The sequence below is a fragment of the Choloepus didactylus genome, chromosome 13 (genome assembly GCF_015220235.1).
Source record: "Choloepus didactylus isolate mChoDid1 chromosome 13, mChoDid1.pri, whole genome shotgun sequence".
Lineage (NCBI taxonomy): Eukaryota > Metazoa > Chordata > Mammalia > Pilosa > Megalonychidae > Choloepus > Choloepus didactylus.
In genome coordinates, this window is record NC_051319.1 from 27,876,451 (window position 1) to 28,997,812 (window position 1,121,362).

The 1,121,362-nt window shown below is 36.5% G+C and overlaps 5 protein-coding genes, 2 long non-coding RNA genes and 2 pseudogenes across 13 annotated transcripts; 3 read left to right on the top strand and 6 right to left on the bottom strand.

Moving 5' to 3' along the window:
- Positions 1-138,417: 138,417 nt before the first annotated feature.
- CETN3 (centrin 3) lies at positions 138,418-158,589 on the bottom strand. Of its 2 annotated transcripts, none has more exons than XM_037801708.1 (5): positions 158,449-158,589; positions 156,599-156,734; positions 154,730-154,844; positions 148,550-148,741; positions 138,418-138,536 (listed from the first exon to the last, which is right to left on the bottom strand). In XM_037801708.1, the coding sequence occupies exons 1-5, from the start codon at positions 158,463-158,465 to the stop codon at positions 138,493-138,495; spliced, it is 504 nt and encodes a 167-aa protein (XP_037657636.1). In that variant the 5' UTR covers positions 158,466-158,589; the 3' UTR covers positions 138,418-138,492. The 2 variants fall into 2 exon arrangements, with proteins under 2 accessions (XP_037657636.1, XP_037657635.1); XM_037801707.1 differs by lacking the exon at positions 138,418-138,536 and adding an exon at positions 147,101-147,443.
- A 60,545-nt stretch (positions 158,590-219,134) lies between these two features.
- MBLAC2 (metallo-beta-lactamase domain containing 2) lies at positions 219,135-237,771 on the bottom strand. The gene is made up of 2 exons (XM_037801951.1): positions 236,956-237,771; positions 219,135-222,512 (listed from the first exon to the last, which is right to left on the bottom strand). The coding sequence occupies exons 1-2, from the start codon at positions 237,407-237,409 to the stop codon at positions 222,127-222,129; spliced, it is 840 nt and encodes a 279-aa protein (XP_037657879.1). The 5' UTR covers positions 237,410-237,771; the 3' UTR covers positions 219,135-222,126.
- A 182-nt stretch (positions 237,772-237,953) lies between these two features.
- Positions 237,954-279,396, top strand: POLR3G (RNA polymerase III subunit G). 2 transcript variants are annotated; one of them, XM_037802173.1, is made up of 8 exons: positions 237,954-238,087; positions 248,316-248,464; positions 251,600-251,729; positions 262,953-263,009; positions 264,762-264,812; positions 270,789-270,871; positions 274,581-274,724; positions 276,983-279,396. In XM_037802173.1, the coding sequence occupies exons 2-8, from the start codon at positions 248,348-248,350 to the stop codon at positions 277,067-277,069; spliced, it is 669 nt and encodes a 222-aa protein (XP_037658101.1). In that variant the 5' UTR covers positions 237,954-238,087; positions 248,316-248,347; the 3' UTR covers positions 277,070-279,396. The 2 variants fall into 2 exon arrangements, with proteins under 2 accessions (XP_037658101.1, XP_037658102.1); XM_037802174.1 differs by having other exon boundaries at positions 270,792-270,871.
- Positions 279,397-282,131: 2,735 nt separating this feature from the next.
- On the bottom strand, positions 282,132-292,943 carry LYSMD3 (LysM domain containing 3). Of its 4 annotated transcripts, none has more exons than XM_037801488.1 (4): positions 292,804-292,943; positions 292,073-292,157; positions 289,226-289,492; positions 282,132-284,213 (listed from the first exon to the last, which is right to left on the bottom strand). In XM_037801488.1, exons 3-4 carry the CDS (start codon positions 289,478-289,480, stop codon positions 283,548-283,550), a joined length of 921 nt encoding a protein of 306 aa, XP_037657416.1. In that variant the 5' UTR covers positions 289,481-289,492; positions 292,073-292,157; positions 292,804-292,943; the 3' UTR covers positions 282,132-283,547. The 4 variants fall into 4 exon arrangements, with proteins under 4 accessions (XP_037657416.1, XP_037657414.1, XP_037657413.1 ...); XM_037801486.1 differs by lacking the exon at positions 292,804-292,943 and adding an exon at positions 290,330-290,467 and having other exon boundaries at positions 292,073-292,642; XM_037801485.1 differs by lacking the exon at positions 292,073-292,157 and having other exon boundaries at positions 292,804-292,937.
- A 37,915-nt stretch (positions 292,944-330,858) lies between these two features.
- Positions 330,859-966,132, top strand: ADGRV1 (adhesion G protein-coupled receptor V1). The gene is made up of 90 exons (XM_037801795.1): positions 330,859-330,944; positions 361,881-362,065; positions 364,030-364,179; positions 367,737-367,832; positions 370,060-370,164; positions 373,280-373,390; positions 375,769-376,334; positions 376,694-376,964; positions 377,350-377,679; positions 382,259-382,435; positions 384,421-384,644; positions 391,352-391,478; positions 391,579-391,764; positions 392,511-392,691; positions 393,115-393,278; positions 394,417-394,540; positions 395,518-395,784; positions 404,678-404,804; positions 406,591-406,808; positions 407,439-408,182; positions 426,600-426,973; positions 435,878-436,054; positions 439,789-439,969; positions 440,952-441,154; positions 446,474-446,603; positions 449,520-449,600; positions 451,027-451,166; positions 454,632-455,241; positions 459,755-459,970; positions 461,347-461,562; positions 462,244-462,488; positions 463,682-463,863; positions 464,693-465,504; positions 470,572-470,781; positions 477,366-477,496; positions 478,597-478,696; positions 479,341-479,520; positions 480,068-480,231; positions 482,467-482,560; positions 484,811-484,889; positions 485,002-485,140; positions 485,797-485,938; positions 489,706-489,968; positions 491,727-491,902; positions 492,720-492,844; positions 495,573-495,739; positions 495,831-495,977; positions 496,291-496,398; positions 499,125-499,389; positions 500,189-500,311; positions 507,130-507,352; positions 507,683-507,887; positions 510,708-510,854; positions 513,028-513,283; positions 514,729-514,931; positions 516,045-516,221; positions 516,602-516,784; positions 518,742-518,921; positions 521,625-521,789; positions 527,774-527,891; positions 529,876-529,999; positions 530,906-531,044; positions 531,200-531,385; positions 531,641-531,873; positions 534,323-534,471; positions 536,034-536,235; positions 536,740-536,959; positions 540,754-540,993; positions 542,120-542,269; positions 543,272-543,745; positions 549,544-549,687; positions 550,180-550,354; positions 552,200-552,335; positions 554,815-555,914; positions 559,785-559,902; positions 560,784-560,955; positions 566,243-566,485; positions 574,217-574,624; positions 579,863-580,047; positions 584,330-584,579; positions 585,074-585,213; positions 586,690-586,850; positions 595,450-595,550; positions 733,831-733,947; positions 752,341-752,519; positions 846,163-846,320; positions 873,051-873,172; positions 946,796-946,987; positions 948,919-949,096; positions 965,722-966,132. The coding sequence occupies exons 2-90, from the start codon at positions 361,883-361,885 to the stop codon at positions 965,838-965,840; spliced, it is 18,903 nt and encodes a 6,300-aa protein (XP_037657723.1). The 5' UTR covers positions 330,859-330,944; positions 361,881-361,882; the 3' UTR covers positions 965,841-966,132.
- On the bottom strand, positions 616,200-653,894 carry LOC119508216. Of its 2 annotated transcripts, none has more exons than XR_005211428.1 (3): positions 653,772-653,894; positions 650,235-650,397; positions 616,200-616,321 (listed from the first exon to the last, which is right to left on the bottom strand). It is a non-coding gene; the product is annotated as an uncharacterized LOC119508216 (long non-coding RNA). The 2 variants fall into 2 exon arrangements; XR_005211429.1 differs by lacking the exon at positions 616,200-616,321 and adding an exon at positions 645,063-645,358.
- A 39,164-nt stretch (positions 966,133-1,005,296) lies between the features above and the next one.
- Positions 1,005,297-1,006,218, bottom strand: LOC119508584 (annotated as a pseudogene).
- Positions 1,006,219-1,007,342: 1,124 nt separating this feature from the next.
- On the bottom strand, positions 1,007,343-1,015,413 carry LOC119507655 (annotated as a pseudogene).
- Positions 1,015,414-1,086,313: 70,900 nt separating this feature from the next.
- On the top strand, positions 1,086,314-1,104,298 carry LOC119508278. Its single transcript, XR_005211442.1, has 4 exons — positions 1,086,314-1,086,601; positions 1,087,338-1,087,473; positions 1,088,009-1,088,082; positions 1,103,466-1,104,298. It is a non-coding gene; the product is annotated as an uncharacterized LOC119508278 (long non-coding RNA).
- Positions 1,104,299-1,121,362: the final 17,064 nt, after the last annotated feature.

The following is a 1,121,362-nucleotide window of genomic DNA, read 5'->3' on the forward strand; positions in this document are numbered from 1 at the left end:
AGCATTCCAAAGACATGTGGCTCTTCTGTTCCTATGCAAAAGGGGTTTATTTCTAGTAAATAAACTATTTCAGGGGGAAATGAAAACAATTTCATGAAAATAAGAATTACATTTCTAAGGAGAGAAAGAAAGAAAGCAACTTACATATGCTCTAAGACGGTTTCTTTTTATATTAGCAGTTTCCTAAGATATTGAAAGATCAGCCTCTGAGGGATAGTAGTGTTTGACAAAACACAAAATAAAGAACATAGTGACCTCTCCTCTTGTAAATTTTGAAGGTTGATCTCAAAATAAACTTCAGAAATAAGAGGGACTCAGTAGCACCAAAAGAAGGGTAGGACCCAGAGAAAATTCTTAATCAAAAATTCTTGCCAAATTTCCTACTTAGTTTTATTGAATAAATACATCCATGATGTGGTGGGGGTATTTGTATCTGCCTAGTTTGGGAATAAGTAGCCACATGTACCTCCAGTAACTGGGTCTTAACTTTTTGAGAAAATGGACCCATACATAGATGAAGGTCACCCCCAACTCCTTCTCTTTGGTAATCATCTCAAGAATTCTTTTAAAGATGACTTGCCTATAAAATTGATTGCACAGTTCCTCAAAAAGTAAAATGTAGAATTACCATATGACCCAGAAATTCCACTCCTAGATACATACCCAAAAGAAATGACAAAACAAGTATTCAAACAAACGCTTGCATATGAATATTTACAGTAGCACTAGTCATAAAAGTCAAAAGGTACAAACAACCCAAATGCCAATCAACTGATGAATGGATGGACAAAATTTGGTATATTCATAATGGAATATAACTCAGTAATAAAAAGGAATGAAGTACTCATACATGCTACAAAATGGATCAACCTTGAAAACATTATGCTAAAGAATAGAAGTTGGACACAAAAGGCCACATACTGTACGATTCCATCTATATGAAATATGCAGAATAGGAAAATCCATAGACACAGAAAGCATTTAGTGGTTACTAGGGTTTGGGGGCAAGCAGGAATGGGGATTGGCTACTTAATAGAAACAAGATTTCCTTTTGGGGTGATGAAAATGTTCTGGAACTAGATAGTGGTGATGGTTGTACAACATTATGAATGTACTAAAAGCCGCTGAATTTTATGCTTTAAAATGGTTAGAACAGTGATTTTATGCTATGTGAATTTTACATCAATTAAAAAAAAAAATTCAGGCAGAAAGGCTTCAGGACTGGCCTGTCTGATTCAGGTGAGCTGGGGTCTCCAGGAAGCCAAGACTCCTCACAGTGATGCTAATGGATGCACTGCTTTTAATTTGAGTAAAGTTGCCGAAGCAGTGCTTCAATGGCTAAGTCAACACTCTTAAAATGTGGTAGTTGTGGCCCTAAAGATAAAGACCCTGATATGTTGACTTTATAAGTCATTTTAACAATATGCACTTTTAAGAGACCTGGCTTTTAGAATATTCTACAAGTTCAGGATTTTCAACCTTTGAGTTTTCTGGCCATTAGATAAAGGAAATTTTACAGAGGAAATGGTGAATTAGCTTCTTGATAGGATAACTATACATCTGGTTTCCTGGAAGACTCCCAGTTTACATCTCTTGACCTGATTAATTATTGACAGTATCCCTACCACTTGCCAAAGTGTCTCCATTTGGATGATAAATTATATGGTCTTCCTACTTCAAGGAAACCACTATTAAGCTGTCCTGTCTGATCTATCCAATAGGAGTCATTTTGTGCTAGCTTTGACCCAATTCTGTAATATGCTGGATGTAATTGTCTTAATCTGTGCATACTCTTCGCCAAGGCATACATAGCATGTTTGAACACATGGTCTCATTTTATGATCTTTTGTTCTTATTTATTCTTCATACCCTATAGTAGAGCTAATCATTTGCGGGAACAAAAATGTTATCGGTGACGGCATATCAGATGATGCCACAGCAGACTTACCTGCAGGACATACTTTTAAAAATGGATTAATCCCAAAAGAAAATACCTTAAATTCAATTTTGGCTGCCCCCCAGCCAGCAGAGGGATAAAATACACTGTGGATCTGTGTCCTTGGCCACATGGGCTGCAAAGCAGTTTCTACAAAATTAAAAAAAAAAAAAACAGTATTCACTAAACAGTTCCCAAGCATAACGAATTACTGCAAAACAATCTACTTCTTTAATAAAAGCTATTTCCCTGCCGTCAAAGAGCCCATATTCAGTTAAGGGGATCCTCAGTATTCCCATCCTCCTTCAGTTTCTTAAGTTTTCAAATGAATAACTCATTTAGAGACTTGGGGAAAATATCAAGAGAACAACTCTAGAAGGCTTCACTGGGCAGAAAAATCTCATGAAATTTAACATCTTAAGAGAATATCTTTCTTATCTCTCAGGTCCCCCAAGCAAGCCTGTCGAATTCTCCTACTTGCCTGTGTAGCAGTCCATCAGGGATTCCACCAGAAGTGAAAGTCCAGGGGATAGATTTGTAATAAGCACAGGGAGGCATCTGGAGCTCGTGCAGAAGATAATCTTATGCTTATCATTAAAAAATTGCATGTTTTGGCTATCTTTTGTTCTCTTTCTATGTTCCCATTAACATCATTTTGGAAGGTGAGGGTGCTGGGAACAGGAGATAAGAGGAAAGATATTAGGTGAAGGAAGGGGAGGAGAAGTAGATAAACAGCCTGACATCCAAGAATATGGAGATTGTCCCATATCTGGGAAGCAAAAGGAAAAAAAAGAAAAATAAAAGCTCTCTCAAGGAAATTTAACAGCTTCATATGTATGATTAACTTATTAACACTTTTTTTTTTAAATAGTGGTATAAACTCTAGCAAATTCTGTATAGAGAGTTTTGTTTTCAGGTGCAGATCATGCAAACATTCCTCAAGTCTATGGATTATATCCCTGGAACAGGAGCTATGAATTGAAATGATATACGTGGATCTGGATTTGTCAATAGAAGCAATGTCATAACTGGGGGTGGGGGTAATATTCCTGTCTAAAGTCTGATGCTAAACATTTTATAGACAAGGCAACAAAAAGCTATTTCTTCTGAAAAGAAGAAAGTTTTTTTTTTAACTTGTGCAGAGCAAAACCCTTTAAAATTCAAAACCCAAGTTTGAATTATCATTTTCCAGCCACATGACTTTAGGCAAATTGTCTGCTCAATCTTCATTTCCTTGTCTGTAAATGTGAGATGATAACAGTACCTATTTCATAGAGTTATTGTGAGAGTTAAATTAGATAATCCATGCAAGTACTCAGTAATGCCTGGCAAAAAGTATGTGCTCAATAAAGGTTAATTGTTATTATTATCACAGGTTATTATTAATAAACAGGGCCCTATCTTGCCACTCCTCCTCTAAGTAGGCCTGCTTCATCAAAGCATCTTGCAGTCTGTAAACCCTAGATAAAAACACCAGCTAATCCAGTCATATAGAATCCTCCATTCTTATTCCTGACGCAGTTTTGGTTTAGTCATTCTCCTTCAGGCTTGACTCACACCTCTGGCCCCGACAGCCCTCTTACTCCAGCCCCTATTCTGGTCCAATTAAGTGACCCACCTAAGCTGGCTATTTTCCCCACACCAGCAGCACCATCTCAGTGAAGGGGTTGATTCACTGTGATCAATCATCTAAAATTATGTTTAATGCAATCCGGTATAACTGTATAAAATATGTCTTTATAATATTTCCCTTAAATTAAGTGAATCTGGAATCCTCCCCTGCTGAAAATCATCCCTGAGTTCTCCTCAACTCTGTGAAGAACCCCCTATTTTCCCAAAATTCTAGGTGTTCATAGCTCTCTATTTCCATGCCCTTAATTCAATCCGTCAGCAAGTTCTATCACCCCAACTTCAAAATACATTCCGAATCTTTTGCCTTTTATCTCAACTATTAATGTGGTTTTTTTGTTGTTTTTTTTTAATTAAATTCAGTTTTATTGAAATACATTCACACACCATGCAATCATCCATGGTATACAATCCACTGTCCACAATATGATCACAGTTATGCGTTCATCACCACAATCTATCTCTGAACATTTTCCTTGTATCAGAAAGAACCAGAACAAGAATAAAAAATAAAAGTGAAAAAAGAACACCCAAATCATCCCCCCATCCCACTCCATTTGTCCTTTAGTTTTTATCCCCGTTTTTCTACTCATCCATACACTAGATGAAGGGGGTGTGATCCACAAGGTCTTCACAATCACACTGTCACCCCTTGTAATCTACATTGTTATATAATTGTCTTCAGGAGTCCAGACTGCTGGGTTGGAGTTTGGTAGTTTCAGGTATTTACTTCTAGCTATTCCAATACATTAAAACCTAAGAGGTGTTATCTACATAGTGCATAAGAATGTCCACCAGAGTGACCTCTTGACTCCATTTGAAATCTATCAGCCACTGAAACTATTTCTTCTCATTTTGCATCCCCCTTTTGGTCAGGAAGATACTCTCAGTCCCAAGATGCCGGGTCCACATTCATCCCCAGGAGTCATGATCTGCGTTGCCAGGGAGATTTACACCCCTGGGAGTCGGGTCCCATGTAGGGGGGAGGGCAGCAAGTTCATCTGTCGAGGTGGCTCAGTTAGAGAGAGAGAGGGCCACATGTGAGCAACAAGGAGGTACTCAGGGGGAGACTCTTAGGCACAATTACATGCAAGTTTAGCCTCTCTTTTGCAGTAACAAGCTTCATAAGGCATGTCCCATGATCGAGGGCTCAGCACATCATACCGCCAGTCCCAATGTTTGTGACAATATCAACACCAGTCCAGGTGAGGATGTCCAACACTTCCGCACCTTCCCCCAGATCCTCGGGGCTGGGGAGGGGTAAGCTGTAAATATATTTTTTATTATCTGTCCAAATTACTCTGGAATTTGTCACTATTTCACTCGAGCCTATACCAACCTACCATATCTCACTTCCTATTCAAAGTTCCATACAATTATGGTGTTTGAACAAACCAACTGTAGAGTTGTACCGTTTAGAAAATTTAGATCCTGTACCAAATAGATATCTCTTCCCTTGGTCTCATATGGAAGTTGAAGTTTTAAAACACAGTCATCAACTATTAATGTTTTTGCCATTAGTTCTCCAAGTGTGGTCCTTGGAGTGTCAGCATCTGCTGATTCAGTTTGTACTTGGGTGTGAGGGGCACAGGTGGGCACCAATTTATAGCTTAACAAGCCCTTCAGTGATTGTGATGAACACTTCAGTTTGAGAACCACTGCCCCAGTCAAAGCTATGCATCAACTCTTCACCGGGAATATGCTAACAGCCTCCTGACTCGTCTCCTTTTACTGTTGCTCCCCTACAATCCATTTTCCACACAGCAGCAAGAATACTATGTCTTCACTTAAAATCTTCCAATGATTTCCTATTTCCATTAAGCTAAAATCCATTTTCCTTACTCTGGCTTAAAAATCTCTACTTGGCCTGGCTACTTCCTACTTCTCCAACCTCATCTCTCACCTGCACCTTCTATGCTGTGGTGACACAGGCCTTCTTTGCCTTACTTGAACAAGCTGGTTCCTACCATCGGCCATTGGTGAACTTGTATCCCACAACTGGAATCACTGTTGTCATTCGGGTCACAGCTTCAATGTTTGCGCCTTAGAGAGGTCTTGCCATTATGTTACGTATAAAGCAACTTCTGAGATCCAATAACTAGTCACTATCAGAAAGCCTACATTTATTCTCTACATACCACTTACTGTAACCACTTAGCTTCCTTATTTGCTAATTTAGAATTTTTTTCTTTCTTCTCCAATTAGATAGTTAAGGACTTGATCCATTGTGTTCACCCTTATATTCCCAGAAACTAGAACAATCATTGACATATAGTAAATGCTTAATTAATATCTGATTGATTAATTGTAATAAAGCAACAGAAGAAGAGCTACTTTCAACAGTGTCAGGGGATTTTGAAAATATTCTTTGAAGGTACTGTGTTAAGTGATTCTGAAAGAAGGTAGGATAGGTCAGTGGATCAATACTAAGCTTGGAATCAGATCAAGCAGTGTTCAAATCCCAGCTCTACCTCTCTCAACGTACATGACTTACAGCAAGTTTGTCTTTTTTTTTTTCAACCTGTTCAACATCTTCCTCTTAGGGTTGCTGTTGGAATTAACTAAAATGACAATAAGGAAATTGACACAGTAGAAACTTGAAACTACAGAAGATTTAGAGTTCCTTGAAAAATTATGTATTGCAGAAACAACAAAACTACAATGAGAATGTAAATCAAAATAAAATAAAGAAAAAAATCATCTATAATCTTATCTGAAAAAACAATTTTGCCTTGCCATTTTATCTTTTACCTACGTAGCATATTTTTACATAATGATAATCATAAAGTAGATTCAATTTTGTAATTTCCTGACTTTTTTGTAAACCAACTTCAGAGATGTCTCTTTTTCTGTCTCCTTTTTAAAATTTTCCTTAGTCAGACAGAGAAGTGATCAAGTTGCTGGTTTCCTCTGCCTTTGAAGCTGAAATGTTACTACCTACTTGAACTGCAATCTCTATATTAGCAATTTCATCTTCCACTCTGATATTATGAATGCCATGCCTTTTAAATGCATGAACCAACACTTACTTGTACTAAAAATTCCCAGCCTTTGATCATTTCCCATGCTTTTTGTCTCAGAAAAAACTGCTCCAGGTTTTGACTTGAATAGTGGTCAACTCAATGGCACATATCTCTGTGTTTGATCACAGAATTAAAAAGCCTTTGTCTTCATTGGAGCAATGCTCAAAACAGGGAAAGGAGTGAATCCTAGAGGCAGATGGAAGTTGAAAGGCACAGGAACACAATGACTGTCAGTGTTCAGGAGAGACCTGGTAGGGTAAGTTGTTGGAGGGTCTGTGGTCTACTCTAAGTGCCCCAAAGAGATGCCATGGTTGTAGTGAAAGAAGCATGATAAATGGATAGATTCTGAAAAGTATTAAAGAAGGGAAGTGAAATTCCCCAAGTTCATAATCCACCCAAAAATATGAGTCGAACGTCTACAACATGCCATGCAATATACTGTGTGCTGGGAATATAATAATGATCAAAACAAAATAAATTTGTAAAATTGGAAACTTGGGCATCGTTCCTATCCCCATGCAATTTATAATCTAGTGTAGAAAACAACAATGAATCAAATAAACCCACACATATCCGTAAACTTAAAACTGAGATTATTGTTGGGAAGAAATCTTCATGGTGCTATAAGATCATGAAATAACTGGACCTCACCTGGTCTTTAGAATCACAGAAGGCTTCCCTGAGAAGGGAGCATCTGAACCAAGGTCTAAAGGTAGAAAACTAGGTATCTATGTATGAGATGGGGGTGGGGTGGGGGAGTAGGTGTACAGGGCATTCTGGACAGAGAGAACAGTGAGCAGAAAGGCCCTGAGTCAGGAAGGAACAGGGTGGAAATGGTTGAAAACCAATATGCTCAGAAAGGTGAGCTGGAATACCATGCAAGTCAAAATCTGACTGTATCTGAATCAGTGACAGAGTTATAATGCAAAACATCTGGCATAAGAATTAAAGAAATGAAATGGGAATATTCCTGGTAAAGCAGTACAGTGCCTGGCACAAAGTAAAGTGTTTGCTATTAGTATCATCATTTGCCATTACCATGTCTACTGCCCAAACATTAACTATGTTCATCTTTTCTGCCATTATATCAGGTCAGGCCACTATTGTCCCTCACATGGATTACTGCTTTTCAAATCCATTCTCCAAATGGAATCCTCCCCTACCCATATAAATACATTTTATGACTCCACCTCTGGTTAGTTGTGTTGCAGTAATGTTGGTTTAGGATGTAGTTTATTGTGTGTGAACATTTAAGATTAAAAGCCAGAATTTATTTATATTGGTCAAAATATATAGAAAATACAGTATGAGTACCACCTAAGAGAGGGTCTAAATATTATAAATTTAAAACGTAAGAGGAATTAAAATACCATCCAGAGTAATTAATTATAATCTTAACTAAGAGTCACCTGCAAAGTAGGAACACCTGAATACCAACAGCTTAGATATGGTGGCTGTACTGAGTGGAGAAGGCAGGACCTTACATGCTGGGTGGAAGCTCTAGGGAGATCTAGAAACCCTAGCAGGAGACTCTGGCCACTTCCAAGACAACTTACATTTAAAAAAATCTCCAGAGTCACAGCTCTCTGCTTACCTGCCACCCATGTTCAAAATCACAGCCCAAGCCTCTCCCTTTATCCCCTTCCCAGGACCCCAACTTCCTGTGCAACAGGGCAACAGTGAAGGTTGGATGAGACAGAAGAGCAAAAAGATTTCTGCTTGAAGACCTCAAACCTCTTCCTCTCTTTATTTTCAACTTAACATACTCCTGGCTAGCCTCTAGGTAAATGTCTACTATAACAAAGGAACCCAAATGGACATCTCTTCAAAACCAAGAGAAGCACAAATACAATGGAATCACCCTCAGATCTCAAATTCTCCTAAGGACTCACCATTGTCTCAAAATAAAATCCAAACTTCTCAGTGCTCCATTTAGGTTCTCTCATGATCTGGACTGCTCATTCCTCCAACCTCACCTCTCATTACAACTTCTGCTCACTCAACACTCCAAACAAATGCAAACACAGCATTTGTAGTTTGAATGAACAATACTCCAGCTCATCTTTGGGCCTTGTACATATATGCTTCTCTCTTTGCCTAGGATTTCTTCTCTCCCTCCCACAAACTTGTCCTTCAGGGCTCAGCCTAGAAAATACTTCCCCCAAAAAGCCTGTCCTAAATGCCTTATCCTGGGTTTTGAGTCCCTCCTAGATATTCCCACAGCCCCCTATTTTTACACTTTTCATGTACCATTGCCTGTATATTTTATGTCTCCCCAATTAGATTGTGACCTCCCTGAAAGAAGAAACAATCTCTCTCTTCATTTCTTTATTCATTCATTCAGTGAATTAAGGGCATTCTTTATGGTATTGAATAAAAACAAAGTTCTTCTTCTCAAGAAGCTTATATGTTTAATTAACTTTATCTTTCCAGCATTTAGCAAAAAACCTAGCTCATAGTAAATACTCAATAAATGGGTGGAGAGGAGAGTTTTGGTGGATAACAGTTGTTCTTGTCATCCTGATTGATTAGGAAATCTCTGAGAATGAACTTGCCCAGGGCAGGAGAGCTGAGAATATTTATTTTTTGATAATATTTTTTATTTACTGATTGTTGAAAAGTATATTTCATGTAGAAAATTTTTTAGAAATATTAACAGCATAAAGAAGCAGTAGAAAATCAGCTGAAAGTATACATGAACCCTTTATTAATATTTTGATGCATTTCCTTCTAGTATATTTCTCTGTATGTATGTATATATGTAGACTTTTTTAACAGCTTTATTGAGATATAATTTATATACCACACAATTCAACCATTTAAAGTGAGCAATTCATATTTTTTAGTATGTTCACAGGGTTGTGCAACCATCGTCAAAAGAAACCCCATACCAATCAGCAATCCCTCCCCATTTCCCCCAACCAGCCACCCCCCAGTCTTAGGCCCCCACTAATCTGTTTTCTATATCTATGGATTTGCCTATTCTGGATATTTCATATAAGTGGAATCATAGAATATGTGTTTTGTCATGACTGGCTTCTTTTACCTAGCTTAATGTTCTCAAGCCTCACTTTGTACTTCATTCTTTTTCAAAGGTGAATAATATGCCATTGTATATATTTATCCATTCATCAGTTGATGGGCACTTGGTTGTTTTCACCCTTTCGCTGTTAGGAATAATAGCATTATGAACATTCATGTACAAGGTTTTGTATGGATGTATGTTTTCATTTCTATTGGATATATACACCTAGTAATAATATGGCTGAGTCACATGGTAACTCTATGTTTAACATATTGAGGAACTGCCAAATTATTTTCCAAAGTGGCTGCACCATTTTATATTTCCACCAGCAATGTATGAGGGTTCTAATTTCTCCTATACTTTTTAAATTAAGATCACACTGTATATAGTTTCATGCCCTGCCTTACAAACTTCAAGAGCATCTCTCCATAAACTACATACTTTTTAAAAAGAATTTTAACTGACTAAACAATAGTCTATTGAAAAATTCTGTATGAAAATAATGCCCCATGAGCAAGATACTGAAGTTAAGGAACTTTTTCCTTAAGATATATTATTTGCAAATTTCCTTTAAAATTCATTTTGTTGTGTTAGCTACATACCCTTCACGTCAAAGTGTGGATGAAAGTGTCTTTCTGAAATTTCTCACCTGCATCTACTTGCAATCTGGAAGAACAGACTTCACACTCCTTCAAAGATATTTAAATTTTCTGTGCAGCTCAACTGTTGTTGTCTCTAACTCCATTTCTATGCTAGAGAAAATGATGCCTTTTACACCACCGAGAGCCTGTATAATATTGAAAGTTTTCATTTGAACTGATGAAAGAAGAGAGGCGAGTCTACAGTTATTTTTTTGGAAGCTTCTATTAAGCAAAAAGCTTCAGATTTTCAAACAAAACTAATTGGAACCCTGAAGCAGATGGGAAAATCTGAAATTTTGGAACACCTCGGTGACCTCATTACGAGCATAATGAAGGAGGCAACGATGGAGTTAATTCAAAGAAAGGCAAGGAAAAGATTAAATGAGTACAAAAACAACAAAATGTAACCCAGAGAAAGGGAGGCATTCAGCAAGAAATAGAATATGCTGATCTCTGCATAACTATTCAGAACCAAGGGAGATGGGAGCTAGAATCAAACAAAAGGAATATAAACCCGGTGGCCACTGAGGATGAAAAGTCTGTAGAAAACAAAAAGACCAGGCACCTGGGAAGGAATTACCAGATATCTGCATCAGGCAGAAAACATAGGCCTGGTAGCCAGAGGAGTCGTCCTGAGTTGGGCAGCACTAATTGTGTGTCTGTGTCTGCCAGTGGATAAAACTCATGGGTTTCTTAACAGTTATAAACAGGCATTAGTCCAAATTTACCCTCTGCCACTTAAGACCACCTTAAACAGTTGACATCTTTACCGTTTTCCAACTTAAGGGGCCTTACTCTTTCTACTATGTGTAGATGCATACAAGATTTAAAAAGATTTCTAAGGATCAATAATCATTTTCACAAGCAGTATTTGTCCTTTGGATATAAGGTACAGAACACAGTAAATTTAAAAACTTATTCATAAAATGGTACTTTATACATGCAGTCTGTCCATTTATCTATGGTTCACTCTCATTTTAAGAACGAGAATTCATATGCAGAAGTTTGTGGCAAACAAAGAGTCACTTTCTGATCCAAATATAATCATGATACTTGTGTAAGCTTACTTTGTGAGGAGTAAGTGGTGAACAGATCAGGAAATTACTACAGCCAATATAGGCCAAGTTTTAGCAAGTTGAGCCCAAAATCTTAATTTAGAATTATGTAGATGGGCAGGTTACAATGAGCACACAGACTAAAAAATTTCACTATTTTCTTTATTTATATTTGAAATAATCCATGTCCATATGCTGTGGTTGAATTGAACATGAAACCATAAAATATGATTTGCTATAGTTCATCCTAATACCACAAAAGAGATAAACTTAGGGTTCCAGACTCTCTGTTTTACATCTCCTTGGGATGCGGCTGAGTGAGCATCAAATTTGACTGACCAGTCGTTTTTGCTAGTCATACAGCTCTCTGTGTACCAAGAATGTAAGATTTCTTCTAGCTCATGATTCTTACATGAATAACATAGAAGGTACAATTCTCACACATACCATGCTTAGAACCTTTCACAGTCATATTAAATTGCAATGGTAAATGAAATGTTAATGCTGCAAACTTCCTTTACAGCATAAAGGAAGAAATGAAAATTTGAAATAAAAACAGAGAGAAGGATCAAATTTTGAATACGGTTTTTGGAAAGTTGTTGCCAAATGAGAGAACGGAATTTCTTCAGAACTGATTGAAGAATTTTTACTAAGAATTTATACTAAGCCTGTATCATTTACCCCCTGTGATGGTTAGGTTCATGTGTCAACTTTACCAGGTGATGGTGTCCAGGTGTCTGGTCAAGCAAGCACTGGCCTAACCATTACTGCAAGTACATTTGTGGCTGGTTAATAAACCAGAAGAGTGGTTTATTAAATGATCAGTCAATTGGTTGCAGCTGTGACTGATTACATCAACAAAGGGTGTGTCTTCTGCAATGAGAGAATTCAACCAGCTGGATTTAATCCGTTCAGTTGAAGACTTTTAAGCGAGAAAGATAGAGGACCTTCACTTCTTCTTCAGCTAGCCAGAGAAGAGCATTTCCTGAGGAATTCATTGAATACCTTCATCGGAGTTGCCAGTTGGCTGCCTGCCCTACAGAATTTGGACTCGTGCATCCCCACAGTTGCATGAGACACTTTTATAAAATCTTATATTTGCAGGTATCTATTGTTGATTCTGTTTCCCTAGAAAACCCTAACTAATACACCCCCTTAGGTCAATTACTTCCAAAGTCAGTCAGACTCTCCTAGTTAGTCAGAACCTCTTCTCTTCAACCATGGTCTTTCCAGTTCACTAATTTTTTTAGTCACTCCACTCTAAACCCTTCCAGTTATCTGCCAGGCCAATTCCAAATCCTAAAATCCTTAAAGTGGTTATCTGTATTTAGCTTTGCTTCTTTGATGACACTCATTCAGGGAAAAATACAACACCATGCACTCTTGGAGGACAGGACTCCTGTCTTAATTCACCTTTAATTCCCATACACACAACATACAATAGCAGCTACTGAAAGGTATCCTACCCCTATCACCTACCCAGTAGGTATTACTACCTAGCCAGGTGTTCTATCTTCTTAGCTCCTTCCAGGTGGAGATCAATTCCAAACAATATCCACCCTCTTTCAGACCTCAACACTGTTTGATAATCCTTTTATCAATTCCTGGTTTAATTTTATTGTATTTTCTTCTGTGTTCTTTCCATTCTCCAGAAAGCTGCTGTTCTAGTTTGCTAATGCTACCAGAATGCAAAACACCAGAGATGGATTGGCTTTTATAAAAGGGGTTTATCTGGTTACACAGTTACAGTCTTAAGGCCATAAAGTGTCCAAGGTAACAACACATCAGAAATTGGGTACCTTCACTGGAGGATCACCAATGGCGTCCGGAAAACCTCTGTTAGCTGGGAAGGCACCTGGCTGGCATCTGCTCCAAAGTTCTGGTTTCAAAATGGCTTTCTCCCAGGATGTTCCTCTCTAGGCTGCAGTTCCTCAAAAATGTCACTCTTAGTTGCTCTTGGGATATTTGTCCTCTCTCAGCTTCTCCGGAGCAAGAGTCTGCTTTCAATGGCCATCCTCAAACTGTCTCTCATCTGCAGCTACTGTCTCAGCTTCTGTGCATTCTTCCAAGTGTCCCTCTTGGCTGTACTGCCTCTTCAAAATGTCACTCTCAGCTGCACTGAGTTCCTTCTGTTTATCAGCTCATTTACATGGCTCCACTGATCAAGGCCCTCCCTGAATGGATGGGACCACACCTCCATGGTAATTATCTCATCAGAGTTATTACCTACAGTTGGGTGGGATGCATTTCCATGCAAACAACCTAATCCAAATGTTCCAGCTTAATCCCCACTAGTATGTCTGCCCCACAAGATTGCATCAAAGAATATGGCTTTTTCTGGGGGACATAATACATTCAAACCAGCACAGCTGCCAAACACTCCCACACTCATTTGCAGTAGACATCCTACCAGTCCAAAGTCTTTCAACAATATTAAGGCTCCTGACTTCTTAACACCCCAGGTGCAAGTTCACTTTCCCAAAAGCTGAGTTTGGAAATAAGCTGACTCAGACCCAACCAAAGCCCTAACACTTGAGGTCAATTGCAGGGTCCTTACAGTATAGCAGAAATAAGGTGGGCTCCAAGCCTAAGCTATCCATCTGGAGATCTATTGATTAAACTGGTTGTATGTAAGAACTAGACCAAAAGATTTAAAGGAAAGTGTATGAAATATCAAAGACACAAAGGAGGGGAAAAAATTACTAGTATCAAACTGAGCTCATGAGGATCTTGGAAAATACTGATCAAAGGAATGTAAAAGTTAGCATCAGTTGCTAGGGAAAGCATCAGAGAACACATGTCAGCATCAGTGAGCAGACATGTATACCTGGGTGACTAGGCAAATACAGCAGGGTGGGAGTGAAGGCATTCCTCTCCTTACATGGAGCTAAGATGCAGGCAATAGCAATGCAGTGTGATGACAAAGGTAGAATGGATGGGACTAAGTCAAAAACAGAGTGCCCAAGGCCTTTGCTCTCCCAGCAGGAGGGAAGAGAAGAAATAAGACAGCATTATTGGCAAATTGTGCTCCCCTTTTAAAATAAACCTAGAATTCTATTGTCATAGATCGGCACATACTCTCTCACCCAATTTGTTCTGGTCCTATTTTAAATCAGAAGGATACACATGGAGCAAATATGTTCTATATTATCTATGGAAGTTTCCTGAACAAAAGGCACATTTGGCAGCAGGATGAAGTACAATCATTATACCATCATTATAATTGTACAGTGTTTTATTATAGTTTACTTTGGCAAAATACTGTATTTAATTTTATAGTAATGAATAGTATACAACATATGGTATATTATTATTACATAGCATAATAATAAATATATAAAATATATGGTATACTGTAATATAATAGTCAATGCAATAAAATAGTATTTGTTTCTAAGCCTTCATCAAATAACCTGCAATCTTCCCTCCACTCCCTGTCAGGTCTTAGGTTGCTCATATTGCCCCTTGTCTGTAGTTGGATTTCACAGCAAAAATACTTTCCCATCTGTCAAGTATAGGTCTTGCTGTGTGGTTTCTCTTTTCACTGTCCCCACCCCCCCCCAAAAAAAAAAAATCCCTGTAGCACTGTGGGTGCTGCTGGTCTTGCTTTCTTCTCCCTTTATCATCAGAGCATCTGTGTTCAGGAACACAGTCTGTTCATTTATGTGACCTTCTCTCAAAGCTCTGACAATAGAACCAAACCTTTTACTGCAGAGTTTCCTGCATGTGACCAAGAAAACATCAGATCAAATTTTCAAATCTCAAAAACTGTGCTAAGGCCAGGTAAATAGAGGATAGGAACCTGCTCATTCTGCTCCTTCAGAGAGCTCTATCAAAAAAAAAGATACACTGCACTGTAAGAAACTTCAATTAAGTTCATAGGTAGACAGATAGTCACTGAAGGAAATTTTGTTGAGGGTTGATGTCAAACACGAGACAAAGAATAGCCTACTGGAGTCACCTTTACCTCAAAAACTTATGGAAGGCAGACCAAGCAGGAAGGCAGGGAAAGTAGTGAAGGACAAAAAGGGGCAAAAGAGGAGAAGGAAGAAGAAAATGGTATCCTGATTTGAAAATACATATTATATCACCTATATGTAAACCACTTCTACAAACTAAGTTTGAAAAAGGACAACTGCTAACTTAGACACTAAGTAACCATTTATCTCAATGGCTTATTTCTTTCCCACAGTTGCCACTTTGCTCTGAGCCATGTAGATCTAAGTTGTCAAGTAACAGATAGTGTAAGTTTACTTAGATGCCATGTAAGCTTTTAGCAGTGGAGAAATACTTACAATGTCCTACTTCTCTTTCAAGACTACGGTGCTTAGTCAAATCTGTTTTTTGAGGAAAACCAGTGTTTGACAAAAGTTTGAGGATTACGTTGTCAGTGAAACTTTAGGGCTAAACGTAACACAATATCAACTTTCGAAAAAGCTCTACATTCCTCTTTCAGAGACTACAGGATATAATCTCAGTTCTTCAAAATGTTTGTAGTATATATAAATATATACTATGTCTACATATATGCATATGTATAAATATATACATAAATTATCTCACTTGAAATATGATTTGTTTGATAGTTTCAATTTCATAACACTAAGCATGAATTACTTTCTACTAACATGGTTCTTTTATTTCAGTAAATTATTTCATTTCTGTTTTATACCTTAGTGCCACATAATAAGTGCAATTCGAACTGGAATAGAGCTAGATAATGCAATATGATAAAATTAGAAAACACTTGTCTCATATATAGATAGAGCATCAATTGTCTGAAACAGTTAATACAACTTCCAAACATACCAAACCAGGGACCATGGGAAAGTAGTGAGAAAATTGGTTCAATATGATATTGATTTGTGGAATTCTTGAGTTCAGAGCAAGAGTTCCCCACTTGGCCTCTAGATCCAAACTGGGTGTTCCTGGTAGTAATAATATGTGTAGCTCAGGCAAGGCTCACTGGAAATCTAGCAATATAAACATCAACCAAATTCACTCCAAGATGGTTTAGATACGGGTCCATAAACAATGGTTCCAGTGTGCTCCCCTGTACCCTTAGACCTTCCCATACTGTCCATCTTGCTGTGCAATGCCCAGATATACTCCAGCAGCCAGGTAAGTAACAGATGGCATTTAATAAAAGCAAGTCAAAGCTAACATTTTGGATCAATTTCTTTCCCTAATATAGCAGCAGAGTGATTTAAAGCAAATGTTTTAACTGTGTATTTCCTCAGGCTGATCTCTTTCTAGCATTAAAACAGTGCCTCCTACAATATTATCCCTCCCACATGCCACCACTAATGTTGTAGCTCTATAGAAATAACCCATGTGCCTGTAGGTCCAAATTTAAAATATTCTGGAAGTTAGTGTTCCTTTCCAATGAATTTTCTGTATACAAACAGGGAGAAGTTAAGTCTAGCAAAATCTGAATCTCTGAGGACATAATTTCCTTAAGCATTTCCCTCACACTTTTTAGTCTTCACAGAACTGCTTTGTCAAATAACAGCAGTCAAATCCTTAAACCAAAATAGCAGAGGATTGTAAATTTTAAAAAATAGTATAAACAGCTCCTTGCTCCAAATACATTTCCTGCAGTATTTGTCAATGTAGTTACAGCTTAAAAGATAAAAGGAGTATCCAAAGTAGCCTTGTAAACAATGAATATTATTTAAAACTGAAACACACATTATTAGCTATTTAAGACTTTCTCTCCCAATCATTGATTTAAAGCTAAATCATAAATCTATCAAAGAGCTTATTTTCCCCAAATCCCAACTTCCAAAACATATGGAAATTGCCTTAAGGTAGAAAAAGTTGTTGCTGTTATCACACTGTGCGTCTAAATTCCCAAGATGATTGATTTAACGAGGTTTGCACATTAGAAGCCTTTTCCATTGTTAGAATAAGTGGAAATCACAAGAAAGATTAATGCCCTCTGCATGGTGCCACTATATTAAAATGTCTTTGAAATGTCTTCACTCCAGGAGCACTTTTTACCCTTGCCAGTTCTTAGTAAAGTTGGTCTCAGTGTAAAGAATGTATTAGTTATGGCCAATGAAGCTCTTATGCTGGAAATAAATACCTGTGATACATTTACTTTCAAGAAGATGCGTAAGATCATCGGTTTCCAAACAAAATTTGATTTCATGGCTAGAAGAATGCATCTCTAAGGTGCTAGCAAGTGAGACCACCCACAGTTCTGCCACCAAATCTAGCATCTTGTCACAACACTGCAATGTTACCAAAAGGGAAGCAAAGTCATGCACCCTCCTGTCACTTGGAAAACTCCTCACACTTAGAGCCTGACTGGCATTTTCTCTAAAGTGACTGAATGTTTTCTTGCCCTGACCTTCCCTCTTCACGGACATAAGAGAGAGGAAAACATTTCAACCATCTCTGAGAATCACTGGAATGATGATATATACCTGTCCCTTCTCACACCACACTGATTATATAAAAACGTGACTTCAGTGAATAAGTTTTTTAAAAGATTGAGCTTTATATACTCAAATGCAATTAATCATCCCACTAATAGCATTAATACAGCATCAATCAATTATATGCCTGATATTGTGCTAAATGCTGGGGTACATGCATGAAACAATTCAGGAAGTAAGCAGTAGCATTTATTATTTCATTACCTTGAAGTAAAAGAATAAAGTTCAAAGTATGAAGCCCATACAATAAAACAAGTTAGAAATAATAAAGATCATATTAAAAGCAACAGAACTGTGATTGGCAGATACCAAAATGTGCACAGCATAGACGATGGATGGCACACATTAAATATTAAATCAACAAGCATGAGAGTAGAAAGGTTTTATTCATTGCTCCAAACCCCTGTATTATGCATTTCTGCTTCTTTGCCTTTACTCACGGTCCCCAGGTCTAGAATGGTTTGTCTTCTCTCTGTCTATCCTTAAAGACCCAGCTAAAGTCTCACTACCCCTGTGGCAACTCCAAACCTCATCAATCACCCACTTCTCTAATCTCATAGTTTTCCTAATCGCCACCTCATAATTAAGCATATATTGTCCTTGGCTGCTTGCTGTGGTTTCCCCCTAATAATCTTACAATGCTAGCTAGCTTGCAAGCTTCCTGAGAGTAGGAAACATGTTTTATATAACTCCTGCTTCCCCACAACACGTATTATAAGGGTGAACACATTATTATCTGCACTTAAGAAATACTGATTTTTTTGTTCCTTGGAATCATACAGAATTCTAGAATGGCCTGTTACTAAAGGGGCTTTATGAGATTACAAAAAGAAGAGTTGTGGAATACAGAATGGAAACATGAATTTATTCACCACTTTAAAATTAAAAAATGAAAAAAGTCACTAAAATATATAGAAAACACAGATGTTGAGGTACAAATTTTAAAGCAGTAAATGCTTACTTAGGGGATTCCTGATCTGAGATGGTGTCATAGAGAGGAGTGGAAGACAAGTAGTCCCCCTAGAACAACTAAGAAAAACCAGAAACAACTAGTAAATAATCCAGAATAACTGCAGGGGGACAAATGCAACCATCTACTCATCATACACCAACCTGAATTGGGAGGAATGCCTGAGATCACAGCATGAAATCTGTAAGTAAAAACTGTGGATCCAGACTTCTGGAAGATGGTGGTCAGGAAAGACAAGGCAAAAAAACACCTCTGTGAAAAATACTAGATAAAAACCAGAAAGTCACCCAGAACATCAGTTCCAGCAATGCACCAGCTGGACAAGGTCTGCTAAATCCACAGGGACTGTGCACTTGGTGAAACCAGGAGTCTGCATTCTGAAACTAGTGAGTAAGCCTGCTGAATATCCAGCAGCCACACTGCAGTGTGGGGAAACTGTGGGTTAGCGTTTGGAGTTAGACTAGTTCCTTTTAGAAACCTAAAAGCAGCTGCAGATATGGCAGCAAGAACACAGGGAAGCACGGCAGGAACGGCGTCTCCACAACCTGTGACTACGCCTCAATATCTGGCATGGACAATAGCCTTTCGTGCACCCACTGCTAATCCTCTCAGAGCTAGGAAGGCAGAGGTTAGCCAAAAGGGGAGAAAAACCATGCCCCTTTACAGCCGTCTTCCTGGAGGGCTGGGAACACTCCTGCCTGGCGCCACAGGCCAGAGCTGTGTCAAACAATCCAGTGTGACGGGAAGTGTTTCCAGCATCGTGTGCACATGCCACAGTATCGGCGTGGACAATAGCCTTTCACGCACCCACAGCTAATTGTCCCGGAGCTAGGATGGCAAAGCAGTGCAAAAAGGGGGAAATTAACACGCCCCATTCAGCTATCCTTTCAGCAGGCTGGGAACGCCCCTACACAGCCCAGCGGCCCAGAACTTCCCTTGAAGATCAGTGTGCACTTGTGACATTGCACAGCCTTCCCTCAGCAGAGGCCCTAGAAGGGCACAGCTTGGAAGAGGGACCCACTCAGAAATCCCAGGGACCATACACCAATACCAAGGACTTGTGGGTCAGCAGCAGAGACAATCTGTGGTGAGACTGAACTGAAGGTTTAGACTCTTGGAACAGCCTTAAATCTCCAGGAACACCTGGGAGGTTTGATTGTTAAAACCACCCTCAGTCCCTGACCACTCAGACACACACCCCACATTCAGGGTGGACAGCAACAACTACACATGCAAAACTGGTGCACCAATTGGACCCAACAAGAATCAGACCCCCATACACCACAAAGACAAAGTTGGGGAGAACTGGCTTGAGGGGAATAGGTGGCTTGCAGAAACCACCTGCTGGTTAGTTAGAGAAAGTGTACGCCACCAAGTTGTAGATCTGACAAATTAGAGAGAAGTCTTTGAATTTGCACACATATCCTAAAAGAACCCTATCAAGTTAAGCAAATGCCAAGAGGCCAAAAACAACAGAAAATTTTAAAGCATATGAAAAAACCAGATGATATGGATAACCCAAGCCCAAACACCCAAATCAAAAGATCACAGTACTTGGAGCAATTAATCAAAGAACTAAAGACAAACAATGAGACCATGGCACAGGATATAAAGGACATGAAGAAGAGCATGTCACAGGATAAAAGACATGAAGAAGAGCCTAGAAGAGCATAAAGAAGAAATTGCAAGAGTAAATAAAAAAACAGATGATCTTATGGAAATAAAAGAAACTGTCGATCAAATTAAAAAGATTCTGGATATTCATAGTACAAGACTAGAGGAAGCTAGACAATGAATCAGTGACCTGGAGTATGACAAAATGGAAAATGAAAGAACAAAAGAAGGAATGGGGAAAAAATTGAAAAAATCGAAATGGACCTCAGGGATAAGAAGGATAAAATAAAACATCCAAATATAAGACTCATTGGGTCCCAGAAGGGGAAGAGAAGGGTAAAGGTCTAGAAAGAGTAGTCAAAGAAATTGTTGGGGAAAATTTCCCAAACCTTCTACACAACATAAATACACAAAGCATAAATGCCTAGCAAACTCCAAATAGAATAAATCCAAATAAACCCACTCCGAGACATATTCTGATCAGACTGTCAAATACTGAAGAGAAGGAGCAAGTTCTGAAAACAGCAGGAGGAAAGCAATTCACCACATACAAAGGGAAAAAACATAAGACTAAGTAGTAACTACTCAGCAACCACCAGGGAGGCAAGAAGGCAGTACATGACATATTTTAAATTCTGAGAGAGGAAAATTTCCAACCAAGAATTCTTTATCCAGCTAAGCTCTCCTTCAAATTTGAGGGAGAGCTTAAATTTTTCACAGACAAATGCTGCGAGATTTTGCTAAAAGACCTACCCTACTTCAGATACTAAAGGGAGCCCTACCGACAGAAAAACAAAGAAAGGAGAGAGAGACATGGAGAAAGGTTCTGTAATATTAGATGACAATGCATTTTTTAAGCCATATAGTGACCATTGAATATAAGTTTGCTCTATTATCATCATAGTCATCATAAGACACAACCCTATATTAAATTATTTTTAATTTTGTATTTCAGAGAGGAATAAACAGACATTGTAGAATGGTGACATTATGAAGGAGAAAACATACCTGGTATCACATCCTATGCCATGCTACCATTTCTTTTACTCTATTTCAAATGGATAACAGGTTTATGGTATGGCATTCTCTCTGAAACACTAGAAGTCAGAAGATGAAGATACTTGCCTCATTTTTCTGACTTGCTGATTGTAAATGTGGTCATCTCACTTAACTTGTAAGATGACTCTTAGTTTCCTAATTGATAAATCAGGAATTAGACTAAGAATCATTAAAAACTATTAAATTTAAGTCTGAAAATATAGACTTCTTTTGAAAATCCAAAGGAATACTCATACTTTTTGAGAGCATTGAAAAACATGTATTCTCAATTCTGTTTTATCAGTTGGTGTAGATTAGATGCCATTGTCTGGAGATAAGCATGGGATATACAGAGCAAAGGCATATAGGGAGCAGTGTTGGTGAAAATGTCTATTTATATATGGAAAGACACCTGTTATTCTAGTCACTGAACCACTAAATTTAAATGGCAATTATTAACTTCTGTTTCATACACTGAAACAAAAGAACATTAATTGTGGACCCAAGATTTGCTATTTATTGCATAGTTAATGGAAAATACCGAACCATTTAACTTCTGAGTTCAGATAGAGGGTTTGGCAAAAAAAAATCTTTTTACTCTCTGATCTCTAAGCTTACATAGCTTACAGTGAGAATTCCTATAAACAAAACAAAATTATCTCAATGCATTTAGTTCCTTGGTTCAGATAAAAATAAGTTGAAGAGCAAGGGTTATGTGTGGGCATGTTTGTAAATATACAAAGGAGAAAGAAGGGGAAGTATTGATCTGTATTCAGATGTATTCTGCAACCTATGTATGATGAGACTACTGCAACAATATCCACATCTGTAAAATTTATAAAACAGCCACTATTTTGTGATATCAAATAAGATGACTATAAATATCTGAAAATTAAATACTATTCTGAAACTTTAAAAAAAAAAAAATAGTGGGGCTGTCACAGCCCACGAGGGCCATGCCAATCCAGAGGCCAAAGAAGACAACAAGCATTTTCTGATACATAAACCTTTATTCAGGGCTTACTTATAGGGTGAGAAGTCATGGAGAGCTCATGACAGCTCTCTGAGGCTGGGCAGGCATCGCATTCACAGGAAAGTCTACTGCGTGATGCAAAGAGGACAGAAAGCCTATTATAAGGGTTTAAGACAAAAGCCTTCCTAAGGGTGGGGGGAGCATGGATGCAGGAACAGGTCACTCTGACCTGAGGGGTGGTGCAGGAAGGACTAGAATAACACTTGAACAATTACATTTTGCTCTTTTTGTGAGACTAAGAGCCTCTCACTTCCTGCCTGCTTCCCATAAAGTTACATTTTAAGGTCAATTTACCCTTTTTCTCTTCACTGGCTTAGAAAGACAACAGGTTAAACATGTAGCTGCCTAGGTCATGCAGACTGCTGTGCACCAAAGATCTGCAGGCCTGTTTTGCTCATGCCACAGGGCATAGAGGAAAAAAATATACCTATTGCAAACTAATTATAGTTAATAGTATTTCAACGTTCTTTCAACAGTAACAAATGTACTATACCAATACTATGAGTCAACAATGGAGAGTGGGTAGTTAGGGGTATGGGAGGATTTGAGTTTCCTTATTTTGTCTGTGTTTCTTTTCTGGAGTAATGTAAATGTTCTAAATATTGAAAAAAAATAATTGCGGTGATGGATGCACAGCTGTATGATAGTACTGGGGGGGCAACTGATTGTACACTTTGGATCTTTGGATAATTGTATGGTATGTGAACAATCTCAATATATAAAAATTTTTTTAAATGTTTACTTAGATCATTAGTTTAAAACAGTTAAGATTAAAATCATGAAGAAATCCATAGGCAAATGTAACAAAAGCAAACATTAATGTGTGAAGGTGCATCACCTCTTACTCATCACCTCTTAGCCCTTTTCCAAAAATTGTAGCATTGCTTCCAAGGCAACTTCCCCCCTCCCTTGCACTGGAAAAGGTCAAATTTACTTTTGGTAGATCATAAAAATGTGGGATAAAGAAGCAGAAATAAAGCACCTGTACTCACAAGGCATTAGAGAACCATTCAAGGAGAGGAATTAAAGAGCGGATGAAAAGCAATGCTACTGGGGCAGCCGCTGGTGAGAGGTAGGAGTGAAAGCAGAGACCTGCACTCTGGTTCTATTGGCTACCAACAAGCAGAAAGATTTGGAAGTTATTTAAAACTCTTTGAACTACAGAGTCCACATCTGTCAAATCAGAATAATAAAACCTGCCACCGTGAGTTGTTGAGAGGATTGAGTTCTTAGCCCATCGTTGACACTAAGTAAATGGAATAAATGTAGCTGTTGTTTTTATTAACAACAGGTTTTGAAATTTTGACTAATGCTAATTTAGAGAAAAAAAAGAGTAATTTATTCCTACTGAATGTGTGCTTCTTCGAAACCAGTCTTTTGCCCCATAGGCATGTTTTAAGAACTGGCAACCACCAGAGGAAATGAACTACACAGAGACGTACCCAGAATGGTATCAGTATGGAGAGAAGCCAGGCAAAACTGGTAGACACTAAACTTTCCATATCTCCTTTTTCTCCTTTCACATTTCATCCTCTCCCTTCCTTTGGGAAGTATTCCTGCTTTCTTCCTTTCCAGCTCCTATCTTCAACCTTTCCTCTTAATACCAGTTTCATGAGTTCTCTTTCATCCATTCCATAGCCTATACATATTGCTCCTGAAAACACATAGCCTATACATATTGCTCCTGAAAGCAAAAATAAGATAAAAATAAGAAGAAAAGTATTGATTATTTCTCATGGGTGTATTAAGTTGAACCATATGATATTGACTTTATATTTTTTGTAGGTGAAATTTACATACACATAATATTTAGTATGTTTATAACAGTATGTCTATCTGCAAATAATACAGATACCTTCTAGTGCTTTTATTGTCTTGAGTTTATGAAAAGTGAAGCTAATTTCACTGTGTTGTAACATGTAAAATCATGTTCATAGTGTGCTGAAATTTCAATTGGTTATGAGTATCTTTAGAGCACCTTGCATTTGCCCAAGAGGTGACTGCTATTTGCAAGCCAAATGTATTTTCAGAAAATGAACCATAAAACATGAATGAGTGTGTGTGGATATGCAGTTAGGGAAAGAGACACCAACTCTGGCTAACTTAAACATAACAAGGACTTTTTAAAAAGATATAGGATAGTTCAAGGTATCAAAGTAAAATCTGAACAATCAGGTCTTGGGAAGAAATATCAATAGGCCAACCATGGGATCTCAGGAGCAGGAAGTAATGTTCAGAATTATTAGGAAGCTCCCAAAGAATGACAAGTCTCTTTTTTTTTTTAATCGCAATATTATTCCCTTCAAGTTTTGAAGTCCAGGAAGGGTCTGACTGGCCTAGTTTAGGTCAAGGATCCACACAGGATCTCCATGTTGCACAACTCCAGGGGTCTAATTCCCATTTAATCCATGACTAGACCAGCATGAATGATGCCCCCTTGGAATCAAACAGTATTGCAGCTGGAATTTAGGGCACATTGACTGGCCATTCCAACAGGGCCCATGGAATTAGCGAAGTGGAAATTTCCTGCTCCTCCCAAAAAATTTTATTACCAAGAGAAGGAGGCAGAAACAAGAGAGAGCCACCAGAGCATGTATCTGTACCCGATGTTGGAGTGATAGTAAAAAGATATTCCTCTGAGCTGGATAACCTCGCAAAAAAAGAAAAAATATACCACTTACTTTCATGATATTGACACTTCAATTGTTGCTGTTTCTGAACACTGTGAGAGAACCTTCTCATAACTGCTTATGAGATGATTCTCACATTTTCACCTAGCAAAAGTAGTGTAAGAATATGAATCTGCAATGCACAGAACCACTTATGTATGAAAGGGCTTTTTTTGGCTACAGGGAAGAATGAACCCATAACCCTAACCAGGAAGGATGAGGATATTCATTTGTCAGTCACCATAGTTGTGCCATTCACATATGGAGGAGATATGTACCCCAGACTTGAAACCAGAACAGAAAGGGAACATTCTAAGTAGATAGTGTTCAGCCATGAAAAGTATGTTTTACAGAGTTTCTACTGCTCCAGGTCCACATACGTTTCATCCTACAACTTGACAATGTTATGAGACTGGGCTTCCTATACTGCCTGCTTGCCAATCCCTACTCCCAATTTTTGAGGGTATGGCTAGAATAGTATAAATGGTTTAGGCTCAGGTTACAATCTTGACCCCACCTTTTACCAGCTGTATGATCTTAGACAAGTTATTTAATTTCTGTATATCTCAGATTTCATATCTGAAAGCAATGGGAATCATGTCCTGACCTTGCAGGATTGTATATGATTACATAAATTAATACATGTAGAGAGCTTAGAACAGGACTTGGGACATCATAAATGTTCATTAAAAATTAGCCAGATATTATTCTCCCAACTCTCCTGGTGTACAGCCGTCACTAATTTTACCATTAGTCAACCTTCAGCTTTATGGTTTGTATATATACCAGTCTCTCTAGAGTATATTAGCTTTTCTCAAAATTACATTTTCTGCCTTAGCTCTTAGAAAACCAGAATAGAATACTCCTTTTGGTTAGACACAATTTTCCTCCTGCCCACATATTGTCCCCACAGTCAACCTCATATTTGGATTCTTTTGTTTTAAATCAAATTTCATTTTGTGAGAAAATAAACACAACTGCAAAAGAAAAAGGGACACTTATGGGTGACTCAGGCCAAGCACACTTAATCATCTTCACTGGGAAAAGACTTAAAGCTATTGTGATTTAAATCTGTGACTAAACAAATGAAGAATCTGACCCTAGGTATTCAAGATGTCACTCTGCGGTAAGGAAAAGATCACAGCAATTAGTAGGATGGCAAGTAGGCAGTGAATCTCCCAGCTCTTTGGAGCTAGAATAAAGCTGACTTGGAGCAAAACCATACATTCTGGGAATCAGACTCATCTGTGCTGAAAATTTTCTTTCCTATGTGCTTCTATGCTTAAACCTCAGAGGGTTCTAAATTTTATTTTAATGAAAGAAATGTTTACTTATCACCTCCAATAGAAGGTTCAAAACTATCACGATGCCTTGGGCAGCAAGAACCCAGTGATACTCAGTCACAGGGAAGGAGTCAGGCCAATGAGATTATAAAGCAATTTTAGGTCATTGAAACAGAAGGAAGTGACATATTGAGGTAGTTTACCATTAAGGGTCACAATGGATTTGATTAAGATATAAAAATAAAGATTCAAAGAAACTAAAGTGTAGTCAGAACACAAGTAAAGAATAAGATTTATTTTATTGTAGTTAACTTCTTAATGACCAAAAAAACGAGAGGACAATCATATGCAAATGCACAATAATAGTCTCCCATGCATTTTGGTTGCCTACCTACTAGTAATTTCTCTAGTTTTCATTGTAACAGCAACTCAATTCATTCAATTACAAGTCAGCCATGTCCTTCCTAAAAGAACGGCCTTCTCCTCAAACCCAAGGAGAGAAGCTTGTTTGGTCCAAATTGGTAACAGTAACTTTATTTCCTTTGCAGGTGATTACTTTAGGAATGGGCATATATATGGTACAAAACTGGCCAATAGGAATTAACAGGAGACTTCTGTAAAGAGAAGTGGGCAATTTTGTCATTCTTAAAAAGGGCCAGAAGAAAATGACAAATAAGGGAAAGGATGAATCAAACATTATTCTCTCTTTCTGTATTTTGTGAAACCAAATAGTTGACAAGGGAAAGTTTCACTGCATTCAAGACTGCCAACTAATAAATGTAACCCTTACGGAAATAATGAATCTAGGCAACAACTATCAATGGATGCTAAAAATATTGTGCAAAAGTTGATGTGAAACATTACAGTGGGTATAACTTACTGACAACTTCTGAATCCACAGATGGAATCCTAGTATCGCTCAAGTGGACAGACAACATGACATGCTCCCTGATTTGAAGTTTTAAGAATTACAAAGTACCGTTTCTGAAATATTCTTGCAAAACAAAACAAAACAAAAAGTGAATCTGAATCTATTTAAACCTCTAGTGTGGTGGTTTGAAGCTGTATATACCCCAGAAAAGCAAGTTCTCAAACCTAATCCATTCCTGTGGGTTTGAACCCATTGTAAGTAGAATCTTTTGATGAAGCTATTCAGTTAAGGTTGGCTCACCTCAATCAGGATGGGTCTTAATCTTATTACTGGAGTTCTTTACAAGAGAATGATATCCAGACAGAGAAAAAACCACGAAAGCAATAAGCTAAAGTCAACAAAACCCAGAAGAGAAGGGAGAAACCAGCAGATTGCCCCCATGTGCCTTGCTATTGACAGAGGAGTTAAGGATCGCCAGCAGCCACTCTTCAGAAAGAAAGCATTGCCCTGATGATCGCCTCAATATTGCCTTGATTTGGACATTTAACCAGCCTCAAAACTATGAGTGAATAAATTCCCATTGTTAAAACCTGACCCATTTCATGGTATTTTCTTTGAGCAGCCTAGGAAACTGAAACATCTAGTTAATAGGAAATATGAGGTGGGAAGATCAAGTTAAATAACATCTCAAGGAAACAATCAGCCAAATCCAGAATGTGGGATAAGTTACAAAGCAAAATAAATGGAGAGATTGTTAGGCTGTATATATGGTAATAGAACAAAAATTTAAAAAAAGAAATCCATAGAACCCAAACAGTGAACTCTAAGTTAAACCATGAGCTATATAAATAGTACAATTATAAAAATCTGCTTTCATCAATTGTAACAAACGTACTTCACCCGGGCAAGGTGTTAGTAAGAGGGTGGTATAGGAGAATCCTATATTTTATTAGTGATTGTTGTATAAACCCAAAACTTCTCTAATAAAAATAATAATTTCAAAAATAAAATTAAATGGAGAAAGACTATTATAGAACAAAAGAAACTTAGAGAAACAATAAGATGCAGTGTATGGATCTTATTTGGATTCTTCTTTTCTTTAGATTCTTGGAGAAAATTGAACACAGATTAGTGCATAAAATGATTTTAAGGAATTATTACTACTTTTACATGTGATAATGATATTGTGGTTAAGCAAAAAAAGTCCTTATTTGCTAAAAATGCATGCTGAACACTTAACAAGTAAAGTATATAATGTTTGCTTTAATATACTCATGCAAAAAAAGTGGAAGTAAGGAATAAATGAAACAAACTGGCAAACTGATGAAAATGTTTGAGGTTGGATGAAGGATGTATGCTTGAAGTTTTCCAAAAGTGAATGATTTTAGAGACATGGGGAAAAGCTGACAGAAGAGATGCACCTTCCTCCTGTTTCTAGCTTCTGAACATAACTATAACCATGAGGGACAACACTCTTCTTATGACACAGCAGAGAAAGGTCCTTGATGACATCCTTGAGCAATTGGGTTAACCAGCCTTGAAGCCATTTTACTCTGTGATTTTACCATGTCAAGGAACAAAAGCTTTATTATTTCAGCTACTATTAAGATGCTATTTCTGTTACTTGCAGCCAAAATTATCCTAATTGATACACTATAAGTAAAATTAGTTTATGGCTGTTTTTATAATTATTTATTTTTAATTAAACAAGTAATTACATACTTATTGAAACAAGTTATTACATGCCTATTGGGGGGGTGAGGACAAGAAAGAGGAATACAGACCACAGTTACTATCTCCCTTCATCCTGCCCATTCCAAACCCCTTATCAGAGGCAACCACTAATAACACATTTTGATTTAAATATTATTAGAATATCTGTACCTATGTTTGCCTAGATGATATAGTTTGAGTACTCCTTTGTGATTCTGTGTGCCTATGGATCTATGTGTATCCTCAAGTGAAAACTAATCCTTTTGGGACAAGGAACCTGTCTTCTCATTCACCTCTAATTATCTTCCCACATGGCTACTGCAGCACTACAATTTCACTGGACACTTGGTGATCCCTTATCTGTAGGTGACAGTGATGTTGAGAATAACAGCCAGGCTCATAAGAATAGTTTCCAAACGGCACACAAACTGAACTGCAAGCCTGAAAATGCAGTGCTGTAGCCTCCCCCACCCCCGTGGAAAATAACAATAGCTCACAACCAAAGATACCAGCAGGTGTGCAACATGCAAATGGCAAACAGGGAAACTGAAGTGACTGACATTCTGAAGACATTTTCCAGCAAGATAAATTGTCAAAGCTGAGAACATTTGAACAGCAGGGCACAGCAAAGAGGCATTACATCTTCACATTTCAAGTCATTTTGGCGGTGTACAGCAGTTACTTATAAAACTTAGTAAAAAGAAAATCTACATTAACTGTTGAGCCATCCATAGAACTGCATTTGGTAAGGAGAGAGGGCATATGTGCCCATCTGTTCCGGATCTAGCTACCTTCCCAACCTTCCCTCTCTTGTCATTTTTAGAATGTAAACATTTTGAATATAGGGAGGAACTGGGTTCTGTGGTATGTTCTGAACAGTTTCCAGCACTCTGAGCACTTAGAACATTTTTAAGGAATAACAACATTTTGCATTGGACAGGAGGGAATAGAACTTCCCCTTCATTTGCTAAAACGGGAATATCTTTTATTCACCAAAAGCTGTTCTTTGGCTGACCAATTTAGTAAAAGAATAAAGCACTCCTCTTGTCATGCTTTGAAGAGACCTGTTCTTAAACAATGGAATGATAATTCAAGGAGACATGTAGAAACAGAGAGCCAGTTTGTAAAAGTACTTTTCTACACAAAATGAGAGTTCTGGAATATAGAAACTCAACTGGACCCTGCCAGGGGTTCTACTCTGGGAGGCCCACAATCCACAGTGCAAATATAGAAGAAGGTATGCAAAATTAAACCAGACATTTATCGAAGGATAGCTTGGGGGCTGGGGGAGGATCCTCAGGGAAAGCAGGTAATTTTATAGATTTAGTGTGACAGAAACCTTTTTTATTCCACATGCTTAAGTTAAGAAGGGAGGAGTGGGGGAGGATCAGTGTCAACCTTACCTTGTGGAATCTTTAAGGAACAATAGTAGCCTATTTCTAAAGAAACAAAAAATAAAATAAAATTTAAAATATCCCTTTTGGAATTTATCCTACAGCTACAAGTCATTGTGCACTGTAATAGAGAAAAATTGGAAACAATCCACATATCCATCAATAGGGACCAGTTAAGTAATTTATGGCACATCAGTGCAGTGGAATATTATACAGCTATGAGAAGAATGAGGAAGTTTCCTGTATAGTTACAGAAAGATCCAAGAGGCATATAGCTAAGTAATTTTTTAAAAAAGCACACAGAGAATAGTGGTATAATTCCAGTTTCATAATAAAAGAAAATAACTATCCATATTTTAGCATTGGAGCACATTTTTAAACTTTACAGTAGTTACCTGAGGGAGAGTGAGAACTGAGAATGTAAGGATACTTTTCACTATGTAATTTTTCAAATTTTCTCAGCTTTGATTATTAAAAATATTTTTAATTAAGTTCCTATTAAGCTTTTATAAAAACTAGAAATCAATTAAACAAGTCAAATTTATGTTTTAGGATGCTTTTTAGAAATACATTTTTCCAAGTATTGCAAAAGGAAAAAAAAATGGAGCAGGTAAAAAGGATGTACATGTACAATACACTATTTTTCCCTAGACAACTGATAACCTGAATATATAAATATTTGAAATGGTGAGTTGCTAATGTAAAATGAAAGATGTAACCTCAGGGGTAGAACTGAATTCATGAGGGAATGACTACAATTTAGAGGAAGAAAAATACATATAGTCAGACTAATGCTAAAACCTCAGTTGGGTCCACAGAGACCATAAACAAGAAGTCTAGGTGAGTGACAAACATTATACGATCTTCAACAATGAATGCTAGTTTATATGCTCCAATCCATTTACATCAATAACAGTTATATTTATGGAATATATAGATGGCCTCACCGAAAAGCCCTATTACCATAGAAAATGAAAGTGTGGGATAAAGGGCAACTCTGTCCATTACCCTTGGTTAAAATGAATTGTTGAGAATACAATCCAGTCAAAGAATGAATGCCTAAAGGCCACCATTAAGAGTATTAACCTAATCTCAAAAACCATTTATTGTAATTTTATTTTCTGTTAATTCTCAACTGTTTCGAAAATAGGCACCTATGTTAGTAGGGGAAATAAAAGCTGTATTAGGTTCTCTGTCAAGACAATATGGGTTCTTCGCCCTGAATAATAGTACAAAACAAAACAAAAAATTCAAGTATTACTGTTGTCTTCATTTTACCCTCTTTTCTTACAAAAAAAAAAAATTGTTAAGAAAATAGTCACTGCCTTTTGTTGATTAAATGAGAAATAAGACAATATAACACTAGAAATGCATAAACCAGCTAGCATTATTATATTTGCTATTTAATTTACTGATGTTAATTATAAATATAAATCAATATAATGTAGGCCTAATGTTTTCTTAGTGTGATAAATAATTTCATATTGTGATTCACATAAAAATGAAGTCATTTTTTAAAATTAGAGAAAATATACATGGGAAGATTGGAACCCCTAGAAATAACCCACAGAAACATAAACTTGAGTTAATAATCTCAGTATAAGTTCAACTTAGTGTTCATGAGGTAGCAGATGCATGAAAAACTATGGTGAAAAATAAGAAGAAAAACATGTCTCAGCAAATTATTATTATAAGATGTTTCATTTCTATGTATGGCTTTTAGTTTTTGTTTTAGATCAATGAGCTTTCCTGAAAGCAAAGCTACAGTATTTCATACATGACAATATTTCATTTGACTAATATCATTAACTCTTATACCCAAGTGGTTATCAGTAGTTGTGACTTAAGAAAAAATTACAAAAGATCCTGTTTAATAATTTGGGTGTGACATACAGTGACAAAAAAATCCAAAATGATAAAAATGATTGCAAAAGTAAAAGTGCAGAGTGTTCTGTTTTTGCTCTTAATTTTTTATTCTGACTTTCACTTTTTCTGGTACAAGGAAAATGTTAAAAAAAAAATAGATTGGGATAATGAATGAACAACTATATGATGGTAATGTGATCAATGGATTATATACTTTGGATGACTGGTATGTGAATAAATCTTAATAAAAAAAAATTTTTAAGTAAAAGTACAATCACTCATCTTGATATTTTGCCTATTTTAGGCATACCTTGAAGATATTGCAGGTTTGAATCCAGAACACAGCAACAAAGCAAATATCACAATAAACTAAGTTACATGAAATTTTTGGTTTCCCAATGCATATAAAAGTTACATTTACAACTATACTGTAGTGTTATTAAGTGTGCAATAGCATTATGCCTAGAAAAACAACTACACATACCTTAATTTTAAAAATACTTTATTGCTAAAAAACGCTAACCATCATCTAAGTCTTCAGTGAGTCAAAATCTTTCTGCTAGTGGAGCATCTTGCCTCTGTGTTGATGGCTACTGATTAATCAGGGTGGTGGTTGCTGAAAGTTGGCATGGGTATGGCAATTTCTTAACAAGACATAATGAAGTTTGCCGTATCAATTGACTCTTCCTTTCATGAAAGATTTCTCTGTACCATGTGATGCTGTTTGACAACATTTTACCTACGGTAGAACTTTCAAAATTGGAGCCAATCCTCCGAAACCCTGCTGCTGCTGTATCAACTAAATTTATGTGATATTCTAAATCTTCTATTTTCATTTCAACAGTGTTCAAGCATCTTCACCAGGAGTAGATTCCATCTCAAGAAACTACTTCCTTTGCTGATCTATGAAAAGCAACTCCTCATTCTTTCAAGGATGAGATTGCAGTAATTCAGTCACATCTTCAGGCTCCACTTCTAATTCTAGTTCTCTTGCTACTTCCACCACATCTGCAGTTACTGCCTCCACTGAAGTCTTGAATCTTCAAGTTATCCATGAAGGTTGAAATCAACTCCCTCCAAACTCCTATTGCTGTTGATATTTTGACCTCCTCCCATGAATCATAAATGTTCTTAATGGTATCTAGAATGGTGACTCCTTTCCAGAGAGTTATTGATTTACTTTGCCCAGATCCATTGGAGGAATCACTATCTATGGCAGCTACAACCTTACAAATTGTATTTCTTAAATAATAAGACTTGAAAGTGAAAATGCCTCCTTGATCCTTGGACTACAGAATGGATATTGTGTTAAAGGCAGGAAAATAACATTAATCTCATTTACATCCCCATTGGAGCTCTTGGGTGACAAGGTGCATTGTCAACGAGCAACAACATTTTGAAAGGAATCTTTTATTCTGAGCCATAGGTCTCAACAGTGGGCTTAAATATTCAGTAAACCATGTTGTAAACAGATGTGCTATCATCCAAGCTTCGTTGTTCAATTTATAAAGCATAGGCAGAACAGATTTGACATAATTCATAAAGGCCCTAGGATTTTCAGAATGGTCAAAGAGCACTGGCTTCTACTTAAACTGACCAGCTGCATCAGCCCCTAACAAGAGAATCAGCCTGTCTTTTGAAGCTTTGAAGCCAGCACTGACTTCTCTCTAGCTATGAAAGGCCTAGATAGCATCTCCTTGCAATAGAAAGCTGTTTCTTCTACACTGAGAATCTGTTGTTTAGTGTAGCCACCTTCATCAATTTTCTTAGCTAGATATTCTGGATAACTTGCTTCAACTTCCATATAAGTACTTGCTATTTCACCTCCACTTTTATGTCATGGAGATGGCTTATTTCCTTAAACGTCATGAACCAAACTCTGCTGGCCTCCATTTTTTCTTCTGCATCTTCCTCATCTCTTTCAGCCCTCATAGTTTTGAAAAAGAGTTAGGGCTTTGCTCTGGATTAGGCTTTGGTTTAAGGGATATTGTGACTAGTTTGATCTTCCATCCAGAGCACTAAAACTTTCTCCATATCAGCAATAAGACTGTTTCACTTATTATTCTTGTGTTCACTAGAGCAGCACTTCTCATTTCCTTCAAGAACTTTTCCTTTGTATTCACAACTTGGCTAACTGTTTAGCAGAAGAGGCTTAGCTTTTGACCTCTTTGGGCTTTCAACATGCCTTCCTCACTAAGCTTAATCATTTCCCGCTTTTGATTTGAAGTGAGAGATGTGAGACTCTTCCTTTCACTTGAACACTTAGAGGCCATTGTACAGTTATTCATTGGCCTATTTCAACATTGTTGTGTCTCAGGGAATAGTGAGGCTCAAATAGAGGGTGAGAGATGGGAGAAATGCTGGTTGGTGGAGGAGTCAGAACACACACAACTATGACTGATTAATTTTTACCATCTGTGCCAGTTTGGATATATTATGTCCCCCAAAAAAGCCATATTCTTTAATGCAATATTGTGGGGGCAGATGTATTAGTGTTGATTAGGTTGGAATCTTTTGATTGAGTGTTTCCATGGAGATGTGACTCAATCAACTGTGGGCAAAACATTTGATTAAATTGTTTCCATGGAGATATCGACCCCACCCATTCAGGGTAGATCCTGATTTAATCACTGTACTCCTACAAAAGAGCTCACAAACAGAAGGAACACAGAGCAGCTGAGAGGGACATTTTGGAGAGAAGCTAAAAGATGACACTGATGCTGACACTTGGAGATGCTTGGAGATGTTTGGAGATGCTAGCCCAGAGTTTGCTGCAAAGAAGCTAAGAGAGGACCCCGATGCTTAGATGCACAGGAACTGAAGAAGATAAAAGAGACCCAGAGACATTTTGGTGAAAGCTATTTTGAAACGCGAGCCAGAGGCAAAGAAACAGCAGACACCAGCCTCGTGCCTTCCCAGCTGACAGAGATGTTCTGGATGCCATGGGCCATTCTTCAGTGAAGGTATCTTATTGATGCCTTAGTTTGGACACCTTTATGGCCTCAGAATTGTAAATTTGTAGCTTAATAAATCCACTTTATAAAAGCCAATCCATTTCTGGTATTTTGCATAACGGCAGCATTAGCAAACCAGAATACCATCTTATGTGGGCACAATTTGTGGGGCCCCAAAACAATTACAATAGTAACATCAAAGATCACAGGTCACCATAACAGGTATAATAATAATGAAATAGTTTGAAATATTGTGAGAATTACCCAAAATGTGATATGGAAACATGAAGCGAACACATGCTTTTGGAAAAAATGGCACTGATTAAGATTTGCTCCATGCAGCATTGCCTCAACTCTTCCATTTATAAAAACTGCAGTTATCTGTGAGGCACAATAAAATGAAGTGCAATAAAATGAAGTATACTTATGTATTAATAAATATCTGAAAGTAGAAGTAAAAACTCTTAAGGTTTGAAAGGCTCTGGAGGTTTTTAGTAATAGAGGTGATTTATTCTATAACCACCCTTGACAGATGATCTTCCAAACTGGAAAATCTGTTGAGGACTCTCAGTGATGGGCAATTAACCGCTAGTAGTTCCTTGTTAAATAGTTCTAATTATTGGCCGGGTTTTCCTTGTTTCAACAGTCAGCCGCCATACATACCTTCTACCAATTCTTCCAAACCAAAAAAAAAAAAAAAAAGGAAGGAAGAAAAAGGCTACTTCTTCAACCAACATTGCAGCCTTTCAAATATTTAAGCACTGCTGCCATGTACCCAGATCTTTTCAGTTCCAAATTAAACATGCCCGTATCTTTCAAGTGTTTTCTTATAACACTCTTTTCCAACTCTCCACTTCCCTAGTTTCTCTTTGATGCTCTCATACATCAATGTACTTCTTTGAGTATGATACCTAGAACTGAATACAATATGTCAAGTGTGGTCTAACCAGAAGATACTGACCCAGGAAAAGTATCTTTCTTCATGTGGATAATACCAGGCTTCAGTTAATGCATTCTGAAATTGCACACCTTAACAGTCACATCACATTTTTTTTCTCATGTTGGATATAGGATTAACAAAAATGCTAATGCCTTTTCAGCAGTACATTTATTTTTTGTATTATTTTAATAATCATAGAACTTTACATTGTTTTCTATAAAATTTTTATTTCATTGATTTTTGTGCATCTTTCCAATGATTATTGATCTTGTTAACCAATATATTCACCATACCTCAAATTTTATATTTATTGAAATTATTATAATCCTGGGTCCTATTTCCAAGACAGTAAAAATAATGTTTAATAGGATGAATAGAGCATGAAACTTTACTAGTGAAAATCTTAAAAATTAACATTGGTGCATTAATTAACAAAATTTCTTGGAATATAGTCACACAAGAATCCATAGTTCCAGTAAATTGTGTTATTAACAATTCCAAATTTTTTCACCTGTTCCAAAAGTACATGAAGAATTGCCAACTGATCAAGTTACTCTATACTATGGAATATTGCTGACCCAGAAATTTAGCAATCCATAAAAGAAACAGAAAAAGCATTGTTAGGAAGGGCCTTTTGCTGGTGAATACATGCTGATATCAAGAGATCATGTACCACATTTAGAAAGTCATTTTATTTTTTCATCTTGCACTGTTCTGTCAACTACAAATCAGAATGGCAAGCAATATTATTCCTCTTTGGTTTTAGCAAAGATTGTTAGAGTTAAAAAATTTGATTCCTATCTTTATTTTTGAGTCATTTTGATCAAAATTTGTTAAGATGTTAATTGCGAAACAGAGAAGGGCAGTTTTTCTTGGGTTAACTCCCCCTATCATCATCTCAATGTGACATTTTCTTAATCCAGGGATTACTAGGAGGAGAAAAGGTACACAGGTATCTTGACCTATGGCCCAACTGAAAACTGACTCAAAGATCACTGGATCCTTAAAGCTGGAAAAACTGCCATTTCAAAACTGTAGGCAGCTTTCCATCCCCCAAGATGTGAAAATCATATACAACTAATTTCTTTGTACTTGGAAAAGCACCAAAATGAGCCTTTTAGCTATGTAAAATATGAAGCAGAGATGTTTGGGAAGCTGTGTTTCCAAAGTGCTAGAATGCTCATGGAGTTAACATAAAAGGCTGAGTTCAATCTCTGAAGACATTTTCCTTTAAAAAATTATTTTTCAAATTCACATTTTCATTGTAGGATGCCTGAAAAATATTGCTTTCCTTGTGGATGAGTATGTATGATAAGTCTAGTTATTGTTCACAGAATAGCTGGAGCTAAGACACAGAATATATACCTGGTATTATCCTGGTTTCAAAGATATAAAAGTGAACTGGAGTCAGAATCTCTGGATATGAGCCTGGACTTGTATATTTTTAGAATTCCCCATGCATGCTTCTGAAGCAAGCCAGGTTTGAAAAGCCCTTTACTATTATGCATTGTGGGAAACTACTGCATAATCAATATGAAATAACCCAGACTTTGAAAATAATCTGTTGAGCTATTATATTCTGATCTGATTGTTTGGGGCAAGAACACACAAGGGATGTTCTCAGACTAGGGTTTCCCTGGAAAGAAGTGGAAATGAGAAGATCCTAGGAAAAGAGAGGCAGATTCAGACAGCATGTGTGATAATGAAAAACTCTCTGCTCACTTTGGGCCTTATAGTTCAGAGTACAGGAACTTGGGGCATCCAGATATACTAGAGGGTACTCCAGGCTATGGGACAAGCCAACTTCATTTGTGGAATCAGACCAGGGGCCAGACTGGAAGGTGAGTACCAAGAAATATAGGCAGAGCACTGAGAGCTTAACCTGCACTCATTAACTAGGTTACAAATGAGCATGGAGTGTGCCCCAAATCGTCAAGTTACGCTTCAGTTTCTCATTTTTTGCATATTGGAGTTTGCTAAGTTTGGTTCTGCACTGTAGTGCAAATTCCATTTAAGACACTACAAATTTCCACCAGTTCAAAACATAATTTGCCCTTGGTTCAAGCAAATGGAGCAGAAAGGATGTACCTGGCATCTCTTGGGGTTCAATACCTTCTCCGTCAGCAGTTCAAGGTGAAACCTAAATACTCCAGGCCCTGATGGAGGCAAATATGTTGAAACAACAATTGCTGCTGCAATTTTCATATTCACATAGACCATGAAGACGACTTTGCAGGTTGCCTCACAATTCAGTAATGAGGCTACATTTCATTTAAGTGGAAATGTGTGTCACCATAATTTCCACATATGGGCACTGAAAACTAACATTTTGCAACTAAACATGTGCAGGATTCACAAAACTTAATGACTTTTGTGCCATATAACACACAAGGATCCTTGGACCCTTCTTTCTTCCAGATGGATCTCAGGATAGAATGTGATGACAGGGGATTTTCCCACAGCTACAGGAAGATTCTAACGATTTGTACAAGATGTATCTGTAAGATTCCTAATGTTGGGTAAAAAAGAAAAATCACCTGTGATTTTGTTGGATATTATCAAATCCCTCCATAGAACTTATACTCTTTTACACTCCCCCAGCAGTGTATGAAAGTGCCTATTTTCAGACAACCTTACCAACAGCATATTGCCAAACTTTGGGGGTTTTGCTTGTCTGAGATGAGAAATGGCACCTTGGTGTCATTTTAACTTACATTGCACTTACTGTGTAGGAGGTTGAACATATTCTCATGTGTCAAACACCACATGTATTTCTTTCACTATGTTGCATCAGCTCATGCACTTTGCTCTTTTTCTAGTGGGTTGCTGGTTTTTTCCTTCTCAATTTCTAAGATTTGTAAATTCTCCCTAAATTAGCTTATGAATTTAATGCAATTCCAATAAAAACATCTACAAGTTTACCCTTCTCTGCGGACTAGACAAGAGGTACAGGGTTATTCAGACACATCTTGCTTACTTTTCTTTACAAACTTTGGAAACAACTTAGCTTTACATTAAATGCATAAAATAACATGAATTGCTTATTTCTTGCCAAGTTTTACCTAGGGTATTTTTTTCTATTTTGCTGCTATTGTAAATGAGGTCTTGTTTTTAACTGTATCTTCTAGTTGTTTCTTTGTGTTTACTAAGGCTATTTACTTGTGTATGTGATTTTCACATCCTTTACCTTTCTGAGCTTTGTTTGTAATAGTTTTTAGTAGATTCTCTTGTAATTTTCCAGTTATTTGTAGTTTTGCCTTTTCTTTTCTTATTCCTATGCTTTTACTTTTTTCTCTTATCTAATTGGGCTAGCTAACACTGCCAGTGCAATATTAAGTTGTAGTGGAGAAAATGAGTGTAATTGTCTTATCCCTGACTTTACTGAAAATGCTTCCTTGTTTTCTAATTATGTAAAATGTTGTTTGGGGCATGATTACACATATATATGTATGTTTGTATATGTGTATATATATCTATTCATAAATTCCCATTTTATTGAGTTTATTCATGGAGACTGAATTTTGTCCAAAATTCAGTATTTTCGGCATCTATAGACCTAATCATATGATTTTTCTCCTTAAATATATTACTGTTTCTAATATAAAATATTCTTTACTTTTCTGTGCCACTGAATATTGTTTGCTTATATTTTATTCAATATGATTGTTTCAATGTCTATAGGTGAGAAGGACCTGTAGTTTTTTCTTTCTTGTGCAACTTTGTTAGTTTTGGTATCGATGTTATACTGACCCCATAAAAGGAATTTGAACATTTTCCTGTATCTCCCTTACTAAATTGGAACAGTTTAAATAGTACTGAAAGTATCTGCCTTTTAAAAATGTTATACACATCTGGATGTGTTTAGAAAACATCTGGCTGTGTTGATATTTTTAAGGGATAGCACTTTGACTAAGTTTTCTATTTCTTCTATGGAAATTGGCCAGTTTACACTGTCTGTCTCTTCCAGAGTCAGTTTTCACAAACTGTATTTTCCTTAAAATATTTCCATTTACTCTGGTTTTTGATTTTTATTTGCATAAAGGTGTGCATATTCTTCACTTTATCCTTATATCCTCTATATATCAGTGGTAATTCCCCACTGACATTTGCTATTTTGTGTTTGTACTTTTTCTCCTTTTTTATTTAGGTTTATTAGCATTTATATATTTATTATTTTTAAATAATCAACTTGTTTTTATTAATTCTATTTCTATTTTCTTGCTCATTGATTTATTTTCACCTTTTTAATAACAAATTTCTTCTGTTAATTCCTTTCAATTATTCGCTCTTTTCTATCTTTTTGTATGATGTGCTTAAATAAATTATTGCATTCTTTCATTTTTATTGATATAAGTATAAAAGGGTCTATATTTTTCTCTAAGCACCACTTTTCTTGTAACATGCAGATTCTTATATGCTTCCCCAAAATTCAGCTATTTTGGATCTACCTTCACTTTGATTCAAAGGATATTTAATCAATTTTATTTTTAATTTCCAAAAGAAAGTCTTGGTTTTCAGATTTTCTGAATTTCTGTTTTTTTTATATTATTGTCATAGACTACTGTTGGTATTATTTTATTTAAGGGAATTTGAGCTTTCTTTATGACACTTTGTGGTGATTTTTGTGATTTTTTGATACTTAAAAATAACCTATTATTGGGATATAGAGCTCATGTAAGAGTAAAATCTAATTTATTACTCACTGTTTAATGCTCTTAATTTTTAACCACCTGATTTGTGTTCATCTGAAAGGAATGTTATCAATGTCTTCTTTACTGTGGTTCTATCTCCTTCTCCTTACCTCTCCTATAGTTACTGCTTTCTGAAAGTTGCTGCTGTGTTATTGTGTGCATGGGTATACATAACTATTATATTGCCATAGGAAATTTTAACCTTTAGCATTATAAAATGCCTTTCTTTATTTCATTAAGTACTTTTCAGGCTAAATTCTACCTTAACCATTATCAAGATTGTGACTTTTGCTTTCTTTTTTTGATTCTTTTTGCCTGAGATTCTGCCTTTGTCCATCCTTATTTCAACATTTCTGAATCACTTAATTCTAGGTGTTTTTCTCATACACAGAATTGTATTAGATTATGTTTTGTGAAACAATATGAATTTTTTTCTTTAAAGAGGTGAGTGTTTTAGTTTCCTAGCTGCTAAAACAAATACCCAGACAATGGGTTGGCATAACAATAGGAATTTATTGGCTCATGGTTTCAGAGGCTAGACAGCTTGCTTCCTCCTTTTGGTTCCTTGGCACATGGTGGTGTCCTCTCCTTTCTCTTCTGGGTTCTGTTGATGTCTAGTTTCTGGCTGTTCCCCATGGATTCTCTCTCCATCTGACTTCCACTCAGCCTATAAAGGAGTCCAGTAATCCTGATTAAAGCCCAGCCTGATTCAGTTGTGCCACACCTTACCTGAAGTAACATCTTCAATAGCTCTTATTTGCAATGGTTCCACACCCACCAGAACGCAGACCAAGTATATGTCCAAACCAGAGTACACAATTCAATCCACCACAGTCCACCCTGTAGACCCCCAAAAAATGTTCTTCCTATATGAAAAATACATTCATTCCATCACAACATCCCAAAAGCATTAAGTCATTCCAGTAACGATGTTAAGTACAAAGTCTCATCAAAATCAGCAATGAATGTGGTCTGTCCTAGGACAAAATTCTTCTGTCTGATGGATGTGTGAAACCTAGAAAACAAGTTATCTGCTTCCAATATATAATGGTGGAACAGGCATAAGATAAACATTCCCATTCTACAAGGGAGAAATTGGAAGGAAAACAGGGGTCATGGATCACAAACAAATCCAAAACCCATCAAGGCAAACTCCATTAGATTTCAATGTCTGAGAGTTACCTATCAATCCATATTTTGTCTGCCAGGCCTGCTGGAGCAGCAAAGCTACACTTTCTCCATCTTTTTCAGTCCATGCTGGCAGTGGCTCTGCTCATACAATCTTTGCAAAAACCTTGTTGGCTTTGTGTGCAGTTTAAGTCGGTCCGTACCATTAGACATCAGAACTTTCCACAGATCCTTCCTGGATAGCTGCATTTCCATTCCTGACTTCCACTGCAACGGCTGACTGGATTCATGTACAGCCACACCCTCTTTGGCAAAGGTTGTTCATTTAAATCCTCAGATGGAGCCCTGTCCTCTAGGGAGTCACTGTCCAAAAGCTCAGGGAGGTCCTTGATAAAGCCTCTTCTGGCCCTAGTCTCAGAGCACACAGTCTGGATGGCCTCAGAATTTTCCAAACCATCAATTTTTGGTTTCTTTTTGCTTAAGAATTCAGTCATCAGCTTATCCATTTCCTCTCATATTTTACTGTAATCTGCAAGGAGAAGCTAGCCTGAATCTTCTGCATTTAGCTGAAAATCTCCTCAGCTAAATATCCAAGTTCATTGCTTACAAGTTCCATTTTCAGTCCAACATAGGAGCACAGTTTTGCCAAGTTCTCTGCCACTTTATAACAAGGATTGTCTTTTTTCCAGTTTTTACTAACATATTCATCATTTTCATCTAAGACCTCATCAGAAGTACCTTTAGGTCCTTATTTCTAACAATAGTCTCATCAAAGAAATCTAAGCTTTTTCTATCAAGCACATCACAATTTTTTCAGCCTCTACCCATTATTCAATTCTAAGCCCATTTCCACATTTTTAGATATTTGTAATAGCAGCACCCCACTTTTGAGCACCAAAAACTGTTTTCTAGCTGCTAAAACAAATACCATACAATGAGTTGGCTTAACAATAGGAATTTATTGGCTAGAAGGCTTGCTTTCTCCTCAGGTTGGTATCTTCTGGCTGGCCAGCAGTCTTTGGGGTTCCTTGGCTTTTCTATCATATGGTAAAGCACATGGCAATATCTTCTCCTTTTTCCTGCATGTTCTGTTGAATTCTGACTTCCAGCTGCTCCCTGTGACTTCTCTCACCATCTCACGTTTACACTGCTTATAATGGACTCCAGTAATCCTGACTGGAGTCCAATCTAATTCAATTAGGCCATACCTTTACTGAAGTAGTGTCTTTCTTGAGTACAGAGCTCTATAATGCTTTGTAGGCATTGAATATTGCTATTGAAAAGTTTCAAGCAACCTGATTTTCTTTTCTCATAACTGACCAGAATTTCTTGCCTAGTTATTCAGGGAATTGTTGTTGTTGTTTTTCTAATTTTTAAAGCCCAATCATTTTCTTAGCTATGTTTTAACATAGACCATTCTAGGTTATGCTCTGCCTTTCAATATGCAGATCCAAACCTTAGATGATTTTAGGATATTCACTTGAATTATAATTTTAAATATTTATGTTACATTATTTACATTTTCTTCCTCAAGAACTCTATTTAAATGTTTGTGGATCTCCTTTGTCTTTTATAACTGTGGTATTTTTCTCTCTAGTATCTTTTATTATTTTTGTGTCATTTTCATTTTCTCTTCTTTTTCTCATTTCTGTCCCCTATCCCTTATCATGTTTTCCTAGTATCTAGTATCCCTTGTTCCTTTTTTGTAATTTAGTGTGCATTTCTGAAACAATTTTATTTTTCTGCAAATTCTTCCCTGAACCATGTCAATTCCCATTTTCATCTTCCCACTGTCTTGCCATCTTTTCTCTAAGTTCCTTTATTTCTATTTCATGATTTTTTATAGTTGTGACTGCTTTATACAGATTTTCTTTATAATATATAAATGTCACTTGTATGTTTCTTCTGATTGTGGTGGCATTTTTATAGTGAGTTTTCTTCCACTACAAGGTTCTGATTCTTCTGTCTTTTCTTATGGCATCTTTGTGTGGATGCAACACATTTACTTTTTTATTCATAATTGAATGAGTTTCCACTTCCTGGCTCACCTATTATCAAGAGAACCTGGTGGATGGGCAAAGAAGAGTTAGGGTAGCATTCCCAGTTTATTAGCTCAAGGGATCTGCCTTTCTGTTATTACTGTGACAGGCATTTTCTTGACTATCTCTCAATGCCACTTTGTTCTCTTTGCACTTCCTACAACCATTTTCTCTGCCACCCCAGGCACTAGTGCCCTGCCCTACCAGTCCTATAGTCCTGCCCATAATAGTTCCCACTCTGGTAGGGCCCCACCTTCTGGGGATGAATGTTTGCTGATAATTTTGTGCTCTGCTTCTGCTAGAGAATCTTGCTCTCAGCTCTTTCCCACTGCACCTGCCACCTGGCCATACCATTTGGCATCCATGCCATTCTTCTGGTTTCAGATGTTCTTCCCAACTTATATTTCATTTGGAGTATATGGGGGTTTTTATGTCTCTAAGTTTTATTGAATGTGTAGGCTATGGAGAGTTGTATTTTTGTTGCCATTGCCTTTTGTTGTTTCTACTATAACCCAGAATTTCTCTAGCACTAGTTTTAAGTTGTTATCTTTGTTGCCCTTACCATGTGTATTGGGGATTGACTCATGTCCTCCACAAAAGGCATGTTCAGATCCTAACTTCTGATCCTGTGGGTGAGAACCAAAGTGTAAATAGGACCTTTAAAGATGTTATTAGCTAAGGCGTGCCCAAACTGAATGAGGGTGGGCCTTAATACAATATGGCTTAAGTCCTTATAAGCAAAGGAAATTGGACACAGAGAGGAAGCCACGGGGAGCAGCCAGAAGCTAGAAGTCAATGGAACTCAGAAAAGAAAGTAAAAGATGCCACCATGTCCATTGTCATGTGATGGAAAATCCAGGGAACCCCAAGGATTGCTAGTCAGCCAGAAAATATTGACCCTGGGAGGAAGCAAACCTTCTAGCCTCTGAAACCATGAGCCAATAAATTCCTGTTGTTAAGCAAACCCGCTGTATGGTATTTGTTTTAGCAGCTAGGAAACCAAAATATTTTATTATTCAGGACCTTCAGTAGAGTTTGGTAAAAGTAATAGCCAGGTTCTGGCATAGTGTAGAAAACTAAGGGAAGCATCTGTGCCTGTGCATGGGATCAAATAGAAAATGCAGAGGAACCCTGAGGAGGTCAGCAGCCTGAAGGAAGTCAGTCATGTGAGACTAGAGACAGCATTCTGAGTGGAAAGAGGCTAAAGTCAAACAGGATATATGCAGTGTGGCGAGAGAGAACAAAAAATAATAATGATGCTATATTTATGAAAGTAATAGGTACACTCATGAATGGCCAGAAATTCTTTTGGAGGAAAGTAATAACAGCAATCATAGCTTATGGGTGCCTCCAATGTACCAGACACTCTCCTCAAGGTTTTACACATATAACCTTTTTTGTCTCTAAACAACAGTATTAGATTGTTACTTGCTTTAATAGCCAGAAAACTAAAACCATTTCTGGTACCAAGAAAGTGGTGTGCTACTATTGCAAATACCAAAAAATGTGGAAGACACTTTGGAACTGGGCAATGGGTAAAGACTGGAAGAATTGTGAGGTGTCTGATAGAAAAAACCTAAATTGTTTGAAGAGACTGTTGGTAGAAATAGAGATGCTAAAGTTACTTCCATTGAGGCCTAAGAAAAAAATGATGAATGTATGATAAGAACAGGAGGAAAGGTGATATTGTTTTAAAGTGGCATAGAACTTGGCAAAATTGATGTTGGATGGAAAGCAGAACTTGAAAGCGATATACCTGGTTATTTAGCTGAGGAAATTTCCAAGCTAAGTGTGGAAGGTGCAGCCTGGCTTCTCATTACAGCTTACAGTAAAATTCAAGAGGAAAGGGATAAGCTGAGAACAGAACTTCTAAACACAAAGAAACCAGTAATTGATGGTTTGGAAAATTTTGAGCCTACCCAGATAGTGTGCTCTGAGACTAGGGCCAGAAGCAGCTTTATCAGGGACCTCCTGAGCTTCTAGACAGTGAGGCCCTGGAGAATAGACCTCCATGTGAGGGGTTAACTGAACATGGAACTATTCAGCCATTTCATGCAAAGCTGAAAAGGTTTTTTTTGCAAAATTTTCATGAGTCCATTGCCAGCCTGGACTAAGAAAAGAGACGAACTTCAGGAAGAGTGACTTCAAGGGCAGAACCATGGAAACTGAGTCTGGAGCTAAGAGATTTCCTTGAGCCAAGAGAGCAGGCCCACTGTTCCAGTTTGCTGATGCTGCCATTATGCAAAATACCAGAAATGGATTGGCTCTTACAAAGGGGATTTATTTGGTTATGAATTTACAGTCCTAAGGCCATAAAAGTGTCCAAACTAAGGCATCAATAAGAGGATACCTTCGCTGAAGAATGCCCAATGGCATCTGGAAAACCTCTATTAGATGGGAAGACACATGGCTGGTGCCTGCTGATCCTTTGCTCTGGGGTTGTGGTTTCAAAATAGCTTTCCCCAAACAACTCCAAGCATCTTTAACTGTCAGCAAGCCTCTCTCCAAAAGTCTCTCTCAGCTGCTCTGAACTCCTGTTGTCTTTGAGCTCTCTAATAGGACTCCAGTGATTTAATTAAGACCCACCCTGAATGGGCAGGGTCCACATCTCCATGGAAATAATCTAATCAAAAATATTACCCACAGTTGGGTGAGTCACATCTCCATGGAAACAATCAAAAGTTTAATGTCTGCCCTCACAAGATTGCATTAAAGAACTTGGCTTTTGGGGGACATGATATATCCAAACCAGTAGGTGTGTGGAACGGGCAGGTTTACCTCTGAATTTGGAAGGACAGGCCATCTGCCCCAACACTTGGAGGGGACTGGTCTTGCACCCTGTTGTTCAGAGAGAGTGCCACCACCCAAATTCTCAGAGTTGGTGGACCCTGTGCTCCAGGGTTTGGTAGACAGACTGGCTGCCTTCCTGATGCTTGGAGATTCCAGTGATTAGGGAGAGCACGGTCACTGCACAAGCACTTGGAATGGGTAGGGCAGTCACTCCATCAGGCCCAGAGGACAAAACATGGATCCACAGTTGACACTTAGACCTTGAAAGCTAATGGAGTTTACCCTGCTGGGTTTTGCAATTGATTGTGCCTCATGACACCTGCTTTCCTTCTAATTTCTCCCTTCTAGAAAGGGAATGTCTATCCTATGCCTACTCCATAATTGTATATTGGAAACAGATAACTTGTCTAGGTTTCACACATCCAAAGACAGAGGGAAATAGTGCCCCAGGATAGATCATACCCATGACCAATTTTGATGATACTTTGTACTTAGCATTGTTACTGACATGACTTAAGGCTTTTGGGATATTGTGATGGAATGAATGTATGTCGCATGTGAGAACATATCTTTTTAGGGTCCAGAAGCAGACTGTGGTGTCTTGGAACTATGTACCCTAGAAAAAAATGTTCTAAAACTTAATCCATTCCTGTGGGTTAGAACCCATCATAAGTAGGACCTTTTGATGAGGTTACTTCATATAAGGTATGGCCCAGCTGAACCAGGGTGGGTCTTAATCCTCTTGCTGAATGTCTTATAAGGAAGCCCACAGAGAGAGACAGCCAGAGGGAGCAGACAGAAGCTGAAAGTCAAGGGAACAGGAAAGATAAAGAAGACAGGAAAGGCCACCATGTGCATTGCCATGTGACAGAAAAGCCAATGACTAAGGATCATTGGCAGCCAGCACCAGAACACCAGTTTTCTGGAAGAAAGCATTGCCTTGATGATGCCTTGATTTTTGACTTCTCTTAGCCTTAAAACCATGAGCCAGTAAATTCCCATTGTTTAAGCCAATCTATTGCATGGTATTTGCTTTAGCCATGAGGAAACTAAAGCATTGCTCTTATGTCTATTTTACAGGTAAGAAAACTGAGGCATAGAAAGTTTGAGTAATTTGCCAAAGGCCTCACACATAGTAAATGGTAGAACTGATATTCAGCCCCAAAATCTGTTCCAAAATCCATGCTCCTAAAACCACTATGCTATCTGTACCTGTCAACCCTTTGCAAATGATAAGGCATCTTCACAACAGCTGAGTTTAAGGTATCTTGAATATAAGACTATACTTTCTTCATTCTCTTGGGACACATATCCAAAGCCCCTGTAATTTGAGCAGCAGTGTCAGTGTGACTACACATGGGCCAAAAGCCAGTAAGGTCAGGGAAAATTTTGCTTCACACATACATATTAAGAACAAACACTCTTCCAGTACTTTAGGACCTAGTAGATAAAAAATTTAGTTGATAAGGCAGTTATTTAAAACAGAAAGTAAGTTGTCAATCATTTGTGATGTGATCCACATTTTAAATAGAAAATCCAATTAATTTGCTTTCACTTGAAAATCAAATTAATATTAAAAAAAAGAACAGCTCTATAAACTAAAAGCCAAACCTGCTCTGTTTGCTATTATGCCAACTTTCTTTTGTTTACATTCTATGTGTGGAATAAAATTTTGCTTCCTTGAAAACAGTTCCATGATAAAAATAAGAATTTTTTAACAACCACCAGTATTTAACAACTACCAATGACTAATTAGGGCCACAATCAGTGGAGAGTATAGATATTGTGTAAAGAATTCATGTTCTTGATCCCAAACTACCTATCTGTCCAGCTACCTGAAAAAAAATAAAGTATTTTCAGGAAAGGTGATTCCCCTGTGATGCGTGAAATATTGTATTCAGAGTTTCCTAAAAATGATTACTATAATAAATTTCCTTTAAAAATGTAAGGAAATCTCACAGTCTCAAATTAAAATTGTTTGTTCAACAAAGAAAAAATCACCATTGAGAAAATGAATAAGCGAACTAAAGATTGGGAAAACCGTCTTTACAGAATGTTTATCTGCTAGAGAAATCATATCTCGGATAGATAAAGAATTCCTACAAATAACAGTAAGAAGTAACCAATAAAAAAATAGGCAAAATATTTACATAATTGCTTCATAGGAGATTGCAAATGGCTAATAAATAAGTTTAAAAAGTGCTCAACATTATTAATTCTTAGGGAAATGCAAATTAAAACCACAGTAAGATATCATTCCAAAATCAATAAAATAAGTAAAATAAAACACGATGATAATGCAAAACGTTGGGAAGATGTAGGACAACTAAAACTCTCCTGTTTTGCTTGTCAGGGCATAAAATGATACAACCACTTTGGGAAATGTGTTGACAATTTCTAATGAAGTTAAACAGAAATCTACACAGTCATCCTATAATTTCATTGCTAGGTATTTACCCAAGAAAAAAGAAAGAATATTTCCACAAAAAGACTTATACAGGAATGTTCATAACTGAAACCTGAGAAATAATCTAGATATGCATCTACAGGAGAAAGAATAAACAAATTATGTTTTATTCATACAGTGGAGGTACTCCAAGCAATAAAAAGGAATCACTGTCTTAAACACACACGTGGATGAAACTCAAAAATACGTTGAGCAAAAAAAAGCAGGACACATAAGAATATCTACTGGGTAATTCCTTTTATGTGAACTCCAAGAGTAAACTAAAGTAATCTGTGTGTGGTGATAGATATCAGAAAGTAATAGCCTCCTGGGTGCTGGGGCTTGGGGTGGGGAGTGACTGGAAAGGGGCATAAGAGAACTTACTGAAATGATGTAAATGCTTTATATCTTGATTTTAATAGTGAACACAATTATCAATATTCATCAAACTAAACACCTAAGATCTGTGCATTTTATTGTATGGAAAATATACCTTGATAAAGAAAAAGGAAAAAATTAACCATGATCATTTTTCATTTCTTATCCAAAAATATTTCTTGAACAAAGTTGTTATAATTACATGTTTGGTTTAAACTTCTGAATTTGTAATGATGAGTGTAATTTATTGCATGCTCTCAAGGATCTTAAAGTTCATTATTTTTGCTACTATAAAGAAAGGAATGATTACATCTGGAGTGGCCTTTAAGCTCTTTGTCTGATAAGGAAAAGGACCTCATTCAGATTACATTAAATAATGATAATATATTATAAGCATGTACAGTGACATAATCTCAAGAAAATTCAGGAACAGCCATGAGGCTGGACCTGTGGAATTTGAAATAGGTCAGAAATTGAAGAATTCGAAGGTTTGAGACCTAGTTCGCCTATCACTCCTTCAACAGAAGGGCTATGCCTATCTTCCTCTGATATCAACTCCTCTATTTCTTCTGTTCTAGCCATTACCAAGCCAACTATCCAATGCTCTGCACTGTGACGTTTGCCTTCTGCTTATGCATGACTTCTACCTGTTCATAGAGTCTGCTTACTCCTAACTTCAGCTCACTCAGCTCTACTGCTACTAATAAAGTAACTCTCACTTTCTCCATTCAGTAAGATTTCTCCAAGTAGAACATCTGAGTTGGCCTAAATAATTAACATCATCTGTGTTTTGACAGAGCTTCCATGCAAAGTCACCTGATAGGGCACTTACTGGACAGCCTGTAGACTATCTGCACTGAGACAATTGCCCTTCCTTGAATCAACCAGCTGTGACTTAAGGACAAATTAAAGTGATGCCATCATAGCAACATACAGCTTTTCCCTTGACAGGGGGCTACCTATAGGAAGACCAATTTCCTTTAGATGGTACAATAATGGATAAGAACTGTGGTTGGCCTATCCTATATGAAGTTACTACTAAATAATCACCAAATATATCTAAAGCCCACGGTGGTTTTCTTGGGGATGGGGGAGGAGAGTGGACAGGCAGGAAATGGCAGGAGGTACCACTCTCTGGAGATGATACTTAATTTGCGTTAAATGCACCAGAGTTCATGGAAGTGAAACAAAGCTTAGACAGTATGCTTTTGGTGGGTCCCCATAAAAATGATAACAGAAACCAGGTCTGAAGTGAAACCAAAGTCACACTTTTTGAGTGTGAGAGGTTAGTAAGTGCTACATAATAATAGCCAGCCATCATATCACTTTGCATTATTAACTCTTTTAATTCACATACACATTATGAGGTAGGGGAGACCAAGTTACGCATGGAATAAGTCAATTGTTCAATGCCAAATACCTGGAAAATGGCAGAAATGGGAATTGATCATAGGCAGCCTAGCTCTTTTTTATCACTGCATTATTTGACCTCTTTGTAACTATTCACCAAGTTATCAAGGTAGAATCTAATTTGAGAGTGGAGGATTGATGTCTATTTTAAAGGAAAGAACAAAACCCTACCTCCAGTGGGTAACTACCTTCATAGGTGATTAAAACTGGCAAGAAGCCTCTGGGAGAACAGCTTCCTAATCATATGTTTTGAGAACAAAATCTGAGTGACTCTCTAGATTTGAAGGGAAATACCTAGACTCCATTCTTATTACTCTTTGGATGTCATTGGTGAGAGGGAGACTTTTAATTGGTGAGGTGGAGAATAGGTATGAACCAAGAACTTAACTCAGAACCATCTGGCAGTGGCTGCTCAATCATCTGGAGACATGTACACAAGAGAATGTCTCACTTCAGCTTAGCTCACTTTACATTGATGTATGGTGCCTTATGATTTTCAAAGCATTTCTACTCCTATTTTGGTGAGGGAGATGGTACTTTGGTGAGTTAAGATTATCAACTTAACAATTGCAAATTAGAATGTGCAAATTCTAAGATGGTGGATGATCATCCAAGGCCACATGGAAAGTTAAATGGTAAGAAGGGATGAAAATCCAAGGCTTCTGCCCCCAGAGTCAATGTTCTTTCCTTGACACCTCAACCTGGATATGTGAGAGACAATCCAAGTGTGGGCAAATAAGATAGCAACAGGACAACTTTCTCAGGCTTTTCAGGTTAGTTCTAAGATCAACAAAAGTAGGACATGCAAGAACATCACCTTAAATTTACAGAAGAACCTAAATTCTGATTTCTTGTCCAGTGGAGAGATTACAATTTATTTGGTTTTCTGTACATTTCCCTTTTGAAGTCATCCATGCATTCATCCAGTCAATAATAAGTGAATATTAGGAGAAAAAGTGATATGTTCATTAATAAAACTTATGACTAAGTTCTCATAGGTGCAAATAAGAGCCTTAGAAGGGTTAAAACTGCCTGAATTTCTATTTACAAGTATACTACAATAAATTAAAATCAGTTGACCTAAACCTATACAAATGATCCATCAATGTGATATCCAAAGTATAATCCTGTTTTCTTAATATTCTATTTTTACAAAAGCTTATTTTAAAAGTGAATTAATAACTCTTTGATTTTAATATATGAACAAAAACATTGTTTGAATTTCCTGAAAAATTCATCAATCATTAGGAAGTAATGCATTTATTTTGAGAGTCAAATTACATTTGACCAAGACTTCATATATTCAATAAATCACCTCAGGAAAGAATATCCCTAATATGGTTTCTTTGTACATGATTAACATTTTTCTTAATTTCTCATTCATTCACTTGTTTATTCATTAAAAAAAAAAGCAAAAAACTGTTACTGAGTACCTGTTCTGAGCCATACTGGACTCTGGAACACAACAGTGAATAAAACAAATTTTTAAAAAAACTATCTTCATGGAGTTAACATTGCAGGGAGGAAGCAAAGAGACAGAGATAAACAAGATGAGTAAGTAAAATATATATTAAGTAGTGATAAACGCTAAGATAAAAAGAAAAAGGAGGGACACGGCTCATATCCTGGGACTCCCCTCAGTCCCAGGGAAACCAGGATAGTTTGTCACTCTAAATTTATATGCAGTGGCCAGAGAAGGCATACTTCGAAGATACTGTTTGAATAAAAAGAACATTTCAGGTAGAGAAAACAGAAAGTGCAAAGACCCTGAGGCAGGACCATGCCTGGCATCTTTGAAGAAGAGCAAGTACCAGTTGGAATTGGTGTGAGCAAGTAGGAGAGAAGTAAAAGATGAGATGAGAGAAGTAAGAACCAGCAAAGTGCTTCAGGGAATGCACAGTGTCTGCAGCAGGAGGAAGGAATACCATGTGCTGCTACCTCTCACCAGGAAGAAATCTGCCCTGGATGCTGGCTGTTCCCAGTTCTTGCTTCTGGTACTTCTGGAAAAGCCAAGGAGCAAGAGGAGACAAGAGTAGGAGTTCAGGGAGGGGAGAGAAATAAGGAAGCTCAGCCCCCAAGAAAGGATCCCTTCCACAAGTTCATCTCTCTCTAGGAAGTTTCAGGTTAAATCCTGGGATGCGCCTCCGTATTTATCACATCTCGCCATTTCCTCCACTCTAATCCTGCTCAACTAGGTTCCCTCTGTTTGTTGACAACTCAGGATTTTAAAGTTAGTACTACCACCAGGCATTCCTGCTAATGGAAGAAGTCCAATTTTTATTTGGCCATGAATACAATTATACCCACAGAAGTGTATTTTTGCTCCCAGCTTCAGTCTTCTTTTTGGCAGATAGCTAATTTATACAGAGCTAGAAAAAGATTGGTTAGGGGCAAATGACACAATATATTTGCCACAAATAGACACAGCCTCCATTTCTGAGACCCAGACCCTGAGCCATTCACTTAACTTTTTCAGTTCTCATTTCAGCAACCTTTTGAATTTAAACGGAGTTGATATTTCTTTACCACCTACTAGCACTAGAAGGATGTCATGAGGACACTTTTAAAGTGCTTTCAACTACTCAAAATGAAAGGTATTTTATGAGAATTATGCTATGCTGTCACTGAATCTTCATTCTCAGCAGCCCTATTTATGTGTCTCTTTTTTATTTTCAACAAACATAATCATGCAGTACACCTATTGTCTGCATACTTGGCAAACTTGCTAACTAGGCATTCGTGTGCTCCTTCAGGTGTTTCATCCATATTTATTGATAGTCATCAAATAAGCAAGGGTAGTGGTGTAGCCTGTTTGCTTTTTTATTTTCTGCTGCTCTAGTTGCAGGCGAATTAAATTGTCTCTCAGATGTTATCAGCAGCTGTCAAAAAGCATACCTTACTCAAAAATCAATTTTGTATTCAGAAAGCACAAAATCACCCAAAACACCATCATACCAGCAGCAAACTCAATATCATCCATAGCTGTTTCTTGAGGGCCAACTACAAGTTGATCATCAAATTCTTAAGATTTTATCTGGGGCATCTCCAGGAATGGGTAATCACCATGTGACATATGTGATTTCAAAGACTCCTAGCAACAACCCCTCCCCTTAGTGTATTTTCCTAAACAGATCCCTCTGAATAATTTGAGGAACCATTATTAATACTCCAAGATTTGAGTGAAGGCTTCACAAGTAGTATGAGACACCAACACCCTCATGAGAGTGATGAGTTTAGGTTCTGGAGAAGAGGTAAGAGCATAAGGCTGGACATGCGTGTGAGAAAGTCTAGACTACTATTGGACATGTGAGATTCCTTCCTGATAGGAAAAGGAAGGGGGAAAAATAGTAACACCATATTTCAATGGGATTTTTTAAAGTATTTTAAATCATTTGTAGGTCAGTGTACCATTCTTTCAACATTTATTCAATTTCTACAAATTCAGTTTCCACTTGCAAGAGCTCATAATCTTGCAAACATGTATTCTATAGAAATTGATAACTTTTTGTTCAATTCTTTTTTTCTTTGAATCTTTTTTGTTCTCTTTCTTTTCAAAGGAATACAGAGAGAGAGATGGGAGGAAACCAATTTTGTAGAAAACACACACACACAAGGAAAAGAATCAGAAAGCTTTTGTTCCTGAACTGTGCTCTTTCACTTGAAACTGTGGAAAAGCCAGTTAAACTCAACATATCTTGGTTTCCCAACCTGTAAAATGATTTTAATATTACCAGCATTCCCTTATCATAGGTTTACTCTATCATATGAAATAATGTATGCACTCTGAAAAATATAAATCACTATGCAAATATTAGGTAGAATTTATTTTCTGGTATTTAAGCTATTAATTTTATTTTTCCCTCTGTCCATCAATGTTTGTCCTGAACAAACTTTCAAAAAGAAACCTTTTCAGTTTGATTATGTAGTTGCACTCTGCCACTTCCATGGGGGAATAGGTTTATCTTTGACCAGCCTCTGGCAAGCACATCACACCACCTTGTGTAGCCAGAGGGAAAGAATAGTCCTGAATAAAAAATAAGGGTCAATCATCCAATTGACATTCAATTCTTCTGATTCAGACATTTGTCATGATGAGAAGCCACAAAACTATACTTGCATGAGAAATATAAAACGAAAACAAAGAAAAATGAAAAACTTGAACAATCATCACATATTTTTTCCTTTGAGGGCATATTCCTCGGTCTGTTTCCAGAAGGTATTTTTGTTAATGATTTTTTTTGTGTGTAGATTTCCCAATATGTAACCTTATAATGATGTAACCTGCATCTCTAAAAATTATATAGCATGTGTCAGAATCAAATGCTCCTAAAATAATCAAGGTTGCTAAATATATTTTGCACATTCCTTCCTAACTCTATGTTATATAGTAATTGATACACAGCCCACAAAACATCTAAAAATACTTTCACAGCAAAATAAATGTCTGCAATTTCTTTCTGCTCTATGGTAAATGTGAACCACAGAAACCAATGTAGAAATTCATAAGTACAATTCAGGAAATGAAGGAAAGGAAGGATAAAACAGCAGTCTCCACAATTCAATGTTTATTTCATCTCTCCCTAATTACCAACCCATACATAGTTCAAAGAGAGAGGATCCATTAAAATCATGCCCATTTATCCCAGTGATAGGGAAGCATCGCTTTCCATTTGAATTAAACAAATCTGAAGAAATGGAAAACCACTTGGTTAGACGCACTGTTTGCCTATCCCACATCCATTCTCCTCTTCCTCTGTCCCAACAGAAACAGTTTTAATTAGAAATCCACACCTCCTTCCACATCACTTGGGGGAGGATATCCTGACTCCTCACCCTCTCCAAGTGTACCTTTCCACTGAGCAATCAGAACATTGTGTAACTCTCATGACTGTTTTTCATCCAGGGTAGGACATTCCCTAAGTTACCTTCCAGTCTGAAGGTACTGAGATAGATTCCATACCTGAGATAGATGTTCTCGCTCTCTCCTGTTGGATGTGAAGAAAAAAGCATACAGCACTGATGGCCTTGATGGTAGCAACAAGGGGAAACAAGCATAGGATGCAGCTGATGCTGAATATGGCAGAGGGTAGAGATAGAACAAACCTGGGTCCTCATTGACTTCACACCAGCAATTGTATGATAAGAAGCTTGCCTTACTCATGGCTTGTCAATTTCATGAAATTATTTCATAATTGTTTAACCAATTTAGGGTGGATATTCTTGGTCACCTGAAGTCCAAAGCATCCTAACTGTTAATAGCCATATCCCTTCTGAATTTTATTTTGTTCAGTTTATTAGTGAGGAGACCTGTTAGGTAGGTATGAGCAAGTTCATCTGTTTAAGTTGGCATTCATTGTACTGTATGCAAGTGGTTAGTCCATTCATTGTGTCCAAACCTCTGTAATGAGGGGAATAGTGAACAATGAGAGAGTGCCAGGTGGTCTCCTATGAAGGTATCAGTTCTAGTCTGACACAATGCAGATAGAGACTTTTCCTGCTAGGAGTAGTTTAAAACACTATTCACATCACCACAGTGTACAGAAAAATATTTATGAAAAAGAGAAAACCTAATCAGAGTGTGCATGCTGTTTCATCTTCCTGAAAGTGTCTTTCCACTCTTCCTGTACACCTGATCTGGCTGAGTCCTACTTATGCTTTAGGGTTCAGTTTCACTGCCTCTTTTCCTGAAAATCCCTTTTTGACCCATGAAAACTAAACTAGATGTTCCCAAAGCATTCTCAGTTTATCCCAATCCATGCTTACTAATATATGGCAATTACCTTTTTGCTTATTTGTATTCTTTAGGGCTGGGATTGTATCTAATTCACAGTGTAACAATACCCGCTCATCATAGGTACTCAGTAAATGTTTACAGAATGAACACAGACTCAGAGCTTTGGAAAGAAAGAGACATAGATATTTCCATTCCTGTGGATGTGAACCCATTGTAAGTAGGATTTTTTGATGATGTTTCTTCACTTAAGGTGTGACCCACCTCAATCAAGATGGGTCTTAATCCTATTTCGGGAGACCTTTATAAAAGAATGAAATCCAGACACAGAGAAAGAAAAGTCACTGGGAGCAGACAGAAACTGAAATTCAACAGAACCCAGAAGAGAACAGAGAGGCTGGGAGAGGCCACCATGTCCACTGCCATGTGACAGAGGAGCCCAGGACCAAGGATCACTGGCAGCCAGCTCAAGAATACCCCTGTCCGGAGGGAGAAAGCATCACCTTGATGATTCCTTGATTTGCACTTTTTCCTAACCTCAAAACCATGAGCCAATAAGTTCCCATTGTTTAAGCCAACGCATTGCATGGAATTTGCTTGAGTAGCCAAAGAAAACTAAAAAAGAAATATTTAGGAGAAAGCAAAATTCCCAAAAATACTTTATTTGAGGTAAACTTTGAGCATTTGTAATTGCATATATCAAAAAGTTTAATAAATTGTCCTGATGGAAGAAAAATATATCCCATGAAAGATGCTGTAAGATTTTTTTTTTTAATCAGCAAACCATGGAAGAAAAGAAAAATCTGGGCTTACAACACAGGTGGTGGTCTTGGCCACACAGTCTAAGAGTTATCACCAGCTCCTTAATGAGAAACAACTGAATATGGGGCTCAGAACTCATTCTATGGCTTTTAAAATTTGTTAATACTGTCCAGTCATTCTCAACAACTCTGTGGTGTTCATGAAGTACCAGATTAAAGAATCCTTTCAAGTAACTTTAATGTGGGTAAATCCTACTTGACTGTTTTATGTTCAAGATTCTGTTGCCTATTAATGATTATATATATAACTTTTAATAATTATTCTCTGTTCTAATTTTAATCATTAGTCACATTATTCTGGATACATGTAATTCTAGAGGTCAATTACTATTTAAAATGCAACCAGGGAGGCGGGGCAAGATGGCAGACTGCTGAGCTGTATGTTTTAGTTACTCCTCCAGGAAAGTAGGTAAAAAGCCAGGAACTGCGTGGACTGGACACCACAGAGCAATCTGTCTTTGGGCATACTTCATACAACACTCATGAAAACGTGGAACTGCTGAGATCAGCGAAATCTGTAAGTTTTTGCGGCCAGGGGACCCGCGCCCCTCCCTGCCAGGCTCAGTCCCGGGGGAGGAGGGGCTGTCAGCTCCAGGAAGGAGAAGGGAGAATTGCAGTGGCTGCTCTCATCGGAAACTCATTCTACTGATTCAAACTCTAACCATAGATAGACTGAGGCCAGACACCAGAGACTCTGAGAGCAGCCAGCCCAGCAGAGAGGAGACGGGCATAGAAGGAAAACAACACGAGAAGCTCCAAAGTAAAAGCAGAGGATTTTTGGAGTTCTGGTGAACACAGAAAGGGGAAGGGCGGAGATCAGGCCTTGAGGCGCATATGCAAATCCCGAAGCAAGGCTGATCTCTCTGCCCAGGGCACCTTTCCTTAATGGCCCTGGTTGCTTTGTCTATTAGCATTTCAATAACCCATTAGATCTCTGAGGAGGGCCGTTTTTTTTTTTTTTAAATCCTTTTTGCTTTTTCTAAAACAATTACTCTAAGAAGCTCAATACAGAAAGCTTCAAAGAATTGAAATTTGGGCACGTCAAGTCAAGAGCAGAAATAAGAGAGCTCTGAGACAAAAGGCAATAATCCAGTGGCTGAGAAAATTCACTAAACAACACAACTTCCCAAGAAAAGGGGGGTGTCCGCTCACAGCCACCATCCTGGTGGACAGGAAACACTCCTGCCCATCGCCAGCCCCATAGCCCAGAGCTGCCCCAGACAACCCAGTGTGACGGAAGTGCTTCAAATAACAGGCACACACCACAAAACTGGGCGTGGACATTAGCCTTCCCTGCAACCTCAGCTGAATGTCCCAGAGCTGGGAAGGGGGAGCAGTGTGAATTAACAGAGCCCCATTCAGCCATCATTTGAGCAGACTGGGAGCCTCCCAACACAGCCCAGCAGCCCAGAACTGCCCTGGGGGGACGGCACTCACCTGTGACATAGCACAGTCATCCCTCAACAGAGGACCCGGGGTGCACAGCCTGGAAGAGGGGCCCACTTGCAAGTCTCAGGAGCCATACGCCAATACCAAAGACTTGTGGGTCAGTGGCAGAGACAAACTGTGGCAGGACTGAACTGAAGGATTAGACTATTGCAGTAGCTTTAAAACTCTAGGATCATCAGGGAGATTTGATTGTTAGGGCCACCCCCCCTCCCCGACTGCCCAGAAACACGCCCCACATACAGGGCAGGCAACACCAACTACACACGCAAGCTTGGGACACCAATTGGGCCCCACAAGACTCACTCCCCAACTCACCAAAAAGGCTAAGCAGGGGAGATCTGGCTTGTGGAGAACAGGTGGCTCGTGGACGCCACCTGCTGGTTAGTTAGAGAAAGTGTACTCCACGAAGCTGTAGATCTGATAAATTAGAGATAAGGACTTCAACTGGTCTACAAACCCTAAAAGAACCCTATCAAGGACAGCAAATGCCACGAGGCCAAAAACAACAGAAAATTATAAAGCATATGAAAAAACCAGACGATATGGATAACCCAAGCCCAAGCACCCAAATCAAAAGACCAGAAGAGACACACCTAGAGCAGCTACTCAAAGAACTAAAGATGAACAATGAGACCCTAGTACGGGATATGAAGGAAATCAAGAAAACCCTAGAAGAGCATAAAGAAGACATTGCAAGACTAAATAAAAAAATGGATGATCTTATGGAAATTAAAGAAACTGTTGACCAAATTAAAAAGATTCTGGACACTCATAGTACAAGACTAGAGGAAGTTGAACAACGAATCAGTGACCTGGAAGATGACAGAATGGAAAATGAAAGCATAAAAGAAAGAATGGGGAAAAAAATTGAAAAACTCGAAATGGACCTCAGGGATATGATAGATAATATGAAGCGTCCGAATATAAGACTCATTGGTGTCCCAGAAGGGGAAGAAAAGGGTAAAGGTCTAGGAAGAGTATTCAAAGAAATTGTTGGGGAAAACTTCCCAAATCTTCTAAACAACATAAATACACAAATCATAAATGCTCAGCGAACTCCAAATAGAATAAATCCAAAAAAACCCACTCCGAGACATATACTGATCACACTGTCAAACATAGAAGAGAAGGAGCAAGTTCTGAAAGCAGCAAGAGAAAAGCAATTCACCACATACAAAGGAAACAGCATAAGACTAAGTAGTGACTACTCAGCAGCCACCATGGAGGCGAGAAGGCAGTGGCACGATATATTTAAAATTCTGAGAGAGAGGAATTTCCAGCCAAGAATACTTTATCCAGCAAAGCTCTCCTTCAAATTTGAGGGAGAGCTTAAATTTTTCACAGACAAAGAAATGCTGAGAGAATTTGCTAACAAGAGACCTGCCCTACTGGAGATACTAAAGGGAGCCCTACAGACAGAGAAACAAAGACAGTACAGAGAGACTTGGAGAAAGGTTCAGTACTAAAGAGATTCGGTATGGGTACAATAAAGGATATTAATAGAGAGAGGGAAAAATATGGCAAACATAATCCAAAGGATAAGATGGCCGATTCAAGAAATGCCTTCACGGTTTTAACGTTGAATGTAAATGGATTAAACTCCCCAATTAAAAGATATAGATTCGCAGAATGGATCAAAAAAAATGAACCATCAATATGTTGCATACAAGAGACTCATCTTAGACACAGGGACACAAAGAAATTGAAAGTGAAAGGATGGAAAAAAATATTTCATGCAAGCTACAGCCAAAAGAAAGCAGGTGTAGCAATATTAATCTCAGATAAAATAGACTTCAAATGCAGGGATGTTTTGAGAGACAAAGAAGGCCACTACATACTAATAAAAGGGGCAATTCAGCAAGAAGAAATAACAATCGTAAATGTCTATGCACCCAATCAAGGTGCCACAAAATACATGAGAGAAACATTGGCAAAACTAAAGGAAGCAATTGATGTTTCCACAATAATTGTGGGAGACTTCAACACATCACTCTCTCCTATAGATAGATCAACCAGACAGAAGACCAATAAGGAAATTGAAAACCTAAACAATCTGATAAATGAATTAGATTTAACAGACATCTACAGGACATTACATCCCAAATCACCAGGATACACATACTTTTCTAGTGCTCACGGAACTTTCTCCAGAATAGATCATATGCTGGGACATAAAACAAGCCTCAATAAATTTAAAAAGATTGAAATCATTCAAAGCACATTCTCTGACCACAATGGAATACAATTAGAAGTCAATAACCATCAGAGACTTAGAAAATTCACAAATACCTGGAGATTAAACAACACACTCCTAAACAATCAGTGGGTTAAAGAAGAAATAGCAAGAGAAATTGCTAAATATATAGAGACGAATGAAAATGAGAACACAACATACCAAAACCTATGGGATGCAGCAAAAGCAGTGCTAAGGGGGAAATTTATAGCACTAAACGCATATATTAAAAAGGAAGAAAGAGCCAAAATCAAAGAACTAATGGATCAACTGAAGAAGCTAGAAAATGAACAGCAAACCAATCCTAAACCAAGTAGAAGAAAAGAAATAACAAGGATTAAAGCAGAAATAAATGACATAGAGAACAAAAAAACAATAGAAAGGATAAATATCACCAAAAGTTGGTTCTTTGAGAAGATCAACAAGATTGACAAGCCCCTAGCTAGACTGACAAAATCAAAAAGAGAGAAGACCCATATAAACAAAATAATGAATGAAAAAGGTGACATAACTGCAGATCCTGAAGAAATTAAAAAAATTATAAGAGGATATTATGAACAACTGTATGGCAACAAACTGGATAATGTAGAAGAAATGGACAATTTCCTGGAAACATATGAACAACCTAGACTGACCAGAGAAGAAATAGAAGACCTCAACCAACCCATCACAAGCAAAGAGATCCAATCAGTCATCAAAAATCTTCCCACAAATAAATGCCCAGGGCCAGATGGCTTCACAGGGGAATTCTACCAAACTTTCCAGAAAGAACTGACACCAATCTTACTCAAACTCTTTCAAAACATTGAAAAAAATGGAACACTACCTAACTCATTTTATGAAGCTAACATCAATCTAATACCAAAACCAGGCAAAGATGCTACAAAAAAGGAAAACTACCGGCCAATCTCCCTAATGAATATAGATGCAAAAATCCTCAACAAAATACTTGCAAATCGAATCCAAAGACACATTAAAAAAATCATACACCATGACCAAGTGGGGTTCATTCCAGGCATGCAAGGATGGTTCAACATCAGAAAAACAATCAATGTATTACAACACATTAAAAACTCGAAAGGGAAAAATCAATTGATCATCTCAATAGATGCTGAAAAAGCATTTGACAAAATCCAACATCCCTTTTTGATAAAAACACTTCAAAAGGTAGGAATTGAAGGAAACTTCCTCAACATGATAAAGAGCATATATGAAAAACCCACAGCCAGCATAGTACTCAATGGTGAGAGACTGAAAGCCTTCCCTCTAAGATCAGGAACAAGACAAGGATGCCCGCTGTCACCACTGTTATTCAACATTGTGCTGGAAGTGCTAGCCAGGGCAATCCGGCAAGACAAAGAAATAAAAGGCATCCAAATTGGAAAAGAAGAAGTAAAACTGTCATTGTTTGCAGATGATATGATCTTATATCTAGAAAACCCTGAGAAATCAACGATACACCTACTAGAGCTAATAAACAAATTTAGCAAAGTAGCGGGATACAAGATTAATGCACATAAGTCAGTAATGTTTCTATATGCTAGAAATGAACAAACTGAAGAGACACTCAAGAAAAAGATACCATTTTCAATAGCAACTAAAAAAATCAAGTACCTAGGAATCAACTTAACCAAAGATGTAAAAGACCTATACAAAGAAAACTACATAACTCTACTAAAAGAAATAGAAGGGGACCTTAAAAGATGGAAAAATATTCCATGTTCATGGATAGGAAGGCTAAATGTCATTAAGATGTCAATTCTACCCAAACTCATCTACAGATTCAATGCAATCCCAATCAAAATTCCAACAACCTACTTTGCAGACTTGGAAAAGCTAGTTATCAAATTTATTTGGAAAGGGAAGATGCCTCGAATTGCTAAAGACACTCTAAAAAAGAAAAACGAAGTGGGAGGACTTACACTCCCTGACTTTGAAGCTTATTATAAAGCCACAGTTGCCAAGACAGCATGGTACTGGCACAAAGATAGACATATAGATCAATGGAATCGAATTGAGAATTCAGAGATAGACCCTCAGATCTATGGCCGACTGATCTTTGATAAGGCCCCCAAAGTCACCGAACTGAGCCATAATGGTCTTTTCAACAAATGGGGCTGGGAGAGTTGGATATCCATATCCAAAAGAATGAAAGAGGACCCCTACCTCACCCCCTACACAAAAATTAACTCAAAATGGACCAAAGATCTCAATATAAAAGAAAGTACCATAAAACTCCTAGAAGATAAGGTAGGAAAACATCTTCAAGACCTTGTATTAGGAGGCCACTTCCTAGACTTTACACCCAAAGCACAAGCAACAAAAGAGAAAATAGATAAATGGGAACTCCTCAAGCTTAGAAGTTTCTGCACCTCAAAGGAATTTCTCAAAAAGGTAAAGAGGCAGCCAACTCAATGGGAAAAAATTTTTGGAAACCATGTATCTGACAAAAGACTGATATCTTGCATATACAAAGAAATCCTACAACTCAATGACAATAGTACAGACAGCCCAATTATAAAATGGGCAAAAGATATGAAAAGACAGTTCTCTGAAGAGGAAATACAAATGACCAAGAAACACATGAAAAAATGTTCAGCTTCACTAGCTATTAGAGAGATGCAAATTAAGACCACAATGAGATACCATCTAACACCGGTTAGAATGGCTGCCATTAAACAAACAGGAAACTACAAATGCTGGAGGGGATGTGGAGAAATTGGAACTCTTATTCATTGTTGGTGGGACTGTATAATGGTTCAGCCACTCTGGAAGTCAGTCTGGCAGTTCCTTAGAAAACTAGATATAGAGCTACCATTCGATCCAGCGATTGCACTCCTCGGTATATACCCGGAAGATCGGAAAGCAGTGACACGAACAGATATCTGCACGCCAATGTTCATAGCAGCATTATTCACAATTGCCAAGAGATGGAAACAACCCAAATGTCCTTCAACAGATGAGTGGATAAATAAAATGTGGTATATACACACGATGGAATACTACGCGGCAGTAAGAAGGAACGATCTGGTGAAACATATGACAACATGGATGAACCTTGAAGACATAATGCTGAGCGAAATAAGCCAGGCACAAAAAGAGAAATATTATATGCTACCACTAATGTGAACTTTGAAAAATGTAAAACAAATGGTTTATAATGTAGAATGTAGGGGAACTAGCAGTAGAGAGCAATTAAGGAAGGGGGAACAATAATCCAGGAAGAACCGATAAGCTATTTAACGTTCTGGGGATGCCCAGAAATGACTATGGTCTGTTAATTTCTGATGGTTGTAGTAGGAACAAGTTCACTGAAATGTTGCTATATTATGTAACTTTCTTGGGGTAAAGTAGGAACATGTTGGAAGTTAAGCAGTTATCTTAGGTTAGTTGTCTTTTTCTTACTCCCTTGCTATGGTCTCTTTGAAACGCTCTTTTATTGTATGTTTGTTTTCTTTTTAACTTTTTTTTTCATACAGGTGATTTGAAAAAAGAAGGGAAAGTTAAAAAAAAAAAAAAAAAAAAAAAAGAAAAAAGACAAACAAGGGGAAAAAAAAAAAAAAAAAAGATGTAGTGCCCCCTTGAGGAACCTGTGGAGAATGCAGGGGTATTCGCCTACCCCACCTCCATGGTTGCTAACATGACCACAGACATAGGGGACTGGTGGTTTGATGGGTTGAGCCCTCTACCATAAGTTTTACCCTTGGGAAGACGGTTGCTGCAAAGGAGAGGCTAGGCCTCCCTGTATTTGTGCCTAAGAGTCTCCTCCTGAATGCCTCTTTGTTGCTCAGATGTGGCCCTCTCTCTCTGGCTAAGCCAACTTGAAAGGTGAAATCACTGCCCTCCCCCCTACGTGGGATCAGACACCCAGGGAAGTGAATCTCCCTGGCAACGTGGAATATGACTCCCAGGGAGGAATGTAGACCTGGCACCGTGGGACGGAGAACATCTTCTTGACCAAAAGGGGGATGTGAAAGGAAATGAAATAAGCTTCAGTGGCAGAGAGATTCCAAAAGGAGCCGAGAGGTCACTCTGGTGGGCACTCTTATGCACACTTTAGACAACCCTTTTTAGGTTCTAAAGAATGGGGGTAGCTGGTGGTGGATACCTGAAACTATCAAACTACAACCCAGAACCCATGAATCTCGAAGACAGTTGTATAAAAATGTAGCTTATGAGGGGTGACAATGGGATTGGGAAAGCCATAAGGACCAAACACCACTTTGTCTAGTTTATGGATGGATGTGTAGAAAAGTAGGGGAGGGAAACAGACAGACAAAGGTACCCAGTGTTCTTTTTTACTTCAATTGCTCTTTTTCACTCTAATTATTATTCTTGTTATTTTTGTGTGTGTGCTAATGAAGGTGTCAGGGATTGATTTAGGTGATGAATGTACAACTATGTAATGGTACTGTAAACAATCGAAAGTACAATTTGTTTTGTATGACTGCGTGGTATGTGAATATATCTCAATAAAATGATGATTTAAAAAAAAATAAAAATAAAAAAAATAAAAATAAAAATAAAAAGTCCCCAAAAAAAAAAAAAAAAATGCAACCAGGTTATGCCAAAATTATTTTGTCATACTCTTGTATTTGGTATCAAATAATAATTAGAAAAAATTCAAGCATCAGTAGAACTTGGAAATCTCAAAGTATTTTTCTAATATAGGATTATGTTAAAATAGAATTCATTTTATGCCATCAGAAAATGTCAAATTTTAATAGTATAAATTGTAACAGAAGGCATTCACTTTCCTAATTAGTGCAAAGAAATTTTGTTTTGTTTTTAGAATAATATTTTTATTCATGGATACCAGCACTCCAAAGAGACCATTAATGGTTGAAGAGCAGATTTTGTGGAAGATAAAGTAGAATAGTCACACTACTTCTGTGCTGTGTTTCCATTTTGTTTTTATTTGATGCCTATTTTCATTTATTCTAGTTTTCTAGTGACTATAGGGTTTTCCAGTTTTATTTCTTTTGAAAGACAGTGACATAACTGACATACCACAAAATGATACCCTCAGAAATTTTTAAAGGCCAGTAATGGTGCCCCTGATAGACATTCTCCAGACTAGCCTGGGAAAGGCCAAGGAGGCCTTGACCCTCTCATAACCACCTTGAAGGGTCAGAGTTCACCTTTATTGAGCATGCACCCACTTAAATCCAAGCTCCCTTGGACAGCCTATTGTTATTGCTTGGGTGGTAGATTAATTGACTGGTTGATTTTTGTTGATGGGGAAGTAGTTTCCTTATTCCCCATGCTACTACACCTGCTATCAGTTTGTTGCTTTACTAGTATTCACTCTTAAATAGTGAATGTTCTTATAGGCCAACTTAATGTGCCCCCAAAATTATATTATATTCATCTTTCAGTCTCTTGATCTTATTCTCTGACTCTCCTCTTTTTTCCAATCCTACTCTCTGAAAGGTAAGTTATCTTGGAAAAAAGTTTTTTCTAGGAATATTAGGTATGAAATGATATGCTCTATAACTATATGCATCACTCTGGATAATAGAGCAATCCAAAAGCAGCCAATGTATTCTATCTACATAACAGAGTATGAGGAAGAGGCTTACCAAGATGGCCAACTTGAAAGACTAGACCAGGTTCCAAGAATGATGGCATTTGGGGCCTAAATGTCTGTGAAATTACATTTCACAATGTAGTACACAGACCAAAAAGTTCATGTTAAAGGAAGGGAATGAACAGATTGCAAACGTAATACTTGAAAGGGAGAAAGGTCAATAGGGGGAATGTAGCATTGAGAATAGAGAAAAAGGAATCCGAGAAATCAGAAATTCTGACAAATTTCTATCAAGCAGGTGGAAGATGCATCAAGCAGAAGTGGATGGCAAATTTTGACAAAAAAAGAGGAATTTTTATTTCAAAAAAACAGTGTCATTATCAAAAGGGGGAAAAATCACAAAGGGGAAAGTTAAGTAGATTGCAAGCATAAATTATGAGAATAACTGAATGGGATTTTGGTTTGCACATGCACATACATATGAAATGTCCATTTAGAAAACTAAATGAAGAACAATGAATAGGAGGTTCACCTTGGGGCCTGTTCCTGTATGCTAAAGCTGCCAGCAAATGCAGAATACCAGAAATGGATTGGCTTTTACAATGGGGATATATTAGGTTGCAAATTTACAGTTCTAAGGCCAAGAAAAATGTCCAAATTAAAGCATCAACAGGTAGATACCTTCTCTGAGGAAAGGCCAATGGCATTCGGAAGGCACATGGCAATGACTGCTGGTTGTCCTTCTCCTTGGTTCTGGTTTCTAAATGGCTTTCTCCAAAATGTCTCTTGGCTTCCATCTCTCTTAGCTTCTCTCTCTCAGCTCTTGTGCATTCTTGCTTGTTTCTCTCAGGGCGTTTTTCTCTAAGCATCTAGGGGTCCTCTCTTAGCTTCTCCATGGCAAACTCTGGATTTCACCTCTTAGTTTCTCTCCTGGTTCTGGTTTCAATGGCTGCCTCCAAAATTCTTTGTCTGCATCTCCAAGTGTCTGGGTCTACGTCAGCTTTGAGCTCTCTTAAGGACTCCAGTAAACTAAGACCCACCTTGAATGGGCAGGGCCACATCCCCATGCAGGTAATCTAATCAAAAGTTCCTACCCACAATTGGGTGGGTCACATCTCCGTGGAAACAACCTAATCAAAAGTTACCACCAACAATAAATCTGTCCCTACAGGATTGGATTAAAAGAACAAAGTCTTTTATGGGGTACATAACAGATTCAAAACAGCACAGAGCCCCTTTATTGAGAGGAATTAAGTCTTAGGACCACACCTACCTATGCTTGCTGTGGCATTAATGTCAAAACCCAATACTGATATTAAATAAATCACTAAATCTTTACTAAAGTCTATAATATGTAACTAGAAATAATTCTCTAAAGATTGTGGATAAATGTGAATACTCATAATAGTGTGCTGTGAGTACTACCATAAGCACTTTTTCCTTTTTGGATATTTCAGTATCCAGCAGTGTATAATTATATTATGTCATCCTGTTATGTTTGAAAATAATATCCTCACAGGGTATGGCTCATATCATGAGATCTTTGAATATGAATGTGGTTATAAGAATTTTCCTTTTGATTATACCTATGCTCAGGTAGTTTGTTTCTATAGGTTATGGTAATAATACTTCAAATTTTATAGCCCTTTCATCCAAGGATTTGGGGAGTTGTTACTAAAAATAGGAGAGATAAAATTCAATAACTAGAAAACCTAAAGTTGTGATTCTTTCTCTGCTAATTATAAAGCATTTTAAAGGTAAGTTTTTTGGCTATTTCTCAAATTTTTCTTTAGTAACATACAGGAAGATTATGCTAATATAAATGTAGAGGCTATTTCAAGAAACATACAATTGTATAATGAGCTTGGGTATACATATTGAATAAAAATTGATATCTAGAGTGATGAAAAGACAACTGGTTAAAGACTGCTTCGAACTCTAATGAAAATAGGGTATTTTTTAAAATAAGATGACAATTTTGAATTGCTTTCTTAGGAATGTAAGAGGACCCATGTTTACAAAACAGCAAGCTACAACTGGAGTGCTAGGCTGACTCACCACTTGAAACTGAATCTATAGCTAGTCCATAAGCATAACCCACTGAGCTAATCCATGACGCACAAGGGCAGCCCATCTTGAATACAATGTGGAGACCAAGGAGAAGGAAGCCTTAAAACCAGCAGAGGAAGAGTATGATCTAATTTGTCAAGACACAAAGACTACTGTATGAATGCTGGCCAGTATACTGATTTGTAATGAAAATCACAATGCTAGATATTATCATATTATAATACATCATTTTAAGGAAGAAGTATTTATGATACTTAACATCAACTTCTATGCATCTCAGCTTGAAAATAACATTTTTTCTTCTGACCTGCCAACCTAAAACTTCTCATGTAGCCCATTATGTTGATGGTTCTATTTTGGTTGTTGTTTTAATTTAATAATTCATTACAATGGTAGAGAATTCAGTGTACCTCAGGGCAATTCAATTTTGAATTCATGTTTCTTACTTCCATTAGTTATTAATCCAGTAAATATTTATAGAGTACCAAGGTGACTCAGGCCCTGGACTAGGGTCTGGGAAGAGAGCAGTGAGATAGATAAAATCCTTGCCTTCTTGGACCTCACAGTTTAGAGGGGGAAAATGGATCCCAAGAAAGCAACTGCTGTGAGTGCTATGAAGAGAAGGAAGGGGGTATAAACATATTTAACAGGATGGCTTTTAGGGGGAAGTGTGGTGCAAACTAAGCCCTGATGAACAAGGAGGAGGTAGAACACAGCTAGATGGAGGGTAAGAGATATGAGGGCCTTTACTGAGAGAGGGACTAGCATAGTCAAGGGTCTAAGGCAAGAAATAACATGGCAAATTCAAGATAGACTGGGAAGGCTTCTACTACACAGTTAGCACCAAGGGACAGTAGACGTTTATTTTTTTGGTTCATTGGCATATCCTCATAATGCCTAACACATAGTAGCTGCCCAATAAATATGTGTTGGATGAATGTGGCTGAAGCATAGGAGGAGAATAGTTCAAAATGATACTACAGAGGTAAGTAAGGGTCAAAACATGCAGGCCCTTTAGATATGTTAAGAATGTTGAACTTTATCCTAAAGATGATAGTAAATCATTGAATTTTTAAACAAGTGGTGACATACCTATAAAGATTATTTTCCTGTATTATTTTTCATCAAATGTAAGATGCCATTAATTACAAATTGCATCATTTTATATGTGATAAATAAAAAAAATGCTTCTAATTGAACTATGACACAATACCTTTTATAAGACATATCCTGATTTCAGAGATGTTGAAATGTAAAACAAAAAAGTGTGCATTTGGAATGATGAAATATCATATGTGTAGAGAATAGGTTGGGAATGGGAAATCATGGATACAGGGTGACTAGTTGGAAAGACACTGTCATGGCTGCCTCAGGGGTCCAGCCTATTAAAGAAGGTAAGAAAGGAGCAGAGTAGTGGCAGTTAGAATGGAGAAAAGAGGAAAGAAATGAGAACTATTCAAGAAGTAGGACTGTCAGAACTAGTAATTGATGTGTATCAAAGTGAGAGATTTGGAGATATTAGACAGAAGGTGCTATTGTTACTAAGCTGGATACATTAGTGTGGAAGCTCTGAAGAGAGGAAAAAATGTGTGATTTATCAACATACAGATGGCAAATGAAGCCAGGGGAGCAAATGAGATTGCTTTTTCCCTGAGGGCAGCAGTTTTTAACCAGAGGCAATGACTCCAACTGCATTGCTGAGGTTTGAGTTGGAGATGACGATGATGGTAAACAGTGATGTAAGTCAAATTTTCTTGAAGTTGTACAAGAGAGGAAAATAAGGTCCTGACAAAGGCAATAGCGGCAGGAATGGAAAGAGAATTCAGATTCCACAGATACGAAAGAGATGAAAGCACAGGTCTTGGTGAAAATTGGCTAAGTAGGCAGTGAGAATAGAGTTCTGATTACTCACAGGCTCCTGGGTAGATAATGGTGCCATTAACCAAAATGGAGGGGGAGAAAGAAGAAGAAGAAAAAGGAGGAGGGGGGAGTAGGGGAGAGGAGGAGGAGGAGGAGAAGGAGGAGGCAGCAAGAGGAAAGGGAGGAGGAGGAGAGAAGGAGGGAGAGAAGAAGGGGACAGGAAGGGGGAGGGGAAGGAGAAGGAGAAGGGAAAGGGGAGGGAAGAGGAAGGAGAGGAAGAGAAACAACAGGTTTGTGAGGAAGACAAAGCTCAGTTTTAAGCCCTTTAATTCTTGGCTATGATCTATGGAACTTTCAGATGGAGATGTCCACTGGGCAATTTTACATGGACAGTTTAAAAACAGACCAAAAAAACCCTCTGCACCATGTTATAATGTGACGTAGTTCATTCTCGAAGCAGCAGAGTGGGTAAGACCTGATCTCACTAATTTTTTCAAGGAGAAGAGGTAGGGCCACAGTACCTGAGAGGTCAGACTCTAGAGTCAGATGGCCTTGAATGCCAGTCTTGGCTCCTCTGGGTACTGGCTGAGAGATCTTGGATTAGACACTTAACATCTCTGAGCCTTGGTTTCCTCATCAGTAAACTGGGGATAATATTTAATTCTAATAGTGTTTAACCAATTAAATGTGCTTAAAGTGCTTAGAATAGTGCTTAGCACATGATAAGCACTTGATAAATGCTATTTTTATTATTTTTATTATCTGTTTTGGTGTGCTTATCAATTCTAGGACAATTTTTTCCAGCATTCGTAAGTGTATTCAGCTTTTTTCATTCTTTCATCAAATATTTATTGGACCCTGCTATGTGGGAAGTTCTGGTAACATCTACTTGTACCATATCCCTCCATTTCTTATTGCAATTATCTGAGTTACTGGCTGCTATTTCTCATTTTTTCTGTGTTCCCTGCAGACTTTGATGATTCACCCTCCAGTCCAGGCTAAGACATCAGCTAGTTCTCACACGGATGTCCACAGAGGATATTAGTAGCTTTTTTTCCTAATATAACAAATGAAGGTACATCAGGAATACAGGCTTGGGCAAGATAGAGTGAATCTAGGTTTGAACCAGGAACTTACATTTCTGCAGAACTTTTTTATTTAAAAGAGAAAAGTAATCTCTATATCACAGAAAGTCAATTCCTCAAAATGACTTAAATCCCTTTTTCTGCAACACTTGGGAAATTGCATCATTAATTTGTGATTCCCTTTTTTTCTGACATTTGTAGTTTTAATCCATATTTGTACCTTTCTTCCTTCAGGGACTTATTCCTTTTTGCTACTATTTTATTACCATAAAAAGACTTTGAAACAAAGTGGTTTTGAAGCTATTCTTGCTTACGCTTTTATTTTCTTCCTCATATCTTTAATACTAATTTTTAAATCCTTACCCAAACTTGCCTGTTGGAAACTGCTCTTGTTACAGAAGTCACTATGATTTATATTATATCTACATATGTATTCTTTTGTGGTTTCTAGATTTCCCCTTGCTTATTTGTATTGGAAAATTCTTCAACTTGCCTCTGTCTGCTAAATGATCACTTACTCAGCTAGAATTTCACTATTTTACTTTGGAATTGTTCCCTTTAATTTCTTTAACTTTATTCTTCTTTTGGGGTGTGTATGTCATAGGACATAGACAGTATTCGAAACATTATTGTCCTGCTTTAAAAGACTCCAGAAATTGAGCTACCTGTTGTCTCTTTGGAAATGTGGAAATGGCAGCCTCCTTCTTCACTGAGAAACACACCCTATAGAATTAAAACATATATTTACATTTTGGATTCAAAGGAACAGCATTTATTGAGCACATTTTTATGTAATATCAGCATGGCATTCCTTTGTAACTGTAAGAACTTGTAATCTAATACTGAGAAACAAAACACCACGGAATGGTACAGGGATCACTGCAAAAAAAAAAAAAAAAAAAAAAATGAAGTGTGGGGAACTTTCAGGGAACACAGTGGAATAGGGAGCTCCAGAACTCACTCCTTCTCCAAAAACAGCTGGTGGACAGGCAGAAACTGCATGAAACAACTGTCCTGGGGCTCTGGAGGCCAGGGGAGCACTGTACAAAATTCAGGAAAGAGCAGGACAATGAGACAGGAAACTGCAGTAAAAAAAAACATGAGTAACTTGCTCTGCAGAGACTGCCGATGCCCAACCCCCACTCTCAAGGTGAGCCACCTCAGGTCCAGCCTCTGGCTGACTGCTGCAGATGCAGAGGGTCATGGAGCCATCCTTCCCAAGAACAGGGGGTACAGCTGAGTACTGATCATGGCTTTGGAATGGCAAATTTGCATCGCTGGGTCCCAGCTCTGAACTACTGTTTTAGCCTATCCCAGAAAGGAACCACCAGGGCCAACATTTCAACCCCATCTCCAACAGTGGAAAAGCCAGTGGAGGTTTAATGATGCAGGGCCCCCTTAGGGCAATGGAGAACAGTTTGCTGAAAAGAGCCATTTGCTGTACGCAGGAAAGTGCAGCTTCAGTGAGCCATCAAAAAGACTTTTTGGCATCTTTCCTGATCCTCTCCTCTGGGTTCCTCGAAATTGGTCTGTATGTTGTATTTTTTACATGCAACCTACAAGTACTAAACCTAAACCTACAAGTTCCCTAATTTTTTTAAAAAAGCAATAATAAAAAAGACAACATTATACTACATGAAAGAAACAAGACACAAATTACTACATATGGTACAATTCCATTTGTATAATATGTAAATATAAATCTATAGAGACAGAATTAGATTAGTGGTTATGCAGGGCTGGGGAAGGATAGCAGGATTGAGAGTTGACTGCTAAGGGCTACGGGTTTTTCTCTTTGAAGTAATGAAAACGTTCTAAAATTGATAGTGGTGATGAACACACAACTCTGATTATGCTAAATGCTATTTATTATAACTTTGGATAAAATGTATAGAATGTGAATATATCTCAATAAAACTGCTTTTAAAAATGAAGTATGACTTTGTAAGAAAAGAAGATGACGTAAACTGAATACACAAATCACTCAGCAAGGATACAGAACAGAGTAATAGTTCTGATCTAATAGGGTGAAAGGGAGTTCCTAGGGTGTAGAAATTTTTAAAATAAATGAAAAGGGCATTTAACAAAGAGATGCTCATTTTGATTCTTTTAAAACAGGCAACATGGAAATTTCAGAGTGCCTAGAGACTTAGAAAACAATTAAATAGTGTGATTTTGGCCTAATTTGATCCCAATTAAAACAGTTTGAGACACACTGGATGCTTCCACATTGTTTTCATTTCTGATTATCTGAAATTTTCCCACAAAGCTTCTAACAGATATAAACTATATTACCTCTTGAAAGCGAGCAGGAAACCGCAGGCAAAGATGGGGTTTGCCTGAAAGTGGGTGGCAAATTCAAAAGGGGATTAACTTCTGGTCCTTTGTAACTCTCACAGAGCAAAAATGTTTGGAAGTGATGACAGCCCATCATAACTTCCTTCCCTCATGTTAAATTGTCCCTCATTTGAAATAGACAGGGTCCTCTCCATTCTTGAATGAAAGTGCAAGCTGGCACAACTTTTACATGCAGATTTCTTAAAGAAACTTTCCAAGCCTTATATGTTCCATTTGTTGCAAAATGCATAAATTTTCTTTTGGGAAAAAATCTTACTTATTTCACACAGATCTTACTTATCTCTCATTAAAATGAGTAAATAAATTTTGCCAAGGACTTCCAGAAACAGGGTCAAAGACATACTGAGAGGAAGGGAAAGGGAATTCTAGCATAGCCCCAAAGGCAACAGAATTAGAAACTTTCCAGAAATTTGGAGGCCTCAAGCAAAGAGTAGCTCAAGAGTTAAACAAGAAATTTGTTTTCTATGAAAGAAAAGGGAAATAGTCTATATGGAAGAATAATTCTGACTTAGGGAAAAGTATGAATTAGAGACTAATGACTCCAGAGTTTAGTTTCAGTATTTCAAGTATAAAACAATAATCTACAATAAAAAATGTATTAGAAAATATACATTAGATTTTTTAATTTATTTTTCATTATACTGTAATAAATATATAAGAATGCACTGCTAATTAGAGAAGGTGAAAGCATGTTGAAACAATTCTTAATTTAATGAATCACTTGGTTTTGAAAAGGATTGTGTTTCTCCATGCTTGTGAGCAAAACCTGGAAACTTCAAAGTTTAAAAATACTCACTTCAAAATGAAGTAAAGTCAGACTGAGTTTTAATTCTAGTCTGTCATTTACTATGTTCCTTCTGCATTTTCTTGGTCTATATTAATACATGCTATGGAAATCCGTTGTGAGGTACATAAAGCACGTAAAATGTATTGTTGTTACAGTAAGTTGAACTTGTTCATCTCTTCTCCTTCCCTACAGTTCTAGATTAAAAATAAATGCAAATTTAAAAATTTTTAAATGTAAAACCATAAGGACAATGAAAATGAGAGAAAAGAAAGGAGATAAGAGATGACAAGATGATTTTAGAAGTTGAAAAGCAAATGGATGAAAGGTTAGTGCCAACATATCAGAGAAAGCTGAACCCTAAGTCTACAATCTAGTTGTTCCACAGAACCTGAAAAGTCTCAAGAATTGACAGCATCAGGTATCTCTAAAGGCTGGGTGTGGAGAGGGGCTAAACAGAAAATTATAGGCACATCTTCATTAGGAGCATTAAATTTTAGATTCTCTCCTAGAATTGATGCAGTGACTATGCATTTTCCATCTATAATAAAGACTGAGGTATACTCTCTGGAGAGGATGAACCAGGAAGGCTCTGGATTCAGGGACAGAAGATACAGCTGAAAGGCATCGGTGAGATGCCAAGTTGAAAATGAGTGTTGATGCAAGTCTACGTTCTTAACAACCTCTTCTCCCAACTCCATCCCCTACTTGGCTCTCAGAACACTGTCAGCCATATTTAAGCCCCCCAGTATATAAGATTAGAAAATTCTTCTCTAAATATACAAGCCCAAAGGAAGACAGAAATTCAAATGAAAGAGAAAATTTTTTAAGTTAAGGGATCTATCTAGGGGGTCCAATATCAAATTATCAGGAAAAGCAAAAAGAGAAAACCAAAAAAAAAAAAAAAAAAAAATGGAGGGGCATAAATTATTAAAGAACTAACACAAGAAAAAATTTTCAAATCCTGGAAGACTTGAGTTTCTACACTGAAAAGCTCTATTGAGTGCTCTATGTAATGAATGAAAAAGACATACACCAAAACACATCATCATGAAAATTTATTGAACTAACTAAAAATAAAGAGAGCCTAAAAGCCTCCAATGGTCACATCAATTAGCTCTCTTTAGCTGATTATGAAATCCTACACTATGCTAAGTGGTCCAAGATGTGGTGGCCTGCAAGGAAACCTCTATGTCAAAAAGCTGGAAAAATTTATCAAAAATAAATAAATAAATAACCCTCACATTTCATCTCTAAGTAACAATTAGGCCTGCTTAGGTGATCATATAACTGAGAGATGACACTTATAGTGTGGCTATTTGTAGCTTCTAACAGCACAGCAAACCTGATAAGTACCTAGAGAAACAAAACTTACATAGAACAGATACTCAGTGTTTGTTCTTTGGATGGATGGATAGGAGGACTACTACTGACCCAGCTGTCAAAATATAATCACAGTACACCACAACTTAATCTCATACAGACAGGATCCAAGGACAAGATAGGGAGGCAACACCTCATGGACTCCTTCCTCCAATATGTAGTCTAGTTAAGTCCAAATAAGTAAGTCCAAAGAGGTTACTTTATACAGTCTCAGAACTTAGAGTCGGAAGAGCTATTGGGAGATCATTCAGTTCTCTTTATTTTAACAGATGAGGAAACAGAAGACTTATGGACACAAGATAAGGGGAAATTCTAGAAAACCAGTGGTCACAGTTGGGTAGTTTTGAATCTCCCTAAATTCTCTCATAAAAACAGGGCGAACAATCATGACTACAAAACCAAAAACCCACAAAATCAACATCTAAAACAAAACCGTTGAAAAGGTATCCCATTGAACCCCCAAATCAAGCAGATAGGAACAAAGCATCAACAGCTACAAGAGCATTTGTGTATACAGAAGTAAGGGGTGTTTCACAGAGGTAGAACAGCAAACTCCCCTAAATCACTGGAAAGTGTTGCAGTCTAAGAGTTAAGATTTCATCCTAATAAAAATCTGCAGTTTTAGAGGCATATACTGATTTAATTCATATCACAAAAGTTAGGTAAGGTATTCTTATACTCTAATATGCAGCTTAGGTCAAAGAAAATTTGAATATTGGTAAATCATCAGATTATAATGGTCTATCACTTTGCCATTTTTTAAGGTAGTAAGACAATAAATAGCAACCTGAAAGACTATCTATGCATGTGTTATGTGTCCTTATGTTTGTAACCTTATCTATATTAATCTATCAATATTATTATATAATCTCTCAAAAAATTAGAAAATCCTTATATTTTCATTGTAATATTGTTTGGAACTATGAAATTGACCTTTCAATATACTGCTTCAACTAAGAGCTTAGGTATCAATTAGCATCAGAAATACTTTCTCTCATCTTGGGGAAATCAAAATTCCTTTTTCCCCTCACAATGCATGAGAAGACCCTCCAGTATACATTGATATGGTGCCCTGAGGATGTCTCTATTTATAATGTGGGGTATCTCATGAACAATTCTGGTTCCAGGCAATAGTGCTCCAAGGCAGAACAGAGTGGTCTATCCCAGGTGAGTTTCATATGTGGCCCCCTACGATGCAAATTAAGCAGCCCTCAAGGCACCCTATAAATTTATTATAAAAATCTAAAATAAGAAAACACAAAATAAAAAAGTTTGCCTTACGAAAATTAAAATTGTTCCCCTGACTCAGTATAACTTTAAAATAGAGCAGAACAAGAATTAACGCAAGAAACAATAGAAGAGGCCTCTAGCGCTCCAGAAAATACTCACATATAACCCTGAAAAAAATGAAGAATTCTGATTTTAAGGAGATAAAGTGGTTACGGTACCCTAAGTTTTTTGCAATGATTATATTGCTTTTTGATTAGGCAATGAACATTAACTATTGTTACAGTTTATTGTGTCCTTAATTTGCTTTAATAACCTTCTACCACATTCCTTACCACATGTCCCGGAAAAGAGTGCTGATCACATAGTTAAACAAAGATCTTAAACTATCCTTTAAATTCCAGTTTATTGGAGACTTCTGCTACTTTCCATGATGGAATAAGGGGACCCTTCCACCTTAAATAACGAGAAAACTTAACAGAAATATAGGAAACGATGATTTTCAAATATTGAAAAGAGGCCACACAGGAATGTGATACCTAACGGGGGATGAGGGGGGCACAATATGAGCTACTACAATTGCCCCAGTTTACTAAGTGAAGGCAGTTTCCGTCCTCAACTCAGGCTAGGGAACCCAAACTGACCCCTGTAGTCGTGCTGAGTTGAAGACACAGAGGTTAGAATTCAGTGAGGTCAAGGTAGCTAAAATAGGTGGGGCAAAGTACAAGATAGAAGGGAGCTACAGAGATATTTCCAGAAATCTGCAGAGGATTCCCTTCAAATCTTTCTGAGAACTGATCTTTACGTATGAGAGAAGAAAATACACTTCTGGCCAAATAAAAAAAGTATCAGAAAGCAGTAGGCCAATCAATTCCCAGAGCTCATATGCTGATGAATATAGTCTATGTTCCCACCAGCCAGAATGGAAAGACCTTGTAATACATGAAGCATCAGAAAAGTTCTCAGAAGGGTATTGCCTTATTAGTGTGGCCAAATTAATCCTAGAAGTAATGATTGCTCTGGACCTGCCTAATGAAGCTTAAAAACAAGCCCAAATAAATAAATAAAATGATGAATAAATTAAAAAAAAAAACAAGCCTCAAAAGAATTCAACTGATTCCAAAGAACTAAATGGCATGCCAGCACAAAATCCAATATTATTTAAAGGAATAAAATATCACAATGTCCAGCATCCAATTTATAATCGCTGGGCATGAAAGGGAGCAGGAAATATGACCCAGAACCAAGAGAAAATTATTAACCAATAGAAACAGACCAGAAATAACAGAGATAATAAAATTAGCAAACATGAATGTGATGAGATGTCTTGGTTTGCCAAGGCTGCTATAACAAAGTACCACAGACCTGTTGACTTAAGCTACAGGAATTTATTGTCTCAAAATTTTGGACCCTAGAAGTTCAAAATCAAGGTGTCAGCAGGATATGATTCCTCCAAAGTCTCGTTGCTACAGGGGTGGCTTGCTGCAGTCCATAGCTCAATCTCTGCTTCCATCACCATCTGTCTCCTGCTTTCTCCAGCTCACTCCTACCACAGTGTCTAAATTTCCTCTGCTTAAAAGGACTCCAGTCATATTGGATTAAAACCTACCCTGACTCATTTTGGCCTCATTTTAACTAATAGAATCTTCAAAGATACTGTTTATAAATTAGCTCACATCCACAGGAGTGGGGTTTAGGACTTGAACATGTCTTTGTGGGAGATACGATTCAATCCATAACTTGAGGAGAGAAATGGAAGCTATATATTAAAAGAAGAACTTTTAAAATTGAAAAATACAGTACCTGAAATGAAAACTACACTGGATAGGATTAACAACCAATTAGGCACTGAAAAAAAAAAAAAAAAAAAAAAATCAGTAAATTTGAAGACATGCAATAGAAACTATGCAAAATGAAGCATAGAGAGAGAAAAAAAAAATAAAGACTGGGGATGGGGGAGAATATTAAGTGAACTGTGGGACAATATAAAGCTGTCTAATATCTCTGTAATCAGAATTCAGAGGTAAGCCAAAAAAGGACTTGGGAGAAAAAATATCTTAAGAAATGATGGCTAAAGTTTTCTCAAATTTGATCAAGTCTAGTTATTTTTTTAATTCATAATATCTCTTAGAAAATTCCACTCTCCCAAAGATCCATAAGCCTAACACTTGACTTAAACAGACAGAAAGCCAGAATTTAAAGTTGGTACTGAGAAATCTAACATGACATTCTAATTATTTTACTAAAAAGAAAAAGAGAAAGAAAAAGAAAAGACATAGCAGCCATAGGATGTGAATTAAGGTTGAAATGTCATGTAGTATTTTAGCTTTAATTCTGAATTTCCTTTTTCTCATCAATCTAAGTCAGACCTCAATGATATTTAAATGTGGCTAATTGTAATGCCCATAATAGGCAAACAAAAAGGGGGCTAAAATAATTCTATTATTTCACAATGGTGAAACAGACTGAATATTTCAATTATTCTACTTATTATAGTACACATAGAACAATGCTCTATAATCTGCTTCGATATATATAGGCTCTTTAACCACACCATGGTGGGACTAATACAGTCACTTTGGTTGAGCTTCGCTTGCTGATTCAGTGTTGAAATAAAGTACTTCACAGATTAGCTTAGTCTGCAGCACTTAAAGGTCAGGATTTATTGTAATGTAAATCACAAAGCAATTTTATCTTGACAGAGATTACATACTGTTACAATATTTCTCGCTGAATCTAGTGATGCGTTTGCTTTTTCTTTGCAACTGCTGTGCAAATTGGACCGTAGCCCAGAAAAGAAAAAGAGATGGCAGGCTGCTCTGGCTTTTTAGAAACAACTTAATTCTCTTCATTTTTCAAAGTTCCACAAGAAAAAAAAAACTCTGAAAATACACATAAAATCACACATAAATACTTATAAACCTTTATGACCCCTGAGCTCAAGAGCACACAGGTAGTTTATAAATGACCATCTCTCAAACACTGTGATGTGCTTTAGGAGATGGTGTTTAATAATAGCTGACTTCTAATCATTCATGCCCAAGTTTCTTGTCTCCATTTCAAGTAAACAAACAAAAACAATAAGAAGCATTCATGTTTCCAATGACAGAAATCACAAACAGAACAGAAACGGAGTGTAAACCAAGTTAGGTGAGGGTTAGAAATGCCCATCTGTCCTTGTCTTTGAACCAAATACAGCGAGTTAGAATAGCAGAACCTTCCCTCTTTTTCTCTTTCTTTGGAGCTTGCACTTAAATTAGAAGGAATTGGGGCTAGAAATCAGAAAAAACTTTTCAGTTAACACTGGATTAAATGAACTACTTGAAGAGTTTGAGAACTCTTTATTGCTGAAATTCTCAAGACAAGACCAGCTAATTCTCAGTCCTAAATCATGTCTCTCGAGGAATAACTATGCACAAAATATCCCCCACAAAATATTAAAAAGCGTATTTATAGAATTTTGCCATTTTTTATCAATTCTTTATATATAGTTTACACTAAAAATGTGCAAAAATGATGGTGAGGCCCAGGACTTACCAGGAAATGTATGGAAGGCTAATCTTCAACTGATATTTCTCCGTTTCTTACCCCCTCACCTGGGCCACAATTGAGTACTTATCTTCTCTCCAACCCTGATAAAGCACTTTTCCTTGAGTAAACAGGTTTATATTTTTATAATGTTTATTCAAATGGTGAGGAGCTTATTCTTTCATTCTAATGGTCATGTCCTATCAGGCAGGGCCTCCCACATATCAATCACTTGAAGTCAACCTTCACATATCTATAATCCAAGTACAGTATGATTTGTCTCCTTTAAATTGATTCAAAATTGTACCTAAATTAAATTATTTTAAAATAGAAATTATCACTACCAAAATTATAGATCTGACATGATATTTGTTAAAAATAATGTTTGCTGTATACCACTTTTGGGTTCTGGCCTGAAAATCTAATTAGATTCAATCACAAGTTAAAATTTTACAATTATTTTTCTTTTTTGATGCTGTAAAGAAAAGAATGAGCTGGAGGGAAAAAGAGGCACCCCTGTGTGGTCTTGCAGAGGTGGAGAGAAGGGGAGGAAGAGTAACAAAATAGTCAACCCGCCTTTTCTGCATGACCCCTTTCCTCCTGCACTGCTGTGTTATATGCCAAACACGTCTCTCCTCCCAGCTCACGTGGGGGAGGGCCAAAAGCTTTACATTACACCACTGGGTTACACCCTGAGAAACGTCTCTTGAGCTGCAAAATACACTTTGAAGCAACTTTCTAAAAGGCACATCTATATTTACCAATGTGTTCCACATGATTAAACTGTGAAATTTGTCTCCAGTTTGGCAATACCTTAGAGAGATGTTGTGAGTTTTAGAAAGAAAATGTCTGTGAAGTGCTGTAAGTTCCATGGAAGGAAAGCCTGTATACATTCAAGGTGCTGTTACACCTCTTGATGCTATATTGGAGCAACAGCAAGGAAAATAGCGTAAGTTATGATGTCACAATGTTGTCATGCAACATCATCCACAGTGAGCGCAAGAAAAATCTGTTTTTGAAATGCCTCTTTTCCCCCTCCTTTTCAGAATGCTAAAGCATATGGTATCCAAAACTAGTTCACAGTGAACTTCATTTCTGCCACTGCTGTAAATGAAGTTTCTTCTCAGGCAGATGTCTGTGCTAAAAGTTTGGTGCTCATAAATACCAAATTTACATAAAATCTATATAGCTTTTTTCAGAAATCTTTCTTGGTTGATGTAGGCTGATTGGCTTGGATACATAGTTTAATTCCTTATTCCTGAACCATACTTCATTTCCAGATTCCCTAATTTGAAGGACAATAATTTTGACTGAACAATGAATGGCATTCCTTAGGGCCTCTCTTGCTGTAAATGCCATGTGCCAGGTTGAGAGAAAGAGAACAAATTAGAAAGCTAATGGAGATATTTCTTGGACTGTTAATTTAGACATATGATTCCAAACGATGGGTCATCGATCATTGATGCGGATGGAAATGATGGGGCAGGGGTGCGAAATCCAAGAAGTTATTACAAAATTTCACAAACCTCATTTGTGCATAAAGCACCATTTGTAGATGGAATAAGAAATGAATCTTATATGTACTTTAATCCCTGAAAACACCACCAAATAACTTATTGATAAAGAAAACCTGAATTTATTTCTTACTACAATAAGGATGGCCACTGCCTTGACAAGAATATTAGTGATGTCTCAGGAGAGGAAGGGCCAAGATAGGATATGATGAGATTTGGGGGGTTTGAGATGGATCTTATGGTGTGGGAAGAGAGGGGACTTAATCATGATTGGGCAAATTCATGATATAATGGTTTAAGATTGGTGGTCCCAGAGAGGAAAGTTTTTGAAAAAAGGTTTTCAAAGCAATTCTTGAACAGTAAACAGTCATTTGATGCTGTTTCAAGTTGAGTAGTCTGGTATTTGCTTAAATGGATATTCATGAATTTTCTGAAGTGAACAATAAAGTTAATAGCAACTTTATCTTCCTGAAATAGTAAAATCAGGTTTATGAAGACAGTGGAATAAGTCATATTAATGAAGCACTTGAATAGTAAAGTTACGTTTATGTAATCAGTAAGTTACATGGGTATAGATGGTTTTGACTCTCAACACATATACTATTAGTGTTTTCCATATTGAACTGGAAGACCCAGGACATCAAGAGCAGCTCCTTTTCTCAGAAAAGGACCCACATTAACAAAGCCATGAAAGGAGGTGAAAGTTTTCTCTCAGATCCCACCCTTATCTCATAGTCATTGCTGACCAACTTCAGATTGCCCTATTCTTTCTTAAACTATAGAACTAATTTCCTTAAGATCATTGTCAATTCTTTTTACTTGACTTAGCATATCTCTACATATGCAACAGCATTTAACACTTTGAAAATAAACCTCAAATTCTTAGGAAACACCTCACTGTCACTCCATGAGCTGCCAACAATTATAAAATAAAAATGAATTTAACAGTGTTACTGCACTCCTAGTATCTTTTACTCAACATGTATATTTTCATTTATGTATGATCCCCAGATAGTAAAAGTATTATCGTCTGGAGCTGAGTAGTTAATGACATTACTTCCATTGTAGCCCCCAAAATGTGCCATGAAAGTTTAGAGATGAGAAGAAAGGTTTTTCATTGTATTTAGCCCTTCTTCCCCGTCCCAGCAATCATTTGCCTGATTGGATTCTCCACTTGGGATTCAATTCCTGGATATCATCAGATTCAGAAATTCAAGAAATGATTTGAAATCCTGATCATATCATGACCCTGCTTAAAATTTCTTAATAAGTCTCCTTTGTCCTCTGCATGAAGTCTTAATTCCTCAATATGCCTCCTGAACTATATTTCCCACTGCTTCTCTCTAATTTCATCACATTTCTAAGTACACACATGAATTCCATATATCAGTCTCACTAAGCTACTTGCAATTCAAGAGTATAGCTCTCTCTTCCCTCACTTCAGAGTATTGGATATGCATCATTGTGCCTGTCTCTAGAGCTTACAAGCAGCCCTACCTTCCCCTTTCCACTAGTTAATTCTTACTCCTGTTAAAGATCCGCTCAGCTAAGAAGTCACTTTCTCCAGGAAGCCCCTTGCAAATTTGAAGTAAGTACCCCTCTTTTGTACTCCCTAATACATTATATTTACTTCCATCATCCCAGCCCCACACTGAACACTAAGGTGCTTATCACATTGTACTGTAATTGTCCATTTACGTGTGTACCTCTTCTGCCCTGTCAGTAATCTCCTTGAGGGCAGGCATTGTGTCATTCAAAAGTATTTTTTGAATAGGTGAGTGAATGAATGAATGAATGAATAAAAGCTTAAGATTGTGACAAAAAAATTATAAAACTTGACAGTATTTTAAGAAACCATCAGATGGAACCTAAAAAAATAAGGAATTCCTAAAGAATAATTTCCAAATCAACAGTAAGATTTTACGTAAGTTAATTTAAAATTTTCACAAACCAGATTAATAAAAGTTTTTTAAGGTATAACAGCACACTCTGCTGGTGAGACTCAGGGGGGACAGCCACTCACACACTGCTGGTGGGAATGCAAACTAGTACAACCCTTTTGGAGGGGAATTTGGCAATACCTAACAAAACTACAAATGCACTTCCATTTGACCTAAAAATTCTACATCCAGAAATTTACTGTGAAGATATGCTCCCCCCACCAATGTATATGAAAATAATACATATACACAAGGTTATTAATGGCATCATTGTTTATCATTTCAAAATATTATAAACAACCTGAAATCCCATAAATAGAATAGTGGATAAATAAACCATGGTTCATACACAGAGAATTATGTAGTCATAAAAAAGAATAAAAGGTTAGTTGACCAAAATGGCAGCATTAAACACTCCAGGGTGCTGTTCCCCCAACAGAATCCTTAAAGAACTAGCAAAAAAATGGCAGATCCATCTTCTTCAGAACTCCAGAAAACAGGTAAAGGGTTGCAATAACTGGACATGTGCCAAATCAAGAAAATGAATCTTTAAAAACACCAGTAGAAGCTCATGGCACCCTTGCTGGCTCCTCTACCAGCCTCTCTCGAGTGCAATGGGGAGCCAGCCTGTACTCCCATTTGGGACATTAGCCCTGTACTGGAGGGAGTAGATTAACCCCTATGCACATAATGAGGTACCTACTTGTTGGTGCCAATCTATTGGGTGGCAACCTGAAAGACTGAACCAGGGAACATGTCATGGGCTCACCTCTCACCACTGCCTCCCCCCGCCCCAAACAGAAATTGCCCAGCAGACAGCTAAAACAGTGTAAGAATTAATATAGTCAAAGTGATGTGTGGCAAAGGATTCTGGCTTTAATTTATAAAACAGAGCACCCAGGAGGGGGAAGAAGTTTATTTGATAGGGAGTAGAGGGGATGTTCAGATTCCTGTAAAAGGAGAATTCATAAGACTACCAGCAAACACAAGCTCAGTATGAGACACAGTTCAGAAAAAAAAAGAGAGGACTGTGCACTTCACTTATGCCTTAGGCTGATTTTCTGGAAAGAACTAAATACTGAAGGAGTATACTAGACAACACCACATATCTGATAAGTATTTAATATCCAGAATATACAAAGAAATCCTATAACTCAACAATAAAAAGACAAAACAACTCAAAAGACTTGAATAGACACCTGTCCAAAGAGGATACACAAAATGCTACAATGCACATGGAAAGATGCTCTATATCACTAGCTATTAGCAAAATGCAAATCAAAAGCACAGTGACGTATTTTTTCACACCCACTAGAATGGCTAGTATTAAAACAAACAGAAAATTACAAGTGTTGGAAAGGATGTGGAAAAACAGGAATATTCATTCATTGCTGGTGGGAATAAAAAATGATGCAGCTCCTGCGGAAGACAATTTGGCAGTTCCTCAGAAAGCTAAGGATAGAATTACCATATGATCCAGCGAGCCCTCTGCTAGGTATACCCAAAAGATTTGAAAGCAGGGACTTGAACAGATATTGCACACCAGTGTTCATGGCAACATTATTCACAATTGCCAAAAGACAGAAACAACCCAAGTGTCCATCAAACAATAAATGGATAAATAAAATGTGGAATATATATAAAATGGAATATTATTCATCCATAAAAGGGAATGAAGTTCCAGTTCATGCGACAACATGGAATAACCTTGAACACATTATGTTGAGTGAAATTATGAAATAATTAGAAAAAGCAAATTCATCATAAAGTCAGAAACTAGAATACAGGTAACCAGGGGCTAGGGTGGGGGTAGGTAAAATGGAGAGGTAATACTTAATTGGTACAGAATTTCTATTTGGGGTGATGGAAAAGTCTTGATAATGGATAGTGGTAATGGCAGCAAAATGAACATAATTAATACTATTGAATTATATAATTCAATGTGGTAAAAGGGGAAAGTTTAGGTTGTGTATATGTTACTAAAATAAAATTTTTTAAAACACCTCAGGACTGTACAACACAGTGAACCCTAATGTAAATGGACTATAATTAATTGTATAATTATATTGTTTAATCAATTGTAACAAAGGTACCACACTAATGCAAAGTATTAAAAATAGGGAAAACTGTTTGGCAAAGGGGTTTATAACAACTTTTTATTTTCTGCATGAATGTTTCTGTAAACTGCATCTTCTCTAATAAAATTAAGCAGATTAAAAAAAAGAACAAGGCATGTTGAACTGATATAGAGTGATTTCCAGAATATATTAAGTGAAAACAGCAAAATGCAAAGAGCATCTATGGTACTCTACCACTCATGTTAGAAAAAAAGGGACTAGAAGAAAATATACATGAATCTGCTCATTTTAACAAAAAGAAACATAGAAAGGATAAACCAGAGAGTAATGAAATTGGCTACCTACAAGGCGTGGGTGGGAACAGGGTGGAAAGAATGGAGGAATAGGAACTGGGTAGTAGGGGTAATAGAGAATATCTCTGAGTATACCTTTTTGTATAATTCTGATTATTTAGAATGATGACATGGTCTCACACATCCAAAAATAATAATAAATGATTAAAATCAACAAAGATTTGGAGGGTGTTCCAGATGCTAAAGCTGCCAAAATGCAAAATACCAGAAATGGATTGGGGGTTTATTAGTTCACAGATTTACAGTTCTTGGGTCATGAAAATGTCCCGATTAAGGTATCAATAAGATGATACCTTCTCTGAAGACCCTGAGGTTCTCCTGTCACGTGGGAGGGCACATGGCCGGGGTCTGCTGGGACTTTTCCAGGGTTAGCTTTTCGTTTCCACTGCTTTCTCCAAAATGTCTCTGGGCTTCTGTCTTAGTTTCTCTCTCTCAGTTCCTTGGCATCCTTGCTTGTTTCTCCCAGGGCATTTCTCCCTAAGCATCTGAGCATCTTCTCTTAGCTTCTCCAGGGCAGACTCTGGGCTTCATCTCTTAGCTTAGCATCTCCAAACATCTTTCCATCTGCATCTCCAATTGTCCAGATCTGTGTCATCTCTGAGTTCTCTTAAGGACTCTAGTAAACTAATTAAAACTCAGCTTAAAATGGGCAAGGTCACATCTCCATGGAAACAACCTAATCAAAAGTTCCCACCAACAATAGGTCTGCCCCCACAAGACTGGATTGAAAGAACATGGCTTTTGTGGGGTACATAATAGATTCAAACCAGCATGGGGGGAATCAAAAATTGAATACAATCAACAACAAATAAACCTAAGTAAATCAGAAAGGAATAACACAACCCCATTGAATGGGGCCAAGAAGAGTATTAACCTAAGTAACTTTGGAAAACAATATTTTCAATATATATTCCAAGTCTGAAGACACAAAGAACTGTACATAAACATTGTACTCCAGTAAATAAATTATGAAAATTATGTACATTTTAGGATCAAGTAAATAAACAAATATATTGTGGATAATGAGAGCCAGGTATCTCGCTATCGGAAAAAGGAATCACAAATAATGAAAGGGGGAAGGCTAGAATGGACCCTGTGGTATTGGATTGGAATTAGAGGTATCAGTATGAAATCATGGTTTTTATTACACACACACACACACACACACACACACACACACACACACACACACAGAGTATTTATTTATATATTTCCTTGTTCTGTCCACTAAGAAGGCATAGAAGCAATGACACCACAGTAGCAATGAAAACAACTAGTACCAAGGTCTTGGTTCCTAAAGGTATCACTTAAAGGAACCAGGACCCCATGGGGAAATGGTTGATTTCAGAACTGGTGCAGAGATAGTTCAGTGTGGATCTGGAACACCTTGTGGAACCATAAAATAAGGAAGTGCTCAAAAAAGATTACGAATATGTTAAAAGAATACAGGATCCAGCTTAAAGAAGCTCCTGATGGCCAAATCTGAAACAACTGAGCAACAAAATAAATAATGATGGTAATAGATTATAACCCATAGGACAAAATAAATATCTTGAGTCTATTCTGTTATTAAATAATGAAATATATTAATTAATTAATTAATTAATGCAGGAGACAGGGTGATTCTTCCTTATAGTAGAATTCAAATTAATAAATCCAGAAATGATGGAAACATCACAGTGATAAAAGTTTCAGACAACCATCAATGAATGCTAACATTTATGAGCAAAAGTATGAGGAACAGAATATATGCGGTCCCAATGCATCTTCCCACAAGATACTTATTGATTGCAAAGGGAAAGATAGTTATGTTAACAGGTGGGGAAACCTGTCAGACACCCCCTTACCAAGTGATCAAAGTAATGTAGGTCTAATGAGATATATTGAACTTCCTATGTTGATAATAGTGTACTGAGACGGACACAGCACCACTTCTGTAGTACTCTTGCCAAAAATGCTTAAGCTCAATTTGATCGTAAGAAAACATCACACAAACCAAAACTGAGAGACATTCTACAAAATAACTGGCCAGTATTCCTCAAGTAACTTTCAACAAGTGCCAAGGTATCAAAGACAAAGACTAAGGAACTATCCCATTAAAGTCATGACAACTAAATATTATGTGGGATCTGGACTATTTAGTGGGATAATTGGAGAGACTTTAATAAGGTCTGTAAATTAGTTACTAGTATCATATTAATGTTAATTTCCTCATTTTTATACTTATAAAAGATGTTAAGATTTTAGGAATGTGTGTACAAGGTATGGCTGATCTTTGTATACTCTTTCCAAACTTTTTGGCTAAAAGTTAAAAATTAAAATATGTTCAAACCAAAGTTTTACACCCTGATTAAAAAGTCTGTTTTACTGAGTCTACTTAATATACCCGAAACAGCCTCAAAACTACAGTTTTTCACAAATTATTTTCCCAATTGCTATGGCAAAATCTCTAAATTCAAAGAAAAATAATTCTCCATTATACATATTTTAATACAATAACAGCAACAATTATTCTCTACTTTAATATTTATAAATAATTATTATATATAAGATTGATCTATAGATTCCTTAATAATATATATATAGATTACCTACAATATTTTTATGAAACACTGTAACAGTATTTTCTGCACATTAATAAATGAATGTGTTATTATAAACAATATCAACCTCCTAATCTTTTGTTCTAAACAACAATTTTATGAGGTAAGTAGTACAGCTATTATTTTATCCATTTTAGAGATTAGAAAAAAAAGCAGATGGATAATAATGGAGGATCTAGTATTAGAACTAGATCTTCTGGTAGATGTCTTATCTTACCTTGACAACTATAAAGAAAGGATCCAAGCCTATACCCCACTTCTGTGAATTTTCCTCAGTGTCTAGCAAATCACAAATGCTCAACAAGGACTGAACTCTTGAAGAGATACAGCTAAAAACATAGATTAACTTTTCAAAAAGAGAAAAATACGACTCCAGGAATAGGTAAGAGGTTACCTGATTTCAAAAGTCACATACTGCTTATAACATGACAGGCTTTAGCCTAATTTAAGACAAAAATATTAAGCTACAAAATATTATTATGAGGTTGTATGGGTGTAAGGTTATATTAGTCAATTAACCAAGAAGGTTTATTTGCTCTGAGTAGTAGCTCTCAACTTGAGATAGGAATAGAGGGGCTGGGTGGGAAAGTGAAGCAAGGGAGTATGTGTCAGAATTTCTTGATAATGATTTCCAAGTGCCCTCTCCCAGGACCTCCCACAACCTGTACAGGGGTTTGACTCAAGCCGGTAAGGATGTCTGCTTTCATAAACCTCCCTCAGGTAAATTTATTTTGTTTGGTTTTGTTTACATGTTCCCTTTCCTTTCACTTTTCCTTTCATTTAATTAAAATAATTATATGAAGTTCATGTTTATTTTAACAAGTCAAACAATAGAGGGATTTTTTAAGTTAATAACCCTCCTTCCCCACTCACTCCCCTGCAAATCCTACCCTATGTGGTAACAAATGTTAATAGTTTGACGTAACCTTTCACATAAGTCTCTGGTCTCATATAGGTAATTTTGACATATACTCCCTACAAATACATATAAACAAATCTCATAATACCTAAGCGAAATAAAGAAAGTAGCAAATATACAAATCATACAAATAATGCAAAATTTTAAAACAGGAAAAAAAACACACTGGTGACAAGGGAGAGTGTAGAGAAAAAACATGTATCTGACATATTCAAATACTCAAATCAGGTGGCTAAAACAAATTAATTCATTTGACGACTGTTGACTTTTGATTTCACTTTGCCTGGGTAGACAGATCCAGTTTCCCTACCCATTTTTGAAGGGTGTTTGAGAATCAGTGCATAAGTGATTATTTAACAGGATATGCTCTAATACCATAAGTGGGAAAAAGGATGCATTCCACCAACTTCACCATTTTAATCCTTCTGTTGCATATTATAGCCATTACAAATAAAGATTAAATACTACGTGTCAATGTATTTTCGAGAATAATTTCCAACACTTAGAAGGTAGGTCCAGTTTTGTGTCTCATGATCTTGCAGTAGAGATTGGTAAATAACTATAAACAACATTCATTTTCCCTTCCTTGATTGCCCTGGGGACAGGAAGGGGAAAATGTAATTCTGTTTGCCATATTTGCCTCCAATGAATGCCTTTATTTCATGAAAAAATTCACCATTGCTCAGAGAGTTACATTAACAAATATTCATGCTAACTCTGATCTGGCAATTACGTGGTATCCAGAGCAGCACTTCTAAAGTTGCTTTGAATGTCAACTGAATCTTCTTTTTCTTTCCACTTGTATATGATTCTCCCCAACAGCTGAATCCAAGGAATCTGAAGGCAGAGATCAAATCTTTTCATTCTCTTATTTGTACCCTGTAAAGCATCTACAACAGTGTGTGCTTTAAGAAGGCATGATTTGAGTAAGAGAGTACTCCTTACTTCACAATTTTGATACATGCTTTTCTTGCAAAGGAAGATAGATCGATATTACATACTGTGAATAGAAAGGACAACAATTAATCAGAAAAACACCTTTAATCATCTTCAAACTGCCTATTACAAAAATGTAAACACAAATGGGAATTTGAAAATGATAAATACCTTTAGAGAAGTTCAATTAATCTAAACAATGAAACAAAATTTGGGGGGAAGTCCTATAAGAAAAAAGTGAAGGAAACAGGAATGTAAGCACCTACTTGTTTCCTCCTTACAATAACCTTATAATGTAAGCATTTTGGGCCACCTTTAACAGATGAGGAACTTGAGGCTAAGAGAACTTACTAACTTTGCTCACAGTCATTCAGCTAGCAAATGACAGAAATGAAATTTATATTCAGTTTGGTTTCAAAGTCAATGATCTTTCTACTATATCACAAAGAGAAACACCCCTAATAAAAATGAAAAAGATAAAATCAAAAAAGGTAAATGAAGTTTTAATTATATTAGAACTAAAAGCAGATCACAAGAGGCAAAAGTCAATCTTAGAAAAACAAAACCAACATAAATAGTACAGGCTACATGTAAGGAGACTTGGGTTTTAGACAGTTTTGTTCACCCTGTACCTCTTCATTCATAACATATGTCTGGTTCATAAAAACAACTCATTAGATATTTATTGCCTCCCTCACTGACTGGCCAAAAGGTACAGATAGAATTCTTAAAACAGAATCAGTCAACAAACTATTGTACAATAAAGCTTCAATTAATCAGAACATTTAGGAGTTGTTCTTATTACTATAATCCTCAATTAATCATGAATGAGAAAATATTTTTTATTTATTCAATCTTGCTATTGGAAATCTTCCTAATTTTACGAAGCAAAGCAGTGCCTATGAAAATTTATTGTACAGAAAAATCACTTGAAGAACTTGCTACAATGCAGATTCCTGGGCTTCTTCACCTCAAAAGATTATATTCAAATTTAGTATGTACATCTAGGGTAATGAGAAGCATTAAGTAAAGGATACCAACTGCTTTAGTTTGTAAAAACTGCTGAAATGCAGATACCATAAAATGGGTTGGTTTTTACAACGGGGATTTATTAGTTTACAAGCTTCCAGTTCTGAGACCATGAAAATATCCATATCTAGGCATCATCAAGATGACACCGTCTCCCTGAAGATAAGCTGCTGGTGATCTGGGACTTCTCTGTCACAGGGGAAGGCAGATGGCGGCATCTACTTGTCTCTCCCTTCTCTTCAAGGTTTCATTGCTTCTAGCTTGTGGCTTCAGTGGCTTCCTCTCTGTTTGTGGCTTTCTCTCTGAACTTCTGGGTCTTTCTCATATAAAGGACTCCAGTAAGAAGGTTAAGACCTACCTGGGGCACGCCTCAACTGAAATAACCTAATAAAAAGGTCCCACCCACAATAGGTTTACATCCACAGGAATGGATTAGCTTTAAGAACATGAACTTCTTGGGTCCATAAAGCCTCAAAACCATCACACTTACCATAATGAAAGCTGTTTTTGATCACAAGACTTGACAGCACCTCAGTCATCATCCTTCCCACTAATTACTTTTTCCAATTATCTGAAGTTAGATGTTGAAGGCACAAAATCCTAGGTCAGAATCTAAAAGCCAAAAACCCTAATTTATGCCTTTGTCCACTAAGGAAATTGTCTTACCTTGCCAGGGCCACTATGACAAATACCACACAATGGGTTGGCTTTAACAACAGGAGTATATTGTCTCACAGTTTGGAGAGGCTACAAGTCCAAAATCAAAGTCACGACCAGCCCTGCTTTCTCCCAGAGTCTGTAGCATCCTGGTGCTGGTTTGTCACAATCCTTGGGTTCCCTTGGCTTGCATCTCTGCCTCTGTCACATAGCTTTTCCTTCTGGCCTCCACTTCTCCTGCTCAGTCATCTGTACCTCTGTCTAAATTTCCTCTCCTTATAAAGCTCATCCTGATTCAATTTGACCTCATGTAAATAGGCTCTTCAAAGATCTTATTCACAAATGCAAGCACACCTTAACTAATAATAGCATAATAGTATGTTCAAAGGTCATATTTTCTAATGGGTTCATACTCACAGGAACACAGATTAAGACTTGAATATATCTTTTGTGGAGGGCATGATTCAATTACCAAAAGACAGTGCATTTTAAAACTTCAAACTTAGATTAGTTGCCTTCTAGTAAATTAAGGCTTTGAAATTTTCATTGATCAGATTATATGGAATGAAATATAAAGTTAATTGAGATTTTTTAAAACAATGTTCATGATATATCATTACTCAGGAATTATCAAGAACATGCAAGTATCATACAAATGTGTTTCACACCTTCATATTTGAGTAGATCATAGGCTCAATGTACTCATGTTTACAACACACAGTTAAGTTCATGATCGGCAGCTATCAGCTCCCAATGATTATTTTAAGAATTAATCTAAAAGCAACAAGATTTTAAATATATATAAAACATATATATGTTTTGGGATTTGGTGGACTTGGGTTGGTGCACACTCTTCCTCCACAGAGGCCTGCAGTGCACACAGCATACAGGCAGGGGTGCCACAGGGAAGTGCCAGGAGCTCTCCCCCAATCCCAGGACTCATGAGTGCATGGCAGAGAGGAAGAGTGGGCCATTTGAGATGGAGGGTGAGACATAAGCTCTGCAGCCCCAGAGTATTCTACCTGCAGACTTGGGGATGGCTGGGACCACAGGATCCTAACACAGGGCATGACCCCCACCCATAGGACTGACAGTTCCCAGTGCACATGGAAAATTGGTACACTGATTGGACCCCCATATGGTTTGGACTCCCACTCAGTACATAAATGAAGTTGAGGAGAACTGGCTTAAGGGTAAAAGGTGGCTCAGGAGCACCATCTGATGGTACATCAGGAAAGTGCACACTACCAAGTTGTAGCTTTGTCAAATTATAGATAAATGCTCAAATCATCCCGCATGTTCTGAAAGAGCCCTATAAAGATAAGCAGATAGAGCACCTAAGACGGCAGCTAGGTGAGACAGGGCAAAAAACACCTCCGTGAAACATACTAGATAAAAACCAGAAAGTCACCCAGAACACCAGTTCCAGGGATGTACCAGCCAGACAAGGTCTGCTAAATCCACAGGGACAGTGTATTTGGTGAAACCAGGACTCTGCGTTCTGAAACAAGTGAGTGAGCCTGCTGGAAGTCCAGCAGCCGCACTGCAGTGTGGGGAAACCGTGGGTTGGCGTTTGGAGATGGACTAGTTCTTTAAAAAAAATAGAAACCCAGGAGCAGCTGCAGCTATGGCAGCAGGAACCACGCAGCGAAGCATGGCAGGAACGGGCTGTGCCAACACCTCAATATCTGGCATGGAAGATAGCCCTTCCCACACCCGCTGCTAATTGTCTTGGAGCCAGGAGGGCAGAGGAAGCCAAAAAGAGAAAGAAACTAGGCCCCTTGCAGCCATCTCCCCAGCAGGCTGGGGATCCTCCTCCCTGGGGCCGGAGCCACAGCCCAGAGCCACACCAAGGGTCCCAGTGTGATAGGGAGTGTTTCCCGCAGCACCGTGCACATGCCACAATATCGGTTGTGGACAGTGGCCTTTAGTGCACCCACAGCTAATTGTCCTGGAGCTGGAAAGGCAGAGCTGTGTGAAAACGAGGAAATTAACATGCCCCATTCAGCCATCTTTACAGCAGGCTGGGAACACCCCTGCATGGCCCAGTGGCTCAGGGCTTCCCTGAGGGCCGGCACACACTTGTGACATGGCACAGCCTTCCCTCAGCAGAGGTCCTGGAAGAGCATGGCTGAGAAGGAGGCCCCGCTCGGAAAACCCAGGGACCTACACCAATACCAAGGACTTGTGGGTCAGCAGCAGAGACAATCTGTGGCAAGACTGAAACAAAGGTTTAGACTCTTGCAATAGCCTTAAATCTCTGGGAACACCTGGGAGGTTTGATTATTAAAGCTGCCCTGCCTCCCTAACCACTCAGACACACGCCCCACATTCAGGGCAGACAGCACCAACAACACACCCAAACTTAGTGCACCAATTGAACCCCAGAAGAATCAGACCCCCACACAACACAAAGACAAAATTAGGGGGAACTGACTTGAGGGGAATAAGTGACTTGTGGACACCATCTGCTGGATAGTTACAGAAAGTATATGCCACCAAGCTGTAGATCTGACAAATTAAAGACTGGTATTTTTCACATCCTGAAGAACACTATCAAGTAAAGCAAATACCAAGAGGCTGAAAACAACAGAAATTTTTAAAGCATAAGATAAAACCAGATGATATGGAGAACCCAAACCTAAACACCCAAATCAAAAGAGCAGAAGAGACACAGTACTTGGAGCAATTAATCAAAGAACTAAAGACAAACAATGAGAGCATGGCACAGGACATAAAGGACATGAAGAAGACCATGGCACAGGATATAAAGGACATGAAGAAGACCCTAGAAGAGCATAAAGAAGAAATCGCAAGAGTAAATAAAAAAATAGATGATCTTATGGAAATAAAAGAAACTGTTGGCCAAATTAAAAAGATTCTGGATACTCATAGTATAAGACTAGAGGAAGCTGAACAACAACTCAGTGTCCTCAAGGACCACAGAATGGAAAATGAAAGAACAAAAGAAAGAATGGGGGAAAAATTGAAAAAATGAAATGGATCTTAGCGATATGATAGATAAAATAAAACTTCCAAATTTAAGACTCATTAGTTTCCCAGAAGGGGAAGAGAAGGGTAAGGTCTAGAAAGAGTATTCAAAGAAGTTGTTGGGGAAAACTTTCCCAACCTTCTACACAATATAAATACACAAAGCATAAATGCCCAGCGAACTCCAAATAGAATAAATCCAAATAAACCCACTCCAAGACATATTCTGTCCAGACTGTCAAATACTGAAGAGAAGGAGTAAGTTCTGAAAGCAGTAAGAGAAAAGCAATCCACCACATACAAAGGAAACAACATAAGACTAAGTAGTGACTACTCAGCGGCCACCATGGAGGCGAGAAGGCAGTGGCATGACATATTTAAAAATCTGAGAGAGAAAAATTTCCAACCAAGAAATACTTTATCCAGCAAAACTCCCCTTCAAATTTGAGGGAGAGCTTAAATTTTTCACAAACAAATGCTGAGAGAGTTTGCTAATAAAAGACCTTCCCTACTTCAGATACTAAAGTGAGCCCTACCATCAGAGAAGCAAAGAAAGGAGAGAGAGATGGAGAGAAATTTAAAAGACATATATAGAACATTACATCCCAACTCACCAGGACACACATTCTTCTCTAGTGATCATGGATCTTTCTCCAGAATAGACCATATGCTGGGACATAAAACAAGCCTCAATAAATTTTTAAAAAATGAAATTATTCAAAGCACAGCCTCTGACCACAATGGAATACAAATAGAAGTCAATAACCATCAGAGACTTAGAAAATTCACAAATAACTGAAGGTTAAAAATGAGAGGGAGATGAAAACATTCATGGATAATCAAAAGCTGAGGGACTTCATCACCACTAGATCAGTCCTATAAGAAATGCTAAAGGGAATTGTGCAGGTTGAAAGGAAGGGACACTAAACAATTGGCTGAAACCACATGAAGAAATAAAGATTTCCAGTAAAGATTGCATGGTAAATATAAATACCAATACTACTGTATTTTTGATTTGTAACTCCACTGTTTACTTCCTACAGGGGTTAAAATACATAAACTGTAAAGATAAATCAGTGCTTTGGGACTCAACGTAAAATATGTAATTTTTGACAAGAACTACATAAACATGGGGGAATGGAGGAGTATAGGAACATAGTTTATGTGTCCTATTGAAGTTAAGTTGGTGTCAAAGAAAAACAAGATTGTTATAGATTTCAGAGGTTAAATTTAAGCCCCATGGTAAACACAAAGAAAGTATCAGAGAATATGACCATAGAGATGAAAAGTAGAGTATGGGTTACGAGAAGTGAGGGAAGGGGCAATAGGGAGTTAAGAAATGAATGTAGGGTTTCTGTTTGGGGTGAAGGGAAATTTCTAGTAATGGATGGTGGGAAGACGATGGCATTGCAACATTCTAAATGTGATTAATCCCACTAATGGAATGCTAGGGAGGGGGTGGAATGGGAAGATTTAGGCTGTGTATATGTTTCCACAATTGAAAAAAAAAAAAAGAGTCTAAATAGAAGACAATTGAATGCCAAGGATGATCCTGGATGGGATCTGAGGATGGAGGAGAGGAGGCTCAAAGGGACACAGTTGGGACATAAGAAAAAAAAAAAAAGGAAATATAGAATGTAAGCTTTGTATCAATGTTGGATTTCTTGAACTTCTTAGCTGTGCTTAATGGGGTTGCATAAAAGAATGTTCTTGTTCATGGGAAATGTATATGTGAATTATATTATTTGTTCAAGGATGTGTGCAGCTTGATCTCATATGTTCAGAAGACAGAGCAATAGATGATGGATGATAGAGAGGGAGGGAGGGAGGGAAAGAAAGAAATGGTGGTGTGACAGGATGCTCAAGTTGGTGGATCATGGTATTGGGGGAGGGGGTCGGGTTATGCTGGAGTTCTGTGTATGGGGTTTGTATTGTTTTTGCAACTGTTCCTGTAAGTTTGAATTTATTTCAAAATAAAATTTAAAAAAAAGGTAAGTAAATGTCAAGAGGCCAAAAACAACAGAAAATTACAAAGCACATGAAGAAACTAGAAGATGTGGGTAACCCAAACATCCAAATGAAAAACCCAGAAGAGATGCAGAACCTGGAGCAATTAATCAAAGAAGTATTCACAAACATTAATGTTATGGCTCAGGATATAAAAGACATGAAGAAGACCCTAGAAGAGCATAAAGAAGAATTTGCAAGAGTAAATTTAAAAATAGCAGATCTTATGGAAATAAAAGATACTGTTGATCAAATTAAAAGTATTCTTGAGACACATAACACCAGATTTGAAGAGGCAAAGGACCGAATTAGTGAACTCAAAGATAGGGTGATGGAAAGTGAAAGCACAAAAGAATGAATAGTGAAAATATTGAAAAATTTGAAATGGAGCTCAGGGAAATGATGGACAATATGAAGTGCACATATATAAGCATTATCTGTGACCCAGAAAGGGAAGAGGAAAGTAAAAAGCTAGGAAGAGTATTTGAAGATATTGTTGGGGAAAACTTCCCAACCCTTCTAAATGACATAAATATACAATTCAAGGATGCCCAATGAATTTAAACAAGCCTCAATAAATTTAAAAAGATTAAAATTTTTCAAAACACATTCTCTGATCATAATGGAATACAAAACTAGAAGTTAATAACTATCAAAAAACCAGAACACTCAAATATCTGGATGTTAAACAACACACTCCTAAACAATCAGTGGGTCAAAGAAGAAATTGCTAAATATCTAGATATGAATGAAAATGAGAATACAACATATCAAAATTTATGGGATGCAGCAAAGACAGTATTGAGAGGGAAATTTATAGCTCTAAATGCACACATTAAAAAGGAAGAAAGAGCTAAAATCAAAGAACTAATGGAACAACTGAAGAAGCTAGAAAATGATCAGCAAACTAATCATAAAGTAAGTAGAAGAAAAGAAATAACAAGGGTAAAGCAGAAATAAATGATATGGAAAGCAAAAAAAAATAGAGAAAATAAGTAAAACCAAAAGTTGGTTCTTTGAGAAGACCAACAACATTGACAAACCCTTAGCTAGACTGACAAAGTCAAAAAGAGAGAAGACCCAAACAAACAAAATAATAAATGAGAGGGGGGGTATTACTACAGATCCTGAAGAAATCAAAATATCATAAGAGGATACTATGAACAACTCTACGCCAACAAACTAGATAATTTAGAGGAAATGGATAATTTCCTGGAAACACATGAACAATCTATACTGAATAAAGAAGAAATAGAACAACTCAACAAACCAATCACAAGCAAAGAGATCCAATCAGTTATCAAAAAGCTTCCTACAAATAAAACCCCAGGCCCAGATGGCTTCACAGGGGAATTCTATCAAACTTTCCAAAAAGAATTGACACCATTCCTACTTAAATTCTTTAAAACAAATTGAAGAAAATGGAATACTACCTAACTAATTTTATGAAGCCAATATCACTCTAATACCAAAACCAGCAAACATGCTACAAGAAAGGAAAACTACAGGCCAATTTCTCTAATGAATAAAGATGCAAAAATTCTCAACAAAATACTTTTAAATTGAATTCAAAGACACATTAAAAAAATTATACATCCTGACCAAGTGGGGCTCATCCCAGGCATGCAAGGGTGGTTCAACATAAGAAAATCAATCAACATAATACAACACATTGAATTGCTAAAAATATACTGAAAAAGAAAAATGAAGTGGGAGGAAATACACTGCTTGACTTAGAAGTCTGCTATAATGCCACAGTATTCAAAACAGCATGGCATTGGCACAAAGATAGACATATTGATCAATGGAATCAAACTGAGAATTTGGAAATGCATGCCCAGATCTATGATCGACTGATTTTTTATAAAGCCCCCAAATCCACTGAATTGGGACACAACAGTCTCTTCAACAAATGGGGCTGGGAGAAATGAATATATATATTTAAAAGAATGAAAAAGGAGCCTACCTCACACCCTATACAAAAATTAATTCATCATGGATCAAAGATTTCAATATAAGAGACGGCACCACAAAACTCCTAGAAGATAATGTAGGGAAACATCTTCAAGATCTGGTAATAGGAGGTTGCTTCTTAGACCTTATACCTAAAGAACAAGCAATGAAAGAAGAAATAGATAAATGGGAACTCCTCAGAATTAAAAGGTTCTGTACCTCAAAGGAATTTGTCAAAAAGGTAAGGAGAGAGCCAATTCTATGGGAGAAAATATTTGGAAACCATCTATCTGATAAGAGACTGATATCTTGTATATATAAAGAAATCTTACAACTCAACATTAGTACAAATAGCCCAATTATAAAATGGACAAAAGACATGAAAAGACATTTCTCCAAAGAGGAAATAAAATGGCTTAAAAAAACACATGAAAAAAATGTTCATCTTTTGCTAATTATTAGGGAGATGCAAATCAAGACCACAATAAGGTATCATCTCACACCAATAAGAATGGCTGCCATTAAAAAACAAGAACTTATGAATGCTGGGGAGGATGTGGAGAAATTGGAACTCTTAGTCTTTGCTGGTGGGACTGTATAATGGTTCAGCCACTCTGGAAGACAGTTTAGTGGCTCCTCAGAAAACTAGGTATTGAGTTACCCTATGATTCAGCAATTTCACTTCTTGGTATTTAATCAGAGGACCTGAAAGCAGTGACACAAACAGATATTTGCACACTGATATTCATAGTGGCATTGTTTACAATTGTCAAGAGATGGAAACAACCTAAATGTCCTACATCAGACAAGTGGCTAAACAAGATGTGGTACATACATACAATAGAATACTATGCAGCAGTTAAGAAGGACTGAGGTTGTGAAGCATATGACAACATGGATGAACCTTGAGGACGTAATGTTGAGTGAAATAAGTCAGTTACAAAAGGAGAGATATTGCATGTTACCACTAATGTGAACTCTGTGAAAACTGTAAAACAAGTGTCATAAAATAACTGGCACCAGAATTACTCTTAGAGAGGGAAGATACTGTATTTATTTAGGAAAATATCCTAATGAGCTCTTTGGATGTGAAAATGTAGGTCCAAAGAAAAGAGAATAACAAAGGTAGAACTAAATTGTTCTGCAAGAAAAAATGGAAGGAATTTGGAAAAGAGTGTATTCCTTGAGAGTGGAGGTAGAATGGAGGAGGAGAAACTTAAGAAATATGGTAGGAGGCTAGAGAACGTCTGAGAAATACCTAAGGTTTTTTGTTTTTAAGCAAAGCAATGTTTAATTCTCAATTTAAAGTTACCGTTTGGCTGAGATAAACTTTTTATACCTCACCAGACATTCAGTATGCTCTAAATTTATACTTTTCATTTTAATCCCTCTGGATTGCCCTATACACACACATATACACACACATATATTCAAAATAACTGAAAGAGTAATAACCAACATTTACTGAGTCCTTATTCAAGCACTTTCTAAGCTCCTTAATCATTTATTATCTCATTTAATCTTCAGGCCAACTCGATAAATAGGTACTATATTAAATACATTTTACAAATGAGGAAGCTGAATTCTAGAGAGGTTAAGTAACTTGCCCAAGGTCATACAGCTAGTAAGTGATAAAGCCAGGATTCAAATCCAGAAACTCCACATTTGCTCTTAAACATTACTGAATCAAACTTAAGTTCAGGACTAAATATGGTGCATATAAACACACATACACATATAAAGAGGCATCCTAGTATTTACTACTAAGCAAAATACATTTTTATAAAATTGAAATATTCACAATATGAGTAATAATATTATTTTGAAATCACTAAAAGTGAAAGTATAGTAATAATGAATTCTGGCTATTTAGTATTTCTACTTCATCCTTCTTATATTATCATCTTTGAAGAGTTAATATACCCTATATTGGTTTTAAAATACATCCACAAATTTTTTAATAGTCCTCCCTCCAAAAAAGTGGATCCTAATTCCTGGTCTCCTTGAGTGTGGGCTAGGCTCAGTGGCTCACTTTTAATGAATAGCATATGGTGGAAGTGATGGAGTACGGCTAGGACGTAAATGGATTTGCATCATCCTTCTTGCTCTCTATCTTGGATTACTTGCTCTGGGGGAAACCAGCTGCTATAATGTGAGAACACTCAAGCAGTCCTATGAAAAGATCCATGTGACAAGGAACCAAGTCCTCCTGCAAACATCCAGTGACGAATTGAGGCCTCTTGCCAACAGTCATGTAAGTGACCCAGCTAGAAAATGGATCCTCCAGCCCCAGTCAAGTCTTCAGATGACTGCTGAGGTTTAGACTGTACCTAATGAGAGAGCCTCAAGCTCTCCCAGATTTCTGGGTTCACAGAAACTGTGTAAGATAATAAATATTTTTTAAATAATGTAAGTTGGGATAGTTTATTATAATAGCAAAAGATTACTAATACACTTCCTAAGTCAGTGATTCCCAAAGTGTAATCCCAGGACCAGCAGTATCAGCATCTCCTGGGAATTGTTAGAAATGCAGATTCTCAGGCTCCACACCAGACTTACTGAATCTGAAACTTTGAGGTTGGGGGACAGCAATCTGAGTTTTAACAAGTTCTCCAGATGATTCCAATGCACACTGAAGTTTGAGAACCATTACTCTAAGTCTTTAGTAATTTGGCTAATACAAGACCCCACTCTCCACCCTCCCTGAAAAGTCTGTATTTATACTTAGAAAATAGTATAACATTTACAGAATCAGATTGTAAGCAAGTTTCTTTCTCTTAACAGAATATCAAGTCTACAAGGCCATATTCTTCATCTGTCTCAACAGTGTGCCTGGCACAATGCCATGAACATAGTAAATGTTAAATAAATATTAGTTGAGTAAGTACATGAATCATTAGATATATAATCGTTTGGTGAAGATTAGAATGAAGTCATCATTTTTTTCTTTCCCTTTTATCATCACTTGAATTTGAACTCTCTTTCTTCAGCCAAGAACATCTGTCTGTTATAGTATTCATCAACATGATATGCTATTCATCCATAAAAGTAAAGATTAAAATGTCTCACACTTGACTTCACAACAGAGGCTCACTTTCATGACTTGTGGCATTGTCAAACACAAACTGAACTCCATGAATTATCAATAATATATATTATACTCCCCTTACTTATATAGTCTTAGTCAAATCTTAGTGATTTGTTATCCATATTAGGAAATATTTGAATATCAAAAGAGTGCTTGAGGAACTGGCAAAATGCTAAAATTTGCCTAACATTTGTTCTTAGAACTTCTAAAACTTATATAATTTGAATGTGGTCACTGCAATAGACTTTAGGAGTATAGGAAAAAGGGTAGTGATACAGTGCCCTCAAATTCAGCCAACTTGCTGAGTTCATAACCTTAGTACCATGAAGCATTTTAATAAGTTAAATGAAAAAAATCTACGTTCAAATGATTTTGGGTTACAAAGGTAAACAACTTTCTTTTCTACAGGATATATCAGAGCCTGTGATATGCTAATGTGAAAAATGAATTTCCAAGATGAAGGATATAATGAATAGTTCCTAAACTTACCTAAAGCATGGAACCTTTTTTGAGAAGCACCTTGTAAAGCTAACACTTAAACAAAAACTGCCTTATTATAAATGTTTAACAGTTCTTTACTTCTTTCAATTTGAAATCTTAAATAGTTTGAATTATAAAATATTTCTCTTATGATATTTAAATTATTTTAATTATTTCATATATTTTCTATAAATTTTATTCAATGCACAATCACATCTCCATATATACTATTATGTATTCATTATATGTAAGTTAATCCTTTCATTATAAAGTCCAACTTAGTTGTTATAATGATATGCCCAAAATCACATCAATATTTTCCTTTTATATTATTACTTCAAATAAAAACCATATAGAAATATTTTAACAAAGGAACAATTTTAGAAACTAACTGTGAAAGCTAAATCTTTTGAGAGTATACTAATAATCTAATTGTCTAACAATACACTAGTGCAATGATTTCCAGCTTTACTGTGTTCTAACAACTCTCTGTGGCATGTACATTCTAGGGTATCAGTCTCCATCTCTGAGAACAAATCATCCCATCCAGAGATGGGTCATGGCACCCGTGTGTTACTCTGAGATCATAATTAACTGGACCACAATTGGATATTGGAACAAAAGTTGTCCAATCAGATTCTTTTTCCAGGAAATTGTATTTAGAATTAAGCAATTCTAGTTTGTCTCTGCTGGTGAAAAAAATTGAGGTCATGTGAATTTGAGAACTTTGGGGTGCTTACATGAAAAAGAAAAAAAAATCAATCTATAGAGAAGTACAATAAATTAGACACTCCAAAGAAAGTATATTGTCTTAAAAAGGTGCTACATTATTATCTTTATTATTAAAGCATGGAATTTCTTTGTAATGCATGCTTTACAGGCTCATAAAGAAAAGTCCCTGAAGTTTGTCACAATTTACTTGAAATATAATAGGATGATTAGAAAGTGGCAGGTAAATTGAGCCACAGAACCATACCTATAAACTTCTAGTCAAACATAAATAAATTAAATTACATTACATTAAACACATAAATAAACTTAAAAAAGTAGATAAATTTAAATGCTAATCATTCTTCATTCTCCAAAGTCATGGCTTCAAAGTTCCTTTTTCTATTCATATCTAAAGCCTTATTTGTAGATGGCTATTGTGGCTGAGCCACAAAAGAACTCACATGCTGCTCTCTGCCTCTCTGTTGGTACCTTTGATTATAGCTAGTGGACCCTGCTGGAACAATTTCAACTGTCTTGTGAATTGCATATGACTGGTATCACTCACAGAGAAACCTAAACTTAAAACCTAAAAGGGATGGATGTAAACTATTTAACATCTGAAATTTTAAAGATTAGCAACTCTTTCTGATGCACTACTGTATTAAAGCAATTAAAGTTAAAAAAAACTATTCATTTGAAAAAACAACTATTTGGTGCATGATATGTGGATGAAAATCCCTAAGGTATCTAAAAATCATAATTTTTGCTTCACTTTTTTTACTGGTCCAATCAGACTAGACTATGGTATCTTAATAAACTCTCAAAATGTATTAGTTTAACACAACCAGTTTAATTCTTTCCATGCTAAATATTAAAAGTGGATCAGAAGGAGATTCTGTTTCAAAGACACAAAGTCTATAAGAAACCCAAGCTGTGGAAGCTTCATCTTACCCAAATATAGCTCCATGGTCATCACAGCAAGGGGATGCAATAGACTGAACATTGGGCTCTCAATGCTTCCACTTCTGGTTGATACCTACCACTTCTTTTCAGACATCATTAGCCAAAACATGTGGCATAACCCACCTAACTTCAGAGGGGATGGAAAGTTCAATCTTTCCATACCCCTGGAAATGGAAGAGAATGTATATATAAATTATATCATATTTTGTACTTAAGCAACTCTCAGTTCACATTTCTTAGTAAGAAATAGGAAAACACTCCTGTTCTCTCTAAATAGTATCTTCTATCTTAAGACCCAAGTCTGGCCCAAACATCTCTACTCATACCCAACAACTAAAACATTTCTGTGCTAGCTTCTTATAATGTAGAATAAAACTCTAACGAACACTGGAAAAGGAACTGACAACCTTTCAGAAATCAGGAGAAGATGATTTGTGTAAGCAAGAGAAAAAATATCTTCTCCTCCCAAAGTCTATAAATTTTATATCTTTATTTTTAAAAAACCTTAAAAATATTTTAATGAAAAGTCAATGCACTGAAATTTTGGAAAGGACAGAAAAGCATCAAGACAATTGAAAGTACTCCAGAATAAAAGGACAGATCCCACTTGCTTTGAACTCTGGAAGACAAAAGACTGGAGAATGATGCCACAAAGCTGAATCAAAAACACAGAGATTTCCAAGATCAGGTGGGAGATTTTCTCCATGGAACCACCAGTATGGACCCTTCCCCTTCACTCAGCCCTGCACAACTTGGGAGTTGCACAGAGGCAGCATGGCCCAGGTCCCTCCCACCACAGATGTAGACTAAAGAGCCACTCACAGCAGACAGTTAGAACCCTGCATATACCCAGACACAGAGACACAAGTCTGCAGAGGACCAGGGTAAAGCACAAGCTGCTGAGAAGTGCCACATACAGAAGGGCCCCCAGGGAAAAAGAGACAGAGAGAAACCATGGCAGGACTGTTGGCAAGAGGTACACTCCCTCAATCCAGTCTCTGTTCACCATATTACATAAATACAAAATGGACCTTTCTGGATTGACACACCTTTCTGGATTGACCCAATCTGAGTCCCCAGGGCAGGATATCCTAACAGGGAAGAAACCAGAGACTGAAATGCTTCACAGAAAAAAAGGGTGGTGGTGGTGGTAAACTGAGCTGCTGTAAGACAGGATGGGTCCCAGAAATGAAAAGTGTAGGGAAAAGGGATCACTGCGTGAAGGAGAGAATTTAAAAAATCATAGAAGCTGGGGAGAAAATCCTACACAAAAACAAATGGAAAAGATCAATATTCCCAGGGAAGGAACAGAGGAAAGGAGGCTTTCTCCAGGAGGTGTACCAAATATCAAATATCCAGGGCAAGAAACAGATGAAAAAGAGCTTAAAAATCTGAACAGTTAAACATAAGCTACTCTAAAGGTCCAGAATAAGTTGAACCAAGTATGATAGAAAAGCCTTACATAAAGTCAATCAACAATAAACCCCAAGACAAAAGGAGTAACTGACCTTCAGAGTTAACACATCAAAATAATCAGATACCCAGGTATCAGCAAAAAATTACAAGCCACACTAAGAAACTGGAAGATACAGCTCAGTCAAGGGAACAAATGAAAACTTCAGAGGAGAAACAGAATTTGGAACTAATCAAAAATTCAAACACATATCCTAAATCAATTCAAGGAAATGAAGGAAAACATGGAGATAGAGCTAAAGGATATTAAGAAGGCATTGTGTGAAAATAAAGAAGAATTTGAGAGTTTAAAAAGAAACATAACAAATTATAGGAATAAAAGGCATAATAATGGAGATTAAAATACACTAAAAGCATACCACAGCAGATATGAACAGGCAGAAGAAAGAATTAGTGAACTAGAAGATAGGACAATCAACATCATATAGTCAGTAGAACAGACAGAGAAAAGAATAGAAATATTGAGCAGTGACTCAGGGATGTGTGTGACAACATGAAGCACACAAACATACATGTTATGGGTGTCTCTCAAGGAGAAAAGAAAAGAAAAGGGGAAGAAAGAATATTTGAGGAAATAGTGGTCAAACATTTCCCAACTCTCATAAAGACATAAAATAAGCATGTACAAGAAACACAAGGTACTCCAAGCAGAATAAACCCTAATAGAACACCCAAAGACAAACACTAATCAGAATGACAAAAGTCAAAGATAAAAAGAGAATTCTGAAAGCAGTGAGAAAAGCAATTTGTCACATACAGGGGAACTGCAATAAGACTAAGTGCTGATTCCTCATCAGAAACCATGGAGGTGAGAAGGCAGAGGTATGACATAATTAAGATACCAAAGGAGAAAACCACCAACCAAAAATTCTTTATCTTGTAAAACTGTCTCAAAAATGAGGAAGGGTTTAAAATATTCACATAAACAGAAACTGAGAGAGTTCATCAACAAGAGCCCTGCCCTACAAGAATTATTAAAGGGAGTTACAAGAATTATTAAAGGGAGTTCTGTGAGTTGAAAGGAAAAGAAAGAAGAAGGTAGCTTGCAGGGGTGTGAAGAAATTAAGATTTTAAGTAATGGTAACTAAAAGTGTAAATGCAAAACCCAGTAGTATTGTATTCTCAATACACAACTCTACTCTTTAATTTCTATAACAGTCAGAATACAATTGAAAAAGAAAAAGGCATATTTCCTGAGAATGGAAATGCAAACTATAAAATGGCACTGTGGGACAAAAGCAACAAAAAGAGGGGAAAGAGAGGTATATGGGAACAGAGAATGTGTATGCTATTGAAGCTAAGTTGGTTTCTTTTCAAATTAGTAGCTTATAGATGTAGGTTGTGTAATACAAACCCCACGGTAACCACAAAGAAAGTACTTTAAAAATGTACAGATAGACTTGACTGCTGAAGAGGTGGCCACTGCAGTGAGGAGAGCCATTGGTCAGGTGGCCAAGACCAAATATTTGTCTGAGGGACCCATTTAACCTCCCTGGGAAATGTACGAGACTCTAAAGGCAATCCTGAGCTGCAATCATTCAATGAGGTTTGCCTATTCTGGACATTTCATTTAAAGGAAATCATGTAATATGTGATCTTTTGTGTCTGGCTTCCTTCGCTTACTGTAATGTGCTCAAGGTTCATCCATGTTGAGTTTTACAACCTTTAAAACATTGCACAGGACCAGACAACAAGTTTTTAAAAATGATACCAGAGCATTAGAAGCCAGAATTAAGATAAATGAAGAATTCAAAAATAATAAAAGTGAGACTTCTCCTAAGAAAATAGAAGAACTAATGAAAATAGGATCTGACGCTGAACTGTTTCTCAGAACATGTGTTACACAGGGTATTCACACAGACCACAATACATTGAAACTGGTCCCTAGGAAGGACGTTCTTACAGAAAATGTGCCATATTATGATGCTCCAACTCAGAAGCAATGAATTTTCTAGGATAAAATCAAATCTTTGTACTTTTTAATTTTAAAATATGTCACTTTGGAAAAAGTCTTGGAAATGCAGATAATTTTCTCTGAACTGGCATATTGAAAATTAATGAATTAAAGTATAGCTTCATAATTAAATTTCAGGTTAAAAGGACATTACTGAGAACAACAGAATATAGTTAAATTTCCAAAGGCCATTAGATAAAAGGACATTTCATTTTCATTGAAAATCAAACTTTATAAAGTGAAATAAATGCTTAGATATATAATAATAACATCTCTTTGACCTTGATGATATCTAAATATCTTGATCTAACCATAACTTTTTGAGAAAGCATTTTTTGACAAGTTAGTATGTTCTCCTCCAGTGTGAAATGAAATTGTTAGATTAAATTGCTATTTAATCCCAGAAACATTAAATTGCTTAAAACACACCATGCGTGCCAACTCTTTACAGAAGGTGGCCCTTGTTTCCTAAAGCACTGGAATTATTATTCTAGCTAACAAATAATTGTACAGTTTCTTTTTAGAAGCAGAGAGTATCTCTGTGTTCTTATAAAAACATTTTTAAATCAGTCTTCTGCAGAGAGATGAATAAAATATAAAGATTACCTAAGATGACTATGGAATAAAGAAACTCTAATTTTTTTTAGGAAATAATGACCTTTGATCAGATTATATAATATGGTCTTAGTAGAATTAGCTGTACTAGACTACAGTTAGACATTGTTGTGAAAATATAATATATGGTGGCATTCTTTTCATTTTAATCAATAAAACTTAAATCACCATTCTTCTTCCACATGGCCCTTTGCTGATGTTCCTGTAGTATCGCAAAACAGTATGGCATTATGCCTTCTAATGCTAGGAATTATAAAATTGTTTTTAGTAATACTCTTGTTTATTTTTCATCCATGCATCTTTACCATTCTGCATTGTTAGTGAACAAGGTGTTCTTTTCCATTCAATGATGACACAGGATTTCATTTTTTCAAGATTTCCACAGATCTACTTATTGGCAAAACATATTAATTTATCTAAAATGGATATATAAATGTAATATTTGAAAATAGTTTAATTTTAGGAGACCAAAAAATTCTTAAAATTATTTAGAAGTAATACACTTAACATATAAACTAGAGGCTACCCTTCATGCCTCCTAATACTTTTGAGGAGATTGGTTAATATTCTGAGAATTGATTTTATATGTCAAAAATTCACTACAAAATTGTTGAGGATTGAATCATATCCCCCCACAAAAGACATGTCCAGGCCCCACCCTCTGGTCCTGTGGGTGTGAGCCCATTTGTAAATAGGACCTTTGAAGATGTTATTAGTTAAGGTGTGCCCAAATGAGGGTGAGCCTAATCCAATATGACTCAAGTCCTTACAAGCAAAGGAAATTGGATACAGAAAGAGAAGCACAGGAAAAGCAAGAAGCTGGACGTCAACAGAACCTGGAAGAGGAAGGAGATGCCACACTATGTGCAATGTCATATGTTGAAAAAAATAAAAGAACCCCGGAGATTTCTGACCAGCCAGAGACACCAACCCTGGGAGGAAGCGAGTCTCCTAGCCTCTGAAACCATGAGCCAATAAATTCCTATTTTTAAGCCAAAAAAAAAGAAAGTGTAGATAAAAAAATGAGAACGAGATCAGTCAGATACATCACAAAAGATCAACTACACAGAAAAGGAGGTTGAAATAAAATGAAAGAGTGAAAAAAAAAGATAGGACACATGAAAAGCAAAACAAAGTGGCTGAAGTAAGTACTGACTTTATGGTAATAACATTGAATGTTAATAAATTAAATTCCCCTATCAAAATGCACTGACTGGCAGAATGGATAAAAAAGCATGATTGAACTATATGTTGTTAACAAGAAACTCACCTTAGACCAAAAGACACAGTTGAAAGTGAAAGGAGGAAAAAGATATGCCATGCAAATAGGAACCAAAAAAGAGCTAGAGTAGCTATAACAATATTGGTCAAAATAGACTTAAGTCAATAGCTGTTATGAGACACAAACAAGGACACAGTAGAAGGGTCAAACCACCAGGAAGAAATAAAAATAATAAGTACTTATGCACCTAACCATCATGCTCCAAAATATGTGAGGCAAACACTGGCAAAACTGAAGGGAGAAATTGGCACATCTACAATAATGGTTTGAAACTTCAATACACCACTCTCATCAATAGATAGACCAACTAGACAATCAACAAGGAAACAGAGATTTTGAATAATATGATAAATGAATTAGGCCTAATTGACATATACAGAACATTGTACCCAAATACAGCAGGATATACATTCTTCTCAAGTGCACATGGATCATGCTCCAGGATAGGCCACATGTTTGGTCACAAAACCAGTCTTAATAAATTTAGAAAGATTGAAATGAAACAAAGCACCTTGTCTGACCATAATAGAATGAATCTGGAAATCAATAACAGGCAGAGAACTGGATAATCCACAAATATATGGAAGTTAAATAAAATACTCTTTAAAAATCAATGGGTCAACTGGCATCGTGGGATGGAGAACATCTTCTTGACCAAAAGGGGGATGTGAAAGGAAATGAAATAAGCTTCAGTGGCAGAGAGATTCCAAAAGGAGCCGAGAGGTCACTCTGGTGGGCACTCTTACGCACACTTTAGACAACCCTTTTTAGGTTCTAAAGAATTGGGGTAGCTGGTGGTGGATACCTGAAACTATCAAACTACAACCCAGAACCGATGAATCTCAAAGACAGTTGTATAAAAATGTAGCTTATGAGGGGTGACAATGGGATTGGGAAAGCCATAAGGACCACACTCCACTTTGTCTAGTTTATAGATGGATGAGTAGAAAAATAGGGGAAGGAAACAAACAGACAAAGGTACCCAGTGTTCTTTTTTACTTCAATTGCTCTTTTTCACTCTAATTATTATTCTTGTTATTTTTGTGTGTGTGCTAATGAAGGTGTCAGGGATTGATTTAGGTGATGAATGTACAACTATGTAATGGTACTGTAAACAATTGAAAGTACGATTTGTTTTGTATGACTGCATGGTATGTGAATATATCTCAATAAAATGAAGATAAAAAAAAAATCAATGGGTCAAGAAACTAAGATGGTGGCTAGGTGAGACAGGGTGAAAAAAAACACCTCCGTGAAAAACACTAGCTAAAAACCAGAAAGTGACCTAGAATACTGATTACAGTGATGCGGCAGGTGGATGAGGGCTCCTAGCTCCAGAGGGGCTGTATACTTGGTGAAATCAGGAGTTGGTATTCTGAAACAAGTGAGTAAGCTGGATGGAAGACCCACAGCTGCATGGTGGGCTGGGGAAGCGAGGGTTTAGCATTTGGAGACCAGCTCACTCTTATAAAAAAAAAAAATGGAGTGGCTCCAGCAGCAATTGTGGGAACCACACAGTAAAACACAGCAACAGGGGGCTGGGCCAGTCTCTCGATGTCTGGCTGGGAAGATAGCCCACAGCAGATACCTTTGGGTTTGGGGGAATGGAGGGGGGAGCCAGAAGCAGAAAGAAACCCTGCAGCTAGCAGCTGGCTCCCCAGAGGGCTGGATAAACTCCTGCCCAGGGCCATGCCCACAGCCCAGAGCCCCGCCAGTTGTCCCAGAGCTGGGAAGGAGGAACTGTGCAAGGAGGAGGGGGCTGAGACGCCCCATTCAGCCATTTTTGCTTCGGGTGGGGAGTGCGCTGCGGCACGGCCCTGTGGCCCAGGGCTTCCCTTGTGGGACGGCGCTCACTGGTGATGTAGCACAGCATTCCCTCAGCTGAGCTCCTGGAGGAGCACGGCTGGGAGGGGGGATCCATTCAGAGAACCCAGGGGCGCTACGCCAAGTCCTGTGGTTTATGGATCAGTGAGAGAGAGAGGGTCTGGGGCTGAACTGAAATGAAGGCTTAGACTCTCGTGGCAGCATTGAATCTCTGGGATCCTGGGGGATTTGAACATTAGAACTGCCCTTCCTCCCTTGCCACCCATACACATGCCCCACATTCAGGGTGAACAGCTCCAGCAACACACCCAAACTGAGTTCTCCAACTGAACCCACAAGAATCATTTCCCCACACAAAGCGGAAACAAGGTTGAGAACTGACTTCAGGGATATAGGTGACTCACAGACACCATCTGCTGGTTAGTTAGAGAAAGTGTATGTCACCAAACTGTGTTCCTGAAAAATTAGATTGGCATCCCTTTTTCTTTACAACTTGAAAGAACCTGTCAAGCAACACAAATGCCAAGAGGCCAAAAACAACAGAAAATCTTAACGCATATGATAAAACCAGAAGATATGGAGACTCCAACTCCAAACACACAAATCAAAATATCGGAAGATACACTATACCTCGCAAAATTAATCAAAGAACTACAATAGAGGAACGAAAACATGGCAAAGGATTTAAAGGACATCAAGAAGACCATGGCCCAGGATATAAGTGACATAAAGAAGACCCTCAAAGAGCATAAAGAAGACATTGCAAGAGTAAATAAAAAAATAGAAGACCTTATGGAAATAAAAGAAACTGTTGGCCAAATTAAAAAGACTCTGGATATTCACAATACAAGACTAGAGGAAGCTGAACAACATCTCAGTGTCCTAGAAGCCCACAGAACAGAAAACGAAAGAACAAAAGAAAGAATGGGGAAAAAAATCAACATGGATCTCAGGGATATGATAGATAAAATAAAACGTCCAAACTTAAGACTCATTGGTGTCCCAGAAGGGGAAGAGAAGGGTAAAGGTCTAGAATGAGTATTCAAAGAAATTATTGGGGAAAACTTCCCAAAGCTTCTACACAATATAAATACACAAAGCATAAATGCCCAGCGAACTCCAAATAGAATAAATCCAAATAAACCCACCCCAAGACATATTCTGATCAGACTGTCAAATACTGAAGAGAAGGAGCAAGTTCTGAAAGCAGCAAGAGAAAAGCAATTCACCACATACAAAGGAAACAACATAAGACTAAGTAGTGACTACTCAGCAGCCACCATGGAGGCGAGAAGGCAGTGGCATGACATATTTAAAATTCTGAGAGAGAAAAATTTCCAACCAAGAATACTTTATCCAGCAAAACTCTCCTTCAAATTTGAGGGAGAGCTTAAATTTTTCACAGACAAACAAATGCTAAGAGACTTTGCCAATGAAAGACCTGCCCTACTTCAGATTCTGAGGGGAGCCCTGCTGGCAGAGAGACAGGGAAAGGAGAAAGAGATATAGAGAATTTTAACAGACATATACAGTACCTTACATCCCAAATCACCAGGACACTCACTTTTCTCTAGTGATCACAGATCTTTCTCCAGAAGGGACCATAAGCTGGGACATAAAACAAGCCTCAAGAAATTTAAAAAAAAAAAATTGAATATACTCAAAGCACATTCTCCAACCACAATGGAATACAAATAGAAGTCAATAATTTTTGAACTGTAATTCCACTAGTTACTTCCTACATGGTATAAAATACACTAACTCTAATGACAAATCAGTGGTTTTGAACTCAATGTAAAATATGTAATTTTAGACAACTATATAAAGGTGGGGGAATGAAGGTGTATAGGAACATAGTTTATTGTCCTATTGAAGTGAAGGTGGTATCAAAGAAGGTGGGGGAATGAAGGTGTATAGGAACATAGTTTATTGTCCTATTGAAGTGAAGGTGGTATCAAAGAAAAACAAGATTGATATGGATTTAAGAGGTTAATTTTAAGCCCCACAGTAAACGTAAAGAATTTATCAGAGAATATAACCATAGAGATGAAAAGTAGAGTTTGGGTTAAGAGAAATGGGGGAAGGGGCAATGGGGAGTTAAGAAATGAATGTAGGGTTGCTGTTTGAGGTGAAGAGAAATTTCTAGTAATGGACAGTGGGAAAGAGCATTACAACATTCTAAATGTGATTAATCCCACTAATGAAAGGCTAGGGATGGGTTGGAATGGGAAGATTTAGGCTGTATATATGTTTCCACAACTGAAAAAAAAAAAAAGACAGTCTAACTAGATGACAATTGAATGCTAAGGATGAACTTGGATGGGACTGGAGGATGCAGGACAGGTGGCTCAAAGGGACACAGTTGAGATATAAGGAAAAGGAAATATAGAATGTAAGCTTTGTATCATTGTTGAATCTATTGTACTTCTTAGCTGCGCTTAATGGGATTGCATAGAAGAATGTTCTTGTTCATGGGAAGTGTGTACATGAATTATAGTGTATGCTCAAGGATGTGTGCAGCTAACTCTCATATGTTCAGAAGACAGAGCAATAGATGATGGATGACAGATAAGGTGGGAGAGAAGGAGGGAGGGAAAGAAACAGCGATGTGACAGCATGTTAAAGGTGGATTGAGCTATCGGGGGAGGGGGGTCAGGGTATGATGGAATTCTGTATATGGGGCTAGTAATGTTTTTGCAACTGTTCTTATAACTTTGAATTTATTTCAAAATAAAAAAAAAATCAATGGGTCAAAGAAGAAATTACAAGGAAAATCAACAAATATCTTGAGATGAATGAAAATAAGAACACAACAAGGAAAACTTATGGGATGCAATCTCTGAGACAACTGAAACTCAGACCTAGAGCTCAGCAGATATGAATGTCAGTATTAGTGCATACAGCCACTGTCAAAAAAAAAAGCTGAAAAAGAACCCAGACTTCAATTAGTGATATGAATGAAGCAGGTCTGGTTAAGACCAGGGCAAGCCAGGCCAAAGGGTAAATGTTGAAACTGACTGTGTTTTAAAACTTCAACTTCCATATGAGACTAAGGGAAGAGATATCTATTTGGTACAGGATCTAAATTTTCTAAACGGTACAACTCTACAGTCGATTTGTTCAAACACCACAGTTGCATGGAACTTTGAAAAGGAAGTGAGATACGGTAGGTTAGTATAGGCTAGAGTGAAATAGCGACACATCCCAGAGTAATTTGGGCAGATAATAAAAAATATATTTACAGCCTCCCCCTCCCCAGCCCTGAGGATCTGGGGGAAGGTGCGAATGTGTTGGACATCCTCACCTGGACTGGTGTTGATGTTGTCACAAACATTGGGACTGGTGGTTTGATGTGCTGAGCCCTCGATCATAGGACTTGTGTTTATGAAGCTCCTTACTGCAAAGGAGAGGCTAAACTTGCATATAATTGTGCCTAAGAGTCTCCCCCTGAGTACCTCTTTGTTGCTCAGATGTGGCCCTCTTTCTCTCTAACTGAGCCATCTCAACAGGTGAACTCGCTGCCCTCCCCTCTACATGGGACCCGACTCCCAGGGTTGTAAATCTCCCTGGCAATGCAGAATATGACTCCCGGGGATGAATGTGGACCCGGCATCATGGGACTGAGAGTATCTTCTTGACCAAAAGGGGGATACAAAATGAGAGAAAATAGTTTCAGCAGCTGAGAGATTTCAAATGGAGTTGAGAGGTCACTCTGGTGGACATTCTTATGCACTATATATATAACACTTCTTAGGTTTTAATATATTGGAATAGCTAGAAGTAAATACCTGAAACTACCAAACTCCAACCCAGCACTCTGGACTCCTGAAGACAATTATATAATAATGTAGATTACAAGGGGTGACAGTGTGATTGTGAAGACCTTGTGGATCACACCCCCTTTATCTAGTGTATGGATCAGTAGAAAAATGGGGATAAAAACTAAAGGACAAATGGGGTGGGATGGGGGGATGATTTGGGTGTTCTTTTTTCACTTTTATTTTTTATTCTTGTTCTGGTTCTTTCTGATGTAAGGAAAATGTTCAGAGATAGATTGTGGTGATGAATGTATAACTATGTTATCATACTGTGGACAGTGGATTGTATACCATGGATGATTGTATGGTGTGTGAATGTATTTCAATAAAACTGAATTTAATTAAAAAAAAACTTATGGGATGCAGTGAAGGCATTGCTGAGAGGGAAATTTATAAGCCTAATGCCTACAATAAAAAGGAAGAAAGAGCTACAAAGACCTAACTGCATACCTGGAGGAACCAGAAAAAAAGGACAGCAAACTAAAATCAAAGCAAACAGAAGGAAAGAAATAACAAAGATTAGGGCAGAAATAAATGAAATTGAGAATTAAAAAAAATGAGACGAGTGATGATTGTTAATGGGATTATAATTATCAGAGCTGCATTAAAGAGGAACAGAATTGAAAGGGGTTGTTTAAAGGTATGTATCCCACAGATCAGCACTACAATATAGATAGGTGCTTGCATGATATACCTCTAAGGTATGACACTGGTATAGAGAGTTAAAACAGAGTGGTATATGGGAAAAATCTAACTATTGCAGACTAGGGACTATAATTAATAGGAATACCTTACTAGTACCACATAACTACTAGGGACAAATAATTAAGGGCTGGAAAGAGCTATGGGGTGTTTGGGTTCACAAGAACTGTTTAAAATGGAGAGTGATGAGGATTATACAACTAACTGATGATAATGTGAGGTATTGATTATTATGGACAGAACATATATGTGACATTAGGAACCCCCTACTTTGTAAGTCAAGCCCTCAATCTTGAGGCTTGTTCTTGTGAAACTTATGGTTGTAAAGGGGATGCTAAGCCTACCTATGATTATGCCTAGGAGAAACCTCCTGAGAGCCTCTTTTGTTGCTCAATTGTGGACTTTCTCTCTCTGAGCCTAACTCTGCAAGTAAATTCAACACCCTCCTCCTGATGTGGGATAGGCCCTCCCAGGTCAGTGAGTCTCCCTGGTGACATGGGACATGAATTCCAGAAATGAGGCTGACCCTGGCATTGAGGGGTTGAGAATGCTTTTTTAACCAACAGGGAGAAAAGAGAGGCAACAAAATAATGTTTCAGTCACTAAGAGATTTCAAATAGAGTCGAGAAGCTGTCCTGGAGGTTACTTCTATGCAAGCTTCAGCTAGATATCCCAAATGGCCACAGTATGATAAGCCCAATTCAACAGTAGTCACAAAAACCCTAAAGAATATCCGGGTCCCTACCTGAGACTCAATAAAAGTTTCATTCACTAAGTTTTTTCTTCGGAAACTTAAATCCTACAGAAAGCTCCTATGCCAGCTAAGTCCCAAAACCAAGAGGCAGCAGCCTCTTCAAGAACATCAACCAGCTGCATCCCCTTTCCCCATAACGTTGACAACCCTTTTCAACATGAACAAGTTAGGATGGTCACTGGTAGACATCCCTGAAGATTAGGAAAGTTTTAAACTAGAGGAAGGGGTAGCAACAGACAAGATACAATTTAACAAAGGATTATTAATACTGGATCTCTAAATAATTTTCTTTTTCTTGGTTGCTGGGGTATTAGAATAGCTGGAAGGAGAGAGCTGAAATGGTGGAACTATAACTGATAACATTATTTGAAATCTGCTATATAGCTACTTGTTAAATTGTAATTTGAAAGTTATAGCCTTTTTGTATATGTGTTATATTTCCCAATAACGAATAACTGAAACTATGGTACTGTAACCCATAACATTCTTGGAAATTTCAAAGTTATCACCTTTTTGCATATATGTTATATTTCACAATAAGGAAATAGCTGAAACTATGGTGCTATAACCCACAACATTCTTCGAAATTTCCTATATAACTACTTGTTGAATTGTACTTTGAAAGTTATCGCCTTTTTGTGTGTATGTTACATTTCACAATAAGGAAGTGACTAAAACTATGGAACTGTGGCCCATGTCATTCTTTGGGATTTCCTCTCTAACTCCTTGTTGGGTTGCACTTGGAAAGTTGTCAATTCTATGCAGATATGCTATATTCCACAGTAAAGTAAAACAAAATAACAAGAGAGAGAATTAACAAAACCAAAATTGGTTTTTTGAAAAGATCAATAACATTAATAAACCCTTAGCCAGACTGATAAAGAAAAGAGAGAGAAAATGCAAATAACTAAAATCAGAAATGACAGAGGGAGCATTACTACTGATCTCACAGAAATAAAAAGGATCATAAGAGGATCTATGTGCAGTTGTATGCCAACTAATTAGACAGCCTAGTTGAAATGGAAAAGTTCCTAGAAACACATGAACAACTTACACTGAATCTTGAGTAAATAGAAGATCTCAAAAGACCAATTACAAGTAAAGAGATTGAATCAGTCATAAAAACCCTCCCAACAAATAAAATCCCAGGACTAGATGGCTTCACAGGTGAATTCTACCAAACATTCCAAGAAGAATTATACTAATACTGCTCAAACTCTTCCAAAAAGTTGAACCACCTCATTTTATGAGGAAACATCACTATAACACCAAAGCCAGATAAAGATGCTACCAGAAAAGAAAATTACACACCAATTTCTTTATGAATGTAGATGCAAAAATCCTAAACAAAATACTTGCAAATAAAATCCAATAGCATATTAAAAGAATTATACACCATGACCAAGTGGGTTTTATCCCATGTATGCAAGGGTGAGTTAATAAGAAAACCAGTTAATGTAATACAGCACATTAATAAAACAAAGGGAAAAAATTGCTCAATCATCTCAATGGACACAGAAAAGAATAAATGCCAGCATCCTTTCTTGATTGGAAAAAAAAAAAAAACTCAGAAAAAATAGGAATAGAAGGAAACTTTCTCAACATAATAAAGGGCATATTAAAACACACACACACACAGCTAACATCATCCTCAATGGTGAAAGGCTGAAAGCTTTCTCTATATCAGGAACAAGACACTGATGCCCACTGTCACCAAAGTTATTCAACATTGTGCTGGAAGTTCTAGTCAGAGCAGTCAGGCAGGAAAAAAGAAATAAAAGACATATAGATTGGAAAGCAAGAAGTAAAACTTTAATTATTTGCAGATAATGTGATCTTATATATAGAAAGTTCCAAAAAATCTACCACAAAGCTATTGGAGCTAATAAACAAATTCAGCAAAGTGGTGGGGTGCAAGATTGACATGCAAAAATCAGTGTTTCTATACACCAGTAATCAATAATCTGAGAAGGAGAGCAAGGAAAAAAATCTATTTACAATAGGAACTAAAAGAATCAAATATCTAGAAATAAATTTAACCAAGGATGTAAAGGATTTATGCATGGAAAACTATAAAACTTTGCAAAACTAAATGAAAGAAGATCTAAATAAATGGAAGGATATCCCATGTTCATGGATTGGAAGACTAAATATTGTTAAGATGTCAATTTTACCCAAAATGATTTAGATTCAATGCCATCACAATCAAAATTCCAACAGTCTACTTTACAGAAATGGAAAAGCCAATCATCAAATTTATATGGAAGGGCAAGGGGCCTGAATAGCAAAAATCATCTTGAAAAAATAAGAACCTAGTTGAAGGGCTCACACTTCCAGTTTTAAAGTTTATTACAAAGCTTACAGTGGTCAAAACAGCATGGACTGGCACAAGTCAAGGCATACAGAACAATGGAATTGAGAGTCAAAAATAGACCCTCACATCTATGGATAATTGATTTTTGACAAGACTGTGAAGTCCATTCAATTGGGAAAGAATAGTCTCCTCAACAAATGGTGCTGGGAAAACTGGATATCCACATGCAAAAGAATGAAGGGGGACATCTCTCTCACACCATATACAAATATAACTCAAAATGGATCAAGACCTAAATTTAAGAACCAGGACTACAAAACTCCTAGAAGAAAATGTAGAGAAGCATCTTCAGTTATCTTGTGTTAGGCAATGGTTTCTTAAACAAATGGGATGGTCTCAAAATTAAAAACCTTTGTGCATCAAAGGGCTTTATCATAAAAGTGAAAAGACTGCCTCTCGAGGGGAGAAAACAATAAACCTGCTAAGAGTTTAATATCCAGAAAATATTAAGAAATCCTACAACCCAACAATAAAAAGACAACCCAATTAAAAAATGGGCCAAATTCTTGAATAGACATCTCTCCAAAAAGGATATACAAAAGGCTAAAATGGAAATGGAAAGATGCTCTACATCATTAGCTATTAGGGAAATGCAAATCAAAGTCATAACGAGATAACATTTCACACCCACTAGAATGGCTACTATTTAAAAAAAAAAAAACAGAAAATTACAGGTGTTGGAAAGGATATGGAGAAACAGGAACACTCATTCATTGCTGGTGGGAATGTAAAATGGTTCAGCCACCATGGAACACAATTTGGCAGTTACTCAGAAAGCTAAGTATAGAATTACCATATGATCCAGCAAGTCCTCTACTAGGTACATACCAAAAAGAATCGAAAGCAGGGATTCCAACAGATATTTGCACACCAATGTTCATGGCAGCATTATTCACAATTGCCAAAAGATAGAAGCAATCAAAGTCTCCGTAAACCAATGAATGGATAAATAAAATGTGGTATATACATATGTGGCAACCCATGGCCTGAGCAAAACAGGCCTGCAGATCTTTGGTGCACAGCAGTCTGCATGACCTAGGCAGCTAAATGTTTAACCTATTGTCTTTCTAAGCCAGTAAAGAGAAAAAGGGTAGATTGACCTTAAAATGTAACTTTATGGGAAGCAGGCAGGAAGTGAGAGGCTCTTAGTCTCACAAAAAGAGCAAAATGTAATTGTTCAAGTGTTATTCTAGTCCTTCCTGCACCACCCCCCAGGTCAGAGTGACCTGTTCCTACATCTATGCTCCTCCCACCCTTAGGAAGGCCTTTGTCTTAAACCCTTATAAAAGGCTTTCTGTCCTTTTTTCATTGCTTCATCATCTTCCCTACGAACGCGATGCATGCCTGGCCTGAGAGAGCCGTCATGATCTCTCCATGACTTCTCACCCTGTAAGTAAGCCCTGAATAAAAGTTCATGTATCAGAAAATGCTTGTTGTCGTCTTTGGCCTTTGGACTGGCATGGCCCTCATGGGCTGTGACAACATATAACAGAATATTATTCAGCATTTTAAAAGGGATGTTGTTCTGGTTCATACAACAACATGGATGAACCTTAAAGACAGTCTATTGAGTGAAATAAGCCAGACACAAAAGTATGTATATTGTATGACCTCACTGATATGAAATAATTAGGATAAGCAAACTCATAGTTAGAATCTAGTATATAGGCTATCCGAGGCTGGGTTGGAGCTAGGGAATGGGGAGTTAATGCTTTATTTGTACAGAATTTCTATTTGGGTTGACTGTAAAGTTTTGGAAATGAATGTTGGTGATGGTAGCACAGCACTGAGAGTGTAATTAATAGCATTGAATTATATATGTGAATGTGGTTAAAGGGGAAATTTTAGGTCATCGTATGTTACTAGAATGAAAATAAAAGAGAAAACAGGACTGCAATATAGTGAACCCTACTGTAAATAATGGACTATAGTTAATAGTTCTTAAATAGTTCTTTAATGTTCTTTCATGAATTATAACAAATGTACCACACCAATGCAAGGTGTTAATAATAGTGCAGTATATTGGGGAAAAAATACACCCTAATGTAAATTATGGACTATAGTTAAAACTACAGTTATAATATTCTTTCAATTGTAACAAAGGTACCACATTAATGCAGTGTAATAATAGGGGGGTGAGAGAGCATATATGGGAACACTGTATTTTTTTACATGATTTTTCTGCAAACCTACAATTTCTCTAATTAAAAACATTTAAAATAAACAAAAATAATTTTTAAAAGTACTCCATAGAAATAGCCTCTTCTTATTATAAAGAATTTCAAACATATACAAATGCATCCAGGCATTTGATACATGACATTCTCTTATTGTTAGGCATTTAAGGAGATTACTGCTTCTCTGCATTGTGATGCAAAGGGAATTCCTGTACATCAATCTTTGTGCAGATCTCTAAGTATCAAATTAGATTAATAAAAATGTAATAACTAGGTCAAAAAGTGTGGACATTTTTAAAGTTCTTAATGGATATTTCCCACTTGTAAAATTCACAAGGTTAGGAACTTTATCTTATTTGCCTCTGGGTCACCAGAGCCAGAAAAGTGACCAGCCTATAGTAGATACTCATTAAGAAAGTGCTGAATGAATGAGTGAATACATTGCCCAAGGGCTTTCCAAAATAAACTGTACTTTCAAATACAATTACTCCCACAGAAAGGTAAGTCTATTACTTGTCACCTCTTGGCCTGAATCATTATTTAGCCAATTTACTTCTTCCTGATACCCACTAAAGCGATAGGTATATTTAATGAGAGCCATTTTATGGAAAGCACTAAATGCCTTCTCCCATACAAATTTACTTTTCCTTCCCCAAAAGCTTTCACTGGGACCTGAAGATTCAACAATTTATTTGATTATCTTACAGGGGAAAAAAATGAAAAAAGAAATACTCAATAGCCTGAAAATATTTTTACTTTCCTCAAGCCTGGGTAGAGAATAGATACTTATAGGTGAATATAGCTAGGATAAGTAACTAGTTTTTCGGCCTGTGTGCAGGTGCTCATGGCCACAGTAATATCAATTACATTCAGTTCCAGATTAGAACTGTTCTTATTCTGCAAATTAATCTACATCAAAAGGCATATATTTTTTTCCATTTCCACACAGTATCATGATCCCAGAACAGCCTTTGACAAATCCTTTAGCTTGCCTGGCTCACTTTTCCTTAATATTACAAACGAAGTATACATGTAGTAGTTTGATATAGAGCTTCTATATCTCAGTTCCTAAATTAAAGCCTTTCACAGAGCTTTTAATAATACAGTCCCACGCTCCTGGAATTATAGGCAAAGTTAAAAATCATTCCTCCTTTGCCTTTCAACAAATTTCAGTTCTCACTTCTGTGTGCATGTAAATTCTATTATTGCTAATGGAGCCAATATACGTGCATATGGAGTGGAAGATATGTCTAAATCACACTTTAATCTTAGCGCCCTAGTTCTGGCATCCGTTCAAATGATACATGTGCCTCAAATGCACACGGTATGTCTGTTGCTTGTCTGGATATTAAAATTTATTCATGTATTTTTAGTAGCTATTACAATATTTGGCCAACAAATTTTCTTATTATTGTTATACATGAGTTGAGTTTTAACTGAGTGCTACATGTGACCATAAACATTCCTGACTTATTATAATACAATTAGAATGTAAATTCGGTTATTAACCAAGTTGTATTTGTTTTTAAAAATGGGAATTCTCTGTTGTTTTCCACCTGATTAAACATATGCAATAAAAAGAAAACATGAGGCAAACAAAATAAATATAAGTAACCTGGTAGCTTGCCTCTTTACTGAATCATGGTTATCTTTACATAACATTTTAATACATGCATTTTTAAAAACCTAATTAAATGAAGTCACATTTGGTTTACTTATACTAAAAAATATTTTATTAACCATATTAGTTTTTAGAGAGAAAGTGGTTAGCTAGATAATTTTATACTATTTTTACATAATTCTAGTTGATGTTCTCTAAAAAATATGCAAATCGAGTATTAGTCTTTTCTCAAGAGGGCCATCTTCACATTCCTTCTGTCCTTTTCCACCTCCCTACAATGTTCCCCCAAAAGGTAAAAAAAAAGAAGACAATTCTGAAATACATAAAATATAGCCAGGCCAAAATTCATATTCTTTGACTGAGGTAAGGAGATATGGTGATTTTTCTCTATATTTGATTTCTTCTTATTTTGGAGCCCCGTTTCAGTAGATGACAGAAACTTGCCAGTTAAATGTAATTCAGTCTATTCATATTTAAAAATGTAAGTACTCATTCAATTCGAAGTAGTCAAGTTTCAAAGCTGTAAATATTCAGTCAATTCAAAGTCCATATCAGGATTGTTTTTCACCTGGAAAAACTTTAATATCTTCAGGCAGTGGTGGTAGGGGGCTCCCATGTGGTGTAGCAAGTTTTGTCAATTCTTTAGCCTCTGCTAAAGTTTCCATGCATGAGGTCCACTTTCTGTAAGAACTTACCAGACCCATTCATCACAGTTCCATGCCTCAGCCATTTCTTATCTGTTGCACAGTGACAGGAGGCTTTATTCCAACTTCAGGACTTCTAGAGGCTTGCAGTTTCCCAGATTATGTTCTGAGAAGCCAGGACTAATGTTCCCTTCACTAGGAGTCTATTGCATTTAACTCTTCCCTACAATGCTGCTCCCTGGGTTTAAACCCCAAGGGGCTATCCAGGACATTCATCTGACTGTTTGCCTCCCTTTATCTATCCTCCTTCTCCTCCCAGTGAAAGAATTTTCTGCTTTCCTTTTTTGTCTGACCAGAATTATCTCTAAAGTGTGTATGTCTTCTTCTCAATTCCATGACATTTGCCGTTCTCTTCTATGGCAGTCACTGTTAGTTGCTAACCCATTGTCCCACATTCCTCACTAACAAAATCATGATGGGTCAGAAGTGTGTTTTAGGGGTGCCTGAGCCCTCTCCTAGCCCCAGAGAGGTAAATATTTGGGTAAACTAAACATAGTAATTCCATTACTCTGACTAGTTGATTTAGGAATAACATGAAATAAAAGTATGGCCAATGAGATGTGAGGAGAAATATGCTGGAGGCTTCTGGGGAAGTATTCTCTTTCTTAAAGAGGGACATGAGGATGGGTGTCCTCTTTCCCCATTGCAATATGAGGACAGAAGGCCTGGAACTGCTGCGATTATCTTGCAACGACAGCCCTGAAATTTTTAAAAGCTGGTCCTTAATGATATCATTGATGCCACCAAATTAACCAACGATAGACACCCAGCCTAGAACCATCCATTTCAAAATTTATTGCTGTGGGGACCCAGAGCCTGGGCCCTCTCCCCTCCACAGTGAAAGTGAGTTATTGGCACATAGCCACCTACCTGACAGGGACAACCGTTAAAGGTCATCAGACCTCCCTATAGGGGAAAGAATGTACAAATGGTATCATAAACAAAGCACTAAAACTCCCCTCCCCTGATCACTGTTGATAACAAATCTCTACCTCCCTGTGTCACAAGACCCTGTTGAAACCTGTCCTTATACCCTATGGAATATCTTTGTCCTACCCATTATAAACCACCTCCTGGCACCCCCTGTTCTTTGCAGAGACTAACTTCCATCTTTTCTGGCCAGCTGCCACCGGGAAGAACTCTCCTGTCTGTAAGTTCTAATAAACTCATGTCTAACTCCGTACCTAGCATGTTCTTCAGTCTTGGGGCTAAGCTGGGTTGGAATGCTTGCTATATGACATAATGATATCTTCTTATAGTTGAACACTGTTAGTTGGCTTTCTGTTAATTGTAGCCAAAAGCACACGAATACATCTTCCCTGGAGTAAAAATGTCAGAAGGCAGCAGGGAGAAAAAAACAGAGGTCAGAAAAAGGAAAATATATGGAAACAATATAAAAAATATTATCTCCATAACCAACATATAGTATCTCTTGTCAAGTGTTGTGAGAGATATGTGGCACATCACATTTCTCTTTGATGAGACCTCAACTACAAAAAAAAAAAAAGCCACTGGTGGATCCAGGTCCTACCCAAGAACAATGAGTCCCAATTAGCTACCTGGATATTACTGAGACTTGCCTAAATCAAAAGTAGGACTGCCTGCATTAATAAAGAGATCCCAAAGTGCCATTAGTATCTATTAGATGCTATCTTCTACAGTGTCCCCAGAGTCCACAATGCTTGAAAGAGAACTCCAGAGAGTCCCACCTGAAATTTAATCACTCAGATGAAAACAAACAAGAGATAACCCTGACTTAAAAGATGCTGTCTTATATTAAGTGTGTGTTTTTATCAAAGTTAAAAATATACACAAAGAATCAACAAACTCTATAAGCTTTTTAATTAAAAAAAAAAAAATAAGCGGTCTCTTTTCCCTACATCATATGCTACTTCCCAGAGGCAACGATTCTCAGGTCTTTAAATTGGATCTTTGGTATTTACTTTCAAATCTTTAGGCAATATGATAATATAAATTACAAATACTTATAAAGCAGTTATTATGTGTCATCACGTTCTAAGATCACATATATATTATCATTATCCTCATTTTACAGATAAGCTTTAATGCACAATATCAAGTAACTTGCCTAAGGTCATACCACTGGAAAGACACAGAGCTATAATTCGAACCTGGGCAGTCTAGACCCAAAGCTGATGTTCTTAACACTAAAGTATACTCCATCCTTATGTTGCTACTTCTTTCTAAAGAAAATAAGCATTCAGCATTCTTTCTAACCCCAACACATGTACACACTTCCTTTCTCCCCATTCTTCCAATATTATTGGTTCATAAATTTTGGTTAGATCAATATTTTTATGACTATTTAAGTGTTTTTACAGTAAAGCAATAAAGACATGATTATTATTTTTTCTTTCTTGTGTAAGTTTTCCTATCCCAGAAGTTAATTACTTTCTTATTTTTACCTACACTTAGTTTTCTGTGTAGTTACCACTAATTTAACCACAAACTCTATGACATTTGTCTAAATCTCAATTTGCTTATTATTATTAGGTATTCTAGCAATTTCATCTTGAAGTAACTTCTCCTAGAGCCCTCAGATCTGCTCTACCTGGATTGGTCACTCTTTAAGCCTAGAGCACAGCCACCATCCCTTAACCCACATAATACAGATTTTGTTTTGCTTTCATGCTGGATCCCTCCTTTCATGGACATCACAACTTTAAGTTTCTTATTTTACTCCCTCATGTTAGAGCAGTCTTACTGGAATTTCCAGAGAAAGCAAATGAGGTAAATTTTTGATACATTGCAGCTTTGAAAATATGTTTTTCCTACTTCATATTTAATAGTTTGACTGGGCATAGAGTATTAGTTTGAAAATCATTTTCACCACTTTGAAACTATTGATCTATTGTCTTCAAGCTTCCAGTGTATTAAGAAATCATTCAGAATGTTAATACTTTAAATATGACCTATTTAGTCTCAGTGGAAGCTTGCAGAATCTTCTTTTTGTCCCCCACTATTCTAAAGTTTTGGTATGAGGTGCCCTATTTCCAAAATTGGGTCAAGCACTCAGTCTGAACACTCACATCCGAAATGTATTTGAATTATTTTGCTGATGGTTGTTTCCTCCTACTCCCCCCCCCCATAAAACACCTGTTTCTTCTTTTTCTTTTTCTGAAATATCTTTTATTCAGATGCCAGATATTCAGACTGGCTTCCCAGTACCTTTTCTTTCCTTTTTTGCTCTATTTTAAGATTTCTTCAACTCTGTCTTCCAACCAGTGCACAGTATTGAATTTTTCATTTCTGCCATCATATTTTTAATTTCCAGAAGCTCTTTTATGAACTTTCAGTGTTCCTTTTTTCTGGGGTCTTGCTTTTGTATCATGGATGTAATATCTTCTCTGATTCATCTGAGGTTATTAATCTGTTTCTTTCCGTTTTTGTTTGTTTTTTTTTTTTTTTTCCTATTTGTTTTGAATTCTGTCATAGGCAGGGTTTCCTGAGACCAAGATTTAAGTGCAGGTAGTTTTGGGGGAGTGCCCTAAGAAATGCTCCCCAATTAGGGAATATGAGAAGCAGGACTAGGGAGACTGAGAAGCTGAACTGTGATGCAGTTTCAAGAGAGGTCTAGACTTCCAGTATTCAGTTTGGGGCAGGGAAGTTGCCTAACTGTACAGAGTTAAGAAAAAGAATGGGGGTTTAACCACTTCTTAAAGAGGCTTTCAAACATTCCTCCTATTTTTAGCCCCATATTCAATCCCATTTCCAGAAGTACTTGGTGATGCCAATTCCTAAAGCTTTTGGATATTCTGCAATGTGAAATCTCAGCTTTTCCCATTGTCAACAAAGGTTTTGGCTTTCTTGGTCTGATGAGTCAGGAAGGACCATTCATTCATCTGATTTCCAGCTTCAATTTTTTTAATTTGTATTTTAGTAACATATACATTACCTAAAATTTCCCCATTTAACCACATCTAGACATATAATTCAATGGTGTTAATTACATTCACTATTTTGTGCAACTATCACCATCATCCATGACCACAACTTTACCATCACCCCCAACAGAAATTCTGTACCAATTAAGCTTTAATTCTTTCTTCCCTGACCCTTCTCAGCCACTGGTAGCCTGGATTGTAGTCTCTGACTCTATGAATCTGCTTATTCTGATTGTTTCATATCAGTGAGATCATACAATATTTGTCCTTTTGTGTGTCAACATGTCTTCAAGTTTCATCTATGTTGTTGCATGCATCAGAAGCTCATTCCTTTTTATGGATGCATAATATCCCATTGTATGTATATACCACATGTTGTTTTTCTATTCTTCCATTGATGGACATTTGGGCTGCTTCCATCTTTTGGCAGTTGTGAATAATGTCGCTATGAACATCACTGTGCAAATATGTTTGAGTCCCTGCCTTCAATTCTTCTGAGCATATACTCAGAAGTGGGATTGCCAGGTCATATGCTAATTTTATACGTAATTTTCTATGGAACCACCAAACTGTTTCCTACAGTGGCTGCTCTATTTTACATTCCCATCAACAATAAATAAGTTTTCCTGTTTCTCCACATCCTCTCCAATACTTGATTTTCATTTTTTAATAGTAGCCATTCTAGTGGGTATAAAGCGGTATCTCATTTTGGTTTGGTTTTGCATTTCCCTGGTGGCTAATGATGTTGCGTGCCTTTTCATATGCCCTTTGGCCATCTGTATATCTTCTCTGGAGAAATGCTATTTACTTCTTTTGATCATTTTTAATTGGGTTGTCTTTTTGTTGTTGATTTGTATGATTTCTTTGTAAATTCTGGAAATTAAACCTTATCATATATGTGGTTTCCAAATGTTTTCTTCCATTCTGTAGGTTGTCTTTTTATTTTTGTGGTGAAGTCCTTTGAAGCACAAAAGCTTTTTAATTTTGATGAGGTCCCATTTATCTATATTTTTTTTCTTTTGCTTCTCATTCTTTTGGTGTATAGTCTAAGAAACCATTGTCTAACACAAAGTCCTGAAAGTCCAGGTTCAAAATTTCTCTATTTCTTCCTCTTCCATTCTTTTTCTCCTTGTGAATTTATGTCTTTTATAAAATATTCCTTTACTGTTATTTTAGGTAGCAAAAGGATATGAACATACTTAATCCCTGACTTACATATGGTCCTTGCTCTCTCTTAATTTTTTCAAATAGGTAGAATTTGAAATAGGTAGAAACAAGTGTCTCCCTCACTCTTATCTCTCAGCTACCCGGGTGTTCTCGCTCTCACCTTGAATCCCAGTCAGATAATCACTTTTATTAGTCCTTTGTGTATACTTAAAGAGTTTCTTTACATATACAAGCAAATATATTCTTATTCCTTCCCTTTTCACACAAAAGGCAGCTTACTGTAAGACTGTTCTACACCTTGCAACTTTCATTTAGTATTGCTTGAAGCTTTTTCTGTGTCAGGATAGAGCTCTTTCTCATGCTTTTTAATAGCTATATAGTATTCCAACAAATCAATCTCCTATCAAGAGACATTTTGTTTCCAATTTTTACTACAACCATAATGGTCTTAAACATAAATAATGTTGCATTTTTGCCAGTACATCCATAGGTTAAATTTAAAGAAACAGAATTGCTGGGTCAAGTGGTATGTGCATTTATAATGTTGAGAGGTATCGCCAACTGCACACCATGGAGGTTGTACCAATTTTTAATCCCAACAGTGTAAGAAAGCCTGATTTATTTTCTTATTTCCCACCACCACCTAGCTAAGAGTATATCATAAAAAATTTAATAGGTGAAAATATTTCATTGTAGATTAACTTTGTATTTCTCTAAGTATGAATGAAGCAGTTCATATGTTTAAGAAACATTTTCATTTCCCTTTGCTTGAGCTGCCTTCCACTCTTCAAAATGTAAAGTTAAATCTTTTCTCTGAGGAGAAAAACGGTATGTGTATGTGTGTGTGTGTGCACATAGCATAAGTTCAGAGGTATCATCATAACATTGTTGAGCCAAACGTGTAAGTCTACTATCTACAAAAATTAATTCTTCCTGCATCAAAAATATCAGATGTTAGCATTTATTAAGGACAATGAAAATTACCCCACAGATTATCTATAGCAAGGCATGATCTCTACCAAAGAATAGTTCTGGACAGAAGGCCCCACTAACTCTCAAATTATGAATTCAGTAGTCTATGTTGAAAAAATATGCTTGGAACAATGGTTAGTCTACATCTGGGATATGCTGAAATCAAATCTAGTATTGTGGAATCAAGAAACCGGAGTACATTATATCAGCCAAGTAATGTAATCACTCTCAATCTCAATTTTCCTGGTCTGAAAAACAGGAATAGTGTTTGTAAACTCTGTTCATCACTGAGAGCCATTAACGTAAATTATTTCTGATCAATAAAATCAGGAAGAAGATAGTAAAATGAGTTATATGAAAAGTCCCAAAATATAAAAAATTAAAGAACTCCCAGAAAGGGAATATTTGAATCATTAAACATATTAAGGAAGGTTAAGGAGATATTTAAGAGTAAAAAATATATATATGACAGTATTTGATGCTAAGAAAACATATATAATCTGAAAGCACAAAATAAATGTCCTCCCAACTAGAAGTGAGGGAAAAATCTAAAGAACTGATCCATTCTGTGATTATAAATAGTATAGTATGAAAATGTTTCATAAAAACTGTAACGCTTTAAATTAAATTCCTTAAAAGTAAATAAAGACAAAAACCAGTAGAATAGGGAATAAAACATAATAAATTGGCAAAATTTAGAAATGTGCTCTATGAAAACAGATGCATTGTTTTCTATTTTCTGTTAGATAATCCTATGGATATTTTAAATGCAGATTATTTTCAAATAAAGACTAACTATATTTTCTTCTCATAGTTATTCTTCTAAAAAAGCTTGTCAGCTCAAACAGAAAAAACCTCATCCCTTATTTATTTTTATATTTCAATTTTTATTTATTACGTACAAAAATAAATTATAATATGAAAAATACCATTATGCGTGATAGTAAAGCATTTCTTTCAAACAGGTGTGTACTCTTAAAAAAATCAAAGATATAGCATGTAGTTGTCATGTGAAATGCATTTTCTTCCTCAGATTCAATTTTTTCGTTGCAGCAATAGGTCCCCCTGGTGGAGGCTGAAAGTATATTTTGTCCTATTTTTCTTTCCAAATCACTACTCTAATTTAAACAGTTGAATTAAGTACATGCTTCTCTGAAGAAATGCAGAGAAATGTTTTTTTTAAAAAACTGGCTGCTTAAACAAGATTAGAAGGCCTATGGATTTGACTGTCCACATATGAATTTTTACTTAATACATTCATAATTGCAGCAATCAAAATCCCTACTCCTAAAAAGAACACCCCCAAAAAACAAAGAATTAGTTAATTGAGATTAACAAAGTTGAACATGCAACATAATAAAGCTTGTAAAGATTATATTCATAAATAAATAGTATCTAGCTAATGAATCCCCTTATTGGTCTGTATCTATTAATGTATACACAAGGTGAATAGCCCTAGACAGGAGAGCACAATCATTACTTACTGAAAACTCACAAGAAGATTACAAAATTGAAATACTAAGATATATACTTACTGTTAGGTTACAAGGGACGATATCCTACAAATGATATATAATAGAAGAATAAGTGTGATTTCTTCTATGCATGAATGAAACAGGTCTGGAAATGAAACCAGAATCACATGTTCTCATTCAAATCTATCAATAAATCTTCACCCAGAAGTACAGTTTCCTTGGAACACTTTGGAACTCAGTCAGATTTCATTCCATGCCCTCATGAAAATACAGTTCAAGCATGATCAGCTGAGGATGAAAATTGAGAATTGGGTATTTCTTTCTTCCGTTGTTTCCCACACCCTAAAGGTCCTAGAGACCCTAGAATATCCAAGATCAGATTGTAGAATGGTAAATCATTTGCCTTCACAGACCAATGACTACTCAGTTGTCCTTTTTTTGCCAAGTGTCCCACTTCCCCTCTCCATTTCCCTGTGACTCCCGCCAGGTTCCTCCACATCACCAGTAAATCTCTGGCTTCCCTGGAAGCTTTGGAACACCTGAGCAAGTATCAATATGACTTAATTTATTCCTAAATGTTTCATTCATTAAAATCTTGAGCCATGTTTTAAGGTACTGAGCCATAAATTATAGCAATCTTAATTTCCTTTCATTTTCCTCAGTTTTCTTCAGAAAATCATATAGGGTATATCTTTGACCAAGTGAGTATATGAAATAATTTGCAATTCAGAAACCTCCACATACATATTATAAGTCGTATTCTAAGTCAAGCTTTCTCTTACAGCTAGACCCTCACTCATCTTTTACCTTGGCCTGGATTCCTGGAACAAGTTTCTTGATTATGTAGGAGTAGGTTAACCAGTCTGTAGATTAATAATATTAAGGCACAGCATTTTACCTCCCTGATGGTGCTGGTAGTTCAGGGTATGTGCTGGAGAATGAGATGAGGGGCTGCTTTAGGTTCTCACCCCAACTTTGATCAGAGATGCTTCTCTGTTAATTCAGCACTTCTCCTCTAGTCCATGGAGGACAAGGGGGGAAAGGGTAGAGCAAAAGTTGTAAAAGGCAGCAATCAGTGATGGGGAGATGAGTCTTGCCCCAGGTCTGCTGTGTATTAACCACAGTTAATCTGAATACTCTTCCATCTGACCCAAATAGCAAGTTAATAACTCTGTATCTGCCTCTTCTTCCATCTGGTTTGTGACCTATTGTTTCTAAATTAATAATCTTACTTTATTGTGCAAGAGAAGTTTGCTACAAATCCTTTTAAGGAAAAGGTGAAAAGACAAGACAAATTTATAGAGAAACTAAGAAACCTAAAAAAAAAAAAGGATTTGCCTTTTCTCTCTTCACATGAATTAACCTTTAGAAGTGGATATCCTAATAGGTGCTAGAAATTAGGTTAGCTTTAGGAAAACTTTTTAAACCTTTGACCTTAAAAACTTAGATAGAAATACAAATTATGACTTTTAAGCTTATTTTGACTAAATGTTGACAGTGTATGACTTATACAGTTCTCCACTTTGAATTGTTCCAAGAATAAATTTCCTTCAAATGGACTGAAGACTTGGCTTGCTCATCTGTTTATGAATACTCCAAAGAAGAAACTAATCTGGGTTTGGAATTTACTCCCGAGCAATATCCCCACTACTTGAACCTGAATACACAACTAAAGTCTCCCAGAAGCCCTAGAGGTCCCAGAACTTACAGGATCAGATTGTAGAACTATAGATCCTTTGGGCCTACAGACCACTAATTCCAATTACAGGACAAGACTAGTTATAATAATTTATATTTTAATATAATTTTGCAATTCACAAAAATATTTTTACAATTATAATCTCATTTAATTTGTCCCAAAAACAAATGAGGTAGTTAGGACAGATTTTTAATTTTCTAGTTTTTAAATCTTTTCCAGTTTTGTTTTTTTAATCTTTGCTGTGAGATTGAAACCAACTAATCACTTACAATTTTTTTTAAAGGAAAATTCCTAGAATTCAAAACGTGCTTTTTTTTTTATTTGATGGAGTTATTTTTTTATTGCAATGTGAAAAACTTCCCACAATCCCTAAAGACTTAGATTAGCAACACTTATTTCCCAATAAGACAGGTATAGAAAAAGTCTCCTAGCCACCTATTAAAGATTCAACTGAACACTTTTAAACGCAATAGAAAATTTAAAAGAAAAGTGTAGATCTTGCTTAAAATGTTTGGCAAGGACTTCAAATGCATGAACTTTCAAAACAGCAAAATGCATACTTTCTAATGAAAGACTACTGCTCAGCAAGCCAACCCCCAAATCTTTAACCCAATAGTAAAAAATATGATTTGGAAATATTTCTATCACTTATCATTTAGCTGATATGTGTGGAATAATTTTTACTTTAAAGAGCCATCCATCAGTACTAGGCTTTCATCAGTAAGTCACCAGAGTTTATGTTCTACAACAGTATGTACTTCCTTGGCTTACATGGACCTTTATGAAGGCCCTGTGAATAGACAGCCCATGGTAATGACAGATAGTGAAAATGATCATTGCTCTTTTTTGAGAACACAATGGTGTGTAGGACAAATATTACAAGCATTTTAAAATTAGAAATGTTGGACTCCAGGGATTCTATTCTATAACGCTGATTTCTTTTATTATGGAATAAAGAAACCCCATTTTTAAATGTTTTTAATTAAGTATAAAATGGAGGTAACCCTGCTGATCTTTTGACTCTATAAAATGTCAGTAATTTTCCTAAAATTATCATGTACTGAAAAAATATTTTATATATCCTCAAAATAGCACAAGACTTCTAAGTTGTCAAAGTTCTAAAGGATGATTTGGATTTTCATACACAATTTTTTAACGCTAATGTTTACACTTAGTATAGAGTACGTGTCAGAGAGGTAACTAATGTAAACAAAATTATCACAGATAAATCAGACTTAGTCTTACTAGTTTTAGGTTTTACTTTAGGTTTTACTAGTTTTAGGTTTTACTTGGCTTTCATAACATCTAGGATGAAAATTTCAATGCATATTTTAACTACAGGATGATAGATGACTGAATTCAGAAATGGGAAATGTAGACAAATTACCTATTCCAATTGAATGGATGAGTCTAGGCTATTTAACCAAGGCATCACCCAGAATTTTCAATTCCAAGAACTCCTGCTTGTAACCCAAATTCTTTATTCTATTAAAATGACCCTTACTAAACCTCTTTCTGACCAATGCATCTCCACTGAGACCGACAGGAGCTTTGATTAAACTATCAGGTCCGGGTCCATAAACCTCGCTTCCACCTCCTCTCCAGCTTGATCCCTCAAGGACCATCTCACACACCCTTTTTGAGACCATACCCCTAAATCAAAAATTCCTTCCCATTTCTAAGAAGTTCACTGCTCTTTCCTCATTCAAACAGTCCCTACAATAAAATCTCCTCCACAAATATTAATTGGGAAAAAAAATTCCTAAATTTTACTCTCAAATTGAACATTTTATGAGTTCTCACTACTTAATAATATATACTTTCTCAATAAGTATTTGCTTAATACTATATTTCTAATTAATGAATTTCTTTTCCAGACTCATCTATATTTACCATGTGCTGTCTCTAGTTATAAAAGTAGTCACTCTAAGTTATAAACTTGCACATGTCTGACACCAAATACTAGCTTGCATGGAATCACATAATACAATGCCATGCTAGATTAAGCATAAATGTTTAATACATGGTTGCAGTCTCCAGCTTTTTCTCTGCATTATCCAAACCAGTCTCATCATTCCTCATTAATACTACTGCCACCAAGCAGTGGCCCTTCCTCAGTTGTCTGAGTCCCTGCTCTGCTGGACCTCTCCTGTAATGCAAGTTTCTAGTTTCTAATTACCAACCCTCCCCTCTGTTCTCCCAGCTGTAGAGGTGGTAGTTGCTTCCTGCAGTTAACTATCTGAGCAACCCTTTCTGCTTTTTTGATGCTCCAGTACCAATTTAACCCATTCCTTATATTACAGTGTCAAAACATTCTAGTTGTATCCTTTCTCCTCTCTGGACTCGGACTGATACTGCTATTATTCAAAGAATGGGATTGGGGATAAAGAGGAAAAAAAAAAGTCTATTTGCTTTTACTTTATACAGTCTTTAATGTATTACTTATGTAATTTAAATCTGGTTATTTTAAATGGGTTTTGAAATTATTTTGTCTTTTTATCAGTCTTTAGAACATTGTAAATAATCTAAGAAAATGTCATTTGTGACTCCCCAAGGAATTTACCTCTAGAGACTAGCATCAGATGGCATATGGAGTTGTCACTGCCACTGTCCACTCTAAGTAGTGTTTGCTAATGTGAGGTCATTAACACTAGGGTCTGGATCCATCACCTACCTTTGAAAGTCTTTCATTTTAAGTGCTATATGAATGTCCTGCAAAAAAAAGATTAAAAATAAGCCTAGAACGGTACCTACCACATATTAAGTGCTTAACAAATGTGGTTTCTGCTTCTCTCCTCACTCCAACAACCTTCCCCTAGATCCTAAGAGCTACTAACAGATAAATTGCTTCTTGGAAAGCAGCATCTGTTGCCATAACGAAGGTCAAGGAAAAGATCTTAGCTGACAAATTCCAAGCTATCAAAGCTCACCAGAACACGAGAGCAGCAATGCACCAGGCAAGTTCAGTATTCTCACATCATTAAATGCCACTGCATGATAAATATGACCATTAACCACCTGCATCCCTTCTTTTAACAAAAAATTCACTCCTTTCTTAAACCACCACATCCAGTAACCAGTTTATCATAAAAGGCCTTTGGACTTGACAGTTACAGATTTTAACTCTGGAAACTTTAAAATAATTTCTACCCTATTCTTAGGTAAAGCTTCCACAAACCTGAAAGGCTGAGGTGAGGATTCTTCTTTCAACCCATCATAAGAACTGAAGAAACAAAACTGCTAGTATCTCAAGAAGCAAGTCTCTGTAAGTGGCAAAAAGGAGCTTGGGTTATTGCTCCAAAAAAGTAGTAGAAGGCTAGCAGGCCTAACTTTGTTTTTATCTGTGTTTCATTTGATTCTTCATTTCCTGTAAATCAATATTTTCATGATCAAGATATAGAATGCAATTTATCCTAAGACTGATAAAAATTTTTTTAATTTCAAAGTCTACTTGCCCTGGATACTGTTACTACTGTGAACACTGACTTTAAATTCAAAATTTTTATTCTAGGCTCACAGTTAATTTGCTTTCTTTCTAGATAACTGTTTGAAATATTACCACCTATATTATACACTATGAATTTTGTTAAACGTCTAGTAGATAACTTTGTATAGGCCTCAAATTATACTGTACTTTAAAACAAGAAGTCTAAAGGAAGATCACTGAAACAGACAACCCAACCGTCTTCCTGGGAGAGCCCAATACCATCAGGAACCAGATTATCAGTGAAGGATAGGTATAGCTACCATTTCCCTATGACCTTTCTCCCACAACCATCAGTTCCCCTTCTAACATGCACTCCTCCTCCAAGAGCCCATCATAACCTAGAAAGTCTAACAACTGTTTCCTTGTGAATCACAGAATGTTGCCCTAAATAAGTAAAACATAGCCTTAAATTCTATATGTGGATTACAGTTTATTTTCACCTCTGTTAAATTTAATTGACTGATAATCATCTTAGCAGATAAAAATTCCAAAATCTAAATCTTTCACTTTGTCAAGAAGTTAGATGATTCAAGCTATATTTATTAATTAGTTTAAGAAGGGAATACCCAAATTTAACTGTCAAAACTTACTTTAAGATATTAGAAGAATTATAGAACATAATACGAGGGTAAATTAGTCTGTACAACATTAACACTTTTTCCCAACAAACAAAAAGAAATGATTTTTAAAAAAATGAATTATGCCTATATTGTGTCATCTTGTACTGATACATAGAATGTCAAATTTGATGAAATATAAGGAACAGAATTTTGTATTTCAACTTTTGTTTTAGAAACTAGTAAAAGTGTAGAAAGTTTCAAAAAAGATACTACTGAGGGTCAACAGATATTAACAATAAAGCAGATTTACCAAACTATAAAATACTAATAAAATAAACATTTTATTAATGAAAATCTGAAAAACTTGTATACCAAAACAAAAGTGAATACTAATGTTAAAAACTTCAAATAATCTAATCACATGATTCAATTTTTAAAACTTTATATAAAAACTATATTATAAATAGAAAACAGAGCTATTTACGTACTAACAATACTGTTTATAAAAAGAAACTTAAAAGTAGTAAAATACAAATACGTAAGATGCTTATTCTAGGCCCTTTTGGAAAAAAGAACTAAGCTGATTTCTTTTTTAATGTGGCTCCAGGCACAAAAATAGAATATAAGATGGTAACTGCAACATTCTTAAGTGATTGTCCTTGTAATTCTTTAAATGTCACCAGTCATAATCGCAATGAACTCCTCTTGATTTACTGTAGTAAAAAAGAAAGTGTAACCATCAGAAATACAAGTATCTTATCATTTAAAAGAACAGTACTATTTTCCACTAAGTAATTCTTAAATTTTACATTACACAAAATTCTTCATAAATAAATTTTTGTGTTTACTTCTCAGCTAGGAACTTAAACATGTTTATTAAATAGAACTTCATGAATACAAAAATATATAAAAAGTGGCACACAACATAAATTAGTATTTTATACTACTATCTGGGGAAAAGACATTATTATAATGTATGTTACAAAAGAAGTCAATCACAGTCATAATATTTGCATAGACTTGTTAAAATAGTTTAAAGAGCTAGAAATATTTTAATTTCTTAGATGGTTAAACAATATATAATCGTTATTCTACTAGTTCATTAACAAACCATCATAAGTAAGCTTGAACATAAGCATGCAAATTGGTGGAATTCTAAAATAAGAAACAGAATTAGGGAAAAATCCATTTTTTAAAATGTTTATATATTTCAAAGTTTATTTTAAAGGCTTTTTAAAAGGAAAAAATAATTGAAACCAGGCTGGCATACCTCAAAACTAAAAATATCAATGGAAATGGCAATTAAAAAAAGATATTCACAATTAATCTTAATTACCACAGTAATATAGAAACTATAAAATATAAATGCAGGAAATAATCATTGATAAAGACAGTTAATTTACCAACATTATAAATGAAATTCAGTAAGACCCTCCAATTTATAAAACATAAATGTTAAAAACAGCAATCCAGAAATAGCAGATCTTACTAAATGTTTAAAAATCAAGACACACACAGACATGCATCATTAGTAAAAAACGTTCATAAAAGAATGCTTCCTCTTTGTAAAACAGGTGAGTTTATGCATCCCATGACTTAATACATATCTTATCAAGGCCCAAGTTGGAAATAATTTTGATGTATGTACGTACGTACGTATGTATGTATGTATGTATGAATAAATAAATAAATAAATAAAGCACTGCATGGAGAAAGAAGAGACCTGCATTCTAGTTCTAGCTCTGCCACAGAACAGTTCTGCATCTCACTTTCTTTTTGTGAAAGCACCAAATTTACAGATGATCTTTCTCTAACTCTCTAACTCTCAAATACCCTAAATGTTAAATAGAAAAACACTCCATTGATACACACATTTTAAAAGATCTACAGAATGCTCAACATTCTAGGTGTTGTGTGGTATAAGAAAATGGACCGCAGGGCTCCTATTCTGGAATATTTTTTGAAATGAGGAAAATATTAGATGATATAAAATTATTGTTAATTTTCTTAGGTATGACAATAGTATCATGATTATGATAGATAATATTCTTATTCTTAGATGTATGCTAAAATATTAGGCAGTAAATGTTATGATACATACAACTTGTTTTCAAACAGTTTAGGAAAAAATACAGGCATACCTCAAAAATATTGAGAGTTCAGTTCCAGACCACCACAATAAAGTGAATATCATAATAAAGCAAGTCACAAGATTTTTTGTCCCCAATGCATATAAAAGTTATGTTTACACAAAGTGTACAATAGCATTATGTCTAAAAAAAAAAACAATGTACATACCTTAACTTAAAAAATATTTTATTGCTAAAAAATGCTAACCATCATCTGAGTCTTCAGCAAGTTGTAATCTTTTTGCTGGTGGACAGTCTTGCCTCAATGTTGATGGCTGGTGACTGATCAGAGTTGTAGCTGCTGAAGGTTGGGATAGATACGGCAATTTCTTAAAATAAGACAACCATGAAGTTTGCCGCATTGGTGACTCACTCTTTCATGGAAGATTTCTCTGCATGCAATGCTGTTTGATAGCATTATACCCACAGCAAAACTTCTTTCAAATCTGGAATAATCCTCTCAAACCCTGCTGCAACTTTATTAAGTTTATTCTAAATATTCTAAATCCTTTGTTGTCATTTCAACAATGTTCACTGCATCTTTACCAGGAGTAGATTCCGTCTCAAGAAACCACTTTCTTTGCTCATCCATAAGAAACAACAACTCATCCTATCAAATTTTATGAGATTGCAGCAATTCAGTCACATCTTTAGGCTCCACTTCCAAGTCTAGTTCTGTTACTATTTCTATCACATCTGCAGTTACCTTCTCCACTGATGTCCTGAACCCCTCAAAATCATCCATGAGGGTTGGAATCAACTTCTTCCAAATTCCTGTTACCGTTGATTTCTGACCACCTCCCATGAATCATGTGTTCTTAATGGCATCTAGAATGGTGAATCCTGCCCAAAAAGTTTTCAATTTACTTTCCCAGATCCATTAGAAGCATCACTATTTGTGGCAGCTATAGCCTTACAAAATGTATTTCTTAGTAAGACTTGAAAATCAAAATTATTCCTGGATCCGAGGGCTGCAAAATGGATACTATGTTAGCAGGCATAAAAACAACAAGATTCCTTTGAAAAGAATTTTTTTTCTGAGCAGGTCTCCACAGGGGACTTCTTCAGTAATTCAGATTGTAAACAGAAGTGCTATCATTCAGGCTCTGCTATTCCATTTATGGAGGATAGGCAGAATAGGTTTGGCATAATTCTTAAGGTCCCTACGGTTTTCAGAATCACCAGCATTGACTTTTCCTCTCTAGCTATTCAAGTCCTAGATGGCATCTTCTTCCAATAGAAGGCTGTTTCTTCTATACTGAAAATCTGTTGTTCAGTGTATTCTCCTTCATCAATTATCTTAGCTGGATCTTCTGAAAACTTGCTGCAGCTTGTTTTCAAACAGTTCAGGAAATTGAATATTTGTGGTATATTTGTAAGTCTTGCAATATTTCAGACTTTATCATTATTATGTTATGTTATGTTATATTATATTATATTATGTATTATATTATATTATATTATATTATATTATATTATGGTGATCTGTTATCTTTGATGTTACTTTTGTAATTGTTTTGAGACAGCTTCTTTTCTTAAACCTCATGAACCAACCTCTGGTACCCTCCAACTTTTCTTCTGCAGCTTTCACACCTCCCTCAAACTTCACAGAATTGAAGAAAGTTATGGCGTTGCTCTGGATTAGGCTTTGGCTTAAGGGAATGTTGTGGCCATTTTGATCTTCTACCCAGACGACTAAAATTTTCTCTAATATCAGCAAAAAGGCTATTTTGCTTTCTCGTCATTTGTGTGCTCACTGGAGCAGCATTTTCACTTCCTTCAAGAATTTTTCTTTTGCATTCATAACTCAGCTAACTGTTTGGCAAAAGAAAGGACTAGCTTTCTGCTTATCTCAGCTTTTACACTCCTTCCTCACTAAGCTTAATCATTTCTAGCTTTTGATCTAAAGTGAGAGACTTGTGACTCTTCCTTTCACTTGAACATTTAAGAAGCCATTGTACAGTTATTCAGTGGCCTAATTTCAGTATTGTGTCTCAAGGGATAAGGAGGCCTGAAAAGATGTACAGAGATTGGGGGATGGGCCATCTGTGGGGCAGTCAGAACACAAAGAACACTTACCTTATACAGATGTGGTTAGTGATGCCCTAAAACAATTACAATAGTAACATCAAATTAAGTTTGCCATTTTATATGGGCATGGTTCATGGTGCCTCAAAACAATTACAAAAGTAACATCCAAGGTAACAGATCACCATAATAGATATAATAATGAAAAAGTTTGAAATACTGCGAGAATTACAAAAATGTGTCACAGAGACACACATGCAGTGAGCACATGCAGTGAGCACATGCAGTTGGAAAAATGGTGCCCATAAGACTTGCTTGATGCAGGGTTACCACAAATCTTCAATTTGTAAAAAACGCAATATTTGCAAAGCACAAAAAAGCAAAGTGCAATAACACAAGATATGCCTATATATGTGCACGGTAGATAAAATATGTAAAATGTTAACAATTCTTCCATCTAGATAGAAAGTACAGCAGTTTTCACTGTACTAGTCTTAACAATTTTTCTCTGTGCTTGAGAACATTCATAATGAAAAGGAAAGGAAACATTAACCAATTACAAAAATGTTGAGGAGACAAAATGAAAAAGTTACAGCATTCGTGTATAAAACCAGTTTCAATAATCATGTTAGTCACATTTCAAACCTGAAACAGAGAACAACCGCCGTTTAACACAAAGCACGATCTGTTAAAATAAAAACCACATACTGGTGTTTAAAAAAATCAGTCATATTGGGAAAACATTACTGATGAGAAAAATTTCAGTAAAGATAAATCTTTGCCTTGGGCCCTAAAATAAAAACATAGGACCAGGTTTGACAAGAGGCAGAAATAAAGTTGAAGTGGTAGTACATAGAACATAGATAAAGAAAGAAAACTGTTTGTGCCTGGCAAATATAAGCTATAATGATTAAAGAGTGACCTGTCCAAAAACTGATAGAGAACCACATATTCATGCATTCAATATTATATTAAACACCTACAAGGCACTATGAAAGACATGGTGAGAATGAAACTAAAACTACTTTAAGGATCTTACAAATTGTAGTAGTGATGCTTAACCTTTGCAATTAAATGGTCATGTGTGAATATGTTATGAAAGCTATGACCTCTCTTCTCCCTCCAGTAAATCAAAAATCAAATAAAGAAAATTTTTAAATAATTTAACCCATGTGGACCCAAATTTAAGAATCCCTGATTTAGTCAATCTAGACTGAGGCATGCAAACCAAAACCAGAAGCCAGACTAACTTCTTAAGAAAAATAAAATAATAAAAGAAGCCTTAGAATGACCTGACTACAAATTATCTTAACAATAAAAAAGAACTGATGACTAAAATATTCAAAATACGAAACGTATTTATGTGTTGTTACAGATCTAAACCTCTCCCCCATCTGTAAAATTTTAATACTTGAATTTCAAAGTAAGCTTCATACAGAATAAATCACAAAATACTTCATTTTATAGTATTTATCTATATCCATATACTTTAAAGTATAATAGCATTTCAAAAGTATTTTAAGCTATTTATAATTTCCTACACACAAAAAAAAATTTAAGTTGAAAAAAAAGGAAAGCAAAGGGGAAGAAAGCAGCTAAGGAAATTAAACTAGCTCTTATACTACCAACGCGCCTTTCAGGCAATTAAAAGGAATCTGTGATTTCTTTGTACATTTGGTTTTATAACCCTCTCTATCTACAATATCTAATAATATGAAGTTACTATATCTAATAAATCTAGCACAATGTCAAACATAAAATGGGCATTTGCTAAAAGTTTACTGATTCAAACACATACTTCATTTTCTTCTACACTGCCTTAAATTTTTCATAAATCAACCACTTCACAGGGTAAATCTTACAAGTCACTAAAATAAAGAATTTTAGAGAATTAAATAGATTAAACTTAGAGATCACCTGGTTTCAGAGCAGAGAAAACAAATTTTACCATCTGAAGTGCCTGTTGAATATTTTGCTAACACATAGCTTCCTACAATAGTATATAATTTTAAAAAATCCATAAACACAGAAACCTAATTCATATTTTACTTTATAGACCAAGAGGCAGTACAGTGTTATTATAGTTAAAAGCATATACTTAAAATTATGGAGATCTGAGTTTGAGTTCCAGCTCTGTCATATATATTAGCTGTGTGATAACCACCTCTCAAAGCCTTAGTTTTCTCATCTATACATGCATCTATCCTAAGTATGTCCAGGAATATTGTGTCTACTTCACAAAAGCTATTATGAAAATTAATGACATAATCCCTACTGTAATATGCTGAGTACAACATCTAACATATAGTAACTGCTAAATAAATGTTAACTATTATCATCATATAAAAGTTGGCCCATTTTGGCTTTATAATTGTTGGTTTCATTTTTCAAAAAAAACTTACTGTTTTATTTTACATATCTTGGAAAAGTGATAGAAAAGGGATCCTCTCTATATATTGCCATTATACCTTGCATTTTATCTTCTTTTCCTTTAATTTCTTATTCACTACGTTACTATTCTATATACACAATGGAAAAATAAAACATTTTCATTGCTCTTAGATATGAATAGTTTGAAATAGTCATAAAGACAGAAGAATTATTAAAGTCCTGAAAAAAGGCAGCAAAGTATTGTGATCTTTACCAGTTTAACATGTTCAAAGAAAGCAATTTATGTCTATGAATAAAATTTGGTTTGCAGTCAAAAGACTCCAAATTATGTGATGGAATTAATAAATTATTATGAAATGTCCTGCTTTTTCAAAAATGGGCAGATGTTTATACAGACATAGAGACCATTTAAGTTAAGGCAATATCCCAAAGCCAGACCAAATGGATTAATCTGTAGTTCCCAATTGTTTCTGGATACAAGAATACCTTTTCAACTATAGATAATTTCCTAGACTTGCCACAATAACAGTTGTACTTAGCATATCTTGTTTGACAAAATATATGATGACAAATAGCTACTACGAATTCTGTAAAATAAGTGTATTTGTCCATTACAATAGCATCTATAGATATAAATGAAAAATAGCAGAATATATGTGCATGTGCAATCATTCATATGGTCAACAGACAATATCTGACGCATACATGAATGCCCAGACCCCATGCAATACCTCAGAAGTCCCCTACCCTAGAGATCCACAGACCAAATTGGCAACTACTGGATAGAGTTATTCTAAGATGATAAGACCCCTAGACTCCCCCACAAAAAGACAAACCTTACAAATTTTTTAATGCAAATTAACAATCTAATGCATCAGATGTATTCAATTTGTGACCGATCACTTGGAAAAAAGAGAAAAAATGTTATTTTGTCTATTAGTCATTTGAATAAACAAGAATAAAATACCCAAGCAACAAGTGTAGATTGACTTAAAATAGAGTAATGAAAGTAGTGATGGCAGAAGAAATATTTTAAGGATGCACTGGTATAAATCCTCAAGCAATGGAGCACAGGTGTCAACTCTGAGACTCAAAAGCAAGAGACAGTAGTATAACAGCAGAGGCAAGAATGGATATGTTTTCTAAGCAAAGTTTTACACCAACTCTGAATTTGAGGTGGCTTCCTAATTGATATTTTCTTTTACTGCCAAATGAAGCTAATAACCAAAATCTAATCTGCAGATGTCCCGTACAGAAAAAAAAAAAAAAAAAATTTTGTAACTCTTGTACTTCAAATCCAGACACGACTACTCAAAAGACTTATGAAACAGACATACCAGGATTCTCTATGCCACTGAAGAGGAAACCTTTAAAAACAGAGTTCCTTTAAAGTTAATTTATGAGACAGAGGTGGTAGTAACTGACAGCTAGGGAAGACTTAGAAATTCTAATAACATGAATTCAGTGAATTTTAAGTCCAAATATGAGACTAGTAGCTTAAGAAGTCATTTAAATATCCTCAGATTTTAGTCATCTTTATTTTAAAATATAACTATATCAGTACCCTTCAAAGGACTAATATAAAAAATAATTTAAAAGTTTTATAATGCTCATATAATGCTCACAAAAATATAATGAGAGCACAGTAATGCACAATTACCAACTACAATCTACAAACCTGAACTAACAGTGAGTTGCTACTCTCTTACCTCCTTATTAAAGTATTCCAAAGGAATATATATGTGTGTAGTTGGTACTGTATATACCTACTGTAACACATTCCTACTCAGGGCTTTATGTCAACAAATAATACAGCATTCACTATGTTCAAGAAACTGCAGGGGAATACAAAAATGAGTAAAGATGAAAAAGGAAAACAAGCTTATATTTAATGCTAGGCACTTTCAAATATTTTTAAATATTAAATCTTCATTTAATACTCATAACCACCATGGAAAGTACTACCATTCCTATTTTTACAAAAGGGGAAACTGAGACTCATTGTTATTGAACTTGCTCAAATGTACAAAGCAATTAAGTGGCAGAGATTCAATTCAAATTCAGGTCTATGTGATTCTAAAGCCTCTAGTCTTTTGATACAGTACTTTCCTACAATAGGATTCAAAACTGTGTTTAAGGGGCTTACAACACAACTGGAGAGATAGACATACATACAACTCACAGAAGGCAGAGAAGTATCTAAATGAGGGCTATAGACCCTCAATGAAAGACTCATACTTCACATTAACAGAGACCACTGGGGAAGGCTTTTGCGAAAAAAAAAGATAAGTGTTTAAAATGTAGCCATATGAATGACCAACATTTTAGCAGACAGAAACTGGCAATGAGAGCATTCCAGGATTAAGGAACAGCATGAAGAAAGGCAATGTGCATAAAAGTGTTTCCAGAATACAGAGCATTTTGTCAAAGTTGTATATATATGGAAGATGAGAGTGAAAAATTAAAGTAGAAGAATACAGGAGAAAATAAAACTACAGGCATACCTCAGAAGTACTGTGGGTTCAGTTCCAATACACCCCAATAAAGTGAACATCACAGTAAAGCAAGTCACATGAATTTTTTGGTTTCCCAGTACATATAATAGCTATGTTTACACTACACTGCAGTCTATTAAGTGTGCAATAGCATTATGTCTAAAAAAACAATGTACATACCTTAACTTAAAAAAATACTTTATTGCCAAAAAATGCTAACCATCATTTGAGCCTTCAGTGAGTCATAATCTTTTTGCTGGTAGACAGTCTTGCCTCAGTGTTGATGGCTGGTGACTGATCAGGGTGGTAGTTGCTGAAGCTTGGGGTGGCTGTGGCAATTTCTTAAAATAAGACAACCATGAAGTTTGCCGCATCGATTGCCTCTTTCGTGAAAGATTTCTCTGTGCATGTAATGCTGTCTAATAGCATTATACCCACAGCAGAACTTCTTTCAAATTAAGAGTCAATCCTCTCAAACCCTGTCACTGCATTATCAACTAAGTTTATTTTAAATATTCTAAATCCTTTGTTGTCATTTCAACAATGTTCTCAGTATCTTCACCAGGAATGGGAAGGCCTAAGGAGAGGGAGAGAAATGGGGGAACGGCCAGTCGGTGGAGCAGTCACACACACAGACACTTATCGATTAATTTCCCCATCTTATATGGGCATAGTTTGTGGTGCCCCAAACAATTACACAGTAACATCCAAGATCACAGATCACCATAACAGATATAATAATGAAAAATTTTGAAGTACTGCAAGAATTACAAAAATGTGACACAAAGTGAGCACATGCTGTTGGAAAAATGATACCCACAGACTTGCTCAATGCAGGGTTGCCACACATCTTCCAATTTGTAAAAAAAAAAACAAACAAAAAAACCAGTATCTGTGAAGCACAACAAAGTGAAGCACAAAAAAATAAGGTATGGCTGTAGATGTTTAACGTAGGGCAAATCATAGAAGGCCTTAAAGTTTACTCTGTAGGCAGTAAAGAATCATCCTAAATGTTTGAACAGGGCAATCACATCATCAGCCCTATATTTTAGGAAAAGAACAGAATCTTTAAACTGAAGAAGGAAGAGATTATGGAATTATAGGCAAACAAGGGCAATTGGGAGGCCACTACTAGACTGTAAATTCTATGACGGCAGAGAACACATCTGCCTCTTCCCCTGGTACAGCACTGATCAGCACATAGGACCCAGTAGGCACCCAAGAAAATAATAAATAAGGCTACTATAACATTCCAAGCAAGGAATTAGGGCTTGAAGTAAGACAGCAGTCCTGAACAAAGAAATAATACAGATTCAGAACATCTGAAGGACAGATTCAACAGAATTTAGTAACATGTAAGAAATGCATGTAGGATAAGAGAAGGCATTACAGAATAAAATTTTATTCTGCACGGAAATTTTGGTGATGTTTCACTTCAGAGAAAAGTAAAGTACCTTGTTGAAGTATGAAGCCTCATATTACAATGTGTATAGTTGGTTTTAAAGGTCTGCTTTAGTCTAAATTAATTATGTAAAATGTTTATGCAATAAGGCCATATAAGAACAATAACAATGAATGAAAAGAAACAGTTTGCAAAGGGTCTTGAAAGTTATTTGATTTTAGAAAAATTTACTATATATGCAGTATCAGGAACACTTGGAAAATGTTCTACTTAAAACTTACTTTCTCCATCACCATCTTTATCAAATTCGTCTATCATAGCCCGAAGTTCTTCATCACTCATGTTTTCACCCAATTCTCGGGCAACACGTCGCAAATTCCTCAAGCTTATTTTACCTGAATCATCATCATCAAATAGTTTAAATGCCTTCAATATTTCTTCATGTGGATCTCTTTCCAATATCCAGTCTGTCACTATAGTTTAAAAAAAAACTGCATAATCACAAAGATATTCATTTATGAAATCAACTAAACATTAAATAAGAATTAAAGCTGTAAATGTGTCAATACTTAGTCTGACAAAATGCCAAATTAGAGCCCAAAGCCTCAAAGATATAAACCTGAAACTAGAAGGATCAAATTAATATTCAGAAGTTAAGTCATTTTATTATCAACAATTTGTTCTACTATAAAAATAAGCAAAACCATTTCTATCACACAAAGAGAAAATTTTAAGTACTATAGTTACACCATATTTAAAGTCTACTATTATTTAGAATTGTTCTAAGCTCCACTAACACTAAGCACAGGAGTTTTTAACCTAGTTGTAGAGAAGACATACAAACAAAATAAAGGCAATTAGATAAAACCTATTGGTTGGTTAAGCCTAATATTAACCACTGATTCTCCTTCAAGTTAATCCAACTTAAAAACAAACAGCAACAAAAAAACTGACAAATTAACAAAACATACTGACATCATTGATACAGACATAATCTCAGACAATAGGTGAAAATATAGTTGATATCTTTATGGTTAAAAGAACCTATTGGTTTTCCAAAATATGGAAATCAGTAAAAAGGACTGAATCTTGCAGTCAAAAAAAGCTCTGGGAAAGAGTTCTCTCTAAAGTAGTATCTATTTTGTTCAGCAAGATATTAGTCTTAAAACAACTAACTAAAAATATATGTGAATAATTTCAGACCTGAAAAGTAATCATATATTTTAATATACTAAATATAATAATATAGTAAACAAACAACATTTTCAACATTACTACAGTCTTTAATAAATTCACAATAACAAAAACTGAGGCAAAAATCTGTGGTATACAAAATGTTAAGCTACTCGAAAAAACTTTAAAATAGCCAAGTAATTCTACGTGCTGGCCTAGCACTACAAGAAAAGTAACCCTTGTTGAGGTTTACAAATCATTAGAAATTTACAACAGCTTGTAGATCAATATTTTGGAACAATTAAATAAACTTCACCAAAAAAAATTACAATTCAATTCCTAATAAGCTATTGTTGTTTTGCTGCTGTTTCAACCAGAGTAAGTTTTAGAGTAAGCACCTATTCAAGCTAATGTTATATAATCTACACATACATTCAAAAGTCTTCATCTATTAATTTTATACAAAAAGCTTTCCAAGTAACTAATTGCAGTATATTACTATAAATATGCAAATCAAAGCTCATAAATATTCAGTCAAAAATGAGTTGGCATATATACAGACATAACACCAAAATAAAATACCACACTTAACTCTGTGGCTTCTACTCAACTTATTTTGAATTGAGTCCCAATAAAAAAGCAGGACAGGGAAAAAAAAGTGTTAAGAAATTTTCTTCACCAATTAAATAATTTACATGACAGGTGAACCAAACAAGCAGCTTGCTGAAAGTATTAACGTACTTAAGAAGCAACAGGGTGATCTGGGGAACAGATGGGGCTCCAAGATGCAGAAATCCTTATCCCACTGGTGCTTTAATTGCACTAGAGTTATTTCAGATTTATGTGTCTATAATCTTTTATCAATACTGTGCCTAAGAATGTAGCTTTTCTTGGGAACTGTAAATTCCTGTCATTCTGGACAGTTAAAACATTATCCTGTACATAACTTTATGGTAACTCTCCCCCATACCTTCACACTATTCCTGTTCCACAAAGTAGAATTAATTACATAAGAAGTACATTTTTCTTCAATGAAAATAAGCCAACTGACATGCAAGCAATTAAGCCGGGTTCAATCCATTTCACAAAACTCCAAATTTCTATTAAGGTAACTGTATTTTCAAATGATTTAATTATAATACCAAAAATGTACTTCAGCAAAATAACTGCACTTCACACATTATAAAAATCACTGATGAATACAGCAAATTCAAAAATATCATATTAAAAGTAAATAGTAATCATTAAAGGTATCACTAAGAAATACGGCTTCACTATATTTCGTCTTCTGAAATTTTCTATCCAGTTAATTTGAACTCATCATATTGGAACCCAAACTCCTCCCACTATCACCAAGCTAGCTTCTGCTACCTACTCCCCCCACCCTCTCCCAAAATAAAGCATTAACAATAACATTAGCATCTTTAACAGCTAGTTATTAACATTAGTAACATTAGCATCATTAACAGCTAGTTTCCTATATTTGAAAATCCTGAATTCTTTTCAATCCCATAAACCTGATCAATGATTAGATCCCATAGTCCTCTGAGGACATTGCCTATCTATTTACTCTTGAAAGTATCCCTTTTCTTTTTATCCTCACTATTCTTGGCATAAAAACAAAAACAACAACAAAAAAAAACTGTACTTTTCTGACTTCAGTCTCTGGTCTCTCCAACCCATCTTCAATACTCTCATCAGTTTCCTTTCCAAAACATATCATATCCCCTTCCTTAAAAATGGCCAATGATCTGCTGACTGAAGTCCAAATTCTACATGGCTCAATCCTACCTTTCCAGACATTCCCCTAATCTCCAGTCACACAGGACTACCTGAAGTTTCCCAAACATGGTATACTCTTTGTTGCTGTTATTCATGCCTGAAATGGCTTTCTCTACTCCTCCTGCAATATTCTTTTTGAGATGAAATCTTACTCATTTTTCCAAAGACCTAAATTTTAAATCCCCTCTGCAAAACCTTTTTCTACTCCTCTAGAACAAGGATTGATAAATCTTGCCTATAAAGAGCCAAAGAGTAAATATTTTAGGCTTTCCAGACAGTAAGGTCTCCACTGCAACTATTCAACTCAGCCACTGTAAAACAAAACAGCAAAAAAGGATGGGTGTGGCTGTATACAAAGGGCAATCAAATTTTGTCCAAGGGCTGTAGTTTATGAACTTCTGCCCAAGACAAAATTACAATTTACCACATGGAACCATAGTTTGTCATCACATACATTTAAATTGCAAATTCCTATAAAGTTGAACCTCTTAGTAACCTTTAAGTAATTCTCCTCCCTTACCACAACAGTCCCTAACATCAAAAAGTTCAGCAAATGTTAAATAAGCAAAATAAAAATAATGCATTTATTCCAAATAGGCAATTAAATAAGTAGTACATGCCAAAACAGATAGTGTTTGTTATGGATTGAATTGTGTCCTCCCAAAAGACATGTTCAAGAACTAACACCTCGTCCTATGAATATGAATTTATTGTAGGATCTTTGAAGATGTTATTAGTTAAAATGAGGACAAACAATATGGCTGGTGTCCTTGTAAGAAGACACAGAGAGTCCAAGAGAGACAGTCACGTGAAAGAGGTAGAGATTGAATTAAGCTAACAAAAGCCAAGGAATGCCATGGATTGCCAGCCACCTACCAGAAGCCAGGGGAGAGGCAAGAAACAGATTCTCCCCCAAGAGGAAACATGGCTTTGCTGAAAACTTGATTTTGGACTTCTAGCCTCCAGAATAGTGAGAGAAATTTCTTTAAGTCAACTAGTTTACATTGTTACAATAGCTCTGGCAAACTAAAACCAAGTATAAATTCTGATTTACCCTGGTCTTATTTTAAAGACAGCAATTTCCAAAAACACCTATGTTACTCACTAGTTTCAGGCTACCTTGATTCTAAACTTACATTAAATATATTTTTAATATTTTTTATTAATTTTAATTAAAACATCCCAATGAAGTGCCAGACTTCTTCATTCAGAAATACTCTTGGAACAGTATCCTTAGTAATAGATGGTACATAAAACTAAAGACTCAAATTGCTCTGAATTGGAGTTACTTGTCCCAAAGCATGAAACATATTCATCTGTGGTCAGTTATTATTCAAATTTAATCAACAAATAGGGAAAATACATATTCTTGACTATGTGATTGCCAATCAGTAATAAAATATTTTATTTGACAGCTGGTATTATCAACAGGTAACCTTAAGACAGCTAAAATATGTACTGAGTCATTCAAAATGTTCATCTTTGAGATTCATAACTGAAGTTGAGCCGTGACCATTTACTCTAAAAAGGAACCCAGTATTTCTGCTGTTAATAACATGGAAAAGACGGGGAACTTTAGGCAGGGAGAAGTGGCATGGGACTCCAGTCTCAGCTATTAATAAAATTAAAACTAAAAAACTGCATGCAGTTAAGGTGAAATAATGTCTGATAAAAATATTAATTACAATAATATAATGCTTTAAATAGTCTGCAACTGAGAAAGACAATCAGAAAAATATAAATACATAGAGTAAAATGATTTCTATATCCAGTAATGCATATATGATTATTTCCAGCCTTCTAAAAAAAGAAAGAAAATTACTTTTTAAAGTAATAACAATTACAGCAAACAATTAAATAGCAATTACCATATGCTGGCCCTCTTCTACACACTTTACATATTAACTTATGTAATCCTCATAAGAACCTTAAGACATGGTACAACTATTCCCATTTTATGGTTGAGGAAAACGAGGCACAGAAAAGTAAAATAACCAAGTTACATAGCTAGCAAGTAGCAAAGCCAGTACCTGAATCCAGGCAATCTGGTTCCAAGATAGTCCATGCTAAACCACTACAGTGTAATAAATGTACCTGAACTACATAAAGCTCCATCCTAATAGTACCAATTTCTACTATATCCTAACACTTTGTTTCTACAAATAATCTAAGTTGAAACTTGGAACACTCTATGATCATAAACTGAGGAGAGCTTACAAAGCAGGAGAATAAAGGTGGCTATCTCCTTCCCCTGAAGTACATAATTCTACAATACAGAAGGGAAAAAAAAAAAGAATATGCTCCCAGAGGACAAGCTGCCTCTTGAAACAGTCTCTTGTTAATCCATAAATTGGGGATCTTCTGTGCTCTGGTTTCTTTCTCTTTTAGGTTTGTTCCCTACCTTACCTCTCCTCCCTTTTTGGTTGGAGCTTTCAAATCTAAAAAAAGTAATAATGGTTTGAATGTTATTTCTCTGTGTCTAATACTTACCATCTCTTCTTGTTTCTTTTCCATACTGCCTCATACTGTATATTTAAAGTAAGGGGTATATATATATGTGTGTGTGTGTGTATGTGTGTAATTGAATTTGTTCCCAAATTTTTAAAATGACATCTAAAAATCATTTAATATGTTCATTTCGTGACCCATATGAAGTGGTATAATATAAAATTAATAAAAATAAATTTGAGTATTTATACATTCTATGTATAATACTTTACAATATATTTGTTATAACAGCAAAGTCCTTGCCTACCAGTATCCTCTATTCCAAGAAAGTTTGATATACACACTATAAATAATTCATTAAAATCAAACATACAAAAATCAAACATTCAACCAGATTAAACCCCAATGCATTATCTTTAGTTGGCAGTGCTAAAACACTTTCTCCTGCTTCTACTCAGTCAACTGCCTCCCTTACTAAAACCCTCTCCCCTCTTCTAAGTCTAAACAGATGACCTAAATGCACAGAGATCAAGGTCATCCAAACTGGGTTTTCCCTCATTAAGGCCGAGGCTTCAAATAAAGCCAAAGATACCAACTGCTGCTACCAGCTGCTTTTTCTACCACTTGGGCAACAAAAAATCACATACCAAAAAGGTCTTGGGAAATATTTTGCAGAGATCAGGATACCAAATTTTCTGTTTTACTGGGTGAAAATAATTTAGTTTTATCACATAATACAAACAGATATTACTTGGAAAAGCATCTTTCCATAAAAAGTTACAGTATAGCTCCTTTGTTAGAATCTTCAGAACATACCAAAAAAAAAAAAAACTATGCATCACACAGCAAAGCTGTAAATCTTATTTTTTCTCTGAAAACCAGGAAAAAAAGAGCACCAAAAACAATACAAAACAAAACAAAACCCCACCTGAATAAGAGCCACATTATATAGCAATGTTCTGTAATAAAATTCCATAACCCACAAAATTAAAAATTAATGATATTAACCAGTTAATAGCCTAACAACTGCTTATTACAAAGACTATTAAAATACACACCAACTTCATTAAAATCTTCAAAGGTGATTTTCCCTGTGGCTTCTGTGTCATAATCTTTAAGAATCTTCAGTACATCAGCTTTTTTTACATCAAACCCCAAGGCTCTCATTGCCACCTTTTGGATTAAAAAGGAAAAGCAAATTATAAAGCACTCTTTACAAAAATGATTTCCAATTCTTAAATAAGTTTTTACATCTTAAGAGATGACAGAACATTAATAAAACATATAATCCTTTTGCAACACTTTATGTCTAAAAAAAACAAAGTAAATGGAAACTTTTTGTCATTTACATATACTTTTTACAGGACAAACCAATAAACAAGTGCTGTAGAATATACTATACAATGCACTTATAGTTTAGTGCACAGATAATTTTAACAAGCTATCTGTTTTCAAGGAATTAACAACCAAAATGGGAAAAAGGCATGGCACAAATATTAAAAAGTTATACAATTCTAGAAGAGACAAAATGTTAAAATAAGAACTACCATCAGAAATTACAGGATTAGTTATCAAGTCTAGTACCCTGAGTTTAAAGGAAAAAGAGATCTCATTACAAGTAACAAGGAAGGAGAGAAATGGTACTAGTTAAAGTCTTATTTGGAGAGATTTGGGTTGTTCCTTGATGGATGGATGAAAAAGTGTAGAGGGCATTTAGAAAATGATGACTGGCATTAAAAAAGACACTAAAGCAATGAGTAGGTGTGAAGAACAATAAATAGAGAAGCTTACCTGAATGAGAAGAGTCCAGGTAGAAAGAAAGAAGTTAATAAATGAGAAAAGTAGGTGGTAGTGAAAGTGTAGAGGGCATTCACGAAAAAGCAAGAGAATGTCAACTTTATGCACTGTGCAAGGAGGAGTTACTAAAGATTTATGAGCAATGAACAATATGGTGAAAGAGGAATTTTAGAAAGATGACTCTAATGGTAGTATACAGGGTGAACTAGAAGTGAAGAAGCCATTTAGGAATTAGGAAGCTTAAGTATGAAATAGGGTCCCAATCTAAGATGCTGATAATGTCAACAAATGGAAAAGACATTATAAAGGAAGAACTGATTAAATCTGGGTGACTTAAAAAGCAGTGGGGAGGGAGAGATAAAGAGGACCCAAGATTGAGAAAGCCAAATTTATAGGCCTTTATTGCCTTCTAGCCTGTCCCTGCATAGTTACTTTCCCTACACAGAATTCTTGTGCTTAAAAATCCCTGCCTTACAAAGTTACCAAAATTAAAACTACCAAATAAACATTTATTTTCATCTATCCCCCACAGACGACAAAAAATCTCCTCAAAATGCTACCTTTCTCACTGTGCTGAGTATAAGACCCACACTCTGCCTAGTGTAAGACCCACACCACCTTAAATGCCAATTTTCCTTTATATTTCTATAAATAACAGGCTTTCACTAGACAACTTCCTCCATTAGCATTGTGTCAACATCAGACATGACATGCTGTGGCACCAGAAAAAGTAGGTTGACACTGTGTTCACTAACGTGCAAATTAAAAACAAATTAATGCTCCCCCAATCTGAAAAAAGAATGTCACACAAAAAAAGTGGGAAGAATATAAGAACTGTTTACATCCCAAAGTCTAAAATCCTTTAATTATGTAAATGAAAAAGAAGTACCTTAGATAGGAATGTATTTTTACATTTAAAATACTATTTATTTTACCAAATGAAAAGGATTTTCTAGAAGTTGGATTAGGGGTACTACTCAGTTTTACTATAAAACCTTACTAAGAATGCTTAAAATGGTTTCATATTTCCAAAACCAATTTAGTGAAATTATTTAGAAATGTATTTCGAAGCAAAGGTCAAGAATGCAAATAATTTTAAGAGAAATATAGTTTCTAAAGTACACTATTACCTTTAATTCGTGATAATCTATTGCTTCATCTTTGTCTGTATCAAATAGCTCAAAAGCATCTTTAATTTCTTGCTTCTGTTCCTCAGAGAGTTCTCTTCTTTTTTTCCTTTTTGTTTTGTCTACTACAAACTCATTTCTGTGAAATGGGGGGGAAAAAGTCTTTAGACCACTTTAATCTTACTCTCATGCCTCTAAATGACTAAAATAAGATTGCAAAAATGCAATAAAAACATTAGCCAATGAATGATTTTCTAAATTTCTAAAGAGGAAGTATTTTGGAGAAAGATAAATTTTTCCTTATCAGTCAATTCTCTGCTCATTCCACAATCTAAGCTGCTATAAATCTGCCCTTCCTAATAATGAAGTGTTACAAGTTATTAAAAGAAATGAGGAACTAACTTTCCTTACTCTTCTAATACCACTAATATTGTGAAAGAAACAAGAACTGTGAATAAGAAACATTACTTTTATGTCAGAAACTCCCACAAAAAAAAGCACCTGTAATTATTATTTACATCATTCTAGAATAGTTTTTAAAAACCTTAAAATGAAAGTAAAAAATCATGACTATCATTATATATTTGATTTACTTTTTTTTTTTGATTTACTTTTGATGGTGTTTATAATTAAGTTCTCAAAATTACCACAAACAAAACTCACACAATTTACCAATAAACTTACAAAGTACTTTGACACTGCAGGTTCAAAATGTTTTTAGATTATACGTTTCTAACACTTTAGCACTGCATTTTTAATTTCTTCCACTTATGTTAACAATCAGCCAAAATACTGAGTCCTGCATAAGACTAAGTTTTTAAAGATAAAAGAATCTTACAAAATTTTAAATGCAAACCCAGTTGATTTTTTTAGAACACTATGTATTTGCATTTGAAGGTCACTTTGGTCTCCGAAATCTACCAAAAAAAAAAAGTCAAGAAGAGACGGCTAGAAAGTGCCAAGAAGGTGAAATATAAGAAAGCTGAGAAAGACCTTTATTTCACATGAGACCTGACTTCACACAAGCTTGGACATTCCTCGGGGTCAGTCATTATTACAAGATTCCCAGAAGTAAAATCCGTAGCCGACAAGTGACCCCATCCAAGGCTACCACAACTGTCCCTTAGAGGAACACAGAACATTTTAGAGTGAATTCACTATCTGTACATTTTTAACTGCAGACTGAGTTGGTAGAGGAGAGACAAGCAAAGGAGGATGAGGCTGGAAATGAGAGGTAAAGCAAGAAATTTAAGAAATCCAAGAGAAAGATTGCCTATTAGTCACTAAAACAGGTCCCCAGTTATACCATATAACCTGGGAGAACGAGTTTTGTGATTATTTCCAAACGTACGACTCAGTGATTACATTAGCACAAGGGCAGAAAAGGTGGAGGCTGGAGACTGGTAACAAGCACCGACGAAAAAGATGCTCCGCTGCCTGATTTCTCCCAGAACACCCTGAGCAGAAATCTCGCGATAGTTCATTCCCTCCTCGATCACAAACCACAACAGCCACCTTTTTGGTAAAGTCCAAGGGGCTGACAGAGAAGACCAGCTCAACACAAATGCACAGGACTCATCACCTGTGGGACACGAAGGACCCTTGGGTGACGGATCCGGACCCAGGATGTTGGCCAAGGCTCCTCCTTCACCCGTTCCCGCCTCCCCTTCTTCGCCTCGGCTCCAAACTACCTCCCTTACACACACACACACACACACACACACACACACACACACACACACACACACACACACACACACACACACACACACACACACACACACACACACACACACACACACACACACACACACACAGTCCCGCTCCGACACTGCGGCCTCCACATTACCGACCTCAGAGCTAAACTCATTTTCTCTTCGGACAGAGATGTTCTTCTCAAGAACGATTTTAACCCCCTACTAAGGAAACCACTACTCCCACAAACCGTTCAACAGACACGAACGACCTCGGCGATCTCAAAGACCGCCCGCAAAATAGTCAGTCTTGAGCTGGATTGGCTGGTAATCACTAATGTCCTGCCCATTCGGGCGGGAGCTCCCCTAACCCTCGTTTTTCATTGGGCAGATTTAACGTCAATCAAAGAAACTTTCTTGCCGCACGTCGCCTACCGTCCCGCTCGCCCTTTAGATTGGCCAGATGCTTTTTCCCTGAATCCTTTGCGGGGTTGGGGGTCTGAATCCTGTAGCTGAGCCCTGTGGGCGGGTGCCGGGATATTAAGGTGCCAGCTCTGAGGAAGGGAATGGAAGCCGCAGACTTGTTAGATGGGGGAAGCCGCTGGGGCCTGAGGTCTGTGGAACTCGGCCCCACTGTGTTCTGAAACTTCTCGTGGCCCATATACCTGGGGATTGTTTAAACCGCAGGTATAAATGCCCCCTAACCCCATTCTGATTCCAGTAAGTATGACTCTACTTTTTTTTTTTTCTTACAAACTGTCCAAGTGATTCTGGCAGGTGCTATGGATTATACTTGGATAATCACTTGGTTGAATTATTAGGCTATTTATGGTGAAGTTGTACCTAACGCACTTTCCTTTCCCTCTTTTCATTTGAACAGATTTGTTCGCGCATGTCAGTTAATTTTCTAGTGCTGTAAGCGGTTTTTATGCATGATTTATCTTCACTACCAAACAAAGTTTCTCGACGCTTATTTTGGTTATTTAATGTGATAACTTTTTCCTTTCCCCTACTAGGATGAATTTCTTGAAGCCCAGGGCTGTATCTTCCATTTAACTCTGATCGTAGTGCCTAATACAATGTCTGGTGCATAGTTGCTCAATAAATATTTGTTGCATTAAATGGAATCTTGCTGTGAAACCTCACAAACTACTGAACTAAACTGCAGATCTTATAAACATGAATAAGATAGCCTGGGGACAAGGTAGAAAAGAAGAAAGAAGACGAATAATGTATTAAACACTAATATGTTAGGGATGTATGTAAAAGTGTAGAGAAGGGCAAGAACACAGCAGGGTAGGAGAAAAGCTTGAAGGAGGTGGCATGTATGTGAGGCCTAAAGGGATGAACTAAATTTGAAAAAGAAGATAGTATGATGGAATAAAACGAAAAATTAATATTAAAGGAAAACCCAAAAAGAAACAAACAAAAATAGAAAACATTGAAGTTTAAAGTACCCTTATAAGTCATCTCTGAGTCTAAAAGAAAAGTAAAACTGCAGTTATATGTTGGAACATCATGAGTGAAAAACTACATGTTAAAACTGCCAGATATGACCAAGCTATGGAGAAAAAAATTATCTGTAAATAAGAAAGACTAAAAATAAGAATTTTTTAAAGAATTATTTAAAGATAATAGAAATGAAAAGTGAAATAATCTAATTGAAATCAGGAGGAAGAAATTAGTACATATAAAACAACAACAATAAAAGAATTAAAAAACAATTTTAAAAAGGAAATTGATAGAATAATTAACATATTGATATTCTCGTAATCTAATAGCTGATTTTTGGCATTATCAATAAAATTGACAGATTTATGGGAAGTGTAACAGGACAGAGAATATTGCCACTAAGAAGGCTGATAGCTTAAAAAGGAGGTTTAAAAGTTATTAAAATATTTTATATGACTTTATGCTGCCAGTAAGTATTAACATCAAAATGAAATAGTTACATTTCAAGAAAAACAAATTATAGATGACTCCAAAAAGATAGAAAACTGAATTAGGTCAATCACTGAAAAACAGACGCTTAAGACCTATATCCCAAAATAAAAAGCATCCAGCACACTCAGATTTATCTGGGTAAGTTTTAAAAATTCTTAAAGTGTTAATTCCTATGCTTTAAATTCAAAGCAGAGAAAATGATGGAAAGCTTTTTAGCTTAGTTTTTGAAGCTTGCACAACCCTCATAGCATGCTAAAAAAGCATGTCCACTAGAACAGTAAAATCACTGAATGTAAGTTCCGTGATGATAGAGATTCTGTGCATGCTGCTCCCCATGGTATCCCCAGTGTTTAGCTTAGAGTTGATGTTCATTTTTGAGCATATGTGTAAAAATCCTAGATTTTAGCAAGATCAATTTGGTCTTGTCTTAAAAGAATATTTCACTATAACCAAATAGGGTTTATTTCAAAAATGAAAAGATCATTCAAAATATTTATCTAAATTAAACATAATTCTAGGTTGAGGAGATCATCTCTATTTTTTTAAAGGCACTAAATAATGTTCAACACCATTCCTAATTAAAGCTATATTGATCAACCAGATATAGAAAGTACTTTTTTTAACATGATAAAAAGCATATGTAACAATGAAACAGTAGTGTTTCTGAAACCTCGCCCCTGAAACACAAAGAAATTTTGTGAGATGTTTATGATCATTTTGTGGGCAAATAATTTGAGAAAAGGATATTTAAATGTTAAATGTTTTTGACAGGATATTCTTTTAAGGGGATGTCAAAGAAGTTATGTGCATCACTGCTGCTCACATTTTATTAATGAGAATTAGTGACATGGCCACTACTTGCCACAGAGGAGACTGGGAAAGGGAATCTCTAGCTGGAAAACCATGAGCCCTGCTAAAACTTGGGTTCAGGTCATCTATTACTAAAGATAAGAAAAGGAATTAGCCCCTCTGCCACAGACAACATTAAAGCAGTTATCAATACCATCCTTGAAATTCTAGCCAATAATGCAATAAAACAAGAAAAAGAAATGACAAAATTAACATTGTTTGCGTTTGATGGGATTACCTGGAAAAATTCCAGAGTATCAAGGAAACTATTGAAATTGATAAAAGAATTCAGTAAAGTGATTGATTATCTGCCAAGTTCGTAAAATCAATAAATATTTTATTATATTTAACAATATATAATAAAATGATTAGTAAAAGCAATATGAACACCCTAGAAATAAACTTAACAGGAAGTCTGTAGGATTAGCATATAGAAAATCACAAAATTTACTGAAGGACATGAGATTTGAATAAATCAAGAGACAATCCATACTTTATTCAATATTGTAAAAATGTTGATTATATCCTAAATTAATCTGTAAATTTAATGCAATCAGATTTTCTGGAACTTAACAAAATTCTGCTAAAGATCACCTAAAAAATAAATGCATAGATAATAGGGTGGTATATGGTAACTCTATTTTATATACAATTTTTCTGTAAACCTACAACTTCTTTAATTACAAAAAAAGAATAAATGCATAGAAATAATACATTGTGAAAAGTATTAATAATAAAAGTAAAGTTGTTCCATAGGATATTTAAATGCATTTAGTACTATGGTAGTCAGAATAGTAAGCCCAGAGCCACAACTAAATGTATTTCAAACTTCTGGTTCAAGTTGGTATTAATATTTTTTAAGCTTCCCTCCTGAAACCTTAATGAAACAATAGCTTTAAAAATAATTTATGATACTGAAATGACATGGAGAGGGACTATCATCAGACAAGTTATTTCAAGAAATATCTGTGACACAGTAAATGGGTCTTGTTTTAAGCTACAAAATTTGTGGTAATTTGTTGCAGCAATAATAGAAAATTAATACACCTCATAATTCAGTGAGAAGAGGAAGGGTGAAAACAAGAGGACTATAAACCAAGTTGGTCTAAATTAAGTCAATGATAACTTAATGTTTTCAAGAAGAAATAAATGAATAAAGAAAAGGTGAATGAGTTCAGTGGCATGGTGAGGAAAACATCTGTTTCTTCAGTATAAAAGAAAAAAGGTAACAAAGTCTTCAAAAAAATTAAATTTAATAAGAAAATCATGGCTTAAGAATGACAGAAACTAAAACAATGCGATATCAGACTGCAGTGAATGCTACAGTGTGTCACTCAGCTACCCTTCCACAAGACCAAGAAACTTGTTCCTCCAGCTTCTGGGAGTTGTGGCTGCTGAAAGTCAATCTGAGTTCCTCCTGAAGAATTGCCCTTTTCCAAACCTAACTGCCTAACCCAACGTTCTCCTCCTTTGCTGGGATCAGCACACATCCAAAGATTGGCCAGTCCATATGGAAGTACCAATGCTGGGCCCCCTTGCCTCAATTCAGGGGAATTCTGAAGGGCTATCCTGACTCCATCGCCCCCTAGGGTTGGCCAAGGCATCTATTATGACTGCATCACACTTCAACACCTCCTTCTGCGCAATTCTGCTTCTATCACTCCCTCAAAGGTCCTATTTCTAAGAGAACTCCCCAATAAACCTCTGTTATGGAAATCTCATAGTGTTTCCCAGAGAACTGAACCTAAGACATGGGCAAATGATGGGATCTAAAAAGAAAAACAAGAAAAAGAAAATAAATCCATTGGATCAAAACAAATAAAGTTAGGCAGCCCAGGCTTAGAGATTCAGATTTTTTAAGTGAAATAAAGAACTTATCTTTAAAGAAAATGAGCGAACTTCTTAGAAAGGAAAGGTAAAAAGACAGTATTTCAAATTGGTTACCTCTGGAAAATGGGACACTAATTTTCTATTCTCATTTAGACCAATGGCTTTCTAATTCAGCTTAATAACAGTCACCCTACCACATCTTTATACTGTTATGGTTTATTACTCTTGTTTTACTAGAGTACATCTTCAGGAAGCTTTCTTAGAAAGGATGCATGACAGGTGAACTTTCTAAATTCCTTATTTTGTTCTCACAATTGTTTTCACAGTTGAAATGAAAAGTGGGAAGTGAAATAGGTGACTACTGCCCTTTTGTTCTATATTTAATACCATGTCCATGAATTACTTCGATAAAAATGCAAAATGGAAAAATTTGATTGAGACAGAATAGAACCTACACATTGTAAAAATAAAGTTAGATCCCACCTCAGATTTTGTATAAAAATAAACACAAGACAAGTTAAAAGTTTAAATGTAAAGAAATAAAATATTAAAAGAATATATAATTGAGAATTTTTACAATCTTGAGATTCAGAAATCCTTCCTCAGCATAATTATCAAAATCAGTAACCACAAAAGTATGATGGATTTGGCTACACAAAAATGTAAATACTCTATAAGTTTTTAAATAAATATAATGTGCCAGACTATGGACCATGGTTAACTCTAGAGAAACCAAAGGGAATAAGGGAAAGGAATAAAGAAAGACCTTCTCAATAAAAATATACACATTTGATAAATAAAGTCAACAACAAAAAATCTAAACATAAAAAAATGTTAAAAAGCAAATCATGAAATGGAAAAATATTTGCAAGATAGATGATGATCAAAATGTTAATATTTTACATATCACTGAAACTTGTTTATTTGAGTAATCTACCCTTACCTGTTGCAAACTGAAAAGAAGTGATTTTTTCTCCATTTACTGCTCTCAGTTGTGCTTTATCCAATCTACCTTAGCTGTTGCTTGATATCTAGGACATATCTTATAGCTCTCTTTTAACTGTTGATTTTAAGAATAAGACCTATTTCTATCATTATGATTCCCTTCTGGTATTAACATGTCCAGTCTCATTTCTGTGAAAACTACATCTAGCTCATTAGTTCTCCCCTAATAGTTTGATAAATTGTGTTGGGACAATTGAGTACTATGTGAGAATCCATAAAGGTCGATTCATACCATATACCTAATATGAGGATAAATTCTAAATGATTAAATAATTTAAAAATGAAACCCAAAGAAGTAGTGCAAGAGAGTATAAGGAAGTACTTTTGTAATATTAAAGTGGTGAAGTCCTGCCTAAATAAGACTCAAAAGCCATGTACTAATAAGAAAAGATTGACAAGTTTGACTCCATGAAAATGCAAAAATTCTGTATGGCAAAGACTGCATTAAGCAAAGTAAACAAGCAGATAAACTAAAATGACTTCCTGATCCCAAAAGAGGAAATGTAACTTTACAATGGAGGGATCAGGGTGTCACCAGTCTATTCTAGTGGTCAATTTTAGATCAGCAATGGGGGTACTACCAGGTATTATATGTCTGCTGATATAATTCAATATGAAGTATACAATATGACCTTTTACACATTCTAACCAAGAATGTTTAATTGAATTTAATTAAACCTTTAGATCTAACTTCCCACTTATAGGAAATTTAGAAGATTGAGGAACTGCTTTTTAAAAAATACTACCACAAATCCAGAAGGTGAAACATTCTATAGGACAACTGGCCATTCTCTTCAGCAAAGCAGTGCACGAAAAAGGAGACCATGCTAGATTAAAGGAGGTTTAAGATTACAACCAGAGAAAATGTTTTGTCTGCTTTAAATGATAATGGTTTAAAAAAAGCCACTGTAAAGGACATTATGATGACAATTGGGGAAATTTGAATATGGGCTGGGAATTAGATAATATAAAGAGATTATTTTAATTTTTCAGGCATGCTGATAGTATTTTGTCAACGTATGAAAATGTTTTCTTTTTTTAGAGATGCAAACTGAAGTGTTTAGAAATGAAATGTTCAAGATGTCTATAATTTAGCATACAAATTGGGGTTAAAAAATAAAAAGGTACAATGATAAATGTTATGAAGAAAATGAAACAGAAAAATGAGAGAGAAGGTAACTGGGGATTAGGTACTAGAGATTTAGGAAGATCTCTGAGAAACTGACATTTCAGCTGAGTTATTAAATGATTGCCAGTCTTATCATTTCAGGTCCTCAGAGGTCTGGATGACAAGTCAGGATTAGTCACACAAGAGATTAGGAATCACCTGTCAAGAATAGAGGCAGGAGAGCAGGAGAAGGCAGGAGAGTCTTCAGATGCAATATGGTCAGAGACCTGTGACAAGACAGCAGGCAAGGAGAACTGAGTAGGAAGAACTACAGAGTGCAGCCCAGCTCTGAGAAAGTCTAAGGCAGGCCAGTGAGGAACCCCAGAGCAGAGATTGTCCTTTAGAGGAGTCCTGTATTAAACAGGAATGGCTGAACTGTATCTAGTACCCCCACTGTATTCAGTCATTGGCTGAGGAAGCATGACCTCAGCGTGAATGCAAGATGGGTCCCATATATGACAGCTAGAGGGTGGAAACTGTGCCCCTCAGGGCAGGTTCTCTTGAATGGAGATCCAAGCAGTGCAACAATCAGTGGGGAATGGTGGGGAATGGTGGGGAACGGTACATGAAGAAGAAAGGGCAAAGGCAAAAGTCTTAAGATAGGAAAAAGCTTGGCATGTCTGAGGAAAAGAAAGAATTTGATAGGTTTGAAGCATAATGAGAGAGGGGCAGGGTGGTATAGAAGTGAGAGTGATAAGCAGAATACAAATCATGTAGCACCTAATAGACCATGATGAAGGGGTGAATTTACTTCCAAGAGTAATGGATATTCATCAGCAGGTTTTAAGCAGTGAATTAGTATGATTTGATCTAGGTTTTAGAGCCAGGCTTCCTGAAACATTAATCCATATTTATAGCATCCATTTCCTCATACCTCATTTTCTACAAACTGACAGCAAAACCCACTTATATCCTTACCTCTCTACTGGAATTGCTTTTATTAGGTCACCAAAGAGTTCTTAATTGCTATTTTGAATTCCCATCCTAATTGTCCCCTGGGTAACATCTACACACTGACCACTCAGCTCTTTTCTTGAAATTGCTTACATGGCTGCTTTTCACTGTTCCTTCCTAGTTTCCTTCAGTGGCTCTTCATCCACAGCCTAAATGTCGACCCATTCTTCCTATCCCTAGGCATTCTTACCTCCTAAATATCAACAGTCACCTACATGCTGATGACTCCAAAATTTCTCACATTTTTTACCTATAGCCCTCTACATTCCATCTTCAAACCTAGTTTTCCATATGTGTGCCATGCATCTCCACCTGGATTGGGCACGGTGTACCAAAACAAAATCATTATCTTCTTCTAAAACCCTTCTTATAAGTGTTCTCTACCTTGGATATGGCATTTGCAGTTACCCAGTTCACCATTAGAATTGTTATACCATTGTTATACCAAATGGAATAATACTTAACTGTTCCCTATTGTCAAAGCATAATTTTCAAAATTTAAAAATATGACTATCTTACAAACATAGAATGAATATGCATCCAAGATCTATTTAACTCTTTAAGGAGGAAGCCAGCTAGATGATGAAGCCAGTTCACAGAAAAATTAGAAAAACTGTGCATATATAGGCAGCCAGGGAAGGCATGTGGAAATAAATTTGCTAAGTTACAGACAATATTCCAAAGGTTAATGACCTTTAGGTCAAAATAAACTGTAACTTTGGAGTCACTTTCTCCACCAGAAAAAATAAATCATTTGCATCTCTTCAGAACAAAAATCTACAAAAATTAACATTTTATCCAGCCTTAGCCTTAAACAGTGGCAAATAAGTCAAATAAAAATATACCTCCTAGAGAATTAAATAATCATTGGGTAGATCTATTAGACGATGCTCCAATGTGATGTGCAGTCATCCTTTTGCCTTACTGCCCAGTTTTGGATAATTTTCTCACCCTTTCCTTTGACATCACATCACTACCATGTGGTGATGGAGCTACATTTTAAAGACAAATCTCTCTGATTCCAATGCCCATGTTTTTCCCCAAGAAGAAAGCGAATGGCTGGCAAATTCAGCAGTGCACAGAAAATGGAAGGAAACAATGAAACAAAAAAACAACCCAATTTAAAAATGAACAAAAGACTTGAATAGACATTTCTCCAAAGACGATATACAAATAGCCAAAAAGCACATGAAAAGATGCTTGACGTCATATGCCATTAAAAAAATGCCAATCAAAACCACAATGAAATACCATTTCACATCCACATTAATGGCTACTATTAAAAAAAAATAGAAAATTACAAGTGTTAGAGAGTATATAGAGAAATAGAAACACTCACTGTTAGTGGGAATGTAAAATGGTGCTGTGGGAAGACAGTTTGGCAGTTCCTCAGAAAGTTAAATGCAGAATTACCATGTGAACTAGTAATGCCACTTCTAGGAATATACCCAAAAGAACTAAAAGTAGACACTGGAACAGATATTTGCATATTCAACGTTCATAGCAGCATTATTCACAGTTGCCAAAAGATGGAAGCAACTGAAGTGTCCATCAGCTGATGAATGGATAAGCAAAATGTGCTTATGCACACATCAGAAAATAATCTTGTCATAGAAAGGAATGAAGTTTTGATATGTGCAGCAACATGGATGAACATCATGTTGACTGAATTAAGCCCCACGCAAAAGACAAATGTTGCATAATCTTACTGATATGAAGTAACTAGAATAAGCAAACTCATAGAGTCAAGAACTAGAATATAGGTTACCAGGGTTTGGGGTGGGAGGAAGGAAAGTGTTGTTAATGCTTGAATCGTACAGTTTCTATTTGGGATTATGTAAAGTTTTGGTAATAGATAGTGGTAATGATATCACAACTTTGTGAATGTAATTAGCAGCACTGAAATATATATTTGAATGGGGTTGAAAGGAGAAATTTTAGGCTGTATATATGTTACTAGAATAAAATTAAAAAAAAAACAAAACAAAAAAAAAAAAATGGGACTGCACAACACAGTGAACCCTAAAGTAAACCATGGACTATAGTTAATAGCCCAATTATAAAAATGTTTTTTTCATCAGGTGCAACAAAGGTACTACACTAATGCAAAGTGGTAATAATAGGTGTATGGGAACTTTGTAATTTTTGCATGAGTTTTCTGTAAACTACAACTTCTCTAATAAAAAATAAAAATAAAAGAAGACACTGAAAACATGGCACGAATTTTATTAAAAATTTATAAATAAGAGTTCATCAAAACTAAAAATTTTTACTCATCAATGGCATCATTAAGAAAATAAAAAGGCAAGCCATGGATGGGAGAAAACATTTATAAAACATATATCTGAGAAAGCATTACAGATCAGTAATAGAAAGACTAACTCAATAAGAAAAATAAACAAATAGACTTGAATGGCCAGTTTGCAAAGGTGGAGATCCAAATGGCCAACAAGCATATGAAAAAGTGCTCAACATCGTTAGTTATCAGGAAAAAACAAATACAAATACATTAAAGCACAATGACTACCATTGCATACCCACCAAAATGGCTAAAATGAAAATGTGATTTTAAAAAAAGACTAAAAATATTAAATGATGGTAAGGATATGTACCAACCCTCAAATATTGCTGATATGAGTACAAAATGATATAAACACAATGGTAAATTATCTATCTCTGCTAAAATTAAATATTTCTTACCCATGATGCAGCAATTCACTCCTAGGTACATACTCAAAAGAAGTGGTATATCCCCCAAAAAACTTCTGCAAGCTGGGAGGAAGATGGCAGCACCTGGGAGGAAGATGGCAGCATAGAGAGAACTGGAAGTAAGTTAGTCTCCCTGGATCAACTAATAAACAACCAGGAACAACTAGTAAATAATCTGGAATCACTGCTGGGAGACAACCATGATTGTCCACATATCGTACATCAACCTGGAGTGGAAGGAATGCATGAGATTGCAGCATAAACATCTGTAAGTAGAGACTGTGGAACTGCATCAGGAGTCCCTTCCCCCACAGCAGCCCAAACTAAAACCTCACTGTAGTAGAAAGCAGGACTCTCCAAGTGAGTGAATATAGCTCAGCTGAACTCCAACTGGGGCTTTAATTAAGAAATGACTGCTCAATACAAGCTACAAATCCCCAACAAGCAGACAGAGGATTTTAGTGATGACTGACCATAAAGAGCCAGAAGACATCTAAGTCCCAGGAGGGGGAGCCCAGAAAGCCAGGTGCTATCTCTGGTGATGGGTGAAACTGGAGGGTTGGGGGAGGGGGGCCCATGGACTAGTCTTGAAAGAGGGCTTTCTGTCCCTTTCTCTCTCTCTCAACCTGAGTGGCTCGGTGGAGAAAGCCTCAGCCATTTTCAGTTTGCAGCTCTCTGACCCAGAAAGGGTCGAGATAGCAGAATCAGAGAGACCAAGAACCTATTTAAATGCAGATGATAACTCCCTAGGAGGTGTATCTTCCCTAAGAGGAAGGAGGTGGTGCCCAGCTCTACTACTGGCCTTCCATTCAGAATCAGACCCCAGATTCTGGGGGAAAATAGCCAAAACAGAAACTAAGGGGGACACAACTCCTTACACCAGTTGGGAGTGACAGGATGACAGGCACCACCTGCTGGGCAGGTTAGGAAAAGCACAGCAGCTTGAGGCCTCACAGGGTGTCTCAATCTTCTAAGACACACCTTCAGGGAAACCTGATACGGAATATTTCCCTCTTCTTAGACCTGAACCCGTTCTGGTCTGGGAAGATGTAATTGGATAACCAAGGAAACCATATGCCTAGACAACAGAAAACTACAATCTACGCTAAGAAAAACAAAAATACTGCCCAATCAAAGGAACAAACTTACACTTCAACTGAGATATAGGAATTAAAACAACTAATGCTAAATCAATTCAAAAAGTTTAGGGAAGATATGGCAAAAGAGATGAAGGGTATAACGAAAACACTGGGCAAAAATAAGGTAGAAATTGAAAGTTTGAAATAACAACTAGCAGAATCTATGGAAATGAAAGGCACAACACAAGAGATGAAAGACACAGTGGAGACATACAACAGCAGATCTCCAGAGACAGAAGAAAACACTCAGGAACTGGAGAACAAGACACCTGAAATCCCACACACAAAAGAACAGATAGGGAAAATCATGGGAAAAAATATGAGCAACATCTCAGGGAATTGAATGACAGCATGAACAGCATGAATGTACATGTCATGGGTGTCCCAGAAGGAGAAGAGAAGGGAAAGGGGGCAGAAGCAGTAATAGAGGAAATAATCAATGAAAATTTCCCATCTCTTATGAAAGACATAAAATTACAGATCCAAGAAGCACAGCATACCCAAACAGTATAGACCTGAATAGGCCTACACCAAGACAATAATCAGATTATCAAATGTCAAAGACAAAGAGAGAATCCTGAAAGCAGCAGAAGGAAAGTGATCCATCACATACAAAGGAAGCTTATTAGACTGTGCAGATTTCTCAGCAGAAACCAAGGAAGTAAGAAGGAAGTGGTGTGATATATTTAAGATACTGACAGAGAAAAACTGCCAACCAAGAATCCTATATCTGGCAAAACTGTCCTTCAAATATGAGGGAGAGTTTAAAATGTTTTCTGACAAATAGACAATGACAGAGTTTGTGAACAAGATACCTACACTACAGAATATACTAAAGGGAGCACTACAGACAGATAGGAAGAAACAGGAATGAGAGGTTTGGAATACAGTTTTGGGTGATGATAGCACAGCAATATAAGTACACTGAACAAAGATGACTGTGAGTATGTTTGAAAGAGGAAGGTGAGGAGCATGTGGGACACCAGAAGTAAAGAGGAAAGATAAAGACTGGGACTGTAACTCAGTGAAACCTAGAGTACTCAACAATTGTGATAAAATATTTTTACATGAGGGAAAACGAATGTCAACCTTGCAAGTTGTTAAAAATAGGGTGGTATTGGGGGAAAAATACAAACAATGCAAACTAGAGACTATAGTTAACAGAAACATTGTATTATGCTTCCTTTAATGTAACAAAGGCAATATACCAAAGCTAAATGCATACAAGAGGGGAACATAAGGGAGGGATATGGGACTCTTGGCATTGGTGATGTTGTCTGACTCTTTATTCTACTTTAGTTTAATTCTATCTTTCCTTTTGTTGCTTCCTAGCTGTCATGTATTTTTCCTCTCTCTTTCTTTTTTCCTTTTCCTTTGCCTCTCTACCTTCTTTGACTCTTCTCCTTTGTGGAAGCAATGGAGATGTCCTTATATAGATAGTGGTGATGGTGGTGTATACATAAATGCGTGACTATACAGGGAACCATCAATTGTTTACTTAGGTTGGAATGTATGGTGTGTGAACAAAACCATCTTAAAAAAAATGGGTTGATGAAGAAACCTTGAGGGCACTATATTGAGTGAAATAAGTCAGACACATAAGGACAAATATTGCATGGTTTCACTGATATGAACTAATTATAATATGTAAACTTATAGACATGAAATACAAGTTACCAGGATATAGAACGAGGCTAAAGAATGGGGAGTGATTGCTTATTATGAGCAAAAGTTCAACTAGGTTGAACTTAAGTGTTTGGAAATGGATGGAGGTGATGGTAGCACGTTGTGAGAATAATAACAGTGCTGAATGGTGTGTGAATGTGGTGGAAAGGGGAAGCTCAGAATCATGTGTGTCACCAGAAGGAAAGTTGGAGGTTAAAAGATGGGAATGTATAAAACAGTGAATCTTGTGGTACACAATGTCTGTGATTAACTGTACAGATATTACAAATGTCTTTCATGAACTAGAACAAACATATGATGCACATTTAACTGCACACTTAAGATTAGCACACTTTATGCATTTTACTAGGTACATTATGCATCAAAAAACACCAGTTTGTCATGGGGCCTTTGGTTACAATTTTTGTAGGCTTAGGGAAAATAGTCTAGAGTCTAGATTGCAATGGGTTACATAATCATGAAGCAGTGAGAATAAACTTCTCTTTCAAGAAAATTTGACTGTGAAAAGGAAAAAATTAAGGAAGTAATAAAGATATCAAGAAATAAATGCAAGTTGTTTTTGAGATTCCTTTAGAATAGGGAATGCTTTATCAGGCATGAAGAAACAAATGGTGAAATACAGATTGAAGGTGAGGTTGATGGTGGGGGTGGGGGAGCAGAAGAAAAGGTTGATAAGACTTAGATGTCTTGCAGTGCAGAACAAAAATGGAGGCATTAGCCAAAAAAGAGAAGGAAGATATCTATCTTATAAACTAGGGCAAAAAAGGAAAGGTAAGGGAGAAAAACTAAGAAACTGTGAGGTAGAAGATAATTTGCTGACTTTCATTGCACCAGTCTCAGCCTTCTTAGTAAAATAGGAAGTAACTGATGTCCACTAAAAGTCAGAAGGTAAGAGGAAAAGATGACTGGAGCTTGAGGGCTTGATGAGGCCAATTAGTTATTTCATTAGCTGTGAAATCTTGGGCACATTACCCTGCTGTTTTAGTTTCCACATCCATATCACAGGGATTACTCTTACCTCAGGGAGTTGCTGTGAAGATTAAAGGAGCTAGTGTATATGAAGTGTCTACAGTAGGTAATCAGTAAATGTTCTTAAAAAGGGCTAAAGCTGCTGGAAATTGCTCCTCATAAATAGCTTGGTGAAAACAATGAGTCATCTTTAGTCAAGATAGAAGACCCAGTAGAGAAATCAGACTATTTGATACTAGCAGTGGTCCGATAACTAACTTTTGTGAGCCTTGGCTAAAGGAAAAGAAATTTCATAATTTGTTTTTCTTGTCTGGCTTTATTTTTCTTAAAATCAAGCAAGTTGTATTTAGATGTTAATATTTGTAGATTCCTAGGATGTCTTTGAATTCAAACAGTGTTCTTATTACAACTGCTAGAAACAAAGAATTTTGCTTTTTATGAATTCTCATTAGTAATGAGGCACTAAACATGCTAGTGAATACAATATATTAAGAGAGTTATTTTTAGCTACCACCCACATACTATAGAAAGACAAAATTAATAGCAGGAGAGAAATAATGATTTTTAGTATAATAAACCATAATGTTCCTGGAAAAAGAACTTCTTTCTTTCCAAAATTGGGGCATCTAATTAAATAAAGTGATTATTGTGGCAACAGCTTAGATATGAAGAGAGAGAGGGGAAGGTATGGGGAGAAAGGACAGAAAGAGATGGGTTGAGGGGGAGAGAATAGGGTTATTAAACAACAAAAAATGTAATTTAAAGAAGAAAAAAGTATCTTTATTGAATAGAATGAGGAAACTGGGAACTAGAAAAGAAAGGAAACACTAAAAATTATGTTTAGGACTTAAATGAACTGATATCTGGATATTAATGGTGAAGGTAAACTTTGTGAATGTAGATAAAAGAAGCTAAGAAGCACAATCACAGTAGTAGTTTGTGTAGGTTAGGGTGAAGAAATAAATACATATATTTCCAAATTATGTAATAAACCCTGCAAGTAAAGTTCACTAGAGAATAAAAAATTATGTGAGATAATAAGATACAAAGATTACATATATTTATGTTTTATAAATTATGTATTGTATATAATATATAATGTATTATATATAACTTACCCATAACATCCGCAATAGGATCTGGAGTTACCTGGACCCTGGCAACAGTTGAGGGGGACTGCAGAATGAGGACAACTATACACAATAATACCCCTTTTGGGTGGTGGAATACGACATGTAGAACAAAGGGCAAGAGTAGTTCATGCATATACCACCCTCTGCCCTTATTTTGTTACATTTGACGTCCTTCAAAAGTGATGTTTCTAAGTTCTGTTTTACTACTATACCCAATAAAGGAAAGAAACCACACAAGGAATTTTCAATCCTCTGAAGTGAGCATGAGAGGGAATGTGCTGGCAAGCAAGTAAAATGCTAGCCTTTTTAATAATAGGAATTGGGGTATGGAAGTATTAATCAGTCTCAATGTTACCTGAGAGAGACTGACATTGCCTCTGGGTTGCATCTTGAAATTTGGGAATGGCAATATAGCATAATGTTGAGATCACAGACATTGTATTTGCATCCAGGCTGTAGCATTTACCAGCTGAGTGATAGGAACAATTTGTTTAGCCCCTCTGAGTGTCAGTTTACAAATATATAAAATGATGAGAGTAATCATTCCTTCTGTCCACATTGGGCTTTCAAGAGTATTGAGTACTTTAGTTTAGGTTTCCCCTAAAAGCAACTTTCATACAAAGATGTGGGTGCAAGTAGTTTATTTGGGTGGTATCCCATGAAGCATGTGAGGGCATGATGAAGTGAGGCAGGGAAAGGAAGAATGCCACTAATGCAGCGTTAATGAATGCCTTACCACGTTGGGCAGCTTGGGAGAAATCCCACTGGGATCCTCCACCAAGAGCTAAAAAAGCCAGGCACAATCCCACTGAGGGATCATTCCTTTCCTCACTGACTGAGAGTTGCTCCTGCGGGCATTGATTTTCTACACATTTCACCTACCTGGAGCACAGACCAGGCAGACACAGAGCTCAGAAAAAGCCCTCAAGCAGAGATCAAGGGCTTGAGATAGGAAGCTTTGGTTCCCATAAGAACTATCCACCCAGGTTGCAGATGACCTTGGAATGGGCCAAAAGGAGTAAATGGGCAGGACAGTCACAGCATCTTCTATAGTGAGGCAATGTGTTTACCACAGTAGCGACTGGAACATATGAAATAACTACATAAATCACCAAGTGCTAAGCAACAAAATGTCAAAGGGAAAGTCCTCCAAATTAAAAAGAGGAAACACTATTACTAAAGGGATGAGAGTCATGCAGTAACCATCACACAATTCTACCTGGGAGTCATCATTCACTCCATCATCATCCTTCCACCCCACCCCCCCAACTTTTATCCCCCATGTCCCAGCAATTCAACCACCTTAATGTCTCTCCTTCCCTCTTCTCCATCCCAGAAACACTACCTTAAAGCAGACATTTCACATTTCTTGTTTTAATCATTATACCAACTTTCTAAGTAGTCTTCCTGCCATTCTCCAATTCTTGCCTCACCCTGTCCCCCACCCAATCCACTTATTCAGTACTATCAGAATGCAGCTAAAATGCAGCTCTGGTGAGGTCATACCCCTACTTCAAATTCTTCAGTGGTCCACCACTTAATTCTGGGTGAAATTAAAACTTTTTAGCTTAGGATACAAGACACTTCATGACTTAGTCCTGCTTCCTTATCAAGCTGTGTCTCCCCTTGCTCACCCTCAACTCCTAAATTCCAGACGTAAGAAGCCTTCTTAGTGCCACATATATTCCATGCTTTCTCTTCATTCCATGCCTTTGCCCATGCTCTTCCTAGAACACCCTTTCCCTACCTTTCTTCATCTAGAAAACTCCTAGTTTTCATTTGAAAATACAAGTTGGTACCACCGTCTATGAAATTCTATCTCTGACTACTCCCCATCCCTCTCAGTCTGGATCAGTATTCAAATAGTATTTCTGTATATCTCTTTAAACTCACTACATGTATTATACATGTCGCTTACTTTCCATCTTACTAATTAGACCACTATTCTTCATACTCAGATACTGAGCATCTGCATTCTTAACAAGTACCCAAAGTGATTTTATTTACACTGAAGCCTGAGGATCATTTCATTATGCTAAGAGCATTCTAAGGGAAAGATTTTTTCTCTATACTTCTGTTTCCTAACATAGCACCTAGCATGTGGTTGGTACTCAGTAAGTAACTTTTGAATTAAGGAATAAAATTGCTTAAGCTTTGAGTATCTCCACTCTTCCACAGAGATTTTATCAGTTACCACCTATGGTAATAAAAGTAATTAGAAAATTATTGACTGTACAGATAGTATTTTAATTTGGGAATCTCGTTGGTGATCTGCCAGTCCTCCATCTTAGTGGCTATTAAATTTGACTAGTTGTTCTACTTTTTCACCCTTGATTGCCTTAACACATTTTCCATGGAAAGTATTAAGTCTTATCAGTTTCTGTCAATGAAGTCTAGAAATGTAGTTCTCAAACTCAGATATATTCTAGAATGACCTGGAGAGCATGTTAAAATATAGAGATGTCTGAACCTCAAATGCACAGATTTGAGAGGAGAGGGACTGTGTTTTCATTAAGATCTTGAAGAAGAAAAATTATCTCCTATGACAAAATGCTATCTACATATTATATAGGCAGACAAAGAAAAGATTGGTATTTCTACAAACAGATACACTTTTGTTTTAATTCTCTATGTCAAAAGACATTACCAGCACACTTTACAAATAGCTTTTGAAGTTTAGCAGCGTTATAATATTCTGCCTTGATTGGATTATCTAGTAACTTAATGTACCCAAAGAAAATCCATTGTCTATTTTTTTCTTCCCTCTTGGTAGATGTGCTGGTTTGAAGCTATTATGTACCCGATAAAAGGCCATATTCTCTTAATCCATCCCTGTGGAGGCAGACCTATTGTTGGGTGGGACCTTTTGATTAGGTTGTTTCCATGGAGGTGTGACCCAGCCCATTCAAGATGGGTCTTAATCCCCTTGCTTGAGTCCTCTATGAGAGGGTAAAATTCAGAGGAGACCCAGAGAGCTCAGAGAAGCTAAGAGAGATATTTTGGAGACAGAAAGCCATATTGAAACCAGATCCCAGGAGAAAAGGATCAGCAGACACTGGCCATGTGCCTTCTCATGGGACAGAGGAACCCCAGATGCCACTGGCCTTTCTTCAGAGAAGGTATTGTCCTATTGATGCCTTAACTGGGACATTTACACAGTCTTAGAATTGTAACTTGTAACTTAATAAATCGCCATTATTAAAAGCCAACCCATTTCTGGCATATTGCATTCCGGCAGCTTTAGCAAACCGAAAAAGTAGATATAAACTGCATGCTTACCAAAGTCAGCCAAAGAACTGGGAATATGGTCTTTCAAATTTGGCTTGTGTTTGCCCACTGCATGACTTCCTTCCTGCACCTTTAGTAAATGACAAAATCAAATCTTACTCCAAACTTTGAGGCTGTTATTTTCCACAACATCCACAATAGGGTCTGGAGTTAGTTACCTGGACCCTGGCAACAATTGAGGGGGACTGCAGAATGAGGACAACTATACACAATAATACCCCTTCTCCTCCTTCCCTCTCCTACTCTATCCTGGGCTGATGTGAGAGACTCTGCCCCTGATCTGTTTTCAGATTAGAAGGCTTTATCTTTTCACACAGGTATCATAAACTTAGCCTCTCTGTCGCTCTGTCTATTATGTGTCTCCTCCCTAGCCTCTTATATCTATCCCAGAAAATGTCATGAAAAGACTGAGTACCTTGTTTGATCCATCAAGAACTGACTCTATTATAGGCACTCTCCACACCGAGGATCAGAAGTGAGTTCTACTCTGCTTAATTCACACTAAGCCATCATGGTCTCCAAACTTTGAAATTTGCTTTAAAAATGTAATCAGAATACTCACAGATTGAAAAAAATATAAAGAGTTTCCTTTTTACAATGTCGAGGCTAACAGTACTAAAACTTCTAAAGGGAACCTGGGAAGGCGGGGCAAGATGGCAGACTGGTGAGCTGTATGTTTTAGTTACTCCTCCAGGAAAGTAGGTAGAAAGCCAGGGACTGCGTGGACTGGACACCACAGAGCAATCTGACTTTGGGCATACTTCATACAACACTCATGAAAACGTCGAACTGCTGAGATCAGCGAAATCTGTAAGTTTTTGTGGCCAGGGGACCCGCGCCCCTCCCTGCCAGGCTCAGTCCCGTGGGAGGAGGGGCTGTCAGCTCCGGGAAGGAGAAGGGAGAACTGCAGTGGCAGCCCTTATCGGAAACTCATTCTACTGATCCAAACTCCAACCATAGATAGACTGAGACCAGACACCAGAGAATCTGAGAGCAGCCAGCCCAGCAGAGAGGAGACAAGCATAGAAAAAAAAAACAACACAAAAAACTCCAAAATAAAAGTGGAGGATTTTTGGAGTTCTGGTGAACATAGAAAGGGGAAGGGCAGAGCTCAGGCCCTGAGGCGCATATGCAAATCCCGAAGAAAAGCTGATCTCTCTGCCCTGTGGACCTTTCCTTAATGGCCCTGGTTGCTTCGTCTCTTACCATTTCAATAACCCATTAGATCTCTGAGGAGGGCCCTTTTTTTTTTTTTTTTTTTTAAACCTTTTTTCTTTTTCTAAAGCAATTACTCTAAGAAGCCCAATACAGAAGGCTTCAAAGACTTGCAATTTGGGCAGGTCAAGTCAAGAGCAGAACTAAGAGAGCTCTGAGACAAAAGGCAATAATCCAGTGGCTGAGAAAATTCACTAAACACCACAACTTCCCAAGAAAAGGGGGGTGTCCGCTCACAGCCATCATCCTGGTGGACAGGAAACACTCCTGCCCATCGCCAGCCCCATAGCCCAGAGCTGCCCCAGACAACCCAGTGTGACGGAAGTGCTTCAAATAACAGGCACACACCACAAAACTGGGCGTGGACATTAGCCTTCCCTGCAACCTCAGCTGATTGTCCCAGAGTTGGGAAGGTGGAGCAGTGTGAATTAACAAAGCCCCATTCAGCCATCATTTCAGCAGACTGGGAGCCTCCCTACACAGCCCAGCAGCCCAGAACTGCCCTGGAGGGACGGCACTCACCTGTAACATAGCACAGTCATCCCTCAACAGAGGACCCGGGGTGCACAGCCTGGAAGAGGGGCCCACTTGCAAGTCTCAGGAGCCATACACCAATACCAAGGACTTGTGGGTCAGTGGCAGAGACAAACTGTGGCAGGACTGAACTGAAGGATTAGACTATTGCAGCAGCTTTAAAACTCTAGGATCACCAGGGAGATTTGATTGTTAGGGCCACCCCCCCTCCCTGACTGCCCAGAAACACGCCCCATATACAGGGCAGACAACACCACCTACACACGCAAGCTTGGTACACCAATTGGACCCCACAAGACTCACTCCCCCACTCACCAAAAAGGCTAAGCAGGGGAGAACTGGCTTCTGGAGAACAGGTGGCTCATGGACGCCACCTGCTGGTTAGTTAGAGAAAGTGTACTCCACGAAGCTGTAGATCTGATAAATTAGAGATAAGGACTTCAATTGGTCTACAAATCCTAAAAGAACCCTATCAAGTTCAGCAAATGCCACGAGGCCAAAAACAACAGAAAATTATAAAGCATATGAAAAAACCAGACGATATGGATAACCCAAGCCCAAGCACCCAAATCAAAAGATCAGAAGAGACACAGCACCTAGAGCAGCTACTCAAAGAACTAAAGATGAACAATGAGACCATAGTACGGGATACAAAGGAAATCAAGAAGACCCTAGAAGAGCATAAAGAAGACTCTGCAAGACTAAATAAAAAAATGGATAATCTTATGGAAATTAAAGAAACTGTTGACCAAATTAAAAAGATTCTGGACACTCATAGTACAAGACTAGAGGAAGTTGAACAATGAATCAGTGACCTGGAAGATGACAGAATGGAAAATGAAAGCATAAAAGAAAGAATGGGGAAAAAAATTGAAAAAATCGAAATGGACCTTAGGGATATGATAGATAATATGAAACGTCCAAATATAAGACTCATTGGTGTTCCGGAAGGGGAAGAAAAGGGTAAAGGTCTAGGAAGAGTATTCAAAGAAATTGTTGGGGAAAACTTCCCAAATCTTCTAAACAACATAAATGCACAAATCATAAATGCACAGCGAACTCCAAATAGAATAAATCCAAATAAACCTACTCCGAGACATATACTGATCACACTGTCAAACACAGAAGAGAAGGAGCAAGTTCTGAAAGCAGCAAGAGAAAAGCAATTCAACACATACAAAGGAAACAGCATAAGACTAAGTAGTGACTACTCAGCAGCCACCATGGAGGCGAGAAGGCAGTGGCACGATATATTTAAAATTCTGAATGAGAAAAATTTCCAGCCAAGAATACTTTATCCAGCAAAGCTCTCCTTCAAATTTGAGGGAGAGCTTAAATTTTTCACAGACAAACAAATACTGAGAGAATTTGCTAACAACAGACCTGCCCTACTGGAGATACTCAAGGGAACCCTACAGACAGAGAAACAAAGAAAGGACAGAGAGACTTGGAGAAAGGTTCAGTACTAAAGAGATTCGGTATGGGTACAATAAAGGATATTAATAGACAGGGGAAAAATATGACAAACATAAACCAAAGGATAAGATGGCTGATTCAAGAAATGCCTTCACGGTTATAACGTTGAATGTAAATGGATTAAACTCCCCAATTAAAAGATATAGATTCGCAGAATGGATCAAAAAAAATGAACCATCAGTATGTTGCATACAAGAGACTCATCTTAGACACAGGGACACAAAGAAACTGAAAGTGAAAGGATGGAAAAAAATATTTCATGCAAGCTACAGCCAAAAGAAAGCAGGTGTAGCAATATTAATCTCAGATAAAATAGACTTCAAATGCAGGGATGTTTTGAGAGACAAAGAAGGCCACTACATACTAATAAAAGGGGCAATTCAGCAAGAAGAGATAACAATCGTAAATGTCTATGCACCCAATCAAGGTGCCACAAAATACATGAGAGAAACACTGGCAAAACTAAAGGAAGCAATTGATGTTTCCACAATAATTGTGGGAGACTTCAACACATCACTCTCTCCTATAGATAGATCAACCAGACAGAAGACCAATAAGGAAATTGAAAACCTAAACAATCTGATAGATGAATTAGATTTAACAGACATATACAGGACATTACATCCCAAATCACCAGGATACACATACTTTTCTAGTGCTCATGGAACTTTCTCCAGAATAGATCATATGCTGGGACATAAAACAAGCCTCAACAAATTTACAAAGATTGAAATTATTCAAAGCACATTCTCTGACCACAATGGAATACAATTAGAAGTCAATAACCATCAGAGACTTAGAAAATTCACAAATACCTGGAGGTTAAACAACACACTCCTAAACAATCAGTGGGTTAAAGAAGAAATAGCAAGAGAAATTGCTAAATATATAGAGATGAATGAAAATGAGAACACAACATACCAAAACCTATGGGATGCAGCAAAAGCAATGCTAAGGGGGAAATTTATAGCACTAAACACATACATTAAAAAGGAAGAAAGAGCCAAAATCAAAGAACTAATGGATCAACTGAAGAAGCTAGAAAATGAACAGCAAACCAATCCTAAACCAAATACAAGAAAAGAAATAACAAGGATTAAAGCAGAAATAAATGACATAGAGAACAAAAAAACAATACAGAGGATAAATATCACCAAAAGTTGGTTCTTTGAGAAGATCAACAAGATTGACAAGCCCCTAGCTAGACTGACAAAATCAAAAAGAGAGAAGACCCATATAAACAAAATAATGAATGAAAAAGGTGACATAAATGCAGATCCTGAAGAAATTAAAAAAATTATAAGAGGATATTATGAACAACTGTATGGCAACAAACTGGATAATGTAGAGGAAATGGACAATTTCCTGGAAACATATGAACAACCTAGACTGACCAGAGAAGAAATAGAAGACCTCAACCAACCCATCACAAGCAAAGAGATCCAATCAGTCATCAAAAATCTTCCCACAAATAAATGCCCAGGGCCAGATGGCTTCACAGGGGAATTCTACCAAACTTTCCAGAAAGAACTGACACCAATCTTACTCAAACTCTTTCAAAACATTGAAGAAAATGGAACACTACCTAACTCATTTTATGAAGCTAACATCAATCTAATACCAAAACCAGGCAAAGATGCTACAAAAAAGGAAAATTACCAGCCAATCTCCCTAATGAATATAGATGCAAAAATCCTCAACAAAATACTTGCAAATCGAATCCAAAGACACATTAAAAAAATCATACACCATGACTAAGTGGGGTTCATTCCAGGCATGCAAGGATGGTTCAACATAAGAAAATCAATCAATGTATTACAACACATTAACAAGTCAAAAGGGAAAAATCAATTGATCATCTCAATAGATGCCGAAAAAGCATTTGACAAAATCCAACATCCCTTTTTGATAAAAACACTTCAAAAGGTAGGAATTGAAGGAAACTTCCTCAACATGATAAAGAGCATATATGAAAAACCCACAGCCAGCATAGTACTCAATGGTGAGAGACTGAAAGCCTTCCCTCTAAGATCAGGAACAAGACAAGGATGCCCGCTGTCACCACTGTTATTCAACATTGTGCTGGAAGTGCTAGCCAGGGCAATCCGGCAAGACAAAGAAATAAAAGGCATCCAAATTGGAAAAGAAGAAGTAAAACTGTCATTGTTTGCAGATGATATGATCTTATATCTAGAAAACCCTGAGAAATCGACGATACAGCTACTAGAGCTAATCAACAAATTTAGCAAAGTAGCGGGATACAAGATTAATGCACATAAGTCAGTAATGTTTCTATATGCTAGAAATGAACAAACTGAAGAGACACTCAAGAAAAAGATACCATTTTCAATAGCAACTAAAAAAATCAAGTACCTAGGAATAAATTTAACCAAAGATGTAAAAGACCTATACAAAGAAAACTACATAACTCTACTAAAAGAAATAGAAGGGGACCTTAAAAGATGGAAAAATATTCCATGTTCATGGATAGGAAGGCTAAATGTCATTAAGATGTCAATTCTACCCAAACTCATCTACAGATTCAATGCAATGCCAATCAAAATTCCAACAAACTACTTTGCAGACTTGGAAAAGCTAGTTATCAAATTTATTTGGAAAGGGAAGATGCCTCGAATTGCTAAAGACACTCTAAAAAAGAAAAACGAAGTGGGAGGACTTACACTCCCTGACTTTGAAGCTTATTATAAAGCCAGAGTTGCCAAAACAGCATGGTACTGGCACAAAGATAGACATATAGATCAATGGAATCAAATTGAGAATTCAGAGATAGACCCTCAGATCTATGGCCGACTGATCTTTGATAAGGCCCCCAAAGTCACTGAACTGAGTCATAATGGTCTTTTCAACAAATGGGGCTGGGAGAGTTGGATATCCATATCCAAAAGAATGAAAGAGGACCCCTACCTCACCCCCTACACAAAAATTAACTCAAAATGGACCAAAGATCTCAATATAAAAGAAAGTACCATGAAACTCCTAGAAGATAATGTAGGAAAACATCTTCAAGACCTTGTATTAGGCGGCCACTTCCTAGACTTTACACCCAAAGCACAAGCAACAAAAGAGAAAATAGATAAATGGGAACTCCTCAAGCTTAGAAGTTTCTGCACCTCAAAGGAATTTCTCAAAAAGGTAAAGAGGCAGCCAACTCAATGGGAAAATTTTTTGGAAACCATGTATCTGACAAAAGACTGATATCTTGCATATATAAAGAAATCCTACAACTCAATGACAGTAGTACAGACCGCCCAATTATAAAATGGGCAAAAGATATGAAAAGACAGTTCTCTGAAGAGGAAATACAAATGGCTAAGAAACACATGAAAAAATGTTCAGCTTCACTCGCTATTAGAGAGATGCAAATTAAGACCACAATGAGATACCATCTAACACCGGTTTGAATGGCTGCCATTAAACAAACAGGAAACTACAAATGCTGGAGGGGATGTGGAGAAATTGGGACTCTTATTCATTGTTGGTGGGACTGTATAATGGTTCAGCCACTCTGGAAGTCAGTCTGGTAGTTCCTTAGAAAACTAGATATAGAGTTACCATTCGATCCAGCGATTGCACTTCTCAGTATATACCCGGAAGATCGGAAAGCAGTGACACGAACAGATATCTGCACGCCAATGTTCATAGCAGCATTATTCACAATTGCCAAGAGATGGAAACAACCCAAATGTCCTTCAACAGATGAGTGGATAAATAAAATGTGGTATATACACACGATGGAATACTACGCGGCAGTAAGAAGGAACGATCTCATGAAACATATGAGAACATGGATGAACCTTGAAGACATAATGCTGAGCGAAATCAGCCAGGCACAAAAAGAGAAATATTATATGCTACCACTAATGTGAACTTTGAAAAATGTAAAACAAATGGTTTATAATGTAGAATGTAGGGGAACTAGCAGTAGAGAGCAATTAAGGAAGGGGGAACAATAATCCAAAGAGAACACAGAAGCTATTTAACGTTCTGGGGATGCCCAGGAATGACTATGGTCTGTTAATTTCTGATGGATATAGTAGGAACAAGTTCACAGAAATGTTGCTATATTAGGTTACTTTCTTGGGGTAAAGTAGGAACATGTTGGAAGTTAAGCAGTTATCTTAGGTTAGTTGTCTTTTTCTTACTCCCTTGTTATGGTCTCTTTGAAATGTTCTTTTATTGTATGTTTGTTTTCTTTTTAACTTTTTTTTCATACAGTTGATTTAAAAAAGAAGGGAAAGTTAAAAAAAAAAAAAAAGAAAAACAAGGAAAAAAAAGATGTTGTGCCCCCTTGAGGAGCCTGTGGAGAATGCAGGGGTATTGGCCTACCCCACCTCGATGGTTGCTAACATGACCACAGACATAGGGGACTGGTGGTTTGATGGGTTGAGCCCTCTACCATAAGTTTTATCCTTGGGAAGACGGTTGCTGTAAAGGAGAGGCTAGGCCTCCCTATGGTTGTGCCTAAGAGCCTCCTCCCGAATGCCTCTTTGTTGCTCAGATGTGGCCCTCTCTCTCTGGCTAAGCCAACTTGAAAGGTGAAATCACTGCCCTCCCCCCTACATGGGATCAGACACCCAGGGGAGTGAATCTCCCTGGCAACGTGGAATATGACTCCCGGGGAGGAATGTAGACCTGGCATCGTGGGACGGAGAACATCTTCTTGACCAAAAGGGGGATGTGAAAGGAAATGAAATAAGCTTCAGTGGCAGAGAGATTCCAAAAGGAGCCGAGAGGTCACTCTGGTGGGCACTCTTAAGCACACTTTAGACAACCCTTTTTAGGTTCTAAAGAATTGGGGTAGCTGGTGGTGGATACCTGAAACTATAAAACTACAACCCAGAACCCATGAATCTCGAAGACAGTTGTATAAAAATGTAGCTTATGAGGGGTGACAATGGGATTGGGAAAGCCATAAGGACCACACTCCACTTTGTCTAGTTTATGGATGGATGAATAGAAAAATAGGGGAAGGAAACAAACAGACAAAGGTACCCAGTGTTCTTTTTTACTTTAATTGCTCTTTTTCACTCTAATTATTATTATTGTTATTTTTGTGTGTGTGCTAATGAAGGTGTCAGGGATTGATTTAGGTGATGAATGTACAACTATGTAATGGTACTGTAAACAATCGAAAGTACGATTTGTTTTGTATGACTGCGTGGTATGTGAATATATCTCAATAAAATGAAGATAATGAAGATAAAAAAAAAATAATAAAATAAAGGGATCCTGGGACAATTTCTGTTGTGGTTAGATGGAGTCAAAATGAGTCAGAGTTGTTGTCTTCATGCTGTTATTAGAAATAAAATAGAAAATAAAATAGTTTGTAGTAGAATAGAGTGATTATGTTTTATATAGAACTACACAAATTTGTACCAATGTGGAAAATAAATAATACTTCTGGGAATTTTCTAGGTTTATCTGTAAATAAAGTTTTTCTGGACTTTTAGATAAAATTTTGATAAATTTAAAAGTAAATTTTTTTGGATTGCTGAGTTTTATATAAATACCTTTCATTTTATATCAAGGTCAGTAATAAAATAACAATTTATTTAGCAGACTCTTCTTTTGTAACCAATTTTACCGTGATGAAGCTAGTCCTAGTATAAGACCCCTTGCTTTAGACCATACTTTAGAAAACCCTTTTGTTATGACTGTACATAATATGTAACCTATGTATTTTATATATAACCTTTTAAAAATTTATAACCTATTAATATGATTTTATAATTTGATTTAGGCAGTTTAGCATCTGATAATCTCTTCAGTGAAACATCATCTTTTATTAATATTTTCTTCAATTATGAAAAGGTTTTTGCATGTTCTAATTCATGTCCTACTGATTTTGACAGAAAGAGAATATAACTGAAAAGGTAGAGGAGTGGCTAGTGAGATCATCAACATAGCGAAATAAACAGCTACTGAAAACTTCTCTACAGAGATACCAGAAAAAAGACAACTCTGAATTGTTCACAACTGTGGAGGAGGACACAGATTAGCAAAGGACCCTGCAAATGCCTAATTGAAGAAAGAGAAGACATGTCAGGGAGGAATCTTCCGTCCCAGACTGGCCAGTCCTCTCCCCTCCCCCTCACTCAGTCTCACACAGCATAGGAAGGGTGCAGAAATAACAGCTGGGACTCCTCCTACCAGGGACACAGACTACAAAATCTCTCACAACAGTGAGACAGACCCCCACCATTTGAAGATCCAGGGGACAGGGGAGGACATTTTAAGGCCCAGATCAGAGAGGGATAGAGTCTGAGAAAACTGGACAGTGTCTCCAGCCCTGGGTCTGAAAGCCCTTCCACCACCCCTGAGTGAAACAGCAGCAGGAGGCCATTTCCTTGCCTGGGGGGTGGCTGAAAACTGGTACAGCTGGGGGTGTCCTCTGCCACAGGTGGAGTGGGGGACACAGCCCCATACTGAGCCAGATTTCTGGCTGGCAAAGTAAGGGCACAAGAATCTTGCAGTTTCAGCTCACCTGTGCAGACACAGCCTGTGTTCAGAGGCAAAGTGTCTTCTGAGGACAAACATGTTACCAAACAATGCCATCTGCTGGTTAGACCAGAAGGTGCAAAGGAATTGAAAGACTTTTAAAAAGATGCTCCAGATCATTTCTTAGGATGACTGGAGCTGGTCTACACCCCCTACACAGAAACCTGGCCTTGTTTTGACTGAGAAATATGGACAACCCAACTGTTAAAGCAGGGTTCTAAAACAAACCCAGGTCTTGCTGGTTGGCAAAAAACAGAGTGCCACTGGAAGACAGCAGATTGTTCCTCTTGTGATAGGAAGTGGTTTCCTAGACCTTACACCCAAAGCGCAAGCAATTAAAGAAGAAATGGATAAATGGGATCTCCTCAAAATTGAAAACTTTTGTGCATCAAAGGACTTTGTCAGTAAAGTAAAAAGGCAGCATTCACAATGGGAGAAAATATTTGGAAACCACAAAAAGATGAACAATCCAATTAAAAAATGGGCAAAAGACATGGATAGACACTTTTCTGAAGAGGAAATACAAATGGCTTAAAAACATATGAAAAGATGCTCAACTTCTCCAGCTATTAGGGAAATGCAAATCAAAACCACAATGAGATATCATCTCACACCTACTAGAATGGCCATTATAAAAAAAAAAACAAAATTATAAGTGTTGGAGAGGATGTGGAGAAAGAGGTATACTTATTCACTGTTGGTGGGAATGCAGAATGGTGAAACAGCTCTGGAAGACAGTTTGGCAGTTCCTCAGGAAGCTAAGTATAGAATTGCCATATAATCCAGCAATCCTATTACTAGGTATATACTCAGAGGAAGTGAAGGCTAGGACACAACCAGACATTTGTAAATCAGTGTTTACAGTGGCATTATTCATGATTGCCAAGAGATGGAAACAGCCCAAATGTCCAGCTACAGATGAGTGGATAAACAAACTGTGGTATATACATATGATGGAATATTATGCAGTTGTAAGACAGAACAAAGACAAAGTAAAGTCATGAGGCATATAACAATTTGGATGAAACTTGAGGACATTGTGTTGAGAAAAATTAGCCAGAAACAAAAGGACAAATACTGTATGTTCTCACTAATATGAGCTAACTATAATGAGCAAACTCTGAGAGTTCAAGTTAAGAACACAGGTTATCAGGGAGTAGAAAGAGGGTAGAGATTGGGCATTTAATGCTGAAGGAGTACAGAATGTTCAACAGAACTGATAGTAAAGATCCAGAAATGGATAGCACAATACTATGTGATATTAGCACAATATTGTAAGTATAATGAACAAAGCTGAGGGTAAGTATGGTTGAAAGAGGAAGGCTGGGGCATATATATGACACCAGAAGGAAAGATAACAGGATAAAACTGGGGCTGTATAACTTAGCAAAAACTGGAGTGGACAATGATGGTGATTAAACATAGAAATATAAGAAAGTATTTACATAAGGGAGAACAAGAGAATGTCAACACTGTGAGCTATTGTGGATGGTATATGGGAAAAAATACAATCAATGAAAACTAGGGTCTACAGTTAACAATAACATTGTAATATTCTTCCAGTAATTGTAACAAAGGTAATACACAAGCTAATGTCAACAGAGGGGGATATAAGGGAGGGGTATGGGAGTCTTGTTGTTGTTTCCCCTTTTATATTTTACTTTATTTTATTTTTATTCTTGTATCTTTTTTCTTTTTTTTCTCCCTCTTCTCTTTTTAATGGAAGAAATGGAAATAGTCTCATACAGATTGTGGTGGTGAAAGCATAATTATGTGATTATACCAGGAGCTACTGATCTCTCAGGATGGATTGCATGGTGTGTGAATAAAACTGTTTTAAAAATAAACAGAAAAAAACAAGTGCTGGAGAAGACATGGAGAGAGGGATGTACCTATTCACTGTTGGTAGAGAAGAGAATGGTGCAACCCCTCTGGAGGGCTGTGTGGTGGCTTCACAGGAGGCTAAGTGTAGGGTTGCCATATGATCCTGCAACCCCATTATTTGGTATATGCTTGGAAGAACTGAACGTAGGGACATGAATAAACATTTACACACTGGTGCTTATGGCAGCAGTATTCACGCTTTGCAATGAATGGAGGCAGCCTAAGGGTACATCGTCGGGTGAACAGAAGGGTGTAGTATGGTGTATACATAAAATGAATATTGAACAGCTACAGGAAGAAATGAAGTTGTGAGGCATGAAACTAGGTGAATGAACCTTGAGGACATTATGTCGATAAAATAAGCCAGAAATGAAAGGACAAATATTGTAAGGTCTCATTAATATAAACTTAGTGTAATGAGCAAATGCTGAGAGTTGAATTCGAGAACATAGGTACCAGGGGATAGAATGTGGAAAGAATTGACAATGCAAGAGTACAGAGTGTTTAATGAGACTTGTTGTAAAGGTTAGTAGATTTTAAGCTCTTCCAGTAGTCATATCTATTCCTGAGATTTGACTTTTATTTAAGAGATTCTTATTTGGTGCAAAATTTATATTCTCTGTAGCATGCTTTCCAATATAACCTATATGGTCAGTTTATTTAAACAACATGGTTGCATGAAACCTAGAATGTAGAATGAGATCTTGTTATTCTGTCCAGGTTCATATGATACCCCAATGCACCCCAGAATACTTTGGGCAGAAAATAAAAAAGTATTGCAAAGTCCCCTCGAGGGACTGGGGGAAAATGAGGAAATATTAAACTTTCTCACCTGGGGAATTCCTGATATTCCTGCAAGCATTAGGGAATTCCAATTTAATAAGTCAAGCTCTCGATCTTGGGGCTTGCCTTTATGAAACTTATTTCTACAAAGGAGTAGCTAAGCCTACTAATAATTATTGCTAAGAATCTTCCCCACAGAACCTCTTTTGTTGCTCAGATGTGGCCTCTTTCTCTCAGCCAACTCTGCAAATAAACTCATTACCCTCCCCTCTACATGGGACATGACTCCCAGGGATGAGCCTGGCCCTGGCATCATGGGATTGAGAATGCCGTCTTGACCAAAAGGGGAAAAGAAACAAAACAAAATAAAATTTCAGTGGCTGAGAGATAGCAAATAGAGTTGAGAGGTCAGTCTAGAGGTTATTCTTTCACATTATATAGAGATTCCTTTTTTGTTTCTACTGTATTAGAATAGCTAGAAAGAAATACCTGAAGCTGTTGAACAGTAATCTGGTAGACTTGATTCTCAGTGATAATTGTGTAATTATATAGCTTTTATCATGTGACTATGTGACAGTGAAAAACTGGTGACTGACACTCCTTTTAACCAGTGTATGGGCAGATGAGCAATAAAATAATGATAAAAATATAAAAATAATAGGGAGGATAAGGAGTATGGGTTGGTTTGGGTGTTCTTTTTTATTTCTTTTTTATTTACTTATTTTCTTTATTTTGGAGTAAAGAAAATGTTCTAAAATTGATTGTGACACAAACATTGAGGACTGGTGGTTTGATGTGCTGAGCCCTCTATCATGGGACTTGCCCTTATGAAGCTCATTACTGCAAAGGAGAAGCTAAACCTGCGTATAATTGTGCCTAAGAGTCTCCCCCTGAGTACCTCTTTGTTGCTCAGATGTGTCCCTCTCTCTCTAGCTAAGACAAATTGGCAGGTGAACTCACTGCCCTCCCCCCATGTGGGACCTGACTCCCAGGGGTGTAGATCTCCCTGGCAACACAGGATAGGACTTCTGGGGATGAACCTGGACCTGGCATCATGGGATTGAGAACATCTTCTTGACCAAAAGGGGGATGTGAAATGAAATGAAATAAAGTTTCACTGGCTGAGAGATTTCAAATGGGGTCGAGAGGTCACTCTGGTGGACGTTCTTAGGCACTATATAGAAAACACTTTTTTGGGTTTTAATGTATTGGAATAGCTAGCAGTAAATACCTGAAACTATCAAACTCCAAACCAGTAGCCTCGACTCTTGAAGATGATCGTATATCTATGTAGCTTACAAGGGGTGACAGTGTGATTGTGAAAACCTTGTGGATCACACTCCCTTTATCCAGTGTATGGATAGATGAGTAGAAAAATGGGGACAAAAACAACATGAAAAATAGGGTGGGATGGGGGATGATTTGGGTGTTTTTTTACTTTTATTTTTTCTTCTAATTCTGATTCTTTCTGCTGTAAGGAAAATGTTCAAAAATAGATTGGGGTGATGAATGCATAACTATATGATGGTACTGTGAACAGTTGATTGTACACCATGTATGATTGTATGGTAGTGATTATATTTCAATAGAACTGAATTTAATAAAAAAATTGTGGCAATGAATGCACAAAAATATGATGATACTGTGAGCTTCTGATTGTATACTTTGGATGGATTATATGGTGTGTGAGTGTATCTCAATAAAATTGCATTTAAAAAATCACACATTTCAAAAAAAAAAGAGTTGCTAAATTCAAAACCTTAAGTTGAAAAAGGTAGTGAAAATTGCTTTCCAGAAACAAAGTTTTTATATTCAGAGTCATATGAAGAAAATAATGTGAAATTTCATGAGAAAAATTACTTTACTGAATTTCTTCCATTAAACCACTAGATGGCAATCTCTTTGTTTCTTTGTGAATCAACAAGACAAATGGCTCTTGAAGAATACGTTCAATTATCATGTTTTTTAAAGCTTTGTGCTCAGTTCTCAAATTGCTATTCCTCAATTTTAAAGAAAGAAAACTAAAGAGGGGAAAACTCCAATACAATTAAAGAGTATTTTATTGTGTTCAAGTTGTAGTAAATTAATGTCCATTCTTAATAAACAGAGAAGTCACCAGGTTGCTAAGAGAAAAAAAGAGGGGCTTCACTTTGCAGCACTCAGACCTCCAAGGTTTCAGGCCTATAAAGAGACTTCATATGGAAAGAAACAACTGAACCAGGGCTCTTGAATCTGTCTTCATTTCTTTCCAGTAGTTTTTGCCTCTCTCCTCTAATTTCACCATCTGTAGACCTTCTTTTTCCTCTTTTGTGGTTAAAAACTATGGTGAAAGGTGGAAGGAAGGGTTTGAGAGCAGATAACACTCACTGAAGAGATTGTTCTCTCGCAGAAAATGTTACATACTGCATATAAAAACTATAGTCACTATACCAAAGATGTTCTTTCTACCTCAAGATCACTACAACTAATTTTTGTGCAGTTTAGGTTTACATATTTAGTAACCCAAGTTTACTCAGGTGTTTGTAATTGGTTCTATTGAAATCACTATGTATTTAGCTGCTAAAGTGTAATGTTCAAAAAGTAAAATAATAATAATAATTGGTCTATGCAAATATAAAATGAACACATGACAGATTTTATTCTATTCATGTTCTAGTTTGCTAATGCTGTCGGAATCAAAACACCAGAGATGGACCAGCCTTTATAAAAGGGGGTTTATTTGGCTACACAGTTACAGTCTTAAGGCCATAAAGTGTCCAAGGTAACACATCGGCAGTCGGGTACCTTCACTGGAGGATGGCCAATGGCGTCCAGAAAACCTCCGTCAGCTGGGAAGGCATGTGGCTGGCATCTGCTCCAAAGTTCTGGTTTCAAAATGGCTTTCTCCCAGGATGTTTTTCTCTAGGCTGCAGTTCCTCAAAAATGTCACTCTTAGTTGCACTTGGGGTATTTGTCCTCTCTCAGCTTCTCTGGAGCAAAAGTCTGCTTTCAATGGCTGTCTCTCATCTGCAGCTTCTGTGCTTTCTTCAAAGTGCCCCTCTTGGCTGTAGCTCCTCTTCAAAACATCACTCAGAGCTACACTGAGTTCCTTCTGTTATGTCATCTCGTTTATATGGCTCTACTGATCAACTTAGACCCACCCCAAATGGGTGGAGTAACACCTCCATGGAAATTATCCAGTCAGAGTCATCACCCACAGCTGGGTGGGGTGCATTCCAAAGAAACACTCAAGAATTACAATCTAATCAACACTGATAACATCTGCCCACACAAGATTACATCAAAGATAATGGCATTTGGGGGACACAATATCTTCAAACTGGCACAACTCATTAACTTAGGACGGAAACAGTTCAAAGGAGACTTTCAAACACACACACACACACACACACACACACACACACACACAAAATAGGGAATGCTGAAAAGAATTTGCTAATAGATGCAAAACTGGTTAATATTCATAAGGCAATAAAATTTAATGTTTGGGGTTATATTTTCTACAAAGCAGAAATCAGTTGCATTTCTACCAGACAAGTTAATTAATTTGCATTGCTATGGACAGGAATTATTCACATTACTATCATCTTTGTACAAGTTAATTTCCATCCTACTGATACATAAAAAACCCTCCTCAATAAAAAGTCAGTCAAAGGTAAGCACCCTTATGTAATCAGATAATTCCCAAAAGTTCTGCTAAACTTAGTAATCTCTTTTGCCATTTCCTAGTAGCAGACAATTTTTCCTGATATTTTTTTTTTAAATAATTATATCTGTGGAATGAACAACATAATTGCAGAAAAGAGCTTTATTCCAGGCACTGTAATATTATAGCAAACCACAAGGAGGCATTTTCTGCACTAGATTGCTTCCACAGATAGTGACAGGGATTGATGATTAATTCAGGGACACTGCCATTAAGTTTTGGAACAAACTGAGCAGACAATTTGTTTCTTTTGCTCCAGAAGTAGATGTCCCAGGAGGTAAGCAAAGAATTGTAAAAAGAGCAAGGAATGTTAAAAGAGAATAGAAATTACTCAGCTCTGACTTGGCTCAATATTTTGAGTGTGATGTGACACCTCTGGGGGGGTACCATAAAACATCCTCAAATCTGAAGATTTATCCAGAGAGTAGATTTGTGGGAAAATAAGCTAACACAGTACATCTCAGGACAAAGAAAGGCCAAGGTTTGCAAACACAAATGCCTACAAGAGTATTACCCTGATTTTTAAAAAGTATTCTCTTGATTTTTAAAGTGCTGTCAACTAACCTAAATAAATACGCATTACGTGGCTTTCCCCCACCTCCAAAAATATTTTGCTTCAGAGAATTTTCTAGAAGTCCTCTACCATTTGAAATCCATTAAAAGGGCAAGTTCTGAGAAGACTGCGATTGGAGATGTGGTAGCAAGAATTAAGCAGCAGTGATGAGCTGGCTAAAAATAGGAATGTGTAGACTATAAGCCAACTGATAACCAACAGAAATGGAGGTCCTTTGAGGACTGGAGAATTCATAATTTAGAAAAAACTTTATAATCACAGACCAATTTTATCATTTATTGTCCCCCCTATTCCCTCACCCCAAAGGTGTATTAGTGTTGAATTCACTGAGGGGAATCAATAAATATTTGCTGATAGAGTTGTCATTCAAATGAAGAGGTAAAGAGAAAGGATCAATATATCAACCTTAATTTCTTGCCAGTTGTGTTATAACTCGAGACTGTTTATGCATGTGTGTGTGTGTGTGTGTGTGTGAACTATGTCTTCATTCCCTAACATCAGTAGGGAAGGGAAGGTTTGAGAGAATTGTTAACAGTAAAATTCCAGAATGGAACTAAGAATACATTATCATCATAGCCTACTTTACTCCTTTACTCCCTAAGAAAGTCGCAAAACTGTAGATGATGGAAAGTACATTTTAACTGACCTCTGGCCCTGTAAGGACATTTACCAAGGCCCTCCACCACCACCATCACAACCTGGTCCACTGGTGGACACCTGATCTAAACTGAGCTAATGAGAATCTCTTTTTCTTGGGGCATTTGAATATGAACACTAAGACAATGAGTTGGACAATGCTAAGTTCTTGAACTGAAAGGTCAGGGCAAATCAAAGCCAACTACAAGATAATTTATGGAGTGCAGAGATTCCCAGAAGCATAGAAAGAAGCAGAAACCATGGCATCCAGAGAGATGGAAGGAAGTGTTTGCTTGCTTGCTTTTTCCATTCTCCTGGTGGCCCAACTGTACTTAATTTCTTCAAATATTTTTGAAACAGCCAGTTTTATCTTTTGGTAAGCCCTCCCTTCACTGATGCTCATTTTGAGTGTGTATTTGTTAGTTGCAACCACAGCTCATAGTCCCTGCCTATTAGTGGCAGCACTGCCAGATTCAGGGAACTCTTCCTTGAGGGAATGGAGAGACCTCATGTATGTGACTTGAGAACACACTGTGGTCCCCATGGCAATGTGCACAGCTGATTCTCAAGTGCTTTTTCATTTTTGACTCTGAAGGCTAAAAATTAAAATGAGCTAAAAGGAAATGAAAGAATCTCTGGGTCAAATTGAGTCTTCCTTGACATTTCCTATGTAATTCTTTCAACATCTTGTAGTTCTATTATAAATACCAAATTCTTGGTGGGTCCTAGGACTACATTTAAAAGTTGTAATCTTTGCAGTTTTAGCCATAAGGAACAATACCATTTTAATATTTAAACTTTAGTCAGTTTTATTGTCCATTTAATGGTCATGTATTTTTAAAACCTTGAAATAAGCAGAGTAGTTCAATGCAAGCAAATCATCACCACAATATAAGTGTATCTCTCCTTGATTCTTTGATCAATGATTCAACTATTTTTTGGTTGTTCTCTCCCCATTGTGTCTCATTCTTTCCAATAGCTTACCAGAATCTCTATTTGATTTGACAACATAGAACAATTCCCCATCTTTTAAGTTTATTTATTAATTTGTTTATTCCACAGTATTTAGTTTGGTATTGTTTATCTTGTTAGTGTTAAATAAAAAAAAATTGAAATGAATCATAGAGGATGTGTACATAAGCATAAAAGTTTTTTTAAACACCTTTTATTTTTCCAAGTCTTTTACTGAGAAGTAGTTTTATAATTACACCTAATATACCAACTATGTGCCCCAATATGCTACAGATAATTAAATTTCATTATTATTATTTCACTATGAATTTAGAATATGGCAACAAGAACAAGTAGACTCCTCAGCTTCTCTACTCATAACAATCTTCATTACACATCAGTTTTTACCATCAGTAAATAAAGCATGAACTATTAAAGAATATTGAACTGGAGAGTGTCTTGCTAAAACTCATGTTTTAGGGAAATTAATGTAATGATAATGCTCAGGATTAGAGAGAGAGAGAGATGAGGGGAAACACAGGAGGAGGCTCTTATCCCATCCAAATGTGAGATGATGTGAGCCTGAACTACACTAGAGGTAGAAGGGATGACAAGTAAGAGACACACTTGAGAGACAGCAAAAGGTGATGGCATTTTAAACAGGAAAGGGTCAAGGTAGCTGAGCGTTCAATTCTGGGTACCTATGAAAGAAGTGGGGAAATCAAGACAGTTGGTTTTGTGGCAAAAAAAACTATTAAGTGTTCCTTTCTTCCTTTCACTATCAGTAATCTCTTTTGTTGCTATTTTCCTCCCCAATTGGCACCATCAAGGATTATGTTACCAATAGTTCATAGAAGAATCTGATCATTGGAAATGATCAGGCTTACCACACCTAATGATATAATTCCAGCCTAGAGCAAAGACTGGTCTGAAAGAGCCTGCTGTTAGCTTCTTCAGTCATTCATTCCATAAATATATTACAAGTAACTGCCTTAAGCATGTTTTTCATACTCAGAGAACAATAAGGAGGGCAAAAGGGGCAGGAGTAAAGTGACTGGGGTACAATGGTAAAAGAAGGGGGCCAGAGAGGCAAGGAGGTGTGGTGGCTTGGAGTTAGGTACCCCAGAAAACAAGTTCTTAATCCGTTCCTGTGGGTGTGAACCCATTATAAATAGGACGTTTTGGTGAGGTTGCTTCAGTGAAGGTGTGGCCCAACTGAATCAGGATGGGTCTGTGTGGGAACCCTGGGCCCCCAAGTGTCTTGAAGACTGCACACAGCAGTTTGCTTGACCTAAGAGAGTTAATGTTTGACCTATTCTCCTTGTCTGAATGTAATCTATAACTAAATCCTCCCTGAGACTCCCTACAATACTGTTATCTACAAGATAATCTATAATCTTCTCTCCTCCCTGTTGATTACAATGAATCCCTCCCTATGTTGCTCCCCACCTTATGCTCTCATACCCTTTGGAATGTTGAGCCCTTATAACCAGCTTATTCGCCCCCCACCCCCCACCCCAAGGGGCAGAGTATCTTCAAGTTGAGCTCTAAACTCGCTGCCATTCAGAGTAGCTCCTGAATCCATTCAGAGAAGCTCTGACTTCAGGGCAATGTGACTCAACTTCCCAGCCTGTAGGTAAGCCCCATAATAAAAGCTCATGTCTCAGAACATGTCGGTGCTTTCTTTAGTCCTTTGGCTACAAAGCCCTCTTGGGCCATGACAGTCTGTATCTTATTACTGGAGTCCTTATAGAGAAGGCCACAGAGAGGGAAGCCATGGGGAGCAGTCAGAAGCTGGAAGTCACTGGAACCAGAAGAGAAAGAAGACGCCAGCATGTGCACTGCCATGTGATAGAAAAGCCAAGGACTAAGGATCACTGGCCGCCTTCCCTGAAATACCACAGTCTTTGGGGAGAAAGCCTTGCCTCACTGACACCCTGATTTTGGGATTCTCCAAGCCTCAAAACCCTGAGCCAATAAATTCCCGTTGTCTAAGCCAACCGATTGTATGGTATTGTTTTAGCAGCCAGGAAATCAAAAGAGTGGGGTATATTAGTAGCATCTGATAAAAACATATCACCATTAAAGGGACTTAATTTTTATTTGGAATGAGATAGAAAACTAGTAAAGGTTTTAGGCACAGGAGTGACATGATCTGCCTTATAAAATTTAAAAGATCACTCTGGCTGCTTATTGAGAATACGCTGTGAGGAAACCAAGGCAGGAAATGAATTAGAATTTGGCTACTGCAATAATTAAGATGAGCCAAAATGGGAGCTGGGTGGGGTGGTGGAGATGGTGAGAAGTACTCAAACACAGAATTTCCTTAACATCAGTGTGTCAGTTAGGAGATGCATTCAGCAATTAGTTACAAATCTGTGCACAGTGTTTATACTCTCAAGTAAAATAATTTCAGTGATGGTGTGGTAGCTCTCCAAAGTCATCAGGAACCATAGTTCCTTCTCTTTTTCTGCTTTACCATTCTTAGACTATAGCATTTATCCTCAAGACTACAAGATGATCCAGAAGAACATTCACTGGGTCTCTTTTCATAACAAGAGAAAAGGGGAGGAAGGGAGCCCAACCTGCCCTCCTTCCAGCTAAGTCAGACCCTATCAGCAACCTTTCCATAAGTCCTAGAAAAAACTTTGACTTCTAACCCCTTAATTAGAATTCAGTCACTAGGACACAATAACTACAAGGAAATGTCTGGGAAATGAAGTCTTTTGGAGGAAGCATTATTCCTCTGAAATAAATAGGCTTCTATTACTAAGAAAATGGAAAGAATGGATACTGGGGGTAACCAGTACACTCTGCCACATGGGAAATGAAATAAACTGAGAGGTGACCAGAAAGCAAGAACTTTTAACCTTTTTTATGTCATGGGCCCCTTTATTCCACTGGTGATGCTTATGAAGCACTCTTCAGAACAAAATTTTTAAATGTGTGGAATGAAAAACATAGGATTACAAAGGAAGTCAATTATAATATAATGCTATCAAAAATTTTAGAAGGTATGTGATATATAAAACCGCCTCTTTAAAATTGCTGCTATAATTGAAAGAAATGATAAGCATGAATGATATTTTGAGATCTCTACAACAGCTATAATGAGATAGAAAATTATCATTGTTTTTTATTTGTTTGTTTTTTTTTTTTTGCTGACAAACTCACAGATTTTATAACACTATTGTGGTTTGTTGTCTACATTCACAAATAAAGGAAATACTAAATTTCAGTTACAGACTCACGGTAATGTAGGTATAATTTTTTCCCATCCAGTTACGTTCCCTTGACCCCTTGAACAACTGTGAACCCCAAGTTAAGAGCCCCTTTCGAAAGTTTTCAGCCTCTGTAACAGGAGGGATGCATAACCTAGAATCCTTCCATTTTGTTGCCACTTTGTGTGTTTTACCATCCCCAACTTTCCACTATGGAACAAGAAGACGTTTGAAGCTCCAGTCATTATGTACATTCCAAATGCTTAATAATGCCCAGAAAACCTAGCATCTGGCACACAAAAAATATTTGTTGAATAAACTAGAAATACAAGTGTTGTCATCATCTTCATAAAAGTAATAGCTCAACTTCTAAGAAAACACAAGATTTTTAAGGAAGAACACAGCTCTGTATGTGTGTGTATGCATATGAAGAAGGCAAGGGCCTAAAAATACCAATATTTGGGAGGAGGAAGAGGCACCATGAAGGAAGCCAAAAGGAGTGATCTGATGAGTGAGAAAAGAATCAGGAAAATGCAAGGTCATTAAAGTCAAGGGGAAAAGGAATTTGAAAAATAGGGTTTGGCTGAAGGTGCTCTATGTTGCAGGAAGTTTAAGGAAGGTAGAGACAGGGCATGTTAACCTGCACAGTTGCACAGGGCGCCATACTTAGAAAGGCCCCACTCTTGGTTTAATGCTTTGTGTTGCCATCGAGAAGTTCTTAATTTTTTAAAAAGATATAAACAAATTCTAATTATTTTATTTTCTAAAATGTTTATTGTACTAATATAAATATAACACCAAATACCTCATTTTAACCATTTCTAAGTTTACTTACTAATTCAGTGGCATTAATTTTTAACCAAGGGCTCCACATTTTCATTTTGTACTGGGCTCCACAAATTATATAGTTCATTCTGTGAACAGGCCTTTGGCTTTGTTTATTAGAAGCCTTAGATCAGTCTTGAGGTTGTGCTTTGTCTTTGACAGAAACTGAAGCCATGATAAATCTTGAATAAACTGTCCTGGAATAGCAGTGATGTGTTGGCAAAAAAAATCACAAGTTTTAACTCCCACAAAATGTCTTAGCTCTCATCAAATAACAAGTATGCTTAGATACACATATGGAATTCAATATAAGCCAATGAGGAAAAAATATCTCAATGATCACATATTATAACTTGGTGGAAAGCTGTTTTATTGTATTCACAATTTATAATATGGAAAAAAGAAAGTCCACTCACCTAGATCCCTTGCTTATCAGAAAGGCCCATTAAATGGAATTCTAAGTTTTGAGCATATTTAGTCTAATGGATGGCACCAAAAGATCAAGTTAAGAAAAAACTTGGCCCTGAGATGAAGATGCTAGTAGCAGATAAGGTAAGAAGTGATCTTCAGACATTCTATTGCCAGGAAGGCAGACGGTATTGCCAAGAATGCTAGCCACCCTTATTCAAGCATAGGCTGCTGGTTGCCTAGAATTCCAGCCAAAGAGACCATCACTGTCAACTCCCGTACAGAGGAAGTCAGCTTGGAGAATTGTTCTGAACATTATGTCTAGTCGGAGAAGAGGTTACTGACCAAATCGTCATTCATTGCAAATGAATTTTTTAAGATTTAAAAATATGTTGATTTCCCCAATCTGAATATCTTGAAAAGGGGGAGGGGAGATATTATGAATTAATGGATCTATTACTTAACATTACCTAAATTGGCTTCAAAATATCAATATAACAATATTTCTGTCACTGTTTCTTAAACCATGCCACTGATCATCAGAACCACCTCTGGAAATTTTAGGCATTTAGATACCCAGGCTTTTAAAATTACACACTCCTAATTGTACAGTTTTAATTGGTTTGTGTGCTTCCCAGGCACTGACTTTTTTTTTTTTTTAAACTCCCAGATTATTCAAATGTACCATAAAGAAAAAGAATTGTTATTTCTCTCTTCCAAAGAAAGAAATTTAAATTTCTGTTTGTTTATTTTCTTATCACCTGTGCCAATTTGAATGTATTATGTCCCCCAAAATGCCATTATCTTTGATGCAATTTTGTGTGGGCAGATCTAATTAGTGTTGACTAGATTTTAATTCTTTGATTCAGTGTTTCAATGGAGATTTGCCCACCCAACTGTAGGTGATAACTCTGATTAGATAATTCCCATGGAGGGGTGGCCCTGCCCATTAAGCATGGGTCTTGATTAGTTTATTAGAGCTCTATATAAGAGCTCAGACAGAAGGAGTGAGTTTGCCACAGCCAAGAGGGACACTTTAAAGAATGCAAGGAGCTGAGAGAGGGGTGCAGCTTACAGAGACATTTTGGACACAGCCTTCAAAAGCAGACTTTTGCTCCAGAGAAGCTAAGAGAGGACAAATGCCCCAAGAGCAACTGAGAGTGACATTTTTGAAGAGCTGCAGCTAAGAGACGACAAAACACCCCAAGAGCAGCATTTGGAGAATACCGTTTTGAAATGCAACCTGGAAAGGGGTGGGGGCCAGCTCTACTACCAGCCTTTAATTCAGAACTTACACCAGTCAAGAATCATAGGCTAACAGGCACCACCTGCTGGGCAGAAAAGCACAGTGACTGGAGGCATCAGAGGGTGTACCAATTTTCTAAGACACACTCTCAGGGAAACCGGATACTGAATATTTATTCCTTCTGGGATCTTAGCCCATTCTGGCCTGGGGAGGCCTGATTGGAGTAACCAAGGAAACCATGCCTACACAAAAGAAAACTACAACCTACACCCAGAAAAATGAGGTTATGGCCTGGTCAGGGGAACAAACTTGCACTTCAACTGTGATGCAGGAATTGAAACAAGTAATCATAAGTGAAATCAAAAAGTTTAGGGAAGATATGGCAAAAGAGATGAACCGTATAATGAAAATACAGGATGTACATAAGGTAGAAATTGCAAGTTCAAAAAACCAACTGGCAGAATCTATGGAAATGAAAGGTACAACACAAGAGATGAAAGACACACTGGAAACATACAACAGCAGATCTCAAGAGGCAGAAGAAAACACTCAGGAACTGGAGAACAAGGCAACTGAAAGCCTACACACAAGAGAACAGATAGAGAAAAGAATGGAAAAATACGAGCAACATCTCCAGGAACTTAAAGACAAAACAAAAAGCAAGAATTTATGTGTCATTGGTGTCCCAGAAGAAGAAGAGAAGGGAAAAGGGGCAGAATTAATAATAAAGGAAATAATCAATGAAAATTTCCCATCTTTTATGAAAGATATAAAATTACACATCCAAGAAGCACAGCGTACCCCAAACAGAATAGATCTGAATAGGCCTACACCAAGACACTTAATAATCAGATTATCAAACATCAAAAACAAAGAGAATCCTGAAAGCAGCAAGAAAGAAATGATCTATCACATACAAAGGAAGCTTGATAAGACTATGTGTGGATTTCTCAATAGAAACCATGCAGGCAAGAAGGAAGTGGGGTGATATATTTAAGATACTGAAAGAGAAAAACCACCAACCAAGAATCCTATATCTGGCAAAACTATCCTTCAGATATGAGGGAAAGCTTAAAATATTCTCTGACAAACAGACAATGACAGAGTTTGTGAACAAGATACTTGCTCTACAGGAAGCACTAAAGGAAGCACTGCAGACAGAAAGGAAAAGACAGGAGTGAGAGGTTTGGAAAACAATTTTGGGAGATAGTGGCATAGCAATGTAAGTACACTGAACAAAGATGACTGTGAATATGGTTGAAAGAGGAAGGCTGGGACCATGTGGGACACCAGAACAAAAGACTAACAATAAAGACTGGGACTGTGTAACTCAGGGAAACCTAAGATGCTCAATGGTTGTAATAAAAGGTACAAATATGTTTTTACATGAGGGAGAGCAAATGAATGTCAACATTGCAAGGTGTTAAAAATAGGGGGGTATTGGGGGGAAAATACAATCAATGTAAACTAGAGACTATAATTAACAGAAACATTGTATTATGCTTCCTTTAATGTAACAAAAGCAATATACCAAGGCTAAATGCCCATAAGAGGGGGGCATAAGGGAGGGGTATGGGACTCTTGGCATTTGTAATGTTGGCTGACTCTTTATTCTACTTTAGTTTAAGATTATCTTTCCTTTAGCTGCTTCCTAGCTGTCTTTTTTTTTTTTTTTTTTTTCTGTTTCTTTTGCCTCTCTACTTTCTTTGACTCTTCCTCCTGCTTTGTGAAAGAAATGGAGACATCCTTATATAGATAGTGTGAGGGTGGTGAACACATAAATATGTGACTATACAGGGAACCGTCAATTGTTTACTTAGGATGGAATGTATTGGGTGTGAACAAAACCATCTTAAAAAAAATGAGTTGATGAAGAAACCTTGAAGGCAATATGCTGAGTGAAATAAGCCAGACACATAAGGACAAATATTGCAGGGTCTCACTGATATGAACTAATTAACTAATTATAATATGTAAGCTCATGGACATGAAATATAAGTTACCAGGATATAGAATGAGGCTAAAGAATGGGGAGCGGTTGCTTATTATGAGCAGAATGTTCAACTAGGTTGAACTTAAATGTTTGGAAATGAACAGAGGTGATGGTAGCACATTGTGAGAATAACTAACTAACCAGTGCTGAATGGTGTGTGAATGTAGTAGAAAGGGGAAGCTTAGAGTCATGTATGTCACCAGAAGGAAAGGTTAAAAGATGGGAATGTATAAAACTGAAAACTGAATCCTGTGGTGGGCAATGTCTGTGATTAACTGTACAAATATTAGAAATCTCTTTCATGAACCAGAACAAATGTATGACATTACAACTAGAAGTTAATAATAGAGGGGCATATAGGAAAAAAATATATAGCTATTGCAAACTGTATACTACAGTTAGTAGTATTTTAACATTCTTTCATAAACAGTAACTAATGTACTGTACCAGTATTATGAGTCATCAATGGATGGGGGATGGTTAGGGATATGGGAGGATTTGAGTGTCTTTTTTTTTTTTTTTTTTTGTCTTTATTTCTTTTCTGGAGTAATGCAAATGTTCTAAAAATTGAAAAAACAACTAATTCTGGTGATGGATGCACAGCTGTATGATGGTACCAGGGACAATTGATTGTACACTTCGGATCTTTGGATAATTGTATGATATGTGAACAATCACAATTTTTAAAAATGTGATTAAAAAAAAGAAAGTCACAATCACTAAAGAAGTAATTTCATCTCTGCCTAGTTAAGAGTAATTAACATTCTAAACAGGCATGCAGCTAGCACTCTGAAATTTGTACACAGAAGGGGCCAGTCGCCCCATTTCCCGTGGTGTTTATGTAATCAATACTATATATGTTATTGTGCACAATCTGATCTCCAGCTTTAAACAGCTAACATTACTTACAGTATATTGTACAGAGAACATCAGAGCTGTCTTAAGCTGTGGGTGAAAATGGTACACTTTTATAAAACCCAAGGCCAAAAAAACAGTTACAAAAATTCATGTGTGAGAAAAGAAATGGTTCCATTAAGATCAATTCTGTAAAGAAAAAGAAAGCGAACATTTTCTAAGCATTTAAATATGTAACATATCAGCTGAACACAGGTTCAAAAAATCAATTTTAATGCTTTTTAATAATCTGCTTTCCCCTTAAAATATAAAAGACATTTTTACTTGGTTGTTAGGCGATATAGTTTTAAGGGAGAGGGGAAGGCAAGAATCACCTCTTGCTTTTCCTGAGTTATCTGTGCTCATCCCATAGGGTTTTAAAAATCTCACTCATTGAGTTTGTGTTGATACCAGCTGGAAAAAATTGAAAGCGAAGTATATGTATCACATATATATTATATGTTGAACACATTCCCCAAACATACATACAATGAACTGGATTACATTTTTAAATTTCAAAAAAAAAAAAAAAGCCAATCCATTTCTGTTGTTTTTGCATAACAGGCAGCATTAGCAAACCAGAACATTACCCAAACACATCTCTATCTGCTTCACAAAAATATTTGGAGGATGTCTGGAATGGTTTGCCTTAACTATAGAGTTTATGGCATACTTGTAATTGACTTTGGAATTTACCTGGGATTACCTGAGAAAGAGAGGCAGTCATCTTTACAATAACTACAGAATTCAAAATTTGATGAGGTACTTCACATGGCTTTAAAGAACCCTTATGTGTCATAAGTGTGCTCCAGGGCAAAGAACAGCAGAATTTAATTTAATAAGCTACTGGCCACCTTGGGAAATAAAGCATTCTGGGTGGCAGCTTTCTGGAGAGGTGGATAATCCTTTCTTTAAGTTTGAAAAACGACTTTAAACATTTGGGGGGCAAATTGTCCTAAATTGTGTTATAAGCTTCCTATTTTCCTAAGAAGTTTATTGAACATAATTTCATCTTTTATTGATAATATAGAACCTTCATCTTTATCAACTATTATAGAAAAATCAGTCAAGAAAGAGTAGTGCAAGCTCAAAAGGGTGATGTGAAGAAGGGTCACACAAGGGCAACAGGTTAGGGGAACCTCTTCTTAGCTTGAAAGCCCAGAGGCCCATTCTTATCAGTGCCCAGAGCGTGTCAAGCTTCCAGTGATCACATGAAATAAAGTTCATAAGACACTCACTGGATGAGGCTGGAGGTGGATGGGTAGGGGACAAGAATGCCAAATTCTTAACTATCACTGTCTTATGTTTTCCAGTATAACTGGAAATGTTGGTGTTTTTGCAGCCAAGCTCCCTTTCGCCCAGAAAGATGTTACTGGAGCTCCGTTCCAGGCTTGCCCTCTCCTCCCAAGAAGAAATTCAAGATGAGGCAAGTAGGTATAAGCAAGTGAGAAAAATTTATTGAGGAAGGTGAAAGCACATGCTGTAAGAGGTGAACACGGCACACGTGGTTGGGCACAAGGGCTTTTTATTAAATGAAAGAGAGGTGGGGTTTGAGATGTTGGCACATGGTGATTGGTAGTAATCATTCTAATTAAGTAGTGTAAGTAGGCTATTGTGATTGGTTGTCTATACATTCTTGTCATTGGTTAATAAACATGCAACCCAAGGTTTGTAAGTAAGCTATTGCAATAGGCTGAATAAACATGCAAACAAAGGACTATAGACGGTTTATTGTGATTAGTCCATGCCACGTGGTTGAACAGTGTATCTTTGTTCTACCTCCTCCGGTTTCAGGAGCCTGACTTCTCACCAGATGCACCCCCTTCCCTGGACTGAGTCCAGAGGTGCCTCAGAGCTTGCAAGATATTTTCCTATGTCTAAACTGCTTCATTATGAAAACCAGCACATTTTTCCTAATTACTCAAGCAAGCTCCAAGGGAAGCCAAATCAAAACTAGATGCTAAATTCTTGACTTACCTTGGCAAATCTCTGTCTCAGGGGACTCAGTATTAGTCTTCAAAGCTAAAGCCTTTTTTTTTTTTTTATCACAAGCACAAATAGTGGTTAAGAACATTGATCTGGAGTTAAACTGTCCTGTTTTTTTTTTTTTTTTCAAAGTGCATCCAAGTTGTAACATCTATCAGAACTTCATTCCTTTTTTATTTTTAAATTTCTTTACTGAAGATTGTTTTTTTTGAAAAAAAAATTTTAAGAGCAGATTTAAGTTTATAGAAAAATTATGCAGAAAGTATAGAGTTCCCATGTACCCCTGTTTTAGTTTCCTGGCTGCTAAAATAAATACCATGCAATGGGTTGGCTTAAACACTGGGAATTTATTGGCTCATGATTGTGAGGCTAGCAGAAGTTTAAAATCAAGCTATCATCAAGGTAATGCATTCACATAGATGACTGTGGTGTTCTGGGCCTGGCTGCTGGTGATCCTTGGTCCTCGGCTTTTTTGTCATATGTCAATACACATGGCAGCCTCTACTGGCCTTGCTGGGCTTCACTGACTTCCGGTTTATACCTGTGGCTTTCTCTCTGTGTGTCTGATTCTCATTCTATGTATAAAGGACTCCAGTAACATGATTAAGAGCATCCTGATTTAATTGGGCCACACCATCACTGAAGTAACCTCATTTAACGGTCCTATTTACAATGGGTTCCCACTCATAAAAATGGGTTGAATAAATGTTTTTCCTGAGGTACATAGCTCCATATCACCACATCCCTCCCCTTCCCACATACCCACACACAATGTTCCAATTTAACATTTTGCATTAGTGTGTTACCTTGTTACAGTTGATAAATCAATAATTATTATAATTCTATTATTAATGATAGTCCATAGTTTATGTTAGGGTTCACTCTTTGTATTGTACAATTCTATGGGGTTTTAAAATTTTTATTCTGGTAACATATACACACAACCCAGCATTTTTCATTTTAACCACTCTCAAGTATACAATTCAGTGGTGCTAAAGACATTCACAAATGTTGTGCCACCATCACCGCTATCCATGACCATAACTTTTCCATGACCAAAAACAGAAATTCTGTACCAGTTAAATATTAAATCATCATTCCCTACCCTCTCCCATGGTAACCTATATTCTAATATTTTACTCTATGAATTTGCATATTCTTTTTTATATTAGAGAAGTTGTAGGTTTACAGAAAAGTCATTCTTAAAATAAACAATACAGATTCTCATATACCACCCTAGTAATTTGGTTTATTTGTTACAATTCATGAAAGAACATTTTTATAACCATAATATTAACTATAACTGTATAATTGACTATAATCCATTTACTACAATAGACTTCACTGTGTTGTACAATCATATGTATTTTTAAAAATTTTTATTCTAGTAATATATATATGACCTAAAATTTCCCCTTTTAACCACAATATGTAATTTAGTGCTATTCATTACATACACAATATTGTGCAACCATCACTACCAGAACTTTATAATCAACTTTGTACAACTTAAGCTTTAACTTCCTTTCCCTATACTCAACCTGGCTCCTGGTAACCCAAACTCTAGATTCTAACTCTATGTATGTGTTTGTTTGTTCAAATTATTTCATATCAGTGAGATCATACAATACTTGTTCTTTTGTGTCTGGCTTATTTCATGCAACATGATGTCTTCAAGGTTCATCCATGCCATTGCATATATCAGAACTTCATTCCTTTTAATGGCTGGATAATATTTCAATGTGTGTATATACCACCTTTTGTTTGTCCATTCATCAGTTGATGAACACCAGGTTTGCTTCCATCTTTTGGCAACTGTGAAAAATGCCACTATGAACAACAGTGTGAAAATATATCTTCCAGTCTCTGCTTTCAGTTCTTTTGGGTATATTCCTAGAAGTGGGATTGCTGGGTGTGCCGGTTTGAATGTATTATGTCCCCCCAAACACCATTATCTTTGATGTAATCTTGTGTGGGCAGACCTATCAGTGTTAATTAGATTGCAATTCTTTGAGTGTTTCCATGGAATGTGCCCCACACAACTGTGGGTGATGACTCGGTAATTTCCATGGAGTTGTTGGCCTGCCCATTCAGTGTGGGCCTTGATCCATGGAGCCATATAAATGAGCTGACGAACAGAAGGAACTCAGTGCAGCTGTGAGTGACATTTTGAAGAGGAGCTATAGCCAAGAGGGACACTTTGAAGTAAGCACAGGAGCAGCTGATGAGAGACGGTTTGAAGATGGCTGTTGAAAGCAGACTCTTGCTCTGGAGATGCTAAGAGAGAACAAATAACCCAAAAGCATCTAAGAGTGACATTTTGGAGGAACCGCAGCCTAGAGAGGAACATCCTGGGAGAAAGCCATTTTGAAACCAGAACTTTGGAGCAGACGCCAGCCACGTGCCTTCCCAGCTAACAGAGGTTTTCCAGACACCATTGGCCATCCTCCAGTGAAGGTACCCAATTGATGATGTGTTACATTGGACACTTTATGGCCTTAAGACTGTAACTGCGTAACCAGATAAACCCCTTTTTATAAAAGCCAGTCCATCTCTGGTGTTCTGCATTCCGGCAGCAATAGCAAACTAGAACACTGGGTCATATGGTAATTCTATATCTAACTTTCTGAGGAACTGCAAATTATCTTCCACAGCAGCTGCACCATTTTACAGGCCACGAGTAATGAATGAGTGTTCCTGTTTCTCCACATCCTCTCTAACACTTGTAATTTTTTTAATAGTAGCCATTATAATTGGTGTAAAATGGTATATCATTGTGATTTTGATTTATATTTCTTTAATGGCTAATGATACTGAGCATCTTTTCATGTGCTTATTGAAACTGCCTGGATTTTAAACCTGGTTCATACGTCTGTGACTTCTGTGTCTCAGGTTCCCCATTTACCGAAAAAAAAAAAAAAAAAGGAGTAGGGGTAGGCAAGGTATTAATTGTACATGCTTTATAGTTCTTTGTTGTAAGAACAAAGATGTATGTTAATATATATAAAACAAAACAGTGTTGGGCATATGATAGTGCTGTAAAAAAAAAAAAAGTGCTGCCTATATAAGAGGGCCAATAAGAAATGAATCATGTTAAAAGATAATTTTCAGAAAAAGTAAAATCATGACTTATATAGATACAAAATGAACATGTATCAAATATTTTATTTAACTAATTCTTAATGAGGGAGTCAGGAAGATGTTACAATGAGTTCAAAGGAAAAATCAAAGAGCAGAAATATTGGAATGAATTTGCAGAGGGACACAAAACTGGCTGTTTTGGAAGAAGGAGCATCCTACTGTCCCTCTGTCAGAATTTATTTACATATCTATAGACAAGAATTATATGCATTGCTATAATCTAACTACCACTTGCAGAGTGGTAAAATAGCTCAAAAGCAATAAAAAGTACAGAAACCTATAAATCCAGTTAACACATGAGAATGTGCTAAATAATACATGTTTTTCCACTGAAGCATATTTTCCCTATAATCCCGTTTTTAAAAGCAGTTTTATTGAGATATATTCACATACCATACAATCTATCCAAAGAATGCAATCAATGGTTTTCAGTATAATCACAGAGTTGTGCATTCATCACCACAATCACTTTTAGAACATTTTCATTACTCCAAAAAGAAAAACCCCATTCCCCTTAGCAGTCACCTCTCAATCCTACTCTCCTTCCCCAGCCCTACATAACTACTAATCTGATTCTGTCTCTATAGATTTATTTATATTTTATACAAATGGAATCATACCATATGCAGTACTTTGTGTCTTGTTTCTTTCACTTAGCATAATGTTGTCTTTTTTATTATTATGTATTTTTTAATTAGAGAAGTTGTAGGTTTAGATAAAAGTCAATTAAAAAAGCAACATCCCCATAAATCCCCCTATTGTTAACACTTTGTATTGGCATGGTACTTTTGTTAAAATTAATGAAAGAATATTAGAATGTTACTTTTAACTATAGTCTATAGTTTGCATTAAGTGTATTTTTCCCCTATCTCACTCTATTATTAACACCTTGTAATAGTGATGTATATTCATTATAATTCATGAAAGAACATTCTTATATTTGCACTATTAACTATAGTCATCATCCACAACAGGGTTCACTGTGTTACACAGTTCATGTTTTATCTTCTAACTTTCCTTCTAATAACAAACACAATACCAAACTTCCCCTTTTAACCACATTCACACACATAATTCAGAGCTGATAATTACACTCACAATAAAGTGCTTCCATCACCACTATCCATTTCCAAACATTTGCAATCAACCTAATTAGAAATTCTACACAAATTCAGCATCAGCCATTCTCTACCACAATTCGATCTCCTTGTAACCTATATTCTAGCTTCTAAATCTATGAGTTTTCTTATAATTAGTTCATATCAGTGAGATCATATAATATATGTCCTTTTTTGTCTGGTCTGTTTTGCTCACAGAATGTCTTCAAGGTTCATCCATGATGTCACATGAACCAGAATTTCATTGCTTTTAAATACTGGATAATATTCAGTTATATGTATATACCACATTTTATTTATGTATTCATCAGTTGATGAGCACTTGTGTTGCTTCCATCTCTTGACAATTGTGAATAATGCTGCTATAAACATCAGTGTTCAATTATCTGTTCAAGTCTCTGCTTTCAGTTCTTCTAGTTGTGGTATTGCCAGATCATATGGCAATTCTATACCTAACTTTCTGAGGAACCACCAAACTGTCTTCCACATCGACTGTACCATTTTACATTCCCTCCAGAAGTGTTTCTATTTTTTCTTTACATCCTCTCCAACACTTGTAGTTTTCTTCTTTTTCTTTTTTTTTAATAGTGGCCATTCTAGTAGGCATGAAATAATATCTCACTGTGGTTTTGATTTGCATTCCCCTAATAGCTGGGGATGTTAAGCATCTTTTCATGTACTTTTTAGCCATTTGTGTTTCCTCATTGGAAAAAGTCTATTCAAGTCTTTTGTCCATTTTTTAAATTGGGTTGTCTTTTTATTAAGTTGTAGGATTTCTTTATATATTCTGGATGTTAAACCCTTATAAGATATGTGGTTTCCAAATATTTTTCCTATTAAGTAGGCTGCCTTTTCACTTTCTTGACAAAGTCCTTTGAAGCACAAAAGTTTTAAATTTTGATGAGGTCCCACTTGTCTATTTTTCTTTCATTGCTTTTGCTTTGGTTGTAAAGTCTAAGAAATCATTGCCTACACCCTACATTTTCTTCTAGGAATTTCATGGTCCTGGCTCTTATAATTAGGTGTTTGATCCATTTTGAGGTAATTTTTGTATATGGTGCAAGATAGAGGTCCTCCTTCATTCAGATATGGCTATCCAGTTCTCCCAGCACCATTTGTTGAAGAAACTATTGTCTCAGTCAAGTGGACTGGGCAGCCTTGTCACATATCAACTGGCCACAGAAGTGTGGGTCTATTTCTGAATTCTCAGTTCAATTCCATTGGTGAATACATCTATCTTTATGCCAGTACCATGCTATTTTGACCACTGTAGCTTTGTAGTAGGCTTTAAAGTCAGGAAGTGTGAGTCCTCCAACTTCATTCTTCTTTTTCAAGATGTTTTTGGCTATTTGGAGCCCCTTACCCTTCCAAATAAATTTGATCATTGGCTTTTTCATTTCTTCAAAGTAAGCTGCTGGAATTTTGATTGGAATTGCCTTGAATCTGTAAATTGATTTGGGTGGAATTGACATCTTAACAATATTTAGTTTTCCAATGCATGCACCTGGAATATACTTCCATTTGTTTACTTCTTCTTTGATTTCTTTTAGCAATGTTTTGTAGTTTTCTGTGTACAATCCTTTACATCCTTGACTAGATTTATTCTTAAGTATTTGATTCTTTTTGTTGCTATTGTAAATGGATTTTTTTTCTTGATTTCCTCCCCAGATTGCTCATTACTAGTGTAAAGAAACACTACTGATTTTGCATGTTGATTTTGTACCCTATCATTTTGCTGAACTTGTTTCTTAGCTCCAGTAACTTTGATGAAGATTTTTTGGAAATTTATAAATATAGAATCATGTCATCTATAGAGTGAAAGTTTTACTTCTTCCCTTTCAATTTGGATGCCTTTTATTTCTTTTTCTTGACTAATTGATCTAGCTATTTCTTCTAGCTAGCTGCTGAATAACAGTGGTGACAGTGGGCATACTTGTCTTGCTCCAGATCTTTCAGTGTTTCACCATTGAGTACAATGTTAGCTGTTGGTTTTTCTAATACTCCCTTTATCATGTTGAAGACATTTCCTTCTATTCCTATCTTTCAATGTGTTTATATCGAGAACTGATGTGGAATTTTTGTCAAATGTCTTTTCTGCATCAATCAAGATGATCATGTGGTTTTTTCTACCTCAAATTTGTTAACATGGTGCATTACATTAATTGATTTTCTTGTGTTGAACTACCCTTGCATACCTGGGATAAAACCCACTTGATCATGTTGTATAATTCTTTTAATATGCTGTTGTATTTGATTTGAAAATATTTTGTTGAGGATTTTTGCATCTATATTCATTAGAGAAATTGGTCTGTAATTTTATTTCCTTGTAGTATCTTTATTTTGCATTGGTATTAGGGTAACATTGGCTTTGGACAATGAGTTAGATATCATTCCCTCCTCTTCATTTTTTTGGAAGAGTTGGAGCAGGATTAGTATTCATTTTTCTTGGAATGATTCGTCGAATTCAACTGCGAAGCCATCTATCTGTTCCTGGACTTTTCTTTTTTGGGAGGTGTTTTATGAGTGATTCAATTTCTTTACTTCTTATTGTTCTGTCTAGGGTTTCTATTCCTTCTAGGGTCAGCATAGGTTGTTCATGTGTTTCTAGGAATTTGCTTTTTCCTCTAGCTTATCTAATTTGTTGGCATACAGTTGTTCATAGCATCTCTTATGATCCTTTTTATTTCTGTGAGGTCACTAGTAATGTCCTGTCTCTCATTTCTGATTTTATTTATTTTCATCTTTCTCTTTTTCTGTCAGTCTGGCTAAGGGCTTACCAATTTTATTGATCTCTCAAAGAACCAACTTTTGGTTTTATTAATTCTCTCTATTGTTATATTGTTCTCAATTTTATTTATTTATGCTCTAATTCTTATTTCTTTCCTACTGCTTGCTTTAGGGTTAATTTGATTTCTTTTTCTAGTTCTTCCAGGTGTGCAGTTAGGGCTTTTACTGTAGCTCCTTCTTTTTTAATGCAGGCATTTAGGGCTATACATTTCTCTCTCAGCACTGCCTTCTCTGCATCCCATATGTTTTCATATGTTGTGTTCTCGCTTTCATTTGTTTTGAGCTGTTTACTGATTTCTCTTGCAATTTATTCTTTAACCCACTGATTGTTTAAGAGTGTGTTGTTTGACCTTCATATATTTGTGAACTTTCCAGTTCTCTGCCTGTTTCTGATGTCCAGCTCATTCCATTATGGTCAGAGAAAGTGCTGTGCATTATTTCAATCTTTTAAATTTATTGAGACCTATTTTGTGACTCAACATGTGGTCTATCTTGGAGAATGATCCATAAGCATTTCAGAAGAATGTATATCCTGCTGTTTTGGGCTGCAGTGCTCTTTATATGTCTGTTAGGTCTAGTTCATTTGTCATACTATTCAAGTTCTCTTTTTCTTTAATGATCCTCTGTCTAGATGTTCTATCCTTTGATGACAGTGGTGCATTGAAGTCTTCAACTATTATTATAGAGATGCCTATTTCTCCCTTTAGTTTTTGCCAGTTTTGCCTCATATATATTGAGGCATCCTGGTTAGGTGCATATATATTTATGATTGTTATTTCTTCTTGGTGGGTTGCCCCTTTTATTAATATAGTGTCCTTCTTTGTCTCTTATAACAGTTGTTCATTTCAAGTTTATTTTGTCTGACATTAGCATAACTACCCCAGCTCTCTTTTTTTGTTACTATTTGAGTGGAAAATCTTTTTTCTAGTTTTTCACTTTCAATATATTTGTATCCTTGGGTTTAAGGTGAGTCCCTTGTAGGTAACATATAGATGGATCATATATTTTTTTAAATCCATCTGCCAAACTGTGTCTTTTGACTGGGGAGTTTAATTCGCTAACAGTCATTGTTATTACTGTGAAGGCAGTACTTCAACCATTTTATCCATTTTTTTTTTATATATCATGCCTGATTTTTGTCTTTCTTTTTACCCTTTAATTACCCTTATTGGTAATGTTAATTTCTAAAAAGGCTGTACTTCAACCATTTTATCCATTTTTTTATATATCATATCTGATTTTTGTCTTTTTACCCTTTTAGTTACCCTTATTGATAATGTTAATTTCTACGGTTTCCTGAAGCCTTTCTCTCTCATCTTTTTCAGCCTGCAGAACTCCCTTTAGTACTGCTTGTAGTAAAGGTCTCTTATTAATGAACTCTCTTGGTTTCTATTTATTTGTGAATATTTTAAACTCTCCCACATTTTTGAAGGACAGTTTTGCTGGATACAAAAGTCTTGGCTGGCAGTTTTTCTCTTTTGGTACCTTAAATATATCATACCACTGCCTTCTCACCTGCATGGTTTCTAATGAGAAATTGGAACTTAAATTTATGCAGTTTCCTTGTTTGTGATGAATTGCTTTTCCCTTGCTGCTTTCAGGATTCTCTCTTTATATTTGGTATTTGACATTCTGATTAGTATGTGTCTCAAAGTAGGGTCATTAAGATTTATTCTGTTTGAAATAATTTGTACTTCCTGGACATTTATGTTTATGCCTTTCATAATAGTTGAGACATTTTCAGTTATTATTTCCTCAAGTATTCTTTCTGCTCCTTTTGCCTTAACTTCTCCTTCTCCTTCTGGGACACCCATGATATGTATGTTTGTGCACATCATGCTGTCATTCAATTCCCTGAGACCCTGCTCAATTTTTCCAATTCTTTTCTCCATCTGTTCTTCTATCTGTGAAATTTCAATTGTTCTGTCTTTTAGTTTGCTGATTCTTTTACTCTCCCCTCTTTTGATCAAAATAAACTCAAAGGAATATTTTTTTCTTGATATCAAAATAAGGCAAGTCTCAGTAGGTTTGTTCTGATTATTTGCATAGGTGCAGCAAGAGAATGAATTATCATATAGGCTTTTTAAAAAGTTTGCTTTGCAAAATATAGATCCATATAAGATTGAACAATTAGTAAATAAATTTCTGTCAAAAAATGTTCATAAGAAACTTAATTGCCTCTAATATTTCCTATCCACTAGCTAGGAAACCCAAAAAACTCTCCACAGCCAGTTTCATGGACAATACCTTAAATTTGGGTAAATTCCTCACTTCTTAAGGTCTCCAAAATATCCTAATGTTCCTAGCATGCCAGGAAGTGAGATTCTTTACCTACTGTAAGTGTAGTTCATGTAAGTCAAGTATGGAGCAGCTTTTCTGGGAGGACTCTGTAGGCAATGGCTCTGTAAGATCAATCTCAGTTCCTTAAAAGAGGCTTGTAATATCTGTTTTAAATAAGTTTCATTCTCAAATGTGACTTTCTAGGCAAAGCCTTGGTTGCATAAGTGATTTTTCCAATTATTATCTGGCAAAAAGGAGGACAAATTCTTACTGATCCTATGCAAATACCTGTAATACCATGAAAAAAAGGAGACTCAATAAGAGTTTCTGAATTTTGGGGTGGGGTAGTGATAATCAGATATTGTTTCAGGATGTTTTGTTTCATTTTACAAAGGCACAGTCTATTGAATTGCTGGGGTCTAAAGACAGCTTAAGAAGAAAGAAAACGGGTTTCCTTATATATCTAGAAAATAGAACATTAAAACAACATCAACAATATTTTGAACAAATAACAATACAATTTCCCTTATCAATTCATGCTATACTTGCCTCTCCTCTGTTCCATTTAGTCACTGTTGGCCTCAAACATGTAAAAATATTTATTGAGTACCTACTTTGCTCAGATCTTTGTAGGAGTATATTTTACATTCAGGATCCCTCTCCTGAGGTCTAACACACAGTAGGCTTCCAAAAAATATTGACATAAACTGAAAGCAAAAATTGGGCATGCATAGCAAAGATCTACCATTTATTTTTATTGATGTTTATGATAATTACTTTTGTGTGTCAACTTGACTAGATTATGGTGTCCAGTTGTTTGCTCAAGCACTGGCCTGCTTGTGAGGGTCATTTTGAGATGGGATAGGCATATATATTAGTGGACTGCATCTCTGATCAACAAAAGCAGTTGACCTCAGCAATGTGGGGAGTCTCCTCATCCAACAATTGGAGGTCTTAAAAGCCCAAACTGAGGATTTCAGAGCTCAGAAGAATTCAGACTCAGTTCAGTATTGGGTCTTGCCAGAATTTCCAGACAGTCTGAGGAATTCAGACTAAGGACTTCGGTCTCATCTCTATTGGAGTTTCCAGCTTGCAGCCTGCCCTAAAGAGTTTGGACTTGCAAGCCTCCATGATTGCGTTAGCTGATTTCTTATAATAAATCTTATATCCTGTTGGTTCTGTTTCTCTGGAAAACCCTGACCAATGCAATGTTTAACTGTTCAATGAGTTTACAATTATCTTTGTAAATATTAAATCATTATGAACATTGCTAAAATTCCTCTGGATTATTCCTCTCCCAAGTCCTGATCCTCTCCCCTCTTCCCAGTTAGATATTTATGGTATGTAAATTATACCTCAATAATTTAAAAAATAATTTTAAAAAATCCTTGAAAAGGTAGTGAAATAAAGACAGTCAGTGCTTCTGTTTGCAAGATGTGCAGAAACATAAGAGAATTCCTCCTGATATTCCTACCTAAGAATATGGTATTTTTTTCATTTTTTCTAGTCTACCATTGTATCTTCAGAAGTGTTTTAGTTGTCCTTATATAAAATTTGAACATTTATGTTTGTGTGTATGTATTTTAAAAATATTTTTATAAATCCATAGTGTTGTGTATTATAAATTATATTTTGGAACTCATTTTTGTTTGTATAAATGCAGATTAGAGATTTTTAACGGTGATTTTAAATTGTACTAGTTTGTTAAATGCTTACTGCTTTTAATGATTTTCCCACTGATTTACATTCATTCTTTTGGTTTTCCACAAGATGCTGGGTTTTGGGGTATGTGTTTGTGGGTGGGGGGTGGGGGCTGCAGGAAGTGGAGGTTCAGCAATTGTGGCTGTATAGTAGGGTGGTCTCATTTTTCTTGGGGACCTCAGATCAAGTATCATTAGATCTTTTCTCTTGGGGTCAAATTCCTGAGAAAAGGCTCTTACAGTCTCCTGCCTGGAGGGTATAATCCTAACTGAGAGAAATCGTTTAGCTAGGTTGGAGGGAACCAGGGGCCTGAACATTAAATATACAAACTCTCAACTAGTGTGTAAGCTTTTGCTAAATATCTCTGTTTTCAATAGAGGACCCCCATGCTTATTAAGGTCTTACTTCCTCTGAATAGAGATCCTGTTTTACCCTCTCCACATAATAATCCTCTAGTCAAAGTAGATCCCAATTTTGTGGGGCCTGATTATTGGGGCTTTCTTAAAAAAAAAAAAGAATTTTTAAAACCCTATTTAAAAAACAAAACAAAACAAATACACTGTTCTGACCACTCCAGGAGCATAAGAAGGGGCCCATGCCAATGCAGGGACCTGAAGCTACTAATCGCTTAAATTCATGGTAAATCCCATTTAGTCTCCAATCTTTCCTAATGTGGGGAAACTGCTTAGCAGTATAGAGAGGGATTTGGTGGTCTGTCAAACATACTTGAATTAAAGACATTCACACCCACTCTGAGGCATATTTAGCTCTGTAATAAGATTGCTTCTTGGCTTTCTCTATTTCTAGCCTAGTTTTTAGCTTTCCTGGCTTTGCCAAATCGGTTTTCATTCATCCATAAGTTCTCCAGTGCCCAAAATGTTGTTGCTGTTTTCTCCGTTACCTTTCTTGTTCGAGTTTATGCCTTCTAAAGAGTCCTAAACTGTCATTTTAGTAAGAGTTTCAGAAAGGAGCAGAGGCCAAGGTGTGTGCTCAACCTATTCTTAACTCAAAAATCAGAAAATGTCAAGTCATGCTCCCAAATTGCTCTCCCAAATAGCTGGACTACTTTACACTCCTAGCAGTACAGCATGAAAACATTCATTTCCCCTTTATCCTTGTCAACACTTGTTACTATCAAAATTTCCCACTCTGGTTAGTATAAAACGTGGTAAGTGAGGGTCAGCATTATTTTGCACTTATTGGTCCTTTCTATTTCCTCTTCCACAAATAACCTCTTTATATGATTTACCCATTTTTCTAATGGGTAATCTTTTTCTTATTGATTTGTTGGCATTCTTTATATTTCCTAATTTTTTTTTGTTATATATATTGTGAATATTTTCTTTTAATCTTTCTTTTTTAAACTATCTTCACAGCATCGGGTTGTGAGGCAGGCTGGATATAGGAAAATATCTTGCAGACCCTGGGGCATCTCTAGGGCCCAGTGCAGGGGGGAAACAGCCTGCCGGATTAGGTCAGAGGCTTGACAGGCTAACTTACAGTTCTTAATTTGAATGTATGTACAGCCTATCACAATAACCCACTTATAATCCTTAATTTGAATGTCTAGATAGCCTATCACAATAGCTCATAAACAATCCTTAATTTGCATGTTTGCTAACAAACCACAATGTACCCACATCTCAAACCCCACCTCCCTTTAATAAAAACCCATGTGCCAAACAGCCTGGGTTGTGTCTCTCCTTTGAGCATGCCCATGCTCACTTTTTGAGTGTGTACTTTCTTTCTCTTCAGTAAACTTTTCTCACTTGCTTATACCTGCTTGTCTCATCCTTGAATTCCTTCTCATGAGACATCTAGCCTGGAACATGGCTCCAGGGACAAGGGAGCTATGACAACAGTTTTACAGACATTCTAACTTTTGATACAATTTTGCTGCTTGTTTCTTTATAAAGCAGATCTTCCTTATCCTAAAGGCTTAAATATGATCTCTTAAATTTTCTTCCAATTCATGTGTGGTTCTGATTTTCACATTCATGTTTTTAATCCATTTGGAATTTATTTTTATGATGGTAGGAACCTTTGTTCCAACATTAAAAACTGGAACATTGGAATATTTATTGAACAGTTGATATTGATTTGGAATGCAGTATTAACTACGGAAGGGTTTATATGGGTATTTTTCTGTTTCTGGGTTCACTATTCTTTCCTACCAATCTGACATCTTATTTATCACAAGCTTTTCAAAACTGTACTTCATATAGGACATATCCTTGCAAGAAACTGAGTGGAAATTTGCTAACTTTATAAAAAATGTCAATTACAGACTGAATTAAAATGCCCACTTTAATATTTATTACACAAATGTTTACTTACACTTTTTTGAAAATCATAAGACAATTTGTGCATGTCACATTCATATTACTAGCCACAGAAGAACAAACGTACATAACTTTATTTAACTGTATCAGGATAACACACAAGGTTTTTGTTTGTTTTAAACTTTTTAGTTAAAAGGAAACATCAAGTAAGGAAAATGAACTTTCCAAGATTCAGTATTAACAATATAAACAACGAAAATTATTTCTAAATGTTTTACATTTTGACAACTTAGAATTATACCTACATATTAATATCTCCAAAAATCACAAATTACAAGGGTCACTGTCAGGGTGAAAATATATATTTTTAAACTTCTTTTAAAGTATGCTTTAACATCACATGATTCATTCTTGGCACATATGGCATCTTGAAAAGTAAAAATACACTTTGCCAATTTTATGCTATTGTGCAGATATAAGAAAAAGAACACAGTTTGGGTGGCAGACAGGCCTGTGTCCAAATACTAGCTTTGTGTCCAAAGTTGTATTGTGTAAGGTTAGTCAATTATCTCTCAGCATGGGGCCAGGATTATGTTAAATAATGCATATTTTAAATGACTGGCATGGGCACTCAATGAATGATTGATCCTTTCCCCAATTTATTCACATTGAAATAACAGTAAAATATCACAGTCATTTCTGGTACGATTTGAAAAAGTGAAAAAAAAAAAAATCTATGCGTTTTTGACAAATTGTAGTTTTATTAAATAAGGAAATCCTTCAGCAAGTTTAAATATTTGCCAATAAAACTTAGTGCCTACTCTACCCTGATTTAAAAAAACATATCCTAAAGTATGATAAAATGGTCAATGGTTAAGGACTTTTGGTATTTTTTTGTGCTGATATAAAAATAATGGCTATATTTAAGGCTCATTAAGTGATTGCTCATAGTTGCCATGAACCAAAACTATGTTCTTGATGCACTATCATTTGAAACAGATCTACTGTCTTGAATGACTATCACAGAGAAACTTCAATGATATTCTCTGAGCAAATTGTGGTGGTATCCATTCCAATTTTAAGTTAAGGTTCATTTGGTGGTATGCAGCAGTACAGCTTGCTTGTCATTAAGGATGACTGTTATATACACAATCACAACCCCATCTTTCTCATGCTAAATACATGGTGTCTGGAAAATATGGGGTTCCTAAAATTAGAAATAAACTTTCATAAGAAATAGACTACTCTAGACAGCAATGCTTACATCCCTGTTTTCAGGTCTTTTTATTTCCAACCTTGACCACCTAACAAATCATCATCCTTCCAAATCTAACTAAAAAAATCTAACTCAAAAACAACCTCCTACAAGAACCTTTCCCTAAGCAAACTTCACACCCCATCATTTATGTCCCTTACACTCATGTAAAATTTATATTAACTCCAACTTGTTCATTTTATTGTTCATGTTTTATGTTTGTCTTCAACCTAGCTAGAATGTAGTCTCTTTCACTTTTTAAGCTTCCACAGTGTTTAGCACAGTGTTGTTGTGTATGTATGTATGTTTGTGTGACTGTATATATGTGCATGTATGTGATGTGTGCATGTGTATTGAATGAGTAAAAACTAAAGAACCTGGGTGGCTGCAGGATAGAAAAAAATTCATATTTTTTCCAGAAATCAAAATTAATGGACCTTCCTAATACTAAAAAAATTGGATTTCCAAAGCTACCTCATTTTGGTTTTAGACATGTCATTAATAGAAAGGCAGTGAAAAGAACAGTTTAAAAAAACTTTATGAAATATTTCAAAAGGTTTTTAATAAATTATTATTAAGAGCACCAAACCAAAACATTTTACTAAACAGGCGTATAACCTTTTCTATGTCTTTACTAATGTAGACTTCTTTTCATTCCATACAAAGAATACTGAATAAGAGTAGGTGTTGTGAATCAGGATAAAAAGGTAATTCACTCTAAATCATATCTAACGCACATTTTGCATTCAATTTGAAAAGCCTTGTATGATACAGATGCATGTTATGTAAAGTAAAAGAATGGTTTACATCAGAATGCAATAGATTCCTATAGTTGTTTTGATACTATAAAATATGACACATATATTGAAGTTGCTCTTTAACAAGAAAAATTTTGTTCATAATATCTGTTAATATTAAAATAGGATATAATAAAAAAATTATTCTCAATGTGTATATTTTCAATTTGCCTGACAGTGTCCTTTTGAGAAATTCGACAATTTTTAGATTACAGACATTTAAATTTTACTTTTATGATCGCAAATATTACACTTACATAATAACAATATATATAGTAGCTTTTTACTGTGCACGTCTGCAGTTTAAAGCTTTGCAATAAAACAAAATTCATTGTACTTTGCATAAGTAAAATTACACATCACATAATGTATACTATTATTACACAAAGAATGAATAAATAAAATGAGGCATAAAAATTTCAACCCATAACAATGAAATGTTTTAGCTATCATTCTAAATGCTAGCTTATATGTTTGCATTCTAATGTATTTTAAACCCAAGAACCTTCATCTTTAAATAAAATACCAAAAATACCATGTTTGGATTATAAACATAAAACTTTCTTTTTTAACATATGCCTTTTTTTCCAGGACATCTAGGAATAAAATAAGACAAATGGGTGACAAAGACAGTTCTTTTTCCTCCCACATGATGCCTCCTTGCTTCCCCAAATACTTCTATGTAATTTCTAGGGTAAATATGAAAAGATGGCAGCTTTGGCAAATTACGAGCTATTTCAGTGGTTTCTTGTTTGGAAGAAAGAAAAAAAAATCTTTAAACTATAATCTTCTCTCTTTTTTTTGGCTTATTCATTCTCAATCTTTCTTTCTCTAATATACAATAGTAATATAAAAGCACTTCTTGAAATGCTCACTATCAATCATTCAAACAACACAAAGTGAACTGGACTAGTTTACAGAATTAATCAAAATAGGTTATCAGTATAGATACTAGGGTGAGGTCCTAGAATTTGTTACACGAAGAGCTAAGCTAGCAAGAGATCGCATGGCAAAAGTAGAAATTCTGTGACATATCCCAGCTTTTGAAATATAGTTGGAAGCCAATCGAAAAAGCCTTTCAGCACCAAAGGTATTAAAGTGCCCAGGAAGCACCTTCTCTACCAGACCTCTGTCCACTAATTCTATCAGTCGTTCACAGGTTCCAACATAGTCACTTATCCTGCTATATGGGAGCCAGTCAATCAGTGATCCATCATACACGACGTCTCCACTGAAGAGAATCTTTCGATCTTTGTCATGTAGGCAAATACTGCCCCTGGAGTGACCGGGCATGTGCATAACAGTGAGCTGTCTGTCACCAAGGTTGATCACATCCCCTATAAATGGAAACAGAGTTTACAGATAGACATGTCATATAATTGAACTTTGATTATTTAAAGAATAAAAGAACATTAAATGTTTCAAAGAGGTTGGGAAGGATGACTCCTATTTTACTTCTCTTTCATAAATACTGTTTCCAAATAATGACAACAATAAATTAATTATACATCATTTCTATTTTTTGCTAGACCAGTTTTTGCCAGAGAGGGCAATGTGGAACACTGTTTCTGCAGGGTGTTATGATGTGTAAAAGAAAAGTAGAAGATTCTGTGGTTAAATAATTTTGAGAACTTTTGCTTCTAAGGAAATTAAGAGTTTTCTTTACCCCAACACTTCTTGGAGCTTTTAATACACTAAAGTACACCATTGATATGTGAGAGGCAGATATAGTTCTATAATTTTTCAAACTTATTTGACCACCAAATGGGTTTTTCAGAACATCCATGGTGCCAGTATCTTGTTGACAAAATTTGTGAATGCCACTCTCTAGTGGATAGTATTATATTTTGGCCCTCATTGTGTCACCCTGTGGAATTGGGGCTTGGGGAATTCGTGCAAATGATGATAGTCACGCTACTTGTTACTACTATGAGTAATAAACTGTCCTTTGTCTTTCTCCCTGGAACCCCATTTCTTCTGGCAAAATCCACCAAACTGTGGCAAGTAAGGTAAAATCTCAGACTCTTCATGGTTCTTGACAGTGGGAGGATAAGGAGGTATATAGGTGTAAAACTGCTATATTTTACTGGAATTAAGTTGATACTACCTGAAGTAAACTGTGGTAAGTTAAAGATTCATATTGTAATATCTAGTGCAAACATACAGACACATGAAAAAAAAATCGCTAAAAAAGTTAATACAGGAATTAAAATGGTGTAATAATTAGAATTTGGTGAACATAAAAAATTACTGTAAGGGAAGAAAAAAGACATACAGAAAAGAAATGGCAAAATACAACTATATCAATAATCATATTAAATATGAATGGACTAAGCATTCTATTTATAGGCAGAGATTGTCAAACTGGATAAAAAGCAAGATTCAATTATATGCAATATATGAGAGAAGAACAGTAAGTTAAAAAAAGCGTGTTGAAAAGTTTTACTATGTAAATTTAACACAAGAGAATTAGAGTGGCTATATTAATATCAGACAAAATAGACTTTTAGACAAGGAATATTACATTGAAAAAAAGTATGTTTTATAAGAAATTATAACATTACACATTTACACGGAACCTAAAAACAGAGTCCCATAATGCAAGAAACAAAAACTGACAGACTGAAATAAGAATAAACAATTTAACAATCATGCTTAAATATTTCAACATTTTTCTCTCAGTAACTTAAAAAACAAGAAGACAGAAAAATCAATGAGGATACAAAAGACCTAAATAATAACAACAACCAACTTGACCTAACTGGCATATATAAAGCACTTTACCTCAGCACAATACACACTCTTTTCAATTGTACATGGAATATTCAACAGAATAGACTATATGCCAAGTCTTGAGAAAAGTCTCAATAAATTTAAAAGGAATAAAATCATACAAAGTACATTCTTTGAAACAATGTAATCAAATTAAAAAATCAGTGAGAAATAAATATGGGAACTCTCCAAATACATGCAAAGCAAACAACACATTTCTACATAACTCATGGATCAAAGAAGAAACAACAAGGGAAATTAGAAACTATCTTGAATTGAAGTGAGTGAAAATGAAAACAAAACATAACAAAATGTATGGAATGCAGCTAACTCAGTACTTAGAAGGAAATTTATTGCTTTAAATGCTTATTTAATAAAGGATTAACTATTTAAAACCAATAACCAAAGATTCTACCTTAAGAAGTTAGAAAAAGAAGAGCAAGTCAAACATAAAATAAATATTAAGAAAGAAATAATAAAGACCACAGTAGGAATGAATGAAATAGGAAACAAAAGACAATAGAACAAAATCAATGAAACCAACAGTAAGTTCTTTGAAAAGAGCAACAAAGTTGATACATCCTTAGCTAGACAAATCAAGAAAAAATTAGAAAAGAAAATGACCAAAATAAAAGGAGACATTACTACAGACCTTAAAGAAATTAAAAAGAAAATATTAAAAAAGGATTAAAAGGGAATATTATGAACAAGTTTAAGGCAACAAATTTGACAACTTAGATGAAATGGATAAATTCTTAGAAAGAAACATATTAGCAAAACTGATCCAAGAAAGATAGAAACTACAAACAGATATACTTCAAATAAACAAATGGATTTAATTATTTAAAATTTCCCAATAAAGAAAAGCCCAGGTTCAAAGATGACTTTGTTGGCGGACTCTACCATACAGTTAAGAAAGGGATAATACCAATCCTATATAAAGACTTCAGAAAAACAGATGAGAGGAAAAACTTTCCAACTTAAATTTGTGAGATCAATTACTTTGACACCAAAGTCAGACAAAGAAAACAAGAAAATTGTATATAAATTCCTTATTAATGTTAGTTCCTAATTAATTAATTCCTCATTATTCCTTAATGAATATTGTCTGAAATACTTAACAAAAGATCAGTAAATAAAATCCTGCAACTAATGGAGAATAAAGACTGAGTAGATTTATCCTAGTAATGCAAGTTTAGTTTAACTTCTCAAAATAAATTAATGTGACAGACCATATTAATAAGATAAAGAAGAAAAGCCATATGATCATCTCAGTAGTTGCAGAAAAAGCATTTGACAAAATCCAAGCATCATTCATGGTAAAACTTTTAGTTAACTAGGAGTAGAAGGGAAGGTTCCCAAGTTGATAAAGGACATCTACAAAAAACCTATACCTAACGGAGACTGGATGTTTTCTTCCTAAGATTAGGAACAAAAAAAGGATGTCTGTTCTTACCACTTCTATTCTTCATGTAATGAAGGTCCTTGTCAGTACAATAAGCCAAGAAAAAGAAAGTAAAGAAATAAAGATTGGAAAAGAAGAAGTAAACTTGTCTTCATTCATAGTCAAAATTTTATATCTAGAAAACCCCAGGAAATCCAGGAAAAAAGTACCAGAACTAAAAGCTGGTTTAGCAATGTTGCAGGATACAAGATCCACATACAAAAATCAATTATATTTCTATATGCTAGCAATGAACTATCATGAAATGAATTAAAACAGTCCATTCACAATAGCATCAAAAAGAATAAAATGCTTAGGAATAAATTTAACAAAAAATGTTTGTTACATTTGTATATGATGCGATGAAAACTACAAAAACACTGTCAAGAGAAATTAAAGAAGACCTAAATAAAAGGAGATGCCATGTTCATTGATTTAGAAGACTCAATATTATTAACATGGTAATTTACCCCAATTTTTTCTATAGCAGCACTGTCCAATAGAAATTTCTACAATGACTGAAATGTTCTGTATCAACACTGTTCAATAGGGTAATGAGCACTTGAAACAAGACAGTACATCTGAAGAACTAAATGTTTTATTTTATTCAATTTTAATTAATTTAAATCTATATTTAGATAGTCACACGTGGCCAGTAGCTACTGTATTGGTCAATCCAGATACAGAAATTCAACAATCTCAAAGAAAATCTCAACATGATTTTTTGTAGAAATTAAAAATCTCTTTCTAGATAAATGCAAAGGACCTAGAATAGCCAAAAAAACTTGAAAAAAAAAACAACCAAGTTAGAGGTTTCAAGAATTATGGCAGAGCTACAGTAATTAAGACAGTGCAGTACTAGAAAAAGGAGAGACATATAACTAATGGAAGAGAACAGAGTTCAGAAATAGACACTCCACATACATGGTCAATGGATTTTTAACAAAGGTCCAACTGAGGTAATTCAATGGGTTAAGGATGACCTTTACAACAATTGGGCTGGAACACTTTGGATATCCACGTGCAAAAAAAGAAAAAAAAAGGAAAGAATGAAAGACCCTCCACTCTTACTTTACAATATCACAACAAACACAACTTAAAATGGATCACAGACCTAAATGTGAGAGCTAAAACTATAAAACTTCTAGGAAAAAAACAGGAGAAAAGATAATGGGTTAGACATGGAGTTCTAAGATATGACACAAAGAGCATAAAACGTAAGGAAAAAAGTTGACTAACTGGACATAATCCAAATTAAAAACTTCTGTGCTTCAAAACATATCACTAAGACAATGAAAAAGCAAGCCACACACTGGCAGAAAATATTTGCAAAACATGTATCTGATAAAAGACTTGTATCCAGAATATATAAGGAACTCTAGCAACTCAGTAAAACCAGTAATCCAGTTTTAAAGACGGGCAAAAGATTACAGACCCTTTAACAAAGAAGATATTTAAAAGGGAAATAGTACCTGAAAAGATGACCAACAAAATTAGTCACTAGGGATATGCACATTAAACCACAGTGAAATACCACTACACATTCACTAGAATGGCTAAAATCAAAAGGGCTGACCAAACCAAGGGTTGAAAAAGATGTGGAGAAAGTGGAACCCTTATACAATGCAGTTGGGCATGTAAAATTGTATAATTACTTGGAAAATAATCTGGTTTTTTTCTTTAAAAATTAATCCACTTACTTACAGCCCAGGAATTCTATTCCTAGGTAACTCCCCAAGAGAAATGAAACATAGGTCCATACAAAGACTTGTATACAAATGTCAATGACAGCATTACTCTTAACAGTCTGAAACTGGAAAGAATTCACACTTCTTTCACCCAGTGCATGGATAAACAAAAAGCAACATGTCCATTAAATGGAATATTTCCCAGCAATAAAAATGAATGAATGATTAACAGATGCAATGACATGCATGAATCTCCAAAACATCATGCAAAGTGAAAGAAGGCAGACACAAGATTATATATAGTATGACTAGATTTGCATGAAATTTTTAGCAAAACAAAACCATAATGAAAAAAAAAACAAAACAGATCAGTGGTTCCCTGGGGCCTGAGGTGGCAGTGGGTCCTTTGGGCAAGAAAATTCAAGGGCTTCATTAATTTTCCTAAAGTCTTTCAAAAAAATATTTTGAATTTCTAATTATTTGGTTTTAAAGTACAACTTGTGTCATTATTAACATTTTTCTTTCATTGCTAAATGATTTATCTCTACCACAGTGCTACTTAAAATATGATGTGAGGACCAATAAGACCAGTAGTAGTAGTATCAGCAGGTGCAGCAGCTTTTTATTTATGCTGTGGTTTGAGAATCCCACCACATCAAGGTTTCCAGAATTTATCTGACAATAAGAATCACCTGCAATGCTTTTAAACCTATACATTCATGGGCCCCACTCTGGATTTTCTGTATCAATCTCCAAGGAAGAGTCCTGGAATCTAAATGCTGAATAAGTAACCATGGTGATTCTCATTATAAGGTGTGTCTGGAAAGCAATGCATCATACCAGTAGTTTTCAAACCTTAGTGTACATCAGTGTCACCTGTCAGGCCTATTAAATCCAGACATTTCTGATTTGGTAGATCTGGGGTGAGGCCTAAGATTCTGCATTTCTAACAAGTTCCCAGGCAATGCTGAGGCTGCTGATCCAGGACCACACTTTTGAGAACTATTGGCTTAGGGAATATTACCTGTTCAGTGATGTTAACATATGGAGAAGGTTGAAGCAGAAATACGGCATAGACAGAATTGAACAACACAGTTCTGTATGATACAATTCTATAAAATAATATTGTATCCCTGAAAGTACAGTATATGCAGACCAGCTACATGAGAATCACTTGGAACTGGAGTAACTTAAATATGGACATTACTGCATCCCACACCTACACAGTCCTATAATATCAGAAACTTTGTATGATAAGGCCTAGAAATTGCTATTTTTAACAAGTCCCCTAGGTGGTTCTTTTGTACATCAAATTTCAGGAACCACTGTCATTATGCTAATGACCTTCATAAAGAATGGCAAGCATTCTTTAACCCAGGGCTGAAGACTGAATTTTAGTTCTGAGGTATTCCCAGGACAGCACAGCAAGAAGCCTGGGCCCTGACTTCTATCCTGGATAGCTGAAATGTATTTCAGGGCATGAAAGTGATAAAAAGCAGAGCCTCTTTTGCTGTGCCATCTTCCTATCTGCTCTTGATTCCCAGCAATGACATTAAGATGGAATCAGACTCCTAAGTCTCTCCACATTAGAGGCCAGGATTCCTTTATTGGCTAACTATTCCATATCTAAGATGTGTTTGGGAATCATAAACCACTGACTTTTACTGTATGGTTGGCAGGGAAGGTAAAGAAATTGTGCTAAGTTCATTTAATGATAGAGCTGTTGGGGCTCGATTGTTTAATGCATGTACAGAAGAGTTCCTTTAAAAAGATCCTAAAAAGAAGCTGTAGAGAAGTACCAATACCAGGATAGACTTAGTGATCTTTGGGTATATCAAGGTGATATTCAAAATATTTCACAACAGCTAAGACCCAGCCATCAAAATGGGCAACTGATAAGGCCATAGTGGCTGAATATCATTAGCTCTGCCAGTACCCTGTGGCTTTAAATCCTTCCCATATGCCAATAATGCCCACATATATGATTTCAATCAAGACCTCTCTTATGAAATCCAGACTGTGGGAACCCTGGGCCCCTAAGTGTCTTGAAGACTGCAAACTGCAGTTTGCTTGACCTAGGACAGTTAATGTCTGACCTATTCTCTTTGTAAAATCAGACCCCCGTGCTAAATGTAATCTATAACTACCTCCTCCCTGAAACTCCCTGAGATACTGTGATCTACAAGATAATCTATAATCCTCCCCTCCTCCCTGTTGATTACAATCAATCCCTACCTACTTTGCAAGCCCGCCTTATGCTCTCACACCCATTGGAATGTCAAGCCCTTACAACCAACTTATTCAGCACCCCAATGTGCAAAGCAGTGCAGAGTGTTTTCACCTTGAGCTCTGAACCTGCTGCCATTCAGAGCAGCTCCTGAATCCATTCAGAGAAGGTCCTGAATTCAGGGCAATGTGACTCGACTTCCCATGCTGTCAGTAAGCCCCATAATAAAGGCTCATGTCTCAGAATGTGTCTGGTGCCTTCTTTAGTCCTTTGGCTACAAATGCCCTCTTGGGCCGTGACACAGACCTATAATTGTGATACACACACACATATAAATGTGTATGTGTATACATATGTACGTATCTACCTCTCTAGAGAATATGTTTACGCTACCATATTTTATTTACCAAACTCATTTTCTATTGACTTCTTGATATGATGAGGATTTAACACATTTAAAACATCCAATCAGCCTATCCTCCCCTAATGGTGAAACCAAATTTACAATGTCTAAAATCGGATTAACTCATTCATTCTACAAACACTTATGGAATGTGAACTGTATGCTAGATTCTATTCTAACTGCTAGAAATACAGTAGAACAAAACAGATGAATTCTTTGCCCTGATGGAGCTTACATTCTAGTGGAGGAGAAAAAGCAATAAACAAATATACACTAACTATGTCAATGATGATAAATCCCATGGAGAAATACAAAGCAGGGCAAGTAAGGAGAATAGGTAGACTAAGACAGAGGGGTGGATCCAGAGATTGTTATCTTATATAGTTATTAGGAAAGCCTCACTAATCACATTTGCACAGAGGCCTGAAGGGAAAAATATATCCATGAGCTCTCTGAAGGGAGTATTCTAGACAGAGGAAACAGAAAGTGCAAAGTCTCTGAGACGGGAGCACAGTGTGCATGTTCAAGGAAAGAGGCGAATGAAGCTGGAGCAGAGTAAGCAGAGCAAAAAAATACCAGGATGTGGTAGTGGTAAAGGGGCGAGATTATGTAGAAGCTTCTAGGTCACTCTCAGGCTTTAGCATTTTACTCCAAGTAACATAGTAAGCCATTGGAAGTTTTGAGAAAAGTAGTAGTAGCATGATATAACTTAGATTCTAATGGGATCACCCCGGCTGTTGTGTTAGGGACAACTATAGGGCAACAGGGTAGAAGTAGTAAGTTCAGTGGGAAGTTGACTGTGATACTTCAAGAGAGAGATGACACTGCACTGGATCAGGGTGATATAATTTGGGAGTCATCAGTGATGAATTTTAAAGCTGTTACAATGAATGAGATCAACTAAGGAGTAAGCACAAATAGAGAAGACAAGAGGTCTCAGGGGTTCTCCAAATATAGAGCACAGGAAGAACCACCAACAGAGATGGAAAAGAGCACCCAGTGAGGTAGGAAACCAAGTGAAAGAGTTGCCTCTGTGACAAATGCTGTTGCGAAGAAGTTACCATTGCATTTAACAACATATAGATCTTTGGTGACGCTAACCAGAACTGCTTTGGGGAGCTGTGAGAACGAAAGCCTATCTGGAGGGATGAGTTTAAGGGATAGGGAGTGAGTTAAGACAGAATGGGAAAAGCGCAATAGCAGACGATGAGTCTAGACAACCCTTTACAGGGGCTTCTAATTTATTTTTTAATATAGAAGCAATGATAGCATGTTTCTTAATTGACAAAAATGATTCAACAGAGACGAAAAATTTAATTATGCAGACAATTGCTGGAGCTATATCCTTAAATAAGAGGGGGCAGTAGCTAAAGGAAATGTAGTGAGATGGGCTTTAGACAGAAACATGGAAGATTGATAGAAGTGGTGGTGGAGTGGAAGATTGAGTACACTAGGGAAACATAGTAAGATACGCAGCTCTAAGAGCCTATTTGAGATTCAAGGTCATGAATTTAAAGCCTGGTAGTCTGTTTTTCTCCACCCACATCTGTAGACATGGAATGGGTGCAGAATTGAATATACTCAGGACTGGGGCTTCTCAAGGTGTTCTCAGATCTGATCTTCTGTATTCTCTATTCTCACCCCAACTCTGTAAAGAAAACCACTTTCCACCCAGTTATTCAGGCCAAAAACTTAGGCTTAATTTCTTCCTTTCTCACACCATTCTCTTCATATCCAACTAATCACCAATTCCTCTTGGTTATACTTCCAAAACTATCTCAAATCCATATACAAATCACTATACGCACTGGTGTCACTCTGGTCCAAGCCACCACCATCACTTGTCTTCTAATTTTCTTCCTCCATCTACTCTTGCTTCCTTCAATCCGTTCTTTATATGGCAACCAGGATCATCTTTTAGATGCATCTTATCATGCCAATCTCCTCCACAGAGGCTTCTTCTTGAACGTAGGACAAGCCAAAATCCTTAATAAGATCTCAAGGCTTCTGTGTCCCTGCCTATTGTTCCAGCTTCATCCTGACCCAGTCATCACCAGACTTTAGCCATACCACACTTCTTCTGACTTCTCAAATGCATTAAGCCCTTCTCTATCTAAGCATTCCCCATCCTTTTATTTTTATTTCATTTTTAATCAAATACTAAATAGATTACAGAAGGGCTGTAGTATAAATAGAATATGTAAAAAGTTCTTTACTCCCTTCTGACTCAACCCCCAACCTTGCTCCCAAGAGTCAACCATTAAAAAAAAAAAAAAAAAATTAGCTATTTCTTCTGACAGTTACCGCTGCTGAATGTAATCACCTGATTTCATGCATATATTTCCACTTTTTGGTTTTCAATTTTAGGTGTAATCTGTTTTTTTTTTCCCAATATGAAATCTAAGGATTTTTAAATCTCTTTACTCCTTACTTTCCACCTACCATACATATATACATTTCTCATCCTCTTCTCCCCCTGCAAAGTTATGATTTTGATTAGAATACTCAATGTTTATATTATGACTGTGTATGCTCTTCAGAGCTGTACTGCAAACTATGATTACTTTTCCTATGCAATTTTTGTTTTCTCTGGAAAAAACAATTATTAGTAATTCAAATACACAATCTTTATTAAGTATATAAATCATCTCTCAAGATGTTCTTTCACATTAGGTGTTCTATTTTTCTCAAAACAGTCTCTTCTAGGGACATTTCCACTGCCCCAAACTGGAGCTCTCTGTACCTGGGGTACTATCATTGTCAGAGTGTCATAGTTTTCCAGAGTTGCTATAATATAACAAAGTTCCACAATCAGGATGGCTTAAAGTAATGGAAATTTATTGTCTTACAAAAATGGAGGCTAGAAGCTGGAAATCAAGGTGTCAGCAAGGCTGTACTCCCTCTAAAACCTGTAGGGCAGAATCCTTCCTTGCCTCTTAACTTTTGGTGGTTTGCCAGCAATCCGTGGCATTACTTGGCGTGCAGCTGCAGCACTTCAATCATTGCCTCCATCATCACATGGCTGTCTTCTCTGTATGCGTGTGTCTTTTCTCCCCTTCTTATGAGGACACCACACTTGATTAGAGGTCTGCCATACTCCAGTATGTCCACATCTTAATTTAACTAATTCTATCTGCAATAACCCTATTTCCAAATAAGGTCAAGTTTTGAGGTATTGGGAGTTAGGATTTCAACATATCTTTTCCAGGGACACAATTCAACCCACAACACTTGCCATCACCTGGATGCATCCTTTTTTACTTTCTCTCATATTAGAACTCCTATTTCCTGTATTCCATGTCTTCCTCTTTCTTGGTTTACTCCCTTGTTTTGATGGAGCATATCCTAGTAGCTTCCTAAGAACTGTATATGGGAAATAAATTATTGAGAACTTGATTGATAGTTGGGTGGATATAGAATTCCACGTTGGAAATTGATTTCACTCAAATTTTGAAGGCATAGCTCTTCTTTTCTAGCTTCCAAAGGCAGTCTTACCTATACATATGACCCTTTCTTAAAAAACTTTTTTTGGAAAGTTCTTTAACTCCAGTATCCTGAAATTTCACAATAATGTGCCTTGGTGTGGGTGTGTTTTCACCCTTGGTGTTGCTAACTCTGGGGGCTGGAGTTCATCCCTGGATTATAGGATATTTTCTTGAATTATCTGTATAATTATTTCCTCTCCTGTGTTTTCTCTATCCGTGCTCCTGTTACTTCAGTGTTGGATTATTTTCCACACTGGTCCTCTAAGTATCTTGTTCTTTTCTCTCCTAGTTTCCATTTTACCTATCTGTCCTACTTTTTTAAATAAGTTTTTCAACTTTAACTTCCAGACCTTCTATTAAGTAATTTCAGATGTTTTAAATTCCAAGAGCTCTTTTTTGTTGTTGTTGATGCTGTTTTGCCTGTTATTCATTCTTAAAATTTCCTTATTATCTCTTGGAGGTCTAGGATGCAATAGCTTCTGTTATCCCCCTGAAGATATTAATAGTTTTTCCCACTGAGTTGCTTTACATTGTTTGTTTTGGTACTTGATCTCATGCTAGAGGATTTTTTATCATGCTTGGTTGCCTGTTTAAGAGTTGGGATGAAAAGACTGCTTGAAGCACATGCTTTACTGTAAAGCGATCAGGTCAGGGTGTTTACTTAAGAGATTCCTCTAGTTCAGCATCTTAAACTTTTTCTTTTTGGGCAGGGCAGAAGTCCAGAAAAGATTCTTTTAATTTTCTACCTGGGGAGCAAAGGTGTGGCTGTCATCCTTCTGGAAAACTAGTGGGGACACATATGTGCACGTATTCCCCGTCTTCCACAATGAAGTCCTAAACTCAGTAATGTTTGGCTTCCTTCAATCCTGCAATCAAGAAATCCTTCTGTTTTAAACTAACAGAATGGGGGAGGGGCATGCACTTTCAGTGACCAAATGTAGGGTTTTAACAGCTTCTTAAATGGCTTTCAACCAATTCTACTCATTTTAGTATCCTTCCCTTTGCCCCCAATGAGGTACCTTGTAATTCCTGAGCATCTTTAGGCTCCTGCAATATAAATTGGATTGGCTCCTGATTTCCCCTTGCTGACAGGATAAAACTGCTAACTCAGTCACTACAGCTGCTTTCCAGCATCTGCAACAGTTCCCTGGTCAATATGGATTTATACTTAAAACAACCCTCGGTCCCTTTATAGTAAGTTAGTAGGGTTTGGGGAGGGAGCCAAATCAGATGGATCTGTTTAATCTGCTAACTCCTTGGAATCTGTAAGTTTCTAATCTCCCCATACAATAAGTCTAACTGGAACTATTACTCTGACAGAGTATTTACAATTACTGTAATGTTGGTTCATATAGTATCTTGGTGACTCTGGGCGAATTGCTTAATCATGTATAATAGGGACAAAAATGTCCCAACTTCTTATCATTTGATAGCACTTCATATTATTTAAGTATTGTGAAAAACAGGCAAAATGTGTGCCCATTCAAGAGGAATGTGCTATATTATTCGAAGGTATGTTGCTATCTTCTTATAGGTAGATTCTATTTCGCTATTAGTAGGGTAAGTTGCTTTTTCATCAAAGATAATGCACTGGATGATATGGTTAGTCTTTCCTTGGCCTCTCCGCACCTCATTCACAAGTCAGCTTTTGGGTTTGTGTCAGATTTATGCTTCTCCATGACCGGTGATCATCAATTCACTAAATGAAATGTAATAAACAAATGGCTTTGTCTCCTTGCATTCTAATGAAAGCAGTGAAGACTTTATCCTATTTGGGTCTGTGCTATTCATGTATGGATGTAACTATTTATGAATTTTTAATATAATAATTTTATATCTCCTTCCAGTCATCTGGATTACTTAATAATAGCAAGTTAGGAAGCCACATCATTCAGAAGACACAGGAAATTAACATTCCTGAAAGAGAGGAAATCAGATACTACTTGAGAGAGTGAGGCATCCAGCTCCTAATGAAAAACAACTTTTGATAACACCGTATTATCACCTTCAAAGTGTTTGGTAAATATTAAGCTTTCTTTTCACACCTCCAAAAGTCTTAAAGCTCCACACAAGTAATTTGTAGGTCCTTTGCAGTTCCAAACTGCAAAACGCTATGATTCTATCAAATCTCCCTTGGTACCCACAGAAGTAATTTATTCTTTAAAATAATTTAAATATATTTAATATTAATGTAAACATATTTTGGCCTGGGTGCCATGTAATTCACTGGAATTAATTCTGACTACCTAATAACTGCATGCAAATCTTACCTCTAAAGTATGAATTTTATCAATAAATACAGAAATTAAAAGAAGATTTAATGTAAATGTACTTTTTTTCATCTCAAATTGTCAGGTAATGTAAGACCCTCATTGAAATCAGTTTTTTTATTTTTAGATTTAAAACTTTCATGAAAAGACATTTTGGGTGGCATGGGCAAGTTATAGAATTGTGTTTTCTATTTTTTAATATCTCAAATTAACAAAATCCAGTCTGTAAGATAAAATGATTATTTCCTTATTTGGCCTTCTGTTGAGTCAACAAGTGAGCTCTGGTACCTCACTGTCCAGCAACAACTGGATCTTTCTACCTTATCAAGGGATATACTGACAGCAATTAAAATGTTTTGGAAATGGAAAGGAAAGGAGATTTCACATCCTACTCAGAATTATCATAATATATTTACAGGAGGAGATTTCTGTACGTTCAGCAAGCTTTGATACACTGCACCTTGGTTCAAATTCTATTTTGTTAGTATCTTGCTCTGTAGACTTTAGCCAAGTTATTTAATTGAGGTTCAGTGGTCTCACTTCAATTGTGTGGTGAGGATAAAGAGATTAATGAAAGTACTTCTAAAACAGAAAAAAAAAATTCAATAAACTAAATATCGCTATTATGGCTATTTAGCTCAATTATTTAAGTACCCTGGTAGTGGGGAGGAGACAGGGTCTGAAACCTTATTCTATTTGGTTCTATTCCATGAGTTTCCCTCTGAGCCCCTTTCTTTCAGCAAGCCGAAAAAGACTAGGGTTACCTATGCATTAGACCACATATCCCTCCACCACGGGAAGCAACATCCAAATCCGTTATTCTCAGGCTTTGCTTTCAACGAGACACTATATGTGTCATATCACGAGACTCAGATGTATTCTACTTTTGTGTTCATAATCACGTTTTTTCTCTTGTGAAGCAACACCAAGAACAGAAACCTATCTGGTACATAAGGATGCACGATCAAATTGGAACCACTACTCTCTTACGGTCTTCTAAACCTACAAGTGGTAACTGTTCATACCCAGTGGTGACCAAGCAAATGAAGTCAGCAGTTCTCAAAAGCATAGCGCATGACATACTCTCTTCCTGAGGCGTCACTCCTTAATAGTCTTCCAGCTACAAAAGTGCTTGGAGAAATGTCAGACGGGTGCCCAGAAAAAGAGTGGGAAATCCCCTGTCACAAGTCCCGGTAGCGGTAGCTTTACTACAGATAGAGGAAAGTGACTAAAGGAGGTGGAGCCGGTTTTCACTCGAATACTAGCAACCGCTATACGGTGCCAAAGCTGGTCTCGATAACGAAAGCTGCGATGCCCTTGCCTCTGATGCGGGTGGGCTTTTACTCGGGGAGGGGTGAAACTGAAGCAGTGATTACGCCATGCGCCAAAACAAGGCCCTTACAGCCACGCAGGTCTGCAACATGCATCTTTAGGACAGGCTCTCCCCTAATCCCTTCCCTTACAGAGCGCGCGCCCATAGGGGACCATTACCATCCTGCAGGACTAGGGTGGGCTGCACAGCCTGCACTCGGAACTGCCTGGCCCTCCAGCCGGGGCTGGGTGCCCGCACCACCTCACTGTCGGACAGCCAGGTCACCGTCTCAAAGTTGTCCCCACGAACCAGAGCCTCGGCCTCAGCGTGGTGCACGGCCACCCGGTCAAACTGGTAGAGGCCGCCGGCGTGGTCGAAATGCACGTGCGTGGCCACCGCCAGCAGCGGCCGGTGCACCGCATCGTCCTTTGCTCCACGGTCCTGCAAGAGACCGGAAGAGTACAGGTACTCCGGGAGGCTGCGCAGCCCCAGGCCCGTGTCGATCACCACGTCCTGCTCAGAGCCGCGCACAAGCCAGATGTTGGCGCGGTTGCCCGACTCGTAGAAGCGTTCCTGAATCCAGAAGATGCCGTCGCCCAGGGACTTGTGGGCATACCACTCGAGCGCCGACATCCTGGGCAGGGGTGCGGCCGGGGCGGGTGGGTGGGAGTGTGTGTGCTTCCCTAGGCAGTCCAGAGGCGCGGCGCTGCGGCGGTGCGGGGCGCAGTGCCGGCAGCCAGAAGAAGCGCAGAGCCAGGAGGGGGCGGGGAGTGCGGGATACGCGTGAGGAGGGGGAGGAGGAAAGACGACTCACGGCTCCCGCACCCTCCCACCTGGGCCGCAGAGAGCAGGGGATGCGCTGTCCAGCACAATGGAGTGTTAATGCAAGGGCCACTTCAACAAAAAGGAAATCCAAAAGGCGACACTTTCTCCACCTGGGGGATGGGGAGAAAGGAACCGCCGTCTAACTGCAAAGGCCGGCGAAGCCCCACGTAAATCCGCCCACTGGCGCAGCACGATGCTCACTCCCACCCCGCGCGGAAAAAGGCCCAGCGGGTTGGACGAGGGCTACGGCGCCCGCCAAGGGCTAAAAAGCTTTTAGCCCAGGAGGTGGGGCCTGGTTGCGAGCTGGGCGGGGCTAGATGGCTGGGCTCTGAACGCGGACCTAGGGCCGCGTGGAGGGCGGAGCGATTTTCTCTTGAGGTAAAACCCGCGGCTGCGAGCGCCGGCTCCCTCTGTCCGCACTCTTTCCTTGCCAGCCGGCATCTGGACTGCACGGATTCGCTGGAGCCTGGAGATTTAAATGAGCAGGTAGCAGAGGAAGGAACCGGGACCTTGGGCGGGGACAGGGTGGTTACAGGGGAGTATAAAGAGCACATGGAGTGGGTGGGGGAAGTCAGCTGGAGATTAAGGATCCTCTGGGAGGAGGAATGTTGGGAGATAGCTTTACCTCCTCTTCTCCTGCTCCATTCCTGGGACCGTTTGCGGTGATTTAGAAGGCAATTTATTTTGCTCTTATTGATGGTAGGAGATCTACCGAATCCTATGACTATGTGATACTTCAGGTACTAGTCATTGCCGCAGACTTGCAGCTAAGGACAGTCTTCAGTATCTGTTTTAACTGTTGGCATTTTACCCCGTATCGTGGGGAGGGAAGTTGTTAATAAGGTTTTTCTTCTTTTCCAAAAAAATAAAATTCTTTGTTTTTCTTCTTCTCCCTTCGCCCCCATTTTTGGTTAGTTTGTCCGCTCTTGGAAGAGAGCAAGGAAAGTTGGTAGACATGCTCATCTAAGGAAAGGTGAAGGCAGCTAGCACCTTTTGAGGACTGGAAAAGTAGGTAATAACTGGGTGTGGTCTCACCAGTCATATAAATCACCTCTGCTATTAACACCCGGTCCCTGCAGCCTCCCTTTCTCCTATCTGCAGCTATTGAAACAGCCATTTAGGCTTAGAAAATTCTCTTGAGAACTTGACTTACCTCCCCATTCAGCCAGGAAAAAATTATTAAGGAACCCATGAGACAGCATTATAAAAGATAATGATGAAAACCCTTATTGTGGCAACTGCTAATAAACCTTAATAGAAGCAGAGGTATACTCTCTTCTGCTACATTCCTAAGGCATTTGGTGGGGATGGGGCCTTTCTGAAGATTTTTCGAATCTGGTTAGAGGTTATCCAGTCCCTATTTAGGGGGCACTCTGATGTGCAAGTCGCTGAGCTAGAGGCTGAATGAAGAACATAATTGTGTAAGAAAAAGATGGTCTGAGTTCTAAAGAATGTGAAGGAAGATAATATCTGTACACGAATATTTGCTACCCAAAGCTTATTTAGGGTATGGAAAACAGGAGTTGAAATTAGGTGCAATAGAGTACAGGTGGAAGGTATTGTTGAGGAATAGCATTTGAGACTGCTGTTTATTAGAATATTCTCAGCAGGGAAATACAATGATTACTGTAGTTTGGGTATATTTCATCTGGGCAGAAGGGAGCCAGTGGAGGTGAAAAGGAATGATATCCTTACTAGACGACAATTTCAGCACTAATTCACCCAGTATTTATTGTAGTTTTTTGTTCAGGCTCTGGTTAGTGATGCGGCAAAAAAAGGAATATTTTTTCAAGGAGGTCCTGTGCATTTACAGATCCCTCTGCCTGTATTACGCTTCCTCCCTAGATATCCTTTCCTAGTTCCCTGCATGGTTCTCTCTTGCTTTCATCAGGGAAAGGCTCTCTCCCTCACATTCTTTAGTGTGCTCAAATATTACTGAATAAGAGAGGACTTCTTCAACCATCCTTTCCACAGTAGCACTCTAGTGCCCTGCTTTGTTTTTTCTCCATTTGACTTGAAACTACCTGACATTTTCTATAAATTTATGTTTATTTATTTTCCATTTTCCATACTAGATTACAACTCCATGAGAGCAGAGACTTTGTTTTGTTCACTTCTGTATTCCCAATACATAGAATATGTCCTGACGCATAGAAGGTGCTTAATAAATGCTTGATGAATGGATGATTGATGAGGCATACTGGAGAGACAAACAAGACCCAAACAATTAACATTACAATTCTAAAACTAGCCCTACAAGCATGGAGTACTTGGGAAACCCAGAGACAGGAGAGGACTACTTCTGTGCAGAGTGTTAGAAATGATTATAGAGGAAGTGACATTTGCAAGGAGTCTTAAAAGATTGCTACGGCTTCCTCAGGTGGATGTTGGAGAAAGGACACTCCAGCCAGAGGGTACACTGTATCCAAGACTGCACAGCAGAGTCTAGTGTGGCTAGAGTGTGGGATGTAGAGGGCTAGAGACAGAAAGTTAGATTCAAAATCTTTCTTGGGTGTTAGCTAAGGAGGAGATTAACACATCAAGATTTGTTTTTTAGAAAGGCAACTGAAAAGTGGATTGAAAGTCTGTTCATGGAAGTTTTCTGTTTTAGAGTTCAGATGAGAGATAGTGAGGGTGTAAACTAAATGAGAGAAATAAGGGGAACTTGTGAGAGAGGACACAGACCTGAGAGTCTTCTACAATCAGATGACAGGGTCAAAAGAGAAAGAGAGGAGACGCGGATAACTATCAGGGTTCTGATTCAGGCTACTAAGGTGTGATTCATCAAGAAAGGAGATATAGATAGAAGAACAGGTTTGCTGGAAAGTTCAGTTTAGGACACACTGAATTGAGATACTTGTCAGATATACAGGTAGAAATATGCAGGTGCTCTAGATAGAGTTCTTAAGAGAGGAAAGAGATCAAGGTTGGATTTAAAGATTGGAGAATTCTCCAAAGAGGTTAGCCAAAGCCAGCAAAGTGGATGGACTCACAGGGAAGGGTTTCTAGAGTAGGAGTCACCACTATGGGACAGAACTCCTGGAATTACACGTTTCAAAATTTGCCTACCTGAGAGGCTAGAGTTCTACATCTTGCTGGTTTTCCTTTCCTAACTTATCTTTCCCGGTTTTCCTTTTCCATTTTATAAATGAAAGTCATCTTCTCATTGACCCTGAATTGGTGCATTGCTTGGGGAATAAACAATGCACAGTTGCCAAAGCAAGGGAAAGTTCTATATGTTGGTGTCTTTGAGAAGGTGAAGGGATCCTTTTGCAAATTTGGTGGTTTCTAGTTTTTGGCTTTCAACAAAATTTTTGAAAGATTCGATTGAATTGTCAGCTGATAGATCATTAAAAGTAATTTTTAAAATAGATTATTATGTGACTATATAGGTACAAAAATCTAATGATATTGCTATATCAAGATATCTTCTTTCTCCATATCCTGATGTATATGAATACGAGTCTCAGCACTGACATCTACAAAAAATAAAAAAGCAATGCATACTAAAACCTGTTCATTCTAGCAATAAATATATTCTGAACTAATTTTAAAAATAAAAATGTAATATATAAACTAATTTTAAGGAGGTCCATCAATCAAATCAAGGGATGAATTTTTGATAGTTTTTCTTTTTTATGTTTAGTAATAATTGATCAAAATTTAATAGTTTTTTCATTAGTTGTGTTCTAATAGTTGTGATAATAATTTAGAAAAACTTTAAAACTTAGAGTGTTGAATTATTAAAAGGAAATTAAAATTTTCTTAATTTCAATTTGTGTACATGTTTTTGTTGCAACAAAATATGACAGGTAATCAAAAAATTTTCAGCAAAATGTAATATATTAGGATACAGTTCTGTGAGAGGTAGACTAGAAGTACAGAATTGAGAGGAAAAAGAATTAAAATTTCTCACTAATAAACTTATTCATGTATTTTAAAATGGATAGTGGAGAATGGACTATTGTATTTAGATTCTACTAGGTACATTTAGAAGAGTGATACAACAGTTTTATTTAAAAATATCAATAATTTTAATATGTTGAAAGTGACTTCCTTTGCAACTTACACTTATGATGAATTGTTCTAGATATTTCCTCACCAGTGTGTGCAAGAGTAGTTTTTCAAAATTCCTTTGGGCTTAGTCAAGCAAAAATGTTTGAAGATCACTCTTCTGTAGTAAGAAGAAAGTAAGACTGGAGCTGGAGCCCTGGGGAATGATAGTTACATGTGATGCATAGATGCCTTATGCTTTCTACCTCGTATTTGTGCTATGGTTGGCACATAGGTACACTCAATAAATGTTTGATGAATAATATTTTAGGGATAATAATCTACAGATTGGATGCAAAATGAATTAGAAGGGTAGAAATTTTGAGTATATAATTGCAATATTCTATGAGAGAATATGTTAGAAGAAAGTCACCTGCATTTTTTTTCCTGTAAAATACTGTCACCAGGCTCCCCTACCTTCCATGCATGTGCCTATCTGTTTATCTGCACATTTATTCATCTAACTAATATGTGCACAGAACTGTGTTAGTCATGGAGGACAATACATTTAAGCCACAATCACAACTCATAAAATGCTAGAACTAGGAGGAATTTCAGAGATTAGCTCAGCCCCAGTGGTGTGGTAGATATTATAGTTGATTAGAATGGGCTTTTGCATTTCAGCACTTGGATGCTTGAACCACATCTGTTATAAAACCATCTCAGAACAATTTTGCTTGTGTTTCTGGAATCATCTAGAAAGGGGGGTGGGGTGGTGATGCTGCTGACAACATTTTTAAGTCCAGCCCATTTTGCCATTACAAATTCACCTTACCACAAAAGATTAATGTGGTTATGAATGTTTTCAACTAGCCTAGAAATGTGCTTCACATAGTGTAATGTAGATGAAAGAACAATGGAGAAGTATCCTGAGGTTTTAACTCAGTCTTGCCTTTGTTACAAATTAACTTTGTGTCCTTAAGCAGTCAGTGAAACTCTTTGGGCTTCACTTTCCTCATCTGTAAAATGGGAGATTTAGTCTGGAGCCATGGTTTTTTGAATTCATGTTGTACATTGTAATCTCCTTGAAGCTTTAAGAAGTCCTACTGTCTAAACCCTACCCCCAGTGATAATGATTTTGTTGTTCTGGGTGAAGTGTGGGAATTTTTTAAAGCACTCCTGATGATTCCCATGGACAGGCAAGGTCCCAAACGTTATAGTTCAGAAAGTTAAAAAAAACAGTCGTATTAGAAGGCTGAGTGAATTGTACCTCTGTGGGTAGATTTGCTCATTAAATCAATGCAAAAGAAAAAAGAATGGGGAAGTTTTTCTTCATTTTGGAACCATGGCTGTATATAAAGCACTGTGCTAGATAGTGAGAAATATATAATTTCTACTGTAAATACAGTCAAAGAAACAAACACAAATACAAAACGTAAGTGAAACACATCCCTGTTGGAAAAGGCCAGTTTTCCAAAACAGGCATTGTCTTGTATTTCTTCTGTAATTCAGGAGTGTAGCAATGTGTATCCATTTATTTTAACAGCAAGGTGGGATGAAATAAGTGTTGTGGATGTTGAGGGACTTAAGCTGTATCTTAAACTGAAAAGGGATGCAGCCGGGCAGAAAGGAAGGGGGAATAGGTTGAATTTGGGAGAATGGTAGTTAAGACGCGTGAGTCAGAAGCATAGGCTGAAACCATCTTAATGGGCTCTGAATGCATGGATAGGGAGTTTGGATTTATTTCTCTAGCCAAGATACTAGAGAGGAGTAGCAAGAACAGAGCTATACTTTAGGATGAATAATGTGGAAGAATTAAAGAGGAAGAAGTGAGGAATACTATGAAAAGGCTATTGCAGTTAATCAGGAGTGAGGTGGAAAGGACTGAGCTGGTAAAAGAAATGGAAAGGGAAGGACATTTTGGCGGAAGAATCAAATGATTGATTGGATAGGAGGAGTGGCACAGAATGAGGAATCAATACGGGGGCTTCCTCCAAATCTTCGAATATTGGTAACTGAGAAAATAATGCACCATGGATAGAAATAGGGATATTATATTTGAAAGGCAAGCTAGTGAGGGAAAAGATGATCTTAGTACTTTGAGTTTAAAGCAACATCAAAATACTCCTTTAGTAAGAAAATGGGCTGAAACTCAAGACAGAGGTCAGTGCTACAGCTAATGATCTGGGAGAGGTAATCAAACCCTGAGAGTAGGTACATTTTCCAAAGATGGAAAAAGAGCAGAAGACCAAAGATTGAATGTTGAGGAAATCCGTCATTAGGGAGTTTAATAAGGAAAGTAGAGAAAAAGTAGTCAGTGTGTCAGAAGAACCTAGAAAACATACCTTTTTTTTTCAAATGTAATTTTATTGAGATGTATTCACACAAACCATACAATCCATCCAAAGTATACAATCACTTGTTCACAGCATCATCACATAGTTGTGCATTCATCACCATGATCATTTTTAGAACGTTTGCATTACTCTAGAAAAAGAAATAAAAAGAAACAAGAAAACCCCACACATCACATACCCCTTACCCACTCACCCCCACCCCCTGTCTTATTGACTACTAGTATTGCACTGTACCCAATTTTAAGACTTAAATACAGGTAGGTTAATTAAGACAGTGTAGTATTGTCAGAGGTAGGCATATAGATCAGTGGAACAGAACAACGCATCTAGAAGTAGATCCATACAAACACAGGCAACTGACTTTTTGTTTTTTTCCTATATTGTTATACAATCATCGTCAAAGATCAGGGCTACTGGATTACAGTTCAACAACTAGAAAATGTACTTTTAATAAAGCCTAGGGAAGAGGGTTTCAAAAGGGAGGAGGCAGTAATGAACCATGTGCTTCAGAAGTCCTAGAGCATTCACAAGGAGAAAAGGCCAATGAATTTTGCCACTAGGGAACTATCAGTGGCCTTGCATTTAGCATCTTTGTAGGTGTAGCTTCTTATCATCAGTAAGCTAAAAGCCAAATCCCTTACTGCAGTTTACAGGGCTCCACCAGATCTGTCCTCAGCCAGCCTTTCCCCTTGCAGCTCACCAGCTCCCTTAGTGCCCTGTTATCAGACACTCCACCTTTGGCTTCCTCTGGGCCTCTGTACTTGCTGATCCCCCTGTTGGTATCCAACTCCACCCTACTCCTCCATCCTGTGGCTCATGGTCTCTTCTGCAGGACCATGCTCAGATTTATCCTTTACAGAAAGACCTTCCCTGACCACCCTGTGTGAAAAAGCCACCACCATCCTCTTTCCTTGTTCTCTGGACTCATGATGCTCTGTTTTTCTTCAGAGCACATAACTTTCTACTGCACACTTATTTGTTGTTTATGTTCTGTCATCTGCTGAAATGTAAGCCCAGAGAGCAGGGACTTAGTTTTGTTCAATGCCCTCTGGCTCCTAGTATAGTACCTGAATGCTCAATATTGGTTAAATGAATGGCTGAATGAAATGAGGCTAGATGAAGTTAAGAAAGATTTGAAAAAGGAGGAAATGGGAAAAGCTGGTATAAACCCTCATTCGAGAAGTTGAGCAAGGTGAAAAAGGAACAAGGCAGTGGTTGAAGCAGCTTAATGGATTTCAAAGAATGATACTTGGACCTGACTTGTGAGCCATTTTTTCCATGATACAGTTACCAGAGTCCAAGGACTACCTCTCAGGTTTGCAGGTCAAGAAAATGAACTCACCAGCTCCCCCAGGTGTGAGGGAACTGACTCATGATAACCAAACTAAAAAGAGATGGATTTTTTGGCCAGAATGCTGTGTCATTATTTACGGTGTCTCAAGATCTAGGGTTGATTTTTCTGCCAAGAAAAGTATATTCACTATTGATACTAATTTATACACCCAGAGATTGCTTGGGGGTCAACAGAGTTTGATATTTCTCAATGGATATTTCCATCAAGTAACGGTAACTGATCTACTTAGTCTCTTTTTTAGGGTATTTCTCAAACTGCTTTCCAGGGCCCACCTCTGAAGATTCTGATGCAGTAGGTTAGACCCCTTGAGGTAATACTTATGATTAGGCAAGTTTGGGAAATCCTACCTAGAATTGTTCTTAATCTTTAATTAGTGGCAGTTCCTGAACTGGAATGCAGCCTAGTTGGTCTTGCCCATGCCTACAGGGTTCCTGCAGTGAGTTTCTTAGAGTGAAGGTATGAGCACTTTTGCTCGGCAGTTTTCATTCTTGGGAGACCTATAGGCTCAGCGTATGCTTCAGTGACTCAGCAGTTGAAACAAGTCCATTTGGATATTTTTCCTCTCTTAGTGTTAACAGATGGAAAGAGCTTGGTTAATAATAATTAAAAGAGTATCTTTCCTGTATTAACTGTATTTCAGGGTAGCAAAATAGTGGATGAGGGAAATTGATTCTTGATAGAATTCCAGCTAATAAATCCAGAAAGAATGAAAAAAAAACTGTATATCACCTTGCAATCCATGATGAAATAATGGATCTAAGCAATAATCATTAATGGCTGCTAAAATCAGGCAAAACTGATGGGGAACTTTATAATAGATGAAACAGATTGGCAGTACCTGAACCCAGTGACCAGCCTGACTCACCAAGAGAGAGAAAACCAGACTTCATGAATATTCCAATGTGATGCAGTAGAATGAAGAGCATTTCTTTTAAATATTCTTGCAAAATAATCAAACAAATCTAGGTAAGTCTCTAGTTTACCTGTTTATAGGAAATATAGAGAATATGTGTTAAACCACATCTTAATTCTGCAGTCAGCCAAATCAAGGATATGGGAGATTTTACAGCCTTGCTACTGAAGGTGGGGTCTGCCAACCAGCGTGTTTGGTATCCTTTGAGAGCTTGTTAGAATGCAGAATCTCAGGCCACACCCTAGACTAAGTGAAGCAGAATCTACATTTTAACAAGATTCCCAGGTGATCTCCTGTATCTCAAATTTTGAGAAGCATTGTACAGAACAATGACCTAGTCTCTTCAACAAATAAATGGTAAGGGGGAAAAAAGGGGATCTTTTACAGTTTAAAAGAGTTTTAAGAGACATGTCACTCAAATGCCATGTATGAACTTTTTGTATCCTGGTTTGAACAGACCAACCATAAAAGACATTTAAGTGACAACTGAGGAAATTCGAACAGTGATTATGTATAAGATAGTATTAAGGAATTGTTAAATTTTGGGGGGTGAAGTAATTATGAGTATGTTTTTGTTGTTGTTTTAAAAAAGCTTTTCTCCTTGTATAAGAGATACTTATTAAGAGTTGAAAATAATCTGGGGTGGGCATGAGAGAATATAGATAAAATAAGATAAGCCATATTTTATTGTTGAAGCTGAGTGGTAGATACACAAAAGTTTATTGTTCTATGCTCTTACTCTTGTATATTATTGAAAATTTCTGTAAAAAGTAAAAAAAAGATATAGAAAGAGTTGTTTGCCAGTTTGGATGTATTATGTCCCCCAAAACACCATGTTTTTGATGCAGTCTGTGGGGTAGACGTTATTAGTGTGGATTAGGTTGTAATCAACCTCCTTTGATTGAGTGTGTCCATGGAGCTGTGACTCAATCAACTGTGGGTGAGACCTTTGATCAGATAATTTCCATAGAGGTGTTACTCCACCTGTTCAAGAGAGAGACTTTGAAGAATGCATAGGAGCTGAGAGTGGAGCTAGAACACAACCTGAGATCAGCAGACACCAGCCACATGACTTCCCAGCTAACAGAGGTTTTCCTTTGACCTTCCTTTGGTGAAGGTATACTTGTGTTGATGCTTTCGTTTGGACATTTTCAAGGCCTTCAGACTGTATCTTTGTAACTAAGTAACCCCCTTTATAAAAGCCAATCCATTTCTGGTATTTTGCATAAGAGCAGCATTAACAAACCGGAACAAGTTGTATTTTAAATTGGCAGCATTAAACGTAACAACAGTAAGATCAAGTTTTAATGTTCAAGCAGTAATGAAGAAGGGAGAACTTTCAAATATGGAGGCAAATAAGGAAGGATGCATTTACAAAATGTACAATGCACAATCATATTTAAAAATCTTTTCAGTGTCATAGCCATCATATCAAATCACATGCCATCCTATCTGAGCAATTCACAGAAAGAGCAAAGAGGAAACCCCATTTCAAGGTAGAAAGATGCTGAACATCTGATTCAGTATTTCAACTGTTTTGCTTGAACTTTTTTCCCCCTTGGCTAGACATCTTCAGAGGTCTTTATTGATCCCACTTCTAAAAGGAAGACATTGGACTAGATCACTGGGATCCTTTTTAATGTGCAAATTCTGGGATAAATAAGTCATTTAGATATTTAAAATACGATTGACTAATGACAGTCTTCAAGTTGATGTGAAAAAGCAAGGCTACCTGCTCACTTCATTAGCCAACCTTGTCCAAACTTTTTATATGTGCTGTTGCCAACCCCTGAGAGACAGGGAGAATTGTACCCACTGGCTGCCGGGTGGTCATGTTGCACCACCAAGGAGAACCAGTGCCGACCTCCACCCAGCACCTGGGATGAGTTGGTAGAGACCTCATCTCACCTGCGAAACATGACTGCATGTGAATGGTTAAGGAATCAGTTAAGATGTGTTTTATTTCTTCACAAGATTTTCAGAAATATTTTAAACTGATCTTGCTACTTAAGGGTTAGAGTTTTAGAATTTGTTCTAAAATGTTACTTTCATTTTTTATATGCTCCAATAAATCTTAATAATTATGACACCTTTCAGAATTTGCCGCTTTTCTGGTGTAACCAGTTCTGATGGCTGGGAATAAAGGAAGAGGGCGTGCTGCTTACACCTTTAACATAGAGGCAGTTGGATTTACCAGAGGTGAGAAGTTACCTGATGTCGTATTGAAACCACCCCCACTATTTCCTGTAAGTACCTTAACAGCTGAATTCTCACCAATTATTTTCATGTTTCAAAGAATATTAAAATTAACATAGGACTTGAATGTATGATGATATACTAAGTATAAGAAAGTAAAAGACAGCAAACTTTACTTACCTTTAATTTAAATATTTCAGCTGTTCTTTCCTGAACTTTTTCCAATTTCCAGATTGCTTTCTTAAAATATAGAACACAAGATTATATTTGCCATTCTGAGAATATACTCAGTACTGTGTGAATGAGGAAAGAATTACTATTCAATTATTTAATCTTCTATTGCTGTTATTGATATCTTCTAGTATCAAAATAATATTTTAAAAAGTCATGTTGGACAAAGGTACCCAGTGTTCTTTTTTACTTCAATTGCTCTTTTTCACTCTAATTATTATTCTTGTTATTTTTGTGTGTGTGCTAATGAAGGTGTCAGGGATTGATTTAGGTGATGAATGTACAACTATGTAATGGTACTGTAAACAATCGAAAGTACAATTTGTTTTGTATGACTGCGTGGTATGTGAATATATCTCAATAAAATGATGATAAAAAAAATAAAAAAAAAATAAAAAAATAAAAAGTCATGTTGGTTCTCAGCTCCTACCCTAAACTGGCATACTTTTGCTTTATGGTTTCTTTTTACCTTATGTCTATATATTTTCATTTTGCTCTTCAGTATGCCAGTTGGCCTTTTTTCCCCACTGTACTTTTGCCTATTTTTTTACTTATTTCTGTTTAATCAAAGTCACTTTGAATATTACCGTTTTTCAGAATATAAGCGTCTGTGCTACAGCTAGTGTTATTTTTGAATTTAATGAATGTGCTGCAAGCATAATTGTCTTCGTGTTTAATCTAAGGCTTTTGCTTTATATTTAGTTTAAAAGACAGGCTTACATTTCCTGAAGCATATATGCTGCAGTATAAAAAATAAAAAGCCACAAACAACCAGGCACCCCTTCCCTCAGGAATCCTTTCCCTCACTGAAGGATTTATGTAAGTAGAGGGTGCCAAACAAATGTATCTGGGATCTAGATTTCCATATAGTCAATCTCTGCTCTTGATATTTTGCCTTTCTGGTATTCAGTACAGCCTTAAAACAAAGACAGGTATCTTATGTATAGTCATACACTTACAGTGATTTTTTCTAAAACAAGCTCTGCTCCATGCCTGATTGGAGATTACTTCTGAACACTGGGAATGCTAGCATGCAATGTTGCTTTCTACTTGGAATAAAAATTGAAATTCTTCTCTACTACCTAAAAGGCTCTGTCCGATCTGGCTTGTCTGATCTGTCTCTGACCCTTTTGCCCTTCTTACTCCCCAGCGGTGCTGGCCTCCTGTTTCCCTCAGCCTTTGATCCTGCTGGTTTCTGTCTGGAGCCATCTGTCCGCCAGATCTTTGCATGGACGACTTCCTAATTTTATCCAGATCTCTGCTCAAATGTGACTTCCCCAAGAGGCCATCCATGTTTACTCTATACAGCTCCATCCTCCATCTAGTCTGTCAATCACTCTTTACCCCATTTTGTTTTTTTCCTCATCACTTATCACTACCTAAAATTATATATGACCTCATTTGTTTACTTATTTGTTGTGTGTTTTTCCCCTAGAATGTAAGTTCCATGATGGCAGGGACTTTGAGTAGTCCACCATTGTATCCTGGTGTGTGGCAGGCATTCAATAAATAGTTGTGGAATGAATGAATAAATTCTGAGTCAAATTTTGAAAATGTACCCTATCTTAATCCTCTGAAACCAGAAATGTCTTCACTGTGTCTCTTGAGGACCCAGTTTTTAAATAAATGTATGAGTGTGTATGTATATAAGTGTATACATATACACACCACAGACACATATCTAGTTTTTAATTGAATATACAGATTCAAGCTCCTGCTTTGCCATTTTCTAGCTGTACAGGCTTCCAATGTTTTCATATCTGAATTTCTTCATATAAAGGGGGGAATATTGGTAATAACTTAAATGAGATAATGGGTGTTGAATATTAAGTACATCTGGACATAATAAGTAGTAAGATGATAACTGCTATTATTATTACTTTTTTTTTTTTTTTTTAAAGTAAAAAAGATCACTAGGTGCTTTTTTTTTTTTTTTGCCCCCGGTTTTCTACTCATCCATCCATACACTGGACAAAGGGGAGTGTGAGCTGCATAGCTTTCCCAATCACATTGTGACCCCTCATAAGCTAGATTTTTTATATTATTACCTTTTTTGCTACTGCTCCCACCAATACCACCACCAATAATTGATATTATTAGGACACAGGAGCAGTTGCTCTCATTTGGAGGCCTTGATCTTTAAAATGTGGAATCACACTGATCAAGACTATAGTGATATAACAAAATGGTTATCAGTGTAGTTTTTAGGGCCAGTAGGAAAATTATGCATCTTTTCTACCCCTTAAGTAAGAAGAAAGTAGGAAGTGAGTTAAGAGGTGTATTAGTTAGGGTTCTCTAGAGAAACAGAATCAATGAGAGATATCTATGACTATAAAGTTTATAAAAGTGACTCACGCAACCGTGGGTATGCACGAGTCCGAATTCTGTAGGGCAGTCAGCAAACTGTCATCTTCGAGGAAGATGTCCGATGAACTCCTCAGGAAACAAACCAGCAACTTGGACGAACTCCTCAGGAAATGAACTGGGATCTTCGACAAACGTGTTCGATGAACTCCTCAGGAAATGAACCGGAAACTTCGACAAACTCCTTGGGAAACGCTTCGCTGGGCAGCCGAAGAAGAAGAAGAAGTGATCGTCCTCTATCCGTCTTGCTTATAAGTCTTCAACTGATTAATTGGATTAAATCCAGCCAATTGCGTTCTCTTATTGTGGAAGACATGCTCTTCTCTCATTGAGTCATCAGTCACAGCTGCAGTCAATTGACTGATGATTTAATAAACCAGCCTTTTGGTTTATTAACCAGCCACAAATGTCCTCTCAGCAATTGTTAGGCCAGTGCTTGCTTGACCAGACAGCTGGGTACTATCACCTGGCCAAGTTGACACAGGAACCTAACCATCACAAGAGGTTAAATAGTTTACTTTTTACATAGTATAGAAAAATATGATATTAAAATTTGTTTTTTAAAAATCTTCATTTCTCAATTTAAACAGGATACAGATTATAAACCAGTGCCACTGAAAACAGGAGAAGGTGAAGATTATATGCTGGCTTTGAAACAGGAGCTGAGAGAAACAATGAAAAGAATGCCTTTTTTTATGGAAACACCTGAAGAAAAACAAGGTGAGTATTTAAATCATTGATTATGTGGCTCAATGTATACCTAAAAAATAATGTTTAGGCACAATATATATTATCATTTAATGCTGATTGATGTGATTTGATCAGAAATTATCAACTACTTTGAAATAACATGTTTATGTTGATTTAATAGAAAAATACTTTATCCTTTTTGGTATTTTATTGTTAAAAATAACCTTTCATGATAAAAGTTTCATATGTTAAGTGAAAATTCTGTAAAACATGCAAAAGTATTAACAGAACATCTATGGAACTAGTATTAATATTTTACTGTATATTCTAGCTTATGTGTATTCGTTCTATAAAATTGGATTCGTATTTGCATGTTATTACTTTGTATCTTCCTTTTTTTACTCAATATATTAGCATTTTCACATATCATTAAATATTCTAGGAAATAACATTTTTAATCACTGTGGCATTCCATTGTATGAATATAACATTATTAATTATAATTAATTCCCTACTATTATGTTTTAAGTTGTTACCAATTTTTTACTCAAATATTTGATGCTGTGATAATTATTCTTGTACATAAATCTTTATGCAGGTCTCTGATTATTTATTTTAGGCTAAAAATTTTAAAAGCCTTGATTATTTTCTGGTTTACCACTCATGTATCAGATATGCTAGAAAATATAAAATATGTATTTTTCTATGATGCCAGGGCAGAGAGGAGAAATTACAATTGTAGAAGGCTTGACAGTCGCAGACTGGAAGTGGGAAGTGGTTTTGGAGGAAAGAAACCCAAACCTGAGTAGTTATTTAGCATAGTAGAGTAGAATTATATTGATTTTCAGTTTCTGACCTTGATTGTTAAAATTAGAGAGATCAGTATCATCCTTGAGTTCTCAAAACGTCATTAAAACTCGAGAAATACATGTTGTATCACCTCATTCCATTAATATTAAAAAATGCGTTCCATTTTTCCTCTCCCTGAAAGACTTAGAATTGGCTGAGAGTCAAAAAGAAATCTTGTATCTTGATATCACATGTACTCATAATTCTGACAAGTATTTTAGACAATTTTATTTATATTTTTAAAACATAGCTGTTTGAAGTTTTATAATGGTTTGATAGATATTTTTACCTCAAAAATGTGAACTTTTTTTACTTTCGTGATTGTCTTTCATCTGAGTTCCAAAGTGAAATTAAAGTTCTCATTTTAAAGGCAAAAAAAGTAAGTCTAAATGAACTAATAAATAGTCATTCTTGCTAGAAAAAAATAATAGTGCAAAGTTTACTTTAGGCTTTTTAAAATTAATCTTTGATCTAGGTTATGGGACAGATTTACTTAGATTGTGGTTGTTATTAAAGCACTTGTCTAATTTAACAGTGTATTAAATCATTAAAGCATTTATATGAGTTGTATACAGGGACCTTGAGAACATAATTCTGTCATTGGTTTTTTTTGAGCAATTGGCTTGTATCTTGATGAAAGGGCTCTTTATCTTTGGTAACTGCAATAAAGTGTTCAAAAATATACGGGATTTTACATTTCTGTTCCTTTTAGGAGAAAACTCTTGCACAGAATTTTCCAAATTGATACAAGGAAATTCTCCTTGGAAATCTTCATGTTTCCTTCTCTTGCTGATGTAGTATGGTTAAAAACACTATTGTTTAAAAAAAAATTTTTTAAATATAATATATACATTTTATATTTGTATGTAGACATATGTAATATATATTCACCTAATGTTTTTATAATATACACTCATATATGTGTGTATATATAAATCTGCATGTTTTTATATATATATATATATATATATATATTTATTGAGATTGTTCACATACCATACAACTATCCAAAGATCCAAAGTGTACAATCAAGTGCCTATGGTACCATCATCCAGCTATGCATCCGTTACCACAATTAATTTTTTTCTTCAATTTTTAGAACATTTTCATTACTCCAGAAAAGAAATAAAGACAAAAAAAGGGAAACTCAAATCCTTCCATACCCTACCACCCCCCCTCCATTATTGATTCATAGTTTTGGTATAGTACATTTGTTACTGTTGATGAAAGAATGTTAAAATACTACTAACTGTAGTATACAGTTTGCAATAGGTATACATTTTTTTCCTTTATGCCTCTCTATTATTAAGTTCTAGTTATAGTGTCATACATTTGTTTTGGTTCATGAGAGAGATTTCTAATATTTGTACAGTTAATCATGGCCATTGTCCACCACAAGATTCACTGTTTTATATGTTCCCATCTTTTAACCTCCCACTTTCCTTCTGGTGACATACGTGACTCTGAGCTTACCCTTTCCACCACCTTCACACACCTTTCAGCACTGTTAGTTTTTCTCACAACATGCTACCATCACCTCTGTCCATTTTCAAACATTTAAGTTCAACCTAATTGAACATTCTGCTCATAATAAGCAACTGCTCCCCATTCTTTAGCCTCATTCTATATCCAAGTAACTTATATTTCATGTCTATGAGTTTACATATTGTAATTAATTCATATCAGTGAGACTCTGCAATATTTGTCTTTATGTGTCTGTCTTATTTCACTCAGGTTTCACTCAAGGTTTCTTTATCAACCCATTTTTTTTTAAGACTGTTTTGTTCACATGTCATACATTCAGTCCTAAGTAAACAATCATTGGTTCCCTGTATAGTCACGTATTTATGTATTCAGCACCATCACCACTATCTATATAAGGACATCTCCATTTCTTCCACAAAGAAGGAGAGTCAAAGAAGGCAGAAAGACAAAAGAAAAAGGAAAGAGAGAGAGAGAGAGAGAGAGAGAGAGAAACATGACAGCTAGGAAGCAACAAAAGGAAAGATAGCATTAACCTACAGTAGAATAAAGAGTCAGACAACATTACCAATGCCAGGAGTCCCATACCCTTCCCCTATTCTCCCACCCCACCATATGCATTTAGCTTTGGTGTATTGGTATTGCCTTTGTTATATTAAAGGAAGCATAATACGATGTTTCTGTTAATTATAGTCTCTAGTTTGCATTGATTATATTTTCCCCCGCAATCCCACCCTATTTTTAACACCTTGCAATGTTGACATTCATTTGTTCTACCTCATATAAAATCATATTTGTACCTTTTATTACAATCTTTGAGCACCCTAGGTTTCCCTGAGTTATACAGTCCCAGTCTTTATCTTTCATCTTTTGTTCTGGCGTCCCACATGGGTCCTAACCTTCCTCTTTCAACCATACTCACAGTCATCTTTGTTCAGGGTACTTACATTGCTGTGCTACTATCTCCCAAAATTGTTTTCCAAACCTCTCACTCCTGTCTTTTCCTTTCTGTCTGCAGTGCTTCCTTTAATGTTTCCTGTAGCGTAGGTATCTTGTTCACAAACTTTTGTCATTGTCTTTTGTCAGAGAATATTTTAAGCTCTCCCTCATATTTGAAGGACAGTTTTGCCAGATATAGGATTCTTGGTTGGTGGTTTTTCTCTTTCAGCATCTTAAATATATCCCCCAACTTCCTTCTTGCCTCCATGGTTTCTATTGAGAAATCCACACATACTCTTATCAAACTTCCTTTGTATGTGATAGATTGCTTTTCTCTTGCTGCTTTCAGGATTCTCTCTTTATCTTAGATGTTTGATAATCTGATTATTAAGTGTCTTGGCATAGGCCTATTCAGATCTATTCTGTTTGGGGTACACTGCGTTTCTTGGATCCATAATTTTATGTCTTTCATAAGAGATGGGAAATTTTCATTGATTATTTCCTCTGTTATTGCTTCTGCCCCTTTTCCCTTCTCTTCTCCCTCTGGGACACCAATGACATGTAGATTCCTGCATTTCGTTTTGTCCTTAAGTTCCGGGAGATGTTGCTCATATTTTTCCATTCTTTTCTCTATCTGTTCTTTTGTGTGTAGACTTTCAGGTGCCTTGTTCTCCAGTTCCTGAGTGTTTTCTTCTGCCTCTTGAGACCTACCGTTTTATGTTTCCATTGTGTCTTTCATCTCTTGTGTTGTGCCTTTCATTTCCATAGAGTCTGCCGGTTGGTTTTTCGAACTTGCAATTTCTACCTTATGTACGTCCTGTGTTTTCATTATACGGTTCATCTCTTTTGCCATATCTTCCCTAAACTTTTTGAATTGATTTAGTATTAGTTGTTTAAATTCCTGTATCTCACTTGAAGTGTAAGTTCCTCCCTTTAACTGGGCCATAACTTCGTTTTTCTTAGTTTAGGTTGTAGTTTTCTGTTATCTAGGCATGGATTCCTTTGTTACCCCAATCAGGTTTTCCTGGACCAAAACGGTTTTCTTCCCAGAAGGAAGAAATATTCAGTATCCGGTTTCCCTGAGGGTGGGTCTTAGAAAATTGGCACACCCCGTGATCCCTCAGGTTACTGTGCTTTTCTGCCCAGCAGGTGGCACCTGTCTGCCTGTAATTCCAGACTGGTGTAAGGAGGTGTGGCCTGTGGCTGTTTTCCCCCAGGCTCTGGGGTCTGGTTCTGAATGGAAGGCAGGTAGTAGAGCTGGGCCTCACCTCTTTCCTCTTAGGGAAGATAGATCCCCTAGGGAGAGGTCATTAGTACTTCAGTGGTCTCTCTCTGCCTATGCTCTCTCCATCCTTGTCAGGGTCAGAGTGCTGGGAACTGAAAATGGCTGAGGCTTTCTCCGCTGAGCCGAAACAGGAAAAGCCCCCTTCAGGGCTAGTCCGCAGCCATTCTCTGGCTCTCCAAGGTCAGTCATCACCCAAAGCCTCTGTCTGCTTGTTGGGGATTCATAGCTTGTATCGAGCAGTCCACGTTTGTTAATTAAAACCCCAGTTGGAGCTCAGCTAAGCTGTATTCACTTGCTCAGAGAGAGCTGCTCTCTAGAATCACGAGGCTTTGCAGCTCGGGCCATGGGGGGAGGGGGCACCTGGCTTGGATCCACAGTTTTTGCTGACAGATTTTATGCTGCCATCTTGGGCATTCCTCCCCATTCAGGTTGGTGTATGATGACTGTCCAGTCACGTTTGCCCTCCGTCCCCCCAGTTATTCCAGATTAGTAGTAGTTGTTCCTGGTTGTTTATTAGTTGTTACACGGGGGCTAAGTAGCTTCCACTCCTCTATGCCACTGTCTTAGAGCCTCCTGCATATGTATTTTAAATCATTAATCATTAATCTCTAATTTCTTTTTATTGCCTTTCTCCTGTCTTCTTCCTCCAAATATATATATATATGAGTCATATATATATGTTGTATTGTAAGTAGATGCTTTTATGTAGCCAAATATCTTTCGGTTCTTATGCTCAGAGAAAAATTATGATTAGAATTCAGTGCAATTCTTTTAATTTGTAATCAACTTTATTTTTTAGGAAAGTTTTAGACGTATAGAAAAATTGAGAAGGTAGTAGCAGAGTTCCTGTTTACCTCGCACCCAGTTTTTCCTATTATTAACATCTTACTTTAGTATGGTACATTTGTTGCAATTAATTAACCAGCATTGATACATTATTATTAATTAAAATCCATAGTTATTCAGATTTCCTTAGTTTTACCTAGTATCTTTTTCTGTTCCAGCATACCATACTACATTTAGTTGTTATGTCTCCTTTGGCTCCTCTTGGCTGTGACAGGTTCTCAGTCTTTCCTTTTTTTGATCATCTTGACAGTTTTGAGGGATACTCGTCAAGTATTTTGTAGGATGCCCCTCTATTGGAATTTTTCTGTTGTTTTCACATGCTTAGACTGGCTTTATAGATTCTAGAGAGGAAGACCACAGATGTAAAATGCCATTTTCTTTATATTTCATTAACATACTGTAATCATGACTTGTCACTGCTGATGTTGACCTTGATCACTTTGCTGAGGTAGTGTTTGGTAGGTTTCTCTACTGTAAAGCTACTCTTTTTTTCCCCCTTTCCATACTGTTCTTTTTGGTAGGTAGGCACTATGTGCAGCCTCCACTAAAGGAGGGAGGGAGTTATGTTCCCATTCCTTGAGGGCAGAGTAGCTTTATAAATTATTTGGAATCCTACTGCATGGGAGACTTTTTCTCTTCTCTTCTGTTTATTTATTTAATATTATTCAGTCATCTATGTCAGTATGGACTCATGGATTTTTATTTTATACTTTGGGTTATGATGCAATACCACTTTATTTTGTTATTCAAATTGGTCAGCTTTAGCCATTGAGAGCTCTTTCAGTTGGCTCATATGCAGTTCCTTTTGCTTTTAGTCTAACAGGCTCCACTCATTTCCAAAGTTACTTAGGTCAGCACCTTTTCTTTTTATCCTCTTCAGTGAGGTTGTTTCATACATTTGTAATACAGGTGAATTCTTATGTCACAGTCTGCATCTTTCCTAGGATCCTTATGCTTCCTAAATGATTATTTTTTAATTTGCCTGCAGTAGAGTTCACCCTTTGTGCTTTAAAGGTCTATGGGTTTTGACAAATATAATATCGTGTATCCACCATTACAGTATCATATGAAATAGTTTCACCACCTAGAAATTCCCTGTGTTTCACCTATTCATTCCTTCCCTCTGAACTCCTGGCGACCACTGATAGTTTTATTATCTCTCTAGTTTTCCTTTTTCCCAAGTATTATATAGTTGAAATCAGGCAGTATGTAGCCTTTTTAGACTAGCTTCTTTCACATAGCAATGTGTATTGAAGGTTCTTCTTTGTCTTCTCATGACTTGATGGCTCATTTCTTTTTATCACTAAATAATATTCCCTTGTATGGCTAAACCACAGTTGGTTTATCCATTCACTTATTGTGGGACATCTTGGTTGCTTCTAGGTTTTGACAATTATGAATAAGGCTTTAATAATATCGGTACATAGGTTTTTATGTGGACCCAAGTTTTCAACTTATTTGGGTAGATACCTAGAAGTGCGATTACTGGATCATATGGTAAGATTATGTTTAGCTTTGTAAGAAGCTGCTAAACTGTTTTCCAAAGTGTTTGTACCATTTTGAATTCCCACCAGAATGAATGAGCATTCCTGTTACTCTGCATCCTCATCAGCATTTGGTATTGTCAGATTATTGGGTTTTAGTCATTCTCATAGGTGTGTAATGGCATGTCATTGTTTTAATTTGCAATTCTCTAATGACATTTGATATTTAGCATCATTTCATATGCTTATTTGTGATCTGTGTATCTTCTTTGGTGAGATGCGTTCAAATCTTTTGTACATTTTTTATTTGATTGTTTTCTTATTGTTGAGTTTTAAGAGTTCTTTGTATATTTTGGATAAAAGTGTGTCCAATACAGGTTTTTCAGATATTTTCTCCCAGGCATGGATTGTCTTTTCATTCTCTTAACAATGTCTTCCACAGGGCAGAAGTTTTTAATTTTAATGAAATCCAACCTAACAATTTTTTTTCATGGATTGTGCTTTTGTAGTATATCTCAAAAGTGATTGCTGAATCCACCAAGGTTACCTAAATTTTCTCCTGTATTATTTCCTAGAGGTTGTATAGTTTTGCATTTTATGTTTAGATCTGTGTTCCATTTTGATTTTAATTTTTGTGAAAGGTGTAAGATCTGTGTCTAGAATCATGTTTTTGCATGTAGATGTCCAGTTGTTATGGCACCATTTGTTGAAAAGAGTATCCTTTTCCCACTGAGTTGCCTTTGCCCCTTTGTCCAAAGTCAGTTGACTGTATTTATGTGGGTCTATTCCTAGTTCTCTGTTCTGTTCCAGTCATCAATTTCTCTATTCTTTCACCAGTACTACACTGTATTTATTACTGTAGCTTTGTGGTTTATCATGAAGTCAGGTGGAGTCAGTCCCCCACTTTGGAATTTTTCTGTTGTTTCTACTTTGTTCTTTGATTTCATTTTGTCTATTCTGAGTGTTTTGTCTTTCCATGTAAACTTTAGAATCAGTTTATAGCCACAAAATAATTTACTGGGATCTTGAGTGGGATTATATTAAATCTATAGATCAAGGTGGGAAGAATTGACATCTTAATAATATTGAATCTTCCTATCCATAACATGGACTATATTTAGATCTATATTGCATCTATATTATGATCTCCTTTGATTTCTTTCATAAGAGTTTTGCAGTTTTCTGCATATAGATTCTGTGCATAGTTTGTGAAATTTATGCCTAAATCATTTGGGTTGGGGGTGGGGATACTAAACGTTAACCTTGGGGGATTGAACTAGGACAAGTAAAAATCTCACAAAGCTTGCTGTTCTTGCCTTGAAAAATGTTATGTGGGTTTCTGCCTACCTTTGGTTCATTTCCAGCATTCTGAAAAAGTTGATTCTGAGAATTGCACCAGTTTTCTTTTATTGAGAAAATTTTTGGAGATCCTTATTTTGCCTTTTTTGCTGATGTCACCTTACCTTTTGTTTTTAGTCTTTCTGACATTGTATATCCCAGTTCATGCTTTTCGTTATTATGTGGGATACATGAGTATTTTCTAGATTATTTTATCTTCTCTATCAGTTTCTGAAGTGTATTTTGGTTTTCCTTAATGCTTTTGTTTTTATGTTTTGATTTGGTGCTGCCATCTTTAATTTTGTACCTACGTATCAACTCTGTTTTACAACTGCCATCATAGATGTAAGGCCAAGAATGAGGGTAGGAAGATGTATAGAAATAATATAAAGAGGGAGAGCTGCTTCAGTGACTCACTTCAGTTTATATATTCAGTTAGCCATGGAGAAAAACAAACAAACAGAAAAGTTCCTTCTCTTACCTTGACTGTCTAGGATGAGTTGTTTAGATACTTCGCAAAAAATCATTTTGAGTGAATGAATGACCTTTAACTGATTTTCTTTATTTTAAAAATGCTTGAGCATTAGGCTTTGTCATAGCCCTTTTAATTTAAGAAAGGTACGATAATAATAATATTGATTTGGAATTTTCAAATATACATGAAAGTAGAGAGAATAGTATAGTAAGCACCCATATTCACATCATTCGGTTCCAAAGCTATCATCATTTTGCTGTTTGATTCCCCATATACACTTTCATTTCTTTTCCTTTTTTTCCTAGAGTGGATTAAAGCATATCTTATGTCATTTCTCCTCTAAATACTTAAATGCACATTTAAAATTGATAATATTTTCCTAAACATTATCACCATTCCTTTATAACAACTAACAAAATTGACAATAACTCCTTAACATCATCTAATCATTACTTTATGCTCAAATTTCTTTTATTGTCTCAAAAGTACTTTTTCATTATTGGTTTAATCAAATCAAGTCCCAAACATATTACCCATATTACATTTGATTGTTCATGTATTTGTATTCATCTGTCAATTTTTCTGGTAAACTGAGGGCTAAATTAAATATATATATATGTTCTGTTTTGGAGAAATTTATAAAAAAGGAATAAACTTATAAAAAGGGAATTCTTGTAATGCAAATGCCGGGCATGTCTAATTTGTGCTGACTTCCTTTTACAGATGAGAAACCTGAGCGCAAGATTGGTTAAGCATTTGATCTGAAGTCAATCAGTTAAATACCTAGAAAAGCCTTGTCTTGAGGCCTCTGCATCTACTTTTTTTTTTTTTTAATTAGTTTTCTTTCTTTAACACCATAGCCCTTGTATTACTTGGAAGCATTTTCTTAATGTAGAATAAAAATCAGTACGTAGTTGGTCCTTGACTTTTATATATTCACCTTTTGTATGACCTTACCTTTTTTACGTTTATACTCCTAAACCACTTTTTGTGATGAACCATTGTTTCAAGCTATTGTGCGGTGGTGTTGCTTATCAATCTGTGCCTCTGGGAAAGGGAATGGGCCCTTATCAAGGTAATTTCTTGAGGCACAGTAGGCAAAGCAGAAGCGAGAGCCAAAGTTTTGGCTTTCTTTCCTTTAGGAAGTTCGGAGGTCCCTGCAGAGTTCTCAGTAGCGGGGTGGAAGGCTTGAACCTTGTTCATTCGTGTCCCAGGCAGGTAACTCCTCACCAAGCCAAACATTGCTTACTCCTCCCCCTTCTCCCCATTCACTTTCCCAGTGGGCTGTGAAAAGTAGCTCAATGAAGAGCCTAATTGAATGATTATGTGTGTAAGTGCTAGAGGTGAGTACACAGCCCTCCATCCCCACTTAGGTATAATGCATCCCTGTTACAAAGGGTTTAAGATTATGAGCTGGGAGGGAATTATCACAAGAAGAAAATAGAAGATGCCTGAGTAGACCTCCCTGACCTGGTATGCAAGTGGCTTCCTGACCTTACTGGGCTTTTGTGAAGATTTTCACAGAGGTCAGGTTATCTGATACTAAGGACCATAATTGGGGTTTAGGTCTTGGCTGGCCCCAATCCCTTACCACCTTCTTTAACATGTAGTTTTCATTGAACTTTTCAGTGTGTGTTCAGGAACACATTACGTACAAATGTTGGAATCTCCCTGTGTATGAAATTGATAATGATCAAAAGCAGGGGGTTCTCTGCCTGATATGCTCAAATGACCAATTCCTGAGACACCGGAGTTTCAAAGAGAGAAAGTTTATTGCTAAGTGTGAAGCAGGAGATCAGATGGCCCATTGGCCTGAAAGTCTGTATCTCTGAACTGTAGTGACTCTGGTAGTTATATAGTATCAAAAGATGGGCAGATATTAGGATAATGAGCACAATGGCTCAAGATGATGAAGTTAGAGATGATCAGTTACTGAGCATGCTCAGACTGATTACATGCTTAGACGCAGAAAGTATGTAAGAAAACGGCGGCCTTAGTATGATGATAGGCATGATTTCTAGAATTATAATGAGGTATAGGCCACTCATAGGTTAAAGTTTATGCTACTGCACATGCCAGGTAAGTCAATTTTGGTTAGATTCAACTTCTTCTAGCAAGGTAGTTTAGGAATTGGGGTGGGTTGGTTCTGGGCTGACTCAAGTTCCTTCATTAATAGACATTAGAGACTGTCTTTTGTTATCATAAGACCCCAAAGTTAAAAAACAGGATAGGGGGGTACAAGTGGGGACCACTTACAAGGTTTTTACAATCACAAGATAAAGGCTATATAATTATACAATCAATATCAAAGATCAAGGCAGCTGGATTGCAGTTCAGTAATTTCAGGTATTTCCTTCTGGCTATTCTAATATACTAGAAAGTAAAAAAGAAATGTGTACATAAAGATTCAGTAATCATAATCACTTGTTAAATTCTAACTTCTTGGTTACAAAATTAAAGATGTTATCTGGGGTTTTCAATTGTTTTAAAGGAATGGCTTCAGTTCCATTTTATTATGGATTTTTCTAATGAATACCTTTTTGTTTTTTCTCTAGATATTGAAAGGTATAGTAAAAGATACATGAAGGTATACAAAGAAGAATGGGTACCAGGTAATCATAAAATAGACAAATGTTATAATAATTTTTAAAGGCTGTCTCCCTACCCTATATCTTTTTTTGAGGAGTGAGTTTTATTTTCACCATAGGAAAATAGAGTCTGGTTCTTTTCCTGTACTATCTTAGTAATGTAAGTCTTTTGGAACCTGAGATGAAAAGATTTTTATATTGTAACAAGGAAGAGTTGAAGTGTATTTGTGGATGTTCTTAAAAATATGTTTTTTATAAAAATAAGATCTGCCAAACCCACTTGGGTTTTCCAGTGTCTTTTGCCGCAATCACGGTTTTAGTCCCTGCTACTAATATTGCTTAATTCTTTGGTCTCGAGTGCATTTTTAGCATTTGAGAAAAAAACAAAAATTTCATTTTAAGATATTTTAGGCCAAGCTCTTGAGCTTCCTTTCTTTCAAGCAGACATGGACTAGTTTCAGTTGTTAAAATGCCTTTTCAAAAGAACCATTTGTACAAGGGTTTTGTTTTCAACATTTGACAGTCTTACCTTGGAAACAGACAAAGGAGATCCCACACAGCTCAGGTGTAGAAATGAAGTGACTTCTCTGGGTGACAATAGCCAGTACTAGAGCCCAGAACTAGAGCTCCTCAATTTACTTCACTTTCCTTTCACTTCCCTGTCCTTGTTGTTTTATGGAAACTACCCTTCAATGTTGATCGTTAATAAGTGTGGATGCCCCTGGAAAACTCTTGGGGGTCTCTCATTTCTTTCATGTCATAAATAATTATTCCCCAAATGAATCTTTTTACATACTTTCTCATGATCTTCTATGAGTACTTTATAAAAATAAATATATTCAAAGCAAAGTTTGTTAGTCCAGGTAAAATGACATAAGCTTTAACAGTTTTGTTCAAATTGCAGTGATTTCTTTATTAGTGGGCAATGTTTTACATTCATTTTTATATTCTTTATTTTATGCTTAATTCTTTGCTTAAAATTTAAAAGATAGTGACAAATTAGAGTAATTGTTAATACGGGCAAAGTCATTTATTGGAGGGAATATACATCCAATAAAATTCCACAGCTATTTAGAATTTTAATTTTAGAGTTTTCAGATAATTGTTAGAACTATTTACTTAATTTTATGTGTGTTGGGATTGTGGTTACATACTTTAATTTTTGGGAAAAACTCCTTTATTACATAAGAAATACATATCACTACAGAAAGCTTATAAATTGCAGAGTAGTCACAAAGTAAATTAATAACACTTAAGAAAAACAGTGGTAATCCTAATATCCACAAATAATTACTGTAAGATTTTTGTCCTTAAGCTAGAGCTTTTTCTCTGCACAAATATAACATATGTAAAATATTTGTTAGCTTTATTTTTAAAAATGGGATTCAGTACATAGTGTTTTAAAAACTTTTTTATTCAATAATATATCATGAATAATTTTTCCTGTCCATAAATGTATTTCTACATCATTCTTAATTGTTATGAAGCCTCTACATTTAAAATTGATTATATAAGATACTATGTAGCTGTTAAAAATACTGTATAAATTTTATAGCACTACTTCAAAGCTATTTTAATGAACTTTTTTTCTTCATAGGAGCAAAAATATCACTCTTTGCTTTATTTTGGTTCCCAGGCTAAATCCATACAATTAGATACTAAGAAATTTTATTTTCATTGCATGGGCAACTGTTGCTGTGTTTGTTAAATAATTATTTCCACTGCTGATTCCTAGAGGGAACTGCAATTTTTGTATTTCTTCTTTTGTACACATAGATTGGAGAAGACTCCCAAGAGAGATGATGCCACGGAAAAAATGCAAAAAAGGTACATTGACCATATAATAGCAATCCAAATAGGGAAAGGTTATTGCTTAAATTCTATTATGTGGAATTGTCGACCTGAAGTTACACTCAATAGCTGAATGCTTTTGCTTAAAGTATATTTGACATTTTGACTATTTTACTAAAGCTTGGTTTTGTGTTTTTATTGATTTTTTGTTGAGTTTTGTTTTGTTGTTTGTTTAGTTGTCCTTTTTTAAGTTGTGGAATTTTGATGTTTTGGGAAAGACTTTTCAATTATGCAGTGCTTTACCTTTGCATATTTTCAATTTTTTTTTTTTTTATTATATTTGGCTGCATTCTAAATTTTCAACTAATACAGTTTAAAATTTGGGGACTGGTAGAATATAACCTTATATAGTACATAAAAATACCAAAGTGAATCTTCCATTCTTTAATAATTCCATTTAGTAAATTGTTGTTGAGAGTCTATTACTAAGCACTGTGGTGAGAGGAATAAACCAGTGAGCAAAGTGAGAATAATTCTTGTCTCATAGAGGTTACAGTCAAATGAAATAAAAACATTAAACAAACACACTGTCCTCTTTGGAAGGTCAGAAAAGCATTCTTTGAAGAAACTGGCTTGGACTCAAGATTGAAGGATGAGTAGAGTTTACTAGGGTAAGGTTAGAAGAGAGTCGTTAGAGGAAGACCAGATTTGTGAAGGGAAATCACGGTTTCCGTTCAAATGTGTTATGAGGTTCCTTTGAAATGTAGATTATTTTGTTGGATACAGAAGAATGGATATCAAAAATGGAGATAGTTGTCTTTAGCATAGATTCGATAATGGAATCTGTGAAAGGATGGGATTGTCTCAGGTGAGCTTAGAGAATGAGAAGGAATAAAGGCCTAAACCTGAGCTTGGAGAAATGCCAAAGTTTAATGGCAGGAATTGGAGGTTGAATCAGCAAAGGAAAGGAGATAGAAAGAGAGAGAGGAAGGAGGAGAACCAAGAGGGAGTGGAGTTATAGAAGCCAGTGTACAGAGGAGAAGAGTATTTCAGAAAGGAGGGCAACAGTGTTAAAAGCTGCAGAGAGGTCAGGTGGAGTGAAGATTGGAAAATGCAAACTAATTTTTGACACATAGGTCATTGGTGACCTAAGTGAGAGCTTTTTAGAAGATTTTCAGGGATGGAATCCAGATTGATTGCATAGTGAGTGGGCACTTAGGAAAAGGAGACAGCTAGCAAAGATGAGTCTTCAGAGAATTTTGCTGTGAAGAATAAAGAGAAGTAGCCAATAAAGGGAATAGCCAAAGAAGTTACAAGCAGTAGAGTTGGGAAATCAGAGAAAAGGGGGAATTCCTCCCCTATCGTTAGTAACAGCTTTGATGAGGTATTGATATATAGTATGTTTGCATATTTGAAATGTATACTTGGATAAGTTTTGACATATATGTACACTTGTGTAATTATCACCTCAATCAAAATAATAAACATATCCATCACTACCAAGTTTCTTCATGCCCTTTTGTAATCACTCCCTCTCACTTACCCCCACCCCACAAACCACCATTCCTGTCTGCAAGCAGCCATCAATCTGCCTTCTGTCACTATAGATTAGTTTATATTTCCTAGAATTTGTATAAATGGAAAGATGAACTCTTTTGTTGCCTGGCTTCTTTCATCAAGCATAATTATTTTGCTATTCATCCATGTTGTAGCGTGTATCAATATTTCATCCCTTTTTAGGGGTGAATAGTATTCCATTGAGTTAGATATACCACAGTTTGTTTATTCATTCACATTTTGGTGAATATGTGACTTGTTTCCGGTTTCTGGCAGTTACAAGTAGAGCTGCTGTGAACATTGCATACAAGTCTTTGCGTGGACATACACTTTCATTTCTCCAGGGTAAATACCTAGGAGTAGATTGGCTGGATCATATGGTAGGTGTATGTTTAACTTTTTCAGAAACTGCCAAACTGTTTTCAGACGTGGTTTTTACCTTTTTCCATTTCCAACAGAGGAACCCTCCAGTTACTTCACACCCTCACCAATACTTGGGACGGTTAATTTTTAGAATTTTAACCAGTCTAATAGGTGTGTAGTGGTATCTCATTGTTTTTTTCTCTTTTAAATTTGCATTTCCCTAATGACTAATGAACTTTTTTTCATGTACTTTTTTTTGCCATCTATTTATCTTCTGTGGTGAAGTGTCTGTTCAAACCTTTTGCCCATTGTTTAGTTGGGTTGTTTGTTTTATTATTATTGAGGTTTGAGAATTGCTTATGTATACTGGATACAAGTGCTTTATTATAGATACAATTTTCAAATATTTTCTCCTAGTCTGTGGCTTATTTTTCCTGATAGTCTTTTGAAGAGCAGAAATTTTTATTTTGATGAAGTCCAAGTTATCAATTTGTTCTTTTATGTTCTTGGTGTCATATTTAAGAAAGTGTGGCTAACCCAAGGTCAGGAAGTTTTCTTCAATGTTTTTGTTTTCCTAGATATTTTATAGTTTTAGGTTTTACATTTAGGATTATAATACATTTTGAGTTAATCTGTTTATGTGGTACAAGGTATGGATTAAAATACTTTTTTTTCATATGGATTTCCAGTTGTTGAGGAACCATTTGTTTAAAAAACTGTCAAAATCAGTTGTCTATATATTTGTATCTATTTCTGGGATCTAGCATCTATCCAAATAACATGATATTCAGTTCTTCTTTGAGGGATTCAACAAGATTTTAATTTTGTATAGAAACTTCACTTTTACTATCTTGCCTCGCTACAGTGTTTTTGAAAGAATAGGCAGAATGGAACAAAGTTCTATGACTACTTCGTTTTACATTGTTTTATCCTTGAATTATGTAGGTGACAGGCATAAAACGTAGGTGTATGGAGAAGACTGAAAAGTTTACTATAAAGGTATCTATCAGTGAGTGAGCAAGTCTTGCCTCATGGCAACAGTGTTAAAGTTTTCTAAATTGGCTGTCTACACTTTTTTATTGAGGTATTCTAATTACTACCCTGTTCACTCACCTTGAACTGTTTTTAAAAATAAGTTGGTCACTTATATATGTAATAAGTAAATAAAAACTTTATTCATCAAATTTTCTGATTACCCTGTTTTTCTATGGAGGGCCACTACTCTTTGGGGCAAAGGCAGAATCCCGTTTCAGATTTTACTCTATACATGTGAATCACTAAATGAGAATAAGTGGAGACCAAGAAAACCCTAGCAAAGCCTAGGTGGATTATGAGAGTATGAATTGAAATGGTTGTGATGAGATGAGAGAAGAGGTAAAGGCAAAAAAAAAAAGGCTGTCTGAAAGACAGAATGTATAGCTTGAGTTTAATGGAGAATGGAAAGGAAGGCTGCACAAATAGGAAGGAAAAATATTCAGAAACTAATAGTCTTGAAAGATGGAAATCAATCAATAAATATTGCTGTATCAATTAAGAATGCATTTGGCTACAAGTAGCAGGAAGACTAATTCACATTGGCTTAATAAAGAAGGTTTTATTTTCCTTAGTAATAAGAATTTTAGCAATAAGTGGCTGTGGTTGGTGTGATATATGCTCCACATCATCAACAGGGGGCCTGGCTCCTTCTAACTTTCCTGACCATCTTTAGCTCGTTAACTTTTGTCTTCATGCTTGTTGCCTCATGGTCACAAGTTGGATGCCCCAGCTCCAGACATCATATACATTTTTAAGGCAAGAAGGGACCTCTTTTTGGCATTTTATGAGGAAAAGCAAAAGCTCTCCATCAGATTTACTTTTTTATCTTATTGGCCGATAAGTTATATGGCTGTGCCTAGTTTCAAGGGATGCTGGAAAAATGAGAATCTCACCTGATGAAAATCAGGGATCCTTTAACAGGTGGATTTTGAAGGGAGAATTCAGAGTTGATCTTTTTTTTTTTTTTTTTTTTTAGTAGAACTTACACTAATTTAAGGTAGGAATATTTTTATTTTGTTTTATTTCAAAGCTAAAGTACCTGAATATTTAGCCTCACTGCAGAATATTGTATGTTAAAATATAATAATTTATCTACTGTCTTTTATGCCCTTGGCTTTTCTTGGACAAATATATTATTTTCATAGTAAAATAATATTCACATGAATGATACTGGTCATATCCTAGTGGATCACAAATCTTCAGCAGACTTTATAAAGCTGAAAAGAATGTATTTAATTTGGAAGAATTAATGTTTTCACATGCATCCCACCAGCCTCTCATTCCTAGAGCTTAATACGTACATTAATCATTGGTCAGAGCTTCCAGTGTGTCAGGATTTCCATTTGTTAAAAAACAAAAAAGGAACAACAAAACTTTCTTTTTTCCTTTCTGCTCTGATGTTTTTTATTACATATTTTGTGATTTTTGTGTTTTGTTCCTAATAAGCTTGTACTCTCCCTTTTGTTTGACTTGTCCTCCACTGTTTCCCTTGAAGTAGTATCAGAAGAGTCACGGGGAAAGTTTGTTTCCTGAAGAACCAGATACTGGAAAGTGTTGAAAGAAACAACAAAAAATTTCAAATAGATGCATATGTTTGACCAAAAATGGGGAGAATATTCATGTTGATATTTTGGGGTTAAAACAGTGTTTCAACAAATTTTGATAATACTTCTCCCTCAAAGGATGCATATAAGGTTTAGGCATTGTAAGACCAGAATGAGAGGTGGCAAAGAATGCTGAATGGACTTGAGTCTGCCACTGACTTTCTTGTATAAAGGATTAACAATTTCTAATAAATTGATTTACCTGAACATATTCTATAGTATCCTTTTAACAGGCTTTTGTGGTGTGAAATGAAATGATTTGATGAAAGGTCCTTAGAGAAAAAGACTTCATGACATAAGAAAATTACATCTTAGCTAATGTTTTTTAGCATCATATTTATTGAGATCTTGTTCATCTCTGATACTATATTTTATGTGCTGTCGTTCAAATTAAACAGTCTTTGCTTGCAAGGACTTGGGACAGAGAAAGTTACCCATCATTAAATCGGTTACTTTTGTTTGAGCAAAACCTCACTAATTTATATGTTTGGGAACCATGTGCTCAGTGACTACCTGATGGGTGATATGGTATTAAGAGTAAATTGTAATTCCATCATTCATGGGTCATCTACCACAGTCTAAAAATCTCTTCTTCTTTAGGTTAAATGTTAATCTTTAACAAAATTACATCTTTCTGAGGCATACTTTACTCTGTCACCAGGTAATTTCTACATATTTGGTTTGATTTTGGAAAAGCACTGTAATGATACTTTCTGGTCATAATGGGATAATTTTGTAGCATATTATAGTGATTTTATAAGAAACTGACAGAATCTATTTGTGAAATGATTCTCTACTCCCTGCTGTTTCAGAATAGTCTGAAAATGCAATATTTTGATAAAGCTTAAAAATTCTGTTTCCCTAAACTGTGGAAACATTTCATTTCTTATTAGCGCTTTGGATTTCCATATTCGTAGGATGAGTGTTTAACCATTTTAATTGTGATTCCAGAGATAGAGCTGTGTTGTACTGCATTTAACCTATTTCTCATCTCTTTCACCTTTGGTAGATGCATATTTATCGTGTACTTCTTTATTTTGAAAACCTGATAAAATTGTTTTGGTTAAAATATATCACACCAATCAAGAACAGGAAGCCCGTGTGAAAGACAGATTAGTGAGTGCCTTTCACTGGTATTCTGCTTCCACTTGAGATGACATTTTAGCAGTTTGGCCTTAATGATATTAATTGCCAGTACAAATTTTCAGTACTAGTGTACATAAATCATGGAACAGTCTTAGAAAATATCAATGAATATTATTTACTCCCCATTGTTGGAAAATTTCTGAGGTATGATGATTTAGTTTGTTTATCTTTTGAGAAAACTAATTCAGTCTGCAAATTATGTGACTGCCTGATATGATATATCACTAAACTAGACAGTATATGAGAGGCAAAGAAATGTAACCGCAGTTGTTACAGAAAAATGTGTTAACTAGTCGTTTTATTTCAGCAGACCCAAAATCCAAAAAGGCAAAAGATACAGGCAAAGTTACTTCACTCACTAATACTGCAGATGTGTTGAAAAAAATTGAGGTAAGGTTTTCTTTTTACTACAAAAGTGAAGCCTTTTTGCTTCTATCTTTCAACCTTCTCCCACTTTGTAATCATGTGAATTGGGCAGAAGTGACCCAGCACATGGGGTACCTGGAAAGGTTTAAACATTGTTGGCTGGGAGATGTGGAGATTCTTTCCTGTCCATTTTTACCACTCACCTGTCAACATTCCTTGCCTTCTGTCATCTCCTTCCTTTTGTACTATGTCCCCGGTTTCCCCTTACATTTGAATTATGAAAGGGGAAAGAAACATGAGTTACATAACTAAAATGTATTTCTTTTAAAAACTATCATATTTTCTTACTGTTCTCTCTGTCTTATGTTAAGTGCAGAAGATTCTATTAGGAGAGAAACTGCATCTTATGGAACTTGGTTTTGTATATTTATTTTTTAAAATATTCCAGAAATAAAAAGATGTAAAATTCAGAAGGTTAATACACTGAAAATTTGTCCTTGCATCCCTGTTTCCCAGCCTTTCACTTCTACTCCTGTAGACAATCAATGTTACAAGTTTCTTATATATTCTTTCAGAAATATTTTATGTACAGCAAATACAGATTTTTTTTCTCCTTTTTAAAATGACAGATGGTAGTGTATTAGACTCTTCTGCACTTTCACTGTATCATTTATTAAGGTATCTTAGAGGTGGTTCCATTTAGAGTATGTATAGAGGTGCCTCATTCTTTTTTTCCCTGCATTATTAGAATGAAACATAATTTATTTAATCAATGCCCATTGATGGACATTATGTTTTGTCTGGTGTTTTATTGTTATAAATAATGCTTCAGTGTCAGTGGATTTGTTGGGTCAAATGTTATGTGCATTGTAATATGGATACAATGCATTGCCAAATTGCTCCCCATGGTAATTATACCAATTAACTCCCACTATCAATGCATGCATTGCCTTGCATTGATGATGATGATGATGACAGTGATAGCACCAAGCACTTGAGAATGTAATATGAGGCAGGCTCTGTGACGAGTTTTTTTTTTTTTTTTAAGCAATTTTATTGAGATACATCCACATACCAGATGAGCATCCCAAGTGTACAATCAGTGGTTCACAATATCATCAAATAGTTGTGCTTTCATTACCACAATCAATTTTTGAACATTTTAATTACTCCAAAAAAAATAAAAATAAAAATAACAAAGAACACCTAAAACATCCCATACCCCTTATCCCTCCCTATTATTTATTTTTTGTCTTTATTTTCTTACTCATCTGTGTGATGAGCTCTTAACATACATTATGTCCTTTAGATTTCACAAAAACAAAGGGAGGTATATATTATTATTCCTTATTTAAAAGATGAGGAAGTCAATTCTTCAAAACTTTTTATTTGCCAGCCAAGTTAGCACAGCTGTTTGGTGGCAACAACTCTTATTTTTATTATTTTATTATTTAACTAGTGCTTGAGCTGGAGATGACATGTCTGAAAATAAAGCCAGGAGGATTAACGAAGGTACAGCGATAACTGTCAGGTTTAACTTTGGTGGAATGACAGATGGGGTTGCAGGACTAGCCAGCTTGTATTGGTTGAACACAGATTCTGGCTGTTCTTAAAGCTTCCTGATAAGAAGTTGCTAAGATGATATGTGCTCTAAGGAAGATTGATCTGGACCTCCTGATGTGGTTTCTCCTCAGAACAGATTGTATCTTCTTATTCCCTACATTTAAACACATTTTTCAGTACATACTCTGTTAAAACAGCATTTTAAATCTAGAAGTCCCAGTAAGTATCAGTTTTAATAGGGCAAATTAGATTCCAGATGACCCTTTTACTGTTCATTTCTTCAGCAAAAGCAATTGTAAGGTTCATTATAATGAATCTGTGGCTGGAGAGGGAGCGATATAGACTCAAATCTCATGATTAATTTATGTATGAATAATCCATATACTAATATTTGAGCATCTCATTTCTGCACGACATAAAGGAGGCTCTATATGGTGGTCGTATAGTAACTAGAAGACCTTGTTTTTCTAAAAGTATTTTCTAAAGTATTTTCACATTATATTATTCATTTTTTTCTTACAACATCTATAAAATAGTAGGGGTAGATAGTTAAGTCTCACAGAAGAGAAAATGGAGACTAAGTAAAAGAGCTAAAACTAGTGGATTAATGCAAAAGGAATAATGTTATAAGACAGTATGTATGACTCAGAGACAATTTTTTTTTTAAAGTTGCATAAATCTGCTATTTGTTAACCTGCTTAGGTATTTTATGGGTTTCATTTAGGTCTGTGCAATAGAAATAAAGATTAGAATTATTTATTTAAAAATATTTGAGATGGCGGTAATAGAAATGAAGACTTCCTTTTCCCTAATTAGCACTGAATGAATTCTGTATTTAAAAACTACTTTACATAACTGGTTTATGTAATTCTATTACTAATTATAAAATAGCATTAGTAGCATGATTTTTCAATGTAGTGTATACCTTGCACAGAGTTAGATAAACATAGCACTACAATTCTCCTTTAACTCCACATGTTTATGGGTTAGGTCTTTGTTTTTTTTTTTTTTTTTACTATAATCTGATTAAAATAGAAAAGAAATTAAAAATACCATATAATTCATATTGATAATAGCATGATAGTATGTATGTGTGTCTACATTCCTTATTATAGGCACTTCATTACATCTATGAACACTATTTTCTTTACTTACAGTTTTCCAAAGTTATTTCCAGTTAGAAAAATTGCACACATTATATTGTAGTAGTAACTCATATAAAGTAGCATATGTGTCATATCATCTTGTGTCCATTAACTTCGTTTTAATTGTTCTGCCTGTGTGGGGTACGTAGACCAAAGGAATGGAGTTTAAAAAAGTGAGTCTATCTGATATAATCTTTCTACTCCATTAGATTCCTCTAAATTCAAATTTCAGTGTTATTAAAAGAATTTTAAAAAATAAACATTTAGAACCAATAAAGAAATAGCTAAATTGTAGTCACTCTAAAAGTTGTGTGATATGAAAAGATGACATAGTGATATTTACAGAGTGGGTAAGTGGAACACTTAGACAACTGAAAGCTTTATTCTAACTCTACATCTCTTTTGCTCCTCTCTTAGGGTTGCTAATAAGTGCTAATGTGGACTGTGGTTTGAGTTTTAATTTTTCTCTTCCTTCTCAACTTGTCAGATATACTAAGAAGCAACAATTCTTGGGAATGGGAAGTAAATAGGGACAAAAGGGATAGAGACATCGATAGTCTCAAAAAGGATAATTTACTCTAGGATGACTTAATATTAATTGTTTTAAATGATCTCACTTAAAAACTAAAACATAGACATTTTGAGATATTACCATTGCATTCCCTTTTCTCCTTTTATTTTAGAAGGAAAAAAGAAATAACATTTTGAAAGTTCTTCTCCATAAACTGAATCACCTCAAATATTTTAGAAGAAGGTAGGGTAGAAATCATAAAAACAAATCATTATGTGTTACAGCTGATGACCCCAGCATTACCTGAGACCCAATTATTAAGTATCAAAATCAAAGAAAATACCAGTGTAATGATAAGATGGTGAATTTCTCCTTCTTCAGTTAACTCACAGTGTCCTCGGTGTTGGCTTGGAGTGGTGGTAAGGGGGATTTAGAATAGGACGACAGATAACTGTGTTCTCCTGAGGCTGGCAGGGAGGTTCCCACATATGTTAATGAAACTCGCTCATACCAGGAATTGGAAAAAAGAGGTGATAGCGAAAAATCAGATGAGGAAAATGAAGAGAAAGAAGGAAGCAAGGAGAAAAGTAAAGAAGGCGATGATGATGATGACGATGCTGCAGAACAAGAGGAGTATGATGAAGAGGAGCAAGAAGAGGTAACGGTCCATTTTGGGGATGCTAACAAAGATACCAAACTTAAGGGTTGTATACTATGGAATTGGATATATGGTATTTAATTAAAATCAACAAACAAACAAAATCCAAGTTGATGGGAACCAGAATTATGTTTTAATCACTGGCATCAGTTCCATGGTATCAAGAGAATTATTAAAGCATTGAAATTGTAGTGATGCCAAATTGAATATGACAGGTTAAAGTAACTTTGTAGGCAAATTTGTAAATAGAAGTCCGCAAGTTTGGGAAATTGTTCAGATTAGTGACTGAAATTTATCTATGTGAAATTTAAAATGAGAAATCAAGGTAATTAAAGGGTTTAGTCACATCTTGTTTCAAATCCCAAAGTACATGTGAACCCTATTAGGTAATGTATATAATCCAACCTCAGGTATCTGACTCAGTCAGGACTCAGTGTTCAGGATTTGGGATTTCTAACTTTTGGAAACATTTTAAATTTCAAAATAAGCTTGAGTCAATCAGGATATTTTTGAGCAGTTACCACCTTTTTGGGACTTTGACCCTTTTCTTTACCTGAAACTGTCTGAACTCTGAAATTCTTTACTATATGCTTGAATAATTTTGCATTAAATTTTGGATTCTTTTTTAAAATTTATAGTGGTGTAAAGGGAGAGGTCTGGATACAGTTTTATGTTTCCAAATGGCCAGTGAGGTACAAAACACACTGTTTAAATAATTTGCTTTCTTCATTGATTTGAAATTCTTCCTTTCCTGGTAGGTTTTCATATCTACTTAGATATATTTCTGGACTCTGTTTCTTTGGCCTATTTGTAAATCAACACTAAGCTGTTCAATTACTAGAAGCTTCTAATTATTTGTTAATATTCATAGGGCATGTCTTTCCTGCTATTTTTCAGAATTTTCCCAAGTATTCTCTTTTTATTCTTCCAAATAAAGGTTGTCTAAACGTTTAAAAATTAAACATATCACATTTGACTCCAACTTTCCTTCTAGATCATTCCCTTTTCTTAATTCAGCTGCTCTCTGAAATGATTTAGACTGCCAGTCCTTTTAATTTCTATTTAGGCTTTATTGGTTCCTTGTCTTCATTACCTAGACTCTTGCGCATTCTTAAACCTCTTTCTTGCCATTAGTGTTGACCCTTGTCCTCTCAGCACATACTAGTACTACACCAAAGCAGCCTTTGATTGTTTCTAGTATGTCTTGTTTTTTGTTTCCAAATCTGCCTGTTGAGCATTTCCAAGGAACCACAGAAATGGATGCCAGTAAAAATTCTCCACTGTTTTCTGGCTGACATGTTTTCTGTTTTTCTCTTAATAAAACAGCTCTCTACAGCAATTATTTTAAATCATCTCCATTCTTAATTCCTCTACTCTACCATTCTTTTCACGCTTAGCAGATGATCGTACCTTCACATAGAAAATGAATGCATCAAAAGGAAACACCCTTAATTTCATGTCCTCTGCCTACAAACTTAACAATTTAAATTTCTTCCAATGTTCAAATTTCCCCAATTGTTTCAAGAAAATTTTTTCTTCAAACCTTACTTGCTCCAATCATAATCCAAATACAGTCCATAACCTGCCACTGGTTGATAACTCTTAAGTATCTTTTAATCTACATCCAAAATGGATTTCAAATTAATGCTTTAACCATAGAAAGCAGAGCGATATCTTCTGAGTCATTTGCATGGAAAATAGTCTTCCTAAGCCACGGGAATTGGAACATTCTTAGGGGCCTTATCCATCTTAACCTAAAGGAAATTGAGGGTCTCTGGGAAGAAACATAATATGGCATCCTCTAGGAAGTTTGGTATCCTGAGGCGTTTTTTTGATAGCAAACTAAGAGTCCCTCTGCTTATGCTTTGTGACTAAAAACTTAATTCTGGTATAGTCTAATAAATGGTAATTGGTTTTGTTTTGTTGAGTGTCGGTGCATTTGTTGGAATGTGTTTAGGGGTTTAGCTTACACTTGGAATATATCCCCCTACAATGGTAGAATGGGAAACCGTTCATGTTCTCTTAGGTAGTTGATGCCAGGAGAATAGTAGGTAATGATCTTGAAGAAGAAAATGGTACAGGTAAGATGTGAGTGACAGCTAATGTGTTTTTTAATGGACTTTTTTTTAAAGCTTGATATGTTTTCTTATTATATAATTTTGTATTTATAAATTTAGATTAATGGACAGCCTAAATTAATAATAATGTTGTTATTTGTTCATTTTAATGTTTACTGAGGAATTTATGATTTCACTTAGGAAAATGACTACATTAATTCATACTTTGAAGATGGAGATGATTTTGGTGCAGAGAGTGATGACAACATGGATGAAGCCACCTATTAGCCATGAAATTTCTAAGAAATATTTTTATGATACGGCTTCTGAACATTTGGACAGACTTGTGTTCCATTTTATTTCTAAGGAATGAGTATTCTATTTTTGTTCTGGTTTTATTGGACAAATACTTGTTACCAAAACTTCCAGAACTGCTTTGAGTTTATATACTGGTTAGCATACAAATTAATCTGACACTTTGACATTCCCTCCAAACACTTCTGTCATGCCATCCCTGTTATGTATTCAAGTGGACATTTAAAAGTATTATTTGGGTTGGAATGTGCCTAAAGAGCCTTTACATCTCTTAATCTATGCATTAATACTTGAACAAATTATTCTTATTAACTGCTAATCTTTCGTAAAACTATGACTGGTCATCATAATGAATTTCTAGAGTCTAAAATTTGACAGTACCGCACATGGAGCACTTTAAAAACAAAGAAACTTGAAGAGTTTTTTGTTTTTGTTTTTGTTTTTTTAATTTTTCATGGTATGTTCTCTAGTAGTATTCTCTTAGCTAGTTGATGCCAGGATAATAGTAGGTAAGGAGCTTGAAGAAGATATATAGTAGTATATTATGACTACACAAACCTACCTGATTGCTTACAAATGCAAAGTTTTGAGACTGGAAGTTTTGTGATTGAGAGTAAACATACAGGGAAAAATGCTAATCTGAGCTATAGAAATTTCACAGCTCACATTTCAGCCAGTAGAAAATAACTGTCACCTGGTATGAATATGATAAACTCTTGAATTTGGGGCTAACTTCATACCATATGGTATATGGATTAATCAACCCTCTGTAATAAATATGGCATCTTTGATTATTTGGAATTATGAAAAATCAGACTGAGACATTTTCTTTATTTTACAAAACTGTGGAGTAAGTTCTAGTCATATAAATGTCTCTAAAATGCTTATGTTTGAAATGTGTGAGGTAAAGTGGCCTCTGTTGTGTTTCACAGGACTCATAAGCTGTACAATTAATTTATAGAGTAAGGCAGAATGAAACTCAGGTCATTTTGAAATTAAGATTAATCTTTTTTGTTTAAAAGCTAGCCCCCTTGCCTTTTTATATTTGGGGGAGAAAATACCTAAAGACCTCAGCCTCCAAAAACTGTCACAAATGCCAAAGATTTTCAACAAAATCCATGTTATAGTTTTCAAAAATTATTTATTAATATTATCTACCAAAAGAAATAAAATTTATTTTTCTGTTTTGGGAAAATACCACAGCCATTATTACCCTGTAACCTGAGAATCAGAGACCTAGATTGTATTTCTACCTGTACTGTTAGAGTCAACCTTGAAACCGAGCTTGGTTATGTTTTCTGTGCCTTGGTTTCTCCACTTGTAAATGATTTCCTATAAAAATTCCTCACACACCAACCAAAACTTACCATATGCATACATTCTCTTATAAAAATTACTTCTTAGTTTAAATTTGGTCTTCACATGCTAAAACACTCTAGTTTGGAAAATAACTGAAAACGTAAGTTTTGAGAAACAGAACAAAATTTTCCTCACAAAATATGCTATAATCTGATTTTTCATCTTATATTTTGATGGGGAGAATTGGAGAAAATTGTCTCATGCCATTTTGTAACACAATTTTCTTAGGAAGATCACTTTCAATGGCAGTACTTCCTCAAATAATTCAAGATGGGCTTGCTTGAGGACCATTACTAGGTTAGTGCTGTGTTGATTATATGTGAATTATTTCTCCTGTAAAGAAGCTTATCAAAAATTTAAAAGATTCTAAATGGAAGACATTAATAAAACAAGTGTACTTTACAGCAGCAACCTACTGCACTTAAGAGTGGAAGCTTCGCAAAGTTTTCAGTAGTGATGGGCAAATAAAATTGCCCTTTAGGATTGGTAATTAACATAGGTGTTTTATTCTTCCTCTTTTTTAGTATCTTAGCCAAATACCATTTAATTCCTAGAAATATTGTTCTACTGTTCTATTTACTTGCTTTATTGTAAGTCTGTATGAAACCAGGCCACCAAAGGCAAAGGTATTTCTTTTCCTGGCTTTCAATTTGTCTCCACCATTTTTGCCCTGCTGATAGGAAGAATTTACTCAGGGAGGGCTCCGTTTCTCTTGCATGCATTGTATTCCCCCCTTTGGAAAATCTTTTTACAATTGTAAAGTAGGCTAATAGCGAGAACAGGCAGGAAGTATTTCCCGGTGCTTTACCAGCAGGAATCTTAATATTTGTGGCTTAAATCTCCAGAGACAAAATCTCAGTTCCATATTAATGTAAACTTTATGCTCAGAGCCTTAGTGTCTTTAAAATTGCTACATAACAAGCAAAACTTTTTGTTGCCATAATGCTTATTTTTCTGTATTTGTTTACAAATTAAATTCTTACAAAACTTTGTCCTTTGTTTTATATTAAGATTGTTTTGAACCTACTTAAGTATGTGATATTTATTTGGTAAAGAAAACTAACTTAATATAGATTTTATCTAGTAAAATAACCACGTGTTGTTTTTTGAGCAGGGATACCCAGTATCTATTATTGAACAGACCACAACTTAAAAAACAAAACAAAACAAAACAAAACAAAAATCTTCTAGGTGTGTGATTAGGGGAAAAGTCATGAGAACAAACTGAGAGATTTGGCAGACAGGATAATATTGTGTAATCATTGGTGTCAAGGACTTGCACTGCACACCAGAGAATGCTAAGTTGAGTGTCCTGTTAACTTCCTTTCCTTTCCTCACCACCTTCAAATGTCCAGTATTAATGGCTTTGCCTTAATGTAGCTAAAGACTAAAAATGGAAATCTTTTTATGAAAGATGATTGTAAATATAACTCAAGATATATTTTTAAAATGGATAATTCAAGATTTCAGCACAAATTTCCTTCATTCAATAAGCAAATACTCCAAAGAACTTCCTCAGTTCTTTTTGCTACTGGAAATTTAAAATAATTAATATTCTTGAAGTTGATTGATAGGTTTTTGTCATGATCATAAACTAAACATATTGTTGTATGACCTTGATCCAAAACTTGCTGTTAGGAAATCAATGCCTCACCAGTAGGTCCTCTTCCCTGAGGAAGATCACCCAAATAACATTTATCTAAAATTTTAAAATTATCATTTTCTTTCTATAAAGAATCCACTGGGTTTTGTTTCAATATAACAATTGGGAAATCTGAAACGGAAAGCCTTTATAGAGATTTAATCTATCTTACATAGTATCTCTAGGTCAAATAGTTTGAAAGTGTAAGAAAAAAGATTAGCTTTATTCAGTTAAATTCACCAGCTTCCATTTTAAATTGGATAATAAAATAGAAACTTTATTACATTTTGCAGATCTTTTAAACTATGAAAAATCAGGAGCAAAAAGTTTTAAAAACCAGTTTTACAGATGTACATGCTATGTTCTACAGTTACATTTTGCATTTATATAAAATACATTATAGAAAAAATTTATAGTGTTCACATACATAAAGAGTTCAAATAAAGCATTCAGATATTTCTGTGATCTAAGAATGCAACATGTACATACATGGAAGAAAAATACGGATTTCCTGAGCAACATTATTGTAATTCAAAATAAGTGTGCTATCATAATGCACCATCTAAATGCAGACTTTAAAAACCACCTGTACTCTTTACTACTTTGGATCCTTACTTCCTGATACTTCTGAAAATCTTAAATCTATCCTTCATATTCCCAATTAGGCAACTTTAGAAGTAGATACCTTAAAAAAAACCCTAATCACTAAGTGTGTGGTTATTTAAAGAACTCTTCAGGCTACTGAATTACTTTAATATTACACTCTTCTAATTCTTAATGTCAGCAGATTCTATAACATAATATATTATAATGAGGACATGAATCCCAAAGTTTCCTGGGAGTGGGGTGGCAAAAAACATCTAATTCAAATGCATCCATTAGTTTAAAACAACCTTAACCATTTCTGCCTAGACTAAAAAAAAAAAAAAAAAAGGAATCTGTCCTAAATATATCTGATTTTTCTCACTTGCAACCAATTTTTAAGTGAAACAAATTTAACAATTCACAGTTGTTACTTTTACATTTTCATATATATGTATACATATATATCTTCTAATGTAAATAAAGCCTCAAAGTGAATTCAAATGGTTTCAATATAATGAAAATAAGTTCATTTCAAAATCCACAATATCAAATAACTGTGCTTATACTACTAAAGTTATACAAAGTAATTTGCATTTACTACAAATTTGATGTATATTAGTACTTCCTAAAAATTAAAATTATTTTATAATCTATTAAATACTTAGGAAGTTTTTTCTTTTAAAATGACATTTAAAGATTAGAATCTGTAATTCTATATATATATAATATATACAGAAGTATATTCATTAATTCAAAAATATACATTCAAATACATAAAAAAAGGAAACTGCCTGATTGTGTCATAAGGATATGTTTTTCCTTCAAAAAAGATATTCTCCAAGGCAGAAATGGTTTTTAATCAACAAATACAAGTATGCATCATTACTTACTAAATTACTTCAGAAATCATACCCGTCCATCATAATTTTGAAGTACCACTAGCCTAAAGAAATCACTGACTCTAGTTTCATCAATTTGATGTAAACAGAGTTCTTCAAAGGACTTAGCCCATTCTACCCTAAAATAAACAGTACTTTCTTCCCTAAAACTTAATTTTTCAGCAGCCTTGATAAATACAATGTAAACTGACCAAGTTAACACTGAATACAGATTAGAAAGACCACACTCCTGTTTTCAGGATGCCCAAGGCACATTAAAACAATTAAAAATTTTTAAATTAAAAGATTTACCCAAAGAATCAATTTGCTACTTCTCTATTTATATGTTTTGGTAACAGTCTAAGGTCCTTTGAAGTTTGCAAGGGTTTTTATGTTTGACTTCTTTGTCCTTTTTATGATGTTTTGCTCCGTAAGGTACATAAAACCCCCATTTATCATATATATTCATTTTTTTATCCCATTTTGTATTAAAATTGGAGTTCAAGATATCAAATGACTGATCTAAAAGTTGAAACATTGAAAATCAGGAAATAATACCCAGAAAATGAGGTGGTATTATATATCTTACGGTACATGCTTTATTATACATAGCAAAGGCAATCCAGACTCCTCCAAATCTTGCTTCTACTGCATCATTTTGGTTACATTTTAAAAACATATTTTAAAAAATTAAACAATGGTATCTATGTGCAAATGCTTCTTACTTAGCCAGACAGTGGTTGATCCTTAGCAAATCCATAATAAAGCAGCAGTATCAAGCCCTTTTAGGCCAATACACAAACCTTTGGTCTCTGTTCCTCAACTGGATGCTACAGTTCAGAAAAAAGTCTAAGTGGGACAGTTTCTCTTTGAAAAACAGAGATTAAGGGAGTGATAAATTTATAAAATTTGCTAATGCTAAAAGACCCCTTTACCCTTGTTTTTGCTTAATGAACCATTTTCTCTAACAAATTTCAGAGGCAGATGATAGATTTGTTTTGCCCCCATTAACTTGTGCTTGATAGTGAAAGGGGAAATGAATTCATACAGGCTATTAATGAATTGGATTTGACTATCTGAAGTAATGTTTAATTTTAATTCAAAAATTATATTAACTTACATGAAGTATTATTTTAAGGCATTAAATGTAATTAAGGCATGTTACTACATGTATCACAGCAACAATTTATCACAGTATGTAAAAATTTCCTAAATAATGCTAATTTGTAAGTGTGTAATACTTTTCACCAAAGAACTGCAAAAAGTGCTTTAAAATTTAAGAGGCAAATAGAATCCTTTTAAAAACAGGAGCAGAGACAGGTAGGGTCTGCCTAGGGAAGAAAGCATTCACTTTGACCTATTCCAGTGTGTCAGTGACCAAATGTCAACTTCCCAACCACAACATATAAAAAACCGTCTATTTCTTAGCCTCTATTACAGGAATTATACATTACTTTCCCTGTTTCTACTTAAATGTTTTTAAAAAGTCTCAAAATGGACTGTTAAGTGCATGCTATCATAAATAGTCATTTTTTTTTTTGCAACTCATTATTTTGATGGCTCACAGTGAATTTTTTTCAATTGCAAACATCCAATGCTATCATTCATAGTGTTTAACATTAATAACCTTAAACCAAAAATTACTTTAAAAAATAAAATGTAAGCATAACTGGTCTTGAATAAGAAAAATGATGCATTTTCCAAGTTAAGAACTTCCTAAACACATATTTAAATTCATTTCTCTGAGCAATGATACAATGTTAGAACAGAAATTACGGACTACTTGCAACATTAACAACTAGCAAGTTTAGGGATTTTTACACACAATCCACTGTAAATGGCTCAAAAAAAGAAAAAAGTGGGGAAAAAAATCCACACACAGCAAATCATCTTCACTCTAAATACTGCCTTTGAAGTGGTTATTGAATTGATTCACTGAATTCCAGATGCCCATGTGATCACTAACACTGTGATTATGAGCTAATTGCTAGGTTTTGTGTTGAGCAGCAAGTGACTGAGAGTTTTGGCTATACAGTTTATGATCATCTTGTTGGTCAAAGTTTATTTCTTTAGTTGGCGCAATTCCATTTTCCATTTCTCTCTGCTGTGATGGGGGTGTGATTCCTGAATGCAAATGTGAAGAATCCACTGTTGAATGGTGACTAACATCCACTTTAGCTAAAATTTCATAATACAGCAAATAAAATACTGGTGTTATTATACCTACTATCAACATTATCACTACAGCTGTCCACCACCCTATTCCCCAGTCTGCTCCATAATAGGGATCCCTACGTTGAGTGTTTCTGTTTTCAGGCTCAAAATGTATTTGTTGTGCTGTTAAGGCAGACACCACCTCATTAAGGTTCTCCCTTTTGGTGTCTGTACATTTTACTATTTGTTCTATGTCTCGGTCCACTTCTTTTAAAAAGCTACCAGCTGACTCACTGGAAGAAAGGCAATCATTAGCTGGCAAAATTTCCTGTTGTTCTAGAGCATATTGAACAGGTGAAGGACGTGAAGCCTGCCTTCCTTTTGGAGGATAAAGTGTTTCCGTCAGTGAACTAAACTTTTTAACTGGAATTTTGATACACCTAAGGGCAAAAAAATCTTGATCGCTGATGAGATTGTTAACCCTCTTGATATCTGCTACCTGTAAAAAAAAAAAAAAAAAGCAACAGTTAACTGAATTCCAAATCAAGAGAGGTTGCAATACTCATTCATTTCAGTCACTTTGGGAGGAAAACAAAAGGTGAGCACAACTATAGTATTAAGTTACCTCACCCAGAGAGATTTAATTTTATTGGTGGATAACAGTTCTACACCACTTTTAATCTACCAGTCTTAGGAAATCACCAATTACTTTTTAATATCATCCATATATTATTAAACCTAATTAATGCTAGCTCTAGCTAAATGCTAGGATCCTTTGCTATTTCCTTTGTGTATCATGCACAAATATCACTTCTGCTACTCATAAACAAATTCTGGAAGGATTCTAGATACTTATATTCTTTCTTTCAATTTGGTAATTGATATATAGAAAAATGCCAACTTATCCAACTAAGCTACTATATTTTATCAAACATAAGATGCATCATTTTTTTTTTTTAATTTCATCCTAAGGCAGGGGTGGTTGTATGTGTGGAGAAAAATCCACCAAGTATTCATGAAAATAGAGATGTTAAAATGTGTGGGAAAAAAAATTATATACCTTCAAATTGATAGAATATAATTTTTTACCTCTAGGTTGAATTCTGAAGCAATTTTTACCAAAATTCTTAGTTTAAATGCATTATTTAACCAACCTCAACATCAGTCATTCTTCTAAGCTGCCATATGTAATATATATCCCTGAACTATCTGTATATCCTAACCACCTGCCATTGTGAGGAGCAGAGGAATGGTTCTCAGGTTACCAATTGGTAAGTCAGGCCCTCCCACCATCTTTAAGTTATTAGTCCCATTCATGATTTGCTTATGATGCCTTATGCCCTGACTGATAATCTGAGGGGTGAGTCTAGTAAAAAACTTAAATTTCTTGTTTGTCAATTCAGTGGATAATGATGCCATTCACTAAGATATGGTGAGAAGAGGATAAGCAGTTTGTAGACCTGTTGGATTTGAGTACTTATGAGATATACAAGTGGAAGATGTGCAGTAGGTTGTTGTAGATATATGTCTAAAACTCAGGAGAATGATCTTGGTTAGAGATAGGTATTTCTGGATTTTAGCAAAAATGGTAACCAAAGTCACAAGAGTAGACAGATTTACTAGCAAAAGACTTGGGAGAAGATGACATAAGGAAGATCCCCCAAAGAACACCAACTACAAGGGGTATGTCAAAAATTCACAAAGGAGATTAACAAAAAGAGGTCAGGAGGGGAATATATGACGGTGGCCAAGAACACAGACCACCTGGGTTTGAAGCATGGCTCTTGACACTTTCTAGTCCTATGATTTGGGGCAAATTGTCAAACCTCTCTGTGCTGCAGTTTCCACATCTGGAAAATAACAGTAATACTACATACCTTATAGGGTTGATGTGAAGATAAATTAAAATGTATGTAAAGTGCTTACACAGTACATAAGTGATACATATTTGTATTATGTGTTAGCTGTTAAATATAGTAGGAAAATCAAAAACTGCAGAATCAAGGTCAAGCAAAGAGGATTTTTAGGAGAAAGTTGTGAACAGGATCAAATGCTGATGAGTGATCAAGTCCAATGAATACCAAAGGTCATATTCAAAAAATCAATTTCTTTGGAGTGTATGTGTGGGAGTAGGGTGGGGGAGAAAACTGAATAACTACATGAGACAGTAAAGAGAAAGGTGCTTTGCATTTTCCTATTTCAAGAAATTTTTTTCTTAAAACAAATGAAGATTCACCTACAAGCACAAAGACTGACTCCATCCTCTTTAAATGTATGGTAGTGTATATTCTCACCAATAACTACTCAACTCTTTTTGAACTAGACTTCCAAGGTTTAGTACCCATCTGTCTGCATTTCCACTACCTCTGCTTTGCTAATTTCCTTGATTGCTTTTAGGATTTCAACCTTGAACTTTTTATTCCTACCATCTCTGTTTATAATAGGTATGTTTTAAATCATTCCTAATACTATTTATAAGTGGAATACAGCACTACCTACAATGTTTTTAAAAACCTTTTTGTAAAGTTTATATATATATGTTTTGCTAGTTGAGCTCCTGACAAAAGAAAGCATTGCTTTTCTTAACTCCGTAACTGTTTTACCATCTTTCCTCGTTAGGCTAGTTTCCTTTCATTGTTCATTTCAGATAAATCAGCAGATACATCCTGTGATTTCCCCTAATATACATTTCCTATTAGCTTCTTCTCTATCCTTATCACAAATATTTTCATCTAAGCCTTGATCATCATCTGAATTATCTCAATAACTTACCTCTTTATTGGAACCCCTACAATTCACCAACAGGCTCCTCCACCATTCTGCCTCACTCTCGTTAAAACCTTACAATGGTGTTTTTACTTTACAGATCAAACTTTTTTTTTCAGTTGTCTCAAAGCACTTCATCCCGGTCTATATCATGAATCTCTGAAACAAACTTAAAACTTACTCTGTTGTTTACCTTACTTCCTCCAAGAAATCTTCTTCACATCACTCATATGCCTGAAATACATTCTCCTTTTCACCTCAATTTTTAATCAGTCAGATGACATTTCACATATTCCATCTTGTAAGAAAATTTTCCAAATACAGGAAAGGAGAGCTAATGTCTTTCTCTAATAAAGCTGGTAGAATACACTCTTCTCTTAGAGCAATACTTTGATATTTTTAGCCTTGCCTCTCATTTTAAAGTCTTGATTAATTTCCATCACCTACTTTACAAGATACCCTCTGTAATTTATTTCTCAGTGGTTTTATTTCTCTGTAAAACATGTATTCACATGTTTATCTGCATTTAAAAATGAAGTCAGATGCTTTCTGATTTAATAGTCTCAGGAATGGCACTGCCAACTGTATATAGGGTATGCATCTTCTATTAATTGAAAGAGTGCAATATGTAAGATTTTGACACAAATATAAAATGTTAGAAAAGCATTTTATTTAAAAAATTACATTGGCAAGGACATACTGAAATTCACACTATTGTGATTTTCTTCATTGTTTCTGAGTATATTGGGTTAAACAAGGTACCTCTAATGAAAAACTAATAGATCGAAAGAATTATCATTTGCTAAGACTTAGTAAAACATTAAGGTATACTTCCCAGAAAATGACAAAGTGAATGACATTAGTGATTAGATAATAAAACCTTTTGAAAGTAAGGTAGTTTCCAAATCTCTGAATTCTCAGCTGCTGGATCTGTGTGATGATACAATTAGTTGTTCTGCATGTAACTTAAGTGTATAAATAAATCATTTAAACTGCTATGACAAAATTTTCATTTGCATCCAGTCTATGTGAACAATGTTTTTTTCATTTATAAAACTGAGGAAAAAAAAATTGATGCCAAACTCTAGGCCACTGTAGTAGTTAAATAGTATTCATCCACAGAGAAATGAACAAGTTACCCCAAAACAAAAAACAAAAACCTCAGTTCTTCTCACCTCTTCAAAAATACATGGATCAATGACTAAAAGAAATTATATAAAATTTCTGGCTATTAAAAAAGAGCATGTATATGTATATTTTAAAAAATGAATGATTTCAGGTAGCAAATCCTGGTTATAGAGTTCATAGAATACATTTAAAGAATGTTTAACAGTTATTTTTAAATGTCAATATGGACACCATTCTGGAAATTACATCCTTTGTAAAGTCATTAGGAAATATTTAAGGAATTCACTTAAAATGCACAATGATGTATATAGTTTTTCAAAATTCTCTTGGGAATATGAGAATAAAAAGTCTGAAAATCAATGTTCTAAACAGTTTCCATGTCAGTATGCTTACATGAAGACAGATTCCCTTGCTAAGGAGTCAAGACACGTGACAAAGAAATAAAATGGGTTTAAAGATACAGAGTTTAATATCTATTAAAATTAAAAATATACTGTTCCAGTTTGCTAGAGCTGCTGTTATGCAAAATACAAGAAATGGATTGGCTTTTATGATGGAAAGATAAAAGCCCAGAGACATTATGGAGGAAGTGATTTTGAAATGCAACCTGGGAGCAAAGGACCAGGAGATGCCGGCCACGTGCCTTCCCAGCCGACAAAGATGTTTGAACGCCATTGGCCTTCCCTCAGTGAAGGTATCCTCTTGTTGATGCCTTAGTTTGGACACTTTTATGGCCTTAGAACCTACATTTGTAACTTAATAAATCCCCTTTATAAAAGAAAATCCATGTCTGGTATTTTGCTTAATGGCAGGATTAGCAAACCGGAACATATACCCTCCCTTTGATCTAGCAATCCCACTTTTGGGACTCTATCCCAGAGAAATAAAGGCACCTCCATTGAAGGATAAGGTCATAATGATATATATCACACAGTGACTGCACAGTGCAAAATGCTGAGAAAATCCTGACTATCCATGAATAGGGGAACAGCTTAATAATACATCCATATTATGGAATATCACTATGGAATATCATATAGCTATATAAAATAATGTGTTAAATCTACCTGGCTATGAAGGATTATCATAAGGGATGTCCATGACATACTAAGAAAGGAAAAAGACAATTTGTAGTGCAAAATGCATAGAATAAATAAATTTTAAAAACACAAAAATCAACTACTCCCTCCCTAAATATCAACATATATAATCTGTGTAATATATGTGTGTGTATATATGTTTATTAGCACAAAAAAAGTATGTAAATACACCAAAGTGTTAACACTGGGTATCTCAAGAAATTAGGATGGGCAAATTTTTTTCCTTACATGTTTCTACATTCTTTTACAACCTGATGAAAGAGAAAAAGATAACATATTGAGGTGTTTTACAATACTGAAAATAGTGTCATGGATTTAGAAATAAACAGAAATTTGGGTATATGCTTAAAATTTTAAAAAATTAACATTCACCAACATGATACCGATTTCTAAGAAAGGAAGGAAAAAAGCAAAAAAGGAAGGGACTAGATAACAGGAGAAGAATTTATTTTGACTTGGGAAAATGATCAAATGATTTATTTTGGACTGGATTATGAAAAATTAAATTAAAACTTACCGTACAACAGTATTGAAGGGCTATTGCATTTAAAGTATCTCCTTCCTGTATATCTTTTGTTAATACTATAATGTCATCAAGTCTATCTCTTGATGTACTTCTTCGAACTTTTTCTTTTCCTCTGGATCGAAGCTCATACACTTCAGCATCCTCCTCCAACACATCACTGTCTGTACAATTTCCAAATGCATGTACTTGCCCACTTGACTGAATCCCTGGAAGAGGAAAACTACGATTCTGCTTCCTCCCTGCCATAATATCAAAAATCTGCAAAATAAACAAAAAAAAATAAAAGATAAAACTTTATAATGTAGCTGATCCATCTGACTGATTTACATGCATCTTACTTTCAGGGCAGCCTGATCTTTTTTTTCTTTTTTTAAAGAACGATTTTAGTTATTCAAAAATTGAAGTTCAAATTTTGCTGAAGTACAATGAGCACAATGGCAATGGAGACAATGCAACAGGTGGAAGAAGTAATCCATTCTAATAGACCACATATCTCAAAATGTAGGGGTAATTACATTTTAACCAGGGCAAATTGCGATAATATTTTTTAGGTCCAAAAATTAAGTTTCCCTTATTCTAATTAGGTGAATAAAATTAGGGATATAATTGATTCTCAATTATGTTTTAAAATTGTGTGGCCATATATACAATTTATAGTTCTGATGGAATTAAAGTATATGCTTTTTACATACATGAACACACAATACTTTTATGAATCCAAAGCTTTTTGGCTTGTTTATGCGTTTTAAATTCATGTGGGATTGAAATACCTTTTGTACTACCTACTACCTCTTTGGATCATGTGGACTTTGGTATGTATAGTTTGTACAGAATGTGCCCTCTATGACTTCTTCTGAGCCAGGTCATGATTTTGCTCTCTGCTAGGGATTTTTCTTCCTTGGACTCTTTTCACCCAGCTTAAATTAAGAATCTTCATCAAACTCAGTTAGGGCCCATAAAGACTGTATAAATTTTAAAATTTTGAGTTACGCATTCATTTATACTTAAAAGAAACAAAACAAAACATTGTTAAGACTGAGAGCTGACATAAGTTAAAAATATCCATCAATGAATACTGTTTACTTGAATACTCACTCTCCACTCACCTTCAAGTTGATTTACGCTCATTAAAAAATGAACAAAAACAAGAACATGAAACACTAATCCACATTCACAGCTTTAACTTCATATTAATTGTTCATATAAGAAAGGATAGTAGACTGCTTTCAGTTGCTGTCAAAGATAGAGGTAAACAAGTTATAAGAGGCATTCCGGAGATAAAATAAATAGTCCAGAGTTAAAATAAATAGGACTCAGTAATGTGGTTCAAATATGAAGAGTGAGAGGAAAGAAGTTAAGAATCACTCCAAGATTTTTGATTTGCTTAACTGAATAAATTGTGGTGCCATTCTTTAAGATATGGAACACTATAAGAGTGGCTTGTAGGAGAGGAACTGTGATTATAAACTCCTGTAAGACAGCAAAAAAGAATTTCAAGTAGACATGCAGGCCATAGAGGCAAATCAGAGGAAAAGTCTGGGTTAGAGATACCATTTTATGACTCATGTGCACCCAGGTGAAAACTGGAGCTGTGGGTGTGGGTGAGATTTCCTACAGAGAGAGTACAGAATAAGAAAAGAGGGCTCAAGACTGAGCCTTGAAAAAAATCCTACATTTAGTATGTGGGTAGAGTAAAATTAGTCTGCCAAGAATATGGAAAAGGAGTGTCCAGAGGAAGAAGAAACCATGGAAGTGTTGTGTCAGGAAGCCAAGGTAAAATAATATCTCAAAGGACTCAGTTCAGTTTTGGATACTATGGAGAGGTAAAGTAAGATGAGTACCAAGTAAAAAAGAAAAACAAAATCAGAAGAGACCCACTCCATGCTCTTAATTTGTTAGCTGAATTACAATGGATTTTACTCTATGTAGGTACATACTTCCACAATTTTTTAGAACTATTTAATATAATTGAATCCAACCCTTAAAAAACAGTTTCTGACTCTGTTCTAAGTCACCACTGTAATGCTGTAAAAACTCAAGGGTTCCTATTTAGATAACATAGGTAAATAACAGCTATATTTTTTTACATTTATTACCAAGAGCTAGATTCCTAACTTCACCGCTGCCCAACTAAAGAAAGCTACCCACATTGTACATCTCAAAAGCAGTTTTGAAGTCATGATCACACCTATTCCTTCAACAAATTGGACTTTAACAAGTGACAATTAAAGATGCCTTATTTTTTACTTAATTCTCAAAAAAAAAAAAAAGTTGAAAAAGTAGCTCTTCACCTAAATGGCTAACAACTTCCATTTACTTAGCTGAGTCTCTTTACACTGTCTCTTTAATCTGGGAAATGTCTGTGAATCCTGTGGAATCATAGGCAAAATTTTATACATATCTACATTTTTCTGGGGACAATATTTATTGTTTCATATGCTCCAAAGGGGTCCATGGTCAAAAATATTAAGAATCACTAATGTACAACTATTTACACGTGGTTCTACTGACCCAGTTATGCTGTCCATTAATCTTTTTCTCCCTGATAATTTGTTCTTAATTCCCAAAACTGGGTTAGTACAGCTAACTGAAGTTCACTGAGAATGCCCAAAAAACATTTTAGATATTTATATCCTTTCTCTTCAAGATATTTTGCTAAATAATAGGTAAAGACCAGAACTTCACCTGTCTCAGTCTCTCCAATGAAATGAAATGCAGATTGCAGAATACCAAGTATTCCGTTTCTGAACAATCAGGAATTGGTTGTGAAAAGCTGAACTCAGGCCCAGGCAGATAATTATCTGGGCCAACTGTTTATAGAGATTACCAAGTACATACTATTCAAGACATCTGGCTCAATTCTCTTCGGACCAGCAAACCGACAGGAAATTCCCTCTCCAGAAAGCTGAAACAATACTGCATGCTACAAAGAATGCAAGAAGCCACAAAAATTACCAATGGATACAGTGTTCCGTTCATCAACTCAGTCTGTCACTTAAAATGGTTTTCCAGACACCTTCCTACTGTATAATAAATGCTGTTGAGTGTTTCGGTTTGACCTTTCCTGAGCAGGGAGCAATAAAAGGGCAGAGTACAAGACAGCTCAGCACTGGGACAGAATCACAGGGACCACAACCACCAGGGCCAATTCAGTTTTTAAAAACCTAAGTTTCCTCCCTCTCCATTCTACACGTCCAGTTTTTCTTTTCCTGTTATGCTCAACAAGAATTTTTATATCCCACCAGCACCCTTGGGATCCTTGGTCGATTCGCCATCAGCAAATATTCAATACCAATACAAAGATCACGGTGAATGTAGTGCTTGGGTGGGAAATGCGCTGTCGCGGGAGTTAGGCACGTAGGAGTCCTTGCTCTGTGCCTCAGTTTCCCCGACAGTCTAACGAGGAGTTTTGGCGGGGCTGGTCTCAAAGATCTCCCCGCCCCCGGGATCCTAGCCCCGCCCTGCCACCTTCGCTGCACTCGGGGCCGAGGCCTCCCCGCTGCCTCCAGCTGGGGCCCACCCCCGTCGTACGAGACGACAGCGCCATCCCCAGCCTCTGCCTTCTTTACCTTCCCCGTTAGCAGGGGTGTCGCAACGAGGAGATGACTGCCGGGCCTGCCGCCGCCACCGCCGACCCGGGCAAATTCATGACCGAGTATACGTGTTGGGCTGCTCCGGTCCACAGCCGCCGCCGCCGCCAACGTCTCCGCCTTCCGGGTCGTGCGCTGCCGCCACGTCCGCAAACCTGTCATGCGTCATCGCGTCAAGTGGGCGGAGGTGGGAAGAGGCGGGGGAGGAGATGGAGGACTGGAGCGCGAGGGCGAACTCCCTACCCAACGCTTCCAAACACCGGCCCCTCCCGGCACGTAGGCGCCGGGCCTCCTGCGGGGTCCGCGGGCGGGTCCGATTTCCAGCTCCGCCCCTGCTCCTTGCCCTTTGGCCGCGCCCCCTCACCTCTAGTAAAATCAACTCCACTCACCAGGACCTTGGACCAACAGTGCGACCATGGGCTACTTGCTGATTGAGCCTTTGTCCAGCTGGCAAAGACTGTGCAAAACACTGAGGAGGGGGTGGTACTGAGGATTTGTCGGGGATCTTGTGTGCATTTCTTCTTGCTCTGCATCTGGAGGTTTCTGTAGGGTGGGGAAGGACACCCCAAAAGCGGTGTTGACATCCCTGTTTTAAAAAATGATACTATGCTTATTACCTTTTCATGGCGAAGCCTCCAGACTGCTGCAGAAGAGGCAGAATACTGGAGGGAAATCCTATGATGGGGAGGCTGGGGTTGGTGGTGTTTGCTTCAGGCCTTTTGTTTATAGGTGAAGAAAGTGAGCCACCTAGAGTCAGGTCCGGGGAAATGTCTGCTCCTGGATCCCTGCCTGGCTCTCAGGCTTCCCATTCCCTAGAAGACAAATCTGTCCACAAACTTAGTTTGGTTAAAAATTAACTGAAAGTCACTATCGGAATCTGTAAGACAGTTTAAGTAACGAACTTATAATTCATATATGATTTTTCTCACCAGATTTGCTAAGCAAGTATGATGTGTTTGAATTTATGTAAAGCGTTTTAATGTTGCGTCTAATGTCTACCAACGTTGATGTTGCAGACCTTGCTCTTTGACGACCATGCTAAGTCTTATGACAATATCCACTTTAAGCCCAAGCAGCCGGGTGCAGGGCTGGGAGCGCTTCTTTTCAGAATGTCTGAATATTTATGCATCATGAAGCCTTTGAAGCTTTGTTTTAAATTGTTTTCAAAGGGTTTGCTTTTGGTTTTCTGAAAAGTGCTTCAGCAAAGGTTAGGAATTCTGCATTGCGATATTTTTTTTTTATTTGAGGGGATAGGCACTGAGCTCCACAATGCTACAAAAAGAACTGCAGGGGAAGAAGACTTGGAAAAAAAAAAAAAAAAAAGAAAAAGAAAAAGTTTGTCGGAGCTGTTCTGAATGCGGTTGCCCTTGTGACACCCTTGTCTGTAACCATTTATCACTGAGACATTTTCTCATCAGTAGACAAAGGATATATTCCCTACTTGATGTGTAGGGCTTCAGCTGCTCGGCCTTCATGAATGTTAATGTGAATTCAACCTTCTTTCTGCATATAGGTTACTTTTCTTATTTTAATGTCAATAGACAGTGGAATACATGTGAGAGCCGGAGTGATAGAATTTCAAGCACTTCTACAGGAGTGCTACCTGTTTCCTTTGTATAAACACTTTCTTGATGATATCTACATGCTATTGAATCATTATTTGTATTTAATAAAGGCCTGGTTATGAACTTTTTTACAAAAAAAAAAGGCCTAATAGAATTATATTTTATTGTTAGAATATACAAAGGAAGCAGTGAGCCATGAATTTTGGCCATGTTCCAAAAAGTTGGCCAGTCGGAGCAAGTACTTTGTCTTTGAGAAAAAAAGATGTCCTTATTGCTCAGCAAAGCCAAAAGGACTTTAAGTTTTTTAAGATCCCATCTGACAACGGTTTCCATTAAAAGGCTGTAGATGAAAGAATATGTGGCCTCTAGGAATGGGTATTTCTGTGGCTAACTTTGAGGTTTTGAGACTTGCTCAAGAATTGTATTGTAATTAGAGTGTAAACTGATGTAACCTTTTAGGGGAGATCATTTATCATTTGGCAATATCTATCAAAATAGTGTATCTGGATTCACTTACAGATACATATGTAGACAGTATAAACAATTTCTGCTACATTTAAACAATGTAGTATTATGCATCTGCTTGAAAGAATGAAGTTACTCTGTATTTGCTGATTTATTCATTCATTATCTAACAATTTTTTTTTAAGAAAAAGTATATGTGAAACTCTTGTTCTAGGCATTGAGCATACAGTGGTAAAATGACAAAAGCCTCTTATTTGTAGAGCTTCCATTGCTGTAGGCATGTGAGAAGATTTCCAACTGTATTTTTTAACAAATAATAAAAAAGATAATAAAAATAAAATATCATACTATTCAATATAGTAGTAGGGTCAGACAATACCACCACTACCAAGAATCCCTTTTCCCTCCCTTGTATCCCCCTCTCATACACATTTAGCTTTGATATATTGCCTTTGTTATATTTAATGGAAGCATATTACAATGTTACTGTTGACCATAGACTCCAGTTTCCTTTGATTATATTTTTTCCCCAATTCCATCTCCTTTTCAACACTCTGCGTGATTGACATTCATTTCTTCTCCCACATGCAGGAACATTTTTATATTTGTACATTTAGTCACAATCATTGACCACTCCAGTTTTTGCCAAGTTCAATAGTCCCAGTCTTTATCTTCCATCTTTACCTCAGGTGTCATACATGCCCCTATCCCATCTCTTTCAGCTTTACTCACAGACATCTTTGTTCAGTGTACTTACAATATTGTGCTACCATCACACAGTATTATGCTACCTATTTCTGGATCTATACAGTCAATCCTGCTGAACATTCAGTAGAGCTTCAGCTTCAAATGCCCAGTCTCTACCCTCTTTCTATCTCCTGATAGCCTGTGTTATCAGCTTTTAACTCTCAAGTTTTGCTCATTAATGTTAGTTCATATTAGTGAGACCATACAGTATTTGTCCTTTTGTTTCTGGCTAACTTCACTCAACATAATGTCATCAAGGTTCATCCACATTATTATATGTTCCATGTCTTTGTTCTGTCTTACAGCTGCATAGTATTCCATCGTGTGTTCGTACCACAGTTTTTTATCCACTCCTCCACTGATGACATTTGGGCTGTTTCCATTTCTTGGCTATCATGAATAATGCCGTGATAAACTTCGGTTTACAAATGTCTGTTCAGGTCTAAACTTTCAGTTCCTCTGAGTATATGCCTAGTAATGGAACAGCTGGGTCATATGGCAAATCTATACTTAGCTTCCTGAGGAACCACCACACCGTCTTTCAGAGTGGCTGCACCATTCTGCATTCCCACCAACAGTGAATAAGTGTGTCTCTTTCTCCACATCCTCTCCAGCACTTGTAGTTTTCTGTTTTTTGGATAATGACCAGTCTGGTAGGTATGAGATGATAACTCACTGTGGTTTTGATTTGCATTTCCCTAATAGCCAGTGAAGTTGAGCATTTTTTTTCATGTTTTTGAGCCATTTGTATTTCCTCTTCAGAAAAGTGTCTATCCGTGTCTTTTGCCCATTTTTTTAATTGGGTTGTTTGTCTTTCTGTTATTGAGTTGTAGGATCACTTTATATATTTGGGATATTAAACCCTTATCTGATGTGTGGTTTCCAAATATTATCTCCTGTTGCATAGGCTGCCTTTTTACCTTTCTGACAAAGTCCTTTGATTTAAAAAAGTGTTTAATTTTGAGGAGCTCCCACTTGTCTATTTGTTCTTTGGTTGCTCGCACTTTGGGTGTAAGATCAGGAAACCACTTCCTATCACAAGATCTTTAAGAAATTGCCCTACATTTTGTTCTAAGAGTCTTGTGGTCTTAGCGCTAATGTTTAGGTCTTTGATCCATTTTGAGTTAATTTTTGTAAAAGGTTTGAGATAGGAGTCCTCTTTCATTCTATTGGAAATGGATATCCAGTTTTCCAAACACCGTTTATTGAAGAGGCTGCTCTGTCTCAGTTGCTTTGGCTTGACTGCCTGATCAAAGATCAGTTGTTTGTAGATGCAAGGGTCTATTTCTGAATACTCAATTCGATTCCATTGTCAGTATATCTATCCTTATGCCCGTACCATGCTGTTTCGAGCACTGTAGCTTTGTAATGTGTTTCAAAGTCAGGTAGTGTGAGAACTTCCACTTTGTTCCTCTTTCCCAAGATATTTTTGGCTATTCAGGGCACCTTGCCCTTCCAAATAAATTTGGTTATTGGTTTTTCTATTTCTGCAAAGTAAGTTGTTGGGATTTTAATTGGTATTGCATTGAATCTATAAATCAGTTTAGGTAGAATTGACATCTTAATTATATTTTATCTCCAATCCATGAACATAGTATGTTCTTCCATTTTTTTAGGTCCTGTTCAATTTCTTTTAGCAGTTTTTCCAAATGTATTTTTAAGAGAAAAAAAGTAAGTTGCTGTGTAGGGGATATGATGTTATTTCTTTGGAATAAAATTTTAAACATATAAGAACACACAGACACATACTTATGTACTTGTGTAGAAATATGCATTCAATTTTTGTTTCTGGAAGATCACTCAAGGAATTTTTAACAGTGGTAGTTAAAAGGGACTAGATGTGGTAAGGGAATAAGTGGGAGATTTTTTCCTTTTAGAACTCTCTATATAGGTTGAATTTTTATTACCTTGTGCTTTTATTATTATTAAAAATTATGTCACCAAAATATTTAAGATTGCAATATTTTATTGTTGAACAACAGGGCTTATTTTATCCACAAATAGTCAAACATCCCTCTCTTAATCATTCCTGAGTCTATTTGTACTTTGTATTCAAGCAGTATTTCCCTGGAGAAAAGAACCAGAAATATTGCCTTGGAAATCATAAAATGAAAGGGAAGGCACACTGAATCCCTTTTACATTTCTTCTTTATTTTCATCTGCCTGATTTCTTTCAGCCCTGCTCTTTCACTCTCGGCTCCTTCCTATATTCTTTTATCTGCCTTTTCATATTAATTCTATTTTCTAGAAGCAAAACTTGAAATGACTGTTGAACACTAAGGAAATACTTAAAGTAAACTTATATGACTTTAAAACTGGATCGCAGGATGAAACCTAAAAAAAAAATCCCTCATGTCTAGTCTTTGAATAATATATATGGAAAGGAAATTGTTGTTCCTTCTTTAGAAGTCTCGACAAAAGCAGACTGCATGGTTTAGACATGTTCTGCCAGCAGATGAACCAGAGAACTTTCCAGTTGCCTTGCACTTATGTGCTTTTATAACATAGTGATTATTATAATCACAGCTCTGCCATAATGTAGATAGGGAAGAGTCAAGTGTAGTCAGAATTCAGAGTTGCTGGCAATTCAGAAATATTAACTATGACTTGAACATGACCATTTCTAATGTCTCCATACCATACAAAAGTTAGGTGAAAACCAGCCTCACAAATTCCATTCTTAAATTCTTTGGCTAACAAATTGATCTATATAGAAAGGAAGAGTTACATGTTTATAATTAAGTACATTAAAAATTTTGACATGCTTTGCTTTCTTTGGTCTTTACAATCATTAGGCTCACACTGACAAATCAGTGAAGGCCCGAGAAACTGTAACGTGCTTAACCTGCTTGCTTTTGTGCTTACTTCTCCAAAAACCTAAGGTGACCATACAAAATTCAATTAAGTTCACTTCACCAAAGAACAACAGGAGGGATGACCCAGTATACAGAATTTGGGTGAGAGCAGATGGTGATCTTTTCGAGATGGAGGGCAAGTTAAAGTAGAGTCTAGAAAGTGGACCTCTAAGACCTCTAGGTATTAGGTGGCCAATAGTGTGTTTAGGGAGTTGGGAAGGCTAGGTGTTCCAGTTTGCTGATGCTGCCCTTATGTAACATACCAGAAATGGATTGGCTTTTTTAAAGGGGATTTATTAGATCACAAATTTACAATTCTGAGGCCATAAAAGTGTCCAAACTAAGGCATCAACAAGAGGATAACTTCACTGAAGAATGCCAATGACGTCTGGTTCTGTCAGCTGGAAAAGCACGTGGCTGGTGTCTGCTGGTCCTTTGCTCCCGGGTTGTGTTTCAAAATGGCTTTTTACAAAATGTCTCTGGACTTGTCTCTCTTAACTTCTTTAGCTCCTGTGCATCTAAGCATCAGGGGTCCTCTCTTAGCTTCTCCAGAGCAAACTCTGAGCTAGCATCTTCAAACATCTCCAAGCATTCCAAAGCGTCAGCAAGTGTCAGCTTTCAATGGCTGTCTCCAAAATTTCTCTCTCAGCTTCTCTTGGGGTGTTTTGTCCTCTCTGCTCACTGTGTGAGCTCTCTTTAAAAGACTCCAGTAATCTAAGTAAGACCTACCTTCAATGAGCAGGGTCCACATCTCCATGGAAATAATTTAATGAAACGTTTCCACCCTAATTAACAGGCTAATCAGTTTGCCCCCAGGAGATTATATTAAAGAATATGGCTTTTCTGGGGGACATAATATATCCAAACCAGCATACTAGGGGATGGGGAAACATAAAGAGAGAATGGAAGAGACAACTGCATCTTCTCATTCTTATCTAGGTCTTTCTAGGTAGAGACCACATCTATGATAATCATCATCTTAAGCACTCTGAAAAACTAAGCAAGAGTTCAAAATCCAAACCGCCATGCCCATATTGTAACTGAGAAATTAATAATTAACAAATATTAAGAAGACAATCATTATACAGATGTCTTTTACTTACTTTCTAGTATATTGTAGAATAGTCTAAAGAAAATACAAGAAATTACTGAAACTGTAACCTAGATGTCTTGATCTTCAATAATGATTCTGTAACTATATAATCTTTATCTTGTTATTGTAAAAACCTTGTGACTGGCTCCACTTATACTCCCTTATCCTGTTTTACAACTTTAGAGTCTTATGATCCCAAAGACAACCTCCCTAATGTTTACTAGTGAAGGAACTTGAGTCAGCCCAGAACTAACCCACCCCAATTCCTAAACTATCTTACTAGATGAAGCTAGATCTAGCCTGTCTGAAATGCATAATAGCTTAACCTTTAACCTAATCAATCTGTGCATGCTCAATAATTAGATCATCTCTAACCTAGTCTTCTTGAGCCATTATACTCATTATCCTAAATCCTGCCCATCTTTTGATACTATAAAACTATCAGAGTTACTGCAGTTTGGGGAGACAGATTTTAGGCCAATAGGCCATCTGATCTCCTTGCTTCGTGTGGCAATAAATTCTCCCTTCTGAAAGGTGTCATAGATTGGCTGTTATGTGCATCAGGCAGAGAACCCTGAGTTTGATTGGAATCACATGACTCTGGTGGGACCTAAGGAATAAAGAGTCTGACTGCCCAAATTTCTGGAGTCCCAACAGGACAGGGAAGCATGGTAAGTATTTTGCAGTCACTTATAACCTGTTAGTCCAGAAGATCGATAACCATGGTTTTCCTACCCTGCCAGTGCCCCAGGCTCATTGGCATCTTGAAGCTTCAAAGGGAGAAACAGTTCCAGAGTCAGGTTTGGACATGTGTCTGGGTAAGTAGGTCAAGGTTAAAGTGGATCAGGTAGTTAGTACGAGGGTTCGAGGCCCCTGGACCAGTACTCAAAACCCTAGGTCCCACTTCCAGGATGATACCCCTTGTTCTGTTCTACAACTTTCTCTTTTCTGAGTATCATTCTGTCGGTTGGAGGCTCTAACTCCTCCTGTCTACTGAGTATATTCCTTATATATATATATAAAATAAGTAATGTAACAATTAGTTAATATGTAATGAAATTGAGTGCTTAGTGTCTGTTTGAATTAATTGGTATGTTACTTAGGTATATACTAAGTGTTAAGTGTCTGTTTAAATTGTTAATTGGTGTGTTATTACATTTGTATTATTCAAGTGTTCCTAATTGGTTACTGATGACTGAAATTCTTTTAAATGGGAAATTTTAATTTTAGTAGTATTCCTGAACATAGGTAGCCCTTTGGGCTGTATTTTGAAAAATTGGAATGATTTTTTAAGAGCCTATGAAAAAACAAAAAATTGTTTATTTCTGTAACATAGTCTGGCTTCAATATGATTTACAGAAAAGGCTTGAAAACGGTTCTATAGAAAAGAACGCTGTATTACAGTTAGAGTTGTTCTGCAAAGGACAGCACAAATGGGATGAGATGATGTATGTTCACTCCTTTAATTGTCTCTCCCAGCAATCAATGTTGATGAGAAAATGTACTATGACAGGGGTGTCCCCTAAAAATGCCACTAAATTGCCTAATTAAAACTAAATATTTAAAGCACAGCTTCCTGTACATACCTACAATGTCTGGTTCCCTTGCCAGGAAAAACCTATTAACCAAGTTAGATATGATTAGATATAGATTAAATATCAATAGGAGTGCCTCCAGGTCAAACTTGTGCATTGCAAGCAGCACTGCTGTTCATTAAGAAAGATAAGCAAATCACCCCTAATCCTGAAGAAATCTTAAAAGCTATAAAACCAGAGACATGAGCTGATGGAAACCCCAGATATGCAAAGTAGTAAAGCCAATTCAAATCAAACTCCAACAGGCAGGTACTATGCATCAAATTAAACAATATCCACTTAAGCTAAAATCCAGAGAAAGAATTGTTCCATTAATACAGTATATGGATGATATCTTAATTGCAAATCATACAGAAAAAAGAAAAATTATAGTTCAAATTGGTGAGTTTTATAATTCTCTATTTCTGGTTTATTGTGTCTGACTTTCTCCTTGTGTCTGTTTGTTCAACTGATCATCCTATCTGCAGATGGTAATACCAAATTAACAAACAAAATTCTTACAAGAGCTCCATTTAAATTGGTTGAAGATAAATAAGTGCTTATATATATAAATTAGTACTCCAAGAGTACCAGATATTAAGAAAACTGAACTTCTGGTGCTCTTTAAACTCCTCCTGCCTTCCACTAGGAGGGACTGGAGGCAGTACTATGTAGAAGTTTTTAAGAGCCTGGGCTCTGGAATTCAAAGCTCAGTTCTGCAAGGACTGCTGGTGAAGGTCATATAGAAACCTACATAGACAAAAGTATTTGAAAGAAATAAACTAAGAAAAAGAAATCCTCCACATTCTTTCTATCTTACACATCCCTGCCCCCAGGACCATCTCCTGTAACTTGATCAAATTCAAACAGAATAGTAAAATGTAAACCAGTCACGACAGCTATGGGGGAAGGAGTGGGTACAGAAAAGAAGGGGGAAATGTAAATTTGCCTTTAAAATTCTTTCTACTGACCTTGGAGATTAGGAGTGATAGGGACAGAAAGAATGTTATGGAATAGGCCATGTTTTGCATAGTTTATTCTGTAATTCCCCTATTTATTTTTTTCTAACAATACCTTTGTAACAGTAGCCATAGAGGACAAATCATTATTAAAACATATTTATAGCCTTGGAATAAGGGTAATTGAATAAAATCCAGCTGCTAAATTTAAAAGCTCCAGTAAGTAAAGGGAAATATTAAGAGCTATGAGATTTTCCTAGATTATGCTTGAAACAAATTAAACAATTATAATATATTTTCCAAAGCCTGACAATCAGTACGCTTTTAAAGTTGTTCTTAATTTTAAGATATTATGAAAACAAAAAGGTATTTAACCTTCTATGGAGGAAAAATTAAAAACTTTTTTTTGCAGTAAGAAATTACTGGATACTATACTGTTATCAAGAAAACTTTTTATCTATAATGTATCTCACTAAAATACTGGTAAAATAATAAACTGAAAAAAGCAGTATTTCTGGACTGATTGTCTATCATTGTTAAACATACAATTTTATTTTACTTGGGTATGTTCTCCCTAAAATTATACAAGTTTACTGATAAAATAAACTAGCATTATATCTATTAAATCTTTAGGGTAATGAACTATATAAGTTTATATTTAACAAAATTAAGTTACTTTGACAAATTATTTTAAAAATAATTATGTTTTATAAAATTATTTAAAGGTATGCAGATATGTAAAGTATACCAGATGTGCTTTGTTAAAGAAATAAAAATGTAGTTTTCCCGAAAGTAAAACAACTAGTTTTCACAGAATGAGAATCAGGAATATAGAAGACAAGACCTGAAAAATATAAAAAGTCATAGAGGGTTTGTAAAAGTTAATTTTGTTTGTTGTAGTCAATGCTGACTAAAGTTCAATAAGCTTTTTTAAGGGTGTGGTTTCGTTCTAAGGGGAAATAACCAGTTTTCACAGAATGTAAAGCAGAAATTTGTAGGGCAAAATCTAAATATTCTAAAATCTAAAAGGTTATAAAAAAGTTTACAGAAATGAATTTTACTTATAGTCAGTGTTGACTAAGATTTAATAAAAAGCTTTTCTGTCAAACATTATATTCATGCAAAACTGAAATTTAGCTTACTCTGTTAAAGTAATGAAATTTTCTTAAATTGTTAACCTGTTCTTGATGAAAAGTTATCAAAAGTTTTTTAACCATCTGAGCATTCTATCTAAAAAATAAATACTTGATGTTAACATTTTGAATCAAACCCTAAAGGATATCTTTTATTTCAAACGATTACAAAGGATTTGTTCTTTCTCCTTGTAAAAAGTGAGGTACTGAAAATTGTTAGTTTCATTTAATATATTATGAGTGGCATTAGAAGTGTTTGGGAAGTATTATGAAATTAAAAGGGATTTTTTTAATCTTCTGTTAGTTAAATTGGTATAGATGAAATGTTATTCATATATTTGGAAACTTATTAAGACTTAACAGTGTTCTCACTGTCCATGATATGTCCTGATACTGATCTGCATCATATTAAACAAAAGTATAGTGATATTAATCATAGTTTTAGTTTTTTTAAAAAATGTTATATATCACAGAAACAGCCAAATTTCCTTGTCAGTTACATTGTTTTACTCTTGATGCTTCTCTAAAAACACATGCAGCCAGCTATAAGTCAGAGTTTCATCTTCACAACAACAAAAGAATTTAAAAAAGAAGCAAGGCAAATCTGTAAATTATATTCTGCCTGTTAATTAACATAACAGGTAAAATAGGATAAAACAGACCCAAATTCAGCTATAGTCTGTAAATAATAACCTCAAAATAAGTTAATTGTTAAATGCTTTTTATTTCTAGAAATAGTTTCATTTAAAAATACTCATAATAAAGGAATTAGGACCTAAATTGTAAGCTCTTGCAACAGTCGCATTTGTTCCTAAGCTTTAGTTACTCTATCTAAATTTTGAGATGCTTCACTCTGTGTGTGTAACCTAGTAGCTCCATGGAACTTTGGATGCCTGTGTGACACCCAAGACTCAAAATTAAATTTCTCCATATCTGAAGGTGCTAAAGAAGCAGCAGTAATTCTAAAAAGATGACTCCATTGAACAAGTGTTAAAGAAACTAAAGAAAGAATCAAACTTCAATTGAATTGGTGAATGGGGCTAATCTAATTTAAGACTAAAGTGAATCAGAATACAAGGTAAAAAGTAATATTATCTGTATTTTAAAACTTTAATTTCTGTGAGGGACCGAAAAGAAGAAGTTTGTTTTATCAAAAAAAAAATTTTTTTAATTTTCTATAGCACGCTATCTAATTTAACCTGTTTGTCAGTTCATTTAAACAACCTAACTCAGCTTTATTTAACATAGAAACTTAGAGAACCTAAGACAGTATTCTGTACAGGTTAATATAATACCATGATACATTTCAGAGTGGTTTAGATATAAAATTAAAAAAAAGTATTTGCAAAGTCCTTTGAGAGACTGGAGAAGGAAAGCATGAAACTATTAAACCTCCCCATCTGGGGAACTCCTGCTATTCTCTCAAGCAATAAGGAGCTCCAAATTTACTAAAACTGTAATCAAGGAAATGTTGCAAGTTCTAAATCTAAGATCCTTCATTTTTTAGAAAACATAAATTATCCCCATTTAAACTTATAAACAGAAAGACCTATGAAAATAACCTCTAGAATAAAAGAGCCCTGTCTCAAAATGGGAAATATTCTAATAAGCCAAGCCCTCAATCTTGATGCTTGCACTTATAAAACTTATTTCTGTGATGATGTAATGCCTAAGAGTCACCTTCTGAAAGCCTCTTTGTTGCTTAAATGTGGCCTCTTTTTCTAAGCCAAACTCTCCAAATAAACTTACCACCTACTGGATTACATGGGACATGACTCCCAGGGGTGACCTCCCTGGCATTGTGGGATTAGCAATGCTTTCTTGATCAAAAGGGGGAAAAGAAATAAAACAAAGTTTCAATGGCTAAGAGACTTCAAATAGAGTCAGGAGGTCATTCTGGATGTTAGTCTTATGCAGGTATCAGCCAATTATTGCCAATACTGTTCCTGAAAACCCTAAGGAACATCCTGGGTTCTATCTAAAACTATAAAAAGGTTATTTCCCAATGTAACATAGTTGTAAATCATCTAATTATAATCCTTCTACTCCTTTTACTTAAATCTATAATTTTCTATTTATTTTTTTACAAGCATTTTTTATTGCGAACTTTAACTTAAATACATAACAGTGATAACTTTCAAAGTACAATTTAACAAGCTGTTAGAGAGCAAATTTCAAAGAATGTCATGGGTCACAGTTCCACAACTTTAGCTATTTCCATTATTGTAAAAATTACTTATTAAGTTTGTTTTTCCAAGACTTAAAGCCTCCGGATTGTTCCTATGCCAGTTAAGCCCTGAAACCCAGAGGCACCAGTCACTCCAGGAATAACAACCCATTTCATTCCTCTACCCCATAAAATCGATGACCTTTTTCAGCATGAAGAAATCAGAACAGTCATTGCCCAGATATCCTTCAAGCTTGAGGAATGGACAAAACAAAAAGGGAGGAATTGTAACCAAGAACTTAAGAATTAATGAATAATTAAAGTGACTGAATCATTATATGGATGACTTTTTCTTACTTTCTTGTATATTGGAGAATAGCCAAAAGGAAATACTTGAAATTACTGAAGCCCACTGAACTGTAACCTAGATGCCTTGCTTTTTGATGATTGTATAGTTATATAACCTTTATCTTACAATTGTAAAAACCATGTGACTGGCCTCACTTGTACCCCCTTATCCTGTTTTTCAACTTTAGAGTCTTATAATTGCAAGACAATTCCCTAATGTTTATTAATGAAGGAACTTGAGTCAGCCAAGAACTAACCCATCCCAATTCCTAAACTATCTTAATAGATGAAGCTAGATCTAACCATGATTGTCCTGCCTAACATGCACAGTAGCTTAAACTTTTAACCTAATCAACCTGCTCATGCTCAATAATTAGATCATCCCTAACTTCATCATCTCAAGCCATTACACTCATTATCCTAAAACCTGCCCATTTTTTTTAAAAATTAAATTCAGTTTTATTGAGATATATTCACATACTATACAATCACCTGTGGTGTACAATCAACTGTACACAGTACCATTGTATAGTTATGCATCCATCACCCCAATCTATTTTTTTTATTTTTATTTTGAAATAATTTCAAAATAAAAATTAAAATCTATTTTTTTAATTTTTATTTTGAAATAATTTCAAACATATAGGACATATAGGACAGTTGCAAATACAATACAAAACAAGGATATTCACTTATGTCATTAACTTAACTGCAGTTAATTCAAGAAAATTAAAATGGATATAAAGCTTAAATTCTATGTTCCAATTTTTCCTTATGCCCTCTTTGAGCTTTTCTCCTCCATTCTTAGATCCACTCCAGTATCATATATTGCACTGATTGTCATTAACTCTTAATTAACTCTTTTTTTAAAATTAACTATATCAAAAAAAAATTTTTAAAAAGATATACAATAAAAAACATTTCAAACAAACCATAACAAGGGAGTAAAAAAAAGACAACTAACCTAGAATAACTACTTTACTTCCAACATGTTCCCACTCTACCCAAAGAAAATAACCTAATATAGCAACATTTCTGTGAACTTGTTCCTACCATACCCATCAGAAATTAACAAAGCATAGTCATTTCTGGGCATTCCCAGAATGTTAAATTTACCCATGAGAGCTTATCTGTTCTTTTTGGGTTATTGTTCCCCCTTCATTAATTGCTCTCTATGGCTAGTTCCCCTACATTCTACATTATAAACCATGTATTTTAGGAGTGTGTTGTTTCACCTCCAGGTGTTTGTGAATTTTCTAAGTATCTGATGGTTATTGACTTCTAATTGTATTCCACTGTGGTCAGAGAATGTGCTTCAAATAACTTCATTTTTTAAAATTTATTGAGGCTTGTTTTATGTCCCAGCATATGGTCTGTTCTGGAGAAAGTTCTGTGATCACTAGAGAAGAATGTGTATCCTGGTGATTTGGGATGTGATGTTCTATATTGTCTGTTAAATCAAACTCATTTATCAGATTGTTTAGGTTTTCAGTTTCCTTATTGGTCTTCTGTCTGGTTGATCTATCTGTAGTACAGGGTGATGTGTTGAAGTCTCCCACAATTATTGTGGAAACATCCATTGCATCCTTTAGTTTTGCCAGTGTTTGTCTCATGTATTTTGTCGCACCATGACTGGGTGCATTAGCATTTATGATTGTTATTTCTTTTTGTTGAATTGTCCCTTTTATTAGTATGTAGTGGCCTTCTTTGTCTCTCCTAACATCCTTGCATTTACAGTCTATTTTATCTGAGATTAATATTGCTACTCCTGCTTTCTTTTGGCTGTAGCTTGCATGAAATATTTTTTCCATCCTTTCACTTTCAATTTCTTTGTGTCCCTGTGTCTAAGATGCATCTCTTGTATGCAACATATTGATGGTTCATATGTTTTGATCCATTCTGCCAATCTATATCTTTTAATTGGGGAGTTTAATCCATTTACATTCAATGTTATTACTGTGAAGGCATTTCTTGAATCAGCCATCCTATCCTTTGGTTTATGTTTGTCAGATATATTTTTCCCCTCTCTCTCTTAATGTCCTTTATTGAACCAATATTGAATCTCTTCAGTACTGAACCTTTCTCCATATCTCCCTATCCTTTCTTTGTTTCTCTGTCCATAGGGCTCCCTTTAGTATCTGAAGTAGGGCAGGTCTTTTATTAGCAAAATCTCTCATCATTTGTTTGTCTGTGAAAAATTTAAGCTCTCCCTCAAATTTGAAGGGGAGTTTTGCTGGCTAAAGTATTCTTGGTTGGAAATTTTTCTCTCTCAGAATTTTAAATATGTCATGCCACTGCCTTCTCGCCTCCATGGTGGCTGCTGAGTAGTCACTAATAGTTTTATGTTGTTTCCTTTGTATGTGGTGAATTGCTTTTCTCTTGCTGCTTTCAGAACTTGCTCCTTCTCTTCAGTATTTGACAGTCTGATCAGAATATGTCTTGGGGTGGGTTTATTAGGATTTGTTCTATTTGGAGTTTGTTGGGCATTTATGCTTTGTGTATTTATATTGTGTATAAGGTTGGGGAAGTTTTCCCCACCAATTTCTTTGAATACTCTTTCTAGACCTTTACCCTTCTCTTCCACTTCTGGGACACCAATGAGTCTTATATTTGGATGTTTTATTTCATCTGTCATATCCCTGAGGTCCATTTTGATTTTTTCAATTTTTTTCCCCATTCTTTCTTTTGTTCTTTCATTTTCCATTCTGTGGTCCTCGAGGTCACTGATTCATTGTTCAGCTTCCACTAGTCTTGTACTATGAGTATCCAGAATCTTTTTAATTTGGCCAACAGTTTCTTTTATTTCCATAAGATCATCTATTTTTTTTATTTACTCTTGCAATCTCTTCTTTATGCTCTTCTAGGGTCTTCTTTATGTCCTTTATATCCTGTGCCATGCTCTTCTTCATGTCCTTTATATCCTGTGTCATGGTCTCATTGTTTGTCTTTAGTTCTTTGATTAATTGCTCCAAGTACTGTGTCTCCTCTGATCTTTTGATTTGGGTGTTTGGGTTTGGGTTCTCCATATCGTCTGGTTTTATCACATGCTTTAAAATTTTCTGTTTTTGGCCTGTTGGCATTTGCTTTACTTGATAGGGTTCTTTTAGGATATGTAGGATTATTCAAAGAAGAATCTTTAATTTGTCAGATCTACAACTTGGTGGCATACACTTTAACTAACCAGCAGATGGCGTCTGTGAGTCACCTATTCCCCTCAAGTCAGTTCTCCCCAGCTTTGTCTTTGTGGTGTGTGGGGGTCTGATTCTTGTGGGGTCCAATTGATGCACCAAGTTTCGGTATGTTGTTGGTGCTGTCCACCCTGAATGTGGGCCATGTGTCTGAGCAGTTAGGGAGGGAGGGCAGCTTTAATAATCAAACCTCCCAGGTATTCTGGGAGATTTAAGGCTGTTGCAAGTGTCTAAATCTTCATTTCAGTCTCGCCACAGATTGTCTCTGCCACTGACCCTCAAGTCTTTGGTATTGGCATATGGTCCCTGGGATTTCTGAGCGGGTCCCTCTTCCAAGCTGTGCCCTTCTAGGGCTTCTGCTGGGGGAAGGTTGTGCTATGTCACAATTGCACGCTGTCCCTCAAGGGAAGTTCTGGGCTGTCGGGCCATGTAGGTGCGTTCCCAGCCTGCTGTAAGGATGGCTGTATGGGGTGTGCCAATTTCCCCCTTTTGACACAGCTCTGCCTTCCCAGCTCCAGGACAATTAGCTGTGGGTATGTGAAAGGCTATTGTGCACGCCCGACACTGTGACATGTGTGCGTGCTGCTGGAAACACCCCCCGTCACACTGGGTTTCTTGGCACGGCTCTGGGCTGTGGCCCCAGCACTGAGCAGGAGCATTCCCAGCCTGCCGGAAAGATGGCTGCAAGGGACGTGGTTTTTTTACCCTTTTGGCTCACCTCTGCCTTCCTTCCTCTGAGACAATTAGCAGCAGGTGCGTGAATTGATATTGAGGTGTTCGCACAGCCCGTTTCTGCTGCGCTTCACTGTGTGGTTCTTGCTGCTGTGTCTGCAGCCGCTTTTGGGTTTTTTTTTAAAAAGAACTAGTCCGCCTCCAAACACCAACCCTCGGTTTCCCCACACCACAGTGTGGCTGCCAGATATTCAGCAGCTTACTCACTCATTTCAGAACACAGTCTCCTGGTTTCATCAAGTGCACGGTCCCTGTGGATTTAGCAGACCTTGTCCAGCTGGTGCATCGCTGGAACTGGTGTTCTGGGTCACTTTCTGGCTTTTATCTAGTATTTTTCATGGAGGTGTTTTTTTGCCCTATCTCTCCTAGCTGCCATCTTAGGTTCTCCCCAATCTATTTTTGAACATTTCCCTTACACCAAAAAGAATCAGAAAAGAACACCCAAATCATCCCCCCCCATCCCACCCTAATTTTCATTTAGTTTTTGTCCCCAGTTTTCTACTCATCCATCCATACACTGGATAAAGGGAGTGCAATCCACAAGATTTTCACAATCACACTGTTATCCCTTGTAAGCTACATTGTTATACAATTGTCTTCAAGAGTCAAGGCTACTGGGTTGCAGTTTGATAGTTTCAGGTATCTACTTCTAGCTTTCCCAATACATTAAAACCTAAAAGGTGTTATCTATCTGGTGTGTAAGAATGTCCACCAGAGTGACCTCTTGACTCCATTTGAAATCTCTCAGCCACTGAAGCTTTATTTTGTTTCATTTCACATACCCTTTTTGGTCAAGAGGATGTTCTCAATCCAATGATGCCAGATCCAGATTCATCCCCGGGAGTCATATCCTGCATTGCCAGGGAAATTTATGCCCTTGGGAGTCAGGTCCCACATAGGTCACTGCTCCCATTTTCATTCTGATCATTCAAAACTATATTCAGTTTTTGGAATCATGCCTTTCTCTCTTTCCCTAATCTTCGGGTCTTTGAACATGTTCTTCCCTATAGAATCTTCTTCCATCTGTTCTTCACCTGTCTAATTTATGAGAGCAGTTTTATTTGCCTAACATTTAGCTAAATGCTAATCAAATAAGGTTCCCAAATATTCACTAAATGCTAAACATTCACTGAGTGGGTGAATGAATGAGTGAATGAATGGACTGGAGTAGATCTTGGCTAGGGATATTTACTGGGAGGACCTGCCCATCTTTTGATGCTATAAAACTATCAGAGTTATGCAGTTTGGGGAGACAGATTTGGGGAGAAAGCCATCTGATCCCCTTGCTTCATGTGGGAATGAAATTTTTCTCCCTTTTGAAACCCTTGTGTCATAGAGTGGCTGCTATGTGTATTGAGTAGAGAAAACCACGTTTGATCAATATTAGTATAAAGAATCACAGTAGTTAGGTATTCACATCTAAAGTAAAAAAAAGTGCTTATCTGACAAAAAAATAAAGTAAGTAATTACATCTATTCATTCAATAAATAATACCTGGGCTTCTCCTGTGTTTGTTTCAGTATGCAGATAGTGATAAATGAATGGAGGAAGTAGGGAGAAAGGTTGGAGTGATTTGGAAAAAGGGAGTGTGCATTTTAAACAGGAGAGACCAGGTTGAAATAAAGACTTGAAGAAAACAAATGTGTGAGCCATGTTGATACCTGGTGGGATGAACTTGCCAGGCAGAGGGGAAAGCCAAATGTCATGGACCTGAGAGAGGAATCATTCCTGGTGTATTGGAGGATCAGCAAGGACACCAGCATGAAGTGGACCGTGCAAGGAAAGAGTAGTAGGATATGAGATCGGAGAGGTCAGGGGGAGCCGAATCAGGTAGGGTTTTGTAGGCTTTGCAAGTACCTTGGCTTTTACTCCAAGCAAGATGGAAAAACCATAAGAGGGTTTTGAGCTGAGAAGGATAAACATGATCTGCCTTTTAAAAGGATCACTCAGAAGGCTGAAGAGGAAGGAAATCAGTGAGGAGGCTGCCACAGTATTTCAGGCAAGAGGTGGGTTGACTTGAATTAGAGTGGAATATCAAATATCAGATTTGTTTGGATTAAAAATATTTGATTTAAAAATACTTTTTCAAAGCACCTAATTCCTTTAGGTTCCTCAATTTTAGTTTTAAAGATTTCCAACCCCACTGTTGCATGTGACATACTTTATTTGATCAGTGAGTCTGTACTTAGTGTCTCCTCATTTACTCTAAATAAGCCAGCTTTACCACTGTAGCAATTGTTGGATCTAAGTAAAGTTCCCCTTCTGCCTTCTCACCATATTTTCTTTTATTTACAGCTAAGGTTGAGCTGGGTACACCACCACCCCCTCCTTCTTCTCAAGCTTTAATCCTATCTGGATTCTAAATCCTTTCAGAATTATTTGAAGCAAAGAATGCCTGCTGACTTCAAAGAGTGTTTCACACTTGCGTTTTCTCGGTGGGGTATATGGCAAGAGTAGTGGAACCTTCCTTCCTTTCCATGCAGAATGGTTTGTTTAGCAGTGATATATGCTGATCAATGAGCAGTCAACTGTTAAGAAGATCCCTGTAACTACCCCCTTCTCTGCCATCTCCATTCTAGCTGTAGCAGTAGAGCCCCTCTGCTTCTTTTCATCCCTGCCTTATTTTTCTTCACTGTTTTCACCTCTGCTTCAAGTCTTTATTTCAACCTGGTCTCTCCTTACTTGCCTCCTACTATTAATATAATTTATAATATTCTAATTTACATTTTGGTAGCTAATATGATCAGAAGAATCATGGTTAAAGTTATGCTTTACTCTGTAACATTTAGATTCACAACTTATTTATACTAGAAATCATTTGTACCCTAAAATCCATACAGTAACTTGGCTTAGATAGCTTTCAGGCTACATCTTAGAATACTGTATATTTAAGCAATTCTGAAACTTCTAAGAGTACAAGCTCCTTTATTCTCTTAAAAATTGAAGACCTGAACTTTTGATTATGTGATTATGTGAGTCATATCTATCAATATTTGTGATACTAAAATTGAAAACTAAGAAAAATTTAAAATATGGAGTTATTAATTTATTCACTTAAAAAACCCATTTCATGTTCATATAAATAATATATTTTATGAAGAATAACTATTTTCAAGCAAAAATTAGAATTTTGGAAAACTTTTATTCACTTCTGTGAGTTTGGCAGCATCCCCAAACTGAAAAAATTTTATGATCTGATCAGTGGTGATATTAATAATGTGATTTTCATATAATGAATGTGTCAACATTTGGAAAATTTGTCTAAGTCAGTAAACCAATATTTTCCAAAGGAGTAATGGATGATAGAAAATCATGTATGGGTTACAGATCCATTCAAAGAATAAGATAGACCAAAGGATTTTAATGTGACAGAATAATAAAAGCTTATTGATACGGTTTTTGATGTCCCATTGCAAGTAACCTTTAAGAAACTCTCACCTAGCGAGTTCTGGAATAATGTCAAGAAAAAATATCTACAGTTATCTGAAAAAACTGTTAAAATCCCCCTCCTTTTTCCAAGTACATATCTATGTGTGGCCAGATTTCTTCATATACTTCCACCAAAACAAAATATAATAACATTAAATGCAGAACAGATCCAGCTGTCTTCTATTAGACCAGACATTAAAGAAATTAGTAAAAAATATAAAATGACACCACTCTCACACTAAATATTTTTGTTTTTGAAAATAGTTGTTTTTCCTAAAATATATTATATGAACATGAAATATTTTTAATTGAATAAATTAATAACTCCACATCTTAAATTTTTCTTAGTTTTCAATTTTAATATGGTAAATCTTGATAGATATAACTCACATAATCAAAAGCTCAGGTCTTCAATTTTTGAGAGAATAAAGGAGTTTGGACTCTAGTTTCATAACTGCTTTAGCTTATAGTACTCTAAGATGTAGCCTGAAAGTTATCTAAGACAAGTTACTGTGTGGTTTTCAGAGAACAAATGATTTTCTAATATAAGTAAGTTGTGACTCTAAATGTTACTGATTAAAGCATAACTAGAAAAACTATGATTCTTCTGATCATATTAGCTACCAAAATGTAAATTAGAATATTATAAATTAGTAGTGGGAAGCATGGTCCACAGGCAGCGGTGAAAACGTTGAGGAAAGGTAGGGCAAGGGATAAAAACAAGCAGAGGTGACTCTGCAGCTGGAGTGGAGATGGCAGAGAAGAGCATAGTTACAGGGATCCATCAAGATGAAGGAAGAAAGGTTTAGGAGCACAGACAGTGTCAGCCACTAAAGTCATGGAGTTGGGTTAGAGGATGGGACTTGAAAAATGGTGAGTGGTGGGTGAAGAGAGCTTGGCCAAGGAATTCATGATTCATTATGTTAATTCAATTTAACAAATGTGTAATAATTTCAAATGTGATTTTTTCTGTTGTCTAGGTGCTTGACAATCTATACTAACAGTACATTGCTTAGACTAACTAATTGTTTATTATGTGCTAGGTTCTAAGAGATTTATTAAGTGTCTGGCACTATCCTTTTTTAAAAATATATATATTTTTGTAAGACCATTTGAGAATGAGTTACAGACCTTATGAGACTTCACCCTTAAATACTTCAGCAAGAAAGAAAAAGGACTTTCTTCTTTATAACCATAATATATCACTAAAGAAATATTATACTGCTACATATTAGTCTCTAATATTCAGTTCATATCTAAATATCCCAATTGGCCTGAATTATGCCCTTTATCTGGCTTTCTTTTTGTATTTATTTATTTATTTAAAATTGGATTCAAGGTTCAATCAAGGCTCATGCATTGCATTTAGTTGTTAATATTTTAGAAGTTCGCCAGCTCCACCCCCTGTGTCGTTTTACTGGTTTTGTGTGACTTCAATATTTTTGAAAAATGTAGGGCACAGTTTTTTTTGGACTTTTTAAAATTGTTTTCTCATCATTAGATTCAGGTTCAATTTTTTTTTTTTTTCGCAAAAATGCTACCTACATGATGTGTGTCCTTCTCAGTGCATCAAATCAGGAGACACATGATGTTAGTTTTGTCTCATTTGTGACCAGGCTCTCCTCTCTCTCTTCTAAGAACTTTATTCATCTATTTTTAAAAACTACCTTGTGTTGTAGTTATAACTTTTATTTTTTACAGATTGCATTATTTTGTATATAAGGGCACTGAGAGGTTAAGTATCTTGACTAGGATCACATAATTGGTAAACAGTAGAGCAGGATTTTGAACCCAGATAGTTGCTCCAGATTCAGTAAGCTTAACCACTAACCACATTGTGAAGAAACTGATAACTGATTCTGTGATTCTTAGCTCATCACCTACCTCCAGGAAATATAAATGAAGGCCATGAGATTGATCTTGAGACTGTAGTGAGGTCAATTCCTTTGGCCTGAGATGTCTGTGTGCTGTGAATTCCACCTCTTCCACACCCAGGTAAAAGTGGTACAGAGTCAGAGAACTACTTGGAGAGTTTAACATGGAATTTGAGGAACAGAGGGACTTGACTCACCCTGAAAAAAGTCAAAAGGTGAGTTTGACTGACATGTCCCTTTAGAGAGAATAAAGGCAAGGACAATGTGTGGTGATCTGAGGGCCAGTTGTAGACAACTCAGAAGGGTCCAAATTGTCTAAAAGTCCCCCACCCAAGAGACCTATTTGGAGGGATGATGTGACTCCAACCAAGAGCATCTGCGCTGGACTGCCAGGAAGTAGGGACTGGGAGGAAATTTCAAGGGGCCTACTCAGGGAGACATGGCTCATGTCAGGCATCCCCACAGACGAGAGTCTTCAAAGAATCCATTTGGAAAAGAACTTTTCTTTAGCTCTTCTATCTCTTTTCTCTGCTTCCCAACCCTGAAGGATCCAGAGAAGAGCAAAGTGAAAGGAGGTAAGTCTAATAGTTGGGAGTAATTGAGAAAAAGCATGATCATGCCCTCTTCTCCATTGTCAAGCAGACAAAGAACTATCAAAGTTTGAATGGGAGGTTAAGGTGTGCAATTAAATTGGACTCACCTTTTATATTACCTGAGAAATGAGACTGTTAATAATTGAAAATTAATGTGAAATAAGGGATCTACCTAAGATTTCATCCAGGGACAGAAAAGCATGAATAACAATGCAGGTTTATAGAGTCAAGGGTGAGAAAGAACAGAATTCAGTTAATTCAGTAAACTGGCTGCATAAGTATTCAGTCCCTTTACAGTATTTTCTCTTGAATTCTGAACTGAACTCTGGGAAAGGACTACTTTCTCAACAACTACCAGGTTGTCTCTGACCTTTGACTCTAATTTAGGAGGAGCTGTTTAAGAGTTATTCTTCCCCTGGGAAATTATCCAGGACTGTGTGCTGTGTTGCCTTTGTGTGAACTGCAAACAGAACTCTTCCAATTGTTGGTGAAGTAGATTATCACTGACAACATGAAATTTTCTCAGTCATGCCACACAAATTCTTCCCTTACAATGAGAGCCAACTGCAGTTGACTGAGCATAGGCCAGACATTTGTTTGGATGTTGATTCTATTCTGGCTGCTGAGCTCTGGAATGCAGACAGTGGCTTTTCACCCTCCAGTGTTATCTCTTTATAACTACATTGTACAGGCAGCTCTCAGTGGCAGATTCTTGTTCCATTGCACTTCAGTCCCATTCTGTTTCTCATCCCTCCCCACTTTCTTCTCCTCTCCTTTTTACACTGTTCCTATGATAAACCAGCTTCTAACCTTTGGCTTTGCCTCCTTTTTCCAGAGGAGATGTTGATATTTCTGACTGGAGCTGAAATGATCTTCCATAAGCAGGGTTTTGCCTTTGCCCCCTTGTTACATCGATACAAGCTTCACCCAGTCCCACTCCAGCAACCCCCAGACCTCCCTCTCAAATCTTCCAATCCCTCAATAAGCCAACTGCCTCTGCCTCGGCACCCTCAAGGGACCAAAGGAGGGAAGTCTGGGACCTTGCTTATATCACCATTTTGTAAATGGATATAGGAGAGGATTGACCTGCTTCTTCCAAAAGGGAAGAATAACGTCTGCCTATTACCTTCTGAAGTAGAGGTGGGTTTCCTTAAAGGGCCTCATGACTGGCTGATAGTAGGTGCAAACAGACTGAACAGTGGAAAATTTGGATATATTCAACTTAAAATATTTCCTAATTAGGAGGGAAAAAGAACATTAATTAATTCATGTGTTTATGGAATCATGCTATGTGAGGCAGTGTAAAATTAAATAAATATATTTTATTGTATTGAGGGCTGAAGATAATGAACAGAACAAACTGCCATTTTAAATTAGGAGGAAAATTATATAGTAAGTTGAACTATATGAAATTTCTGTTATTCAACCACTTTGCCAATATTTGAGAATTTTAACAAAATAAGATGTCAGTTTCATGTGGTTCTGCCTAATATTGATGTTTTAAAGACACAAATTTCTGATATTTCTCTTCTGTAAACACTTTTTAATTTCAATGTTAATATGTTCATCTAAGTTTTTCTTTTATATTATTTTCAATTACTTCACATTGCCAGTAGAGTGCATTGACTGCCTGGTGACATCAATGAAAATTTCAAAAATAAAATGTAAGTGTAGGGGCATCTGGTTATGATTTGCCTTTCCTTTTCTCCAGTTGCATAATTCAAGTTGATGCTGCATAATTCTTTTTCCTTTTATTCCATTCCATGTGGTGGCAGAACAACTACCACAGATGAATACTTTCAGTACCTTCCTTATCAAAGCTGCAGCTTTAACATTCTGTTCTATTGATACTGCATTTTGGCAATGGATGAAGGGACACAGTTAAAAGTCTATGCTCATAATTGGTTTTATTTGAGAAAGATTTTCTTTGAACTGGTGGCCACCCGTGATTTTATAATTACCAGAAATTAACCAGCTCAGCGTTTCTTATAGGAAATATTCACAATTCACTTTCTTGCTTTTGGAAAAAGAAAAAAGAAAAAGAAGGGGAAAAAAAAAAGAAGAGAAAAGAAAAAGAAAAAAAAATACTGAGGCATACTGGACAACTCCATTTTGTTTGGGAGTATTCCATGATGAAATGCTAATGCTGAATTTGCCTGCATGGCACTCTTTTAAGTGCAATCTTAAAAAACTTTTTACCTTTTCAGAACCCTACAGAGAAGAAAATTGGAGAGAATTTCAATTTTCTGAAAAGTGTGGCAATTCCAGAGTAAGTTTTCTGATATGACCTGACCTATGTTATATACAAATTACAGACAAAAGATTAAAGCATTCTTCAAAGAATTTTCTCATATGCATTTCAATATGATTTGAACTTCTTATGGTGGTATGACATTAGAAGGCTAACTGGACATTTGAAAGGTAGAGCACTTCAAACTTAAGTCTAAAACTTGGCAGAGATGTCAGTGTTTAAGTGGACCAGGCACCCACACATAAGATATAAACTTTGCAAGGCCCTGCATGATCCTCAAAAATACCCTGATTCAAACCTTTCTTCTCCCTGGGCTTCATTTTCCCACCCATGCGGGGAATAGACAGTGGGAGCTTTGTTTGCAATGGCTTTGTTTGCTTGCAGCCACTGGTAAAATAAACATTACTCAAATTGGCCAAGTCCTTGGTAGAGCTTGGAGGTCCTGGGAGAGGTTTTCCAATAACCCAACACAGACGACTTCATCAGATTATCTGGTTGTACACTCACCGCATTTAGGATAATTGGATAGCAGCCTCCTATGCAGATCCATATAAGACTAGCTTAGGTAATGGGATATTAAGTGGGAGACTTCCCACTGCTGGGAAGAGATCTAAAGAAAGGATACTGAAGAGAAACTTGCTTTCTTTTACTTTAGCCTAGACTTATATATTAGTGAATCTTCAGAGGACTTCAGGGTCCTGTCAGTAAGATCTATGGTAATGAAAAATTCTCATAATTTCCTCTTTGGACTGTATTGATAAACTCTGCACTGAATTTAGCCCAGCAATAGCTGAAAATATACACAGTCAGTGCTGGTATTTAGAAATTGGACTCATTTTGTGACTCAATCTACTAGAAATGTATGTGTTATGAAAAGTCTTTGAAGAAATTTTAGTGTTTTAAAATACAGTCAGTTTTATAAAAGGGGAAGCTAAATGAAACAAAATAGTTTCAGTGGCTGAAAGATTTCAAATGGAGTCTAGAGGTCACTCTGGGGGGCATTCTTATATACTATATAGATATCCCTTTTTAGGTTTTAGTGTACTGGAATAGCTAGAAGTAAATACCTGAAACTATCAAACTGCAACCCAGTAGTCTTGATCTTGAAGATGATTGTGTAACTATGTAGCTTACAAGGGGTGACCGTGTGATTGTGAAAACCTTGTCGATCATATGCCCTTTATCCAGTGTATGGATGGATGAATAGAAAAATGGGGACAAAAAGTAAATGAAAAATAGGGTGGGATGGGGGGGAGGTGATTTGGGTGTTCTGTTTTACTTTATTTTTTATTCTTACTCTCATTCTTTCTGGTATAAGGAAAATGTTCAAAAATAGATTGAGGTGATGAATGCACAACCTTATGCTGGTATTGTGAACAGTTAATTGTATACCATGGATGATTGTATGGTGTGTGACTATATCTCAATAAAGCTGAATTTAAAAAAATACAGTCAGTTTTATAATTTTGTATGTGTTGAGTGGGGGAAGATAATAAATGGAAGTTATTAAACAGAAAAATTTGGTAGATAACATGCTTTTTTGATTCTTATTAATAAGACTTCAGGGAGTATATATAAAAATGGAATTTGAAAAGTTTTATATATAGATTTAAATATTTTATACCAAGATATTTACATTCCCATCCATACCCATCCCCTTCACCCATCTCCGAGGAATTTAGCTATTTGAATTCAGCAATTGATAAGTTTACCAGAGCGCACTGAATGCTTTTGGATACTTTAGATTTGTTGTTACTGTATTCAGCATGTAAATGCAAGCATATTACAAAACAATTATACAAGCAGTGGAAGCATTATAGTCCATCTTCATAAATAAAGCATAGGCAGAAATCATAATCTTGATCCAACCAGAACTTGATGTTAAGGAATGAAGAATTTGTTTGCCTTGCCTTCTCCCAAACCACAAGTAATAAATCTCAAAAGCTTCAATATTGATTCAACAAAATGAATGGCTTAGTCATTTCAGAAGGACTCTGACAAGTGGACAAATGCTGCCATGGTGACATTTCGATATGCGGTGTGGTTATTGAGCCTTGCTGATTTCCTCCCCCTGCCATTGAAGCCAAATGACAAACCATGGGAAGTGCCACACACAGCAGTCCTAAACCAGAGGCAACTAAAAAAAAAAAAAAAAAGGTTTAATTAGCTATTGTTAAAGGATTAAAAATTCCATATACATTAGTGTCTGGTTTATGGGGAAAATTCCTTTTAAAGTATGAGAAAAACTGACAAGCTTCTTGTTTAGAAATAAAAGCTATTATTGATCTTAAAAAGCCTCAGACATCATTTTCTATAAATGTCTGTAAACAGATTTCTTGAAGAAAAAATATTTTTAACTTGGGAAGATAAAGATTTAAAATATTTTCTACAGGATCTAAAAATTGTATTTAATCCTTTACTAAATAATGTAATAATGTATTCCATCTGGCCATAATAAAAATAAAATGCAATATGTGTAATCAAATATTAATATTTAGATATGTAAGAGGATGAGACTGTTATCAAGCAATATTTACAGTTGGCTATTGATCTTAATATTCACTGGATAGAACGATTATGTATACATTCTTTTCTCCACTAGTATAAAATGTATCTAGATATATTAAAGGCAGATACAGTTCACATCATAGCAATGAAAAGAAGTTTTCTTAAAAACATTTTTAACATGAAAATGCTTTCAAATATGTGATTATGAATTTGTCAAATTTATTTATGCTTAATTAACATTGTAGTTCTTTTCACTATTGGATTGGTTAACTCAGAAGAAAAACTTTCTTAACTGCATTTTAAATACAGCTAGAATAGAAAATCATTATTTTAATTTTATTTCATTGTTTTTATGTCTGTCAGCTATTGAAATCTTACTATGTATCAGACTGTATTATCTCATTTAGCGCCCCCACAAACTTGTGTAGTAGGTAAAATAAGAATCTCCATTTTGTAGATGAGGAAACTAAGTTTTGAAGGATTAATAAACTTATCTAAGTTGCACAACTTACCATACTCAACTGTCTTTTGGCATCACCTGGACTTAACCATGTGAAATGCTTTTATTTTTGCCCCTGAATTTCTTTAGAAATAGAAACTGTACTACTGTTCTTACAAAGTCTCAGCCTTTGTGTTCTATAACTAGATTGCTTGAGGAATTTTTTGTAACTTAGGAAAATAAAGATTTAAAATATTTGTGGTAGAACATAAAAATCCTACTTAATCCTGTGCTCTTCACTTATAAATTTTAGAAAAATTTTGGTTTCAGTTTTGTTTTGCTTTTCATCTGCAGAAGTTTGATCATGGAAGTCTTAGTGTAGGATAGGAAAGATGTGAAAAATGCCTCTCAGGAGCCATTTTATAGCCTTCCAATCCTTCCAGGCTTCCAACTTTGTTATTTTCTGATATGTCTTATGCCTCTCAAGAAGTACTTGCAGTTTCCCAGCCTTTCACCCCTTCCTAAATTAAGTACATGTTTTCCCTATGGTCCTCATTGGTGGGACAACTGCAGGGGTCATTGCTCACATAAATTTCCAGGGGAGGGGCTTCCCCTAGAGTTGCACAACTCCTGTGGTCCTGGAGGGTTTGGCACAGACAGTTGTGGCCCCAAACCACAAGGATCCCAAACCCAAAGGCTTTACATTGACTGGCAATTTGGCATTCATGTAACTTTGATTTTAGATCCATAGCCAGGCCTTATTGCTTCTTTTGAATAGCACCTCCAAAAGTGTATTTTGAAGGTTACTAATAAGAATCACATGAAGAAAAGAGTTCTGTGATCAAATAAATTTAAATTATTTCCTACAGTTCCAAGATCTTTTCATATTTTATTGTGCTGGGTGATTTTCTAAGAATGTGTCCCACATTGATGGTTTGATTATGGAAGTGGATTCTTCCTTCACTACCTCCTTCACTACCTGCCACGAAATACACAGCCTCCTGTTCTGTGATCTCCTCACAGAATAGGTTGTTCATTCTCTTGGGGCAGGAATTGTCAAGATTTTTGCTCAAGCATAGCTTCTGTGTCGTCAGTTCACAGGAGACCTATACATCCTTCCCTCTGTCCTACCTACTTTCCTATTTCTCTTTCTTCTTAGTGATAAGGTCAGAACACTCAACAAGTCCATTGACCTGAGCAGACAGACATTAAACAGGGCATGAGCTGCCAGTTCTTGTTCTCTACCACAATCTCTAATCTCTACTACAGTTCTTCTGGAGTTCCATCTCCTTTGGCTCCTGGAGGAGAGAGAAAAGCCAGAGTTTGTTCACAAGGCTAGCTACAAATGGCTGTGTCTTCTTTTCTTTTCCCCCTCCTACTTGGGAGGCAGATGATTGTTGTATATACAATTCTTCCACGCCATAGAAAGTCCCAGAGGCAGAATCTGGTCACAATGGTTGGCAGCTTTCTTTCCAAGTTGGGAACTTTTTGCCTCTTTGATTACAGCTTATGCCTAATCACCAATTCTGGGGAGCAGAAAATGGCCCATTCAATTCATTGATTAAACCATACAATATGCATAGCATGGACAAGAAACATCAGTGCAGATGTTGAAAATAGTAGTTATGTAGTTTTTTTTTTTTTTTTTTTTTTTTTTAAGAGGGTGCGAATGAGGTAGGTGAAACTTGGGCAAGTCAGTTAAGGAGCAGAATTTTAGGCCAGAGTAAGCAAGAAGTTAGCCAGAATCCTGATATATAGTAGTTGTGAGGGTCAGATCAAAATACTGATCAGAAACAAGGCAAAGAAAAAAGAAACAGGAACTAGGACAGGATATAGTACAGATTTCAAACAAAATCAGGGCTAGAACATACATCGGATGTAATATGTAGAGAGACCTTACTAGGCAGGACAACAAATTCCCCTACAGAAAGCTTCTTGAGAGCTGGTATCACATCTGCATTCATCTATATATCTCCAAGTCTTCATGCATCATTGGTACTCAATAAATACTTATTGAGTGAATTTATCAATTTAGGACATCAAGTATAAAAAATAACTAAAGTAATTTTTGCTTCTGCATAGAGCAGGGTTTGGCAAACCATGACCCTGAGGCCATTGCTGGCCTGCTACCTGTTTCTGTAAATAAGTTTTATTGGAGCACAGACATGCTCATGCATTTACATATTATCTTTGTTTGCTTTGACTCTACAGTGGCAGAGATGAGCAGTTGCAACAGAGACTGTATGGCTTGCAAGCCTAAAATATTTACTATCTGTCCTTTTACAGAAAAAAATGTCCTGACCCTTGGCATAGTTTTTTTTTTCCTAATTTTGTTTTGAAATAAATTCAAACTTACAGGAACAGCTGCAAAAACAATACAAAACCCATACACAGAACTCCAGCATACCCCGCCCCCCCTTCCCCAATACCCCAATCCACCAACTTTAACGTCCTGTCACACCACCATTTCTTTCTTTCCCTCCCTCCCTCCCTCCCTCTCTGTCATCCATCATCTATTGCTCTGTCTTCTGAACACGAGAGCAAGCTGCACACATCCTTGAACAAACAATATAATTCACATATGCAATTCCCGTGAACAAGAACATTCTTTTATGCAATCCCATTAAGCACAGCTAAGAAGTTCAAGAAATTCAACATTATTCAACATTGATACAAAGCTTACATTCTATAGTTCCTTCTTTTTTTTGTTTTTTTTTTCCTTATGTCCCCACTGTGTCCCTTTGAGCCTCCTCTCCTCCATCCTCAGATCCCATCCAGGATCATCCTTGGCATTTAATTGTCATTGCCTATTTAGACTGTCTTTTTTTTTTTTTTCAATTGTGGAAACATATATATGGCCTAAATCTTCCCATTCCAACCCCTCCCTACCATCCCATTAGTGGAATTAATCACATTTAGAATGTTGTAATGCTATCACCTTCCCACCATCCATTACTAGAAATTTCCCTTCACCCCAAACAGCAACCCTACACTCATTTCTTAACTCCTCATTGGCCCTTCCCCCACTTCTCATAACCCATAGTCTACTTTTCATCTCTATGGTCATATTCTCTGACAATTTCTTTGTGTTTACTGTGGGGCTTAAATTTAACCTCTTAAATCCATAACAATCTTGTTTTTCTTTGGTACCAACTTAACTTCAATAGGACATGTAAACTATGTTCCTATACTCCACCATTCTCCCACCTTTATATAGTTCTTGTCAAAAATTACATATTTTACTTTGAGTCCAAAACCACTGATTTGTCATTAGAGTTTATGTATTTTATATTCTGTATGAAGTAAATAGTGGAGTTACAAAACAAAAATTATTGACTTCTATTTGTATTACATTGTGGTCAGAGAATGCACTTTGAATATATTCAATTGTTTTTTTTTTAATTTATTGAGGCTTGTTTTATGTCTTAGCTTATGGTCTATTCTGGGGAAAGATCCATGATCGCTGGAGAAAAATGTGTGTCCTGGTGATTTGGGATGTAATGTTCTATATATGTCTGTTAAAATTCTCTTTATCTCTCTCTCCTTTCTTTGTTTCTCTGTTGGTAGCGCTCTTTTAGTATCTGAAGTAGGGCAGGTCTTCTATTAGCAAAATCTCTCAGTGTTTGTCTGTTAAAAATTTAAGCTCCCCCTCAAATTTGAAGGGGAGTTTTGCTGGATACAGTATTTCTTGGTTGGAAATTTTTCTCTCTCAGAATTTTAAATATGTCATGCCACTGTCTTCTCGCCTCCATGGTGGCCGCTGAGTAGTCACTACTTAGTCTTATGTTTCCTTTGTATGTGGTGAATTGCTTTTCTCTTGCTGCTTTCAGAACTTGCTCCTTCTCTTCAGTATTTGACAGTCTGATCAGAATATGTCTTGGAGTGGGTTTATTTGGATTTATTGTATTTGGAGTTCGCTGGCCATTTATGCTTTGTGTATTTATATTGTGTAGAAGGTTTGGGAAGTTTTCCCCAACAATTTCTTTGAATACTCTTTCTAGACCTTTACCCTTTTCTTCCCCTTCTGGGACACCAATGAGTCTTAAGTTTGGACATTTTATTTTATCTATCATATCCCTGAGATCCGTTTCGATTTTTTTCCCCATTCTTTCTTTTGTTCTTTCATTTTCTGTTCTGTGTTGTTCAACTTCCTCTAATCTTGTATTATGAGTATCCAGAGTCTTTTTAATTTGGCCAACAGTTTCTTTTATTTCCATAAGATCTTCTATTTTTTTATTTACTCTTGCAATTTCTTCTTTTTGCTCTTCCAGGGTCTTCTTCATGTCCTTTATGTCCTGTGCCATGCTCTCGGTGTTTGATTTTGTGTCTCTGATTAATTGCGCCAAGTACTGTGTCTCTTCTGATCTTTTGATTTGGCCTCTGTTGTTTTTGCCCTCTAGGCATTTGCTTTACTTGATAGGGTTCTTTCTGGATATAAAAAATTACCGATCTCTAAACTTTCTCTAACTAGCCAGCAGATGGTGTCTGCGAGTCACCTATTCCCCTCAAATCAGTTCTCCCTGACTTTGTCTTTGTGGTGTGTGGGGATCTGATTCTTGTGGGGTTCAATTGGTGCACTAAGTTTGGGTGTGTTGTTGGTGCTGTCTGCCCTGAATGTGGGGCGTGTTTCTGAGTGGTTAGAGAGGCAGGGCAGCTTTAATAATCAAACCTCCCAGGTGTTCCCAGAGAGTTAAGGCTGTTATAAGAGTCTAAGCCTTCATTTCAGTCTTGCCACAGATTGTCTCTGCCGCTGACCTACAAGTCCTTGGTATTGGTGTAGGGTCCCTGGGTTTGGCATAGAGTTTTAAAAATGTTTTTACATATCGTTCCTGTTGAGTATGACTCAGTTACAGCATGGCTAACTCAGATCCCAAAGGGTAGATCCAAGGTAGAGGTAATTGGGAGCACTGGCTGTTTTGTCAGACAGGATGATAGCAAATCCGGGATACCAAAACAGGGTGGGTCATCTTGATACATGTTGCTGACAGGGCTGTGCAGGAATGAGACACAGACACAAAGTTAAGAATTAAGGGAGCAGGGGGCCCACTGCATCTCATGCTAAGTGGACGATAATGCACCTTTGCTCCAGTTATTTATTTCAGAAGATCAGGGAGTATATGCTAAATGTCCTCAGGCTTGGGAGAGCCCACCAGATACCTATGTTTACATCCTGTTGCATATCAGAAGGAACAATCTAGGTTTAGGACAATGGTAAACATTGTTGTCATAGTCACAAGACACATATCTTTACAGGGTGGGCCTGCATGGCATTCCATGCAGGCCTGCAGCTTAGCGTTCCAAGCCACCACCCTAGATATGCCTCAGGCAACATGGAAGACTCGGTTTCCCACAGATACAAATGAGTAATCTCTTCTGTCCCATCTCTGAACCATCTTTGTTTGCATCTCTGATGGCACTGGTCCCATTGTACTTTGATTATCATGATTTATGTCTTCTTTCTTCTACTACATGTGAACTTTATGAAGGCAGAGACCACGTTTTGCCCATGTTCATATCCTGAATGTCTAGTAATGCTTCTGGATAAATAGGTATTCATTTAAAATATGCACTGCAGCCAGCAGGATTATGATACTATTAGAAGAGGAAAAGTGAAATCTGGCAGGTCAGAGGTGGTAAGCTTTTAAGTGTTTCTAAGCAAGAGAGCAGATAAATGAAAATGAGTTTGGACTAGAGTGTTTGAAGACATGGTAGCACCAAGGGGTGGTACTGTGTGAGAGACTCTTCAGGGAATCACTCAGATTTTCTGAGACTTTTTCTTCCCCAAAGGCCCAAGATTATTAATTTGGCTTTCTCTGACTCAAGAGCAGAATCTCAAGCTCAAAGTATTCACACCTATTAAATGGATTCTCTGATCCACTTGGGACAGAAAATTATTTCCTTCGGCTCACAAGTTCTGTTTCTGGGTCTGACAGTGGGGACTCCTTGTCACGTCTTTGTTCAATCACATCCTTCATCCAACAAATGCTTAATGAACTCCTACTATGTGCCAAGTTCTCAGAGAACTTGAATTTTTCCCCAAATTGTGGAGAGCTATTATGAGAAGCACTAACATTTATTGAGAGCTTTACTCCATATTGGTGTGCAAGGCAGGATGACTTGGGTGACTAGTTGCCTAATTCTTAGATTCCAGGTGGGTCTGAAGCTGGAAGTGGAAAGAGAACGAGGCATCTATTTCTGTGACTAGCTCCTGAGAATCACTTAATTTTTTACCCCCTGAAAGACACCCAGGGCCCAAATGGAAGAAGCCTTTGACAGACAGATTTGGGCATTCTTGGGTAACATCCATCCCACATATATATTTTTTTTCCTGGTCTGGGGAAGGTTGGATGCCTGATACTGCTTAGCTTGGATTTACTGCTTTGGTGAAATTCCCTTACGCATGCTTCAATTTAGTAATGTGAAACCTCTAGTATGAGAAGCACCTTTTTCAAGGAACAAAAAAAAATATTTTAAGAAGATTTATAAGGCTTATTTAGTATGTAAGACTACATTGGAGTAAGACGGAAAATTTATGACATCAATACTTTTCTTCTAGGGTTTAAAAAACTAATTATTTTTTACTGTGTGAAATTTAGAGTTTTTGAATTGATTCAATGAGGATTACTATAGAGAAAAAGTCTTATACTCCATCAGTGATGAATTTAGCCAGAAATGGGAATTAGGCCAACTTTGTTGAGAGAAACTTCAACTTTCCTTTTGCCATGCTTTTCTCTCAGTGGCACCTGCCATCTCCCATCCCCAGGTGCCCAGTAATCCTCTTCCTTTCTTTCTGTTTTCCTTATCAAAGCAGGATTTGAAGAACAAAAATTCACTAAGCTGTGAATGATGAATGACATTTAAAATATCTCTGATTCAGGCAAAGTTGTATTTTAACAGGGAATAATGTCTTCTGTTTTGCTAAGGTTGGATTCTGAAGTATAAAGAAATAAGCTCTGGGAAACTTTTTTTTTTTTTTTTAAATCTTCATTTTATTGAGATATATTCACATACCACACAGTCATACAAAACAAACCGTACATTTGATTGTTCGCAGTACCATTACATAATTGTACATTCATCACCTAAATCAATCCCTGACACCTTCATTAGCACACACACAAAAATAACAAGAATAATAATTAAAGTGAAAAAAGAGCAATTAAAGTAAAAAAGAACACAGGGTACCTTTGTCTGTTTGTTTATTTGTTTGTTTCCTTCCCCTATTTTTCTACTCATCCATCCATAAACTAGACACAGGGGAGTGTGGTCCTTATGGCTTTCCCAATCCCATTGTCACCCCTCATAAGATACACTTTTATACAATCGTCTTCGAGATTCATGGGTTCTGGGTTGTAGTTTGATAGTTTCAGGTATCTACCACCAGCCATCCCAATTCTTTAGAACCTAAAAAGGGTTGTCTAAATTGTGCGTAAGAGTGCCCACCAGAGTGACCTCTCGGCTCCTTTTGGAATCTCTCTGCCACTGAAGCTTATTCCATTTCCTTTCACATCCCCCTTTTGGTCAAGATGTTCTCCATTCTGGGAAACTTTTTGATATGACAGCCTTACAGGTTCTTTACAGAGCCTTATTATGCAAGCCTTACCCCTTCCATCCTTCCTTTCCTTACTCCCTAATCCCTCCTCCCTCCTTCCCTCCCTTCCTTCTTTCCTTCTGTATGTTTTGAGTTCCTAAGATGTGTCAGAGCCTATTTCAAGCTGATGGGGTTAGAGGAGTAAATAAGATAGTCATGGGAACCCACCCTTATGGAGGTTTCATTCTTATGGGCAGACAAAAATACCTAAATTAGTAAATAAGATATTTGTTAGGGATAAATGGCATAAAGAAAATTAAACAGGGTAATGTGTAAGAGTGGCTCAAGGAAGGTGCCTCTGAGGAAGGAATAGCTGGGTTCTCCCTCAGGTGGGGGATATGATGAGAAGGAGCCAGCCATATGAAGATCTGCGGGAACAGTGTGCCTGGCTGAGGGAAAAGCTTGGGCAAAGACTCTGGGGCAGGAATGGTTTTTGTGTGTTTGAGCCATGAAAGGAGGTCAGTGTAATGGGAATACAGTGAAAAGGGCAGAAATGGTACAAGATGAAGCTAGAGAAGCAGAGAGGCACGGAATCATATGGGGCCTTTTAGGCTATTTAGGCGGTTTGGATTTAAGTGCACTGGGCATTCATTGGAAGACTTGTAGCATCTAGCATCTATGCTACTTTGTCAAATATTTGTGCTAAAACATCAGTAATGCTATTTCCTGTGGCTTTATTCTTTAAGATCAAGATCATCAACTTTCTGGAGAAGACTTCCATCAATCCATATAATCTGTTTTTTTTAGAGCACCTCTTTCATTCTCCAGGCTGCTCACGTTTTGCTTGGCATATTCTGCTTTTGGGCTGATTAAAATTTCACCCCAGAGGGCAAGCTCAGGGAAGTCAGGGTTGTGTTTTAGAGATCACTGTCTCTCCCACAGTGCCTCCCAGAGTCTTCCACTAACTAAATACTCAGTAAATGTATTAATCTATCCTGAGGTAGATTAGAGGAAGAAGAGGTGGGTAAATTTTCATTTTAACCTATCACAGTGCCTAGGCAGTGTCATAGAGTGACTATGCATGTTCAGTAAAACCAATTGTGGAGAATGCGTTTAATCATGGATTAAACAATGATTAAGATAGACCATTTGGTTGGTAGACACTGACTTTGTAAGGCTTTTAATAAATTAGAGTAACGTTTATCCACAAATAGAGACTTTAACCATACTAATAAAACTGTGGGTTGAATATTTATTTTAGGAAGATGATTTAAAAATCCGTAAGAAAATATTTTTGTTGTTTTCTGTTTCACTTTGTGGCTACATGTATAACTGATTTACTCTTTGACCTTAAATTGTCTCCAGTTTCAGTTCCTGTACAGGGGGCTTTAGTAAGCAAGATTGTGTTTGCTCTGTTAATATGCCCCATGGATTTACAGACATCAATCACAGGATAGTTTCTAAACCCAGATTCACCTCACAGGAAAGCTGTTCAATCCCCTTGATCATTTAGGTTGCTCTTCTCACTACCTTCCCTAGTTCCTTAAGTGCAGCATTTGCATTCGCCTGCAGTTTCTGTACTAGAACTTTTTGCCTGCATAACTGTTGCCTTTGATGCCCAGATCTTTGTTGACTGCAGCAGCTTTGGAATCAGGCATTCTTCAAGGCTGTGATTATGCTAAAGTGCTTCTCCTGGACAGCAGTTCGTAACTCAAAGGTAACTGTCTAGTTAATCCTATCTCGGTTTATTTGGAAGATCACCCACATGCACTGCATTTAGAATTAGGAGACCTAGGACCTACCTAGTCCTGCCTCTGCCTTTACATCAACCAGTCACTTAACTTTTATGTTTAGTTTTTTTTGCTTCATAAAATTGGCAGGGAGTTATTGGACTACTAAATTTTAGCCTCCTTCACGGTTTGAAACTTATATGATTCTAAGAATTCTGCATGTGCTTTGGGATTTGCACATTGCTAATATTATGGTCTGACATTTGGGGCTTTACTTTTAAGTCCTAGGAATAATTTCCAACATTTGTTGAGAGTTTACCACTTGTCCCGAGTACTGTAAATTGCACTTTACACATGATTTCATCTAATTCCTTTAACAGCTTTATGAGGTAGGAGGAATTAATAATCCTATTTTATAAATGAGGGGACAGATAATTGATCCCACATGTTGACTTCAGTCCCTGCTTTTAAGTATGTGTTTGTGAGAGAGTAGTTTCTTCATTTCTAATATTTCACCAATTTTTGCACAAATTCTCACAGGGTGATTTCAGTGAGTGTTTCAGTCAGCCTTAAAAGAAATGGCCTTTTAGGAACAAGACTCAGTAAAACGGATTCTCTCCCCGGGAATAAAATGGGAATTGTTTACACTGGAGTTGCCAGAGCTCCAGGACGGAGTGCCCCGCTGCCGAGGTGGGGGTTTTCTTTCGCCCAAGGAAACCACTAGCAAGCGCCCACCGCGCAACTGGGATGCGCGCGAGCAGCTGCAAGGGGTGACGTCTTCCTGCTCCCGGGAGGGTCAGCTTCGGCGCCTTGCTGCTGGAAGAGTCCATTAGGGATGGCCAAGGCAGGGTGTTGACGACGCCGGGATCCAGACCTGGCTGCCCGCTGAGCGGAGGAGGGAGCGCTGCCATGGGCGGCCACCCCCGCTCCGCTGGTCAGGTGAGCGCAGCCCCGGGAACCACCAGCCCTATTGGAGCTGGAGAACATCGTCGGGGAGGAAGGGGTGGGAGGGAGACGGGGTGGAGGATGGTTCTCCCCTTCTTGGCCGAATAGCGGGAGAAAGAGAATCAGCCCTCAGCCCGGGTGAGGCGTGGAAACTGGAGCGAGAAGCAGATCAAACTTGTGCGAAGAGAGGACCGGCGGGGACTGCAGGGCGCGCGCGGATGTCGGTGTTCCCGGGGCTAGGTATGCTATGGGTGGGGGATGGTGCTGTGAGCATCCCGATGCCCCAGAAAGCGTCCGCAGCATCCGCGGCGGTGCCGGGTTGCAGCCCCCGCACCTGCTGCTGCTGAGGAGAGCGAGGGCGGCGCAGCGGGCGCGGCGGCTGAGGGCGGAGCGGTCGGCGCTGCCCCCGTCCGCCCTGCCCACCGCTGCCGTTTTGCTCTAAGCGTTGCATTCCTTCCCACCCGCCGCTTCCTAAAGCTGCCTGATCTCACAGAAGGTGAGAAGTGAGTCAGCAGACTGTAAAGTTTCATTTCTTCTCTTTCTGTCTGTTTGAAATCCGAACCCTGACTTTAATTTTACAAAGTCTAGTTGGTAAATAACTGACCGAGAACGTCGCGCCATAGATAATACTAAAAATGGATTGAGCTGAGAGAAACTTAAGGGAGAATAGCAGCTTGGTTGCAGAACTTCCAGTGAACCCTATAGATTTCAAAGAGTTTGGAATAAGCTTGGAGTTGTGGAATAATTAATTTTTTAAAAACCTCACAAATTTTGAATGCCTTAAACTATCTTATGACTTTTCTTAAAGCTAAAACTAAGAAAAAAGGCAATGTTCATCAAAGAAAAATCGATTTTAAAGTGCAATATTAACTTTTTGTATGCAACTTTTGTCTTTAAACAACTTTTCACGTTTCATGAATTCATACCCTTTAAAAATGTGTGTGTTTATAGAGTGAGCTGCATACTCTTTTAAAAATTATTACTATAAAATCTCAAGGGTACATCATTATTGAGGTTTAGGATAAAGCTCAAAAATGTATTTTAACTAATACAGCATAATTTGAAAATTCGTGCTTAATTTATTATTACTTTAAATTACTAAAGTGTCTTTTTTCTCCCCTCTGTGTGTCTTTTATCAAAAGAACTAGATCAAAGAACAACAAAGGATTTAGAGAAGAGGAAAGAATGTTAGAATCAGGAACACTGGCAATTTATTTTTGGCTAACTTTCTAGCTAAGTGGCAAAAAATGTAGGCTTTAGGAAGATGCCAAATACAGCCTGAACTCTGTTATAATAAAATATATTAAATATATGTTATTTGATATAAAATCCTGTCTCTGCCATTTTACAGTGAGTTTCACTGTACATTCATTCATGTTTTGAAGCCTTATTTACTCATTTATAAAATAAATGAGTTTATTCATTTGTTAAATAAAGGGATTGGACTAGTTAAGACTTATTTCAACTAAAAGTTATACATCTCAAGATTATAACTTTTTAAAAGAAGTAACACAAATGTAAATACTAAAGAAGAGGTATGACGGAATCCTATCTCCATGTTCTTAGTTCCGTGATGAATGACAATAGTAGTGACTACTTATTGAATACATACTCTAGTTCATGAATTCTGAAAAGCCCTTTGAGTAAATTATCTTCTTTAATGCTCACAGCACCACCATATATTAAACAGTATTATTCTGATTTACAGATAATGACATAGAGGAAAGTTTAAGCTTCTTGTTCCAAGTTCCCTAGTTAGTAGGAGTTGAATCAAGAACTTTTTTCCGAGTGCTCATAGCACCTACACAATACCGAATGAAATGATTAAAAGCTGAAACTGCCTGCAAACTGGAGTAATCTTAGACTACCATGTCAGTCCATAATGGGTGAAGGTAAATTATGAATCTGGATACCATCAGATAGAGAAATGATGTATCAATTCACATTTATGATATTTTAATTACAACAATTATAGTTTTTATACTGTACATATACTTAGCAAATATTAAATACCTATTGTATTCATTGTTGGAAAATGATAATATGAGATATTGTTGAAACACAAATGCTTTTATAGTAATTAAAATAAATATTAGAAATGATGTGGGAGAACAGAAGCTAGTATTAGGCAGAGATCCTTCTACTTGGAGTTTCTTGTGCCCATGTTTAAGAGAATGATGCTACACCCAAAGAAATAGGGTGCTCACAACAGAATTAGTTGCAACTAAACTTTTTTGTTCTGATTTCCATGATGAATGATAAAAGTATGCTACATTTATTGAATGCCCACTATATACCAGGAATTGTACTAAATTCTTTAAATGGAATATTTTTGTATTTAATTATGAATTGAATAGTATTATTCTGATTTGTAGATGAAGAAATGAGGCAGAAAGCTCTGTACCCTGGAAGGACCCACACACAAAAAAATACTTTTTGCTTTACATTTGGTTGTTCAGAGATGTAGGATGTGGACACAACATGAAATCCTGAAGCATTGAGAGGAGACTGGGAACTGATCAAGACTAACCCTTTTATTTTATATTTGGGGAAACTGAGACTAAAAAAGTTAAGAGAACTGATTAACTTCACGTATTCTATTTTCCCAATTATGACTTTAGTCACCTCTATATACCTATAAATTATATGAGAAGCAGCTTAACAGGCTAATTTGGCAATTAAATGTTTGATTTTTTGCCATTCAACCACATGCCACCTCATCGCCTTATATTCTTACCCTCATGTTTTGGAAATTTCAAGGTTGCGTTTTCTTTCCCCAGTTGGAATACAGAGTTCCAGTAACTATATTATATACTCTGTAGTGTCTCGAGGGCTTAGCAAGGTGGTTTTAATATATTGAATAAATGACTTTCTTACCAATTTACCTGTGACAGTCATTATTTTATTTGCCAAGTCTGAAATCTGCACAGTGGAAGCACTGTGCCGTCAACATTTTTACCTCACACAGAAAGTAACTAGATGATTTATGGATACTTAGAAAGAGTGTTGTGCTTCTTAGATAGTGATTGCTTAATTTGATTACAAAATGTAGTGTGTTACCATGGAGAGATTTGGATGAATATATCCTTATTTGTGGGAAAATTCAAGCAGCTAACACATAGTTGAGTCTCTGTTTTTCTTTCTTTCCCTCTTTCCTTCTTTCTTTGACTTGGGAATACTTTTTTTTCTGACTAGAAAGATAGTACAAAATCATATAGGAAATTCCAAAAGTATAAAAATAAGGAAAAATCACCAGAAACCCCACTGTCAAGGGTTTTGGTGACTATCCAGCCAGAGAGATGTCTTTCTTCCCTTAACTCCTGCAGAATCTGGATGAGAATGGAATTATTTATTGAAACCATTGATAGTTTACAACTCTGTTTAGTCTTTGTATACTATTACAAACTTTATGTAAATAATTTTTTTGAGAAATGAACATAAACATAATACTAATAAACTGGGTTCTTTCTACTTTATGCAGAATGAAGTAGTCTAGAAGTTAGTTCACCAACATGCATGCCTATTTTTCTCCCTCCACAGGGCAGGATTAGGAGGACAGGTGGCATCTTTGTATGTATGGAGGGTTCCCCAATATGCCAGGATGTCAGGCCACACAAGATCCTCAGCATCCCAGCTCTGTTGCCTTGATAGAGGTGTGGCAGAGGAGAAGGGAGGAATTGGGACACAGGAGGCTGTGGCAACACAAAGGCTGTGTTTTCTGATTCCACTGTGACACACTATACACTTCAAAATGTACCAGACCAAGGCCCTCCCCCAGCTGCTGGGCAGGTGGTTATGGGGCCCTTTTCTGGTGCAGTCAGGCGTAAGTCTGACTGTACCTCAAAATGAGGGCAGGATGCTGATAGGCATTTTTCATTCATTCACTCTGAATTCTGAAAACCCAAAATGGATCTTCATTCATCTGAAGGGGAAAACTGGCTGTGGGAATAATTGTCCTCCCATAAATGAGTTTTGAACTAATACTCATAAAATTATTAGGTATAAAGGGAGGCCTGGGATCTCTTTGAGAGAGGCACTGATAGTTCTCCACTCTTGTGTGGTTGCATGTGAGTACATTAAAAATATTCATGTTTTAAAGATACATTATTTGATTATTTTACTTGAATAAATTGATTTGGTATTCAAAACTCCTTTTCTCTAGGCACTTTTCCTCAATTTGTACTTTATTTCTGAGCATCAAGTTCTTTCATGCTTTAGTTTATTAGGGGCTTAACATGGCTCTAATCCAACCATCTGTTTGTTTCTTGGCACATCAGCACATCAGAGGTGCTGGTAGGGGTGAAATAAATTTCCCACATTTTAAAGGTTAGGGAAAGAGCTACCTTTATGAATAGACTGCAGATGATTCTCAGCAAGACAATGGTGCAGAAGTGGAGTAAAAATGCATTTCATTCTCTGAAGCACAAGGTCCCCTGTCTTTCTTTAGTTTTGCTGAAAGGCAATTAGCATTTCAACTAGCCAATTTAGTTACATGCAACGAAGTACTTGGGTTTATAATTTGCTGCTCTGGGTCTGAGGCTGTTGAGTGCTGGCTTGTATGTAATCCTCTCCAAGTAGCCTTCTCCAGCATAGTTATTGTTGCTGATCTTAAATAACTAATCAATAGAGAGTTTTCCTTGCCTGTAACTGTAGGGTGCCATAGGGCAAGGAAAATGAAATGCCAAGCTTATAAAGGGAGGATTGTAATCATTAAATAGTCATTATTGAAATGTGATGCGGGTTGAAAACTGGAATAGCTTTAAATAAAATGCACCTCCAAAAAAGGCATCGTATAGCTCTGTTAATAGTTTATTTCTGCACAATAAACAGAAGGCATATATACTGGAATAAAAATTTACAAAACAGAAGCAATTCTTAATTATTTATATTGACTTTGCTTTCTTTCTGCAAGAAAGAATTCTGTGGGGAATATGTGTAAAAGAGAAACAACTTCTTTTATTAAATGTTTATAGCAAATGAACAAGTGTTCTGAGGCATATTGCAGAAATAATTTAAGGTTTTGTATTTGTGCACAATTTAAAATAATAGTTTGTTAGCTTCTGATAATTAGGTGATATTAATATTCTTCATAGCATATACTCATATTCCTCTCTAGTAACCAGTGCATGTTATGATCATCCTTTTGTTAGGATAATTGGAATGATATTATCCTTTAATCTATGTCATGGGGCAGTACAGTAATTCAATTTAGCTCATGTTTAAAGCAGCACTGTTTTGTAGAGTTGTACTTACGTAATTATTGGAAATAGAATAATATATTCTCATTTTTCAAATGTATAACTGAAAGAAGGCATAATAGAGACATGTGTTTTAGATACAAGCCTTGCAGATGATCAATATAATTTTAAAAACAGATATGAAAGAATTGCATTGTATTCTATATTTTGAATCCATGATTATACAGAGAAAGCCCTATCGGCAGTTACAATTAGTTATTAGTATATTAATGAAGTAAGTTGAACAGTGTTGATGAACAGGAATGAAACTAAGTCATCCGGCAGACTAGTCAGCTAAGGATGGAAAATGTTTTAGGAAAGGTGGGACTTGATCTGGACTTTGAAGAAGGATGAAGAAGGAAAAGTGGGGAGAGGGAGAGAGAACGTGAAGTAGCTTGGATCAAAGGTACAGAAGTGAGAATGATTCAGGTGTCTTATCCCACATATTTAACCTCAGCTTGACACACACATATTACATCAACTTGACTGGATCAGTTCAAGGAAGAAATAAAGATATGTAGAAGTGCAGGGAGGGTTGGATATATATATATATATATATATATATATATATATATATATATATATTTTAAATGCAATTCACATTTTTTGAGATGTAATTCACAAAAATTTACATCTTTAAAAGTACACATTTATATGGTTTTTAGTATATTTACAAAACCATGCAAATATCTCCACTATCATCAACTCAAATAGAAACCCTGTACTCATTAGCTTTCATGTCCCATCCCTTTCTCTCCATCCCGAACCCCAACCTAGATTCTAGTGTCACAGTTTCCTAGGGCTGCCGTAACAAAACACAACAAACTGAGTGAATTAAAACAACAGGAATTTATTCTATTACAGTTCTTCAGGCTGGAAGTCTGAAATCAAGGTGTTGACAAGGCCATGCTTCCTCTGAGCTTCTAGGGAAGAATCAGTTCCATGGCTCCTTCCTAGATTCTGGTGGTTTTCATCAGTTCTTGACATTCGCTGGTTTGTAGCCACTCCAATTTCTGCCTCTGTCTTCACATAGCCAAAGTCCTTCCTGTGTGTGTCTGTGTCTTCACCTGGCATTCTGTCTGTGGTTCTATGTCCAAGTTTCCCTTTTCTTATAAGGACACAAGTTATATAGGATTTAGAGCCCACACTAATCCTGTGTGACCTTATCTTAACTTGATTATATCTGCGAAAATCCCTATTTCCAAACAAGGTCATATCGACAAGTACCACAGGTTAACATTTGAATTTTTAATTTTTGTGGGACACAATTCAACCCCAAAAACCTGGAAACCACTTATCTACTTTCTATCTTTATAGAATTGCCTATTCTGGACATTTCAGATGAATAGACATACAATATGTGGCCTTTTTTATGTGACTTGTTTTGCTTTTCATAATGTTTTCAAAGTTCATCCATATTGTAGCGTTCATCAATACTTCATTCCCTTTTATGGTTCAATAACATTCCATTGTATGGATATTCCATTTTGTTTACCCATTCATCAATTGATGGCCATTGGGTTATTTTTGCCTTTTTGGCTATAATGAATAATGCTGCTATGAACATTTGTAAACAAATATTTTCATGAGCATAGGTTTTTAGTTATTTTGCATGTAAACTTAGGAGTGGAATTGCTATGTCATATGGTAACTCTATGTTTTATTTTTTGAAGACTTGCCAAACTATTTTCAAAAGTGGCTGCACCATTTTACATTCCCACCAGCAATATATAAGGGTTCCAATTTTTCCACATTCTTGCCAACATTTGTTATTTTCCTCAATTTTGATTTTAGCCAACCTAGTGGGAGTTAAGCAATATTTCATTGTGGTTTTGAAATACATTTCCCTAATGGCTAATGATGTTGAGCATCTTTTCATGCACTTATTGGCCATTTGTTTGTCTTCCTGGGAGAAATGGCTATTCAAATTCTTTGTTCTTTCATTGAGTTCTTTTTTGTTGAGTTGAAGCGTTCTTATATATTCTGGATACTAGTGCCTTATTAGATATATGATTTCCAAATATTTTCTCCCATCTGCCTCTAACTGTTGAGACATCTAGACCCCTTCTCCAGGCTGCCTTTCTTGAGCCTGGCCCTCCCAACTCCAAGGTCAAAAGCAGTCTGGTTAAAATGCAGATTGTGGCTCCAACTTTAGCTTTCCTGACGTAGCCCTTGCCTCATTCTCACTCTGGTGTATTCTCTTCTATCCCAACACCCATTCCTGGGCACCCACGGAAACAGCAGATGATCTCAGTCCACAAAGCTTGTTGTTGATTAGTAGCTTTTCTGAAGCAATTCTATTAAGTTTATATTCTTTGACATGTGTGGTCACTAAAGTCTCCTCTTGGTTAGTTTAGTGATCAGCTAATGATTGGATAGACAATTCTTTAAATTCTTGCAACCAGTAGGTCTCTCAGTCTTTTTCTGGGGAGCTCTGTGTGTTGGAGCATGCCTTCAACACTCAGCCATGCAGTTTAAAACTCTGTCCTAGCCTTCACTGTCTTTTTGCACAGATTTTTAAGGTCATCCAGAGGTGATAGCTCAGGACTGTCTCAGTTTTCACAGACCTATGCATATTTACAGCCCCACGCATGTGCTCACCTTCTTGATTCCCAGGCATGTGTCAGACCTTTTCAAAGTCTTTAAGGACATCTCATTCCTCAGGTTTTTCTTTTAAGCTTTTGGTTAGCCCATTTTTTTTGGTCCTGTTATCTTCCACCTCTGGCTGCTGCTAAGTCAAATAATTTCCTCTAAATATTTTTGACAAACTCTCATTGGGAAAAGACTTTTGACCCTCAAAAATCAGGACCAATAAAGAAACTCTTGTGTATGGGGTCTTCCAGGGAATGAATAGACAGTTCAGATAGTGACATTTCTCCAAAAATGGGCTTTGAAGGATTTCCAACCCCATTCCGTCTTCCCTAGTGACTGTCAGGCTATTGGCTTTTAAGACTGCTGTGAAATTTAGAAAGGAAGGATGGCATTAGGGTAAGTTAAAAAGACAAAAATCATTTGTTATTACCAACATTCATTCATTTTTCTTGAATAAATGGTCACCAGATTTCTGCAAGCTTTGGTTAATTTCCATGTTCTGAAAAAATGATTCTGACAATTTTTTTTCAGGGTTCCCATTGCTTTTATGGAGAAAGGATTTTCAGAAGTCAGTAGCCTGTTATTTTTACTGACTTCCCCTTTGATTGGATTTTCAGAGTAAGGATCAAGTTTTCTTTCTTTTTTTATTGTTTTGATAGCTATTAGGGCATCTCAGTCAATTTTTGAACAATTTTTGAACTGTTGACTTAAAAACAGTTTCATTTGTGATTGATCTGATAGTAGTATAAAGAAGGTTGATTGGAATTGGCAGAAGAGGGCGATTAATGAAGGCAAACCAGGAGACTATGACAATATCATGGATGTAAGGTGATAAGGTCTTGTTTTGGGAAGACATAATGTAAAATGAGGCATAACTGAGACATTTTAAAGAGGAGGTCAGCAGTATTTAGTGAGCTTCTGCCTGAATTCTGTGTTTAAGCAAGCTTGGTATTTGAAGATACCTTGGTAAAATGAAGGTAAGTTCTTCTGAGAACATATTCTCTCTCCAGTCATCCATTCATTCACCAAATATATATTGGCTACTGTGTTTGTTGGCACCTTGGGTGAATAATTTGCAAAGTAAAAAAATACTTCAGCCTAGATTAGATGGGAGTTTAAGTGCAAAAGGGCAGAGAAGGATGAGTCCTCAAAGAAAAGGAAATTCATGGACAATAGAATGGCGGTTTTACTGTTGTATGACAAATTCAGAGGAGCCAGGATTGCTATATGTTGGAAGCAGTGGAAGACAAAACACTCATAGGAAACTTATACTGTGCTCTGTACTGTGTTGGGTGCTTTGTATGTGTTTGTTCATTTGTTCCTTCCAAACCTCCTGTAAGGTATTTCCTCTTGTCTTCATTTTGCCATCTTACAGAGGGGAACATTATGTCTTAGAGATATTAAATCATTTTTCAAAGTCACGCAGTTAGTAGAGTGCAACGTTTGAGAGAGCAGTCTCAGAAATATTGGGAGTAGAATTCAAATTGACAATGATTGACTCTCAATCTATAGGTGGGATTATCAACTTGTTTAATTTTCCCTCCTGCTTTTTTTTTTTTTAATTTGGGATATGTGCCGATTTGGATATATTATGTTCCCCCAAAAGCCATATTCTTTAATGCAGTCTAGTGGGGGCAGATTTATTAATCTTTTTGATTAGGGTGTGAGCTCTTGATTAAGTTTATCCATGGAGATGTGATTTACTCAACTGTGGGTAATACCTTTGATTAGATTATTTCCATGGAGGTGTTACCCCACCCATTCAGTGTGGGTCTTAATTAAATCACTGGAGTCCAGTGAGAGCTCAGACCGAAGGAGCTCAGTGCTGCAGCCAAGAGAGACATTTTGGAGATGGCTGTTGAAAGCAGACATTTGCTAGCCCAGAGTTTGCCTGGGAGAAACTAAAAGGACACCCCCAGATGCTTAGAGAGAAATGTCCTGGGAGAAAGCTATTTTGAAACCAGAACCCCAGAGCAGACACCAATCATGTGCCTTCCCAGCTGACAGAGGTTTTCCGGACGCCATTGGCCGTTCTTCAGTGAAGGTATTCTATCTGTGATGCCTTAGTTTGGACACCTTAATGGCTTTAGGACTGTAACTTTGTAACCAAATAACCTTCCTTTATAAAAGCCAATCCATTTCTGGTATTTTGCATAATGGCAGCATTAGCAAACCGGAACAGAATACTTGCCAACATTTACAAATATTGAGATTTCACATCAAAATCCATATTCTCAGATTTTCTTGAAGAATTGGAGAATCAAGTATAGTAGTACTGGATCAACAGTCCCACAAGCCAACAATCAGCCTGAGTTAAGGTGTTGGGAACTGAATGCTCTAGGTTACAACAGTTCTCACCTATCCCAGTTGTCTTACACCAAGCCCGACTCACCCATTCATATTACTTGCCTGTTCATGAAGTCTTTTGAGTTTGAGCCATTTTATAGAGGAAGTAAAGGCAGTGAGTTTTGACTATCCTTTCTAGAAGTTTTTCAATGAGGAAAGGAAAGATGAGACAGTGATTTGTTGGATTCTATGATCAAGGTATTTTAGGTTGGTGCAGAGATATGAGAACTAAGAATAGGTGCTGAAAATAAGAATTTAATAAATAGAAAGATGGCAAATGCATAACTGATAGGAAAACAACCTGAAGAAACTAGAAGGATTATTATTGAGAACATAAGAGTGTGTATTTTGTGAATAGCCTTCAGAAAGGAGAGAGTCCTTTGAATCTGAGAGAGGAGAAAAGAAAGTAACTGGTAGAAAGTAGAAGAAAGGGCTGGATTGGAAGGGTGATGCAGCAGAGAATCTATCCCTACTCCTCTTCTTAAAGAATGAGGAGGGTGAATGAAACAGCAAGGATGCATACAGAAGGCCTTGGTCCCTTCTATACACTGTTAGCTCTAGAGTTTAGTAATAGGGAAATGCAAGAAGTGTTTTTTGAAGGTTTATCACTCAGAACTTCCCTTGCATAGAACTCTGTCAATTAACTAAGAAATGTAAAGCCAACCAATTGTGAGAAAACAAAACGAAGTAACACTTTTCATTATAGGGCTTCTCCCTCAGCAGTGTGGTTAGGTTTTTATAAGAAGGAAAGTATGGGAGTGACAGGCATAGTGATTGACCTATCCAGGATATGCTAAAATCAGAAATGTGATGGGATATTATCTGATGCTGCTAAACCCAATTCCCTTAGGTCTTCTGTCTTTTTGATAGGGCCTCATATAAATGGTATTGGTTAAACCACCAAAATGAGAAATATTTATTTTTTCTTCCAAGTCAAATTACTAATGTTTTAAAAAGTTATTTTGCTAATGAGGACAAGTCAATAACTCACTTGATTGGGAACTGGACAAAATAAGCCCAATTCACTAATGTATAGTTTGTCAGATATTATTAATTCTGGTGTTTAGGTATCTGTGTCATGTGTGCATATTTGTGGGTACATTTGTGTATTTGTTTTTCTGAAATCTTAATTGAGTTCCTGAAGGGTCTTATGTATTTTATAAAATAGATTGACATTTGAACCAATTTGTCTAATTATGGTGGAGGCAAAATATTTCAAGGTTTTTTTGAAAAAACCTAAAAAATATATTTGCATAGGGTCTTATGATTTGCAATATATGTGTCACATAAATTGATTTTTGTAATCCTAATAGCCAAGTAACTACAAGTTGTTAACTGTCTTTATAGATGAGGAAATAAGATTCATAGAAGTCTGGTGGTGTGCCCAGAAGGACACAATTAATTAAAAACAACAACAACAACAACAACAACAAAACAAATCCAGGTCTTCAATTCAGTGTCCAATAATTGACCACTCAATAATCATAATCATAAGCAAAAGGAAGTATTTTGTGAGTATTAATATTTTGGTGTCTCACAAAACATTTCTATTAACTTTAAAATGAATTCATTTCTTATCCTAAATCTCCTAATAAAAATAAATTTCTAGCTGCCAGTTAAAAAATTTTATGAGAGACCTTTTCATCAGGTAACATTACATTGACAACCTCACTATAATAAAACTATTTCCAAACATCAGCCAGGAGTTCACTGCTTTTGAAAATTTATTCCCCAAACTATAATTAATTGAAAATAATCTTTGAATATCTGTTTAAAGGAATTTGACTGTTGTGTGGCACTTTTGCATAGTATTTAAGTACCTTTCTTTAAGAAAGTCAGGAAACTTTGGAAATTGTTCTTCCTCTTCAGTAACTAGAATTAGATTGCCCTGTCTCTATAAGTTAGTAGTATATTTACTAACTTTGGGTCTACTAACTTTGGAGAAATGTGATTGATAGAATTTAAAAAGTTGTTTTATCTTGCAGGGCATTTTACTTCATCCACTTTTTATTTCTCCTTATGTTCCTGAGTTTTATTATATTGGAGGTTGGACATTAATTGTTTATTAAAGCATTCCACCAGGGGCTTATAAATTTGAGATGGTGGGTTCTACTTTCACATTTTATTATTGGTTACTAATCTCAATTTTTTTTCAAATTTTGTAATGATTTTTTAAATTAAATTCAGTTTTATTGAGATATATTCACATAGGACCATACAGTCATCCATGGTGTATTATGAACTGTTCATAGTACCATCATATAGTTATGCATTCATCACCCCAATCAATTTTTTAACATTTTCCTTACACCAGAAAGAATAAGATTACGAATAAAAAATAAAAGTATAAAAAGAACACCCAAATCATCCCCCCCATCCCACCCTATTTTTCATTTAGATTTTGTCCCCATTTTTCTACTCATGCATCCATACACTGGATAAAAGGAGTGTGATCCACAAGGTTTTCCCAATCATGCTGTCATCCATTGTAAACAGCATAGTTATACAATCGTCTTCAAGAGTCAAGGCTACTGGGTTGGAGTTTGGTAGTTTCAGGTATTTACTTTAGCTATTTCAATACATTAAAATCTAAAAAGGGTTGTCTTTATAGTGCATAAAAATGTCCACCAGAGTGACCTCTTGACTCCCTGTGAAATCTCTCAGCCACTGAAACTTTATTTTGTTTCATTTTGCATCCCCTTTTTGGTCAAGAAGATGTTCTCAATCCCATGATGTGGGATCCAGATTCATTCCCGGGAGTCACATCCTGCATTGCGAGGGAGATTTACACCCCTGGGAGTCAGGTCCCACGTAGGGGGGAGGGCAGTGAGTTCAACTGCTGAGGTGGCTTAGCTAGAGAGAGAGGGCCACATCTGAGCAACAAAGAGGTACTCAGGGGGAGCCTCTTAGGCACAATTATAGGCAGGTTTAGCCTCTCCCTGCAGCAACAAGCTTCATAGGGGCCAGCCCCGAGACAGAGGGCTCAGCAAATCAAGCTGTCAGTCCCCAGTGTTTGTGAGAACATCAGCAACAATCCAGGTGAGTAAGTCAACACTAGCATTTTCCCCCAGCTCTTCAGGGGGGCCCTGCATATATATTTTTATTCTCTGCCCAAATTACTTTGGGATATGTCACTTTTTCACTCTAACCTATACAAACCTACCATATCTCACTTCCTATTCAAAGTTCCATGTAACTATGGTGTTTGAACAAACTGACTTAGAAGTTATATTGTTTAGAAAATATAGATCCTGCACCAAATAAACATCTCTTCCCTTGGACTCACATGGAAGTTGAAGTTTTAAAACACAGTCAGTTTTGACCTTTATCCTTTAAGCCCCTTAAAATTTAATGGCTTAAGACTACAGGCACTTTATTTGCTCATGAATCTGCAATCTGTGTAGGGCTTGTGCGACACTTTGTCTCTGCTCCCCACTGGGTCCTCTGGGGCAGTTCATGTGGGGCTGGAGGATCATCTTCCAAGAAGTCTGTGTCAGTCAGCATTCTCCAGAGAAACAGAACCAGTAGAATCTATCATCTATGTATCCTTGAAATAAATTATATATATGAAGAGATATATTTCAAGGGATTGGCTTACCTGATTGTGAGGTTTGGCAATCTTGAAATGTGCAGGTTGGCAGACTGGAAACTCTCGGGCAGGAGCTGATGCTGTTGTCTTCTTTTTGGAAACCTCATTTTTGCTCTTAAAGCCTTTTGGCTGATTTGATGAAGCCCACCTAGATTATAAAGGATAATTTCCTAAGTTAACTAGTTTTAGATGTTAACCATGTCTATAAAATACCTTCAAAGAAACACCTAGATTAGTGTTTAATTGAATAACTGGACACTATAGCCTAGCCATGTTGGCACACAAAACTAGCCATTATAATGTCTTACTCCTAATGTCTTACTTTCTTAATGCTTGGGCCTGGAAACTAACGTAGTGTTCAGTTCTGCCGTTTTCTATTGGTTAAGTGGTCATAGAGGCTAGATTTAAGAAGACGGGAAATTTATCCCACGTCTCAGTGGAGAAGTGTCAAAAAATCCTGAGACCATGTTTTGAAACCAACACACTGCTGTTCTTAATAAAAATAATGACAAAAAAAGTTGCTATCATGACTGCTTTGCTGAGGTGTAGCAATTTGGAAGAGGTTGGGGTTTCTGAATTATTTAGAAAAGGGAAAAAACATTTTGATATCCTGATATCAATACATTCATGCATTTTTTAATTGCACTTTTCATCTTGGTCACCAAAAAAAGTATATATCAGATGTTAAAGTGGGTTGTGTGATTGGTTACCAAGATACATCATTTTAAAGAAGACAACAGAAAACCAATTACACAACTTTTAAATCCCCTCATTTAAACTGAGTATATAAAAAATTCAAAAGAGTGAAGTCTGAGAGGATTTTCTGAAGAGAATTATGCTGGGGGAACTGTGGAAGGGCTATGAGGATCCCCTTCCTATGTATCTGTCCTTACCTTAAGTGTGGTGAAAAGGGCTTCAACAAAACGTCTTGCCGAATTGATTTGTGGTTGAAACCAGAAGGAACAAGTTCTTGATTAACTTCTGAGAGAACTGTGACAGCAGAATGGTGGGATGTTTGTGGGGTAAACTGTACCATCTCCCACTGCAGGGCAAAGGGAAATGAGGGCAAAGGACTGTCTGTGAAACCTACTATAGGGGTCTTGCCCAAGAAGGCAGCCTGTCAGGGTAGGCGAGCCCAGCAGGAATGTGCTGTGGACATGCTGCCAGGGGCAGAAGCTGCAGGGGGATCTGAATCAGTTAGCTGAAGCATCTTGAGGTTAGCGATTGTTGGGGCCTAGCTGTGAAAACTCTGTGGAAATGAAAAAATGTCCATGAGGAGGACACAGCCAGGGACATGGAGATCAAAGCTGTGTCATGACGGTTTCCATCAAGTAAGAACCTTTCTAACTTCTTTATCTCTCCTCTCCTGCCCCTGACCTCATCCAGCCCCCACCTTGTTCTGGCTTTGATGAGAATAGGAAACCAGTTGGTCAGCTGAGGAAGAAGGAAAACTATAGATGGGCAAAGAGAAAAGAAGGACAGTAGCCCGTTCTCTAACTGCAACCCACCAACCTGCAGCAGTCCTTAGTTGGGTAGAAAGGTGTAGTGGTTTGGAGCTGTATATACCCCAGAAAAATGTGTTCTTAAACTTACTCTGTTTCTGTGGGTGTGAGCCCCTTGTAAGTAGGACCTTTTGATGAGGTTACTTCTGTTAAGGTGTGGCCAAACTCAATCAGCATGGGTCTTAATCTTATTACTGGAGTCCTTTATAAGCAGAAGGAAATTCAGATACTCAGAGGGAAAGCCATTGGAGGCAAGAAGCTGAAGGTCAGTGGAATCTGGAAGAGAAGGGAGTGGTCAGGAGAGGCTGCTAAGTACACTGCCCTGTGACAAAGGAGCCCAGGACCAAGGATCATGGACAGCCAGCCCCCAAATGCCAGTCTTTGGAAAGAAAGTGTTGCTTTGATGACACCTTAAGTTGAACTTTTTCCTACCCTCAAAACCTGAGCTAATAAATTCCCATTGTTTAAGTCATACATTTCATGGTATTTGCTTGAACAGCCAAGAAAACTAAAATGGAGTTGATGTTAAATTATGGTTAGAGCTTTGATTATTATGTGGGATTTGCCATAAAATTTTTTTTATTATGAAAGCTTTCAAACATACACGAAAGTAGAGAGAATAGTAAAATTAACCCCTTTCCACCCATAACCCGGAATCACAATTTATTAACATTTTATTATACTTGGTTCATGTATCTCTGCATATTACAGCATGCAGCCAGAAAATATATGGATATTTTCTTACGTAACCACAAAGTTATTATCATTTCTAAAAAAATTAACAATGAGTCCTTGGTATCATTCAATACCAATTCTATAGTGAAATTTCTTTGTCTCAAAAATGCCTTTTTTAATTGGTTTCTTCTAATTAGGATATAAATAAATTGTGGATATTCCTTTGAGAGCCTCCTAAGTCTCCTTGAATGTCATTTTCTCCATGTCCTTGATTTGTTATAGACACATGAAAATTTGTCCTGTAGAAATTCCTGTGTTCTGCATTTGTTTGTTTCCTTCCTTTAGGGTTACTTACTGTGTTTCTTTTCCCCCCATTTTTTTTACTGTACACTGGATGTTAGGTCTAAAGCCTTGATTAGATTCAAGTTCAGCTTTCTGGGCAAAAATGATATACAGGTGGTACTATGAACTTCATATTGCGCCACATCTGGAGGCATATCGTGTCTGGTTCTCTCACTTTAGCTAGGATTAATTAGTGGGTTCAAGTAGTGACAGCACAAACCCTTCATTGTCAAGTTGCCCATCAACTTTTTATCTACTTTTTTCATCCACTAATGATTGTTTCCTTAATTATTTTATTAGAGTTTGCAAACAGGTGATTTCCTAAATCTGTCACTCCTCCGTCATTAGCTGGAATTCTGTAAAGAAGAACTTTTTCCTTAACAACTAGGCTATTCGGTTACCCTGAAGAAGAGTTCACACAGGATAGGCAGGATAAATGTTTAATTATTCCACTTTTAATGTTAATTTCAGAGTAAGGAGTTGGTGCCCTAGTTATTTCCAGTGCTGACTGGTGAACTTTCTTTGTTCTTTTTTTTTAGTAACCTGTGAACACATATATTTTTACATTCAGTGTGTTTCAAACAATTGCAGTTATTATCCTTTTAGATGTTCAAAATTTCTAATGTTTGGCCAGTGGGGACCTTTTCATGTTCCTCTTGGGTCCTCTTGACATGATCCCATTAATCTTCGATAGCTTCCTTGCTGACACAAGATGTTTTGGTTTAGTTTGTATATTCCTGCCCCAGACCTGCAAATCAGTCATACTGTCAAAGAAGCTTTTAGTGGTGAATGGTGGCTAGAGACAAAAATCTGGGCACTAGTGATACCTATTGGTACTGAATTGTCATTACTTCTGATCCTTTTTAGTGGACAGAGCTAGGAAAAATGTATTTTTACAAAGGAAAAAAATTGTGAGTTGATACTGATATTTCCAATTTAAGTTTAACCTTATAGAGGCTTTATATAATTTCTTTGAATCTATTGCCATTTGTTTTTTCTCTTATATAATTGCTTATTTTTTGTTCTTTTCTCACCATATAATATATAGTTTCAATATATAATTTTATGATATATAAAATATGGCTTCTATATATTTATTATACAATATGAAAATTTAAATTCAACATCATAATACTGATATTACTACTAACAATAAAAATACTAACTTATAAATTTCTTTGTAGCTGTATTTGTCCTTAGAATTTATTCTACTAGGATGGATAGTCAAAATACTATGTTTTATAGCCACAAAAGTTATTCTTTTTTCTGTGATTATGTCACTGCTTGATATGCAGTTGCTTTGTTTTGGTTTGTTTGCCAATTTATTTGCTTATGTTTTCAAAAGGAACATTGGTGCCATAATTCAAAGGCTGGTAAAAATGGTTATCTCTAGGAGAGGGAAGGAATAGGATGGATGGAGCTGAGAATTCTCTGAATGTATCTTGTTATATAGGTTTGGCCTTAGATTTATGTAAATGTGTAATATATTCAAAAATTAAAAAAATCACCTACAGATGTCAAATAGCCTTTTGGATATATGAGTGTGGATTTAAGGAAGAAGTTTGGCTGGAGATGGATGTTTGGGAGATAGTATTTAAAGCCATGGGGTGAATGAGCTCACAGTGAGAATAAGTCTAGATGGGGAAGAGGTCTGGGGGCTGGAAATTGGGATACTTTATTATGTAGAGAAAGAAGTTAAGGACCCAGCAAAGCGTCTGAGGGGTGCCTCATGAGATAAAAGGGAAGTCAGAGGAGAACGGCTTGAGGAAACCATGTGAAGATAATGAGTCAAGAAGGAGGAAGTGACTATCTGTCCTTTAAGTCACTTTCTGTATTGTTATCTTCCTATGTATCCTAAACCAGAAGTGAATATTTAAAGAGTTATAGGAGGTAGCTGAAATTAGGAAAGTGGGAGGTATCTAGAGTGGGAGGGGATATACTCTAATAATGGGAAAGTGAGTCCAAGTTAGAAAAGAAATTCAAGTAAGCCAATGCCTGTAAAAACTTTACTCCTAACTTAAAGACCTTCTTATAAATTCAAAACTCTAAGTTGATTTTGCTCATCTTAAATGGAACTCTGGATTTAAAGGAGGATCAAATTGAAGTTTAAGTTGGAGGAATAAGAATAAACAAGAACAAAAGTCTTTCATTTAATGAAGTATAAAAAACAAAAAAAGACAAATGATACAGATTTTTTTAAGCCAATTGATTTGTTTAAATTTTGTGATTGAAGGAAGGGGCAATTACCATGACAGAAAGTGAGGGCAGAGTGGGTGGTATAACTTCAAGGTACTGGGTACCCTGGACACATTGAACAAAGACAAAGCAATGAAAGAAGCAAGTCTAAAGAAGTCATAACATTAGTAGAAAAAGACTCTCCCAGTATTTCAATTTAAGGCACCAGAGTTCCTAAGGCAAAGTCAAGAAATGAAAGATACAATACTTGGTGTAAAAGTGAATTCTATTAAACACTTCTTTTTCACAGGTGAATTTTCTTCAAAGTTAAGTTTTAGTTACAAAGAATTTCACAGAATGATGAAGGGTAGAAGCTAGGATTCTCCCCTCAAGAAATGTATTGCAACTGCAAGAGTAAAATGGAGGATGGAAGATGAGGAAGAAAATAGCTTGGGAAAAGTACAGCAGATGATGGGAGATTTGTTTTAATGTCTTGTTTTGATTAAATGATTGTTTTTGCCTGTTTGATTTATAAAAACAGTCTGTGCACTAAGCATATCTAGACATTTCCTGATTTGGTTATGTGTTGGGAATACATTCACATATACTTCCAATTACAAGGTTGTGAAACTGACCAAAAGCAGGGGGTTCTCTTACTGCTGTGCAGAACAGCCAATCTATGATACTACGGTTTCAAAGAGAGAGTTTATTGCTAAGCATGAAGCAGGAGATTGATTACCTATTGGCCTAAGAATGTCTCCCTAAACTGCAGTAACTCTGATAGTTCTATAGTATCAAAAGATGGGCAGGTTTTAGGATAATGAGCACAATGGCTTGAAATGACGAAGAAAATGGCAACCTTAATGTGATGATGCTTGTTAGTATTATAATGAGGTATAGGTCACTTATAGCTTAAAGTTAAAGCTAGCATGCCAGGTGGGCCAATTTTGGTTAGATCCAGCTTCGTCTGGGAAGATAGTTTAGGAATTGGGGTGGATTCATTCTAGCCTGACTCAAGGCCCTTCATTAATAAATATTAGAGGGTGTCTTCAGTGATCATGTAAAGTTGAAAAACTGAATAAAAGGGGTACAAGTGAGGGTCAATCACAAAGTTTTTACAATCAACAGGGGACAAGATAAAGGCTATACAGTCGTTATCAGAGATGAAGGCAGGTGGATTGCAGTTCAGAGATTTTAGATATTTCCTTTTGTCTTACATTCAGAAAGTAAAAAGGAATATCTATATAATGATTCAGTAATCATAATCATCCCCTAAATACTAACTTCTTGGTTACAAAAATGTGAGCATTGCAGTACATAGAACACACTTTGGAAAACACTGGTTGAAGTCTATGTGAGAGGGTAAGAGTGGGCATTGAGGGTCTTTTATAGAGACTAGGAAAAGCTGAGATTGTTCAGAGGGAATATTTAATTCTGATATCAAAGGGAAGGAGGGAGATGAGGTGGAAGCTTTAAGATGAAGCAAGGCTGAGGTTGGAGTGTTGTTTGTGGATAAGAGGAATGCATTTGAGGAGGCAAGAAGAGGAAGTGGGGAGTAAAGAATGAAGACGAAGACAGATAAAAGGAACAAGGTTCTAAAGAAACATAATGGGGTCAAACGCATAAATGGTTTAATATCCTTGGAGAGGAGTATGGATGTTTCATTTTTGGAGACAGGATGGAGACAGTTTATGGAGGTGGAGGAAAAGAATTTTGAGGGAAGGGAAATAAAATTGCTTCAGTGTTTGAACTATTCTAAAAGTTTAAGGGTGGACTATTTATATTGATGTATATTCTGATGGAGTGATTAAAGCAAAGAATAACCTTTCTGTTCTCTATGTAGAATGCACTAAGATTTGCAATTCATTTTCCTGTAACTGTTCATTCCTTGATGTGGAGGGTACAGTTGGGAAGTAAAAACTGATCTAAAGAGAATTTACCTTTTCTTTACTTAAATCTTACTAAAGATGGAATTCTGTTTTAATGTGCTGATTTTAGTTATGTTTCCTGCTGCATCCTTAGGCCTCAGACAATGCCTGGCACATAGTAGAGACTCAGTTAAGTATTTTTTGAATATTGTTGAATGACCAATGAATGTTAGATAGCCAAAGGCCATCAATAGTGTCCTTAGGCCATTCGCTAGCTTCCTGTAAGCTATTGTTAATCATTGCAGAGAGAGAGGAGTCCTATTGAAAATTTAACTTGTGTGCATGAACAAAAAACTAACCTCTTGAAAAGACTTGGCATTAAACTCTGTAGCTGGAGGGAGGCCTGCCGGCTGAAGGTAGCACTGAGAAGGTGGCATGTTCAGTGGAAGTCTGAAAGATCATGCTGTGATCTGTGCAAGGCCCTAAGGCTATAGCCTGAAGCAGCAGGCCCTATCAGGTGGAGGAGGACCAACTTTGGGCAGGACACCAGGTCTAGAGGCTGAGGGGCAGCTGGAGGACTGTGGTTTGGGAGACACCAAACCACATCCTGTGGGAATGCATTAGCCACTGGAACTCTTGGAGCATACAAATAGGAGAACTCCAAGAGGAAAACCTTGTGTCCTGCCAGCATGATGTATGGTGTTTCTGAGTAGGATTTCATTTAATTTGGAGAAATAATGGAGTGATGACACATTTGCATCATGAGTGTTTTGGATTAGTTCATTCTTATTACATTCTAAAGATGTCAAGGAATTAATAACTTTTGTTACGTAATGGCCATAAGAAAATTTCAATCCTATCTTCCCTGGTCATTCCATTGCCCCCCAGCATAGCACAGAAACAGGGTTTGGCCTGCATTTTTGTAACCAAGAAGTTAGCATTTAAGGGATGATTATGATTACTGAATCATTATATAGATATTCCTTTTTACTTTCTGAATCTAAGACACAAGGAAAAAAACACTGTCTATATTACCAACCAGGAAAAAAAAGGAGAAAAATTAATTTTGCAGTATGTGTAAATGGTGGATCATGAACATCAAAGGCCCCAAAAGTGGAAGATTGAAGTAAGAAGAGAAAAACTTAGGTGAATTAGTGTGAATGCTTTGAGAAAAGAACAGATACTTTTACAGAGCCAGTTCATGAAAGCCAGAAAGATTAGAGTTAATATATTATTGGGCATTTACTTCTCTGTAAAGATGAATTTAAATCAAATCTAATAAATACTTTATTTAAAATTAAAAATAAATCAGAAGATGTTGCAAAATGTTTCCATAGCTCAGACACACCTCAGTTATCTTGTATTTATAAACTAGACTTTCCCTGAACTGAAAAAATTTTTAGGGTTTGACCTAGACTCTTTTTGTGTTCTGTTAGTTATTAATATTTTTATCAGTAAAAAATCAATCTGAAATGCGTTTACCCCAGAGTTAGTGCCATTCCAGAGGGTGCTTAACAACTTTTAATGGATTCAATTCAGTGAAGAGTATTTTAACATTTGGGAGATTTTTGATCTCAGCATTAGAGACACTTTTGTAATCTTATCTAGTATTACAGAGATTCAATAAAAAGTAGATCTTAGACTTTATCTGATATTTTAAATTTATAAACCATTCTGTGTAATTGAATAGCCAAAGAAGCCCCATTTGCAATGATTTTTTTTTCCTTGGAGATACAATATCAACAAAACAACATTGCATACTGAGATGACATCAGTCTATTTCTCACAAGTTCATTGTGTGTGAGACAGATGGAGAAGTAACTAATATTGTAAGGTTATTGGTTTCATACTTTCCAGGAGAGACAGATTTGTAATCCAAGCTTAGGTTTTACAAATTTCAAAGTTGTGGAGAGTTGTGAAGCATTGTAGGGATTTGGGGGATAGTAGAGTGTGTTCAGATATTTTGGTTTCAAATCAAGGCTCTTATTTTATCATTAGAATTTGTACATTTCTCAAGTATCTGTGGAAAATTAAAAAATTGTTAATTGAAGAGATTATTTTAAGTTAGGAAAATGGTTCCTGGCAGTGATCATAGACAACAAGGTACATAAATACATTACAAATGGGAGAAAGATGTTACTTAGCTGGACAATAAAGTGATCTTCAAGCACTTCTAATTAATATGAACATCACATACTGAGCCAGCGTGGCCACTTAAAGGAAACTGCTTTATCTTAATAAAATGCCGGCAAGACCAAAGAACAAATGGTTTATTTTTCATATGATTGTTAAGCTCACACAATTGTTTTGTGTCTAAGTTAATAAATGAAAGTAATCACCAGAAAACTTTTTTTGTGAACAAAATTAAATAGAAGCATACTTTTTATCAAAACAAAAATAGAAATCAATATAACTTTAGAAATAATTCCCTTCCATTTAGAAATGAAGAAAAACCCAATTCTTCTAAATACTCCTTGTGTTAACTAGGAACCATCTGCAGCAACAAACTTTTTAGAATGTAAAACAGCAAGAACAAAGCTTATTTGAACCTGTGAGATATAGCCAAAGCCATACTCAGAGAAAGCAATAGCTTTAGAGGATGAGGAATAAAGAATAGGAAGTTGGTTTTTAATTTATGAGTCTTAAAAAATATAATCAGGATAGAAAAATTGGTGAAGATTAAAGAAGAAATTGATGAATTAGAAAACAGGAAAATTGTGAACTAGATAGGTTAAGACTCTAGATAAGTTAAGTCTGTTATATAATAATCTGTGCCAATTGTAAAATTTTTGATTGAATAAATGATTTTCAAAGAAGGTATAAATTGTCAAAAGCTGGAAGAAATTGAAAAATTTAGTTAGATTGATAACTGTGGAAAAAATGAAGAAAGTTGTCATAAGCTATCTTTTATTTGTAGTTGTTTGGATCTGGAAAACCCTAGAGAATCACTTGTAAAATTATTAGAACTAATAACATGATTTTAAAAGCAGTTGTTTAGAAAATAAATATACAAAATAGCTTTTGTTTATACTAACGATAACCTGTTCGACAATGTAATGGAAACTTTTGTTCACAATTGCAACAACAGAAATGACATCAACTGTAAGAATTACTGCCACCACCGCCAAGCCTAGGAATAAACTCTGTAGAAGTACAGAAATGATGTGAAAAAGGACAGACTTTGTTGAGAGACATAAAAGAAAGCTTGAACAAATTGGCATTATATTTCCTCATTGAAAAGACAAAGTTGTATAAGAGCTAATTTCTCCTAAATTACCAACTTAATTCCAGCAAAATTCCAATTGGTTGGGGAGTAGATGCCAAAGAGATTTATAAAATGTTCCTAAAGTTCATCTGGAAGAATAATCATTTGAGGAAATCCAGGAATTTTCAGGCAAAGAGTCAGTGAGGGATAACTAGTATTGACAGATGAGCCTCTGGAGTCTCAGTCAGTAAAGCCATGACATAAGGAAGATGGATGGGGAGAAAGCTTCTCCAGAAGCAATTAGATCCTTGTAATTCTCATTCATCCATTCTATCCTGCATGCATTTTGCCCTGCTGCTGACTGCACATCTGCTCCCCTCCCCACAAATGTGGTGTTATTCTCTGGAAAGGGTGATAACATGGTGCCTTGACTGGGGAGTGTGAGGCATGTTCTGAGGGTGAGGCTCCCTAAAGAAAACAGGAATCAGTGATCATATGATTACTGAATGCTGAGACTTCTAGTCCCTTTCCCCACTTGGTTCCAGAAGTCCGGGTTCTGGACTGGGTTCCAGTAGTCATATCTTTACTGTCTAGAAAGGGAATGGAAGATTCTTCTCTGGGGAACCTGATCAACCCAAGAATAAAGTCCTTTTTAAAGATACTAAAGCTGGGACTTTCTAATAAATGGTTCTCCCATTTTTTGCTCTAAGTTGACTAGCCACATTCTCTCTCATGCTCACAGCTTCCAATTATCATTTTGGTCCCTTATTCTAAATCAAATACGGATATTCAGACCGTATACTCAGAGCATCCAACCATCATTCTGATCATCTGTTTTAAGAAAATTTCCTGGGATTGAGGATATGAGTTTTCAGATTGAAGGGAACTGACCAACTGTTCAGCCAAATGGACAAATAATAAACCCATTCCAAGACATATCTTTGAGAAATTTCAGAACACTGAGGACAAAGAGAAGAACCTTCCAAAGGGGGAAAAAACATGAAGAAACAACAAAACAGGTTACCTACAACTGTTAAGAATCACAATTATTTGAGATGAATGGTTACACTGGATGCTTGTTTAACAAATGGAACAAGGCTTTCAAAATTCTGAAAGATAATTATTCACACCTAAAATTCTATACCCAATGAAATTATTAGTTAAGTGGAAAGGTAGTATCACAATAATTCCTAATATACAAGATGTAAAATATTTATCTCCAAACGTCTTTTCTCAGGAAGTTACTGGAAGATGTAATCTTTTAGTACAAGGGAGTAAGCCAAGCAAACCAAGAAAGAAGAAAACATCAGATCAGCAAACACAAGATCAAATGTGGAAAGAATCCAGGGGAGCCCCAGGATCATGTGAAGGAGGTTCCTAGGATGCCTGTACCCCAAGTGTTGAGCACAGCCAGTCCTGATTGACTTAGATTTGACAGTATGTGTTTTAGGAAAGTGCAAGTTAATATATTTGTGTCTACCCTTCCCCAGAGAATGAATTGATAGGCAGAGGTAAAAATCAGTGGCAACCACTGCTTTTATCCTTGAGCTCTACAAATGATGATAACGTGTAGCTGAGAGGATAAATATGTTCTCAACATGAGTGTCTACATCAAGGTCTGCTACCCTTCTTGGAAAGATGTGCTGATTCCTGTAGTCTTTTTGCAGAAGAAAGCAAAATCTGTCCCAGTAGCAAAAATTTTCCTTTGTAGACATACATCTTAGTATGCACATAAATTACCTCTTAAGAGGTATAGACAAAGTTAACAACTGTGACTGACTACGTTAGGAGAAGCATGTAGCCGGGGAGGGTGGGGTGAGGGAGACTTACTACTCACTGCTTACCTTTTTGTTCCTTTTTAATATTGTGTTATGTGCATATATAAATTTTTGAAAAAATAAGTAAAATATATCCCTTAAAAATTGAAAATAAATAAATTAATTAATGACATTACCCTATAGTCCTGAAAACTATAAAAGACTATCCCTGTTATCTTTTTAATAATATTTATCATTACCTCTATTTGTAATGTTAGATTACTTTGTTTCTTTTGAAAGTTGCAAATTTAAGTTCCATTTTGGTATGAAAGAAGGAAACGGTCAGTTTTTTGTAGTACTCTCCAAATACAAATAACACAGATTAAGAATTCTCAGAGGTTGAATAATTGATGCTATGAATGATGAAACTTCTCTTGTTCTACAGGAGTAATTCTATAGTTTTATAATGCCCCTTCGTAAATGTAGTAGAATTCAAGTAATTCTAAACTTGAAAACCTTGCTCCATTAGGATCATATTTTCCGTATTAATTACCTGGTAGTCACACTGTGGGGAGATGCTTGCTGAGGCATGACAAGGCCACACTGAAACTGAAAGGTCAATACATCCCTTGAGTTTTGCCCTAATAAAGTTCTTCTTTTGAGGTCCTTGTCCCATTGTTCACAGAGGTTGTATAGGGTTATCCTGAAGCTGAAGAAGACAGATTTGACTTTCACACTGAGGAAAGGTTTCTATTTGAAAGATAATTACTGCAGTATCAGCAAAATCAGTTGAATTCTTATTTTATTCTTTACATTGGCATCTACTGGGTCCTGGTTTTCATTTATTTATTTATTCTGTTCCTTATTCTACTCTACTTCTACAGACTTATTGAAGACTGTAATAGAAGACTATACCCATTTACTCAGAATGTACTCTTCTTGTTACATTTCCTTAGGTACTCTGTCAATAAGAGGCAAGATGGGAGGAAGCCACTGCCCTAGAAAAACAAGGTTTAAATTTAAAAGTTATGAGGACACATTGTGGTTAGCAAATATTGTTTATAGATGACATTTAATATGCTTGTGTGCTCGGAATACAAATTTTCAAAAGGGAAGAAAGAGTTAGGTATCCTGGAAAACAGCGATGGAAAAGTATTAGCACCAGGTCAATTTACAAAAGCATGATGTAGGGGCCGCTTGGTGACATTCCGAAGGGCATTAACTTTTTCAGGACACTAAGCCAACGCTATATACTACTTTTATCTACTGTGAAGATATCCTTGGTTTGCCTGGGTGTCCTGAATTTCCCTTCTCATCGTCAGTGTTGAGGTGGAAGGGAAAATACTAGACGACGAGTACAGGAGGTGTGATAATTGCAAGTGATCAGGAAAGAAAGCTAGCATAGTGTCCTTTCACAAGTGCTTAGAGAAGACTAAGACTATTGAATCAGGGTTGGGGGAACCTTGCTCTTGGTATTCCCTAACATGAGTTCACAGTGCTGCAGACTGGAGAATGGTGTATAAATAATGAAGGTGAAAGTGATAGAAAATCCAAACCAAGCTGGCTAAAGCAAAAATTGTGATTTATTGCCATGGTAACTGGAAAGTTCAGGGTTAGACCTGAATTCAGGAACCAAAGCTTGATTATCAGGAGTTGGCTTCTCTCCACCTCTTGGCTCTGTCGGATTCATTTTTGGGCTGTGGGGGAAAATGGCCCCCATCATAATTCCAAATCCAGCAGAAGAGGGAATCTGCATCCCTATGCTTATGCAGAAGTCCCAGAATTGTGACTTATTGGCTTTGATTGGTTTGATCTGAATCCAGTGTCCATTCCTGTGAGTACCTCAGAGTCAAGGACCATGTCTTATGCATCTTTGTATCCACAGTAACTAGCATAAAGTGTTGCAAAATATATAGTAGGCACCCAGTTTACAAATTTTATACTAAACAGTAAATTTCTCTTTTGAAAACAACCAGTTTGCATTATAAGAGCTACCCAATATGTTCCAGATTTTGTCTGAAATTAAATTTTCTACAGAATTATGTGACTTGGTTAGACTGAATATGATTAATAGAATCCAAGAATATGAGATTTTGTGCCTGTGTGCTATTAAGATTCTTTTAAAAGTCATAAAAAAACTACATAGTGTAAATCAGGAATTAAGAAGCCAGAAAGTAACCTAAGTCTCATATTGCCTTAAGAGGGATGATATCTGTTGGTAGGAAGAGTTTTAATTTCCTTTGAATCAAACTGAGTAAGAGTGAGAGGTGAAGAGAATATGGATGATTTTTGGTAAGGAGAGGGTTTGATTACTGGAATTATCATGCCAATACAATAATGCCAAAATTATTTTTTTACCCTTGTGACAACAAGAATTAAACATATTATGATCTTTAAACATAAGATGTTTGTTATAGAGAAGTTTAAAATAAGTGATGGAGCATGTATATTTTGTGTTAAATCTAATAAGAGAAGAAGTGATCTGAAATAGATTTAAGACTTATATGATGTATCAGTTACTAATGCTTAGTCTTCTGAGTTTAATAAAGGAACTTCCAAAGACTAGAGTTTTAGGACAATAAAGGAAAATGTACCTAGTTACTACAAAAAAGAAACTATTCAGCATTTGTGTAATTATGCCTTGTCTTCTAATGGGCACTTCACTTTCAAAGCTTTTTTTCATCTTTTAGCTTCTGTTGATTGCCAACTTTGCTCCAACCACTTTTCTTACAAATGTGAAAAGATGAAAGGCAAGGAGACACAATTATCAATGATGTCACAGAATTTGAGGCATTTCCAGTCATGATTGTTTGTTCGTTTCCCATAATCTTAAAACTCACTGATGTGGACCAATTTAAAATGAATTTACTGATTTAGACACGAGATCCAGGAGCTCTAATTGCTTGGAAGCTACAGAATGCAGCATTTGAGCTCATTGGTCCTGACATTAAAAGATGCTGTTAAATATTTAAAGTAGTTAAGGGAACTGTAGTTTCATTGAAATAAATCAAATGTTCATCAGAATAATAAGGTGCAAACTTTTAGGAGATTTGTAATTATGTATTTTATGGTAGTTTTGGTTGTTGTGCATGGGCTTAAAATATTTGAGCACTTGTCAACATGGAGCAGCAATTATCTGTCATATTATTAAAGATAGAGATGCGTGATTTGTAGGAATAAAATGTAAGAGGCAGTATAGGGTGGTTGTTTTGTAGAGAGACTGCAGGTGGACTCCTGTGTTCAAATCCTGCCTATCCACTTAGTTGGATAACACTGCACATGTTAGCTAACCTGTCTGTGTCTTAGTTTCCTTAAGTGAAAATGAGGTCAATGGAACTGGCACCTTCCTCACAGAGATGTTGTGAGGATTAAAGGCATTAATGTGTATAACGTACCTGGCACAGTGATGTATAAACATTTGCTATTAACAGTACTTTCTGTAAGTCATTACAGTTTTTCTTCAGGATGCATGGAATCTTAAAAGGTAATGCCAAAATATAGAGAGAAACATAGGAGGAAGTCTGTAGAAAGTCCAAGCATACAGCATTAAAGAATTCAGTAATTCACTTCAAGTTACAAGTGTGGCCTTTCATATGTTCACCTTCCTCACACTTTAGGACAGTATTTTTCAAAAACTGTCCAAGGATCCATTGCTTTCAAATCAATAGGGGTGCCTGCTAAATGCAGATTCCTGGACCCAACCCTAGACCCAGTGGATCAGAATTTCTGGGAGTGGGAGTAGGCATTTTAACAAACTCCCTAGCTGATTCTTATGCAAGACAAAATTTGAGAATTTCTGCTCTTGATCATCCATGATTTTTGCCTCTAAAACTGTAATCTCACTTTAGCCTTCTCACCTTTAATGCAAGGTGTCTTCTAATTTCTCTCAATCCAGTGGCCTATCATATCTCCTGTTCATGAACTTTAGATTTTTCTTCCAAATAATAGTAGATCAATGTTAATCTGTTTCTTACACACCCAAGGCCTAGGTTGCTCCCCTCTTATCCCTCTATTCTGCATTGTCTTCATTTCCCTACTTTGGGTTTCCCCCACTATTTGTCATAAGTGAAGTGTGTAAACCTTCTGGCTTTAGAATTCCACAAAAGATCTTCTTGAGTTGCTTTGGTTTAGCTGAGAACTGCACCCAATTTCCTGCCTCACACCTGATTTACTTTTTTCTTTTCCTTTCTCTCATCTTTTTTTTTTTTGTTTTTTTCTTAGAAGTCAGAGAAGAATTTGAAGCTAGTAAAGGAGTAAAATACTTCTTTTCCCAGGTCTTTTAGCCCTCTGGCAGAGCTGCTTGGATAGAAGGCACAGGCGCAGAGTCCTTGTCTTCCAGAATGTCTTTCCCTATTGGTTTGTGGTCCCTTGCCCGAACTCCATCTGAACTCTGCATCGCTGTCTACGCATTGTGCAGTCAGTCAAAAGCATGCGAGACACCACTGACCAATTTCAGATTGCATTGTTTGAATATACTTAACTGAGAAAATTGTGTTTAAATCCGAAGATATATCAGGAACCAGTGCATTTGGTGCTTCCTAAATTTAAAACCATGTTTTGGAAATAAAAGAGAGTTTACCTTATATACGAAAGTTCTGTTACTTCTTGGCCAAGGTAAAGATTTATAGGGAACGTTTTGGCTCATAGAGTACATATGCAACACTCCTCTAAAAAGCATGAACTTATTATGTTCGCGTGACTGACCACATAGAGCCATTGGAATCTTAATGATCCGTGAGACAAATTGTTCACTTTTTTAGAGGTGCATCTACATTACAAAAAAGCAGTACTTTCAAGAGGCCCCTGCACTGTTGTGCTTTTGGAATCACCAAGCACTGAAAGTTTTGACTCACAAAACACACACATCGTAGTAAGAAGAAAACAGTAGAAGTTATGGAACAGAAAGAAATACACATTTTGCCAAATTTGCTTATTTTTAAAGCAACATAGATGTTTTCTTAGAAGTGGTATTAGTATTTAACTAGTAAAATGAAAGAAATTTTACCTCTTGCTTAAAAGGATTAGCGTTTCTTTGCAATAACTAAAAACTTAAAAAAGCTTTGTCAAATGAGGCAAACAAATTTAAGGGAAAAGTAGATACCTACCAAGAAATTATTAATTTATTGCTAAAACTTTACTACAACTATTTTGTATACCAGCTTCAAGAGGTTATCCATATTTGCATGGTCATCAAGTAAATAGATGATAAGTTTCATTAAGATTGTTGATCTCTTTGGTAATTTTCTTCATTTTGTCTGGTATGTTGCAGTTCCATCTGGGGAAAGATTTTATTGAATTTTTATGTTGCTGCTTAGGTTTGTTTTAGGATAAAGTGGTGATCAGTAAATTTTTTAATAAGCTAAATTTAGTGAGTCAGTTTACACTAGATGTAACTATTATCCTAATTTAGAAGCCAAAGAACAAAAACTAGGTTTGAATAGTAGAAGAGAGCCATAATAAGAAATTGTGATTTTTTAAACTTACCTCTGTGATCACACAGTTGAATTAGATTGGTTCATATTTGATGTATTTATGTCTTAGTTGCTTACCATCTAACTCTTGGCTCTGTGTTTATATATGTAGACGACACAAGTTAATGGAAACAGATATGTTTTGTGAACAAAATTTTTTTTTTTCTATAGGGATGCCCTCTGCATCTTTATTAGTAAATCTTCTTTTAGCCTTACTCGTCCCCTTTGTGTTTGGAGAAACAGAAGTAAGGTTTGCTGGACACACAGATTTTGTTGTTAACGAAACAAGTACAACAGTTATTCGTCTTGTCATCGAAAGGATAGGAGAGCCAGCTAATGTCACTGCAATTGTATCGGTAAGAAATGATTGTAGTTTCTATTCTTATTGAAATTGATTTGAAATTTCTTAGTCTTCAACGGCAGGGATTTTTTTTTTTTTAATTATTTGATATTCTAAGTAGTTTCTGTATGATAAATGATTTACAGAAACACTGTCCCATTCATGTATCTTATAGAATGCTCCACTGATAGCTGTGCATTTGACAATAGTATTTAATTTAATAGTATTTTAAAGATTGATCATTTTAATACCTTCATATATTTGTTTTAAACAAGTAAAAATATCAATAATTATGTCTAGTGGAAAGCACATTTTATTTTGGGTAATTTGGATTCTAGTTATCTCTACTCAGTCATTTTTCTATTATAGGGAGGCTTAGAGAAAATACTTGAAATACTTTAAAGTACAAAAGTGACAATAGAAAAAAAAACTTAGTTGTATCAGAGAGCTGTTTTTGTGGGAGAACACTAAGTATATTAACTTAAATAGAAGTTAAATAGAATTTGTTGAACTACTAATCTATGTGTGTGTGTATCTATTTTTAACCAGAAATAATATCATATGAACACTTAGGATATTGCTATATTTGAGGTACAAAGCACTTGTAATTGTTGCTTGTAAAAATAAATTTTTAAGTAATAAGTTAAATGATCACATTATGAAACAGTGAAAAGAGAAAAAGAAGGAAAACTACCAGTGAAACAAATCCAATAAAATTTTGTGTATTGATTTTGTTTTTAATTTAATCTATATATATTATTATATGTGCATATTATTATGTATTAATCAATTTAGTATACAATATGTATATATTTGTTGAATTTTTTGGTTTGGGTGTGCATTGTATTTGATAATCTACTTTTTCATATAACTTTGATTGTATCCTAATAAGTTTTCAGGCTGCTGTATATTTTCACTTTTCTGGTGTGTGCTACTGTCATTTACTAATAATTCTTCAACTGTTTTCCATTGAGATTGCTTTCAATTTAGCTATTATGAATGTTGCTCTGATGGACTACTTACATATATATTGATTTTTGCATGTTTTAGATTTTTAAATGATTTTCATAAGTTGAACTGCTCTGTTTTCTGTTTGTTCCAGTGGCTCTTGATACTTAACGCTTTCTAAAAGAATGTGACATTTTTAATACTAGGATATGAATACAACAACCTTGCCAACTTACTTGTGTTTCTCCAGTATTTAAAGCATGATTTATTTTTATAAATGTGAAAACTAGAAATTAACTAAAATTTACTTATACCTGCCCTGCATTTTTAATTTGTACGAAATCATATTATTTTTCTAGTAGTTAAATTATTTATTTTGAATTCTATGGCAAAAGAAATTTCATTTTGGTTTGCATAAGAAATTGCCCGTTTACAATATCATAATTATTACTCCACTGAGAATCTTATTAACAATGCTTGATTTTACAGAATGGGGTCATAAAAAGTTAGTTTGCAATGAACAAGAAATTTGGAGAGCTAAAAGAATTAGGACTTTATTAGGATTGTTGTGGGAGAATATAAATACAGTTTCAGGTTGAAACTTTTGGAAAGGGCAGTTTGAAATTGATAAGAGTAAAAAATTGATTTTCTTGAAACTTTTTGATAGGCTACTTTACCTCATCTTTGTGAGTTTTAGCTACAATTTGTCTTCTTGTTAGGTTTGCTGAAGTCTACTCCAGGTCAATCAAGAGGCAGAGAAAAAAACTGCACATCATTACTTTTAATGTAATTATTTTTTTCCCTTCTAGAGCATAAAGAAATGCTTTCGGATAGAAGCATTTCTTTTTATATATTTTTTTTGAGTGGGGGGAGAGTGTTTAGGTTTTTATTTTGTGTATCCTATCTAAAAGTGTCAGTGCCACTTGGTGATTCATGTTTCCCAACCTCTCTGTGGATTGCTCCAACTGACATTAGTTTTGTTTGTCCTAACACTGCATTATGTAAGGATTACCTGTATTTTGCATTTGATAGCTGCATGGTGAAGACACGGGTGACTTTTTTGACACATATGCTGCAGCTTTCATACCTTCTGGAGAAACAAATAGGACAGTGTACATAGCAGTATGTGATGATGACTTTCCAGAACCTGATGAAATTTTTATTTTTCACTTAACGTTACAGGTAAGCCTTTCTTCCCTGCTTAACCTTAAACTCTTAAAAATCTGGCCAAACTTAAAAAAATCATTTCTTTAGAGACAAGCCAGTTCAGGGAGCTGGTGGTGATGTTCACAGAAGCCAGAACTGATAAACTCTTTAGCAGTTTCACCTTCTGGCAAGTCCTCTTATAATCTTGTTTGGATTCTGTAGTTGGTTTTGGGATCCATTCCGTTTCTTTGGGAATGCTCAAGAGAACCTTATCTTACCTTTGGCCCTTTTCTCTTTTATCCCTCCATTGCTACTAGATGCCTAAAGAATTACCATGACTTCTGAGTTCAAAGAACAAGGATACAAAAAACAGGCATGAAAATGGGAGGTCCCTATATCTTAGAATAAATTTGGAGTACCCCTAGGAAAAATACATGAATAGCCTAAGTTTTAATTGTCTTTTATGGCCTGATTTGTTAGGTTGAAGCAATGACTGATAACATTGCTCTAGTTAATTTTTCTGAAAGGCACTGAGAATTTTTTAGAATTATAATGTCAATATGATTAAAATTTTCATGAAAATGATACTTGTAACAGTCATGTCTTGCTTTTGTAAATCACTTTTTTTCATATCCCTTTTTGCTGCTGCTGAATATCAATCGAGATGTTGCAGAAAAGTCTCCTGATTTATATATATAAATATTTTATTTATACATTTACACATACACATATTGTTATATATAATATATAACATAATATAAATCTATTTACATATATTTATAACATATATAATATATAATATAAATATATTTATATATTTATAACATATATAAATATTTTTATAATATATAACATAATATATAATATAAATATAATTATATATGTTTATATAATTATATATATTTATAGAGAGAGAACTAAAAATTTGGCTCTATGACTTACAGAATACCTAATTTTTTAAAAATTCAGTATTATTGAGATATATTCACATATCATACAGTCATCCCCAGTATACAATCAATTGTTCATAGTGCCATCATATATTTGTGCATTCATCACCACAATCAATTTTTGAACATTTTCCTTACTCCAAAAAAAAGTGAAAAAGAACACCTAAAGCATTTCATCCTCCCATCCCACCCAATTTTTCTTTTAATTTTTGTCCCCATTTTTCTACTCATCTGTCCATACACTGGATAAAGGAAGTGTGAGCCACAAGGTTTTCACAATCACACAGTCACACCATGTAAGCTACATAGTTATACAATCATTTTCATGAATCATGGGTACTGGGTTGCAGTTCGATGGTTTCAGGTATTTCCTTCTAGCTATTCCAATACAGGAAAACTGAAAATGGATATCTATATAGCACATAAGAATGCCCTTGAGTGACTTCTTGGCTCCATTTGAAATCTCTCAGCCACTGAAACTTTATTTTGTTTCACTTCACTTCCCTCTTTTGGTCAAGATTTTCTCAATCCCACGATACCAAACTCATCCCTGGGAGTCATATCCCACTTTGCCAGGGAGATGTACACCCCTGGGAGTCATGTCCCATATCAGGGGGAGGGCAGTGAGTTCACTTGGTGAGTGGGCTTAGAGAGAGAGAGAGAGGGGCCACATCTGAGCAGCAAAGAGGTTCTCTGGGGGTGACTCTTAGGCACAATTATAAGTAGGTTTAGCCTCTCCTTTGCAGTAACAAACCTCATAAGGACAAGCCCCAAGATTGAGGGCTTGGCCTACTAAATTTGTAGTCCTCAATGTTTGTGAGAATATCAGTAATAACCCAGGTGGGGAACTCCAACATTTCTGCATTTTCCCCCAGTTCCTCAGGGGGCTCTGCAAATATATATATGTATTTGCATATATATATAATATATAACATATTACATATAATATAAATTTATGTATATATTTATATAGAGAGAACTAAGTAAATCTTTAATTTGGCTCTATGACTTATAGAATAATTAATTCTTTTTTTATCTTCATTTTATTGAGATATATTCACATACCACGCAGTCATACAAAACAAATCTTACATTCGATTACATAGTTGTACATTCATCACCTAAATCAATCCCTGACACCTTCATTAGCACACACACAAAAATAACAAGAATAATAATTAAAGTGAAAAAGAGCAATTGAAGTAAAAAAGAACACTGGGTACCTTTGTCTGTTTGTTTGTTTGTTTCCTTCCCCTATTTTTCTTTTTTTTTTTTTTTTTTTTTTTTTTTTTAAATCATCATTTTATTGAGATATATTCACATACCACGCAGTCATACAAAACAAATTGTACTTTCGATTGTTTACAGTACCATTACATAGTTGTACATTCATCACCTAAATCAATCCCTGACACCTTCATTAGCACACACACAAAAATAACAAGAATAATAATTAAAGTGAAAAAGAGCAATTGAAGTAAAAAAGAACACTGGGTACCTTTGTCTGTTTGTTTGTTTGTTTCCTTCCCCTATTTTTCTACTCCTCCATCCGTAAACTAGACAAAGTGGAGTGTGGTCCTTATGGCTTTCCCAATCCCACTGTCACCCCTCATAAGCTACATTTTTTTTTTTTTTTAATCATCATTTTATTGAGATATATTCACATACCACGCAGTCATACAAAACAAATTGTACTTTCGATTGTTTACAGTACCATTACATAGTTGTACATTCATCACCTAAATCAATCCCTGACACCTTCATTAGCACACACACAAAAATAACAAGAATAATAATTAGAGTGAAAAAGAGCAATTGAAGTAAAAAAGAACACTGGGTACCTTTGTCTGTTTGTTTGCTTCCCCTACTTTTCTACACATCCATCCATAAACTAGACAAAGTGGAGTTTGGTCCTTATGGCATTCCCAATCCCACTGTCACCCCTCATAAGCTACATTTTTATACAACTGTCTTCGAGATTCATGGGTTCTGGGTTGTAGTTTAATAGTTTCAGGTATCCACCACCAGCTACCCCAATTCTTTAGAACCTAAAAAAGGTTGTCTAAAGTGTGCGTAAGAGTGCCCACCAGAGTGATCTCTCGGCTCGTTTTGGAATCTCTCTGCCACTGAAGCTTATTTCATTTCCTTTCACATCCCCCTTTTGGTCAAGAAGATGTTCTCCGTCCCACGATGCCAGGTCTACATTCCTCCCTGGGAGACATAGAATAATTAATTCTTGAGTTTCAGTACCTTCTATTGTGTAAGAAAATAATCTCGCTTGAGCAGAATTTCAAGCTAAGTACCTTATTCCCTGTTATAATATTAGTAGTGACATTTAGTAATTATAATATAATTACAATGATCTTAGAATATACTAACCAGCAGTTACTTATAATATAGTTGTGTTTTAGTATCCTTAATAGTCAGTGATTTCTGGTTTTCAAAACTATTTTGAAGAATTCATGTTTGGGGCTTCCTTACCATGTTGAGTCAGTCAGAATATGTTTTCTTAATTTATATATTAAAATTAGAGGTATACTTGTATTTTTATTTATATTCTGAATAGTTACTTGAAGACAGAAATTCTATTAAATGATTATGTTTTCCTGTTATTTTGGTAATTTTTTTTTCCTTTGATTTTAGAAACCTTCAGCAAATGTGAAGCTTGGATGGCCAAGGACTGTTTCTGTGACAATATTATCAAATGACAATGCCTTTGGAATTATTTCATTTAGTATGGTATGGCTATAATTTGATTAATCTGGTGGTTGCTAGATAATAGTTTACTGAATTTTTTTATTATTTTACATGTCAGCTAGTATCATCCTGTCTTTTGATATCTAAATAAAATTTGCTTTTACTCCCTCCCTATTCCACATCCAGTAGAATATCTAATTTTTCTACCTAAGATTTCTGCAAATTGAGGAGGCATATATGTTGTCAAGGTCATGTCTTTCCTAATTCCTCTTTCTGATGATCATTTTACCTGACTCATTTGTTCCCTCTTGTTTGTTCTCTAACTCAGACAGATAGCACAGTGCCTTTTGCTTGATTTCCCCAAACACCACTTAAACAGACCATGTTTGTGTGTCAGAAACTTCTGAAAATTTGGAGTGACTTTTTGGAAGACCAGAAATCATACTGAAGGAAAACTGAAAAAACACAGTAAATGTAAAACAAAAACAGACATTACAGCTCTGAAAAATTCTGTAGTCAGTTCCAATGCTGGGATTTTTCTCATTAGCTAATATTTTTTGAAGGTTAATGCTCCATCTTATTCCCCTCACTTTTGCTCATCATTTCATTCTCTCTCTTATCACAAAATTCCTGTGCTGCTGGCCAATCCCACCTATGTTCAGAGTGTTTTATCTTTTGAAACAAACACAAAAGACAGGTCTCTCCTTGAAAGAAATTGTTTCCAGCTCTTAAAATTTAAAAAAAAGAAAATCTCCAATACAAGTGGATATGGTTAAGTTTTAGATTATAATAACTTTCCTGATATGGAGGAATCATGTTATTGTCATTAGTAAGGTAGCTTTTTATTTATTTCCCAATTTAGATCACCATTTGTATTTGTATGTCATTTTCTTAGTACCTTAAATTACCTTTGTAGCAAAGTGGGCTAGAGATAAATGCTATCTTTGTAGTTGCACTATCTTAAAAAGGGTTTTTGGGCAACCTCAATTCAGTAGACATTTTGTAATCTCCATTATTTCTCCACTTATAAAATTAATTAATCATTTTTCTTTGAGCAATAGGGCATTATTAATTAATTATGAAGCTGGATCCCTTAATTGCTTACTATTTTAAACATAGCTACTCTGCTTTTTGATGCAAGCTCACATTCAGGACTTGGTAATTTGAAAGGGAACTAGAGTGATTTTTTCCACACCACCTTCTCTCCAAACCTATCACCCCCATCCTCATATTAACTTTTCAAATTTTTTTTTTTTTTTTTTTTTTTTTTTTTTTTGACATTACACACCTTAGCCCCTGGCATTGGGCCCAGGTCCCTGACGTGGTGAGGTCTTATTGCCACCAGGCAACCCCTGACTGGACTCCAGGTCCTAAAGCTTAAAATTACACCAAGTATCTATTGAACACAGTAGGTGCTCAATAGACTGACTTTCGTTCCCAACCTTCAGGATGATTATATTGACATTGATGATGATGTTGATGATGATGATGATGATGATGATGACAATGAAAATAACAATAGTAGCAGGCAACATTTATTGAGCACTTGCTATGTGACTGGTACTTGGATAAGCACTTGACATGAATTATCTCACTGAAACCTCATCACAACCCTTGGAGATAGGCATTGTTATATTTGTTTACGGAGGGGGATTCTGAGACTTAGTGTCACCCTGAGAGACAGTCTGCTGGATTAGTAATTGTGCACCTGGCTGCTTCCCTGCTCCTCCTCTTCTGCCCTGTGTTGTGCCAGCCAAGATGGCGTTGTAACATTTGAAGTCCTGACTCTTATTCCCCCATAGTGATAATGATCTTAAAAAGCCGTTAGAGTTGCCTGCTCTTCAATGGGAAATCTGATGAGGAGGGAAGAGCTGATGGACGCTGGGCCGAGTGGTGGTCCCAGTGAGCCACCCTGGTCTGGTGGCTTCACTCATGACCTCCTGGGCCCCTATGACCTTTGAGTTTGCCATGTTTGGACTAAGTAACCTTTAAGATTCCTTAGTGGATCTGTTAGACAAGACAGGACAAGCACAGGGCAAGCACTTACATCTCCTGCCTGACTAGTTTTATGTTCTTTTACAGCATTATTTTTAACTTTTTAAGTGTGTTCGTTAGCTACGGTCAATTAATGCTAAGAAATACTGCATTCTTCAAGTACAATGGGGATTGATTTTTCTGTGGAAAGGTAGTACTTCTAAGGCAATAGATTATTCCTCCGCTACCTCTGATTGATTAGCACCTGCTTGTCTGTCATTGCTCTTTCCAATAGCCTTCTTCAGTCACGGCGAGTGAGCCCAGTGGCAGAAATGAGTCTGTGCCTCTTACTCTGATTAGGGAAAAAGGAACCTACGGAACAGTCACTGTGACTTTTGAGGTAAGTTTACTCTGAAATCATTGTAAATGGCAACACTTTAGAGGTTGTACTGGGTGGCTAGAGTTTTATAAATCAAGGTGGTTGTATAATATGACATTTAATAAAAATAAAATAAACATACTTTTATTATCTGATAAATTTAATGGTTAACCTTGCTGCCTGAATAAACTATGCTCACATGAAACACAATTTCAGATTGATGGTGATAAATCACATAACAGAATATTAAAAATGTTAATTCTTTAAAATTCTTAGGGCCTTTATGATAAATCTTTTCAAGGATGTAAGTCTTGAAAGTGCCTGTGGATCAATTAGGCTTATATAAAATTAATATGTAATCTTCAAAAATATCTCCCTTTGTAAAATACACATAATGAGTGGTGTTGACAGTGGTCACACTGTGATGAAGGTTCATAGATTTTGCAGGATGTGGCATGAATGACATGGCTGGGGATGAGGCTCATTTCTTAGGGGTGCTAACTGTAATCATTCCATTTTATTGCTTACTGAACCCACCGCTGTTCTATGAGATATACATTTAAATCTTAAATTAAATTTTGTGTTTTGTAAGATCCAGAACACGATCATGTACTATTTTCAAATAGCATTAGAAAATTCTGATCATGGTTTATATCTTAATTATTAATTATAATATCAATAAAATGGATACTCAGATTTATTTAGCATACTTCTGTGGAAGTACAGAATTTTATCTATGCTCATGGGTATCTATATTATATATGGTGATTATGATAATTATATAAGGAAATAAAATAGCGTAAGGCAATAATAAACGAAAAACATAGGAAGCACCAAATAAACATGCAGTAGGCTTGCAAGTTCTACACAGGAATCCTCAAGCAGTATTTCATGTACTTACAGATAAGCTATAAATAATAAATTTTTGAATGTATTTCTGATAAAAAGTATGGCAAGAATTGAGAAAAAAGAAATTGGCTTTAGAAAGAAGAATCCAGGTTACAGTGTATTCAACTTCTCAATGGATGTTTGAGTTATTTTATTGGGTCTTTAGCTTGTTGTTTTGTTTAAATAATTACAGCTGGCCTTTTTGGGACACTTGTTATTTCCATACACTGTTATAAGTGTTTTACACTGACTATCTCTGCATACAAATAGCAACTCTCCCCAGCACTCAGTCTCCCTCAAGTCTTTCTGAATTTTTCTCTATTGTACTTATCATCATTTGACACATACACATTTATTTGGTTATCAGTTTTTTTCCTTCCATTAAATGAATGTAGGTCCATGTGGATAGGCTGTATCCTTAGCACCTAGAAGAGATCAGGTACAGAGTACTTACAAAATCATTTTCAACATGAATGCTTCCATTAAATTTTCATATCAAGACCATGAAGTGGATATAATTATGCTTATTTTAAATATGAGGAAAATGCTGCACAGAGTTGTTAAATAACCTGCCAAGGTCACACAATCAATGGTGGAGCTGATGTTTGATATGATTGATTATCTAAGGGAATTTACTACTCTTGAATACCCTTTGTTCTGATTTGCTAATGCTGTCATTATGCAAAATATCAGAGATTGATAGGCTTTTATAAAGGGGGATTATTTGGTTACAAATTTACAGTCCTGAGGCCATAAAGTGTCGAAACTAAGGCATCAGCGAGAAGGTACCTTCACTGAAGAATGGCCAATGGCGTCTGGAACACCTCTGTCAGCTGGGAAGGCACGTAACTGGTGTCTGCTGCTTCTTTGCTGCCGGGTTCTGGTTTCAAAATGGCATTCTCCAAAATGTCTCAGGGTTTGTCTCTCTTAGCTTCTCCAGAGCAAACTCTGGGCTAGCATCTCTTAGCTAAGCATCTCCAAATGTCCTTCTGTCTACTTCTCCAAGCATCTCTAGGCATCAGCAAGCATCTGGGTCTGGGATAGCTCATTTTAAAGGACTCCGGAAAACTAACCAAGACCCACCCTGAATGGGCGGGGTGAAATCTCCACGGAAACATTCAATTGAGAGGTCACACCCTAATCAACGGACTAATAAATCTGCCCCCACAAGATTGCATTAAAGAATAGGGCTCTTTGGGTGACATAATATATTCAAACCAGCACACCCTAATTCACAAGAAGAAATCTGTGTAGAGTTTTTTTCTCAGGTTGAGAAAAATTAGAGAGCTCTTAGAAACCACATGGTTTAATGTAATTGTTAAGATTATAATTACATTCTTGGCCCTGACTGTTAATTAGAAGGGCAGAATTACATACAGGTAGTATAATTTATCTTCCAAAATATCTTTAAATAAGCTTCAGATTTTTGTCAGCTGGTATATTTTTTTTGTTGTGGTGACATATAACACAAAATTTCCCATTTTGACTATTTTTAAGTGTATACTTCAGTAGTTTTTTTACATTCACAATGTTGTGCTACCATTACTAACCATCCATTACCAAGACTTTTTCATGACCCCAAACAGAACCCCTATATCTGTTAAGCAATACCTTCCCATTCCTCACACCCCCGATCCCTGATAACCTCTAATCTATTTTCTGTTTCTATTACTTTAGATATTTTATATAAGTGGAATCATATAAGATTTGTCCTTTTGTGTCTGGCTTATTTCCTTCAATATAATGCTTTCAAGGTTCATCCATGTTGTAGCATGTATCAGAACTTCATTCCTTTTTATAGCTGACTAACATTCCATTCTATGTATATACTACATTTTGTTTATCTATCCGTCTGTTGACAGACACTTAGGTTGCTTCTATCTTTGGCTATTGTGAAGAATACTACTATGAACATTGGTGTGCAAATACCTGTACAAATCCCTGCTATCAATTCTTTTGGGTATACACCTAGAAGTGCAATTGCCAGTCATATGGTAGTTCTATGTCTAACTTTTTGAGGAACTGCCAAACTGTTTCCCACAGTGGCCGAACCATTTTACACTTCCATCAACAATGTACGAGGGTTCCAATCTTTCTGCACCATTGCCAACACTTATCATTTTTTCATTTTTCTGTTAATAGCCACCCTAGTAGGTGTCAAGTGATATCTCATTGTGGTTCTGATTTGCATTTCCCTGCATCAGCTGATATTTTGTATTTATTGAAGGCACTGTATGTTTCTTTGCAGGTAGAGGGCCCAAATCCACCTGAAGAAGATTTGAGTCCAGTGAAAGGAAACATCACCTTTCCACCTGGCAGAGGAACACTAGTTTATAACTTGACAGTGCTCGACGATGTGGTGGGTGATGTTAAATACTTGAATGGAACAAGAACTCTCCTCTCTATAACAAATATGTTAGAGAACATGTCAAGTATTAAACTGTTTTCAGTATTTGAAATTATTCAAGAACACAGTCCTATATAAAGTTAGTGTATCATGGCTAATCATACTTTAGATATAAATGGCTGTATATTTTGGAATATATCTTGTTAATACTTACTGTTCTAGTTTGCTGATGCTGCCAGAATGCAAAACACCAGAGATGGATTGGCTTTTATAAAAGGGGGTTTATTTGGTTACACAGTAACAGTCTTAAGGCCATAAAGTGTCCAAGGTAACCCATCGGCAATTGGGTACCTTAATTGGAGGATGGCCAATGGTGTCTGGAAAACGTTTGTTAGCTGGGAAGGCACGTGGCTGGCGTCTGCTCCAAAGTTCTGGTTTCAAAATGGCTTTCTCCCAGGACATTCCTCTCTAGGCTGCAGTTCCTCAAAAATGTCACTCTCAGTTGCTCTTGTGGTATTTGTCCTCTCTTAGCTTCTCCGGGGCATGAGTCTGCTTTCAACGGCCATCTTCAAACTGTCTCTTATCTGCAGCTACTCTCTCAGCTTCTATGCATTCTTCAAAGTACCCCCTTGGCTGTAGCAAGCCTGCTCCTTCTGTCTGAGCTTATATAGTGCTCCAGTTAACTAATCAAGGCCCATACTGAATGGGCGGGCCAACACCTCCATGGAAATTATCCGGTCAGAGTTATCACCCACAGTTGGGTGGGGCGTATTTCCATGCAAACAACCTAATCCAGAGTTCCAACTCAATCCCCACTAATATGTCTGCCCCCACAAGATTGCATCAAAGAACATGGCTTTTTCTGGGGGACATAATACATAGAAACTGGTATATATTACCTTACCTTACTTAATTCACATAAATTGTTCATCTAAAAACTGTTGAAGTTGAATATATCTGGCAGCCATACATGTAATATAAAAATGTAAGCATTGTGTAAACCCTGATGATTGAATTTTATTAATGATTTTCCATTTTGATTAGGCTTAGTAACACTTATCTATCATAAATATTTTACTTTAAAGCAAAGAATCCTACTGCAATTTATGTTCTTCTGCTTTGATATTTTAAGTGTTCACATTCATAAGGTTTTGATTATTTTCACACTGAAGCTACCAAGGATTGAGATATAGTTAGCTTAAAAGCTAAGGAAAGAATGCATTTGAACAATTATGTGCTAGGATGTCCCCAATGAGCTAACCAAGAGAAAATATGACTTTGTATAAAAGAATCTAAGTATTGCCAAAAAAGAAAATGGAAAATAGCTGGGAATTGATGACCTTTTCCCTCATCCTCCTTCAAAAATCCTAAAATTGGATCACAACAACCACCCCCCCCCAAAAAAAAAAAAATCTTTAGAAGACATTTTAGGAAAGATTACTTAACTTGAGAAATTGAAATATAGGTAGTATTGAAAACTCTTGTTCATCTGATTCTAGAAGCCAGTAAAAATGTTTTTCTTTAAGAACCCAAATGATTGATTTGGGTTCCAGTTTTGGGGTGGTAGTGGTGATTAACTACATATTTTAATTGCTGATTTAAAAGGTTATCAATGAAATTATAAAATTTTATTTTTGAGATAAATAGCTTTACTTTTATGTTGCTATTAATGGAGGCAAAGAGACTTGTGTGTGTGTATATATATATGTATGTATGTATATGGTTAGCATGGTTTATAAAATAGAATTTATAATGAAGAAAAGACTCAGACAGCACAATGGATTTCCATGCAGTTACACAAGAAAAAGATTCATTTTAGCAGTATCAACAGTCTGACTGCTTGTGCTCTTATAGCTTATTCTCCAGCGAGGGGCTTGGTATTTATTTTGGAAATCATCTGACAGGTGTTAAATTGTTTGACTCTTGAATTAAAAATCAGAGAGAAAGAAGACTAATTCATATGGTGGAAAATGAATTAACAATTTTTGTGTGATATTTGTTGTACTTTTCCAGATTCTTACATATTGTTCACTCTTGTGTGCTGCTTCTGATCCTACCAACCTGATAAAATGGATAAGAATTTATGTTAATTTTTACTATGTAATCTTTAGACTTATCCAAAGACAAATCAAGGTTGGAAGGCATCATTACTTATTCCTCACTACCAATTCATGTAATTGCTTTATTAACTTTTCCTTCCTTATTTAAAGTACATAATTTACCTTTGAAAAATGTTTTAGTAAATAGAGACTAAGCAATCCTCTCTGACTCCATCAGTTGAAGATGTTTTTATTTTATGGAATTGTATTGAAACATAATGCCTTTTGCATTTTTTGTTTCTTTGCAGGTGTTTTGTGCAATTGATGTCATTGTTTATATTTCTTTGACAGATTCCAGAAAATGATGAAATGTTTTTGATTCATCTGAAAAGTGTAGAAGGAGGTGCTGAGATCAACACTTCTAGGAGTTCAATTGAGATCATCATTAAGAAAAATGATAGCCCCGTAAGATTCATTCAGAGTGTTTATTTGGTAGCCGAAGAAGACCACATACTCAATATTGCAGTGATTCGTGGAAAGGATGACAATGAAAATCTGATTGGATCTGATGAATGTGAAGTATCAATCAGTTATGCTATCATTACTGGGAATTCAACAGCACATGCCCAGCCAAATTTGGATTTCATTGGTCTTCAGCCAAACACAACTATTGTTTTTCCACCTTTTAGTCATGAATCACACTTGAAGTTTCAAATTGTTGATGATGACTTACCTGAGATTGCTGAATCCTTTCACATTGTGTTACTAAAGGATACCTTACGGGGAGATGCTGTGCTATTAGGCCCTTCTATTTTACAAGTCACCATCAAGGCAAATGACAAACCGTATGGGGTCCTCTCATTCAACAGTATTTTGTTCGAGAAGACAGTTATAATTGATGAAGATTCAGTCTCAAGGTATGGTTTATTTTAAACTGTTGCTGCAATTATTTTAGTATGCTATTCCAAGATTTAATTTTTGTTGTGTTGGACACAATGGACGGTTAGGGTGTATGTCATTTCCTTTACTATGACTTCATTGTTTTCTTTCTTACTGTGGGTGTGATTAAATATACAGATGAACTCATATTATGACAGTTCTCTAGGACACATCCATGTATCTACTTCATAAAGAATAATAAAAACAATTACTCTTTATGATATGAATTCTGCTTTTACCAGTGTTTGATGTCCAACTTGACATTAGGAAATCCTGTCCAGGGGAAGTAGATTGTATTATGAGACTGTATATATGTATATATATTTTTAAATTCTAGATTTGAAGAAATCACAGTGGTTAGAAATGGTGGCACCCATGGGAATGTTTCTGTGAACTGGGTGTTGACAAGGAGCAGCAGTGATCCGTCTCCGGTAACAGCAGATATCAGACCAAGTTCTGGAGTTCTCCATTTTGCACGAGGGCAGATGGTGGCATCAATTCCTCTCACTGTTGTTGATGATGATCTTCCAGAAGAGGCAGAAGCTTATCTACTTCAAATTCTGCCTCATACAATACATGGAGGTGCAGAAGTGAGCGAACCAGCAGAGGTAGATCTCTTGTTATTCATCTCTTTCGAATATTTATGTGCCAAAAAAGGGCCAGAGAATCTGGTCATACACATCAAATTTATGTTTAGCTTTATGTGACAGGAAGAACACTGGCTTTGGAAGTGATGGTTGCTTCCCTTGTTCAAGGTTGTCCTTGTGCAAAAAAATATTTTATTCTTAAGAAAACCCACAAACTGTAATTTAGTAGAGTTCAAATCTTTTTTTTGATTCATCTTTTACTCTATTACTATAAGAAGTGATCATTTTTAGATATGATATGTAAATGAGATAATGTTGAAAATTACAGTATTCTAGTAAATTAAAGAGTTTGGTAATCTCAGATTTGAGAATTCCATGTTCTAACATTTTGTTCCTCTATCTACAGCTTTTGTTCTATATTCAGGATAGTGATGATGTTTATGGCCTAATAACATTTTTTCCTATGGAAAATCAGAAGATTGAAAGCAGACCAAGTGAGCGACTTTTATCCTTGAGCTTTTCAAGACTAGGAGGAACTAAAGGAGATGTGAGGATGCTTTATTCTGCACTTTATATTCCTGCTGGAGCTGTGGACCCCTTGCAAGCAAAAGATGGCATCTTAAATATATCCAGGAGAAATAGCCTCATTTTTCCAGAACAAAAAACTCAACTGACTACAAAAATTCTGATAAGAAATGATGCATTCCTTCAAAATGGGGCCCACTTCCTAGTACAGGTACTTTAATGATTAAAATAATCTCAATTTTGTTTAAACTGTAAGGGTACTCATACATTTTTGTGAGAAAGGCAACCTTTATTATGCCCTTGTTATTTTTGCCCTCATTTATATTTTGAATTCTACTATGAGTTCCTAAAGGTAATTTAGGTAGTCCAAAGATACCACACAGAGGCTATGCTGTTCCTAAGGTACATCAGGATGAATGAGACAAGGGTTCTATGTTTAAAAGGTTAATATTTTAATCAGGTGATAATAAAGAGTACAACAAATATGATAATACAAGTCAGAATGTAATGAATGCAATAATGAATTAACTAACAAACCATTATAGGGGAAGTCTGGGAGAGAGACTTCCCAGACTTCACAGAGGAAAACTGTGCAGATACTTTTAAATAATATATCCAAACAGGGATTTTTTTTTTTTTTTTTTTGTCTCTTAATTGTAGATAGAATCTCTGGACTTTCAACTATTTAAGATGAAGAAATAAGTGTTCTATAACGTAACTTTCCACCTTGTTTCCTTTTATTTCTTAACTTCTATTAACCCAAATATTATTTTTCTTGTGAAAGATTAAAATATTTGTATTCAGTTTTGAGACTGTGGTTATACTGTCTATGAATTTGGTATTGGTTGATTCTCACAATTAGAAAGTAAATAAAGGATGCTTATCAAATTTTGCTTATATAATTAAATTTAATGCAGTATCGGGTAGTTTGAATGGATCAATAAAAACCTATAATTTTATGCCACTGTATCTTTTGCCAGTCAAAGTATATATTGAGTGGAATCTCATATTCCGTCACCTGCTTTGAATCATGCTGAATTTATATGTTGCATATTCTTTCCAAGACTTTATCTTATGGTTTACTATTATTGCTTGTTCTGGAGTTTCTAATTCCTTCATTTCTGTCCCAGCTGTCTTATCTTATATGTTGAATGTTGAGTTTTGCTGTATTAACTGCTTTTTACACTTGCTTCGCGCCTGCTTTTGGGACCCTTTTTACTGAACTCCTGGATTTTCTTTATCTCTTGCCTTCCCCTTCTAGGATTATGTTTTAGTTTTGCTCTAGGAAAGGTACAACTTTTCACATCTCTGAATGGTTTAAAATTTATTTATTTCATACTCACCTGGATAGTTTGGCTTTGGAAGAGATTTCTAGATTACTATAATTTTTTCCCTCAGAACTTGGAAGTTATGGAAATGGATACTAATTTCACCAGTTCCTGATTAGGTAGCATCCAGAGTTGCCGATGAGGCATATGAGGGTAAAGAAATTATTTGCCTTTGTATTTGCCTTTGCTTTTTAATATCTTCTGAAAACTTTTATTAATTTTTAAATATCCTGAAGGCTTTTTATATCTTCTTCTTATTGTTCTAAATTTCATAGGGCTGTGTCTGACCACGAGGGTGCTGGAGAGAGACCCTGTTATGGGGATGTATAATTTGTCAGTATCTAGGGGACATCTTTTTTTAATTTGCCTATCCACAGGGAGGCCTTTTGCCAGTTCCCCCAAAGGCTTTGTCACCAGTGAAGAGAGCCTCTTCTTCATCTTTATTATTACATTTTAATGTGTCTCCTCCTATTGGGGAAACTTTTACATTATCCATGCTTTTGTCCTCCTGAGAGTGGACCCCTGAGTTTCTGTTCTTGGGATGATGGGTGTACAGAACATGACTTTATTCACAATTGAATAAATTGTGTGGTTTATCAATTGCTCCTATGAGATGACTGACCAGGTTGCCATGGTTCTGGATCTGTGAAATGGAATCGAGCAGGTGGTCAAGACTATGACCCTGGCCCTGTTGAGCAAGAGCAAAAAGTTAAAACAAGTAGAGTGCTGCCACCAGAACTTGTCTAGTTATGTTTAGAAATTTAAACCAGGTTTTATTTAAGCTTAGCCTTACACCAAAGCATGTCATAACTTGATTGCTTTTTAAAGTTGATTCTGTTATTGTGAAAATGGATATTGTTTTACCAGTTTCTGATTAGGTAGCATTTCCCAACTGGGAAGTCAGCAAGAGTCTAGGAGATAATTTGTTGAATGGAGTTTCAGAATATAATGACAGTTTTCTGCTTTGCTTTGTTTTGTTTGGGGTTGGGAGGAAGGTCAACACTCTGTGATCTTCTCTGCTGTTTCGAGCCGTCTTATTAATATAAGTCTCAGATTCTTTGTCTCTTTTATTTAATTCTTCCTTCTGTCTATCTCCAGTCTAGCATAGTCTACAACATATATGAGAACCAAATTTTATTAAACTGAGAGAAATAAGGCAAAACTTGTACACAGTTGCTTCTGCTTTCACAGAGGCCTGGGCATCTTGTTATCCCTGTGGTAGTTGCAGTGTTGTGGTGTGAGTTTGAGAATTGATGTTGCAGAAATGTTTTTTTTTTTAATATTCATTTTATTGAGATATATTCACATACCACACAGTCATACAAAGCAAATCGTACATTCGATTGTTCACAGTACCATTACATAGTTGTACATTCATCACCAAAATCAATCCCCGACACCCTCATTACCATACACACAAAAATAACCAGAATAATAATTAAAGTGAAAAAGAGCAACTAAAGTAAAAAAGAACACTGGGCGCCCTTGTCTGTTTGTTTGTTTTTTGTTTCCTTCCCCCACCTTTCCACTCATCCATCCACAAACTAGACAAAGGGGAGTGTGATCCCCATGGCCCCCCCAATCCCACTGTCCCCTCTCATAAGCCACATTTTTATACAATTGTCTTCAAGATTCATGGGTTCTAGGTTGTAGTTTGATAGTTTCAGGTATCTACCACCAGCTCCCTCAATTCATTAGAACCTAAAAAGGGTTGTCTATATTGTGCATAAGAGTGCCCACCAGAGTGACCTCTTGGCTCCTTTTGGAATCTCTCTGCCACTGAAGCTTATTTCATTTCCTTTCACATTCCCCTTTTGGTCAAGAAGATGTTCTCCATCCCACGATGCCAGGTCTACATTCCTCCCCGGGAGTCATATTCCACGTTGCCAGGGAGATTCACTCCCTTGGGTGTCTGATCCCACGTAGGGGGGAGGGCAGTGATTTCATCTTTCAAGTTGGCTTAGCTAGAGAGAGAGGACCACATCTGAGGAACAGAGAGGCATTCGGGAGGAGGCTCTTAGGCACAATTATAAGGAGACCTAGCCTCTTCTTTGCAGCAACAGTCTTCCCAAGGGCAAATCCCGTGGTAGAGGGCTCAATCCATCAAACCACCAGTCCCCTATGTCTGTGGGCATGTTAGGCCAATACCCCTGCATTCTCCACCAGCTCCTCAAGGGGGCTCTGCATATTTTTTTCCTTTTTTTTTTTTTTAACTTTTTTTTTCTAAATCAACTATGACAGCTAAAAAAATAAAAAAAATAAATAAAAAAACATACAATAAAAGAACAAGAAATGTTGTTTTGAGCTTTAGAGAACTACTTTTCTGTTTCCATTCTAGTTTTCTGAGTTCTTTTCTCTTGTTGCCTCAATACCAGTTTGTGCTGTGGTTAGAGACCCCTATGTCTATGCTAATATCAGTAGTAGTCTCTATGTTAACTTTTAGCCTTTTGAAAACACCCAATATCTCTATGAGTGTATCTGCAGAGGATCTCTCTTTAAACACATCCTTATTAAGAAACTTCTGTGGGTCAGGTATTATCCCAGCCACATCACTAACAGCTTCCTATAGAAGCATGACACAATTTGTTTTTGATGATGCTTGAAAACCAAGAAAAAACTCAAAACATGTAATAGCTGAATTTATGTGTTCAAAGCTGTGTTAGACAGCTATTCTTTTCCACTACTTCCAGACCCATTTCTTTTTACATCTCTGTATTCAGATAAAAAACAAAAGTCTTGCAGTGCAGACAGTTAATTTAACACTTGTTTAGAAAAAAAGGCATTATTTGTCACTGACACAATTCCTTGAGGTTCAGAACAGCTGTAGGCCCTGGAAAGCTCGTTGGAATTAGAATGTTGTGTAATTTGTATAGCACATAATGAACGAGCAGCTCAAGAATGGGAGGCATCAGACTCGGCATGGAAAGTTGAATGAAACTGAAGAAAGGAGACTGGAGACATGAGCTCCTCATTCTTTAGTAACCCTGTAGTTAAATGCATTAATCTGAGATACGACTTTTGGCAGGCATGGGGTTACTAATGTGCTGTCGCAGTTGCAAACTATCTGAAAGCAAAGAACAACTCTTTATGAATGGGGCAGTCTGATTTAGCAGATGTCTAAGGAACTCAGAAAAAAAGACTCAGAGACTAGAAAATAAGCCATGTAAAATTAGCATTTTCCTTTTGATCAGTCCATTTTCCATACCCTTCCTCATCTTTCTATATATAAATATTTCAAGTGCTATATCTAGAACTAATTCAGCAATCTTCTTGATAAATAAGTAAAATATGACTTTTCTTTCTTTCTTTTTAGAGAGTTTTTCGTAAAACTGTATTGAGTCTCTTTCCTTGATGTTTTAAACAGTATTATCAGTTTAGCTAATAATTGCATTAAAAATGTAATTAAATTAAAAAATTTCTGTCTAACAACTTTTATGGTTTTTCATTTGTTTTTTTTTATAGATGGAAACTGTGGAATTGGTGAACATAATTCCCCCTATCCCACCTATAAGTCCTAGATTTGGGAAAATCCAAAATATTTCTCTACTAATTACTCCAGACATTGCGAATGGTGAAATTGGCTTTACTAGCAATTTTCCAATCATTTTGTATGAACCAGAATATTTCCCTGCTGAAGTGGTAAGTGGGCATTCTCTTATTGATGGAGGGCCTAATGAGATAATGTACATATACTATCGTTCTTTTATAGGATTAGCATATAGAGTTAACAAATCTTGAAAAACTTCACCATTTGTAGCAAGCCTTGAATATTTAATTTGCCCCAAGTAACTGATAAGGGTGTGATTTTCCACCGTCTTTTGCTATATTTGATAGAATAAAGTTACTATTAATTGCTCACACTGAGAGTAGGATATTTTGATGTGTCTGTTTTAGATAACAATGGTATGCCATTTTGTCTCAGTGATAGGCAAATACAATTTTTTTTTTTAATGGCCAAGTGATATGTACCACAAGTACCCTTGACTTGCTCTATCTCTGAGCCCTTGTGGACTGGAGTGTAGATAATGGTGGTAAAGTTTTAGGGCAGTGAATCTTGGGAATTTTATATTGAAAATAAATTAAATATATCTGTCTTTCTATCATACATGCATATTTGTGTATATTTTTATTTATATACACACATGCACATATAAAAGTATGCACACTCCCCCTGGTTGAGTTGGCCCAAGCCTCGGCCTGTGTAGGTAGGGATGGCTCTGTCCTTACCATCCCTCAGCCACAACCTGTCCCTGACACCCTCCCAGTCCCTCACATTTAGAGTTGATTAAAACCATATTGGGGTTCAGTTCTTGCAACTTCCTTTGTTTGTCTATTTGATTCTATAGTGGGCAGAGAAGTTCCATTTATCAAGACGTTTTCTAAAATTTTTCTTAATATAGTGTTTCCTGTTATATTAAAGGAGCATTTACTTTGTTCCTAAAGAGTGGACTGCTTTTATTTATCTCGTAAAGCCGTAAATTTACCATTTTGTATTTTCCCCTTGAGGCAAATTAGCTTTCCGAGAATGTTTTGGGCTCTGTGATCCTGCATTCTTTCCCTCTTGGTAAACAGCCTGAAGAGTAGGAGATCCTCTTTGTTCCTGGTGCCCCCTTCCACAGCCCTGGCCACACACATTCCCCAGGGTAATTTAAGGGCTTTGTTACTTTGCTGTGAATCTTACTTTGCTTACTAGTCTGGGACCCTGCTTATTGCTAACCAAATTAGCTGGAGAATTAGTGATGAAAACATCTTCCTTTAAAAAAGAGGGTACCTCTTTTAGGAGCTCAAACCCAATAGTATATTACTACCGTTAAGTATTCATTTATATTCTTTGAAAAAACTTCATCATGATCTACAGTGATCCTTTTGTTATATATATTTAAACTGTACTATACCTGAACAAAACTACCAAATAGTTTGTTTTCGGAATTATTGTTGATAAATTCTCTTTATTTAGCTCATACTGTGGAAAGGCACTGTCCTAGGTGCTTTACTCAAATGATTTCTAATGCTCACCACAAACTTGCAAAACAGGGACCATTAACTTCATTTTTCATGAGGAGATGGAAGTCAGAGAGGTTAAGTAACTTTCCCAAGATAACTCGGAGCCATGATTTGAGTACCTGATTTTCTTTCAATTTCTATTTATTGTATTCGTTAGATTTTTTTTTTTCTTATTTGTTCCTTAATACTTTGGGATGCATTTTACATTTTGCATAATTTTCCAGTTTTAATCACAAAAATTTATTTTTCAGTTTGTATTTTTACATTTACTTGAATTTTTTCAGAGGGCCTCTGATAGAAATTTATTCTTTTGCAAGCTTATTCTATATTTTTCATGATTCTTTGGCTTTAAAATATTTAAGACTTTTTATTAAGATAAACCCTGAAGAGGCACATTGTTGGATGGGGGTCATTTTGTAGCTAGATTTAATTAGAAGAAACCAATATAAATAATATCTAAAATTCTTTTCATGCTTAAAAAGGTTTGTTCACTTGTGTTTTTGATGTCATTTAATATTCACTTCTCCATACAGAATACATATATTCATATAATAGAAACATGTGCAGACACTACATGTGAGCATATATTTCAGAAGAAATTGTTTTTTTTTTCTTATAAGGTACACATTCCTCTACATCGAGATGGAACTGATGGCCAGTCTACTGTCTACTGGAGTTTGAAGCCCTCTGGCTTTAATTCAAAAGCAGTGACTCTGGATGATATAGAGCCTTTTAATGGCTCTGTTGTGTTTTTGTCTGGGCAAAGTGACACAACAATCAACATTACTGTCAAAGCTGATGACATACCGGAAATGAATGAAACCGTAACACTGTATCTAGACAGGTAATAACCCATTTTGGTAATGTTTAGTAACATTTTTAAGTAGGAGTTCTCTTAAATGTATACTTTTTTTGTTTTGTTTTGTTTTAATTCTCTTCTCCCTGTAAAAAAAAAAATCAAGTAGATAACGTTATGCTGGCCTTCTGACTTCTCTGTTACCTCGATAGCTTCTGGTTAGATTATGATTACTATTATATTCGTTACTGAGCTTTTATCATACTATTCCTTGAGGAGAAGCATTACATAGAGAGTTTATGGGATGTAGCAGATAAGTCTTAAGCATAGCTATGTCAGTGTATTTTAAAAAAGTGGCAGCAACAAATCTAAGATGCTAGGTTAGGTAAACAGCTCTGTTAGCTTAATTTTCAATAGGGGAGAGGATTACAGATTTTCGAGTAAGTGAAAAGAAAGCTTTAATCTTCATATAATGAAATTCTGTTTTTTACATGGAGTTTAAACATTAAATGATAATTATATTACAGAGAAATAAAAAATTAAGCATATTTAAGTAGTACTTTTACAATAATGCCTAGGTTTTACTTAGCATTCTTTGGTGGACAATTTATATAAAAATTTTTGTAATCTATTAGAATTTTTTCAGTAAGTCAGAAAATCCTTTTTTATGAAGAAAATACTGTTTTTATTTTATTTTAATGAATGCTCTCTTTTTTAAATCAAAAGCAAACTTACCTACTACTGATTTCAATTTTGTGTTAAAGTTGAGACATACTAGAGAAATGTGACATGAGGGCTTTGCAAGAATCATGCTTAAAAAGGGAAAAAAAATAACAAATTAATTATATAGACAGTATTTTGTTCTACTTTGTTAGGACTGAAGTAGTATTAATATGTTTATATAACTCCACATCCTCTATATTTTATTGTCATTCTCTTAATTTCTTTGTAGGTGTTTTGTCTAAACACATTTCAAGTTTTGGTTCAGTCTCTCCTTTACTACTCAAACAAGAGAGGAACACAGCCGTAGAAACCTGATGAGTATTTTTTTTAATGTGTAAAAAGGAGATAGAATGTAGGAAAATGAATTTATTGACTGTCCACTTTAATTTTGTTTGCTTTCAGAACCACATTATATTTACTTCTTTTCTTAATAAAGTGTAAAAAAATATAAATAAATAAAAGGAAAAGAAAAGCAAGTAAACAGAAAACCCCAAAAGCAAAGCCCAAATACAACACAAATTGAAAAAAAAACTGTCTAGATGACTTATGGTTTTAATATATGTGTTCGCTTAAATCCTAAGGGAAGGTATTTCATATGATGAAAAAATATCAGTGAAAAAATATCAGTGACATATAAACTGGAAATTATTTTTTTTCACTTATGACCTTTTTTCTTTAAATTAGGTTTGAGCACTTACTAAAACAGTGGAATATCTTGGGGAAAAAAACTAAAGAAAAATGAACAGTGATACTAAACCAAAGCTGTAGCAATCCATGGAAATTTTGTTAGTTCAGCTAAGAGTTTCTGCTCTAACATAAATGTTTAAAACAATGGTTTAAATAATACCTGTGCAAATTTATGGTGACAGTTCTTTAAAGTTACATATTTTCAAAATATTCATTTTGAACTGCATCATATAAACATTTGAAATTAAATACAATTTTCAATGTTCTATGTTTAAAATTTTTTCTCTGTCTCTTATGGGTTAAAATAGTACACAAGGAAGTATAAATCATGGGGTAGATTTCAAGAAGGTTGGTTTCTCTTTATTCAAGTAGAGGAAATTAGTTCAATATTTATTAAAATGTTCTAATTCAATTAGTAACTAGAGCATACAGTACTTGTATTATCTCAATTTTGTGTGAAAGAGAATGAGCAAATTACATTTGAATGTTTCTAAGACATTTAGTTAAGTAAATATGAGAATAAAATCAATGATTTGATATAGCATACTGGTTTATCAAAACCTTTTCAATTTTGTTAATTAAAAAAAACTAAAATGAAAGAATCAATGGGTGATATTAAATTGTGATTGCAGTGAATCACAATACAGTACTTCAACAACAAGAAATTAATACTTTATTGTGATAATGTTTACAATTTTTCTCTTAACATCACATTCAAATTCAAATTCTCTGTATTTCAACTACATATAGAAACAAGTTGTCCTGGGACTAAACAGTTTATGATGCTTCCAATACCATAGTAGTTAAAAATATTTTTTTGGATTTTTTCCCCCAAATCAGACACAATTTCATCATGCCAGTTTATTTCAGAAAATTTTTAATGTATGTGGTATATAACTCCACTTTCATAAATAATGCGTTTGACTTTTAGAATGAAGCACAAGAACTCTACCTTTTGATATGTGCTTTTTAAGGCCATTTGTAAATGCAATAAAAGGGGGATTTGGAAAAGTATTTAGATTTCCTGATGTGAAATTGTGTTTAAGTTATAGGTGTCGTAAGTAAAGTATATGATGATATTTTATGGCTTCTCGAGAATATTCCTGTGGAAAGGATGAAAGGTATATATTTTTCTGCTTAGAGAGGTCTACTTTTTCTAATTCAATAACAAGCTTTAGATCTGAGGACTGAGGTTTGTTTTTTTTTTTAACCTAATTAAATCTACTAAGTAATTATACATAGGGCTGAATGAAATTTGCTGTAGTTTGTGAACATGTACAGTGCTTTGCAGGCACAAGTGCCTTGGGGGAGGCCTGGAAAGGAATATCTTGAATAGATCTTGACATGCTGTCTGGCTATGGGGTCAGCTTCCAAAAGTGGGAACTGCCACTTATGTTAACATAAGTTATGTTAACGACTTGCTAGCAATTGTCAACAGCAAAGTACCCAGTGTGTGGTATTCCCATAAAGTGACCATTACTAGCTCTTGGGGAAAAAAAGGGCTTTGTTTTAGCTTTATTTTTATCTACCTTTCTGAGTATCTAGGCGTATTAGTGAGATTTTTGAGAAATGGTGCCTCACCTCTTTTCCCCCTCTCCCACACTTTTTTTCTGTGTTGACAGGGTAGAAACTGAAAGGTTTGTTGTATATTTTGGGTAAGTGTACAATATAAATGTCTTACTTTTGGTGACTGAATATTTTGCTTTGCAAGTGATTGTTTTGGATAAGGCTGCCTTTTTGCATGACCCCAGGGTTCTTGAGTAATTTTGTTTGTCCACCTGCCTGTGCATGCTTTGTGTGCAGTTTCATTTTCTAATAATAAAGGGAGCATTTATGAAGTTGGTATTTTTTTTTTGTCCCAGGAGTTTTAAATTATGGGTACATTTAGGATACTGGCTTAAAGGTTTGAGAATCATTGTAACTACATGTTTTGAAGGACTTAGAAATTTAATGTTTATAGTTTACACATAACCTGGAGAACAATTGTGTACTGATTGGAATTCTTACACACCATCTTTTATGAATCTCGTAGTTTGCATAACAGAATTAGCAAACAATAGTCTTCTCTCTACCAGTGTCTTTCTGAATGCATCTATGAAATGTTTTGCCTACATCTTCTCGGTTTATACAGAACTTTTCAAAATTTGTCTTATTACCTAATGGTAGCATATTTCAATAAAGTCTGAAAACATATGCATTTGTTTAATGCTCAGAATGGACTTTTATATTTTACATTCTGATCCAGTTTTCTTGTCTTCTAGCTGTGTGGACATAGGAAATTTTAATTAATGAAAATGTTGATATACATGAAATATGAGCAAATTTGCTATGAAACTCATATGACTGCATTAACAATATGATAAATAACTGTCTTATTATTTGGGTTATTTCTCCTGTGACCACTACCATGCTAAATATTTGTTGCCAGATTTCCAAAAGCTGGGGAAGGATGTTAATTCAGATTCTCCACAACATAGGAAGCGAGCTATCATTTCTACATATTAATTGTGGCTTCATTGTCATTTTGAGGTCTGATCATGAGTACTTTTCAGTTCAATAGGAAGTGACATTTGGAAAAGTTTATAGCAGCTTGCAGGATTGAAAATTCTCAAAAAGCCTGCTGGCTTTTAAACCCTTAGAGTCTTGCAATCCAAGTCCTTTGATCATTCTAATTCCATACTGAGCAATAAAAAACAGAAATTAAAAAAACACAATCTTCTTTTTATATGTTCTTTTGAGATATTTGTAGGAATTGTTATAACATGCCATGTGTCTCAGGTTCATTCTATTCCATTTATTATTTTCTTATATGTCCTGTATTTTCTTTAATACTAAAAAAACATGAGGTTAACATGGAGGTGCATGGAGAGCATTTGAAAATCACAAAATATTTCTAAAATCCGACCATAGTTTTACTAATAGTGTTTATTTTCAATCACTTTGGCTTATGTTAGTCCATGCAGTTATCCAACTTTTGGTATAATCTCAGGCAATGAAGTTTTTAAAAGAAATTTAAGGGCATGTAAAATTAAAATGTATTTTTTTGTTTAAATATATTTTCTAACTGCATGTTACAAATTAAATTTTTCTAAAACTGCAGAAACAAATCTGTAAATTCTGATACTTTATAAAAATAAAATATATATTAAAGTTTGAGAATCACTCTTATGGCATGGTTTAAATTCTTCAGATAGAAAGGCATGTAGGATGACAGAACCCAGAGCAATTAGTGTGGAATGATTTGTTAATTTTGTAAATAAACAAAGATCAAGTTTAAAATGTGTATTTTAGATGTTTTCAGCAAGGGATGGGGATAATGTGTTTTAAGGAAACAATCCAATTAGGCATAATAATATGATTGTCCATTTTTACAAGATGTAAAAAGTTTCTATTATGTATTAAAAGGGGACAATTAAAGAAAAAAAAAGTATCTCTTATTTCTCTTCCTGGAGGAGCACTGCACTCTGGTATGTAGGTGGAAGGTTCCATTTCCTATTGGGGCACAGAGCAGGTTTGCAGAGGTGGTGTTTTTTAGTTTCATTGCCAACGTCAATACAAGTCTAAATGCTGGAGAACTAATCAGTGCAACATCAACCAAAGGTGTGATCTAATCAATGATCTCCCCAAGGAATTTTACTAGTGTTCTCTGCCTTTGGTGATCGTTCACACATACCATTCACTTATGTTAAGAATATGCTAGATTGAACTAGCCCTGGGGGATGTATGAAAGTTTATAAGCCTCATGTTTTTGATAACCTGATGACCCTTGGCTTATAACAATGTGGGCATACCAACCATCTGTGATATAACACTCTGTAAGTTAGAAACAGCCACTTGGACAACTGTGCTGTGGAATACTCAGACTGTTAAAATTGATGATTTATATTTATATTTATTGACATGGAAAGATGCACATAATATATTGCTAAGTGAAAGAAGCAGGCTATAGAAGAACATGATCCTGTAATCCATATTTATATCAATATCCATTCATAGCTGTGGGGAGGGTTATTCTTCAAACTGTTAATAGTGGTCATGTCTGGGTGATGAAATTTTGTCTTTATAGTTTGTGTTTGCATTTTATTTTTGCAGTGAGGAGCTATTTTTACAATCAGAAAAAAAAAAATTAAGTACATTCAATTTGAAAAACATTGCTGAAAATAAAAGTTCCATTTAAAAAATCCTCAAATTTCCTGAGAAGTCACTTATACATATCTGTAAAAAAAGAAAAGAAAGAAAGAAACAAACTTTCATGTGAGCAAAGAAAAAACTGTTCAACTGCCTCCATAACTGAGCCATATAATGTGCTCACTACTCTTAGGATTAAAAGGAAAAAGGGAAGCCTTTTAAGGAGAACATGTGAAATCAGGATCTTCTGACCTATCATGGTTAATATGCATATTTTAAAGTGCCTGGTGTCTGAAGCATCATTGCAAATATTTTAATCCAAGCTTTTGATGGCAGTTGATTTATAGGTCGGTACTTCTAATTCCACAGCCTGTAGGACAAGAGAGAAAACATCCTGTTTCTGAGAGCAAAGAAATGATTTCACTCACCCCAGCAGTTTCTGTTGCATAAAAGAGACATATGCTGTTGATCTCAGTACAAGTCACACTTTATTCCATCATGATTGATATAATTGTAGGATGGGATAGCAAGAGACTAAAATCAGTGCAGAACTTCTCTGGACTAAAGGGCTGTGAAAGGCATTACTGGTTTTGGCACATAGAGTGGATAACTATACATTGGCTGGACCGAGATGGTCAGTAAAATAAAATGCACAAATCTAACACTGTGTTGAAATCATGTCGTGAGTTCTGTAGAATGTTAAAGAGTCAATAATTATAAAGACTAACATGCAACTCTACATAAGCCACAATATTCATTTATAGACTATTTCCCCCACCTTAAAAATGAAGAGATGGCCTTAGAAATCTGTTCACAGTAGCTTAAAAGATCAATCAGTATGCATCAGAAAGATCTACCTGCTGATTTCTATAGCAATCTGTCATAGTTGAAGAAATAATGCTTAATAATGTAGGTTCTCTGTATTGTCCTTATTAAATTGAATCTTACTGACCAAGTTAAAAAAATAAAAAAAATAAAATATAGTACATTGACAACTTTTGGTTTGCAAATGGAGTGTTTGGTTTCAGTCAAATGAGAAAGACAGAATGAATTCAGAAAAAATTCTTCCATAACTATTAGAAGTAAAACTGTTTTGATTTTAAGTGATTTTAATACACTTAAATTCAATTTAAAGTTTTAATTCCTAATAAATGTCCTTTTTTTCAGAAGTAAAACTATAGGTAGTGGGTGCCTTTTTTTCCCTCCAACTTCTGCAGGGTCAATGCAGAAAATCAAGTGCTGAAATCTGGATATACTAACTGTGACTTAATTATTTTGGAAAATGATGATCCTGGGGGAGTATTTGAATTTTCTTCTGCTTCCAGAGGACCCTATGTTATAAAAGTAAGTATGAAGGAAACTTCAATATACTTTGTGCTCACAACTTCAGAAGAATGATATTCAGAAGGATTTGAATGTTTGTAAATTTTTGTTTTCTTTCAAGGAAGGAGAATCTGTAGAGCTCCATATCATCCGATCCAGGGGAGCTCTTGTTAAACAATTTCTACACTACTGGGTAGAGCCAAGAGATAGCAGTGAATTCTATGGAAACTCAGGGGTACTAGAATTTAAACCTGGGGAAAGGGAGATTATAATCACCTTGCTAACAAGATTGGATGGGAAACCAGAGGTATGAGATTTTATTTTTTCCTTGTGCTTTTATGGAAATTTATGATATATAGCATATTATAAATATAAATATTTTGAATATTGGCAGGGAGATACAGGAAAGAAAGTAGACAAGAAATAATTGAGCAGTACTTATGTTTGGGGAAAAAAAGCTCAAAAACAAACTATAATACTCGTTCAAATTTGAGTGATGCATTTTAATCCTACATAAAGAAATACCAAGCAATCTTAAACTTTCAGTGTGTGATACATTTCCATATCCTTTTAACCTGTTGGTTGTTAAGCCTTATATATATAATCTCTACTGACTGAAATGTTAATGATATGGTTTTGAACTGAAGTTATATGGTAATGTTATTTTTAAAGAAAATGAAGTTTTATATTAATGGAACTAGGTGTAATTCAATTAGGTTTATGCACTAATGTATATGTAGTTTTTAAATTAATTTTATTTTATTTAGTCTTGTTAGTTTAAATAATCAGCAATAAGGTATGGTTTCCTTACTGTTTTATAATATTATCATGGTTTATCTTTTCTCTTTTTAGACAATGTATATTTATGTCTAGTGTCTTAATTGATGAGATAATGTTAAAAGAAATTTTATGAATAAGATCAGTTCTTTCATCTTTTCAGTGAGTTACATGTTTCTGAAAACATTGTATATTAATATTATTGACTATATATCTTTCATTTGCTCTGATAATTTCAACCTTATATTTTTTCCTAATTTGACATTCTCATGTTAGCGGGATGAGCACTATTGGGTGGTCCTTGGCAGCCATGGTGAACGGGAAAGCAAGCTGGGAAGTGCTACGGTTGTGAACATAACGATTCTGAAAAATGATGATCCTCATGGAATTATAGAATTTGTTTTTGATGGCTTAATTGTGATGATAAATGAAAGTAAAGGAGACAATACTTACAGTGGTAATTTATTCTACTTCTTATAATCTATAGTTGTTTACTAAAGAGGAAATATCATTTTTTAGTTTATCTCTTTAGCATGTAGTTATTTTCACTTGTCCATTGTTTCTTAGAAATTGCATATAGTTCCAAAATTTTTTTTTGTCAGACATATTTAGAATCTCTATTTTTACTTCATACATATTATTGTGATGATATTGATGACTGGTTGTATTTTGATTTCAATTAATCATATGCAGTGGAACTCAAGTACTCAAGAGTGAGTCAAGTCAGGTTGGCGAAACTTTAAAACTAAGAGTTACTGCTAATAATTGGCTTTTATTAAAAAGAGTTCTTATTTTTACTTTTGTTTATTGGAGCAATTTCTTTATTGTTTTAATATTATTTAATATATTCACATATGTTAAATATGTTTGTATTTCACAGCTGTTTATGGTGTAATAAGAAATCGAGGTAACTTTGGTGATGTTAGTGTATCGTGGGTGGTTAGCCCAGATTTTACAGAGGATGTATTTCCTATCCAAGGGAATATTTTCTTTGGAGATCAGGAATTTTCAAAAAATATCACCATTTACTCCCTTGCAGATGAGGTAAATATTGCATATATAACACTCTGCTCTGCTTGTTTTAGTGGCTCAAAAATTATTTTTTATTGAATAATTAAATACCTGGTAATCTATTTTGTCATGAAGTATGAGATAAAGAACTCTGGTATGAAAAAGTTTGACCGTAAGCTAACAAAGAAATGTTACTCTTTAGTTCCCCTGAAGGCTTTTTTAGCTCTTGGAACTGATAGTGGTCAGTGATACTGCTGATGTGTCACATATCAAGGATTCACAGTTGTGGAGAAGTTAAGTGCTTGCCTAGAAGTTAGGCCATTTGGAGACAAGATTGCCATTTATCAAGATTTCACATCAGTTTCCACTCTTAGAATGGGGACACTGGGCCAGATGGATCATGGATCCTGCATGGTGTTTTTTCTTACTGATGTGAAGATAAAGTAGGTACTGTCTATAGAGAACTTAGTGACAATGGAGAGTGAACCTTTCTGAGGGGAGCTGGTCTTAGGACACTGATGGTGACTTATCTGCTTTCCCTCACATCCACCCCTTGGAAGACACATCCCAGCTTTCTTCTCTTTTAGGGTGGGGAGGGGACCAGTTCACATGAAGTGAAAGAGAAACAGTGTCTACCTGAGATCCATTTAGATCCAGAGCTATGGGATATCTCATCTTGTTATGACACAGAAGTTTTTGTGATCCACTTGGGTGACACTTTAGTAAGGTTTTTAAGAGGCTTTTAAGAGGCCTTCAAGAGTTAGCTGAACCTTGGTTACTATTATGAATTATGTTCTAAATGAATATCAAAGTTATTCTGTTTGTTTTTCTTGTAAACAACATGTTTTTCAATTTCTTATAGAAGTCATATGAGCTATGTAGGATTTCTGTTTTTACTTTATATAAGGAAAATATCACTGTTTTCACTAAATTTTATAGTTAGGCAAAATACCATGGCTGTTTGGATGAACACATATTAATTTTTTTTTTTTTTTTTGGTCTGAACCCTCATTGAATACTTCCAGGTTATTCTACCACAGAAATGGAAATGAATATTAGTCCTATTAATAGAGCCCTTTAAAAAGACAAAAATAATTTAGGAATATGTAATGTAATCATACATGCAAACAGACCACCTGCCTTAACACATGCATAACGTATTTTCCAAAAGATTCCAGAGGAATTGGAAGAATTTGCCATTACCCTACTCAATGTCACTGGAGGAGCTAAAATAGTAAATAAAACGACCGCAACTCTGAGGATTAGAAGAAATGATGACCCCATTTATTTTGCAGGTGGTATTACTATCTTATTTGAGTGGGTTTACATCTTTCTTACCAGTATTTATTTTTCAATGAATTTTTAAAACTTAATACTTACGGCATTGCAATTGATGCTTGTTTAAATATGATTTCATTATTTGTTCAGATGATCCTTATTTGATCTCTTTGAAGTTTACAAATATTTTTAAAGGTCTTCTGAAGGAAAAAGAAAATAAAATAAGTACTATTTTGCTAGACTTTATTCTTCCCTTTAAATACCAAGGTATTTTCTTTCCTTTGTGCAGAAAAAAGATCCAATACATATTGATCTCTTCCAATACATATTGTAGCCTATTCAGGGCTAGGGTGTCATACTCAATGCTGGTACTATGTGAAAATAATAATATTTAGTGGACATATCAATTAAGATTTCCCCATTTTTGCTACTTCAGTGGTATCTTTAAAGTGCCGTTTGCCACCTGAGGCATCTTTTAATTTTATTTCTGAGGTAAATTGTGTCTAATTCTTTCTTAAACTGTTTTTGGAGAGCTACAAAATTAACTTTTATTAATTCATATTATTAACCTTCCATTAACATGCATTAAATGAACTGGTCCTGTGCTCAGTCATCTCATCTGCTAACTGTGGTGGCAAAAATAAAACATAAAATACTGGCTGGGCCTGTTTTCAAGGAATATAGAGCCTACATTTGGAAATGAGTATATGAAGCAGGAGGCATGGGGTTTCAAATAGAAAGTAGTTTATTGACAAATTAGGTGGTGACATCTATGGATTCTATAGGAATTAAGAGGAAGGCGATTGAATGTTTAAGTAATCAGAATAGGCCTCAAGTAGGAGTTGGAAACAGATATCCTTTAAACAAAAACAGCACAGGACATTTCTTGAGGGGGCAGGGACAAATGTAAAGGGAAACCATAAATGATCTGAAAATTTGTAGACAGAATCAGAAAAGCTCACACATTCCTTCTTTTTCTTTATGGCTATGTCAGAACCTCGTGTAATTAGTGTTCAGGAAGGTGGGACTGCTAACTTCACAGTTCTGAGAAATGGATCTGTTGATGCTGCCTGCACTGTCCACTATGCATCCCTGGATGGGGAAGCAACTGCAAGGCAGGGAGACTTTGTTCCTGTTGAAAAAGGAGAAATGCTTGTTTTTGAGGTCGGAAGAAGAGAGCAGAACATATCCATATTTGTTAATGAAGATGATGTTCCAGAAACAGATGAGTCCTTTTATATAATCCTCTTTAATTCGACAGGTAAGTAAATTATGTTTTTATGGCTGATTTGTTGTTTTGCTGCTTTATTAAGATGACAGTAAGTACTGCTGCACAGTAGTGGTGCCTAATAGTGCTTAACTGTCATCTGTGACTTTTCAAGAGCAAAAGTGTTTGTTTCATTGTTTTCATAAGGGATGGGGTGAAGAATATGCATGTTGAAGCTTTGTGTAGCTGGTATTCTCTAGAGCAGTATTTTTTAAACTTTTTCATATTATGGCATATATAGAAAATTATGATATTATATGAGAAGAAGGAAATTTATAGCTTAAAGAGGCTGGCTTTGGGATAATGGCTGCCCTAGATCTTGCCTAGTCACCTAAGGGCTTAAAGGATCAATTTCTTGTAAACCCTGTCCCTCACCATAGGGTGCTGGGTACACTGGTTGGGAGGCTGCATTCTTTAGGTGACTGAACGCGATTGACTGTTTAATTCTCTGGAACTGGAGTCAAAATGAATGGCAGTCTGCAAGGGTGAAAATATAGGCTCTTTTTTCTTCAACTTGTAGATGAAGTAGAATATTTTGACCACACCCTTTGGGCACTGAGAATGTTTTGACCCCACCTTTAGTAAAGCAGAAGTGCTGTAGCTTGTCTTGATAGTTGTTTTATTTTTTTAAGACTATAAAGAACTCTTTTTTCTCTGAACCTTTTGAGAGTAATTTGCACACATGATGCCCTGTCACCGCTGAATATATTAGCGTGTCTTTCCTACAAATAAGGACATTTTCTTACATAACCACATAAGGAAGTTAATAATATCATTATTGCCATCCGATCCTCAGACCCCATTTAAATTTATCCAGTTGTCCCAATAATGTCCTTTCCAGAATAATGATCCAGTTCCAAATCATGTATTACATTTAATTGCCATGTTTCTTTAGTCTTCTTCAATGTGGAATCGTTCCCTAGCTTTTCCTGACTTTGGCAGTCTAGACAGTTAGAGGTCAGTTATTTTGTAGAATGTCCTTCCTTTGGGTTTCTCTGTTGCTTCCTTGTGGTTACATTCTGGTTATGCATCCTTGACAGGGATTGACAGAAGAGATGCTGTGTTCTTATTGTATCTTATCAGTTGGCAAACAAGTATGATTTGTCCCTTTATTGTGGGTGTTCACTTGTGATTAAGGTAGTGACTACCAGCCTTCTTCACTGTGAAACTACTTTTTTCCCTTTGTAATTGATAAATATTTTGTGAAGAGTTACTTTAAAACTATGTAAATATCCTGTTCCTCATCAGACTTCCAATTTTTTTCATTTATATACTTATCACTGTGGACTTATGATTTCTATTTAGTGCATTGAGTTTTATTTTGCCACTATCATTAGTTATTTGATACTCAGATTGTCCCAATTTTGGCCAGTTGTAGCCTGTTTGAGATGTCTTCTTTGTGTTTTTTTTTTTTTTTTTTCCTCGATATATTCCTATCATTCTCTGAGCATTTTCTTACTTCCTGGCACAGCAAGGTGTTCCATGTTCATCTTGTATTTTCCTGTCACAACACTGAAATCAGTCATTTCTCCAAAAAGACGTGGTTCCTTTTTGTGAATAATGATATTTAGATGTTTAGAAACCAGGATTTGGGCACTAAATGTGCTTGTATGCTTACTGTTACTGAGTTCTTGCTCCTGGTAGGTCCTTTGACTGTATGTATATTTGAATCTGTGTCTGCTCTCTTCCTGTTCCCTGTCTTGTCTTTTTCCTTTTATCTTGGCTAAACTAAGGCAACCAAAATAGTTAACACTAAAAACTATCATCTCTAGTGAGGGAAAAATTGACTTTATAGAATAATGGCCACAAAAGAAATTTCACAATGGCAAAAATCATAATTAACCAAATCTTACATAGACCAAAAATATTTGATGAATCAAATTATTGTTCTAAAACTCAGATGAAAGAAATTTCTACAGCTAAAAATAATTTTGGTGAAGTAAAAGTAGATAAAAGAAATTTCTGGTGTGAAATTTAGAAAGTTGATGAAGAAATGACATTGTCTAAATAGAGTTCACTCTAGAAATAAGTTTTTTTTTTTAATTCAGTTTTATTGAGAAATATTCACATACCATATAATCATCCATGGTATACAATCAACTGGTCACAGTGCCATCTTACAGTTGTGCATTCATCACCCCAATCTATTTTTGAATGTTTTCCTTACACCAGAAAGAATCAGAATCAGAAGAAAAAATAAAAACTAAAAATTAAAAAAAAAAACAAACAAAAAAATACCCCAGACCACCCCCCCATCCCACCCTATTTTTCATTTAGGTTTTGTCCCCATTTTTGTACTCATCCATCCATACACTGGATAAAGGGAGTGCAAGCCACAGGGTTTTCACAATCACACTGTCACCCATTGTAAGCTACATTGTTATACAATCATCTTCAAGAGTCAAGGCAACTGGGTTGGAGTTTGGTAGTTTCAGGTATTTACTTCTAGCTATTCCAATATATTAAAACCTAAAAAGTGTTATCTATATAGTGTGTAAGAATGTCCACCAGAGTGACCTCTTGAATCCATTTGAAATCTCTCAGCCACTGAAGCTTTATTTCGTTTCATTTCGCATTCCCCTTTTGGTCAAGATGTTCTCAATCCCACGATGCTGGGTCCAGGTTCATCCCCGGGAGTCATATCCTGCGTTGCCAGGGAGATTCATACCCCTGGGAGTCAGGTCCCATGTAGGGGGGAGGGCAGCGAGGTCACCCACCAAGGTGGCTTAGCCAGAGAGAGAGAGCCACATCTGGGCAACAAAGAGGCACTCAGGGGGAGACTCTTAGGCATAATTATAAGCAGGGTTAGCCTCTCCCTGAAGCAACAAGCTTCATAGGGGCCAGCCCCAAGACAGAGGGCTCAGCAAATCAAGCCGTCAGTCCCCAATGTTTGTGAGAACATCAGCAACAATCCAGGTGAGGAAGCCCAACACCTCTGCATCTTCCCCCAGCTCTTCAGGGGGGCCCTGAGTATATATTTTTATTCTCCACCCAAATTACTTTAGGATGTGTTGCTATTTCATTCTAATCTATACAAACCTACCATATCTCACTTCCTACTCAAAGTTCCATGTAATTGCAGTGTTTGAACAAACTGACTGTAGAAGTTATATTGTTTAGAAAATATAGATCCTACACCAGATAAACATCTCTTCCCTTAGTCTCACATGGAAGTTGAGGTTTGAATACAGTTTCAACCTTTACCCTTTGGCCCGATTTGCTCTAATCTTAATCAGATCTGCTTTATTCATTTCTCTAATTGAAGTCTGGGCTCTGTTTCACCTTTTTTTTTTTTTTTTTTAACATTTTCTATATGCATAAATACTGATATTCATATCTGCCAAACTCTAGCTCTGAGTTTCAGGTGTAACACAGATACCCAGTGTTCTAGAGACCAATCAGGGTATACATTAAGGGATCAACATCTCAGAGTTTGGAGGCAGCCATTACAATTCAGGAATAGATTTGACTGCTGTAAGAGCTTACAATCTAGGGACCTTTACAATAATCATTTCCCTGTTAGGCTGTGCTCTAAGAGTTAATTCTGAGTTTACACATTGTAGTTAGTCCATATTGGTGAGACATTATAGTGTTTGCCTTGGTTTCTGGCTTACTTTACTCAACATGCTGTCTACAGGATCCATTCACCTCGTGGCGTTGCGTGTCTCACAGCTTCACTCCTTCTCGTAGTTGCTCAGTATTCCATTGTATGCAGACACCACAGTTCACCATTCTGTTCCTCAGTCAGTGTACCCTTAGGCCACCTCCACCATTGCAAATCATGAATGCTGCCTCCACAAACACCAGTGTGCAAATGTCCACCCATGTCTCTGCTTCCAGATCCCTCAAATACACATCCCACAATGAGGTCGCAGGACCCCATGGCCCCACATACTCAGCTTCATGTGGAGCCACCACAGTGATCTCCAGAAAGGCTACACCATTCTGCCTCCTCATCAACAGTAAATAGGTACATCCCTCTCTCCATGTTTTCTCCAGCACGTTTACCTCTTTATATTGTTTCCTACAATCTTATAGAGATATATTCACATAACATACAACCATCCACAGTGTACAATCAGTTGTTCACAGCATCATCACATAGTTGTACATTTATCACCACAGTCAGCACTTGAACATATTGATTATTATGAAAAAAGTGGTTTTTTTTGGTGAATAATAAAAAAAAAAATAAAAATAAAAACAAAAGTGTCATAACAATACAATATAATAGTAGGGACAAAAAACAACACCGCTACCCAGAATCCCATATCCCTCCCTTATATCCCTCTCTCATACACATTTAACTTTGGTATATTGCCTTTCTTACATTTAATGGAAGCATACTGGAATGTTAATGTTGACCATAGACTCAAGTTTGCTTTGATTATGTTCTTTCCCAAATACTATCCCTTTTTTCCAACACTCTGGATGGTTGACATTCATTTGTTCTCCCACATGTGAGAACATTTTTATATTTGTACATTTAGTAACAGTCATTGGCCACGCCAGGTTTTGCCAAGTTGTACAGTCCCAGTCTTCATCATCTATCTTTACCTCCAGTGAATACATTCCCCTATCCCACCTTTTTTTTTTGAGCTTTACTCACAGACATCTTTGTTCCATGTACTTACAATATTGTGCTACCATCACATGGTATTATGCTATCCATTTCTGGATCTATACAGTTATTCCTGCTGAACATTTCTTTAGTCCTTCAGCATCAAATGCATGGTCTCTACCCTCTTTCTATCTCTTGGTAGCCTGCATTATCAGCTTTTAACTCTCAAAGTTTGCTTATTAGTGTTATTTCATATTAGTGAGACCATACAGTATTTGTCCTTTTGTTTCTGGCTAACTTCACTCAACATAATGTCCTCAGGGTTCATCCAGGTTATTATATGTTTCGTGTCTTTGTTCTGTCTTACAGCTGCATAATATTCCATCATGTGTATATACCACAGTTTGTTTATCCACTCATCTGTTGATGGACATTTGGGTTGCTTCCATCTCTTGGCAATTGTGAATAATGCTGCAATAAACACTGGTTTACAAATGTCTGTTTGTGTCTTTGCTTTCATTTCCTTTGAGTATAAACCTAGCAATGGAATAGCTGGGTCATATGGCAAATCTATACTTAGCTTCCTGAGGAACCTCCACACAGTCTTCCAGAATGGTTGCACCATTCTGCATTCCTACCAGCAATGAGTAAGTGTGCCTCTTTCTCCACATCCTCTCCAGCACTTGTAGTTTTCTGATTTTTGGATAATGGCTATTCTGATAGGTGTGAGATGGTATCTCATTGTGGTTTTGATTTGCGTTTCCCTAATAGCCAGTGAAGTTGAGCATTTTTTCATGTTTTTGAGCCGTTTGTATTTCCTCTTCAGAAAAGTGTCCGTGTCTTTTGCCCATTTTTTAATTGAGTTGTTGGTCTTCTGTTGTTGAGTTGTAGGATTACTTTATATATTCGGGATATTAAACCTTATCTGATATGTGGTTTCCAAATATTGTCTCCCATTGTCTAGGCTGCCTTTTTAATTTTCTAACAAAGTCCTTTGATGTGCGGTAGTGTTTGATTTTGAGGAGATCCCATTTGTCTATTCTTTGGTTGCTCGCGCTTTGAGTGTAAGGTCTAGGAAACCACCTCCTATCACAAGATCTTTAAAATAGTGCCCTACGTTTTCTTCTAAGAATCTTATGGTCTTAGCGCTTATGCTTTTGTCTTTGATCCAATTAAAGTTAATTTTTGTATAGGGTGTGAGGTAGAAGGCCTCTTTCATTCTTTTGGAAATGGGTATCCAGTTCTCCAAACACCATTTATTGAAGAGGTTGCTCTGTCCCAGTTGAATTGGCTTGACTGCCTTATCAAAGATCAATTGTCCATAGATGTGAGAGTCTATTTCTGAACACTCAATTAGATTCCATTGGTCAGTATCTCTGTCCTTATGCCAGTACCATGCTGTTTTGAGCACTGTAGCTTTGTAATATGCTTCAAGTCAGGTAGTGTGAGACCTCCCACTTCATTCTTCTTTCTCAAGATATTTTTGGCTATTCCGGGCAACTTGCCCTTCCAAATAAATTTGGTTATTGGTTTTCTATTTCTGCAAAGTAAGTTGTTGGCTAGAAATAAGTTCTTGATGAAAGTTATTAACTTGATGTAATTTTGGTATAAGTGTTTTAGTCCTAATCATCTTTTGAGCCAAAATATCATTATGGTTAAACTATCTTCAGGAAAAAAATGTCACCAGGTTTAAGATAGTGGATCAAAACATCCTGACCTGCTTCCAGTGGCAGGGTCTGGAGAAGGCGTGACAGGTGCCATGTCTGGTGGCGAAGGTAGCAAGAAAGAGCCTCTGAAATAGATCAAGGAAGTGGTCGAGGAAGATGTGACTTTCAAGCAGCAACAAAAAAGAAGAGCAGAAGGAACTTGAGCTAAAAGCCAAGGCTGCATGGTGAAGGGTCCCCTGGCCTCTGGGGAAAATTAAGAAATCTGCAAAAAGCAAGTTTCCTTGTACCTGAGGCCATGGTGGCTCTTGACAACATTCCTTGTATAAACATCTGTATTCCCTGTTATAACACCTGTTGCCCCAATAGCTAGGCAAGAAGTTTTTCTTGGAGTCCTGTTGTACATCCAAGAATAAACTTTTGTTGAGAAAAAATTCCTGAACCTTTTGTAAAGAGAATGGAAAGGAGCCCGCAAGAAGAGGTGTAGTTTTTTGTAAATGTATCATTGGGGAAATAAATAGACTGATTTTAGACAGTGTTCTAGTTTGCTAATGCGTGCCAGAATGCAAAACACCAGAATGGATTGGATTTTATAAAGGGGGTTTATTTGGTTACAAAGTTACAGTCGTAAGACCATAAAGTGTCCAAGATAAGTCATCAACAATCAGGTACCTTCACTGGAGGGTGGCCAATGGTGTCTGGAAAATCTCCCTTAGCTGGGAAGGCACGTGGCTGGTGTCTGCTCCAAAGTTCTGGTTTCAAAATGGCTTTCACCCAGGACATTCCTCTCTAGGCTGCATTTCCTCAAAAATGTCACTCATAGTTGCTCTTGGGGTGTTTGTCCTCTCTTAGCTTCTCTGGAGCAAGAGTCTGCTTTCAACAGCTGTCTTCAAACTGTCTCTCATCTGCAGCTACTCTCTCAGCTTCTGTGCATTCTTCAAGTGTCCCTCTTGGCTGTAGCTCCTCTTCAAAATGTCACTGTCATCTGCACTGAGTTCCTTCTGTTTGTCAGCTCATTTATATGGCTCCAGTGATTTAATTTAGACCCACCCTGAATGGGTGGGGTAACACCTCCATGGAAATTATCCAATCAGAGTCATCACCCACAGTTGGGCAGGGCAAATCTCCATGGAAACACTCAAGGAATTACAATCTAATTAACACTGATACATCTGCCCACACAAGATTACATCAAAGAACATGGCTTTTTCTCGGGGATAGAATATGTACAAACCAGTACAGACAGAGAGAGGGAAGGAGGGGTAGGGGGAAAGGCAAATGGAGAGAGAGAGGAGAGAAAAGGAAAGAAAGAGCAAGGTGTAATTGGCTGACTGTCTTGTGATATGTGTGTCTACATACTGCCCTTGCATTTGTCTTCATTTTTCTAGAAAGGGTGGCATCTTGGAATCTAATGACTTTTGCTATCAAGAGTTGGATGACTTTCTTGCACCCTTTATCTGTCCTACTTTATGTTCTCCAAACATCGAGGGTCTGTGGGGCCTATGATGAGAGGGTAGGAGGCACAGCATCTCTAACATGTCCTAGTGCCGGCAGTGGGTGTTTAAGCCCAGTAATTGTTGTTCAGAGAATATACCCTGAGATTGAATTGTTGGATCAAAGGATGTGGCCATCTTTACAGCTCTTGTTGAAAATGGTCAGTTGGCACTGCAGAGAAACATAATGAATTTTTAACAATTTTGAATAAGAAGAATTTGTCCATGGAGCTTAAAGTAAAATGGTGTGTGTGTGTGTGTGTGTGCACACTTGTATGAGTGTGTATGTGTGTGCAGGCTAATACAATGTGATAATAGTTATGATAGATTCACAGAGTAGAAAGTACTATGGGAGCACAGTGGAGAGAACTTAGCTTGACCTGGGGATTCTGGGAGGAATCCCTGGGAGAGTTGTTTCCTGAGCCTGGGTCCTGAGGAGTGTGAGAGTTAGCCAGGTGAGTAAGGATGGGAAGGACTTCTGCTCACATAGGGGACAGCTGGAGCAAAGGCAAAGCTCTGTGGACCCCAGGGAAGCTCAGATGAGCAGAGGCTGATGTATAAGCAATAATGGTGCTAACCAAGCTGTGGAAATTATTGGAGTAGGGTGGAATCAAGTTCAACACCGTAGAGAATTTCTAGAGAGTCTCTGTATGACCAGATAAAATTCTAGTGGCTGAAGATGGAGATCTAAAGGGAAAAGCTTGAGCCAATGATTTCAATCAGTATGTACAAGAGTACTTTTATATTATGGGACAATCCTTTCACTAGTTTTATAAAACAAAAGACTACCTAAAAATTTGGAAATAGAAAATGCTGTTTTGATATCTGGTTAAGCTATTGAAGTGATCTTCCTATTGTGAAGAAAAGTGTCATGCATGTTTTTCAATGAAATAGTATCTTTATAATTAAAAATTTTCTCAAAAGTTAAGAATGGGAACTATTTCACATATATTTATAAGTTTGATATGTGTATGTATATATAATATATTTGGAGAAATTGAGCAGTATTTTGCATTTATTATATGACCATCGGTGAAATCTTTGCTGAAAAAGCGAACTTAATTATAAACAGTTCCTTAATTTAAAAATATAAATCTAACAGTATTAGCCACTCTTCTCTTGATTACTTTCTGCCTTTTTTTTTTTGACTTTTCCTTTTTTTAATTTAGGTGATACAGTAATATATCAATATGGAATAGCTACAGTGATAATTGAGGCTAATGATGACACAAATGGTATTTTTTCTCTGGAACCCATAGACAAAGCAGTAGATGAAGGAAAGACTAACTCATTTTGGTAAGCCTATTTGGATAAGGAAAATTTAGATTTGGATAAAATAAACCCTTTAATTATGCAAAAATTGAAATATTTTGTATCTTTAAAAATTAAAAAAAAATTAAAAAAAATTGGTCAAGAATGGAATAATTTCAAAGTTGGCAGTCTGAATGAATTATAAACTTTGTATATTCTGTTGCCACTTGTAAAAATATACATTAGTTGATAAGCAGAAATTATTCTCTGTATTTTCCTTACCCCAAATTTCCATCCTTTGTCAGCAGTGAGAGACTTGAATTATCCAAGGTCTTCAGGATCCCTTCTTTCAAATGATATATGTCTACTCTTACCCTGGATTTTGTTTTTGAAGAACTTTTGTTAATTCTCATCTAAATATTTTTGGATTGGACTTAGAATTTTTCTTTCAGTTTAGATTTTGAAGATAATAACTTTTTTTTTTAAAATTCAGTTTTATTGAGATATATTCACATATCATACAATCATCTGTGGTGTACAATTAGCTGTTCACAGTATCGTCATATAGTTGTGCATTCATCACCCCAATCTATTTTTGAACACTTTCCTTATACCAGAAAGAATAAAAATAAGAATAAAAAATAAAATTAAAAAAGAACACCCAAATCATTCCCCCCATCCCACCTTATTTTTCATTTAGTTTTTGTCCCCATTTTTCTACTCTTCCACCCATACACTGGATAAAAGGAGTGTGATCCACAAGGTTTTCACAATCACACTGTCACCCCTTATAAGCTACATAGTTATACAATCATCTTCAAGAGTCAAGGCTACTGGGTTGGAGTTTGATAGTGGCAGATGTTTACTTTTAGCTATTCCAATACACTAAAACCTAAAAAAGGATATCTATATAGTGCATAAGAAATCCACTGGAGTGACCTCTTGACTCCATTTGTAACCTCTCAGCCACTGAAATTTTATTTTGTTTCATTTTGCTTGCCCTTTTGGTCAAGAAGATGTTGTCAATCCCATGATGCCAGGTCCAGGTTCATCCCTGGGAGTCATATCCTGCTTTGCCAGGGAGATTGACACCCCTGGGAGTCAGGTTCCACGTAGAGGGGGAGGGCAGCATGTTCACCTACTGAGTTGGCTTAGCTAGAGAGAGAGGGCCACATTTGAGCAACAAAGAGGTACTCAGGGGGAGACTCTTAGGCACAATTATATGCAGGTTTAGCCTCTCCGTTGCTGTGACGAGCTTCATAAGGGCAAGCCCCAAGATAGAGGCCTCAGCATACCAAACCATCAGTCCTCAATGTTTGTGAGAACATAAGCATCAACCCAGGTGAGGAAGTCCAAAACTTCTGCATTTTCCCCCAGCTCCTCAGGGTGGCCCTGCATATATATTTTTATTCTCTGCCCGAATTACTGTGGGATGTGTCGCTATTTCACACTAACCTGTACAAACCTACCAGATCTCACTTCCTATTCAAAGTTCCATGTAATTATGGTATTTGAACAAACTGACTGTACAAGTTAAAATTGTTTAGAAAAATATAGATCCTGAACCAAATAAACATCTCTTCCCGTGGTCTCACATGGAAGTTGAAATTTTAAAACACAGGAAGACAATGACTTTTAAGACTGCTTCTTTTTATTATTATTTCCTTTCCATGAGATACTTCATGATTGCATTGTAGGACTGGCTGGTTTGGTTTATATTAAGGATGATACATAGAAAAAGTATACTTCTGATACAGCATAGAAAGCTGTCATTGGAGTTCGAGTCACCACTTACACATTTTTCATAAAAATAATTTAATTTATTATGTAGGATTTTGAGGCACCGGGGACACTTTGGCAATGTTTCTGTGGCTTGGCAGCTGTTTCAGAATGATTCTGCTTTGGAACCTGGACACGAGTTCTATGAAACTTCAGGAATGGTTAACTTCATGGATGGAGAAGGAGCCAAACCTCTAATTCTCCATGCTTTTCCAGATAAAATTCCTGAATTCAATGAATTTTATATTCTAAAACTTGTAAACATTTCAGGTACTGTACTTTTGCTTCTTTTTAATTTTACCACCAAACTTTTGTATTTTATACTTAAGTAATTAGAGCTGTGTGCCACATGCAATTGATGAAGAAGTAAGTGTATCTTAATTGCCTGATTTAAAATGTCAAAATATCCTTCTTGATAAAACGTTATTTTTGAATGTTCAAATTTGTGGTCTTAGCTTGGTTCATTTTCATGGAGGCTTTCGCATCCATTCTCAGACCTGTAGATGGACTTTTCCCCCACCCGCTACAGTGTCTCCAGTTAAACATTAATGGAAAATAAGAAGTACAGATTCATGGTACCTTAAAGCTTAGTTTAAGCAATCAATTTTCCCATTGCTTTTGCTTTTAAGCAAAAGAATTAAATCTTCCTAGTTCATATCCTCTTTTCAGGCTTGACTGGCTATTAATGAGGTTACACTGAACCAATATTATTTTTTATTATGCCTCTGAAAATATGGTGAAAACCAGATAGTGACACTATTGTTGAGTGATCAATGAATTAAATATTTTAAACAGAAGTTTGTCTTCTAAACAAATTCCTTTTTCTTTGTCTTATACTAGAAAGTAATTAAAATTCTGGTTTCTCACTCTTTATAATAATAATTTTTTATTTAATCACAGGTGGGTCCCTGGGTCCTGGGGTTCAGCTAGCAGAAACCAATCTCCAGGTAACAGTAATGATTCCATTCAATGATGATCCTTCTGGAGTTTTCTTCTTGGATCCAGAGTGTTTAGAGAGAGAAGTGGCAGAAGATGTTCTCTCAGAAGATGATATGTCTTATATTACCATCTTCACTGTTTTGAGGCAACAGGGTGTCTTTGGTGATGTACGAGTTGGCTGGGAAATACTGTCCAGTGAATCCATTGCTGGGTTGCCTCCAATAATAGATTTTTTACTGGTTGCAGTTTTCCCCAGCACTGTGGTTTTACAACCACACATGCGGCATCACCATAGTGGAACAGATGCTTTGTACTTCAGTGGTTTAGAGGGTGCATTTGGGAGTATTAGCCCCAAATACTGTACCTCCAGAAACAACACAATTACCAGCTTTACATTTTCAGCTTGGGTAATGCCTAATGTCAACACGAATGGATTTGTTATAGCAAAGGATGATGGCAATGGAAGCATGTACTATGGGGTAAAAATTCAAACAAATGAATCCCATTTGACTCTTTCCCTTCATTACAAAACCTTGGGTTCCAATGTTACATATATTGCCAAGACAACAGTCATGAAATATTTAGAAGAAAATGTTTGGCTTCATTTTCTAATTATCCTGGATGATGGCATAATTGAATTCTACCTTGATGGAAACGCAATGCCCAGAGGAATCAGGAGTCTGAAAGGAGAAGCCATTACTGATGGTAAGTATAATCTTTACAACTAGGACCCTGTTTTCAATTTTAAAAAACACTCACAAGTATTTAAAAACTCTGCTTGTGTGTTGGTTTAATTTCCTTAAAACTATAGTCTACAAAGACCATGGTGAGTTCTGTACTAAATGTTGCAGAAATGAATCAGGCAAAGCCTTTGCTCTTGAGAAACCTAAGCTCTGTGGGAGAGGAGTACAAACATCACTTCAATACACTGTAGGAAGAAAGGAAAGAATTCTAGAGGATAAACATTTATACCTCTTGTGGGGAATAGGAGGGATGAGGGATGACATTTCAGGCAGAGAAAAGAGCAAAAGTGTAGAAATGTGAAATAGCGTATTGTACGTGGGGATCTGCTAGTAGTTAAGTATTGCTGGAGGTGTAGGGCAGTGGGTGTAAGGTTGGTGAGGAAGATAAGATAGAAAAATCATGTAAAAAAAGTTATACAAGGTTTATAAAATCAAGAGGTAAATCTGTAAATTCTGTGGAGTGCTTTGAAGAGTTAAATGTAATCTTTGTTGCTGGGTCTTATGCTGTTTTTTTAACAAATTTACAAATGTTGATTACCTCCACTATGATCACCCGTTCCCTCCCAGTCATTCTATGCTCTCATTCTATTTTATATCTAGTAACAAAGTAGAACAGAGCAATATGATTATAGCTTAATGAAATATTTCCCTTCTGAATTACCTACATTAGGCATCTCAATGAATTATTTTTTTCCAGCAGAAACAATGATGGGCAAAAGAAACAAGACACATATCTTTACTGATTTCAACCTCAAGGACAGGCTTAGAGCACTCCAGGGAATTAAATTATTCACCTCTGACTGTGTGAATACATACATACATCTGTTAAAACTGATTCCTTTAGTGATGGTAGTGGCTGTAGAATGAGAATGGAGAAGATTGGGGGAAGTGACAGCTCCCCCCCCCCCCTTTGGCTCACTGCTAAGAACTTATATTTTGAAGAAAAATTTAAAAGTATGTATAGATTTTTAAAAGCTGTTATTGAAATATATCATACAATATAAAAATGTATATATTGTAAGTGTGCAGTGAGATGAAATTTTAAAAACTTAAAATTCATCGGTTTTAGGACCCACATAACCAGCACCCAGATCCAGAAACAGAGTTTTCAAGAACCCCCGAAAGCCCCTTTGCAGTTCCTGCAATTTCTAACCCACTTTGTCCATCAAGGGTGCCTGTTGTCTTCTTTTATAAGAAAGTAAGATTAGCTTTCCTGTTTTTTTTTTCTTTATGTAAATAGAATTGAGCAGTATGTACACTTGTGTTTGCTTCTTTTATTCCGTATTTTGCTTATCCATATTTTTGCCTGTTGTAGATCTGTCACTCTCATCTCTATATAGGATTCTAAATATGTAACTATCACAATTTATTTATTCATGCTACTTCCAAATGTCATTTGGATTGTGTCCAGTTTTTAGCTATTGCATATAGTGCTCCCATGAACATTCTTATACATGTTTTTTATGAACGTATGCCTGTCCACATTTCTGCTGAGTGTATACCTAGCAGTGGGATTGCTGAGTCTTAGAGTATGCATATATTCAGTTTTAAAAGATACTGCCTAATAGTTTTCCAAAATAGTTGAACCAATTTATCCTCTCACCACTAGTATATGACAGTTCCACTTTTTCCACATATTCACTAAGACTTGGCATTTCCTATCTTTCATTTTTGCCATTCTGGTTGTGGTATCTCATTGTGGTCTCAAAAAAGAGTATTTTTAAAGAGATAAATTTATGGTCACTATAGAAAAATTTAAAAGTATACATGTAAAACAAAAAATAAAAATCATTCACAATACCATCATTCAAGGAATACAGCTGTAAACTTTAATTATATTATTAAAATTTTATGTATGTAAAATATATTTTTCACTCTATTTTCTCTTTTATTGTCAAAATAACACATTTATTCCATGAAATTTGAAAAGTACATGATAGTATTAAAAAGCAAAGTAAAAGTTACTATATTCCCTCCATTTTGAAGGAATCACTATAACATATTGGCAACTTTATAATCTTTTTATTTTGAATCTTTTTTCATTGTGACTAAAGTAGTTGACACTAAAATCAGAGAAACTGGGATGTTTGTTCCAGAGAATTAGACATAGAAACAATGGATTAGAATGCCTCAGATTTGTGTTGTGTTTTACATTTATGAGGCATTTTCCATACATTGGTTCATTTGGACTTTACAATATTCCTATGTATTAAATATTATATGGATAAAGAAATAGAGTTCAAAGCCAGTAAGTAAATTGCGCAGGATGACATAGCCAAGCAGTAAAGGAGATATGACCTGAATCTAAGCCTTTGACTCCCAGGTTCTTCTTCTTTTTTTTAAATTCATTTTTATTGAGATATATTCACATATCATGCAGTCATACAAAGCGTACATTCAGTTGTTCACAGTACCATTATATAGTTGTGTGTTCATCTCCAAAATTAATTTTTGAACATTTTCATTACCACACACACAAAAATAATGAGAATAAAAATTAAAGTGAAAAAGAACAATTAAAGTAAAAAAATACTGGGTGCTTTTTTTTTTTTTTTTTTGCCTCCAATTTTCTGTTCATCCATCCATACACTGGACAAGGGGGACTGTGGTCCACAAAGCTTTCCCTCATAAGCTGTATCACATTGTCACCCCTCATAAGCTACATTTTTATACAATCATCTTCAAGATTCATGGGTTCTTCAGGTTCTTCTTCTTTTTCTTTCTTTTTTTTTTCTCCAGCTCCTCAAGGGAGCTCTGCATATTTTTTTCATTATTTTTTTTTAACTAACTCTTTTTTTTTAAATCAACTATATCAAAAAAAAATTAAAAAAAAAACATACAATAAAAAAAAAACATTTCAAACAAACTGTAACAAGGGAGTAAGGAAAAGACAACTAACCTAAGATAACTACTTAAATTCCAACATGTTCCTACTCTACCCCAAGAAAATAACCTAATAAAGCAACATTTCTGAGAACTTGTTCCCACCATACCCATCAGAAATTAACAGACCATATTCATTCCTTGGCTTCCCCAGAACATTAAATTTACCTACGATAGCTTATCTGTTCTTATTGGGTTATCATTTCGCCTTCCTTAATTGCTCTCTATCACTAGTTCCCCTATGTTCTACATTATAAACCATGTGTTTTACATTTTTCAATGTTCACATTAGTGGTAGCATGTAATATTTCTCTTTTTGTGCCTGGCTTATTTTGCTCAGCATTATGTCTTCAAGGTTCATCCATGTTGTCATATGTTTCACGAGATCGTTCCTTCTTAATGCCGTGTAGTAGTCCATCGTGTGTATATACCACATTTTATTTATCCACTCATCTGTTGAAGGACATTTGGGTTGTTTCCATCTCTTGGCAATTGTGAATAATGCTGCTATGAACATTGGCTTGCAGATATCTGTTCGTGTCACTGCTTTCCAACCTTCCGGGTATATACCGAGAAGTGCAATCGCTGGATCGAATGGTAACTCTATATCTAGTTTTCTAAGGAACTGCCAGACAGACTTCCAGAGTGGCTGAACCATTATACAGTCCCACCAACAATGAATAAGAGTTCCAATTTCTCCACATCCCCTCCAGCATTTGTAGTCTCCTGTTTGTTTAATGGCAGCCATTCTAACCGGTGTTAGATGGTATCTCATTGTGGTCTTAATTTGCATCTCTCTAATAGCTAGTGAAGCTGAACATTTTTTCATGTGTTTCTTGGCCATTTGTATTTCCTCTTCAGAAAACTGTCTTTTCATATCCTTTGCCCATTTTATAATTGGGCTGTCTGTACTATTGTCATTGAGTTGTAGGATTTCTTTATATATGCAAGATATCAGTCTTCTGTTAGATACATGGTTTCCAAAAATTTTTTCCCATTGAGTTGGCTGCCTTTTTACCTTTTTGAGAAATTCCTTTGAGGTGCAGAAACTTCTAAGCTTGAGGAGTTCCCATTTATCTATTTTCTCTTTTGTTGCTTGTGCTTTGGGTGTAAAGTCTAGGAAGTGGCCGCCTAATACAAGGTCTTGAAGATGTTTTCCTACATTATCTTCTAGGAGTTTTATGGTACTGTCTTTTATACTGAGGTCTTTGATCCATTTTGAGTTAATTTTTGTGTAGGGTGTGAGGTAAATGTCCTCTTTCATTTTTTTTTTTTTATTCAGTTTTATTGAAATATATTCACAAACCATACAGTCATCCATGGTATACAATCAACTGTTCACAGTATGATCATATAGTTATGCGTTCATCACCACAATCTATTTCTGAACATTTTCCTTACATCAGAAAGAATCAGAATAATAATAAAAAATAAAAGTGAAAAGAGAATACCCAAACCATCCCCCCATCCCACCCTATTTGTCATTTAGTTTTTACTCCCATTTTTCTACTGATTTTTTTTCAATTTTTTAACTTTGTTTATCAAAAAATTAAAAACAAACAGGCAAACAACAACCAAAAAAACCCCATAACATTTCAAACAAAGCAATGGATTAAGGAAAACAAATAACCTAAAATAACTACTTTGCCTCCAATATGTTCCTACCATACCCCAAGAAAATTAATAAACCATGTCCAAACAGAGGAGTAAGAAAAACAAATAATCTAAAATAACTACATTGCTTCCAACATGTTCCTACCATACCCCAAGAAAATTAACAACCCCTAAGAAAACAAAGGAATAAGAGAAAAAAAAAACCTAAAATAACTCTATTGCTTCCAACATGATCTTACTATATCCAAGAAAGTTTACAAACCATAATCATTCCTGAGCATTCCCATAACATTGAGATTACCCTCCATAGTTTGTCTGTTCTTATTAGATTATCATTCCCCCTCCACTAATTGGTATCTCTAGGTCCCCTACATTCTACAGTATAAAACATTGTACATTTTTCACAGAATTCACATTAGTGGTAACATACAATATCTCTCTTTTTGTGCCTGGCTTATTTTGCTCAACATTATGTCTTTTTTTTTTTTTTTTTTTTAATCTTCATTTTATTGAGATATATTCATATACCACGCAGTCATACAAAACAAATCGTACTTTCGATTGTTCACAGTACCATTACATAGTTGTACATTCATCACCCAAATCAATCCCTGACACCTTCATTAGCACACACACAAGAATAACAAGAATAATAATTAGAGTGAAAAAGAGCAATTGAAGTAAAAAAGAACACTGGGTACCTTTGTCTGTTTGTTTCCTTCCCCTATTTTTCTTCTCATCCATCCATAAACTAGACGAAGTGGAGTGTGGTCCTTATGGCTTTCCCAATCCCCTTGTCACCCCTCATAAGCTACATTTTTATACAACTGTCTTCGAGATTCATGGGTTCTGGGTTGTAGTTTGATAGTTTCAGGTATCCACCACAAGCTACCCCAATTCTTTAGAACCTAAAAAGGGTTGTCTAAAGTGTGCATAAGAGTGCCCACCAGAGTGACCTCTAGGCTCCTTTTGGATTCTCTCTGCCACTGAAGCTTATTTCATTTCCTTTCACATCCCCCTTTTGGTCAAGAAGATGTTCTCTGTCCCACGATGCCAGGTCTACATTCCTCCTCGGGAGTCATATTCCACGTTGCCAGGGAGATTCACTCCCCTGGGTGTCTGATCCCACGTAGGGGGGAGGGCAGTGATTTCACCTTTCAAGTTGGCTTAGCTAGAGAGACAGGGCCACATCTGAGCAACAAAGAGGCATTCGGGAGGAGGCTCTTAGGCACAACCATAGGGAGGCCTAGCCTCTCCTTTGCAGCAACCGTCTTCCCAAGGGTAAAACCTCTGGTAGAGGGCCCAACCCATCCAACCACCAGTCCCCTATGTCTGTGGTCATGTTAGCAACCATGGAGGTGGGGTAGGCGAATACCCCTGCATTCTACACAGGCTCCTCAAGGGGGCACTACATCTTTCTTTTTTCCTTTTTTTTTTTTTTTTTTTTAACTTTCCCTTCTTTTTTAAATCAACTGTATGAAAAAAAAGTTAAAAAGAAAACAAACATACAATAAAAGAACATTTCAAAGAGACCATAACAAGGGAGTAAGAAAAAGACAACTAACCTAAGATAACTGCTTAACTTCCAACATGTTCCTACTTTACCCCAAGAAAGTTACCTAATATAGCAACATTTCTGTGAACTTGCTCCTACTATATCCATCAGAAATTAACAGACCATAGTCATTCCTGGGCATCCCCAGAACATTAAATAGCTTATCTGTTCTTCTTGGATTATTGTTCTATTGCTAGTTCCCCTACATTCTACATTATAAGCCATTTGTTTTACATTTTTCAAAGTTCACATTAGTGGTAGCATATAATATTTCTCTTTTTGTGCCTGGCTTATTTCACTTAGCATTATGTCCTCAAGGTTCATCCATGTTGTCATATGTTTCACGAGATCTTTCCTTCTTAATGCCGCGTAGTATTCCATCGTGTGTATATACCACATTTTATTTATCCACTCATCTGTTGAAGGACATTTGGGTTGTTTCCATCTTTTGGCAATTGTGAATAATGCTGCTATGAACATTGGCGTGCAGATATCTGTTCATGTCACTGCTTTCCGATCTTCCGGGTATATGCCGAGAAGTGCAATCGCTGGATCGAATAGTAACTCTATATCTAGTTTTCTAAGGAACTGCCAGACTGACTTCCAGAGTGGCTGAAACATTATACAGTCCCACCAACAGTGAATAAGAGTTCCAATTTCTCCACATCCCCTCCAGCATTTGTAGTTTCCTGTTTGTTTAATGGCAGCCATTCTAACCGGTGTTAGATGGTATCACATTGTGGTCTTAATTTGCATCTCTCTAATAGCTAGTGAAGCTGAACATTTTTTCATGTGTTTCTTGGCCATTTGTATTTGCTCTTCAGAGAACTGTCTTTTCATATCTTTTGCCCATTTTATAATTGGGCCGACTGTACTATTGTCATTGAGTTGTAGGATTTCTTTATATATGCAAGATATCAGTCTTTTGTCAGATACATGGTTTCCAAAAATTTTTTCCCATTAAGTTGGCTGCCTCTTTACCTTTTTGAGAAATTCCTTTGAGGTGCAGAAACTTCTATGCTTGAGGAGTTCCCATTTATCTATTTTCTCTTTTGTTGCTTGTGCTTTGGGTGTAAAGTTTAGGAAGTGGCTGCCTAATACAAGGTCTTGAAGATGTTTTCCTACATTATCTTCTAGGAGTTTTATGGTACTTTCTTTTATATTGAGATCTTTGGTCCATTTTGAGTTAATTTTTGTGTAGGGGGTGAGGTAGGGGTCCTCATTCATTCTTTTGGATATGGATATCCAACTCTCCCAGCCCCATTTGTTGAAAAGACCATTATGACTCAGTTCAGTGACTTTGGGGGCCTTATCAAAGATCAGTCGGCCATAGATCTGAAGGTCTGTCTCCGAAGTCTCAATTCGATTCCATTGATCTATATGTCTATCTTTGTGCCAGTACCATGCTATTTTGGCAACTGTGGCTTTATAATAAGCTTCAAAGTCAGGGAGTGTAAGTCCTCCCACTTCGTTTTTCTTTTTTAGAGTGTGTTTAGCAATTCGAGGCATCTTCCCTTTCCAAATAAATTTGATAACTAGCTTTTCCAAGTCTGCAAAGTAGGTTGTTGGAATTTTGATTGGGATTGCATTGAATCTGTAGATGAGTTTGGGTAGAATTGACATCTTAATGACATTTAGCCTTCCTATCCATGAACATGGAATATTTTTCCATCTTTTAAGGTCCCCTTCTATTTCTTTTAGTAGAGTTATGTAGTTTTCTTTGTATAGGTCTTTTACATCTTTGGTTAAGTTTATTCCTAGGTTCTTGATTTTTTTAGTTGCTATTGAAAATGGTATCTTTTTCTTGAGTGTCTCTTCAGTTTGTTCATTTCTAGCATATAGAAACATTACTGACTTATGTGCATTAATCTTGTATCCCGCTACTTTGCTAAATTTATTAGCTCTAGTAGCTGTATCATCGATTTCTCAGGGTTTTCTAGATATAAGATCATATCATCTGCAAACAATGACAGTTTTACTTCTTTTCCAATTTGGATGCCTTTTATTTCTTTGTCTTGCTGGATTGCCCTGGCTAGCACTTCCAGCACAATGTTGAATAACAGTGGTGATAGTGGGCATCCTTGTCTTGTTCCTGATCTTAGAGGGAAGGCTTTCAGTCTCTCACCATTAAGTACTATGCTGGCTGTGGGTTTTTCATATATGCTCTTCATCATGTTGAGGAAGTTTCCTTCAATTCCTACCTTTTGAAGTGTTTTTATCAAAAAGGGATGTTGGATTTTGTCAAATGCTTTTTCAGCATCTATTGAGATGATCAATTGATTTTTCCCTTTTGACTTGTTAATGTGTTGTAATACATTGATTGATTTTCTTATGTTGAACCATCCTTGCATGCCTGGAATAAACCCCACTTGGTCATGGTGTATGATTTTTTTTAATGTGTCTTTGGATTCAATTTGCACGTATTTTGTTGAGGATTTTTGCATCTATATTCATTAGGGAGATTGGCCGGTAGTTTTCCTTTTTTGTAACATCTTTGCCTGGTTTTGGTATTAGATTGATGTTAGCTTCATAAAATGAGTTAGGTAGTGTTCCATTTTCTTCAATGTTTTGAAAGAGTTTGAGTAAGATTGGTGTCAGTTCTTTCTGGAAAGTTTGGTAGAATTCCCCTGTGAAGCCATCTGGCCCTGGGCATTTATTTGTGGGAAGATTTTTGATGACTGATTGGATCTCTTTGCTTGTGATGGGTTGGTTGAGGTCTTCTGTTTCTTCTCTGGTCAGTCTAGGTTGTTCATATGTTTCCAGGAAATTGTCCATTTCCTCTACATTATCCAATTTGTTGCCATACAGTTGTTCATAGTATCCTCTTATAATTTTTTTAATTTCTTCAGGATCTGCAGTTATGTCACCTTTTTCGTTCATTATTTTGTTTATATGGGTCTTCTCTCTTTTTGATTTTGTCAGTCTAGCTAGGGGCTTGTCAATCTTGTTGATCTTCTCAAAGAACCAACTTTTGGTGATATTTATCCTCTCTATTGTTTTTTTGTTCTCTATGTCATTTATTTCTGCTTTAATCCTTGTTATTTCTTTTCTTGTATTTGGTTTAGGATTGGTTTGCTGTTCATTTTCTAGCTTCTTCAGTTGATCCATTAGTTCTTTGATTTTGGCTCTTTCTTCCTTTTTAATATATGCATTTAGTGCTATAAATTTCCCCCTTAGCACTGCTTTTGCTGCATCCCATAGGTTTTGGTATGTTGTGTTCACATTTTCATTCGTCTCTATATATTTAGCAATTTCTCTTGCTATTTCTTCTTTAACCCACTGATTGTTTAGGAGTGTGTTGTTTAACCTCCAGGTATTTGTGAATTTTCTAAGTCTCTGATGGTTATTGACTTCTAATTGTATTCCATTGTGGTCAGAGAATGTGCTTTGAATAATTTCAATCTTTTTAAATTTATTGAGGCTTGTTTTATGTCCCAGCATATGATCTATTCTGGAGAAAGTTCCATGAGCACTAGAAAAGTATGTGTATCCTGGTGATTTGGGATGTAATGTCCTGTATATGTCTGTTAAATCTAATTCATTTATCAGATTGTTTAGGTTTTCAATTTCCTTATTGGTCTTCTGTCTGGTTGATCTATCTATAGGAGAGAGTGATGTGTTGAAGTCTCCCACAATTATTGTGGAAACATCAATTGCTTCCTTTAGTTTTGCCAGTGTTTCTCTCATGTATTTTGTGGCACCTTGGTTGGGTGCATAGACATTTACGATTGTTATTTCTTCTTGCTGAATTGCCCCTTTTATTAGTACGTAGTGGCCTTCTTTGTCTCTCAAAACATCCCTGCATTTGAAGTCTATTTTATCTGAGATTAATATTGCTACACCTGCTTTCTTTTGGCTGTAGCTTGCATGAAATACTTTTTTCCATCCTTTCACTTTCAGTTTCTTTGTGTCCCTGTGTCTAAGATGAGTCTCTTGTATGCAACATATTGATGGTTCATTTTTTTTGATCCATTCTGCGAATCTATATCTTTTAATTGGGGAGTTTAATCCATTTACATTGAACGTTATAACCGTGAAGGCATTTCTTGAATCAGCCATCTTATCCTTTGGTTTATGTTTGTCATATTTTTCCCCTCTGTCTATTAATATCCTTTATTGTACCCATACCGAATCTCTTTAGTACTGAACCTTTCTCCAAGTCTCTCTGTCCTTTCTTTGTTTCTCTGTCTGTAGGGCTCCCTTGAGTATCTCCAGTAGGGCAGGTCTCTTGTTAGCAAATTCTCTCAGCATTTGTTTGTCTGTGAAAAATTTAAGCTCTCCCTCAAATTTGAAGGAGAGCTTTGCTGGATAAAGTATTCTTGGCTGGAAATTTTTCTCACTCAGAATTTTAAATATATCGTGCCACTGCTTTCTCGCCTCCATGGTGGCTGCTGAGTAGTCACTACTTAGTCTTATGCTGTTTCCTTTGTATGTGGTGAATTGCTTTTCTCTTGCTGCTTTCAGAACTTGCTCCTTCTCTTCTGTGTTTGATAGTGTGATCAGTATATGTCTCAGAGTGGGTTTATTTGGATTTATTCTATTTGGAGTTCGCTGAGCATTTATGATTTGTGTATTTATGTTGTTTAGAAGATTTGGGAAGTTTTCCCCAACAATTTCTTTGAATACTCTTCCTAGACCTTTACCCTTTTCTTCCCCTTCTGGGACACCAATGAGTCTTATATTTGGACGTTTCATATTATCTATCATATCCCTGAGGTCCATTTCGATTTTTTCAATTTTTTTCCCCATTCTTTCTTTTATGCTTTCATTTTCCATTCTGTCATCTTCGAGGTCACTGATTCGTTGTTCAACTTCCTCTAGTCTTGTAGTATGAGTGTCCAGAATCTTTTGAATTTGGTCAACAGTTTCTTTAATTTCCATAAGATCATCCATTTTTTTATTTAGTCTTGCAATGTCTTCTTTATGCTCTTCTAGGGTCTTCTTGATTTCCTTTATCTCCCGTACTATGGTCTCATTGTTCATCTTTAGTTCTTTGAGTAGCTGCTCTAGGTGCTGTGTCTCTTCTGGTCTTTTGATTTGGGTGCTTGAGCTTGGGTTATCCACATTGTCTGGTTTTTTCATATGCTTTATAATTTTCTGTTGTTTTTGGCCTCGTGGCATTTGCTGAACTTGATAGGGTTCTTTTAGGATTTGTTGACCAATTGAAGTCCTTATCTCTAATTTATCAGATCTACAGCTTCGTGGAGTACACTTTCTCTAACTAACCAGCAGGTGGCGTCCACGAGCCACCTGTTCTCCACAAGCCAGTTCTCCCCTGCTTAGCCTTTTTGGTGAGTGGGGGAGTGAGTCTTGTGGGGTCCAATTGGTGTACCAAGCTTGCGTGTGTAGTTGGTGTTGCCTGCCCTGTATATGGGGCGTGTTTCTGGGCAGTCAGGGAGGGGGGGCTGGCTCTAACAATCAAATCTCCCTGGTGATCCTAGAGTTTTAAAGCTGCTGCAATAGTCTAATCCTTCAGTTCAGTCCTGCCACAGTTTGTCTCTGCCACTGACCCACAAGTCCTTGGTAGTGGCGTATGGCTCCTGAGACTTGCAAGTGGGCCCCTCTTCCAGGCCGTGTACCCCGGGTCCTCTGTTGAGGGATGACTGTGCTATGTCACAGGTGAGTGCCGTCCCCCCAGGGCAGTTCTGGGCTGCTGGGCTGTGTAGGGAGGCTCCCAGTCTGCTGAAATGATGGCTGAATGGGGCTTTGTTAATTCACACTGCTCTACCTTCCCAGCTCTGGGACATTCAGCTGAGGTTGCAGGGAAGGCTAATGTCCACGCCCAGTTTTGTGGTGTGTGCCTGTTATTTGAAGCACTTCCCTCACACTGGGTTGTCTGGGGCAGTTCTGGTCTATGGGGCTGGCGATGGGCAGGAGTGTTTCCTGTCCACCAGGATGATGGCTGTGAGCGGACACCCCCCTTTTCTTGGGAAGTTGTGGTGTTTAGTGAATTTTCTCAGCCACTGGATTATTGCGTTTTGTCTCAGAGCTCTCCTAGTTCTGCTCTTGACTTGACCTGCCCAAATAGCAAGTCTTTGAAGCTTTCTGTATTGGGCTTCTTAATTGTTTTAGAAAAAGAAAAAAAAGGATTAAAAAAAAAAAAAACAAAAAAAAAAACGGGCCGTCCTCAGAGATCTAATGGGTTATTGAAATGCTAAGAGACAAAGCAGCCAGGGCCATTAAGGAAAGGTCCACAGGGCAGAGAGATCAGCTTTTCTTCAGGATTTGCATATGCGCCTCAGGGCCCTTCCCCTTTCTATGTTCACCAGAACTCCAAAAATCCTCCGCTTTTATTTTGGAGTTTTTCGTGTTGTTTTTTTTCTATGCCTGTCTCCTCTCTGCTGGGCTGGCTGCTCTCAGATTCTCTGGTGTCTGGTCTCAGTCTATCTATGGTTGGAGTTTGAATCAGTAGAATGAGTTTCCGATAAGGGCTGCCACTGCAGTTCTCCCTTCTCCTTCCCGGAGCTGACAGCCCCTCCTCCCCCGGGGCTGAGCCTGGCAGGGAGGGGCGCGGGTCCCCTGACCGCAAAAACTTACAGATTTCACTGATCTCAGCAGTTCTACGTTTTCATGAGTGTTGTATGAAGTATGCCCAAAGGCAGATTGCTCTGTGGTGTCCAGTCCACGCAGTTCTTGGCTTTCTACCTACTTTCCTGGAGGAGTAACTAAAACATACAGCTCACCAGTCTGCCATTTTGCCGGAATGATCCTCTTTCATTCTTTTGGATATGGATATCCAACTCTCCCAGACCCATTTGTTGAAAAGACTATGTCCCAATTCAGTGGCTTTGGGGGCCTTATCAAAGATCAGTCGGCCATAATTTGCGGGTCTATCTCCAAATTATCACTTTGATTCCATTGATCAATATGTCTATCTTTGTGCTAGTGCCATGCTGTTTTGACAATGTGGCTGTATAATAAGCGTCAAAATCAGGGAGTGTAAGTCTTCCCATTTCATTTTTCTTTTTCAGAGTGTCTTTAGCAATTTGAGGCATCTTCCCTTTCCAAATAAATTTGATAACTAGCTTTTCCAAGTCTGCAAATTAGGTTGTTGGAATTTTGATTGGGATTGCATTGAATATGTAGATGAGTTTGGGTAGAATTGACATCTTAATGACATTTAGCCTTCCTATCCATGAACATGGAATATTTTTCCATCTTTTAAGGTCCCCTTCTATTTCTTTTAGTAGAGTTAAGTAGTTTTCTTTTTGTTGGTCTTTTACATCTTTGGTTAAGTTTATTCCTAGGTACTTGATTTTTTTAGTTGCTGTTTAAAATGGTATCTTTTTCTTGAGTGTCTCTTCAATTTGTTCATTTCTAGCATATAGAAACATTACTGACTTATGTGCATTAATCTTGTATCTTGCTACTTTGCTAAATTTGTTTATTAGCTCTAGTAGCTATATTGTCGATACCTCAGGGTTTTCTAGATATAAGATAATATCATCTGCAAACAATGACAGTTTTACTTCTTCCTTTCCAATTTGGATGCCTTTTATTTCTTTGTCTTGCCGGATTGCCCTGGCTAGCACTTCCAGCACAATGTTGAATAACATTGGTGACAGTGGGCATCCTTGTCTTGTTCCTAATCTTAGAGGGAAGGCTTCCAGGTTCTCACCATTGAGTACTATGCTGGCTGTGGGTTTTTCATATATGCTCTTTATCATATTGAGGAAATTTCCTTCAATTCCTACCTTTTGAAGTGTTTTTATCAAAAAAGGAATGTTGGATTTTGTCAAATGCTTTTTCAGCATCTATTGAGATGATCATTTGACTTTTCTCTTTTGATTTGTTAATGTGTTGTAATACAGTGATTGATTTTCTTAGCTGAACCATCCTTGCATGCCTGGAATGAACCCCACTTGGTCATGGTGTATGATTTTTTAAATGCGTCTTTGGATTTGATTTGCAAGTTATTTTGTTGAGAATTTTTGTGTCTATATTCATTGGGGAGATAGGCCTGTAGTTTTCCTTTTTTGTAGCATCTTTGCCTTGTTTTGGTATTCGATTGATGCTAGCTTCATAAAATGAGTTAGGTAGTGTTCTATTTCCTTCATTGTTTTGAAAGAGTTTTAAGTAAGATTGATGTCAGTTCTTTTTGGGAAGTTTGATAGAATTCCCCTGTGAAGCCGTCTGGGCATTTATTTGTGGGAAGCTTTTTGATGATAGATTGGATCTCTTTACTTGTGATTGGTTGGTTGAGGTCTTCTATTTCTTCTCTAGTCAGTCTAGGTTGTTCATATGTTTCCAGGTAATTGTCCATTTCCTCTACATTATCCAGTTTGTTGCCATACAGTTGTTCATAGTATCCTCTTATATTTTTTTTAATTTCTTCGGGATCTGCAGGATTGTCACCTTTCTCATTCATTATCTTGTTTATATGAGTCTTCTCTTTTTTTGATTTTGTCAGTCTATTCAGGGGCTTGTCAATCTTGTTGCTCTTCTCAAAGAAATAACTTTTGGTGTTATTTATCCTCTCTATTGTTTTTTTTTTTTTGTTGTTGTTGTTGTTCTCTATGTCATTTATTTCTGCTTTAATCCGTGTTATTTCTTTTCTTCTACTTGGTTTAGGATTGGTTTGCTGTTCATTTTCTAGCTTCTTCCGTTGATCCATTAGTTCTTTGATTTTGGCCCTTTCTTCCTTTTTAATGTATGCATTTAGTCCTATAAATTTCCCCCTCAGTACTGCTTTTGATGCATCCCATAGGTTTGGTATGTTGTGTTCTCATTTTCATTTGTGTCTGTGCGTTTAGCAATTTCTCTTGCTATTTCTTCTTTAACCCACTGATTGCTTAGGAGCGTGTTGTTTAACCTCCAGGTATTTGTGAATTTTCTAAGTCTCTGACAGTTATTGATTTCTAATTGTATTACATTGTGATCAGAGACTGTGCCTTGAATAATTTCAATTTTTTTAAATTTATTGAGGCTTGTTTTTATGTCCCAGCATATGGTCTGTTCTGAAGAAAGTTCTGTGAGCACTAGAGAAGAATGTGTATCCTGGTGATTTGGGATGTAATGTCCTGTATATGTCTGTTAAATCCAATTCATTTATCAGATTGTTTAAGTTTTCAATTTCCTTATTGGTCTTCTGTCTAGTTGATCTATCTATAGGAGAGAGTGATGTGTTGAAGTCTCCCACAGTTATTATGGAAACATCAATTGCTTCCTTTAGTTTTGTCAGTGTTTCTGTCATGTATTTTGTGGCATCTTGATTGGGTGCATAAACATTTATGATTGTTATTTCTTCTTGTTGAATTTCACCTTTTATTAGTATGTAGTGGCCTTCTTTATCTCTTCTAACATCCTTGCATTTAAAGTCTATTTTATCTGCGATTTATATTGCTACTCTTTTGGCTGTAGCGTGCAGGAAATTTTTTTTTCCATCCTTTCACTTTCAATTTCTTTATGTCCCTGTGTCTAAGATGAGTCTCTTGTATGCAACATATAGATGGTTCATTTTTTTTTGATCCATTCTGCCAATCTATATCTTTTAATTGGGGAATTTAATCCATTTACATTCAACATTATTGCTGTGAAGGCATTTCTTGAATCAGCCATCTTATCCTTTAGTTTATGTTTGTTAGATATATTTTTTTCCCTCTCTCTCTTAATGTCCTTTAACGTACCCATTCTGAATCTCTGTTGTACCGAACCTTTCTCCATCTCTCTCTCTCCTTTCTTTGTTTCTCTGTCAGTAGGGCTCTCTTTAGTATCTCAAATAGAGCAGGTCTCTTGTAAGCAAATTCTCTCAGTATTTGTTTGTGAAAAATTTAAGCTTTCCCTCAAATTTGAAGGAGAGCTTTGCTGGATAAAGAATTCTTGGTTGGCAGTTTTTCTCTTCAGAATTTTAAATATGTCATGCCACTGCCTTCTCACCTCCATGGCGGCTGCTGAGTAGTCATTACTTAGTCTTATGCTATTACCTTTGTATGTGGTGAATTGCTTTCCTCTTGCTGCTTTCAGAACTTGCTCCTTCTCTTCTGTATTTGATGGTGTGATCAGAATAAGTCTTGGAGTGGGTTTATTTGGATTTATTCTATTTGGAGTTCTCTGGGCATTTATGATTTGTGTATTTATGGTGTTTAGAAGATTTGGGAAGTTTTCCCCAACAATTTCTTTGAATCCTCTTCCTAGACCTTTACCCTTCTGTTCCCCTTCTGGAACACCAATGAGTCTTATATTTGAATGTTTTATATTATCTATCATATCTCTCAGGTCCATTTCGATTTTTTTTTTTATTTTTTTCCCCATTCTTTCTTTTGTTCTTTCATTTTCCTTTCTGTCAGTCCTCCAGGTCACTGATTCAGTGTTCCGCTTCCTCTTGTCTTGCACTATGAGTATCCAGAATCTTTTTAATTTGGTCAACAGTTTCTTTTATTTCCATAAGATCATCTATTTTTTAATTTACTCTTGCAATTTCTTCTTTATGCTCTTCTAGGGTCTTCTTCATGTTCTTTATATCCTGTGCCATGCTCTCATTGTTCATCTTTAGTTCTTTGATTAATTGCTCCAAGTACTGTGTCTCCTCTGATCTTTTGAATGGGTGTTTGGGTTTGGGTTATTCATATATCTGTTTTTTTCATATGCTTTAAAATTTTCTGTTGTTTTTGGCCTCTTGGCATTTGCTTAACTTGATAAAGTTCTTTTATGATATGTAGACTGATTCAAACCCTTATCTTTAATTTGTCAGATCTAGAGCTTTGTGAAGTACACCATCTCTAACTAACCAGCATATGGCATCCGTGAGCCACCTATTCCCCTCAAGCCAGTTCTCCCCCACTTTGTCTTTGTGGTGAGTGGGGGTGTGAGTCTTGTGGGGTCCAATTGGTGCACCAAGGTTGTGTGTGTAGTTGGTGTTGCCTGCCCTGCATATGGGATGTGTGTCTGAGCAGTTAGGGAAGGGGGTTGGCTTTAATAATCAAATCTCCCATGTGTTCCTGGAGATTTAAAGCTGTTGCAATAGTCTAATCCTTCAGTTCAGTGTTGCCACAGTTTGTCTCTGCCACTGACCCACAAGTCCTTGGTATTGGCGTGTGGTCCCTGGGACTTGCGAGTGGGTCCCTCTTCCAAGCCATGCACTCCTAGGTCCTCTGCTGAGGGATGACTGTGCTCAGGTTATTCTTTTTTCTAGTAGACCACAGAAACAGAATGAAAGGAGAAATGTTCATTTATACATAATGATCCTAAATAGTCTCCTAGCTGGCAAGACCCATGATGTGGTTTTGTGAGAATCAGAAGACCTTGTATCATTTGCTGCAGATAATCCAATAGGAAGGACAACATCATAGGATTTTGCACCTGATCTGGAGTTCCAGGGAGTGAGTGGTTTTGGTTTGCTGGACAGGCACATTGTCAGTACAGAACCACTGTAGTAGGCATGGAAGCAGTAGTGATAATAATGTGAAGTACGTGTGACTTCTTGAAAAGAACTATCTGGACAGTGTCTCGTAAAACTGCCTACATTGAAGCTATTGATAAGAAATACTTGTACATTTTTGCAAAATCACTGCCAAGCTCTCTTCTATATATATCTTAGTTTAGCTATTGGAGAAGGAGCAAAAGAAATAAGTACTGGTGAATTACTGAAAAGGATTGTAATTGAGATATAGTGACATAGTTGGGCTTCATGTTACTATTATCATCGTGAAAAAGTTTCCAAGACTTGCATATAATGTTCTTGGAAGAACTACTTCTATTTCTATACCATTCCATTAGTTGTTTGGGTAAAGAACTATAATTAGTCCACATTAACCTTTTTGCTGAATTCTCATAACTTTATTTGACTCAAGATGAATTTCTAACAGACCAAGTCTTGAAGTTTTCAAAGAAAGGTAATACTGAAAATTTGAAATTATGAGTGAATTGAATTGTTCTGTTCTTAGATGTGCAAATATATTAAAAATTGTCATGGAAGAAATGTCTTTCCAAATACATATATGTTCACACATATGTACATATACATAGACATACGCACATAAAGACATTCCTGTATATACATATACATACACATTTATATGTTTAGTTTGTTTTCTGTACAGAAATGTGATTTGACAGACTAATAAAATTTACCTGAAAGATATAATCTAAATTGATGATAGTTGCTAATTCCTGTAGAACAAAATATCATAAATCCCATTGATTAGTTTATGGTTTCGTTATTCTTCCTAATAGAAGATAGCCTTTACTTGATTTTATACTTCTTATACCAAAGTTTTAGTTATCCAGTAATATATTTCATTAAAATTGTTTCATTTTCCAAATCAAACTTATAACTTAGGACAGGATACTTGTGGATATTGTAGCATTTAAAATCATGTGTGATTTCAGGTCCTGGAATACTGAGAATAGGGGCAGGGATCAATGGCAACGACAGATTTACAGGTCTGATGCAGGATGTGCGGGCCTATGAGAGGAGACTGACTGTTGAAGAAATTTATGAACTTCATGCCATGCCAGCAAAGAATGACTTACACCCTATTTCTGGATATCTGGAGTTCAGACAAGGAGAAACTAACAAATCATTCATTATTTCTGCAAGAGATGACAATGAAGAGGAAGGAGAAGAATTATTCATTCTTAAACTAGTCTCTGTATATGGAGGAGCTCGCATTTCTGAAGAAAATACAACAGCAAGGTTAATAATACAAAAAAGTGACAATGCCAATGGCTTGTTTGGTTTCACAGGAGCTTGTATACCAGAGGTAAGGAGTGAGCCCAGAGAATTTTGAGTTACAAAATTCATTGTAGGATTTGTTTGCAAGTGATCTTTCTTTCATTTGGTAAGTTTTCTTGAACATCTACTCTAAGCCCAGAAGTTTGCTAGAGCCTGTGATTGTGAATATAAAGGACAAGGTCCTTGTCTTATGAGTTCACAGTTTGTAACAGAAACCTAATGAGCTGATAGAAGTAATAACAATAGCCAATGAAACTCTAGCTGTTAGCTTTAAAGTTAAGGCACTTCACAGAACACACAATTATATTCCACTTGTAATTTACTTTTTGGCTTCTGGTTTGGATAATGTATAAGTAAATGAAATTATATATATTGAAAGCTTGTATAAAAATTTTTAATTGAAATTTTAATAAATGTGATTTTTTGGGAGGTTTTTTTTAACATTTGAATGCACTTATGTAGTTAAACGTTCCGCTGTGTTGGTTGTAAATGCCTTTCTTATCTACTTTCTTGGCTAGCTTAATTCATTTGGCTGTTTTAATCTCCTTATCAGTTCTTTCCAAGTTTTCAAAGATTTGTTATCGTCTTAGTTTCCTGATCAGTAACATGAGATCTCATGAAACTACTTCACAGGTGTTATGTGTGACAGCAATGGCTTGATGTCCGTGAAAGGATGCCAAGGAACCAGAGAGCCTTTCCCTTTGCAAATTGATTCTAATAGGCTTAGAAGGGTATATATGTAAATTGAAATGATTGAAAAAAATATGAATGGGTAGAGCTTGTAAAATAATGTAGCTCATAGGCCACATTGGAGCTCAAATTGGAGGGCCTGACTCTCTGGAATGTCTTATTGGCCCCTTCTTAGCTATTTTTGGTTTGGTGATAATCATAGGAGGTTTTGAATATTGGTCTCTTCCACACCAGATATGGAATATTCTAGAATAGGGAGGACAAATATCATACAAATCTAAAATTCAAAAAAGAAATATGTTTGCCTATAATGATAACAACTTTAAATAGCAATTCAGTCATTGAAGAACATTTATATATTACTTTTTATGTAACTTCTGATAATACATAATATAGGTACAATAAGTATTATTACTCTCTCCGTTTTATAGGGTTAGACATTAAGGCTTAGAGATCTGAGAAAATAACCAACCCAAATTGAATTAAATGAGACCAGATCAAATGCCTGGTTCAATGCTCAGCAGTTACTCATGCTTGATAAATATTACTTTTCCTTTTTTTTTCCCTCTTAAGATACAATGAACTGGGATTTGATCCCTGTGTGTCTTGTAACACCTAACGTATTACTATCATCATGTCTATTTTTAAAAAGACAAATGGATTTACAAAATGGGAACCATTTTATAAATAAAGTCAGTTTTCCTCAACATGTCTACAGTTCCCTTCACAATCTGTCCCCTCTGCCTGTGGCTGTGAGCTCTTTTTGTGCAATTCTTCCCTTTAGTCAGAATGTTTCAGCCAGACTTGACTTATTTCAGTTCCCAGCTCAGGGCGTCTGTGCTTTCTATCGTTTCTGTCTGAAAGACTCTTATTCCAGATCTTCATACGTCTGGCTCCTTTTCATTTCAGCTCCAAAAACATCGCAGTAATGACTTTCTTATTTAAAGTGACCCCCCCTCCCTTTTCCCAACTTGTCACTCTCCATCCCTTCACCTAATTTTATTTATTTTTTTTGTAGCATTGATCACTCTCAAATTCTCATATTATTTCTAAGTCTACCTATTTACTGCCTTTTCTTTTTCCACCATAAAAACAAAAGAGCTCTGAAGTGTCTCTTAGTGTAACAAAATCTTACAGTTAATCAATGTATATCTAGTCCCTAGAATGGAGCATAGTAAGGATTTAATAAATATTTATTGAGCTTATGAATCTATTTTAATATCAAGGCATGAAAAGGCTCATTAGCAATTCACATATCAAAGATGTTTAGACTGATTTAACTTCATCAATAGCCATACTGAAAAAAACACAAAATGATACATAACAAAATAAAATAACTTGCCTATTTGGAGAAGCTTCTGAGTGCTGCTCTTGCTTAGTGGGCCATTATAGTAAATTCTTCAAAGCTGACTTGTCTCACAGTTCCATTGATAGATTTTGGTTGGTGTTGGTGTACTTCCTCTGAAATATGCAACTTTGTCTCTTCCTGGAAATCGCCGAACTTGAACCATTCTGTTTAAGCATTTTATTATAGAAGAGAAAACGTCTACACCCATACCAGTAGAACTAGCCACTACACCCATACCAGTAGAACTAGCTGGAAAGAAAAAGAAAACTCGATTGGTTATACTCCAAGTCTAGTTGAAGAGAAAAATGAAGTGTTACCTGTATTGGAAAGAGGAATATTTACATGGTTAATGCAAGAAACATTTTGTGGGGTCTAAAAAATTATACATTGGAGTTTGATTTCCAGGAAGATTACAGAATTTTCATTTCTGAAAATGTTAAGAAGTGTAGAATTCCTACTTTCATTTTGGTGTGATATGAAAACGGGAATAAGATGAAGTGCTTTTAAAAATCATTGCCATCATCATCATCCTCAACACCATCATCATCATTAGTATTTGTTGATTGTTTACTGAAGTGGTTTTCAAAGTGTGTGGTCCAAGGACTCTTGGAGGTTCCTGAGATCCTTCAGGGGGTCTACAAGGCCAAACTAATTTCATAAAAATACTAAGATGTTGCTCTATTGACATTTGCACTGCAAAAGCAATGGAGAATAAAACTGTTAGTACCTTAACAAGACTGTAAAAGCAAACTGAATTTGTCACTGCATTATTTACTGCCGCACAGTTAAAAAAAGTGCATGTTTCACTTAAGAATGTCTTTGATGAAGCAGTAAAAATGTTAATTTTATAAAATCTTTACCTTGTAGTACCTGCCTTTTTAATATTCTGCCTCACTAAATGGGAAGCTTTCAAATAAAACACTTCTGCTCTATTACCGACAGAAGAAAAGGACTTGTGCAATTTTTGAGTTTTGAGTTGAACTTGTAGCTCTTTTCATGAAACACTATTACTGCTTGAAAGACTGACTGGAAATCTTTGATTATTCGGTCTTGGGTATCTGGAAATTTCTTGAAGATGAGTAAAGTAGGCAAGTGATTCAAGAAAAAACTGACAAGAATTGTTGCCAATGATGAAAATCCAAGCTTTCAAATGAAAATTAGAATTTTGGAACTCTTGTGCCACCAAAGCAAGCTAGACTGCTCCCCAATATTTAAAGACTTTTCAAATAAGATTGGTAGTGATATTAACAAGTATGATTTACTTATTTTGCATCATGAACTACATCAACACTTGAAAGATCTTTGTAAATCAGTGAACCAGTATTTTCCAAATGGCCAATGTTTGATATTACAAAATCATACGTGGGTAAAAAGATCCATTCAAATTGCAATATAGACCAACTGATTTTTTAAAAAATTTCATTCTAGTAACATTTTTACAACCTAAAATTTCCCCTTCTAAGCACATTCATATTTGTATAAATCAGTGCTGTTAATTACTCTCACAATGTTGTGCTACCATTACCATAATCCATTACCAAAACTTTACAATCAACTCAAATAGAAATTTAAGTATTAACTCCCCATTGCTTGCCCCCAGCCCAGTCTCTAGTAACCTATATTCTAGATTCTGACTCTATGAATTTGCTTATTCTAATTCTTTCATATCAATGAGATCATACAATATTTGTCCTTCTATGTCTGGCTTATTTCACTCAACGTGATGTCTTCAAAATTCCTCCATGTTGTTGCATGTACCAGAATTTCATTCCTTTTTACTGCTTTCATTTCTTTTGAGTTTGCATTTCTTTAACATCTAATGATGTTGCTCATCTTTTTGTGTACTTTTTGGCCATTTGTATATACTCTTTGGAGAAAAATCTATTTAAGTCTTTTTTTCATTTTTAAAATGGTTTTCTTTACATTATAGAGTTGTAGGTTTTATTTATGCCTTCTGGGTATTAAACTCTTGTCACATATTGGTTTCCAACTTGGACTGTGTTTGTTTTTAAGTGCCTGCCATCTGTTCTGAAAATAGATTCCATTAGATATAAGTGATATTGATATAATCTGATATCACAGATCATCGCTCAAGCATGAAACAAAGTTAAAAATTAATTGGATGTGTAATTGTTTAGCTTTGATCTTCTATTTCAATAGAGAAAGCCTCTTACTGTTTCAGATTAGTGCATTATTTTTTCTTGGAAAATAGATTTAAAAAACTCTTCTCCTTGTTCACCTTTATTATTACTCTTCTGCTGAGTTGCAGATTTGTCAAATTCTTGACTCAGAAGGGGAAATAGTCTTGGGTACAGTTATTTCTAGTGAAGAATTGAGTGGTGCTAGTTTTGATAATTATCACACAATATTAACCCTTTGTATTACTGATCTAAACGTTTGCTTGTATTATGATTCTAAAGACAATTAGATGGATATTCTAATAGTAGGAAAAAAAGCTTTAAAATACTTATTCCCTATGTCTGAATAATCTTCTAGTGCTAATTACATCCTCTGGCTTAGTAATTCTCAAAGTGTTTTCTATGGATGATCTTGGTCAGAAATATCTAATATGTATTCCTGTACACCATCCCTGATTCAGGACCCCATGACTAAATAAGAATCTTAGGTGTGGGGGAGGCAAAAACCTGAATTAAAATACCCTTTATTATGAAAATTTTCATACATACACAAAAATAGAGAAAATAGAATACTGGATCCCTGTACTCATCACCTAGCTTCAACAATTATTAGTGTCTGTCAATTCTGTTTCATTTTGGGGGGTTGAAGTATTGTTTAAAGCAAATCTCAGACATTATGGCATATCTGTGTAAATTCATAAGCATAAAAAGTTGATTTTTACCAAGTGTCCTAGATGATATTTTGTGGACTATTGTATTTGAAAGCTTCTCCCTAAACAAGACTTTACAAAGTTTGCTTTATTGAATGAAACATTAATTAAATTTTTTAATAAAATTTTGATATATTATATACCCTCTTATTAGATATGGATAGTGATTTTTTCTTTTTAAAATAAAACATTCAGTAGGCTATAGATTTTGATGAAGGTTTTACTAGATGAAGGTATGGTTAGATAGTTTTTCCCCATGTGACTCCTAACAAATGAAAAGTTCCTCTCATTCCTTTTGGATTCTGGGTGATATTGCTCATTAATTGGGTAAATATTTAAGTCCATAAGGAAACATCACACATTCCTGAGTATACCTTTGGATTTAATACCTGCCTATTGCTGAAAAGGAAGGTTCACATATTGGGATTAATGGCTGGGATTAATGGTTTATTCAACTTATTGAAAATATTCATTCTGATTAAAATTTTGGATGGGAGAAAGCAGCAAATGTATTTTTATTGTGATAGGAGTGTAAATACATGGGCATCACTTTGCTTTTCACTATGTAAGCATATATATTTCTTTATAAAGTGAGATAATATTTTATGCAACATTTTTTACTTTATATGTCTGTATTTTAAAGGGAAGAAAAAATATATATATGCACTTACTGTACTACTAGGCTCCATTCAATCCACTTATTTAGTCTCCACCGAAATCCATGACACATTATGATCTTCATTTTAAGTAGAGTGAGGAAATTCTGGACTGTTTAACCTTTAAAGCCATATTCTCACCACCGCATATTTGTTCACATACCATTCTGCCATCATGAAATTGCTGATGCAGACCTGTAGTGGAAATTAAATAGGATACTGGTACTGAGCACCTCAGTCTCAAAAAGACGGAGCAATAGAAAGACTGAGCACCTCAGGCTTTTTGTTGCTTCCTCCTCTTCTCTCTCTAACCTCTTAAGGTTGGAAGTCCCTGGCAGCAGTAAATGCCATAACATGACATATGGGTTCCTAAAAATCACTATGCAATGCAATGTTGCATAATTAAACCCACAGGATTTCTGGGAAAAACGGTATTAGAAACACAATACTCAAAAGCTTGTTCATTGACATTTAGAAAGAAAGACAGGGACCTAATAAAAATGGTAGCACAGTTTTGCTTAAGTACAGTAATAAATATTGCATATTATTTTGAAAAATATTTGTTTTGTTTGTGAAGATGTCATTGGAAGGGCTGCAGCTTGTGCCTTGTTGTGAAGAGTTGGAAGGAGAGTTATCTGAAATGAGAGGGCAAGTTGTCACACTAGATGTGGAAAAGTGTGGCTTGTAATACTTGTTGAGCTGAGGTAGCTGGTAGATGCTTGAGGTGTTTGTGCGTTTGTGTATTCCTATGTAACTTGTTTCTGCATTCACCATGTTTCTTGTGGATGAAATTACACATGTTATGTCCATATTGATCTCTAATTTATCAATTGCATTTGAACAGTTTGCATTTTCAAAACAAGTATTATGGCAGAACTGGCTCTGCTTAGTCCTCTTCTCCTTTCCATCTATATTTACTTCCTTTGTGATCTCACCTGGTTTTTAACTGCCATTTATATAATTATATATTTATATGCTGTTTGTATATAGCCTTAAATAAGAATATATTTTTATATATTGATGAATGCCAAATTTATAATGTCAATCCTGGTTTCTTTCCAAAATTCCAGATTCATTTATCCAGTTGCCTACTTAACACATCTCTTGGATATTAATAGGCATTTCAAACTGGACATATTTAAAACTAAATCATTTGATCTTCCCTCCAAACTCTGTGGCTGATGATAGAGAAGAAAAATTCTCAAGCATGTTTCACAGATGTCTTAGTTGATATATTGGTACTTCCTGAAAGTGGGCTGCTGCTGTTTTACTGTCCCATTCTGGGGGGGCTCTGGAGGAGAGCGGGTTGTGAACAGTCCTCTTAGTCATTCATCTCATGTAGAGGGAGAGACAGCCTGAAGGTTGACCATACAAAGATAAACTCCTGAGTGGTGATAATAGTGTGGTGGATTGGTCAGGGACCAGGAAGGAGTGAGACTAGAGACAAGGAAGCTTGGGGAAGGGGAATGTGCTGGGAGTAGGCACTAGATATGCAAGGGCATTTCCCAAGGAGGTGCTTGACAACTAGCAAGTCAGGATGAGGTGTCTGGTGGTTGTTAGCCAGACTCTGCCCTCGGCCACCACAGTGCTGTTAACAAAGGGAGGGCAGGGACATTGGCCCGACAGCATTCGCTTCTTCCTACCAAGGCAGATCTAGCAACTCGGATCACTGAATGCCCAATCAAAGCTAAGCACTGTCCAATGAGCCATTTGGTGGCAGGTTGACCCTAATTAGACTTTTTCACCTGAAGGGGGCAGCAATTCATTCTTACTGCAGTTTACACAGTAGCTAATGGGTTTACTTTCCTAGCCAGCAGCATCATTTGAAGGCTTAAAGAAGGCCTGCTATATCCACATGGGAACCTGTATCACATCACCTCAGCCCAAGGGATGCATTTTATGTGAAGGAGTTGAAGGAACATGCACACAGCCACAGAATTCACTGGCCCACAGAATTTGCCATCTAACACATGTGCATCCAATCACTGATACCTGGTTCAGTGTCCCCAATAACTTGGAACACACAGGCTTAGGAAATAAGAGGTGAAAGTAAGACTGGTCCCTATATCCATCAGTCTTGGTGACCCACTGCCAGAATTTGTGTCTTCTGCTTCCAGGCTTTGAGCTCACTGGATTAAAAATTCTGGCTCTGAAAGTAGGATTAGAGGTGGGGCATGCCCACTGTGAGACACCAGAGGGTTCCACTTAACTACCACCTGGTCATTTTGGATTTCTCACGCAAGTGAACAAGCAGGCAATTAAAGAAGTTACAGTATTGCCACAGGGGTGATTGATCCTGTTTAACATGAGGCTAAAAGCAGAGAATGACATTGTATATATTAAGATTTGTATTTTTATCTCTATTTAGTTTTAGTTCTTTTTTCCTATGAATTATGTTTGCTAAAAAATAATGTTGAATTGAGAGACTGAGAATTTAAGAGTACGGTGACCTTATTCTAAAGATGTTCCAAATTCTTGTTACATATAATTTTTAAGCATTATCTTAAAGTGTGTAGGCAAAAATATTTCCTACATGAAAAAATATGTATGTATATGCATATATATCTCTGTGTGTGTATATATATATATATATATATACACACACAAACGAACACATATATATGACAAAAATGTCAAAATGATATTAAGCCTGACATAAAATGCCTTCCTTGCTCTGATCTAAACATTTCTTAAGACTCTACCCACTTAGCTCTTTATACCACCTCCAAAATTATTTCAACAGACAACTATATTTCTTCCTATGTCCATGACGAATGTCATTCTCTGCTTTTAGCCTCATGTTAAACAGGATCAATCACCCCTGTGGCAATATTGTAACTTCTTTAATTGCCTGCTTGTCCACTTGTGTGAGAAATCCAAAATGACCAGGTGGTAGTTAAGTGGAACCCTCTGGTGTCTCACAGTGGGTATTCCCCACCTCTAACATTCTCCCTGATGTCATGGTCCATCCTCTACCCCCAAACCCAGTCCCCATTTGTTCTGGCTGAGTTGATGTCATCATGCAATCTCTAGCTTGTCTTCCTCTTTAGGCTCAGCTTTACAGTGAAAGGATCATCTTTTGTAACCATAGCATCTAGCACAGTGACTGGCACACAGTATAAATGAATGAATTACATGTACAGTTAACTGACTATAATTCTTTTTGTTTTACTTATCCCTTCAAAGGAATGAGAGAAAATGAATGATTCTAATTACTTTCTAATAGTCAAAAATATATCTAGGAGAATAGAGTGTCCTCCTTAGTCCTTTTTAGAGAGGTAGCAAGTAATAGAATTAAGTTTATGGTAAAAGGATTTCATGAAAGCATTGTAATTTTATCAACTGATTGCAATTGGTATGTGCTTATAAATAATTTATACTCAATTTCAGATTGCAGAGGAGGGTTCCACCATTTCATGTGTGGTGGAGAGAACAAGAGGAGCTCTGGATTATGTGCATGTTTTTTACACCATCTCACAGATCAAATCTGACGGCATTAATTACCTTGTGGAGGATTTTGCTAATGCCAGTGGAACTATCACATTCCTTCCTTGGCAGAGATCAGAGGTAAACCTTACCTTCTTTGTTTCTTTGAAAGCTCCTGGAAAGCTTTTCCTGATAATGTTTGTTCTGTAATCTTCGCAGCTTCTTATAATTTAAGCCATTTAAAATATCATACTGTAAAATATTTTTGTGCTTATTAGAAAGAAAAGCTAAGGATTTTGAATAATATGTACATTAGGTTTATCTGTTCTTTAATTCCCATATATAAATATTTTTATTTTTGTTATTCATTCAATAGGAAATCACAGAATTCTTAATGATACTCTTCTGATCAGCCAATAAGAAATTCTTATAATCTTATTTTACTGGCCTTAAATTTTGAGAATGAGGTAATTTTGCCGTGTTTTGAAAGTTAAAGTGATCTATAGTTTAATCAAAAACTTTTCATGAGCCAAGGTCTCATTTTTGAATAGATGCTTCAGAAATAAATAACACTTCCTATAGGTAGAATTGTGGTGAGACCCCTTCTTATATAAGAATTTTCTAAATACTTTCAGTCTACAACCTTTAGTTGGCATGTTCATATCAATATAACTTTTTTACATTAAAAATGTAAGCAGTTTATGGAATCACAGGGTTAAATGTTAAAATAATGTAAGGCCCGCAAATATAATCATTGAGAAAATTTCAAAGGGGATTAGGAGTTAATTGGGTGGAAAAAAGATAGAAAATTGAGGGAAGGTTTAAAATATCTTTAGGATTTAGAGTTAGATCTAAGGAAGAATGACCTAATCTCCATAATCTTGGGAAAGAAGTAAACAAATTAAATAGTTTACTTTGTAAAGAAGATCCCTAAAATTAGTTTTCAGATAGGTCCATGATAAAGGTTTTCCTTGTCTGTGGTAAAATGAGGGAAATTGTTACTGGACCAAGGTAGTGGGTTCTTTTGCCCAATGCCCTCAAATGACCAATTCCTGAGACACCAGGGTTTCAAAGAGAGAACGAGTTTATCGCTAGGCACGAAGCAGGGGAACGGAAATCTGTCTCCCCGAACTGCAGTAATTCTGATAGTTTTATAGCATCAAAAGATGGTAAGGTTTTAGGATAATGAGTGAGTTTTCATAAAACTAAAATTATTCAATTTAAAGGATTATATGTTATTCTGATGCTTTGTCATTCTCACTGTTTTGGGGGATTTAAAGTGATCTTTCTTTTATAAATAGTATGATAGTAGATGATAATTTTTTAATGCTCTTATTTGGCAAAATTGACTTGTCTTCCCCAATTTTTCTCTTGGAAAATTTACCAACTGTGAGGTGAAAAATGTAACATGGAACCATTGTCTTAAAAAGTGGATACATGTGTATTTTGGCAGAAGTAAGGGTCAAATTTGGGAAGGCAAATAGTTGTAAATACGCCAGCCAAAATTTATTTAAAATATTTTCTTCCATCATTGAAAATTATTTAAAAATAATTGACCTTTAAAGCAAAAATAATAACATTGAGAAGTGGAGTTGGTTTATAACATATACAGATGTACAATGTATAACAATAATAGCACAGAGGAAGCTGGGACTGATATAACATTATTTAAAGGTAGACTGTGGTAAGTTAAAGATGCATTTTATAAATCCTAGTGAAGCAATAAATAAATAAATGAATAAATAGGTATAGCCACTAAGCCAAAAAATAGTGGAGGGAAAAATGGAACACTAAAAACTGAAATCAAAGAAGGCAGCCAGGAAGGATAAAAAGTAATGAAGAATAGTTGGAAGAAGTAGAAAACAAATAGCAAGGTGGTAGGTTTAAACCCAATTATATTTCACTTTTATTAAGGTAAATGGTCCAGTAAAAACAAATATTGCCAGAGTGGATACAAAAGCAAGATCCAAGTAAATGCTCTTTACAAGAAACCCACTTTAAATAGTAAGCCACAAAATGGATAAAAGTACAAGGATGGAAAACGATATATTGTGGAAACAATAATTAGAAGAAATCAGAGTGGCTATTTTTAATCAGACACTATCATTTATCAGACAACATGATTAAAATTTTTATTTTAATGATAAAAGAGTCAATACTTTAAGAAAGCATAACTATCTTAAATGTGTGTGCACTGGTAACTATCTTAAATGTGTATGCACTAAGAACAGAGCTGCAAAATCCTGCAACAAAAACTGACGAAACAGAAAGGAGTAATAGACAAATCCCCATCATAGTTGTAATTCCAACATTCCTCTCTTAGTAATTAATTGAACAAACAGAAAATCAGTAAGCATATATGATACTGGACAAAAGTGGTGGGTGCTCTGCCTGATGCACATAACAGCCAATCCATGACATGAGGGTTTCAAAGAAAGAGTTTATTGCTAGGCACAAAGCAGGAGATCAGCCAGCCTATTGGTCTAAAAATCTGTCCCCCTGAGTCTAAGGAGTTCAGGGTTTTTATGGATTCAGACAAAGGGAGATGGGAGTTGTTAACATTTCAATAACAAGTATAAGCAGAAACAACTTCCAAATGTAAAGGTGTGGAGCTACGCTAGAAGTAAGCCAGCCATTACAAGAACCAGTCAATGGTTAATTCTGATCTGACTCAGGTTCCTTCATTAACATTAGGGAGTTGCCTTTGTGATGATAAGACTAAAGTTGAAAAGAAAAGTGGACAAAGGGGATACAATCACTTTTACAATCACAAGTCCACAAGATAAAGGCTATGTAGTTATACAATCATTATCAAAGATCAAGGCAACTGTATTACAGTTCAACAATTCCAGACATTTCCTTCTGGCTATTCTAATACACAAAAGCAAAAAGAAACATCTATCTATTGGTTCAGTAATCATAATCATTTCTTAAATCCTACCTTCTTGGTTACAACTCCTCCCTCTCATTTGATCATTCTGTCAGTCCTGAGGGCTTTTGATCGGAATCTTTTGGTTGGAATCTCTTTTCCCTCCTGCTATTATTTATAATGGTAATTAGTCAATTAAAACTCACTTCAAGCATGTCTATTGTAAAACCTTTACTGGGTAGAGTTGGCTATTTCTCCCTCAGTTTACCTTGTACATGCACGATTATAAACAGTTTCTTTTTTTAATTTAGAGAGTCTTTCTATAGATCTGTCTCCTCCAATAGATTGTGAGCCAGTTAGGGTCTGGGGCCATGTCCAACTCGGGCACATTGTAGGTGTCAAAACATGTTTGTTCAGTTAATGAAGAAAGAGGAACTGCTTTTCCACTTCTAATTTTGACTCAAATTTTGTAGAGCATGGCTGAGTTTTGCTATTTCTTTTCTGAACATTTCTGGACTAATTGCTGTGCCAGACTTCTAAGGCCAAGTGTGAATCTCCTGTCTCAAATATAGCTACTGAGTATGCCAGGCTTTCCATAGGCACTAGATGCATATTCGTTACCCTTTTCTTACTACATCCTATTAGAGAGCATCGCAGCTTCTTAATTAGGAACTCTGTATCCTGAGGTTGGTAATACTAGTGTGTTTTCTATAAAGAATATATACTATTACAGTCATATATGGGATTAATGGGTGAATAGGATATTTTTAGACAGACAATGTTACTGTTCTACACCTATTATTGTTTAAAGAATTTATCTCCTGAGATCTCCCTTCCTCTCTCTATGTATTTGTATGTAAAGTTTGAATGTTTAAGTTTGTGTAGAAATAAGTCATGCTAAATAGTAATGTCTAATGAAATGATTTAATTGGCTATTTTGTTTTCCTCTGGTATGTAATTTTTATGTGCTTCATTGCTTAATGCCTCTGGAATTTTACATTTATAGGTCCTGAATATAGATGTTCTTGATGATGATATTCCTGAGCTTAATGAGTATTTCCGTGTGACATTGGTTTCTGCCATTTCTGGAGATGGAAAACTAGGTTCAACTCCCACCAGTGGTGCAAGTATAGATCCTGAAAAGGAAACAACAGATATCACCATCAAAGCTAGTGATCATCCATATGGTATTCTTGTCCATTGCAAAAATAACCTTCTCTTCTCTGGTAGACTTGGTCTTCTTTAGAACTTCTTAACGGACTCTGCAAATGCTTGATGTAGAATGCCTTCGGGTCATCTAACTTTTAAACCTCTTAACTTTGAAGCTGCCATTTTGAGGGACATTGTTTACAAAAGAAAATTTGAATAAATTATATGAACTTAAATAATATGGTATTTTGAAAAGTTTATATAGATTACTTAAAATGAAAAAAAAAACAATTTCTATTCTATCATAATTTGAAAAAAATTTTCAAGCATCCTCCCAATATGTATCTAAATAATTGTAGTATTTTGTACTTTATATTTTATTAAACATTAAAAAGTGGAGTTTTCACTGTTTATATCTTTTCATCTTATGTTGAAAAGTGATAGTTTTTTAATTGGGGAAACAGTCATAAATATCTGTCCTAATAAACTGTGAACACTTTCTGTATTGAAAAGCATTATTTCTTATGTATGACCAAAGCAAGAAGAGCATCTGTTAAAAGGGCTGGGTAGGAAACCTGGGAGAGACTTCAACTCTGGTTTTCATCATTAATGTTTTACAAAGTGTTGCAAATCCTTTAGGATACCATTAATCATGTTCTCCTATAAGTTTGAGAATGAGTTCTAGAGAATTAAATATGAGTAAATGTTTGCTAGTACATATTTTAAATTCTGTAACTATTCCTTTTGTTTTTGCTTCTGTTAAAAAAAAAGAAAAGACGCTTCCTTGGGTAACAACCAGGAAAATTAATACTTTAGTTTTTAACAGTCTTATTGACTTATGAACATATTCCATTTCAAAAAAGCTTGTTAATCAAACTTCTGCTAAATTTTTTTCTAAAGGAAGGTCCTCAAGATTTTAGACTGGTGATCAAAATGTTTGTACGAGATTTTTTAAATGAGTAAGAAATTCTTCAACAGGTAAGTAGGACAGAGTGACCTGTCTTTCTTTGTATCGGCCAGGCTTGCTGCAGTTCTCCACACAGCTGCCTCCCCAGCCCGAGGACCCAATGACTCTGCCTGCAAGCAGCGCTCCACTCATCACTGTGCAGGAGGAAGATGGAGAAGTCAGGCTATTGATTGTCCGTGCACAGGGACTCCTGGGGAGGGTTATGGTGGGATTCCGAACAGTTTCATTCACGGCATTCAGTCCTGAGGACTATCAGGTAAATTGCTTACTCCTTTTGAACTTGTTTTTATACTTGTAAAACAGAAATAATATCTCCAGTGGAGGACGGGAAGGGGCTTACATAGTACCTGGAAAATAATCGATAAAGAAGAAGATAAACACTGATGGCTTTCCAACATTTTTATTTTAGGTAATAAAATAAGGTGTTTTCATGCATTAAAGCCTAATGTTTAAGTAACTATGTAGAAATAGTAATTTTCTCTTGTACCTTATACTTGTCCTAAATTTCACTTGTATTATTATTTTATTGCTATAGATTTTGATAAAATATATTGAAAATTATATATCTCGTACATTTTAAATGCTCCCACCTGCATACAACAAACAAAACCAACTTTGCAAAGACACTGTATTTCTATGTCTTTTCAGTTTTAATTATTTTTCTTCTCCAAGAAACAGTGTGACACTGGCAAAAAAGCCTGAGATTTCAAACTAGATAGACTTGGGTTTTAACTGTTCCTCTAAATATGTTGCTTTGTGAAACTCATTTATTTTTTATTTTTTTTTTAACTTTATCAAAAATTAAAAACAACAACAAAAATCCTCACAACATTTTGAACAAAACAAAGGATTAAGAAAAAAAAAACTTAAAATAACTACTTTGCTCCCAACATGTTCCTAGCACACCCCAAGAAAATTAACAAACCATAACAAAACAATTGAATAAGAAAAACAAATAGTCTAAAATAACTACATTGCGGGAAACTCATTTACTCTTTTCTAACTTTAGTTTCCTTATTTGTAAAAGAGAGACACTACATATTAGACATGGTATATATACAGTAATACTCAATAAACACCACCTATTCTTATTATCAGTACTCAAATCAAACATTTCACTCATAATTTCTTCTGGGTAGTCCTTCCAAAAAGGATTTTATATCTCTTAGCATTTCTGTTTTCTCAAAGAATCTTTATCCCTAAATCTGATATCAGTTCTACATTTTCTCCTTCTACCAAATAAGATCCACAAATGCTAAGTGTTCAATAATTTGTACATAGTTATCCTCCCCAACCCCTGGAAACATTGGCTAACTGAACCCAATTAATTTTGACTTTGGTCTGGTTGGTTAGGTTTTCCTAGATTTCTTCTTTTTCAAATTATTTTTCTTGGACAATTATATCTCTCTTGCCTTTGATATTTCTTTTTTTATGGATTTTTAAATTGTGAACTTTAACATATGTATATAACAGTGATAACTTTCAAAGTACGATTTAACAAGTAGTTAGAGAGCAAATCTCAAAGAATGTCATGGGTCAGTTCCACAACTTCAGCTATTTCCATTAATGTAAAATATAATATACATACAGAAAGGTGTTAACTTTTGATGTACAGCTCAACAAGCAGTTATATGGGTTATTTCAAGAATTGTTATGGATTACAGTTTTACAGTTTCAGTTCTTTCCTTATTATGCAATATAGGGTATATATAGAAAGGTGAAGACCTTCAAAGCACAGTTCAATGAATAGCTGTAGAGAAAATTTCAAAGGATGTTACAGGTTACAGTTCCACCATGTCATTTACCTCCTTCCAGCTATTCCAACACCCCAGCATCTAAAAATATATACATTTTTATAAAATATCAGTATTCATAGACCTTTATTAAATCTTATCTTGCTTATTGCTACCCCTTCCTCTCACTTAATTTCTTCCTCCATCTTCAGGGTTGTTGAGATACTGAGCACCCCAACTTGCTCATATTGAAAGGGGGACTGCATTTGATTGTTATTCTTAAAGAGGCTGTTGCCTCTGGGTTTTAGGACTTGTCTGGCACAGGAACACTCTGGTGGATTTCAGTTTTTGAAAGATAAAACTTAGTGAATATTTTATCAAATCTCAGGTAGGGACCTAGGTATTTGAGGACTGTTTTTCGTAAGGGCATATTGTGGCCAGTGGTACGTCTAGCTGGAGCTTACATAAGAGAAACCTGCACGATAGCCTCTCAATTTTATTTGAGATCTCTCAGCCACTGTGACCTCAGCTTGTTACCTAATTTTTTCCCTCCTTTGGTCAAGTAGGCATTTTCAATCCCTCACTGCCAGGGCCTGGCTCATTCCTGGACATCATGTCCCATGTCACCAGGGAGAATCATTCCCCTGGGAGCCTTTGACATTTCTTGCATTCTTAACTAGGTTGGTATGTAATATATTCCATAAGACAGCTCATCTTGACTTGTGTTGTCTTTCCAGTATTTTCTTAAAGACATATTTTAGTCTTTATCCTGATGGTCATTCATTTCTAGGTAGATTGACAATCCTGTCTCCAGTTGAATCATTATTTTATTTAATAAATAACTACCAAAAAGCTAGTACCCTTGAAGACATTTTTGGGGATTTTCAGGGATGGTTAGTGTATTAGGGTTCTCTAAGGAAACAGAATCAACAAGAGATCTGTAAATAGAAGATTTTATAAAAGTGTCTCACGCAACTATGAGGATGCACGAATCCAAATTCCGTAGGGCAGGCAGTGAACTGGCAACTCTGATGAAGGTGTTTGATGAAGTCCTCAGGCAGCAAACTGGCAACTCCGATGGAGGTGTTTGATGAACTCCTCAGGAAATGCTTCACTGGCTAGCCGAAGAAGAAGTGAAGGTCCCCTCTCTCTCTTCTTTAAAAGTCTTCAACTGTTTTGATTAAATCCAGCTGATTGAATTCTCTCATTGTGGAAGACATACCCTAAGTTGATGTAATCAGTCACAGGTGCAGTCAGTTGACTGATGATTTCGTAAACCAGCCTTCTGGCTTATTAACTAGCCACAAATGTCCTTGCAGTAATGGTTAGCATGGTGCTTGCTTGACCAGACACCTGGGCACCATCACCTGGCCAAGTTGGCACATGAACGTAACCATCACAGTTAGATTGCCTGGTTGTCACTTATCAACATTTGGAACTATCGTGTCTGCTTCTCTCTGATAACCTGATAACTTCTGCCTTCACTACTTCTCTGTGGTGCTTCAGCTTTCTCTGGTCTGAAGGTTACTTAGGCTGTGTATGTAAGTGTGTATATGCATATGTTAGGGGCAGAGTAGGGAGGTGCCAGGAAGGATCATGTACAGAGCAGGAAACAGTTGAATATCAGATGTCACTGTTTCTAACCTTATAGTTATATACCAAGTCATGGTGATCCCCAACTGTTTCAGTTTGCTAATGCTGCCAGAATGCAAAATACCAGAAATGGATTGGCTTTTATGAAGTGGGTTTATTTGGTTGCAAAGTTACACTCTGAAGGCCATGAAAATGTCCAAAAGAAGGTATCAACACAAGTATACCTTAACCGAAGGAAGGCCAATGGCATCCAGAAAACCTCTGTTAGCTGGGAAGGAATGTGGCTGGCATCTGCTGATCCTGGGTTGTGTTCCAGCTCCACTCTCAGCTCCTGTGCATTCTTCAAAGTGTCTCTCTTGGCTGCAGCAGCTCCTTCTGTCTGTGAACACTTTTATCTATATAATATGTAAGAATAACCTCCAGAATGACCTCTTGACTCTATTTGAAATCTCTTTGCCACTGAAACTTTATTTTGTTTCAATTTTCCCCCCTTTTGGTCAAGAAGGCATTCTCAATCCCACAATGCCAGGGCCAGGCTCATCCCTGGAAGTCATGTCCCATGTTGCCAGGGAGACTTACACCCGTAGGAGTCATGTCCCATGTAGTGGGGAGAACAGTGAGTTAATTTGCAGAGTTGGCTTGGAGATACAGGCCACATCTGAGCAACGAAAGAGGTTCTCTGGGGGTGAATCTTAGGCATAGTTCTAAGTAGGCTTAACTTTGCCACTAGAGAGGTAAGTTTCATATGAGCAAGACTCTAGATTGAGGGCTTGGCTTATTAAATTAGGAGATTTTATTGCTTAAGAGAATATCAGGAATTTCCCAGGTGGGGAAGATTAATAGTTCCATATTTTTCCCAGTCCCGCAAGGTGACTTTGCAAATACTTTTTTTATTTTCTGCCTGAAATATTCTATGATGTATTAGGGTGTTACATTAGCCTGTACAGCATAATAAGATCCTATTCCCTATTTTAGGTTCCTTTGGTCTCACACAAAAGTTGAAGTTTCAAAACACTGTCAATATCATCCTTTACCCTGTATTCTAATTTACCTTAGAACTAACCAAGTCCATTTCATTCGTATCTCTAATTATAGTCTGATCTCTTTTTCATCTTCTTTAATAGTTGCTGTATGGAGTAATGCTGACTTTCAGAGCTGCAGATCTCTGAGTCTCAGGTCTCAAACAGATACCCAAATTTCCAGGGAACTACAAGGTTATACACAAAGAGCTCAGCATCTCAGAATTTAGAAATAACAATTAAAACTCAGGAATAGATGTGACTGCTGTAAGAGCTTATGATCTAGGAACCTTTACAATAAGCCTTATTGAACATTCTGTATTCCTTATTTGTCAATTATCCAATCTCTGCCCACTTTCTGTCAATGACCTATGCTCTTGAATTCAATTCTCCATATTTGCTCATTATAGTTAGTTTATGTTAGTGAGGCCTTGCAATATTTGTCCTTTCATTTCTGACTTATTACCCTCAACGAAGTGTCCTCAAGGTTCATTGACCTAGTTGTATGCCTCTTGTCAATTTAACTTTGAGATCATTAATTAATAGCTCCACAAGAAGTGTAGTTGCCCACTACATTTTCTAGAATAGTGAACAGTAGAAAAATTTAAACAACCTCAAATTTATCCTCATAAGTAGAGAAGAAAATGCTTATATAAGAGATAACAGGAGGAAGGAGAACCTCAAAACTTTGATTCCGAATGCTCTTTGTTTTTCATTTAATATGTGAACTTTTCTTAAGATTAATCTAGATTATGACTTGCCATTGCAAGTATAATCAAGGAAAGATTAATGCCAAATGGACTGGTTTTTATTATTGCTTGGAGAGATTCTCAGAGTGAAAATTCCATAATGCACAGAATGTTTATATTTCCCAGTGCTATGATTTTAATAGTTCTAAATATATTTAACCAAGAGAATGCCTTATGTTTAGCTAAATTAATTCTTCAGGAATTTGTGGATTTTACCTGTTAGAATTTCCTATTTGCCTTGATTACTTCTCTCATGAAAACAGGTGAATAAGAAAAAAATCTTTCTACTTTAGAGAATACTTAAGTAGTTTTTGCACTGAACACCATTCATATTCTCATACGTGGTTTTCCAATTTTACTTTTTACTTATGTTTCTGTTTCATATTTATAACAATTTGAGAAACAACAGATATTCTCATTTTGCAAATTCATATCCAGAACTATTACAATCTAATAGATGAATCTTTTATTTATATTTCAGAGTGTTGTTGGCACCTTAGAATTTCAACCAGGAGAACGATATAAATACATTTCTGTCAATATTACTGATAATTCTATACCTGAACTGGAAAAATCTTTTAAAGTTGAGTTGTTAAACTCAGAAGCAGGAGGTAAGACTGGCTATTCAAAAATATTATGTATTTGCTTCCCCACCAGTATGATGCCAATAGATTCTGTTAAGGAAATTTGTTCCTTTGAATTAATGAACCTTACTTTTTTTTCTTCAAAGAATCAATTACCTGTCTTTGGAGAAAGCACTCTGAAGGTTAATAATTGCTTAACATTTTGTCAGAAGATTTCTGATTGATAGTCCCTATCTGGATTAAGAAATTCCCATTTCCCTGCATAAATTTTAATTATTGGTTTTATAAGTTAATATTCAACTCATAGTCTCCTTTACATATACTTTTGCTGTAAGGTTTAGTTGATTCTCTATATGTTAGTGTTTAGTTAATATCTCTATATGTTTATCATATGGCTACTATCAATTGTGCTGTTATTTCCTTTTATAAGTCATTGGTCTTTTCCTCAAGTAGATGTGCTTTAAAAATGAGATAGTATAATTGTAGTGAGTGACCAAATTATAGTTGTCATTCATAATAGGTGCCCTTTAAATCGCTTCTCTCCTTTTCTTTTTTTTCTAAATTTCACATTAGCTCCTTTAGAGCTATCTCCAGGTATAGCATAGGTAAAAACTGATCCTTTAAGATAGTGTATTATGAGGTGATCATCAATAAAGCAAGTTTATAATACCTGGATCTCAATTCTGATATTCAGAGAGCTCTGTATACAAAAGGTCTTTGGAGCCAAGACGCTTTTCATGGCAAAAACTCAACTGAATTGAAATGAGGCTATTCATAGTCTTTATTTAGCCTTTTAAGAGTAACTATTTATGTATGTTTCATAAAAAAGTATTAATATATTTGATTATGAGATGTTATTGGAGCTGTTATAAAATACATATTATATGAATCATATTACTTTTATAGGTGTAGGAAATTGAGGATTAGTATGATGTTCACCAGAACAGTCCTTCTGTTACAAAACCTGGTATTATTATTGTAGAATTTTATTCTGATGAAGAAAGTCATATTGTATAAGCCATCCAATGAGAGAAATTGAGTAGGACAGAAATATTAAAATTTTCTTTTAGAATAAAGTGAGAATTTGGAGTAAGTATGGGAAATTTTCCCAAATCTTTTGTCTTTGTGTCTCTAAAGCCCAGACAAAAGAAAAGGAGGCAAACTCAGTGCTTGGGAGTAGGGAAGTCATTGAAAAGTGCCACAGATCGATTGAATGCATAAAACAGTAAAAATATGCTAGAGGACCTGTCTGGCAGGTGGCATGTAAAAAATATCAGCTTTGCTTGTCTTCCAGAAACAGATCCTTACATATCCAAATCATTGTTCTCATGACAGTACTTTCATTAATGCAAAGGTCACTATAAACATTTGAAAAGTTGTCCTTTGTATCCCTGATAGCCAAAAACACTTATGTAAAAAAGAAAATGTTAATGATCATTTCCTAATATTGGTCAATAAAAGCGAATCAAATATTTTTCAGAAATTATATTTGTAATTGTAATGATACTTGAGATTTTATGTAACTAGTCCTCAAATCTCTTGAATATGGATTGTTACATATTAAGTAGGCATATGTATCCATTTAAGACCAATTTTATAGTTTCTTAGTCAGTGATAGTAGCAAAGAATCTTAATTTTTTCCCCAATGAGTTGGGATTGGAGGTGAAGGAATCTAGGCACTGGGTTCCATTACTTAAGTCCTCAGGAGTCATAAATAGGATATGCCTAATAAGTAAGATAGTTGTAGAGCTAAATTCTTTTGAGCGCCAAGGGGCACCCCTTATCCCATACAGTTTTGTGTATGAAATTGCTTATACATAAGCTAGCCACTACCTGAATAGATGCTTTATACTAGTCAAAGTACATTGGTGTTGAACTTCACACCTCTTTCTTGTGAGTTCTGGATAATATTGGAGCAAGGGCATGTGACTGGCTATTCTCTGGAATTCTGCTTTGTCTCTAAAGTCTGAAAGATGATTTCAGGTTTTGGGTGGCCATAAATTCTCATGTCTGGTATAGCCCAGTTCTGTTGAGGGGAAAAACAGAACAGGACAGATCTTAAACTAGCGTAATGTTAGTCAAGGAGACTGGCAGAAGCACATAAGTGTGGATGTGACCTTACTTCCCCGACTCCCCTTCTTTTCCATTGTTACCATTGCTGTCCTTCATGTCTTCTTTGCAAACATTTGATAACATAATGGTTGGGGTATAAGATGTATTGGAAGTAAAGGTATAACCTCTTTTTCTTTGTTATATTCCTTATCTTTTGCCATGGTACTTTATATTTGTACAGTGCTATTTATTTTCCATTATTTTATTTGAACTTTATGACAGTTCTATAAAAGATAGCACCTTTTATAGGTGAGAAAACTGAATTACCCAGAGTTTTAGTGACTTGCTGGTATATCTCCCAGGTATGATGGAAGTACAATTTTTTTAGACTGCTTGTTTAGGGCTCCTTCCACAGTGCTAATGGCAAAGGAATGCTAAAGTCTGGGAATGGTAAATGTAATGGGGGTTTGAATGTGTCGACAGAGGGAAGTATTAGATACATTTCTTAATTTTGAATTGGTTGTTGTGAGTGGTAAGATGGCTGCTGAAGTGTATGTTTATATATACACAAGCAATTAATTAAAAATAATGTTGATTGCTGCAATAAGTGAAAATTTAAAAATAAAATTAGTTAAATTGGCAGAAATGAGAAATACCAATTACAACTTAAATGGACTATTTCCTGAAGCTATCAATGAAGTTTTAGTAAATTGGTAGCTTGGCTAATACTTTTACCATTTAAAATAATCTATTTTCTATGGAAGCACACATGTCATTGGGTAGATATTACTGCACTTTGCACTTTGCTTGGTATGTTTTAAGAGGTCTCACTTTTCTCGTTGTGTCAATGTGTGTTGTGTGGATTGTGTCTCTGTGTGTCTCCTTGTGAAGTGGCTGAACTCTTTAGGGTTGATGGCAGTGGTAGTGGTGATGGGGACATGGAATTCTTCCTTCCAACTATTCACAGATGTGGTAAGCAGCTGTTCCAAGGCCCTTTCTTATAAGTTTTCATTTTGATTTCTCTTTTTAGAGACAGCAAAAGTGACCATTTCTCGACACCTTTGTATATTTTATCTCATTTAATCTTCACAGCAACTTTATGGGGTATTATTTGCTCCATGCTATAGTCACCCAGGTAGAAAGTGATCAGGTTAGGTTGAGTCCTGCCTGCGTCCAAAGCCAACTCTCCTCCCTGTGTGTACTTCATGCAATTTCCTGATTTTAATTATAATGGAAATGAAAAATTATTCATATTCACACTTTGAAATAAGATTGCTTTCATTTTCCAGCCTGGTACAATTCCGTTTTTTAAAACAATAATTATTGAAGAATAGTTCTTGTAAAATAATTACTGAAAAACATTTTATATAGCTTTGAATTCCTAAAAAGAGATAAATAGAACTTTCATATTTTTCATTTTAAATGCATCAAGCTTATTTTCTGTGCAAAAAGAATTATGAGTTTATTATATGTAGCATTTAATAAAAACAAGTGGGAAAAGAAATTAAGAAAAAAATAAACGTGAAAAATAAATTGCCAGTTAATTCTTTTGAAGTGGATTCATATACAAATATGATTCAACTTTCTACCCCAAATATTTTACCCTATTAGGAGAGAATTCTTTGAATGCTTGTTTCTTATAGGAAAATTCCTTCTCATCCTTAATGTTCCTTTTTTACAATGTCTGGTTTTATAATTTACTGTCAGAACTTGAACCCAATCCCTTTCATTCCTAGCTTTGATCAATGCCTCTTATAAGTTATGCCTTTAATTACTCTGTTACTTTTGGGATTGCTCATTTTCTTGTTTCCATACATTAATGCAACTTAAAGTTAAACATACTTCTCAGGAAACAAGTAGAGTCTTTTTTTTTTTTAGATCTGGAATTTTTTAGTTATAGGATTAGACTGTTTGGAACCAGGAGCTAGATCTATAGTGTCATAATGTGATGATAAAATAGGTCTACAATTAATGCACACATGGAAAACAAGAAACTGTTCAAGCATACTGATGAAAATCATAGGGAAGCTACTGCTTCGTAAAGGTAAGAGTCATTTTGGCTCACGTTCTGAGGTCAACAAAAGTCGTGGGAGACCTTCCTCATATACTCTGTGTGGAAGAATGTTCTCTTTCATAGAGGAGTAAAAGAAAAGCAAGTTTTCCTTATTCATCTCCGAGTGCTTGTGCAGCACTTGTATGTCAAGTTGGTGCCAAAGTAGATAAAGGTCATAAAAGCATGAATATGTGTGGCAACCATTTGTTTCTGCCTTTCTTTCTAAAACAAATTAGAACTTAATGAATGGAACAACTCTTTTCAAAAATTTGTTTCCATGGTTTTTTTGATTTGTAAATTCCTGATTAACATTTTCTTGCTATTTGTTGGCACTTGTTCATGCAGCCAGTCTAGGAATGGCTTCCCACATTCTAGTGACAATTGCAACCTCTGACCATGCTCACGGCGTATTTGAATTTAGCCCAGAGTCACTCTTTGTTACTGGAACTGAACCAGAAGATGGATACAGCACTGTTATATTAAATGTGAGTACGTTTTCCTCTATTTCTAGACATTTCATGTTATTTTTTAAGTGTTTTATTATATTATGAAAATATGTTCTATTTTTTTTCTGTGGGTGGAGGGGAATGAGCCTAGAGGCATAGATAATAAAATTTAGTAATTAAATAGTGATTTAGCATTTGTTTTGTATTTAGCTTTTTTTTTTTTTTTCCTCTTTATACATTGTTTTAATGGGTCTCACAATTCTGTGACAGGTTTTTGGTCGTTGTTTCTATTTAAAAAGTCTGGATTTTAAAAACTAATAACTTTCAAGTGCCACACAAAAACAAATGGTCCACAAAACATTCCTTTCCTTCTGAAGGTTTTACGACCCACTATTATCACTAACCAGTCTTTTACTATAAACTTAAATGGCCAATTGAGACAAAGAGTTCTGAGACCATTTTTCTACCACTGATTGAGATTGGTCTGGCAGGTGTTATGGGTAATATTTGTTTAGCCTCCTGAGCTTTCTGGGCAGGCTTGGTTGACCTGGCCAGCTCCAGCAGCCTTCTTGTCCTCTGCCTTGATGACACCCATAGCAACTGTCTGTCTCATATCACAAACAGCAAACGACCCAGAGGAGGATAGTCAGAGAAGCTCTCAACATACATGGGCTTGCCAGGAATCACATCAATGCCGGCAGCATCACCAGATTTCAGAAATTTGGGGCCGTCTTCCAGCTTCTTACCAGAACCATGATCAATCTTCTCCTTCAGCTCAGCAAATTTGCCAGCAGTGTGAGCTGTGTGACAGTTCAGTGCAGGTGCATAGCCACCACTAATTTGGCCTCGATGGTTCAGAATAATCATCTGAGCAGTGAAGCCACCTACTTCCATTGGTGGGTCATTTTTACTGTCACCGGCCACGTTGCCATGATGAACATCTTTTACAGACACATTCTTGACATTGAAGTCCACGTTGTCTCCAGAAAGAGCTTCACTCAATGCTTCATGTTGCATTTCAACAGACTTTACTTCAGTTGTAACTTTGACTGGAGCAAAGGTGACCACTATGCATGGTTTGAAAAAACCAGTCTCCACTCAGCCCACAGGGATAGTGCTAATACCACCAATTTTGTAGACATCAGTTCTGTGCTGTCATCTCAGCTCTTCCACCTGATCCAGACTGGTGCATAATGTGTGTCTTGTCACGGAAGTCCCTCAAACAGTTGTTCCAGATAGTTCCTGGCTATTTACTAGCTGCCCTAGAGGATGAACGAAATCCCACACCTCCCTACACGGCCATCTTGCCCCACCTCTGGCTATTGTATTTAGTTTTGTATTTTGCCCCTCCTCTGGGTATTGTATTTAGTTTTGCATTTAGATTCATCTTATTATTCTGAGAGTTCATGATCCTTTAAGGAATAAAATGGAACTTTATCACAAGTATTTATTTTACAGAGATTTTTGTATTAAGATAGGCTGTGGTAACAAATGTCTCAAAAGTCTCAATGGCTTAATAAAACAAAGATTTGTTTATCCTTCATGGTATATATCCAACTTAAGTAAGCCAGGGGCTCTGATCACCATAGGGACCATGGTTCATAGAGGCTATATCTCAACAGATGCTTCTGCCCTCAAAGAGAGGAGAAAACGTGGATGTGGAGAATTGGCTACTGGGTCTCATTGCTTGTTTCTGGACGTTATTTGCATCATTTAAATTTCTTATCAGCGTGAAGTGCAGTTCTATCCTATTTCTTTCCAGGAAGGAAAAAAAAATCCAGAACATTTCTGAACAGCAGTAACAATTCCATATGATGCTCGCATGCGTGTGTGTCTACTCTGCTTTGTTCCAAGAATGAATTATGCAGGATTCCATTGTTAAATAATTCAGAGGAGCTAGAAGCTTGCCCAGTTTCCTCAGATTTCATACAAATAATTAAGAAAGTCACTCAAAATATATCCCTTCAGCACTCTCATGATAGAGGTCCAATAAAATGTTGGGGAATAAATAGAATAACTTCAGAAAGACAGCTAATTGCTCAAGGATAAGAATAGGAGAATTAAGGGAAAGAACCAAGTTTTATAAAATTGCTATTTCTAATTTTATTTTGACTTAAAGCACTCATATTTTAAGTACAAATAAAAGTTACTTTTAGTTGCGACTTATTTGTGATACCGATCAAAAGCGGTGGATTCTCTGCCAGATCCATTCAAATAACCAATTTCTGAGACATGGGGTTTCAAAGAGAAAGTTTATTGTGAGGTGCAAAGCAGGAGATTAGACAGCCTATCAGCCTAAAAATCTGTCTCCCTGAACTCCAGTAACTCTGATAGTTTTATAGTATTAAAAGATGGGCAGGTTTTAGGATAATGAGCACAATGGCTGGAAATGATGAGATAATTTAATTATAGACCATGTGCGGATTTATTACATACTTAGTCACAGAATATATGTAAGAAACTGGTGGCCCTAATATGGGCATGATTTTTAGTATTATAATGAGGTATAGATCACCTTATAGGTTAAAGTCTAATCTACTGCAAATGTCAGGTGGGCTAAATTGGTTAGATCCAGCTTCCGTTATCAGGATAACTTTTGAATTGGGGTGGGTTAGTTCTGGGCTAACTCATGGCCTTTCATCAATAAACACTAGGGGCTGTCTTTAATGATCATAAGACTCTAAAGTTGAAAAACAGGATAAGGAGGGGTACAAATGAGGGTCAGTCACAAGGTTTTTACAATCACAGGATAAAGACTATATAGTTATACAATCATTGTCAGAGATCGAGGCAGCAGGATTAGAGTTCAGAAATTTCGGGTATTTCCCTCTGTTTATTTTAATATACCACAAAGTAAAAAGAAATGTCTATATAATGATTCAGTGATAATAATTGTCTCTTAAATCTTACCTTCTCGGTTACATTTAGAGTATTTTTTAAAGCTTTTCATTCATCTTAATATAGTACTGACAAAATAATTTCTTTCTTCTTACATGTATTTTACTACGCTTTGGAAGCAAATATGTTTTTTGCATGTGATTTGTTTTTCATTTTGTATTAAAGATAAAAGAAAATATGCTTTGTTTTAAAAATGAGTTTTCCAGCTACTTTTTCAGGAAAATATCTCCATCTTTGCAGTGAATGAAAAAATTTTCATGAGTATGTTTAAAAATAGCATTATTAATCACATTTGGCTTATTACTAATGTATATTAGAATTGCAGAAGGATACTGCTATAATTTAGCTAGAAGCTAAACATGTTCAATCAATTTGCCATTTCATTCAGTGTCCACTTATGAAATGGCCTCTACTTGTAAGACACTGAGGGTCTTCAAGGATTGCTAATACATGGCCTCCACCTTTAAGAAGCTTATAGTCTTGAGAACAACTTATGTAAAATAAAATTTAAAAGTTACTATGCTACTATTAAATTATGTTTTTACAAATCTCTAAGAAATATTTCAATTCCTCTTTTAATTCACTTGAATGTTAACTATTTTTTAGGTTATGAGAAGTCATGGAGCGCTGTCTCAGGTGACTTTGCATTGGAGCATAGACTCTGATCCTGATGGTGATCTTGCCTTCACCTCAGGCAACATCACGTTTGGGATTGGGCAGACAAGTGCCAACATCACAGTGGAAGTATTGCCGGATGAAACTCCAGAACTGGATAAGGCATTCTCTGTGTCAATCCTCAGTGTCTCCAGTGGCTCCTTGGGAGTTCACACTAATGCCACATTAACAGTGTTGGCTAGTGATGATCCTTATGGGATATTCATCTTTTCTGAGAAAAATAGGCCTATTAAAGTTGAGGAAGCTACACAGAGCATTACCTTATCAATAATAAGGTTGAAAGGCCTCATGGGAAAAGTCACAGTCACATATGCAACAGTGGATGATATGGACAGACCACCTTATTTTCCACCTAACTTAGCCAGAGCAACTCAAGGAAGAGACTATAGACCAGCTTCCGGATTTGCTATTTTCAGAGCTAACCAGAGTGAGGCAACAATAAGGATTTCAATTTTGGATGATGATGAACCAGAAAGGTCGGAATCTGTGTTTATTGAACTACTCAATTCTACTTTAACAGAGAAAGTACAGGATCATCCAAGTAAGTACCCATTAGTGTGTTGTTGTTATGAAAGATGTGAAAACTAAAGCAATAAATTTAGAAAAATCTGTAAAAACAGTATCATAGCCAGCTCTAACTTTGAAAGCATTATCTTAAAAAAGTTTATTTGTAAGGCAACTGGAAACAGGACACACTCAGGAATCATGTTTTAAAAGCCGGTTAAGTCCCTAGACTAAATTTTAAAAGCTTCTATTTAATCTGTGTACACTTGACCTTTACTACTATTGTACTATATATTGTAGGTTCCAAAACATTCTGGAATCTATCTGGGTATTCCAAGGACAGTCCTATAACAAGAACCTGTTTCTTTCTCTCTCTGATCCACTTCTGGAAGATTCCCTAACCAACAGAAGTTCTTTGTGCGTGGGGTATGTGGATCTGGCAACTTTGTGAGGGAAGGGGGACAGGGCTCTGCTGCAGTAAGAAATCCTGAAAATTTGTGGATTAGTGTGAGACTTGAGGAGACACTGTTTGGGGATAAGAGTGAGGAATGACATGCATTGGGCAGAGTGTCTGGGGAAGCAGCTTCTGCTGGGAAGTAGCAGCTGCTCACTGGGGTGGTGACTCAGTAGCTTCATGGAGAACATGGGTGGTTACAGGTAGGTAGCAGAACTTGAGCTTGTGAAACTGAAAGCAGTTATTGCATTAAAGCTTGTTCATTAGTCACATCTTTATAAGAGATCATATAACTGTAGAAGCTGTGTTGAAATAAAGAAAAGAATCTGATTTTCCTGGAATATAAGAAATAAGAAAAGGAAGGAAAATTGGTGATATTAATTTAATATCAAGTTAGTATCAGTTTGAGGACAATATATGTAGGAAAATAAGTAAAGCCTTAAGAGAACTGAAGTTACATAACCAAAAATGTAAATTCCAAGATCTTCAATTGATGGGTTAATGGGTCTTATAAGTAAGTTTCTTCACCTTACTTGCAATACCTGAATGATTTTACATTATAGAGTGGAACACACTAGTCCACATGTAAATAATTGTGGTCTGAAGTTGTAGAAGGAAATTTACGTTGTATGACAATTGCTATTTTAGTTTCCTGGCTGCTAAATCAAATACTATGCAATGGGTTGGCGTAAACAATAGGAATTTATTGGCTCACAGTTTTGAGGCTAATGAAAGTCATCATCAAGGTAATGCTTTATTCCAGAAGACTGTGGTGTTCTGGGGATGGCTGCTAGCAATTCTTGGTTGTTGGCTTTTCTGATACATGACAATACACATGGCCTCTCCTGCCTTCTCCCTTCCCTTCTGGGTTCTGTTGACTTTCACCTTCTGGCTGTCTCTGTGGCTCGCTCTCTCTCTCTCTCTCTCTCTCTCTCTCTCTCTCCCTGTCCTTATCTATACATCCTTCAGTAATAGGATTAAGATACAACCTGATTCAACTGAGTCGCACCTTAACTTAAGTATCCTCATCAAAAGTTCCTATTCACACCCAGAGGAATGGATTAAATTTAAGAACTTGTTTTTGTTTTTCTAGGTACATATTTCCAAGCTACCACAATTGTTGTTATTACAACAAGGTTAAAAATTCTTACCCGCTACCCTTTTTAAAGCAAGATTTAGGATGAGCAATTATAGCAAAGAAATTAAAATAAAACTCAATACTTAGTCTTATTAGGAATTGTAAAACATAGCCTGGTTTTTAAGAAACTTGCTGTTTATTGAACAAGATAGAAAAATATGCCAGGAGGGAGTATCACATATTATAATGGTTAGGAGCTGTGGGTGCTGGTGTCAGATGACTTCGCTTCCCATATATAGTACTAAGCTGTTGGGCATAATCTTCTTAAGTCCCAGTTACCTTATCTATAATATAGAAATATTGTGGGGAATAAATAAGGTCATGTACCTAAAAATTAATACAGTGGCACATGTTAAGCATTCAATAAATGTGGGCAATTATTGTTAATAAAGTACTAGGTGGAGAGTATGTATGAGACTGGGGAAACAATAAACACATATTTTATGCTTGATATGTTCCTGGAAACATGCAGTATACTTGGGACAATTGAGAATAGGGATAAGATATGATGTGTTAATTAAAGGACAACTAAGTATGAATCTGCATGATATTGGCTCATTTTAATGACAAAATAAGTGTTGGATCTGATAGTATCTTTGCTATTTTCTTCTGAGTGTAATTATCACTGTGAGTAAGGAGAGCAGTGTGAGAGGACTGGAGATCAGTACTTAGGGAAGGTTGTAGGGTAGGATGAACAATCATAGATAACCAATGGTTTTGTATCTGGTTTAATGAGGAATTGTAGACAAGTAGCCAGAGATTGGGCAAACCTTTACTTTTTAAATTTTTATACATAGTTAATTTTTAATAAGTACAGTCATATCAAAATTTTACATACATTTATACCAAGTTATTCAATTTAGTTGGAATGTAGATGGAACATTCACAGTAAATACATTTTTTTTTCAAATATGTCTCTGTCATGTGTATTCATATAAATGGGTTTTCTTAGTTGATGTCAGTAGCAGTATGTCACAGTTTGGGGAAAGTACAAAGAAAATTTTTTGTAAAAGTTAGGCAAAGTTAGTAGCAATTTGTCAAGAATGAGCAGAGTTAACTGTCATACTGAATTACTTTCATGACCTCTTGACACTTAGAATATTTACAGTAATCTTTGTTAAAGTGGCATATTTGCCACATTGGGTCCAGCATCCCAAGTTAGGACTCTGAAACTCATTATTCCAGATACCAATTACTTACACCATTTTGAAGCATTGAGCATGAAGGCATGGAATCAGTTGAAAATCCGTGTATCTGGCAGTGGGATACTAGCTTTTTATGAGCAGTAGTGGAGAAGGTTTGTGGAGTGAAAACTGCAGTACCTGTGTCCAGTGATTAAAGCAGAGGGGACTTCTCTGGGGCTTTCAGTGTATATTTCCAGCATTGTTCTTTGAAGCATGACTTCCAAGTCTCTGACCCTCTGTGGTTGGTTGGTGAATTATGTACCCCGGGAAGAAAACCATTTTCTTAATCTTAATTCATTCATGTAAGTGTAAACCCATTTTAAATAGGACCTTTGGATGATGTTTGGATGATGTTATTTTTAGTTAAGCAGTGGCCCAACTGAATGAGATTGGACCATATATTACTGGAGGCTTTATGAAGACAAAGCCATGTGGAGCAACAGAAACTGAAAGTCAATAAACCTTTACTTTTGATTGTGTCTACCACATACTAGTATAAGTTCTTAGGTGACTTCTTCAACTTCTTTGCGTCTCCGATTCCCCATATGTAAAATGTGGATAGTGTTACCTACCACATAGAGATGGTGTGAGAATTAATGGTGTAATAATGAAAAGCTTGTAGAACAACGTCTAACATGTCAAAAAACATCACCTGCTCATACAACACTATGGTACTGCCATTCGTTTCTAATTTAGCTGAATTTACTTTATGTTTATTTATCATTTATGATTTTAACTATGATATAATCTAGAAGAGTTTGGGCCTATATAGTTGATATTCAGTGGTGTCATTACCAGTTTTTAAGTTAAATGTCCTGAAAATATGAAATATAAATAAACACATTTCTAAATACTACAATTATTAGAAAGTATTGTAAAGAAAAACCTTAAAATTGTTTACCTCAGATGAGAATTTGATTATGCTTCATTTTTCTTAAAGATCACCTTTTATATTGATTTGGAATTGAACCTAGAAAATAAGTTACTGGAGAATTTGTTGAAGGCCCTAAATGCTTTCAAAACAAGCTTTGCTTTCTCTGAAATCAGTGGAAAGTAATATGCTAATGTACAGCAGCACTGATGCAGCAATGAGGGTGACTCTGATTTTGGGGTGAGACAATTAACTAAGATAGGGTAGAGAGGATCCGGTTTGTTAGGGAAGACAGTGGAGCAGCGAGAGAGTAATTTAATTTGAATGTGATGATTTGCAGCTGTTCTTTGAGGGTAAGTAACTAAATTACATTCCTACTCAATTTTGCAACTCATATACTGTTTGGTTTTTTCTTTAATGGCATGGTGAACTAATTAGAAGAGCATAATTCTGTAGGTTTCATCATTATCTGTGGTAATATTATGCAAAGTGAAGATTAATTACACTCTAATAACTTTTTCCTTTTGGCATATTTCCAGAACTTATTAACATATTCCTGTTGGGTATCTGTTCCCTTAAAAAGAATTCTATAATAAAATCCTCCCTAGAATATAAACTACAAGAGAGCGGGACTTTCTTTTTAACTTATTTTTGTATCCCCCATATCTAGAATGAGTACTAGAACATTAACAGTAAATCAATATACATATTTAAATATAAATAATAGAGTGAAGATACAAAGTGATGATTTCATTTGGCTGATGGAATCTTGTTGAAGCTGCTTGATGACTTTCGTTCAGTTCTTAGAAGTTTTATATATTCTCTTTTTGGCAAGTGGTGACTTTTGGCCAGTTCTTAGAGTGTTGATATATTAGCTCTTAACTGTTTTCTTCTGTCTTTCAGTTCTAAATTCACCACGTCTTGGGCCTAAAGTAGAAACTATTGCTCATCTGATTATCATTTCTAATGACAATGCATTTGGAACACTTCAGCTCTCGGCACCAATTGTTCAAGTGGCTGAAAATCATGTTGGACCCATTATCAATGTGACTAGAATAGGAGGAGCGTTTGCAGATGTTTCTGTGAAGTTTAAAGCTGTGCCAATAACTGCAATAGCTGGTGAGAAATGGTATCTGAGGAGCAGTGAAGTGTTTTAGAGGGACAGTGTATCCTTGATTAAGAAAGCTATTCAAGGATACAGTTGGAAAAGTCAACCAGAAAATGACAATACTCCTGCAGAATTTATATATTTATGATGCTGAATTTGTGAAAACTTTTGGAAAAATTGCATATGAACTTAAAAGTTATGATGACCAAAATATGCACAAACCAATGAAAAGTAAACTAAGGAAAACATTGTTAGGCTTTTTCTCTGTGTCTTTTTTCGTTTCTTGAAAAGGATTCATGTGTAAGTGGCTAGTGAGGAAGGCAAGGAAAAATGAGCAGCCATATGATTTCATTCCTTGGTAACAGCCTTACTCTGAACCCATTTATCTTGCTTTTTTATTTTAGGAGAACACGGAGTAGGCAAATGGTTAAAATTAACTATTTTATGTATAGGGAAAATGATTTCATTGTCAATGCAAACATCTTTGGTAGTGCAGTTCCAGCATTTAGAGTGGCCCAAGAGCGATTCAGTTAGAATCTTTCCAGTGTGTAGTGAAGAAACGTGAATGTAAATGGAATGGGGCAGCATGTTTGACTTTTTGAAATAAATCATCTGGACATGATGGTTGTTTGAAAAGACAATAAATCATGCTCACCTACCAGGCCCTTGGTGGTGTGTGTAGGTGCATTTGGGGGTGCGTAGCCCCGAGGAATGCTGACTGGGATGCCTCCGGAAGCCCTTAGACATGGACGGACAATGTGCATCGATCAATGTTCTAGGAAATTAGCCCTTCTCCCCTGGCTCCATAGGGAGTATCTCCCCTCTTTCTCCAGCCACTGTTTGCCCAGAAACACAGCTGTCGCCACTCTGAGCAGGGGCAGCATTTAATCCAACTTTGTCGGGAAGTCCACAGTTTCCAGATGTATTGTTGATGTGCTCAGATGCCCATTTCTGTGCAACAGTGTAATTTATTTCCCTAATGAGATGAGGACTCTAGTTCTGTTCTTTGTTGTAAAAGCTTTGTGCACACTTTGTTGTTTTTTGTAGAGAAGAGGCTTTCTTGTGATGAGTGACACACTATTTTTCTCTGTCTCTCTCTTTTTGTCTCTCTGTCTCTGTGTATGTATGACCAACAGAACAAATTATGTGCATATCTTTTTGAAAGTGAAGGACTTTTAAGAGGTCTTTTTCACTGTTTTGTGATACTATCAAACACATTTTTCTGAAGAGAGGTGAAAACTTGTTTATAATAGATGCAGTGAACATCCTCAAAAGTCTTTCCAAACATATCCATGAAATTTAATACATGATAGTGTTTCCCTAATATATGGAATGTTTATCATATTTTAGAATAAGTCTGCTAGCATTTTGCTTTTTGTTTTTATAGGTGAAGATTATAGTATTGCTTCATCGGATGTGGTCTTGCTAGAAGGGGAAACTAGTAAATCTGTGCCAATATATATCATTAATGACATCTACCCTGAGTTGGAAGAATCTTTTGTTGTGCAACTGCTGAATGAGACAACAGGAGGAGCCAAGCTAGGGGCTTTAACAGAGGCGGTCATTGTTATTGAGGCCTCTGATGACCCCTACGGATTATTTGGTAACCAGACTAACTTGTGTCTCTCCTTTACCTGTCTGTAAAGGTCATGGATAATGACTTTTTCTTTATAGAAATCCAGAATTGATTTGATAATGCTATTATTTTAAAGACTGCTATTGCTAATATGTAGGTAGGACATGTGGTCCAGTTGTAGGCTAGATGCCTCTTAGCATATATACAGAAATCACAAACTGGTGCCCTTTGGGTCAGGTCTGGCTCCTTGATTGTGAGTCTTAGACAATACTTTAAAATACTAATTTAAATCAGATTGTACACAAAAATCTGGATTTCTAGGCTTTCTTCATAAATGGGAAAACCTGGCAACTTCAAGCTCCCTTTCCTGCATAGCATCAGTCCTGGGAGCTAAATAACAGCTGCCCCCCTGGACCAGGTTTGCACTGTCCTGTTCGCCACAGAACTAACTAGGCCCACTTCCCTCATGTTTGGTGGATACCTGATTCTGAATTTATGATTTTTTCTTCCTTCATAATGAAAAATAATTTGGAAATTTTGTCAGGCCTAACCAATTTGTATCACAGCCTGTTACTCTGATTTTTGTGGGGTTTCTCTACTTAGACTGGTTAGGGAGGAAAAAGAATTGGCTACAGGATGGCAGTTGGTTAGCTAGATGTTGACTCAGTTTCACTTTATATTTGAAATTACCTCTGCTCTGCCCTTCAGGTTTTCAGATTACTAAACTTATTGTAGAGGAACCTGAGTTTAACTCAGTGAAGGTAAACCTGCCAATAATACGAAATTCTGGGACACTCGGCAATGTTACTGTTCAGTGGGTTGCCACCATTAATGGACAGCTTGCTACTGGCGACCTACGAGCTGTCTCAGGTAATGTGACCTTTGCCCCTGGGGAAACCATTCAAACCTTGTTGTTAGAGGTCCTGGCTGACGACGTTCCGGAGATTGAAGAGGTGAGAGGAATGGCTAGTATAGAATGACACTGTAAAACGTGCCTTGTCTTCTAGTGACTAGAACAGATGGCTGTTATTATGACATTTTAGAGAGGATGTGAAATAAATTATTTTTGCAAGACTATTCAAATATGGTAGTGTGAAAGTGATCCTTACAGATAACAAAAGCAAGAATATTTTAGAAACAGGTCATGTTCACCTGCCAGTTTACTGGTGCCAGATTTTTTTGTACAATTACTTTGTATTTTTCAACATTTTAAATGATTAAATATTTATGCATCTTTTATAAATTTTACTGAATTTATTCCATATAAACTTTTAATCTATTTGCGTCTGTACTCCCTTTTGGCTGAGTGTGAGCCAGTCAATCTTAATTAAAGGTGGATTTTGATTCTCCACTCATTCATTCATTTGCTCATTCAACACTACGTGACAAACACCATGTATTTATTTTTCATGATGAGGTGGCAAGATGGCAAATAAAAATATAGTCTCAGTGGGAAAGTTGATTTATCACTAACATATATCAGCTGAAGTTAATTTTACATTATGAAATGCATAGACCTCATAAAATTACTTTTAATAGCATTTATTCTTTGATAGTATCAAATTTTTATAGGAGGAAAGTCCGTAAAATTTCTTTTGAATGCAAATTGTACTATTATTCACTTCTAAAAATATTAGATATTAATAAATATAAAATGTTTCTCATTCTTTCTCTCTAAATTAGGTGGCATTGGTGATACTATTTTTTTTTAATTTTCAGTGCTGTCAGAATTTCCACTTAAGATAATGTGGAGAGTCAAGCATAAAAGATTAACTATTCATTATATATGCCATATTTTCACTACATATAAGAAAGATACAGAACATAAAAGTCATATTATTGAAATGGTGAACTTAAACAGGGATCTTAAAATAGACTTGTGTGGTTACTTATATAACTGAGTATCAGGCAATGTAAATAGCTTAAATTCTTATGTATAATTCTGCTCTGTTATAAAGTTGATGAATTATTCTGTATCATGCTTGGCTTGTAAATGTAATTGGGAGAGTTTCTTTGGGTTCATTTATATTTCATTCCATTTTGTTTTTGTACTTGTGTAGGTGTATTTGATATTTTGTTTCTTCATCATTCTTATTCTAATTTCAGAACTGGGATGCTGTTAAGGAAGTTTTCACTGTATTTTTAGGTTATCCAAGTGCAACTAACTCATGTCTCCAGTGGAGGTACTATTGGGTTAGATCAAGTGGCAAATATTATTATTCCTGCCAATGATAATCCTTATGGTACAGTAGCCTTTGTTCAGTCGGTTTATCGTGTTCAAGAGCCTCTGGAAAGAAGTTCCTGTGCTAACATAACTGTGAGGCGAAGGTACATGAGATGCTACTTGCATCTGTGCGAGTGATGGGAGTTGTGGGGTGGTGGGGAAGGACTTCTTGCACATTTAAATGATTTAGATTTGGTGGTTTTTCTACACTGTAAATTATTTTATAGATTATTACAATTTTTTAATTGAACTACACCTGTTAATATATGGAGCCCAGCAAATTTTTCATACCTATTATTATTGAAATACTTTATAAATAGTATGTCATTGAACTTTCTAATCCCAGAAATGTCAGTACATTTCTGTCTTAATCAGTGGTTAGTTAGAGCTAGAACTTATATACAACTAATATCTAAACTAAAGAACACTATAGTGCTTTATGAAGTGATTGATTTTCAGGTTCTCCTTTTCCTGAATTTCGGTTGTGAGGTCTCATACTGTTCACTGAACTTCTTGGGAAATAGAAAATATAGGATCTTGGGTCCTTGTGACAAGTAATTATATTCTTTCAAAATGTACTCATGCTACTAACATTGTTAACTTTGTTTTGGTGAAATCTAATAATGATCATTAGATTAATTTTGAAATTCTGTTTGACAGTTCTGAGATGGATACTATTTGTATATGTTGCAGGATACTTTCAGAACTTGGCTTTAAATAAGTTTGATTGAAAAACAAAATATTCAAAGATGAATGTAATTGAGAAACATCTTTGCAATTGTAATACAAAAACATCTTTGCAACTGTAATAGTGAATTAAACACTTTTTAAAAAGAAAGTGAAAACCACAGTCAGCATTTCTCTTCTCTGTATGTAACCCTCAGATTACTTTGAGTGCTTAACCTGTTTTTTAATTGTCACTCCATGTTTTAGCGGAGGACACTTTGGTCGGCTGTTGTTATTCTACAATACTTCCGATATTGATGTAGTGGCTCTTGCAGTTGAGGAAGGTCAAGATTTATTGTCCTACTATGAATCACCAATTCAAGGGGTGCCTGATCCGCTTTGGAGAACTTGGGTGAATGTCTCTACGGTGGGGGAACCCCAATACACCTGTGCCACTTTGTGCCTCAAAGAGCCTGCTTGCTCAGCATTTTCATTTTTCAGTGCTTCTGAGGGCCCCCAGTGTTTTTGGATGACATCGTGGATCAATCCATCTCTCAACAACTCGGACTTCTGGACTTACAGGAAAAACATGACCAGGGTAGTGTCTCTTTACAGCAGTCAGGCTGTGGCTGGTAGTGACTATGAGCCTGTAACAAGGCAATGGGCAGTAATGCTGGAAGGCGCTGAATTTGCAAATCTCACGGTTTCTGTTCTTCCTGATGATTTTCCAGAGATGGATGAGAGTTTCCTAATTTCTCTTCTCGAAGTTCATCTCATGAACATCACAGCCAGCTTTAAAAATCAGCCAACCATAGGAAAGCCAAATACTTCTACAGTTGTCATAGCGTTAAATGGTGATGCCTTTGGAGTGTTTGTGATCTACAGTATTAGTCCCAATACATCAGAAGATGGCTTATATGTCGAAGTTAAGGAACAGCCCCAAACCACAGTGGAGCTGATGATTCACAGGATGGGAGGCAGCTTAGGTCAGGTGACAGTCGAATGGTGTGTTATTGGTGGAACAGCTACTGCAGGTTTGGATTTTATAGGAGCTGGAAATATTCTGACTTTTGCTGAAGGTGAGTAATGATTCTAAGTGGACTTCAGTCCCCCCTACTAAGGTCATCATAGTCATTCTTATGATAATCTTCACAAGAGTTCTTGCTTACTATGTATATTCTTGTGTTTATGTAAAAGTGTAATATGGTTTTGAAAAAATAGAAGTTGTTGGCTTTTTTTTTTCCCCATTTACAACTTCGGTTATGCTCACTTATTACAGAAAGAAAAACATCTAACAATTAACAGTCACTTTTTTTGGGAGGGGGGGGCGCAGAAAATAAAAATGTCCATGTGCAAAGATGCTTGTCCTACCATAGTTTCTCTGTTAGTTGGCTTGTAATGACTGGCAAGCCATATGTAGCCTGGCATAGTCCTACATAAATTTCTCTGTGATTTAGTAAAAAGATAATTTTTTTAGGGAATGTGCAAATTTTATCCCTTTATGTGTGATAGCAGCACCTTTAAGGAAATGTAGAGGCACTCATCAGGCAAGTTCTAATTTTGTAAGGGAAATTATAAGAATAAGTCATGGGTACGAAGTGGTGGTGGCTAGGAAAATGAGTATTAACTGTTAACCTTTTTTGTATGAACTAGACAAATCAGGTGAATCCTCAATGAAAATGATTTGTAAGTATTAATAGCCTAAACTTTGGTGATTGCATTAATATTAAATTAATCCTAGTGATAGATCAATATAATATAATAATATAATGCTGTTAGTCTTGGACTCACTATTATAAATGTTCATAAACAATATAACTATAGATTTTATAACCAATAAATTAGGATCAGATTTGCTGCTTCTTTTTCAGGACTGGTTGAATCATCTGATATTTGAAAATTTGGATAGCTTTAAAAATAATTTTCTTTTGAAGGGGGAATGGTATCTTTACTGAGATCATTGTTTAAATCCTGATTTAGGCAATTACTGATTCCATACAATTTTAAAAAATAAATTTTTCTGAGTTGGAAAGTAATCTATACACATAAAAACTTCAGAATGCAAAACAAAATTGAAGAATTATTTGTAATTCCATATCCTAGAGCATCCTTTGCATCTGTTTTCGTATAACTTTTTAATGCATACATTTTTTTGAAACAGTGATTAGGATCATAGTGCATATATAGTACACTTTTTGAAACATCTATAATGGTTATTTTCTGCTAAATAATTTTGGGAATAGTAGAATGGTGAAATCTGATATATTTGATGGGGGCAGGTTGGTAATTGGTAACATTTCTCCCTATTTCAAAGGGAAAAATGAAAATTTAATGAGCAGGAAAATTTAAAGGCAGATTTTCCAGTGGCTTTGGTAACTACAAGGAAAGTTAAAGTAATAACATTATACAAATTATTATTACCTTGAACTGTAACTTTAAGATCACAAAAATGCACTCTTTTATAGCCAACCTAGGTTCTTAGATATTGTATACATTCTTGGGGCAATCTTGACATTGTTGAATTGAGGAAAAAGGACAAAGGTCACAAGAGAGAGAACATGCATTCATATCCCCATTCTCCTTTTTCCTACCTTTTGTCTTCTTATGCTTTCATCCTCTTTCCAGAAAGGGGGGGAGAACTTAAATGGTATCATTGGTTTTAGGAATGTTCAGTGGTTCCCTACCTAACTAGTGGGGTCCCAGACCAAATTGCAAAGTAGATTGCTTGGCCCTTCTCACTGTCACTCCTCTATGAATTCCTCTCTGCATCTCTTCTTCTTTGCCACACATAGCAATGCTGTCCTCTAGTTATCCAAAGATTTAGCTCATTCAGGCTGGTTCTTTTGCTCATGATTTGCCATGCCTTTTCTGTTCCCCATTTTACCATGATTTGGTAAGTGTTCCTGGTCTTTCAGCAATGTTTTGACTACCTGATGAAAGTTGTCACAGTAATGCCAGAATCAGAATCCACTCCCCTACAAGGAGCTATTTCTTTTTTTTTTTTTTTTTATCATCATTTTATTGAGATATATTCACATACCACACAGTCATACAAAACAAATCGTACTTTCGATTGTTTACAGTACCATTACATAGTTGTACATTCATCACCTAAATCAATCCCTGACACCTTCATTAGCACACACACAAAAATAACAAGAATAATAATTAGAGTGAAAAAGAGCAATTGAAGTAAAAAAGAACACTGGGTACCTTTGTCTGTTTGTTTCCTTCCCCTACTTTTCTACACATCCATCCATAAACTAGACAAAGTGGAGTGTGGTCCTTATGGCTTTCCCAATCCCGTTGTCACCCCTCATAAGCTACATTTTTATACAACTGTCTTCGAGATTCATGGGTTCTGGGTTGTAGTTTGATAGTTTCAGGTATCCACCACCAGCTACCCCAATTCTTTAGAACCTAAAAAGGGTTGTCTAAAGTGTGCGTAAGAGTGCCCACCAGAGTGATCTCTCGGCTCGTTTTGGAATCTCTCTGCCACTGAAGCTTATTTCATTTCCTTTCACATCCCCCTTTTGGTCAAGAAGATGTTCTCCGTCCCACGATGCCGGGTCTACATTCCTCCCCGGGAGTCATATTCCACGTTGCCAGGGAGATTCACTCCCCTGGGTGTCTGATCCCATGTAGGGGGGAGGGCAGTGATTTCACCTTTCAAGTTGGCTTAGCCAGAGAGAGAGGGCCACATCTGAGCAACAAAGAGGCATTCAGGAGGAGACTCTTAGGCACAAATATAGGGAGGCCTAGCCTCTCCTTTGCAGCAACCGTCTTCCCAAGGGTAAAACTTATGGTAGAGGGCTCAACCCATCCAACCACCAGTCCCCTATGTCTGTGGTCATGTTAGCAACCATCGAGGTGGGGTAGGCAAATACCCCTGCATTCTCCACAGGCTCCTCAAGGGGGCACTACATCTTTTTTTTTTTTTCCTTGTTTTTCTTTTTTTTTTTTTTTTTTAACTTTCCCTTCTTTTTTAAATCAACTGTATGAAAAAAAAAGTTAAAAAGAAAACAAACATACAATAAAAGAACATTTCAAAGAGACCATAACAAGGGAGTAAGAAAAAGACAACTAACCTAAGATAACTGCTTAACTTCCAACATGTTCCTACTTTACCCCAAGAAAGTTACATAATATAGCAATATTTCTGTGAACTTGTTCCTACTATATCCATCAGAAATTAGCAGACCATAGTCATTTCTGGGCATCCCCAGAACGTTAAATAGCTTATCTGTTCTTCTTGGATTATTGTTCCCCCTTCCTTAATTGCTCTCTACTGCTAGTTCCCCTACATTCTACATTATAAACCATTTGTTTTACATTTTTCAAAGTTCACATTAGTGGTAGCATATAATATTTCTCTTTTTGTGCCTGGCTTATTTCGCTCAGCATTATGTCTTCAAGGTTCATCCATGTTGTCATATGTTTCACGAGATCGTTCCTTCTTACTGCCGCGTAGTATTCCATCGTGTGTATATACCACATTTTATTTATCCACTCATCTGTTGAAGGACATTTGGGTTGTTTCCATCTCTTGGCAATTGTGAATAATGCTGCTATGAACATTGGCGTGCAGATATCTGTTCGTGTCACTGCTTTCCGATCTTCCGGGTATATACCGAGAAGTGCAATCGCTGGATCGAATGGTAGCTCTATATCTAGTTTTCTAAGGAACTGCCAGACTGACTTCCAGAGTGGCTGAACCATTATAAAGTCCCACCAACAATGAATAAGAGTTCCAATTTCTCCACATCCCCTCCAGCATTTGTAGTTTCCTGTTTGTTTAATGGCAGCCATTCTAACCGGTGTTAGATGGTATCTCATTGTGGTCTTAATTTGCATCTCTCTAATAGCTAGTGAAGCTGAACATTTTTTCATGTGTTTCTTGGCCATTTGTATTTCCTCTTCAGAGAACTGTCTTTTCATATCTTTTGCCCATTTTATAATTGGGCTGTCTGTACTATTGTCATTGAGTTGTAGGATTTCTTTGTATATGCAAGATATCAGTCTTTTGTCAGATACATGGTTTCCAAAAATTTTTTCCCATTGAGTTGGCTGCCTCTTTACCTTTTTGAGAAATTCCTTTGAGGTGCAGAAACTTCTAAGCTTGAGGAGTTCCCATTTATCTATTTTCTCTTTTGTTGCTTGTGCTTTGGGTGTAAAGTCTAGGAAGTGGCCACCTAATACAAGGTCTTGAAGATGTTTTCCTACATTATCTTCTAGGAGTTTTATGGTACTTTCTTTTATATTGAGATCTTTGGTCCATTTTGAGTTAATTTTTGTGTAGGGGGTGAGGTAGGGGTCCTCTTTCATTCTTTTGGATATGGATATCCAACTCTCCCAGCCCCATTTGTTGAAAAGACCATTATGGCTCAGTTCAGTGACTTTGGGGGCCTTATCAAAGATCAGTCGGCCATAGATCTGAGGGTCTATCTCTGAATTCTCAATTCGATTCCATTGATCTATATGTCTATCTTTGTGCCAGTACCATGCTGTTTTGGCAACTGTGGCTTTATAATAAGCTTCAAAGTCAGGGAGTGTAAGTCCTCCCACTTCGTTTTTCTTTTTTAGAGTGTCTTTAGCAATTCGAGGCATCTTCCCTTTCCAAATAAATTTGATAACTAGCTTTTCCAAGTCTGCAAAGTAGATTGTTGGAATTTTGATTGGGATTGCATTGAATCTGTAGATGAGTTTGGGTAGAATTGACATCTTAATGACATTTAGCCTTCCTATCCATGAACATGGAATATTTTTACAAGGAGCTATTTCTAAACAGAAAATACTTGAGGAGCTCTTTCCTATCTAGCTCATTGTTTTTGGCTAAAGAGCAGGAAATAAAACCATGATTCTTTGAAATAATTCTGCTCTTAATTTTCCACATTTCAAAATGATCTTTTCCACAATCTGTACATATTAATAAAATTTTACAATGTTTTATATGTAAAAGGATATATAGATGAACATGAAAATCTTGCCTACAGTGGTGCTAATATTGCTTATGATATTGAACTATTGTAATTCACTTAAATATTTTTTACTTAATTTTTTTTTAATAGACATTATTTGGGGCCTTTGTGATTTCTCTATGTTGGTGGTTTATTTACTTTGGTTACAATTCCATTAATTGTTTATAGGTGAAACCAAAAAAACAGTCATTTTAACCATTTTGGATGATTTTGAGCCAGAAGATGATGAAAGCATCATTGTTAGTTTGGTATACACTGAAGGCGGAAGTAGAATTTTGCCCAGCTCTGACACTGTGCGAGTGAACATTTTGGCCAATGACAATGTGGCGGGAATTGTTAGCTTTCAGACAGCTTCCAGATCTGTCATAGGCCATGAAGGTGGGTTCCTCTTTTTCTTGAGCACATTCACTGTCTTTTCCATGGATATTGTTATTTGTCTGGTCTTTTAAAATCTTCGGATGTTTTTTCCTTTCGTTATTTTGTTGTGTGTGTTAATTTGCATAGAATTTATTTGGGGGAGAGCTAAATAGTGAAGTGTTTGACTAGGTTTAGGAGCCTTGCAGACTTGGATTTGTGTCCTAGCTTGCCCCTCCCACTGGTGTGATTTTAAGGGTTAGTCAAACCTGGGATGCTCAGCTTTCTCATCTGTTAAATGGGGGGAAATATTACCTACTTTATAGGTTTCTTTGTCAGGATTGAGTGAGCTAAGGAATGTAAAGTGCTTAGCACAATTCCGTAGTTCCTGGCAAGTGTAATTTGTGTTCAGTGTTAGCTGTTTGGTATTAAACACTGCAAAAACATAGTTTTTAATCAGTGATTATTTCAATCTGGGATTTATATTGTGTTTGCATGTTTTATCAATAAAGTGCCAAGCTAGATAATCTTATACAATGTAGTAGGAAGTATATTTTTTTTCTTAAGGTACAGAAAACAGCAATTATTTTGAATCCTTACTTAATATTTATCATATATAGGGTTTTGCACATATAGGCTAATTTTTGTTTGTTTAAAACATAATCACGATTTTTGGTCTTTGAATAAACCTGTTTTGAGATACATGTATTTAAGCCAGTGTTTCATTATGTAGTCTGAGTCTTGGCTTAGAATTTTTTTTTTTTTTAATTGTACTTCATAGAATTAAGAAATGAAAAAGATGTAGATCATGCATTTGGAATTCTATTTTACAGATGAGAAAACAGACAGAGCAATTAAATGACTTGACAAGTGGCTGTGCTGTAAATGAATGTATTTTAGCATGCATTCCATTTCACTATACTGTTCTCCCAAGTTGCATGTTTACTTATCTATCTTTTAATAGTTTAAAATGACATTCCATCATAGCAATAGTGAGTAAAAGCAACTAAGAAATTGCTATAAGTCCAATCTAAAGACAGATAATCAACAGTCAAAAAATTATTTGTAATGTAATGCAAGTAAAATATCAGAAGTTACTCTTGATGAAAATGACAATGATAAGATTTATTGTTTTCTGTGTGGCAGACATTCCACAGTCATTATTTCACTTAATTTTACTAACAGTCCTACAAAAGGTGGTATAATAGTATACATCCAGATTTTCACATAAGGAAACTGAAGTTTAGAGGCTAAATAACATGCAGTAGTAGAAGATTAAACCCAGTTCTGTCTGAAGCCATAGCCCATGTGGTAGGACACCTTGTGAGAAGAGACTTTATTCTGCTTAAATCTGTCTGCTGCAGAACCTAACAGTGTAGGAACTTTTGTAAATATTTGAAATGATTTGAACTGTAGGAATAATAGACTTGAGTTGGAAAAATAATGCCTATGTGAGAGAAGGATATTGAGGAGAGACTCTGACTCTATCTTAGCTTAGAGATGGAAACTGAATTTGTAGAGATAATAGCTGAAATCAGGAAAATGAGTAAGGTATTTGTGGGTAGAGGAAGAAAAGCACATCATCACGGATGGTGCCATGTGGAACACCAGGCTAACATGCTGAAAAGGAGAACCTGAGAAGAGAGAGAGAGGAAAGAGAGGGAGAAGTTTGAGTCAGAGATGAGGAGACCAAAGAGAGATCATGTTTTCATTAGTTATCAGAAGAACATAAGCAGTATGTCTGACACTAACAGGCCAATAAGTGAGTTAGATCCTAAAGTGGGGACAGAGAAAACAATAGCAAATGTAGAGGAATTTTAAAGGAGAGTTGAGGAAGGAAAGAAAATATCCAAAGCTGATGAAAGGTCTTGGAGGCTTGCAGGCAGTGCTACACAAAGTGCGGTCCTAAGGCTGGTCCCAGTTTGCAAAGTGTTTGCTACTGTCTGTGACAAGATAAGTTCAGAAATGGAAAGTTAACCATTAGAAACTTTTAAAATAATTTCATTTTGCTGTGACATCCAAAAAGGGATACCTGTGGGCTTGTATTTTGTGTTTACATTCTTTTTGCTGTTTGGTTGAGTCATTCATTTTATTATTTCACAAACATGTCACTCCACAATGGATTAGGGCAAACAAAACAAAACAGAACAACTCTGGACCTGCACTACAGAAAGTTTGAAAAGCACTACCTTCAGGATATACTAGTAACTAACTATGAAAGCCAGGAAAAAAAGTGGAGAAAGACTGAAGAGGAGGAGTATTTTGGATTTGCTTTTTGTTGTTAGTGAACAAATATAGGAAAGAAAATAATGTAGAAGAGAAACCAAGGAAGGAGGATTAAATTTAAGGATTGATTTAGAGCTAGACTAGGCAATTGATTTCCAGCAATATGGTGGTTTTTAAATATTTGTTTATTTATTTATTTATTTATTTATTTATTTAGTGATTACAAAAGAATTTGGATGTCCAGGATCAGTTTAAAGGGATTTTAACTTTAAGGTAGCTAGGGTGGTAGAAATGCATCCTATAAGAGTGCATCCTGTAAGAGTCTGGGTGGTGATGGCAGTGGTGGGTTGGAGGACTAAAGAACAGAGGCTCCCTGCTGCTCACCACAACATCTCAGAGAAACTGCTGACACTGGCGCCTGTGTTCTCCTTAGCCTGAGTCAAGTTAACCTGAAAACCATATTGTGGTTGCTTTAGTTTCCAACAGCTAAATATCTGCAAGAGATGCAGAGAGGAAAAGGATTAGTAATTAAAACTGATGGTATGGAATGTGTCCTTTGTTCTAAAAATCTACTTTAGCATTTCATTCTATGAGAATGAGGTTGGGATAGAATGCTTTTTACTGTTTGCATGAGTACACCCTAGATTTTTATATTTTCTAAATGAAAATTCTGGGGAATTTCTGTATTTTACTTACTTATAAGTGTTTCTTAGAGTCTAAGTTAATTTTCTTTTTTCAAAAACATCATTTTGAATCTTAAGAATTCAGTATTTTGTTGGTTTATGTCTAATATTACTGTGAAAATGGCATATGAAAATGTGTTTGAAGCATGAGTTTACCAAAGTGAATTAATGCAAACTTCATGGTGATTCTTCAAAGACAGTTGCTAAACAAATGGGGTAAAAAAAATAATAATAAAAATTATGCCCTGTAGGCTAACAATGCTAATATTACTTTTGACCTAGTGTTGGGACTTTATATGATTAGGTTTAAAATGTGCACTATGCTGAACTTCTGGCTCTAGAATGCATTTTTGATTCATGAGGAGGAATTGCTTTAGTGTTTAAACAATGTATTGAATTCTGTAGAATCCTATTTCTGTGTATTTGTCCTAAAGCAGTTGGATAGATGCCCAGTGGTAAATGTTACTTTCTTTCAAATGTAATGGACAGAATTTAGAAATATGGGAGAATGGATTTTGCTATGTTTGCAAACTATAAATGTGCTCTTTATAAATCTGTTTTAGATGTTTTACTCAGTCATCCAACTTAGCAGCATCATAATCATGTCATGTTCAATGGATTTTTAATAAAGACAACATGAATCTTCTTTAGGCAAAGATTTGAACAAGAAATGTGATTCTTTTAAAAGCCAGATACAGAATTACTATATTAGAAACATTCAATGCTTTTCTTATCTTCAAATTGACAGTTTTTGTTTCATATTATTCATATTCCTGTAATTGTTTTAATCCACTTTCTTTATATTGTAGAAGGCAATCATTTTGGATGTAGGCAGTGAATACATGTATTTATTAAAGTATATTTTCTGTACTTCAATCTTTCATGATTTTTACACACACTGAAGTTGATGTTTCTCTTTGCAAAAACGATTCTGACTTATTTTGGGAATAAGTGGACATAACACTCAGGGTTATTAAAATGCATTTTACATTCATATTCCTTTATCCACATTAGGCTAGGCCAAGATCATGTATGATAGGTCTTCTGCTTAAGAGTCAAAATATGTCACCACCTTTTGGTGAACTCTGTGTCTTTCATATCAAGATGATCTTTGGGGAATATAGTTGGACTCTGGTAGTTGAGGGCCCTCTCTTGGGCTTTTAACCTGGAAGAAAAACCCAGAAGGCAGTTTAGAAAATAGCAAAATGCTTGTTGCCTGAAAATTAGAACATACCTTCTCTGAGACCATCCTTCCGTCCTTCCTTTTAGGTTAGAAAACTAAGCTCTTATTTCTAAGTTTTCCCTCTTCCTACAAGCACTTTGACTCCCCATCCAGATAACAGTTAGCCAGATAAAAGTATATCCAGTCATTTCTCCCAGGAGGCATTTTAAATGGACCTAGTCTCTGGTAGTCTGATTTAAAGAAGCAAATCATTACCTTCATTTTGATTAATAAATTCTTAGAAAAAATAATTTCTTCAAATTCACACTATTCTTGCTTAGGCATGATAAATTTGCAATAGCCGTATAAGATTAGATGTATAAGGAATGCTTTGTTTGCCTTTTATTCACCCCTGTATGTGTGTGTGTCATGCTTCAAATTGTGTTTTTTGAAAGTTACTTCCATGGTAGCTTGCTATAAGTAGTATCAGACTTTGTGGATTTTTATATATGGTAAATTTGTAAGAGGATGTTATTTTTTCCTCCCCCTGGTATTTCATTTTTATTTTCACTTTCTAATGCTGTATTTATTTACATATTTCTATGTGCAACCTTATAAGGTTATAATCATAATTTTTCTTATTGTGACTACAGGTTGCCCTTCAACGTGGATCTTTTTTGACCTATCTTTTGTTTTTAATGTAGCTTTTACTCTCATTGCATTTTAGCACTTGATTAAACTTCCATAATTTTCTTTTTGAACTATTAACAGGTTTTGATTTAAAAAAATTTGAAAACCATGACCCTCTAAACCTATTTATTTGTGTCATTAAACAACACCTTAGGTGAAACAGCCTAATTACTACAAAGCTCTCTCTATGCTTTTCAGTAATAAACCCTTGTTATTCAGTACAAACCTGCTCCATAAAAATGTATGCATAGTGTATGATAGGGAGACTGCACTTATCATAGTAGTGTTTATATTTTGTTCACAAAAGTTATACAAGTGTTAATATTTTAAATGGTATGCTGGCAGTTATGGCTGCTTGTGCAGTCTTAGAGTCATATTGCAACCCTTGGACAATCTGATTGCTAATTAGAAGTCCCTATATGTTTAAAAAAAAATAACATGCAGTCTACTAAGTGGTGGTTGACTAATTTTTCCTCTGCATGGGAATACTTAAAATATATACATTGAACCACTGAAAACTGCCGTATTTGAGGCAATCTTATTTAGAAGTGTTTCTGATGCTTTTGCTTTCTTTTATTCTCTGCTCTCCCCAAATACTACATTGTACTAAAATTGTGTCTGCTTAAAGTTCGTATAAAAAACTTACTTTGGACTTTTTGTAATTTAAATTAAGATAGTCTGTAAATTAATTTATCCATGATATTTTTATTTAAGAAAACTTTCTATTGGAACTATTTGTTTACTTTTATTATCTTCAGAAATAAAAAAAATTGTGGCAGTTGAAAAAAATCTTTGAAAAAGGTGTTTATATTTTATTATGTCATTGTTATTTGTCTTTTGTAAAAGCATTAGGTAAAAGTGTTTGCTTGTAGACACAAAAGATATTTGCATAGCTAAGTAAAATTGATATTTGTAATGAATGTTAATGGATTTCTTTTATATGTCTATGCTACAAAATTTGAAGGATGTGCACTTTTTAAGCATTTTAAATGTCATTCTGTTTATACGTTCATAATAAAAATTGTTTTTAGTGACATGGTTCATTAGTATATTTTAGCTTGTCCTCATCATCATATAAGGCTTGTGAATCTACCATGTTTTCAGCAAGCCACGTGGTCATCAGTAGTGCTTCCTAGGAGATAAATTTCCACTTTTAGAATTTAGAAGAAATGACTTACCATGATGTTCTTCAATTTTACAAGTCTTACTTGGGGAAAAAAGCCAGACATGGAAGGTATCTAAAGTACTTCAATTATCTAGGAAGGATAACTGACTTTGGTGAAGTTACAGAGATTGCTGTACAGATTTGACACATTTCCTTTGTATTTCTTTTTATAAAACAAAATCATTGATGGTGTATGTAAGTTACAATCTAAAAAAATGTGATTTTCAGGTATTTGCAAGCATTTTTATGCATGCATTGTGTAAAATCACATTGCATATAAGTGTAAGGAATTTGTGTTCTTTTGAGCAGTGAAGGAAGAATTTGCTATTACTAGTTTTGACCATGAGGAATTTATTATTTTCTTTAAATTACAGAGCACTCATGTTCTGGTGCATGTTTTGGAGTGTATATAAGTTTGTGTTTCCATTTTAGCATGAGATTTTGTAATTACATATTGAACTTCTTGAAGTTCTACCAAATGAAAGCGTTTAGAAGTAAGTCCCTGTGTTAATAAATAATAAGCATGTAAAAAGCTTCTAGAAAATTCAAAACAGAACAGCTTTGTAGTGTTCTCAGAAAAGGTGCTGTAATAGTTGCATGTTTGAGATTTGGGTTTTGTTGAATTCAAATGTTAAATTCATTTTTCATTAAGAATTTATCAATCTGTACATTTCACTTGCAGGAGAAATTTTGCAATTCCATGTGATAAGAACATCTCCTGGTCGAGGAAATGTTACTGTTAACTGGAAGATTATTGGGCAAAATCAAGAACTCAGTTTTGCTGATTATACTGGACAACTCTTCTTTCCTGAGGTAATACCACAGAGAAAAGATTAAGCAAATAGTATCTGGAGTAAATAATGTATTTTGAAGAAAAAAAGGAAAAACTATGTAATTCGAGGATTACAGGAGATTGATAAGAGAACTGATTGCTTAGAAATCTTAAAGTAGAACATTATACAAATAAAGATGTTCCAAGACTTAAGGAGGGGTTTGTTCTTCCGTATGTGCTTTGTCAATCTTCTTTAAGGAAATAGAAGCTGTCAACTCGTAAATTTGAGGTAAGCCATCTCCTGGCCTCCCACAATTGTTATCAGCTATGCCATTCTGTATACGATGGGTTGTCCGTGTCCGTCTCCTCTCACTCCTCACTGTCTTGGAACTTTAGATGCATTACAAACTGCAGTAAATATATCTCTAAAAACAAATATCCTTTAAGTCCTGTTCACACTATATTTTTGGGGTTCCATTTAGAGGCTCTTTCTGGGACTTTACAAGAAGACAATTGGAGGGAAGTACTTTATGAAAACATTTCTTGGATAGAAAATTAGCACTGCCCTATTGTCACTCTGTCTTCTTCCTCTCTTGGTCACACCCACTTGGTATGAAATCTTTGGTAATATATTTTCTTTTCTCTCTGTTTCTGCGATCTCGACCATAAGCCACGTCTTTTTACTTTTTCACTTGAGTACTACATTGGATTTCTACTAATGATCTCCCTGCAGCATTGATCCTTTTTTCCCTGCTCCAGTTTTTCCTATTTAGAAAAACTGAAATCTCCCTAAGTTATTGTCTTGTTTGAAATTTTCAGTAGTGCTACATTCCTTATCTCAGCATCCAGGACTGCCTGCAATCGCCCCTCCTTATCTTAAGACGGGTTTCCCATGACTCAGTGGTTTTTGTTGTTGTTGTTTTTATTTTATTTTTTATTTTATTTATTTATTTATTTATTTATTTATTTATTTATTTTTGAGTCAATGTTTTTTAATTTTAGCATTTTTTTTTTACAGCCACAGAACTCTTTAAATGAAATGTTTGGATGCTCAATTTACTTGTAAGACCAATGAAAGCAGCAGATAGTTTGTGTTCAGTAATAATAGAGAGGATAGATTTTTTTTGTCTGTTTGACGTAGGGGTCATTGAATCAAACGATATTTGTGCATTTGTTGGATGACAACATTCCTGAGGAGAAAGAAGTTTACCAAATCAGTCTGTATGATGTCAGGACACAAGGTAATTCAGAATTAATATTTTTTATGATGTATTATTCTTTTCTAAAAAAAAAAAACAATAGTTGCTATCTCTATATTTAACAAGTAGATGCATATAAATTAGAAAAAATGTTACTTGATATATTGTGTACCTTATAGAAACATTATTTCTAAAAACATGAGCACTGTTCACTGGGAATACTTTATGGACTTCGGAGAAAGCCCTATAAAAATTCTGGTAAATATTTACTTATGGTAGAAAACACTTTTCCAAAGGCAGAATTTTCCTGAAATGAACTTTATACTAGTAGAACAATTTGGATTTTGGAGCAAATATATGGATAATTGAAATTTAATCAGCTTTTGTGCAAATTATCTTTGTACTTTCCTTAATGCCTAGTCAGTTTATATAATTCATAGATGACTAACATAGCAAATGATGATAATATGTCATGTGAAAACAAATCAATGGTTTGCTGTCTAGAAAAAAGGAAACAAAATCTAGGCTCTGTGAATCCACCTGAAGATTTCTGTTAGAGAAGTGAATAAAGTAGAATACTTTATGGTTACTTTAATATGTTTAAGAGAGTAGGGTTTTATTTAAAGTATTTAGCAGTTAGTGCAAAGTCACTGTCAGATTCCCTAATGGTTCCCTGACATTTTTAGGAGTTCCGCCAGCGGGATTTGCTCTGCTTGATGCTCAAGGATATGCTGCTGTCCTGACAGTAGAAGCCAGTGATGAACCACATGGAGTTTTAAACTTTGCTCCTTCATCAAGATTTGTTTTAGTACAAGAGGCTAATATAACCATACAGCTTTTCATCAACAGAGAATTTGGATCTCTAGGTTTGTGTTACTCTAGAATGAATGAGGTTACTAGGCAGAATTTTTTAAAAAATATTTTACTCAATATGGATGAAAGTAATTGCTAAAATAAGTCAGGGACAGGACAAAATATTTATTAGTTGAGGACAGGGCCTTATAACTTTATTATTCTTATACAGATTAAAGGAATTATCTGTAGTCACAAAAATGCTTTTGCCTTTTGGGACCAGCAGAGGCACAAGAGAGCAAGCAAAATCATGCAAGGCCTCCTCCTTTGGTCTAGGCTAAGAACTAGCACAGCATCACTTCATCGTTTTTGCGTCTTACTATTAGCCAAAATAAGTCCACAATGCCAAACTCAGAGTCTAGAGGCAGGGAAGCATGCCTTGCCCACAGTGAAAGATCACTCAGCTGTTACATGGCAAAGGCCATGGACATAGGAAGGGTTGAGGAATTGTGCCAATTGTACTATCTATGGAAGGTGCTTTTAGGAAAGGCAAAAAATTAACAGTGTGATATTATTTTTGAAGTTTAAATAATTATACTTTTTTCTTACCCATTCTATCAGGAATTATCAATGTGACATATAGCACAGTTCCTGGAATGCTGACTCTAAAGAACCAAACAGAAGGAGACCTGGCAGAGCCTGAAGTTGATTTTGTACCTGTGGTTGGCTTCTTGATTTTACAAGAAGGGGAGACATCAGCAGCCATCAATGTTACTATACTTGAGGTAAAACAAATATGTTGTTTCCCTATTACCATATCAAATCCAAATAACCATGTAGAAAGTAGAAATTGATGGGCTGTTCTATCTGTAATATGTCATGACATTTTAGTAAGAGATCTCTGACAGTTTTGCACTGTAAGTCATCAAATTTCATGCAGACTGAGCTCACCAAGTACTTTTTTTCAGTTTTCTCTATTTTTTTTTTTTTTTTTCACACTACCCTGCTTTCAGTATAAGATTTGGAGTTATACAGCAATTATCTCCAGAAACTTGGAGAATTCATTTCTGATTGGTTCTCCCTGCTGGTGCCTTTAAATCTGCTTATTTCTTTTCACAACTTATTTTTTAACCATACAGGGGTTTCTGTTGTTGTTTAGATAGGCTGGTCTGCTGTTGTGAGTTTTATTGTAGAAACACCTTGTGATAAAGAGAATTTCCTTAGTGCACTCCCCTTAAGATGGTATTGGTCTAAGAGATTCTACAGAAGCGTTTTGAGTGTGCCAAATGACTCATTGGGCCAGCAAATCCTTGAAGGTCAGAATCTGTTTTGGTCGGACCGGTTAAATTAGAGATACCAAGAAACTCATGAGATACTGATGGCATAAATATAATTGCTGTCAAACTAAAGTAATCATTGGTACCTGCAATTGCATTTTAAATGATTTTTTCATATTGTGAAATCTTGTACAGTTTTGGAACTTAGTGTTTCAGCTTTCTAAATACGTTTCCAAGGGTACATGTGGAGGTAGTGAGAGGCGATATATGAGGTGGGTCACGGGGGATGGGATAGAGAATGAATTTTGCTTTTCAAAAATATTTTTTAATTACTATGTATTTTGAGGCTTCTGTTTAAAAAAGGCTTTGTTTTCTTAGAGGCTTTTTATTTTTACAAAATTATAAGTAGTGTACCATTATAAGCTACCATCTGAAGTTGGTGACTCTTATTTTATTGATTACGCTGGCATTGTGATCTAATATAATATTATGAGAACTCTAAATCCTCAAGCTAGAAGGTAATATTATTTCATAAGTGACATACAATGCAAGATTTGATAAAACTTGCAGGTGAGTCATTTTTCAAATATATAATCTATTAGTGTAACTTAATAGAAAAATAGATTTTAGACGTAATAGATTTTAAAGCAGAAAATGTACGGCTACCCTTCTTTTCTTCACAAAGTCTAGCTTTATGAACCTGGGGGTACCAGTTCCACTTCTCTTTCTCCCCAGCTATTTGTAGCTCTTTCTGCTCCCTGAGTGGCACTAGATTAAGAGGCTGAAGGCCTGTATATATAGAGGAGATAAGTTAACCTGGGGGTGGGTGAGGGGGGAGTTGTTGCATGTGTTTGTGTAAAGGTGGGTGGGTGGGGGAGTCCCTTTTACATCTGATTTTATAACTTGTGTTGGTCTGTATAGTACATAAGAGTTCAGAACCTATGTTTCCCACATGGAAGCATGAGTCCATTAAATATAACATGAAGAGTTAGTGTCTGTTGGTGTATATGTATTGATATTATATACAGATGTGTACATATTGGATTTCTATGTAAATATTGGGGCCTGGCTGGGCATCCCTGATGTGGATTTTGTTAGTCCTCATGTTTTGAACACCTGTGTTAATTTCATTGTTACTGTTTGGACTAGTGACTAAAAATAACAGTTATTATTCTAAAGTACCCTCTCTAGGCCAGACACACCACACATATTCTTTTTAATCATTATTACAATCCCACAAAGTAGCTGTTATTTCTCCCATTATAAAGACAGTAGAATTGAGGCCCTGAAAATTAAATAACTGACGTAAAATTACAGAAATTGGTATGAGCTCTTCTTGACTGCGAAGATTGTACTTTTTTCATGGTATCATTTTTCCTCATTCCTAATATGAGATAGTTAAGATAAAGGCATTTGAAATATTTTGTTCATACTATGTTTTGAATCTATTATATTTGTATATTTTAAAATTGTTTTACATATTAGATTAGTTTAGATAAAAAATGACACAATATTAACAGTTTCATATGGTTCAATTTAATACCTTATCTCATAGCCAGTTATTAGTTTAATAATTTTATTCTTATTTTTACTAATTTAGCTCTTTACTACTGTATTCCATTTTCATATTTCTGTATACCCTTTAAGCATATATACTGATAAGATAATTTTAAAAACAGCTCATGAGAGGTAATTACTTTAGCAGCATAATTATAGGGATTTTAATGGGTGTGCTTTGTGCAGGACGATATACCAGAGCTAGAAGAATATTTCCTGGTGAATTTAACTTACGCTGAACTTATCATGGCTCCTTTAACTTCATTTCCTCCAAGACTAGGTATTGTGCTTTGCTTGTTTGTTTGCTTCTTTTTGCTCACTTATTTCAAAAAAGTATAGGTACTTCAATCAGATTGCAATATTAGTTAATCTAAGTTCTCTGTGAAAATATCATAGGCTTTTAGATTAATTTGATTTAAAGACTATGATATATTACACTTCCGTACATTGGACACCATAAAGACATTTAAGAATTATTATGTGAGGCCTTTTAAATTTTACAAAGATTTTATAACAAAATTTACAATCCTTAAAATAGAATTTGTTCTTTACTTGATTGACTCCACAGAATGCCTTTTCCTTTCATTCCCCTTTAAAATGCAGTAGCTGTTTTCATTAGATCTCCAGACTATCAGTTGATTTTATTTTCTTTTAGGTTAAGCAGAGCTTTGGTTGGTTGGTTTGTTGTGTCCTCATTCTTTTTTTTTTGCTTTATCTTTTTCTTTCCATGCTTTTAGAAAAGACTCAGTTAATCCATTGCAGGCTGAAAGACAAAACTTGAATTTTAGTACAAGGTACAACTTAATTGCTCTAAAAAGATGTATTCCCATTTTTAGACCTTTTTAAACCTGTTTGTGGTTTGAAAATTTACTACTGGGAAAGTTTGTCTGAAGCCTGTAGGTGTGATGGCCCGGTAGGGGATGGTGGTGAGCAGCAGTGAGGGTAACCTGCTTTCCTGGCCCCTGCTTAAAAGGTGAACTGGGCAGAGGCTAAATTAAGCTGAGTTATGGGAGCATGGCCTGAGAAACAGGTGTTTCTCATTCTACTTCTGAGGCTCAATGTGACAACTATGAAAATATCAAAAGAGAATAATCAATTTCTAACATTATTGTTTGAAAAGTTTCAGTTCTTTTGCAAAAGAAATATTTGACTCCAGCAACTGGACTGTGTATGTTAAACAATTATTATAATAGATATTGGAAGATAATTATTGTTCACCCTACAAAGACTAACAAAATATTTCATGTTTCTTTCATATTAATATTAAACGTAATTTGAAGAGTTGACCTTTGTTGCATACTTAATAATGTCATTGTTCCAGGCAGGTGCTTCTTATATTACCACTTGGGAACATCATAACTCACGTAGTCCCATTTTACAGATGAAGGAACTGAGGCCAAGAGATGCTAAGTAACAGGCCCAAAGTCACAGCTAATAAGTGATAGAGATGGTGTTCAAGTAGTATGGACTGGTTTTAGAATTTGTGCTTTGTAGGCCTCTAGTATGATAGGCACAATTCTTGATTTTATAATCTTTCCTTGAAAATGCTTTCTTCACTCTAAAGAAAATCACATTTCCCCTATCACTCCCCTACCCGGGAAGCTGCCATAAATATCCTGGAGTAAGATAGAGCTTCTGAAATTTTAAAGGTGAAGGGCAGTTGAAATATTCTTTTGAAAAGCAGTAAGGTGTAATCCATAACAATTTTTGAAATTACCTATATAACTGCCTGTTGAGCTGTACATAGAAAGTTAATTGCTTTCTGTATATATATTTTACAATGATGGAAATAACTGAAATTGTGGAACTGTATCCCATAACATTGAAATTTGTTCTCTAACTGCTTGTTAAATTGTACTTTGAAAGTTTTCACTGTTAATGTATATATGTTAATGTTCACAATAAAAAATGCATTTAAAAATAAAAAAGCAGTAAGGGGTTATTTAATATGTCAAGACTGAATAATACATACTGGTAATATTAAACTTAGTGGATAGAATGTAGCATAAATAGGGTTAAGAAGTTTACATTATCTTTCCCACCTGTCTCAACTTCTGTTTTTATCTCTCTCTTTTCCCCACCTGAATTTCTCTCTGCAGTGTTCCTTACCTTTCTCTTTACTTTTCTTTTCTCTTGCTCTTCTACTCCTTCCAACTCTCCCCATTTTCCTTTCCTACTGAATTCTTGGTATTTTAGAATAGAGGTACAAAATATTTTTTAAAAATTTTAAAAATAAATTTAAAATAAAATACCAGAAAAAGCCATAATTTCAGTTGTTTATTATTTTGTACTGTTCTTCAGTTGATTTAATTTCTATAAATCACTGAATTTTATTAGTAAAAGTTTCTTTATTCAGATGTCATAATTATTCATGTCTTTATTTTGTTAAACCTCTTGAATCGTGTCAATCAGCAATACCTGTGTATTAGAGAAAAAATCTCAGTGTCACTGTCTTTAAATTCTATGTAAAATAGTGATTTTATTAGTCAATTGTATTTATTTTAAAATGATATTTCCATATATTGGTCAGATTCAGAAGGCATGACTGCACAAATTGTCATTGATGCCAATGATGGAGCCCGAGGCATAATTGAATGGCAACACAGCAGGTAAGCCCAAGACACTGTTAGGACACTTTTCTGAGTTTCAGATTATTTGCTGTCTACTGAATACGCCTATAAGGAAAAAAAAATGAATGTACTCTCTTTTCTTTATTGATAGGTTTGATGTAAATGAGACCCAAGGAAGTTTAACACTGGTAGCCCAGAGAAGCAGAGGGGCTTTTGGCCATGTTTCCTTGTTTGTGTACGCACAGAATTTGGAAGCACAACTAGGGCTGGATTATATCTTCACGCCAATGGTAGGGCTCAGGATTGATCACAGATGACTTTTACAAATTATTTTATAATCATTATTCCTTGAGAGTTATAGTGATTTAGGTTCTATGTAAATAAATGAATCTTGTAATAAAATATATATTCTCCTGTCAATTGGCAAAAGACTTCCACACGATTCCCCTTCGCTATTTTATTTAGATGTAAATTTAATTTACAGTACTATTCTAAAGATTATCCTGTGTTCATTTACTATTTTATTGCAATTTATGATACTGAAGGAAGCTTATTTTGTTAAATAAATAATTTATTTCATTAGTTGACCTTCCCAGTCAGAATGTTTCTTACAGTACTTGAAAATATTAACCTTTTATTTTTTGTCTTAATTTACTGAAGCACATCTAATGTTTATAAACCCTTTTTACATTGTCTCATATGCCTTTTATTCCTTAACCTAATGTATGCTTTCTTCTCTTCCCCCATTATATTTTTTCTTTTTTTACTTAATACTGTCAATTGCAAATAAAAAGGTCATGCAAACAAAAAAAGGGGGTGGGCTTCCTGTAAAATAGTTTACTTACTTTTCTAATTTCATAAGTACATTTTCTCTTTCCAAATATTATATACAAACTCTTCAGGTTATTTAAAATGTAATACTAACTATATTTACCTTTGCTATTAGATTCTTTATTTTGCTGATGGAGAAAGGTATAAAAACGTTGACATTGGGATTCTTGATGATGACAGTCCAGAAGGAGATGAAAATTTTCAGCTGATTTTAACAAATCCTTCTCCTGGACTGGAGCTGGGAGCAAATACAATAGGTAAATGGCAATTTCTTATATATAACTCCTTCTCCTTCATGCTTTTTCCTTTAACATAGGGACAGATGTAAAAGGAGTTAGAGTATTGATGGCTTTCTATGCTTAGAGTGAAACATATTTTCAATTAAGTATTTCTAAATTTCTGTGTTGTGTAACAGTACTTTTGGTCTCTGTGTGTATATATGAGTAAGAAAAAAAAAGTAGGTTGTACCATGGAGCATATTAAATAATTTCCACAATTATTGATAGGTTTTATTATTATACAGTTGTCTTTCTTTTGGAATTTGAGTTTCTGCTTTTCTCTTTAGCAACAGAAGTACTAGCAAGTTGATTCTTTTAATATCATCTAATTGTTGTAATGTTACTGCTTAAGGTTGAGGTGTACTGATACTGTAGACAGATTATAGGAGCAATGCTTTTTCAGTTTGAACTTGTTGCTAAAACCATCCTAGTTCTCTGCATGTCAGATACTCTGCTAACTGCTTAGAGAAGGTAAAGAAGAGGCAAGAAAGGAAGCTCCTAGATACACAGAGCCTGGTATAGAGAGTACTTTAAAAATGCGCTTAATTAAATTTCCTGATGGATAAGCCAAGTAGACATAAAGGACTGAGTGTTGACTGGCTCTTCAACCTCCTGTTTTAGCCAGTACTGAGTGTTCTTTGGGATTCCTTTAGTTTGATTGACCTTGAATTCCTATCTTATTTACCTTTATGTGGATAATCTGATTTGTAGTATAAAACATAAAAAAAAATTTGAGGAACTTAAAGGCTGGATTTTACTTTTCTTGCCATATTGATAATATAAAATGAAATTTTTGAGGCCCCAGAAACCTTTCCTTGAGGCTGGGTCCTTTGTTTCCAATCCAGAGCATATGTGCTAGAGATGAAATCACTGGAGAATGTATTGGGAATCACTGGAGAATGTATTGGGAATCACTGGAGAATGTAAAGGGTTCCAGGAATGGACACAGAAAACCCAACTTGAACTGATTTAAACAAAGATAATTTATTGACTCACTTATAGTGAGGATCCAGAGACATGATTTTCGATGAGGTGGGCCCAGAACCTACTAATGCCGTCAAGGACTCTGTTGTTTTCTCTCTCCTCTTTGCCCTTTGGAATATTCACTTCATCTCAAGGCTGATGTTACTCATTGTCCTAAAATGGTGTCAGCATCACTCTTCTGCATGCCACCTAACAGGAAAGAGAGAGTACATAATTCCAAGCATCCCTGAAAGAGGTCCTGGGATAATTCTGCTTGGAATTACATAGGTTACATGCTCACCACAGTGACCCGGAGGAAGGAATGTGCTATTTGGCTCTGTCAAGTTTGCTTTGTGTTTGTACTTTTCTATTTTTTAAATATTAAAAGATTCCTCAGACCAATAAATACTTTGAAAGGGAGTACTTTCTGAAACCATGCTCCATTAGTGAATTGTTAGTAATTTCTAAACTTTCACAAAGTTACAATTAATATCCTTGTGTATAAATCTTTATATACATGGGCAATTAAGACTATCCGTTGAATACAATGGATGTTTAGTGGAAAGGACATTGACTATCTTCCAAATAACCTATACTCTAAAAGTGTGTATGTAAAATTATTTTTCTACATTCTCACCAGCAATTTATTTTAATAGTCATTGACATTTTTACCAGTTCTGATGAATGGAAAATAAATTGTGCATTTTTTTGTTCATTTCCCTGTTTGTTATGAGCCTGACACTGGTTATTTGTTTTTCCTTTGTGTGATTTGGTTTTTAATATCCTTTGTGCACTTTTCTGTGGTTTGTATTGTTTTGTTGGTTTTTGGAACTCTTTATATATTCTGAAATCAATCCCTTAATTGTAAAAAATGTTACAGAGTTTCTCCTGGTCTTTCAGTTATCTTTTACATTTAGTAAGGCATCTTTTATTGAATAAACAATTTTAAATTAAAAAGAATGGATATTTTATGATATGCTTTCTAATCCTATTTATGTAGGTCTTTTCTGACCAAAGGCTATGAAATCAATTTACTATATATTTCTAATAAATTCATAGTTTTGATTTATTTTTAATTAACTTACCAGAACTTTATTTCTTGGTAGATTCTGAGGTAGGGATTTAACTTTATTTTCCCCTAAAATATATGATCTATACCCTAATACCATTTAGAGAATGGCACACCCATTAGCTATTGATTTCAATGATCAATTTATTTTTTTCCTGAACTCTATTCTGTTCTATTTTCATATTTCTGTACTGATTGCCATATTGTTTTATTTATCATAGATTCAAAGTATAATTTGTTTTTTGGGGGCAGCACATACCTTTTTTTTTTTCCAAGTTGTCTCATCTGTTCCTGCACATGATCAGTTCCATATGAACTTTAGAATCAACAAATTAAGCTCTGTAACAACAACAACAACAGCAAAAAAATACTTCTATTTTGTTTACAGTTGAATCGAAATTATAGTTTAATATGGAGGAACTCAGTATGGCTATAATATTAAGTTTTCCCATTTAGAAAAGTGATATGCCTTTCTATTTATTTGGATCTTCTAAATCACTGCCTTAGTTCATGTTCCTCAAAAGCCAACTCTGAGCCAAGGATTTAGATGTAAGTAGTTTATTTGTTAGGTGATCTCTGGAGGCACGGTAAGAAAATGAGAAAGTGAGACACAGAAGAGAGGAAGGCTGGCAACTGGGGCTCAGTCCTGCTGAGCCTTCCTAGATGCTGACTTCCAATCCTTCATTGTTTGTGAGTCACTCTTGGCTGTTGAGTCTCCAGTAATTCTGGCCCTATGGGCTGATGCTGTCCTCAGGCAGAGACTGGAGAGGCCATTGGGAAAGCAGGAACTGCTGTAGGTGGGCTGAAGGGATAGGGGTGGGGCGCCCATAGTGTCTGCCACAAGCAGGCATTAAAATTTATATTTTTTCATATAGGTCTTATGTATTTTACTTTAAATTGATTCCGAGGCATTGTTGCTATTGGGAATGCGGTCCCTTCTGTATTATGTTTTCTTGGTTACAGCTGATGTATTATAACAGTTAGAATGAACACTCTGAAGCAGACGCTTGGCTTTGTGCACCAGTCTGCCACTTTCTAGCCTGTGAATCTCAGCAAATTACCTGTCTGTGCTTCAGTCGTCTCCTCTGTAAAAAGGCAATAATAATAGAATCAACCTCATAGGGTTGTTGTAAGAACTAAATTAGTTGCTAGAATTTAAACAATTAGTAAGTGCTCGGAAGTATTAGTTGTTGAAGTTATTATTAATATTTCAGTATTAGTAAGTAGATAGCTCTTGATTGCTGAAGATTGCTCATTCTTTGTTTCTGAATCATAAAAGTTCTAATAATTTTTCTCTTGCATTTTCTAAGTAGACAATAAGGTTATTTAAAAATAGTGACAGTTTTGACTCTTCGTTTCCATTATTTTTATACCTGTTCCTTGGCTGATACCCTCAGAAAAATCACAGGCATCACTGTCTTGTTTCTGTTTTTAGTGCCATGTTTTTAATGTTTCAACAATAAGGTTGATACTTGTTATTCACTTCTGATAGATATCACTTTATCGGGTTGAGGAAACCACCTTCTATGTCAAGATGAGTATTTTTAAATTAGGAGTGAATTTAGAATTTTGCTAAATGCTTTCTAAAGCTTCCCTCATTTATAAGGTGATGTAGAGGAGAGTTGACCTAGTTTCCAATCAAACATCCACGCTGTTCCAGCACTTGCAACCTATTAGATCATGATTTATTGCTTTAATATTTTTATTTTGACAGCATTCATTACTGTCCTTGCCAATGATGATGGCCCTGGAGTTCTATCATTTAACAACAGTGAGCACTTTTTCCTGAGAGAACCAGCAGCTCTCTATGTACAGGAGAGTGTTGCAGTATTGTACATTGTTCGGGAACCTGCAGAAGGACTGGCTGGAACTGTGACTATTCAGTTCATCGTGACAGAATTAAATACTTCAACTGAGTCTAAAGATCTAACCCCTTCCAGAGGCTTTATTGTTTTAGAAGAAGGTGTTCGATTCAAGGTATGGTATATACTTTTAATGAGAATGAAAGATTATCTTTAATATATACAAAATAATTTTCTTGTAGAGGAGTATCTAGGTGTTAGGAAGGAAAAAAATATTCCAGCTGAGGTGATAGGTAAAGATATGATTAGATTATTGTGGGACAAGTGCTATAGTGGAAATCTGTACAAGGTGTAGCTGGAGAAATTGGGTGTGTTAATAGGATAGCAGAATCTGCAAATAATGAAGAAAATGTACTTATTGATATTAAAAATTTTTGGCATATTTAAATAGTATAGTTCACTTTATGTTGTCTATAGACCATAAATTAAAAGAAATTCCAAACCATTCATTTCACTCAAGCCAATCATTCCTTTTGCCATATTTTAACGGAACAAAATATAAATGATTACTTGAGACTGCTCAGGGGTAGCTTAATGGAGAAAAAATGTTGAATTTGAGATTAATATAAATATGATCTATACTCATGAAAGTTTAACTTTCAAAACATTTCTATCTATATATTAACAATTTTCTTTTGTTTTACTAAACTATACTTTTTTAAAGCACCATTTAAGTTTAAAATATCTAATTGCATTAGATTTGATATGTTTGTAAACCAGCTATATAAAATATAACTCTAAAATAATATACTGAAAGCTATTTCATCTAAAAGCAATCTAACCAATAATTAAATAATTTGCTCAATGATCAGTTTGTGCAAACCTCAACAGATTTTTGAATGCATATTCATTTACATGTCCAATTTTTTCATCTTCTTGGAATTTTAGAAACTTTAGTTGATTTGTTCAAGGATGTTTACACTTAAATCTTGATATAGATATAAAAAATTCAAATTGCATTCATATTTTTTCTTCTTTAAAGACTCCTTTTCACAGTTTATTTAAGGACTTTTCAGTTCATCAAGCAAATTAAATGTTAGAGCAAATGGGATGAAATAACATTTCCTTTTACCAAACTGCTTTTTTTCATCTGTTTTTATTTTGAGGTATGAACAGTAAAATGTGCACATATTAAATGTATGACTCAGTGACTTTAGAGATATGTAAACACTTTTGTAATTGCCACGTGGATTAAAATACTGAATGTTACCATTACCCCAGAAGATTCCCTCTTTCCCCTTTTCAGTTACTAGCATTCTTGCCCTGCTGAGAGCAAATGACTTTCTGATTTCTAGCATTGAAGTTTCATCTTGCTAGTTCTTGAACATCATATAAATAGAATCATACGTTATGTATTCTTTTTTGTCTGGCTTCTTTCACTCAGCATAATTTTTTAGATCCATGTGGTTGCATATATCAGTAATTGATTCTTATTTATTGTTGAATAGCCATTCATTAAATAGACCATTATTTGTTTATCCATTCTCCTGTTGATGAACATTTGGATTTTTTTTTTTTTCCCAATTATAGCTGTTTTGGCAAGACCAGCTTTTGAATAGTGAAACCTAGACTAGAATCGGATTAATGAAGTTATGTATCTAGGGTTAGCCAAAATTAAGAGATAAATTTAATTATTCTTGATGATATTTTTAAATGCCATACACAATATAGTTTAGAAACTTCTGTGCAGTATATCACAGTATTAAAATCCTGAAAGTAGTAACTTGAAACAGTTGTTCCTATCGCATTATGGGGATCTATATGAAAAAAGATGTGACATTTTTCAAAACCTGTTTTATTGTCAAAAATGTTTAGCAGATTTCTCTGTATGTGTTGTTGTTCTAGTAACTTTATCTTACGATTTCATTTTCAGGCTCTTCACATATCTGCCATATTAGACACAGAACCAGAAATGGATGAACATTTTGTTTGCACATTGTTTAATCCGACTGGTGGTGCTAGACTAGGGGCACATGTTCAAACCCTGATAACAGTTTTGCAAAACCAGGCACCTCTGGGGCTATTCAGTATCTCTGCAGCTGAAAGCAGGTATAGTTTATTCATAAGAAAATTGTTGCTTCTACAGCTACAATTAGGAAAGTAGGAAATATTTTTGACATAAAGAAAATGCAGAATGAAATTGATCTCTGATTATTTTAAAGGGATCTTTTGCAATGAGCTCTAGGAGGTCCAGAGACGGCTCCAGAGAGGGTTTATTTCCTCTCATAACAGGGCGCATCAAGGAACTAAACATGTTCAGTATAATGATGTGATTAGCTTTCTTAATTTCTCAGAGTTCAGGCTCTCAGGCAAAGACCTGAACCATTTTGTGTTTTTAAAAATAATAAAAAGTAAGAAATAAAATAAAATATCTTTAGCTGCTACAATCAAATGAATGACTCCTCAAATATATATTAACATAATTGTAGTTTTAAAATTTCCTTTAGAAGCTGACAAATTTTATTTTTTTTATATTTTAGAAATATTCCAGTAGACCCAGTTTCATTAATACGCTGAAAATTTCCTGACTCATCATTTTCATGCAAAATGTTTCTTATTTATGGGAGAAGAAACTTAGCAATGATAAAGTTTTATTGTTTTAGAATATGCACTGTGAAGTTACTGATTTTCAGTATTTTCTTCTGATCATAGTTGAGTGTTACATTTGCACTGATTTTTTTTTTTAATCTCATCAGTGAAAATTTTTGAGCTGTAGAGTCTAGTCTGATATATATATTTGTAGATCACACCTTGGCTTGTATAAATTTAAATTTAAGTATTAAATATATGTCAGCAATGTGATATATTCTAAATACATAGAAATTATACTTTTTTTCTCTTTCCACAATCCATTTGTTTGTTTTAGAGCCACCTCTATAGCCATCGAAGAAGCCAACAGGACTGTGTATGTAAATGTGTCACGTGCTAATGGCATTGATTTAGCTGTGAGTGTGGAGTGGGAGACGATATCTGAAACAGCTTTTGGCATGAGTACGTTTAGTTTCTTATGAGAACAAAAGTCTATAACCAAGAAAGATTGTATGTAAAAGGTTTACTTTTTCCCCATGAATTGTATCTTCAGGATCTGTTAAAAATGGAGAACAGACGTATAATTCTTTTATTGCATCCACAAATATTTATTGTGTGCCTATCATGTGTCAGGCATGATTCTGAGCTCATGGAGTTTAGAGTTTAGGGGTGACAGAAATACATTAGATAAGCAAAGATCAATGTGTAGTTTAATTCTACTAAGTGTTTTAAAGGGGGGATTCTAGATGCTGTGTGAACATAAGGGACTGTTTCCCAGCAATATTGATGTTTGAACTAAGATCTAATGATAAGTAGGGCTTGATTATGTAAATGTAGGTGAGAGTGGGAAGCAGTCTAGTTAGAAGACTTGCAGCATAAGGAACGTTGTAAGTGAAGAACTTAAGAGAGGAGAGTAGGCATAGAAATAAGGGGAGAGAGGGAGCTTGGAGAGCCAGGTAGAACCAGATCTTTTAAGAATTAGAAGAATATGTTATGGATTTCAGTCTTTATCCTAGGAGCAATGGAAAGCCTTTGAATGTTTTAGGCATGGAGGAGGATTACCATGTGTATATGTGGGTGGTATGATCACATTAGCATTTTGAAGATATTATTTTGGGTGCCATTATTTTGGGTGTAGAGAATGGGTTGATATGGAAGAGTAAGATGGATTCATGGAGACATGTACAAACACAAGAGATGACGGTTGCTTGGACTAGGTGGTGGGTTGAATCTGAGGGTGAGGGAAAGGGAAGTATCAGAGATGACACCTAGGTTTCTTCTTGTGCAGTTGGATGGAGAGTTGTGTCATTCATTTAGAAAGTGAATATTGGAAGAGGACTAAGGTTATTTTGGTGAAGGCAGTAAAAGAAACATGGTTGAGCACTTTTTGAGTTTGAATTACTTTTGAGAGGAAGATTTTCTAGACCTCAAAGGAGAGATCTCTGCTGGAGGGATAAATTTGGGAATTTTTAGCATGTATATTGTATTCGAAGTCATGGGAATTGATGTAATAATGTGGAAAGAGAGACTGTTGGTAGAGAAAGGAAGAGGACCTAGAACTGAGCACTAGGAGGTTCAAATTGAATGTCTGAGAAGAGGATGATCTAGCAAAGGAGACTTAGAAGACCTGGTGGGAAACCCAGGAGAATATAGGATTTCAGTCACCAACAGAAGGGTATGTTTAAAAGGAAGGAGTGGTAAACTGTCAGTTGCTGCTGAAAAGTCTAGAAAGATGAGAAATGAAACACATTCATTGTAGTTAGTTACATAGAAGGCATTAATGACCATAAAAAGAGCTATTTGTATGGAGGGGTGGGAGCTAAATAATATTTTGAATGGAGGTGAAAAGTGGAAACTTCAAATATAGGCAACTATTGCAAGAAGTTTGGATGGAAAAGTAAGACCTAGAGAAGTTACTTGTGAGACTGTAGGGTTCAGAGGGTTTTTTGTTTGTTTGTTTTAGTTTGGAGAGACCTGAGCATCTTTAAATACTGATGGAAAAGACCTAGTAGAAAGGGAAAGATTTAATATTCAGAAGAGAAAGGGAATATTTAATAGTGGTAAAGTTACCTGGATGGCAGGAGGGGATGGGATCCAATAAAGGAAGATTATGCTTTCTAATTCAGAGTTATTTCATTGTTTGGACTCTGTCTGTACTGGTGGGTGTATTTATTGGAGATTCTTAAATGTCACCAGTCCTTGCCTTCTTTTCATTCTGCCTTTTGAATTATGGTAGAGAAGCATTTGCCCATGTGGTCAGGACCATTGAGGGCACTTAATGAAAAAGCTGTGGCATACCTTCACTTTCAAAAGATGGCAAAATAGAAATTTTTAAATATTGAATTTCTAGAAAAAAAGAAATTGCTAATGGATATTTTATATACGGCACTCGCATTATGATTTTTTGAATTGGTAATCTAAAAATGACTATGATATTTGTCCTTACTGCTTTATGTTAGCATCATTGGATAAAGTTTAAAAAATAACGTACTTTCTTTGGGAAGGAGTCATGTTAATAGAACATGGCACTTTTTATAGTTATATTCATTATGTAGGGTTTTGTTTTGTTTCTGTACTACAGAATTTTAGGACTTGTACTTGTTGTAACAGGTTGATAAGAAAACCTGGACAGCCATTGGAAGTATATAAGTCTACTTTGGCATTCATAGAATATGTAAAATATAAATGAGAAATCATTGGATGGGCATAGTTTCAAATTAATATGTGTAAGTTTTAAAATCTAACATTTGGCATGTTTCTACAGAGGATATTCATTATTTAAAAATTTATCAGTTATATTTTCATCATTTTTATCAAAGTTTATCAAAGTTGATAAAAATCATATCCAGCATATTTTCCTTCAAAATAAACAATTAGAATTTATTTTTATGGTGAATAAATATTGTATGGTGAATAAATATTGTATGGTGAATAAAGATTGTCTGGTGAAGTCTACATGGTGTAGAGTAGAGTATTAAAATTTTTTCTTGTTTTTTTTAAAATTGTTGTTAGTTATTTTTATTTGTTCTGTCTTCTCTCTGTGTCTCTGTCTCTCACACACTCACATACACAAATCATGGAAGGATCTTTGTTTTTAGTAACAGATGAACTGGTCTTACTATTGAAACAACAAACAAAATAAGGTTTAGAAGGTCTTATACACTAGCAAATCATGATTCATGTTTTTCAGGGGGAATGGATGTTGTGTTTTCCATATTTCAAAGTTTTTTGGATCAATCGGCTTCTGGCTGGTGTTTCTTTACTGTGGAAGATTTAATATATGCTGTAATGTTAAGAAAATGGTCTATGGGATTTTCTACTATTTACCGATGGCAAGGGATTTTTATTCCAGTTGAGGTAGACATCACTTATTTTAGACAAAATAAAATGTACTAGTAAATTTTTGACACATCATGAATTACTGATATTCTTATTCCTCTTTTCATAGAATTTAAGTATGGAAAATCCTAAAACCTGTGAGACCTTTAATATTGGTCTTTCACCCTACTTTGTGATAACTCATGAAGAAGCAAATCAAGAAAAGCCTTCTGTGAACAGTGTGTATACTTTCACATCAGGATTCAAATTATTCCTGGTAAAAAAAACAAACACTTCATTTTCTATTGTAGATTGTTTCATTTAAAAGAAAACTTAGATTTTAAGTTTGATTGAAATGGAAGATAATGCTATGTTAATGTAAAAAAGGACTTTTTGTTTATGTAAAAGTTGATACACATTTTAGCAAAATACCTTAATTCAGGGATATTTTTGTCTTTCTTAAAATGATACTGAGATATGCATACCTAGGGATCAGATGATTTTTCATGTCTTGAACTTACTAATTCATATTATTACTGTTACTGTATATTTTAAAAAATTTTATTCCTACTGTTCTGTCTTCCTTACAGGTACAAACAATCATTATTTCAGAAAGTTCTCAAGTAAGGTACTTTACTTCAGACAGTCAAGATTATTTAATTATTGCAAGTCAAAGAGATGATTCTGAATTAACTCAGGTTTGATTCTTTTAAGATCAAGTGTTTTTCTTTTTAATACTATAATTGAAACTATCAAAGATATGATCTGTAGCTCTAGTATAAAATAAAAGCAGAATTTGATTCTGGGAGAATAGTAAAATAGAATGTTGATATTGATTAGTCACAGTTAAATTTTAGATGGTAAAGTTATGAATGCTATATTGCTTTTGAGAGCAGATAAAATAATAAACATGAACATTTAATTATAATTTCATTGAACTGGAAAATATCATGGAGGAAAATCACACAGCTGGACAGATGGTATCAATAAAAATTCATGGTTAACATTGCCAAATAGACATTCAAAAATCACTCCAGCAATCAATCATACATTTCTCTAGTAAATTCATAATCCCAATAATGCTTTACTTATAATTTTTGGTAACTTCTCAAACTCCAATACCTCCTTGTAATCCTCTCACTTCAGCTAATGACCTTGTTGAGATGAAAGTTACCAGACAGTAGATCACTGATTTTCCCAACACCAATTTCATAAAACCACCTGGAACCGGGTGTTATTCCTCCCTCCTGTTATGATGGAGTAACTGCCTCTTTATGTATAAAAGACAATTACCTCGCTTAGGTATCTCTCTTGCCTTCAGAAGGTTTGGTTACCCTCTCCATTTCTGCTATTATTAGCATCTTTGCTATACTGTATCACTATAATCAGCATAAATGCTCTAGTATCACCAAGCTTGAAAAGAAATTCCTCCCATGACCACTCATCCCCTTCTAATTTCATTTCTTTTTTACCTCTTTTGTAAAACATCTTGAAAGAATTATCTACTTCGTCTTTGCTTTCTCATAGTCACCGATAATGACTAAGTTGCCAAATCCAGTAGATACTTTTCTGTTTATCTTCCCACATTATCCTCAAATTTTAAACCATCTCTTTTTTTATTCTTTAAAATTCTAAAACTTACTAATACTTTGTACCCGTCAAGCAGCAACTCTCCCTTCCTCCCCTCTTCTCTTGGTTTCTGTGATACCACACAGATTTTCTATCTCTCCGTGTCATCTTTCTCAAACTTCACTGCTAGCTTTTCCTCCCTTTTCTGAACTTAGATATGTTGGAGTTTTTCAGGATTGAGATTTAATTCAAATTTCTTTTTTCTCTTTCTTCACTCACTCTGGGCTATTTTATTAATTCTATGGTTTTAAATATCAGCTACAGCTAATGTCTTCCAAATTATATATGTGGCCTTTCCTCTGTAGTCCAGACTTAAATATCTAACTACTTATTAACATCTCCGCTGGGATATACCATACATCTAATATATGAACTTTTGATTTTCTCTATGAAACTTGTTGCTTCTGTACTTCATCTCAGGGAATACCAATTTCATAAATGCAGTTGCTCAATCTAGAATTCTGGGATATATCTTGCTTGCTTACTCCTATTTATTCACTCACATCAAATTTATCATTGTCCTTTTGATTATCTCTATTCCTCTCTCCCTAATCCTGTCCCCATCATTTCTTAGCTACACTATCAGAGTAACCTCCTAGCTGGTCTGTGGACTTCTTCTCTAACCTCCTAAGATCCATTTTCCACTGAGAGCTGGAGTAATGCTTTAAACATATTAATTGGCTCCTGGTACTCTTCAGTTTAAAACTATTCAATAATTTCCAGTTACACTCAGAATACATTCTAAATGATTTAATATGGTTTATAAGTAAGATAACCATACCTCCTGATTTGTCCAGGAAAATACTGAGTTGCTCTCTTTCACTCTCCAAAGTGATCTGTGTTTTTTTGTTTTTTGTTTTTTGTTTTTTTTTTATGATAAATTATATAATCACCCTAAGGACAGGTACCTTTGATCTTACTTCTCTAACTGCCCTTCTCTTTACTCTCTAAGCACTAACAACTTCCTTCTAGTTGGACCAGTCTTGATTCAGAATATGACAAATTCTTTCTTCCTTGGAAATTTGGTCCATGTCATTCCTTTCAACTTGAATTCCATAATATACCCATATTTCTCTATCACATCATCCTAATTGTTATGTTCAGCGCTTGTCTCAATTTATAGTCATACATTTATTCAGTCATTGATGTTTGCTGTTTGTCTTTTCCTAATAATTATAAGATCCATAAAGAGAGAGATCATTGCATCCATTGCTCATATAAGGTTCTCAAGTATTACATGAATAAATATAAATCTTTCTGGAATTGACTGGCTTGTATGGGTAACCGAGTGGATTCTGAATTTCTACAATTGGGAATTTTTCTTTTAATTTTAAATACATGAACTCTCACCCTGAAACTTCTCATGCATTGCCCCCTTGGATATTAGAAAATATTAGGTATTTCTTGATTAGTGGGTAATGATATTATAGTGTTAGAAAGTTTCTTCAATTTTTTTTGCTCAGTTCTAAATTGTTCATATTTAAATTAACTAAATTAATTCTTTCCTGTCTTGGCCTTCCCTTTGCCCTACTGTCACTGATCTCTGCCCAGGTGTATATTTGAAATGGATTTATTTTCAAATAACTTCTCTTTCATACATTCTCCATGTGTGTGTGTACAAGAGAAAAGGGAGAGAGCAAAAGAGAGGGCATTGGATTTGGTATTTTTTTGTTTATGAAATTATCCTCCTAAGTATATAAAAAGGTCCGTGAGCATATAACTATGATGTCGGTTAAATTCTCACAAGTGCTAAATTCCTAGTGGTAAAGGTTTTGTGTTTGAACATTTCCTACAGGTCTTCAGATGGAATGGAGAAAGCTTCGTGTTGCATCAAAAACTCCCTCTGCGAGGTGTCCTTGGCATGGCTTTGTTCACCAGAGGAGGCTCAGTGTTCTTAGTTGTTTCCCAGGCTAATGCCAGGCTAAATTCCCTTTTATTCCGATGGTCTGGCAGTGAGTTTATTAATTCTCAAGAAGTGCCGGTCAGTGGGACAACACAAGTTGAGGCTTTGACTTCAGGTGATGACGTTTACTTGATTTTTGCCAAAAATATATTTCCAGGTGAGAAAATATAGATATTGCAATGCATATATAGTTATTGTCAAACAATCTAGCATTCATGTAGTATGTATTATGTGGAAATGGTTTTGTGGTAATATTTTAGCTAACCCATAAAATGTTTCTTGATGGATGACAAGTATTGACTGTCAAGTAGAAATATGTTTTGGGAAAAGAAAAAAAAAACCACTTTAATCTTTATGCCTATAATCTTGTGGCATTCTGAATCACTACGTTAAAGTTATATTAAAATAAAATGGAAGATGGGTGAGTAAAGTGAAAAGATCTGTGAAGATTTTATACCCAAAGTAAAAATTGGTAACTTTTCTTATGGGTATTCTTGGGGTGCAGCGGATAATTTATGGTAGTAATGAGTAGTATTTAGCAACTCTTGAGAAGACTTATCAGACAATAATATTAAAAATAAAAATAATATTTGTTTCAAAATATTCTCAGAAAACAAATATGCTTACTTCTGCTTAGTGAAACTTGTAGGTAAAATTACAGAGTTCTCAAAACTTAATGAAACATTTTGTTACTGTTATTTCTTTAACTTCAGATCATGTTTAGTGGCTGATCATGCATACACTTTATGTAGTAGATGCAAAAAATCTTTTGAAGTGTTTCCTACTAAGTTGTATTTATATTTTTTTTTAACTAAATGAGTTCTGAGGAATTTCCTATGATATTTGTTTTCTTTAAATTAAATTAGATGTTTTTATTATAGTTTTACTGTGTAATTTTGTCATTTGTTTTTCTGTAACTTTTGCCTTCAGATTTGACTTTTTTTCCATTATTGTAGGAGTTCTGAATTTAATCAATATTTTCATTTGGGAGAGAGGACAGACCTCTTTCAGATATTTTCAGTTCCTAAATTTTACTACTGTTAACAAGATCCATTCCTTCACACCGGCCTCAGGAATAGGTAAGGGCTTTTAAACTTTTAACCAATCCTAAGAAGAGTGTGGAGAGCTAGAATGATTTTAATGTGATTGAATTAGATATAATTTCACATTGCCAGAACCAGATATTTAATAGGAATGTAAAAATAAAGATCTTTTCCATAATATTCCTTCCAGAAATTCTAGAATTTCAAAAGGATAATATACTTTTTGAATGGGTATTGTGCTTGAGAGTAATCAGAATGACTAAAAATGGAAAAAAATAGAGGAATTGAGGAAAATACTATATTTGTTTTGTCTGGAGAAAGAGGAATAAGATTAAATGCATTTTAAAATATGAACGGATTTATAAGGAGATAGCAAGCATTTACATTTAAAAGTTAAAGAAACAAAAGAGTTGGAAAATGCTTATGGGAGCTCTGCTGTCCTTCTTCATTCTCCCAAACTTCTTCCAATCTGAAATTCTTTCTTGGTTCTCTGTACTTTTCTCCACACATCAGAAACATTAGCAAAATTTTTAATCACTATGGTTTCAGGAACAGAGTCTGCTAGTGGAACCAAGGAATAATGGATCTGGAGACTATAGGATTAATTCAGTGTTGGTGAGGAACCACTTGGGTGGGCAAATGACAATAAGGAAGAGGAGCAAGGACCAGTGGTGTATGAGCTTGTCAGGCTGTCATTCGGGTCTAACGTGAACAGTGTGGGGATGGTGCATGGTCAGGGGGACACCTGCCAAAGTGCTGAAAGGAACGTGGGAGCCAGGCCTGAGTGGTTTCACAGGAGAGTCTGAATGAATCAACGTCATGGTTTTAAACTGAGATGCAAAATTCTGTCCTTGCTTTTATTGCCCTGCTTCTTTATAGTGTGAATTAAACAGCAAACATTTATTCATTGAATATTGTATTCAAGACACTGCTGTAAAGTTATAAAGAACTCCTTTTCCTTGTTGGAGAAACAGGAAAAAATAATGAGATAATAATTCAAGGTAGAGTACCAATACCATTTGTCTGTGAGAGGAAAATTTCAGAGAAGGGAAAGATAATTTTAAATTGGAGTGGTCAAGAGTTCTAAGAGGAAAGCTTGATCTTTGCCTTGAATGGTAAGATTTTGATTGATAGGTGCTGGAAATGTTTTGGGCAGGGGGCAAGGTGTGAGCAAAGGAGAAAGATAGACATGTTTATGGCATTATAGACACAAATAGCAGAGAGGAGTAGTGGGACAGAGGATCTGATGAGTCACGTAGTGGTGCTAAGGCTGGAGTTGTAGAGAAGACCTGCAGTGGTTTTCAAACATCCTGGTCTCAGGAACTTTTCACTCTGTTCAGTACTTATTTGTATGGATTATGTCTAGTGATTTTTTTGTGTGTGTGTTAGGAATTAAATCTGAGGAATTAAAAAGACATTTATTTAGTATTTCCTTTAAAAGTAACGGCAGTAAACATGAACATAAAGATGATACAGCTTATGAAAAATAACTATTTTCTAAAACAAGAACTGTTGTGAGAAGAGTGGCATTGTGTTTTATTTTTGCAAATCTCTTTAATGTCTGGTTTAGTGGAAGATATCTGGATTCTCATGTCTGCATCTGGTTCAGTTAATTGTAACATTACCAATCATGCAGCCTCTAGAAAGTTCCCCTGTACATTCATGAAAGAATGAGAGTGAAATAGACAAGCAAGGTCTTAGTGTTTTTATGAAAATAGATCTGATGTTGCAGAAGGGTCTCAATGACTCTTAGGGGTGCCTGGACCACTCTGAGCACTACTGAGGCAGGGGAATTCTAGAAGGCATTTCGAAGGCAAGTGATGATCAAAGGCTCGTTTTATAACTCTACCTAGCTTTGATGTCTTGAATACACTGGGTGCATAACTTGCAGTGCCCAGGCAAGAGCTGAAGAAGGTTCTGAGTTGGGCTGGCAGCAGTAGCAGTGGAAGGAAGTGCTGTATGCTGGAGAAATTAGAAAAAAAAAATGAGTCAACAGGACTTCATGACTGTCCAAATATGGAGAGCAAAAGCTGTCACCCATTGACAATTGGGAGGAGATACTATTGAAATTAGGAAAGGATATAGGGAAATGACCTAAGCGGGAAATATGATGAGCTTGGTTGTAGGTATCTTTAGTCTGAGATGATGTAGAAGTATTTGCAGATGGTTAAAGATGTTAACTAAATCAGGAGAGAATCAGAAGTAGAGGTTTAGATTTTGGAGACATTTAAGTGTGGGGATAGTTGAATTCATGAAAGTTAATAAAATCTTAAAAGTAAATGATATTGAGAAAAGCAGAGGATTAGCACAAATACATTAATCTCTTCTTGAAGTTTTTCTCTTAGGTGCCCAACTGCAGCTTTCTCTGTCAGTCTGTAACATTTAGGTACTGTCACCGTTAAGTCTCCGACAATTGCTGATTAGGAATTAGAGGTTAATTTTCTCTCATTTTTTCATAGATTGTTTATATCATTGTTACTCATGTTGCCACGTTTCCTAATCTTTCTTCCTCAGTCTTACTTCCACCACATTCTCCCAGACTCCGGCCACTTCCCATCTCAACTGTTACAATGTTTTCTGTCTTCCACACTAGTGTCAGTTGGCTGTCGGAGTCCTGTGCCTGTCTCCATTGGGCTCATTTTCTTAAATAATTTCTCTTTACATTGGCAACACTCTGACAGGTCTTAAATTTGCGATGTTATCGTATGATACTCTGCTCGAGTGACCTTCTTATCATTCACTCAACGTTTTCCTGAATAAATTATGTATCTTTCATCATGTATTCATTTAGTGTTTGTCTACTTGTCCTTTAATTTTGTGCCTTTTTAATACATTTTAGCTTCTCTTATACCACAAATTTTCAAATGGACTAACCACCCTATCTGCTTGAGTCACTTATTATTGTTCAAAATAGTTGCCTAATGAATGTTTCTAATGACGATGACTGCTGCCAGAATGGGCCATTAATTGAAGTTGTAGAATTCCCTTTAAAGATTTCTTTTAACATATAATAGGCACACTTTTTAAAAGAATTGGTGAAAATTTCTGCCAGAGGATTGTTACAGGACCCATTGTGAGGTCTCTTTATTGCAATTGTTTCTGTGACTTGAGGTTGTAGAAGTATGAAAAGATTATAGGTAATTATTTAGAATGGCTTATTATAGATCCACTGAAGGCTAAAATTATGCATTAAATAATATTCAAGTACTTTCTTATTTTGAATGTGTCAAATATGTTATTAAAAATTTAAGATTGGAGCCATGACTGTGGGAGTCACATATTTATTCTGGTTAAGGACTTGACAGATTACTGGGTGGTGACTGAATTCTTTTAATGGAAGGAGGAAGAATGACTACGAAGAAGACTGCAAGGCCATATAAACTTATCTTTCCCTTCTCCCTTCTCTCCTTTATCATTTAATAGATGTTTTAAACTGCCAGTTATGTGTCAAACATGGTGGTAGAGCCTGAGGGAAACCAGGGTAAGCTAATCAGATGTAGTCCTACTCTGAAGAAGTTTAACATGTAGCAGGGAAGAGGGACATTAAGTATAAAATCACATCAATACGTTTCCAGTTACAAACATATAATTGTCCTGAAGGAATGGGATTAAATACTCTCAAACACAGAATGTGGAAGACTTGACCTTGTCTAAGGAGAACACAGAAAGCTTTAAATGATCCTAAGGAAGGGTCATTTAAATTGTGACCTGTAGGTTGAGTAGGAGTTAATGAGGTGAACTGTTGAGCATGGGGCAGGCTCCAGGCAAAGGGAAAGATGTGCAAAGGTGTCAGGTGTTGAGTGAGCATGTGCTTTTAGGGAACCACCTGGAAGAGGCTGTTGTGGCCCAGGCATAGGCAGTGAGGGAAGAGTGTTACACATTGTAGCTGAAGATGCAATCAGTAGGCAGACCAGATAGAGACTTAAAGGATTAGTCTTTATCTTAAAAGTAGTGGTGTGCCTTTTATGAGGAGGTGATGAGAAGATGGAGAAAGAGAGAAACAGAGACTGTGTGTGTATTTTTCAAAGGGAGCTCTGGCTGCTGCCATGGGGAGAAAAGCTTATAGGCTAGTAAGAGAAGATGCCCCCAAACAAATTAGGAGGCCAATGTCATATTCCAGACTAGGGATCTTGGATAATGGAGTTTGGAAGGTGGTGAGTGATACAGGTGGAGAGTAAGAGAAGTAGAGAGTAGATTGATTCAGAAGATGTCTAACAAGTAAAATCAACAGTAGTTGATTATAGATTAGATATGGGGGTAGGTGAGAGAGAGGATGTCAAGGATGAGCTTTAATTTCTGCAATTAATGGACGGATGGTGGTTCCTTAACTATTATGGTGATCACTAGGAGAGGGCCTGGCTTTTTGGGGGCAGATATAATAAGCTTGATTGGGATATGTTAAATCTGAGATGCTTTTGAATCATCCATGTGCAGATATTTAAGAGGTACTGGTTGGAGCTTGGAGGCGAGTCCTAGAATGCAGGTATAAATTGGAGATTCATAAGTGTAGGCAGAAATGAAATTTGTCTAAAAAGAGACTAGGTAGTGTGAAGGAAGAAGTTCTCAAACCAAGCCATATTGAATTTCACTTTTTAAAGGGCAGATAGATCTGGGGAAATGAGTCAGAAAATATGGACTCTAAATTTAAAATTTACTATGTTCCTACACCTCTTTTATCCCTTTCTTTTCCTCATTTGATCTAACTCTGTATGCTGCTGGAAGGACACTTATACTTTCTCCCCATCCCCTCCGTCTATTTTACGTGACACTCTCAGCTTCACCAACACTATCTCCTTTGGAAAGCATCTACATTAAGCTCATCACTCCCTTCATCCCTGTTTAGCGACCCCTGGGGATAAAAGGACTCTCATCCCTATGTGCTCTATATATCCTCTAATCTGATGCCCAATTCTCACTTCCCAACTCCCTAAATGCTTCTATTTTGCCCTGTGGATCAGATACACTTTATCTCAGCCTTTTCCCAGAATCTCCCTTCACCTCCTTGCTCTGAAACTCGGTTCTCTCCCAAGGACACTATTTCCCATGAAGCCGTTGCTGACTGTTGTACCTCTTGCTGGTTTCTTCTTACATTCCTGGATCTCTAATGTTGGGAGTTCTTGCTCTAGCACTTAGTCCCCAGACTTCACTTTATCTATACTCACTTCTTAAATAGTTTACTTTACTTTTTTTCAATAGTTTTGCTAAAGGGAAGAAAATTGTATGATTAGTGTTAATTAAAATCCTTTTCTACAAGGTAGAGATTTGGGTTTGTTCTTTATGAATTCCCTGGTCTGATTTCATGATCTCGAACAGTACAGACATCCGTTTTCTGAGAAAATGTTTTCTGCATACATATTCGGGCATAAGGGAACAAATTATCTATTAGATTCCTATGCTACTAATCATATTGGGGAAGTAAATAAGGTTTATCTCTGGGAATTAAGACACATACTTAGACCACCTAATTAGTGATGTTCAACTTATGATTTTTATTTATGTGTTTAATTACCTTTAGCTTATGATTTTGATTGAGTTTGTAAAATCAGTTAAACTTGAGGGATGTCAAGATCTGTCCAAGGAGCTTGCTCTTTATTGAGTGCCTCCAGTTTTACAATGCTTTTTGAAAAGATATGATCATTTAAAAATGTAAGCTTATTAATAGCAATACTTTTCTTGACATTCTTTTCTTTATATACCACATTTACTAAAAATTTCCTAAGCTGCAATAGTACTTACATTAATTATTATAGTACTTAATATTATTACTATAAATAAACATAATCAGTAGTTATTGATATGTAAGAATAAGGATATAGGATTTTCTATTGTAAACTATGAGCTAAAATTTTAGAAGACACTCGTGGCTTCTGGTTCTGTGTGCTATTTTGATAGTTAATCACTCATTTTGATATTTTTATGTTCCAGTGTATCTCTCCAATTACTGGAATTTGTTGTATATTTCTCTGCGGTTTCTCGTTTTCTCCAGAGTTTCAAGTCTGAAGATTGTTTAGCAGTATATGCAATGTAGCAAGATCCTTGCTCTTCCTAACTTCTGTAGATACAAATATGTATCATAGCTTTAAACTAATAGAAATACAGTTTCCTAATGACACTTATAAGAGCACTGGCACAGTATATTCCAAGAGTCATAAAAAATTATTTATATACTGTGGCCTACTTAACCACCCACAAGTATTTGTCAAGTGAAAACAATCAGAGAAGATAGTCTGTCTCTAACAATTAACCTTAATATTGGAAAATTAAAAGAAAAACAACTATAAAAATCCAATGTAGGGAAATCATTAAGTCTGTTTTGTAGATTAATCCTATAGATTATTCTGTGCATTAAAGTTGACATTTGAATGCCATGTAGCCAACATACAAAACTTAGTATTAACACTGTTAATTAAGAATGGCTTTGCTTCTGTACTCGCACTTTATAAATAAGTCAATTATAAATTCAATGGATGATGATTGGAAAGGAAAATAAAAAAGTGAAATGTTTGATGGTAGGATTATGGGTATTTTTCACTTAAAAAAGTCCTACCATACTATCCAATAAATAATTATGTGGGAAGAATACAAGGGTCCACAATCCATTTGGGGTTTTACCAGCCAGTGATTCCTTTTCTGTTAAGTGGATTGTGGGTACATTTTCATGCTGGCTTGATCATTCCACATCATTTAAGAATTATTATATATATTCAGTTACTTCTGACATTGAAATATATTGCATTACCTCAGAAATCTAAATGGAACTGTGAGAATCGGAAGGGTTTTGGTTTGAGACGAATGTAGGGAGTGCGTGAGGTGACTATGTTTCATTCCATTTTCCTTTTCTTTCCTCCCTGCAGTCCATATACTTCTTATTGGTCCACATGGGTCTGCTCTTTACTGCTGGAATTCAGAGCTGAATCAGTTCTCTTTTGTTCTGGGAGCACCTGCTGCTTATGATGCAGCTTCTGTTACAGTGAGGTCTCTTAATTCAAGCAAGAATTTAATTGCTCTGACAGGAGCTACCCACTCACACATATATGAGTTGGCCTACATCTCCAGCCAGTCTGACTTTATTCCTAGGTAAGTTCCATAGTCTATGCAAAGTGTCTTTATGCTTGTCATGATTTTGTATGCCACCTAATTTCTAAGTCTTTATTAAGTGGCACGTACAAAATACCAGAGCTACTAATAACCCAGAAATTTGGTTATTATCCATATTTCTAATGTCTGTTCTACAAAATTGGTAAATATTATATGAACATTTTGGATTGAAAATTTTGTTTATGAAAGGTGGTGATTTTTCCCAAACCTTGGTATTAATCAATATAGTGAGAATATGTGAGCATTCTACTATATTTGTGGTTTAGATTTGTTGATTTTGACTTATTTTATATATAATTCTCATGTTAGTTCAGGTGAACTGATATTTGAACCTGGAGACAGAGAAGCTATAATAGCAGTAAATATCCTTGATGATATAGTTCCAGAAGAAGAAGAATCCTTCAAAGTACAGCTTAAAAATCCCAAAGGAGGAGCAGAGATTGGTATTAATGATTATGTAAAAATAATCATTCTGTCTAATGATGATGCCTATGGAGTTGTTGCATTTGCTCAGGTAATAATACTGAGTATGTCACAGTTAGGAGTCAAAGAAATTTATTTATTGTGTTTATGTATTAGCTGTTATCATATTTTGAATATCTGAAGTCTCTCTCCTGTCCCTTTCTCCTGCTGCTTCCCCTTCTCAGCATTCTAAGGTGACTATTCATGTCATGCGAATTATCGTCTTACCCTGGACCCTCTGGGTCAACTTGTCCTAATCATTATTGTTCTGATTTTTTTTTTTTTTTTTTTTTTTGTATGATTGCATTTGGAATGGTACCTGTTTGTCTTGGTTCAGGATTTTGGCTTTGCTCCATCCCTGTTACTAGAGGGCACTTTGGAAGCACATTCCAAATATACTAATACACTGAGTTACTGTACCACATACATCACATAGAGATATATTAGTTGCCTATTCTTCCTTTGTTATTTCTGTCTATTCAGAGAGACAGAGAAAGTGTGTGTGTGTGTGTGTGTGAGAGAGAGAGAGAGAGATGGTTGTAACTGTATGTGCATTGTACACATGCAGATGCCTTATCCTGAGGAAAGAGAACTGTACAAATCTTCATGGTTCCACATCTCCCATGCCCAGAATTCATAATCTTTTACCAATGAGCAAAAGAATACCCATTGATGTGCATCATTTATTACTATTTGCAAAGTGTACCATGATTTCCTAACTAGAATTACAGCTATAACAGCATAATAATTATTGATGAGATATTTCACATTCTTTTTTTCTTCCTAGTTTGTCTTCAAATTCTGGTGTGCATTTTATACTTAATGATTAGCCACATTTCAAGTACTTCATGCCACATGTGGACAGTAGTTGCCACAGAGGGTAGTTAGAATAGTGCAGCCCCAAGACAGAAGAGCTGTGTGGGGGTGGGATAGATAAAAAGAAGAGACCTCTGTCCTCACCAGCTACTCAGTTGGCTTGTTTCCTCATCTCATTCAGGTCTCTACTCAGGTATCACCTTATCAGAAAGGCCATCCCTCATTTAAAATTGCAAGTCCTCAGCATCATTTTGTATTCTCTTATCCTGTCTTGTTCTTCATGGCACTTTTAAATTTTAGGAAAAATAAAGAAACTGAGAATAGACAAATCAGGCAATTATAAGTTCCATGAGGAAGAATGAGTGTGAGTATGAAGAAGAGTATGTGACCTGAGGTACTGCTGTGTTCACGGCTTTGTCCCTGCCCTGCACTCAGACAAGTGCTCGGCACATAGTAGGTGCTTAGGGGAGGGAAGAGAACACTCATATGACAGCCTCAGGGTGCATTACGAGTATGTAGGGCAGTACTGAGGCTCCTGGGAGAGGACCGATGTGCTCTCTTGTTCAGGGGCATCTTCTTGCCTCAAACCCTTGCTGTGGATGGAGAGCATGTTCTGTTTATTAACCATTGAAGCATGTTAACTAAGCATCTTTGTGTGAAGCTTGTTCCAAAATTGTTCTATCGACATAATATCATTATGGTTTTATTTTCGGCAATAGAGAGTCTCCTGGGTTCATTCAGTCCTTTCAGTAGCCTCTTGAGCCTGGGCAACCTACTTCCAAGAAGAGAGTTTTTAATTGATATTGAAAGTTTCCTGAATATCTTCTGGATGCATTAAATCCTCATTTTACTAACCCTCATTAATAGAGGGCATGGAGCCAGAGAGACTTCTCTTTTATGAGATATTGTCTTTTGTGAATAAATTATATGCATATTTTAGAATCAAGGCATTTTCTGCAGAAATGTTTGATTACTTTGAGCAAGATTTTATTACTATATAACATCTGTAAAAATGTGTTGAAATACTGTGTAAAATACTGTTATAAGATAAGATCTCTATTCAAATTAGCATTTGAAATAGAAGCTTTCATAAGCATTAAGAAATTAATGAGGGGATCTCTTTTCAGATTACCCTACTAGAAAGACAAGATAAATCATACTGGAAACATTTTAAAGAAAATATCTTCATATGCTGTATTCTTGCCCTGTTGCCTATGGAGGAACCCAGGGGTGTTGTATAAGATGGGATTCTTTGAAGTATTAATTTTTGAGGAAAAGTACTTTAAATGGCTGGCAGGAGATGTTGCAAATATTCAGTGAAGAATGTTTTAATCATTCAGAGGTAGAAATCAGTTTGGAAAAAGAGGAAGAGGCTAGGAAACATGAATGCGAACAAGAAGAAAGTGAGGCGTTCTAACATAGGAGAAAGGGTTTTTTTTGGGGGGGTGGGGCAAGAACAACAGTCTGAAAGGCCATGAACTAAGGATGAAACACCATCAGTGGAAACAGGACAGCTGCAGAAACATTTCAGAGGACATGAATTTAAGGATGAGACTTTTGCAAATGATAGGAAAGAGTGCCCTGATTCTCACGAATCTTGAAGACCATGTAGGTCAAACTCTTATTTTACAAATAGGAAACAGAGATCTAGAGGGATTGCCAGAGGTTACACAGGGGAAGAACCTGGTTCTTCTGATGCTATGTAGAAAACTATGATGCAAACTTTTTACATGTTATGTATACTATTTTAAAAAAAAGGATATTATTTGAGTATGAAAATAATATAAATTCACTGAAGAAAATTTGAAAAATATAGGAAAGTATTAAAACAAAAATAAAAACAATCCTATAAAAATTAACATTTTCTTTAACTTAGTCATTTGCTTACTTAAACATGCACATTTAAAAATAAAATCCTATACATTTAATTATTATTTTTTCACTTTACATATCTCATTGCTTAGTGCTCTGAAGTTTGTGAATGCATGATTATATTAAATAAATTCTGCCTAGGTAATTTCAAATCACCTCATTTGACTTTCTGTGCATTTTCCAGAATTCATTATATAAACAAGTGGAAGAAATGGAGCAAGACAGCCTAGTAACCTTGAATGTTGAGCGTTTAAGAGGAACATATGGTCATGTAACTGTAACATGGGAAGCTGATGGAAGTACTAATGATGTATTTCCTACCTCAGGAGTGGTATGTAATTTACAAAAATTATAGAGAGTCACTTTTAAATTGTGTTTACTGTTGATGCATGGGACAAAACCCTGCCTTACAGATGAAGTGTTTGAGTTTGACCATGTTAACACTGGATTTCTGCAATGACTAATCAACGTAGTGAGGGATACAATTTAAGGTTAGTTTTGTCATGGTGGTTATTGCTCTTTTGTCCTACAATGCCAAAATTATCTGTAATAAAAGTCATCCCTTTTGAGATTTGGTACGTTGGTTGGGCAAATTGTGGGTGTTTTACATGGTCAGGAAAGGAAAACCTATCAAATTGGAGATAGAAATGTGGTGATCAAGATTTGGGTAAAATGGAAGTAGCAAATAGGCAGTAAGTCTATAAAATAGCCAAATAGCCAGACTTATGAGAAACTAGATCAGAGTTGAGGAGTGATGAAAGTTGTTTCCTCTCTACAAACTGTGAGGTGGAGAGTTGTGGACAGAAGGCTTATTGGGAGATATACCTCTAAGGCAGTAAGGAAGGTGGGAATGTGCAGAGCGAGAAGCTAATCCCCAGGCAAGCATGACTGAGGTCGACCCTTGAGGGAGTTGGGAAGCTGAGGTCATCCTTTGGATGTGAACTAAGTTGGAGCAAGGATGCTGCACCCTTATATTCCTTATTAACCATCCTTGACCTCAGGCCACACTCTGGGTGGAGCATAACCAGCAGTTCACTGCCGCAGAATGAGTCTTAATGAACAACACAGAAGCTGTTAGTTCCAGCAGCTGAGGGTGGGTACATCAACCCCAAGAAGGGGGCTGGACAGAGGATCACAATATCCACTAAAGGAGGATAATATACAATTGGAGTTCAGGCTCAATGATGGAGTCAGAATGGAGCAAAGAAGGCGGGTTCGGGGAGCATTTAGTACCTGGTTGGAAGATGGATTGTCTCCTTGGCTTGCATTGGGATTGATCTGTGCATTGTGTTGCGAATAATCTTGCCCAAATGATTCTCCAACGAGTTCTTATATAAGACCTCTCATAGAATTGCCTCTGATGAGGACAGGATCTGTATGTTCTGAATTATAATATTTTCCCCAATTTAAAATTTCTTATATAAACATGCTCAAAGTTGTTTCTAGTTTACGTGCAGAATAGTATCTGAGGTGTAAACTATTGGAAGAATAAATTGGTTAGTAAACTTTTTCTGTAGAAGGCTAGATAGTAAATGTTTGAGGCTCTGCAGTTCATAGGGTCACTGCCACAAATATTCAGATTTGCCTTTGTAGCATGACAGTGGCCATAGACAATATGTAATCCAGTGAACTTGGCGGTGTTCTAGTAAAATGTCATTTATGAAAATGGGCAGCCTGCTGGATTTGGCCAGTGAGTCATAGTTTGCTGACCCTGACTTTGTTAATAAAGCTCTTGAGTTTAGCTCCTCAAGCACCTTCTCTAGGTGGAGGGGATCAGGATCAGCAGCAGTGGAGGCATCAATATGTAATGATAGTTTGGGTAATTGTAAACAGTTTTTAGCTGTATTATTGGAGAATTGGTTATGAGGTAGGGTACAATGGGAAATGACATTCAAGAGGTAGGCAGAAGCCTTGTCAGAAAAGGTTTCAGATGCCAGTAGGCCAGTTTGGATTTTACTCTTTAGACAATGGAAGCACATGGAGCCGTTTTAAGTAGGAGAAGACAGACGCTCTAATTTGTATCTTTTCCTTAGCTTTCTGTATCAGTTTTTTCATTGTTAAATGATGCAGCTGTTCAGTTTGTCCAAAGGGTATAGCAATCCTGGCAAAAGCTTTGTAGAGAAAAATGCTTAAGCTAGAATGCCACCTTTTTGTTTGTTTGTTTGTTTGTTTGTTTTTATAGCTCTTTATATATGGCATCTGGACTTTTAGATTTCCAGAGAGAGACTGTGTACTCTGTATTTAAAATAGAATATAGGCTTCCAGATAGACAGTTTATCTTCATATTCTATTAGCTTAACTTTTAGAAATGGTTTACTTTTTTCTGCAACAATTTTCCACTTCCCATATGAAAGACATTTGATTTATTTGTAGAATCATATGCTTCTTAATATCTCTTGTTTTTTAAGTTGTGACCAGTATTAAAAAAAAATAAACTTTTTGATATTCTTACTACTCACTGATAATTACAAAATAAATAAAAATTTCCTTCTTTAAAATTTTAGATTTCATTTTCTGAAGGCCAGGCACTGTCTACCGTCTCTCTGACTGTTCTGGCTGATGATGTACCAGAGTTATCAGAGGTTGTGATTGTAACTCTCACGCGAATTACCACAGAAGGGGTTGAGGACCCATCAAGAGGTGCTTCTATAGATCAGAAAAGGAACAAATCTGTGATAACTACTCTACCCAATGACTCACCCTATGGCTTGGTGGGCTGGCATGCTGAGTCTCTCTTCATTAGAGTAGCAGAACCTAAAGGTAAATTCTGTTAAATATTTTCCAGATTCTAGTAAGTTTTATGGGATAATTTAATTCTGATGTTTTCAGAGAATGTAAATTTCTCTTTTCGTGTGAATTTTTCAGTTTGACAGGTCATGCACAATCCTTTTTACTTTTTTTGTTTTTCTTTATTAAGTTTTATAATCACATAATCATTTACCGATAGTGCCATAGGAGATACTTTTAGCTCTTTTGAGACAGAACTATCGTAATTGAAATACTAAAATTTTAGTAGGCCCTTTCAGTAGAGGTGATTGGTTTTATTCTACTTTCTCTTTCCATCCTTCTTCTTTGTCTGCTCTCTTTCCTCACTCAGATTTCCTCTCTACATAGATTTTCAATAGTTGCTGGGAACTATGGGCCAACACAATGAAATGCACATGGTACTCAAGGTATTGTTTAACTTAAAACAGTAATTAGAATGATTTTTTCCTGTGATGTGTACAGTGGTCACTTACTATTTCCTTTAAGTTTAGTGCTGAAATCTTCACCAGTATATTCACATAAACTGTAGGATAATTAGCTTATTTTACATAAAGATCATTTTACTTGTTTGTATAAAAGAGTATATGTATTAAGCATTTATTAGACTATATTATGTGAAGGTTCTAAAATTTCAGATAATAATGTGGATGTCCTGCTTTAGAGGACCTTTCATTTAAATAATTGATGGGAAAAAATGACATGTAATTATGCATAGGAGCCTTTACATAGCTATATAGATGGGAATAGCGACAGTGGATTTACAGTAAAATGAACTGTTCATGTATTCATTCAACAGACATTTTGGGAGCACCTAGTAAGTGTTAGAAATTGTGCTATGTGCTCTGGAAACAAAGATGTAGTCTTTGGTCATCAGGACCTCGCAGACCAGTAGGGAAGATTAACAGGCATATATAACTTTTTTTCATTTTATATGGCAAATAAAATAAAATCTAACAAATGAAATAAAAAATAACTGCTGTGATATGCTTTGTGATAGACACCTCACTATAGGAACCAAAATCACTTTTCTAATGATTAAATATTAAGTGATAACTTTGCATGTTTAATTTTCCATTTTTGAAAAATCTTTTGAGCATTTATAATCAGCACCTCTGCTGAACCTGCGTATATACAATTCTTTAGATTTTCTGTAATTCGTGTTAAAGTGTATGACATGCAACAGTGGAGGGTGTATTAGAGAGCCAGATATAAGGGGTTAGAACTGGGATATAATGCCAGGAGTTGAAGATGATTCTCAACATAACTTTGGAGACAAGGGAGACAATGCATAAAATATTCCCTGAGAGTATAAATTGTCTGTATTACTTCCCTTTCTGTAATTGTCTCATAAGAATAGTCAGATCATTCCACCCTAAACTTGGTACAGCAATGACAGCAAATAGCAAAATTTATTTGTTGGAGACATGTTTATTTTACAGAGAATGTCACACTTCTTCAGTTACAAATTGTGCGAGATAAAGGATTATTTGGGGACATTGCCATTCACTTGATAGCTCAACCCAATTTCTTACTGCACATCAATAATCAAGCTACTGAAAATGAAGACTATGTGCTACAAGAAGCAATAATAATAATGAAAGAAAACATGAAAGAAACTCACGCCAGGGTTGCCATTTTGCCGGTGAGTCTAGGCTGCAGTGAGAATAAAGTTGTAAAACAAGGGTAAATGCTTTCAAAGGTAAAAATGTGATGCTCTTAAAGGAAAATAAAGTCTTAAACAAAGATGCTCTTAAACATAAGAATATTAGTCCTCTAATTTTCCACCCAAAGAATTAAATATTTAATAACTGGCTGTATAAAATACAAGTGTATCAATTATCCATATTTATTTTTGAAATTGAAATATTACTTGAATAAACTTTGAAGCATGGAATTTGGGTTGGTTACATGTCTGATTGGATCCACTATTATTTTGGTTGATTGGCTATTTTAAATTAACAACCAAATGAATGAAATGTCTCAGATCAATCTGGAAATTTTCACTCTTTGATAGGACAGGATTTTCATTTCATGCTAAGATTAATTGAATTGAGATTTGTCTTCAGATGGTTTAGATACGGTTTTAGGTATATCTGTCTATGTATCTATGTATCTATGTATCTACCTATCACCTATCTATCTGTCTATATAGAGAGAATATAAATGATTGGCTATACCTGAAATGATGTAGAAACTGCAAGTGGTAATAGTGGTAGCTTCTGGAGAGGATAACCTGGGAAAGGCATGAGGGATGGAACAGAAAGGATGCTGCCTTTCCTTTCATTATATATTCCTTTTGAAATTGTTTGTTACCTTTTCAAAATTAAAGGAAAAATAAAAAAATTAAAATACAAGCTCTAACATCCAGATTTGCAAATCTAGAGCTTTCACTTTTAAAATATATGTAGCACTTACCAGTTTGTCCTATATTTCTTTTGGAATATTATATATGTAAAACATATTCAATAGGATATGGTCAAAATTGTGGGATAGTTTTTAAAGCTATGTTTTGCTAGGTAAGAGTATCGGGGTTCCACTAAGACATCACCAATAAACTTGAGTATCCCATAGGATCCTGAAGTTGTCAGTGAGGATGTATTAAAACATGAAAAGTAATCTCTTTTTGTGTGATAGCACTGCCCATTCCTGCAGACAAAGTTAGTTATTCCTTGCTGAAAAAAAATCAGATTTCTAATGTCATTAATACTTTTTAAAAATAAAACATCATCTCCCCCCCTCCCCCCACTCCCCACAGGATGATGCTCCTGAGCTGGAGGAAGGATTTATTGTCAATATCACAGAAGTATATCTGGTGAACTCTGACTTCTCTGCAGGACAGCCAAGTGTGCAGAGGCCAGGGATGGAAATAGCTGAGATAAGGATAGAAGAAAATGATGATCCCAGTGGAATTTTTAAGTTTCATGTTATCAGAGTAAGATGAACTTCCTTATGTTTATAGTTCTGTAGAAACTTGTGTCTGCCGATTGGCCAGTGTTTTATGACGTCATTCTTTTCTGCAAAATAATGGGCTCTTCTTGTGTATATTCATAAACAGAAAAGTAGCCAGGTTTGTCTTACAGGTGAATTCTTAGTTCTCTTTTACCTAGACCAAGGGATTAAGCAATTTTATTTTCATTAAACTTAGATTACAAGAATTCTGAAGACCTATTATGCATGTTTATATACAGCTATTAATTTCCACTTTGAAGGGTGGGGTATAAGAAATTTAAGTAAAAATAATAAATTTAGAAAGTGATGACTTAAAGGTGTTGCCACTTTTGTCTTACCTTTCAACTTCTACTCTACTTAAAGGATGTCAATGGAGTTATTAGTGCCTATGAGGTGCCTCCACCCTTGAATATTCTTCAAGTTCCCGTGGTCCGGTTGGCTGGAAGCTTTGGGGCAGCAAATGTTTATTGGGAAGCAACCCTGGACACTGCTGGCCTGGAAGACTTTACTCCATCTCATGGGATTCTTGAATTTTCAGATGGACAAGTATGCTATTCATGAAAACCTAAGCATTTTATGACTGTACTTCAAACATTTCATAGGCATCCATCAATGACTGTGTATTAGTGATTGCTAAATGTATTACACTTGAAATATTCAAACAGAAATATTATTAGTTAATTTAAAATTCTTTAATGGGCATAGGAAGAGAATATTAAATGGTAAGATTCTCAGCCTTTTCTGAACTTCCCCACCTGATTCTATTTAAAATAGAAGTTATAAAAGGGAATAAAAATTGGCTTAGAGGTACCTAAAAATATAGTAACTGCCTGATGAGCTAGACTATTCCTGTGAATTTTCGATTCTTCTATTCTATTTATCTTAATGCTCATAAACAGACATTTATTTATTTAGAATCTGTAGTAAAAGAGTGCACATTTATTATTCAATATCCAAAACTTCCTTTATAATTAAGAAAAGATTAAATTAATAGAAAATGCAATATATTCTTAAAGAATTTTATATAAGCAAAACTGGAAAAATTAAAAACATGAGAATATAGATTTGGGCCTACCAATCTTAAAAATTATAAAATATTCCCCAAGAATTTTAAGTTTTGCAAACTGGGGCATTTTGCAATATGTAAGAATAAGGTGTTTTCATAAATTTTTATATTAAACAGGTGGAAGAAGCATGACAAAATGCAAAAATATGTCAGTAATTTGAAATGGCACAGTCTATCTTCAGTTAGTCTGATTTTGCTTTGACAGATTTGCAGTGTTCTTCAATTTATTAGTTTACCTAAGGGAACAGCAAATGCTGTTCAAAGATATGTATATAAACCTGGATTTTCTTATACATACGAACTTATCATTGCTAATATTTTTAAACCATGAGTGTTTTAACAAATTTAGAACTTTGATACATCTCCTAGTGAAAGAGAGCATGCAAGTTAATGAGATTTTTCATTAAAAACAAAAACAAACAAATTGAGTTTTCGTTGGAGTAGCTTCCCAACTTCAGTTATATCATCAGTACTTTTTTCTAGGTATGAAGTTGAGGTCCCCTCATTTACCAGCATCCTTAGGATTGTCTTCATTCTTGAAGCTCAGTTCCTGTACAAAAGGTTTTCTGTATTCTACAGTACATATTTGAGTTGCTTTCATTGTAGCATTTGATTTTGTTCAGATTTCTGCCACTCTTGAGTGTGACATCCAGATTTCTGACATTTGCCCATGTGAGATAAATTTTTATGTCAAAGTACTGAAATTTCCTCTGGGATACAGAAAGGATTTTAAATATGGAGGTACAATTAGGATATTTTTATGACAAATAGTGAAGTCACAAACAGGACCATGTTTTATTTATTTGAAAGTTATCAGACTTCTAGCAGAAATGAAACTAGCTGAACTAAATCCTGATCATAAACATGTGAAAAACAAATTTGGGTTTTCTCCCTCCCTTTCATTTTCTCTACATTACAAGAACAATTTTTGAAACTGGTGGGATTTTTTTTTTCAATTGCAGAAGACAATGATAATTTTTTGGTAACATTTTATACCCATGTGATATTAATACTAAGCATGCTAAGATTTCTGTTTGTGCAATGTTGCTGGAGCACTACTTGGCTTTTTAAGAAGTTTTGTTCAAGGATAAGGAATCATTCTTTTTTGTATTGTAAATAACACTGTATTTTATTGCAGAGTCTTTTCTCATGAAAATAATAGACTTTGTAAATTTCTGACTTTGAATTATTATAGAAATGTGATTTTAAAATATTATTGTGAACATAGATTAAAAAAATCTGCTTTGTTCTTTTTATGTTTCCAAGTTTTCAACTAAAAAATTAAACTTTATATGATCAAGAATTATTAGTTATTTCTTTCCTTTCTTCCTTCCCTCTCTCCCTCCCTTCCCTACTCCCTGTTTCCCTCTTTTCATTCTTCCCTCCCTCCCACCTCCCTTTCTCCCTTCCTCCCTTCCTTCTTTTGTTCTCTCATAGGTTACTGCAGTGCTAGAAATCACCATAATTGATGATGCTGAATTTGAACTCATGGAGACGTTCACTATTTCCTTAATCAGGGTGACTGCAGGTGGCAGACTTGGTGATGATGTTGTGGTAACTGTTGTTATTCTACAAAATGATTCTCCATTTGGAATATTTGGATTTGAAGAAAAGACTGTAAGTTAAATACATAAGCAGCACCTTCCCCTAAGCTAATTTTTTCGTGTAATTTTTAGTAGAAAAGTCTTTCATATTTGTTTTGAAACTCTTCATTACCCTTCACTTATGATTCTTTTCTTAAGTGTCTTTTGAGTTGGCTAGTGAATTAGGGGCCAGTTTTACTCCTCCTCCAGCTTACACACAGCCTATTAGTAATGAGAGTTCTTGCGATTACAAAGGGGAACAAATTCCTATTTATTGGGTGTAGTGGACCAAGATATAAAAGAAAAAGTATTTTTTTGTCCATACCTTTTATTCTTTGCTTGCCCTACTTCCAGACCACCATCTTTCTTGCCAGGCAGAATTCTATCACAGTCTGAATGTTACACCTCAAGATGGGTTTAGTTGGAGAGGGATTTCTATTACTCACCTTTCTTGTACCTGTCTTATAATGAGCAAAACACTACAGTCGTTCCAGATCATGTGTTTCTTTATATTTCTTCTGTCTCTTCTCACAGTGGCTGTTTACTTCTAAGCCTGCTGGAGAGACCAGTTATTATTGCTTTGGCCACTGAGGTAGAAAGAACGTTTAACCAGTTGTTTTTTTTAATTGCAGAAGACAATGATAATTTTTTTTTTGGTAACATTTTATATCCATATAATATTAATACCAAGAATTTTAAGATTTCTCTTTCTGCAATGTTAACATGATTTAGGTTTCTTGAAGGTTATTATTACTCATAACCTTTGTTGCAAGGAGTAAATGAGTTAATACATGTAAAAAAGCACTTATAACTGAGCCTTACACTCCGTAGGTGTCAATTGCTATTTTTATTCTGGGTAGTATTAGTAGTAGCTTATTGCTCAACCCTTTGTAACTGCCTTCCTTATAGCCTATCTTTCTTATTGCAATAGTCTCTTGATAACATGAAGTTTTTCTTGATATACTGTATCATACACACAATGAACATTCTGTTAGCATTATTTGGTGACACTGAGATTAGATTCAGACCTGAAAACATTGAGAAAAGATTGCTAGTATAAATGTGTCAAATTAAACAGGCCTCCTAATGAGGGCAATATGGAGAATAGGTAAATAGAAGAGACCCATATGTTTGAAACCCAAACCAAAATATACACAGAAACAAATATGACTTATTTGCAGCTTGTTTAAAATGAATTTTTTCTTTCTTAGTTTCCTTCTTATTAAATATGTCTGGTCTCTGAGGAGGTATGTATGAACAGCACTGGGCATGGAGTCAAAACACCTGAATTACATTCCGGGCTCCTTTTCTCCAAATATATGTATATCGTGTCCAAAGACCAGAGATATTTCTTAAGAGTTTCTGTGATGCTTTAAGAAGATAAAGTATGTAAATGAATTGGCACACAGTAAGCTACTAGCTCAATAAATATTACTTGGCTCTAAGTCTTTGCTCTAGACCAAAGCAATATCTTGTTAAAAAGACCAAAACAAGATTGCATTGCACGTTTGTTCAGCTTCAATCATGAAAATAGAAAGCATAGTGTTATATTTTGTATTTACCTAAAAGTTTGTCAATATAGGTTCAATCTGAACTTTGCTTCACAGAGTCAGTAAATATAATTCAGTTGAACCAAGGTCTTGAGTAAAAACTGAACAGAATGGGTAAATGACACCTTGAATCTTCTTTCTTTATGTCAGGTTAGTACAACTCTTTTAAACTTGTACTCATTAAAGGTGGCAAACTGCAGAGAATTCAAAGGCCAATTTAGGCAGGGTACCTAAATTCTATAACAAAGAACCCCCCAAATCTCAGATCCTTAACACACAAAAATTGATTTCTTCCTAATGCAAGGATCTTATCTTAGTTTGCTAGAGCTGCTATCACAAATAACACACATTGGATTAGCTTAAACAGTGAGAATTTATTGGCTCATGGTTTTGACACTAGAAGTCTAAAATCTATGCAAAGCTTGCTTTTTCCCTGAAGACTGCAGCATACTAGTGCTGGCTGTAGGCAATGCTTGGGGTTACTTGGCTTTCCCATCACATTATGTCCTTTCCTTTCTCTCTGTCTGCTGGTTTCTGCTGACTTCCCACTTCTCCCTGTGGCCTTCTCTTTATAAGGCCTCCAGTAATACAGATTAAGGCCCACCCTCATTCAGTTGGGCCACACCTAAATTAAAAGTAACATCTTCAAAAGGTCCTATTTATGATGGGTTCATGCCACAGGAACGTGGACTGAGATTAAAAACATGCCTAAATTGGGCATGTGCTGGTGTTCCTGGTTGGGTGCCTTTCTTGGGCATCTCTCCTCCAAGTGGCAGCTCAGGGGCCAGTGTCCTTCCATCTTGTGGCTCTATTCTCGCTTAGGTCTTTGGAGTACTCGCCATTCCCCGGGCAGATGGGGAAAGAGAGAAGACTGTGTGGGGAGTTTACTGCCAGTGTGTTAGTGGCATATATCACTTCTGCCTGTATTATTTTAGCCAGAAATTGGTCACACACCCCACCTAACTGCTAGAGAGTCTAGAAAATGTCATCTAGCTGAGTGTCTAGAACAAAAAGGAATTGGGGTTTGGTGAACATAGGACCTTTTTCTGCCACATTATTGTAACATGCCATAAATAGAGTTGTCAATTAAAAATTGAAGTCATTGTAAACAGGAATAAAATTACATTTGTTTCTACTGCTCTTTTTTTTTTTTTTTTTTTGACCTTACTGGGTTTTCTTTCTTTCAGGTGATAGTTGATGAATCCCTTTTGTCTGATGACCCTCATTCATATGTGACATTAACAGTTGTCCGGTCCCCTGGAGGAAAAGGAGCTGTGCGGCTTCAGTGGACCGTAGATGAGATGGCTAAAAATGATCTCACTCCTTTGAATGGAACACTTTATTTTGATGAGGTATAGTCAGCATCAGACTTCTGTTGTTTTCTTTAATTTGTCTTTAAACATTTTTTTTTCCCTCATAATGGTATTTATGAATTCATATGTTGGTACTCAGGAGGTCTAGAATTCTTTTTGAAATCTATATGCCCTGTGATGAAAAATATAGAACAAAAACCCTTACATATTTGAAATTGCATTTTAAAAATTCAGACCCTGCCTCCATCCCACCATCAAAAGTGTGTTTCCCTCAACATTTTCTCTCACTATTGAGGGCAAAATTAGTCAATCAAGTCAAACATTTGGGTATACTTCAGCCATCCAAAAAAATCTGAATCAAAATAAATAATGATGGAAATCACATTACAATCCATCTGCATGTGTCTCAGCTTCCCACAGTGAGAGCAACTAATGGTGAAGCACAACAACAAAGAAGGGCCAAGATCTCTTTGCCCCAGAAATTGGTTTCTATGACTCCTGAGAATAACGCCTCTTTCCAAAGCCCTGTAGAACAGTCATTAATGATTTATTTATTTATGACCTTATCAACACTAGCCATGAGGACTTTGGAATATCAACCAAATCCTTTCTAGGATGTAATTTTGATGTCTCCTGTTATCCATTCAGCTTCCTCCCCCACGTCCCCTTCCCTATCCAACTTTAAAAGGTGAAAGGACTTGGGGAAGACAAGACACCATACCCAAGTAAGCTGGGCACAGAGTTTCACTGAGAATAACCCCAACCCAACCAGAGCCAAGTGGTATTTACCAATGTAACCCCAATCAGACTCCCACTTATGTTTTGGGAAAGGGAGGGAGTTGGGGGGTAGAAGAGAACTGACAAGATGATTTTAAAATAAATATGGAAATGAAGAAGCCCAAGGTTAGCCAGAAACTTAAAGATGAACATGGTAGTTGGAATTGCCTAACCAAAATTAAGACAATATTTTGCTAAGGTAAGTAAGACAGTTTGATTTTGGCTTTGGGATAGACAAATAGATCAAATAGAAGAAAAGGGAGTCCAGACTTATCAGTCTCTATATGGTTTTTGCTTTTAGAGTCTGTTTGATAAATCCTTCCTAAATCAATAAAAATGAAAGCAAAAGACAATTAGTTAGAAAGCAAGCAAACACACAAAAACCAGTAAAATTGAAGAATGAATAAATGTTCTGTTCTTTGAAATGAAAAAAACAATTTAAAAAACTTACAAAATAAGAAATCACAAGAAGGAAATAACCATTAAAACAGAGGAGATATTAGAAATTGTAAGAGATCTAGGCAAATAAAATTTAAAAACCGTATTAAATTGATACTAATAGATACAGAAAATCTAAACAAATTTCTATAAAAGAAATAGAAAAAACTAAAGAAGACAGTAGAAGCTCCTCAGATGGTTTCCAAAGGAATTCCACCAAGCTTTTACCATGCCATCCCAATGCTGTTTGGTCCATTTCTACATTTTTGGAGTCTCTAGAGCTTTCTGCAACAAACTTGGCACAGGAGCAAACACTTTTTCCCCAATCTTCCTGATAGATAGTTAAGAAATTAATTGGAGATGCCACCTGGCAGCCCGTTTGCTACTTAGACATTCTGCCACCATTCTTGAGGTGTTGGTGAATGATGACATTAATGATCCCAAGTCATATGTCTCAGGTATTCATCTACTCAATTCTCAGATTTTGATAATTGACTACTCAAGCAACATCTAGGTTGCATTTCCTAGCCATGGTCTGAAAACTTCTCACATGATGCAAAAGTGGAATTTAGAAATTAGTCTCAACTTTTAATAAAGGTTTTCTTGGGTGATAATGAGCAATAATTTCCCAGTTAACAGTTTCTAATTACCAGATCCACTTCCCGGTTTCTAATTTTCAGCAATTACATCCACACCAAATGGAAGATAGCATGATCTTTTCTCTCAGGTATAAGGTCATCCTTTTTCAGTGTGCTTCATCAGGAGGGATGGATTTGTATATCACTTTCCGTATTCTACCCCTCCATCTAGTTCTTTGGTCAATAACCTTCTGCATATCATGTACAGCTGCATAATAGCTTCATTGTTCTTGTATATCTGTCGCTGAACTACACATATTTCTAAGGGTTCTACTTTGGTTTTGATGATGTCTTCAGTCTTCTCCCAGTTGTAATCATAGCTAGTGGTATTCCTTCCACCAATAACAAACAGAAGGACCTCTAATTCCAAACACCATTCTCATAGCTTCTAGTGCTAAAATTGACAATAGTGTTGCTACTGTACAGGAGCTATTATACCTAGGATACCTCCCAGGTTCCATCAAAGCTTCACTGTATAATGGTATGTTGAATTGCCTCAAAATGTAAATGACTGTGGCGTCACCACTGCTCCAGTTACAGGGAAATTCTCTCGTTAGTTCTCTACAGTCCTACCCTGGTAAGAGGGTGAAGTTCTTCCTATTTTCTGTCTCCATGCAGGGTATCTAATCTCCAGTCTCTTTAATTTATAGGAATGTACAATTCTCCAGGATTGATGAATGATAAATGGTCCACAGATAATAAATCACTGGGAATATTGCACGTTGTCTTTCCTGGGGAGAATATTTTGAGATGGAGATTAATGTCAGAAGGAAGTCCTCTTGGGATCAAGATTTCCTGTGGGGGGCAAACAAGCAGGATTGGGCAGGGGTGAAGTCAAGGCATGATGCCATCTTAGCTCCTAGTCTTGTCACTTTAGACCCATTATGGTGTCTGCTTGTGCATTTGGAGAAGACATAATTTACCCAACCGATCTGTTGCCAGCTTAACTCAGAATCTCTTTAGTCTGTCTTTATGTTGTACTCACATATACAAATACATGTGTTCATGGTAAAAACCTCAAACAATGTAGAAGGATGTAAAATAAAAATATAAATAAAAACACGCCAGGATTCTTGTTCTCCCCTTCCTACTTCTCAGAGGTAGTCACTATTGAACATTTCTCATGTATCTACCCAAAATTTTTCTATGCATATTCAAACATGTTTTTTATTCATACACAAATGGAATTTTACTCTGCAATCTGTTCTGTAACTTGCTCTTTTTATGTTACAATCTATCTTAAACTTATTTTTCATAATAGACAAAATCTATCTCAAAAAATTGGTCACATATTTTCCTTTGCCTAGATTCCCCTCAGTATTCAGTAGTATTGATCATCGTTTCTTCATGGGCACACTGTTTCACCCTGGGTTTTACAGTTCCGATAAATCTTCTTTTTCCTTCTGCATTCCATTCCATTCCAGAATCTTTATTCATTGTCACAGACTTCTTCCATCACTTCTACTTGTAGCTTCTACTGTCTTTTCAGAATTGGTTCTCTTATGATACTGGAAGTAGCCACTGCAAAATTGAAAGGATATAGATGTTTATAGCTTAATTCAAATCTTCACTCCACCATTTGATACCCATGTGACTTTTGGGAAAATTCATTAATTTCTCTCACATTTAGTTTCCTGATTGCAAAATGAGGATAACAAAGCTTAACAAAGCAGAGACTGTGAGACTTACAATAAATAATGTTTATGAAGAGGGTAACTAACTTCCTGGCACTTAAAAAGTTCTTTGTAAAATCATTGTTGTTTAGAAAATATCTAATGAAATGACAGGTTGCTACCTCAACTTTTTCTACCTTGTGTAGTTAAAAAATGAAGAATTTTGAATTTAAAAAAGTTAGGAAATGATTTATATTTATATTTTCCTGAGACAGCCTATAATGGTATATCCTAAGTGGCTGATTTGCACCATTGTTTTGTAGAACAGTAATGATTGTTCTGAATTTTAAGGGAAAAAAAAAAGGATTCCATATTCAAATAGATTTGGGAAAATCTTGGTTAAACTAAATTAAGTAGACCTTTAGTGCAGGAACTTTAGAACATGTAATATACTTTTGTGCATGGTAAATATCTAATAGGAGAAATTAGTTCTTTGGATTTTATGAATTTTTTCCCCACCACCTCCTTTATCCCAGAACTTTTGTAATCTCTTATAATGAGTATTCCAAAAAATTGGGAAATGTCTCTTCAAACCCTACTTTTCTTTGTCTGTTACCTGTACATTTTTTGAGAAATGGAAATCATATTCTATGAAAGCTGCCTTACACATATGTAGCACTAAAGTGAAGGAAAATGTAAATATATAAAATGAATAGAATCAATAGTACCTCAGAGAAATACAAAGAAGCATGTGTAAGGATGTTCATAACATTATTTGTAATAACAAAATAGCCATTATTAGATTTAAAAAACCTCAAAGAGCGCAAATGCATACAATGGAATCCCCACAATAATTAAAATAAATCGCCATATGGGAACATGGACAATATCAACAAATTAAGAAGCAGAATGAAATGCATTTAGGAATAACAGGATGGGGAAAGTTTTGGGGAATAGGATTGAATAGAGCAGATAAAGGGGACAAAAGAATTAATAAAATAAAAAGAGAAGGCATGTGGCTCCCGCGAGCACCATGGAGATGGCGGCTGACTGCGAGCTGGCGGTGTGCGAGTTAACGCTTGGCGTACAGCTCATGGTTCAGATCCCAGACAACAGGCCTTGCAGTAGCAAGAGCAACTCATGGTTTTCTGCAATCACGACCAGCGAGAAAAACTCTACTCGCCAGTCATACTGGCAGAAGAAAGCTGCCATATCGTGAGCTGCCCGGTGGGGAGGCACCACGTGGCAACACGTCCCAAGGAACTGGGGCCCCTAGTCCATCAGCCAGCTTGAAAAGCTGAAGCCTGCCGATAACCACGTGGCTGGGCTGGGAAGCTGATCCTTTCCAATAATGCCTTCAGGTGACAGTTCATCCCCAGCTGACAGCTTGAAGGTGACCTCAGCAGGGACCTAAGCCAGAGGCACCCACTAAGCCACACCTGGATTCCTGACCTAGAGGAACCGAGAAATAGTAAATGTTTGTTGTTTTCACCCACTAAGTTTTGAGGTTATTTATTTATGTGGAAGGTAATACAAGTGACAGAGAGCTTTGGAGATCCTTGAGGAATCCCACTTTCAGATGCAGAAACTGAGGGCTAGAAAGAGAAGAAACACTTATATGAAGTCACATAAAGTCCCTAATACCTCTTGCAAAAAAAAAAAAAAAAAAGGGAAAAAGAAAGAAAGTAAAAGAAAAAAAAAGACAAGGCTTCTGTGATCTAATGAAGATGGTGCTCCAGACAGGTGAGAGAATCAATCGAACTGTGTGCTTCTGAGATACAAGAAAAAATTTAAATGAAAAGTAAGATCAATAACTTTGAACTGATTTAGCAATAATGAGAAAAATGTACAGTGGGGAAAGAGTATAAAATAACTAGGAATTAACTTACCAAGAAACCAAGTAGGACCTACATGAAAATGAAGCAAAACAAAATTTTAAAGGTGAAGGTAAAAAAAAAAAAATGTACAAAATAACCAGGTTTTGAATAGAAAGACAAAATTTTCTTATGAGTTAGGTCCTGTTAGTGCTGCATTCAGATACTTTTTTTGTTAACTAGGGAGGTGCCATCACTAACTTCAAATCAGCAAGACGTGATGAGTTGGATCTCCAGTGATTATGAACAGTGGCAGGCATCTCAGGACTGCTGATTGCACCTAAGACTGTGATCCAAGTTCATCTGTATTGTATTTTCTCCTTTGAATGGCGCTAACTGTCCAGTAAAAGTTTTGAACCTATGATCTTTGTCTCATTTGCATTATGCCCTGACCATTTAGCGCTCTTAAAGATATTATACTTCCCATTGTTGACAATTTTTAGTAAATTTAGGATGAAAGGTAAAAATTAAAGAAAAATTCCCATTAAGAGCCTAAATGAAATTTATAGTCAGAGTTAATTTTTATTATAATAGTTTTCTCTAGAAGCAGCCATAATTCTAAAGGACAAAAAAGACACCCATTAAAAATGTGTATGGACATAAACATGATTCTGCTAAAGAGAACACTCAAAATTATGTTTTGGTCAATCCGAAAAATGTATTGTTCCTCTGATTTAATGTAGATGGAGTCTCAGAAGACCATTGTATTACACACACTTCAAGGCACCGGGTTAGAGGGAGACAGGCGTTTCATCATTCAGCTGACATCAGTTGATAAGGTAGAACTATCCCCAATGAAAGGTAAGAGAAATTCACCTTTAGAAAATTAAAAAGTAGATCCTCAGAAAAATGTAGCCAATATTTACAAAAATAGGCGATGTTAGGTTTTATAATTCCTAAAATGTTTGTATATTTTCAAATTAAAACACAAAGATGTCATTTTCCACCTATATTACAGGTAACAAATTTTAAAAATTATAATACCTCATGCTGGTAAGGTCATAGGTCAAAGATTTCATACTGTTTAGCATTGTGATTCTTTTTTAAATAAAGATGTTCCTTGTAGTAATGTTTATAAAATAAAATGTGGAAGATTCCTAAATGGTCCAACAGCAAGAGACTGGCTAACTATGGCAGAATCCTATGTAACCATTCAAAATGAATGACAGAAGAACCCTTAATTGCATTAAAAATCAAGAACACTTTAATTACATGGATAATTGTCATACTAAAGCAAGCATCATAGCAGCATGTTCAATATAATCCCGTTTTTGCCATGTGCCTGGCATACATGTGTTTGGAATTATTTACTTGAAATGTTAATAGTGGTCTTTGATATTTTTTAAACATATTCTTTTGTAATAAAAGGTGTTTTATTATGTAATACATATTACATATTGCTTTTGTAATAAAAAAGTATTTTAAAACTTAGCATTTTACTATGTTTAATGCTTAGCCCATCCAAATGTATTTTCATTTGAAAGTAGTTTCCTAGATATTTTGACTTTTCAGAAATAGGCATCATAATTCACATTTACCTATGGTCTGTATGATCATCTGTTTCTTGAATCTATGGAGAAAGGATTGATAGTTCTAAAAGGGCTTATTGTGCTGCAAATAATAATAACCACACACAAAAAATGACCCAGAAGCTTTGTTACAAGGGCTTGGTTACTGCTAAAATGTCTTTTTGCAACTAAGGACTCATTCTGTTTAGAGGTCTGTGGTCAAAAGCTGAATTCCATGGCCAAGGAAATTCTCAAAATTGTAGAAATTATCATAATAAGTACCTGGGGTAGTTATACTTTCTGTGCTTTTATGTAAGACTACTTCCCATCAAGCTTGTCAGGGAACAATATCATTGTTCCTTATTCTTCTGCCTTAAATTAGCTCAGTTGTCTGCATCACATTAAACTTACAGGGCTGATATTGTATAGAATTAACTAGATGCAAGAACAAGAATATATCAGTGGGTCAGGGCAAATGAATGTCAATATCAAAAGTAAAATTCAAAATATATTTCTGTCTGACAGTCACATGTTTGCATATGACAAACCACTCATGATTTCATTAACCTTTTGTCAAAGAAAAGGAGAGTATATTAATCCAGTGTTAGGAGAGCATAGTTAAGGGTTAAGAGATTACAGCAGTCCAGTGTTGGAGGAGTATAGCAATCAGGCGTTTGCTTCGTGAAACCATAATGTGTGATCTTGGAGACAATTTTCTTTAAGTTACTGCTAAATTGTATATGATTATACAATTACTTGGCATAGTTTTTATTTCCATTTTAGCCATATGCTTTTAGATTATAAAATTATAGGAATATTTGACACATTTTTATAAACTTTTGTAGTAACGTAAGGCAAATGTTTATAAAAGGTAGAATCAGAAAATTAAAAATAAAAAGAGCTCCCAAGAATTCTTGCTTTTGTGATACAGCCAGTTGACACTGAGCTGCATTATGGTCACTGAGGAAGTGAATTCGTGCCAATGGTAGAGCACTTGCCTGTCGTGCAAAGAGGAGTGAAACTGATGTCCACTTTCTCTTGCCCCTTTGGTTAAGCATTACTAAAGTGTGATCTTGGGTGAGTTAGTTGCCTCTGTGTCTTTAATCAATGCACCTCAATGTTTAAGGTAAGATGGGGGTAATGTGTGTACCTAACTTATATGATTGCCATGAGGATTAATGGGTTAGTATATGTAAAGAGTTCAGAAAATTACCTGGCATATACTGAGTCTGTATGCATGTTTGTCATAGAAGTGGTATATATCATCTTCAATTTAGGTAGCGCATCAATAATCATTCGGGGAAATAAAGGAACATCAGGAGCAGTTGGCATAGCTCCGTCATCTCGGCAAATCCTCATCGGGGAACCCTCAACAAAATATAATGGCACTGCTATAATTAGGTAAAGGCTTCATAATTTTTCTTTACCTATGTGGGGGTGTGTGGAGTTTGGTTTAAATAAGTAGTATTTTTTTCTGCCTTAAATGCATTGTTCTCAATGCTTACATAATCTTCAAATTATCATTTTATATATTTGTAGTAACTTGTGGGGGGGGGCAGTTGAACAAATTATTTGCAAAAATTGAAAATATATCCTGACCTACTTTAAGTTAGATCGTGAGGAAGTTTCTGACTCCTTTTTGGGTGGTTTAAGATCAGAAGGTCTATGCTTTAAGCCTTATTCGGTTACTAAATGTACTACTAAGAGCATTACTTCTTTTCTGTGAAGCTTGTGTGTTTTAACTACAAAATGACTCTGAAAAAAATCATCTAGAGCCAACATTTTATGATTCTAAGTGTTTTAAAATTAGGGCCTATCATGTAACTAAATTAGTATGATCATAGGTAGGTTTGTTTACCTCAATTTTCTCATGAGGAATGGGACATCAGATAGCAATGAAGTAGCTGGATTTGACTTTAACACTTTTATCTTTTTTTGATTGTTTTCCCATTATTATAAGCCTCTATAAAATATTTACTGTTCCTTAGAGAACTTTATTAGCCTACTTATATTTCATACCTTATGTGTTCTGTGAAAAGTCTAAAAATATTTCTTTTTACTACTTTGAACCATCCACTTTTAGTGTGAAGCTTTTGCCAGTGTTCTTGTTAAGATATATTTGCACTATCTCAGTACTTTGTATGTAACTACCTTGGAATTATAATACTTTTTATAGCTGATGATATTTAAAAACCTAAATATTCTTGAAGTAAATGAAAGTTATTTATTTTTGAAAGACCCAGCAAATATTTGAGAAAAGTTCCTTCCATAAAAATGTATTGACTATATGTGTGTGTATTGTTTTAGCCTTATTCGTGGCCCAGGGATTTTGGGGGAGGTCACTGTGTCATGGAGGATAGTCCCTCCTTCAGTGGGTGAATTTGCAGAAACATCAGGAAAACTGACAATGCGAGATGGACAGTCTGCTGCCGTTGTATTAATACAGGTATCAGTGTTACTGGTTTCTGCTGTGCCCTTTGCTCTATGTGTTTGTGGGGGAGGCAGGAAGGGGGAACCAATATTACAGTTTGTTGTTTGGGTGATATTTTTCTTTAAATTTCATAGATTCTACCGTTATTGGTTCATTTTGTCCTTCTCTAGGCTTTGAATGATGACGTTCCTGAGGAAAAGTGTTTCTATGAGTTTCAGCTCACTGAAATCAGTGAGGAAGGAATAATGAGTGATTCCAGCAGAACTGCCAATATCACAATGGCAGCCAGTGACTTTCCCTATGGCCAGTTTGCTTTTTCACATGAACAACTTCAAGTGTCAGAAGAAGCACAAAGGGTAAAGTGTGAAAGGCTTATGATCTTAAATGCAATTTTTGTTTTGATATTGTGAAGGGATCTTCAAAATGTGTGTTCTTGTTCATAATCCAAAGTTATCACAAACGGATTTATTTGCTTCTACCATCCTGATTTTAACAGATAATTTTAAACATAATCGCGATAAATAGAATCTGTAAGTAGAGACGATACAAATTAAGTATTGTCTGGTAGATTGGACAATTCAAATCAGTTACAAAAAATGCTTTTCACATAGGTTAACCTCACAGTCATACGTTCTGGTGGATATTTTGGCCACGTGAGACTCCATTATGAGACTGTGAGTGGGACAGCAGAAGCAGGTTTGGATTTCACTCCTGTGGCTGGGGAACTCCTTTTTGAACCAAGGGAGATGGCAAAAAGTGTGCATATCGAAATACTTGATGATGACCTTCCTGAAGGCTTTGAGGAATTTTCTCTAGCAATTACAGAGGTGGAACTCCAAGGAAGGTAAAGGGGAAAGGAATTTTAGAAAAATGAAAACAACAGAGAAAGAAAGAAGTAGAGAGTAAATACTTGATTGTGTAGCAATTAATACTGAACCGTAAAACAGTTCCTTCCCTGCTCTTGCTCAGATTTGTGTAATATTAGCACAGAGCATGGTAGAGAGATTATGACAAAGGCTGTTTTATTTCTTTTTTCAATCTTCTAAAGTATAATTATTTCCTCAAAGTTAAAAGTATGTTTCTCAGTTAGAATAAGCAAATTCAGAGTCAGAAACCAGCACACAGGTTATCAGGGGCAGGAGAGGTTTAGGGAAGGGGGAGTTAAAGCTTAGTTGTCACAGAACTTGGGGTGGGGGTGATGGAAAATCTGTGGTAATGGTGATAGCTGCACAGCATTGTGAATAAAATTAACTCAACTGAATTATATATTTGAATATGGTTAAAGGGGAAATTTTTAGGTTGTATATATATGCTACAAGAATAAAAATTAAAAGAAAGTAAGATCAGAGGTTGCCAGTGGTTCAGAGGGAGGAAGGGAAGAAAAGGTGGAGTACTGGAAATTTTTAAGGCAGTGAAACTTTCACTGTGATACTGTAATGGTGAATACATGACAGTATGCATTTGTCAAAACTCACAGAACGGTATAACACAAGGGTGAATCCCAATGTGATCTATCAATATCGGTTCACCAGTTGTAACAAATGTGCCGTAGTAATGCAAGATGTTAATAATAGGGGAAACTGTGTGAGGGAAGTGAGGCCAGTGGGAACTCTTTGTAGTTTCTGAGCAATTTTTCTGTCAACCTCTAAAAAATAAAATCTATTGACTAAAAAAAAAAAAAAGTAATGTTATATGGACAAATTCTATCAGAGAATCTACTCATTTTCCTTTTTAGCATTCTGTATGGAAGCTAAAGGAATGCTCCAAAATACTTTGTTTTAGAAGATATCCAAAGTTCTGTATAAGAAGTGACATACTATCATTTTGAGGGTATCTGTTTGTTTAGAAAGTTTTCAGAAAAATTTGAGAGAAATTATTAGCATAATAATAATAAAATTCTAGATTAAACAAGTATTAGGAAATAAAATGCCCCAATGTAAAACAAGTGAAAACATTTTAAAAAAAGCATATGTTTCTGTGGTGTGAATTCTCTCTGTGTGGCAGTTATAATAGCAGTTTTAAAACGGAGAAAAAATTCCAAAGATACTTGGTCATTGATATACACTATGTCTTCACTGAAGATTAACAATCAACTATACTGAACCCAGTCATCCTCTGATTTAGTTGGGGCAGACTCGGTTGACAAGGGTGGCAAACACCTTTAGCAGCTTACAAACCACAGGTTGAGCAGTCCTAAAGCACTTCTGTGTTGATACCTTACATCGAACCCGGGAAAATGGAATCTTCCACAAGAATAATGTTTGTATTTATATGTGCCTTAAAGTAAATTTTCTTGTGCATGAAAGTGTTTTTGCATTTGTTTTATAAATGTCAAGCTTAAAAGCTTTCTTTAATGAAAACATTTCACTCATTTCGAACATTTCATTTGACTTAGAGACAATTTGCTGCTTTGGTATTCAGTTATGGTAATCTGCTAATCAATAAACCGTTTCAGACTCCTGATAATAGTTACTCCCATCATTTAATATTTTAATCCCCAGTTTTCTAATTTTAATCAACTTCCAACCTTTTGAAAGTGGGTAGTGTATAAATAGAGTTAATAGAATTCAGGTACTGAAGGAAAGACTAAAATGGTTTTGTGCTATTTTTAAGTATTAGGAATGAAAGAGTGATAAAATTCTGGAAGTCAAAACTTTATTTGATGGGAATATCAGTCTATAAAATTAGCAGAAATATGGCATTAAACAAGTAAATGACCCCCCTGCTTGTTTTTTTTTTTTTTTTTTTAGAGACTAGAGGCATTGATTTTAATTGGTTTTCTCAGAAATTAAAATATTTTCTCTAATCTTGGTGGTTTAGCTTGAAATTTCATTAGTGGCATGACACCCATTGTTTCATTAAATTTAACTCTCTCAACCTAAAACTATAAATTTCAAGCCCAGCTGGTTTGTCATCTTTGAGCACACCTGGTTTAACAGATATTCCCATCCTTGGCCTATTAACTGAAGTAGGTGCTGACAGTGTATGCCTAGTTTGAGAGGTTTTGTTTATGAAAGCTTCTTCCCTATGTCCTAATAGTTTAATATCTTCCCGTTGCCCGGTTTAGTAACTATGTATTAATTTGATTTCATGATGGCAATAATAATTGGAAGCAGCACAAAAATCTGTTTCAAACTTCATTCCAGGAAAAAGAAAAAAGATATTTCGGTGTTGGGAACTTTAATAAGGATTAAAAGGCTTAATAAGATTAAGTTATAGGAGTTCAGAGGACCCTTCAATTCATGCTGAGCAATTATTCTTTTGTTTTATTTAATTTTTTATGACTTTTCAAGAGGGTATGATTTTACCATCCAAGAAAATGGACTTCAGATAGATCAACCTCCTGAAACAGGAAATATCTCCATCATTCAAATCATAATAATGAAAAATGATAATGCAGAGGGCATCATTGAATTTGACCCAAGATATACTGCCTTTGAAGGTAGGTTCTGTTACCCTTACTTATAAGTAAGTTTACCACCACTTTCTGAATTACAAAATACTTGAATATGACATTGTTAGTTTGAATTCCCTGTAGATAAGTTTTCTAAGTATGGTATATACACACACAAATTTATATCCTTATATATTTTATGTATTTGTTTTGAAAATATATTTTGACTTATGTTTGGGCAGTAATGAACCTTATTTGTTTATGACAAAGCTGAAAGGCTAAGGAATAGGGCAATCTAGGAAAAAAAAGGTTTTTTAAACTTAGGATTATTGAAATGTTTGTTTCAAACATTTTAATGAAAATCTTTCTGATTTATCCAGTATTTAATTTCCTTTGAGGTTAGAAATCAAGGAATTTTCACTTTCTAATGAATAATTGCCTTTGAAATTAATTATTTTACTGGGCCACAAAAGCAGGTGTTATCTGGATCCTTGGTCTTGCTTTGTCCAGAGAGTTCCTAAGAGCAGCTCGCCTGTTTTGGCCAGTTCTCCCCTCCTGTCATACAGTGCAGAATACATGGCCATATTCCCTCCTGGGTATGAAGAGGTGGCCACCTTTGTAGAATATGATTTTATTCAAAGGCAGAATATGACTAAGCCTTTTAAAATAAGCATGTTATCTTTTTATTATCAATTAATTTATCAGCTTCATTGCCTCTGGCAAAATTCCAAATATCTATTTAAAATTTAAAAAACTTCAAAAATTACTTTAGGAATTGATTTTTATTGACTTCATGGGTAAAGCAAAGGAAGACATTTTGTGAATTTCGTTCTAAATCTAGTAAAACTTGTGTTGCATTTTTGCATCAAGAAAGAAACAAGACCTTGGATTTTTTTTTTTTTTTTCCTGTTAGCTGGCTTCTGTTTGACAGCTATCTTAGGGAAACTTTGAACAGGGCATATTTACACTTATAATGTAAGTTCAGTATTATTTCATGGTAGTTAATGTGAACTCGATTAATAATATTTTAATATGGGAGGTTAGCAAGAGAAAGAAATTTTGAAAAGAAATTTTAAGTTAAAGTAAAACATTGAAGATGTATTTTGAGATTCGTAGGTAGATTTCATAGGAATTGAAAAGAGAATGGTGTTTATGACTGGACATTTAGACATTCATATGGTATAAATAATATAAACTTCATTCATTAATGTCTTATTTCTTATGTTTCAACTAAATGTGTAGAAGTAATACAGACTGGTTTCCTTTGAGTACACATATTTTAGTGTTTTTCTTGTCCGTCTAGCATTAGCTTTGAAAGCAAAGGTTATCTGTTTATATATAAAACACAGAAGAAAAATGCCTGTGCTAATAATTAAATAGGTTATCTAAATTCTGACTTACAATGCTTACTATAAATTCAGCTTTTGATAAACTATATTCCTCCAAAAAATGAGTTATGACATTTTCCCTAATCATTGTTTTTAAATGATAAAGGAACTGTGGAAACATTTGAATGCTTACAGTGTCCTATCATATTTAATTTTTCTGAACTCCTATAAAAGTTAATGGCTTTGTCTGGCCTCCTAGTTAATTCCAAATTCCTGTTGCAGTGGAGGAGGATGTGGGGATGATCGTGATTCCAGTGGTGAGACTGCATGGGACTTACGGCCATGTCACAGCTGATTTCCGCTCTCAGAGTTCTGCTGCCACTACAGGTGGTGTCGATTATATACTGCATGGTAGTTCAGTCACTTTTCAGCATGGGCAGAACTTAAGTTTTATAAATATCTCCATCATTGATGACAATGAAAGGTAATATTTCAAGATACAGGAAATAATACGAGCCTATGTAAAGCATGAATATTGTGCTCTAATCCTTGTATACGTGTTGCATTGATAATAGACTTTTAGATAATACATGTACCCCTTGAGAAGTAACAATAAATTTTTGGGTGTGCTGAGGGAAAGAGGGACTGAGAGACCATTGTGGTTGCATATATCACTTTTTTTTCCTTTAGAGGAAATAATTTTGTTGTTTTAGATTTGTAAAAGTCTAATCAGAGTGTGGAATCTCCTTCAGTTCACTTCCTTAATGCATTAGGCAATTAAAAAGAGGAGGAAAGTGTAATAACTGTTTCTAGTTATATGATATTGATGTTGATAGTCATGCCTTTAGCTGAGCACCCTCTTCTTACCACTTGGTGTGTGACTACTGTGCCTTGAATATGCATGACCAATTTGGAAAATGAATAGCTATTTGGATTTTAGAAGCATTTAAATATGTTTAGGCTCACAGAATTACTCCTTGCTATGCAGTGAATTTGAGGAGCCGATTGAAATTCTGCTGGCTGGTGCTACTGGCGGAGCGGTGCTTGGGCGCCTCCTAGTGAGCAGAATCACGATTGCCAAGAGTGACTCTCCCTTTGATGTTCTAAGATTTCTTAATCAAAGCAAAATTTCTGTTCCTAACCCCAATTCGACAATGATTCTATCCTTGGTGCTGGAGAGGACTGGAGGACTCTTGGGAGAGATTCAGGTAGATTTTAAAAATAATTTTTGATACACTGAATATGGTGTTGGATTTTCATATGCCCCACATATATTCATTTATTTAGTCACAATTGATAAAATATTTATTAATTACCTAGTTGGTGTAAAGTAGATTCTGATTCTTTTGAAATACATAAAAATTTATGAGGCATATATCTGTCCTAAGGGTGTTCTGGAGAGCAAGTTAGAAATTAAATGAATGATTCTGGTAAAATGCATTAATTCAGTAAGTACTTGGTGAGTACCTTCTGTGTGCTGGACCCTGTTCTAGGCCCTGAGTATACACTGGTAGACAAGACAGACTTCTTACTCTGTTCTCATAGTTTTCATTTTAGTGGGAAAGGTTGTGCAATACACACTTACATAGTAAAAAGAAAATTATCTTATGACAATAAGTGCTCTGCTGGAATATAAAATAGAGAGACCTGCTAGTGAGTGACCTGCTGGCTACTTTTTTTTTTAATTTATTCAATTTTATTGAGATATATTCGCATACCATACAGTCATCCAAAGTGTACAATCAGTTGTTCACCGAAGAACCATCATATAGTTGTGTATTCATCACCCCAATCTATTTTTTGAACATTTTCCTTGTACTAGAAAAAGTGAAAATAAGAATAAAAAATAAGAAGTAAAGAAGAACACCCAAGACCCCCCTCAACCCCTATTTTTCATTTAGTTTTTGTCCCCATTTCTCCACTCATCCATCCATATGCTGGATAAAGGCAGTGTGATCCCACAAGTTTTTCACAATCACACTGTCATCTCTTGTAAGCTACATTGCTGTACAATCATCTTCAAGAGTCAAGGCTACTGGGTTGCAGTTTGATAGTTTCAGGGATTTACTTCTAGCTATTCCAGTGCATTAAAACCTAAAAAGTGTTATCTGTATCATGCATTAGAATGCCCACCTGAGTGACCTCTTGGCTCCATTTGGAATCTCTCAGCCACTGAAACTTTATTTTGTTTCATTTCACATTCCCCTTTTGGTCAAGATGTTCTCAATCTCATGATGTTGGGTCCAGATTCATCCCCGGGAGTCATATCCTGTGTTGCCAGGGAGATTTACAACCTTAGGTGTCAGGTCCCATGTAGCGGGAAGGGCAATGAGTTCACCTGCCGAGTTGGCTTAGTTAGAGAGAGAGGGCCACATCTGAGCAGCAAAGAGGTACTCAGGGGGAGACTCTTAGGCACAATTATAAGCAGGTTTAGCCTCTCCTTTTCTGCTGTCTACTTTTGATTGGGTGGTGAGGGTGATACTTAAGTTGAAAGCTGGGTGAGGAGAAAGAGATGAGCACTAACATTAGGGGGCTGGGCATTTGAGGCAGAAGGAATAGCCAGCGCAGAGGCACAAGCTTGGCATCCTTGAGGTATGAGAGGGCCATGTGGTGGGGTGCATAGAGGGCAGGGGATGAAAGCACAAGATAGACCAGTCTGGGCAATCGGTGTGATCAGCAGGTATTGATCACACAAAGCCCCCTAAGCCAGGTTAAAGATTTTAGTCCAAGTGAAAATAGGATGCCTTTAGAGAGTTTTAAGCAGGGAAATTACATCAATATATAGTGATTGTTCTGGTTTGCTTATGCTACCGTTTTGCAAAACACCAGAAATGGATTGGCTTTTATAAAGGGGGGTTATTTGGTTGTAAGGTTACAGTCTTAAGACCATAAAGTATCCAAGGTAAGGCATCAACAATAGAGTACCTTCACTGGAGAAAGGCCATTGGCATCTGGAAAACCTCTGTTGGCTGGGAAGGCACGTGGCTGGTGTCTGTTTGCTCCCAGGTTGAGTTTCAAAATGGTGGTCTCCAAAATGTCAGTGTCAGCTTTCAGCAGCCATCTTCAAAATGTGTCTCTCAGCTGTAGCTTCTCTGAAGTCCTTCGGTTTCTGAGCTTTTATAGGGCTCCAATAATTAAATCAAGACCCAAGCTGAATGGGCGGGGCCACACCTCAATGGAAACAAACCCATCAACATGTCATACCCTAATTAAAGGTGTTACTAGTCATATCTCCATGGAAACAATCAAAAGATTCCAACCTAATCAACACTGATACATCTGCCCCCACAAGATTTCATTAAAGAACATGGTGTTTTGGGGGACATAATACATCCAAACCAGCACAGTGATTTTAAGCAGTCCATTGTCCCGGCCGGCGGGACGTTCAACGGAAGCTCCAAATCCTGTGAGGGAGGAATGGTATGGGACAAGAGACACGAGGAATGACAGCAAGACAGGTTTCTGATCAAGCTGCAAAACTTTATTGAAGAGGCAGGGTATATATACCCTAAGGGCGGAGGGAGTGGCTAGTACGAACGGGTGGCGGCCTAGGATTGGCTGCTGCTGTTGCTAGGGCGGATGGCAGATGTAAGGCTAGCACAGGATTGGTGGCTACTGTTGCTGGGATAGAAGGCAGGTAGTAAAGCTAGCACTCTAGATGTGAATCTTAGGCGCAAACGGCTATCACTTCCATAGAAGGCTGAGGGCAACTTAAACTGTTGTTACATCAGCCCTAGCGGTCATGTTGCATATCTCCGGCATCGCTGAGGGTGGATTTTATACATGCTACCTTAATCGTCCCCAACAGTCCATTTGTAGCTGCTGTGAGAAAATGGATTGCAAAGATGCCAAGAGGGAAGCAGGGAGGACAGTTAGGAGAATGGTGGAGATGGAAAGGGTGAGAAATGAATAGACATAGAGTTTGCTTTGGAGGAAAAATTTATTGTCCTGCAAGTAGAAGCTGAGGGAAGAAAGAGGAATCAGGGATAGCTACCAGAAATTTAGCAACCAGTTAAATTGTAGTGCTTTTTACTGAGATGTAGAAACTGGAAGGTTTGTTTTGGCCATGTGAATTTGAGATATCTATTAGACATACCAATGGAAGGGTTAAGTGGGCAAGTGGACATGCATGCGTGTTGGTGTTGTCAGGGTTGCAGACCCAGATTTAAAAGGTGTTGACACATATGGGAGGATCTGAAACCATGGAATTAAGGAATATAGACTGAGATGCAAAGGACACAGAACAGAGCCCTGGCATCTCAGCATTTAGGGATCAAAGGAGTGGGAACTAGCAAAGAAGACTGAGAAGTAAACGAAGAAAATCAGGAAGGCAGAGTTATCATGTAAGTCAAGAAAGACGGAACTGTGTTCCAAGAAGAAGGAAGTGGTCAACTCTGTCCAACACTGATGGAAGATCTAGTAAGATGCAAAGAGAAGTGGCCAAATTTTCATTCTTCATGAGATTATAGGAAAACTATACAATTTTAAGTTGCAGAAACATTAAAACCAATTTATGAACATTTCTATTCATTTTACACTAGTAATTTATTTAAGTAGATTTAGAAGGGACAATGCAACCAGCAGGCTTTTTGTATTGTTTTATTGTCTTATCCAGATAGGTTTTAATTGGTAGAACCTGTATACACAGGACAGTGTTGTACTACATGTATTTAATCATATTTCTCTAATGTATATATTATATTCTGATTTTATATGATACACTTACCTTTGATATTTTTGAAATCCTGTAGTAATGACAAATGATCAAGTATTAATAGTTTTCTTCTTTTGTTAAGACAATTTTATTCATGAAAACAGATAATCTATAGGTATGTAGTTTATATTTGCAATTATAATTACTTTCAACAAAAATAGAAATGGTTTAATGAAACAAGAATTTGCTGGATATATCGTAGAATAATTTTCATGTATATATATGTATAATGTTATCTATTCCCTAATAATTCTTTGTTTAAAACTAATATCTCTACTAACCCTGTAGGTGAACTGGGAGATTCTAGGACCCAATTCTCAGGAAGCCTTACCACCATGGAATGGTGACATTGCAGATCCTGTGAGTGGGTTCTTCTATTTTGGAGAGGGTGAAGGTGGACTGAGAACCATAATTCTGACAATCTATCCTCATGAAGAAATTGAAGTTGAAGAAACTTTTGTTGTTAAACTTAAACTTGTGAGAGGAGAAGCTAGATTAGACTCCAGAGCTAAAGATGTCACATTAACAGTAAGTCTAACTTTGTTTTTCTAACAAAATTTTGGATTTAAAGGATTTCTCAGAAAATCATAGACATTTCGTGAAACCGTGACAGGCTAACGATGAATTGAAAATTATAAAACCAAATGAAGTCATAGTAATTCTGATGGGTGAGCCTTCTGCATTATGTTAGTTTATTACATAGCCTGATTAGTGGCAATTTTTCAGAAGAATGTTTTAAGAAAGTCATAGCTACTTATTTTACAGCCTTTGAGAAAGCATGGTCTTTGGGGCTTGCTTGCTGTTGTTATTTGGCACTTGTAGAGAGGAGGTATCATGACTAGTAGGAAAAGTTGGCTAAAAACTGATTAAATGAAGCAAACATGAGGTGAGTAAAATTAAAGTCAGGCACCAAAGTACTATTCTTCTGGGTTCTATGAAGTGTGGTTTTCTGGTCACTTATTCCCATTATTCTTGGGGAATAGGAACATGTTTGTTTTGTCAGTGTAGTAAAGAAGGTTTTTAAAAATCAGGTAGCTAGGTAGATGTCTTAGTTGGCCAGGCTGCTATGACAAATAGCACACCATGGGTTGACTTACCAGTAGAAACTTATTGCCTCATGGTTTGGAAGTCTACAATTCCAAAATCAAGGCATCATCAAGGCAGTGTTACTCCCCAAAATCTGTGGTGGTCTGGCACTGGCTAGCCATAATCCTTGGGGTTTCTTGGCTTGCATCCCTGCCTCTCGTCAATGGTGATGTCTCTCTCTCTTTGTTTGGGCTCTTCAGGTTTCCATTGACTTCCAACTTCTCCCTGTGTGGTCTCTTCCAACTTCTGCCTTCCAGTTTCTTCTCTGTAGAAGGCCTCCAGTAATATGGATTAAAGACCACTCTATTCAGTTGGGCCATTGGGCCATACCTTCACTAAAACTGACATCTTCTAGAGGTTGTTTTTACAATGGGTTCATACCCCCAAGAATGTTGATTAAGAATATGTCTAAACTGGGGGGCATAATTCAATCTACCATAGTAGATTATATGCAGGTGTTATTTTTATGCTTCTTTAATATCCTTAGCTTATCTGTGTTTTAATGTGTTGGGTTTGCTATAATTTCATCCATTTGTTATTTACTTAGCTATCTGTTCATGTTTTTTAGATACTGAAGTTTGGTGATCCAAATGGAGTTGTTCAGTTTGCTTCTGAGTCTTTACCCAAGAAGACCTATTCAGAGCCATTGGCTTCTGAAGGGCCATTGAGCATTACTTTCTTTGTCGAAAGAGTCAAGGGCATTTTAGGAGAAATTACGGTATCATTTTTCTTTTTGATTTTGCTAAGTAGAGTAACAATTTGCCTAAGAAATGTGACAGAGAAACCTTGTGTCCTGGTTAAAGGAACTTTCTGATAAACTGAGGTTCCTTGAGTTTTCAGTGAAGCTGAGAGGTTTCCTGTAAACACCTTTGGAATCTTCAGCCAGCATGAACCACCAGCTATTTCATTAAACTCAATTACACTAAGGCTACCAAGATCTTTCTCACATGACTGAACTATTTTATATTTCGTTATTTGCTATAACATGAAGCTTTTCTTAAGCTCTCAATGATTTCCATAAATTGCTCGGTATATTCAGGGCTTTATTCCTCAATAGGATTTTTCTGTTCAGTAACTGCTTTGTAGGATGTTACATTTGTGTGTAAATGTTTTGGGATGTCCTTAAAAGTCATATGGATGCTCAGCTAACAGATCAAGGTAATTCATTTGCTAGCAAAATATATTTTGTGAAATTTCTGTTACGTATCTCTCTTCCTGTATTGCAGATTAGCTGGTACTTTTTTGGTTGTTTTTCATGGTTTGGAGGTCAAAAATTCTCGGAATAGAAATCTTAAGTCATGAAATCTTGTAGATATTCCCTATTTTAAAAAAACAACCAGAAACCAATTCTGATGTGAATCATCAGATTATCTACTCGTTTCTGTCTTGAAATATTGTCTAGATCACCAATGAATGTACTTGTGAAACCAGCATTTTGAAATTAACTTGCTTTTCTTTATCTCCTCAAATTCTGTTGTTATTTTAAAAGCAGGTGGAATAATGAGATTTTGTAATCTTGTTCTGCAAATTGCGTGTGACAGCTTGAAAGACTTAATGTAGTTTCCAAAATAACTTATATTTGGAAAGTTTCACTTCAGATATAATGATACACAATTACAATTTCTTTCTGTGTGTATTAAAGAGGAATACATAATTTAAAGGATTTTAATACAATATACTGAATTATTTAACTTTGTTGAATTTTTTCCTTTTATTTTAGGTTTACTGGGAATTAAGTAGTGAGTTTGATATTACTGGAGACTTCATTTTCACAAAAGGATTTTTTATCTTAGCTGATGGAGAGAGTGAAGTGAGCTTTAATGTTCATTTACTACCAGATGATATACCTGAGATTGAAGAAGATTATGTGATCCAACTTGTTTCTGTAGAGGGCGGAGCAGAACTGGATTTAGAAAGATGTATCACATGGTTCTCTGTTTCTGCAAATGATGACCCACATGGAGTATTTGCCTTGTATTCGTATCACCAATCAATACTTGTTGGACAGAACCTTACTAGATACATCCAAATTAATGTAACCCGACTTGCTGGGACATTTGGAGATGTGGCTGTTGGAGTTCTAATATCATCTGACCATAAGGAACAGCCGATTGTTACTGAAAATGCAGAGAGGCAGCTGGTGCTCAAAGATGGTGCCAAATATAAAGTTGACATGGTACCAATAAAGAATCAGGTTTGTAGCATTTCTTCAGTTTTCTGATCATTCCGGTAAATCTCCTTCACCAGAGTTTTACCTCATGATTGGTTTAAATTATTACTTGGACATTTAACTGTAAAATGAAAAGTACCTTAGAAAATACATAGTAATTATTGCGTAATACATGTACTGAAGTATTTGCAATTACAAATGAATAAGTATATCCCTACTTGGAGATAAAAATATTTTTGTCTGAATAGTGGCAAATACTTATTTAGTATTTATAAAGGGAACTATTCCAAGTAAGATACACATATATACACTTACACATACATATATACATATACTCATTTAATCCTCACAACCACGTTAGCAGGTAGATAACTGTTAATATCCCTGTTTCCTTATATATGGAAACAGAGGCACGTAGAGGTAAATTAACTGGTCTGAGATTGTGGCAGAATTGGAATTCATACCCAAGGGACAGGGTCTAAAAACTGTGCTCTTAATTACTCCCCTTTAGATGTAGAATGGCATTATACTAATTCCCTAAATCAACACTAAATTTATTCTTCTTCTGTCATGATGATTACAATAACCCATAATAATGATAGCAGGCATCCGGCTGCTTGCATATAAGTAGATATCTAAAATCTAAATAGGTTTAGGAAATTTATTCTAATTAATAAGTCTAGTTTTTTCCTTCTATAAGCTAATACATTTTTTAGGTTATGTTTAAAACACTATTGATTTCATGAAAAAGTAGCTACAAATTTTGTTAGAAATCTCAGGAGATTCTAGTAACAGCCAAGGGTTCAAATTTTCTTTTTCCAGAGTTCCATTTTATTGTTACCTAATGGGTCCTTCAATCCTAGAGTTAAACCAGTTCTAATTTTGTTTTTTATAGCCATCAAGATGATTCTTATAATGCCATGTATTATAATATCAAGGGGAACAACATTACTGTTACTGTTACATTAGCAGTATTGAATTGAATGAATTGAATTTTCTCATAACTTTCTCATTCAAAATTGCAGAGGAATCTTGAGTATCAGCAGGCTGACCTGTTTTGTATGCATAGTTGCTGATGACATAAGGAAGTTTCCTGATTTTTAAATTCCTCTTTATTCTTCTTCATCCTTTTAATATCTCATAACTCTATCAGGACATTGTTTTTGTACAGGAAGATGTTAATCTGGATGTTTCATATTGTTTCTCATTTTCAGCTGAACCCCGAAGCTGAACCTTATAAGCTATAATAACTGCCCATATTCTAAAAATAGGTAATAGATAGATCTATATTGGATTTGTTAAAGATAGTAGAACTGATGACCATCTCTCCATCATCTCTCTGTCGTCTCTTCCAGCCTATACATATGAGGTATGAGGAGAAATTCAAAGCTGGTATCAATGATCTGGGCTGAGGAGGAGGGTGTTGTAGATTTTCTTCTTTACTTACTCATGGGAGAGTAGAGAGTGGCTGTTCTTTCCTCCCATCCAAGCTGAATAAAAAGTGGAATTGCTCTTAGAAATGAGGGTCTGTTAAAAAAAAAAAAGAGAAAAAAGCTCACAACCACAACAAAACAGATTGGCATCTTATTCTTCAGCTGGATGGTTATTGAAGATGATAAAATTTGTAGGCATCCTCAAGGTGCTACCAATGGGTGGTGCAGCCAGAGAGCGGGCTGTGTTTTCTCTGGAATTTGGAGGATCTATGTGAACATCCAGATTGGCACCTGCTTCTGTGCTTGGAAATTTAGAACATAGGAAATTGGTTATGATTCCTGTGATGTTAATGAGGAGAAGGCTACACAGTGCTCTTCCAGGATTTGGGATGGGTGTGACAAGAATTTATGGATTTCCTGTGGGCCAGCAGCCTTTCTCAATGAACCACAGATAGTGATTTGAGTGACTATTTTTTGCTGTTCTCTCAAGGGTGGTATATAACTAGTATCCTTCTATATGCATAGGAGAGAAGTTGACTTATTTCATACACTGCATGCATTTTGGCTTTGGGGCTTAATTATTACATAGTAAAGAAAGTTTGCCCAAGAGGGTGGCCAGATTAGAGTCATCTTGAGAATTTTGGTGGATTGTGAAACTAGGAAAGAATTTAAAAGTCACATGAGAGAACATCATCCATATCAAGGAATGGTGAAAAGTGGAATTCTGAAGCCTCTAAGGAGACCCTAAATGAATTCCATAGAGGGTCAAAAATCTGGGGGCTTGCCTTGATGGAGGCTTGGTGGTCAGCCAGTGTTAGCCAAGAAGGATTACAGCAGTGAGGCAGGACTTTTGCCATTCTGTCTCAAAGTAACATTCCCTTGCCTCAAAACTGGAAGTCTCAGAACAGTGGTGGAAAGATCAAAGTGGGGTACTGGCAGAGTACTGAAAAATCAGATCATGATCCCTCTCCCATTGTAGCTTCTGAGTCATGGATCAAGCAAGAATGGGATGAATAGGGAAGCATTGATTAATTGTGAGAATTGAAGTTTTTATTTATATGGATCTGGCCTTTTAAATTACTGAAAGTAACAGAAAACTTTGTGATCTTCCACAACATTGTCAAAGGGTAATGGATAGAAACCCTACAGAACAGTAGCAGGAAAAAAAATTAAGCAGTTTCGCATTTGGATTTCACTGAGTTTAGCACATTCAGTAAGTTGATGATCTTAGTTTCATATAAACTTATGGTCAATAGAATATAGACCTGTTTGCTCTGAATAAGCATATTACACTAATTTGTGCCTACTCTGCAACTCTTTGGTCTTCTGTGCACCTTAAGGGTCTTTATTTCTATTGTTGTTTAATAAAATAGAAAAATGGAGGCTTCTTAGTGAGACATGGGTTCCATGGCTATTCCTATGACCCTGTCTTTTGGAAAATGATTCAATGCCATGGCTCTACTCTATCAATTTCCAGCCTCCAATATCTATATCTATTCTTAAGAGTGGAATAAAGAGTGCAAATCTGGGAAAATGAGAGATGGATTAACTAAACAAGAATGTCATTGTATCAAGTCTTGTTTATAAATCTGAAGGATTTTTAAAATAGAGTGTGCTTAAGTTCTAAAACTTGAAACATTTTTCCATGCTTGTCTACATAGCATCATCTTCTTGGGACATTCAGATTATAATATCTGCTAATGAACAGTAGGGAACATTCCTTTAACATTTCTAGGAATAACTTTGTATCATATTATAGTAATATTTCATTTGACTATAAAACTTGACACTGTGAAGATTAGATTATTTTATTTTTCTATTCTATTAATTACTGGTAGTATTCTATTATTTTATTATTCTATTCTTTTACAAAGCAATGTGGGTAGTACAAAATTACTCTAGACTACATATAGGAAAACCAACATGTGCAATATATATTACATGGAATAAGACCCTTGATCTGCCTGGCTCTGAGATTGTCTCTTTAAAGGGTACCTAGGAACATTTTGAAGGATGATAGGCCTCTTTTCATTTCACTTTAAAAGCTTGCTAGTATAGCTTAAGAAGATTCTTAGGTGTTCTAATAACTATTTGAATTACCATCTATGAAATACTTAATTTCTCCTCTGAACCTTTTAAAATTATTTTTTATGATTTCTGTCTATTTTCAATAAAAAATAACAAAAGTTGACTTATTTCTGGTTTGCTTACTTTAACCTTTCCAGTAACCTCTTATAAGTTGCTTGGGCTGCTTCTATTTCTCCCTTTCTTGGGTGTGTGGTATAAGACTGCACACAGTTAGATGGTGTAGAAAGGAGCAGTGTGAGTTAGTTTTCCAAGGTAACTGTTTTCAGGCAAGGTGTGACTTGCACATAAGTTAAGGATAGGATTTTCTGAGCATTCCTCTCCCTACCTCACACCCTGGATAGACTGCATGTCCTTTGAAATTTTGGAGAATAGTTACGAGTACAGTTCTCCCAGTTCCATCCTTCTGGGTAAAAGTTAAGACTTCCAGCAGCTGTGCCACAGAGAAGGACATCAAAGCCTTGTTACAGCTAACCACCTTGCTGTGACTTCTAACCTTCAGGTAGGTCTTTGAACAGGGAAGGGTCCATTAGACTCTGTAAACTAGACAACCCTTGATTTTGGTTTAACATCAGGACCCTGGAGGCATAAACTGTTACCATACCCAGTTAACAAGTGGCTTCTTAGATGAGATGCACACACTGATGATAAGAATCATTGTCATGCTATGGAAATAAGAAATCTAAGTTTAAAAGTATTTAAGTCAGAATGTGAGAGGGATTTTACATTTGCAGTTGAGTCAATGACTCAAGCATTTATTGAGCACTTACCATGTGCCAACCTGTGTGAGAAGCACAGCACATACAAAGTTAACTAAGATGCAATTCATGTCTTCATGTTGCTCCTTGTGTAGTGCAGGAGACAGACCCACTAACAGCCAATTATAAAACAATGTGGAAAAGCAATGTTGGAGTTGGACCCAGGTTATCATGGGACTGTAAATTCTCTCTATTTGTACCCAAATACCTTCAAGAATATTGAGAAATAAAAGAATAGTATTGGTGATGCAGACCTGAACAAGAAAATGGCAGAACACAGTCAACTCCTAAAACGTTCCAATTACCTTTGCCAACTAAATCGGAAGTTTCTATCTACCCACTTTTCTTAAGTAGATGAACCATCTTTTCCTCAAATCTGCCGTCACTCATGTTCCACTTCAATGTTTAACTACTTCATGATAGGGACCTGCCACATCAGACAAGAATGTGTCTGCCCGGAGGGCTGATAGGGCAGCCAGAGAGCAGAGGAGCTGGATGGGAAGGCATCAATGACCTGGTGCTTCAAGCTAATGCCTGGTCCTTCAGGATTTGGAAATGGGGATAAAAGCTCTTTAACTGTCCAGCCAGTGGCCAGCAGGTGGAAGGGGCACACACTTATAGGAGAAGCAGGTGCACATGGCTGAAGTTAGGATATCATGATTTATTTCTGTATCTTTAGTACTTGTTCAGTGAATGCCATTTTGAATGGATGGTGGTTGAATGAATGAATAAAACATTTGTTTTTTTCATGTCACCCAGTGTTTGAACCTGAGATGTGTATTTTTAATTACATGATATTTAAAAGAAGCAGGAACACCACAGAAATGGTTGCTACTACAGTCAATAAAGATGAACAGAGTGTTTAGTAATATTCCAGATTATGGGACAACTTGGGGCCTTAATCATTATCAATAGTAATGTTTCTATGGAAAAATGTATTCTAAGTTTCAAAAGTATACGTTTAGTATAAAACCAATTTGTAAATTTAGGATGTGCCCTGATAAAAATCGGGGGAAAGAAATATGAAACAATTTGACTCTAAAACTTCAAAAATTGGTAATATTTTATGTGGTGCTAGTCATTTTTATTTATCCAAAATACTTAAATAATCAGAACCCCTAATTTATTATATATTTTAAGTAAATATCTTAGTGTTATTTATTCCTTGATGATGAGGAAAATGTTTTTCCAGGTTTCAGGAGTTGAGACTATTTTCCAGTATGTGCTTGATACATGATCACTAATAGTTGACACATGATCCCTTGATACGTGACCACTCATAAAATTTTATTACTGTCATTCTTGATGCCATTTGGGCACAAATGGATAATTTGAAAATTTGTGTTTTTTGTACTCTACCACTACCACTCTCCAACCCACAGTCTTCATGTTGGTGGTTGGTCTTATAACGAGGGGAAAGAGCGTATGTTAATAAGAATGTTTGATGCTAAAGGCAGTGTGCCAATGGCTTTTGTCAAATGTCTGTATTTTTCTCTGAAAATTATTTCTTACCAATAAAAATATCATTGGTGCTGTTTCTTTGCAGGTCTTCCTGTTACTAGGCTCTAACATCACTTTGCAACTGATGACTGTGAGGCTTGTTGGTAGACATCTCTATGGAATGCCACAGATTCTCCAGGAAGCAAAGTCGGCTGTCTTTCCAGTCCCTGAGAAAGCTGCCAATTCTCAGGTAATTGGTCCTGGGTGTTGTATTCCTTGACAGCCACTAGAGGGCAGCGTTTACAGGATGGACTGAGATTCTTAGAATTATTTTAAGATTAACTATTTCCTTCAATCCAAATAACCCTGTGAATACAAAGAAAACCTTATGAATACATTATATGAAAATGATTTGTCAATTTTCAACATTATGTGGAAAAATATGTTTCCTTTATGGAGTTTTAGAAAATTTATATCCTACAGAATTTGAATGTAAGATGTAGAGTTTTTAATTTCCAGATCATTGTGCATCCAGATCATATAATGCAACTATAATCTACATTATAAAATAGAATAAATTTTCAACTATCAGATGTCATGTCAAACATTTCTCTATAAATGAATATATTTCTAAACAAAGAAAATGTGTTTTATAAACAGAAAAAGTTCATGTTTAACCCACTCTTTCAGAAAATAGGAAACTTTAGAGAGAAAAATTATTCTAAGCCTGTTTTCCCCTTAGGTTGGATTTATGTCTACTGCTTTTCAACTTACGGATATCACTGCTGGAACAAGCCAATTTGTGATTTCAAGGAGAGGGACGTATGGTTCTCTCACAGTTGCCTGGACAGCTGGATATGCTCCAGGGCTAGAAATCTCTGAATTCATTGTTGTCGGTAACATGACCCCTAAATTGGGTGAGTGGTAGTTTTCACCAAGATCAACCCTGTAGAACATGAAGGTGTATAACCGGCCACTAGTTTTCTTGGGCCACACTTCCTCTGGACACTGAAATGGTTGTCTTTTAGTACAGTGCTCCCAGATTTTAAGAGATCAGGGAGGCTGATCAGTGCAGGCCTCTTGGTGAAAATGAGAGAAGCCTTATTCTGTCAAATTAAAAACTTCATTCCTCACCCCAAAGTAGTGATCACTAAGCAGAATGCTCTATCCATACATTAGGAGTTTGTTAAAAGTGTTTCTAAAAACCTTATTCAGTTTATGCAATAATTAGTAAGATACCACTTTGGATACATTTTCATGTTCATCTGAATATTTCAGATAGTAGAGCAGGTGTTATTTCATCTGCTTGAGTTTTGAATTGTACTATTAGCTATTTGAAAGTTAGTGAGATGTGAATATTTGATGGTTTGCCCTCTACCGGGTTATAGAAAGCTTCACTGCAAATTCATGTGATGCCAGTTTATAAAGGACCTCTCCAGAGGACTCCTAAACTTTGAGGTTCCCCTTCTTGATTCCGTGTCCTGCTGGTCACCAGGCAAAGGCCACTGACCGTCAGTAATAAATCTAATGAATCTGCATCATGGGCTGTGATCTTCAGTCTCTCAGTGAGGATGGATTGATTTTCCCTTTTTCCAAGTCTTAGTATCACTGAGCGATGAGAAGGAATGGAATCTGAAGTCCTTTAGAAGATGGGGGTGAGCTAGGGACAGTGAAGATGACAACATTGTCACGCCAGTTTCCATCCCAATAGGAATCCCACTAATAGATAGAGTGAGTTTAGAAGCTCGTCTAAGGGATACCACAGCACTAGAACTGACTTGGATACTGGGGTTTCTTTAACCACTAATGGGCACTCTGCTCTGAATGTATCAAACACTGACTCCTCTTTACTTTCCTTTTGGCATGTGCCTTATTTAAAGGTATTTAATTATCTTTCTTGTCTATTTTCTAGCCCTTTCTTCCTCAGAAACTCTTATCTTTCATTCCCCTACCTCTTCTGTCAGTTTGGATGATATACACTGCTCCATATAATTTAGTGGCTTCTTTTTTTCTTTTTTATATTAGTAACCACTTATTAGGTCTGTAAAAAATCAGTTTGTAGAAATATTGTTCTTTATGAGTACATACGTGAGTTTACTCTTATATATAAAATTGATCTTCCAAATCTTTGAGCAATTTATTAATAAGTCAATCATACTAAAATAACAGGAATTGATGATTGATATCATCAAGGATTTTTTTCAGTTTCTTTAATGTTTTTTTCATAATATATTCAATCATAACTAAAAGTTAAATAATTAGTACAATGAACACCATTAGTACAATGAACACTCATTGACTAGATTTAACAATTATTAACATTCCACCATACTACATCATTTTAAAAAGTAATTTAAAATAAGACTCATGTATTATGATGTTTCACCCAAAATTACTTTAATATGCATGTCCAAAAAATATACAGGGGCCAGAATTCAAACCAAAGTCTGCCTAACACTGTTCCCTTCCCATTACTGGATTTTGTAATTGAGTCAGGAAAGGAAAAGAGAAAGTGGGAAAGGTAAGACAAGGGTTGAAGGCAAGGTTTGGTGGTCTAGCGAGCGTCCTAAAACTTTACTTACCACCACCACTACCACCGCTACCTTTTTTTTTTTTTTTTTTTTAACACAAGCTCTGTTTTACTTTTTACTGACTGGAAGATAATTTTAGAAGAGAGGATATTTCACTACAATGTTAAGACTTGAATCCTAATTTGAGAACTAGGAAATAATACCTTCCTTTCCTTTTCATGTTCCTTTCAGGGAGCCTTTCATTTTCTCATGGTGAACAAAGTAAAGGTGTTTTGCTACGGACTTTTCCAAGCCCCGGTCGACCCGAGGCCTTTGTTATTCACCTATCTGGAGTGCAGAGCACTGCCCCTGGTGGAGCTCACCTTCGGTAAGAGCAAACGAACCGCAACCAAGAAACTCCCTAAAGAATAATCTGGAATTTATGGGTCAAGTCAGAAAAAGTCACAAGGATCACTTTCCTCAAAGTAGATCCCAAAACAGTTTCTAGTGTAGAATAGCGGTTAGCAACATACAGCCTGTCTTCCAGAGATATCGTGGAGTCAGGCTGATCTTTGGTAGACCTACAATTGCTGCTGGACGGCCTTAAAGAGACTTTATCAGGACCTCTAACTTAAGAGAATTGTCCTGGGATAACCTCTGCAATAAGAACCATGAAAGCAAATGCACTTGTTTTTAAAGAGGGCTGTTTCCTTATAAAGAAGCTGGAAAATATTTGTTTTCCTCAGGAGACTGAGAATAAGAATAAGGCATCATGGTAGGGTAATAATGTTGCTTGTTTAAACCAATAGTTCTTCTGAATTAATTTAATTTTATTCAATTTTTCAATGTATCTATAATGACTGTTTATGAAGAAACCAGTCTATTTGCAGATAAACAAGTCCCAGTCAACAGCATTGTCAATCCCTTTTTGTCTTTAGCTTATATAAATAGACTATCATTTCTATTTGTCACGAGGCTATTCACCAGAACTTATTAGACGTTATTTTCGGATTAATTTAGGTTTTAAAATATTGGTTCTAATAACTTGAGATGATGATAGAAAACTCATAGAATTGATTTTTACAGCAATTTTAATATTTTGAATTAAGCTTCATTCTCCTTCCCCACCCTGAATTGAAGCAAGGCTAATTGAAGCAATGGCCCGTTATCTACAAATGGGCCATTTTTACACATGAGCCATCGGGTGGATCTTTCTACAGGTGTACATTACACATTATAAAAAATAATTTGACAACCCTGCTCTCATGAAGCTCATGCGTTACAATGTTCTAGGCGACTGGAAAAATAATAACATCAGCTGCAGCAGCAATTAATCCTTGTCTCATATAGGTACTGTTAGTATCTCATTTTACAGCTAAAGACTTTAAAGCTTAGGGAAGTTAAGTAGGTTTCCCCAGATCGCATAGCTAGTAAGTGAAAGAGCCTGGATTCCGGAACAGGCCATTTGTCTCTAGCACTTGTATTTTTAACTATTACCCTATGTCTATTTGCATAATTCAGTGGGTTTATTTTTCAGTTTCATTACTTTCTGAAAAGGGAAAAATGTAGAGCTTGTGAACGAGGGGTTATTGAACTAGAAAACTGATAGGAATTTAGAGAAAAAGTTAATTGATAAGAGATTTTCCTACTTTTCCTCTGCCTGGGACAAGCATGAGCAGAGTAGCAGAGGGCAGGCCGTAGAGCCAGATCTGTAGATTTAGTCCTGGCTCTGCCATTTACTCAGTGTGCAACTCTGGGAAAGTTACTTGATCTTTCTGTTGTTCAGTTGACTTATTTGTAAAACAGGAAAAGTGTGACCAAAACCAGCATATATTCACGTCTGTTTGTGTATATGTTTGTGTGGGGGATATGGGTAGGCAGAATATGGCTTCGTGTTATACATACACCATTAAAAAAACTGTTTGGCCACAGAACATACTTCAGGATCACAAATTCAAATACCTTTAACAACAAAAATAACCAGCTAACAGTTTTATAGCGCTTACCCTGTGCCAGCCACTGTTATTGTTATATATATACTCAGTTACTCTCCATTACAACCAATTTATGAGGTAGATATATTGTTAGTCCCAGTTTACAGATGAAGAAACTGAGACACAGATTATGTAACAAACCCAGTGTCACATATTTTTCAGGCTATGATTTGAACTGTCTGATCACTATGTATATGCTTAACCACTATGCTGTAAACTGAGTGATGGGTGTCTGACAGCAGGTAGTCATGGGGTCTGGGTGTCCTCACTAAAGGCATTGAACTTTAGATTGAAACATATACACACACACACACACAGTCAACCAAAGAATATATGTCTATGGTTGATTATAACCTCTGACATAAAAAGTAGCTCATGGCAAAAATCCATAGGAAAAAGCTAAAGATAAATTATTGTCATAGATATTTCTTTCAATTCATATATGAAGTTTTTAGCTACCTTTGTCCCATTACTGGCTCCTCATAGGGGCAATTATTTCTATTTGTTAGATAAGAAAGCTGGAAGGGTCCAGAATATCATAAAGTTTTTGGTATATTTGTGCTGATGATAAGAGAGAGCCAGATGTTTCAGATCCTTCAGAGCTGAACAGGGTTGTCTGGACAAGCAAACCGGAGACCTATGAGCTCTTTACTTGTTAGGTCCCATCACCTGTGGTTGCAGCTCCTGTTCTTAAATTTCTTGGGCTCTAGTATTTTCATCAGTAAGTAAGTAGGGTTTCCAGGTTTTTGAAAGGGCACGTCATTTTAACATGCTGCCTCTGTGAGCAACATCTTCAATATGTGGAAGATGAGTCTCTCCAGTACTTTTCCTATTTTCACCAGTTCTTTCATGGCTTAACTTTTTTTTCCCCAGATCAGGTTTCACTGTTGCTGAAGTTGAACCAATGGGAGTCTTTCAATTTTCCCCTAGTTCAAGAAATGTCATCGTGTTGGAGGATATGCAGATGATCAGGTTACATGTACAGAGATTGTTTGGGTTCCACAGTGATCTTATTAAAGTTTCCTATCAGACAACTGCAGGAAGTGCAAAGCCACTGGAAGACTTTGAACCTATTCAGAATGGGGAACTGCTGTTTAAAAAATTCCAAACTGAGGTTGATTTTGAAATAACTATTATTAATGATCAGCTTCCTGAGATAGATGAAATTTTTTATATCAATCTAACTTCTGTAGAAATCAGGGGATTACAAAAACCTGATGCTAACTGGAGACCACGCTTGAATCTAGATTTCAGTGTTGCAGTGATCATGATATTGGATAATGATGGCCTGGCAGGAATGGATGTTTCTTTCCCCAAGACAACTGCAGCAGTAGACACAGCTCGCATTCCTGTAGAAACTGATTTTACCACCCAACTTGACACAACCAAGACAACTACCATTCCACAGTCAACTGAAATGGTTGCCGTTGTTACTGCAGCAACTGTTACATCTGCCATCCCTGAGAAACTTGTCACCCTTCCTAGTACATCTGCCATGTCTGAGAAGCCTGATGTGGACCCTGTAACTGCTGATATTTCCATTCATGGAACGTTTAGTCTTGGGCGACCAATTGTTTACATTGAAGAGGACATGAAAAATGGCACACTCAATTCTGCAGAAGTTCTTATTCGAAGAACTGGTGGTTTTACTGGCAATGTCAGTATAACAGTTAAAACCTTTGGAGAAAGATGTGCTCAGAAGGAACCAGATGCCTTGCTTTTTCATGATATCCATGGACTTGCCAACCTAACTTGGGCAACTGAAGAAAAAGATTTTGAAGAACAAACTCTTATCCTTACATTTCTAGATGGAGAAAGAGAACGTAAAATATCAGTACAAATTTTGGATGACGATGAGCCTGAAGGGCAGGAATTCTTCTATGTGTTTCTCACAGACCCTAAAGGGGGAGCACAGATTGTGAAAGGAAAGGATGACACTGGATTTGCAGCTTTTGCCATGATTATTATTACAGGTATATCTTTGAGTGATGGATATGAGAATGTACTTTTGTGATACAGAATTTGGACTAAAATCCAGCTATCTTAAACTTAATTTAAGGGGATGAATTACTTGAATCACTTGTAAGAATTTATTAAAACAAGTTTTTTTTTTTCCCCTGTAGCATGGACCTATAACATGAACCAATGACATTGTGCTGAGGTTCCAGGCTAGAATTTCATGGGCAGTAAATGTCACAACCCAGAGCTGGTTACATAATCTATAATTCTATCCTTATACAATACAGGGAAAATCTTAAAAATATTTTAATCCATGGTTCTTTTGGGGAAAATATTTAATTTAATCATTCAAACATAAGGCAGTCTATCTTGTATTGAAGCCCTCTTCTAATTTCCTAGCCACTTTCAATAATCCTTCCTAAAATCGAAGCTCTCATTGTTAAGAAATTTTATTTATGAAATAAATTAAAACTGTTTCTTTTTTGTTCTGCTTTTGAGCTAGTGCTGCTTAGGTATCCATTGTATTGTTGAGTCCTTTCTCAGCCTTTTCTCTAGATTAAAAATTCAATTTTTATTCAGGGATTCTTCATACATCTTATTTTAAAATTCTTTGGTGATAATTTGCAGTTTCCCCATGAAGTCATACTAAATTTCCTTAAGTAGTATAGCATAGCTTGCAAATATATTACACTAATAAGAGTAGTGACAATGTCATCCCATGACTTTTACATACTCTGCCTTTTATATAAGCATTCGTGAGTTTTACACAGTGTTTTAGAGTTTTCAGATGATACTATGATAGAATAGAGTAGGGGAAAGAGCACTAAAAATCATGAAATCTATGTTTTTGAGCCAGATTAGCCATTAATTGGGAGACTTTGAACAAATCATTTACTCTCTTGGCCTTATTTTCCTCCTCTATAAAAGGGAAAGTTTTAGAATAAACATCTTTATAATACAGTTTTAGGATTCAGTGGTTCCTAGAATTCTTATTTTATTTTAGCCATTCAATTATAATTTGATTTTGATTTTGCATTTAGCCTACCTTCATACTCAGCATCAGTCCATGTATGTTACACTATAAATATACATCAATTATAATTGATGTCATTTATTCCTATTCCTACAGTTTATTAAGAGTAGTTTAAATAATTATGATTCTACTCTACCAGTTATTTACTGATTTTGATTCATGCTGCCTTAATGCCATCTAAATGTTTCTATCAAAATAATTATTTTGGCACTCAGTATCCCTCCCTGCTCCTCCATTTCATGACATAGATCTTTTATGGCAATTATTTGAGTATGACCAGGCAGAACTGACAGTAATAATATTTAGTAATTAGTTTGGCTCAGGCACAAATGAATCAAAACGGTTGCTGAAGGGTCCTTGCCATGCCAAGCATTGCTCCATTAGTTACTGGATAGTGGGGGGATCTTGTGTTGTTGGTCAGGACAGTAGCAGAGGGCTCTTTAGGGCTTTAGAACAGCAGGTATGTACCAACTTGAATGGAAGTTTCTCTATATTTTATCAGTCAGTATGGTGTACCAATGCCTTTCTGTATATTAGCTCTGAGAATAACTTACCATACAAGTATCCCCTCAACTAAGGATTGTGAGATCCTGACTAGGTCCTCTAGCATTTACCTTCCCTACCTAAGGTGAACTGATGAAGCACATATGGCAAGTGATAATCATAGCCCGTCATAACCAAATCTTAACATCGCATGATGTAATTTACCTGACAATGTGCTTGGCACATTCTTGTAGTCATAATGCTGTAAGTAAAAAACTTTTCCTTACTCTGCCGATGAATTATTCGCTTCATCTTCTCCCTACCTGATTTTTTTTAACTAAATCATTGCTTAAATTAGTTCATTAAATTTGCTGAAATCCATCTATCTTTAATTTATGTAGTTGTTTCACATTTAGATTTTAGAAGGAACTATTAAAATAAATCAGAGAAGAAAGAGTTTATTTAGTTTGGTTTTGATTTATGGCAAATTGGAAGTCTTGGAGCATCTTATTAGAAGTTTGACATCAAATTTATTATTGTGGATGTGGCAAAGGAAAGTATTATTTTAATTTAAGCTAAACTAGTTGTGATCGGAAACAAAGATGAAGGTTCTAATTTTGAGAAGCTAATAATCTATGTGGTGAGACCAAATTCCTACTCAAGGTGACTAGAAGAACGATTGCTGCCAAAGAGAACTGTTGACTTCAGGTTCTGACACAGGTCTAAGAAGTGGTGGCAGTGATTAATTAGTGAGGATGAGGGTTGGCAATCTGACAGAGACAAAACACATATGAGATGCTAGGACAAATGTGGTCCTCCTTATATGTGTTCATAATCAATTGTCTTCATGTTTGCTCGCACTGCAGATCTGAGAAATAGACCCAGGGCTGATAACTATTAGCTTTCCTCCATCAAGACAGTTAAGTGTTTCTCTCTTTTCTTATCCCTGCCATGTTCCTAACTTTAGAAGTCCTATCTCCTTGGAATCTCGGGAATCAGATTTCAGAGTGGTGGAGAAAAGTGGTTTTTGAGGCTAATTGCTTTGGGATCTAAAGCTTCTAGGTCATTTTGTGAGATGGTGCCATTCAGAAAGAGAAACCAGCAGGAGCTGTACATTAAAATGTTTCTAGTCTGAGAAGGTGGCCTAGTGCTGTCCAGGATTTGAAGTGGCTATTTCAGGGGAGTATGGGCCCTGGTTTGTTTCACTTTAAAAACACATTTTAAAAAATGATAGTTCCTATAATCTCAAGTGTTGCTCAGAAGTTGCTGATATGTAGAGGTACTCAGGAGTTTTTTTAATTGTCCTACTGTTTTTCCCTGGTTCAAATAACCTAATGCATAGCAAAAACAGTATTTTGATCAAATCTTGTAGGAAGGTAAATTTGTTAGATTGATTTCATTTATTTAATACATATTTAGTAAACAGAATATACAGGGTACTGCTCTTGGTGCAAGGGATACAGCAGTGAATAAAACAGTTACTTCTCTGGTAGCGTTTACTTTCTATTGGAAGATACAGACTACAAAAAGATAAACATGTATAAAATGTCAAGTACTATCAAATATAAAGTAGGGCCTCATCAGAGAGAGACAAATATGTGTGTGTCATGGTGGGGAGTAGACTTTGATGTTTTCTTTCCTCTGGGTTTCTATTCTCAAGATGTTAGCCACCTTATTGTTGTTATTTTGATTTTAGTCTATTTTTAGTAAAGATCTTTAAAAATTGTATCTGACTTTCCTCCCACACCTCCCCCACACATACACAATCAACTGTGAATGCCCCACCTGTGTAGTTTGCCAGGGCTGCTATGACAAATACCACACAGTGTATTGGCTTAACAGTAGGAATTTATTGGTTCATGGTTTGGAATGCCAGAAGTCTAAAATCAAGGTGTCGAGATGATCATGCATTCTCTTAGAGTTGGTAGCATTCTGATGATAGTTTGCCCCAGTCTTTGGGTTTTCTTGATTTGCATCTCTGCTTCCCTCACATGTCAATGTTCTTGGCTTCCTGTGTCTTTCTCTGAATTCTGGCTTCTATGTCTTCTTCCTGTGGATTTCTCTTTGTAAGAAATATGGATTAAGGCCCACCCTGATTCAGTTTGGCCCCACCTAAATAGGATCTTACAGAAGGTCCTTTTTCACAAATGAGTCCACATCTTAAATGACAATACATTTTCAAAGGGTCCTGTTTACAAATGGGTTCCCACCCACAGGAATGCAGATTAAAATTAAGAATATGTCTTTGTTGGGATACATGATTCAACTTTCACATCACCTTTGTACTATCTGGGCTGGAGAGATTAATGAAGCGTTGGAGACCTTTTAAATTCTGAAATATATTATAACCCTTCATTTCTCTTTACAGGGAGTGATCTTCAGAATGGCATTTTAGGATTTAGTGAGGAGTCTAGGAGTGGACTAGAACTGGGTGAAGATGCTGATAAAAGAAAACTGCATCTTATTGTCACAAGGCAACCAAACAGGTATGAGTATATATGTGGAAGATGTACCATCCTGTGTGTCCATTCAGTATCTAATTTGAATTCATAAAATGGTAGAGGCAGGATGAAATATTGATGTAGGAAGCTATAGTGGAATTTGGTATGTTAGTGTTCAGTTGTTATTGTTCTTAATTTGTTATTTAACATACTTGATTTACAGTCTTGACTTAGGGCTACCTTCAGCATTTTGTATTTCATAGAGTACTATAAAATGTCAAATGCATTATGATGTAGGTCATCACCTCATCATATCTGCCATTCTCTTATCACTCTGCATACACAACCATTTTATGTGAGGTAGACTTGGAATACCAACATTTGCTAGCAACTTGATACTTTATTATACAGATATTGTGAATGCTCATCATGTACATGCACCAGGGTGCACACACATGAACGTGTGTGTGTGTGTCTGTGTGTGTGTATGCAATACCTTTTCTATTTGGGGCCTAAATATTCTTTGAAAATACATGCCAACTTTGTCTTTAAAATTACCATTTTTGGCAGTAGTGTTTTTCCTTTAGAAGAAGAATTGTTAAAAGATAAACTAGGAACATTTACTTGAAGGCAGGGGTTCTTTGAAATTTTTATTTTCACATTTATGGTACATATAGGTGGGGAATGTAAATTATTTGTTTTCCTGTTCCTTATAGATAGTTCAATTAATGCTTATTCAGTACTGAATAGTGTGTAGTCAAAGAATGCTGTGCAAATGCTAGACCTCAATTTTATTATCCACAATGAGATGAATTGGTCGTTTTCAGCCTTATCCGTATTAAGTGTTGTATTTTGGACAAAGAGGTACAATTAACACAGTGATAACATAGTACATTACTGCATTTGCATTGGTTTCATTTGTTTAGGGCCTTTGAAGATGTCAAAGTCTTTTGGAGAGTCACATTTAACAAAACAGCCATTGTGCTTCAGAAAAATGGGGTGAACCTGATGGATGAACTCCTCTCTGTGTCAGGGACCACAATCTGCATGACAGGTCAAACAAAGTGCTTCATCACCATTGAGCTCAAACCAGAGAAGGTAAGAAATGATGAGACACAGAATTATCAACTTCTAATTACATTCTTTTATAATTAGTAATTTTAAAACCACTTTATTGAGATGCACCCATAGCTTATTGACTAGATTCTTTGTGTCTTGCCTCGCTATAATGTCTAAATCTCTTTTCTGGACAACAAACTTCAGATTTAGAATGTATTGTATTATGCATTTTTGTAAATAAGCAAGTCAGTTTTCTCATTTGCTTCTTTCTTATTGTTTCATTTATTCAAATGCCCACCAAGTATGGCCTTTTTGGCTCTTTGGTAGATAAAAACCTTAACTCCCACCTGTTTATGAATAGGGAATGCAAGAACTTTCAAATTTATGGATATGATAAAGAAAAATACTGAATATTCAGAGTAATATGATTGAAGATGACTCAGGGGATAATTCACACAGGGAGCTGCTGGGCCATGAGGAATCTTGGAAATGATAAACAGAAGATCTGTGAGAAAATAGAAGACTTGAAATAACTATAAACCAACTAGATCTAACCAACATATGTAGAGCACTTCACCAACAATGGTGAAATACACACTTTTCAAGTGCACGTGAATCATTCTCTAGGATAGACCATATGTTAACGCACAGGGGAAATCTAAAGAAATTTTAAAATGTTGATATCATAAAAAGTAACCTCTAAGCCCAATGGAATAAAGCTAGAAATAAACAACAGAATGAAAGCTGAAAAAATAAATATATGGAAATAAAACAGCACACTGTTAAACAACCAATGGGTTAAAGAAAAAACTACAAGAGAAATAGTGAAATACTTAGAGCCAAATGTAAACAAAGATACAACATACCAAAACTTATGGGATACAACAAAGGCAGTCTTCAGAGGAAAATTTATAGCTATGAATGCTTATAGTTTAAAAAAGAAAGAGAAGCTCAATTTAATAACCTAACTTTACATCTTGAGGAACTAGGAACAAAAGAGCAAAGTAAACACAAAGCAGAAGAAAGGAAATAATTAAGGTTAGATTAGAGAGGAGATAAATGAAATAGAGAACAGAAGATCAATTTAAAGAATAAACAAAACAAAAGCTTGGTGCTTTGAAAAAAATCAATAAAATTAACAAACTTTTAGCTAGAGTAACAAAGGAAAAAGGAGAAAAGAAGCAAATAACTAAAAATCAGAGGGGAAAATGCTGATTACACTACTGACCTTAAAGAAATGAAAAGGATTATTAGAGGATATTATGAACAATTGTACAACAAACTTGATAATCTAGAAGAAATGGAAAAATTGTCCTAGAAATACATTAATTACCCAAATTGATTCAAGAATAAATAAAAAACATCAACAAACCTATAATAATTGAATCAGTAATTGATTGAATCAATATTCAAAACCTTCCATCAAAGAAAAGTCCAGGGCTAGATGGCTTCACTGGCGATTTCTAGCAAACATTTTAAGAGGAGTCTATACCAGTCCTTTTTCAAAGGAAGAACCTTGAGCACATTGTGTTCAGTGAATAAGCATGGCACATAAGGACAAAAATTGTATGATATCAGTTATAAGAGATGACAGGAAATGGCAAATTTGCAGAGGTAGAAAACAGATTAAAAGTTACCAGGGTTGGATGGGGAATGGGGAGGTAGAAAGGGGGAGTGTTTATTTGTAAAAATAAAAAAATAAAAGTAAGTAAAAGGTAGCTCAATACAAGTTGTACTTTCTAAAGTGATCAAGAAGACTTATATGCTCCATTTAAAAATAGGAAGTCTGTTTACAGTTACAAAAATCCCAGTTTTTCTAATTATAAATTGAGGCATTCAATGTAGATATTTTACAAACATAAGAGAAAGTATACTAGCATAAAATTCATTCATAATTCTACTACTCAAGAATGTATATCATTTCAGACTTTTTTCCTATGTCAGTGTGTATACATTTATGTTTCAAATGAAGTTTATGTTGAAAAAAAATAAAGATCCTGAAAGAGAAGATGTGCTTTAATAACTATTTGCAGGCGACTCTACCTGCAGGAGAGTATGTGAAGAGCCAAGTGGGATTGGACTTGGACCAGCCAAAGAGAAGAGAAATAAGAAATTTAGGGTGTAGGTGGAATTGAGAAGAAGCTGCTTCTCTGAGCTTGCCTTCCTTGCAGGGAATTCCTAGGTGCTAAAGATGTCATCATTAAGGAGTGAGAGAATGAGGTAGGCAGTACATGGGATGTTAACTAGGGAAATGATACTGAGCGCATATCCAAGTAGTTTCAATTAGGCAAGACAAAGAATTTGGTCTCACCTGTTTTTCTCTTTTTAATGTAATGTTCAAGTCATAGAATTGTTTTCTTCATCACCCTGAGAAACAGCTGATTTTCAAGGCTTTTTGTTCTCATTGTCTTGCCAGCTGTTAAAAGGTAAGATATGGCAAGAGCAATAAACATTCTAGTTTCAGTAAGAGGAAATTTAAAAAGAGGGGGAAAGGAAGATTATTTCTTATGAGAAGGAAACAATATGCATTTTTAAAAATATCAGTGGGCTTCTATTACTCATTTTAATGTCCGAAATTTTATGGCTAGAAGGGAACTTATTACTCATCTAGTTCAAATCCTTCCTTTTATGTCTGATAAATCGAGACCTAGAGATGTAAATAAGATTGTACAACCATTTTCTTCTGTAGTGGGCTTTGACAGATTATCTGGAGGTATAAACAAGCAGCACAACTATTGCTAGACTTTTGATCCAAGAACCATCCTCTTCATTTTTATCAAAAGAAGGGTTTCAGTTATACTGAATTTCTTCTGGCAGTATAGTGGTTAAGAGTTTGGACTCTGATGTCAGTAAGACGTGGGTTCAATTGTTAGCTCTGCCACTAATTAGCTGGGTACACTGGACAAGTTGCTTAACCTTCCTGAGCCTCCCAGCTGAAATGCATTTAATAATAGGGCTATAGGCAGATTGAGTGGGATAATAATGGGAGTTTCTCAGCACAGTTCTTGGCAATGAGTTGGCTTTTCATAAGAGATGACTGGAATTAATATTGTTCAGAATGGATGGGAATAGAGCTTGAGGGAATTCAGTAACTTCATCGTTGCTTATGAAAGTCACTACAAACTCATCCACAGAGTTGCAGCACTAATTAATGGTGGTGTCTCCTAAACTTAAGACCCTCAATCTAAATGGTTTCCTATTCTGTCTTATCTCTAATGATCATCTCTATGGTTATTCAATACTTTCATTTTCAAGATACAAAGAATTTAAGTAGTTTGACCTGGTCAATTACTTGGCCAAGATTAAAATCCCAGACTGTTGAATTGCAGTTCATTCCCCCTTCTCCTGCTGCTTCCTTTATGGTTTTGTATTAGCAAAGTGTACAAAGCTAGTAATTAACTTAGGAAGCATGCTCTTAATCCAGAAAATCTAAACTAACAGATTGTTTTAATATTTGTGCCAAATATATTTTTCAATTAAATAAGTAAGATATTGTTTATTATTACTTTGGTTTTTTTGCTTTTGTGCAGCTCTGGGCACAGGAAGAATCATTTTATACTAGTTAGGTAAAAAGATCAACCTGAAGAGCTTCTGGCCTAACTAGGGAAAGAACTTGCTGGCAGCTACACATAAAATGAGTTCTTGTAAGGTCTCCAGTACTATTTAGGAATCTAGAGAGGTTCAGGCATGATCTGTGAGTCTTTGTTTTCCAATAAACTTGAGGCATATTGTTTGAACAGAGTATTTTTTTATACAACTGGAAAATTCCTTTTGTTTCCAGTCTAATTATGTGTTGGCATCCATCTGTACACTGTTCATTTTTAGAAGGTTCTTTACTTAGATTATAACATTCTTTTGACTGTAAGTGGTTGTAAGTAATGTTCCCATCATCATCACAATGAGAAGAAATTTTTTTACTGGAAAATAAAGATAAGACTCTGTTGGAAATGCATTATGCTGTAATTCTTAGTTAAAAGGAACTATTGTGAATTCAAGTTCACCTGGCCATTAGGGAGTCATAGCTTTCGAATATGCTTGCCCATATTTTCCTAGTGTTTTAGTTTATTGTATTTGCTAAATTTAGTTTCTCAAAAGTAGGGAAAATACATTTATCTCTGTATTTCAATGTTGATTGACAGTTAATCAGCAAGGAATGATATGTACCATAGGAAAGCTAACCACAGTTCTTCAGACAACAAAAGATTAAAGTCCGTTAACTGTGTGACTGAGATATAACTTACTCTTGGATAGTACTAAAGGGTTTGTTGTATTGTTTCATGACATAATGATCATTAAAGTGATCTCAGAACAAATGATATATAAATCTCTTACTGACAGATAAAGATGATGCATTATATCAAATTAGACAAAGAAACACGCAATTAAAAAATACATCAGCTTAGCTTCTTTGGGTTATGCCAGAAATACTAACAATACTGCTAAGATTTTTAGATTATTGTGTAAGAAGGAATCAGTAAAAACAAGTGATTAACAGTATATTATGAAATTGAATTTGGGCTTTAGAAAAAAAAATTTGAGATTACTGAGAAAGAATCAAGGTAACACATGAACAGACTATAACAGAAGACTGAATTTAGCCTTATTTGATTTTGAATTTTGGGGAATTTAGAAAAAAATATAAACCTACAGAATTGACTATTAGAAAAATGTAGTTATATTTATTTTAAATCCTTTAAACATAAAAGAACTAACAATAAAACCTTACAAAGTTGAAGCTCCCTTTTTTCCATATCCCCAGGGTCATTCTCTAACTCCACACCCTCCCCCCTGCTCAACCTGCTACTTGACTGGAGATAACTGCTGTCAGGATGGTTTTAAAAAATCTTTATGGAAATATTTATCCATTAACAATGCATAGTATTTTTAACTTAATATGTATGGCATCATACTGTACATATCGTTATGAAACTTTTTCACTCATCATCATGTTTTTGAGATCCGTCTATTGAAAAATATCAAACTAGTTCATTCCATTTAACTACTAAATAATATTTCACTGTACAAATATAGTATATTGTATCTTTTTGCTTATTGAAGTATACATAGGTTGTCTACTAACAGATTTTATAGTAAGAAGTTCATAGAGAGAATGTAAATGTATTTCTTAGGGAGTGATTGAAAAAATAAATATGGTAACTTAATGTAAGAATTTAATTCTATAATTGTATAGAAAGTATTTCTAGATGAATACTTATTTCTGTAATTATATATATGAATAATATCATTTGTTAATATCATAATTAACTAAAAATGGAAATATGTTAGTTATAGCCTCTCCTTTTTCTTTATTTTTTATCAATGTCAGAGTCCTCAAGTTGAAATGCATTTTTTTGTGGAACTTTATGAAGTCACTTCAGGAGCAGCAATAAACAACAGTGCCAGATTTGCCAAGATTAAAATCTTACAGAGTGATGAACCTCGAAGCCTCATATATTTTTCTGTGGGTTCTCGGTTAGCAGTGGCTCATAAGGCAGCCACTTTAATCAGTTTGCAGGTGGCTAGAGATTCTGGGACAGCACGAATGATATCTGTAAACTTCAGTACCCGGGTAAGCATGGAATATATATTAATACACATTAAAATTTTCTTACCTAACTAAAGCAAGTGTAATGAAACAAAGAATAATTGATACATTGTGTTCTGAGGATATCATGGCAATTAACATTATATTAATTTATATTAATCTTTATCCTTTAAGCAGTTCAATTTTTCATCTATCAAGAACACTTAGATCATGTTTCAAAATGCTAGTTTTTCATTTTTTTCTTTGACAAAGTTGATTATGCACAGCAAAGTGTCTGACATAAATCTTTTCTAGAAAATATCTAGAGAGTTAAAATTTTTCAGATGTAGCTGTATAAGAACAGAAATAAAAGTTAAGGGTCTTGTTAGGTTTTATATCTGAACTAGTCAGAAATTTATTTCTTCAGTACTTCAAACACTAACTGATCTGTATGTTCCTTCAAAGCCATGAGTGGATGAGGTCTCACTGCCTCTTTTCTTCATAATCCATCTTATCAGGTGACATCATCTGAAAGAGAAGGAACTGATGGGTTTCCAGAGACCCAATAAAGCAGGTCTACGTAACACTAAGTGATCTAATTCTGGACTTGGTCCAAGTAACATCCATACATGTTTCCAGTGGCATTTTTCAAACTTTGTTTTAATGGCAAAACCCTAACATATTAAGGAAAAAAAAATTGGGTCTGCTGTGCTTGAAGCAGAATTGTGGGAATTGGAGCTTACCCACCTTAGCTCTCTCTCTTTTACCTTGAATCATGTAACTCCAGGGAACTTAAAATTTCAAGATTCTGAATCTGGTACCCTTTAGGCCTCAAGGTTATAAAGTTGCAAAGTCCTGTTTATCACTTGGTTGTATCATTACTGGGCAACTCTAATAAGTATAACATTCTGTGCGTAAAATATAACATATATATGGCCAATATGTTGTAGCAACCACATGAGCCAGGGATGGGAGACTGGGTCTAGAGCTGTGGATAGTAATCTGTCTTGGTAACTTGCCAAGCAGAAAAACTTGCCTTTTTTGACAGAGTCCACAGCTCAGCAAACACATGAAAAAAAGGCTCTCTATTATATAAAACCCTAAAAATAAACTCCATTTTAAATAGCCTTGGAGTGGTGTTCCAGTTTGCTAATGCTGCCGTTATGCAAAATACCAGGAATGGATTGGCTTTTATAAGGGGGTTTATTTGGTTACAAGGTCACAGTCTTAAGGCCATTAAGTGTCCAAAGTAAGGCATTAACAATAGGGTACCTTCAATGAAGGATGGCCAATGGTGTCTGAAAACCTCTGTTAGCTGGGAAGGCACATGGCTGGCATCTGCTTGCTCCCAGGTTGCGTTTCAAAATGGTGTTCTCCAAAATGTTAGTGTCAGCTTCCAACAGCCATCTTCAAAATGTGTCTCTCAGCTGCAGCAAGCTCCTTCTGTCTGAGCTCTTATGTAGGGCTCTAGTAAATTAATCAATGCCCATGCTGCATGGGTGGGGCCACGCCTCCATGGAAATTATCTAATCAGAATTATCACTCACAGTTGAGTGTCACATCTCCATGGAAACAACCTAATCCAAAGGTTCCGACTTAATCAACACTAATATGTCTGCCCCCACAAGACTACATTAAAAGATCATGGCTTTTTCTGGGGGACACAATATGTCCAAACTGATACAAGTGAGTGGTATGAATGCAAAGAGAAGTATTTTGATTCATAGTGGGGAGATTTTCATTTTTTTGTTCTTGGTACTTAAGATAAGAAGAGAAGTGATAAAAAAATGTGGTTTGTTATTCCTCTTCTCCCATTAAATATATATCATCATATGTTTAATACTTTGTAGTGTGAAAGAAAGGGAACTGGAGATCAAGAACAGATGATGAAGAGCTTTGAGGCCCAATTTAAATTGGTTCCTACACTCAGATGATAAGGGAATAGAACATGTTAAAATAAGGCCTTTTATTGCTCATAAAGGGCTCCAGTAAAGGATTAAGACCCACCTTCAATTGGGTAGGTCACATTCCAATTGAAATAACCTAACCAAAGTTCCCACCCACAATAGGTCTGCACCCACAAGAATGGATTAAAAGAACATGGCATTTTCTGAAATACATAACAGTTCTGCCCATGCAGAAGACTTTCTCTAGGGAATATAGTTCTAAATATAGATATAGCTATGGAAGAAAAGATTGCTATATTGTTGGATATGTGCATACCCAACTGTGCTAGATACTGGAAAACTTTTTTCTGAAGTGGTTGTACCAATCTGAACTCCTTTAATCAGTGGATGATAACATCTGTTATTTTATATCTTAGCAACACTTTTTATTGTTTAATAGCCAGTGAACATCTTTTTATATGTTTCTGGTGATTTCATATGGGAAGATTTTTAACTACTGATTCAATTACTTTCATGGTTATGGGACTATTCAGGATTTCTATTCATGAATCAGTTTTGGTTCATTGTATTTTTCTAGGATTTTTTCATTTGATTTAACCTTTAAGATTAACGGCCATCAATTCTTCTGATCATTTGTTTAATCTCTGTAACATCTGAAATTATGTTCCATTTTCATTCCTAATATTGTTTAATCTGTTTTCTCTCACACTTCCACTTCTCTCCCTCATTAATTTTGTTAAATATTTCTGTATTTTGTAAGTCTTTTTAAAGAGCAGCTCTTCTTTTTTCTCAGTTTAATGTTTATCTCATTAATTTTGAGCTTTTCTTTTTTAATGTGAAGATTGAAGTCTATAAATTTTCCTCTCAGCTTCAGCTGCATTGCCTAAGTTTTAATACATTATAATTACATTCTAAATATTTTATAAGATCCATTGTGATTTTTCTCTGACTCAATTTGTAGAAATATATTTTTGTATTTCTTAAATATATTGAGGATTTAGTTACTCTTTTTTATTAATTTCTATTTTAATTGAATTGTGGTAGGATAATTGTTTCCCATTTTTTTGAGGTTTTCTTTTATAACTTAGTGGATGATCAGTTTTTGTAAATGTTCCATGTGACCCCCTCCCTCTCCAAAGAATGTATATTTCATGACTGTTGGTTAGAATGTTCTATATATTCTATGTGATCATTTCTTTTCATGTGGGGTATAGGTGTGCTGAGATGGTGATGGAATCAGCTCTCAGGGCATTTACCCAGTGCATCATGCAAATAATATCATTTCTATTAATTTCATGTCATTAAAAAGATTGAGAAACACTGTATTATATTAAGCTCATTAACTGAGATGTTAATTTCTCTATAGCCTTAGAGATTCAGGAGGTGGGTGGATCAGCTTGATATATTAAATACTCAAAAGGAGGTCACTATGATAGTGACTATCAATTTAGTCTCTAAATTCTATTAAATTTTGGCTTTTTGTATTTTGTTATTAGGATACATATTTAAAAATTGTTATATGTTCCAGCAAAACTGAATTTTTCTCATTAGGTAATGATCTTTTTATCTCATGAAAAGTCTTTTAATTGAAAGTCTACTTTGATATTGCTATAGGGATATTAGTGTTCTTTAGCTAGTATTTCCCTCATTTATCTTTTTTCACCATTTAACTTTCAACTTTTCTATATCTTCATGTATTTACATGATACATGATACAATATATAGATGCAGATAAAATATATAGCTGGATTATGTTTTTGTATTCAATCTGGCAATATTTGTTTTTTAATTGCTATATTTGTTCCTTTTCTGTTGTTTGAGATTTTGCTATATTTGGATTTACTTCTCATATCTTTTTATGATTTCTGAGTTTGTTGCTTGTTTCTTGTTTTTCTTTCTGTTTTTCTTGCATTCTTTTGAATTATAAGTATGGGATTTGTGTGTGAGGGTGTTTTCTTCCTTTCTTGCTTTTGTTTGTATTGAGGGCAAGGGTTTTTGTTTCCTGGTTTCACACTGTTTCTCCAGCACCTAGAAAAATGCCTGGCACATAATTGGCACTCTCTAGCTGTTTAATGAATAAATGAATTGATTGGGTAGTTTTTCATTTTCTCATCTATGTTCCTCTTTATGAATTTACATGCTGTAACTACTTTTATTGATTAACCTAGTTATTTTGACTTGTATTCTAAAGTTATAAGCTATGTCAATCAATTTATTCACCTTCCTGAATAACTTATGGACCTTAAAAATGCTTTAACTGTGATCACTCCCTTCCTTTCCAGACTTTCATCCTCTTGTATTTTTTGTCTTGTCTTTGTTTTCTAATCTCTACAAATTAGACATTGCTTTATACAGTCAGTGTTTGCTTAGATTTATACACATGTGTATCAATATTTTTACTCACCATTTTTCTTGCATCTTGTATTTCCATCTATTAGGTATATTCCTTTTGTATGAAGTATATACTTTAGAATTTCCTTTAGTGAGGATCAATTGGTTTTATGTTTTTGAAATTCTTTTTTATTCTGCCTTTGCTCCTTTAAGGTTGATTGACTAGATGTATAGTTTTAGGTTGACAGTTATTTTTTCTCGTTATATTGAAGACATTATTTCACCAGCATTCATTGCCGGTGGTGAGTAGTAAAATATTAAACTAATCACTGTTTATGTGTAGATCATCGGTTTTTCCTCTTTTGCTCCTCTCAAGTTCTTCTTTTATCTTTAATATTCTATACTTTCTAGGCCCATTTCTCTTTTAATTTATTCTGTGAGGGATTTGGGGGGCATCCTGGGTCTGAGGATTACTATCTTAAATAATTCTTGAAAATACTCAGCCACTGTCTCTTCAAATGTTGCCTCTTCCCCACCATATCTCATTTCCTTCTAGAATGTTGGTTAGATATATGTTAGAACTTCTCAATTTATCCTGCATGTCTCTTGATTTCTTTTACTTAATTTTTTTTAGTCTCTGTACTACATTCTCAATAATTTGTTCAGCCCTGTTTTTCCAAGACACTTATTTCCCCTCAGTCGTGTCTAATTCAATCTCTCATACATCTATTTAATTTTTAAATTGAGTTATTTTAATATTTTAATTTTTGGGAATGTTGTTTTCAAATAGACTTGTTTATCCATTTTTCATTACTCATGTTTTCCAGCTTCTTTGTTACTTTAAAGATATTAAACGTGGTTATGTTATATATGCACACTGTTCACAGGCTTGATTCTCCTTTTTTTTTTTTTTTCCTCTGTCTCTCTCTCTTTCACCCATGATGCCTTGTTATCTTGTCAATTTTTATTGTAGGAACTGCTTATTTTCTTTGGGGACTTTATCTGTGGAAAGTTTTTGAGGCTGAATTAAGTGGTACTTTTCCAGAGCTTTTGCTTTTGCATGTCACCTGTTGGCAGCACCAGCTGACATGGGACTACTTTAAATTAAATTCTCTGCTTAGAACTCTTCTGACTGTGTCAGGTGATGTGAGTTTGGACTGCAAACCTCTACGAAGGCCAGTCTACCTTTACAAATTCTCAAGGGAGATTATTTTTTCTCTCTTACTCTGAACTAAGTTTGAAGCAGGTATGTTTTCTTATTGTTCTCTTCTCTGTGGTAGACCAAATAGCATTCTTTCCTTTTCTCAGAGTGTAGCTTTTGACTCAGGGCTCTCTAATTTAACTTCCTACCTTGGAAAAGATCTAGGTTTTATTTCCTGCACAGCATGTCTTTTGTCATTAAAGCAGAAGATCCAGATCACTAGGGTTCAGCAGAAATGCTTAGGGTGAAAACTTTGATGCTCACTTATTACTGAAGTCACTATTCTTATTTCCTGTTTTGACCTCTGTGGGTTCCTTCCTTTCTTTGCAATTGAGCAATGCATTTTAAATTTGTTTTTGATATTTTATCCAGCATGTTAGTCATTTCAATTAGAGAGTTATTCAGGCTATCCAGTCTGCCCTAGGGCTGGTATTATAATACCATTCTGTTAAAATCCTCTCAGTAAGTCTTTTTGTTCCACCACTGCACTGAAAAAGCTCTTAAAAGCCCTCACCTTCATTGATGTTTCAGATTTTGACCCAAGTAATTATTTCCTCCTCCCTGAACATACTCTTCTCTGGGATTCTGGAACACTACATTCTTCTGCTTCCTCTTACCTCATTGACAGCTCCTTCCTGTCACCTATCTTGTCCCTTTTTGACCAATAAATGTTGGGGTTCATCAAGACTCACTCCTCAGGTTAGGTCATCCAGACTTGTTTCTTTAATTATCATCTAAAAACTGATGACTACCACATTTTCATTTCTTACCTCATCACCACCACCACCACCCCTTCTCATCCAGGCTTATATATCTGATTGCTCCTACTTGGAATCTTTATTTGAATGTCTAAAAGACACCTTGGAAATTAACATGTATAATAAATAACTATTGATTTCTCCCCTTAACAGTATTTCTCCTAGTTTTCCATTTTTCATCAGTCACTCAGGCAAACTGAGCCTTCTCTTCCTCCTCACCCAACATCAAGTTCATCAGAAAGTCCTACAGATTCTACATCATTCAGAATATATTCTCTATCTGAAATGAGTGGACTCTTCCCACTCATATGACTGTATTCCAAGCTACCATTATTTTTTGCATGTGATAATGCAAAAACTATCTATTCTCTCTGCCTCCACTGCTCATCGCCTGCTACAACCTAACTATACACAATAGTCAGAGTACTCATGAAAACATAAAATAAAAGTGTCTCTTGCCTGCTCAAATCCTCCAGTATTTTTTCTGCCACAGTTAGAATAATGGACTGCATGATTTGACCTCTTTCCACCTCTCTAACCTTAACTTCTACCGCTCTCCTCCCAGTCCAGTCACACAGGCCTTCTGGTTCTTCCTCTAACATTCCAGGATGGTTCCCAGCTCACAGCCTTTGAAGTTGCTATTTCCTCTGTCTAGAATATTTGCCCCCAGATCCATACATGGCCTGTTCCCTTACTTCCCTGAGGCCTCTGCTCAAATATCACATTAAGACCTTCTATCACCAGCCTTATCTAAAATAGTTACCTTACCATCGCCTTGCATCCACTTACCCAGCATTTTTCTTCATAGAGCTTATGTTCATTTAATATTACCTGAAACCTTTATACTGTCTAAATCTTCCATTAGACTAGTATGTTCCATAAGTGTAGGTATTCTGCTATTCACGCCAGTATGTCACCTGGTTGAAACTAGGATTTCAGTATTTGTTGGCTCAATAGTAAATAAATGCACATTCCTTTGGGTCTTCCTTGTCTATGTTTTCCAAATTGGCATTTTTAATAACCATAATTTGAAGAAATTCAGGGATATATATTTCCAGGACTTTATTCTTTAGAATATTTCTGTATCTAGATACAAATAATAAGAGGCCAATTTCTTCTGCTCCCTCTTCCTTCCTCTCTGCCTCCTCTCTACTCCCTCCCAATGCTAAAAAATCCTCAGTGAGAATGAAAATGTAAATATTTCCTCAATACTTGTATTTTGTGGTATGTGTTGTTTAAGGCACAATTTTTATTGTATTCACAATTATAGAAATTCTGTAAGAAGGCATAATGACATTACTCTTCTAATTTCTTTAGCATAAAATAATTTCTTGGTGTATTCTCCGACCTTGGATTGTCGTTTCTTTGTAAAGACAGTTGTCTTTCCTAACCTCATAACTTTATTATGTTTGTGTATCTTAGGAAGGAGATGAGAAAATTAGAATACTCGTATTTTAATAGTGCTATTATCCATCAATTTTTTAAGGGAAATGGGATTTGATCAAGAGATAACAGTTTTTTTTTAGGACAAGATGAGAAATGTTATTCTCACATTTAAATGGTATTCTTTAATTTCTAGGAGTTGAGGAGTGGTGAAACAATTGGCCGTACTCTCATATCTCCAGCTATTTCTGGGAAGGATTTTGCAAGAACTGAAGGCACACTGGTCTTTGAACCTGGCCAGAGAAACTCCATGTTGGATATCATCCTAACCCCAGAGTCAGGGTCTTCAAATCCATTTCCTAAACGATTCCAGATTGTGCTTTTTGACCCAAAAGGTGGTGCCAGAATTGATCAAGTATACGGCACTGCCAACATCACCCTTGTCTCTGACTCAGGTTCACAGGCCTTGTGGGGGCTTGCGGATCAGCTGCACCAGCCCCTGGACGATGCCATTCTCAGCAGAGTGCTTTACAGCATTAACCTGAAAGTGGCCACGGAGAACACAGAAGAACAGCTCAGCGCTGTGCTGCACTTAATAGATAAGGTAAGTAGTCCTTCTGCATGTAAGCAGCTAATTTTGGAAAATTTCATTAGTTAAAAAAAAAAAATACACCACTGTCATACTACCAGTTATAATGGAAGTATGAAAGTATGATAGCATTAAATTTCTGAACCTAAGGATGGGTTTCATACTATCCAACTCTGTACGCTTGTGTGGATGTGACTGATGCCTTTTTGGGAACCTGCCTTTAATTCAGAGAACCGTGAGTAACCTAGTCCTGCTGTGCTCACTACACAGTGTCTGAAAAGAAACCCTAGATGTCAGAGGCTACAGACTTCCTTTGATTCTCCAGAAACTGGCTGATTAACTTCGAGGTTTGCACCTCAGTTTTTGAATCTATAGAAAGAGGACTTGTCTACCTATTCCTTCCAGCTTAAATGCCATGCAACAGAAGCTCTTGCTCTCTTTTTGTTCACTGCTCCTCCTGGACAGTGGAAACTTTCACGGAAAAGGAGAACTTTCACAAAAAGAGAGACTGAGTGATTTCAGGCCTTCAAATTGGTATTGACTAGGACCAACCAGGTTCTATTTCTCATCTATTTATTTATTTACACGTCTGCAAATGATGGCATTAAATGAAGATGTAAAATCCTAAGAATGGTAAATGAAAGAAGATGTCTAAAAATAATAATCACTAAAGGAAAAGACACTTGTGGGGGTTTATGTTGGGCTTTCTTATCAATATATTTCTAACCAGCATATTTACATACAAGTATAAAAAGCTCTGAGTACCAGTGGCAGATCAAAGGTTGCCAGGAACTGGTGGTGAAGGGAGGGACTGACTACAAAGGGACTTGAGGAAACTTTTGGGGGGTAATGAGAATATTCCATATCTTCATTGTGGTAGTACATGATTCAATACATTTGCCAAAATTCATAGGACTGTAAACCTTCAAAGGGTGAATTTTATTATGTGGAAATTAATCTCAGTAAACCACTAATTTTTGAAAAAATAGGGAACTAAGGATGCTCTCTGAGGGCTATATTTTAAACACATAATGGATCAGAGCAGAGACAGGCAAAGTCACTGGAAAATAGAAGGATCCTGGATCGCTAGGCATTGGTTCATTCATTCATCCATTCAACAAATTACTTCTTGGCACCTTTTGTGTGGCAGACATTGTTCTAAGCCTCAGGAATACGGCAATAAACAAGACAGACAGTCCTTGATCTCATGGAACTTAAGATCTAGTCAGGGGAAAGGTAATAAACAAGGAAACAAATTAAAAAAAAAAAAAACAACTCATTGTGGAGAAGAACATTTAATGTGGTGGGGATACGTTCAGGATATCTTAAATCAAAAATGGTTGTATAGGAAGCAAATTATTGTAAAACAAACACTGAATAAATAAATATACATATATCTATGACTAAAAGGATATTTACCATAAAACAATTAGTGTTTATCTCTGGGTGGTGGGATTATGGGTTATTTTATTGTTTTTCTCTGTATTTCCAAATTTTCAACAACAAGCAAGAATACTTTTATAATCAGAAAAAAATACTAATAGATCTGCATGAGTCTATAACTACATAGATGTCTAGAAGAATATATACTAAGCATTACTGGTAGGTAACTCTCAGAAGTTGGATATGGGGTGACTTTTACTTTTTTCACTGTACTTTTTCTGTATTATTTAAATAGTTTATAATGAGTTTCTATCTATTTTTCAAAATTAATAAAGCTACTTAAAAATAACAAAAATACAAAAAGTTCTGAGTACATATAAGTATATAAATTTACAAATACTAGATTCTCTGTATAGTGACCTTTAAATATTTAAACTGTTTACTGGGATTTCAGATTTTCATGCTTATTTTACTTCCTATGACATCTCTTAAAATATAGTGCCTGAGGGAAGAGAAGAAAATTATAAAGTATGTAGCCAAGAAGAGACGGCTTTGCAAATAGCTTGTAAAGCTTGTAAAGAGAAGTGACTGCTGTTTTCTGCATAAAAAGTTCTAAAGATAAGAACTCACCCCAGAAAATATTGTTCCTTAAATTTTCTAAGGATAAAATGGTGTTGTAAAGTGCCAATTAGATATGGACATAGATTGTATGGTAACTACATTCTATGTAGAAAAGAGAAAGTCATTTAGTAAGATTTAGAGAAGATATATGGACATTCTGCTACTTTTTTTTCCCTCAGTAAGTATTTAAGGGACCTACATATTTTTGGTTGAGAATCATTACTTATTTTAGTAGAGTTGTCAACTGCTACATTGTGACTTTTTATTGGTTCCATTATCAATAATGAAACTGAATTATGACAGAAGCTCCTGTGGGAAAATGTAGTTAATTTTTTTGAGTATTAGCAAACAGTGCATTTTTAAAATATATTAAAATTATATATATGAAATAAATAACCAGGAGATTATTAGGGGAATAAAATATTTTTAAATGTTATAAAAATATTATAAAATCAAATACCATTTGAATTCTTAAAATTATTAACATTATATTCCAACTGAAGCCTTCTTTGTTCTTGTTTTCAAATCAGGTTATTGTCTCTGAAAGTTCTTGAAAAGTTTTCTGGTGTATTGTCTTCTCAAATACCATCTTTATATGTACATTGTCTTAATTTTCCAGAGCTGCTATCACAAATAGTGCAAACTGATTTGGCTTAAACAACAAGCATTTATTGTATCATAGTTTTGAGGTCAGAAGAAGTCCAAAATCAAGGTGTTGCAAGATGATGCTTTCTCCCTAAAGACTAGTGTTCTGGTGCTGGTTTGAAACAAACTTCAGGTTCTCTGACTTCCATCTCTCTCTCCTTGTGTCTTTTCTGGTTTCTCCTGATTTCTGGCCTCTCCCTGTGGTTTTCTCCAACTTCTGGCTTCCAGTTTCTTCTCTTTATAAGGTCTACAGTAATATGAATTAAGACCCACCCTCATTCAGTTGGGCCACACCTTAACTAAAAATAACATCTTCAAGAGGTCCTATTTGCAATGAGTTCACAACCACAGGGATGCAGGCTAAGATTAAGAGCATGCTATGTTGGGTCAGCTAATTCATACTATGTTGAGGTACATACATCAGTACTGAAATCTAGTGATTTGGGTAATTGACTTTTGTTATTTTATAATTATATTTTGTTTTAGATATGTTTATAATGATGAGAACAAAAGAATAATGAAACAGGCCCTGAAAATATAGGTAGTTGCATCCAGATAAGGTTGCCAGACTTAGCAATACATAAAAACATATACAGATATCCAGCTAAGTGAATTTCTAATACACAATGAGGAAGTTTTTCAGTGTAAGTACATCTTAAATACTGCAAGTAAAGAATATTTTTATTTGTATGCATTATTTGGGACACACATATTAAAAAATTATTCATTGTTTATCTGCAATTCAGATTCAATTGGATGATCTCTACTTTTTTTTGGCAACCATACACATAAGCCATATGTAATTAGTATACTCAGTAAGATATCTTCAGATTCGAGAGTACAGAATAGACCTTCCAAGTACTGAATAGAACTTCATTCTGTGAGGTCTTGTATTGTAAGTAAAATTGTTTCATATTTATGTTTTATTTTCCATCAAAGATTCTAAGCTCTTTGAAATACAATCTGCTTTATACGAAATTTTTCTTAATGGTAAAGTCTCACTAAATCTTAGATATTATTACACACACAGAAAGTGATGGCTTATTTATGTTCAGAATACAAATATTGTGTTAAAAGGAGCAACAGTTTTAAATAACTAATTGTAAAGGTGTTTTGGGAAATAGCCAGCTGTGAGTTTGGGCAACATTTTACTATGACATAATATTTTTATCCCTTGATTTGCCCAGGCGTGGTGCAATGAAAATTATTTTAAAAACTGTCAGTTACCTTAATAATAATGTTAGTCTTTTAAGACCCTGCTGGATTTGATATGCTAACTTTTAATTTTGTCAGGTTTGGTTTCAAAATTATTTAAGCTTGGTAGAACACCAGTCAGAAAGAGTTGCCTCTAATTCTATGCTCTGGAATACATGAAAGGGCTTGAGTATTATTTATTCTGTGAAAGTCTGAAAGTTCTTCTACCTGCACTTTTATAAGCTTGTTGGATTTTATGATTTTGGCTTGCTTGTTTGTTATCTTTTCTCTGAGTTCTGGGAGATTTTCTTGAACTTGTTTCCCATTTAACACGGTTTGTGTCTGTGTTCAGTGGGACGTGACAAATTCGTTGCAATTTTTACTAAGTTTTTTATTCTGTACCTTTTATCATATTTTTCTCTGTGTATTGTTTTTCCACTGTCTTATAGAGGGCTACTCTTATAAATTTAAATCTTGAGTTCACTGTAGGGTTTGCACAGTTCTAGATTACAGAGTTACAAAAAATATGGGGAACATGGGCTACTTCCTTAAAGAGCTCATCTAGTAGGAGAAACAGACAAATCATTTCAAGGTTGTCATAAGTTCATTAATAAAAGTACATTCACGTTACAAAGAGTGATCATGTGTGTTGGTGGGTGAGGCACAGTGAGTGATGATGAATTTGGATATTGTAGAATTAATAGGGACTGTAATATAACAATGTGATCAAATATCAATAGATTCAGTGGCTTAGCCAACAATAAAGATTTGGTCCACATCATTCTGGCAAGGAAAGAATAAATCACAAAGGCTATTTTTTCCTTCTACTCCCCTTGCCTCCCAGATAATCCATTTTCTTTAACATGGGAGGAGTCATCCTTATTGATAAGGACAAAAGTGCCAGGAACTCTTGACTATACTTGGTTGGGAGGGATTTTCTCATTTGATGCTTTAGAAATTTAGTGATGTGATGGCTTCTGTTCACTGAAAAAGAGAGTCAAGAATAATTTTGTCTGTTATTGACAAATATTCTTGAGGTGTTCATTTCCTAAGTTGTCAGCTAAAAGAACAAGAATTCTTGAGGTGGATGTAAAAGTGAGATTGATTTTGAATTATGATATTAATTATTAAAATTAAATGATCCATGAAACCATCTTAGGCTTTATCTAATGTTTATATAGAAAATATTTCTGTGATTATGCCTTTCTTTTGTAAATGATTATTTATGCCTTTCTAGTACAAATGGTTGTATTTAAAAGATAATTTTGATTCTTTTAAATCTTCATAGATTCATTTTTAGTTTTTAAACTTTAATAACTGTTAATAAAGAATACATGTTATATAGACAATGCATATATTCTAAGTTTATTTTAGAGGAGGTATATGTTCATACTTGGATTATTTTTCCAGATAACTGTTGAAGGAAAAAATCAAGCATTCAGTATTGAAAACCGAAGTCATTTCTATGAAATTCTCTGTGCTCTGATTAACCCAAAGCGCAAAGACACTAGGGGATTCAGTCACTTTTCTGAAGTGATTGAGAATTTTGCTTTTTCTCTGCTAACTGGAGTTACTTGTGGCTCTCCTGGTGAAAAGTAAGTATCACCAGGTATATTTACAAAGCAATATGTAATGCAAATTGACATTTAGATGATATAACTAAGAATTATACAAATCAATGCATTGTACCTATTGGACAATATGAAGTTAATTGTTTGAAGCAAACAGCAGCTACATCAAGAAAAATAAGTTTATACTGTCAACAATATATTCCTCATTTTGCTGTGTCTTTTAAAAATTAAAAAAAAATCTTTATTGGTTATTCTTAGTTATATTATGAGTAGAAAATATATTCTGAATAGAAGAAAAAGGAAGGTGATTACAACTTTAGGAGTGTTTTGATGTGCATAAGGTAAATTGGATAAATGTAGTACAAAGACTTAAAAATATTTTATTTCTATTTTATTGAATATAAAAATGTCTGATAATATAATATGGTTGTAAATTGAAATTTCCCCCTAGTTTTCTTAGAATAATACATGCTATTTTAAAAGCAGTGGTGATTATTTAATGGGAGGTGTCTGGTTAAGAATTTTTGTATGAATCTCTATATGTTTATTATTTATTCCTTTAATGAATGCTGTCATCAGTGTGCATTAAAGTTCCACAGAAATTGAGACATTTTTAATAATAAATTTTTAAAATCCTGTATAATAATTGAAATCATTCTTTATTTAGGGGACCCTTTATCAACTCTTAACAGGTTAATTAAGAATCAGTTGGATTTGTAATACTTGTAGCATTTGTTCTTACTTAGGTCATAAAACATGTAAAGTTTAAAGAGATAGTCAATCCAGATATAAAACGGTTATAAGAGAGAACAAGGAATCAGAAAAAGAATAATAAGATAACCAATATTAACTGTACCACTACTATAGTTCTGATGTATTAAATCAAACTATATGAAATTGCCTTTTTTTGTAAGTCAAACAACGTGTAATATTGGCAATTTCATAAAGTTTAACCTAATCCTTCTCCAAAGTTGTACATATATTATTTTATTCGTACAATGACTTTTTCAGGTAGTCTTTCATGGTTTGGGTTAGGGCTTTATTATTCCTGTGCAAACTGAGACAGGAACCTTACACTACCTGCCAAAGTGTACACGATTAGTCCATGGTAAGATTTGAATTCAATCCCAGGCCTGCTTGACTCCATAGCCTCTACTGCTCACCGTGCCATGTGGTCAGAAGAGATTGTCATCACTTTCACTGTACCAAAATCTCATCCCCCAGTCCCATGGCTCCAAAGTGTCTCACACTTTCATTCCAGGAACCCCAGTCCCGTGGCTCCAGAGTGTCTCACACTTTCATTCCAGGTAGGTGCTAGAATATGACTTAAGGTTAAGGTGCAGAATCACCATCCCCTTACATTGTATTCTTTTAAACCTGATGAATGCATCCTGGAGACTGAAGTTTCCTCAAGGAGGAGCATCAGCAAAGAATCAGGAAAACCGTGCATGCCCTTTCAGGAGGCCCCTTCTCCAGTCCTTCCTTCTGCTCCTAAATGTGAACCTGAGGCCAATGATTATCAGTTCTGTTCCCCATTCTTTTATGACTGTCTCTAAGGTCTCCAGAAGCTTGTGAAATGGATCAGTTCTTTACTTGAAGTAAGTTTACACTGAAGCCACAGTGCAAACAAATACAGTTTATATATATCATCAAGAAACACCCTTTATTGTTTTTCCCTCTTGAACTCGGTTGTGGATCAAGGAAATCAAATAGTTTATAACTTTGAATTCCCCATAATCCCATTCCTCCCCATTTGTTTCTTCACAATTATCAGGATATCAAAGTTGTCTTAGGGACCATCTGTCCTTCTCTTAATATTGGTTTCCATGTCTGTGCTTTCGAGGCCTGGTGAGGGCTCAACAGAGTATAAGATGCGCTAGAAGAGTGGCCTTATCTGACTTGTTGCCCAGTATATTTTCAAGGTCTAGAACAGTGTCTGGTGCATGGTAGATTCTCAGTGGTTATGGTGTAAATATTGACTAGAATGAAGGAACAAATCGATATCTTCTCTGCCACGAGCTTCCTTTTCATAACCTTCTCTTTCCTTTAACCAAGAAGAGGAAACAGCATATGAGATGGCAAACAGGCAAGAAGCAGCATGAGGAGATCATGAGTTTCTTAAAGATTGAACACAGAATGTGGAGTAGAGTGATGGAGAAGCAAGAAACGGAGCTGGGGCAAAAGCTTAAAGTGTTTCTACTCTGCAGATGGGACTTCAATACCCCTAAGGCTTTAGCCTGCAGGGCTATAAGAAAAGGCTTGTAAACTAGGTAGGGAATGTGTGTTTGTGTGTGTATGAAAGAATTAGACAGGATCTTAGAGAAATCCTGTTGGAGATAGTGTTTAAGGTTAGAAAATAGAGCAAAGCAAGAGATAGGAAGACTACATAGGGGATAATTGTTCAGGTAAGAGACAATGAGGGCTGAAACTAAGGCAGGAACAGTGGAGGGCTGGGATGGTGTTACCTTGAAAATAATTAAATGGTAAAGTTAATATCTTAGTGACAAATGTAACAAACTGAGAGAGAGATCAAGACTAGTTTCTTACCCAGAAAACTCTGAATATGTTGATCATTTTGATATACATTATTTACGTGTTGACTTAGGCACTCTCTGCTAAGAGTGAAGAATTTGAAAGTTGAGCAGGGAAATTGAAGAGAATGATGGAGTTTTGATCAACCACTTGGAAGCTTTGTAAAAACAATGTCGAGTGGCATTAAGTGCCTGGCAAAGATTGGTCACTGTGGACTTACAGTGATGTCAGTCTACATGTTAATGTGTTGCTGTTTTCTTCTTCTCTTCACCCTCAGTGTAAGGAGGATTGTGGGCTCACTCAACGTGAGTGCAGTTGAAGGTCTTGGATATAAGAGATTAAGGTGTTGGGGAGAACCTGAGTATCAGCAAGTAAGAGGGGCCAGGAGGTGGCACACTCGTGTCAAGGTTGGGTAGAGTGGAGTCAAGGTAGTGGAGTCCGTGATGGCACTGACTGGGTTAAACCTCTGTAGATTCTTGGGGGAGTAAAGAAGTGTGTAGCCATGTCACTGAAGTTCACTGGTCTCAACCACATGGGGCCCAGTTGGGATCTGCCGTGGTGGCTTATAGGCTGAGAGTGGCCAATGAAGGTGTGGGAGGCTGGGTGGGGAAATTAAGAGCTGAGCTTTTGACAAGAAGATTGGAGGTGCCCGTGGCCCATACAGATTGAGGTGTCTTAATGGGAGGCTTGGATATGGGAACTAGAGCCCTGGATGAATGGCTGGATTAAAGACAGATGTTTGAAGTCACCAATCCAAATATGATAGTTAAAGTTATGGACAAGACGTTTTTAGAGACGGGATATAGCTAGAGGAAGAGGTTAACCTTTCCACTTAAAACTCGCTGCTCTATTTCCCAGGGGAGGGGTCTTGACAAGGTGAAATTGAGATCCATGGTCTTTGTCTTTACAGCATGGCCCATATAACTTTAACCTTTAATGTTTGTTACCTAACACTCTCTAAAGTTTTTCAGTCAGGTTTCACAGCTGATTCATCTTTGTATCTCTTCACTGTTCTCAAACACGATGAGTTCACAGACAAGTTCTCTGTGGGACTGGTTAAAAATACAGATTCCCAGACCCACCCTATTCCCACTCCCCAGGCAAGAATTCTGATGTAGTAAGTCTGGGTATGATCTCAAAATCTGAATTTTTAAACAAGCTTCCAAGTGATTTTAACACACAGTGAGGTTTGAAGCAACTTTTCTAAGCACAGGGTCTTATGCCTGGGAGATCTTTAAAGCAATTGTTAAATGAAAAAAAGATCACCATTCTGGGCTGTTTCTCTTATCAGTGACATGTTTAGATTAGCAGTGCTCTGGTGGGTTAGAAAGGGATGGCACCTTTCCTTAGCCTATTCCAACCAGTGCTGATACGACCAAACTAGGAAAGCACATTTTATAGTCAAAAATTGTATCTGGTATCCTTGGAACAGCTTTCAAAAATTCATGTTTTAGGCTACAAGGAGGATCAGGCAAGAAGATGCAGAAAGTTCTTGAGGTTCGCTGCAGGATTTATTCCGTCGAGGCTAGAATTGTTCCCCTGGACATCTCTGTGTCTCCTTTGGAATCAGGCTGCTGCAAGGTTAATATGTAAAAATCATGACAATTAACCATAAAAGAACTGAAAGCACATTCCATCTAATGCTTCTTGGTTAACAGAATTAATGTCATATGTAGAAAGCAGAACCCCAGTGTAAGATATTTTAACAAATATGAGTGGATACATGAATGCATATGTGTGACATTTTAGCAAAGTTTTTGCTTTTCTGTTTTAGAAGCAAAACGATCCTTGACAGTTGTCCGTATCTGTCAATACTGGCTCTCCACTGGTATCCTCAGCAAATCAATGGGCACAAATTTGAAGGAAAGGAAAGCGATTATATTCGAATACCTGAGAGGTTACTGGATGTCCCCGATGCAGAAACAATGGCTGGGGAAAGTGCCTGTAAATTTGTCCAGTTTACAGAGTATAGCAGCCAGCATTGGTTTATAACTGAAAACAATCTTCTTGCTCTGAAAAATAAGGTAATCTATCATTTAAAGAATTACGTCATTGGAATCTAACTTTTCCTCAGCAGACATACGCCTCAGGATGATCCAATTGTGTTAAGTGCTACCTGTGGTGAACTAATTGTGAAACATGTTCCATCTTTGTGAACTACGTGTAGAATGTTTAGTTTAAAAAATAGTTGGAGGTATTTCCTTCATGTTTTATTGAGTAAAACATATAGGAGTGGGGAAAGTAAAAATTAATATAATATTTTGTTATATGCTTCACTCCTGATGAAGTCAGTGGGAGTTGTCAGCTGAGGGCTGCTGAGTACTTGAGGTGCAGGTAGAATGTCTGCCATGGAAAACCAGTCAGACCCCTGCATTCATAAGTAAGCTAACTAATCATAGTGGCAGTAAACAAGTGACTACAGTGCCTGGGAAAACGAAGTGATGTTCAGAATGGTAGATTCAGTCATAATACTGATTGGAAAATATCATCCAATTATCTTTTCTTTGTGACATTATAGGTATTATCTTTGAGTGTGAAAGGTCAGAGTTCACAACCCCTGCCTGACAACAATGAGGTTCGCTACAGGATTTATTCCGCCGAGGCTAGAATTGTTCCTCGGACATCTCTGTGTCTCCTTTGGAATCAGGCTGCTGCAAGGTACTTAATAGTAATTTTAATAATCATAATCTACTTCTTCTCTTTTCCTGTACCATTGAGCCCATTTTTTTTTTTTTTTTTTTTTTTTTTATACTGATCATGGATGAGGGCCTCAAGTGAGACTTTAGACTGGAGAAAAATATTTACCATAAATAAGAGGGAGAAACATAGGAAATGGTCTAGCACTATTCTGGTGGCAAATGCAGTCACATGATTTAAATATGTGAAACACATTGTTTATTTCTTTATGATTATTATCTTCAGGGATAAATGAATTCTATCCAATTCAGGTAACTCTCCTGAAGTTATCAATCTGTGGGGCAGAAAAGGAAATTCTGTCTTTTTATCTCTTTCAGCTGGGCTTGTGGTTCTGGAACTTATGCTCTGTGTTTAGAAGGATGAACAGGGATTTATAACTCTAACTCCATTTATGGCTTTGAGCACATTTTGGGATTAAGGCCATGGACAGAAATTGGAAGAAGAGAGTGATTCTTTCCTTGAATCTCCTTGTCTAAGACCCCAAGTTCCTGAGCAGTTATCTTTACTCCAAGTTCATCATTACTGCAGGATCAGGCAGTGCTGGGCAAAGGGATCAAGTTTCCAGATTCAGGCACTAGACTGTTTATTACTGAGTTTCAGACACAAACTAAAGTTCTAAATGGGTTTAACAGCTTACCTGGGTACACAACTGCCCTCCAAAGCACCCAAATTCTGGTGGATCTCCCTTTTGGTAAAAAAGGAATTTTCAGTGGAATTTTTGGCCTTTTGGCCGATCTTAAATCTGATACATATATACTCTGTAATCCTCATTTTTTCATTAGTGATGAATGTTTCCAGCTTAGAAAATTAAGGAGATCATGAGGCAAAGAGAAGATCCTAAACCAACAGTCACTGAGTAATGCTCAGAAGTCTTGAAATGACTGTATTTACTATAATTGTGACAAAGTTTTGTGCCATATTAGCTAGATCTTATAGAAGGAAACACTTGAAAGAACCCTGCTACATGTAAGGCAAATGGCTCCAAAGTACAAAAAAGAATAGGAAAGTGGTTCAAAGTATATAACAGATTGTGAAAAATAAGGAAGGGTAAGCATTACATGTATAAGGGCTATGTATATCTTTGAGGATTTTTTTTTTAATCGATAGGAAAAGAGTGCTTCTACTGAAAACCTGGGAGGGTGTTTGCTTTAGGTTAGGAAGTGGCTGGTACTGCTGTGTTGAGAAGACCAGCTTCTTCCTTACCTGGAAGACTCGGGCAGGTTTGGTTGACATTTAGGCTGCTTCTTAAAGTGTCTTGTGGGATCTGTTGTGTCATGACCTGGACAAGATGTTACCTACAGTGTTCTTGAAAATGGGGTTTGCTTAAGTCTTGAGTAAAGAACACTTAAGTTCAACAAGACATTTTTTCTTTTAAAAAACATCACACCGTATAAGTATTATGAAAGAGGGATAGTGACTGCTGTGTTTTTGCCCTAGCTGGTTGTCTGACAGTCAGTTTTGCAAAGTGGTTGAGGACACTTCAGACTACGTGGAATGTGCCTGTTCTCACATGTCTATGTATGCTATCTACTCCCAGACTGACAACTTATCTTCATACAATGAAGCTTTTTTCTCTTCTGGATTTATATGTGTCTCAGGTCAGTTGCAGTATTTTTGAATCAATAATTTTAAATTTATGAGAATGAAAGTCTGTTTTGCCATAGTCTTTAATATATGTGTTTTCCCATATTCTTAGTCATTAATTCATGCAACAAATATTTATGGAGGGTCAATTTTGTAATGAGAATACAGTGAAGAGCAAGACATACTTCTGGCTCATAAGGAGGATAAAATATGGTGTGGGAGAGAAGCAAGATAATGGGGAAGGATTCAGTTCAGAGTGCTATGGTTTGGAGGTTGTCAGGGTTCTGTACATAATACATACAAAGCATTGAGTATTTTTGTTAAAAAAATAAAAACCTACTTCATGAATTGATTTGTATTCTAAAACTTAAGAGCTCTAAATATGCCAACTACTATGTTAACAATTTCTTTCACCTTTTGCATGTGGGCCCCTTTTCTAGGAATTTGAATTGTATTAATGTCTGTCTATTTAACGCAACTTAACTAAAGGATTATTTTCATTTGCTGGATTAATTATATGGTTACAAGTCTGAGAATTCCTTAAACTATATTTCTATCCCCTTCTCCCACCCATACCAAGCCCTGATTTGTCTTTTTATAGTTCCACCACTACTTCTGTGAACAATGTGTGATGGCGAGAACTGGGTATATGGTAATAACTAAAAACACGAACTCTGGAGCCATTGTACCTGGGTTAAAATCCTGGTTCTGCCATTAGTAGTTGTGGGGCCTGGAGTAGTTTACTTAATTCTCTGAAACTCTGTTTCCTTGCCTGCACAATATTATTAATAATTATATCTACCTAATAGAGTGATAGCTATATTAACTCAGAAATTTCTGATATCCTACTTTAATGGTATTTTTGTCTCCATGTATGATTAGCATTGAATGTATGTCTTTTATATTTGGTGTGCAAACAGTCCCTTTAATAATCTTTATGTATTAGAAAGTAGTTAATTACTGTTCTTTGTTCTTGGTGTTAAAATCTTTCCAGGATAGTTTCACTTTACAAAGTTACACATTTTCCTTAATATCTCTCAATTCAGAACCTATACTTAGATTCAACAGCAAAAGTTAGTAAGTTCTTATTTTTAATACTATCTTTCATTAAGGGTGACATTTCCTGACATAATGGTTCTTCCTCGATCCTTATAATTCCAAAATCAGATGAACATATCCTATTTTACTTTAATGTGACTATTTAAAGAATACAGAAATTTCACAGAATGATGAAATAAAGCCAAAAGATACAAAGTTGAAATGAACTCTAGGTGTCATTTTACATGTTTCCATAAAGACATGAATCCAGTGCTACTATGACATACAAAAATATTCTAACCTATTCCAAATACTGAACACCAATATAAAGTGTTTTAAAAACTAAGGAGAAAATATTATCCTGACCTTGTAGGAAACTAGCAGGGCTCCATGGTGTTTCCAAGTAGAATCCTTACCGAATATGTATTTTATGTACCTTACTCTAGAAAAGGGTTACATAGGTTTGCCCATGTGAGAATCAACACCTCAATGTCAGTATCTGCTTTTATTACTTGTGATTTGGGGTCATTTGGAAATGATTCTCCCCCTCTGTCCATGACATGTTATTACTTATATGCATGTTCTGTAGATCAGGAGACACGAAGGCTTGTCTCTGTGCCTCAGTTTAAGCTTTATGGGAGGATGAATGCCTGTTCCTCTGATGGGATCCCAGGAGCCAGAAAGAGAATTTATGTTTGTTACATACATATTCTATAATCTAGGTCAGACCAAACCAAGTATCCTTCTGAATTTCATAGCAACCTGACTAACTATTTTCATGAAATGTCATAAGATATAATTAGATAGGAATTTAAACTTTTTTTTTTTTTTAAGTCAGGATGGATAACAAATGTATCTTTATAAATTCTGGTCTGCAGTTCTGGTTACTATGCTCTAATAGAACAACTAAAATGATTAAAGTGTGAGAAATGGGCACATAGTCTAAAAAGATTAGTTATATCCTCAGCTTAGAAAGATGACATATACCAGTGACCTATAAAATCTTACACCAGTTTTTCAAATACCAGAAAATTTAACTGAGGTCATCCCTTGAGGTTAAAAAGATGGAACAAGAGAACAAGTAAAGTATTCCTCTATGCTTTAGAGTTTAACATTATGGAACTCACCCTAAAGATCACTTGGGGAAAGATAACTTAAAATAAATTTAGGTGATAATGCCATAATTATATAATATAACAATTATGAAAACTTAGCATGGATTTAGGTACATGCTACTATCTGAAGGTTAATGTCAGAGAAAACTACTCTGCCTACTCTTAACTCTTTGGATGTCAGAATATTGGATTGGATCCATCCTGGTTTTGACTCTGAATGAAATTCCCGAGGTCTTATGATCTTAAGGAGACTGTACAACTCCATATCCCATTTTCATTTTAGCATCAGTAAAATGAATGAGGTTATGTTTGATGGTCTTGTGAGGTGAGTCTCCTATCTCAGGAGTGGTTTGAAAGCTGAGATGAGAGCTCACATTTGTTCCACTTGGCCATTTTTTGTTTATGTTTCTTATTTTGGTTGAGAAATTCTTTAACACATTAGTCAAACTAAAACTTTTCTTTTAAATGGCTAATGGCTTTAGTTACTCTTAGTATATTACTAAGTGTTTATATGTCAACGCAATGTCAACCTTACAGTAAATAATAGGAAAAATCATCTATAAATTGCTAAATAATTAGGCATACAGGACAGATAAATCAACATAATCCAAAGCCCTTTGAAGCATATTTAATCTTTTGTTCAAGGTTTATTAATCTGCGAGAATATTCTAGTTGTGCCTTCTATATTTTATAAACTGGGATTCTGATAGTTTTTCCAGAAGATAACTTTGCCAGATGCCACCCATTCATTTCAAAACCTGTTTGTGTTTTTTAAATTAAATTCAGTTTTATTGAAATTTATTCGCATACCATACAGTCATCCATGGTGTGCAATCAACTGTTCACAATACCATCATATAGTTATGCATTCATCACCACAATTTATTTCTGGACATTTTCTTTACATCAGAAAGAATTGGAATAAGAATAAAAAATAAAAGTAAAAAAGAACACCCAAATCATCCCCCCCCATCCCACCCTATTTTTCATTTAGTTTTTGTCCCCATTTTTCTACTCATCCATCCATATACTGGATAAAGGGAGTGTGATCCACAAAGTTTTCACAATCACATTGTTACCTCTTGTAATCTACATTGTTATACAGTTGTCTTCAGGAGTCCAGACTACTGGGTTGGAGTTTGATAGTTTCAGGTATTTACTTCTAGCTATTCCAATAAATTAAAACCTAAGAGGTGTTATCTATGTAGTGCATAAGAATGTCCACCAGAGTGACCTCTCGACTCCATTTGAAATCTCTCAGCCACTGAAACTTTATTTCGTTTCATTTCGCATCCCCCTTTTGGTCAAGAAGATATTCTCAGTCCCACGATGCTCAGTCCAGATTCATCCCCGGGAGTCATATCCTGCATTGCCAGGGAGATTTACACCCCTGGGAGTCAGGTCCCATGTATTGGGGAGGGCAGTGAGTTCACCTGCCGAGGTGGCTCAGTTAGGGAGAGAGAGAGGCCCACATCTGAGCAACAAAGAGGTACTCAGGGGGAGACTCTTAGGCACAATTATATGCAAGTTTAGCTTCTCCTTTGCAGTAATAAGCTTCATAAGGGCAAGTCCCATGATAGAGGGCTCAGCACATCAAACCACCAGTCCTAATGTTTGTGACAACTTCAGCATCAGTCCAGGTGAGGAAGTCCAACACTTCCGCACTTTCCCCCAGCTCCTCAGGGGGGCCCTGTAAATATATTTTTATTCTCTGTGCAGATAGATTACTTTGGGGTGTGTCATTATTTCACTCTAACCTATACTAACCTACCATATCTCACTTCCTATTCAAAGTTCCATGTAATTGGGTGTTTGAACAAACGGACTGTAGAGTTATACTGTTTAGAAAATAAAGATCCTGCACCAAATAGACAATTCTTTCCTTGGTCTCACATGGAAGTTGAAGTTTTAAAACACAGTCCGTTTCGACCTTTATCCTTTGGCCCGGTTTGCCTTAGTCTTAGCCAGATCTGCTTCGTTCATATCACTAAGTGAAGGCTGGGCTCTTTTTCAGCTTTTTTCTTTTTTAACAGTTGCTATATGCACTAATACTGACATTCATATCCGCTGAGCTCTGGCTCTGAGTTTCAGGTGTCACAGAGATACCCATTGTTCCAGAGACCAATCAGGTTATACACTAAGGGATCAGCATCTCAAAGTCAAAACCAGTTTTAAAGATATTTTCTAAAAGTTCATGTCAAGTTGTTCCAAAAATATCAAGTTAATGTTCACTGTCATCATTATCTTAAGGTAGTCATTATGATTATGGGGGCATTCTATCAAAGTAACTTTTTTTCTGATAATTAAATGGAAAGTTATTTACAAGAATAATAGAAAAAGTCACTTAAGAACTTTAAAAAAAGAAGCAGTTTGAAGAGTTAATTGCAGAAGATAAATAAGTCAGAGAGCTTAGTTTTAATACAGACATGAATAAAAGTGTTGGATTTCTCTAGTTATGTATATAGGTGTATTATTTAGGATGAGTTTGGCAGCAAGTAACAGAAAACTCAAAATCCTTTAAAAAGGGTGATTTAGTTCGAAGGATTATTGATTCATCACTTCATTGGTGTCATCGGGTGCCCAGGTTCTTTTCATTTTTCTGTTTTGCTATCCTCAAAGATTTTTTTCTTCTTTTATTCTCAGCCTTGTCCTTACATGGTCTTGAGACATTTGCAGCAGCAAAGTATCACATACACACTAATGACCAGGCTTGCCAAGAAAAGAACAATTATTTGCATCCTGTTTGAAGAACAATGAAAACTTTTCCTGAAAGTCACCTAGAATGTTTCCTCTTACATCTCTTTGCTCAAAATCATGTCCTATAACTGTACATAAACCAGTCATTCCCTGGTAGAAAATAAAGATAGAAGTATAGAGAAATAAGCAGTGGGAGAGCAGTGAAGGTCTATTTTTCTGAACATTGAGTCTCCAGTGCCTAATCCAGTCCCTGACACAGAGTAGTTTTTCAATAACTATTTGTTGAATGAATAAATAAATGAATATACAATGTTGATCTGATAGCGTCCAACAATGAAATGCACTTGTGGCTGTGTAATTAAGTTCATATTCACGTGCCAAACCATCCTATTTCAACCATTGCTAAAATTCTTCTGAAATGTGATATACTCCTTGCTTTCATTCACAAGGTTAATACAGCAATGTCCAGTAGAGCTTCCTGTGATGATGGAAATGTTCTGCACTGTCCAATAGGGTAGCCACTGGCCACATGTGGTTGTTGAGTTCTGGAAATATGGCTGGTACAACTGAGGAACTGAATTTCTAATATATTTCATTTCAATTGATTAAAAATTAAATTTAAATAGCCACATGTGGCTAGTGGCTATTGTATTAGGGCAGATTTAACACCCTGGCTATCTGAGGGCTCATCTCTTGGTAACTGCATCCCTCTGGAGTAAATCCTTACTCCTGCTCCATAGAACTTGTTTACTGTAAAGTGTGTCAGAATCATAATGACTTTTATTTAGCCTAAGTCTTTTAGAACTATTTTGTTTTCCTGCCTTCAGCTTATTAGTAGCGTTTTGCTGAGGGAAGAGTGCAGGAATATGGGACTCAATAGAGATGAGCAATAAAAAGTAGAAAAAGTGACAGTTATAACTAGTAATCAGTGTTGAAATAGAAAAAAACAGCTAAGCTAAAAAGATAATAACTGGTTTAATAATGAGCTAACAGTAATTTGGTTTGTTTGGATTTATCTGCCGAGAAGGCAGACATTAAGAAATTTTCATGGGAAAATGTTTATGGAAGGGTAAACTTCAGTTATTTGGAAAGTAGGCCATTCTTAAGTAATGCCAGAAAATATAAATATTTATTAAATATGTCTATTCATATGCAAAATTACTTATGTTTGTATATATGTGTATATATATACACATTCAAATATTGTATAGATAGTTAAGATCTTTAGTCGAGGTTGATATAAGCAAAAATATCTAGCAGTTCTTCAGATTTTTTCTTATCTTAATCAAAGATTATCATTTTATTAAGGTAATTTATCTTCTTTCTATTGAATCTTGTAGAAAAGTCATTTGTGCTAGTGAATTAACTAATTGTATTTTTCCAACTGAGTCTGTAATCTGTATAGTGCTAGGAAAAAAGTACAGGAGAATTCTCAGTTAGATGCTTGTTTTGTCTATATAATTGCCAAAGAATCAATTTTTAAAAAAACTGTTTAGAATACAACTTTAGGTAATACCTGTAATTGTTATTCTTTATTTTTTAGAAATATTCTATTTCACATTTTGTGATTTGCAAATACTCATTATGTTAAAATTTTTTCTATCATTTTGATAGAAATTTGACTTGTATATTAAAGCATGTATGCTAAATATAGCTATTCAATTGCAGGTAAGAAAATTTAAAAATTAGCATATAGTGTTTTAGGAGCTTGGTAACTATAGTAAATTTAAATTTAAATTTCTTTAAATCTCTAGTACTCAATATGTGGCCCAAGGCGAGATGAGCTTCCCTTGGCCCAGAAAACAGCTTACTTGAGATTTTTAGCAATATTTTTCTCCTTTCAATACAAATTGCAGCTAGAGAACCATCACGCATTAGCTCTAGGCTAATAGCCTATGGTCCATTTTCCTGCCACTAGCTTTGAAACTTGCACTGCCACTAGGTGTCACGCTAGCATTTTAATTGAAGCTTATTTTCATTAATTAATTATTTCTGAGCTGGTCAATTTTATATCATGTATTAAGTTTATTTCATGAAACAGAGATGTAAAATGGATTACCAAGTTAAGGGAAATGCCTATGAATAAGCTCTTCTTGTGAACTAGAAAAACAATTGAGTCACATGTATTTCTTCCTTGCCCAACACTAATCCCTTTTCTTCCCATTGTTATCATCTACCGCAGTAAACTTACAATGACGCTTTTGAGTCAATGCATTATATTCACACAGGCACACAACACTCACACTCACACATCCACTTAAACCTTCAGTAAAAGCTGGGTTTGACTATCCCCGTGAACTCAAAGCCTACCTTAGTGAAGGCAGAGCATCAGCTCCAATAATTTACAGCCTAAGTAAAGATTCAAAACCAGGCAAGACTCTGCAGTTTCTGAAGATGCTCTGTGTCCCTGTGTGGGTGGATTTTGGAGGCAGCCCTGGGACCTGCACACCTGCCCAGGAACACCCCCTCACAGCATTCCTGGAAATGGATTGCCCAGATTTCTTGGCCAAATTTCTAAGCTGAAAGCCTTGACTAATGCAAAGCCTCCCTTCCTTTGTGATGTTTTATCTATCTTATTAAAGTCTGAAAACATGATTGAAAGCTTTTTCCAAAAGGAATCCTGAGGCATTTCTGTACATAAAATGAGCCTTAAGGCCCCAGGTGGGCATTTTAAAGATGTCCAGTCAGTCCACTTATGCCAGCACACATATTTTAACAGTTTGTTTCATAACATCAGAGAAGATAATGGAAGAAAACAAATGCTTAAATACACGTGTCCCCTGTACGTCAAGGAGACATTGATGTAAGTAATTGACGTAATGTATGCAACGTACATGGCAAGGCAAAATACACATGTTGATTGATGTTATGTTTTGATAATTCTTGATAAGTTAACTATTGAAGTGAGGGTTGAGTAAAAGGCTTAAGTAAAAAAACAAATGACTTATCAATGATTTTTTTTCCTCCTTTATAGGCAGTACATTTAAAATTTAAAAGGTAGGAAATGTTTTTAAAGTATGTGTATACTCAGAGTTTCAAACCTAGCCTTAGAAGAAATTTATATGAATTGCAAGATAAAAGGTTTGTTTAGTGTTGAAGTTCTTATCATCCCCTTGAAGTAGTAGTCATAGGTGACATCAAGTGGTTTTAAAGATAATGAAGGTAAATTTCTTCATGTCATTTAGAAACGTCGATCTTTAGGTTAAAAGTAATTGCAGGGTGGAGGAACACATTTGGCTCTGGTTTTGGCACCTGGTTGCATAAGCTTGCCTTTAAAGTTCATAATCACCACTGTTGTAATTACATAATTATTCCTAGTAGATGAGGGGTAATTACCAAACCTGAATTTTGGTAGGTCCATTCACAATTTTATGCTTGAAAAACGCTATTCACCTCCCTGAATATCTCTATCTACCAAGCCACCTGTTCTTAGAAAATTGGATAGAGTTTTGTGCTTTTCTTAAACAGTAAAACTGATACTAATGTAAACATAGAAAACCCAATGCTTAATGAAAATTATTAATCTCCATTTGTGATTTAGCAGGAGAGAGAATATGTAGATATTTTTAAATTTAAAGTTATCCTGTGGACTTTATTGATACATGTAAAGATTTTATGTTATGTAAAATGGAAGAAATTAAAATCTTTCTCATAGGCAAGCTACAGGCCTTATGTGCTTTGCTGTCCTAGAGATTTTCGGTATGAAAGTGTTGACCTGTTCATGGATTGTAAAACCACACATGGATGTTTTTTGTCCCTATAGGTCTTTGCTTGGCTGTACTTTCCCATATCTTCTGTGCCAGGTACTCCATGTTTGCAGCTAAACTTCTGACTCACATGATGTCAACCAGTTTAGGTACACAGGTAGGAGAGTGCCGACATTCCTACTTCTCATGAGATGTTCATGTTTCTTCTTTTATGATCCTTGAGCAAAATGTATAAGTAGAGTACCATTGTACTAAGAGCGGTAACAGCTGTTACCAAAAAGATGCTTTCACTGAATTTGACAAAGCTATTTATATTGCCTTGGTAACCTGTCTTAGCTGTCTGATCTTGCTTTTGCTTCTTGTGTGCAAGATCTTAGAAAACCCTCCTTCCATAATTAGAGTTTTCTTGGCTGTATTTGCCACCCACTCTGGTGATTTTTTTGGCAGCAGAATTTGTACAAGATTTAATTATAGCCCTGTAGAATTGCAGACAACACTTCAGTGTCCTAGCAGACAAATTTCCTCATGTCTAGGGATGTGTAAGAAAGAGCCAGGATTTATATGCTGGAGCCCTGCCTTCTGATTTACATTGTACTTAACATTAATTTTGGAGAAAACGTTTGATCAAATCCATATTCTTTGGTATATTTTTTGGCATATATGATACAATATAGCATAAAAAATAATATAGCTTGTGGGTTGTGACACAAAATGACTAAAATACAATTTCCATACCTTATTTTTGGCAGGAAGAATTGATATATTGTTGATGAAGTCTTTTTCTGAAAATGGTATAGCTAGCTACCATGATTTTACAAATACCAATTAACTAAAGGGAGTAATTGCCTCCTTAAAACATTTTGGCAAAGGCTTTTTAAAATTCGCCCCCCAAAGACAAAAATGAAGCTGACAGTAGGTACTTGGGCCTACCCTTTCTGAATTTTAAGTCATTTTTATAACTCCAGTCTTGCCAGTAGGGGTTATTCTAATTCCAGCCTTGGATGTCTCATCTGGGATCCTCCATCAATTTTATGTTGTTTAGATTTCCACTAGGGAAGTCTTCAAGAAGACAGGCTTGGCCTGTGTATCTTTGACCTAGTGAAACTTCTTTCTGTAGCTGACCTAGAGTGTTTGAGTTGTGAAGACTTTGGGGTGGGAGGACTGTCTTCACAGTAAAGACACATCCCAAAGCTTTAGACCTCAGCTTTAGGCTTCTGCTAGGCCTTTCTGTTTCAAATCTTTATTACTCACCCAGGACCAAGTTGAATGGATTTTGTGGAGAAGGGAAGAATGGGATTATAATATGCCCTGACTTCCTTTCCTAGCAGTGAGAATCATAGAGGTCAGTGAGTCAGTCAGACAAAATATGTTGAAATTCAGCTCTGCTTCTCTATCTGCAGTTTATTAATTATAAATGGAGATGATACATGAGAATCTAGAGATTGTTTCTGCTTTAAAAGTCAAAAGTCTCTGCTTTAATCATGTGTATGTCATGCTAGCAACTTTGAGGAGCATTGACCAGCAGGAGGCAGTAGAAGATTTTTTTTGCGAAACTGGTTGTCAGTCTCTGGCAAAGGTGGAGTTCAGTGGAAAATTTGAAAGATGTTTTCACAGCACTTCTTTGCCTAGGCTGAAAGTGTTAGTCTGCAACACAACATGTGCACATTTGTGGTTTCCTACCTCTGTCTTTTTATCTCCTCTGTTCAGAATTGAAGTAGATGCATCAGTAAGGTGCCATACGAAATCTTGGATGTCGTTGGTTTCGGATGTTTCTTTTTATCAGTTATCATTAATATTTAAATTGAGGAACTGAGAATTATTTTTTGTCATTATATTTTTGTTGTGATAAATTTTAAGGCATGTGATACTGATATAGAATAATGTGTTTTCTGAAATGTCACTGACGTTTTCAGACAAGATCTGTACTTTCAGTATTGCTTATCAAAAACTTGGTAATTTTCTTCAAAGCCAAGTCAGTTTATCTCGCTTGCCTATAATAAAATGATTAAACAGCAAGAAATTGAGGGACCATTACTTTATGTGTATAGTGAAAAACAGCAAATAAATTTTCATGGCATTGGGCAATATTTCTTGTAAAAACATCTAATTGTATCTTTGGGATTTTTATCTTGGAATCACATTGCCAACCTGTGTGTGCCCTGATAAGACTGGTAAACAACTAGGACAAAGAGCAAGTTTGCAGTTCAGGGTTCTGAGTTTTGGGGGTTCTGTCAAGAATGCAATTCTCCAAATCTGAAAGATCAGAAGTTTCCTCATAGAAAACATGATGATAAAATAGAATTGCTTATAATGTGATTAATAATACTTAGCAAGGGGGAAATAATTGTTTTTTCTTCTGTTTTTTTTTGTTTGTTTGTTTGTTTGTTTGTTTATGTGCTTCAAAACTCATTTTCTAAAACTGCAGGGCAATTGTGTGTAGTAAATTTGTATTTAAAAATGATTAAATTTAGCACCAAACCTTATATTATAATGCCTGAATTCCGATGACATTGTGAATATTTGAAAATTTGAAATACTAAATTTAAGTTTTTGGGAGCCACTGAATGTGCAGGAGTTACGGTTACATAAGCCTTCTCCTCAAGACGGGAAAAGGAAATTGCCTTAAAATTTAGAGGACAATTCTCTGGAACTTAGCACAACTTGGGGTGTCAGTGTGTTTTGCTCAGTTTCCTGAGCAAATGGGATAAATCATTTGGCATTGGCTTGTTTCCCACATAGGAGCCTGCTCAAAAATCCTTGCTAAGAGATTCTGCTTTAACCTGGAATTTATGACATTCTTGTTTTGATCACCTTGCATCTTTGAGAATCTTTGAGAATCATTGACTACACATGACCAAGGCCAGAAGCCATGTGCAAGCTCCCAAATACTAGCTCCTTCTACTACTATAGGGCCTTGTTTCTCCCCCAGCAGCTTGTACTGTTTGTTAATAGTGCCAACTCAAGAACTTATTGTGCGTTTAGGACCTGAAAAATATGTATCTCATAATTTTTATCAATTGAACAGATTAAGAAAGATTGTAAAATGTTCATTAACCAGAATGGACTTTCCGTTAACTTGGTTAATCACTTATTAACCAGACTATCTTTTGTTATATCTACTTTTGTTACTGAATTTAAGTACAAGGTTCAAAATTGGCTCTTTCTTTGAAGATTGGAAACTTGAGAAGCACAAAGGGTCATCATTCAGTAGAACATTTATTATTATATATTAGTGCAGATGTAAATGGATTTAAAAAAATGTTTCCTAAACTTCGATGTTAGCATCTTGTTAAAATTCAGGTACTGAATTCTGGGATGGGTCTCCAGCTCCTGCTTGTTGAGATGTTAGGTTAGCTGTTATTATGACCCAAGCACATCTCTGGTTGTTGTTGCAACTGCTGCTTATGCTGCAGTTGTTTATTACTACTATGATTATTATTATTTTTATATATTATACAGTTAACCTATTTTCCTTTCTGTGAAAATTGCATATATATTCCATTAATTAAATTTTTATTTTCATTTAAAGTGTCATTGCCTTTCAGACTACTTACAATCATTTATCTTTCCCTCTTTAAGGAAAAGCTTGTGCTGCTGCTTCTTTCTGCTTTTCCTTTTTTGTTTTTTTTCCTTGATTACCTAGAAAGGGAAAGGTCCTTAGACAAGCGAATTAATGTACAACTCAGAGTGCAGACCTTGCTTTTACTTTGGTCTTTGTCTTAGCATTTCACACTTTGCAGAAACTCTCAGTGTTATTTCTGGACTTAAAATAAACCACTAAAAGATATTGTAGCTAGTTTTTCCCCCAAGTTCTTTTTTTTCTTGTACAGAGCTTGTTAGTGCCCTGTTTTAGTAGAATTGAGCCTATATTATTTTTATTTTTCATAAAAAAAAACTGAGCTATTTAACTGTATCTTTTCTTCATGTAAAGATTAATTTTGTGACAGTGAAATAAAGGACATTCTGCATACAGGTGTAAATATATATTTAAGCTGAATGTATTAAATTATTTGACTCCTAATTTAGTTAATGCTCATCAGTATGGCCGAAAATATTATGCATGACTACAAATGCCCATTCAGTTATCCAGTGGCGAAATTAAAACCCAAACAAAATAAAACTTTAACAAACCCTTCTTATCCCAGTCAGAAACTTCAATCAGTCATCAACCCATTCACCTCTACAGCGTCTACCATATATACAGTATTAAGATTTTGCCATGAGAAACACCAAGCAAGACATGCACGCATGAAGCATGAAAATAACAAGCTAAAACAGTGACCTCATGGTCACTATATGAAGATCTCTTCAATTTAATCTGAGCCTCAGTCTGAAGAGGCTCCATGGAGGAAGTGGAATGCGACCTGGCTGGTGAAAGATGTATAAGATTTGAAGAGTTAGAACGTGATACATTCTAGGCAGAGAGACGAACTGGTATAAAGCCACGGAGGGAAGAGTGAACCTGACGAAGTTTGGCTGGGTGAGGTCTAGAGATGTGCGTAGAGAAATATATAAGACTTGGGCCCTTCCCTAATGTCTGACAACTGTGGGGAGTCACCAGTCACTAGTGGAGTTAGTCCCCAAAGTCACAGGATGAATGGAGTGTTTTTGAGGATGAATCTGGCAATGAGGGGTTAAATGAGAAATGAATTAAAAGCAGTGGAGAGGCTAGAATTAGGGAGATCCATTTATGGAGACAGGGTAGGCAGCTTTTGCCCTCATCTTGTTATTCTGAGTTGTGAGCTTGGGCAATGATAGTGACCATGAGAATTCAAAGGAAGGGATAAGAACTAATAAAAACACCCTGTTTTGCTTTACAAATGTTTTGCAGTTTCACTCTTTCTCTCTTTAAAACAATAAAAAGATGATATTACACATTTTATTTTATTTAATAAACATTAACTTAGTGCTTCCTAAATGTTAGACACTGTTCAATTCTGTTGATAAGTATTAAGTCATTTAATCCTCCCAAGAGACTTATGATGTGTGGGTACCAATATTATTCCTGTAATACAGCATGAGGAAACCAAAAGAGTTTAAGTAACTTTCTCTAGGTCACATAGTGGTAAGTGACTGAACTGGTATTTGAACACAAGCAGCCAGGTTCCAGGCTTTGCTGTTAACCATTATGCTATGCTGCCTCACAAATGAAGAATCGGCATTTACTGTATCTATCACTAAAACAAGTTAAAAAAACAAAACAAAACAAAACTTTAAGGTGATTATAAAACTGGTGGTTTCATTTGACTTAAATAAGAAAGGCTGGAAGATTTAATGGATGGAGAGGGACAAGTGCTTTGGACATCAGGTATTTAAAATTTTAATAGAGCATTTATGCTAGAGATTTGTATGTTATCTTCATAAAAGTGGAGGTCTTGACACTGTAAAATAGATTCTCTGAGACAGGAAGTGTAGTGAACTTTTGAATATAGAATGTGCATAGCTAATGCATTAAGGGCTTGCCAAAGGCCAGACACATTGGGCTAAGTGATTTACATGTATTGCATAATTTACTCCTTATAACAACCAGTTGAGGGTGGGTACTGTTATAATCCCCATTTTACAGATGGAAAAAATGAGGCTCAGAGAGTTTCCGTTCCCTGCCTTAACCCTTATAGGTAGAAAGTGAGGGAAGAAAGATTCAAGCTCGAGTCTGTCTGACTCCAAAACCCATGAATTTAAACACCATAATATAAGGAATGAGGAGGTCCACTGGAAGCAGAGAATTAAAGCATAATGAAAATTTTTGAAGACAAGAAGGGAAATAAAAAGGTTTCCAAGGGAAAGATTGGGCTTCTGTAGGAAAGTTGTCCTCAAATTTGGCAGAAAACCTTGGAGAGTGATGATGAAAATTAGACACAAAAGGTTATGGAGTGAATGGGGTAGGGGAGATGGAAGAGGCTGTCTCAGACCACACCTGAGAAGGTTGACAGTGAAAGAAGGGGAGCATTGAGGGGACAGGAAGAGGGAACAACTCCACCTGCTCTGATCATAGCAGGTTTGCTGAGGGGAAGCTGGACTCTGGGCTAAAATGGAAGGGACAGGTCTCCTCCTCTCCCCCCTCCCAGCCCTGCATTTCCATGGGTAGGTATTTTCCTCTTCTTGAAAAGAGAGCTTCCTGTATAAGTCAAATGAGAGAGTAATAGGAATTAGTAAATTGTCTCTTTGGTCCATGTTTTTATTTATAATTTTTAAATGCTTTGGATTTTTTTTACGCCTAAGGCAAGTAGTGTGCTAGTATGCCTAACCTAATCCTGTTATATCTAGGCAAAGGTTAGAGTTCTAGCTTTACCTTTTTTTCCCCCATTTGTTGAATCCAGGTTTCTGTGATGACCCTACACTTTTGGTATTATTATTGAACTTCATGTGAATTGCTGTCAATTTGCGAGGCAATTTTGTAACTAGTGATGATCAAATAATTTGATAATCCTTTCTACCACCAAAAATATTATGTTATTGTCCTTTGAGGAATTAAGATTTTCTTATTTAAAATGGAGTGAAACTTAAATATTGCTCAGTGTTGACTTCTAAAATAATAAAATATTTTATTTTTGCCTTCTTATTTGAGTGATACAACTTCCTTTATATGTCAAATTTGTCTTTCTTAAAATCTTTCAATAATAAAATCTAGCTCCCTTTTCTCAGCAAACTTTCACAGTTTAGCTCAATCATAGACTGTTCTCACTAAACTGAAAATAAGTGGATGCTTAAGATATAAAAATAGTATCATGGTCACACTACTGGGAAATTCAAACTTTCCCGAGTGCTGAAGTAGCAAAACAACAGAAAGAGTGAGTAATATTCTGAATGAGGTTACAGTGACATTATCTTGTTTGCAACATGTCTTTTGTTACTAGGAAAATTTGTGAGGCAAATCCAGACTTTACCAGAAAATACCAGTTTGGAATCTTCTACTACAGCCTCAGAAACATAAACTATCCTTGACTTTTAAAAGACTTGCTTTGATGTCTCTAACTAGAGAAAATCCAGAGTATGAGAAAAACTTTTTTTTACAAATATTTAGTGAGTAGTTGTGTGGAATTTTAAGTAATAACTATGGAGTGTAGGGGGGAGAGCCCTACTCTAGTTTTGGAGTCAAGCATAAATGGGGTGACATCCCTAAGCTGCAGGTTTCTCATTGGAAAAATAATAAGAATACCTGCCTTGCAGAGTTTTTAAGAGGGCAATGGATCATGTTTAAAAAGTAGGAAACACATCCTGGTATAAAGTAGGTGCTGCATGAGAGCTGTGAAGGAGAAAAAGGAGTGGGGGAGCAGGACTGGGATGATCACTACTGCCAGGCAACATGAGAGGCCCTTTGGATTTTGTTCTGACTTTGACATTTCTGAATGCCTTCTGGAGAACCAGAGGCCCCTTTTCTGTTCTTGAAGCTTTCTTAAATCAACTGCAGGGGAGGTGGCAAGTTTTCAGCCTCACCCTTTCCAAATAGGCGGGTTTATCAAGCTTGCTACCACACCTCTCACCCTACTGGCTCATAAAGGCTTTCTGTTGGTTTACATTATCTGTAAACACTCATTAATTTTGCTTTGCTCATACTTTTCAAATGAGGTATTTGCTAAGTGTTTGTGTCCTTATTGCTTGGGTTGGATTGTTAGAACCTCAAGAACTGTAGGGAGCTATCTATATATAGTATGACCTTGTGTATGTTTGTACACATACATTTGAAATTTGGCATATATTTTAAAATAGAGAGATATTTATTTAGGGGAACACTCAGCCCTGAAAGGGATGATAAGCACTTGATATGCATAATTCCATGTAATCCATACAACATTCTATGAGGTAGTCAGTATTATTTTTATTTATTATTATTGCCTCTCTATTACAGATGAGAAGTCTGAGACACTAAGAGGTTATATCACTTTCCCTATCAGCTTCAGAGCCAGTTTGCCCACAGACTTTAGAATCCTCGGTGGTGAATGTGTGGCTCTGCATTTCTCCTTGCCTTCCATGGAGCCGGAGAGCATGGTCTTCTTGCAAACAGTTTTAATATTTACTCTACACTATACTAGTAGGCCTCTCTTCAATCTCCTTTTTAAATTTTTCTGAAATCTTGCTTTCTTTTGTGATGTTTTTCAAAGAGTATGCCTTACGAAATTGGTTTTTAAATTTGCATATATTTAAGTCCCAGGAAGTTGTGTCTCCTAAGTTTTAGCTGCTTTTTTTTTCTCTGTGCACAGAATATCTTATATGCAGTTATCTGCCTAGCCAAGCTTTAAGTCCCCGCTGGAAGAGACCTTTTTCTTTTAATATCATATGCAAGCCAAAAGATAAATAAGAGAACCAAAATAACAACAGCCATAAAAATAAAGCATCCTTTCCTATGGGCTTGTTGGCTGTGTGCAATCTAGATCTACCTTCCTGCCAGGCCCCATTAGGATGCCATCTCCCAGGAACATATACTCTGTGTGCTGCCAGGGATGGGGTGGGACTTGGTTTCAGGCACCATGTTATTGTTATTGCCAAACTGAAATATTTGCATGTCACTTATCAACAATCAAGTGCATGTCATGGCCAAATTTCCTGTTTAGAAGATGGCATGTGCAAGTGATTCTGTGGGGCTTGGCATGGGAACTGTGAGAAATTCCACAGCAAACTCAGATCTCACGTCTGAGAGGTACTCTGCCCCTTTCTATGCTCTCCCTCCATCTAGAATACAGAAATCAAAGTTAAATGAAAGTTGACCTCTAAGTGTAAATTTGCTAGTTTTGTATACTTGCAAAACTTTTTAGTATGGATTTCATTTTTTTAATATATGCATAGAGTTAACCATATTTTGGAATTTAATGCATTTTCCCCCACTTCCTCCAGAGTGTATCCTAAGTGTGTTCCTTCCTCTCAATCTTCACCATCATCATGCTTGTCCAAGCCACTTCTCTTCTGCAACAGCCTCCAAACTATTCTCCGTGGTTACTCGGGCCCCTTTCTGTATAATCCATTGTTTTCTCACCAGCCCTAGTGGTCCTTTTAAAGACTAAATTAACTCAGGTTGTTATCTGCCTAATATCCTTCAGTGACCTCCTATTGCACATAGAAAAGGAAATCCTGACCCAGTCCAACAGACCCTTCAAGATCTCTTTGCCTACTCTCTGCTCTCATCTCTTACCATCTCCCCTCATTCACTCAGCACTATCCACACTGGGGACTTTTCAGTTCCTTCAGCATGCCCCATTCCTTCTTGTCCTGGGTCCTGTTTTCTGGTTAATTCCTAAACATGGAATGCTCCACCCCCAGTGTTTTGTGTATTGCTATATTAATTATCCATCCTTCATTCACATTCAGCCCACATGTCACCACCTCAGAGCAGCCTCCGCGAGTAGCCCCCTTACCCTTCAATATCACATAACTGTTATATTTACTGTATATCTTATATTAATATCTGAATTATCTGGTTTATTTATTATGTTCTGTCCCCTTCCTCTTTCCCTACTTCTGTTAGGATGGAAGCTCATCAGATCAGGGATTGCCTGTCTTGTTCATTCCTGTATTTCTAGCACTCACAAAAAGCTTTTGGTACACATTAGATTTTCAATAAAAACCGGTCAAATAAATGAAAGAAAGAATGAGGATAAAGGAAATGGAAGGCTCGCTCCTAAATAACTTTTTTGGAAAACTAAAACTAACCTATCACCATTTTCTCATGAAAATAATCACTTCCTATATTCTCAATTTCTTAAAAAAAAAAGTAGGATTAAGCTAAATAGATTATTCGTATTCTTAGAGAAATGTAATGTTGAAGTGGTTTGTGTCTTATAAAGAAATTCCATTATAAACTTTTGTTTGTAATTTAAACAGGTCCAATTCATAATTTGTTTTTTTAGAAAAAAAATGAAATTACAATGGGAAATTAAGATCCCAAACTAACCACCAAAGCCCATTTATCCCTTGGTAAGACTGAGACTATTGTGGATTCTCATTGTACTTACTTGGTAATTTTTCTTCATGTTAAATCTCATTCTAATTTCTAATTTGAAATTTCAAGAAAACCCTTGCTGCTCCCACAGCCTCTGTTATATGGCTGTCCCTCTTTCGAAAGTCCATTCCATAGAAGTGGATGGTAAGGGCTGCAGGTTAGTGGAGGGTGGGGAGAGATGAGATGGAGGGGAAAAAGAAGACTTCTGGAACCCAGCTTTCTGAGTTCAGGTAGATGCTTCTGCTAGGGAGTAGGATAGCAAATGTTAAGGTTCCTGAAGTTTGTAAATATAGAGTGAGGATAGGATTTGGCTCTTAAAGCAGTTTTAGTAACTTCTTAGTGATAAGCATCATTAGAGATGAGACAACTACTGAAGGATACAGAACAAGTTTTCTGAAGTAAGATCTTTCTATATTCCATAAGGTTATCATGGCAATAAAGTTTTGTAGTAACATTGAGTGTAGTCACTCAAGACGGATAACAACTAATTATAATAACTATTTCTAATAAATAATTAACTATTAAGTGTCTGTAGTGCCAAAGTAATTAATATGGGCCATTAAAATAAGGATATATAAGTTTAAGGCTGTCATACTGGTAGAATGTTGGAATTGGGGCTGAGATGAAATACCACAACATACTGCAATATGTCTAGACATAATGAGCAGTCTTATCATGTTTAAATCATGTTTATATGAAACTACTCTTGGTTTCTGAGTTTATTATACCTAATACCACATCCCCAAAACCTTTTTTACCCATGAGTAGCTGAAAGCATTCATTAGAATGCCTGGTATTTTGAAAATAAGTGGGTTCATGAGATGTAACAATCACAAAACCCCATTCCCTCTCCCCCCAAAAATTAAAAAAAATAAAAATTTTTGCACTTAAGAAGTGCTATTTTGCAGCTTAGAAATCTTTAGATAAAAAGTGAAAGTGTTGGTTAATTTTCTTGCTACTTTGAATCTGTGTAGAGGTGTTCAATAAATATTTATTTAAAAAGGGCAATATAAGCATTTACAATTACACAAATATAGATGTGTAGGCATTGCTTACCCCATAGAGGTACAAAGTCTGGAGGAGTCCAAGAGATTAACCTTAGGAAGTCAGAGTAGCTAAATTGATGGTGTTTTAACTCAACTACTAGTCATCATTACTGTTAACCCATGAGGTTACTCATGAAACCCCTTAAAAAATAGCTGTATATTGTACAAACAACCCATACCCGAGCAACCTTAAACTCTTAAGGACTAGTGTTTGTCAGGATTACTATTGAAGACTAGTGTGAATATGGAAAAGCCAGGTGAGGGCAAGGCAGTCTGTATACCACCTCTTGTTTGATTCTTTATTCAGGATAGCGAAAATTCAGTTTATTCTCTAGGTAACAACGAGAAGAAGACCTTTTCCGAAATTTTTGTGGAGGCAAAATTTAAATTTATCTCATTGTATACAGTAGTCATCCAGTGTTTCCATTCAGAAAATATTTAGTGTCATATGTAATATATAAGGCTGTTTGCTAGGAACTGCAGACATAAAGATAAATAAGATATAGTTTGGACCCTCAAGCAATTTATAGTCTACTAAAATGGGGATAAGTGTAAATAAATGAATGCAGTAGAGTGTTTTAAGCATATGATAGAAATCTTTACAGCATACAGTGGGAACATAAAAAAGGAAGTTAAGAATTTTATCCAAGGTGAGGGGTGAAGTCAACAAAATCTTTATGAAGATGAGAATGCTTAAGCTGTCTTGAAAGATGAGAAGCCTTCACCAGGTAGAATCTCCATATAATTAAAATATAGACATTAGTAAAGGAAGAGGAATGGGCTGTGTCTGGCAGGATTAGCTATGCAAAAAGCATTGTTCTGTGTTGGCTTCAGGGGTGGTTCCACTGGTTAAGGTTGGTGGTGAGTAGTGGAGAGCTACCACTGGTGCAGACATGGAAAAAAGGGAGAAGAATCTCCAGACCTGAGCACAACTGATATTTGGGGAGTAACAGCACACAAACATTTCTGATAGATTTTTTTCTAGGATAAGAAGTTTAATTCCACAAATACATTTTCATGTTTAATAAACATTTTTCTGATAAATGTGGTAACTGGTCTTATCCGAGAAGGCCAGAGTATTCAGTTATATACAACTGCTCATAGAAAACTCAGTATTCTCTCTGTGTAAGGTCAGTGGGGTTTCAGATTTTTTTTTTTTTTTTTGTAGTGATGCCCCTTAGAAACTAGCACATTCACTATGCATTATGATAAGAAACTATTTCATATTTTAAAGAATAAAACCTCATAACATCTCCAGTGAATCCTTTCTTATTCTGGTGAAGAAATAGGAAAATAATCTAATCAGGTATAAAGTGTATTTTTCAATGATACTTCAAATACACCTGTAAAGGCATGAATCAATGTAACTTTTATATTTTAATATTTATATTTATATAAAAATATCAATTCAATACTACTTTTTATATACCATTTATATAAACCTTAGGGAAAATTCAGAAAAAAAAATACATAAGAAATTGTGATAATCCTGACCATGTAACTGTAGGAAATATATCCTTTTTATATTTTCAATGACATTTTTGTGAATTTATTGTTAAATTCATATTCTTGAGGTAAAGATAAATTTCAGAGGCTAAAGAAACATATTGAAAATACCTCAGGAAAATATTTATGTTTCTGTTTAGAAATTCAGCATGTGCAACTCTTTTCTAGGTTATTAATAGGCTTGAGTACAACAATATAAGCAGTTTCTCCTAAATAGAAGCAAGTCTGAGAGAACAGACTTCCGTCAGAATTGGCTGCTGTTGGGAGAAGGGAAGCTGATTTCAAACAGTTTTGTGAGAACCTGGAAAAAAGGAAGCAATTCAGCTTCACAATCGGTCACTGATATTTGATTTATTCTCTTTGGCGTTTACAAGTGGCTGCCAAGTTACCTATAATACGCACTGCCTAATCCTTAGAGGCCTCTCTTCTAGCTGTAGTCTGCGTCAATGGTGGCTGTGAAAGAGGAAGCAACTTGAAGATTGTTTACCACTGAAGTTTAAAATGGAATTAGAGGACTAAAGTAAGTGGTTTAAAACAGCATTGAAATGCTGTTTTGTATAAGTTTTAAAAATATAGTGTTTGCCGAAAGAGTTGTTTAGGGTCTAGTCCTAAATGTTAATTAGGGTCTTATTCTGAAGATCACCTTTATACCATTTCTTTGAGGGTAATTATGGAAAGTCAAAGGCATGTGTTTAATAAATACCTCTTGAAATCATAGTCATTTTATAGATTCAGTGAGACATCAAAGAACTACACAAACTGGCTAACAAACCCCAATGTAGTCATGATCTGTCCTCAAGAAATTATAATCTAAGGAATGCAAGGGAGATTTGTACAGATAGATTTATACAAGAGAAAACAAGGGAAGTGTTGAAATCAGCTATATAGCGTAGTGTATTTGTCACACATTCTCTATTGCACATTTACACTTTTTTCCCCACTTCAGTCCTTTGGGCTAAGTACCCTTAACTGTAGTTGATTGTGTGTTAAATCTTTTGTGGACAGACTGGAACAAATTGTAGGAGTATCCATTGACCAATTGCGTGTGAGTGATTCCTTACCCTACATTAAGCGTACTTCAGCTTTCAGGTGGAGAATGGCATGGGGAAGGTGTTGTGGAAATAAGACCCAGACATGTTTGAAACAAGGCATTTGTTCCCGCACTCCCAGTCTGCATACAGGAGGAAGGGAGAGGAATATTACCAGCAAAAGGGGTGATGACTTCGGCCTCACTTCCATGGGTTCTCTACTCAGGAGTGGAACCCAAGATGCCCCCCTCCTGCCATCTTTCCAGAAATTGTTTTGAAATCCGCAAGAGGAAAAGCTCTGGTACTCATAAGTTATATACATTTGAGAAGTGGTCCCTGTATGCATTTTGAAAGCAAGAGAAGGATCGTAAAAAGGTAAGTTATTAATCTGAAAGAAGATTTGAAAAGAAAAGAACAAACAATATTCATTCAGAAAAACAAAGAAGATATGACAATATGGGAGTAAACTAGAATGTTTTGTTAGGTTTATTTAAACTTTTAAAATATGTGATATAAAGTTATTTTGATTATGGAAGCACTGATTCTTCTCATCAGAGGAGGAATGGCCTTTTTCTACTTCCTTCCAAGATTTAGCTTTGTTTGTCAATTTCAATTGTTAAATTGTGTTGCTTTGATTTATTTTATCCCTTCATTTTCCCAAATGTTATGTAGTATATGTTTAATTTTGAAATTTAATTCAATTAAAATAAATTCTAAGTAGTCATATTAAGGATTTTCATATTTTTTTCATTTTATTTTGTAGTTCTTAGAGAGGTAATGGTATTGATAATAATAATAGTAGTAGTATTTTTATTTTATTTATATTCCAGATACTTAATGTATGCCATTTTATTTCACTGTCACAGTAGTGCTATAGGTGGGCATTATTATCTTCCATTTTATGGCTGAGTAAAATGAATCGCACAGAATATAATCAGATATGTCCAAGGTACCATAACTATTAAGCAGAAGGACTAAGATTTGGACCCATGTGTATTTGATTCTTTTTTGATCACTATACTATACCCATACATATGTGTATCAATGTGCATCATTTTATATGGATATGTGCCATATGTAGCAGCTCCTTTTCCCCTTTCCTGGAAATTTCTTAAGGCTTTAGTTGGATAGATCAAATTTGAACAGAGTTGGAAGTGTGCCTGTCAGTGGGGAGAATGCATTAACTGAGCAAAGAAAATGTATCAGTGCTCTTGGGTTTAGGAAAGCAGAGGACATAGTTAAGGAACTCCAGATAACTGATATGCATTGTCTGAATTAGGATGTTGGGTCAAAAGCTTGGAAAGGCAGTCAGAACAACTTATGGGAGACCTTGAATGCTTGATTTAGAATTTGAGGCTTTACTTTCCAGGCATTGGAAGGTTTCTGTTAGAGAAGTGACATGATGAGAAGCAATCACAAATAAGGTCCATCCTGGAGCCACCTCTTAGCTCAGCTTCTCTGAGCACTATGCAATTACTAACTTTCAAAAACAGGTTGTTAACTCATATCGACAGCAGCCACCATCCCATTATGCTAGTGTTCCAGGGACTATGTCAGGTTACGATAGTAATCTCATATTTCCTACTTTTTAGTAGCCTCTCACACTTATAAGTAAGCTTGCCTTTAAAAGTGAACAGACTTTTGCAATGACATTTTCTCATCAGCCCATCCCTGACCAATAACTTCTCTTCAGACTGCATGTTTTTGTCTGGCATGCTTAGGTTTGTGACATCTACTGCATTAGCTCTTTGGGAAAACTGTCTACATAATGTTTTGGGCTGCATTTATCAAAATCAAACCATGAAGGTAAATACCAATGAGAGGAGCTTCATTGTACATCTCATCCTTAGTTGATAATTGATGGAATATTTTGTATTTCTTAAATTCTATCTCAGTACCTTGCCAAGAAACTGTTGGATACCCCTGTGCAATTGCAATTTAGTATTTCTGTCATTTTTGAAAAGAAATTAAATGATGTGTTCCAGGAAGGGTTCACATTTGCTCATTATTTCTGGCTTAATCAAGTTAGGGAGGGAAGGAAAAAGAAAACAAAACTGCTAAACCAGAGCACCTGTAACCAGTGTTGCCGGAAATTATGACTGTTACTTTGACATTTTTTTTTTGTGGTGTAGGGGTCTAATTATTAGGCTGTTTATAATATTATTTAAGCACTCATTAAATGTGCTGCCATTTAATAGCCTTAGCTGACCATGAACCTTTATTAAAAATCTTAGAAAGGTGCTTTTTAAAAAAAATCTTGTGTTTTTCCATAATTCATCCCATTGGATAACTTAAGAGAGTGGACTTTGGCCAGCAGATTGCAGCAAGGAGTGAATATTGGGGGCTGTGTGTGAGGGATGCTCAAAATTTGTAATAGTTCCCAGATGTTCCTGCAGTAGTAACGCAAATTATGGAAAATAAATCTGGAAAAATAATATATATAATGAAAATAATAGGAGATTGGAAAGAGGAGGCATCAAATATAAAACGTGGAATATTTTCATCTTTAACTTTTGAAAATAACCAACTTTTACAAAGGAATGGAAGAATTTGAAAATTCATGTATGGAAGAAAAGTGCAGATTTTCTCAAAGATGCAGATAAATTAGCTTCTCTATTAAATTAAATCTTTGGATCTGTGTAGATTTTTTTTATAAGGCAGACTCATAGATGTACTTGTTTGTGTTCAAGACTTCTTTCAGCTATCACGTAACATGAAATCAGCTTTCTGAAGCAGTTTATAATCTCTTGGCAATCTTTTTAAAGAGTTGCTTGCTCCCAGCTGCTTAACTCAAAATCTTCAAGTGTCTGTCAGGACTTTACAGGTGAAATAAACAGCAATCTGCAGTGTATTGACAGAAGATTGTTACAATTATCTTCTCTGCACTTATACCTTGGTGATGATATAGAAGTGTTCTAACATTAGCTTTACTCCTTCAAATTAGTATTTGTCTCCAGGAAAGCTCCTGTTAAAATGAAAATTTGTAAGTGATAGGCAACCCATCAGCATGTAATAATTATATGGATCATCTCGTTATATTACATAAGCCTTGGTGAAATACAGCAGGCTTTGAGAGGTGATCAAATGTAGAAAGCTTGGTTTGTCTGATAGAGGTGAGGACTGAATGGTGGGTGGCAGTTCTAAGCAGTTACAATAGTTTGTAGATGGAGTGCCAGGAAAGAAATGTTAACAAAATGTAGAGCGAGAAAAAGTGACAGAAATGAACCAGCCTCATAATTTGTCTGACTCTGCTTTTCTTAGCCTAGTGTTTTAAGAGCTGAAATACTAGATCTTGAGGCTAGCTGCATATAACAGGAAGGAGAGAGGGTAGTGGTATAACTCATTTCCTGCCCTCAGTAATATGAAGTGTGTTGGTCAAGATCTCATTCAGTTCAATATGGCCAGCACTAATCCCATGATGCACTCTCCTGATTTGTGTATAGCAATATGAATAGTTCAACTTAAAAAGCACCAGCCAAGCTGTTCCAGCTATGGTATACCATTTTTTTTCCTTATAGCAACAAAAAATTCATTGAACAGGATTGATTCCTTGTCACAACCTATTGTTCTAAGGGCTGTTTTTGACTCTGTGTTATAGGAACTTGCTCAAAGTAGCTCTCACCAGATTGTTGCTAGCAATAACTAATAATAGTAAGATACCTTTTGCTTTCTCTTGTTGATGGTACAAATTACACAGACCCTCTTTCTCCTGCTTGGTCCTGGCTCCAGCTTCTCAAACTGGAAAAAAATAACTGTTAGTGTTTCTTGGCTCACTACTGGGCTCACTTTTTTCTGTCTCTATATTTGTATTTAGGAAAATGGTACAGGGATGAGTCTCACCCAGGGAGTTTAGTAAAAATATAGATTCCAAGGCCCCACCACACACCTTCTGAATGAGAATCTCCTCAGGCAATTTTGCTGCATACTTAAGTTATAGAAATATTGCTCCACACTCTCTCCATTAGTGATTTCATCAGTAGCCATAACTGTTCGTATAATTTGTGTGCTCACAACCCATAAATGTGTCTTTGAAGCTCTTGTCTTGTGTACTTTGTTGCCCCTTGACAACTCCTCTTGGATATTTCAGAGAAATCTCATACTTAACATGTACAAACAGAATTTTTAATGTCCTCTCCAAACCTGTTCCTGTCACAGTCCATATCTCAATAATCTGGGGGATCATTCATGGAATTTCTGAAGCATTCTCCATCCTTCCCTTTGCCTTAGTCACTTTATCCAGTCTGTCAGCAAGGTTTGGTGATACTTCCTCCAAATCATACCATGGCTCCAAGTAATGTCATCTACTATTTTCCAAATCCATCCATTATCTTTTGTTCAACCCACCATCATGTCTATGTGACTTATGAAGTAGGCTTCTTATTGGTCTGCCCCCTTTGCCTCCAATTGCCTTCAGATTTGTTCTCCATTTGGAAGCCAGTGTTGTCTTTTTAAAATACCATGCTAAAGTTTCAGTGACTGAGAGATCTCAAATGGAGTCAAGAGGTCATTCTGGAGGTAACTCTTATGCATTATATGGATATTCCTTTTTAGTTTTTAGTTTATTAAAATAGTTAGAAGGAAATATGTGAAATTGTTGAACTGCAATCCAGTATCCTTGATTCTTGAAGGCAAGCATATAACTATATAGCTTATATGGTATGACCATGTGATTGTGAAAACCTTATGGCTCATAATCCCTTTACCTAGTGTATGGACAAATGAGTAGAAAAATGGGGACAAAAAGTAACTGAATAATTCGGGGAGGAGGGGTATGGGATGTTTTGAGTGTTCTTTTTACTTTTATTTTTATTTTTGGAGTAATGAAAATGTCCAGAAATTCATTGTGGTTATGAATGCACAACTATATGATAATACTGTGAATGACTGTTTTACATTTTGAATGATTGTATGGTATGTGAATATAGTTCAATAAAAAAAGAAAAGAAAAAAATTCTATGTACTTCCTCTGTTGAAACACTTTAATGGCTTCCCATTGCTCTTCAGATTCATCTCAGACTTCTTACCATGGCCTGTAAGACCGTGCATGGTTGGCTCCAGCCCACCTCTCCAGTCTCCTCTTCCTGACCCCAGCACTCTCCCCCTTGCTACCTGTGCTCCAGCCACAACAGCCTTCCCTTTGTTCCTGAGGGTTCCCTGCCCTGGAACCTCTATAGGTGCGGTGGCCTCTGCTTCGAATGCTCTTCTCCCTAATCCTTGGCTCTTCACATTGCAGATTCCTTCTCTCACATCAGGGATCAGGTTAAATGTCGCCTTCTTGGGGAGGCCTTTCCTCTTCACTCTGTTTCATTCTATTTAACACTCCATCCTCCCCAGCACACAATATTCTCTCAGTTCATTTTCTCTTTCCTCTATAGTACTTGACATTTTGTAGTTACTTAACTTGTTTATTTCTGTTTCTTTCTTGAGACTATACACTCCTTAGGGGAAGGAACTGTGCCATTTTAATCACCACTGTATACTCACTGCCCAGCCCAGTGCCTAGTCAATAATAATAAGCACACAATGCATATTTATTAAATGAATTCATTAAATTTTCAATTTTGTTTGTTTGTTTTAGTCTTTAATGTAGGGCCAGGAAGTAGTAGATAGGAAACAGAATTTGGGTATGATTTGAAAAATAACTGGTTTTGAAAGTGGAATCCTAAAAACTAAACTCTAAAATAGCGTTGTAATAATTGACTCCACTTTATCCCATCCTTCATCTATCATGCTTTTATATCATTTACATATGCACATATTCAACAACATTAACTAGCCAACACTTACTTCCTTTAGTTGTATAATTCACAGTAGGACTTTTGTACCACAAGTTTTTTTAAGTCAACATTTCAGGCACAGAAACTAATTTTTGTTTCCATTTATGTGGAAAAAGTGCAAACATAGGTTGACCTAGATTCAGGTACAAAATAGGCAGTTCCCTACATATTCTGACTTGAGGGAGGTTATAAAAGCAAATAAAACCAGGAAGTATTCTTTCAATCTTGATTTTTGTAACTAAAATCCCATCATTTAGAGTATAAGTATTTTCCTCTCCCTAGGATTCTTTTAAAATCATATATGCATGGAAGATCATTGCATTATCACACTTCAGTGTACCTGGGGTCTGTTGGATAACTTTTTTTTCTTTTTTTTTTACTAGCAGGACTAGATAGGATTAAAATCTTTTTTTTTTTTTTCCCTCTGAAGGAAGACTGAACGCCAGGAGAAAACCGACCCCTATATAACTCTGTGATAGCATTATTTCACTGTTAAACAGAAATATTGGTTTAGGTTTCTGCCTCATTACTGCATTATGAGTGCATCAAAAACCAAAAAGGAACTTTTCTCATATTTGAACAAAACGTCTAAGTATTCACAAAATTTTTTTTGAAAGAATGTGTGAATTATATATATAACACTATTTTTTTATGCCGATTAAGGTGTTTAAAAACAAACAAAAATATCCTTTACGAAACTTGTATGATACATTAAAACATGCATAAATTTGTCTAGGGACTTTGATAGAAGAAATAACTCCTTGGTCTTTTTTCAGTGAAAATTAATAAGGTAGTTGATGTTGAATATTATGTGCCACTTGTTATTTTTATCATTGTAGTACTGATTTGATTAGTTAATTCTTACATGAGTTGCCTTTGTTTTCTTCTTTCTTATCTAACCATTTTCACCTTCTATGCATAGCTTATTTTTGTTAAGTGGTACAAATATTGAGTAATGTTTATTGATGTTGGCACACTTTTCCCAATCCTTCTGTGGCCTTTCTCCTCATTACCTTATCTGACACTCTTTACACTGTATTTTTACTATTCCTGCAAAACTTATTCTAGTGAAATATAGAAGCCATAGTTTTTAATCCTTTATCTAATATTATGCCCATAGTAGAAATTGTAGCTACATCTGGGATATCATTAGCAAGTTAAATGTTGAATATCACATCTTGGATTTTGGCCTCATATGAGTCATTTGTCTTTTGAACAAGGTGTGTCCAGTGTTGGAAAGAAATCATAGCACAGGTCTGTGCTGGAGTGCCAAAAAGTCTTTCAAAAAGAGTCACCACACCCAAACCTAAAGCATTTTCAATAGCTAAGATTGAACGTAATTAAAATTTAATATACCCCTTCTTATTTGTCCTTTAAGTTTCCATGAAAAATAGCATTTACACAATGTGTGTCAAGTTTAATTTCTTGAATTTTAAAGATTTGTCTAGATTAGTTTTGTTTTTTCCAACATACATATTTTAAAATATTAATTGCTTCTCCATGAAGAGTAACTGTGCTCTGTGGAGGCTGACGGCCTGGATGAACTGATGTCATCATTGTGGTCCTTGGACAGGCTTCCTCTGTTCATTACACAGGGAATACTCATTTGGGGGATGAGGAAGAGACCAATGCTGTGCCTGTGGACAGAGATCATTGTTTTTGGTACTAGAATATCCCCTTAAATATATATTCTTAAGAAGAATACTTTTTTGTTGTTCATTTATTTCTGTAGAAGAGAAATTCCTTGGTCAACATACCTTCTAAGACTATAGAGTATGAAAACTATTCAGTTTTATTTTTCATCATATGTTCACATTTTTGATCATGTAAAATTAGCCAGATTTTTTTTCTCTTTTTTTGGATTACTACATAGGTTTCTATGTTTTGTATGAGGATGGTTGTTATAAGTAGAAAAGGTAAGTCTGGTCCTAGTTGTGTGCCCACAAACTTGATGGGAAGCCTAAAGAGAGGAGTGATGGAGACCATTTTCCTTTGTTGCACACAAGCAGATTTATGCCCTCATTTGAGAGAATTTGCATGCGTGCTCCAAACAGCCACAAAATCCTTCATTGTTCCAGCTACTCCCTTCTAGACCCAGTTTAGTTGATCAATCTCCTACCTGAATTGACACAGGTTCTAGGTGTTATTAGACCTTAACTCCAGGGGAAAGAAAAGGATCACTTTCTTGCTCTTGATTCTATATTTATTTATATAGCCTAAGATTACCTTAGCTATTTTAGCTTTGGAAATAAATCATAAAGATGATTTTATGTTTCATAATGCAAATCTTTTTGCAACTTGACCTTGTATTCCATGTTATGTCTTTGAAATGATTACAAGCTGCTGTGTGCAGTCCTGATTTGTGCATTTTAAAGGCTGTGCTATGCTGCACTGTGTGGATATACTACTTGGATATATGTTCCTTCCTCTCTTGATGATCTCTTGGATGACTTCCACACTTGTGCTCTCACACACAGTGCTTTCATGAACTGTACTGCATAGTGGTTAACAAAACAGACTCCAGAGCTGGATTGCTTGGGTTGATGGTCCTGTCACTACTAGATATGTGACTTTGGCAAGTCGTAAACCTCTGTGCCTCAGTTCACTCATCTGTAAAATGGGCATGTTTCCTAAGAAGTAGGTGTTTATGGGAAAATTGAGTAGAAATGTATGAAGGCCTTAAAACGGTACCTGGCGCATAAGAGGTGCTATACAAGTGTTGACTGTGTATTTATTAATAGTATCCTTTTACATGTGTGACACCTTTTCTTCAGAAAGTACCTAGAAGGGGAATTTTTAGGCCATAACATAGGGTTGTCTTCAACTTTACCAAAAAATTGCTAAGTTGCTCTCGAAAGACATGTTACCAGTTTACACCTACCTGTTTACCCTCATCTTCACCAACACTTTGTGTTGTCTTTTATTTTTTTTCAGTCTAATGGATGATGGGATATCTCTCTGTTATTTTATTTGCATTCCTTCATCAGGAGTGACATTGAAAATCTTCTTTTAATTGGCCTTTCTGGGAATTGCCAGTTAATATCCTTTGCTCAAAATGAAACATGCCATACTGGATATAAGTATACAAAATTAAAATATAAAGAATCTCCCCAACTTCAAGACACTGTTTATCTCTAGGAGGGAGAGGCAGGAATGCAATGGGAGAATAAGGCTTAGGTGTATCTAACATTTTATTTCCTTAAATAACAAAAATTTGAAGAAAATTTGGACAATACTCATTTGTTAAATCTGGGTGATGATTAGCTGGCTATATTTTATATTATTTTTGTCCCTTGATAATATTTACAGTATTTCACAATTTAAGAAAGAAATTAATTTAGGTTTTATCACCAAGCCAGGTATTCATAATTGGGATTCAGACGTCTTTTTGATTAGAAGTTCTTTTGTACCTTTTTCACTTTAACTGTATTGGTTTTGCCTCTGCTTGCCAAAATATGTTTGGAATGGGCATGAACAGGGCATATCTACATTGAAGGGGCTGAGCATCTAACTCTCACCTCTTACTTCACAAATAAATTTCTGTAGAAGAGGTAATCCTCATGCTACATTACAAAAAAACTTCTTCTAGTGCCATCTTGGCAGCTCCACTATTTAGAGAAAGAAACAGTATTTGGGATATAAAATAAAGATTTCACTTATGCCTACCACATCCATCTTTCCCATAATATTAAAAATTGTGGAAATAAAGAACAGGCTTGGATTTAAGTCAAATTGTCATGTGCTTTTGGTGACGAAGGGAGTGTTGATATATGAAAGAAGGACTGAGTGGAACTTCTGTGTGGCACAGCTACACATTTTGACTGGATGGTCCAGAATGAAGGATTAAATAAAAGACCAGTTGTGTCTTTTATCTAGCTGTTTACTGGAAGTGTTTATGCTGAGCGTGTCTTTGGAAGAGATGATTCTGAACATGACATCTAACTGCTTGCACCACATGGCTGTGTAAATGGGGGAAGTCAGCTCCTGCTCTTTAAAAACTCTTCAGTGTAAACATCTCAACCTTCTAACTGTAAACCTGCTTCGTTATAAATATTGACAATTCGTTATAAAGATTCCACAGAGTATTCTTCTAAAAACAGAATAGAAAAGAATCAGTAGAATAAAAAAATATTATTTATATACTTTTCCAATGCAGCTATAAATATAAAATGCAAGAAATGTGATCTATATAAAGTAATGTAATAAAAATTTTAAAGATTCTATATTGTGTCCTAAAAATTAAAAAAAAAAAACTAGTGAAATCAAAACAATAGCTATCCTTTAGTTAATAAAATTACTAGAACCAAAAGTGGTTAAGAATGTGTCCAGGTAGTACATTGGCTGGAATGAATGCTGAGGGTGGAGCTTCTCCAACTAATAAGAAGCAAGTTTAGCCCTATGGCCTTTTTTATGAAGATCATACAAAAATAAATAAAGTAAAAGAAAATGAATAAAAGAACAAATTTTAATTGTGTCAGTAAATTGAGCCCTGTGCAAGGAAAATAGAAACAAATGTTGAACTTTAAAAGCAGGAGACTCCAGCATATGTGACCCTTAATTAAAATTACAGCGTTAAACTCTTGAAATTTTTATATATCTTCTTCCTGTTCATAACAACAAAATGTGAGGTATAGCTTTGCCTATGTTCACATCACATTAATGTTAAAATAATAATAAAAAAACATAAAAGAACATTAACTAAAAGAATAACTTGTATCCATGGATAAAATGTATCCATGATATGGATATATACGTCAATGACCTTTGAGATGTCTGCATAATATAACCTTACATATATACACCTCTCTGGTTGGCTTCAACAATGTTAGTCTATTTGGTTGTAAATTTGTGCTTCTGCCTTTTACCACCAGTCTACGCAGAAGTTGCAAAGTAAGAGCCCTTTGCTGCCTGATATATTTTGTTAAGACATCTTTGGGTTTTTAAAAATACTTTTTTTGAATTGGAAGATTTTATATAAAAAACAGGTTTTGTAGCTTTAAAAAATTAGGGATCTGGCAACAATGAGCATATATTTTCACTTATCAATAGCATCAGCCCTAATTTTTCAGTGTTTTTCTTAGCATCTCAAGAATAGTTAGCAATAGATGAGTATGCAGGGGCAGTCATACCCTGTTGTATAACACAAACCAAAGAAAATATCTTAAAATAGCTTTTTATATTACATCACCCTCTTAATAGTTAACCAGTAACTAAGTGATAACAATAATCTAAAAATCATTCGTTAAGGAAATTAGTGTGTGCATGTTACTATAAGAAAGCAAATTATAATAAAACCTTAATTATAAAAGTATAAATAGTAAAAAAAAATTAGGAACATCAAATTTATAAGAGAAAACATGGAAAATAAATTTGGGGAAAATAAATTTGGGGAAAACTAGTTCCTGAGAAGAGAAGATGATTATGGTGTGATAATAAAATAATAAAATATGTTACAGAATATTCTATTTTAAATGTTTTACTAAATAGAAGATACCACAATTACATATCAAAAAATTTTTACTTGGATACAGTATAAAGTACTTCGCTTCTTGATTTCAATATGATTTCTGTTTTAGATATTTAAATAGGTTAAATGAGTCAGGAGGGGCAAGATGGCAGCTTAGAGAGGAGTGGAATTTTGTCTGTCCCCTGGAACAACTAATAAGCAACCAGGAACAACTAGTAAATAATTTGGAATAACTGCTGGGGGACAACCGTGACTGTCCACACATCGTCCACCAACCTGGATTGGGAGGAATGCCTGAGCTGACAGCATAAAATCTGTAAGTAAAAACTGTGGAACTGTGTCAGGAGCCCCCTGCCCCCACGGCAGGTTTAGCTGCAAAAGCTTGCTGTGGTAGAGAGCAGAATTCTCTGAGCAAGTAAATATAGCTCAGCTGACCTTCAACTGGGGTTTTAATTAACAAGTGTGGACTGCTGAATACAAGCTACAAACCCCCAAAAGCAGACAGAGGCTTTTAGTGATGACTGAACTTAAAGGACCAGAAGACTCATTGACCCAGGAGGGGGAGCCCAGAAGACCAGGTGTACCTCTGGCCAACAACTGAAACTGGGGGGCCATGTACTGGCTCCAAAAGGGGGCCTTCTGTCCTGTTTTCTCTCTCTTGACTTGAGGGGCTAGAGGAGAAAGACTCAACCATTTTCAGTTTGCAGCACTCTGACCCAGACAGGGGTAGAGATAACAGAGTCAGACAATTTAAATGCAGATGATAACTCCCTAGGCGGTATATCTTCCCTAAGAGTAAGGAGGTGGGCCCAGCTTTCCCTTCAGAACCAGACCCCAGAGCCTGAGGGAAAACAGCCAGAACAGAAACTGAAGTGACCACACCTCGTTACACCAGTTGGGAGCAATAGGCTGACAGGTGCCACCTGCTGGGCAGGTTAGGAAAAGCACAATAACTAGAGACCTCACAGGAAAGTCTATCATTCTTCTAAGATATACCCTGAATCTAACCCCATTCTGACACCTGAACGCATGCTGGTCTGGGAAAATCTGATTGGGGTAACCAAGGAAACCAGATGCCTAGACAACAGAAGACTACAATCTACACTAGGAAAAATGAAGATATGGCCCAGTCAAAGGAACAAACTTACACCTAAATCAAGATACAGTTTAGAGATTGTTTCACTTTAATGAATCAATCTATCAAAGACTTTCAAAAAATATGCTAAATGAAATAAAAAACCAAATCAATGAGATCAGGGAAGATATAGCAAAAGAGATGAAGGGTATGAAGAAAACACTGAGTAAACATAAGGTAGAAACAGAAAGTTTGGAAAAAAAAAACTGGCAGAATCTATGGAAATGAAAGGCACAACACAAGAGATGAAAAACACAATGGAGACATACCACAGCAGATCTCAAGAGGCAGAAGAAAACACTCAGGAACTGGAGAACAAGACACCTGAAATCCTACACACAAAAGAACAGATAGGGAAAAGAATGGAAAAATATGAGCCACATCTCAGGGAATTGAATGACAACGTGAAGCACATGAATGTACATGTCATGGGTGTCCCAGGAGAAGAAGAGAGAAAAGGGGCAGAAGCAATAATAGAGGAAATAATCAATGAAAATTTCCCATCTCTTATGAAAGACATAAAATTACAGATCCAAGGAGTGCAGCATACTCCAAACAGAATAGATCTGAATAGACCTATGCCAAGACACTTAATAGTCAGATTATCAAACATCAAAGACAAAGAATCCTGAAAACAGCAAGAGAAAAGCGATCCATCACATACAAAGGAAGCTTAATAAGACTATGTGTGGATTTCTCAGTAGTAACCATGGAAGCAGGAAGGAAGTGGCCAACCAAGAATACTATATCTGGCAAAACTGTCCTTCAAATATGAAGGAGAGTTTAAAACATTCTCTGACAAACAGACAATGAGTTTGTGAACAAGATACCTGTGCTACACAAAATACTAAAGGGAGCACTACAGCCAGATAGGAAAAAACAGGAGTGAGAGGTTTGTAGCACAATTTTGGGTGATGGTAGCTTGGCAATGTAAGTACACTGAACAAAGATGACTGTGAGTATGGCTGAAAGAGGAAGGTTAGGAGCATGTGGGACACCAGAAGGAAAGAGGGAAGATAAAGAGTGGAACTGTATAACACAGTGAAACCTAGAGTGCTCAACAATTGTGATAAAATGTACAAATATGTTTTTACATGAGGGAGAACAAATGAATGTTAGCCTTGCAAGGTGTTAAAAATAGGGTGGTATGGGGGATAAATTTACCATCAGTGCAAACTAGAGGCTATAGTTAACAGAAACATTGTATTATGCTTCCTTTAATGTAACAAAGGCAATATACCACAGCTAAATGCTTTTAAGAGGGGGACATAAGGGAGGGGTATGGGGCTCAACATTGGTGATGTTGTCTGACTCTTTATTCTATTTTAGGTTAACTCTGTCTTTCCTTTTGTTGCTTTTTAGCTGTCATTTTTTTCTTTATTTCTTTTTCTTTTGTCTCGTTAACTTCTTTGACTCTTCCTTCTTTGTGGAAGAAATGGAGATGTCCTTATATAGATAGTGGTGATCGTGGTGAATACACAAATATGTGACTATACAATAGGGAACCATCAATTGTTTACTTGGGATGAATAATATGGTGGGTGAACAAAACCATCTTAAAAAAAAATGGTTGATGAAGAAACCTTGAGGGTCCTACACTGAGTGAAATAAGTCAGACACATAAGGACAAATATTGCATGATCTCACTGATATGAACTAATTATAACAAGTAAACACATAAACATGAAATATAAGTTAACAGGATACATAATGAGGCTAAAGAATGGGAGGCAGTTGCTTATCATGAGCAGAATGTTCAACTAGGTTGAACATAAGTGTTTGGAAGTGGACACAGGTCATGGTAGCATGTTGTGAGAATAACTAACAGTGCTGAAAGGTGTGTGAATGTGGTGGAAAGGGGAAGCTTAGAGTCACGTATGTCACCAGAAGGAGAGTTGGAGGTTAAAAGATAGGAATGTATAAAACAGTGAATCTTGTGGTGGACAATGTCTGTGATTAACTGTACAAATATTAGAAATCTCTTTTGTGAACTAGAGGAAATGTATGACACTACAACTAGAAGTTAATAATAGAGGGGTAGATAGGGAAAAAATATACCTATTGCAAACTATGTACTACAGTTAACAGTATTTTAACATTCTTTCATCAACAGCAACAAATGTACTGTACCAATACTATGAGTCATTAATGGAGGGGGGTGGTGGTTAGGGGTATGGGAAGAATTGAGTTTTCATTTTTTGTCTTTATTTCTTTTCTGGAGTAATGAAAATGTTCTAAAAATTGGAAAAAAAATTAATTTTGGTGATGGATGCACAACTCTATAATGGTACCTTGGGCAATTGATTGTGCATTTTGGATCTTTGGATAATTGTATGGTACGTGAACAATCTCAATAAAATTAAATTAAAAAAATAACAACAGCAACAGCAAAAATTGGTTAAATATTATTGGCATTGTAGAAAGCAAATCGAGAGGCGGGGCAAGATGGCAGACTGGTGAGCTGTATGTTTTAGTTACTCCTCCAGGAAAGTAGGTAAAAAGCCAGGAACTGCGTGGACTGGACACCACAGAGCAATCTGTCTTTGGGCATACTTCATACAACACTCATGAAAACGTGGAACTGCTGAGATCAGCGAAATCTGTAAGTTTTTGCGGCCAGGGGACCCGCGCCCCTCCCTGCCAGGCTCAGTCCCGGGGGAGGAGGGGCTGTCAGCTCCAGGAAGGAGAAGGGAGAATTGCAGTGGCTGCTCTTACCGGAAACTCATTCTACTGATTCAAACTCCAACCATAGATAGACTGAGGCCAGACACCAGAGACTCTGAGAGCAGCCAGCCCAGCAGAGAGGAGACAGGCATAGAAAAAAAACAACACGAAAAACTCCAAAATAAAAGCAGAGGATTTTTGGAGTTCTGGTGAACACAGAAAGGGGAAGGGCGGAGATCAGGCCTTGAGGCGCATATGCAAATCCCGAAGCAAGGCTGATCTCTCTGCCCTGGGCACTTTTCCTTAATGGCCCTGGTTGCTTTGTCTATTAGCATTTCAATAACCCATTAGATCTCTGAGGAGGGCCGTTTTTTTTTTTTTTTTTTTTTTTTTTTTTAAATCCTTTTTGCTTTTTCTAAAACAATTACTCTAAGAAGCTCAATACAGAAAGCTTCAAAGAATTGAAATTTGGGCACGTCAAGTCAAGAGCAGAACTCAGAGAGCTCTGAGACAAAAGGCAATAATCCAGTGGCTGAGAAAATTCACTAAACAACACAACTTCCCAAGAAAAGGGGGGTGTCCGCTCACAGCCACCATCCTGGTGGACAGGAAACACTCCTGCCCATCGCCAGCCCCATAGCCCAGAGCTGCCCCAGACAACCCAGTGTGACGGAAGTGCTTCAAATAACAGGCACACACCACAAAACTGGGCGTGGACATTAGCCTTCCCTGCAACCTCAGCTGAATGTCCCAGAGCTGGGAAGGGGGAGCAGTGTGAATTAACAGAGCCCCATTCAGCCATCATTTGAGCAGACTGGGAGCCTCCCAACACAGCCCAGCAGCCCAGAACTGCCCTGGGGGGACGGCACTCACCTGCGACATAGCACAGTCATCCCTCAACAGAGGACCCGGGGTGCACAGCCTGGAAGAGGGGCCCACTTGCAAGTCTCAGGAGCCATACGCCAATACCAAAGACTTGTGGGTCAGTGGCAGAGACAAACTGTGGCAGGACTGAACTGAAGGATTAGACTATTGCAGTAGCTTTAAAACTCTAGGATCATCAGGGAGATTTGATTGTTAGGGCCACCCCCCCTCCCCGACTGCCCAGAAACACGCCCCACATACAGGGCAGGCAACACCAACTACACACGCAAGCTTGGGACACCAATTGGGCCCCACAAGACTCACTCCCCCACTCACCACAAAGGCTAAGCAGGGGAGATCTGGCTTGTGGAGAACAGGTGGCTCGTGGACGCCACCTGCTGGTTAGTTAGAGAAAGTGTACTCCACAAAGCTGTAGATCTGATAAATTAGAGATAAGGACTTCAACTGGTCTACAAACCCTAAAAGAACCCTATCAAGGTCAGCAAATGCCACGAGGCCAAAAACAACAGAAAATTATAAAGCATATGAAAAAACCAGACGATATGGATAACCCAAGCCCAAGCACCCAAATCAAAAGACCAGAAGAGACACACCTAGAGCAGCTACTCAAAGAACTAAAGATGAACAATGAGACCCTAGTACGGGATATGAAGGAAATCAAGAAGACCCTAGAAGAGCATAAAGAAGACATTGCAAGACTAAATAAAAAAATGGATGATCTTATGGAAATTAAAGAAACTGTTGACCAAATTAAAAAGATTCTGGACACTCATAGTACAAGACTAGAGGAAGTTGAACAACGAATCAGTGACCTGGAAGATGACAGAATGGAAAATGAAAACATAAAAGAAAGAATGGGGAAAAAAATTGAAAAACTCGAAATGGACCTCAGGGATATGATAGATAATATGAAACGTCCGAATATAAGACTCATTGGTGTCCCAGAAGGGGAAGAAAAGGGTAAAGGTCTAGGAAGAGTATTCAAAGAAATTGTTGGGGAAAACTTCCCAAATCTTCTAAACAACATAAATACACAAATCATAAATGCTCAGCGAACTCCAAATAGAATAAATCCAAAAAAACCCACTCCGAGACATATACTGATCACACTGTCAAACATAGAAGAGAAGGAGCAAGTTCTGAAAGCAGCAAGAGAAAAGCAATTCACCACATACAAAGGAAACAGCATAAGACTAAGTAGTGACTACTCAGCAGCCACCATGGAGGCGAGAAGGCAGTGGCACGATATATTTAAAATTCTGAGTGAGAGGAATTTCCAGCCAAGTATACTTTATCCAGCAAAGCTCTCCTTCAAATTTGAGGGAGAGCTTAAATTTTTCACAGACAAAGAAATGCTGAGAGAATTTGCTAACAAGAGACCTGCCCTACTGGAGATACTAAAGGGAGCCCTACAGACAGAGAAACAAAGACAGGACAGAGAGACTTGGAGAAAGGTTCAGTACTAAAGAGATTCGGTATGGGTACAATAAAGGATATTAATAGAGAGAGGGAAAAATATGGCAAACATAATCCAAAGGATAAGATGGCCGATTCAAGAAATGCCTTCACGGTTTTAACGTTGAATGTAAATGGATTAAACTCCCCAATTAAAAGATATAGATTCGCAGAATGGATCAAAAAAAATGAACCATCAATATGTTGCATACAAGAGACTCATCTTAGACACAGGGACACAAAGAAACTGAAAGTGAAAGGATGGAAAAAAATATTTCATGCAAGCTACAGCCAAAAGAAAGCAGGTGTAGCAATATTAATCTCAGATAAAATAGACTTCAAATGCAGGGATGTTTTGAGAGACAAAGAAGGCCACTACATACTAATAAAAGGGGCAATTCAGCAAGAAGAAATAACAATCGTAAATGTCTATGCACCCAATCAAGGTGCCACAAAATACATGAGAGAAACATTGGCAAAACTAAAGGAAGCAATTGATGTTTCCACAATAATTGTGGGAGACTTCAACACATCACTCTCTCCTATCGATAGATCAACCAGACAGAAGACCAATAAGGAAATTGAAAACCTAAACAATCTGATAAATGAATTAGATTTAACAGACATCTACAGGACATTACATCCCAAATCAACAGGATACACATACTTTTCTAGTGCTCACGGAACTTTCTCCAGAATAGATCATATGCTGGGACATAAAACAAGCCTCAATAAATTTAAAAAGATTGAAATTATTCAAAGCACATTCTCTGACCACAATGGAATGCAATTAGAAGTCAATAACCATCAGAGACTTAGAAAATTCACAAATACCTGGAGGTTAAACAACACACTCCTAAACAATCAGTGGGTTAAAGAAGAAATAGCAAGAGAAATTGCTAAATATATAGAAACGAATGAAAATGAGAACACAACATACCAAAACCTATGGGATGCAGCAAAAGCAGTGCTAAGGGGGAAATTTATAGCACTAAACGCATATATTAAAAAGGAAGAAAGAGCCAAAATCAAAGAACTAATGGATCAACTGAAGAAGCTAGAAAATGAACAGCAAACCAATCCTAAACCAAGTACAAGAAAAGAAATAACAAGGATTAAAGCAGAAATAAATGACATAGAGAACAAAAAAACAATAGAGAGGATAAATATCACCAAAAGTTGGTTCTTTGAGAAGATCAACAAGATTGACAAGCCCCTAGCTAGACTGACAAAATCAAAAAGAGAGAAGACCCATATAAACAAAATAATGAATGAAAAAGGTGACATAACTGCAGATCCTGAAGAAATTAAAAAAATTATAAGAGGATATTATGAACAACTGTATGGCAACAAACTGGATAATGTAGAAGAAATGGACAATTTCCTGGAAACATATGAACAACCTAGACTGACCAGAGAAGAAATAGAAGACCTCAACCAACCCATCACAAGCAAAGAGATCCAATCAGTCATCAAAAATCTTCCCACAAATAAATGCCCAGGGCCAGATGGCTTCACAGGGGAATTCTACCAAACTTTCCAGAAAGAACTGACACCAATCTTACTCAAACTCTTTCAAAACATTGAAAAAAATGGAACACTACCTAACTCATTTTATGAAGCTAACATCAATCTAATACCAAAACCAGGCAAAAATGCTACAAAAAAGGAAAACTACCGGCCAATCTCCCTAATGAATATAGATGCAAAAATCCTCAACAAAATACTTGCAAATCGAATCCAAAGACACATTAAAAAAATCATACACCATGACCAAGTGGGGTTCATTCCAGGCATGCAAGGATGGTTCAACATAAGAAAAACAATCAATGTATTACAACACATTAAAAACTCGAAAGGGAAAAATCAATTGATCATCTCAATAGATGCTGAAAAAGCATTTGACAAAATCCAACATCCGTTTTTGATAAAAACACTTCAAAAGGTAGGAATTGAAGGAAACTTCCTCAACATGATAAAGAGCATATATGAAAAACCCACAGCCAGCATAGTACTCAATGGTGAGAGACTGAAAGCCTTCCCTCTAAGATCAGGAACAAGACAAGGATGCCCGCTGTCACCACTGTTATTCAACATTGTGCTGGAAGTGCTAGCCAGGGCAATCCGGCAAGACAAAGAAATAAAAGGCATCCAAATTGGAAAAGAAGAAGTAAAACTGTCATTGTTTGCAGATGATATGATCTTATATCTAGAAAACCCTGAGAAATCGACGATACAGCTACTAGAGCTAATAAACAAATTTAGCAAAGTAGCGGGATACAAGATTAATGCACATAAGTCAGTAATGTTCCTATATGCTAGAAATGAACAAACTGAAGAGACACTCAAGAAAAAGATACCATTTTCAATAGCAACTAAAAAAATCAAGTACCTAGGAATAAACTTAACCAAAGATGTAAAAGACCTATACAAAGAAAACTACATAACTCTACTAAAAGAAATAGAAGGGGACCTTAAAAGATGGAAAAATATTCCATGTTCATGGATAGGAAGGCTAAATGTCATTAAGATGTCAATTCTACCCAAACTCATCTACAGATTCAATGCAATCCCAATCAAAATTCCAACAACCTACTTTGCAGACTTGGAAAAGCTAGTTATCAAATTTATTTGGAAAGGGAAGATGCCTCGAATTGCTAAAGACACTTTAAAAAAGAAAAACGAAGTGGGAGGACTTACACTCCCTGACTTTGAAGCTTATTATAAAGCCACAGTCGCCAAAACAGCATGGTACTGGCACAAAGATAGACATATAGATCAATGGAATCGAATTGAGAATTCAGAGATAGACCCTCAGATCTATGGCCGACTGATCTTTGATAAGGCCCCCAAAGTCACCGAACTGAGCCATAATGGTCTTTTCAACAAATGGGGCTGGGAGAGTTGGATATCCATATCCAAAAGAATGAAAGAGGACCCCTACCTCACCCCCTACACAAAAATTAACTCAAAATGGACCAAAGATCTCAATATAAAAGAAAGTACCATTAAACTCCTAGAAGATAATGTAGGAAAACATCTTCAAGACCTTGTATTAGGCGGCCACTTCCTAGACTTTACACCCAAAGCACAAGCAACAAAAGAGAAAATAGATAAATGGGAACTCCTCAAGCTTAGAAGTTTCTGCACCTCAAAGGAATTTCTCAAAAAGGTAAAGAGGCAGCCAACTCAATGGGAAAAAATTTTTGGAAACCATGTATCTGACAAAAGACTGATATCTTGCATATACAAAGAAATCCTACAACTCAATGACAATAGTACAGACAGCCCAATTATAAAATGGGCAAAAGATATGAAAAGACAGTTCTCTGAAGAGGAAATACAAATGGCCAAGAAACACATGAAAAAATGTTCAGCTTCACTAGCTATTAGAGAGATGCAAATTAAGACCACAATGAGATACCATCTAACACCGGTTAGAATGGCTGCCATTAACCAAACAGGAAACTACAAATGCTGGAGGGGATGTGGAGAAATTGGAACTCTTATTCACTGTTGGTGGGACTGTATAATGGTTCAGCCACTCTGGAAGTCAGTCTGGCAGTTCCTTAGAAAACTAGAGATAGAGCTACCATTCGATCCAGCGATTGCACTTCTCGGGATATACCCGCAAGATCGGAAAGCAGTGACACGAACAGATATCTGCACGCCAATGTTCATAGCAGCATTATTCACAATTGCCAAGAGATGGAAACAACCCAAATGTCCATCAACAGATGAGTGGATAAATAAAATGTGGTATATACACACGATGGAATACTACGCGGCAGTAAGAAGGAACGATCTGGTGAAACATATGACAACATGGATGAACCTTGAAGACATAATGCTGAGCGAAATAAGCCAGGCACAAAAAGAGAAATATTATATGCTACCACTAATGTGAACTTTGAAAAATGTAAAACAAATGGTTTATAATGTAGAATGTAGGGGAACTAGCAGTAGAGAGCAATTAAGGAAGGGGGAACAATAATCCAAGAAGAACAGATAAGCTATTTAACGTTCTGGGGATGCCCAGAAATGACTATGGTCTGTTAATTTCTGATGGATGTAGTAGGAACAAGTTCACTGAAATGTTGCTATAGTATGTAACTTTCTTGGGGTAAAGTAGGAACATGTTGCAAGTTAAGCAGTTATCTTAGGTTAGTTGTCTTTTTCTTACTCCCTTGCTATGGTCTCTTTGAAATGTTCTTTTATTGTATGTTTGTTTTCTTTTTAACTTTTTTTTTCATACAGTTGATTTGAAAAAAGAAGGGAAAGTTAAAAAAAAAAAAAAAGAAAAAAGACAAACAAGGAAAAAAAAAAAAAAAAAAAAGATGTAGTGCCCCCTTGAGGAGCCTGTGGAGAATGCAGGGGTATTCGCCTACCCCACCTCCATGGTTGCTAACATGACCACAGACATAGGGGACTGGTGGTTTGATGGGTTGAGCCCTCTACCATAAGTTTTACCCTTGGGAAGACGGTTGCTGCAAAGGAGAGGCTAGGCCTCCCTGTATTTGTGCCTAAGAGTCTCCTCCTGAATGCCTCTTTGTTGCTCAGATGTGGCCCTCTCTCTCTGGCTAAGCCAACTTGAAAGGTGAAATCACTGCCCTCCCCCCTACGTGGGATCAGACACCCAGGGAAGTGAATCTCCCTGGCAACGTGGAATATGACTCCCGGGGAGGAATGTAGACCCGGCATCGTGGGATGGAGAACATCTTCTTGACCAAAAGGGGGATGTGAAAGGAAATGAAATAAGCTTCAGTGGCAGAGAGATTCCAAAACGAGCCGAGAGATCACTCTGGTGGGCACTCTTACGCACACTTTAGACAACCTTTTTTAGGTTCTAAAGAATTGGGGTAGCTGGTGGTGGATACCTGAAACTATTAAACTACAACCCAGAACCCATGAATCTCAAAGACAGTTGTATAAAAATGTAGCTTATGAGGGGTGACAGTGGGATTGGGAATGCCATAAGGACCAAACTCCACTTTGTCTAGTTTATGGATCGATGTGTAGAAAAGTAGGGGAAGCAAACAAACAGACAAAGGTACCTAGTGTTCTTTTTTACTTCAATTGCTCTTTTTCACTCTAATTATTATTCTTGTTATTTTTGTGTGTGTGCTAATGAAGGTGTCAGGGATTGATTTAGGTGATGAATGTACAACTATGTAATGGTACTGTAAACAATCGAAAGTACAATTTGTTTTGTATGACTGCGTGGTATGTGAATATATCTCAATAAAATGATGATTAAAAAAAAAAAAAAAAAAAAAAAGAAAGCAAATCATGTAAACCTACTGTGCTGGTTTGGATGTATTATGTCCCCCAAAATGCCATGTTCTTTGATGTAGTCTTGTGGAGGCAGATGTATTTGTGTTGATTAGGTTGGAAACTTCTGATTGAGTGTTTCCATGGAGATGTGACCCACCCAAATGTGAGTGACACCTTTGATTAGGGTGTGACCTCTTGATTGAATGTTTCCACTGAAATGTGGCTCCACTCATTCAGGGTGGGTCTTGATCAGTTCACTGGAGTCCTATAAAAAAAGCACACAAACAGAGGGACCTCAGAGCAACTGAGAGTGACATTTTGAAGAGAACCTGCAGCTAAGAGAGGACAGAACACCCCAAGAGCAACATTTTGGAGAATGCCATTTTGAAATGCAACCTGGGAGCAAGCAGATGCCAGCCACATGCCTTCCAAGCTAACAGAGGTTTTCCAGATGCTGATAGACATCCTTCAGTGAAGGTACCCTATTGTTGATGCCTTACCTTGGACACTTTATGGCCTTAAGACTGTAACTTTGTAACCGAATAAACTTCCTTTTGTAAAAGCCAATCCATTTCTGGTGCTTTGCAAAACAGCACCATTAGCAAACTGGAACAGATTTTGGTACCAGAAGTGGGGTGCTGCTGAGTTTGCAAATGCCAAATATGTTGGAATGGCTTTTTAAATGGATAAGGGGAAAATTCTGGAAGAATTGTGAGGAGTTTGATAGAAAAGGACTAGACTGCTTTGAAGAGACTGTGGAAATATAGACTCTAAAGATACTTCTGATGAGGCCTTGAGCAGAAGTGATGAATGTGTCATTGCCAACTGGAAGAAAGGTGATCCTTATTTAAAGAGAATTGGCAGAAAATTTGGCAAAATTGAGTCCTGGTGTTGGATGGAAGGCAGAATTTGAAAACGATGAGCTGGGGTACTTAGCTGAAGAGATTTCTACACTAAATATCAAAAGTGTGGCCTGGCTTCTCCTTGCAGCTTATAGTAAAACGAGAGCAGAGAGAGAGGTAAACTTAGAACTGAACTCTTGGGTGCAAAGGAACCAGAAATTGATGGTCTGGAAAATTCTGTGTTTCCAAAAAGTGAGACCCCAGAAGCTACAGCCCCACGTGAGGATTTAACCAAACATGAAACCTGACCACCATTTCAGTACAAGCCAGGATTGGAGATGGAGTTATACAGAAAGGATTTGTGGAAACTCCTGTTGTCTGACGATTTTGACCCCTGTGTGCTTCATGCAAGCCAACCAGATACTTGCGAGGTCTGTATATACAGAGCCGCTGCCAGTCTGGACTGGAAGAGACACAGAAGAAACAAATTGAACAGAAAATTTCTTCAAGGACAGAATCATGGAAATTGAGATCTGGAGTTAAGAAATCTCAGGCAAGTAATGCAGAGCATCCCAGGCACACGGAAAGGGTGAGTTTGCCCCGGAGGTTGAGGGTGGGCCTTCCACCTTGATGCTCAGAAAGAGTGCTGCCACCCCAGGCCCAGAGAAGGTAGAACACATTCCTCAGTGATTGGGGAGAGCTTGGCTGCCTCCCCACTGTTCAGAAAGGGGAGAGCCTTTACCCTGGAGAGGCTGAGTCTGGATGGCACTCCAATGTTTGAAAAGGGTGGGGCTGAGAAGAAGGTGGTCTCCCCAATGTGTGAATATGTTGGAGCACTCAACCCAGTGTTTGGGGAGGAAAGGGCTGCAGTGTAAGCCTTTGGAAAGTGTGGGGCTGTGCTCTCTCAAGCCCCAAGGATAAAATGTTGTTTTAGAAATGACTCTCAGACTCTGAAATCTAATGGAGTTTACCCTGTGGGTTTCAGGAATTGATTTGGTCCTGTGAACCGTGTTTTCCTTTCAGTTTCTCCTTATAGCAATGGGTGCATTTATCCTATGACTGTCCCTCCTTTGTATATTGGCAGCAGATAACTTATTCTAGGTTTCAGAGGTCCACAGCCAGAGGGGAATTTTGCTTTAGGACAGACCATACCCATGACTGATTTTTGATGGGATCTTGTACTTACCTATTGTTACTGAAATGATTTAAGTTTTTGTGATATTGTGATGGGATGAATGTATTTTGTATATGGAAAGATCATATATTTTGGGGTCCAGAGGGTGGAATGTGCCAGTTTGGATGTATTATGTCTCAAATGCCATGTTCTTTGATGCAGTCTTGTGGGGGCAGAGGTATTAGTGTTGATTAGGTTGGAAACTTCTGATTGTTTCCATGGAGATGTGACCCATCCAAATGTGAGTGACACCTTTGATTAGGCTGTGACCTCTTGATTGAATGTTTCCATGGAAATGTGGCCCCACCCATTCAGGGTGGTTCTTGATTAGTTCACTGGAGTCCTATAAAAAGACACATGAACAGAGGGACCTCAGAGCAACAGAGAGTGACATTTTGAAGAGGAGCTGCAACTAAGAGAAGACAGAATGCAAGAGCAACATTTTGGAGAATGCCATTTTGAAATGCAACCTGGGAGCAGGCAGATGCCAGCCACATGCTTTCTGAGCTAATGAGGTTTTCCAGATGTTGATGGCCATCCTTCAGTGAAGGTATCCAATTGTTGATGCCTTACCTTGGACACTTTATGGCCTTAAGGCTGTAACTTTGTAACCAAATAAACCCCCTTTTATAAAAACAATCCATTTCTGGTGTTTTGCCAAAACGGCAGCATTAGCAAACCGGAACACCTACCTCCTATAATTGTCTATCTATCTAATATTTAACATTAGAAAAGTAATAGCATATTTGTATTAATTAATAAAATATATGGAAAATTTTTATTTATGACCAAATTACATCAATAGTTGTTTACTGATGAACATATGCAATATTTAATTTGGGCAAATAAGCCATTAAGTAAAGATTTGTAAAGGAGTCATGAGACAGACAAGGAATACTCCCCATCTCACCCATAAACACTCTAATTTCTGCTCACATTTTTGTAGCCATGGTGCTCTATTCTGACAGTTTATTACAGATTTTTGGTTTATCAGCAATACTCTGGTGGCCATTAATTAAGTCTTATCTATACTGAAGTTGTTTTTCTTTAAATTAAAGTCTTTAAAAATATTTATTTTCTATCATATTGTTTCCTAATTGGATTATAAAGTTAATAATTACACTTGGCTCTTTAAAAAATGTAATAACCTCATCTGGGTATTTTTCCTCAGTCTCAAAGTTATGAGCCCAGAGTAGAAAACTCACCTTAATTTTTTTTTATTAGAGAAGTTATGGGTTTACAGAACAATCATGCATAAAATACAGGATTCTCACATACCACCCTACCACCAACACCTTGCATTGGTGTGGAATACCCATTACAATTGATGATAGCACACTTTCACAACTGCACCATTAATCTAAAGTCCAGGGTTTAACCCAGGATTCACCATTTGTGTAGTGTATTTCCTTGGATTAAAACAAATTTTTTTCTGTTACTATATATACAGTCTAACATTTCCCCTTTTAATCATATGCAGATATATATTTCAGTGCAGTTTATTGTGTCCACAATATTGTGCTACCATCATCAGTATCCATTACCAAAATATTTCCATCAATCCAAATAAGAACCCTATACATTTTATGCCTTACCTTCCCATTCCCTATACCTTAACCCCATCCCCTGGTAACCTGTATTCTAGATTCTGACTCTGTGAGTTTCAGATTGTTTCAAATCAGTGAGATCATTCAATATTTGTCCTTTTGTGTCTGGCTTATTTCATTCAACTTGATGTCTTCAAGGTTCAACCATGTTGCCACATGTCAGGACTTCATTCCTCTTAATGGCTGAATAATATTCCATTGTATGTTTATACCACATTTTATTTGTCCATTCAGTGGATTGGTTGATAAACACATGGGTTTCTTCCATCTTTTGGCAATTGTGAATTACGCAGGTATGAATATCAGTGTGAAAATATCTGAGTCCTTGCTTTCAATACTTATGGATACATTCCTTGAAGTAGGGTTGCCAGATCATATGTTAGTCTGAAAGTTAGCTTTCTGAGGAACCACCAAACTCTCTTTCACAATGGCTGCACCATTTTACATTGTTCCAGCAACGAATGAGTGTTATTTCTCTGCATCCTCTCCAATACTTGTTATTTTCCATTTTTTAATAGCAGCCATTCCAGTGGTATGAAAAGTTATCTCATTGTGGTTTTGAATCATATTCCCCTGATGACTAATGATGTTGAGTTCTTTTTTTGTGCTTTCTGGCCATTTGCATAGCTTCTTTGGAGAGATATCTGTCCAAGTCTTTTGCTCATTTTAAAATTGGGTTTTTTGTCTTTTCATTATTAAGTTGAAGGATTATATATGTGTATATATATATATATATATATATATATATATACACACACATATACATATATATATGTATATATATATATATATATAGGATATTAATCCTTTATCATATATGTGATTTCCAAATATTTTATCCCATTGTGTAGGTTGTCTTTTTACTGTCATGATAAAGTCCTTTGAGAAACAAAAGTTTTTAATTCTGGTGAGGTCCCATTTATCTATTTCTTTTTCTTTTGTTGTTTGTGCTTTGGATGTATAGTCTAAGAAACCATCACCTAACACAAGATTCTGAAGATGCTTCCTTCCCCATGCTTTCTTCTAGGAGTTTGATAATTCCAGTTCTTACATTTGGGTCTTTGATCCATTTTGAATTGATTTTTATATGGTATTGTCAAGTAGGAGTCTTTTTTTTTTTTTTTTTCCCAGTGGAGACCCAGTCTTCCCAGCACCGTTTGTTGAAGTGACTTTTCTTCCCTAAATGAGTGGTCTTTGCCACCTTGTCAAAAATCAGTAAGCTATAATTATGAGGGTTGGTTTATGAGCTCTCACTTCTAGTCCACTGATTTAAATGTCTGTCCTTGTGCCAGTACCATGCTGTTTTGATCGGGAACTGTGAGTCCTCCAACTTCATTCTTCTTTTTCAAGATAGCTTTAGCTATTTGGGGCCCCTTACTCTTCTATATAAATTTGATGGTTAGCTTTTCCATTCCTGCAAAGAAGAGTGTTGGAATTTTGATTGGGATTGCATTGAATCTATAAACTACTTTAGGTGGTATTTATATCTTAACAATATTTAGTCTTCCAGTCCATGAAGATGTAATACCATTTATTTAAGTCTTCTTTAATTTCTTTCGGCAATGTTTTGCAGTTTTCTCTGTAGAAGCCCTTTACATCCTTTGCTAGATTTTTTCCTAGATTTTTGATTATGTTTGTTACTATTGTGAATGGAATTGTTTTCTTGATTTCTTCTTCCAATTGTTCATTGCTTCTGTATGAATATATTGCTGATTCTTGGGTGTTGATTTTGTACCCTGCCACTTTGCTGAATTCATTTATTAGCTCTAGGAGCTTTGTTGTGGATTTTTCAGGATTTTCTATATATAGGATCATAGTGTCTGGAAATGGGGAAAGTTTTAATTCTTCCTTTCCAACTTGGATGCCTTTTATTTCTTTGTCTTGTCTAATTGCTCTGGAAAGAAATTCCAGTACTAGGTTGAATAACAGTAATGACAGTGGACATTCTTGGTTCGTTCCAGATCTTAGATGGAAAGCTTTTAATCTTTCACCATCATGTAGGATGTTAGCTGTGGGCTTTTCATATATGCCCTTTATCATGTTGAGGAAGTTTCCTTTTATTCCTAATGTTCCAAGTATTTTAATCAAGAAAGTTTGCTGTATTTTGTCAAATGCTTTTTCTGCATCAGTTGAAATGATCATGTAGTTTTTTTTCTTCATTCTTCTAATGTGGTATATTACATTGATTTCTTATGTTGAATGAACCTTGCATACCAAGAATAAATTCCACTTGATCATGGTGTATAATTCCTTTAATATGCTGTTGTATTTGGTTTGCTAGGTTTTTTTTTTGTTGTTTGTTTGTTTTTTTGAGGGTTGTTGCCTCCATATTCTTAGGAGATATTGGTCTGTAGTTTTCATTTCTTATGGTATCTTTATCCAGCTCTGGTATGAGGGTGATGTTGGCCTCATAGAATGACTTAGGGAGTGTTCACTCTTCTATTTTTGGGGAAGAGATTGAGCAGAGTTGGAGCTTCTTGGAATGTTTGGTAGAAATTCCCTGTGCAGCCATGTGGTCCTGGGGTTTTCTTTGTTGGGAGGTTTTTGATTACTGATTCAATCTCTTTATCATTAATTGGTTTGTTGAAATCTTCTATTTCTTCTTGACTCAATGTAGGTAGTTTGTGTGTTTCTAATAATTTGTCCATTTCATGTAGATTTTCTAATTTATTGGCAAAAGTTATTCGTAGTGTCCACTTATAGTCCTTTTTATTTCACCGGGGTTGGTAATAATGTCCCCTTTTTCATTTCTGATTTTCATTTGCATCCTCTCTTTTTTTTTTTCTTTGTCAGTGTAGTTAAAAGATTGTCAATTCTATTGATCTTTTCAAAGAATCTACTTTTGGTTTTGTTGATTCTATTTTTTTTTTTTTATTTCATGTATCTCCACCCTTTCTTCTGTTCACCTTGGGTTTAGCATGTGCTCTTATTTTTCTAGTTCTTCCAGTTTTGAGGTAAGGTCTCTGATTTGAAGTCTTTCTTCTTTTTTAATGTAAGCATTGAGAGCTATAAATTTTCCTCTCAGCACTGCCTTCACTGCATCACATAAGTTTTGGTATGTTCTATTTTTATTTTCATTTGCTTCAAGATATTTCCTTATTTCAATTGTGATTTTCTTCTAACCCCTTGGTTGTTTATGAGTATATTGTTTAACTTACTTGTATTTGTGAATTTTCCCTTTCTCCCTCTGTTATTGATTTCTAGCTTCATTCTGTTGTGGTTGGAGAATATGCAATTGTAATGATTTCATTATTTTTGGATTTATTGAGACTTATTTTGTGATGAAACACATGGTCTATCATGGAGAATGATCCATGTACACTCAAGAAGAATGTGTATTCTGTTTCTGTTGGGTGCAGTATTTTATATATGCCTGTTAGGTCTAGTTGCTTGAGTGTATCATTCAAGTCCTGTACTTCCTTATTGATCTCCTGACTGCATGTTCTAGCCATCGAGAGTGAGTGTTAAAGTCTACTATTAATGTAGATCTGTCAATTTCTGCCTTCAAATCTGTCAGTGTTTACTCATATATTTTGGGGCTCTGCTGTTAAGTGCTGTTCTGGTTTGCTAAAACTGCTGTTATGCATGATACCAGAAAAGGATTAAAGGGGATTTATTAGGTTACAAATTTACAGGTCTAAGTCCACAAAAGTGTCTAAACTAAGGCATCAACAACAGGGTGCCTTCACTGAAGAAAGGCTGATGGTGTCTGGAATACCTCTGTAAACTAGGAAGGCATGTGGATGGCATCTGCTGGTTCTTTGCTCCTGGGTTCTGGTTTCAAAATGGCTTTCTCCAAAATTTCTCTGGGTTTCTGTCTCTCTTAGCTTCTCTCAGCTGTCTGCTCTGCTTTGTTCTCCTGGGGAATTTCTCTCCAAACGTCTGGGAGTCCTCTCTTTGCTCTCCGGGGCGAACTCTGGTCTTCATCTCATAGCATCTCTGAATGTCCTTCAGTCTGCATCCCCCAGCATCTCCAAGCAGCTGGTCTGTGTCAGCTCTTAGCTTCTCCTGGGGGCAAACTCTGAATTAAATTTCTTAGCTTCTCTCCAAAATGTCTCTCTCAACTTCTATGAGCTCCTTCTCTCCATGAGCTCTCTTCAAGGACTCCAGTGAATTAATCACTGGATGGGTGAGGTCATACCTCCGTGGAAATGATCTAATCAAAAAGTCTCACCTACAGTTAAGTCACATCTCCATGGAAACAACCCAATCAAACATCCCACCCTAGTCAAAAGACTAGTAAGTCTGCCCCCACAAGATTGCATTTGCATTTTAGCACCTGTAGGAAGTAAGAAGTGGAGTTACATACCAAACAATACAATACAGTATATTGGCATTTATAATTACCCAAATGGTTACCTTTACCTCAGGTCTTTTTTTCTTTATACTGCTTTGAACCACTATCTAGTGTCCTTTCATTTCAATCTCAAGAACTTACTTTAGCCTTGCTTATAGGCAGGTATAGTGGTGATGACTCCATCAGCTTTTGTTTATCTGTAAATATCTTAATCTCTTCCTCATTTTTGAGAGAGAGAGTGTCACCAGATATAAAATTCTTGGCTGGCAGTTATTTTCCTTCAGGACTTTAATATTTCAATCCACTGCCTACTTGCCTCCATAGTTTCTGATGAGAAATCAGCTCTCGATCTAATTGGGAATCCCTTGTACAAAACATGTTGCTTTTCTCTCAGTTTTCAGAACTCTCTCATTGTTTTTTGCATTTGATAGTGTAATAAGTGTATGATGGGTTATATTTTTCTTCATGTATATCCTGCTTAGTGTGCTCTGAGCTTCTTGGATATGCATATTCACATCTTTTGCTAAATTTGGCAAGTTCTCTGTCATTATTTCTTTGACTATTCCTTCTTTCCCTTTCCCTCTTTCTTCTCCTTTGGGGACTCCCATAATGTATATATTGATACACTTGATGATGTCCATAGCTGTCTTAGGCTATTTTTGCTTTTAATATATTTATTTTTTTCTTTCTGCTCCTCAGCCTGATTTATTTCAAATGTCTTGTCTTCAAGTTCACTGATTCTATCTTTTGTCATCTCCAATCTGCTCTTGAAATCCTCCTGAGAATCTCTCATTTCAGTTATTATGATTCAACTCCAGTAGTTCTGTTTGGCTCCTTTTTCAAAATTCTATCTCTTTACTTAGACTCTCATATTGTTTGTTCAGTGTTTTCCTGATATCCTTTAGTTCTTTCTCTGTACTTTCCTTCATCTCCTTGAGCATTTTCAAGATCTTTTTTCAAAAGTTTTGTTTGGTATGTCTCATTCTTGTCTTCTTGGTTGGTGTTTTCTGTATTTGTTTTCCTCTTCCTTTGCATGGGGCATCATTTCCTATTTTTTGGTTTGTCTTGTAATCTTTTTGCACACTGTACATTTTAATGTTTTAAAATGTTAACTCTGGGATTTAATCCCTGGGATGTCTGTTTCTTGGTTTTGTAACCAGCTGGTGATAAGTCAGAGATTTTCTTGAGTGTCAGGCGTCCTGTCAGGAAGGTCTGCCCAAGGTGAATGCAGTGTGTGGGGTTTTCCCTGTCTTTCTGGGCCTCTGTCTTGTCCTTGACTTTTCCTTATTAGTTTGGAGTACCCCTGTTTATAAGAGTTTGGTGTCCCCTCTCTCCCAGGGGATGAACCCCCTTCTCCCAGGTATTTGAAGCCAGAAGGCCTTTGTCCCAGACTGTCCACCTCTATAGATTTTTACACTCCTTTCATTCAGGGAGGAGGGTCAACCCGGAGAGGACTGTCCCAGATTGGACTTCCCCAGCCAAAAGAGGGCCAGGGACTCATGAAAGGGTGCAGACTGGCTCCAAAGTGTCCTGTGGAGGAGGTCAGGAAGGGTGCCGAAAACTTCTCCAATAGCTTCCCAAAGCTGAGCTTTCCTGGCCTGCCCAGCAAATGCATCCCTTCAGTGAACTGTCCTCCAAAGGCCTGAGAAAGTGCTGCATCTTCGAATCTCCACTGCCTCTGCCCCTGTCAGATGAGGGTTGAAACACTGTCTGCTGCTGCCTTTGTCAGGGCAGAGTTGAAACAATGGTAGACCTCAGAGCCAGGACCCAGTGACCTAAATTTGCTAATCAGCCATGATCAGTGATTGGTGGTGACCCCTGTTCTTGAGGAGGAGGATTTTTATGTCCCTTTCTGTCACCAGTAGCTAGCCAAGGACCAGATTCCACAGTGGCCATTAGCTGCTGCATGGAGAGAACAATTTACAGTTCTTTACCTAAAGTTATCTGCCTCTTCCTCCCATTCTTCCCTGTAGGTTTTTCAGTTTTCTTCTGGCCTCTGGAGTTTCAAAATAGTTGTTTCAGGCAGTTCCTGCCTGGTTAATAGTTGTTTTGTTGTAAGGACTGTACCCACATGTCTTCTCACCTTAAATTTTATCCATTTATTTTTAAAGGATAAAGATGAAATTTCCAGAAAAGGTAACAAGAACTCTACATGTATTTTTGGAGAAAGTGTCATAGAATTTTACATGGACTTAAGTCATCAGTTATAGAATTAGCTCCCTTGATTTGAAGTGCCCACTTTTTCAGTTCTACAAAGAAACCAAGAATGCATGTGGACATGATCTCAGCTCTTTCGTATTTGAACATGTTTCATAGAAAAATTTTTATTATTTTGAGATGATTTCCCATTTGACTGTTTTAGCTCACTTGATTTAAATTGTTCAACATAGTGTTATGATAGTTTATGAGACCCTTTCAGTGATATAAGGATAGAACAATATATAATAAAAGTATTGGTCTCTTAACTTCCCAGTTCTAAAGTAACAAAGTCTAACATCATTCAGACTTGGTAATTTGAAAAATCTTGGCAATTGTGGCTGCATTAATCAGATAGTTCTTTAAAAGTGGCTTTACTGAAGTATAATTGAAAAATAATAATATGTATTTAAATTGTACAATTTGATACACTTTGAAATATTCATACAACTGTAAAAGCAGCAGCACAGTCAAGATAGTGAACATGCTCATCATCCCTCAGATTTTCTTTTATGCATTTGTAATCTCTCCCCTCCTGCCTAGCCCCATTCTCTATTACTGATCTGTTTCATGCCACAAAAGATTAGTTTGCATTTTTTAGAATTTTATATATTTTTTGCATTTTAACTATTTTCATTAAAACTGCAAAGACAAATTCCCCCCAGTATATAAATGAATGATATACTAATTATAGTTTTTATATACCAATCCATGCCCTTAATAAACGTGCAATGCATACTTGGTTTGGAACTGGAATCTTTAATCAAAACTTACCTGGTTGACTTCTCCTTCTGGCCAAGGTGGGGTAACAAGGACAGGTGGGTTATGAGTGGATATTTGTATTAATTTTCTATTGCTGTATAATAACAAATTGTCCAAAAATTTAGCAGCTTAAAGCAACAAATTTTATTGTATCACAGAGTTTCTGAGTGTCAAGAATCCAGAAGTGGTTTGGCTGGATAGTTCTGGTCCAGTCTGTCCCATTAAGCTGAAACAACTATATTGGCCAAGCTGCAGTTATCTGAATGCTTGACTGGGGCTAGAAATTCTGTTTCCAGGATGGTTTACTCATGTGACCATTGGCTAGAGACCTCAGTTCCTTGTTGGCTCTGTTGTCAGATGGCATCAGTTCCTTGCCACGTGGGCCTTTCCATAGAGCTGCTCAACATTGTAGCCATCTTCCCCCAAAGAGAGTGATATAAGAGAGAAGGAGCATGACAAGATCAAGCCATCTTGTCTTTGACAACTGAGTCTTGGAAGTTACATACCATCTCTTCTCCAATATTCTGTTGGTCACATCAACCAACCATGGTTCCATGTGAGAAGGGACTCCAATAAGGTGTACCAGGAGGTGGAGATCATTGGGGGTCATCTTGATGGCTGGCCACTACAATATGTTTGAGCTATTGAAATTAAAGTCAAGCTATTTTTACTACTTTAAGAATCCATTTTAGCTGGGTCCATTTGCTTATACTGTGGGCTCATTATACAAGAGACTTAAAACTTGTTGAATAATTAAAAAAAAAAAAAAACAACCACAATTTCTGCCAACAATTGGGAGCTATAATGATGCTTTTCTTTTAAAAATACTCTCTATTTCAAGAAATTTTTGCTAAATCTGGTAGATTTGTCCCTTTGTGCTTTCTTTTTATTATAAATATATGTAAGTAGTTATGAGACTAACCTTTTGCAATGTTATAAAAGAATCTACACAGAAGTGATCAATAATAAACATTAACTTAAGGAATATTAGCTAATACAATATATATTTTTCCCAAACCCTGCAGTAGCAAAAGTTGCTCGTTTTGAAGATTGTTATTCTTTTTTTCAAACTTTTCAATGTATTTCCAACATTTAAAAAATTACTACTTAATGTTGCTTTGAAAATCAGTTTTGGGAAAATGTAAAGAAAAGGATTTGAGTGTAAAAATAAATCCCACTTTCAGCATGCTTTTAAGAGATCATCTAAAGCTAAATTATAGCTTATAGTTAAACTCCAATAAAGATGCAAAATATTAATAGATGTTCTCACATATTAACAGTAACAAGAGTATGTGACTCAAAATAAGCCCCCAAATAGCAAACAATGAAAAGTAAATTGAGCACAACATCAAAAAATCTGGCAGTAAAATCACTTTGCCCCTCCCTGCAGCACATGCTGTTCCCAAGGTAGAAGCAGCAAATTCTGAAGTTGAACTTTTGGCAAAGGTTTATATCATTCTCAAACCTCCTCCAAACTTCCAGGTTTACATTCGATTTCATTGTAGTTCTCATATCCCTACCCCACTACTCATCATCTACTTTTACAAAGATCTCTTTATAAAACATAAAGAATACTTGCACAGTTTGATTAATTTGAACTCCACCCAAAACAGAGTAGCATATGAAATGAGTAGGTGAAATAGTATGTCTTTGCTTAATAAGTTGAAGACTTTCCCTCATTGTTTCAGCGAACTCTGTATTTGACTGCTAGCTGACAACAATGAACAGCTCAACAGATTTTGACTATTCTGTTCCCAAGATAACTCTTTATTTAATTGATATTTCATGACCTCTTTAAGAGCACAGCAGTCACTGACTCTGCAGGGCATGTTGTCTTCCCAGACTGCAGCAGGTTCCCTGAGTTTAACTGGCATAGATGCACCCAAGCATGGACACAGCAGATGGCAGACCACAGGGCACCTGGTATCTATTCCTAAGAATCACTGTGGAATCTTAATTTGTTCTTTACCTTGAACTTCTTCAAGGTAACTTTTGGTTAAATGAGGAATGTCAATAATAAGGAACAATGTCTTATTTCCTAAATCTTATCCTTAGATTAAAATGCTTTTATTAGGTCAATTTTAATCATTTATTAACTTATTCACTATTCACAGAGTTTCTAATATAGGCCAGGAAGCCATGTTCACAAATGCATGACGTTAACTTTAGGTAGTGGTAAGTATAGGGTGAATAAAAAGCAATTGGAAGGTAAATGGGAGGTGAATTCAATTGTAACAAATGTTCCAGACCAAGGCAAGGTGTTTGTAACAGGGTGGTATATGGGAATCTTGTCTTTTATGCGTGATTATTCTGTAAACCCACAACTTCTCTAATAAAGAAAAAAAAATAGCATTTCTTTTCTCTTTTTCTCAGTTTAGCAAATACATAGAATATCTGCCTCTTTCTCAGCAGGATAGAGGACTAACCAATGGGAATGCCATTATTCTGTCCACTTAACACTGAAATAACTTTTAGTTTGCTAAGCCTGCATTTTGAGAGATGTGCTGTAACATGGGGTTTATAGCCAAGCTCTTAAAAGACATTTGTAAGCAAGCAGTCAAGAGTAACATATCAAAAAGATGTGTAGTATCCACAGCTTTGCTTTAGTTGTAAACTGCATTCATTTATTAATCTTGTACAAATATTTCAACTGGAAGTTGTTTTGTCTATAGATTTGTGCCATTCATTAGAATGAGATGTGCTCTGCTGTTCTTGGCTCTGAACTTGATGGGGATGCAGATAAGTCCTTGGGCTCCAGCCTCTCGGGTGTTTGACTATCAAAGTAGTCAAGCTAATTGGATTTTACTGCAGTTGAAAAATATAAATTGTAGGACCATGTAATTGTTGTTTTTTAAACTATCATAAATTAATTTAAATTTAGTAGATCTGAAGTTCTTTTCTCAGAAATTTCAAAGCCTAAGGAAAAAAAAATTATGTCTTTATGTTTCTCATACTTAAAAGTTTAGCCTGAAATAATCAAATTTTAAAACAACAAATCTGATTTTACAGTGAATTATTTGTTACTCAGTTTTTAAGATTGGGGCCCATTCTTAAGAATCAAACAGAAAATTTGTTTTGTTGTAGATAATACATAGGAAAGGAGTTACCTTTGTCTCCCTGACTAAATTCCCCAATCAATAATTCTAATGGATTACTGTGTTTTTTTTTTTTATGTTTAAATACACATGTATTAGGAATGAAACTAACATAAATAAAAGAGATATCTAATGTAAGAGAAACAGTAGACATTGTGATTTCTCAAGGAAAAAAAACACTGTAATTAATAATCCTGTCATGAATTCTTTGTTACTCAACCAACACAAAGTAACATTAATTGCACTGGGAGAGCATAGCCAGGGCTAGAGGACGTGTCACTTATGGCAGGATCTTAATGGCAAGATGACCAACAGAAGGTGTGGACCGTGAAGTCCAGAATGCGCTGATCTAATGTATAGTCAGTTTATGAAATTTGAGCTCTTTTGTATTGAGAATGGGTGATTTCTTTGATGTATATACATGTACATATACATACACACTTATGAAATAGACCCCTTGCTGTTTTGTTGTTTGTGTATGTGTTTCAAAGAGGAAAATTTCGCAGCTTGGAAAAATAAAATTGAGTCCAAAGTGTCACTAGCATAAGGTTTAGCACATTTAAAGTCTTTTATTAATTTAATCCTGATGAAGAAAAGTTAACCTATTGAAGGAAAAGTAGAGTAAAAGCACTATTCATATTTAATGTTGATGTGGGGTTCAGGAGATCTAGATCTTATACTCCTACTTGCCAGTTGTTAATTTTGTGCCTGTTTCATCTTGAACAAAGTGTCTGGATATTAAAATGTGTGTTTCAATACTGTGTGATGGTAGCACAATGCTGTAAGTGTAATTAACAAAGCTGAGTATGAGCGTGGTTGAAAGAGGATGGCTGGAGTCGAGCATGTCACCAGAAGGAAAGCTTGAGGATAAAAACTGGGACTGTATAACAGCAAAACCTAGAGTGGAAAATGATGGTGGTAAATTGTACAAATATAAGAAAGTTTTTACATGAATGAGAACAAATGTACGCCCTATTACAGGTGTTGATATTAGAGTGGTATATGGGAAAGAAATAAAATTAATGAAAACCAAGGTCTATAGTTAACAGTAACATTGTAATATTCTTGCATTGGTGGTAAGAAAGGCACTATACCAAAGTGAAATGCCAATAATAGGGGTATATAAGGGTATGGGATTTTTTTCTTCAGAAGAAATGAGAATATTTTCATATAAACTGTAGTGGTGAATGCATAACTGTACGATTATACCAAGAGCTATTGATTGTACACTTTGGATGGATTGTATGGTGTCTGAATAAAGCTGTTTAAGAAAATAACAGGGGAGGATAAGTGGTATGGGATATTTTGGGTTTTCTGTTTTTAGTTTTATTTTTTGGAGTAATGAAAATGTTCTAAAATTGATTGTGGTCATGAATAAAAAAACTTTTAAAAATGTATCGTTAGATATATATAATGTACACATATTTTAGAATTAAATCCATTAAATGAGGAGCCAAAGTACAGCAGGCTTAGTGCTTAGCACTGTGCCTAGCAAAACATACTCAATAAATATTAAATTTTATTAATAGCCAAATTTTCACCTTTTTGTACCCCAAAAAAGGAGTTGGACATTCTGCATTCTACTATTTCATTGTCAAACCAGTACTAAATCAACTTGGAAAAAAGTTCTTACTCATGTGCAGTTAGCAGCAAGGAAATAAAAGGGGTGGAGGTGGGGGACGAAGTAAGAGAAATAACATTTATATTCCCTTCCTAGCATATCCCAGAACATAAAATTTATATTCTTCTACATTTAATGGCTTTATCCATTTAAGCATCCAGATCTTCCTGTTTTGAGGGCTGTGGTTTTGCCTATGAGGCCACCTTTTGATTGTGTTCACTTAAAATGACAGGGCAAGAAAGCATTTTTTCCCCTTTTGCCTTTCCTTTAGAGTACATGTGGATAGGAACAGCATACCAATAGAACCTACCACTGTAGGAGAGGGAAATGGGGATTCAGGGATGACCCCCACAACTTACAAAACCCCATAGCAATAGTGTGGATATGGTTAGTGATTGTCACTCCCTGTTCACCCAGACCTGTTGCCCTTAACCTGACTTTTCCCAGGTTTGATTGCCTTTGCCTTTATCCAGCTTTCCCCAGGCCCAGCAGGATCTTTTTTTTTTTTAATTCATTTTTATTGAGATATATTCACATACCATGCAGTCATACAAAACAAAGCACACATTCAGTTGTTTACAGTACCATTATATAGTTGTGCATTCATCAGCAAAATTAATTTTTGAAATTTTCATTACCACACACACACGAATAATAAGAATAAAAATTAAAGTGAAAAAAGAACAATTAAAGTAAAAAAGAACACTGGGTGCCTTTTTTTTTCTTCCCCCATTTTTCTTCTCATCCATCCATAAACTAGACAAAGGGAAGTGTGATCCATATGGCTTTCCCTATCACATTGTCAACCCTCATAAGCTACATTTTTATACAATTGTCTTCAAGATTCATGGGTTCTGGATTGTAGTTTGATAGTTTCAGATATTTACTGCTAGCTATTCCAATTCATTAGAACCTAAAAAGGGTTGTCTATATTGTGAGTAAGAGTGCTCAGAGTGACCACTCGGTTCCTTTTGGAATCTGCCACTGAAGCTTATTTCATTTCCTTTCACATCCCCCTTTTGGTCAAGACCACCAGGATCTTAAACATAAGATGAAATTTTTCTAGTGAGTAAAATTGCTTGACATGTCCACTAAGAAAAACTCGACTTCTGCATAAGCACGTGCAGTGTTGCTTTTGTAAATGTTCCAAGTTTCTTACTCACAGAAGTGCATTTCTATGTATTAATCTCTAAAAAGACCATAAAATTTAATGTGAATTTCAAGTTAATTTCCTTCTGTCATATTTGAATATTTGGTGATGAAGAGCCTTTGCAAGAAAATAGAAAATAATGGATAATGCTTTCTGTCTAAAACTAGAACATGAGAGTTTCTAATGAGCTCAGTTACTAGGCTTGGGTCAAGAAATCAAGGATTCTGGCAGTTGAATCACCATTTCTTAGTCCTCAGTATTCATTCCATAGCCTTAATTAGTAAGCATATTTCAGTTTAGTGCCTACATTTCAAATTGGTTAAGGAAATTAGTTTTTAGAGCTTTATAAACACTTGAGTCATTGCCATATCCTCACTTTCATACCACTGGGATTTGGTATACTGAAATATTATCATTGTTAGTAAAAGGTTTCACAGAATAATAGGTTAATGTTTTCAACATGTTTGATTTTCAAGCATGCTTGAATAAATTTAAATGCTGGTAACTAGTTGAAAGTAACTGAACCAGAGGAATTGAGGATGGTGTCACTGATTCTTTGAAATCGGTATGGTTAAAGATTAAAATGGACTCTGCTGCTGCCTGTCTTTTCTTATGTAATTATAAAGTCCAGGGGCCACATGTGACATAGAAAAAATTAGCTTCTGCAAAACTGGTTTCTTTTTCAATTTTCTTTAAATAGTTTCATGATCATACATTGTTTGCAAAGTAAATGAAACAGCTGAAATTCCTGGATACTTGGTTTTAGCAGAAATAGATACCTAGCTCGCTGGCAGACAAAACACTGCTTTGTCCACCTATAATGATGATTCATTATTCTGTCCCAGGTCGGCCCCAGACCTTTGGAACAGTGTTTCCATCTATCTAGTTAGGGAACAGATCACTCTACATACCCCTCTGGGGTTATGTTCTTTACCCCATCTGGCCCTTCGTAGGTAAACATCCCCTACCTGGCCAAAAGCAACAAGTTTGAAACAACTTGCCAAATCTGGAAACCTGTTAACAGTGGGCCTCTTTCTGGACCGGAGCCTGCATTCCGTGATTCCCAGGGTCAAACTCTTGACCACTTTCTTTGCCGGCTGAATCTGAGCCTTGACTTCAATGCCCATGTAATGCATGACTTCTGACATTCCTCTCTCTTCCTTACCCCATCCCTCTTTCTTAGCACCCTACCACTAATCTTTATACTCTAGACACTTTATATTTTTCTCCTTTCCTTGGATGGACTTCTTGGTTTTCTCTAGGCCTGTTTTTCCAACCTAGTATATCTTCCAGACTCCCAATGTTCATCTGCCCCCCCTTACCCACCCTGGCTGTTCTACCTCACCTGACTACTCTGGTAAGAGTGTTCAGAGCTGGGTGGTTTGGGGCCCGCTAATGTTCTTCCACTGCCTCATGGGCCTCATCAACCTTGTCCTGTCTACCTGGGTTAGGACCCCTTGCTTCCAGTACTTTAGGAGAGAGAGTTCTTGCTATAAGAATTTGTCCTAACTGATTTCTCTGGTTTCCTTTCTTTTATTCAACTAATCCTTGGAATTTGCACACCACAAACTTCATGTTAACTACAATATAAGAATGAAACATACTTATTTCATACAGTGTTTAAGTAGAGTTTTACCATGTCCCCCATTCTAGATTTCACTCCACTGTCTTGTTTAATCTAACATGTAATAGAAGCTGAACAATAAATAGAATGAAATAACTTTACTGGCAAAAAGTAATACTCTAGAATTTTCTACACATCCTCCATTTCGATAAGGATTTAATAGTTCTCTTCAAGGCATTTTTTGAGTGCCCAGTCTTCTACATATAGATTACTGTTATCCCTTTCTTTGCTTGAGATCTGTGTTTCTCACACATTAATGTGCATATGAGTTTGTGTACAAAACCAAATAAACTGATACATACCTTGTACTTTTTGGGCAACTTAAGGGATTTTCAGGGCTGATTTTGACCACTTGCTATTCCATCTTTGGGACCAACTATAGAACTGATGGCTACACATTCCTGTCTTCATCATCATAAAATGTAACTCTACTCTGGCCAAATGGGAGAGAGAGAGATGAAAGGTCTGTGAAGAAAAATAACTTTTATTGATAAAAGTAAAAGTCGAAGCACATTGTAAAATGTGACCCAAATTGACCATTTCTATCAATTTTCCTGGGACAGTCCTGGTTTGAAACTTTTGTCCTAGCATAGTTACTGATAATGCCTCCTCCGACTCTCAAATGTGTCCTGGGTTGGATGATAAATTAGATAGTCACTCTCTCCTTGGGTCACAGGGGGCTTGCAAATATGTTTTGTTTGGTCTGTCACTGAATTATCTTTTTAAAATTTAATTCCCATTGTTTAAGCCAACCCATTGCATGGCATTTGCTTTATCAGCAAGGATACCAAAACACTTGGGAAGTTCATTGTGTGATATACATTTCCAAAAGAGTTGTGGAGATATTGACCATCTGTATCTTTCTTACTTAGCTACCAGCTCTGTCAATGGTGGAAAAGGTATATGTGGCAAACATTTGTGCTGATGAAGATACCTACTGACTCTGGGATTCGGATGGGGGCCCTTTCTCCTCCACTTACCACAGCTATTTTGAGAGGCATTTTGGTACCTGTAACATATTTCCCTCCTTGTTTTCTCTTTTTCCATAATTTCTCCCCTGCTCTTTTCCCACACATGCAGTGTTGGTGAATATGTCTCATTCTTCGGAAGGAACATACTCACCCATAGCTGTAGGCTGACTCTGTGTGTCGAGCTCTCCATAGAGCAGCAAATGCTTACTGTTATAATCTTAAAGATGAATCTGGAAATGCTTATATTGTACTACTTTGTTTGTTCTGTCATCAGGGAAATCACTGTGATGTTTTTTCTCCAAATATAAATTCCTGTCATTCAATTCAATAGCCAATTCCCTTAGCTAAAAGAAGAAAGGTGATTAAACTATCTATGCATTGCCAGCTCTGAGTGTTGCATGAAGTAGCAGTTAACAGATTTTGTTTAGAGAAGCAGCAGGAAGTTCAATATTGCCTGGACCAGAGAGCAAGGGAGAGAATGGGGGGAGATGGATTTAGAGAGAGAGAGAAGTGTATGAGAAACAGCTTGGGTTTTATTTTAAGTGTATTGAGAAATCATTATAAAGATTTGACTGCTGGCTAAAGGATAGAAGTGGGGGGCACTGGGGAATAATGGAAGCAACGAGAACACTTGAGAGGCCTTTACAGGAGTCCAGGTGAATGATGGTGGTGACTTGAATTTGGGGAGTAGTAGTGAGGAAAAGAGGTTTGTGATTTGCATTATGTTTTGAAAGTAAAGACAATAAGATTTGCTGTTGGAATGGATGTTGAATTTAAAGAAACGAGAGGAGTCAAAGAAGACTCCTGGTTTGAAATCATTCAATCTTTACTGATTTCTTTTCCTCAACACACCAATTCTCCTTCCTTTAAGAAACCAACTTTGAGCCATTCTACATTACTCAGTTGCTTCTCATTTTTCTCCTTTCTGTCATCATCCACCTTTGGCAGCTTCCAGATTATACGTGTTTTGTGAACTTTCTAACAGATTTTGAAATCCTTGCTCTTTCAGAAAACTCTTCTGATTGATCAGAGACCAAACTATTTCCACATAGTTTATTCAGTTGAGTGGAAGGCTTTCCATAGTTATTCTGTCTTCAATTCAGTTATATATGTTGTCTCCTTGCTACATTGTATTTACCTTTTATCCAAGAACTACTAATGCTTCTATTTCCATTTATGTATTTGCCCTGAAAGTTTTAATTCCATGTCTCAATACGTATGTAGCCCTATAAATGTCTTATCTTTGATTTTTAACACCTAGAGGGCAATTCCTGCCTTCTATTTGTGCAATTAAGTTCTAAATAAGTATATTTATAATGATGATAACATTTTTGTTTCTGGTGTAATGGCTGAATCATATAAGTAATCTGACTTTTTTCTGCCCATATTTAGGTCACGATAATGGTATCTTTTAGAACACCTATTTTTTTTTTTTTTTTTTAGTAAGCAACACTGTGCTTTCATTTATTTAGTGCTGGCCTCTTTAGCACTCTGAGTTTACTAAGATCTTCATTATGCCGTCATCAGATATTTGCCATTCTGCAACTATGTGCACCTCTTTCCCAATACTGGAAAGTCACCTTTGTGTTAGAAACAATTTGGAAAGGGATGGAAAATCCCTTATTTTAAGGAAAAATTGTAGCCCATTGTAGTAATGTCTACAATTTTCATTTAGTTGACTTTAATAACATGTTTTTATGAACCGTATTAGCAAGGGGAATTAATTTCCTTTTAGCATCACGATGGACTTTTAGAAACCAAGGATGATTTGTTTGCTTTGTGTCTAAGATCAACGAAGTTAAGAATGGAAAAATCCTGTTAGATCATAAGCGGCTGTTCCCTTCCCCACTGCAGGATTACTCACTACAGTATATTTCCTTATCTTTGTTCTTTTTAATAACATTCTTCCTGTATTCACTTGAAAGTCAATTACTTCAAAATATTTCCATGAAATTATAATATGCATGCAAGATTTCAGATAGAGATAAATTCCTTATGTTTGTTTTATAGTATACACCAAAGTTACTTTTTAAAAAATATTGAGCAATGTTTATCTTTTTCAACAGGGAAATTTATACTAGCTCTACACAAGTTTAAATAATAGTATTTCCTTTTTTCTTGAGTAACTTTCACTTTTATTTTGGGTAGTGTTTGGAACATACTATGTACTGTGGGTCATTTGTCAGATATACTTTATGAAAAGTAATTAGAATGTGCCTTAAACCAACACACAAGTAGATAAGTGTTCATTTTCTTTTTTTCATTTCCATCTTTTTAATGTAAAAAAGGGCAGAACTGGGAGATTCACAATCCATGGAAGTATGAATAACTTGAATAATAAATTAAGTAATTTATATTCTCAAATAATTTGGAGATGCACATCTGAACCTCCCAAACCTTTCAGCAGGTGACTTCTTCTTGTGATCCCTAATTCCCAGATGATAATCCAGGTAAGACTTAATTGCTGACTTTTTCAAAGTTATACATTTAAAATATATTACTAGTAAATACTCTAAACAATTAATGTGCAAATTAGCCATTATGAAGTCTTTACTAATCATCTGAACAGTGCCGCTCTTCACATTTCTCTATTCAACCTAATGGTATGTGTATTTTGAATTCTTCTCAAAGATAATTTGAAAATCAACCAACTTTTAAAACAAAACAGGTAACCTTGGAAAAGAAAAGTAAGCCTAAATTTTACGTATCATTTTGGTTGTATTCACAATTGTCTTATTATAAGTCCCTGATTAAATAATTACTTAAATTAATAAATATTAATTTATTAATAATTAATTAATTAATTATTGCAGACTCCACAGAATTTAGTAATTTGCAACTTTAAAACTGGCCACGTCTCATCAGTACCTCCAAGATGAAGTCAAAACTCCTTAACTCAGCATATGCTCTGGCACCGAGCTGTTCAGTCCCACTTCCATCCTTCCTTGTTCTCACGCCTTCTCTTGTCCCCAGCCTGAAACTCCATTTGTCTCACATCTTTGCCCATGTGGGCCCTGCTGCCTGTTGCAGCTTCTCCCCTTTCTTTGCCTGATGAATTACAACTCAGCAGTCTTTCCAGACCTGACTAGGAGATTGTTAAATAGCTTCTATTCTCTGAGGTTTTCTAAGGCAAAGATGGTATTTTACTCATGTCTGTATCTCTTCTCTGTGCTGGGTGTTCAGTAGTAGGCACATATAAGAGTTATGGAATTTGTGAGTAAATTAATAAATGAATGTTATGGTAATCTACCTAGTAGGTGGATAGTAATCAATGTTTCATGACTAGTGTTCAATATCCTTAGTCTGTTCCTTTATATTTCATACAAGTGATGAAATCTATACCTATTGTATTTTGGTACAGAAGTCTTTTGTCATTCACCTTTACTTTGAAATCAATGGTATATATTTATTACAATACCATTCTGGTTTGCTAATGCTGTTATGCAAAATACCAGAAATAGATTGGCTTTTATAAAGAAGGTTTATTTGGTTATACAGTTACAGTATTAAGGCCGTAAAGTGTCTAAGATAAGGCATCAACAATAGGGTACCTTCACTGGAGAAAGGCCATTGGCATCTGGAAAACCTCTGTTAGCTGGAAAGGCACATGGCTGGTGTCTGCTTGCTCCCAGGTTGTGTTCTAGCTCTTCTCTCAGCTCCTGTGCATTCTTCAAAATGTTGCTCTTGGGGTATTTGTCCTCTCTTAGCTTCTCTGGAACAAAAGTCTCCTTTCAGAGGAGAACCTAAGATGGTGGCTAGGTGAGACAGGGCAAAAAAAACACCTCCGTGAAAAATACTAGACAAAAGCCAGAAGGTGACCGAGAACATCAGTTCCAGCTATGCACCAGCCGGACAAGTTCTGCTAAATCTACAGGGACCATGCATTTGGTGGAACTGGAACTCTGCATTCTGAAACGAGTGAGTGAGCCAGTTGAAAGCCCTGTGGCCGTGCTGTGGTGTGGTGAAACCATGGGTTGGCTTTTGGAGACAGACTAGTTCTTTCTTTAAAAAAAAACCAAAAAACTGGGAGTGGCTGTGGTTCTGACGGTGAGAACCGCGCAGTGAAGCATGGCAGGAGCAGGCTGGGCCAATGTCTCGGTGTCTGGCATGGAGGATAGCCCACTGCTGATTGTTCTGGGGTCAGGGGGACAGAGGGGAGCCAAAAGGAGAAAGAAACCACGCCCCCTGCAGCCATCTCCCTGGCGGGCTGGAGATGCTTCTGCCCAGGCTGGAGCTATAGCCCAGAGCCGGGCCAAAGGTCCCAGTATGACAGGGAGTGATTCCCACAGCACTGCACACAATATCAGCCATGGACAGTGGCCTTTAGTGCACACACAGCTAATTGTCCTGGAGCTGGGAAGGTGGAACTGTGAGATAATGGGAAAATTAACACGCCCCGTTCAAACATCTTTAAATCAGGCTGGGAACGCCCCTGCACGGCCTGGTGGCCCAGGGCTTCCCTGGTGGGCCGGTGCACACTTGTGATGTGGCACAACCTTCCCTCAGCAGAGGTCCTGGAAGAGCATGGCTGAGAAGGGGGCCCCACTCAGAAATCGTAGGGATCCTACACCAATACCAAGGACTTGTGGGTCAGTGGCAGAGACAATTTGTGGCAAGACTGAAATGAAAGCTTAGACTCTTGCAACAGCCTTAAATCTCTGGGAGAACCTAGGAAGTTTGACTATTAAAGCTGCCCTGCCTCCCTAACCACCCAGATACATACCCCACATTTAGGGTGGACAGCACCAACAACACACCCAAACTTAGTGCACCAGTTGAACCCCACAAGAATCAGATCCCCACACACCACAAAGACAAAGTTGGGGAGAACTGACTTGAGGGGAATAGGTGACTCATGGATGCCATCTGCTGGTTAGTTAAAGAATGTATATGCCACCAAGCTGTAGATCTGACAAATTCGAGATTGGTATTTTTTATATCCTGAAAAAACCCTATCAAGTAAAGCAAATGCCAAGAGGCCAAAAACAACAGAAAATCTTAAAGCATATGATAAAACCAGATGACATGGAGAACCCAAACCCAAACACCCAAATCAGAAGATCAGAAGAGACACAGTACTTGGTGCAATTAATCAAAGAACTACAGACAAACAATGAGAGCACAGCACAGGATATAAAGGACATGAAGAAGAGCATGGCACAGGATATAAAGAACATAAAGAAGACCCTAGAAGAGCATAAAGAAGAAATTGCAAGAGTAATTAAAAAAATAGAAGATCTTATGGAAATAAAATAAACTGTTGGCCAAATTAAAAAGACTCTGGATACTCATAATACAAGATTAGAGGAAGCTGAACAACAACTCAGCATCCTCAAGGACCACAGAACAGAAAATGAAAGAACAAAAGAAAGAATGGGGAAAATTCAAAAAAATTGAAATGGATCTCAGGGATACAATAGATAAAATAAAACGTCCAAATTTAAGACTCATTGGTGTCTGAGAAGGGGAAGAGAAAAGTAAAGGTCTACAAAGAGTATTCAAAGAAATTGTTGGGGAAAACTTCCCAAACCTTCTACACAATATAAATACACAAAGCATAAATGCCCAGTGAACTCCAAATAGAATAAATCCAAATAAACCCACTCCAACACATATTCTGATCAGACAGTCAAATACTGAAGAGAAGGAGCAAGTTCTGAAAGCAGCAAGAGAAAAGCAATTCACCACATACAAAGGAAACAGCATAAGACTAAGTAGTGACTACTCAGTGGCCACCATAGAGGCGAGAAGGCAGTGGCATGACATATTTAAAATTCTGAGAGAGAAAAATTTCCAACCAAGAATACTTTATCCAGCAAAGCTCTCCTTTAAATTTGAGGGAGAGCTTAAATTTTTCACAGACAAACAAATGCTGAGAGATTTTGCTAATAAAAGACCTTCCCTACTTCAGATACTAAAGGGAGCCCTACCATCAGAGAAACAAAGAAAGGAGAGAGAGATAGAAATTTAACAGACGTATATAGAACATTACATCCCAAATCACCAGGACACACATTCTTCTCTAGTGATCATGGATCCTTCTCCAGAATAGACCATAGGCTGGGGCATAAAAGAAGCCTCAATAAATTAAAAAAAAAATTGAATTTATTCAAAGCACATTCTCTGACCACAATGGAATACAAATAGAAGCCAATAACCATCAGAGACTTAGAAAATTCACAAACACCTGGAGGGTAAAAATGAGGGGGAGATGAAAACATTCCTGGATAATCAAAAGCTGAGGGACTTCATCACCAGTAGATCAGTCCTATGAGAAATGCTAAAGGGAATTGAGCAGGCTGAAAGGAAGAGACACTAAACAATTGACTGAAACCACATGAAGAAATAAAGATTTCCAGTAAAGATCACATGGTAAATATAAATACCAATATTACTGTATTTTTGATTTGTAACTCCACTATTTAGTTCCTACAGGATCTAAAATACATAAACTGTAATGACAAGTCAGTAGTTTCGGACTCAATATAAAATATGTAATTTTTGACAAGAACTACATAAAGGAGGGGCAATGGAGGAGTTTAGGAACATAGTTTACGTGTCGTATTGAAGTTAAGTTTGTATCAAAGAAAAACAAGATTGTTATAGATTTAAGAGGTTAAATTTAAGCCCCACAGTAAACACAAAGAAAGTATCAGAGAATACGACCATAGAGATGAAAAGTAGAGTATGGGTTATGAGAAGTGGGGGAAGGGGCAATAGGGAGTTAAGAAATGAGTGTAGGGTTTCTGTTTGGGGTGAAAGGAAATTTCTAGTAATGGATGGTGGGAAGGTGATATCATTACAACGCTCTAAATGTGATTAATCCCACTAATGGAATGCTAGGTAGGGGTTGGAATGGGAAGATTTATGCTGTATATATGTTTCCACAATTGAAAAAAAAAAAAAATAAGACAGTCTAAATAGATAATGACAATTAAATGCCAAGGATGATCCTGGATGGGATCTTAGGATGGAGGAGAGGAGGCTCAAAGGGGCACAGTTGGGACGTAAGGGAAAAAAAAAAAAAGGAAATATAGAATGTAAGCTTTGTATCAATGTTGAATTTCTTGAACTTCTTAGCTGCGATTAATGGGATTGCATAAAAGAATGTTCTTATCTTCTTGACCAAAAGGGGGATGTGAAAGGAAATGAAATAAGCTTCAGTGGCAGAGAGATTCCAAAAGGAGCCGAGAGGTCACTCTGGTGGGCACTCTTACGCACAATATAGACGACGCTTTTTTAGGTTCTAATGAATTTGGGTAGCTGGTGGTGGATACCTGAAACTATCAAACTACAACCCAGAACCCATGAATCTTGAAGACAATTGTATAAAAATGTGGCTTATGAGGGGGGACAGTGGGATTGGGGGGGGCTATAGGGATCACACTCCCATTTGTCTAGTTTGTGGATAGATGAGTGGAAAGGTGGGGGAAGGAAACAAACAAACAGACAAGGGTGCCCAGTGTTCTTTTTTACTTTAGTTGCTCCTTTTCACTTTTATTATTATTCTGGTTATTTTTGTGTGTGTGGTAACGAGGGTGTCGGGGATTGATTTTGGTAATGAATATACAACTACGTAATGGTACTGTGAACAATCAAATGTACAATTTGTTTTGTATGACTGCATGGTATGTGAATATATCTAAATAAAATAAATAATAATAAAAAAAGAATGTTCTTGTTCATGGGAATTGTAGATGTGAATTATATTGTTTGTTCAAGGATGTATGCAGCTTGCTCTCATATGTTCAGAAGACAGCAATAGATGATGGATGATAGGGAGGGAGGGAGGGAGGGAAAGAAAGAAATGGTGTGACAGGATGTTATAGTTGGTGGCTCGGGGTATGGGGGAGGAGGGCCGGGCTATGCTGGAGTTCTGTGTATGGGTTTTGTATTGTTTTTGCAACTGTTTCTGTAAGTTTGAATTTATTTCAAAATAAAATTTAAAAAAATTAAAAAAAAAAAAAAATCTGCTTTCAAAGGCTGTCTCCAAAATGTCTCTGTTAGTTGCAGTTCCTCTCTTAGATTCTGTGTGTTCTTCAAAGTGTCCCTCTTGGCTGTAGCAAGCTCGCTCCTACTGTCTGAGCTTATATAGTGCTCCAGTAAACTAATCAACGCCCATGCTGAATGGGGGGGCCACACCTCCATGGAAATGATCTAATCAGAGTTATCACCTACAGTTGGGTAAAGGTCACTTCTCCATGGAAACACTCAAAGAATTATAATCTAATCAACACTAATATGTCTGCCCACACAAGTTTGCATCAAAGGTAATGGTGTTTTGGGGGACATGATCTATTCAAACTGGCGCAAATACTCTAAGGTAAATTACCTTTTCTTGTTATATAAACTTTCAGTATTTACCAATAGTAAAGTTTTCACTTCTCTCCAATTGTTTCAGAAGGTACAGAGTAAATGGTGACAGAAAAGGATGCTATGATCTTCTTTATTGTAATTGCATTTCCGATCGCATTTTGTCTTTAGCCTTTACAAAAATAATAACCAACCCTCATCACTAGCCAGCTTAAAGTAGTTAAAAGGGCAATAATAAGAAACCCATCTCTTTTATCATTTGCTAAGTCAAAATGTTGTGTCGCTACAACAATCTGGAGGTAAAATTCTCCCACTTTAGGCTCATATCAGCCACAAGAGGAAAATGCAACATAAAGGCCAAATCTTTTAGGCAGAGAAAGAAAAAACAAAAAAACAAAACCTAGAGAGGAAGGGGGAAACAAATTATTTGATTGGAATATTGGGAGGAAAAAAAAAACAAAAAAAAATCCAAAAACAATCAGTAAAAGGACTGCCTCAGTGTTCTGTTTATCTACTACTATGTAACAAACTACCTTAAAATCTTAGTGGCATTGAACAACAATTTGTTATTACCTCTTCTGATTCTGTCATTTCTCACTTGATGTCTCACATTTGGTCACATTCAGGGGTTGACTGGGCAGCAGTCATCTGTAGACTCCTGGGCTGGAGGTCCAAGTTGGCTTACTTAGATGGCCAAGACGTGTCACTCACATGGCCAGCTGTTGATGTGGGCTGTCAGCAGGGAGCTGAGCTGAGGCTGTGGACCAGAGCACATACGTGGCCTCTCCAAGTGGCTTGGTTGTCTCCCTCCTTGTAGCCGAATTCTGAGAATGATTGTTCCAAGAGACCTAAGGGGTCACAGCTTCTTGTGGTTATCCTTGGAAGTCCCAGAGCATCATTTCTGCTATATTTTACTAGTCAAGAATGAGTTATGGGGCAAGTCCATGTTCAAGAAGAGGGGATTTATACTCCTTACAAAGAGGAGCTGTGTGTGCTTGCAGGGAGAGAAGGACTTGATGGCAGTTTAGAGACTCTAAAACATTTTGCATATAGGTCATAGGTATAGGAATAGCTATAATTAGATGTAAGCTCAGGAGGCAAACTGCTGCCTCTGCTTCAATCCTCATTCCTCTACTTACCATCTCTGTGACCTTGAATAAATTTCTCAGGTTCTCTGTTCCTCAGTTCCCTATCTGTATACTAGAGAACATGACCTTAACTTCATAGTGTTGTTGGGATCTTTAACTAAGCTAATACATTCAGAGCACTTAACCCTTAGGAAATGTTCAGTAACTGGTAACCATGATGATAAGGTTGATGGTGAGGAAGAGGAAGAAGATATTATTAATGGAAAGCTACTACAATTTGTCATGCTCCTAATTAATTTCTCTAGTAAGTGTTTTTAACATGTGTGACAGTACATCTAGTTAATTATGTAAAAATAATCCTGAAAAGAATGAAAGGTCCAAGATTGAATCAATCACATTAAAAACCATAAAAATGAGAAGAGGTTAATATTTGAGTCACTCCATTACCAGCTTTCAAATCCAATGCCACTCGAAGAACTTTCCCATCCTAATACCAAAAATAATGAAAAACCTTTTCCCAAGCAGTAAAAATTACTTCAGGACTTGATGGAGTTTCTTTTTTAATATGTTGGGCAAAAGTAGTGGTCTCTGAATAACCTGAAATTATATAATAATATGCTAAATTTTGTGCACATGCCCTTTGGTGTGTTTGGGTAAAGGGTCATATCATAGTATTCAAAGAATTCTCAGAAACATTTAAGAAGCATTGACTACTAAAAGTAAGATGTAACATGAATCCACAGCTCTCTAGGTACTTGGAATTTCTTTGGGGAAGGTGATACATGAAATGGAAAAAAAAAAAGTTCAAACCTGCTCACAATTGTGTTAAAATGCTCAGGTGAACAAATAATTGCTATAAGAGTTCAGAGAATGTTAAGTTGAGGTTGTTAAAGAAGAGCTAAGGGAGGAGGTAGGATCTGAGTGGGATTTAGAATGATGAATAGGAGAGGAGGATATTCCAAGAGAATGGAAGTGTCATAGTGGAAGTACAGACTGTGGAGAGCCTTGTTCTTCAGGGTGAGGAGTATTTCCCTTGGTCCCACCTCTTCACTCCACCTTTTCCCCAAACCTTCCCTTCTGCCTGCTGCTATGCACAGGGTCAGACTAGCAAGTTCTGGGAAAGTATCCAGAAGGAAATGTGTAAGAAACTTCCTGGCCATAACAGAAAATTGCCTCATTCTTAAATTGCTTTGTTGTTCGGGCCTCACATCTGTTTCCTTGTCCGTTCACCAACCCCTGTGCTGGTTCAAGTGGATCTCCTTTCCTGACTGCTTGACCTTTTGACCATTCCCAAAGCCTTGCCATCATGCCTTGGGTCTGTTCTCTGCTTTTTGTTTTCTACCTTTTATCTCTGAACTCCTATGACCTGTATGCTCTAACTTCTCCTGGCTGAGGTTCCTGGCTTGCTCTTCTTACTCAGATCCTGTCAGGTACGTATATATGGCTTCCTGACTATCGAGTTGCCAACCTACTGTATAGACTACATTTCCAACCAGAGAATATTCTCGCACAGCTGCTTTTTCTATCGTAACAACCAGTTTGCTTGCCATGCGGAACTCATTTGCATTAATACTGAAAAATACAGTTAGATAAGTGGGATAAGTCCTGCGAAGGATTTGCAAGACAATTTGAAGAGCTCATATTTCATTTTCTAGGACTGTAGTCTCCAAAGTAGGGGACTTGCACCTGAAAAGTGTGCAAAGATGATCCATATGGATGTGGAATGAAATTAGTATAATAACTGCTTTAATGTATTTTTATCTTAAAAATTTTAAAAGTAATCCAATTATTTAAAACACAAAAGAAAGGAAAACCACACATATTTAAAATACAAAATACATTTAAAATACAAATATTTAATGGGATGGATTGGCTCGAGTCTTTCCATATGCTAGACGGTCACATATCGAGTTTGATGACAAGTTTCTAGAGAAAGGAGTGTAAATTCCACAATACAGAAGAGGTGACAGTGGTGGCCTTACTTGTTTATTCATTTTTAGCATATTTGAGGTATTGTAGTTTAGTTGTGCCTAGATTTGCAGACTCCTCTGTAGATTTAACCCAAATAGCACTCACAAAATGGTCAAGTGCCTTGAAAAGATTTCTGTCAAGAAAGTGCAGATTGAAGCTGCTGTTCATAATGTACTCTTCTTTAAACACACTCAGAGCAAAATCAATAAATAATAAATAAAACAAATAAATATTCATACATGGATATCCTTTAAAATATACTGAAAATACTAGTATATATTTTATAAACAGTGTTCATATTTTGGGCATGTGATCGATATTTTTTTCATAATCGAGGTCTGTGGTCATCTGGTTGCAAATATTTGAAGACCATAAAGATTCCCAGTGGAAGGTGTTTTCAATCTGGGAGTGACAAGATGGATTTAGAGTTTCTTCAAATTTATTCAGAAGAGGTTGAATAGGGAACAACATTTATATAATGGTTGATTCTCATTTGAAATCATAATCATGAAAAATTTTTTAGGAAAGAACTCAGTTCTGTTTGAAAATTAAATAGATATCATTCATTATCCTGAATACTGAATATGCTTTTATGTGAACTAAATTTTGAATTGTTGAGGAAATATATATACACACTTCTAAAGATTGTATTTTTCTCTTTAGTAACAAGAAACTAACTGAAATCTAATCTTTTATAGGAAATGATTCTTATGTAGCTTCAAAAATATTGCTCCTTACCAATATGGTTCATGCGACTAAATCTTATTTGACGGTGTTCCTATCTATTCATATTACAATTTTAGTTAGATATTTCAATTTTGCCACACATAATGGAAAGGATGATAATATCAACCTAAACTGAGATGCTCCACTAAGTAGTGGTCATATCTTATTAAATATTGAAAAATAGAGTTCTGATTAACTTATTTTCTTTCCATTCTACAAATAAACCAAGTAAATAAATTTTAATAGCAATATGCAATATCTTGAGCACATTTTGATGGATTTACTAAGGAAAAAATTTATGTCTGTAAGATTGGCATGGCTCTATTTTTAAATGAGATTCTTCAGGAAGAGGGGGTAGGCAGAATAAGAAGAATTCTATTTTTAACTTAGGTCTGTTCTTTCATGTACAGATAGTGTTGTGAGCCTTTCAGACAGACAACTGGGCATTTAGCTTTTGAACTCTTTCATGTTCTGTAAACATTAGGAAGCACCAGCTTGTCTCCTGAACCAAACATTCCCATCCAGGCCTCATGTGCTGAATCCAAGAGCATTTACTTTTGTTTTTTCAGAGTTCGTTTAAAGGTGTGTTTTGGATTTGTTCTCTTAATATTTCAATAAAAATGTAAAAATTGGTCTACCATATTGGTTTGCCTGATGGTTTACCTGGAAAGGAAATAAAGTTTAATTTAGCTTATGGATTAGAATTTTAGCTTAGAACTTTTTTTATTCACCCTAGTGTAGTGTGCAGACATAATAATAGTGATTCTGAGACCCTTCCACCACTTACTGTGTGCCTGGCACTGATGAGTGCTTTCCCCGTTTTCCACTGAACCATATGAAATTGCTGACATTTGGTGATATTTGATAAAAATGGAAATTTCGTATGGGTCAACTTATTATTAACTCCTTTGATCCTTATTACAATTCTATGGGGTAGGTATCCCTATATTTCTACTTTACAGATAATAAAACTGAGACACAGAGAGGTTAGTGATTACCAGATGTCCCACAGCTAGTTAGTGGTAGAGCTGGAATTTTAATCTAGGAAGTCTGGTCCAAAATCCGTGCTCTGTTCCTCACTCTGCTGCCTCTCTGGAAATCCCCTGCTTCACAGAGCCTTGTGTGTGTTAGCGGTTATTTGCTGTACAATGATAGCAATCCAACTATAAACATACTGATTATGCTTCTTTTCTGAACTACTTGTGTTTTCTCTTCCTTGAGAGAGAGAGGCCTTGGTTTAATTGAAAAGAGGATTAGGCATCTGAGTTCTGCTTCTGTCTTTGCTTTGTGTTGTATAATCTTGGGCAAAGGAGTAAGCCTTTTGCTTTTTGCCCTCTGCTGATTACTATGTTCATTCCTGTTCCTTTTGAATTAAAAAAAATATATCAAATATGCAACAGAAGAGCACTGCAGGACTGAGTTCTTGAATGACTGGTACTTTTCTGCTTATCATAACTAGAGGACTGCCTAATTCACAGCAGCTTAATTTTTTAGTTTTTTTAATTGGAGAAGTTGTGCATTTACAGAAAAATCATGTAGAAAATACATCATTCCCAAAATTAACACTTTGCATTATATGGTACCTGTTCTAGTTTGCTAATTCTGCAGAATGCAAAACACCAGAGATGGATTGGCTTTTATAAAAAGGGGGTTTATTTGGCTACACAGTTACAGTCTTAAGGCCATAAAGTGTCCAAGGTAACACATCCGTAATCGGGTACCTTCACTGGAGGATGGCCAATGGCGTCCAGAAAACCTCTGTTAGCTGGGAAGGCACCTGGCTGGCGTCTGCTCCAAAGTTCTGGTTTCAAAATGGCTTTCTCCCAGGACGTTCCTCTCTAGCAAGCTTGCTTCTCTTCAAAATGTCACTCACAGCCGCACTGAGTTCCTTCTGTTATGTCAGCTCATTTATATGGCTCCACTGATCAAGGCCCACCCTGAATGGGTGGGGCCATGCCTCCATGGAAATATCTCATCAGAGTCATCACCCACAGCTGGGTGGGGCACATTCCAAGCAAATCTAATCAGCACCAAAACGTCTGCCCCACAAGACTACACAAAGATAATGGCATTTGGGGGACACAATACATTCAAACTGGCACAGTACCTTTGTTACAATTGATGAGAGAATATTATAATTATACTATCAACTGTACTCCATAGTTTACATTAGGGTGTATTTTTTCCCCATATGTTATTTCATCTTCATTAGTGTGGTACGTTTGTTACAATTCATGAAAGGACAGTTTTATTATAGTCCATCATCTACAGTAGGGATTATTGTTTTGTAGAGTCCTATGTTTCATCTTATAATTTTTATTCTAATAACATATATATGATGTAAAATTCCCCCTTTAAACCACATTCTTGTCCTTAATTGTGTTGTTAATTACACTCACAGTAATGTGCTATCACCATCACCATCAATTTCTACAACCTAACAACCAACCTAAATAGAAATTCTGTACAAATTAAGCATCAACTCCCCATTCTCTACCCACAGCCCAGACCCTGGTAATCAATATTCTAGATTCTAACTCTATGAATTTGTTTATTCAAATTATTTCAGATCACTGAGCTCAAACAATATTTGTCCTTTAATGTCTGGTTTATTTCATTCAGCATAATGTCTTTAAGGTTCATCATGTTGTTGCATGTACAGGGATTCACTCCTTTTTACAGCTGAATAATATTCCTTCATAGGTATATGCCACATTCATCAGTACATAGACACTTGGGTTGCTTCCATCTTTTAGCAATTGTGAATAATGCTGCTATGAATAACAGTGTGAAAATATCTGTTTGAGTCCCTGCTTTTCAATTCTTTTGCAGCTATATACCTAGTAATTGGATTGCTGGGTCATGTGGTGATTCTATACTTAGTTTTCCGAAGAACCACCAAAATATCTTCCACAGCGGCTGCACCATTTTACATTCTCACCAACAATGAATGAATGTTCCTATTTCTCCACATCCTCTCCAACACTTAATATTTCTTTTTTTTAATAGTAGCCATTCTAATGGGTGTGAAATGGTATCTCAGTGTCGTTTTGATTTTTATTTCCCTAATAGCTAATTATGTTAAGCTTCTTTTCTTGGGCTTTTTAGTCATTTGCCTATCTTTTTTGGAGAAATGTCTAAGTCTTTTGCCCATTTCTAAAATTAGGTTGTTTGTCTTTTTAATGTTAAGTTGTAGGATTTCTTTATATATTCTGCATCTATATTCATAAGAAATTGGTTTGTATTAGGGTGATGTTAGCCTCATAGAATGGGTTAGGTAGTGTTCAGTCCTATTTAATTTTTTGGGAGAATTAGAGCAGCTTTGGTATTAATTCTTGGAATGTTTGATAGAATTCACCTTTGAAACCATCTGTTCCTGGGCTTTTCATTGTTGGGAGGTTTTAGATGACTGATTCAGTCTCTTTACTTGTAATTGGTCTGTTGAGATCTTCAATTTCTTCTAGAGTCAGTGTGGGATCATAATTTGTCTAATTTATTGGCATAGAATTGTTCATAGTATCCTTTTATGATCCTTTTTATTTCTATGGGGTCAGTAGCAATGTACCCCCTCTCATTTCACATTTTATTAATTATGCCTTCTCTCTTCTCTTGTTTATCGGTCTAGCCAACAGTGTCAATTTTATTGATCTTTCAAAGAACCACTTTTGGTTTTGTTAGTGCTCTCTATCTCATGTATTTATGTTCTAATCTTTGTTATTTCTTTTCTCTGCTTCTCTGAGTTTAGTTTGCTGTTCTTTTTCTACCTCCTCCAGGCGTGTAGTTAGGTCTTTGATTTTAGCTCTTTCTTGTTTTTCTAATGTAAGAATTAAGGCTATAAATTTGCCTCTCAACACTGTCTTTGCTGCATCCCCTTATGTTTTGATATGTTGTGCTCTCATTTTCATTTATTTCAAGGTATTTATTGATTTCTCTTGTAATTTATTCTCTGACCCACTGATTGTTTAAAACTTCCATGTATTTGTGGATTTTCTAGTTCTTTGTTATTTATTTCTGGCTTCATTCCATTATGGTTAGAGAAGATGCTTTGTATAATTTCAATTTTTTTACATTTATTGAGACTTGTTTTGTGACCCAACATGAGGTCTATCTAGGACAGTGATCCATGTGCACTTGAGAAGAATGTATATCCTACTGTTTTGGGGTGCAGGGTTCTGTATATGTCTGTTAGATCTAGTTCATTTCTCTTATTATTCATGTTCTCTGTTTCCTTATTGATTTTCTGTCTAGGTGGTCCATCTATTGATGAGAGTGGTGTATTGAAATCTCCAACTATTATTATAGAGATGTCTATTTTAGTTTTGCCAGTGCTTGTTTCATGTATTTTGGGGGCACTGTAGTTAGGTGCATAAATATTTATAATTGTTATTTCTTTGTGGATTGGCCCTTTTATTAACATGTAATGTCCTTCTTTGTCTCTTATAATAGCTGTGCATTTCAAGTCTATTTTGTCTGATATTAGTATAGCTGCCCCAGTTCTTTTATGGTTACTGTTTGCATGGATTATCCATTTCCATCCTTTCACTTTCAACCTATTTGTGTCTTTGGGTCTAAGGTGAATCTCTTTTAAACAACTTATTGTTGGATCATGCTTTTTAAATCCATCCTGCCAATCTGTGGCTTTTGATTGGGAGTTTAACCCATTAATCTTCAGTGTTATTATTGTAAAGGCAGCAATTATTTCAGTCATTTTGTCCTTTGGTTTTTATATACCATGTATTTTTGCCGCATCCTTTATTGCAACTTGATTTTCTGTTTAGTTGATCTTCTGTGATTTATCTGACTGATCACTTTCTCACTAACATTTCTGTATATTTTAAATACTTTCTTTGTGGTTATCCTGGGGGTTGTAGTATACAACCTATGTTTATAACCTACTAATTTGAAAAGATATCAGCTTAGCTTCAACAGCATACATGTTCTCTGCTCCCATATTCCTCTGTTTCCCGTCTTTATGTTGTTTTTATCCCACAGTACCTCTTTATATTTTTCCTGTCTATTATTAAGAAATATGTCTTTTTCTTGTTTAATGTTATTTTGACTCATATAGGAATTAAAGAGTAGTTACATATTGAGGATATAGTACTATTGAGTTTTGCATTTACTCTTTCAATTACCTTTACAGAAGATCTTCATTTCTTCATACTACTCCAAGGTGCTCTCACCTGTCTTTTCCTTTCAAGCTGCAGAACTCCCTTTAGCATTTCTTGTAAGGTAGATCTTTTGTTTTTGAACACTCTCAATTTCTGTTTATCTTTGAATATTTTAAACTCTCCCTCATTTTTGAAGGACAGTTTTACTGGTAAAGAATTTTTGGCAGGCAGTTTTTGTCTTTCAGTACTTAAACTATATTATACCACTGGCTTCTTGCCTCCATGGTTTCTGATGAGAAATTGGCACTTAGTCTTATTGAGGATCCCTTGTGTGTGACAAATTGCCTTTCTTTTGCAATTTTTCAAATTGCTTACCTTTGCCATTTGATATTCAGATTGTAAGTGACACAGAGTAGGTCTATTAAGGTTTATTCTGTTTAGAGTACATTGCACTACTTGGACATGTAAATTTATGTCTTTCACAAGAGTTGGGAAATTTTTGGCCATTATTTCCTTAAATATTCTTTTTGCCCCTTTTCCCTTCTTTTCTCCTTCTGGGACATCCATGATGCATGTTTGACCACTTCATGCTGTCACTCAAATCCCTGAGGCACTGCTCATTTTTTTCTATTTTTTTCTCTAGCTGTTCTTCTGACTGTATGAATTCAATTGTCCTGCCTTCTAGTTTGCTGATTCTTTCTTCTGCCTGTTTAAATCTGTGCTTTTATGCCTCTACTGTATTTTAACTCCTTTTATTGTGGCTTTCATCCCCATAATTTCTGTTATGTTTCTTTTTAAACTTCCAAATTCTTCTTTATGTTCACATATGGTCTTCTTAATATCCTTTAGCTCTATATCCATATTTTCCTTCATCTCCTTGAATTGATTTAGGATATTTGTTTAGACTTCTTTGTTTAGTTGTTGAAACTGCTTTGTCTCCTCTGAAACTTTAATTTGTTCCCTTGACTGAGCCATATCTTTCTGTTTCTCAGTATGGCTTGTAATTTTTTCTGCTGTTTGGGAATCTGATGATTTTGATATGTTAACTCTGAAGGTCGATTTCTCCCACTTGCTTAGGCTTTTATTATAGATTGGCTTTGTGTTAAGGCTCTTTTTGACCTTGGTCCAACTTATTCTGGATCTTTAGAATAGCCTGTGTTTAACTGTTCGGATTTTCTCAGCTCTTCTTCATCTGATTCTTGCCCAGCATATGCAGTACAATTTTTAATATTGTACTTTTTGCACAATTGTTTCACCTCCAAGAAAAAGCTACTTTTCCTCCCTTCCTTCCCTGGAATATATGGTAATTTGTTATTAACATAGAATATATAACATGAGTCATACAAAAGTTTTCCTTGAAATTTCTAATTTCTTTATATTAGTGGGTTTAAAATTACTGCAATTGAATTTAAAATAAGAAATAAGAATATTTAAACTTTTAATACACTTTTAAAAATTTACTTTAGTTTCTCCTTTTGTTATTTGTTTTGGTCTCTAGTTTCTTGCATCTTCAAGAAAGTATAAACTTTTTGGAATCAGAGACAATGTCATAGAATTTTTCCCTTGTCCCCTGAGAAGTTAATTAAAATGGGAATGTCTCATCCCCACAAAAATTTCTTCCAGTAGCTGAGGTTGAAGGATCATTACTCAGGGGATGTAAGAGAATAGCTGTAAAGTTCTTTGTTGAGCACCAGTGTTAACAATCAGAGTGCCAAATCTGCAGTCCAACTACCTGGGTTCAAATTTTGGTTCTGCTAGTTACTTTGAATCAATCTTCTGGGGTTTGTTATGAGCATAAAATGCGAGAAAGTATATAAAATCCTGAGCAAGGTGCCTGATACATGGTAAGTATTTCACAAATAGGAGCTGCTGCTGTTGTCATTATAATTATGGAGCAGAGAGAACCTTGTTAACATTGGTGTTTAAAGAGATAATTAAATTCTCAAAAAGATCAGCATTGTAAAGCAGAAAGCCTTTTGCAGTGTTCATACCAAGTCCCCTTATAATGAAGGCAAGGAAAGGAAGAGAGGAAAAGAAACTGGATAGGAGGACCTGAGAAGACTTGAGGCTTGAGTGGCCTTCGGGATTTTACATGACAATACCAAGCATTCCTTTTGACCCCCTGGCAGCATCATCTTTTGCTCAACATTAAAAAGATCCAGTTCTCAAATCTGTTTTGTCCAAATTTATTTTTCTATAGTAGAAATTTGAGACTTTGATATTTTGATTTGAAATATATTTTCAAAGAAACATGTTTTATTTCTCCCTAGCCCTGCAGGTATATACTGCATGAAAAATGAAACTGGACAAACATTGCAGGCCTTACAAACTATTTTCAAAATTGAATTGAATGAGAAAAATTGTTCAAAAGCAAACTCTAAATCAGAGGTGAAGCAGTTCATACATGTTTTGAAGGGGATAGGAGTATTCACAAATTTATTATTAGGAATGCACATGAAGGGTTTATTAATCAGGCATTGTTCAGAGCCCTTTATATATATATCTAACTTACTTAAGCTTCACTACTCCCCTATGAGTGGGTAGTTACTATTAGCATTTTACAGATGAAGACTGAGGCACAAAGAATTTAAGTAGCTTTCCTGCTGTCAGACCTCTATAAAGCAGCTCAGCAGGTATATCAATGCAGATAGTTTTGCTCCAGAGGCCATGTCCCAACCACTGTGTTGTATCACCTTGCTTAATCCCTATTCTACATTAGTAAAATATACAGGTATTTCTTATCATTAAAAGGCTCAATGTGGAAATGAAATGCCACCTTTATCCAACAGTTTGTGATTTTTGCATGGGTAATGTGGGGCCCCAGGCTATTATGTACATTGCAGACTGGGAAATGAATGCCAGTGCCTTCTCAGTGATCAGTTATTACCGAAGACAAGTTGGAAGCAGTTCTCTGCATTTATTATGTTCCGGCTTTGGAATGGAAGCATCATCTCTCACAGTAGTAGCAATTGCACTGGCAGTCAGGAAATCAGCATTTGGATGAATTTCACAACTGGCCCAAGCATAAATGAAATTTCTAGACTTTTTACTACAAATATCCTGTTATATCAATATTTACCATATTCTAAGTGAAAATTCTTATTTTTATGATTTGGTGGAACAGTTATCTAACCATTAGTTCTAACAGAAATTTTATGTTTTGAAAGTGTTAGCATAAAGTATTTTTAAAGTCAATTATTGATGTGCAATTGGAATTGCAAAAAGTCTTTAGTAGTATTAAGATTACAGTATAATTTAAAAAATATCATCCAAGTTTTATTTTTTCTCGATTGCAGGAAATTTAAACTTGATGAGGAAACTTAGGTATCCTCCATTTAGAGTTCTTCAACTCTGGGGCTTAGAAGATCAATTTCTCACAACTAATGCATTGCTTCCCACTGTTGAGTAGTTTCCTAAATATGTTTACAAAGGTACGAAACCTCGTTCTGGAATGAGTTCCATGTGAACCGTCCACAGGGAAAGCCAAGCAAACCAAAAGGCACATTCACTATCCATGTGCTCATTTTATTTGAAAGGAATTATAATTAGTTGCTTATAAGTACAAGATACCTTTGTCCTGCCTCAGCTTCACATATCTTTGCAGATAAATATCATGCCGTAGTATTTTGTCATGGCATGACACTTTAAGATTGCATAAGACCTCTTACCAAACTGACAAATAACAGTGAAGCTCTATTCCTTTGTTCGGTGTGTGGAGTAGTGGGTGGGAGGGACTACAGTCAAGGATCCAGGTTGAACTGAATAATAGCACTAGCATTTACTGAGTTCTTAAGCCAGCTACAATGCTAAACCTCCCATGGAGATGATAGCATTTAATCCTCATAACAAAACTTTGAATGAAGTACTATTATTGTCCCTATTTTAATAATGATAAAACTGTGGCTCAGAAGAATTATTTCACTTGCCTGAGGTCACACAACTATTTATTGGAGATAAACTACATTGTTCTTGGCTCCAGCATGAAAGAGTTTGAAATAAGCTAAATTAATACAGATTTATGCAAGAAGTGTATTACTAAGAATTGTATAAGTAAAACTTCGTAAATACTATTGTGATTTTTTATCTAAAAATTAACATTTAATTAAGAACTTATTTACCCCATTTCTCACTGATTTTCACTTACCAGCAACTACTAGAACCTTTTCATTAAGTTTATAGGTCAGTGGTTAATAATCTTTAAACAGACCTATGAATTACCATCTAAGTTTATTTATTAACAATAACAAAAACAATCTGTTTTTCAAGAAAGGTTTTATAATTAATGGTAGTCATATGATCACAGTAGAATATATTTAAATTACCTTCAATATCTCTTAAGAGAGTAATTCTCTAAATAAGTATTGGAACATTTATGAACAAAAATTTTATAGTCTCTGCCTATGTGCTTCCTTCAAAACTGGATGAGTTGTAATGTTTGTGACTTTTCCTTTTTATTTCTTTTTCTTTTTTTTAACTTTGAGAAATTTAAGTTATAGAAAATTGCAAAGAATATAGCAATTATCTGTATTTCACCCCTAGAATAAATAATTATTATATTTATTTCCAGTTATTTTTATAAGTAAGAAAACATGGCAAATATATTTAAACTTTCTTTTTAACACAAATTATTATTTGTAATCATTTTTACCTAGAGAATGCTAACTTTCTAAGATAGTATTCTTAAAGTAATCATAGAAAAGGTAATACAAAAGTCAGCTGTAGTTTAGGAAAATCTATTTTAACTATCATTTGTTGTAGGGTATTATGTATCATTTTAAAGGCACAAGTAAATAAAAAATTAATCAATATTCTAGTGTAAAGGACATTGATACTGAAATAATTATTTTGAGATATGTGGAGTGACTGGATTTGAGCTTGAGATTTCAGTGTGTGTTTATTCCCTGTGACTTGAGTATCACTTATAATCTCTGTGGTCTTTGGTCAGAAATCTGAGGAAGAGCCACATGAACTGAGCATAACAAGGTCCATGACCTTATTTGTTTGTTTTTCCATTGTGTCTGAAGGCTAAACTTTTTTTGAAATGCAAAATCATTCTGCAAAAATGAATGTTGACTGAGATTGGTAGAAAAGCAAGTGGGAACAAAGTAAAAGTAAAAAACATATCAAGTTCTAAAATTAGCCCTTGTTATTAAACTGCTGCCAACCAGGGGCTGTTGGCGCCTGTGGTTGGGCGGACATTCTCGGGAAGAGTTCCGCCTCCTGATCCCAGGCTTTGTCATATGGTGTGCCGTGCGGGCACACTTTGTCCTTAGACACAGGCACCAAAGTTAATAGCAGCAGCAGAGCAGGTTGGCTGATTTTATCTATGAATATACCCATAATTAATAACTCAGCATTTCCTAATTCACTTGTAGAAATATTTAGACTTTGTTGCTAAGATCTCTGGCCATACATAACAGCATTATTTGTTCATACTTTCAAGCCCGTGAAAGTTTTTGATCCTTGTTTATTTGGTGTATCAGGTTTAGATGGATGTGGGCCTGTCACAGTATTTAAACGAGGTTTTCAGTGGGCATGAACTAGTACCAGGGCTTGGAGAGTGTGAGAAACAGGAGGGTATTTGGATGGAGGATACCTCTTGTTTCCCAATGAGTATTTTGTGTATCCACAATCTAGCTTTAATTACCTTCCAGAGTCCCATTCCAGTGAATTAATTGAAACCAAGGAATCTGTTTAATAAGGCAATGACAACTTTTTAAAACGTGGGTTTAATGTAACAATTTTTCATTTCAATTGAAGTGTTACTTTAATAACTGTGATTTAATAACTGTGATTTAAGAATGTGAGGGTATTTTTAGATTGATGATGTAATTACACTAAAGAAAATCTAAAGAAATTTAAATTCTTAGAAACTCCACCTCCAATACTGGGAACAACTCTAGATCAATTGATTAGACCTCTTTTTGCAGTGGGGCCCAGGCTTCTGAAATTTTGTAAAGTTCTGCAGATGACCTGATTTACAGCCAGGGTGAAGAATCCGTGTTTTACATGGTTTCAACCACAGTGTGCATATTATTTTATATTCTCTTTATGTATTCTATTCCACTTAACATTATAGCAAATATTTTCAATACTTCTTCATAGTGTTCAAATTTTTTATTACAATGTCCACAAATTACTGTATCACAAATTATTCTTTTAATATTGAATGTTTCATATTTAAGTCAGTAGAAGAACAATGGTGCAGTATCATTTGATTTTTGTTGAATCATTTCCAGACCAAATCAAAGAGAATGAACAAACCTTGCTGTTCATAGTTGCCACATTGGTTTCATAAGAGATGTAGCAATCACAATACTATCAGCAGTGAGTGCCTGTTTCACCACAACTTTCCTGGAATTGGCAATTATCATTTACTAAAACATTGTAAATCTTCTTTATTTTCTGCCTAAAAAATAGTATATAGTACTGTCTATACTCAGATACATAGAGGTAGATATTCAAATTTAAAAGTGACTTAAATTATTACCAAAAATTTTTTTTAAAGTAAATTATCTACAGTAACCAAGAATGGATAAACATTAACTACTATGGCTTATGCCAAATAAGCAAACAAAATAGCAGTGAATCAAAACAAAATCAACATATGTTACCTGCTTCACATTCTTAAGGTCTACATTAAGCTCTGAATCTGACTAACTGCTAAGGGAGTCAGTTTCAAACTTGAGAAGCCCTATAATTGACAGAAACAGCTTCTTTCTTTAAAAGAATAAGTCAGCTAGAGAATCTCATCGTAAGTTGGTTATTATTTCTTGACTATAGAAAGCATGCTAGCAAGCAAAGTTCTGGATAACAAATACTCAGAAATTTAGATATTCGGAGGATATCTATGCACTTTTAAATTGGATTCCTCCACTTTTTCCTCCTCCTCTATTATTTTTAATATCATCATCATCATCATCGCCATCATCATCATTGTCATTTTTGGAGAAGCATTTGTAAAGTGCTCATTATACTGAGTCTTTTTCTGCCTTCTTTTATGCAAACTTTACCATAGACATTAGGGAATTTCATTTCATTATTTCATGTTTCTGATGAGGAAACTGAGCTTGGAGGGGATAAGTACCTAATTCAAGGTTATGCAGACTGTAAAGGGAGGGGCTTAAATTTGACCCAGGAGTATAAGATCCTAGAGTCTGTCCTTCCAACCCCTGTAAGTGAACATCTAAATAGACTTTCTCAGGCTGTTTGGTTCTCACAGTTCCTGTTGTTTGGGTGCTGGATCAGTTAGTCCAATCTGGTGGCCATGGAAAGTGCTAATTCTTACAGTATGTAGTCTCAGATTGGACCAACTTTGCTTCTAATGACCCTCCAGGAAGCCTCCCTTGACTTTCAGGAAGCCTGCAATGACTTTATGACAGGCCAGTTCTACTGGAGTAAGTGAAAGCCCAGATCCAGAGAGAAATGATTTAAACATTCATTTCCCAGGGGGCAGTTCTGTTTTATCGACATTCACAGCACTAGCTTCAGGCTTCAGGCTATTTTCAGAGATTTTATCTCTTTCATCTTCATGAGTCACCAAGTTCTGTAGGAGAAGTAGATGGCATGGAATAGTGTAAAGACTACAGATTTTGAATGTAGATACATCCGAGTTTGAAAGTCCACCCTATTATTTACTATTTTTGTGACTTTGGACAGCGAAGTTATTTAAGGTCCCATGCATTAGTCTTCTTGTGTTTAAAATGTAGATAATAACAAATTTGCAATGTTGTTGTGGGGACTAAACAAAATACCTGTATATTAATCTTTTTGTACAGTGTCTGGCACATGGTAGGCTCTCCTCCCTGCTATTTTTCACTCCACAATGATTATTTGAACCATTCTTTTCTGTTTCCATTTCCAGCATTACTACAGTTAGGCCTCCCTCTCTTCATTTCTTAATGGAATATATGCATATTAGTGGTATATATGTACCACTAGTTATATATATATACACATGTGTATATACATACATACATACATATATACATACACACACACCAGCCAGAGAGATCTTTCTCAAATGCTCTTTCAATTGTTTTTCTTCTCAGTTTAGGAATTCACAGTGTTCATAATCCAGGATCTAATTAACCTGGTCGTAAGTCATACCTCTGGACCACCCCGCCTGCTGCATCTACTTCTGATAGGGACATTGGGAAATATATTGTATCTAAACATGCTAATCACAATCCATTTTGTCAACCTAAGACGAGAAGCTGTATTTCCCAGTATAGTCATCGTTCCTTACTATTACATTTCATTAATTTCTGTAGATCCATTTTTTTCCCATTACCTCATTTATCTGCCATAATATAAACTACTCCAAAAATTTACTATCTTTGATTTTAAAAGAAAAACTAAGTAATCTTAACTTTGAAGTGGGTCTTTAAAATTTGTCCTCTTGTTCTCAGGCTCTGTTTGTGCTCATCCTTTCCGTATTTATGATTTTACAGATTTGATCCCATTCCCACTCAGCCTTTTCCTCTTCTTGAGGCCTGACTTTATTAAGCAGTCACTGCAGCACCTGTTCCATTCCCTGGACATTTTATTTGATTGATTCCAGGCATTACTGCACGTTGACTTTTTACAAGCATAAGAACTTTGTTTCTGGGTTGGTTCTAGTACACAGGCATTTGCTTAGCCTTTTGACTATAACAGCATAGGGCTTTGAGGAAGCAGCCTGCAGTGAATGCAAAATACCAAATATACCTTTTAAAGCTAACTGAAAGCCCATTATTTCCTACATAGCATTTGAAGTATTTCTCTAAAACCGTTTTTGTTTTTGTTCACCTTCTACAAATGGTTTCCTGGCTACGCATAAAGCACTGAGAACTACCTACTTCCCCAGATATCAAATCCAAAGCGCTGGCTAGTTTTAAGATACCATCTGCTAACAGTGTTCTTGTCACTGTTAGAACCACAGAATCATGCAGGGCTGCAGAACTCGTCTGGTCCTACCATTTCTTTTTTACCTGTCTTCTGTACCTTTCTTCCTCTCTGGAATATGGTTCACAATAGCTGCTCTATCTTCCCAAACAATAGGTGAAATAGAAAGACTTGCACAATCATAATAGTGATATTTTTAATGATTAAAGAGATAGTATTTAGATGAGATTGGAGATTAAAAATGAAATTGGTAAGAGAAAATAAAGTTAGAAAGAATAATTGATGCATAAAAATTTCTGTTAATACAAATTCAAATTAATCATTCACTTTCCTTTATTTTACTGGGACCTCATTGGAATGATTATTATTTTAAATGAGAGGAAAAACAACTGTAGCTAGAAAAATTAAAGTTCTTCAAAGTGATCTCTTTTCTTGCTATAGTTGTTTATCTGTGATTCAGGTGAGGTTTAGTTCAAGTTTTAAGAGTTAAGCTCCATTCAGGGAAATGCACACAATAGCTTCAGATCTCAACAACTGTTTTCACTGCTGTGTTTTAATATTGCATAGAATAAGTAGGAAAGGTATTTTGAAAGAGAAATATTTTGCGATACCCCTTTGAAAATGTTTTGGGGTTCTTAAAAAATATGCTTTCCCTTCAGTTTAGGTTTTACTTTTATTTTAAATTCAGCAGCTTGCTACAATTTATACAATTTTATTAGACTTGAGTTGTTTTTAATATGCTAGTGAAGAATTATTAACATTTTATAGTTTATTCCTATAATGAACATGTACTAACCTAATCAAGGAATCTATATTTTATTAGTTGAATTATAGACATTATATTCACACGAGTATCTTTTTCTCTAATTACTGCAGAAAGCAGATTTTTCCCTCATTATAAAACAATTATGCAATTTCCCATAAAGTGAATATCTCAGCAGAAATAGCATAAACATTTAAAACGTAAATATGGAAATTTATACCTTTGCTGTGAAAAAAATCTAACCCAAGTTCTTCTGTGCCTACCACTTGCCAAAACTCCTCTCATAAGTGTCAATAACTGCTGCCTGCCAAATCCAATTGTTGTTTTTACATTTTCATCTTCCTTTCAGATTGTTTAACATGTCCTACCTTGTGAAGCTCTCTTTCCTTTTATAATTTTAGCTTCAAATTTTTATTATGAAAAAAATGAAGACTACTTTTAAAAACTGAGTTCAAGTTCCCTGCATGTTCTTCCCTACCCAACCAGAACTCTAACCATTATCAAAAATTTGATATTTTACCATGCATTTTTACACTTTTCCTGTATATTAGTTTACCCTGAGCATTATGTCACATTTTTGTATGTTTTTAACCTTTATATAATAATATAGTGTGTGTGTTCTTTAGCAATTGTTTTTTGCTTTTATACTTGTAATTGTTTTGTGAGATTTGCCCAACATTTTTTTTTTAAACCTCTGTGATGCTAATCGCTTCTTGCTCTCATTCTGACTCCCTCTCCTCATTTTCTTTCATTTGACCCTACCCTGCCATTGGTTTTGCTTCCCAGTTTCTGTAATTGACAGCCTTCTCTTCTTTCTGGAAACCTTTCCCTGTGCATTCCCCAGCTTCCTGTGCCTTCAAACAGCCAGGCCTGTTTGTCTAAAACACCTGACTATCTCCAGTAAGATATCCTGCAGGTTCCACAAACTTCATTCCTTAAGAAGTGAGCTCATTATCTTCTCTTCAGAGCTGCAATTTCTTCTGCTTTACTTTAACTCAAATAATAGCATACCATCAACAATATGATACATGCAATTAGATTTAGAGTCATTCTGAAATCCCCAGTTTTCTTTATGCTTCGCAACTACTAAATCACTAAATCCTCTAGGGTCTAAAAGTAAAAACTAAGCTGCTGGAACAAGCATAACAATACACACACACACACACACACAAACCTGTGAAGTGTTTTGTTTTTTTGTTGTTGTTATTGTTTTCTTTTTTTTTTTTTTTTTTTAACTCAGAAAGCAGTCTGAAGTGAATGTCCCAGGGAAGTGGACAACTGCACCTCATGCAGCCATTTAGGGACTCATAACAGCTCTTCCGTCTTCAACATATGATTTCCAAGGTCCCCATTTCAGCCAGTGGGAGAGGGGACAGCAGAAGTCCGGAGTCAAAACCTCCTCTTAACAAAGGCTTAAGTTGTTCACTTCGCTTCCATACACATTCTGCTGGCTGCAAGGGGATCCAAGAAATACAGTCCCTAAGTGGGCAGCCACCCCTTAGTTGTAACTGCATACCAAGGCTGCTCAGGAGAATGGATTTTGGTGGACAGCCTGGTGTTTCAGCCTTTTGAGTCCTCCCTTTCTCTGTCACTGCTGTGGTCCAAGACTTCAACATCTCTCGCATAATCTATTTTAAATAACCCTTTACTTGATTTCAGTTATTTCTTCCAGTCCATTCCCCATGCTGTGGTCAGAATGATCTTTCTAATATTGGTGTGCTGTCATTTCCCTAAAGGAAAATGAAAAAAAGTTGAGTATCTCTATGGGGCTCTAAAATGCCTACAAGATAAACTCGATGAAACGTGACAGATATATAGAAGACTCACAGCCTGACCTCAAGATACTTCTCTGGCTTGTCTCTTGTCACTTATTCGAACATACTCAGTAGCTCACTGTCACTTATCCTTTCACAGCTGATATATATATATATATTTTTTTGAAGTCTAATGTGCCCAAAGCTCTTTCTTCCTTTATCCTGTACAATTACCACCTCCTCTCAGTAACTTTCCTAGATAACCTTCCATTGAAGCTAAATTAATTGTTGCTTGTGTTACCATGTATTTTCAATCTTTGCCACTCAGTGGGGGCTGCTGAGCAGTAGCTCAGGCCTCAGTTGGAAACCTGCTAGAAGTGTAGACTGTTGGGTCCACCTTGACCTGCTGAATCAGAATCTGCATTTGCAACTCCACATGATCCTACACTGCTATTGCTGTGGCTTTAGAAATAATATTTATCACATTAAGGATAGTTGCTTCTTGATGGATTGTCTCTTGTGGACTCTAAGTTGCTCATGTAGTAACTGCATCCTGTTCATTGTGGGTCCTCAAAACCTTCCACAGAACGTCTGCTGCAGAGGGGCTTTCAGTACATTTATATGCAGTGAACCGATTTGTACTTTATCTCGTCTTCTGGGGGATATAGGTCTTATTGGAAACCATGCTTGGAATATGGGTGTTTTCATCACTGAAACAATCATATTATTTATCTCCTTGAGAAATAGAAGCATTTTTTGCCTATTCCAGATCATGTCCTTTTCAACTTGTGAGCTTTACATGTATGAGTCACATAAGCTGGGAAGAATAATTGGAGCTTATGCTTATAAATTTTTGTTATGCTTATAACAGAGCCATTAGCTAAAATTTTAATTTCAAAAACAAATGGTACAGTAAGATTTAGTATGTAAATATATACTTTTAGGGATAATTTTTTAAAGTTCCAATGTATATAAATAAAGGATAATGTATCTTTTTAACTACAGAAACTGCCTCTAATCCTTAACACATACCATAATGCCCCATCACAAGTCACAAATTTCCCATGAAATCAACTTAAAAGAAATTTTCTTTAAAAGGAATATGTGAAGAGAAGCATAATCTAAAATTCAAATATCTACTAGAATATATGCAGAAAACAGTATGGAAAGTTAAAAAGAACTATTAGTACTGTTCTTTTTATTTTGTCTTTTCTGATTAGGCAAATCTTCCTCTAAGAGCTTTTGATCATCAGTTGGTCCAATATGGGTTATACTGCATTGAGAATATTTAAGTTTTTGTCTAATAGATACATATTTTTTTCTGAAAAAAATGTTAAGGAAGGTAAGTTGATGACCGTGAACTACAAAAACATTTAAAAATCATTTTTAAGGAAGATTTGTATTTCTGTTTATATTTTACTTTATTTGTTCATTCACATTTTGCTTTACACAGAAGAAATTTAGGCAACCATCTGTATTTATTATTATTTTTAATCTGTATTTAAACTAAGTATTAATTGTAGCCATGGGTTTTGGCTTTCCAATTTTATTAATGAATGACCTGATATGTCAAGATTTTATCTTTTTTTTTTTTTATTTAATATGGTTTGTCTATAAAAGCTTTGGCAAAGGAACAGTTTCTTAACAGTAGTTTTTTAAGGGAAGATCATAGTGTGACTGCTGATGCAACAGCTTCCTGAGTTACAGGGTCAGATGTATGACTTTCTTTTTAGAAATATTGATGCCAATATTTACTTTCAGTGTTGGTCTAACAAAATGATATGCTGCCAGAGGCATGTGATGGGTCCTTTTGGCATAATCTGAATAAAAAAATTAACAGACATAATGAATGAGAATGCCAATTTTTTTTTTTTTTTATTAATTTGAGTTGTTTCTACTATGGACTTAATTGACCAGAAACATTTATTCCTAATCTTCTCAAATTCATCATGACCAAATAGTAGTGTTTCTTCATTGCCCTGGTAGTTTTAGACATGGATTTTTATAACTCAGTATTTGACTGTGAATTCTTGTAAATAAAATACTATTGTTTTGTGTCTGGATGTGTATGTATTTTATGCAAATAAAAGGTGGCCAAATGTTGGTGTTAGTCAAATGTTTAATTTTTAAATATTAAAGAATTATTGACAGATTCACATAAGATGCTAAATTTCTAAGTGGAAACCACTGTCCTCCTTTTTCTACATCATACTTGTTATTGTCCTAATCAGTTTTGCCCTGCACTTATTATACACTACTAAGTAATTTCTTTATTAACAGACAAAAAACATTGACACTGTTTAGTAGAAATAAGGAAATACTGGATTTCAGTCTAATAGCAATAATTTTACCTAAGCTTTAAAGAAGTAACTCTTACAGTATGAGAACCTACGTAATATAGGCTACTCAAGTCAACAAACACTTGCAGTGTCCACTGTGAGCCATCCACCATGCTGCGAACTAGGGATGAAAAGGCTGCCTTTGAGAAAGAGAAGCCTAAACAGATGATTTTATAACAGTGTGTTAGTGCTATGATAAAAGTTATGAATATGTGCCATGGCAGCTGAGAGAAGGGGGAACTTAGTTCATCCCAAGGTGACTTGGAATAGATGACACCTAAGCTGAGTACTGAAGGATTAGTAGAATTACAATAATTGCAATAATTTCAATTTCAAGGGAGGAGGAGGAGAGGAAGTATTTGGTGCAGTGTGTCCAGGTAGAGCGAGTAGCATTGATAAAGTTAGGTAGCTCTGACAGAGTATGTTATATGCATATGGGGAAAGAGGATCAAACAGCAGTTTAAGATGATTGGAGTGTAAAGCAAAATTTGGGAGTAGTGGAAGATGAGGCTGGAATGGTCAGCAGTAGCTTAGTCATCAAGGGCCTGGTGTCTAAGAAGCTTGTAATTTTGCCATTGATGAAGAGACAGTGAAGATTTAGAGCAAAGGGGTGATATGGGAGGGATTGATTATCCAACAAGTTAGTCACTTATCCTAATGGAGCTAATGTATTCAAATAGTTTGTATAAATCAATTTTCTTATAAGTTAGTTCAGTTCTCCTATTAATGCCCACTGTTTACTTTCCTAAAAGTAATACAATTCTACTTAAAAATCAACAACTCTTTTAAAATTGCAAATTTTAAGAAAAGTTAACTTCTTTACAATCATCAGTGTTATTGTGCCAGATTTTAAATAAATGACTAAATTAAAGTATGGAAAGTAAAGTATAATTTAACTAACTTGTAATTAAAATTGGCAATACAATTTCTTAAGAGAAATAGTATAATAATTACCCATTCCTACTTTACCTGTTAGTAAACATAATTTAAATAGTGTTTTCCTGCTGGTGGACAGAGATAGTTATCTCTGGACAGGCATATGCCTAGAAATCCTTTGCTCTGTATTGACCTAGAGAAATCACTGGCAATTTGTTGGTGCTCTAAGTTTGGGTACCTAAATCTTAAAACTTAATTAAAATTTTAGTGGTCATAAACTAAGAGACCCATAGAAACAGAGGCCCAAATTGGGAACAGGGAGGAGCACTATGAAGAGCTCACATAAATTGTTATAAATTTAACATAAATTGTTATAAATTTTCCACTTGCTAGAAAGGATTTCTCAAGCATTGTTGGATAGTTTAGCTTATTTTCCTTGTGGATAAATCTGTATGTAATCATTTTAACAGGTGAGAAAATTCAAGGAAGTGGTGACTTGCTAGGAAATGAGTTTGCAAGGCTGTGAATTTGTGTTAACAGTATGATTTTCCAAATATCCCGTTTCACTTTCATGTAAAAGGTACTTTTCCATCTCATCACTTGCACATTGAGTAAGTCTGCCCACTAGGAGGTACTGTTTCCAAACTCTCTCAGAGCTTCCAGAAGCCTTTTCCCAATTAATCCTTCAGGCGTTTATTCATCTTTTCTGTTTTTTGTTTTTAAGCTAAAGGTTTCTGCACCCAGCTTCTGTTTGCTGATGAATTTATTTTTTGTAAAAAATAAGTAAATAAAACTTCCTAATGTTTAGATTGACACCTATTTTCCAAGGTATTATGTTATGCAGAAATATGCTTAATTTGTTAGCAATTTTTTATATCTGTGATACTAAATATTCATGAAAATTTCTGCTAATACCTATAAAATAGTGATTCTCTCCCCAATATTTTTTCCTCATAGATAAAAACCTATATATTCCTAAGGATGTCTAAGTTGTTAATAGATGAGGATATTAAGCTATAATGGAAAGCAGTGTTACAGAAAGCAAATATGATTTGTTTCAGAAAGATCTTTCAAATTAAAAACCAGATACTATAGGATTTGTGTGTGGTATATGTGTGTGTGTATGTGTGTGTGTATATATATATATATATATATATATGAATGACAAGACTACAAAGAGGACATTTTCCTGGTGACATGTGAAAGTCACCAACATCCTTGCTAGTCACACATGGATATGCGAACCCCACATATATAATCATACAAATACATTGGACCAAAGTTATTAGTGATGCCAAAAGGAATCACACTCTGCATTTAAGGGGTGGTAAGTAATACAGCTAACAGAATTTTACATAGTTTAAAATTCCTGCTATCACAGATATTTGAACATTTGAACTGCACTTCAAATAGACATATGTTGATTTACTCAAAAACATGATTTTTTAAATTTGTTAGATCAGAGGTTAAGACCTGACTCCATCAATTCATTCACTTATTGGATGCTTAACATGTGCCAGGCCCTGTTCTAGACCACAGATATAGCAGTAGATATACAGACAGAATCCTTTTTCTCCTGGTGCTTATATTTAGTGAGGAGAGGGGTTGCACCATAAACAAAGAAAGTTTGTATATGTCTGAAGAAGCAGTTGTAAGAGGATTGAGAGTGGTAGAAGCAGAGCTGCTTTATATAGGGAGGCCAAGGAAATTCTTTTTGAGAAGGTATCATCTGCACAAAGATCTGAAGGAAACAAGAAAGGAAGCCATGCATTTAACTGGGGGAAAGCATTCTGGGTAAAGGGAAAAGCATTCACAGGAACCGTAAGGGAGCCAGCCATTCCAGTCTGGAATGAGGGGCAGAGTGGTAGCAGATGAGATCAGAGAAATGTGAAGGGCGTGGTAGGATTTTCCTTCAATGAGATGGGAAATGATTGGTGGGATTTGTACAGAAGAGTGAGCTCATCTGGTTTACTTTTTCAGAGGATCACTCTTAATTTGTGAGTTGAAGTTAGAGTGTATGGGGCCAGGTTAAAAGTAGGAAGACTAGTTTTAAGTAGTTTCTGCAGTTGTCTAGGCCAGAGGTGATGGCTCTGCATAAAACTTGAGGAATTTCCTTAATTTTGCTGAGGCTGTTTCCACATCTTGATGTGGAGATCATGGGACTTATGTATCAACTTGTTTTGAAGATTAAATGAAAGAACATGATGGATCCGTTTAGTTCTCCCAGCTGTCTATTTCTTCCTTCCATCCTTGATGACAATGAATAGGGCTTTGTGGAGCTGATTCATTCAAAAGGTGATCTTTAGGTATAAAAATGTATATTTCACCCAACTGAAATCATGTCTTGGATTATTGCAAGAGTTGGTGTACTTTCTGATCTCTCAGTTTTCTGTTTTCACAGTCAAATATATTTTCCACATTAATTATCTTTCTCAACACAGTTCTGCGTAAGTGTTTCTTTGTCTGCACACTCCACTGTAACCTGTAATGGTTCCTGGTAACTTGAGCTTAAAGTCACATCTTTTGGAATTTGGTATTCAAGAGCCTTCGCTATCTGTCCTCATTCGTTCACTGTGGAAGCAAACACCACGCTGCTTGCTATACCCTGTCCTCCTGTGCTGCTTGTGTTTTATTTAGGTTCCTACTGCATGGAATGTCCCTTGGAGAGGGTGTGAATCTCAATCCACACACTGATAACGGAAGCATGCAGCTCGATTTGATCATAGCTGAATTGAGCAGCATTCTTCTGGGTGGTGGAAAGAGTCTGTCAATTCTTGGTCTCCGTTGATCCTTTTCCATTACTGCACCTGTTTTCTTGGGGACTTTTGTAATAGTAAGCCATCTGGGGGAGGTAGATGGCAGATCCTAAGTCTGATCCTCTGTTCTCATTCACTGGCACTTCCACACTGTCTGGCATCACTGAGGTATTTGGCATTCAGTTGCTCTGGTACCAACAGTGGGGGACTAAGGTCTTTATTTCTGCTTCCACAGCAGGAAGAGAATTATTTCCTACTTGCACAACCAGGTTGTGCCTGGGGAACTTGTCTCAGGTCCAAGTGCCTACACAAAGTTTGGAGCCATTTCTTTATAGAATCTACTCCCAGAAAAGTGGGCATAGTTTTGCATGGACCTCAGATCCCCAAGCCTTTCTGGGATTCCTGTCCATTCTTCCCCCTGGGAGTTGGCATAGCCTCCCCTCGAAAGACTCGTTTCTTCACTTTATTTGCTTCTTCTCCATCTCTTCTCTTCCCATCTCACAGTTCTGTTGATCTGCAGCAGTCTAAGTTGGGAATTTTAGCCCTTGCTTAATATTCTTCCTGATATTTGACGGCTTAGATATCTCCATTCTGCCTTATCGTGCCTTCCCCAGGCAGTTAATGATGCTCAATCTAACTCTTGTTTGACTGGGCAGGGGAGGTTAGAAGAGACAAGGAAATTCAGAGGGGGAAAAGCTTTGATTGTTTTAGAATATTTATCCTGCCACATACCCTTCTGAGACTGATAAACCCCTACTTGTTCTTCTATGCGCATCTCATCTTTCAGCTCCTCTGTGCAGCCTGCCCTCAGCTCCTGACCTTTCACATTATAGGAGGTCACGGCTCCCTCTCCTGCACTCCCATGGCAATTGTAACATGTCCCCTATTCCGACTCGTCTCACCTGGTGTCAGATCACCTTCTGAATGGCTGGTACATACTTAGAATCGTTGGGTCCTTGAGATGACAGGGACCATGATTTCTATAGAGTTTCATTTTGTTTTGTTTTAATCTCTAGCATTTAGGATGGTGCCAGTTTTATTGAAGGAGAGCAATAAATGCTGAATGAGTGAAAATGTGAAGTATGTCCACTGAGACGAGGCTGCTCATGGCCAGGGGTGAGTGGTTCTAGGGTTTTACATCTGCACACTCCACTCCACGCCTAACTTCTGCACACCACCACCAGCCCTTCTCTTCTGACTGGTAGGTGGGGATTGGTAGTGATAGCTGTAACATATTTGAGCAAGATTTTCTATCTAATATAGGGAGAAGAGCTTGATTATGTTCTTGAAACATAGGAAATTCATAGTTTATATTTTTAGCAGAAAAAAAGTCTTAGAAAATGGGCATATGATTTTTCTAATAGTGCTATTTTGTTTTGTTTTGTTTTCAAGTCTATGGGCACCACGCATTCACAAAGGTACCCTTACCTCAGTACACACACCTATTATAAAATATAATAAAATAAAAATATCATATTTATAAATAATATTATGTATTCTGATAATATATTTAATTATATTTTATTTATTTATTTGTTTGTTTTCCCCATCAGCCCTACCACCTTTCTTCCTTGACTGACATCATGGTTCCTTTCTTGCTTGCTCTGGGTTTGTCTGTGCTCGTAGCTTGTATTCAGTCATCCAAATTTGTCAATTAAACCTGCAATTGGAGCTTGGTTGAGCTACCTTCCTTTGCTCCTAGTAGAGACTGCTTCTTTTTCCCACAGGGGGGTGTTCTAACTCAGCCTACCGTGCCGGTGGGGGAGGGGCATCAGCCTTCACAGGAGCTTTACTTACAGTTCTATGCTGAGATCTTGGCTGTTCCACATATTCTGGACTGGTGTATGATGTGTGTCCAGTCAGTGATGTCCCCTAAACAGTTGTTCCAGACTATTTACTAATTGTTCCTGGCTGTTTACTAGCTGCTCTAGAGAACTAAATAAATTCCACACCTTCCTACACCACCATCTTCCATGGCTTTTTAAGCTGCATTTTCTTGATTCAGTACTACCCCAGATATTACGGCCTGTTCCCTATAGCTGTTCCCTATAGCTTTGAGGAAGGGTACTGTTTTGAAGATTCCTCTGCTGATTTTACCTGAGAGGTTTGGAGCAATGCTTGCCCCCAGAGCTGGCCCCTAGTGATCTGAAGTAGCTGATAAAAAGCAGTCATCACAGTTGTATAAAAATGTAGCTTATGAGGGGTGACAAGGGGATTGGGAAAGCCATAAGGACCACACTCCACTTTGTCTAGTTTATGGATGGATGAGTAGAAAAATAGGGGAAGGAAACAAACAGACAAAGGTACCCAGTGTTCTTTTTTACTTCAATTGCTCTTTTTCACTCTAATTATTATTCTTGTTATTCTTGTGTGTGTGCTAATGAAGGTGTCAGGGATTGATTTGGGTGATGAATGTACAACTATGTAATGGTACTGTGAACAATCGAAAGTACGATTTGTTTTGTATGACTGCGTGGTATATGAATATATCTCAATGAAATGAAGATTAAAAAAAAAAAACAAAAAAAAACAAAAAAACAAAAAAAAGACATAATGCTGAGCAAAATAAGCCAGGCACAAAAAGAGAGATATTGTATGTTACCACTAATGTGAATTCTGTGAAAAATGTACAATGTTTTATACTGTAGAATGTAGGGGACCTAGAGATACCAATTAGTGGAGGGGGAATGATAATCTAATAAGAACAGATAAACTATGGAGGGTAATCTCAATGTTATGGGAATGCTCAGGAATGATTATGGTTTGTAAACTTTCTTGGATATAGTAAGATCATGTTGGAAGCAATAGAGTTATTTTAGGTTTTTTTTTTCTCTTATTCCTTTGTTTTCTTAGGGGTTGTTAATTTTCTTGGGGTATGGTAGGAACATGTTGGAAGCAAAGTAGTTGTTTTAGGTTATTTGTTTTCCTTAATCCATTGCTTTGTTTGAAATGTTGTGGGGTTTTTTTGGTTGTTGTTTGCCTGTTTGTTTTTAATTTTTTGATAAAGTTAAAAAATTGAAAAAAAATCAGTAGAAAAATGGGAGTAAAAACTAAATGACAAATAGGGTGGGATGGGGGGATGGTTTGGGTATTCTCTTTTCACTTTTATTTTTTATTCTTATTCTGATTCTTTCTGATGTAAGGAAAATGTTCAGAAATAGATTGTGGTGATGAACGCATAACTATATGATCATACTGTGAACAGTTGATTGTATACCATGGATGACTGTATGGTTTGTGAATATATTTCAATAAAACTGAATTTAAAAAAAAAAAAAAAAAAAAAAAAAAAAGCAGTCATCAGCAATCAGACCACAACCCCCAGAGTTTGGACTAAGTCTTCCTATCACACCCTGCCCCAGCAAGTTGCACCAGGAGCCTGAGCTGCAGTCCCCTCTGCTCCCTGCCATGAGACTGTGCGATGGGGGGTGGTAGGCAATGTGGTGACAGGGAGATTCACTCATATTTAATGCAATTTATCGGCCTTTTCCTCCAGCTTTTCCTTGGTGCTGCATAGTTTTCCACTAGACTCCAGAATTTCAAGATAGTTGATTCAGATAGTTCCTGCCAGTTCAATAGTTGTTTTGGTGGCGGAACTGATTACTGGAGCTTCCTACTCTGCCATCGTCCCACAATCCTCTGCTTTAATTCTATCTGGTTTAGCTGACTATATTTTAAAGTTACACTGTTATGTTTTACATATATTTTTGATAGATTTTTCTCTGTTATAGACTATCCTTCTTTATTCCTTTTAATGTTTATTTTTCCTTTTGAATTATCCTTTGCCTGATTTTTTTATTGAGAAGATATCCTTTTATTGCTATTTTTAGTTTTTGTATATTTGTATTGTGTACCTTTTTTCCTGTTTTATTTTCAGCATCTTGTATGTTTTTGTTTTAAATATGCTTCTTGTAAGCAGTATATAGTTTGATTTTTTTATCATCCCAATTATGTCTCTATTTCTTAATAAATGGCTTTAATCTATGTATATTATTGTGATTAATGATATATTGGATGGACTATTATTACATCATTTCATGTTTTCTGTTTTCCATTTTTTTATTTTATTTTTTTTCCTTCCCTGTGTTGTGTTGAATTCAGAATTTTCCTTTACCCTCTTACTTTTTTTCTGATAAGTTGGAAATTATGGATCATGTTAATGTTTATTCAAATTTTAATATACGTGTTGTAAAAGTTTTAACACTGTCTATAGTTATTCATTATTTTTGTCCTCCTCCTAACCAAAATAAGGTTTTGAATTCTGTGGTATTTCTATATAGATTTTTGACAAAAATTTATCATTTTTTCAGTAAATAGATATAGGTATTGAACACGTGGTTACTTTTCTTATTTACCATTGCTTCTTGTATATTATGTCTTTCTGAATTTAATTTCCTTTTTCCAGAAGAATTTCCTTTAATGGATCTGTTAGTGAATATGTTGGTGTCAGCTATCTTTGTCTTTGTATGTATAAAATGTGTTTATTTTGCCTCAATTATAATAATAGCTTTGGTATAAAATTCTCGTTTAATAGCTATCTTCCCTCAGCACCTTGAAAATATCACTTTTTTCTTGGCATCTATTGCAGCTAGTGGGATTCTAGTGTAGGTAATTTGTATTTTTTTTTTCCCCCTCTGGCAGTTTTTAAGATTCTCAAGTATCATTATAATGTATCTAGGTCTAAATTTATCCCTATTTATTCTGTTAGTTCTTGGAGGGCACTTTTACCTAATGACTCATGCTGTTTTTCTTTAATTCTGGAGAATTCTCATCTAAAGGTCCCTTCAGGTAGAGAGAGAGAGAGAGAGAGAGAGAGAGAGAGAGATTGTTCACATACCATACAACTATCCAGAGATCCAAAGTGTACAGTCAATTGCCCATGGTACCATCAATACAATTAATTTTTTTTTCCAATTTTGAGAACATTTTCGTTACTCCAGAAAAGAAATAAAGACAAAAAAAGGAAACTCAGATCCTCCCATACCTGTAACCATGCTGCTCTCTGTTATTGATTCATAGTATTGGTATAGTGCATTTGTTACTGTTGATGAAAGAATGTTAAAATACTACTAACTGTAGTATATAGTTTGCAATAGGTACATATTTTTCCCTATATGCCTCTCTATTATTAACTTCTAGTTGTAGTGTTATACACTTGTTCTATTCAGTGAGAGAGATTTCTAATATTTGTATAGTTAATCACGGACATTGTCCACCACAAGATTCACTGTTCTATACATTCCCATCTTTTAACCTCCAGCTTTCTTTCTGGTGACATGCATGACTCTGAGATTACCCTTTCCACCACCTTCACACACCTTTCAGCACTGTTAGTTATTCTCACAACATGCTACCATCACCCCTGTCCATTTCCAAACATTTAAGTTCACCCTAGTTAAACATTCTGCTCATAAAAAGCAACCGCTCCCCATTCTTCAGCCTCATTCTGTATCCTAGTAACTTATATTTCATATCTATGAGTTTATAAGTTATAACTAGTTCATATCAGTGAGACCCTGCAATATTTGTCTTTATGTCTCTGACACTGAACAAAGATGACTGTGAATGTGGTTGAAAGAGGAAGGCTGGGACCATGTGGGACACCAGAACAAAAGATGAACAATAAAGACTGGGATTGTGTAACTCAGGTAAACCTAGGGTGCTCAATGATTATAATAAAAGGTACAAATATGTTTTTATATGAGGCAGAACAAATGAATGTCAACATTGCAAGGTGTTAAAAATAGGGTGGGATTGGAGGGAAATATTTGTCTTTATGTGTCTGTCTTATTTCACTCAATATACTGCCCTCAAAGTTTCTTCATCAACCCATTTCTTTTAAGATGGTTTTGTTCACACACCACACTTTCTGTCCTAAGTAAACAATTGTTGGTTCCCTGTATAGTCATGTATTTATGTATTCAGCACCATCACCACTATTTATATAAGGACATCTCCATTTCTTCCACAAAGAAGGAGGAAGAGTCAAAGAAGGCAGAGAGGCAAAAGAAAAAGAAAAGAGAAAGAGAAAAAACAAACACACAAAACTTGATAGCTAGAAAGCAACAAAAGGAAAGGTAGCATTAACCGAAAGTAGAATAATGAGTCAGACAACATCACCAATGCCTGGAGTCCTATACCCTTCCCCTATTTCCACCCCCCCCCCATATGCATTTAGCTTTGGTATATTGCCTTTGTTATATTAAAGGAAGCATAATACAATGTTTCCATAGATTATACTCTCTACTTTGCATTGATTGTATTTCCCCCAATCCCACCCTATTTTTAACACCTTGCAATGTTGGCATTCATTTGTTCTACCTCATATAAAAACATATTTGTACCTTTTATTATAATCATTGAGCACCCTAGGTTTACTTGAGTTACACAGTCCCAGTCTTTATTTTGTTCTGGTGTCCCACATGGTCCCAGCCTTCCTCTTTCAACCATATTCACAGTCATCTTTGTTCAGTGTACTTATATTGCTGTGCTACTGTCTCCCAAAATTGTGTTCCAAACCTCTCACTCCTGCCTTTTCCTTTCTGTCTTCAGTGCGTCCTTTAGTGTTTCTTGTAGAGCAGGTATCTTGTTCACAAACTCTGTCATTGTCTGTTTGTCAGAGAATATTTTAAGATCTTCTTCATATTTGAAGGATAGTTTTGCCAGATATAGAATTCTTGGTTGGTGGCTTTTCTCTTTCAGTATCTTAAATATATCACCCCACTTCTTTCTTGCCTCCATGGTTTCTATTGAGAAATCCACACATAGTCTTATCAAGCTTCCTTTGTATGTGATGGATCATTTTTCTCTTGTTGCTTTCAGGATTCTCTCTTTATCTTTGATGTTTGATAATCTGATTATTAAGTCTCTTGGTGTAGGCCTATTCAGATCTATTCTGTTTTGGGTACGCTGTGCTTCTTGGATCCATAATTTTATATCTTTCATAAAAGATGGGAAATTTTCATTGATTGTTTCCTCTATTATTGCTTCTGCGCCTTTTCCCTTCTCTTCTCCTTCTGGGACACCAATGATACATAAATTCTTGCTTTTCATTTTGTCCTTAAGTTCCCGGAGACGTTGCTCATATTTTTCCATTCTTTTCTCTATCTGTTCTTTTGTGTGTAGGCTTTCAGTTGCCTTGTTCTCCAATTCCTGAGTGTTTTCTTCTGCCTCTTGAGGTCTGCTGTTGTATGTTTTCATTGTGTCTTTCATGTTATCTTATGTTGTGCCTTTCATTTTCATAGATTCTGCCAGTTCGTTTTTTGAACTTTCAATTTCTACTTTATGTACGCCCAGTGTTTCCGTTATACAATTCAGCTCTTTTGCTATATCTTCCCTAAACTTTTTGAATTGACTTATTGTTAGTTGTTTCAATTCCTGTGTCTCAGTTGAAGTTTAAGTTTGTTCCTTTGACTTGGCCATAACTTCATTTTTCTTAGTATAGGTTGTAGTTTTCTGTTGTCTAGGCATGGCTTCCTTGGTTACCCCAATCAGGTTTTCCCAGACCAGAACAGGCTCAGGTCCCAGAAGGAAGAAATATTCAGTATCCAGTTTCCCTGAGGGTATGTCTTAGAAAATTGGCACACCCTGTGATGCCTCAGGTCACTGTGCTTTTCTGCCCAGCAGGTGGCACCTGTCAGCCTGTAATTCCAGACTGCTGTAAGGAGGTGTGGCCTGTGACTGTTTTCCCCCAGGCTCTGGGGTCTGGTTCTGAGTGGAAGGCTGGTAGTAGAGCTGGGCCCCACCCCATTCCTCTTAGAGAAGATAGACCCCCTAGGGAGAGGTCATTAGCATTTCAGTGGTCTCTTTCTGCCTGTGCTATCTCCACCCTTGTCTGGGTCGGAGCACTGGGAACTGAAAATGGTTGAGGCTTTCTCTACTGAGCCAAAACAGGGACAGAAAGTCCCTTTCAGGGCTAGTGTACAGTGACCCTTTGGTTCTCCAAGGTCAGTCATCACCCAGAGCCTCTGTCTGCTTTTTGGGGATTCGTAGCTTGTAGTGAGTAGTCCACACTCATTAATTAAAACCCCAGTTGGAGCTCAGCTGAGCTATATTCGCTTGCTGGGAGAGAGCTTCTTTCCAGCACCACAAGGCTTTTGCAGCTTGGACTGTGGGGGGAGGGGTCTCCTGGCTTGGATCCACAGTTTTTACTTGCAGATTTTATGCTGTGATCTCGGGCATTCCTCCCAGTTCAGGTTGGTGTATGATGAGTGGATGGTCACATTTGTCCCCCTGCAGTTATTCTGGATTATTTACTAGTTGTTCCTGGTTTTTTATTAGTTGTTCCAGGGGGATGAAATAGCTTCCACTCCTCTCTGTGCCACCATCTTAGATCCCTCCTATTATTATTTTTGTTTAACTATTCCTTCCGTTCTCTTTTTTTGGAGAATATGTTTGGACACTTTCATATATCTTAAATATTCTTTCATAATTTTTACCCTTGTCTTTCTGTACTGTATTATGGGTGAGCTCTGAGGCTTTTATTGTTTTTCATTAATTCACTCTTTGGATGATCTCAGTCTAATATTTATAGCATCTTTTAATTTCAATAACTGTATGTTTTAATTTTCAAGGTTTCTATCTTTTATATAGATCTATTCTTATTTCATTTCCAGCTATTTTATTTTATACCCTCTTGTTCTTTTTATTCATAATTTTGCCTTCATTAATCTCTGGCCATTGTCAACACACTTATTTGAGGTCTTTGTCAGATTGTTTCATAAAATTATTTTCGTCTAGAATGCATTTATGTTCAAATGTTTATTTTATTGATTGCCTTTTCCTTGTATTAGATTTATTCATGTGGTTTGAAATATTGGATGGCTGGCTCATTTTGAATGGCAGTTTTTTTTGGTTTCTTGTACTTCCTCTCTTCTCTCCTTTCCTCTCTTCATAACCTCTCCATTTTAATAGTTTTGCAGTAGTTTTCACTCAGAAATTGGAGCCCCTATCCTGAAACCCAAACTTAAAATATTTCTAAGTTACTCCTTGTGTTATTTTCCTGGCTATTAAAACAAATACCATACAATGAGTTGACCTGAACAATGGGAATTTCTTGGCTCATGGTTTTGAGGTTCAGAGAAGTCCAAAATTGAGGCTTAAGGCAAGGCAATACTTTTTCCCTGAGGAATGGGGCATTCTGGGACTGGCTGCTCATGATCCTTGGATCCTTGGCTTTTCCATCACATGGCCATGCACATGACAGCATCTTCTCCTTTGTCTTCTAGATTTGGATTCTCTTGACTTCCAGCTTCTGCTCCTCCTAGGGCATTCTCTCCTTATATCTGAATTTCATTTTGTTTATAAAGGACTCCCATAATACAGATTAAAACCCAACCTAATTCAGTTGGCCATTCCTTGCCTAAAACGACATCTTCAAAAGGTCCTATTTTCAATAGGATCATACCTACAGGCATACATATTCAGTCTATCACACTCCTCCAAAGTACTATTGGAGAGATGGTCAGCTCAATTATGGAGCCAGAGGTGGACTTGACTTAGTTTCTGGTCAGGAAGCCTGTTTGCATTTTCACCCCCCAGACCTCTAGCTCCTCAAGATACAATCAGACATCATTTGACAGAAACTTTTCCAGTTTCTTTTTTAGGAAGGTGAGTTGGGGAGGCATCAAGACATATCATTTACAGTTCGCAATCACCTTATGTAATGTTGTTATTCCTTTTTACCCGCAAAAAGTCAGAATTTCTGCTGTCAGAGCATAATTCGAAACCCTTAGCCCACATTATTACTGCTTCAGCCCTTGCCCAGTGTCTTGAATTATGTTTCATTTCATGTTCATGAAAATGTTGAATTGTCTTGACTATCATTTTTACTCCCCTCAGCCTCTCTGTATGAGTGTGTATGTATATGTTTTAATCCATCATTACTATATATTTAGACTGGAAAGGACTTTCCTGCATGAACCCATTGTGCATCTTGAACTGGAAGTCTCAATAGCCTCTTGGAGCAAAAGGATAAAAAATAATTTTGTTGGAGTTGCTATTTAAAACTTTTTAATGTCAATTAGGGTGAAATCAACTTGTTCTTTACTGACTTTCATTTTGGTTGTAGTAATTATTTCTCTGAAAAATCTGTTTAGATTACTTTGAAGCTATTCTTATTTAGATTTCCTCAATTTTAGAACTGTTTGGTTTTGACATATAATTCACTTCCTGATGCAAGAATACATGGTCATAAGTATTGAAGAGTGTGCTTTTTGAAGAAAAAGAATAGCAGTGAGGCTGGTAATGTTTCAGTGTTAAAAGAAATATTAGTTTATTAAAGGCTTCCTCACTGGAAGCTTTATAAAGGGTTTCCATGATCTATCCTGTCTAATATGTGTCTGCTCCTTCAGCCAAAGCTGCTTCTTAATCCCCTACTCCTTTTCACTCAATACATATTTTATTGAGCACCTACTACATGCTAAGCACTGTTCTATGCCCTGAGTATAAGACAGCAGACAAATCAGATAAAATCTCTACTGTTTTGGGGCCTATGTTCTAGCTTATTTTTAATAATAGTTTTGATTGGTGTTCCGGTTTGCTAATGCTGTCAGAATGCAAAACACCAGGAATGGATTGACTTTTATAAAAGGGGGTTTATTTGGTTACACAGTTACAGTCTTAAGGCCATAAAGTGTCCAAGATAAGTAATCAACAATTGGGTACCTTCACTGGAGGATGGCCCATGGCATCCGGAAAACCTCTGTTAGCTGGGAAGGCACGTGGCTGGCGTCTGCTTGCTCCCAGGTTGTATTTCAAAATGGCATTCTCCAAAATGTCTGCATCAACTTCCAACAGCTGTCTCCAAAATGTCTCTGTAAGCTGCAGCTACTCTCTCAGCTCCTGTGTGTTCTTCAAAGTGTCCTTCTTGGCTGTAGCAGGTATCTGGGCTTGTGTGGCTCTTTTTAAAGTACTCCAGTGATCCAGTTAACACCCACCCTGAATGGGCAGGGTAACACCTCCATGGAAATTATCCAGTCAAACATTTCACTCACAGTTGATTGAGTCCCATCTCCATGGAAACACCCAATCAAAAGGATTCCAGTCTAATCAACACTAAATACATCTGCCCCCGCAAGATTGCATCAAAGAACATGGCATTTTAGGGGACATAATGCATTCAAATTGGCACAATTGGTTAAGGTTTTTATTAATGATTGAAATAATAAAGTAATAATTTGAGGATTGTTTATTATGGACAGAGTTGGTATGAGAAATACAGTTGGTAATTCTAGGATCTGCAGTTAGTGTCTTAAACCCAGGAACTATATTCAAAAGAATTGTCCTGAATTCTTGTCACGTGTGGGAAAATGGACACAAGACATACTAACCATATCTACATGTTTGTGTCTCTATATTTTCTATAGAAAATTTATACCAGTAGAAGATATCAGTTACTCTAATACTAGTTATGGATTTAGAAATAAAATAAATCCAGAAGATTAATTTGGCTGTATATCAACTGTGCCAGTTTTAGAAAACCATGTTCAAGTCTTCCAGCTGGGAAATGAAAGTTAAGCTAAGGCAGTGAAAGAAAGGCATATTGTCAGCTTGAGCCTCAGAATTACCTGTTAAAACATAGTATTCAAAAAAGGGGTCCATTTTAAATGAAGTACAAGATGTGGATTAGAGTTTCATTAATTAGGTGGCTGTGTGAGGAATGACAATTAAAGCAGTTTTAGGGTATTAGTTTTCATTGACTGACCCATTTTGTTCTGATTTGCTGCTGTGATTAATGAATTTTTAAGCAATGAGAATTAGGTTAATTCAAGTTCATTATTCAAATACCGGGGCCTAACAAATGGAACACTAAACTGAAGGTCAGGAAATGTGGATTCCATTCTAGGCTCATTGCTTACTTTCCATGCAATTTGAATTTCTTTCTGCTTTGTAGAAATATTGTGGATTAATGTTACTGTGAATAAAATGCTCTCAACTACAAAGATATAAACTACCGTGAAAGTACATACAGAAAAAATGGTGATAATGTAAAGTAAAATCTTTCTTGTTCAACTGGGAATAATATTTAGAATTAATAAACAGTTTTTTCAGTGGAACTCTAGATACTGTGCTCTACAGGTAGAAGAATAACGTCTCCTTTCACTTGATTTTAAAGTAATAATACTTGACGGTTGAAAAGTGACCTCCAGATTTAAGCACTTTCTCGCGCTAAGCTTGTATGGTCCTTTAAAAAGCCCCATAACTTAGACCATTTCTGTATGAGTTCATGGAAAGGAGACGATAATCTTTTCCCATATAGGTTAAGAGAGATTGAACACATTCATCTCATCCTTGAAAGCTGATACAGTTTTAGAATTCTCCACACAGGTGGAAACCCTGTCATTCTGAGTCTCACCTCACTTCTTCATGCCATTAAGACATTCCACATTTACCAAATGATTCGGTGTTCTTATATTTTTTAGGCCTTCAAAATACCATGGTAGGCTTTTTTTTCTTTTATGATCTGTTCATGTAAATATTTCCAAGTATTTATTGCAAACTAGCAGGACAGCAAGAGATAAGGAATGTAAATAGTCTAAGAACCCACAAGTCTCCTCTGACTGTCTTTTAAGGCCTTGGATGTAAATCTGATTCTATCATATCCAAAATATGATTTGCTTTTATTTTGTGAAATATAGGAACACACTCTTGTTCAAACTTTTCCATAAAGGGAAAATACATTGTCTGGGTCATTTTCTGGTTTTCTTCAAGAATCCAAGATAAGTTGAAAGGCAGGGTATAGTTGACATTTACTCTTGAACTTATGAGTCATCCATGATTTTGATGATGCTACTTCTTAATCCAAGCTTGCCCATTACTGGCAAAGGGACAATACACAGGTGAGTTGGCTGAGTTTCAATTGCTCTGTTTTACTATAAACATATACACTAGGTTCAGACAAACTCATATTTTGTATACACCAAACTGCTTTGTCTGTGGTCACAGTGAATTTGCCTCTAACACAGATTTCATAAAGTAGAGTGGGAAACATGTCTCTAGAGCTTATAGGCAGGATTTAGTATGTGGTCCCTGGAAGTGTTGGGACATCTTAGCCTCTGAAGGCTGAGTCACAAGCTCAGAGGTTTCAGGGGCCAGTCACACTATAAATGTGTGAATCAAGGCAAGTGTAAGGCAATGGGTAGTACTAACAGTGGGGACATGAATACAAGCCTTGCTTATGGGCACTCCCATTCTAATGATAAAAAGCAGTGTACTGGGCAAAAATTCACATGTGCAGGCAGAATTTCCCTTTGTAGTATGTAAAGCCTGTTGTTATGCCAAGGTCATTTCTCTCAGCTGGTTCCAATTTGGTAAATCTGATTAGATTTGTCAACTTTGTGTTAGCATATAAGGTGTCCTAGATCCTTGACTGAAAAACAGCCACCTGCCTTCATCTTCTCTGTTTCTCTTCTACCTCCCATAACATATGTTCACACACACATATACACACAAATGTAGTACTGGAAATACAGAAGCTTTAAGGGCAAAACTCCATTTAAAACAGGGTGGAGTTTTAGTTCTCAATAACTAGAAGATGAGCTGCAGTTAATGTGGAGTAGTATCTGTAGTGACTAAATAATGTTAATTTTATTTAACTGAAAATAATATTTCTAGAATTTACATTGTTTTTATTTCCACTGAATTCTGTTTATAACATATGCCTATTCTGTAAACAATTGCTTTGGAATAGTTTTCCCTCTCACAGGTATGGTGACAGAAGGGACATATTTAGTGCTTAAAGTGATTTGAAAACAGTGTACTGCTGAATAAAAGAATGCTGATTGTATGGTGTGGAAATAAAATTGCTTCAATTAAAATAAAAAAGAGATGAGGCCAAGTGAGGGTCTCCCAAACTTTAGACATAAAAACAAACAGACCAGCAGAACAATGCCACTATATCCATGACAATTTCCAATTTTCCCTTTTTTGGATGACTCAGAACTTTTCTGTTTACTCATCTGCTTGTCTGCTGGAAAAGCAGAAAATGATAGGATACTTGGATTAACTTTCCTTGGATTCTTTTCTAATTCTCCATGTAAATATTTCAATAGGACCCTATAATCAGCAAACAGAACAATTACAGAGAATGACTTACTGTTAGCTAAGGAATAAAAGCTATTGAACCACCAGAACCAGAGGAAGAGATGAAAAACAAATATATAATATATATGATAATAAATAGATAATATATAGTTATACTTGCTTTAGATTAAAAATATTCTTTTCAGATAATTAGGTCATTAATAGGTTACTGAATACTGGGCTTTGATGTTTTGCAGTTTGTGTTAATTGCACAAGCTGCATGGAAGCAATAAACCATGCTCGGTTCTAACTGGAACAAAAGCTCAGAGAAAAAGAGAAGGATGCTGCAAAGACTGGAGCTAGCCAGTTTTAACTGGCACTAGTTAGGAATGACAGGGAGAGAAGAGGTGGAGCCAGTAGAGAGGAGGAGCGCTCACACAGGGAATTACATTCAGCCAATGCCTCATTTCAGAGTATCGCTGTAATGGCTATTTAGAGGCTCTCACTTGAATGCATCCTTATGGGCACAGTGTTCTCACAAACTCTCATTCGTCCATGAAAAGGGACACAGAAATAGCCATTTGTATCACAGCAGAGCCTTCCTCATTTTATCCCCCAGGGGTTTGCCTTTTTTTTCCCCCCCTTTACAGTAGAAGAATGTAACTACTGGTAAAATAGCATCCTTAGTTTTAACATTTCCTAAGAAAAAATAGAAAAGAAGCCTGCTTCTAAAGAATTCAGAATAAGATAGTGCCAAGTTGAAGTACATCTTTTAAATAGTTCAAGCAAATATCACCATCAAAAAAAGCAAATAAAACTTTACTTCAAAATGATGTCTAATTACGATATTGAAGATTGTGCATGCAGAACCTCCATTTGCTCTAAATCAACAAAGAGAAAAGAAGTCACTTATAATCTTCTGTGAGGATTGAAATCACAAAAGATTTTCTTAAGTAAAGGAAATGAAATTGGCTGGTAATATGTGATAAGTCTGGTAAAAATTTGCAGTACAAATAGCTATTTTGAAAAATGAAAATGACCTTCAGGAATTAGTGAAATAGACTGGGCAAGAGGGTGGATGTGGGGCTTTTGGGAGGTTTCAAACACATCATTTTGAAATCAGTTCTAGCTCATTAATTTTGGGTTTAGTACTACTAAGCAGTCATCAGAAACAGTTTAAAACCTGCTAGATAGTTTCCACTCTAAAAGTCACCACCATCCCAGATCCCCAAGTGAAAATACAGAGAATGGAGACAGAACTGGGAGAATTGTCAGTCATGTAAGCATCCTTAGGGATTTAAAGCAACTTTGAGGCAGACTTTCATATGGAACAGGAATAATCTGAATTCAGATCCATATGAAATAAAACTCATAGCTAAGTTAATATTTTATCTTGGCATTTAGTTGAGTAGAAGCCACCAGGATTAACTCATTCTGTTACAGTGGCTTTGGAAGTGAAAATGTGATGTTGCAATTAATTTTAAATTTTTCATTGTTAATTGTGGTCACAGACAGCCTGGATAATCCAGTAATTTTATTTTAGCCATTGGTTTCAATCTTTCTTTTCCCCAAACCTTATAGTAGAGCAATTCACAAGAAAACCATACACTTTTTTATCCTCCCCACTCTTTGGTATATACCCACAGAGGAAAGAATGGTCCAGAAGTAAGAGGGTGAAGCAAAAAGACTAGCTAATCCAAAAGTGAATAATTAGAATATTAATGAGCCAACTTTTCTTTGGCAATCACTCATTGATATCAGTAATTCACCAAACATTTTATGAAAGCTAACCATGTGCATTGTTGGTGCTAAGTGCTAATAATATAACAAAAGAAGTTTATGAGGCTCTTACAATGTTTGGGGAAAGGTATGTACCTGACAATAAACTAAGAATGCCAGGCAGCATTCAATTTAGGAAACTCTTAAGTGGCAGAGTCAATAAGAAAATTAGTACTGGGGAAATAGTGGGACAGGTGTATTTGGAGAAAGGGCCATAACTTGAGTTGTTCCTTGAAGGAGTGGTAGAAACTTGTTGAGGAGAGGGGAATAAATGTGAAACATTTGTGGAAGATGGGGGAGTTTTCCGAGTTAATAGTAGGGTTTTGAATTTGAGACTAGTGTAGTATGCATGTAGATAGAGTGGAGTCAGGCTGAAGAATTTAAACTATATCCATGTAGATCAGGGCTCAAAAACCCAAATGCCTGAAAAAAAACTAGATAAGCTATCTAAGAGAGCTCTAGGAACTGGTGGGATGCAGAGGGGGTGGTGACTGGTAAATACATGCCCTTTCTAAGTGGAAACTATTATTCAACTGTGACTGATCATTCCTGTGGCCAGGGTTTCTTATTTCTCAAGAGAAATTGAATATCTGACTTTTGTGTGAAATTTCTGAATTTTTAAAACACTGAGCTGATCAAGCAAAACATCTGGAGGCTGATTTCAGCCCATAATACTTCAACCACAAATGGTGTAGGAAAATGTGAGCCTTGGAGTTTTTTCAGACAGGCCAGAGAGATGACTATTTTAGGGACGTTATTACAATGGTTAAAAATCACAGTACATGATTTTCATCAGGAAAGACCAGAGCTGCAGACTGCAGGAAGCATTTTTGCCTCTTGTCCAAATAGGGGAAAGAAATTGTTTAAAGAAATAATCAACAAGATTTGGTGATGGGTTAAGCTGGCCCTTGTGAGTGTTTTGTTTTATTTTGTTTTGTTTTGTATTAGGGTGCTTTGGCTAGGCTAGATTGTAGAGTAACTCTGATACTACCCTTCTGTCTCTCATAAAAATGTCCTCTGTCAGAAATATATCTATACCACCTGCCTCCAGCCACACCTCACTTTGCAATTGCCCAGAAAATTCAACAGTGAAGTGTTGGTTGGGTGGTTTGTTCATCTGGGACATAGTGGGGAAACCTTTAGCCCCTGACCTTGTAATAAAAATTACTGGGATTGGTTACCAAGTTCCAGTTTTGCCACTTCTTGGCTTTATGACCTTGGACAAATCCCAGACAGCTAGTTGAACCTGACAAGCTCTTCCCCATCCCGGGGCCATGGCACATTCTGTTCCCTGGGCCTATAAAACCTCTTATGTATCTGACTCATTTTCTTCTCCTTAAGATCACAGCCAAAGTGTCACTTCCTCAAAGAGGCCTTTCTTGTCACTCCCATCCAAGGTAGGGCCCCAGTTTAATTTTCTTCTTTCTTGTACCTAACCATATTTATAGTTATAGATTAGGTTTTTGGTTTATCTTCCTAGCGCAGAAATTCTGTGAAGGCAAGCATAATGTTTATTGTAGTCATTTCTATATACACAGAGCCTGAGTATTTTTTTATATATATATTTATCTAGAAGCTAATTAAAAGTATTTATTCAGTGATTTAAATCATATCCTTTCCTCTCGGCTAATTTTCTTCATTGGCAAAATGATGGGGTTAGAGTAGCTGATCCTTATGGTATTTTACAGTTCTGATAATATGTGATTCTATTCTTTCCCTATATGCTAGTGATCTCAATGTGGTCTGTGAATTAGAGTCTTGGGCATTTGAATTTACTATATATATATATTTTTTTTTAATTTAAAAATATATTTTATATATTTTAATTTAAAAATATATGTAATATATATTTAAACTATGGTTATACTGTATCTTTCATTTCTGTTCTACTTCAAAGAGAAGAAAAAATAAACTCATGTCATTGTAATACCAATTAGTTTGTCTCATATTGAAGAGAGAGAGAGATTAAAGATTAAAGAGACAATTAATTCAGATGTTCAGATTAAGTTTTAAGTGTAGTAAACACTCACTCTGGATTTTACAATAAATACACTAGACATCATGAAAACTAGACCCAAAATCTGAATATAATTCAAACAGCTTTCTCTTTTATGTTCAAATCAATTGATGCCCAAAGAGACTTCTTTACTTCAAACAATTTTATTTCATAGGACTTATACTATAATATTATACATTTCTTTTCAATTTAAGAATGGGTGAAACAATTATTTCTCATGGAAGTTAATTTATCAATGAATTACTTAATTCACATACCATTGGAAATTTCTCATCAGTATTTATACTTTTAGCACGATGATGTTGCTGAAGCATCCTCCCTGGGATCTTTAAATGCTGTTAGGGGAAAAAAAATCCATTACTATTACTGAGAAAATAGTCCTTTTGATTAAACATGATTTCGTTTGCCTTAAATTCAAGAATGTCTGTATTTTTAAATGGAGTTCCAAACTTCCTAAACACTTTTAATTGAAAGGGAAAGATGAAGTGGTCAAAATGGAAAATAACTAATATATTGATATTTTTAGGCTATTACTATTATTGAATATAAAGGGTTGTCCATGTCATTTGTGTTCTAGAAGTATCACCAACATATTTATAGTTAAGATGTTGACTAAAAATCAGATCTCATCAGTTCAACACATATTTTTTGATCCAGGTCTGTTTAAATGCTGGGGATATGAAACAAAATAATATGAGGCCAATACTGAATTTCTTCCTATTCTAGAGACAGATTTTTCTTTTTATAATTTTAGTATTCTAAACTAATAACTCCAATAGGGAGAGAGAAAGTTTGAGCCTCCAGTGGCTGGGAAGCTGGCAGAACTAGAGCTGGTGGCAGTCATGCCCACTCAAGAAGGGAAAGTAGGCCAGACAGGGCTTCGGAGCCAAGAAGGGGTCCTGTGTCCCTGAGGAGTGCCGAATCACATGGAGTTGACAAACTCTTGACAAAGGCACTGCTAAGAGACTTCAATGGGGAGGGCTTTGGAGAAATCCTTGGCTCGCCCTCAGCAGTAGAAATATTAGGCTTGGGGCCAAAAGACTAAAATTACCTCTTCTATAGGAATGTGCTGGATGAGTAGGGGGTGGTAAGTGATAATTAATTCCTTATTGAGGGCGGGTCCCAGCAGCTGGGGCGGCAGAAGGAGCGGCGGAGGCCAACAGCCCAGCTTCGTGAAGGCTCTTGGCGCGCGGGGTCCCGCAGCGCCTGCTCCGCCGCCAAGATAACGAAGTGGAAGGTCAGCCCGGCCGAAGGCGCGGAGAAGGAATAGCCCGAGGAGGTCGGCGTGGCTGTCAGATAAGCCTGCTCCTGCGAAAGTGGAAACGAAGCCAAAAAAGGCAGCGGGAAGGATAAGTCTTCTAACAAAAAAGTGCAACCAAAAGGGAAAAAAGGAGCAAAGGGAAAACAAGCTGAAATGGCTGACCAAGAAACTAAAGATTTACCTGCAGAAAATGGAGAAATTAAAAATGAAGAGAGTCCAGCCTCTGATGAAGCAGGAGAGAAAGAAGCAAAGTCTGATTAATGTCGAATACCATGTCTTATCAGTGGTCCGTGTTTCTCCCTTCTTGAACAATCCAGAGGAATATTTTTATCAACTATTTTGTAAATGCAAGATTTTTAGTAGCTCTAAAAGAAACATTTTTAAGAAGGAGATTGAAATCCCACCTCATCCCATTTTTTAAGTGTAAATCCTTTTTTATAGAGGAGAAATCATTTGCTGGTTGTTTATTTTTTGTACAACCAGAAAATAGAGGGATATTGAATTATGGGAGGCTTTGACTGTCTTGGTTTTCAACTTTAACATTCCATAGGGTGGGGGTGGCAGTTTTTATACCCTATAATACAACACATACTAAATGATGATTTGGAGTCACAGTCTTGCATTTAATATGTCTTGAACATTTTAAATTACTTCTGTTCCCATGTTTTTCAGTAGAATTGTTTCTTAAAACTGCTCCCTGATCTTGGCTCTCCCTGTCAGAACTGTGTGTACTCTGTAATATCCTCGGTTGTGGTCATCCAGTTTGCCTAATAACTTTGTTATATGCTGTGAAAGATTGGAAATGTGAGTATGTGGTGTGTATGACATTAAATTGCAAATTAATGGGACTTAGGATGTAATAGCTTATCAACATTTGAAGGTATTGGTACTTAATATCCTCTTAGGAAAAACTTGCCTCCAAATTTTAAGCTGGAAAGTCACTGGAATAACTTTAGAAAAGAATCACAACTATATGGCTTTTTAGATTTTTGATACATACATTAGTTGCATACAGATTGTTCATAATGTCTGTGTGCTGATCTTCAGAACCAATAAAATTTCTATTATTAAAGAAAAGAAATTCTGTATTGAGGCACATACCCTGACTCATGTTCTGTGCTAGGTGATGAGGTTACCATGGACAAATACAGTAGTTTCAGATTACGGCAAAGGCCAAGAAAAAGGAAATAAATAGAGTGATACAATAAAAAGTAATACTAGGTCAGGGATGGTCTCCCTAAGGAGATGACATTTGAGCAGAGACATAAGATGGACAGACGCCAGCCATAAGGAAACATTCCAGAAAAAGGAAATAATGAATACAAAGGATCTAAAGCAAGAAAGAGCTTGATGGTTTTTTTTTTTTTGTTTTTAAAGAACTGAAAAGAGGCTGATGTGCTACAGCAGAGGGAGTAGCAGGCAGACTGGTATAGATGATGAGGCTGCAGAGTAGACAGAGCACAGCTCATACAGGGCATTGAAGACCATGGTAAGGCATTTTGATTACGTTATGAGTCACTCCATTAGCAGAGATGGAGCGGTATAGCTCTGGTAAGGGAGAAGATGAATTGAGATTTGGAAGTAATCATTTTTCAGTATCCGTGTGGTTGTATATATTGAGTATATTATTTAAAATGTAGATTTGATTCTCAGGACAGAAGTCAGAGCTGCAAATATAGATTTAGGAGGGATCAGAGCATTGATGGACAAAAATGGGAATATAAAAGGCATGTTGAAGAAGACCTAGAATACCAATATTTAAAAGAGAAGGTGAGTCCTGAAACAGGGTGGGAGAGGGCCTGGTTACAGGTAAAGATGTAGTTTACATAGTCAGTTGTTCTCAAACAGAAGTGTAGTTATCCCCTGGGCATAGAGAAAAATGATCTGAGTTGAGTGAAGGCCCGTATGTCCTATCTTCCTGCATCATCAACCACCAATGCTGTTTTATGGCATAATAAAATTGATATTTAATTTTATTTAAATAAGCATGATATGGAGAAAATGTAAAATTCACCTTTTTATAATTTTAAGATTAAATATTACATTTAAAAAGAAAGAGTAGAAGTCTTTAGTCAGGATACAGCCCCAGACTTCCCAAGAGGAATCACTCATATTCTTCTTTCTTTCCCATAGTTGTAGTCAAATAGAAAAGTTTAAGATACACTAAATGTGCTGTAACTTATTCTTCATTACTGCTCCACAAGGTAGATGCAATTATCTTGATTTTTGAAGATATAGATAAGAAGCTCAAAACGTTTAAGTAACGTTCCTGACTTCATTCTGTTTCTGTTAGTTACTAATGACATCAGAATTTGAATCCAGAACTCTTTGGTTCCAAAGCCTGAGAACTTTTTATTTAAGGAGGAGAGCCAGGACAAGCAAGTGTAAAGAAGGAGAACATGCCCAATAACATAAAATAGCCAAAGAGAGGATGAGGACGGAAAAGTAGTCTTGGCATTTGGCCCTTGGTGACCATGGAATTGAGAATAAAATAGATTAAAAACTGAATGTGAACCACAATGATATACAACTCTTCACCAACCAGGGTGACAAAAATTTAAAAGAAAACCAAAATGAAAAAAACCTGATAAATCCACGTGTTACTAGGAGGAATTTCTACTAAATATATAAACACATTTCTATCCTGTGACCCATCAGGTTCACTGGGTATATACCCAAGAGAAGTGTCCACTGGAAGATAAGCATATGGATACTTTTGCAAAATACTTTTTGCAGCTTTATTCATCATAGCCCCATATTGTAAACAACCAAAATGTCCTTGAGAAGTGGAATGGATTAATTTTGTGTATTTATTCAAAGGAATACATACACAACAATTAAAAAAAAAAATGGAAGTACTGCCATATGCAAAAACATGGGCGAATCTCACAGATGTGTTGAAAGAAATAAACCAGAAACAAAATAGTACATACTATATAATTTCACTTACATAAAGTTCAAAGAAAGACAAAGCTAACTGATGGTAATATGAATATAGATGGTTATTACCTTCAGCTTCAGGGTATTGACTGGGAAGGGTCACAAGTGAACCTTCTAGGGCACCAAAAATGTTCTGTATCTTGACCATGGTGGTGGTTTAAGATTAGTTCACCCTACCTTGTATGTGTTAGGTGTGAAAAAAACTATTTTAAATTAAAAATAAAATTAAAGTACAAGCATTTTTCTTACAAGTGTCCTGGGGTGGTAGATGGGGAGTAGGATATAGTAAATAAAAGAGAAAATGTTAAAAAAATTGAAGGATCTGTCTAAGAGTACAATATGTGATTAATAGGAGATTTAGAAGATGAGAAAAGAAAAAACAGGAGGGAGGAAATTATCAAAAAATAAAATAAAGTTTCCTGTAATTGAAGATCATGACATGTAAAAGCCCTTAAGTACTTAGCAAAACCCAAAACCAACCAAACAACAAAAAAACAAAAGTCAAGGCACGTCATGATCATGAAATTTCAGACTACTATGAATAAAAAGACAATCTAAGAGCTTCCAAAGACAAGAAGTAAACAACCTACACAAAAGTAAAGAAAGTAAAAAGTACAAGTAAAAAACAAAAACAACAACAACAAAAAACAAACCACAAAACCTGCCATAGATCACATATGAAGTATCAGGAATAAGAAGGGTGTCAGACTTCTTAACAGTAATACAGGAGGGCAATGGAATAATGACTTCAAAATTCTGACCAAATTTTTTGTCCCAGAATTATTTTCCCAGCTAAACTACCATTCAACTCAGAGAAAAAGTAGAACATTTCTAGCCATGTAAGGTATCAGAAAATTATCTCCCACATGCCCTATCTTAGGTACCTACTTGAGATGTGTTTACTGAAAGAAGGGGGAGAAAAACAAGAAAAGGGAAGATAGAGAATCCACGGAGCACATGCATACGGAGTCCAGCACAGGAGAGACACAAAAGAAATCCATAAGGCGATGGTAAAGAGAACTCCTCAGATGACAGCTGTGCACCCAACCTAGAGAGCAATCAGTCTCTAAACCTAATGAAACTATTTGATTTTAGCAACCATGTAGATGTGTTCCTTTTAATTAATACAAAAATTACATTTAAAAATGAATAGGAGATTAGGAAGAAGCATTGAACAGCATATGGTGGAAGTAAAAAGTGGGAAAGCAGCCGTCCTCGAATAGTTTCCTTAAAGCGGGTTGTGATCATGAGCATAGTAGAGTGCCTTTGAATATAATGGCTGGATTTGGTTTAGAGTCTGCCCCAAGTATTCAAAAAGGCTTTTGAATGAAAAAAAAATCATAGAAATTTAGAGTTCTATGGTAAGGTTCTTCAGCTTTCAACTAGCCCAGTCTTCTCATTTTAAAATAAATTGTGTTTTCCTTTGTTTGAAAGTCAATCAGTAGCTTACACAGTGCTCTGATGTGCAGTTTCTTTGACAAAAGAGGGATGCCTTTTCTCAAATTTGATTAATCATTTCCAAAATAGTGCATTGTTAAACAGGAACTTTGTACTATGCTTAGTTTGTGATCCCTATCAACATCTTAACAATTTAATGTTCCTCAATGTAGGAGAACTGATGATATATTCATTAAAGTGTTGTCGTCATTTCAATGAAAAATGTAGTATTGAGTAGATAAAGTTTCATGTAGCATTTTGACATTTAACATTTTCACTATACCAAGGGGTATAGTGACTGAAGAGAAGGTAGTCCAGGTGAGAGATAATAGTGGAAAGGGGGTGAGTAGGTAATGGACATATTCAAAAGGTATTTAAACAAGTAGAGCTGACAAGATTTGAGAACTAATTGTGCCGGATAAAGAAGAAAAAGGAGTTGAGGCCTTGAGTAACCAGTTAGATAGTGGAACCATGGACTGAGACACAGAACACTGAGGTGGTGGGAGCACTTTAGATGGAGAGGACTAAAATTTCAGTTTGGGACCTTATATGAAGTGGCTATGTTTGAGTGTGTATCTCTGATTAAATCAATCTGTTTATATTTATAAATAATGTCTTTCTGTTATCCATATTTCTCTTTCTTCCTATATGGCTTAATTGAATATAACTATTAATGCTGAATATTTCATTTTACTGCCATCAACAAGAGATAAGCCTCACTCTTCTGTTATATCCTCACTCCCACTTTCTAAAGCAAAAATTAATTACTTTGAAAAGTTTGTAGTTAAGACCTATAGAAACAATAGGAGAAAGGGAAGGCTGGTGTGTGACCGAGGTGGTGATTCAGCATTTGCTCATCTTCACATCTAGACGGGCCAGTCTTCCCAAGTGGGAAACATTTATTCTATGCCTAATGTCTCCCGTAGAGCTGCCTCCGTGCTGGTATTCTATGTAAGAACTTATTTAATGGGACTGTAGAGAGATAAATGAAACTGCTAATTTTCCAACACTGAATTGGGGAAAAGTCAGAATTATGGATTATTTTTAGTGACACAAAATTCTGAAGAGATTGGTCCTCTTGCTTTATTGAGGAAAGAAAAAAAAAGATTCCATAATTATTGTAAGTCCTTGAAAATAAACAGTATGATTTTAAACATTTCCTTGTAATCCTGTTTAGATTTTAAATTTAGTACCATCTGATCATTACATATCTCAAATAAAGAGTCTAGTGACCAAAATTTTATTTTAGTCTTCTCAGTGTTTACTTGTAAAAATTAGCATTTCACGTAAGTTAATGCAATTTTTGTTTTGTTAGAAGCAAGGGCTCTGAGTAGTTGAGATATAGTTAATAATGTTTTAAAGCAAATAGACATTTAATAGTGCAAGCAATCTAATTAATATGTCTCCAATTCAAATTTAATTTCTAAGTCATAGATTTAGAAATACTCCCAAATGAGTTGGTAACTTGTACGACAAATGTTATTCAACAAATATTTTATTAACTTTTTACTAGATACCAGCCAATGTGCTAAGTGTTAGGGACACATCAACAATGCATGCCTCCTGTCTACAAGGTGTTTACAATCTCAACTGAAAATTCATTGAATCCAAGTTATATGGAGTTGGAGCTGTTTTCCAGAACACAAATTATGCTGTTTACAAAGCTATCTTGATTTATCCAGATGGTGAGTAAATTGCTGAAATACTCTCAGACACATCAATGGCAATACTGAAAAACCTGTTGTCTATATTTATTCACGAATAAAATTTCTACACAGAATTGAAGTTAATAAACATTTTACATGAAGATCCAAAACTCCATTATACTAAGAATTGATCTTTGCCCATGGTCTACAATGAACTTTTTAAAATGGGCGCTCTCTGTTTTTAGTACTGGATATCACTTCTGCCGAGATAGTGCCTCCTCTTCTAATCTCTGCTGCCAGTGCTGCCACCTCCATCTCATCTGTTTTCTCAACCTTTCTTTTGCTTTCTGCCACTTCTCCAGAGGCTCTTTGTTTTCATTCAAAACAGCTGACTATTTATGGACATCATTAGCAGTTGGCATGTTCTTTTCTTCTGGTCAATCATAATATACATTCGTTATCTTTGATCCCTTTTAATTTTCTTTGTTGCTTGTTGTTCAGTGGCGGTACATTTATGCTAAAACTCATTGGTACTGAGGAGTGGGACTGTGAGAAAGATTGGGGTGTGTGGAAGTCTGGGCTACTCTGAGTTTTGAAGAGTTTCTGGATACTTGCAGTTGCTGGAAGGCTTAGCCATATGTATCAAGGTATATAATATGACCAAAGTCTAATTCAGCTTCCAGAAGTCCCTAGTTTGAATCCAAATAGTATTTTATGACCTAGGAGAATAAAATTTGAGATATATGTATATATCTAAAACTAAAGAGGCTGCTTTTGAATAGCACATAGCACAGACGGAGATTTGAAAGTTAATTAATGTCTATCCTGTAGATAAGTGGGTAGTTTAATTATGGACCTGAACCTTCTCCTTTGGGACCTGAACTCAGGTGAACTATCTGTGTAGATAATAATAAGTGGAAAATGCCCAAATCTCCCTGGTAATTTCTACCATTTAGATATAGAGGTGAACTTTTATATTCTCCTGATTTGTTTTGAACTCATTTGTCCTGTTTTCTTATTTTACTTCCTATGTGCTTATAAATTGTCCGTATCAGAAAAATTTTCATTTTGTTTTGTGTTGTCAGTGGTACATATTTTATCAATTAATGAATAAATTGAAAACCAGTTTAATGAAATATATTTGTTGAAAAGAATGAATCTTTTGAGTCTTTTGTGAGAGTCATTAATCAGCTTTGTCCTTGAAAGCCAGGTGACAAATCACAACTCTGTCTCCACATTCAAAGAATTAATGACAGCCCTTGCCTGGGTTTCCGCAGTTTTCCTGAAACAGCGTATGAAGCAGCAGAGAATGGCAAATAAGCCCAATCTGAGCTCTGTCATTGGCTAGTTGTGACACTTTTGAGTTTTTGCTTCCTCAACTATCACACAGGGATAATGACCTGATAGGGCTACTATAATGATTAAAATGAAATGACTTCTCTGTAGAAACCACAGAAAGCTTACTACCCTGTAGGAATCCTGTAAATGTTAATTGCTTCCCTCCTCATGTATATAAATCAATACATTGCCCAATGAACCCACAATACTCAAAATTTTAGGACAGTTCTGGGATTTGATGCTCACTTCTGCATTTCCAGGAATACTGAATCTTCTTAGAGGAGCTATTTCATTTTTACTGCAATCAGTTGTTTCTTTCTTTTTTTTTCTTTTTTTTAACTGACCTACTCAGATAATTCAGACTATTTAACAGTTAAGAAACATGGTGATGGTTCTACTCCAAAAGCAGTCATACAAAATTATAAAAACACAATTCCAACTGAAAATCTGAGAAACTCAGGAAATTTATACCATGAAATCCTATATTTCTTTAAAATATGTTTTTATTGAGCTCCAAGTTATTTGCCAGTTGGAAATAAATGGAGTCTTCAGTTGCTAGCTGCTTATCCACCTACCCAGTTTCATATGAATAATTTTACCGCTTTCAACAAATTATCCATGCTTACTTTATTTACAGGCACTGTCCTTAGGATTCACACCTATTAGCGCTTTTAATCTTCACAACAATCCTGTGAGGTAAATACTATAATTATCATCTTCACTTTGCAGAAAAGGGAAGAGAAGCACAGAGAGTTTAAGTAATTTTCCCAAGTTCATACAAGTAATAAGCCAGGATTAAAATTAAACATTCTAGCTCTAGAGCTCATGATCTTAATCACAATACCATACCATACCACAATATCATATTGTATTGTTCTGTTTCATGACTAGGGGATTTGAATAGTTGAGACTTTCAGAACCCTTCAGTTCCAAAGAATGAATGTCTTTAGCAGGTTCTCATGACCCAGACATCTCATGGTGCTGAGATGAAATCTGTGTTTGTTCTTTCAATTTCTTCCAAATATCTTATACTTTGGAAATGGTAAAATATGCAAGACTAAACTCTACAATTCTGATCCTTGGTCATTCCATCAAGCAGTGAGCCTTACTTGCAGTGTCCACAGCTCAGCTTCTAAAGATGAGTGGTGCAGTGAAATCTGGGCACACTCACTGGAACTTTTGATTTAATTAAAATATATACTCTTCGTTTTTTATTTTCATTGTAGACTTATGGTGTCTGGCAAAAGTATTCAGCTTGTTCATGTTGTTTAAACTTCCCAGGTTTTTTCATGGACAAGTGATTAAGTCCTGCAGCTCGTGTGGACTAGCTAATTAACTTGTAAAGTGCTGAAACAATTCAGATAGGCTCCACCCGGATCATATGTGTCCAGTGTTTTCCTAAAGGGGACATGCTAGATGCTTCTACATGTATAGCATACTTAATTTATTTCAGCTATATTTTCTAAAAAATACACATCCTTCACCAGAAGTGATTTAATCATGTCGCATTCCAGATAGACTGCTGTTGCTCTCAGCCTTCCGGATGCATCTATTTTGCTACTAATAAATCTTATGACATCTGTGAAACTACAGATAAAGCCATGCAAATTGCCCAACTCTTGACAAATAACAATTCAAATGAAAGTTTAAAAATTTATATACCAAAAATTTAGCTATTTCATTTAATTAAAAGTAAAAATATGAATTGAAAACTATGATAGTAAATTGTGCCTTTTCTTTTTAATAATTGTTATAATTTACTATTTGCATAATTCCAAAGAGGAAAGTGGCCCACAGAATAACATGAGAGAGAAGGAATATGGTAGTAGTTGTAGGAAATTGATTTCATTATTTTATTCTTTAGAAGTCTAGATAAAAGATAAAAACTTTCTTTAAAGACCTATAGAAATATATTTAGCTCTCGCTAATTGTGAATCAAATTTCTGCTATTCTCATTTAATTTTAACTATGCCAATTATTTGTTCAAATAATTATCAGTTGTAATTAGAAAGTACTTTTTGTATTTAAAGAAATAACAAAGTAAGTCAGTATTAAGTTAAAGCAGATCTTTAATAATGACATATTAGACATACACATGTTATATAAAACCCTATGTAAAACATGGGAAAACATGGGGCTTGTTTTCCCAACTTTTTTTTTTTTTTTTTAATTATCCTACTTGGTAAAGATAAAAAGCCTGTTTGAGGAGTAGGAAGGGCAGGGATTAAAGAAAAAAGTATGTATAAAGCAACTTTCCTAATGTCTTGACTTGTATATATATGCTTAATTACTGTTGGATCAATGTGGATTAGCAGTATATACTCTGTTATAGATAGGCATATACTAGTGATAATTTTCTTTTTTAATAGCAGAAAAAGGATATGGAAAAGCAATTAATAATTGCTTCTTTGGGGCATGCCATGTTATAAAACCAAGACAGAAAGAGTGCAAGTTCCATGTGAAAATGTGAAAAAATGAACAAAATCCTAAAGACTTATTAAAAGAAGCCAATTCATGAGAAATGTGACTAAATTTTAACATTTTCACCTTTCTTTACCATACTTGCTCAAATTATAAATATGATGCAATTAATATAAATGTACAGTAAAATTCTAAAGATTATGTACGTTTGAGATATTTATTGGTTATATTTTTAATTTTATTTGGTCATTTATATAATTCAGTTTAGGTCAAAGAATAAAGTTTAGTGGTGATTTTTATGTTTCCTAGATTATCTTTAGACAAGGAAACAAATATATTCTTTATGTAGTTATGTGAGCATCTTATCTATTAGGATTTTTATGTAATAGTAGTTATATGTCATAGAAAGTAGCATAATTGGAATTAGTTCATGCTGCACACTGGCAGCTCCATTTTTCCAGTTTTTCCTAATTCAGAAGCAAACAAACCAGAAACATGATGACCCTTGTTTTCTATCTGGAAACAATGTATCTCCCTATTTCATGTTCCAAAATCTATATATTTGATTCTTTGTACTTCACAACTGCTGCCCCAAAGCAGAGAGAACTAAATAAACCTGATCTTATATCATATATTCAGATCACTAGCCTTCGCCAAATAACCCAAAACCTGAAATTGTTATTTAAAATAACAGGAGCTTTCATCTAGAATCAGGCATGTGGCAGGCACACGCTAAATATTTGTTGACTAAATAAATGAATTTTAAACAAAGGAATAAAAAGGTGAATGTGAGGGGGAAAAAAAAAGCTCTTGTATCTAAATACTTTCCCTCTCTTTTTTATATTTTTATAGGTTGCTTCAACACTTGTATTTGACAAAATTTGGCAGAGCATTCTAACAAAAGCAAATGTGCAATAAAATTGGTCTTTGATGTTGTCTTCTCTGTCAATTCTACATTGGATACAATAGATGAGAATGCTGTTTTTTAGTAAGAAATAGAAATATGGGCATACATAGGAGAGAAATGAAAACTCACTCAAAAATTCAAGACAAACAATCGTACATTTGAAGTAAAATGTGAAGAAATAATTTTTTATTTATGAGAAATGTCATGCAGAAAATGTGAAAGATTTTGGAAACCCTGCAAAGTAAGGTTAGATTATGGCCTTTGAGTTCTTGAACACTATAGTTAGATTTGTGTAGAATTTTATTAGAATTACTCAGTTTCCCTTAAATTCTACCCAGTAAGATTTCCTTTTCATGTTATATTTGTGTTTATTTTATGACCAAAGAATTCCAAGATAAGTTGAACTGAAGTATTTTAAACTAATGATTTTTGAAGCAATGAAAAGCCATTCTCCATTGTATTTTTCAAATAAACTTGTCACACAATTTTGAAGTGATAGTATCGTCTGGATTGTGTTGATAATACACCAGATTCTGGCCATGTATCCACCACCAAAATAAAATGGAGAAATGAACATGACTTCATTCCAAGTCCATTTTTGAACAACAACATTGTCCATAATTTGAGTTTTCTGATCAATGATCCAGTTTTTTCCCTCAAGAAAGTAATGAAATATAAACCTCAGTGTGACTCAGTCTATGTGAAGCATTCGATTGTGTCTGCTCCAGATCTGGAGAATGTTCTTTATCTCTGCAGAATTCCTAAACTCAGTCTTCAAAGAAATAAGAAATGTGACTTTGAAAATTTAAGTTTACATGTAAACATTCAGTCAACCTTTGTAATATTCAAATGATCTTGATATTTCAGCTGTGAACTGTACCTTTGGTATTTAAGTATATACAATATATACATATAGATATGTATATTTAACCAGGCCTTTGCAGTTCTTCTTCCTTTAAATGAAAGGATTTAATGTGCTTCCTAGTAAACCTCCTATACAAATAGGAAGTATGTAGCCTAAGCAGCTTTTTGGGTATATAAGAGTAGCATTATAAGTGGTTATTTTAAGTGTCATAAGCGGTTAGGAGCAAAGACTTTGAAGTCAATCGACTTGCCCTTGAGAAATTCACTTACTTTACTTAAGCCGTAGTTTCCTCATGTATAAAATACAGGCAGTAATCTCTGAATCACATGGGTTCTTTAAGGATAAGATAAAATAATGTTTACAGGACATTTAGCCAAGTACCTGGCACATAATAACCATTCATTAAATGGTAATTGTCATTATTGTTCTGGTTGTTATTACTGATAAACTAAGTTATTGTTTCTTTGGCTGTGTACCAAGTGAAAAAGACTAGTCTCAGTATTAATGAATGACTCACAAAGAGCTGCTCCTCAAGGAGAAAATGACTTTTTAAAGAAAAGAGAAGACATTAAAGAAAATAGTCTACCTCTATAAAAACTCTGAAATTGAGCTAAGAGATTTTTGCTTTTGGTAAATTCAACTCTTGTTGTCTTTTATAGAATGAACCTTTTAAGTCTCTTTATCTGTGAGTGGTAGATATCTCAAATATTTAAGTACTTTCTCAAAGTGTTAAGTTTTATTTTTATTTTTATCATAATTGACAAGTTTTGATTGATTGACTTATTTTATTAGACAAATACTTAACTCTGACAATGAACATGTATTATCCAAGTGAATGCCCCCAGTCCTCACCTGCCTCCGACTCAGTAATAGCCACTGATTTACTTCATGGGTGTGTTTGTATATTTTAATTGTTAGGTATGATGAGAAAACAAGTAACATGCTTAATGTTCTGACAGTAATACTTAGCAGGCATAGGAGATCTGCACCCTCTACTATTTTGCAGCAGCTGGGACAAAGATACACTGAAAACGGGGCATATATAGAATGTACCATTTGAAACTGTAAATATGTTGATTGATTTTTGTACTGTATTTTCACCGTGGCAACTTATAAAACAGTAATAATTATGAAAACCTGTTCAGACCAGTTTCTGGCATTCGGTAGTTGCCAAAAACTGCTGCATTGCGTAAGGTGCCTCCCTGACACACCTAAGACCTTCAGAGCCATACTCAGTTTAGCATTCAAGGGTCTTTCCCTTTGATTTTGCACATTTTATATAATAGTAGCAGAAATAAAAACTATTGGAAGTTGGGATTTGCTTGAAATTAAAAGAAAGAAAGAAATTCATGGTAAGCATATTAGATTTTTCACTCCCTGATGTGAAGACCATAGGAAGTTTAGCTGAATATTTAGTTTTCTAGAAAATATAGGGAAAAATGAACAGCTCTGTGAAATCAGTGAAAATAGTTGTTATATTAAGTAAGATATTATGAATAATAGTGAAAGTTAAGATTCAGTATTGACAGAATATTTCCCGAAACTTAAATATTCTCTTAAGGGATAGAGTAGAAAACCAGTGAAAAAGATGTTAACCCAGGAAAAAAAAAATGTAACAAACATGCTAAGTGATCACAAGCTAATGAAGGGAAAGATACACGAAATTAAGTATGGCTTTATTCCAAGTGCTTTGTTCATAGGAACATGCTTCGGGCAATCTCTTTTGAGCATAGTTAAGCAGGAAAAAATTGGTAGCCTTTCGTTAGAGTTACTTTTCTATTTCCTGCTTCTACTCTTTTGCATGGAGAATTGAAGACTATCACTAAATTTTATTGATGTGTTATGTTCAATATTCTGATAAAGGCCTTCAGATAGTTTTTAATTTCTCTTCAAATAAGTACTTAAAGGTTGCACGGATAATTCTGATACAATGTTTTTTACAGAAGGTGGGGAAGTTGTCACCACAGAATGCATTAGTGTCAGGGGAATGTCATTTCAGCTGTGAATACTGTGATCATTGGCAATGTGACATTGGCCAATGAATTAGCCTCATGCAAAGGTTTCTTTGTCTTTAGCATCAAACCAAAGTTACACACCACTTTCTACTGAAAGGAATTTTGCAGAAATAGATGCTTTACAAATAGCAAAGATAATTTAGAGCTTAGCATTATGTGACTCTTGTTGAACTCAAAATATCTTGCCTTTATCATTGAAGCTAATGTTTAAAATAGCTGTTTTCACCTGACTTTGAAAGGAGAGAGTACAAAAACTTCTTGTGGTTAAGAGAACCCAAATGGATTAGAAAATGGGAGCTATAAAAATTTGAAAGCGGGTAATGCATATATGGATAATTTAGATTTAGTTCCTCATTAATTAAGCTCAAACATAGCACCATGATAATGTAATATTTTCATTAAGGAACAATATAGAATGACCATACAAGGATTAAAAAAGTTTTAAGTGCCTACTACTAGATTTCTGTTTGAAGTCAACACAGAGTAACAGGAACCAGATTCACCCTCCCACCTGAAGCAGCCAAAAAATGGAAAAATATATGAAGAAAAAAACAAAACAGAGCAGTTTTCAAGACATTAGACATCAGGCAGTGAAGGATAATGATCCCTAAGGGATGGGAAACAAATGAGGAACAATCGCCATGGAATACCACCTTATAAGATTTTCCAGGCTGTGGCACAAGGAGAAGGAATCCAGGTATTGCCCAACAGATTCACAGAGCTGAGGAGTCAGAGATGAGAGTCTAGGGAGACTGAGCTAGTAGAATTTGCAGGACAGAGCACTCGAGAAGAGATAACTGCACATAGAGAGGACTCTGGAAATCTGCAGTGCATCCCCAGTGTTGAGCTGGGTACTGATTAGCCCATGCATGTGAGGAAACTCATGACCAGAGAATCACCTGAAAGGATGAAAGAGAACAGTGTCAGTTTCCCACACAAAGCCAAGAATAGTGCCTCCTCTTACAATTATACTGAAAAACCTTAAGACTCACAAGCAAATGGGTGGAGTCCACAGAAGGTTCTTGCCTCAGTAATGGGGAATAGTTAGGCCTAGACTGAGCACTGCTATAGTTCCTATAGTCCTGCCCAACAAATCTTAGCAGCACTAACTGAAAAAGATCAGACTGCTTCCAAGTGCATCACAGGACAAAGCTCAAAAGTATTTATAGGAATACAAATATCCAGCACACAAGGAGGTAAAATACATAATGCCCAATATTCAATAAAAAATTACCAGCCATGCAAAAAGGGAGGAATCAGTAAATCAAAACTGGCACAGAACTAGCACAGATGTTAGAATAGGCACACCAATTAAGCCATTAAAGCAATTATTATAGCTGAATTCCATATGTTCAAAAGTTAAGTAGACACATGTAAGGTATTAAAATGAAGAACCAAGTCACTTTTAGAAAGGAACACTACAATATATTAGATGAAAAATACACAGGATGGGATTAACAGCAGATGAGAAATTGCAGAATTAAAAATTAGTGAGCTTGTAAGGGAGGAATTGAGGAGAAAAAAAGGCATTAGACATACAACGACTAAGTATCAAAATGGCAGAAGAAAGTTCTGCATGATCAGTAGTGACAAAATGTAAATGATTTAAACTCTCCAGCCAAAAGGCAGAGATTGGCAGAATGGGGAAGAAGTCAAAGGAAAAGAGATTTGCAAATTCCAGAAAGAGCTCAAATAAGATGAGAGCTATGAAGTATGGTAAAGTAATGGTTGACAAACTTTTCCAGTTTTATGGTACTGACTCTTACATCGAGGTCTTTTATCCATTTTGTGCTAATTTTGTATAGAATGTGAGATAGGGGTCCTCCTTAATTCTTTTGCATATGGATGTCCATGTCAGCAGCTTTGGTAAAATTATTCCTGCAATGGTTTCATTGACCTTCAATCCTGTAGCAAAATAATTGATTTAAAATTTTCCTAATAAATATTCTTTAGCCTAAACAAGTCAATTAAAGCTCTGGGGGCAGCTCACAAGAAGCTTGCATGTAGGCAAACCCAAAACTTCTATAATTAAAAAAAAAATCTTATCAATTTGACAAGTAAAGACCAAAGTGAAAGTATGAATCCCTAGGAGACTTCGTTTAAGTCATTCCTAGTGTATACTTTGCATACTTGGAAAAGCTAATTGTCAAATTTATTTGGAAGGGAAAGGGGCCTCGAACTGCTAAAACATTCTAAAAAAGAGGAACGAAGTGGGAGGACTTACACTTCCTGTCTTTGAAACCTAGTATAAAGCCATAATAGTCAAAACAGCATGGTAACTGCACAAAGATAGACATGTTGATCAATGTAATTGAATTGATAGTTTGGAAATAGGCCCCCAGATCTATGGTTGACTGCTTTTTGATAAAGCTGAAAATCCACTGAGCTGGGACAGAACAGTCTGTTCAACAAATGGGGCTGAGAGAACTGTATATCTGTATCAGAATTCCATATAGAAGCGTTACTGACTTATGTGCGTTGATCTTGTATCCCACCGATTTGCTGGGTTTGTTTATTAGCTCAAGTAGCTGTGTTGCCAATTTCTCAGGATTTTCCAAATGTAGAAGCATATCATCTGCAAATTAAAAAAAAAAAAAATTAGTGAGCTTGAAGAATGAGCATAAAAATTATCCAAAATGAAAGTCAAAGAGAAGAGAAAATCAAAATCAATCAATAGAGCATCAGTGAGGTGTGTGTATGGTGGGGGAAGAGGGGATTAAGGATCTAATGTATAAGTAATTAGGATCCCCAATGAGAAAGACTGTGTTTCTTTTAGGTGTCATATAACTAGGTCACGATTTTTTTTGTTTTGTTTTTGTTTTGTTATTTAATCCAATCTGACTATCTCCTTCTTTTAAATGGTATATTTAGACCATTTAATGTTATTTTGGTATGCCAGGTTTCAAGTATATCATCTTGCTATTTGTTTTTTATTTGTCTCATCAATTCTTTGTTGTATTTTTTTTCTCCTTATCAGTCTTCTTTTGGATTGAGTATTTTTTTAACTTCACTTACCTTCTTTGTGGACTATTAGTTTTAACACAAAAAAAATAATTTAGCTCTTTAGAGTTTTCAAGAATGCTCTCTCAGTAACATAAAAAAAACATGCAAAGAAAATCAGTAAGAAAATACAAGATTTAAAAAACACTCTCAACCAACTGGAATAATTGATACTTATAGAACACTCCACCCAACAACAGTGGCATACATATTCTTATTAAGAGAACATGTAACATAAGCCAATAAATCCAAAATGATTCAGTTCAACAGAATTCAATTCAAACAGAGTATATCTTGTCCACAATAGAATTAAACTAGAAATCAACAACAGAAAGGTCTCTGGAAGATCTCCAGATATTTGGAAACTAGTTAACACACTTCCAAATAATCCATTGGTCAGAAAAGAAATCAATAGGGGAATATGAAAATATTTTGAATTGAATGAAAATAACACACAACATATCAAAATTTATGGGGTGCTTCTAAAGCAGTATTGGGAGGAAACTTATAGAACTAACTGTCTATATTTGAAAAAGAAGTCAGATCTCTGAACTATGAACTCAGAAAAATAAGAGAAAATTAAACTCAAAATACATAGCAGAAAGGAAATAATAATGAGCAAAACAGAAATCACTGAGGTGGAAAGAGCACAACAGTAGAGAAAACCAGTGAAATCAAGAGCTGATTCTTTGAGAACAATAAAATTATAACCGTCTAGCTAGAATAATCAAGAAAAAATTACCAATATGAGGAAAGAGACAGTAACATCATTACAGATTTTACAAATACTAAAAGAATAAGGTAATATTATTAACTTATCAATAAATTTGCCAGTTTAGTGAAATGAACAAATTCCTTAAAAGATGTAACTGTCAAAGCTCATTCAAGAACAAGAAGGGGTAGATAACCTATATTTATTACAGAAATTTAATTTGTAGTTTAAAAACTTTCCTACTAAGAAAACTCCAGTCCCAGCTGGTTTTGCTGGTAAATTATATAAAATATTTAAGGAAAACAATACAAATTCTACACAAAATATCCCAGAAAATTGAAAAAAAAGGAATACTTCCTGTATTAGTTAGGGTTCTCCTTGGAAACAGAATCAATGAGAGATGTCTCTTATTATCAAATTGTAAAAGTGACTCACGCAACTGCGGGAGCGCACGAGTCCAAATTCTGCAGAGCCGTCAACAAGCTGTCAACTCCAAGGAAGACGTCCGATGAACTCCTCGGGAAACGAACCGACAACTTTGATGAACTCCTCAGGAAATGAACCGGCAACTTTGAAGAACTCCTCAGGAAACGAACCGACAACTTTGACGAACTCCTCAGGAAACGAACTGGCAACTTCGACGAGCTCCCCAGGAAAAGCTTCACTGAGCAGCTGAAGAAGAAGTGAAGGTTCTCTAACCGTCCGGCTTATAAGCCTCCAACTGATCACCCGGGCCAAATCCAGCCAATTGCATTCTCTCACTGTGGAAGCACGCCCCTTGATGAGTCATCAGTCAGCTGCAGTCAATTGACTGATGATCCGACAAACCAACCAGCCTCAAATAGCCTCACAGGAATCGTCAGGCCAGTGCCCGCTTGACCAGACAGCTAGGCCACCTAGCCAAGTTGACACATGAACCCAACCATCACAGTCCACCCCTTGTCAACTTGGCAGTTGTACACATCACCCAAAACCATATCTTCAAAATGAACATTACAGCTTATGCCATGTGATAAGGGGACAAGACAGAGAAGAAAGCAAAAATATTCTCTTCACAGACAAATACAAACATAATCATCACAAAACGAGGAGGAAATATTCATATCATCATAGTCCTCGTTTCTGTAACTGGTCACGTGGCCGTAGTTCATATTTATCACAACCTTCTTCCACTACCCATTCCATGTTCCCTTTACCCTCAGCAAGCACTTCAGCTGGCCGTGGTTCTTTGCCTGGTGGGGTGACCCAAACCTTCATTCCTGAAGTTTCTTGGCCATTGGTAGTCCTGCCTGGATTGGGTTGTTGCAGTTTTCCATTGACTTGAATCACGGGGCATGGTAGTACTAAGAGACGCCCCAGGGGATCTCCGGTATGCCAGGAAAACTCTTCTTTACTTCCATTGTGTAGTTGCAGTGCTATTTCCCCTTGATAGTCAGGATCAATCACCCCAGCCAGTACAGTAATCCCCTTACTTGCCTGTTGATTCAGAGGCATAAGAAGCCCAAAGTGGCCAGGTGGCAGCCTTAACTTCCAGTTCAATGGGATTATTGTTGTGTTTCCTGGTGGAAGCACTCCTCCTTTTGGAACCAAGACCTGTAGACCAGCAGAGCTTAAACTTGCAGGGACAGGAAGCAAAAATTTTCCTAGTGGATCACTAGGAGTGATAGTGAGTGGTGCTACTCCTGTTTCCACCCCTTGATTCCTGGACCCATGAATCCTGGCTATGGGAGAAACAGCACCATAGAGTGGACGCTGATGGTTGGGTTCATGTGTCAACTTGGCTAGGTGGCCTAGCTGTCTGGTCAAGCGGGCACTGGCCTGACGATTCCTGTGAGGCTATTTGAGGCTGGTTGGTTTGTCGGATCATCAGTCAATTGACTGCAGCTGACTGATGACTCATCAAGGGGCGTGCTTCCACAGTGAGAGAATGCAATTGGCTGGATTTGGTCCGGGTGATCAGTTGGAGGCTTATAAGCCGGACGGTTAGAGAACCTTCACTTCTTCTTCAGCTGCTCAGTGAAGCTTTTCCTGGGGAGCTCATCGAAGTTGCCAGTTCGTTTCCTGAGGAGTTTGTCAAAGTTGTCGGTTCGTTTCCTGAGGAGTTCTTCAAAGTTGCCGGTTCGTTTCCTGAGGAGTTCGTCAAAGTTGTCGGTTCGTTTCCCGAGGAGTTCGTCGGACGTCTTCCTTGGAGTTGACAGCTTGTTGACGGCTCTGCAGAATTTGGACTCGTGCGCTCCCGCAGTTGCGTGAGTCACTTTTACAATTTGATAATAAGAGACATCTCTCATTGATTCTGTTTCCAAGGAGAACCCTAACTAATACACTTCCCAACTCATTCTATGAAGCCAGCATTATCTTGATGCCAAAATGAGAAAAAAAAAAACCATGTAAGAAAAGAAAACTACCAACTAATGTCCCTCATGAATGTAGATACAAGCATTCTTCACAAAATTTTAGCAAAACAAAAGGGTGATACATCGTGACCAAGTGGTTGTTATGCCAGGAATGCAAAAGTTGGTTTAATATTTAAAAAAAAAAATCTATGTAATTTACCATATTTACAAAATTAAAAAAGGAAAAAAAAATATGATATTCTCAATAGAGTAATTTGTTTGACCAAATCCAAAATCCATTCCTGACAAAAACTCCCAGCAAAGTAGAAATAGAAGGGAACTTTCTCAACTTGATAAAAGGGCACCTACAAAAAATGTATAGCTGACATCATACTCATGTTGAAAAAGTAAACTTTCTCTCTAAGATCAGAAATAAGACAAGGCTGTTCACTCTCACCACCTCTATTCAGTATTGTACTGGAGCTTGTATTAAGTTTCATAGGACAAGGAAAAGAAATTAAAGCCATTCTGATTAGAAAGGAAGAAGTAAAAGTCCTTTATTCAGAAATGACATAATTTTGTATGGAGGAAACACAATGTTAACTACAAAAAAGTTACTCAAACTAATAAATGAGCTCTGTACATTTGCAGGATACCAGATCAAGAAACAAAGTTAATTGTGTTTCTGTATCTAGCAATGGACGATCACAACCTTAAACTTAATAAGATAATAGTTACAATAATATCAAAAATATGAAATACTTAGAGAACAAATCTTATCTGAGCCCACATGGAACCTCTGAGCCTGCTTCTTTACCTAGGCTGGTGGTTGCTGGTAGCCTTAAGAATTCTCTACTTTAGATTTTACAGGAGTTTGAGGAAAAGTCTTATCTACTTCCTTTGAAATAGACTTTTACTCCTTCCTGGGTGCTCTATTGTGTGACTTATTGCAGGGAGTCTTTTACCCCAGGCTGCTTCAAATTAATTGATGCTCACACTGTCTCAACTGTCTGCAAGGCACTTTTCTGCCCTCAGGAAAAACTCTGGGAGGGTGAACCCAAAACAAGTTCCTAGGCTCAGTCCCTCAGACTTTTCCTGGATAGACTAGCACTAACTTATGTGCACTCCAGCATGTGCACAGGGGCCCTGCTGTTTCCTCTGGAACAGGAGCAGGGACCCACAATAGGAGGACAAGCTGGCTCCACTCCTGGTTGTGGAGAGGGTGAGGAAGGGGCCAGCAGGAGCCAGCAAGGGTTTCTGGAGCTGCTTCTATGGCTTTTGAAGCTACATTTTCTTGATTCAGCAGTTGCCGAGTTTATGCAGCCCTATGACTGTTTTCTGTAGTTTTGAGGAAAATTATACCTTTAAGATTTATCTGCTGCCTTTGCACAAGGGGGGTGAAACAATAGTGAACTTCAGAGCTGGCCCCCAGAGATCTGAAGTAGCTAGTCAAAAGCAGTGATTAGGATCAGACCATACATACCCCTGAAGTTTGGAGGACAAGGTTTTATGTCCTACTCTGGCATCAGCAAGATGGGCCAGGAACCTGAGTTCATGCCCCATTGCTGCCTGCCAGGAGGCTGGGGATGGGGCATAGTAGCTGCTGAAGTGAGGACGAAACACATGATGTATTTATCAAAATTTGTCAGCCTCTTCATTCAGCTCTTCCTTGGATGCTATTGTAGCTCTATATGTTTACTTTAAAAAAGATGAAAGATCTCAGACAGACACCTAACATCAAAAATGGAGGATCTAGAGAAAGAAGATCAAATTAAACCCAAAGAGAGAGAAGAAAGGAAATAACAAAGATTAGAGTGGAGATAAATGAAATTTTAGAAAATAAAACAGTAATAGAATAAAAAAAAACAAAAAGTCCTTTGAAAAAAAAGGTCAGTAAATCAATGAATCTTTAAATAGATAGGTAAAGAAAAAAGGAGAGAGGACACAACTAAAATCAGAAATGAAAAAGGGGACATTACTACCAACCCCATGGAAATAAAAGGGTTAAAAGAGAATACTGTGAACAACTACATACCAATAAATTAGATAACCTAGATGAAATGGACAAATTAGTAGAAAACACAAACCACCTACATTAACTTAAGAAGAAACAATATCTTAATAGAACAATAATAGTAAAGAGATTCAATCAGTATTCAAAACCTCCCAACAAAGAACAGCCCAGGACCAAATGACTTCACAGGTGAGTTTTACCAAACATTCCAAGAAGAATTAACACCAGTCTACCCACGTTCCTCCTAAAAAATTGAAGAGTGAGGAATAATCTCTAACTTATTCTATGAAGCCATCAACACTCTCATACCAAAGGCAAATAAGGATGCTACGAGAAAAGAAAATTAAATACAAACATCTCTTACGAATATAGAAGTAAAAACCTTCAACAAAATACTAGCATACTGAATTCAACAGCATATTAGAAGAATTATACACCATGATCAAGTGGGTTTTATCCTAGGTATGCAAGGTGGTTCAACATAAAAAAAATCAATTGATGTTCCAGTTTGCTAGTGCTGCCATTATGCAAAATACGAGAAATGGATTGTCTTTTATTAAGGGGATTTACTGAGTTACAAATTCACAGTCCTAAGGCCATAAAAGTTTCCAAACTAAGGCATCAACAAGAAGATACCTTCACTGAAGAACGGCCGATGGCATCTGAATCACCCCTGTTAGCTGGGAAAGCACGTGGCTGGTATCTGCTGGTCCTTTGCTCTTGGGTTGCTTTGATTTCAGCTTCTAATTCCAGTGGCTTTCTTTCTAAACATCTGGGAGTCCTCTTTTAGCTTCTCTGGAGCTTAGCATCTCTTTGCTTAGCATCTCCATTCTTCTCTAAGCATCTCTAAGCATCTCTGATCATCAGAGTCTGTGTTGGCTCTTGACCTCTCCTAAGTAGTCCAGTGAACTAATCAAGATCCACCCTGAATGGGTGGGGTTCACACCTCCATGGAAATAACCCAATCAAAGGTGTCATCCACAACTAGGTAAGTCACTTCTCCATGGAAACACTCAATCAAAATGTTCTACCCAAAAAGATTGGGTTAAATGATCATGGCTTTTCTTGGGTCCATAATAGTTTCAAATTGGCACAGATGTAATACACCATATTAACAAAACAAAGAACAACAAGCTATATCACCATCTCAATTGATGCAGAAATGGCATTTGACAAAATCCAGTAACTCTTCTTGATAAAAACCCTTATAAAACTTATAAACCCTTACAAAACTAGGAAAAGAAAGAAACTTCCTCAACATGATCAAAGCCATATATGAAAATACCACAGCTAACATCATACTTGATGGTGAAATACTGAAAGCTTTCCCTCTAAGATCAGGAACAAGACAAGGATGCCCATGTTCACCACTGCTATTCAACATTGTACTGGAAGTTCTAGCTAGAGCAATTAGTCAGAGAAAGAAATAAAAGCATCCAACTGGGAAAGGAAGTGAAACTTTCCCTATTTGCAGATAGCATGACCCTATTTACAGAAAATCCTGAAAATTCCACAGCTAAGCTACTAGCACTAATAAACAAATACAGCAAAATGTGGGGTAGAAGATCAACATGCAAAAAATCAGTAGTGTTTCTTTACACAAATTATAAACAATCTGAAGAAATATAAAAAAATCCATTTACAATAGCAACTAAAAGAGTCAAATATCTAGGAATAAATCTAGCCAAGAATGTAAAGGACTTGTACACTGAAAACTACTAAACATAGCTAAAAGAAAACAAAGGTGACTGTTTTAGCTTCCTAGGCTACTCAAAGCAGGTTACCTGAAATGTGTTGGCTTTGAGAATGGGAATTTGTTAGCTTACACACAGTTTTGAGGCTGAGAAAAATATCCAAATCAAGATGTTATCAAGACAATACTTTTTTCCTGAAGACTGGCTGCCAGTGATCCTTTGGCTCCTCTGCCACATGGCAAGGCACGTGGGATGTCTGGGGGTCTCTCCATTCTTTTCTGGGTTTCGTTGATTTCAGCTTCTTGCTTCCAAGGCTTTCTCTCTCTCTCTTTGAAATTCATTCTCTTATAAAGGACTCTAGTAAGAGGATTAAGACCCATCCTTGGCCAACCTTAACTGAAGTAGCCTCATCAAAAGGCCCTACTTAATACAGTTTTATGCCCACAGGAATGGATTGGCTTTAAGAACATGGTTTTTTGGAGTACCTGCAGTTCCAAACCACCACAAAGATCTAAATAAATGCTGTGTTCATGGGTTGAAAGACTAAATATTGTTAAGGTGACAGTTGTACCCAAAGCAATTTACAGATTCAATGCAATCCCAGTAAAAATTCTAACAGCCTTCTCTGCAGAAATGGATACGCTAATCATCCATTTTATTTGCAAGGTAAGGAGTCCCTAATAGCCAAAGCCATCTTGTAAAAGAATGATGTTGGAGAACTCACACTTCCCATCTTAAAACATATTACAAAGCTACAGTAATCAAAACAACATGGTACTGACAAAATGATAGACATAGAGATGAATGAAATTAAATTGAAATTTTAGAAATCAATCCTCACATCTATGGCCAACTAATTTTTGAGAAGGGTGCAAATTTCACTCAATTGGGAAAGAATAGTCTATTCAACAAATGGTGCTGGAAAAATTGGATGTCCATTTGGAAAATAATGAAGGTGGACCTCTACACACTTGTATTAGTTAGGGTTCTCTAGGGAAACAATCAATGAGAGGTGTCTATGACTATAAAATTTATAAAAGTGACTCACGCAACTGTGGGTATGCCCAAGTCCAAATTCTGTAGAGTAGTCAGCAAACTGTCAACTCCAAGGAATATGTCCAATGAACGCCTCAGGAAATGAACCGGCAACTTCGACGAACTCCTCAGGAAATGCTTCGCAGGGCAGCCGAAGAAGAAGAAGTGAAGGTCCTCTATCTGCCTTGCTTATAAGTCTTCAACTGATTAATTGGATTAAATCCAGCCAATTGCATTCTCTCATTGTGGAAGACACGCTCTTTGGTGAGTCATCAGTCACAGCTGCAGTTATTTGACTGATGATTTAATAAACCAGCCTTTTGGTTTATTAACCAGCCACAAACATCCTTGCAGCAATTGTTAGGCAGTGTTTGCTTGACCAGACAGCTGGGTACTATCACCTGGCCAAGTTGACACATGAACCTAACCATCACAACACTATGTACAAAAAATAATTTACAATGGATCAAAAACCTAAATATAATAACCACAACTATAAAACTATTAGAAGAAAACAGGGAAGCATCTTCATGACCTTCTGTTAGGCAGTGATTTCTTAGACTTTTCACCAAAAGCATAATCAACAAAAGAATAAAACAAATGGTACCTCACAAAATTAAAAACTTTTGTGTATCAAAAGACTTTATCATGAAAGTAAAAAGACAAGAGATATTAAGCCCTCATCATAAATCATATATCTGATAAGGGTTTGATATCCAGAATATGTAAAGGAAGAAATCTTTTACAATTCAGCAACAAAAAAACAAGGCAATTAAAGAATGAGCAAAAGACTTGAATAGACATTTCTCAAAAGAAGATATATTAATGGCCAAAAAGCACATGAAGAGATGCTCAACATTATTAGCCATTAGGAAAATGCATATCAAAACCACAACTAGATACCATTTCCTACCAATTAGAATGGCTACTATTTAAAAAAAAATGGAAAATTGCGAGTATTGGAGAGGATGTGGAGAAATAGGAGTGCTCATTCATTGTTGGGGGATATGTAAAATGGTGCAGCCTCTGTGGAAGACATTTGGTGGTTGCTCAGAAACGTAGCTATAGAATTACCATATGATCCTGAAATCCCACTTTTAGATATATACCCCAAAAAATTAAAAGCAGGGATTCAAACAGATATTAGCACACCAGTGTCCATCGCAGTATTATTCACCATTGCCAAAAGATGGAAACAATTCAGGCAATGAATGGATAAACAAAATGTAGTCATGCAATAGAATAATATTCAGCTATGAAAAGGAATGAAGTTAAGATATCTGGGACAAAATGGATCAACCTTGAAGAAAACACATTGAGTGAAATGAGCCAGATACAAAATGACAAATATTGTATGATCTCATTGATACGAAGCAATAAGAATAAGCAAACTCATAGAGTCAGAAACTAAAATATAGGTTGCCAGGTCTGTGGTGGGGATAGGGAATGGGGAATTAATGCTTAAATTGTACAAAATTCCTTTTTGTGCAGATGGAAAAGTTTTGGTAATGGATTGTGGTGAAGTTTGAATAACATTGTGAGTGTAATCAACAACACTGAATTATATGTGTCAGTGTGTTTAAAAGGGGGAATTTTAGGTTGTATATATGTTACTAGATTAGAATTTAAATAAAACAAAGATGAAAGAAAACATAGGACTATACAACATAGTGAACTCTAATGTAAACTATGGACTATAATTAATAGTACAATTATAACAATGTTCTTTCATGAGTTGTAACAAACATACCACAGTAATGGAAGTGTTATAATAGGGTGTTACATGGGAACTCTGTATTTTATGTGTGATTTTTTTGTAAACCTACAACTTCTGTAATTAAAAAAAAAATCATGAAAAGATATGAGAAAAAGTATTAAAAAACACCCCCAAACTGTATTCTGCAAGTAAATACAGCTTTAAACAATAAATTTCATTGTTTCAAAGAAAAATTATTGGAAATAAGATTTAAATTATCATACCATTTACAAATATTTTAATGGAAGCTCAAAACTAAGCTTATCCAGTTACAATTTGGATTACACAGTTATTTGGTTGGTGTTTCAGTTTGCCAAAGTTGTCAGAATGCAATATACCAGAAATGGGTTGGCTTTTACAGTCGGGATTTATTAACTTGCAAATTGCAGTTCTTAGGCCATGAAAATGTCCACCTAAAGGCACAACAGGATGATACCTGGACTTTGAAGCCAGGCTGCCAACATCTGGGACACCTCTATCCAGTGAAAAGGCACATGGCTGGCCTGTGCTGTTCCTTCTTTCCTGGGTTTCACTGCTTTTAGCTTCTAGCTTCAGTGGCTCCCTTTGTCAGCACCTCCGGGGGGCTTTCTCTCTAGGTGTTTTCTCTCTCAGCTCCTCTGGGGGTTTCTCTCTGTCTGGCTTCTCCTGGTTTCATCTCCCTTATCCTCTCATAAAGGACTAGAGTAAAGGGATTAAGACCCACCTTGAACGTTCTGGGTCATATTTCAATTGAAATAACCTAACCAAAAGGTCCCACACAGAATAGGTCTGCACCCAAAAAAAATGGATTAAAAGAACATGGCTCTTTTGGGGATACATAATAGGTTCAAACCAGCACAGTTGGTTAAGACTACAAAATAGACTTCAACACACTTCATAGCGTAGAAACTGAATTAGGGAGTTTCATATTTATTGTTGGCACACTTAAAAAGATCTTATGGAAATAGATACCACTTAGCTAAAGGAAAGGATGTAAAATCTTAAAATGATGTATTTTTTGGCCAAACCTCATAATTCTGTTTCCAAGGTCTTTCAAGGCAAAGTTTCAATGCCTAGAAGGTGTTCAGTGAATGTTTGTGGAACTTAGGAAGCTTAAATGTGTGACCAAGCATATGTTACAATTCAGAAATAAGATGAAAGTTAAAGTCAGGGAAAATCTAAGCATATTTTAAAAGCTATTTGTGATGTGTTCCGGAAAGTGAATTTGTTGACTTTATTTTTTGGGGGCAAATCATTTGTACCAGATTGTTAGAAAATAATGACACGTACATTTCTGGTTTCTGCTTTAAATGGTGGCACACATCCTTTTTAATAGCATGCATAATAAATGCTCCAGATAAAAAGTTAAGTCAGATGTATTTCTCATTTTAAAAAGAATCCTAGAATCTAGGAGATAGAAAGGGACTTCACAGTGTATCTGTTCCAACTTCCTACTATTACTTACTATTTCTTTCTGCTTACAAATGAGAGAATTAAGCCCACAGGGTAAAGTGACTTTTGAGGAGCCTATAATTTAAAAAAAAAAAAAAAAGGATTTTTTTCCCTTCCATATCTGTTATAGGAAACAATAAATGCATAACTCTCACTTCAACATGGCATGAGATACATATTATTGTAAATTTATAAATTAACATTTTGATTCTTATATAATTGACTAAGAAGGCTGGTTAAGATGAGTCTTCCCCTGAAAAATAGAGAAGTTGGGAGCATGCAGTACTTCACCCAATATCCTGACAAATTCACCATAGTGATACTACCCTATAAGTATCCTGGGCAGAAGTTCTCAAGGAAAGTGAGTGATACATCTTTGGGACAACAGAGGGTTGGGCGGGACATATTAAATTTGAAAATAAAAATGCTTTGTCTCATGGCTTTCATTTGATTTTGAGCACATTATTCATTTTCTTTAAAAAGTTAAGCAACATTAAAAGCATGTTTCCTTTTAAAAAATTCATGGGTTTTGAGACGTAAGTCAGCTGTTTTTCTCCTTGTAACACCCCTCTGTCTTGTTTTGGAATCAAGCATTCATTCTTTCAACTAACATTTATTGAGTACCTGTGTACACCAGGCACATGATAGCCTGAGAAAATATAAAGTCCAAAAGACTCAGTCTTTTAACTTAAGGGAGAGTGTGCTTATTTGTTTAGTGGTTATAGTATGATAATATTATTGCTTCAAATTTTTCCTTGTCATCTATACTTTCATTATGAAATTTGACACAGTGGTCATGATTTAGAGAAAACATAAATTGATGGAAATCACAAGAGTATTTCACTTCATTCATTTATTCAGCAAGTATTTTTGAGTGCCACCTGTGTGCCAGGTGCTGAACTAGGTGCTTGGGATACACCAGTGTGTGAAACAGTCAATAATCCTGCCTTCATAGAATTACATTCTAGTAGGTGGGATTAGCAGTAACAACAAAAAATCGCAAATAAGAAAATTCTGGAGTAATTTATATGATGATAAGTACTATTCTTTAAAAAAAAAGAGTGAGAAAAGTAAGGTCCAAGGGCTGCCTGTGTGGGAAGGAGAGAAGTAAGGAGGGTGGGATTTTAAGTAGAGTGGGCAAGTGTCACTCAATGAGTGTCACTCATTGAGGAGGTGACATTTGCATAAAGGCTTGAAGGCAGTGGAAATAAAATCCAAGGATTATGGTAATCATAGGATTTAAAATTTTAAATTTATTATGTCTGTTTTGTTGTATATCTTACTTCCTGGTAAGAAGATAAAGATAATGGTAAAGTCGGAGCATTTGCTTCTCTTTTTTTTTACCTTCTCCCATTAGCTTTGGCTTAAGCTATTTAATCTGTTGAGTGTTGTTTCCGTCCTGTTTTCTCTTTTTCTGCTTAGCTAAAATAAATATATTTCATTTGATTTCGTTCATCAATGATATGAACAATATTTACTTTGAGAGTTTCTTCTTGACAGCTTGAAGCAACTTGAAGCATAATTTCTTATCATTCCTTGCTTCTTAGAATGATAAAAATCTATGTTTTGTCATTTGTAGTCATATCAATTTCAGCAACAAATCAATATATTTTCCCTTTGAGTCACTGAATCATAAATTCAGATGAGAAAAGAATTTATTATTTTAATATTCTTCATTGATTTTAGCATGATTTAAGAACAGAAGTATTTGTTTCTTACAGATTGTGTTTCTGGTGTCTGCATACGCAAGTCCCCAACTCACTGATGAGAGCTGCTCAGCCCTGGCTGCTATCACACATTACCTGTATCTTTGCCAGTTCAGTTGGATGCTCATTCAGGTTGGTACTCTATTCCCCTCCTTCCCACTACCTCTCTGATCCTCCAGTGATCCTAGGTGGAGTTGTCTTAGTGTCTGATATTCTTTATACTGAGATGGAAGTAGTTCCACATATCCATCACTGTATTCCCAAGAGATCAATGCAAGAAAAGCCCTATAAACTGTACAACATCAGAGAGCATAGTAGTGAGTTTGAGGAAATGAGAGAAATCTAGTATGGTTGGAATAAGGCAGTGACAGGAAATTAGGCTTAAAGTATGAGCTTTATAAGGCATAGTAAGAAATTTGGATGTTTTTCTAGGAGAAGCCATAGAAATATTTCACACAAGGGAATGACATGATCAAATTTGAATTTTGAAAAGATCTGCCTGTTTGTAGTGAATGGGAGACAGGAAAGAATGAGTTCATTAAAGTGTGGGGACCAGTAAGTGGATTTTAGCTCTATCCGGGGGAGAGTACAAGGTAGTGTGAACTAGAGACGTAGCAGTGGAGGCAAAGTGAACTGGACAGCTTTTGAGATTTTTTTTCCAGTAGAACGACAGGATATGGAGATTGGTTGTAGGAAATGTAAATTTCTGGCATGGGCATCTGGGTGGATGATGGTACTGCTGACTGAAATAATGATCACTGGGAAAGGGGAAAGATGGTGAGTTTGTTGAGGACGTGCTGAGTGTCAAGCGCCTGTGAGACCACCGGTGGGAACTTGGAGAGAAATGGTATACCCATTGCTGAAACTCAGAAGGGAGGCCTATGTTCTAGACATATATTAGAGAATCATTGAACTAGAGTTGGGAAATGGAGCCATTGCTCTGAAAGAGATCACCTGGGGAGAGTGTAGAGGGAGACCAGAAGAGACCTAGCACAGTCTTCTGAGGAACTCCGGTAAACGTTGGAAGAGAGATTTGAACTCTTTTCCGTCTTTTCTTTCTATTACCCTATGCTGATTGACTTGATAAAGAGACAAATTTTGAGAATTAAACCCACTTCAGTGGTATTTATGTTGCTAATTTAAATGGCTCAACAAAAATGTCTTTACTGGAATGGAAAATTATGTTTTCTATATAATGCTATTGTTAAATCTTTTATGTAATAGAAATAGTTTCATGTGTGTTTCTGAATACACATGTAAACCATTTCATGTTGACAAGTGCATTCACACACTTCTGTATTCTTTTTTCTTGTTGGATAAGAATGATGTGGGACTTACACCATGTAGCTGTATTGAAATGATGATAAAAGGAAAAACAAAGTGAGGTGGTATTGTTTTGAGACAGGCTCAAGGAATGGATATTTTCCCAGCCATGACATGATAGTGTTGGGGATTATAGGAGAAGAGAACTGAGCTATTTAATAGAACTAGTTGGACAGTTGGAGCCCACCCAGGAACTATGTTTGAATTCTGACTCTACCACTTACTTTGTAACCTTAGGCACATTATTTACACTCTCCAAGCCTTGTTTCTAAATCTCTACATGGGGATAATAATTCCTCCTTCAGAGGATTACTGTTTTGTAGCTCTTTGAGCAGCTCTAATCATTGAAAATATATGATGTTCCCCAGCTTCCTCCCCTCCAAACATTTAAAAACTAAAAATAAATCTAAGCCATATAACATAAAACTTAAACATCTAATGAAATTAAAATAGCATTTACTAGATTTCCTCTCTGCAAAATTCTTTAGGAGTTCATCTAAGTTGAACTTTTCCTGTGTGCCCTATGTGTGTTTTTCTCTATCTGCCTGAATCGAGGTCCCTAGTGATATGCTGAAGGTCTTTGTCCATGTCCCTGAACTATTCAAAGTTTTTGATTAATGACTTAGATGAGAACACAGGAAACCAACTTATCCGATATCCAGATGATGCAGAGCTGAGAGGATAGCAAAAAGAACTATCTGTTTATGGTAAGATTCCCAGTAGAATCAATAAAAAGAAGCTATACTGTGACTGATTGAAAAGTAGAGTTAAGGAAACACTGTCTGGTAGAAATTTATGTGAAAGACTTGATATTTTAATTTAGCATAAACTCAGTAGGAATCAAATGTGTGACCATATTGCTAAAAATAGTGAGTACAATAACTACAGAAACAACCTACACATAGGCTGTAGTAATATCAGTAAGAGGCAGCCCTGGTTTCACTGTAATCTACTGTGTTCAGACTACCTTGGGCACCTGTAACCACTTTAGTGGATGGATTATCTCAGCAGGAAAAAATTAATGAGCCAATGAGAAGTAGGAAACTTTGAGACAGTTGGAGAAAACCAACCTGGAAAGGATTTAGGGAAATGTGATGGCTATTTGCAAATACTGGAGGGTCTGCCACAGGGAAGAAAGGGTGGGCTGTGTAATTCCATGTGGCCAAACTAGGTCAAATGGGTCAAAAATTAGGAAAGCAAATTTTGACTCAACTTAAGAACTTTTACAGACAATGAAACTGTCAAAGTTGAAGTGGCTGATTATAAAAGTAGAGAGCATCACTGAAATATATTCAAGCAGATAGAAATGACCAACTTTCAGACAGGTTTTAGATGGAATTCCTGCTTTGGAAGAGGTTTAGAAAAGATGGCATATAAAATTTCACCCAACTTGACGGATATCAGTGTATTCTATATCTCTTCTTCCAGTCTTAAGTACGTGTAATTGTGGCTGATGCACATTTAAATGAATTAGATTTCTATATGGCTAATGGTTTGGGAAAACTATTTAAAGTACCAGTGAAATTTGATGTATTTCACATGGTATACCACACATTTTTCATGGTCTGTGGTGTAACCACAAAGAAAAATTCAATAACTTCTGAACTCTAGGTACGTAACTCCTAATGAGTTAGTTTGTGGTCAGAGGTTGTTGCTTTACCAACCTACATTTTCCCATTTGTAAAATAGGAGTAATAATATGCTCTAAACCTATCTCTGCTGAACTTTTTTTTATTAGAATCCATTTTTAGAACTCAATGTAGAAAAACAGACTACTGTTAGACCAACCCTGTTAGTCAAATTGGGTAGAAAAACTTGAAAGAATATTAACACCTTAATAATACCACTTCATATTTCATAAGAGTATAGAAGAGAATCTGGCAATATGTATGTGTGTGCACGGCTAATAATTACAGTAAGTTAATCGTTAACTTTTAATCATTGTGCTAAGCATGTCAGAATTAATGTTTATTTTGATCTGCACCATATCTTCAATCTTTAGAATAAATGCCTTTAAATGACTTTATTTAAATGCATATGATTACTTTTATGTCATATACTTTTAATACCTTATAGTAAAGTTGGATTATATTTTAAAGTAGCTAAAGAAAAATGTAGTGGTAAAGAAATTACATAACTTCCTGAGCCTTGATTTCCTTGTTTGAAAAATGAGGTTTATAATAACAGTACCTCTACTTGAGAATTCTGGGAGGATAAAAATGAATCAATACATGGAAAGAGCTTGGATGGTGCACAGCACAGGTTGAGCATCCAATTCATATTTACCCATATTGTTGATTAAGGAAATATTTGTGGCTAAAAGTTCATATATTTTGAAACGTGTTGAGTGCTTTGCTTTTCCAATATAATTTGCACCTTTTTACAATAGAAAATCAGTTGTTATAATGGGAAGAAAGGAGTGACTGAGTCAGGCAGACACTAGCACCAAAACCTTAGCAAGCTAGATAATCTGTAACCTCTTTCCTAAAGTGCACATATGGTGTATAAGAGCTTCCATAACTGATGGCCTTGACTCTGTTTCTTTAGGTTTCCTCTTTCTTTGAGACAAAAACCACACAGCACATGCTGGGAATAAGTAACACATTATTTTGCTTATTTTGTAGTTGCTTTTTTTAAAAAGCAAACAACTCACAAATTCCCTCTTTGGCCATGAATATTTGGTTGTGCTTCTGTTTGTTCTTCATGTAAGATCACTCAGTGGAATTACTGAAGTCATTTTCCATTTCTTTAAAACAGCAGGGTCATGTCTACTTTAAGAAAGACTGACCGTGAGAATTTAAAATCTTGTAATATCCTGGCTCTCTTTTGCTGATTTCTTTTTTTTTTTTTTTTTTTTTTTGGTGGTGGTGGTTGTAGTTTCATTTCCTTTTTCCATTTTCATTTGCTTTCATTTTAGAAATAGAATAACATAATCAAACACTGCAGAGAATAAAAAATGAGAAGTACATCCCTTCCTTCTCATTTCACACACTCTCCACCCTCTGTGCTACCCTTAGCCCCACTCCTAGAGGTAAACACTGTTAATGCCTTCCTGTGTATCCCTCCAGAAATATTCCATTAACATTCAAATATTTATAAATATATAAACAGGGCCATATGTGTGTTCTTATGTGTGTGTATATATATAGTGTATATATTTATATATTGTGTATGTATATATATTTTGCATATGTATGTATTTTTTTCTAACAGTTGCTTAATATACTATAATATAGTTATTCCATAATTTATTTTTATGATCTCTTATTGATGAAATTCTGATTATATCCATTTGCTTTTGTATTATAAAAATTTTTTCCTTGAATGTCCTTGCACTTTGTTTACTTATGGAGTTTCTGGAGAGTAAATTCTTAGAAATTATGCCTCTTCTATTAATGTCTACATGAAACATAATACCAGTTGAACTGCCAGGCTATGGGTTAATCCATGAAGGAAAATAAATCACAAGTAAATTATTTGGGGCTCCAGTATAGAATATAAGTTAATGGAAACATAGCTTTGCCTGTACTTTCATTTGGCCCAGTTTTATGATCATTTCTTGTCACCAAGTTAAATCACTTGTATAGCAGTCTGCTTCAGTTATGAAAAATACCCAAACCTTGGATTGCCCTTGCAATCTGTTCATCTCATCCCAAAGGATACAGCTTAATTCAAAGTATAATGTCTTATTTAAAACTAAAGCTTACTTGCAGAACTTTTCCTAAGGTGGTAAAAAAAAGATTAGAAACCATTTTTAAATTGTACTTTAGCATTCACATCTTGTACCTTAATTTCTCCATATAATCAGGCCAGGAAGAAGGAAATGTACATGTTATTCCTTGTACTTAGTGCCAGGGCATAGAAACAGGAAGGGAATTGCTAAAATTAGCCCTGTTATTCTTTCATCATTGATTTAATTTGGGGACATCAAAGGTATTAAGGACAACAGATTGGTGATAACCAAGATAAAAATGACATACCCAGGAAGTACTGAATTCTCCAATCCTTATAAAAGCCTTGCAATTTATTTCATGTAATAAATGACAAGAAAGAGGGAGGATAATTGAGCCAAGGACATGTGGTATCATTTCTTAGACCCTTCGTCTGTAATGAGTGACTAAGAATGTATGGTAATGGACAAAATTAGTAGCACCTGTGATCTCTGACTAAACTTGATGCTATAAATCAGGTCAAGGTTTCTGGTGAAACAATTAATTTCCAAATATTAAACAGCAACCTGGACTCCAGTTTTATCCCACATACAATGAAAATATATGGAGTTCATGTAGCCTATTTTTATTTAAAAAGGGAGAAGAAATTTTTCCTTTATATTCTACAAATACATTAATATACATATTTGTTCTGGTTTGAAGCTGTTATGTACCCCAGAAAAGGCCATATTATTTTAATCCATTCTTGTAGGTGCAGATCTATTGTGGGTGGGACCTTTTGATTAGGTTATTTCAATTGAGATGTGACCCAGCCAATTCATGGTGGGTCTTAATCCTTTACTGGCATCCTTCATGAGAGGGTAAAAGACAGAGATATTTGGAGAAAGCAAAGAGAGAGAAACATCCCAGAGAGCTAAAGGAGAATAGCCCCCAGAAATGCTAAGAGAGGACCCACAGATACCTAGAGAGAAAGCAAATGGAATCAGAAGCTAAAAGCAACAGAACCTGGAAGTGAAGGATCAGCAGATGTCAGCCATGTGACTTGCTATCTGACAGAGGAACCCCAGATGCCAGCAGCCTTTCTTCAGGGAAGGTATCTTCCTCTTGATGCCTTAATTGGGACATTTTTCAAGGCTTTAGAAGTGTAAAATTGTAAGCTAATAAACCCTCTTTGTAAAAGCCAACCCATTTCTGGTATATTGCATTCTGGCAGCTTTAGCAAACCAAAACAGATTTTGTACCAGAGAAGTGGGATGCTGCTGCGATTTGTAAATACCAAAAATGCTGAACAGCTTTATAAATGGATAAAGGGAAGATTCAGGAAGAATTGTTATGAGCTTGATATGGAAAGGCCTAGATTGCTTTGAAGAGACTGTTGATAGAAATATGGGTGCTAAAGGTACTTCTGGTGAGGCTTTAGACAGAAATGATGACTGTGTCATTGCCAACTGGAAAAAAGGTGATCCTTGTTTTAAAGTGGCAGAGAATTTGGCAAAATGAGTTCTGGTGTCAGATGGAAGGCAGAATTTAAAAGTGACAAGGAGGGATATTTAGCTGAAGAGATTTCCAAATTAAATGTGGAAAGTGTGGCCTGGCTTCTCCTTGCAGCTCATAGTAAAATGTGAGAAGAAAGGGATAACCTGAGAATTGAACTCTTGGGTACAAAGAAACCAGAAATTGGTTTCTGGAAAATTCTGAGTTTCCAGTAAGTGAGTCCCCAGAGAATAGAGCCCCATGCAAAGATTTAACCAGTCAGCCATTTCTGTGAGAGTCAGGCTTGGAGATGGAATTTTCCAGAATGATTTGTGGAAAGTCCTGTTGTCTGACCCCCTGTGCTGCATGCAAAACCAACAAGTTTTTTGCAAGATCTGTATGAACAGAACCACTGCCAGCCTGGACTAAAAGTGACAGAGAAGGGACAGATTGAAAGAAAAATGACTTCAAAGGCAGAGCCATTGAAACTGAGGTCTGGAGCAAAGAAACCTCAGGCCAGAAGAGTGGACCCACCCATGCACGTGGAAAGGGTGAGTTTGCCCCAGAGTTTGCAGAAGACAGGCATTCTTCCCCCTTGTTCAGGAAGAGGGCTGCCATCCCAGGGTTCTCAGATGACTGGGGAATTGAGAGGAGCTTGGCCACCTTGTTGTTCAGGAAGAGTGGTGCTGCCTCAGGCTTTAGAGAGGGTGGAGCACATTCTCCAGGGATTAGGGAGAGCCTGGCTATGACCCCACTGTTCAGAAAGAGGTAAGCCTGTGCCCCGGAGATGGCAGAGAGTCTAGTTCTGCCCAGATGCTTGAAGAGGGTGGAAGGGAGAACAAGGCTGTCTCTCCAATGCTTGGCGATGTTGGAGCCCTCACCCCAGTGTCTGGAGAGAGCAAGGCTGCTACATAAGCCCTTGGAGAGGGTGAAACTCTTGCTTTCTCAAGCCCCGAGGATAAAACATCATTCTATATGTGGCTTTGAGACCTTGAAATATAATTAAGTCTGCCCTGAAGATTTTCAGAACTGTTTGTGACCTTTGACCCTTATTTTCCTTCCTATTTCTCCCTATGGAAATGGTAACATTTATCCTATGACTGTCCCTCCTCTGTTTATTAGAAGCTGCTAACTTGCTGTAAGTTTCACAGGTTCATGGCCAGAGGAGAGTTTTGACTTAGGACAGACCATGCCTGTAACTGATTTTGATGAGACTTTGTATTTAATATTGTTACTAAAATGTTTTAAGGTTTTTTATGATATAGTGATGGAATGACTGTATTTTGTATATGGAGAGAACATGTCTTTTTGGGATCCAAATGGAGATGTGTGCTGTTTTGAAACCATTATGTACCCCAGAAAAGGCCATATTCTTTTGTTTAAGTTAAACATTAATAAACGTTCACTTTTATTTATTATTAATGTTCCTTCAGCAAATTGAGTACCAGTAATATGGCAGGCACACTTTGCATAGCAGGCACATCACTGTAGAACTAAGTTATTTTCTAAACCAAAATAGACTGCACTTCTTTGGAACAGGGGAAACATATATGGACACCAAGATTTTTCATGTTTATAAAAATGTTGTTACATAATTTTAATTTATAGGAAGTTATATGACACAAAAAAATTATATAATAAGTGTCTTTATTTTCAGCAGTGAATAGAGTGGTAAAGGAGCAACACAGCAAGAACCCTGAGAAGTGCCTTGGAAACTATTCTAGTTTGCTAATGCTGCCAGAATGCAAAACACCAGAAATGGATTGGCTTTTATAAAAGGAGGTTTATTTGGTTACACAGTTACAGTCTTAAGACTGTAAAGTGTCCAAGGTAATGCACTGACAATCAGGTACCTTCACTGGAGGATGGCCAATGGTGCCCGGAAAACCTCTGTTACCTGGGAAGGCACATGACTGGTGTCCGCTCTGGAGTTCTTGTTTCAAAATGGCTTTCTCCCAGGATGTTCCTCTCTGGGCTTCTGTTTCTCTCCAAAATGTCACTCTCAGCTGCTCTTGGGGCATTTGTCCTCTCTCTTAGCTTCTCTGGAGCAAAAGTCTGCCTTCAAAGGCCATCTCCAAAATGTCTCTGTAAACTGCAGTTTCTCTCTCAGCTCCTGTGCATTCTTCGAAGTGTCCCTCTTGGCTGTAGCAAGCTCGCTCCTTCTGTCTGAGCTTATATAGTGCTCCAGTGAACTAATTCAGAACCACCCTGAATGGGTGGGGTCACACCTCCATGGAAATTATGCATTCAAGGTCTTGTCCACAGTTGATTGAGTCACATCTCCATGGAAACAATCAATCAATAGGATTACAATCTAATCAACACTAATAGGTGTGCCCACAAAAGATTACATCAAAGATAATGGTGTTTGGGGGGACATAATACATTCAAACTGGCACAGAAACCAACAGAGAAATAGATCTTAACTTTATAAACATATTCCCTTGTGAACAAGAGATTTATTTTTGTAGGTACTCTTCCATAATTCCTTTGAATTTTGTATGTTGTTTACATTTTGCATATATATATATATATCTGTATATTAGTATACCTAACTGTAATACCACTCTGTTTTATAAAAAGATAACACTCCACACTTGATATATAGTTCTACAAATGATATTTCTTTTTACTAACTAGTTGAAACTGCAGGGAATATTTCCTTAGAAACATACACAGAAACTAGAACTATATTTTCACATAGCGTACGTTATGATTTGGCATTTTTTAAATTGAATTTCCAGAGTATTATTTGAAATTGCATGAATGAAAAATAAAACATCAGTCATACTTTGGAGACAGCGGAGTGTAAATCTGTGAACAACCATGTCAAGAAGGCCATGTTCTTTTAATCCATCCTTGTGGGTGCAGACCTATTGTAGATGGGAACTTTTGGTTAGGTTGTTTCAATCGAGAAGTGACCCAGCCATTTCAAGGTGGGTCATAATCTTTTGCTGGAGTCCTTTATGAGGATAAAGACAGAGAGAAACTGAGAGCTCAGAGAGAGAAACACCCAGAGAACTAAAGGAGAATAGCCCTGGAAATGCTGAGAGATGACCCACAGATACTCAGAAAGAAAGCAACTGGAATCAGAAGCTAAAAGCAGTGGAATCCAGGAGCAAAGGACCAGCAAATGTCAGCCAAGTGCCTTGCTAACTGACAGAGGAAGGTATCTTCACCTTGAAACCTTAACTGGGACATTTTTCAGGGCTTTAGAACTGTAAAATTGTAAGCTTACAAGCCTCCTTTGTAAAAGCCAACCCATTTCTGGTATATTGTATTCTGGCAGCTTTAGCAAACCAAAATATGCATTACATGAAAATATATGTGTAAACTAATGAATTTGTGTTTGTGGAGCCTGTGAAGTCACAATTATGATCTATGAGACTCAAAACAATTAAAGAAGATATCTTTGTTTTTCCTATGTGGGCATGTGAAAAATAGTAGTCATTCAAAATAGTACTGTAAAAATAAATAGACATAGGACATCTAGGAAATATAGCAGACTAGGGAACTCCAGGACCCAGTCCTTCCACCAAAACAATTATTAAACAGGCTAGAACTGTGTGACTCAAATTTTTGAAATTCCAGAGGCCAGAACACTGTATGGCATCCATGGAAAAGCAGGAGGAAGAGGATGATAAATTATGGCAAACAACTATAATTGCTCATTCTGCATGGCGGCTACTGGGGCTTTCACGGGGTCCAGTTCCTGGCTAGCTGCTGCTAACAGAAAGGACATAAATATCTTCTTCTCCAAGAACAGGGGTGTACATGGCCAGTCATGGCTTTTGAGTACCAAATTCGGGTTGCTGGGTCCCGGCTAGGGGGACACCTATTGTTTCATCCCTCCCTGGACAAAGGCAGCAGCAGCCATTATTTCACCTCTTTCCAGAAAGAGGCAGAGGAGGTGGAGATTTAAAGACATCAGGCTTCTTCAGGGTTGTGAGGGAAAGTTAACTGAAGGCTGAATTTACCGAGCTGGCCAGAAAAGCTCAGCTTTGGGGAATTGGAGAAGATTGGGGTGCCCTTCTGACCCTCTCCACAGGACTCTTTGAAGCCAGTCTGTGCCTTCTTTGTGGATCCCTGGGCATCTTTTGACTGAGATAAACCAACCCAGGAAAGTCTTCTCTGGAGTGACCGTCCTCCAAGAATTTGCCCCCCAGGCAAAAGAAGTGCAAAACAACAAAAGGAGTGTAAAAAAATTATATAGGCAAACAGTCTGGGAGGAAGGCTTGCTGGCTTTAGATACCAGGAAGAGGGAAGTTTGTCCTCTGAAAAACAGAGGACAAACAGAGAAACTGCAAAACAACAGCAAGCAAAAGCCCGGGACAAGTCAGAGGCCCAGTAAGACATGGAAAACCCTGCACAGTGTGTTCACCTTGGGAAGACTTTGCTGATATGAGAGCTGAAGCTTGAGAAAATCACTGTCTTACTACCATCTGGTTTCAAAACAGGAAACAGACACCCCAGGGAGTAAATCCCAGAGTTAACATTTTAAAACATTAACATGTACAGTGTGCAAGAAAAGAGTACAAGAAAAGAAACAGGAAATGATGGCCTATTCAAGAGAATAGGATAAAAATACAGAAAACACCAACAAGGAAGATGAGAATATGAACATACTAAACAAGGCTTTTAAAAAAAATGGTCTTGAAAATGCTTAAGGAGATGAAGGAGAGAAAGAACTATAGGATAAAGGAAAACAATGAATGAACAATATGAGAGTCTAAATAAAGAGATAAACATTTTAAAAAGAAGCCAACAGAACTGTTGGAGTTGAAGACCACAATAACTGAAATGAAAAATGCCCAGCAGGATTTCAAGAGCATGTTGGAGCTGGCAGAAGAAAGAATCAGTGAACTTGTAGACCATACACTTGAAATAAGTTAGGCTGAGGGACAGAAAGAAAAGAGAAATATTAAAAGCAAAAATAACCTAAGACAGCTATGGAACACCATCAAGCACACCAATATACTCACTATAGAAGTCCCTGAAGGAGAATAAGGAGAGAAAGGGGCAGAAGGAATAGTTAAAGAAACAGTCACAGAGAACTTCCCAAACACATCCAAGAAGCTCCGAGAACACCAAACAGGGTAAACATGAAGAAAAATGCATCCTTTTATATATTGATTACACTATCAAGTGCAAAAGATAATGAGAGAGTTCTGAAAGCTGCAAGAGAAAAGCAACATTACATAGAAGGGAGCCCCAATTAGATTGAGTGCCGATTTCTCATCAGAAACCATGGAGGCAAGAACAGAATGGGTTGAAATACTTAAAGTGCTGAAGGAAAACGACTGCCGGCCAAGAATTTTATATCCAGCAAGACTGTCTTTCAAAAATGAGGAAGAGGTTAAGACATTCTCGATAAACAAAGGCTGAGGGGGTTCATCACTACTATGCCTGTCCTACATGCAATGCTGAAGGGAGTTCTTCAAACTGAAATGAAAATCACTAGACAGTGGTTCAAAACAGCATAAAGAAATAAACACCTCTGGCAAAGGTAACCCATTTGGGTAATTATATGCCAGTAGTATTGTATTGTTCTGTACAGTATTGTACTTGTATTGTTTTGTTTTCTTACTTCCTACAGGTGCTAAAATGGAAATTCATATAAAGTAATGATAAGTCTAGGTTTTGGAATATACAATATGCAATGTTTCTCAAAGGACTTCATCATGAAAATAAAAAGACAACCTATACAATGGGATAAAATATTTGGAAACTACATATCCAATCAAGGATTAATATCCAGTATATATAAATAAAACCTTCGACTTAACAACAAAAAGAGAAATAACTCCAATTTTAAAATGGTCAAAAGACTTGAACAGACATCTTTCCAACAAAAATATACAAATGGCCAGAAAGCAAATGAAAAGATGTTCAACGTCATTAGCCATCAGGGAAATGCAAATCCAAACCACACTGAGATACCATTTCACACCAGTTAGAATGACCTTTATTAAAAAAAACCACAAACACAGAAAATAAGAAGTGTTGAAGAGGATGGAGAGAAATAGGAGCGCTCATTTATTTCTGTTGGCCATGTAGAGTGATGCAGCCACTGTGGAAGACAGTTTGGTGGTTCCTCAGAAAGTTAAGGATAGAACTACCATATGACCTGGCAATCCCACTACCAGATATATGCCCAAAAGAACTGAAAGCAGGAGCTCAAACAGATATTTGTACAACCATTTCATAGCAGCATTATTCACAATTTCCAAAAGCAGGAAGCAATCCAAGTGTCCATTGACCAATGAATGGACAAGTTAAATATGGCATACGCACACAATGGAATATTCAGCCATGAAAAGAAATGAAGTCCAGATACATAAGACAACATGGATGAACCTTGAAGACATCATGTTGAGTGAAATAAGCCAGACAGAAAAAGACAAATATTGTATTATCTCACTGATTTGAAACAATTAGAAAGCAAACTCATAGAATCAGAATCTAAAATATAGGTTACCAGGGGATCCTCAAGTGGGGGAGGGGATAGGGAATGGGAAGATAAGACTTAAAATGTGCAGGGTTCCTATTTGGAATGATGAAAATGTTTTGTTAATGGATGGTGGTGATAGTAGCAAACATTGTGAATGCAATTAATAGCATTGAAATATATATCTGAATATGACTGAAAGAGGGAAATGTTAGATTGTGTATATGGTAACAGAAATAAAAAGTTTTTAAAAAATCCATGGAACTGTGTTGCACAGTGAACCCTAATTTAAACCATGGGCTTTAATTAATAGTACAATTATAAAAATTTGCTATCATCAATTGTAACAAATGTTCCACACCAATGCAAAGTGTTGGTGGTGGGGTGGTATATGGGAGTCCTATATTTCATACATGGTTGTTCTGTAAACCCACAATTTCTTTAATAAAGGAAGGAATGGATAGATAGATAGATAGACAAATCTATGTAGGAATGTAAGTAAATATGTTTACAGATAGAGTAGTTTTGTTTATATCTATCTATATTTGACCTGAATTTTATCTGAGTTTCTTAGCTGGTTTGTTTGCTTCTTAATCAGAATCAATTTTAATTCCAAAATTTTCCTCAAATACTAATTCTGGGAAAGATACTTTTCCTTTCCTCAGTTTCCTAAGGTGTAAAAAGAGATCATAGCAAAATTTGGGAGATCTGTTGTCTTCATTAAATGAGGTATAGCTCTAGTAATTAAAAGTGGAACTTTCATTTATGATCCATTTAGTGATTATTGGCTTCATTCTTCTTTTGCTATTTCATTTAGCATATTTAAGGCAGCTCTTGTCTCTCTTCCTTAGTATGCTGTAAAATCAAATAAAATTATTGAGTCTTCTAAAATTCTTTCTGGAACAAAAAAGCATGTGAATGAATAATCTCAGAAACTAGACCAAATTATAAATTGTAAATTAAAGTCAACAAAAATGTTAAATGCTCAAAACAAATCGGGTGCATCTTCATTTATTTGGTATTTCTCAATAAACACAAATGGGAAACATTTTTCTCGGTACTATGAGGTCTTCAGAAATTCATCCGCCACAGCTCACAATTATGTTTCAGCCATTAACACCATGATAAACCTTCATAAGTTTTCATTTAGTGTGAACACAATCTGGTATAGATTGAGAGAAAGGGTTATCTCCAGACTTTACCAGGAAAATACACCTCTGCTAGCATATAAAGTGAGTGAGGAGAAATGACAAGAAATAAACTCCCAGGCAAATAATAATATTACATTATTTGTGTAAATTTCTATGGAAGTTGATCTTAAATGTAATCATTCCTCACAAGGCACTTTGGACTGGTTTTTCCATTTCCAGATCTTTAACTAAACAGAAAATGATAAAGCTATAAAAATGTGTCTCAGATTGCTCATCTCTAAATAAGAGGGCATGGTCATATAACCTGTATGGTTTCTATCAGTTCAAAAATTTGTAGCCTGTACATTCAGGTCATTATTTAAGGATTTTAATTTCTAGAATAACTGGATCTCAAAATGTTAGTCAGGAGATTGTTAGTAACTTATACTTTAACTTCCCCTTATACCAGAGGAGGAAATTGAAACTCGGAGGAGCCAAGTAATATTGGCCAAAACCATACAGCTTGTTAATGCACAGCCATGTAAAAACCCCAATCAAATTGCAAATCATGTCTTTTCAAACTGCATAAAATTTTAAAAAATCATTATCTATACTTTATTCATTCTTCACATTATTATTCACATTTGTTCAGTTATTCACCTGGTTGTATATAGTGAGTCTGTGTGTGTGTGTGTGTGCCTTTGCAAATCGTCCTTTCCTGTATTTCTATAGATTTTGTTGATGCCAGGAAATTTTCAATAATATCATTAAATAGTTTTCTTTATATTTATTGAAATGGGATTTTAGTTATATTCTCAAATGGGATTTTAATTATATTCTCAAGTTATGGACACCCAGGTAATCTTGAAATACTGGTAATTGTGATAAATGTGCAAATGCAAATATATTATCCTTCACTAATTCTTAAACATTCTTCAATTACAAAATAGAAGGTGCTTATTCAAATATACCAGTGGTTAGAGTTGATTTTGAAGATGTGACTACATAGTAACATTATTTTCAGTTGTCCCTTTCAGTGGCTAATTTGATGGTTCTAGTGCTGAAAATATTTTTGTACCCTTTTGGATTTGCCTTCAGAGCCTATCAAATCAGTTTGAATAACCTCAGTCTAGGAAGCCTTTGTACTCTTGAGTGCATCTGAATTGTAGAAAGAGTCAACTTGGATTAATATGGTTGTTTAAATTTTGGGATAATGCGAGTTTGGCTAAAAATGTAACATGACTACCTAGCAATGATGGCTTGTCTTGTAATAGTTTATAAAATGGTTCCAACAGCATTTTTAGAATTTAGAAATGTAAATAGGGATCTAGGTATTAACTTTTCCAGTTCACACCTAGTCTTTTACAGAAATATGTAAGACAGACTGAATGAATGATAAGCCATGCTCAGTGAGCATGCAGCATGTCTGGGTGAAAGTGACTTGTATTGAGTTCTTGTAATTGTATTAGTTCCAGCGTTGGATAAACACACAGACATTAAAGCAAACAGATCATATATGCTGCATATGGGTCAACATAAAATTATCGTGCAAACATAATGGCTTCTTATTACTATTGCCTTTAGATTACAATGGAGGAACCTTGATTTCAGGGAAAGGAATACAGTCAAATGCTCTACCATCTTTTTTGTTTAGAGAATGGCAGTAACTACAAGTTTTAAACTCACTGCTTCAGTGTAGCAGTAAACATCTCAGTAAGGTTTTTTTTGGATGCAAGTAAGAGAAACTCATTTGAGCTAGTTTAAGCAAATATACAGACTATAAAAGGAATCTGTTATAAGCACTTACACCCACTCATTTAACCCAACAATGGTTATGTACAGTTGGACCTCACAAGGGACTGTGAGCAAGAATGGAAAGCTTTGCCCATTCCTCTTCCCTACAGACTTTCTCTTTTCAGTGTGCTTGAGGCTACCTTACCACTAAAGTTCATATGTCCTCTCTTTGCAATTAACCAGCTCAGATTGACTGTCACTGAATTTCAGGGAATCCAGAGATAGGAGATAGGTCCACCCTAGAGCAGGTTTCTCCCCCCAGTTAAATCAGCTGTGTTCAGGGGAGCAAGGTCATGGAGGACTTAGAGCTTCTGAGCCCACCCTGCATGCCATGTGGAGACAGTGTTAAGAGAGGGGATCTCATGAGCCAGGGATATATCCCAAAATGTGCCTACCATATCATATTAAAATACTTATATATACATTTGAAGGAAATAACATCCTTATAGTATTCTTCAGTGACTGGATTCTTATAAGAAAAGAAGGAATTATTTTTAAAATATGGACAAAAGCTTATGACATTTGGAGCTTGTTTTGCTTAACCAAGTATTCAAGAATTCGGCAACACTGTGCCTTGAGCTGTTTGGAGCAGAATCATTAGCTGTATAAATCTAATAAACCATTTCACATGTCTCAGTCTTATCTGAGCCTGTGGTAAAGGCCAGACAGTTGCTGAAAGGTTCTGTGACTCTGATCAATGAAACTAATGTCCATCTGTGTAAAAGCAGACATTTTGGAAATGTCCCGATCTTTATCATGATGAATCAACTTACAAGTCATTTGCCGATCTGTACTCTCTGTTCTGATTCTTCTACCTACTACACCCCTGAGTTGCCATGTGATACCATGTGATACAGATGTACATAAACATGTATCTCAAATAAATAATTAGTGCTTTTATTTTGGAGGTGGGTTAATCAATGGTCTTTACTTTGTATGAATTTTCATTCACTAACAGGAAGTATTGCTCACCTCACTTGATAGAATCCCACCTATTTAGGTCTGTTTCCTGTTGTAATTATAGAAGGGGGAGGGAGGCTTCTTGTATCTAAAAATTGTTTAAAATCTATAGGAACAACATATTAAGAGAAAATCTATATGAACAACTCAGAACATGTTTCATAATTACAGATATAAGCAGATGTACATGAAGATATAGACTACCAACAGGAAATAAAATTCAAAGCTATAAAAAAGATAAAAATCTCCAAGTAACCAAACATTTTTGTCCTTCCCTGGGTTAGCCCAATACTAATCCCTCAAGGCTAATTTGGTCCAGATAGAATCTAACTCAGAAACCTCATTAAACAAGATCTAAAATTCTTTCCATAAACATTAGGCATGCTTATTTTTCATGTAGAGTACTTATTTTTCATGTAGACTGCTACATTTATCAATGCTAACTTTTATCTTTTGGCTTTCACACTGCCTGACATGCTAAATAAGGGACTTAGGGGAGATGGCAACATTTTCTAGTGGTAACTATGTGCTCAGTACTTTTCATGTAATATTTTATCTTTACAAAACCCTCATTGTCCACATGAGAAAACAGGCTCTGGTAGGGTTGGTATCTGTCCAAGGTTATCCTGTTAGTATCTATTAAAAATAAGAATTATAATTCAATTGTAATTCATTTGTATTCATACTCTTTCCATCATACCAAATTGAAAAGAGGGATTTTTCTAGCAAATAGGTATTATTGTGTGAAATATGTGTAGCATGACATTCCATGTTGCTCTTGTACTGAATGATAAACATAAGTATTCCTCATAAGAAAGAGGAACTCTAAAAAGCAAAATATGTAAGTTCTAGATTTGGCTTAGATGCAAGCTAGGTGCGAAATTTGAAACTAACCATTAACATCCCCTCACTCCCTCACTCTCTGTACACTTTTCCCTTCTTAATTTTTTATCTTTTAAAAATAATATAGGTATAAAATGTGATATAATATAAATTAGTTTCTACTCATTTAGAATCTAAGAATCAAGAAAGTAGAAACCTCCCTCATCTGTTGCACTGCTATATCCCTGGCACCCAGACTGGTCACTGAAATTTAGTACGTATTTAATAAATATTTGTCAGGGTGAATGAATAAAAAGAAGAGAGTTTAAACTGGGAAGAAGAATGGATCACAAAATCCACCCCATCGTAGTACTTTTCTCAGTGTGAACATTTTCTGTTTACTTGACTACATCTCTCATTAGGAAATGAGATGGAGCTTTCGTCACAATTAATGTCCCCATTCGCTTGAACAGTGCTCAACATACGATAGGTACTCAGCAAGTAAAGATCTTCCAAAAAATCTGGAAACATGAGGCTTTTTATACTTACTTCATTGTCATCATGAAGTTGTCCCCGTGGGAAATAAGTTTGAATATCAGTGTAAGTTTCTTCAAAGATACATTTACAAAACAATCACAAATTATGGCCAAAATTAAATCAAAGAAAATTAAGTGAAATAAACTAAATATTCCCCTATGTTTTCAGACTTTGGGGGCATCCTATTGAATGTATGAATGAATGAATGCATGAATGAACAAAATTAAAAAATCCAATGAAAACTATAATTATTAAATAGATTTTAGTCCTTTGTTGCTCAGTAACTCTGTATGCTAAAGCCAGGTGAGTTTGTGTCCTATAGCATTAACCAGAGGCTGTTCATTTTATGTCTTGTTTCCTTCTTTAGGCTGTGAATTTCTGGTATGTTCTGGTGATGAACGATGAACACACAGAAAGGCGGTATCTGCTGTTTTTCCTTCTGAGTTGGGGACTTCCAGCTTTTGTGGTGATTCTCCTCATAGTTATTTTGAGAGGAATCTATCATCAAAGCATGCCACAGATCTATGGACTCATCCACGGTGACCTGTAAGTAGGTCCAGACAGAACACATTGCCTTATTAGACTTTGTGTATCTAGGCTGCTTTATTAGTAGATGGAGGAAGCAGTTGACTAAGAGGGGTGATTCAAGGAATACCTGGAAGATTTTACTTGCCTGTCACACTGTCTGAAGCGCTACTTCCCTTAACAGTTCCTTTAAATAAGAAATTATTGCCTCTCAAGTACCTTTTTTTTCCCCAAGTATCTTTTGTAGATGCAGTTTTCTCAGATGAATTTGTACCATGGTATAATTTAATATATTCAGTTGAGACAAACAACAGTACCTAGCAAAATTTGGGCAGTATGAAACTTTTTATAGGGAGGAGAATCAGTGAAAAAAAAAAATCGGAGTGTAGCACATTATTTAAACAGTCTGTTAGGTGGGGGGCAAGTGGAACACACCATCATCCCTAAGATCCCTAAATCCCAAAAGGCAGTAACAAGTGAATGGAAGTACACTGTATCTGAAAAAGTACATGGGAAGGAGACAAGGATTTCTATCTTCTTTTACATTCACACACAGATACATACATGACTTAATCCTGAATCTGGTATCATAACTTTGAGGAACACTCATACTCTTTTATTGATTCCATATGCAGAAAACACCTTTTGTAATAATAATGCATAACCATTTCCCCTGTTGTAATAAAGATTAGAGAAAAAGTAACATTCTAAATGAGAAAAAATAGCCTATTCACAGTCTTATAAGGACAATATTTCCTAATTGCCTCTTAGGTTTATCTTAAAGATAAAAATTAGTTAATGGGCCAGAGGATGAAATATGGGCCTATAAACACAGTGAACCCTCTTGACAGTGAAAATATTCTAGAATTGATTGTGGTGATGAATGCACAACTCTGTGAATTTACTAAAAGACATTGATTGTAAACTTAAGATGGATTGTATGATATGTGGATTTATCTCAATAAAACTGCTTTAAAAAATTAGTTAAAATAGATGTCAAAAATCTCTGAAAGTAAAAGTAGTATATAAGCATAAGTTAATTTAATATCATTAACTGCCTCTGATCAGTTGTTTTCATCCATTATTTAGTTAATAAATGTTTGTTATTGATATTTGCAAATGTATCTCATTCATGGGCAATCACAAACAAGTATCTATACCACACTCAGCCAAATGAGTCTATGAAGCAGACACACACACACTTTGATATAATAAATATAGAAATTCCATCTTTTTATTGGGATTCAAGAAGTTTCCATCATAATGATTATTTTATAGTAGTCTAATTTTTCCCATATAAAATCCTATAAGCCTTTAGTCTCCCAGAAAGGAATAATCCTGTCTTCTCAGAATTACATCATGACTTGTTACATTTTACTACCCTGGCATTAATTTAAATCTTCAGCTGCCAGGATTAATTTCTGCATCATTCTTTGTCAAATACTAAGTAACCATGAGGCAGGCCCTGGTGGCCAGCAGCCCATTCCTTTCTTGAGCTGCCAGGCAAGACGGGCTTTATTTGGTGGCACTTTAGCATCACATGGGTGCCCATCCAGCGTTGACAAATGGGAACAGATTAGAGTGATAGTAATTAGAAAAGCCTCTCTTGATGTTTCCAAAAGGATTTTTTTGAAGAATAAATGAACTATTTTATATGAATGTCCAAATCAATTCACTCTTAAAATATTTGCTTTCTTCAGGTTTTGCAAAAAGTTCTCTATGACCAGCTAAATTATAAGCATAATGCCAAATACAGTCTCTATATCTTTACCTGTTTTTTAAAATTTTTTTATCATATTTTTTATTGTGGAATATAACTTATGTACATGGAAGTGATAACTTGCCAAGTGCAATTTAACAATTAGTTAGCGAATTTCAAAGAATATTATATGTTACAGTTCCACAGTCTCAGTTATTTCCTTATTGTGAAATATATATGCAAAAAGGAAATAACTTTCAAAGTACTATTTAACAAGTAGTTATATAGGAAATTTCCAAAAAATGTTATGAGTTACAGTACCATAGTTTCAGTTATTTCCTTATTGTGATATATAACATACAGACAAAAAGGTGATAACTCTCAAATTACAATTTAACAAGTAGCTATAGAGAAAATTTCAAAGAATGCTATATGGGTTACAGTTCCACCATTTCAATTATTTCCTTCTAGCTATTCTAGTACCCTAGCAACTAAAAAAAAATATATATATATAATGATTAAATATTCATAATCCTTTGTTAAATTCCATCTTTGTTGCTACCTCTTCCTCTAGTTTAATCACTTTCCCAATCTTCAGGAATGTATGTCTAGGCAGTGACCACCCTAACTTGTTCATGTTGAAAAAGGTTGTTGACATTATGGGAAAAGAGGACACATCTGGTTGATGTTCTTGAAGAGGCTATTGCTTCTGGGTTTTGGGACTTAGCTGGCATAGGAGTTCTCTGGAGGATTTAAGTTTTTGAAGAATAAACTTAGTAAGTGAAACTTTTATAGATCTCAGATAGGGATCTGGGTATTCTTTAGGGTTTTGGGGACTACCACTGACTTGGGCTTATCATACTTTGGCCATTTGGGATGTCTAGCTGAAGCTTACATAGGAGTTACCTCCATGACAGCCTCTTAACTCTATTTAGAATTCTCTTAGATACTGAAACCTCATTTTGTTGCTTTCTTTCCTCCCTTTGCTCAAAAAGGCATTCTCAACCCCTTGATGCCAGGGTCAGGCTCATTCCCAGAATCTGTGTCCCACATCACCAGAGAGACTCATTCACCTGGGAGGAGGGTGATGAATTTATTTGAAGAGTTAGGCTTAGAGAAAGTCCACATTTGAGCAACAAAGGAGGTTATCTGGAGGTGACTCCTAAGCATAATTATGGATGGGCTTAGCCTCCCCTTTACAGCCATAAGTTTCACAAGAACAAGCCTCAAGATCAAGGGCTTGTCTTATAAAGTAGGGGATCCTAAATTCACACAGCATATGTTATGTCCACGATAATCCATCCATATTGTACTTAGTTGTACAATTCTCATCATTCTCCATTTTAAAGAATTCTCATGACCCAAAACACTCCATAGCTCTTTTCAACACTCAATGATTGGTCATTAGCATTTTTGTGGTACTAGTAAAGTATTCCTATTAATTATAATCCTTAGTATACAATAGGTGTATTTTTCCCATATACTATTCTGTTGTCAACTCTCTGCCCTAGTGTCATACCTTAGAAGTATTTCCTGCAAACACCAATCTATATTTGTAGTGCTGATTTGTGGGATATCTGCCTTTAAACAACCCCTTTCAATCTTATTCACCTTCAGTACAGCTTTGATACGTATAATTCCGTTAATGAACAATCATCACCCCATCCATTCCCATACCTTTGAATTCACCATCATTAACATATCTGAACATATTAGATTATCATTCCCAGTCCAATAACTTCTATCACTAGGTCCTCAATAGTCTACATTATAAGACATTGATTTTACGTGGTTCAGGGAGTTCATATTAGTAGTAACATACAATCTCTCTTCTTTTGTGTCTGACATTTCACTTCCTATTAATATCTTCGAAGTTCATCCATGTTGCCATGTTTCAGGACCTTGTTCCTTCTTATTGCCGCACAGTATTCCTTTGTATGTGTATATCACATTTTTTTTATCCACTCATCTGTTAAAGGACATTTGGATTGTTTCCATCTCTTGGCACCTGTCAACAATGCTGCTGTGAACGTCAGTGTAAAAATGTCTGTTTATGTCACTGGTTTCAGATCTTCTGGGTGTATACTGAGAAGTGGAATTGCCTGATTATAGGGTAATTCGATACCTAGTTTTCTGAGAAACCACCAAACTGTCTTCCAAAGCGGCTGTACCATTATACATTCCCACCAGCAATGAATAAGAGTTCCAATTTCTCCACATCCTCTCCAGCATTTATTGTTTCCTGTTTGTTTAATGGCAGCCGTTTTCATTGTTGTGAGATAGTATCTCATTGTGGTATCTCATCGATTTTCATTTCCCTAATAGCTAGTGAAAATGAACATTTTTTCATGTGTTTTTTAGCCATTTGTATTTCCTCTTTGGAAAAATGCCTTTTTGTATCTTTTGCCCACTTTATAATTGGGCTGTTTTTACTATTGCTGAGTTGTAGGATTTCTTTATCTATGCAGGATATCAGTCTCTTATCAGATATATGGTTTCCAAATATTTTCTCCCATTGAGTTGGCTGCCTCTTCATATTTTTGACAAAGTCTTTTGAGGCAAAAATGCTTTTGATTTTGAGGAGTTCCTATTTATCTATTTTTTTCTTTTGTTGCTTGTGCTTTGGGTGTAAGGTCTAAGAAGCTACCTCCTATTACTAGGTCTTGAAGATGTTTCCCTATATTATCTTCTAAGAGTTTTATTGTGCTGTCTCTTACATTGAGGTCTTTGATCCACTTTGAGTTAATTTCTGTATAGGGTGGGAGGTGCGGGGGGGGGGGGTCCTCTTTCATTCTTTTGGTTGTGGATATCCAGTTCTCCCAGCCCCATCTATTGAAGAGACTGTTCTGTCTCTGTTTAATGGATTTTGGGCCTTATCAAAAATCAGTCAACCATAGATCTGTGAGTCGATTTCTGAAATCTCAATTCAATTCATTATGTTCATCTTTTTGCCAACTGTTTTGGTCTTTATAGTAGGCTTCAAAATCTGGAAGTGTAAGTCCTCCCACTTTGTTCTTTTTTAGGATGTTTCTGGCAATTCAAGGTCCCTTTCTTTTCCAAATAAATTTGATAACTAGCTTTTTTCCAAGTCTGCAAAATAGGTTGTTGGAATTTTGATTGGAATTGCATTGAATCTGTAGATCAGTTTGGGTAGAATGGACAGCTTAATGATGATTAGCCTTCCTATCCATGAGCATGGAATATCTTTCCACCTATTTAGGTCCTTTTTAATTTCTTTTAGTAAAGTTTTGTAATGTTTTGTGTAGAGGTCTTTTATGTCCTTGGTTAAGTTTATTCCTAGATACTTGATATTTTTTGGTTGCTATTGTGAATGTATTCTTTTTTAATTGCCTCTTCAGTTAGGTCATTACTAGCATATATGAACATTACTGTCTTACGTGTACTAATCTTGTATCCCACAACTCTGCTGAATTTGATTATTAGCTCACATAACTTTGTTGTCGATTTCTCTGGATTTTCCAAATATAAGATCATACCGTCTGCAAATAATGACAGTTTTACTTCTTCCTTTCAAGTTTGGATACCTTTTATTTCTTTGTCTTGGCAAATTGCTCTGGATAGAATGTCTAGCACAATGTTGAATAACCGTGGTGACAGCGGGCATCATCCTCTCATTCCCGATCTTAGGGGGAAGACTTTCAGCCTCTCACCGTTGAGTACTATGCCGGCTGTGGGTTTTTCATATATGCCCTTTATCATGTAGAGGAAGTTTCCTTCAATTCTACCTTTTGAAGTGTTTTTCTCAAAAAAAGGATGTTGAATTTTGTCAAATGTTTTTTCATCTGTCGAAATGATCATTTGATTTTTCCCTTTTGATTTGTTAATGTATTATATTACATTAATTGATTTTCTTATGTTGAACCATGCTTGCATGCCAGGAATGAACCCCACTTGGTCATGCTGTATAATTCTCTTTACCTGGTTTTAATGTTATAAAATTATTGTCTCAAAAAATGTAAGTATTATAGGATACTTGCCTCCTACATTAATGTAGAATAATCCTAAATCATTCCCCAATGTGAATTTATTCCAGTTTTAAAATTTTCTACACTATTTCTCAGTATCACTTCAATTTCAACATAAGGATATAAATTGGGCCATTACATATATTTAAGTGTAGTATACTTATGCCATTATTTTAAAGCATGACATTTCTCTAGAGGTATTGATAAGATTTGTGTTTGTGTGAAATAACAGCTCCTCTGTTATGCAGTGTTTACTTCATAGGTATAATGAATTGCCTTTTAGTGAAGAGTTTTGTCTAAATAGATCTCTAATGAAATAATACACGCTGGTTGTTTTTTTGTGTTTTTGACAAATTTTGCAATCAAGCTTATGCTGATTTCATAAAAACACTTAGGAAGTAAACCCTCTTTTCCAATTAACTGAAAAAGTTTGAAAGTTTGGAGTTATTTCTTCCTTGCTATCTGGAAGACTTCAAGAAGCCAAATTTTTTAATGTTTGTAAGCTCTGTAGTAATGTATCGTTTATCATTTTTTATATTGGTAATTTGAGTATTCTCTCTTCTCTCTCTCTCTCCCTGCCCTCCGCTCCCTTCTCTCCCTTTCTTTTGCTTGGGGTTTATCACTATTATTGCTTAGTCTTGCTTGGGATTTATCCCTGTTATTGCTCTTTCCCCAAACCAACTTTTGACTTTCTAGATATTCTCTATTGTACATTTGCCTTTTTTTTATTATTTCATCAATTTCTATGTCCATCTTTTTGTTTTTTATTTTATTACTTTTACTCTCTGAATTTTTATTTCATTTTCTAATTTCCTGAAATAGATATTTAAATAATCATTTTTCAGCCTTCTTTTTAATATATGAAATACAATATTTTCACAATCATTCAGTTAAAATATTTTCTAATTTCCATTGTGATATCTTCCTTGACCATGGGTCATTTAGAAGTGTAGTGTTTAATTTATAAACTTTTTAATTTATCTTATTAATTTTTTCACTTTGGCCAAAGCACATAGCCCATATGATTTCAGTTCTTTGAAATTTGTTGAGTGTAACTTTTTGGCACAGCATGTGGTTAATATTGTTCCATGCTCATTTAAACGTTCCATGCTCATTTAAAATAAAATTATTATGTTCTTGTTGAGTTCAGTAGTCTGTACATCTTAATTGGTTAAGCTTATTGACTATGCTATTCAAAACTTTTGCATAAAAGCTGTTTACATCAGTTACTGGGAGAGGTGCATTACTATGATTGTGGATTTGTCTATTACTTCTTTCTGCTTTGTAGATTTTGGAGTTATAACTTTAGAAATGTACAAATTTAGAATTGGTTTATCTTCTTGATGGACTGACTCACTTATTATAAAAGGTTTTTCTTTTTAATCTCTAGTAATTCTTTGGCATAAAGTCTATTTTGTCTTATATTAATTTAGCTACACTAATTGTCTTTTGGTCAATGTTTGTATGGTATATTTGCCCTCTCTTTTCTTTCAAATGTTCTATACATTTCTATTGTATTTCTTGTAAAGAGTATAAAATTATTGTTTTTAAATCCAGCCTGATAATCTTAGACTTGAATTGGAATATTTGGCCAACTTTCACTTTAATGGAATTACTAAATAACTGATATATTTTTGTTTATATAGAGAGCTTACTATTTGATTTCTCTATGACCTCCCCCTGATCTATGTTCTCACTTCCTTTATTCTTTTTCTCATTTGAATATGTTCATGACATATTCTTTAGTACTTTTATTATTTTTCAAACAATGATAGGGCACTATAATGCTCTAATTTTATTTACTCCTTTGCTTCTATCACCAGGCATTTGTACATGTATTTTAAACTCCACAAAACATTATTTTTGTGCCATAAATATTCATTTAGATGTAGATATATATAAATGTAAATCTTTTAGTTACTTTTTATTCCATTCTTTATTTCTATGTTTTTACATTTTTTTTCCTCTCTGAAAACTCCCTTTTAAAGCAAATCTCCTTGTGATAAATTCAGTTTTTGTCTGTCTGGAAATGTCTTTATTTTGTTTCACTTTTGAAAGATATTTTTGCTGGATACAGAATGCTAGATAAGTTTGGCAGCTCATTTCTTCATTTACAAAATATTATTATTTTAATCCAGCTTTCATTATTTCTTCTAACAACTCAGCTGTCGTTCTTATTGTTACTCCTTTGAAAGTAACATGTCTTTTTTTCTCTGGCTTCTTTCAAGATATTTTCTTTGTTTTTGATTTCATATAGTCTATATAATTTGGTTTTCCATGGATTTATCCTGTTGGAGATTCATAGTGCTTCATGAGTTTGTGGCTTGATGCCTTTCATTAGTTTTGAAAATTCTTGGTAATTATATGTAAATATTGCTACTACCACATTCTCTTTTCCCCTTTTGTAATTTTAATTTATGATTAGATATTTTCTCCATTTTTTATGTTTCATATATTTTTCTGTATTTTCCATCATATCTTCCTCTTCATTATAAATTCTGGATATATTCTACTGACTTATTTTCAGGACATGAAACATTTTTTCAGCTTGGTTCAATATCCTGTTAAAACCATCTATTGAACTTTTGAATTTGGGTAATATATCTTTCAATTCTAAAATATCAGTTTTTTAAATTATCAATTCTAGTTCTCTGGCAAAATTTGTGATCTTCTCATCTATTTTTTTGAAAATATTAGTTATGATTTTTGATGTCCATGTCTAGGTCATTTTTGTGTTTTTTTTTTTTTCCTGTTATCTGATTTTTCTCTTGTTCCTGTCTCTTGATATTTGTAGTATTTTTTATTGAATGGTGAACATTATATATGGAAGAAATTATATTGGCACTATAGGGAGTTATAACATATGGCAGAGTTTATCTAATGAAATATGCTTATTTGAACTAACTTGGTTACATCTTTGTATGGCTTTGTCTATTTCTGTTTCTCTATAATTCATAGCGCCTTGCTCACCAAGGACCCCAAATGAAAACTGGAGTGTTTACTAGGACCTCTCCTTCTTTTTTGGTCCTAAAACCATATTTTTTTCAGATTTGTTTTGCTAGTCTTCTTAGGCTCTTGTCTTGTGCAGCTAAGAATTGGTGCATGCCTCAAGGGGGAAATCTCTGAGTATGAGGTTCACTTCATTACACCTACTGTCTCTCCAGGACCTTGGTTTCTCAAGTTCTCTGCCCTGGCAAGCCCTGAACATTTTTGTCTTTGAAATTGCCCAAATCCCTGCTGACTTTTTTTTGCCTCTCACTGCCTGCCCTCTCCTGGGATTTTTTTCCTTCTCCAAGAATTGCAAATGTCCTCAAGGGAAGAGTGGTGTGCAGGACATAGGGCTCACCTCAGTGAACTTTCTCTTTATTGCTGTATCTCGGCATCTGAAACTTTGGCTGCCTCAGCAGCTTTCCAGTGCCTTCAAACAAATGTTTTGTTTGTCTGTCTGTTTCTCTATTTTTCTGTAATTTCATTTGTCTTTTCTAGATCTAGATGGAAGTGTGAATTTCACAAGCTGTTTCATTAGATCTGGTTCAGTATTTTAAAGGCCAAGATGGGTTTTATATAGAGTGAATATCTGTATAAAAAGTAGAAATTTGCTTCTAACTACTTGTCAAATTGCACTTGGAAAGTTTTCTCTTCTATGTAAATATATTATATTCCACAATAAAAAAATTTTTTAAGTAATATGTTGAGTTAAGTATAGCCAACATCACAAATTTTACCAAATTCATATAATCAAAGGCAATTTTTATAGAAAATATCAGTGAATAGCAGTGAAAACTCTTTAAAACCTGGTATTCTCAAAATGCTAACTTTGGTCTACTTCTTTCCCTATATGTTCCTATCTATTGCCATGACTTTACAGTCATTTTCAACAGGATAACCCCTTGAAGTTGTCTCTAGCCTAAAACCCTTTCTGAGCTCTATTCCTATGTATCTAGATGTCTCCTACACCTTTCACCAGAATGACACAGTAATTTCATACCTAGCATGTTTAAAATTGTGCTTTGACCTATATTCCCTATGATAGGTCTACCTTTCACTCAGGTATGCCAATCATGAACCTGAGAGTTGTTTTCTATTTCTTTTCCCTTAAATTCCACATCCTGTCAATCACAAATTATTTTCTAGTCTAACTGCTAAATGTCTTTCTGATCTACTTCCTCATTTTCATCTTCGTCTCATCTCATCACTGTCCCTTCAGTTCAGGCCTCTGTCATCTTTTTCTGGACTGCTGGGTTGCTTCCTAACTTGTGTCCCTATCTCTAATATCTTCCTTTTATAATCCATGCATTAAATTCTGAAATATGGAAATGAACATGTAACATTGTTGCTTAAAACCCAACAATTACCTTTCATTCCCCTCCAAGGTAGTGGCTTATTAGGTCCTCCAGTGCTCTGTGGTTTGACAATAAACTGTTTATCCAACTTCGTTTACTCCTCCCACCATCCATCCTTCGCTGTTACTTTTTGTAACTGAATTGCTTGATATTTCCCATGTACTTATGTCTGTGACTCTGAATATATCTTTTATGTCTCAAATGCCTTTCTTTCCTTTTTTTGCCTGGAAAATCCCTATTTTCCCTCTAAACATCAATTTATGTATCAACTTTGTAAGCTATTTTGGATTAAAACTCTAATATATAGCCTTGGTAGACTCTGAACCTTTCATAAATCCCTATGATTGTACCAGTAATAACATATTATGAATATTTGTTTATGTCAGCTGCAAAACTTGAAATTTAGCCTCTAGATCAGTGATTAATTTCAGAATTGATGGGAAGAGTTGATAAGTTTATGAAGAGGATGGGGCTTGATTTAGCCTTTAATAGAAATAGTTGAATTGGAAAAAAGGAAGGCTTTAACCTCCCAATGTAAGGTTATACAAATAAGGGTGTAGAAGAAACTTTCATAGTTTTCTGTACAATAGCAATATAATGATAAAAGTCCACACAATAATATTGTTGCTAAAAAGAGTCTATATTACCTGGAGGTCACCAAATAAGAACTAAATGGCTCAACATTTTAAATATTGCATGAGGCATGCCAAATCTTGTAAGAAATTTTCTTGTAAAAGATAAATTAAGAGATCAAATTCAGATTTAGCGAAACTAATGGATTTTTGAATCTAGATTTGAATTGTACAACATGATTTGGAAAAAGGCCCCAAAGAGCCTTTATTTTAAAATAGTTATAAAATTTAAGATTTTTTGTCTAAACATTGAATATTCAGTATATTTGTAATTGCTTCATTGTACTAAACCATATGATCCTATGAATCTCTGAGGAGTCACACTATACTCAAGGTTAGTGAAGAAAGACTCCTTATACCTTTAAAAAATGAGACATTTTTCATCAGTTTGTTTTAAACAGTTTTTTTTTTTTTTAGTGCTAAATAGAAACTACCATTGGTTTTGCTTTTTATCCAACAGTTGAATAGTGCTTAAATAAAATAAAGGCTAAGATAAGTGAAATCTATCTTAATGAGCGATTGCTATTGGTTACGAGTTAACTCTCTGTTAAGCCAACATAGAATCCCTAGCTGTATCTATGCCAAGTGAGGAGGAAAGAGAATATAGGACTGATTCAGGAGTCAGGGAGGGAGCTAATATTGTCCTGAGAATTGTTTCTAAATAGAGAATATGTCATTAATCTGGGATCCCAAGTATGTGAATATTAAAGGATATAATGGTTGGGAATGAGTTTTCAGCATCGTGCTGTACAGAGTTGAGGACAGCGAAGACACTATTTATCTTGGTTTCAGTATTCCTATCTCTGAGATACAAGATCCTGACACATTAATAAATGCCAATGACAGTAAAAATGATGGAAAAATAATGATTTATTACTTTGTACCTTCAAAATGCAGGCCATTTTCTCTTTCATCCTAATTCATATAAATTCAAACTTTAAAAAAAATACTGAGTACTTGCTATTATATGCAAAGGCCTAACTGAATTCTCTTCTATTTAAGCTAAGAATTTGTTTGATCATAATGGAAAAATGCATAAATGAATTTTCAAATTGATTATTTTTTATTTTCTTATTTCAGTTTCTTAGCATTTTAGTGTCCTGTTTTATTTATGACAAGCTTAACAAATTTTAATTAAAACCTATTGTAAAAACCTCCTGCTTATGAACTGAATTAACCATTTTAAAGTTCAGTACTCTGAAGATAAGATTATTTTGCTAGCTATGTTAGGAGAAATGCTGAACTAAGTAGAAATAAAAGCTCTGTAAGAGAAATATGATATATGAGAATCTTTTTTTCCATCTTTTTTACCAGTCTTTTTCTGTTGGTAACATATACAATATAAAAATTTCCCATTTTAACCCCTTTCAAGTATGTAATTCATTGGTGTTAATTACATTCACAATGTTGTGCTACTATCACCACCATCCATTACCAAAACTTTTCCATCGCCTCCAACAGAAACTCTGTACCAGTAAGCATTAATTCCCTATTTCCCAATGCCACCCCTACCAGTGCTCTACCTTTTGATTCTATGAATTTTCATATTCTTGTTATTTCATATAAGTGAGATCATACAGTATTTGTTCTTTGTGTCTGGCTTATTTCACTCAACATGATGTCTTCAAGCTCATCCATGCTGTAGCATGTGTCAGGGCTTCATTCCTTTTTTATGACTGAATAATATTACATTGTATATGAATACTGCATATTGTTGATCCATTTATGCATTTATGGAAACTTGGGTTGCTTCTATCTTTTCACTATTGTGAATAATGCTGCTATGAACATTTTTGTACAGATATTTGCCTAAGCCCCTTCTTTCAATTCTTTGGGTATATACCCTAGAAGTAGGATTGCCACATCATAAGTAATTTTATACTTAAATTTATGTGGAACTACAAAACTGTTTTCCACAGTGGCTGCACCATTTTACATTCCCACCAACAATGCAAAGTGTTCCTATTTCTCCTCACCTTGGCCAATACTTGTTGTTTTCCACTTTTTAAATAATATCCATGCCAGTGGTGTCAAGTTGTTTTAGTTTCCTAGACTGCTCAAAGCAAATACCATGAATTTATCAGTTTAAACAATGGGAATCTATTTGCTTCCAGTTTTGAATTCAGGAAAATGTTTAGATCAAGGCATCATCAAGGCAATGCTTTCTTCCCAAAGACTGTATTCTGGGCTGACTACTGGTTATCTTGGCTCCTCAGTGACATGGCGTGGCTCATGGTGGCATCTGCTGGTCTCTCCCTTCTCTTATAGGTTTCATTGATTTCAGCTTCTTGCTTCCATGGCTTTCTCCCTCTCTGTCTGCATTTCATTCTCTCATAAAGGACTCTAGTAAGAGGATTAAGACCCATACTGGACCATGCCTTAACTGAAGTAACCTCATCAAAAGGTCCTACTTACAGTGGGTTCACACTGACAGGAATGGATTAAATTTAAGAACATGTCTTTCTGGAGTACATACAGGTTCAAATCATCACACAAGTGGTATTTCATTTGTGGTTTTAATTTACATTTCCCTAATGGCTAATGATGTTGAGCATCTTTCACATACTTATTGGCCATTTCTTTATCTTTTTTGGAGAAATATCTATTCTCTTCTCTGTCTCTTGACTGAGATCAAGGAAATATTTGTTTTATTAAATTATTTAAAAAGAGACTCATGAAAAAATGTTTTTAAATATAGGAAGCCTATGAACAACTGATTGTACACTTTGGAGGATTGTATGTTATGTGAATATATCTCAATAAACTTGCTTTAAAAAATAAATATAGGGAGGCTGTTCACTTATTATCTCAGGATTGTAGAAAATTGTCATAAATTTATGGTAAAGGAATGTTGTCAGGATCTCTTCATGGATTTGCTCAAGTCGAGAGGTTTACTGTTGCTCATGGGTACACATACACAAACACATACACAAATACGTGCACCTAGAAGTAGCAGGCTTAGACTAGAATTTTCCATCTCTTCAGGGCCTGAAAATAAAGATACCTTGAAAGTATGCTTCCACATAAGGTCTTAGAATCATAGAATGTAATGATTGGGAAATGTCTAGTTTGCCTCAGTAAAGATCCAGTCACATCCTCAAAAGCATATGTTGATTCAAACCTTTGTTCAAATATGTTGTAGTTCCTGAACTTTTTATTCTAAACATGTTCAGTTTATTTTAGTTTTTCTGACTGCTGGGCATATAACTCATTCTCTTAATACTCACCTCATTCCCTTTCCTCGGTTTACAGACTTGTCACTTCTAGCAACAATCTCAGTTTTTCTGACCACTGCTTTATCTCTCTGAGAAAAATTCCAACTGTTTCTTTGAGTTACATCCTCATGGTGTCCCATAGTCCCTGGAGCCTCAAACATAAGGTGAAACCTAGACAAAAATAGAACCTTATGAAGCACTGAATCCAATCCAGTCCTTTAATAATCTTTACAACATGACTGACAAATGTTCATCAATTTGTTTGAACTACTCCATGAGAAAGAATGAATTTCCTCCCAAGTCTTCCTCATATTAAGTAGAAATCAGTCACTTTCAGATTCTGGTTCAATTTCTAACTTCTGGGTTTATAACCAACAAAAACAAAACAAAACAAAACAAAAAAAACCTAATATTTTCCACAAACTATCATCTAAATATTTGTCCCAGTTCTTTTTTCCAAGCTAAACATTTCTGATTTGTTCAAATATGGCAAGATTTGCATCTTTTCATTATCTTGGTTGCTGTCCTCTGGATTTATTGTGTCTATATCAATACCTTTTTTAAAAATTTTTTTCAACTTTTTTTCAAGAGTTTGTCTTTGTCTTTGAACTGTCTGATCATAATTGTTTAGGTTTGAATCTCTCTGAATTTATCCTAATTGGGGTTCATTGAGCTATTGGATATGTAGATTAATGTTTTTCATCAAATTTGGAAAGTGTGACCTCATTATTTCTTCAAATATTCTTTCTGCTCCTTTCTTTCTCTCTTCTGGGACTCCTGTTAGATGCATATGTTGGTACACTTGGTGGTGTACCAGACAATAATGAGCCTTGTTCATTATTCTTCATACTTTGTTCTTTCTGATTATCATACTGGATAATTTCAGTTGACCTGTCTTCATGTACACTGATTCTTTCTTTTCCTCTTCAAATCTGCTCTTGAGCACCTCTACAAAAATTTTTATTCCAGTTATTGTACTTTTGAACTCCAGAATTTCAAGTTGGTTCTTTCTTGTAATTTCTGCCTATTGATATCCTACTTTTGGTGTAACATCATTCTCACATCTTCCATTAGTACTTTAGACATGATTTCTTTTAGGTCTTTGAATACATTTAAAATATCTGATCTTGTTTGTCCAATGAATCTACTTTCTGGACTTCCTCTGAGACAGTTTCTATTGATTGCTTTTTTTCCCATGTATGGGCCATACTTTCTTATTTCTTTGCGTATCTCATAATTTCCTGTTGAAAACTAGACATTCTAAAAAATAGTGTGGCAAATCTGGAAATCAGAATCTGTCCCACTCCCCATCCCAGGGTTTGTTGTTGCTGTCTGTTGTTGTTATTTATGTAGTGACTTTTCTGACCCAGTTGTGTAAAGTCTGTATTCTTTGTCATGTGTGGCCACTAAGGTCTCTGTTCCATTAGCTTAATGGTCAGCTAATGATTGGACAGAAATTCTTTACATGCCTGGAACCAATAAATCTCCATCTTTAGTGAGAGTCTCTGTGCGTGTTGGGCTATGATTTCAACACTCCACTAGGCAATTGACAACTCTGCCTTAGCCTTCACTTGCTGCTGATGCAGAGCCTCAAAGTCAATCAAAGATAAGAGTTTAGGGCCTTCTCAGGTCTTTCCTGAGCAAGCATACAGCCTTGGGCATGTGTATGGCCTTCTAGATTCCTAGGAATATGTTGGAAATATTCAAAGCCCCCATGAGCATTTCATTCTCCCAGCTTTTCTTTTAAGCGTTTGGTTAATTTGATTGCCCCAAATGCACTGTCTTAAGCAACCATGAAGTTAAAACACTTGCATTTAACTATTTTTGATAAACTTACCCCCACCATCAGAGGAAACAACTGTTCATGCTGACCAAGCTCAGGTACAGGTCAAATACACGGTCTTGCAAATGGGGTCCTCAGGAAACCACCAGACAGGTAAAATTATGACAACTATTTGTAATGAGTCTCTAAAGAAACTCCAACTCCATTGTGCTGTTCACATCATACCTCCCCAGTGGCTGCCAGACCACACAGGGAATTTGGGTTATTATTTTTTTAGGGATAACATGGGATGGGACTAAAGCAAGTTAAAGTGCCTTTGTTTTTATCAAGTTTCGGCTGCTTTTTTGTTTAATTGTTATTGTTAAATAAATGCTCCTACATATACAGCAAAGCTTTATTTAACTTCCAGGGTTGTAAAAAAGTTGATTCTGACAATTTTTGCCAACATTCTCATTGCTTTCATGGAGAAGTTCTAGAGGTCCTTACTTGGCCAATTTCACTAACATCACTCCTATCCCTCAACTTTTAAGAGTTCTTCATATTTGTTACATATATTCAATATACATATATTCAGCTTTTTTCTGTGGTACAAGTTGTAAATATTTTCTCACACTTTATTTATGGTGTTTTATATCATGCAGTTTTAAAATTAATATTCTCAAATTTAACAATTTTTTGATTGCTTTAGGATTTTTAGTTATAGTTAGAAAGCTTTTTCTTACATCAAAGTTAAAGAGGAATTCACTCATGCTTTCTTCTTCTTGTATGGCTTAATTTTCTTACATTTAAATCTTTAATCCATTTGGGGTTTATTCTTGTCTATAATATAATTTATATATGCAATTTTATCTTTTTTCACTACCTAGTTGACTCAGAACCATTCATTTAATGTCCATCCTTATACCAGTGATTTAGTATGCCACCTTTATCATATACTAATTTCCATTTATAACTGTGTCTACTTCTGAACTTTCTATTTTATATCACCCATTACTTTTTAGTATGTTTTAATATCTGGTAAGGCTATTCCACTCCCTGTTCCTTATAGTTATTTTTTTTTTCAGTGTTTTCTTGGTTATTCTTGTAAGTTGACTTTTTCATATGAACTTTATGTCTAAGTTGTCTAACTCCATAATATAGTTTTTTGGTATTTTTATTGGGATTGCATTGAATTTATAAATTATCTTAAAGAGAACTGCCATATTTATAACATTTTTTAAATAAGAGCAGTTGTAGGTTTACAGAAAAATCATGCAGATAGTACAGAGTTCCCATATACTCTGCCCCCACTCCCACAGTTTTACCTGGTATTAACATTTTTCATTTGTGTGGTACCTTTGTTACAAGGATGAAACAATATGATTATAATTATACTATTAACTATAGTCCATAGTTTACATTAGGGTTCTTGAGTCATCCTTTGCAAGAATAGAAGATAGCTTTACATTCATTCAAGTCAATTTTTGTAGCTTTCAGAAGTGTTTTATAATTTTCCTCATAAAGATTTTGAATATTTCTTATTAAATTTATTCCTGAGTATTCAATCTCCTTTGTTACTATTGTAATTGTTTTTTGCTACCATTACATCCTCTGTTTATTGCAAGTAAAATGAAGGCTACTGATTTGTTATACAAATTATGTATACTGCTGTTTTACTAAATTATTTTAGTTTGAGTTAGCTATCATTGGTTTTTCTGGGAATTTCAGGTTATGCTGTTATATAATCCTCAAGATATATAAAATATATATAATTAATAAAGATAGTTTTGCTTTCTTTTTTTTAGCCTATTCTTATATCATTAGTTGATTTCTCTTGTGTAATTTCATTGGTTAATACCTCTAGTACAATGTTGAATAATGTTAGAGATAGTAGGGATCAGATTGTCTCTGATCTTAGTGGGTATGCCTCTAGTGTTTCTCCATTAAATAAGATACTGGCTTTAAGACTAGGATATACACAATTGATAAAATTAAGGAAGTATCTCTCAATTCCCATATTCTTGAGTGTATTTTATTATTAATGGGTGTTGAGTTTTGTCAAATACATTTTTAGCATCTTTGGAGGCAGTCATGATTTTTCTCCTTATAAATGTTAATATAGTGTATCATGTTATTGGATCTTCTAATACCGAAACAACCTAGCATTCCTGGAAGAAATCCCTCATGGTCATTATATGCTTTTCTAAGTGTGAAGCTGGATTCCATCTGCTTGCATCATTTAGTATTATTGCATCAGAATTCATAAGTGATGTTGGTCTGTAGTTTTCTTTCTTCATACTGTCTTTATTTGATTTAAGCATCAGTGTTTTACTTGCTTTATAGAAAGACTTGGGAGTTTTCCTCCCTTTTCAAAACAATGGAATAAGTTATACAGTATTAGGACAATCTGGTCTTGAAAGTTTGGTAGAATTCCCTTTGAAATCATCTGGGCCTGCTGCTTTTTCATGTAGTAGTTCCTTAATAACTTTTTTTCATTTGTCTACGGAAATTGGTTTGTATTTAGCTAGGAATTGTAGTCTGTATTTAGCTAGGAGTTTTTACATCTCATAAGTTTTCAAATTCATTATCATAGATGATGCAAATCTACATAAGTTCTGAAAGATATACCCACAACAACATGAAATTCTGTTTTCCGCAAGTGATCTGGCCATACTGACCTGATTTGGCTAATGTCAAAGACCATATAACATAGAGTCCTTGTTAGCTGCTTTTATCTGCAGCTAATGAAGGAAAGTCATAAAATAATGTCTTTTAAAATGTCTAGCATAAATTTGTCAGTGTTCAGTTTGATTTGAGTAAAAATTACAGGGATGTTTTTATTCAGTAGCTGTGTCCCTGTGGTAGTATAATATTTCAAACACCCTGGAAAACATTCAAGAGAAGTTGCCATTACAGGACAAAAGATGCGAGTTTCCTTTGATCAATTTAAGATTCTAGATTAAAGAAGCTCCAAAGTCATTTTACCTGTCATGATCACTGAAGAAATTCATAGATATATAATCTCTCTTTTTCTTCTCCACACAAAGCATTTATTGAACACTATTTATATAGGGTGTCGGATAAACCAATTCTACAATGTCTTGTATTGGAGTAAATATTGTACATTATTTAACATTCAAACCTCTACCTTAAATATCATTTTATTTAAAGGAGATAGTGTCACCAAGTAACATCAATTTAGTAAAAAGAATGCATAGTCAATCCTTCTTCTAGTCAGTTGACATTTGTAAATAAGCACCCATGGCCAGTTGCAAGCCCCAAACTGACTGTGATTTCTGGTAGAGCAAGGCATCCAATTCTTAAGTAAATGCTTAATATCTAGAAAAGTCAGGTATGGAAATGCAGGTACTTAAAAGTGTACTTTAACAAACTGACTATATTAAATATATCTGGAAGTGTGGGTGTAAACTTTTCCTTGAATCCGAGTGCAATGGAAAGAGCAGGGGCTTTGGAGGTCAAATACTGGCTCTGCCATGTTCTAGCTGAGACCCTAAGTAAGCATGTGCTCATGATGATGGATAATTACATGCAACATGTCATTCAGCATTATCTATAAATTCCTAAAAGGTAGCTTACCACTTCAATATCTCCAGTTATTCTAAAACTAGTACTTAAATTATTGCTATCCTTTTCTTTTGCACTCTTCTTTGACATTGGGCTTGCAAACCATAGACTCTTTAATATTTCTGAAACTCAGCTTTAGCATGCAATCTTCTATAATACTTTTATAGTTTTTTTTTCATGTGAATACAATTTCAATGAAATATTTAGTATTCATTTATTTTCAAGGAATCATTTTTTGGTAAGCCCATGGTTGTCAGATGTGAACAATAGTAGAAATTTAGTCTCATTTGTGTTGAAAGAACTATATCCAAGCACAACCAGGCCTATTCCTTAAAGAATAGTGTCAAATAAATATTTTTATTTATGATAACTTCATTACTCTTAGTGTTTGCTTTTTCGAAGCCTTAATAATTATTATAATAATATTGCCTTTCCCACTATTGTATTCTTACCTTCCCTAAATCATTTTTGAAGGAGAAGTTTAAATAAATCATTAACAGATAAATGGGTGCATGCAAACATTCATACAAACATTCATAGATACACACACATACATGCATAAAATATTCAGTGTTCAGAATCCACTGCTACTGTATTTATCAAACAAGATAGCTTTCCTATTTTAATTATTTATCTACATTTTAATATATTTTTTCAATTACAAAAATGAAATATGGTGCTTATTATGAAATTTGACCAATACCAAAATACATAACCTCACCTGAAACCTCATCCCCAAGATATTTAGTATATTTTTCTACCTTTTATACCATGAATATTCATACATGTACACACACACACACTTACAAACTTTTAAAAATGTTAAACAAAAATAGTATGCCACATATACTATTTTGCAATATACTTTTTTTATTGGACATTTTCCATGATGGTATATATTCATCTATCACATTTCACATTATATTTTTCTATCATGTTTATTTAATCAACTCCCTATTGGTAGCCTTTTGGACTATTTATAGTTTTCCTTTATTACATTGTTGTAAAAATATACATACACAGTTATTTTTGTATACTGTATTAATATTTTCTTTAGAATAAATTTTGGATGGAATCTCTCAAAGGATGACTATCTATATTTTTTCTTAATTTAAAAGATATTGACAAAATATTTTCTAAAAAGAACTCACCTATTTACACTCAAATCACAAATTATGACAGAGCCTGTTTTTCCACATTCTTGCAAACTTGAAATCATAAATTTTTTTCAGTTTGTCAGTGTAATATATGTGTGTGTGTGTACATATATATATATACTTACTATTAAGTTTGCATATCTTTAATTGCTGTGTTTTAACAGCTCCATTTATTGTGTACTAGACACTATGCTAAGTACATGATCTCATTTATCCTCACACGGCCATATGAGTGTGAACATCTTTGCATAAGATTATTTAGATTTTGATTTCTTATTTTGTGACTTGCTTGTTCATGTCCTTTTATTAATTTTTCTGACTGCTCTTATTTTTCATTGATGTGAAGAACATTTTCCTTGTCCTTTTGTTTTTTGGTATTTTTGTTTTGGAGGTGAGATGGGCTATAATAGGGCTATTAGCCTTTGTCTCCCTTGAATTTTTATTTCTCTGTTAACACATTTGTGTTCTAGCCATTTTAAAGGAAAATTTACATTTTTAATATATGAAATGAGCTTTTGTATGAAATCAAATTGTTTCAAAGAACTGTTTTAAATATTGTGTGCTAATTAAATTATCGAAGCACAATAATAGTGTAGTTAACATGAGAACATTTAAAGTGACTTACTGAGGGTCAAAATGTTTAAAGCGTGCATGGAACCTCATCTGTATTCATCCTGATTTACTAAGTTGAGACAAAATCAGGAAGACAAATGATTATTTTCTAATGCAAAGTGCTAAAAACTTAGGCATTTGAAATATCAGGTAGAATATAACATTAATAGGTAAAATTGTAAAACTGCAGGAGGTGGAGTTGTACTGATAGAGATGCTTGTGAGACTGCATTTCATTTGGCTTATTTTCTGTGACCATTTTAGGAGTAAAATGAAAATTTTGGTCAGCTTTCATTTTTAAAAGCTCTGTATTATAAGGTATTTTGCAATCTCTCAAACAGTCTCATTTGGAAAACTGGCAAAGTTCATACAGCCACAAACGGTCAAGTGTATTTTCTCAGGAAACAAATCAGTTATTTATAGAGGAAGTTCTGTTGAAGACGTCTCTAATGAAAAAGGAAATGCCCACAAATATAAACAGTTTGTCAAACAGGATACTCAGTACAACAGAAGAAAACCATTCGTGGCTCAAGAGATTTTCTAACAGTTGATTTCTGGGTTGTGTTTTCTACTTTGTAGCTTCTCAGGAGCAGAGGTTCTACCTGCTATTTTTTTCCTGTAATAGTATTCTTTTCTTTCTTATAAAACTAATCAGTATGTGTTCTAGGAATTTAGGAAAGCAAAGAAAATATAATTTAAAGAGTAATAGTCAGATGTGTCCCTCTCATTCAAAAATAAGCACTTCTCATTATTGATGTGCTGCTTTTGATGTCTAGATTTGTATGCTTTTGCTATTACAATTCAAAATAAGGATTATAGTTTTATCTCCTGCTTATTTCACTTAATGTTATATTGCCATTAAGTATATCTCTATCACTTTTTTTTTAATGGATTCATAGTGTCCTATCCCATCCCAAGATAGAATTTATCAGAATGTATTTCACCATTCCTCAGCATTGGACATGAAGGTTGTCCCATGCTCATTTTTAATATTTAAAAAATCTGCAGTGAATGTGTTATGTCATATTTCCACATTACAGAGTCCTTGGAATTAAATTACAGGTTGAAGATAGAAAGTTCTTAGAAATGTTGAAATTAGCAAACTATCCTCCAGAAAGTTTAAAAATTTACATTTCTTGAGAGTACTGGTCTCCTTGCAGCAACATTGCCAGTCTTGATTGGCATTTTTATTAGCTTTATGATTTTAATAGGTAAATGTGCTGATATGCTATTGTTTTTGTTGCAATTTATTTGATAAGACCAGGGTGTTTGAATGTACTGTATATGCTTATTGGCCATTTGTGCTTCTTCTCTTACAAGAAATTGTTCATATTCTTTGTTCCCTTTCAATTTTTTCTATTGATTTGTGAAAGCTTTGCTCCTATTAAGGATATTGTTATGGTCTGAAGCTCTATGTACCTGAGAAAAATGTGTTCTTAAATTTAATCTTTCCCTGTGGATGTGAATCCATTGTAATTATGACCTTTTGATGAGGCTGCTTAATTGAAGTATGACCCACTTCAAGCAGGATGAGTCTTAATCCTATTACTGGAGGCCTTTATAAGAGATTGAAATTCAGATTAAGAAAGAGAAAGCCAAGGACGCAAGAAGTTGAAATAACGAAACCTGGAAGACAAGGGAGAGATCAGCAGATGCTGCCATGTACCTTGCCATGTGACCCAGGAACCAAAGATCACCAGCAGCCAGTCTTTGGGAAGAAAGCATTGCCTTGATTTGTACATTTTCCCAGCCTCAAACCTGTGAACAAATGAATTACCATTGTTTAAGATGGCCCATTTTATGGTATTTGCTTTGAGCAGCCTAGGAGACTAAAAACTGATTTCAACCTGTAGTCATATTTAATGAAAATATTTGTCCAAGTTTGTGGCTTACATTTTTAAATTGTAGTAAATTCTATCCATATTTTCCTATATTTTTCTTCTCTTGCTTAATGTTTAGAAAGTTCTTGCCCATTCCAAGATCAGTGTGTTCTTTCACTATGAGGATTTATTTTTTCCTCTATTTCAAAAGTCTTTCTTCAATAACATCTTTAAGTGATTTTTTTATTCCATTCCATTTGGAGGAGGCTCTTTATTTCATGGATACCAGTAATTTATTGGATCCTCTTTGTCGCTCCCACATGTGCATTATGGTCTTCCTAATTTCTTTTCTTTGGGTGCTTTTTCTCTCAAACTTTACCTACACATCACTAATTCAATCACAAGCTGTATTTACTTTATTTCTTATGGTATTAAGTCATTTCTTATTTATGCTTAATATTATTTTTCCCATTAGAGCTCAGCAAATATATTATTTTTATCATCAGGCCTTTTGTGTTGCAGGGAGAAAGTTTAAGATTAATCTAATAATATTTTCCATAAAAGTAACTTTTTTTCACCTTTTTGGATGCTTGTAGATCTTTAAAATTTCATTTCTATAATCTAAATGTTTGGGTGAATGTGTATAGTTATAATTATTTTTTCCTATAATCTTATCTCGTATGTGGTGGGCCCTTATATCTGCAGACATGAGGTATTCTGTTATGTTTTCCAATCTTTCACAATTTATTTGCTACTTTTCCATTCATTTTGGGGTCATAAATACCAAAGCATTGTGAGTACTTACCACTATTCTTTGTCTTCCATGTTTATAATAATCATGCTTTTTGATCAATTTTCATTTCTGACTTTTTCCATGCATTGTGTTATAGCTTCACTCGTTGTCTGCCATGTCAGTTATTCAGGTTTCTGCATCGCTTTTTTCTGCTCATTACTACCTCCAGGGCAGATTTCAGTTGTCACCACATTTTTTCCCATTCCTTTTGCCCTTTTGTTAACTCGCTTAGAAAAGTTTTGTCTGGACCTTTTTTGCTTCTTTCTTTCAGCTTTGTTTTCTTGTGTCCTGAGGATTCCAAGCAGTTTTCTAAAATTTGTCCTGGCCCCTGAATAATTATCAAAAATATCATCTTTTTTAGGTTTTCATGCATTCCATATTGACTTTTTAAAATTTATTTACTCATTCTAGAATGAGATCCTTATTGGGGCCATGTGTTGGCCAATATATGAAGGTATGATTTTTTATTCTTGTCGTTATATGCTTAACTAGAATCTCCTTTTCAACATAAAGCATGATTTGCTATTTGTACTTAGTAATAGCCCAATTAGCAGTAATTAATAAGGATTCATCTACTGAAGAACTATAGGATGGAAGTAGCATTTTTACCTACCCACATAACCCACACTTTAAACCAACAGAATACATGAAAAGGCTAGCCCCCAGTAGCCATAGCTACCGAGGTTTTTCCTGTCTCTGTAACTGCCTAATAGATCTTTCCCTTGAACCATACCACCCAGAGTACTACACACTAACACAGCTTCCATAACGATGTCTAAAGTTAATTAGTACTGATGAGAGATATGGACTCTCAGGAAGAAATTCCTGTGGACTGCTCATTTTCTGGGTAATAGAGATCTTAGGCCTTCTTAGCTGAATGAATGCAATGTGAACAATTAGATAACTTCTTTCCTTGTGGGAAATTAAAGTACTAGGTCAAAACAATTATATTCAGCAGAGCCAGAATTCAAACGCAATCTGTCTGACTTGTCCACAGATACATATCTGCTCCCACACAGGCACACACTGGAAATCCTATTCTGCTTAAAAGAGAGTAACTGATAAAATTTAATTTGAGTATCTTACGATTTCTAAGGAGGTTGAGGAAGCGGTGAGGCAAAGTGCTTGACACAATTCTGTTCATTTCTAGAAATAGAAATGGCATAGACCGCAGGATAAAACAGCACTTCTCTTATGCAGGCCTTGACAAACAAGAGAGAATCCTGAACATAATCAGATATCATTGTACACTAAAATTTAGGGTGACCAACTTTAAAATTAGTGGATGACATTTAATGGACAGAGACTCTGAAAGAAAAGATAGTGCAAGAGGAAAGTTGCAAAAATTAAATTCAGATGGAATGGTTTAAAAGCATTCTAATTAGGGAGAAAAGGGAGACTGCCATCAAAATCAATATGGCTATCTGTGTTCTCTCAGGTGGGCTCAGATGTGAGAAGGACTTAATGAAAGAAAGTAGGAGAGTATCACTAACAGAAAAGGAATGGCTGATACAAGAAAAAGGGATGCTTAGACCTAAAATGAAGTGAGACTTGCTAAAAGTGATAAAATAATATCTGGGGGAAAGGAGAAACAGTTTAAAGTTTACATTTACATTAAAACATACTCTACAGTGAAGAGAATAATTACTAAAGGAAAGTATTATAATATTAGGAAAAAAGGAGACTTGGTTTAAGTCCTATTTTGCTTTAATCTTCTCTGCCAAATCAAAGGAATCTTTTAGAGGAAAAAAGCAGGAATGGGTTACTGGTAAGAGACTTGAAAGCTCAGAGAAGTCAGCTGAATAAGAGAACACCTAGATGTTCTAAAAAATTCACATTTCCCTTCCCGCATCAGTGATAGTATTCATATCTAGAAAACTCAATACATTAATGTTGAGGAATGTGGAATGCAAGAGAGTTGGGCAAATAGAAAACAAGTAAATACTGTCCCCGATTTCATAAACTTGTTTCTGAATCCTCCTGGTCCTGTAAAAATTCCTAAAATATCTTATTAAATTGATTCTTTGGCAGTGCTTGTGAAAAGTAAGTGGTGATAAACCTAAAAGATAGCGTACACTTTTCTTTTTAAGGTGCTTAATGTAATCAGAGAATGCTATAGACATTGTGATCTTTGACATATTGTCTCACGATTTCCTTAAGGACAGGATAGTGAAATACGGACTAGATATAGTTGTGTGGTTTTGTGATAGGTTAAATAAGTGTATCCAAAAAGTTGTGATTTAATAGTTGACTTTGAATTATAAAGCTCAAGACAAATGCTGGAAAACAAGGGTGGGAGCAGAATGGTTATGAAGGTTAGGAGGATGTCATTGAAAGAAGCAAGTCCTGGTCTATAAAAGAGAAATCTTAGGGAAAACAACACGGATTTCTTCAAATGTGTGAAGAACTAGCATTACAAAAAGGAGAACTGGGAAAGTCAAACATTGAATGGAAGTTAATTGAATGACCTCTAAAGTTCCTCTGCCCTCAATGTTGTACAATTTGGTTCTCTTATAAACCTTGAACTACTGATATACATTATTAATAATTACCTTTAAATGTAGTATACTACATTCAATTCCTATACTAAAGGTGGCTATTTCATATATTTTCCCAGAATTCATTTTAAACTTTATGCTGGTTTTAGAGTGGATGCTCGATAAGCACTGCTGAGCTAACTGATTTTCTTTAACATTCTGGTTGTTGCTCAAATATTATAACTGATAATCCAAAAACTGACTTCTCCCAAGGGTAAAACACAACCCAAGAAGAAAATTCAGTACTCTCTGAATATATTTTATAACTGTTTTAAAACTTTTTTTGAGACAACAGTTCAATTTGTTTGCCAATTATTTATGGCATGAAAAATCTGCTTGTGTTGCATTCTCCAACTTTGTTATCAGTGCTGTTTAATCCTTTAGGTGCTCCAGCTAGAATATTTGAAGTCATCTTTTGTAGTCCCCTCTTGCCTGCTTTCAACATCCTGTTAGTCACAAGAGCTATTGATCATTTTGATAACGCTTAAACCCTGTTCCATCCTGTTCATTACTACAACTAGGCCTAATTAAGTTAGTTCCTCATGGACTTATAACAAATCTTTTTGCAATAACGTCAAAATCAGTTATTATATCATTTGCTCCCAAGTTTAAACCTTCCTTTAAACCATCACCAAAGTGCATTCATTCTAAAACACAAATCTGGGGTGAGCTGTATGTTTTAGTTACTCCTCCAGGAAAGTAGGTAAAAAGCCAGGAACTGCGTGGACTGGACACCACAGAGCAATCTGTCTTTGGGCATACTTCATACAACACTCATGAAAACGTGGAACTGCTGAGATCAGCGCAATCTGTAAGTTTTTGCGGCCAGGGGACCCGCGCCCCTCCCTGCCAGGCTCAGTCCCGGGGGAGGAGGGGCTGTCAGCTCCAGGAAGGAGAAGGGAGAATTGCAGTGGCTGCTCTCATCGGAAACTCATTCTACTGATTCAAACTCCAACCATAGATAGACTGAGGCCAGACACCAGAGACTCTGAGAGCAGCCAGCCCAGCAGAGAGGAGACGGGCATAGAAGGAAAACAACACGAGAAGCTCCAAAGTAAAAGCAGAGGATTTTTGGAGTTCTGGTGAACACAGAAAGGGGAAGGGCGGAGATCAGGCCTTGAGGCGCATATGCAAATCCCGAAGCAAGGCTGATCTCTCTGCTCAGGGCACCTTTCCTTAATGGCCCTGGTTGCTTTGTCTATTAGCATTTCAATAACCCATTAGATCTCTGAGGAGGGCCGTTTTTGTTTTTTTTTTTTTTTTTTTTTTTTTTTTTTTTTTTTTTTAATCCTTTTTGCTTTTTCTAAAACAATTACTCTAAGAAGCTCAATACAGAAAGCTTCAAAGAATTGAAATCTGGGCACGTCAAGTCAAGAGCAGAACTAAGAGAGCTCTGAGACAAAAGGCAATAATCCAGTGGCTGAGAAAATTCACTAAACAACACAACTTCCCAAGAAAAGGGGGGTGTCCGCTCACAGCCACCATCCTGGTGGACAGGAAACACTCCTGCCCATCGCCAGCCCCATAGCCCAGAGCTGCCCCAGACAACCCAGTGTGACGGAAGTGCTTCAAATAACAGGCACACACCACAAAACTGGGCGTGGACATTAGCCTTCCCTGCAACCTCAGCTGAATGTCCCAGAGCTGGGAAGGGGGAGCAGTGTGAATTAACAGAGCCCCATTCAGCCATCATTTGAGCAGACTGGGAGCCTCCCAACACAGCCCAGCAGCCCAGAACTGCCCTGGGGGGACGGCACTCACCTGTGACATAGCACAGTCATCCCTCAACAGAGGACCCGGGGTGCACAGCCTGGAAGAGGGGCCCACTTGCAAGTCTCAGGAGCCATACGCCAATACCAAAGACTTGTGGGTCAGTGGCAGAGACAAACTGTGGCAGGACTGAACTGAAGGATTAGACTATTGCAGTAGCTTTAAAACTCTAGGATCATCAGGGAGATTTGATTGTTAGGGCCACCCCCCCTCCCCGACTGCCCAGAAACACGCCCCACATACAGGGCAGGCAACACCAACTACACACGCAAGCTTGGGACACCAATTGGGCCCCACAAGACTCACTCCCCCACTCACCAAAAAGGCTAAGCAGGGGAGATCTGGCTTGTGGAGAACAGGTGGCTCGTGGACGCCACCTGCTGGTTAGTTAGAGAAAGTGTACTCCACGAAGCTGTAGATCTGATAAATTAGAGATAAGGACTTCAACTGGTCTACAAACCCTAAAAGAACCCTATCAAGGACAGCAAATGCCACGAGGCCAAAAACAACAGAAAATTATAAAGCATATGAAAAAACCAGACGATATGGATAACCCAAGCCCAAGCACCCAAATCAAAAGACCAGAAGAGACACACCTAGAGCAGCTACTCAAAGAACTAAAGATGAACAATGAGACCCTAGTACGGGATATGAAGGAAATCAAGAAGACCCTAGAAGAGCATAAAGAAGACATTGCAAGACTAAATAAAAAAATGGATGATCTTATGGAAATTAAAGAAACTGTTGACCAAATTAAAAGATTCTGGACACTCATAGTACAAGACTAGAGGAAGTTGAACAACGAATCAGTGACCTGGAAGATGACAGAATGGAAAATGAAAGCATAAAAGAAAGAATGGGGAAAAAAATTGAAAAACTCAAAATGGACCTCAGGGATATGATAGATAATATGAAACGTCCGAATATAAGACTCATTGGTGTCCCAGAAGGGGAAGAAAAGGGTAAAGGTCTAGGAAGAGTATTCAAAGAAATTGTTGGGGAAAACTTCCCAAATCTTCTAAACAACATAAATACACAAATCATAAATGCTCAGCGAACTCCAAATAGAATAAATCCAAAAAAACCCACTCCGAGACATATACTGATCACACTGTCAAACATAGAAGAGAAGGAGCAAGTTCTGAAAGCAGCAAGAGAAAAGCAATTCACCACATACAAAGGAAACAGCATAAGACTAAGTAGTGACTACTCAGCAGCCACCATGGAGGCGAGAAGGCAATGGCACGATATATTTAAAATTCTGAAAGATAGGAATTTCCAGCCAAGAATACTTTATCCAGCAAAGCTCTCCTTCAAATTTGAGGGAGAGCTTAAATTTTTCACAGACAAAGAAATGCTGAGAGAATTTGCTAACAAGAGACCTGCCCTACTGGAGATACTAAAGGGAGCCCTACAGACAGAGAAACAAAGACAGGACAGAGAGACTTGGAGAAAGGTTCAGTACTAAAGAGATTCGGTATGGGTACAATAAAGGATATTAATAGAGAGAGGGAAAAATATGGCAAACATAATCCAAAGGATAAGATGGCTGATTCAAGAAATGCCTTCACGGTTTTAACGTTGAATGTAAATGGATTAAACTCCCCAATTAAAAGATATAGATTCGCAGAATGGATCAAAAAAAATGAACCATCAATATGTTGCATACAAGAGACTCATCTTAGACACAGGGACACAAAGAAATTGAAAGTGAAAGGATGGAAAAAAATATTTCATGCAAGCTACAGCCAAAAGAAAGCAGGTGTAGCAATATTAATCTCAGATAAAATAGACTTCAAATGCAGGGATGTTTTGAGAGACAAAGAAGGCCACTACATACTAATAAAAGGGGCAATTCAGCAAGAAGAAATAACAATCGTAAATGTCTATGCACCCAATCAAGGTGCCACAAAATACATGAGAGAAACATTGGCAAAACTAAAGGAAGCAATTGATGTTTCCACAATAATTGTGGGAGACTTCAACACATCACTCTCTCCTATAGATAGATCAACCAGACAGAAGACCAATAAGGAAATTGAAAACCTAAACAATCTGATAAATGAATTAGATTTAACAGACATCTACAGGACATTACATCCCAAATCACCAGGATACACATACTTTTCTAGTGCTCACGGAACTTTCTCCAGAATAGATCATATGCTGGGACATAAAACAAGCCTCAATAAATTTAAAAAGATTGAAATTATTCAAAGCACATTCTCTGACCACAATGGAATACAATTAGAAGTCAATAACCATCAGAGACTTAGAAAATTCACAAATACCTGGAGGTTAAACAACACACTCCTAAACAATCAGTGGGTTAAAGAAGAAATAGCAAGAGAAATAGCTAAATATATAGAGACGAATGAAAATGAGAACACAACATACCAAAACCTATGGGATGCAGCAAAAGCAGTGCTAAGGGGGAAATTTATAGCACTAAACGCATATATTAAAAAGGAAGAAAGAGCCAAAATCAAAGAACTAATGGATCAACTGAAGAAGCTAGAAAATGAACAGCAAACCAATCCTAAACCAAGTAGAAGAAAAGAAATAACAAGGATTAAAGCAGAAATAAATGACATAGAGAACAAAAAAACAATAGAAAGGATAAATATCACCAAAAGTTGGTTCTTTGAGAAGATCAACAAGATTGACAAGCCCCTAGCTAGACTGACAAAATCAAAAAGAGAGAAGACCCATATCAACAAAATAATGAATGAAAAAGGTGACATAACTGCAGATCCTGAAGAAATTAAAAAAATTATAAGAGGATATTATGAACAACTGTATGGCAACAAACTGGATAATGTAGAAGAAATGGACAATTTCCTGGAAACATATGAACAACCTAGACTGACCAGAGAAGAAATAGAAGACCTCAACCAACCCATCACAAGCAAAGAGATCCAATCAGTCATCAAAAATCTTCCCACAAATAAATGCCCAGGGCCAGATGGCTTCACAGGGGAATTTTACCAAACTTTCCAGAAAGAACTGACACCAATCTTACTCAAACTCTTTCAAAACATTGAAAAAAATGGAACACTACCTAACTCATTTTATGAAGCTAACATCAATCTAATACCAAAACCAGGCAAAGATGCTACAAAAAAGGAAAACTACCGGCCAATCTCCCTAATGAATATAGATGCAAAAATCCTCAACAAAATACTTGCAAATCGAATCCAAAGACACATTAAAAAAATCATACACCATGACCAAGTGGGGTTCATTCCAGGCATGCAAGGATGGTTCAACATCAGAAAAACAATCAATGTATTACAACACATTAAAAATTCGAAAGGGAAAAATCAATTGATCATCTCAATAGATGCTGAAAAAGCATTTGACAAAATCCAACATCCCTTTTTGATAAAAACACTTCAAAAGGTAGGAATTGAAGGAAACTTCCTCAACATGATAAAGAGCATATATGAAAAACCCACAGCCAGCATAGTACTCAATGGTGAGAGACTGAAAGCCTTCCCTCTAAGATCAGGAACAAGACAAGGATGCCCGCTGTCACCACTGTTATTCAACATTGTGCTGGAAGTGCTAGCCAGGGCAATCCGGCAAGACAAAGAAATAAAAGGCATCCAAATTGGAAAAGAAGAAGTAAAACTGTCATTGTTTGCAGATGATATGATCTTATATCTAGAAAACCCTGAGAAATCAACGATACACCTACTAGAGCTAATAAACAAATTTAGCAAAGTAGCGGGATACAAGATTAATGCACATAAGTCAGTAATGTTTCTATATGCTAGAAATGAACAAACTGAAGAGACACTCAAGAAAAAGATACCATTTTCAATAGCAACTAAAAAAATCAAGTACCTAGGAATCAACTTAACCAAAGATGTAAAAGACCTATACAAAGAAAACTACATAACTCTACTAAAAGAAATAGAAGGGGACCTTAAAAGATGGAAAAATATTCCATGTTCATGGATAGGAAGGCTAAATGTCATTAAGATGTCAATTCTACCCAAACTCATCTACAGATTCAATGCAATCCCAATCAAAATTCCAACAACCTACTTTGCAGACTTGGAAAAGCTAGTTATCAAATTTATTTGGAAAGGGAAGATGCCTCGAATTGCTAAAGACACTCTAAAAAAGAAAAACGAAGTGGGAGGACTTACACTCCCTGACTTTGAAGCTTATTATAAAGCCACAGTTGCCAAGACAGCATGGTACTGGCACAAAGATAGACATATAGATCAATGGAATCGAATTGAGAATTCAGAGATAGACCCTCAGATCTATGGCCGACTGATCTTTGATAAGGCCCCCAAAGTCACCGAACTGAGCCATAATGGTCTATTCAACAAATGGGGCTGGGAGAGTTGGATATCCATATCCAAAAGAATGAAAGAGGACCCCTACCTCACCCCCTACACAAAAATTAACTCAAAATGGACCAAAGATCTCAATATAAAAGAAAGTACCATAAAACTCCTAGAAGATAATGTAGGAAAACATCTTCAAGACCTTGTATTAGGAGGCCACTTCCTAGACTTTACACCCAAAGCACAAGCAACAAAAGAGAAAATAGATAAATGGGAACTCCTCAAGCTTAGAAGTTTCTGCACCTCAAAGGAATTTCTCAAAAAGGTAAAGAGGCAGCCAACTCAATGGGAAAAAATTTTTGGAAACCATGTATCTGACAAAAGACTGATATCTTGCATATACAAAGAAATCCTACAACTCAATGACAATAGTACAGACAGCCCAATTATAAAATGGGCAAAAGATATGAAAAGACAGTTCTCTGAAGAGGAAATACAAATGGCCAAGAAACACATGAAAAAATGTTCAGCTTCACTAGCTATTAGAGAGATGCAAATTAAGACCACAATGAGATACCATCTAACACCGGTTAGAATGGCTGCCATTAAACAAACAGGAAACTACAAATGCTGGAGGGGATGTGGAGAAATTGGAACTCTTATTCATTGTTGGTGGGACTGTATAATGGTTCAGCCACTCTGGAAGTCAGTCTGGCAGTTCCTTAGAAAACTAGATATAGAGCTACCATTCGATCCAGCGATTGCACTCCTCGGTATATACCCGGAAGATCGGAAAGCAGTGACACGAACAGATATCTGCACGCCAATGTTCATAGCAGCATTATTCACAATTGCCAAGAGATGGAAACAACCCAAATGTCCTTCAACAGATGAGTGGATAAATAAAATGTGGTATATACACACGATGGAATACTACGCGGCAGTAAGAAGGAACGATCTGGTGAAACATATGACAACATGGATGAACCTTGAAGACATAATGCTGAGCGAAATAAGCCAGGCACAAAAAGAGAAATATTATATGCTACCACTAATGTGAACTTTGAAAAATGTAAAACAAATGGTTTATAATGTAGAATGTAGGGGAACTAGCAGTAGAGAGCAATTAAGGAAGGGGGAACAATAATCCAGGAAGAACAGATAAGCTATTTAACGTTCTGGGGATGCCCAGAAATGACTATGGTCTGTTAATTTCTGATGGTTGTAGTAGGAACAAGTTCACTGAAATGTTGCTATATTATGTAACTTTCTTGGGGTAAAGTAGGAACATGTTGGAAGTTAAGCAGTTATCTTAGGTTAGTTGTCTTTTTCTTACTCCCTTACTATGGTCTCTTTGAAATGCTCTTTTATTGTATGTTTGTTTTCTTTTTAACTTTTTTTTTCATACAGGTGATTTGAAAAAAGAAGGGAAAGTTAAAAAAAAAAAAAAAAAAAAAAAAAAGAAAAAAGACAAACAAGGGAAAAAAAAAAAAAAAAAAAAAAAAAGATGTAGTGCCCCCTTGAGGAGCCTGTGGAGAATGCAGGGGTATTCGCCTACCCCACCTCCATGGTTGCTAACATGACCACAGACATAGGGGACTGGTGGTTTGATGGGTTGAGCCCTCTACCATAAGTTTTACCCTTGGGAAGACGGTTGCTGCAAAGGAGAGGCTAGGCCTCCCTGTATTTGTGCCTAAGAGTCTCCTCCTGAATGCCTCTTTGTTGCTCAGATGTGGCCCTCTCTCTCTGGCTAAGCCAACTTGAAAGGTGAAATCACTGCCCTCCCCCCTACGTGGGATCAGACACCCAGGGAAGTGAATCTCCCTGGCAACGTGGTATATGACTCCCAGGGAGGAATGTAGACCTGGCACCGTGGGACGGAGAACATCTTCTTGACCAAAAGGGGGATGTGAAAGGAAATGAAATAAGCTTCAGTGGCAGAGAGATTCCAAAAGGAGCCGAGAGGTCACTCTGGTGGGCACTCTTATGCACACTTTAGACAACCCTTTTTAGGTTCTAAAGAATTGGGGTAGCTGGTGGTGGATACCTGAAACTATCAAACTACAACCCAGAACCCATGAATCTCGAAGACAGTTGTATAAAAATGTAGCTTATGAGGGGTGACAATGGGATTGGGAAAGCCATAAGGACCAAACACCACTTTGTCTAGTTTATGGATGGATGTGTAGAAAAGTAGGGGAAGGAAACAAACAGACAAAGGTACCCAGTGTTCTTTTTTACTTCAATTGCTCTTTTTCACTCTAATTATTATTCTTGTTATTTTTGTGTGTGTGCTAATGAAGGTGTCAGGGATTGATTTAGGTGATGAATGTACAACTATGTAATGGTACTGTAAACAATCGAAAGTACAATTTGTTTTGTATGACTGCGTGGTATGTGAATATATCTCAATAAAATGATGATTAAAAAAAAAAAAAAAAAAAAAAAAAAAAAATAAAACACAAATCTGTTTAAAATCTTTCTGCTACTCCTGTGGTAGCCAAACTCCCATTTCTCAGCCAGCAATGCCCTTAATGCATTGACTCAACGTGTATTTTTCAGCTCTCTGTAGTCATGCATGCTAAGACCTGGATCTATACCTTTCAAGCTAGGGCACTTGTAGAGTGCTCCGGAGTCATAAAGCCACAGGAGAGACATGGCTCATCTTCCCGGAAATTTTATTTAATTTAATTATCTGGAATAAAAATAAAGTAGCTTAGCTGGTAAATAAGTTGAATTTTTTTTTTATATTAAACCTCTACTAATATTATGCTCTGCGACTCTGAATAGGTATACAGGTACAGGGCCTTCTAGAGGAAGATCCAGGTTTTGAGGGGCCTGAAACTTAAATGATTTAGGGACTTACCTAAAGAAAAAGGATACAAAAATATAAATATAATATAAGGTACAAAAGTGTATATTTATTTAAAGGAGAAAAAGATCACAACAAATTTTTCATTTACAAAGCTGGCAAATAACACAAATACAAAATCCTAAAATATGAAATAATAGTTTTATTTTTGTCTGATGGACCTCTATAATATTTTCCTATAGTTTTTACCTGTATACTATTTTATTACCTCTTTGCATGATATTATTTGGCAATATTTTCTATAGAGAAACTATTATTTCCTATAACAAGGTTGATTGAAATTTGATCACATAGATGTTCTTGCTGTTTGTATTACTGCTACAGGCTTGTGCACAACAAAAACAGAATTCTCATAAATTCTATTCCATGTGATCTTTCATTATAAAATGAATATATAGATCATTTATGCCTTTATACATCTAAATATTTCTGATAGAAAAGAAATAGGGATCAATGAGAACCAAATCCACCACTTATACTTTTTATGCATCTGATAATTGGAAGCATTTTCCACAGATAACTTCTGGCTGTGTACATTCCAGACCTTGTTTCTCCTCCACAGTCTTCTGTGGCTGGACTCAGTAGGATATCTTCATATTGCCATATAACCTCTGACCCTATATGTATGTCCTTGTCACTGATGCCCAGTGAGGTAGTAAACTGGGTCACGCCCAGCAAAACTTTAACTATAAATGGAAGTGACTGCAAACCACTTCAACATACCCTGTACACTCCAGCAAAATGCATCTCCCACTGAACTTTCCCTTAGCCACACCTCAAAATTGCCAGTCACTCCTGGCAAGAAGATGTGTGAAAGAAGGGAAGTTGGAAACAGAAATACAGCAGTCTTAACTGATTTCGCTAAATATACTAGTTTTGTAATCCTTGTGAACATATTGGAAGCGGCTCATGCAAGTGAGTGGCCCTGAAGCTTATGCTTCATTAGCTTCATGTTAAATCATCCCTGGTTCATTATGAGAAAAAACACTCTGTGGTACCTTATCATGAACATATTTAAGTCCAGAGGATAGTACAAAACATTTCTTTAGTATACCAAGAGGGTAGCCTTCAGTGCTTAGAGTCATTCCATTCCAAAAAAATTTTCCTCCCTTAGTCTCCCTGTCTACTTCCTTTTCTATCCCTTGGTCCTGCTACCCCATCATGGTGGCCAAGGATGTCCATTTCTCTCTCCATCCTGGGAGGTTATTAATGGATCTTTACATTCTCAAAGCAGAGCATATGTAAGAAATCCAAATATTTCCCTTAATAATATTGATTTTCCCTCATAACTTAAGATAGATCATTTGGCATGCCAGAAGACCTTTCCCCCATTAATGAAGAGGCTAAAATGAAAAAAAAAAAAAATGGTGAAGGGGCCAGAACCCTATCACAAGTAAAAATACCTAAGAAAGATAATGGAAAATTCCTATGAATTTTTAAGATCAAATAGAAGAATTAGAGAAATTCCCTCTTAACAGCGGACCTTTTCAAGCAACAACTTCAGATTACCAGAAGTATCCATTAATTCTGCTTTGTCATTGATGGTTCTAAGTGGAAATGTGTGAGAAACACTGCTTTAGACATGTTCAATTATTGGCCCTTTTCAGAGCATGCCAAGGCATTTCACACTTCACCTTTGCCCTAAATGGAAGAGCATTTCCCTCCTTCTCTGCCAAGTGAATTTTTACTCAACATTCAAGGTCTAGTTCAAAGGCTATTCATTCTATGAGACCTTCTCTGAACACTTCAAGAAAAATTAATTTCATCTCTTATTCTGTGACACTTTTAACCACAATTTTATCATTTATAAGACAGCATATAATTAAGTATTTACCTGTCTCCCAATTTGATGATAATTTCATGAAGGCGAGGTCTTAATCTTTGTGATCCTGGAATCTTGCCTGCCAGTGGTGTGTGGTAAATGCTTAACAACCAGTTTTTAGAGTAAATCAACAGATTTGTAATATTAGTTAATTTTCATGTTGTAAAATGAAATGGCCAATTTCTCCACAGTGGCCAGTTTCAAGCTACCAATGCAAAGTCACTGAACACAGAGTTAGAAAGACAGACACAATAGCATACCATTATTTATATATGCTATTTCCCAATAAATGCATGGGTAAACAGTGTTATGTAGCAAAATGATTAGGAAGTGGTAAATTTGAGTCTATTACTTCGCTTTTAATATAATTTAATTAAAAATCTATATAATTTCATTTTTAATAATGGCTGCATTTAACAACTGGCTCACAAAATTCCTGAAATTTTACAGTTGGTGCTCATGAATTTAAACAAGCCAGCTCTTACACAGCACGTCTGTGGCTCCTTGGAAGATTATGACATAGCGTAATCACTTTCAGGGGATTCTAGAAAAAAAATCTAATTGGTAGTAAAGTAGGGACACTAATTCTGACCTTTAAATGGGTCTCTAATTATGATATCCCCAGATAACGTGTTGAATTTGTATGTGACTTGCTATCTCTTCCAATCATAAAAATCCTCAAAGTGTGTAGCCCTTAGGAATAAGTCATATTTGGTGTAATGCTAAGACTATTGGTCATTCACAAGTGTGACTTCTTCTTTTGTATAGATATGAGGTGAAAGAGAGCAACTGTGACCTTCCACTTTCAGAATCTCTGCAAAATAGTCTTTCATCCAGGAGATGATTAAGAGAACATATATGCTATCCAGAACTGTCAATATTTCCTCTGATTAGATTTGATCAAGTTTTTCCTAGCCCAGCATTCAATCAAGTCATAATTCCTCAGGTTGTACTTACTGGAAAGAACTGAAATGAGTCAAGGCACTCACGCAGTTATGCTGGTCCCAATAATGGCTTACTGCCTATCTTTTCTTGAGACAAAACAGGCTATTCCTGGGAGATTTTAGAGTGAATTTCATTTTTTCATCTAAGTGTTCCCCCCTCTAATATTTGCTTTGTCATATTATAAATATCTATTCTGTGACAGATAATTACAGCCAAATATTTAAAAGTGAAGATTTTTTTTTGTTTTAAGATGTACCTTTTCCTCCTATCCATTTTGCATCTATCAATCTATTCACCTATTTTCTAAATATTTGAAAGTAGGTTGTATACATCATACTTCTTGAACACATACCACTTCCTATGTATTTCCTAAGAATAAGGTTATTCACTTATGTAACCACATTACACACAGTTACCAAGTTCAAGAAATTTAACATTGGTAAAAAGCTTACAGTCTGTATTCCAACTTTTTCATGTTTCAATAATGTCCTTTGGACCATTTTTCTTCACATGATTAGGTCCAGCCCATGATCATGTATTGGATTTAATTGTCATTGTTCCTTTAGTTGTCCTTTTTTTTGTAATTGTGGAAAGATATATACAACATAAACTTTCCCATCTCATTTACCTCCAATACCATTCAGTGAGGTTGATCACATTCACAATGGTGTGCTACTCTCACCACCATCCATTACCAGAACTTTTCCATCACCCCAAACAAAAACCCAACACCCATTAAGCAGTCACTCCCCATTCCTCCTCCTCCTTGCTCCCAGCACCTGGTAATCTACACTCTACTTTCTGTTTCTATGAATTTGTATATTCTAGCTATTACATATAAGTGGAACCATGCAATATATGTCCCTTTGTGCCTGATTTATTTCATTCAACATAATGTATTCAAGGTTCATCCATGTAGTAGCATATGCCAGACCTTCATTCCTTTCTAAGATTGAGTGATAATTCCATTGTATACCACATTGTGTTTATACATTCATCTGCTGATAGACATTTGGGTTGCTTCCACCTTTTGGCTATAATGCTACTATGAACATTGGTGTACAGATAACCCCCAAGCCCCGGCTTTCAATTCTTTTGGATATAATGTACCTAGAAGTGGGATTACTGAGTTATATGGTAGTTCCATGTTTAATATTTTGAGCAACCACCAATCAAACTGTTTTCTACAGAAGCTTTAACATTTTACATTCCCACCAAGAATGTACTAAGGTTCCTATTTCTCCACATCTTCACCAGCACTTATTTTCCATTTATTAAAATAATAGCCATCCCAGTGGGTGTGAGGTGGTATCTCCTTGTGGTTTAATTAGCATTTCCCTAGTGGCTAATAATGTTGAGCATCTTTTCATGCCGTTTGTGTCTTCTTTGGAGAAATGTCTATTCTACTCCTTGGCCCATTTTTTAATTGGGTTGTTGATCTTTTGTTTTTGGCTGTAGAAGCTCTTTATATATTCTGGATATTAAACCCTTACCAGATATATCATTTCCAAATATTTTCTGCCATTGTGTTAGTTGTCTTCTCACTTTCTTGATAAATATCCTTTCATGCATTAGAGTTTTTAATTTTGATGAAGTCTTATTTATCTAATTTTTTCTTCTGCTGCTCATAAAAATCTGTATCTTTTGAGTGTAGTTTTAATAAAAGGATCATATTTTAAGTTTTTTTCCCATTGTATAATGGCATAAGAAAGGCAAATCAGTCATGTTATGAACCAAAGTTATATAATCTGTATTAATTAAGTAGTGCCACACAGCTTAGTGCAATAAATTGGGTGGATTTCAGAACACTCTACCACAGCCCTACTAAGGTATTTGGAGTCAAGGAGAGAGAAAAACTAAAAGAATCAGAAATTTAAGTGGATACATTTAAATATGTTTAAGGAAGCACAGTTATATTAATTATACATGTATTTTTTCATGTGTCTCTGAAACATTATACATTGGTTTAATTTCTGAATAACTGTTAAGGCAATGCAGAAACAAACAGATGTTGACTAGAACAGGGCCACTCGAGTAATACTCTTATCATCTTAGTATTTCATTCATAAAAGTTAGTCTACTGTAGGTCACAAACAAAATAGTCTTTAAATGTGAGTTACTAAAAAAAAAAAATGAGTGCGTTAAGGAAGTATATGTTAGTAGGGGAACGAAATGAATGGGGATACATGAAAGCTAAATACAAGATGACACACAGGTTTCCTAAGTCATGAATAATGATCACATAAAGTATTTCTGAGAAGCAGTGGTTTCATGTACAGTTCCGGGGGTGGATCAAAAGAACTAGCTAAATATGACCACACATCTATCCATCTTCCGTAAGAAAGGGAAGTGCTTGACTGTACACAAGGCCCTGTTAAAACACGAATCCTGTTCACAGAGATCAGATGATCCTTGAGCCACTTTTCATTGACTCTGGTTTGGCTTGTAGAGAAATATTTTTGAATTATAAGTGAAATTTAGTTTTATCATAGTCCTAAAACATTTGGAAACAAGGAAATCAGTGCTCATGTCTGCTCAAATGGACTTCTGTTGGGACAAACATAAAATGAAAGCTATTGTATCAGATATTAGAATCACTGGATACTGGATACTTTAAATGATCACAATGTAATAGACACTTTAACTTTTCTGAAAATACATGACTAACTCATGTACCTCTTACATTAAAAACCTTCTATATATCTTCTGTAAATTAACCTAGATTTGCAACCCAGAAATTACTTTTCATACAATTGAAGTATATTAATCTTAATTTCTGAAAACTTTTGGAAATTTTAAAATTTTACTTAAGAATATTAGACTAAGTAATAACTCTCATAGTATTACATGCTGGGTTGTAATAATGAACTTACCTTTCTCTTTCCCTTTAGATTGTAAATTCCCTGAAAATAAGATCCAGACTTTTTTTTATTTTGGATCCTGATGAATGAATGGTTTCTTAAAATGAGATGGCAGCATGCTTAATCAAATTCAATTTGTGTTACAAATGTCGGTATACATAGAATGAATCTGGAACAATATTCAGCAAACTGCTAACAGTAGTTATCTCTAGGTAATGTTGGGGGAAGGACCATTGGAACCCTTTACTTTCTGCTTTATATTCTGACTGTATTCTTTACAAAATTGATTTACCACTATCATAATAAAAATGTTTAAGGTCAAAAAGAAGTGGCATATAAAACTCTGTAAGTGGGAAAACTTGGCAAATATCTAACTCTTTGTTATATTTATTTTGGAGTCTATATTTATTTGCAGTTACCCCTTAATTTGTTTTCTGGGGAAGAGAAATGGAATTTGAAGATTTTTGTAATTCAGAACATATCATTTGTAGTTCTTTTCTGATTTCCTGGATTCGGCTTCGCTTCGCAGTCCTGTGTCCATTTCCCTTTCATACACAGCTATATTTCCTCATTTAGTCATCATCACACTAATAAATAGCAGAACACCACTGCCTAGATCCTAGGAGAATTCACTCGACTATTATGATTAGAATATTTATTTCTGTAGAACCTTCATATATATTAGTTTATTAGTATATTTTGTAAGTATGCAACATTCTTCAATAGGAAATGGTGAATTTAAAATTCCTCTGTTCTTTCTCTCATTATCCTCTTATCTTTACCAATTTATTTTCAATGTAGCTTATGCTTTCCATTTGCAAAGACCTTTCCTGTTTAGATTTGGTGAAACCAGAAAAAAAAAATGTGCTGCTAACAGAGGTGGATTCTCAGCTAATAAAGCTACTTTATTAGCTTGGAATTTATTCCATTGATAGTAATAGCAGTTAACTTATTTAGTCATTTTCAACAAAACACTTTTCTCTCTGGGAAATGAGCCACAATCCAATTCTCCCAAACATCTGAACCTACCTCCATTCCTCACTCTCCATTCTTCACATCCAATAAAATCCACCACCTCCCCTTTTGATTATTCCTTCACAGCATATCTCACATCTGACATATTCTTTCCATTCCCATTACTGCCACTTAAATTCATAATCTGAAATATTGAAATTCAAACTATTTCAATAGCTTGCTGGACACTTCAGTTGTTCTTCACTTTAAGGCCAGGCTGGTCTATCTTCCTGTGTTGCCATTCATCTGATGACAGTTTCCTACTTATTCCTAAATAAAATTTTATTTCCCATCACCTAATTTCAAAGTTCCTGGATAACTTTTCAGCTTGGTCTATAACTGTAAGACACTCCGTTCATTCCAGTCTAGTTGGAATGCTTGATATTATTCCCCTTTGTACAATTTACACTTTCCTTTCCTATCCATTTGCTTATAGCATTTGTTTCACCTTCAGTTCTTTCCCAACTCCCTGTCTGCTAAAATCTTCTATATACTTTGGGGTTAAAATTAAATTCCATGACCTTCTAGAAGTCTTGCTTCATTTTCACCATAGGCGGGTTCTCTCTCCTCTGATTAGCTAGTTATTAAAATACTCTCATGGCACTTATCACATTTCCTTATAACTTCATTTATGCAGCTTTTTCATTCTTTAGTACTTTCTTCACCTACTATATGTCAAGCACTGTCAAGGTAACAATGGAAAAATAAATGCAATTATTGGTCTCTTCCTGAGACAGGAAGAAGAGAGACAGTATGCTCACAGATGCTTAAAATATATATTTATATAAATATGTATGTTCAAATCTGCATCTGTTGGTAGTATTTAATTAGCCTCTGGTTATCTGATATAGGTCTATCCATACCGTAACAAAAACTTATTTGTTCAACAAGAATTTATTGATCCTCTTTTTGGTGCCAGCATTGTGTGGTGGGAAGTTCTTCAGAAATTGCCAGATCCTGGGAGGTTCTTACTCTTACACACTCCAACCACCATCTGTCCAAGCTCCTGCAAGTCTCATACGCATACACACTTGGCTTCTTTTACTTTCTTAATTTCCTTAAGCTGATCATTAAATATATAAGAGAAAAACTTTGGATTTGGGAGGGAGATGCCAGCCAGTATTCCATAAAAACCATTCTCCCTCCTCCAGGACCACTAGTAGAGGAAGCAGGTATGCAATCCTATGAGCCTGCCAAAGGACAGGTTGATTATTTTTAGGTGTCTTGTGGTGAATGATGAGAATAAGAGATTTCTCTTATCCACTCCAGCTTGAGTAGATAGACTGAGTAAAGTTAAGATGAAATAAAAGGCAATGTGACCAAAGAAGATAAAGTCATTTAGTCCACTTATTTATTCATTCATTCAATAAATATTTATTAAGCACCTTTTATGTACCAAACACTCTGGTAAACATTGGAGGTACGCTAAGAAAAATAGTCCCTGCTAGTAAAGTAGGAGGTAGTAAAAAGAGAGATGGTTTAGGGATGAAAAGGGAAGATGAAGAGAGAACAGAAGAATAAAGAAGAGGACTTTGATGTTAATGTACACTGTCATATGATTGTAAAACCTAAGGATATTCAGGATATAATTTTAGGAATTCCAGTCTGAGAAAAAAACATTTATGAAACTATTGTTCCATTGCACTAAAAGGTACCTAACAGTCCATATGGATTGATACACCATTTTAAACATGACTTATTACCAGGATGTCTTTCAGAATGGAAATATGTGGCTCATAGACTTCTATCTTCTATTTTTAAACTTTCAATTTTCATACACCTATCTTTTTTTATCTAATTAACAGGTAGTGTTCTCTCCCACTGCTGATAGACCAGCTATAAAACCTTGTGAACTGCATTTAGCAAAATGTGTTCTAGTATTAAGGTTAAATATGTCAGTCACTTTCCTGTAAATCCATATTAAAAATTAGAGTAGAAAATAAGCACAAAAAAATCCCTGTTAAACTTTCAAATTGAAATGTATCAGTGCTCCCATAGAGGTCTGTGAAAGGTCTTTTGCTTTGCTATGTGAAGGAGAGCTGAAACTGTTTGTTCATATTGTGCTGCCACTTCAGCAGTGAGTCAGGAACACTTTATCCTCCCATGGCATGAATACAGGGGGCAATTTCAGAGAAAACAACCAGGCAGAGCAATTTTACAGGCTCTTTTTAAGTCTGTGGCTTTTAATAAATAGGATTTTATGATAAAAAACGCATCATGTTGTAAATGTGGCATCAGTGATGTGAATTGTTGATTAGAATTTTAAAGTACAAGTGGATTTGAATTTTTTATCCCAGCATTTTTTCTCAGTGCGTCGTTGTCAGGTAAATTGCATCAGTCACCTGAAAATTGATTCCTATGATCTGTCTCCAGAGATTCTGATACTTCTGCTTTAGTTTAAGCCTTGGGGGTCAGCACTTTTAACAAGTTTTCAGAGATCCTAATACAATTTTAAATTTGAATGCTATCAACCTAGAAGGAAAAGGGTCTCCTATCAATCAATATAACCACATTGTTAATAGAAATAAAATTGTAATTATTACATGTTCATAAGTACTCAATATATGGGATATACTGAAAGACAATGAAAAACAAACTTATTTTACTGAAGATATTAATAATCTTCTGTTGCAGGTTTTTACCATATACAGCTTAGGTCTTCCATATCCATTTAGAAAAAAGAAAACAATATATAGATACCTAAAATAACCTGGTCCTGAAATGAAAATAAATACCTTTTCTGCAAGCCTATACTAGCATCTCCTTCCCCTTCTGACCTTCTCCGTTGTGAGAGCTGGATGTCCTGCACAGATCCCTCATGCCAGGTGGGCTTCCTTGAATGCAAGTTCATACTCGGCCATACTCCCTGCCCTTAAGTGCTTGGAGTTAATTGAAGCTCCAGACAGCCAGCTCAGTGTCTGCAACAGTTCTCTCTGCGGTCCTAGGACCTGGCCAGAAATTCCCTGGGAGATGCCATCAGTAAACTGGATATGGGAGATTTACAGAGCAGCATAGTAGAACAGAGTTTTTTGGCAGAGCCTCTTCAAGAAAGGTGTTGAAAGAAAAGCTGAGACTATGTTACTCAATATCTTGACCTCAAGTAGTTTTTGCTTTGGGTTTGCAGGTGTGAAAAGCAACTTTTTTGAACCTAAAAAGTGTACTAGAGAACATTTAGATTGATTTTTTTTATGTCCCCAACATTTTGTGAAGGAAATTTATATTACTCAGAAATCATGCTAATGAAAGTGACAGAAACCCAATGCAAACTGGCGCAACATCAGCCTTAAAGCTTATGTAAATTAATTGTCTATGAATTACTGGCTTCAGGCTTTGCTGAATCCAGGGGTTCTAGATGTCCCAGCATTCTGACTTTTCACCATACTATGGGTGAACGGATGGTGTAACAGTCAGTCATTTCACCACTGCACAATGCTTCCCAAGGGGTGGCAATATGATGGCTGGCAGCTTCAGACTCTCATCCTTTTAGCCTAACAATCCAGACGAAAGAGGATTTCCAAGAGTTACAAACAAAGTCCTGATATCAGTCTCATTGGAAATAATTCTACTTGATCCCTCCTCTTCTCATAGAAATCCAGTGATTAGGAAATGGCTTTATTTTTTTTTTAATTAGAAAATTCCTAGGGTTCTCAGTAATTGTCCTAGTTTGCTAATGCTGCAGAATGCAAAACACCAGAGATGGATAGGCTTTTATAAAACGGGGGTTTATTTCGCTACACAGTTACAGTCTTAAGGCTACAAAACATCCAAGGTAACACACCAGCAATCGGGTACCTTCACCGGAGGATGGCCAATGGTGTCCGGAAAACCTCTGTTAGCTGGGAAGGCAGCTGGCGTCTGCTCCAAAGCTCCGGCCTCAAAACGGCTTTCTCCCAGGACGTTCCTCTCTAGCAAGCTTGCTCCTCTTCAAAAGATCACTCCCAGCTGCACTCCGTTTCCTCCCCCCCCCCCAGTCAGCTCATTTATATAGATCCACCGATCAAGGCCCACCCTAAATGGGTGGGGCCACGCCTCCATGAGAGCATCTCATCAGAATCATTACGCACAGCTGGGTGGGGTACATTCCAAGCAAATCCAACCAGCACCAAAACTTCTGCCCCACAAAACTACAAAGATAATGGCATTTGGGGGACACAATACATTCAAACCGGCACAGTAATAGATGTCATTGAATTAAAATGGCCCTTAAAAAATGGGTATTTTCAATTCTTCAGATTTTAACTCCTTAGGTTCACCAAAACTATTTAAATACATATAAAGAGAGAAATCTAATTCTTCTCTGAGAAAACCTTAATTGCATTTCCTCATTCATTTGCTTAGCTATTTCCTCCTCTCAAAGTTCTCATAAAATAAATGGACCTTTCTAGGCCTTGATGATCAAAGTATGTTGTGATTAAGAAAGTATTTGAGGAAATATAATGCTCCTATATTATATGACTTTTTATGGCTTAGGTTATGGCAGGGTGGCTATGTTTTATTCCCTGTAGATTGCATATGATGCTAAAACCTGTATAACATTAGCTTGTGTATGTTATTCCTGGGCAGGTTCCAGTAATCATTCTTGTCAGGCCTCCACAGGTGTTTGCTTTTATAAGCTGGCCTTGGTCCCAAGAAATGGGACTAGGAATCCAACATGTGCCCAGCTCCATTTCTTAGCTCTCTAAACTATGGTCTGCATTGCCTAATCATCTAATCATGGAACAAAGAACCTGCTAGACAGCTTCTGTTTGTATATGACCTTGACTTTTACAGTGAAGTTTCATGTGCATTACTCCACTTGAGTGAATTATTGTTATCCTAAATTTGCAAGTAAGGAGTCGAGCTGTGGGATTTTGAGTGACTTGCTCAAGGTTCTGCAACTAGGGAATGACATGGTCTGTTCTTTGACTCTGGACTGAGACTGTGTTCTATCCATCATGCCATTGCCTGGAATCCATTCTTGCATTTGCAGGCTGTGAGAGAGCTAAGCGTGTGTGAAAGACCCATTGCCATTGTGCATGTCCATCAGGAGGGCTGCAAAGCTAAGGAACATGAGGCATTTAAGTTGGAAAGCATAGGGGCTTGACCGAGATGAGACACTGGGAAGACACTGGGAAGAGGAGTGAACCAGCTAAGAGACATTAAATCTACTGAAGGCCATTTCTGGGATATTATTTACTGGTTACTGACTTTGAGCTACTTGTATCACAATTCAAATGAAAGAAATATTTTCATTGAGTATCACTTAGTTTGAAATATATAATATTTAACTTTGAATTATTTCAAGCTTATTTATCACAGTCCTTGGTATGCAAATGAGAATTTGCTTTTTCTTTTGAGCCTTTTGTGTGTGTTTTCAAACTTTTATGTAAATTTAAAGCAAATGTTTCCATATCAGGAACAGACACAAATCAATGATTTATGTATCCCTAAGAGCAATTAATATAAGTCAGTTAACTTATTTCTGGGACCTACTTTGAATTGCAAGAGGAAAATAAAGGAAAATATTTTAGCTAACCTCATTTTGTCTCACTTGGAGAATGTCAATAACAACTGTCACAACTGATCTTTTTGAAAGGCTAGGATGTAAAAAAGGCATAAGGTTGTTGGTTTCATTTGTAAGTAAGTAAGCTATGGCTTGAATTCTAACCAAGGCCTGCTAGCTTTCCCTTGGTGGTATTGTTTTTCTCTCAATTTCTTCATGATGTTATATTTATCAAATTAAATACAGAAAATCCAGTTTGAGTGGCTGATCGAATGCTTTAATGAACTCAGCTTTGCTCATATTAGGTGGGGAAATCAAAACTGAGACTAGTAATTTCTGTGCCCATGAAAAAATGAGACCTAGTTAAGCCCACACCAAGAACCAGGCTAGAGACTGCTTATCTTCCACATTTCCTGTATGAAATAGTCCTATCCCATGTCATCAGCTTTAATGTGCATCTTTACTATGGAAGTGCAAAACAGATGTGAGAATAAATCACACCGGCTATCCTTAAAGGATGGCAGCAGGTAGATATAATGTGGTTGCGTCACCAAATCTTTGCATCTGGCATGGGTACAGACTCACAGTGATCCTTGCCCTGGCTTTTCAGAAAACAACCGGGCAGATCTGAAATTATTTTATGAGAAAAATAGTATCTAAGTAATAGAAGGCTTAATATTATCTGCATTTGAAGCAGCTGAAAACCCTTGGATTTCAGGTCTAGCCACTTCACATGAGCAGAGATATCATAGATCCAGGGAAGAGCCAATAACGGTCAATTTTTAGATGACTGCCCACCTAGGAGAATGGGCAGCGAGACTATTAGTGTACCCTTCAGTAAGCAAAGATGGCAGTTGAGGGCATGAAATAGCAACAAGGGAATCTAGAATCATGCAAATAGCTGATATAGAACATAATTCAAAAACATTCTGAAATTGGAAAAAAAAGTGGAGTTGTTGATTCACTAATCACAACCTTCAAAACAATTCCATTTTGGACTAGTTAAAATGAATAATCATTATCTCTTTTCTAGCCTTTTCCACCTGATTCCATGAGAGCAGGTGCTAACCACTGCATGTATACCAGTGCAGTCTAGGACCTATGATGACAAATCTTTATGAGTAGACTTTATAGCCAAGTAAACATAATATTTGTGCTGAAGCAGGATTTGAAGTTAGGCAGATCCTTGCTGGTTGTAGCATGTCCTTGGAGTCCAGGAGGGAAGAACCACTAAATTTACCATCATGGAGAGTTGAATAGCTGAGCTACAAAAATCCTTTATTGGCTTCTCAAGACATTTTTGTTGCCATGAAAATAGGCGGGAAATAATATTTGACTAAAAGATTTGATTCAGAAGCTTAGTATAGGGTACCTGCTGTGCTTTTAAGATTTACAGAAAGAAAAGCTTCTACACAATTTCCTAAGTCCTGGTTACATTTGTGTTCTTATATGTGTAACCCCAGTATTCAAGGCTAAATACAGATGGCTCAGAGTTTGGCCTGAACTGTTTTCTTGAAAAGGCTAACACCCATTTACAGGCTTATAAATCCTTCAAGTGTTTGACTATGTGGGTTTGTAGAACCCCAATTCTAATTATGAGCACCTAGTATTGAGTCACAGATAAACTTGATTACTTGTGGGGAAACAGTTTTGGGGCAATGAATACAGTAATTTATTTCCCCTTAATGTGAGGCTGGATTTGTTCCAACAGGTTTGTAAGTTATAGTTTTAGCCTGCAGCTTTCTGTGTTACTATTTTAAGATGCTACATTTAAAGAAGACACAAGAGGTAAAAATAACTAAATTTAGGTGTGAAGTTCTGGGGACTTTGAAAGGAAATTTGGAATCCTATGAATATTTCTATAATTTTTAAGCTCCCAGTTGCCTTCAGATCTTACTTCCTTTTTGCATGGGTCAAAATAGAAATGGTTTATTTTTCTCTATTGAAGAGCCCACAGATAAACTTTGTGCTTAAACAGAAACCCTCCTATATAAACAAACTTATATGTTGAAGCTTTACTGTTAATGAAACCAGTGTTTAAATATTAAAAGCAGTCTTGTGATTAAAAACACTGTGATGTGTGGCTAAATCAAGAGTTAGTGGGTAGATAAATATGAGTGCTACATACTCTGAGCATGAAGTTTAATCTGCAGCTGTTCACAGCTTGAATTAGGGATGGGATAACAGAGCCCAGGCAATCACTTAGGAGATACTGGTGATAGTTTAAGGATGATAAAGATTTTACATAAGTTTGCAGGGGGAACGAAATAGAGAGCAAGGACCTGAAACCAGAGATACAGCTTTTGTTGTATATTAATATTAAAAGTTATAAATGTCTTCTTAACTTTTTTTAAAGGGCTATAAAACTGTTTATTGACTACTGTTTACCAGTATTTACAATAAACAATGTGCAGTTAAATAACATTCTGATTACTAAGATATTTTTTTTAATTTATTGTTTTATTGTTTTTCCTGACTTCTGCTAAACCAGTAACCGCATACTGAAAAGATTGAGCCTACATGTAAGGAATGCATTGGGGGTAAAGAAAAAACATGCAGGTCAATAGTTTTTATTACAAAAGTCTGTTTACTCATTTATGCCAACAGGTCCTAAACTACATCTCTAGTCATCTGATTAGGTTTCCATAAATCAGGACTTTTTTAGTCAGTACAGCACAGTGATTTCAACTTTCCATTAAGGAATGACTCTTTTAGAAGGAACCTTTAAATACCCATTTAACTAAGCTTTGCTTGGTTAATGAAACACAACAGTGTTTACCTTGTTTTCTCAACTGGTTAGGGATATTGCTGGTTGTGGTAGATTTTCCTCTCAGAGTTTTGCAAATATTTTGCATTTATATGACTATAGTTATGGACATGGATTTTTATCTGGCTGCTTTAATAAATTATGTAATTTAAATTATTTGTATTATAATTAAATTGTCCAATTAATTAGTGAATCATCTATTTGATTTGAAAGTTTATGACTAAAGGGAAAATTTTCAGTTTAACTTGCAGTGATTTCTTGGTTTGCTCAGAATGATGGCATCCCAGAAATACCATGGGCTTATCCATGGTTGTGAAATGCAATTTTTGTTTTGAATAGTTTTGTTTTCAATAAATGTAAAAAATAATAATAATAAAATAATAAAAGTTACATATGTATTTATATATAAACACAAACAAATAAACAAACAAACCCAGAATGGTCAGAATGTTCCTTAGGCATTTATGGGTTAAACACAGTTGGATTCAGCAGTGACCATGGAAATTTTTCCCACATTTAGAAAAGCTGTTCTCTAATGCAAAGGAAATAATATACCACTGTATCAAATGTTCTTTTCTGATAAATGAAGTAACTACAGAAAGCTTTTATTTGTTCAAAATAACCAATGATACTGATGCAAAAAAAAGAACAAAAAACAAAAAACAGAAACCAGTACCCTCCCCCCCAAAATCCTAACTCCCCTAATACTACCACTTCAAAACAAACGTATCAAACTTGATTTCCATTAGAATGTAGTTTTGCTTCACACTAATAAATAAATAAATAAATCCAAGACCCAGAATATATAAAAAGTAATGCAAACAATTATTGAGCTTCATCTTCTGGACAAGAATTCCAAGATAGTGTCTCTTCATAAAAAGCAATTACAATTTGAGGACACTTTTTTGCCATCACCAAGCCTGCCTCATCTGAATCCTTCCATTTCGTGAAAAACAGTAATTCTCCACTGCTGTCTGTGGCACCAATTATGCATTCAAGATCAAGACTTCAAGCAAAGCCTCTTGGTTTGCCAGCAGCATCTCTTCTTTGATTTGCTGTCATCAGATTCACTGTCAGATAAAGATTTTCTTTCTGTATCACCTTTATCTTTACCAGCTTTTTGAAAATTAAGAAATACTCACCTTCCCATTCACTACATGTAGATCCAGTACCTTTTCTACCACAAATTCTTCAGGCTCTGCCTCTTCATCTTTTTTACTTGATCTGCTTCTTTCCCACTTTTTGAGTTTGCAGCTGGTGGAAAGAGAAGTGAGGAGGGGCAGGGATGGTGGCCAGAGTTTTGTCTTCTTGGTGGTTGCTTTTTCACCTCTCCTTATCTTTTGTTTGGGTTTTGACTTAGGGTTAATTTCCCTGAACTGTTGGAGATCTGGTTGCCAGAATGCTGGGTTAAAGTCATTTGGAAATGCTTTCTGGTGTCTGGTTTAGGAATAGAGTTTCTAGCCCCACCATGGTTTCTGTCTCATAATACCAGAGGATCCTGGGCCACCCCAAGCTCCGGGGGTGGCTTGGTGGGCAGGAAAACAAGGGTCCTAGCAGGGCTTTTTCCTGGGGCTGTGACCAAGCTCCATCTCCTTTTTTGAAAATAAATAGGATATTACTGAAAGTCTTTAAATAGAATGCTTTTATTCATGTTTAGGATCTAAATGTAATATTTAATATATAATAACCAGGAATTACCCACAAAATGCAAATAAAAACTTATCCCATTGTATTTTTCATTTTATAGGCCAATGGTTTTTACCCCTTACCGCACATTCAAATCACCTGGAAAGCTTTTTTTTTAAAAAAAAAAAAAAAAAGTACTGATGCATGGGCCCCATCCTAAGTAATATGACCTCGCTTTCTGGGCCTAGAGCCTGGGCCCAGGCATGTGCATGTTCTAAACTCTTCCCGACTGATTCTGATTTGCAGCCAGGATTGAGTTCCTGCATTGAAGACACTCAGGCCTGCACTACTGCTTTGTCTCCATTCTTTATTTTCTTGGTGGTTTTAGCCAGTTCCTCCATTGTACTACCAGCCTTGTCTAGTGCTTGATGATTTGAGACAGACATTTTCTGCCTAGGAGAAGGAAGAAAGTTCATGTTAATAATATCCTGTTTTTAAAAGGATACCAATCTCTGTATTCCCTGAATTATTTTAGGAGATTAATGAGACCTAAGGTATTGCATCATTAATTACTCTGCTTACTCTGCCAAACTTTAGGATGTGAGAACATTAAACCTTTGTTTACAGCCTCTATGAATCAGCACTGATCTGTTTCTTTCTTGGGATTTAGGTAAAAGCAGCACTTGTTATCATATGCATTTTGCACACACATATTTAAAAGCTAAACTACAAAAAGTGATTAAAAGATATGAAGTGAAATTCCCAATCCCTAGAAAATGCCTCAGAATGTATGCATATTTCCTTAGGAAAGGTAGTAGTTTCCACTAAAACCTTTTATTTCTGGTTTTAAAAAAAAATTGGTTTGTTCTAGACACAAACTAGCATGAGTTTTCCATAGGGTTTAGAATAAAGCTTATTGCATAATGGGCTAAAGAAGTTAAATCTTTCCTTTCAGTAGAAGATTGGTCCTTTAAATTTCTCACTAGCCTAAGTGACAGATGTGACAATTTACATCTACTAAGATTTCAGTAACTTGATGCAATAGCCTTGGCAAAAATAGTCTACCAAGTGAAATGCCTCAAATTGCACAGAATGGTGTTCATAGCTAGTGGGTCTCCCCACTGACTTCCCTGGGAATTGTGCCAACTTAAAAGGCATTCGAGTTTCCATTGCTACTTACGGGGGTTATAAACTGCAGCTTTTTTGTGCTCTCATTAGATTAGGAAAGTTGATTGCTTATAGTAAGCTGCTCTGAGAGCCCTGGCAACCCTGAGACCATGCCTGATCCATCAAAGTAGAAGAGTCACTACAATGAAATTACAACACTGTTCTACATAATTCTTTCTAACAATCCCTTTCTATTCTGTCGTTCAGTTCTTCCATTTAACCCTTCTCCCATTCACAGTACCCACCTCCTCCCTTTGCAGACCTTAAATAACTTGCATCAAAATTACATAATTGGTCAATATAATACCTATTTTGATGATCCTAGTTAATTTGTAATGCTGAGAAGTTGAGATTCAATTGGGTGCATTTCCTTATTTGGGAATAAGGCAAGACCAGCCCAGGATATGGAAAGAGGTAGAAAGAGGATAAGAATGCAGTCAAGAAGGACAAGCCAAGGTCATTGGGCTAGCTGGGGCAACACGTGGTGGAAGGAGGGAGGTCACTGAAGTCAGATGGGCTCTGCTGCTGTGCTGAAGACAAACTGGAATGACTTGAAAGTTTGCTTGCAAAGGAGGGGGTGACTCAGATTTTATTTTTACTTTCTTGCTCCAGCTTTACACATTGATCCAGACTGTCTAATCAGGATCTCATTAAGGAAAAGCTTAGTATTGTTTGAGTTCTTTTTCCCACAGCAGAGCTAAAAGTAAACAGCAGTCAGAAGATAAACAAGGAACATTGCTTTTTCCTGTTTTGTACAATAGTAAGTCTAATTTATTGACAATATTGTTGTCGGTGCAAATACTAGATCTTGCAGTGAACTTTTTAAAGCAGTTACTGGTTTCTAAGTTTGACCAAACTAGCAGACTATCTTTTGTTGCTAATGGAATTTATTTTCTAAATCAGTATTTCTTAAGTAGCAGGCTTTTGGAGGGCAGAAGAGATCCACTTGCTACTCAGGTCTAGATTTTTTGTTTTTTGTTTTTTTAATTCCCTAAACCAATGAATGGCTGAATGAATTGTTTCTTGCAAAAAAAGAGTAGACAAGAGAGATTTGTGGTAAAAAATAGAGCTATAGATCCCTTCTTCTGAATCTGAGGCCATCCGGATCACAGAATAGGGAAGGATTCCTGCCAAAATCTTTACAACTATGAACCAACTCTACTATTCCCTCTCCATTTAAACCCAGTTCTCCACATAAATCCAGATGTGGAGTTCCATAAGACCTAGAGTTCCAAATAGAGTCAAGGTTGGCCTCGAATATTACATTTACTGAGATCTGTTTCATTGTTCCTTCTTAACTGATTGCTTTTTTGTTTGTGGCCATATTTCAAAAAGACTTTAAGCCTGCTTTGCTATCCTTAAAGTCCATTTTAGTATTCTTTTATTCTACCCTTTTTCTCTCTGACCCAGCCCATACCCTGCCCTTAAGCTTGTGCTTCCAGTAATAACACCCATTTGTGCATGACCAGATTTACCCAGCATATTAGATCCATCCTAATCATTGAGTCATGCCTTGCCCCTGCTCCAAAATAAGACATTTCTATCATCAAAGACCAGCCTCTCTAAACACAATCAGTTCCAGCAGACTTACCATGTCACCAAAAAATGAGTGAGCCAAAATCCAACAAGTAGACACATTAATATTTTTTGCTTTAGATTTTTAAAAGGAATGTATCATAGGTACAGTTCAACTTTCCTTATGAAGGCCTGTACATATGTTTCCCATCCAGTTGTTACACTCTTTGTGAACTATATAGAGTATTAATTTCTATAAGTGAACCTGTTCTGCAATTTGCTTGTTAATTCAATGTAATGGTACAGAGGTTATTGCAAGATAATACATACACCTTTAGATCACTCATTTTAATTGTTACTCTGTGTGCAAAGGTATGAATGAATATATTACAACTTATTTCTCTAATTTATTATTATAAGTAGATAGATATGTAGATTTCCTGAATTTTTCATTGTTATAAACAATGCCTTGTGAACACAACTCTTTACGCATATTTTCAAATTTTCTCTGAAATAGAGAACTAGAAGTGAAGTTGCTGGACTTCACATAGGCACACCTGAAACATGAGTAGAAATTGACAAATTACTCACCAAAATGTTTGCCATAGTTATACTCCTACCAACAGCGACAGTGGAGCCCCACGGCTTCATCAACACCAACACTTCGTGCACTGACCTTTTCAATAGTTGCTCATTTTTCTAGTACATTGTTTCTTTTTTTTTTTATTAATTTGTAGTTTTGTACAACATTCTTCATAGTAATAATCAAATGATGATTAAATATGTTGTAAATACCTACTCCTAGTCTGTCCTTTATCTTTTAAATTCTGTCAGATGAAGTATTTAAGTCTGATGCAATCATATTAACAAATATTTTTCTTTAACACTTGTATTTTTATGTCTTTCTTAAGAAATCCTTGTCTTCCTCATTATTATAATTTTTATATTCTAAAACTTCTAAAATTTTACTTTTTGCATTTAGATATTTAATTTATTTGGAATGAAATTTTGTGAGTGGTATTAAGTAGGGATCTATTTTTTTTTTTAATGAAAACCAACTGTCTCAGTAAAATTCACTGAAAAATTTATTCTTCCCTCATTTATTTATTATATGTAAATTTGTATTCACGTTTGGGTAGGTTTCTAGGCTCTCTCTTCTCTTCCATTTATTTATCCCTGCACCAACACCATACTCTTTAAATTGCTGTGTGATATTTCTCCTTTAATCTGTTAATGATAAGATTATATTGATAACGTTAAAACATCTTAAAAATCCTTTAACAGACCATACTTTGTTTTAATCCACTCTTGAATTCAAATTGCTAAGCTAAAATTTCATATCCATCTGAGTTCCTGATAGTAAGAAAGTCAACTATGTTTTCTAATCCTCAGCATTTTTGTGTTTTTTGTTTGTTTGTTTGTTTCTAGTTTTTGCATCTTATTTCTTGCTAGAAACTCTTAAGCAAGGGATTCTTTACCTGGAGTCCAAGGATGGGCCTCGTGGGCATTGTGAACCCACTATGTAAGCACAGTTGTGTTAACATAGTTCTTGAAAAGGGTATATTGCTTTTATCAGATTTTCCAAGGAGCCAGTAAAAAGGTAAATATTAATAACCCTTTAAGGGTGCGTGCCTTACCTCCTTTTGAATATTTTAAATTTATTTAGAGTATATTAGAATAAATTTAAACATAGTGATTTCCTCATTAAGTATATTTTTAATGTCAAATATTTGCAATACTCAATCTAAAACCCGAACTTGTCAGCCTTCTTCTGTACCTGATGTTTTTGTCCTCAACTCCTTGAGATAATATGTGTGGTGTGAGTTTGTGAATCTCAGCTAACGTGTGTATATAGTGCTTACAAGTTGCCCGGCATTCTAAGAGCGTTACATATGTTAACTCACTTATTATTTCCAATATCCTTATGTGATAGCTATGATTATTATTGGATGTTACAGATGAGAAAACTGAAGGGCAGAGAGATTAAATTATTTGTTCAAGGTCACAGAGCAAGTAAGTGACAGAGCTAAGATTTAAAACTAGGCAAGCAACTTCTATGATCTTGATGCCCAAGCTATACTGCCTTCTCAACTTGATAAAAATTGAATGTATTTTTGAGTTCCTTTTGTTGATGCATATTGGCCTAGGTGTGTTACCAGATTTGATCTTATCCACTAGAACTACTAAATAATAGAAAATAATAATAGCTTACCACAAGAACTCCATTCCTGAAAATTTTATTAGTTAACAAAACCACAATTAGTAATATTAAAACATTTCTGCAAATTGGGGTTAAGCAAAAAGTGATAAAATGTCCCTAAACACATTGGGGAAGGAAAAAATATTATTTTGAAATCTCATAAAGCAAAACTCCTTATAATAGGCCATTTGGGAGTAAAAAGCATGAGTTTCAAGAGAAAGAAAAGGTGGAACCATGGGAAAGTTGATTTGCTATTCAGAGGAAAATGAGAAAAGTTTGGTTCCTTTCCAGGGGCAGCCCAAGAAGGAGGAAATGTTTGCTGAGAACAGGGAAGAGGGTGGCAGACAGAGAGCATATGGTGGACTAGATGATGGAAGAAGGGTAGGGCTGGTAGGCAAAACATGGCCATTGAGAAAGTCCCTTTGTCGCAGATGACAGAAGGGCTTTAAAAATAAATATGTCAAACAAAGCTGTGGTCCATTACACTGTTTTTCCTGCTCTTCACCCTGCCTTGTCTTTGTAGAATTTGGCAGGACAAGAAAAAACAAAAGGAATCTGTTTCACATTTGTGTTGATAAGGGACAAACAGAAGAAAATACCTAAAAGAAGCTAGATGCAGAGGGAAAGCAGGAATTCAGAGCACAAGTTTCCGTGGAGATGCTAATGAGAACACTGTTTGCCCCACATTTCCATTGATGGTGAATCAGGCCTAACTGTCAAAAGCATTATATGGAAGGTTGACCTCAGAAAGATGGAGTGGTTGATAAGAAATAGTTCTGGAAGGCAACCTTTTCTTAAACAAAGCAGATTAATTTGTTTTAGTAATCTATTGTGATAGGTCACCTTTCTTGAATCCTCTCTTCAAATTTTCCAGGATGCTTGGTGTGCTGTCATTTACGGAAGCACAGATTCTTCCACAAGTCTTTGTTACACAGATTTTAACCTATTTAAAATTTGTAAACCAGACCTTATTGGATTGAAGTGTAATGATTTGTTTTCCCAAGCCTCAGCAAAATGCTTGGGTAACCTTCTGGCCTATTACTTACTTGGTCTACTGATCCATTCTGGAAGATTTAGAGAAGAGAAAGCACTCACTGTTCCCATGTTCTTAAGAGTACTCAACAAAAAGTTAAATACAAAGTCTTAAAAAATTTTTATATTTTGGTATCCATATATAAAATCAAGTTATCACAAAACTGCAGGTTAGGAATTTCTGCACACTAAACTTTATTCACCTTATAAAAAGGAATTAAATATTTGGTGACCTGAAATAAAAGAAAAATAATTTTTAAATGAACAGTGTCTTTGAATAAAGCCGCATCAGGAATATGAATCAAGAATCAGGTCTGAATATTAGTTTAAAGTAAAAATGGGGAAGATTTCAAGTCTGTATGGTGGACTGCACTGACAGGCAGGAATATCCTTTCTGCTCCCAACAAATAAAATGCAGAGGATCTCCAAGCTTAAAAAAACTCAATCTTCTATGGTAAGCGACAAGCAAACCTTCGACTTTTGCACTGGAGGAACCCATTATCTTTATTAAACTGAACTGTAAACAAACTGTCCCGGCTCCAGAAGGAAGCACTCTCTCTCTCATCCAAGGCTGTCTATACTTTCTTGAAAAAAATAGTCCAGAACAAAAGCTGTCATTACCTCTGCTGGCAAGACACGCAGAGCCCCTTGAAGAATTGTGTTCCAACACTTGTCCACTTAAATTAGGGGTCAAGGGTAATGTCATATGTTGGGGGGTGAAGGGGGGTGTGTTACTTATATATCTCCACTACAATTGGAGGAATGTGAAAGTAATATGCATAGTGCTTGCCTTTAGGAAGCTTACGGTCTAGTGCTAGTGATAGTAAAGCTCCCTTTAAACAGATCAGCCTTAAAATGATTTACAGTTTTGATAAATTCCACCATAAGAAATCAACAAGATTTCTATCTATTGGGGGAACTTGATCTGGTTTATGAGGTCAAGGAAGGTATCCTTGAGGAAGTAACATTTGAAAACAAGGCCTAACAGAGTAATAGGAGTTATCAGGTTAAGTGTAGGACATAAAAGTGTTATGTGTAGAAGGAATCCTTCACTGGAAGAAGGAATCCTTCACTGGAAGAAGGATCCTATATGAGGGAGGAATCTATAGAAGGGAGAGAGCCTGGATTTTGGGAGGAACTACAAGAAGGGACAGGGTAATTAGAGCAAATTAAGATAAGCAAGAGTCAGATTGGATTTAGAACTGGCTCCTAATAGCAATGCAAAACCACTGAAGGGTTGAGAAAGAAAATGACTTGTTTTTATTTGCATTTTTTAAAAGACCCCTCTGATTGCTCTGTAGGGGATAGGTTGTAGGGTAATGAGTGAATGCAGGCAGTAGAGTTGGGAGATTATTGCCATAGGCCTGGCAATAGGTGATAGTGATCTGGATTATAGCCGGGGAAAGTGTAGAAAAAGAGAAATGAATGGATTCAAAAACATTTATAAGATATAGTTGTCAGGCTTGGGTGATTGATTTGATTTAGAGGGAGAAAAAGAAACTCAAGGATAATTCTCAGATTTCTGGCATGGGCAACTGTGCAGGCAAAGTGCCTAGAAGGAATTAACTAGCCTCGTGGGGATTTATCTCATAAATTCGCTTCTATTTCAGTGACAGCAAGCATTTTAGATATATACACATAGGGAACTTGATTTTCTCCAGAGCTCTAAGAACTAACTTTGGTGCAGATGAAAGATGAGCTGCAGGGGATTGAGATGTCACACGTACCTTCTAACCTCAATTAACAGCTCTTTTTTGGTTTAAATTCGTTAAAGAAAACAATACCCTTCTGCAATCACTTGGTAAAAAATACTGCACTCCAGATTTTCCTAGCAGTATACTCCCTTTCAAACTGTGCAATTTCAGTTAGTATATAATTTCATCATTAATGCTTCTTGAATTCCCCATGTGTTGATTCTAATGAGGCTTCTGTCCTTTTCTCAGGTTGTCTTATTGCCTGTAGGCTTTCTGAATATATAGTAGATATTCAACATGTCAAATGCATATTGAGCCTGACATTCCCAATATGTAAGTATTCCTTAGAATCAGTGAACTCCTGGAAGCATCTTCTTGGAGTATTTAAAATGCAGTGGACAAACATCCTACTTAAACTTGCATAAGAAAAAGCATGGCTCACGTAAGTAAGGAGCAGGGTAGGATTCAGGCAGGTATGAATACAAAGATGTTATCAGGGATCTGCCTTGCTCTGTGACTTGCCTCTGGGTTCCTCTGTTATTTTCTCTGTTGGGCAGGCTCTCTCCATGAGGCAGAAAAGAAGGCTACTCACTGGCAGCTCCTTGGCCTTTGTGGTCCTTCTGGCTTCCCAAAGGAATAGCATGTCTCTTTCCCAGCACCAAAAGAAGGAAGACTCTGGACCAGTTCAAATCATGTATCCGTCTCTGAACCAATCACTGTGGTCAGAGGATGATGCATTGACTGTCCAGCCTAGTTCACATGTTTCCCCTGGCCAGCCTAACCAGAACTATGTGATCTGTTCTCCACAGGCAAAAGGGGATGTGTTTCCAGAATGTAGAGAAAGGATACCTGGTATGTAAACTAAGGAACAATAGATGTCCACTTCAGATAGGTAAATTGAGAAAGTCCTGAGAAACCAAAGAAAGGTTTCAAAAAGGGCAGTTGTAGAATGGCAGATCTGGAAGAGTAAAACAAGGTACAGAGATCTACGATGAAGAAACAACTATGCAATAATGCAAGTAGAAGATGGATAAAACTATAGTGTATTGCTTGTGAATCAGTAGGTATCAAAGTTTTAAAAGCAAGAAGATACAAGGATGAATAAAAACCATGTATAGAATATGAGAATGATGATTTGATTTTTCTATTTTATTACCTTAAACTGGATCTTTGTATCTAAGTTGGGACTCTTCAGCTAAAGAAAAAGACCAAAAACAATTGAAAAGCATTCAGAAGAGTTCCACAAAGATGAGTAATGGCAGGAAAATAATATTTAAAAATCAATAAATATGTATGTAATGCTTTTTCTATGCGAAATAAACCCTTTTGAAGAGGATACAAGAAGTAAAATTATTGTAGTAGTAAAATAGCAATTTAATGCTTTCACATGAATGGGTCAAATTCAGAAAAAGCGGCCATTTTTTCCTCTGCATCTGTACTCAAGAGAAAACAATAAAAGAGGCTCAAGCAGCCGCATGAAGTATTTGGATTAGAGACAAGAAAATTTTCTCTCAGTGGGAGGTGACGACTTTTGGAATGAATTGTGAGCCTTCTCTGGGATCTTTTAAAATATAGTTCCTTCTCATGCGCTTGGTTGGTGTAGGCAATATACTAATTAAAAGTAGAGTGATGAGGTAGATGACCACAGGCTTCCTGAAGACAGGAATCACATGTTGGGCAAATTTATATCTTAGGGACTGGAACATAATGTATTCCAAATTATTTGCTGACTGAATGTATGTTGTTAATTCATATATACACTCAATTCTTAATTATATGTGATGGAATATTATTTGTGGCTTTACTTAACAATATATGTGTGCTGATGGTATCATCATATGTAGTAGACTTCCAGGCTGCCAACTTTCTAGCTACTGTGTTTTCAGTGTATAGAAGCTGTATGTGGTATTAATCCAAGTCAATTATTTACATATATACTAATGTAAATTATTTCCAGTTTTCTGCAATTTTGAGTCATCTGGGTCTGTTGCCTCCATCTATTATTATCACCAACTAAGAGTTCATTTTGGCAGTAATTATGAAAGATGGGGTTTATTAATATCATAAGTTACACTGAATAAAAAGCACATGGTCATAGCACCCTTAGGAGTTGACTCAATATTGAATCCAGGTCAAAATGGAATTGAGCAATAGAATTTGGGTTCAGCAAAGAAACTTTAGGACCATCTTCTACTCAACCTTCTTCTTTTCTGTAGTCATTTCATTTTATCAGTGATAATGAAATTGAGGCCTAGCTATGTTAAGTGACTTGCCCAATGTGAAATAACTTCTTCATGGCAGAATCTAGACTAAAACCTACTTGAAAGAAGAAAATTTCCTGATGTTAGATGAAAGTTTTTGGATGCCATATCAGACCATAAAATATCTGTTTCAATTGGTTTATGTAATCTCTGCCTTAACACCATCATGAGACTTAATTGATTTGCAATTTTCTTTTTCATGATGCTATGAAAATAAATTCCACAAGTATGCAACTAAGCATATGCTTAATGTGTTTGCTTTCCTTTCTCCTGATGTATTAGGAAAGTCTTTGATTAGAAGAGAATTTAGTTGATGTTATTAAAATTAGCTCTCCGTTAGGGAGCAGTGTTAAGGATGAAGAAATTTGGATATTGAACTCCGACACATGTTTTAAGCTTGAGGCTCTTAGTTTTACCAACTTACCTGCAATCTAATTACACCAATCTATATGCCATTGGACCCTCCCTAAACTTCTATGAAATCAGTTGAATAGTTAGTGCTAACTTTACTACAGAAAATCTTTGTTTCTAAAAATCAAGAAATCATCCTGAGTCACGATGAAAGATAATGAATTATAAGTATCATAGTACATTTGGTTTATCAAAAGCAAAACCTTTCTTACAGACACAAAGTAAACTGTTTTTCTTCATTTGCAGTTGGGCCAGAGCCACATTTAGACACCACAGGACATTCCTACCACTTTTTACTTCAAAACAAATGTTACATTGCCTAAGCATGATACATTTTGGCTTTTAGCCAATCACATCTCAGAGACCTATCTTTAAATATTAAATAAGGAAAATTTAATCTGACTAAAATTTCAATGTTAAAAAATATAGAAGTCTTTTAAAAAAATTAATACCCTACACATTTGCAAACAAACTCTGCCCTGTTTCCCTTATGCAGTTCTGAAGTTAGGTATGTTAGGGCTTTAACAGACTTGTTCTTGTAGACCTATAATGGCAGGCACACCAGAAAGCAGCCTCCACGGTGGTTTTACATGTGACTCAGAGCACTGTAAGGGTTCACTGTTTTGCTCCAACTCTTTATTGAGATCCTTAAAACTTGATTTCTGACTTTTTTGTTCCCCTTCCCATGAGAACAAACAAGGTGTTGTTTAATCTAGTAGTAGCCTCACTCATTTTTATTAATGTTTGATCAGCAGGAACCTGAGCCTTGTGTGGTTGCTTTATCCACATTTCAGTGTGTATCTGCAATTTCCTATTCACCATCTGGGAAAGCCAGATGTAACTCTTATCTTATGACAAGAGGCATCAAAGTCCCATCTCTGCTTCATTATTTCATATGTAAACAAATAATTTAACCTATAGTGTGTTCTTAGCCATTATATAGTAGAGTCTAGAACAGTGTCTGGTATATACAAAATAGAGACTCAACAAATATTTGGTGAATGAACCAAGGAACAAATGAATGAAGAAATTATTATAAAAAGATATTTAGTTTTCCCAGCACCATTTGTTGAAGGCACTGTTATTTCCTAATTGAGTGGTCTTTGACCCCTTGTCAAAAAGGGATCTTCGTTTGCAAAAAGAATAAAAAGAGGCCTCCTACCTACCTCACACCTTATACAAAAATCAACTCAAAATGGATTAAAGACTTAAATATAAGAGTCAGAACTATCAAACTCCTAGAAGAAAATTTAGGGAAGTAGTTTCAGGACCTTGTGTTGGGCAATGGTTTCTTAGACTTTACACCCAAAGCACAAGCAAAAAAAGAAAAATAAATAAATAAACAAATGGGACCTCATTAAAATTTAGAACCTTTGCATCTCAAAGGACTTTATCATGAAAGTAAAATGATGACCTACAAAATGGGAGAAAATATCTGGAAACCACATATTCAATAAAGCTATAATATCCAGAATATATAAAGAAATCCTTCACCTTAACAAAAAGACAACCAAATTTAAAAACAGACAAAAGACTTGAATATACATCTTTCTAAAGATGATATACAATTGACCATAAAGCACGTGAAAAGATGCTCAGTATCATTAGCCATGAGGGAAACGCAAATCGAAACCACAATGAGCACCATTTCACCCATTAGAATGGCTGCTGTTTAAAAAATGGAGAATTACAAATGCTGAGAAACAGGAACACTCATTTATTGCTGATAGCAATGTAAAATGGTGCAGCTCCTGTAGAAGACAGTTTGGCAGTTCCTCAGAAAGCTATTGTAGAATTACCTTGTGTCCTGGCAATCCCACTACTAAGTATATACCCAGAAGAACTGAAATCAGGGCCTCAGATATTCGCACACCAATGTTCATAGCAGCATTATTCACAATTGCCAAAAGCTGTAAGCAATCCAAGTGTCAATTAACGAATGTGTGGATAAATAAAAGGTGTTATATACATACAATGGATTATTATTCAGCCATAAAAAGGAATGAAGTTCTGACACATTAACATTAGGGGAAGCTGGATGAAGAGTATATGAGATTTCTGAACTATGCTTGCAACTCTTCCATAAGTCAAATATGTTTTTTAAAAAGTTTTTTTTTTTTAATTTTTTAAATCTTCATGTTATTGACATATATTCACATACCACGCAGTCATACAAAACAAATCGTACATTCGATTGTTCACAGTACCATTACACAGTTGTACATTCATCACCTAAATCAATCCCTGACACCTTCATTAGCACACACACAAAAATAACAAGGATAATAATTAAAGTGAAAAAGAGCAATTGAAGTAAAAAAGAACACTGGGTACCTTTGTCTGATGTTTGTTTGTTTCCTTCCCCTATTTTTCCACTCATCCATCCATAAACTAGACAAAGGCGACTGTGGTCCTTATGGCTTTCCCAATCCCATTGTCACCCCTCATAAGCTACATTTTTATACAATTGTCTTCGAGATTCATGGGTTCTGGGTTGTAGTTTGATGGTTTCAGGTATCTACCACCAGCTACCCCAATTCTTTAGAACCTAAAAAGGGTTGTCTAAATTATGCGTAAGAGTGCCCACCAGAGTGACCTCTCGGCTCCTTTTGGAATCTCTCTGCCACTGCAGCTTATTTCATTTCCTTTCACATCCCCCTTTTGGTCAACAAGATGTTCTCCATCCCATGATGCTGGGTCTATAGTCCTCCCCGGGAGTCATATTCCACGTTGCCAGGGAGATTCACTCCCTTGGGTGTCTGATCCCACTTAGGGGGGAGGGCAGTGATTTCACCTTTCAAGTTGGCTTAGGTAGAGAGAGAGAGGGCCACATCTGAGCAACAAAGAGACATTCGGGAGGAGGCTCTTAGGCACAATTATAGGGAGGCCTAGCCTCTCCTTTGCAGCAACCATCTTCCCAAGGGTAAATCCTGTGGTAGGGGGCTCAACCCATCAAACCACCAGTCCCCTATGTCTGTGGTCATGTTAGCAACCATCGAGGTGGGGTAGGCCAATAACCCTGCATTCTCCACTGGCTCCTGAAGGGGGCTCTACATGTTTTTTTCCTTGCTTTTCTTAATTTTTTTTTTTAAATCAACTGTATGAAAAATGAAAAAATTAAAAAAAAAAATAATTAAAAAAAAACATACAATAAAAGAAAATTTCAAAGACACCATAACAAGGGAGTAAGAAAAAGACAACTAACTAAGATAACTACTTTATTTCCAACATGTTCCTACTCTACCCCAAGAAAGTTACCTAATATAGCAACATTTCTGTGAACTTGTTCCTACTATACTCATCAGAAATTAACAGACCATAGTCATTCCTGGGCATTCCCAGAACGTTAAATTTACCCATGATAGCTTATCTGTTCTTGGATTATTGTTCCCCCTTCCTTAATTTCTCTCTATTGCTAGTTCCCCTACATTCTACATTATAAACCATTTGTTTTACATTTTTCAAAGTTCACATTAGTGGTAGCATATAATATTTCTCTTTTTGTGCCCGGCTTATTTTGCTCAGCATTATGTCTTCAACGTTCATCCATGTTGTCATATGTTTCACGAGATTGTTCCTTCTTACTGCCATGTAGTATTCCATCATGCATATATACCACATTTTACTTATCCACTCATCTGTTGAAGGACATTTGGGTTGTTTCCATCTCTTGGCAATTGTGAATAATGCTGCTATGAACATTGGCGTGCAGATATCTGTTCGTGTCACTGCTTTCCGATCTTCCGGGTATATACTGAGAAGTGCAATCGCTGGATCGAATGGTAACTTTATTTCTAGTTTTCTAAGGAACTGCCAGACTGACTTCCAGAGTGGCTGAACCATTATACAGTCCCACCAACAATGAATAAGAGTCCCAGTTTCTCCACATCCCCTCCAGCATTTGTAGTTTCCTGTTTGTTTAATGGCAGCCATTCTAATAGGTGTTAGATGGTATCTCATTGTGGTCTTAATTTGCATCTCTCTAATAGCTAGTGAAGCTGAACATTTTTTCATGTGTTTCTTGGCCATTTGTATTTCCTTTTCAGAGAACTGTCTTTTCATATCTTTTGCCCATTTTATAATTGGGCTGTCTGTACTATCATCATTGAGTTGTAGGATTTCTTTGTATATGCAAGATATCAGTCTTTTGTCAGATACATGGCTTCCAAAAATTTTTTACCATTGTGTTGGCTGCCTCTTTACCTTTTTGAGAAATTCCTTTGAGGTACAGAAACTTCTAAGCTTGAGGAGCCCCCATTTATCTATTTTTTCTTTTGTTGCTTGTGCTTTGGCTGTAAAGTCTAGGAAGTGGCCGCCTAATACAAGGTCTTGAAGATGTTTTCCTACATTATCTTCTAGGAGTTTTATGGTACTTTCTTTTATATTGAGATCTTTGGTCCATTTTGAGTTAATTTTTGTGTAGGGTGTCAGGTAGGAGTCTTCTTTCATTATTTTGGATATGGATTATTGTTCCCCCAGCCCCATTTGTTGAAAAGACCATTATGACCCAGTTCAGTGACTTTGGGGGCCTTATCAAAGATCAGTCAGCCATAGATCTGGGGGTCTATCTCCAAATTCTCAATTTGGTTCCATTGATCTATATGTCTATTTTTGTGCCAGTACCGTGCTGTTTTGACAACTGTGGGTTTATAATAAGCTTCAAAGTCAGGGAGTGTAAGTCCTCCCACTTCGTTTTTCTTTTTTAGAGTGTCTTTAGCAATTCGAGGCATCTTCCCTTTCCAAATAAATTTGATAACTAGCTTTTCCAAGTCTGCAAAGTAGGTTGGAATTTTGATTGGGATTGCATTGAATCTGTAGATGAGTTTGGGTAGAACTGACGTCTTAATGACATTCAGCCTTCCTATCCATGAGCATGGAATATTTTTCCATATTTTAAGGTCCCCTTCTATTTCTTTTAGTAGAGTTATGTAGTTTTCTTTGTATAGGTCTTTTACATCTTTGGTTAAGTTTATTCCTAGGTACTTGATTTTTGTAGTTGCTATTGAAAATGGTATCTTTTTCTTGAGTGTCTCTTCAGTTTGTTCATTTCTAGCATATAGAAACATTACTGACTTATGTGCATTAATCTTGTATCCCACTATTTTGCTAAATTTGTTTATTAGCTTTAGTAGCTTGTGTCTTTCGATTTCTCAGGGTTTTCCAGATATAAGATCATATCATCTGCAAATAATGACAGTTTTACTTCTTCTTTTCCAATTTGGATGCCTTTTACTTCTTTGTCTTGCCGGATTACCCTGCCTAGCACTTCCAGCACAATGTTGAATAACAGTGGTGACAGCGGGCATCCTTGTCTTCTTCCTGATTTTAGAGGGAAGGCTTTCAGTCTCTCACCATTGAGTACTATGCTGGCTGTGGGTTTTTCATATATGCTCTTTATCATATTGAAGAAGTTTCCTTCAATTCCTACCTTTTGAAGTGTTTTTATCAAAAAGGGATGTTGGATTTTGTCAAATGCTTTTTCAGCATCTATTGAGATGATCATTTGATTTTTCCCTTTCGAATTGTTAATGTGTTGTAATACATTGATTGATTTTCTTATGTTGAACCATCCTTGCATGCCTGGAATGAACCCCACTTGGTCATGGTGTATGATTTTTTTAATGTGTCTTTGGATTCTATTTGTAAGTATTTTGTTGAGGATTTTTGCATCTATATTCATTAGGGAGAATGGCCGGTAGTTTTCCTTTCTTGTAGCATCTTTGCGTGGTTTTGGTATTAGATTGATGTTAGCTTCATAAAATGAGTTAGGTAGTGTTCCATTTTCTTCAATGTTTTGAAAGAGTTTGAGTAAGATTGGTGTCAGTTATTTCTGGAAAGTTTGGTAGAATTCCCCTGTGAAGCCACTTGCCCTGGGCATTTATTTGTGGGAAGATTTTTGATGACTGATTGGATCTCTTTGCTTGTGATGGGTTGGTTGAGGTCTTCTATTTCTTCTCTGGTCAGTCTAGGTTGTTCATATGTTTCCAGGAAATTGTCCATTTCCTCTACATTATCCAGTTTGTTGCCATACAGTTGTTCATAGTATCCTCTTATAATTTTTTTAATTTCTTCAGGATCTGCAGTTATGTCACCTTTTTCATTCATTATTTTGTTTATATGGGTCTTCTCCCTTTTTGATTTTGTCAGTCTAGCTAGGGGCTTGTCAATCTTGTTGATCTTCTCAAAGAACTAACTTTTGGTGATATTTATTCTCTCTATCTTTTTTTGTTCTCTATGTCATTTATTTCTGCTTTAATCCTTGTTATTTCTTTTCTTCTACTTGGTTTAGGATTGGTTTGCTGTTCATTTTCTAGCTTCTTCAGTTAATCCATTAGTGCTTTGATTTTGGCTCTTTCTTCCTTTTTAATATCTGTGTTTAGTGCTATAAATTTCCCCTTTAGTACTGCTTTTGCTGCATCCCATAGGTTTTGGTATGTTGTGTTTTCATTTTCATTTGTCTCTATATATTTAGAAATTTCTCTTGCTATTTCTTCTTTAACCCACTGATTGTTTAGGAATGTGTTGTTTAACCTCCAGGTATTTGTGAATTTTCTAAGTCTCTGATGGTTATTGACTTCTAATTGTATTCCATTGTGGTCAGAGAATGTGCTTTGAATAATTTCAATCTTTTTTAATTTATTGAGGCTTGTTTTATGTCCCAGCATATGATCTATTCTGGAGAAAGTTCCATGAGCACTAGAGAAGTATGTGTATCCTGGTGATTTGGGATGTAATGTTCTATATATGTCTGTTAAATCTAATTCTTTTATCAGATTTTTTAGGTTTTCAATTTCCTTATTGGTCTTCTGTCTGGTTGATCTATCTATAGGAGAGAGTGATGTGTTGAAGTCTCCCACAATTATTGTGGAAACATCAATTGCTTCCTTTAGTTTTGCCAGTGTTTCTCTCATGTATTTTGTGGCACCTTGATTGGGTGCATAGACATTTACGATTGTTATTTCTTCTTGTTGAATTGCCCCTTTTATTAGTATGTAGTGGCCTTCTTTGTCTCTCAAAACATCCCTGCATTTGAAGTCTATTTTATCTGAGATTAATATTGCTACACCTGCTTTTTTTTTGGCTGTAGCTTGCATGAAATATTTTTTTCCATCCTTTCACTTTCAATTTCTTTGTGTCCCTGTGTCTACGATGAGTCTCTTGTATGCAATATATTGATGATTCATTTTTTTTAATCCATTCTGCAAATCTATATCTTTTAATTGGGGAGTTTAATCCATTTACATTCAACGTTATAACTGTGAAGGCATTTCTTGAGTCAGCCATCTTATCCTTTGGTTTATGTTTGTCGTATATATTTTTCCCCTCTCTCTATTAATATCCTTTAATGTACCCATACCAAATCTCTTTAGTACTGAACCTTTCTCCAAGTGTCTTTGTCCTTTCTTTGTTTCTCTGTCTGTAGGGCTCCCTTTAGTATCTCCAGTAGGGCAGGTCTCTTGTTAGCAAATTCTCTCAGCATTTGTTTGTGTGTGAAAAATTTAAGGTCTCCCTCAAATTTGAAGGAAAGCTTTGCTAGATAAAGTATTCTTGGTTGGAAATTTTTCTCACTCAGAATTTTAAGTATATCGTGCTGCTGTTTTCTCGCCTCCATGGTGGCTGCTGAGTAGTCACTACTTAGTCTTATGCTGTTTCCTTTGTATGTGGTGAATTGCTTTTCTCTTGCTGCTTTCAGAACTTGCTCCTTCTCTTCTGTGTTTGACAGTGTGATCAGAATATGTCTCGGAGTGGGTTTATTTCGATTTATTCTATTTGGAGTTCGCTGGGCATTTATGATTTGTATGTTTATGGTGTTTAGAAGATTTGGGAAGTTTTCCCCAACAATTTCTTTGAATACTCTTCCTAGACCTTTACCCTTTTCTTCCCCTTCTGGAACACTAATGAGTCTTATATTCAGACGTTTTATATGATCTATCATATCCCTGAGGTCCATTTCGATTTGTTCAATTTTTTTCCCCATTCTTTCTTTTGTGCTTTCATTTTCCATTCTGTCATCTTCCAGGTCACTGATTCATTGTTCAACTTCCTCTAGTCTTGTACTATGAGTATCCAAAATCTTTTTAATTTGGTCAGCAGTTTCTTTAATTTCCATAAGATCATCTATTTTTTATTTAGTCTTGCAATGTCTTCTTTATGCTCTTCTAGGGTCTTCTTGATACCTTTGTATCCCATGCTATGGTCTCATTGTTCATCTTTAGTTCTTTGATTAGTTGCTCTATTGACTGTGTCTCTTCTGATCTTTTGATTTGGGTGCTTGGGCTTGGGTTATCCATATCATCTGTTTTTTCATATGCTTTATAATTTTCTGTTGTTTTTGGCCTCTTGGCATTTGCTGAACCTGATAGGGTTCTTTTAGGATTTGTAGGCCAATTGAAGTCCTTATCTCTAATTTATCAGATCTACAGCTTCGTGGAGTACACTTTCTGTAACTAACCAGCAGGTGGCATCCACAAGCCACCTGTTCTCCACAAGCCAGTTCTCCCCTGCTTTGCCTTTGTGGTGAGTGGGAGAGTGAGTCTTGTAGGGTGCAATTGGTGTACCAAGCTTGCGTGTGTAGTTGGTGTTGCCCACCCTGTATATGGGGCGTGTGTCTGGGTGGTCAGGGAGGGGGGTGGCTCTAACAATCAAATCTCCCTGGTGTTCCTGGAGTTTTAAAGCTGCTGCAATAGTCTAATACTTCAGTTCAGTCCTGCCACAGTTTGTCTCTGCCACTGACCCACAAGTCCTTGGTATTGGCGTATGGCTCCTGAGACTTGCGAGTGGGTCCCTCTTCCAGGCTGTGCACCCCTGGTCCTCTGTTGAGGGATGACTGTGCTATGTCACAGGTGAGTACCATCCCCCCAGGGCGGTTCTGGGCTGCTGGGCTGTGTAGGGAGGCTCCCAGTCTGCTGAAATGATGGCTGAATGGGGCTTTGTTAATTCACACTGCTCTACCTTCCCAACTCTGGGACAACCAGCTGAGGCTGCAGGGAAGGCTAATGTCCATGCCCAGTTTTGTGGTGTGTGCATGTTATTTGAAGCAATTCCGTCACACTGGGTTGTCTGGTGCATCTCTGGGCTATGGGGCTGGAGACGGGCAGGAGTGTTTCCTGTCCACCAGGATGATGGCTGTGAGTGGACACCCCCCTTTTCTTGGGAAGTTGTGGTGTTTAGTGAATTTTCTCAGCCACTGGATTATTGCCTTTTGTCTCAGAGCTCTCTTAGTTTTGCTCTTGTCTTGACCTGCCCAAATTGCAAGTCTTTGAGGCTTTCTCTATGGGGCTTCTTAGAGTAATTGTTTTAGAAACAGAAAAAGAAAAAGAAAAAAAAAATGCCCTCCTTGCAGATCTAATGGGTTATTGAAATGCTAAGAGACAGAGCAATTAGGGCCATTAAGGAAAGATCCAGGGGGCAGAGAGATCAGTTTTTCTTTGGGATTTGCATATGAGCCTCAGGGCCTGAGCTCTGCCCTTCCCTTTCTATGTTCACCAGAACTCCAAAAATCCTCTGCTTTTATTTTGGAGTTTTTCTTGCTGTTTTTTGCTATGCCTGTCTCCTCTCTGCTGGGCTGGCTGCTCTCAGATTCTCTGGTGTCTGATCTCAGTCTATCTATGGTTGTAGTTGGGATCAGTAGAATGAGTTTCCAATAAGAGCTGCCACTGCAGTTCTCCCTTCTCCTTCCCGGAGCTGACAGCCCCTCCTCCCAAGGGACTGAGCCTGGCAGGGAGGGTCGCGGGTCCCCTGGCCACAAAAACTTACAGATTTCGCTGATCTCAGCAGTTCGACGTGTTCATGAGTGTTGTATGAAGTATGCCCCAAGTCAGATTGCTCTGCAGTGTCCGGTCCACGCAGTTCCTGGCTTTCTACCTACTTTCCTGGAGGAGTAACTAAAACATACAGCTCACCAATCTGCCATCTTGCCCCGCCTCTAGTCTAAAAAAGTTTTAAAGTGTGAATAGGATCTTGTTAGATTTTAGAGACCTCAATAGCCTTTGGATTTGCTTATTAAAATTGGTTTCTTAGACTTTATACTCAAAGCACAAGTGTCAACATTGATGAATCTTGAAGACAATATGTTGACTGAAATAAAGACAAATATTGTATGATCTCACTCATATGAAACAATTAAAATAAGCAAACTCATAGAGTCAGAATTTAGAATATAGGTTGCCAGGGGATGGGATAGGGATAGGAAATGGGAAGTTACACTTAAAATGCACAGTGTTCCCATTTGGAATGATGGAAACATTTTGGTAATGGGTGGTGGTGACGGTAGCATAACATTATGAACATTAATAACAGCTCTGTAATGTATATCTGAATGTGATTAAAAGGGGAGATGTTAGGCTGTATGGTAACAAAATAAAAATTAAAAAAAAAAAATCCACGGAACTGCAATACACAAACAGTGAACCCTAACTTAAACTATGGACTATAGTTAATAGTACAATTATAAAAATGTGCTTTCATCAATTGTAACAAATGTTCCACACCAATGCAATGTGTTAAGAATAGTGTGGTATACAGTAATTCTGTCGTTTATGCTTGATCTTTCTGTAAACTCACAGTTCTCTAATAAAGGGGAAAAATGATATTTACATCAGAATGCATTTCTATAGATACTTGGATCTTACTATCAGAATTCTCTGGAGCCCAAAATAATCACAATAACTCCAAAATGAATTAGATGATTTCATTTTTAGGTTTTATGTTATGCTTGCAATAAATGAAGAACACCAAGCTCACAACCAACACTCAAGAGTGTCTGTAGGATTCACAACATAATTCTGACCTTTATTTCATCTTCTCAGAGTCAATTTTATTTTAAATCTCCATTAAGTTTAACATATGCTTGAAAGAGGAAAAGAAAAACGGTGTAAGTTAAAAGATAAGACATTTCTTTAAACACAAAGATGGCAATGCTTTCTATTGCTAGTAAAGAAAGAGTCAGTTTTTTAAGTAGTAATCACTTAGTATGTATTTTTTTTTTTCAGAATTACTTTTAAAAGTATTTTCTCCTTTTCAATTCCAAATAATTCAACAAAGAATTGTAGTTAAAGCTGTTGCTTTGCTCTGGACCATATCACAAAGGAAAAAAATCAAAGGTACTTTAATCTTATCTAAGCAGGGTTAAGTAAAAATGGGGGTGTCAAAAAAATAGAACACCAAACCCACACCAGAATTGCGTTTGCTTTGATATTGTTATTTCAGTATTTTCAAATAAAAATAAATTGACTTTGCCTTTTGAAATCTCATTTAAGTACAGACTGAGCACCATAAGATCAAAGAACAAATGTTCCTTGTTTCTTGAGCCTTTATCATGTGCCAATATGTTTAGCATTGAGAAGGATACAAAAATGCATAAGCTGAAACCTTGTTTTGAAAAGCTTATCATCTGCTTGGAGAATAAAGGCACAAAAGCAGTAAGAGATCAGTACCAATCAGTTAATCATTAGTGCTACAGAAATTCAGTTGAGTGAAAGATCATTGTGGGAGGAAATGGTCAGAGAAGGACTTGAGGAGAGAGTGATGCTTTAGCCAAGTATTAAAGGTTGAAAAGCATCATAGTAGGTAGAGTGGAAGGAGGGGAAGACATTGCATACATGAAGCATAGCAGGAGCAAAGATAAAAGTGGGCAAAATAGTATGGAAGAAGGGCCACAGCAGATGGTTCAAACCAGGGATCAGCAATGGGCAGAAAACGTATTGTCAGTTTATTGACACTTTACAAATGTACGTATCACCGTCCTCTAACTGGATTCCTCACCTGTCTATTCAGGTTTTCCAGTGAATACTAGACATATACTTTAGTAAATTGGCAAGTATGTAAATCTTTAAAAATGTTACTAATGAGTATAACTAGTTAAAAGTCTTTTGGTCAGACATAAAAGAAATCCTCTCGAGCTAAATCTGTATAGGGAGATATTCTTTTAAGGATCCAAGAAAAATTTCATGGAAATTAGAAGGAAGCAGCCAAAATATATGGGCCTGTGGTCAAACCACTTCTAATAGAATTCAGTGTGAGAAAGACCCATCTGAAATGTCATCTGTCAATATTTGGTGACCGTAAAATAATACTGATCTGGGAGTACAGAAATCTAGATTTGAGCTCTAGTTTCACCATTTACCAACTTTAGGCAAGTTTCTTAACCAAATAGTTTCTTTGTCTTTGTAAGAGGGGTAATAAGTATCAGCTCTGCCTATCCAGAAGGGTAAAGAATGTGTGTGAAAGTGCTTTTTGTAAACCGTGAAATACTCTACAGACTTATAGTTGTTAAGATAGTATCACCAATGTAGTGCCCCCTTGAGGAGCCGGTGGAGAATGCAGGGGTATTCGCCTACCCCACCTCCATGGTTGTTAACATGACCACAGACATAGGGGTCTGGTGGTTTGATGGGTTGAGCCCTCTACCATAAGTTTTACCCTTGGGAAGACGGTTGCTGCAAAGGAGAGGCTAGGCCTCCCTATGGTTGTGCCTAAGAGCCTCCTCCCGAATGCCTCTTTGTTGCTCAGATGTGGCCCTCTCTCTCTGGCTAAGCCAACTTGAAAGGTGAAATCACTGCCCTCCCCTCTACGTGGGATCAGACACCCAGGGGAGTGAATCTCCCTGGCAACGTGGAATATGACTCCCGGGGAGGAATGTAGACCCGGCATCGTGGGACGGAGAACATCTTCTTGACCAAAAGGGGGATGTGAAAGGAAATGAAATAAGCTTCAGTGGCAGAGACATTCCAAAAGGAGCCGAGAGGTCACTCTGGTGGGCACTCTTACGCACACTTTAGACAACCCTTTTTAGGTTCTAAAGAATTGGGGTAGCTGGTGGTGGATACCTGAAACTATCAAACTACAACCCAGAACCCATGAATCTCGAAGACAGATGTATAAAAATGTAGCTTATGAGGGGTGACAGTGGGATTGGGAAAGCCATAAGGACCACACTCCACTTTGTCTAGTTTATGGATGGATGAGTAGAAAAATAGGGGAAGGAAACAAACAGACAAAGGTACCCAGTGTTCTTTTTTACTTCAATTGCTCTTTTTCACTCTAATTATTATTCTTGTTATTTTTGTGTGTGTGCTAATGAAGGTGTCAGGGATTGATTTAGGTGATGAATGTACAACTATGTAATGGTACTGTGAACAATCGAATGTACGATTTGTTTTGTATGACTGTGTGGTATGTGAATATATTTCAATAAAATGAAGATTAAAAAAAAAAAAAAAAAAAAAGATAGTATCACCAAACATGTTTAGTTGCTCACTAAGAACCTTACATGAAACCAAACAATTGTCTCTGATGTACACTGATCTGATAAATAAGGCTGCTTCCCTTTCTTTCTTTTCTTTGTTTTCTTTCTTTCTTTCTTTCTTTCCTTCCTTCCTTCCTTCCTTCCTTCCTTCCTTCTTTCTTTCTTTCATTTTATGGGGTATATGCGGCTTCAAATCACCACACCTTATATTCCTAATTCACTGAGAGATTTTATCATCATTGGTGTTGAATTTTTTAAATGCTTTTTCTGCATGGAGATGAGCCAATGGTTATTCGCCTTTATTCTCTTACTATGGTAAATTAGATTAATTTTCTTTTTCTTTTTCTTTTTAACTTTGTCAAAATTAAAACAACAAACAAACAACAACAAAAAAACACAACATTTCAAACAAAACAAAGCAAAGGAATAAGAAAAACAGATAATCTAAAATAACTAATGTTTATTTCTGACCATTAACCCTAGCTATCAAGTTTTTCCCCCTTCACATGTTACTAACATGTTAGGATTCATAGGATCCACTCATAAAACAATACTATTTTGCCACTCACTGATTCTTTATAATGTCACCAAAAGAAATCTTCTGCCACTGGGTAAAACCTTAGCAAACCTCATGATATTTCTAGTCCACTAAACAGTGCCAAGCCAGCCTGTTTCTCATCTTTTCAGTTTTTCAAATGGCTGTCACAGCAGAACTCTCCATTCCCCCACAACTTCAGGGGTCACATGTAGCGCTACACAGCCCAATTACAGCTTGCTTTCTTTAAAAAAAAAAAAAAAAAAAAATCCCCTTTCCACATGTTTTCATTTCTCCCTCTCCCTGACTGTTTAATACCCATGACACAAGAAGGTTTTAAGTGATATCTAGCCTGTTCTCAGCCGCATGGTTTCACAAGTTTTACAAGGTTTTCTGTGTTCTGAACTTACTTTGATATCTGATACCTTACGGTCTTGACCAAAACTTCCATTTAATAACACGGCCTATGTACTTTTAAAAAATGATTTAAAAAATGAAAAACAAAAAAATCCACAGCTTCTTTGCATCTTCAATATTTAGCCAACATTAATGGAGGTTTATTCTACTTCAGGAGCTTTGCCTGCAATTCCAGTAAGCCATCCCCAGGTGGATAATGGTGACTGAATTGTAAACTCATTATTCAAAAAGTTAGGCTTGTTGGTATGACTTTCACGTAACTGTCTATAAGTACATTCTGCTTTTGCATAAAAATAAAACAGATTAATTCTAGACCACTGCTCTGAATTGATTGCTAATTATTTGTTTTATCAAAATACATTTTAAAGAGTGGTATGGTTTAGAGCCTTCAGAATAATTTCTAAGTAAACTATTAAACCTTTCTCACGTACCTTAGAGTTAATATGATACAGCCCTGGTCTATCTACAGCCTTAGTAGAAAATAATTAAATTATCCTCAATTTGTTATCTATTTTGAAAGCATAAGATAAGAATGCGACCCCTCTCACCAAACTTAGAATAATCAGTGAAGAATGAAGGAGGCAAATTGAGTGGGGGAAATTTTTTTTCTATTTTAATGTTCATAAAATAATTGCTATGACACACTAAATAAAGGAAATAATGACACAATATATTCAAAATTAGCATTAATGTAATGCTGTATAATTAATTTCCATTTATTATTTATTCCAAAATGATTTTTTGAGATGATGATGATACATCACTGATAATGGCAGTAGAAGGTGGAAGATTATTCTAGAAAGTGGAATGCTTAGGATTTTCAATTTTCTTCCAGCTCATCTATATCCAAATATTCAGTGATTTCTGGATATGATTCTCAAAATTCATGTGTTTGCTTATGGATTTGTCAGACCTACTGTTCTATTTAAATGCATTGATGATACATAATGCTTCCTCCATTCTTTTGAAGAAATTATATAATCTAGACTTACTGGACTTTTCACACTTAAAATCACTAGCAAATTATGCCAGCAGTTTTCGAAGTCTGACTTGTATAACTTCCTTGTGGCAGTCTGCTTGGAACTAGGGAGACCATTTGGAATAAATAAATCAGGTTAAATAATAAAGCAAATATGTATATACAACACTTAAATGGCCACACATGGAATATTACTGATACATATTCAGAATCATAACCAATTATATTATTTGGGGTAATTACTGGATAGCTTGGTTTAGGCAAATACTAGAATTTAAGGGATGCCTATAACCAAATGAAATGATTTCCAATAAAGATAGAAAAAAATGTCAGCCTCAGCCAAATTCTAAGTGAATCACTGGTGTCTTTTGATTAGTTTTGAAGGGAGAGTGCTTCAGGTGAAGGAAACAACTGGGTGTACGTGGGAATAATAATACAACATATGAGGTCTAGAAACACCTCATAAAAATCTACAGCTTTACTAGATATGCAAATACAGTTATTCCACTGATATGAGTCATATACTGGTCTTCCAGGGAGAATTCCAGATTTCCTCCAGATCCTGCTGATAAAGAAATAGAAAAATAATTAGCCATAACCGATTTGGGTACATATAGTGACCAAGAGGGTCTTTAAGATGTAGAGATAAAAGGATAGGAATTTTTTTCCTGGTTGTGTGAGGTATTCCTTGGATGGTATCATGCCATTTCTGGATTAGCATTAATTTGTTTAGGGCAATAGCATGTTGATAAGAATACTGGAGTATTAATTTGCTACATCTTTTTTCATTTTTTCTGAAAGATATCAATAGTCTAGTTCACTGATTTGGTAGTAGAGAGTCTCAATTTTACCTCTTAACGGGGGACTTTATACTCAGACCATATTACATAAAATTAGCAATTCTAAGCTCTTCATAGTGACCTTATCTATTTATTTTCTGTTATGACATTATCACATCAGATGTAGTTTATATTTATTTGAGTATTGGCCTATCTTCTACCTCTCATGTGTCTGTGTTAGATTCCAGCTGTGGTTTAAGAGGGATTCGTATTTTTTTAATTGTCTTTCTAATAACTTAGCTTCAGGACAAGAAAAGATTGAAAATAATTTCAAAAAAGCAGAATCCAGGAGATTGTGAGCTCCAGGAAGACAAGAACATTTTTTTGGTCATTATTGTTCACTGCTCTATCCCTAGCACCTTGAACAGTCCTGTACATATGTGGTAGGTGCTCAATAAATATTCATTGAATGAAAGAATGAATCATGGAGATAATGATGCTTGTTTTATGGATTTGTCATGAGGATTAAATTAAATGTATATTCAGAAGTACCTAATGCAACATCTAGCATGGGGTGTGGAATCCCAAAGCTCTGAAAGAGCCTTATGGTGTCCAGAAATGCACAACCTAATTTTCTAATATTGAACTTCAAACCATGAACTGGAGGATTCTGATTAAATCCATATTTTAAAAATATTCTGGTTCTGAGAATGATGTCCAGCATCCTTCTTTTTTTAATGATAATTTGATTTTTTCTTACAACAGTGAGAATCTCATTATGATGTCATCAGTACTTGGCCTGATGTTTAGTTTATAAAAGCTTCTTTCATAGAAAAGATGAAAGGATATCCTAAACACTTTGCCTAACCATAGACTGAGATGTACTAGTTGATTTATTTACCCATGACTTAGCACTTTCTTTGATAATGATTGCACCAAGCTATAGAACATGCAGGTGGAAGATGGGTAGGGACAACGCAACAGAAAGAAAGAAAAAGGAAGGAAGGACGGAGGCAAGGCAGGGGGAGGAGACGAAGCAAACGAAAGGAGAAAGAACAGCCCGCAGGGAAGAAAGACAGAACCTCATGCAGGAACTACTACGCAGCCTCCTTCCTTTCTTTCTCTTCCTCCCTCCTTCGCTCCTTCCTCTTCCTTCTCTTCCCTTCCTTCTTTCCTTCCTTTCTTCCCTCCTATCTTTTCTTCCTTCTTTCCTCCTCTTTTCCTTCCGTCCTTCCTCCTATCCATGCTTCATTCAAGGAAGGGCAGAGACAGTTCTCCACTTGGAACTCTAAGCAAATACAAATATTATCAATGTCTCTGGGGTACATCTTAATGAGAATTGAAGAAGGGCATTTACAAAGAATCTTTAGGGCATTTGATTTTAGCTTGCATACTAGCCTGGTTGCTGTATGTTTTCTTGAACCTCCTGAAAAAGACCTATTTAAGAATCTAAATTTCAAAAATTGCATTGTAGTAGCATTTATTGAATGGATTGTAGTAGTCTGTGCTGTATTTTTGTTAATAGTGTTAATAAAAAGGAGATGCTCTGCCATATTTTGTTATAGAGATAGATATCTGCATGCTGATCGGCTATACTGCTGCAGGGCTATCAGGAAAGTCTAGCTGGTGTCATCCAAAAGGTATCTTAAATATCTTATGTCTTGTTAAAGATGTCTATGTCATATTCCAGCTATAGTTTCTTTGCAATTTTTATTTATTACTAAAGGATGGCTTTACATTGAAAGATTTGGGGCAGGAGGTACCTATCAAAGGCCTCTTTTGCCCCACTGAAATAGTGCTTCTTCCATATTGTTATTTTTAACCAATATTAGTGCTTTTTTAAGTTGTTTTGATTAGTCACAGGCTACTAAAGGAAAGTGGAATTTTTCAGGAGGCGGTGAATTATTTTACCCATACTCCACTTCCCAGGCTCCACTCCCACTAGTCAGCTTTGATTGTATGGGTCATACCTTGTCATTTTCATTGGATTGAGAGATCCTGAAAAGAGAACATTGGCTCAGTAACTGCTTCCTTCCTGATGTAGCTGTGATTCCTGGGTTGTCTGAGGTTCTTTTGAAATTCTTATAAGGTAGCTGTCTTGGTCTTTCCTCTATAATAATCCTCACATGGCCTGTATTGAAGGTGTTGTAAAATATGTCTCTCTCTCTAGACCCTGCTCCTAAAATTAGTAAAATACACAGTCTTTGTATCTTTGGGCCATTTGAGCCTGTATTTTAATTCTATGCCATCATTAATTCTGAACCACCCCCATCGCAACCTCCTGCATCCAAGGCGCATACACAGATCTTTGGCCTTGAATGTTTTATAGCCCCAGAGGAACAAAGATTAATCATAATTATGCTGTCTTCCTGAAAATTTCAAACCGTGTTTCCCTTTTAAGAGCACAGATGATTCCTGGGCCAACAGGAAACAAAGCTGAGAAATTTTTCAGCATTGTCCTTTCCTTGCCATTGTCTGGGAAAGGGAGTGCAGCTCTCCCAAGACTGTGCAAATCATTTTGATATCAGATCTTTTGAGTAACAAATGTCACCCTCAATTCTCATCTCGTTTATTTCTTAGCACATTTCTTCAGAATTCTAAGTACGGTAAGGTAACTTTGAAAATAGCAGCTTAGTCATAGTAGTAGAGGCCACTGAGTGTGTCCCTACTCTCCAAAACAGCAACCACAGAGAAACACATCCCTGAATAGTTAAGTAGTATACATCCTAACATGAAGATTTAATCACCACCTCATCTTTCTGTGCTTTCAGATCCAGGATTTATTGAAGCAGAATCAAATGGAGATTAAACATGCACTTTTTTTCTTTTTTTTAAGATTGTCTTTCTTGCTTTAAATGGCTGAACACTGACCCAGAGCTTTCCCATTTAAGTCACTGCCGTGAGTGCTGTGAAGGAAATGCATGCTCTTCTGAGAAACGGTGTGACATAGTGTTTGGAGGTTATATCGTACAGGTTTCTCCAGAGAAACAGAACCAACAGGATATATGTATAGATAGATACAGTGTAGACATGTAGACACACAGACAGACAGGCATAGACATAGACATAGTTAAATTAAGAAATATATTATAAGGAATTGGCTCACATGACCATGAGGGTCAGGGGAGTTTGGCAAGTCCTAGGGACAGGCTGCAGGCTGGACACTTTGGTAAAGGTGATGTAGAATTCCTCAATCTTCTGGATTCACCATGGGGAGGAGGCAAGCTGGAAATTCTGGTAAGAGTGGATGTTGAAAGGATGAGGCAGAAATTCTTCTGCCCTCTGAAACCCTCAGTTCTTGCTTTTAAGACCTCTGACTGATTAGATGAGGCCCACCCACATTCTGTAAGGTAATCTCCTTTACCTAAGGTCAACTGGTTGTAGATGTTAATCCCTTCTTTGGAATATATCCACAGTAATGAGTCGGTTAGTATCTGATCAAACAACTGGACACCATAACCTAGCCAATTTGACCCATAAAATTAACCATCACGGAGGTTATGATTACTTTGTGGATTAAGATCTCTGATAAACTTCCTGTTGCAAAAATCAGAAATAATAACCAAATATTTGAGTATCATATGAAATAGAATATGAATATGATTATATGTCATGGGTAATTTCTGCACATGAGTAGGCATTAGTGTTTCAGCAAAGTAATTAAACCAAAGCAAATGGTAAAGTTAATGATGATAACAGCTATCATCTATTAGGTCCTTACACTTGCTCATTTATTCCTCACAACAAACATGAAACAAACAAACAAAAAAGATTTTATTTCTGTTTTACAAATGAGGATAGTGAGGTGTAGAGAGGGAACATAAATCACCCAAAGTCACACAGGGTTCAAAGCCAGGCCTAGTTGATTCAAAGTTGCCATGTATAAACACTTTGAGTTCTCACTGTCTCTTTTGTGAAATCATCATGCTCTTCCTGCCTTCAGTTCAGGATGTCCCAGACAGTAGTGGGTTTTTGTGTATTTCCACCCATAACCAAACCCACTCTGTGTTCTTGGTGATAGCAGCAGCGGAATCTTAAAGGAAGTGTTTGATTGATTTAGAGATGATTTCTCCTGACTACTTGCTGCATACCTGAGTCATAGGCCTCCAAATGAGTTACAAAGAACAGCCCTGACATATCAGATTTTCTCATTTAAAAGTACATGATACCTTCCCAGATTGCATGCATATCATACTCTTGAATTTTCAGGATCTTTAAAAAATTATTTCCATTTTGTGGCACATGCAACTTTTAGTTTGAAGAAAGAGCGAAAAAGAAAGAAAACACAAATTAGTATACCATCATAAAGGGAAGCTTTTGTGAAGATATTGGCCAGCCCAGCTCTACAATTAAGAAATTCAGTGACAAGAAGTTAAGATTCCCACCAAAATCGTTACTGAATAATAGAGCATTATATTTTTTTAAAATGAAAAGAAACTCAGAAAGCTCATGGAGACAGGCTAAATATTTTAAAGCGGTTTTATGGATTTTTCTCACACATTCATGATTATACCCAGAAATTAATGTTACTCTACTGTTCCCATTTCATTTCAATGCCCTGAAATCCTGTTGTTGAAACTACAGGACTTGAAAATAACAGGAACATCCTGTTGACAAAAATAAATTCCTTATGATAAAATATCAATTCAAATGAAGCCAATTTTTTTTGGGGGGGGGGGGAATGGCATGAATTGGAGGAGGGCTTATGAATGACTGAATACCATTTTGGAGTAATTGTCCTTTGCTCATATCTTTGTTATATCTCTAACCAAATGCAATTTGTTCTTTTGAACAGATTTTTATAATTTGCAAAAATTTTAATAGCTAGTATTAAGAACTGTTTTAACAGGATGAATAAATATGCTTTAAGTTGCTCAGGTCATTACTATTGAGTGATATGCTCAGAAATATGTGTGTTTAGTGTTTCATTCTGTGATTTATTCAATAACCACCTAAACCCTAGGAATTCATATGCAAAGTAAAATAAAACAATTGGGACATTTCCTAAAAAAGGTATTTTAGATTATTGCAGAATATGGCCTGAAAACAATTTAGGTTGTTTTTCTGTTGATTCTGACTTATTCTTTGGCGCCTCATTTAGAGTTGGATTACTGAGTCCTGGGCAAGCCTCAGAGGCCCTTTTGCCTTGATTTCTTCAACAATAAAGTTAGTGAGAGGACGGGATGACCTCTACAACCTCTTCCACTTCTAAGAGTCTATGAAGATCTTTGTTTTGTTTTGTTTCAATGAAAGGAGGAAATGCTGTTATCTTTGTGAAGGGTAGCTCAGGTCTGATGGGGACATTCAAAATGCTCTGCTTTTTCACAATCAGCATCAGAATCTTCCAGCAGCCACCCAATCCAGCATGCAGGCATCCAGAAGATAGAAACTCTCTTTTCTAGGAAACCATCACAAATCATCCTTTCCCCTGTGCCCTCTCTTTAGAGGCTTTGAGAAAGTAGGAAAAAATGTGGAGAGACTCGAGTACAAGAGATGAGAAGCTGCCAGTTCAGCTGTCTAAAGAGGCCCCCGAGCCAACAGCTACTTGTCTACTGCTGCTGACTCTTGGGGCCAGCATGTGGTAGTGTGACCATGTGTGATGGTTTCAAGCTGTACGTACCCCAGAAAAGTATGTCCTTAAAGTTAATCCATTCCTGTGGGTGTGGACCCATTGTTAAGTAGGGTCTTTCAGTGAGTAGGATCTTAACTTAAGATGTGACCCACCTCATTCAGGGTAGTCTTAATCCCTCTTATGGAGTCCTTTCTAAGAGAATTAAATCCAGACCATGAGAGGGAAAGCCACAGAAGCAAGGAGCTGAAAGCAATGAAACCCAGAAGAGAAGGGAGAGACCACAGATACCACCATGTCTGCTCCTCGACTGCCATGTGACAGAGGAGTCCAGGATCCCCAGCAGCTGGCCGACAGGAAGAAGATGATGATGCCTTGATTTGGACATTTTCACAGCTTCAAAACTGTAAGCTTGTAAGCTAACAACTTCCCATAGTTAAAGCCAATGCATTTTATGCTATCTGCTTTTGGCAGCTTAGCAAACTAGAAGGCCATGTATTGTTGGACTTCCTTGAGTATTACCTACCTCATTTTGAATAGCCCATAATTAACTGGGCTTTTTAAATTGGAAAAATTGGTCTGCCTGTGAACCAAGTTGCAATAACAGGTTTTGCAGAAACACACATGAGTCATGGGGAAAAGCAGCAAAGGGAAAATTTTCCTTTTTCCCCTCACTCAGAGAAGTTGTGGACACGGGCTTGATGATCTTATTTGCAGGCCTGAATCGCATTAACCTTCTGCTGATTGGTTAGGAATTTGAGAGGGGATAAGCTGGTTTCATATTCTGCCTCTTTCATGAAGTGTTCCCTGACTACCCCAACTGAAAACTTTTTCCTTCACTGACTCATACAGCTCAGCACTTTCCCTGACACATGAAATATGATGGAAGTTCACACTTCGCTATCTACAATATGCTATCTTCTTTTTATACAGGTTAAGTCTTGTTTGGGGCGATGGAAAAATTTTGGTAATGGATCATGGTGATGGTAGTGCAACGTTGTGAATGTAATTAACATAACTGAATTGTATATTTGGATATGGTCAAAAAGAGAAATTTTAGGTTGTATATATGTTACCAGAATAAAATTTAAAAAAACCATAGAACTGTACAACACAATGAACACTAATGTAAACTATGGACTATAGATGATATAATTATAATAATATTGGTTCATCAGTTGTAACAAATGTACCACACTAATGTATCACACTAATGCAAAGTATTAATGATAGAGAAAACTGTATGTATGGGGCCTGGGGGGTACATGGGAACTCTCTATGCATTATTTTTTTGTAAACCTACAGCTTCTCTAATAAAAAAGTCTTCATCCAACTCTGTCCTTCCCCCCGGAATATAAACTCTCACGTATCTAGCAACATCATTTTCTTCTGAGAACCTTCTTTACATAAACTATTAAGAAGATCACTTTATATTTATCTTTGTATCTGGTGTCTAGTTTGGGGCTTTTCAACTAGGGGCTTTTAAAAATGTTGCTTCTATATCAGTATGATACACTGCTTAAGATTTCAAAGCTTTAAGGAAAATGAAATGTGTCATTGTTTCCCAAAATTGTGATTTCCTAGAGTGTGGATAGAATTTTGACCTCCATCTCCTTTACTTCCAGTTTCACTCCCCTTTCCTGAAATTAGTCTGTGAACTCTATCACAGGCTTTCCCCAATTATTTTTGCCCGTATTTCCTAGCTTTTTTAACATTTATTAGGTATGCCTCACATGTTGGAAGTGTATTACGGGATTTTATAATGTTCCCTTCTTGTTAGAGTATATTATCCTTGAGGAGAGAGGTCATACCTCTCACATTTTTTAAGTTTCCAGCTATTACTGCAATGGCACATTAAAAAATGCTCACTAAATACTAATTAATTTGTTACATAGATAAATCTAGCAACCACCAAGTGTGAGCATATTAAAAGCGTTTAGATGTTTTAAAACACATTTTTAACATGCTAATCCATTACTTGGTAAAGACTTTAAAACACATTTTTAGTGTGCTAATCCTTTACTTGGTAAAGACTAACATCCTTTTACTTGGTAAAGACTAACTAAACTATTATAGTCCTTGTCCTCAAGGAGAATGCTAGCATCTTTACCCTTAAATCTGTCTTTGCTGGAATTGTGGAATTTTAGAATGTGAAGGAGAATGAGCTTGTTTTTGCCTATAGTAAGTTTACCTTGTATAATTTAGATGTCATTTTCCTATAAGTACAATGGGGCCAATTGGATTGTTGTGATGATTACGCATGAAAATGCATGTCAGGATTGAGTTTCATGCCTAGCACATAGTAAATATTTGTTGCTAATAGTAGTAGAAAAATTTCAAATATTCTTAATTATCCAGTTAATTCAGCTTAAGGAAATACTTTGTCCCCTCCATTCTCTCCCATTCTAAATCCATGTATCTATATCTATATCTATATCTATATCTATATCTATATGTATCTTAATGTTCCATTTCATTTTGTAGGGCTCATCTGCAATTTAATCTTGGAATTGTTCTTGCTTAGGGTTTAATCTTAAAGGAAACAACCTGTTTTAGAATTAAATTGAATCACCTTAGTATGAAAACTGTTGTATTCGCTGCAATAGAGAATGGTATTTAGAATATATTTTCCTTCTTTGACATCAGTTAAACCCAAACTATTATTTTCTTCATTCTGATGTATTCATAAATTTATTCATTTAAAGAAATCAATGTACTTAAAATGTTTCTCTAAACTGCTCCTGCTATTTTGATGGGCTAGAAAATAAATGTACACATAAACGAACAAACATACATATATACTCATGCATACATGTAGCCATACGTACATAAATTCGTAAGTAAATATAATGTGTGTTAAGAGCATCATTTTGGAGAAAGTAAATTGGGCACACAAAGAGAGGAATGTTGAAATCATAAGATTCTATTTTATTTATAAATGATAAGCATAACACCTGTAGTCTTCAAACAGTAGGGCCAATAAACAGATATATTTCTACACAAAGTAGAAACCAGTTTGCAATAAAAGATGAGCAATTATCAATTGATCTTACTCAAATAAATTTAAAGAATAAAACCAACAGACATCACCTTAAGGCTTCACCATGAATTCTCATATGAAAAAGAAAAGGTTGATTGAAGCAACAAATGTAGATTGACGTAGATCCCACTATTAAAAAATACTAAGGAGACTCATCTTGGGATAGATGCAAGTCAATGAACCGTAAATATTATCATTGTCTTTTTGAGGAGACGTACTTACAAGACGACCATGGAAGCAAATGTTTACCACTCTTTCATTACGGAGGTCCATTTTCATTACCTATGTAACCCAGATGTAACCCAGATGTCAGCTGCCTGGATTTTCTCAAGTCCAGACACAAAGAGAGGAATGTCACCTTGTTCCTTAAAATACAATTCAGATGGACTCAAATCACAATCTCACATACAAGGAGTACCCAGCATCCCTTCCAATATTTTCAGTGGAAACTTCTAAGTGGAAACTTTTGTTTCTCCTGCACTCTGCCTTTGAACTCCTTCTTATGCTGATTTTGTACAGTAATAAAGCAACTGAACCACCCTATACCACCTGCACAAAAGTTTTTGAAAATCGTTAGGCAGTGCAAGTGAAAACACTCCAGTAGGTATAAAGTGCTATCTAGAGAAGGTAATTATCTTATTGAATTAGAAAGAGACAAAATGCCGCCAGTGCTCCAAGGGGTAGACCTTTAAGAGGAAAACCTGAAGGTAATGGAGCAGCACCCACCTGTTTCCTGTGGCTGAAAATAGAAGACCAAAGTCCTGACAAAATTTTGCAATGAATTAGGATTGTCTGTGGGTTATAATAAGAAAGAAAATTTACCCATGAAAGTTCAAAAGGAAACAGCAAAAGTTAGTAATATAATCTCAGGAACCCAAAAGAGTATTCAACACCAAGAGAGAGAAGGGCCGCTGGAGTACTCTGGAGCTGGATGAGCTGGTGCTTATCAGGAACACACTTTTCTCACCCTTTTAATGAAATCAAATCCACATGGTCTTTGTCTCATCTTCTGGTGTCTGCCAGATCTGTTCCTGAAGCAAAGCCACCAACACATTAATCAACTACTTCCCTGGCCCTAGTGTGAGCACAGTATTCAGTCTGCTCATTTCTTTCATTACATTCACTTTTCTGAAGAATTTGTTCCTGGTCTTATTTCAGAAACTATTCTAACATGATAGCCATGGTTTCTTAACTTCCCACATCAACTTTCATGTAATCTATTCCTCAAGCTTCATGGATGTACTGTACATTTTATTCAGTTACACTGAAAGTAATTCTGGTTGGTGAAGCTTTGTTTTTTTAAGCAAAGGACATAGTTCATGTATCTTGAGTACTTTTAATTAGTTGTGGGAAATTTTACTATACACTAGTAGAAATCCCATTCAGACATTGTTGGTCAGAAAATTAGAATAATACCTATTAGGTTCATTTGTTTGTTTTAACAAATACTCCTCCCGTCCCTCTCCCCCCATCCTTCCTCCCGGTAACCTCTAATCTGCTTTGTCTCTCTGGAAATTTATTCTTAGATATGATAACTTAAAATTTTTATCTTTATGCATCTTGCTTATTTCACTGGGAGTAATGTTTTTAAGGTTCTTCCATGTTGCAGCATGTCTCATAACTTCATTTTTTCTTATGGCCAAATAATATTCCATTGGGTATATATACCACATTTTGTTTATTCATTCATTTGTTGATGGATACTTGGAATGTTTCCAGCTTTTGGCTATTGTGAATAATGCTGCTGTAAACATTGATGTACAATTATCTGTGACAATTTTCACTCTCTTTCGGTATATACCTAGAAGTAGGATTGCTGGGTCATACGATAATTCTATATTTAACTTTTTGAGGAACACCAAATTGTTTTCCACAGTGGCTGCATCATTTTACATTCCCACCAACAATACATTAGGATTCCAATTTCTCTGCATCCTCTCCAACACTTGTAATTTTCTGTTGTTTGTTGTTTTTTTTTTAAATAATTGTCATCCTTGTAAGTATAAAGTGGTATCTCATTGTGGTTTTGATTTGCATTTCCCTAATGGTTAATGCTGTTGAGCATCTTTGCTTGTGCTTATTGGCCATTTGGATATCTTTGGAGAAATGTCTAGTCAAGTTTTTTGTCCATTTTTAAATTAGGTTGTTTGAGATTTTTGTTGTTGCATAGTAGAAGTTCTTTATATATTCTGGATATTAAACCCTTATCTGATATATGGTTTGAAACTATTTTCTCCCATTCTGTCATTATCTTTTATTTTCTTGATAATTTCCTTCAGCAAAAAATGTTCTTGATTTTGATGAAATCAAATTTATCTATTGTTTCTTTCATTGCTCGTGCTTTTGGTGTCATATCTAAGACTCCATTGCCGAATCCCAGGTCATGAGAATTTGTCCCTATTTTATATTCTAAGAGTTTTATAGTTTCATCTCTTTTATATAGTCCTGGATCCATTTTGAGTTAATTTTTGTATATGGTGTGAGGTAGAGATCAAATTGCATTATTCTGCACATGTATATCCAGTTTTCCCAACACCACTTGTTGAGGAGACTGTTCTTTCACCACAGCATATACTTAGCACCCTTGTCAAAAAAGCAATAAAATCAATTTGCCATAGATGTGTGGATCTATTTCTGTACTTTGAATTCTGTTCCACTGATCTGTTTGTCAATCTTTGTGCCAGTATCAAACTATTTTGATTACTGTTGCTTTGTGATACAATTTGAAATCAGAAAGTGTCAATCTTTCAACCCTTTCTCTTCTTTTTTCAAGATTGTTTTGCATACTTGGGGACACTTTCAGTTCCACATGAAATTGAAGATCACTTTTCCCATATCTGCAAAAAATGCTGCCAGAATTTTAATAGGGATTGCATTGAAGTTTTATATTGCTTTGGGTAATATTGACACTTTAACAATGTTCATTCTTCCATTCTGTGAACATGCAATGTTTTGTCATTAAGTTAGGTCTTCTTTAATTACTCTCAGCAGTGTTTTGTAGTTTTCAGTATACAAGTTTTTGCATCCTTAGCTAAATTTATTCCTAAATATTTTATTATTTTAAATGCTATTATAGTGGTATTATTTTCTTAATTTCCTCTTCAGATTGTTCATTGCTAGTGTATAGGAACACAATTGCTTTTTGTGTTGCTCTTGTACCCTACCACTTTGCTGAATTCATTTATTAGCTTTAATAGTTTTCTTGTAGATTCCTTTGGATTTTCTCTACATAAGATCATGTCATCTTCCTCCCACTTTGGACAGGCTTTATTTCTTTTTCTTGCCTAATTGCTCTGTCAAGAACTTCTAATACAATATTGAATAGCAGTGGTAAAAGCGGCATCCTTGTCTTGTTCCTGATCTTAGGGGGAAAGCTTTCGGGCTTTCACCATTGAATGTGATGTCAGCTGTGGATTAATAACTTTTTGTTTTAAAGGAAATGCTAAATCAGGAGAATTGAAAACAAGAAGGTGTTAAGTATATGAAATATGATTTGGGTATTTGGAATGACAGAGCCTATTCCTCCTACTTGTCATGGACTGAAGTCTTCACATGAATAGGGTCCCTGATTGTTTTCTGCATTTGTGGGATACACTTTTAGCCCTGTCTCATTTGCAAATGTTAGTGTTTCAGAAGAATTGTCTGACTCCTTGTTCTCTAAGAGGTAGAACACAAGACAGGTAGGTTTCATTCAAGGGAGGTTGACATGGAGCCACAGCAGGACAGGAGTGAGCTGTGGGAGGGCAGCAGAACTGCAAAGCGTTAGGGAGAGATGATAGTAGGAGGGGCTGCCAACAAGAACAGGGCGTATAGTGGGGTCAGTCCCTCCTTGTCAATGCTCTGACTCCATGTTGGCCATGTGGAGGACAAGCTTGGGGAACTCTCAGCAGCCCAGAAGTTATGAGAGGCCATGACTTACAAGGCCCTGAAGATGAAGGGCAGTATCTTCAGGATTGGGCAGGTTTCCTTTCCCTTTATCTAAAAACGTAGGCCATCATGGCCAAGCCATCTACGAGCTGGAGGAATTACAGGGATTTATTTAAAATGTGGTAGCGTGTAACATAAAATTTGCCATTTTAACCATTTTTAAGTGTACATCTCAGTGGCATTATTTACTTTTACGATGTCATGCTATCATCACCACCTTCCATACTAAAACTTTTTATCATCCAAAACAGAAACTGTTTACCTTTTAAGCAATAACTCCCCATTCCATGCCTCTGATAACTTCTCTCCTGCCTCTGATAACCTCTAATCTACTTTGTCTCTGTGAATTAGCTTATTCTAGACATTTCACATACATGGAATCATACAATATTTACTCTTTTGCATCTGCTTATTCACTTAGCATTGTGTTTTCAAGGTTCATTCATGTTCTAGAAAGTATCAGAGCTCCATTCCTTTTTGTGGCTGAATAATATTCCATTTTACAGATACACCACTTTTGTTTGTCCATTCATCTGCCAATAAACATTTGGGTTGTTTCCACCTCTTGGCTATTGTGAACAGTGCCTCTGTAGACATTATTTTTGGTATCTGTTTGAGTTCCTGCTTTCAATTCTTTAAACAAAGGAGCTTTTTAAAGAGCAATAGCACTCAGGGAATTCCCTTCTTTTCCTAAGTGGCACTGGGGGCATGCCTGATTAGTTCTAATGTCCTGGAGGTCCACCTTGCCTGTTTTATTCTTTAACCAGGGTGGTGCAGTTTTAGTTGATGGTCTGGTTTTGAAGCTTGCTCCCTAAAATGAAGAACACTTTTTAGGAGAGAACTTCAAATGGAGAGATGAGAACCAAACATAGTTAGTTATCAGAGAATATGGAGGTTGGAGAATCATACCTATACCATATTATTCTGCAGGAAATGTTTGTACTCCTAGAGCAGCTCATAAAAGATTCAGTAATTATCCCTATCTTACAGCCCAGAACTGAATTGTGATGACATTTTTCAGGATAAAAATGAAGCAGTGGAGCCTGTGTGTGTATTCCTTTGTCAGTATTTGAATTGGTTCTAAGCACACAATGCCAATCTATGTCAGTGGATCCATAATTCAGATGAAAACAAAAAAAATCATCTGAATCCAATGTATATAATATCAAGTAGCCAACGTGACCACTATTTTTAATGCAGAAATATATTCAAGGACATTAATGCTTGCCTGTTTCATTTAGTCACATGCCTTTCACCTGGAAGGTACCAGTTTTACTGCATACTGATGAGTGTACAGGGAAGGATTGAGGCATCGGGTTGTCCAAATTAAATTATAAAAGCCAGGAAATTCATCATTCTGACATCTCTTTGCAGATGCACAGTGTGTATTGAAATATCTCTTGAAATGTGTCTTGTTTACATGAGGAATACATGTAGCAGATCATATTAATTAGAAACAATTTCTAAGGAAGGCCTTTAATAATATATCTCTTTTTTAATGTTAAAGTGAAGCACCATTTTCCCAAACCACAAGAATGTGTGTTTCCCCTGATTGCCTATATTTTGGGTTTGAGGTTTCCTTCTAAATAGGTGATATGTTTGTATTTTCTCTGGAGTTTTCTTCAAAATCCATTATTTATGGCTATATTGTAATCTACTTTTGCATGTATTATCTATTTTTAAATGGAGAAAGAATCTGGGAAAGAAAATGATATTTGAAAAGAGACACTGCTTACTATTAAGGTTTCTTATAATTAAAAGTATTATGTTCTTAAAACCTGTAGAGGCATCCTTTATAAGATTACCTCAGAATCACACTTTTAGATATTGACAAGCTATGTAGCAGCCCTCCATTTTGAGATTTTTGTGGAAGATTTCATTTAAAGGATAAAAGGACTTCATGATTCATGAGTACAGATTTCCAGTTGTATCTCTAAAACCGTATTCTTTGGAATATCAGTGTTACCAAAAAATTCTACAAAATGTAAGTTTACCTTAGACTCCATTGTTCTATTTAAACTCCAAAAGTAATAGATACAATTGTGCAGTATAGCTTCAAATTGGAAGATTTTTCTTCATTTTCAAGAGAATAAAAGGCTCTTGGGAAAATGTGTAGCTTAGGAATGACAAAACTGTCATCCACTGAAAACACAAAATTGTGGAGATAACAGACTGGAGCCCTAGGAATCCTGAAATTTACTTTCTAACAGTACCTTTTCTTATGTGGTCCTCAGGGGAAATTTAGGCCAAAACAAATGGAGCTGGAAAAGAAGGCAGTGTAATGATTTGTCATTAACTCTCTAATAATTACATGATCCCTCATCACTTATTTCCTCTGTTAGGCTCATCCTTGGAAAAGAAATCCAAATGGAGAGAGGAGGTGAGGTGGTCTGGCCTCCTTCTATGCTGGAGTAGCTTCACCCTTGTTATCTCTGCTCTGAGGAGCCACAGGGGCCAAGAGAGGCTTTGACAGAACACAGTGACTCCACCCTCTTCCCCTGACCATAAACCTCAGCACCATTCTTTTTCCTTGGGGCTTAAATAGTGGGAGGGAATAGAAAGGAGCCTTAGGTTACCCTGGAATCCACCTACTGAACTGATTGAAAAAATAATGTGGACATGAGTAGATCATGTCCGGAAGTGTGTTCCAGAGGACACTGGGACACTAGATCTATTGCATGGCCCTTTGTGTGTGTGTGCACGTGCACGGATGCATGTGTGTGAAAAAGAGGAGTTAAGTCTAGAAATGGTAAGCTTAAAAACATTAACTACGTACTTTATATGGATTATTTCAGTTAATCTAACTAACCTTTCTTGTGGATACTATTCTAACCCTTATTTTAAAGATGAGGAAAAGTACAGAACACTTAAGGAATTTACCTGAAGTTATTTATTTAGTTTTAGTGCTGGGATTCAATATTAGGCAGTCTGATTCCAGAATCCATGACTTTCCACAAACTTTTTTTTATGATAAATATGTACTCTGAATCTTCAAAGGGTGTATATAGTGTGTATTTCCCTAATTTATTTAGCCATAAGCTTTTAAACATTTCTATGAGCATCTCAAAAAAATAAAAAAAAAAAACAGTGTTCCATGGAGCCTACTCCGTGAGGCAACGGGTTAGATTTCATCATGTAGCTTCTACTGAAACAAAGCTCCAGTTTGGCAAACCAAAACTTTGCTTTTGCCAACATCTAGATACAAAGAGCTAGTGTAAAGTGGTGAAATACATTCTGAGTTTAGAAACGTCTGTGTTGAAGTTGTTACCTGTTTGTTTCTCTCTTTCAGGTGTTTCATCCCAAACATCTATGCAGCTCTGTTCACTGCTGCTCTCGTGCCTTTAATGTGCCTTGTGGTTGTGTTTGTGGTGTTCATCCATGCCTACCAGGTGAAGCCACAGTGGAAAGCATATGATGATGTCTTCAGAGGAAGGACAAATGCTGCAGGTTTGAAAGGAATTCAGTTTGCACTTTGGAGATGGGAAATTTTTAATGGTGGGGAAATGTCACTGATTATTTTTTATCAAATAAAGGAGTAAGGTTAGGCTCAGCTTTAAGCCTTAAATTAAGTTATAGGTTTCTAATTTCTCCTGTTTTGGGGGACTTTCTGACATCTGTCTTTCTTCAGGCCTCCATAAGTTTTAATGCTGGTTCCAATTTTGTCCTTAAGATATTAATATCCAAGTAAATGAGTCACAGCCTTTGGGAGCTACTTCCCAAGCTTCCTTCAACTCAAGCAGTAACAACCCCAACTTGTGAAATCTATTCATTTCTTTCAGGTTCTGAAACTTCTTCAGAGTTAAACAAACATCCACAATGCTCATGAGTGCTATATTTTGCATGTGGAATTCTGATTCTGCTGACAGATGTTAAAAAACATATGTAATCAGACAGCTTCATAAGTGGCTGCACATGTCTGGTTACTTAAGAGTGCAAGTCTTTCCAGCTCAAATTGGCTTTCACTGCAGCTCATTTTTTCCCTTTGAATCATACTTAGCACAGGTTTTTATGATCTTGTTCATTTTTTTGTTGTTATTGTTAGATTAGAGTCTCTCGGGAATTTTCTTAAGTAGGAACAATAACCACACACCTGAAGACAGAAAACTCACTTTAAAATGTTATATGCCTGAGTGGGATTCCAGGGAGAATCTTATGAGCTGGGGGTGGAGATCCCTCTTGGGCTAGTGAAGATGAGTCTCTGACTTTTTCCTAAACTTTCACAAATCTGAAGCCAAATGAATGGTAGTCTTAGTGGCATTCTTCCATGTTAAAGTGCCTTTCAGAATTTAAACAAGATACCATTTATCAATTCCCTCGAATAATGCTAATACATCATTAGAGGCCCAATAGATACCATCATTAATGTGATAATAAAAGGAGTACTCTAATGTAAGACAAGCCTCCTAAGATCCTGAACTGATTCAGGCAAGATGAGAAAAGAATTTTCCTCATGGTGTAAAGACAATAGACTTAATTGATAATTAGTTCACAGGGTTGTTTGTTGGCTATTTTTTTAGCCAGCTATACTCTACTTTCTCCTTTATTTAGTATTCTATCATTGTGTAGGCAGAAATATTATGTAAGGCTATGATGAATCTTAAATTCTTCAATTAAAAAGCAATATTCACTATAGAAATGCTACTTTTTCATGGGACATCGAGTTTTATCCAGAAGCTGTGCTTTTATTCTACTTAGGATTCATTTTGTTAAAATTCGTATTCTCTTTTGGAGGGAAGGGTTGCTTTTTTCTTTACCCAAATAGCAAGGTTTGTTTTGTTTTACATACAATTCAAACTGCCAGGGTTTGCATGTTTTCAGCTGTAGTAGAAACCCAGTTGTGGAATAACCCTTTGCATTCCCAAATAACCCATTTTGCTTCTAGGATGTGCAGATAAAACAGTATTCCATTATCTGCAAAATACGGTCCTGAAACATTGAACATAATGCTAAAAGTTCCAGCACACTTGTATCTCAACTAGAGAAACCTCTCTTGAAATGAGGCATTACTCTATTGTCACTTTTCCAATTTAGGTTTACCTGTTCAACAAAAAAATATTTATAGTATTTTAATTCTCTACTCCATCATTCAATTCAATCTAACTGCCGTTATCTCCTACCTGGTCTCCTGCAGGATGGTTATCTCTGGCTCTAGTCTTTTTCTTCTCCTTTTCATTACCTGAAACGTCTATATATTTTTAAAATGTAAATTGGATCCCCTGGCTCTCCACATTAAAACCATTTGAGGTCTTTCTTATTGCCCAAAAGAAAAGTTCAGTTTCTTTTCTTTATCCTTCAATGCAATAGCCACCACAGTCAGTGCACCCCAGACCTTTCTACCCCATGTTAGTAATTATTTATCCTGCATTCTGACCACACTGTTTTATTTATTTAGTCTTTCCTAAAATCATCTAATACTATCGTCTTTGCTCATGTAATGAACCCTCTACTTTGAACGTAACACACTCCTAGTCGTTAGTTGGAAAAATCCTGTGCTCAGTAACTGATTTGGGAAAATACAGGTTGGAGAGGGAGAGGTGAAAGAGGTTTATCATTCTCCCATAATCTCCATCAGCTCTCCCAAAGCTGTTAAAAATAAAATATAACCTAAGTAAAAATGGTGTGCTTGAAAAACACAAGCTCCCCATATCCCACTTTCAACAAGGTACCGCTCATTCCTTTATACAAATTCTAGATGCTCCCAATATGTTCCTCCTTCTGTAAAACCTTTGCAGTTGCCTCTATATACTACATCACAAAGAATCACACATTATCTCATCTATGCCTTTAAAGCACTTTATGCCTACAGCCATTATTAACACTTCCCTTAGAATGGGATGGTGATTTGTTTTGATATGTGTGTGGTTGATTTCCTTAACAAATTATGAATTTCTTGAGGGCAACAACCATTTATTATTCATCTCTATATCCCCAGGGCCTTGTAAGTGGATAGCAGGAGCATGATTAATATTTGTTGAATGGGTTAATATTCAGCAATGCATCATGAAAGCTTAAAATTGTAGAAAAGGATACCCAAGCTAAATATAGCATTAAGAAGAAGGAAAATCTGCTGTATCACCAAAAGTAGAAATTAAGTGATTTATAGGCTTGACCTGATTGTATATATCCATCTGAAAGTTATTATTATTAGGACTATTTTTTTCTTTTTGACTTCTGCGATTCCCAAATCTGCATCTCCAGCTTCTTTGATATTTTATTTGCAACTACCTTACTATGTAACTCACTTCCACTGGAATATTCTCAGCTTATCTCAAATTCAAAACTTCTAGAACAAATGCCTATCAATCAATGCCATGGGGCATTTGATATTCTCTTCGAATCTTTCTGCTAAAATTCCATTGAACTGACCTGTAAGGTATCCTGTCGAGATGACACTATAAATTCATGTTTTGCCCACTGTCCCACTCAATGTACATAGCAGTTATAGACAAGATATAATAAGGTAACATTAAAAAGAAGATGACCATCTCAGTGGGTCAGAAACAGAGCAGAAACACAAAGTGGACTTGATGTTTTCTGAGTCCATTAACAGGTGGATGGTGAAGGATTTCAACTGCTATGCTGGTGAATTGAGGACTAATAGATCCTATCCAAGGTGGATAGACCAAAGCAATGGCCACTGTATGAAAGGAACCTGAAAAAAAAAAAAAAAAAAAAAACTGCTACAGTAGCCTGGGAGCTACTTTGGCTTACGTCAATCTGGGAGCCCAGAGAGAAAGCAGATGAAGCATCTCAGCAAGTATTTGGGTCAAGCTCTCTAGAGTTCATGGACTGTATCTGCCATATCCCTGATGTCACCATGGGGTACAGGAAGCCACAGGAGGATCCGAGTGGAGGCAACCACAAAACCATTAGACAGGAAGAGGTAGACAGAGAGAGAATATGCAAAGAAATGAACACTCTACTCAAGATTAGCTGCAGTATGAAACTCCCAAATACGGGAGGAAAACCAAGAAGGACCCACAAAGACAATCCAAATGATGAACTAAATCCAGAAAAAAATTTTTAAAGATGTAATGATCTGAAAATAACTTTCAATAAATATGTTAGGATACTCAAAGATATAAAGCAGGGATCAGTGAACTAGCAAATTACAGCCCCATGGGCCATCCCATGGTTCTTTTTCTCCAATTTTATTTATTTATTACAGTTTTATTGAGATATAATTTATACACCATAAATCTCACTTCTTTAAACTATTCGGTTCAATGATTTTTAGTATATTTACGTAGCTGTGTAACTGTCACCATAATCTCATTTTAGAACATTTCTTCAACCCAAAAAGAAACTTTGTACCCATTAGCAGTCACTCTACATTCTCCTCTCCCCTCAGCTCCTGGCAACCACTAATCTGCTTTCTGTCTCTATAGATTTGCCTACTCTGGATTTTTCATATAAGGTGAGACAATACAATATACGGTTGTTTTAGTTTCTTGGCATCTAAAACAAATACCATACAACAGGTTGGCTTTGCAACAGGAATTTATTGGCTGATGGTTTCTGAGGCTAGAAAGCTTACTTCCTCCCAGGATAGGTGTCTTCTGGCTGGCCGGCAATCTCTGGGGTTCCTTGGCTTTCTGTCACATGCTAATGCACATGGAAGTGTCTTCTTTGTCTTCTGGGTTCCACTGACTTCCAGCTTCTGGTTGCTCCCCATGGCTTCTCTGTCTGTGATCTTCCCAATAAAGCCTCTAGTAATAGGAATTGACCCATAAAGATTGAACTGGACCACACCCTAACTGAAGTAACCTTATCTATAGGTTCTATTTACAATGGATTCACACACACAGGAATTAAGATTAAGATTAAGAACATGTTTTTCTGGAGTACGTAACTCCAAGACAAAGTGGTCTTTTGTACCTGGCTTCTTTTACTTAGTATAACATTTTCAAGATTCATCCATGTTGTAGCATATATCAGTACCTTGTTACTTTATATTGCTATATAATATTCCATTGTATGGATATACTACATTTTGTTTATCCTTTCATCAGTTGGTGGACATTGGGTTGTTTTCATCTTTTGGTACTATGGGTAATATTAATATGGACATTCATGTAATAACTCTTTGTATAGACATGTGTTTTCATTTCTCTTGCATATATACCTAGCTGGTTCATATGGTAAGTCTGTGTTCAGCATTTTGAAGAAATGTCAAACTGTTTCCCAAAATGTCTGCAGGGACCTGTTTTTCTAAATATTTTTGGAATCTAGCCATACCCATTAACAGCAGCTTATGGCTACTTTTACATAGCAGAATTGAGCAGGGTAGTTGCAGCAGTGACCATATGACTTGCAAAGCCTAGCATATTTACTATCTGCCTCTCCACAGAAAGTTTTCCATCCAACCACAGATATTAAAGAAGATATACCCATTAAAAGCATTAGACATATTTTTTTAAATTCAGTTTTATTGAGATATATTTACATACCATACAGTCATCCTTGGTGTACAATCAGCTGTTCACAGTATCATCATACTTATGCATTCATCACCCCAATCTATTTTTGAACATTTTCCTTACACCAGAAAGAATCAGAATAAGAATGAAAAATAAGAAAAGAACACCCAAATCACCCCCCCATCCCATGCTATTTTTCATTTAGGTTTTATCCCCATTTTTCTACCCATCCATCCATACACTGGATAAAGGGAGTGCAATCCACAGGGTTTTCACAATCACACTGTCACCCCTTGTAAGCTACATTGTTATACAATCGTCTTCAAGAGTCAAGGCTACTGGGTTGGAGTTTGGTAGTTTCAGGTATTTACTTCTAGCTATTCCAATATATTAAAACCTAAAAAGTGTTATCTATACAGTGTGTAAGAATGCCCGCCAGAGTGACCTCTCAACTCCATTTGAAATCTCTCAGCCACTGAAGCTTTATTTATTTTCATTTCACATCCCCCTTTTGGTCAAGAAGATGCTCTCAGTCCCACGATGCTGAGTCCAGATTCATCCCCGGGAGTCATATCCTGCATCGCCAGGGAAATTTACACCCCTGGGAGACATAGACATATTTTTAAAAGGAAATAAATAAAATAAAAATAGACAAGTATGAAAGAGAAATAATTTTAGAAATGAAAAATAGAGTGTTGTGGGTTCAATTATGTCTCTCCACCAAAATATTTTCAAGTCCTAATCCCTGGTACTTTTGAAATGTGGCCTTATTTGGAAATAGGGTCTTGTGGATGCCATCAAGTTAGGATGAGATCATATTGGGTTATAGTGGCCCTAATCCAATAACTGGTGTCCTCATGAGAAGACAGAAATTTGGGACACACAGACACACCAGGGAGAAGGCCACTTGAAAACAGAGGCAGAGATTGGCGTGATGCATCTACAAACCAAGGAACACCAAGGATCTCTGGTGGCCACTGGAAGCTAGAGAAGAAGCATAGAACAGATTCTTCTTCAGAACCTTCAGAAGGAACCAGTTCTGCTGACACCTGGATTTTGGACCTAGGCCTCCAGAACTGTGAGGAAATACATTTCTCTTGTTTTAAGCCACCCAGTTTGTTACGGCAGCCCTAGGAAATTAATACTAAACTAATTGAAATTTGAGAATATCTTAATATATCAAATAAACTCTATATAAGAAATAGAGAAGAGAGATTAATGAAATAGAATCTGAAGCTAGGATTGAGGAATTCACTAAGGAAGCATACAGAAAAGAGAAAATCTAAAGACAAATCTAAAGACAAATTTAAGTCGTATGAGAATAGATTCAGAAGAGAAAATAGAGGGAATAGAAAAAAAAGTTGATTTAAACTCAATACACAGTCTCTCTCTTCTTTCCTTGGAGAAACCTTTACCTATTAAACCCCCATACACTCTTAATACCTGAGAAGGAGGGTGCTTCTAGTTAGTGTCAAGAAGATCTGGCTTAGCTTTCTGCAGTTCCAAGCATGCAAAAGCAGTCCTTTGCTCCTAAAATACCTTAGATGGTTAATAGTTTAGTTATATTTTGCCCTGCATTTTTGAAGTGGATGAGCATTTATAGACATATTAAATAGTATTATGAGAAATATATTTTCATGTAGATAAATTCAATCAAGAGTACAAAATAAATTGTCTTTTCTTAGAGAAATGCAGTTTCCTAGTTTTACGAATCATGCTGAATTTTGAGTATTTTGGATCAAATGTTGCCAACTGTTTTTTTAGTTTGCTTATAAATCACTTTTTACAATGAGTAAGGTGTATTATGAGACGGAATGGCCAATTTGAAGTCTTAATATAGCCAAGCTGTTGACATTTTTTAAATGAGCAGAATAATTATGATTTACCTCAGAATGTTAGGTTCAGTAAGCAGATGCAATTAGTTAATATCAAATCTATTTGAGCTCTCATTGGTCGTTTTCATTAGGCCCCAGATTTTCTGTGGTTTCTATAGAACTGTTCTCCAAACTAATCACTCCCTTGTGTAGATCAGATGTGCCAGACAACGCAGATCAACTTTACCTCAACAAATTTTATTGTTGGATATAATTAATACTAAGTTTCAATACCTTTATACCCTACATTTTGAGTGACTTTTTTGTTCCCGGCATTCCTTAATTTCAAACGGAGTTAAAATAAACTTATTGGAATCCAAAGGTAAAGGGGGGATGAGGAAAAAGCTCCTTGTAAATTAAATACATTCTGTGTTGTACTCTCACAAAGATGGCCACCATCGATTCCTTCCCTCTGTGAGAGTGGCCTGAGACAGCTGTGACAGTTGGTTCTGTGGCCCTTTTACTTCTGACTACTGTGAACCATAATTTTTGAAGGTCTGTGACTCCTAATGAGATTCATTGGCCTCCCCTCCCTTCAGTGGGGTGGATGTGCAGTGAGAATGAGTCATATAAAGGTATGTTCCTTGAACTAAATTTCAATGTCTCAAGCAGCATTTTGAACAAAGCCCATAATTTTAGGGTTTGGTTTTGATCTCTAGCGATGATAAGCTTGTCTCTCCCTTTAGGCTCATTAGAATTTACTGGCTCCTTTCTGATTCATCAGCCAGTTCTTATGTGAGGAATGATTCATAAATCAGGGAATGAAAATTAATTAGAATAAAAAGAGGAAGTAGGTTGATTACAAATCCTTCTTTTATAAAAGTCCCACATGTAAGTTTCAGTATGCTAGATAAAAATAAAAAGGTGGCTTAATCCAGCTAGCAGTGTATACTGTGAATCTGAGGTATGTAGAATCTGCTTTTACTATAATGGCTCTAGCCTCTACTTGGGAACACATTTGAGGACGAACACTTTCATTTCATCTGAGGCTCCATTTCTTCATCATTAAAGTGAACCACAAACAGTCATATAAATTAAGACTCCAGTACTATTATGAAAATCAATAAAAACTGGTCACAATGAATATTACTAGGTATCAATCCCTTACATACTAAATTTTGAGTGATATGTTCACTCCTACCATTTTTAAAATTTCAAATAGAGTTCAAAGAAACTCATTGAAATCCAAAGGCAATAGAGGAAAAGGGAAAAGCTCCTGGTAAATAAAATACACTCTGTGTTGTAGTGTCCCCAAAAAGGCCATCATCAAATGTTTCCTTCCCTTTCCTCAGTGAAGCAGTAGAGTCTGTTTCCCTTCCTTCTAAATCTGGGCTGCCTTTGGACTTGCTTAGACAAATAGAATCTGACAGAAGTGATGCTGTCCTGTCAAGGGTGGGGCCTGGAAGAGGACCAGCAATTTCAACTTCCTGTCTCTTGCAAGCCAGCCACCATGTAAGAAATCCAGTTATCCTAAGACCTCCATGATAAGAGACGCTCCAAGCTGGCCATGTGGAGAGACATGTCTGGCCTGCCTCCCGTTGATTCTGGCACCCCAGCTCTGCTTCCAGACATGTGAGAGAAGAAGCGCTCTTGTGCATTCCAGCTCCAGTAGGCATCACACAGAACAGGAACCTGCCCACCCCAAATTGCAGAATTGTGAAAAATAATAAATTCTTATTTTAAGCCACTAAATTTTGGGTTGGTTTATTACAAAGCAATCAATAATTGAAACACTCTGATTCTAGGGTCCTCATTATTCTCACAACAAAATTGTAAGTTGTCTTTGTCATTTTAAATTTTACTGTTTGCAGAAACATTCAGGGTATTTAAATATAAGTGCAAATATACAATATGATTTTTTTTTTTCCTAAAGCAAAATTGAGGTTTCAATTTAAAGTAAAAGTGATCTTACCTAGTAACTTTAATCGGATCCAGAATGACCAACATAACAGGTTTCAGATGTCCTTGGCATAAACTGCTTGTTTGCAGTCTGTTCCCAAGTTTCCCTTATTGAAAAGAAAATTAAAAGCAATGCCTAGAGACCTAAGGAAAACCTCAGAGCTTCCCACTATGTAATGAACAATCTCTTCCACTTGAGCTTGAAAAATCTTTGTGAGCACAGATTGCCATGTTTTGCCAAGAGTGGTGGGAGGGAAATCTCAATTATTTCAAGAGACGTTTTGGGTGTTCGTCCTTTGCTTAGACTGGTTATCTGTGACCTCAATCTTTAAAGATTCAAATTGGAAATCTTTGAGCTTAAGAGATGGTGTGTATTCATTCAGTGTTCATTCATTGTCTTAATTATTTGGGGGATTTGTTACTACATTAAAAATTCCTAGAACAATAATATCAGCAGTTTCCTTAGGCTTTGCATATCCAAAAGAGAAGTAAATAATAAAGTCATGGAGTTGAGAGAAAGCTTAAATTTCTATCTAAACCTCGGATTTACACATGTAAACAAGGAAGAGAAGGGGCTGATGATTTGTGGCAGAGCTGGGTCTTTCTAGAACTCAAGTTTCCTGATGATCTTTACCTCATTGATCTGCCTTTTACTTCATCTCAGTTGAATAGTGATGAGGACAAAGATAGTTCCCTATTAAGGCTATTTCAGTACTAAACGGTTAAGTTCAATTTAGATTTGTTTTCTAAATGGGCAGAGGACAGAACGCCTGGATATTGTAGGGTTGAAAGAAAAAGGAAAGAGCTTGAACTGCATATAAGTGGCAGGTGTGAATTTACTTGGGTCCTGGTTATTGTCATCTTCGTCATCATCATCATTGTCATCGTCATCATCATCATTGCTACCGATTACTATTCCCCATATGCCAGGCACTGGGCTCATCATTATATATATTATCCCAATTAATTTTTATAAGAACCTAGTGAAGTAGGTGTGTTTATTCTGTAGTGAGAGAAGAAAATCAAGGAAAAGAGAGGCTTAGAAATGTGTCCAAAATTCACAAATGAATTTTGTGAAATTGTGGAAAAGGGATTGGAACTGCAGGTGACTCACAAGCTCTCCAGAACTTCCAATACTCCTTGCACAAATACCAGTTTTAGGTATTGTTAGATTATCAAAACTTTTCTTGGCAATAGCACATAAACATAAAGATTAAATTAAACTAGAGAACTCTAATTCCATAAAAATAATTATTAGACTTTATTTCCCAGAAGGAATTTGAAGTGACCTGAGCTGGAAAATTATTTCTTCATCTTGTATGTCATCTTCTGATTTCCCAGAAAGACTGTACCATCTCTTTATGATACTGAATCATCCCAAATTTTCCTCACTATTCTCATTTGTAGGCAGGTTGAATAATAATATTAAATATATAGATTGTTTGAAGGATTAAATGATAATTCATATAAGGTATTTAGACACTCCCTGAAAATATAAAAAGAACTCAATATGTGTTGGGGTTTTTATTAACATGACTCTTTAAGTATGAGATTAATGCCAAATATAGCCAGTTTCTTAACTCCTTTGTTCTGGACACTTTCTAAATATCTCTCCAATAGTCCCTCATCTTTCTTTTTTTCACGATCACACCCAGATTCTATCCCTGCAACATCTCACACTTAGACTATTGCAACAGTCTTGAGACTGACAATCCTTGGCTCTTGTCTGTGCCCATTCCACATTGAAACATTCTAAAGGGCAAAATTGATCATGCCATTAAAATCATCCCATGGCAAATTCCTAAACAATGTATACAAAGTCCGCTTGAAGTGGCCCCTGCCCACCCACACCCTGCCCCCTCAACTCCCACCACTTCCCCATGTAAACTCTCTGTTTGTCCCAGACATAATGAAGTATGTGCTATTGCCTGAAATTGACATGATTTCTAAGTCTGGAGTTAAACAACACAATTGAGCTCACCCTCAATTGTTGAATTCTTCACTTATGGTCATGGGGGGAAAGGAGAACAGAACTGAAATTAATTTCCAGTGTGATACCCTTCATGAACGGAGTTTGATGGGATGTTAGTGAAGGTATGGTCATTGTGGTATGCATTTAAAGCCACTGTCTAAGAGCATCACAGTTGCATTTTTGCCCAAATGCATTGTACACCCTTTGATGTTCATTATGGTTGACATCTTTTTGTTGACATCTGCATCCTATTGCCATCCCTCAGCTTGACCCAGAAAGGCAATGAACTATTGCCAATTGTTTATAATTTTTGTACCTAAGTTAAATGAGTTGTCCATATGTTTCCTTGCAGTTTTTCTCCAAATCAATAGAAAGTTTAAATTTTAATTTTCTTAGCATACCCTGCTTTTTTAAAGGACTTCTTCCCTCCCAGATCCTACATTATCTATCCTGGAAAACTTAGCACTAAGGAATTACTTTCTACTTCTTTGAAACCTACCTAAAATAATTGCTCATATTTATTGCTTTGATCTAAGAGCACATTCTCTTATTTTCTTTTACGGATGACTGAAGTTTTATGCTCACCTCTTGGCTGATGAAAATACAGTCTAATTTTTTTAATGTGTCTCTCTAGAATTTGTATTCAAAGCATTGCCAAAGAATGGCATATAAAACTCAGCAACAGGGTAGAAAAATCCGATTTTGGGAGCTGTTTTGTTTTGAAATATTTATGACATTGACAGCACTGTGTTTCCCTCTCGACCTGGGTGGGTGAGTCACCTTGAATGGCCTCAACATAGCGAACCTGTCATACACCACTGCTGTCTCTCATCAGCCAAATTCCAAGTTTTAAGATGTAAATTCCATTCTTGATTCCCAGCTTTTTACGTGTATTATTTATTGGTCATTCTTATTATTGAAAGCAGCTTCCAATTTATGATTCAGTGTGTTCACAGTACTTTAAAAAAATGTACAGTCACAAAATAATAGTTGGTGTGATAGCATTGTAATTATTAATCAACTAGTACAATATTAAAAAGAAAATCCAGAAATAGAGAAAAATAGAGTAGCTGGGTCTAGGGAAATAGGAAGCGGGGCCAAGTAATATGAGAGATTAGCAATTGCATCATAAATTTCTTTAAAAAATTATAGTTGGCACAATGCCTTTGGTCATATTGCCATACTTAATAGTTTATATGTTATAAAACGCAGAAAGTTGAATGAGGGAAAATGATATTTTTACAGTATGTAGTTTTCTAGCAGAACACATTTACACTATATCAAAGGTGAAGTTTGAATTTCATTGGGTCAGAAGGCAGCAACAAACTGCCTGATCCTTTCACACAAGTACTCCTTCAGTTGCCTTACCATAACTAAAATGGGCTGCCTCATAAAATATTACTTTCCTTGCAACCAGTTCCAAGGGGCCACTCCTTCCAACTAATAAGACATCAAAAATATTTTTGTTCCATTTAGCACTTCAATTCCACTATTTCCCTGCTTAAATTTTTTTCTTATTTTTAAATCAATGTTTTTTTGCTTATTCATATTACTGTGGTTACCATTTTTCGTGATATACTCCCATCCTGGGTCACCAGTTTCCTCTCCACATCTCACTCTGAACACAACCTCTCAGTGTCCTCCTCCCCAGTTCTTTGTTCCTCCTTGTTATTTAACCTCATTGTGACCCTTTACTGTCCTTGCAGAATTCCATCTGGAACCTATGATTGACATTTCAGGAATATTTTCCCTAGCTCTCTTAATTTCCTCACCAACTTGGCTTCTTCCTTAACCAATTTGGCCAATCACCAGTCCTGCCTGTGCTGCACAGCTCTCTTCTTTTTACCAGCCAATTAGTGCTATTCTGTAATGGATACAAATTTATTCTTTATGCTGCTTTGATCTACTGTCTAGTGTCCTTTCCTTTTAGTTAGAAGAATTCCCTTTAGCATTGCTTGTAGGGCAGGCCTAGTGGTGATGAACTCCCTCAGCTTCTATTTATCTGGAAATGTCCTAATTTTATGCTAATTATTGAAAGAAAGTCTTGCCAGGTATGAAATTGGGGGTTGGTAATTGTTTACTTTGAGCATTTAAATATTTCTTACCATTGCCTTGTTGCCTGTATCCTTTCTGATGACAAATAAGCTCTTAATGTTATTGAGATTCCCTTTTACATAACTCCTTGCTTTTCTTTCAGCTTTCAGAACTCTTTCATGATCAAGCATTTGTTGTTATTCGCTTACCATGTGTCCTGATGGGGTTTATCCAGTTTGGGGTTTGCTGGGCTCTTCGAATGTACATATCCATGTCTTTCACTAAATATGGAAAGTTTTTTGACATTATTTCTTTGAACATTCCTTCTGCTCCTTTCTTTCTTCTTCCTCTGGGACTCCCAGGACGCATCTGTTGATACACTTGATGGTGTCCCACAGGTCTATTACATTCTATTCACTTTTTTTAGTTCTTTTTTTTTCTGCTTCTTAGCCTGTATTATTTCTATTTCCTTGTTTTTGAGATTAGTGATTCTTTTTTCTGCTACGTCCAATCTGCTGTTGAAACCATCTAGGGAATATTTCATTTTGGTTATTGTGTTCTGTAACTCCAGTATTTCTGTGTGGTTCCTAATGAGAATATCCAAGAGACTCCCATATTGCTCATTCATTGTTTCCCACAAATCCTTTAGTTCTTTTTCTGTGTATTCTTTTCTCTCCTTGAGCATATTGAGGATCATTTTTTTTTAATAATTCAATTTTATTGAGATATATTCATATACCATACAGTCATGCAAAGCATACAATCAGTAGTTCACAGTGCCACCATATAGTTGTGCATCCATCACCAAAATAAATTTTTGAACATTTTCATTACCACACACACAAAAATAATAAGGATAAAAATTAAAGTGAAAATGAACAATTAAGGTAAAAAAGATCACTGGGTGCTTTTTTTTTTTGCCCTCTTTTTCTTACTCATCCATACACTGGACAAAGGGGAGTGTGATCCACATGGCTTTCCCAATCACATTGTTACCTCTCATAAGCTGCACTTTTATACAATCATCTTCAAGATTCAAGGGTTCTGGGTTGTCGTTTAATAGTTTCAGGTATTCACTGCTAGCTATTCCAATTCATTAGAACCTAAAAGGTTATCTATATTATGCGTAAGAGTGCCCACCAGAGTGACCTCTCGGCTCCTTTTGGAATCTCTCAGCCACTGAAACATATTTCATTTCATTTCACATCCCCCTTTTGGTCAAGATGTTCTCCATCCCACGATGCAAAGTCCAGATTCCTCCTGAGGATCATTGTTTTAAAGTCTTTGTCCAGTAAGTCCAAAGATTGGTCCTCTTCTTTGATGGTTTCTGGGTTGTTAGCTTGTTCCTTTGGATGAGCCATCATTTCTCTTTCATCGTCTTATAATCTTTTGTTGCACACTGTAGCTTTTGATATTTTAAAATGTTACCTCTGGGATTTAGTCCCTGGGTAGTCTGTCCCTCAAGTTTGTACCCAGATAGTGATATGACAGCAATTTTCTTGAATTCTTTGAGTAAATCAAAAACAAACTAAAGCAAAAAGCCCCTTTCTCAGTCTTTGCACATTGGCTCCACTTTGGCTGGTGGTCTCCTTCATAGCTTAGCCCTCCTACCATGAATATCAGTCCAAGGTAAATGTCAAATGCAGGGTTCTCTCTCTCTTATCTGAACCTGCATGTAGCCAGATTTGTGTGATTTATTGCCCCAGGCCACTTTAACTTAATTGTTTCTCACTCTGTCTGCCTGTCTGCAAGCTTGATTCAGCACCTGCTCAGTTAGTGCAGCCCTTGAGTGGTTTTCAGTAGTTTTGAAGAAGCTTAAAGTCTTTAAGATTCTTCTGCTGCTTGTGCTAGAATGGGGTTGGAACAATGACTGCCCTCAGAGCCAGTCCCCGTTGATCTGAAGTAGATAATCAAAAGCTATCAGCAATCAGACCACACACCCCCAGAGTTTGGAGGACTGGGTCTTTATGTTTGCACACTGGCACCAGCAAGCTATGCCAGGAGCCTGAACTGAAGTCCCAACTGCTGCCTTCCACAAGGCTGGGAAATGGGGGATTGTGGCCACTGCAGGGAGTGTGGATATTTACCATAATTTACCAGCCTCTTCCTCCCCCTCCTCCCTGAAAGTTGCACAGTATTCCACTAGACTCTGGAGTTTCAAAATAGTTGATTCATACATTTGCTACCAGTTCAATAGTTGTTTTGGTCGAGGGACTGATTCCTGGAGTTTCCTACCCTACCATCTTCCTACAGTCTGCTCTTTTGATGGATTCTTAAATAATCTCTGAAACAGATCCCATCACCCTTAAGTCTTCTGCTTAATACCTTCCATCCTCTTTCTCTATACAAGAGATGAAAACTATATTATGTTAACTCACCCAACTTTCCTTATTTTCATCTGATCATTTCTCTTTGGGTCTCTGTTTATTGTCAGTTTTCCTCTTATTCTTAGATAAAGTAAGAATAGCTCCTTCTCACCAAAACTAACTCTCCCAGTTGTGCCCTTCACTTCTTTTTTCTTTCTCTTGGAACTTGTTTCATTGAATTTTCCCCAACTGCCTTACAGCTTAAGTCTCTCTCTCTTTCCTGGGTCCTTTCCCTCCTTTTAAAAATATGCTTCAGTTTTCGTTGTCTAAAAGAGCTCACTTACAATGCTGTTGTTTTGTCAAGTTACTGTTTTGCCTCTCTCCTTTCCTTTACCAACAAACTTCTAGAAAAGGAGGCCGTACTAGCTGCTTATACTCATCATCTTCTGTATCCTGCTAAACCTTGAGAGTATCTTGCTTGTCCTCTTTCATTCACGACTCATAACTTGGACACCATATCCGTTTACCTATCTCAAGCCCTTATCCTTAAATTCTTCCACATCAATCACTACTAACCAATATTCCTTGAAAAGTCCTTCTTCCATGGTTTTCATGATACTCTATTATTTTTATTTTCCTGCCGAGTCCAGGTCATGGCTCTTTCTTCCCCCTTATAACTCTGAAATATATGTGTTTTCTAGGGATTGCCTTTGTCTTTTTTTCTGTCCTCTGTATTCCCTTGGTAAAATAATATCATAACTCTAAGTATCATAACTACAATTTTCAAATCTATGATTTTGAGCCCAAATTCTCTCTCTGCTTATAGGCTTAAATTTTCAAATGTGTTTTGAATATCTCCACTTGGAATTCTCTTTAATATCTTGTCCTCATGAAGTATAAAAACCATTGTTCTGATCTCTATTTCTGTTACCAGACTTGTACTGTTCTTCCCCTTTCTCTTCATCTTTCTCTTCCCTTTTCTCTCCACAGTCCTAGACCTTCAGATCAGTGGCTGTCAAATCTGACTGAGCATCAAACCTGACCCTTAAGATCCTTTCCTGACCCAGTACATTCTTCTCACTACTCACATTAATGAGCTTCTAATCAAACAAAAAAGAAAACTTTACACTAATTTATGCATTTGCTTTTTACCTTTCTTTATACTGCTCCCACTACCTTAATGTTAATAGTTACATGTTCAAATATGTTTAAATATGGCTCATCTTCAAGGCCCAACTGAAATTCCTGCTTACTCACAAAGTCTTCTTTGATCCCATGAGCAAGAAGTAATTTCTGCTTTCTCTGAACTTTTGTGTAACTTGGTCTCTCTTATAATAGTTTTTCTTATAAGGTATACACACACAATGCATATGTAATTCATCCTTTTATCTATCAAATTTTATCTAATACATGTTTGATACTCAAAAAATATATTTTTTGAATAACAAGCAGTAGACAACTTTTGTATAAAATGTTCTAAGTGCTTTGTATTTCAACCATTGAATCCTCATTGAATGCACAAAACTTTATGTGGGAAGTACTAATGTTGTATGTACTTAGTTTACAGATGAGGAAATTGAGTCTCAGATCAATTAAGTAATTTGCTCAAAGTCACAAAGTTAGTATGGTCCTCCAGTCCCCAGGCTCCAGAGTCCACACTTTTAACCATTCTGCTATTATGTCTCTATTATGAATAAATTCTGTATCCTCCTTCCCCTAGTCTTGTTTCTCAAACCTCAATGCACGTTTGTTGTTTTTCTTTATTTAACTGGCTGAAGGCCCATATTCAAAACAGATCATTTTCTTTTAACTGGATTTGACAGAAGTAAATTATAAAATTTTATATAAGTAGCCTCCAAGAAAGCAAAAAATGTGATTTATAATTAGGATGCATTGACTTCAAGGCAGAAGTAGAAATTGGGTCATAGGAAGGACTAAAGTGTTGAATAGCTATTTAAAACCCCAACTGTAAAGTTTTATAAAGGCAGTGTAAATCAGTATAGTTGTGTCCTTACACTCATTATAATTATACAATCGCCATGAAGTGTAATGGCTTCTCTCCCCCAGCCAGAGTATCTGCAAATAAATACTTTATGTATGGCTGTATTAAAGCTGCTTTGTCACCATGAAAAAAAATTTGTTTTTTTTGCAAGTGTGTTTCACAAACTTTGTAACTGAATAAACTGCACCTGGTTAAAACAAAAAAAAATGGAAACATATAGTTTTAAGCTTAGTATAAAAATAAGCTTGTAGCATCTACCTTACATTTGCTAATAATAACAGACAACTGTTAGCCAGTCTAACCATTAAGAATTTGAATTCCACATGAAAGAGGAGAAGAAAATGGAAGTTAAATCTCATGACTTTTAAGGTCTATGTATATATGACACTGACAAATAAATAGAGAAGGAATACTTTAGTGGTCTATCGTTGGCTGAAAATACTTTAATGATTAATATACAAATGTCACTATAGTTATTAATTTTTTTAAACACCTATCTTCTCCCTAGATCATGCACATGGCATTCAATCGGGGATTGCTTTTCTTCCTTAACACAATTATATCCCTTTCTTTTCTCAGTAAGGGTTCGGTCCAAGGTTGTTAGTAAGAATGAGCGATAAGTTATTGGTTCATTCTCATATGCATAAAAGTCCTGGCCACATCTGTGGGTACCATGCCATTGTTTAAATGTATGATGATAAGCCTTTATGTATAAGGCAGATATCAAATTTCTTTGTGGTGATTGTTATATATTCCTGAAAAATGGCCTTGTACATGTGTTTGGTATCACTTTTTATGAAATTTACAGTTAAAGTTATTTAACAACAGATTACAAGCAATATCCCTAAAATTTGGGGGAAATAGAGCATTATATTTTAGACCAAATGATGCCCTGATAATCTGATAGCTGTTGGGAGAAAAGTTGCAGTTAATCACATTGACAGAGTAGAAGCAAAGGGTTTAACTCGAATAGACTTTTCAGAATTGTGGCACAGCAAATGATATTGAAGAAAAACAAAATCAAATAAAATTTTAAATTTGTGTTACAGTTTTGTATTGTGATGGGTTAGAAAACCAATTTAAGGTCACAAAATAAGCATTGGGGCAAACTGGCATTTACCCAGATTGAGACATACAGGGTCTACCAGAAAGTAGCTCTGGAAACTGATGTATTTAACACACCATAATAAATTCACGTTGAGTTGCCTTTAGTGTTCATTTGTTGGAGACATTGTGTCAGATTTGATTCAAAACTGTGGTGTTGTGTTTGAACCAATTCAATATCAATGACACTGATTTGACCCTGTCAAATAGGCTATTTGTGGCCAGATACATATTAAAATAGTAAACTAATTCATAAAAATTATAAGACCTTCCAGTAAGATTCAAAATATAAGCGCAAGTAGGTTGAAAGGTGCATTGTACAGTTTCATTGCATTATAAAAGCTAAGTAGGTTGAAAATCATTATTAGGTGCCTGAGCATGCCTGGAGATGAGTGTTTTGAGCTCTTTTATGGGTGAGTAACTGGTAATGTAGTTTAAAAACTAGGTTAGGTTTAGTCTTCAATTGTTAGTTGGCTGACTTCTTGCTTGTTTTAGAACTCTGACCTTCTAAAAACTTTTGTCATAATGTTCTGTTTTGAACCATTTATGAAATGTATAGACAATTACTTATTGGCTGTGAACCCCCCAAAACAATAATTCCCCTTCCCATAGTTCCAAAATGTTTCTCCTTACAAGATGAAAACAGACCATTTGACCTTTTCCTTACGAGTCACAGACCTATTTTGAGGCCCCTAAGTACAATATTATCTGGCAACTTTGAAGCACATGGGTCAAACGGAATTACTCTAATAACAGTTAGTGGCAGGTCCATGTGGGTATGTCTCATCTAACTTAGTTATTCTCCTTAGATTCAAAATTATAGCCTGCAAATTGAAAATTATATATAGCTTTTGCAATGCAACACCATAATTCTAGGCTTGTACCATTTTTTTTTCAATTCCAATAAACCACACTCAAAAAAGGCCTGACATGGATTGTCCATTAGCATTCAGGAGAGCCCTAAGTCATCTGTTGACAAAAGACTTTAAGACTCCAGTGAGAATTTGCTCACATGAAGAATTTACCCCTGGAAAATAAACCCTAGGCCAGTATTAACTCTCTTCCCTGCCTACAGATCCAGTACCTCACTTACACAGATACTTCCAAATTAGGCTTGAATCCTTCATATATCAGAAAGGGTCAGGGTAAATCCACGACAGAGGCAATAGTTATATTTTCTGCGCCTCCCTTTACAAATGAAATATCTTTCTAGCTACTTAAACTACCCTCTAAAGCAGTGATTTACAAACTTTGAGTCACAACACACTGGTGAGTCCCATTGCCGGCACATTTTAAGTGGAATGGGATGGGATAGATCAAAGTGTGCCATACATTAATTTAGTGTTTCATAAAACTTTTCTCTCAAGATTGAGTGATTCACATGTAAAATGCATTTCTGACTGTGGTTTGTGGTCAAAAAAGTTTGAAAGCCAGGTCTGTAGCGTAGATAAGGCTCCCCAGTGGCCCTGGGATTGTCATACATCTATGGAAATCTTAAATAAAGTGGGTTGATTCTGGGAAATGGTCACTGCTTCTGTCTCATTCTCATACTTCACCCGCCCTTCCTCTTTTTCCTTCCCATTAAAAAAATAAACAAATCCCAGGGAAGTGTATTTATCCATGGGAATGTTACTCATAGGCAGCTTTGCCTGCAAGCTACAAACCAAAAATTTTTTATCATGCACATATGACCCAGCAGCATCCTCTCCCTGCTCTCAAGTCCACTTCTTTCCCTACACCTTCCCTGTTTCTTCAAAGAGAGAATATAGGAGATAATGGGGGTACAGCTTAGCACTCAAGTTTACTCTTAAATACAGCATATCCTTTAAGCCAGTCCAGTGACTTACATTTATTCATTCAACTAATTATTGAGCCCTCACCATGATAAATAAGGCTCAGTCCTATGTTCTTAATATAATGCCTTCATGGGGCTCACATTCTGGTAGGGGAGCAAACAGTGAACAAATATGTAAATTATGTAGTATGTTGCATGTTGGTAAGTGCTGTGGAGAAAATGAATGAGGAACGAGGGAAAGGGAGGGAATAGAAGCTTTTGAGAGAGTCATTTGAAATAGGTTTGTTAGGAAGTTTTCAAAATGACAGTTCGGGCGAGGTAGAACTTAGAGTCCACACACCGAAGACCAACTCTTCTGAAAATGTGGTCTTCAGATTATGTCAGGATAAACTAAAGGGTTCTATAACCAAATAAGTTTGGGAAATTCTGTTATGAAAAAAGTGAAACATGTTTCTTTATTATGTGATATTTTAGAGCTTTGAATATGCAAGAGGAGGCTCTAGCCCTGAAACTCCTGATGCTGCTGCTGATGATAAGAATAGGTAACATGTATTGAGCATATGTTTTGTGCCAGGCTCAATGGGAAGTGCTTTATTTACATAGTTCCCCTGCTAGAGTGTAGCTCTGTACAGAAGGAGGCTGCCTCTGCTTTGGCCCTCCACTCGACTGCCAGCACTTAGCACAGTATGTGTTCAGTAGGAACATTGCATTTGTCGTAACAGCATCAATAAATACTAATCAAATTGCTGGACAATTTCTTATTAAACTTTCAACATAATCCTTTGTATTTTGTCAATGAGGAATTATAGTCCAGAGAGGCTAAGTAGTTTGGTTAAGGTCACACACAGGGCTCAAAAGGGATGGCATCAGAAGCAGTCTGCAGATCTAACTCTGAAGCTCACACCTAGTTTAAAAGATTGCCACAGAACATTTCTTTTCCTCCACAGATCACCTCAAAGGACTAAAGTACTGTACATATGCTGCTGTTTAGAAAATTCTCTTTTCTCTGAAATACATTCTCTTCACTCTTGGACTTTCAACACCTAGAGCTTCTCTAAAGAGAAATCCAAACTTCAGACACAAGTAGCAGTAAAAGTAAGGCATTCCAAGTCACATCAACAATTCTTCAATTTAACAAACAGTAATTAAGCACCTTACCTATGCCAGACCATGTGCTATGCACTGGGGATATAAAGATAAATAAGATAGAGTCAAGTCAGTGTACTTAATAACCTCTAATGAAGGAGACAAGCATATTACAAGTAGTAACAAAGACCCAGACACTGAAGGAATACTGTATTCAGTGCCTGGGAGTATGGAGAGAATCAGCTGGAAGATCAGCTGAGGACAGGTGGTGAGGTTCATCTGTTTTGATAGGGAAGCCAGTCGAAGGAATTTTAGATGATATTATCACATGTGAAAATATATGAGGCCTACCTAAGAGGCTGTCAAAATAGTCTCCCTAGACAATGTGGAGACATCAGTGAAGGCAATGTCCTGGGAGGGACTGGAGAGGACAAACTTGAGAGGAATTTAGAAGATAAAATAGATAAGAATTGTTGACCCATGTAGTGTAGCATATGAGGGAAAACAAGGCACCAAGATAAGTCTTACTATGTGAATGGTTGATACTAGTACTCAGAAGGAAGAGAAAGCTTGAGAGTAAGGATACTAGATTCAGCTTTGAATGGACTGAGTTTGAGATGCTTTGGGGATCTCTGGGCCACTGGAATTAAAGGCCTGGAGTTTAGGAGAGATGGAAATGCAGATTTGGAAATTGTTGGCCCTGAAGTGCTCATCAAAGGAAGGTGATGCTAGAGATTGTGAATTTAAGAAGGAGTACCCAAATGAAGTGAAGAACCTGAACTATAATGAAATGCTGAGCTATACAAAGTCCAGCTGGCTGCCGCAAATATTTACAACTGACTCTGGTGACAGGACCCATAGGACTTAGCGTGGGTTCCCTGTTACCCAAATGGGTGTTCAAGAGCTCCTTTGGGAACATGTTGGAGAAATAATGAAGTTAAAAGGAAACTCTGCAATCTGGAACCAAGTATAGGACTAATGACCAAATGTTAGGAAAGTAAAATACCTAGGGGTAGTGTGGAATATTTTTTTTAATAATTTGCAAACCCAGTCCATAAACTTTGTTGTTATCTGTTCTGCCCACAGTATCCTGATGCTGATTTGACAGTTCTTTAAATATATGCCTCATTGTCAACCTATGTGATTTTCAGTTTATTTGCTGAGAGCACTGATAGATGATCATAGTCGTGGCATTAGTGTTAACATTTATTAAGAAAGCTCAGGATCACAAACAGTGTTTTCCTACTAAGAAGTAGCTCAGATCACTGAAACTTCTTTGTCTCTGGAGCCTGTTCATTTCAGAACAAAGGTCCATGTTTTAGAAGTAAGGCCTCTTGATACCTTTTTTCAATTTATCTTTTTTCTAATTTAAAAATAAAACATTCCTATTGTTGGAAATAGACCCATAAATACCTTACTTCCACATTTTTCACAGTTATGTTCCTTGTTTTATGTTGATGAGTTTTAGTAGCACATCCCAAATTGTTAAAATCAGAAAGTCAGTGAGGTAAAATTAAAAAAAGTACTTTCAAAGTTTGTAAACAATAAATTTTTATCCTCATGTATAGTGTGATTTCTGTAATAAAGCCATTATTGTTATCATTGGTTCATAGCAATAAAGCAATGGATGCAATTTCAAAGAAAATAGATAAAACAACACTAGACTTTCTTTTAAAATGGCCATTAAAATCATTGAAATCATATTTTCCACTAAAAAACAAAGAGATTTTATGTATTCTCCGTGGAATCTCCTAACTCCCATTAGTAGACTTTCTTAATGACAGCCATACTAAATGGCATAGCCGCTTGCCATTTTTTTCTCTTTTCCACAAGTAATTTCTTTCGCTAACACCTTTTTCAAACTACTTTGTTTTTCACGTTAGTGGCTCCTTGTTAATTTAAGTATTTAAGTTAAGTACTTTGGTGATTTCATTGTTTCTCCCAGTAGAGGAGCTTCATTCTGACATAAGCTTGACTTTCTTAGCATAGTCTTTTATATAGACCCCCTTATTCCTTAGGCTCAATAGTGTGTTTTCAGGGCTTCTTTTTATTGAGGACATTGAAACGACTCTGTTTTCCATTAACTAATTCACCCTAAACATGAGTTCTAACATTGCCAATTATAAATGCCTCCTTTGATAAATGCTGACTTATACAGACAACAGAGAAGTTGCTAGTAGTTCACCAAATGTGAACTGACAGCTTAAGGAAATATGAAACTAAAATGATTTTCATTAAATGGAGCATTGATTTTCAATTTGCCAAATGGAATTCATAGTACCTGTTAAACAGCAACATGCCACCAACCATCACCAACTTTCATCCTTGTCACCTATTCCCACCACCCCTTCCCATTTTCATCAGGGTTATGCTAGGCCCCCAAAGAGGTTGAAAAGCACCTCCACGGAGATGGATTTACCATAAAGCTGATAAAGCTTAAGTTTCAGAGTCTTTCACTTGCATGAGCCCCTGCAAGTTGTAAAAGCTTCAGGCCCATAAAATCTCAATATGCCTCTGGATATGCTTTTTCCATCTGAAAACACATCTTCATCATTCTTGCACTGCTGGAGAACCAGCCTGGGGTCTATTGCTCAGTACATGGAGTTATTTATGACCCAGCTTTCTTCCTTGCAGAGGTTCTGATCTGGGCTGCCAAGGTATCACACTTTTCAGCAGAGTTCCCAAAAAACACAGGTAGAGTGCTCTGCTGGCTTTCCCACTGGGCTTTCTCAGTACCCTGCACTAGCTTTCCCTGTGCATTGCCCTAAGCACTTAGGAGAACAGTTAGGCCAAAATTTGAAAGATCAGTTCCTAGTCATTCACACAAAATGTGCATGTCCTTTAATACTCTGCACAAAGCCATAAATAGATGTCTGTATTTTACACAGTCAGAGCAAAGCATGTAATTGCCAAGCTTAATACCTAATCTTTGAAAAGTTTTGCGAGCATGGCTTAAACAATTTCCATTTATTAGGGCATTTTAGCCTAAGTAAAAATGAGCCTTGTGGCCCTTTATCAAACTGTATGATTTCATTAAACCAAACTGAAGTTTTATAAAATGAAATAAATCTTAATATATTATCTCTTGTCTTGCTGCAAGGCATTAATGACCAAGGAATTATTCATCTATATAAATCTTTCCTTATGCTATGCTTATTTTCTTTTGCAGTTATAATAAGAACGCAGATAATTTGAATATTTTTCTATGAGTGGTATATCTGAACAAGGTATCAGCACAGTCTCCTTCTAAAGCCTTCTTGCTTCTCTAAAAATACTCAAGTTGCCTCTTCCTCTTCCCATTTCCTCTTCCCTTTCTTTCCTTCCTCTTCTTGTTCTTTCTCTTCCCTTCCTCAGCAATTCCCCCCTGAAGCCATTAGTTGATCCAGAGGTATGTATCCCCAGGGAGGGGTCAGGCAAGGGCTGTGGGAACCCAACCCTTGTGGAGAGGGCAGTCCTGTGAGGCTGAGGCGCAGCCCAGCATGAGCTGTCAGAATCTGAGTGAGCTGGCTATGACATCTGGGCAGGGGAATGGGTGACAGCACTGAGAGATTGGTTACATTCAAAGGTGATGCTCAGATAGGTAAATACATATTAATGAGAAATAGTTTTCTTACCAACAGAGAAAGGAATTACAAATAGGGAAAGGGAGAAAACTAGAATTAACCTGCGGTGTTGGATTAGAATTAGAAGTATTGGTGTGAAGTAGTGGTTTTCATTATATAAAAATAGATGTAGAAATATAGATGTGTGTGTGCATACATACGTGTACATACACGTATGCTCTAGCTCTGTCTACCGAGAGGGCCTGGGAGCGGCAACACATCAATAGCAATGAGCACTCCTAGTGCCCAGATCTTGGTGCCCTGAAAGAAACCAGGACTAGGGCTGGCAAGTACAAGATAAACTTGGAACATCTGGTTGAGCTAAAGGAAAAAGCAAAAAGGCACTCACAGAATGAAGGGGACATATCAAAAGGCACAGAAACCGTCTTCAAACGGCTCCCACTAAACAAACCTAGGACAATTTGAGCATCAAAATAAATAATGATAGTAATGGATTATAACCCATTAAATAAAATAGGAATCCATGGGTCCATATTATAAAAATAAATAAATGAATAAATCAAACATTTGGTAAGAAGAGGATATTTACATAGTTTCAGAGTAATGCCACACAAGACATTTAAATTGCAAAGGCAAAAATGCTAACTTGACAGCTAAGAATCCTTGCAACCCCACTACCTTAATCAAGAAGCCAAAATGAACATCAGAAGTAATGGAACAAATGAAATCTTGTGCCACCCAGTAGGGAGCAGCAAGAACCAGCATCCCTTCTGTGATATTTCTGCAAAAGTGTATAATCGAAATCTAATCCTGAGAAAACATCAGGCAAACTCAAATTTAAGATACTCTACAAGAACAGCTGGATGGTGCTCTTCAAAAGTGTCACGGTCATGACACAGGAAACATTTGGAATTCAAGGAGACTACAGAGACATGTCATACCCATGCAAGGAGTGATTCTGAACTGGTTCCTTGGGATAATTGATGAATCTAAAATGGGGTGTGAGATGGTAAAAATGCATCAAAGTTAATTTTGTGACTTGATGGTTATAGTATATTTATGTAGGAGAATATCTTTATAGGAAATACACATTAAATACACAGAGGGTGATGGGGGATCAAGTTTGCAACTTTCAAATGGTTCAGGAAAAAAAGTTGGTTGTACTACACTTGTAATTTTTCTTTAAAAGTTTGAGAAGGTTTCAAAATAAAGTAAAACTTTAAAATTGATAGTTTTATTTTGCTGTTCAGTTTCCACAGTGCATGTGGATTTTACATGTTAATTTTTGATGGTGGATAAGTAGGGACTTTGGGATATATCATGAGAGTTGTCAGTGGCATGGTCTTTCAACTGATTGACTTTCTAAATCTTATATAACCTGTCATTTGAATATTAAAATGCTCTCTGTAAAATTACTATTCAAAAACCCAAATATGAAAGAAAATCCCAAATATACAAACGTAAAAGGTAATAAAAGCCCTTGGCCTTGAGGAAATCTGTTGTGAAAACTTTTGAAACAAAAGGCTTGGAAAAATAAAGAGTAGTATAAGCTTGGTGTTGATAGTAGTGAATCAGTCACTTTATCTCTGCTCTTAACCTTAGCTATAAATTCGAGTGTCTTCCCAGGCCAAAAAAGGAGATGAGTGCGTTTTTCCATTACACACAAAATTTTTTTTATATCATTTCTGTTTTAAAATGTCAGGTGGGAATATACTAATATCAGGAGCACACTTCTGCCATTTTCTTGTGGAGCACTATTTTAAGGAGATTTACACCCCCATTCGTCCACTGAGATCAAAATGTAATTTTTTGTCTAGTTGTTCGTGGTATTTCCTGAACTGTCCAGCAGGTGGCAGTCTAGGAGAGGAACAGTTATGGTTCCCCATCCCCCTAGTCTATTAGCAAATCCATTTGCAAAAAAGAATGTGGACTCAGCAATGTGCCTTCTCTTCTCTGGCATAGAAATGGGATTTCCAAGGTTGTTCTTTCAAAATGGGTACTTAGGCATATAGAGTATCATAAGAAAGCCGCCCAAAATAATTTTATGTGTATGTGTGGCAATGCAGTATTCTGAAGCTCAAAAATTCTTCTTCTTCTTCTTCTTCTTCTTTTTTTTTTCTAGAAATTCCACTGGTTTTATATCTCTTTGCCCTGATTTCAATGACATGGCTTTGGGGAGGACTGCACATGGCTTACAGACACTTCTGGATGTTGGTCCTCTTTGTCATTTTCAACAGTCTGCAGGTAAGACTTAGTTTCCTTACTAACAACACGTTTGTCCAAATGAACACAAAACATGGAGTTTCAATGTAAAGAATTCAAGTATCCATCCACTCATGGGTGACTCCGTGCACAGAGTTACATCACACAGTGTTGTGGAATAAAATGAGTGGGAGCTAAATCTTTCACAACTGAAATATGGCTTGGAGTCTAACTTGCTTATTATAGTTTCTGTATGTAGGAAAGACAAAAAAATATTTACTCCTCTTCGTTTTGTCAACATCCAAGTAACTTCAAAAATATATTTCCTTTTCAGCAGGATTGTTGTTTGTAAGCTTTGGAGCTGTCAGTAGCGTAGGACCTATGCACATATTTGGACCCAGGCTATATCTACAAATTAGATAAGTTGAGGTTCAAGCAGTCTACTCTTAAGACTAGTGCTTAGTGAAATGAGAACATTTCAACTCACTGAAAAATGACTAACATCCCCCAAGTCTGACAGTGCCTAGTTTAAATTAGTTTTGTGAGAGTGCTTAGAGAGCATAACTAGAAATTGTATGATTTAGCAGAAATGAAAGCTGGCTATTTTATTGCTTTTGTTGAATGGAAAAAATCTGCACCCTGAAATTAACAAATGGCACAAACACATTTTCCTTATTTTCCAAAGTGAAAAGTTCTGTCCTAGACTAAGATAATTTTGTGACTTTACCAAGGGTGTCACTAAACAGTTTTTATTTTGACCACTGTCTTACAAGGAGCATGTGTAGGAAAAAATATATAGTTATGTATATTAAAGATTATAGCATACCACTGAAAAATGACCGAAAGAAAGCGTGTTTAGATTTGCCTTTGAGAAGTTCAATTCATTAGTGAGATCATAGATTACATGAGGGTACCCAATCAGAGTGTCCTATTAATTTAGGAAGGGAAAAAAAACAAAGTAACTTAAAAGTTTGGAATTAAATTGGTGTAATCTCTATATAGATAGAGATATAATTTGGCACCCACTACCTGTCAGGCAACATGCTAGTGCGGCCAATACAAGGATGAAGGTGACAGCCCTGCTCCTCTAGGATTTGATGACTCAGAAGAATAAACAAACAATTAATTATAATAATATACTGTGGGAAGTGCCAGGTAAGCAAAGTGCTGTGAAAGCTGAGTGAAGGAGCTGTCTAATCCTACCTGTGCTGGCATTTGAGCTGAGCCCCAAAGGTGAGCCGCACCTGTCAGAGGCCCTGTCATAGTCACCTTCGAAATCCTAGGGCCCAGTGGAAATAGGACCAAGGTCCAAAATGACAGCCAGCAGATGTCTCTTATTTGACTAATGCACAATGATACACAGCACGGTGTTTTAGATTTTTTTAAATAGTAGCTGTCAACTTCTAAAATTGAGAATATTCACCTAAAAATCCGAATCTCTGGCTTTTCTTTAAAAACAATATTTGCATGGCAGCAATTTTCAAGGCCTAAGTAGATGCTGCCCTTTAGATGGGGCATGTGACCTCAAGTTACACCTGATGCACTTCATTCATTCATTTTACCTGTCCAACCCCTGAGTTTGTGACACCTGAAACAGGTACTCTTCAGTGTTTATTAAATAAATGATACCTGTACGGTTAAAGACAAGTATTTCAAGCAGAGGAAACAGTATTAGCATATGCTGCAAAAAGAGAGTCTTTTCTCTTGCCTAGATTAGATTAAGCATAGGGTTGGGAGGGAGAAAGAACAATTTTGCAGTTAAAAAGGAAGTGGTGGGAGATGAGATAGAAAGGGTAGTTTAACTTAAATGCCATTTCAACAAGATGCAGACCTTAACTTTCAGTGTTTAGGAAAAGCTGGGTTTTTGTTTTTGGTTGTTTTGTTTATTTAATTTTATTGGCATGGGAATGGCATGCTCTTGCCTCCTTTTTGGAAGGATAACTGGAAATGTTTAGGAGGACATATTGAAAAGAAGAGCAGTTTTAGGCAGGAAGAACAGCTAGTAAAATATTCATATTCCAGACTACGGATGTTCAGGCAGTAGACATCCTGGGAATAGACAGTAGGCAACAGGTTTGAGAGATATAGAGATAAATATTAATGTAACTTTGTTAGCCAATTAAATGTAAGAATGTTGGGAGCAAGAGAGCAAAGTCACTTAGAAATGCCTGGCATGGGTGAATGGCTGGGTACTGACACCTTTAGTCAAAATGGAGCAGGGCTGAAAAGGAATGTGCAGCTAAGTTGGTGAGTTAAATTATGGATTATGTATCATGCCACTGGAAATGCAGATCCAAGGGGATGGCTTTTTTTCAACATTTGTGACCACAGAAGCATATTTTGTATACTATGCTTGTCTACGGTATTTTGCTCAGAAGATATCAGTGCTTACTGCCTCACTTTTTATCCAGATGATTATTTCCTGGGTACTCTGAGACTGATGAATGAAAAGAATAAAATATCTATAATAACCTGGTATTCTGATATTTATTACTTCATGCATTTTAAATAAAATCTCAGTCACTTGAAATATTCTCAGGAATTTCTTGATCTCATGAAGTTTCAAGATTGGGCTATCAAACTTGGGATATATTGGAGCATATAAGAACATGTATATGAGGTGGTTTGAAAAGCACAATATAAATGCGAAAGTGAGGTAGAAAGAAATCACCATTCTAAGTAAGTCTATTAATATTTTTATTCTTTGATAATCTTCCTGGGAATATAGACACTTTATTTCCAAAAACTTCTGTGCTTTTGCTCAAATTCTTATTGATTTACCCTTATTATTTATATCTTCTTAATGGTTAAAACAAATTTTAACTGTTGGGCATTGAGGTTGAGCAGAACATAGAAAATGAAGGGGAAAATGCTCTTTAAGTTCATTTCCTGGGAATTTTCTAATTCCAGGAGCTGCTCACTAACATCTCAGCAGGTTAATGATATCTGTGTTTTGCCACTTCTCTTTGGTGCACTTGATGCCAGGTGAACAAATCCTGATTTTCATTGTGCTTTGTTAAAAAAAAAAAGACTCTGAAACCTCAGAAAGTAAAAAGTCGTTTCGTACTTACTTGGTTGGTAATCCCAGATTCCAGGGGCTTTAGGCCTCTTCATTTCTATTTGCTGATCAGGCTTTCGGGGCACACTAGCCTGGCGACCACCACTAGCACTAGTCTCAACTCCTACCTACAGGAAAAGAGCTTATTTCTCAATAGGGAAATCCTGTGGAGGACTTGAACTACCCCAGCTTGAGGCAGAGCCCATCCAGAAACCATTCACAATGTGACAGCGACTCTGATCAGGCCTCTCTCATGAGCAGACTCCAGTGGTGGGAAGAGTGAAACTGGTCTCACAAAAACCACAGGGAATGGAATTCCCTCTGTGGAGTATAATGAAAAACTTGACTGGTCTTTGTCCCCAGTTTCTAGGGAAGCAACCTCTGTATCTTTGGAATTCCCTGTGGTGGGAGTGTCTTTTGATCTTCCTGGTTAGCCCAGGACCATACCTGATAGTTATGGGGTTGGGTTGGCCATAAGTGCATACTTGGGCTGGGGACTGGCTATACTGGAAAAACCAACCATGTGATTAGGTAGTTGGGGCTTTCAGGCACATCATATCAGCCCACTTCCCCTACCTCTGGGAGGGGAGGTGGGCTGCAGATTGAGTTCAACCATGTGGGCATTGATTCCATCAATCATACCTATGTAATGAGTCCCCACATAAACTTAGGACACTGGAAGTCACTGTAAGCATCCGTGATTGAGAAAATACATTACTACTGTGCCAGAAGAATGATGCCTTCTGACTCCATGTAGAGAGGATACAGAAGCTGGCATTTGAGACCTTCCTAGACCTCGTTCTATGTATCTGTTCTTTTGGCTTCTTCTTATTTGTATCATTTTGCTATAATAAAACTATAATCATAAGTATAGTGCTTTTTTTTGTGGGTAAAAGAATGTTTTTTATTTTTATTAAAATTTAAAAATCATTTAAAAATTGCCTAAGTATATTCTTAGGCAATTACGGGAAAAAGTAGGGCTGCTTTGTCCATCATCTCCCTCCAATCACATTTCCCTCCCCAGAGGTAGCACTGTTGTCAGGCTGCTATGTATATTTTCAGAACTTTTTGAAGGAGCAGCTGTACTTCTATAGGAGATATGACATTGCTGTGTGTGAATGTGTGTTTTAATATTTTGCATGTCATTCTAACTTGCTTTTTTTAAATCAACATTAAGTTTTTGACATCTACCCTATTTAACAAATATAAATCTAAATTCATTCCTTTTAAACTGCTGCACAGTATTCTGTCATGTGACTATACTACATTTGTCTCGTCCATTCCTCTGCTGAAGGACATATGAGTTGTTTGTAGTTTTTTATTAATAAGTATAGTGCTTTTAGTGAGTTCTGTGAGTCATTCTGGTGAATTATCGAACCCAAATGGAAGATGGGAACTCCAGAATTTCTAACCAATTGGATCCCCAAACTTGTGACAGGCATCTGAGTGAGGGCCATCTTGTAGAGGATTGCCCTTAACCTGTGGAGTGTGAATTGGATTGAGTTATTGCACTATTTGCAGTTGGTGTCAGAAGTTGTTGTGGAAGGGGTAGAAGTTTTGCAAATTCTGGAAAAAAGGGTTTTTCTTACCAACAGCAGTGGCAACAGCATTAGATAGGCAAAAGCAACAGATGTACACCATACATAATTTCTAATTTGTCTTGGTCACTGATATAAGTTTGGACAAGGCCAAGAACATCTATTGGCAAACCACTAGGAAACGTCTTCAGTTGTAACAAGAGTTTATTATGCATGTCTTTGGGATCCTTCATATAACCAAATGTGTCTATATAGCCCACAAGAAATTCATAAAGGATGATGTTAATATTTTTCTTAATTCCCTGACCAATTAATCCAATAACCTCTATTTTAAAAAATAAATGAAGGGGATGGGGCAAGATGGCAGAGTGGTGAGGTGTGTAATCTAGTTACTCCTCTAGGGTAGCTGGTAAATAGCCAGGAACTGTCTGGAACAGCTGCTTCAGGGACTTCTGTGACAAGTCACACATCATATACCAAGTGGAACAGGTGGAACAGCTGAGATCACAGCAAAAAACTGTAGGTTTCCCTGGCCACTGGGGTGACCCCCGCACCCAGGCATGGCAAACTGCCTTGGAGCTGGTTCCCCAAGGGAAAAAGAAACAATCTGTGCTGGGAGCAAGGACTAGGGCTCAACTTAGCACCAACTGCAGCATTAATTAACAAACTTGGACTGCTGAATAAAAGCTCCAAGCACAGATAAACCAGCAGGCACCAAAGGAGCTGGGAGGAATCCATCCAGCAAAGAGGAAGCAAGGCTGACATCAACAACATCAAAAAAGAGACTTTTGGAGTTGAAACAGTTCAGAATACTGGAAAAGGTCTGGGTTCCAAGAAAAAAGGGGCACACAGATATGGTTACCAAATTGGGCTCTGGCTTCCAAACTGGGGAGCTGGAGTCCTGCTCTGAAAAGGTTTGTTTTTTTGTTTTTTTGTTTTTTTTTTTTGTTTTTTAAATCTTTAAATAGCCCATACCAGGACTGAGAAAACTTGGGGGCTGGTGAAAGGCCTTGAAAAGGGTTTTCTTTCTTTTTTAAAATTTTCTTTCTTCTTTTTTTGTTTGAAACAACTAAGTATCTCATTACAGAAAGCCTCAGATATTTGCAGTTGGCCCCTGGATCCAGGCAAGGGCAGTGATAAGACAGGTCTGAGAGACAAAGAAGACAAAGGGGTCAGGGCCCAGCTCAAGTGATGGCCCTGCCTCAGAGAAATCAGACCCCAGGGGCTGGAAAACAGAAGCCAGCTTGAGTCAACAATGCACCTGGCAGGAACAGGGTCTGTGGAGATTTAAAGGCACCTGTGGCACCTCTTTACACTGGTAGGGGGATGCAGGCTGACAGGCACCACCTGCTGGACAGGATAGGAAAAGCACACAGTCTAGAGGCTTCACAGAAGGGCCTGACAACTTGTGAGATCTCATTCTCAGGGAAACTTCATATCCTCTTCCTGAGACCTGGATCTCTGTGGACTGGGAAAATCTGATTGGGCTCAATCATGCCTGGGGAGACTCTCTCACAAAAAGGTTACATAGAAGCAGGGCAAGAACCAGAAAAACAATAGGTGAAAAATTCTGATCAACTAAACAGAAGCTAGGTTAGAGGTCTAGAATAAGTTGAACTGCACACCAAAGAACAGATAGAGAACAAAGGCAACCAGCAAGAAAACCAAAGGTAAAAGAGGGAAAACAAACTCCAAAATAAAGTAGTCAAGAAAATCAGATGCCTAGACAGCTAAAAATAATGAGCTAGCAAACACAAAAATATGGATTGATCATCCCAAGGAACAAACTAACACTTCAACTGAGATACAGAATTGAAACAACTAATTAAAGATGTTCAAACAAACATGCTAAATCAATTCAAAAATCAAATTAATGAGCTGAGGGAAGATATGGCAAAAGAGATGAAGGATATAAAGAAGAAATTGGGTGAACATAAGGAGGAACTAGAAAGTTTGAAAAAACAAATGGCAAAACTTATGGGAATGCAAGACACAATAGAATAGATGAAAAACACAATGGAGACGTATAATACCAGATTTAAAGAAGCAGAAGAAAGGATAAGTGAACTAGAAGACAGGACATCTGAAATCCTACATACAAAGGAACAGATAGGGAAAAGAATTGAAAAATATGAGCATGGTCTTAGGGAACTGAATGACAACATGAGCATGAATATATGTGTTATGGGTGTCCCAGAGGGAAAGGGGGCTGAAAGAATAATAGAAGAAATAATCACTGAAACTTTCCCATCTCTTATGAAAGACATAAAATTACGGATTCAAGAAGTGCGGCATACCCCAAACAGAATAGATCGCAATAGACCTACTCCAAGACACTTACTGATCAGATTGTACAATGTTAAAGACAAAGAGAGAATTCTGAAAGCACAAGATAAAAATGATTCATCACATATGAGGGAAGCTCAATAAGATTGTGTACAGATTTCTCCACAGAAACTATGGAGGTGAGAAGTCAGTGGTATGATATATTTAAGATACTGAAAGAGAAGAACCACAACCAAGAATTCTATATCTGGCAAACTGTCTTTCAAAAATGAGGGAGAGATTAAAATATTTTCAGACAAACAGACACTGAGAAGGTTGTGATTAAGAGACCCGCTCAAAAGGGAGTGCTACAGATTGATAGGAAAAGACAGGAGAAGGAGGTTTGGAGAAGATTGTAGAAATGAAAACTGTCAGGAAGGGTAAAAGGAGAGAGAGAAAAAAATAAGATATGGCATATAAAAAACAAAAGACAAAATGGTAGAAGAAAGTACTGCCCTTACTGTAATAGCACTAAATGTTAATGGATTAAACTCCCCAAGAAAAAGACATAGACTGGCAGAATGGATTTAAAAACAAGACCCATCCATATGCTGTCTACCAGAAACTCACTTTAGACACAAGGACAAAAATAGGCTGAAAGTAAAAGGTTGGAAAAAGATATTTCACGCAAAGAACAACCAGAACAAAGCAGAAGTAGCTATATTAATATCAGACAAATGAGACTTCAAATGTAAAACACTTAACAGAGAAAAAAAAAGGGCATTATACATTAATAAAAGGGGCAATTCATCAAGAAATCATAGCAATCATAAATATTTATGCACTGAGCCAGAGTGCCCAAAAATACATGAGGCAAACACTGACAACACTGAAGGGAGAAGTAGATACCTCTACAATAATAGTTGGAGAGTTCAATACATAGTTCTCATCAATGGATAAAACATCTAGAGAGGATGAATAAGGAAACAGAGAAGTTGAATTGTACAATAAATGAACTAGACTTGACAGACATTTATAGAACACTACACCCCACAATAGCAGTATATACATTCTTCTCAAGTGCTTGTGGATCTTTCTCTAGCATACCACATGTTGGATCACAAAGCAAGTCTCAGCTAATTTTTAAAAAAATGATATTATACAAAACCCTTTCTCGGATCATAATGGAATGAAGTTGGAGATAAATAACAGGCAGAAGGTTGGAAAATTCACAAATATATGGAGGCTAAATAACACACTCTTAGACAAACAGTGAGTAAAGGAAGAAATTACAAGAGAGATTAGTAAATACCTTGAGGCAAGTGAAAATGAAAACACAACATATCGAAACTTATGGGATGCAGCAAAGGCAGTGCTAAAAGGGAAATGTACTGCCCTAAATGCCTATATTAGAAGAGAAGAAAGAGAAAAAATTGAGGAATTAACTGTTCACCTGGAGGAACTAGAGAAAGAACAGCAAACTAACCACAAAGTAAACAGAAGGAAAGAAATAACAAAGATTAGAGCAGAAATAAATGAAATTGAGAACAGGAAAACATAGAATCAACAATCCCAGAAGTTGGTTCTCTGAGAAAATAGACTGACAGACCCTTAGCTAGGCTTAAAAAAAAAAAAAGAAAAAAAGTGCAGATGCAAATAAACACAATCTGAAATGGGAAATGGGACATAACTACTGACCCCGCAGAAATAAAGGAGATAATGAGAGAATACTATGAGCAACTATGTGGTACTAAACTAGACAACTTAGATGAAATGGACAACTTCCTAGAAAAGCATTAACAACCAAAATTGACTCAACAAGAAATAGACTACCTCAACCAACCAATCACAAGTAAAGAGATTGAGTCAGTCATCAGAAAGCTCCCCAAAAAGAAAAGCCCAGGACCAGATGGCTTCACCTGTGAATTCTACCAAGCATTCAAGAAAGAATTAATACCAATCCTGCTCAACCTTTTCAAAAAAATTGAAGAGGAGGGAAAGCTACCTAACTCATTCTATGCAGCCAACATCACCCTAATACCAAAGTCAGACAAAGACAGTACAAAAAAAGAAAATTACAGACCTATCTCTTTAATGAATATAGATGCAAAAATCCTCAACAAGATACTTGCAAATTGAATCCAGCAGCACATTAAAGGAATTATACACCTTGACCAAGTGGAATTTATTCCACGTATGCAAGGTTGATTCAACACAAGAAAATCAATTAATGTAATACACCACATCAATAAACCAAATCAAAAGAACCACATGATCATCTCAATTGATGCAGAAAAGGCATGTGACAAAATTCAATATCTTTTCTTGCTGAAAACACTCCAAAGGATAGGAATAGAACTGTCTCAATATGATAAAGGCACAATATATGAAAAACCCAAAGCTAACATCATACTCAATGGGGAAAGACTGAAAGCTTCCTATGCCAGTTTGAATGTATTGTGTCCCCCAAACGCCATTATCTTTGCTGTAGTCTTGTGGGACAGATGTTTTGGTGCTGATTAGATTTGCTTGGAATGTGCCCCACCCAGCTGTGGGTGATGACTCTGATGAGATATTCCCATGGAGGCATGGCCTCACCCATTCAGGGTGGGCCTTGATCAGTGGAGCCATATAAATGAGCTGACTCAAGCAGAAGGAACTCAGTGCAGCTGTGAGTGATGTTTTGAAGAGAAGCAAGCTTGCTAGAGAGGAATGTCCTGGGAGAAACCCATTTTGAGGCCAGAGCTTTGAAGCGGATGCCGTCTGCGTGCCTTCCCAGCTAACAGAGGTTTTCCGGATGCCATTGGCCATCCTCCAGCGAAGCATTAGCAAACTAGAACACTTCCTCTCTAAGATCAGAAACAAAACAGGAATGGCCATTGTCACCATTATTGTTCAATGTTGTATAGGAAGTGCTAGCTAGAGCAATTAGGCAAGAAAAAGAAATAAAAGGCATTCAAATTGGAGAGGAAGAAGTAAAACTTTCACTATTTGCAGATGATCCTATATGTCGAAAATTCAGAAAAGTCTACAAAAAAGCCATTAGAGATAATCAATGAATACAACAAAGTGGCAGGCTACAAGATCAACACATAAAAATCAGTAGTGTTCCTATACACAAGTAATAAGCAACACGAAGAAGAAATCAAGAAAAAAATTCCATTTACAATAGCATCCAAAAGAATCAAGTGTTTAGGAATAAACTTAACCAAAGCCACAAAAGACCTATACAGAGAAAACCCCAAGAAACTGCTAAAAGAAATCAAACAGGACCTAAAAAAATGGAAAAACATACTATGTTCATGGATTGGAAGAGTAAATATAGTTAAGATGTCAGTTCTACCTAAACTGATTTATAGATTCAATGCAATACCAATTAAAATCCCAGCAACTTACTTTGCAGAAATAGAAAAACAAATAACAAAATTTATTTGGAAGGGCAAGGTGCCCCAAATAGTCAAAAATATCTTGAGAAAGAGGAATGAAGTGGGAGGACTCACACTACCTGACTTTGAAGCATACTACAAGCTACAGTGGTCAAAACAGCATGGTACTGGCATAAAGATAGATATTACCGAACAATGGAATCAAATTGAGTGTTCAGACATAAGACCCTCTCATCTACTGACAGTTGATCTTTGATAAGGCAGTCAAGTCAAAGCAACGGGGACAGAGCAGCCTTGTCAATAAATGGTGTTTGGAGAACTGGATATCCAGATCCAGAAGAATTAAAGAGGACTCCTCTCTCACACCTCATACAAAAATTAACTTGAAATGGATCAAAGACCTAAACATTAGTGCTAAGAATGTAAGACTTTTAGAGGAAAATGTTGGGAAATATCTTAAAGATCTTGTGACAGGAGGTGGTTTCCTAGACCTTACAACCAAAGTGTGAGCAATGAAAGAAAAAATATATGAATGGGATCTCTTCAAAAGTAAACACTTTTGTACATCAAAGGACTTTGTCAGAAAAGTAAAATGGCAGTCTACACAATGGAAGACAATATTTGGAAACCACATATCAGATACGGGTTTAATATCCATATTATATAAAGAGATCCTACAACTCAACCACAGAAAGACAAACAAGTGAATTTTAAAAATGGGCAAAAGACATAGATAGACATTTTTTGAAGAGGCAATACAAATAACTCAAAACATATGAAAAGATGCTCAGCTTCACTGGCAATTAGGGAAATGCAAATCAAAACCACAGTGAGATATCATCTCTCACCTACTAGAATGGGCATTATCCATAAAACAGAAAATTACAAGTGCTGGAGAGGATGTGGAGAAAGAGGCACACTTATTCACTGTTGGTGGGAACATAGAGTGGTGCAGCCACTCTGGAAGGCAGTGTGGCAGTTCCTCAGGAAGCTGAGTATAGAATTGCTGTATGATCCAGCAACTCCATTACTAGGTATATACTCAGAGGAACTGAAAGCTAAGACACAAATGGACTTTGTAAACCAATGTTTATAGCAGCATTATTCACAGCTGCTGAGAGAAAGAAACAGCCCAAATGTCCATGAATGGATGAGTGGATAAACAAACTGTGGCATATCCACACACTGGAATATTATGCAGCTGTAAGACAGAACAAAGTCACAGAACATATAATAACATGGATGAACCTTGAGGATGTTATGTTGAGTGAGTTACCCAGAAACAAGAGGACAAATACTGTATGGTCTCACTAATATGAACTAATATTAATGAGCACACTTTGAGAGTTAAAAGATAGCTGATAACACAGGCTACCAGGAGATAGAAAGAGTTAAAAGGTAGCTGATAACACAGGCTACCGGGAGACAGAAAGAGGGTAGAGATCAGGCATTTGATGCTGAAGGAGTATAGAATGTTCTACAGGATTGATTGTATAGATCCAGAAATGGATAGCATAATACTATGTGATGGTAGCAAAATGGTTTTTTTTTTTTTTTAAATCTTCATTTTATTGAGATATATTCACATACCACGCAGTCATACAAAACAAATCGTACATTCGATTGTTCACAGTACCATTACATAGTTGTACATTCATCACCTAAATCAACCCCTGACACCTTCATTAGCACACACACAAAAATAACAAGAATAATAATTAAAGTGAAAAAGAGCAATTGAAGTAAAAAAGAACACTGGGTACCTTTGTCTGTTTGTTTCCTTCTCCTGTTTTTCTACTCATCCATCCATAAACTAGACAAAGTGCAGTGTGGTCCTTATGGCTTTCCCAATCCCATTGTCACCCCTCATAAGCTACATTTTTATACAATTGTCTTCGAGATTCATGGGTTCTGGGTTGTAGTTTGATAGTTTCAGGTATCCACCAACAGCTACCCCAATTCTTTAGAACCTAAAAAGGGTTGTCTAAAGTGTGCGTAAGAGTGCCCACCAGAGTGACCTCTCTGCTCCTTTTGGAATCTCTCTGCCACTGAAGCTTATTTCATTTCCTTTCACATCCCCCTTTTGGTCAAGAAGATGTTCTCCGTCCCACGATGCCAGGTCTACATTCCTCTCCGGGAGTCATATTCCACGTTGCCGGGGAGATTCACTCCCCTGGGTGTCTGATCCCACGTAGTGGGGAGGGCAGTGATTTCACCTTTCAAGTTGGCTTAGCTAGAGAGAGAGGGCCACATCTGAGCAACAAAGAGGCATTCGGGAGGAGGCTCTTAGGCACAATTATAGGGAGGCCTAGCGTCTCCTTTGCAGCAACCGTCTTCCCAAGGGTAAAACCTATGGTAGAGGGCTCAACCCATCAAACCACCAGTCCCCTATGTCCGTGGTCATGTTAGCAACCATCGAGGTGGGGTAGGCCAATACCCCTGCATTCTCCACAGGCTCCTCAAGGGGGCACTACATATTTTTTTCCTTATTTTTCTTTTTTAAATCAACTGTATGAAAAAAAAATTTAAAAAAAAACATAAAATAAAAGAACATTTCAAAGAGACCATAACAAGGGAGTAAGAAAAAGACAACTAACCTAAGATAACTGCTTAACTTCCAACCTGTTCCTACTTTACCCCAAGAAAGTTACCTAATATAGCAACATTTCTGTGAACTTGTTCCTATTATATCCATCAAAAATCAATAGACCATAGTCATTCCTGGGCATCCCCAGAATGTTAAATAGCTTATCTGTTCTTCTTGGATTATTGTTCCCCCTTCCTTAATTGCTCTCTATTGCTAGTTCTCCCCTACATTCTACATTATAAACCATTTGTTTTACACTTTTCAAAGTTCACATTAGTGGTAGCATATAATATTTCTCTTTTTGTGCCTGGCTTATTTCGCTCAGCATTATGTCTTCAAGGTTCATCCATGTTGTCCTATGTTTCACGAGATCGTTCCTTCTTACTGCCGTGTAGTATTCCATTGTGTGTATATGCCACATTTTCTTTATCCACTCATCTGCTGAAGGACATTTGGGTTGTTTCCATCTCTTGGCAATTGTGAATAATGCTGCTATGAACATTGGCGTGCAGATATCTGTTCGTGTCACTGCTTTCCGATCTTCCGGGTATATACCGAGAAATGCAATCGCTGGATCGAATGGTAACTCTATATCTAGTTTTCTAAGGAACTGCCAGACTGACTTCCAGAGTGGCTGAACCATTATACAGTCCCACCAACAATGAATGAGAGTTCCAATTTCTCCACAACCCCTCCAGCATTTGTAGTTTCCTGTTTAATGGCAGCCATTCTAATCGGTGTGAGATGCTATCTCATTGTGGTCTTAATTTGCATCTCTCTAATAGCTAGTGAAGCTGAACATTTTTTCATGTGTTTCTTGGCCATTTCTATTTCCTCTACAGAGAACTCTCTTTTCATATCTTTTGCCCATTTTATAATTGGGCTGTCTGTACTATTGTCATTGAGTTGTAAGATTTCTTTATATATACAAGATATCAGTCTTTTGTCACATACATGGTTTCCAAAAGTTTTTTCCCATTGAGTTGGCTGCCTCTTTACCTTTTTGAGAAATTCCTTTGAGGTGCAGAAAATTCTAAGCTTGAGGAGTTCCCATTTATCTGTTTTCTCTTTTGTTGCTTGTGCTTTGGGTGTAAAGTCTAGGAAGTGGCCGCCTAATACAAGGTCTTGAAGATGTTTTCCTACATTATCTTCTAGGAGTTTTATGGTACTTTCTTTTATATTGAGATCTTTCATCCATTTTGAGTTAATTTTTGTGTAGGGTGTGAGGTAGGGGTCCTCTTTCATTCTTTTGGATATGGATATCCAACTCTCCCAGCCCCATTTGTTGAAAAGACTATTATGACTCATTTCAGTGACTTTGGAGGCCTTATCAAAGATCAGTGGGCCATAGATTTGAGGGTCTATCTCTGAATTCTCAATTCTATTCCATTGGTCTATATGTTGATCTTTGTGCCAGTACCATGCTGTTTTGACAACTGTGGCTTTATAATAAGCTTCAAAGTCAGGCAGTGTAAGTCCTCCCACTTCGTTTTTCTTTTTTAGAGTGTCTTTAGCAATTCGAGGCATCTTCCCTTTCCAAATAAATTTGATAACTAGCTTTTCCAAGTCTGCAAAGTAGGTTGTTGGAATTTTGATTGGGATTGCATTGAATCTGTAGATGAGTTTGGGTAGAATTGACATCTTAATGACATTTAGCCTTCCTATCCATGAACATGGAATATTTTTCCATCTTTTAAGGTCCCCTTCTATTTCTTTTAGTAGAGTTATGTAGTTTTCTTTGTATAGGTCTTTTACATCTTTGGTTAAGTTTATTCCTAGGTACTTGATTTTTTTAGTTGCTATTGAAAACGGTATCTTTTTCTTGAGTGTCTCTTCAGTTTGTTCATTTCTAGCATATAGAAACATTACTGACTTATGTGCATTAACCTTGTATCCCGCTACTTTGCTAAATTTGTTTATTAGCTCTAGTAGCTGTATCGTCGATTTCTCAGGGTTTTCTAGATATAAGATCATATCGTCTGCAAACAATGACAGTTTTACTTCTTCTTTCCCAATTTGGAAGCCTTTCATTTCTTTGTCTTGCCGGATTGCCCTGGCTAGCACTTCTAGCACAATGTTGAATAACAGTGGTGACAGCGGGCATCCTTGTCTTGTTCCTGATCTTAGAGGGAAGGCTTTCAGTCTCTCACCATTGAGTACTATGCGGGCTGTGGGTTTTTCATATATGCTCTTTATCATATTGAGGAAGTTTCCTTCAATTCCTACTTTTTGAAGTGTTTGTATCAAAAATGGATGTTGGATTTTGTCAAATGCTTTTTCAGCATCTATTGAGATGATCATTTGATTTTTCCCTTTCGAATTGTTAATGTGTTGCAATACATTGATTGATTTTCTTATGTTGAACCATCCTTGCATGCCTGGAATGAACCCCACTTGGTCATGGTGTATGATTTTTTTAATGTGTCTTTGGATTCTATTTGTAAGTATTTTGTTGAGGATTTTTGCATCTATATTCATTAGGGAGATTGGCCGGTAGTTTTCTTTTTTTGTAGCATCTTTGCCTGGTTTTGATATTAGATTGATGTTAGCTTCATAAAATGAGTTAGGTAGTGTTCCATTTTCTTCAATGTTTTGAAAGAGTTTGAGTAAGATTGGTGTCAGTTCTTTCTGGAAAGTTTGGTAGAATTCCCCTGTGAAGCCATCTGGCCCTGGGCATTTCTTTGTGGGGAGATTTTTGATGACTGATTGGATCTCTTTGCTTGTGATGGGTTGGTTGAGGTCTTCTATTTCTTCTCTGGTCAGTCTAGGTTGTTCATGTGTTTTCAGGAAATTGTCCATTTCGTCTACATTATCCAGTTTGTTGCCATACAGTTGTTCATAGTATCCTCTTATAAATTTTTTAATTTCTTCAGGATCTGCAGTTATGTCACCTTTTTCATTCATTATTTTGTTTATATGGGTCTTCTCTCTTTTTGATTTTGTCAGTCTAGCTAGGGGCTTGTCAATCTTGTTGATCTTCTCAAAGAACCAACTTTTGGTGATATTTATCCTCTCTATTGTTTTTTGTTCTCTGTGTCATTTATTTCTGCTTTAATCCTTGTTATCTCTTTTCTTCTACTTGGTTTAGGATTGGTTTCCTGTTCATTTTCTAGCTTCTTCAGTTGATCCATTAGTTCTTTGATTTTGGCTCTTTCTTCCTTTTTAATATATGCGTTTAGTGCTATAAATTTCCCCCTCAGCACTGCTTTTGCTGCATCCCATAGGTTTTGGTATGTTGTGTTCTCATTTTCATTCGTCTCTCTATATTTAGCAATTTCTCTTGCTATTTCTTCTTTAACCCACTGATTGTTTAGGAGTGTGTTGTTTAACCTCCAGGTATTTGTGAATTTTCTAAGTCTCTGATGGTTATTGACTTCTAATTGTATTCCATTGTGGTCAGAGAATGTGCTTTGAATAATTTCAATCTTTTTAAATTTACTGAGGCTTGTTTTATGTCCCAGCATATGATCTATTCTGGAAAAAGTTCCATGAGCACTAGAAAAGTATGTGTATCCTGGTGATTTGGGATGTAATGTCCTGTATATGTCTGTTAAATCTAATTCATTTATCAGATTGTTCAGGTTTTCAGTTTCCTTATTGGTCTTCTGTCTGGTTGATCTATCTATAGGAGAGAGTGATGTGTTGAAGTCTCCCACAATTATTGTGGAAACATCAACTGCTTCCTTTAGTTTTGCCAGTGTTTCTCTCATGTATTTTGTGGCACCTTGATTGGGTGCATAGACATTTATGATTGTTACTTCTTCTTGTTGAATTGCCCCTTTTATTAGTATGTAGTGGCCTTCTTTGTCTCTCAAAACATCCCTGCATTTAAAGTCTATTTTATCTGAGATTAATATTGCTACACCTGCTTTCTTTTGGCTGTAGCTGGCATGAAATATTTTTTTCTATCCTTTCACTTTCAATTTCTTTGTGTCCCTGTGTCTAAGATGAGTCTCTTGTATGCAACATATTGATGGTTCATTTTTTTTTGATCCATTCTGCAAATCTATATCTTTTAATTGGGGAGTTTAATCCATTTACATTCAACGTTATAACCGTGAAGGCATTTCTTGAATCAGCCATCTTATCCTTTGGTTTATGTTTGTCATATTTTTCCCCTCTGTCTATTAATATCCTTTATTGTACCCATACCGAATCTCTTTAGTACTGAACCTTTCTCCAAGTCTCTCTGTCCTGTCTTTGTTTCTCTGTCTGTAGGGCTCCCTTGAGTATCTCCAGTAGGGCAGGTCTCTTGTTAGCAAATTCTCTCAGCATTTGTTTGTCTGTGAAAAATTTAAGCTCTCCCTCAAATTTGAAGGAGAGCTTTGCTGGATAAAGTATTCTTGGCTGGAAATTTTTCTCACTCAGAATTTTAAATATATCGTGCCACTGCCTTCTCGCCTCCATGGTGGCTGCTGAGTAGTCACTACTTAGTCTTATGCTGTTTCCTTTGTATGTGGTGAATTGCTTTTCTCTTGCTGCTTTCAGAACTTGCTCCTTCTCTTCCGTGTTTGACAGTGTGATCAGAATATGTCTCGGAGTGGGTTTATTTGGATTTAATCTATTTGGAGTTCGCTGAGCATTTATGATTTGTGTATTTATGTTGTTTAGAAGATTTGGGAAGTTTTCCCCAACAATTTCTTTGAATACTCTTCCTAGACCTTTACCCTTTTCTTCCCCTTCTGGAACACCAATGCGTCTTATATTAGGACATTTTATATTATCTATCATATCCATGAGGTCCGTTTTGATTTTTTCAATTTTTTCCCCATTCTTTCTTTTATGCTTTCATTTTCCATTCTGTCATCTTCGAGGTCACTGATTTGTTGTTCAACTTCCTCTAGTCTTGTACTATGAGTGTCCAGAATCTTTTTAATTTGGTCAACAGTTTCTTTAATTTCCATGAGATCATCCATTTTTTTATTTAGTCTTGCAATGTCTTCTTTATGCTCTTCTAGGGTCTTCTTGATATCCTTTGTATCCCGTACTATGGTCTCATTGTTCATCTTTAGTTCTTTGAGTAGCTGCTCTAGGTGCTGTGTCTCTTCTGAACTTTTGATTTGGGTCCTTGGGCTTGGGTTATCCATATCGTCTGGTTTTTTCATATGCTTTATAATTTTCTGTTGTTTTTGGCCTCTTGGCATTTGCTGAACTTGATAGGGTTCTTTTAGAATTTGTAGACCGATTGAAGTCCTTATCTTTAATTTATCGGATCTACAGCTTCGTGGAGTACACTTCCTCTAACTAACCAGCAGGTGGCGTCCATGAACCACCTGTTCTCCACAAGCCAGTTCTCCCCTGCTTAGCCTTTGTGGTGAGTGGGGGAGTGAGTCTTGTGGGGTGCAATTGGTGTACCAAGCTTGCGTGTGTAGTTGGTGTTGCCCTCCCTGTATATGGGGCGTGTTTCTGGGCAGTCGGCGGGGGGGGTGGCTCTAACAATCAAATCTCCCTGGTGATCCTAGAGTCTTAAAGCTGCTGCAATAGTCTAATCCTTCAGTTCAGTCCTGCCACAGTTTGTCTCTGCCACTGACCCACAAGTCCTTGGTATTGGCGTATGGCTCCTGAGACTTGCAAGTGGGCCCCTCTTCCAGGCTGTGCACCCCCTGGTCCTCTGTTGAGGGATGACTGTGCTATGTTTCAGGTGAGTGCTGTCCCCCCAGGGGAGTTCTGGCCTGCTGGGCTGTGTAGGGAGGCTCCCAGTCTGCTGAAATGATGGCTGAATGGGGCTTTGTTAATTCACACTGCTCCACCCTCCCAACTCTGGGACAATCAGCTGAGGTTGCAGGGAAGGCTAATGTCCACGCCCAGTTTTATGGTGTGTGCCTGTTATTTGAAGCACTTCCGTCACACTGGGTTGTCTGGGGCAGCTCTGGGCTATGGGGCTGGCGATGGGCAGGAGTGTTTCCTGTCCACCAGGATGATGGCTGTGAGCGGACACCCCCCTTTTCTTGGGAAGTTGTGGTGTTTAGTGAATTTTCTCAGCCACTGGATTATTGCCTTTTGTCTCAGAGCTCTCTTGGTTCTGCTCTTGTCTTGACCAGCCCAAATTGGAAGTCTTTGAAGCTTTCTGTATTGGGCTTCTTAGAGTAATTGTTTTAGAAAAAGTAAAAAGGATTAAAAAAAAAAGAAAAAAAAAAAAAGTGCCCTCTCCTAGAGATCTAATGGGTTATTGAAATGCTAATAGACAAAGCAATTAGGGCCATTAAGGAAAGGTCCACAGGGCTGAGAGATCAGCTTTTCTTTGGGATTTGCACATGAGCCTCGGGGCCTGAGCTCTGCCCTTCCCCTTTCTATGTTCACCAGAACTCCAAAAATCCTCCGCTTTTATTTTGGAGTTTTACGTGTTGTTTTTTTCTATGCCTGTCTCCTCTCTGCTGGGCTGGCTGCTCTCAGATTCTCTGGTGTCTGGACTCAGTCTATCTATGGTTGGAGTTTGGGTCAGTAGAATGAGTTTCCGATAAGGGCTGCCACTGCAGTTCTCCCTTCTCCTTCCCAGAGCTGACAGCCCCTCCTCCCACGGGACTGAGCCTGGCAGGAGTGGTGCGGGTCCCCTGGCCACAAAAACTTACAGATTTCACTGATCTCAGCAGTTCCACGTTTTCATGAGTGTTGTATGAAGTATGCCCAAAGTCAGATTGCTCTGTGGTGTCCAGTCCACGCAGTTCCTGGCTTTCTACCTACTTTCCTGGAGGAGTAACTAAAACATACAGCTCACCAGTCCGCCATCTTGCCCCACCTCCGGTAGCACAATGTTTTAAGTATACTGAACAAAGATGTCTGTGAGTAAAGCTGAAAGAAAAGTGCTAGGGGCAAGTATGACACCAGAAAGAAAGATAGATGATAAAGATTGGTGCTATATAACTTAGTGAAACCAGAGTAGTCAATGATGGTGACTAAATGTACAAATATAAACTGTTGTTACATGTGGGAGAACAAATGAATGTCAACCTTGCCAGGTGTTGAAAAGAATGGTATTGGGGAAAAATATAATCAAAGCAAACTGGAGTCTGTGGTTAACAGTAACATTGTAATATGCTTCCAGTAAATATAACAAAGACAGTATACCAAAGCTAAATATCTATGAGAGGGTGATATAAGGTAGGGGTATGAGATTCTTGGTAGTGGTGCTGTTTGACTTTATTATTATATTGTATTGCATGGTATCTTAATTTTTTTTATCTTTTTTATTCTTTTAAAAAACTGTTTTGAAGTAATAAATATGTTCAAGTGCTGGTTGTAGTGTTGAATGCACAACTATATGATGATTCTGTGAACAATTGATTGTACACTGGATGATTGTATGGTATGTGAATGTATCTCCATAAAATTGTGGGGGAAAATATAAACAGCGGGATATAACTGGAGAAAACATGGAGAAAGGGATATACCTATTTACTGTTGGTGGGGAAGTAGAATGGAGTAGCCTATCTGGAGGAGAGCATAGTGGTTCCACAAGAAGCTAAGTATGTGGGTGCCAAGAGGTCCTACAAACTCATTATTGGGTACATACTTGAAGATCTGAGAGCAGGGACACAAATGGACATTTGCACACTGGTGTTTATGGCGGCAGTAATCATGATTTGCAATGGATGGTGGTGTCTTTAGGGTACATCGACTAATGAATGGAATGGTGAACTGTGGTGTGTGCATACAATAGAATATTGACTGGCTACAAGAAGAAATGAAGCTGTGAGACAGACAACTAGGTGAATGGATCTTGAGGACAGCATTTTGAGTGAAGTACACCAGAAACGAAAAGACAGACATTATAATTCCTCATTAATATGGACTAACTATAATGTGTAAACTCTGATAATTGAATCTTAGAGCACAGCTTATCAGAGGAAAGATCCTGAGATCTTTGTGTGTAACCTGGTCTGTCTCTGAAACTTTGGATATCTGTGTGACACACAAAACTCAGAGCTAGAGCTTAGCCACTATGAATGTCAGTATTACCTCATACCTTAAAAAAGCTGAAAAAGAGTTCAGACCTCAATTAGACATATGAATGAAGTGGACCCGATTAGGACTAAGGCAAATCAGACCAAAAAGTTAAGGTTGAAACTGACCTGTTTTAAAACTTCAACTTCTGTGTGAGACCAAGGAAAGATATGTTTATTTGGTGCAGGATCTATACTTTCTATAGCACACTAAATTCTTTAACTTGTATGGTCAGTTTATTCAAAAACCATAATTACATGGAACTTTGAATAGCAAGTGAGATCTGGTAGGTGTGTACAGGTTAGTGTGAAATCCTGATACATTCCAAAGTAATTTGGGAGAGAATGTGGATATATTTGCAGGGACTCCTGGGGAACTGGGGAAGAATGAGGAAATTTTGGACTTCTCTGCCTGGGTTGTTACCAGTGTTCTCACGAACGTTGAAGACTGACAGTTTGGTAGGATGAGCCCTCAGTCTTGTGGCATGCCTTTGTGAAGCTTGTTGCTGCAAAGGAGAGGCTAAGCCTACTTATAATTGTGCCTAAGAGTCTCCTCCAGAGAACCTCTTTGTTGCTCAGATGTACACCACCCCCCCCCCACTCAAAGCCCACGTGGCTGGTGAACTCACTGCCCTCCCTGCTATGTGGGACTTGACTCCCAAGGGTATAAATCCCCCTGGCAATGTGGGACATGACTCCTGGGGACGAGCCTGGACACGGCATCATGGGATTGAGAATTTTTTCTTGACCAAAGAGGGAAGTGAAATGAAACAAAACAATGTTCAGTGGCTGAGAGATTTTAAATGGAATTGAGAGGTCACTCTGGAGGGCATTCTTGTGCACTATATAGACATCCCTTTTTAGTTTTCAGTGTATTGGAATAGCTAGAAGGAAATACCTGAAACTGTCAAACTGCAACTCAGTAGCCTTGATTCTTGAAGGTGATTTCATAACTATGTAGCTTACATGGTGTGACTGTGTGATTGTGAAAACCTCATGGTTCACACTCCCTTTATCCAGTGTATGGACAGATGGGTAGAAAAATAGGGACAAAAACTAAATGAAAAATAGGATGGAATGGGGGCAATGAAATGTTTTGGGTGTTCTTTTTTATGTTTATTATTATTACTATTATTATTATTATTATTACTGGAGTAAGAAAAATGTTCAAAAGTTGATTCTGGTGATGAATGCACAACTGTATGATGATACTGTGAATGGCTGATTATACACTGTGGATGATTGTAGGGTATGTGAATATTTTTCAATAAAACTGTATTAAAAAATAAAAAAAGAAACGAGTTGAGTTTGTCTTTTCTAAGTGGATTCATGCTAATGTTTATAGACCACAAATTTTTTAAACTGTTTAGTCCAGTGTATATCCAAATATGTATAACAATTGATGGTAATCACCAGGCCTGATACTGAGCTGGTAAGCACTGGTAGGGTGCTATCAGTTGTTAAAATATTGAAATATCTACTGTCCAAACTTCTTGCATGTGTCCCAGACAGGAAGAGCCCAGCCATTTAAGCCTCTCTGCCAGCGTCCCCTGAAAAGGCTAATCCTGGCCAGAGGGAGTTGCCAGGCAGGGAGCCATTGCTAGACCTGCAGCCATTCTGATTGGTCAGTGCTTCTGCCACACTAGTAGTTAAATATTTTGTATATCACTCCTAGCTGTAATTATGTTCTAAACTATTTTTCTATTTTTTAACTTGAACCATTCAACCTGAGACTGACATATAGCATGTACTTCAGGTTTTCTTTTATGGCTCTCTCACATTTGCTCTGACAAAATTTCATTGATTGACGTTTTTTATTTTTACATATAGAGAATCTCATTAAGGTAATGTGGGTAACCAGCAGTAAGAGGCAAGAGCTTCTTGGAGATGCTAGATAATAAGTTTTGGGAGAAAGTTCATATACATAGAAGAAGCTTTCCAAAAGCTGAAATGCATTCTTCTTGGAATGCAGAAGTTGGCAAGGGAGCAGAACTTTACATCATTCTGGAATATGGCACTTCTCTGTATGTCAGTTATGAGGCTGCCTTTCCAGAGTTCTGTTTGAACATCTCCCTGTAACTGACTTAAACATGTTCATTTATACAAGCATCTGGTCTTGAGATGTTCCATGGCACTTTTTGAATCATTCTCTATTTCAGAGAAGGGAGTCACAACATGGAATTTGTAGCTAAAAATATTTAGTCTCTATTCAAATGGAAGGATCAGCTTATTAAAATCATTTTCATTCATAGCCCCATGTCTTAAACTGCTAAACAGCTGGGAAATAAATGATTTAAAGGTGAGAACGTTTTCTTCTACCTTTTCATATTGTCCTTTGGTGGCCACCAGAATGCTTTTCTTTCTTCTTTATTCCTATCTTCCTTCCTTCCCTTCTTTCTTTCCTCTCTCTCTCCTTCCTTCCCTGCTTCTCTCTTTTCCTTGCTCCTTCCTAACCTCTTTTCTTCCCTCCTTTCCCTCTTTTGCCCCTTCCTTCAGTGCTTTCCATGTATCTCTTGTTGTTATATGTAGAAATTCAGTTTTAAAACTAAAGCCATCTTTATGAAGAGATCTTCCAAAATGAAAATGGTCTTTGAGGTATCATAAGAAATGGAACATATTTCTTTGCTAATGATAAGGTACAGAGTCCATTGCAAGTGGAAAGCAGAAGTGAATTAATAATTTCTCTTTGATTATCTTCTGTGAGAATTCCCATTTAGCATCCAGAGGGGTCCTCTGCAGGTGTGTGCTTAGATACAGTATATATTTAGTCTTGGCGGCTTCCTTTTGAGGAAAACAGCTCTTGGGAAATACACATTGTTAAATAATCAGTTACAGAGGACTAATTGTTTCAAGGCACTCCCTTTGTGACTGCTTTCCAACAGCCAACAGTAATAAGAAATGTCACTTTGTTTCCACAGGAGACTAGCACATGAACTATTCATGAAGGGTGGAAAAAGCAGTCTTCCCAGAAAATCCTGGAATAAACATGTAGAAGCCAGGGGATATTGGGACTCTATCATTGATTTATCCCAGACCCATATCAAGTTCAGTGGGGAAAAAAAAAAAAAAATCAGTACACTTGTTTTGTAGAGTGAGTTTCAGAGAGACTAATGAATGCCTGGTGTGCTCTCTGAAGCATCCCTGAACATTTCTATAACTTTACAAAATAAATACACAGAAGCTAAGATGACAAAGTATATTTAAATTTCCTTGATCAGTCTGTTTCACTCTTCCTGGTGTTCAGTAGCATCTGGGCTGGTGAAATACCTTTATGTTTTCATGCAATGAACTTCTTGCTCCATTTGACAATGAATGAGTGTCCAGCATTGGCTCCTCATTAGAATGTTGATTGGCAGGCTGAGGTCTTCAGACAGACTGCAGTTTTTTCTTTGAAAATCAAAAACACTTTACTGATGCAGTTTTGGTAGAGAAAAAAGTCTTGCTTTAAGTTTTTCCAGAAGTGCTAGAGAGCATACAAACACACACACACACACACACACACACACACACACACACACTTTTTATTTTTTTTTTACTTTTTTGTTGCAGTAACCAATATAGAACACAAAATTTCCCATTTTAACCACATTCAAGTATACAATTCAGTAGTGTAAATTATATTCACAGTGAGGTGCACCATCACTGATATCTATTTCCCCTCCTTTTTCATCTTCTCAAACAGAAACTACTCACCCTTTAAGCTATAATTTCCTCTTCCTGTCCCGCTCTCCTGCTCCTGGTAACTTATTAACCACTGTCTGTCTCTATGAAGTTTAGTTCTTCTAGGTATTTCATATAAGTGAAATCATACAAAATTTGTCTTTTTGTGTCTGGCTTATTTTGCTTAATATGATGTCTTCAAGGTTCATACATGTTGCAGCATGAATCAGAATTTTGTTCCCTTTTGCAACTGAATATTACTCTATTATATGCAGGTGCCACATTTTGTTTATCCATTCATCCACTGATGGACACTTAAGTGGCTTCCACCTTTTGGCTATTGTTAATAATGCTGCCATAAACATTGGTGTAAAAATATCTGTTCAAGTCCCTGCTTTCAGTTCTTTGAGGTATATGCCAAGAGCTGGGATTGCCAGGTCATATGGAAATTCTGTTTTCAATTTTCTGAGGAACCCACAAACTGATTTCCACAGTGGCTACACCATTCAACAGTGTCACCAACAATGTTTAAGGATTCCTATTTCTCCACGTGCTCACCAACACTTGTAATTTCCTGTTTTGTTTTGTTTTGTTTAAATTATAGCCATCCTAGTGGGTGTCAAGTGGTATCTCATTGAAGTTTTTATTTTTTTTAAATTCAGTTTTATTGAGATATATTCACATACCATACAATCATCCATGGTGTACAGTCAACTGTTTGAAGTTTTGATTTGCATTTTCCTGATCACCATTCAGCATCTCTTCGTGTGCTTCTTGGCCATTTGTATATCTTCTTTAGAAAAATCTATTCATATCCTTTGTCCATTTTTTAATTGGGTCATTTGTCTTTTTGTTGTTGAGGGGACTACAGGATTTTCACTTTTTGTTTAAACTGGGTTCTCTAAATAACAGTATAGGGTTCTGACCTGCCAGTGAAAATCTTCCATGAATGCAGTTTTATGAATGAGGGGTTTGAACAGACTCTATCTTTTGACAACTGGCTTCATCTCTCCAAAACAAAGTGCCTCCATTTTTCCTGCCCTAATCCATTCTGTCTTTTAGTTTCTTATACATGATTTTTCAATTTATAGAGTTTTTTCTGTTTCCTCTATGTCCACTTTTTTTTAAAACCTTATACCATGCTTTTCTTGGCCTCTGTAGGATTCTACCTTACCTATGAAAAGCTCTAGCACACTCTGCTACTTGAAATAACAAACCTATAGGAATTAGAGTAAGCAAGACACATACAGCCTCTTTAAAACAGTTTTGGGAGAATAAGCCAAACAGTCTCTCTTGGGGTCAGTTTTCACCTGGTCAATCAGATTCTTTGCCTTAGCATTAATTTATAAATTTTTCTAGGATCTTATCTCTTATATTGCTAAAATTTATGAGGGGGATACATTGTAGGTAAATACTTTTATATACATAATTTACTATAATGTTCTTCTGTGTTGGGCTTCCAGGTACAGTAGATTGAGCATACAGTTAAGAGTTAGGCAAACTCAATTCTACTAAGTGACTTAATGGCTATAAGCTTTACCTATCGACTTTCCAAACAGAGGCGCTGATTCCTGCCCTAGATTTGCTCTAAGGATCATGTAAAAATATATGTATGTGAATATAATTTGTAAGCTACATATTGTTTTACAAATGCAAAGCATTATAAAGAATAAATGGGTGCAAAGAAATGTTTGTCTCAGGAGCAGAACAGTATTAGACAAATTAGAGGCAAAAGAGATGAGATTGTAAACTTAGTCTTCAGATCTTCTCCTGCTTCTTCTGGAAGTGATCTCATCCACTCATGCCCTTCAAGCAGATCCATTAGCTCCTTCCACACTGCCATCACAGTGCTCAGTGTAAATCACAGATCTGCTTTAAAGTGTGTAGCGAATGCCGTCAGTTTCAAGCAAGTAAATGGACTTGTTGTGAGGCTATAGGAATTGGTGGGAACTGTGGAAGAACCAGAGAATATATACTCCTCCTAAAAGTGCTTAAATGCAGATGAAACAAGCAAATACTGTATGAGCTGGCAGCCAAATGCAACCTCTGCTTAAAATTGAGTTTGAATTTCTTCTGCTAGAGAAGATTAATTTTCTTTCGGCAGGCAAATAAAATATCAACAGATCACCTTCATCAGGTAAAAAGAAACGGGTTTCAGGCATTTTGAGGATTAATCTGATTATGATTTGCCTCTTTTCCTGGAGACAAACTGAAGATTTGTTAGGGGGGCCCAACTGACTCAACAGAAAGCCTTTTATACTTTCTGGGACGTTCTCTTCCTTGACAGTCTCTGGACTCCATTTTTTCATTTCCCAAGCTCTATTAGATTGCTGAATTCTCTGCTTAGCTTTTTAGCATCTTAGCAGATGCTTTGTGCTTAGTTTCTTTCCTTTCATTGCATGCACATGCAGCTTAAGAAATGGCAAATGCCTCTAGTTTCCTTTTCCTCTGGAATCTTGGCCCCTCAAGTTCCGGAAGCCTTGGTAATCTTGAACCCTAGGTTTTTGTCTCCCCAACCTAGGCAGATTGCTGCAGCTCCCAGCCTGCAACTTTCTGTTCAGCTTCTAGGCTTCTCACTGTGAATCTTAAAATGCCCCCAAAGAGAATAAGCAGCAGGAAATACAGGGCTCACTTCAGTGAGTTTTGTTTCTCTCCAGCATCTTGGCCTCCTCTTGAGTATTTTCTGATGCCTTCCAACTGCTGTTTTGTTGTTTTTATTGTTGTTGTTTTGTTGCTGTGTGTGTGAGGGTCTGAAGTATTTTATCTAATTTTTATAACTGTGCTCAATGGTAGGCTTAGTCTAATATAAACTATTCCATCAAAGCCAGGAGACAAAGTCTCAATAAATTTATTTCAACAAATATCTAACATTTTTAAATTAAATTCAGTTTTACTGAGATATATTCACATACTATACAATCATCTATGGTATACAATCAACTGTTTACAGTACCATCATATAGTTATGCATTCATCACCCCAATCTATTTTTGAACATTTTCCTTACACCAGAAAGAATCAGAATAAGAATAAAAAATAAAAGTAAAAAAGAACACCCAAATCATCCCCCGTCCCACCCTATTTTTCATTTCATCTTTGTCCCATTTTTCTACTCATCCATCCAAACACTGGATAAAGGGAGTGCAATCCACAGGGTTTCCACAATCACACTGTCATCCCTTGTAAGCTACATTGTTATACAATCGTCTTCAAGAGTCAAGGCTACTGGGTTGGAGTTTGGTAGTTTCAGGTATTTACTTCTAGCTATTCCAAATATTAAAACCTAAAAAGTGTTATCTATATAGTGCGTAAGAATGTCCACCAGAGTGACCTCTCGACTCCATTTGAAATCTCTCAGCCACTGAAGCTTTATTTCATTTCATTTTGCATCTCCCTTTTGGTCAAGAAGATGTTCTCAATCCCATGATGCCAGGTCCAGATTCATCCCCGGGAGTCATATCCTGCATTGCCAGGGGGATTTACACCCCTGGGAGTCAGGTCCCATGTAGGGGGGAGGGCAGTGAGTTCACCTGCCGAGGTGGCTTAGCTAGAGATAGAGGGCCATATCTGAGCAAAAAGAGGCACTCAGGGGGAGACTCTTAGGCACAATTATAAGCAGGTTTAGCCTCTCCTTAGTAGTAATGAGCTTCATAAGGGCAGGCCCCAAGATAGAGGGCTCAGCATACCAAGCTGTCAGTCCTCAATGTTTGTGAGAACATCAGCAACAATCTAGGTGAGAAAGTCCAACACTTCCACATTTTCCCCCCAGTTCCTCAGGGCGGGCCCTGCATATGTATTTTTATTCTCCACCCAAATTACTTTGGGATGTGTTGCTATTTCACTCTAACCTAAACAGACCTACCATATCTCACTTCCTATTCAAAGTTCTATGTAATTGTGGTGTTTGAACAAACTGACTAAGGAAGTTATATTGTTTAGAAAATATACATCGTGCACCAAATAAACATCTCTTCCCTTGGTCTCACATGGAAGGTGAAGTTTTAACACACAGTCAGTTTCAGCCTTTACCCTTTGGCCCAATTTGCCCTAGTCTTAACCAGATCTGCTTCGTTCATATCTCTAATTGAAGTCCAGGCTTTTTTTCAGCTTTTTTTTTTTTTAACAGTTGCTGTATGTGTTAATACTGACATTCATATCTGCCGAGCTCTAGCTCTGAGTTTCAGGTGCCACACAGATACCCGATGTTCCAGAGACCAATCAGGTTATACACAAAGGGATCAGCATCTGAGATTTTGGAGATAGCCATTACAATTCAGGAATAGATTTGACTGCTGTAAGAGCTTACAATCTAGGGACTGTTACAATAATCGTTTCCCTGTTAGGCTGTGCTCTAAGATTCAATTCTGAGTGAGGCATTATAGTGTTTGCCTTTGTTTCTGGCGTACTTCATTCAACATGCTGTCTAAAGGATCCGTTGACCTCGTGTGTGCCTCACAGCTTCACTCCTCGTAGTTGCTCAGTGTTCCATTGTATGTATACACCACAGTTCTAACGTATTTTTAATATATTCCAAATGCAAATTAATAAATTAAGATATTTAGAGTCACTGAAATTCATCAGATATTTAGAGAATACCTTTTAAGACATGCACACAGTGCTAGGTGCTTCTGGAATACCACACACCTATGCATGCAACATCTTAAGGTCACTTTCTGTCTTGCATAAATAAGAGAAGAAGATCTGAATAAGAGCTTAGAATCTGATATCCATCAACTGAAGATTGAGATTTAGAAATAATATTTTGGCTATAGAATGACCATGTGCCTATTTGACAAAACTGAAATAAACCAATAGGAAAAAAAGACTAGAACACAGAAAGGCACCTGAAGAAGCAGGTTCCAAAAATTGCTACTCCAGGAAATAGGTCTGTCTTCTCAGAAAGTGGATAAAAAAATGTCAACTAATACTTAAGTGGCATGAATTTTTTTTTTAAACCTTTTTAGATAGATGAATCCTAGAAGTTCTGTCTTTCATTCTTCTGAAAAAATCAATTTCACTTCCCTGTTTTTCTCCCACAGATATTTTAAAGCAATGTTCTCTTCAGTTTGAGAAATAGATTGCAATAATGAGTGGAAAGTACCTTGGAATACAAATCCTGTCTTGCTAATTTTTAGCTTTGTGATGATAGGCAAGTTATTTAATTTCTCTGAAATGGAAAAAATGCTATTTACTTTACAAAGTAATCATGAAAATTAACTGAAAAAAATACTAAAATTTCTAGCACGTGATATATAGACAGTAACATTACCCGCCGTAACAATATGACACCATAATTGTATATGCACTAAATTGAAGATTATTTTGCTATGAATGAACACCTCTGGGACTAAGATCTTCATAGTGTTTCACTGAAATCAGTTAGCAGCATTTCTCTAATTGCTGATTATTCATCTGGTCAGAACCCTGATGGTGTCACAGGTGCATTCACTGAGCTTCCAACTGAATGATCGTATTTGTTAGCAAGGCCCCAATGTATAGATACTACCTAAGTATAATATAGACAAAATTTCCTAGTCGTATTTTGTCCTTTGTTGGATAACTAATGTTTTGGAACATTTGGGAGAAATACTTCAGACTCTGTCACCTTGGCAATCCTCATTATAAAGTGGATTTAGAGTCAAGAATTGTGAAAAGGGGTCAACTGCCCTAAGTAAATAGGTAATATTTGATTTGACATGTGATATTTAGAAAGAAAATTGGTAAAATTATGGTCAGTCAATTACCTTCTTAAAGATTTTTCAGGAGCTTCTTCCATGTCAATTGCTGGAATAGGTCATTCAAAGGGAGGAAGAGGGCTACATAGTAAGTACCATCTCTCCAAGGAAAAAAATTAACTAAGATTAGAAAAAATAACAGGTAAGATGAGTAAAATAGAATATTAGGGTAGTCGTTTGAAAAGGTTTGCAAGAAAAATATAATATTTAGGCATTTAGGGAAAAAATAATCAGACTTCATCAGAATATTCCGCATTGTAAAATCAATTCTAAACCTTTATAATGAAATCTTCATTTGGAAAGTTTGCAATATCAAAAGCACTGTGCAGATTATATATATTTTTAATTTATTGTTTGAGCCAATATAATAATTCTAGAAATCTTATATTCATTCCATCAGTCATTCAAGAATATTTACTTAAGTACCTAGAATATGTTCAGATATGTATAGGTTAGACCCTCATCCCTATGCTCCTATGCTCAAAATACATTGTAATCAAAACCACAACTCATTCTTATTAAGTGCTTATATATGGAATTGTGCTTATTTCATTTAATCTTTACAACAACCCTGCAATTTAGGGACTGTTGTTCTTGCCATTTAATATATGGAGAGACAGAGGCTTAGAGAAGTTAAATGACTTAGGCAAGGTCACACACTCAGGAACTGATGAACTGGGATTCCATAAACCATGATTAGTTCTCCCAATAGGTTATTCAATGCTGGAAGATCATAACGCCTCTTATTATGTATTATTTCTTTCACAGTACCTTAGCAGAAGGCTGTGCTTGTAATACCTATTCAACAAATACTTGTTGAATTAAAATTTTTCATTGCATTAACATGCTAAAAAAACAAAATTTATTAAAATGCATAAATAAGTACAATTAACATATGAATTATTGTTCTATTATTTTTCATTTATAAAGATCAATGCATTTCAACAAATGTTCATCTATTTTAACAATTATCCCAAAGAACAGTCTCATTCTAGATTAGTTAAAAATCATTATTGAGAGAGCTGGTGGTCAGCAGTTTGATGTAACAGGTGCCATCTGTCCACGGCAGCTTTAATACCTGTAGCTTTTACATCCTGTGCTAAGTGATTCCTTTTTTACCCTATAGCACTCTTAATGTTAAGCAATATTTCCACAGTTTACCAATATCCTCTGGTTCCCCTATTTGCAAAATCAAAATAATTTTCCTTATGCCTACAGCTCAATAATATGTTTTCCTCATTATAATGTCCTAGAATTTACAAAGTCTAATACTATTATGACACATTTACTGACTTCTTACTTTATGGGAGGTATAGTTTTATACACATTACATATATGATATAATCTTCTAACACCTCTATTATTAGCCCAGTTTTACAGATGAAGAAACTGAGACATGGGGAAATTAAGTCATTTGCTCAAGGTCACTGAGCTAATAAACAGTGGAGCTGAGATTTGATCTCACAGTCTGACACAAGAGGCTAAACTTGGTAACCACAATACCCTACTCTACAATAAAGTTGCACTTTGCCTCACAACTCCCATTTAACACACCTGAAAACACCTTAGGTACTAGACTTATCACTTTAATATAATATTTGAAATGCTGACTATCCTGTTTTTTGTAATGAGGACTTTTATTCCAAATTTGAAAAGTAGGCTTTGCTCTAGGTCATGGAAGATGAGCTACAGAGTCTCCGTTGGGCCAGATTAGACTGAGGATCCCACCAAGGAATATGGTCCCCTCACATTATCTTACACTCTTCAGTTCCCTAGTTCTTTAATTTAGTCAGTCTTAATAAAAATGACCTTGAGCAACAAACCAAGTAAGCAAGTTTGCACCACTTGCTCAAGACATTTGTAAACACTGAGAAGGATGAAATGCAAGAAGAGCGCAAAACAAAATCAAACCTGTAAAGGCGGTGGTGTGTCTATGATTTCCTTGCATTCCCCATGCTTTTTCTTCCCATCTCTCACTGTTCTGCCACCCTGCCTCTCTTTTCTCAGCCCACTATTCTCTGAAATGATGTTCTAGTGCAACCTGATGCCTTCAGTAGTAGCATTTCCTTTTCTTTCTGTCAACAAAATACACACTTCTTTTCTTCAAGGCTACGGTCTCCACTATAGCAAATCACCTTAACGCTAAGGTGTAAATAGATAAAAAGTTCCTATATTATTCTCTAGATATTTTATTTTAACAAGTCTTCAGTGCTCTGAGTCAAATGGTGGACTCTCTTTGCCGTGAAAATTGAAATGATATGGGACCTTTCTCACCAGCCATGTCACCAATAAATAATAATGGTTTCTTTTTATGCCAAGCTTTCTGTGTTACATATTTCATTTAATCCTTTATTCCTATTTTTAATCATTGTTTTAACTACACAAGAAAATGTATTTTAGCAGTTAAATAATTTGCCCAAGATCACACATTTAGTATCTCTTTGGCCTCCAAAGTCCATGCGCTTAACTGTTACAGTGTACTTCCTCCCATCTAGACCAGCTGCCTACTCTATCTTTTTAAATATAAGATAGATGTTATTGGGTAGAAAAAAATTACATGAGACACAATTAGAGAATAAGACAAGGCTATAAGAAATCAAGCAATGGATTTCAGGACCCAGGCAAAATAAGCATCTAGGAGGATGCTGTTAGAGGAGTTTCAAAGGCTGTATACCTTGAGCTGAATAGTCTCCAAACAGGCCAAGTGGAAAGAGTTTTCAAACCTCCTAACACTATCACATCCATGAATTCTACTGTTTAATAATATCCCTAGCACACACTACTTTTCAATGATTATCAACTGAATTAAAACATGGCAGCAAATGCATAGTGCTGTTAACATTTCTAGGAAAACACTAGAAGTCTCTGGCTTTTTTTCTCCTCTTAATTGATTGCTGCTCTTTGAAGACAAAGACATGGTAAAGTTAGCACTAACTAGGGCTAGAGAAGCCAGCTGAAATGATAGAATTGTAAAGAAGAGAAAGGAATTTGGGGGTTCACTGGTATAATTTAATGCAGAGAGCAGTTGTCCCAAATTTGTCTCATCTCCTAAAAAGAAGTGAGGAAATTGGTGCTTGAGAAGTTGTCTGCATGTCTGTTTTTTCTCTTCTTCACGTGTATACGCAACCTCTTGTTGGTTTATGTGGTTGCAGCATTCTGTACTGAAGTTTTGTTGTCTTATCATTAATATCCATCTCCATCTCCAGCACTAGCAAAAGTTGGAGAATCTGAAGTGGAATAGCGAGGAAAGAAAAGTTTACTAGAATTGTATAACCCGTAATGTGTTAGTGACCTGATCATCTGTTAAAATGAAGTTTTCTAAAAGGAATTTTTTTCTCAGTGCTGAAATGTAGATTGACAGGCAAATTAAAACAGAATAAATTCACCCCTGATTTTTTTTCCACCAAAAAGACCCCAAATATTTTTCCCTCTCAAATCCTGGAAGAATAATCATTCACAGGGTAGTGATAACTATTTGAAATGAATTGGAGGGGCTCTAGTCTTATTAAATAAATAAATTTTATACTACTTGTAAAGTTATCTAATTACAAAGATGTGATTTTAATTTATCCACTTTTTATGAAGAATCACTAGAAAAAGAAAAGGAAAGGTTTTCAGGGATGCCTCCCCTTTCACTGCTCATCCCAGATATGAAAATTTAGTCAGGTTTTCTGATTCTGTAAGGAATCTGCTTCTTTGTTATTTTATTATAATAATACTTGTATTAGTAGTAAGTTATTAATAATAATTTCATATTAATAGTAATACATCTAGTAATGCTTTCCAATTCTCATTCTTTCAGAGATGTGCATGCTTGAAATAAATTTAAGAAGGGTAATATTCCCTGTGGACACTTTTAAATCTCATATTATATTATTATATTCCCATGAGATACTTTTAAGAAATTTAACTTTCTGTAATAGCCTATGGTGACTCTCATTCATCATATTTTAAAGGTTTGCTTTCTTTTTCCAAAGAAACCAATTAAGTAGACATTACAGAAAGAAAATCTGCAGAAATTTTTTCATATTTACTTGAATCTTGTTCCCTTGCAGATTTGGTTACTTCCTAACCAGTCTCAATATTTTGAGGAAATATCCAAGTAAATAGTTTTATTTCCAAATGCATATTGGCCCAAGATAAAGCTTTGTCTCTTATCATTGGCAGTATTGCTGTAGATGTGTTCAATCTTTATTAAAATGAAATGATATGTTACAAGACAATGAAGATCAACAGGTTCCTGTTGACAATAGTAGAGCTAGAACCCCTTCTCATTTCTGGTTTTTACCCATGAGCTTCACTTCAAAATTAAATTATCAGAAAAATGTTAGAGTTGCATAATACAAGCATGACCTTCAAATTCAAGATACGTCTTTAAGAATGCCTGACTCTGAATCATTGCTGCAAGTTTCCTGGACTTGCTGTATTTATCATCCAAGTTTTTCTTAGTTTTAAAAAGATATGCTTGTAAAATCCTCATTATTTCCTTTTCTTCTGGGATTCAGTACGTAGTTATTTACGTATAAATGGTGAAAGCCACTGTGTTTTGCAACTGTTAAGGTTCTTTCAGTAAACTATAATTTCATGCTTTATCTTTGGACAGAATCCACATGTTGGTTTTTTATGCTGCTAAAACATCTAAATCAAACATTTTATTAGGAAAAGTAGAGTCAGAGAAACAGAAAGGTCATCTCTACCAAAACAAAACCACATTTCATTAGCCCTTCATACTTATAAAATATCGTACAGTCACGTTAATGTTGTCATGTACTCCTCTCTCAGGCAGGGAGTGCACAATTTAAATGCAAAAGTGAGTAGAAACCAAATATAAAATCTGGTTGAAATCTGGCTCTGCTTGAATCACCAAATGGGTTAATTAGTGTGAATGTAAAATTATAAACTGCTCTGAACTTGGTGCTTGCTAACTCTCTTCCTACCTTCTGCCTCCCTTTGCTGGCCTGTAAGAAAGAAGTGAAAGGGGCTGGTCCTGTCATGATACACTTATGTCAGTGCTCATCCCTTCTGCCTGCCAGTGGGAGTTTTCGAAGAATCCTCCCTGCCTACAGTCTCTATCCCTCACATCTATAGAATTCATTCCAGCCCTGTTCTTTCTCTCACACATTCCATCTTCTGAAAACCTCTCAGTTTACATTCCCTGCATCCAGAATTCTGAGAGACCCTGTACTTTTCTCTAATGGTACCCACACGTTTTATACTTTTATACCAGCTCCTGCCTAATCTTTTTCTTTGTTTTCTGCACCTCTGAATTATTACCTCCCATAACATTTATTGCCTTTGCTCTTTTGCCTACAACAATGTAAGCCATTCTTGATTATATGGATGAACCAAAAGTATTTTTATCATTCTACCAGATTCCCACTGGCTTAGTGATCTTGGATCAATGACTTTATTTTACAGACAAAGGGACCAAGTTTGTAGAGGTTGACCTGTGAAGTCATTATTACATTTTTTGTCTTCAAATTTCTGCTTTTCCTATTTCTTTTCATTGGGGGCTGAAATATTCTTTGTAAAAGGAAATTTTACTGTCATAAAAGGAAATAAAATTTAAAACCTAAATATACACAGACTTGTATGGAACCCCCTGTGAAATGAGGGGTACTTATGGGTCATGATGAGCCGTGAACAAAGTGTTGAACTAAAAATTAGAAAGCACAGAACAGTCACTCACTAATTGTATGACCTTGACCAGTCACAAGGCTAGAATTTCTTCACCTATAAAATGAATGGAATCAGAATATCCCATCTTAACTTTGGAACTTTTTCTATTCTAAAACTTTATGAAAATGAGTAATATTTTGTGTGAGAAACAAAAGGGCTTTGTAAACCTTGCTTTTGTCATCCGTTCTTTCATCTTTCTGCCAGTACACGTTATCTGTCCTTCTTTTATTTCAAATTGGGAAACTGAGACTTGAGATGTGAGCCTTTACAGTAGTAGCGGCCTGCTCAGGGCTTAGTCTGGAAACTAAACCCAGGTTTCTAGCAAACCACTACTGGTCTCAATGATTTGCTGGAATATCACTCTTCTTTCTTCATGAGTAGGTGCTTTTTAAGTTTCTCTTTGCTCAATCTCAGGTATTTCATAAGTCTTCCAGAACAATGAAGTATCAGTCACAGGAATAACAGAAGAGTATATTTTGTACTTGAAATCCCAATTGTGCTTTTTACTAAAATCATGTGCCTTTATACTACATTTAAAATATTTGAATACCTGTGCTCCATAATTTTTTTTAGTCATCAACTGAGCATCTAATGTATTCATTTATAGTTTTAGATTTGTGGCAACAGAAAAAGGTATGTCCGTGTATGTGGTTTAACGCGGAGTCTCCATGCAGTGAGGTATCAACTTAAAATGGTTTTGTTTCTCTCCAGTCACACCTTTCAACTAAAGCCTGTCTGGTATCCTTTCACATACCTTATTAATGTCTTGGGTAGATGAGTAGCTTTTGGTCACGTTTAGTTGTTAAAGTTCAGTGCAGTTTAAAACTTTAGTATCAAACTCAATTTAAATCTCACTTCTTCTACTCTAGTCACCACAGGAATATAAACTTAGGCCAGATTCTGACTGTTTGGTGTGGAATTGGAGGAAGTGTGGGAGGAGGAAGGGAACAGGGCCTAGTGTATTTTAACTGGTTGATGCACTTACCCAACCCTCTCCCAGCCCTCACCCCCATCCCTCTGTTCGATGTTTGCTTTTGTGGTCAAGACTGAATCAGTTTCTATTTCTTTTGGAAGGCAACAAGCAACCAAAGAGGTAAATGTGAGTCATTTAGAGGGTTCCATTGGATATTCCCACTGGTCGGTTCCATGATATGGTGATTGGCTCAGCTATACTTCTTTCACCCTGCTTGGCACTCCAACCCAGTAATACCCCAAAACTTCTTGCTTCTAGGGTCCTCAGCCTGGCAGGCAGTTTTCTCACAGGGAGTATCTGCTAGATAGCTCATGGGCTTCACAGATTCCGTAAGACCCACAGAAAACATATTCTGCACTGCCAAATTGAGGGGGCTGGGGTGTGTATAGTCTACGCTAGGACAGATCATCTTCTGCCCTGCTCAGATAGATATGATAGCAGATCAGTAGATTCACAGCCTGAAGAGCTGTCCAACAGGCCACATCCCCTTGTGACAGCTCTCTCAATATCTATGGGAAATTCCTCACTTGCTTCTAAGGGACTGCCCTCCCTATTAGACAATGACTCATGACTCTGATAAATGGAGAGCTTTCTAATATGAATGGTGGTGATGTAGTGGTTTGGCCACCTTTTAGAAAGCTTCCAAGAAAAGTGTCTGGCCCTGGTTGTTACTATGTCTATTTAAAATGAGGGAAACCTACAAGATGTCAGATGCCAGTTCTATGGCAACAGAATACTGTTCTTTGTGCATCTTTCCTTATTTTAATGAAAATTGTGTATATGTAAACACAGTGTGTGTCTATTGTCTTGTCTCCTTATGATCTGACACCTGACATATTGTAGCTCAGTAATTAAATGTTCAGTGAACTTACTTGTGAAGATAAGATAAAAGTCATAATCATTTCTACCATCTTAAAAAAAAAGGAAAAACTCTTCCCTTGACCCTACTTTCTCCACCAGCAACATTCAATTTCTCCTTTTCCTTTTAGAGCCAAACTTCATGGAATAATTTTTATACTTGGCATTCTCTAATTTCTTCCCTTCTATTTTCCCTTGTTCACAAAGGTTTTGCTTCACCAAAAGATATCTTCTCAAGGTACATGATCTCCATGCTGCTAAATCCAATGACTGCTTCTCATCCCACATCTTACAAAGTTGCTCCCTCTCTCCTCCTTGAAAAACTTCCATTGCTGGGCTTCCAAAGTGGCACACACATCTGTTATTGTTGTCATTGTTTTGTTTTTCCTAATGTTCTGATCATGCCTTCTAATTCTCTTGCTGGTTCTTCCTTAGCTTCCCTATCTCTAAATCTTGAGTATCCCAGGGCCATTCCTACTTCCTCTCCTTTATCTACACTCACTCCCTGATCTCATCTAGACTTGTATTTTAAATACCAACTATATGCTAATGATCGCCAATATATCTCCAGCCTGACTCTCCCCTGAATAATATGTCCTTGTACAGATGCCTTCTTAACATTACCATTTAGATATCTAATTAGCACCTCAAATTTAAACTTTTCTAAAACTGAGCTTCTGATCTCCCTACCCCCAAACCTTGTCCACCTACAGTCTTCTCCACCTGAATTAAGTCCCTTCTACCACTTGCTTGGGTCAAAAACCTTGGTATTTCTTTGCTTCCACACTTTCTCTCGCACCCCATGTCTAGTCCTCAGAAAATCCCATCAGCTCTTCCTTCAAAAATATATCCAGAAATTGACTTTAAACCACTCTACTACCACCACATGATCTAAGCTAGTACCACATCTCACAGGACAGTCTTCTACCTGTTCTTTCTGCTTCGACCTTTGCCCCTGCAGTTTATTCTTAACGCCCCAACCAGAGTGATCCTGTTAAAATTGTACTGTGCTGAGAACCTACTGAATTGAATCCCCGGGAGCCTTTGCAGTTAGGGTGTTGCCGAATAGGGACATTCATGTGAAAGAAACTTATCTAATTCTTGAGGCCTAGAGAATGGAGCCATTGAGGGGCCCTCTGACTTTGTACCCAACAGACAATTTTCTTTTTCTTAACTCTATTGCTATTTCATTAGCTGGAATTTCTTGTTTTTCTTTTCTTTTCGGCATCTGTTTTCTATTTCATCCCATTGTTCTCCTTTTGATCTCTCTTGAGGGCTCTGTTAGTAATCCTAATGATAACTATGTATAACTTGTCCTCTGAAAGCCCGCAAGGACCCTTCAGCCCACAAGGACCCACCTCTGCTTTAAAAAAACAAACAGTGCCTAAGAGTGTTCAGCAGTGAAATCTTTTGTTTTAGAAGACATCGTGAGTTTCCCAGAGCAGACAGGGTGAAGAGAAATAATGAAACGTCTGGATTTGGGCCATTTCAGAATGCCAATGACATTCCTAGTAGCAGTTAATAATGGCAGGTGCCGGGAAGAATCATAGACAGGCAGCTGGATTCCTGAAGTCTGCCAAGCATTGATTGCTTATGTTTTTAGAGCTGTGTGAATGAGAGAAGTGTAGCCACACCACTGCTGTGTAGTCAACGGGAGCCCTACAGCTGCAGGCCCTGAAGCACTTTGAAAATCACTCCTAATTGTCTTTTGCCTCTGTGTTACCAGCTTATCACCCAGCCCTGCAGTGGCCATCATGCTGCGAGTTACCAAAAGCTAACCTCTGCTATTTTATAAGTAGAGCTGGCAATGGTACAGAAGGAGTCTAAATGACATTGCCATTATTTCGGGTTAAAGACAAAAAAAAGTTTCAGAGCTCCTATTATCTTGACTTCAGGCATCTTACCCCATATTTATCATTTTGGCAGCCTAAGTTTGGGGTAACATTAAAAATATAAAATAAAACCACACACACCACTTCTCCTTTGGCCCTCAGAACACACATTCTCTCTCTCTCGCTCTCTCACTCTCTCGCTTTCGCTCTCTGCATGACTTTATATCTTTATATTGGCAAATACTTGGTTGAAGTATAAGTTCTGTATCTTCCTCACCAATAAAAGTCCTTTCCAGCCAAAGTAGCATTGGATTTGTAGATGTAAGGTCAACAGAGAGCAGTAGCATTTTGGTTTTACTTAGCCCCCTGACCTTTTTGGCAAAAGAAGGATGGTTCTTACTAACATCCCTCTGCAGTCTCAGGGCAGCAAAGAGAAGAAAGTAGAAATGGGGGTGGAAAACATGAGAGAATAGCAAGAGCTGAATCCTGCCCAACATTACTGACAAGAACATAGTACTTAACACCAAGTACTCAGTTGGGTATTTACTTGCACTAGAGGTTGCAAAATCCAGTGTTCTACTAGGCCCGGAAGCAGCTGGGTCGGGGACTATGGTGAAGAATGACCATGCCTTGTCTAAAGGGGGCAGCAGTGCCTTGGCTCTAGTTAAGTGTTTGCTAGACAGGAAGCAGAACCAGTGTCAGCCAGATCTTCAGATTTTTCTAGAGAAGCCCAAAACAGGATTTTTATGTGAAAGCTCCTAATTTGTTAACATTGGCAACTATTTAGTGTCAACCTTTAAACACCACGTGAGCCGATCAAAACCCGTTGGCAGATAGTGTCCCAGCTGCCAGTTTGCAACCTCTGGCTCTCCTACTAGGCACTTGATAGAGGTTTTGTGACAAAGGAAAGCCCTCCCTCATAGTCCACATGGATGGGGTGGGTAGGAGGGATACCTTTCTGGTTTTGTCTTTTAAAATTTTTCTCACTGAACATTAAAAAAAAAAAATCAGAGTTGTTTTTAGAACTCTTGGACCCCATTTATGAATATATCCTGGAACAAACCCAAGCCCCCAGGTGGCCTCAGGATGATCCACCCCTGTGGCCTCAAGTCCAAGGCTGACTCAAGAGGGGAGGAGGGAGGAACTGGACATTCTGGGCCCATTCTAGACTTGTACAAACAACTGGGCTCAGCTGAGTTCAGATCTGTAGCTCCCGGGGCAGGCACAAATCCACTTATCCTCAGTATACTGGTGGTGGGGGTGGGGTGGGGGGTGGGATGCTGTGCCTAATTCAGGCCAGAATCCTCTCAGCTGTGCTTGATAATGTGTGATATGTCTTTGCAGAAGGGAGTGAGATGCTCTGGGAGATGGAAGATAAAAGAGGGATAGAGTGAGGAATATAAAGGGACATTTCTTATTCCCTCTCTTCAATCCTAAATAAGAAAAAGCCATCAAAATCAGAAGTAGCCATGCTGAATAACCAGATCATGGGGAATGCTCAGAGCTCCTTCCTACCCAGTTCTGTGAATGTGCCCATCCATACAACAGGCAATTGGAAGTCTTCACCAAAAATAGAAGCAATGCCAGTGGTCCAGTGCTTGTGATGGAGAAACAGACTATTTTTATTCCAAGTAGAGGAATAGGCCATGTGAGCAGAGGAAAACATGGGGTAAGTCAAAGGAAATGTCAGCCCCTGAGCTCATGAGTGTGTTTCTTTTTTAAAATATGAGAGTCGGTCCAGAAGTCTGAATAACCAAGTCACAGCCTGCATTTTTTGGCTTTATCCAAGCTGCAGTTCAGAAATGAGCATGGCGTTTGGGACAAAAGCAAGTCCTGCATGCCCGGTGTCATCTGTGTCTTACGTTTCTTGGTTTTTTGGGGTTTTTTTAATAGATTTTTTTCCCAGAGAGGAGAGGATGACATCAGCTAAATATGAAATGCAGGCCCTTCTAATTAAAATTCTTGCTTATTTATTTGTGATTTTAAAAAGAATATGAAGCATGCCTGTGAGACATTTGTGTCTGGAAAGAGTTGAGCAACTCTGAAGCTGTAGCGTGCAGCAATTGGTTGAAAATTGCTAAATTATGTTTCTTTATTTTCAGCAAAATGTCAAATATTCTTTGGCTTCTACAAAGGTCAGTATGGTTTAAAGAGTAAAAGACCCCCATCTTGGACCATTAACTTGTTATTGAACTTCAGAAGTGTTTTATTTACCAGGAAAATTAAGTCTAGAAATGATTTGGTGGCTCTGAAAGGAGACTAGGTTGTAATAAAATTAACGACTTTGTATGACTTTCCTCTTCTTTCTGGGCCTTTCAGTGAAAAACAAGGAGAAAACGCATAGTGACAGCAACAGTTATTTGTGATTACTCTTTATGTGCACATAAAAGGGTATGTGGAATGTCACTTTCTCCGTTGGGTGGATGGGGTGTCATAGTTTTTTCCTTATGCTTTTTTGACCTGCGATGTTCTTGAACAGGATATAGCTATGGGAATAAAAGTCTTTTAATGAATACATTTCATGGTGGCATTTACCAAATGGTAGCCAGGAACTTGCTCTTCCAACAGAGAAGTCATCTCCTTTTTATAACTGAGGATGGGCAACTGCACACGCACACTCACACATGTGCACAATTAGAAAAAAAGAAAGCACTCTGTTCAAGGTAATTTTCTAATAACCAGTGTTAGTTATTAGCACTGATGGATCTAATCATAATGCATTACTACCTCATACCCTTATCTGGAAAAAAAAACAGGGTGAAAATAATAAAAGGATATTAATATTAATATTAATATTAATATTAGTGTAAAGCCATATTGTCTATTGAATTATACCTTCTGATCCTACTTCAAAGGCAGAGAGTAGTCTGGCAAACTGTAGGCCAGGGTATGGTTATTGTCAATGCTGACAGAACATACACTAGTTATATTTTCAAAATAGAATTCTCAGAAGTTTGTCTTTAGTAACTCCGCACTTGGCTTCCCTGTCTTCTTTCTTGCCTTGTCCCTCCTCTCCCACTCACCTGTGGGTTTTTTTGTTTGTTTGTTTATTTTCTGCTGAACTCATCTCAGTCATCTAATCCCCCATTAAAGATTTCACAGTATTGGTTTCAGGTATGCCTCTTGCCCCAAAATACTGGCATTTTAAAGAGGGATTCCCAGACATTCTACCCTCATCTCCTACCCCAGGAGAGAAAGAGAATATGTGAAAACCCTTTGCCTTGATCATCTGTCTTCCAAAGAGTGGGGATAACAGGCACAAGCTCTTCACCACACTTCCGGGGTTCAAATCCTGGCACTGCCTCTGCAAGTTCTATGATCTTGCACAAGTTACTTAACATTCCTGTGCCTCAGTTTACTCATGAGTAAAGTAAGAATGATAATGATCCCTACCTCACAGGGTTATTGTGAGGATTGAATGAGACAAAAAATGCAAGGGATCTAAAAGAATCGCTGTACACAGTAAGGGACTCGATAAGCGTTAATTAATGTTAGGTTGTTATTATAATTCCCAGTGTTACCACCCCTATTTTACAAACCCTGTTTTCTGAATTGTCTTCTAATTACTACTCCATTTCCTGAGCTATGCATTAACAGTAGTTACAGCTAGAAGATACTTAATTTTTAATTAATTAATTAATTAATTAATCTTCTCTGTTCCAGGAATTGTTTATTCTCTGAATAAATCAGTGAACAAAACTTACATTTGGCAGGGGTGGGGGGGGGTGGCTCTGGGGGGGCGGTGGCTGGAGTTTGGACAAACAATACAAATAAACATGGTAAGTAAGTAGATTATGCAGCATGCTGGAAGGTGGTAAATGCCAAGGTTCAGGAAAGTGAGAGGCCAGAAAGTGGTTGCAATTTGAAGTTGAGAGTCTCATTGGGAAGCCAAGGGATAACCACATCTAGAATGCAGTAAGGGAGGGTCTCCTTGTCCGTCTCAGTTGTTTTTACTTCCTTATCTGATTCACATATTTGTTTTTATTCTGAATTGATTTTTATTCTCTATGTATTATTTTTGAGTAGCCATTAGTGAGGTTCATTTCATTATTAGTATCACAAAGCCTTTGACCTTTATCCGAAAATTTCCTATTGCATAAATTTTTCAATATCTTTGAGTTTGTCTATCCAGAATCACCACAATTTTTTTTTTTAATGTTTTACCTCTTTTTCTTTCACAATTGAGTGACATTCATATTGGATTCATTATATAAGATTTCATTTTAACTTTTGGCCAGTCTAGTATCATTGCATCAAAAGGAAGTTAAAACTGATTTGCTTACCATCACTTACCAAAGTAGGTATGATGTAGGCAAAAATAGGACAAAAATACTTGCTCTCTTGGAACCTACTTTCCAGCAAAAGAAGACTTATATGGAGACAAGATCTGGACCAAGGAGAGTCCCAGTAGTGACTTTAACATGGATATGAAAAAAAACTTTTAACCCTCCAGTCAAGACACTAGAGCATGATGGAGTAGAAAAAATGACAGATGGAACAAAACTAAACGTCATTGTCAGACATGGAAGTTCTCCTCAATAAATCCATTCATAACAAACTTTGGCATTTTAGTTTTAGGGTCAGGAGGCAAATTCTAAGTGGATTGGTTTAGTTCATGGACATTGCATAAACAGAAAACTGTAAAGTTTTCTGTAGTGCTCCTTTATATTCGAATTTGTATGATTAGTATTATATAATTAATTTCTAAAGACATTTTAATTATTTAATGTAATAACTTAATCTGAAAATCTTTAGAACTGTACTGTCCATATTTGTGAGAGACAAGGGAGAAGGGAGAAGACAGAGAGCCATGTGGTTTCCTCCAATTGGGGACAGTACTTCAGAGAATTGGGGTTTGGCAGCTTTACCGGTTGGCAGTGGAGACCTCAGGATGGCCAGTAGAGAGTGAACAGAGAAGGAAAGTAACAAATTACATTTCTCTCTACTCTCTATTATAGATTTTCTCAACTCTCAGGATTTGCCTCCCCTGAGTCTTATAGGAGTAGAGAAGCACAGCCCTTGAAGTTCCCTAAACTGGTCAAGATATTCTTTTAAGCTTTAGGTGCTTCCATGATATGCAAACACTGGTCATTAAAAGGGCCTATCATTCTCTCTGGGTGGATCATGCAATATACTACCATTTGCACAAAAAAAGTAGGAATTTATATATCTCCTGGAAGAATCAAGAGTAAAGATAGAAAAATAGTAAAAGCTATAATTTGGAGCATCACATCATGAAGAAAGTTGTTAGGATGAATATCCTGATCCATGAGAACACATTGAAAATCTCTGTGGTCCCAAGGGAATCCAGGAGACAGTGGTCTGGGTAAATGACAGTGCAGAGTTGATGCCTTGGAATCAGACAGGCCTAAGTGTGAATTCCAGGTACAGTGCCATCCCTACATCCCAATAAGTGAAGTGATGCACATAAAGTGCTTAGCCCAGTGCCTGGCACATTGTAAGTACTCAGTAAAGGGTAGTAGCTTTATTATTTTTCTTGGGGAAAAAAAAAGGGAAAAAGAGAAGGGTTAAATTATTCTCTATATTTATTTTCAGTAACTGCTTTTCTTTTTAATTCATTTTATTGAGATATATTCACATACCATACAGTCATACAAAACAAAGCGTACATTCGATTGTTCACAGTACCATTACACAGTTGTGCATTCATCACCAAAATCAATCCCTGACACCTTCATTACCACACACACAAAAGTAACAAGAATAATAATTTAAGTGAAAAAGAGCAAATAAAGTAAAAAAGACCACTGGGTGCCTTTGTTTGTTTGTTTGTTTTTTTCCTTCCCCCATTTTTCTACTCATCCATCCATAAACTAGACAAAGGCGACTGTGGTCCATATGGCTTTCCCAATCACATTGTCACCCCTCATAAGCTACATTTTTATACAATCGTCTTCAAGATTCATGGGTTCTGGGTTGTAGTTTGATAGTTTCAGGTATTTACTGCTAGCTTCAGTAACTGCTTTTTGTGCAGCGATTTTCATGATAATCAGACCAACAAAGCAGGGAAAGTACTATTAGAAGGAAATAATGGCTGGAATGAATAAATACAATGACTATGGTCATATATGATATGGGGGGGATTTTATTTCAGTCCCATCTCCTTGTCTCTGACCATGTTGTTACTTCCATCTGTAATTCTGCTCCACCTATTTAAATTTTTTTACAAATCTTACCTTCCTTAAGATCAGGAATGTACTACTTCCTTGAAGCCTCCTGTGTCCTCACTAGTTCACAGTAAATTTTTCTGATGCCAACCCCCACATCACTGTGTTCCATATTTGCACTCATTTGGTGCCTCATCCTACACTGCCTCAGGCCGTTCCCTAACCAGTTCCCTGAAGATCCACTCTCCTGTTTTCTTTTGTACTGCCTGTACTGCCCGTGAAGCTTAATTACAGGGCTGGCACAAGATCCTCAGTAAATTCTTGCCGAATTAAATCTCTTATTTGAAATTTCCAATGCCTCTACTCCACTCCCATGAATCCCTTCAATTTAGGGAAGTCTCTTAAAATGGCAAACAAATTTTAGCACCTCACCCCAAACTGACATTTTCAAATTATTTACGTTTCATAATTTTCCAGTGTGTACTACCAAAACAATGTTTGTATTAAAAGAGCTTAATCATCTAACATTTTCCCTAAGAACTGTGGTGATAGCCAGCAGCATTGTCCCACTTAAAGGAACTACAGTAACTGAAGGTTACGTCCTTTGCCTCAGATAACAGACTTAGTGGCAGGGTTAGAAGTACAAGTGAGGTCACCCACCAGAGCAGTCTGGTGGCCTTGAGCAACCAGGAAGGTGAAGTCGGTGCCTCAGTTAACTCACAAAGTTTACTGGAAGTGCATATTTTCCTTGTGCCAAATTCAGTAAGTCATGGAGCAAATGTTTGTTTTGCTATGCTTTGAAAAGTTGCTTTCCTTCTTGTAAGTTTTCTTGGTGGAAGAATTCCAAGATGTGACTTAATCTATGTTAGCAGAATTGAACTACAAACAGGATTTGTTCTGTGACTTGGCTCTGTCGTTTATGGGCCACTTCTGTAGGGAGGGGTGGGGAGCAAGGAAGGGTGAAGCAACAGGAGAAATAACTGGAGTTTGAATGGGTGCATCTCCCCCAGAGTCAACAACTAATATACCCATTTTCTAATGTTTTTATTTTCTAGTATAAGACATCTTAGAGAACAACCATGTACCTGTTCTGCAGATTATGGTTCTTTGTTTCCAGAATTACGGTAACAAGTAATACTTGTGAACACCTGATTGCACCTCCCAGCAACCTGGACAAAGAGCATCTTTGCATGCTTTCTTATGCATGCTATGGTTGGACTTTTTAACAAACTCCCTCAGGGCAGAGATGAGCTGGCCATTACCAGGATGGCAGCCCATCACCATTCGGGCTATTTGTTATCCCTTGAATTTATTCTGCAGGCATCCTACAAAGCATTTGAGATTTTGTGTCAGTTAAACGATAATATTCTTACTGGAGATCTGTGATTACAAAAGAGGCCATTTAAAGAGTTTATGTCTCAGAAAAATATCCACTCGGCCGGATAAACAGTCCATGTCATACAGTAGACAAAGCAAAAGCAAGCTCTTATTGACAGCTTGAATCCTGGGTCAGAAATCAGGAAGTTAACTTCACAAGGAGACACCAGTACTTGGCCTGAACTATGTTAAGTCTTTTTTGTTTTCATAATACAAATTTGGGATGCTTTCAAAATCAACAGACCATCGTGCTGTTGATTCACAACTTAAACAACCTTGTTAACTCGTTCCTAAATGAAGTCACTCTGATTCTTGAATGCACTAGAAGGATATTAGTTCTACAGGTCTTCAGAGTTCCTTATGCCCTCTCAAAGTATTACTTCACATTATAGTCTTAAAATCTAATCACATTGCTAAGTATTATAATTTTGAACAATCAACAGTATTCATTTTGGGCTTGTAGTGTATTCACTGGAACCATATGGCCTGTTTAAGTAAATGCCTGTGATTCCTGTTAATTGTATACTGAAAGTAAAGTGCTCTGATCTCAGAGACATTGCTGATCTTCTTCACTGATTACTTTAGCCTCTGTTTCCTGCTTCTTCCATTTCACTCTCCATTTCAGGAAATTTTGCAGGCAATTCTACCTTGAATTGAGCCATTCAGTTCCTTAAAGTTGTTCAGAGTTTTCATAATTCCTCATATTGGTATTCTTTGGTATATTAGCTATTAATAGGTCAAAAATATATTGAAATATGAAATTAAGTCTGCAAGGTGGCCTTGTCAAGTGTAATTAATGGGAAGAGTGCAAGCTCTCGAGTCAGCCAGCCTTGGTTTCCTATCTTGGCTCTTGTGCACTTGGACAAGTTGATAAACTACCTTTATCAGTTTTAATACCAGTGATATGGGTATAATACCAAATTTGCAGAATGGTTATAAATATTAAACACTATTTATTTAAAGTACCCATACAATACCTACAACATAGTTTGAAGAGGCACTGTGATGAATGAAGATTTGTTAGAGTTGGTAAGATAAATGCTAGCAAATTAGTATAGTTGTCTGATACTGGGAAAATCATTTCACCTCTAAGGATTTCCTTGTCGTCATTGGGAAAACCCAAAGATTTGGGAGTTCAATGTTTTCCTAAAGTGTGGTACATATACCATACATAATTAGTACATGTGAAGATTTTAAGTATCGCATATTAAAAATTTTAATCGTTTTGTTTTTATTTTAATAATCTTCCATTAATAGCAAGTGATACTGTCTTTGCTATTATGGCAGTGATACACAATTTCCTTTTTTAAATAAAAGTGAAAAATTCGGAAGCACTTGAGGGAAAATATTAAGAAATTAATAGTACAGGCAGTTTGTGAATATTGTAGCAGTCATGAAGTTGTTATGTGACAAGTGAAAGTTTAGGAACACCACACTGGATCTTCTGTAAAATACTTTTCAGAACTTTGGAATTCTAGTATTTTATTGTTTTTAAAGGTCTCTGGTTTCCTTATAAAAGATTCAATTTCAATATCCAGAAAGCTATGAAATTAGGGAAACATCTTTTCTTACACAAAAGTTCTGGAAGTGGTGAACATTCAGTATTAGTTTTCTAAAATCCAGAATATAATAAACTATGAAGCCATAGATTTACAAGTGAGGTCAAAAAGTCTTATGAATATTTTCACTCCTCCCTTTAGGCGAGGTTATATGTAAAAGCTGCCTGAGATGGGTAACTGCAAACAAATTTATCCATGTTATTTCATAGTGTGTTTGAAGATGATTTTAAAGTCATGATCAATCCTCCTCTTCCCTTAGCAATATGATTTTCATTTCTTTAACTTTCCCTACCAAGTTATATTTTACATCTTTCTGGTTCCTCTCTGAACCATATCTAACATCTCTGTATAGCAGTACAAGATGTATTTCTTTATTAGGGTTCGATAAATATTATTTTTGTTTGTTTGTTTGTTTGTGGTTTAGTCCCCTTATCTTCTCATTATTATTTTGCTCCTTCCCCAGACTCACTCCAACTTCAAGTAATCATCTGTCTCGAGTCTCACTCATCTGCTCTCTCTTGCTGGTTCCTATCCTTCCCTTAGATCCGGCCATATTGTGCCACTTTCTTTCACCTGAAAAACAAAACAAAACAAGTGTTTAGACATGTTGCTTAGACTTCCTGGCAGACCATCTCCCACTGCCTTTTCCTCCCTCCCCAATCTGCTGCCTGACTTTTGTACTTGCCTTGTTTAAAAGAAAAAGCCAAGTGTTGCAGGGGTCTTTTCTGCTAGGGTCTCAACTGCCCTTAGGTGTATTTTCTTTGAGCTCTGGATATATGCTTTCTTTTCCTTATCACAGCATTTATCATACAGTAGTATAATTATTTTGTCTTTCTCTCACTGACGTGGTAACTACTTAAAGACAGGTGCTCTAGGTTGCATCTCTGGATTCCAAACCCTAACAGTGCCTGTCCTCAGTAACTGTTGAATGGATGAATGGCTACATGAATGAATAAATACTTGAATGAACAAAAATAGTGAAAGGCTTGCTGTACCTTTCCAACACATTGACATATATTGGCATATCTCATATACAAATGACTCCCCATCCCCCCGCACCCTTCCCACCCCACCCTCCGCACACACACATCCCCTGGAAAAATGACACAGACAGCCAGGTATATTCTGTGGATTTTGCAGCAAGCTGATAATGATCACATTAATCCAGAATGGTCTGTCCTGTGTTCCCAATACTTAACACTTGAATCATCACTCTTGTTCAGTCAGAAGCAAATCTGAAAGGACAGATTTCACTAAGAAATAAACATTCCTTTTCCGTTCCTAGAGGATTATGATAAAAATGGTGAGGCAAAGATTCCTTAATGTTGGAAAATGAAACAATATTTCTGTAATTAAAACCAGAAGCCATAGAATAAGTGAGGAAAAACAGTAATCAACCTAAACTAGGAAAGGCCTGGGTTTAAAATATTTAATATTATCTGGACCAAGAAGCTGATGCACTGTTGTGGGTGTTTTAAGATCAAAATTATTTAGACAGATATAGGTAGAAAGTTTCTCTTGTTGCATTTATGCATTAACTCTGGAACTCATTTCTTTTCTTTATAAACAAATATGGTTGACATTTACTAGAGGTTCTCTTTCTTCTCTAAGACATATGATTGTGATAAATGGAGCAAGAAGAGCAAAACTCACTATTAAAGATCTATTTCTTTATTTTTCCCCCATTAATATTCAGTGTCATGCAGGCCATCAGCCAGGCTAAATTAGAAAGCATTTTGGAAAGAAGTACAACTCTTCTCTGCCTATGAATTCTATAATCCCTTGTCCTTATAAGATTCACCAGTATTTTAATGATAGGTAGGATGTGATATTGTTTGTTTGTTTTCTCTCAGTGTATTTTAGAGGCTGCCTGTATCTCATAGATCAAAGTTTGATCCTTAGCTTTGCAGGATCAAAAATTCAATTTTGACTAGGCTCCAGAAAATGGATTTGCTATTCAAGTATTCATGATGTATTAATTTACAATGGGATTTATGCCTGACTTGAGGAAATGAACCAATTGTCTACAGAAAGTAAATTTGTTTAACCTTCATAGTGATAAACCCCAAGAGGAGACAATAATATAAGTTCTGCAACTAAGTTCTGAACTATTTAAAAAAAAAAATCAAAGTTTCTTTGATGTAATCCATCTACAGCACACCTTCAATTTGCAGATGAGGAAATCAGGACCCTGAGTTTTCAGCGCTATTTAATGACTGAGCTAACACTAGTATCCAGTTCTCTTGGATAAGGATCTGTGTACTCTTTACAACCTCTGTTACCTCCCTGAGTTTGAAGTAGGATTGGTGTTAGGAAGTTGGACCTAGACATGCTCCAAATTCTGTAGTGAGTGCAAAATTAAAGGGGAAAAAAAATGTTCAAAAGGAATATTTCCTTTAAGCTGAAGTCATCTGATAAAGCACCTTTCTCTATACTTAAGGGGAGGGAGGGCCTCGGTATTTTTGAATAAAAAACTGGAATAGGACTTCAAAAAATAAAGCATCTAAGTCACTAGTTAGTGATGAAAAAACTCTGACAGTGTTGGCTCTTTCACTAACTACCTAAATGACCATTTGTCATTGGTTTCCTGAATGTTTTATATCATTAAACATCCTGAATATTTAACTATTTCCTTCAGGCCTTTTGAAATAACTGATAAGTTTGAGTTTCTTATTACCTTCGTTAGCAATACATTTTCAAATCATATTTTAGGTTATTTCTGAAAAGATTTCAACAGGTAGTTCATCTCATCATTTCCTCATTTATTAAGTTATATGTTCTCTTTTAAAGGTGGTAACATTTGAAATCAAAGTATACATCACCCTCTGAATGAAACATTTTCAAAACTACATGAAGGAAACCAGAATTTGGAATTTGGTGTTTGGCTCCTTAATTTTAGCAAATTGTCCTTTTAGATGTAGCTGTTGCCTCATATACTTAAATTAAAATTGTGTTCAAAATGGTAAAATGTGACATTCTTTTACAAACTCTGTGAAGGACTTTAAACACACACACATTAAAAAAAAAAAGAAAAACAGTTCGGCTTTTATTGCCTTTCTCGTACTATGCCTTTCATCCCCTTTCACTATAGGTTTTTTTTTTTTTCTTTCCAAATTAACTGTCCATAAAAGTTTGCCATTATATACCCTCACATCCTTGCTTACTGGGCATCTGAATCACTGAAGTAGCTACCAAAAAAAAAAAAAAAAAAAAAGGCCAATTTAAGTCTTCCAAATTTCTGGGAAGATGTGTTTAGAAAATGGCATAGATGGTACAAGACCCATTTCTTAGTTAAGACTGAGCCTATTCATAACTCTATATAAAAGTCTTCGAAGAGTCAGAACAGACAAGAGAATTTAAAAAGAGATACTGGTTTTTCTTGTGCTCATTTTTCTGGGCCACAGGTAATACAGGCTTTGGAGACTTGGTGCATTTATTCATTCACTCAGCATATATTTATGCAAAACTTCCTATTTGCAGGACACCGTGCTAGGCTTAAGAAAGTGAAGAAATCCAATTTTCTTCCTTTAAGAAGTTTAAGAAGTAATGTAGGAGACCAACAAGAAAACTGGCAGTTTCAATAGAGCATAATAAGTGCTGTAAAAGGATGCAAGTGCATAGAATTGGGTTATCTAACCAAGTCTGGGATGGCAGAGCGGCAAAGAAACATCGCAACATCCTAGAGGAAGCTGATACTTAACTAATAAGCAGGACTAGCCAAGCTGGGAAAGAAAGAATAGCAGAGGGCACACCAAGTCTAAAGGGCAAACCTGAGAAAAAGCATGACACATTTTGAGGATAAAAAGTGCCTGCTTCAGTATATCTGGAGTGTGGCATCTGAGGCAGGGAGTGGTGATAGATGAGGACCAAATTACAAAAGGCTTTATTAGCCAAGTTCAAAAAACTGTTGTCTCTACCTTAAAGGCCTTGGGGAACCACTGAAGCATTAATCTCCAAATTTTAAGTAATCTCCATTTTTAAAATGATTCAATAATGAATAAGCCATACCAGTGGGGGAAAAAAAAGAGAGCTACTGACACCTTAAGGAAGATGGTCCAGAATTGTGTTTAAAATCACACTTAAGACAGAACAGCACCTTAGTTTGCATTCTTTGCCAGTTCTAGGAAAGAAGTGGTTCTTAGCCATGTGAAATATTCAACCACGAAAATCCTGCTTGGTCTTATGATGTTATATTATTTATTCGAAGATAACCTTGGGCAGGCCACCTCAACTGATAGGAATGTAATACATAAAGAATTAAATCAAAGAGGTTAAGAATGAGACTATGTGCCAATCTTTTTCGCAATAAAAACATTACCTTATATTTATAAAGCAGATTTACAGTTCACAAATATATCTTAAATTTATTTTATTTGTGCTTCATAATAATCTATTGAGATACTGACATTGACTTTTCCATTTTACAGATGAAAAAACTGAGGTTTGCATAAATAAAGTTTAGTTCCACATAAAAAATATTTACCAAGTAGCAATGCTGAGATTCAGTCCAAGTTATCTGCCTTTAAGTCCTATTCTTTCTAAGAAAATGGTTATAAGCTATGAAGAAAATTAAGTTTAGGACTAGACTATAATCCATATTTAGATTTTAAATTAAATTATCAATTATGAGAAAGGAATCACTCCATTTGCTTAAAGAGCAGAAAATAATAAAGTGTCCTTGAACTCCAAATATAAAATAATGTAATACTCATTTTGCTGATTCATTTGTTTTGGTCAAAGGAAAAAGAAATGTTTTATTTAAAATATTTCTTTAAAAAAGAAAGGAAAACAATTTGCGGTCATGTTAATTAAAAGGGGCACTACTAGAAATTTTATCCTTTGCTACCAGTATAATATATAGAACGACTGAGTTCTGACAAAGTCGGCTATGGAAAAATGTGAAATTAAATCTGGTTTTTGCTCTGACTTCCATCACAAGAGGAGCGACACATGCCCACATGTGAAACTTATCCACTGTTGGCAAAGTTGAATCTTTTTGTTGAGAAAGAAGTTAGAGAGTATGAGTCCTACATCATAGCAAGCACTCTAGACCCAGGGCTTGGTTTTATTCATGTGCCTTAGATTTTTAATCCTGTTGTAAGCTCTTTGAAGCAGGTGTCATATCTTTTACATCATATTGTATAATAGATGCTTAAAAATTTTTAAAAGAATAGTACATAGCATTATTTTGTCAAAGAAAAATAAAATACTTGGAAGGGCATCACTAAATTTATAGAAAGCCTGTCTGGGCTCATCTTCCACTTCAATGATTTCCCCTTCAGACAGTGATCTGAGGTTCAAGGAGTAGAACAACTTCTGAGAGCTCTGAGGGTTAGACCTCACAAGTGGGCATGAAATGCTCTGGAGGCAGGCCTGTGCTTGTTCTGTCCGCTGCCCATGTGGTGTCCATAATCCAAAATGAGGTAGATACTCAGCTATTAACTTATTAACTGAATGAATGAATGGAAGATGGTTGGGAGAGAATTCAAATTGCAGATCATCTTGATGTAAGAGGGCTGGCTAGCTCCAATCTGGGTTTTTATTAGGATAAGGATGACAGCTCTGCTGTTTCAAATAGGATAACTTCCACCATGCTGGGCCTTTGGGGAGCAATAGCTAAATTAACCATATACTACATTGTCACTGAGTATGAGTGAAAAAGGATGATGTTAAAAATTGCTGGAACAGCAGGCTAAACCAAGACTCCCAAGCAAACCAGGACTATCACAGGCAAACCAGGATGTGAGGTTACTTTAGCTATTGCCCAACTATAAATCCAACCTTCAGCTCTTATTCCAAAAAAGTGCTTACATATGAAAGCGTGTCCATACATAATTAATGGGTTGGGGGGAAAAAGTCTCTAAAAATTGTAGTTTTTAGGAAGTTCATATCCCAGACAGAGTGGTTCTTTCTGAATGTTAACATTTGATATAAAATTTTTATTTGGCTTCTCTGTATTCTTTTCTCTCTCTTTTACCCCTATGCTTTTTAAAATATGAACAATAAACTTGGATTGCTTTTAATTTTTGCTTTTTAAAATTAAATATCCATAGATTTTTATAGTTTTGCTAGAACATCCCCAGAGAAATCTTAGTCCTTGTTTCAGTGATAAAAGAATTGAGACAAAAAGATATTAAATGGTTTGTCTCTACTAAACAGCTGTTTAATCATCAGAAAAAGTATTTCAAAATAATGACAAATAATATTTTTAAAGTTTGTCTTTTTGTTTTTTTAATTAGAGAAATTGTAGTTTTGCAGAAAAATCATGCATAAAATCATAAAGAACAGAGTTTCCATATACTGCCCTATTATTACCACTTTGCATTAGTGTGGTACATTTGTTACAATTGTTGAAAAAATATTTTCATAATTGTACTATTAACTAGAGTCCATAGTTTACATTAGCATTCACTGTTTGTGTTGTACACTCCTATGCTTTTCATTTGATTCTTTTTGTTTTTTAAATTTTTATGCTAGTAACATGTATTCCATGTAAAATGTCCCCTTTTAACCATATTTGAATATATAATTCAGTTCTGTTAATTCGGTGTATGTGCTACCGTCACACCATATACAACCAAAACATTTCCATTGTTCCAAAGAGGAATACTGCACATTTTAAGCCTTAACATCCAATTCCCTATCCCACCTCATCCTCTGGTAACCTATATTCTAGTTTCTGACTCTATAAATTTTCTTATTCCAATTATTTTATATCAGTGAGCTCACACAATAATTGTCCTTTTACATCTGGCTTATTTCATTCAGTATGATGTCTTCAAGGTTCATCCATTGTTGTTGTATGTATCAAAACTTCATTCCTTTTTATGGATGAATATTATTCCCTTGTATGTATATAACACATTTTATTTATCTGTTCATCAGTTGATGGACATTTGAGTTGCATCCATCTTTTGGCAATTGTGAATAATGCTTCTGTGAACATTGGCGTGAAACTATGGATCCTTGCTTTCTATTTTGGGGGGTATATACTAGAAGTGGGATCGCTGAATCATATGGTAATTCTATCCTTAACTTTCTGAGGAACTGCCAAACTGTCTTCAAGACTAGCTGCACCATTTTACATTATGACCATCAGTGAATGTGTTCCTATTTCTATAAATCCTTCCCAATACTTGTTGTCATTGGACTTTTTGATTCTAGTCATCCATTGGGTATGAAATGGTGTCACATTGTGGTTTCTCTAATGGTTAATGATGTTGAGTATTTTTTCATTTGCTTTTGACCATTTGTATACCTTTTTGGAGAAATGTCTATTTAAGTTTTTTGTTCATTCTTTAATTGACTCATTGGTGTTTTGTGTTGTTGAATTGTAAGATTTTTTTATATATTCTGGATATCAAACCGTTATTGAATTGTCCCTTCAAATAAGGGTTAATATCCTTTGTCTTTTTTTACTTCCATGATGAAGTCTTTTGGTGAACAAAAGTTTTTAATTTTGCTGAGGTCCTGTGTATCTGTCTGTTCTTTTGTTGATATACTTTGGACATAGAGTCTAAGAAACCATTACCTAACACAAAGTCCTGAAGACGCTTCCATGTGTTTTCTTCTAGGAATTTGGTAGTTCAGGTTTTATATTTAGGTCTTTGATCTTTTGGGGTTGATTTTTTAATATGGTGTGAGGAAGGAGTCTTCTTCATTCTTTTTGCATATGGTCATCCAGTTTTCCCAGCACCATTTATTGAATAGTCAGGTATACAAAAGTTTGACATCTCTAGAAGGGTCCTTGGTGTCAGAAAAGATGTAAAATTTACAGGAAGAAATGCCCACAATAGGATTGCTTCACAGAGCATGTGATATGTGTGATGTGCATTCAGTACCTGTCTTCAGATGGAATACCTGATGGAGCTTGTAGTCTAAGGGAATTGAACCCTGTGCTATATATAGTCTTTTGCTCTGAATAAGAAAAAAATAATGAATGAAGCAGGTGGAGAAGAAGGAAGGAAACTCACCCATTCTGTGCTAACATATAGTTATCAAACTGATTGATCTAATGTAATGAGACAGATTATTCCCCTAATCTAAGAATACCTTTTGCTTGATAGGATTATATACTATATTATATATTTCAGTTTATTTTCACCACTCTATTGTAACTGTTCTTCCCCAAAACACTAATTACATCTGAAATAAACAAATGCCTCTCTTCAATCCTTCTTCTCCTTGATGTCTGCTTTTTGACAATGTGGACCATCTCATTCTTCTGGAGTAGAATCTTCTCTTGGCTTCCCTGATATAGCTGTAGTTTTCTTCTTATCTGACCTGACTGACCAGTCAGTTTACTTCCTTGTTTACTTCAGTTGTTCCTCTTCCTGTTCATGTCCCCTGAGTTTAATCCTAAACACTCAGCTTTTTTTCTCTATATAGTGTCTTCCTTAAAAAAAAATTCACAGATCTGTACAGTTTCGGCTTTTACCCTTACAGAGCTATTTTCCACAGTATATCTCTGGTCCAGCTTTCTCTCCTGATCCTTAGTCTAGTACTCAAGGTATTTTACATGTTTTCACATTAAAATATATGAGATTCAAAAGGGGGCGAGATGGCAGCATAGAGAGGAGTGGCATTTAGTTATTCCCCTGAAGCAAATAATAAACAACCAGGAACAACCAGTAAAAGATTTTGAAGAACTGCTGGGGAACAACTGTGACTGTCCACGCATCGTACACCAACCTGGACTAATAAGAATGCCTGAGATCACAACATAAAATCTGTAAGTAAAAACTGTGGAAACGCAATGGGAGCCCCCTCCCCCCATGGCAGGCTGAGCTGCAAAACATTGCTGTGGTAGAAAGCAGCACTCTCTGAGCAAGTGAATATAGCTCAGTCCAGCTCCAACTGGGGTTTTTGTTTTTTTGTTTTTTTGTTTTTTTTTTTCATTTTTATTGAGATTATTCAGATACCATACAATTATCCAAAGATCCAAAGTGTACAATCACTTGCCCCTGGGTACCCTCATACAGCTGTGCATCCATCACACTTAATTTTTGTTCAATTTTTAGAAACTTTTCATTACTCCAGACAAGAAATAAAGTGAAAGATGAAAAAAGAAAAAAAGAAAAGGAAACTCTAATCCTCCCCTATCCCTAACCACCCCCCCTCAATTGTTGACTCGTAGTATTGGTATAGTACATTTGTTACTGTTTATGAAAAAATGTTGAAATACTACTAACTGTAGTATATAGCTTGTAATAGGTATATAGTTATTCCCTATATGCCCCTCTATTATTAACTTCTAATTGTATTCTCATACATTTGTTCAGGTTCATGGAAGCGATTTCTAGTATTTGTACAGTTGATCATGGACATTGCTCACCATAGGATTCAGTTTTATACATTCCCATCTTTTGGCCTCCAACTTTCCTTCTGGTGACATGTATGATTCTGAGCTTCCCCTTTCCACCTCATTCACACACCATTCAGCGCTGTTAATTATTCTCACATCTTGTTACCAACACCCCTGTTTATTTCCAAACATTTACTTTCATCCTAATTGAACATTCTGCTCATACTAAGCAACCACTCCCCATTCTTAAGCCTCGTCCTATATCTTGGTACCTTATATTTCATGTCTATGAGTTTACATATTATAATTAGTTCCTATCAGTGAGACCCTGCAATAATTGTCCTTATGTGTCTGGCTTATTTCACTCAGTATATTGCCCTCGAGGTTTTGACGTCAACCCATTTTTTTTTAATATGGTTTTGTTCACTCACCACACATTCCATCCCAAGTAAATAATTGATGGTTCTCTGCATGGTCATAAATTTATGTGTTCACCACCTTCACCACTATCTATATAAGGGCATCTACATTTCTTCCACAAGGCAGGAGGGAGAGTCAAAGAAGGTAGAGAGGCAAAAGAAAGAGGAAAAAAAATGGCAGCTAGGAAGCACCAAAGGAAAAATAACCTTAAATCAAAGTAGAATAAAGAATCAGACAATACCACCAATGTCAAGTGTCTAACATGCCTCCCCTATCCCCCCCTCTTATCTGCATTTGCCTTGGTATATCACCTTTGTTACATTAAAGGAAGCATAATACAATGATTCTATTAGATACAGTCTCTAGTTTATGCTGATTGCAACCCTCCCCCAATGCCTCCCCATTTTTAACACCTTGCAAGGTTGACATTTGCTTGTTCTCCCTTGTAAAAGAACATATTTGTACTTTTTATCACAATTGTTGAATATTCTAGATTTCACCAAGTTACACAGTCCCAGTCTTTATCTTTCCTCCTTTCTTGTGGTGTCTCACATGCTCCCCACCTTCCTCTCTCAACTGTACTCATAGTTACCTTTGTTCAGTGTACTTACATTGTTGTGCTACCATCTCCCAAAATTGTGTTCCAAACCATGCACTCCTGTCTTCTATCACCCTGTAGTGCTCCCTTTAGTATTTCCTGTAGGGCATGTGTCTTGTTCACAAAGTCTCTCATATTGTCTGTTTGTCAGAAAATATTTTGAGCTCTCCCTCATATTTGAAGGACAGCTTTCCTGGATATAGGATTCTTGGTTGGTGGTTTTTCTCTTTCAGTGTCTTAAATATATCACACCACTTCCTTCTTGCCTCCATGGTTTCTGCTGAGAGAGCCACACATAGTCTTATTAAGCTTCCTTTGTATGTAATGGATCGCTTTTCTCTTGCTGCTTTCAGGATTCTCTCTTTGTCTTTGACATTTGATAATCTGATTATTAAGTACCTTGGTGTAGGCCTATTCATATCTCTTCTGTTTGAAGTATGCTGCGCTTCTTGGATCTGTAATTTTATGTCTTTCATAAGAGATGGGAAATTTTCATTAATTATTTCCTCTATTATTGCTTCTGCCCCCTTTCCCTTCTCTTCTCCTTCTGGGACACCAATGATACATACATTATTGTACTTTGTTTCATCCTTAAGTTCCCGGAGACGTTGCTCATATTTTTTCATTCTTTTCTCCATCTGCTCCTTTGCGTGTAGGCTTTCAGGTGTTTTGTTCTCCAGTTCCTGAGTGTTTTCGTCTGCCTCTTGAGATCTGCTGTTGTATGTTTCCATTGTGTCCTTCATCTCCTGTGTTGTGCCTTCCATTTCCATAGATTCTACTAGTTGTTTTTTTGAACTTTTGATTTCTGCCATATATATGCCCGGTGTTTCCTTTACAGCCTCTATCTCTTTTGCAATATCTTCTGTAAACTTTTTGAATTGATTTAGCATTAGTTGTTTAAATTCCTGTATCTCACTTGAAGTGTACATTTGTTCTTTTGACTGGGCCATAACTTGGTTTTTCTTAGTGTAGGTTGTAATTTTCTGTTGTCTAGGCATGGTTTCCTTGGTTATCCAAATCAGGTTTTCCCAGACCAGAACAGGCTCAGGTTCCAGAGGGGAGAAATATTCAGTATCTGGTTTCCCTGTGGGTGTGTCTTAGAAAATTGCTCCACCCTTTGATGCCTCAGGTCACTGTGCTTTTCTGCCCAGCAGGTGATGCCTGTTAGCCTATAATTCTTGACTGGTGTGAGGAGGTATGGCCGTGTTCCCCCAGGCTCTGGGGTCTGGTTCTGAATGGAAAGGGCCCCACCCCTTTCCTCCTAGAGAAGACAGACCCCGCCCAGGTGGAGGTCATTAGCATTTCAATGGTCTCGCTCTCTGCTTGTGCTGTCTCCACCCTTCCCCAAGTCACAGCCCTGGAAACTGAAAATGACTGGGGCTTTCTCCACTGAGCCAAAAAAGAAACAGATAGTCCCTTTCAGACCCAGTCCAAGGCTACCCTCCGGCTTTCCAAGGTCAGTTGTCACCCAAAGCCTCTGTCTGTTTTTTGGGGATGCGTACCTGTAGTGAGCAATTCACACTCGCTACTTAAAACCCCAGTTGGAGCTCAGCTGAGCTATATTCGCTTGCTGGGAGAGAGCTTCTGTCTGGCACTACGAGGCTTTGCAGCTCGGGCTATGGGGGAGGGGGTCTCACGACTTGGATCCGCAGGTTTTACTTACAGATTTTATGCTGTGTTCTCGGGCATTCCTCCCAATTCAGGTTGGTGTATGATGAGTGGATGGTCTTGTTTATCCCCCCTCAGTTATTCTGGATTATTTACTAGTTGTTTCTGGTTTTTTGTAGTTGTTCCAGGGAGACTACTTAGCTTCCACTCCTCTCTATGCCGCCATCTTGCCCCGCCTCCTCCAACTGGGGTTTTAATTAACAAATGTGGACTGCTGAATACAAGCTACAACCCCCTAACTAGCAGAAAGAGGCTTTAGTGATGACTGACCTTAAAGGACCGGAAGACTCCTCTGTCCCTGGAAGGGGAGCCCAGAAGACCAGGTGTTACCTCTGGCCAACGAGTGAAACTGTGGGGTCTTGGACAGGCTCTGAAAGGGGGCTTTCTGTCCCTTTTTCTCTCTCTCAACCTGAGGGGCTCAGTGGAGAGAGCTTCTGCCATTTTTAGTTCACAGGGCTCTGACCTAGACAGGAGTGGAGATAACAGTCAGAGAGACAGAGGAACAATTCAAATGCAGATGATCACTCACTAGGGGGTGTATCTTCCCTTAGAGGAAGGAGGTGGGACCCAGCTCTACTACCAGTCTTCCTTTCAGAACTAGACACCAGAGCCTGGGAGAAAGCAGCCAAAACAGAAACTAAAGGGGCCACACATCCTTACACCAGTTGAGAGCAACAGGCTGACAGGCACCTCCTGGGCAGGTTAGGAAAAGCACAGCAGCTAGGGACCTGATAGGAAATTCTGTCCATCTTTAAGACACACCTGCAGGGAGACTTGAAACTCAATATAACCCCATTCTGAGATCTGAACCTGTTATGGTCTGGGAAAATCTGATTGGGATAACCAAGAAACCAGATGCCTAGACAACAGAAAACTACAATCTACACTAGGAAAAACAAAGATATGGCCCAGTCAAAGGAACAAATTTACAACTCATTTGAGATACAGTTGAGATATTGTTTCACTTTAATGAAACAATCTATTAAATATTTTCAAAGAACTATGCTAAATCAATTCAAAAACCAAGTCAACGAGTTCAGGGAAGATATGGCAAAAGAGATGAAGGCTATAAAGAAAACACTGAATGAACATAAAGTAGAAATCGAAAGTTTGAAAAAACAACTGGCAGAATCTATGGAAATGAAAGGCACAACACAAGAGATGAAAAACACAATGAAGATATACAACAGCAGATCTCAAGAGGCAGAAGAAAACACGCAGGAACTGGAGAAGAAGACACCTGAAATTCTACACACAAAAGAACAGAAAGGGAAAAGAATGGAAAAATATGGGCAATGTCTCAGGGAATTGAATGACAACATAAAGTGCACAAATGTAAGTGTCATGGGTATCCCAGAAGGAGAAGAGAAGGGAAAGGGGGCAGAAACAATAATAGAGGAAATAATCAATGAAAATTTCCCATCTTTTATGAAAGACATAAAGTTACAGATCCAAGAAGTGCAGCATACCCCAAACAGCATAGATCTGACTAGACCTACACCAAAACATTTACACTAATCAGATTATCCAATGTCGAAGACAAAGAGAGAATCCTGAAAGCAGCAAGAGAAAAGCAATCCGTCGCATACAAAGGAAGCTTGATAAGACTATGTGCAGATCTCTCAGCAGAAACCATGGAGTCAAGAAGGAAGTGTTGTGATATATTTAAGATACTGAAAGAGAAAAAACCATCAACCAAGAATCCTATATCTGGCAAACTGTCCTTCAGATATGAGGGAGAGTTTAAAATATTCTCTGACAAACAGACAACGAGAGAATTTGTGAACAAGATACCTGCTCTACAGGAAATACTAAAGGGAGCACTACAGACAGATAGGAAAAGACAGTAATGAGAGGTTTGGAACACAGTTTTGGGTGATGGTAGCACAGCAATGTAAGTACACTGAACAATGATGACCGTGAGTATGGTTGAAAGAGGAAGGTTAGGAGCATGTGGGTCACCAGAAAGAAAGAGGAAAGATAAAGACTAGGACTGTATAACTCAGTGAAACCTAGAGTGCTCAACAATTGTGATAAAATGTACAAATATGTTTTTACATGAGGGAGAACAAATGAATGTCAACCTTGCAAGGTGTTAAAAATAGGGTGGCATTGGGGAAAAAAAATACAATCAATGCAAACTACAAACTATGATTAACAGAAATACTGTATTATGCTTCCATCAGTGTAACAAAGGCAATATACCAAAGCTAAATGCCTATGTGAAGGAGACATAAGGGAGGGGTATGGAATCTTGGCACTGGTGATGTTGTCTGATTCATTTATTCTACTTTAGTTTAATTCTATCTTTCCTTTTGTTACTTTTCAGCTGTCATTTTTCTTTCTTTCTTTTTCTTTTTCTTTTGTCTCTCTACCTCCTTTGACTCTTCCTCATTCTTTGTGAAAGAAATGGAGATGTCCTTATATAGATAGTGGTGATGGTGATGAATACATAAATATGTGACTATACAGGGAACCATCGATTGTTTACTTAGGATGGAAAGTATGGTGGGTGAACAAAGCAGTCTTTAAAAAAAATGGATTGATGAAGAAACCTTGGGGCACTACATTGAATAAAATAAGTCAGACACATAAGGACAAATATTGCAGGCTCTCACTGATATGAATTAATTATGATATGTAAACTCATAGACATGAATTATAAGTTACCAGGCTATAGAACGAGGCCAAAGAATGGGGAGGAGTTGCTTATTATGAGCAGAATGTTCAACTAGGTTGAAGTTAAGTGTTTGGAAATGGACAGAAGTGATAGTAGCACTTTATTGTGACAGTGCTGAATGGTGTGTCAATGTGGTAGAAAGGGGAAGCTTAGAGTCACATATGTCACCAGAAGGAGAGTTGGAGGTTAAAATATGGGAATGTATAAAACAGAGAATCTTGTGGTGGACAATGTCCGTGATTAACTACAAATATTAGAAATCTCTTTCATGAACTAGAACAAATGTATGACACTATAACTACAAGTTAATTATAGAGGGGTATATAGGGAAAAATATATACCTATTGCAAACCATGTGCTACAGTTAGTAGTATTTTAACATTCTTTCATCAACAGTAACAAATGTTCTATACCAATACTATGAGTCAGTAATGGAGGGGGTGTGGTTAGGGGTTTGGGAGAATTTGAGTTTTCTTTTTTTTTTTTTTTTTTTTTGTCTTTTCTGGATAAGGAAAATGTTCTAAAAATTGAAAAAAAAAAAATGTGGTGTTGTATGCACAGCTGTATGATGGTACCGTGGGCAATTGATTGTGCACTTTGGATCTTTGGATAATTGTATGGTATGTGAGTAATCTCAATAAAATTCAATTGAAAAAAAGTATGAGATTCAATTTAGCTTCCCAAAGAAAAGTGATTCCTTCTCTTCTGTTATTTTTATTGGCACTTGATCATCCAATTTTCCCTTATCATCAGCAGCAGCACTATTTTGTTGGTCACCTACCATTGTCCAAATAATTAAGCTTAATCCGTAGGGTAGTTAACTGTAATACCTGAGCACTGACTGTTCAAGGCATTGTTTTCAGAAGGCAATTTAAAGGATACTGAAAAAGACCAAGTTTAAAAGTATTTTCAGGTATAATAAGATTTAAATAATCTCATTAAAGTTGATATTTTTATCATTTTAATTTTTTTCTCATTCAAAGCTCACACCGACTGTATTCTTTTCTCCATTTTTCATTAGAAATTTTTTTAAAAAACTATTCTCAGATTCCAAACCTTTTCTACATTATTTACTTCCATCTCATTACTATTATGACCATCTCCAATCTTCCATATCCTTCAGTCCAACCCCACAACTTGATTTGTACTTCTGAAAATTTTCTACTCTAGGAACTTTCAAAGGCAGGGTGGTTGAAGAGTATGAGGTTTGGAATCTTGTAGATTTAAAAAAATTAATTTGCAATTCCTTCTATCTCATCAGAAATAGTCTGGCTCCTGATAAGTAGGTGTCAGCACTGATTAATGTCCATGCTATGAGACTTAACAGAAACCTGAAGAACATCAAGAATCTCAGAGATGAAACACTGTAGAACAAGACCCAAAAAAGAAAGGCTGAAGGAATCAGGATCTCATCTGGAGATGAGATTGCTGAAGCATGACTTAATAATTGTCTTTTGATTTATGAGTATTTATCACAAAGAGGACTCTGACCAAATGGTTCCTTGTCCAAAAGTGACACAAAGAGGGAAATGTTCTTAAGTTGCAAATAGAAACATTGGCTGTGTAAAAGGAAGAATATCATGTCTATACACTGAATATTTATGATAAAAACCTATGGAATTGTTGTTTCTAGGGAATATAAAGTTTAGAACAGACACCTATCTAAGCCCAAACCTTAAAAGTAAAATTTGCTACCCAGATATTTTAGTCAGACATGTCTGAAGCCAGCAGACTAAGTCAGTTGTACTTTTATTGACTCCATTCTAGATAGATAGTGTCCCTTAAATTCATAAGGAATTATGGAAGAATATGGCTTAATCCATGGTGAATAACAGGCAGTTACCTAATACCATCCAAATATTTCAAAAAGGATTTGGGCTATAATTGTTCCCTTAGATTTCTGAGTGTTTCAATTGTGTTGACTAACAAACAAGTATCAAAATTTTATTTTTCTGTATATTTAATGCACACATTTGAGTGTGGATTCTTATTATAAACAAGAACATTAACAAAAAGCAGCTTTAAATGTGAGAAATAAGAACAGCCAAAAAAAATGTGAAACAATTAAAGATGACATTTCCACTTTTCTCACACCTCAAAAATGTAGAAATGCATAAATACTGTATTTGACTTTTCAATTCTTTATTGGAATGCAATCCATTGCCTTTGCTGGTAAGTTACTGGCAATTCATGATACAAAACAGTGGTGGGCAGCCCAAGAGAAGTGCAGAGGCCAGAAACAAGAGATCACAGTGACTCCCCAGGGCATCTGCCAAGGAGGGAACAAAAGCAGAAAGCTGTGTTGCCTGTTAAGGGAAATGTAGCTGCAAGAAGCAGAAGGGTGTGCAAACCCAGCCCCAGCCAGAAACACCACAGATAAAGCCCAGGAAGTCACCCGAGGGCTCAGCACAAAACAAACCTCACCACCACAGACTCACAACCCCAAGAGCAGAGACCATGCCAGGAGTGAATGCCTCCTTATCCGATGGACAGAGTCTTGGCACATGTAACATACGAAACAGAAAGACAAGCCTGAAACAAACATTTTATTGAACAACTACTGAATTACATAACTACAGTCATGAGAAAACTAGAGGACTAAAATCAAAACATGCCTCAGACCTCTGTCTGTCCCTTCCCCCATCCTATTCTCACCCAAAGATGAAATTTAAAACCGACATTCTCTTATTTAACAACTATTTCATAAGCTTCCACTGTGTTCCAGGCACCACACTATAAACTAAAGAAGAGAGCAGTGAACTGACATGGTTTCTGCTTTCAAGGATATAACATTTGAATGGGAAATATTCTTTCTTTTTCTAATCCCAAATTTGTAATTCTGAAGTTTAAGAAAGCCTGTTTTTAATGAAAAAGTTTTCATTCCTCTAATTTAAGTCCCTTTTCCTGCCTTTTTCTGGGCACTTTCTTGGCTAATTGAAGGATAGGTGGCTTTGATTAGGTCATCTGTTTTATGACTCCCCTGCCTATTTCTGAACCATGAATGAATTATAAACTATTTCAAAATTATGAACTATGACTGAATTAACATATACCTGGAGACTTTGAAATTGCACATTTTTCCTTTGTTTTCAAAAACATCATTTGTATTATTTTAACACTTTATATTTAGAATTTTTTAAATATGAAAAAGAACAACAACAACTCTAAATAGCCATATGTCCAAGTACCCATCAGGCAGAATTGACCATTACTAGATACAGATAAATTTGCTTGGTTTCTTTTTCTTAATTAATGTCATTATTATTTTTGTAAAAATGATAAATATTTATTATAAAGAATTGAAACAATGAAAAAAGTGTAAAGATGAAAATGATCTCAAGCTTCATTATCTGTAAGTAATCATTATTAACATGAGATGAACATTTGGAAGTGATGATGGCCAGGAATTTTTCAAATTTGATTTAAAAAATCCACACATCAAAAAAGCTCAAAGACCCCAAAAAAGAAAAATATGCCTAGGCATATATCACAGTCAAACTGCTAAAAATCAAAATAAAGAAAAATGAGGGCAGTTGGGGGACAGAGAAGAGATCATTACATATGAGAAAATAATGATAAAAATGAATACTATTCTCATCAGAAACTGGAACCAAACATAAATATCAGAAGTCCTCCCCCCCCCCAAAAAAACACTGTCAATTTGGATTTCTATACCCAGTGAAAATATCCTTCTACAGTGAATGTGAAAGAAAGACTTTTTTAGGGGGACAAAAGCTGAAAGAATTCACTTCCAGAAAAAAAAAGAAAGAAAGAAAGAAAAAGTACAACAAAGAATGCTAGTAGAAGTTCTGTGAGATGAAGTGAAATGATTTGAGAGAAACCCAATTCTACAGGAAGGAATGCAGAATACCAGAAAATGCAAATAAGTCATTAAGTATGAATGACATTTTTAAAAATTATTTCTACCTCTCTGTATCAAAATTTTACAGTACGTGGCTTTATACTTTCAAGTTGAAGGTTTTCTTCTTTTTTTAAGGGAACTTTTTTTGTATTATATCTTTTTATTCAACTTTAGTTCCTTTCATTGATTCTTTATTTCAAATGTATCAATTATCAACCTTGGAGTAACTTTCTTACTATTAATTTCTCTAATTCCTTTAATTTTTCTGTCTCTTTCATCTTAATTCAGTGGAATTTTAAATTAGCAAAAATCTCTTCCTTTCTCTTCAAATCCTCAAATTCATGATCAGCCTAATCCATAGTCACTTCCAGCTATTTGTAACACAGTCTTTGATCAAGTATCATAGCCTACAGTGATGTATGTGATGCCTATTATAGCAATGGCCTCCCACCAATCCCTCAATACCCACAGATCTGAATGCTTTGATTCCTCAGCTTGTTGAAAGCTACTCTAATCACCACTGTAAAATTTACATTTTAGCATCTAGACTGACTCACTTCTTCATTTGTTTTTTTTGTTTTTTTGTTTTTTGTTTTTTGTTTTTTTTGGCAGAATGGGTACTATCACCTGCACATTTTTGTTATATATCATTTATCAAACTCTGTGCTAGAACCAAACATAAATATCAGAAATTGAGACTATAGCGGAATCAATAACTCAGGAGTTCAACACTTTTAACCCAGGATTCCTGAGAGCTTTAGCAGTATGGATTTGCAGATGCTCATTGGTACAGAATATAGTATGAAATCTGTCACACTAGCTCAGATTGCCTTTGAATGAAGGGTAGCATTCTGAACATGGGGGAAAAAACAGTGAATTCTAATGTTTCACATTATTTAGAGACAGATAATGTTAAAGAAATGAGTCTGACCAGCTGTTAAGTGGGTCCATTTAATGCATTTATATTTTAATCACTTTTCTGTATCTGAAGGAAAGATGGGTGGGAGAGGTTGGGACAAAAGTGAGGGTAGACTAGGCAGCCTGTGTGCAGTTATTATTAGAATACCTGGGTTTTACACTCTCTTTTGAGATCTTGTTACAAGTCCTATAAGGTTTACCTGCCCTTCATTGAGGGTTATATCACAGTCCTCAGAAGAGACATCCTCAGGTTTCAGATGAGTTCTCCAAATCATTGTGAAGTCCCAAGACATCTCTTCCTTCAGAGGCAGGCAGACTGTTCACCTTCATGTTTTACCCACTCGTCCCATGCCACAATGTCTCAGTTAAATTTGTGAAATGGTAATAGTGATTCCTTTCCCATATCACATGGAACTTTCAGAAATTATTGACATAAGCAGCCAAAATCTTATGTATTTATTTTACTCTTTGATAATTTTACATTTTAAGGGTATGAATTAGCCCTTCAGACCACTATGATCTCTTTTATATGTCACTGCATGTTTGCAAAAAAAAGTCTAAATTCTTGAGCCAAAGTAAATGCAGACCAAAGAGTCAAAACTATCTTGAAAAAGCAAAAGCAAAATTGGAATTCTCATGCTTCCCAATTTCAAAACTCCTTACAAAGCAACAGTAATCAAAACATTGTGGTACTGGCACAAGGACAGATATATAGAACAAAGAAGTAGAACTGAGAGTTCAAAAACAAACCCTCAAACCTTTTGACAGTGTGCTAATGTCACTCAATGGGAAAAGAATAGTCTCTTCAAGTGCTGAGAAAACTGGATCTCCACATACAAAAGAATGTACATGGACCCCTGACCTCATACCATACATAAAAATTAATTCAGAATGGATCAGCAACCTAAATATAAGAGGTAAAATTACAAAACTATTAGAAAAAACCAGGGAAATGTTGTCAGGACTTTATATTAGGCAATGGAATTTTAGACTTTACATGAAAAGCATGAGCAACTAAAGAAAAAATAGATAAATTGACTTCTTTGAAATTAAAGCATTTGTGCATCAAAGGAAATTTTTGAGAAAGTGAAAAGACAACCTACAGAATGGGAGAAAATATTTAAACACCTATATCTGTTAAGGTTTTAATAATCAGAGAACACATAAGGAACTACTACAACTCAACAACAAAAAAGACAAACATCTCAATGGGCAAAGAACTTGAATAGACATTTCTTCATAAAAGATATATAAATGGCCAATAAGCATATGAAAAGATGCTCACCACCATTAGCCTCTAGGGAAATGCAAATCAAAACCACAATGAGGTACCACTTCACACCCACTAAATTGCTATTATTTTTAAAATGGAAAATAATAAGTATTGACAGAGATATAGGAAACTTAGTACCTTGTTGGGGATGCAAAATGGTGCAGCTGCTATGGAAAACAGTTTGGAGTCCCTCAGAAAGTGAATTATAGAATTACTGTATAACCAGACAAATGCACTTCTAGATGTATACCCAAAAGAATTGAAAGCAGGAACTCAAACAGATATTTGTATACCACTATACATAGCAGCATTATTCACAATAGCCAAAGGTGGAAGCAACTGAAGTATCCATCAATAGATGAATGGATAAACAAATGTGTTATACTACAATGGCATATTATTCAGCCATATAAAGGAATGAAGGCGTGCCCCAATGAAGATGGTGGAGTGAGAAGCTTCAGTCTCCATTCCCCAACAGAAGCTTTGAACAACCATCAAGAACTGTCAGAAATATCTTTCTCAAAGCTCCAGAAAAGTTAAAGAATTATAGTAACAAGGTGAGCACTGAATCAAGAAAAAAATATCTTAAAAGCGGTAGGATCTCATGGTGGCCTGGTTGGCCCCTTCCTCATCCCCTGCCCAGCTCTGTGTGGAGCCAGCCCATGCTGCCACTGTGGTTCCCTGGTTCTGGTTCCAGAGTGAGCAGAGTAACTCTTGTGTACATACTGGGAGATGTATGTCTGGTCCAGTCTTTCTGGTGGTGACCTGAGGGACTCACCCTCCCAGAACTTGCCCTGCAGTTAGGAGGCAGTTGTTCTTAGAGCTCTCCTACAAAACACTCCTGGGGAGCATTTAAGTCGTGGTTGCCTCCCAGGGATTACTTGCTGTAGGACATATAGTGCCTGGGACTGTGAGAATATGCCTTACATATAAGGGGTGGGGAGAAGGATTCCTAGGGCTACATGTGCATGCCCAAGACAAGACGCATTTGCAGAAAGGATCAGGGAGGCCCATACGCTTTGGCCTGGAGCTGTTCTCTAAACTTATTTTATAGATAAGCTCCTAAGCACTAGAATTCAGTCAGCAAAGACTGGGAAAAGTTTGTTCTCTTTTCTTCCCTTCCCTTTCCTCCCCTCTCCTCCCCTTCCCTCCCCTCTCCTCCCCTTCCCTTCGTGCTCTTTTTTTTTTTTTTTTTTTTTTTTTTTTGGTTATCTCGATATCAGAATGTGTCCAGGTTTCAACAAAAGATTTCAAAACATGCAAAGAAACAGGAAGTGATGGCCTAGGCAAAGGGCAATATTAAAGCATCAATTAAGAGGACCAGACTTAGACATACCAGACAAAGACTTAAAAATTGTTCCACAAAGAGCTAAGGAATAACAGGAACATGATAAATGAACACAAAGAGAATATCAATAGATAGAAATTATGAAAAGGAGCCAAACAGAGCTGAAAACCACAGTAACAGAAATTTAAAATTCCCTAGAGAGGTTCAATAGTGGATTGGAGTTGGCAGAAAAAATAAATCCATGAACTTGAAGATAAGACAATTGAAATTATTCAGTCTGAGGAGCTGAAAGGAAAAAAAAAAAAGAATAAAAGTACGTTAGTGCTTACCATGGGGTGGGGTGGTAAAGAAGTGGGGAACAAGGAGTTCATGCTTAATGGGTAGAGTTTCTGTTTGGGGTGATGGAAAAGTTTTGCTGTTGGATGGTGAGTAAATCAATATTAATAAATTGCATGCTTGAAAATGGTTAAAATGGGAAATTTTATGTTGTATATATATTGCCACAATAAAAATTACAAAAGAAAGAAATACAGAATTGACCTTATTCAGCAAGTCAGTATGGATACAGTCTAACTAAAGACCTTTGAAAGCATTCTTTATGATTGTGGTAGGAGAACCAACAAAATAAAACAGCAATGCATGGAAGGAAGGAGTTTAATTCTCTTCTCTATGAATCCTCACTAGGGTGAAAAATAGGAAGAAAAGATAGATTATATGTCTCCTGCTTCTAAAATGGTTAACCTATTATGTTTCAGAATATCAGTATTTGTGAACAACTTGAAAAGATAGGAACCAAATGTTTTATCCTTGCATCTCAGTTCCTGGTAGGGCGTGTAGGGGTGTTCAATATTGCGTTGAAAAACAGAGATTCTAGATTTTCTTTTCAAGTTCTTTTACAGACTAGCATAAGAAGGAGAGCCTGAGATTTAACATGCAGTATTGGAATGGGACTTGGTAACTCTGAGGTCAGAAACCTCCACAGCTGAGTACTTTAGATAATGAAGGTCCTTTTTCTATATTTGCCCATCTTGGTCCAGGCATGGGCAAATGTCATTCAATCTACATTTAAAAATTCTTTTCTTTCCATTTGAGAGTGTTTATGTTTCCTGGGGCACGTCTAGAAGATTCAGAGTACTTACTGTATATTTCTATGCTCTTAAGACAAAAAAAAAAAAAGCTTGCGGTTTTCACATGCAAGTTATTTTCAGCAGGCAGTTCCTTTCCTGAAGCACAAAAGGCTAGATATAAAAGCAAACAAGAGAAACAAGAGAGAATGTACTGTTTTAACAAATAGGTCCTTAGACATGGATTTCAAAGCATGGTTATTGTTTCCTGATCTAGCTTTTACCCTATCACTTCACAACCCTTAGAGAAAAAAATCCTGTAATAAATCAATGACAGTCACACAATTTTTAAGGCGGACAGTTTAATTTTTTTCCTATTTTGTCTATTACTGTGGCCAACATAATTAGATCATATCCATGTGAAAAATTAGTTGTACAAGAAAAATTTTGGAAGTGTATGTGTATTTTCAGGAAGATTTGTTTCTGCTAATGTTCACAATATCATTCGCACACGAAACTAATTATATTACTCTGCGTCATTCAGAATACTGTTGTTTCCAAAAAAAAAAAACCTTAATACAAAAGGAAACGTTTCTGTAACTAATTTTATATAATAGCTAGAAAACGTTCATTTAAAAATATTTTACCAGATAAAATACTGATTTTAAAACATATTTGTTGATTATTTACACCAGAGGCCAACTCAGTAAGGGGTCATTTCAGTAGAAAGGGGAGAAAGCCCTAAATTAAAACAATATTCCAGAGATAGCATGGAGATCAAATGCTAGCACGCGTATCACGCAGACTGCCCTCTAATTTAATTTTATATTAAAAGTTGCTTGTAATTCTTAAACCCTGATTTTTTTCTAATAGACTTTTTACTGTTTATACCAACAGTTGTAAGTTTCAGGACCACAGGTTTTTTTATTACTTCTATAATTCTAGAAATGTTAGGACTTAGGGGAGAATGCAAATTTCACAAACTGAAGATACTTATTTGTGTTTTCTGGAAAAAATCGAGATGCTAATTCTTTTTCTTTAGTAAGCTCAGCGTCTTGCTTTTATTTTAGTAGATTAATGTAAGTATTTTAGTAACTAAGGAGATTTTTATATGCTTCCAAAACTTAAACACCAGGAATAAGAGACACAAAAGGCACCAGTTTAATGTATGTTATTGGCTGAGTGTAAAGGTCAAAATTACCAAGCTTTATAGAAGTGCCCTTAGAAGTATACAGTAGATTCCTTGTAGAAATCATGAAGGAGAGCCAGTGTAGGCAGTGTCCGGAACACAAATACAAAATTTGACTTGCTATGTGTGACGGAAGCAGAGCAATTGTCAAGAGTTTGACATGGTTGCAAAAGAATTTAAAGGGCCAGCAGGTCTTTAAAAAGGCACAAGGTAACACTTACTGAGCATGCTTAGTATTAAGCAATCTCTTGGATTCCTCAGAGTCCTTACATAGTGATTCTATTTCTAAATGAGATAAGTAGGTGAGATGCATAAGTGAAATCAGTAAGCTTGCTTAGTGCTGCCCTCCCTAAAATTTACAACTGGATTAAAGCTAAAGCTAAAATGGGATACTAAGCTATCCCACTTCAACCACTGTGCTAACAAAAAATGAGAACAATTGACATAGATGGGAAAAGAGTATAATTTTTGGAAGGCAAGAGGTTTGTTTTGTAAAACAAAATCTGCACGCTCAGTTGGATATACTTCTGCAATTCAATTTTCATATCTTATTTGGGCTAGATTGTACTGTTACTTATGTTGTAACAAGGAAAAAAATTGCTTTGTTAGTGAGAGAGCAGTTTTTCTAAATAACATTGACTAACTTTTTGTTAACATCCTGAAATGTACAGTGACCTCCTGCTAGTCTCCTGGCATATAATGCTCAGCTTTGGGTAGAATTTGGAGATACTTTGTAGATAATCAGCTATGTTGATTTTACTGTGTTTCGTCTTCAGCCATTCTAGCTGTACTTCCTTTGACATGCTGGCCTTCATTTCTTTTGCAGGGACTTTATGTTTTTGTGGTTTATTTCATTCTACACAACCAGACCTGCTGCCCCATGAAGGCCAGCTACGCAGTGGAAATGAATGGGCACCCAGGGCCCAGCACTGCCTTCTTCACGCCTGGGAGTGGAATGCCTCCTGCTGGAGGGGAAATCAGCAAGTCCACCCAGAATCTTATCACTGCTGTGGAGGAGGTGCCTGCCCTTGCTCTCCCTCTCCCCCTCCCTCTCCCCCTCCCTCTCCCCCTGCTTCTCCCCCTCCCTCTCTTAACAATTGCTCTCTCTCTCCCCCTCTTCCTCTCTCTCTTTCTCCCTCTCCCTTTCCTTCCCACACACATACACATTGACATCATTTTGATTTCTATGTTTAAATAACCTTGCCAATAGCCTATCAGTCATGCTGCCAGTAGCACCGGGGCAACTGCTTATAATTTTAAAATTACCTGAAGACATTTGGGTAGGAGGAGATGGTAATGCAGGTCCCTGACTATTTCTGCAGTGCCTGAGATGTGCTTGACGACCTTATCTCACATAGGTCGTACTGTCCTCTCTATATTAAGGAGCCAGGCAGAGTAGTATTTGTGCTTGCATTCTGGAAAATGGCATCAAATCAAGGAACATCTATCTGAAAAGGAAATGGTTTATAGATAGGTAAGAGATGCTGGATTGATGATAGATATTGTAGATAGATAGATAGATAGATATACTTGCCCATAAAGATATTATTTTTGTCCTCCATAGCAATGTAGCAAGTAATTTTATCCATGCCAGGTTGATATTAAATGATCACAAATCAAGCGCAGTATTTAAAAATCAGGATATGTCTTCAGCAACCTTAAGTGTTTGGAAATCTAGTATCATGTCTATTATCCCAAAAGTCCATTAAACTGATTTATTTTAATATCACAGTTGGTAGCAACAGAAACAGGGGTGTTTTAGGAGTAGCCACCCAGGACTGTACCTTAAAAATAATCTTCTTTTTTTTTTTTTAATGTTTGTCCAATCTAGCAATATCTAGATCTGAACCATCCCATATGATAGCCATTAACCACAGGTGGCTATTTAAATTTAAACTAATTAACATTTAATAATTTAAAAAGTTCAGTTCCTCATTCACACCTGCCACATTTCAAGTGCTCAATAACCACATGTCTCCAGTAGCTCCCTATTGGAAAGCACAGATATAAAATATTTGTATTGTTGTAGAAAGTTCTATTGGACAGTGCTGGTCTAGATATTCAACTTCTTATTGAAATTTTTTAAGGTTTTATCTTCTCTCAGGTTTATTTCTAAAGACTGCAGGTCACTTTTCTCAGTTTGAGGTGTCATCCCTGCAATCGCTCAGAAAACCTTATATGGGGAGCAAGCAGCTGTGATCATCTGTTTCCTGGGCTGGAGCCATTACTGAAGCATTGGTTGTGGGTATTGCACAGTGGCATACCCTAACATGTGCTCTGCATTCCTCCGAGGCTCAGAATTGGCTTTGATCCAGCTGTCAATGAGGGACTGTCAGACATTCTGAAAAGCCATGCATAGAAAGGAAAGGCTAGGAAAGAAATGATTAAGGGTTGCTTACCAGGAACGCGGAAGGAAGTGAATAAATTGTATCATTTCAGGATAAAATTATTTTTAATCATTTAATCAAAAAAGGAGGAATTTATGCTATGAAACAACTCTTTTTTTCAATTCACTATGTCCTGATCAATCTCTACTATATTCTAAATCCTAAGTTGTATATTTGACTAAAGGTTAGGAGGGTTCCTCACCAGTTCTTACATTTTTTAAGAGTTTTCTTTGTACATATCATATAAAAAAATTAAATAAAATGTATTCATTGGGTTAAAAACAAAAGTAATTTTCTTCTCCACATGTGACAACACAGAAATCTACAAGTAATCGTAATAGGGAAATTGTTTCGAATCACCAGATTATATTATCTCATGGAGAGACGTACTTTTCTCAGGAATATAGATAAAATTAAAGGTAATTAATTTTAAACAATTCAACAGCCTTTACTCTAGGTTTTTATAAAGAGATGCAGAGGTAAATTGTTTATATAGTTTTCAAAGTGAATATTTATGCATTCCTGTTATGGTTTCCTTTTCACCCCTACCCTATCCAAAAAGGTACCACCTGACTGGGAAAGAGCATCCTTCCAACAAGCCAGTCAGTCCAGTCCTGACTTGAAGCCAAGTCCACAAAATGGCGCCACGTTCCCTTCTTCTGGAGGATACGGCCAAGGGTCACTGATAGCTGATGAGGAGTCCCAGGAGTTTGACGACTTGATATTTGCATTAAAAACTGGTATGTATGAATTCCCAAACCTCATTAGAGGTAGACACTCCCCATGAAGTCACAGAAGAAGTACAATCCAGTCATCCTTAGCACATCCTGATTCTCATGACCCATTCCTAATCCCAGCCAAATCTAGGATATTTTGTTCTTGGCCCCAAATAAAACAAAACCTAAAAATAATTTACAATTTTTGATTAAGAAAAATACATAATCTATCTACGTGTAAATATCTCTGTCCTGAACTTTTGCTGGGACACCCAGATACTATTGAGAAACTTCAATGTAAGACAGTCTGATAGATATTTCACTGAGAGAATTTTGCTTCTAACCTGCCAAAGAGACCTTCTTAGAGATCATCTTCTAAGCAGAGAGTTTTAAGGGAAACATGATGGGCATTGTATAGCTCTCTACTTTTCAAAGTACTATCATACCCAGTATATCTTTGGATCTTTTTCTAAATCTGTTTTAGTTTCCTAAGATGAACCATGAAATGGTTCAGCTGTAAGCAATGGGAATTTATTGGCTTACAGTTTGAAGCCTAGAAAATGTCCAAATCAAGGCATCATCAAGGTGAATCTTTATTCCCAAAGACCTACTGCCAGCAAGTCTTGGCTCCTCTGCTACATAGCAAGATACATAGTGGTGCCTGCTGGTCTCTCCCTTCTCTTCCAGGTTTTGTTGATTTCAGCTTGCTTCTGTGGCTCATGCTCTTTCTCTCTCTTTCTCTCTCTCTGTATTCATTCTGTTCATAAAGGACTCTAGTAGTAGAATTAGGTCCCATCATGAATGAGGTGGGTCCCCCTTAACTGAAGTAACTTCATCAAAAGATCCTACTTACAATGAGTTTACACCCACAGGAATGGATTAGATTTGAGAACGTGTTTTTCTGGGGAACATACAGCTTCAAATGACTACAATATTCAACCTCCTTCATTGAGTAGCCCCAATGCATAGTTCTTCACACATGAGAAGAATGCAGTCCTATAGGCCCCAAAGTGCAGTATATGGTGTTGGAAATATGCTAAGGCATATAAAAGACCACAGATCTACCCCACTGAAGGTCATGTGCTCTTGGAGGAAATTCTGGATATTATTCTTTCTGATGTCTAAATGATATGTGGAGTCATAGCATATTATCATTTGTCAAAAGTGTTATTTGAACATTGAAAAATAACCATAAAGTAATTTTTATAATCAAATATACAGTTTTATCTCTTTTATTTAGTTATTTATTTATCTTTTTATTTTTTCCTGAAATAGTTTATTGTGATGTCATCTTCTCTTTCATGAGTTTCTAAATACTTCAAAGTAGTATGCTTTTCTTTGGAATTTGTAGTGATTAAATTCTCAGTATTATCAGCTAATGACATAAATTATGCTTTTTGTTTAGTTCGTATGATTTGCTTTTGCTTATGTCTAATTTTAAAATATTCATTATGATTCACATTTTTAATCCTCCTCTTTCACATTGATATTCAGAGTAGATTACTATGTTCCTTCATTTAATTCAGACGCTGGTTTAGATTAGTATTCTAGCATGAATTTCCAAGGTTTAGTTCAAGAGTCGAGGAGAAGGTAATCAAATGAGAAGAATAAAGGCATATGGGGATTTACCAAATAATCCAAGTATTCTTATCTCATTTCTGCAAGGATGAGTGTTACATACCAGATATATTGGCGCATCATATCCTTTCAATATTCCTCCCATTTCCAACACACATGAATATTGAAAAATTATTATCTGTGTTGATGGGAAGTCAATAAAATATTTAGTGCAAATAGTATTCACTTTTTACACAGGGTTTCCCAAACAAAATTTACATTTTTCATAATCTACATAGTGCAAATGCCCCATGGGCATCTAATGAGTCTGTTTCTCTTAGGTATAATTTACTTCCCACAAGACTGACATTCTAGAAGAAACTCTTTTATACATCTTTTTTGAGCTTTATAATGTTCAGTGCAGTGTCTTAACCATTTTGGGTGCTCAGTTTATATTTATAATAAAATAATCGCTTAGATACTTCTGAAAACTGAACCCATATTTCTAACCATTACCATAATCACTGCATGATACATTGATATAATGCTAGGCTGAAAGGCAGATTGATTGAAGACCAGTGATAGCAAACCCTCAGCTAGCTTTTGCCTTTCCCATCCATTGAAAAATGCTACTTAGCATCAGACTCCTTCCTCCTAAACAGTGACGCAGTACTCCTCTCAAGTGATGCCCCAGGTAGCCACTCGCTCTCATTTATAACTGCAGTTGAGGTAAAACCTCTAAGACATCACTGCTCTAGTCTAGCCCTTGCTTTTACACATGAAGCATCTGAGTCTGAGAATGCTTAAGTTACTTGGCCAGATCCTGCAGCTAGTGAGTGTCAGAGCCAGGAATCAAATCTAGGTCTTCTGCCATCAGGTCCAATAAATCTATTATTCCTATTTGTTTCTCTGTTGCCTATATTTAAAAGTTAAAACAGGATAGGTATAATCATCACCACCATAATTCTGTTTGTATTCTGTGTACATTCTATGGTATTTACACATTTACTACAAATGCATGATGAACAACAAAGACTAGAAATAGAATTCATTATTTTTTAATTTAAAAATAGATGTTATTTTCAAGTGATTAGATTAATACATCAGTTGAATGATTCCTACATTCCAGTTACTTTTTAAGAAGTGTGAAAGGTCTGAGATTTTATCCAAATTCAAGCTGATAAGTTAGCCTGCCATGTTTTTGTGGTTGCTGGCAGAAGACATGAGACTCCTGCATCAGAGACAAAGTTTATTACTCTCATCACAGCAAGCAACATGAGCTTCATGTTTAGGTTCATTCCCATTGCCCTTCAAGTCTCATGGGGGTGAAACAAGGGTCCCTGGTGGAGGATACACATATACTCAATTTTGCAGCATAGCTGAGGGCCCTGAGTTTAGGGAACCTGAGTATCTTTTAAGGGACAATAAGCAGACCTCTTTGATCTTTGCTAAAGAGAAAAACAGTATTATACTGGACAGTAAGCAAATTGGCACTCTGCTCTGGAGTGAGACAAAGACTGTTTGCTATGCAAACATCCTTAAAGATAGTTTAGAACAAAGAAAATCGGTGTCTCTGCTCACAAGATGTGTATAGAAAAATTGCCTCCCACAGCACAGTCTTAATATCTATGGATAGAGAAATATATAAAGCGCCATCCCTACTCAGGAAGAGCTTACAGTTTTAGAGAGAGGTCATGGGTAATAAAGAGATAAAAGCATGACAATACAAATAATTTCAAGATAGGGATGTAAATAGTTAAGAAAGACTTCAAAATGGGAAGTTAAGGATAAATTAAGTCTTGGAAGATGATTCTGTATTTTCCAGGAGGTCAAATTTTGGAGAGCAGGAAGGAGGCAGAGGAAATATGTATGAGCAGTGGCACAGAGGCGTGAGATGATGTTTGGGAGGCACATAATTGATATTCCTGTTCCCTACCTGATTCCAGAACAAATTAAGGGATAGGCACAAGAGATCAAAATATCTCAATTTTACTGATAAAGCTGATGTGAGATAATGTGATTTTTACCCACAGTCTGATTGTCCCACCCAACTCACCAACCACTGCTGGAAAACCACATGCCACTCCTTGTAGGGATAGATCCTGACCCTGAAAAATGTGTGACCTGGAGAGGCAGAGCAGGATAGGGCCATTCTGCAGGCAGGCCAGTCCCTACGAGAGGAGGGAGTTTCTAAGGTGCAGAGGCCTGCTCTCTGCTTCTATCCTTACCAATCAGATACGACCCTCTGTCTCACTGAGAAGATAGAGTAAAAAGATGGAAAGAGACCATGAAAACTATTCTAATAATGGAAGTTTTCTCTTCATGGAAGGAAATGGATGGGGTGTAAGTGTTCTTCTTAGAAGATGAAACAATCTGCTTCTTTCAACAAACTGCCAGTATTAAGTCTCAATAAGGGCACATAGGGTGAGACGAGACTTGAGATTGAATACTCCAACAGAATCCAGATGATAGAAGAGCAGTGGAGATCTTTGGACATTATCCTAATGGCAAAGGGCAACTAAAAAGAGTTTTAAATGGGAAAGTATCATGATGAAGTTCTCATGCCCCACCCATAAGAACTGCATGTCCTAAAACTAGAACAATCAATATCCCAACTTATTTACCTTTAGGCATAAATTTTCACAGAATGATTGGATCAAAGGAAGTTTCTTTGCTCTCAGTTATGTGAAGTCCAGTATCATCTCTGTGAAAAATCCTGTGCTGGCCTGATACATTGAGGCATTTATATATATTGAATATGTAAGAGTATTTAATATTTATTGAGTGCTTGCTATATGCCTGGTGCTCTCTAACTAGAAGTATTTATTCATTTGAGTCAGGGACAATTATTACACTCATTTACAGTGAAGTTATAGAGCCTTCCCAAAGTCATATAGTGAGGAAGTGGTGGTAGCACAAAACAAATATAAGGAGCCTGCCTCCTAAGTCTGTGCTCTCAACCAGTATGCCATACTGCTTCTCCAGTATTTTGTTAAATTTGGAAAACTCTACTGAAATGAAAGAGAACTCATCCCTGTACTCAAGAACAGAACTTGGTATTTGTTAACCTTTTGGTAGATATTGTTGAATGATGAATAAACGGATGAATGAATAAATGAAACTTGAGTTTGTGGGGAGGAATAGACATTCAACCAAGCATGACAAATGGAAGAGTAAAATAGTAGTGGAAATTGCTATTAGATATTGTGAACATCAAGGAAATTAAAAACCACAACAACAACAAAAAAAAACATTTCAATTGCTCCTTGAACTATGTGTAGGTTTGAATAGGTAAAGGATGTAAGAAAGGGCATTCCAGATGAAGGGAACAGAATTAGCCAAAACCGAGACAGAGGCTTACAGTTGCAAGGTTTGTGTGGAGAGAGCAAGTACTATAGTGTGGCAGAGGCAGAGGGTGGGTGAGTAAGGCAGCAGAAGAAAGGCCTGAAGGATAGTTTACCTACACGGTTAACAATTTTCTATAGTTTACCAAATGGGGTTCAGCAAACACTCCCCTTTAAATATTCGTGGCTGTTCCTCAGTGAGAGTATTCCCTGGCCCAATATATTTGGGAAACTGCAGAAATTCACAATTCCCAATAACATTTAGTGATGCTGAAAAGTCTTAGAGTAAAGAAATCCATTTTACTTTATTTAGCCTGCTGTTTCCTCAACTTATTTGTTGATTTATTCTGGGGGAGCAAGATGCTTTCTAACAGTGTAACATTAAAATGCTATTTGGAAAAAAATTAATTAATTTTGAAAATGCTACTTGGATGCTAAACAAGAGTTGGGATTTTTATAGAACGTAGTAAACCCATGGTGGATGTTTTGAGGAGAGGAATGGCATGTTCCCACTGGTCTTTGAAGCAAAATAACTCTTAAGAAAGCATGAGGAATAAATTTGGAGGCAAGATCAGAAAGGCTGGGAAGTTGTTAGGTCCAAGGCAGTAAGGTTAAGTCTTCAAATCAGGGCAGAGGAAATGAAAATGAGAAGATGACCCAAGAGGAAAGCTGAGGAAGAACTGAGAGGACAGTCCACAAAAGCCCATGCATCTCTCCTGGATGAGTAAAAGAACAGAGTGTTTGTTGCTTGCTTTGGGAGGGACACTGTGAGTTTGGATTTGGACATGCTGATCATTAGGCCTGGTGGAATACCCTTGTGAAAATGTCTAGCAGGCTTCTTCTAAATATTCAAGTTTGGGTCTTCAGCAAGAGATCAGGGCTTGGGGTAATGATTGGAATTGCAGTAGCACGGAGATTATATCCAAAGCTATGGGGATGAATAAGTGTGATCTGAGAGGGTGGAATGAGAAAGAAGGGAAGAAAAGAGCTGGAGAAGGAAGGGGAGGAAAGAAAAGGAAGGGAAGGGGAACAAGAGGAGAAGACTAGATAAGACCTACATTTAAGGAATGAATAGAAGAGGATCCCACAGAGAAAACTATAGCATGGTCAGAAAGAGAACTAAAGAGAGAAGAGGGTTTTGTAAAGGAAGGAATGATCATCTCCATAAAATGCTGGCTAGTGTTAGGACTGAAAAGGGTAGAATATGTCCCCAACACTATAATAATATTGTCAGTAGTTGATGTAGCTTCAATGGAAACTAAAATGAATTCTTTTAGCATAATCAGATTAGATCTGGTTCCTAAATATACGACAAGTATTAAATGCATCCAGTTCAAGAATGTGTGGAATGTCTTGCTTACTTATAGATACAGTCAAGCAGTCCTGAGAGTTCACTAAGAATATTAAAAAGCCAAAGTAACTGACTCTAGCATCACTTCCCTGTATTTTTAGAAAAGATATTTTAATATGAGACATTTTACATTGTAGAATATGGTCAAATCAAAGGGAGCAGTCCACATGCTATTGCGTTACAGCAGGTATTACACTTGACCCATAGGACAGGTTCAGTGCAGCAATGTACTTAGTTTGACCCATGTTGCGTCTTAACATTTTTTTGAGCCAACATTTAAATTTAGAGATATCCCATAAAAATCCAGAATTTCTTGAAACACATAGCAAAAGAGTGCTTGAAATCTCGCAAGACACTAATTTGGCTGGAGTTGAGTAAGGGCTGCCCTTTAGACAGGAAATGAGCTTTCCAGTTTGTCTAATGTCCTCCAGGCTCGTTTCACTGGTTCATGCTAGCCTTTCTGGCCCCTGTGGACATTTGAGTTTGTAAACCTTAATCTATCTCAAGGCCCATCTTAGCTATGGTCCCCTCCAAGTCATGTACTGGGAGTAGTGTGTCTTGCAAGTCTTTTGCATTTGAACCCTTAAAATAACTTTGAAAGCTATGTATCCTTTTGCATATATTTAAATAAACATTTATAGTACCAAACAATGTAATTTCCACTGTAGTATAAATTTTGATGTCTTAAGATAAAAATTTTTTATTTTTCTTTCATAATTAATCCGAAGGAGTCTAAATACCGTAGCAATTTTATACCTGCTGCTATACATTTAAAAAATATATGAGCATGTGTTATGTGAATGTATCTCAATAAAATTGCATTTAAAAAAATACATAAACAAGCTTTTGTTTTACATTTGGAAATGTTACATCATTCTATTTTCTCCTTGAACTTGTATTTCTATTCCACTTTCCACAGAATTTTATCCATGTAATATATTTTATGCTTGAAATTCATTTTATCTTCACTTACTCAGACTTTTTAGCAACAAAACATGCATATAAATTGAAATGTAATATTTTTCTATGACCATAAGACTGTAAAGTTTCAAAAATTTCTTCTGTATTAAGTTATTAGCATTATTAGTCTACAGTTGAACAAAATATTAATAATAAAAATATTAAATTTTTATAAATCATTATCAAATAAAGAAGAATCCTATCAGGAGAAGAGTGGGGCTGGGTTTTATTTTCCCAAAGAATTCATATGTCTATGGTATATATTATTTCTTGATTTCATATGTAAGAGATTAGTTCTATTTTCTTTTTTAGTATTTTTATTATTGCGATAGTTTGAGGCTATATGTACCTCAGAAAAGTATGTTCTTAAAGTTAATCCATTCCTGTGTGTAGGATCTTTTTGTGAGTAGGATCTTAACTTAAGATGTGACCCACCTCATTCAGGGTGGGTCTTAATCCTCTTACTGAGTCCTTTATAAAAGAATGAAATACAGACAAAGAGAAAGCCACGGAAGCAAAAAACTGAAAGCAAGGAAACCAGCAGATGTGACCATGCACCCTGCCCTGTGACAGAGGATGCCAGCAGCCAGTCTTCAGGAAGAAGGTATCGTCTTGATGATGCCTTGATTTGGACATTTTCACAGGCCTCTAAGTTTGAACTGTAAGTTTGTAAGCAAATAAATCCCCATTGTAAAAGCCAACCCATTTCTGGTATATTGCTTTCAGCAGCCTAATAAACTAAAACAATTATTTTAAAGATGTAAGTACTAAGAAAATTTGTTCATATAAGTAGATAAGTAAAAAGCATGTCTTTTATCCATTATCTACAGCAAACCACCTCCAAATTTAGTGGCTTAAAACAAAACCCATATCTTTGTTCACAGCTCTGTAGGATGGCAGTTTGGCCTAGGCTTAGCTGGTTGATTATTCTGTCGTTATCACTTGGGCTCACTTGTGTAACTGAGGTCATCTGGCAGCTGGAATGCTTGGGTGGTCTAAAATGGCCTCACTCATATTCCTGGCAGTTTGTCTTGGCTGTTAGCTGGGCCTGTCTCTCTAGCTGGCCTTCCATCTTTAAGGACACTAGCCCCTGGCTTCCTTACATGGTAACCTAGGAGTAGCAAGCAAGTGACAATCTTGTGTGCAGTTTTACTTTCTCTATTGTCTGATGGTCAAAGCAAGTCAAAGATAGGAAAATGGACTCCTCTCCTTAAAGAGAGATGTGCTCATATTTTATTCCACCACAGAAAGCGTTTTTGTTTAGTGATACCACGCCTTTCAAAAGAAAATAAAGAGTAACACAGAGAGCTATCATCAAAACTTATTTTAATGTCAGTAAGAAGGAAAAACACCTAAAGAGATGTCAGTCCATCCAATTACAGGTGTCAGGGTCACCAATAAAGGCATGACTCACACAGGCTCCGATGGAGAGACGTTTAGCTCACATAGAGAAGAGACAGAGCAAGGTCAGCTTCACTGCTAGGCGTCGGTTACCCATAGCCAGTGAGTCTCAATCTGTGGCCGATGCAGGGAGATGTTCTATGTGAGCATCCCTCTCTTAGTTTATGTGCAAACAGAGGAGGAACCTATCCCCTCCCAGCCAGGGATCCATACACCACCAGGGGTGGGGGAAATGCGGGAGCTTGGTGTCATAAAACATGCCCACCAGAATCAGACTGTCTCCAGTGAATATTTACATGTGCTCAGGTCAATAGAGGAAGGAATGTACTGGCAGTTCCCATATCTAGTAGGGGATTGTGTTTTATCCTACCAGGCCAATGCATTTGGTCCTGAGCACAGATATATTTAGGGTCCAAGGGAAAGGTAGCAGACCACTCTAGGACCGCCCCCAACCACATTTAATGACCTATCAATTGATAAGTAATTGAGAGACCTTTTTCAATTTTGACAAAAGCCAAGAATAAGAAACACCTGAGGTGCAAAGGGGCATATTACCCAATTATCAGATTCACCCACTTTCTTAATAATGACACCCCTATTTTGGACTGTCCCTTAGATTGGAATCCCAAAGTTTTGAATCCCTGTGGCAGAGCACCACAGTAAGATGCCTGAGAGTGAGAAGGGTGGCTGTGAAAGGGCTTCATAGGCATTTTCTGAGACAGACAAAGTCTGGGAAAGAGTGCATATGGAAACGAAAAACCCGGAAATGTATTCCCTTAAAGCTATCCCTGTCACACGACCTTTTACCCCTTGGAAAAATTCCTGTACAGGGGTTTAAAGGCATTCAGATTTGAAGCCTTCTGCTTCCGCTACTTTAAGAACTTTGGAGGCATTGAGTTGGAGCGTTTTTAGCATTAGATTATGACAGTCAGCTCCCAGATTTACCAATGATGATAGCCAAATCACTTAAGCACATTTCAGCTATAACCACTGGACTAGCAAACTCCTATTTTACTCTTCTCCTTAAAAATCATACCTTGCAAAGATTTTCTTATTCTCAGGTGACAATTTCTATAGTATACCTGAGAATTCCCTCCTGGCATGCACCAAGAGTGTTTATAACAGTCAGTCACAGATTTTTCCTTGTGTTCCAGGCTTTCAGAAAGGCCTGCCACCATTCCTTAGATCCATAGCTGGCCTTAGGGACCACAAAATTTAAGGTGAAAAAAATGGCCCTTGGCATACAATAGCCCTTCTTTTTACCCCTTTCTTTGTACCTTTAAGACCATTCATAATAAATTATTTTATAAATGCAGTTGATGAGTAAAAGACTTCTGTGGTTTTTATATTTTAATAGAAAACTCTAGAGGACCTAAACCTTCAAGGTAAAAAAAAAAAAAAAAAAATTTTTAACTGTGGGACTTCAAACACCATTGATAGGACCAGTGGGGAGGTTTTTGTTTTGTTTTGTTTTGTTTTTCCTATTCAACTGCATCACCTGTATGTCAGATTTGTCCTATGTACTTTTCTTCCCCTAACTCCTGCATTAAAATATGTATCAGAGAGTATAGAACAGCCTGAACAGAGGTTAGTAAGTCACAAGTAAGCAGGTGGGTTGCAAGACTGGGAACTATGATCCATTCAAACACAGATTCAACCTAAAAGCAGGAAAGTCAGTCAAATGAACGTGTTGAAATAGGAATCAGGGCTAGTCCTGGACCAAGGCTTACATTGTACAAGACTAGGATTCATCTCTGTAACTCTGGATATAAAATAGTACAGGACACTTCAGTTAATATTCTGTAAAGGTTGGATGGATGGGTGGGTGGTAGGTAAATGGATGGATGGATAAATGGATGGATGGATGGATGAATGGATGGATAAATGGATAAACTGATAGGTTTCAGGAAGAGGAACTAAGTAGGCTTTTCAATTGATACCATTTCCTGTGCCCTTTTAATCTTGCTCAGAACTCATCATCTTTCAATCAGCAATAATGTTGAGATATTCAAGCACATATTAAAATACTTATATTAATTCATTAGGTGATGTTCCAGTTTGCTTATGCTACCATTTTTCAAAACACCAGAAATGGATTGGCTTTTATAAAGGGTGGTTATTTAGTTACAAAGTTACAGTCTTAAGACCATGAAGTGTCCAACTTCATGGTCAAGGCATCAACAATAGGGTACCTTCACTGGAGAAAAGCCATTGGCATCTGGAAAACCTCTGTTAGCTGAAAAGACATGTGGTTGTTGTCTGCTTGCTCCCAGGTTTCATTCCAAAATGTCAGTGTCAGCTTTCTACAGCTGTCTTCAAAATGTCTCTTTAAGTTGTAGCAGCTAGCTCCTTCTGTCTGAGCTCTTATATAGGACTCCAGTGATTAAATCAAAGATCTATGCTGAATGGGAGGGGCCACATTTCCATGGAAACATTTAATCAGTCGGTCACACCCTGATTAAAGGTGTCACTCACAGTTGGGTGGGTCACGTCTCCATGGAAACACTCAATCAAAAGGTTCCAACCTAATCAACACTAATATGACTGCCCCCACAAGATTCCACCAAAGAACATGGCATATTTGGGGACATAATATATCCAAACCGGCACAGTGGAATACCTTTACTTGGGTGCAGTAGGGAGAACTCAGTGTCAGAATGCCATTGGCCTAAGGAACAAACAGGAGACATGACACTCTTTTTAGCTAAGACTCTTCATTCTTTAATTACATTAAGAGCTTCAAATGTGAGAAAGACTAGACTGCTAAGAGGGAAAGACCAGGTAGCCAACTTTAGTATTGGAAAGCACCATCACTCCTTTACAAGCATTTGCAAATATGTCAGCAGGTCCCAAGCTTATGTTTAACAGCTACAATTGAATTGTGAAGTGAATGAGACAATATTTTTGAGTCCAATGTGTCAGTATTGCCTTTTTCGTATTTCAAAATAACAACAAAGGCAAGTATATTAAAATAGTTCATCATAAAATAGAATGCCCTGGCCCTAAAAGCAGCCATGGACTTCTTTTTCCATCTGAATTTTAACCATTTTGAATTCTTAAAAAAAAAGGAAAGAAAAGAAAAAGAAAACAGAATTGAACTTTTCTATTTTTTTAATAAAGTATTTTTCCTTCTATGAGAAATCCACATTTCACTCTAAAAATAGGACATAATGTCCTTCAATTAGTTGTTCTTGAAGTACATCAGTGTTTCCACAGAAAAATAAGACACTCAGTTCTAGATTAGTGGTGTCCTGGCTATTATTAGTTTTTTTTTTGTTTTTTTGTTTTTTTAATAGAACTTTCTAATGTAGCATCAATGTTCCCAACCAGGAGTATAGGAGAATGGAAGCAGTCATCCTGGGACAGCCTCCATTTTAGGAAAGGAGAGTAGGTACTGAGCTAACTGGAACAGAGAGTCTACATCAAGGGTGAGAATTGGATGGTAGGGAAATTTACATTCCTATCAGGAAGTATCTTGTATACTGGCATTTTTATGTTGAGCCAAACCTGACAAGATTCTAGGAAGTGTCAGGCTTGGAGCACATTAGGCTTAGAAACAGGGTCTTTCTTCACAGGATGCTTGTCCCAGACTGACTAACTGGATTCTCCATTACCCCCTCAGCTTCCTTGTTTTACCTCAGGCTGACGCCAAGGATGTCATGGTAAACATTCCCCTATTAGAAAGCTATACATGATTTTCTTTTTCAATAGGAAGAAAAGGAATGACTGGCCCTTGAACACAAACGAAAACATTCAGAATCAAGGTCCAAAGTACTCTAACTCATCAAAGAACTCATTGATAAATTTCTTTTCCAGAGATACCACAAACAAACCACAATGACTCATGTAACATCAAGATCCTCTGCAGCCCAGTGTATTAAACAAAGTCAGATGAGAATCAAAGGGGGAAAGTGAAATTTTGAAAGTTTTAAAAAATTTTTTCTCATAAAAAGGAGAGGAATGTGACTTTCATATCCATGACATTTTTTAAAAGGCCATTTAAAAAAAAAAAAAAAAAAGTCTGTGTTTGAGAGTCAGAGTACCCTGGGTTGGAATCCTAGTTCTGCCTTCTACTAGCTGTGTGACTTTCAGTAAGAGATTTAACCTTTCAGCTTTCTCATATATCAAATAAGGAATATTTTAATTTGCTTGTAAATTTTCATGGGGATTAGAGATTATCTATGAGAAGCATCTAGTGCAGTGTCCACCAGAGTTTAAGTTCAGTAGGGATTATTTGTTGGGCTCACTTGATTGTTATATTTAAACACAATTTTCAATGTTCATATTTCCTGATTCTGTAACTCTAGAATGTTCACTGCGCCATTACCATTCTGGAGTGGGGGGTCTTGAATATGTGCAAGGAGTTTGAAATTTATTCTCTTCACAAAGTTGAACAGGTGAAGCCTCGGAGAAAAGGAAGTGATGCAATTAGAGCTGGCACCTCAAGAGGCAGTATGGTGTAGAAGAAAACACCCTACATTTGGGGTCAAAAGGCAGATGGATGTCTTCAGTCTGTGACTTCTCTGCTATGTGTCGTGGGCAAGACGCTGAGCACCTCTGACCCTCAGCCAATCCCCGCATCTGTAAAATGGGACTAACAATCACCCTTTCCCTAACTAATGCATGTTAAATATTGAGAAAAGCTGATGCTCAAGATGAATATAAATTATTACCTCTAAATCCTTTATGATTGCTTGTTCTGTCTTCCAAAGAGGAGAGTTACTATCATCCCAAGTTGCTGGATTTTTCTTAAATTTTTGGTTTAAAATTTAAGTGCAAGAAACACCTTTCAGAAAATCAGGATACTTAACTGCAAAGTACCCTCTTGACCAAATTCCAAAGAGACTTCTAAATCTGCCCAGACCTGAGTTGTGCTCCCAGTTCTGCTATGTCATACTTGGGTCCTTTCTGAATCTCACTGAGGGATTAGCATTTGGATATTATATGCTTATTTCTACCAGGAAGAAATAGGGATTGAGGATGAGGTGGGTCACGTAGATGTGGTGACTCAAGGGGAGGCTGTATCTAGAGCTTGCTGACATCTCACAGGGCCCTGGGCTACTAAACTAGCTACACCCACTTACTTGTAAAACTGCACTTTATGTTAAACTTCCCAACCAGTTTGCTCCAGGCCCTTGCAGTCTGTTCAGCATGCTTTTATCACAGGACTAGTCTTGCTAGTGTGGTTTATCCCAGTAGTCATCAAACTGGCTTTGGTTTTCTCAGTGGGCTTTGGAGCTGGCAGACACTGAAATTAGTGGGAGTTGGTGCCAGTTAGATTAGTTAGCCCCATTCCTCCCTGATGTTAACCATAGGATCCTCCCTGCTTCTCCCTAGTTGATCCGCTTGGGCAATTTTGTTACTCAGCCCTTTGGCTCCTGCTCACCCAGATAATGCTGCTACAAGTCTCAGGGACTTGCCTTTCAGAGTGGCCACTGTTTTGATTCTCCACCAAGGTCCTTCCAAACAGGTCAGCTACCCTGCTGCTGTGCTTACTTGGGTAGACAAGCAAGGGCCCTTACATACCATAAATGATTCAAGAGGCCTGTGTGAAAACAGTGGCAAACTGGAGGGTAGTTCCTAGTCCATGTTTTCACTGTTTTTTTGTGTGTGTTTTGTTTGTTTGTTTGTTTGTTTTGTCATGCAGAAATGTAGGACCAGTATTACTTAGACTTCTCTTGATTTTTCACGAGAAACCAGAAATCTGTTTTTTTATATTAAATGTATTAGCTTTTAGCAACTAACTGAGCTTTTTTAAAAAACATTGTCATTAGTGATAGTCTAGTTCTCAATCTGGGGAAAGAGTTATGGGTGTTTGTTAATCATTTTACTTCATAGGTTACATATATATTTTATGTATAGGATTATCATATAATTTCTCATCCAAACCAACACAATTCGGTAGAGAAAATACAGTGTGATGAATGATTTTGTCAGGTATAAACTTGGACTTTTCTTTTGTGTGTATCAAATATTATATCCTCCAGCTCCCTGCTTTACAGGAATGGTGAAAGCCATATTTGTGAGAGGGTATGAAAATGGGCCTGGATGGATTGGCAGGAAAGCTGTTAGGCTGGATTTAAAATGGAATACTCAGAATGACTGGAGAGCTCTGTTCAGCCCTGAAAGTTCCCCAATGGGGAAATATTGAAATTACATCTATTTGGTAAAGTAAAACCAGATTAGGAAGTGTCTTAAAAGCCAAAGCAGAAGGTTTCAGACTCAATGCAATTGACAATAGGAACTGATGCCTGTTCTTGATAAGGAGAGGGCAGTGGAATGCAGAATGGACCAGGGGAACAGAATGGCCAATAAAGATGCATGAGCATTTTCAAGAACGAGGATCAGAGTACAGTTTATTAACACATCCAACAAATATTTACTGAACATCCACAGTGAACTGGGCACTTTCCTATGAGCTAGGCAACACAAAGATATGAAGGACATAATCCATTGGGGAAGTCAAAAATTTAAAAAGATAATCGCCATGCTTGCTTGGGTAGCAGTGGTGATGCCTGAGTTGATATTTATAGGAAGAGCAGAGGTGGCCAGATTAAGGAGGTGGGGAATGAGAAGAGCAGCCGAGGCAGAAATGCCAGCGTAATAATATGGGATGAAAAGGCAGTGACAAGCAGCTTTGCATTCTGAGCTCAGCAATGCTAGTGAGACAACAGGCTAGAGAGTAAAGCAAGGGTCAGATCCTGCGGTCTTGAAACATGGCTGCAGAGAAGGCCTCCAGTGGTTAGGCAGCAGGAGGAGGTACAACAGGAAGCAGAAGAGCTCTGAAAAAGCCAGCAGATCAGAGGATACAATGGGCAAGTGCAGTGTCATAGAAGCAAAGGAAAGAAGAAGGAAGTTGGGTTTCAACAGCAGCCTTTAATAGAGGGTGTAAAGGATAGAGATTCAGAAGGGGCCATTGGATTTGGTTGCAAGGAGGTCATTAGTGGGCTCCTGCTTCCATTTCCAAATAGGCTAAGGTTAAGCTAATTCACAGCTTCCCGTAGCTACCAATTCTGCACAATCATCAACCCTACTTCTCAGACAGAGGGGAAAGTCTCAGCGACTCAGGCAACTAGTTTTTCACTTTCCTCTTTGTTTGCTGAATCTAGTGCCCAGCAGAGGAGGAGCTGGGAACTGAAATCTCTGGAGGTTCAAGCCAGTATGCCCTTGTGACCACATGACCACATCCCCATTTCTCTCTCTCTCTCTCTCTCTCTCTCTTCTGTGTGTGTGTGTGTGTGTGTGAGAGAGAGAGAGAGAGAGAGAGAGAGAGAGAGAGAGAGAGAGAACAAACAGCATGAGTTTGTGGTCCACACATTAGACATGGAAATAGCATGGTTTTAATTTTTCTGAGTTATTCTGAGTCATGAAAAAAGCAGTGAATGGTGGAGTGTCCTCAAAACAGAGATTCTGGGTGCTGTATGTAGTTAATAACAGATAGCTTTGTAGGATTCCTGTGTGGATCTGTTTTGGCCTTGTGCTACACAATTATTTTTATCTCATGATTAGATCTGAATCATTCAGAGCCAATGCCTTTAGGCTGCTGATATGATGCCAGGGTGCTCTCCCATGTAGGCATTTCTTCTCAGGTCAATGCCCACTGAGCCTCCTCTGCTCATAGACCTGCCAGATGTGGTGCATGTGGATTAGGGCGTGTATGTTTTCTAACATTCATGCTACATCCCTGCAGAAAAATTCTAATACCCACCTAATTTTGTATTGTGATAAATTCCCCAACTGATAATGATGTTCTTGGGAGTAGGCTATACCTTTCAACCACGTGGAAACCAAAAAAGATTGAGAACTCAAAGTTGAGTCTTTAGAAATTAATCTTTACTTTAAAAACATACCAAAGGGAATTTAAAATGTAATTTTATAATTATGTGGTTTTAATAGTATTTATTCAAATGTATAGCTCATTTTTCACTAATTTAATAGAAATAAACAGGTTTTGGCTTAATGTGACTTGGCCTTTAGAATTCACTACATTAACCATTTGGGGTTTTGTGCTTATTATTTTTCTTTTTCTGTTGCAGGTGCTGGTCTCAGTGTCAGTGATAATGAATCTGGTCAAGGCAGCCAGGAGGGAGGTACTTTGACTGATTCCCAGATTGTGGAACTCAGGAGGATACCCATTGCTGACACCCACCTCTAGCTCCTCAGTAACCATTAGAATGAGAATATTTTCCTATTTGTATTGGCTTTTGTGCTAAAACTCTGTAAGTACATGTAGTCTTGAAATAGGAATCTGTAAATTATACTGGATGACTAACCCAGAAGTGATTGCTATGTTTGGAATATAAATTACTTACCTTTTTATGACCTGCAAATTCACTGCTACAATGAAAGACTGCATCAATTTGTATCAGTTAATAGGATGACATATTCCAAGGCTATTAGTTGTTTTTTGATCATCTTACATGGCTAACATGTTTAATAAAAGTAATATTAACAAACAATAAAAATAATAGAATCCGTTTTACATCAACCAGGCTCGTTATTTATGCGGAAATGTTGTGCATAAGCAAAAAAGTAAAAAATGAACCTATGTATGTTAAATGTATTTCCACTTTTCAAAGTTTTTAAGAAATCATGACAATCAGTTTTATACTTGCAAGAAAAGGATAACTTTCATATCATATGATTTCTCTACAGAGTATTAAAACTAGATAAGAGAGATGTCATGATTTATGTATGCCTCATTTTAGGCTTAGTGACTCCAAGTGAAGAACTCTTGTTTGGAAACTAAGGCATGACTAGTGTTGCCCGCCATTTGACACTCATTCCCATCCATGTACCTGATCTTTTTTACCTGTCTTAACTAATATAATCAGAGCTTTAAATGTAATTTCTAAGGGCTTTAGATTATAGGAAATAAAGGGATGGGAAGAACCTCAGAGAGTGAACCCAGACATTTGCATTTTAAGCACATTTCCCAGGTGGTTCTAGAATCTGTCCAGATGCTAATGTTATGAATACAAATCACTTACCCAAGAGAACGCCAACCTACCACCCCAAATTAGATGATAGTGCTGGGGTGGAAAATGACATACATCATTTTGTGATAGCAACCATAATCACCCAAGGATGGCTCTCACTCATTCAACTGGCCATTTAGACCTTCCAAACTGTATCTAAGTGGTGTAAGGCACCTTATTTCTTCAAGTATTGCTATAAGTGAACCAGGTAGAAGACTGCAATGCACCTAGAAGATGTTAATTCCTGAAACTATAAAATTTATTATGTATTGATGATTATGCACCACAGTGTTGATGGGGGTACTGCAGTTAGCACAATCTTTCATTGAAATATATTTCTGTTCATTATAAAATTAGGGATCAGAACATTTTCCAGAATGAGTGTTCTGTCCTCAGTTAAAAATAACTCCATCAAGCATTTTAGCACAACTAATAAGAGTATCATCCTGAACAGTACATAATTTGTTTTGGAGAAATATTTCTTGGTTTGGATTTTTCAGTCTTTCTTTGCCTTGGAATGAGAAATCAGAAAGTCTATCAGAACAAACGCTGTTATGTTCGTGATGATTTCATTGACTATGGTTCCAGAAAAATCATTAGGAACAGAACAGATTTGTCCTGAGGAAGCCTTTTTGTCCTTTTATTTTGGAATTCTTAAATATATTTGAGAAAATCAGTATCATCCCAAGAAAAAATTAAAATTAAAAAAATTATCTGTCCAAAAGGAAATTTTGTTCTGTTAGTAATATCCCTAAGAGCCATAAGTAAAACATTCCAAATGCTCAATCATCACTGCTAAGCACGATTTTACATTTTTACAAAACCTGAGGTGCTGTCATTTATCACAATAAATTATAAAATGTCTCTTTCTCGCCTCCCCTCTTCCTGTGAATCCTCCCCACACCCCATTCCCTCCCACCTATATTGAGTTTTGATTACTAGATTGTCATTGCAGGTAGAATACAAAAGCTGCATGACAAAATCTAAAAGCATAAAAAACACAGGCTGCATCTTTGGTAGAGTTATAATCCTTTCTAGGAACTTTAGAAATGGTGCTAATAAAACTGCATTTACCTGGAGTAACAAATAAGTTAGTTGTCTCAACCTACAGCATTGCACTATGATCTATTCCAAGATTAGATAGACGCAATTGATGAAAAATTTGAAGATGAAAATTTTGAAATTGATATGCATTCTAAAGTTGTTAATGGGTTTAGGTAACAAATTTGGGCTTAGGTAATGATTACAGAAATAAGAGATTTTTAGCCCCGAGACCAAAGAACATGCCTGGCACAGAGTTACCCATGAGTTTAATTAGGGGCTTGAAAAACAGGAGACAGTTCTTCCCGGTGGTGGCAGGTAGAGACAATGAAGTCAGCGTTTTCTGCAGAGAAAGAGAGAGGAGTGCCAAGGTGGAGTGAGGGCGCTTATAAAGGTTTGGAACAATGGAGTTTCAGCTGGATCTCGAGAGATTTGGCTACAACAGGGTCTCTCCAGATTTGGTTACAATGAGGTCTCCCAAGATTCGGTTATTAACAGTGATTAGGGGAGTTAATGTCTTTCCTGGTCATGTAGGCGGCTGTGTGCAGCTCATAATGGAGGAGGGGGCGGTCCCGGGCCCTGGATCCTCACAAGAAGTAATTACAAAGGTAATTGCCAATAGCTGTTTTAATCTCTACGTGTTGCCAGAATTTGGGAAAAACCTGGCAAAAAACATGACCAGTAATGGGCACCTTTATCCCTTCAGTTATTGGATTTCCATTGCTATCCTAAATGCTGTCTTGATAACACAAAGGATCAAAAGGACCCCCTGCCACCATTCAGGATGACTCTTTTAAATACTGGAAGCAAAAGCCAAGGTTTCCATAAGCCACCGTGCTAAAACAAATAAGCTTCATATTCTATTAGCAGCAATATTTTGCCCACCTGTTTCCTCCCAGTGTAGATTAAAATGGTACATCTGCCAATGAAATACAGTATTATATGGGAAGAAACAAATCAAGTCAAATCAGATCTCCAAAATAAAAACTGAAAGGCTGGGACTATAACACATCACCTGTGGATTTGTCTTTCAGTGAGTTTAGTCTCTTTTCCTTCATTTTCTTTCCTCTGTCAATGGGCACCTACCATTTCTCTCAGCAATGTCTCTGCTTCTGGGTTTGTTTGGGTTTTTTTTTTTTTCCTTCTGTTTTTGATTCTTTAAAATTTTTGTTTTTCTGGAGTGTTAAAGAAAGGATTTTTCCTAATTTGAGTGCAAGTGCAGAGAGATTCGCAATTAGGTGAAGGTATGGCTGTGGGGCTTGTGGCGTTCCTAACAAGATTCAAGGTGCCATGCAAATGAAAACGTTAATAAGCAAAACACAGAAAGAATTTCACTCTGGAACTTCAGCTTTGAGTTGGTTTTCAGTCTCTTGGGGTGTTTTATGGTTTAGTCAATCATATCCATGCCAACAAATCTGACCAAACAAGGAAGTTTAGACACATAATGGGGGTATGACGGGAAAAAAGTAGAAAATTACATTCAGGAATGGAGCTCCCAGACAATTTCACCATACTTAAGATCCTTACTAGTACTTAAGATCCTTCCTGAATTTAGCCTTTCTGCCTCTGGGTAGATCTATTTGGAAGTAGGTCTCAATCAGATAAGTAAGTAGGACTAATCTTCTCAAAGGTGCCAGAGTCCAGAGTGGCTTTCCCACATACAGGCTAACATTGGCTTAAACACTTCAGAAAAAGCACCAAGAGCTTTCCTCTGTTCAGTGTGAGCTTATTGCTACTGGTATGGACCCAGTCTTCCCAGTGCCTGTCTAGCAGGATATAAGTCACAGGTCCATGAGTAGTAGTTAAAGATTGGAGCAAGTGACTGATGCTAGGAAACTCATCCATTATCTTGAATATCTTCTAGGCTCTTGACTGACTGGTTATAAAGTACAACTCAGATCAGTGATATTCTTGTCGATTTAATCAGTTTATTTTATTCTTATTCAATTCATCTCACTTACTCTAATTTTTACCCATAAAAACAGTTTCAACACTATAGTGGAGAACCAACCTATACCGAATGTACTGGTTTGTATATATTATGTCCCCCCAAAAAAGCCATGTTCTTTGATGCAATCTTGTGGGGGCAGACGTATTAGTGGGGATTAAGTTGGAACGTTTGGATTAGGCTGTTTCCATGGAAATGTGCACCACCCAATGTGGGTGATGACTCTGGATCGTTTCCGTGGAGGTGTGGCCCCACCCATTCAGTGTGGGCCTTGGTTAGTTTACTAGAGCACTATATAAGCTCAGGCAGAAGGAGCAAGCTTGCTACAGCCAAGAGGGACATTTTGAAGAATGCTCAGAAGCTAAGAGAGGGCAAACACCCCAAGAGCAACTAAGAGTGACATTTTTGAGGTACTGAAGCCTAGAGAGGAACATCCTAGGAAAAAGCCATTTTGGAACCAGAATTTGGAACCGATGCCAGCCACATCCTTCCCAGCTAACAGAGGTTTTCTGGACACCATTGGCCATCCTCCAGTGAAGGTACCTGATTGTTGATGTGTTACCTTGGACACTTAAGGTCTTAAGACTGTAACTGTGTAACCAAATAAACCCTCTTTATAAAAGCCAGTCCATTTCTGGTGTTTTGCATTCTGGCAGCATTAGTAAACTAGAACGCAGAAATTTAGAAAACCCCAGATACTTTTTATCAAACTGTAACACCTGCTGTTTAGCACATACAATGAATATATACACAATATCCCTAAGGAAATATTCCTAAAGAAAAAAAAAATATTTTTATTATAGTCTGTAACTATTCAAGTCACCTTGACAAGTTCTGTGACCACCTTAATTGGGAGTTTATTAAACTGGAGAAAAAAAGGGTTTAACAAAGAAAATAATTTTTTAAACATATATTTCAAATAGTAATGCTTCAGTACCATTGATTTACGGTTAGCAAACATTTTAGAGTAGATTATAAAATTTCTGGATTAAAAGTAAACAGAGAGGAGATTTCTGGGAAGATGGCAGCATAGAAAGAAGTGGAAGACTTAGCCTCCCCCAGAACAATTCATAAATGAACAAAAAACCAGTAAATAACCTGGAATAACAGCGGGGAGACAAACGTGACTGTACACTCAACACCCACCGACATGAATTGGGAGGAATGTCCGAGATCACAGCATAAAATCTGTAAGTAAAACTGCGGACCCGCGCTGAGAGCTGAGAACCTAGAGCCGAGAGCCCCTCCCTCATGGAAGCCGCGCCGTGCACTTTCTCAGCCCAGCCCCAAGTGAGATTTTAATATTAACTGCTCAATACAGACAGCGAATCCTCAACAAGCAGACAGAGGCTTTTGGTGACAACTGACCTTGGGAGAATCGGGGGACATATCTGTCTCAGGATAGGGAGCTCAGAGGATCGGGTGCTATATCTGGCTGACGGGTGAACCTGAGAGTTTTTCTGTCCCTCGCTCTCTCTCTATGGAGAAAACCTCAGCTGTTCTCAGCCCACAAGGTGTTGCACTAAAGACGGCCTCAGACATTCTGCATTCTGAAACGAGCTGAGAGCCCCGTGGCACAGCCCAGTGGCCCAGGGCTTCCCTTGAGGGACAGCACACACTGATGACGTAGCATGGCATTCCCTCGGCTGAGGGAAGATCGTGGCTGGGAAGGGGGATCTGCTCGGAGAACCCAGGGGCGCTACATCAAGTCTGGTGGTTTGTGGGACAGCAAGAGAGAAGGTCTGGGGCTGAACTGAAATGAAGGCTTAGACTCTTGCGGTGGCCTTGAATCTCCTGGAACCTGGGCAATTTGAAGAGTAGAACTGCCCTTCCTCCCTGGCCACCCGTACACACACCCCACATTCAGGGTGGACAGCTCCAGCAACACACCCAAACTGAGTTCTCCAACTGAACACACAAGAATCATTTCCCCACACACCATGAAAAAAAGGTTGAGAACTGACTTTGAGGGATATAGGTGACTCACAGACGCCATCTGCTGGTTAGTTAGAGAACGTGTACATCACCAAACTGTTTCTCTGAAAAATTAGATCGATATCCTTTTTTTGATACAACTTGACAGAACCCTATCGAGCAAAACAAATGCCAAGAGGCCAAAAACAACAGAAAATCTTAATGCATATGATAAAACCAGACAGTATGGAGAATCCAGCTCCAAACACACAAATCAAGATTTCGGAAGAAACATTATACCTCGCACAATTAATCAAAGAACTACCATCAAAGAATGAAAACATGGCAAAGGATTTAAAGGACATCAAGAGGACCATGGCCCAGGATATAAGTGACATAAAGAAGACCCTAGAAGAGCATAAAGAAGACATTGCAAGAGTAAATAAAAAAATAGAAGATCTTATGGAAATAAAAGAAAGTGTTGGCCAAATTAAAAAGACTCTGGATATTCACAATACAAGACTAGAGGAAGCTGAACAACATCTCCGTGTCCTAGAAATCCACAGAACAGAAAATGAAAGAACAAAAGAAAGAATGGGGAAAAAAATCAAAAAAATTGCAATGGATCTCAGGGATACAATAGATAAAATAAAACGTCCAAACTTAAGACTCATTGGTGTCCCAGAAGGGGAAGAGAAGGGTAAAGGTCTAGAAAGAGTATTCAAAGAAATTGTTGGGGAAAACTTCCCAAACCTTCTACACAATATAAACACACAAAGCATAAATGCCCAGCGAACTCCAAATAGAATAAATCCAAATAAACCCACCCCAAGACATATTCTGATCAGACTGTCAAATACTAAAGAGAAGGAGCAAGTTCTGAAAGCAGCAAGAGAAAAGGAATTCACCACATACAAAGGAAACAACATAAGACTAAGTAGTGACTACTCAGTGGCCACTATGGAGGCGAGAATGCAGTGGCATGACATATTTAACGTTCTGAGAGAGAAAAATTTCCAGCCAAGAATACTTTATCCAGTAAAACTCTCCTTCAAATTTGAGGGAGAGCTTAAATTTTTCACAAACAAATGCTGAGAGACTTTGCCAATAAAAGGCCTGCCCTACTTCAGATTCTAAAGGAAGCCCTACCAACAGAGAGACAAAGAAAGGAGAAAGAGATATAGAGAATTTTAACAGACATATATAGTGCCTTACATCCCAGATCACCAGGACACTCATTTTTCTCTAGTGATCACAGATCTTTCTCCAGAAGGGACCATAAGCTGGGACATAAAACAAGCCTCAAGAAATTAAAAAAAAAAAAAAAAACAACAAAAACTGAATATACTCGAAGAACATTCTCCAAACACAATGGAATACAAATAAAAGTCAATAATTTTTTAACTATAACTCCACTATTTACTTCCTACATGATAAAAAATGCATAAACTCTAAGGACAAATCAGTAGTTTTGAACTCAATGTAAAATACGTAATTTTAGACAACTATATAAAGGTGGGGGAATGAAGGAGTATAGGTACATAGTTTATGTGCCCTACTGAAGTGAAGGTGGTATCAAAGAAAAACAAGATTGATAGGGATTTAAGAGGTTAATTTTAAGCCCCACAGTAAACACAAAGAAATTATCAGAGAATATAACCATAGAGATGAAAAGTAGAGTTTGGGTTAAGAGAAATGGGGGAAGGGGCAATGGGGAGTTAAGAAAAGAGTGTAGAGTTGCTGTTTGAGGTGAAGGGAAATTTCTAGTAACGGATGATGGGGAAGAGCATAACATCATTCTAAATGTGATTAATCCCACTAATGGAAGGCTAGGGAGGGGGTGGAATGGGAAGATTTAGGCTGTATATATGTTTCCTCAATTGAAAAAAGAAAAAGAAAAGAGAGCCTAGCTAGATGACAATTGAATGCTAAGGATGAACTTTGATGGGATTGGAGGGTGGAGGACAGGTGGCTCGAAGGGACATAGTTGAGACATAAGGAAGAGGAAATATAGAATGTAAGCATTGTATCATTGTTGAATCTCTTATACTTCTTAGCTGCGCATAATGGAATTACATAAAAGAATGTTCTTGTTCATGGGAAGTACATATGTGAATTATAGTGTATGTTCAAGGATGTGTGCAGCTAACTTTCATATATTCAGAAGACAGAGCAATAGATGATGGATGATAGATAGGGAGGGAGGGAAAGAAATAGCGATGTGACAGCATGTTAAAGTTGGTGGATTGAGCTATCGGGGGAGGGGGGTCAGGGTATGATGGAATTCTGTGTATGGGGCTAGTGTTGTTTTTGCAACTATTAATGTAACTCTGAATTTATTTCAAAATAATAAAAAAAAAGTAAACAGAGAATAACCCTGCTTCCTATCATCTACGGCACTGCGATGCGGTTATCAAATACTGTTGCCATAGATTGCCCTTGAGAATTAGTTCTACAGGAGGCTTCAGTTCAGCTCCCAGTCTAGCCCCTGCAGAGGACCCAGCAGCTGGGTCTAGCAGCTTTCCCTGTGCAATGAGCACTAGCATTAAAGCCGAAGTCTCTAAAAATGGCACACATCAAGGCAATTCTTAGCACTTTTCATTACATGAATAATATGTCAGTCCTATGGGCAAACTTATGATCCTGTTTCAACTTTAATTCCTTTATCTGTGAGAAAGCACGATCAAACTATACTCTTTGTCTGCGATAAGCCTTTAGGAATTTATAATCAAAATCACAAATTCAATCTTTTTTAAATTAAGGAATGTATTGGTAGCATTTTTTTCATAACACTAACAAAGGAAAGAGGCAAATACAAATCATTCCAATGTCATGTTTTTTTACATACTGTGGAAAATGATTTAATATTTATTTTAATGTGTGTGTATGAAGACAGACAGACCAAGATTAGTTCTGAAAATTCAGAGCAAGAAAATCATGATAATGATAACACTTCCCAATTACAGTTTACAATACATGATTAAAAGATAAATCAAAATCACGATTCATGAAGTTTATGAAACTTTCCCTCATCCTGCCCATGGTTGATATCCTTCCAACACCCATCAAAATAATTTTGAAGACTTTTGTCACATTATAGGAGGGAAGCATCAATCATTTAATGAAAAACTTGAAAGAGTGGGTAAGAACACTTAACACAAACTAGGAAGGGCGCAATCTTGATCCAAAGTGCTTAAGAATTATCAGTGGCATCATGATTCTTTCGTTGAATGTTGTACACTATCAAATAATTTACAAGTATTATATAGTAAATGGACAGTTTCCCCTTCAAAAGATCATCTTTGTCCTAATACATTATTTAGAGTACCATTTTTTCTTAATCTTTTGTAGATTTAATTACAGATGTTTTGCTTTGAAAAATCTGAATTTCGTTAAAACGTGTAACAATTACTGAACAAATCAGATGCCATACCATCCTCATGTTATTACACAGCTTTCATTTTAACATTATAATTTGTTGGGTTATATCTGTAATTCAGTCTGCTTCCTAGTTATCCAAGGAGTCTTGAAAGCCACTGAAAACCTATGAAAACCTTGTTAATTTCATTTCAACAGTAGTCTCTATGTCACATTTCAAACTAGATTGTTTTTTAACGATGGCTGTGTATACGTGTGGTGGTGGTGGTGGTGGTAGGCATGTGTGTGTGTGTGTGTGTGTGTGTAGGGGTGAGAGTGATGCCAAACCAAGAGGAAATAGACAACAAGAGAAGATATTTATCCTTCATATCTCATTACTATTCCAAACCTGTTAGTCATAAAGGCTTTGGGTGAAAAATTACATATGCATGAATATTTTGTAACCAAAGAGTTATAATCTACAAATCTCCCTCCCCTACTTATTTGGTCCCACAGTAGGAACCCAAAGAAGTGTGTATTTGCCATTTCATGGTTGATTCATTATGACTGTGATAAAGACATTTGAAATAACAGTCTGCATTATATCACTCAAATCTAGAGAACATGTAATTTCTGATGTTAGTGAACCAAGTGAATAAGCCTAATTTTCCTCTGCAGGTAAGAAAGCAAAGAATGTCAGATTAATTGTTAGTGCCCATGGTTCGGAAGAACACACTCTCATCTTCATAACTGGGCAACGCCTCTATTCCATGCTGTTAGGAACTAATTATTGATAACAGTCAAGACCATCCTATATCCTACCACATTGTGATTTCTTAAAATAATCCAAAGGTCATTGCTTCTTGCCTGTCACCAGGATGAAGACTGAACTGCAGAGAAGTAGACCTTCTCTCTGAAAAGGACAAACAATATGTTGGATAAAATGCTCACATTCACAATTTGTCAGTGCGGATTTAAGAGCTCATGCAGAATTGTCAGATTCGAAGGATGAACAAAAAAGATGAACAGATTTTATTTTATTGTATCTTTGGTCCTGGTATGTAAAAGCTGTAATGACTAGAACAGTATACACTATTTTAAAAGAGTAAAACAACCTTTTTTTTTTTTTTATTCTTTCAAAATCTCCCTTGAAAGACTGCTCACATAGCAAAAAAAAAAAAAAAAAAAAGGATCTTCACCTTTTGTCTTCTTATTGATCCTTTCCCTTTTCTCCTCAAGCAGGAACATTAATTTTGTAAAAGAAATAATTTCTGAAGAATTATATTAAAATCATATTTCTAAATAAAGTATATCATAGTTTCCACTCTACTTTGGGGAAGTCTGATAATAAAAAAGGATTTCGATAAAAGATTATATTAAAATGAAGTGCATCTGTCTGATCAACAGAGGGATGAAAGAGATATCAAAAAAATTAAGATAGGAGATGCTTAGCCAGGGCCCAAGTCACCACATGATAACGATTTAGTCGCTGCATGTGACATGTAAACTCAGGCAGAGCCAAAGAGGACACATGAAATAACGAAGAAAATGCTCCTCCTCCAGTTTTTATCTTTTATTCAGGGTTTGGTTAGGACTGAAACCAGTTCTAAAAAGTTTGTTACTTTTTAACCCAGAGATGCTGACCCTGAGATTGAAATAGCTTCGGGAGCAGAAGCACTGTTCGAGAATTCAGTCACGCTAAAATACGACTGCTGAGAGTGTGGTCCTCTGCCCTCAGAGAACATGTGCTTGGAAATCCACAGCACAGAATGAGTTTTCTCCTTCCTTCTTCAGCACATCCCCATGCCCACCCCTGCAGATATGCATCAGGTGCTTGGAGATATTAGAACATGGTGGGGAGTCTCATTTCCGAGGGACAACCCTAGTCAGAGCATTAGCAAAGAACCAAAATTACCAGCATATTCTTCTCACCTCACAGCGGTATTTCCTATGCACATTCCTTCCAATTTGAGCTGGAAATATCAGATTATTTTTGTTTAACACAATTCCCTCCTGTCTTCTGCCCATCAAGTGTTGAAATACGGGTTATACAATCAATGTATTTAGAAAATAGTTTAATAAATATCATCTCTGTTTCCTACCTTAAGAGAAGTGTAGAGCAGTTTGTATGGCCTGCCTTCTAGGATTTTCACGAACAAAGCAAATACATTTTCATCATAGATGAAGCAGAGAGACACACTCAATGGTAAGTGTTCTCAATGAAGTTTGTATTTGTGCCAAAGGCAGAAGAAAGGTGTTTTGTTTTGGTTTTTTTTTTTTTTTTTTTTTTTTTTGCATGTGGCTGAATTATTTTGATATAAGACGGAGACAACGAGCAGAAAGGGATGAACCATTTTTTCTTTCCATAACCAAAGCTCAGGGGGATTTTGTCACCTCTCCCTCTCTGCTTACCCTCCACCCATCACACGCACCCCAATCTCTCTCCCTGTCTCTAGTGGAAACAAAACAAAATCTAAAAATTATAAGTAGTCTGAAGAAGTTTTTAGGGGTTAAGTCCAAACAATTGACTTACAGTGGGCTCAAAACTTAATTTATTTTTATGGTACTCAGTTTTCTTTGAAATTCACACTGGTAGACTATGACTGCTGATAGCTAGGCCCCCCAGTAAAGGAAATTACTTTCCTGGACATGAAACAAAGGAACTTATACAAATAAATATGACCAATTCTGGACTCAAGAAAAAATGTGTGGAACACATAATGGATTTTCATAATGGTTTTAATATTAAGAACTAATAATAAAAGAAATGGATCCTACCCAAGTTGAGAAACTATATTTTGAAGGATCAAAAATGGATGTGGTTATTAGAAATAAAGTAGGAATTGAACAATCCTTAAAGACAAAAAAAGAAATGGTTTTGTGGTTGTTGTTTTGCAGTTCAAATATTTGTCTGGGCATCAAGTATATAAGCTGTAAAATATTTGACAAACCTCAAACACAAAAAAGTTTTTACAAGATTGGAAAATTGTACTACAAACATAGATTAACGTCTGCTAGTTTACTTAAATGAATACTCTGGGAATCTTCCTTTGCAAACACTAAACATTTTCTAAAATTCCATTAAATTTAGCATGCCATGATTCCATGGAAGCAAACTCAAATAAGTACTGCTTCATTGGTTCAAAGAGAGTAGTTTATATTTTCTATCAACAAAACACATACTGCTACATAACTTTCCTGGATTCTGGCTACTTTACTTGACATTATATACTCCTATCTCATCCAACCTATAGCTGTCTATAGGCAGAGTTCAGTGGATTTTTTCATTTTGTTCAAATACCATTTCTGGAATATAAGGTTGTGCATCTAGAGAACTATCAGTTTCCTTCATTTTCCAGCATTTAAATTATTTGACCAGTTTTCTTCTCCCTAGAGAATAGCCATTCTTCACAGGATTTAGATAGCAATAAATAAAACTGTGACAATTTAGAAACTCTCTAAAGATGACAAGCCTTTTAACTTCAGTGATTTGTACTTCTCTTAGAATCCACACCTTCTCCTAAGCATGGTTGCTGAATACTTAGACCTTCGGAGTAGACAAATGCCAACTGGAAATACAATAAATTCCATGCATTTCATCAACTTTGTTCTGGGTGTCATGGTGTATAGTCTGTACAACCCAAGGCCCTGCATGGCCTTTGAAATAAACAATGGTTGCTTTTTGCTTTACGACTAAACTTTGTAACTAGAAGCAGGAAAAGGAATTGCTCACACTCTGCCTGCTTCAAGACAAAGTAAAAATTAAGCCCAGCATGTCATCACATACTTACAAGTGACTTATGTGCATGTTCTTTATAAATAGATTTTGAAAGTGCCAAGGTTTCCAATGAAATAGGAAACCATAAAAATGGTTTATCATTTATCATTTTCATTATGGGAAAAGCAGGGAGACCACTGATTCACCTCTGGCAATGACTGAACCTTAAAAGACTATAAAAGATTCATAGACAGTGACTCAAACTATTAAGTTCATTGCCAAATCAGGTAGACTTTAAAAAATATAGCTTCCACAAGGACCTGCAATGGCACTACATATGTTCATGGCATGCAAGGAAGTAACACATGATAAAACATTTTAATAAACCTCATTTTGATTATGTTGGTGAGTTTTAGTTCACAGTTTTCCCTAATAACTTTAAAGCTTTATTTCAAAGAAGAGAATATCATTTGTTTTAAGCAAAAATGTAACAGTTGTAAGATTAGAAGATTACACAGTATACATACTCTTCATGGTGCAAGTTTTTTGGAGGGTAAAATAACATAGGAAGAAAATTCTTTTGAATTCATTTGAAAGAGAATATTTTTAATGTTTTAGCTTTAATATTAGGGATTAAATGAGATAAATTTTATAATATAATCCAAAGTTTACAGGTAACAAATATATGTATACTAAATTATAAACATATTTATTCATATATGCATATACATAATATAAATATATTATATACCTATGTTTGTATATTATGTATTTATATACCATTTCACATTGTGAAAATATATTCAATAATATATAATTATAGAATATACTACATTATATTTATAAAATAAAAATATATATTCTTACATTTACACATTTACAAAAACACTAATACATACATATATGCTTAAGAGTATAATTACAAAGATTTTCAGTTTCTTCTTTGGCTTGTCCATATTTTTTCAAGTCTACTACAGAGAACATGCTCTACCTTTGAAGTCAGGAGAAAACGTATAGTTTTATTGGAAATGATTTAAGTGCTGAGGTTAGCACAGCTGGTGTTTAACACATTTATTCTTTTTTGCTCAACTGGTCAAAAATTGCACCCGGTGAAATTTGTAGAGTCTGAGGACATAGGACTCCCAGTATCTGCTAGAAAAAACGCACTTGCATAAAATGCTTTACAGATGATCCTAGGTGACCTCAATGATTAGGACACCGTGAGCCTCATGTCCATGGGAGCTGTGGGTGGTAGAGCCTGTTGGGACCACTGCTTATAAACTCTCAGACTCACCTCTTAGCTTAAAGAGGTCTCAGAAAAGAAGGTGGAAGCCCCGAGCCAAAGGAAAGATCTTGCACTGGCAGTTAATAGAAGGAACAAGGAGTGCTTTTATCCCAAACAATGGGTGCCACAACATTAGCATATTTTAAAGATAATGACATATATTTGATGGCCTCGAAGGAATCATTCACAGAAGAGTGATCATTTGGGGTATTATGTCAGACTTTTGGATTTATTCCATGTTTCAGGGAAAAACTACTCTATTTCCAAAGAAATTTTAGCTTTACATTTTTACCCTTCAAATGCTCTGTAATTTCAAACAACTGTTCCAAATCCAATCACTTACTTTTTCTTTTGTTGAACAGAGACTGACTTCTAAGCGACTATATTTAACTAGTAAAAGGCAAAGGGAAAAATCAGTTGTCTCCTCCACTTTCTCTGAGTTCCTTATTTAATTGCATGCAATCCAAACATTCTCCACATACAGTGCCACTCAACACAGCATTCCTCCACTCAGCAAGCTCAGGGCTTTAGGCCTCTCCTATTTCATCCCATGATATTTTGAAATAGGTAACACTTCAGCACTGTTTTTAAATCCTTTTTTTTTATATTTAAGAACTTGATAGTTGATATCTGATTTTTTTCTCTTTTATATTTTCTAACAAACTTAATTGTGCTTCATTTAAAGTTATATACAGTAGAGGCTGGCATGTTCTTCTAATTGTAGTTGTTCAAAAATATGTGGCCACATATTTTATACAAATGGAGGCACATTTAGAGGTGTGTTGCTCAGTTCTAAAATCAAGTTAGTTCACCCACAAAGTGGTTCTTATCTTTTGAAGCCCTCCATACTCAATGCCATCTCTTTTTTCCTGTCCCCACTGAATTTCCTCTTCCTGAGTAATATTTTCCTGTTCTTTATTGCTTTCTTTATTCCCTTTCCTTGATGATGTCAAAAAAAAAAAAAAAAAAAAAAAAAATCAGAACCAGAGATGCCATATATTAGTCAGGATAATTGATACTGTCTACTCTAACAAACAAAACCTGAGTTTCAATGGTTTAATATAAGTTTATTTCTTGCTTACGCCAAGTCCATATACCTCCTGTGCTGGTTTGTATGCATTGTATCCCCCAGAAAAAGCCATGTTCTTTGGTGCAGTCTTGTGGGAGCAGAAGTATTGGTGTTGATTAGTTTGGAATGTTTGGATCAGGCTGTTTCCATGGAGATGTGCCCCACCCAACTGTGGGTGATAACTCTGGTTGGATAATTTCCATGGAGGCATGGCCCTGCTCATTCAGCATGGGCCTTGATCAGTTTTCTAGAGCACTGCATAAGCTCAGACAAAAGGAACAAGCTTGCTACAGCCAAGGGGGGCACTTTGAAGAATGCAGAGGACCTGAGAGAGGAGCTGCAGATGAGAGACAGTTTGAAGATGGCCGTTGAAAGCAGACTCTTGCTCTGGAGAAGCTAAGCGAGGACAAATGGCCCAAGAGCAACTGAGAGTGACATTTTGAAGAGAAGCTGTGGCCTAGAGAGGAATGTCCTGGGAGAAAGTCATTTTGAAACCAGAACTTGGAGCAGATGCCAGCCACATGCCTTCCCAGCTAACAGAGGTTTTCTGGACACCATTGTCCATCCTCCAGTGAAGGTATCTGATTGTCGATGCATTACCTTGGACACTTTATGGCCTTAAGACTGTAACTGTGTAATCAAATAAACCCCCTTTTATAAAAGCCAATCCATCTCTGGTGTTTTGCATCCTGGCAGCATGAGCAAACTGGAACACCTCCCTTGCCCCCATCCCAGTAGTGACTCAGGAATCCCGTCTCCTTCCATCCTGTGGTGGCATCATCTTCTCGGCTCTCGGAATACTTCGCTTCTAGCAGTGTATACTGAGAAAGAGAGGAGTGTGGAAGTTTTCATGGTATATGTTGTGATCAGAACTAGAAGTCCATTGACCAGCGCTGTGCTAGTTTGAATGTATTATGTCCCCCCAAATGCCATTATCTTTGATGCAATCTTGTGTGGGCAGACCTATCAGTGTTAATTAGATTGTAATTCTTTGAGTGTTTCCACTGAGATGTGCCTCACCCAACTGTGGGTGATGACTCTGATTGGATAATTTCCATGGAGGTGTTGGCCTGCCCATTCAGGATGGGTCTGAACTAAATTACCAGAGCACTATATAAGAGCTCAGACAGAAGGAGCAATTTGCTACAGCCAAGAGGGACACTTTGAAGAAAGCACAGGAGCTGCAGATGAGAGACATTTTGAAGACGGCCTTTGAAAGCAGACTCTTGATCCAGAGAAGCTAAGAGAGGACAAATACCCCAAGTGCAACTAAGAGTGACATTTTTGAGGAACTGCAGCCTAGCGAGGAACATCCTGGGAGAAAGCCATTTTGAAACCAGAACTTCGGAGCAGACGCCAGCCACGTACCTTCCCAGCTAACAGAGGTTTTCTGGACACCATTGGCCATCCTCCAGTGAAGGTACCCAATTGTTGATGTGTTACCTTGGACACTTTATGGCCTTAAGACTGTAACTGTGTAACCAAATAAACCCCCTTTTATAAAAGCCAATCCATCTCTGGTGTTTTGCATTCTGGCAGCATTAGCAAACTGGAACAAGCACTCAGTTACAGGACCATACCTAAATGCAAGAGGAGTTAGAAAATGTGTTAAGCTGTGTGCCAGGAAGGAGAGGATATAGGTGAGCACCAACAGTTTCTACCACACAGAGGGACTCCCCCAATTGACAAACTCTTGTCCAGTGCTTGTTTATATGCCCTCATTCCTTTTACAGACCTGCCCACCCTGCCATCTGCCTTGTCTTACCTTACCTGTCTGTCATTATTATTTTGACTCACATAGACCTATTCTTCCCCCCAATCCCAGTATATCCCCCTTGCCAATTCTCATCACTTGACATCAAGTTCCAGGTCAGTATCTAATGCTTCCAAAGCTCATATCCTTGCCTAGAATTGGCTAATCCCTTCTGTCTTTGTAAGGAATAAAAATCAAGGTGGAAATAAGCCACAGAATCATCACCAGTTTTCATAAGAAATCAATAATAATTAATACTAGATGTGAGAAGCACAATAATGAATGGCTACAAGAAAGAAAATTCTGGAAGAGAGAGAAGCTGAAATACAAACTTAGATTTTTCATAAGAAAATCAACACAATTATTTCTGAAAAATCAGTATCTTTGATCTTTTGATACATGCTTAAAATCCTTCAAAATTCCCCGAGATGAAAAGATAAATCATTTGCACCAGGACAGATAGCCTAGAGGTAGACACTAGAGTGTTCAGGGAGAAGAGTGCTCCAAAGAACAAACAGCATGAAGAAATATCTTGCAATTTCCAGATGTGAGGTCAGTGGCTCAAAAGATGAGATAAAATGTTCTGAAAAACAATCTCTACACTAGATGTCATTAAACCAGATATCTTTTTTCCCAGAAACAAAAGGAAAACACCCATGATGAAAACACTTCACATGCTCTTCTGAAATACAAAATCATCCAAATCACTGCTGGAAAAAAATAGAGAGCAGTATCACTGGATTTCTTAATTTTTGCATTAATCCATCTAAGTAACCATATACAGTAAAATAAAATGTTCCCATTGAACTTTATAATAATAGCAATAAAGATACATTATGTTTATAAGACACGTTATAGTTTTTCAAATCTTTTATAGGTACATTATCTTAAAACCTTTATCAATAATTCATCAATGACTTAAGGAAGTCTTTTTGATTTAAATTGCTATTGAAACATTTTTACTCAAAATTATTCTAAAGCTTTACACCAATTCAGATTTTTCTGCTTATAGGGGCAATAATAGGTGTGATAATTTGTGGTGAGGAAACAACTTAGATCAGAATAAACATTTTTTACAGGAAATCATAGATTATTCTTTTCCAAAGGGTAAAAAAAATTCTTGTGTGAGTAATAAGACAAATTTTCACACAATAACCAATAACATGAGACAGATGTTGTTTATTACTTGTGCCATTTCTCTGGAAAGTTGTTCAATTTAGGAAAAAGAAAACCATTACATTGAAAAAGAATAGATGCTTTGCCATTGATATCTTACATACAATATGCAATAGGCAAAGCTCAAATCACTTTTAGTGCTCATTGTCTAGACTGTAAAATCATGAATGGTGTGACAGTTGGATTCTATTGGTTGCAGAAATGCTCCATTTATAACAACTTCAGTAATAAGGGGCAATTAACAATTTATTACAAAATTATAGGGGTATTTCATGGAACCCCCCCATCCCCACCCCTTAGATATCAAGAGCTCCCAAGTTCATATGGAAGAAAATGGCTGCCAACATAAATCAGATACTAAGTCCAAATTCTAAGTTCCTGAAAATGAATCTCAGGTGTTCCAATTTGAATCAGGTTTTCAATCTCTAATGCAATCAACTTTGTCAGGGGCTATATCATATCATTCACATGGTGATTAGAAACTTACTGCTTTTACAGTTCAAAAAAAAAAAAAAACACTGTATGGTGAGTAAAAAATATGCTAACATTAAAGCCTAGAAAAGTAAGCTTGCACAATGATAAATCAACTATCTCAATTGATATCTTTATTCATCTAACTAACTGGCTGTTTTGGTAGCATGTTACATGCAACCTTAATGTGTTACTTGAAGGTCCAGGTTAATGTCCCAGTTCCATCATTGGCTTCCTCAGACATCCCATGACTATGAGGATGATTCCTAAAGACAGATCTTGATTTAGTCAGGGTTCTCTAGGGAAACAGAACCAAGAGGAGAGATCTATAAAAATGAGATTTTGTAAAAGTGTCTCATGCAAGTGTGGGGATGTCTGAGTCCAAATTCTCCAGGGAAGGCCACAACTCTGATGAGGGCCTTTGATAAATTTCCCATGAGAGGCTGGCTGGCTGAAGAAGAAGTAAAAGTTCTCTCCCTTCTCCCTTAAAAGTCTTCAACTGATTGGATTAAATCCAGCTGATTGAATTCTCTCATTGCAGAAGACACTCCCTTCATTGATGTAATGAGCCACAGATACAATCAATTGACTGATGATTTAATAAACTGACCTTCTGGTTTATTAACTAGCCACAAATGTCCTTGCAGTAACAGTTAGGCCAGTGCTTGCTTGACAAGACAACTGGGCACCATCACATGATCAAGTTGACACATGAACCTTACCATCACAGTCCACCCCTTGTTATTTGGCAGCTATAAACATCACATTAAACCATACTTAATCTCTAATTAGAACACAATAACAGAAACATATTTCAACTAACATACTCAGCTGTCCTGCGTATAACCGGAAATGCACTAAATCTCTTCAAAATAGGGTGCAAGTCCTTGGGTAACAGTCATTCTTAAACTGGATATCCTATAACTTAAATAAATCACAGTCCTTGTTTCTGTAACTGGTCACATGGTCATAGTTCATATTTATGACTACCTTCTTCCACTAACCATTCCATGTTCCCTTTACCTTCAGCAAGCCCTTCAGCTGGCCATAGTTCTTTTTCCTGAAAGCTCTGGGCCATTGGTAGTCCTGCCTGGGTTAGGTTGCTGCAGCTTTCCAATGACCTTAATCACAGGGCATGGTAGTACTAAGAGATGCCCTAGTGGCTCTCCTGTATTCCAGGAAAATTCCTCTTTACCTCCATTGTATAGTTGCAGTCCTATTTCCCCTTGATAGCCCATACAGTAGTCCCCTTCCTTGCCTGTTGATTCAGAGGTATGAGAAGCCCTAAGTGGCCAGGTAGCAGTCTTAACTTCCAGTTCAGTGGAATTATTGTTGTGTTTGCTGGTGAAAGTGCTCCTCCTTTTGGAGCAAAGACTTGTAGACCAGCAGAGCTTAAGCTTGCAGGGACAGGAAGCAAAAATTTTCCTAGTGGATCAATAGGAGTGATAGTGAGCAGTGCCACTCTTATTTCCATCCCTTGGTTCCTGGACCTGTGAATCCCAGCTATGGGAGAAACACTACTACAGAGTGGATGCTGATTCAGAGCATACACAGCCTCCTGGAGATTACTGCCCCAGCCCTGCAAGATATTGCCACCTAGTTGGCACTGTAGTTGAGTCTTCAATAGGCCATTCCACCATTCTATCAACCCAGCTGCCTCTGGATGATGCGGAACATGGTAAGACCAGAGAATTCCATGAGCATGTGCCAATTCCCTCACTTCATTTGCTGTGAAGTGGGTTCCTTGGTCAGAAGCAATGCTGTATGAAATACCATGATGGTGGATAAGGCATTCTGTAAGTCCACAGATGATAGTTTTGGCAGAAGCATTTCATGCAGGGAAGGCAAACCCATATCCAGAGTATGTGTCTATTCCAGTAAGAACAAATCACTGCCCCTTCCATGATGGAAGTGGTTCAATGTAATCAACCTCCCACCAGGTAGCAGGCTGATCACCTCAGGGGAATGTTGCCATATGAGGGACTGAGTGTGGGTCTCTGCTGCTGGAAGATTGGGCAATCAGCAGTGGCTCTGGCCAGGTCAGCCTTGGTGAGTGGAAATCCACATTGCTGAGCCCATGCATAACTTCCATCCCTACCACCATGACCACTTTGTTCATGAGCCCATTGAGCAATGACAGGAGTGGCTAGGGAAAGAGGCTGACTGGTATCCACCAAATGGGTCATTTTATCCACTTGGTTATTAAAATCTTCTGCTGAAGTCCCCCTCTGGTGAGCATTCACATGGGACACAAATATCTCCATGTTTTTTGCCCACTCACAAAGGTCTATCCACATACCTCTTCCCCAGACTTCTTTGTCACCAATCTTCCAATCATTTTCCTTCCAAGTCCCTGACCATCCAGCCAAACCATTAGCAACAGCCCATGAATCAGTAAACAAATGCACCTCAAGCCAGTTCTCCTTCCAAGCAAAGTGAACAGCAAGGTGCACTGCTCAAAGTCCTGCCCACTGGGAGGATTTCCCTTCACCATTTCCTTCAGGGACATCCCAGAAAGGGGCTGCAATGTTGCAGCTGTCCACTTTTGGGTGGTGCCTGCATATCATGCAGAACCATATGTAAACCAGAACCAAGATTTCTCTTCCTCAGTCAACTGATTGTAAGAAACTCCCCAAGATGCCATAGCAGTGGCTGGGAAAGAGAAAGTAAGGTGGCAGGAGTGGGGGCATGGGCACTTGGGCCACTTCTTCATGTAACTTACTTTTGCCTTCAGGACCTGCTCAAGCTCTATCTTGTATATACCATTTTCATTTTATGATGGAGTGCTGCCATGCACACCCAACTTTATGGCTTGGCAGGTTGGACTACACCCAGCTCATGGTAGGTAACTCAGGTCTCATGGTAATTTGGTGGCCCATGGTTAAGCTTTCTGTTTCTACCAATTCCCAGTAGCAGGCCAACAACTATTTCCCAAATGAAGAGTAATTATCTGCAGAGGATGGTAAGGCTTTACTTCAAAATCCTAAGGGCCTGCATTGTAATTCTCCTATAGGAGCCTGCCAAAGGCTCCAAACAGCATCTCTATTTGCCACTGACACTTCCAGCACCACTGGATCAGTTGGAGCATATGGTCCATGTGTCAAAGCAGCTTGCACAACACCTGGACCTCATCTTGTTCTGGGCCCCACTCAAACCTAGAAGCTTTCATGGTCACTCAGTAAATGGGATGCAGTAGCACACCCAAATGAGGAATATGTTGTCTCCAAAGTCCAAAGAGGCCAACTAAGCATTGTGCCTCCTTTTTGGTCATAGGATGCAACAGTTTATCCTTCACCTTAAAACGGATATCTCAACATGCCCCACACCACTGGACACCTAGAGATTTCACTGAGGTGGAAGTCTGCTGTATTTTTGTTGGATTTATCTCCCATCCTCCACCATGCAAATACCTTACCAACAAATCTAAAGTAGTTGCTATTTCTTGCTAACTAGGCCCAATCAACATATCATCAATATAATTGACCAGTGTGATGTCTTGTGGGAGAAAGAAATGCTCAAGATCCCTGTGGACAATGTTATGACATAAGGCTCAAGAGTTGATATACTCCTGAGTTAGCACAGTGAATGTAAACTGCTGGCCTTACCAACTGAATGCAAACTGTTTCTGGTGGTCCTTACTAACAGCTACTGAGAAAAAAGCATTTGCCTGCTCAATAGCTGCATACCGGGTACCAGGGGATGTGTTGATTGACTCAAGCAATGATACCACATCTGGAACAGCAGTTGCAATTGTAGTCACCACCTGGTTAAGCTTATGAAAATCCACTGTCATCTTCAAAGACCTATCTGTTTTCTGCACAGGCCAAATAGGAAAGTTGAATGGGGATGTGGTGGGAATCACCACCCCTGCATCCTTCAAGTCCTTAAGAGTAGCATTAATCTCTGCAATCCCTCTAGGTATCTGGTATTGTTTCTGGTTTACTATTTTGCTAGGCAGGGGCAGTTCTAGCAGCTTCCACTTGGCCTTTCCCACCATAATGGCCCTCACTCCATGGGTCAGGGAACCAATGTGAGAATTCTGACAGTTGTTGAGTATATCTATTCTAATTATGCATTCTGGAACTGGGGAAATAGCCCACTGGACCCAATGTGAGTTGGACCTGAGCTAAAACTCCATTGGTTACCTGACCTCCATAAGCCCCAACTCTGACTGGTAGACCAGAGTGACATTTTGGGTCTCCTGGAATTAGTGTCACTTCTGAGCCGGTGTCTAATAATCTCTGAAATAGGTGATCATTTCCTTTTCCCCAATGCACAGTAATCCTGGTTAAAGGCCGTAGGTCCCCCTGGGGAAGGCTGGGAGGAAGATTAACAGTATAAATTTTTGGCAGTGTAACAGGGTCCTTCCCCAAGGGTACCTGGCCTTCCCCTCATTCAAGGGGCTCTGGATCTATAAACTCTCTCAAGTCTGGGAATTAATTAAGGGGCCATGACTCTGTTTTTGAAATTCAAGGTAGGCTTTTGTTCACTTGACCTAGAATTCTTCTGCTTATATAGCTCAAACAATAATTTAGTAGACTGACCATCAATTTTACTGCTAGGTACTCCATGATCTACTAGCCAACACTGTAAGTCTCTGTGACTCAGATTATTTTGACTGCTGCCTTGAATCTGTTTTCCATTATGGTAGCCACACCCACATTGTCTTTGATGATTAACTGTGCCATGTGGCTTCTGCTGACTTGGGATCTGATTATCCCCATTGTGTTTAAGGATTCCAGCTCAGTGACAGCAGTTCCCATTGTAATATCAATCTATGGAGAAGGGCAACTACAGAGCTCTTCAGAGATGATGGAGCTAGTCTCACAAATTTATTCCTCATAGCCCTGGTAAAAGGTGTGTCCTCTGGACATTCCAGGAGTGTGTGAGCAGGTCTTCCATGATAAATCCACTCTAACATTCCAATCTCTCTAAGCCTTTGGATCCCTCCTCTACGTTATACCAGGGCAGTTCTGGCATTACTACCTCAGGTAATACTGGCCACCTTTTGATCCATGTTTCAGTCCAGCACCCAAACAAACTGTTACAGCCCTTTCTATCCCCTTGAGCTACACTGAATGCAGACTCTCTGCTTAGTGGGCCCATATCAATAAATTCAGCCTGATCCAACTTTATATTCCTTCCACCACTATCCCACACCCTTAATATCCATTCCCATACATATTCCCCTGATTTCTGTCTATATAAATTGGAAAACTCATGCAGTTCTTTTGGAATATACTGTGCTTCCTCATGGGTCACACTTTGTACCTCACACTTTGAGGCCTTTTGGGATTTAGTCTAGTTATAGGTCTTGAAGAAAAGAGCAGTGGTGGGTGTAGGTCATAAATAGAATTAGAAGTATCCTTCAAGCCAATTATCTCAGGGCATTCCATTACAATTTCATCTAGTGAAACAGGATTAATTTCTCCAGACAGAGGAGTGACTGGTGGTTCCCCAGGGATGGTGATTACAGGTTTAATAGGCACTGAAGGGTGAAACTCTTTAGGTGAAGGTTGGATGGCAGGCTCCTCAGGGCAGACTGGAGGTTGGGAAGCTGTTTCCTCAAGGCAAGCTGGCGGTCAGGTAGCTGTCTCCTTAGGGTAGGCCAGAGATTGGTTGGCTCTTACCTCAGGGAATGTTGGGGGTAGGGTGACAATTTCCTCAAGGCAGACCACCACAGGTACATGTAGCAAAAATTCAGCAGAATCCAGGGTTCCAATGTCCCCATTGCCTTCATTATAAACTCATATGTCCCCATCCCAATTTTCAGATCCCATTCTTTTCTAATTAATGCCTTTACTTTAATAGCAGACATTCTGCAAGGTTGAAATTTTAGTTATGTTTTAAATCTGCTACTCACACAGTGAGACTCTGGGTCTGGTTTTCAGAGATCTCAAGTCTGCAGCCACAGGAAATAAGATTTTTTTTCAGGGCACAAGTAGAAACCTTTACATCTTTCATACGGTATTTAAGTAGCAACTTGAGGCCTTCATCTCATCCATTTCTTTTATAACTGTATCCAGTGTATCTAGGAACAACCAGCTAACACATTAACTCCACAAAACTGTTAAGGTGTCAGAAAAATTGTCACCCAGAGCCTTGCCTTGTATAAGCGTGTGATTAGCAGAATCAAATGGTGCTATTTTGCTTATCTCTATTGCTTACTCATGCCAGGGACTGTTAGTCCCATCTTGATCATTGGAAATAGAGTCATTATGCCTTTGAATCTAATCAGAGCAGGAAACCAATTGCAAAAACCCATTTTTAAGATTCTGTTTCTCAAGAACCACTTCTGGTACTGTGCCAGTTTGAATGTATTATGTCCCCCAAAATGCCATTATCTTTGATGCAGTCTTGTGTGAGCAGGAAACGTATTGGTGTTGATTGGGTTGGAGACTTTTGATTGGATGTTTCTGTGGAGATGTGATCACTCAACTGAGGGTAAGATCTTTCATTGGATAATTTCCATGGAAGTATGGCCCCATCCATTCAGCATGGGCCTTGATTAGTTTACTGGAACACTATATAAGCTCAGACAGAAAGAGCCAGCTTGCTACAACCAAGAGGGACACTTTGAAGAATGCACGGAAGCTGAGAGAGGAGCTGATGATTACAGAGATATTTTGGAGATGGCCTTTGAAAGCAGACTTTTGCTCCAGAGAAGCTAAGAGAGGACAAATGCACCAAGAGCACTGAGAGTGACATTTTGGAGAGAAGCTGAAGCCTAGAGAGGAACTTCCCAGGAGAAAACCATTTTGAAACCAGAAGTCTGGAGCAGATGCCAGCCACATGCCTTCCCAGCTAACAGAGGCTTTCAGGATGCCATTGGTCATCCTTCAGTGAAGATACCCCCTTACCTTGGACACTTTATGGCCTTATGACTGTAACCGTGTAACCAAATAAACCCCCTGTTCTAGTTTGCTAATGCTTCCGGAATGCAAAACACCAGAGATGGATTGGCTTTTATAAAGGGGGTTTATTTGGTTACACGGTTACAGTCATAAGGCCATAAATTGCCCAAGGTAAAGCATCAACAATCGGGTACCTTCACTGGAGGATAGACAATGGTGTCAGGAAAACCTCTGTTAGCTGGGAAGGCACGTGGCTGGCATCTGCTCCAAGTTGTGGTTTCAAAATGGCTTTCTCCCAGGACGTTCCTCTCTAGGCTACAGATCCTCTTCAAAATGTCACTCTCAGTTGCTCTTTGGGCACCCTCTCTTAGCTTCTCTGGAGCAAGAGTCTACTTTCAATGGCTGTCTTCAAACTGTTTCTCATCTGCAGCTCCTCTCTCAGCTTCTGTGCATCTTCAAAGTGTCCGTCTTGGTGATGGGAAGTTTGCTCCTTCTGTCTGAGCTTATATAGTGCTCCAGTAATTTAATTCAGACCCACCCTGAATGGGTAGGGCCATACCTCCATGGAAATTATCCAACCAAAGTCATTACCCACAGTTGGGTGGGGTGCATCTCCATGGAAACACTCAAAGAATTACAATCTAATCAACACTGATAGGTCTGCCCACAGAAGATTACATCAAAGATAATGGCATTTGGGGAGACATAATACATTCAAACTGGCACACCCCCTTTATAAAAGCCAATCCATTTCTGGTATTTTTCTTAATGGCAGCATTAGCAAACTAGAACAGGTTCCAAGCTGTATTAGTCAGGTTTCTCTAGGGAAACAGAACCAACAGGAGAGATATGTAAATATGAGATTTTATAAAACTGTCTCATGCAAGAGTGGGGATGTATGAGTCCAAATTCTGTAGGGAGGCCACAACTCTGATGAAGGTCTTCGATGAACTCCCTAGGAGAGGCTGGCTGACTGAAGAAGAAATGAAAGTTCTCTCTATTCTCCCTTAAAAGTCTTCAACTGATTGGATTAAATCCAGCTGATTAAATTCTCTCATTGTGGAAGACACTCCCTTCATTGATGTAATCAGCCACAGATACAATCAATTGGCTGGTGATTTAATAAGCCAACCTTCTGGTTTATTAACTATCTACAAATGTCCTTGCAGTAACAGGCCCGTGCTTGCTTGACAAGACAACTGGTCACTATCACATGACCAAGTTGACACATGAACCTAACCATCACGGATCTTGAGACTTCTGTTTTCTATCAAACCCCAGGACTATGTCTACAGCTTCCTGCTGGTTGTTTTCAGTTGGATAATTCAAATCAAATATGGATGATATGAAATACCCAAATATCCCCTATTACCCCATAATTTTCATCTCCTCTCTTGAATTCCTTTTTTTTTTCAGCCAGAGGCAAATTTAATCTCAGTCACCTAAATAAAAATCTGTTAAACAAAATTTTATTCTTCCCTATTCTTCAATCTCTGTATCTCTGTATCTAATAAGTTATCAATAGATAGACATTCTCCTCTGGCAATGTCACTAAACTCTACTCCTTAATTTTCATTCTTCCTACATTGCCTTAGTTTAAGCTCTTAGTATTTAAATTTTGGACTACTATAATGTCTTATTTAATATTCCATTACCTCTATTATCCAATACATATTCCATTTCAATGCTAACCTTCTTTGTTCAGATCATCCAAGATACACCACTGCCTACAGACTTAAATAAAATCACATTTAAATAATCAGTGGTATACCATTACCTAGAAAAATAACTGAATATAACCCCTACATTTCTAGTCTTATTTTTTACTACTTCCCTATATGGATCATCTGCTATTTAAAAAAATATATTAATTATACCTTGAATATGTCTTGTATTTATTATAATAAACCAGCCTATATACCTTGTACAATATTCTCAGTAGTTCTAGAATGCTTGACCTACTCAAATCCTATCTGTTCTATTACTTTCTTTAAATGTTCCTCACATGTCCTTAGTGTGTGCTTTTTTGGGGAATTTCTAACTATCTATATAGATATGGCTACAGATATAGATATATATCTTCCTCCATTCTGTACAGCCACACAGTGTCTAAATTCTACAACTTCAGAGTGCTTGATTTACAAAGACATTCTGTGGATGTCATTCTCTTGCGTTCTACTATACACAGTCGTTTATCTGATTGAACATTTAAAGCCTTTTATTATGTTTTTGTGCAAATATAACCTGCTTCTCCAATTCACTGCAACTTATGGAGGCTAAGGACCATTGATCATTGTATTAGTTAGCTATTGCTGCATAACAAATGGCACCAAAATGTAGCAACTTAACACGAAAAGCATTTATCTCATACAGTTTCTGAAGATCAGGAATCTGGAAGCAGCTTAACTGGGAGCTTCTGGCTCAGGAGATCTCATGGGGGTTTTGTCCAGCTGTTAGTCAAGGCTGAAGTTATCAGAAAGGCTTGCGAAGGACTGAGGATCCACTTCCAAGGTAGCTCACTCACATTGCTGTTGGCAAGAGGCCTCAGTTCACTACAATGAAGGTTTTTCCATAGGGAAGTGGGATGGATAATTCACGTGATCAGATAGTAGATCTGAGAATATTTCCACTGAAGTAGCCAATTTGGGGGAAGAGGCCCTTAAAGTTCAGAAGTCTGGAGGAAGGAGAGAAGTTTAACCAAAGTTTGGTTAACAAGCGTTTTGTTGCAATCAATCGGTAGGCACAAGCAGTTCAGCTAACCATGTATGAAGCAAAGATGAGAATTTGGAAGGTCTGTGCCTGGCCTTGTATAGGTAAACAAGGAGGCATCCCTGATTCTTATCTAAGTCATATGGGGAAGAGTAGTTCTTTGCAATAAGCCATTTTCAAAAATCTAAAAGTTGGGGGGATTTCTTAACTTTTGGTGTTTTCCAGTGTCACAGGGCTCAGGTAATATTTAACATTGTCAGGTATATGAAAACTATATTCCCAATTGCTAACTCTTTTCCTTGGTTGACAGAGAGAATGCCCAGGATAGCACTTGCATCTCTTTCTATTGCTAGATTGTGGCTAAGATTGTAACTAAGTGGGACATGGAATTTCTCTCAGCTGGAGTAGAAACAGGAATTCAAGGGACCAGAGAGGGTCCCTCAGAGATGCTCCATAAGGGAAGGCCTGGTGTGTCTTGGATAAGTCATGGCTGAGCCTATGACTAGGTGATTGTCTACTTCGAATCAACACTGAATGCCAGGTTGTAAAAACAAAGTCATTAGCTTCCTTCCCCAGTGTCCTTCTTCCTTATTTCTGAAATGCAGAGCTTTACCCAAGTCATTTCTCTCCTCTGGGTGGAACTGAGCTTACTGAAAGCAGGATAATTTTGAAAACATCACCCTTCTAATTGAAAAGGGCTTTCTAAGGCCTTTTATGATCTATCTTTTTCCAGTTACTGCTTCTTACACCATCCGAAATCAGACCAGTTGAATCCAGAACCTAGGTGGCAGCTGTTCAGGCTTGGCACCAAGCAACTCTTGAGACTCAGAGCCTGACTCTTCAGTGAGATCAGTCCAACCCCATGAGGCATCTCTGGCTACTTTCTAATTATTTCCACTGAAAACACTTCTGAGTTATTTGATGAATCATTTCATTTTTTATTGAAAAGTAAAACAAGAATGATAAAAGACCTATGGCCACACATGAAGGAACCACCAGTTCATAACTAGGGTCCAGAGGTAACCAATCTGGACACATTCACTGCGTTCTTGGCTTATAGGCACCAAGGATGGTGACCAAAAAGCACGGATCAGATTCTTTTATCATATGTTTCAGCAAGAGCAGAGATTACGGTTTACTTCTTACTTTAAAAAAAATGGAGATATCTTTGGTCAAAGATAGACTGATGCAAATGTGACTACTGACCTCTCTTTGGTTTCTTTTCTATAACGACAATAACAGATAAAATTTCTTGATTGCCAGCAATATGCCAGGCATTGTTTCATGTCCTTTATATACTCTATTTTATAGAACCCTCTCACCTTTCTAAAGTGTACATATTATTTATTATCCCTATGTTACAGGAGAAACTGAAACCCAGAACAACTAAACTCTTTGTCCAATAGTAATTTTCACTTCCATATTTTCCCCTCTTTACCCTTGCTTCTTTTCTAGCTTTCTTTCAGCTCCAACTTCATTTTTCTTTATTGATTTTTCACCCCTTTCATTTGCCTCTTGGACTTCAGAAACAAGGAGTTCCATGTCTCAGAAGCATAAATGTTGAACTCAATAAGAAAAGACAAGTACAACCTGAGTCGACTTGAAATTGCTCTTCAGAAGACAAAAAAGCAAAATCAACAGGACAAGGATTTACTTCTGACGCAACTCACCCCCTCCCCTCCCCAGCCTTCTCCAGATGAAGTTGGCTAGTTGACCTGACTGCCAAAACAAGTTTGAGAAAGAGAGAGAAGTGAACGCATTAACCTTGAAACAACACTTGGCCCACCTCCCACCTACTTACTTGAAGAGCAGGATAGTAAACTTCATCTCTCGGGTTCCAACTGTCTGGTTGCAGAGGTGCCAACACCACTACTGTCCTTGGCTGAGCACCCTAAGGAATCTGGAGGATTCAGATATATGAAATTTTAACCATAATGATTACTTTCATTTGTATAACCTCTTTACAAACAATATTCTCACATGTCATCCCATATAATCACCTGCATTATCTTATTCATTAAGTTGTATATGAGGTCTGAGGAAAAAGTAAGGACAGTAGTCCCCTAAATTGGCTTGAAACTTTGACTTAAAAAAAAAAATCCTGCCTTTATTTTCCATTTTAATAGTTTTCTAATACAATTTCACAATAATTATCTCACATGAAAAAAAAAAATCAGAGAGGAACTGATGGCACAAATTAGAGCTATCACTGGAGACATCTGTCTGAAGAGTCAAGGATAGTTTCCCCTGATGTAGGCAAATTCGCAATATTCCACTGAAGTCTTGGACTCTACTGACTGCCTGTAAGACCTCTCCCTGAAACCTTCTAGAAGTCTCTGGTGTTTTTCTAGACAGCTCATTAATGGGAAAGAGATTCAAGTTATAAGGACTTGGAAAGACTTCTTTTTATGGAAAATTTGGGAGCAGGATCAGAATTAACCTAAGGGTTTAATTAATCATCACAGTTGGGTTGTGACCTCAGAATATATTGGTCTGTCTAGAATTTGCCAAGGAAACTTACAGGAGATTCGTATACTCTCTTAAATTCCTACGTCAATTGGACTTGTGTTTGACTTCATGTTCCCAGATGCCCTGTGTTCCTGCCAGAAGTCCTTAACCTTCCAGAGGTCATTTTGAGGTGGTTTACCAAATAGAAAGAACTAAGTGATAATTCCTACCAGACACTAGAATTTCTAAATCCAAGCAGAATTTTTATCATTATATGTAAAACAAAGCTGAGAAGCCCCACCCCTCCTGGAAGCACCACCAACATAGAAAGGTAAATAGATTTGTTTCCAACTGGAAAAAGTAGTTTTATTTAGAGCTCTGCTTTTGCAAATTAGGCAAATAAACATTTTAATCAGTCGACATAGAAAATGTTCATCTAATTGTGCATTGATAGATAGGGTGAAAATATAATTTATCATTTAAATTAGTCTAATTTTAAGATTGAAAGGGGGTGATACTATCACACCAGGACAACAGAAGTAAACCTGAATTGTCCAAGGCAAAACAGGTCAACCCACACATAAGTGAATATTTGGAACAGTTTTTCTCTGTTCCTCATAATTTCTTTTATCACACCAAGTGTAGTAAGGCTGTCATTCACTTGCATTTTCATATTGACAAGTAAATTTGTTCCACTTTCTTGAAAATAATCCTGTATTCTAAATCTCATCTAATTTGTTTTGAACCTCACCACATATTGTACTTCGGTGAAACTGAGATGTAGGTTTTCCATACTTGTAGATTTCTGTGAATCCTCTAGAAGACTACTTCAGTATACCTGCAGTCCTTCCCACTGTGTCAACATTTATCCAAAGACAAAATGTAGCATATAGGGTACCTAGAGAAAGAGAGAAGCTAGAGAAGGGAGAGCAGTTACCTAATATGTACAGAATTGTTAACGAGGTTGATCGTAAATGTTTGGGAATGGACAGAGGTGATGGTAGCTCATTATTGGGATAATAAGTAATGGTGCCATATTGTAGCTGAATTTGATTGAAGTGGTTGTTTTAAAGTCATATATGTCACCAATTAACACTATAAATATAATTAAGTTCTTGCAAAAACTACTACAATTTTTTTTGAATGGAGGGGTATATGGGAAAAACAAAGCTATTGCAAACTATGGACTATAGTTAATAGTAATATTTCAATATTCTTTCATCAACAGTAACAAATTTACTACACCAATACTATGAGTCAACAATAGTGGGGGACAAGGGGTATAGGAGGATTTGGGTTTTCTTTCTTATTCTTATTTCTGTTCTGGAGTAATGAAAATGCTTTAAAATTGGCCATGGGGATGTATGCACAACTATGTGATGACATTGTGAGCCAGTGATTGTATACTTTAGATGGTTTGTGTGATATGTGACTATATCTCAATAAAATTTGAAACACATAAAATTTAATTTAAAAAAGTGGATTCTGGAAATAAAGTGTCAGCTTTTCCCTAAAGATTTCCAAGTTTTAGTAGAGCAATGGTCTCACCTTTTAGAACCATGAGTACCTGAAAGTATCAGACCCACCCCATGACTCAGTTGCCTGTCTAGTTTTTATAGGGAGAGATACAGATATAGAGATAGAGATGATAGATAAGATGAGATAGATATAGATATAGATATAGATATAGATATAGATATAGATGATATAGATAGGCAGAGAGATGCATTATATTGGGCCTAATTTAAACATAGACAAAAGGGGAAAACTGGTAGAACACTACAGATTTTAAGAGGGTTCCTTTGTCTCCATTTAAAATATATATATTTTATTTTAACATGGTATAATTTTTTTTCTTGCTGCACACATTTTTGTAACCTTTCTCAAACCCTTCAGAACTAGGTGAAGTATAATAAACCACCACATACAAGGTTGTGATAAGGGAATAAATTGGGGGGGACCTGGAACTGGGGGATTCAGAGCTTTAAACAATGGTCAACTAGAAGCAAAGATGATACCTCATCTACAAGAAATGGAGAGGATTTCTGGCACATGCATCCTCCAAGCTGGACTGTGAGGTGTTCTTGACTTACCTTCTCCATTCACCCTCTGTTTGTGCCCAAATATTAACTTTCTTTTCTTGTATTAGTTGATATAGTTGCTTAAGGTCAGGGCACTACTTTAAGGAATTTCTGGATTTCCTGCTTCCCAATTAAGTCATTAATTATTTATGACTGTTCTAGTCTGGAATTTAACTTGTTGGCACTAGGAAACCATTCTGAATTCCAGTGGGGAATGCCATGACAAAATATGCTTTAGTAAGGTTAATTGGTCAATGGATAAAGTAATAGCAGCTAACATTTATATAGTGATATATATCTCATATATCATTGAATCCTCAAAAGAACCATATGTGAAATAGTTACTTTTACCAACCCCATTTTTCAGATAAAGAAATGAGAATTATTTGAGTTGAAATATCTTACCCAAGTTCATGTAACTATAAAGAGGTGGAGCTAGGGGTCAAACCCTTGTAGTACAGTTCTAAAGCTAGTCTGATTTACCACTACACTGTCAAGACTAGATTGAATAAAAGAATATAAAAGAAGGAAAACTATATAAGAGACCATTGCAATGATCCAGACACAAGATAATGAGGCAGTGGGAAAGAGGGGATAAGGGAGGTATCACAAAGGAAGAAACAGTAGGCCTGTGATATTCTTTGGAAGAGTCAGGTTATATAGAGAACAACAGATATGTTTACTTTTACTAATATGGAACCACCAACAAAAAAAGAAATGTTGTAGGCTGGGGGATTAACTTCTTGGAATTTTTAATTTAAAAGATACCTAGGTAACCAAAGAACCTTGGCATACTGATATCAAGTTTGCAAAGCAAAACAAAATACCCAAATAAATGTTTGCTGTGTTTCTCCACTATGTTCCACTTCAGAAAGGGGAAATCACATTGATAGAATGTGTAGGTAGCAAGAACCATCCAAAAGAAATATTACAATTATGATTGCAGAAACAAAAATAACAAGTTCTTGAAACTTAAATAACTTCTTCAAGATCATACAGCTTGTTAAATTACCAAACCTTTTGTGTTTCGTTGGTGGTCAATAATTATAAGTGAGAATCTCATCACCTTCAATGATTTTAAATCCCTTAGGCAAGAAAATCTGAAAGCATGAAGAGGTGAAGAGAAGAAATGAACAAATGACAGAGTTACTAATAAATGAATTGATGGACGGGTTGATCGTTGGTCAAAATGCCATGTTCTTCAATGCAATCTTGTGGGGGCAGACATTAGGTTGGAATCTTTGGATTAGGTTGTTTCCATGGAGATGTGACCCACCCAACTGTTGGTAATACCTTTGATTAGATTATTTCCATGGAGGTGTGGTCCTGCCCATTCAGCATGGGTCTTGATTAGTTTACCAGAGCCCTATAACAGCTCAGACAGAAGGAGCTCACTGCTGTAGCTTAGACAGACATTTTGAAGACTGCCGTTGAAAGCTGATGCTGACATTTTGGAAAACGCCATTTTGAAATGCAACCTGGGAGCACATGGACATCAGCCACGTGCCTTCCCAGCCTTCCCATCTAATAGAGGTTTTCTGGATGCCAATGGCCTTTCTCCAGTGAAGGCAAACTCATGTTTATGCCTTGGTTTGGACACTTTTATAGTTGTAGAACTATAACTTTGTAACTTAATAAATCCCCTTTATAAAAGCCAATCCATTTTGTATTTTGCATTCCAGCAGCATTAGCAAACCAGAACAGATGGTATGTAAATTTTAAGAAGAAAGAAATTCTGTCTAACTAGAATTCCCTCTTCCTGGTTTTCCACTAAATCAAATAGGTTCTTTTGTTTAAAATATTACTCAAATTAACCTTTTATTTTAAAAAATCTTTCTAAACGGAAAGCCATTTTCCTTTAGTCCTTTTGCTTTGTTTGTTTGGCTGGTTGATTGGTTGGTTGTTTTTTTTAGCAACTCTTAAAACATGTTTTTGTAAACTCAAATCCATTAAGGGACTGTAGAGGGGCTGGGCTTAGTCTCTTTCAGTCTTCACTTTATTCAGAAATCCCCACTAGGCCATACTTCATGGTTCATTGAGCAAATGTATCTTTTAACCTGTGTGTCTTTGCTTTCATATATATGTTGGCTTATCCTTTAGCTTTTAAGGCACTAGTTGTAGGAGCAGAGTTTTCTTTCTGCTAACCGAATTTTGACAGGTGAACTTCTTAACATTTGGAGGCATTTTAATCCTTCCCGGATAGACATTAATGTATCTAACTTGTTGAATAAAAGTTATAATTCAACTGCAAAATGAGAGCATAGTGTTCTCTTCTGTCTGACAGATTCATTTCCATTGGAGTATATCATCTTCAACAAAAGGTGGCCAACCCACTAGGTCACTGTGAGGATGAATGAGACTTTGTAATGTTTATTTAATTTTTTATGCTCTTATTGGAAAAATACTGTATGAACATAAAAATTCTGTCTTTATCTATGTTCAGGCTAAGAATCTTCTCTCATAAACCCAACTTTTTTTTCAAAGATGGCAGGAGATAATAACTAGCTGTTTTCCAAGGCAGATCAACAAGTCTTTGAGACCAGTTTAAAGTGTAGCTATTGTGAATTCAGTTATTTCCTAGAACAGAGTTCCTCAAATTTTAGCAAGCCTCAGAATCACCTGGAGGATGGGTCCCCACCCCCAGAGATTCTGATTCAGTAGGTCTGGGGTGAGGCCCAGCAGTTTGCATTTCTACCAAGTTCTCAGGGGAAGGTGAGTCTCCCAGGCAGGGAACCCACTTTGAGAACCATGGCCCTAGAAAGAGCTTTATCTCTCCGGAGGGACTGAGAGAGAGCAATGACATCCAAGAGAACTTGTGAAAACTTCTCTAGAGAGATTAAGATGTCATCATTTTTAATTAGATTTTTTTTGTTTTTGTTTTTGGTTTCTCCCTTGTCCATTTATTTGTTTGGAAGGGAGTTATGGGAAGAAAAAAGGGAAGGGAAGGGAAAGGGAAAGGAAAAGGGAAAGAGAAAGGGAAAGGGAGAAAAGAAAGGGATAAATTTTAATACTCTTGTCTTTATCTCATCTCTTACTTGATTAAATTCCCAACAGTGCCTACTTCTAAATCCAGTACCTCTACTCCTACATCCTCTCCTCCTACCCAAAACAAAACCAAAACAGAAAAACCTAAACTTAAATATTATGATCTCTTACCAGCCCTTAAAAAGTTAACAACAGCATCAAATAGAATTGTTCAGGTCAGTGGAGGATAAAACCAGCATTTGGAAATGCTGTGAGAACACAGAGAGTTCAAGCTGCAGAAGAAGCCTGAGGAAATTACTGAGGGAAAACTTTCCATCCAAGGTTCCAGTTGCCAAGGAGTTTGTGTAGGTTGCTGGAGACCTCGACCGGCCGTGGCTCCTCAGTGACTCACTCTGTCCCTGGGAAGCCTCCGACTCAGCAACCAGAGAAAACACAGAAACTGTCTTTGATCTCACTGGGATGAAGCTCAGCAGAGAGTGGTGGTTTCTAAAACACGGATGTTTCCAGTCACATAGATGGTAGCAGAGCCTGTAGTCCAATTCCTAGAAGTCAGCCGGGTTCAGGCCCAGGTGCAAAGGTGGAGATTAGGTTCAGCCGAGTGAGGGGTTCCACTGGAGCAGTGGGAGAGAGGGAGGGAAGGGCTAGAACGACCTTAAATCCAGCTTAGGTGCCTGGTTTAGCCTGGCACTCCAGAGTCACTCCTGTTAGGTCCACCTGAGCACAGTTCTGACTACTTTTTTGGAGTTGGATGTTGGACGGCCTGCTACAGGTAGATAAGCCCATAACGAAGAAATGGCCTTCAACTCTGGATACATTTTATTCTTTGCCATTTCAAACTTCACCCTTGCGAGTCCAAATTGAATTTGAACCTGAGGCAAATATGTTAATTTTCAAACTGCCGTTAGCAATCATTAGTGGGTCAGACTCAGAAATAACATTAAAAAATATTTATTTTTTAAATGAAATCGAATGGTGGGGATAGGGAATAGGGAGGTAATGCTTAATTGGTGCAGAGTTTCTGTTTGGGGTGACAAGAAAGTTTTGGTAATGGATGGTGGTGATGGTAGCACAAGACAAGATAACAGCATTTCACTTTGATAATGAAATGTCAGCACTTCCTTTAATAAATTAGCAGTTTATTATAAAGAATAGATTAAAAAGTTGTGCTTTGCAAATGAACAATTGATGACAAGTAATTATCAAATGCAAGTAAGTTCCTTTCAGGAAAACATGATTCAATCATACTATTTACAGAAAATGTTCTGGAACAGAAGACTATACAATTTCAATGAAAGCCCTGGTTAGAATACTCTTTCTTTTCTCAGTCAGTTATTATTTTGTGCATTTTGGAGTAACCTGTTGGTATATTTGGTTTTAGACTTCTACAGGAACCAGGGTTAAAAGTGTGTTAGACACTTTTTTTAGGGAGGGAGTTTCATTTATTTTACAGCAACAATAAATGTTTGTAGTATTTAACAATAAATGTTTATTGAATGTCCACTCTGTGCCAGGAACTCTGCCCAGCAGAGTCTGTTTTGACAGTGAACAAACAGATGCAGCTTCTGAACTCATAGAAGTTTATACTCTAATAGCAGAGGCAGCTATTAAGCAGCTAAGATAGTCTGTAATTAGCAAGTGTGATAAAGCCCTGTGAAGAAAATGTGTAAATGCTGTGAAGACAGTGTACTGGAGGGATCTGGTTTTGACTAGGTGTTTCAGGGAGGAGTGACATTTAAGCCAAGGCCCAAACAAGCAGGGATTACTCCAGGCAAGGGCAGAGGAAACATCTTCCTAGACAGGGAAGATCCTGTATGAAAACCCTGAGGGGAAAAGGGAGTGCCAGGTACAAGGGGCTGCTGGGCCTTTGCAGCCAGAGCTCAGATTGCCAGAGGAGAGCAGCACACGCTGAAACTGGAGTGGCAGGCAGGACCTGATCATTCAGGGCCTGGTGGCCAGGCTAAGGAGATTAGATGTCATTCCAAGGGAGAGAACTAATTTTTAAGGATTTTTGAGTAGAGAAGTCACATGAAGATATCTCAGTTTTTAAACGCTGGGGAATGGGGGGCAAAACTCATGTTTGGTTTGTTCACTGTCATGGGCCAACAGAGTACTGCCACACTATTGGTATTAAAATAAATACCCAGCATCACTCGGGCTGCTCCTTGGAGAACAGATGGGGATGGGTGTGCCAAGAATGAAAGTGGTAAGATGTGTTGGAAGATGTGGCTGTGGTCCAGGGAGGAGACGGTGGTATTTTGGATAAGGATGGCAGTGGTAGAGATGTGGAGAAGAGGACGGAGCCATGATGTATTTTAGAGATAGAATTAATAGGATTTGGTTATTGACTAGCTATAAGCGAGGCAAGAAGAGGGAAAAATTAAAGGTGACTTAGATTTCTCTTGAACCACTAATATATACAAAGGGAAACATGGCAGAAGATACAGGTTTCAAGAGACAGATTAAGAGTCAATTTTGGATACTTCTAGTTTGAAATGTCTAAGAAACAGCAAAGTGGGGACATCAAGTAGGCAATAAAGATCTAGAAATTAGGAGAGAGGACTAAGATGGAAATATAAATGTAGGAGTCATTGGCATGTGGATAGTTTTCCATTTTCTTTCTTTCAAAATACATTTTATTAGTGGCACATGGAATTTCAAGTTAAGCAATTTCTTTCCAGAGAGAAGGTTGTTCCTGACAGACTAAACAATCAAGCAGATACGTCACAAGCAGAACTATTTCCAGTATAGAAAGAGACTCATAGGAATACTCTCCACCAGGAAAATTACTTTCTTCACCCTGCTGACCACATTGCACACAACCCAACTCAGCAGGAGGGGGAAATCCCGAACTTGGGACAGTATGAGAATGCATTAAGTCCCAGTGTCGTCTGTCTTCTCATCCACTGGCCCCTCCCTGCCATTAGAGAGACTGGTGAGGTGACAGGACCGATTACTCACTAAACGAGGACCCAGAGAGTCTGTGACAGGTGGAAGCTGTCTCTGCTGGCCATTGTGAGGACACTGTGATCAAAGTGAGCAGAAAACCCCCAGACTTCCAGGAACTATAGAGCTGGTCAGTCTCTACTATGACCCTTTGTCCCCAGCTGTCAGGGAGCTTCTGGAAATATGTCTACATTGGTTAGAGACGATTTGAACTTTTTAAGACAAATCAGTTTATCCTTTCATAGATGAGGAACATCTCTCTTGAAAGATTTTCATTATTTTACCTGATAATTATCATGATTATTTTATCTGACTCAAAATGAACCCTATGACATAGTTGGGGTCTTCTGGATTTCTCCCATTAGCTAGTCTGCTGCTGCTCCTGTCTTACTTTTAAGAACTTCCACTGGATTCTCTCCTTCCCACCTTGCCTCCTTAACTGGGTCCTATTGGAAAGTCTGCAACAAAGAGAGCCCCGGGGAGCAGGGTATCCTCTGGATCCGGGCACCTTCCAAACCCACAGATTCTGTCCCTGCTCTGGGTCTCCCGATTCCAAAAGGCACTCCCTGCACTGAGACGGTTTCTGTCAAGTCAATACCATGTCATTTCTTCTTTCTGACCTAAAGCCATGAGGGCTGTTCACAAGAAAGGCTCACTAGAGTTTATCATCTTCAGCAGTCTTATTTTGTTCTCAATACAGGCATTTGTCTCACCACATCAAAACCTACTTCTCAACCATTCATTCAGATACAAGGCAACAAAATGAGTGACAGACTGCATATTTTTCCTGTTTCTAGATCTAATTGATTAAGTTAAGTCTCCATACGAGAAAACCACACTTTACCTCCAAGCTATCATCTGGAATACAATCTCCCATGGGCTTAGGGCAGGTAGGTGGTAGTAGTTTCATCAACATTATTTCCAGAGTGCAGCTTGCCATCCTTTGTGGCTGCTAGGGGCATGGATGCGAAGGTCCAGTTTACTGCCCAGTCTCCTGTTTTGTTGACAAGGTGATACAACCTAAATCTTTAAGCCTTGACTTCCTATAACCCGATGACAGGTCAGTGGCCTCCTCTAATGTCTCTCCCTGCCCTGTGTGGAAAAAAGTGAATCTGGCCATATTAATTTTCAGGATGCTTTCTCTATGCCCTGTGGTTGAAATGGTTCCAGTGAAAACCTCCAGAGTCTACACATCGTGAGTTGCCAACTCAGCCAACCATTTTATTAACGACTCCCCGAGGCAGTTGCCTAAGCTACATTCCCTTCACAGTCCAAGGAAACAGCACCCCTGGTTCCCACGTTTTTTTGTTTTGTTTTTGACAGTCTGATTTTTTAACACCTTTCTCAAGCTTTTCTTTTTCCAGGCACTTTTTGCTTCTCTTTGTTACCAGTTGCTCTCCAGGAATCTCTGGCATCCCCACGGCAGCTATAAATTTTGCTGTGCCTTGGTCAGTCGGAAAGCAATGAGATGCCTTTTCCATAAAAGACACACCAGTTTAATGGGATTTGCTATACAGCAGACTACAGAAACTGCTTTTGTGGACAGACCTTTTCCATCTGTAATACTAGCATCCATTTCAAATTCACCATTTACATTCAACCAGATCCACAACCTGCATTGAACATGTAATGATTTTTCTAGTGTGCTCACTGCTCCTTCTGCAGCATCAACCATGCTCCCTCCTTCTTTGAGGATGCTGTAACCCACTGTTGGGGCTCTGACTATCCCGGTCATTCTCGTTCTTTCTGGTCCTTGGAGACACTGCTGGCCGAACTTCCACGGACCACGACCATGGGATTCATGTTGATGGTTCCAAAGGCTCTGGGGCTGATTTGAGCCACCTGGCTGCTCCACACATGCTCCAGCCCCTCGGTGAGGCTGGCCTCCATTTTTTGGGGGGGTGGGGGGTAATAAATGTTAATCGAGCACCTACTCTATCTCAGGCATTATTTAGTCACTAGGAATATATAGAGAAAAACAAAACAAAACAAAGTTCTGTATAAGGGGTGCTTTTAAGGTAGAATAGATAAACTGATGAGCGTAAAAAGAGTTAGGGAAGATTGTAGAACTGGGGAGCTTCCTCAAGAAGGTGACAACTTTGAAGAGGAAAAATGAAGACAGACTGCAAGCCATTCAAAAATCTGGAAACTTGTTCCAGACTGAGGAGGTAGTAACTACAAAGGCCCTGAGGGAGAAATGAACTTGACGTACCTGAGGAATAGCTAGAAATTTCAGTTGGCAGGGAAGAAGTGAGCCAAGGAGCAACTAAAAAAAGGAAGAAGGGTCAGGATTACATGGAATCTTGAAGTCCATGGCATATTTTTTCAGAGTATTATGGAAAGTTATTGGAGGATTTTGAACAGGGCAAGGGAGTGATATACTCTGATTTAGATTTTTCAAAAATCTATGTCACAAATAGATCACAGGGGTCTAGTCAGGAACAAGGAGATCAATTAAGAACCCACCAGAGGCAGGAAAGGAGGGAAGGCAGATGTAAGGTGGTGCATTACTGAGCTGGCCACAGCTCCGCAGAGACACAACTTGTCAACATGGGATCCCCTGGAGAGACTCTGGAATTACTGTGTCTGGGAACTGTCTTGTTATGGGAGAGGAAGAGTGAGTTAATTATCTGCCAGTTCTTTCCTGCCTCCTCTCTCTTTTTGGCCAAAGTTTGCCCCACCAGACTGCCGAGGTCAAGATGGAGGAGTGAGAAGAACCAGGCCTCTGCCTCCTGAGCGCCATCCCACCCCACCCCACCACACCCCCACCACACCCCACCCCCACCACACCCCCACCACAGAATCTTTGAACAACTAGTAAAAACCGGTAGAAACATCTTTCTCAAAGCTCCAGAAAACAGTCAAAAGACTGCAGTCACAGGATGAAAGCCAAATCAAGGAAAAGGCAACTTGAAAATGGTAGGATCTCAAGGCACCCCGGCCGGCCCATCAGGCTTGTGGGGACCTTGGGTTTCTGGAGGGAGCAGAGTAACCCTCAGCAGATACTGGGAACATATCTGGCCCAGTCTGTCTGGTGGTGGCCTGAGGGGCTCTCCATCCCAGAACTTGCTCTGCCTGTAGAAGGCACCTCACAGACTCTCCTGCAGAAAGCTGTGGGAAAGCCTCAAGTCATGCTGCCCGGGGGCAAGGGATTGCTGGCTGGAGGATCTACGGTTCAGTGCCCAAGACTGTGAGGAAATGGTTTCCTAGAGAAGAAGGGACATTCATATATGTGTAAAAGAGGGAATTTCTAGGACAACACATGCATGTCCTAGACAAGACTCACATGTTGAAAGGATCTGGGAGGTTCTAAGCTTTGTCCTGGAGCTATTCTCCAAACTCAGTGTATGGATAAGCCCTAAAGAAGAGCAGTGGCACAGGTCAATCTGCAAAGACTGGGAACGGTGTGGTTTTTTCCTCCCACTCCTTCCTCTTCTTCTTTTTTTTTTTTTTTTTGTTAGCTCCTGGCATTTAAGGTAAGGAAAGCTTGTTATAGCACCAGCTGGATACAAGCTTAAGGAACATATGCCTCAGAGTCTAAACTGCAGAAATAAACACATTAAAATATAAAATGTCCAGGTTTCAACAAAATATTTCAAAACATACAAACTTTGCCCCACCCTATACTTCAGAGTTATGTCACCCAGACCCCCCTAGCAGCTGCCGGGGAAGCCAGAACTTCTGGGAGTTGCTGGGTGTGATGGAGGTCAGTACTTGCCCCCAGGGCACACTAAGGAATTTTTGATTGGATGCCAGACAATGTGAATTTTACCTTGTTGGGTGCTGGATATTTTGTTGCCAGGCACTGTTCTAAGAGCTGGGAATCCAGCATTGAATAAAACAAAGTTCCCTATCCTTGTGGAGTTTTCATACTACTGTGGGGTTGGACAATAAACAAAAAGCATGAATTAAAAAAAAAAAGTAGAAACTACCAGAATATTTCTATCCATAGATTATGTTAGAAAGTTAAAAAAAATCATCTGTGGAGGGACTGGAGATACTCCCCTTGCTAATCTGGGCACTGGGCATAGTTCTAACTTCCAATGTGAAAAAAAGTAGTGAGTTTGCTTGGCGTGGGCAAGAAATTACTATGGTTTTGAATCAGATTCAGCTCCTGAACAGTACCCACAAAAGAGGAGTTTTCTTCCCTGTCATATCCATTCACTATCTCTGAAAAAGGCCAAGCTATAAATGTAAAGAGAGCAATGCCACAGGTTGTAGAATTTGTCAGTTCTCTAAAGAGACTCAAATTCCACCTGCCACAATTAGATGACTCCGAGCCATAAAAATCTACTGGTGAATGGTAGCCAATAATATGCTATTACAACTATAGAGATAATGCAATAGCCATGTCATAAAATGGTTACCAATCCTCACAGTTATGTTTCAGTTGTTCCTCAATGCACTGAGAACATTAAAGGGCCGTATTTCCACCCGCCAAGCAGAATTCTAGTGCTGGAGCTCCTCGGAGACACCTGCTGTGAGTGAAAGGTAATATTGTGACGATTATTACTGCTTGGAGAGCAATTGCAGGAAACTGCCAGCTGGATTATGTAACAGAGTGAGTCTAAATCAAACTTAAAATGAAACCAGTTAATTTTAAATTATTTAAATTCCCCAGCCAAGCAAAATTGCAAATAGGCTGACCTACCCTGTTTGATTTTGTGACCATACTTTGGGGAAAAGGTGCAATGAGGCTGCAGTAAGGCTTGGAGATATTAATATTGTACAGTGTTCCCAGGGTATGTGTTACACAACAGGACATTCAGTATCTATTTTTTCTTCTGAGGACCACAAAGGCCTGAAAAATATCTCATTTTCCAATGAATACTTGTACCTGTCCATTCTTATTTCTCAATCCAGATAACTGAAGAAAAGTACCCACTCCATTTTAAATGAGTAGCAAGCCGATTGCTAATCACTTTTCCAGGGTCAAGGTGGCTCCTTTCATCACGAGTGAGAGGATGCTGAGCCAGAAGCCCAGATTCAGTGGCCAGCTGATCCCGGCTCTGGGATAGTTGAGAAGCCACAGGCAAGCAGCATCCAGCCATTGCACTCCTAGTGAAATCTCCACAGAACTTTAAGGATGCCTAAAATGCAGAGCCTCAGTTGGCATCTATACAGCTCTGAACCTATGATTGTGTCCCCACATTGACACTGTCTCTATTTTCTACTACACATTTTGCCTAGGGAATCCATTGAGGTGGGAAGTGAATTTGCTAATACTCTTTGTCTTAAAGAGGCTGTGATAGGAAATTTCTAAGGCATCTCCACCCCATTTTAATTTAAAAAAAAAAAAAGAAAGAAAAGGTGAGGTTTGGATGAGACGACAGAGACTACTACTGCACAAAAAATTCCCATGTGCTTTCCACATTACCCAGCCTCTCTTACAGTTAGATCTATGCCACATGACTAGCTCTGCAAATGGGATGGCCCCTTAAAAACACCCCATTTTTCCAACTCTTCCCCTGCCTCGGTAATGTTGGGGGTAATTGGTGCAACGGTATACATACAACATAGTGGAAGGCCACCAGATCTGCACCAGACCAGGATGTAAAAGAGAATTATTTATCTTTACTGTGTAGAACCCACTAAGATTTTAGGGGTTTGTCTCTTGCAGAGGACAGCATCATAACCCTAACAATACCTACAATCTCTGGTAGCTCCACTGAACTGTACTCAGGCAGCAGAGTCTTGGTCAGTCTAATCAGTGACCTTGAAATCCTGGAGGCAACTACCTTTACCATATTCAAGTATTAGTAATTTTAAAGCTTGGACTAGTGCGCAAGAATAGTCAGTTAAATTCTTAGAGAAGTGCATTGTGTATTTCTATGGCTATGTATAAAGGAGAAAGATGAAAATTGTGAGACACACCAAAAAAATATAAACTATGTTTCCAGGATATTGTGAGAGGCAAGATATATACAGATAAAGCAGTTAAATAAACAGTGATTCTTATAAAGAAATTCAAAATCCATCATGTAAAAAATTTCAAAAACACATCCAGTGTGTGTTGGATTTTTCTGAAGAATTTCAGGTATAGAGGCAGGACCTTGGAAGTTAGGAAAAAATTTTGCTAAGTAGAAAAAAACAGCGAGACAGCAGTTTATGCAATGTAATTTGATGGCAGTAAAGCACAGTGGGGAGAATGAGCATCATATATTTGGAAGAAAGTGGGGAGAAAAACTTGGCTAGAGGATTTTGGGCATCATAATTGGATGCATGAGTTGGAGTAATATTTGTATGGGCCTTTATTGTCCAATTGAGAATTTTTGGTACTATCTTGCCAGTGATTTGAGGACTTCAACAGGTAACAGTTAAAGATACTGTATCAGAATTTCCAGGGAGGGACCCAGATCTTTGTAGTTTTAACAACTTCCTGGTGATTCAGATGAACACCAAAGTTTGAGAACCACTGCAGTGAGCAGTTGGGAATCACTAAAAGTTTTGAATAAACATTTTACTGACAGTAAAAGAGGTAGGGAACAGATATTCCACAGGGCACTGATTTTACCCCACCCAGAAAAATGGAAGCATGCAACTGTAGGGACTTAAGAGGAAAAAAATCAATACTAAATTTCAGTGCCCCCTGACACCTGAGAGCTCACCTCCACTTAGTTGTCATGAATTATTACTAAAAATTGCAAAATTTTTTCTGAATTGTTTTATTGTTTGTAAATGTATACACAAAAATACAAAAAAGTACAAAAAGAGATAAAAAAAAAAACACCTTAGATCTCACTACCCAGTCATAATCATTAGCATTTTGTTGAATACTCCTTCAGAAATGTGCACCTATTTACATATGCTTATAAGCAAACAATTTTACTCAAATAGGATGTTGCTATTGCACTGTCTTATCTATAACTCACTTTTCCACTTAAAAATAGATTGTGGAAATGCTTCTAAATCTTTATTCATATCCACATCAAAATTTCCCATTGTTCAGATGTATTCTAATTATTTAAAGACCTCAACTGATAGGCCTGTAAGTGATTTCTGATTTTTGACTATTAAACACAACATTGTCATTGCCATCCTAAGGACTATATCTATTCACACTTCTGTAGTCATTGTCCTAAATGGTAAATTCTGAAATATTTACTAAATGGATTAATAATTGGAACTCTTGGATAGGAGGAACTGTATATTTTATGTGTTGATACATGTTTTTAAAAAAAAACAGCAAAAATATATAAGAATATGTATTTCCCCCTCATAACTACCAACAGTAGGTTTTGTTGATCTCTTTTAGTTTTAGAAATCTAAGTAATAAGAGAAAATATGTTTTATTTGTCATTTTTATAATTTGATTTGTATCTTTTCTTATGTTAATTAATATCTGTATTATGTGTTTATATACTTTGACAATTTTAATTTATTTTTAAAATATTGTTTTCTAAGGTTTTCTGAGGTTCTTTTGAACTTTATGGAAATTACTCCCATGTCTTTAAACCAATAAGGATATGATATTTTTCAAAAAACTGTAAATTGAGTAGTTGTAAAAATAATACTATTTCATCAAATCTAAAACACCTCTGATTTTAAAATGCCCTGATATTTTTGTAATACAAAAAGAAAAAACTGCCAATTAAAATATAACATTCCTAGATATAAAAATAAGAGCAAAACAAATTCCAAGTAAGTAGAAAGAAAGAATGAATAAGAAAAATCAATAAAATAATAAATAAGCAATAGAAAAAATCAACAAACACCGACGTTTATTCTTTGGGGGCAGATAACTAGTGGGAGGCTACTGCCCACCGCTGCTCTGTTGACCATAGCTGCTCACCTGCCCATAGGTGTTCTGCTGAGAGTAACTGATCTGATCATAACTTGCTGGCTATGTAGAGGAATAGCTGGTGTGCCAGTTTGAATGTATTGTGTCCCCCAAATGCCATTATCTTTGTGGTCTTGTGGGACAGACCTTTTGGTGCTGGTTAGATTTGTTTGGAATGTGCCCCACCCAGCTGTGGGTGGTGACTTTGGTGGGATACTCCCATGGAGGTGTGACCCCAGCCATTCAGGGTGGGCCTTGATCAGTGGAGCCATATAAAGCATGCTGACTCAAAGAGACTGGACGGAGTGCAGCTGTGAGTGATGTTTTGAAGAAGAGCAAGCTTGCTAGAGAGGAATGTCCTGGGAGAAAGCCATTTTGAAACCAGAACTTTGGAGCAGACGCCAACCACGTGCCTTCCCAGCTAACAGAGGTCTTCCGGACACCATTTGCCATCGTCCAGTGAAGGTACTTGATTACTGATGTGTTACCTTGGACACTTTATGGCCTTAAGACTGTAACTGTATAGCCAAATAAACCCCCTTTTTGTAAAAGCCAGTCCATCTCTGGTGTTTTGCATTCTGCAGCATTAGCAAACTAAGACAGATTTTGGTACCAGAGAAGTGGGGTGTTTTTGCTGCTGAGTTTGCAAATACCAAACATGTTGGAACGGCTTTTTAAATGGATAATGGGGAGTTTCTGGAAGACTTGTGAGGAGCTTGATAGAAAAGGCCAAAACTGCTTTAGAGAGACTGTTTGTGGAAATATGGACTCTAAAGATACTTCTGACGAGGCCTTGAACAGAGATGATGAATGTGTTGTTATGAATTGGAAGAAAGGCAATCCTTGTTATAAAGTGGCAGAGAATTTGGCAAAATTAAGTCCTGGTGTCAGATGGAAGGAAGAATCTGGAAGCAACAACCTGGAATACTTAGCTGAGGAGATCTCCAGACTACATGTGGAGGAGGTATCCTGGCTTCTCCTTGCAGCTTATAGTAAAATGCGAGCAGAGAGAGATAAACTTAGAACTGAACTCTTGGGTTCAAAGAAACCAGAAGCTGATGGCTTGGAAAAGTACAGGCTTCCAGGGGGTGGAATCCCAGAAGCTACAGCCCAACATGAGGATGTAACCAAACATGGAACCCAGCCGCCATTTCAGTACAAGCCAAGATCGGAGATGGAATTATCCAGAAGGGATTTGTGGAAACTCCTGTTGTCTGATGGCTTTGACCCCTGCATGCTTCATGTGAAGCCAACAGAATTTTTGCAAGATCTTTACAGACAGAGCCGCTGCCAGTTGGGACTGGAGGAGAGAGACAAGGAACAAACTAAAGGAAAAATCTCTTCAAAGACAGAGCCATGTAGGTTGAGGTCTGGAGTCAGGAGTTCTCGGGCTGGGAGAGCAGAGCAGCCCACATGCATGGAAAGGGTGAGTTTGCCCCAGAGGTCGAGGGTGGGCATTCCACCTCGATGCTCTGGAAGAGTTTTGCCACCTCAGGTCCCAAAGAGGTTGGAGCACATTCCCAGAGAATTGGGGAGAGCCTGGCTGCCACCCCACTGTTCTGAAGGGGTTGAGCGTATGTCCCGGAGATGGAAGGGAATCCAGGAGCTGCCCCGATGTTTGAGGAGGGTGGGGCCGAGAAGGTGGTCTCCCCAATGTGTGGGTATGTTGGAGCACTCACCTAAGTGTTTGGAGAGGAAAGGGCTGCCGAAAAGGCCCTTAGGAAGGGTTAGACTCCCGCTCTCTCAAGCCCCAAGGATGCAACGTCATTCTGTAAATGACTCTCAGACTTTGAAATCTAATGGAGTTTGTCCTGCAGGTTTTAGGAACTGTTTTGGTCCTGTTAACCCTGTTTTCCTTACTCTTTCTCCTTATGGCAATGGAAATGTTTATCCTATGAATGTCCCTCCTTTGTATATTGGAAGCATATAACTTGTTCTAAGTCCACAGATCCAAGCTAAAGGAAAAGTATGCCTTAGGACTGACCACTCCTATATTTGATTTTGACGGGATTTTGTACTTAACTTTTGTTACCGAAATGGTTCAAGTTTTTGTGATATTGTGATGAAATGAATGTATTTTGTATTTGGAAAGATAATGTCATTTTGGGGTCCAGGGGGTGGAATGTGCCAGTTTGAATGTATTGTGCCCCCCAAATGCCATTATCTTTGTGGTCTTGTGGGACAGACCTTTTGGTGCTGGTTAGATTTGTTTGGAATGTGCCCCACCCAGCTGTGGGTGGTGACTTTGGTGGGATACTCCCATGGAGGTGTGACCCCAGCCATTCAGGGTGGGCCTTGATCAGTGGAGCCATATAAAGCATGCTGACTCAAAGAGACTGGACGGAGTGCAGCTGTGAGTGATGTTTTGAAGAAGAGCAAGCTTGCTAGAGAGGAATGTCCTGGGAGAAAGCCATTTTGAAACCAGAACTTTGGAGCAGACGCCAACCACGTGCCTTCCCAGCTAACAGAGGTCTTCCGGACACCATTTGCCATCGTCCAGTGAAGGTACTTGATTACTGATGTGTTACCTTGGACACTTTATGGCCTTAAGACTGTAACTGTATAGCCAAATAAACCCCCTTTTTATAAAAGCCAGTCCATCTCTGGTGTTTTGCATTCTGCAGCATTAGCAAACTAAGACAGCTGGTAAGAGGATAGGATGGAGGTGCAGTGTCTGACTGCGAGGCATAGCTCCCAGGAACCTGAGGATATCTGTAGTTAATCTGTCTGTATCCTTGGCTGGGCTGGTTGTAACCCCCTGTGCTAGTCTGAGGTTGACTAGTCTCGGCAGGCTTGCTGCCCTCCTGCGGTCTTGCAGGTGCAGTGGCTGCTGGCTGCGCCCCATAGGTTGGGTTAGCAGGTTGAGTGCTGTGTGCAGAATGAGCTGCACATGAGGCCTGGGTGGTGGTGATGGCAGTGGTGGTGATATCATAAACACTAATGCCATAGCCCTGAACAGGCTGGCTGTAATCCTGTGGGCAGTTGTAGTAGTATAACCAGTAGGAGGCTGTCCATAAGAAGTTGCATAGGCGGTCTGGCCTGCCCTTAGGTTGCAGTGGTCTGAGCCTGGGTTTAGCTGGCATCAGTGGGCTGTTCATCAGTTTCATAACTTTGTTGCTGTGTGCCTGGGTCTTCTGTACATATCCTTGAGATGCCTGGGCGGTGTAAGCACTGTAGCCCTGCTGGGCTGCAGCTTGGCTGTAAGTACTGCTATCCATGGATCCATTCTCTCTCCTGCTGCTTGTTGATTTTTGTTGTTTATCTAGTGAAAATTTTCTCCTCTCTCTCTCTCTGCAGATAAATAGACAGATAGATACACAGATATGCAGATACTGTCTGCAGAAATGAGTTTTTTCCCCAAGTCAATTAAGGCTATTAACACATTACTGGTTTTTAGAACTTGGAAGTCAAAATTATCTAATATTTGTATCAGACTTTTGCCACAGAAACTATCTCACAATAGCCAGTAAGGAGGTATATATATTTTTTATTCCTTTCTTACAAGTTGGGAATCCGGGTTTTAGCATAAGGTAGAGCTGGGAATCAAACTTGAATTCTCTGACTCAAAGGTCCTTGTCACTTCTTGTTTTATCAAGCATTCAAAAAGTAGGATAAAAGCCATCTTATTAACTGTCTACTCCAGGAAAGCAGGTAGGTAACAGAAAACCTCTTCTAAACATAGAAGAGTAGAGACAAAATTGAAAGAAAAAATTGTTTAACTTATTGACATGACTGAAATGACACAGAAAGCTAATGGTATTGAAAACCATCTAGTCTCTTTTCTTTAAATTATTAATTATAAAAATAAAAGGCTCTTGGACAACACTTTGGAAAGTAAGAATGAAGTAATATGCACCTATGGATAGTCTAAAAAGAATTATTTTTCCCATGAGAAGTGACTTATTTTCTTCACCATTAATTCACAAAACAAGCAAGGAAAAACACATTTGGTTTATACCTCAGATACATGTCTTCGGGGATGTGAGTAGAATTGTAGAAAACACTGTGATAGTTGGCTCTAAATCAGTCTTTTCATCATTAATTTCTCTACATTAAGCTCATTTAACTTCAAATTATTGAAATTGTGTTCTTTTTCAGATGACTGAGGTGTACTCAATAAATTGATGTTTAACGCATAGGCTGAGTTTACACCTCTCTTGCTAGAGAATGTTTCCCCTTGTTCAGTTTTTATGCTAGTGATCCCGTTAACTCTAAGCCTTACAGAATGATTAGAGCAGAAGGCGCTTCCTCTTAGCATCTGTAGTTAGAAATGGATGCATTTCACAGCCAAAGTTCTGGAAGCTGCCAAAATGATTCTGAGCAATGCAAACATTTATACGGCATGGCTTGAATCAGTCAAGGTTCTCCAGGTAAACAGAACCAAAAGGATACATGGGGGCTGGAAACTCAGGTAGGATTTCTATGTTACAATCTTGAGGCAGAATTTCTTCTTCTCTAGGAGGTCTCTTTTTTTTCTTTCTCTTAAGGCCTTCAAGTGATTATCGAAATAAAAGGTAATCTTTACTTAAAGTCAAACTTTGTAATTGCTAATCACATATAGAAAATACCTTTATAGCAACATTTTAGGCTAGTGTGTGCTCAAACAACTGGATATCATAGCCTAGCCAAATTGACAAATAAAATTAAACATCACATAGCTCATTAAAGAGTTTGCCTCACAATTGTTATCCCCAGGCTTTTTCATCTTCAGTGCCTTCCTCTTCATTGCAGCCATCTCCAATCCTTACAGGTATTTTCAAATGTTTCTTCTTCCTAAGGGAATCTTTCCTCTATCCTGCATTTCTTTCAATCACCAGGCTTATTGCAAAACTTCTAAAAAACGTAGTGACATTTGATTCTTCTGCATCTACGCTTCCCTCTCACTCACCATAATTTGGACTCCACTCCCACCACTGACTTCCCAGGAAGTCCCCAAGGACTTCTCTGTTAACAAATAAGGAAGCTTCTTCTGGTCCTCACACGGCAGCATTTGAAGTGCTTGATCGCCTGCTGTGACAGCACTGCCCTGGACACTCAGCCATGTTCTCAAGTCATTTTCTTCCTGCTCCTTTAATCTCTTCTTTTATGTCTTCTATTTGGTGGGGTGTTGAAATACATGTGTCCCCTAAGCTTCTGTACTTGGCCCTCCTTTCTTTCTACTCACCCTGGACAACATCTCTGGCTTTCATTCAGGATTTTTCTGCAATTTCTATACACTGATGACACTCTACAATTTATCTTCTCCTTGTTTTGATATTTGTGAGACTGAGCCTGGATTTCTTTCCAAATGAGAGCTTGTCATCTCCACTTGGATGTGCTGTGGTCATCTTAAAATCAGCATACTGAAAACAGAACTTTTTTTCCCCCAAAACCTTTTCTTCTTCCCATATCATGAGCCCTTCTTGGATGAAGAGCATCATTATTTACTATTCATCTGAGATAAAGAATTTAGGTCATCTCTGTTTGCTTCCACCTAAGCCCCCACTTTAGTGTTTAATCCATTTCTTGAATTCATTCTCCCTTCTGTCTTCCTCTGACTCTGCATTAAGCTAAGAATATCAATCGCTTCCTGTTTTCTCTACTTCCAATCTTTCCTAATCCAATACATCCTGATAATTACCTATATGCATTGAAATCATTATCACTTACCAAATGATAAGGTAGAATTCAATGGGAAACCTCATCAAAATAAAATTTGGGGGACCCCCAAAAAACCACCACTGCTACATTAAAGAAACTACATAAACTGTAATCTTTTACATGGCTCCTTTCCAAAGGAATATTATTTAGGGCAATGCTAGCTATTGCAGGAGATAAACTCTTACATCTAAGTAGGTAACACAATAGAGCTTTGTTTCTTACCCATGTGAAAACCAAACAGATGTTCCTAATTTTCAGATGACTCTACTCCAAGCATGAATTGGAGTCCCGAGTTCCATCTTGTGGCTCAGCCAGTTGTTGCTACTTTGAAGAAAGGGAAGTAAGTTTTATGGGCCCAGGCTGCTAGTGTCATACCTCACCTCAGCCCACATGCGTTTCGCCTCATGCACATGGACTGGGAAAGATGATCTAGCTGTGCACCTCAGAAGTAAAGGAAATGGTGTTGGTGAACAGTCATCCAGTCATTGCCACAGCTTGGCACTGCTTTTTATTTCTATCACAGGCAAGACCCATAGTTGTCAAATGCATGAGTGAATGAAAGACAATAGATCTTACAATTCTCAGCACTAGGCAAACTAAGACAATAATTCATGAAATAAAAGCCCATGGAGAACCTATAGAGATTCAGAGGAGAACCAGAGAGATTATTAGGAGAGTGGAAATTAGGTCTCTGTGGAATGGTTAAAAGTTCTGGACTGTTCTTCATGGGGTAGAATAGTCTGTGGAAAAAATTAATTATGGTCTTAGAAGAATTGAAAGTCTGTTGAGGAATCTTCAATTTAATATCTGAATTGATAAAAGGACTATAGGCAAGGGAAATCTTTATAAAGTTAGCCTCTGCTAGAGTTGGGGAGCTAGTCATATGCACGCATGCACACATATGCTTTACTTACAATGCAAAAATCAAATATCTCAATTACAGCCACACACTTGCTTTGGTTTTAACGTAAAATCAATTGTAACAACCACAACCACTGACCAGAGAAAAACCTCAATAATTAAATTTGTTGAACTATTTCTACTGATATTCACCCATAATTATTTTAAATAAGAGCTTTAATAAAGGTCAGTCCATCAGTAATAAGAATGTTTCAAAAATTAGAGATACATCTCCAGGAACTGTGTTACTCAGGTAAATCAAAGGAAATCCATTGAATACTGATATTTTTCAGTTTAACTCCTAGATATTTATTTTAATATTGCAGAAGAATGATAGAAGTTTGTCAGAGAAGCATGGAATAAAAACTCTTTATCTGTGCATTAGAAGAAAGGCTAAAAGAAAACTTGTAACAGGCCAATGCTACTCTTAAAAGAAATTGTTATTTTTCTATTTAAAAAGCTTGTTGCCTTATACTAGAGTAATGGCTGGAGAAAAGGAAGTGAGGTAGAGACAATACACTATCAATTCTAGCCAGATGTACATATAGATAACTTATTCACTCATTCTGTCAATATTTTTTTTATGTATCCATGGAAGATATCATGTTTGATACAAGGAATATTGTAGAGAACGAGAAAGATGAAGTCCCTACCTTCACGGAGCTTATATTTGTACGGAAGACATATATGAAACAAGCTAATCCTAAATTATTCCTATAATTTGAATTGTGATAAATGCTAGAGATAAGAAGTACAGAGAACTATGGCAGAATATAATTAAATTGCCTTAATTTGTGGAGGTGGGGTGAGAAATCGGGGAAGCCTCTAAATGAAGTGGCATTAAGCAGAGCTTTGACGGATGGAAGAATAGATTGAAAGCTGGGGCAGGAGAGAGCAGATTATTTCAAATAGAGGAATCTCTTTGTGCAGAGACCCAGAGAGAGGGCCAATGTGGAGTCCGGCTATGACCGAGAAGTAGGCAGACGTCAGACAGTAAGGAAACTTTTAGACCATGATAAGATTTTGGTCTTCATGCTAACAGCAAGGCAGAAGACAGAGAGAATTAAATTGGAAGTTAATTGTACAGCTTTGCATTTAAAAAATTTAGCCCCCTGTGGCTGCAACTTGGAGAATGGTTTGGAGGAGTATTGTTTTGGGGAGGTAAGACCTATTATAGTGGTCCAGGTTGAAAGATAATAGTGGCTTGACAGAGGCCTGCAGGGGAGATACAAAGCAGTGGATGGATTCGAAAGTTACTTTTGAACCCTGGGAATTCCCTTATTTTCCTATGGAATTAGCAATGCATTTTAATTTTCAGTTTACGTTTTAATTTTATAGATTACAGATGCTAACTGTAATCTATACCTGAAACTACCTCAGGTATATTTTAACCCAGTACTTCTAGTTATTTTTAGAGCACTTAGAACGCAAGTTCACTTAAAAGAAAAGCCTTTTCCTTTTATGTCCAATTAATTAAAAATTATGTTTTAAAAGAAAAATATAAAATAAATAATAGTACAGGCAGTGTCACGGCCCAAGAGAGCTTTTGTAGCCAAAGGACTAAAGGGCTGAATAAGCTGGTTATAAGGACTCGACATTCCAGTGGGTATGAGAGCATAATGCAGGGAGCGGGGGTCATGCAATGTAGGGAGGGGCTGATTGTAATCAACAGGGAGCAGGGGAGGATTGTAGAGATAACAGTATCTCAGGGAGTCTCACGGAGGAGGTAGTTTCAGGTATAGATTACAGTTAGCATCTGATATTACAAGGAGAGTAGGTCAAACCTCAGCTGTCCTAGGTCAAACAAAATGCCGTGTGGAGTTCTCAAGACACTTGGGGGCCAGGGGCTCACACAGGGAGTCAGACCTACCAGAGCAAAAGTCATGAAAGCATTACTCAAATGACAGACATTTAGGAATTACTCCTCAGAAATTAGCAATAATGGTAGTATTTATAATTTCAGATGTGTTAGTCTCCCCATTTCTTGTTACCTTGAGGTAAAGCTTGAAAAGAATCTCCCCATCCACATAAGTCTCTTTTCTGTTAAAGGACAGAATTCTGACTCCAAAGGAACTTACTAGTTGGAGAGGAATGATGAGATGGGATGCTGCCCTGGCACCAAAGATACAGGCCCACCACGAATTACCTTCCTCACAACTGATACTGAGCTCTTAGAAGAAGAGAAATATTTGTAAACCAAGTTACATTACTTTGCTTTGACTGGAAAGCTAATTTCAAAATTTTTTATAAGTACACTTTTCCCCTCAAGTTCTATTTAAATGCAAATAGAGATGTGTGGGACATGAGGGATCTTCTCTTTCCAACAAACACATATACAAAGTAATTTCTAGCAATTTCTATGGCAGCTTCAGTAGAAATCTGATTTGCCATCCTGTTAATCATCTCGTAGTCATCAGAGAGTCTTCATAAAAACTAACTGAAGTAAATGACTGACTATTTTCTCTCCTTCTGTAGAGTTTTCATTAAAGACTCCATAGAGCCATAGAATTAATAACCTTGAAGTACTTGTGGAGATCATCTAATTCCAGGGATTTCCAGAAGTGTTCAGCAAAGCCCTGGGGGGTCATGGAAGTGCCCAGGGAGTGGAGGAGGGGTGGAGTGGGTGGGGAGGGGTGGGTCAGCGGGAGGAAGAGCAGGCCGAAAGGCTTTCTGGCCTTGTCTGTCCACCTCCAGCCAACTCCATCTGGGCAGTCTGCTCTCATGTAATGTGCATATCATGAGTTTGTTTGAAGAAAGGATTTCACATTTTATAAAGGTGAGAAAATTTAGATCCAGACTTACTCTGACTTGTTCAAACTCCCATAGCTAGCCAGTGAGCTCCAGAGCTGAAGCTGTCTTCTTCTGCCAGCTCATACTAAGCTGCATCTCTCCCATCCTCATACACAGGGAGGGAAACAGACCAGTGGTCTTTTTAAGGCAGATAGGTTGTCTGCTTTGATAGGGTGCATTTAAAGCAACTGTGTCCACTGCTTCATAAAAAGTACGCAGGCCTCAACTGCAGCATTTTTAGCTCAGCTTTTGCAACATATTGAAGATTTTTATGATATAAAGACATTACTCTTACGCATGGTCTATTCTATTTCAATTTAGCAACTAATCTAGACCTTTATTCCTCATCTGTAACATTTTCTTTCTCAGTTCAATGAAAAGCATCTGACTCTTAAAGGCCCAGCTGGTATGACTGAATCTGATCAAACCAGGGAGGTGTTTCATCAGGTAAAACATTGCATAAAGTTAAGTTTCACGGAGTAATAAACATCTTTATTTGTTACATATAAATGCTGCCAAGCCAGCAGAAAGCTTCTTCAAGTTCAAAGAACTTAACAAATGGGCTGTTTTAAAAAAGTATACTACATTTATATTTACATATACTCTGTGTTATATTTTAATATATGCTAGTCCCTGGCTTATATGTGTCTAAGTGGTCCTGGGAATTTCCCTTTTCTCCTCTTCTCTCCTTCCTGGCCACTCATCTTCATTCAGGGTGGAGATGGTTAAGAGTTGGAGAGAAAAAGATATGGGAAAGGAAAGAAGACTTTCTTCCTCTTTGGAAGCAGGAAAGGAGAGAGTTAAAATAGAAAAGCAAGAGGATAGAGAGGATAGAGGAGTTTAATTCTAACTGAGGCTCAAGGCTCCCTGATTTTCAAGGGTCTTAGGTAGGAACCAAAAGAAAGCAATTTTTGTTTTCAAGTAAGTACGTCTTTCAGTAGACCTTCAAGATCTTCAATAGAGGAAATATCCTCTGGGGCTGCTTTCATAATAGGTTCCTCTTATGAAGACTGGCTCTAACCAGTTCTTGAGAAATATGCTTACGGACAGGGATTGCCCAACTGATTTCAGTAGACAAGAAAGTACGTAGGACAGCAGAGAACTTGCCAATGAGTGTACACCCTACACACATCTTAGGGATAAACTCATCCACAAAACAATGCTACATAGTTACTTGTTATTAGGATTTAGATAATATCCTCCAAAGAGCTCAAGGCATTCTTCTTAAAAACTTAGAAGTAAACAATGTTCATTTTCTTCCTGCTGGCAGGGTGAAAATTACCTGCATGGGGTTGCCCATAAAGAGACATGAAATAGACAGCTGTCCATATAATGTAATATGAGGGAAATCACAAGGTCCTGCCTGTTGGAAAATATTTTCCCCTTTGATTTCTCAGAACATAGCCTACATTCCCACCACTACTCACCAACAAGTTAGATGCTAAATAAAAAAAATTATCTCCTTAAAGTCACTGTTGAAGAGTACACTTAGGTGATCTGGTAGGGGTGTGGGCTTTTCCCACTTTGCAATAAAGCACATTAACTCATTGACTTGGATTCTTTTACCTGGATTGTCAACTTGGAAAGCAAATACTACGTTTTTGATGGCATGTGGCACAGAATGGTAAGTTTGTAATGTGAGCTGGGGCACGGTCTATCTCCCAGAATAAGAACTCCTTGGCACCCAGCAGAGGGCACCCTAGGAAACCAGCATGAGGAGCCCAAATACAGAAGAGTGTGTGTAGGGGGAGGGGATAGATTTTACTAAACTTAACCATATTCTCCTCTGTAACTTTTCCTAAGCCAGCCATGGTCACCACAAACCCAACTGGACAATCTCAAGGTTAACTGATCATAAATAGAGTACCCAGGGAGCAGTAAATTACTTCTGAATTCAGTAAAGTGCCAAAATAATAGTGGTCTTCATGGTTGTCGTCATCATCATCATCATCATCATCACCACCACCCTCACAGGCCATATACAACTTCCTTATTGCCTCTTGTAAAATCAGTCATTTCACCCCTCTGTTATGTAATACAGAGTTGCTGACAGCCAGGGAAGACACAGAGGAAGAATTAGAAACACACAGAAGAGAGATGAGTATAGTCATGGAAAGATAATACAAGGGTGACTTAAATAACATCCTTCCTAATTGTTCCATAATGTAGATTGATGAAAATGGCCACCAAATTCCTTTTCTCTCCAAGACTGGTTTCTCACATACCTGCAAGTTCTTTATAGAAATTGACAAAGAAAGTGATCAAACGAGAGGGAGAAGTAGCAACAGACAAGATAGGATTTAACAAAGGATTATGAATACTGAATATTTATTTAAATATATTCTTTTAGTCTCTAGGGTATTAGAACAGCTAGAAGGAAATAACTGAAATGGTGGAACTGTAACCCATAACATTCTTTGAAATTTGCTAACTACTTGTTAAATCATACTTTGAAAGCTATCACTTTTCTGTTTTTATGTTATATTTTACAATTAAAAATGTTAAAAATAAATAAATAAAAGAAAAAAGAAAAAAAGGAATTGACAGACTGAGCCAGGTCAGTTACTTCTTAGAGAACCTGACGTTACCTTAAGCACAGAACATACTGAACTGTTCCTGAGGAAAAGCATGGAGTTCACTTTAGGTCTGCTTACATGATCCCAAAATATATTTGAAGTTGTCCTTACAGTATGCCGAGGAGTAGGAAATGAGTCTTAAAACACTAAAAAAAATAATTCAAATCCTTCCTATCATGCAGAGAAAACACAAGTATCCAACATAACTTAATACAGCCTATCACTATTTTTCTGTCCAGCAATCCCCCCTCCAGAAAAAAGCATTAAAATATTTTTTTCTCTAAAAATGATCCTATTTTGTCACATAAAAGTAAATTAAGCTTCAAAGAAAACACAGGATAGAGGAATGGTTCATGTGTGGAACTCTCCCTTTCCTTACACTCATTTCAGCTATTGTTGTGCATCTCCCCCTGCTATACTGTAACTTCATTGTGAGTGCAGAGCCACAGTGCGTGGATTTGGTAGCTGCTCAATAAATATTGCTTGAATGAGTAAACCCAATACAGGCGCTAGTCAGGCCAATGTAACTTGGTGCACAGTATGTGTGCTTGTAGGCAATAGGTGTAAGTGATATTGAGAAAGAGGTTCTGGTCAGGTGGCAAAAGCCCAGAAACGGGAAGTCTAGAATGGGGTGGCACAAAAATGTATGTGTGCATGGAAAGTAAGATTAGGAAGATCTGACTGTTGAGCTATTGTCAGGGGAGATTATAGTCATTGAGGAGAAATCCACATGAATAAGGTAGAATATCAGGTTATCAAGGCAGGGGACTAATTATTTCTAGAAGTGGAAACTCCCAGAGCTAGTTTAAGTGGGGGAGGAGAGCTTGTTTCATTATCAAGGCAAACAACAGCAGCAGACCAGCAACAGATGTTTTGGTCCATTTTAAAGATTAGGAAGCTGAAGTTCATGCAGAATAAGTCAATTGTCCAAAGTCATAGGGATAATTTAAATCCCTGATCCTGGTTTTAAAATAAAGCATGCCTAAATCCAAAGCTAATTCTCCCTCTTTTTAAAATCTTAGCCTGCTACTCTAGAAGCTCAGTTTGGGAACTGATAAGATAGACAAATTTTATGACTTGATTTTGAATTCTCCAGACTCCTCAGAACATTGGGCTAAAGTTCTTTAAATCAGTCTTTAAACAATTCCAGAGCTGGGGATGACTCTACAGTAATGCTTTTTAACATTGGCCATACATTAGAATTATCACTAGTGTTTTAAAAATATTGATTCCTAGGTTCCACCATCAGAAACACTGAAATCCAAGATGGTGATCATTTGATTGATCCTAGGTGCAGCCTGTGCATTAGGATTTCTAAAAGTCCCCCTAGGTGGCTCTTATGAGCAGCAGTCAAATTGAGAACTATCTGCTATGAGTAGGAGTTAAGAGGCCTCAGCAGTGTGCAGAGGAGAGCTATGGTGGCCAAGCTTGTTTATGCTAATGTGATAGGAAAAATACTGGAAGACTCATGAACTTGTATCTATTTTTTTTTTTTTTAGACAAGTGGACCATAACCTATTATTTGCTTTTCTAATCTAACCTCTCAGAAAATATGCCAAAAGTAAACAGGTGTGCAGTTAACCTCACAAATCAAATGATACCATGTTTTAGATTCTAAGTGCTAGTTGTATGTGACCAAAGGCAGGGTTTTAGAACTGGGTCTCCAAAATTGCTCATTACCATTCTATGCTTGGCTAAAACTCTTACATCATTCCACAGTGGAATGTGACCCAAGTCAAGAAGCAAAAACATTTGCATTGCTTTCATGACTAGTAATGGGACTGGAAAGGGGGGTGAGGTGTCTCAGACAAGTTGTATTTTTCCCAACCTACTTGAGACTTGAATCATGTTAAATTTACTAACTCTGATGTCCCTGAATGATATAGTAGATGTGTAATTTCTAATTGTATAAATTCTAGATGTGTAATTTGCTTGGAATAAATCCAAATCTTGTAAGTTGTTTATTATTTAGGGTACATACTTAATCAGCAAACACACCATAGCCTACAACTTCCAATATCAGAATTCTTGCTCACAGCTCCCAATTGGGAAGCAATTTATAACAAATTAAGTATACATTTGGCTAGGGTGACTATACCTTCTGATTTGCCAGGGACAGTCCTAGCCTATGTCTATTGTTATAGCATATTTATTAAGATCACCCTTTCTCACTTTCAAAATTGTCTTGGTTTCAGTGATAAATTAACTGGCCAGCCTATATATATCACCCACCCAATCTGCTTTCCCCTTGACAACTTCTATAGGTAAACCTGATGATTGGAATGTGGTCCCCTTAAATTTAGAACACTCCTCGAGAGGCATTCAGAAATATAAAGCCATTGAAATTTCAATCAGTTGACCAAGCTTTTCTCTTTCAAAACAAAATACTAAAGATTTTAAAAATGGCTTTCTGATTAACCGCATAAAGACAGAATTCCCATTAACCAAAAATAAAATCCCTGTACTTATGGTCTAAAGACCTGAGTTCCTAACCTGTTACTGCAAATAACTAAACATGTGACCTTGGACTAGAAGTTTATTCTTTCTAATCCAAGTTTCCTCCTGTGCAAAAAAGAGTGGGTTGAACTAAGTGGGCTCTAAGATTTTTTGGCTATGATTCTGTGACTCTAGATTGCTACTTTCTGTAATCATTTTATTTAACCAATTTTTGACTGATTCTACACTTAGTTATGACATTAAGCTCATAGACATCCAAGACCAAATCTGTTGAATTCATTTTATTCAGCATCTCTTTTAGCCATGCATGTTACAATTAAATATTTTGAAGATAGTCTTCATTCAACACATATTTTTAAAATATTTACTACCTGTAAAACTCTGTGGTAAGCACATGGACACTCTATTAGTTGACTTTTTACAGTCAAATTTCACTTGTTTGGCCTTTGTTTGCTAAAAATTCATAATAAATCTTTCAAAGCACTGTCTAAGAAATGGTAGGCCTATTTTGAAAAACACTTTGAGAACTGTTTCTAGGCACAAAACCATATCACTTTTTAAGAGTCACATATGTGCCAGTTATATGTATACATTATAAGGATAAATGCAAAACTTCAAACAAAATAATTATATTTATTCACCCCTTATTCAATAACCATGTATTAAATATTCTAGGCACCCAGTACATAGCTAATCTCTAAGAATACAGTGTCAAATAAAACATCATCTCTCAAGTAGTTCACAATCTAGAACACATTTATACCTATGGGATACCTGGCACATTGGTAGCTTTTGTGAAAAAGGCCTGTAAGTTTTAGTTAACTATGAGGATTATAGGGACCAAGCATGAGTATAACAACCAGAAAGGTAAAATAATATTACGGACTGCTAAATAGGAACACAGTGTTCAGAAATGAGAATGAGAGCCCAGATATCTCACTTAATTCTGGGCAGACTCTGGGAGAAGGGTTGTGCTCAGTCCTGGGTATCACCCTTACTTTTCAATGAGAAAGTTTAGTTGCATATCAATATGTTTGGGAGTCACCTAGAAGTATGTATCAAAATGCTTAATACTACCTGTATTTTATGCACATTTCACCTGGGCCAATTCCAGCATTCAGAAAATGAGATGACAAAAGTACAATTTGAGCTTTCCTACATTTAGGGGTGTTGGGGGGGCAGACTAGTCAAAAGGCAGCAGCCAAAGTGATCTATGATGATCAAAGCAATTGTGTGGACAGACTTCTACTTCCAGTAATAACAGGATAGCTAATTCCAACAAATCCTTCAAGGAAAATCATCCCAGATGGAGACTTAAAGATTCTCAGGAGGAAAGGATAAATATTTTAAATTAAAATTAATCATGTTAAACAATAATGATTTCTCATGAGGTTTAAAATATATACACAGACTTAAATTACACAAAATAAGATATAAGTTGGAAAGTGTTCAATGAAGTCATAAAGTTTTAAGGTCTGGGAAGTGATAAAAGTGCTAACTTAGAATTTAATGAATCAAGGATGTGTATGTTGCGATCTCTAGGGAAACTACCAAAAGAATAGTAAAGGAGTGTGTGCTTATCAAGCTAATGGAAGAGAAAAGTGGAAAATTTAAATATAATCAATTTAAAAGAAGGCAAAGAAGGAAAGTAAGGAAACATAGAACAACTCAGATAAATAGAAAGCAAATAGTTAAGATGGTACTTACAAACCTAAATATATCAGCAGTTGTGTTGAATGCAACTAAACTAAAAGCGATTGCATGTCAATAGACTAACAATGTGATGGTAAAACAGAAGACTTTCAGGCACAAGGTGATAGTGTGTGTTGTGACTCCATGCGTGCCCTTCCCCTTGGATATGTTCCATGTGGCAAGGTACTGAATGTCACACTGTGCTCTGAATGACTGGAATATGTAGATGAAGTTTTGAAGCCTTGTTACCCAGCCTTGATCAACCAAGAGAACATACCTGTCCAATATATAAACTCCTCAGCTCAACTAGCACATTTTGCCTGGGTGAAATCCAAAAACTTGGACATGGTGTAGGTTTTCCTATATCTGGCATGGAGCCAGAACATGTGCCACAGTGTGTTTCAAACCATGAGCACATTTATACATATGGTTGTCCAAGATTAGGGTGACCAAAATAATGTTTTGAAAGTGAAAGGGGTACCATTAATAATTACACCAGACCAAAAGAAAGAATTTTGCAACTGTCTGAGGTGAACCAGACTGTGGTCATTCTATTCATGACAAAATATAAAGCAGGTCTATTGTACCTTCCTTACCTCCAAATTGCTATTTCTATTGCTATTTCTGCCTACAGAAAGATGGGTCATTGTTAACAAAAAGCATAGTCTTTACTTCATGGTATAATTTTGTTTCCTTGTTGTTATATTTATCTCCCCAAAACCATTATAGAAGCAAACTTTCATGACACCCTAGTAAAAGGGACAGCAACCAGAAAATGTCTTAAGTTAAAGTAACGAAAGTCTAGGAATCTTGTGTACTGGTTTGAGTCTGTTATGCACCCCATAAAAGGCCATGTTCTTTTAATCCAATCTTGTGGGGGCAGACCTATTGTTGGGTGGGAACTTTTGATTAGGTTGTTTCCATGGAGATGTGAGCCCACCCATTCAAGGTAGGTCTTAATCATCTTACTGGAGTTCTTTTCAAGAGGATAAAAAGCAGAGACACTTTGAAGAGAACTCAGAGAAGCTAAGATATGTAATCCAGAGTTTGCCCCTGGGAGCAGCTAAGAGAGAAGCTAAGACAGAAGCCCAGGGACATTTTGGAGAAAGCCACGGAAACCAGAAGCTAAACCCAGGAGAGGTCCAGCAGACTCTGGCCATGTGCCTTCCCATGTGACAGAGAAGCACCAGATGCCATCAGTATTGTCCTGTTGAGGCACATTTTCCATGGCTTTACAACTGTAAATTTGTGAATTAATAAACCCCCATTGTAAAAGCCAATCCATTTCTGGTATATTGCATTTTGGCAGCTTTAGTCGCTTAAGAAATGATTGAAAAAATAACAATACTGGATGGGAAGCATGATTTGCATGATATCTGACCACAAGCTCTTAAAGGAGTGTCATTTTCAAGTGGGACAGGGTAGATTTTGCACTCCAGAGAATAGAGCATGGACAGATAGATGCTTTTGAAATCCAAGGAAGCAAGTTTTAATTCAATGTAAGAAAGAACCTTTAAAACTATTGCTGTCCAACAACAGAATAGGTTGCCAGGTGAGAAACAATACATATCAACACAAAGAATGTATAAGTAGAAGTTTGGTAACAATCAGTGATGTCACAGAGGAACATTATGTACCAGGAACATAAAGAACCAGCGAAATAGTTCTTATTTCTTCCTGGCCAGCATCCCATTTTTCTTACTCTGGTAATATCATCCCAGTATTCTTCGTGGAGCTACCTCTCCCCCACTTCTGTGAGTTTTGAATAGAGCTGAAATGATATTTGGCTTTCCCACAGTGACTATATGGTACTGATACAGCCATTCAGTGTCTTCTATCTTCTTGGCCAAGAAAGAGCACACAGTCCATACTGGGAGAATTTGAGTCAGTCCTAAGACTTTTCTACAAAATGTTAGGGAAAAAATTCTTTTCTTGACAGGATTATGGAAAGGATAAGATGTAGACCCAGAACTTCTGGCAGCCATGTTGCTAGCAGAGGAAAGCATAGCCAAACAATGGAGAGCGGTAGACGGAGTTCTGACACATTTTTAACCCTTTACATCCAGCATTGTCTGTAGCCAGAGTAACATGGATTTTTCAATTCTGTGAACCAACACATCACATTCCCTTTTATACTCAAGCCAGTTTGAATTGAGTTTCTAGCATTTGAAACAGAATGAACCCCGAATTATACAGGTCCCTTACAACAAAACAAAACGATTATGTGATTATCTAGTATATAAATCAGGTTTGGCAGGTTTTTAATAATTTCTAGTAGATTTCTAGCATTTCTAATAATGCTTTATGGGTATTTAGATGCAGTAACTTGCTGTAAATATTTGGAAATTATAAAACATTGTTGCTTTAAAAATGGGGATTTTTCACTGATGCAGACTGACCTTCCTCCTATTTCACTTGAAATAATGAAGTTTTATTGCGCGTCCTAGTTTGCTAATGCTGCTGGAATGCAAAATACCACAGACAGATTGGCTTTTATAAAAGGGGGTTTATTTGGTTACACAGTTACAGTCTTAAGGCCATAAAGTGTCCAAGGTAACACATTCAGCAATCGGGTACCTTCACTGGAGGATGGCCAATGGTGTCTGGAAAACCTCTGTTAGCTGGGAAGGCACGTGGCTGGCATCTGCTCCAAAGTTCTGGTTTCAAAATGGCTTTCTCTCAGGACATTCCTCTCTAGGCTGCAGTTCCTCAAAAATGTCACTCTTAGTTGCACTTGGGATATCTGTCCTCTCTCAGCTTCTCCAGCGCAAGAGTCTGCTTTCAGCGCCTGTTTTCAAACTGTCTCTCATCTGCAGCTCCTGTGCTTTCTTCAAAGTGTCCCTCTTGGCTGTAGCTCCTCTTCAAAACGTCCCTCACAGCTGCACTGAGTTCATTCTGTTATGTCAGCTCATTTATATGGCTTCACTGATCAACTTAGACCCACCCTGAATGGGCAGAGCAACACCACCATGGAAATTATCCAATCAGAGTCATCACCTACAGCTGGGTGGGGCACATTTCAAAGAAACACTCAAAGAATTACAATCTAATCAACACTGATAACATCTGCCCACACAAGATTACATCAAAGATAATGGCGTTTGGGGGACACAATACATTCAAACCAGCACATTGCATAATGTGCACTTTGTTATCTCAGCATGGTAATCCTCAACCTAGAGTTCCTGGAAGTAGTGATGAAGCACATATGTAATTTTCAATATTTTAAAGTTGATGAATATTATAATTTTACCTGAGCTAAAGTTGCACAGACTGAACTGATGCATTTTGCTTTAGATTAAATCATTTTTAAATATGAGGTCCGTACCTGAAATATTTTTTTAAAAGGATTCATTACAGTGGCAAATGTTGGGAAGTACCTCAGCAGATGCTATATTAGTTGGGGCTCTTGGTTTCTAGCAACAGAAGCCAACTCTGGCTGAGTTAAGCAGAAAGAAATTTATTAAAAGGATATTGGGTACTTTTCCTATTGAGAAGGTTGGACAGTGCAATTTCAGACTAAGAATCCAGGGGTAAAGACCTATTTTTCTTAAGGAAATAATTTCTGTGATTGTCACAGTCATCAGGAAAAAGACCCTTATTCAGGTTTTCTCACATCACTAACTCCTTGGTTAAAATCCAGCTCTGAACCAAAGTCACCTGAGAGTGTTCTGTCTTCAAGGGGAACTGCTAAGTGTCCATCAACCTTTATAGTGATAGACTCTCTTTGACCCATACTGAGACTCATAAATGGGGAATTCCCCAAATATAGAAAAGTGTTCAGTAGCTATGTAGTCGAAATGAATCACAAAGGTTCATTATAAGCTAAGCTTTACAGCTTTGCTTTGACTATTCATTCATGGTTACAAGCTTCTTCCCACACTTAAAGTTCCAGAAAAAACAAAAGCTTCCACTTCACCTAAATAATTCTCCGTCCCTATATAAAGAGAAAAAGCTTAAATCTTATCTAGACTGAAATTTTGGGTTTTCTGGAAGATGCCCAATTCTCCTGGAGTTATGCCAGGATCTTGTCTTGATGCTCTATAAATTATGAACTAATGTGTGAAGTTAGCCACCACTAAAATATGCTTTATCAATTATAGGAGAAATGGGGGAAAAAAAAGTAGGGAAGTCTGTTAAAATGGTAAGAAAATATAGGGTAGATGCTGCCACCTTTATTTCTGCAACTCATCTTGGAGCTGTCGTTGGTACTGATGACTTGCCTCCTCTGCTATCCCTTTCATGTTCCTTTTTCCCTCAGCCAAGGTTTCTCAACTGCCTGGATTTACCCATACTTTCATCCCTAAGAAAGCTGACCCTTTGGCTATCCTTCCCGTTCTGGTTTGCTATGGATTTCCTTTCCTTTAGTACTACAAGGCACCCCTGAGGGTCATTGGGTTTCCATTAACTCCCTTATTGAGCCCACAACAACACTATTTCCCATGTATAACCAGGATCAACCATTCCAGTCATCATACCACAATTCTTTAACTATTCATTCTGTGTTTTCAGAATCTGACATGGACATGTGGCAATTTCAGCTTCCAATTCAATTAAACCAGACTTCACTTGCTACTCCTTGGAAGAAGCCTTCTCATGGCTACTAATACGCCTACATGAATAGCATTTAAAATGACTGGAGTGTGATGCAAAAATTTCGGGTGAGCCATTAGGTGAATCAGTGAGAGGTATCCCTCTCCCAGTTCTGCCCCTTGACCCTTAGACTCATGTTTTCTGGCTACGGAAGTATTGATACCATAAACTGGTCATAAGCTCAGAGCCTATACCACATCTTAGAGACTAGCATCCCAACTTCACAGCATCCCAACTTCACTGAGTGATGTATTCTGGATGGCAGCAGAACTGACTATGTGGTATGCCACTCCAAAATTCTATAAGGTCAATTGCTGTTGGATGATGTTACATAGTAAAACCAGTAATCCCATGAACACTAGTCCATTTTCTTACTTCTTTCACCATAAAAATGTTTCTTTATGAGAAGCTATGTTGTCTGGCCCTTTATGATGAAGAATACATTTAGTAAGTCGATAAATGGTGATGCTGGCAAAAGAATGGTGGACAGGGAAAGGAAATCCAAATACAAAATAGTTGCCTAATTACCTATCCTGTTGAGAACAAATAATTGAGCTCTCCATGATTGAAAGAGTCCAATATAATCAATCTGCCAATTGGAAGCTGGATGGTCTCCAGATAGTATGGAAACTAATACGTTAGTAGTTCAAGCCCAACTGGGGACAAGATCATCCAAAAATATTCCTTTTCAGAGCCAGTTATGGTTTGGGATATTTGGGAGGCAATTTCCTTGATTACTTAGACCAAAGTCTGTTTTTTCATCTCTCCCAATGATTCTGTGAGCTACCCAATATGTTACTGTTCTGCCAAATTCAGCTAATTTCAATTGCTTATAACTAAGTAATAAGTAGCCTTCATGAAATAGATGCTTTTATGAAAGTTGGTTATGAGTCAAAATTCCACAAATTGAATATTCATCTAATTACTTATTCCAAATTACCACATGAATGTCTTAAGCTTAACATGTCCACAACACAACTCAGTTTTCCCACCAGACTCCTTTCCTCACCCAGTCCTCCCTATCTTAGTTTGTGATGCCACCATGTACCCTATTGCTCAGACCCAAGATGTAGGTCTTGACTTTCTCCCTCCCTCTCATTCTTTCATCCACCCAAGTCCAGCAAATCCTTTCAGTCTTCCTTTCAAAATATGACCCAACCACAAATTGTCCCAATTTCCACCAGTCACCCTATTCCAAACCTTTATCATCCCTCACCTGAATCACTGCTTTAGACCTACAACTAGCATCCCTGTTTTCACGCTTCCCCTGTTATCATCATTCACCACACAGTAACGAGTGATATTTTAAAAATTAAAATGAGATCATAACATTTTCCACTGAAGATTTTCCAAGGATTTCTTCCACATGTGGAATAAAATCCAGAACTCTCCTTGTTGCCTAAAGGGCCCAACAAGTGAGACACGCCTGTGACCACACTCCCCTCTCGTTCACTCTGCACCAGGCTCACTGGCCCTCACAGCGTTCCTCAAACACACTGTGCTCAGCTCATTCCCAGCCCGGGCTGTGCACTTGCTTTCCCCTTCGCCTGGATCTGCTTCCCCATGTCTCTTTCACTTCCTTTTGATTTCTGCATAAAATCCTTCCTTTGCAAAGGTCTTCTCTGATCACCTTGTCTAAAGCATGATCCCCACCCTTACTCATACCCCATTACTCAATTCTCTCATGCTGTTTTATTCTTCTTCACGGTGCCCATCCCCACCTAGAATCATGGTATATATTTATCACTTTACTTTTTTTTCTTATGTTTTCCCACTGGAAGATAAACTCCTTGAGGGAAAGGACTTTGTCTTGTGTACTGTTGCATTCTAGTGCTTACTAGGCCCTCGTCAACAATTTATTGAGTAAATTTTTGAATGATTGAATGAGACACATTCCTATAGAAAAATTCTGTCCCTCCAGAAATTGTCCTTTTTTAAAAATCATGGTTCAAAAAACATTTCACACAAAACAACAAGCAAATACTTTTAAAATGCATATTAAAAAGAATAATAAAAACTTTCTAGGGAAAATCAATAGCATTCTAATTCAAATAGTGTGCAGAAAAATACAATACCACAGAATAATAGATAGCATGACTTTGCCAGAACTATGTGGGAAGGAAAAGTCCTCGGCTTATTACTTATGAGAAAAACACCCACAAAATTCTTTTTAATGGACTAAGAAAAATAGGTGTTCAACTATGGTTACTTTGAACAATCTCTCTTCCTATGGCTGCTGCTTTATACCATTGGCTTTGTCTTAAGAATTTTTGTTACCAATAATAAAACTATAGTTTTTAAAAAGGTACGTATTTTATATTAAAAAAAATATGTACCTGTGACCCTAAAGGCTGACAGTCTAATTAAGACAACAGCTGGAGACAAAGAAATCCCCAGTTAGAGACTTCCGTACTTTAATAAGTTCTCTCTCCTGTGTTTCTAACAACAATAGTAGTAAAGCAGTTTGCTCTTAAAATGATACCTAGTCCAGAATGAGTGGCTTGAAGAAACCAGGGAAACAGGTTCAAGATGGCAATATGTTTTTGCTGATTTCCTCCTGTGACTGGAGCATGTTGCTTTGGGATTCATGTCAGTCAATCAGCAGGTATTCATCTAGTAGTTACCCTCAAGTATTTATCCAGTGGTTACCTTGTGCCCAGGATGCTGTCAGCTCAGCAGGAAAACACCAGACAAAGGCAAAAAACTAGAGGTAAAGGAGAAAAAAGGCAACATATCCAAAAGTGAAATTATAAACTATGTTATATCTGAAGAAAGTTTCAGCACTATGGCAAATAGGAGACAATTAGGTGTTCATATATGTAAGGAGTGAAGAATCACCTACAGAAAAAAATCTATTGATTTAAATCAAATGTGCATATCAAATATATGCTAAATACATGAGATAAATATGAAAAAGGAATATATTTGAGGTATGGTTTCCCATTCAGAACTATAGGGATGGCATGGCTGTTTATTACAAAATTCGCTATGTTACCAACCTCCCAAAACTTCTCACATCTCTCAAACTTAAGTGGTTATTTGAAAGTGTTTTAAAGCTCAAATGTGAGGTAAAGTCAAGCATTATCAGAAAGTGCTTAGAATTGTGGCTGATTCCTAAATGTACTCTTATGGCAAGAAGAAGACAGTGTCGAGGCCAAAGCCAAAGAAGGATTACTGTGTCTGTCTGAGGTTCCCAATTAGGTAGGATTTCATCTGCTCTCCCAGCTACTTCCCCATCCTTGCCCTTCTCACCCCTTCCTCAGGTTTTGCATCCTGATTCCTGGGCCAGGTCAGGCCAAACTAGGAAATGTACACATTGCAGAGATGTTACAGCCTTGACTTTATTATTTTACGTGTGAGGCAAGCCCTCATAACTCTGAACCCTTAAGGTATGAAACTTCTGTTCCTTCTTATGAGTTTGCAGAATATCATCAAATATATCAACAAATTTATTAAGATCAATTTACATCCTCTAACCTCTTAGCAATGACCCTATCTCTTACCTCACAGAAGAAAATTGCCATGAAAATACGTGTAACCAACCCATGACTCGTTCCTCTTTTCTTCTCATTTCAGAGTTCCCTCCTCTCCTGAAAGTTAATCTTTCTTGGATCAAATGCTGATACCCTATACCCTCTCTTACTACATCTTTTTTCTTAAGTTGTTTCTTCAAATACTGTAATTTTCAACCTCGCCCTCCTTAAAAACTGATTTAGTTTTGTCTACTATTGAAAATTTAAGTAAAACACTTTACTGATTAGGCACCCACCTCAAAGCTGACCCCATATTCCCCTATTCCTCTTTGCTCTTTCACAGCCAAGTTCCACAAAAGACTGATCTTCAATTTCTGGCTACATTTCCTTTTATCTCAGTTTCTCACATTTCGTTGGAAAAACTCATCTGATTTCCTATTGCCAAACCTCATGAAGACCTCTTAGTTCTCACCTTAATTAAACAATCTATTGCCTCTACACTGTGGACCATTTCTTTCTTGAAACTCTCGCCTCCCTTGTTTCCAGAGACACCCACTTCTCTGACCATTTCTTCTTTATCTCCTTTACCCCGGTGTCTGCTATTTAAATGTTGGTGTTTCTATTTTATTACTCTATGTTGTTCTCCTCAGAAAGTTCCTCTGCTAACTCCTAGATCTGTATATCTTTTCCAGCCTTTTATATACCTAGCCCATATCCTTTCCCATATATCCAGTTGCCTAATGTCCATCTCCATCCTGTGATCCCAAAGAATTCAAACTCAGCTTATCTTAAGCAGAGTTCATCTTTCTCTCAAAACCTTCTCTTCAGTCAATTTTATTTATGTTAACAAATGACATCACTATTTTTATACCAAATGGTTTCTTGCCTTCCAGTTTTCTGTTTATTCTGTTCCCTCTGCTGGGATTACACTTTCATGTCACGTGTCTGCTTATGAATGCTTACTCATCTTGAGGTTGGAGAATTGCCTCCTTCATGAAGGCTTAATAGCCTGACACAGTTAAAAATAACCAATGCCTGCTGCTTCTTAATACCCTAAAGAGAATCTGGAATAATAGCTATGGCACTCAATTTTGAAGGAAGAGAATGTTCCAGGGAGAGGGAAGAGCACATGGGAGGCCCTCTAAGATAACTTTCCAGTTTGCTAATGCTGCCATAATGCAAAAATACCAGAAATGGATTGGCTTTTATAAAGGGGGTTTATTTGGTTACAAAGTTACAGTCTTAAGGCCATAAAGTGTCCAACGTAAGGCATCAACAATAGGGTACCTTTGCTGAAGAATGGCCAATGGCATCTGGAAAACCTCTGTTAGCTGGGAAGGCATGTGGTTGGCATCTGCTCTGAAGTTCTGGTTTCAAAGGGGCTTTCTCTAAGAGCTGCAGCTGCTTTTCAAAATGTGACTCTCAGTTTCTCTGAGGCCCTTCTGTCTGTGAATTGTTTTATATGGCTCCAGTGATCTAATCAAGACCCACCCTGAATGGGTGGAGCCACGTTTCCATGGAAACATTCAATCAAGAGGTCACACCTTAATCAAAGATGTCACTCACAGTTGGGTGGATCACATCTCCATGGAAACAATCAAAGAATTCCAATCTAATCAACACTAATACATCTGCCCCCACAAGACTACATCAAAGAACATGGTGTTTGGGGGACATAACACATCCAAACCAGCACAGATAAGAAGGTGTTTGGTACTTTGGTGGACCATGAAAGCTCACTGTGGCTGCAGCAATGGGTCGAAGGGACAGCAGCATAAGATTCAACTAGAGAAGGGAAGTGGAGGCCCAATAAAACAAGGCTTTGTAGGCCATGGTGAAGATTTTTACATTCTATCCCAACTACAATGGGAAGCCAGGGATGTTTCTAAGACTGGGAGTGACAAAAATCCAAATTAGATTTTAAAGTGGTCTCTCTGGCTACAGTATGAATAGATTTCAGAAAGAAGCAAGATTGTTAAAGAGGAGACTAATTTGAAAGCCATTACAATAATCTAGCTGAAAAACAATGGCCACTTAGCCTGGGGTGGTAGCAGGGAAGATGGAGAACAGAGACAACATTTTTGACAAATTCTCTCTTACAAGCAAACGAATGAGACTACTTGCTTGATGAAACTAACAATTTGTTTCAGGATGTTCCATGGTCATTACTGGCTGTATCCTGTGGCCATCTGGAGACCAGAATGACCAGCCAAGCCCTGTGTCTTCACACACACACACAAAAACAACTTTTGCAAAATTCATTGGCATGCTTCTCAAAGTTTGCTCTGTTCTTTGAACTCTCCTGACCTTGGGGGAAATGCTTTGCTCACAGAAAACTTTCCAGCCAATTGGGCTTGGACTCTTCTTAAAGGTCACATGGACACTTGTATCAGAAATCCTATTTTGTACATTTCTATTTCCTTTGTTGGCTCCTGATTCTACATTCCTGTCATAGAGCAAACAAAGAATAAAGGAGATCCATGAAGAAAAGAAGTGGAGAACACACTGGAAATAAACTTCCTGAAGGGGATAAATGGGTGAAAAAGCTAAGCTTGGTTAGAGACAATATCCATATGTCAGACATAACTGTCAGTCAATAAGTGATCACATATAGGAAACTCTCATGAGATCAGTGTGCCTAGAGTAATAGGTGGAAAAATCCACAGTAAATTTTTAAGAGTTCTGATTACTTGTATAGGAATTCTGAGATACTGCCCACAGGAAAATGGAAAGAGTTTGGAAACAGGAGCTGAGGAATTTAGGTCCATCAAATAATTATTAATGGAGTATATTTGATTTGTTTTTTTAAAACTAAATGACATGGTAAATGATTCAATTCTTCACTTAACTTTTCTGTAGTAGACCTGACCTACTGATGTTCTTATCCCAGAGAAAGAACCTGGGAGGGTTGAAGTAGTAGTATCAAATATGGATAGAACAGCCCAGTTCTATCCCAAATAGTTTTCAAAAACGTATAGTGTTTGTGAGATATTTAAAAACATGAATAGCTATATAAGCTAAAATTAACCTCATATTTGGTAATATTTTAACCAATTTCACTGTTAGTTAGGCAGACCAAAACAACAACAGCAAAAAGAAAATGGGATTTGGGACCCAAACTATCCAGTCTAGCTCTCTATTCAAAGTTACAGGGCTAGTTTCAGGGACACAAATTTAAAATCAGTTATGCAGTGTTCACTCCATAAATATTTATTGAGAACTGACTATGGTCTTAGATCCATGCTACATGTCATGTATGACAAAGTCATTGTCCTCCAAGGAACTCATGGTCAGATGGAGAATTTTGTTAATAATGGAGTAATTTAAACCCTACACACACACACATACACACACACAGTTATAAAACTTGATTATAAAAATGCCACATAAGAAGAAGATATAGAAGTATAGCTTAATTTATGACTAGCTTTGTATACTCAACCCCTATCTGCTAATTACTTATCAGTTATCCTTTAACCTGTCTCCACAATGGATTTAAAATGATTCCTTAGGTTTCCTTTATAACATTGGAACTGTAAGGATAGCTAAATATGGGATGTTATTGAAAAGAAAAATACTTCTATGTTGGAATGTAAATTTTCCTGAGACCGCCTTTAAATATTTTTAAAGAAAGTCTCAGTAAGAATGTAGATCTCCAAAAAAAGGGGAAAGAAACCATCATCTTTCATTTCATTGTTGAAAAGTGTCCTGTATCTGGGACGTTTAGTGATGACTGAGTTTGGTCCATGAAATCAGATTGATAAATCATGGCCTCACCTGATTCTGTGGAAAGTTACCGTTTCTTATTAGCTCAAAATGCTACCAAGGTATTTTTAAAATTCTTAATACTAAGTTGAGACATTGTATTTGAAACATACTTTCAATGTATTAACTAACTAGTTAGTTAGGGAACTAGGGACAAATGAGTAATATTTTTTTTCTGCTAGGTTTGTCTATACCTCTCTGTTTCTGAGTTTTGAATGTTTACTGTGAAAACTCAAGCAGAATAAAATCCTGAAAGTTCTCAATCAATATTCATATCAATTCATTAATTCAACAGATGTTCATTGAGTACCTGTCATGTGCCCATCCATGATAAGGATATGGCAGTGGGGATAATGTGGGGAATAAACAGAAAAGTTTCTTGTCTGCATACACCCACACATTCCAGTGGATGGAAATAAACACCATAAAAAGAGTCAGAAAAATATATAGTGTGGCAAATGGTGATATGTGCAATGAAGGAAAACTAGCCAAGTAAGAGGATAGGGGTTACTGATTAATCATAAAATACTAGCTACAAGAACAGGGCCACTTAACTTCTGGCTTACATGGTGACTTCACATGTTTGAATGTACATTTATTTGTTAATATTTATGATGGGATGCTCCATGGATTTACATTATATTCAAAATATATGGTTCTTCATTTTTTTTCTATAATAAATCAAATTACATATTGAAGTTACAGTATCATAGCAATAAAAATGAGTTTTTCTTGGTCAAATTCCAAGGTGGCATCAACTGAGGTCAGATTATAGTATCTTAGAAACGTGTCAGTGTGCAATGCTCAGAAGTAAAAATTGTCATTTGTTGGCTCTACAAAGTGAAGAATTAGTAAATTGGTCCTGCCTAAATGTATTTCCCTATTTCCCAGAGAGTCAGTGTGCACCAAGAGCTCTGAGGGTCTTTTAGCCACACTTAGATTTCCTGAGATTCTACAGAATTCTACTCTTGTTTCAAATTAGGATAACCTGGAACAGACCAGAACCAAGGAACTTAGATACTCACTTCCTAGCGATTTGGTCACATTGATATCCTTTTTATAAACACACTACATTCCTCAGGACTTCCCATAGTTTGAAATTCCTGGTAGGCTTCTTCCAAACTTTCTAAAACTAACTGATCTCACAGAAGAGAGAAAAGAGTCTTCAAATACATGGAACTTTGAATAAAGCTTTCCTATTCTAAATCTGACAAGACACTTTAAATTCCATGTTTAAATGCCATAGCCTTTCTACAGCTAAAACCATATCCATGTTTCCTTTTCTTTTTTTCTTCCCTTAATGTAATGATAACCTGATAAATAACTGCAGGCTCTGCAGTGGGGAAAGGCCTGATTTGTAGTGTTTGTTGATTTCTGTGGTGAAACTATTCCTGTCATGGCTAATTTCAAGCTATCAATATGACATCACTGGGGGTGGAGTTGGAAAGAAATGTTCACAACTGGTTCTCGTGAATCAGTTTGCACCAGCTCCAGCACACCACAGACATAACATACTCCTATGCACACAAAATATGAGCTGTGAAACACATTTGATTGCTTTTAAGGCAGCTTTTTGTGTTGTACTTGGGCAGACTGGACATAAGATGTTTGCATTTGGGATCTAGTTTATAAACAAAACAACAGCCAAGGTCCAGTCTTCTTTAGTATTCATAATAATGGTTATTAATGATAATTCTACACCTTGAAAGAACGAACTAAAGATTTATTTGAACCACAATTTCTGCTATTTATATCCACCAAATACATTCTAAATCAATAATAAAGTATTATTTTTATTAAGAGGTAAAGTTCTTATGGAATTTTGTTCTTGGCATCTCTATACAAGAATACTAGCCAGTTTGCTATCAGCTGGCCAGCACATGATTAACATAAAAAGTATTACAAACAGAGCAATATTTAATCATAATGACCTTTGGGTTATTTTTATTGTTGAAGGAGAAAAATGTGTTTTGCTTGACGATAACTCAAAATGAGCTATTTTGAAATTTTTACAAAATCTGCAATATCAAGTGTGTTAACAATCCTGGCAAGCTAAGTTTAGAAACTGTTTAAAACACCAAAATATTAGGCAATGCATCAAGTTTCATGTCATGCTTATGAATTATGCATGAAATCACAAGGAGAAACTATTTTTTCCATTGGACAGATATGTTACCCATAATCTTTCAACCGCAATCCTCTATGTGCTTGGGAGAAAATAGGTAGTTTATAGTGGCATTTGTATAAGAAATCACTGATAGTAACATGCAGGCATAAGCAATACATACATGAGGAATGTTGCATGTACTGAGCTGGCAGTGGAGAAGCTATCCAAAAAATATTTGTTCATCAATATTATAGTTATTAGAGATATATAGGAAATATTTTCATTTCAATCATTAATTACTTTAACTATAAATTGGAAATAGACCAAAACACAATATTTTTAGTTTCTTATTATATGTTAAGACAAGCTTTAATTTGTTTTGCTATTTCCATCTACGTTTCTCCTATACAATTGGGTGAAAATGGAAAAAAAAAAATTTCTTTTAATTTTAATTGGCTTGTCACCCGAACAAATTTTTTGAATGATTTTCTCATTGAATGGACCAAATTTTCTGTCAAGGTCACCACTTAAATTCCTGTTGATATTATCTCAAAGGAAACTGAACTTAATAAGAAGAAGAAGAATGATTTTCGCTTTAAATCTAATTTTAAAGATGTTTGCTCTTATTACTCCCATTTCACACATGTGGAAAGAAAGAAAATGTTGTGACATATGACTTGGTCTAGAGCCAAAGCAGATTTTTTTTTTACTCCAAATTCAAAGCACTTTATAAGCTCTTGATTAAAAATAGCATATATTTCAGAGCCTGTTATGATAGGCTTCCTCCAAATTTTTCCTTTGGATGCTTTTTCTCCTTTACCTACTCTGTAAATTTGATGTTTTGAAGGTTCCTCCTTCTTACTCTATGTATTCTTTTTGTGGTATGTGGTAGAAGTCCCACCTTATTTTTCAAGTGTGTCTTAGTTACCCCTGGCCTTTTGCATTTCCATGGAAATTATAGACTCAGCTTGTCAAGCTACATGCACATACATATACACACACAAACAAACAGTTTTGGGATTTTGATTAGAATTTCATGAAATCTATAGATCAATTTGAAGAAACTGACCTCTTTACAGTACTGAGTTTTCCAACTCATTAACATGACATTTTTGTTGTTGAATCTAGGCTTATTGTTCTATGTCAACTTTGGAAAATTCTCAGCCAGTATTTCTTCAAATATTGTTTCTGCTCCGTTTTCATGCCCTCTACTTCTGGAACCCCATTGTAATCTCTAGATTTCTTCCCCTTCTTTTGTCTGGCATTTTTCTGGTTTTTTATTTAGTCTGCATATTTTTTTTTTTTCTGTTCTGTCACAAAGATAATAGATAATCTCTTTTATTGAGCTTAATCAGCTGTTAAACTATTCATTGAGTTCTTAATTTCAGTTACTGCATTGTTCATTTCTAGCTCTCCTATTTGGTCTTTTTTCAAATCTGTTGTGGTTTATTTAGTAGTTTACAGTTCTCAGTTATAATTCTTCATCTTGTGTTTATCTCTTGGAATGCAGTAAGCGTAGTATTTAAAATCTGTGTTTTATGAATCCAATTTCTGAAGTCCTTTTGAGACTGACTTTATTTCTTTATCATTAAGTTTTGTCTTAGGGTCCAGGTTATTTTTCTATTATGCATCAGATCTTGCTATTTAAAAATTGTTTGTAGACATCATTTGAGATTTAGGATAATTTCATTTCTCTCCAGAGAAAATTTGCATTTGCCTCTGCCAGGCACTTGGGGGTTCTAGCAATCTAAAAACACTTAATACAATTTCAGGAATTAAAATAATTTGGAATTGGACTGCAGTCCCTGAGATGGGCAGTCTGCTTCCACTTCAACTTGATGTGTAGGCCACAGCTCTTTGGAGTCCCAAATCCATGTGTAGAGTTTACTAAGAGCCTACTTGGGATGATCAGGACTTCTACTTTTGTACCCTTAGCCTCAATAGACTTTCAGAAGTATGGAGCATATTCTGAGCCTTTCAGATGACTTTCAAATGCCTCTAGGGAAAAAGCAGCCTTGAGTGTAAGGCACTAAGTTCTATATTTCCACTTTCTTCAGATCTTGAAGTAATTTTTAACTACTTTAGCTTTCAAAGACCTTCAAGTAGATTTTTTTCAGCTTTTCTATTGACACTCAATAGGAAATTTAGTCTGAATTACTAGCCTTCTATTACTGGAAATGGAAATCCCTGTTTTTCAGGTTTGCTTTTTTTTAAATCTGCAGATACTAACTTCTGATGTCTTGTCATCACTGGAGAATATAGAGGGGAAACAAGTTGTTATATAACATTATTTGCACCCCTTCCAAACCACATACACACACCACCACCACCACAGCAACTGGTGTGCTTGCTCTTTGGGAGTCTATTCAAAGCATTCAATAGCAGGCCCAGGGACAAACAGTAGGAGAATTGGTTAGGTTGGCATTATTGGTAAAGGAGGTAGAACAGGAAGTATAGGAGGGTGCTTAGTGAAGGGGACTAGGAAAAGAATGGGTGATTTGGTGGGGCAGGTATAAGACACAGTGGACAGAAGTTTCATACCTACAAACTTGTTGTACTCTGCTAAACTGTAACGAGAGGGAATTAAAACAAAAAATATCTGCACTGTTTCCTTCAATCAAGTCAACTCCTCTATAGATAAATACTTGTTTCTCTGCAGTAACTAACTCCGCTACTATGTCTCAAAGACAGCAGTGCTGTTCCTTGTTACTTGGGATCATCAAAAAAGAGGTTTGCATTAGAGTTAGGATTCCCTTATTTAATGGAAAAATCCCTTGTTTTCTTTTTAGTAGCATGTAATTTCAAAGCTGTATGGTGGGAAAATGCAGTGGAATTAACAATGTCTGGAAAAAAGACTCTTTTAGTTTCCTAGGCTGCCTAAAGAAAATAACAGGAAATGGATCAGGTTTAAAAAACGGGAATTTATTCATTCATAGCTGAGGTCTGAAAATATCCAAATCAAGGCATCATCAAAGAGATGCTTTCTTCCTGGAGACTGGCTGCCAGTGATCCTTGGCTGCTCTGCCTTACGGCAAGGCACAGAGCAGCATCTGCTGGTCTCTCCCTTCTCTTCTGTGTTTCATTGCTTTAAGTTTCTGGCTTCCATGCTTTTTCTTTCTCTGTATTCATTGCATTTATAAAGGACTCCAGTAATAGGATTAAGTCCTGTCCTGAATGAAGTGTGTGCTGATTTGAAGATGTTTTATATCCCAGAAAAGGCTATGCTTTTTTAATCCATTCCTTGAGTGTAGACCTATTGTGGGTTGGACTTTTGGGTTAGGTTATTTCAATTGAGATATAACCCACCTCATTCAAGGTAGGTCTTGATCCTTTACTAGAGTCCTTCATGAGAGGATAAAGGGAAAAGCCAAGAGAACTGAGAGAGAAAAGACCCAGAGATGCTAAGAGAGGACACACAGAAGCTCAAGAGGAGGTCACTGGAACCAGGAGCTGAAAGCAATGAAACCCAGGAGAAGGACCAGTAGACACCAGCCATGTGACTTGCTATCTGACAGAGGAACCCTGAAGGCCAGCAGCATTTCTTCAGAGAAGGTATCTTCCTCTTGATGCCTTAATTTGGACATTTTCATGATCTTAGAACTGTAAATTCATAAGCTAACAAATTCTCATTGTTAAAAGCCAGTCCATTTCTGTCATATTGAATTTTGGCAGCTTTAGCAAACCAAAACAAGGTGGGTGAAACTTTAACTGAAGTAGACTCTTCAAAAGATCCTACTTATATTGAGTTGACACTCACAGGAATGGATTATACTTAAGAACATGGTTTTCTGGAGTACATATAACTTCAAACCACCACACTCCACCCTCTGGACCTTAAAAAGACATTTTCTTTCCACATAAAAAATACATTAATTCCATCACAATATGCCCAAAGCCTTAAGTTATTTCAGTAACAATGATTAGTACAAAGCCTCATAAAAGTTGGTTATAGGTGTGGTCTGACCTGAGGCACAATTCCTCCCCCATCTGTGGATCAGTGAAACCCAGAGAACAAGTTATCTGCTTCCAATTTTCAAAGTAGGGACAAGCATAGGGTAAACATTCTCATTCCCACAAGAAGAAATTGGAAGGAAAACAGGGGTCATAGGCCCCAAACAATTCCAAAACTCTGCAGGGCATACTCCATTAGACATTAATATCTGAGAGTCATCTATGGAAGGATGTTTTGTCCTCTGGGCCTGATGAAGTGGCAGCCCCACCCCTTCCAAGTGCTGGCACAGCAGCCATGCTCTCCTCAAACACTGGGGTGAAGGTTCCCCTTTAAACATTTGGATGTTGGCCAAAGTCTAGGATCCAACCTCATCAAACATCAGGGTGGCGACCAGACTCTCTGCAATCCCCCCAGGCATCTGAGAAAACTGGAGGAGTGGCACTCTTCCTGAACAACAGGGTGAAAGGTTGTTCCAGGCTCCAGGGCATACTCACCCTTTCCACCTACCCTTTCCACCTTGGATCTGCTCTGTTGGCCCAGAAAAATGTCTTTGCTCCAGACCTTAGCTTCCATGGTCCTGCTCTCAAAGGGATTTTTCCTTCAATCTGTCCCTTTTTTGTCCCTTTTAGCCCAGGCTGGCAGCAGTTCTGTTCATACAGATCTCACAAAAAGCTTGTTCGCTTTGCATATAGTACACAGGGGTCCAATCCATTAGACAGTAGGACTTTCCACAGATCCTCACTGTATAACTGCAACTCCAATCATTACTTGCAGTGAAATGGCTGACTGGATCCATGTGCAGTTAAAACCTCACATGGAGCACTTCTCTGGGGACTTGCTTTATGAAAGCTCAGAATTTTCCGAACCATCAATACTGGTTTCTTAGTGCCCAGGAGTTCAGTCCTCTGCTTATCCCTTTACTTTCACATTTTACTATAATCTGCAGGGAGAAACCAGGCTGCACTTTCCACCTTTATCTTGGAACTCTCCTCAGCTAAATATCCAAGTTCGTCATTCTCAAATTCTGCCTTCCATCTGACATCAGAACTCAATTTTGCCAAGTGCTCTGCCATGTTAAAACAAGGATCATCTTTCTTCATTTCCAACACAGTCATTGTTTTCTTCCAAGGTCTCAACAGAAGCACCACTAGCATCCATATTTCTACAAACAATCCCTTCAAAGCAATCTAGGCCTTTTCTATCAAGCACTGCACAGTCCTTCCAGCCTCTACTTCCGAAGCCATATCCACATTTTTGGTATTTACTATAGCAGCAACCCACTCTCCTGGAACCAAAGTCTGTTTTGGTTTCTGTGCCAGTTTGAATGTATTATGCCCCCTCAAAATGCCATTATCTTTGATGCAATCTTGTGTGGGTAGATGTATTAGTGTTGATTAGATTGTAAGTCTTTGATTGAGTGTTTCCATGGAGATGTGGCCCACCCAACTGTGGGTGATAACTCTGATTGGATAATTTCCATGGAGGCATGGCCCTGCCCATTCAGCATGGGCCTTGATTAGTTTACTAGAGCACTATATAAGCTCAGACAGAAGGAGCAAGCTTGCTACAGCTGAGAGGGACACTTTAAAGAATGCACAGGAGCTGAGAGAGGAGCTGCAACTTACAGAGACATTTTGAAGACAGCCGTTGGAAGCTGATGCAGACATTTTGGAGAACACCATTTTGAAACGCAACCTGGGAGCAAGCAGACACCAGCCACGAGGTTTTCCAGATGCCATTGGCCATCCTTCAGTGAAGGTACCCAATTGTCAATGTGTTACCTTGGATATTTTATGGCCTAAAGACTGTAACTGTGTAACTAAATAAACCCCCTTTTATAAAAATCAATCCATTTCTGGTATTTTGCATTCTGGCAGTATTAGCAAACTAGAACAGTTTCCTAGTCTGGTTTTTTAAAAAATATCATGAAATGGGTTGGTTTCTTAAAAATGGGTATTTATTCACTAGCAGTTGCAGCTGAAAAATGTCCAAATCAAAGCATCATCAAGGAAATGCTTTCTTCTTGGAGATCAGCTGCTGGTGATCCTTGGCTCTTCTGACACATGGCAAGGCATATAGTAGCATCTGCTGGTCTCTCCCTCCTCTTCTGTATTTCATTGCTTTCAGCTTCTGGCTTCCATGGCTATTTTTCTCTCTCTCTATGTATTTATTATTTATAAAGGACTCCAATAATAGGATTAAGTCCAATCCTGAATGAGGTGTTTCAAACCTTGACTGAAGTAACCTCATCAAAAGGTCCTACTTACAACGGGTTACACCCACAGAAATGGATTAGATTTTAAAAAAAACACATTTTTCTGGGGTGCACACAGCTTCAAACCACCACAAGGACCAATACACTTTGCTTTCTGATTTTTTTTGATGAGACTTTAGACTCGTAAATGACTAAATTTCCAGAGATTTCCATCTTAGGGGCTGTCAATTAGGAGAAGCATTGAAGATCTAAATGTGTGTGTGTCTGGACTCCACAGCTGCTAAAAATGTTCCAGTTGCCAACCAGAGGGAGGGAATGTTTTGTCATGCAACTAAAGGGTGAATGAGGACAGCCAGGTGGATACATTGCCACAATTGCCTATGTGTAATCACCTCAATCATAGATTTCCTTTTCTCCAAATCAGCTCCGTATCTCCCTTTCTTCTGCTTAATAAATAGTCACATATTTAAAGTTAATTGTAACTTCTTTGTATATTTGTATGTGTGCATTTAGGTGCATTTTATATATCTCTTTAGAGGTAAAGCTTATTAAAGGTAGAGATCATCTCCTCTCTTTCCCTTATAATTAAAGTGATCTTATTCACAATAATGGAACAGGGCTATGGTGTAGAACAAGTTGTTGATTAATCTCCTCAAATCATGGACTGAATTGCATAATTTTACATGTGTGTGGAGAATCCTGCTAAGTTAAAGTTGTTGCTGAGCCACAAACAATTACTGAACACCTTCCATGTGTCTGGAACTGCTCTAGACTCTAGAGATTGAGCATATCACACAAGTTGCCATTTCAATATGCTCTCAACCTAATTATATATGTGTGTTACAAATAAGGACTGCAATCATATAAACAAGTAACCAGCAAAGATATTTGAAAGTACAAAGAAAATACAAAGGGCGATTGTTTTTAAGGGGCTCCAAGAATTCTTTAGAGAAAAGATAAAATGTGTGCCTGTGGAGATTATAAATTTATTAGGAGGGAAAACAGTATATAGTAAGGAATTTCAAGTATGGAGAATAAGAAATACACTGATTAAAAGGTGATAGAAAGCAAAGTATATTCAGAAGATATGCTAATAGGATCCACAAAAAAAAAAAAAAAAAAAAAGAGGCTAGAGGAAATATTTGAGGGTCAGGGTTTAATACTTAACCAAATCTGTTCACATCTTCCAGAAATGTAAACCCCCCAAATCCATCTACTTCTGCCCCAGTAATTCTCAAAGCAACATCATAGAGGGATTATGCTGTTCTCAAAGTAGCTCACAGCAAGTCATCAAGGTAAAACAGACTTGCAGCAAGGATGCTTAATGAACGTGAATATCAACTTTCTTAGCATGAATCATATTTGATGTATTACAAACTCAAATGCATTTGGTGGGTTGCTGATTGTTTCACTGATTTCTTATTCATTTTATTTCATTTCATTTCATAAATTTACGTTTTCTAGCTCCAATAGATTACCCAGCATGATCATCAGTTAACTAGATAATGCTGTGATCACCAAATAATTTTCTTGTGCATACAGGAAGATATATTCTTCAGCTTCCAATGGAGTAGGTTGGAACTGAAATCTGGCCAATGAAACATGAGCAGAAATGTGGCCCTTAAAAATATCCCAACTACTTGTCTTTGTTTGCTTTTGCAACACCTTTGGTAATCAAATGTTTCAGGTGGGAAGCTCTGCTTTGCAGGAGCCCAGGCTAACAAGCCGTAGCTTGGAGGAAAACCACTGAGGAGAACTGCTTGTTCCATAAAGTACTGTAATATGAACAGGAAATAATACTTTGTTGTGTTAAGCCATTGAGACAGTTTAGCATGTCCAGACTAATACAGTCACTGAGATTTTTCTCATGGAAAATGACTGATTAGAATCTGATACATGGCTTTTCTGGTGGAAGTTGATATGTTATGTTGACCAGAGATGAATTTCAAAATATTTACCTTCTGACAGTCATGTTTTTACACTTTCTATTCTAAGACTTCGTAAGTGAGAAGTAACTGCCTCCCCCTCAATCTCTCTATGATCTCAAAGGTCTCCCCAGCTCATATAAACAGATTACCTTCCTTCTAGTCTAGAGAATATCCCTGAGCAAACTGTGCATAATTTCTCTTAGTCCTGAAATTCCCCTAAAGCATTTCTAAAAATGATTTTTTAAAAAGGTAGAAAAATATATTTTTAAATACGTAGTTAAGCTGACAAAATAAATAAATAAATTCTCAGAGTCCAAAAACAATGAGAAAGGACGAATGGAGAAAGGTGAGTAAGCTAGTTCTGAAATCAGCAACTACCCTGGGGATGGGGAGTAAGAATGGGGAGGGGATTTACTAGTTCTGGGGTTCTAGAGCCTCAGATTTAATGGGTTAATTCAAGGGACAACAGACAAGCTTGAGGACTCATTTAGTGTACTAATTCTTATTTGAGACCCTTCCTCTTCAAAACAAATTTTGTTTCCTTCAATGGGACAACTGTGAAGAAGAGAAATAGTGAAGAAACTTGCCTTCCTTGCCCTTAGCTCTTGATAAGGGTGGGAATTCTTCCTTGATAATATATCATCTCAAGATAGCCCTCAACCTGGATTCAGAGTCAGAATTTTCAGTCTCTGTATGGCTCAAAATGCCCAAGCTAAAAATATACATGAAAGTGGTCCAGGATTGGTAGTGTCTCCAGGCAGCACTGACAAAAGAAAATGTAGATGTCTTAAGCCTGGGTCTCAAAAAAAAGTCTCAGAAATACATTTCTAAAGGAATAGGAGTGCAGAATGAAAAATCTCAAAACACAACAAAACAAGCCACTATGAGCAAGAGAAACGATAACAAAATGACATCCCCACAACAGAGTCAAACCTATAAATACTGAAATTATAAGCTACAAAATATAAATAAGCATGTTTAAAGAAATCATTTTTCAAAGATCTAAATAGAAATTTTAAAAAATAAATTAAGTAGCAATTAAAATTAGAAACTACATACAGTTTAAAAGTAGTTTATAGACACAGCTGAAAGATCAATTAGTGAACTAGATGATTTATTGGAATGCATTAAAATTTCAGCATGGTGATACATTAACATAGGTACATTAAAAACTTCCAGTAGAAGATAATTTTAAAAAGTGGCTGAGAATATTCTGGGATCGATAAAAACACAAATCTTCACACAGGAACATAAAGAACCCCAAGCAAGATAAATCAACACCTCATCTCATCACAGTTAAACTGCAGAACAAAAAGAAATATCTGTCCATGAAGACAAAGATAGTGAGAAATCTGAATGGAAATCTGAAAAACAGTTGGGTTTAGCAGAACTCAAGAAGCTTCTTATACTGAAATGACAGTGGAGGAATTTAAAAAGCAACCTAATACATACTGCAAAAACCCCAAACAGCTCAGCTGTGGTGGTATCTGGTAACTTTGGAATTGGGAGTAAAATTGGGCCTAAAAGGAGGATCTACTCAATGTTAAGAGGCAATTTGACTTGCAGGGCCCTGTAACTTCATGTAGCCATGGCTTGCCACTTTTCTACTCCAGCAGAACACTAGATGCTTATCCTCTGGAGAAGATAGAAGAGTGTTTCTTGACTGGAAGACTCAGGACACAGGTGAGGACAAGGTCACCATAGTGGAAAAAGAGAGATTAAATGAAATGTTTGCATACAGAACAGGGAGACATCACCACCCCCACACCAGTCAGGCTGTACTCAAAAGGCAGGAGAAAGGAAAAGCTGACTCTAGGGGATCCGCCATCATGAAAATACCTAAAGAGGCTGACATTGCAGTCAAAAAATCACACACATGGACATGAAACTCCAAACATCTTTTTAGTGTCCCATTCTTAAATGAGAGTTGGCAGCCAAGAATCACTAGTAGATATTGTGGAATATGAGAAACACAGCACAAGAACAAAACAGAAGCAAAAGGAATGTTGAGGAAATGGAGGCAATGAGCAGAAGAGAAAAAAAAATTTTAAGGGTCATTTATATCCTCAGAGAGATAAAGAAGATAGTACCACCATAAAAGAAGACTCAAAAGCTTTATTAAAGGAACAGTCAGGTGAAAAGGAACTATTAGAAATTATAAATATGGTAAAAATTAGAAATTATAAGGGCTTGAAAATCTCCCAGAAGTAAAGCAAAAAGAAAAAGAGATGAAAAAGGACACCAGCCCATCAGGTCCAACAATCAAAGAATAGTAGTGAATAGAAAAAATACTCTAGACAAACTCATAAAAAATATGCCACAGTGCAGAAGTTAATGAATTTCCAGATTGAAAGGGCTTGCAGAGTGCTCAGCATATGGATAAAAATAAGCCCACACCAAGGTACTTCATTGTTAGATTTTAGAACCCAGTGGGCAAAGATCTTCCACTGAGGCAGACAGATTACATACAAAGGATAAAGAGTTAGCACAGCGTCAGACTGCTGATCAGCAAAAATGGAAGCCAGAAGATAATGGAGCAATGCCTTCTAAATTCTCAAGGAAAATTATTTCCAACCTAGAATTCTATACTCAGTCAAATTATTGACCATTATACAGGGAAATACAGGGGGCCCATAAAGTAGAGTTAATGCCCTATTTTTTTTTAAGTTTGCTACAGAGTACATGGATATTTATTTTATTGTTCTTTAAGCTACATATGTGTGTTCTATGTACTACTTAAACTGCCTAATGTATCTAGAAATTTAAAAGAATACAAACAAAAACATTTAAGCAAGTATGGAAAAATATTAGAACTTAATGGAGTTGGATGGGGGGTACACGTATGTTTGTTGTTTATTCTCTATACTTTTTGTATACTTAGTGGATGTTATAGCAAAATGTTTTTTTAAACTTTTAATAAAGATTGGGGAGGAGTGTGGAGAAAGAGAGAGAGTGACAGCACACTAAAGGACATTCTCTCCAGAATTCTAAAAAAGATGGTCCTTAATGATGGGCTCTGATCCCTCCCATCTTGGGATCATTTTATAGGTATAGTCCTAAGTTGTTGGACTCAGTGAGCAGTCTATTCCATTTAAAACAACCACTGCAACAATCCTCATTTACTTTTTCTCTTTTAGGTATTCTACACCAGAAATAGGCAGGCTAAGTCATGACAAGGCCAATGATATCATTATGTTTTTTAACGTTTATTACTTTGTGTAGGCTTTAGATTCTAACTGGCTGGTCTGATCTCTATTAACTATTGCTTTAAGCAAGTTTCTATCCTCTTTTTCAGTTTCCTTATAGGATTTTTGTGAAGATTAATGCTAACTGCTGCTATTATCACTATTTGCAACTGAGAGAGTTTTGTCATAAACTAAAAGTGGTCATCATACTCCCCTAACACTGATAAATAAATTCATGATGAGTACTTTTACTTGTATGCATGCATATATATATATAAACATAGTCACAGTCAAGAGAGATGAGAATCCCAGAACAAATATAAATATGACAACAAAAGATTGGTACAAAGCAATAATAAGGGGGCCTCTGAACTATAGAACTGTTGATTGTTTTTTGAAATTCTGTCAGTAAATATTGTTTTTCATTCAAGACTCTTGATCTTTCTTACAGTGCAAGGTATTTGAAGGACTTTGGGTTTGCTGGAAAAGGATACATTACTAAAAAAGAGGAAAAATTGAAGATTACTTTGCCTCCTTAGTAACCAAAATTGTAGTTATTTCTACCAAACATAAATTGGCTAAGACTCACAAGGCAGCAGAATAACCTAGATACTAAATTTCATATAGGTGATGGTTGGCTCATTCAAAAGAATATGTAGGAAGAATATGTAGGCCACAAAATTCATCAAAAATATTACTAAATCCAACAATTAAAGGATCAAATGAAATACAGAAAAAACACATTTGATAATATTTAAAGATTCCATAAATTCATATCTTCTTAATATTGATTTACATATAAATTTCTCCCTTTGAACATCAGTACAAAATCCTCCATACTAGTTACAAAGTCATAATGCTATTATCTTCTATATATTTTTAGACTTGAAAACTTGAATTTAGTGTTTCCTCAGTCAAAAGGTATCACTGATAGAATTCAACATCCGTGAATTTTGGTTGCTAAGTCTTGAGTAATTTGGTTATTACCTTAAACCAGAGGAAAGTATTAAATAAACTTTTGTCTCTTCTAGCCTGTACAATTCTAGAACATTCTTGGTTCAGGATATATTGTTGTTATAGATACAAATATAGAAAAAATTTTTTCTAAACCTATCACTTACTTTGTCTGCCCAGACTCTTTCCCCTATTTTCAATCCCTGAGGCACAGATAAGACCACACCCTGTTAAACGGTGACTCAGGAAAGCAAAAATGAAGCTATAAGAAAATGAAGGTAATTGAGAAAAAAGCAGATTATCTCAATGAAGGATGATTGTTTCTTGATGTGTCTAGTAATACCTGAAGTGAGGTCAACCTTTGGACTTCCCAGTTTCACAAAGGAAGAAACAAGACAAAGATTAATCCAAGAAAAACAAAATATTATGCAAGAAAAAGAAATCATAAAATGCTACATGGCTGAGCTGTGAGAAGATTTTACATAGTCATAATAATGCAAATATTGAATATTGATTCAAGCCCTTTTTTGTTGAAGGAAGCCTGATGTCAGGATCTTTAGGTGTTTCTTCTCAACTGATCAGATTCCCCAGAGATGACTTTGGGAATCAAGCAGGGGAAGATGACTGGAGTTCTTTGCATTCAGCGTGTTAAAATTAACTTCATTCCGCTGTTGCTCACACAGTGTCCCCAACCTCAGCTTTGTCTAGCATCCCCCATTTCAAAGATGTTCTCCAGAAGAAATCTGCAATCTTCTGTCCCAGGTGGGGATATTGTTGATCCATTATCCAAAGTAGGGAAAGAGCTGGAGGAGAGGGGTGTCTAATTGCATCTTATAAGCACTTCCAATTCATTCTCCTGTTATAGCCTTGTGCTTTCTGCACTTCAAAAGCACCTAGTATCAACATGTATTTGAGTCTTTAGGAAATCTGAAACATAAATTAATTAGCTTCTGAGCTTTCTGCAGAGTTCCTTCTAAAGTTTTAATGTTTAGTTCCTAAATGTTTCTTGAACTGACTCCTCTTCTGTCCTTTATCTTTATGAGCTTGTGCTTCTTTTAAAATCTCTTTTTTGTTTTGATGAGATTATGAAAAGAAAGCAAAAATGCATGCAAGTATTCAATCCTTCATCTTTACTCAGAAGTCTACTCTTCTTTTCCATTATTTTGGCTATTACAGCAAACATTCTAGAAGCTATGGCATTAGGATTATAAGAAATGTCTGAAAATAGGTAACTTTCTAAATGGTTGTGCCGGTTTGAGTGTATTGTGTCCCCCAAATGCCATTGTCTTTGTAGTCTTGTGTGGGGCAGAGGTTTTGGTGTTGGTTGGATTTGCTTGGGGTGTGCCCCACCCAGCTGTGGGAGATAATTTTGATGGGATGTTCCCATGGAGGCGTGGCCCCACCCATTCGGGGTGGGCCTTGATCGGTGGAGCTATATAAATGAGCTGACTCAAAGGGGGAAAAGAGAGTGCAGCTGGGAGTGAAGTTTTGAAGAGAAGCAAGCTTGCTAGAAAGGAACGTCCTGGGAGAAAGCCGTTTTGAGGCCGGAGCTTTGGAGCAGATGCCAGCTGCCTTCCTAGCTAGCAGAGGTTTTCCGGACGCCATTGGCCATCCTCCGGTGAAAGTACCCGATTGCTGAGGTGTTACCTTGGATGCTTTGTGGCCTTAAGACTGTAACTGTGTAGTGAAATAAACCCCCGTTTTATAAAAGCCTATCCATCTCTGGTGTTTTGCATTCTGCAGCATTAGCAAACTAGAACAATGGTCTAGATTGCAGATTTAGGCAGATTGTGGAAACTCCTATTTGACTCTCAAAATTTTACAAAGTTACCATTAACACTTATGGCAGTTTTTGCAATTCTAAGTTTGACTCAGAAAAGCCCCCATTTTCTAAGTCCTAAACTTGAATTATTTATAGATAATTTCCTTCATATTTTGAATTCAATAGAAGAATGTTCCAATAATTTGGACTAATTTTCTTTTTAATCTAATTTCACCAAAATTTGTTTCTCTATATACTAAATTCCTTTATTCCTTTTGTATGGTATAAATGTTGAGCAAGCTCTGAAAACTATGTTTTTCTAATTGTTCTCATTCTATTTTTAAATGATGAAATAAAATATTAACTTGGCTACTTTGACGATTGCTTTATCCAAAAATGCAACTTTCATGTACATCTTAATAGTATAAATTCATCTTAATAGAGTTTATGGAAGTATCTTTGATTGCTTATAAGTACCTATAAATCAAAAATTGAATATTTACATTTATGTGTTTCCATCCATGTCTGCCACAATGAATTGCACTTCAAACTTACACAATAAATAATTGTTTAATTGAAATGCAATTGATATTCAATATAATGACCATGAGGAAAGACTACCTATAAGAAATCTGTAATAGTCTGTAATTAAATTTTACCAAAGATTGGGCACCAGAAAGAAAGAGAATTGTTTTTTCCTTCTCAAGGACACCAAGAGGAAGCAGTTCGGACTATGTAGAAAATAGGAGAGATGATTGGGCAGAATGTCCAACAAGATTGAATAATTAGTCCAATTTTATTTTTAAACTCTTTTCCTAAAATTTAATTGCTGGGCTTAAACTCTTGATTCTTTGATGCCCTGGAAATAAATAAATAAATAAATAAATAATAAATGTGTGTGTGTGTGTGTATATATATATGTATCTATAAATGAAATTGAAGTTCTTGGTATATACTTCAACAGGCAGTAGCTGGTGTGTTACTTGGCACTGCTATTAGGCAGAACCAATATTATTTTTCCTTTCTGACAGTGAATAAGTTCACAAAGTTCACCTGGCTGGTCAGAGAATCTTCCAAACTGAGATGTTTCAAACATGTACATCAAATTGTCACTGACTGAATAAAATAAACTCCCTGCTTGCATTGGATTTTTTCAGTATTGTTTATTCATCCCAGAGTTTCTTACAAAAGAGTTCAGCGATTCTGACAAAATTTAGTTCTCTAAAAAATGTGTCAAGATATACCTAAAGCTTATTTCTGCCAAATTGCATCAAAATTGTCACTAAGAATTATATTATAGAGGGCAGGGCAAGATGGCAGCATAGAGAGGTATGGAATTTTGTTAGTCTTCTAGAGCAACTAATAAATAGCCAGGAACAACTGGTAAATAGTCTGGAACAACCGTGACTGTTCACATATTGTACATCAGCCTGGAATGGATGGAATGGCTGAGATCACAGCATAAAAGCTGTAAGTAAAAACTGCAGAAACTTGCCAAGAGCCCCCTCCCCCCATGGCAAGCTAAGCTGCAAAATTTTGCTGTGGGAGAAAGAAGCATTCCCTGCTGGGAACAAGCGAATATAGCTCAACCTAGCTTCAACTGGGATTTTAAATGTGGACTGCTGTATAAAAGCTACGAACACAGACAACCCTGTAACAAGAAGCAAAGTACCCTGAGGTTGCTCCCAGTGGAGAGGAGGTGGGGCTGATGGAAAAAAAAAAAAAAAAAACAGAGGCTTTTGGAGATGGCTGAGCTTAGAATACTGGAAAATGGTTGTGTCCCAAGAAAAGGAGCACAGAAGACTGGGTACTATCTCTGGTTGACAGGTGAAACTGGGGGGCAGGGGACTAGCTCTGAAAAGAGGCTTTCTTTCCCTTTATTTTCCTCTTTTAATCCAAGTGGCTCAATGGAGAAAGCTTCAGGCATTTTCAGTTCTCAGCATGCTGACTCAGGCAGGGGTGGAGTTAACAGAGTCAGAGAGAAAAAGGAGTAATTCAAGTGCAGAAGATAACTCCCTAGGGGGTGTACCTTCCCTAAGAGGAGGGAGGTGGGGCCCAGCTTAAGTGCCAGCCCTCCCTTCAGACCTCAGACCCCAGGGCCTAAGGGAAAACAAAAAATCAAACCAGAAACAACTTAAGCTGAGAATTAAAGGGACTGTAACCCCTTTACAACAGTAGGGAGTGACAGGCTGACAGGTGCCACCTGCTAGGCAGCTTAGGAAAAGCACAGTGGCTAGAGGCCTCAAAGGAAAGTCTGTCAATCATCTAGGACTCACCTTCAGGGAAACCTGATACTGAATATAACCTGCTCCAGAGACCTGAGTCCATTCTTGTCTGGGAAAATCTGATTGGGGTAATCAAAGAAACCAGATTACTAGACAACAGAAAACTACAAAACACACAAGGAAAAATGAAGATATAGCTCAGTCAAAGGAACAAACTTACACTTCAACTGAGATGCAGGGAGCAGCTGGCAATTACCCAAGAACTATATGAAACAGTGTTTTCGGGGTCTCCAGTAACCAGTCACACATTGGACACAAGTTTGGAATTGGAGGAAAAGCTGAGATTGCAGCGAACATTGCTGACCAAGGAATCTACCTGGAGAGGCCCCAAAGAGGAGAGAGGAGAAGGGAATAGTGCCCCTGAGAGACAACTGGAATTCTGAGGATTGGGAGAGTGGAGGGAGGCCCAGCTCAACTGGCAGTCCTCCTTCTGGGAATTCAGACCCCAGGGGCTGGAATTCAGATTCCAGCTTCAGTCAGCCACGCCCCTGACAGGATCAGAGTCACCAGGAGAACTAAAAGCTCCATACCTCCTTACACTGGTGGGGGAGCTGCGGGCTGGCCAGCGCCACCTGCTGGACAGGAGAGGAAAAGCACCAATTCTAAAGGCCTCATAGGAGGGTCTCATTCTCAGGAAAACTCCATACCCTCCCAATGAGACCTGGGCCTCACTAGACTGGGAAAATCTGACTAGGGTCGACCGTATCTGAGGAGACCCACTCACAAAAAGGTTACATAGAGGCACAGCAAGAAACAGAAAAAACAAGAGGGGAGAAATTCCGATCAACTAAATAGAACCTAAGTTAGAGGTCTAGAATAAGTTGAACTGAATAACAGAGGCCAGAAAACAAAGCCAACCAACAAGAAAACCACTAGGTAAAAGATAGAAAACAAGCTCCAAAATAAACTAATGAAGAGAATCAGATGCCTAGACAACTTAAGATAACAAGCCATACCAGGAAACACGAAAACATGGACCAGCCAAAGGAACAAACTAATAGCTCAGCTGAGACACAGGAGTGGAGGCAACTAATGCTAAATAAATTTGATAAAATGAAGGAAGATGTAGCAAAAGAGCTGAAGGATATAAAGAAGATACTGACCATAAAGAAGAATTCATAAACTTAAAAAAACAAATGGCAGAACTCATGGGAATGAAGGCCACAATGGAGGAGATGAAAAACACAATGGAGGGACACAACAGTAGATTTGAACAGGCAGAAGAAACGATTAGTGAACTGGAAGACAGGTCATTCGAATTCATACACACAAAAGAACAGATGGTGAAAAAAATGGAAAAATATGAGCGGGTCTTAGGGAGCTGAGTGACAACATGAAATGCACAAATATACGTGTTAAGGGTATCCCAGAAGGAGAAGAGAGGGGAAAAGGGGCAGAAAGAGTAATAGAAGACATATTCACTGAAAATTTCCCAACTCTTATAAAAGACAGAAAATTAGAGATTCAAGAAGTACGACATACCCCAAATAGAATAGATCCCAATAGACCTACTCCAAGACACTTACTGGTCAGATTGTCCAATGTCAAAGACAAAGAGAGGATTCTGAAAGCAGCAAGAGAAAAGCAATCCATCACGTACAAGGGAAAGTCAATAAGACTATGTACAGATTTCTCTGCAGAAACCATGGAGGCAAGAAGACAGTGGCATGATATATTTAAGATACTGAAAGAGAAAAACTGCCAACCAAGAATTCTATATCCAGCAAAACTTCCCTTCAAAAATGAGGGAGAGATTAAAACATTTTCAGACAAACAGACACTGAGAGAGTTTGTGAATAAGAGACTGGCACTACAAGAAATACTAAAGGGAGTGCTACAGGCTGATAGGAAAAGACAGGAGAGAGAGAGTTGGAGAAGAGTGCAGAAATGAAGATTATCAGGAAAGGTAAAAGGAGAGGAAAAAATAAGATATGACATATAAATTCCAAAAAACAAAATGGTAGTAGAAAGTACTGCCCTTACAGTAATAACACTAAATGTAAATGGATTAAACTCTCCAATAAAAAGACACAGACTGGCAGAATGGATTAAAAAACAGGACCCATCTATGTGCTGTCTACAAGAAACTCACTTTAGACACAAGGACAAACATAGACTGAAAGTGAAAGGTTGGAAAAAGATATTTCATGCAAACAACAACCAGAAAAAAGCGGGAGTAGCTATATTAATATCAGACAAGTTAGACTTCAAAAGCGAAACAATTAAAAGAGACAAAGAAGGACACTATATATTAATAAAAGGGTCAATTCATCAAGAAAACATAACAATCATAAATATTTATGCACCAAACCAGAATGCCCCAAAATTCATGAGGCAAACACTGCGATCACTGAAAGGAGAAATAGATACCTCTACAATAATAGTTGGAGACTTCAATACACCACTCTCATCAATGGATAGAACATCTAGACAGAGGATCACTAAAGAAACAGAGATGTTGAATTGTATGATAAATGAACTAGACTTGACAGACATTTATAGAACACTACATCCAACAACAGCAGGATACACTTTTTTCTCAAGTGCTCATGGAACATTCTCTAGGATAGAGCACATGTTGGGTCACAAAGCAAGTCTCAACAAATTTAAAAATATTGATATTATACAAAACACTTTCTCAGACCACAATGGAATGAAGTTGGAAATAAATAAAAGGCAGAAGGTCATAAAATTCACAAACATATGGAGGCTAAACAACACCCTCTTAGAAAACCAGTGGGTAGAGGAAGAAATTACAAGAGAAATTAGTAAATACCTTGAGGCAAATGACAATGAAAACACAACTTATCAAAACTTATGGGATGCAGCAAAGGCGGTGCTGAGAGGGAAATTTATTGCCCTAAATGCCTATATTAAAAGAGAAGAGAGAGCAAAAATTGAAGAGTTAACTGCTCACCTGGAGGAATTAAAGAAAGAACAGCAAACTAACCCCAAAGCAAGCAGAAGGGAAGAAATAACAAAGATTAGAGCAGAAATAAATGCAATTGAGAACAGGAAAACAATAGAGAGAATCAACAAAACCAGAAGTTGGTTCTTTGAGAAAATCAATAAAATCGATGGACCACTGGCTAGGCTAACTGAGATGCAGGAATTGAAACAACTAATTAAAGATCTTCAAATAAATATGTTAAATCAATTCAATGAGTTGAGGGAAGATGTGGCAAAAGAGATGAAGGATATAAAGAAAACATTGGGAGAACATAAGGAAGAACTCAAAAGTTTGAAAAAACAACTGGCAGAACCTATGGAAATGAAAGGCACAACACAAGAGATGAAAAACACAATGGAGACATACAATAGCAGATTTCAAGAGGCAGAAGAAAACATTCAGGAATTGGAGAACAAGACACCTGAAATCCTACACACAAAAAAATGGATAGGGAAAAGAATGGAAAAATATGAGCAATGTTTCAGGGAATTTAATGACAACATGAAGCACATGAATGTACATGCCATTGGTGTCCCAGAAGGAGAAGAGAAGGAAAAAGGGACAGAAGTAATAATGGAGGCAATAATCACTGAAAATTTCCCGTCTCTTATGAAAGAATAAAATTACAGATCCAAGAAGTGCAGCATACCCCAAACAGAATAGCTCTGAATAGACCTATGCCAAGACACTTAATAATCAGATTATCAAACATCAAAGACAAAGAGAGAATCCTGAAAGCAGCAAGATAAAAGTGATCCATCACATACAAAGGCAGCTTAATAAGACTATGTGCAGATTTCTCAGTAGAAACCATGGAGTCAAGAAGGAAGTGGTGTGATATATTTAAGATACTGAAAGAGAAAAATCTCCAACCAAGAATCCTATATCTGGCAAAACTGTCCTTCAAATATGAGAGAGAGTTTAAAATATTCTCTGACAAAACAGATGAGAAAGTTTGTGAAAAAGATGCCTACTCTGCAGGAAATACTAAAGGGAGCACTACAGACAGATAGGAAAAGACAGGAGTGAGAGGTTTGGAGCAGAATTCTGGGGATGGTTGCACAATAATGTAAGTACACTGAACAAAGATGACTGTATGGTTGAAAGAAGAAGGTTAGGGGAATGTGGGACACCAGAAGAGAAGAGGGAAGATAAAGACTAGGACTGTACAAGTTAGTGAAATCTAGAGTGGCTAATGATTGTGATAAAACATACAAATATGTTTTTATGTGAGGGAGAACAAATGAACGGCAACCTTGAATGGCATTAAAAATGGAGTGGTATTGGGAAAAAAATACAATCAATGTGAACTAGTTAACAGAAACATTGTATTATGCTTCCTTTAATGTAACAAAGGCAAAATACCAAAGCTAAATGCCTATAAGAGGGGGATATAAGGGAGGGGTATGGGACTCTTGGCATTGGTGATGTTGTCTGACTTTTTTATTGTACTTTCTTTTAATTTTATCTTTTCTTTTGGTGCTTTTTTAGCTGTCATTTTTTTCTTTTTCTTTTTCTTTTGTCTTTCTGCCTTTGTTTTTGACTCTTCCTCTTTCTTTATGGAAGATATGGAAATGTCCTTATATAGATAGTGGTGATGGTGGTGAATGCATAACTACATGATTATACGGGGAACCACATACATTACTTAGGATGGAATGTATGGTGCTTGAACAAAACCATCTTAAAAAAAATGGGTTGATGGATGAACCTTGAGGACATTATGTTGAGTGAAATAAGTCAGACACAAAAGAACAAATATCGTATGATCTCACTGATATGAACTAATTATAACATGTAAACTCATAGACATGAAATATAGGTTACCAGGTGTTCCAGTTTGCTAATGCTGCCATTTTGCAAAACACCAGAAATGGATTGGTTTTTGTAAAGGGGGTTTATTTGGTTACAAAGTTACAGTCTTAAGGCCATGCAAATGTCCAAAGAAAGGAATTAACAGTAAGGCACCTTCACTGAAGAACACTGATGGCATCTGAAAAACCTGTTATCTGGGAAAGCATGTGGCTGGCATCTGCTTGCTCCTAGGTTGTGTTTCAAAATGGCATTCTCCAAAATGTTGCTCTTGGGGCATTTGTCCTCTTTTAGTTTCTCAGGGGCAAAGTGTCAGCAAAAGTCTGCTTTCAATGGCCATCTCCAAAACATCTGTCTCAGGTGCAGCATTCTTCAAAATGTCACTCTCAGTTGCTCTGAGGTCCCTCTGTTTGTGAGTTCTTTTTATAGGACTCCAGTAAACTGATCAAGACCCACCCTGAATGGGCAGGGCCACGTTTCCATGGAAACATTCAATCAAGAGGTCACACCCTAAAATCAAAGGTGTAACTCACAGTTGAGTGGGTCACATCTCCATGGAAACACTCAATCAGAAGGCTCCAACTTCATCAACACTATGTCTGCCCCCACAAGATTGCATTAAAGAATATGGCTTTTTCTGGGGGACACAATGTATACAAACCATCACAGCAGGATATAGAAAGAGGCTAAAGAATGGGGAGCAGTTGCTTATTATGAGCAAAATCTTTAACTAGATTGAATGTTTAACTGGAAACAGACAGAGGTGATGGTAGTACATTATTGTGAGAATAACTAACAGTGCTGAATGGTGTGTGGGTGTGGTGGAAAGGGGAAGTTTAGAGTCATGTATGTCATCAGAAGGAAACATGGGAATGTGTAACACAGTGAATCTTGTGGTGGAAAATATCTGTGCTTAAATGTACAAATATTAGAAATTTCTTTCATGAACTAGAAGAAATGTATGACACTATAACTAGAAGTTAGTAATAGAGGGGTATATAGGGGGAAAATGTACCTTTTTCAAACTATGTACTACAGTTAGTAATATTGTAATATTCTTTCATGAACAGTAACAAATGCACTATAAAATACTATGTGTCAATATGGGGGGAGGGGTTAGGGGTATGGGAGGATTTGAGTTTTCTCTTTTATTTTTATTTCTTTTCTGGAGTAATGAAAATGTTCTAAAATTGAAAAAGAAATTAATTGTGGTGTTGAATACACAACTATTTAATGGTACCATGAACAACTGATTGTATACTTTGGATGATTGTATGGTATATGAATAATCTCAATAAAATTGAATTTTTTAAAAAAAGAATTAGATTATAAATTCTTTGATGGCAATGAACATTTCATTTTATTTCTCATTTCTCTCTCATCACCCCAGATCATCAATGGACATAAAACTGATGTTCAATGGCCTTGTGAATGAAATGACTGAGAGGATTTTCCAAATGGGCTTATCTTCTCCAATTTTAAATGAATTTTATTGAAATTTGATACATAATGTTAACTTATGTTAGTGCATTAAGTTCTCCAATCCACATTTCTACTGGTTAGTAAGTTTTCCAAAATTGCTAGCAAAATGAACATGATGTACAATCAGCCACAAAAATGAGAAAAGTCACTAAGGAATTTTGCTTATTATTTTATTTATCAGTTCATTTATTCCACCTATTCAAATGTTCTAGAATTAAATGAATCATGACTTTGATTTTAAATCCCTGGATTTTATTTGGGAAAGGCAATCTTTCCTATTCTTAACTTATACCAATATAAAGCATGCACCTGGACCCTGTCCAACATCCCAACAGCAAACGCAGATGTAGTTTAATCCATTCTCCCAAAAGAACAGACCAGAAACAGAGATGTTCTGGGGCTCACTGATATGTGAATACAAAATTAATGAATCATGTTCTGGTATTCATTCTTTCACTCATGTGATTCTTAGCTTATTGTGCCACATTTAAATATTTATACCTTTGTCTGTAAAATAGAAATAAAATTGGCAACTACCTTCTGAACAGTTTCAAGGACAAATCAATAAAATCAATTTGAATACTTAAATAGATATGTGTGTATACGTATATTGTATCACAATTGACTACAAAATGATTATCAATCATCCAATTGTATGTGGCACATTATTAGGCACTATAAAGAAGGTTAAAACCATAGCCTTAGGGAAAAATGGTTCTACTTTACTTCTCAAAATTTCATAATACTTCCTTCCCCAAATTTTAAACTTTCTAGTTTTAAATACTTAATATTTAATAAAGTATGTTTATGCCATATCAAGTAAACATTGAGTCTTGCTAACCATCTTAGCTTGGTAAACAATACTTAAAGAATTGAACAATCTAGTTGTCTTTAATCTTTCCATATGCACAGCTGTTGTGTTTAAGGATGATAAGAAACTGCTATGACCTAATTACTGATGCTTGCTCTAGACATATGCAAAATATTTATAATGGAATAAAATAATCCACACAACCCAAAGGTCTGAGCACATATAAATTCTATCACCCACTGACCCCTTTTTATTTATTTATTTTTTAATTTTAGGGCAAATATAATTGTGTCATGTGCTCAGTGTCATAGAACCAAAAGTCACAGCCCCCAAAACAGTTTGGTTTAAATGTACTAGTAAATGCTCATTTTGTGTGAATTTCTAAAATCCCCCCACATATATTTGAACATATTTTGATGCTGCAAAATCAGTAGAAAAGAAATCTATCGAACTATAGCAGCATTGGATGTTTCAAAATACTTAAGATAACTGATACAGGTCATAAAGACTTCTCAGAATCTAGTTCTTCAATGTTCTTTGTACATCATTCAGCTATCATTTGATGGACTCTACTAAATCTGTTAACATTGTATATAGATTATACTCATCTATTGGTGTTCCAGGATATTGATCATGGTTATTATAGGTGTTAAAATTTGATATTTTCAATTAAAATAGACAGAAAATGTGGGCAACCTTGAACAAGTCAGCAACTTACTAAACAGTATATCTAGGCTAGAATTAGAATCAGTACACTATGGTCCTAGTCCCTGAATCATTGGATTTGACCCAAGGGGTCATATATTTACCTAGACATTGAATTTCTAACTTTTCTAATAGTAGGACTAATAGTTTTTCATCTCATACTTCATGGTATTGTTATGATTCTCATTTTACTTTGTTATTAGTTACTTTGCAGACTAAGAGAGAAGTATTTTTATATGCTCAGAAATCTCATGTAATAACTGGCATACATTCTGTATACTGCATGTTTATATAACATTGACGTTACTTCAGACACATCTTTACTTCGAAGATATTTTGAATTATTAAAATGGTTTGGATTTGTCAGTGACTGTTTCAACTTAGTTTCATACAGTTTCACCATTCAAACTGTACATTTTTTCATCCTCTCTTCTTTAAATAGATTTTCCCTCCTGTACTTAGAGGAAATGTGGGTTTGGAGTTAGACTGACTTGCTTTTGGATTCTGGCCCTTTCACTAGGCTTGACTCCTCTTTCACAGCCCACTTCCAATCCACTGGAAAATATTGTTGGTTCTACTGTCAGAAAATGTCCAGAACCCATCACTTCTGTCCAACTTCTCTGCTATCATGCTGGTCCAATCTCCCACCTGTATAATCTCTACCTTCTAACTGTTCCCCCTGTTTACATTCTTACCCCCTTTAAAAAATGACACATTATGTCTCTCCAATGCTCAAAATCCTCCAATGACTTTCCATTTCATTCTGAATAAAACTCAAAGTCCAATGGCATACAAAGCTCTACATGAGCTGTCCTCATTTCTCACCATTCTCCCCATCCCTCATTCGACTGCAGCCTCACTGGCCTCCTTGATATTCCTTAAACATGCCAAGAAATACATGTTTGCACAAGCTATTTGTTCTCTTTGCCTTCTGAGTCCCGTTCCCCCAGATATTTTCATGCCATGCTCCCTCACTTCCTCCAGGTCTCAGCTCAAATGTCTCCTTATTCAAGAGAGCTTCTCTGTCTAGTCTCTACGAAGAGCAACCACCACCTCCTTGCCCCTTTTTGTTTTTCTCTGTGGCACTTAGTCCCAACAGGTACATTATATATTTATTTATTAGTTTTTAAACTGTTTTCTCTCATTAGAATATAAGGCCAAGGATTCTTTTGTTTACCTCGGTACACTCAGTACTGAAAACAGTGCCTGTCACACAGTAGGTGCTCAAAAATATTTGGCAAATGAATGTACATATATTAACTTATTAGGTGCTTGACATTAGGCAAGTTGAAAATTGGTTTCGTTTTCTTTTCTCTACAATGGGGCTAATAATACATAACTCAAAAAGTTATTGAAGGAATTAAATAAAATTAAATATGTAAATCTCTACAGCAAAATTCCTGGAATATAGTTTTCAATAAATAATCACATCCTTTCAATTCACACTGATTGAATTCTGTGATACAAACTCTGAAAATGGCTACCTAATTCAGAGACCATATTTTTTGAGAAATTTATAATGAGAAAAGGAATTTCACCCAAATTGCAGAAGGGTACGACAACATTTACTTATTTTCTAAGACTTAGTTCAAGTATTTCTGTTTTAATTTCCTAGACTGCTTAAGCAAATACCATGAAATGGGTTGGCTTAAACAGTGGGAATTTTTTAAATAATGGTTTTGAAGCTAAAAGAAAGTCCAAATCAAGGCATCATCAAGGTGATGCTTTCGTCCAGAAGACTGTGGCGTTCTGGGGCTGCTGGCTGCTGGCAATCTTTGGATCTGCTGTTATACGGTCTCTTTCTTCTTTTCTGGTTCTGTTTCAGCTTCTTGCTTCTTGTGTCTTCCTCTTTTTCTTTGTCTTACAAAGGACTCCAGTAATTGGATTAAGATCCCTCCTGAAGGAGGTGGGCTACACCTTAACTGAAGTACCTCATCAAAAGATCCTACTTACAGTGGGCTTGCACCCACAGAATTGGATTAACTTTAAGAACATGTTTTTCTGGGAAACATACAGTTCCAAACCATCACAATCACTTATTATTGTAAAGACTTTCTCTGACCTCTGTAAGGACTTACTCCTTGATCCATTGTAGTTCTTGTCAGGCTGTTACTACTTCCAGCATAATAGCGATACTAATTTGTTATACTTACTCCATTATTTATCATTCCCTCAATAGACGAGTACTTGAAGCCTTGCCTTATGCATCTTCATATTCACGTCCATAGCACACAGCAAATATTCAATAAATATTTGTAGAACACACTTAACCATTTGAGGCACAACAAAGAAAAATATTATACCATCTCTATAGAATAAATGGTCTAAGAAATCTATAGAAATCATGCACATGAGAAATTGATTACAATATGTGATTGTAAAGCCAAAGATTAAAAAGTTAAGGATTCCAGTTTCTGGTTTGACAATGTGAAGAGGTCACATGACCTCTTCAGTAGATAATAATAATAAAACTGAACAAAATATTTATTTTAAAAAATAATTATTCAAAGAAACAAACTACAGGTAGTTTATTCTTGAAAGACTTCAATGGCAATGGGTAAGAATTGGAAATGTGCGACTTTTTTCCCTAAGGAGGGTCTTCAATGCTGAAAGCTCATGGGGCAAAACCTACATCCTTACTGGTGGAAAATACAAAGGAAAAATCTGGCATAGTGGCTGAAATTTTCAAAAGAAATCCGAGAAGCAAGAGAACTAGAGAAGTGGTAAGATCCAAATTCTGAATATGAACTGCACCCAAATCCCTAGCTTACTGCTAAACTGTGGATGAGCAAGAAAGAACAATTAGGCAGAAAAGAGAAAGGACTTTCCCTTTGAGAGACAAAACTGAACAAGGCAAGATTTGTGATTTTGCTGCTTTTATGACTGAGTTTATTCCCATCCTGATTGCAGTTCAGGAGGTAGAAAGCTGAAGCACTATGGGCCAGAGGTTATGGAAAAACAGAAATTTGAGGAGGGGGGAAGCAAAAAGATGGTGAGTCATGAATTTGATTAAAAGCTTTGCCCAACTCCTTGTCTAACCATTAAATTATGCAAGTGGTAACTGGAAACTGTGAAGGAAAGAAGGAAGGAAGGAATGAAGAAGGAAAGGAAGGGAGGCCATGGAATTGGTAAATGTATGGGTGAAAATATACGTGTGCATGTATTTGTGTACATGTATGTGTGTATACACACACATATATTTCTTCATTTTATTTATTTCAAATATACATGACTTATTTACAGCAAAAATTATAGCACTTTGTTGTTGGGTTTATAACATAGATATAATATATATGACAACACTAGCATAAAGATTGGGGGATAAAATGGAACTATGTCGTTACAATGTTTCTGTACATTACCTGAAGGTGTTTTACCTGAAATTACTTGAAAATATAACTTTTAACTTTAAGTAGATTGTGATAAATTAAATATATGTATTATAATCCTTAGAGCACAGAAATATAACTAGAAACTAGTAGAGCAACTAAAATAAAAAACAAAAACTTTTTAACACAAAAGAAAACAGGAAAGGAGGAACAGAGGAACAAAAAAGAGATGAGACAAATATAAAATAAATAACAAAATGACAGCCCTAAATCCAACCATATCAATAATTACAGTAATTGTAAAGGGACTCAACCGTCTAATCAAAGGCAGAGATTGTCAGACTGGATAAAGTAAACAAGACCCAATTACATGCTGTCTGCTGTCTACAGGAGATACATTTTAAATACAAAGAAGCAAATAGAATGAAAAGAATACAATGGTAAAATATATACAAACTCTGCAGTAAGGGCAAGAAAATGTCCATATTAATATTAGATAAAATTAACAACATAAGAAATATGGCTAGGGAAGAAAGAAAAACATTTGATAATGATAAAAAGGTCACAACATCAGGAAGATAAAACAATCATAAAAATATATGAACATTAAAAATGAGCCTCAAAGTACATCATTGTAAAAACTGATAGAACAAAGGGGAAAAACATAATTTTACAACCATGGCTGTATATTTTTAAATATCTCTCTGGGAAATTGATAGAGGGTGCAGGCAGAAAATCAGTAACAATTTGGAAAATCTGAATGGCATGCTCAAGCAACTTAACCTAATTGACATTTATATAATACTATCAGATGACTTCCGAAAAGACATTATTTTCAAGTATACATGTAATTTTTATCAAGATAGTCCATATGTTGAACCATAAACAGTCATAAAGTAAATTCTTTGCCCACAATGAAATTAAATTAGAAATTAAAACGATAGCAAGTTAAGCAAAAAATACTTGGAAATTACACAAAATGCTCCTATATAATCCCTAGATCAAATAAAAAGTCATAAAGAAAATCAGAAGTTATGTTAAAGTGTAAGACAAAGAAAACAATATAATAAAATTTGTGGGTTTGCATTAAATAAGTATTTAGAGGTAAATTTATGGTTATAAATGCTTACATTAGAAAAAAGATCTAAAAACAATTTTCTAAGCTTTCATCTTAAAAAGCTAGGAAAAGAATAAATTAAACTCAAAGTAAATGGAAAGCAACATTAAAAATGAGTGAAAATTGAAGAAATACAAAAGATGCAAATAAAGACTGAGAAAATTAATGAAATTAAAATCTCCCTTGAAAATACTAATATAAATGATAAACTGCTATCTAGACTGAACAAGGAAAAAAGAGAAGATCAAAATTACTAATATGAGGAATGAAAGAAGAGATACCTCTGCAGATCCTGTAGATATTAAAATGATAGTAAGAGACTATTATAAACAACTTTATGTCAATTAATTTAACCATTAGGTGAAACAAATTCCTTGAAAGACACAAATTATCAAATCTGACAAAAGAAAAGTCAAATTCCTGAAGAGTCAAACATGCATTAGAGAAAACTGATTCAAAATTTTAAACTTCCCCATTAAAGAAAATTCCAGGTCCAGATGACTTTATCAGGGAATTTTATCAAATATTCAGTGAAAAAATAATAACAATCCTACACAAATCCATGTGAAAGTAAAAGAGGAGCAAAAAATTCTTAGCACATTTTACAAGACCAGTATTATACAAGTTCCAAAATCAGACATCATGAGAAATGAAAACTGCAGATCGATAACTTTCCTAAACACAACCAAAGAAAAGTCTTTAATAAACTATTAGCAGATAAACTTCTGCAATATTTAAAGAGGATAATACAACATAACCAAGAATGGTAATCTGAGAAACTCCAGGTTGGTTTAATATTCAAAATCAATCAATGTAATTCATCATATTAATACAATAAATAAGAAAAATAATATGATCCTTTCAGTATATGCAGAAAAGACACTTGACAAAATTCAATACCCATTCATGATAAAACTCAGCAAATAGAACAGAAGGGAACATGTTCAATCTGGCAAAGGACATTTATAAAAAACATACAAATTTCATGCTTAATAGTGAAACATGAATATTTTCCTCCTGAGACTAGGAACACTGCAGGGTGTCTGGTTTTTTCACATCTGTTCAACATTGTACTGGAGGTCCTAGCCATTGAGATAAGGCAAGAAAAAATAAATAAAAGGCAAACAAATTGAATTGGAAGAAGTAAAATTCTTTACTCACAAACAATGTGATGTATAACTAGAAAATTTTAAGGAATCCACAAATAAATGACTAGGATAAATAAGTTAATTTAGCAAAGTTACAGAACACAAGGCCAATATTTAAAAATTAATCGTATTCCTACCTCTCAGTAATGAACAATTAGAAATGAAATAGAGAGACATTTACATTCACGATAGCACCCAAAACATGAAGCATATGTTAGTATTTAACAACATATGTGAAGACCTGTACTCTAAAATTTACAAGACCCTGATGAGAGGAATTTTAAAAAATTAAGTAAATGGAGAGTGATGCCATGTTCACAGATTGATAGACTCAATATTAAGACAGAAATTTTCTTAAAATTGATTCAATGCAATCCCAGTCAACAGTGCAACAGACCTTTTTGAAGACGTGGACAAGTCAGTTCTAAAATTTATATGTAGTTGTAAAGAATCTGGGGAAAAAAAGGTGTAAAAGAAGCACAAATTTGGAAGGCTTCTTTTGACAGATTTCAAGATTTATTGCAAAGCTAGAATAATTCAGACAGTATGTTTCTGGCCAGGAGATAAATATGCAAATTGATAGAATAGGATAGTGAATTTTAAAATGGGCCCAAACATACATCATCAACTGATTTTCAGTGAAGTTTGTCTTTTACTAAATAGTGCTGAAACAGTACCAGTGGTGCTGGATATTCAAATGGAAAACAAGTGAACCTCAACCCTTACCCTACACTGTAAAAGGAAACTTAATCAGAAATTGATCACAGACCTAAGTATGAGCTAAAGACATGCAATTTCTAGAAGAAAACATAAAAGAAAATAAACATAACTTTGGCACAAGCAATGTTTTTTTTAACATTAATGTTAAATGATGCAGTTTTATTTTCTATTCATTATATCATCACATAATTTTTTGCATTTTTTTATTGTGAACTTTAACATATATACATAACTTTCAAAAGTACAATTTAACAAGCAGTTAGAGAGCAAATTTCAAAGAATGTCATGGATGACAGTTCCACAACTTCCGCTATTTCCATTATTGTAAGATACAACATACATGTAGAAAGGTGTTAACTTCAGATGTACAGCTCAACAAGCAGTTACATAAGTAATTTCAAAAATTGTTATGCTTTACAGTTCCAGTATGAAATACAGGGTATATATAGAAAGGTGAAGACTTTCAAAGCATAATTCAATGAGTAGCTATAGAGCAAATTTCAAAGAATGTTATAGGTTACAGTTTCACCATGTCATTTGTTCCTTCCAGCTATTCCAACTTTATATTTATATAAAGTTTCAGTATTCATTGACCTTTGTTAAATCTTATCTTGTCTGTTGCTACCCCTTCCTTTCACTTAATCTCTTTCTCTATTTTCAGGGGTGTCTAGGCAGTGAGCACCCTAACTTGTTCTTATTGAAAGGGGGTGTCAACAGTATGGAGGAAGGGGGCTGCATCTGATTGTTGTTCTTAAAGAAGCTGTTGCCTCTGGGTTTTAGGACTTGTCCGGCATAGGAACACTTTGGCGGATTTAAGCTTCTGAGAGATAAAATTTAGTGAATGAATCTTTTATAGAATCTCAGGTAGGGACTAGGTATTTGGGGACTACTTTTGGTAAGGGCGTGGCATACTGTGGCTATTTGGGATGTCTAGCTGGAGCTTGCATAAAAGAAACCTCCAGGATAGCCCCTCGACTCTATTTGGGATCTCTCAGTCACTGTAATCACAACTTCTTGCGTTTCTTTTTCCCCGTTTGGTCAAGTAGGCATTTTCAATCCCTCGCTGCCATGGCCAGGCTCATTCCTGAAAGTCATGTCCCATGTCACCAGGGAGATTCATTCCCTGGGAATCATGTCCCTCGTGGGAGGGAGGTTAATGAATTTATTTGCTGAGCTGGGCTTAGAGAGAGAAAGGCCACATTTGAGTGACAAAAGAGGTTCCCTGGATGTGCCTCTTACGTATAATTATAGGAAGGCTCATCCTTCCATTTACAGCCCTAAGTTTCACAAGAGCAAGCCTCAAGTCGAGGGCGTGATTTTTTAAGTAGTGAGTTCCTAATTTTACTTAATATATATTCTATCCCAAGATAAACAGTTTCTTACATTATCTTCACTTAGTTGTACAATCATCCCTCTCAACTTTAAACAATTATCATAACATAAAACATTCCAGAGCTCTTATCAGCTGCTAATTATTAATCCCTAGTATTAACGTAGTGTTGGTAAGATATTCCTATTAAATACAGTCTATAATATGTAATGGGTGGTTTTTCCATACCACTCTGTTGTTAACTCTCTGCACCAGTGTCATACCTTATAAGTGTATCATGCTAACACTTATTTAGGTTTGTGGTGCTACTCTGAGTTACATGCCTTTAAATAACCATTTATGAACATGTTTGCCTTCAATGCATCACAGTTACTTATAATCCCATTAATGAACCATAGTCACACCTGATCATTCCCATACTATTAACTTCACCCTCATTATCATATCTGTACATATTAGATTATCATTCCCCCTTCATAGCTTCTATCTCTAGGTCCCCTATATCCTACATTATAAGATGCATTTTATATTTTTCATGGAGTTCACATAAGTGGTAACACATGATTTCTTTTGTGTCTGGTTTATTTCACTCAGCATTATGTCTTCAACATTCATCCATGTTGTCATATGTTTCATGAGCTTGTGACTTCTTACTGCTGAATAGTATTACATTGTATGTATGTACCACATTTTATTTATCCACTCATCTGTTGAAGGACATTTGGGTTGTTTCCATCTCTTGGCAATTGTGAACAATGCCGCTATGAACATCGATGTACAAATACCTGTTTGTGCCACTGCTTTCAGATCTTCTGGGTATATACTGAGAAGTGAAATTACTGGATCACAGGGTAACTTGATATCTAGTTTTCTGAGGAATCCCCAAACTCTCTTCCACAGTGACTGCACCATTATACAGTCCCACCAGCAATGAATAAGAGTTCCAATTTCTCCACATCCTCTCCAGCATTTGTAGTTTCCTGTTTGTTTAATGGCAGCCATTCTTAATGGTGTGAGATGATATCTCATTGGTCTGGATCTGCATTTCCCTAATAGTGAGTGAAGATGAACATTTTTTTCATGTTTTTTTGCCATTTGTATTTCCTCTTCAGAGACATGTCTTTTTTGTATCTTTTGCCCATTTTATGATTGGGCTGTTTGTACTATTGTCATTGAGTTGTAGTATTTCTTTATACATGCAAGGTGTCATCTATTATCAGATACATGGTTTCCAAATATTTTCTCTCGTTGCGTTGGCTGCCACTTTACCTTTTTACAAATTCCTTTGAGGTACAGAAGTTTTTGATTTTGAGGAGTTCCCATTTATCTATTTTTTCTTTCATTGCTTGTGCTTTGGGTGTAAGGTCTAAAAAGCTACCTACTAGCAATGATCTCTTAAGGCACAAAAACCACAAATCACAAAAGAAAGAAATTGATAAATTTGACTTATTCAAATTTAAAACTTTTGCTCTTTGAAAGACACCATTAAGTAAATGAAATGGCAAGCCACCATGTGAGAGAAAATATTTTTTTACATATATATCTGATAAAGGACCTGTATTCCAAATATATGAAAACTCCAACAGCTCAATGATTAGAAGATAAAAGTTTCAACACAAAATAGACAAAAGATATGAACAGATATTTTACAAAGCAAGATGTACAAATGGCCAATAAGTACCTGAAATAATGTTCAATATACTTAATCTTCAAGAACTGAAAACAGAAATTATGGTGATACACTTTGACAAACCCATTTGAAGGGTTAAAATTATCTTTTAAAATCTGACAAAACCAAATGTTGTTGAGGATGTTAAGCAACTGGAATACTTATTTGTTACTCGTGGAAATGTAAAATGATACAACCACTCTGGAAAAATTTCTCAGTTTCTTAAAAGATTAAACACAAACTTAACCATACAACCCAGCCATTTGATCCTAGATATTTGCCCACGAGAAATGAATACTGCACAAATACTTATAAACAAATGTTTGTCCAAAGCAGCTTTGTCTATGACAGCCCTAAGATGGGTACAATTCAAATGTCCATCAATAGGCAAATAAATTATGATACAGTTATACCATAGAATAGTACTCAGAAAAAAAAAAACAAAAAGTATTAATCACAGATACATTTAACAACATCGATGAATCTCAAAAAATGTGTGCTAAGTAAAAAAGCCAGACTCCAAATAATACATACTGTTTATAGAAACTTGTAGTGGTAGTTACTCACGTACAGCTGATTCATGTTATTCACAGTAGTTATATCTGTAAAATCAATGTGATCACTGAATTCAGGAAAAGAGGAATAGCGGAAATGCAGAGTTTATTTCCTGTGTGCCTCTAGTCACAACGTTTTTGTCAACCAATCAATATATAACCTTGTTTTATATGTTTCTGTTAAAGATACATTATTTAATATATATTGTTGATTCATTGACAATGATGTCATGGACAACAGCACTATTATTCATGCCTGAACAAGGTTATCTAGCACGTGTTTTCTCCACAAGGCACATAACAGCCTTGTGGCACATAGGAACACTAGAGAGCTCTCAGCACTACATCTGGGGGGTGTTTTAAACAGCAAAATCATGAACAAAAAGATCAAAAATGCAAAAAGCATGGCACTAAATCTACCATGGAAAGGGCACTTGTATACAGTAAGAGAGCTGAAACAAGAAGTCAGGGCATCACCTTGTTCAACCACAGCTGGGAACATGCAAGTTGGGGAACTTACATATTTCACAGCTCTGTGCATATCCACAAACCCAACTCTTCAGTGTGTCACAATTCAGAATGGCTGATAAAAGCATTCTGGTTGGCGTAAGAAAGGTAAAGAAGTCACCCTGAAATCAAAACTCTTTGATTCTTGCTAGGCTTATGAGCTAGTAAAGTTCAACCTTTCATAAACTAAAAAGTAGTCTCCTGGAGAGGCAACAAGCACAGAAAATAAAACCCAAATGTCTGGGGAGGAGGTTTAAGGGGACTGTGCTGATACCAACCTGGCTACTTTGCTGGGAACTCTTGTTATCTTGGTCTGTATTTACCCAGTTCTGTATTTAGAAAAGATTAAGTCAAAACTGTGAATTAAAACATGTTGAGTGACAGCTCTGAGAGACAACAGCTGTGGCATTAGATTTTCATCATGTCAGGCCTGAGATCTGTATTTCAGGTCACTTTTTTCCATTGGCACTAATCCTGAAGGACAAGAATTGTCTCTCTATTGGCTATTTTCTAAACCACCTGTTGCCTCCATGGGGTAAAAGATTAATAGGGTTTAAATGGGAAGTGAGCCATTTCAAAGGTCTGGGTTGAATAGGGTCTTCTAAGAGCACTTAGCTTCAGAAATTTAAGCAAAATATTATCTGGTGTTATCAGCAATAATAATTATATGTCTTATTCCCCTTCTAAGTAGAAAAAACCTTTAGAATCACAATACATGCTTCAAATGCATACCCACAATTATAAAGTTGAACAAATATCTATAGTTTTCTCAGTTATATGAAATATATAACTTTTGAAATAGTTACACCAAATATATAATCAAATGAATCTAAACTAACTAATGAATTCAAGGAACAAAGGAAATTTACCTTATTTTTTCCCTTCTTGGTAAATGTACAATGTTGCAGTCATGAAACCAACCTCTTCTACAAAATCAAGTTATTAATAAATGGCTAAATATCAATCTCTGGGTAAACTCACTGTGGTTCAGTCACACAATGCAATATTATTGACAGTAAAAAGGAACAAACTATTGATACATGCAAGAAAATGGATGAATCAGAAATGCATTAAGCTAAGTGAAAGAAGCCAAACTCAAAAGGCTGATTCTGTTTGTATGGCAGTCTGGAAAAGGCAAAACTATCAGTGACTGCCAGGGGCTGGAAGTAAGGGTAGGGTCTGACTACAAAGAAGTATGGGGGGACTTGGGGAAGTGATGGAACTTTTCTACATTTTGATTTTGGTGGTGGTTACATAACCACATGTGTTTCTAAAAATTCACAGAAATAGGCATTAAAAAGCATGAAAATTACTATATGTAAATTATACATTAATTTTAAAAAAGAACTATTTGCAAAAAAAGAATGTGTTTTAACGTGAAGGAGGTATTAATGATTATTCCAGCTTTTGCAGATCTGAATATTCTCATTAGACTCTAAATGTACAAAATGAGACATCAGGCTGTTCTATTAATAGAAATTGAACTATGTAAACAGCAACATTTTAGTAAGGTTATAAACCTTATGAAACATTGCAGAGACCATTATCTTTTTTGTATTTGTGTTCAGGGGTAGCGAGTAAGGATGAGAAGTATTGTATATTTGAAATTTTACTCTTTTACATTTAAGAAATTAGGACACTTTATTGAAAAAAAAAAATTTCACCAATAGAATGTTCACATTCAGTTTTGGAATGCTCTGTGTAAATCTTTTATTTACTTTCATAAATTGTTAAAAGTGGTTAGATTATTTAGCTATGCCTCTAAATTCTAGCTTTCCAGCCTGAAAATTGATTTATACATTTTATGCATCTATTTATGAGTCATCCTTTTATAATATAACCTCATTCTCATTAGTGATTTTTTAGGAATATAAATAATATTACCAATAATTAATAAATAATTACCTTATTAGTAATAAAAGAGACATTTCAATAATATTTCATGAGGATGGCATTTATCATAGTTCCTTGTAGAAAAAATCAAGAAGGAAGTAAAACTTACTCCTCCTTACTAGTTTCCTGTTTTTGCTAATAGTGCTCTCATTTCTCAGAGTTGCTCAGGCTTGAAAACTAGTAAATATTTTTTATTCCTGCCTCTTTCTTCTCCCCATATCCAATCACTTCTCAAGTCATAAGGATTCTACCTGTGCTTTGTCTTACATTGTCATTTTGTCCTCAAATCACTACTAACTACTTGGTGGTTTCCAAACTTGGAAGAATGTAAGAGCCAGGGGAGGCTAAAACAAACAAACAAACAAACAAACAAAACCAACAAAACAGATAGCCAGGCCCTATCTCAGAGATGCCAAATAAGGATCCCTTGGTAAGGCCCAGGAATCTGTACTTTTTGAGAGCTGCCTAGGAAAATGCAGAAGGCTGCCTACTTGCAACACCCAGAGAGCCTCTTCTCTCAGAGAGTGAAGAAAGGGTAGCAGGTAGTAGAAGTGGAACTAAAACCTCCAGATAAATTGAAAGTCCTAAGAGAACAGTGAATCACAGCGAAGCATGCCCCACCCACCTTCCCCTACTATCAATCACCTAGCTCAGAACATTTGACAATCTTGCATTTGCCCCAATCCAAAAAGCTTATCTAGATGCCCTAAAGACACTGTCTGGGGAAAACTATAGCAGTTAGTGGCAATCTGGGTGTTGATGTCCTAGATTAAAACCATTCTGGAATTTGAGGATCTAAGGGCTTACATATCGTAAATCAAAGTCTCTCAGTTTCACTTGCCATGAACAACATAGAGAGCACCCAGTGGACCCTTCTGGTGCCTCTTACTTAAATATGAAATCACAAACTAGGATCCCCAGTCATTTGAAGAAAACCTGTAAAAGGAAAGAAATGCATCAATAGAAAATCTGACCCAAGGAAATAGAAATAGTTCAGGGTACAAAGAACTTTTTTAAAAACCCAAAAAACTCTAATAAGTTTATCAAATAAATTCAAGCATCTAGGAGGCTTTAATAAAAGAACAATTAGATAGTAAATAATAGTCCTTGGAAATTAAAAATAAAATTGCCAAATGAAAATATCAGCAGAAGGACTGGAAAATAAAAATCAAGGAAATTCCTCAAAATATAGAGGAAAAAATCAAGAAAACAGAAAATACAAAACACACTATAAGAAAAATAGACACTTTACCTAGAGAGCCAAGATCTAATTATTAGCAGTTCCCGAAAAGGAGGACAGAGAAAATGGAGGAAAGAAGTAATTAAAGAGTTAAAGGAAGCCCTGAGTCTTCAAATTGAAAGTTTCTAGATCAGCAGAATAAATGGGAAAATGCTCACAACACTATGAAATTACAGAAAGCTCAGAATAAAGATAAGAGATTGAAAACTTTAAGAGGGGGAAAAAAAAGGATTGAGATTCAGGCTTTCATCAGATTTCCCATCTGCAATGCTGAGGGTTAAAAGACAGGAAGGAATGCTTTCGAAGTTTTTGAAGGAAAATTCTACAGCCAGCTTAAATATAAAGGCAGAAGAAAAACATTTTCAGATATGCAAGAATTTAATCAGTTTATCTCCCAGGCACTCTTTCTTAATGGGATGTTTTGGGCATTCTTTTTCACTTTAACTTTTATTCTTATTCTTTTTTGTGTGTGATAATGAAAATGTTCAAAAACTGTAGTGATGAATGCACAACTATATAATGGTACTGTGAACAATTAATTGTACACTGCGGATGACTGTATAGTATGTGAATATATCTCAATAAAGTTGAAACAAACAAACAAAAAAAGATATTTGAGTATGGAGGGAATTAAGTTAAGTAACAAAGATATGGGTTCTAGAAAACAGTGGCTCCAATCCTGAATTGCAATGCATAGAAATCTGAGAGAGAGCGCTTGCAGCAGACCTGGAGAGCAATGCATTCAAAGAGGCTGGAGACTAGCAGAGGCTGGAAGTCTCCTAGAGTTTCTATACACCAAGAAAAGAAATTTTAGGAAAACAGTTAGGTGTGGAAAAGGATATCTAATTGCATTACAGCATTTTCTCTGATGCAAACACTAGTCATACAATGTTTATACTATAAATTTTCAACTTTCAGTGTCAACTTCCAGTCAAATCCCAAATAGTTATGTAAATGTTGTCAGTCTTGATAACATAAAAGGAAACATGCAGATGACAGAATTTCAAAGGGGAAAAGGGGTAAAGAAAAAAATGGGGAGCATAGACCCTCTTCTAACAAAGTGGGGATTCATATCTGTCATTGACTACCAAAAATCTTTTGAAACTTAAATATTTTACTTAAAGTCCGATTTGGTGTAAGAGAGCTAAATTCTCATTTATCATAAGCAGGAAATCAATGGATAATATAGTTTCAGGCACATGTATCAGTAAATGTAACTTCCTTTACCTTGGTCAAAAACCATTAATAATTAGATTTCGGTTAAGTACAAAGTTCTTACCATGACATTTGTTATTTACTATAATTTCAAAACAACTACTTTTTGGGCCTAACACTACAGTCAACGAAATCACATCCACCTTGCAACCATTTGCGTAAGTATTCTAAGGGAGGGAAACTAGGAGAGTTAAGAGAGGATTTGGAGGAGCTGATATAGCTTGGTCAAGTTAAATTTTATCAGTAGAACTGGAAAAATAAAAAAAGACACACATGTAGTGTTGGTCAACATGAAAGCTTTACACTAATCTAATTTCTCTGCTTACAGAGAAAAGATCTCATTCAGCCTGGTCAAATAGGGATTCTGCTGCCAATTACCCCTTGGTAAAATAACTCTAACCAGAAAATTTGGAGTGCTTTTTTTAATTTCCTTAATATTGCAAATATCATGAAAGCAACCCTAAGGAATTGGAGACAACATAAAGAAGATTATTGGTGTCCAAAAATAGCATAAAAGAGTGATTCCCTCTTGCACCCTCAGGCAATTTGGGTGGTTCAGAAGGAAAGAATGACTCAGCTTGAAGTACAATTATTATAGCTGGTAAAATCAGATGAAACAAATGGAAAAGAGCTTTGTTATAGCTCAAGAGTATCTATTTTATTCATCATGAATGCACACTACTATTTCATGTTGTCATAGTGGGGTGACAGTAGGCAATGTGCATTCTCCCCATCAATATTTTTGTAGCAGTTTATGTTTCTTCGGTTGTGAGCAATAAAAACTAGCTTGGGCTACTGCCCCATGAAAAAAAATTTCTTAATAAAATACACGGCAAGAATAAAAGATAAAAATACAAAAATAAAAAGTAAAATAAGATAAAAGTAAACATTAAAAATGTTTAAATTACAAAAAGCTAAAAATAAATTAATAATATATGGAAATACTTGGATAGCTCACAGAATAAAAGGAAGAGTTAAACAATTGGACTTAGGGAAGACAGCAACCAGGGCTGTTAAGGTAGTCTTACAGGTAAAAACAAACAAACAAAAATCATGATTGGTGTCTGCGGTGGTTGGAAGCTGTATGTACCCCCAGAAAGACATGTTCTTAAATTTAACCCATTCCTGTGGGTGTGAACCCATTGTAAACAGATCCTTTTCATGAGGCTACTTCAGTTAAGGTGTGACCCACCGATTAGGATGGGTCTTAATCCTATTACTGGATATAATAAGCAGAATGAAATTCAGAGAGAGAGAAAGCCACAGGGGGTAGGAAGCTGATACTGGAACCAGGAGACGCCACCATGTGCCTTGCCATGTGTTCCAGTTTGCTAATGCTGCTGTTGTGTAAAACACCAGAAATGAATTGGCTTTTATAAAGGGGGTTTATTTGGTTACAAAGTTACAGCCGTAAGGCCATAAAGTGTCCAAGAATGGGGTACCTTCACTGAAGGATGGCCATTGGCATCTGGAAAACCTCTGTTAGCTCAGAAGGCATGTGGCTGGCGTCCGCTTGCTCCCAGGTTGCATTTCAAAATGGTGTTCTCCAAAATATTGCTCTTGGGGTTTTTGTCCTCTCTTAGCTGCAGCTCCTCTTCAAAATGTCATTCTCAGTTGCTCTTTGGGCATTTGTCCTTTCTTAGCTTCTCCAGAGCAAAGGTCTGCTTTCAAAGGCTGTCTGCAAAATGTCTCTGTAACTGAAGCACCTCTCTCAGCTCCTGTGCATTCTTCAAGGTGTCCCTCTTGGCTGTAGCAAGCATCTGGGCCTGCACGGCTCTTTTTAAAGTACTCAGTAACCAATCAAGGCCACACTGAAGGGGCGGGGCCACACCTCCATGGAAATGATCTAATCAGAGTTATCACCTACAGTTGGGTGAGTCACATCTCCATGGAAACAACCTAATCCAAAGGTTCCAACTTAATCAACATTAATATATCTGCCCCCAAAAGATTGCTTAAAAGAATATGGCTTTGGGTGGGGACATAATATATCCAAACTAGCACACCATGTGACAAGCTAAGGGCCCCAGGATCACTGGCAGCCAGCCCTTAAACTCCACAGTCTTTGGGGAGAAAGCACCACCTTCATGATGCCTTGATTTGGACTTTCTTTTAGTCTCAAAACTGTAAGCTAATAAATTCCTATTGTTTAAGTCTACCCATTTCATGGTATTTCTTTGAGCAGCCCAGGAAACTAAAACACTGTCTTTGCGCACCATCTTTGATATGACTCAGCTTCAACCACATTCTGCATTTTTGAGACTCTACTCCAGATGTAGATGCCCAGGATATAAATAAAGAGTCTTACATGTTTCACACTTGGGCGGAAGGGGAAAGGGAAGCACTGTGGTTGACAGTCCTACATGGAAATGTTGAAGAGGACAAAGAGGTTTCTCAAAGGAAACAGGGAGAATGAATGTCAACCAAAGGAAAACAGATACCACAAATTTTCAAGAGCTTTAAAAAAAAGCCATTACTACCATGGAGGTGTCTTTCTGGTCTAGTCTTACCCTTTTTTGAGGTTATAAGTATTCCTTTCAAGTTCTTGTCCTAACCTGAGATATTTTCAGTTGGTCTGTCAATGTGCTTGTAATTTTAGATATTGTTATTATTTTTTCTTTATTTTAGGGCTCAATTTTTATGGTCAAACTGATCCTTTGTAGAATTTTGTCCTGTACTTTACTATAGGCAGATTAAAACGTGAGAATGTGTATTTGTTGTCATAGTCTGATTACTATCAAAAATAGCCACTGAGTTCTTATTCTAAACTTAGCACCATGTTATGAGGGATGCAAAGAAGGTTACCTTTGAAAAGAGTTCACCACCTAGCTGAGAGAATATAAAATAAAAAGTGTGACATAGCCAATAGGAAAGAATAGCATAACCATTTATAAGTTGTGATCAGATTTTTTTTAAAGATGCTTATTTTTACGTTATTTTTTCACATAAAACATTCCCACTTATTAGGGAAAAAGCTTCCAAATTGCCCCAATGTCTGTTTTTTATTCTTTCTCCTATCAGCCCAAGATTTTAACTCTTGTCTATTACTATAAGACATTGCTTGCCAAATTTTAGTATGCACACAAATCACATAGGGATTTTGCTAAAGTACAGATTTTAATTCAATAATTCTAGGTGGAATCCGAAAGTCTGCAGTTCTAACAAGCTCCCAGGTGATAATGCTGCTGGTCCATGGGCCAGACCTTGAGAAAGCTAAACTTTAAGGGAACATCTTTGTCAGGTATACATCAGATCTAGGCTTTTTGCCACAATGCTTGCTCAAATGAAGTGGAAAAACTTATCAAGTGAAATGAGAAGAGTAAACAGTAAATTGTCCAAGGGATAAAAAATAAAAAACAAAAAAGGAAATCTCAAAATGGACTCCCATATTTTTCCCAATCACACCCCAAACTTGCTTTCTAGAGAAATGAATTTACCAATATAATGGTAAATTGGGATTTATGTGGTCACTTTAATTTTATTTTTTAAATGGTGATTTCAAAGGGAAACACTGCAGATTAAGTGATGAGTGAATGCCATAATCATTTTTATTGTATTTGGAAATAGGGGTAGTTTGCAAATTTCTACAAACTAAGAGCTTATCAAAATTCCTATTCTTGGGCTTCAGAAAGAGAGTTTCCTTATCCCTGGAGTCTGGGCAAGAAATTTGAGATTTTTAAGGCTCTGTGGGTAATTCTGATACAAAATCAGGTTTGGGAAATAGTACTCTGAAAGAAAAAAAAAGCATATTTACTCTATAGGGACTTCATATTATTTTATACCCAAACTTCTAAATAAAAAGAAATATATGTATATAGTGCTGGTTTGTCTATATTATGTCCCCCAGAAAAAGCTACCTTTGATTAGATTATTTCCATGGTGGTATTAACTTATCCATTCAGTGTGGGTCTTAATTAAATCACTGGAGTCCTATAAGAAATGACAGAAGGACCTCAGTGCTGCAGCTGAGAAAGACTTTTGGAGAGACGCTGGGGTGCTGGCGCTTAGATGCATTAAGAAGGACTTTTGGAGATGCTAAGTTAAGGACACACAGGAGCTGAGAAAGGAGATGAAAGACAATCTGGGACCAGCAGACGGCAGCTACATGCCTTCCCAGTTGACAGAGGTGTTCCACACACCATTGGCCGTTCTACAGTAAAGTTATCTTCTTGTTTATAACTTAGTTTGGATGTTTTTATGGCCTTAGAACTGTAATTTTGTAATCAAATAAACCCCCTTTATGAAAGCCAATCCATTTCTGTTATTTTGCATAACAGCATTAGCAAACCAGAACACACTTACACGCGCACGCGCAATGGTTAAACCAAACACATTAGATATATAACCAAATTTAGAAATATGATTGCCTTGCATCAGAACTTCAAAATCTATTCTACGACCAAGTGTTCTAGATTACAGAGTCTACTGCAGTATAACTCTCACATCCTCATTTTCTTGCTAGCGGTTGTCAAATTTAAGTACACATAAGAATCTCTGATACGCTGCTTAATAAAGTTGATTTCTGGACCCCATCCCAGGACATTCTGAGTCTGTAGTTTGGAGCAGGGGGTTAAGAATCTGCATTTTAACCAAATATCCCTGGAGAAGTCAATGCAGGTGCGCCCCCCCCCCCACCCCCATGACCCCTGCAGTTGGAGAAATACCACCCTATTCCATATGGAACTCTTCAGAGGAAGAAATGAGCATGATGGCTCATATACGCCGGTGTTAACAGTCGATGAAAACCTACCGCAGGATCTTTTGAAGGGTAGTGACAGACTAAAATGAACATGGCATCTAATCAGCAACTGAGATGGCAGATAAGAGCGTCTTGATGAAATGTTCTCTGATTTTACAGTAAGTCACTCGATACCCGTACAAGATGCCAAGTTCCAACCTGATTTGCGTCACTACATTTATGGGTTTGTGCCAAGGATAGTTATCAAACTTATTGAAAAGATAACCTCACAAAATCTGGGACAAAAATAAGATGAGAGCTTGATATAGCAAAAGCAAAATCTGAGTCGAGGTCATCATGGAAGGACGAAGCTTCAAAGAAGCTTCTGATGAACGAATTTGATTAGTGCCCCATTTAACTCTTAAAGTCAAAGAAAGCAAAGCAAACCATTGTCTGCTTGGTCGGGATTCAAAGGCATAAAAATCTGTCCTACTCTGTTGTTCTAAAGTGACAGACTGGTCAGCCGTGCAGGAAAGAACTTGGTAGTATGTGCCCGCGGAAGTCTTCCGAGCGAGCTCTCCGTCGTAGGCGGAGCGGGAGCAGCTGATGGCTGGGAAATCCACTGGCAGCGAGTCGGATGACTCAGCGCTGAGTCACGCTCGGCGCTACGTGCGGCGAGGGCGGCAGAGACTCCAACCCGCTACCGCTAAGTCAGCGGAGGTCCGCGGCTTCCTGGAAGACCCTCCCCTGTGCCGGGAGGGCGGTTTGGCCTCCTCGTCCCACCAGGACTCCACGGTCACACTCACGCCAGCACGCACAGCCTTCTCCGTGGAGCCAGCTGACATCCAGCGTTCTCCGCCGACGGGAAGAGTCACACGTCACGGATGGTTACAGCGCTCACTTCGGCGGATGCTTTAATCCCATATGTTTCCTCAAAACCGAGATTCCAATTGCTCTGGCTTCTTTCGTGCTGTTGGTTTTTTTAATTTTGATTTTTTTTTTACTTTTTCCTGGCAGGGAAATAACACGCTGATCTTTTTATAGTTTTCAGTTTTTTTAATGAAAGACAGGAAGACTGAATTAATAAAACATGTGTTGAAAATTATGGATTAAATCATCACACTGCTTTGGGTCTAAAATTCTAATTTGGCTACAGTTGTAGCTTTGAATGCTGGGCCACTGAAAAAGAGTTAGCTCTGTTCTGATTTGCCGTTTGTTAGTAAAAAGCAAATCTTTGCAATGGTTTGACCTACTTTGCCCAATAACCTTCTCTAGTAACTAAATTCTTCTAAAGACTGGAGATGATTGTGACAATAATCTGATGTGTGGTTATCAAAGAACATAGCAGCCAGGCTTATATGGGTTCTATACCTTAGAGAACCTCTCCTCCTGATGTACAAATGATGCTTAGGTGGTCTTACAAAATATTAGGGCAATGATTACATCTGTGTTGAAAGTTGATAGCAGGTATTCTGTCATTAGGTAGGTAGTCAGTGAGATAGTCGTGGTACAGGTGGGATGATTATTATTTAGGGACAGTTTGAGGCTGATTTTCAGAACAGAGTCACACTGGGTTTTTAGAAGTTGTGCCAGCTGTTACCGGTTGTTCTGCTTCTTCAGGAGAATTATATCCCTCTTCATCACTGCATGCAGGTGAGATAATGCAAAACCTTAGAGTGTTCTTAAATTTTTATTGTTTTTCTTGCAGAAAAGGAGACCAAAGTAATTAGAGGTTGAACTGACTCACCACGGTTGCAGAAAAGCATGACTGCTCAATTTTTAAAAGGGAGGAAAATAAACCAAACTGAGATAAAATAAGCAGACGTGAAAATGTGAGAAATGAGGTGAGCCCAGAAAAACAAAATGAGTAGCATGAGACAGAAATGGAATTTGAGATACTTAAACTATTGGTAACCTGAGAGGTATATTTAATATGCTAGTTTTTGAAAAAAGGAAATCCCAAATAATTCTTGTATAAAATATTTAAAAATTTAGCAATGTATATGCATCATTTGATGTTTAAAAAACTGCCTGATTCTGATTCATTATTCTTAGATTATCCAAATTGGTATTGCCTTGGCACTTACAGAGAGTCTGACAAAATCCCATGGGAAACCCAAGTTCACCTTATAACTTTGTGAACTTGGGGCTAGTTCTCTAAGCCTCAGATTCCTCCTCTGTAAAATGGAGATGAGAATCACTTTTTCATAGGCTTGTAGGAGGATTAAATGAGATGATTCCTGTAAAAGATTTAGTAGTGACAGACACATTTTAAAAAACAACAGTCTTCAGTAAAGGAAAGCTTGTATCCTTTTGTCATTATTATTGGACTTGACGGTAAAATACCCAGGCAACTATTTTATGTTCTTTGATTATCAGACAAGAGCTGAAAGAAAAATAAAGAAAGTCTGAATCGAGAGAATGACTTCCATCATCAGTTGGTCAGAAAAGTGGTAAGTGATTTAAAATAGCCAGGCAAGAACCCTCCTCTCCCATCCTCAGAGAGGGCTTCTTGACAAAGTAGTACAGCAGGCATGGGGCTGAGTGGGTATAACATTTGCCCTTCAAGTTATAGGTCAATTCCCTTGACATGTAGTAATTTGTTATTTTGCTGAGATAAGAATTTGTCCTTTCCACCTCTACAGCTGATAAGCTAAATTAGTGGTGGAAGCTTAGCAGCCAATCACCATCAACTTCTCCAAGCAGCTATGAGCTACCTACTCATAAGAGGTGACAGTTATTCTCTTTAAATAATATATATATATTTAATCACCCAAAAAGAATGATGTAGTCATTCTAATGTATAGAATCAGGAGGTGAGCATGGTCACTACAGAAACTGCATTTTATGAGGAAATTTTTTTTGCTATAATGGTTTTCCATTTATTTCATTTCATTAATTCATTCAATAATCTCAGCAATCTTCAGTACTAGATCTTGGAGACTGAACAATGGACACAATAGACACGGCCTTGATTATAGAGCTTATGGTCTGGTAGGGAGAACAAACATTTAAAAAGTTAAAGTCAATAAGTATCAAATTTTTCTTAAAAATTTGATAAATGCTATAAAAAAAAATTCATAGGGTGTCACCTAAGAGAATAGCAGAGAGAGAGAATTCATTTAGATAGTTAGATCAAAGAAGACCTCTCTGAGGAGGTGACATTTAAGCTTGATTTTTTAGGGTAAGAAGGCCGCACAAAGCAGGGGAGTTAATATCTCAGGCAAAGGGCACAGCAAGCACAAAGTCCTTGTGTCTGGAAGCACCTTGGCCTATTCAAATAGCAAATGAGGGGAAGACCAACAGGACATGAGGTCTCAGAGGTAGAGGGGCAAGATCCTGCAGAGTCTTGAAGGCCATGGCAAAGAGTTTGGATTATATTCTTAGCAAAATCGGCAGTCACTGATCGGTGTTCAGCAGCGAGTTCCATGATTTGATTTATGTTGTTAGAAAAATATAAGGACTACTGTATGGAGAATGGATTGCAGGGGACAGGAATGGAATTGGAGAGCCTGGAACATAGATACAACAAGGGATAATGAAGGTTGATATTGGGGTGGATAAGTAGCCATGGAAACAGAAGGGGACAGATCCAAAAAATGTTGGAGGAAGACATGCCAGCAAAAGTTAATGAATTGGGGTGAAGGGCAAGAGCACAAGGACTCAAGTTAATACCTACTTTTCTGGATTTTGAGCACCTGGAAAATCACAGGGTCTTGGTATTTTTTACTTGGCCAATATTTAAAGTCAAGATTTCTGACGTGAGTGTGGATATATGCACACACACACACACTCATAAGCACCGATGCCACTTGTGAAAACAGTTCACATTGAGAGGACTAAGTTAAATGCAAGAAATGATTCAGCCAGTGCTTAAGTGAACAGTCCATACAAATGGTGCTTATCTCTATCTCTGTACTTGTGCACAGTCTGTCAAAAGGTACATAATGCCAACCCCTCTTCTATCTGTGTATCCAAATCCAACTCAAATCTCAAGGCTTAAGTAAAGTCCTACTCTCTCTATGTAGTTATTACTAAGACCCCACGCCAAATGGATCTCACTGCCTTCAGGATCATGTAACACACACATCTGTTCATGCCCAGTCCTTTTGACACTTGAACTTCAGCAGTGTCATGTGACTATACCAATGGTTTACATGTCTCACAAATGTCTGTGTAAATGTCTCTCCAACTAAACCTTTTGAGACTAGGGACTGGTTCCTCTTTGCCAATTGTAGCTCCACAATATCCTAGCAGTATGAGCTCAATAAATAGCAATATACTCACTGGCATTCTTCCACAGACAGAAACTTGATGATCATCTAGTTTAATAGTTTAATATTCCATTTATTTGGTAAATAGGAGATTAAGTCACAAAGAGAAGACACTCTGACCAGATCATAGAACTAATAAAAACTTTGGTACCACACACCACAAACACGTTGGTTCAGTGACATTGAGCAAGGTCTTTTGCTTATAGATTTCCACTTTCTCATTAGAAAAAAATGAAGGAGTTTACACGTTACTATCCCAAAATTTCTTTCAGGATTTCTTTTTTAAAAGATCATAGTTTATTGAATATTGTTATGAGCCAGACACTGTACTAAGCACTTTATAGGCATTCTTTTATTTAATCCATGTAGCAATAACTTTGTGAGGGAGGTGGAATTAGTCCTATTTTTACAAATAAGGGAACTAGGAAATAGGAAGTTTAAGTAACTTGCCCAAGGGTACTCAGGTAGTAAATAGAATAGAATTGGATTGGAGTCCAGATCTAACTGTAAAGCCTAAGGTCTTGATCATAATGCTAGTCAGCCTTATTTCTACATCCTCCATTATATAGAGAAATAGACCATGGCTGAGAAAAGTTAAATACTTTAAACAGAATTTTACATCAGGGAATTTGTAGACTAATACTGGATTCCAAAACCTGCTCTCTTTCCCCTATAATATGATTCAGGTATCTATTTTATTAAAGAATATTCAGAATGGTATTGTTTTATTGGTTTGAGTTATTGGTATGGAATGTAATTCAACAGCAAATATAGTAGATTGTGTTTGTTGAATAAATAAATGTTTATCCTCTAATTTAGAAGAGTTTTTCCAAGTACCACTGTGCTTCACCAATTCTAAGCAAAAGACAGTGAAAAGGAAAGTCCCCAATAAAGATTCCAGTAACATAAATGTGGGAACACACAGGAGTAAAAGGGGTGTCTCTGAGGCAGTTTATGGAAAAAATAGAAGAATTTAAAATAAATTCTCTCAATCAGATCAACAAGTACTAACAACACAGTTCACATCTCCTGTCTCCAAGGAACACTACACATGGCTCCCTGCCCCCAGTTCAAATTATAATTTGAACAGTCTGCATCCAATTTTCCTCAGGGAAGGAGAATTTCTGAAGGTTCAGTCCACAAGGGAGCTATATCAGATGCCCATGAAATACATAAAAGAATAGCCATGGGCTCCTACCTTCAGGAGTTTGTTGTCTAATTTAGGGGACAAAGTTAAGAGAGGAATTATAGGGCAAGCAGGGCTGTTTTGCCTCTGAAAATATCTGTGCCAGGCACCCTGTGGAACCAAGGAGGCTTTGACTCCACTTGGCCTGGCCTTCTTATCTCTCAGGTCCTAAGTCAGGGAGGGCAGCTTTTAAGGGGATGAAGGCCTTTTCAAGAGCCCTCTGTGAGAAAGAAACAATATTTGAAGGGAGGTAACTACATTAGAAACATGAGGATCTAATCAAGTGTCCCAAACCAAGATATTCCTGAACCTACTCTGGGATTTACTATAGACAGACCAAAGTCTAAAACTGGCATTCGTCCCAGTAGACCAGGACTTGTTAAAGTCTCCTCAGCAGTTCCACAGACCCTGAGGAAACCTGAGTGATGGCCAAAATAGAGAATCTTTTCCATGACTTCAAATGTCTGAGAATTGCCTTCAGAGTTAAACTGATCGTTTACAACTCTGTATGTGTTTCTTCCACAAGTATACACAAAATTTGCTTTTATTAGTGTGATTGGAGAATGATTCTCCAACATTTCTAGATGAGTTCCGAAGAATATAGGAACTTGGTACTCCGATAACATATGTGTATGCCAAAAAACATTTATTCTTATTAGTAATTGTAGGAAAAACAGTTCTACTTACTAAAGTATTTGCCAAATGCTGATCTACACGCAACTTTTTTTTTTTTTTTAATTAGATAATCAGATGACATGAAAGATGTATGTGAGGGCCAGCCTCGTTCAGCTGACCATCCGGCTGTTGGTGTCAGTCGTCTTCCATCTGGCCACGGCTGCAGCCTTAAACTCCACATTTCTTGGGAGAGAACCTCCTTTCCCATGGTAAAGAGTTGTTTTGTCTAAGGTCTGGAGGTGAGACGCTCAGAGACCCAAATGAATTAAAGGTCACTCTTGAATAAAATCTAGATGCCCACAGTTAAAATGCTGATATTTACACTTTACATTAATATAGGGAATAGCTGTAGTAAACAATAAAAACAAAACAAAACACAGATTCACCATGTGAATAAAACCAATGCTGGTTAATAATAATCACAGCATTTGCATAGTGCATAGATTCCTTCAACACGCAATCTTTAGCTTTACATAATATCCCTTTGAGGCAAACTGACATGATAGCATTAGCCCTCCTTTACAGATAAATTAACTGAGTCAAGAAATTAAATGCTTTATTTGAGGTCATCCAGGGATCAAAGGCTTTCAGCCTCTTCTGTCAAATACAGCACAGACCACTGGAACTTACTGCTGTGCTGTTTTATTACCTGGGGACAGAGATCCCTGCTGGTTTTGCATTCTGATAGAATTAGGAGGTAGGAGGGGCTGGGACCAGGATTTCCCTACCACACTTGAATAAGAGGTGTAGCCAGAGGCGCGGTGAGGCATCTTGGAAGTTCTGTTTACTGAAATCTCCCAGAAGGAAGCCCCGGACACTTTGTGGTAGATATTGCTTACCAACTCAGAAATGTTAAAATACAGTAAGTATGTGGTTATTATTGTTAAATTATATAGAGAAAGCCCTGGGGACCCCTCAGAGCAAAATTAAATAAGTAGGTAGATAGATAGATAGATAGATGATAGATCCCATGCTCTACTTCCTCTCTGAGCTCCCTCTTGAGTTTCCTCTTCATATCTTTTGAACTTTGAAATTCCCACTAAGGCAGCTGACCCAGTAGCCAACCACACTCCTAGTTCATTACATTTGACCCAATCAAAACAAAACCACTCCTATAAGATGGACAAACCCTCATCCAATCAATAGGAGTCAAGATAACGTCTTTTTTTTTCTTTCTATTTAAATTGTTTGCCATCCCTAAAGCCTAAAACTACTTCTTCCTAGTGACCTGGGTTCCTTTGCTGCAGCAAAACTTTGGTGCCCCAAATAAAATGCTGTAGTCTGCAAACTCTACTCTGATTTGTCTTTTGACATTAATAAGGGCTATTGCTAACATTAATAAGACAACTACATGGTCAAATATCCTGTAAGAGCCTTGATGGGGTGCCATGCATGCAGATGTGCCCATCAGTGAATGCTAGGGTAAGGCTCTGATAAGCTCAGCCAGCAGGGAACAAATGTGGACCATGGATCACCCACCATCCTTTCACCTAAGTAATGCAGGGTGGGCTTGGGGAACAACTATCCCCATTTAAAATTTAGATTTCTATCCTGGCTCTAAAGGGATTTTACCTCTTGAGTTACGTCTGTAGATCTAGAGGCACATATTCCTCCCCTGAGAGCAAATGCTTAAAAATAAATAAATTAACATATTAAAAAAAAAAGGGGGATGTGCCTTAAATACTGACAGTAGAGACCTGTACATGCATGAATGTTCCCTTAGCCTCTAAGCTTTTACCATATTGGTAGCTTGACATGCCATATTATGTGTAAAATAGGTAATTAAATCTGACTCAAAAGTCAGACTCATGGTCAAATGAGCAAACACACAATGATGATATTTATTATTATCATTATCATGATAAATAACATTTATTAAGGGCTAAGCTCTATATCTCATTTAAACCTCACAACAAGTCTGTAAGGAATGATTATTAAACACAGTTTATAGAAGCAGAGTCTTGGATCAAGTAGTTTACCAGCTAAGCGGATGAGCCAAGAATCAAGTCCAGGTCTGTTTGCCTCCAGGGCCTGTGACATGAAAAGAGACACAGAAACAAACATTCATTTAGTCATGCATGTATGCATGTGGGCATATATAGTGGGCAGGAAAATGAAAGGCAACGACTCAGGTTTGTTATCTTGTAGCTTTGTTTCTCTGTAACTGACCTTAGCCTTGCTCAAGAGCCTTCATTTCTGCTGCCAATAGAAACCTTATTTTGCCAGTTGAAAACTCAATCCTTTTTAGGTAAGTCTCACTTAACTTAGGATTGCTCTTCTTCTGTCTTCTCCTTCCTTTCTCCTGGGGATGGCATAGCAGGGGGAGAAGGTGAGTGGAGCATGTATATCATCCTGACTTCAAGAGAGAATGGACTCCTTGGTCTTCAATCATCCTCTATCCCGCACGGATTCTATTGAAGTCAAACCAAGCCCACCAGCCCCCTGGCCCCTACTGCCAATGCTCACAGTCCCTACACTCCAGAAGTCAGGTCCAGACATTCTGTGTCCTCCACCTCCTATTCCAGGCTCCTTTGGGTTCTCTGGTCTCGGCCACACCAGTGCTCCTCTTCAGAAAAGTGGTATCTGAGAGATGCCCCATGTTGGCGTGAGGGTCCTCTCAGTTCTGCACACCTGAGATCCTCCCTCATCCATTGCTGCTTATTGCCTTGCAGGCATTTCCCTGAACGGCTGGGGGTCTCCCCTGGCTAATCTCTAAGAACAGAGACAAAACCCCGGATACATTCTATCTCTAGTCTTCCTAAATCTTTTTGAGTTTTCTAATGCCCACTCTCCGGGACACAGGCAATACATAGGCAACAATCAGCTCTCCCTCTGAATTTCTCCCTCCTTCAAGCTGAAGAAACTTCCACCCCCCTTTCTTAGCGATAGGAAAACTGAACATTTTACTCACTATGGTTTATGATAGAAACTGGGAGCTCTGGATCCTTCAGGCGCTTAGTCATGTGGAGCTTAAAAACCCCTTTCTTCTCTTGTAACTGTTGACTTTCAGGATGATTCCATCTACCTCAGCCTTCAGAAAAGCTATCACATGCTTCAAATTACTTTTTCACTCTGGTCTATGTCCTCCCACCTTCGAAGGCAATATGTTTCACTAACCTACTGGTTGTTGTGGGAAAAAAAGAGAAATGTAGGAAAGCAAAACCTCCGACATTATCTCAAAATAGTATTTCATAATATTTCTCTAAAGAGATCTGTGTATTTGTATGTGAACATAATCTTTTATAATTGTATTCTATGAGAGCAGTATCTTAATCTCAGCTTTCCCATAAATATAAGTCTATCTTTTACTCCCTTTTCACCAATGTTCAGGACATATTACCTGCTAATGAAACGGAACTAAAATGCTTGGGGATGCTACACTTTTATAATTTGCTACTATACTTTCCTTAGCAGAAAAGCAATTAAAATGTGTGAAAAACACTCTGCTTGTGAACAGCTAATCAGGCTACCATTTTCCACACACATAACTTTCTTTTGTGCTAACAGCAGTGAAAATGTGAACCATAACATTTTAGCCACTGGTAAGTTTTATTCCAATTTCATTGCAGGTAAATTATTCAAATTTTCAGCTGAATCATGTATCACAAATTCACTCACATGCTACCCACAAGCTGGTTAAACCAGTCTGGATGCTGGACTGTGCAAGGCTCTGAAATGCAAGTAACTGAGTCTTGGCTCCATAACTTGTATTTGAAAACCAGATGTTCTTTGTGTCGGGGGCCATGGCCCTGCTGCAGGCCTCTGCCCCAGATACCACACCAGAAAGCTCTCCTCTGCCATGAGCCCACCCAGAGTCAAAGCACAGGGCAAGTCCCAGGGGGAGGGGTGGAGGAAGGCAAATGACATTGGACACACCCTCCAACTGCCATCCCACACATTTGTTAGCAGATAAAGAAGACACTGAGATCCCATTTCTGTAAAAACAAAATAAACCAAAAAAAAAAAAAAAGCACATCTACCTACCTACATATTTACATGTGTTTAGAAACAGTCCAGAAGAACTCACACCAAAATATTAACAGTAATTACTTCCAGAGAGTGGGGGTGCAGAAGGTTGGGGAAATAGAATTTTGACCTTCAATTTATTCAATTCTGTGCTGTCCTAATATTTTCTTTTTCAAGAGCATAGTCTGTCATTGAAGTTTTAAAAAAAAAAAATGTATATATACTTATTAAAGAGAACATCAAATGCCAGCCTTATAAAATAATAGGTCATTAGAAGGGTAGGTTGGGAGGTATTTCGTTCCTCCTGATGCAGAGTCAGGTATGGAGCCACTGCTATAGAAGCATTTGATTATAGAAGAGAAGCCAAGGGAGAAAGATTAGCTCTTCACTCTTTACAAAAGGTGAAACAGTAGGAAAAGCTTTTGGGAACACTGTGGAAAAGGAGGTCTGAAATCTACTGGCGATGGTCTGACTCATAGCCAAGATATGCCTCCCCAAACTGAGATAATATATTCACTGGAAGTCACTTCTTGATTCTGTTTCAATAGTGTCTCTTCCCAGTCACCCAGAAATCCAGTATATTAATGAAATGAAGGATGTGTGGCAAGCCCAGCTCTGCAGTTGGGACACAGCCCTGGCATACCTCCTGCTGACATGTGCCACTCCTGGAACGCTGGGTCACACCCTCAAACTAACTTCTGGCTGAACTGGGGGCATCCTGGCTCCAGCAGAGGAGAGGCTTCAGTTCTGGTTTTCACACTTCAACTTTTGGTTCAGGAGCAAAAGCCAAAAAATTCAACCTACCCTGTGCAACAGCCAGAATGTTGATGCTGCCAGGCAATTCCTGGCGCACTGGACCACCGGCCTCCTTTCTGGACCAAAAGAATATACCAGAGGCCTACCTTCTGTGATTCACACCTTGCTGACAAGTTACTCATCCGGATAGATTTCTTCCTGTGCTTAAGTTACTACCTGATAATGAGTTGTGCACTTTGTAAAGTATACTTATACTTTAGACTAGCAAGATATGAAAGAAATATATGCAATGTTTATTTGGAAAATAATGATCTCAGGGGAGAGTTTTAGGGGAGGTGGGGTTTTATTTTTAATACCATACCTTCACTACGAAGCTTAAAGCTTCATATAAAAGGTTGCTGTTAACATGATTTGTCATATCGTAACAAATTCTAGTGTGGTGGCAGTCTTTTTCTATACTGTCAAATGCATAGGCTCCAAAACACTGTGATGAGGTCTTAATCTAGGAAGAGTTCACTATGACTTGAAATAATTAAACATATTTGTGGTACCCATTAATGAAATGTGATATAGTAAATTTGAGAAAAATCTAAGAATATTGAGAGAATACGCAATGAAGGATCCCATAATTTTAATAGTGAAGATTCCTTCAAGACCTTGCTTCTGGCACTGGCAACAAGACATTCAATTTGCATTTTATTTCCAGATAATATACTCATTCCACTTTATATTTAATTGTCAAATTTTACCTTTAAAAATACATTCATGTCTTCATTTCTTTTAGCCTCATTTTAAAAATCAGGAGTTACAGAAAATTTAACTAGCTAAAGGACACCAAATAAATGCGCTATAGATATGAATTCCAACCGTCTCCTGACTTCAAACCAAGGATGTATTTCATTTGACCTTTCTGCCTCTAAGTCTACTTCCAGACAATTATGTTTTACCACTGCTCTTCTTAATGCCATTTAACTTTTTTCTTTTCTCTTCACTGAGACATCTATACTTTACCAGAAATACTCAACCAAAGGTGGAAAACTGGGAAGGAGTGAGTAGGGTAACCGATAAGAACCCCCAAAAAGTCTCATGGTATTTGGACTTGTGGACATGTCTTGGTTTCCACGCTTCTAAGATAAATACCACACAATGGTAGGCTTAACAACCAGAACATACTGGCTCACAGTTTCAGAGGCTAGAAGGGGCTGGTAGCTGTTGTAACCTGGCTTAAGCCTAAAACCGAAGAACACACCAGGCACTGAAGTGGACATGGGTTTAATTGGGACTTATGAACAGGAGATGGTCCCATGGTGATTGCTGGCTGTGGAAAGGGAAAAACACAAAAAAGGGAGTGGAAATGCCAAGGGGGTGGCTTATAAAGGCTTAGGTCCATATGGGGTGTGACAACAGAGTTTCAGCAGGGTCTTGTGAGATCTGATATCTGATTATTAACGGTGATCAGGGGAGGGGAGTTTTAATTCTTTGACGATAACATTCTTCCCCCCTGAGGGGGTCTGTTGACCTTTAATGTCTGACCTGGTCATGTAGGCGGCTGTGTGCTGTGACTTGCTTTCAAAATGGAGGAGGGGGTAGGGCCCTGGGTCCTCACTGTAGCATTCTGACTGGCCAGCAAACCTTGCGGTCCTTGGCTTTCCCATTACATGGCAATGTCCTCTCCTTTCTCTTCAGTTTTCCCAAACTTCTGGCTTCTGGCTCCTTTCCATGGCTTTTTTCTGTGTCCAGTTTCCTTTGCTTATAAGTGCTTCATCTGTATTGGACTAAAGGCCATCCTTATTCAGTTTGGGCACAACTTAACTAATTAATAATAACATTGTCAAAGGTCCTACATACAATCAGGTTCACACCCATAGACCATGGGTTAGAACTCCTGCCTTTTGTGGGGTGCATGATTCAATCCCCAACAGAAAGTGAAAGAACAAGACCTGTTTTCTTGCTTATATTTACACTGACTTTTTCTTAACATGAACACGCAGTTTAAATTTTAAATCTGAGACTATAAGGGGTCAATAACTGTGCTTTTACATCTTTGTAATTGAATCAGTCTCCTATTTCTGAGAATTTGCTGCATCTTTTTACTAACTTTAAGAGATTTGCATTCATTAGCGTTCTGAATACAAACACAATGAACACTGAATTTCCTTTTACTTATTCCAACTTTGACCTTGGAGAAGACATAAAGTTTTCTTATCAGACTTTGTTTATGTTTCCTATATTCAGATGAAGAAAGCTAGTAAATCTGTCAGAGAAAATTTGTATTTCTCAGAAGGAGATGGAACTTTCAGCCAGTATGCTAAGAAAGAATATGAATACATATATGTGCATATATTTAAAATACTGTGATTTTGTTTCTAGTATTTTTAAATTCAGGTCATGTGCTTGCTCACATATGAGAGTCTTCCTTTTTGGAAGTCCAAACAGATTGAAAAACAAATTGTGAAATCCTACACACTTAGAAATATTGCATCATTCTACCCTCCAAAACACACCCTCCCACTTTTTCGTCTCAAAAGATTTCCTAATATCTTGAAGGCATCATCACGGTGAGTAAGTTGACATTAAAAAAGACTAATAGCAATGTTTCTTTTAAGTCCCCAAAGCATTTATTCTTTATATTTATTATATGTATATGGAATGAACTTACCATTGAAAATTCTTCTCAAATATGCTTTTGTCTTTTGTCTTATTCCATCTCAAGCACAGTTGAAAGGAACAGTGTTTGTTTTTCTTTTTGTTGTTGTTAGGACAATATTAAGGTGACATTTCTTTTATTTTGCATGTCACTTCCAGTACTACAAAGAAGAAAAGTTAAGAGAATGGGTTCTAGTAATTTAAAAACCACAGTAGAAAAATCACAATGTTTTCAGTCCTGACACCTTTACAATGATAGTGAACATAAGTTCATTCTCACTGATGAATTGCCAGCAAGAGGCAGACCCAATAGCTTCTTCTGTTAGAGAAGCCCCGAAACTGGAGAATTTCAAGGTAGATTAGCTGTTAACTTACATTCAATGGATACAACCCAAAGACAGTTCACACTGAGATTCACACAAACATTTTATTCAGCAATTCTTAGTACCTACTATTTTAGCTATTATTGTCATTATTATTTTCTGCCTTGGTCTTTATTGTATTTCCGGCACATAGAAGGCACTCGACAAGTATTTCTTGAACAAATGAATGATTCAATCATGCAATTAATCAAGAGATATGATTTACTATTGAAGAATAATTTTACCCTTGTTTTACTGTGTAAAAACAGCACTTGATAATTAGATATATTTAATTTATTTTCTTTCAGAATCTTCTTACACTTTATTTTTCTTCTGACTTTACTCTTAAGAGTCAGCAAGGTTAGACACTCGGCTTCAGACTGATTTTCCTCCTATTTGTGGATGTCATCCATCTATATGCCTTTTCAGCCTGTGTAATCTTTCCAAAAGTTCTTGTTGACTGCAAGAGCTTGAAAGCCCTTTATTGTTGAGGGGATGAGAAGACTGACGTCCATTGTGTCTCATTTAGTGACTGAAATGTCTTCCACTGAACAAGGCCTTTATCCTCATGTTGCCTCTGTTTATCCATCTGGAAAATGAGAACAATACTCACTAGTCTGGTATGGAAGTGATTGCCAAGGACTTTGTGATCTCTGCAGAGAAGGTGACATTTTAGTAGCTACATGTTACAGATGTTTCCCTTTGATTAGTTAGTTGTTCAGGTACTGGAGCACTTTCAGAGATGTTGAGCCAAAGGGGTGGGGGGGTTAGGAAGCAGAGATTGGCTTATGGATTTATTTTAATAACATTTACATGTTTCTATAATGTGTTATCTTTACGTTTGATTATTACTTAAACTACAGTCACAGATTAGAGACCATTTAGTCCAGCACTTCTTAAACAGGGTATGCCAGTACTCCCCTGTGGAGTCTTGAGGTCTACACACACCCTGGCTCCACCTATTTCCCCTGGTTAGGAACCAAGGAGCTAGACCATCCTCTTTCCTTTTTATGAAACAGGATAGTGAGGGCCAGTCGGTAAGTGTAACATCAAGACTAAAAAAATCCTCATCTTTGGACTTCTAATGGGTTTTTGTTCCCATACTCTATGAAGTCTCTAATTTGTTTGCATTGATAATATTTTAAGGTAACTTTCCAGATACAAATTGGCAGTAAACACTAGAAGTTTAATTGTCTGTACTTTAGAGATCCTGATTCTTTCTTTCTGTTTCTCATCTAATCTATATAAAGCCTTCTGAAATTCATCTTGTTGGAATTAAGTTCAACCTCTTAAAAGCTCTCAAAGGACATCCAATCTCTATTGGGGTATTTATTAATCGGTATGGTCCTGTATGAAAGAACTTCTGTCTTTCTTTTTCTAGATTGTGAACTCCTGGAGAGAGAAGTCAATATGTTCATTGTCTTTTGAACTACAACAACAAATAAAAGCTTATTATGAGGCAATGTGTTAGATACATTCTCAAACTTTAACAAGCATCAGAATCACCTGGAGGGCTTGTTGGGTACTTATTGCTGAGTCCCACCCAGAGTTCCTGCATCAGTGGGTCCGGGGTGGGGCCTGAGTGTTTGCTCTAGATAAGTTCCCAGGTGAGATCATTTTGAGAAACAATCTTCTGCATGGCTTTGTGTGCAGCTCTATTTTAATTATTTACTACTACTCCACTAAGTAGGTTTTATTATTCCCATTTTTAAAGAAGACACACAGCTAGTAAATGGTAGAGGCAAGATTGGATCCTTGATATCCTGATGCCTAGAGCCACATATGGTCTTTCAATTAAACACCCTCCTCTTATTTTGGATTTCCTCTTATACATCATAAGGTTTCAAGAAATACATACAGGAGTTAATTAAATTGTTAGAATGGAGATAGACTACCTAGGTTCAATTGTGATCTTGGGCAAATTATTTAACCCTCCCCTGCCTCAATTTCCTCATCTGCAAAATAGGAATTAGTAGTATTTACTTGTAGGGCACTTTGTAGTTGACTTTCCAAAATTCAGTTTACCCTCTTTCATTGTATAGCAAGCAGTGTGGTTCCAGGAATTGCCACAGCTCCAGCACTAAATTCTAGTTCATTCAAATCAATCAGGATAATCCTATCCCTCTGGGTTCAGGAAGATGCACCCCAGTCAACTATGTAATAACATCTGCTCCCACCTCTACCCATAGCTAATGTTTCAGAGATGAGCAGCCAACTAAATTTAGGCCAATCATAAAGAAAAGAAGGATTTTTTTTTTCACTGTTTTCATTATTGCAGTGTAGGACACTCTCTCTTCCCTACTAGACATAAATAAGAAAGCAGGTTTCCTGCCGACAGCCATCCTACAAACAAAGGGCAGCTGGCATTAGGAGGGATACAACACTGGATAACAGGACACAGACAGACCCTGGGAACCTGGTGGAGCCACTGGATTCACCAACCAATTATTATGTGTGTCAACAAACGTCCCTACTGTTTTAGTCATTGGGAGTTGTGTTTAATTTATAGTCAAACACCTTATCATAAGATTACTTGTGAGGATTACATAAGGTATTGCATAAAAAGGGCTTGGTATGTAATAAGAACTTAACCAATGTGAGCATATATCATCATCAGGGAAGTTACTAGATCCAAATAAAAAAAAATATTTTTGGTTGAATTGTGGTCTCCTTTCAAATAATTCTTTCTTCTCCACCAATAGCACAAGTGATCTTGAAAGCTCTTGTTAGCTCCTGACCAAAAGTTCCCTTGGAGGTGTTCTTATCACCAGAATTAGAAAAGCCAAAACTACTAGGTGAACATCTCTGTCAATGATGGGGAACTTGGCTACAACAGAAAAAGACTATTTGGGGAGTTACAGACTCATGGAAGAACAGATATAGTTAGCATTATTAAAGAGATTTAGAAAATAAGTAGACAAATATTGATACCTCTATGTCACAGCTGAGATTAAGTGGATTGCCCAAAATCTCATAGCAGAGATGGGTCTTGTCCAAATCTGGTGCTTGTATTACTTGTGGGTGCCTGTGCTTTTGGCTGTCCAGCATGCCACAGTATCTTTAGGATACTGCACCCCCCCACCCCCACCCCCCACCACATTAAGCATGTGATTCTCTTGGGACTGCCATGAATATTTCATTCCTTTTTTCAAAAGTCAAGACAAAACAAGCATGTTTCTTCAATAATTACTTTATATTATAGCAATTACTCCACTCCCAATGATATTGAAATTAAGGTTTTTAAAGGAATCAAGAAAGAAGTTACTTATCTTTAGACAATACCTGATTCAATTATGATATCTTGGGTCTGGAAAACACTAACCAGTGTATTGGACAAAAATTTCTGGAGAACTGGTGGGGATATAGGCAGTGGATCAGTTTGGGAGGAATAAAAAAAGCATGATTTTGAAAGTAAATATTAGTGGGAGTGATGCTTGCAAATCACCAGAATATGCCCTGGACTGGGGTGTGTGTGTGTGTGTGTGTGTGTGTGTTTGTGTTGATGGTGGTGGTGATGTTGTGTCATTGCCTCATTCTTGGCACTCAATTTGTACTCAAGAAAACCATATTGAAAATTTGGAATCTGTGCTTCAGTGGATTGAAACTGGACTCCAGTCACTAAGGCAAAATCAAAACAAAACACACAAGAATTTAGACAGGACATTTTTCTGCCAAAAATTTTTCGCTTGATGTTATTTCTTACTTGGGCCAATATTCCAATGGAAAAAAATAGATAGATTGGTCAAGAGTTCAATATAATTTTCTGTGACATTTGACCTGAAGTGACATAATAAAAAATGACAGAAAACTATATTCTTACTTGTAGATATGCGTGTAGCTATTTGTTTCACCCAGAATGCTTAAGAGAAAAAAGTGGAAAGAATAAGGCTATTTTATTTTATTTGAAATGTTAGCTCTCAAACTAATTTATATATTTAGTAAATATTTATTGACCTTTTATTCTATGCTAGGTACTATTATAGGCACCTAAGGCACATGAATGAACAAAACGAAAACAGTTTCCTAGGACTGGCATAACAAACTACTACAAACTGGGAGGCTTAAGACAACAGAATTTATTGTCTCACAGATTTGGAGGCTAGAAGTCTGAAATCAAGGTGTTGGCAGGGCCATGCTTCTCTGAAGTCTGCAGTGAAGAATCTGTTCCATGCCTCTCTCCTGGAGTCTCGCGGCGGCTTGCCAGGCATCCATGGTGTTCTCCATCTCAGTCATCACATGACGTTGTTCCCTCTGTCCGTCTGCATGTGTCTAAATCTCCCCTTCTCTTAAGGGCACTGGTCATATTGGATTAAGGTGCATTCTCATCCAGTTTGTCCTCATCTTAACTAATGACATCTTCCAAGACCCTATTTCCAAATAATGTTACAGTCACGGGACTGGGAGTTAGGCCTTGAACGTGTCTTTTCATGGGACACAGTTCAACCCATAACAAGGAACAAAATTGTACATGGAGATGAAGTTTTAAAATATTGTTAGGATTCTGAAACTCTGTTGTGAACTAATTTATTTGCTTGCTACCATTGCTATCATAATTCTTGGCTAAACAACTATGATAATGCCTAGATTTTGAAAACTTCAGTTAGAGTTTGGCTGCTTATCCTTTATTGTGCCAAATGATCTGAAAGGTAGGGAGAACTGGGGCAGCTGAGAGGAGGTTAACTTGACCTTTGTGCAACAGAGGGACAGACTCGGTTATGTGGAGGATATAGGGGAAGAAAGTGTCATCCAAGTGAGGAAGGATCTATGTGAAGGGAGATGTTGGAATGTCTCCAGAAGGTGGAACTCTGAGGCAAGGTGGTTTAAACGAGATATTAAATAATCTTTGTAGTATGAGGTACATTATAAATGCTTTGGCAGTACTACAAAACTTCAATAAAATCTCCAACACTCTTCCATGATTTTGGTGGCTTTCCTTTGCTTCTTTTCCTTCTTGTCTCCTTGCTCCTCCTCTTCTTTGTCTATTTCTTCCTCTTCTTTTTTTTCTTCTTCTTTATATTAAATGTGTAGAGAATAGCCTTAGGTCAGGGGCCAGGCAACCTATTTATTTTAGGGATACATATAAATTTTTTAACTTTCAATATTGTAATTTTATGTTTGGGAGGTATATTGTTCTCATACATTAAACATTGTAAGTGACCTAGACAATATCTTCTTGACAGAGGCTTTCAACTGGGGGTCAATTTAAGATGTTTATGATTGTCAAAAAGAGAGGATGGGTTTAGAAAGGCTGAGACACACTGGGCCACTGTATCCTACCATGGAGGCTAAGCGCATTGGTCATACCCGGGAAAAACTGCAAGCCTTATCAGCTGCAATCTAAGTCATAGTGGTTAAAGTAGTAATGGTATCAATAATTACAGAAGTAGTGGAAGTCATGGCTTCTACTTATAAGCAGCCTACTGTGTGCCGGGCACCAAGTTTCATTGAATCCCCACAACTCTTCCATGAGATGGGTGAATAACTTGTTCAATATTACACAGACTTTCAGTCATTCTTTGGCACATCTGCTGAGCATGGGCAACTGGAGGGGATAATAGATCTCTATCATTAGGGACTCTGACCCATTCTGAGTAGGGGAACACAGAGCTCTTTCCTCTTGGAGGAGGTTCTCAGGACTTCTGGCACTGACCTGGTCTCGAGATGGGCCTCCTTCATTCCAAAAGTTCCCTGGTTGAGAGCCCACCTTTGAGCAGAAACCTTTAGTCTATTTGGAATTATCAATACAAAAGAGAACAAACGATCTGATGCATTAGCCTTTACTTGCAAATGTAACAAAATATTATGCTGAGGTGACTTTTCTTTCCTTCCTTCCCTCCTTCCCTTCTCTCTCCATCCTCCCTTCCCTTTTTCCCTCCCTCCCTCCTTCTCTTCCTCCTTCCCTCCCTCCCTCTCTCCCTTCCTCTCTTCCTTTCTTCTTTCATATATTTATTTAACAAACAAATATTGATAGGCTCCTTTGTGCAAGCCCCTGCGCTTGATGATGGGGTCACATGTTGAACAAAGCATGACCTCTGTCTCTAGAGGGTAGAGTAATTTCCATGCAGTATAGAACAAAAGCACCATGAGGTCAGGGGCTGTACAGTCTTATTGGTCACTGTACTCCCTACACCCACTTAGTGCAGTACATGGTGATAAGTATGTGCTCAAAAAATACATTGAACAAATGGATACAAATCTAGTATTGCTTTGATAATTAAAGGGTACTCTCGAGGCCTCAGCTGGTTAATGCCACCCTATAGACTGTCATCAGGAAAACCAAAGCCAGTGTACATCCAGATGGAGCGGTCATTGGAATACATACCTTATGAAAAAGTAAGGATATTCAGGTTGAGTAATGATACACTTGGTTTGCAAATAACACATGTTCTTTTCCATGTTGCTGAAGACTCCTTGCTAGGAAACAAAACACTTGTAATTTAATATATGATGTTCTCAGGCACCCAAGGCCAAACCACCTCAAGCTGTAAATGCCTTGGCTCTGAGGAGCCAGTCAGGGTCAGGGCAGGGCAGCACTTGGCCTGATGCCCCTCCAGAAGAAACCAAACAGCTCCAGGAAGTGGTTTTTGTGATTCAGTAGGTGGCACACTTCCTTTTGAGTCAGAAATGAATCACAGTCGTGAGAGGTGAAAAAGACCTATTTCTCTATCCCATACTTTTTCCCTATTCCCAATAGTAAATTCATCTCAGTCCGTCATACGATACATCCTGTTTGGTTTAGTGTGTTTAACCAGAAAAAAGAAAAAAGAAAAAAAAAGCAAATTAGCAATGAGGAGGCAAGAAGGGAGTGGGAAACAAGGCAAATTGGAAAGAATTCAAACTACATTATTTCGTCACCGGTCACAGTCTCAGAAGGGATTGAAAGAAAAGTCATAGTCTGATTTCACTGGGGTCATTAAGGCCCCTAGTTCTCTGGACCCAAATCTGACCTATTTCTGGTGGAAGCAATTAAATCACACCTACATAAATCGTGTTGCTTTAAATGGCCCTGCTCTCCTCTCCACTTGCTGACCCTGGCTTGCTCCCCGGCATGTCTGCTGGAAAGCCTTCTCGGTGCTGGCCTAGGCATGGCCCTCTTCAGCTGTGGGTGAAACGTTCCTGTTCTGAATGTACTGAATGCTGCTGGCAATGCTGTAAATTGTTTTGAGGCTTAAGGAAAAACCCCACAGATATCAACAAGTCATAAAAACAGGCATATTTCCCCCTCAACCTCTTCGCTGTGTGTACTTAACTCTTCAATATTAGAAGTTCTGGGCATGTAAACATATTTTCATCTGATGAACTAGATTTTACTGTAAGTTTGTGTCTTCCTCCTACACCAACTTGTTCAGATTTGTAGCATATTTCAGAACACAGCTTCAGAATCTCAGCCTATATGTCCTATATTATATCACTCCTGGAAGACTGATAATCAGACTGGATTCTGAAATCTTGTTGCCATATTAATATTCCAGAGCTCCATCTGTAAGATAGTTTGCATAGTTTAAAGTACACAAGATTCAAAGTCACATAGACCTATGCTCAAATTCAAGTTCAACAAAAATGTGTAGAGCTGTGTGGCCTTAGATAAGTCTCTTAGCCTCTCTGAGCCAATTTCTTCATTCTATAAAATAGGATTTTAACATAAAGATGATGATACTGTGAGAACAAAATGAAGTTTTTACATAGTGCTTAGCACAGCTTCTAGCTCATATTTGATGTTTAAAATAAACTATTGCCCTTTCTCTTTATTTACAATACCTTTCCTCTGAAAGGTAGTAACAGTATTTGGACACAACAACCACAGGGGCACGCTAAGCCTCATCCTTCCCAAAGACATCAGTCACATCCAGAGTTTCATCAACACATGTGATACCAAATGGCAAGTCAAGTTCCTTATTAGCGTCAGGGAGAAGTCCAGTCAGGAAGCAGGCTTTAAAAACCAAAGCCAGATCTGGGCAGGACAGTTGTGACTGAGAGATGATAGCCAAATGTGAAAGCAGTCCTCATCTGACATACTTCAGGGAGCACCTAGAGCACAGGCGGGGAAAAGAAACACAAACAGCTCTCACTGCCAGATGGACCAGCCATGAGGACACAGTTCAAACAGGGCAATGGCTGGCAGACAAGTGGACATGTGAATACACTGTTAGATTTGAGAAGGCCTCTAAAATATCCACCCTCCTTCCCATATCCCTTTAACACCTCCCACATCCCTTCAGTCCCTTCCAGGTGGCCATAAACAGAGAGTGAGGCCTGTTTGGAGAGGAGTAGTGGTACCAAAATAAAAATCAAGGTCCGGAACATCATCTTGTACTTACCTATCTCAGAGCTATCATGTCATATATTGTGATTGCCTGATGACCTGCTTGTATTTTCCACTGGACTGTGAACTCCTAAAGGCAAGGAATGTGACTTATTCATCCTTTAACCAACAATTACCTGTAGCTCAGTGCCCAGCTCATAATAGGTGCCTAAACAATGTCTGCTGACAAAGAAACCATTGTGGCTGTGAGAAAATTTGAAGCCGGAATTGCTGGCCTCTTAGTACCAAGGTCTCATAGAAGGACTGGCTGGAGATGCTTGCTTGGAGGAAAGGAGCCGGAAGTTGGAACTCCAAGTGTGACAATATGGGGAAAAGAGGATGGAAACTGTTTTAAAATTGGACTTGTCTTGGGGAATCCAAGCTGGACACATGATTTCTGAGTAGCGTGTTGATTGTGGGTCTGCTGGAGGCTTCTGTTTAAATAGCTACTGGAGCAGGATGACTCAACAGGCAAAGGATGGACGCTGTTGGGATGCCTCCTTTATAAAGCGTCAAATCACATTGCCCCGGGTGTCTGTGGTGCTCTCTGAGATGACACACACTCTTTTCTTGCCAGCCCATCAGCCAGGGTGCCAAGTCACCCATTACTAATCTGGAGACTGATAGAAATTGTTTGACAGGCGCGATCTCATGTCCCAAGCCTGGAGACTCATCTTTAAAATGAACTCATCAATAAATCCTGTTTCTGAAAGTTAGAGGTTGATTTTAATAGAATTTTAAATCAGAATAGAGTTTTCTATTCTGATATCTCCATATCAAGTCTTCCTGATTATCTTCAGGATAAAGTCAAAATTGTTTATACTGGTAATTGAAGTCCTGCATGAACTATACCTACCTTTCCAGCATGGGACCCCCTAAATTGTTCTGTTTGGACATTTCCCTCAACACTGGTTTCCTACTGTTTGTTTCTTTGTTTTTGTCCCTGGCAGATAAACAGTAGCAGAAAAAAGTTAAGAAAGAAGCCTGGGAGGAAATCCTATCTAGTAGCTATTTCCTGAGAATTGCGGAAGTTACCATTATTAAAATTTAGCAGCACAACACTTTCATATAGGTCACTGAAGAGCAGACTTCTCTGGACACTGACTACACTGGTCAACTTTCAAGTAGGAATCTAAGGATAGGTTAGATACAAGGATCAAAAATTCTATCTGCAGGAAAAAATAACTTAAATTTGTGAACTGGACTATGTGCCGGTTTGGATATATTATGTCCCCTAGAAAAAGCCATGTTCTTTAATGGAATCTTGTGGGGGCAGATATATTAGTGTTGTTTAGGTTGGAAGTTTAGATTGTTTCTGTGGAGATGTGACCCACCCAACTGTAGGTGATAACTCTGAATTATTTCTGTGGAGGTGTGGCCCTGCCAATTCAGTGTGGGAGTTGATTAGTTTACCAGCAAGCATCCTTTAAAAAGAGCCACACAGGCCGAGATGCTCACTGACACTGATCCTTAGAGATGCATGGAGATGCAGACAGAAGAACGTTTAGCTAAGAAATGAAGCCCAGTTTGCCCCGGGATATGCTAAAACAGGACCCCCAGGTGCTTAGAGAGAAATATTCTGGGAGAAAGAGCCAAGAATGCACAGGAGCTGAAAGAGAAGCTGGAACACAACCCAGGATCAGCAGACGCCAACTATGTGCCTTCCCAGCTAACAGAGGCTTTCCAGATGCATTTGGCCTTTCTTCAGTGAAGGTATCATCTTGTTGATACCTTAGTCTGGACACTTTTATGGCCTTAGAACTATAAATTTGTAACTTAATAAATCCCCTTTATAAAAGCCAATCCCTTTCTGGTGTTTTGCATAATGGCAGCATTAGCAAACTGGAACAGACTATTGCAAGGTGCTAAGCCTGAAACAAAATTTAAAGAGCTTCAAACATATTTTTGAACACTGTATGTGATTAACATGACTTCAGGACTGATTCAATCTTCAGATCACTTTTTATTGCAAGCTCCTGGCTCAGATTAAGGTAGTAAACTATACTGTCCACAACTTCACTCTTCACCTCTCATATGCTGCCCTTCACACTCACTCGCCAAAACTTCCCTGACAAGAATTTCCTCTGCTGTATCAGTATAGATACCAGTGAGCAAGGACTTTGGGTTTTCTCAGGGCTTAGGTGAGAGAGTCCTGTACATGTAAAGTTTCTTAATAGCATTTATTTTACTTGAATTTGAAAGAGGAGCTCTCCACTTGCCTGCAAGCTCTGCAGATTCCTCTCAAGGATAATGGTGAATTGTGGGTTTTTTATTTACCCTCCAGGGTTTTCATTGTCAACCTAATGATTATTTGCAATAATAATTTCTCTTGGCAGATGGTGATAATTCTACAAACCTCTTTTGGAGTCCAAAGAGAAATGTTGTTTCCATTTGAGATAAATGTTGGCTAAGTGAAATAAAGAGAGAAAATATACAGACCTTTTGTGATTATAGTTCACTTACAATTTTGCTTTTTCTGCTTTGAGATATGCTGTATTTGTGAGTCTTTAGGAAATCCATTTTGAATTCCTTATAATAATTTTTAAGACTATTTTAAAATTAAACGAACAGCAAAACAACCCCCTCTCCTTGCTTCTGTGAGTTTTCTGTTGTCATTTTTAAATGTGAAAATAAGAACAAAGAAGAAACCCTGAAACATCTACTGTCTCACAATCCATATATAACCACAGTTAATATTTTGGATTACACACTTCCCAGTTGTGGTAGGTTGAATTATGTGCCCCAATGAAAGACATATTTTTAATTTTAATCTGTGTTCCGCTAGGTGTGAACTCATGTGTAAGAAGGAGCTTTTGAAGATGTTATTTTAGTTAAGGTGTGGCACAGCTGAATCAGGGTAGGCCTTAATCTGTGTTGCTGGAGTCCTTTATAAGCAGAAGAAATTTAGACACAGTTATTCAGAGAAGACCACATACGATAAGAAGCCAGAGGACAGGGGGAACCGGAGAGCAGATACAAGGGGAGAGCGGGATTGCCATATGATAGGAGGTAGATACCAGCCAAGGAATCTCAAAGATTGCAGCAAGCCAGCAACAGAAAGCTCTTTAAAACTCTCTTTAAGGAGAAAGCATGGCCTTGACGATGCACTGATCTTAGACTTCTGGCCTTCCAAACCGTGAGCCAATAAATACTCATTTTTTAAGGCAACACATTGTATGGTTTTTATCATAACAGCCTAGCAAATTAGGACATGAATGGGTTCCCATATGTAAGGAATTATGCTGAACATGCTACTTTGCCACTTACTTTTAAAATTTAATAACGGGTAATAACACTTCTTTCTACAGCAATTTAATTTATATAACACAGTATTATCTTACAGCGTTTTCATAATACTTTCAGTCAAACCCTATTTTTCATACTATTATGTGAATGGTACAAAGATGCCTGTGTAAATAAAATTTAACTGAGCCTTCTATTGATACCCTAGAAGGGGAGTTTTTGAAGCAAAGGTCATGATCTTTCTTAAGTGTTGTTGTTGTTTTTTAATATACAGTAAACTTTCTCTTTAGAAAATATGTATCAATTTATATTTCCACAAGTGATGTAGACTTTTTAGAATCATCTACAATGACCTCTCTCAGCTACCAAACACCTTTAAAATAAAATGAGTGCTAATTAACAAATATTTATTATACTAAGCCCCTCCTAAGTGCCAGGCTCTGTTCCAGGCACTGGAAGAGTAAACAAGGCAGGCAAGGACCATTTCTCAGGGAGCTGAAAGCTTATTGAGGAAATTAAACAATAAACACATAATAGAATTGCAGGTTACAACGTGTGCTGTGAAGAAGAACAAAGCAGGATGTGTATGGATCTTTGTGAAAGTGAGGGGTGTGCACGTGTGTGTGTCACTATTTGAAATAGATGGTCAGGTAAGCCCGGTATAGGGAAGCAAGATCAGAGTAGAAACTGTTTCTAAAACTAACACTTGAATATCGTGGGAAGATGGCAAAGTAAGAAGTTCCAGGAAAGGTCCCTCTACCAGAACAACTATTACACAGGCAGGAACTATCTGAATCAATGGTTTCAAAACTCTGGGGTTCAGTAGGACACTGCACAATATCCAGGGAACAGGAGGAAGAGGCTGGTAAATTATGGTACATACCACTAAATTGCTATCTTTATGTGGCTGTTACCGTCATCCATCCCTCACTCTCGAGGCAGGCATCAGTGAGGTCTGGCCCGTGGCCTAGCTTACTCATGCCAGAGAGGGATATAAAAATCCACTTCCCTCAAATCCAGGGAGAGTGGGGGTCAATTGCTGATAACTACTTTTTGATTAGCTACTTTGGATAGCTGTAGTCCCAGCTCTGAGTGTGGCTGGCTGTTGTTCCAAAGCACCCTAAGGCTGGAGAAGGAGACTTAAAAACCATGTGCATCTTCAGAGCTGCAGAGGACAGTTGAAGGGCTGCATTGGCTGGGCAAGGTCAGAGTCAAGAAAGCACAGATTTGGGGAGCCATGGAGAAGCTCCTGACACCCTTCCTGGCTCTTTTCTCAGCGCCTCCCCAGGTCAGGTTGGAGAGAGCCAGAGCTCCCTTTATGTGTCCCTGGCCTTGTTCTGGCTGGGAAAGAGTAACTTGTAAACTCATCTCCAGCCTGTCCTTCCTCCATGCCCCCACTCCCCCCCAACATTTGCCTTTGAGGCAAAAGTAGCTTGAGTCAACAAAATCAGTATAAGAAACCATTGAGGTGGATGGCCTCAGTGGGGCAAAGGCTTACCTGCTTTAACTCCAGCAGTGGAACACCCTGGAGAGGGTGCCACCTGGGAAGTAGAAGGAGCATTCAAACTCCTGGCAAAAAAGGGGGAATTCCTAAGGCCACTGGCAAGTACAAGCCCAGGACAAGATACAGGTTCAGAAAAGACATGGAGGACCCTGCACTTTGCATTCATCTTGGGCTGACCCTTTCAATAGAAGGGAAGAACTCTGAAGGAGAGCACCAATCAACACAAAGTCAATTTGCAAAAACGGTGAAAGTGTTCTTTGCTTGTATTTCTTATCTCCTGACAGTCAAGAAAAATATCTTATCCTATCACCAGCTGGTTACAAAATCAATAAACAGATATTTCAGGAAATAAATCCCAGATTTAACATTTTAAAATATAAAAATGTACAGTAAGACAAAGAAATAGAAAATGATGGCCCATCCAAAGCAGGAGGATAAAAATCCAGAAAAGTTCAATGAAGAAGACCACATTGTGGAAATACCAGACAAAGATTTTTTTTTTTTTTACTATAATTATTTTTTTATCTTCATTTTATTGAGATATATTCACATACCACGCAGTCATACAAAACAAATCGTACATTTGATTGTTCACAGTACCATTACATAGTTGTACATTCATCACCTAAATCAATCCCTGACACCTTCATTAGCACACACACAAAAATAACAAGAATAATAATTAGAGTGAAAAAGAGCAATTGAAGTAAAAAAGAACACTGGGTACCTTTGTCTGTTTGTTTCCTTCCCCTATTTTTCTACTCATCCATCCATAAACTAGACAAAGTGGAGTGTGGTCCTTATGGCTTTCCCAATCCCATTCAGACAAAGATTTTTTAAAAGATGATCCTCAATATTCTCAAGGAGATGAAGGAAAATACAGAGAAAGAACTGAAAGAGATCAGGAAAACAATGAATGAAGACTATGAGAATCTCAATAAAGGGATAGAAATTTTAAAAAGAAACCATCAGAACTACTGGAATTGAAGACCACATTAACTAAAATGGAAAGTTCCCAGGAGGAGCTCAAAAGCTCATTGGTTGTGAATATATCTCAATAAAATGAATTAAAAAAACAAAAAAAAAACAAAAAACAAAAAACAAACAAACAAACAAAAAAGCTCATTGGTGCTGGTAGAATATAGAATTAGTGAATTTGAAGACAAGAAAACTGGAATAAGTCAGGCTGAGGAGCAGAAAGAAAAAATAATCATAAAAAGTGAAAATAGCTTAAGAGACATCTGGGACACCATCCAGCATACCAATATATGCATTATGGGATTCCCAAAAAGGGAAGAAAGAGAGAAAGGGGCAAAAGGAATATTCAAAGAAATAAAGACAGAAAACTTCCCAAACGTGGCAAAACACTTGAATAGGCACATCAAAGAAGCCCAGAGAACACTAAACAGAATAAACTTAAAGAAAAATATGGCCCTTCACATACTGATCAAACTGTCAAAAGCAATGTACAAGGAGAGTCCTGAAAGCTGCAAGAGAAAAGCAGTTTGTCAGGTACAAGGGAGTCCCAATTAGATTAAGTTCCGATTTGTCATCAGAAACCATGGCGGCAAGAAGGCAGTGGATTGAAAAACTTAAAGTGCTGAAAGCAAACAACCGCCAACCAAGAATTTTATATCTGGTGAGACTTTCTTTCAAAAATGAAAGTGACATTAAGACCTTCCCAGATAAACAAAAGGTGAAGGAGTTCATCACCACTATACCTGCCCTACAAGCAATGCTAAAGGGAGTTCTCCAGACAGAAAGGGAAGGACACTAGACAGTGGTTTAAAGTGGAATAAAGGTAAAGGTAACCATTTGGGTAAACACAAGTGCCAGTATTATTGTATTGTATTGTTTGGTATGTAATGCCACTTCCTACCTCCTAAAAATGCTAAAATGCAAATACATAAGAAGCAATGGTAGATCTGTGGTTTTGGACAGACAATGTTCAAAGATATAATTTGGGACAAGTACAAAAAAAGTAGGGGGATGGGGGTATAGGAACAGGGTATATGTATGCTATTGAAGTCACATTGTTATCAAACCAAATACATTTAATGTTTTGGTTTGCTAAAGCTGCCAGAATGCAATATACCAGAAATGGGTTGACTTATGCAATGGGGATTTGTTAGTTTACAAATTTACAGTTCTAAGGCCAAGAAAATGTCCCAATTAGGGCATCAACAGGATGATACCTTCTCTGAAGAAAGGCTGCTGGCATATGGGTTTCCTCTGTCACATGGGAAGGCACATGGCTGGCATCTGCTGACCTTTCTCTCCTGGTTTTTTTTTTCTTTCAGGTTCTGGCTCTTTCAGTTTCTGTGGGTCCTCTCTTAGCTCCTCTGGGGCTTTATCTATCGACTCTAGAGTTGTTTCTCTCTCTGAACTCTCCAGGTATTTCTGTCTCTTATGCTTATAAAGAACTCCAGTAAAGGATTAAGACCCACCTTGAATTTGGTAGGTCACATCTCAGTTGAAACAACCTAATCAAAATATCTCGGTCTGCCCCCACAGAAATGGATTGAAAGAACATGGCCTTTTCTGTGGCACATATCAACTTCAAACCATCCTAGTTGATATATATTTTAGATGTTAAATTTGAACCCCATGGTAATGACAAGGAAAATATATGAAAATTATATCCAGATAGAAATGAGAAGGGACTTAATATGGTACAATGAAAATCAAATAAATATGAAAGTAGGCATTAATGGAAGAATTTAGGGTCAAAAAGAATAAGACTTACAAAGAATAAATAGCAAAATGGCAGAGGAAAGTCTTACATTATGAGTAGTCTTTAAATGTAAATAGATTAACTATCCAGTAAAAAGGCAGAGATTGGCAGAATGGATTAAAAAGCATGATCAAATCATATACTATTTACAAGAGACACACCTTATATTCAAAGACATAAATAGTTTGAAAGTGAACAGATGAAAAATAACATACCATGCAAGTAGTAACAGAAAGAGAGCTGGGGTAGGTATATTAGTATCAGATAAAATAGACTTTATTTAAAAAAATGGTTACTAGGGACAAAAACAGTCTTTATATCCTGATAAAGGGGTAATTTTAATAAGGTAAAACAGTTATAAATATATGTAGACCTAAAAGCAGAGCCCCATAATATATGAATAAAATACCGACAGATTTTAAGGGAGAAGTAGATAAATCTGCATTAATAGTAGGAGACTTTAATATGCCACTCTCAATAATATGTAGAACATCTAGACAGAAGATCAATAAGGAAATAGAAGAGTTGAGCAATACTCTAGACTAACTGGATATAATAGACATATACAGAACATGTCACCTAACACATTCCTTCCAAGTGCACATGGATCATTCTCCAGGATATACCATATTTTAGGACACAAAACAAGTCTAAATAAATTCAAAAATATAGAAATCATACAGTGTATCTCCTCTGACCACAGTGGAATAAAGCTAAAACTCAATAATAGAAGGAGAAATGGAAAATTCACAAATATGTGGAAATTAAATAATGTATTCTTAAACAACCAATGGGTTAAAGAAGAAATTACAAGTAAAATTAGTTAATATCTTGAGGCAAATGAAAATTAAAATACAACACACCAATACTAATGGGAAGTAGCAAAGGCAGTTCTGTGAGGGATATTTATAGCACTGAATAGTTACATTAAAAAGGAGAAAGCTTTCAAATTAGATACATAACCTAACAACTGGAAGAACTACAAAAAGAAGAGCAAACTAAACTCAAAGCTGGCAGAAGGAAGGAAATAAATATTAGAGTGGGGACAAATGAAATAGAGAATTAAAAAAACAATAGAAAGAATCAACAAAACTAAAATTTGATTCTTTGAATAGCTCACTAAAATAGACAAACCTTGAGCTAGACTCATGAAGAAAAAAGGAGAGAAGAATAAATACCTAAAATCAGAAATGAAAAGGGGACATTACTACAGACCCCACTAAAACAAAAAAGAGTAATAGAGGATACTATATACAACTGTATGTCAACAAATTCGATAACCTAGATGAGATGGACAAATTACTAGAAACACACCATCTTCCTGTATTGACTCAAGAAAAAATAGAAGATCTCAACAAAACAATAACTAGTCAAGAGACTGAATTGATAATCATAAACCTCCTGTACCAGTTTGTATATATATTATGTCCCCCAGAAAAAGCCATACCCTTTAATACAATCTCATCTTGGCAGACGTATTGGTGTTTATTAGATTGTAATTTTTTGATGAGTGTTTCCATGGAGATGTGATCCACCCAACTGTAGGTGATAACTCTGATTGGATAATTTCCATGGATGTGTGGCCCTGCCCATTCAGCATGGGCCTTAGTTTACTAGAGCAATATATAAACTGAGAAGGAGTGAGCTTGCTACAGCCAAGAGGGATACTTTGAAGAACACACAGAAGCTGAGAGAGGAGCTGCAGCTGGAGTCACATTTTGAAGATGGCCATTGGAAGCTGACACTGACATTTTGGAGAACGCCATTTTAAAACACAACCTGGGAGCAAGCAGACGCCAGTCACGTGCCTTCCCAGCTAACAGAGGTTTTCTGGATGCCAATGGCCTTTCTCCAGTAAAGGTACCCTTTGTTGACGCCTTACCTTGGACATTTTATGGCCTTAAGACTGTAACTTTGTAACCAAATAAATCCCCTTTATAAAAGGCAACCCATTTCTGGTATTTTGCGTAAGGCAGCATTAGCAAATGGGAACACCTCCTAACAAGGCAAGTCCAGGATGAGATGGCTTCACAGGGGAATTTTACCAAACATTCCAAGAAGAATTAACACCAGTCCTGCTCAAACTCTTCCAAAAAGGTGATGAGGAGGAGCACTCCCTAATTCACTCATTGAGGCCAACATCACCTTCATACTAAAGCCAATAAAGTTACCACAAGAAAAGAAAATTACATACCAATATTTCTTATATTTATAGATGCAAAATTCCTCAACAAAATATTAGCACACAAAATACAACAGAATATTAAAAGAGTTATACACCATGATCAAGTGGGATTTATACCATATTTGCAAAGTTCAACTTCATAAAATCAATTGATGAAATACACCACATTAACAGAATGAAGGGGAAAAAGCACATGATCATCTCAGTTGACACAAAAAAGGTATTTGACAAAATCCAGCACCATCTCTTAATGAAATCATTTAGAAAATTAGGGATGAAGGAAATTTCCTCAATATGATAAAGGAGATATATGAAAAACTTACAGCTAACATCATATTTAATGGTGAAAGTCTGAAAGCTTTCTGTCTAAGATCAGGAACAAGACAGGGAAGCTTACTGTCACCACTGTTATTCAACATTGTACTGGAAGTTCTAGTTAAAGCAATCAAGTAAGAAAAAGAAATAAAAGAATCAATATTCGAAAGGAAGAAGTGAAACTTTCCCTATTTGCAGATGACATGACCCTATATACAGAAAATCCTTTAAAATCCACAACAAAGCACCTAGAGCTAATAATAAATGAATCCAGTAAAGTGGTAGGGTACAAGAGCAACACACACAAATCAGTAGTTTATCTATACACTAGCAATGAATAATCAGAAGACAAAATGAAGGGAAAAATCCATTTACAATAGCAACTGAAAGAATCACATATCTATGAATGAATATAACCAAGAACGTGATATATTTGTACCCAGAAAACTACAAAATATTGCTAAATAAATGGAAGGACATTTCATGCTCATGTATTGGAAGACTAAATATTGTGAAGATGTCAATTCTACTCGGAGATTTACAGATTCAATGCAATCCTAATCAAAATTCTAACAACTGTCTTTGCAGAAATGGAAAAGCCAACAATCAAATTTATATGGAAGGGTAAGGGCCCCCAAATAGCCAAAGCCATCTTGAAAAAGAAAAATGAAGCTAGGTTACTCACACTTCTCTATATTGAAACTTATTACAAAGTCACAGTAATCAAAACAGCAATGTACCAGCACAAGGACAGAAATAAATGAATGGAATCGAATTGACAGTTCAGAAATCAACTACATTTCTGACCAACTGATTTTGACAAGGGGGCAAAGACCATTCAATTGTGAAAGAATAGTCTCTTCAACACATGGTGCTAGGAAAACTGCAATCTCCATTTGCAAAAGAGTGACTGACACCTACCTCACAGCATACACAAATATCAATGTAAAATGGATTAAAGGCCTAAATATAAGAGCCAGAACTATAAAACCCCTAAGAGAAAATGTAGGGAAGTATCTTCAGGACTTTTTGTTAGGCAGTAGTTTCTTAGACTTTACACCCACAGCACAAGCAACAAAAGAAAAAATAGATAAATGGGATCTCATCAAAATTTAAAAATTATTGTGCAGAAAAGGATTTTATCTTGAAATCAAAATGACAACCTACACAATGGGAGAAAATATTTGGTAACCACATTTCCAATAAGGGTTTAATATCCAGAATATATTTTTAAAAAAAATCCTTCAACTGAACACCAAAAAGACAAACAACCCAATTTAAAAATGGGCAAAAACTTGAATAGACATCTCTCTAAAGAAGGTATGCAAATGGATGAATGGCCTATGAAAAGATGCTCAACATCGTTAGCCATTAGGCAAATACAAATCAAAATCACAATGAGACAGATATTTCACACCCACTATAACGGATACTATTAAATAAATGGAAAATTACAAGTTTTGGAGAAGATGTGGAGAAATAGGAACACTTGCTCATTTTTGGTGGGAATGTAAAATGGTGCAGCCACTGTGGAAGTCAGTTTCACAGTTCCTCAGAAAGTTAAGTACAGAATTACCATATGACTCACCATTCCCACTTCTAAGTATATCCCCAAAAGAATTGAAAGCAGAGATGTGAAGAGATATTTGTGCACAAATGTTCATAGTAGCATTAATCACAATTACCCAAAGATGAAAGCCACCTAATTGTCTATCAACCAATTAATGAAAGAATGAAATGTAGTCTATGTGCAGAATGCTATATTATTCAGACATAAATGGGAATGAAGTTCTGATACATGTGAAAACATGGATGAACCTTGAAGGCATCATGTTGAGTTGAAATAAGCCAGGCACAAAAGGACAAATAATATGATCTCACTGATATAAAATAATTAGAATAAGCGAACTCATAGTACCAGAGCCTAGAACATAGATGACTAGCAGATTGGGAGAGGGGGAGAATAGGGAGTTAAGGCGTATAATGAAGAGAGTTTCTATTTGGGATAATGGAAGCATTTTGGTAATGTATGGTTGTGATGGTAGCACAGCATTGTGAATGTAATTAAACGTAAAAAGTGTATGTTTGACATTGGAGACTGACAGCTTGATATGCTGAGCCCTCTGTCTTGGGGCTGGCCCCTATGAAGCTTGTTGCTACAAGGAGAGGCTAACCCTGCTTATAACTGTGCCTAAGAGTCTCCCCCTGAGTGCCTCTTTGTTGCTCAGATGTGGCCCTCTCTCTCTACCTAAGCCACCTTGGTGGGTGATCTCACTGCCCTCCCCACTATGTGGGACCTGACTCCCAGGGGTGTAAATCTCCCTGGCAACACAGGATATGACTCCCGGGGATGAATCTGGACCCGGCATTGTGGGATTGAGAACATCTTCTTAACCAAAAAGGGGATGCGAAATGAAATGAAATAAAGCTTCAGTGGCTGAGAGATTTCAAATGGAGTCGAGAGGTCATTCTGGTGACATTCTTATGCACTATATAGGTAACACTTTTTAGGTTTTAATATTTGGAATAGCTAGAAGTAAATACCCAAAACTACCAAACTCCAATCCAGTAGCCTTCACTCTTGAAGACAATTGTATAACAATGTAGCTTACAAGGGGTGACAGTGTAATTGTGAAAACCCTGTGGATTGCACTCCCTTTATCCAGTGTATGGATGGATGAGTAGAAAAATGGGGACAAAACCTAAACAAAAAATAGGGTGGGATGGGAGGAAAGGTGATTTGGGTGTTCTTTTTTTCTTTTTTTATTTTTTCTTATTCTGATTCTTTCTGATGGAAGGAAAATGTTCAAAAATAGATAGGGGTGATGAATGCACAACTGTAAGACGGTACTGTGAACAGTTGATTGTACACCATGGATGATTGTATGGTATGTGAATATATCTCAATAAAACTGAATTTTTTAAAAAAGGACATGTTTGAATATTTGAATGTGGTTAAAAGGGGAAATGCTGGGTCATATATATGTATATAACTAGAATAAATATCCAAAGAACTGCACAATACAAACAGTGAACTCTAAGTTAAACCACGGAATATAGTAAATAGTACAATTATAAAAATGTGCTTTCATCAACTGTAACAAATATACCATACCACAATCCAAGGTTTTAATAATCGGGTGGTATATTATATGCATGGTTTTTATGTAAAGCTACAACTTCCGTAATAAGAAAAAAATTTAAACTAATACCTGTTTATTCAGAATGCTTTGAATGTGGATGAGTAGAAAGAGAAAGTAAAAGTTACCTATAATCCTAGTGATTTGGTTTACATAGTTTCAATTTTTGTTTCCCTATACACTCAGACAGAAACACACACATATACACAAAATCAGCATACCACTGAACATGCTATGCATACTTGCTCAGCAGATACAAATGGTAATATAGTAGTCAGAAGTTTTTATGGCCAGTGGATTTAGTGAGAAGATTCAGTGTTCAGAAACTTGGGGTTTTATTCTGTGGGTCAGTAGTTATTAAGAGTTTTGCAATTACAACACCCCTTGGTAATTTGGTTTAAAACAGTCCTTTTCCCTCCTAAAATGGCTGCGTGGCACATATACA

What these genes read in the sequence shown, in the direction of transcription:
- CETN3 (XM_037801707.1), bottom strand. An exon ending in TAGATTATCACGAATTAAAG is followed by an intron (nt 154,845 to 156,598) that starts GTAATAGTGTAC and finishes TTAATCCAAAAG; the next exon opens with GTGGCAATGAGAGCCTTGGG. An exon ending in TAAAGATGGTGATGGAGAAA is followed by an intron (nt 147,444 to 148,549) that starts GTAAGTTTTAAG and finishes CCCTCTCCTTAG; the next exon opens with GCCTTCCCATTCCTGGTGAA.
- MBLAC2 (XM_037801951.1), bottom strand. Translation starts at nt 237,409, where the DNA reads ATGTCGGCGCTCGAGTGGTATGCCCACAAGTCCCTGGGCGACGGCATC. An exon ending in CACCCTAGTCCTGCAGGATG is followed by an intron (nt 222,513 to 236,955) that starts GTAATGGTCCCC and finishes TTCCATTTATAG; the next exon opens with GGGATGTGATCAACCTTGGT.
- POLR3G (XM_037802173.1), top strand. Translation starts at nt 248,348, where the DNA reads ATGGCTGGGAATAAAGGAAGAGGGCGTGCTGCTTACACCTTTAACATA. An exon ending in AACACCTGAAGAAAAACAAG is followed by an intron (nt 251,730 to 262,952) that starts GTGAGTATTTAA and finishes TTTTTTCTCTAG; the next exon opens with ATATTGAAAGGTATAGTAAA. An exon ending in CAAAGAAGAATGGGTACCAG is followed by an intron (nt 263,010 to 264,761) that starts GTAATCATAAAA and finishes TTGTACACATAG; the next exon opens with ATTGGAGAAGACTCCCAAGA.
- LYSMD3 (XM_037801486.1), bottom strand. Translation starts at nt 290,362, where the DNA reads ATGAGCGTAAATCAACTTGAAGGTGAGTGGAGA. An exon ending in AACTTGAAGGTGAGTGGAGA is followed by an intron (nt 289,493 to 290,329) that starts GTGAGTATTCAA and finishes TTTATTTTGCAG; the next exon opens with ATTTTTGATATTATGGCAGG. An exon ending in CCCTTCAATACTGTTGTACG is followed by an intron (nt 284,214 to 289,225) that starts GTAAGTTTTAAT and finishes TTTTTTTTACAG; the next exon opens with GTAGCAGATATCAAGAGGGT.
- ADGRV1 (XM_037801795.1), top strand. Translation starts at nt 361,883, where the DNA reads ATGCCCTCTGCATCTTTATTAGTAAATCTTCTTTTAGCCTTACTCGTC. An exon ending in TTAAGTTTCATGTTATCAGA is followed by an intron (nt 516,222 to 516,601) that starts GTAAGATGAACT and finishes CTCTACTTAAAG; the next exon opens with GATGTCAATGGAGTTATTAG. An exon ending in AATGGCACTGCTATAATTAG is followed by an intron (nt 530,000 to 530,905) that starts GTAAAGGCTTCA and finishes GTATTGTTTTAG; the next exon opens with CCTTATTCGTGGCCCAGGGA.